Source organism: Rhinatrema bivittatum, chromosome 8 (assembly GCF_901001135.1).
Source record: "Rhinatrema bivittatum chromosome 8, aRhiBiv1.1, whole genome shotgun sequence".
Classification (NCBI taxonomy): domain Eukaryota; kingdom Metazoa; phylum Chordata; class Amphibia; order Gymnophiona; family Rhinatrematidae; genus Rhinatrema; species Rhinatrema bivittatum.
This window is the reverse complement of record NC_042622.1, coordinates 85114095-86267527: the sequence shown is the minus strand read 5'-3', so window position 1 is coordinate 86267527 and position 1153433 is coordinate 85114095. Positions and strand designations below refer to the sequence as shown.

General features: G+C 46.1%; 8 protein-coding genes across 31 annotated transcripts; 3 read left to right on the top strand and 5 right to left on the bottom strand.

Moving 5' to 3' along the window:
• Nucleotides 1–14005: 14005 nt before the first annotated feature.
• On the top strand, nt 14006–207433 carry RAPGEF1 (Rap guanine nucleotide exchange factor 1). 3 transcript variants are annotated; one of them, XM_029611075.1, is made up of 25 exons: nt 14006–14212; nt 78628–78767; nt 79697–79875; nt 82378–82534; nt 86704–86792; nt 93701–93856; nt 94586–94709; nt 95727–95910; nt 96576–97076; nt 108494–108696; nt 137896–138054; nt 157436–157528; nt 165654–165739; nt 166372–166483; nt 167570–167645; nt 170242–170326; nt 171624–171716; nt 181870–182058; nt 182292–182376; nt 183741–183835; nt 184273–184351; nt 191310–191411; nt 202728–202825; nt 203108–203236; nt 204035–207433. In XM_029611075.1, the coding sequence occupies exons 1-25, from the start codon at nt 14188–14190 to the stop codon at nt 204183–204185; spliced, it is 3390 nt and encodes a 1129-aa protein (XP_029466935.1). In that variant the 5' UTR covers nt 14006–14187; the 3' UTR covers nt 204186–207433. The 3 variants fall into 3 exon arrangements, with proteins under 3 accessions (XP_029466935.1, XP_029466936.1, XP_029466937.1); XM_029611076.1 differs by lacking the exon at nt 137896–138054 and having other exon boundaries at nt 14008–14212; XM_029611077.1 differs by lacking the exons at nt 137896–138054; nt 157436–157528 and having other exon boundaries at nt 14008–14212.
• Nucleotides 207434–235105: 27672 nt separating this feature from the next.
• Nucleotides 235106–254202, bottom strand: PRRT1B (proline rich transmembrane protein 1B). 2 transcript variants are annotated; one of them, XM_029614710.1, is made up of 4 exons: nt 254077–254202; nt 239021–239451; nt 238202–238339; nt 235106–236255 (listed from the first exon to the last, which is right to left on the bottom strand). In XM_029614710.1, exons 1-4 carry the CDS (start codon nt 254078–254080, stop codon nt 236109–236111), a joined length of 720 nt encoding a protein of 239 aa, XP_029470570.1. In that variant the 5' UTR covers nt 254081–254202; the 3' UTR covers nt 235106–236108. The 2 variants fall into 2 exon arrangements, with proteins under 2 accessions (XP_029470570.1, XP_029470569.1); XM_029614709.1 differs by lacking the exon at nt 254077–254202 and adding an exon at nt 243993–244158.
• A 10812-nt stretch (nt 254203–265014) lies between these two features.
• On the top strand, nt 265015–301175 carry UCK1 (uridine-cytidine kinase 1). Its single transcript, XM_029614089.1, has 7 exons — nt 265015–265196; nt 271517–271676; nt 281179–281275; nt 287489–287631; nt 287716–287810; nt 299968–300016; nt 300101–301175. The coding sequence occupies exons 1-7, from the start codon at nt 265113–265115 to the stop codon at nt 300292–300294; spliced, it is 822 nt and encodes a 273-aa protein (XP_029469949.1). The 5' UTR covers nt 265015–265112; the 3' UTR covers nt 300295–301175.
• On the bottom strand, nt 301116–427856 carry POMT1 (protein O-mannosyltransferase 1). Of its 8 annotated transcripts, XM_029614087.1 has the most exons (21): nt 426897–427023; nt 424447–424552; nt 422936–423076; nt 401633–401739; nt 401322–401372; nt 400425–400571; nt 400184–400295; nt 382417–382482; nt 372082–372175; nt 362282–362437; nt 361434–361564; nt 360868–360963; nt 360319–360411; nt 360026–360122; nt 336124–336216; nt 327055–327175; nt 326608–326705; nt 317414–317527; nt 317044–317170; nt 302098–302297; nt 301116–301889 (listed from the first exon to the last, which is right to left on the bottom strand). In XM_029614087.1, the coding sequence occupies exons 4-21, from the start codon at nt 401697–401699 to the stop codon at nt 301704–301706; spliced, it is 2049 nt and encodes a 682-aa protein (XP_029469947.1). In that variant the 5' UTR covers nt 401700–401739; nt 422936–423076; nt 424447–424552; nt 426897–427023; the 3' UTR covers nt 301116–301703. The 8 variants fall into 8 exon arrangements, with proteins under 8 accessions (XP_029469947.1, XP_029469940.1, XP_029469941.1 ...); XM_029614080.1 differs by lacking the exons at nt 422936–423076; nt 424447–424552 and adding an exon at nt 427659–427856 and having other exon boundaries at nt 426897–427022; XM_029614081.1 differs by lacking the exons at nt 422936–423076; nt 424447–424552 and adding an exon at nt 427659–427833 and having other exon boundaries at nt 302120–302297; nt 426897–427022.
• An 8367-nt stretch (nt 427857–436223) lies between these two features.
• PRRC2B (proline rich coiled-coil 2B) lies at nt 436224–829646 on the bottom strand. Of its 12 annotated transcripts, none has more exons than XM_029612560.1 (32): nt 829298–829646; nt 768378–768547; nt 767832–768009; nt 766065–766167; nt 741766–741838; nt 741047–741190; nt 733123–733364; nt 724844–724971; nt 724307–724455; nt 707821–707911; nt 682074–682284; nt 659284–659605; nt 641665–641849; nt 612892–613102; nt 598833–599034; nt 595718–597715; nt 587380–587555; nt 561458–561603; nt 559509–559650; nt 520658–520740; nt 519279–519467; nt 517451–517645; nt 516400–516480; nt 515714–515818; nt 504346–504538; nt 501053–501150; nt 500430–500557; nt 500062–500302; nt 483819–483992; nt 471363–471454; nt 463093–463180; nt 436224–441131 (listed from the first exon to the last, which is right to left on the bottom strand). In XM_029612560.1, the coding sequence occupies exons 2-32, from the start codon at nt 768490–768492 to the stop codon at nt 440991–440993; spliced, it is 6624 nt and encodes a 2207-aa protein (XP_029468420.1). In that variant the 5' UTR covers nt 768493–768547; nt 829298–829646; the 3' UTR covers nt 436224–440990. The 12 variants fall into 12 exon arrangements, with proteins under 12 accessions (XP_029468420.1, XP_029468417.1, XP_029468418.1 ...); XM_029612557.1 differs by having other exon boundaries at nt 659284–659608; nt 829298–829645; XM_029612558.1 differs by having other exon boundaries at nt 659284–659608; nt 768378–768543; nt 829298–829645.
• A 46710-nt stretch (nt 829647–876356) lies between these two features.
• Nucleotides 876357–890616, bottom strand: PLPP7 (phospholipid phosphatase 7 (inactive)). The gene is made up of 2 exons (XM_029613627.1): nt 890030–890616; nt 876357–878678 (listed from the first exon to the last, which is right to left on the bottom strand). The coding sequence occupies exons 1-2, from the start codon at nt 890472–890474 to the stop codon at nt 878314–878316; spliced, it is 810 nt and encodes a 269-aa protein (XP_029469487.1). The 5' UTR covers nt 890475–890616; the 3' UTR covers nt 876357–878313.
• Nucleotides 890617–898590: 7974 nt separating this feature from the next.
• FAM78A (family with sequence similarity 78 member A) lies at nt 898591–908344 on the top strand. Of its 2 annotated transcripts, none has more exons than XM_029612983.1 (3): nt 898591–898948; nt 899528–900132; nt 905069–908344. In XM_029612983.1, the coding sequence occupies exons 2-3, from the start codon at nt 899810–899812 to the stop codon at nt 905595–905597; spliced, it is 852 nt and encodes a 283-aa protein (XP_029468843.1). In that variant the 5' UTR covers nt 898591–898948; nt 899528–899809; the 3' UTR covers nt 905598–908344. The 2 variants fall into 2 exon arrangements, with proteins under 2 accessions (XP_029468843.1, XP_029468844.1); XM_029612984.1 differs by lacking the exon at nt 898591–898948 and adding an exon at nt 899015–899036.
• Nucleotides 908345–914537: 6193 nt separating this feature from the next.
• Nucleotides 914538–1146588, bottom strand: NUP214 (nucleoporin 214). Of its 2 annotated transcripts, XM_029612981.1 has the most exons (36): nt 1146432–1146588; nt 1145097–1145292; nt 1135134–1135285; nt 1134791–1134986; nt 1134260–1134330; nt 1134059–1134122; nt 1131901–1132004; nt 1126488–1126594; nt 1126275–1126341; nt 1113743–1113869; nt 1091929–1092090; nt 1090677–1091007; nt 1078786–1078964; nt 1078603–1078691; nt 1070518–1070607; nt 1069289–1069438; nt 1068840–1068998; nt 1068652–1068755; nt 1068017–1068199; nt 1052301–1052386; nt 1038337–1038420; nt 1037849–1038109; nt 1035333–1035494; nt 1019074–1019182; nt 1015207–1015282; nt 1014687–1014768; nt 1013745–1013847; nt 1012636–1012706; nt 1003326–1005068; nt 954200–954270; nt 944731–944884; nt 926699–926848; nt 924767–924938; nt 916807–916973; nt 915899–915923; nt 914538–914753 (listed from the first exon to the last, which is right to left on the bottom strand). In XM_029612981.1, exons 1-36 carry the CDS (start codon nt 1146471–1146473, stop codon nt 914720–914722), a joined length of 6123 nt encoding a protein of 2040 aa, XP_029468841.1. In that variant the 5' UTR covers nt 1146474–1146588; the 3' UTR covers nt 914538–914719. The 2 variants fall into 2 exon arrangements, with proteins under 2 accessions (XP_029468841.1, XP_029468842.1); XM_029612982.1 differs by lacking the exon at nt 926699–926848.
• Nucleotides 1146589–1153433: the final 6845 nt, after the last annotated feature.

The following is a 1153433-nucleotide window of genomic DNA, read 5'->3' as shown; positions in this document are numbered from 1 at the left end:
TTCTTCTTGCAAGTTCAAGTTGTTGCGACAGTTCTTTTAATCATTGATTCATTTGATGATTGTTACACTTGATCCATCCTTTATCGTTGATTCTATTAGCTTTGATATTCTCTATACTGAGGATCTGCAGAGGGTGCACAGGCTTATATGTCAGCACCCTCCGAAGCCTTGTCTGACTCCATCTGCTGGATGGGGGACATAACCCACCATCTGGACTGATCCATGGTACTACAGGAAAGAAAATTAGCAGGTGAGAAATAATTTTCTTACTCTGGCCGAGTTTCGCTCACACAGGAGCTGCCTCAGGGGCTACTGTATGGATGGACTCTTGAAGATAAAGGCTTCAGTACAGAATCAGCATAAGATACTCATAACCATTCAAAACAAGATAACTTGGCATTAAACAAAACATATTCAGGTTTGGGATGCTTAACATAGTTTTGTCTGTCAGTCCCGTGCATAAGTCATTATCAGAATGTCAAAGACATCGTTAGTTTTACTAAGCCATCATATTCAAATTGTGCGATGGTGTGTGTGAATATCAAAGTCAGTGAAGCACCTCATCAGAGTCCGAATTTAGCAGAATACCTCACCTTAGTCATACATGTAGATCAGACAGACCCTCACCAAATACAAAATGAAGAGATAATAAAGTATAAATAGAAATATGCAGACAATAACTGAACTTGAAACCACAACAAGCCAGATTCTGTATGGAATGGAAAAACAAATATCATTCCTCACTAAACATCAAACAATAACATCAAGAAATGTAAAGCATCAATCATAATAGTAAAACCAAACTCATAAAAAGAATAAATATTTCAAAACAGCTGATGAAAAGAACATCCAATGATTACGAACATATAACATTGTTTTTTTTTTATTTCCCAAACATCGATAAAGTATTTCAAAATAGAAGACACAGCAAACACCACCCAATAATTAAAATTAAAGCTAAAATAAATCCCTTGCTCTCTGTATCTGGGAACTTTAGATTCCAGTCACCTGAGATTGTCATGGATTAATAAGGGATGGGAGATATGTACAACTTTCTTCTCTCTTAACATACATGTTCATTCTCACATATACTCGCTTATATTCTCTCTCACACACATGCGCACTAGATCGCACGCTGCCTCTCGTACATGCTTATTGGTTCACATGTTCTCTCTCACAGACATGCTCACTGTGTCGCACACTCATGCTCTTGTTCACACACATGCTCGCTAGCTCAATTGCTCTCATATACATGCTCACACACTTGTTCACTGATTCGTTCTTGCTCACACACATGCTCACTGGCTCAGTTGCTCTTTTATACTCACATACAGCCCACTGGCTTAAATAGTCCTCTTGCTCAAACATATGCTCATTGGCTCACTCGTCCTCTCTCACTCTTAAACATGCTCTGGTAACCACAACAAGCCCAACTGTATTATGCAGTGCAACAGTGGAAAAACAAAAACATAATCATTCTTCACAAAACATCAAGCAAAAAAATCAAGAGATATAAGACATCATTCATAATATTAAAATCATGAAAAGAATAAATATATCAAAACAGCCAATAGACATAGGGGGCCCAATATTCAAACACATTTAGCACGACTTAGCAAGATAAGTAGGACTTATTTATTTGTATTTTTTTTTTTAATTTATTTATTTATTTAGAGGTCTTGTATACCGTTGTTCCAAGTGAAAATCACTAGTTCACCACAGTTCATGACATTAACATTCATAAGTATTAGAGAACACTGAGTACATCAATAACATACACCATTATTAGCTACCGGGCAATGGGTAGAGTATTCGGGTGGTAGTTTGGGAGGATATTAGGGAGAAAGAAGTGAATATAAGGGTGAAAATGGGAAGAGAGTTAGGGTGAGAAAGTAATCATTCATTCGGTTTTTGTTTAGTTGTATGCATTTTGGAAAAGCCATGTTTTCAGGTCTTGTTTGAATTTCTTCTTGCAAGTCATGGTTCTTAGTTATTCCTATGTATGTGGTTAAGTAGCGGCCGCTGAATATGCGCTTACATTTAGAAGTTGCTGCTTAGCCATGTAAGTCCCTTATGTGGCTAAAACATTGGCTGCATTAAGTTGTGGGCGGGCAGTGGGTGGAGTGACTTAGCCGCATAACTTATGCAACTAAGTAGCAATATTTTGTCTTAGCTGCATAAGTTTACCAGCTACGTTAGATGGTTATAACTGATATGGCTAAGTATAAATATATATGTGTATATTCAGCGACATAGCTGTGCTGCTGAATATATCATGTAATTTAGGCAGATAAGTTATATCCAGCCAAGTTACTTAAATGGCCATCTTTTAATACTGGGCCCCTAATGATTTAAAAAGTCACATAAATTTCTTCTAATATTTCCCAAACACCAATAAAATATTTCAAAACTGCAGACACATGAAAAAACACCACAAAATTAAAAATAATTAAATAATTAAATAATTTCCAGCTCTCCATACCATTAAATAAATAAATACCTGGCATCTTTTGATTTCCCAGAGATTGTTGTGGATTTGGGTGAAGAAGGCCACACAATCTTTCTCTCTCTCTCTCTCCTTCACACACATAGGCACTGTCTTTCTCATACACATGCAGGATCTCACACACACATGCAGACTTTCTCTCTTTCATACACCCATGAAGGCTCTCTCTCTCTCTCTCTCATACACCCATGAAGGCTTTCTCTCTCTCTCATGGACACATGCAGGCTCTCACTCTGTTATGCACACATGCAGGTATTCTCATACAGATATGTAGGCGTGCTCTCTCATGCACATATTCAGTCTCTCTCTCATACAAACTTGCAGTCTCTGTCATGCACATATTTAGGCTCTCTCTTTCATACACACAGAGAGGCTCACTCTCATTCACATATTCAGACACCCTCTCTTTCATACCACATGTAGGCTCTCACATACAGACTCTATTTCTCTCATACACACATGCAGGCTCTCTCTCACTCTCATGGACGCATGCAGGCTCTCACTGTCTCATGCACACATCCAGGTACTCTCATACAGACATGTAGGCACGTTCTCTCTCAGACACATGCAGGCGCTCACTCTCATGCATATATTCAGGCTCTCTCTCTTTCAAACACTCATGCAGGCTCACTCTCGTGCACAAATTCAGGCTCTCTTTCATACACACATGCTGGCACTTTCTCTCATACACACACACACACACACACACACATACCTCTCCGGCATCCTCCTTTTTTCTGGGCCTTGACCGAGCCCATGCTCATTTACTGCCAGAGGGGGAAGTGGGAGGAAGCAGCCCTGCAACTGCCAGATGCATCCTTCTGCCAAGCCTGTAGGCCTTTCTTTGGGCCACGTCGGGTTGGGCTCTGTTGCGGCCCTGCCGAGACCTCCCTCAGGCCATGACAGGTGTCGCGGTCCCACCTAAAACCTTGTTCTGCGGCAATCCCTCAGCAGAAGCTAAGATAACCATGTGACCAGTGCGAGCAGCCCACCGAGGGATGCCCGATCCCCTGATAGGCCAGTCCGCCCCAGAGATTTGTGAGGCAAGACTTCCCTTGGGTAGATCCATGCTGGCTGTGTCCCATTACGCCAAGTCTATCTAAACGTTCTGTAATTTTATTCATTATAACAGTTTCCATGATTTTTCCCAACGCTGAAGTCAGGCTCACCAGTCTATAGTTTCCTGGATCTCTCCCGGAGCCCTTTCTAAATATCGGGTTTACATTGGCCAGTCTTCAGGTACAATGGATGATTTTAATGATAGGTTACAAATTTTTACTAATAGGTATGAAATTTCATTTCTTAGTTTTTTTTAGAACCCTGGGGTGTATACCATCCAGTCCAGGTGATTTACTATTCTTCAGTTTGTCAATCTGGCCTACTACATCTTCCAGGTTCACCATAATTTGGTTCAATTCATCTGAATCATCACTCTTGAAAACTGTCTCTGAAACGGGTATCTCCCTAACATCCTCTTCAGTAAACACCAAAGCAAAGAGTTTTTTAGTCTTTCCACATTGGCCTTATCTTCCCTAAGTGCCCCTTTAATCCCTTGATCATCTAACGTTCCAACCGACTCCCTTTCAGGCTTTCTGCTTCGAATGCCAGGACAACTGGGCCACTCTTCTACCTTGGGCTGAATTCTCTCATAACAACTATGTCAATGCAGCCACCGGCTCCGCGCCCTGACAACTGGTTTAAAGGAAACAGCCTCTTTCTCCTCTGCCACTGCCTGTGACAATCCGTTGCTGGTGGCTCAGCTGTCTGCCCAGAAATTGCATGAACTATGGGACTGGACTAAGAAGCTGATTGAGAAAGCTGCCATTCAGGCCAAGCAAATAGCTAATACTCATAGGAGGCCAGCCCCCCAATTCAAGATAGGGGAGAAAGTCCGGCTGAATACCCGGCACTTACGTCTATTACTTCCTTTCTTGTGGCTGGCCCCACATTTTATTGGACCATTCCCGGTACTTCGACAAGTGGGCCCCATCAAATACCAGCTAAGGTTACCTTCCACGCTAAAAGTCCAAAACATGTTCCATGTGTCCTTGCTAAAGCCAGTGGTGCAAGCCAATGGTGGGGCATGGCCCTCCAGGGTCCCACCTGAACCACAAGAAGTTGCTGCCAATGGAGATGAAATATACGAAGTCCAAGAGATCCCAGACTCTTGCCGGAGAAGAAAAAAGATTAAATATCTAATCTCACGGAAAAATTATGGCCCAGAAGAAAACTCTTGGGAGCCATCCTCAAACATTTTGGATACCAATCTTCTGAAGGATTTTCACCAGTAGTACCTCAGAAAGTCCAGAGCCTCGGGAAGGGGGATTCTCCTTCTCAGTTGGGCTGTCACCCTGATCTCCTGATGCGGCAGGATCCTGCTGCTTCTCCGTGTGGCAGAATGCTGCACTCCAATGCAACAAGACACCATCAGCTCCAACCTGCTGTGCTCCCCCTTAAGCATGCATGTGTCCAACCTCTCCTTATTTAAAGGACCTGTGGCAGGAAAAGTCCTGCGGCTCCCATTGATGACTTTGAAGCTAAGCCCTATAAAGAGTTCACTCGCTCCTTCCTTCATTGCTTCAGCAACAGGTCCACTTACTCCTGAGTAGTGCGTGTTGCTTCCAGAGTTCCTGCCCTTGTCCAGTTTCTCTTCTGTTCTTCGTCCAGCTTGTCTTCAGTTCTTCATCCAACTTGTCTTCAGCCTTTGTCCAGGTGTCTCTCGTTTGTCTTCTGTCTTTGTCTCCATTCACGTTGTCCACTTGTTATTCTCCTTGCCTGCCTGCCTGCCCCACCCATCCATCTCTACACCTCTCTCGGATGGATACCTGATTTTGATCTCAGCCTGACCTTGGATATGACAGACTGCTGCCTGGACCTTGGATACGCTTGACCGCTGCCTGCCTCTGACCATTGTCTGGACCTCGGATATGGTTGATCGCTGCCTGCCTCTGACCATTGCCTGGACATCTGCTGCACCTGATTGAAACTTGCCTATGACCCAGCTTACTACGGACCTCATTCACAGAGACCCCACCTAAGTCCTGCCTGCCCCAGCACCCAAAGTCTTAACTCAAGTGGAATGAGGGCTGGTATAAGTGAAGGTTCTGATGGGTCTCTTCACTGCCTGGTTCCGCCTGCTGATGATGGGAACGCCCAGGGCTCCTCCCTGCAGGAAGAGCCAATCCTACCTTGGCCCAAGGGTCCACAAAGACAACATTCTGGTGGTCAAAGTTATACTATTGTTGTGCCCAGTGCGGTAGAAACAGCTAGACACTATCACCTGGACACAGCAATAGAACATCATGGCTACCAAAAATCAGGCCGATCCAACAAATCTGTGTGGAAAATGGGTGCTCAGTGTTGGGTGCCCGCTTTCCTAACGTGTGCCCAGCCACCTCTCCTGGGCGCTCAACTGAATATTTAAATGAGGGATCGTGCTAAAAAAGAGGTGCTAGGGACAAATGTGCACCCCTAGTGCCTCCCTGGCAGCGGGCACCCAGGAGAGGTGGCTGTCAGCAGGTTAGAAAAACGGACACTCAGTTTTACGAGCGTCCGTTTTCCTAATCTGTGGACAGCCTCAGGTTAGGAAATTGGTTGCTTAACCTTTTCTTAACCTGACCACCGATACACTTTAAAAATAAATTTCTTTTAAACATTCTCGTCCTACTATTTCTAAGCAGGTGACGCTCACATAATATATATCTTCTGATGTGTGCAGGGGATGGGGGTGCATGGAGGGTGTTGGGGGGAATGTCCTGGTATCATGTTTTGTATTGTACTAGTTCTTATAGCGCACTCTGGGAAGTGTACACCAGTGTTGGCTATACTGTTAATTGTGGTTGAAAACGGAAAATTCAATAAAAATGTTTGAAGCATAAACATTCTCGTCCTTTTTGTTCCTCCGACTTAATATCACCAGTTTATGCTCTGGGCAGGCATTAATTTTTGAGTGTAAAAATGTGTGTGTTGGGCGCACTTTTTTTTCAATTGGGGGAGAATAGTTAATAGCCTCATCAACATGCATTTGGGTTGGATGCCCATTTTGGATGCACTAATCCCCTTATAGAATAAGGGGTTGTGGGCTCGTGTCCAAAACCCGCATCCAACCATAGGTTAACCAGTGCATTCGGCTGAGCGCACTGTATTGCATCAGCCTGAATGTGAATTAACCTTTACTCCACCTCAGTCCAAGGAGTTAAATTGAAAATCCACACTAGTGCTTTAAAACAAGAGTAAGGTGGTAAGTGTTTGAAGTTGAAAAGAGTGTGACCAAAATGGCCTTACATGCAAGACTGGCACTGGGCATCCCCACTTGGGCACAATCTCGCATGCATGGACAAGGCATGCCAAGTTAAATCAAAGAGTAATCCTAAATGGGCAACTACAGCAATAGGGATGCATAGCATGAAAGTATTCAGCTGCAGGTACCCTCTATAGAGAGCTTACCCTTTGATTTTACTTGGCATGCCTTGCACAAATGGCCTTGTATTCAAGATTGTATCAAAGTCAGGATTTCTAGTGCAATCTTTCATGCAAGATCGCTTTGGTCACACCGCTTCCAACTTCAAGCACTTACCTTCTTATTCCTGTTTCAAAGCATTTTTCTGCATTAGTGCGGATTTTTCAGGTTAACTCATGTTTTCGGTTTTTTTTGCTTAATGTGCTTTTTTTTTTTTTTTAACTCCTGCTTTATTTGCAGCCCATTAACTTACTGCATCCCCTAGGGACCCTTGTTTTTAGTGCACACGTTACATAAATCCCATGCTAAAATATATCTCCGATTTGAACGCATGCTTTATTGCATTGGCTCCTTTGTAAATTGTGCTCACAAAATGTTTTCATTTTCCACTAGGGGGCATACATGCACTTTCTTTCTTTTCCAAGTCTGTGCAAAAGTTCATGAGTCTGAAAGAAAGCTCAGGGTAGTGTCTGGTGAAATAACAGATAACTCTGGGCCAGATATAAAAAGGGAAGTGTTAAAATTGTGTGCGAAATTCACACACTGACTACAAACGTTAATTCCTGATACAGTAAGCTCATAGTATGCTAATACAGTATGCTAATACAGTAAGTTAATAGTATTAGCATACTGAATCAGGAATTAACGTTTGTTTTTGTTAAAAAGTGCACTGACTTGAACAAGGTGCACTGACTTGAACTCAATCCTGAGTTCAAATGCGTGTGCAGTGTTTTCCATATGCTAAGTAACTTGGGGTCTCTATGTTGCATATAAGTTTGAAAAACAAGCACAAATTATGTTTTGTGTGCATAAAAAATTTGTATGAGCCTCGAAACATTTGTGCTTGTTTTGCATGTATAAAAAATATGATTTATGTGCACAAAAGCGTTGTCAGTGCAGAACACATTTGTTTGTGCATATAATTCATATTTTATGTGGGAGAAACATGCTTTGTGTGTGCAAAGCATGTTTTTTTGAGCATGAATCCCAATTACAAGTCCCTGCACCATTGCTGCTGATACTGCCCATAAACTGGTACTAATGCTGGAAACTTAACTCTACCTCTGCCCAGGAGTAAAATCTCCAGTGCTAAGAAAGCCTGAATTAAGCCAGCTCACCTCTCTGCACTGGGGTAATATCGAATGATTTCATTAGCATGGGATTTCCATGTGAGGGGACTAAACAATGTGCATGGGTTTAGGTACTCTTTTTTTCTTTTTTTGGTTACTTTTTAAATTTACTTTCATAACATAGTAAATGACAGCAGAATAAGACCCAATTAGTCCATCCAGTCTGCCCAGCAAGCTTTATTTATTCTTTTCATGTATTTATTTTTATTCTGGTTAGTGTAGTAACTACTGCTCCATGCAGGTTACTCTTTATTTTCATTTCCAACCTTTAGCCATTAGGGATCCTCTGTGTTTATCCCAGGCTCTTTTGAATTCCATTACAGTTCTCATCTTAACTACCTATTCTGTTGCTCCTAAGTCTACCCCCTTGGAGGTTCAAATTATCAGGCTGATACAATATAGCACGCTCAGCCCAGCGCACTATTTAACCTGCTGTTGGACGCCGGTTCTGGACGCGCATCCACAACCCCTTATATCATAATGGGATTAGTGCGTCTACAATGCGCGTCCACCCCCCCCCCCCTCCCCGCGAAACTAATAGCGCTCATCACATGTCAATGCATGCTGATGAGGGTATTAGCTATTCTCCCCAGATCCAATAAAAAAAAGTGCACACTACCTGCACATTTTTACACTCAGAAGTGTACAGAAAAGCAGAAAATACTGTACAAACCAAACAACTACAAGCTTTGGACATTGCATAGTGAGTTACAACCGACTGTGAAATACATGGAAAAGAGAGGAAGAACAGACGAGTTTAAGCACGGTCTTTTCCACAAAGAATGGTATGCTGCATTTCAATTTTCACTAGGCAAGTGAAAAAGATACATACCCGCCCAAAGATACATACCCGACCCTCACACCCCTCCTGACTGACACGCCTCTACTAAGCTTAGCGACCCCCCTCATCCCCGCCCCCCCTACTTCCCTGCTCCCCTTCCTTCCACCCTCCACCCTTGCCCTTCCTTCCACCCTCCCCTCTCGTCCCAACCTTCCCCAACGTCCTTCTACCTTTCCATTACCGCCCATATACTCTGTTGCCTTGTGAATAGTTAATGAACCTATTCTCTTTTACTCTCCTTAAGAGTTTATCATATAACCACCTGTCTCAAGTTGAATTAATTGTCATAATGTTTATATATTCTAATTTATTGTAAAGCTAAATAATGTCTATGTTTATCTATCCTAAATCATTGTAAAGCCTGTTGCTACGTTACGTTACATTGTGAACCGGGGTGATGTTTTTAACGTGCCCCGGTATATAAAAAACTATTAAATAAATAAATAAATAAATATATAAATCTGTGATCAACAGAGGACATATTGATATTCCCTTCCAGCATGTTGTGAACATCCAATGTCAATTTATTCTATTCCCTTTCAATGGATCCAGCATATAAATAACACAAATAAAATCATCATTGTCAACAAAGGGTTGATTTTATTAAAAATGGTTCCCATATCTGGGGACATCTGGGCAAAAATCTCAGCGTTGAAAGGTGATAAGTTCCATTGTATAAACTTCCCAGAGCAATCCCAGTTATTCAAGAACTGAAGGCTGATGCAGAAATCTGGGTGTTAAAACAGTGTGCTGAATTTCAGCACACAGTGTTAATACTCACATTAAAATTGTTTTTTAACTCCCAATGCAACAAGCTAATGATATGCAAATGCATGGTAAGTTTAAAAAAGTGCAGTGAACTTACAGTCAGGCCGATACAGTACAGTGCGCTCCATCGGAGCGCACTGTACTGTATCGCACGTTTTCCCTTACCCCTTATTCAGTAAGGGGCGGAAAACGCGCGTCCAACCCGCCGAACCTAATAGCACCCTCAACATGCAAATGCATGTTGATGGCCCTACTAGGTATTCGCGCGCGATTCAGAAAGTAAAATGTGCAGCTAAGCCCAAAGGTAGGCGCTAATTTCTTCCAGCACCGGCACCGGGAAAGTGCACAGTTTTTATTGCTTTTCTGTGCACCCTCTGACTTAATATCATGGCGATATTAAGTCGGAGGTCCCGAAGAGTAAAAAAAGTTAAAAAACAAAAATTTTTTTAAATTGGAAGTCGGCCGGCGGCTCTTGGGTCGAAAACCGGACGCTCAATTTTGCCGGCATCCGGTTTCCGAGCCCGTGGCTGTCAGCGGGCTCAAGAACCGACGCCGGCAAAATTGAGCGTCGGCTGTCAAACCCGCTGACAGCCGCCGCTCCTGTCAAAAAGGAGGCGCTAGGGACGCGCTAGTGTCCCTAGCGCCTCCTTTTGCCCGTTTCTACCGCCGGGCCTCATTTAAATACTGCATCGCACGCACCGACGAGTGGCCTGTTCGCCCGCTCTCCCGTGGACTTTACTGAATTGGCCTGAATGTGCGTTCGGCATAGGCAAAATGCAAATTTTAACTCAGGAAAGGGGTAACTGAAGCGCCCAATATGGAGGAGAGTACTTATCCGGCTAAGTGGCGGCAGTGAACTGCGGCCAGAGAGCCGGATAGCCAGATAAGTCAGTACTTATCCTGCTGAAGTGTTCCGCACAATTTTTTCTTTAAAAAAAATTTTTTTTAGGGGGTTTTAAGTACTGGCGCAGCAGCACTGGAAACTTAACTCCACCTCTGACCTGGAGTTAAGTTCCAATGCTAAAAAGGTCTGGGCTGGGCCAACTCACCTCTCTGCATCGAGGATGCCCTCATTTGCATGGGATTTCCATGCAAGGGAACTAAGCAATATTCTCTTTTAGGAATGCACATTTTCTGTGCAAAAAACCCTCCTTTCTCCATCAGCAGTAAGTCTTGCGCTCAGAAAGTGTGCATTGAAATACAGGCAGAAAGGTGCATTCAGCTGTATGCATCTTTCTGCATTGACTTGTCAGAGAAGAGAAGGTATCATCCAGGGGCATGCAACATTTTGCTGGGTTGCTACTAGCAAATGGTTAGTTAGACTAATGCCCCCTCTTTTAGATGAGGAACGTTCACCATCACCATGTCTCGTGTCTTTATTGAACAAGAAGGCTTTTAAAACATGCCCATTATTAATTCACATCTGAGCTTCACGATGGGAGTACATACATTTGATCCAAGCTAAAAAAAAAAAAAAAGTTATCCCGGAACCCAGATATTGCCAGGATATGAAATAAGTAACCCCATTCTACTCGATCAAAGGGTTTTTCTGTGTCTAGGGCCATGAGGATTGAGTCCTCGGGGATCTCACTAGCCATTTTGATAAGGTTAATCATCCTTCTCATATTGTTTGCATAGTCTAATATTATAAACACTAAAAGGTCAATACAGTAAAGTGCGGCCGCGGTTGCCCTGCTTCTAACCCGCCTTCTACTCACAATTTGGCCGCGTTAGTCCAACCCGCGATTCACTATCCCCTTTAACCCATTCTTACCGCCTCTTTAAATCAACGAGTAACCCCTTCCGCCCGCGGCATGTATATGAGATGTAAACGATCGGATTAGCTATTCCCCCCCCCCCCATTCAGTAACGCGCACCCCGACTATCGCCTTTTTAACCTGCAGTTTAGCCGCGCGTTTAACCTGCTAATTTACCGCCTACCTCTACCCCTGCGTTAGAGGCAGGGGTAAGGGTAGACGGCAAACTTTCCCCCAAAAGAAAACCTAAAATCCCCTCCTCCCGAAGCGACTGGACATGTAAAACATGTGAATAAGTGTAACCAACTTACTTTTTGTTTCTTTTTCAGCCCTTTCAGCCTTCTCTGCCGTCCTCCGGAGGGAGCAGCCGGCAGGGGCTCTAGCCAGCGAAGCGTACGCCGTGACGTCATGCGTATGCCGTGACGTCATGCGCTTCGCTGGCTCTAGCCATTGGCTTGAGCGCCCAAATTGACGGGCGCTCAAGCCAATGAAAGCACATGGACGGGCGTGCGTGACGTCACGGCGTACGTCACGCACGCCCGTCCATGTGCTTTCATTGGCTTGAGCGCCCGTGCACTACGGGCGTGCGTTCGTCCATCTTCGCCGGCGGGGGCCGCTAGAAGCCGCTTTCGCTGCCGGCTGCCCCCTCCGGAGGACGGCAGAGAAGGCTGAAAGGGCTGAAAAAGAAACAAAAAGTAAGTTGGTTACACTTATTCACATATTTAACAAGTTGAGTTGCTTCGGGAGGAGGGGATTTTAGGTTTTTAGGTTTTCTTTGGTTAAAGTTGGGATCCACTTCCTGGTGCCTTCCTGGTGCCTTTCTGGTACCTGTCATTTCAAATGTCATTATGTTCGTATGTTCATTTGAAATGGCATTTGAAATGACAGGTACCAGCGCACCCAGGATACTGTATAGGCGCTGTATAAAGCGCCTATACAGTAAAATGGGTTGCGCGGGCCTAACGCTTCACGGACGCTTCTTGGATGCGGCTTGCATTTGCAAGCTATTTAAATACAGTATCGAGCGGTAGGTGAGCCGGACTGTGCGTGCGGCAAACGCGGGTGCGCCCGGCACTAACGCAGCTCTTCCTACCCCTCCTTACTGTATCGGCCTGTCAGAAAGGAGTTATACCTTTAAGAAGATGTGCTAATACCTTCGCCAGGATCTTAATGTTGTTGTTGAGTATCAAAATAGGCCCTTACAGACACAATTTTTTGCTCTTTTTAATCTTGTTTGGGAATCACTACAATATTGGCTAGTCTCATAGAAGTAGCTAGAGGCTCCCCCATTAGTACATCGTTGAATATATCTGTTAATTTAGGAGACAGAACGAATGTGAAAAGCATATAGAAGGATATGTTAAGGTCACTTCCCCAGGACTTTCCCTGTACTCAGTTTTTTAATTGTGTTCTCTACTTCCTGGTTAGCCATTTTTGCTTTTAATATTGCCTTGCTCCTTCATTCAGGGACCCTATGGTTTCACCTGTTAAGAAATTATCAATCAGTTCGTTTTGGAAAATTATTTCTGAATAATATAACTTTTTACAGAAAACTGTGAATCACATGTTTTAAGCAGAAAACTCCTTGCTGTATCAGGAGAAAAGTTTGCACATACAACATGTGTGCACAACTGTAGGTAAAACTATGTGCTCTGCTGAGCTCACCTTATAAAATTGGGCTCTCAGGGAATGCTTTATGTGTGTGTGTGTGTGGGGGGGGGGGGGAAGGCTAATAATGTGTGTATGCATGGGGTGTTTGATTTAGGGGCTATTTCATAGGAGGGATGCAGAAGAGAGTCCTGGTGGGGGTGGGGGAGGTGATTTTTGCTCATGGCACCATGTGCCCTACAGCTGGCCCTGGGTGATCCAATGCCCCTGGATATAGATGTGCATGTCACAGTCATGTCACACACAGGTACAGGTGCAGTTTCCAGGTGTGCAGCAACCATGTCCCTCATGATGTAGATGTGGATCTCCCCTGTGTGCTGTTGATATGTCAGATACATGTAGCTGTACCGTTTTTGCATGTATGGAAGCATGTTACATATAGCTGTACGGATCCAGTGTAAACAGGAGCATATTACACACATAGCTGTGCAGCTGCACCTGTGTATGCAATATGCATGTCACAAACATGTAGCTGTACAGTTCCTGTGTAAGTAGGTGGATGTTACACACATGTAGCTTACAGTTTCTGCTTGTGCAGGAGCATGTTACACACATGTAGCTGTACAGTGCCTGTGTATGCAATATGCATGTCACACACATGTAGCTGGACAGTTCCTGTGTAAGTAGGTGGATGTTACACACATGTAGCTTACAGTTTCTGCTTGTGCAGGAGCATGTTACACACATGTAGCTGTACAGTGCCTGTGTATGCAATAGGCATGTCGCACACATGTAGCTGGACAGTTTCTGCGTGTGCAGGAGCATGTTACACACATATAGCGGTGCAGCGCCTGTGTATGCAATAGGCATGTCGCACACATTTGGCTGTACGGTTCCTCTGCGTGCAGCAGTGTCACAGGAGGGTGTGGAGCTCCGGCGCTATCCCGGCGGCCGCGGGGCGGCGCTGTGATCCGGGCTGCCGCCAGGCTCCGGGCAGGGCCGCTGCTCCGTCACTCGGTGACTGGCGCCCTGGGCGGACGGCGGCGGTGCCGGGGCCCTCACAGCAGACGGCAGACGGCGGACAGCGGCTGTGGCCTCCAGGCCAGCCCAGCCCCGAGATGTCCGGCAAAATCGAAAAAGCAGGTGAGGAGGCGCGGGGCAGGAAAGACCGGGGCTGTGCTGGGCTCCCTGGATCGTATAGGCCGCAGGGCCGGGGCTGAGCTGCACGGGAGCCCCCGGACAGGCGCTGTTATACAGTAAGAGGCAGCCGCTCGCCTAGCGCAGGTCCTGCAGCACAGAGAGGTCCCGGCACCTCCATCCCTACTCTCCATGCAGGGAGACAGGGACACCCCCACACCCCTATCCCCGGGTCCATGTGCAGGGAGACAGTGACCACCCCCCCCCCGGGTCCATGTGCAGGGAGTCACTGACACCCCCTCCCCCAATCTCCAGTCATGTACAGGGAGTTGGGGACCCCACGGCCCTATTCCATCCTTTGCAGGGAGACAAAGACCCCACCCCCCCCCTCCTCTCAGTACCTGACTTTATGTGGAGGGAGCCTGGAGACAGGAGCACCTCAACCAACCCGACATCTTGTGCAGGTAGCCAGGCCCTCTCGCCCGCCCCAGCGGAATGTGCAGGGGGATGGGGACCTCCCCCTCTCTCATCCCTAGCATCATGTGTATGGAGACAGGAGCCCCCACCTTCAGGTCTATATGAAGGGAAATAAGATAAACACCCGCTTCCCCCCATCACGCCGGCTCCATGAGCGGGGAGACAGGACTCCCTCAATCCTCAGCTTTATTTACAGAACTCCCCCCCATCCTTGGCATCATTGCAGGGTAGACAGGACCCTTCCCCAACCCATCAGGTGCAGGGTTAGCAGGACCCCAATCCTTGACCCTGTGTGCAGGAAGACTAGACACCCCCATTCATGGCCTTAAGCTAGGGAGGCAGGGAGCCCCTCCATCCCTTGCTTCATATACAGGAAGACATTCACACCCCTCCCCATCCCCATCCCCATGTGCAGTGGGGAGACAGAGCTGCCTGGGCTCTTCACTGATTTCTCACATGTAGCACTAAAGCACTGCTGGGCCCGGATTTGTGTTTGCCTCCTGCAGACTGTGCATGTTTCATTTCTGCTTTGTAAAGGATGCTTTATTTAGACTCTGTTTCATCTGTAGGGTAAAATATGTTCTGTACAACCAAGAACTGGCAGCCACATTTTGAGGCTGGATCAGCTGTTGCTGATACTACTGGAGGCCAGGGCTGGATATTTATGAATACAGCAACGGTAGCTTAGATAATGGAATGCTGGGTGGGGACCCAGAAACTTGTTGGTGGGTCACACAAAGCCAGGACTGGAATTCATCTGATGGGTTTTTTTTTTTTAAAGTAAGCAAATGTTCATCTCTAGCTGCATCCTGCAGGTTTTAGTTTGATAACATTTACAATAGACAGATTGTATGTGTGGATGGAGGGAAGGAAGATGTTAAAAGTTGTGATTGGAATAGATCTGATTTGCGGGGAGCGCTGCAGTCTTCTTATAGCCTTTGAATTGGTATCAAAGAAAAAAACAAATGCTGGGAAAACACTCCCTTGGTACAGCAGCTGTTTCTAAACCAGGAGAGCTATGAAGAAGAGCATTTTAACTGCTGTATTTACTCTTAGCAAAGCACACACCATTGTTGAAGATCCCTTTTGGGCTCTAATCCTTGAGAGTTTGAGGTTTAAAGTTTTGGAAAACAACCCTATTTAGCCACTGAAACCACGTTGAATTTAAGTAGGCTGTTACTAGTCCCTTTTTGGAGCCCCATGTAATTATCACGGTGAGAGAATGCAAAGATTGAGGCACAGAAAGTGTTTAAAAGCAGGATTTAAAACCACCCCAGTGGGTTACTGGGAGTGCTGTGCGCTGTCACGCAGGGAGACCTGGCTCTTCTGCTCCCTGGCTCGGCGCGTTCAGAGCGACTGGTGGAAGGAAAAGAACCTTAAAAAAACTGAAGCCAAGACACTTCTAGGTTGTTCTTGCAAAGAAGTTACTCTTAACAGCACTTTGCTTTTAGATACAAGGGACAGGGACGCTTGTCATCCCCAGGAGTTTGTCTGCTAATGTTCATTTCTGCTGTCCGATGTAAAGAATGTTTTTGTAGCACCAGCAGCAAATTATTCTTTGAAAGCTGGCCTTTCTGAGACAAGTGCTCCTCTTTCTCAGCTCGGCCCTCCAGTTTCGCCTTCCTGCGGTGCCCTCTGATTTTGGGGTCTCTGTATCTCCTTAGGGTTTAATTCGCCCGTTTTGTGACTGGGAGGGAGGAAGCTTGATCAGCTTTTTGTGTTCTCCCATGTTAGGCCAAGGAGTGACTGTTGCCACTTGCTCTTCTTCCCCTTTCTCCGAAATCTGCTGTGTAGAATCACCAAAGAGAGCAGGATAACTCTCGGCTGTGCCCAGGCAGCACAAATGGAGAGCTGGCTCCTAGGGGAGGACAGTTTTGAAAGGTAAATTGGCCTAACTGGGCATTATCCCCTTTTCTCCGGTAAAAACCGGATGAGAGAGAGGCATGCATACGTTCCATATTCACATGCATATGGGCTATTTTACACCTGCCTGGCTGCCTGCACAAATAGGCGCAGAATACGTAGGCACAGTTAAATGTAAGAGGTCCATATTCAAATGCTACTTAGCCGGATAAATCCAATTTATCTGGCTAAGTGGCTGCTGCTGAATGACCGGCTACACTACTTAGCTGGATATGTCATTTATCTGGCTAAATAGTTAACCAAATAGTCAGTGAATGGGCATTGGGCATAACTGGGCAGCACTACCTATCCGGCTAATTTAGCTGGATAAGCGAGCCCAATTACGCTAGTTCATCTTTAAAGGAGAAACTTGGGGGCCAGTATTACAATATATCTGGCTATGTAAGGAAGCTGGATACAATTTTTCTGGTTAACTTAACATGGGATGTTCAGTGGCGCGGCAATGCCGCTGAATATACCCGGATAAGTATTAAAGCAGGCCAGATAGGCTTATTTGGCTACATTTAGACCTTCTATGATAACTTAACCGGAGAGGGCTGAATGTTGCTACATACTTTGCCTTTACATGGGCTACTGAAAATGACCTCCCCGGCTGGTCCATGGCAGGTTGACAGTGCTGTGTCCTGCCATGAGGAGAGACCTGGATTTGAACCCTGGGCAGGCTGGGGATGCTGTGAAGGTTGCGCTCACAGCCCCTGGGTGGGAGGGAGCCTCCGTCGTCATGATGCTGTGGCGACACCTTTTGGTAGGGGTCTGGAAGTCCCCCGATAGAGGGCTGCCACTGCCACTGATTGGGTTAAAGTGCTTTGTGAGGGGTATAAAACAGTGGGGAAAAAGCAAAGCTGGCTGAACAGAGCCCTGCTGTGAGCTCGAATTTGGCCCAGCAGGTGTAACTAAAAGTCACCTTTCTAGGTGGGAGAAGAGCCATTTGTGAAGGGAGTATAGGGGGGCAGAGAGGCTCGATAATGGAAAGCAGACATGGACTCTGTCTTCTGTAAGTTCTTAATATTTTTGGGGGCACCTTGGGAATGTTTTTGAGAGTTTGATAATAGCCTGTGACTATCCCAATTTATAATGGTAGATAGGAAACCCCAGTATTTGGCTAGTATTCTTCTGGAACCTAGACGAGCCGGGAGTAAATGTTTAGGTTTTCTTGTACTTTAGTCCAAGGTAAATGTCCTCAGATCCTAACGAGACGTGGTACCTGCCTACCTGGGAAGGGTTTTACGGGAGTGGGAGATTGCTTGCAATAATTAGAGACAGTTTCTTTCCTTATCCTGGGCAGGGAATTTTGGTTTTACCATCTGTGTTCATGCTTAAATGATCTGTTTCCTGTTGTGCACGTTTGTGAGTGTGAGTGAGTGGTGCCACGCTTATGTGATCCTATCTCCCCGGAGGGAACATCGTGCTGCTGTGTTTTATGTCAGGAGTGGTGGAGGCTGTCTGCTAATCAGACCCCGTCGAGGGGGTGGGGAAGGCGGTGGAGTTTAGCCCATCAGTGAGGCAGGATTGTCCAACCAGAACCTTTGCTGTGAGTCTCTAGTTTGTCTTCTTGGAAACTTTCCCTCTTGTCGTTACACTAAATGGTCTTTAAGGAAATGGGTTCTTCTATTGCTACAGCAAAGCTCTGGGATTCTGTCTCTTGTAGGAAAGTGGGTGCTAAATGCTGTGCCTTTCAACCTCGGTGAATAGATGGGTGGGGGTCAGGCCAATGTTCTTTGTGGCCATTATTGTGTAGGTAGCCAGGGCTGAATTTGCATCGAGGATGCCTCTGGGGGTAAAGTGAGGGGAGGCAGGAAGAAGTGAGAGACGGGGGTTTCCCCTTAAAAAAAAAAGCACCATGATGGAGGGGTGCCATCACCTTCTCCTGGGAGGCCCTCAGTGTTCACCCTGGGTGATGGCATCCAGTTGAACCCCTTGCCCTTAAAGGCATGGTTAAATAGTTCTCCGAATGCCGCCGGTCCACCAGCTTCTGTAAGGGAGCCGGTCTGATGAGGAAGTGGGGGCCGAGCAGTGCTTGGAAAAAAGCAACACCCCGCCCCTTTCGCCACAGCACCCCTGGGCAGCTGCCGACACTGCCTGCCCCCTCCCCGTGTGTCCTTCGCAGGGTTTTATCTCGTCTTTGAATGGTTTTTATGTGGTCTAAATAAAAGGGATCAGGGTGTACAAAGAATCTATTTGTTGCCATTGCTGAGTGATAATAAATGCTTTCCTCTGAGCCCTTGCGAAACTCGCTAGCTGTCTCCACCTGTAAAGCCCTGATGGAAGGGTGGGAAGGATTAATCCCCTTACTTGCTGTGGTGAAATTCATATTTATGTTTTTAACTTGAATTGCCTAACAGAAGCTCCGGGCATTGCAGCAAAACAAAATCTTCCAATAATTTCAAAATAGTAATACCAAAACACACAAAAACAGCAGCCACATTCTGACACCATTAAACGTAACACCAGACCCATAACCAGAGCAAAACACCCAACCCTCAAGATATGGATAGAAAATTCTGCCAGGATTATCACTCTGTAAAAGGCCGAGTTAAAAAAAAAAAAAAAAAAGGACTTTCAAAAGTTTACAAAACTGAATCATTTTTCTCCTTTGAGAGGCCATTCCATGACAGTAGAGCAGTTCCTGTTAACACTCATTTTCTAGTTTGTGCCCATCTAAACTCTCTGGGAGAAGGAAGATACAGGTGAAAATCTTTCCCTGACCTTGGACTACGAGGCGGAACATATAACTGCAATCTGTTGGCCAAGTAGCTGGGTGCCATATCATACAGAGCCCTAAAAGTCAAACAGAGAACCCTGGACGAGGCTCTGAATGGTGTGGGGAGCCAGTGACGGTCACCTAAAACTGGAGAAGTCTGTGTGCAGCCAGGGGGTAACAGAGACCAGCAGCACTGCAGTATTTTGAATCAAATGTAAAGCACGTACACTGTTTGCTGGAAGACCGAATTCTGATGTTTTGTATGTCTGTTTGAGTGTCTCCAAAACTTTCTTCTTACATTCTGTGGGTTTGCGCTCTGTACTGTGTGAGATTGAAGGACTTGTTACTCTTCTCCCAAGGTCTCTGTCTACAGGGCTGGTGCAAGGTTATTAGGTGCCCTAGGCGAACCTTCTGCCTCCTTCGTGCTTCTCAGGGCCGCAAGCAGGATGGGCACTGTTCGCGGCCCCACATGGCTGCTCTTCGGCACCCCCTAATGGTCAGCGCCCGAGTCGACCGCCTAGTTTGCCTGATAGGACGCATGGGCCCTGTCTGTCGAGAATCTCTTCCTCCCCTCTGGTCCTCCATTCTGACAGCATAGAGCAGTGCCCCTGACACACATGCTGCTGGTGCCTGTCACTATTCTGTTGTGGTTTGCATTTGTGGTTAAAAGATGACTGTTGCCCCCTCACTTAGCTTTGCTTTGTGTGAAGTGCGTGTTGGGGTCTGTTCTACCCCTGCCTTCCTTTGAGGTTTCAGGTCCTTGAGGAAACCATTTGATTAGCTTCTGGCCAGTTTTCATTCGGGCTTTACCTCTGCCTCTCTCCACGCCCTCACCAAGGGGGTAACGCTGCATGCAGTGCTGGCCATGAGGCACCTCTGAGAGCTAAGGATGTTGAAGAGCAGTGTCCAAGGTGGGAAGCTTTCACATGGCTCATTCATCGAAGGCTAAAGCTTGTAACCTCAGGGCCCTTTGTGACAGGAGAAGATCATGTAATACTAATTTTTTTATTTCACAGATTTATAGTCTGCAATTCGCAGAGCATCAATGCGGATTACAACCAAAATACACAATAAAACATACAGCACGATAGAACAAAATATAACAAACAATTAAAAGCTCTAGAGAGCAAGTAGGTTTTTAGTGCCTTTTGAAACCTCATATAATCCATAATAACACGAAGCTCATTTGATATAAAATATTCCACAATTCAGGAGCCTTTAGAGTGCGTGCTGGTTAACCTAATTTGTGAGAGGTGGCAGGAGGACTGGCAGCTGTGTTTCTGAGAATGCGAAGCAGCTGGGCTGGGAGCTGCCCTTTTGAAGAGCAGACCCTGGGAGCAACATCTAAATTTACTTTTTGGGTGGAGGGAGTTTGTGTGCATTCCTTCACCATGGTAAAAATGCGACTGGTTAAAATGGGCCTGTGGACACAGCGATGGTTCCTGCTGGGGTGTTGCAGAACAGTGAAGGCTTTGTCTTGTTAAAGTTGATCGTTGGGTACTAGACATGGAGATAACATCCCATCCCATCTTTCAATCACTTGTTGAGTACTTTAGGCTCGCTGGAGAAAATGATTCTTTTGCAGGCATGGATTCCAGAGTTAGAGATCTGAAGGTGGAGTCTCAGTAATATTGCTAGGAGGAGGGAAGTAGTAATCTCTCTTTCTGTATCCAGATATACTCTGAGCTAACCCAACTGCACTGTCACACCAACTGGCCACCTTGAGGCTATCAGAGACGACCCGTCCTAGGCTTCTTTCTTGTTTGGTCACTGCAAATTCTTCCCCTTCAAATTGGTATTCTGCGCTTGGATTTCTGTATCCCAAATACCTGATTTTCATTGTTTTTAAATTACACTGTCGTTGCCAAACCCTTGACTGTTTCTCTAGGTTTTTGATCATCTTTCATTTTATCAGTTCTTCCTGGCATGGCTGCATTGTTGTAGATTTTCGTACCATCTCCAAACAGGCACACTTCTCCTGCTAGCCTTTTCTGCAGTCTGATAATCATAAGAGCCAGGCCACGGTTTTATGATGAAGTGCTTTGAAACACATATTTTAAAAAAGTAGCTCATCTTATAATCTGTCCAGTATGATATATCAGAGGTCGCTGTACCCCCACGTACGCATTACACTGAAACACGTAAAAGCATGAATACAACATGGACAACTGAGGAATGGGTCTTCATCAGAACCTCGTGCAGGCATCATTCTGATACACGTAAAGTATGAATGCTCCATGGACAGCCGAAGAGTGGAGCTGCATCAGCTCTCTATGTAAGCATTGCAGAGATATATATATATATATATATATATATATATATATATAGCATGACTACAGCATGGACAGCTGAAGAGCATTTTGTCATCAGAGTCTTTAAAGGACAGAAATGTCCAGGACAGTGCTGGAAAATTCCTTCTTTTGCACAATGTAGTTGGGACTCGCGGACACTGCAAATGGGACGGCTTTGTAGTATGCTGGCCCAATGTCTTTCTCCAGTTGGCTGCATCTAGCTTCAGGTGAGGAGCTCTGCCTCCCCGGTGATTTCTAGCCTGGTGGTGCTGATTGGTTTGTTGTCACTGGAGGAAGCCTGTGGGTGTCTGTCAGCTATCTGTTTCTGGAGGTGATTCATCCACCAAAGGCCTCACTGTCACTCTGGGAAATTTTCTCCAGTTGAAAACTTGTAAGGCAGTGCCGTAGATTGTGGCATTGGATAGCTGTGTTCACAGTGGGGCTTCCTGCCACATCCTGCCTACCTGCTTCTTTAGTCTGACCGTTCACCTCTGCCGCCAAGACTTTTGAAAGGTGAACAGCAGTGTCCCCTGCAGAATGAAGTCATCCTGAGCGTGGGGGAGCTGCAAGATTTGGAATGGGAAACAGCAACGGGAAACCTCAGCATCTGAAGGAAGGTAGGAACAGGAATCTCATATGTGATTGCCGTGAAGTCCCAGACTTTAACCTTTTCCCGGCAGTGTACCTCACTCTCGCTGCAAGCCTTCCCTCTTCTCGCTCTCCTCCTGGCCTAGTAATTGTCCTACCACCTCACATTAGCGTGCTGGCTTGTAAGCAGTGGCAGACAGAGATTATGCTCTGTAGCATGCCAAACTCTTCCGCTCCCAGTCTCATCCAAGTGAAGACACATTCTTAATGGCAGGAGTTACAATTTCATCCTCGGTCAAACCTTTCTTGCTATTTATAGTAAGATAGTCTGTATGGCAAAAGACCTTTTGCTGAGTAAGTGTCGTTACGCTTAGCCAGAATAGACTTGCTTTGATGTGCTGTGCTCTAAGGGATATCTTTGGCCCGTCTCTCAGCGCAGGTTGCCCTAATGATACCTCAGGCTGGGAACTTTGCAGTTCTCATCAGGGGAGCAGGTTGTTGTTTCTGAAGAGCCGCTGATTTTGTTTTACTTGGATATGTGTTTGTGCATTTATAAAGCCACAAGCTTGTTACTTCTAGCAATAGCTAGGAGGAAATGGTGCATTCTGCTATAAATATCTCAACTGAGTGTCTTGTGAGCGATATTTCAAACTCAGTATATTGTATTTGTGAAGCCAATTTTGGGGCGAGACCTAAGTGTTAACCTCCAGTGCTGTCTCTTGGTTCTGCATGGTATCGAGAGAGCAGGAAACATGTGGATCAGGTATTGAGAATAGCTAAGAGCAGTCTTATATTGCCTTTATGTGCCAGTGACTAGCTTAAGCCTCAGTGCCTGAAAAGCTATCGATAGATTTTCTTGTGTAAAGATCTGCTGGTTTATCTGAAAGACTTCTGTCACAGCATTAGATTTGATTCAGCCTATATTTTATAGAGAAAAAACAGAGCCTGCACCTGATTCTTGTCCTTACCTGCCTTAGCTAAGCTTTCTCCTGTGGGCATTGTGCTATTGTGATGATACAAATGAAGATAAGCACCAGATGATGGCCCGTAAGGATGCAGAGTCTGTTTGCATGCCCACACCCTTACTAAGAATAAGAAAAGGAGATATACCGAAACTAGAAGCTGAATTAAATCTAAATATTCTAATTATTGTTTTGTAAGTCATGTCTCCTGCTTTGTCATTTAGGTGGGAGGTTTTGTAGCTACTTGAGAGTTTGTCTAATACAAACATGGTTTGAGGACATACCTTCGTTAAAGATATATATGTTTAAGGTTCCTGTATGCATCGTTACTTCTAGATCAGGAATACCCTTATCCCAAATTGGAGGTGCACAGCCCTGGTCCATGTGGATAAGGGTGAGCTGGTTAACATAGTATATCATAAGGCATTTGAGAGAGTGCCTCATGAGTCATGAGAGACTCCTGCTCTTTATAGGATAGGAGGTAATTTCCCGCTGGTGATTGGTAGCTGGTTAAAGTATAGGAAACAAAGAGTAGGTCTAAATATAGTCAGTGACATGCCCCTGGTAAGTGTACTGAGACTGGTGCTGTTTAACTTACCATTTAGTGATCTGGAAAAAGGAGCAATAAGTAAAGTGATCAGATTTGCAGATGACACAAAAATAGTCAAATGAACAGACTATGACAAATTGCTGGAGAATACTGCGAGAATGGGGAACTGGGCATCTAACTAGCAAATAGGGAAAAATAATCCGAACATAGGGAAAAATAATCCGAACTACAGGTACCCAATGCTGGGTGCCATATCAGGAGTCGTTCCCCAGGAAAAAGGACCTTGGGGTTATTGAAATTCTCAGCCCAGTGTGCTGCAGTGGTTTTGTCATTTCTGATGTTCTTAGATATTGTAATCCTCTAGGTATTCCTAGACATGCCTATCCCACTGTAAGGGTCATCAGTACGGACGCAGGTCATGTTCTCCTCTGTTAAAATGCTTGTCTTTTGCCAGGGTCCTATACGCACACTTACTGCAGGAAGGAAGATAAATGCTTGTGCTCCAGGGCATTCGGGAATATGCTTTGATAGCATCCCACGAGGCTCTCTGGTCTAGCAAATCTTGAAGGAAATAGGACACTATAGCTCGGTTAGTCTGACGGGTGGGGAAATTAATGGAGACTGTTGCAAAGGACAAGGGTCTGAAGTAACACGGTTTTAACTGAGGAAATACTGTCAAACAAATCTGATCAATTTCTTTGATTCTGGTGAGCAGAGAATTAGATGAGGAACTGGCGCTGGATGTGGTATACTTGGAATTTTAGCAAAGCTTTTGATACTGTCCCCTATAGGAGGCTATTTTCTAAACTGAGAGCCTGGGAGTGGGCTCAAGGTGGTGGACTTGATTGAGTGATTGGTAAATGGTAATCACATAGGAAAGAAGGGTGGTGAGTGGAGTGCCCCTGCGATCAGTCCTTGGGATCAGTTCTGTTCAGTATCTTTGAGAGTAATATTGCAAAAAGGTTAGTAGGAAAGGTTGGTCTTTTAGCGGATAACACTAAGAACTGCAACAGAGTGGATGCTCCTCAGGGAATAGACAGAATGAAGAAGTGATCTAAGAAAGCTGGAGGTGTGCAGAGTCATGCAAGCGAGCAGTACATGGGGGGGAGTCAGATGATGATGCGCACCAAGCAGGAAGGAGACCTTCAGGTGAACATGTTTGATGAACTCAATGTAATGAACTGGTGCAGCAAGTCAGTGGCCAGATTGGAAAGGATGTGAAGGTGCATAGGGAACGATATTAGCAGTAGAAAAAAAGGCAGTGACTGCCTCTCTAGAGGTCATGGGTGAGACTTCACCCCAAGTATTTATTTCTTCCTGGAACAGCCTTCTGGGTGAGAGCAGAATTGAAGAAAACTTGGGAGAGGCACATTGGATTCTGAGATGTGAAGAAGTGAACATCCTGGGTCCTTGGCATTGCTTCATGAATGAGACAGGGCAGGCTGGATGGGTTTTAGGGGCCTTATCTGCCATAATGTTGTTTGTTTCTACGTTTCTGTGGAGAGCAGTGCTGTGTTGGGGGGGGTCAGATGTGCTTTGATTGGTCTCATTGTGCTCTCTGTCTTTAATCAATGGAGGAGTAGCCTGGTAGTTAGAGCAGCAGGCCGAGAACCAGGGAAGCCAGGGTTCAAATCCCACTGCCATGCCTAGTGCTTTTGGGCAAGTCACTTTACCCTCCATTGCCTCAGGGACAGACTTACAGGCCAGGTCAGAAATCTGGGTGTTAAAACACTATGTGCTGGATTTCAGCCCACAGTTTTAATGCTCAGATAATTTTTTTTTAAACTCTTGTTGTAGCAAGCTAATGAAATGCGAATGCATGGGGAGTTAAATAAAATAAAAGGCACATTGATCTATGCCAAACGCACATTTTAAATCAGGAAGGGGGTGATGACAGAACAAGCACCCGATAAGGAGGGAGAGTACTTAATCAGCTAAGTCGCAGATGCCACCATGTAGCCAGATAACTCTATACTTACCCGTCTGAAGTGTTCCTGACTCTTTTTTTGTCTTTTTTTAAAAACCTTTTTTTTTTGGGGGGGGGGGGGGGGGGGGGGGGGGGGGGTTAAGTATCAGTGCAATAGCACTAAAAAATCCAGGCCGGGCCAATGCACCTCTCTGCCTCAGGGAGTACTACTTAAGTGCCCTCATTTCCATGTGAGGGTACTAAGCAGTACTCCCATGTAGGGACACAGATTTTCTGCCTGCAAAACTCCTTGCTGCATGGTCAGTAAGTCTTGCGCTGAGAAAACATGCGTTGAAGTGCAGGCCGAAAGGTGCGTTCAGCTGATGGCACCTTTCTGCTTCGGTCTGTGTGATTGTGAACCCTCTGGGGACAGAGAAAACACCTACAGTACCTGAATGTAATCTGCTTTGAAGTGGCTGACCAGTCATGAAGGATGGGATAGAAATCAAAAATCAAATTCTTTCCCCATTAACATGAACAAATCTCAGTTTCTGTCAGCAGACACCCAGCTTTGCTTCCCCTGTTGCCTTGTGTCTTTTCAATTAATATGAGCATTAATTTAGATTGGAGAGAGACAAAATTGGGTCATTTGGCATCTTTATGCCAGCTTCCACTCCAAGGAATCCCTTGACAGTGGCTTAGTGATTTCTCTCCTGTTAATCGTCAGCACTGTAGTGCTCCTTCTTGGCTTTAGTAAGACATGTGGGCAGTAATTTGTGTGTCTGGAATTGTGGGGGTTTCTTTTTGCAAATGATGATTCTGAGCTGTTCTGAAATTCCCCCAAGATAGAGTGGATAGCATGGAAATACAGAGCACGGTAATGAATGGTGTGTTTGCAAACACGATTTCACGCCTCCCCACACTTAACGCCTTTCTGGGGAAAGGCAGCGTCTGTGAGGAGTATTCTTACGCTGCGGCAACAAGGTGGGAGCCGGCCTGGCTTCTGTGATTCCCGCGCCTCTGTCGCAGCCAGTCGGGATGGAGTGGGAAAGTTGTGGCCTTGCATCTTTTTCCAGAGGAAAATAGAAAAGCTATGAAATCAGAAAAGCCTCCACCTGCAGTTGGGTTGTTGCCAGCAGCAGGGAGTGTTGAGGGGATCATTTGGAGCCTTTCAAAACCAGGCTTCTGCCACAGAGCTGGTTTTAGACTGACATGACCGGCATGTCATTGTATCTGTAATAAGAACTGTACAATTCATCAAGCCCAGGTATATTACTAATCTCTCTTAAGACAGGGCACATCAACAGGCCTGCAAAGAGCTGGGCTATGCCCTCACGGAGCAAGCTTTCCCTCACCCTGGTGGCTGTATGTCACATTCTTGTATTGCGCTACGCGCCCTGGGCGTAAACCTGCTTCTGAGGTACTTTTTTGTATGGTGATGCACCCTGAAATGTGCTGTTTGCTGTCCCTGTGCAAAGTCTGTGCTCTCAGGCAGCACCATAGTGGAGCCCTGTCTGGGATCAGAGGACAATTAGACATGCAGGAAAAAGCATTTCCTTAGCTGCTAAGTTTGTTCTATTAAAGATCACAACACTCTGCGAGGGAGCTGACATGGCCATTGACACGAGTTAGATTCCTAACGTGTGTCCATAAAAACATGCCAGGGCATCAGGACTGAAGCTCAGGAGAGTGGCTGCCCTGTGATTTGGGGGGTGAGGTCGGAGGAGGCAGGTCTTCTGTTTCTGGGCACTTGGTGTGGTGGACAGCTGATAAATGCTGCAGATGGTTTTCCCTGGGAATCTGATGGAAGTCTGTTCCCAGTAGCTATCTTCCCTTTGCAGCTGCATGGAGGGTGTGACCATTGTTTAAGGGAGGCACAGTGGCTGGTGGCCAGCTCATATCAAAATACTAATGATTGTTTAAAGGGTGTTATACTTCCCAAATCAGCCCTGCATGAAAATGGTTTAAAAAATGTTTTTTTCAAAGCCAGGAAATTGCCCTCCTCAGCTCCTGAGGAAAACTGAAAGCTCAGTGCTAGCTGGTACCAACCAGCACTCCCCTCCACATGTCACCGAGGACTTCAGAAGTTAACACTGCCAGACGTCACTTGGTTCCTCATGTTTTCTGTATCTGATTATTGTTTGAAAGGGAAGACTTGTGCTTTTTTTTTTTTTTCTCTAAATACGTTTCTGGTTTTCTGTTTCCTTTTTCATCCCCCGAAATATTCAAAATCTATTTTTCCTAGCATGTAGACAGATGGAGTAGGACCAATGGGTTTATGTTCCCCTGCCAGCAGATGGAGGCTGATTAAGCTGATGTCACAGTATATATAACCCTGCAGTGACCCAAGCTTGCCAGTATTCTTCATCTCCAGCAGATGGTGGAGGAGCTCAGTGGGGTGATGAACCTGACCAAGAGCAATCTTCAACCATCCCAGTTATGGAGTATCTGGGGTCCGGTTCGACATGGGACAGGACAGAGTTTTCCTACCAGAAGTTTGGATCCAGAGATTGATGTCTCAAGTGCATCGGTTAATGAATACCATTTGCCCAACGGTGTGGTCCCACCTACAGCTACTGATGGCAGCTACCCTGGAAGTGGTGCTGTGGGCAAGGGCGCATATGCATCCTCTTCAGAGCTCTCTGCTATCTCATTGGAACCTGCAGTCTCAGGATTATGCGATTCGGCTCTACTTCCCGATGGAAATCTGCTCCCGCCTCCAGTGGTGATTGCAGGAGGATCATCTAAGAAAGGGAGTTCCCTTGTCCTCTCTGGCCTGGTTGATATTCAACAGATGCAAGTCTCCACAGTTGGGGGGCTCACTGTCTGGAGTTAACGGCCCAGGGATGCTGGAATGCTGAAGAGTCCCGCTGGAACATCAATCACCTGGAGGTCCGGGCGGTACAGCTGGCATGCTTGCATTTCAGACACAGGCTGCGGAATCAAGTGGTTCGCGTGATGTCGGACAGTGCGACAATGGTGGCATATATCAATCACCAGGGAGGAACCAAGAGCAAGCAAGTGTCGCAAGAAATAGACCAGCTGATGGAACGGGTGGAAGGTCATCTGCAGATGATCTCGGCCTCTCATATTGCAGGAAAAGACAACGTAAGAGCGGACTATCTTAGCAAGGAAAGTCTGGACCCAGGAGAGAGGGTGTTGTCAGCCGAGGCATTTCACCTGACTTTGGATTGCTGTGGCCTTCCGTTCCTAGACCGGTGACTTTTCGAAATGAGAAAGTTCCTCGCTTCTACAGTCGCAGGAGAGATCCGTGGTTCCTGGGAATAGACGCTCTCGTACAGGTCTGGCTGGAAGACAGATTGCTTTATTCCTTTCCTCCGTGTCCCTTGCTGGGTAAGATAATTCACAAGATCGAAGGCCACAGGGGGCTAGTACTCCTGGTGGTGCTGGACTGGCCCAGGCATCTGTGATATGTGGATTTGTGATGACTCCTGGTGGAGGCCTCCCTTCGCCTTCTGCCGCACATGGATCTGCTTCAGCATGGACCGGTTCTTCACGAGGATCTAACTCTATTCTTTCTTATGGTTTGCCCTTGAGAGGGCTTGCCTGTTAAAGCATGGTTATTCCTCTGCAGTGATTGCCACTTTACTCCACGCTCGCAAGTTCTCCACTTCCTTGGCTTATGTGTGGGTTTGGAGAGATTTTGAGGCCTGGTGTGAGGAGTGGGGTGTTCTTCCTTGTTCAGTAAAGATCTGGATTTTTTGCAAGATGGGTTGAATAAAGGCTTGGCCCTTAATTCCTTGAAGGTGCAGGTTGTGGTTCTTGCCTGTTTCAGAGTCCTGGTAATGGTGTTTCCTTGTCGTCTCATCCTGATAATGGCCCATGTTTTGAAGGGAGTGAAGCACCTTAGGCCTCCCTTGAGGTTACCGGTTCCATTGTGGAATCTTAATTTGGTGCTGGACGTTTTGGCGGGCCTACTTTCTGACCTCTGCATAGCCTTTCCTTATGGTTGTTGATTTTGAAGACTGTGTTCCTGGTGGCTATATGTTCTTCACATCGAATTTCTGAACTGCAGGCATTGTATTGGTGGAAGCCGTTCCTTCGGGTGACTCTGGGGGTGTTACAGCTGTGTACTGTTTCATCCTCCTTGCCTAAGGTAGTCTTGGACTTTGCTCTCCTTGGATGTTAAGCGTCTTGTTGTGTGGTATCTGGAGATCTCTGAGTCTTTTCGGAAGATGGATTGCTTTTTGTTCTTCATGGTGGCAGTAAGCAGGGTGCTCCATAGCTTATTGGATTAAGGAGGTGGTCACGGGCGTGTATGTGGATGCTGGAAAACCATTGCCTACTCAGGTTAGGGCTCAGTCTACTAGGGCTCAGGCAGTGTTATAACGTAGTCCTCCTTACACACTTTTTCCAGGTTTTATTGTCCAGATGTGCAGGCCTGTGAAGATTTATTTATTTATTTATTTTTAATTTTTATAGACCGAAGTTCTTGTAGGAACTACAAATCAATCCGGTTTACATACAACTTTTAAATGCCCAAAAAGAGTAGTGGGCTTTACATAGAACAGTTGAACAATAAAACAGATAACAATAGAACTAACAATAAATTATGGAACAAATAGAATAGATAACCAATTAAACATAGTAATGTAGTAATAAATATTATATAGAAAAAAAATATATATATAAAAGAGATAGAGTAAATGGAGTGTGAGTAAAGTATAAATACAAAGATGAAAGAGCTCAAAAATTAAGGTACAGTTGAAAAAAATTGTAATAGGAAAAAACAGTGAGATAACCCATGATTTGGGTTAAAGATGAAGTCTTTGCACGTGTGGTGTTGACTGGATCGCGGGCAGCCTCCCACCCTGTTGGGGAGTAGCTTTGGTACATCCCACTGAGCCTGAGTCCATCTGTCTACACTAAGGAAAACAAAATTATCAGGTAAATAAGCTCTCCATTAATTTTGAAAATAAAACTGAACTGAGAGCCCCCAAAAGTAAAAATAAATACATTTTAAAAACAAAATTCATGTCCTGGTGACAATTTTGGGAATAAAAAAGATCTATGTTATCTGAAAGTGTTGTGTTGTGGAGGAGCCAGGCTTTAAGGACACTGGCATTCTTTCCAGTCCCTACAGTCCTCCCCTGGTATTTTTTTACGATTTTTATATACCGATGTTCAGTTTACAATAAGGTACAATAGGTAATTCATTATCCCCTAAAAGGGCTTACAATCTAAAATTTTTGTACCTGAGGCTAAGAGATTACAAAAATAAAATCATCAAAATCAAAGTTCTTAACAATTAAGCAAAAGGTATAACAAGGAGCATATTAAACAAATAACACAAAGGGGAGTGCCCCTTTGTCGCACCCCTTCGGTGCGCGGCGCCTGCTGGCTTGGCGCCTTTCAAACTGCCCGGATCCGTTTGCGATGATGTCAGGGGAGGGGGCGGGTCTCAGAATCATGGCTTTCCCCACAGAAATCTCTTCTCAGTTTCAAAAGCAGTTTTTTCAATTTTTTTTTTGTCTTTTTACCTTGGATGTTAGCTGTTACAAGGTGATCAGCACTGGTGGGTAGCCCTCCCCATCACAAGCGCCTGCTGGCTTGGCACCTTTCAAACTGCCCGGCTCCATTTGCGATGATGTCAGGGGAGGGTATCTCAGCTGCTTTAACAGGCTAAGTTCATTCTTCTTGCTGGCGTTCTCCAGGGAAGCAGGAAATATACCTAGGACATGGGAGAAACTGGTGAGCTCTACCATCCTCTTCTCCTCAAGGCTTTGGCTAGTATGTGATGATGGGCATGAAGTGTCCCTGTCGTACGCGGAATACAGCCTGGAGCTCCCTTCTCTTCTGAGCTTACTGCATTGTTTTACCCTGTGGGTACCTGGAACTGTGTGGCGTGTGGGCATTGCCACATTATATAAGGGAGAACCTGCGGGTGTCACTCTCAAGTGGCACAGAATGAATTCTGTGAGACTCTGACAGGGGAATCCAGTGCCTTGTTAATTCAGGAAGGAAATCCAAGGTAGTGAAGATCTTGCTGCAGCCTGTGTTTCTTTCATGACACATGCTTTTGTAACTGTGCTCTGCAAATGTTTATTGCTCTAGTGGTGCTCGGCAAAACCTGAATTCTGTTAAAAGACCAGAACAAACTTTTATAGGAAGACTGATGTTTTGGGCATTTACAGGTGAATTTTCAAATGGTGCACACATCAAATAGCACATACGCGACTACATGCTATTTTCAAAACTGCAACTTACACGTGTAACTTTGCAGGCGTTTTGGGGTGGGGCCAACATTTACACAATTTAGTTGCTATTTTAAAACCTGCCATAGTGATGTGCATACGTGCTTTACTTCTGCTCAATATCTGGTATGGGTGATGGTAAACATCGTTAAAGTGGAAAAAATGACTGTGTAGAGCAGGGGTTCTTAACCTTTTTCCCATCGTGACACACCTGACAGACCATGCTCACATGTGTGACACACTGCTCATTACAATTTACGACGGAAATAAAAAATAAAGGTCCAGTATTATTTTATTGTTAAGAATGACACAAGAAAAAGATACATATTCTGTCTGAACAGAAATTGCAAAAACAGTAAACATCCCACACCAAAACAGCACCAATTTCCAGCACTTAATAGTAACCACCTTACCTAAGAAAAGGTAACACTGAAAATATTATACCAGGCCTTAAGACACCAATACATCTCCTATAAGGAAAACGGACCAAGTCAGGCTGCTATAGAGCCCTACACAGAAACTACATGCCAGCAGAAAACCTCACCTGAATCACATGTGCTGACCCTCACCTAACAAAGAATAAAGAGACCAAAACGCATAACTAGAAGCATGCAGACAAAAACTGAATTGGAAACTGCAACAAGCCAGAGTGTCTGTATGCAGTGCAACAAAGGAAAAAAAGAAACATCACCCATCCTTATAAAACAAATTAAGAAATATAAAATCAGTAGCAGTAAAACCATATTAACAAAAAGAACAGATTATTTCGAAACAGCAGATGAATGGAATATCCAATAATTAAAATATCATATAAAAAATTTCTAGATACCAATAAAATATTTCAAAATAGCAGACACAAAGACCCTGTAATGAAAAATAATAAGGATATAAACAATGTTTTGCTCTGCATACCTGGGAGCGTTTGATATCCAGGTGCCCTGAGATTGTTTTGAATTAGCAGGAGGAGGGATGGTTTGCTTGCAACTTTCTTCTCTCTTTCTCTCTCTCTCTCTCTCACTGGCTCACAATCGCTCACATATAGACGTGCTTTTTCTCTCTCACTTATATAGGCTCTTATTTACACACATGCTGTCTATCTTTTCAGGCTTACACACACAGGCTTTCAATCACACACATACATGCTGTCTTTTTCTCTCACACACAGACTCTCATTCACATGCTTACAAACATGCTCTATCTCTTTCTCTCATTTACACACAGGCTCTCAATCACATGCTCCCGCACCTAAACCAGTTCTCAGTCACACACAGACACACATGCTCTCTCTCTTTCTCTCATTTACACACAGGCTCTCAATCACATACTCACATGCTCCCTCACCTAAACTAGCTCTCAATCACACAGACACCCATGCTTTCTCTCATTTACACACAGGTTCTCAATCACATACTCACATGCTCCCTCACCTAAATCAGCTCTCAGTTACTCATATGCTCTCTTTCACATGTACAGGCTCTCAATCATTCACATACATGCTATCTCACTCACATACACTCACATACACACACATACACAGGATCTCAAACACACATGCTTGCTCATTCACTCACTCTTCTCCCCCCCCCCCCCAACTAGCGGCAGCAGCATCCTCCACTTCTAACCCTAAAGGCAGCAGCAACTTCCTTCACTTTCAGCCCTTGCGGAGAAAGGAGTCCCATCGGTCATGGGGGTTGATGACGTTCTTTGTTTTTCTCCGAGCCGCGCAGCTCATTCCTCAGGCCGCGCCTCTCTTCTTTTCTTCGGGCTGATGCTGCCTGCACTAGCATGGTCTCTTCTTCCCGCACATGCACCCACTGCTCACCACTTCCTCTTCTGGGCTGCGGGGGGATAGGGGGGCGCGGGAAGAAGAGAGCATGCTGGTGCCGCTGACTCCAGCTGTCTTGCCTCGTTCCGCCCGGGCTATCAGCATTTTAAGCCTGGGCGGAGGACCTATTTTGCTCGGGAGAGGGAACAGCTGGGTCAGTGGGGGATGGGAAGTGTGACAACACACCGGTTGAGAACCACTGGTGTAGAGGGTGTGGGTGCAGTGGAGGGACTTCAGGTTGAAGAGCTAGGAGGATCTTCATGAGCTGCAGATGGACTGGGCAAACTGGTAGACTAATGGTAAAACTGGTTATTCCATTGTTGCGTACATTATAAAATACCATGCCTTATGTGCATAAAAGCCGACTTACGAGGTGTAAAAGCATCAAATTAACGTGATTAAAATCTGCATGCATATCCTTTTAAAACTGGAAGTACAAATACACGGGTATATGATTTGTGCACACTTGTCTGGCTAATTTTCAATTTATTCTGCTAAGTAGCGCCTGTCCTGCTGCTTAGATAGACAAATTTGAACGTATTTGGATAAGTAGCGACGTTTATCTGGCTATATTCCGATTTATCTGGCTAATTCGCAGCAGGTCTACAAAGTGCTACTTGTCCGTCCTAAGTAGCGCTTTTCAGACTTATCTGGCTATGTACTGCTACTTAGCCAGATAAATTGGCATTTATCTGGATAAATCTGAACTTGTGCGGCTTGTGGTTTTTACATGTGCAAGCATGGGAGTTGCCAATTCCGGTCTTTGAGAGACACAAACAGGTCTGGTTTTTAGGATATCCACTATTAATATGCATTAAAGAGATTTGCATGCACTGTCTCCATTGTATGCAAATCTATCTCATGCATATTCATTGTAGATATCTTGCAAACCTGGCTGATTGGGGGTTCTTGAGGACCAGAGTTGGCCACCCCAGCATAGCCTTTCCGTGCTGGTTATAAAATACAGTAGCAACTTTGCGTGCGCCCAAATACACACATGAATGGGCGGACTTGAGCAGTTTTGAAAGTTATCCTCCCTGCTTTCAGGGCTTCATAGGTCCTTCCTTCACAGACCAGAAAGACTTAAGGCCCCAGAACTAGTGGCCGATATAAAAACCCTAAAAAAAAAACTTGCTGGGCAGACTGGATGGACCATTTGGGTCTTTATCTGCCATCATTTAGTATGTTACTGTTTTTCAGTGGTATAGCACTGGCCAGGTTCTCTCTACCATATTCTGTCAGTTTAACACCTGGAGCTCGGTTTGTGGACCGTGCCATCCCCAGGCTGAAGACAAATGCTGCTGCTTTTGACTCTTGAAGGGAGATGGTAACAGGACCTTGCCCTCTTTGGGCTTATCTGCATTAAGCAAATCCACTGCAAAGAGCTCTGTAGCAGGCAACCCTTGGTCTCAGGTGATGAAACTTTTTATATATTCCTCATACTGAGGAAAAAGCAAAGCTGCCGTCTTCTACTTTCCTTCCCTTTTTCCTGCTGACCTGTCTGGCCCCCATGTCTTTTCTCGTTTCTACACGTGATGGCAGGTCCCTCAGCGGGGTCTCTGCTCTTCACACTGGTTTGTCTATGTTGCTTTATTGTTCCCATTGAATTGGTTTGCTAACTGTCTGCATGTGTGATTATGAAGGGGCACCGAGTTTTCTTTGCTGTGTAAAATTGAAGTTTGAAGCCATTCCTTCCATGGAAATCTCAGAGCTAGCCCGGGGGGAGGGGGTCTGAGAAGAGCAGGTGGGCCTGTGCTGGGCAGGCTCCTCCAGCTGTCCCTTTCAGCGGGCTTCCTGCCTCGGTCTGCAGGGATTGCAGGATGTACGGAAGGAAGGCTTTAGAAAAGAAAGCTGTCTGTCTTTTTGCAGCATTTATCTTTCTTCTGCAGCCCGTTTCCCAGACGGGAGCCTGTGCTCCCTGTGCAGCTGCGTTCTCAGGGAGATGTAGCACAGGGGAACTCTCCTGGAAGTCTCGGGGAGAACTCAATTGTGATTCTTTCACTCTGCGTATTTAGCAGGATTTCAGCGACATTGGCACGAGAGCTCTGGAAAATGAACCACAGCTTCCCCAAGTGAACAATCAAACCCTGTGTGTATCTCATTCAAGGAGGTGAAGAGAAGTAAAGGAAGGCATTAGAATTGTGCTCCTCAGAGCTGGGCAAACTGAGGTACAGGAAGGTGGATTGGTGTGGTAAAGATAGGGATGTGATTCTTGTAGGAGCTTGGCGGTGGAGTTGCTGCTTGTGAGACAGAAAGGTGGCAGGTTCAGAACCCAAGATCCCCCTTAGGACTAGGGCCTTCAGATTCAAGCTCGCAATCCCAGGCTTTCATTACTGTGTGACTCAACGCACCCCCGAGATCAGCAGCTCCCTGCCATTTATCGGACCTTGGAGTTCTGTAATTTGGGGATTTTTATGCGCGTGATGCAGAGCAAGACGCTTCTGAATCACTCTCCATCTCTCAGTTTGCTGCTACATTTTTTCCCTTTGCAAATAAGGTGAATAAGGTTTCTGGCCTAGAGGCCCTGACCATGTGTCAGTCGCCCGATGCTACTCAGGTCAGGAGCTGAGATTGAACTTCTCCGCCCCTCCAGCTTGACTTTTTGACATCCTCAGAAGTCTATTTTCGCTGACACAGAACAGCTGCCAGGGCAGTGTAGAACTGTGAAGAGATGTGGAAAATCAGAGGATTCTCGGGGCCTGTGCACCAGGTCTGGATGGTGAGTGCTCATCCTTTGTTCGTGTAATACCCAGTGTACCATTCTGATAATTCAGCTCCAGTCAGGAAGAGTGAGAGCCATGTGGAGTCACTCTACCAGAGATGACATCTGCTCACCCCTCGTGTCCTTCACTTGAAATGGTTTATAGGCAGTTAAAAAAGAGAAACTCAGGAATAAGAACAACACAGCACAAAATGGAGCCGATGTTGCTGTTTTGAAAGAAAACTCTGCTCTGCTGTTCCATGAGATTAGGAGGAATGATGCAGTGAGGGTGTTTCAAAGAGGGTGAGTGAGCTTTTTCTTTGTCATTATAACTAAAACATCCTCAGATTCCCAGCCAGGTGTGCATTGCATTTAATAATACCTGCAAGTGCAGCACATTGCATGCTCTCGTTTGCCATTTGTGCATTTAATAACCCATCAGCGCTGTAGTTGTACACTCGCTAATAATATCTGTGCGTTTAATAACCCATCAGCGCTGTTGCTGTATACAGTGCTCACAATATTTCTGCATCTAATAATCCATCAGCACTTCTGCTGTATATGTGCTGACAGTATCTGTGCATTTCACAATCCATCAGCACTGGATAATTATAAAGGTGGCTTGTGTGGCCAGTAGTTACTACCATAAGCTTGCTGGGCAGACTGGATGGACCTTTTCTGCCATCATTTCTGTGTTTCTATTTATGCATTTAATAATCCATCGTGCCTCTGCTGTACACATGCTAACAGCATCTGCACATTTAATAATCTGTTGGCGCTGCTGCTGTAAATTAATTAACAAAATCTGTGCATTTAATAACCCATCAGCACTGCTGTGAGTATACACGCATTAATAGCATCTGCACATTTAATAACCCACCAGTGCTACTTCTGTACATGCAATGTCAGTTGCTGCTGTACACATGCTAACGGTATCTGCGCGTTTAATAACCCATCAATGCTGCTGCTGTATACATGCATTTAATAACCCATCAGCACTACTGTGAGTATACACGCATTAATAGCATCTGCACATTTAATAACCCACCAGTGCTACTTCTGTACATGCAATGTCAGTTGCTGCTGTACACATGCTAACGGTATCTGCACGTTTAATAACCCATCAATGCTGCTGCTGTATACATGCATTTAATAACCCATCAGCACTGCTGTGAGTATACACGCATTAATAGCATCTGCACATTTAATAACCCACCAGTGCTACTTCTGTACATGCAATGTCAGTTGCTGCTGTACACATGCTAACGGTATCTGCACGTTTAATAACCCATCAATGCTGCTGCTGTATACATGCATTTAATAACCCATCAGCACTGCTGTGAGTATACACGCATTAATAGCATCTGCACATTTAATAACCCACCAGTGCTACTTCTGTACATGCAATGTCAGTTGCTGCTGTACACATGCTAACGGTATCTGCGCGTTTAATAACCCATCAATGCTGCTGCTGTATACATGCATTTAATAACCCATCAGCACTACTGTGAGTATACACGCATTAATAGCATCTGCACATTTAATAACCCACCAGTGCTACTTCTGTACATGCAATGTCAGTTGCTGCTGTACACATGCTAACGGTATCTGCGCATTTAATAATCCATCAGTGCTGCTGCTGTACACACGCTAACAGCATCTGCACATTTAATAACTTGTTGGTGCTGCCGCTATAAATGCATTAACAAAATCTGTATATTTAATAATCCATCAGCATTGCTGCTGTACACACACGCACAGTATCTGTGCCTTCAGTAACCAATCAGCATTACTGTTGTACACGCGCTAACAGTATCTGTGCATTTAATAATCCGTCAGCACTCCTGCATGTATACACTTTCTAACAGCATTTGCACGTTTAATATCCCATCAGCGCTACTGCTGTACACACACTGATAGTATCTGTGCGTTTAATAACATGTCAGAGCTGCTGTATACATGCTAATAGCATCTGGGCATTTAATAACCCATCAAAACTGCTGCTGTACATACACTAACAGCATCTGCATCTGTCAGTGCTGCTGCTGCTGCTATACACGCGTTAGCATCTATGCATTTAATAACCCGTTGGCGTGGCTGCTGTACACACACTAACAGCATCTGCACGTTTAATAACCCGTTGGCGCGGCTGCTGTACACACACTAACAGCATCTGCACGTTTAATAACCCGTTAGCGCTGCTGTTCTACATGCACTAACAATATCTGTGCATTTAATAACCCATCAGCGTTGCTGTTTTACGCATGCTCACAACATCTGCGCCTTTATTAATCCGTCAGCACTGCTGCTGTACACACACACACATACACTCTACACGTTTAATAACCCATTAGCGCTGCTGCTCTACACGGGCTAACAATATCTGCACCTTTAATAATCCGTCAGCACTGCTGCTGTGCGCACACACACAGCATCTGCATGTTTAATAACTGTTAGTGTTTTTTTACAATTTTATCAATTTCTTATTCAGTAAGAAGTTCAGTAAAATATTATTAATTTAAATCGCAGAGTAGCTGAGATTTGTTTTTATAGTAGAGCTATTAAGGATCTGTTTTAGGTGAAACGAATTCAGACTGTACCTCTGTTGTTGAGAAGAGGTGCCAGGGAGACGTGGGACCAGGAGCTGGTGACTTCAGGGACAGTTGCTTACGTGTAAAGTGAAGTTAGAATGACATGTCGACTATCTTGAATGTAGCGTGGTTTAAGAATTTTACAAAACTGTTATAAAGACACTCTGTATGGTTGAACTGCTGTAATTAAAAACAGGAAAATTATTTATGTGAAGAAAGAGTATTGTAAACAGTCTACTTAATCCTTCTGCATGCTGAGCTGCGCTGAATAGCTTAAGTATGTTTATAATTTTCACCCCACTCTCAGACTGATACAGTAAAGTGCGCTTATCTGCGTGCACTGTTTTACCCACTGTTGGAGCGCGTTTTGGAAGCTTGTGCACTGCCCCTTATACGATAAGGGGTTAGGCGCTCTCATCACATGCAAATGCATGTTGAGGAGGTTATTCGTTATTCGCCCGGGATACAGAAAAAAAATGTGCGCCCGATCCGCACATTTTATGCTCAGAAATTAGCACCTGCCCAAGGCCTGCTTTTCTGTACTTAATGTTGTGGCGATATTAAATCGGAGAAACCAAAAGGTTAAAAAATAAATTTAAAAAAAATGTGCCGGCGGGTCAGGTTAGGAAAACGGACGCTCAATTTTACGAACATCCGTTTTACTAACTCTTGGCTGTGCACAGCTTAGGAAAACAGACGCTCGTGAAACTGAGCGTCCGTTTTCCAAACCCGCTGACAGCCACCTCTCCTGGTCTTCCGCTGCTAAGGAGGCATTAGGGGTGCACTATTGCTCCTAGCTCCTCCTTTTCAGTGCGACCCCTCATTTAAAAACGGTATCGCTCGCACTTTACAGTATCGGCCTGAATGTAAGGACAAATGTAAAGCGAACAAAGTTCCAAACTGAAATCCCACCTCCCCCAGCCAACTCTCCCAGACTCTGTGTCCCATCAGATAAAGATTAGAAGTGATTGATAACTTGAGGATGAGCCCATGAAGTTGCTTGTATTCAATAGTAAACTTGAAAGAGACATTTCTGGACTTGGTGCCCGTACGCTCTTTGAATAAGGAGTTTGTTGAGGAGGCAACTGGCCAAAGGGATTGCTGCAGAGAATTTTCAGCTCCACAGTGGTCCCCGGCACTCTCTACTGGGCTGCGCTGCCATATCATTTCCTCCAGTTTTCCCATAATCTTCTTGTGTTTGGAATGTTCCGTTTACTGAACTGAGCTAGGCTGTTAAGGCTTTGTCCAAGGTGCCCAGCCAGAGTTCCTGCCCTGCCTTGCCCTTAGAGTAAAAGAGGACTGGTGGTAGAGTGGATACTACACTTTGCTTTGAATGTGTACAAGAATAGTTTTCTTTTATAGTATTAATAAAGAGCAGCAGACAAGCTGCAGGTGATTTTTTTTTTTTACTGCACTTGCATCAGATATTTGGGCCTCACTTTTGAGTGCTGTCCTGCCTTCCTCAGGTTGCTGCATGATCAGATTGGGGACTCTGACTTTTCAACTCTGAGTTTTGTGATCAGTGGAACACAGTTGCACATTGCAGTCCAGAAAGAGGGCTACTACCAGAAAAAAACCTGTACTAGGCCCCTTCTTGTTGGATTGCATTCCATGCAATCCAAAATATAGTCTGTCACTAATTAAAATGCTCATTTTATATTGTTATTGGCATTCTTTAAGCAGCTCCCCTGAAATTCCCTTAAACCCCTGAATGCTGTCAAGTATCTTGCAAACCATGGCTGTGATTGGTCCACCGTGGCTATGAGATCATAAATGACATCACACAGCATTAATCAGTCAGGTTCCATTCTGTCTGGGCTCGACCTCTCCCAGGATCAGCGGAATTACAGCTGCCGAAACCATTACAATTCTAGCATTGAATTGAGAGAGGGTGGGGTACTGCTGCTTTCATGAAACTTAATACAGTACAGGAGAGTCAGATTTTCTTGTGAATAATCATTCTGGTGGCCTTGTAGATAATTTCATTAGGGGTGTTCACAGGAAAATGTTTTATTAGTTGCTTTTCTTTTCTTGTTCATTTTGTTACGTACTTGTATTCGTGTACACACAAAATTGATTTTAGGCACATTCATACAGTGTTATGCACATAAAGAATTTATGCTCATAAAGTACTGAAATAAAACGTATTCACATCCCTACATTTCATTGCCTAATTCTGTTGGCCTCAGACAGCCTTTGCTGTATCGGTCTTCAAGGAGCTGCGACAAGAATCCCTCAGTATAATTTGGCTTTGATGCATGTGAAACCCAATTGAATACTCGTAAAAAGTTTGTTGTCCGCCAGTCTCGAAAGGTTTGATGCTGTGTCTAAAGTTAATGCAGTCATCTTATTCCTGCTGCCAAGAAATCCCAGGCCTGTGCTAAAACTTAGTTAGTATTTCCTCTGGGCCTTTCTCTTTGTAATTAGCTTCTTGGTTTTTCCTCCACACCAGGGCTGCAGGCTTTTCAAACCGGACTGATTAGATGTTAGATTCTGCTAGGCAGCCAAACTCAAGGGCTGTGGTTTTCACCCTGGATTTCATCACCTGCCTGAGGGTGCAGACTTTAGTGCATCTTCCATAGTTTAAACTTTGGCAGATGCATCTTGGGGAGGGATGAGCTGAGTGATTGCATCAGATAGCCCCCTCCCTTTCTCTTCTGGGATGCCAGCTCACCAGGTGTATTTATTTAAAGCCTTCTTAGCTCCTATCTCAGAGCATTACCGCCTGAAAAGCCAGATGTACTAAACATTTTTCCCCATAGACACAAAATGAGGCTGGAACCTTTGATGGTAAATGAATGATGGAAAGTGGACGTAATGCATCAGGAGACTTGGGTTATTTTTCTGATTGGGTTTATGTATTAGTGTGTGAATCCTCAGGGTTTATGCACACTTTGATACACACATGCTGCCCGTTTTCAGAAGTGTTCACCCATGTTACCTTGCCGCAAGGCTTTTTTGGAAAGAGGACACGTGAAATGTGCATGGAAGCTGCAGCAGCAGCTGTCTGAAAGCAGCAGCAACCTACTTTTCACCCCATTCTCAGACTGATACAGTAAAGTGCGCTTATCTGCGTGCACTGTTTTACCACTGTTGGAGCGCGTTTTGGAAGCTTGTGCACTGCCCCTTATACGATAAGGGATTAGGCGCATCCAAATCGCACATCCAAACCCCCCCCCCCCCCAAAACTAATAGCTCTCATCACATGCAAATGCATGTTGAGGAGGTTATTCGTTATTCGCCCGGGATACAGAAAAGAAATGTTGTGGCTGCCTGAAAGAAGCGGCATCCGTGCTGGGGAAGAGATATCATTTGTGTTTCTTCTGCCTACCACAGAGTTTCAGCCTGCAGATCTGGAGGTTAGATGTACTCGGCTTTCCCAATCTGAGCAAGAATGCAGCTGCAGTGGGGACAGTGGCACCCCCAGCTCAGACTGCTTCCTGTGGAGAAGGAGCATTGGTAATCTGCTTCACCATGAATCCTCTCCTCACACCATGGGATGGGATCCTTGGTGCAGGCTGTGGAAGGAGTGCTGGGTACTGAACACTGGCTCTTACAAGTCTTCCTAGCACAGATTAACAGCATTGCTTTGATTTTGCTGCTAATAACATGAAAGAATTGGCTGTTTTAGATTTTAAATCTGAAGTTTGCCTATTGATTTGACTGGCGCTCTTCCCATTTAGAGCTTGCTGAAGTGACTGCCCCTAGAGGGTGTCATGATATCGAGGTGTTTGGTGGATTCTTAGGGGCAACAGTGATAGTGACGGAACTGTAGCACCAGGCTAGACTCAGATGCACAAACAGAATATGTCTTTATTATGCAGTTTGTATGGTTCACCAGAGGTGGCAGTAGAGAGTGGATTAAATAGCAACAGTCTGTGAGCCTCGGTGGAGGAGACCCGTCCCACAATGGTGGTGTAAGGTCCCGATGCAGATATCCAGTGAGGCGCTGTAGGAGAGACAGACTGGCAGATGTTATTACACACTTCCTTGTAGCTGAGTAGAGAGAGAGGATAGGTAGCAACAGTCTGTGATCCTCGGCAGAGGAGTCCCATTCCACAATGGTGGTGTAGGGCCCAATGCAGGTAGACAAGAAGAAGCAGTACATGAAAGACTGGGAGAAATAGTACTCATTCTCTGTAGCTGATAGGTGATGTTCCAGCAGGTAGAAGAATAGGTAGCAGGCACTAGGATAGACACACAGGCCCTCGAGGAGCGAGTACCTGGATTCAGGATAGGCACCTGGAAATAAGCAAAGAGCCTCCGAGGAGCAGCTACCCAGGTTAGTAGAACCCCGGAGGGTAAGAAAGCTTCCAGAAGCAGCAGAGCAGCTTTAGACCGGAATGAATCCAATCCATTGCTAACTCGGTAAGAGTCAGCAAATGGGTAACCTTTTGAAGTAGGAAGCAGTGACGTCACTCGAGGGGCGCCAACACTGCTACAAGACGTGAGGCATGCGCGCGGTCTAGGAGGCCTCAGGTCAAATTGGCGGGACGCCGCACCAGAGCCGCTCCAGGGAAGCCAGAGGGCGCGGCAAGGAGACGCTACGGACGCCATTCTCCCGAGGCTTGTGGAGAAGGCTGAAATAGAGGTGAGGCAAGTCGGGCAAAGCCGTCTGAGACCGGAAGCAACAGAGGGTGAAGTCCAACATCACTACCGTCTACCTACTTAGGGGCATTCTGCGGACAATGATGCATGGTACATTTTACCTAAACCTAAAGAAAAACCCATGATGCCTGTTGACTGTGCCCTTCTTGAAGATCAGAGATATAATACTTTAGTGGTCTTAAGTAGAATTACAGATGGTAGTATGTAACAGAGTGCCTCTATTTTCTCCTTTAAACTTGTGCAGGACCAGGCTGGATGCCTGGTTGATTTTAAATCCCACAGAGCGAGAGAGCTCTGTGGGTGGGACCCTGCTGGGCAGGGAGAGTCCTGAGGGTAGGACCAGCTGGGGATGGATAGGTTTAGGAGCCCAGCTGGGATCAGGAGACACCTACATCTCCAGGAGAGGCAGCTCATGTAAAACACTTCTGACCAAATCAGAAGGGATTGGATGTACACTGTCCACAGGGAACACAGTCTACAACCCTGTGTGTAAGCTAAATACTTGTAAGGTAGGCAGTCCAATGTTATGTTGTTGTTTATATGAATAAAAGTGAATATTGCATAAGAAAAGACTGGAGTCAACATGGTTTACTGCTCCAGCCTCGAAACTTTGCTTGGCAATCCTCATATAGTATAAATTTTGGTTTTCCTAGCGTATAGGCAGATGGACTCAGGACCAATGGGTATAGTGTACTCCTGATAGCAGATGGGAGATGGAGTCAGATTTCAAAGCTGAGGTCAGCCTACATATACTCGTGCAGGAAGCTCAGCTCTTCAGTATTTCTCCGTCACCTAAGCAGATAGGGACACTTCCACACACTAGAATAGTGTTAGCAATTTTAAAACAAAGAAGAAAGAAAATTTACCTCAAGAAGACGAGCCCCGCTCTCCGGTGATACCTAAGGGTCCCTCCCCCAGTCGAGAATTCCTGAGGTGATTTCCGAGATCCCTTAGAGGCAAGCCTCGGTCCGGTAGCCGGCTCCTGGCGTGGACTTAGCCACCAGGGTGACTGAGAGGCAGCGAGTGTAGAATCGAGCACGGCGGTGACGGTAATCCCCTCTCCCCCTGTAGCCGGAGACCACCCGGCACGAGACCGGGAAACGCCAAGACCAAGTAAAGTAGAAACTTCTTTTAAGTCTCCGGTTTCCGAGTCTCGAATAGCCACACAGATCATCCCTTCCAGCGTCTGTTAAATCAGGTTGAGCAGCTCCGTCTGGGCTAGACCCTGATCCGGTGCGAGGGTCCACACACGTGGAGACCCTCCGGGAGCGTCGCCATCTTGTCCATGTGGTCATCGGCGCCATTTCCCCCCCCCCCCCCCCGACTGCCGTATTGTCCACACTGCCGTGCGCATAGTGGCCTGCACAAATAGGCCTGTGCGCACAGCAGTGCGCACATCGTAGCCAGACGCACAAATCAGTAGCCTGCGCGCACATCTTGTGCATCCCGCACGTACATCGTAGGCGCACCCTGAGTGCACAACTAAGCCTCCCGGCGCGCATACCAACACGCACAGACGAGTTTTGAGACACTCTACGCGCACAAACCATGGCACCGCCGGCCAAGAAGGCCAAGTGACAAGCCCTCTGCCCAGCCTGCCACCTGAGAGCTGCGCAATCTGAAGTGGCCTCCGCCCTATACCAGCAGTGCGAAGAGGCTCATGGGGAGCCAAAGCAAGGCCCTCCACATCCAGTAGAGGGATCAGGATCCACTAATGATAGTACCCCGGAACTTTGTATCTCCGACTCAGCGCCTACACAGGAAGGCACCTCAGGGGCTTCCACCATAACTCCACCTGGAATTAACATGGATCCAGGAACCTTTTCCTGGGTGGAATTCTTCAAAGGGCTACACACCTTTGTCCAGGTGCAATCACTACTGCCTGCGACCCAGTCCCAGTATCCACCAGAAGTACAAGACCTTCCAAGCACCTCTCGGACCTCTTGAAACGTGCCCCACCTAAGCAAGAGCCTCCAGACAGGGAATACAGAAACCTCAGGGGATGAGACTGTCTCCCTGCAGGAAGGAGAAATCTCTCCAGGGATGGATCCATACCAAACCATGCTGCGATTCTTCTCCAAAGATAAGTTACCAGCTCTCGTGTCCCAGATCCTGAAGGCGCTGGCCATTCCAGGCACAGATACCACAGCGGAACTAAAGTTGAACCCCGTCTTGGTATCCCTCTGTCAGGCCTCATGCTATTTCCCAATGTTGCAGGCCATGCAACAACTGATTGACCTGGAATGGAATGCCCCAGAGGCCAGCTCCGAAGGAGGACGGGCCTTAGAAGCCCTATACCCCCTGGAACCCACGACCAAGGAACTTCTACAGTTCCCAAAAGTGGACGCTATGGTCTGCACAATCTCAAAGCTCATGACCGTCCCCATCGAAGGATGAGCGGCACTCAAAGATGCCCAGGACAGACGTCAGGAAGCCATCCTTAAACAGTCCTTTGATATAGCAGCAATGACCCTGCAGATCGCTTCCTGCTGCGCTGTAGTGACATGTGCCTGCTTGCTCCTCTCCAGAGACACAACTACATTCAGTGAAACATTGGAACCGGCGATATCCTTCCTCACGGATGCGACCTCAGACCTAGTTCGCACCTCAGCCAGGGGCGTCGCCTTGGCAGTGGCAGCCAGAAGACAACTATGGCTCCGAAATTGGTCAGCCAACGTGACCTCCAAAACAAACCTCATGAGAATGCCTTTTAAAGGATCTCTTGTTTGGAAGCGAATTGGAAAAGTTAGCCAACAAATGGGGCGAATCTCAAGTACCTCGTCTACCAGAGGACAGGAACAAAAGAAATCAGCACTTCTCCCCCCCCCCCGAAGAAACAAGGGCAGAGGAGCTCAGCGCTTTAGACCATACAAGAACACCCACTACTAAGCACCTTGCCCCGCAGGCAGGGCTCAGTCCTTTTGGAACAGACACAACAAAAGGGAACCAGGCTCAGGTACAGGCTCCGGCCGCACTCCACAATGAGAATCAGCAGACCCATCCACAGGAAGAAGTCATAGGGGCAGACTTACCCTCTTCTACCAAAGATGGGTCGAGATAACGTCGGACAAGTGGGTCCTAACCATCATTCGAGAGGGATACTCTCTGGATTTACACAGCATTCCTCCAGGCAAATTTGTAAGATCACCATGCCACTCCCACTCCAAGAGAACGGCAATGGAAACCACACTAGCAAGGCTACTCAGCCTAAAGGTGATAACCCTGGTGCCCACACATCAACAAAATACTGGTCACTATTCCATCTATTTTATCATTCCCAAGAAGGAATCCTGGATTTCAAGACAGTCAGCCGTTACCTGAGGGTACCACACTTCCGCATGGAAACCCTGCGCTCAGTCATAAGGGCAGTACAGCCAGGAGAATTCCTGACCTCTTTGGACCTATCCGAAGCCTATCTCCACATCCTGGTCCATCACGACCATCAGCGCTTTCTATGCTTTGCGATACTGGACCATCATTACCAGTTCCGGGCGCTACCCTTTAGATTAGCTACCGCCCCCAGAACCTTCACCAAGATCATGGTGGTAGTGGCCGCGACACTGAGAAAAGAATGGATCCTGGTACATCCCTACCTGGACGATTGGCTGATCAGGGCAAAATCTCCAGAGGAGAGTCACCGGGCGACTACCAGAGTCAAGAATCTGCTGCTGGAACTCGGGTGGGTTGTCAACACAGCCAAGAGCTGCCTACAGCCCACCCAGTCACTAGAGTACCTGGGAGTCTGGTTTGACACCAAATAGGACAAGGTCTTGCTCCCCCCTCTAAGGAGAAGGAAGCTTATGGGTCAGCTGCAAAAACTGTTGAACTATGCTCGCCCCAAGGTATGGGACTACCTCCAAGTTCTCGGTCTCATGACATCAAACCTGGAAGTCGTTCCATGGGCAAGGGCCCACATGTGCCCACTACAATGGTCCCTATTGTCACGATGGAACCCAACGTCCCAGAACTACTCGATTCACCTACAGCTACCAGCAGAGGTTCGGACCCAGCTCCAATGGTGGCTACAGGAAGACCACCTGAGCAAAGGAGTAAGCCTATCCCCACCGAACTGGATCTTGCTCACCACGGATGCGAGCCTGCAAGGGTGGGGAGCCCACTGTCAGGAGCTGACGGCCCAGGGACAATGGGACAAGGAAGAGGCGGGGTGGAACATAAACCGCCTGGAAGCTCGAGCAGTCAGACTAGCCTGCCTACGGTTCAGCCACAGACTCTGGGGAGAATCAGTCAGGATCATGTCTGACAACGCCATAACCGTTGCCTATATCAATCGCCAGGGAGGAACCAGAAGCCAGCAGGTGTCCCTGGAAATAGACCCCCTCATGGCATGGGCGGAACTATACCTGCAAGGGATTTCGGCATCCCACATCGTGGGAAAATAACAACGTCTCTTCGGATTACCTCAGCAGAGGGAGCCTAGACCCAGGGGAATGGACGCTGTCGACCACAGCCTTTCAATTGATAGTAAACCGCTGGGGACTCCCAGCCATGGACCTACTGGCAACCCGGTCCAACGCCCAAATTCCCAAGTTCTTCAGCCGCATATGAGAACTGCAATCCCGGAGAATCGACGCCCTCGTCCAGACCTGGCCACAGGAAGACCCACTGTATGCCTTCCCTCCATGGCCACTACTGGGCAGGATCATCCGCAAGATAGAACACCACAGGGGACTAGTGCTACTAGTGGCCCCGGATTGGCCAAGACGGCCATGGTATGCAGACATGCGAAGACTTCTTGCGGGGAACCTTCTGTGCCTACCTCCATACAGGGACCTCCTCCGGCAGGGTCCAATCCTCCACGAAGACCCGACTCTATTCTCTCTTACAGTCTGGCCCTTGAGAGGAACTGCATGAAGAAGAGCGGATTTTCTAAGGCAGTGATTGACACTCTGCTTCGAGCACGCAGGTTCTCTACATCACTGTCATACATACGGATATGGAGTGTATTCGAAGCCTGGTGTAAAGACCGCGAGATTCTCCCTCGGACAGGGAGAATCTCAAAATTCCCATGATCCTGGAATTCCTGCAGGACGGCTTGACGAAGGGGTTGTCCCTCAAAGTGCAAGTTGCCGCTCTGGCCTGCTTCAGAGCCGAAGTGGACGACATCAGACTATCAAACCATCCAGATGTCTCCTGCTTCCTGAAAGGGGTTAAACAACTCCAACCACCCCTAAAGTTGCCGGTACCCTTATGGAATCTCAATCTAGTATTAGACTTCCTAGCGGGACCTTCCTTCAGACCAACACACGGTCTGTCACTACATCTCCTGACCTCGAAGACTGCATTCTTGGTGGCAATATGTTCAGCCCGTCGAATCTCCGAACTTCAAGTGCTGTCCTGCAGGGAACCATTCCTCAGGTTCACACCTGGGGCCATACAGCTGAGCACTGTTCCCTCTCTGCCGAAAGTGGTTTCTCAGTTTCACCTGAACCAAACCATCTCGCTGTCATCTCCAGATAAACAGAAGCACGCGGAAGACTCACGCCGTCTTCGCCATCTAAATGTCAGCAGACTCCTAGACCGATACCTGGAAAGATCAGAACCTGTGCGAAAGACGGGACCACCTGTTCGTCCTTCACAGTGGGAAGAAGTAAGGGGAAGCGGCCTCGTGGGCAACTATAGCCCGCTGAATCAAAGAAGTAATCAAGGCAGCCTACGTAGAGGCAGGGAAGCCCCCACCTCTACAAGTCAAAGCCCATTCAGCAAGGGCCCAGGCAGTGTCCTGGGCAGAAACCAAGCTGCTGTCACCCACAGAGATCTCTCGAGTAGCGACGTGGTCCTCCATACACGCCTTCTCCAGGTTCTACCGCCTGGATGTCCAGGCCCAGGAGGACACAGCCTTTGCAAGGGCAGTATTAAGTGAGCCACGGGCAGCCTCCTGCCCTGTTCAGGAGTAGCTTTTGTATATCACATTGGTCCTGAGTCCATCTGGCCACACGCTAGGAAATGGAGAAATTACCGTATTTTTCGCTCCATAAGACGCACCTGACCATAAGATGCACCTAGGATTCAGAACGGGAAATTTAAAAAAAAAAAATAATGGTGTGCTAAACCGGCTCTGTTCCCGGGTGTCTTATGGAGCAAATTAGGGTAGGGCATAAAATGTTTTTTTTGTCCCCATTCCCCATCCCAGCCCTTTAAATTTAATTAACTACAACCCCCAACCCTCCTGACCCCCCCCCCAAAGACTTGCCAAAAGTCCCTGGTGGTCCAGCGGGGGTCCGGAGCGATCTCCTGCACTCGGGCCGTTGGCTGCCAGTATTCAAAATGGCGCCGATAGCCTTTGCCCTTACTATGTCACAGGGGCTACTGGTGCCATTGGTTGGCCCCTGTCACATGGTAGGAGCAATGGACGGCCGGTGCCATCTTGTGCTTGTGGTTTAAACATAACCCCCCAGAATCTCCAAAGAAACTTACGTTCAAACAACACAGGCCATTTAACAGTCCCCCCCCCCTCATCAGAAATGCTCACCTGACAGCAACTAAAGAGAGAGCATTTTCCATCGCCTGCCCCAAAATATGGAACTCCCTCCCAAAAGATTTGAGAACCCAACCTAACCTCAAAACATTCAAAAAGGATCTAAAAACATGGCTGTTCTACAAAGTCTACATTGACAATCAAGTATCACAACAGCCAAACACTCAACAGAATTACCAACCGAAACCACGCGAAAACAAGCCATCAACCAGCACCATTCAAACCCTTCTCATACAAAAATGATCTTAAGTCGGACTCTAAAAAAGAATATCTTTACGCTTAACTAATTTCCCCACCCTTGTAACCCTCCTTTCCCCTCTCTTTCTACTCACCCCTCTTTCTATCCCCTCTAATCCTTATCCACTCCGATCCCCTTTATCCGCTCATTTTCGAATATAATATGTTTCCTGTTATACCCTCAATTCGCATATGTTAAGATACTACCTTTTGAATCTTGTAAACCTTTGTGATGGTTTCACCGAACGAAGATATATAAAGCTCAAAAAATAAACAAATTAAATTAAATAATGATATAAACATACAATCCAAAAATTCCTAAGTACAAAAAACCTTTTAATAAATTTAAGCAATATTACAAAATTTAATACATTTTAACATTATTATAAAAAATCATGTAAATAATCATATAATTCAAAAAATTATACAAAAAAAGGCCCACACACACAGACCACAACAACGACATCCAAACCACTTCCATATTAAAACACCTCCTAAAAAAAATTCATCAGAAATACATATATATCCACAATTAGTACAAGCAATATTATTCCACACGTTTTTCTTCCAAAGTAATCAATCCACACGTTGTTTTTCCATAGTAATCAATTTCTTGGTCGACAAAGAACCATGGGTCATGGATCAACTACATTAATATCTCAAATCACACATTGTGTGTCGGTTCAAGTCCAAAAATACTCAGAGGAATGTGAATTATAAAATCAGTCATCACATTGAAGATTGGGTAGCGACAAAAGCACCCTTATTGTCAAAATTCATATTAACTATCATCGTATGAAATATTCAAACAGCAACAGAAACACCCAACATGTTGCGCCTATAGCTTTTTCAAGGATATAATCACTGTGTCACAAGCACTAAATCTCCGACGAATGTCCTAATCCAGAATTTCACCGCCCTCCTTGATCACCTCCAGTGTTTTCACTACTAATATATAAAAACACTAAATATAGCTCTAATAGCTAAGATATACATAACAGCAAAATACAAAAGCCAAAACGTACCAAATTCACACATCATCATTTGAAAGGTCAATGCAATCAAACACACATTTTTTTAAACATGTCTCTATCCAATCATCATGTCCCCCATGCTTGACATCGCTCATAATCAACTTTATCAACTAAGAAAAAATTCAAAGAAAGACAAACCACTCAATTTTATTATTTAAACAGTGTGGGTGTAAAGAACCCAACTTATGTAGCCAACATTGTTCTAATTATAAAAGAAAATGCTCCATATCATGCCTTTGAGTCCTAATAATTTGTTGTATAAGAAAAAAACATAAAGAATCTATAGGATGGTTCTGCTCCACCCAATGCTGAGTTAAAGGTGCCTCTATTCTTTTATTTCTTATAGTGCTGCAGTGTTCTGTAATGCGTGTTTTTACCTTGATTGCAATCATTCCAACATAAATAAGATCACATGGATAAAGAATTACATATACTACATATTCTGAATCACAAGTAGTAACTGATTTAAGCGAAAGATCTTAACTGAAGGCAGATATTTAAACTGTTAAACGGTGAGAGATAAAGGACAAACTACAATGTCCACAATTGTGGTGCCCTCCCATTGTATTACCCTGCCTTTGGATGGAGAATTGAGATGAAACTAACCAATCCTTTATATTGCATGCACGTTTGAAAGCAAATAATGGGAGTTGTTCAAAACCAGAGTATTCCTGCAAGAGAGGCTAGAATTTCTTAATAATCCCCACCACTTTAGGAGTAAGTACAGTGTAAGGCAAATATTTGATTATGATCTATGGATTGTGGAGGATTAAATAAATCCTAATGCACATATTGAGCCCATTTCTGAGCTTGTTTTGCCACTACTGCTGGATACCCACGATTCAGAATCACCTGCACATATCAACTGCATTCAAATTAAAATCCTCCACCAAGAACAAATTCTGAAAATGCAAGAGATTATTCCGATCTGTTGGCTTCCTAAGCATAAAAATTTCAAAATATCCCGTAGAGAATTTACCCATATCTAAAAAAGATACACGTTCCAGATCGATATAAGTAAATTTTAGATTGGGGGTCACAAGAATTCAGATACGAAAATTCTAAAGAAAGTTTTCTCTCAACCCACCCCAACTAAAAACATGTCATCTATATAATGTAACCAAGTATAAACATGAGGCCAAAATGCAGAAGAATATACATACTGCTCTTCTAAAAATGACACATATAAACAAGCAATGTTGGGGCCATTGTGGCCCCCATTGCAATGCCTCTAATTTGCTTATAATAAGCCCCATCGAATTTAAAATAATTCTCGGTGCTAAACATACAAGTTGAGGAAGAAACGCAGTAGGAATCCTAATCTGTGCAATTCGTTGTGCCAAAAATGTTCAATGATAGTAAGAACCTCTCATTGAGAAATATTTGAATTTAGAGATCTCTATATCCAAAGTGATTAACCAAATATCTTCACTAGAAATAGTAATACTTTGTAATAACTGAATAAAGTGAGTGGAATCCTGAACATAAGATTTATTCAAAGTGACATATGATTTTAAACATACATCAAATTTAAAAAGGGGCTCAAATATCGAACCCAAAACTGAAACAATTGGTCTCCCTAGGGGAGACAGACTCTTGTGTATTTTAGGCAATACATAAAAACAAGGAACCAGAGGATTATCTTCAATGAGAAAGCCAACTTCTTTGTTCGTAATAAAGCCATCTGCAAATGCTGTCAGCACTAGTATAGAAACCCTTACTCTCAAAGAGGTGTAGGATCTTCATCTAATTTGGCATAATACAACTCATTATCCAATTGCTAATATACCTCCTGCAAATAAGCACTTCTGTTCATAATCATTTTGTCCACTGTCATTTGCCAAATCTTGTAAAGCTGTATGTTCATCCCGAGATAAATTCAAGGACCAATACTGTTGCGAAGACTCAAAAATGCTGACTTTTTTCCTCAATCAAACGCTCAAATGCTAAAAGTAGGGGATCACCTGACCCAGGGGGGACACCATGTAGATTTTTTTCCCAACCACAGATGGATCACCATCACCTCCAACCAGCTTATCATGAAAGAAGACGAAACAAGAATGTAAAACAAAACAAGAATGTACAATTGCATGAAATGAAACAAGAATGTACGCAAGGTAAATTAATCATGTGCTGCAGTGGGGACAAAAGACAACCTTCTACTCAACACAGAAGCTTCAGATGCAGAAATAGGTCAGGAGAACAAATTAATGAAAGAACCAAAATTTTGTACACCTACTGGAATCGAGTCCATACAGATACAGGGTTCCGAGGTCTCGAGCATTGTCCATTCCCTGTGGATTCCACGTGCCTCTCTGAGCATGTGCAGTACCTAAAAAAAAAAAGAGCATGACTCAAATCCTTTCCAGAGGAATCATCTGATGATGATGAAGAAGCGAAAGAATGGTCTTTCTTTGTTTTGAGTCACGATTCCCTGACATACAAGGATACACATAACCTTGTTTTCATCTCTCTTAAATTTTTTCAGTGTAGCTTGTTTCAATTCATTACAAAATATATCCAAGGAACGATTTAGATCTGATAATTTAAGTTGAAGATCTGATTTCAAATCCATACACTTGTCCGTATCTTTTTAATTTCTACCACAGATGATTGTGTGGTTTCAATGATTAATATCATTATATCCATCTCACATTTATTAAGGATGGCATTCTAACAAGACACACACGCCTCATTCTCCAAAAATAAATAAGGTTCCTTAATTACTCTTAAATCCCGAGGAATCCTCTTAACTCTCAGATGCTCAATGAGGGTAGAAGCATGTAAATCAGAATGGATCATCTGTTTATTCAACTTTGTTAAATTGTTCCATTGGACACCTCTGTCACCCATTTCATTAGTAGTGAATATTGGGGTAAAATCTAACCAAGATGTGATCGTAGAATCAGCATAACTAAACACAATGAATATGCATGAAATAGATGTGCATGCACTCCCTCCATGATATGCAGATCTGTCTCATGTATATTAATTGTGGATATCCCAAAAATCTGACCTATTTGTGGCTCTCGAGGACAGGTCTTGGCCACCCTTATCTTACAGTTTTCGTGAAGCCTTATGTAGCTACACATCTCTGCTCACTGGATCAGAATTTTACTTGTTGTGCCATCTTTTAAGGATTTTAGGCTACAGGCAATGCGAAGTAGAGCCTTCTCTATTGCAGGCCCAGTATTGTGGAATTCACTTCAAAATGATTTATGGGGAGAGGCTGACTATATGAATTTTAGAAAGAGAGTTAAAGAACTTTCTACAATTTCTTTTGAATCTTCTGGTTGTTAGTTTTTTGGAGTGTCCCTTTGCTTTTGTATTTTTTTTTTGAAAAGGTAAATAACTGAGACCCTCCCCTCTCTCCTCCCCCACCTAAGCTCCCTTTCTAACTTCCAATATAACAGAGATGTAAGTCATTTGTATTTATTTCTAAACCTTATATTCCACAGGTTCCAGGACTGCTGTTCAAGCAGATAACAAATCTGCATTCATAAAGAGTCTCCATAATTGACATATACAAACTAAAACACAAATTAATACATCAGTGATAGAAATAATTTTCTGTCATTAAGCATGGTGAATCAGCTGTTATATGTGGGTGATGTCATCTGGTGGCACCAAACACTCTTCTCTCCAATAGTAGAGCTTTGAGCTGTACTGAGTGTGTGTGAGAATTCTTGCATAAGTGTTGCCCCATGAGCCTCCTCAGTCATTTTTTATTCAAGCATAAGCACGGAAGTGTACTCTTTCCTGAAATTTTTCTCTAAATTATTTTAAATTTTTCATTGCTTGCATCAGTTTTTTGTTGTCTCACTGCCTCAGCAGCACCACAAAAACACTTTTCAGTGCTAATTAAAAAGAAAAAAATATATACCATCGTTTCTTCTCCTTCTCTGTGGCCTTGCCTCATCAAGATGTTGCAGATTTTATTTTATTTTATTTAATACTTTTTTATACCGACATTCATGAACTAATCATATCATATCGGTTTACATAGAACCGGGGTATAATAAACAGTAAACAACCATGGCTAAAGTAAACATGCAGCGATGAAGGTTACAATGAACAGGGGAGACAAAACTGGGAATAAAATGCAGCTAGAAGTGGACAGAAAACTCAAAAGCCAAAACAAAATAAATACATTGTGTGATATAGCGCGAAATGGATGGCCGGGCTAAGTATGAGAATTAGGGTGGTCTAGGTTGTGGGAAAGGCTTGTTGAAGCAGCCACATTTTGAGTTTTTTCTTGAAAGTCAACCAACAAGGTTCCAGTCTAAGATGAAACAGCGGGGTATTTGTGGTCATGACCATTTGTACTCTGCTATATCTACCTGGGTTTGAGTATAACAAGCAGAATTGTTATGCTTGTAGATGGATGTCCCTGTGATCACAACCAATGTTTCCTCTTCTTTTTGACAGGCTATGTGTGCAAAAATGTTTTTCGTGCAACTTTTTATAAGCTGAGCTAACATTTGTGCACTAGGAGCCAAGTGTGATTGAGCAAGAATAGTCCAAAAATTTCAGATTTCAAATGTTTTTTATTTAACTGTTTTAATGAAAATAATTCTCCATTACATAAATGATCATGAAGCAAGAATAGGGGAATTTTGCTGTTGCTGCAAAATGTAATTAATTCTATATGGCTAGACACATTGTGAAGTAACACAAAACCCTGCAGAAAAGACGCTGAAAATCTATATAGCAAAACTATCATAATGTAACAGTAGTAATGCCAAGGAGTCAAAAAACAATAACCTATCTGTGAAAAAGCAGCACTGTAAATATTACTCTGGGTCCCAGAATACCAATACACCACCTACTGGGGAAACGAAACAAACCCAATAGTATAGATCTCTACACAGACACTACACACTAGCAGAATCTATCACCTTGGTCATATGTGCAGAACAGAGTCAGACCCTCACCAAATATATAATAAAGGATCACAATTTAGAACCAGCAATATACAGACAAACATTAAAATGGAAACCCCAAGAAGCCAGACTTCGTCTACAGTGAAAAGATGGAAAAACAGAATCATCACCATTCCACAAAACAAAATCAAGAAAGATAAATCCTCAATTATAATAGAACAATCATACTAATAAAAGTAATATACATTTTTTAAGTAACACTTTATTGTTAATAAGAAAAGAAGATCTCTACGAGGTACAAGAAACATATACATTTTTTAAAATTTGCCAAGCACCAATAAAATATTTCAAAACAGCTGACACATCAAGTAACACCCAATAATTCCAACTAATAAGGATTTAAAAATCACCGGCTGACCATACCTGGGATCATTTGATTTCCAGTCACCCTGAGATTGTCAAGGATTAGAAGGCTAGGGTAAGCACGGAAATTTTAGCCTCTCTCTCCCTCACACACGCATGTACATTTTCTCTGTCTCACATACACATACATTCTCTCATATACAACCACACCCCACATCTTCTCTCTCACAGACACACATACACAGGCTCTCAGACCCTCTTCCCTCCCCCACCACACACACACACACACACACACACACACACACACACAGGTTCTTACTCCCACAGATTTTCTCATACACACAGACTCTCACTCTCATTGGCTTCCTCATATACAGACATAACATGCACTCACTTTCACTGGCTCCCTCAGACACCCCCCCCAGTATGCTATCATTCATTCGCACACACAGACCCCCAGGCAGGTTCCTATTCATTCTCACATACACACACAGAGATCCCCAGACAGGCTCCCATGCATTCTCATGCATATACACATATTCCCAGGCATCTCTCATTCATTTTCACATCCCCCTGCAGGCAGGCTCCCATTCATTCTCACCCACATACACACAGGCCACAAGGTAGGCTCCCATTCACACACACACACACACACACACACACACACACACACACACACACACACACACACACACACACACAGAACCTGGGCAGGCTATACTCAAGGCAGGCTTCCTTCTTTCTTTTGCCAGCAGGCAGTATTGCAGCCTCTCACTCTTTTGCTGCTGCTGTTACTACTGCTGTGGGCCTATTGGGGAGGAGCCTATCATTGCTACAGAAGCCCATTGTGTTGCTGCTCCTCTGGGCAGGCCCTGTAGTATTAAAAATTTGTTGGGGTAGCATTTCCTTTATGCTGATATAGTGCATTGCAAGATCAACATAGAGAAAGCGATACTGACGTGAGTTTTTAATACTGCATGTCCAGCACAGACAACAAGATGGGCTGAATTCTCTGCTGCTGGTGGTCATTATATGCATCCTCTTATTTCTTCAGCCACTGGTAGGATGAGGTTCAGCGGTGGCTGCACAGGCCTCTCCATTTTTTTTGGCCGCCAGGAAAGGAGGTTGTGCACACACTGTTCTGCTGTGTGCCTGGGGTCCAGAGTCTTTGTGTGTGCACACATTTTAGATGGAACAGCGATCACAATGCTCCAAGGTAGGGGTGGGCAATTCCAGTCCTCAAGGACTGCAAACCAGTCAGGTTTTCAGGATATCCCTAATGAATATGCATGAAATAGATTTGCATATAACTGAGGCAGAGTGCATGCACATCTCTCTCATGCATATTCATTAGGGATATCTTGAAAACCTGACTGGTTTTTGTGGCCCTTGAGGACCAGAATTGCCCACTCTTGCTCCAGGGCTCACTGCTTTGAGAAGCATAAATCTCTAGGGAGCCACAGCAGATCCTCCTTCTGCAGTGCAGCTTTGATTGCCTCGCTGGGAAAAAACCAAAGCAGCAACTTGTCTAAGTCTCCCCCATTAGCACAGGCCGAAGCTGCAGGGTCGAGTTTCTGCATTCACCCTGCTTCGAATAAGAAGCACCACTAGTTGCTGGAGCCTGCATCGAAGAAACATGAGCTTTTGAAGCATGGCATCTTGGCACCGGCGCCATTAATGCAACCAGCATCTGTGCCATTGGCGCAGGGTGCATCGAAGTATGCAGTGCAATCTGCACTGAGGTGCTCAATGTAGGCACCAATGCATTGCCTCAATCAACGAATGTTTCATTGGCAGACTGGATGCATGATGCATTGAAGTGCTCTTAGTTCATTGAAAAGATGGGATTGGCCCTGGGTGTCCATGTTTGTAAAGACAAAGACCCATATTCTGAGCTTCACGGCCTTCTACAGATCTGTGATACTCCGTCAGAACCATTAGCTTTACCTGTCCATGCTATTCTTAGTGCTTTGCAGATGAAAATATGGGAAACCTCTTTTTCTGCCATGCCAACTGTGAGAAAATTGGACCAGGTTCAACAGTCTCTGGGATTTGGTATTGTGCAATTACCGCACCATTCAGTGGTAGTCAAATCTGCAATGAAGAAAGCTAAAAAGATGCAGATTCATTCCAGTTCACCACTGGTTTCTAGACCAGTTTGGCAAGACTGTATTCCATGCTGACTGCACAAATTACTATTCATCAGTTTTACATGATGTGTATGTACATGACTGTAGGCAAAGGTTGAAGCCTTTCCTTCAACCAGAGAAGGTTCTGTGACCTATCCTCAGCCTTTTTTGAATGCAGAAGAAAAAATGTGTCATCTTTGTTTGGTCTACGAAGCTTTTGATTTAGTTTCTAGAACCTCATCATCATCCATTGGCACACACTATATGGCATGGTTTAGGGTCAGCAGTATTTGAGAGGACATGAATGAGAAAATAGCAGACCTCCCCTGTCTCAGAGATAACCTTTTTGGAGAAAAACTGAGGAAGACCATGGTACAGATAAAAGACCAGAATGTAGCTGTACAATCTCTCTCAACTAGTCTCAAGCAGCCATCTGCATCACAACGCGCTTTCTATCATTACAAGCGTGCTTATTTTCACCAACGTCTCTTCCAGACCTATCAGCAGTACCATCCTCAACCTTTTCCAGTTCAACATTAGCAGCTTCTTTCCACCAGGTCTAGACAAAGAGAATGTAGATATAAAAAAATAGGCTCAACCAGCCCACTCTAACCCAAAGCCCAGTTTTTGATCTCTTCACACAATCCAAATCCCTCTGTTTCAATCAGGTGCAGAATCCAGCTTTTTGAAGATAAGTGGTGCCTTATCATCAAGGACCCCTAGGTTCTACAAATAGTGTGCTCTGGGTACCAGTTGCATTTCTTTCGACTACTGCTTCTCCCACAATGTTCTGTGCTTCGGCCAGATCCGTTCCATTTTCTGCAACTACGCCTGGAAGTTCAGGCAATAGGCGATAGAACCTCTACCAGTGTCCCAACATATGCAAGGGTTTTACTTCTGGTACTTGTGGACAATTTTGGATCTGTTGCATCTGAACAAGTACCTACTTTGAGAAATTCAAAATGAACTCCATCAGCAAAATTCTTCTGTACATTCAGAAGGATGAATGGATGTGTGCATTGGACCTCAAGGACGTTTACTTGCACATACTCATCCACTGTTCGCATTGGTGTTACCTTCCCTTCAAGGTGGATTCTACCCATTACCAGTACAGAGTGTTCCCCTTCAGCCGTCCTGAGAGTCTTCACCAAATGCCTAGTGATGATAGCAGCATATCTGCGACACCAGGTGATCCAAGTCTTCCCTTATCTAGACGATTGATTTATCACAGCATGATCTCAGGAGGCTGTGATCAGCTCTCTGCATGAGACAATCTCCTTGCTACAGAGCTTGGATTTTCTGATAAACTTCGAGAAGTTGAATTTGGTGTCAGCCCAAAGACTGAAATGTACAGGGGTGTGGATAGACTAATTACAAGAGAGAGCATTTCTACCCTTAGATCAAGCAACCATCATGCTCTCATTGATCCACAAATTGCTCTCAGTGATCGACAGCAAGATCTCTTTTAGTCATACCAGGAAACATGGACAGCGACCATTCATGTGATTCCACTAACTTGCATGCATATTCAATGCCTTCAATGGGGCCAATATTACCAATGGCATCAATTAACACAGACCCTCTCCAATGTGCTCCAGATTTCCCAGGAAATGGCTACAACCTCATGTCCTTCAAAAGGTTGTGCCTCTTCATCAGCTGTGTTAACATTGGGTGCCTCAACAAAGAGGTAGGGAGCTCATGCTGACTCTTGTTAAACCCAGGGAACATGGTCTTCCAAGGAAAGTCAATATCAAATCAATCTGTTGGAGCTGCGAGCAATAAAAAATGTATTGATTGTATTCATGCATCTTCTTCAGGGCAAGAGTTTCCTGATTTAAACCGTTAACAGGTGGCCATGTTTTATATTAACAAGCAAGAGGGAAGCACTCAAGATATGGACTTGGGCAGACAGCAATCAGATACTATTTCAGGCCTCCTATCTCCCAGGGATCTCCATTATGCTCGCAGATTGACCCAGCAGAATATTTCATCCACATAAATGGCCTCTGCAATAATCTGTAGCAGACAAAATCTTCAAATTATGGTGTCAGCCATCAGTTGACCTCTCAGAAGAACAGCAAGATAAATCAATTCTGCACAAATCTTTCAAGTGAGCAAAGGTTAGCTCAGGACATTTTCCTGCTCAGGTGGGAAACAAACCTCATGTATGCTTTTACGCTGATTCCACTCATAGCCAGAACAGTGCAAAACGTTCCTCAGGATCAAGCCCGACTGATCCTCATAACTCTAGCAAAGTCCAGACAAGCATGGTATGCATATTTTGTTCAAAATTTCCAGCAGTCTTCCCATTCCAGTGGAAACAGATCCAACACTGCTAATCCAAGAGAAAAGAATTCTTTATCATCCCAACTTCACTATCCTCAATTTAACAGCCTGGATGTTGAATGCTCAGAGATTGCGAATCTCGACCTACCTGCAGAGATTGTTGATACATTACTCATCTAGAAAACTATCAACTAGACTGAGCTATGCCTTTAAGTGGAATAGATATTTCTCATGTCTGCCTCAGCATCTTCTTCACTTTTCGAACTTGGGTCTTGCCACTTCTTTGATACAAGTCAAACTTGGTGCTATAGCAGCCTACCATAATACAGTGGCGAGTAAGCCCATATCCGCTCATCCACTAATATCTAGATTCATGAAAGGACTTTTGCACATCAGACCCCCGGTTCAAAACTCTCCCATACCGAGGGATCTCAATATTGTTCTTTCCCAGTTAATGAAGCTTCCGTTTGAGCTTCTGGAATCAACTTCATTAAAAGTTTTGACTTGGAAGGTGATTTTTCTAGTTGTGATCACTTCTGCTAGAAGAGTCAGCAAACTCCAGGTACTTGTTCACTATCCACCATATCTGCAATTTTTTCACAACTGAGTGGTTCTCAGAACTCTTCCTCAAGTTTCTTCCGAAGGCAGTTTCTGCTTTCCTCATCAATCAATCAATCAATCATGAAAGTGAAAAAACCCTTCATACTTTGAACTGCACTTGGGCCTTGGCATACCTCAAAAGAAGGACTCAATCACATCATCAAATAATCACCTTTTTGTTTCCTACAACCAGAACTGCGGTCACTAAGCAAAAGTTATGTAATTAGATGGCTGAGTGCATTCATCACTGCTGCAGTTTAGCAGGATTACAGCTCACAAACTCTTAAGGCTCATTAAGTAAGAGCTATGACCTCCTCTGTTGTTCATCTTCATAAAGTGCCCATTGAGGACATCTGCAAAGCTGCAACTTGGTCTTCGGTTCATACCTTCACGTACCACTACTGTCTGGATAACTTCTCAGGGACTGACAGTAAATTCAGATAGGTCATTTTGCAGAACCTGTCTTCATTATAGTCTGCTCTCCATAGTGGGAGACCAAATTGCTTACTGAATAAATGCTCTGCTGCAACTCTCAGCTTGGGGCTCCACACATGTAAAGGCTAATTCAGCCTGCTTATTGACAGAAAAAAGCAAATTTGCTTACCATAAACAGTGTTTTCTATAGATAGATGAATTAACCATGGAATTCCCATCTACCTCCCTGGAGAGTTGACTATGTAGATTAGACTTAGCTCTGGTACTGACTAAGGAGGATCACGAGGCAATGCTTACGTGAGAATTCCCGTGCATGTTCAATAGAGCTCAAAATTCTACTGTCTTGGAGAAACGAGTCTGCTCGATGCCACTAGAAGACATCACCCACATGTAATAGTTAAATCATCCTGCTGCCTATGGAAAACACTGTTTATGGTAAACAAACTTGCTTTTATCACAGAATTGTGCCTTTTTACTCATAAACCTGCCGAAAAGTTTTGCATTTTCACTCAGTGCACAATCAAGCTGTGGAATCTGTTGCCAGAGGACATGATCAAAGCAAATGACTATGGCGGAGTTTAAAAGGGGTTTGGACAAGTTCCTGAAGGAAAAGTTCATAAAATCTTATTAGCCAGGTAGACTAAGTAAAGCCATTTCTATCTCTGGGAGTGAGTAGCCAGAAACAGATTTACTCTATGAAATCTGCCAGGTACTTGTGACCTGGACTGGCCACTATTGGATAGGATGCTGGGCTCGATGGATTTTGGTCTGACCCAGCATGGCATTCCGTATGTTCTTATATAGCACTGGAGTAGCAGGCTGTGTTGCTGGGCAGCTCTGAGGTAAAATTGGTAGAGCTTTCGGGGAGTGGGGGATCTCAGTACTGAATGAGACGCATTGACAGAGCTGTGTGTGGAGGTCTCGCTGTTGAGTTTGTAGAGGATGCTGCAGTGCAGGAGTAAGGTGCACTACAGCATCCTCTACAGCTGTGTGTTTATTTCAAAGTACCAGTGGCCAAACTTTAATGTTTCAACATAAAGCAGTGCTGAAAGATTAATTTTTACCATGCTATAATTGAAAGACAAGAAGCACATAGTAGCCTGCTGTTAGACACCAGTTCTCTAGCAGAGTTTCAAACAATGCAGTTTGCAGTGGTTGTATTGGTGACATCACTAGTCTGTATCCATAGCAACAGGTAAATAGTGCCAGGAGCCAGATGTTCTTAGGGCTGGGTCTGAACCTGCCTCATGACAGTCATTGCATTGAAAGCAGACACCCAGCCAATTTTGGATAGGCCCAAATGTGTTTCTGATCGGAAAAGTATTTTAATCTGAGCATGTGTGACATCTGGAGACTCCAGGCAGAGTTTCCTGGTCCGGAATCTCATGTTTAGACAATTCTCGATGTTGGCTGCAGTGCCCTCCCCTGATATGGGGGAAGACTAGGGAAGGCACCTGAGATTTAACAGATCAAGACTTAATAGGCTCATTTTAATTTAAAAAATGTACATCGCATCCTATGCCAAAGTATTTAAGTAATTGCAAGGGCTATAAACTTTTGCTGTTTTGGTGGCATACTGTGTGTGTAAGTCCATCTTCAATTGAGTGAGTGCATCCTCTGCCAGAGCCTTGACTTATTATGTATTTGTGATTATAGGTCCTTCAGAGCTAATAAAATTATTGAACTTGCAAAAAGATCTACTTCTTTGAACCACACTGCTCTCAGACATGCCGGAGGCAGGATTCTAAATCTGTTCTAAACCACCCCCCACCCCGTAAAGTACTTTATTTAAGACCTTTATTTGTAAGTGTGTTCACACCTGGAGGCCAATGAAATAAGACACGTGTTGAAAACAGGTGCTCGTAACGCACACGCAGCCACATCTCCTGGATGCCCAATGCAGTATTTAAATAAAGGGCTATAGAAAAAAAAAAAAGGACGCTAGGGGAGAATTGTGCATCCCTAGTGCTCAAATGCATCGGGCAGCCACAATTGCAACGGGCACGCAATACGAGCGCCATTTTTATCCCGCTTCTTCTGGCCGAGTTTGCTGAAGTTGCTGAAGATGCCTATACCTTAAGCACTCCTTGCTCTGGGCGTCTAAATTATGCATCCAGAAGATGATTTTTTTTTTTTTTTTTTTTAAACAAGCCAATACATATTTACTTTTCAACATCACAAGTAATAAATTTAAGTGTCACAACAATTCTAAGTAGGAGGAACCAAAGAGGACCATATTTCTAAATTTCTCATGAGCCCTTGACTCGTGGATTGACTTTTCGCCACCTCGGGGACTGGAGTTAAATTTGCTGTGTTAAAAGTGTGCTTTGGGCACTACATGGAATTTACATGCGATGGGCGCTATTGGCTATGTATTTGTTTGGACGCATGTTTTGGACATGCTGATCTCCTTATTGCATTGAGTGTTAGTCGAGTCATTTCGTCCAAAATGCGCGACCAACCGCATGTAAACCTGTGTGCTAGGCTGGGTGCACTTTATTGCATCAGCTCCTGACGTGAAAGACAGCAGTTGTGATTTCTGATGCTGTCACTATGGCGGTACAGCAGACACATTTTTCTCTCCAACCATTATCAGGACAAGTTTGAAAGGGATGTAGCCGGGTAAATCTCTGCAGCTGAATATTACTCTCCCCTCAGCAGCTTAAATGTAGCTGCGAAGTTTTACAGCTAATAACGTAGTAAATGATGGCAGATAAAGACCAAATGGTCCATACAGTCTGCCCAGTAAGTTGCTTTTGGTAGTAACTACTGCTCTGTGCAGATTACCTCCATGCTTTCTGTTGAGGGTAGTAACTGCCACTCCAGGCAAGTCACCCCCATGCCTTCTGTTGAGGGTAATAATTGTCGCTTCATGCAGGTTACCCCATGCAGAAGTGTTAAACATAAAGCTAACATAGGTTACCCCATTTTTTAATTTCCCTTTTCTAACCTGTAGGGTTCTGGGGTGATTATCCCAGGCCCTTTTGAATTCCATCACTGTTCTTATCTTCACCACGTCTTTCTAGAGGGCATTACATGCATCCACCAATCTCTCTGTGAAGAAATATTTCCTGATGTTGGTTCTGAGTCGCCCCCCCCCCCCCCCCATTTATTTATTTATTTAACTCTTTTCTATACCGACCTTCATGGTTAGAACCGTATCAGATCGGTTTCATGAAGTTTCATATTATGATCCTTAGTCCTGCATTTCTTTTCCAGCAACTAGATTTAGCAACAAGCAAAAGGAGCATTCCTGACGGCAGTGGGAAGGTCAGAAGAGAGAAAATATGCTTGGGGATGTGATTCTCAAATCTCTGTACAAATTTTCCAGTATAGTTCCTCCCTCCAGTTAAAACAGGTGCAAAGACCTTCAAACTACCCATCCTGCTCAAAACTGCCCCTTTGTGTGCTAATTAACTGCTTCATCAAGTCTTTAGCAGAATGGACTTAGGGAAGGGGTAGTTGGTAGCATAGCAACATAGATAACAGCCCACTGCATCTGCCCATTTGTCTTCCTCTCTGGTTCTCTACCATTTTGGGTCGATGAGTATATAAATTCCCTGTACCGGTCCCAGGTATGTTTAAATTCCGTTACAGTGCAGGCCTCCACTGCCAATGCTGGTAGGCTCTTTTAGAATTTGTTTTTTTACTCATTGACTCTTACTAGTCCCATTCTTAACCCAAGCCTCCTTCCATGTTTTTACCACCAAACTGTTAATAATCCAAACAGCCACTGAAACCAGTGAGGCAGTTGTCCAGACATCTGTGCTTCTTGATGTTAGGGTTGAAGCTGTGGCCGCTCTGTGCAGGTTATCCCAGCCTTCTTGGAAGTACTACTGATGTTAGGTTTGCAACCATATTTTTGGAGGAGATTTGCTCCTCTCCAGCCAGGGATCCTCACGCTTTGAGTTTAGATTCTGATCCTAGAGGGTGGGGAACCGATCTGGTTTGTAATTTGCAGCTGGCTGGAAGGCGAAGTTCCTAAGCAGAAATGACTGAAAACCTTGACTCTTGGTTAATTAACTCTCTCCTCCAGATTGGTTTCATTTAATTACACATGTTTTATTCATGCTTGTGCTCTGCTTTAGCAGTGGAGAAATCCTTAACCATCAAGCAAGGAATGGCTGTCTGCTTCTCCCCTCCCACCCTTTCTTTTCCAACACAGAGATGATCTGTCTCTGCACATGGGACATGTGCAAGGGGATCTTTGAGGGAGTGGTAGGGATTGTAGAGCCGAGTAGTTGTGTGGTTGGGCTGACCAGTTAGGCTCCTTAGTCGTTTTTCCGTCATCATGTTTCTAAGTCTCTTTTTCAGATGGTAGAAACTTTCATGCGGGCCCCTATTTTTAATAACTATTATTTTTATTGTTTATTGTCCTTTTTCAGAGTGCTAGTGAAGTGGCCATTAAAGTAATGCAATAAACCCAAGAGCATCTGAGGAAAGAGCAGTGCTAGTGGTTCCCTCACCGGTGTGGATTTCAGGGTATCGGTAATGAATAAGGCAGAGTTTGCATATATTGGAGACCCAGTGTATGCAAATCTGTCTCATCCTTATTCATGCAGGCTCAGGTGAGGTGTGTCTCCAGAACAGGGCTGAGAAACACGGTCAAATAAAAGGGCATACCTGCCAGCCTCCTTAATGACCTTGTTGCCTGTGCAGTTGATTGGATTAGTTGACCATCTCTTTACTTGGTTTTAACATAGAAAAATGAAACAAATTTGTCTCAGAAAGACCTCAAAAGGTCAAGAAAAGGCGTTCAAATGTAGAATATCAGTTACTATCACCTTTTAAATTTGCCATGAAAAACATGGTTACAAACACTCCGATACAGTACAGTGCGCTCCAGTGTGCTCCGACTTAATATCATGGCGATATTAAGTCGGAGGTCCCAAAAGTTAAAAAAAAGTAAAAAAAAAATTAAAAATCAGCTCGCGGGTTGAAAACCGGACACTCAATTTTGCCGGCATCTGATTTCCGAACCCGTGGCTGTCAGCGGGCTCGAGAACTGACACCGGCAAAATTGAGCGTCGGCTGTCAAACCCGCTGACAGCCGCTGCTTCTGTCCAAAAAGAGGCGCTAGGGACGTGCTAGTGTCCCTAGCGCCTCTTTTTACCACCGGCCCTAATTTAAATATTTTGGTTTACTGAATCGCGCGCACAGGACACTGGCCTATGCGTGTGCCTCTCCCGCGAACTTTACTGTATCTGCCTGAAAGTAAATGACAGTAGATGAAAATCCAAAAGGACCATTCAGTCTGCCCAGCAAGTTGCTTGGGTGGTAACTGCCTTATTGTGCAGGTTACTTATCTCTCCCCCACACCAACCCATGCCTTCTGTTGAGGGCAGTAACTGCAAAGAATGAGATGAAAGTGGGCCGTACACATGGCATGTGTCACAGTGGGTGAGAGAACATGTATGATGATTCGTATCGAATAGAGGGACCGTCAAGATAGTGAGTGGGCCAGAGTCCAAGGTCAGGGTAAGGAAAGTTACTGGAACAAGGAAGATATGGTTTTCTGCCATCTTCCCCTTGGATTGCACCCTCAGGTGCTGCCAGACACCAGGCCTTTGGCTGCACACTGCCATAGTGGGATACCAGACACAGTGAATGTAGCAACGAAGACAAATCCGGCTAAACGGAATCACTAGTAAGGTCCACTTGAGAGTCAGAAGGAGACACCATGGCACCTTGAGATCCAGGAAGACTGGAAGCACATAGGCACACACTAGTGTAGTATAAGACCAAGTTCTGACAAAGAAAGCAGGCAAGATCTCGGTGTGTATATACAAGACAAGGTAGGAACCAACATGGCTTCTGAGAGTAAGTGAGAGTCATAGAGCAAACCAGAGGAAAATATACTGATAATTTGCTGGTGGGAAGACAAAAGTTCACTCTGTCATGAGTCTGAGTCACCCATAGGCTGGTGTCAGAATCCTTCAGTGTAGGCACACGTTTTAGCATGCGAGTGAGTGTGGGCATATGCTATAGTGAGTGAGCAAGGCTGGGCTTGTGAATCATAAGTTTTAATTATGTCTGCCTAGGCCATTTTTTATATTTTGATTGTCTTGATTTGTTTTATTTGTATGATTTTATGACTTTGTTTTATAAATGTTATTATGCTTGTTCCTTTGTAAACTGCACCAAACATTGGAGGGTGTGGTTAACACATCTTTTTAAATAAAAAAATAAAAAATCTAGTGTGAGCGAGGGCAGTGATACATTGTGAACATGTCTCAAGTTTTACAGTATTGAGCTGTAAAATGAAGATGAGTGCTTCTTTGCCGTCTGCGTGGTCACGCTTGTTTAAATTTCTACTGAAAAGCTCCTTTTAAACTCTCATTGCACAATAAAACTAAGCTCGTAAGCATCATACCACATTCGTCCTGCCCCTGACCTTATCAGGAATCCGTGGGTTGTTGATTGGTGCTACCAAACGAGAGTGCACACAGCTGGTGGTGTGCAAACCAATGGATCAGTTCTCAAAGGGTGTGACTGGTTAACTTGGGGAGTTAGCTGGTTAATATATTAAAAAAAAACCAACCTGCTTTTAAAAATGTTCCCAGCTGGACAGCAAAGTTTAACCTCCTAAATTCACCAGGCTGCCGATATTCAGCGCTAACTGGCTAAGTGGAGCTGTTCAACTCCAGTCAAACACATAGGCTTAAATCCAATTTTGTCTGGCTAGATTTAAGGGAATTGCCAGCTGAAAACGTAGCTGCTTCGGTTCTGCTGGAAATTCTTCTAAAGATAATGAGTTAAAATTAGCTAGTTATCTTTGCTGCTCAGCAGCTTTTTCAGAATTGAGCTGCAAGTGCTTGGCAGTTTTGGCGTTGCTCCTGGTCCAGTTAGATGCTAGCGGCATGCAGTCACTTCACACACCACTGGCCTCAGCTCCGCCCTTTCCTACTCCTGGGTTGGGCAGGACATGGCAGGAGTGCGCCAGCAGTGCCCGGGTGGGGTAGGTGGGCTGCTTTTCCTTGGCGAGCCTGGAATGTCCTGTTCTTACTCTCCTTCCCATAAAGTTCCTGAGGCTCTGGTGACAGAGTTGAGAGGGGAAACGGCAGCACTGCATGGTCTGGATGGACTTTGTGGGCTACGTTTGACAGACTTGATTGTAGCAGTTGCTCCTTTGCTTCCTTTTACCTGTTGAGCGTGACTGTGGAGGTGGCCTTCCAGGGTGCGTTCTGGGTGGCTTGTTGGTGTGTACAACTTACATGTAGTGTACATGGCTGCATGAGCTTGTATCTTAGGTTTAAAAGCATGCTGCTCTTCCAGTTCACTGCTGCAATTTCCTCCATTATAACTGAGGTCCTCTCGTCCTGTCCCCAGCACCTTACGGGCAAGACACAGAGCGGGTATCTCGTGGCAGAAGTGGGTGACAAAAATATTGGTATTAAACTATATCCTCCTGTAGAGGATTCAAACATTATGCTGGAGATATTCATTGGCATTAACCCTTGAAAATGTCTGTCACTGAATGGAGAAAGTTATCCAGGTAACTTTAGGGCTGATGTTTTTCTGACCAGACTTAACCTGAAGGCTCTGACCATCACCACTGTCCGGCTAAAGTTTTGCTGTGTTTCCAGAACGTCTCCCTCCCCTGCCTCTTCTTATGCAGGTACATTTTGTTCAGGCAACGTTTATGCACTGAGCGGTGGGCGGAGGAGAGTGGGAAATCTTGGAAAGCAAAGATTGGTCCAGGTAACTCCCAAAATTACTCAGGCAAAGCCTTTGAATATCACCCTCAGTTTGTTTCTGGGAATATAATGTAAAACAAATGTTTTATTCAGCCAATTCTCCTGGGAGGTGCCTGCCTGCCTGCATGAGGTTTTTATGACATTGAGTAGTGTGGTGGCGCACCCCCGGGTTCACTGGGAAACCCCAATTCATCTTATTCCAAACGCCATAGTAAAATAGAAAATGATGGCAGAAAAAGCCCGAAATGAGGTCCATCCAGTCTGCCCAGCAAGGCGTTCAGGCTTGTAACTGTTATAGAAACATAGAAACATAGAAATGACGGCAGAAGAAGACCAAACGGCCCATCCAGTCTGCCCAGCAAGCTACACACATTTTTTCTCTCATACTTATCTGTTTCTCTTAGCTCTTGGTTCTATTTCCCTTCTACCCCCACCATTAATGTAGAGAGCAGTGATGGAGCTGCATCCAAGTGAAATATCTAGCTTGATTAGTTAGGGGTAGTAGGGGTAGTAACCGCCGCAATAAGCAAGCTACACCCATGCTTATTTGTTTTACCCAGACTATGTTATACAGCCCTTATTGGTTGTTTTTCTTCTCCCCTGCCGTTGAAGCAGGGAGCTATGCTGGATATGCTTGAGTATCAGTTTTTTCTTCTCCCATGCTGTTGAAGCAGAGAGCCATGCTGGATATGCATCGAAAGTGAAGTATCAGGCACATTTGGTTTGGGGTAGTAACCGCCGTAACAAGCCAGCTACTCCCCGCTTTGTGAGTGTGAACCCTTTTTTCTTCTCCCCTGCCGTTGAAGCAGAGAGCTCTGCTGGATGTGTGTAGTATCAGTTTTTCTTCTCCCCTGCCGTTGAAGCAGAGAACTATGCTGTATATGCATTGAAATTGAAGTATCAGGCTTATTTGGTTTGGGGTAGTAACCGCCGTAACAAGCCAGCTACTCCCCTCTTTGTGAGTGCAAATCCTTTATTCCACATTTCCTCTTGCTGTTGAAGCTAGAACGATGTTGGAGTCACAGTAAGCATGTGTACGTTTATTGAATTAAGGGTGTTGTCTCCAGGCAGTAGCCATCATTCTGGCGAGTCACCCACTCTTCATTGGCGGCCTTTTGACTTTATGGATCCACAGTGTTTATCCCACGCCCCTTTGAAGTCCTTCACAGTTCTGGTCTTCACCACATCCTCCGGAAGGGCATTCCAGGCATCCACCACCCTCTCCGTGAAGAAATACTTCCTGACATTGGTTCTGAATCTTCCTCCCTGGAGCTTCAAATCGTGACCCCTGGTTCTGCTGATTTTTTCCCTCGGAAAAGGTTTGTCGTTGTCTTTGGATCATTAAAACCTTTCAAGTATCTGAAAGTCTGTATCATATCGCCTCTGCTCCTCCTTTCCTCCAGGGTGTACATATTTAGATTCTTCAATCTCTCCTCGTACGTCATCCGATGAAGATCCTCCACCTTCCTGGTCGCCCTTCTCTGTACCGCTTCCATCTTGTCTTTTTTTAGATATGGTCTCCAGAACTGAACACAGTACTCCAGGTGAGGCCTCACCAAGGACCTGTACAAGGGAATAATCACTTCCCTTTTCTTACTCGATATTCCTCTCTCTATGCAGCCCAGCATTCTTCTGGCTTTTGCTATAGCCTTGTCGCATTGTTTCGCAGACTTCATATCATTAGACACTATCACCCCAAGGTCCCTCTCCTGCTCCGTGCACATCAGCCTTTCCCCCCCCCCCATTGAATACAGTTCATTCGGATTTCCACTCCCCTGTTCCACTCCACTGTTGCTCCATATGCACAGAGCTCAGTTTTTTCAGAATCGGACAAATCCATCTTTGCTGGACTTTTTCTTCCAATGACGTGGAGGAATGCTTTGCTTCTGTTTTCTTTATCTGAGTTGGATCCAGGAGGCCAGCTGCTAGGGCGTGAAAGTTTGGGAAAACAGTTGGGTGCCGTGTGATATTTAAAGTTAATCTTGTCCCGAAGTGACTCATTTGCCGAGTTAGTCTATTGATGGCCGCAGTTAGCAGATGCTCGCTTTTATTCCTGCTCCTGAGAGGTCTAGAACGGGTAGATGTGAATCGGTTATTTACTCTTTCGGATAGTAGAAAGACTAGGGGGCACTCCATGAAGTTAGCATGGGGCACATTTAAAACTAATTGGAGAAAGTTCTTTTTTACTCAACGCACAATTAAACTCTGGAATTTGTTGCCAGAGGATGTGGTTAGTGCAGTTAGTATAGCTGTGTTTAAAAAAGGATTGGATAAGTTCTTGGAGGAGAAGTCCATTACCTGCTATTAAGTTCACTTAGGGGGTAATTTTCAAAAGGAGTTACATGCGTAAATGTAGCTACTATTGTAGCAATTTTCAAAAGCCATTTACTCAAGTAAATTGCACTTATGTGAATAAATCCTATAGACAAGTCAATGGCATAAATTGTAGCAATTTTCAAAAACCCACTTACTCAAGTAAAGTGAATTTACTCCAGTAAACCTGGTTTTTACTCGAGTAAATGCTTTTTAAAATCAGGCCCTTAGAGAATAGCCACTGCCATTAGCAATGGTAACATGGCATAGACTTAGTTTTTGGGTACTTGCCAGGTTCTTGTGGCCTGGATTGGCCACTGTTGGAGACAGGATGCTGGGCTTGATGGACCCTTGGTCTGACCCAGCATGGCATTTTCTTATATTCTTATGTTCTCCTGGCACCCATTACCCGAGTACTCGCTGCTGCCAGAGGTGACCCAGGGCTGTTGATGGATCCTTTTGTCGCGTGCTTGCTCTGGGTTCTGTGATTATACTGCGCCTCCTTCCCTGCTCATGCACCTCGCATCGCTCTGAGGATATGTCCCTCGCCTCATAGGTGGTACAGGCCGTCAGGTAGGGAAGTAGTCGGCGCCTGCTCTCGCTGTGCAGTCAGTCAGAAACCTCAAACAGAAAAAAAATCCCCTCCTGCCCACACAGAGCCCCTTTTTTTTGTGCAGCCTCGCTGGGGTTTTCCAGCAGCCCTGAGTCAGGGGGCAGGTAGAAGACGTGCTTGCCTTTGTCAGTGACGTGTTCAAGCTCTCTCCCACACGAATGGGCCCCGCTCCCCCACCCCCCTCCCTTCCCCTTTCACTTCTAACATTTCCTTCTCTGTATTTGTTTCACGTTGACTTTCCGTGTCGCGAGCTGCTGTTCTCAGTCTTTGCTGGATGGGGTGTAGTTAGAGCAGGGTCAGTTTCATCTGATTTGTCAGCCCACATTTCCAGCTTGTCAGGCCGATACAGTGTCAGCTTGCACGAATCCACTTCTTCTTGCCCCTGTCTCTGTGTACCTTTTGGGAGATTAAGCCACCGAGATTAAAAGCCAGGTTCTCCATCCTGGCTGTGGATCGCTTTATGAAGGTGTTGGAAACGGAGCCAGTGTAGTTACTGCAGCCTAGGTTTGCATTCCCCATTTCATCTGCCATTAGCTAGACAGAAAAACATATTACCAGGGTTTCCATTTTTAATTGAGGTTTAGCTCACCAATACCTTTGGGACAAAGGCACTTTTACATGCTAATGGTGGTCTTTTCAATTTATTTAATCTTTACTGAGCATCTTCTGAAAGTATCACTCTGTGGCAGGATGGAAAACCTAGTTTACTCCTGGGGGAATTCTGACAAAAAAAATGTAAAATTCTGCACACAAAAATGTAAAATTCTGCAAACTTTATATTGGTCTAAATAACACAATTTACATGACAGTCTTTAAGTAATTATATTTTAAATTAATAAAGAAAAAGTTATTACTTAAAGATGCAGAATTTTAAATATTTTGAGAAGAATTTCCCTAGAAATTCACTGTAGGAGTTTCCCTTCCACTCACTCTCCCTACTCCTCTGGCCACTTTGCCCTCTCAAGCCCCAACTCCTCCACCTGTCCCAGAGTTTGACCCCATTCTCAGTAATGCTCCTCATACACACTCCCTCTGTCCCTCCCTCTGTCACACACATGCTCCCTCTCTCTAGTACACATACACACACCCTCATACAGGCTCCCTCTCTCTTGCATACACACCCACACAAGCTCCCTTTCTCTCTCTCACACATACATCCTCACAGAGGCTACCTGTGTCTGTCTCACACACCCCTTCACCAGGCTCTATCTCACACATACACAATCCCTTCACACAGGCTGGCACCCTTACATACACACAATCCTTTTTTTCATACACACGAACTCCCAATCTCTCACACACATACACACTCCTTCACAATCTCCTCATATAGGCTCCCTCTCTCTGAAACCCACACTCAAGCATCCCCCCCCCACTCTCTTACCTTCCATGCTCTCTCTCACCATCTCTTCACACCCCTCTCCCTGCTCTCCCCCTCCCCTCCTCTCTCCCCCTCCCCTTCTCACACCCCTCCCCCTCTCCTCTCACACATGCACACACATTCTCTCTCACTGGGGCCTTTATCTTCACGGCGAGCAGAATGCGTCCCGTGGCACATGCAGGCCTTCGTCTTTGCGAGCTCTGTTCGTGGCATGCTGAGGTCTCCTCTGCTATTTTCTGCACAGAATTTAGCAATTCTGTGCAGAAAATGGCAGTTCTGGTGGGGGGGGGGGGGGGATTCTGCACTCCGCAGTAGTGCAGAATTCCTCCAGGACTACTAGTTGCAGGCCACCTGTAGTATCACAGTTGTCCTCTATGTGTTGTAAAAAGAAAATTGGAATTAAAGGTGGGTAAGATTTTTTCTTTCCCTAGTTGTACTCTGATGTCCAGGTAGAACATGCTATGGATCATCCTATACCACAAGATCAAGTGATTTTAATGATATCTGATTTGTTTGGGTACTTATTACCACACAGGTGGTAGACAGCAGTATGGAGAGGAGGATGTAGTGCTAACAGATGGTCGACAACAGTATGTCAGGAGTCTTCAGCAAAACCAGAATTGTTGAAGTGAATAAGATATTGTCAATGAACAAAATAATATAAGGAGACACCTTTCTATTGGACTAACTTAATAAATTTCATGACCAGCTTATCAGATGAATTTGGCATGTCAGAAGAATGGGGTCGCGGAGTCAATTCTAGAAGTGAGGAGTAAGGACCGAAGTATACAGAAGCAGGCACGGGGAGCTTGCTTCACTCAGTGTTTTACCTGAGCATCACAAACCAGCGTTATCCAGCACCAGAAGTAAAGTGAGTCTGCGAGCTCCGGGCCTGGCTGAAAGCAGATTTAGAAAGGATTTCTTGCTACATTCTTGGTTTTTCTTCTCTGCAGGAGATTAGTGTTCTTTATTATTTAATTTCTGAATAGCTGAAAATCCTTGAAATCTCTTGTGGCCTGCCCTGGTGCCCAGAAACTGGAACCTGCATGAGGTGAAACCTTCGTGTAAGTTGTGGCTAAGCCCAGGAGTCAGCTGGCCCTGTGTTGCGGTAGGAGCTGATGCTCCTTTTGTGTGCCAAGTGTCAGTGTGAGGGAACTGGGGCACAGAGTGGGGATTTACATTTAATAGTGACTAGGGCATTACGCTGATAAAACTAGTCTGCCTTCCTGGGAAATTGTGAGACCCTGAGATCTAAAGTGACTTGCTCAAGGTCATAGAGTAAGAGTTATGGAGATGGGGAATACAGCAGTCTCATGTAATTCCTGCTTCCATACACAAAGCACTAGGTTACAGTGGCAGGCAAGAGACCTGGCTATGAGCTTGTTTCATCGGTTACTGCAACAGTGCTCTGTTTAGTATCTTCATCGTAATCCAGAATCGGGGAAACGTACCTGTCTTACAGGTCAATACAGTAAAGTGCGGCCGCGGTTGCCCTGTTTCTAACCCGCCTTTTACTCACAATTTGGCCGCGTTAGCCCAACCCGCGATCCACTATCCCCTTTAACCCATTCTTACCGCCTCTTTAAATCAACGAGTAACCCCTTCCGCCCGCGGCATGTATATGAGATGTAAACGATCGGATTAGCTATTCCCCCCCCATTCAGTAACGCGCGCCCTGATTATCGCCTTTTTAACCTGCAGTTTAGCCGCACGTTTAACCTGCTAATTTACCGCCTACCCTTACCCCTGCGTTAGAGGCAGGGGTAAGGGTAGGTGGCAAACTTTCCCCCAGCCCCCGCTCACCTGCCCTGGCCGGTGAGCGAAAAAGGGGCAGCCCAGTCCTCTCTACCCTTTTCCCAAAGCAACGAAAGCGAAAAAGGAGAAAAGCGACATGTGAAGTGTAACTTACTTTCTTGCACCGCGGCTCCCCTGCCTCCCGGGGACAGCCGGCGGCGAAAAGACAGCCGGCGGCCATGCCCTCCACAACCTCCAAATCGTTAAAATATAACCAAGCCCCCCCCCCCCCTCCCGTTCTGGTGTTCTTAAAATTGCACAGTCAAGCTGCCCCCTCTCTTCCCTCCCACCCACCCATGAGAATTTACAAGATCGCAGCACCCCCCACCCATCCTCTGACCTTCCTGATCTCCTTGATCCCTTACATTAGATTGACAGGAGCAAGGGATTTTCCACCTTGCTTCCGGTGCCGGCGGCGAAAGCGGCCCCACCGGCGAAGATGGCTGCCTGCACGGGCCCTCTGACACGATCGCTCCAGCTGCGGCCACTTCTCCTGCGTGCATTCAGCCTGTGCGTGCAATTTGGCCGCTCAAGGCGTGACGTCACTACGGCCAAATTGCACGCACAGGCTGAATGCACGCAGGAGAAGTGGCCGCAGCTGGAGCGATCGTGTCAGAGGGCCCGTGCAAGCAGCCATCTTTGCCGGCGGGGCCACTTTCGCCGCCGGCTGTCCCCGGGAGGCAGGGGAGCCGCTGTGCGTCTCCGGAGGAGGGCTGCAAGAAAGTAAGTTACACTTCACATGTCGCTTTTCTCCTTTTTCGCTTTTGTTGCTTCGGGAGGAGGGTAGAGAGGACTGGCCATCCCGAGCGTAGGAGAACCGTCCACTTCCTGGTACCTGTCATTTCAAATGTCATTTGAAATGACAGGTACCAGCGCACCCAGGTTACTGTATAGGCGCTGAATAGCGCTCTATACAGTAAAATGGATTGCGCGGGCCTAACCCTTCTCAGATGCTTCTTGGACGCGGTTTGCATTTGCAAGCTATTTAAATACAGTATAGAGCGGTAGGTGAGCCGGACTGTGCGTGCGGCAAACGCGGGTGCGCCAGGAACTAACGCAGCTCTTCGTACCGCTCCTTACTGTATCGGCCCATTAGCCGGTAAAGAAACAGACTTGAATTTGTCTGCAGACTCATCTACTGTGGTCCACCACTTGATACTGCTTACTGCCAACACAGGTTCAGAAGGTGCTTTAGGTTTGTCTGTGTTGTATATTTTATTTTCTTTTTATCAATGAATATTTTTGTTATATTTATCTCATATAATATCCTGCCTTTGTAAAATCAAAGCAGCTTCCATAAAAAGGATAAAAAATGTGGCAATATGCTGCAATACAACAAAATAATACAATAACAATATATAATAAAATTATACTCTCTCATGATGTAGTGCAACTTGTCTAGAACACTTTCTTGGTGGGCAAGTGATAAGTTACTATTAGGAAAAGCTAAAGAGGTTAGGGCTTTTCAGCTTAGAGAAGAGACGACTTGGGGAAATATGACAGAGGCTTATAAAATCATGAGTGAAGTGAGGTGAATGCAAATCAGTTGTTTGCTCTTTCAAAAACTAAAAAGACTAGGGGACACTCCTTGAAGTTACTAAGTAGGACATTCAAAACAAATCAGAGAAAATATTTTTTCACTGAATGCACAATTATGCTCTGGAACTCACAGCTGGCAGATGTGGTAAAGGCATCTAATGTAACTGGGTTTAAAAAAAAGTTTGGACAAGTTTTTGAAGGAAAAGTCCATAAACCGTTATTAACCAGGCAGACTTAGAGAAAGCCAGTACGTTAGCAGCATGGGATCTGTCTATTTGGGTTCCTGCTAGGTACTTGTGACCTGGATTGGCCTCTGTTCAAAACAGGATACTAGGATTGACGGACCCTTGATCTGACCAATTATGGCTTTGTGTACTAAATAACAGGCCGATATAGTAAAATGTGCAACCAAGCCGCACATTTTACTTTCAGAAATTAGCGCCTACCCAAAGATAGGCGTTAATTTCTGCCGGCACCAGGAAAGTGTACAGAAAAGCAGTAAAAACTGCTTTTCTGTACACCCTCCGACTTAATATCATGGCGATATTAAGTCGGAGGTCCCAAAGTAAAAAATAATTAAAAAAAATAAATTCGGCCTGCGGGTTGAAAACCGGACGCTCAATTTTGCCGGCGTCCTGTTTCCGAACCCGTGGCTGTCAGCGGGTTTGAGAACCTACGCCGGCAAAATTGAGTGTCTGCTGTCAAACTCGCTGACAGCCGTCGCTCCTGTCAAAAAAGAGGCGCTAGGGACGCGCTAGTGTCCCTAGCGCCTCTTTGTACCACGGGCCCTAATTTGAATATTTTTTTTTTTAGTGAATCACGCGCACAGGAGAGTGACCTGTGTGTGCGCGCGCCGGGAGAGGGGGCGCTCGCCTGCCCTCCTGCGAACCTTACTGTATCGGCCTGTAAATAAATAAACCAGCACGTGGTACCTACACCTAAAGCTCCTGGTTTGGTGAATCTTGATAAGGAGCAATTTAAGATTTCATTAAACCTCTGTCTTTTATTCAATCTTTACATGTTGAGAGAGTATTTAACTCCCTAGTCTTGTGGCTAGCCAGGCATGTGGCTGAACACTATCCTTGCCTACATTCCCAGGTAGACTTTATTGTTACTGACTGGGGAGGGAAGTTAAACAGCAGAGAAGTAGCACTGTCGGTCTCACTCGTGGGATATATCTGGAGGGAGATGGAGCAAAGCGTATCACAAACAGCAAGGAATCCTAAGTATGGCGCCGTAGATCCTATCACCCACCTTATGGGTTTCCTGCCTTTGTTTTCCAGACTCCCAGCGCTCCCACCTCTCCTCATTCACCATGAAGCTGATAGACAAGTTTCATTCGCCCAAAATAAAGCGGACACCCTCAAAGAAAGGGAAACCGACAGAGCTGACCATAAAGACTGTGGAGAAGCCCGTGAACAAAGTAAGTTATCTGGGCGGTGCCTGGCTGTAGGGTGCTGCTGCCATTCTGATTATTACAGGGGTATCAGTGACGTTTAGTTTGCGTTTCTTTCCATTTGAACTGCACACTACAGGCTTTTTGGGGGCATTTGTTAATTGGATCTGGAGCCCTGGGGTCACAGTCTTCCTGTGATGATTGGATCAGCACCTTTTGAGGGGGCCTGTCATGTGCATGCATGTTGCCAGCTCTTCGGTGACCTCCTGATTTAAGGGGTGTGTTCTCTAAAGACCACTAGAGTGTCCTTGACAAGGGCTTAAGTGCCGAGCACATTCCCCTAACAAGCTCTTCAGGGAGCGCACTGCAGAAACTGCTGACTTTACTTTCCCAATCCTGCATTTGTAGCCAGCCAGTTCCTCCCTTCCTGACAGCTTTCCACTGCTGGGACTGCCCCTCCCATCCAAACATCCATTCTGTCTTCATGGATTACTCACAGTGCAGAGTTTAAAGCTTCATTGCAAAAGGAGCCCCTTGGTGTCCGTATCCATGTGGGCCCAATGGTGGAGCTCAGGAGTTTGTGTCCTTGCTTGTTCAATAGAACACGTCTGCTGTTTTCGTACTTAGAAGTGGTGTTAAATTTGCCTAGTTTATTATGAGTTCAGAGTGCACCTCTGCCTGCCTGACAGTTTGCACAGCTCAGAATTCTCATTCTCAGGCTGATGTACCCAGAGTTTCAGGTTTGAAGCTTTGGGCTGCTTGCAAAAGATTCCTCCTGCATTTTATATCCCTGTGTCAGATGCTATTGAAAGGCCCAGTGTAATCACCCTTTGCAATATTGTACTATATAGGCACATGTTCGTGTCCCTTAACTTCCTGCAGTGGAACTCTCTGATTGATTTTGGGTTTCAGTGGGAATAGACTGAGTTCTTTATGCCCGTGTCTTTTCTCTTTAGAGTTTAAGTCGGCTGGAGGAGCAGGAGAAGGATGTTGTCAGTGCCCTGAAGTACTTTAAGACCATTGTGGATAAAATGGCAATCGATAAGAAAGTGCTGGAGATGCTGCCAGGATCTGCGAGCAAAGTGCTGGAGGCCATCCTGCCGCTGGTTCAGGTTGATCCACGTATTCAGCAGAGGTTGGTTTTTTTTTTTTACTCTGTCCGTCTGGCTGCCATGTCTCAGGCTCCACTGTAGATTGTCCTTGCAAAGGTGGGGAGAGCTGTGTGCCTTGGCGGAGTCATGTGTGGGGGGGTCTCAGTACTGGTATATCAGGGGGAACTGCAGGGCAGGACTCGGGTGCCCTAGCAGAGGTGCATGTAGAAAGGGAGGCTTCAATACTTGGGTAGCCAGGAGTGCCTCAGGGGAGGAGTGAGGTGCACTGATAGAGCTGGGTGGGGGGGTGTCTCAGTACTGGCGTAGGAGGGGGGGTGCTGTAGAGCAAAAGGAAGGTGCACTGGGTTAACTTGCTTGGTTCTGGCCAGCCTTTTACTTTCTTAAAGCCATCAAATTTGTGTTTGTAGTAGGGAGAAAAAAAAATCTAAAGTTGTGGCTATGGGAGATCTACTGAGCTATGGGGCGAAAAAGGAAAATGAAGGGAAGTCTGAAAAAAAATGGGAAATCCAAAGCGTGTGAGGAAAGGGGTGAAGGAAGAGTTTCATGTGCCTTAGCTATCAGTATTACTCTCTTCACTGAGAGCTGCCTAAGCTGGTATCTAGTTTCCTCCAGACGCTATTGAATTCCTGACAGCCCACTTTCTTTTTGTTTTGTTTTTTTTAAAGCAGTGATTTTGAATTCCACAAGTCCTTGTCTTATGTCTACGCTCATTAAAGCCTCAGGACAGGACGCAACAAGGCAACCAGAGAATGGCTCACATGTTGTAAACCGAGTTGGGGCATTTGTTTATAAATGAAATGGAAAGTTATTCTCCTTGTGACAGCGCAAGCTGGGGTCGGGGCCCAGCGCTGCCCCTCTCTCCCGACTTGCGCCAGCTCGAGTGCATCCATGTGGCGGGTGCAGGATGTGTGGGGGCACGCCATGACATTTCATAAATGAGTTTCTAATCCCAGACAACAAAGAAAATAGTTTTGGTATCAAACTGTGTTTTCCCCTTTGCAGTGTGTGGTGCTGTGTTTTCAGCTTGGCTGACTTGGGTTTGTGGCACAGCGAGTCCTGAGACAGTGCAGTGGCGTGAGCTCAGCTGGGATTCCGTCTGCCATCACCTGCTTCTGAGTGAACCCGCCGTCACCCTTCAGCACTGGGTTTCATGCCCGCCCCCTGCTTGTTTTCCCTCCATATGTCAGTAGCTAGTGGTACGGCCCTGACTACCAGTGGTTTGGCGGCAGGGGGAAACAGATAACTCTTTCTGAGCTCCTTAGATTGCAGTAACCCCAGTCATAGACTTCACCTCCCGTACATGTCTCAGGCTGCTCCGCTGATGCCTCTTCAGTGCACCCATGCTTTGTTGGGCATGGACTGGTTCAGAGCAGGTCTCCCTTGCCAACAGCGCATGCATTGTGACAGCAGATGCTCGGTGTGCTCTCGTCCGAGTATAAGGAATGTGGCTGCGTGTCCAGGCAGGTACACCTGAGCCCCAGGCAGATGTTTTAAGTTTGCCTTCCAGACACAGAGAGTGTTGTCGTGTTGTGCAGAACCTGCCAGGCTCAAGTCAGAACAAGAAACTGAAGGGAAATGCTTCTCGGGCCTCCAAGAAAAGGGGCCATGTGTTCAGGGAGGCTGAAAGATTCTCTGCACCCAGGAGGAGAAAGAAAGTTGTGAAGTACTTTATAATGATAGCATCTGCGAGAATAACTGCCGTAATGTCATCCTCATCTCTACCATGTCAGGGTGTACTGGACATTAAAGAGAGGAGGCTCTGGTAGAACAGCCAGAAATTTCTGTAAAACCGAGAGACTGACAGAGGCATTGGCTTAGCCAATGTCTTAGGGCAGGGGTGAGATATACAAAATGTTGCCACAAAATATATAAAAAATATCTACATTTTATTTTTTCATTGTTTACAAAACATATTTTAATAGACAATCATTGTTAACATGCACTGCCTCTACTGTATGCAAATCTACTTCATGCATATTCATTGGGGATATCCTGAAACCAGTCCTGTTTTTGTGGCTCACGAGGACTGGATTTGGCTACCCTTGTCTTAGAGAGTCCCTTCCTTCTAACTTGCCTTGAGCATGGGTTTGGAAAGTGAGTAATTAAATTTGAAAAATAAATCCTTCTGTGAGATGTTCTGATGCGTACAAACAGAATTGCTTACCTGGAGACCCTGAGCTACCACTTACCGTGCACTGCTGATTAGGTGACATTCAGTTACTTGGTCTTAAAATGTAATTGCACTGGGCAGGGACATTGTGACAATGGGATGGTGCAGAATATTCCATTTCCCGCAGGTTTTTCCTTTCTGTTCTCCAGCAGCTCATGAGAAGGCGATCTGGGCTGGGGACAGGAGGAGAGCAGTTTGTTGCATCAGGTAACTTTTGCAGAGTTCAGTATTTCCATATGCAGTTTCCGTATGCCAAAACATATGAGACCCTGGAAATCTCACCTGACATTGCAGAAAGGTTTCTCCTCTTATAGCCCTATTTAATCATGATTTCTTGCAACACCTTCCCCTACAGCTCTGCCATCTCCTCCTGCTACAGCCGTGTCTACCAGAGTCTGGCCAATCTGATTCGCTGGTCTGATCAGGTGATGCTGGAGGGCGTGAACTCGGAGGATAAAGAGGTGGTCACCACGGTGAAGGCAGTAATAAAGGGTGTTCTTGATGGAGTGAAGGTATGTCTCCATGTGTTTTTTTTTTTTCCTTGTTTCTCACTTTAGGTTTCTATACTGCTGGTGAGCGTGAGGAAAACCCTGTGAAGGGCCGCAGTTGGTTTCCTGCAGACTCAGAGAGCCCATTTCAAGGGTCAGTACATTCACCCCTCTGGTATCTGGAAGTGAAAGACATGGCACTTCCCTCTGCCTGTATTCAAGTCTGTGCACTGAGTCAGCAGGCACACCTCTTCAGTACTTCCCTGCCTGCTACACAGAGCTCCTTTGTACCAAGTGGTGAGATGGAAGAAGTACTGTGAAAAGGAGAAGCTAGTCTCCTAGACTAAATAGATCTTCACTCTTTAATAATATGGATGGGAAACTCTCATAATTATAGCTTGAAAGAAATGATTATATCAGTTTTGGAAATTACTATACCTAAAGTACCAGAATTATCCCCAGAGTAGCCCCTCCCCTTCCATTGGGAGCTCCAGCTCCTGCCAGGTATCGGCAGGGTACATATTGTTCTCATCAAGGTGCCATCCTACCGCTAGTTCAGGTTGATCCACATATTCAGCAGAAGTTGATTCTTTGATGCTCTTCATCTTTCTGTCATGTCTTAGGCTTTACTATGAATGTCATTGCAAAGGTGGAGAGGGGTGTGACTGGCAGAGTTGTACGTAGGGAAGCCTCAAGTATTGGAATAGCAGGGTGTATATGGAAGCATACATTGTAATTTTTGTGTATGAAGCTTCTGTCACTATGGAACACATTCCTTGCTTTCAGCTCCGGAGCCTGCAGGTGAGGGTTTGACTTCATGGCTCCTGAACCCACTATCCTTGTTAAAGTCAAATGCTACAGGTTATATCCCAGGATCCTCATACACTCAAATGCTACAGGTCCTGTCCCAAGGTCCTATCCCAGGATCCTCATATAGTCAAATGCTACAGGTCCTATCCCAAGATCCTTGTAGACTCAAATGCTACAGGTCCTATCCCAGGATCCTCGTACAATCAAATGCTACAGTTCCTATTCCAAGATCCTCGTATAGTCAAATGCTACAGGTCCTGTCTCAGGATCCTCGTACAGTCAAATGCTACAGGTCCTATCCCAGGATTTTCGTACAGTCAAATGCTGTAGGTCCTATCCCAGGCTCCTCGTACAGTCAAATGCTACAGGTTCTATCCCAGGATCCTCGTATAGTCAAATGCTTCAGGTCCTGACTCAGGATCCTCATATAGTCAAATGCTACAGGTCCTGACTCAGGATCCTCGTACAGTCAAATGCCGTAGATTCTATCATAGGATCCTCGTACAGTCAAATGCTACAGGTTCTATCCCAGGATCCTTGTACAGTCGAATGCTACAGGTCCTGGCTCAGGATCCTCGTATAGTCAAATGCTGTAGGTCCTATCCCAGGATCCTTGTACAGTCAAATGCCTTAGATTCTATCATAGGATCCTCGTACAGTCAAATGCTACAGGTTCTATCATAGGATCCTCGTACAGTCAAATGCTACAGGTTCTATCCCAGGATCCTCGTATAGTCAAATGCTACAGGTTCTATCCCAGGATCCTCGTATAGTCAAATGCTACAGGTCCTGACTCAGGATCCTTGTACAGTCAAATGCCGTAGATTCTATCATAGGATCCTCGTACAGTCAAATGCTACAGGTTCTATCCCAGGATCCTTGTACAGTCGAATGCTACAGGTCCTGGCTCAGGATCCTTGTACAGTCAAATGCTGTAGGTCCTATCCCAGGATCCTCGTACAGTCAAATGCCTTAGATTCTATCATAGGATCCTCGTACAGTCAAATGCCTTAGATTCTATCATAGGATCCTCGTACAGTCAAATGCTACAGGTTCTATCCCAGGATCCTCATCCTCCTTCATTTGTCCGCTGCTTTTGACACCATTGATCAATGTCTACTCTTTGAAATGCTGTACTTGATTAGGTTTTGGGACTCTGCTCTATCCTGAATTTCCACAGCTTCCATTGTACTTTTTACTCTATCCTCTGGTGGTTCTTCTTCCATTGCTATTTGGTTATCAATCAGTGTGCCTCAAAGGTCTGTCCTAGGCGGCCTTCTTCCTTTAGTGGTCTGACTTCCTCCCACAGCTTTCAATGCCACTTTTATGGAGACAACTTCCAGATCTACCTCTCTACACCAGAAATTTCACCAAGAATCCAGCTGTAAATCTCAACCATATTTGTCCTCATTATCGCCTCGATGTCCCACCACCACCTTAAACTTAACAATGCCAAGATGGAACCTTTGTTTTCCCCCTCAGACCCACTTCTCCTCTTCCCTCTTTTTCTGTCTCTGTGGATGGCACTGCCATCCTCCCGGTTCCCTTGGCCCATAACCTTATTGTTGAGGGAACCAGGAGAATGCCTGGCTATACTCCTGTAGACACATCCCAAACCCTGCTGAAGCAAGTTATTTCTTCTTGTATAATATTGCTAAAATCAGTCTCATCCTTTCTGAGCATGCTACCTCCCACTTAGACTACTGCAACTTGCTCTTTGATGGCTTCCCACTGAACCGTCTTTCTCCACTGCATGACCTACCTTCCTTCAACATTGCTATGACCATGTACCCACTCTTCTCAAGTCACTGCATTGACTCCCCATCTGCTCGTGCATACAAGTTCAAGCTTCTCTTACTCGCCTACAAATGCATTCACTCTGCAGCTCCTTATTACCTGTCCTCTCTTCCTACATCCTTCCTCATGAACTTTATTCATCGAGGAAGTCACTCTTTATCTGTGCCTTTCTCCTCCACCGCCTACTCCTCACTCTGTGTTTGCGGCACTGTTGTGCTGTATGCCTGGAACAGACTTCCTGAATTAGTGCATCATGTATTTTCTTTGGCCAAACTCAGCCTAAAAACTTACCTTTTGGAGGCTGCTTTTAAATCCTAACCACTTCTCTACACTTCCCAGAGTAGTTTATCTTGACTAGATTTTAAGCTGCATAGATCAAGGACTGTCTCTTTTGTGTATCTGTACAGCACTGCATACATCTAATAGTGCTTTATAAATGATAAATAGTAGTATTAGTAGTAAGTCCTATCTGAGCCTGGGAGGAGGGAGAGCTGGTGTGCTTTTACTGTTTGAAATATGTAACTCCTTTCTGCCCCTGTAAGCAGACATTGCCACAGTACAGATTTTTGGGCAGACAGAGCTCAGGGTCCTTCGTGGTTAGATTGTTGCTGACTGAAGTAGAGTCTGGGATTGTAGCATTCAGTGATAACCTTATTTGCATTTATACTGACTCCTGCACCCATCTCCATAAAAGGGCTTGATTGGCATGATGCGAGTCATGATTGATGTTTTAACGGTGAGTAGGTGTGTCGTGTGCTCTTATCTCTTCAGGCACCACCTGATGTGCACCCGCCAGAGAGGTGACTGTGTACATATGCAGAAAAATGGTGTAATTAGCACATTTGAAACTAATAAGCAGATGTCCCACTTTTCAAGGCTTCATCATTAGATGCTGTCCATTTGTCCATCTTTCATAAACATTCCTAATTCAATTGCCTTTAAAACACTCCCCTCATTCCTAGAACAGGGGCCTGTCGTGATAAGTGGTATTTGAATGCCAGCCTACTCACCTGAGCTACAAACCCTATACAGCAACACCAGTTCATAACAATGCTACTCTTTAATAATAAATCCTTCTTTTTATTTTCTGGTGCAGGTTAAGGAGGCTGACAGTCGTCCCTGTAAAAGATGTCCCACAGCGCTCTTCCGCACATAGTGTTATAGAATCAGATGATGTGGATTATAGACCAACAAAGTGCATGTTTACGTGCACATGTGGTTCTCTCTTTCAGATGCTTGCTAATATGTCTGATCATGTGTTCTGAAGAGTGTTCAGTTGCTTGGTTTTCTTTGAAGTTAGTTAAACCTCAGTGGTTTTTGCCAAAGTGAGCTATACTGCGTGGGCCATGCAGATATGAGCACTGCTGTCCTCGAATCAGAGGAGTTTCCCAGGCACTAGGAGCCAGCATCTCAGCGCACCAGCCCAGTCCTTCCTGTGCACCCGCTCTATGCGGGCAAAGAAAGAATTAGAAGAAAGAACAGACAGACCCAGTTAGAGGCAGAATTAAGTTGTAAAGGTCACAGAGGTTAGGATGTCTGTTTGGATTTTGGGCATCAGTCTCACGCCATTTTTATTTTTTAAACAGGAGCTGGTGAGACTCACAATAGAGAAACAGGAACATCCATCCCCCACCAGCCCCAGTAAGCCCAGTGCACCGGTGTGCATATCCAACAGGTGGGTTATGGAACAGAGCACTACAGGGGGCAGTGTGTCTGCTCTTATTTTAGGATGTAGGAGCATTAAGTGGCAAGTATGTTCTCTAAGGATAAGCAGAATGGTAGTCCTTGCGCATGGGTGACATCATCAGGTGGAGCCCAATGTGGAAAACTTATGTAAAAGTTTCTAGAAACTTTGACTAGTCACATTAGGCATGCCGTATACCACATGTCCAGACTCACTCCCTCTTCAGTCTCTTTTTTTCCAAGGAGCTGTCAGCATCACTGTTGGATTAGCCCTAAAACTTTGGCTTTTTGCCTCGTGGAAAACTTTTTTGCGTTTTTTTGCTGTCTGTTTTCCAAAGTCCATCGTTGGGCCCTCTCGGTACCTTCCCGTAGTGTCCTCAGACAGGGTAAGTTTCCTTTCACAGTCGTTCCCCCCCCGTGGTGGCAGTGCCTCGGTGCCCGTTCTTCATTGACACCTGCCACCATCGTTCCAAACTATTTCCCGTTTGTTACGCCCCATCATAGCCACGTTTGGCTTCTGCAGATGCACCCAGTGCCCAAGGAAAATGTCGATCACCAATCCTCATGAGGTTTGTATCCTCTGCCTGGGTGCATCGCATAACATCCAGGGTTGCTGCTTGTGCACCCAGATGACCCCAAAGGGATGTCGACTTCAACTTGACAAGATGGACATTCTCTTTGGGTTGAAGAAATCCAAGCCATTGGCATTGGTGGCTTTGGCATCGGGATCTCGGAGTTGCACCAGTGGACCCCACGCCATCGATATCGGCAGGACCGTCGGTTGCAACAAGGTCACCGGTGGATAAAGGCGCTGGAGACCAACCGTTGTCTATCTCCTCCGGGCTGAGGACATCAAGGTCATCATCCTCGACCTCGGCACTGGGGTAAGACCGGGCCGAGCATCGTGGGAAGACCAAGAAGCATCGGAACCGTTCACCGTTGCTGCATGGTGCCAGGCACAGGGATGCACCGGCTTTTGCCGCGATGCCCCTGAAGTGACCCCATGGCGAGAAGTGCCAAACCTCCATCAATGCCCAGGGTCCACAACAGTCTCCCCCGTCCTGGTGCCAGTCGCTGATCCCCTCTCATGGGTCCTAGGAAGATCTGGCTATCTCTCCTTCCTCAGTGTTGGCTTTGGCAACGTTTGAAGAGCAGCTGGAGCATCAATTCCAGCTAGCGGTGGAGCGGCTCTGCAGGGCTTCTGCAGGGCCGATGCCGCCCATATTTGTACCGCGTCTGGAAAAGCTCACTGTACACATTGGTGCCTTACCAACCCAGCTGGCATCGGTTCCCGGGATGACACCGGTGTCATCCCGGGAACCACCGATACGGTGGTTGTTACCAGTTCCTCTGAGGAAGAAGCTCTGCTGAGGCCAGCTGAGACACCGAGGCCGGTAGTACCCCATCCAGTTTCGTCGGTGCCTGCACCTCTGGACGTCGGCCAAGCACCTAAGGGCCCCATCCCCTGTGGTATACAGTGAGGTTGAAGGTCCCTATGACCCCTGGGGGGTGATCAGATGGAATCCTCCGAGGATTCGCATGGTCTCCTGAGGACTTGATCTTTGTAGGGTTCCTCAGGGTGATGGCGGAGGCTGTCCCATTCCAGCCTTTAACTGAAGAAGATGCCAGGCACAAAATGCTCTAGGTTCTTCAGTTCATGGAGCCTCCTAAGGAGATCCTTATGGAATTGATGCTAAAGATGTGGAAACACCCCCTCACAGTGCCTCCTGTGAATAGGAAGGCAGATGGTGTTTACCTCATCCAGAAGACTGCCAGATTCGATAGGCATCAGCTGCCTCACCAATTGGTGATTCAATACTGGTGCCTGTATCTCAAAAAGGATAAAGTCAGGATAGAAGCGGTCCAAAGAAGAGCATCCAAAATGGTGAGGAGTCAGCATTGGAAGACTTATGAGCAAGGCTGAAGGAACTGATTATGTACACCCTAGAAGAAAGGAGGTGCAGGAGAGATATGATACAGACCTTCAGATATCTGAAAGGTTTTAATGATGCACAATCATCAAACCTTTTCCATTGGAAATAAATCAATAGAACTAGGGGTCATGAAATGAAATTCCAGGGGAATGACTCAGAGCCAGTGTCAGGAAATATTTCTTCACGGAGAGGGTGGTGAATGCCCTTCTGGAAGAGGTGATGAAGTTGAAAACAGTCAAGGAATTCAAGGGGGTATGGGATAAATACTGTGGATCCCTAAAGGCTAGAGGATGGAAATAAAGAAAAAAGTGCATGGGGGTAACTGAGGGTAACTTGCTGGTGTGGCAGTTGCTACCCTTAACAAATAAGCCTTGATACTATTAATGCAACTCCATCATTGCTCTCTGCTTCAACGGCAGTGAGAAATGGGGAATTGGATTCAGATAGCAACCAATAAGGGCCCCGACTTTTACGGTTTGGTGAACAATTAAGCATGGGGGTAACTAGCTGATGCGGCGCTTACTACCCTTAGTCACTAAGCCTGATACTTTGATGCAACTCCAACATTGCTCTCTGCTTTCACAGCAATGGCTAAGGGAAGGACCACAGAGCGTTGGACACTCTTGGGTGGAAAGTGTACCAAGATGGTATGCTTTTTTCCCGCATTGCTGCCTACCAGCTCTACATGGGCCAGAACTCACAGGGCATCTGAAAACAGGTGCAACAGGTGGCTGAACAACTGCCTCAATAGCAGCAAGATACCCTTATGTCGCTGATGCACAAGGGTTTGGAGTGTGGAAAACACGAGGTCCATGTGATAATGATGTTTTCAAAATGGCATCAAGGGTCTCCGCAGTGGGAATCAGCGCCCGCAGATTGGCATGGTTGTGGGCCTTGGATCTCAGGCCAGATGTGCAGGAACAACTTGCTGATGTGCCATGCACTGGAGAGAATCTCTTTGGAGACAGAGTGAAGGATGCTGTGGCCCAACTCTGGGAACACCATGAAAACCCTCCAACAGCTCTCATCCAGGAGGCCATCAAGGCAGGGGCCCAGGAAGTCTTTCTTTTGCCAGAGGAAGTACTATCCTCCACCTCCTCCATCCCGTACTCACCATCAGAGCTCCTGCGGCTGTTTCAGGCAACAGAGAGCTCCCAAGCTTCAGCCGGTTCCTCGGTCAACTCCAGGGACAGGGTTTTGACTGGGCCATAGGGAGCATAAGCCAGTTGCCTGTACACGGGAAGATGGACCCTCCGGTCGGGGGCAGGCTGCGGTTCTTTGCAAACCAGTGGTCCAGTGTAACCTCGGGTCAGTGGGTTTTATCCTTGTCCTCCAAGGGTACCAATTAAACCTATAGGGTGTCCCACCAACTTTTGCCCTCTGTGCTTGTCTTGGGGGCCGGTAGCGCATCAGGATGTGCTACAAATGGAGCTCTCGTCCCTCTTAATGGCCAGGGCGGTCAAGCCCATTCCACCAGGGCAAAGAAGGCAGGAATTCTACTCCAGGTACTTCCTGATTCCAAAGAGAACTAGAGGACTCTGGCCTATCCTAGACCCTGAGGGCTTTGAACAAGTTTCTAAGAAAAGAAAAATTCAAGATGGTTTCCCTGGGCACCTTGATCCCCCGCTTGCAAAAAGGAGACTGGCTATGCTCCCTTGACCTGAAGAATGCATACATCCATATCAAGATCTTCCCTGGTCACAGGAAGAATCTCCGATTTGTGGTGGGAAAACAGTACTTCCAGTATCGGATGTTGCCATTTGGGCTCGCGGTCGCCCCACGAGTCTTCACAAAATGCTTGGCCGTGGTGGTGGCACACCTCTGCAGACTGGGAGTGCATGGTTTCCCATATCTGGACGATTGGCTAGTCAAGAGCACGTTTCAAGCAGGGGCCATCCAGTCCATGCGCTGGGCCACCCGAGTGTTGGAGTCATTAGGGTTTGTTTTCAACTACCCAAAGTCGCATCGCAGTCCATCACCTCAATTGGACTTCATTGGAGCCTTGCTAGACACGGTTCAAGCCAAGGACTTTTTGCTGCTCCTGAGAGCTGTCGCTGTGGCCACCATTGTGACACAAGTGTAGCAAAGCCAGCAGGTGTCTGCCTGGCACATGTTGAGGATGTTGGGTCATATTGCCGCAACAGTCCATGTCACTCCCTTGGCACGATTACACATGCGCAGAGCCCAATGGACCCTGAGGTTACAGTTGCACCAGGCCACTCAGAGCCTCCAGGATTGCATCTGTGTCACCCCGTCTCTCTGGGACTCTTTGTCCTGGTGGCAGGTACTCTCCAATCTGGAACGGAGTCTCCCTACTCAAATTGTGCTAACCATGGATACATCTACCCTGCGGTTGGGAGCTCATGTAGATGAGCTCGGCACCCAGGGGCTGTGGACTGCTTAGGATCATTCTTGTCAAATCAACTTCCTGGAGCTTCAGGCGATCAGGTAAGTGTTATGGGCTTTTAGAGATCGGCTGTCCAACAAAATTGTCCTGATCCAGACCAACAACCAAGTTGCCAAGTGGTATGTCAACAAGCAGGGAGCCACAGGATCATACCTCCTGTGTCAGGAAGCAATCCAAATCTGGTCCTAGGCCCTGGCCCACGAGATGGTGCTCAGGGCCATGTTCCTGGCTGGAACGGAAAATGTGATGGGGACAGATTGAGCCAAGCCTTCAGTCTCCATGGGTGATCCCTGGACCAGGGTTTAGCGGATTGGATTTTCTGCCTCTGGGGGAGCCTAGAAGTAGATCTGTTCACGTCCCCCTGCAACCAGAAAGTGCCTTGGTTCTGCTCCCTGTCTAGGTCAGATGGCAAACCAGCATCGGATGCCTTTGCCCATTATTGGGTCAGGAGTATTATGTATGCTTATCCTCTGATTCCTTTTGTGGCGAAGACTCACTTGAAGCTTCGTGAGGACACAGGGACTATGATCCTTATAGCCCTTCATTGGCTAAGACAGTACTGGTTTCCATTCTACAGGAGTCGTCCATCTGTAAACCAATCAGTCTGGAGACTTCCCCAGATCTCATCACTCAAGATCAGGGCAGGCTGTGGCATCCCAACTTCCAGGCCCTGACGCTCACAGCCTGGATGTTGAGAGGTTAATTCTGCAGCCTTTTGATCTTTCTGAGGATGTGTCTCAGGTCCTTGTGGCTTCCAGAAAGCCTTCCACTAGAAAGTTCTACAGACTGAAGTGGAGTAGGTTTTCTGTGTGGTGTGAGGAGAAGGCCCTAGATCTGTTCTCCTGCCCTACATAAAAACTGCTTGTCTACCTTCTACACCTTTCAGAGGCTGGCTTAAAAACCAACTCAGTCAGGGTTCATCTTAGTGCAAATGGCGCATACCATTATGGTGTAGATGGTACACCCATCTCTGTACAGCCTATAGTTATACGCTTCATGTGGGGCCTGCTTCAATTGAAGCCTCCCCTAAAAACTCGCACTGTGTCTTGGGACTTCGTCGTGGTTTTGTCTCAGCTGATGAAAGCTCCTTTTGAGCTGCTGCGCACCTGTAACTTGAAGTACCTGACCTGGAAGGACATATTTTTGGTGGTGGTCACTTCAGTCTGCAGAGTCAGCGAGCTCCAGGTCTTAATAACTTATCCACATTATACTAAGTTCTTTCATGACAGGGTGGGCTTGCGTACACACACCCTAAGTTCTGCCTAAGGTGGTGATGGATTTCCATGTTAACCAGTCAGTCGTCCAGCCAATTTTCTTTCCCAGGCCCCATTTGCACCAAGGCGAATGAGCACTGCACAGTTTGGACTGCAAGCAAACCTTAGCCTTCTATCTGGAATGGACAGAAGCCCATAAACAGTCCACCCAAAATTTTATTTCTTTTGATAGGAATAGGTTGGGCGTTGCCATTGCCAAAGAGACACTATCTAATTAGCTAGCAGATTACATCTCCTTCTGTTATGCCCAGGCGGGTCTGCATCTTGGGGGTCATGTCAAAGCTTATTCTGTCAGAACCATGGCAGCGTTGGTGGTCCACTTGCGAGCAGTTCCTGTGGTAGAGAACTGCAAAGCTGCGACATGGAGTTCTCTCCACACATTCACATCCCATTACTGTCTGGATAGGGATGGCCGACATGACAGTAGGATTGGCCAGTCTGTCCTCAGGAACCCGTTTGAGTTATAAAACCAACTCTTTCAACTTAGGGCCCGTTGTTTGGGTTCAGGCTGTTGCCCCCTCTGTTACCAACAACACCGGTGTTGTGCCCGTTGGCACCTGTTAAGTTTCTGTTGGTCCCCTTTTGTGTTGGGGAGCAGCCTGTAGCTAGGGATACACTCATGTGTGAGGACTACCATCCTGCTTGTTCATGGAGAAAGCAGAGTTGCTTACCTGTAACAGGTGTTCTCCAGGACAGCAGGATGTTAGCCCTCGTGAAACCTGCCCGCCACTTCAAGGAGTTGGGTTTCTCCTATCTTTTTTATTGTTTTATTTTTTTGTAATTTTGTGTTACTACACTGAAGAGGGATCCTACGTGGACGCGTGGTGTAGGGCATGCTGGGCATGCTAGTGTGCCTAGTCAAAGTTTCTAGAAACCTTGACACTAATTTTCTGCATCGGGCTCCATCTGATGATATCACCCGTGTGTGAGGACTAACATCCTGCTGTCCTTGGAGAACACCTGTTACAGGTAAGCAACTCTGCTTAATGTCAGATTGTTGTTTATAATGGAGGAAAATAAAAGGTCCACTCCATACAGGTAGATCTTAGCCTTTGATATTAGTCGCACATGATGACAAGGGATAGAGGTCCTTTAATGATATATGTCACTTTGTGATGGTAGTAAATGTTATGACACACATGAAGTGTTGTGGAAGTATTTGACAGCATTTTACACCCTTTTTGTCTGAGATGTCTTGGAAATTAAAAAAAAAAAAAAACAAAACCAAAAAACAACAAACACATTGGCAGGTTCCTGAGATTAAACAGTGTTTTTGTTTGTACAGTGCATCAGAGCTGCCTCTGACGGACCGAGAACTGGAGATTCTGAACAAACCCACTCCCAGCACTCAGTCTGTGGAGATTCCCCCAGAATCCATGGAGGAGGAGGAGGTTGCCCCACCCAAGCCCCCTCTGCCCTGCATCCGAGTTGTGGAAAATAGGTAAATACGGCAGAGCACCAGCAAGCTGCCTGTGACCTGCGTGCCCTGGCCTGGTGATCAGTCACTCGTGACAGCACTGGCATCTGCCATGTGGATCCGGGTGACAGCCTGCAGTTTTACTGTTACCTCGATGTTGTGTTTGTGATCATCTGTCCCGTACTGCACCACAACATCATCTTAAGCCGCTCTGCATATTATGGAGCATTCTGTCTGTGCTGGGACTGGCAGGGGGAGGGCGAAGCAAGACATGGAGGCTTGCCTGTGAGAATATGTGATATCCTTCCTGAGTGCTACATGGAATATTCAGGTGTTTGATGTACATGTGATTTGTTAAAGGGTTGGAAATGCTCCCTGCACAGCTTGTCCTTGCTCTAGATACCCTCTGAAAAGCACAAGGTGAACATACAGAAACCGAGTCAAGGAGACGCAGCCAGTGACCTGAAGATTGGGAAAGGCTCTTCCCAACAGGTTGTCTTTGTGTGCTGAGTAGGATTCACTGTGCAATAATGCCAGCAGGTGGGGATCTGCAGAGAAACTCTTGCTGAGAATATAATAGCAGTGTATGTGGCTTCTCCTCCTGTCATGGGCTGTCACTGTAGACCCTGCAGCTAGGGCTGGTGTTCGGTCACTGAGCTGCATGCCCTCAAAGGATAAACTCTCTTATTTTGTTTAGTGATGATATTTGAAAGATCTTCATCCTTCATTTCTGTTTTCATTCCTTTCTTACAGCCCTCCTCCAGCACTGCCACCCAAAAAACGGCAGTCAGCACCTTCCCCCACCAGAGTGGCTGTAGTGGCACCCATGAGCCGTGCCATTAGTGGCTCCAGTTTACCCATCGGGATCAGCAGACAGGTAGGATAAACTGCTTGGGAACAGTAGTAATAATAATGGCCTTCTGGTGCCAACTCTCTCCATTCACCCATAAATGGTATCAATACTATTTACATGCACTGCTGTAGTGCCATAGATGGGCCTGATGGATGAGAAGATTTATAAATGAGCCGAGCAGAGTGAGGGAAGCATATGGATAATTTAAAGTGAAACAAATGAGACCGAGACAGAAAAGAAACCTTCATCTTTCATTAGATGGTGTGATGCTCTTCTACCTGTACCAGGGTTCAGAAACCCACAACAACAACAACCATTTTTTCATGTCTCACAAAGCTACCCAAAAACATACTGCTTATCCTTAATCAAAACCCTAATCTGGCCCAGCAACAGAGGGGGTGTGCTCAGGGATTCCTGTCCCCAAGTGCCTTGCAACTCTAGATCGCAGCAGGATTTTGTGGCGGCTACATTGACCCTTCCCCTAATATGGGAAAATAGATAATTCTTCTCTTTATGATGGCAAAGTAGGTTTACCATCTGACCTTGGCAAGCACTAGCAGGCTCATCCAGTCCTGGTTTTCTTAAATGCCAAGCGCAGTGCATCCTGGGATATGTAGTCCTTTTTTTTTCCCCATAGGAAGAACCCAGAATACAGGGTTATGGGATTTAAGAATAGAAGGATTAGGATCAGGTGGCAACATAGTTGTAAAGTGTGAGAATGATGGCTCTTGGTATAGATCTCTGTATTTAGGTGATTACCAGTGATAGGCTCCGAGTGCAGTAAGAAACCTCTTTGGGAACCCAGTACTGATGGGCAGTCACATAGTGTGAATGACCTCTGCTGGCCAGCAGCTGCACTGCAGGATCTAGTCCTGAAAAATGTATCTCTCATCCACAGCCTAGATCTTATAAAACTGAATCCACACAAGCCAGTTTGTATGAACATAGGATCTGCTTTCCATAGGACTTTTTCCCCAGCTCCTTGTTGATCCTTTGTCACATGATGACAGTAGCTTGGTCTTTCCTCTTCCTTTGCCCCAGGATTTTGATGTTGACTGTTACACGCAGAGGAGACTCTCTGGAGGGAGCCACTCGTATGGCGGAGAATCCCCCCACTTGTCGCCTTGCAGCAGTATTGGCAAACTCAGCAAGTCAGATGAGCAGCTGTCCTCATTGGACAGAGACAGCGGGCAGTGCTCCCGCAACACCAGCTGTGAAACACTCGGTAAGTGCTCATCAACAGAACAGCAGGATGTTGGTCACTGTGTACTTTTAAAGTGAGTTAGCTGCATTCGTAGCTCGCAGTGGAATACAGGGAGAGCGCCGTGGTCATTTCCCATTGAGCAGATTTAGGACCCAGATGGCAAGGTTTCAGAAGGAGCTTTGATATGTGGCTTCTGGCTGAGGACTGTCACTGCGTGACCAGACCAGCATCAGGGCAGCGTGTACTCTTGCAGCTGCATGCATTGAAGGTTTGGATGATTTGCTTGTTTCCTGAACTTCATTAGGAAGAGAGGGAAAATAGGGGACAAATGCCTGGGTTGTTGGGACTGAAGGCTCATGGCACCAGATCCCAGCCCTGGTTCTGACCGAACTGGAAGCCCAGAGAGCAGAAGGAAACTGCCAGATTGGCAAATAACGAGTTAGTTAATTAGTATGGATTTATTATTAAGTGGTCCGCCTTTGAGCAGGTCTGAGAAATCTGAAATCACATTAACCATGGTAGCCACTGTGGCAAGGGTCTCCACAGATGCACATGAGGCACTTGAGAGAGGCAACTTTTATCTGAACATACATACTGTCCCAGTGTACTGACACCCAGCAAGTTGCTCATTTTGTATTTAGCGATGTTCTCAATCTTCCTCTCCCCCTTCTTGTTTCTGGATGCAGATAACTATGACCCGGACTATGAATTCCTTCAGCAGGATCTGTCCAGTGCTGACCAGATACCACAGCAGATGTCAAACATGCTCAGTCCGCTGCCGGAGTCCTCGGGCGAAGTTGCCTCCCCCTTCCACACACAAACATTTCCGCTCCTTTCCGGCAGCTCCCCTCATTCGGAGTACTGCCACCCCTCCTCCGTACTGCCGACCCTGGACACCCCTCCGGCTCTGCCCGAGAAGAAACGCAGAAGCGCCACATGCCAGCCTGCCAATGGATCCAGCCCTCGAGTGTCCTTGGAAAGACACCCCTCCCAGTACGATAACATCTCGGAGGATGATTTGGTGGTCTCAGCCACTGTCAGTACCTCAGTGCCACCGTTTGCGACAGTCTCGCCCTTCCAGCCGGGAACATCCAGCCCCCTCGACTTCATGATTGACTTTGCTCCCCTGGAATCGGAAAACATTCCAGAGAAGCCGCCGCCTCTCCCAGAGAAGAAAAACAAACATAGTGAGTATGCAATAATTATCCAGCTATATATATATATATATATATATATATATATGTAATATGTATTTATTTATTTGTTAGGCTTATGTTCCGCATCTTGGCCACTTCAAAGTGGATTACATTAGGTATTATAGATATTTCCCTGTCCCCAGGAGGCTCACACTATAAGTTAATTTAACAAAAGAGTAAAGGGGCTTCTAGCTATCAGGCAACACTGAGCACCAGAATCCGAATGTAAGTTTCTACAGGAAACATAGAACATGAGGGCAGATAAAGACCATGTGGCCCATCCAGTATGACTAGCAACACCTGGTGCTCAGCTTTATAGGCCCTTACTCTCCCTCAAATATCCTTTCTGCTTGTCTCACATGTCCTTGAATTCAGATACTGTCTTTGTCGACTCCATCTCCACTGGGAGGTTCTTCCTTGCATCCACCACCATTTCTGTGAAGAAATATTTCCTTAAATTACTCCTGAGTCTACCCCTTTTCAGCCTTGTCCTATGACCCTTCGTTCTAGAGTTTCCTTTCTCTTGAAAGAGACTCATCACCTGTGTGCATGGAAACCTTGGAGATATTTAACTGTCTCTGTCATATCTCCCCTATCCCACTTTTCCTCTATGGTGTACATGCTTAGATCTTTAAGCCTGTCCCCATATGCCTGATAACAAAGACCACTGACCACTGTAGTAGCCACCCTCTGAACCTACTCCATCCAGTTTCTATCCTTTTGAAGGTGCGGTCTCCAGAATTGTACACAATATTCCAAATGTGATATAAGCAGGGACTCATATAGGGGTAATATAACCTGCCAAACCCCATGCCAAGAAGGATCACAAGGGAGAGCAGGATCTGGGCTGTATGGGCACTTTGAGTGTCTGGCTGCATCATTTGCTTCCTGTATTTCACTCCATGCCCTCTGTCAAAGCCTTGCTGGTATAGGACAGTGTTTCTGAAGCCAGTTCTGGGATCCCCAACCAGTCTGGTTTTCAGAATATCCATAATGAATATGCATGAGATAGATTTGCATGCCCTGCCCCATTGGCTGCAAATATATCTCATTCATACCCATCGTGAATATCCTAAAAACTCGACTGGCTGTGGGGTCCCCAGAGCAGGTTTAGGAAGCCCTGGCTTAGGGAAAACTTTTAGCAGCTGCTCTGTCTTTAAGTCATTTATCTATTTAAGTCAGTTTATAAACTGGCTTTCCAATGGAAAATTGCATAAGGTGGCATAACGGCCACAAAAGCATACAGTATTTTCATATTAGTTCATACTACAATCAAGAACAACACCATAGAAGCCACAAAACACCCATAAAATGTATCCAGATACCAAGGGAAAGATGTATATCTTACTAACCCACACTCTGGTATCATACAAGGTGCAATTATGCCAAAAAACAAATGACCAATTATATTCATAATGTCAGTCTCCATATATTGAATGTGATAGTAATCCACCAAACAGATCAGACTTATTGAGGTCATTATTCAAAAAAGCCTGCAACAGCTAACATATCCAGCTAAAGTTAGCTGGATAAGTTAACCTGGATAGTCAGCAGGATAAATGTCCCGCTAAATATCCCAGAATAAAGTTATCCAGGAAAGCCTACTCTGATAACTTTGTAACCTAACCTGCTAGATTTGAATATCACCGGTTAGGTTGCAAAGTAATCCAGGAACGTGTTCTCGGGTAACTTAAACATAACTGGTGATATTCAAAGGGTATCACAGGTTAAGCTTTTGGAAAAAAAAAAAAAGAAGAAGAAAAGAAGCTGACGCAAGGACCTCATGGCCCTGTTTGCTGATTCCCATCTCAAAAAGATCCCCAAGTCCCCTCCCAAAAGTAAAATAAGTTGCAGGCCTCTAGGCCCAATAAGCCTTCTGACCCTTCCCCCTGCCCCTCCCACATTTACAAATTAAAAAACACTTACTGCCGCAATTTTTCAAATCCCCCTTCCTCTCCCTCTCCCACTAGAAGAGTCCATTCCCGCCACTCCCCCTACCCCAAACCTTCAAATTGGGCAGGGAGCTTATGCAACTAGCTTAGCTGTTAGAGCAATGTGAGATGTGCTGGGAGCTGGATGCAATATCCGAGCTCCTGGCTGGATTTGAAGATTTGGGGTAGGATTTATTTATTTAAAAGGTTTTTATATGACGCTTGTACGCACACAGAGGTGGATCTAGGCTGTTTACAATGTAAAAACACTCATAATAATAGAATGCAATTTTAAAATAGATACTTCTGAAGTGGGAGTATTTGAAAAGCTCTGACAATTTTGTAAATTTTGGGGAGAGGTATGGGGGAAGGGTTGAAAGGCTTATTGGGCCTAGAGACCTGCAACTTATTTTACTTTTGGGGGATACTCAGAGATCTTTGAGGAAGGAGGGGGCTTTGGCAGATCAGTCTGTGAGGCCCAAGCACCAGGTTTGCTTTATTTTTTTTTTCCAACAGCTTAACTGGCAATAATCTTTGAATATTGCTAGTTAAGTTTATCTGTTTCTAGATAAGGGAACCATTTCTGGATAACTTAAACCTCCTGCCACGGATGTCTGGATACAGCCAAATAACTAATTCAGTTAACTCCAAATATTGGGGTTATTTGGCTTTCTATGTTCCTCCCTGGAATGTCCCAAAATTCTGTCTAATTTTAGCTGGCTAATGACTTACCCAGCTAAAATTTGGATGGATAAATGCCTCTGATATTGAAAAGTCGTCATTTATCCCAGATATCTCTAAAGTTATCCGGATAAATGCTTTTGAATATCAACCTCGTTATTTTTATAACGCTTATTTTTTGTTGCATTGAAAACTTCGTCTCTATCTTATAGTTCAGGGGTGGCCAACTCCTGTCCTCACGAGCCACAAAGAGGCCAGGTTTTCAGGATATCCACAGTGAATATACAAGATAGATTTGCATGCACTGCCTCCATTGTAATCTCTCTCATGCAGATTCATTGTGGATATCCTGGAAACCAGTCCTGTTTGTGGCTCTCAAGGACCGGAGTTGGTCACCCCTGGTATAGCTTCTTGATGTGAAACCTGCCGCATCTATCCAAGCCTTATTTAACTTTTTGTGTGCACTATTTCCAAAATTTACTTAACTTAATCTGATATGCTGAGGCCTCCATGGGTTCCAATGAGATGCTGAAAATGCGGTTTACATGCAACGTCAACGGTTTCACATCAAGCAGCTATGCGATAGAAGTTTTAAATGCAACAAAAAATAAATGTTATAAAAATACAAAATTTGATCTATTTGGTGGACTATTATCACTTTCAGTATATGGAGACGAATTGGTACATGATTATAATTGGCTATTTGTTTCTCAGTATAATTGCACCTTGTGTGATACCAGAGAAGAGTTATTAAGCTGTACACCTTTCCCTTGATATGTGCACATGCTACAAGCAAAAGCAAACATGAAATATCATTTGTCCCTAGCAGGTCAAATTATTATATCCTAATAGTGCTGCAAAAGAAATTTATTCCTTACCTGCTAATTTTCGTTCCTGTAGTACCACGGATCAGTCCAGACAGTGGATTATGTCCCCCTTCCAGCAGAGGGAGTCGGAGGAAAAACTTGAAGGGCGCTCTCTCAGTCACAGGTGCACCCTCTGCGTCCCTTCAGTATTAAGAATATCAATGCCAGAAGAAAACGAAGGATGGATCATGGAAAATCAACAAACAACTGGAAACATGTACAAAATGTACGAAACTTTGAGTTTAACACCAAGAAAACAAGACAGTCTGAAATCTCCCCAACAATCGAGCTGGAGGATAATCCCAAAAAACCCATGAAATCTGAGGGTGGGCTTCTGGACTGATCCGTGGTACTACAGGAATGAAAATTAGCAGATAAGGAATAATTTTCTTTTCCCTGTACGTACCTGGATCAGTCCAGACAGTGGGATGTACCAAAGCTTCCCTACATAGGGTAGGCCCCGGATAGCCCTGCTCGAATGACCTGAGTGCCAAACGAGCCAAAAAACGGAGGTTGGAGATTTAACCGATAATGAAGAGCAAAAGTGTGGAACGACTTCCAGGTAGCAGCCCTGCATATCTCCTGTGGAGAGACCGCTTGGGTTTCCGCCCAAGAGGCTGCTTGAGCCCAAAGGGAGTGTGAGCCTTAATGCCCTCCAGAGGTTGCTTCCCGGCACCAATATATGCTGCAGAGATGGCTGCCTTCAGCCAGCGAGCAATAGTAGTTTTGGAAGCCGGGAGCACTCCAGAGGACAAAGAGATGGTCCAGTAGTCGGAAGTCATTGGTAACCTCCAAGTAGCGAAGAAGAACTCGCTTGACATCAAGCCGTCGAAGTTTCTTGGAATCCTCGTCAGGAAAAGATGGAAGCTCCGCTGATTGGTTCAAATGAAAAGCTGAGACCACCTTCAGCAGAAAAGAGGGCACTGTACTCAAGGATACTCCCGAGTCCGAGAAGCGGAGGAAGGGCTCCCTGCACAATAGCGCTTGAGTCTCCGAGATTCTGCGGGCAGAATAGAGAGACACCAAGAAGACTGTCTTGAGAGTTAAATCTTTGAGTGTAGCTCTGTGCAACGGCTTGAAGGGCGGGCCATCCAAGATCCGAAGAACCAAATTTAGGCTCCAGGAGGGACAAAAGCGACGAACCAATGGATGTAGGTGCTTCACTCCCCTTAAAAAGCAGTCTATGTCCAGATGCGAGGAAAGAGGAGCACCGTCCAGGCAACGGATAAGAGATCCAAGGGTGGCCACCTGAACCCTCAGGGAATTATAAGCCAAACCTTACTCAAGGCCTCGCCGTAGAAAGGAGAGGATCTGGACTACTGAAGCGTGACGTGGCGATATCTGGATGGAATCACACCAGATCTCAAACTTTCCAGACCCGGACATAGGAAATAGAAGTGGACGTCTTCCTGGCTCTCAGGAGCATCGAGATAACCTGCTCCGGGTAGCCCCGTCTCCACAATCTGCGCCTTTCAAAAGCCAGGCCGCAAGACAGAAGCGATCTGCCCGGTCGAAAAATAGAGGACCCTGACGCAGCAGGTTCTACAGATGCCCCAGATGAAGAGGGCCATCCACAGCAAGGTTGACGAGATCCGCGAACCATGGTCTTCGGGGCGACTCTGGTGCTACCAGGATTACTGGCTCCTGGTTAACTTCTATCCGTCAAAGCACCTTTCCCACCAGGGGCCATGGTGGGAACACATAGAGCAGGAGATGTGTCAGCCATGGGAGGACTAGGGCATCCACGCCTTCTGCGATTGAAGAAGCGCGGACCCTTCGCATTCTGCTGAGTGGCCATCAGTCTGGGGGACCCCCATCGTCTGACAAGCAGTGTCATCGCTTCGGCGGAGAGCTCCCACTCCCCGGGATCTATGTGCTGACGGCTTAAGAAGTCCGTCTGAACGTTGTCGATCCCTGCTATGTGGGAGGCCGCCAGCTGGGAGAGGTGGAGTTCCGCCCAAGTCATTAACTTGTCCATCTCCCGAGAGACATGCTGGCTCTTTGTTCCCCCTTGACGATTGATGTACACCACTGTCGTCGCATTGTCGGAGAGGATTCGTACCACTCGGTGATGAACCAGAGGGAGGAAATGCTTCAACGCGAGACGAACCGCCCTGGTCTCCAGACGGTTGATTGGCCATGTCGCCTGCACGGATGACCATCGCCCCTGAGCCAACTGCGATTGACACACCGCTCCCCAGCCGGAGAGACTGGCATCCGTGGTGATGATCATCCACTGAGGGATCTCTAAGTCTACTCCCAGAAGCAAGTGGTCCAGTCAGAGCCACCAGCTTAGGCTGTCCTTGGCAACTTCCGAAAGGGGTAGGAGGGCTTGGAACTCTTGAGACACAGGCTTCCAGTGGGAGAGCAATGCTCTCTGCAATGGTCTCATATGTGCAAACGCCCACAGAACTAGATCTATAGTTGAGGCCATCGAGCCCAGGACCTGTAGATAATCCCATGTTGTGGGGAGAGGGAGACAGCGGAATCGCTGTACCTGTGAGATAAGAGACTGAGCACGATCATGACGGAGGAAGACCTTGCCCACGCTGGTATCGAAAAGTCGATCGTCTGTGAGAGCGAAAGGCAGCTCTTGGCAAAGTTGACGACCCATCCCAGAGAGTGCAGAAGGTGCAAGACTCTGTCGACTGCCCGTTGACAAAGGTCCAGGGTCTTTGCTCGGATGAGCCAGTCGTCCAGATAGGATTGGACCAGAATCCCTTCTCTTCGTAGGGTTGCCGCCACCACCACCATAACTTTGGTGAAAGTGCGGGGAGCGGTCACCAGACCGAACAGTAAGGCCTGAAATTGAAAATGTCCGAGTATCTTGAACCGAAGGAAATGTTGATGCTGCTTCAGGATAGGGATGTGAAGGTAAGCCTCCATCAGATCCAAGGAGGCTAGGAATTCTCCGCGGTAAACTGCTGCTATTACGGATCGCAACGTTTCCATCCTGTAGTGTGGGATTTTGAGGGCCTTGTTGACCATCTTGAGATCCAGGATTGGCTGGAAGGCGCCCTCCTTTTTGGGGATGACGAAGTAGACGGAATAATGGCCTAACCCTTATTCCGATGGAGGCACCAGGAGGATGGCCCCTAGGTGCAGGAGTCGTTCTAGCGTTTGTCGAACTATACGTTGTTTCTGCAGCGTTCCGCAGGGAGAAAAGAGAAATCTGTCTCTTAAGGGGTGAACAAATTCTAAAGCGTAGCCGTACTGTAGAATATCCAGGAGCCATTTGTCCAAAGACATTTTGACCCACTCCTCGAAAAAGAGGGAAAGACGTCCCCCTATCCTGAGAGTTGAAGAGTGGATCGGCAAGGCTTCATTGGGCAGGCTTGAAGGGGGCCCCTTGGGAGAAGCCATCTCGGGCTGGTCTGCGGCCCCAAAAGGACTGAGACCAGGACTATGACCGTGAGAAATGAAGTCTTTGTGAAGATGGTCTTGACTGACGAAAACATCGCTGCCCCCGGAATCGGCTTCTGGTAGAGTTGAAGATCCTGAAGGTCCGAGGACGATCCTCCGGCAACTTATGCATTTTATTCTTTCCCAGGGATTTGATGATCTGCTTTAGATCTTCCCCAAACAACAACTTCCCTTAAAGGGAAGAGAACCCAACTGAGTCTTAGAAGAGGCATCCGCTGACCAGTTACGGAGCCAAAGTAGACGTCTAGGAGAAACTGCTGATACCATCGATCTGGCCAAGACGCGGAGAAGATCGTATAAAGCATCCACTCCATAAGCTATTACCGCTTCTAGACGTTCTGCTTGCTGCGCTTCCTCCGGAGGCAGATTTTGAGTGCAAAGCAACTGTTGGACCAACGGAGACCAGCGCGCTGCATCAGAGAGCTACAGACTATGACTCTGACCCCTAAAGCTGAAACTTCAAAGATCCTCGAGTTTCCGATCCTGTAAGTCCCGGAGGGTAGCTCCAACCGTCACTGGAATAGTAATTCTTTTAGTGACCGCCGAGACTGACGCGTCAACTTTGGGAACCTTGAGGAGCTCCAAATACTTCTCCGGGAGTGGGTAGAGCTTGTCCATAGCCCTGCCAACCTTTAGACTAGCCTCCGGCGAGTCCCATTCCCTGGACAACAATTGAAGTAACATAGGGTGGAAAAGAAAGGTGCTTGCCGATGGGCGCAGCCCAGCAAGGATGGGGTTACCCTTCTTAGTTCCCGAAGGGGTAACTGGCGACTCCTGAGGAGCATCAATATCTAACTCCGCCAGAACATGGGGGATGAGAGGGTCCAACTCATCCTTTTGGAATAAACGCAGGACCCGTGGGTCATCGCCTTCCACTTGCACATATTCATCCGGCATATCTTGGTCAGTATCTGGCGGTAGGCAGAGATCCTGAGGAGAAAGATCAGGCTGCGGAACCACCCTAACCCGGGAGGAACCCTGAGAACTTCCTGCAGTATCGAGGGGATCCAAGACTAACAACTTTGGGAGGAGTAGGTCCAGGAGCTGGATGCTGCTGCTGCTCCAAACTGGCTAAGTAAGCCTTATGCAGAGATAAAATAAAATCTGCTGAGAAAATGGATGGAGAGGGTCCCGGGGGGGGTTCTCCGGAGTCAGAATCGGCAGAGAAAGCCCAGCTAAATCCTCAGGGGGCTACTGTGGAGCAGCCGGCACAGAAAAAATGGCCACCGTTCCTGCTTTGGACAGGAGAGGAGCCGACCCCCCCCATCGAGCTGCCGCGCTTGAGAGCACGTTGAGGAACGCCCCGCTGGCCTCGAGGTACCTTCCCCACCAGGGAAGCATCTCAAACACAGGCCCTGGCGGGAGAGCCGGGTCCCCGGCTCTCCACACGCCGAACATCGCAAAGACCGCGGCGAGGGGAAAAAAGGTAAACAAACTAAAAACTTCCCCCGAAGGCTGTGAGGAGTGGGAAACAGCAAAAAACCTCCGCTCAGATAAGAAACAACGACCTAGTATCGATTGAGACTAAAATTTCCTCTCAAAGAGTCCTATTATATCTTATTTTATTTTATTATTATTATTATTTTTTTTTTTTAAAAGCAGAGGAATGCCACATCTCTGCAAGTGCTGCCCTGAGGTAAACGGCTTCTCAGGGCAGCGGGTCATTGTGGGGGAAGAGGTTAGACCACCAACGTGCACCCCCAGACAGCCAAAAACTGAATCTGTGAAGTAAAAAATTACAGTCACTTACCCCAAGTTTAACACAACATTAAACTAGCCTGCTGCCGGTTCTGCCTGCAAGAAAAGATATACTTAGAAAGCAGGGAGAAAGGTGAAAGGTCTCTGAAACTTTCTCGGGTTATATATTTCGTTTTTTTTTTATTTTTTTATATATGATCCATCCAACAGAGAAACAAAAATTAGAGAAAGAGATGAAAAGGGAAATTCAAACCCTCTAGAGAGATTAGTAGCGAACCGCAGGTTCTGTGACTTTCCTCTGCTGGAGTCAGAGCAATACTGAAGGGACGCAGAGGGTGCACCTGTGACTGGGAGAGCACCCTTCAAGTTTTTCCTCTGACTCCCTCTACTGGAAGGGGGACATAACCCACTGTCTGGACTGATCCAGGTACGTACAGGGAACGCCAGTTTGCTAAGTCTTATATACATCTGATGTTTGTACATGGTTCGTTGCTGCTCTTTGTACACTCTCTGTTTGGAGCCCATGTTGGGAGCAAGTACCCAGGCTGTAATCGCTTTTATGTGTATTTCTAGGGGTACAAGGCAACAGAACCAACACTACACTGCACATGTCCCTCAGTTTTCACAAGTGAACTGTGCTGTGCTGACTCGGCTGCCTCTGTGTCACACACACGTCCCTCGGTCTTCACAAGTGAGCCATGTTGTGCTGACCCTGCTGCCTCTGTGTAACATGCAAACGTGCAGTATGCCAGAAATTCATCTGTGAAAAGGAACTGTTACTCTGGGAAACCAGAGGCTTCCCAGTTGTGATTTCCTCATCGGTTTACAGGCTGCCTTAAGAATTTGCATCTGGCATCCGGAGCCTTCTCCTTGGTGCAGGAATGCTGACGTCGCTCTGTCCTGTCAGGGATCTGTTGCTGTGGAGGTCCCTTGGTGCAGGAGACCCAGCCCCTAGAACTGAGAGCTAATCACCCCACCCTGCGCCGCCGGAGGATGGGTGTTCCGGTGGGCAGGAGGCTTAGTCCCAGCTCAGTGGGGAGACGGCAAAGCCTTTCCTGCCGTTATTGGCTGATGATAATCTTATCCTGCTCCTCCTACTTCCATAGCTCTGTCCAAGCAGTGAAAAAAAAATCCCAAAGCAGCTCTTTGGTCTTCAAGCTAGAAGCTGTGAGCTCTGACTGCCAGCACTACAGTTTTCTGAGTGGACATAAGTAGGGACCTTCGTTTCCAGTTTTTATGTTATATTTCCTGGGAGTTTCAATGTTATAACAAAAAAAAAAAAATCAGTGGAAAAGTCATTTTTCCACAGATTTTATTTTTGTAATATTGAAATTCCCAGGAAAAGAAAACAAACCTGAAAACAAAGGTCCCTAAACATAAGGCACCATGTAACCCCCGATTCCTAGTCTTCTCTTCAGGTGATTATTCCATGTAGCCCAGACTCAGACTGGTCACATCCCATCCTTCTGTATCTTCCTCCAGTGCTGAGCTCCCAACAGGGAAAGAGGTTCTCTGGGGATCCAGCCCCACTCCTGCAGGAGCTAGGCTGAGCCAGGGCCTCCTTTCTCTTGTTAAGGGGATTGAAGACTGCACCATCCAGATGCTTCACCCCTTCTGCGGGTCTGGTGTCTTAAGACTTTGGCCAAGGTATAAGCAGTGTTCTGCAAAAGACCCCACCCTCTCCCGGGAGAAACTGGCCCTGGGGAGGGTTGTACTTAATTACTCTGAGGAGGGCTCTCCCTTTTGCAGCCCCTTCCCAGTCAGCGAGCAGTCTGTCTGCCCTGGGCTGCTCATTTCCCATCTGGTTTTTGAATTTTTGCCTCATTAAAACCCACAACAGAGCACCGCGGGGGGAAGGGGTCTCAGAGTGACATGCACAGCAGACGGAGGGAGGGTGCTAATAGCTATCTCAGGAATGTTTCCATTTTCTCATCTGGCTGGGAGGAGGTTTAAATGACCAGTGCACCCTTGGTTTTAAACCGTTACATCTTTCCTTCGGTATTAGGCTGGTTAACAGCTTCACTCTGCCAACATGAAGAAGCAGAGTTCCTTAAAGCGATGGCAGGCAGCTCCCTAACATGTTGAGGATGAAAAGTACAGAGAGGAGAGATCTGTGGAGATCTTAGCTCAGGAATAGAAAACCAAAGTTGAAACCTGTCATTAAGGAGCAGTTTCTGTTTTATAGCAGTCATTAAATTGCTTTGTGCCAATATTTTTTTTTTTAAGCGAGTAGAGTGTATCCTGACAGTGCTGCTCATATCACAATAAGAATACAGAGCAGTGTGTATTCATGCCATTAAATTGTATGTAGCCATAAATTTGTTAGACAGTTTCTCATTGGTTAAAACAAAGCTCTGTGTGGGTTACTGTTGGCACTCTTCACATCTCCTGAGCTTAGCTTTGTCTTGCATAGAAATTCTGCGCTGTGATAGGATTAAACAATAAGCACGACCTGTGGTGCTCTGCTTCTCTGGGACGACTTAGCGTAACAGCTTTAGGTGATCATGCACACACAACGTGGGGTTGTGTATCCATTACAGGTGGTTTGGAGCTGAATCATGGCTTCCTATGAGGCCCATAACCTCTAGGTCACAGGGTGAGAACCTTGACAGGTTGAAGATAAGACGAGCAGGTCCGGAAGGACTGGGAGGGGTCTGGCTTGGCTTAAACATTTCCAGCATTGAAAGCCATAAGGCGTCTGAATAGTTTGGTGTGTGGATTTTCTGAGGCGTTGGGCCAGACCTCTGCAGCACTGTTATGATGATGTCAGTCTCGGCACCCTAACAAGCGGATTCTTTTTCTCTTTCAGTGCTGGCTTACATGCAGTTCATGGAAGATTACTCGGAGCCTCAGCCCTCCATGTTTTACCAGACGCCCCAGAACGAGCACATCTACCAGCAGAAGAACAAGCACCTCATGGAGGTCTACGGCATCAATGATTCCTTCAGCAATACAGACTCCGGGCAGGAGCTAGCGCCTCCACCCGCCCTCCCACCAAAGCAGAGGCAGCTGGTAAGTACCTTACTCTCAGATATGTGAGCCATGACAGGATGCTACGGGAGAGAGCAGGGTACTGACAGTCTTGGTAGCAGGAGGACATTAGGTGTGGCTTGGAGGGGCGGCAGGACACACTTAGTGTGGCATGGGGATGCGGCAGGGTGCTCAGTGTGATGTGGGGGGAGGTGGCATGGTGGATGGAGGTGACAGGATGCTCGGCGTGTCGCATGGGAACGTGACAGAATACTTGGCATGGTCTGAGGGAGTCAGTAGAGCATGGCATGGGGTAGGTGGCAGGGGACTCAGCATGGTGCAAGGAGAGGCAGTATGGTGCTTGGCATGGCAAGGAGGTGTGCAGCAGGATGTTCAGCGTGACGGGCAGAGAAGCAATAGGGTACCTGGTGTGGCACGGGAGAAGTGGCCAGGTCCTCTGCGTGTCATGGGGAGAAGGAACAGAGTGCTCAGCATGGCCTGAGGAAGGTAGCAGGGCAGAGTGCTTGCATGGCACAAGAAAAAGCGGTAAGTGATCGGCATAGCATGGAGGAGGTGGCATGCTGCTTGGCACAGTGTTGGGAAAGCGATAGGGGGCTGAGCGTGGAGCGGAAGAGGCAATAAGGTGCTAAATTCCTTTTCAGCTCCATTTCTGAGCCTGAATTTATTACTTTCTGTTATCTAAAACTGAAGAATTCTTACAGACTCGAACTGAATAGAACATGATGTTTACCTCCTCCTTGCTTAGTGCAGGAGGGAAGGGGGCATTCCTTCAGATACTGCGTCCCACCTTTTAAGTTTAGTCAAAACTATTGAGCATATTTATTTATTTATTTTTAGATTTTTATATACCGGTGTTCCTGTATAAAAATACAGATCACATCGGTTTACATTGAAACACAAAAGTTACGCCGAGAGGCGGTACATATAACAAGGAATACTGACATTCACATAGGGCATTCCATGCCTCCCTCCTTGATCCACAAGGATAAAAAGACCCAGCCAAGCAGCTCAGCATGAGATGTCGCAGTAACACTTAACAAGTGTGCCATTGTGGTGAGGGATGCTGGGTCCGAGTCATTAAAGCTAGCCAGGTGCTTTGTGACAAGCAGGGGGAGACTGAAGCCTGTCAGCATCCTGTCCCTGGGTAACTAGTGTGCTTCCAGCATAGTTTACCTATCAACATTAATCTTAGCTAAGTAAAACACACAACTTTTCAGAGAAACTTAAGTGTGTGGTAAGCAGTGCCCTCCTCTTTTATTGTAGGCTTCAGGTTTCTTGTCAAACAGCTTTGCTTTCCTTCTTGCTCCCTGCTCTGCAAGAGGGTGGGAAATTGACAGCTCCGGAAGGGGGAGAATTATATAGTCATGTGCGAAAGTTTAGGCACCCTGGTCAAATTATATGTTTCAGTGAATCTCAAAGTGAACGGAAGCTGACTCAACCTCCACATGGTATGAAGATAAACAAGACATCTTTCTGCAAATTTTGAGGCATAATTTCTATTTATTTGCAGTTTTTTACAGATTCAAAATAAAACAATGAATATGGCACGTGCAACGTTTGTGCACCCTTTCAGTCAGTACTTTGTAGCACCTACTTTGGTAGCAATAACAGCTTCCAAAAGTGTCCTTATCCAGCTAAAAGTCTTTCTATTCTTGCATTTAGAATGTTTTTCCCACTCTTCCTTGCAGAACTTTCGTAGTTCAGAAATATTCCGAGGTCTCCCTGCATGTGCTGCATGTTTGAGATCTCCCTCACTGATTTTCAATAATATTCAAGACTGGGGATTTTGAAGACCATTTCAAAACCTTCATTTTCCTAGCGTGTAGCCAGATGGACTCCGGACCAATGGGTCATGCGCTCCCCTGCCAGTAGATGGAGACGGAGCCAGGCCCCAAAGCCGACGTCACCTCAGACACACCCCTGCAGTGACCCCCAGCCATCCAGTATCCCTCCGTCTCCTAGCAGATGTGGATGCTGTCCCCACACCAGCAGCGGTGTTTAGCGGGATAGCAGCACTAATTCAAAGGAAAAAAAATGTTATCTTCAAATTGAAAGGAAGATTGAGCACTACTCTCCTGCGGTGATAGCTAATGGTCCGTCCCCCAGCTGCGAATTCCTGAGGTGATTTCCAAGATCCCTTCAGCAGCAAAGTCCATGCCAGTTCCCGGCATGGACTTTGCTGCTGAAGCAGCTGAAAGGCAGCGGGTGCAGAAGCCAAGCACGGCGGTGAAGGCCTACGCTGTCTCCCCCTGCAGCCGGAGACTGTCGCTGTACTCAGCTGGTAAGCGCTGAGACCAGGTAAGTAGAGAAGAACTCCTCCGATCCAGAGACGTGGAAGGGCTTTGGTAAGTCCTTCCTCTGGTTTCCTTGCTCGGCGCGCTGTACAGACATCATTCCCGATCCTGGTTGGGCGAGGGAAGGGGGTTTCCGAGCAGGTTGAGCAGCCCCCCGAAGGGCTAGGCCCCGCTTGGAAACCCCCTTCCCTCGCCCAACCAGGATCGGGATCGGTGGATTCTCCACGTGGCGATCCATGGCGGCGCTATCTTGCGCATGGTTTGGTGCGGCGCCATTTTCCCCCTTCATCCATTGATATGTGCGGTGCGGCCCAGCCCTCTGAGTGCCTAACATGCGTGTAAGTACACATAACCGCGCGCATAACCAGACTCGCTCTTTGGCACATAACCGGCCGCTTAGTCCTACATGCTGAGACAAGTTTGTGCGCGCTCAAGAGGCAGTAGCCGGCTAAATGCACAAGCTACAGAAGTTATGGACAACTCACCAGTGCAGATTATTGTCGTGTAAGCAATGCGATAGTGTGGACCTGTGGACAGCTACTCCAGTGGCAGCTAAACTTTTCAGCAGGCAATTTTTGTTGATCTCTGGATTCTTTTCTGCAAATCTGACGAGCTTTTGGGAAGTTCTATTAGTAATTTTTCTCTGTCTTACAGATCTTGTCCTGATCAAAATAATGTAACTTCCATTCCTTAACATCCATGCCAGCTCAGTTCAGACAAGTGGGTTATATCCTCCTGCTAGCAGATGGAGATAGAGAAAAAAAAGCTCAATCAGCGGGCTGATTTTAAATTTATTTATTTTTTACTTTTTTTAACTTTTGGGACCTCCGACTTAATATCGCCATGATATTAAGTTGGAGGGTGTACAGAAAAGCAGTAAAAACTGCTTTTCTGTGCACTTCCCCAGCGCCGGCAGAAAGTAACGCCTACCTTTGGGTAGGCGCTAATTTCTTAAAGTAAAACGTGCAGCTTGGCTGCATATTTTACTTACTGTATCGCGCGGCAATGACTAATAGGGCCGTCAACATGCATTAGTCTCGGGGGGGGGGGGGGGTTGGATGCGCGTTTTCGACGCGCTATTACCCCTTACTGAATAAGGGGTAAAGCTAGCGCATCCAAAACGCGCGTCCAAATGCCGGCTAACAGTGCGCTCCACCGGAGCACACTGTACTGTATTGGCCTGTCTGCTAGTGGAGCTATTAAGGGAACAGCCTATAGAAACAGCTGTCTTCTTCTCTATACAAATGAGGCTTAAGAATAAATTAGGCTTGTGGTGCTGAAAGTGACTGCAGCCTGTTTGAATAAAAAAAAAATCCTAGGATGGTTCTGCTTGGGCAGCAGCTTTGGATTCCTGCTTAAGCACTTTACAGCCATTATTCATTGAAGAACCTCAGGTTGGCCTTAGCAATGTTTGTGGTACTAGAGCACTCCTGTAGCTGGGACAGACCTAGGGAATCTGCATGATAACAGGAGGAGGAGATAACTGTACCCCTTCAGAAGAGGATTATGCCTCAGTGGGGAGCTGGTGACCTTTAATTCCAGGGTGTGACCTCCTTCAGCTCTAGGAGGAGAATGGGAGGCAATCTGTAGGGGAATCCCATGTTCCTGAGTGCTCATAGGGCTTCCCACTTCATATGATTAATGGAGATGAGATCTCTTCAGTGTGGACCAGGAAGAGAAAGAAAGAGCATTGGATATTAGGGTGAAGGCATAATTCACAAATCTCACAGAGGGCAGAGACTGGTTCTGGCTTGCTGTAAGAGAGACAGTCACAGAAGCTGTCTTGCTTCTCTCTCAGATTAGATACTTTCTTCCGAGGAGTCAAGAACACAAGTCCTCCACTGCAGGAGATCTCGATTTGCAAGTGAGCTTAGTTTTGAAGGATCTGGCGTCCCTTCTTCTCTAGCTTCATAAGGTAATATTTCTTTGAGTCTAAGTTGTTGTTGAAGTCAATCTTCTTGGTAATTTTAAAGGAAAGGTGGAGTCCTTTGTTTTTATTTTATTCTTCCTGGGAATTTGTGTTATAACAATAGTCAATGGAAAAATGACTTCCATTTCATTCTGCTACTTCAGTCCAGTCCAAACAGATGGAGTTAGTGTAGCTGTGTTTAAAAAAGAATTGGATAAGTTCTTGGAGGAGAAGTCCATTACCTGCTATTAATTATGTTGACTTAGAAAATAGCCACTGCTATTACTAGCAATGGTTACATGGAATAGACTTAGAATTTGGGCACTTGCCAGGTTCTTATGGCCTGGATTGGCCACTGTTGGAAACAGGATGTTGGGCTTGATGGACCCTTGGTCTGACCCAGGATGGCATGTTCTTATGTTCTTATCAGCAGATGGAGGCAGAGCACACAGATTTTCTCCATGACATCATCGCAACTATGTATAGGTGGTGCAGCTCAGAGAAACTCCAATATTCTCTGCCTCCAGCAGATAGTAGGATTTACTGGGGGTGCAGCAGGATTTCCAGGACAGCTTTGACTTAGCCGAGGGCCAGGCCACTGAATGCCCAGGAGAGCAAGTCTGTTTTGGAAGCTCCAGTCTCAGAGGAGACTTGGTAGAACTTGAGAGGGCCTTCTCCTTGACTTAAAAAAGAAATCATTAGTTTTTTTGGTCTTTTGGGTGCTGTGGAGAGGTTCCTCCAGTCTGCCCCCCATTTTTCCTGCTTTCCTTATTTCCTCCTGTCTGCCTTCCCTCTTTCTGCCTGCCTGTTTAAGAAAGTTTTTTTTTAAAAAGAAAAGGAGCTGCAGCAAGCATTTTCTGAACAGCGGTGCAGTGCAGGCCATCTTGCAGAGACATCCGGGGGAGTGCTGGGATGGTTTGCCTCCCTCTCTTCATTCTTCGAGAATCTTTGGGGCCGTTATCTGTGAATAGGTGGGAAGGGAGAGCCTTCTATGGAGAAAGGGGACAGGAGTCACCGTGGTGGCGTATGTGGAGGCAGGCAGGCGGCCTCTTCTTCAGGGCCATTGTGTGCAGCCTGGGTATGTGCCAGAAGATCCTGGAGGAATGTTCCCAGGCCTCCGCAGCTGCTGGTGTGCCTCCCCCACAGCTGGGGAAGATTTCTGCAGGGATCTGCATTCAGTTTGAGATGCAGCGAAAGCTGTCAGCCTGCCAGTTTTGGCGGGAGCATTGACCATTTTAGGACAGCTTCCTACTTTTTTGCTGGCTCTGCAGCAGCTGCATTTTGATATGGAGGGAGAGTTTGGGGATTTTCCTGTGCTTGCTTTGGGGGAAAAAAACCTCACTGAAAGCTTGATTTAAGTCACAGGAGGAGTTTTCCCCAGAATTCTTTCGTTACAGAGGCCTGATGCACAAGTCCTCTTCTGGGTTTCCCTCTAGTCAGGTTGGGGATTTGATTTACCACAAAAGGTCCAAGGAGGCAGCAGTTCCACCTTCCTCTGTTTCTGGTACCCCTTTGGGAGAACCTGATGATGCAGTGGGCTCTGTTAGGCGGTCCTCAGTGGAGAAAGGCCAGCTTTCTTCAGACAGGGAAGATGATGCAGTGATTCATCTGTTTCACAAAAAGAAAATGGTATCGTTGATTGACCAGGTGTTCTCCCAGGACAAGCAGGATGGTGGTCGTCACATATGGGTGACATCATTAGATGCCCACTTTCTTTCCAAACCCTCACCCAGGTGAGCGAGCTCTCCACACCTTGGACTGCAAGCATGCTCTTGCGTTTTATTTAGACTGCACTAAGCCCACAGGAAGTCCACCCAACTCTTTGTCTCTTTTGATAAGAACAAACTTGGGAATGCAGTGGGCAAGCAAACTGGTTGGCAGACTGCATCACATTCTATTATCAGCAAGCAGGCCTTGCACTGCAGGGACAAGTGAAGGCACACTCAGTCAGAGCAATGGCAACGTCAGTAGCACACTACCATTCAGTACCGATTGCTGACATCTGCGGGGCTGCGACATGGAGCTCTCGCCACACCTTCGCAGCTCACTACTGCCTGGACAAGGCTGGACGACAGGATTCTGTCTTTGGCCAGTCTGTCCTAAGAAATTTGTTTCCAGTGTAGGAACCCAACTCGTCCTACCTCGACCCACTGTGAATATCTGGCTGCCTCATCCTTGCCAACAGCACCCCAGTTGTTGTGCCTGTTGCACATGTTCGGTGCTGCTTGGCCTCATACGTATGACTCAGCCTGTAGCTTGCTATTCACCCATATGTGAGGACTACCATCCTGCTTGTCCTGGGAGAAAGCAGATTTGCTTACCTGTAACAGGTGTTCTCCCAGGACAGCAGGATGTTAGTCCTCACAAAACCCGCCTGCCACCCCGCGGAGTTGGGTTCGCTTACATTTTATTATTTTATTTTTCGCTCGTACTTTTGCTACAAACGAAACTGAAGGGGGGGACCCCTGCTGGCTGCAGGGATAGTGGCATGCGTGCTGGGCATGCTCAGTGTGCCAGTCAAAGTTCTGGAAACTTTGACAAAAGTGTTCTGTGACAGGGCTCCATCTGATGATGTCACCCATATGTGAGGACTAACATCCTGCTGTCCTGGGAGAACACCTGTTACAGGTAAGCAACTCTGCTGTGTCATGTCTCCAGAGTATAGATCCTACAGATAAAGAGCCTCCAGTTTGGGATCCTATTGTTAAGGGAGGCCAAAATCCCTCCATTTTGAGGTTGAAGAGATGCTGTTAGCAGAGTGGGAGGACCCTGAGAACGGCCTTAAAAGGGATTAAGAACCTCCTCAAGTTGTATCCTCTTTTTCAGGACACCGGTACAGCGTTTGTTTCAGATGCCTAAGGTGGTATCACTGGTTATGGTGGTCACCAGAAGAACTACAATCCCAGTCAAGGGCAGCACTGCTCTCAAGGAACCCTAGGATCGTAGGATAGACATTCCTTTATAGCATCTCTTTTCTGTCTTCACTCTAGCAGTCCATGTCTCCATGTGTAGAGCGGTATGGTGGTGCGAGCACTTTAGTGCTGAATTCAGCAGCTCCCTGAGAACAGAGAGGTGGTAGAATAGAGTCAGCAGCAGGCTTTTTGGTGAATGTTCTCTATGATCTCCTTGTCATATCAATCCAGAGCTGTACCTTCTGTGGTGGCCATAAGGCTGCTTTGGCTTTGTAACTGGTCAGTGGATTCCTGGGTGGAATCTCAGCTCAGAAAGCTTCCCTTTAAGGGTAAGCTTCTTTTTGGAGAACATCTGGAGCAACTTCTTAAGAACCTGGTCCTAAATTTCAGATGCTTCTGAAAGATACACTCAGATCCTCCTCCAGAATCAATAGGAGTAAAGGACGGTTTTGAGATTCAAAATGTGCTATAGGCGAGGTAGGCAGTCCTCCTCCTATTCCTTTTGTGGTTTGCAGGCCTTTAAAGGAAAGATTTAGTTCTTTCATGCCTTCAAGAAACCTAGGTCTGAATCCACCCCTGCCTCAGGAGCCAGTTGCTACTCTTAGTGAGGGACGGTGGGTTCACTGTCTGATAATTCCAGTAGGGAGTCACTTGCAAGGAGTGGACCCAAATAATCTCAGTGGGTGTTAGAGACAATTCGCTGTGGTTATTCTCTGGAATTGCATGTGCCTTTATGGGTTTCCCCTGTACCTCTGGGTATCCAGCTAAGAGTGGTATGCAATCCTCTTCTCTGACTATAGCTGTTATGGGTGGTGGTTCTGGTTCTCTTGAAGGAGAGGGGTTTCAACATGTATTCCATTGATTTCATGGTTCCCAAGAAAGATGAGTCTTGCAGGCCCAACCTCAATAGCAAGAGAGTCAAAAGCAATGTCAAGATTTGTCATTTCTGAATGGAAACTCTGCGTTCTATGCTGATGGCGGTGAGACAGGGCGAGTTCCTGTCTTCACTGGACCTGTTGGAAGCATATCTTCATATTCCTATCAGACAAATCGATCAGAACATTTATGTATCATGCAAGAGCATTTTCAGTTCAGGGCACTTCCTGTTGGTCTGGTGTCAGCTCTGTGGACCTTCACCAAGAAGATGATGGTAGTGGCCTCATTGCAATGAGAGGGGGTATTGATTTATCCTTATCTGGATGATTGGTTGATCAAAGCAAAGTCTTTTCAGGAGGTGGTTCAAGCATCAAACAGAGTAGTTCAGGTTTTAAAACAGAGGATGTATAATGCCTCTGTATCGCTCAATGGTTAGACCGCACCATGAATACTGTGTGCAGTTCTGGTCAACGCATCTCAAAAAAGATATAATTGCACTGGAGAAAGTACAGAGAAGGGCAACCAAAATGATAAAGAAACTGGAATGGCTTCATTATGAGGAAAGGCTAAAGAGGTTAGGGCTGTTAGTTTGGAGAAGAGACAGCTGAGGTGGGGATATGGTAGAGGTCTATAAAATCATGGAAGGACTTCAACCAGTAAATGTGAAGCAGTTATTTATTCTTTTGGATAATACAAGGACTAGGAGGCACTTCATGAAGTTAGTAATTAGCATATTTAAAACAAATCGGAGAAAATTATTTTTCACTCAACGCACAGTTAAGCTCTGGAATTCGTTGCCGGAGGATGTGGTTAAGGCAGTTAGTGTGGCTGGGTTTAAAAAAGATTTGGATAAGTTCCTAGAGGAGATGTCCATAAATTGCTATTAATCAATAGGGAATAGCCACTGCTTATTGCGAGTATTCGTAGCATGGGATCTATTTAATATATCTGGGTACTTGTCAAGTATTTGTGACTTGGATTGGCCACTATTGGAGACAGAATGCTGAGCTTGATAGACCCTTGGTCTGACCCAGTATGGCATATCTTATGTTCTTATGTAGAAAATGTGGGTTGGCTTGTCAGCTTTGCAAAGCACAATCTCTCCTTCTCACAATCCATGTAGTTCTTGGGGATGCAAATTAACACCAAGTTAGGTCATGTCTTTTTGACATCAAGAAAGGTTGACCAAGTTGATGGGGCAAACACAAAGGTTCAGTGCATTACAGAGGCTGAAGTCTTGGGATTATCCCCAACTGCTTAGATCCATGGTGGCTGCTCTGGATCTCATCTTTAGGACCAGAGTTCATATGAGACCTCTGCAGTCTGATCTTCTATCACATTGGTTGCCATATTCCCAGGATTACAATATGTGTTTCCCTCTGCCAGGGTCAGTGAAAGGCAGTCTCTGATGGTCGATGATCCCTCAGAACCTGTTATGATGGGTACGTTTGTCGTCCTCTTCTTGGATTTTGGTCACGATGGATACAAGCCTTTCTGATTGGGGACCTCATTGTTTGGATCAGGTGGTTCAAAGTTTTTGGACTCTTCGGGAGGCATCCTGATCCAAGAACAGACTGGTGATTAGGGCAATACAGTTGGCTGTCTGTCATTTTTTCCTTCTTCTCAAGGGGAATGCAGTCAGAGTGGTGTCTGACAATGTGATTGCAGTGGCATACATGAACAGGCAATGGGGATCAAGAGGATTTTCAAAGGAGACAAACCTTCTATTCCCTTGGACAGAGGAGAATCTGGAGCTCTTGTTGGTGCTTTTATTGCATATGAGGAGAAACTTCATATGAATTTTATGAGCAGGAATATTGTAGATCCAAGCAAGTAGAAGCTGAGCTGAGAAACCTTCCAGTGAGTGGTCCTTATGTGGGGCTTGCTTTGCATTGATTTAATGGTGATTCGCAAGAATCAAAGGTTGCTCAGTTATCATAGGGAGTTCAGTGCTGAAAATACAGACACACTGGTGCAGCCTTGGTCAAAGGAGGGGCTTCTTTATATCTTTCCACCTTGGCTACTTATCAGCTGGGTCCTACGAAGCACTTAGACAAAACAATCAAGTGATTCTGATAGTGCTGGATTGACCTTGGAAACTGTGGTATGCAGACCTGATGAGGCTGCGCGTTGACCATCCTCTGTGCCTTCCAGATGCCCAGGGGCTCCTGGTACAAAAGCCTGTCATTATGGAGGATCCTGCTCAATGTTATCTTATTCACAAAAACAGAACTTCAAATTTATATATACTGCAGTAACCACAAGTCACATCAAATCCTCTGGGGTATCGGGGATATCATCGCAATACTATATAAAAGATGAAACATTTTATTGCTAAATGTTTCAAAGGTATTAAAGAAACTGCACTTATATTAATTGTTCAGACTTAAAAGTGCATAATGACCCAAACTATTCCCCATCCCATAGTCCCTATATAGCATGATGATGTGCATCTGCATTGTCAAACTTATTGATATTTAAATAATGATGAGCCAATCACAGACCCCAAATATAACTAATTCACCAATCAAACTAGCGGAAAATTCACTGCCTCCACTGGAATCAAATCACTGCCTCCACTAGAATCAAATCTTTCTCATGCATGCTCATCCTGGATATCCTGAAAACCTGGCCTTGTTTGCGGCACTCAAGGACTGGAGTTTGCCATCCCTGATCTACGTGGAATTTACATGTGATGAGCGCGATCAGCTACGTAGTTTCGGTGTGTGTTTTGGACGTGCTAATTGCCTTATTGCATCGGGTGCTGGTTTAGCGTGTCCAACCGCTCGTAAACCTGGCGCTGGACTGAATGAACTTTATTGCATCAGCCCTTAAAGCCTCAAACTTATGTTGGAAAGTGAGACAAGGGGGTCAATATTCAAAATTGGCCGGTTAAGTAACTTTGTCAGTTAGAACTTATCTGGTTAAGTCACGATGTATATTCAGCACCATGGCTATGCCAAGCGCTTAGCTGTATAAGTCTAACCAACTATGTTTAGACCAGCTCTGTGGTACATCCAGCTTATCCGTACAACTTAATCGTCTAAGTCTGAATATTGGCAATTAGCAGCATAAGTTGTAGGGCTAACTCGCTCCACCCTCGCCATTGTTCGCCCACAAATTATGCAGCTAACATTTTAGCCATATTAAGGGTCTTATATGGCTAAGCAGTGGTTGCTGAACGAGCGTGTATATTCAGCGGCCGCCACTTAGCCGCTTATTCTGAATGTAATTCATCTAATGTTGTTTATTTTATTCAGTGTAAATGTCCCCTATTATATGTAGGAAGAACATCAAAAGCAATCAAAATCAGGATTCATGAACACTGCAGTAGATTACATACTAAGAAGGACGATGCTGCAGTTTTCAAACATTGTCTCGCTTTCCAACATAAGTTTGAGGATTTAGTTAGGTCAGTAATTGAGCCGGCTTCTATATCTAGCTGAGGAGGAGATTTACCAATGTTACTCAATTACAAAGAGCAAAAGCAGATTTTTTAAATTGGATACTATTGCACCCTAGGGGCTGAACGAAACCATCAATTGGCACACATTGATATAATGTGTGCATATGATAGGTTAACTGCTGACTTTTCTACTAGTTTGATTGGTGAACTAGTTATATTCAGGGTCTATGATAGGTTCATCTTTTCTTTTTTTTTCATTTAAATTTTATTGTTCTAAATACAAGATACAACTATCAGATGCATACAGATCCATGGAATAAAACAAAAATAAATTGTTTATAGTAAAAAAAAAAAAAATCCCTCCCTCCCCCACCCCCACCCCCATCCGTACTGTTGTTATTCTACATCGAAAAGAGGATGAGCCAGCATTATATATAAAGACCTTTGAAAATCACAGCCAAAAACAATACTCTCAACATTAGTATGGTTCATCATTATTTAAAGATCAAGAAGTTTGACAGTGCACGTGCACTCCATCATGCTATAGAGGAACTACGAGATGGGGGGAGTACTTTGCGTCGTTATACACTTTTAAGGCTGAACAATCAATGTAAGCGCAGTTTCTTTAACTTCTTTGAAACGTGTGGCAATAAGGTAACATCTTTGATATAGTATTGCAGTCATATCCCCGACACCCCTGAGGAAGAGCCGAAACGTGCAGAGCATTGGGCTTGGGCCTCCTAATATGCAGTTAGCCCATTGATATGGGAAACGTCTTGGATTTTTAACTATAAGTTGTGATTGTAAGACATCATAAAGAATTATCTTTATCCTTCGAAAAACGAATTAAGATAAGTGCTATTTTTCATTATTTGACATTTGATATTTCACTATTAAGTGCACAGTTCACAAGGGCACATAGAAAAATGTTAAAAATTGAGACCAGTGATTATTAGAGATGTGAATCGGAACCAGAATCGGTTCGGATTTCAGTTCCGATTCACATCTCTATAGATGTGAATCGGAACCAGAATCGGTTCGGATTTCAGTTCCGATTCACATCTCTAGTGATTATACACGGTGAGCATTTGTAATGCTCAGCTTTCCTTAGAAGATATGGAACAGCATTAAGTGAGCGCTTATAGCTAAAAATTATGAAGGTCTCATCAAACATGCGCTGTATATAACTTTTAGTGCTGTATATAACTTTTAGCGCTCTTTCCTTTTTATCTTATGACTTGGCTGTTGAAAGATTGAGGTTAAGGAAGAAAGACTGTTATTCTTCTGTTATTTCCACCTTGTTTCCCGGATCGCTTCGGTCTATAGTTTCCCGAATCGCTCCAGGGGCAATCCGGGAAACTACAGACTGGTTAGCCTGACTTCAGTGCCAGGAAAAATAGTGGAAAGTGTTCTAAACATCAAAATTACAGAACATATAGAAAGACATGGTTTAATGGAACAAAGTCAGCATGGCTTTACCCAGGGCAAGTCTTGCCTCACAAATCTGCTTCACGTTTTTGAAGGAGTTAATAAACATGTGAATAAAGGTGAACCGGTAGATGTAGTATACTTGGATTTTCAGAAGGCGTTTGACAGAGTTCCTCATGAGAGGCTTCTAGGAAAAGTAAAAAGTCATGGGATAGGTGGCGATGTCCTTTCGTGGATTGCAAACTGGCTAAAAGACAGGAAACAGAGAGTAGGATTAAATGGACAATTTTCTCAGTGGAAGGGAGTGTCAGTGGAGTGCCTCAGGGATCTGTATTAGGACCCTTACTTTTCAATATATTTATAAATGATCTGGAAAGAAATACGAAGAGTGAGATAATCAAATTTGCAGATGACACAAAATTGTTAAGAGTAGTTAAATCACAAGCAGATTGTGATAAATTGCAGGAAGAACTTGTGAGACTGGAAAATTGGGCATCCAAATGGCAGATGAAATTTAATGTGGATAAGTGCAAGGTGATGCATATAGGGAAAAATAACCCATGCTATAATTACACAATGTTGGGTTCCATATTAGGTGCTATAACCCAAGAAAGAGATCTAGGCATCATAGTGGATAACACATTGAAATCGTCGGTTCAGTGTGCTGCGGCAGTCAAAAAAGCAAACAGAATGTTGGGAATTATTAGAAAGGGAATGGTGAATAAAACAGAAAATGTTATAATGCCTCTGTATCGCTCCATGGTGAGACCCCACCTTGAATACTGTGTACAATTCTGGTCGCTGCATCTCAAAAAAGATATAATTGCGATGGAGAAGGTACAGAGAAGGGCTACCAAAATAAGGGGAATGGAACAGCTCCCCTATGAGGAAAGACTAAAGAGGTTAGGACTTTTCAGCTTGGAGAAGAGATGGCTGAGGGGGGGGATATGATAGAGATGTTTAAAATTATGAGAGGTCTAGAATGGGTAGATGTGAATCGGTTATTTACTCTTTCGGATAATAGAAAGACTAGGGGGCACTCCATGAAGTTAACATGGGGCACATTTAAAACTAATCGGAGAAAGTTCTTTTTTACTCAACGCACAATTAAACTCTGGATTTTGTTGCCAGAGGATGTGGTTAGTTCAGTTAGTATAGCTGTGTTTAAAAAAGGATTGGATAAGTCCTTGGAGGAGAAGTCCATTACTTGCTATTAAGTTCACTTAGAGAATAGCCACTGCCATTAGCAATGGTAACATGGAATAGACTTAGTTTTTGGGTACTTGCCAGGTTCTTATGGCCTGGATTGGCCACTGTTGGAAACAGCATACTGGGTCAGACCCTTGGTCTGACCCAGTATGGCATTTTCTTATGTTCTTATGTATGTTCATAAGACTTCAGTTACGTTGGCTTATTATCTGGGTTTAGCAACTCTTACAGACGTTTTGTGGAGACCCCTCTGTTTCCGCTTCTTGTGCTGATCATTTTGTCCTTTCTTCAGGCAGGTCTGGAGAAGAACTTGGTTCTGAATTCTCTGAAGGATCAGGTTGTGACTATTTCCTATTATGGGGCAAAGTTCGAGGTATTTCGGTGGCAACCCATTCGGATGTAGTCCATTTTTTGGGGGGGCATTAAAAGATTGCAGTCTCCTTACCAGCATGTGGTTCCTTAGTGGGACCTTAATTTGGTGTTACAGGTTTTGGTCTTGTCTCCTTTCAAGCCCACTAAAGAGGGCCTCTTTGAAGGATCTTCATTTCATATCATTTTCATTTTAATTTATTATTATATTTATAAACCGCCTTTCAGATAAATTTGTCCCATGCACTGTACAGACCTCAACATTTTTGTAATCCATTAAAACAATCCATAAAAAATTACAGCAGGTTAATACAACACTAAAAATCAAAGACATACACACACAGAACACCATGTTGCCTTCAAACTGTGTAAGTTATTATCTCTTTCTGTCCCCTTTCTATCGCTCATATTTAATTTTGATGGGACATGAACCAGGTCTTTAAACCTTTACAAAACAGGAAAAGATTAGCTTCTTCCCTAAGTGCAAGGGGGAGTGTGTTTCACACCTGCAGGAGGCCTGCTGAAAAAAATTCTAGTTTGTAAACGAACATGATGCAATGCCTTTCCCTAAAGGCTTTCATTTTGGTGGCCATTTCTTCTGCTCCTCATGCCTTCGAGATTCAGGCTTTGTCTTGCACAGATAATTTTTTTGGTTATTGACTTTACCTCGGTGTCCTTTCAGCCTGCCCCTTCCTTTTTGCCGAAGATGGTTTCGGTGTTTCATGTGACTCAGTCTATCACTTTGCTGGCTTTTTTTTTTTTAGGGATGAATGTCAGAGTGTTAACATATTGTTGAGGGCCCTAGATGTTTGTCGGGTTCTCTTGCGATATTTGGAAGTCACAAACTCTTTCCGTAAATCGCACAGATTGTGTTGTTTGGAGGTCTGCGCAGAGGTGACTGGCCTTGGAGGCAACTTTAATACTTTGGATGAGAGATGTGATTACTTTGGCTTCTGTGCTTAGGGGCTGGTGGGTACTCATTCTATTAGAGCACAGGCTTCATCTTCTGCAGAAGCCATTGCTGTCATGCCAAGGCGATTTGCAGGGTGACTGCTTGGTCCTCCTTTGCATTCTTTTACAATACATTTATTTTATTCCCAGACTTTTATATACCGCGCAGTCAGAAATACTGACCAGAGCGCTTTACAACATAAAATCGTAAAACAATCATATAAGATTTTACAATCATAAAAACAGTAAAGAGCACTTTAAATCAGAAACTTAAGCAGACTAGACGTCCTACAGTGCACACAGATACAACTATGGTTTTACCTTCTTTGTGAATGACAAATATATTTTCTAATCTGATCTCCAGTGGTGCTGAATGCCACAATAGTTTCCCAAACACTGAAAGCATCCCGCTTCAAAATGTTGCCCTTCTAACCTGATTAACCACTGGCACAGAAAACAGGACACCATGTGCTGAATGTAAATTGTGACTTGGAACTTCTGTAAATATATTGCACCCTCTTCATGAACCACTTTAAACATCAATGACATGATCTTGAACTTTGCCTTTTCCCTAATAGGGAGTTAATGTAATTAATTCAATAGTGGCATAGCCCTCACTGTCCATGGGCAGGAAAAAACTAGTCTGGCCGCTATATTCTGTATGACTTGGACAGGGGCGGATTCCCGATGACGACCGGCCCGGGGATTCGCCGCCCAGGAGATACCACCTGGTCTGTCGAGCAAGGCGCTGTCACGGCCGCGCTCGGCAGACCACGTGACTAGAGCGACCGGCCCACCGGGGGATGCCTGATCCCCCAATAGGCCAATCCGCCCCTGTCTTGGAACCGCCTGAAGCTGAAAATCCAAATAATATTTCTCCATGTGAGGAGCACCCAGACCTCCCAAACGCCTGGGATAGTATAACATTTCTTTTGTAACCCTAGGTACCATATAAAGCCCAACAGTTTCTTCTGAATCTGTTTAAGCATTACTTTTGGAACTCAATGGGTAGCGTAAGAAAATAAAGAGAGCCTAGGTAATATATTCATTTTAATTACTGCAATCTGTTCCAGCCACAAGATATAATTATTAATCAACACTTGTAGGTATTTAAATGTACTAGCTAGCAATGAAGTGTAGTTTACACCCAATATCTGCTTTCTGTCCACCTGAATATTCACTCCCAAATAACACAGCTGTTTCTCCACCCATTGTAAAGGGGAAAGCCTCTTATTTATTTATTTAAAACATTTTTTGTCTACTTATAATAAAAATAAACAATCGAAGCAGATCATGCTTTAACATACAGCAGTAAATTCACATACAAATGTATAATACTTTTTCAGTAAAACATGTTATCAGCTGAACAATTCCTTATACAATAAAGCCTTCAATTTTTTCCTAAAAAAAATGTCAAATCAGACATGCGCAACTCAGTAGGCAACTCATTCCACAATCGAGGACCTATTAATGACAGAGCTCGATTCCTTGTAGCCAAACCTCCCTTATAGATGGAACCACTAAAACTTATTGAGACGCAGATTGTAAACAGTGAGATAGCGGATTTATTTATTTAAAATCTTTTCTATACCGTCGTTAAGTTATATACCATCACAACGGTTTACATATAGGCACATATTTTTGTAAAATAAGGAGAATTCCCTTTTAAAGCTTTAAAAACCGTCACCAGAACTCTCTTGCAGGGATCCTTGATCAGCCTGTGATATATTGATATTCAAAATTTCTGATTTACTACTATTCATTTTAAAGTCTGCCATTTTATTATATTCCTGAAACTCAACCAACAGAGCCTGCAGCGAAGTCATAGGGTTGGTAACTGTAACAGCACATCATCAGCATATAATGAAATCTTAAACTCTTCTGTGCCTACCAAGATTCCTATATATCATTTCAGCAAATAGCTCCATGGCTAGGGATAAGGGACAAGCCTGCCTCTTTCCTTTCCCCAGATGAAAAGAATCAGAATACCCCTCATTAACTCTAACCCATGCTTCTGGTGCCTCGTAAAGTTGCTTTATCCAAGAACAAAACATTTCTCCTAAACCCAGCTTTTTCAGCACCCTAATCACATAGCTCCAGTGAACATGATTAATTGCCTTTTTGGCATCTATTACTAGCAGCAGTGAAGGGTTTTTCTCCCTCTGAGCCACCCAGATCAAATTTAACACCTGCCTAATATTAACTGCTGTATGACAGCCTGGGATAAATCCTGATTGGTTCTCATAGAATTTAGTCATTTAAAATTGAGAAACCGCTTATCAAAATCTCTAAGTGGTTTCCATAATCACATTCATAAAACTCGTGAAACATAGAAATGTAAAACATAAGACATTAGCTCATCAATCATAATAAAACAGTAAGAAAAACATTCAAACATAAAATCACATCCCAATCAAATCATTTTTAATTGCCATTCTCTCAAAACATACTAAAACTGCTAGTTTAGATATAACTGCAGTCCTCATGCCCACCAAGTCTCTTACTAGTTAAAAGCCTGTTGAAAGAAAAAAGCTCTTAACCATTTCCCTAAATTTTAATAAAATGCTCTCCTTTAAATCACATGGCAATGAGTTCCATATTTCAGGGCCTTGTATATAAAAAAAAAAAAAAAGCCCCTCATGAAATTCGTCCAAATGTACAATTCTGTATGATGGAGCTTCAAGGAAATATTGTAAAGCTGATCTTAGAGACCTTGAGGGCAATACAGTTTTAAATGCTGCATTAAAACTGGGCGGAGCAAGGTCATTAAGGCTTTTAAAAACGAGCATCGGAATTTTCAATTAAATCCACTGATTAATTGGTAACCAATGAAGTTTCATCAAAGTTAGGGTAATATGTTGGATTGGGATGCCATGGACTATTCGAGCAGCTGAATTCTGGACATACTGTGGTGCTCTGATAGTTGTTTTGGGAAGGCCAAGATACAGGGCATTGCAGTAATCTAGCAAGGACATGTGTATGGTATTTGACCTCATTAGGTCAATGCAGTTGTCGATGTATATTATGTACGACAGTATATATATTATGTATGTTATGGAACGACAGTATATAAAATGGCTAAATAAATAATAAATGACTAGTGAGTGCACTATAGTATTCAAATCATTCTCATTGAGATAGGAGTGAAGTCGCCACAACATATGTAACTGATAAAAAGCAACTTTAACTATTTTGTTAACAAGACAACTTTGTAACATATGCAACTGATAAAAAGCACCTTTAACTACTTTGTTAAAGAGACCACTTTGTTTGGAGTTCATTATGACTCCTAGGTTGCGAGCCTGAGTGACAATTAGGATTTGAGCCCCAAGGAATGGCTAGCCAATCTAACAGCTAACATTTTTGTCAAACTTTTGATATCCATATTTAACAGATCTTTCACAGCACTCGAGTTCAGTTCTCTTCTGTCTCCTTCTCCTTCTGTGAGGCCCAGGCTATAAAGCAATTTCTTAACACCACTTTCAATCCATCCCAAAGCATATTCGGACTAACTCCCCTGTATCATTAAAGACTATGGGGCGGATTTTAAAAGCCCTGCTCGCGTAAATCCGGGCGGATTTATGCGAGCAGGGCCTTGCGCGCCGGCGCGCCTATTTTCCATAGGCCTGCCGGCGCGCGCAGAGCCCTGGGACTCACGTAAGTCCCGGGGTTTTTTGTCGGGGGGCGGGGCCGATCGACGCGGCGTTTCAGGGGCGGGCCCGGGGGCGTGGTTTCGGCCCGGGGCGGTCCGGGGGCGTGGCCACGCCCTCCGGAACCGCTCCCAGGTTGCGTCTCGGCGCGCCAGCAGCCCACTGGCGCGCGTGGATTTACTTCTCCCTCCGGGAGGCGTAAATCCGTGGACAAAGGGAGGGGGGGGTTTAGATAGGGCCGGGGGGTGGGTTAGGTAGAGGAAGGGAGGGGAAGGTGAGGGGAGGGTGAAAGAGAGTTCCTTCCGAGGCCGCTCCGATTTCGGAGCGGCCTCGGAGGGAACGGAGGCAGGCTGCGCGGCTCGGCGCGCGCCGGCTGCCCAAAATCGGCAGCCTTGCGCACGCCGATCCTGGATTTTAGAAGATACGCGCGTATCTACTAAAATCCAGTGTACTTTTGTTTGCGACTGGTGCGCCAACAAAAGTACGCGAATGCGCATTTTTTAAAAATCTACCCCTATGTATTCCTGTATTTGGGACTCTATCCCTTTACAAATCTGCTTATCCTTCATTTCAGAAGGCTTAATTCAACCTCCAGAACCTAACCGTAGCTTTTGATTGCATCCTCCTATTGCGCAACCAGACCATGTTATAGATTTTATGGTAGCAGTGGAGACCTGCTCCATTAACCATGTAGCTACCAGAATTAAATCTATCCTAGAATAAGTCCCATGAGGATTAAAATAAAAAGTATAGTTGTTACAGACTGGATTTAACACTCTCCAAGCATCTACTAGTTTTAATTTCACAATCATAGCAGCTAATTTTGTTCTGTGTCTTCTCTGAACAGTGCCAGAGATCCAGAATTATCCAGTACAGGCTTAGGTGTTAAATTAAATTCTCTTCCCACTGTTATGCAGCCCTTAGCCAAAGATAGCAACTTTTTTTTTTTTTATAGTGTATGGAAAAATGCACCCTGATCCACATTTGGAGCATACAGGTTCACTATGGCAGTCATTTCTCCCCCAATTGTCACATTTAATAAAACATATCTACCTCCCACATTTAATGTTTTCCTGAGCAATATAGCGCCCCCCCCCCCCCCCCCCCCCCACACACACACATGACAATTGGAGACCAATACTATAGGATTGAAATTCTTATGTCTCATTATTCTCTCATCCTCTGCAAATGTGCCTCTTGGACAAGTATCACATCGGCTCTTAACCTAGAAGTCTCCTTAAACCATAATTGTCTTTTCATTGATACATTTAACCCTTTAACATTGAATGTCAAAATACATAACCCAGCCATTCTAACAACATATATCAATCACATTCTTTCTTCTTGTGTTCCTCAGACCTGTCCATGCCTCCCTCCTTGTCTGCAGTCTGTAACCCTGACTGTTCCACCTCATCTATCCAACCTCCAATTTCAGTAACTGCCCCTTTCAATTCTGAGATGGTATCTAGGATTTTGCTCTTCACAGAGGCTAAATCCTTTTTTAGGTCTCGAAACGAATCACACAATTCGGCCTTTGTTACCTCCTTCATCTCCAGAACAGATTTGCTTTCAGTCTTGGCCTCCTGCTCCAAACACGAAGAGGCTCTGTCATGCGGGGACTTGATGATTTGCTCCCATGCTACAGGTAGCATCGTTGCGCAAAAAAGGTTTTTTATTTCTGCTTCTTTTCTGCACATTGACATAAATACTGCAGTAATTGCCATGATAATGCACCAGGCAGAATTCACTGTCGTAGGATTACGCTAAATTAAAAGCTTATTTTAAAGCATCTGGTTGGAGCTCTAAAATTAGGCTGCCATTTTGGACTGAGGCATCACTTCCCCACACCGTTGTTTCTAAAGCATCTATTTCAGGAGCAATCAAGGAAATTAGCATGTTGGCCTGCTCCAGCAAGAGGTTTTAGGTCTCAGAGGGTTAGTGATCCCTCTTGACGAGCACACAGGAGTCAGAATCTGGTTTTCCAGGGTTAAAATAGGTCCCAGGTTGGAGAGTTTATTTCAGCTAAACCATGGGGGTCTGTGGTCCAGGATTATTCAGGATCTGCAGGCTTGGGAAAGACAGGGGTTCTCGTGGCTAGGAGTATAACTACAGTAAAAATGAATTATTTTTTTTTCAATTTGTAATTTTTATTGCTGTCAGTCATAAACATTGAAAAATATGAACAAGAATCCAATGTCAAATAGCATTATGCAGTACAGCTCATAAAACATAATTCAGGGTAAATAGAGAAACATAATGCAGAGCCATATAATATGGAATTATCCCCTCTCCCCTTCATCATGCTACTTAATAAAAAGAAGAAAAAGATCATGTCGCAGATATAAGAATCATATAGAATGTATGAGAAATAAACAAAGGTCCAAGTGAGTGTCTAGAAAAATAGTTAAAATAGTTAAGGCGCTAAGAAAGTTAATTGTCTCCAGGAGATGTATGGTTCCCAAATGCGATGAAATAATGAATATTTTATCCAGATGTAATTATTTATTTCAAACTCTGCCTATTGCCATACCAGCATATTCTATTACCCTGTGGCAGAGAAAGCTCCTACGATTTATTTGGCACACAGACCGCCCAGGGTTAGCAGTAAGGTGCTGTACTTGTCCAAACAGGTGGGGGGGGGGGGGGGGTGGTGGTCCAGGGTTCCCATGTTTATCATGGTATTATGTTGCCGCTCAGCTGCGCTCAGCAATCCATTGGCATATGTCTGGGAATGGTAGGAGATGGGTAAGACTGGAAAGTGATCTGATGCAGGGAGCAGGGCCTGGACCCTTACTTCGGCTGCGAAAATCAGATAGACCGGAGTTTCAAACTGCTGCGCCTACAGTCAGACACACTTCTAGAGATTTGGGACAAATGGAAGCAAAGATTAATAGGTGATCTGACGTTTTTCTAGAGTACGCCGATCTTTTTCCAAAAGGGGTTCCTCCCAGGTCAGTCTCCGGTGCTGGCCCGGCGGTGGGCAGAGGGTGGTTGTTCTCGGTTGGAGCATCTGTTAAAGGGTGGAGAATTCCGGGATTTCACAGAGCTGATGGATCAATATAGTATCCCACCCACTGATTACTACTTCTGCTTGCAGATCAGACGCTATATGGCGCAGCCTCAGATCAAAGGTGACCTTCTAAAGGGGAAATCGATGTTTGAGGGTTTCTGTGATAAGGCTGAGTCTCTGGTTAAGGTTATCTCAAAGATATATATGTTGCTTAATGGGGATCCTCCGATGCCCCCTCTCACATAAAGCGATGGGAGGCTGATATCCCAGCACTGAGCACTCCTCAGTATTGGCGAGAAGGCTTCTTGAGGATTAAGCAGTGCTCCATTTCAGTTTCTTTGGTGGAACAGGGATATAAAGTACTGTACCGATGGCACATTACCCCTGCTAAACTACATAAATTCTCAGCTAAGTGGGATAGTTGTTGCTGGAGGCAATGTGGCGAAACTGGCACACATTTTCATATGTGGTGGACCTGCCCCAAAATTACTGCCTTCTGGGCGGATGTAGCAAATCTGATTCTCACAATAACACACACAAGCTTAATCCCACATCTAGCATTGTTTTTATTGAACATACAGACAGCAGAAGGGACATTAGAGCATTCTTATTTAATCATACAAATACTGACTGCGGCTAAGACAGAACTTGCTAGAGGCTGGAAACAGACAGAAGTGCCAACCCGACAGCAAGTAGTCCAGAAACTTGCAAAGATCCACTATTTGGAACATTTAACGGCCGTAAGACATAAATGCCTGCCTCGGTTTCAGAAACGTTGGCAAGCTCATGAAGCCTGGTTAACCAGTATACACTAGGAAAGTTCGATTCTTTCTGGGATATAAGATGTGGGATTACAGGACTTGCGTCTAGGTGCACCATCCGTACAGGTATTCTGACACACATAACCCCGTGGGTGACACTGTTTTCCTTTTCTTTTTCTTTTTGGCGAATTGTCTCCTTGGATATCAGTTAGGAGAAGGGAGGGTGTTTTATTGGGAAAAAACTAGGTGAAATTATGATGTAAACCAAGTGCACTTATGATGTAACCCTTTTTGGTTCGTGGTTCATTTGAAACCTTAGGGGTAGATTTAAAAAACGGCACGTTCGTGTACTTTTGTTGGCGCTCCAGGCGCCAACAAAAGTACGCGGGATTTTAGTAGATACGCGCGTAGCCGCTAAAATCCTGGATCGGCGCGCGCAAGGCTGCCTATTCCGTGTAGCCGGCGCGCGCCGAGCCGCGCAGCCTGCCGCCATTCCCTCCAAGGCCGCTCCGAAATCGGAGCGGCCTCGGAGGGAATTCGCTAACGCCCTCCCCTCACCTTCCCCTCCCTTCCTCTACCTAACCCACCCCCCCGGCCCTGTCTAAACCCCCCCCCCCACCTTTGTTGGGGGATTTATGCCTCCCAGAGGGAGAAGCAAATCCCCGCGTGCCAGCTGGCCGCTGGTGCGCCTAGACGCAACCCGGGGGCGGTTCCGGAGGGCGCGGCCACGCCCCCGGACCGCCCCGGGCCGAAACCACGCCCCTGGGACCGCCCCCGAAACGCCGCGTCCCGCCCCGAAAACGGCGTGCCGCTCGGCCCCGCCCCCGACCCGCCCCCCTCGGAAAACCCCGGGACTTACGCGAGTCCCGGGGCTCTGCACGCGCCGGTAGGCCTATTGAACATAGGCGCACTGGCGCGCAGGGCCCTGCTCGCGTAAATCCGGGCGGATTTACGCGAGCAGGGCTCTTAAAATCCGCCCCTTAGAGTTTGCTTGTTTTACTGTGTCTGAGTTCATTGTGTCTCTACAAAACTCCTATCTGTTCTTAGGCTTTGCCTTATTGTTGTATTATGGTTATTTCATCTGTTTTTCCAGAAGATAATGGCAGGTCAGCACCCTTTCCTCCATTATATTCCCTGCTCTAAGCCTCTCAGTGTGGGTGTGCAGGCTGGGAAAGTCTTGGACACAAATTCTGAGAGCTATCATGGCATCCTCCTGTCCAGTCTAGGTAGAATTTTAGTACATCCCACTTACCTGGACTGTTCTGGAATGGATAATATGGAAAATGAAATTTAAATTCACCTGTTAATTTCCTTTTCTTTAATCCTGCTAGATCAGTCTAGAACTCACCCAGGAAAGCTGCAGAGATCAAGGCTCTGTCTGATAGGTTCACAAATCTAACAGCAAATACATTGTTGCCCACTCTGAAGGCAGCTGGCCTGATTATGAGCTTGGTGTAGGAATTCTTATTCCTGGGTTAATAACCATGAAGTCGTTTGGCTGTATCAGGTTTTGGTGGTGATCTGCAAACCAAAACAAACGATTGCCTTCGGTTGTCTTATCTTTGATGTAGGATACTGAAAAGGTGAAGGCAGCACCAGACCTTTATAGACATTTGAAGGGGTTAATAAACAAGTGGATAAAGGTGAGCTGGTAGATGTATTTGGATTTTCAGAAGGTGTTTGACAAAGTCCCTCTTGAAAGGCTTCTGAGAAAATTGAAAAGTCTTGGGATAGGAGACAGTGTACTTTTTTGGCTTGCAAACTGGTTAAAGGACAGGAAACAGAGAGTAGGATTAAGTGGTCAGTTTTCTCAGTGGCGAGATGTAAACAATGAAATGCCTCAGGTCTATTTGGACCGGTGCTTTTTAATATATTTATAAATGATCTGGAAAGGGGAACGACAAGTGAGCTGATCAAATTTGCAGATGAGACAAAATTATTTAGTCAAATCACTAGTGGATAAATTGCAGGAGGATCTTGAGAGACTGGAAAATTAGGTATCCAAATGGCAGAAGAAATTTAATACAGACAAGTGCAAGGTGATGCATATAGAGGAAAATAACCCATGCTGTAGTTACACAATGTTAGGTTTCATGTTAGGAGTTACCATCATAGTGGACAAATATTGAAATTGTCTGCTCAGTGTGCTGCAGCAGTCAAAAAATCAAACAGAATGTTAGGAATTATTAGGAAGGGAATGGTTAATAAAACAGAAAATGTCATAATGCCTCTGTATCACTCTATGATGAGACCGCACCTTGAATACTGTGTACAATTCTGGTCGCCGCATCTCAAAAAAGATGTGATGGAGAAGGTTCAGAGAAGGGCAACCAAAATGATAAAGCCTTTTCCCTATGAGGAAAGGCTGAAGAGGTTATGGCTGTTCAGCTTGGAGAAGAGATGGCTGAGGAGGGATATGAAAGAGGTCTTTAAGATCATGAGAGGTCTTCAACGAGTAGATGTGAATCGGTTATTTACACTTTCAGATAATAGAAAGACTAGGGGGCACTCCATGAAGTTAGCAAGTAGCACATTTAAGACTAATCGGAGAAAATTCTTTTTCACTCAACGCACAATTAAGCTCTGGAATTTGTTGCCAGAGGATGTGTTAGTGCAGTTAGTGTAGCTGGGTTCAAAAAAGGTTTGGATAAGTTCTTGGAGGAGAAGTCCATTAATGGCTATTAATCAGGTTTACTTAGGAAATAGCCACTGCTATTAATTGCATCAGTAGCATGGGATCTTCTTGATGTTTGGGTACTTGCCAGGTTCTTGTGGCCTGGTTTGGCCTCTGTTGGAAACAGGATGCTGGGCTTGATGGACCCTTGGTCTGACCCAGCTTGGTAATTTCTTATGTCCTTATGTTCTTAAATAAGTTGTTTACTCTTAAAAATAATAGAAGAGTTAGGAGGCACTCCATGAAGTAGAGGCACATTTAAGACAAATATTCTTTTTCTCTTATCGTACAGTTAGGCTCTGTAATTTGTTGCCAGAGGATGTGGTTAAGGAAGTTAGCTTAACTGGGTTTAAAAAAGGTTTGGACAAGTTCCTGGAAGATAATTCCATACATTGCTATTAGTCAAATTGACTTAGGGAATAGCCACTGCTTATTACCAGCATTAATAGCATGGGATCTATTTAATGTTTGGCTACTTGTTCCTGGATTGGCCACTGTTGGAAACAGGATGCTAGGCTTGATGGACTTTGGTCAGCCTAGTATGGCAAGTTCTTAGTGAAATCAGCTTTGAAGTGGTTTTTTTTCTGTCTCCATCTGTTGGCAGTGGGGACATAACCACTTGTCTGGACTGGTCTGGCAGCACTAAAGGAAAGGAAGTTAACAGGTAAGTTTGTTTCACCTTTCTTAACAAGGTTTATAACAGTTGAAATTGCTAGCTGGAAGTGATTAGAGAGCTTTTTATAGGCGTGCTTTGCTTTGTAAGAATGAATTATCCTCATTTTCAAATGCTCAGATAGCTGCTTAGAAGGAGCCCATGGTTGTTGAAAGTAGATAGAACAATAATCAAAGTCAGAATATTTGTTAAACCATGGAATTGTCTTCACCTGACTAACTGAAAGTCTAATGAGTGAAATCAACATTTTGGGCCTTAACAACTTTTTTTAAAAAGTAGTAATTAATCAATAAGATGCCCAAAGGTTTTGCACATACCATACCCATATTTACTTTTTTATTATTTTAATCTTTTAAAATCTGCAAATGTTTGCAATAAATATGTCTGAAAGATGTGTTTAACTTTGCTGCATGTAGAAGTTGTATCTGTTTCTGTTCACTTACAGATTCATTGAAATATACAATTTGACTGGGATGCTTAAACTTTTGCATACAACTGTATGTGCCGTGTCTAACATAGTTCGTCCCACCTTCCCTAACTGGAATCTTTCTGCCTGTATAGATGGGTCCTCTACATTTCCCAACTAGATGGGTAGCATTTTGTGGAAAATCAGTTTAGTGTCTCAGTGCTGTTAGAAATGTTTGTCTGCTTTGGTGGTAAAATATATGCCTTCCCTCTGCAGCAGCCACAGCCATATCTTCCTAGGCCTTTCTGTGGCTTGCATTAGCCATAGGAGTTGGAGCAGAGAGAGCCACATGAGCCACAGCCTGACCAATCCTGCTGCCATTCTGAAATCTCCATTCTGCCAGCATCATGTGGCTCTCTGTATTCTCACACTGGTCTCAGACTCTTAGTCTCACAAGATCAGCACAAACGTATACAGGCACCCAGTTGGCTCAAACTCTCCGAGAGCCACATGGTGTTAGCAGCTATTTTGGAAATGGCAAAATGAAGACTTCAGAGCAGTAAATGAGATTTGAGGGAACTGACTTGCTGGAGGGGTCCTGCAGGCAGGCTTGCTGGGTGGGGCGGCCTGGATGCACACAATCTGGCTTGCTAGGGGGAGGAAGACAGTCAGGTAGGCTGGCTTGCTGTGGGGGAAGCACTGGAAATAAACTGATTACTGGAGATAGGATTCTGGAAGCAAACTGTTGGTTTGGCCCCCTCAAGTAAAGAGGAGATCTGCTGCCCCTGGATTACTCCAATAATATCTGTGCCATCTGCATGCTCCTTGCAAGCCTCTCTCCTGTAAATGCTGCATTACTCACTTGACCTGTGTGTGTCTCCCCCCACCACCCCACAGAGCCTGAGACAGGATTCTGGTTCAGCTGGACCTTATATCGGACTCAAAGTTCTCATGTTCTGCTAATGACTGCCAGGCAAAGCTGCCTTCCTGAGAAGCCCACATTCATCTTCACTTTGTTAGCTGACAGGATTGTTGGTGTACTAAACTGGTGCCTGTGCAGCCGAGTTCCTTGCTAGCCCCTGCCCATCTATCCCATTGGGTGTGGAGTGGGGGGTGGGGTCTTACTTCTTATGGGAGGGGCATAGCTCTTTAAAACATATGTTAATGGAGTGTCCCTCTGCCATATGTCAATAAGAGGTCATGACCTCCCCTGCTGGGCCCTAATCTGGTTGAATAGAATAGATGTCAGGGAGATGGTGTGTGGGGCCTTCTCTGGCGCTTTGCATTGTACCAGGAAGCAGGGTGTAATGTGGCCCATATGCAGCCTGTCTGAGTAAGATCCAAAGGTCATCTTCGAGACCTCGCAGGGATCATTGGCTGATTAAGAGGCTTTCTGCTTTGTGAAGCTTTCTGGCAAGCTAAACCTGCAGTGCTTCCTAGGAGGCCTGAAGAGGAATTTCCTAAAACACTGTAGGACAACTGATCTGTGCTGTCAGACATTAATGTGTTTGTGGCAGTGTAAGAGAGGGCCTTGTAATGCAAAACGTGCTTTGCCATCAGTCTGGTTAGCGGCTGGCTTTTAATGGGTTTGGGAAACTGAAACTCTTCCTTGCCGCTGTGGAGCAGGCCTTCCAGGTCTTTAGTTGAGTTTTAGCTGGGGCCTGCCATTCCACCACAGGCTGACAGAGGTTACAGAAGTCGTACAAGCAGAATGACAGCTGAGAGTCAGGTCTGTGGGTGCTTTTGCCCAAAGGTGGCATGTGTACTGTTTAGTTGTGCCATATAAGGTGCCACAGACTGGTCTGTAACAAGGCTTTGTTTTGGGGGGGGTATTTTGCTTTCTTTTGGGTTACAAGAAATAAAGAACAATAAAGGCCCTGATTAATAAGGTACGCTGGGCTGTGCACACAGTTTTACCTGCAAATGTGTACGTTTTTCATCTGCAGACTTTACTCCCAATGCAGCAAATTGTATAAATTGTGTGTACAAATTAGCGACCCTCCCTTTAAATCTCATGTTCATGAAAGCATTAGCTATTATTCCCTGATGCAGAGAGATGCATGTATTTTACTCCTGGTTTCTTATTCCTGGAAATTTAACTCCTGCTCAGAGGTGCAGCAAAGTTACTCAGGCTAATGCTAGTCTATGGGGCTGAACCCGGGGTCCTGTATTCAGAATCTTGTGCATAAAACACAATTTCTGCACAAATCAAATTTTCGGCGCAGAAAAATTCTTTGTACACCAATTTTATTTTATGCGCACAGATTGTATTTGGTGCACATAAATCATGCTTTATGCGCAGTGGACACTATTTGTGCATTCAAAATATGTTTTCTGTGTACAAATCGTATTTTGGGCCCACTAAGCATGTTTCTACACATTTTTGGGCTAGCATGCTTTTTTTAAACTCCTGGTGCATCAAGGGTTATAAAAACGTTTTTAGCATGTGTGTTAAGAAATCGTGCACCGGATTTCAGCCCACGGTTTTAATGCACAGCTTATTTTATCATCTCCATAGTGTGTGAAAGCCCCAGCCCATGCCATGTGCCTCCGAGTCTCTTGAGCTGGGGAGAATAGTTGTGTCTGATTCTGTGAGTGATTTGAGATCTTAATTACACTGGCACTCTGTCCTTTTATTCACTTTCTGTTCTGTGCTTTCTGCCTTTCTGCTTTCTCTATTTCTTTCTTCCAGCAGGCCTCCTATGCTGCTGCTTCCTTCTCCTCTGTCTCTTACTGTCTCCAGCAAACTAAAGTGCCCTTCCTGCTTGAGGATCCCAGTGCCACTCAGGGCATCAATGTGTCCGTGTCTAACTGCTTTCTGACCCGGCACAGCTCCTTCCCTGTGCATTCGGTGAGTCTGCCTCTGGGGCACACACGTAGGTGGCTTCTGTGCCAGTGGCTCTGCCCTGAAAGAATATGGGAACAGCAAGGTTTGTGACTATCATTTTGAGAGTACAGTGAATGTTGGTCCCAGGATTGGATAAACTGCTGTCAGCATGCTTTAAGAACTTGGGTTTTAGGGCCCATTTGAATAGTCTCTTGGGGGCAGAATTTTCACTCTGTGCCAGAAGGGGACACATTGATGTGGACACTGCCTGACAAAGCCCTGTGGGAGCAATGAAAGAGGTCTTGGACATAGGCAAAAGCCCCTCAAAGGCTCCTGTTGCAGGTCTGCCCCCTCAAGGGAGCGTGGAGATTAAGCAGCTGCTTTCAGTGGGCACCAGTTGAACTGTTTCCTTCCTGTTAGCAACCCTTGCTTCTTCCTGCTTGCAGGGTGAAAACAGCAAGGTCCATATTCAGCCATAGGCTGGTTGGGAAAGTTAATGGGATAAACTTATCTGGCTAATGTAACTGAGATACTCAGCGGCACAAGCCACCACTGAATACACCCAGTTATCTTAAAGTTAACCAGAAAAGTGTATTTAAGTAACTTTAGGGCTGCTTTTCAGCTGCCTATCTGGCTACCTTAGCTGGATAACAGTGCTCCAAAGCCCCTGACATTCAGGCCGATACAGTACAGTTAACAGTGCGCTCCGATGGAGCGCACTGTTAACCTGCCCTTGGACGCGCGTTTTTCCCTTACCCCTTATTCAATATGGGGCGGAAAACGCGCGTCCAACCCGTGGCACCTAATAGCACCCTCAACATGCAAATGCATGTTGAGGGCGCTATTAGGTATGCCCGTGCGATACAGAAAGTAAAATGTGCAGCCAAGCCGCACATTTTACTTTCAGAAATTAGCGCCTACCCAAAGGTAGGCGCTAGTTTCTGCCGGCACCGGGAAAGTGCACAGAAAAGCAGTAAAAACTGCTTTTCTGTGCACCCTCCGACTTAATATCATGGCGATATTAAGTCGGAGGTCCCGAAGAGTAAAAAAAAAGTAAAAAAAAAAAAAAAAATTTAAAATGGGCCGGCGGCTGTCGGACCGAAAACCGTTGCTCAATTTTGCCGGCGTCCGGTTTCCGAGCCCGTGGCTGTCAGCGGGCTCGAGAACCAACGCCGGCAAAATTGAGCGTCGGCTGTCAAACCCGCTGACAGCCGCCGCTCCGGGCCAAAAGGAGGCGCTAGGGACGCGCTGGTGTCCCTAGCGCCTCCTTTTGCCCGTTTCTACCGCACCACCTAATTTAAATACAGAATCGCGCGCACAGGCGAGTGGCCTGTGCGTGCGCCGGGAGAGCGGGGCGTTCGTCCGCTCTCCCGCGGACTTTACTGAATCGGCCCGATAGTCAGGCTAGTTTTTCACTGGATAACAAGTTCTCCGGCTATGTTAGGAGCAGTCAAACCAGTAGGATTTTTAAATTCTGACATTTGAGCAGATAACTACTAAACTTAGCTAGAAAGATGTGCACAATAAGGACCTCATTTGCATTCAACCTCCTGCATTTGTACTACTCACTCCCTGCTGACAGCTACAAGTCAGCGTAGTGTCAGCAGCTCTGGGGCTACTCCATGCAGCAGAGATTTGGCAGAATCCAAGGGCCCTACGCTGCACATCCTATGCCCCTTCCCCAGATTTTCACTCTGTTTAGAGCTGCCAGTTATTTGATGGCTTCACCCTGCAGGTTGACATGAGGTGGCCTGGAGGGTTCCTGGGCTTTGCAGCCTGTTACAGGTCTTCCAAGACCTGCTATGCACTGCCGTGCTGAGAGCCTCTGCCAAGACTCACTTCAGGTTTTCTTTTAGCCACTAACACTGAATCTTTAGTCTGTTAAGACTGGATAGCAGGCAATGTTGGGTCAAAGTGAATCAGCTTGAGAGCGAGTGGAGAACGCTCCTTTCCAAGTAACTCATCTCTGAGGTGGAAATTCTCGGCAGTGAGACAGAGGCAGAGGAAGTAGGTGTCAGCTGGGGGGCTGGGAATGAAACACAGTGTCACCTGCCCCACTCCCCTCCTCTTACAATATGCCATGGATCTCAGCTGATCTTCAGCTATTTCTTCCCTTCTTCACAGTGAGGGGGGTGGGGCAAAGCTTTAAGGCCTTATTTTGTAACCAGGTTCATTCTTTTTGGTCCATCCCCCCCCCCCTTTTCTTTTTATTAGAACATAAGATATGCCATACTGGGTAAGACCAAGGGTCCATCAAGCCCAGCATCCTGTTTCCAACAGAGGCCAATCCAAGTCAAAGTACTCGGCAAGAACCCAAGCAATAAATAAATCTCAAGCTACTATTCCTTATTGATTAAGAGCAGTTTATGGACTTCTTCTCCAGGAACTTATCCAAACCTTTTTTAAACCCAGCTACATTATTTGCCTTAACCACATCCTCTTAGTTACGGCGCGGCCCCCTCACCTTCTTATGCAGACTCCAGCTCCTGGTTCCTCCTCGCTAGCGGCGGTGGGCCACCAGCTCCAACCTCAGGCCACCCCCGGTGCCTCCAGCTCTGCCATGGTCCCCAGTATTACAGGTCAAAATGCCATTGCTCATCGGGCCTCACCGTGTGGTCTGCGGAGAGACCACACGGTGAGGTCTCTCCGCGTGTGCCCCTCCCTAGGCACACGCACACACATCACTGATCCTTAGGAAGGGCCCGCGGCAGGAACCTGGCCGCAGCCCCGGATGATGACGTCAAACCCTTCAGTGTATTTAAGCTCAGGCTCCGCTCCTTAGTGTTGCCTTTGCAACAGGTCTCCTCGCTACTCAAGTACTCGCTGCTAGAGAATCCTCTCTACTCTTTGTTCCTGACCTTCGTTGTTCCTAGTTCCTGTCTTCTTCGTTCCTGCCCTGTCTATGTTTTGGACTGACTCTACGGATATCGACTTTGCTTTGCTTGACTACACTTCAGCCTATCTCCAGACCCAGACCTCTGCTACGTTTGACTACGCTACTGCCTATCTCCAGACCCAGACCTCTGCTTCGCCTGACTACGCTACTGCCTATCTCCAGACCCAGACCTCTGCTTCGCCTGACTACGCTACTGCCTATCTCCAGACCCAGACCTCTGCTTCGCCTGACTACGCTACTGCCTATCTCCAGACCCAGACCTCTGCTTCGCCTGACTACGCTACTGCCTATCTCCAGACCCAGACCTCTGCTACGCCTGACTACGCTATTGCCTATCTCCAGACCCAGACCTCTGCTTCGCCTGACTACGCTACTGCCTATCTCCAGACCCAGATCTCTGCTTCGCCTGACTACGCTACTGCCTATCTCCAGACCCAGACCTCTGCTACGCCTGACTACGCTATTGCCTATCTCCAGACCCAGACCTCTGCTTCGCCTGACTACGCTACTGCCTATCTCCAGACCCAGACCTCTGCTACGCCTGACTACGCTATTGCCTATCTCCAGACCCAGATCTCTGCTACGCCTGACTACACTATTGACTTCTCCGTGATCAGACCATTTCCTTGATTGACTACGCTATTGACTTCTCCATGATCAGAACTTAGCATTGCTTGCCATGACCTCGGCTTTGCCGCCGGCCCTGATCCAGGCCTGTCATTGACGCCTCTCCTAGCCTACTCCCTGTTCGTGGACTTATTAGGCTTCGGCCTAACCTTGCTCGAGCGCCTCCAGCTAATCTCCATGCCATTTGCGCCCAAGTTCCAGTATTGATCTGTGGTGCCTTCCTGCAGGGTGCTGGCTGTACTACTTAACCCCTGATCTGTGGTGCCTTTCTGCAGGGTGCCGGCTATACTACTTATTGTTTTGTTTTGTTATTACTGAGAAGTCATCATTCTCCCTGTGGAGTGTCAATTGTGAGGTACTTGTAACCTGGATTAGCCACTGTTGGATACAGGATGCTGGACTTGATGGGCCCTTGGTCTGACCCAGTATGGCAAATTCTTATGCTCTTATGTTCTTATTACCCCTGAACTGTGATGCCTTTCTTTGGAATGCCAGCCATACCACATAACCCCTGATCCATGGTGGCTTCCTGCAGGGTGCCGGTTGTACCACCTAACCCCTGATCCTTAGTTCCTCCTGAGGTGTGGTACCCTCCCTTTTGGGATGCCGGCTGTACCACCTAATTCGTGATCTGTGGTGCCTCTTGCAGGGTGCCAGCTGTACTATTTCAACCCTGATCCATGGTGCCTCCTTGCAGGATGCCAACCATACTACCTAACCCCTGAGCCTTGGTGCCTCTTTATAGGGTGCCAGCTGTACCTTTTAATCCCTAATCTGTGGAGTTTCCTTTCAGGGTGCCTGCCATAACACCTAATCCTTGATCTGTGGTGCCTCCTTGTAGGGTGCCAGCCTTACCAATTAACCTCTGATCTGTGGTGCCTCTCTGCAGGGTGCCAACCATACTATCTAACCCCTGATCTGTGATGCCTCCCTGCAAGGTGCCAGCCGTACTACCTAACCTCTGATTTGTGGTGCCTCCCTGCAGAGTGCTGACTGTACTACCTAACCCCTGATCTGTGGTGCCTCCCTCAGGGTGCCGACTGTACTACCTAACCCCTGATCTGCAGTGCCTCCCTCAGGGTGCCGACTGTACATCCTAACCCCTGATCTGCGGTGCCTCCCTGCAGAGTGCCGGCTGTACTACCTAACCCCTGATCTGTGGTGCCTCCCTGCAAAGTGCCAGATGTACTACCTAACCCCTGATCTGTGGTGCCTCCCTCAGGGTGCCGACTGGACTACCTAACCCCTGATCTGTAGTGCCTCCCTGCAAAGTGCCAGCTGTACTACCTAACCCCTGATCTGTGGTGCCTCCCTCAGGGTGCCGACTGGACTACCTAACTCCTGATCTGTAGTTCCTCCCTGCAAAGTGCCAGCTGTACTACCTAACCCCTGATCTGTGGTGCCTCCCTCAAGGTGCCGACTGTACTACCTAACCCCTGATCTGTGGTGCCTCCCTCAGGGTGCCGACTGTACATCCCAACCCCTGATCTGTGGTGCCTCCCTGCAAAGTGCTGACTGTACATCCTAACCCCTGATCTGCGGTGCCTCCCTGCAGAGTGCCGGCTGTACTACCTAACCCCTGATCTGCGGTGCCTCCCTGCAGAGTGCCGGCTGTACTACCTAGCCCCTGATCTGCGGTGCCTCCCTGCAGAGTGCCGGCTGTACTACCTAACCCCTGATCTGTGGTGCCTCCCTGCAAAGTGTCGACTATACATCCTAACCCCTGATCTGTGGTGCCTCCCTGCAGGGTGCCGGTTGTACTACCTAACCCCTGATCTGTGGGGCCTCCCTGCAAAGTGCCGGCTGTACTACCAAACCCCTGATCTGTGGGGCCTCCCTGCAGAGTGCCAGCTGTACTACCTAACCCCTGATCTGTGGTGCCTCCCTGCAGAGTGCCGGCTGTACTACCTAACCCCTGATCTGTGGTGCCTCCCTGCAGAGTGCCGGCTGTACTACCTAACCCCTGATCTGTGGGGCCTCCCTGCAAAGTGCCGGCTGTACTACCTAACCCCTGATCTGTGGGGCCTCCCTGCAGAGTGCCGGCTGTACTACCTAACCCCTGATCTGTGGGGCCTCCCTGCAAAGTGCCGGCTGTACTACCTAACCCCTGATCTGTGGTGCCTCCCTCAAGGTGCCGACTGTACTACCTAACCCCTGATCTGTGGTGCCTCTCTCAGGGTGCCGACTGTACATCCTAACCCCTGATCTGCGGTGCCTCCCTGCAGAGTGCCGGCTGTACTACCCTAACCCCTGATCTGTGGTGCCTCCCTGCAAAGTGTCGACTATACATCCTAACCCCTGATCTGTGGTGCCTCCCTGCAGGGTGCCGGTTGTACTACCTAACCCCTGATCTGTGGGGCCTCCCTGCAGGGTGCCAACCATACTATCTAACTCCTGATCTGTGGTGCCTCCCTGCAGGGTGCCAACCATACTATCTAACCCCTGATCTGTGGTGCTGGCTTACCTCCTAACCCCTGAGTTGTGGTGCCTCCTTGCGGGGTGTCATTTGTACCACATAAGCATCGTATTTGGCCTTGGGATTGCTTTTGTTTCAACTCCTCTGAGCTCATATGGTTGTACTGCCAAGATGGGTGGGGCCTTGGATCCAGCTTTTGTTGCCTTTTTTTTTTTTTTGCTTTTTTTCATTAAGTTCGTCTGCGCTGAGGTCTGTGTAGAATATTAATCAGTTCAGAGCTCCAGAGAGCTGAGATACCTCTGCTGAGCAAGGGTAAGGTCATCAAAGCTAGGCCCAGGGATATTTCTATGACAGCAGCTGAAGTGCAGGCTTTGTGCAAGGTACAGAAAGTAAATATAGAGAATGAAGGAGGGTTGGTCTCTGAGCCTTTGCTGTAGAGATGGCCAGCAGCTGAATCCCAAAGCAAAGTGCATTCTCCTGGCTCCTTGGCTGTTTCTTATGCTTTTACCTGCCGGAGACCTTGCTGTCACATAATGCGAGTGCTGTCTGTCCCTAGAGTCCTTGGGAGAGCTATAGTGTAATTGGATTGTAGGAGAGAGGGAGCAAAGACTTCGTCTACATAATAACCATACGCTGATGTCCCAAGAGAGAATGTCAGGGGGCGACTGTGAGGTCTAGGTAAAAATTATGCTAGGCCCATAGCTTTTGTGCTCTTGCACTATGAACTAGATCTAGGGGTTCTCTGAGTGCATCCCCACGATATGGCTCTTAGCATGTCTTATTCCTGTGCTGTCCCTGCAGGGCTGGGGGGTCACATGCCTTCTCTTCCTGTCCTGTAGCAGCATGGTACTATGGTAACAAGGGCTTACATGAAAGATGTAAATCTAAGTCTGAGTGAGTCTGCCCCTGATAGTCCTAGGTTCTGTCTGTTACTGGGAGCTCCAGAGTGGACTCTTGTGTGACACTGATCAGCCAGCGCCATTCTGGTCCAGGAGGTCCCAGCCCTTTCATCTGTCCTGTGCCATCATTGTGTGACATCTGACTGAGAACCCATACCCTTGGTCCATCTCTCAGTGACTCAAGTCCTGAGTTTTTGTGCTGCTGACACAGGGTTATCCTTTCATGCTGCATGTGAGAGAGAGTGGACAGTGGTGACCCACGTTGTGGGCAGCGACCCTAAAGCTCTTTTTAAGGAAAGCTCCCGTGTTCTCAGAATGGACTGCTACTAACCCTCACACAATACAAAATCCTAGGTGAATTCTGTAAAGTATCATAGAATCCATAGAACTGTATAGAAACTATTATGATTTTTCAACAATAAACTTAAAGGTAATTTTAAAAAATGCAAGTGAAAAATATATGTTTATGTATAGGCCAACAGATGACATAGAAATGTTGGGCTATCTTATATAATCATTACATATTTGAAAAAAAAAATCGTTTGTATTTTTTATCTGTGCTTTTTGTTGTAAACGGTTTTTATTGGTAATCAGGGCAACAAACAAGAATCACAGCAAGTACACTTTTGTATAATAAGTGAGTGCAACACAACTCAGGCAAAACGATGGGAAAGGCGGGGAGGTTCACACTGGTTCTTGTAAAGGTATCAGTGGCCGGATGTACCTCTCACTTGTTATCTGTGCTTTTTAACAGGTCGATCCAGTAAAGTTCAGTTGAAGATTTCTCGTCTGTAACGAGCTCGCTGCGCACAATTCGGACGCGTAAGGCAAACCAGCGATACAGTCTCCAATTTTGCGCATCCGTAGTGCTTCTTAAAACAGACGCGTAACCCTTCCCGCACCCGGCATGTAAATGAACGAATTAGCTGTATAATGAAGGAATTAGCTATTCCCCTCCGATACCGTAACGCGCGCTCAGGTTCTCTCATTAGTAACGCACTGTTTTGCCGCGGCCGTAACGTGTTAGTTTACCGCCTCCCCCTAGTAGGAGTTAGGACTGTGAGTCTAGTAATAAATCCATCGACACCGCTTAAGATACTCAAAAACAATAAAACACAATTTAAAAAAAAAGCGATACAGAGATGATCGAGAAAATGTAATGATGTGGGACACATAAAACCTGTCAGAAGAAAAAATAAAAATTTTTAAATACCTGTCGGAGGGCCGCGTGGGTCCAGGCGGCCGCCGTGGGTCCAGGCGGCGGGAGCCGGGTGGTCGCGTGTTAAATCTAGGCCGCGGGCGGGTGGGCGCTTGTTCCGGGCGGCGGCGGCAGCGGCGGCGGGGGGACACGCGTTAGTTCGAGACGGCCGGCGGGCGGTTGCGTGTTAAATCTAGGCCGGGTCCGCACAGGCGCGCATTCACTGCCGGTGGGGGCTGCCTCTCCCGGCAGCCCCCACCGGCAGTGAATGAATGAATGCGCGCCTGTGCGACCCCTGCGATTCGGCGCTCAAGGCGTGACGTCACGGCATGTGACTGCCTTGAGCGCCGAATCGCAGGGGTCGCACAGGCGCGCATTCATTCATCCAGGCGGAGGAGCCGGTGGCGAAAGCAGCCGGCTCCTCCGCCTGGATGAATGAATTCATTCACTGCCGGTGGGGGCTGCCTCTCCCGGCAGCCCCCACCGGCAGTGAATGAATGCGCGCCTGTGCGACCCCTGTGACTGCCTTGAGCGCCGAATCGCAGGGGTCGCACAGGCGCGCGTTCATTCACTGCCGGTGGGGGCTGCCAGGAGAGGCAGCCCCCACCGGCAGTGAATGAATTCATTCATCCAGGCGGAGGAGCCGGCTGCTTTCGCCACCGGCTCCTCCGCCTGGATGAATGAATTCATTCACTGCCGGGAGAGGCAGCCCCCACCGGCAGTGAATGCGCGCCTGTGCGGACCCGGCCTAGATTTAACACGCGACCACCCGCCGGCCGTCTCGAACTAACGCGTGTCCCCCCCGCCGCCGCTGCCGCCGCCCGGAACAGGCACCCACCCGCCCGCGGCCTAGATTTAACACGCGACCACCCGGCTCCCGCCGCCGCCGGCCGCCTGGACCCACGCGGCCGTCTGAAACTAACGCGCGTCCACCCCCCGCCGCCCGGAACAGGCGCCCACCCGCCCGCGGCCTAGATATAACACGCGACCACCCGGCTCCCGCCGCCGCCGGCCGCCTGGACCCGCGCGGCCGTCTGAAACTAACGCGCGTCCACCCCCCGCCGCCCGGAACAGGCGCCCACCCGCCCGCGGCCTAGATTTAACACGCGACCACCGGCCCCCCGGATCCCGCCGGCCGCCTGGACCCACGCGGCCCTCCGACAGGTATTTAAAAATTTTGATTTTTACACTTCCTGGTACCTGTCATTTCAAATGTCATTTGAAATGACAGGTACCAGCGCACCCTGGTTACTGTATAGGCGCTGTATTAAGCGCCTATACAGTAAAATGGGTTACGCGGCCATAACCCTTCCCTACCGCTTTAAAGCCGCGGCATGCATTTGCATGCGATTAGAGGAGAGTATCGGGGAGTTAGTGAAGAGAACTGTGCGTGCGGGGAGGAAGGGTGCGCCTGACACTACCGCACTGTTTCTACCGCGGCCTTACTGGATCGACCTGAAAGTGAATAATCCCAAAACAAAGTGTGAGAGTCAACATTTAAAAGATGAGATTCAATATTTAAAAGAAAATTAAAATAAGTAGAAAAATCTTATATTACTTAACTTCAGAAAGTGTTATTGTTGATTATCAATGTTCAGTTGTCTGTCGATGATGCTTCACTGCAATTTACAAAGCCACAGCCCTTTAAAGCATAAATAAAGTATGCCTTTATGTTTATTGTTGAAAAATCACAATAGTTTCTATACAGTCTGATAATGGATATTTTGGCCATCCAGCAGAACAAAATCTAGTATTTTCCCCTTTATATTTTGTTTGTGAAGAGAGCATCGAGGATGCTACTACCTTTGCTGGGCAGACTAAATGGACCATTTTGGTCTTTTTCTGCCGTCATTACTGTGTTACTATATGTTACTATGATGCCACGATTTGAAGATATGAAAACTATGCAGGAAGTGCTAACTCTGATGGCAGTGTCTGTGCCTTGGTGGTCCTGGAAGTCCTCATCCATTGTGAGGACTTTGCTGACAGATGGATGGGGGACATTTTCAGTAGCCTGTGTTGTTGGCAGCATACATAGGCACTTTTAGCCCATGTACATTGCAGCCCGTTTGGAAACCGTATGCCTCATTTCCCTTTGACAACCAGCAGCTGCAAAAGACATGCGCTAGAAGCAGCTGAGTACTTTTCAGCTACTGTTTGCGAGGGCGGCCGAGCCACACATATATTTGAAAACGGAAAGTATGTGTATTTTCATCTCCTGACCCAAACATGGCCTTGGTGACGCCCTCTTTTTAGCCCTGCTAACCCATGCGTACTTTTAACCGCTTTGCCCGGGTAAATCGCTATCTACCCAAGTGAATGGTTTTGGGAATTGCCCTCATCTCCTTTGCTGCAAGAGTGGCTGTGCTTGTGTGCAGACTGTAACCGTGCCCACTCCCAGGGGCAGCACGAAGAGCACGTTCTCCCGCAGCAACCTGTGCGGACACAGACGCACTGCTCCTAGCAATCTGAGTGCTGCTGCTACAGCGGCTGCAGAGAAGAGCGGGTGCTAACACTGGTTTCACAGTCTAGCAAAAAGCAAAGACACTCCTTGTGCAGCAATTGTGGAAGATATGTGTGACCTGGTGCTGCTAATCTAATAAGCTTTTCTTTTGTCTGTCTCTTTTCCTGTCCTTGTCTCCTCCCCCCCTCCCCCCCATACCTCCCCTCCTGATTTGCTTCCTATAGTACAAATCTGTGTTCCGTTCCTACTCACAAGACTTTGTATCTCATGCCCAGGCTTCCACAGCTCCTTACCTAACTTCCACCACCTCTTATTCCTCACCATTCCCTCCTCTGCACGGGTCTCAGAGCTGTGAGTCAGCAGGGCCACCGCAGTCACCAGGCGCATGGGACACACCAAACTGCTTCTCCTCTCAGGACAGCAGCACTAATGGGATCACCCCTCCCTGCCTTCCTTCTGCATCCTCTTTCACTGACTCTCTGCAGACATCTTCGGTGAGAACACTTAGCCCAGGCTAATCTTCAATAGGGAGAGACTCCCAGAGGCAGTGTGTAGAGGATGGGAATTACGAAGTTTGGAGTAATAACAGAGAAGGGAGCAACAACTTGAGCTAAAAAATATTTGGATATCATGCTAGCACAGCCAGGGGAGCTGTGCTAGCATGATATCCAAATATCATGAGAGGCTGAACTCCAAGATCTTTGCTGAGGGAATGAAGCCAGTCTCTTGCAGTATGGAGCCTTCACCAACCCTGCTGTCTTCTCTTTGTGACACCTTCAACACACCCATACATTCTTACTGAGGAGACATAAGTGGTTGGATCTAGCAAAGCTCGAGGAATGGTCTAGGATCTGGAAGCTAAGATTTAATGCTAAAAAAAAAAATGCAGTGTTATGCATTTAGGATGCAAAACCCAAGGGAGAGGTACAATATTGAGGTGAAATTCAAAGAGGGGTATCTGTGGATGATCGTATCTGTTGATCTTGAGGTGGTTGAACAGGTGGATAAAGCGACAACAAAAGCCAGAAAGATGCTGAGCTGCATACGGAAAGGATGGTCAACAGAAAAAGGGTGATGTTTCCCTGTATAGGTCCCTGTGAGACCTCATTTGGATACAGTGTACAATTCTGGAGACCGCACCTTCAATAAGATATAAACCAGTTGGAATTGGTCCAGAAGGTGGTCAGTGATCTTCAGTCTGAAGCATATGGGGACAGGCTTAATGATCTAAACATAGATACCCTAGAGGAAACATGAGACAAGGGAGATATGACAGAGACATTTAAAGTCCTCCGAAGTTTCCAAAGACAAGAGATGAGCCTCTTCCAACAAAAAGAAGCTCTAGAAAGAGGGGTCATGGGATGAGGGTGAAAGGGAGTTATCTCAGGAAATATTTCTTTATGGAGAGGGTATAAATAATAGTGGATGCATGGAATGGCCTCCCAGTGGAAATAATGGAGACAAAAACAGTATCTGAATTAAAAAACAAATGGGGTAAGCACCAGGGTATCTCTGGAGTGATGGGAATCATAAAGCTAATTAGTTGGGTAAATGGACAGACTAGGTAGGCCATACAGTTTTTGTCTGCCCTCATAATTCTCTGTCTCTCAATGAAACCCAGAATTTATTGTGAATGCTACTCTGCTTTGTACACTTAGTTTAAACATACCTTAGTATCTTCACTTATTAGCTACTCTTATAAATCAAAGAATGTCACATTCAACTGGTCTAAACACAAAAGCAAAGAGCATTCTCCTAGGACAAGCAGGATGGTAGTCCTCACACATTGGGGGTGTCATCATCAGATGGAGCCCGGCACAGAAAACATTTGTCAAAGTTTCTAGAACTTTGACTGGCACACTGAGCATGCCCAGCATTCCACTATCCACGCGAGGTCCCTCTCCAGTTTCTTCCATTGAGCTACGTCTCACAGTTGTGGAGCTCGTGCTCTTTTTCAGTTTTGGAAAGCTTTTCTCGGTCAATTCATTGACTGTCCTGCACCGGGTCCCTTTCCATTCCCCCAGCTTAGCTAACTGGGCAGCACAGTAAGTTTTCACCTTCTGTCCGGTCAATTTTCGACAGTGTTCCCTCGGTACCTGCTGGTCATCGACCGCTCACCAGCTTTTTTCCATATGGCATCACTGGATTTTTGTCGGAGCCCCCAGTGCCCTCGGACTATGTCCTTCACGGATCCGTATGACGTGTGTATCCTCTAGCTGGGGGCATCGTACAACGTTCGGGGGTGTCAGTTCTATGACCCCCAAGGGCCAGCTTGCCTACCTGGACAAAATGGAGAAGCACTTATAGAAACATAGAAACATAGAAATGACGGCAGAAGAAGACCAAATGGCCCATCTAGTCTGCCCAGCAAGCTTCACACATATTTTCTCTCATTCTTATCTGTTTCTCTTAGCTCTTGGTTCTATTTCCCTTCCACCCCCACCTTTAATGTAGAGAGCAGTGATGGAGCTGCATCCAAGTGAAATATCTAGCTTGATTCGTTAGGGGTAGTAGCCGCCGCAATAAGCAAGCTGCACCCATGCTTATTTGTTTTACCCAGACTATGTTATTAGCCCTTATTGGTTGTTTTTCTTCTCCCCTGCCGTTGAAGCAGGGAGCTATGCTGGATATGCGTGACGTATAAGTCTTCTCCCATGCCAAGAAGTCAGAACCCTCGACTCCTGTATCGGGGGCATTGACGCCAAGAGGCCAGGGGGATCCGATGGACCCTGAGCCTTCGCTGTCCGACCCTTGATGGAAAGGGGAGCTGGAGATCGTCTGTGTCTTCCTGTTCCAGGACGTCAAGATCGTCTCCTTCTTCCTCAACGCCAGGGAAAGATCAGGCCGAGCTCCGTGGGAAATCCAGCGACAGCTGTGACGCTTCAGAGAGGAGGCACCGCCCTTCATTGAACCCAGGAGTCTCAGGCATTCCCCACCGATACCGGTGCCGGGCACCGATCCCCCTTAGGGCTCTGAGGGAGATCTGGTTACACCTCCCCCTCCTCTGTCCGTCCTGTCTTCAGCGGATTTTCAAGAGGAGTTGGATCGCAGGGTGCAACTGGCGGTTGCTCAAGCCCTACAGCGCATCAAGCCACCGGCCCCACCGGTGATTGCACCGGTGCTGGAGCCTGCACCATCGATGTTAGCACCACTGCTGGAGTGACTCGATGTCGTCCTTGGCATCCTCCCTATGCAGCCGCTGCCAGTGCCCTGGCGGCCATCGTTGCCGCCTCCATCCAGTGCGATTCCCATTGTGGGTTACTCAGAGGAGGAAGGCCCGTCGCAACCTGCACCACCATCAAAGCCTTTGGAGTTGCGGCCGGTGTTAACCAGTCTGATTCCGGGTACTTTGGGGGTCTTGATGCCAGCAGTACCTTCGATGCCCAAGCCGAGGGGCCTGGGCAGGGGCCCTCCACTGGTGTTTCCGGGTGAGCTCAGTGAGGAGGATGCTTCCCTCTGACCCATCCCCTCTGGAGGAGTGGCGCTGGTCTCCACCCGAGGACCTGATCTTTGCGGGGTTTGTCTGGGCCATGGCAGAAACCATTCCATTTCAACTTCTGACAGAAGAGGATGCCAGACAAAGATGCTGGAGGTTCTCAAGTTTTTTGATGCCTCGAAGGAGGTGGTGGCTGTTCCTGTCCAAGGAGGTAGTGGCTTTCCTGTCCTTGTTATCTTCTAGGAGTTACTCCTTAGGATTTGGGAGCATCTTATCTCTTTGCCTCCAGTGGATCGGAAAGTGGATGCTGTCTATCAGGTCCAATAGGCCTTGGGGTTTGAGAGGCGCCATCTCCCCTACCAATCTGTTGTCGTGGAGTCTGCCCTCAAAAAGGCCAAGCGTTCCTGCACCCATGCCTCTGCCTTTATGAGTCGGGAGCACAGGGCACTTGATGCACTGGGTAGAAAGGTGTAACAGCGCTACGTTTGCCCATATTGCCTCCTACCAGCTGTACATGACGCAATACTCCAGGAGCCTCTGGAAGCAGGTCCAGGAAATATTTGAGCGCCTGCCTCAACAGTAGCAGGACGCTTTGCCAACAGTCATCCAACAAGGCCTGGAATGTGGGAAACATGAGGTGTGATCCACCTACGACATGTTTGAAACGGCAGCCAGGGTGGCAGCGGTGGGCATTGGGGCCCACAGGATAGCTTGGCTATGAGCCTCTGATCTCCAGCCGGAGGTCCAGGAGAAGCTAGCGGACCTGCTGTGTACTGGTAAGAACCTCTTTGGAGGCAAGGTGAGGGATGCTGTGGCTTAGTTGTAGGATCACCACGAGACCCTTCAGCATCTCTCTGCCAGTATATCGGACCCTCTGTCTTCTGCCAGAAAATCCCCCCAGCAGGATCATAGGACATCCTTTTATCACCAAAGGAAGTATTATCTTCCTCCCTTTCATGCCTGTTCTCTGGGCGTGGGCTCTAGGGGACGCTCCAGACAGCAGCGAACCCCCAGGCCTCAGTCAGCACCCCAGCTGTACCCCGCTACAGGGTTTTGACTGGCTGCAAAGGAGCATAAGCCATTCATCCATACCCTTGACGCCGGGCCCTCGGTCAGAGGCTGGCTACGTATTTTTGTGGACCCCTGGCCCAGTGTCACCTCAGACTGGTGGGACGTGTCCATTGTTCGTCGAGGGTACCGGTTGAATCTTTGGGGTGTCTCTCCGGACTCTCCCCCGTGTCCCTCTTCGGGTCTGTTCTTGAATCAGGAAATACTCTTGATGGAGCTGTCTGCCCTTGTAACGGCCAGAGCAGTCAAACCCATTCCACTGTGGTAGCAAGGGTGGGAGTTCTACTTTCACTATTTCCTGATTCCAAAGAGAACAAGGGGGCTATGTCCTATTTTAGACCTGAGGATCTTTTCTCAGAAGAGAAAAGTTCAAAATGGTCTCTCTGAGCACCATGTTTCCCCTCCTGCAAAGAAGGGACTGGCTTTGCTCCTTTGATCTGAAAGACGCATAAGCCCACATTGAGATCTTCCCTGGTCACAGGAAGTATCCTTGGTTAGTCATGGGCGAGAGGCATTTTCAGTACAGGGTGCTGTCATTCGGCCTTGCTTCAGCCTCATGGGTCTTCACCAAGTGTCTGGTGGTAGTGGGAGTACACCTCTGCTGTCTGGGGGTGCAGGTGTTTCCCTACTTGGATGATTGGCTGGTCAGGAGCATAACCCAGGAGGGAGCATTTTGATCCCTGCACCTGACCAATTGGGTATTGGAGTCCTTGGTGTTTGTCATCAACTACACAAAGTCCCATCTTATCCTGTCGCCTCAGGTGAGCTTTATCGGTGTCCGGCTGGCCACAGCTCAAGCCAAAGCTTATCTTCCTTGCGACTGGGTGCTCGCATTGGTATCCCTTACAGGAGTGGTGCACCATGCCACGACTATCCATGTTACTCCTTTAGCTCGCTTGCATATGTGCAGCGCTCAATGGATATTGCAGTCTCACTGGCATCAAGCCACTCAGGACATCCACGTAGGCATCTGTGTTACTCCGGCTCTCAGGATCTCCTTGTCTTGGTGGGAGAACCTGCTCAGTTTGGAGCAAGAATTTCCATTTCAGTGTCCCCCCTACCCAAGTTGTGCTTACTACGGATGCGTCCATCCTGGGATGGGGCGCCCGTGTGGAAGGGCTCCGCACACAGGTTCTGTGGTCTGCACAGGAAGCCCAGTGTCAGATCAGCTTCCTGGAGCTTCGGGTGATCCATTAAGCACTGTGGGCATTCAGGGATTGCATGTCCAGCAAAGCGGTTCTGGTCCAGACCGACAACAATGTGGCAATGTGGTACATCAACAAGCAGGGAGGTACAAGGTTGTTCCTCCTGTGCCAGGAGGCAGTTCAGATTTGGGCATAGGCTCAGTCTCAGGGCATACTGCTACGTGCCATGTACCTGGCCAGGGCGGAGAACGTGGTGGCAGAGCAGCTGAGAGGAGCCTTCCAGCCCCATGAGTGGTCCCTGAATCAGGAGGTAGCAGATCGAATCTTTTGCGTCTGGGGAACCCCAGACGTGGATCTCTTTGCTCCCCCTGCAACAGCAAGATGGACCAATTCTCCCTATTCAGGGGGGAATGGCAAACCAGCCTTGGACACCTTTGCTTCTCATTGGGGCATGGACCTTTTGTATGCGTATCCTCTGCTTCCACTGGTTTTGAAGACTCTCCTGAAGCTCCGTCAGGACAGGGGGACCATGATCCTTATAGCCCTTTATTGGCCGAGACAAATCTGGTTCCCGCTCCTACGGGATCTCTCTATCCAAGAACCTATCAGTCTAGGAACTTGCCCCAACCTCGTCTTGCAGGACCAGGGCAGGCTGTGCTATCCCAACTTCAAGGCATTGTCTCTGACAGCCTGGATGTTCAGAGGCTAATCCTGCAGTCTCTTGCCCTGTCAGATGATGTGTCCCAGGTCCTGCTGGCTTCTAGGAAGCCTTATCACCTGACGAGGAGGAGGTTTTCCATGTGGTGTGAGCGTCATGGCTTAGATCCGTTCTCCTGCTCCATACCGAGGCTACTTGACTGTCTGCTACACCTTTCGGATGCTGACTTAAAGACCAACTCTGTCAGGGTACACCTGAATGCCTTCGGGGCCTACTACCATGGGGTGGATGGTTTGCCCATCTCTGTGCAACCTATAATGGGGCATTTTATGTGGGGTCTGCTTCAGTTGAAGCCTCCCCTGCAGCCTCCTACTGTGTCCTGGGATCTTAATGAAGTGTCGGCTAGGCTCATGAAGGATCCTTTCGAGCCACTGCGCACCTGGGACCTGAAGTACTTGACCTGGAAGGTCGTGTTTTTGGTCGTGGTTACTTCAGTGCGCAGGGTCAGTGAACTTCAGGCGTTGGTGACATACCACCATACTTTAAGTTCTTCCATGATAGGATGGTCTTGCGCACACACCCTAAGTTTCTGCCTAAGGTGGTGATGGATTTCCATCTTAACCAGTTAGTCGTCCTGCCCACCTTTTTCCCCAAGCCTCATTCGCACCAAGGTGAACGGGCTCAGCACAGCTTGGATTGCAAGAGAGCCTTGGCCTTCTACCTGGAGCAGACAGCAGGCCACCGGCAGTCCACGCAACTCTTCTTCTTATTAGATGAAAACAGATTAGGGGTTGCGGTTACTAAGCAGACCCTGTCCAACTAGCTGGCGGATTGCATCTCCTCTGCTATATGCAAGCGGGACTGCAGCTTAGGAGCCATGTCAAGGCTCGTTTAGTCAGAGTCATGGCGGCTTCAGTGGCCCACCTGAGAGCAGTCCCCGTGTCTGAGATCTGCAAGGCTGCGACGTGGAGTTCCCTCCACACTTTTGCTGCTCACTACTGTTTGGACAGAGATGGCTGACACGATAGCAGTTTCGGACAGTCTGTCCTCCGGAATCTCTTTCAGCTGTGGAACCCAACTCCTCCTGCGTAGGGCCCTTTTTTCGGGTTCAGGCTGTTTCCCGCTGTTACCAACAGCACCAGTGTTGTGCCTATTGGCACCTGGTTGGGTGTCTATTGGTCTTGCTTGTTGTTCGGGAACAGCCTGTAGCTAGGGATTCACCCATGTGTGAGGACTACCATCCAGCTTATCCTAGGAGAAAGCAGAGTTGCTTACCTGTAACAGGTGTTCTCCTAGGCTAGCAGAATGTTAGTCCTCACAAAACCCGCCTGCCACCCCGCAGAGTTGGGTTTCACCTGTGTTTATTATTTTCTCATAATTCTATGTTATGAGACTGGAGAGGGACCCCGCATGGATAGTGTATGCTGGGCATGCTCAGTGTGCCAGTCAAAGTTCTAGAATCCTTGACGTAAGTTTTATGTGCCGGGCTCCATCTGATGATGTCACCCCCATGTGCGAGGACTTAACATCCTGCTGTCCTAAGAGAAACACCTGTTACAGGTAAGCAACTCTGCTGTATGTTATACAAGTCACAACACCATTTTAAATAATAGTACCTATATATTCTTAAGTACAGGTGTCAGCAAGCCACATGAGACCTCAGTGGGTCCCCTCTGGTCTTCTTGATCATTCACCAACTAATTTTTAACTAATTTTTAGTGGGTAAATGATTGAGAAGACCAGCGGGGACCCATTGAGGTCTCACGTGTGTATGGCTTGCTGACGTCCATTCTTAAGTATATATACTATTATTTAAAATGGTGTTGTGAATTTTGTAACAGGCTGCTCTTCATTTTTGTGTGTAGTGTAGTTATACTGAGGTCTTTCACTTTTTCTATTTTTTGACATTCAACTAGTGAAATGTCTAGACTTTTTTTCATAAAGGACATATTCAATCTAAATTTTTATTAAGAAGTTTCTCCTTTTTTTGAAGTTTTGAGTAAAGGTTACATATATATAGCCAGGTAATTCTACATAGGAGCATAAGGTGATTGTAAATCAGACTATATATAAAATGATAGGATGTGGCAGAAGTGGTAGCACAGAGTAGGATCATAGGATGGTGAAGAGTGGAAGCAGTGGTAATATAAAATGGGGTCAAAGGATGAAGGGGATTGGAAGCTGTGATAGGGTAAAGTAGGGTTATAGTATGGCGGAGAGTAGAAGCAGTGGTAGGATAGAAAAGGGTCATAAGATGGTGGGGATTAAAAGCAGTGCTAGGGTAGAATAGGATTATAGGATGTCAGAGTAAAAGCAGTGGTATGGTGGAATAGCATTAGGGGATGTTTGATCTTATGTCAGAGTGGGAGGCAGGCTCAATCTTGTGGGAGATGTCATTTATTTCAGACCATTTATTAACTGCTTCCCTGGCTTGTATATGTAGGCAGCAGAGTGTTCTACAAGTTGAAACAAGTAATACAAATAGTATTGAAACCAACAGATCGCCAAAATCATTTAATCTAAGCTGCATGACTGGGGGGAGGGGTTTGAGGGAGAGGCGTTGGCATGCATTTCCTCTCATGCTGTCTCTTCTCATAGAGTGAAAATGCCAGTGAGGAGGCTGGTGAGGGTGAATATGTCAATTTGTACTCCTCCAGCCACAGCAACGGGGAGCTCCCTCACTCTGAAGGTGTAAGTAATAAACCACTTGGAGCTGTGCAGGGAATGTGCTGGGGCCATGCTGAGTGCATTGGTTGTGTGCTGCATGTTTGCTTTGTGCAGGCCCTCCTGCTTTTGCAGCTGCTCTATTTTTTGTGCTTTGCATTCATGTAACCACCCAATTACAGCTCCCACATGTTCTGTGCAGTGTTTTGCAGGACCCAATGGGACACGTGAGAGCAAATACTTACTGGGCTTCTGTGTGCTTTGATGACAGAGTGTAATCCAGGAGGTTGTGGATGGCAGTCTTAACATAATTATGCATTCCTGCTAAAATAGATTCCATTTTCAAGGTTTTGGTAACACTGGAATATATAAACCAGCAGACACGGGAAGCCATTTTGTTTAGAAGTCATGTCATTTTGCTACATAACATCTTTTAATGTGAAAATATTTATCTTCTGTAGTTAGGTTGCTGTCACCTTTCACAGCATCTGTGTTTACCGCTTGAGTGGACGTCAGGTTTCCTTATGGAAATGTTAGTTACTTGCTAAAAGCAAGGTTCAGGGATATTCTAAGAATGCACAGGGGACAGTGGTCACACTTGAAATGTCTCTTCTGGGTTTGTTTTGTTCTGCTTTAAGTAGAGAGTTGTGAAAAGCTCCCTTTCTCTTCTCATTGCAGTCCTTTTTTTGTTAACCCCTACCCTTCCCTCGGTGTTCTCCACATGGTAGATGCTCCATGTCTGGTGCTTTGAAATGTGCAGCTTTCTAGAATTAGTTTGCCTTCTCAGTCCATTGGAGTTGTAGAAATACATGGAAGGGGGGCCGTTGCAATTTTCAAACTATCCACGTTGCTGCAAAGTCCGCCGATACTTTTCACCCTCAGTCTTTGCACCAATTTTCCAAGGGAAAATATGCACAATTTTCATACAGTCCTTTTACCCGGGCAATGGCTTTTGAAATCTTCCCTGCCCAAGGATTTATCTCAGTTTTGATCTCCCCTATTCACCAGGGTTGTAATGGAACAGGCCAGTTATTGCAGATTCTCCCCTGCCCATCCTGACTAATGCACAAAGCCGCTTCTGGTCTCAGTGAGAGTGCCAGGAATGGCCTGATTGGCTGAAAAGTATTATTGAAACACTGTTATAGGTCCTTTCCCAAAATATTTTCCAGTGCAGAACACATGTTAGTATCCTAGTTACAGTTGGTCCTGGTTTCATGTACCATGGAAGGATGGATCTGTGAAGCACAGCTTTATAAGTATAGCATAGATCGCAGAGTTACCTAGCAGCAGGGTAATCTTGTGATGATTAACTATATTTTAACACTGCAGTGTTAAAGGACCATATTAACTGGTCAAAGAACTTATTTTCTCCATTTAGTTCTTCCAGGCGTAGATATATTTCCTCTGGATCCATGTCTGCACCTTGCTAACTCCATGTGTTGGCTTTAGTCAGTAGTAGCCTTTGCCTTTACTACAGAAGTGCAAGGATGGCACAGGGGTGGGATCGACAGAGATATGCATAGGAGAGGACCTTAGGAAGAAAAAGAGGCTTGACAATGAAAGATTGAACTATACACCATCCATTTTATCCTTCCTGGATCCTGTAAGTGATTGATCAAAACAGAGAGCAATAGGACTTCCTGGGTGTGTGAGTGTATCTGTCCTGTTACTTCCAGGTCTGCTCTGCTTGGCTTGTTGCCTAAGGTCACCATTTCACGCTGTCACTGCATGCAGACCATGGCCGCTTGAGTATGAGCTGTGTTCTCATCATGTCATTAGGAAACGTCTGCATGGGCAGAGTTTAAAGAGCAATCTTGCAGTGCTCTAGTGCAGGTGTTAAAAAAGACCATGTCCTACCAGCAACTGAACTTGCGTGGCCTTAGGGAAGACAGAGAACATCTCCAAAAGGGTCTTTCCAAATCACTTATTTCCTAGCGTGTAGCCAGATGGACTCAGGACCAATGGGTATTGTGCTCACCTGATAGCAGATGGGAGACAGAGTCAGATTTCAAAGCTGACGTCACCCTACATATACCCGTGCAGCAAGCTCAGCTCTTCAGTATTTCTCCATCTCCATAGCAGATGCGGACACTATCCAAAAGAGAATAGTGTAACATTTACAACAAGAAAGAAGAAGGAAAATTACCTGTAAGAAGAGAGCCCCGCTTCTCCTGCGGTGAAACCTAAGGGTCCCTCCCACAGTCGAGACTTTCCTGAGATGATTCTCGATATCCCTCAGAGGTGAGCCTTGGTCCGGCAGCCGGCTCCCGGTGTGGACTTAGCCCCCAGAGTAGCTGAAAGGCAGCGCGTGCAGATTCAAGCATGGCAGTGAAGGTATTCCCCTCTCCCCCCGCAGCTAGAGACCGCCCAGCACGCGACTGGTAAGCGCCGAGACCAGGTAAGGTAGAAACCTTTACTTTTAAGTCTCCAAGGCTCAAATAGCCGTATCGATCTTCCTCCTGATGAGGTTTAAAATTGGGTTGAGCAGTCCTCATTTGGCTAGGCCCCGATTCGCTGCGAGGGTCCACACACGTGGAGACCCTCCGGGGGTGGGGGATCGCCATCTTGCCAGCGGGGTCGTCGGTGCCATTTTCCTCCCTCAATTGGCGGTACGTGTGTGGCAGGCTGGAGGGTCAAGGTGCCTAACTTGAGCGCACCCGTAAAGGCACACACTGAGCTGCGCGCACAACTGTGCCGCACGCACAATGGCGTGCACATCGGAGTAGGACGCACAAACTCCGTAGCCCGTGCGCATAACTTCTGCGCACCCAGCGCACACAACTAAGCGCATCTGCGCGCATACCTCCACACACAGATGAGGTTGAAGCTCTCCATGCGCACAAACAATGGCACCGCCATCCAAAAAGACCAAGGGACATCCCCTTTGCCCAACCTGCCTCTTAAGAGCCGCGCAACCTGAATTGGAATCCCTCCTATGCCAGCAGTGCGAGCAATTTCAGGGGGAACCAAGGCAAGACCCCCTACAGCCAGGAGAGGGATCCGGAATCACTGATGATGGTACTCCGGACCTATGTATTTCCAACTCTGTGCCCCCACAGGAAGGCACCTCTGGGGCTTTACACTACAACCCCTCCTCGGATCAACATGGACCCAGGAACCTTCTCCTGGGTGGAATTTTTTAAAGGGCTGCAAACCTTTGTCCAGGCACAACCAGCCCCTGCGGCACACCTGATTCAACCCCTGCCGGAAGCACAAGTCATTCCCAGCACCACCCGGGTTCCTTGAGACATGCCTTTCCTAACCAAGAGCCTCCATGATGGGGATCCAGACACCTCAGAGGATGAAACTGACTCCCTGGAAGATGGAGAAATCCCCTCCCCTGCCAGGGATGGAGTCATACCGAACCATGCTCCGATTCTTCCACAAGGACAAATTACCAGCCCTTGTGTCCCAGACTCTAAAGACGCTGGGCCTTCCAGGCACGGACCCTATAACAGAACTAAAGAAGAACCCCGTTTTGGTGTACCTTCATAAGGCCTCATGCTACTTTCCTCTGTTGGAGCCCATCAAGGAGCTGATTGACCTGGAATGGAACGCTCCAGATGCCAGCTTCAAAGGGGGGCGGGCCCTAGAAGCCCTATATCCACTAGAACCCACGGCCAAGGAACTCCTATGCTTCCCTAAAGTGGACGCTATGATCTGCGCAGTCTCAAAGTGCTCTACGATTCCCGTGGAGGGAGGAGCAGCACTGAAGGACACCCAGGACAGGCAGCTGGAATCCATCCTTAAGCAGTCCTTTGATGTATCAGCAATGACGCTACAAATTGCTTCCTGCTGCGCATTGGTGGTACGCTCCTGTTTGCTCCTCTCCAGAGACGCAGCGACTTCTAGAGAAACGATGGAGCCTGCGCTCTTCTTCCTCACTGATGCCACATCAGATCTCGTGCGCACCTCAGCCAGGGGTGTCGCCGCGGCAGTGGCAGCCAGAAGACAACTATGGCTCCGGAATTGGTCGGCTGACTCGACATCCAAAGCGAACCTCACAAGAATGCCTTTTTTTCTTTTTAATTTATATTTTATTGATTGTTTTCATATAACACATTACATCCATTTGGTTGTCAGCAAAACTTATTAAACAATGTCGAACCACAACATGATAAACAGTATATAGATAACATCAACGAGAATGCCTTTTAAAGGATCTCTCTTGTTCGGAAGCGAATTGGAGAAGCTAGCCAACAAATGGGGCGAATCTCCAGTACCCCGACTACCAGAAGACAGGAACAAAAGAACATATCAGCTTTCCTCCCCCAGAAGAACTAAGAGCAGAGGATCGCAGCGTTTTAGACCTTACAAGAACACACAGTCCCAAGCACCTCACCCCTCAGGAAAGTCTCATTTTTTTCGGAACAGACACATTAAGAGGGGAGCAGGCTCAGGGGCAGGCTCCGGCCATACCCCACAATGAGAAGACGCAGACCGATCCACAGAAAGAAGACATAGGGGGCAGATTTGCCCTCTTCTACCAAAGATGGGTCGAGATAACATCGGACAAATGGATCCTAGCTATCATTCGAGAAGGGTACTTTCTGGAATTTCAAAGCACCCCTCCAGACAAATTTATGAGATCACCCTGCCACTCTCACTCCAAGAGGTTGGCAGTGGAAACCACACTAGCAAGACTACTCAGCCTGAAGGCAATAGCCCCGGTGCCCACGCTCCAACAAAATACTGGCCACTATTCCATCTATTTTATCAGCCCCAAGAAAGAAGGAGCATTCTGGTCCATCCTGGACCTCAAGGCCATCAACCGTTACCTGAGGGTACCACACTTCCGCATGAAAACCCTACGCACCATTATAATGGCAGTACAACCGGGAAAATTCTTAACCTCCCTGGACCTATCTGAAGCCTACCTTCACATTCCGGTCCATCAGGACCACCAGCGATTCCTGCGCTTTGCAATACTGAGTCGTCGTCATCAGTTCCAGGCGCTACCCTTCGGCCTAGCTACAGCTCCCAGAATCTTCACCAAAATTATAGTGGTTGTAGTGGCAACACTGAGGAAAGGAGGAGTCCTGGTACATCCTTACTTGGACAATTGGCTGATCAGGGCAAAATCTCTGGAGGAGAGTCACCATGCGACCACCAGAGTCAAGAATCTACTACAGGAACTCGGGTGGGTCGTGAACACAGCCAAGAGCTGCCTACTGCCCTCCCAGTCACTGGCATACCTGGGTGTCTGGTTCGATACCAAACAGAATAAGGTCTTCCTCCCTCCTCCAAGGAGAAGGAAATTGATGGGCCAATGGTGAAAACTGTTGACCTTGATTCGCCCCAAGGTATGGGACTACCTCCAAGTCCTCTGCCTCATGACGTTAACTCTGGAAGTCATTCCGTGGGCAAGGGCCCATATGTGACCGCTACAACGTTCCTTACTGTCAAGATGGAACCCAGCATCCCAGAACTACTCAGTTCACCTCCAGCTACCGACAGAGGTTCGGGACCAGCTCCAGTGGTGGCTACAGGAAGACCATCTAAGCAGAGGACTAAACCTATCCCCACCGAACTGGATCGTACTCACCACGGATGCGAGCCTGCGAGGGTGGGGCGCCCACTGTCAGGAACTGATGGCCCAGAGACAATGGAACAAGGAAGAGGCGAGATGGAACATAAACCGCCTGGAAGCTTGAGCGGTCGGACTAGCCTGCCTACAATTCAGCCACAGACTCCGAGGTGATTCAGTCAGAGTCATGTCGGACAACGCGACAACTGTTGCCTAGATCAACCGCCAGGGAGGAACCAAGAGCCAGCAGGTGTCTCTAGAGATGGACCCCCTCATGGCGTGGGCGGAAATAAATCTGCAAGGGATTTTGGCCTCCCACATCGCGGGAAAAGACAACATCTCAGCGGACTACCTCAGCAGGGAGAGCCTAGACTCGGGGGAATGGTCGCTGGCGGATACGGCCTTCCAGCTGATAGTAAATTGATGGGGGGTCTCCCAGTCATGGACCTACTGGCAACTCATCTCAATGCCCAGGTCCCCGGGTTCTTCAGCCGCAGATGGGGACCACAATCTCAGGGAATCAACGCTTTCGTCCAGAACTGGCCAGAGGAAGACCTCCTGTACGCCTTCCCACCCTGGCCACTACTGGGCAGGAGCAGCCACAAGATAGAGCACCACAGGAGACTAGTTCTACTAGTCGCCCTGGACTGGCCAAGACAGCCATGGTACGCAGACATGCAAAGACTACTTGCGGGGAACCCTCTGCGTCTATCCCCATACAGGGACCTTCTTCAGCAGGGACCGATCTCCCACGAAGACCCGGCTCGATTCTCTCTTACGGGTATGGCCCTTGAGAGGACTAGCCTAAAGAAGCACGGCTACTCAAAAGCCATGATTGACACCCTGCTCCGGGCGCGCAAGTTCTCCACATCTCTGTCTTACATATGGATCTGGAGAGTATTCGAAGCCTGGTGTGAAGACCGCGGTCTCCTCCTGAGGACAGCCAAGATTCCCACGATCCTGGAATTCCTACAGGACGGCATGAAGAAGGGGTTGTCTCTCAACTCCCTCAAGGTCCAAGTTGCAGCACTGGCCTGCTTCAGGTCCGAAGTGGACGGTCCCAGACTATCAACTCATCCTGATGTGTCTAGCTTCCTGAAAGGAGTTAAGCAACTCCGACCACCCCTAAAGTGGCCAGTACCTCTATGGAACCTCAACATGGTACTAGACTTCCTAGCAGGGGACTCCTTCAGACCAACACACAGTCTGTCCCTACGTCTCTTGACCTTAAAGACAGCCTTTATGGTCGCAATATACTCAGCTCGGCGCATCTCCGAACTTCAAGAACTATCCTGTCAGGAACCGTTCCTCAGGTTCACCCCGGGCGCCATACAGCTGCAAACTCTACCATCCTTCCTACCGAAAGTGGTTTCCCAGTTCCACATGAACCAAACCATATCCTTACCACCTCCAGAGGAGCACAAGGACTCTGAAGACTCACGCCTTCTTCGCCACCTGAATTTGGCAGACTCCTAGTCCAATACCTGAAAAGATCGGAACCTTTACGCAAAACCGATCACCTGTTCGTTCTTCACAGCGGGAAGAAACAAGGGGAAGTGGCATCGTGGGCGACCATAGCCCGCTGGATCAAAGAAGTAATCAAGGCCGCCTACATAGAGGCAGGAAAGCCATTACCTCTACAGGTTAAGGCTCATTCCACAAGGGCCCAGGCAGCCTCCTGGGCTGAAACCAAGCTGCTGTCACCAGCTGAGATCTGTCGGGCGGCAACATGGTCCTCCCTACACACCTTCTCCAGGTTCTACTGCCTGGATATTCAGGCTAGGGAGAATACAGCTTTCGCAAGGTCAGTACTAAGTGGGCCATGGGCAGCCTCCCACCCTGTAGGGGAGTAGCTTTTGTACATCCCATTGGTCCTGAGTCCATCTGGCTACACGCTAGGAAATGGAGAAATTACTTACCTGATAATTTTGTTTTCCTTAGTGTAGACAGATGGACTCAGCATCCCGCCCACGGCTGCTCCAGAAATCAAGCACCTTGGATAACAAAAATCTTGAGGCTAAGCAAATATGGGTAAGCCACGGCCTACCTCTAGTTCAAGACACCCTCAGTTTGTCTGGTGTCGGCGTTTATTGTTTGAGTGCACTGGCTGTCTCCAGTTTAAAAAAAAACCAAACAAAAAACAAATTATATATATATATACATATATATATATATAAATATATATGTATATAAATATAATCAGTTGAACCAGTTCAAGGTTAATCAAGTGTAATCAAGTATTAAGTAACATATATCCACTCTGGCTTTTCGAAGAGTATACTGTAGAGCTGAGCTTGCTGCACAGGTATATGTAGAGTGACGTCAGCTTTGAAATCTAACTCCGTCTCCCATCTGCTATCAGGAGAGCACAATATCCATTGGTCCTGAGTCCATCTGTCTAAACTAAGGAAAACGAAATTATCAGGTAAGTAATTTCTCCATTTTATGGTGAACTTCCACTTTAAATATAGGAGATTATTCTAAGGAGTAAAATTATCTTGTTACGTTGTTGGGCCATGGGCTTCCCTCCTCTGGTCTGGTTTCAGGTCACTTGTGCAGGAAGTGAGACTCACTCATCTGTTTTCTGTGCAGCAGCATCCTCCAAACCTTGTCTTCTCTTTACAGGAGTCACCGGCGCTGAGAGACAGTCACCAAGACATGGTGTCGCCAAGCCGAGCCTGTGGGAAGGAAAGCCAGGAGAGCGCGGAGAGGTAAAGTGAATTCCTGCTGCATCTGTACAATTTAAATGTCCATGAACAATTTGGCCAGGTACATGTTCTGTAGACTTCTGTCTGTGCAATGGCTCCTCTCTCTGCTTTTTAATTGATTAATTTTCCTGCCATGTCAGAGCACTTAATGAAGCATCTAATTCTGTTCAAGAGCAATTGTGGTGCTTGTGAGAAGACTTCATCACATAGGCTGTGTCCTGAGCTAGGTACCTGAGAAACAGGGATGCATTTTACAGGCTTCTGGGTTTTCCTCCATTTCCTGTGTAGGTGACACATCACTTCTTTTCTGCTCTGCTCATGAATAGAGCAGCAGAAATGTATCTTTTTCATACGTTATAAGTTCTTTCCTTGCTCTCTGTATGCCTGAAACTTAAATCTAACCCCAAGCCCACTAAAGGGGCATCAGTAGTATTTATTATAGACCTTCACTCTTCCAGTGCTTTCCCTGCCCAGCTTGTCTCTGGGTAAGGGAAAACGTTTTGCCTGATGCTTCATATGCATTAGTACAGATTGGCAAATAAAGGTCTTGTGCTTTCTGGAGGGCAAAGAAAATCCTGACTGCACTAAGAAGACAAGAGTGTATTGCTGACAGCAGATGTTGTGGTCCCTTTCAGATGGCAGCAATCTCCCAACAGTTTGGAGCAGGAGGGCAGTGAGGGAGGCACAGATGAGCTGTCTCTTATTGAGCACACTGAAATCATGGCCAGGCTGACCCTCAAGCAGGAGGTGGGTAATTGCAGGAGCTGCAGGAGATGGATGACTACCTATAGTACCTGAATGTAATCTGCTTTGAAATGCCAAAAAAGCGGAATATTAAAAAAAGAGTGCAGAAGATGGATGAGTGAAGGAGCTGCAGGAGGTGGTTCAGTGCAGGAGGTGAGTGAGTAGAAGAGCTTTTGGAGGTGGATGAGTGCAAAAGGTGCAGGAGGTAGATGAGTGCAAAAGGTGCAGGAGGTGGGTGTGTGCAGGAGGTGGGTGTGTTCAGAATGTGCAGGAGGTGGGTATGTGCAGAAGGTACAGGAGATGGGTGGGTGCAGGAGCTGTAGGAGATGGATGAATGCAGGTGATGGGTGAGTACAGGAGCTCATGAGGTGGGTGAGTGCAGAAGCTGTAGGAGATGGATGAGCACAGGAGGTGGCTGCATGCATGAGAAGCTAAGGTAGCCCTTGCCGAGCTTTCTGCATCTACTGTTGGTTCTCTCTAGAAATACAAGCAGCAGCTCATGGCCTCCTGACTTTTGTGCATTTTTAGCACATTTAATGTACAGTGGTATACAGTGGTTTCCTTATTAAACTGATAATGAGGTAAAATGTCAGTAGGTGCCTAACTGGAACTCTATGCCCTGACTTTTTCACCCGTATAAATCCAGCTGCTATTCAAACTCAAGGCACCAGCATACCTTGTATTTGAGTATCAACTTATTACCCAGCTAAAAGTGTACACGTATGCTTACACCATCTAAAACCTACCTTGTACATTTTTGAAGATTATCTATATGCATATAGTTTCCAAGCATGCCTCTGAAATGTCCGTCCTCCCATCCCCTGGAAATCTTTTGTATGCAGTTAAATGTTTGCATGTTATGGGTAGACTTTCAGCTGGCTAAAATCTGCTGAGCCATATTGGGCTGATTTAGGTGTGCAAGTGCTTTAAAATGTATCCCATTGTTTACTGCTAAGTAAATAATGGTATAAAGAAGAAACCCTGAAGCTAGCATCCCAGTAGGAGCCTGAAAATACCTTTCTTTGCAAGTTGTTTGGGTGACTTAGCCTGCTTTGGAATTTTGTTACCCAGCTGCTGTTTTCCATGCAGGGGGAGGATGGGCCAGATGTGCGGGGAGGATCTGGAGACATTCTCTTAGTACACGCAACAGAGACAGACAGGAAAGGTAAGTGTGCTAGGAGGGCCTGTCATTCCTTGGCAGAAGGAAGGAGTGCTGTATTCTCTGGGGAAAGAAGAGTGGTAGGAGGGGCTACGTTCAGCGGCTGCCACTTAGCCGGCTTAGTAGATAGCCAGATATCCAGTGGGCGCATCAGGGCAGCACTACTTATCCGGCTAGGTGCAGATCTAACTTATCTGGCTAAGTAGCGCCGAAGACAGCGATACTCAGCAGCATAGCTGTGCTGCTGAATATCCCATGTAAGACAGTCGGATAAGTCTCATCCAGCTAACTTACATAGATGGTTTGTTTTAAATATCTACCTCCTACATGATTTGCATGGTATACACATGTGCGCTGAGTGGGACATACAGCATGGTATGTACACAGAATCTTTCCCTGGGGCACATGGCCTGGCAGCATTGCATGGTAATTATTGATATGAAGTCTTGAATCAGCCATGTCGTATAAGACACAGATATTCTGATAGTATTGCACATGCACGCAACACACACACACTCACACACACACACACACAGTGGGCTGCAAACCAGTATGCTCTTAAGGTAGATTTTCAAAGTCACAGTTCATTATTTCTCTGCATTTCTTGTAAAATAAAAAACTGAAAAATGCTGCTTGCATAAGTATTCAACCCTTATGCTGTGGAAGCTCCAAGTTTCACAGATGAAAGTTATTGCCTTAACAATTGGCTTACAATTGACCTCTACCTGTGAATCATTAAAAAAGGTAGACTTTTCTGGATAAAAAGACTCCCTAAGAAACATAAGAAATTGCCATAGTGGGTCAGACCAAGGATCCATCAAGCCCAGTACCATTGGTCAGACTGTGAATCTGAAGGAAAGCTGTGAAAATGAAGACCAAAGAGCATTCGAAGGAAATTAAAGATAAGTTATAGATATGCATAAGATAGGAAAAGGCTACAAAATAATATCCAAGTGCTTGGATATCCCAGTGAGCATTGTTGGATCAATTGTGAGAAATCGAAGCTGCATCATACCACCCAGACACTGCCTAGACAAGACCGTCCCTCAAAACTCAGGGTCAGAGCAAGAAGGAGACTTGTGAGGGAAGCCACAGAGAGGCCAACAATCACTTTGAAGGAGCTACAGAGTTCAGAGTTCAGAGACTGGAGTGGAGGTGCACCAGTCAACCATATCAAGAGCTCTGCATACAACTGTCCTGCATGGGAGTGTGGCTAGAAAGAAGCCATTACTGAAGAAAAACCACCTCAAAGCACTTCTGGAATTTGCCAGAAAGCATCAGAATGACCAGCTAAAATGGGATGAGGTTTTGTGGTCAAATGAGACAAAAATGGAGCTTTTTGCCCAAAATTCAAAACTCTCTGTGTGGCACAAACCTAACACTGCCCATTCTTCAGCAAACACCATCCCAACAGTGATGTATGGGGTTGCAGGATCATATTGTGGGGATGCTTTTCCTCAGCGAGGACTGGGCATCTTGTTAAAATTGATGGATGGATGGTGCAGCATACAGGGAGATACTGCAAGACATCCTGCTTCAGTCTGCTAAAAAACTAAAACTTGGGAGAAAGTTCACTTTTCAGCAGGACAGTGATCTCAAGCACAAGGCCAAAGCAACCCAGGAGCAGAACAGAAAAAGGTGAATATTCTACATTGGCCAAGTCAAAGTCCAGATTGCAATCCAGCTGTGGCACTATTTGAAAATTGCAGTTCATAAGAGTCTTCCAACCAACCTGAAGAACCTGGAGCAAATCTGCCAGGAAGAATGGGCAAAAATCACTCCCAAACAGTGTGCAAAGCTGGTAGAAAACTACCCCAGCAGACTTTAAAGCTGTTATTGCAGCAAAAGATGGTTCTACCAAGTACTAGTCTGAAGGGATTGAATACTTATGCAAGCAGCATTTATCAGTTTATTTTATTTTGCAATATGTTTGCAATAAACATACTGTCTGGAACAATTTGTGTAAGTGTCATTTGTAATTCACACAAATCTGCTGACATTTTAGGAGGTTGAATACTTTTGCAAGCCTGTGTGTGTATGTGTGTAGCTATATATATATGCAGACTATATATAGATCACAATCGCCTACACAAAGACTGTATATTGCTTGTCTGTGTATATGCAGACTGTTTGTGCATAGACTATCCATACACCTCGGAGGAGAGAGAGAGCAGACCACTAATCAGGTAAGACCTGTGAGCGTACAGGCGACAGGTACCGATAAGCAGAATGAGTGGACCTGGTGGTCTATAGTGTTGGACTTGGGCTTTTTCTATATTCCTTTAGAAATGTCTTTGAGGAAAAAACTGTGAATGATGTGTATGGGAAACTTTATTGGCAAAACAGGGTTTGATAGCAGAATGTTCATTTAGATATAATATGTTGTATAGTCAACTAATTTGAGTATTATCATGCTTCAGTATTGTTCAAGATGTATGAATAAGCCAAAGCGACATGGCTTTTGTTTGTTTTTCCTTGAAAACTTTAAATAAAAAAAAAAAAAAAAGAAATGTCTTTGTTTAAATCCATTATGGCTAAAACTAGCCCCTGACGTCTCATCCTATCGGTAACAGCTCCTTTTTGCTTTTTCTTTCTTCTGTAGATCTGGTGTTGTACTGTGAAGCCTTTTTGACAACCTACCGAACTTTTATTTCACCAGAAGAACTGATCCAGAAACTGCAATATAGATATCCTTTGTGTGTCACAGGGATGCTGTTTGTTAGCTCTAGATGGGCAGAGCATCTCCCTGCCTCCCGGGACAGGATCAGAAGAGTATCCCTCTACTGCTCAGGCTGAGATCAGTAGAGGAAACCCCTGCCTCTGATCCCTGGACTAGCAGAGTAACACCCCTCCTCCCCTCCTGCCAGACTGGATCAGTAGAGTAACCCCTTCCTCTCAGTCCTAAATCAGCAGTATAATTCCCTGCCTCTCAGGCTGGGATCAGAAAAGTAACCCCCTTCCTCTCAGCCATAATAGCCTCTCTCTATTTAATAGCAAAATACATTTATATCCCCAGCACAAATGATTTGTGTTGGGCAGCTACTTTTGCTGGTTTAGTTAATTTTTGTAGTAAATTTATATTGTAAATTTTTATCAATCAGTAGACAAGAATTAATATATTTTGCCTGTTTATAGCTGCGCCCTCAGATTCTGCGCTCTGTATTAATTCCAGGCCATCTGGCTGTATATTTTGTTTCTGAGCTTGTTGCAAATACATTTATATCCCCAGCACAAATGATTTGTGTTGGGCAGCTACTTTTGCTGGTTTAGTTAATTTTTGTAGTAAATTTTATATTGTAAATTTTTCTCACTAATCAGTAGACAAGAATTAATATATTTTGCCTGTTTATAGCTGCGCCCTCAGATTCTGCGCTCTGTATTAATTCCAGGACATCTGGCTGTGTATTTTGTTTCTGAGCTTGTTGCGGGTGTTGTCAGGTCACTATCGGCAGGCCCCAGGTTCCAGTTGCCCTCTTACAAGTGTTAGGGTCTATCAGTATCAGTGTCTATAGACTCATTGCTGCCACCAGCTGGTTGGCATCTGCTGGTGCTGCTTGCAGGAGAACATCCAGCCCTTGTTTACTTGTGCGGATGAAATCCAAAAAAGGGAGAAAGGAGAAGGATGAGAAGGGGCTTGCTAAGAGACGTGTAAGAGGCTGTTATTGCTATGCTGGCTGTGAAAAATACCAAAGGGACGGCATCTTAAGAGAGAGACCCAAAAGGACAGGGCAGACATGACAGCAGGACGGAAGTGGGGGTTGCTCTGGAGCAGCTGCCTGTCACCTGTAAGATGCTAGCCTGGGGTTTTCTGTCTTCAGAGCTGAGGAGTATACGGTAAGAAGGGTGATCTCATTTTCAAGGAAAGTCTCTGCATTCTTGCTGTGCTCTACTGCCGATTCCCCTCTGTGGGCTTGATCACTTAGAGCTGATCGGACTTTGTTACTGGCTGCACGTGGAAGTTTGTTCCCTTAACTGCTGCCTAACATATGAGAAGTTCTGTCACTTTCCAGATACCTTCAAGAAGAGGGTCAGCAAAAACACCTTCTTTGTGCTAGTGCGAGTTGTGGATGAGCTGTGGTGAGTGCTGCCCTCCCATACAACACAGAGTTGTGTATCCCAGGGTACACATTCTTGGCTTCAGCGCTCACAGTGCTGCTCTGCAGGTGCCACTGAGAGTGACAACTACTCATCACGCATTTCTTGTTCTTTGAGGTGAACATCTAAAAAAATTAAGGAAAATGTGGGCAAAAACTAAAAGAGCAGTGCTAGTGAAAGCAGCTCTAACTACTAAAGGCAAGCATTGGCCACTTCACCTCTAGTTCTTTAATTCGGGGTTACTCTTCTAAAGATGTTGTCTCTCCCATTTGCTTTAACAATCTCCTCCCCTGAAATGTTTGTGCTGTATTTTTACTATGGGTGTCTCAGGGTGCTGTAGTCTCATCCCCTGAGGACTCTTTGAAGCTGTTCATGCTGTATTCATATGCCGCATGCCTCAGGGTGCTGCAGTCTCTTCTGCAACTGTTCATGCTGTATTCATACTCTTGGAGTCTCAGGATGGTGCGCTCTCATCCCCTGTTCCCTGTACGTACCAGGATCAATCCAGACCGTGGGTTATGTCCCCCTTCCAGCAGATGGAGTCAGAACAAAAATTGAGAGGGCAGTCCCTGATAACTGGTGCGCCCTCTGTAAACCTTCAGTATTTCTCTGACTCCAGCAGATTCGGGTTGCACCTTCAGTTCTCCCATTTTCTTTCTGTGAGAATAGTCTTTGTTGATTTATTTCTCCTATTTTCTTGTTAACACTTTTTACTTGGATGAATCTTATTTAAAAAAAAAAAAAAAGAAAAAAAAGAAAGGCAAAGGCTTTTCATTGTAGCTTTGCTATACTTTCTATGGGCTGTCCCGCTGCAGGCTTGCAGGCAGAGCTTTCATTCAGTGACAGACTTGTCATCTTTTTTTATTTATTGCTGTATCGTTTTGGGGGTAAGTTTGTTAACTTTCCTTTTACAGGGCTGTCATTTGCTGCTTTTAGGGGTGAAGTTGGAGGTCCAACCTCTCTCCCTCGATATCGACCCGCTGCCCGGAGATGTCGTTTCCTCAGGGCAGCCCCTAAGCTTCAGAGACGTGACATCCCTCTGGCTTGGGGGAAAAAAACCCGAAACGGGTTGTTAAAGTTAGGCAGGCAGCTGAGGACTTTGATTTCTTTCCTGCTATCGAAGGTTTTCAGAGGTCTGGGTTCCAAGCCCTTCTTTACTTGCCTCCATGCTGCGGCTGACGCGATGCAGCGCCTGCGGGGAGCCCGGATCATGGCTCTCCCAGGAAGGCCTGTGGGCCCGGTGGGGAGGACACCTCGAGCCCTAGAGGGCGGTCTGGTTCACACGCAAATGCGCTCCAGGCTCTGAGGTCGGCCCCGTCCAATGCGGGAACGGCGGCCATCTTGGATCCACTACTTGCTGCTCCAGCGCTACCTCCCGGGGATTCAGACCCGGACGGACCTCATTCCCCTCTGGTTCTCTTTCCGGCACACCTCCCCGACACAGAGCCGCTCTCAGAGGACCCTCCAGCACCCCCCCCCCCCCTGGCCATCCCTCCCCCAGAGCTTTTTTCCGCAGAATTTATTCTGCTGATGCATGGGGCTTATTTGGCAAGGCTCAGCCAGCACCAAGATGTGGTTTTGGCTCTCCCTCCTCCTAAAGTGGTCAGTCTGGGGGAACTCCCGGACGTGGCAGGGGGGCCACGGGGATCAGTACCATCACGGCCCGGTACAGCACCAGTATTTCTGGCCCTACCGTTCCAGTGGCCCTTTCGGGATCCTCTAGGGTTCAGCCGGTTGCCCATCCAACCGGTCCTGACCCTTCACCCCTGACGGACCCTGCAGTGGACCCTGATCTAGATGACCCAACACCCTCGGCACAAGTCGAAGGGGGACGTTCCTCGGGTTCTACGCCTTTTCCAAAGCGATGAGATGGTTCGCTTATCTCACTTGTCCTAGCTGGATTAGATATTGAGGCCCCCCAGGAGGCTCCTGCCGCCAGCACTGCACCGAAGAGAGGGGATCCCGTCCTACCAGGGCTCAAGCCACCTTCGAAGACTTTCCTTTTCATCCTTTGCTCCTCCAATTGCTGTCCAGGGGGTGAGAGACTCCGGAGGCCTCTCTGTGGGTTGGCAACGTGACGGACAAACTGTATCCACTCCCGAGGAGTCCCTGGAACTACTTAAGGTACCGAAGGTGGGTGCGTTGGTATCAGCAGTCATGGCTAGGACACCTATTCCTGTGACTGGAGGAGCAGTCCTCAGGGATTTGCAGGACCGCAAACTTGAGGTGTATTTGAAGAGAGTGAGGCGTCCGCCTTGGGAGTTTGGACTGCTGTTTGTAGCTCCCGGATGCAGCGTGCATGACTCCGGTGGGTCCAACAACTACTCAGGACTCAGGACCTGCCTCCAGGGGAGACACAGGCGGAAAGACTAGAAGCTGTCATAGCATATGGCGCGGACGCGCTGTATGATCTTCTCCGGGTGCTGGCCAGGTCTATGGTTTCTGTATTCTCAGCTCGGCGCCTCCTCTGGCTCAGGACCTGGTCCGCGGATTCCTCCTCCTAGTCTCAACGCGGCTCCCTTCCCTTCAAGAGTAAGTTGTTTTGGAGAGGAGATGGAGCAACTTAAGTCGCTCGGGGAGCATAAGGTACTTAGGTTACTGGAAGATCGTCCTCGGAGATCCAGAATATACAGCTCTGCGGGGAACCATTTCAGAGGACAACGGCGCTTCCGCCAGGTGCGGCCAGTACCCCACAGGCCTCCCTCATCTAGATCGCAGTCCTGGTCTCATTCCTTTCGGGGATGAAGATCAGCCCAAGACCCCTTCGCCCAAGAGACTGCTACTACATCTTCACAGTGAAACATTGCCGGCCCACTCTTTGATTCCCCGGATAGGAGGATGCCTGTCGCTCTTCTACGAGGAGTGGGTCACAGTCACCTCAGACCAGGGCATCCTGGATATTCTACAGAGACAGGTTTATCTTTTCTCCGTGTGGACTAAGGAAACAGGGCGCAGTACGTCAAACGCTAGACCGCCTCCTGGATCTGGGAGCCATTCTTCCGGTGCCACTACCGGAGCAAAGACTCGGCCATTATTCCGTCTACTTCGTAGCCCCCAAGCAAGAAGACTCCTTCTGGCCGATCCTGGATCTCAATATGGTCAACAGGACGCTCAAGATACCACACTTCAGGATGGAAAATTGCGCTCAGGGATTGCTACGGTGCACCGGGGAGAGTTCCTGGCGTCCTTGGACTTGACAGAGGCTTATCTTCATAATCCCATCCTGAAGGAGCATCAGCGCTTCCAGTTCCAGGCCCTGCCATTCGGCCTGGCAACCACTCCTCGCACCTTTACCAAGGAGATGGTAGTGGTGGCAGCGGCCCTAAGGAAGGAAGGGATCCTGGTCCCTCGACTTTCTGGGAGCTCATTTCAACATCAAAGTAGGCACAGGCTCTCTTCGTCTGGAGCGGGCCCAATCGCTCCTTGCTCAGGTTCAGCATTTTCGGGACCTCCGACTTCTCACAGCCTGGGACTATCTCCAGTTGCTAGGTTCCATGGCCTCCACAACAGATGTTGTGCCTTGGGCCTTTGCCCACATGCGTCCCTTACAAAGAGCATTACTCTCCCGTTGGAAGCCGGTATCTCAGGAACTTCAGGCTCCTCTGCCGATACCGCCCCTACCCAAGGACAGCCTATCCTGGTGGCTCAACCTGGATCATTTGCTTCGAGGAGTAGAGCTCAAGGTTCCACAACAGACGCCAGCCTTTACCGGCTGGGGCCAATGTGCGGTCAGCACTCGACGCAGGGTCAGTGGACACCAGAACAGGCAGCTTGGCCAATCCACCGTCTAGAAACAAGAGCGGGCCGTCTTGCACTGCAGCGTTTTCTGCCCCTAGTACAAAGCCGAGCAGTCCGGATCCTCTCCGACAACGCCACGACTGTGTCATACATCAATCGTCAGGGAAGAACAAGAAGTCTCCATGTGACTCGGGAGACGAACAAGCTGATGCTGTGGGCGGAACTCCACCTGTCTCATCTGGCGGCGTCTCACATTGCAGGGGTGGACAATGTTCAGGCGGATTTTTTAAGTCGCCAGCGCTTAGATCCCGGAGAATGGGAACTGTCTCAGGAGGCAGTGGCACTACTTGTCATGTGATGGGGGACTCCCCATCTGGATCTCATGGCCACACAAAGGCTCCGTGCTTTTTCAGTCACAGAAGGGAGCATGGAGCAGAAGGCCAAGGTACATCCTACGTTTCGTGTTCCTGCCTTGGCCCCTGGTGGGAAGAGTGCTGCGAAGAATAGAGGGTCACCAGGGGCCCGTGATCCTCGTGGCTCCGGAGTGGCCTCGTTGGCCGTGGTTCGCAGACTTAGTCAACCTAGCGGTGGATGGCCTGCTACGCCTGGGGCATCTGTCGAACCTCCTACAGCAGGGACCAGTATTTTTTGACCAGGTAGATCGTTTTTGTCTAGCGGCCTGGCTTTTGGCATGGCGCCGGCTGAGGTGACGAGGGTATCCAGCGGCGGTTATCTCCACTCTTCTCAAGGCTAGGAAGCCTTCCACCTCCATGTCCTAAGTCCGAGCTTGGAAAGTGTTTGAGGCTTGCTGCCAGTCCTCACGTCTCTCTCCACGGCATGCGACAATAGCCCAGATCTCCAGCGAGGGCTGGAGAGGGGTTTAGCCTACAATTTTCTCCGAGTTCAGGTGGCAGACTTAGGTGCTCTAGTTCCTCATCAGGATGGCCTCCTCTTGCGACACACCTGGACGTGGTCCGGTTCTTGAAGGGAGTAAAGCATGTGAAACCGATTCACAATTTATGCCCCTTGGGGAGTTTTTACTTTTGATCCTTCAAAATCTTGGTGGGCCTCCCTTTGAACCACTGTAGAGCACTACCCTCAAGGACCTGACTCTTAAGACAGTTTCCTTGGTTGCCATCTGTTCCGCTCGCAGAATCTCGGAGCTGCAGGCCTTGTCATGTAGAGAGCCTTATCTACGCTCTACGGATCCCAGAGTATCCTCGGGAATCGTACCATCTTTCCTTCCAAAGGTGGTCTTGTCTTTTCATCTGAATCAGTTGGTGGAACTGCCATCATTCCAGGCTGAGGATTCCAAGGAGCTCCGGTGCCTAGATGTCAAGCAAGTCCTCTTATATCTGGAGGTTACTAACAACTTCCGCTTATCAGATCTTCTTTTTGTCTTCTGGAGTAGTCCCAAGAAGGGGCACTAGGCTTCAAAGACCACCATTGCCTGATGGATGAAGGTAGCAATCTCTACCGCATACATTGGCGCGGGGCATTAGCTACCAGACAGTATTAAAGCTCATTCTCTCCGAGCTCAAGCAGCTTCCTGGGCAGAAAGCCGAGCGGTCTCTCCGCAGGAATTTTGTCGAGCGGCCACTTAGAAGTCGTTGCACACTTTTGTGCATCACTATCGCTTGAATCTGCAATCAATAATCTCGGGTTCTTTTGGGGCTCGGGTCATTCGAGCTGGGATATCAGTGGCCCACCCTATTTAAGGGAAGCTTTGGTACATCCCACGGTCTGGACTGATCCTGGTACATACAGGGAAAGGAAAATTATTTCTTTCCCTGCTAATTTTCGTTCCTGTAGTACCATGGATCTGTCCAGACGCCCACCCTAAGGATTTTGGGGTTTTTTCTTTGGGATAATCCTTCAGCTCGACTGTGTAATCCTTTCAGGACCTGTTTCGGACTGACTGAGAGTTCACATTGCAAGTTTGCCTATTCATATTTACAGTTTGATGTTCAATTTAGTTGAACATCAAACTGTACATTGAACATTTTTGTATTGATCTATCGAAGGGGTTTTTCTTTGTTGCTTGGATATTCTTAATAGTGAAGGTTTACAGAGGGCGCACCAGTCATGAGGGACCGCCCTCTCAGTTTTTGCTCTGACTCCATCTGCTGGAAAGGGGTCATAACCCACAGTCTGGACTGATCCATGGTACTACAGGAACGAAAATTAGCAGGTAAGGAAATAATTTTCTTATGTCTTTAGCAGTTCATGCTGTATTCAAACTGTGGCTGCCTCAGAATATTCGCATAAACACCTGATTAACATCTCAGATTGACTCCACATGTCCATAAGATTAACCAGATACAAAAAGCTTTAAAAAGTAATATCTAGAAATCCTAGTGAAAATTTGTGTTCATATAGCTGGCAGGTTGTGCAAGAGACCTAGGAGGCTGGATATTCAGGCCAAAACCACGATAGTATTAGTAGCTATTTAAGACATTTACAAGTCAGAATGTAAATATTGTTTACATAGCTAACTGTTTAAAGGACTGAAATTTAAATGGTTAACAATTAAAGATGGCTACAGTTGAGCTGCCAGCAGCTGCAGGGCCCACCCCTCTGCTCTCAACGCACCCAAGAGCACCCTACTTTCCCTTCATTTCTCCCAGCCCCCGATGTGCCCCCTGCTTTTCTACCTATTTCCCCCCGACATGCCCATGTGCTTCCACCCCCATTGTGTGTGTAGCTAGATGGACTCAGGACCAATGGGTTTATGCTCCCCTGCCAGCAGATGGAGACAGAGGCAGGGTTCAAAGCTGAAGTCACCCTAGATACACCCCTGCAGTGACCTCAGCCCTTCAGTATTTCTCCGTCTGCAGCAGATACGGACCTTTTGGAAGAAGAAATTCTACTTTTAAATTGGAATAAAGATTGAGCCCCGCTCTCCTGCGGTGATACCTAAAGGTCCCTCTTCCAATTGAGAATTCCTGATGTGATTTCCAAGATCCCTCAGAGGTGTGCCTTGGTCCGGTAGCTGATTCCCGGTGTGGACTTTGCTGCTGAAGCAGCTGAAAGGCAGCGGGTGCAGGAAGCCAAGCACGGCAGTGATGGCCAAAGTCCTCTCCCCTGGCAGCCAGAGACCATCTCTGTACTCAGCCAGTAAGCGCTGACCCCAGATAATTAAAAATAAATAAATAAAGAGAAGATTATTTCCTCCCAATTTAGAGATGTTGGAGGGGTTTCGGTAAGACTTCCTCCAGTCTCCTTGCTCGGTACACCATACCAACGTTGTTTCCGATCCTATTGGGGTAAGGGGAAGTGGGGCTTCCGAGAGGGTTGAGTGGCCCCTCGGTGGGCTGGGTCCCACTTTAGGCTTGTTCGGCACACTGCATGATGGGCTGCGGCGGCACCATCTTGCGCACGTTTTTGTGCCTGTATTGCCCACCATAGAGCTTTGATATGTGCAGTACGTGTCGGTTCTGCGCATGAGCTGTGTGCATAATGTCACGCGCACAACTTACTAGTCGCACAATACAAATAAAGCTGGGTGCACAGGCTTGTGCGCGCCTCGCTATGGCCCGCCTAGGCACCTGAAATCTGTGCGCATAAAATTTTAAGCATGAGCCATCTGAACACGCAGTTACTGTCGCTAATGGCTCCAGCAGCCGAGAAACATAAGCACCTTTCTCTCTGCGCTGCTTGTCATATTAAGGCTACACAGTTTGATCTGGATTCTTGCTCATGACAGCACTATGAGGAAGCCCAGGGAGAGTTGGCCTCCCCGGACTTTGCTAAGCCTGGCTCCTCCCATTCAGAGGATGGGTCAGCCACAGCCTTAACCAGAAGTACCCCGGATCTGAGTAACCCCAGGACTGGGTCATCCATGGGAGAGAGAAATTTAGCAGCACCTACCCCAGTACCTCCTGGGCTAAGCATGGACCCAGCCGGCTTCTCTTGGGTGGAATTTTTGTAAGGCCTTCAAGCCTTCGTACAGGAGCAGTCTGCTACCTCACTTGCCCCTATCTGGACAGAAATTCAGCCGGCAAGCCCTCCCTCTCCCAGTCCTATCGGCAGACCTCGAGGCATGCCTGACTCACCAAGGGTATCCCTGACAGAGACCTGGACAGCACAGATGAAGAAGAGGATCCAGATTCCTTGGAAGATTGGGAAATCCTCCCTGATTTTGAACCGTATCGGACCATTTTACATTTTTTCCATAGAGATGAATTGCCAGCCCTGGTTTCCCAGGCCCTGAAGATGCTGGGAGTTCCTGGGGCGGACTCTATGATGGCACCAAAGAAGAATCCCATTCTTCTTTGGTGCCCTACAGAAAGCCTCTTGCTACTTTCTAATACTGGAAGCCATCCAGGAGTTCACTGACATACAATGGGATGCCCCAGAAGCAAGTTTTAAAGGTGGATGACTGTTAGAAGCTCTATACCCACTGGATCCAGCAGTGAGAGAAAGTTTGTGTTTCCCTAAAGTGGATGCGCTAGTCTGTGCTGTCTCTAAGCGAAATACTATCCCAGTGGAGGATGGGCACAATAGGCGGATGGAATCCATCCTTAAGCAGGCCTTTGACGCAATGGCAATGACCTTACTGTTTGCTTCTTGTTGTGCCTTGGTAGCTCGTTCGTGCCTGCTCCTCTCTTGAGAGGTGGATGACTCGGGGGTAAATTCCAGAGTGGTTATGGAACTCGCCGCTGTCTTTTTAGCTGACGCAGTCTCAGACCTAGTCCGTACCTTGGCCAGAGGAGTGGCCTCAGTGGTGGCGGCCAGAAGAGACAGCTATGGCTACAGAATTGGTCAGCAGACGCAACCATAGCTCACTGGATTAAGGAGGTGGTCACATTAGCCTATGTGGCGGCAGGAAAGCCATTACCCCTTCAGCTTAGGGCTGATTCCACTAGGGCTCAGGCAGTCTCATGGGCGGAAGCTAGATTGCTGTCTCCTGTTGACATCCTCCGAGCGGCAATGTGGTCCTCCTTACACACCTCCGGGTTCTTCGTCTGGATGATCAGGCCTGAGAGGATGCAACCTTTGCAAGGGCGGTGTTAACAAGACCACGGGCAGCCTCCCGCCCCAATCGGGAGTAGCTTTTGTACATTCCATTGGACCTGAGTCCATCTGGCTACATGCTAGGAAATGGAGAAATTACTTACCTGATAATTTCATTTTCCTTAGTGTAGACAGATGGACTCAGCATCCGTGGAGTGGGATAACGATTCCAAGAGATTACGGGTAAGCCGTCATCCAGTCCCTAGATCAGGGCATCTATAATCTTACTGGGGTTCAGTGTTTATGTTTAGTTTGGTAAAGTTACGGTTATCTATTTTTAATCAAGTTTTTAATCTGGTTTTTTTTTTTTTTCGATAGTATGTCCACAGTGGCTTTTGAAGAGAATACTGAAGGGCTGAGGTCACTGCAGAGGGTATATCCAGGGTGATGTCAGCTTTGAAACCTGACTCCGTCTCCATCTGCTGGCAGGGGAGGATAACCCATTGGTCCTGAGTCCATCTGTCTACACTAAGGAAAACGAAATTATCAGGTAAGTAATTTTTCCATTTCTTCTCGGCTGGCCAGTAGTGACCCAATCTTTCCCAGCATGGAGAGCTGCACAGCATGCCAATAAACAGAAACCTGGAAGTCAGCCATGGACTGACTTGAAGAAAGCCCCGGCTCCCCACAGTAGCACCAGCAATACTGAATGGGTAATTGGAGACTAAACAGTAACAATTTACTTACTTGTGATCTAGTGATTCTCTCATGGAAAGACGGTATATAAAACATCTAAATAAATATCACCCATCCCTTTTACAAAGCCTTGTGATTAAACCGGGGAGGAAGGGGTGCTGAGCATGATCTGATTGGGGAGCTTGTGTGCTCTTCTGTCTGAAATGGTAGCGTACAAATAAGGAAGATGACAGAAGTTCTACAAGTGGTCATATTTCCAAGGCTGATAGCTGGGATATATCCTTGGCAGTGTGGGCAGGACTAACTGGGCAGACTGGATTGGCCACTTGGTGGTCTATCACCATCAGTTCTTACTATTAAAACATGTACATATTAATTTTACCCTAGAATGAAATAGAATTTAAATTTAGCTCTTTTTGATGTTTTTTTACTAAGCATTTTTCCCATGGACACAAAATGGGAGAAAACCTTTAGTATATAGGCCCCTTTGATTGTATCAAATGTACATCTGCAGCAAAGTGGTTAATGTCTTCTTCTGATATGCATAAAATCTATTTCTGCTACTTTAAATTATTCTTAGAGGAATTGTAATTAAAGATGTATGCAAGTTGTGCTTTTGGATCCTGCAGTCTCGCACTCCTTGCACGTCTGTTTGGCAGGGGAGCGTGGATACTGGTGTCTCTCGCACCAGAATGTGTACTTGGTGAGCACTTTTTACATACATTCCCCTTTCATCTCCTCGCAGCCTGGTGGAGCTGACCGACGAGATCTTGAAGCTGTTGATGGACTTGGTCTTCCGCCTGGTGTGCAACGGGGAGCTCAGCCTCGCCAGAGTTCTGCGCAAGAACATTTTGGACAAGGTGGAGAACAAGCGAATGCTGCGATATACTAGTTCAACCGTCAGACCCCTGGCAGCCAGGGGCGTGGCAGCCAGGTAAGAAATCTAACACCCCCGCCCCCCTGAGCAACCTCTCCCCTTCCAGCTGCAGCCAAAGGAGATGGGAGTGGGGAGGGAAAAATAAACCCCCACCGAACATGAGTTTCAAATGACAAATGTAGCAAAGAAACATGTCAGAAGACTTTGTGATTCAGATACTGCTCTTCCATTGCAGAGGCAGGGCAATATTTAACTTTCTGCCCTTAACCAGGCCCCTTTGTGACTTTCAGGCCGGGAACCCTGCATGACTTCCACAGCCATGAGATTGCAGAGCAGTTGACGCTACTCGATGCTGAACTCTTCTACAAAATAGAGGTACAGATGCAGGAGGCACAAAGTGGAGCAGAGATAGGGAGGACGATTCTCTCGCCCCAGAGCACGGGCCCCATTACCTGTAGATTGCTCCATGTCCTGTGCACCGTGTGCTCTGGTTGGGATAGGTGATCTCACCCAGACATCCCTGGGCAGAAAGATCATAGAAAGGAAGGAATCTCACGCATAGGCTGAGCCTGGGAGATTGAATATCTCTGCCTCCTTTCATTTTCTTTTCATTTCTTTTATTTTTTTATACACTGCCCAACCAGAAGCAAGTCTGCATAACAGTATAAAAACATATAGTATACAAAATTGCATAAAAATATATTTTATGAAAGAAACCATCATAGTGGGGATTGGGGTACAATCTCCACTTCCAGGCGCTGGTACTGAATGTGCTTTCCTGATTTTATGGTAGTTAAATGCATTAGCTGCAAAATAGTTTCATTCTTTCTATTCCTGGAACCCATGTACCCAGTAACCCCTGCGGCCCGTGTGCCCCGTGACCTCTGTAACTTTTGCATCTTGTGAGCCCCATGTACCCTGTATCCCCTGCATCCCATGCAAGGACAGATTTCAGACTTTGCTGCCCCTAGGCATTGTTGGTGCCATGCTGCCTCTTTCCACCCCCCACCTCCCCTCTACCATCCCTGTAGACCTCAGATTCCCCTGTTGCTCCAAGACCTCCGATTCCCCTCCACTCCACAGACTTATGATTAGATTTCCACCCCAGGCCAGACCTCTGATTCTTTCCCTCCAGCTGCCTCTCCACAGATCTCAGGGCTTGAGCTCTAGCTCCTCTGTTATAAAAGGCAGTGATGTGGGCTTCTGTGTGCTCACAGGCCCTGCTCCCCCTGCACAGGAAGCCACATGGCCCGGCCTGACTCTGTGCCCATGCTCACTGCCTTTTTTATAACAGCAGAACTGGAGCTGGAATTGTGAGGTCTGAGGAGGAATGGCAGGAGGGAAAGATCTCAGGTCCTGGCAGGAATTGGGTCAAAACAGGTTGGGAAAGGTGGAGGCACAGTGAGATTAGAGATCCTCAGGGCTGGAACCTTGCCATCCCAAAAATTGTGCTGCTCTAGGCACAGTTCTAATGTGCCTACTGGGAATTCCAGGCCTGATCTTATGTGCTCTATATAACCTGTTACCCCTGCTTCCCGTATGTTCCTCGTACCCTGTAATGTCTATGTCCCACTTACCTCCCGCATCTTGTGGCCACCTGCATCCTGTTGCTTGCGTGAGCCCTACATCCTGTGTGCCGCATTTCTGTACGTCACTTGTGGTCCCTGCCTTCCTTGTATTTCCGCATCCTGCTGCTTGCTTGACCATTTGTCTCCTGATGGTTTCTGCTTCTCCATCAGATTCCTGAAGTCCTGCTGTGGGCAAAAGAGCAAAATGAGGAGAAGAGCCCAAACCTGACCCAGTTCACTGAGCACTTTAACAACATGTCCTACTGGTGAGGAGCTGGCTGTGCAGCAGCGGGGAAGGTTTCGTGTCCTAGTGGCAAGGAGTTGGGGGGGGGGGGGGGGGGTGCAAAGTGTGAGGAGGGACATTGTGACCTATTGGTGAGCTGGGAGATGGGGGTGGACATTTTGCCCTACTAGTGCAGAGATGTATAGGGGCTATTCCAAGCGGGGGTGGGGGTGGGGGGTGGTGGCATCATTGACGCTAACCATTCTTGCAACTGTTTCATTTACCTAGAGGTACCTCCCACACTCTAACAGGCTCTGGTGCTGGAGAGTAGGTGCACCAGAATGGACTGATGGTATCAGAATCCCAAGATGTCTAGGGGTGTCAGCAGAACTCAGTCCTGTGTAAAACACACTGCTGGAGGAGGATTGTGTGCAAGACACTGTTTGAAGGGCTTTTTTTTTTTCCTGTTGTGTGGTGCAGGGTCCGTTCTATAATCATGGTGCAGGAAAAGGCTCAGGACCGAGAGCGACTGCTGCTTAAATTCATCAAAATTATGAAGGTAGAATGGGAAGGGGGGCAGAGGTGGTAGCGGTTGCATGAGTGAAGGCTTATGAGTTCACAGGTGTGATAGGAGGAGGGGACCGGTTGCATGGAGGTTGGAGGGTGAAGGTAGTTTGAGAATGGGGGGAGGAGCAGTGGGTGTTGTATGAGAATGTGTTGTGAGTGTGCAGGTATTATATGAGGAAGGGGCAGATCACATGGGGGTTGGAAGGGCGAGTGGGCAGGAGTTCATAGAGGGGAGATAGGTGACAAGCTCAGAAATAGGAGATGGGATGGAGTTGTGAGTTCGTGTTGATATGCAGTTTTTCTTCCCTTCTCTGTTGCCCTTTGCAGGATGGGGCAAATATTCAATTCCTGGACATACCCAGATCAGTCCCTCCAGCAGATGGAGGCAGAGAACAAAACTCTGAGGCACTGCTATATACCAAGTGTGTCACCTGCAGCTCCTCTGTATTTCTCTGTCTCCAGCAGATGCTGGTGGTGCATACCTGGAGCTCCTGGCTGAGTTATCTGGAGTTGCATTTTACTCCCCAGGTTGCCAGGTTCCATCTTTGGGCCATCCTTCGGGTGGAGCCGGGCGAACAGGGGGGGGTTTGAATACTCCTGTCAGTGTTAGCCCAAGAGTCCCGGGACCCCCGATAGCCAGGGGACTGGCTTCCTCGGCGGTTCCGAAGCCTCCCTCTGGGTGACCGCTGGCTCAGGGAAGTATCCCCGTTGGGCAGTTCTTGTATTTTTTTCTTTCTGAATTTTATTAACTTAAAAAAAAAAAAAAGAAAGAGGCTATCCCTTTTATTTTGTGAGTTCAGCGGCACTGCCGGGTGAATCAGTCTGCTTGGCAGTGCTGAGCCCGGCAGCCCTACAGGTGCAGGGGTGTTCCTGGAGGGGTGAGCAGGCAGCATTTGTGACAGGGCGGCAGGGTTTCCCTTCCCTGGCGGGATTAGGTGTTTTCCTGCCCACGTTTGCTCGGCAGTGCCGAGCTGTTTTTAGTACGAGGGCCGTTTCTTCTGCCAGCTGCTTTCCTGCGTGTTTGCTCAGCAGAGCCGAGTTATTTTGGCGCACGCACCATTTTTTTGTAGCGGCTCTTTCTCTCAAGTGATCACCGAACCTGTGCTGTTTCCCGGCTTGGGGGTCCCTTGAAATTGTGCTGCAATCGTGTTAATGGCAGACAAGCCACTTGTAGAGGCCTGCAAGGCCTGTAGCATTTGGTCTACATACTTGGCTTCCCTCTCCCTGTGCACTTCCTGTGCTTCAGGGAGAAGGGGGTCTTCTGTCAAGGAGCTTAAGCCCGAGAAGGCCGCACACTTGGCAGCTTCGGGAGCTGGAACCAGGGGCAGGGCGCCTGCTGCCTCCACTGTGACTTCCAGGAAGGAGTCCCAGGATGATCCTCCCCCATTATCTCCTGCGGTGTGGGAGCTTGTTCGGGGAAGCACATGGGACACCAAGTCTGATTCCAGCGGCGAGGAGGTGGGCCCGGGTGGTTTCTCACTGAGTTCATATTCCTGATGCATGAGGCCTTTTTGGCCAGGAAGTCAACAAAATGTAAACCCCTGGACGGGGGTTGGGGGTGCCTCAAAATGCCGCAGGCTTCATGACGAATCTCTGGGCTCACGTGCAACCGTGGCCCATGAGGATTTGGGGATTTGGACATCTTGGAGGACCAATGGGGGGAGGAGCTTCCCTCTCCACAGGGGGACACAGCTGCTGACCTGGATGAGACCCTATTGCTGGATTTGGATACTGGCAGGGAAGAACAGCTTCTGGTGGAGACCGGGTCGGAAGGGAACGATCCACTCGTGGTTCGTTTGTTTAAAAAGGAGGAGTTACGGCCCCTTATCCCCCAGGTGCTTGGAGGAGTTGGGGGTGAAGTTAACACAGGAAGAGAGGGCGTCAACCCGGTCTTGGACGGTCTCCAGGGCCCACCCAGCCACTTCCCTATCCCAAACAAAATCCAGAAACTCGTTAGCTGGGAATGGGACTCTCCGGAGGCAGGCCTGAAGGTCGGCCAGGCTATGGCAAAGCTGTATCTGGTGCTCGAATAACATTTGGAGCACCTTAAGACACCTAACATGGATGCGGCGGTATCTGCGGTCACTAAGAAGACTACCAACCCGGTGGCAGGGGTCGCCACGCTGAATGATGTGCAGGACCGCAAGTTGGAGCTTCAGCTTAAGCGCCTGTTTGAGGTTTCATCTTTGAGTCTTCTGGTGGTGCTCTGTGTGAGCATGATGCAGTGTACCTGTTTGTGTTGGATCCAAAAGCCTCAGGATCCGGCTTCCTCCGGGGTCATGACCTCTTCCCAAGCGGCCTGCCTGGAGGCAGGCGTCGCTTATGTGGTGGATGCTTTGTACGATCTGATGCACACCGCAGCCCGAAGTATGGTTTCTTCGGTAGCTGCTAGGCGACTGCTGTGCTGTGGCTTTGTAATTGGGCAGCGGACACGTCCTCCAAATGTCAATTATGTAACCTTCCCTTTCGGGGAAAGCTTCTATTTGAAGATCATCTCGACCAGCTTATGAAGTCCCTGGGGGAAACCAAGGGAAACAAGCTGCCCAAAGACAAGAAGCCTTTCAAAAAGTCCTTTTCTCCGCGTACCTGTTTTCAGGATTCTCGGAGATCCAGGTCTGGGAGGGGTGCCTCTCCTCCAGTTCCAAACAATCCACAGCTCGACAGCAGTCCTTTTGGGGCCCCGGCAGGTTTGCAAGAGGCGGCTCTGGCCAGGGAGCTGGGGCCAGTAAGCTTGCCGATCTACTCCTCGTTCGTAGCGGTCGGGGACAGGTTGTCCCATTTTTATGAGGAGTGGGTCAAAATCACCTCCAATTGGTGGATCCTGGAGGTGATATGGGATGGCTATGCCTTAGAATTTTCTCGCCTTCTCAAGGATGCCTTCCTTGAATCGCGCTGCATTTCCCACAATAAGTGGGCCACAGAAGAAGACACTCTTTGACGGTTGCTAGGTCTGGAGGCGATTGTCCCAGTCCTGCTGGACGAGCAGGGACGAGGAAGGTACTCCATTTACTTTGTGGTTCCAAAGAAAAAGGGTACCTTCCATCCCATACTGGACCTGCAACAGGTGAACTTGAGCTTGCGGGTGCCACGTTTTCGGATTGAGACTCTAAGAATGGTCATCGCGGCCGTCCGTAAAAAGGAATTCCCTCGCCTTCTTGGATCTCACCGAGGCCTACCTCTACATTCTGATCTGGGCTGATCATCTCAAGTTCTTACGCTTCAAGATTCTGGGTCAACATTTTCAATTCCAGGCTCTTCCCTTCAACTTGGCTACAGCTCCACGCACCTTTACCAAGGTGATGGTGGTCGTGGCGACAGCCCTTCGGAAGGAGGGGGTGTTAGTTCACCCATACCTCGATGATTGGCTGATTCAAGCAAAGTTGGAGGACTGCTTGCGTTCGGTCCACCAGGTGACACAATTCCTCCAGTCACTAGGCTGGGTGATTAATGGAGCAAAGTCAGCTGAACCTGTCGCAGTCCATGGAGTATCTGGGAGCTCATTTCAACACTCAGATGGGCAAGGTGTTCCTCACAATGGACAGGATGTGCCAATTACAGCAGCAAGTGCTTCACTTCCTACATCTGCAGCTCCCCAAAGTTTGGAACTATCTGCAGATTCTGGGCTCCATGGCGTTGACATTGGAGTTAGTGCCATGGGCCTTCGCTCACATGCGACCATTGCAGAAAGTGCTTCTATCTCGATGGAACCCAGTGTCGGAACAGTACCAGCTGCCATTGCCATTGTCGAAGCAGGCCAGGTCCAGCCTGGAGTGGTGGTTATCAGAGACCAACTTGCAGAAGAGAATGCCCCTCGAAGTCTTGGATTGGGTGGTCGTGTCGATGGTCGCAAGTCTCCAGGGCTGGGGGGCGGTGTGCCTGTTCATTGGCAGAACGGTCCTGGTCCATCAATCGCCTCGAGACGAGAGAAGTTCGCAGGGCATTGGTGGCGTTTCAACCTCAGGTACGTGGGAGAATGGTTTGCGTCTTCTCGGACAATGCCACCATGGGTGGCATACCTCAACTGGCAAGGAGGAGCCAAGAGCCTGGCCGTAGCTTGGGATGCTCATGTTCTATTTGCTTGGGCCAAGTGTCATCTGGAAGGAATCACGGTTTCTCACGTAGCGGGTGTAGACAACGTACAGGTGGATTTCCTCAGTCGTCATCAGCTGGATCCCGGAGAGTGGGAGCTGACCCAGGAGGCCTGGAATCATATTTGTGCCAGATGGGGAGTCCCCCAGCTGGATCTCATGGCAACGCGAGCCAACTCAAAGACGACAAAGTTCTTCAGTCGCAAGAAGGAGGTTGGGTCGGTGGGGCTGGATGCCCTGGTGTGCAAGTGGCCGACCGGGATTCTCCTGTATGCCTTTCCCCCTTGGCTACTCATCAGTCGACTTCTTCGACACATAGAGGGACATCCGGGTTCAGTGGTCCTGGTGCCTCCTGAGTGGCCATGCCGTCCTTGATTCACAGATCTCATTCAGCTGGCGACGGACAGTCCGTTATGCCTGGCCATCTTCCGGGTCTCTTGCGTCAAGGGCCCATCTTTTCGGATTGAGAGATCACTTCTCTCTCATGGCTTGGCTTTGGAAAGGCGGCAGTTACGCATGAAGGGGTACTCAGAACCGGTGATTTCCACCCTCCTTCAGGCTAAACATCCTTCTACTTCAGTGGCATATGTCAGGGAGTGGTAAGTGTTTGAGTCCTGGTGTGATCAGCAAGGACTAGTGCCGCTTTCGGTGAACATTCCTCACATTTTGGCCTTTCTGCTGCAGGGCTTGTCAAAAGGATTGGCTTATAATTCCCTACGGGTCCAGGTTTGAGCTCTGAGTTGTCTCTGGGGCCGGGTATGCGGCAAGCCCCTGGCCAGCCATCCAGATAATGTCTGCTTCCTGAAAGGGGTAAAGCATTTACGCCCTCCAGTTCATAAGCTGTGTCCGGATTGGAATCTTTACCTGATTTTGCGGGCTCTGTGTGACCCCCCCTTTTTGAACCGTTGGGACAGGCCTCCCTAAAAGACCTTACTTTGAAGACGGTTTTTCTGGTAGCCATTTGTTCTGCCAGACGGATTTCAGAACTGCAGGCTCTTTCCTGTCAGGATCCTTTCCTACGAATTTCTACTTTCTTTGCGTACGGTGTCTGCCTTCCATGTGAATCAATCCATGGAGTTGCCCAGTTTTCCGGATTGGTCTCAAGATTCTTCGTTGGGTAGAGACCTTCACCTGTTGGACATTCGCCGGGTTCTGCTATGTTATTTGAAAGTCACTAATTCCTTTAGGAAGTCGGACTACCATTTTGTGTTTGGGGGACCGAAGAAAGGTGGGAAGGCGTCCAAGGCTTCTTTGGCCAGCTGGTTGAAAGAGACCATTTGTTTAGCCTATATTGGCAAAGGTCGCCCCATTCCAGCTGGTTTGAAAGCGCATTCTGCTAGAGCGCCAGGCGGCTTCCTGAGCGGAGTGTCAGTTGGTATCTCCTGAAGAAATATCAGGGTAATACAGTTAAGGTTGTGGGAGAGCGGGCAAGCACCCAGGACACTCTCCTGTGCACTTGATTCAGGAGGGACAAACATGAAAATTAGGGCCCGCGGTAAAAAGAGGCGCTAGGGACACTAACGTGTCCCTAGCGCCTCTTTTTTGACGGAAGCGGCGGCTGTCAGCAGGTTTGACAGCCGACGCTCAGTTTTGCCGGCGTCAGTTCTCAAACCCACTGACAGCCACGAGTTCAGAAACCAGATGCCGGCAAAATTGAGCGTCCGGTTTTCAAACCACGGGCCGATTTTAAAATTTTTATTTTTTTTTTATTATTTTAAACTTTTAGGACCTCAGACTTAATATCGCCATGATATTAAGTCGGAGGGTGCACAGAAAAGCAGTTTTTACTGCTTTTCTGTACACTTCCCCGGCGCCGGCAGAAATTAACGCATACCTTTGGGTAGGCGCTAATTTCTGAAAGTAAAATGTGCGGCTTGGCTGCACATTTTACTTTCTGTATCGCGCGGGAATAACTAATAGGGCCATCAACATGCATTTGCATGTTGCGGGCGGTATTAGTTTCGGGGGGGGGGGGGGTTGGACGCACGTTTTCGATGCGCTATTACCCCTTACTGAATAAGGGGTAAAGCTAGCACGTCAAAAACGTGCGTCCAAATGCGGGGTAACAGTGCGCTCCACCGTATGTAGGCCGATACAGTACAGTGCGCTCCAGTGGAGCGCGTTTGTAGCCCGTATGTAAGTTTGCGGTCTGGTCCTCTATGCATACCTTTACAAGACATTACCGTTTGGATGTATGGGCACCGGAGGACGCTATTTTTGGGGAAAGTGTTCTGAGAGCGGGTCTTTTGGGTTCCCATCTGGTGTAGTGTGGCTTTGGTACATCCCACTAGTCTGGACTGATCTGGGTATGTCTAGGAAAGGAAAATTGCGTTCCTGTAATACCACAGATCTGTCCAGAGGCCCACCCTGGTAAAACTGCCGAAAGACTGATTGCCTGGTAGCTAACCGCTGTATATAAGAAGTCTATAAAGGGATATTCTCTATTCATGTTGCATATTATGAGTTGAGGTCTGGAGCTGGGTTATCTAGGTTCTGGGGAATCCAACCCTTGGGGGTTTTTTTGTTCGCCCTTGTTAGGTTTAAAAGTTTTCTATTGTATCTTGGCTTGGGAATTAATCAATACTGAGGAGTTGCAGGTGGCACACTTGGTATATAGCAGTTCATCAAAGTTTTGTTCTATGCCTCCATCTGCTGGTGGGAGTGCATAACCCACTGGTCTGGACTGATCTGTGGTATTACAGGAATGAAAATTAGCAGGTAAGACCCAATTTTCCTGTACCCCATGCCCCATCCTGTTGCAATGGACTGGAAGGTTAGAAAGCTGCGGTCTATGATTATCAGGTCTAGGCAGTGTCTGTGCCCTGCTGATCTCCCAGTTTCCTGTGGTCTACCTTCTTCTAGCACTTACGGAAGCTGAATAATTTCAACTCGTACCTGGCAATTCTCTCAGCGCTGGACTCTGCTCCTATCCGCAGATTGGAGTGGCAAAAACAGACCTCTGAGGTGAGTGTGATCGCAAGTTGCTCTCTGGAGCATGGGAGTCATCAAACATGACAAAATGACTGGCTGGACATAGGGCTTGAACTGAGGCATTTCAATCTTAATGCTCTATTGGGTGATGGGGAAAGCTCCCAGATCTTAGCAGCTGTGTGCCTTCACCTCAGACTGGAGATTCACTAGGACTCCTGCCTCTCCCTTTTTCAGTAAAGGGTGAAGAGCTCTTTAGTTTCTCATGGAGCAGAGAATCCACCCTCTGTGAGGCATCTAAAAAGCTTGACTGTTTCTTGCACATCTGGATCCTCCTTTCCCTTGCACCTCTGCTCCTCCTGCTGGTTCTTTATGTTTTCTGCCCTCCATAGTGACAAAGTCATAGACTGCAGTACATACCAAAGGAAAAAAATAACCCGGAGTGGGATTTGGGGAAAGCTTTGTCTTGACATGCAGGGGAGAAGGGAGTGTGGCAGAACAGGCTGGGGGAAGAGTACAGCACAAACAACTGCTGGAACTAGAATATGGATACTAGAAAGAGATCCAGTTATGCTCAGTCTTGTAGCAGAGAGGACCATCTCTTCTCATTAGGAGTCTGGATTAGGGATGAAGGGCTCCGGGGATAATCTGGGGAAAATATAGATCCATGATCTTGACATCGGTACTGGGCAAAATGGTAGAAGCTATTCCTAAAAACAAAAGTACTGACCACAAAAATAGACCTCGTTTAATGAGGGAGAGTCAACATGGTTTTTGCAAAGGGAAGTCTTGCCTTACCAATTGACTAGATTTTTTGAAGATTTAAACATGCGGACAAGGGTGAGTTGGTTGATAGTGTATTTGGATTTCAGGAAGACGTTTGACAAAGTCCTTCATGAGTGACTCCTCAGGAATTGGAGGTTGTAGGATCAGAGGTAGTGTCCTATTTTGGATTGGTAACTGGATAAAAGACAGGAAACAGAGGGAAGGACTAAATGGTCATTTTTCAAATAGAGAAAGGTAATTAATGCAATTGGGGCATTGCATTAAGTGAAGTGAGGACCTTGTGAGCACTGCTTTCTTTGATGCAAAAAGCCTATCAGTTTTATGCTCACAGAAACCCAATCCTTAGAGGGACAATTACCTAAATTCATCCCTTAAAATAATCCCCTAATCTACTAACAGCAGTTACAATAAAATATGTGAATGATAAAAATATTTTCTGCAAGAATATTCAAAACCATTTTCTGCATGCAAATGAAATGAATAAAGAGCAAACTTCTGTTGAAAATAGAAATGAGGAAGTGAGGACCATAATGCCGTAAAATCCAGTGATAAGTACCATCATTTTCACAGCAAGAATTAGTTGTTCAAGAACTGGACCTTTAAAATATAGACAAACCCTCACCAAATACAAAATAGAAATGTGCCAACAACAATTGTACTGGAAACCAGAAAACCGACTGTACTATTATTCCTCGCAAAACATTAAGTAATAAAATCATTCATAATATTAAAGCCATGCTAATAAAAAGAATAAATGTCAACACAGCCAACGAATATCCAATAATTTTAAAAAAAGTGCATACATTTGTTCTATTTCCCAAACATCAATAGAATATTTCAAAACATCTGATGAATAAAACATCCAATAATTTAAAAAGTTCTAATATTTCCCCCCCAAAAAACAATAAAATGTTTCAAAACAATAGAACCATCAAATTACATCCAATAATTAAAACTAATAAGGATTAAAAAATCTCCTGCTATCCACACCTGGGACCTTTTGATTTCCCCTCACCCTGAGATTATCATAGATTGGGGAGGTAGGAGATCTTTCTTATTCACACACACATACTAACACATTCATTCTTTTACATACTTCCTTTCTGATATACTGTAATTACCAATGCTCACACACACACTCCTTCTCTCTCATATACACAGGCTCTCTTTCCCATGCACATGCCTGTGAAAGCCTGTGTGTGACACACCAGGCCCTAGAACACTAATACACCACCTACTGGGCCAACAGAATAAGCCAAACTGCTACAAATCCCTACAGAAAAACTACACGCTAATCAAAATACTGCATCTTTGTCACATGTGCACATCACAGACAGACCCTTACCTAATACAGAATAAGGGACTACAAGATGGAAACAGAAACATGCAGGCAAAACTGAAATGGAAGACAAGAGAAACCAGACTCTATGAACTCAGGAGTACTGAAGAAAAAGCAAAATACAAATATATAAGAAATGCACATTCCCAAAGATGGCATATTCCAGTTGCTGAAGGGCAAAATCATTTTTTTTCTATCTTTGTTGTCTGATCTTATTTTTCTAATTGGTTGGTTCCACTCTCTTTTTTTCCCCTTCTCTGTCTTTCCTTATAACTTTTTCAGGGTCTCTCTTATTCTTTGTTTCTTCTCTCCTGTCTTCTTTCCTTCCTCCATACACACACACACACACACACAAGCTCTCTTTCACATGCGTACTTTCACACACAAACGTTCTCTCTCACAGGATCCCACTCTTGCATGCTCTCTCTCACATACACACAGGCTCCCATGCCCACCACACACAAGTTCTCACACTCACATGTTCTTACACGCATGTTTCCATTCCCTCAAAATCACACACAGGCTCTCATTCTTACATGCTCTCTCACATACAGACACGAAGGCTCCAACTCCCATACATACGTACACACACAGGCTCTCATTCTCACATGCTGTCTCTCACACGCAAGCTCCCATCCCCCCCACAGACACATGCATTCTCTCTCTCACACAGCTTCATATTGCCACACAAACTCACAGGCTCTCACATGCTCTCTTTCACTCTCATACATACACACACAGGCTCTCTCACATGCAGGCTCCCACTCCCACACACCCACACAGGTTCTCACTCCCACATACTCTCTTTCTCTCTCACACCCCATACAGGCTTTCACACACACCTCAGGCAGTCTCCCATTCACATCCCCCCCTCCCCCAAGCTGGCTCCCATTCACACACATAGGTAGGTGACCATTCACTGTTCAGACTACACATACACCTACACACAAGCAGGTTACCATTCACACCCTCTCAGGCAGTTTACCATTCTCTCTCATACCACACTCACAACTAGGCAGATTCCCATTCACTCACATACAAAAAACAGGTAGGCTCCCCATCGGGTCCGGAATGCCACCGGCAGACCCGTTCCTGCCTGCGACTGAGAAGAGGAGCAGGCCCAGGAGGCCACTGACGGCCAAAAAGAGGAAGGAACCCGTTCTCCCACTACTCCTCATTTGCCTGCCCGACGCAGTCAAAACTCGCGGGGCTAGCACTTCCTCTATGCTGATCTGGCAATGCATGAGATCAGCATAAGAGTACATTGGCAGCACATGGTTTGAAGGCCGGCACACTTAGAAAAGCAGGAGAACGGGCTGCTTCTTCTCAGATGCTGGCAACTTCTGGACCTCTTCTCTTCGGCTACCGATAGGATGGAGTCTGCCGGCAGATTTCCGGACCTGTTATTCTTCTTGACCACCGGTGAAATGGGGTCCCACTGGTGGCCTCATGAGCCTCTTCTCGGCCACCGGCAAGATGGGGTCTGCTGCAGCCTCACGGGACTCTTCTCTATTGCCGCACTCCTAGATGTGCACACAGTTGGTAGTGCACAGCACACCACGTTTTAAAGCTGATGGTGCCTGTGCACCACTGTGCACTCTGGATGCTTACGCCCATGCCCCATGAGTCTGTATTGCTATTTAGCTTATTCATAAATGAAATGGAGAAAGGAACAACAAGTGAGAAGAACAAATTTGCAAATTACACAAAATTGTTTCCTGTTCGTACCTCGGATCAGTCCAGACGAGTGGGGTTTATGCATCCCTACCAGCAGATGGAGGCAGAGAACAAAAATTTGAGGCAGTGCCACATAACCGAGAGTGCCACCTGCAGTCCCTCAGTATTTCTCTTTCTCCAGCAGAAGGTAGAGATGCATACCTGGATCTGGAGGTGTTTGGGGGGAAAAAAAAAAGAGGATTCAGCTCCCCAAAGTGTTAGGTTCCTGCATGGGCCATCCCTCAGGTAGAGCGGGGGGGGGGGTTGACAATCCCTGTCAGGACTCTGCCCTTTTTTTGGCAGGAGGGGGGGTAGATATCCAGGGGCACTGGTTCCCTCTCCCCCTCTGGGCCCTTGTCTCCCTCAGTGGCCTGACTCTTCAGCCTGTTATCTCCAGAAGCAGGGGAGTAGAGTATTTCTGTCCCCTTGTTTTCATAGTGCCCTGTCTCTTTAATTTAGTTTAATAAAAAAAAAAAAAGAGGTAGGAGATCGGCAGCAGCAGTTCTTTTTTCCTGCCGAGAGGCAGCAGGCCAAATTGCCTGCCTGCGTCGGAGTAAGGTTAGTGCTGAATATCAGCAGCGGCGAGTATGATCATGGAAGCTGCATTTATTTTTAGGCCTGACTTCATGTGCAGGCCCAACCGCCCCGACATGCTGGCTCCTGTGCATCATGGCAGACTTTGCCATGGCCGCGGTGTCTGGCAAAGTCGCTTCAATGCGGCCTGGTTTTGCTGTGAATGTGCTTCGCGGGGGGGGGGGGTGTTCCCAGACCTCAGCGGGACCCCCAGGGAGCGGTGAAAAAGTGCAGGCGACTGGGTCGGTGGCCATGTTGGCAGCACATGCAGAAGTGCAGGCTGCCATTTCTGAGCCCCGGGATTCCCCTCCCTCGCTTTTGCCTGTGGGAAAGGACCCTGCTAGTGGCAGGAGATGGGGGTGGGGTTCGTGAGGGAGTCGATCAGGACTCTTCCTCCTCGGACCTGGAGGCTTTTTCCACAGGTTTTGTGCTTCTCATTCATAAGGCTTATTTAGCCAGGAAGAAGTTAGGGGCAAAGAGGTCCTTGCCTAGGAAGTCCCAGATGGCCAAGAGGGCTAGAAGGCCAGTGGAGTCAGGAGGGATCCTGCAGATGCTGCAACTGGGGTGAACTCTGGAGGAGGGCAATTCGTTGGATAGCCTGGATGATCCTGGGCAGCTTCAAGGGGGTCCAGTACCGGACAAGGACCCAGTTAATGCCCTGGGAGACCTGAGGCAGAACCTGGACCAGGATCCATTGGAGGTCATGCGGGATCTGTAAAGCCCACTCTATGCTTATGGCCAGGGACACAAGAACACTTAGACTCAATAAAAAGTATAATGTATTTTTATTAGTCAATATAAGTGTTCTCGGGAGATGCTGGGTACTGAGTGCCCTTAGTCTTACAAACTGACCAGCATCTCTCTGGATACAGGAAGTGACCCTTGTTTTATAGATAACATTCACATGCAGGAAAAGGATAGAAGGTTCTAGAGATTTGCATGACTGCCCAAAGGATCATTTACATAAGTTGTGATGTCAAATGCATGATTAGATCATCCCTAACTATCCCTGATTAGTTTCTTCCTAGGAGGTGTGGCCCATTTCCCATGGCTTTCTTTGTTCTGTTAAACTCTTACTGGTCAAGACAATCAACACGTCTGTAGTTATGTTGATTACAAACTCCTGAGAATAGTGCCTGAAGCTCCCCTGTTGTTTCTTCTTTGTGACTCTATGAATAGACATCAACTGTCTGGTGCCAGCTTGCCTGCTTCTACAGATATCCAGGGACATTCTGTAAGTCATGCTCAGAAAGTCACTCAGAGTCCATTCAGCCTAGGCAGGCTAAAGAAAAGCAGAGGCTTCTGGGGATTTCCTTCTCCATGTTGGTTTTCTGTTCAGGCATACTTCTCAGATCCCATGCAGGATTTGGACGCTCAGGACCCGGATGCGGTTCCAGTTGTGGAAGGAGATGACCCACGAGTGGTACAGCTGTTCCACAGAGAGGAACTGGGTCCATTGATTCCCCAGGTTCTGGAGGAACTCTGCATTAAAAGACATCTAGGAGGACTCCGACAAGTAAGGAGTGAATCCGCTCCTGGAGGGATTGCGGGGACCCCCTACCACATTCCCATTACTGAAGCAGGAGAAGAAGTTGGTGGATCGGGAGTGGGAATCTCCCAAGGGGAACCTGAAGGTCGCGAGAGCTATGGAGAAATTATATCCCTTGCCGGTACAGACCTTGGAGTCATGGAGAATTCCCAAGGTGGATGCAGCCATATCAGCAGTTACTAAGAAGTCTACCATCCCGTTGATGGAGCAGCGCCTCTCAAGGATCTCCAGGATAGGAAGCTAGAGATTCTGCTCAAGCGGCTTTTTTAAGTCTCAGGTTTGGCCCTTCGGGCAGCGGTGTGCAGAAGTCTGATGCAGAAAGCCTGTTTGTCCTGGGTGAAGAAGGCGCATGACAAGCGTTCAGGAACGGCATCTGAAGCAGCGCCGGCAACCCGTTTAGAGACAGGAGTGGCCTTGTGGCCAATGTTCTGTACGACATGGTCCTAACTTCTGCTAGGGGTATAGTCTCGGCGATGGTGGCACGAAGGCTCTTGTGGCTGCGAAATTGGTTGGCGGATGTATGATCTAAAGCCCAGCTGTCGAACCTCTCCTTCGGTAAGCTCCTCTTCACAGAGGATTTGGAGAAGCTTGTGAAGCAGTTGGGAGAATCAAAAGGCAATAAGTTGCCTGAAGGCAAAAAGGGTCCAAGGAAGTCCTTTCCGCCACGAGCCCGTTTTTGAGAGACTAGGAGATTTCGAGCGGGCAGAACAGAAACAGAATTCGGGCAGACAGCAGCCCTTTCGGAATCAGCGCAGGTCCACAAGAGACGGTAGGTCCCTAGGAAGGAGCGGAAGTAAGGTCGGACAATGAAGGTGTGGTGGTCCATTCCTCTTGGGAAGCTATCGGAGGGAGGCGCTCCCTTTTTTACGAGGAGTGGACCAAAATAACATCGGACCGGTGGATCCTAGAGGTGGTAAGAGACGGTTATGCCTTAGAATTTTCTCAGCCGCTCAGGGACGCCTTTGTAGTCTCCCGCTGTGTCTCCCGGAGCAAGCAGGAGGCAGTGCGGTACATGCTCTAGCTCTTGCAACTTCTGTGTGCCATTGTTCCAGTGCCCCCTCAGGAGAGGGGGCAGGGCAGGTATTCCGTGTACTTCGTGGTGCCAAAGAAGAAAAGGACCTTTTAGCCCATTCTCAATCTGCAAAAGGTAATTGCTGCCCTCCTCCAGTTACCTTGTTTTTGGATGGAGACACTGCTCACAGTGATGGTGGCGGTGCACAAAGGGGAGTTTCTAGTGTCCTTGGATCAGTTAGAGGCCTATCTTCATATCCCTGTTCGGCCCGAACATCAGCAGTTTCTGAGGTTCATGGTTCTGGGAGAACATTTTCAGTTTTGAGCTCTTCCCTTTCGGTTGGCGACGGCGTTGCGCACATTCACAAAGGTGATGGTGGTAGTGGTGGCGGCACTCAGAAAGGAGGGTGTCCTGGTTCATCCATACCTGGACGATTGGCTGATTCGAGTGTGGTTGTTCAGTCCAGTGGGTACTCCAGCTTCTGGGGGCATTGGGCTGGGTGACGAACCTCGCAAAGAGTCATTTTATTTATTTTTTATTTAAAGGCTTTTTTATACCAGTGTTCGTGGGTACATCATATCGGTTTACATGTAACTTGAACATTGAACAAAGAACGGGGAGCAAAAACTTGGAGGGAGTAGCATAACAATCCTTGGAGTATCTGGGCATAACAATCCTTGGAGTATCTGGGCGCTCACTTCGATACCCGACTGGGGAAGGTGTTCCTGACTTTGGAGAGAGTCCTCAAGCTGCAGAGTGGGGTTTGGTTCCGGAGCCTGTCTGTGCTCAAGGTCTGGGATTACCTGCAGGTCCTGGGGTCCATGGCTTCTACACTAAATTTAGTGCCATGGGCTTTTACTCACATGCGTCCTCTACAGGGTGCTCTGTTATTCTGGTGGAATCCGCAGTCGGAGGAAATTCAGCTTCCTTTACCATTGCCAGAGGATGCCAGGTCCAGTCTCTCGTGGTGGCTGTCGCGGCACAATCTGGAGAAGGGAATGGATCTGGAAATACCCAACTGGGTACTGGTAACCACGGATGCCAGCTTCTCTGGATGGGGCAATTTGTCAGGGGAAATTGGCCCAGGGTCAGTGGTCGCCAGAGGAGATGGCTTGGTTGATCAATTGACTGGAAACCAGGGCAGGCCTTGTTGGCATTTCTTCCACTTGTTCGGGGCAAATTGAGTGTGAGTATTCTCGGACAATGCGATGACAGTAGCATACATTGATCGTCAGGACGGTACGAGAAGTCGTCTAGTGGTACTGTGCAGGAGCTGTTTGTGTGGGCGGAGAAACATCTGGAGAGGCTGGCTGCTTCTCATGTGGCCGGAGTGGACAACATGCAAGCGGACTTCCTCAGCAGATAACGTCTGGATCTGAGGCACCGGGAGTTAGCAGAGGCCTTTGCCTTGCTGCAAGCAAGGTGGGGCAAACCAGTGATAGACCTCATGGCGACTCCGGCAAATGCGAAAATAAATCGCTTTTTCAGTCACAGACGGGAGATCGGATTGGAGGACATCAATGCCCTCGTTCAACTGTAGCCAACACACCTCTTGCTGTATGTGTTTCCTCTGTAGCCACTCGTAGGACGAGTGTTGCGGCACATCGAAGTTCATCCAGGCAGCGTGATTCTGGTGGCACCTGAGTGGCCACATCGACCATGGTTTGTGGACCTTCTGTGTCTGGCAGTAGACGGACCTGTTCATTTGGCTCATCTTTCATGGTTACTTCATCAGGGGCCTGTATTTTCAGATCGGGAGGATCACTTCTGTCTAGTGGCTTGGCTTTTGAGAGGCAACACCTCCAGTTGAAGGGGATATTCAGAGCCGCTGATTGCAACTTTGCTTCAGGTGAGGAGACCTTCCACTTCAATGGCTTATGTCCGGCTGTGGAGGGTATTCGAATCCAGCTGTTTGCTGAAAAGGGTGCAGCCCTTAGAGGTAGTAGATACCCGCAGATCTTGGACTTTCTGCAGTGTGGGTTATCTAAGGGGTTAGCGTATAATTCCCTTTGGATCCAGGTAACAGCTTTGGGTTCCTTGTGTGACAGGATTCAGGGAAGACTGCTGGCATCTCATCCGGTTGTGACTCGTTTCCTGAGAAGGGCAAAGCACCTGCGTCCTCCGGTGCGGAAGATCTGTCCAGTGTGGAATTTGAATTGGGTTCTGTGTGGGCCCTCTTTTGAGCCAATGCAGAGGGCGTCATTGAAGGATTTAACCCTGAAGACTGTTTTCCTAAAGGCCATCTGTTCAACTAGGCAAATTTCTGAGCTGCAAGCGTTGTCATGTAGGGACCCTTTCCTCTTTTTTTTCAAACAATGGGGTATCTTTGCGCATGGGTCCTTCCTTTTTGCTGAAGGTATTGTCCTTTTTTCACCTTAATCAGGTAGTCAAGCTGCCTGCCTTTTTGGCTAGGGAACTCCACTCATTGGATGTGCGTTGTATTCTTTTGCAATATCTCAAGCTGACGAATCCCTTTCAGAGATCAGATCATCTGTTTGTCTTGTTTAGTATAGCAAAGAAGGGAAAAAAGGCTTCCAGAGATATGATTGCTCGCTGGTTAGAGAGATGATAGCTTTGGTTTACATCTGCAAGGGCCGGCCGATGCCGAAGGGGTTGTGAGCGTATTCCACTAGGGCGCAGGTGACCTTGTGGGCGGAGTGTTAACTGCTTTCTCCACAGGAGATCTGTCATGCAGCAACGTGGTCTTCTCTTCACACTTTCACCAAACATTACCGCTTAGATGTGCGGGCTCCAGAGGAAACGGTTTGGGGAGAGTATATTGCATGTGGGTCTTTCAGGTTCTGGCCCAGAATAGAGGGGCTTGGGTACATCCCACTCGTCTGGACTGGTCCAGGGTACAAGCAGGAAAGAAAAATTGGTTCTTACTTGCTAATTTTCATTCCTGAAGTACCACGGATCAGTCCAGAGATCCGTCCCTATCTGTCGAAAGACTTCCTCGCTTCTGGAAATGGATAAGCTGATTGAGCTGGCATTTGATGTAATCAGAATAATGAAAGCTGTACATAGTTTGGTATATGTTGGTGTTAAATCAAGGGGGCCTAGTTTGCAGGGGGCTCCAACTTTTTAAGTCTGTTCATCCAAGGTTTATTGGGGTTTTGTTAAGGTAGACTTGGATACAGGTCAATATTGAGGGACTGCAGGTGGCACTCTGTTATGTAGCAGTGCCTCAAAGCTTTGTTCTCTACCTCCATCTGCTGGTAGGGATGCATAAACCCCAGTCATCTGGACTGATCTGTGGTACTACAGGAACGAAAATTAGCAGATAAGAACAGATTTTCCTTTAGTCATTAAATCAGCAACAGATGGTGAAGAACTTCAAAAGGACCTTGTGAGACTAGGAAACTGAACTTCTAAATGGCAGATGCAATTTAATGTGGACAAGTGCAAAGTAATGCACATAGGGAAAAATAATTCCAACTACAGATACACAATTCTGGGTTCCATGTTAGGAGTCACTACCCAGGAAAAGAACCTTGGACTTCTTGTGGACAGAACCTTGACATCTTCGGCTCAGTGTGCTGTAGTGATCAAAAAGGCAAATAGAATGTTAGGAATTATTTGGAAAGGAATAGAGAACAATACTGAGAATGTCATAATGCTCTTACATAGATCCATTGTGTGACTGCACTTTTGAGTATTATGTGCAGTTCTGGTCACTCCATCTCAAAAAAAGACATAGCAAACAACAATGATGAAAGAGATGGAAAAGCTCTCTTATGGAGAAAAGCTAAAGAGAGAGGGCTCTTTAGCTTGGAGAAGAGATGACTGGGAGGGGATATGATTAAAATTTATAAAATCATGAGTGCTATGTCTTCAAACAACACTAAGACTTGGGAACACTCCATGAAATTAGCAACTGGTAGATTTAAAACAAATTGTGGGAAGTATTTTTTCATCCAGTGCACAATCAAGATATGGAATCTGTTGCCAGAGGATGTGGTCAAGGCAACCAACACAGTGGGGTTCAAAAGAGGATTGGACAAGTTCCTGAGGGAAAAGTCCATAAATAGTTATTAGCCAAGTAGACTTGGGAAAGCCAGTGCTTATCCCTGGGAGTGAGATACAAGAAACAGATCAACTACTGGGGATCTTACAAGTATTTGTGACCTGGACTGGCCGCAGTCAGAGATAGGATACTGGGCTCAATGGATCTTGGTCTGACCCAGCATATATTTATTTATTAAAATATTTATTACCCGCCTGTATATGCTCTGCTATATCACTTATGTTCTTATGTGATATAGCAGAGCATGGCAGGCCTTCTTTTACTGTAAAGTCTGGAAGTGTGTAAAGTATGTGTGAATGTGCTGGCCAGCTGGGCTTGTGCCCATAGTGATCTCTGAGTATATCCCACAGGGCCTGGCAGAGTACTGCACACTCATTGATAGCTCCTCCTCCTTCCGAGCTTACCGTGCTGCACTGGCAGAGGTGGAGCCTCCATGCATCCCTTACCTGTAAGTACAATTCAGCTCTTAGTACTGATCACCCCTCACACATACGTGTTATGATTGGTTGCCCTCTGTATTTGCTATGTAACCAATATAAGATTAGTTGTAATGATTGTGCTGCAGTGTCTGCTGGGGTTGATTGACGCAGAATGCCTCAGCCACCCTAGGCCTGTCACTAATTAGCAAAGTCATCACAGACTACCTGAATTCAGAGCCACACAATTAAGGGCTCTTTCCTCATTAAACCTTTTTAGTATTGGTGCTTCTCTTCCATCCCTTGTTCTACAGGGGTCTGATTCTGCAGGATCTCACCTTTGTGCATCTGGGCAATCCTGATCACATTGATGGAAAAGTGAATTTCTCCAAACGTTGGCAGCAGTTCAACATTCTGGATAGTATGCGCTGCTTCCAGCAAGTGTGAGTGTTACTGGAAGAGAAGGCCTACTACTCTGCTTCCTGGCTCTCGCCTGGCTTCTCTCTCCATCTCTCGACTCTTACCCGCCTCTCACCCAACATCTCTTTCCTGTTTCCAGCTCTTGCCTGGCTTCTCTTTCCTATTCCTGGCGCTCACCCAGCTCCTAGTTCTCACCCAGCGTGTCTCTCCAGCTCCTGCCTATCTCCTGGCTTCTCTTTCCTATTCCTGGCTCTCACCCAGCTTATCTCTCTGGCTCCTAGTCCTCACCCAGCGTGTCTCTCCAGCTCCTGCCTGTCTCCTGGCTTCTCTTTCCTATTCCTGACTCTCATCCAGCTTCTCTCTCTGGCTCCTAGTCCTCGCCCAGCGTGTTTCTCCAGCTCCTAGCTGCCTCCTGGTTTCTCTTTCCTATTCCTGACTCTCACCCAGCTTCTCTCTCTGGCTCCTAGCTGTCTCCTGGCTCTCACCCAGCTTCTCTCTCTGGCTCCTAGTCCTCGCCCAGCGTGTCTCTCTGGCTCCTAGTCCTCGCCCAGCGTGTCTCTCCAGCTCCTGCCTGTCTCCTGGCTTCTCACTCCTGGGACGACTGTCACCCAGTTTCTCTCTGCTGTTTCTGGCTCTCGTCCAGCTTCACTTTCCTGTTCCCTACTCTCGCCCAGCTACTTTCTCTGGCTTCCAGCTCTTGCCAGACTTCTGACTCCCATTCCTGGCTCTCTCCTGACTTCTTTCTCCAGTGCTCAGCTTCTTTTTTTCTGTTTGTAACTCTTGCTGGGTTCTGACCTTGCTTCTCTCTGTCTGGTTCACAGGCATTATGAAATGAAGAGGAATGAAGACATAATTTCCTTCTTCAACGATTTCAGTGATCATTTGGCTGAGGAAGCTCTATGGGAACTTTCTTTAAAAATCAAACCTCGAAACATTGTACGGCGTAAGACAGAGCGAGAGGAGAAAACCTAGGATCAGCACTGCACGTGCTGTGCCATGTCAGTCAGAGCCCTGCAGATTGCAGCTATGGGACTGGAACAGGCGCTTGCTCATGATACTGGACTGTCCCCTATGTGGGGACGATGGTGCTGCTGCTGCCTTTGGTGGGACCTGGGGTGTCACACCCTCCCTCCCTTAGATCTGTGACTGCTGATTACCACGGCAGAGACACTGTGAAGTGTGTGTGATCCTGCAGAGAAACCTGCCTGCCTCCTCCACTGCCACTAGAATCAATTTCTGCTGCTTCCCAACTGTGTGTGCCAATAATCTAGCCAGCAGGAGACATCGCCAGAAGGCTTTTGGACAAGCAGAACATCAGTTTGCTGGTTTAGGTTTGTCCTCTAAAGGGGTCAGCTTTAATTCATCCCCTTTAGAAACAAGGGGGGTCTGGTGAACCAGTGCAGCTCATGGAACAGAGAAATGCACAGCTACAGAAAGCCAGGAGTCCAGGGCTCCCCCTCTACCTTCCCAGCAACTGCTCGGATCATCATCTTGTTGGTCCTGACGTCCGACTTCTGTTATAAGGAGTCCCTGATTGAATCAGTTGTCCCAGATCTTGCAGTGTTGGGGGAAGAGTCATGCTGGAGAGACAGAAACCATCTGCAGACACTCTGAAAATACCTGTACTGGTGAAACTAAGCAGAACATGGTTTGCCCTGTGCTTCCTCCTTTTGCCCCTTCTGCACTCAGCTTTTCTGCACCTGTTGGGGCTCTGTAACTCTTAACTCTAGGCAGACTGTGGGGCTATGCACCCTAGAATCCCAGGACACACTGCTCTGTAAATAATTAGCATCTATTGTGGAATATTTTTTATTTTGTGCATGACTGACCAAATGCCAGTAAAAGTGAAGAAGGTGGAAAGGAACAGAAGGGGAAATGCTGAGATTGTATCGCGTGTGGAGAGGGATAAGCATGGGCAGTTTTTCCCTTCAGCTCTTACAGATGTCAGGAAAGGGGCCGACTGGGAGCTAGTCAGAGAAACCAGACCTGCTGATCTCACTAGCAATCCACCAGCTCCACGAACTGGCAGTGCTCCTTTCACTGGTGTGCGTGAGAAATGCTACCTGTGCAGTCTGCTGCCCTCTGATGAAGTCTGTCTGGTGTCCGTGTCCTCTCTTCTCTGTGACAGTGAGCAGGTTACAGACACTGAATAGTGAGAGGGGCCATAAGGCAGTAGTGTAGGAATGGGGGCGTGGGTGGAAGAGACTGGACGTGCATCTTTGCCTGAGTGCTGCAGGGCTCTGTAAAACTTCCTCCCCAGGAGAAGATGCCACAGATATGATCTCTCTCTTACCAGAAATTCTTTGCTGGAATCCTGGTGGTGTCCATGCCTGTGTCAGATCTGCTGCAGGTTATCAGATACCCCACCTAGAGCAAAGGCTCGCCACTGTGTTTCTGCAGTCTCTCCTGTCTCCCCTGCCCGGCTCTTCTGCTGACCCAAACCTGGGCCGGCAAGCTGGACATTAGAAGGGGGGGAGGGGGGGATTGCACAGACAGTGTTATGGGATGGATGAGTTAAATATAGTCTTCTCCTTCCTTTATCTAAATGCTGCAGATTTGCTATATTGACTTGCCCAGCTAAGCCAGTCCCTTCCGTATTGGCATCTTTTCTGTTTTCCCAGGCTCTTATTTCTGGGTAAATGTGCTAGCAGAGGACTCCTGACTTGAAAAGGTAGAGGGACTGAGACATAAAAAAATGTGTTCAGATGTAGTTTCTGGCTGAGCCTTCTTAAACTTGCCTCCACTTTCTGGCTGGTTGTGTTTACAGCTGAACGTTTTTCTTCCTCACTATAAATGGGATGGAATGTGTGAGTTAGCTCCTGCAGACAGTTAGAATCTGAATGTGACACTTAAGTTTATTTAAAGTTTCTCATGTAGCCTCAGGAGTTTATTAACAGTATTATTTAATTGTAAATCTTGTCCTGTCATTTCAGATTATTTGTTTTTCATTTGCTTGTGTTTGTTCTTTTGTTTAAAACATTAACCCCTTGGTCCTGTTGATTTCTTCCCATGTTCAGAGAGGAATCGTCCCTGAATAGCCCTGTCCCCTCGGTCAGAACTACCACTGCCTCTGTGAATTCGTACTGAGGCACTGAGCTGATCTAGGATTGGAATGAGGGAACGAGGTCACAAAATCTGCACGTGCAAATTACTGATGCTGTGGTGTCACACCCAGATGACAATGGTGCTTGTGTAGGAGGTCGACCAGTGCTGTTTACGCAGAGTTTGGCCTGGGATTTTAGGGGTACATCAGTAGGCTGCAGTATTGGTGGGAGAGTGTTGATAAGGAGCTCAGCTCTCCCTCATTCCTCTGATCTTTCAGCTCGTCACAGGGTAATATTACCTTGCAAGCAGATTCTAAATCTGAGACTGGCTTTAACTTGCTTTATAAGAGAAAAGACCTCTGTCACTTTGAAAATAATCATACCAGAAGGGTCTTTTTACACTGGGGAGGTTTCGCAGGGGGCAGCTGGTGGTTTGGCTGTCCCAGAAGAAATGGTGCAGCCGGAAATATCTGCTGTTGCTCATATGATGCCACATTGAGAGTTGTGAACATTAATTTGTGGCAGGGGAAGGGAAGCTGACCCTGGAATAGGACAACTGGATTTCTCAAAAGGTAAAGGGGCAACGAGTGGACTATTGCTCCCTCCAGCTTTTGACAAGTAACTCCTGAACCTGAAAGATTGTTGTGAATCAAGGCCCCCAGTGTGTAAGCAACAGTCTCCTCATTGGTAGGGTATGCATCTGATGTGTGTAGCAAGTCTAAAGCTGCAGACCCTGTTTCAGAGCATGCGTAGGAGTGACAAGGCAGGAACTGAGGTGTGGATTGGCTTTGGCATTGGTGGATCTAATAGCTTTATGCCTCTGCGGACTCTGACCGCATACTCGATTTGTTTCCAGTGGTGCCCTTGCTGTCCCTGTGGAGGTAGGGTCACAATTGTAATGTACAGGGCTCGTGCTGGGAACAGGCAGAGTCCTCTGTAATTAAACTACAGGGAACCCCGCACCTCTCCTGCCACCTTCAGTATTGCAGTACACTCCATCTCTTGCCATTCTCGCCTCTCTTGGGCAGTGACCTTCCTCTGCAAACATTTCAAAATGTAACTTTTATATATAGAAGCTAAGTAAAAAAGAGAGTAGTAATTATGCTGAAAGTCTGTTGACTATGTTTACAGTGCATGCAGTTGTCTGCAGATTAAATGACAATCGAATCCACCGCCCCTCTGCCTCTGCCTGCATTTATTGGTTTCATTTGCTTGTGTTCAATCAGTCTGGGCCTTGGTTTCTTCTTTGCCCACTCCAGCCACACCTTCAGCAGAAGGGTTTATAGCCAGTTGCAAAGCAGGAGAGATTTCATTTGGACCCTGTGGCTGCAGAGGATGGAGATGGGGCTCCCTCCTGGGGCTGGTTGGAGTTGGGAGGGCAGGCAGAGGAAGGGAGAGCCAATGCTGCTCTAATGGTGGGACCTATGGGCTGGCAGTCCTGCAAGCTATGGCAAAAGTGTGCCTCTGCATTCCCTGTACGTACCACGGATCAGTCCAGACCTTGGTCGAGCCTCCTTTCCAGCAGGTGGAGACAGACTAAAACTGAACATGTGCCCTATATGAGGACAGAGCCCATCCTGTAACCCTTCAGTATTTGTCTGTCTCCCAGCAGGTGGATCAGCTCACCCTTCGGTCTCCTGATTCGGCTTCTTAGCCGGCTATCCTTATCTTTTTTGGATCAAGCAAGTACTTAATTCCTAGCTGTTATTTTCCTTTTCGTAGAAATAATAAAATAGATCCGTTAGGATTCTTTTCTTGTACAGGAGACGGTGCCGTCTCCTAGCTCTTGCCGGACTCAGGGGGGCTTAGCCCCTTGTGCGCTGCATAGCCTGAGTCCATCTGTGCTTCCCGGTGTGGGGACCGAGGCTGGAGGTCCAGTTCTCGTCTCCCCCTCCTCTGGCTGCCGAGGGGGCTTAGAGCCCAGTGCTGTGCTCAGTCTAAAAAAAAAAAAGGTGAAAAGTTTTAAAAGTTAAATTCTAAACTTTTACAGCACTTGCAGATTATTTTTTGGAATTTTATTTTTTGCTGTTTAGGGGGCTCGAACCGGCAGCCAGACAGGCAGGAGTCAGCAGGTTCCTCCCCTGCTTCACTCCTGCCGGCGGGCTGCCAATCATTTTTATTTTTAGACTTTTTTTCTCCTCAGAGCAGCTTCTGCAATGCCGCGGCCTGCAGCCTGCCTCTCTTGTGGGCTGCCCTCCTCGCGTTTTTCACGGGAGGGACTTTGTTCTGCCTGCCTGCCTGCCGGGTGGGGAAGGCCCCTCCTCGGCAGGGTAGACAAATTTAGCCCGGGGATTGAATCCCCAACGCATCGCCGTTCCCGGGTCGGCAAAGCCCGGGAACGGCGGCCATCTTGGATTTTTCGGCAGCTCCCATTTCGGAGCTGCCTGGGGCTGGAGAGCCAAATTGTTTGGAGCTACCTCCTGATTTAAGCCCCCCAGGATGTGGTCTCTGACCCCCCCCCCCCCCCGGGAGTTCCAGGACCTGTTTTTCTCCAGAATTTGTTTTGCTTATGCATAAATCTTACCTAGCTAGCCTGCAGGAGGAGGGGGAAGCCCCCCCCCCCCCGTCAAAAATTCCTCGCTCCGCGCTGTTGACTTGTGGCCCGGCTGCGGAACCCCAGGGGCCCATTCGGGTGCGGGTTGTCCCGGGTGTGCCCCCCCCCCCCCCCTTGAGCCCCCAGTGGACCCAGTCCTCCCGGTCCCCGACCCCCTTTCGGATTCCACGGCTATCCTCCCTCCTCTGGAAGGGGATGACCCCAGGGCCCTCCGTATATTTCAAAGGGAGGAGTTGGAGCCCCTCATCCCTTTTGTCCTACAGGAATTGGGCTTGGAGGAACCCTCTGCGGATACCCTCACGGACACCTTGCCTTAAAACATGGACCCAGTCCTGGCGGGACTCAGGGCTCCAGCAAGCACTTTTCCATTTCATCCCATGCACAAGCTATTTCTCCTGCAGGAATGGGAGGCTCCTGAAGTGGGGCTTCGGGTGGGGCGCGCTATGGACAAGCTATACCCCCTCCCGGAGGACGGTTTGGAAATCTTGAGAAATCCTTCCGTGGATTCCTACGTCTCTGCGGTCACTAAACACACTACCATCCCGGTGGAGGAATCTACAGCCCTGAAGGACGGTCAGGACCGCAAGCTTGAAGCGCACATGAAACGCATTTTCGAGGTCCTGGCCCTGGGGGTCCGCTCCACTGCCTGCAGCAGTCTCATGTTGCGGGCAGGTCGTAGATGGACCCAACAGCTTCTCGGGGCCTAGGATCTCCCGTCGGCAGAGGTGGAGCAGGCCGAGCGTTTAGAAGCCATCATCGCCTATGGGGCTGATGCGCTCTACAACCTCCTCCGTGTCCAGGCAAAAGCGATGGCCTCGGCGGTGTCAGCTAGGCGACTCCTTTGGCTGCGCAATTGGTCGGCTGACCCGTCCTCCAAGGCACGGTTGGGCTCGCTGCCCTTCAAAGATAAGTTGCTGTGTGGTGAGGACCTGGAGAAGCTTATGGATTCCTTGGGGGACAATAAGGTCCATAAGCTCCCGGAGGATCGGCCGAGACTAACACGTTCCTTTACACCCTCCCGTCCTCGCTTCCGGGGACAGAGATGGTGTACCCCATGTGGACGGGGTGGTGCCACGAGGGGTTATTCTTCCCGGTCTCAGTCTTGGTCGCAGCCCTTTCATGGACGTCGGCCCTTTCGCGAGGGCCAGCCCTCGCACACCACCCCTAAACCTGCCACTCAATGAAGGTCAGCCGGCCCATTCCTCGATCCCGATTCTGGGCGGTCGCCTCTCCCTTTTTTTAGAGGAATGGGTCAAGATCACGTCGGACCAGTGGGTCCTCGACATTGTACGAGACGGGTACGCCTTCAAGCTTGTCCGTGACCTACTGGATCTCTTCCTATTCTCCCCTTGCAGGCGCTCCAAATGAGAAGCGGTGGAGCAAACCATCACCAGACTGCTGAGCTTGAGCGCAGTTGTCCCTGTCCCAGACAAAGAGCTTGGCGTAGGCCAGTATTCCATCTACTTTGTCATTCCCAAGAAGGATGGGGCTTTTCGGCCGATCCTGGACCTCAAACGGGTCAACAAAGCCCTCAAAATCCCGCGTTTTCGCATGGAAACCCTGCGAATGGTCATCGCGGCGGTTTGCCCTGGAGAGTTCCTCTCCTCGCTCGACCTTATGGAGGCGTACTTCCATATCCTGATCCACCGCAATTATCAAAAGTATCTTCGCTTCCACATTCTCAATCGGGACTTCCAGTTTCGGGCCCTACCATTCGGCCTTGCGACCGCGCCTCGCACCTTCACCAAGATCATGGTGGTGGTGGCGGCAGCCCTTCGTCGGGAAGGGGTTCTAGTTCATCCCTATCTGGACGACTGGCTTGTGCGGGCCAAGTCGGAGGTTCTCTGCAAACAGGTGGGTATTGGCCCTCCTCGCGTCCCTGGGGTGGATAGTGAATTATTCCAAAAGCAACCTCCAGCCCTCCCAGGAATTGGAGTTCCTGGGAGCCCGCTTCTACATTCGACTCAGAAAAGTCTTCTTGCCTCTTGCGCGGGCCCTCAAGTTGATAGATCAGATTCGGGACTTGATCTCGCTGCCTCTTCCAATGGCCTGGGACTACTTGCAAGTTCTAGGGACCATGGCTTCCACCATCAATCTAGTCCCCTGGGCTTTTGCTCATATGCGACCGTTACAGAAAGCTTTGCTATCAAGTTGGCAGCCGGTGTCGGGACAGTATCACATGGTCCTCCCTCTTTCGGCCTCTACCATCGCCGACTTGCAGTGGTGGCTTTCGCTCCCCCACCTTCTCCAGGGAATGCCCCTCCGGTCTCCACAGTGGACGATTGTGACCACGGACGCCAATCTCTCGGGCTGGGGTGCAGTCTGCCTGTCCCGGTCCACTCATGGGATATGGTCACCCATTCAGTCTCGCTGGCACGTCAATCGGCTGGAGGCCAGGGCGGTGCATCTGGCCCTGCAGGAGTTCTTGCCCCTCATACGCAGCAAAGTGGTAAGAGTGCTGTCCGACAACTCCACCACAGTGTCGTACATCAATCATCAGGGGGGCATCCGCAGTCGCCTGGTAGCCCTGGAAGCCAGCCGTCTCTTTGACTGGGCGGAACGACACCTGGGTTGCCTGGCGGCCTCTCACATTGCGGGCAAGGAAAATGTTCAAGCGGATTTTCTCAGTCGCCAATCACTCGATCCGGGAGAGTGGGAACTCTCGGAAGCAGCCATGGACCTGATCATCAGAAGGTGGGGTCTACCCCACCTGGACTTAATGGCGACCATGCACAATGCCAAGGCCGATCTGTTCTTCAGCCACTGGAGAGACCATGGCTCGGAGGGAGTGGATGCTCTGGCTCTTCCCTTGCCCGCAGACGTCCTTCTGTACGTGTTTCCTCCGTGGCCCCTAGTGGGAAAGATTCTCAGGAGAATAGAACTCCACAGGGGACCAGTGGTTCTGGTAGCACCCGAGTGGCCACGCAGGCCATGGTTCGCAGATCTTGTCACACTGGAGACCACTATTGCATGATGGTTGAAGGAAGCCATTTCCTCGGCTTATCTCTGCCAAGGTCGGTCAATTCCGGAGGGCTTAAAGGCTCACTCGCTACGTTCTCAAGCTACTTCCTGGGCGGAGAGCAAATCGGTCTCTCCGCAAGAGATTTGTAGGGCCGACACCTGGACGTCCCTGCATTCTTTTGCTCGACACTACCGTCTAGATGTGAAAGCGCCGGTTTTTGGTTCCTTTGGGCGGCAAGTGCTTCGAGCGGGACTGTCTCGGTCCCACCCAGTATAGGGAAGCTTTGGTACATCCCAAGGTCTGGACTGATCCGGGTACGTACAGGGAAAGGAAAATAAGTTCTTACCTGTTAATTTTCATTCCTGTAGTACCACGGATCAGTCCAGACGCCCTTCTCTGTCTACATTTTTTTTCTTGTCCTCTCGAAGCTTGTTTTACAGATTCACAGATTTCGATGCCTAATTCTATGCTATAATCCTGAGCAATTACACCGGAAGCCTTGGTTGTTCAAGTACCAAGTATATGCAAGAGCGGATAGTCCTACCATGTTTTCTTCCTCTGTTTTACGGTTGCTCATTTGAGCTTTATGGTTACTTGCTTGATCTATTCTGGGTTTGTTATTTTTTTCTGCTTTGACAATGGTTATACTGAAGGGTTACAGGATGGGCTCTGTCCTCATATAGGGCACCTGTTCAGTTTTAGTCTGTCTCCACCTGCTGGAAAGGAGGTACTACAGGAACAAAAATTAACAGGTAAGAACTAATTTTCCTATCTCACCCATAAGAGCCTTTACGTGATCCACCGGGGCCAAGAACGGCATCTAAAGGGAAAGGCCTTCCACAGATCCTCTTTCTGCTCACTGCCATACTGTGGAACTTACTTCTACGCTACAGAAGAATTTGGCCCCTTCTCCCAGATGTCTCTCCATATAGGACTTTTACAAGCCTTAGCCCAGCTGTTAAGGACAATAATGTTCATGACATCTGACTTTTGGAGGTGGTCAATCAAAGCCTGTGTCAGGCAGTATCTTAATATTCCCATTACTTTCCACTTTACACCATTTCAGCTTTTACTGTGAGCCTGATCAGATGCAGCTGCATGTGTTGCTGCAGATCTGGTTGCATGTGAAAACAGCCACAAATTTCTTCCCAGTGGACCTCCAGGAGAGCGAGGAAGGCTCAGACTGATGGAGCCTGAAGATGATCAGGTGAGCCTGCATTATTTGTTCAGGGCTTCCTAATAAACAGCTTGAATACTGCACCTTGGACACAAATATGAATGTTAAGGCAGCTTGCTATTTTGAAAATGTAATTTTTCATGCACCAAAGGTATAAATAAGGTCGATTTCTTAGAACCCACCAAAGACTGTTGAATCTCTATGCAAAGTTTGATGACCTTCCTTGGGTTGCTGCATGCCATCTGTTAACTATCACAAAATGTTTAGGGGCAGCATGAGCCCTGACCTCTAGTGACTGATTGCGGATATGCAGGGTTGAGTAAATGCCATTGCTGCTGGTTTGATGGTAATGACCAAGAGCTGCATTAATTAGAAGCCTCACCTCAGGAGGCAAGTGGTGCTACATAGACATCTCCTTTCCAACTTTTCTTCTTTTCTTTTCTTTTTTCTTTACTCATAGGCAATCCCCTGAAGGGAAATGATGTCTAGGCAGGTTTAAATGGCCGAGACATCAGTTTTTGCTCTGTCTCTATACATTAGGAAAACTAGGCACGAGTCTTAATCAGCTTGTGGGCTTATAGCATGGCTCCCATGGCAAAGAAACCTAAGCACCTATCTATGCTGCATGCCACATCAGGGCCTTTCAGCCAGTGCTTTCTTTAAGCCTGTGTCAGTGCTGCCTGGATGCATGGGGAGATTTGCCTTTTTCCGATTTTGCTGATGATGGTCTGAGGGGAATAGGACCGAGGGAGGCACTGCAGAGATGTCCCTGATTGGTCCACGGGTCGAGTCCTCAGAGGGCGCTAGCTCGCAGGATGTTAGGTTCAGGCCTATGGGGCCTGGAATGGACCTGTCCTTTTCCTGGGTGGAATTCTTCCAGGGATTGCAGACGTTTATACAGGGCAGGTCTTCTGAAGCAGCAGTTCCTACTAAAGGTAGGTCCATGCACTCCGATTGCTCCTCTGCCTGTCTCCACAGCAAGCACTGTGGCACAGAGCAGTCTGACAGAGCTCGAATGTAGGTGGATCAGGATGATACCAATGATGATGGCGGTGGCGCTCCTGGTGAGAAAGGGGACATGTTACGGAGCGCGCCCTTCAGGCCCCGTTAGGAGCGCGGGGGCACGGTCCCACCTCAAGGGAGGATGTGAGCCTTTGGATCACAGCGCTGCTCAGGGAGGAGCCCCAAGACACTGCGAGAGGTGAGCAAGTACGAGCACGGGTGGAGCAGGAACAAGGCTGGACTGAAGACAAGGCGAGGCTTATCCGGAACAGGAACAAGGCAGGCTCAGTCCTCCACTGGACCTACACGCACCAATGAGACCCAGCAACACAATGCTGGTCTTAAGAGTAGCCCTTCGGCCACTCGATAGCCCTTCCGGACCCGCTGCTTGGGAACGACGAGTGCGTGAGGCCAGACGGAAGCTGGGGTTAGGAACACAAAGACTCAGAAGAAGACTCAGGATACTCAGAGGATTCAGATGTAGACTAGGATACTCAGGAAACTCGGACAAAGACTTGGATACTTAGGAGACTCGAAGGACTCAGACAAGGATTCAGGAAACTCAGAAGACTCTGACAAGGATTCAGGTTACTCAGAAGACTCTGACAAGGATTCAGTTTGCTCGGAAGTTTCAGGCAAGGATTCAGAAGTCAGGCAAAAGTATTGGGTGAGAACTGCATCGCAGCGCGCCCTACGCAACCACCCATGGCTGGTCGCTGACCACGCTGAACATGAAGCATACTCCAGGTGAAGAAGTGGAACTTGAGACTGGAACATGATGATTCAGTAGAGGCCTGAACTGGGGTGCGCCCTACACAGCCGCCTGTGGCTGGTCGTGGACTACGCTGAAGCGGAGCAGGTTCTAGCAGAGTCTTAAGCATGGATGGATGCAGGCAAAGGGGCTCCAAAGACCGGGACAGGATTCAAGACTCAGGATTCTCAGAAGCACGGCATTAAAAACAGGAGTCTTCCGGAGGCTTGCGCTGCATGCGAGAAGAAGGCCTTGTACCATGAGGCGCCCTACACAGACAGTGGCATGCCAGGAAAAGTGGATAGATGAGGGACCTGGGACCTGGAAGAAGAGCTGAAGATGAGACAGACGAAGTCAAGACAGGAACATGGAACAGGGAACATCAGAACATCTGGACACGGAACATCTGGACATCAGGAGAACTGCACATCTGGAATATCAGGAACAGGAGAGAGGCGACGAGGGAGCTTCAACGAGGGATGAGACCAGGAACATCAAGGATACGAAGTTCAGGAACACAAAGAGCAAGGAACAAAGATTCATCAAGGCACAGGAAGACCACGGAGGACCTGGATCCAAAGAAGACCAAAGACTCTGTGAAGACTGGATCCGAAGACACTGAGGAAAAGAAGCAGGGCCCTTTTATAGGGCTGAAGCAGGAACAGGTTGATGATGTCACTCCAGAGAGCCGCTGGGCTTTTCCCGCCGCTGGCCCTGTAAAAATCAAGGAGTGGCGTGCACCCGTGCCTAGGAAGGAGCAGACAGACCAGAGGCCATGCTGGTGGCGTTCTTGCTGCGAAGAAGATGGACAGCGGCTTCCCTGCCACTCAGGCAGCAACAGCAGCGGCACTCCATGCCGCAAAGGGAAATCCCGGCAGCACTAGGAGTCGCAAAGAGACATTGGACTGGGCAGCGGCAGTAGGACTGCGAAGGCCCCGACAACGCGGCAGCCTCCAGGCCACGCTTGGGAATGGCGTCAGCAGCCTGGCCTTGCTCAGAAGAAGGTAGGAGGTTGCCTGCAGGACCGCCGCAGACAGGATCATAACAGGACATTCTCCCAGATTTGGAGTCATATAGAACTCTTCTACATTTCTTTCAGAGAGATGAATTGTTGGATCTGATATCTTGGACCCTGAAGACCCTCAGAGTAACTGGGCCTGACTCCTTGGGGTCGCAGAAGAAGGATCTTATGTTGGTCTCCCTGCGCAAGGCTTCATGTTTCTTTCCCCTCTTGGATTCCATCCAGGAGTAGATTGATCTGGAATGGAGCTCACCAGAGGTGTCTTTTAAAGGGGGACGTGTCTTCTTGGGTTTATACCCCTTGGATCTGCAGGCCAGAAAGCATTACTTTTCCCTTGGGTAGATGCTTTAGAATGTTCTGTCATTAAAAGTACCACCATCCTGGTGGAGAGAGGTGTGGCACTGAAGGATGCTCAGGATAAGAGGATTGAGGTTATCCTGAAACAGGCCTTTGAGTCAGTGACAATGAACTTGCAAATTGCTTCTTGTTGTGTCTTGGTAGCTCGAGCTATCTTGCGTCTTTGACAAGAATCTGGTGGCGCTGGGTCAGATCTGGGACCTATCATAGAACCAGGGGCTGCCTTCTTGGCTGAAGCGGCCTGTGATTTGGTACACACAGCTGCCAAAGGAGCTGCTTCAGTTATTGCGGCCAGGTGGCAGCTGTGGCTGCACAACTGGTCCGCAGATACTATTTCAAAGTCCAATCTGACTAAACTGCCCTTCAAAGGCTCGCTTTTTTTTGGCAGTGAATTGGAAAAAATGGCAAGTAAATGGGGAGAGATTCAGGTCTCTCGTTTGCCGGAGGATAAGAAGTCAGTTTCCCAGACTTTTCAGGCAAGTGGCTGCTCTCGAGACTACCAACATTTTGGCCTTATAGGGGAGGTTCTTCCTAGAGATCCCGTCCCTTCCACGGGTCTCAGTCCTTTCATCACAGAGGTCCTTGAAAAGATGCACGCTCCGTTGGTGGAGCCCCTTTGTCTTCCCACCTATCTCCTGCACCTGGTGGTGCAGGCAATAGGTTGTCATCTATCCCGGTTTTATCACAGGTGGGTCCAGGTTACTTCAAATCAATGGGTTCTCTAAGTGATTCGGAAAGGATATACTCTAGAATTTCTTCGCATTCCTCTGGATGCCTTCATGATCTCTCCATGCAACTCACCTCAGAAGAGGGTAGAAGTGGAAATGATATTACAATGACTATTGAATCTGAAAGCAGTGATTCCCGTTCCTGAATTGCAGCAAAATACGGGCCAATGTTCCATTTATTTTGTCGTGCCCAAGAAGGAAGGGTCATTTTGGCCCATATTGAATCTCAAAGGCATCAATCGACATCTATGAGGCATGCATTTCAGGATGGAAACAGTGCACTCTATCATAATGGCAGTTCAAGCAGGGGAGTAACTCATGTCTCTGGATCTAATGGAGGCATATCTGCATATTCCCATCCAGCAGGAACATCAGTGGTTCCTCCGATTTGCCATCCTGGATCATCATCACCAGTTTCAGGCCTTACCTTTCGAACTAGCCACAGCACCCAGGACCTTTTCCAAGGTCATGGTAGTGGTAGTGATGACTCTTCACAAGCAGGGCATCCCAGTTCACCCCTATCTGAATGACTGGTTGATCTGAGCCAAAACATTGGAAGAGCATCTTCATGCTTCCCACAGGGTGGTTTCCTTGCTACAGGAACTAGGCTGGGTCTTGAATATGGCCAAGAGCAATTTGCAGTGTCTCAGACCCTGGAGTATCTTGGGGTTTGTTTCGATACAAGGCAGGACAGAGTGCTTCTGCCGAAGTCTCAGATGCCGCGAGTTCGGTCCCTGCGGAACTCTGTTTCTCCGACCATGTGGTCTTATCTACAAGTCCTGGAATTGATGGCTGTTGCATTAGAAGTGGTTCCCTGGGCAAGGGCACATGTGCCCTCTTCGGCACACCTTGCTCTCCCAATGGAATCTGCAGTCACAGAACTATGCGCTGAGGCTGCTCCTGTCATTAGAAGTGAGATCCCAGTTGAACTGGTGGTTACATGCAGACCATCTTAGGAAGGGACTTTCCCTGAAGATTCTGGATTGGTTGATGCTCATGACAGTTATAAGCCTCCGGGGCTGGAGGGGCCTCACTGTCAGGAGTTGGTGGTGCAAGGGCACTGGAATGCAGCAGAGCAGCAATTAAACATCAATAGACTGGAGGCACAAGAGATTCAGTTGGCATGCCTGCAGTTTGCCGAGCGGCTAGAGGCTCGGGCAGTCTGGATAATGTCCAACAATGCGACAATGGTGGCTTACATCGATCATCAGGGTGGAAGCAAGATTTGACAGGTGTTGGAGGAGATAGATGCATGCTCATGGTATGGGCAGAGCAGCATCTTCTAAGCATATCCACCTCTCAAGTTGCCAGAAAGGAAAATATCAGAGCCTATATCCTCAGCAGGAGAAACTTGGACCCAGGAGAATTGGAGCCTTCCTGCTTCTGGTGAACCACTGGGGCCTACTGTATCTAGACCTGTTGGCAACCTTCCACTACGCAAAGGTTGCATGCTTCTTCAGTTGCAGATGAGACCCAAAAGCAATGGGCATTGACGCTCTTGTTCAGAAGTGGCCATGCGGCACCCTTCTATATACATTTCCGCCCTGGCCTCTGATATGCAGACTAGTCCAGAATATTGCAAGTCAAACCAACACTGTCCTTTTAGTGGCTCTGGATTGGGCTCAAAGGCCTTGGTATGCCGAATTCCAGAAGGGTGGGCAGTCCCCTCAGGCTACCATCTCGGACAGATCTATTATATCATGAGCCCATTCTGCACGAGAATCTGGATCAATTCTGTCTTACGATTTAGCCATTGAAAGGGCTCAAGTTGTTGCCTGCGATAATTTCCACTCTTCTTTGGGCCTTGAAATTTTCTATTTCTCTAGTCTATGTTGGAGTTTGGAGGGTTTTTGAGGTCTGGTGTTCTGAGCAAGGTGCTCAACTGCTCAAGGTGGATATTCCTTTGATTGGAATTTTTACAAGACAGCTTGCTTTAGGGTTTGGCCCTTAACCACCTTGAAGGTTCAAGTTGCAGTCCTGGCTTGTTATACAGGAAAAGTCAATGGAGGACTTTTGTCTTCCCATCTGGATGTGTCCCATTTTCTGCAGGGGGTTAAGCATCTTCGCCCCTGTTGTGGCTTCAGGTGCCTCTGTGGGACCCTAACTTGGTCTTTGACCTTTTGACCACTGCGTACTCTTTCCTTGCAGCTGCTTACTTTGAAGACAGTTTTTCTGATAACAATCTGTTTGGTACTTCGGGTCTCTGAGCTGCAGGCTCTTTCCTGCCTTGAGCCTTTTCTCTGTATGATTCCAGGTGCAGTTCAACTTCAGATTGTGCCCTCCTTTTTGCCCAAAGTGGTTTCAGACTTTCATTTGAATCAGTCCATTTCTCTGCCTGCCTTGGACAGGGATAGAGATGAAGCTGAGTACCGCCTTTTGCATACCTTGGACATTGAGCGTCATTTACTGCAGTACTTGGAGATGACTAAGACTATTCGGAAGTTTGATCGCCTGTTTGTGCTCCATGGTGGAGGTAAGCAGGGAGCACCAGCGACACGGGTAACAATTGCCCCCTGTGTTAAGGAGGTCATTACGGCATCCCTTGTGGCTGCTGAAGTTGCCTTACCAAAACAGATTAAACCGCATTCCATGAGGACTCAGGCGGTATCATGGGTAGAAGTTCATTTGTTGTCACCTGCTGAAATTTCCCATGCAACAACATGGTCACTGCTTCTATTTTAGGGCTAGGGAGGATGCCACTTTTGTGTGGGCAGTTTTGATTGGACTGCTGGCAGCCTCCCACCCTTTTTGGGATTAGCTTTGGTATATCCACTCGTTGGGATTGACCTACCTGCTAAGGAAGGAGAAATTACTACTTACCTGATAATTTCCTTTCCTTTAGTGAAGGGTAGGTCAATCCCAGATCTGCTGTCAGCTGCAGGAGTTTGAATTTGTGGTTAGCCTTCAAAGGGCAAGCTTTGCAGAGTATGATTCCTACTCTTAGTTGATAACTAGTAAGTGGCTTCTCTAGACCTTAGTTTTCTAGATAAGTTCCTTCTTTTGGCTGAGCTCAGTGATTCTGTTGGTTGAGAAACACGAATGGTTGCTAATAATGTTCAAATATCAGTTTCGTCCACAGTTTGGCTTTTCCAGAGAATACTGTGGGCTAATGTTGGGGCGGGACTATATGGCCGTGCTGTCAGCTCTTGCTCTGTCTCCATCTGTATCTACTGGCAAAGATGCATAACCCACTTGTTGGGATTGACCTACCCTTCACTAAAGGAAAGGAAATTATCAGGTAAGTAGTAATTTCTCCTTATATTATATGTACATGCACTGCTGTGCTGCCAACCAGAAAACCCTCCAAAAAGATACTTGGAACCAATATGGTATTAGGCCTTCTGTGACATATGTTGGGTGTGGGTTTGATCTATACATTAGCCATAAACACCCAGGAACACCAGCAACACACACAGGCTCTCTCACATATCCCCTTTCTCTCTCATGCATGCACACACACAGGCTTTCTTTTGCATGCATGCAGGTTCTCTCTCATGTGCGCACACACTTTCAGGGCGTAGGCCTCTTCTTCAGCTACCAATGGGATGGGGTACGCTGGGGGCTGCCTCTTTCTGTTTGGCTGCCGAGGGAAGGGCTCCATGGCGCCCTGCTAGGTTGCAGCAGCAGGAGTCGTGTTTAATCAAATGTTCTCAAGGTTAGAGCTGTGAGACTGGCACTGCAACAGCAGGAGATGTTTGCTTAAACACAACTCCTGCTACCAGCTGAGCAGAGAGGGTAAGGAAGTGCATCACTAATTATCATATCACGCAGGGGCTTGTTTTATCTCTGTCCAATGCTGACTCTGTAGTACCCTGTTGCTGCCCCCATAAGTGTGCCACTCCGTGCAATTGCATGATATGCACATCTGCTAGCTCTGAGCCTGCTCACTCTCAACAAGCCAGAATTAACGCTAGTAGAATGGCACTTGACTTTCATGATTGTTATCTCAATTTCCAAGCTATCAGTTTCAGAAATTGTGGATCTGGATAATTTATGGACCTTTTTTTATTATTTATTTGATTTATATTCAGTTTTTGACACGTCAAAGTGAATTAAATTCAGGTACTGTAGCAATTTCTCTATTCCCAGAGATCTAATGTCCAGTGTATCCTGCATACAAGAAGGTTTCTTGGTCAGGTCTAACAATTCTGGAAATCACAGATTTTCTGGGCTAGTAAGTATGCAGGCCAGAGACAATTGTTGAAATCTAACACTTTGAAAGCTATATTAACAGTTTTATGGAACCAAACTGAGACACAAAAGTATCTGGAAAAAACTGCTTAGATAGCCTTGGAGATTGCTTAAACTGAAGAAATAGTTACATGAACTCTCACTTGCCTTGCATCAAAGACATTTTATACCAAGAAGTGCAGAATATGATTGACTTTGTGGTAGGATAGAGTCATTCCCAAGGTAATAGTAGTAGCCAAGCTGTCACTTATATAAGAAACAAGTGTTATAAATGGTTGAACCAAACTCCTGCTGACCAGCACTCTTCATATGCAAAGCAATCACCTCTACCACCTGCTTCCAAGATTCCTCCTTGAAACTTGCAGATCTTCATGGCTTCTGGAGATCTTGAAAACTTAAAGCTGGACCTCTGGAGACCAGCGCAGTGAGCATGTTAGAGCTTCCTGCTATGCACATCCACTTCAAGGGATGGAAGTGCATACTTTAGTATCTCCCTGCTCTTAGAGCTCTTCATCAAAGGAGGCTGGCACTGATGTGCTTTCTCTTTCAATGGGCCCTTGGCATCATTTCTACTCCAGTCCATACTAAAGCATTTTGAGCAAACTGAGGGAACCAGATCTATCACGTTCTCTGGTGCCAAAGGGATGAATGATCTAATTGGCTGTTCCGATCCTCTAATGGTTGGCATAGCTATAAGGTCCTCGTACTTCAGCGCCAGCTCTCTGGAGCTGGACTTGTAAACATTTTGAAGATGAAACTACTTGATAGCCCTCAGCAATATCTTGGAGCAGTTGCTACAGGGGGCATATCATGATCCTTACCTAGATATTTGTAGCAAATCTTAGGATGTTTGGCCACAAACATTGTCTGACTGCAGTCTAGGCCGTTCTTGAATCCACTGGTCATCTGCTCTGCTGACATCTTAAACATTGACAATGCAAAATCAAAGAGAACAGCAATTGTCAAAAAGGTATCCTGAAGAGAAAAAGGAGTTCTACAGCTGATGGGGTCAATCACAAGCCGCTCAAGAGGGGCTTGCTGACAGAATATTGAAAATGAACGTAAACTTTAAAAACTATGGAAAACTAAGAGTACTAAGGGAAAGAAAAGAATACCATAGGTCACCACTACTACAAAGGAAAAACTGGAGAACACATGTCAAGAAAACACACTGTGCAGAGCAGTAAGAACAGCAGAGCTGAAAACTGCAATCATAAATGACAGAAAAAGACAAACTGAGGCATGCCATTTCATGACGGGAACACTTTCACATGCTCAAAAGCATGAGGCCTATGATAAAGTTAGTCAGATCACTAGATGATCAGGAGGATAACAACATGCTCAGAGAGAACAGGGAAAAATTGAAACATAACAGCAGAAAAATACCATATGGTCTATCTAGCCAGTCAACCATTCAGCTCTATGATCTCTACTACTCCCTCAGAGATCTTGTGTTCATCCCATGCTTTCTTGAATTCAGATATTGTCCTTGTTTCTATCACCTCCACTGGAAAGCTGTAAAGAAATATTTCCTTAGAATAGTCCTTGGTTTGCACCCTTTCACCTTATCCCATGACCTACTCATTCCTGAGCCTTCTTTCCATTGAAAGAGGCCTGCCTCTTGTGCATGGATAACTTGGAAGTATTTAAATGACTCTCTCATATCTTCCCTATTCCACCTTTCCTCTAGGGTATATGTTTAGATATTTAAGTCATCCCCATATGCTTTTGAATGAAGATCACTGACCATTTTAGTAGCCACCCTCTGATTTATTCTTTTGAAGATGCAGTCTCCAGTTTGTACACAGTATTCCAAATGAGGAATCACCAGGGACTTAAAGAGGAACAATATTACCTCTTTTTTTTTTTATCTTCTGCTAATGATTCCTCTCCCTATGCACCCAAGCATCTCTCTGGTTTTTGCTGTCACTGTATCCACTCGTTTGGCCACATTAAGATCATCCCAAGATCCCACTCTTATTTTGCACTTAAAAGATTTTAACTTTCTATATTGTTCAACTCCCATGGATTTTTGCAACCTAAATCCAAAACTGAATGTGTTGTTTACTTTGGTCTTTACTGGGGAGATACTTACATCAGCAGCAATCTATCAAGATAATAGCTTGATGGACTCTCTACCTGGGTAACATCAAGCTAGGTTGAGAGAACATTGCATAAATCTCATCTTTGGCAGAGTTTCCTCACTCTGAAGGTCATCAAATCTTCACAAGAGAGCACTGTGCTGTTCGTACTTCTTACTTTGAATGTCAGAGTGGCCCCTAACCCCTACATTAATACCTAAACCTCACCTCGAGTTACTAGGTGGGCTTCCCTTAGAGATATAAATACCTATCTAGTGTGAGGGCATTATGGCTAGGCGCTCTCTCTCTCAACACTAAGGAAAAAGGTGTAGTTAAAGCCATGCAATAGGGCTTCACAAAACTGTCCTAACTCCTCCTCTTTTTCAGATTTGCATCACACCATGCGTTATGGTGCTATCACGTGCATTAAGGGGTTTTCGCATGCATTAAAGGTGCTTAACCATAACGTGATTTGATAAATGACCCCCAATGTTTGTTGGGAATGTGGGAAGAGCTTTTTTTTTTTTTTTTTTTTTTTAAATCTTTTATCAGCTTTTAAATACAAAACATGTTTCTTTGGTTATTGCAATCATTATGCAGCCAGAATATTCAAGAAACAAGCAGCATAACTCAAATCCACTGTTCCCTACCGCCCCACCCCCATTTCTCCCCTCCTCAATGTTGAACAATTTTCCATGGCTCAGTAGTCCAGGCAAAGGTGTCTGTATTTTTAATTCATAAGGCCTTACCTCTAAAGATGACTAAATCCTATTCCAATCCTGAAGGCAGATTTATTTATTCTTAATTGTAAAGTTGTATCTACCTATTTTAATTTAGTTAATGTCTATGGAACCAATGTTGTCAGCAAGGTACAGAGAAGGGCTACCAAAATGATAAGGGGAGTGGAACAGCTCCCCTATGAGGAAAGACTAAAGAGGTTAGGACTTTTCAGCTTGGAGAAGAGACAGCTGAGGGGGGATATGATAGAGGTGTTTAAAATCATGAGAGGTCTAGAATGGATAGATGTGAATTGGTTATTTACTCTTTCGGATAGTAGAAAGACTAGGGGGCACTCCATGAAGTTAGCATGTGGCACATTTAAAACTAATCAGAGAAAGTTCTTTTTCACTCAACGCACAATTAAACTCTGGAATTTGTTGCCAGAAGATGTGGTTAGTGCAGTTAGTATAGCTGTGTTTAAAAAAGGATTGGATAAGTTCTTGGAGGAGAAGTCCATTGCCTGCTATTAATTAAGTTGACTTAGATAATAACCACCGCTATTACTAGCAACGATAACATGGAATAGACTTAGTTTTTGGGTACTTGCCAGGTTCTTATGGCCTGGATTGGCCGCTGTTGGAAACAGGATGCTGGGCTTGATGGACCCTTGGTCTGACCCAGTATGGCATGTTCTTATGTTCTTATATAAACTAGTTTATTTCAGTTTGGGCTTGCTCTTGACAGAGAGGAATTGCAATGTCAGCTTGCAGCCTGAGATATATAGATCATTTTTATCTGCCACTCCAAGTTGTGTATTGTAAAGGATTTGATGGAGTCATTCCAGCATATTGATACCTGGAGGCAACTAAATCCCTCTGGCAGAAACTACACTTTCTTTTCTCCAAGGCATAATGTATAAAGTAGAATTAATTACTTTTTATGGTCATCCTCTATTCTGCCTCTCATCATGGGGTGTGATATTTTACCTACTGTGCTTTCAGATCATAATCCAATAACTGTTAGGCTTAGGCTAGATGTTCCAGTAATAGATCGTGGAGATTCAACACTTTTTTTACAGGAACATCCTCATATTGAACAACTGCTGACAGAAACAAAGAATTTGATCAGCATAATCCAGCCTCAAAATGCCATCCAACCGTCAGATGAAAGACCTTTGAAAGCAGTTTTATGTGGCTGCATCTCATCTGAAGAAAGTTAAAGCAGAAAAACATAAGGTTTTACTTCAGAAAATAGCAGCTCCTGAAAGTAAGCATAAATTAGATTGTTCTAGGGAAACAGAGAATGGTGCAGGTTGAGCAGGTGGACAAGGCTATAAAATTTTCTAAACAAAAGTTCTGGGAGCACGGGAATGAGGCCAAGGGGCCATGTTGGCTATTAGAAATTGATTCAGGGTATTAAGAATTCATCGGATGCTTTGGTTTGTGATTACAAAAAGATTAGTCAGATATTTTTGGAACATTTTGAATCTTTATACACTGGGGTTCCCAAGGTAAATGTAGAGATTCTTATGTTTTTGGGGGGATAAATTTGGAGTTGCCTCTGGTTTTCATTATTGAATCAGATAAATTAAAGGCACCTATCTCATTGTTAGAAATTAGGGCTGCTATAAAAACTTTGCCTAATGGTAAATTTTTGGGACCTGATGGGTGTCTGTAGGAGTTATTTAAACAATTCTTAATTCATTTTGAGTCCTTTTTTTATGATTTATTCAGTTATCAAATTCTTTGTTTCTGTCAGCAGTTGTTCAATATGAGGATGTTCCTGTAAAAAAAGTGTTGAATCTCCACGATCTATTACTGGAACATCTAGCCTAAGCCTAACAGTTATTGGATTATGATCTGAAAGCACAGTAGGTAAAATATCACAAACCACAAACCAGAGAATTGTGAGTTCCTTATCAGATGCCACTATTATATTGATTCAGAAAAAAGGCAAAGATATTTATGACTACAGTTCCTAATGGCCTATTTCCCTGATAAATACTGTTTTCAAGATTCTAGAGAAAGTGTTACAGTAAACTCTTGGAAAAGGTCATAACCAGTCTTTTACATTTAGTTCAAACTGGATTTGTTAAAGGGCATCATTCTACCAGCAAAAGTTCCACCCCCGGGAATGCAGATAAGGCCTTCAAGAGGGTCAATTGTTGATTTATGTTTTAAGTGTTGGATACATCTGGGCTCCCCAAATTCTTTCTAGCTTGGTACAGTCATGTATGCTGCCCCTTGGGCTCAGATATTAACTAATTGATTGCTTTTACTTTATTTTGGCATTTGGAGTAGCACTAGACAAGGTTTTACTTTGTCTCCTTTATCATTAGATTTAATTATAGAGCTTTTAGCTTAGGTTATTAGAAGGTTTGCTTTAATTCAGGGGTTAAAAATTTAGAGGTGTAGAGCATAAAATCTCATTATGTGTGGGGTTAACCCCAGGGAATCTGCAATTCATCTGCTGGAGATGTTAAGGCCCATATAGCATAGCTTCTAGTTACAAAATTAATTTATCTGAGTCTGAAATGTTCCCAAGAGGTCCTAGATTAGGTATTCTGGAGGTTCTGGCTGGCTTAAGGTGGCTTGTAAAGAGTTTAAATACTTAGGATTACAGATAGTGTGCAGTCCTACGGTAGAGTTTTATATAAGGTAAATAATGATTCCGTTCAAAAAATTAAGTGGATTTGGTGGACTGGTTGGATTAATATATGCAATAATTGTTCACCTTTTTCGTTGTTAGATCTGGAGGCATTTCATCATCTTAGCTTTTCCTTTTCAGTTTCTGGGGATACCACTCCGGTGTTTGTCTATGCATTCATGATACTTGTGTAATGGCAGTTTGTTCATACTTGCAATTAAATAAAAAGTTTTTAAAAATTAAATAAAAAGTAACATATGTTTGGTGCCTGCTTCTAAGAATTTGTCATTGCCAAGGCTGTATTGACTGCTGGAACATCTGCAGCATCAACCAACCTGTGCTTAAAGAATACATTTTCCAGAAATGACATAAAGTTGTTTTTGCTATGAACACATAATGAAGCCAAGGGAAGGGTAACACTCAGTGAAACATTTCACTTTGAACATACAATTATTAAAAAGAAATTAAGAGCAAAGGTAGCTCTTAAAGCAGAAAGGTAAATAATTTGGTAACACAATAATAATGGAAACTTTTAATTACCCCAGTATTGACTGGGTCAATGTCTCATCAGGACATGCTAGAGAGGTTAAGTATCGAGACACCATAAAGGACTGTTTCCTGGAGCAGCTGGTCCTAGAATGGAGAGAAAAGTCCGCTACTTTAGATCTAGTCCTCAGTGGAACACACAGTCTGGTGCTATAATAACTGGAGAGAGAACATTAAGAAAAACCACTGTAGTAGCATATACCTTAAAAAAGGGAGATTATGATACAATGAGGAAATAAGTTAGAAAACACTAAAGGAAAGTTATAAAGTGTAAATGTTTGCATGAGACTTGGACATTGCTAGAAATCATGTAAAGTCCAAAAACTGCATGACGTTTTTCACTCTTGAGGTTCTATTGTCATATAGCATTGTTTAAAAATACAATCTTGGAAGCTCAGATAAAATGTATTCTATGCATTAAACACCAAACAACAGCCTTAATGGTTTACTGGTGAGGTGAAAGAGGCAATCAAAGTCAAAAGGGCATCTTTCAAAAAAATGGAAAGCATCCCTAAATGAAGAAAATAGTCAAGAGCATAAGTACTGAAAGCTAGATGTAGAACAATAGTAATACAGGCCAAGAGAGAATTTGAGAAGAAGCTTGCCAAAGAGGCAAAAACTAATAAAATATTTTTCAAGTACATTTGAAGCAAAAAGCCTATGAGGGAGTCATTTAGGCCACTCGATGACCAAGGAGTAAAAGGGAGGTGCTCAGGGAAGACAAGGAAATAGCAAAATAACTGAATTAATTATTTACCTTGATCTTTACTGAGAATAATGTTAGGGACATACCCATACCAGAAATGTTCTTTGATGATGATTCTGAGCAAATAAAGCAAATCTCTGTGATAATAGAAGATAGATTAAAATGACAAACTAAAGAATAACAAATCACCCCAAGGCTAGATGGTATCTAGCCCGAACTCCTAAAAGAACTCAAACAAGAAATTGCAAACCTAATATTAGTAATCTAGAGCCTATAATTTAAAACACCCATAATACCTGAAGACTGGAGGATGACCAGTGTAACATGGATTTTTAAAAAGGATTCCAGGGATGATCCAAAAAACTATAGACTGGAGAACCTGATATTGGTGCTGGGCAAAATGGTAGAAGCTATTTTTAAAAACAAACTTACTGGCCAAATAAGCCATGCCTATCTAACGGGGAAGAGTTACATGGTCTTACCAAAGGGAAGTTTTGCCTTACAAATGTATTAGGTTTTGTAAAGGTGTAATCAAACATGTAGATAAAGATGAGCCAGTTGATATGCAGGTGAATTTAAAAAAAATGTATGTATGTAAAAATTAGCATATACATGTGTAAGCAGCCTCTGCTCGTATATTCCATGATTCATAAAAGTAGAAAATAGGCATGTACATTCACTTTTGCATGCACATATATACACAGAAAAAAGGAGCTGTCTAGGGGCATTCCAGGGCAAGGCCATCACACATGCAAGTTGCTATTTTAAAAGACACACATGAACATTTGCCAACTTAACTTGTGTATTTTTACACCTGCTAATTATCTGGTGTGATATTAAACATGTTTATTATATACTATTGGCTAGGTGGGAGAACTAGGGGGTGTTTAGGATAAAGAGCCACAAGGGTCTCAATGACCTGAAAAAGAACTGGGTGAACTGGTGGACTAATTGGTAAAACTGGTAATTTCCTTGAAATGCACATGTTTTAAAATTGGCTGACTAGGTGTATTTCATCCTGTACCTTTATCATTGTGCAATAAACAAATTATTACATAAAATTGGCCGACATACACTTGTAAATCCTAAAGTACGTAAGTTCAACTTTATTTTTGCACATAAAATATATGCACATATATTTTTTAAATAGGTAGGAAACGTATGTGCATTCAATGCATTGAAGTACTCAACTTTCAATGCATTGTATGCATTTCACATGTAAGTCTACAGATGTACATATGTTACATAGAAACATAGCAATGATGGGAGAAAAAGACCAAACAGCCCATCAGTCTGCCCAGCAAGCTTTCACACTTATTTTTCCATACTTATCTGTTTCACCGACTACCAAGTTCAGGGCCCTTGTTGGTAACTGTTTGATTCAAATTTCCTGCCACCCCCTGCCGTTGATGCAGAGAGTAATATAAGAACATAAGAAAATGCCATACTGGGTCAGACCAAGGGTCCATCAAGCCCAGCATCCTGTCTCCAACAGTGGCCAATCCAGGCCATAAGAACCTGGCAAGTACCCAAAAACTAAGTCTATTCCATGTTACCATTGCTAATGGCAGTGGCTATTCTCTAAGTGAACTTAATAGCAGGTAATGGACTTCTCCTCCAAGGACTTATCCAATCCTTTTTTAAACACAGCTATACTAACTGCACTAACCACATCCTCTGGCAACAAATTCCAGAGTTTAATTGTACGTTGAGTAAAAAAGAACTTTCTCCAATTAGTTTTAAATGTGCCCCATGCTAACTTCATGGAGTGCCCCCCCTAGTCTTTCTATTATCCGAAAGAGTAAATAACCGATTCACATCTACCCATTCTAGACCTCTCATGATTTTAAACATCTCTATCATATCCCCCCTCAGTCATCTCTTCTCCAAGCTGAAAAGTCCTAACCTCTTTAGTCTTTCCTCATAGGGGAGCTGTTCCATTCCCCTTATCATTTTGGTAGCCCTTCTCTGTACCTTCTCCATCGCAATTATATCTTTTTTGAGATGCGGCGACCAAAATTGTACACAGTATTCAAGGTGCGGTCTCACCATGGAGCGATACAGAGGCATTATGATATTTTCCGTTTTATTCACCATTCCCTTTTAATAATTCCCAACATTCTGTTTGCTTTTTGACTGCTGCAGCACACTGAACCGACAATTTCAATGAGTTATCCACTATGATGCCTAGATCTCTTTCTTGGGTTGTAGCACCTAATATGGAACCCAACATTGTGTAATTATAGCATGGGTTATTTTTCCCTATATGCATCACCTTGCACTTATCCACATTAAATTTCATCTGCCATTTGGATGCCCAATTTTCCAGTTTCACAAGGTCTTCCTGCAATTTATCACAATCTGCTTGTGATTTAACTACTCTGAACTATTTTGTGTCATCTGCAAATTTGATTATCTCACTCGTCCTATTTCTTTCCAGATCATTTGTAAATATATTGAAAAGTAAGGGTCCCAATACAGATCCCTGAGGCACTCCACTGTCCACTCCCTTCCACTGAGAAAATTGTCCATTTAATCCTACTCTCTGTTTCCTGTCTTTTAGCCAGATTGCAATCCATGAAAGGACATCGCCACCTATCCCATGACTTTTTACTTTTCCTAGAAGCCTCTCATGAGGAACTTTGTCAAACGCCTTCTGAAAATCCAAGTATACTACATCTACCGGTTCACCTTTATCGACATGTTTATTAACTCCTTCAAAAAAGTGAAGCAGATTTGTGAGGCAAGACTTGCCTTGGGTAAAGTCATGCTGACTTTGTTCCATTAAACCATGTCTTTCTATATGTTCTGTGATTTTGATGTTTAGAACACTTTCCACTATTTTTCCTGGCACTGAAGTCAGGCTAACCGGTCTGTAGTTTCCCGGATCGCCCCTGGAGTCCTTTTTAAATATTGGGGTTACATTTGCTATCCTCCAGTCTTCAGGTACAATGGATGATTTTAATGATAGGTTACACATTTTTACTAATAGGTCTGAAATTTCATTTTTTAGTTCCTTCAGAACTCTGGGGTGTATACCATCCGGTCCAGGTGATTTACTACTCTTCAGTTTGTCAATCAGGCCTACCACATCTTCTAGGTTCACCATGATTTGATTCAGTCCATCTGAATCATTACCCATGAAAACCTTCTCCAGTACGGGTACCTCCCCAACATCCTCTTCAGTAAACACCGAAGCAAAGAAATCATTTAATCTTTCTGCGATGGCCTTATCTTCTTTAAGTGCCCCTTTAACCCCTCGATCATCTAGCGGTCCAACTGACTCCCTCACAGGCTTTCTGCTTCGGATATATTTAAAAAAGTTTTTACTGTGAGTTTTTGCCTCTACAGCCAACTTCTTTTCAAATTCTCTCTTAGCCTGTCTTATCAATGTCTTACATTTAACTTGCCAACGTTTATGCTTTATCCTATTTTCTTCTGTTGGATCCTTCTTCCAATTTTTGAATGAAGATCTTTTGGCTAAAATAGCTTCTTTCACCTCCCCTTTTAACCATGCCGGTAATCATTTTGCCTTCTTTCCACCTTTCCTTAATGTGTGGAATATATCTGGACTGTGCTTTTAGAATGGTATTTTTTAACAATGACCTCGCCTCTTGGACATTTTTTACTTTTGTAGCTGCTCCTTTCAGTTTTTTTCTAACAATTTTTCTCATTTTGTCAAAGTTACCCTTTTGAAATTTAGAACGAGAGCCGTGGATTTGCACACTGTTCCTCTTCCAGTCATTAAATCAAATTTGATCATATTATGATCACTATTGCCAAGCGGCAATAGACAAACAGTCTAACTTCAGTTAGTCAGCCAGAGTGACTCACAGCTCTCTTGATTAACAAATGTTGGTGCCTATTCAAACCCAATCACACTACCTCAACACCTTTCCAAGGTGAGTAACTGAGCTGACTATTCAACCTTTTTACACTGCTCCTAGCTTATTTTTAGCTTCTGACTACTTTTTGTGGTTGTTTTTGTTTGTGGGGTTTTTTGGTTAATACAAACACTCAGTGTGTATTAAATACAAACACTCAGTTCTGCAGACTTTTAAAAATAAACACACTACCTACTGCTTACTAGCTATCTTATTGACTATTTAAAAATACAAATAGTCTAACTTGTTTATTCACTGCCTTTCTGACTATTAAAAGCACAAACACACTAAATAATATTCCCAAATAGTTAACTTTGCCCCAATACTTCTAAGAAAGACAATGTCTCAAGCAAAAACTTACTGATTCCTTTCAGCCACTAGCAAGGTGATCCTCTCCTCTCAGTGTTCCCACTGCAATGTGGGTTACTTAGCTCTTCCCTTCTAATGTTGGAGTTGCATCAAAGGGATAAAGATGTTGAGGGATAAAGATATGCATATTTGATAAAATGTATGTATATCATATGCATGGATTATAAAATATTATGATAAAACTATGCCAGTCATATACACATTTATATGCTGCTGCGCACATTTGTTTGAAAGTGTATTTGGATTTTCTAAAGATGTTTGACAAAGTCCCCCATGAGACTCCTCAGGAAATAAAAAAATTCATGGGATAGGAGTCAGTGTCTAGTTGTGGAATGGTAACTGGTTAAAAAGACAGGAAACAGAGGGTAGGTCTAAATGGTCAATTTTCCAAATGGAGAAAGATCATCACTGGATTATCACAGGGATCTGTTCTGGGACCTGCACTATTTAAACTATCCATAAATATTCTGGATAAAAGGAACAACAAATGCGATGATCAAATTTGCAGGTGACACAAAAATTATTCAGATTTGCTAAAACAGCAGAGGACTGTGAGTAACTGGAGAAGGATCGTGGGAGACTGGGCAACTGAATGACAGATGAAATGTGCAAAGTGATACATATAAGTAAAAATAACTCCAACTAAAGATGCACGGTGCTGGGTTCCATGTTAGAAGTCACCACCCACGAAAAGGACCCTGGAATCCTTTTGGACAATACACTGCCATCCTCAGCTAAAAGACTAATTTTAAAAGCCCGAGCGGGCCAAAACCGCGCGATCCATGCACCAGTCAGATTTTAAAAGCCGCCCAAGTGAACGCGCACTATTCCTCTACACACACCAATAAAAAGTTCCAAAAGGGGGGCATGGTGTGATCTAGGTGGGGCGTGGGCATTCCTGGACTTCCCATTGAAATCTGTGTGTAAAAACGGGCACAGGCTCGGGCTGGGCTTCCCTGCTGCATAACTTTATTTCTGCTATGGATATCGTACAAGTTATAAAGATCGGTGGGGTTTTAAGGGTCAGGGCTCACAGAGGAGAAGGGAGGCTGTTAAACTAGGGGGGGGGATTGGAAGTCCTTTTCCTTACCTGGGTGAACTGGAAACGAAGTAGTAAAACAAGTCATGGCGTCGGTGCACCTGTCTTTTGAAATCCCCCCTCTTATGCAGCGGAAGAGGCATTTGCGTGCATCCACTTAAAACTGCACGTGCGTGTTATAACATGGCTGCGTCCTGCTGAATGTTCGGACATGTGAGCCCGTGCGCCTGTTTAAAAGTTACCGTTGAGGACATACATGTGCTCGCCTGTGCCGCCTCCTGTGAATAGACTTGGCCATTTTATATCATACAAGCGTATATGCGCGTATGAGAGAAAATCGGTTGTAGGCAGGTACATGTGCATATAATTTTGCATGATCACTCGCTTGTGCTCGTAAATGCCAGCTCCACCATGTAAATCGGAGGGGATTTTATTAAATAAGTGTGCCCACACAATTACCAGTTTCCCCAGTCCGTTCCCAGTTTGCCCAGGCAGAGGCTAGGACTTCCTAACCCCCCTAATTAACCTTCCTCCCTTTTACTCTGTTAACCCTGACCCTTCAAACCCTTAGCAGAAGTGAAGGTACGCGGTAGGGGACCCCAGCATGCACTTGTGCACATAAATACTTACGTGCATACTTCAAGTTACAGACCCGGAACGCCCATGTCCCTCCCGTGCCCCACCAATACTCTGCCCACGCCCTGCCCCTGCATGACTTCCTGATCTGTGCACGCTCAGGCGCCTCTAATAATCCAAGTGGCACGTGCTAGCCCGAGATACTCCCATATCTCCCGGCTTTGGCAGGCATAGGGCTTTTAATATCCACCTGTTAGTGGGCAGCCAGGGTCAGAAAAGCCAATAGAGTGTTAGAAATGATCTGAAAAGGAATAGAGAATAAATATCATATCGTATTGCCTCCGTATTGACCCATGGTGCAACCGCACCTTGAGCCTTGTGTGCAGTTCTGGTTATCACATCTTAAAAAAAAAAAAAAAAAGACCTAGTGGATCTAAAAAAGGAGCCGAGGAGGGCAACAAAAACTATAAATGGGATGGAACAGCTCCCCCATGAGGAGAGGCAACACAGGTTAGGGCTCTTCAGCTTGGAAAAGAGATGAGAGGGGACAGGACAGAAGTTTATAAAATCATGAGTGGGTGGAACGGGTAAAGGAAGGATGGAGATTTACGCTTTCAAATAAACTAAAACAAGGGAACACTCCATGTAACAATCGGCAGATTTAAAAGAAATTGTAGAAAGTACTTTTTCACTTGGCGCACAGTCAAGTTGTGAACTCTTTTGCCAGAGGACGTGGTCAAGATGACAAGCACAGCAGGATTTAAAGGAGGTCTGGACAAGTTCCTAGAGGAAAAGTCAGGTAGACTTGGAAAAACCACCACTTATCCCTGGGCGTGAGCAAGAAGGAATGGCTCTGTCCTGTGGGATGGGCCACTTACTTTCACCCAGATTGGCAGCTGCTGGAGACAGGGCTGCTGGTCTTGATGGATCTTGGTCTGACCGAGCAGAGTATTTTTAATGTCTGGTGGGGAAATGGGCAAAGCAAAATCAGAAAGATCTTGAAACATACTTGATAAATAAAGAAAATAAAGTTATGGCTTAGTACTGTAAGAGGAAAAAGTATCAAAGTGTGAAGTGCTAAAGGGGAGATGTAGTAAATAGTTTATATTTTCTGGTCTCTTTACATAACTGCATATTGCTGTACAAATTGCTTTTTCATATAATTAATAGAATTGTGGCAATACAAGACCATCAGAGTGCACATCTGCTTTCAGAATTCCCAGCAGGCTTTGTTTACCAAATATTTTTACCACAGATAAGAAATCTGAAAAACTACTTTCTGAAGGGCTACAAAATGATCGTTTGTGCTTTCCTCAAGGCAACTACTTCAGAGTCCATATCAAGACCACTTAAAAATGCACTGCCAGCACCCCTGTTAGACCCCCCCCCCCCCCCGAAACATAACTCTGCCAATCCACCTCACTCCTGCCCTGCAGCAACCCCTCCTCTATTCCAGTACTGAGACACACCCCCAGCTCTAACAATGCACCTCACTCCTGCCCTGCAGCAACCCCTCCTCTATTCCAGTACTGAGACACACCCCAGCTCTAACAATGCACCTCACTCCTGCCCTGCAGCAACCCCTCCTCTATTCCAGTACTGAGACACACCCCCAGCTCTAACAATGCACCTCACTCCTGCCCTGCAGCAACCCCCCTGCTGGTCCAGTACTAACAATGCACCTCATTTCTGCCCTGCAGCACTGCTTGCTTTTCCAGGACTGAGAGACCCCCTACACAGCTCTGCCAGTACATCGTACTTCTAACCTAAACCACTCCTTGCTATTCCAGTACTGAGACCCACACCCAGCTCAGCCAGTGCAGCTCCCTGCTATTTCAGTGCTGAAAACCTCAAGCATAGCTTTGCCAGTGCACCTCAATCTTGACCTGCAGCAGTCCCTGCTATTTCATTACTGTGATCCTCATATACAGCTTTGCCAATGTACTTCACTGGTGCCCTAAAGCACAGCCTTCTGTTCCAGTACTGATGCCCCCCACACAGCTCTACCAATGCACCTCACTCCTGCCCTGCAGCACCCCCTTATTCCAATACTGACATATACTACAGCTCTGTGAATGCACCTCACTCCTGCCCTTCAACACCTGCTACTCCAGTTCAAACCTTTCTGCACAGAACCTGTAAAGTGCACAGTGTTAAAAGCTCAGTTTAAGATGTGGGTGAACAGCTGTGGCCTCACCATGTCTGGGTAATGCTATCGTTCTGCTACTTCCTCACTTTTGGGTTTCAGAATATTTGAACTCTTTTTAATAAATATCACCCTGTAGTTTTGGGCTCGGGAGTCATAACATTCACGTGTCGTTCAGGGTGTAGGGAGCATACAGTTATATGACTGGATTCTGGCTAGCTCCAGCACTTTGGTTGCATCTCATGGCCTTGCTGTTAGCTTTGCTGCTTCCATGCTGACTTGGGTGCCTTTCGATGGTCGGGATGCTGGGGGTGGGGAGTGTGCCTCCCTCGTTCTGTTCACAGCCAGTGCTAGGGTGAGTCTGAGATGTTCCCGAGACGAGTAGGAGCCTCCTGTCAAACGTACAGCTTCACCACCACATAGATCACCCAGCTGATGGACACAAAGACTCCAAAGAGGAGGCTGAAGAGGACCAGAGAGCGAGCTTTCCTGGAGGCGTCCTGAGCTTGGAGCACATCCCCTCGGTTTAGGGCTGCCCGGGTCTGCAGAGAAGACACGATCAGAAGTCATGTGAGGTGATGCAAACTAGCCAAGCAACTCAGAAGGCTTCTGGCCTCTCACATTTATTTTGTGAAACAGGCTTCCCCCATGGTCTGCACTACTGATCTTTAAAACCAAGAGGAGAGCAACATTTGAAAAAAAAAAAAGAAATAGAGCAATTGCATGAAACTGTTATTTCCGTGTTTGATATTTTGCCAAATGCTGTGAGTTGACTCTCATTTATTTATTTTGTTTTATTTAAAACTTTTCTATACCGACATTCAAATGAATATCACATCGGTTTACATGAAACTCGGGTAACTTAACAAGGAAGCAGAGGCAAAAGTTACAATAAACAGGGGGGAAATAACTTGGATGTGGAAGGAAACAGAGAATAGATTTGGATAGCTGGTATACATAATGCGATTAATTGGCTGGCTGAGTAGGATAAATCCCCTGAAAGTCTAAAGGTGATATACAGGGGGAAGGTACGGTGGTTTATGTACAAGGCGTTATGTAACGGAGGATATATACAGTGCTATCTACAGAGCTTATATACAGTATTTATATACAGTCGGCTACATCACGAAGGCTTAAACAGGCTTGACTAGGGGTGGGGGGAGGGCAAATTATAAGTAAGTTAAAGGTACAGGTTTACTTAATACAAAGGGGAGGGGGGAATTATAAGTAAGTTAAGGTGCAGGTTTTATAATATAAGATAAGGCGCAGGAATTAAAGGTAAGTTAAAAGAGCAGGTTTACTTGAGAATGCAAAAAAAGGGGGGGGAAGGGGGGAGGGCAGAGGCACAAGAGTGGGGCACTGACAGGCTCGTCCTGGCTGAGGAATCATTACTGTAAGTGATTTGTTCTCATTTTGGTATTTATATAACTGCCTAACCAGGACACTAGGACAAGTTACACGCAGGTACAGGGAAACCCCCGTCCTAAAGTGGGAACCTGAAATGACAGAAGACAAAGTGACTTGCCAAGGTAACAGCACGTTTGTGGGAAGAGCAGGCCTGGACCGCAGGGCTTCCAGTTTCTAGCCCATTTCTAAGCCCTGTGACACTACTAGGGTCGGTTCATCTTGCAGGCAAGAGGCACTGATCGCTGCTGGGAAATGAAATGCTGCTGATGCTGGCGTTCACCAGGCTAATAATGTTTTATGGCCCCCATGCACTGTCAGCACGGGGGACTCTCTCCAGCCCCCGAGTCCTGGTCCTGGAGGATCCTTCAGGGCTGCTTTTTCTGGAGCAGCGGATTCCTTCCCTCCCTCCACGGTAGGAAGGGTTTGATGCCCAGCCGACCCTAGGAAAACATGGCGACTGAGATTTTTAAATATTTGCTGTGAGAAGCTTTCCTCTCAGGTGGACAAGCCACAGTTTGCTGTAATCAACCTTGCCCTGCTGCAGCCTGGAGAGCTGTCCATGAGAGAGGCCTAGCAGCGTTCCTCATGACTAGCGAGCATGGCACCACAGTGCAGCACTAGGTCTACTGAGAATGCACCTGCTGCATTCAGGCTGTAACGCATGCTAATCCTTTTGGGCCCAATGATCAATTTAGTTGTTGCTAATCTGCATGGACTTCCATTCAAAATTGATGCTACGATCCTGGCACCATATATCTTCATTAACAGCTACCCAGGGATTTTCCCCTATTTTAATAGCTCCTCCCTCCTGCTGTCCCTAGTCTGGTCATTCCAGACCTTCGGACCCCTCTATCATGGGCTCTAAATCTGTTGTTGCCCTTATTGATGACCATGATTCCTTTCCCCTATGGGCTACGAATGCTGCTTCCACAACATCTCTAACACTGACCAACCTGGGGTGCAGAAAACCTGACCTGAAGAGCATCGCCACTGGACCACCCCTGGAGCGGGGACTTTTATCACCCAACACTGGGCTCTGGGCCAGGGAGGGAGGGTTCTGTTCTTGCAGAATGGGCCTTACCTCATGAGAGTAGACAATAGCGACAATCCCTGTCATTAAACAGCAGAAGACCGTTACCAGCACTGATTCCACCATGTAGTCCTTGGGCGGGCGCCTGGCCTCAGCCTGCGGCAGGTAGCCCCCTATTGAGCCATTATACTGTATCAAGGGGTGAGACAAACAGAAAGGTTAGCAGGAAGCCCAGAGAACCTGTGTTCTCCCAAAGAGAAGACACTACTGCTGCCAATCTCCATTAGTAATTAGTGGTGTGCTGGCATGGGGCTCCTGGGATCTTCTGCGAGTTCCTTTCAGAAGAAATTGGCAGAACTTTGCTATTTGTAGTTAAATATCCACATAGTGGTGAGAGCACCCAACCCAAGAAGTAGGTTTCAGTCCCCATTCCAGCACTCACTGCGTGATCCTGTTATAGTAATCCTGGAGATTTAAGATCTCCAGGGCATACACCTTGAGACAGGGTATTTACTAACAATGTATAGTACACCAACAGCCCATATACATAGTATCACATATGCCTGGGATGGGTTCTGGTATGCAGAAAGTGGTGGCTTGTCATTTTGGCTGAACGGAGTCATCCGCTTGGATATCACTGAGCTCAGAAGCTCGCCAGAGATGATGTTCGGCCACGATTTGAATTCTTCTCTTAAAGAAAACTCATGGCTATTTATCCTCTGTGCTTGCAGCAGCTCCAGTTTGATGTGGAAGACAGGGGCCAGAAAATCTTAGAAGGATATAGTGCTGTTGAGACTTTTTTAGTTTTGGCAGTTAATCTCCAATACCCACCCAATACCCTATTACAGTGGCATACAACAGATTACGTACAATGGTGTATGGCAATGGACCTGGAGATAGATGCTGATGGAGGATCTGGTTTGATGGTTCTGGTTGACACATGATGGGCACTTGACCAGAAAAGTGGTTTGGAAAAGACGGATACAGCAAATGGATAGTCTTTGGATCTGGGGGAGAGTAGGGTGGTGGCTCCCCAACAAAATTTGAGTTCATGACTCCTGGGAGACCTTTGGGGTCATTGGTGCTCTCTTTGGGATGGCTTTGGGCTGTAAATCCACCGTATTCTGCGTGCCCCTCAACAATACTTCTTCCAGCATGGGCTTGCAGTCTACCCGCTGGCATGGTACTGCTGGGTTCTGAGGCAATGGCTGGGACAGGTACATCTCCTGCCTGAACTGTCTGCTCGCTGCTTCTGTCTCCTTCATGTGATGCAGAGGAGGAGCCACCTCCAGATACAGGCCCTGCAAGGAAATGATAGGAAAATTTCATACAGCGCTTAGCCTTATAGTTCATTGAAAAGAATCCAGATTTTGCAAAAAACTGCTGCATTTTGGGAAGAAAAAGTATGATCATGCCGCACCACTTTTGCAGGACCTTCATTAGTTACCTATCATCTGTAGAATAAGATTCAAAATTCTGTGCCTCACTTTTAGAGCTTCGCATTTAGGTCTTCCACCTTACCTTTCTAATCTTTTAAATTCAAATTATTTTCATTAGTATTTCAAAAGAAACAAATCAAATAGCGTAGCACATATTAGCCCTTTATGCAATTCACTTCATAAATTGGTAACAGAACAATAACAACCCTTCAGGCATATCATCCCAGCTTCCCATCCCCACCCTTAACCCACCTGCTCCCTCTTATATCCCTTCCCTTCCCTCCCCTCCCCTCTCCAATTTCTAATCTTTTAATTTGTCATTAACCCTCCCGTTCTCTGCCATTCTCCCAGCAAGAGTTGCTATGGCTGCCTTCTCCTAAGGAGATCAGACTAGAGGGAACTAAGGTGACCAGTTTCCCTTACTCTACACCTCTCTTGTGGAATTCATTATCTTTGGCTGTCCATTTACTGAAAACTTACTTTAGATTCAGGAAACAGATTAAAGCTTGGTTATTTGAACAAGCTTTTAAAAATTGGATCCCTGTGAATCCAGCCAATTTAAGAACTGGTCCAAATAAAGATTCGTCCTCGCCACTTGGGAACAGTGGCGAATTGGAAGGCGATTCAGGAACAGCTTTGGACCCAAGAGCTGTACAAACTAGAGTTTCTACTGCCACAGGGGGAAGGTCGATGATGGACCTTTATCGTCCCAAGGACTTGGTATAGATGGTCAGAATATTGAATTATTACCAATTGTGCGACCACCTAACTTTTCCTTGGAAATGATTTGGGAAACTCTGGTAAGGCTGGCGTTAATTTCGGCCGGCAACAGGAAAGTATACAGAAAAGCAGAAAAAACTGCTTTTCTGTAAACCCTCCGACTTAATAGCGATATTAAGTCGGAGGCCCCAAAAATTAAAAAAAAAAAAAAAAATGTAAAGCCTGCCTGCAGCCCGCGGGTTGGAAGATGGACGCTCAATTTTGCCGGCGTCCGTTTTCCGAACCCGTGGCTGTCAGCGGGTTCGAGAACCAACGCCGGTAAAATTGGGCGTCGGCTGTCAAACCCACTGACAGCTGCCGCTTCTGTCAAAAAGGAGGCGCTAGGGACGCGCTAGTGTCCCTAGCGCCTCCTTTTACTGCGGGCTCTCATTTGCATATTTTTTCTTTCTGAATCGCGCGCTGGGAGAGCGGGCGCTTGCCGGCTCTCCCGCAGATTTTTCTGTATCAGCCCGAATGGAAACAATTTTCAAAGGAATTACATGCGTAAATGTAACTTCAAATGATTTGAAGTCATTTGGCAAATTGAAGACTTATATGACACACCTCTTGATTGTTGATTTAAAAAGCCACAACATATGCCTGTAAATCGGGAACCACGAGTAAATTTGTACATGTAAAAAAGGGCCGGGCCAGGGATATTTCAGTGAGGGGCCAAAAGTTATGCATGCAAGTTGCTATTTTACAACCTGCCAAAGTAATGCACATAAGTCATTTACTTGCGTATATTTATTTCTGTTCAGTATCTGGTGTAAGTGATGATAAACATCTTAAAAATGAAAAAATGACTGGGTATAGGATCTGGGTGAAATGGGGGCTTCAGGCTGAAGAGCCAGGAGAGTCTTCGCGAGCTGCAGATGGACTGGGCAAACTGGTAGACAAACTGGAAAAACTGGTTAGTTCATTACTGTGGGCACGTGGTCTGTAAAATCTATTTGTGTATCCCTTCAAAATTCAAAATACAAATAAATGGGTATATCATTTGCACATTTGCGCACACTTATCTAGCTAAATTCAGATTTATTCAGCTAAGTAGCACCTTTGCCGCTACTTAGACAAATTTGAACGTATCCGGATAAATAGCATTTTTTTAGACTTATCTGGCTATGTTACATGTAAATGGACATGTAGCGCCTTTCAGACTTCTGGCCACACTGGTACTTATCTGGATAAGTGACGCTACTTTTCCGGATAAGTCCACACTTGTGCAGCTCATGGTTCTTACATAGATGAGCATGTTTGCATGCATAAGTACTCGTATTTTATAAATAGCACATATCATTTGCTTGTAGGTTATAAAATACAGAAGTAAATTTGTGTGAATTCATTTACACATAGATATGGGCCCATGCGAGCAGTTTTGAAAGTTATCCTCAGGAAATGCAGGTTCCAGACATAAGATGGGACTTGCTGTTCCCTCTTATTGCCGCCCGGTCCTTGTGCTGGCCCAAAGGTTTCTGAGTTCCTGGCAGACATGAGAGTGACATCCTCTTCATCCAGAGCTCTAAGGCCCATGGGCATGGAATTATTACAACACAGAAATCATGGGGGCGGCCCTACCGTTTCTTCAGGCACATCAATAGATGACAATTCTGCCTGCTGTAATTTATCCAATATTGCATGCTCTGGTACCTCCAAGGAGTGACTTCACATAAAATGGAGCATGCTCTTTTATAACAGCAAAAATGCTAAGACTTGCCACTAGGGGCTACTGTGGTATCATACTTTTAATAAGCATGGATTACACAACTTGCAGCAAGGTGCTAAAATCTTGGGCTGGGAAGGTACCGGGAGCAAACCACTACACATCCTCACTCACTCAGCGCATCACGAGGCCCTTGATGCACTTTAAAGAGAATATATGCCTAGGATGGGAGGGGCCCTGCAGCTTCCCAGCAGTGTGACGTCAGGAGAGCCCAAAATACCAAGAATTGCTTTACATTTGACAACGCTCCTCTGTTGTGGAGAGGGGAAGGCTGGTGTCTGTGACTTCCTCTCTGTAAGCATGAATTGAAAGCAGGTGGTGATGGTGATGGTGTTAGTAACAGTAAACGTTTGTGACCAGCCTCTGGTACCAGCTTTGTAAGTTCTCTGCAAACCCCTGTAGCCACCCAGAGCTGGTACCTTTTATGGCACTGCCCACTGAAGTCAGGAGGTGTATGTGGGATGGTTTGGAGTCTATGAAGCTTCCAGTGAACCTTGGTTCACGTAATACCACTGTGGGGTGTCTAAAGTGCCAAGAACTCACTTTACTGGTTAAGTTTACAGTGTGTGTGATTTGTGAAAGTGTGAAATGAGACAAAACTGGCACTGTGAGTGAGGTCCCATTATGAGAATGACTCATTTAGGTGTCGCAGCATTGTATCGCTTACACACACACACACACACACACACACACACCGAGCAGTGTATCTGCTTACAGATGTGTGTTTCGTGTATACAGTATATGTGTATAATGAGGTGCACTCACACAGAGGACTGTGTCTCTTTACACACCCGCTCAGTGCACATCATCTCCAAGTACACTGCTATCCTCCAGCTGTTCTGCACTTGTGATAGTGCCGTCTAGAATGAGTACCTAATAATCACTTAGTACCTAATTAATTATATTTAAAGTGACAACTTTTCTAATTAATTACTCTGCTAAATTGTTTTGGGTTACAACTTGAAGCTTCTTCCCAAATAATGAGATGATTTTCCTGTGCTCATACTTTCATCTCCTGCTGAAGCAGATATTCATTGGGTGGAGAAGGAGAGGAAGGGACGTGGAATAGCTGTCGGGATAACAGGGAGCTGCTAGTTCCCTCTATGTAACAGTAGATCATAAAAGAAATGGGACATTAGTGAGTGACATATTGATACAGAAACTTTTATAACCCTGACTGTAGAATACACAAAATAAATCACTCCCCCAACCTTTCACTGCCAGAGCAAATTATCCTTCATAAAAGCTGGACTTGGGACCTGCTGTTCCCTCTTATTGCCGCCCGGTCCTTGCGCTGGCCCAAAGGTTTCTGAGTTCCTGGCAGACATGAGAGTGACATCCTCTTCATCCAGAGCTCTAAGGCCCACGGCCATGGAATTATTACAGCACAGAAATCATGGGGGCGGCCCTACCATTTCTTCAGGCAGGGAGGGGACAGAAGGGGCGATGATAGGCAGACTAGATTAGCTTTGGAGAGTGGGTGGGGAATGAGTCGCTGGGGGTCATGCTGAAAAACTCAGAAATGAGGGAGTGGTGGAGCTGAAGCAGGGCTTTTGAAGAGAGTAGTAAGGCAGAAGAGGGGAATAGACATAGCACATCTGTCCCTCACTCCTCCATCACTCGCAAAAATAAAATGAATTAAAATATTCAGCAAAGCTGGACCAGAAAGGAAGATTTCTGAGGAGGGAGCTATCATAAAAAGATCTCCTCCCCCCCTCCCCATCTCTGCCTGAGAGGACTCTGGGTACAAGGCTCTTTGCCAGCTGTCAGCACACTGTACCTTAACTATATCCCAAAACCTCAAGCCACTGCAAAATAAATCAATAGATGAAAAATTGTTCGTGTTAAATACAACGTTTGTTCATTTGCATCCTTTCCTATCCAATCCCAAGCCAAAAGGGGAGAAAAAAGCTGGCTTTACCTGAAGCCATGGGCTGACCTCTCTCGCCTCTCCGTGGCCTGCTGCGCCTGCTTCCCGAGGAGGAGAATCCTGTTTAGGAAGCAGCGGTGCAAGTCCAGGGGTGAGACCCTCCCTTGCTTCCTCCAGGAATGCCCTCTCCGGTCTGTGAGGGAGCTTAGCATCCTCTCTTTCTGCTCTACCTGTCCCTCCTCCCTGGATCTAGTTTCCTCTGCTGAGCTGGGTTTTATTAATAATTGACAAGCCTGTTTGTGGATGACTGTGTAAATAAAGGCACAGCCAGTGCAAGAGTGTTCCCAGGTAGACCAGGCAGTACCAGTGTCCTCCCTACCCCAGGGCTCCAGAGGCCCAACAGGCAGATGGGGGAGCCTGGTACCGACAGAGGAGGCAGCACCATCCTTAAGCCTGGAAGAGCGCCCTGTTCTGCTGATAACGAGAACAGCGCAGCCAGCGGGAGAGCAATTAACCGTCCCGGCAATAGCACCTGCCAGAACAGCAGTACCACAGCTGTACAGGATCTCCCCACAGGGCCTGCTCCTAACCACGATACCCAGAATCTGCCCACTGTGGCGGTGGTTCATCATTTCCCTTTTCTCGGTCATCGTGTCTCTGCGTGTCATGGCAAGGAGGTGTCTCGTGCACCTTGAAGGTGTAATGTCCTCTCCTTAGGCAGGAGCACCTTTCTGTTCTCGCCACTCCGATCTGACTTGTAAAAACCTCTCCTTGTTTCTAACTCTGCATGGGAATATAAGGAAGTTTATTTGCTTATGAAAAACAAATGGCAAAAGGCTTTTTTTGTTAGATGAAAATTAAGGCAAAAATCATCGTTAATGCCTGAAGCTGAGAAACAGTTTGAAGAACAAATTCCTGAGGCTGAAACAGACCTGGGGCCTTGCTGGTTAATACAAGCTTCATACTTCAGTGGCTGCTGGCAGTGAGAGGGTTAATGCTCTGATGCTGGTATCCAGTACCAGGCTCCTGTTGAAGGCTAATGTCCTGGAACAGGCTTTGGGGAATGGGAGTGAGATGCAAAAAGACATTTATTCTGAGCAACCTGAGAACCGATGTAATAAGCTGTGCATTAAGACTGAAATTCAGTGCTCAGTTTCTTAACGCAGGTGCTAAAAAAAATGTAACCCCCCCCCCCCAATGCAGTAAGTAAACAGTATGCTAATGCATCAGGAGTTAAAAATGTGTGCACACTCCCAGTTAAAATATGTGCTTAGCACAGGCTGATTGTTCATCTTAACTTGGATGATGCGGGGGATCTCTTAGACAGGACTTATGCACACAAAACTCAGGTTTTGTGCACAAAAAAAGACTTTCATGAACACAAAACATGATTTAGGATTGATTTGTGCACATAAAATATGATTTATGCACAGGGGCAGCTCAAGGCAACCTTCTGCCTGAGGCAAGAAATGAGATCCCCCCCCTGTTCAAAATATCCATAATGTTTTGCCTTCAAGAAGAGCAACTCAGGATGAATCCTGGAGTCAGCCCTCAAAGGACTCTCACTCACTGGGCGGGCTCTAGGTCAAATGCTGCACCCACCATCCCCCACCCCAAGTTCCTCAGGAGGGGTGGGGGCCAAAATGTAAGGAAGTCAGACAGGTGGAGGAAGAAAGGCAACCAACTCCCCTAGACTGACATGGAGTAGCAGTGGTGGGCTCACTGTTTCTCTCCCCCTGACCGCTGCACTCTCTCCATTCCTTTCCCCAATACTCCAGTGCTGGCCCTTGAAATACAGAAATTTACATTCTCTAAATGAAATGAAATGCATCAATAGAATAAAAAATAATTCATTTTCTATCAGTCACGTATCCCAGGATCACACATTACCAGCAGAATTGAGACAAAAAAATCTCTAACACAAATTTCAAATGTTGTCTAAATAACCAAGAAGTAGAATATACCCTAGACTATGTATACCTTGGCCTGACATTAACTATCTGGCAACTTGGCTGTAAGACATTACAAGAAAAACTCCTAAGGGTCTTACATGCAATAAAAATATACCGTCTCACACACACACCTCCCCTCTCATACACAAGATCCTCTCAGGCACACACACACACCCTCTCATACACAGTCTCTCTCACACACACACACACCCTCTCATACACAGTCTCTCTCACACACAGGCATTCATTCTCACAGGGACAGTCTCTCACTCACATTTGTGCAAGCATATTTTCATGGGAACAATTATATGCATATTTTTTAACATTCAACAGTGTGCACGTGAGTATGGAGCCTTCCCCCAATCCCACTCCCAGGAATGCTTCCTCTTGTTGCAGGAGAAAGTACACACATAGAGACCTCAGGCACATACTTTGATCCACATATAGAGTGGACAATTGTTAAAAAAAACCCATCTACTGGTGGAAATGCCTTTTAAAATTACTCCTACAGCATTTTTTTTAACATCTATACCTCAAACTTTTACAAACCCAGTTTAAAAATTGCACTAACTACATTTTAAACTAACACATTTTAAGGGGCCTTGATTCTCTGATTTTCCATAGCGTCCTATTTGATCTCCCATGCATAAACTTCTTTGCCACCTCCCATAATTACGCCCCACTGTATAAATCACAAAGGTCACATCCCTCCCTACGACTCCAAGCACCACCAAAGATTCAGGCCCTTATCTGAAGCCATTTCTGAATTATAAGGGGGAGGACACCACATACACAGCCATGCAAACCGCAACGCACAGTCATCGATACAATCACAATTTTATAAAGACTGTCTTTGGATACAGCCCAGGTTAAAATGCATCAGAGAAGATACCTGTGTGCACAAAAAAAACAAAACAGTAACTATCTTCTGGATAGACTTTATAGTTTAAAAACAATCTAAGAAGTAAATACAGTTGTAGAAAGAGCCTTAACCTTAAGAAATGAAACAAAAAAATTCCACTAGACTGCCATACTAGTGAAGCATGCTCTCTCACATTCTCTCTCACACACATACATGCACGCACATTCTCTCTCATGCACACCCTCTCCCCAGAACTTAGAGATTTCCTCAGGCCTGCACAACTTCTTTCTCACATACACATGCAGTCTTACATGCTATTTGCTCACACGTATGCTCTCTCACACATACATACATGCTCCATCTCACATACACATGCTCTCTCTCTCTCTCTCACACACACACACATTCTCTCTCTTGCTTTCTTTCTCCTGGGAACATACCAGCTGACCGGGCCTGTTCTCTTTGGCTGTGCAGCCCTGCAGACCGCAGCCTTCTATTTTCTGCCTTGCAGTCCAGCTGACAAGGGCCTCTTCACTTCAGCTGGGCCGTGAGGCAAAAAAGAGAAGCTAGGGTAACTGGAGGGTGTGCATACTATCAAACCAGGGGGTTTGGAGGAGCTATCTGTTAACTGGGAACAAACTGGTAAAACTGGCAAATGCATCAGTGCGTGTCCCTTTTAAAATTCTTCCATTTACATGGTAGAAGCAGGATTTGCTCGCATAGGTGTGTGCCCACTTAAAATTTAGTGCACATGTGTGCGCGGCCAGACTTTTTTATGATAGGTACGCATACGGAATTTAGGGCGCATGTGTGCGCAGCCAGACTTTTTTATAATAGGTACGCATACGGAATTTAGGGCGCTCGTGTGCGCGGCCAGACTTTTTTATAACAGGTACGCATACGGAATTTAGGGTCACGTGTGCGCGGCCAGACTTTTTTATAATAGGTACGCATACGGAATTTAGTGCGCACGTGTGCGCGGCCAGACTTTTTTATAACAGGTACGCATACGGAATTTAGGGTCACGTGTGCGCGGCCAGACTTTTTTATAATAGGTACGCATACGGAATTTAGTGCGCACGTGTGCGCGGCCAGACTTTTTTATAACAGGTATGCATACGGAATTTAGGGCGCACGTGTGCGCGGCCAGACTTTTTTATAACAGGTACGCATACGGAATTTAGGGCGCACGTGTGTGAGGCCAGACTTTTTTATAACAGGTACACATACGGAATTTAGGGTCACGTGTGCGCGGCCAGACTTTTTTATAACAGGTACGCATACGGAATTTAGGACGCACGTGTGCGCGGCCAGACTTTTTTATAACAGGTACACATACAGAATTTAGTGCGCACATGTGCGCGGCCAGACTTTTTTATAACAGGTATGTATATAACCGTGTCCCTGGATGTGGGCCGACAAATGTGTGCACATATGTGCCTGTGCACCGGTTTAAAAGTTACCATCTATGGAGGTAGTTTTCAAAAGTATTTACACATGCAGATGTAACTACTGTTGTAGCAATTTTCAAAGCCACTTAACATGTGTAAATCCTAAGGATAATTCAATGGCATACGGTAAATTGTAGCTATTTTCAAAAATACATTTACATGTATAAAACCCATTTTTAATCATGTAAATGCTTTTGAAAATCAGTCCTTAAATGTTTTCTCTTGAGCTTACCGATACCTGATATATCTACTCCGCAACAAATTCTAATTTTACAAATAACTATTGCTGCAAGGGTAACTTTGGTGGCACATTGGAAACAAGCAGAGTGTCCCTCACAGCGACTTCATAAAATATTTTATATGGGCAAATTGACGGCTGTTTGTTAAGATACGCTTGGTAGCCCTATTTAACCTGGCTGAATCCTGGTTTTGCCCTTTTCTCTCTTTTGCCTCTCTTTTCTTCCCTAATGGCTACCGATGGGACTTAATCTTCCCTTCCCTACTAAACTGCATGATATAAGATGTTCAATTATGAGAGGAGTGGGGTTTTATTATGTAGTAAGTGTTTCAGAGTTATATATCTTTGACCTTGTATTATCGTTACATGTGACTGAACATACTTTTTGATCAACAAACTTTAAATTGCAGAAAACAATAGCGATTCTAAAACTGTTGTTCAAGCAGTCCTTATTTGGGGCCTTCCTCAATCGTTTTTGCAGCTTATTCAGCTTATTCAAAATGCTGCAGCTAGGTTCGTCACTTGGGTGCCACTTCAAGCGCTTAATAATTCCAATTCTCTGTAGACTTCACTGGCTCCCACTTACGTGGCAAGTCAGTTTGCAATTATAACTCTTGTCTTTAAAGCTATCAACAGTTTAGCTCCGCACTGTTTTAACTCTGGTTTAAGATTTTATTGTCCTTGTCAGTTATTATGTTCATCCTTTGAAAACTTATTAAACATCCCTGCTTATAAACTTACTAGATTATCAGTCACGCGAGCCTATTTTTAGCATTGTTATTCCAACCTTGTGAAACACACTCCCTGAACAGGAAAACTTCTCTCTTACAATATAGGAAACTTTTAATAACTAAAGCAGTTTATTATAAAACTGTATTTAAAAAAGAAGAAAGTCTTTACATAGGCAACTGTATTGATCACAATGAAAAGATTGACACTTAATGAGCAATAGTGTATGAAGCAAAATCTGTCCAGCCAGGTGCTATATACTCAAATTAAAGAAAAATGTTTACAATTGCAATTCTAAACAAACCTCATCTACATGCTGGAAGAGTAGAGTAAGTTCCCATCTATTCCATGTCTTTGCAATAGACCAGGGGGGGAAAATGTACTCCAAATAGCCCAAGGAAACCCTTACGAGAGTGTGACAGCTTCTCAACCCAAGCAATTTTGAAAAGTTGAAAAAAAACCTGTTTTCTATCAAAGGTTTTTGTTTCCAGTATTGGTCAAAAGTGAATCTAGCTGCCAATATCATCTGATTTACTAGAGCTTTGATCTTGCCTAAGACCACATAAAGATCCCAATGATCCAACAGATCCAATTCATGAGAATGAGGAACGCCTGTCTGATATCCGTGAGATCACCTCAAAGACCTTAACCCAAAACTCTTGTACATGAGGACAGGTCTACCACATGAGCAAATGTAAGGTTCTTTGTCCACAATTTCTCCAGTATGAGGCAGAATAGGAGGAATTAAAATTATGGAAAAGCACAGGGTATTTATATGTCCGATGGAGGAGTCTGAGCATTAAATCAGCTCTCCTCCAACATGCAGAGATGCAATAAGCCTGCTCCGGCAAGGTCTCCCAATCATTCAAATGTAGCATCAGTACCTTGATCCATTGCTGCATCAATGACTGTGCTCTGGAGTCCTTCATCAATACTGACAAAAAATCCTGATATAAAACCTAAAATTAATTTTGGATTACCCATAGGCATACCTGACATGCACTGCATCTGGTTCATAGGACTAGGAATCTACACTCCTCCTTCAACTTTGTAAGAGATGTTTCAAGCAAATCGTAAATGGGAATAGTAGTGGCAGAGATCTTGTACAGACAAAAGGCATCATCTCCTCGGATGCCCATACTTGCTCAATAAAATTTCAACCCCTTGGACTACCAGTCACCAAGGCACCAGGATTGGTGCCAGCTTTTTTGCTGCCCTGTGCGAACAATTACTGTGCAGCCCCCCCCCCCTCCCACACACACACACACACCCACCCACCCGATTCAATCAGTCTCTGTCCCGAGCCTGTGAAATAAAACCCAGTTCACTCCAGGACTCACCTGCTACCCTCTCACCAAACCCATGTTCAATGGAAGGGTATTAGGTACCCTAGGCAAACCTTACAGCCTTGCATACATGCCCCCCCCCCCCCCAACTCCCACACCCTCTACAGACAAATACAATAAAATTATGCATTTATAAGTGATTTTACATGAAAAAGAACATCACAGTGTAAAAATATCACAACATGCATATTATATTTACTTGCATGTTGCATGCATGTGGTGCCAACCAGCAAATTCTGCAAAAAAAGACACTTGGAACTCTTATGGAATTAAACTTTTTGTAATGCATGTTGGGTGAGGGCTTGGCCCTCAGAAAGCCATGAATAAATAGAATAGCCTTTACAATATAGTAAACCTCCCATACCAAAACAACTCTAACTGCCAGCCCTCAAACAGCAACACCCTTATTTATGAAAAGGCAATACTGCACATATCACACCAGGCCCTAGAACACAAATACACCTCCTATTAGGAAAATAAAATAAATTAGTCTGCTATGTACATCCTTACACAGAAACTACATGCCAGCAAAATACCTCATCTTGGTCATATATGCAGAACATAGACAGATACTGACCAAATACAGAATAAAGAAACCAGAAAGTATAAATAGAAATGAACAGAAAAGAAATGAACTGGAACCCACAAGCCAGCTTCTATGTGCAGAGCAACAATGCAAAAACAGAAACATTTCCTTTCTTCATAAAACATTGGATAATAAAATCAAGAAATATAAAACATCAATCATAATAGTAAATAATATTAAAATTATATTCATTAAAAGAATAAATATTTCAAACCAGTTAACAAATAGAATATCCAAACAACAATACAATATTTCAAAACAGCAGACACAACAAATAAACACCCAATAATTAAAACTAATAAGGATAAAAAAAAATCCCTTTCTCCATACCTGGGAACTTTTTATTTCCAGTCACCCTGAGATTGTCATGGATTAGGAGGAGGTAGAGCCACACAAGCGTTCTCTCTCTCTCACACACACACACAATCAATCACACATTCTTTCTCTCACACATTCCCTCTCTCATAAATACATACCTAGCTCTCACACACACACACTCTCTCTCTAACATACACAGGCTCTCTCTCCCTTACAGTCACATTACGTGTGTGTGTGTGTGTGTGTGTGTGTGTGTGTATGTGTGTGTGTGCAGGTGCCTGTGTAAGCCTAAATGTGACATATAGGCATTCACAGGTGCATACACACAGGCACTCACACAGACACACATGTGTGTGTGTGTCACATAGACACACACACACATGTGCACAGGCTCTCACATAGATACATACACACAGGCTCTCACACAGACACACATGCACAGAGGCTCTCACATAGACACAAACATAAGCACTCACACAAACACCCAAACATGCACACCCACACAGGCTCTCATACACACTCACTACTTCTCTTCAGGCCATGGTAGGGATGATCTCCACTGCGGCCTCCTCACTTCAGGCCATGGTGGGATAAGCTCCACCATGACCTCTTCTTTTGCTCTCCCGCGACTTTTACTGAATTGGCCTGATGGTAGCAATTTTAAAAAGCCATTTACGCACGTAACGTGCACTTACATGCGAATATCCTATGGACAATTCAATAGCATATATTGTAGCAATTTTCAATAGCCCACCTACACAGGTAATGTACATTTACAAGTGTAAAACCCAATTTTAAGTGTGTAAATGCTTTTTTAAATTAGGCTCATAGTCTTTATTAGCACATTTATGTAGAAACCTGGCATCTAATTGCTCTATTTGCGTCCTGGTCACCAACTGTTAAAACCACAATGTAATAGAAGGAAACATAGGTTAAATCCAGATCTTTAGTATGCCGAATTTAGCTATTAACAGTGCTATTCTAGTAAACTTGATAAATCCTTAGTTTAGACAGCTTAGAAGCCCAATGATAGATCACAGCAGCAGGACAGTTCCATCATAAGGAATCCTGTGTGGTCTGAAGTATTATTTCCCTAAAGGGAAAAAGCTTCTTACATGACTCAAAACTGTGTACCAAGGTACCTCTATCAATGTGACATTTGACACATTCATCTGAATCCACTTTGCATATTCAAGTAACACATACCATATCTATACAACAATGTTGTAAAAGTTTGAACTTTGAACTGAAATTCTTGGTATTTGGAATCTATAGTTGTTTTAAAAGCTACATCAAAGTATAAAACCATATCTTCTTATGTAATACATGTCTATATTTTCAGACCAGTAATTCACCAAGAAAGAGCACATCTCAGAGAACTACTTAGATATACGAAGCCTGCACCAATAAGACATACTATTACATTGTCTATTCAACAAATGAAATGTAGAGATAAAAGAATCTATATGAAAGGCAAGGGAAATTGAGACAGTAAATCCCCAATACAATGTCTGACTTGTAAATTTGCAAAATAATGTTTATGAGTTAATACATATTCAGACAAATTTAGAAATCGCCACGTGAAGCAAAGCCAGGAGATACATGCAAAAGGCGGGCCGGCGTGTGCCGCATGGCTTTTAAAAATCGCGTGCTTACGCTCAGATCTCCCAGTACGTGCCCAAAAGCAGAGTGTGGGTGTGATCTGGATGGGTCATGGGCGTTCCTAGATTTCTCAGTGAAATCTGCGCATAAGTATTTACACACACAAGTGCACGCCGGGGTCCCCTACTACGTAACTTTACTACTGCTAGGTATGGTATGTAAGTCCTGAAATAAAAAAAATAAAGAAGTTAGTGGGGTTTTAAGTGTTGGGGCTAACATGGTAAAAGGTAGGTTAGTTAACTAAGGGGCTTAGGAAATCCTATCCTTTATCTGGGTGAACTGGGAAGGAACTGGGGAAACTGGTAATTGCATCGGCGCACGTCTACTAACTTCCCCCCACTTATGTGGGGGGCCTACCATAGGGATACAAATACCTATCTTGGGAGATGACATCATGGCCAGGCGCTCTCTCTCTCTCTCTCCTTATCGCCCAGTCACGGCAGCTATTGTTAAAATTGGCGTTAAGTCTGTGCAATAGCTCTTCGCAGCCAGGCAAACCCAGCCCTCACCCCGCCCCTAACTCCTCCTATTTTCCATATTTGCATCGCACCATACGATATGGTGCTATCGCATGCGTTAAAACACGTTTTCGCATGCGGTAAGGGCCTATCGCATGCGTTAACAGGGCTTTTTGCATGCGTTAAGCCCTTAACGCATGCGAAAAAGCCTTAGCGCATTTTGATAAATGACCCCCTAAGCTTGCAGTGGATTTTTTAGTGTAGGTTTTTCGGCACTAAATCCTTTTTTATATTTCAAGGCAACATTAGCACAAAAAGAAACCTGCGCTAAAACACAAGTAAGAACTCGCGGTAAGCTTAGCATTGCTGAGAGAGCAGACATGAGCATGCTGCTGCACTGAGAATTGCCCATTTGCCATTGTGCTTGGGGGTCTGTGGGGATAGAAAGCAATGAAGCTTGCAGGACCCGCACAAGGAGAAATAACATACCCAACCCTCAAGACATAACAATAATACACCGAGAGCAAACTTACGCATGTGGTTTTGGGAAAGCTCTGCATTCTAGAAAGAGTGCAGAAACCCAATAGCTTGAGCAACATGGAGAATTAAACATGCACACAAGAGTGGAAACGAAATAGACAGGAGAACTTAAACAGTATAGTGCATGTCACAATAAATAATAAAGAAAACATTGAAAGAAGGCGACTGCAACAAAAAGAGAAAAAAGCAAATCCAGAATCCTCTCCATAGGACAGTGCTATCTGCTGAGCTCCCACGAGTCGTTGCTTTAGCCCACATGCAAAACCTCTCATACTGGGGGCACCTAGGATTAGTCATTAAAATCCGTGTCGCTTTCTATGTTCATTTGAATCCAACCTCTTTTGTACTTGTTCTTTGCTCTTTGGTGCCTGCTTCAGTATCAGCACTTCTCCTGTTCCCTTCCCTGTAGAACAGGAGGGAGGGGGCCAGGTTAGGGAGCAGGGTGGCTGTTCTCTGCTCTGTCTGCTCCAGGCTAACCCTTCTTCCCTGCAGGCTGGAGCAGAACTTCCCGCTGCTTGTCTTAACTCTGAAAAGAAGTAGTGGAACTGCCTTCCAGGCTGTCCGCCCACAAGTTAAGCTCCGGCAACTTATACCAACTTGTATTGCATTTGGAATCAGTTTTGAATGGTCTCTTGATATTATGACTGTAATTTTTTTTCATTTAATATTGGACTTAACTTTTTTGTATAGATTCGATTGGTGAAGTCGGTCACCGAAGCTTTTTTGGATTGCAGCTGTGGATCTTCACTTGAAACCATTCTGGTGAAATTTCATTTTGAAAGTTTTTAGGGGAGAGTTTATGTTTCTTCTTTTTTTTTTGCTTTGGTTGTGTTTTTGGACATATGTGGACCTTTGTCGTGTTCTGTGATTGGTTATTAGTGTTGTGCACAATTTGAAGTTTGTGTATATAATTTGATATTTTTTAAAATGTCTTTATTTGAAATTAAGAGGCCTATATATATGTTTTTTTGAAATGTAAATCATATTATATGCGCAAAAACATGGTTCATGTGTACAAATCATGTTTTGGTGCATAAAATATGATTTATGTGCACAAAAATGTTTTCTGTGCGGAACTGTATTCAGTGCTATTTAGCTAGATAAGCAGGACTTATGTGGCTAAGAAGTGACCGCTGAATATGCACCTATGTTCAGCAGCCACCACTTAGCCATATAAGTCCCTTATATGGCTGGCTAATAGATACAAGCATAAAAAGTGGGCATGTACTGGCCGGATCTGGGGTGGAGCGAGTTAGCCGTATAACTTATATGGCTAATTACTGATATTTGGAATTAGCTGGATAAGTTTATATCTAAGTTTAGATGCTCCATAAAGCAGGTCTAAACTTAGCTGGTTAGACTTATCTGGAGAAGTGCATACATATACATTGTGGGGCAGATTTTAAATGCCCTGCTCGCGTAAATCCGGCCGGATTTACGCGAGCAGGGCCCTCGAGCGCCGGCGCGCCTATTTTGCATAGGCCGCCAACGCGCGTAAGTCCCGGGGCTTTTTTAAGGGGGCGTGTCGGGGGCATCGCCAAATGACGCGGCGTTTCGGGGGCGTGACATGGCGTTTGGGGGGCGGGCCCGGGGGCGTGGTTTTGGCCCGGGGGCGTTCCAGGGGCGTGGCCGCGCCCTCCAGAACAGCCCCCGGGTCGGGTCTTGGCGCGCCAGCAGCCCACTGGCGCGCGCGGATTTACATCTGCCTCCGGCAGGCATAAATCCATGGTTAAAGGTAGGGGGGGGTTAGATACGGCCGGGGGGGGTGGGTTAGGTAGGGGAAGGGAGGGGAACGGAGGCAGGCTGTGCGGCTCGGCGGGCGCAGGCTGCCCAAAATCGGCAGCCTGGCGCGCGCCGATCCTGGATTTTATAAGATACACGCGGCTACGCGCGTATCTTATAAAATCCAGCGTACTTTTGTTCGCGCCTGGTGCGCGAACAAAAGTATGTGATCACGTATTTTTTTAAGATCTACCTCCCCGAAAACACCTCTGAATCCTACTCTTTTTCCTGTCTTTTAGCTGGATTAATTCTAACCGGCTAAGTTACTTACAAGGCCAGCTTTGAATATATACTCCGTTTTATTTATTTAAAAATGTATAATCTGCACTATCAGCAACTTTAAGCTGTTGCGTCCGTCGGTCGCAGACGGCTCTGCCTTACTTCTTTTTCTCCCCTTTCACTCTCTTTGGGCAAGATGGCTGCCTCTGGTGCCAAGTGCCGAGGGCCTCGGCATTTCCAAACCAGCATGGGCGTCCCCACCCGCCATGCTCACTCCCGTGGCCTCCTAGGGCACGAGCGCGCACATCTCCTATGCTCTAATACACGTCATGGCGGGAACCTCGGGGGCGGCCCCACCGCATGACGTCAGTACCTCCGGGTATATCTAGCCTCCGCCTCTGCTACCACTTTGAGTTAGCAAAGATTTCGCTTCACTACTATGACTGCTCTAAGCTGCCACTTAGACGCCGCTTTCACTCTAAGGGCCTTGCTCCAGTAAGAAGCTCTAGACACCGGCTCCTCGGGGGTCTCTCGCTTCCAACTTCCCTTCGGGATTCCTTACTAACTAAGACAACCGCTCCTCGGGAGTCTTTCTCTCTATTCTACTTTCAGGATATTGGACCATTGGGTACTCGCTCCTCGAGGGCCTATCTACCTTCATATCCTGCACCACGGACCTTCGTTCCCACCATTCTACCACCAGGAAGACGCCTTCATTCTGTGAGTACCTCTACGATCCAGCGCTCCAACTCCACCCACCAGCCGCGGCGTTACCCGCAAGGCTGGCTTCCGCCTATCGTGAACATCTGGATGAGACTATACTTCTGAGCCTGTTGAGCGTACTGGCACTTCATGGATCAGTGCCTTACCTTCCTGCTTTCACCATCTATCTACAGCAGTACAATAAAGCCTCTATCCATTCTGTGTCTGCTATCTGTGTCAGCCTATCGCAGTGGTTCTCCACGGGGCTCCTCCCCATGGCGGAATCATCTCCATTGCGACCAAGGGTCCACAATGCCTCAAACTCAACATAAGCATATTCCATTACAATCATAGCATAAATAATCTTCTCTAAAGATACAAGAAAATAGATTCACCTATATGCATCTATCAAATTCATATAAATACATGAAAAAGATGCACAAAAACAATGAGGACAAAATAAGAAATGAGAACTAATTTTAATTCAGTTTAAAAAATACATCAAAATTATAACATAAGAACATAAGATATGCCATACTGGGTCAGACCAAGGGTCCATCAAGCTCAGTATCCTGTTTTCACCACTAACCTCTTTAGCCTTTCCTCATAGAGATGCTGTTCCATGCCCTTTATCACGTTGGTCACCCTTCCAAGTACAGATCCCTGAGGCACTCCACTGTTTACCTTTTTCCACTATGAAAACACCATTTAATCCTACGCTGTTTCCTGTCTTTTAAGTTTTAACCAGTTTGCAATCCACAAAAAGACATCACCTCCTATCCCATGACGTTTTAGTTTTCTTAGAAGTCTCTCATGAGAGACTTTGTCAAATGCCCTCTGAAAATCCAAATACACCACATCTCTACGGGTTCACTTTTATCCACCATGTTTATTCAATCCTTCAAAACAGTGTAGTAGATTTGTGAGGCAAGAATTTCCTTAGGTAAATCCATGCTGTGTCCCGTTAAACCATGTCTATCTATATGTTCTGTGATTTTATTCTTTATAATTTCCATGATTTTTCCCAGCACTGAAGTCAGGCTCACCGGTCTATAGATTCCCAGATCACCTCTGGAGATCTTTTTAAAAATTGTGGTTACATTCGCCACCTTCCAGTCTTCAGGTACAACAGATGATTTTAATGATAGATTACAAATTACTTGTAATAGGTCTGAAGTTTCATTTTTTAGTTCTTTCAGAACCCTGGGGTGCATACCATCTGGTCCAATTGATTTGCTACTCTTGAGTTTGTCAATCTGGCCTACTACATCTTCCAGGTTCACAGTGATTTGGTTCAGTTCATCTGAATTGTCACCCTTGAAAACTGTCTCTGGAATCGGTATCTCCCCAGCATCCTTATCAGTAAACACCAAATCAAAGAATTAATTTAGTCTTTCTGTGATGGCCTTATCTTCTCTAAGTGCCTCTTTAACTCCTTGATCATTGAATAGTTCAACCGATTCCCTCGCAGGCTTCCTACTTCAGATATAAATGAAAACAAATTGTAAATATGCACACAAATAATATTTTTAGCACAGAAAGAATTTTTTGTGCACATAAATTGTTATGCTCAGCTTGTGAACCCTTGGACCGATGGGAGGATGGTATATTTTAGGAGAAGATCCGTAGGTTCTCCCGTCGGGTGGCGAGGCAGAGCAGGACTCGTGACCAGCTGACCCTCAGCACTGGAGACTGAGGCGACTATGGAGACGGATGCAGAGACGAGAAGAGAGGAGCTGTGTCTTCGCCACTGGAAGTCTGTGGTCCCCCCAGGAGGAGCCCGTAGGGACCCAGGGGGGACCACAGACTGATTCAAATGGAATGACGAGACCACTTTCGATAAGAAAGAGGGAACAGTTCTGAGAGAGACCCCTGAATCCAAAATGTGCAAAAAGGGCTCCCTACAAGAAAGGGCTTGGAGCTCGGATACCCTACAAGCTGAGCAAATGGCCACCAAAAACACCGTCTTTAGAGTGAGCTCCTTCAAGGTAGTCCATTTAAGGGGCTCAAAAGGAGCATCACACAAGACCTTAAGCACCAAATTCAGGTTCCAAGACAGACCGGATGGACCGGAGGATTCAAATGCTTCGCCCCTTGCAAAAAACGGACCACATCCGGATGTGACGCGAGAGAACTACCATCAAGCTTGCCCAGAAGACATCCCAAGGCTGCCACATGGACCCGAAGGGAATTAAAGGACATGCCTTTAGCTAAGCCTTTCTGTAAGAATGCCAGAATCTGCGACACTGAAGAACGGCGAGAAAGGACGCCCTGCTCCTTGCACCATACCTCGAACACCTTCCACACCCTAACATATGTCAATGAAGTAGAAGGTTTGCGTGCTTGCAGAAGGGTAGTAATGAAATACTCCTGATAACCTTTCTTTCTCAATCACCTCCTTTCAAAAGCCAGGCCGTTAGACAAAAGCGATCCGCCTGATCGAAAAATATAGGGCCTTGACGTAGTAGATGAGGAAGATGACCCAATCTCAGGGGACTGTCCACTGCAAGATTGACTAGGTCTGCGAACCACGGGCACCAAGGCCATTCCGGAGCCACCAGAATTACTCTGCCTGTGTGGACCTCTGTGCGGCGAAGAATTTTGCCGACGAGTGGCCACGGTGGGAAGGCATAGAGGAGTACCGTGGTCGGCCACGGAAGAACCAACGCATCTACCCCTTCTGTTCTGTGCTCCCTTCTGCGACTGAAGAAGCGAGGGGCCTTGGCATTCCTTTGAGTTGCCATCAGATCCAGATGGGGAACTCCCCACCTGCGAATGATGAGGGCCATCGCCTTTTCGGAGAGTTCTCACTCTCCAGGATCGATGCGTTGTTGACTCAAGTAATCCGCTTGAACGTTGCCTGTGCCCGCAATGTGTGATGCTGCCAGAACGGCAAGATGCTTTTCTGCCCAGTCCATGAGTTGATCTGCTTCTGCTGCTACCGGCCGGCTTTTGGTGCAGCCCTGATGGTTGATGTAAGCCACTGTCCTTGCATTGTCGGACAGGATCCGAACCGCCCGATTGTGCACAAATTGTGCACCATCGGTAGAAAGAGCTGTAGCGCTAAACGAACTGCTCTCATCCCCAGGCGATTGATGGACCAATGCTTCTCCTCTGGCGACCAGAGATCTTGGACTGCCTGAACTGGCAAACCGCTCCGCAACCGGAGAGGCTGGCATCCGTGGTAACCACCACCCACTGGGGAACCTTGAGATCCACTCCATGCGCAGATGTTCTGGAATCAGCCACCAGCCAAGACTGGATCTAGCGGACTCTGTGAGCGGTAACGGGATTTGAAACTCTTCAGACTTCAGATCTCAACGAGAAAGCAATGCTCTCTGTAATGGTCTCAAATGAGCAAACGCCTAAGGGACCAACTCCAGTGTTGATGCCATGGAACCAAGGACCTGCAAATAGTCCCAAATCTTGGGCACAGGAAGAGACAACAGGTGGCAGATTTGTTGCATCAACTTGGAGATCTGATCTGCTTGGAGAAATACTTTCCCCACCCAGGTATCAAATCGGGCTCCCAAGAAGTCCAGAACCTGGGACAGAAGAAGGTTGCTTTTTGCTTGATTGACCACCCATCCCAGAGACTCTAGGAGACCCACAACTCTGCTGATCGCTGTCTTGCAATGTACCTTTGACTTCTTCCGAATGAGCCAGTTGTCCAGCTGGGTGAACTTGCACTCCCTCTTTCCAAAGAGCTGCTGCGACTACCACCATGACCTTGGTGAATGTAAGAGGTGCCGTTGCAAAACCGAACAGCAGGGCACAAAACTGGAAATGGTTGCCAAGGATCTTAAGAACATAAGAACATAAGAAATTGCCATGCTGGGACAGACCAAGGGTCCATCAAGTCCAGCATCCTGTTTCCAACAGAGGCCAAAAACCAGGCCACAAGAACCTGGCAATTACCCAAACACTAAGAAGAATCCATGCTACTGATGCAATTAATAGCAGTGGCTAATCCCTAAGTATAATTGATTAATAGCCATTAATGGACTTCTCCTCCAAGAACTTATCCAAACCTTTTTTAAACCCAGCTACACTAACTGCACTAACTACCTTCTCTGGCAACAAATTCCAGAGCTTTATTGTGCGTTGAGTGAAAAATAATTTTCTCCGATTAGTCTTAAATATGCTACTTGCTAACTTCATGGAATGCCCCCTAGTCCTTCTATTATTCGAAAGTGTAAATAACCGAATCACATCTACTCGTTCAAGACCTCTCATGATCTTAAAGACCTCTATCATATCCCCCCTCAGCCGTCTCTTCTCCAAGCTGAACAGCCCTAACCTCTTCAGCCTTTCCTCATAGGGGAGCTGTTCCATCCCCTTTATCATTTTGGTTGCCCTTCTCTGTACCTTCTCCATCGCAACTATATCTTTTTTAAGATGCGGTGACCAGAATTGTACACAGTATTCAAGGTGCGGTCTCACCATGGAGCGATACAGAAGCATTATGACATTTTCTGTTTTATTAACCATTCCCTTCCTAATAATTCCTAACATTCTATTTGCTTTTTTGACTGCTGCAGCACACTGAGCCAACAATTTTAAAGTATTATCCACTATGATGCCTAGATCTTTTCCTGGGTGGTAGCTCCTAATATGGAACCTAACATCGTGTAACTACAGCAAGGGTTATTTTTCCCTATGTGCAACACCTTGCACTTGTCCACATTAAATTTTATCTGCCATTTGGATGCCCAATCTTCCAGTCTTGCAAGGTCCTCCTGTAATGTATCACAGTCTGCCTGTGATTTAACTACTCTGAATAATTTTGTATCTTCCGCAAATTTGATAACCTCACTAGTCGTATTCCTTTCCAGATCATTTATATATATATATTGAAAAGCACCGGTCCCAATACAGATCCCTGAGGTACTCCACTGTTTACCCTTTTCCACTGAGAATATTGACCATTTAATCCTACTCTCTGTTTCCTGTCTTTTAACCAGTTTGTAATCCAGGAAAGGACATCGCCTCCTATCCCATGACTTTTTAGTTTTCGTAGAAGCCTCTCATGAGGGACTTTGTCAAACGCCTTCTGAAAATCCAAATACACTACATCTACCGGTTCACCTTTATCCACATGTTTATTAACCCCTTCAAAAAAATGAAGCAGATTTGTTAGGCAAGACTTCCCTTGGGTAAATCCATGTTGACTGTGTCTCATTAAATCATGTCTTTCTATATGCTCTACAATTTTGATCTTGAGAATAGTTTCCACTATTTTTCCCGGCACTGAAGTCAGGCTCACTGGTCTATAATTACCCGGATCGCCCCTGGAGCCTTTTTTAAATATTGGGGTTACATTGGCCACCCTCCAGTCTTCAGGTACAATGGATGATTTTAATGATAGGTTACAAATTTTAACTAACAGATCAGAAATTTCATTTTTGAGTTCCTTCAGAACCCTAGGATGCATACCATCCGGTCCAGGTGATTTGCTACTCTTTAGTTTGTCAATCTGGCCTACTACATCTTCCAGGTTCACAGTGATTTCGTTCAGTTCGTCTGAGTCATCACCCCTGAAAACCTTTATCTTGAATCAAAGGGTCTGGGAGAGGAACTGAAAGAAGGAATGCTGATGGGAAAGGAGGAGGCAAAGAACTGTGAGGGGAAGAGAGACTGGAAGAGGAGTAGACAAAGGATTATGGCAGCAGAGAAAGCTGAGAGAGGGAACATGGGCTGTCAGAATGGATCAGTAGCTGAGGCAAGGGAAAATGGGCTACAAGCCGGGAGAGAGTATATGAGGTGAAATAAGAGGACCAGGGAGTGAGTGGTTAGGTGATGGGCACTTAAGAGGGAGAAAGAGAAGGGGGGCTGATAGGGTAGGTAATTCAAGAGAAGGGTTGTAAGAAGAGAGGGGAACATGGTTGAGGGGAGAGGCAAGAAGAGATGAGAGAGATGGAAGTGGCAGGAGGGGAGACTAAGAGGAAGTGAGAGAAGATAATGACCTGTGGAGATATACACATGGAGGAAAAATAACTAATGATAAAGAAATTAAAGGAAGACCAGCAACTAAGCTTTAAAAGAAAAAAGGAATGAGGAGGAAGAAAGGAAAGGAAAGTAAAAGCCAAGTGCAAGCAGAAACAGAGGATAGCTTCAGACTACAGACATAAAGGTTGGAGAATTTTGTATTCAAAGTTTGCTGAAGATTCCTGTGCTAGCTGGGTAGGGTCAAAGGAGGGGGCAGGAAATATCTGACCTTTTCTTCCAACTCTGTCATCAGATATAAATAAGGTATTTTTCTGAAATGATAGAGAAGTCAAGAGGAGGTTGTGGTAATGTGATATCTTAGGTTCAAAATCTCTCTTAAAAATTGACAGCTCCAGTATTGTAAGGAGCTGCAGTCAGGGCTTGAACTGAGGGGAATTTAGGTGAATATTGCTCCCCTTGTTCATGAAAATAAATACAACTTTCCCCTGTTGTATCCCATAAGACAGCAGTTTTCTCTGGGGTTTCCAAATTGAGGACAGGAAGCACCACATGTTGGGGAGATACTGACTGCTGAACTGCAAGGGCTCAGGGCATATATGTAGTGGAGTGTTTTATGTGGACTCTGCAGGCTCTGGCCTGGAATCAGTGAGAAGTGCTGCAGGGGTGGGGAGGCAGGAGAGGTTCCAGAAAAAAAAGTGCCTGGGCTCAGAGAGTGCAGAGCAGGGAAGTGATCTAGGTCTGGAGGAGGGAGAATCAAACATTGAAAGGTGCCAATAAAGGGAAGCCTAACATGTTGATGAAGGGTGGGAATCAGTGAAGGGATGGCTGAACCAAGCCTGCAGAAGAGGGCAGCTGGCTAAGGAGGGGTGAGGAGAAAACTGCTGGGGAGGGATGGGAACAGAGAGGGGATGGTCAGTGGGGAAATGAGGAGCAGAGCAGGCTAAAGGGAGCCAGAAGAGAGGTATTAAACCACCTTCCCCCAAACATAAAATTCAAAGTATGCCCATGCAGGAGGGGGAGAATTAAGAGGGCAAATGGAGTAAAGATGGGATGGGGAAGGGGAGATTAGAAGAATGAGAGAAAATGGAGTTAATGGTGGTGATAGGTGAGAGTGGGGGAAAAGACTGTGGTGTGGATGGGCTGTAGGAAGGAGAAGACTGGTGAGGATGAACTGGGATTTAGGAGAAGAATGACTTGTAGGACTTTGAATACTTCCCTGGCTTTTGTTTTGGCCACATGAGACTTTCCCATGCCCACATTACCTGCTTTTCTCTAGACATTTAAAAACAGGCTGGTCAGTCACACTCCCTCCTTGTTTTCGCTGGGGTGTTATAATTTGTGTTGGGTTCAGCAACCCTCAATCATTTTCAAAAGTTGGCTCCTATGGCTTGGACATATTACACCCTGTGAGCTCCAGACGAAAGCTTTCTTTAGCATAATGTGAGTACATTGATTGTAATTTCAGTCTCTCAAATTTAGTGTTAGTGCTCTGTTAAGAATGAGGTTCATTCCTATTATGATATGTGCAAAACAAATCAATTTGGAGATGCAACTCCCAAAAAAACTTCAGGCACTGCATGGCAGTTGTGAGTAAGGGGAAGAGAGAAAAAGGGGGAAAAGGGGAATTAGATTCAGACAGCAACCAACAAGGACATTGAATTTTGCAGTCTGGGAAAACAAATAAGCAAAGGGGTAACTTGCTGATGCAGCAATTACTACCCTTAACCAATAAGCCTGAAACTCTTGATGCAACTCCAATATTGCTCTCTGCTTCAACGGCAGGAGGTAACAGGGAATTGGACTCAAACAGCAACCAACAAGGGTCCTGACTTTGATGGGCTGGGAAACTGATAAATATTGGGGGTGGGATTTTATGGCACGGCAGAAACTACCATAAGCTTGTTGGGCAGACTGGATGGATCGATGGTCCTTTTCTGTCACCATTGCTACGTTTCTATATCGTGTAGCTGATCATAGCAAGATCCCAGGACTCTGCACAACTCATGCACTGAAGGGCAGGTGTCAGTAAGGGTAAGGAATTGTGTATCTGAACATGGTGTGATCCCAGGACTCCCTCCAAACCTGTCAGTAAGTTTTGTGTGCAGTGGATCGGGGTGAAGCTGCTGTTCTGCCTTTAACCATTTAGCAATTTCATTAGTAATTGATTTACACCAAGTAGATGAACTAGCTCTCGCTGTCAAAATACTGCAGTATGCGCATGCGTTCCAGCGGGTGACGTAGCGTGAAACTACGAGACTCAGAGTGCCTCGGAGTGCAGAGCAGTTGGTAGCTATGGAGAGGATGCGCGAGGGTTCATGGGAGTTGTAGTCCTCACGTTGAAGGTGTTAGCGGTGCCGGTGAAGCCCCGGGACCCGCCATGGCCTCCGCCGGCAGTCGCCCTGAGCGGCCCCACCAACGGCCCTTCCTGATCGGGGTGAGCGGAGGCACAGCCAGCGGCAAGGTGAGGAGCGGGCCGGGGCTCTAAAAGGCGTCTCAGCCTCCGGGACCGGATTACGGGTCCCTCTATTCCTCCCCCCTCCGAATATAACTCGGGATTCACCTAGGTCGGACCCCTTCTTCCCCCCCCCCAATGCAGCCTTGGGTTAGTTTCCCTTCTCATCTCCCCCCCCCCAGATAGGCCGGGTCCTCTTCTCATCTCGCTCCGATAAAGGCCCAGTATTCTCAACAGCCCCCCTCATGCAAAACAGGTTTCCTTCTTCCTCTTTCTCCCGCCCTCCAATAGCCTGGGATCTCTCTGGACCGGGTCACCTCAAAACCCCACCATATAACCTAGGCCCTCTTGGGCTGGATCCTCCCACCAGTATAGCTTTGGCCTTTCTGGGTTGGATCCCCCTCCCCACTCATAGACATAGTAGGCAGTTGTTTTCAGTGCGAAAACAATTCTGCTCTAATCCCTCCCTTTAGGCAGACTGCATGGAAAATGAGAGGAAAGGCTGGAGAAGGAAGCAAAGTAATTGTTTTGTGCTCAGACTTCACCCCCTCTGCTTCTGTCCCCTCAGGGGGGGGGGATGTGTTGAGAGCAGACACTGCAGGTAACAGGAGAGGGGCTGAAAGGGAAACATAGCAATTATTTTCTCTGTCTGCTCCAACCCCTCCCTTTGTATGACAACAGGCAGCTTGTAGGGGAGAAACAGGAGGCAAGGGGCTGGAGCTCAACCTGCAGTTTTCTGTGTTCTCAGGACTTGAAACTCAGCTGAGTGGGGGCAAGGGAAGGAGACACCCCTGAGCACAAATAAGAGGGTGGGGATGTTTGGGTGAGGGTGAAGGGTAGAATGCTGGGGTCATCGCTGAATGGGGGAGTAAGAGACTTTGAATGATTGGGGTGGGTGGGAGTGGAAGAGAGAAAGTTGATACATATTCTGCCTCCCCTTCCTGTCTTCCTGTTAATTAACTGCAATCTCTGAGTGTTCACAAATTCCCAAGTATGCCAATCTTATTTCTAGTGTTGACCCAGAGCTAGAAACGTCATCTGTGATCCAGAGAAAGAAGAAAGGTCCGAAGTGGTATAGTGAAATTGAAAGGTGACAATGATCAATGTGTGGAGAAAGATGAAGAAAAGGCAGAAATATTAAACAAATACTTCAGGTCGGTGTTCACTAAAGAAGACCCTGGAGAAGGACCTTTGCTAGTTGACAAGACCATAGGTGGAGATAGAGTAGATGAAACTCAGTTTACAGAAGAGAATGTATGGGAAGAGCTAGGAACATGAAAGTGGACAAGGCCATGGGGCTGGATGAGGTTCATCCCAGGATACTGAAGGAACTCAGAGATGTGCTGACAGGTTCAGTCTGTGACCTGTTCAATAGATCCCTGGAAACAGGAGTGGTGCCGAGTGATTGGAGAAGAGTGGTGGTGGTCCCGATCCACAAGAGTGGTAGCAGAGAGGAGGCTGGAAACTACAGGCTGGTTAGCCTCTCCTCATTAGTGGGGAAAATTAATGGAGACTCTGCTGAAGGAAAGGATAGTGAACTATCTACAGTCAGGAGGATTGCTGGACCCGAGGCAATATGGATTCACTAGAGGAAGGTCCTGTCAGAGAAATCTGATTTTTTTGATTGGGTGACTAAAGAATTGGATCGAGGAAGAGCGCTCGATGTGATCTACTTTGATTTCAACAAAGCTTTTGATACAGTCCCGCATAGGAGGCTGGTGAATAAAATGAGAAGCTTGGGAGTGAGCGCCAAGGTGGTGGATCGAGGAAGAGCGCTCGATGTGATCTACTTTGATTTCAACAAAGCTTTTGATACAGTCCCGCATAGGAGGCTGGTGAATAAAATGAGAAGCTTGGGAGTGAGCGCCAAGGTGGTGGAGTGGATTACAAACTGGTTGACGGACAGAATTGGATCGAGGAAGAGCGCTCGATGTGATCTACTTTGATTTCAACAAAGCTTTTGATACAGTCCCGCATAGGAGGCTGGTGAATAAAATGAGAAGCTTGGGAGTGAGCGCCAAGGTGGTGGAGTGGATTACAAACTGGTTGACGGACAGAAGACAGCGTGTGATGGTAAATGGAACCTACTCTGAAGAGAGAGTGGTGTTAAGCGGAGTGCCACTAGGATAGATGTTGGGACTGGTTCTGTTCAATATCTTGGTGAGCGAAGTGGAAGGGATAGAAGGTAAAGTTTATCTATTTGCGGATGCTGTCATTTTCTATGTTTCTATACTAAGATCTGCAACAGAGGGCACACGCTAGAAGAAGAAGAGAGATTGAGACATGAATTAAGGAAGCTTAAACAGTGGTCGAAGATATGGCAGCTGGGATTCAATGCCAAGAAATGCAGAGTCATGCATCTGGGGTCCAGTAATCCAAAGAGCTGTATGTTATGGGGTGTGAAAGGCTGTTGTGCACGGAGCAAGAGAGGGACCTTGGTGTGATAGTGTCTAGCGATCCGAAGACGGCGAAGCAATGTGACAAGGCAATAGCTAAAGCCAGAAGAATGCTGGGCTGCATAGAGAGAGGAATAACCAATAAGAAAAAGGAGGTGATAATCCCCTTGTACAGGTCCTTGGTGAGGTTTCACCTGGAGTACTGTGTTCAGTTCTGGAGACTGTATCTCAAAAAGGACAGAGACAGAATGGAGACAGTCCAGAGAAGGGTGACCAAAATGCTGGGGGGGTCTCCATCAAATGACTTATGAGGAGAGGTTGAAGGACCTGAATATGTACACCCTGGAGGACAGGAGGTGCAGGGGAGTTATGATACAGACCTTCAGATACCCGAAAAGTTTTAATGATGCACAATCATCAACAAACCTTTTTCTGTTGGAAAGAAATCAGTAGAACTAGGGTCACGTATTAAAACTTCAGGGAGGACGACTCAGAACCAATGTCAGGAAATATTTCTTCATGGAGAGGGTGATGGATGCCTGGAATGCCCTTCCGGAGGAGGTGGTGAAAACAAAAATGGTGAAAGATTTCAAAAGGGCATGGGATAAACACTGAGGATCCCTAAAGGCTGGAGGATGGAATTGAAGAAATTGGTGCATGGGGGTAACTTGCTGAGTGGCGGTTACTACCCTTAATCAATAAGCCTTCATACTTGATGCAACTCCATCATTGCTCTCTGCTTCAACGGCAGGGGAAAGATGAAAAGTGGAATTAGATTCAGAGAGCAAACAACTAGGACATTGAATTTTGTGGTCTGGGAAAACAATTAAGCATAGAGGTAACTTGCTGATGCATCTGTTACTTCCCTTAACCAAAAAGCCTATGTCCGTCCTCTTTCCTCTTGCAATGGAAAGAAGTTAGCACAGGGACTGTGAGCAGGTGCACGCTCACAGGCTCTGCAGTTGCAGCACCCCCACTCCCACACCTCTCACAGAAAGCTTTTGTGGAGGAGCGGATGGGGATACCTCAAGGTTTGTAAACCTGCACCTGCTTACAGAACCCATGATAACTACTTTCCATTGCTGCCACAAGCTGGGGAGAGGAAAAGAGGGCTGAGCTCCGGGACGGGGAGGACATGGGCAGGGACACCCTGGGGGATCCCTTTCTCTCGTGCCTGCAGAGCCGTAGCTGGGCCATTTGGCACCTATGGCCAAACGAAAGCATGCGCCTTCACTTTTAATACAACATACAAAACCATGAGCTTACAACAATATGTATATTATATTATATTTACATGCACTGCTGTGGTGCCAACCTGAAAACCCTGAAAAAAACAAGTTTAAAAAAAAAAAAAAGGCATTTGGAACCCATATGGTATTAAGATGTGGTATTAGATGTGGGCTTGGCCCTCAGAGCACTCAAACAGTAACAACCTACCTATGAAAAGACAACAATGAAATTATTACACCAGGCCCTAAAACACAAATACACCTCCTATTAGGAAAACAGAACTGCTATAGATCCCTACATAGAAACTACACACTAGCACAAATCCTCTCCTTGTTCACCCATGCAGAACACAGACAGACCCTCACCAAATATTGAATAGAGACCATATAGTGTAAATAGGAAAATGCAGACAAAAACTGAACTGGAAACTGCAACAAGCCAGACTCTGTAAGCATAAAGGTATGGAAAAACAGAAACACCATCATTCCTCATAAAACATCAACAACAAAATCAAGAAATATAAATCATAACAGTAAAATCATACTAATAAAAATTATATTACAAAAAATGATGAGTAGAACATGCAATAATTAAAAATTCATAGCAAACTTTTCCAAATGCTAACAAAATATTTCAAAACAGCTGATACATCAAACACCCAATAATTAAAACTAAGGAGAAAATAAATCTCCTGCTGTATATAGCTGGCAAATTTTGATTTCCAGATGTCCTGAGATGCTCATAGATTAGGAGGGAGAGGGGTGAGAGTTATTGCATACATGGTCAACCAAACACACACATGCTTGTTAGCTCTCTTTCACATGCTCCGTCATACATACATGCTCAGTCTCTCATATATGTTCAATTATATACACACACACACACACACTTGCTCTCTTTTGCATGCTCAATAATACCCTCTTGCTCGTTCGCTTTCTCTCACCTGCTCTCACACACACCTATGCTTGTTCACTCTCTCTCATATGCTCAATCATACACATGCTTATGTGCTCTCACATGCTTAATCATACACATGCTCATGTGCTCTCACATGCACAATCATACACATGCTCATGTGCTCTCATATGCTTAAATCATACACACACTTGCTCATATTCTCTCTCACATGCGCAGTCATCCGCACACTCATATGCTGTTACATGCTTAATCCTACACACATGCTCTACACTCTCTCACATTTTCAGTCATACACACAGGCTCATGTGCCCTCTCTCACATGCACAATCACACACACACACATGCTCTTTATTTTCACCTCTGGACACAAAGGGGCAGCAGCAGTCTCTTCCTCAGCCCTTAGGGCCCACCAGACTTCCTCTTCCTTCTCGTCTCCAGCTTTGCTGCTCCTACGTCAGACTATGGGGAGGGGGGCTGGAGCATGAGAGGGCAGGTGTCAGTGCTTCTTGGGCCCTGCTGCTGCTCACTGTGGGGGCGAGGAGGGAAGGACGTTGCTTCCTACCATATTACAGGCTGCACCTTTCCTCACTGCTGGGACGGGGAGAGGAGGAGAGGCCGATGAACCTCCGTGAAGCACGGGCTGAGCTGTTTCTCATTGCCAGAGCTGGGAGAGGGAGAAGGAAACCAATGCTTTTTTGTGGACCTATGGACTGAGCTTATCTTCACTTCCAGGACTGGGAGAAAGCAAAGGAGGTCGATGCTTTTCGCAATCCCGTGGGCCAGTCTGCTCTCGTGCTCTTTATTGCTGGGGCAGGGAGAGGGAGAAGGAGGAAGGGACCCCGCTGATCCTCACTGCTGAGGTGGGAAAAGGGAGGAGGACGCTGAGGTTTGTTTGCAGCCCGGTAGGCTGCTGTGCTCCTCATTGCTGGTTCAGGAGGGGGGGGGGGTCCCAGTGCTTCCTGCACAATAGCACCTCTGGTGGATGGCACCTATGGCCGTGGCCACATTGGCCATAGGCTAGCTACGGCCGAGTGCCTGGGATCTCACCATCCAGCGAGTGTGCCTATGGGTGCTGAAGTCTCAAATCTGACCCTGTGCAATACACCCACCCCCTCCTGTACAGCCAAGAGGAGTCCCTCTGGAAAGGTTCCTCCTTCCCTTCCCCCCACTCCCATACAGCCTGCAGCTCCTCTGCTCCTGGCTTCCATAGGTTTATGCACAGCACTGGGTTTTGCTGCATATGGCTGCATTTTTTCTGGAGCAGAGTCTCCTCCCTGTTGTCACCTTTAAGAGTAATTCCCTGTACGTCCCCGGATCATTCCAGACTGTGGGTTATACCTCCCCTCCAGCAGAGGGAGACATCCCTCTGAAGAGCAGCCTGGACCTCCTTTTCCACATTCTGAGGCCCAATCTCTGCCCTAGAACCACCTCGTTTACTCCTGGTTCTCTCATTACACCTCACAAGACTCCTATTATATGACTTTGTTTTTCTAACCATGCTCATCCTATGCCACATGGACTGGAGACTGGTCATTCCAGTACGACGGTGGAACATAGCAACCGAGACCAGAACATGTTTACTGTTGGGACCCACAAATGTGTTCCTGACTGAGGCGAGATTTTTCTGCAGCATAATTCATCTTGTGCTGCTTCACTTTTTTCCCTCTGTTCTTTTTTTCTCTTGTTTTGGCCCCCTCTGCTGCCTTCCTGCAATACCTGTTGGACAGTGAAGGGGAAAATACACTTTCTATCATTCGGTGACTCGCATATGAATTTCTTTTTCAGTCTACAGTCTGTGAGAAGATCATGGAACTCCTGGGGCAAAATGAAGTGGAGCAGCGGCAGCAGAAGGTGGTCATCCTGAGCCAGGACCGCTTCTACAAGGCGCTGACAGCTGAACAGAAAGCCAAAGCTCTGAAGGGACAATACAACTTTGACCACCCAGGTACATCCTAGAGAGGACGATAGGGCATGATCGTAGTTTGTAGCTTATTTACAAATTTTTAGATTTATAAACTGCCTCTTTCCCAATGAAACAGAAATACAATACAATTACATAACAGACAGATCAAGTAGCACACTATGCAATAGCATTAAGCAAAGGCCTTAAGAAAAAATAGTATTACATTGTTTTCAAAATGTTGCATAATCTGAGATTAATTGGTAATGCATTGCACAGAGCGGGTCTAATACATGAGAAGGCCCTGTGCTTAGTTTTCATTAAACTTGTCCTTGGAGTAGGCAGCAATGCTTGCTGTGAGGAACGAAGGACTCGATTGGGCTGATACCGAGAAATTACTTTTGCTAAGTTCAGTGGAGCCTGATCATGAAGCTTGTGGAAAACTATCCACAACAACTTGAATTCCAGTCTCTAAGTAACAGGCAGCCAGTGGAGCATTTTAAGCACTGGCTGTATATGATCATACATTTTAATGTTATAATGAAAAGATCATACAGATATACATTCTACAAGTTTTCACTATGACACTAATATGTTTTCCCATTGTTAAAGCTGAATCAAACCTGACTCTTAAGAATTCTTCCTTCAGCACTTGGAGAGATGACATGTGACCCAGTCTGGACTTGGGGACTTTCTAAGTGCCAGTGTGGCTTCATTAGCCATAAAAGTTTGGTTTTATTATGATTTAATTTCAGCGTATTATGTGCCAGCCAGTGTTCGATTTCTTGTAAACAAATATTCACATGGGCTGTGATTTCAGAGCGGGCAGTATCCAAAAGAAGTACCTTTGTATATTGATTGTTTCCCTGTACGTACCCGGATCAGCCCAGACTGTGGGTTGAGCCTCCTTTCCAGCAGGTGGAGACAGACTAAAACTGAAAGGATATCCTATATGAGGACAGAGCCTACTCTGCAGCCCTTCAGTATTTGTCCATCTTCAGCAGGTGGATCAGCTCACCCTTCGGTCTCCTGATTTACGCTAGTCAGCCTTCTTTTCTTCCTTTCTTCTGGGATCAAGCAAGTACTTTTTCTTTAGGATCTTGATTGGCTTTCTCTCAAAAAAACCCCAAAAAACAGAAATATCAAAATTAGTTTTCTTCTGTACGGGAGACTGCCCCATCTCCTGGCTCTTGCCGGACTCAGGGGGGCTTCGCCCCTTGTGTGGAGCATATCTTGAGTCCATAAGTGATTCCCGGTGTGGAGACCGACGCTGGTGATCCAGTGGTAGTCTCCCCCTCCCCTTCCTCATCCTTTGTGCTGTGGGGACTGAGACTGGTGGTCCAGTGCTCGTCTCCCTCTCCCCATTCTTGCAGCTGTGGGGACCGAGGTTGGTGGTCCAGTGCTAGTCTCCCCCGCCCCCCTCCTCTGACTGCCCAGGGAGTCTAGAGCTCCATTGCTGTCCTCAATCTGTGTTAAAAAAAAAAAAAAAAAAAAAAAAAAAAAAAGGACATAATTATAATAAAGCAGCAATTTAATACTGATTTTTAAATTTGGTGTTTTTTCTGAGATTCAAGCGTTGTCCTGTTCGGGACCCTTTGTTTTGCGCTTCTCCGATTCCAGTGTTCCTCTCAGGAAGGTGTCTTCCTTCTTGCCGAAGGTCGTCTCCACCTCCCGTGTCAACCAGTCGGTAGAGCTTCCAGCATTTTCTCCGGAGCAGATTGCAGGTACCGCTGGCGACCACCTTCGAAAACTGGATGTCAAATAAGTTCTATTTAGGTATCTTCAGATCACCGATGGCTTTCGGGTCTCGGACCATCTTTTGTCCTCTGGTGCGGTCCCACTCAGGGCAAGCCGGCTTCTCAGACCAACATTGTGCGATGGATGACGGAAGCCATTTCCTTGGCCTCTCTTTGCCAAAATACAGCGGTTCCGGAAGACTTTAAGGCTCATTTACTGCGTTCTCAAGCTGCTTCCTTGACGGAGAGCCTATCAGTCGCTCCGCAAGAGATTTGCAGGGCCGCCACCTGGCCATCTCTGCATACTTCTACTCGCCATTACCGTCTGGATGTGCAAGCACTGGTATTTTTGGGTTATTTTGGGCGGCGAGTGCTTCGAGCAGGACTGTCTCAGTCCCACCCGGGATAGGGAAGCTTTGTTACATCCCACAGTCTGTACTGACCTGGGTACGTACAGGGAAAGGAAAATTAGTTCTTACCTGTTAATTTTCGTTCCTGTAGTACCACAGATCAGTCCAGACGCCCTTCCCTGTTTGTCTTTCTTTCTGTTCTCTCGAAGCTTGTTCTTGCAGATTCGCAGATTTTGATACTTCATTCTTTGGAAGAATACTGAGCAATTACTCCGGAAGCCTTGGTCATTTTCAATACTAAGTATATGCAAGAGCGGATAGTCATACCATGTTCCTTACATTGTTCTACAGTTGCTCCGTTGAGCTTTATGGTTACTTGCTTGATCCTATTCTGGGTTTATTGTTTTCTGCTTTGACAGTGGTTATACTGAAGGGTTACAGGATAGGCTCTGTCCTCATATAGGATATCCTGTCAGTTTTGGTCTGTCTCCACCTGCTGGAAAGGAGACTCGTACCACAGTCTGGACTGATCCGTGGTACTACAGGAACGAAAATTAACAGGTAAGAACTCATTTTCCTATACATTACATATGAAAGATCCTGGGACTCTTAGCAAGGCAGCAAGATACATTTTAAATAAAGTCGGGGAAAGTATAAATCACTGGGGAACTCCAGAATTCAGTACCCAAGACTGGAAAAGCTTCTCTTCCTACAGACCTGTCCAGACTCCTGGGCTTTGCCTCCCTTCCAGCAGATGAAGACAGAGAAAGTTTTGCTGAGACACCTGGCATGTCACCTGGTGTGCCACCTGCACAGTTTTCCGCGCTGCCTTGGCTTGGGTACAGGTCAGTACTGAGGATCTGCAGGTAGCACACATGTGGTTAAGTAGCAGTCTCAGTGAAACTTTCTCTTTCTCCATCTGCTGGAAGGGAGGCACAACCCAGGAGTCTGGACTGATCTGTGGTACTACAGGAACAAAAATGAGCAGGTAAGAACCAATTTTCCTTTTTGCCCTTGACACCAGTATCCACAACAGTTTATGGTCTATGGTGTCAAAGGTGGCAGACAGATCTTACAAAACAATGCACATAGTTTCCCTGAATCTAGATTTCCCCTCAAGTCATTAGTCATAGCTAGAAATACAGTCTTTGTCCAAAGCCTGCTTCTCTGCTTGCCAGAATATTATCATCTTCTAAGAATTCAAAAAGCTGTCGCTCTACCATCATTAAACGGAAGATGGGAGATAGACTGCAAACCCGAAAACTGAGAATAAGCAGAGCAAGCTTGTTTCAAAACTGGGTGACTTATAGCTCTTTTGTACTGCTGTGGAAAAATTACCTTCTTCTAATAATTAATGGTTGAAGGTATATCTGGGTTTGGCTGCAGCGACTAGGTCTTGGATACCATTAAATGTAAGGAAGTGGAACTGCTCAATAGTTGGTAAGGAGCTGGAATTAGCAGAATTTGTCTCCCTTGTTAGCCATGCTTTCAGAGTTAATTGAATTTCCTACAACTATATTTGTGGGCAACACATTTTTAATTGTCTTTATTTGGGTGTGGAAAAAGTGTGCCATAGTGTTGGCTATTGCTTCATCATTAGCAGAAGATGGAGAAGAATTTAAATCAGGTGTTGATGGTGCCTTCAGACCCTTAACAATTTGATACAGATCATAGAGTCTGTTTAAAAATGAAGCAAGCTTAGCTGAAAAATATGTTGAGTCTGTTCCATGGCAGTGCTGTGGATTGTATAAATGTGTATCCCACGGTAGCATTATTATATACGTGCACAAATGGATAATCTATTGCATGCTGCTAGCCCTTCCAAAATAATGATTAATAGGATACTGCTTGAAAGGGTTAGACTCTGTAGCAACATCAGGGAATGTGTTTTCATAGAAAGGGTAGTGGATGTGTGGAATGACCTTCCAGAGCAGACGGAGGTTAAAACAGTAACAGACTTCAAGAAGACATAGGATAAGCACAAAGGATCCTTTAGTTGCAAAAAAAAAATAAAAGAACAGAAAAATGGCCTAGCAGCATATGTTTAAAATGCCCCATTCAAATGATGCAACAGTTTGTTTTGGGTTGCCAGATTGAATGACAAAATGGGTAATTTGAAACACTTTAGCTGTGTTAGTCCAACCCGCGATTCACTATCCCTTTTAACCCATCCTTACCGCTTCTTTAAATCAACGGGTAACCCTTTCCGCCCACGGCATGTATATGTATGTAAACGATCGGATTAGCTATTCCCTCCCATACAGTAACGTGCGCCTCGATTATCGCCTTTTTAACCTGCAGTTTTGCCGCGTGTTTAACCTGCTAATTTACCGCCTACCCTTACCCCTGCGTTAGTGTGGACAGTCAGGTCAGAGAGACGAAATTTCACGGGCAAACGACCCCCTCACCCCCCGGGACAAGACCTTTAGAGGAGCCAGGATCGGGCAAACTTTCCACCCAGCCCCCGCTCACCTGCCCTGGTCAGTCCATGGTGCCGGTCTTCCATGCGGGTGCGCTGACAGCTCCGGAGCAGGAAGGAAGGACCTGTTGTTTCCAAGCATAACCTCTAAACCTCGATAACTAAACTCTTGCCTGCCCAACCTAAAATCCCACGCACCGGGAAAGCCACGCTTCAGGATCGGGCAAACTTTCCCCCAGCCCCCGCTCACCTGCCCTGGCCGCGTCCATGGGTGCCGGTCTCCGGAGCAGCCCCAGGCCTCTCTCCCCTCCTCCCGGGGGCAGCCGGCGGCGAGAGCAAGAGTGGCTTCAGCAGCCCGGGGTGGATTGGATGCTCCCCATGAGAGGCGCGGCTTCCAGCAGCCCTCGCCGGCGATGGTGAATGAGCGAACGCTGTGACCTGAGTGCCCGGCTGGCCATCCGAGGTCACAGCATGCGCTCATGGAAGCGAAGGTGCATGAACGCACGCCGTGACCTGAGCGCCCGGCTGGACGTCCAAGGTCACGGCGTGCGCTCATTCACCATTGCTGGCAAGGGCTGCTGGAAGCCGCGCCTCGCATGGGGAGCGCCCGGGCTGCTGAAGCCGCTCTCGCCGCCGGCGAACTGTGCACGCGGCAAACGAGCGGGCGCCCGGCCCTGCCGTACTTTTTCTACCGCGTCCTTACTGTTAGTTTGGCAAATCTACGTTAGGGTGGAGGGCCCTAGGAACCAAAGCTTTGAGGATATGCCTAGGAAGGGAGGGGTGCTGGGTATGAATTAAGTGGGGTATCTTGGCTTTTCATGTGCTTAGGATAGTAGAGTACAAGAAGACAAAAACTGTCCTGGATAAGGAGCGAGATCTTACAAAGTCATGCTCTGTGGTTGGCATTTGGGATAAATCCTTGCAGAATGGATAAGAATAACTCTGCAGACTGTTGTGAGGGCATTGTTGCTTAATAAGAGTTCCTGAACATATCCAGATCAGTCCAGACCAGTGGGTTGGGCATCCCAACCAGCAGATGGAGTCAGAGAGCAAAACTTTGGGCACTGCTCATATCCGAGAGTGCCACCTGCAGTCCCTCAGTATTTCTCTGACTCCAGCAGATGGTAGAGGTGCAAAGCCTGCAGTCTGTTAGTTTAAAAAAAAAAAAAAGTAGAATTTTAGATAGTTGGTAGGCTAGCTCCCTGAGGTGTTAGGCACCATCATGGGCCATCCCTCCACGGAAGCCGGGAGCTGGGGGGGTTGGACACCCTTGACTGAAGCTTCGTCTGCAACAGGCCGGTGTGCTTGATAGCCAGGGGCTCCTGGCTCCCTCACACACCGAAGTTGCTCCTTCAGATCCCTTCTCTTCTAAGGCTGACTCCATAAAGTAAAAAAAAAAAAGTGTTTTCAGTTTCGAGCTCTTCCTTTTGGCCTGGATACGGCTCCATGCACATTCACCAAGGTCATGGCAGTGTTCCATCGCAAGGTGGGGTCCTAGTTCATCTGTACCTGGACGACTGGTTGATTTGAGCGAAGTCAAGGGAGGTCTGCGAGAGATCGGTCCAGAGGGTGATGTTCACCTTACAGTCACTTGGCTGGATCATAAATGTGCAGAAAAGCCACTTGGAGCCCACTCAGTCGCTGGTTTACTTGGGAGCGCTTTTCGATACCTCTCGAGGCAAGGTTTTCCTGGCATTGGACCGTGTGATGAAGTTGCAGGATCAGGTCAGTACCCTCCTTCAGAGGGAGGCTCCTACAGTCTGGCATCACTTACAAGTCCTGGGATCCATGTCCTCCAACTTGGATTTGGTCCCGTGGGCGTTCGTTCACTTGCGGCCGTTGCAGCGTGCGCTGTTGTCGAGGTGGAGCTTGGAGTCGGAACAGTTCCACCTACCGTTGCCGCTGCTCCCAGAGTCAGTCTGTCGTGGTTGCTCTTACGCAGCAACCTGGAGCAGGGGGTGGATCTGGACCAGCCGAACTAGGTGGTAATCTCCACAGTTGCCAGCCTGTCAGGCTGGGGAGCGGTTTGCTTAAACAAGTCCGCTCAAGGCCTCTGGTCCCCAATGGAGAGATCCTGGTCCATCAACCGCCTCGAGACGAGGGCGGTTCGACTTGCCCTGTGAGCATTCCTGCCCCTAGTCGAAAACAGAATGGTTCGAGTGTTCTCGGACAATGCAACGATGGTGGCTTCCATCAAACGACAAGGTGGGACAAGGAGTCTCGTAGTAGCGCTGGAAGCAAGGCTTTTGTTCACCTGGGCGGAGCGCCACCTCAAAGAAATCCTACGCCACATATCGCGGGGGTGGAGAATGTTCAAGCGGATTTCCGCAGCAGGCAGCAACTCGATTCAGGGGAGTGGGAGTTGTCTCCCAAAGCTTTGAACCTCATTTGCGCCAGGTGGGGTGTGCCTCAGTTGGATCTGATGGCAACACGGGCCAATGCGAAGACAGAGCGCTCCTTCAGCTGCCGACAAGAGGTGGGTTCAGTAGGATTAGACACCCTAGTGTGTCCTTGGCCCACGGGAATTCTTCTCTATGCCTTTCCCCCCGGCCTCTAATCGGTCGGCTTCTCTGACGGATAGAGTGACATCCAGGCAGCCTAGTGCTGGTGGCTCCAGAGTGGCCGCATTGCCCATGGTTCGCGGACCTGGTTCGAATCGCTCTGGAAGTTCCCCTACAGCTGGCTCATCTCCCGTGCCTGCTCCGTCAGGGGCCAGTATTTTTGAATCGGGAGGATCACTTCTCTCTCGCAGCTTGGCTTTTGAGAGGCGATGATTGCGTTTGAGGGGATATTCAGAGCTGGTCATTTCCACTCTTCTTCAGGCGCGACGGCCGGCTACTTCTATGGCCTATGTTAGGCTCTGGAAGCTGTTTGAAGCACGGTGCCTCCAGCGCTCCTTGGATCCATTGTCAAAGGAAGTTCCCCAGGTGTTGGATTTCCTTCAACAGGGGTTGGCAAAGGGTTTTGCATTCAATTCCAGGTAGCGGCCTTGGGTGCCTTATGCGGTAGGTTTCACGGTCGTTCGCTGGCAGCTCACCCGGATGTTTCCCGGTTCTTCAAAGGGGGGGGGGTCAAACATTTATGCCCTCCTGTCTGCCCATTATGTCCGGATTGGAGTTTGAACCTAGTGCTTTGGGTGCTTTGTGGAGCTCCCTTTGAGCCTTTACGCAGGGCTCCAGTTAAAGATTTGATCTTGAAGACCGTTTTCCTGGTAGCCATTTGTTCTGCTTGACGGATTTCAGAATTGCAGGCTTTGTTGTGTTGGGATCCCTTTCTTAGGATCTATGATGATAGTGTCGCTGCGCACGGTTCCTTCCTTCTTCCCCAAAGTGGTGTCTGCCTTTCATGTCAATCAAGAGGTGGTCCTGGGACTCTCCTCACGAGAAGGATCTTCATCTTTTGGATGTGTGTCGTGCCCTTTTACACTATTTGGAGGTTACCAATGACTTCTGTTGTTCAGATCATCTGTTTGTCTTATTCGGGGGACCTAAGAAGGGTGCAAGGCTTCTAAGGCTACAATTTCACGCTGGATTAAAGAGGCTATCACTCGGCCTATATTGCCAGAGGACGTCAGGCTCCCTTGGGTCTGAGAGCTCATTCCACTAGGGCCCAGGCTACCTCCTGGGCTGAGTGTCAGCTTCTGTCGCCACAGGAAATCTGCAGGGCAGCGGTTTGGTCCTCCCTTCACACTTTCACCAAGCATTATCGCTTGGATGTTAAGGTGCAAGATGAATTGTCCTTTGGTGAGAGTGTACTGCGCGCGGGTCTTTCAGGTTCCCGCCCAGTGTAGGGTGGCTTGGGTACATCCCACTGGTCTGGACTGATCTGGGTATGTTCAGGAAATTAAAATTGGTTCTTACCTGCTAATTTTCTTTCCTGTAATACCACAGATCAGTCCAGAGGCCCATCCCTTTTCAGTTTCCGAAAGACTGTCTTACGCTAAATTGATTTGCTGATATAAGATTTCCTCTTGCAGATGCTCTTGAAGGAGCAGGTTCAGGGGTTGTTTACTTGTTGTGTGTTTGGTTATGAGCGAATGGGTTGGCTGTTGTGTTTGGGTTCCAACCCTCTTCGCCCGTTAGTGCTGTTAGTTGTGATAGGCTTGGGTACAGGCCAATACTGAGGGACTGCAGGTGGCACTCTCGGATATGTAGCAGTGCCCAAAGTTTTGCTCTCTGACTCCATCTGCTGGTTGGGATGCACAACCCACTGGTCTGGACTGATCTGTGGTATTACAGGAACAAAAAAGTAGCAGGTAAGAACCAATTTTCATGTCTGAGTGATTCTTAAGTGCATTTGCCTTGTGCTGCTGAGCTATTAGAGGTGTAAGTGCAGCTCTGCAAGGCTGAAGCCTGTATTGCTCACTGAAAACAAAGCATAAGCTTAAGAGGGTATTTGCTGTGGTGTGGACTCTGTGTAAAGTTATGTTGTTTATTAGGAACCTGAGTGATTCCTACCTGCATCTGAGAAACCTTGGTAGCAGATAGATAAACTGGTCCTGCCTGAAACAACACAGAGGCTGATGGCACTTGATAGATTTAACAAATGTGTTGAGCTGTAAGCTCGAGGACAAGAATCCAGGTCATCACACTAACATAACTGTTCCTCTGCAAGTTTGGTCCTACTCTCCCTGCCTCTTACCACAGTCATAATTTCTTGCATTATTACCCAATTGGATAAAGTGGTCTATGTCTTCTGTTAAACCTCCACTTGTTAACCCACCATATTTTTATGTTTCTTAGCCTAGCTTTTAAGTTCCTGGAGAAGGGGCTCTTTTTATATGTGTACAGGTACAACACTACATATATCTTGCAGCACTATACAAATGGATGATAGTAGTGATAGTAATAGACTGATGGGTTAGTTTGGCTTTTTCTGCCATTATCTACTGTGTTACTTTGAACATTCTGCGGACTGGAACACATAATAGCAGTTTCTAAAATTCTTCAGGGATACTCTTCTCTGACTTTGACATCCTTGTGGAAGCAGATGGAAGTTGGTTGTTGTTCCCATAGCAGTCATTGGGCATTTGTTTTTCTTAGATGCATTTGACAGTGATTTGATGAAGACAACTCTGAAGAGTATCCTAGATGGGCAGCCTGTGGCTGTTCCAACTTATGATTTCATCACTCATTCAAGGTAAGAAGCAAGGTGGGACCCTGCCAGTGAGCAGAATGGGGTTATCTTTATTGATAAAGGGCACTGCATTTCAGGGTACTGTTTAAAAGAAAATGGCTGCTGCCATCTTATTGAAGCAACATAAGCATATATAGGGTATTTTTTCAATTCTGCACAGGACTGTAAGCAAATTTTCAAAGGGGAACTGCCTGAAACTTTGGGGGCCAATGGTGACACAAGTACTTCAAGTGCAAAGTCAGCACCATAACTCACACACAAGGATTTCAAAAACAACCCCCTGTGCATTTGTCTACCAGCTCAGTCTGGGTCACATGAGCAGTACTTTTCCTACAGAGGAGGAAAGCAGCGTTCAGCATGGGAGCTAGCTCGTCAATTTTTGCATAGGGGATATCCCTTATCTTGTGCAAAGGCAGCCTATATTTATTTTATTTATTTATTTAAAGGCTTTTATATACCGATGCACGTTGGGAACATCTCATCGGTTCACAGAGAACATAAAATGCAGCTAACGAGCTATACAGAGAACAATATTGTTCATATGCCAATCGGACATTGTTATTAACTTACCACCAGCCTGAGAGAGATTCTGCACTTGTGTTTGTGGCCCTCGAAGATCGGAGTTGGCCACCTCTGAAATATTTATTGAATTTTATTTATTTAGTTAGTTAGGTTCTGTGTCACTTATCACAAATCTAAACGGTTTACACTTTTTGACATACAAAATTACTTTAAATAGCAATCACAAACAGTACATATGATAAAAACATTACTAGAATTACAATATAAAAATGTATCAAAATTATACAAATTAGAAATAAATCAATATTAATTCCCAAATATCTATACAGAAGCAACTCTTGCTGCCTTTCATGCACCATATTGCCTACTCATTTCTGAATCCGCCAGATATATTGCTACTTTTTAAATGCTTCTTTAAAGAGGTAGGTCTTTAAGGCCTTCTTAAATGCTGTATTGTCTATCTTTCTTCCAAATCTACCAGGGAGTTGATAACTTCTGCCTTCTACTCCTCTCCACCTGAGGGGATGGGGTGGCACCAGGGTCTGCATGAACCTTAGAGAGGACCAAAAATATACAATACGTCTTAGACCATGTGATTTCTTTTTAAACACATTGGCTTTAGCCAATGGTCTGCTGGGATAGAAGGCTGAAGCTGTGTCCTTGAACTGCTGGCTGACACCATGCTCTGTGCAGAATGAGGCCTGGAAATCACCCAGGACAAGAAAATCTGAGGCGACATTCCCCCTCAATGGCTTCTGTATGGCATCAAAGCCTGGTGCCTTATGAAGACAGAAAACCAGATAGAAACTGCCATTGAGGAAGATGATGAAGGTCTCAAAGATGTTCTGAGGCCTCTGCCTCTAGAGACAGCACCAGCAGGCCTAGTGAACTGAAGAAGATTTGGGCCTGGAGAAGAAACGTAGGAAAACAGTCAAAAGGGTAGCCACTTCCACCTGAATGTAAAAAACTATGGTAGCTGTGGCCACTTGCTCATCCTGCTAATAGGCTTTCCTACACCCACAGGGGAGCAGAGATCAGCTGTATCAGCTCCCCAGAAGCAAACTCGGCCTCTGTAGCACCAGCAACTCCAAAAAAGCCTGCAGCAATAAGTACATGCTGGCCTGACCCCGCCCCCAAAAGCAACTTCATACCTCTGGTACACCTGTTCTACTCGCAACATCTATCGTTATCTGCTGCTTCACAATTGCAAGGGGCTGGAAGAAAGCCCATGCTCAAAGCAACCCTTTCAGCTGGTAGCTGCTTAAATACTTCAGTCGTAGAGAGGACGCCCAGAGCCAGGAGGGTGGTTTGGAAAATCCCCACTTCAGAAGGAGAATTCTACCTGAGGGAATTCTCCTGCTTCTCCCTTTTACCACCCTGGCTTTAACCAGGGGCTGGCAGGAACCCTGGAAGCCAATCAAGCTGTCCACTCGAGCAGATGCCTTGGGAACTAGGACCAGGGCCTGCTCTATTAGGGAAAGAAGCCAAAAACAGCTTGTCCTAGGAGTCAAACATCTGCTCTATCAGGGGATACAGCCCAAACTTGATGCTTTTGGAGTGAAACCTGAAATTTGCTTCACCAGAGAAGGCTCAGAGACCAATGACTTGGGAACTCTGGATATTCTGCTCTACTAGTCTCACACATGTCCAGTATCTGCTGGAGACAGAATACCAGGACATGCTTAATTAGCACCAATCCTTATACCAGTGATGAGGTCACAAAAAGATTGTAGTTCTCTGTATCCATCTACTGGCAGTATAACATAAACCATGCATTTGATCTGGTCTAGCAGGTTAAAGAAGTGTGTGTGTGTGGGTGTGTGTGTATATGTATATATATACATATACAGTGGGTATTTAACCCCCTAAAACATCAGTAGATATGTGTGGATTACACAGATTATTCTAGACAGTATGCTCTTAAAGTAAATTCCCTGTACATACCCAGATCAGTCCAGACTCCTGAGTTTTGCCTCCCTTCCAGCAGATGGAGACAGAGAAAAGTTTCCTGACACTGGCATATAATCTGGTGTGCCACCTGCAGTCCGCCAGTATTTCTTTGTCTCCAGAAGCAGTCTGCAGTAGTTTAAAAAATATAAAATAAAATAAGGGAAGAGGTAGTCCCGGAAGGTTGGTAGGTCGTGGTGGTGTCATCCCTTCTGGTGGATAGGTGGATGAGCAAGGGGTTGGAGACCCTTTTTGTCTCAGTCCTTTTCGCCACTGAGAGGGGGATATCCGGTGGTGCCAGATTCCCTCCCCTCTCTAGAGGGACGACTGGAGGACACTTTGGATTCCTGCTGCCTAGATTCAGGGAAATGATTTCTCTGTTGCTGCCTTTAAAGTTTGGTTTAAAGTTTTGTTTAAAAAAAAGGAATTGTAAGGTGTTTCATTCTTTTCTTTGTGTCGTGGTGCTTTAGGTGGATGGCGAGGCAGTGGGCAGGCAGCTCAGCAGGAGTTCATCTCGTGTTGCGAGTGGTTTTTCGGCGGTGGCTTTTCCTACGCGTGCAGCCCGATTCGGGCCATGCCATACGGCACTGTGTGTGCAGCATATGGAGAGGCGTGGGCTCGTCTCTCACGGAGCATCCTTTGTTCCCGATGCCTCCTGGGGGATGGGAAGGGAAGTTCGGGAATGTCTGTCAGAATCTCGGGCAGGCATTGGAGCTCCTCAGCGATCATGGAGGATGCCGGCACAGTTGATGGTTCCTTCCTGGTTTCTGCGGGAATGGCGGCCATTTTAGCCTCCTTTGCTGCATCAGTGGGAAAGCAGGGAGAAGAGGGACAGGGTGGTACCAAGAGTCAAGCGGTAGCCCAAGAGTTGATTTGCTGGGCAGAGCAGAATCTGGAGTTATTGTCTGCATCTCATTTAGCTAGGATGGATAATGTGCAGGCAGACTTCCTCACTCATTGGCAGCTGGAGCGTGGGAATTGTTGGAGGAAGTGATTAAACTTATCCATTGCTGGTGGGGCATCCCCTGCATGGACCTGATGGCAACTCAGAATGCCAAGGCTCCACGTTTCTTCAGCTGCAGAAGGGAACATGGCATGGAAGGAGTCGACGTCTTGGTACTCCCGAGGCCACAGGGGATCCTCCTGTATGTTTTCCCGCCATGGCCGCTGGTGGGCAAGGTCTTATGGTGGGTGGAGATTCATCCAGGGGAGGTGATTCTGGTGGCACCGGAGTGTTTTCAGTGGCCCAGGTTTGTGGATTTGATCAATCTTGCAGTGGACGGGCCACTATGTCTTGCTCATCTTCCCAACCTGTTGCACCAAGGTCCCATATTTTCAGATCAGGCGGCTTGCTTTTGACCTGCGGCTTTGGCTTTTGAGAGGAAGCATTAAGGGATATTCCGAGGATGTCATTTTCACTCTGTTGCAAGCCAGGAAGACTTCTACATTTTTGGCCTATGTGCGGGTGTGGAGAGTCTTCGAGACTTGGTGCGAAGAGCAGGGGGTTGATCCTACTCTAGCGTCGGTGGCGCTCATTTTGTCCTTCTTACAACGAGGGTTGGTGAAGGGATTGGCCTTTAACTCTCTGAGTCCAGGTAGCGACTTCGGGCTGTCTTCACAGCAAGGTGTGGGGGCAGATCTAGCTGTGCATCCGGATGTGGTGCGTTTTCTCTGGGGGGGCCCCAAAGTATTTGTGGCCTCTGGTGAAGAAGTTATGCCCCCCAGAATCTTAATTTGGTTCTCAAGGGTCGTAAGGCTTCAAAATCCACCATAGCACAGTGTTGAAGGAGGCGATAGCTTCGGTGTACATATGTAAGGCCGCACTGTGCCTATCGCGTTGAGAGCTCACTCTGTTCGGTCGCAATCGACATCCTGGGCCTAATTGCCAGCAGGTATCGCCACAAGAAATTTGTAGGGTAGCTACCTGGAAGTTGTTGCACACTTTCACCAGACATTACCGTTTGGATGTCCAGGCTCCAGCGGCCATGGGCTTTGGGGAAAGTGTGCTTCAAGCAGGACTCTCGCAGTCCCACCCTGTTTAGGGAAGCTTTGGTACATCCCAGGAGTCTGGACTGATCTGGGTACGTACAGGGAAAGGAAAAATGTTTTTTACCTGCTAATTTCCATTCCTGTAATACCACAGATCAGTCCAGTGTCCCGTCCATTAAGGTAAAGAGGATTGGAGAGTCCGCTCGATCTGACATTGTACATAGTCTGGAGATTGGCTAAGGTGGCGAGTTTAGTTTTCCACATCTTACTGATCTGTGGTACTACAGGAACAAAAATTGGCAGGTAAGAACTAATTTTCCTTTTTCAAAGTCACAGTTCATTATTTCTCTGTATTTTTTGTAAAATAAAATATATAAGCAGCATTTTTCCGTTTTTTAAGTATTCAACCCCTGTGCTGTGGAAGGTCCACGTTTACTCAGATGAAAGATATTGCACTAACAGTTGGCTTACAATTGGTCTCTACTTGTGAGTCGTTAAAAAAAGTCAGCTTTTCTGGATAAGAGACCCCCTAATTCCAGTACCATTGGTCAGACTGTGAATCTGAAAGAAAGCTGTGAAAATGAAGATCAAAGAGCTTTCTAAGGAATTTAAAGATACAGTTATAGATCTGTACAAGATAGGAAAAGGCTACAAAATAATATCCAAGTGCTTGGATATCCCAGTGAGCATTGTTTGGATCAATTGTGAGGCAATGGAAGCTGCATCATACCACCCAGACACTGCTTAGACAAGACCGTCCCTCAAAACTCAGGGTCAGGGAAGCCACAGAGAGGCCAACAATCACTTTGAAGGAGCTACAGAGTTCAGAGACTGGAGTGGAAGTGCACCAGTCAACCATATCAAGAGCTCTGCATACAATTGGCCTACATGGAGGGTGGCTAACTCAGCTAAAATGTGAGATAAGGTTTTGTAGTCGGATGAGACAAAAATGGAGCTTTTCGGCCAAAATTTAAAACTCTCTGTGTGGCACAAACCTAACACTGCCCATTCTTCAGCAAACACCATCCCAACAGTAAAGTATGGGGGTTGCAGGATCATATTGCGGGGATACTTTTCCTCAGTGAGGACTGGGCATCTTGTTAAAATTGAAGGGCAGATGGATGGTGCAGCATACAGGGAGATACTGCAAGACAACCTGCTTCGGTCTGCTAAAAAACTAAAACTTGGGAGAAAGTTCACCTTTCAGCAGGACAGTGATCTCAAGCACAAGGCCAAAGCAACCCAGGAGCAGAACAGAAAAAGGTGAATATTCTACAATGGCCAAGTCAAAGTCCAGATTGCAATCCAGCTGTGGCACTATTTGAAAATTGCAGTTCATAAGAGTCTTCCAACCAACCTGAAGAACCTGGAGCAAATCTGCCAGGAAGAATGGGCAAAAATCACTCCCAAACAGTGTGCAAAGCTGGTAGAAACTACCCCAGCAGACTTAAAGCTGTTATTGAAGCAAAAGGTAGTTTTACCAAATACTAATCTGAAGGGGTTAAATACTTAAACAAGCAGCATTTTTCAGTTTTTAATTTTATTTTGCAAAAAATGCAGAGAAATAATGAATTGTGATTTTGAAAATTAACTTTTAAGAGCTTACTGGTTTGCAATAAACATACTGTCTGAAAGAATCTGTTTGTCATTTGTTATGCACATGAATCTGCTGACTTTTTAGGGGGGGTCGAATACTTTTGCAAGTCATTGTACATTTGTAATTCCTCAGCATAGTCCCCTTATCTCTTTGGCTTTCAGGTTAGCAGAGACTACGATGGTGTACCCTGCAGATGTGCTGCTTTTCGAGGGGATTCTTGTGTTTTACAACCAGGAGATCCGGGACATGTTCCAGCTGAAGCTCTTTGTGGACACAGACTCTGATGTTCGGCTTTCACGGCGAGGTAATGAATTGTCTCCCTACGGTTGTGCGCTTCTGCACTGCTCTGCTGGAAGTAACAGCCACTCTCTCATCTTCTTCTTTTTAGTTCTCCGGGACATGAGACGGGGCCGGGACCTGGAGCAGATCCTCACTCAGTACACTACCTTTGTGAAGCCTGCCTTTGAGGAGTTCTGTTTACCGGTATTTTGGCCTTTCCTTACTGAATAATGCAGAGGGGGGATCATGATAGTAGAGTGGGAAGATTGAGCTTGCAAGAACTCACTTTATTTTCTCTTAGGAAGACACTGTCAGGGTTCAAAAAAAAAAGGATGTGACATTTATGTAAAATCTAATGCAGCAGTGAAGATACGCAGATTGAAAAACAGGTGCCAACACAATTCATCTAAAAACTGGCTCCAGCATGGGCCAAACTTGATCCTCTATTTGCATATCTTTGCTGTTGCACCAGCCAGAAATTCCAGGTACAAAATGAAGACTGGCAGGGGAAAGTAATACATTTAATATTTCTTTGAATGGTGCAATGAAAAACTTTGTATGTGGAGAAGCTTTTACAGTGATCTTTGGAAATTTGCAATTTATTATGCAGCTACAGAGAGATCCAATTTAGGAAACAGGATTGGCTGAGTCTGCTAAGCTTCCCTTTTGCTCGAAGGCACCCATTAATGAAGGTAATGCTAGACAAAAATTCCCCAGCGATGTGCCAGCATACAAAACTGAGTTGCAGGGTGAGGGAGCTGCCTCAGGTGCAAAATTTTGGGGTGGCTGTAAGCGCCCCCTCCCAAAATACCCCTGTGGCCACCACTTCACTTTGTATCCTTTATGCCAGCGAGGTTCTCGTGCTGCACTAGTTGATGAAGTGCTAGTGGGATTCTCACACTCCCCCAGCAGGAAGATCCATGGTGGTGCTTGATGACATGCTGGCTGGCTGGTGGTGGTGCCTGTGGGGGGGGGAAAGGGTGCAGGCAGTCTGTGTGAGGGCAGTGATGGGAGGGTTGAGTAGAAAGGGAAGGGGATGTGAATGAAGAAGAAGACGAGGGAAGTGAGAGGGAGCAAGAATGTATGAGTGTGAGGACGTGAGTGGGAGAGGGCAGGGCTTGTGGAAGCACTAAACAGCCACCCTGAGCGCCACCGTTTTGGTGGCAGCACAGCAATGGCAGGACTGCAGCAATTGTTCTTTCCTTCTCCTGTTTGACCAGTCCAGATGTGTGTGTTTACACTGCCTAGTAGTAGATGGAGACAGAAAAGACACCTTTTTTCCAGTGACATCAGTTCATAGTATGTAGGATGGTGCAGTGTGGGCAAAGGCCAGTATTCTGTCTCGCCAGCAGATGGTGATGTATTTGAACTAGTACAGCAGGCCTCACCTGGTGGACCTTTTTCTGACACTCAACTACTGAGGCTGTTTTCCATTTGAGCTTATGTGGTTCCTAGGACAATATTCACTTGAATCAACTGCTCCCATCCTGCTGGACAGTAATCACTCTGAACGGGAGAACTAACAACTAGTTAAGATGGAACTGCAGATCCTGAGTGGGAGTTAGCCATAGCCAGATTGGTTCAATTAACTTGCTCTCTTCAACTGACGTTGCCCAAAATAGCCAATCATCCAGAGAAGATGCAAAAAGATTTCCTTACGGCGCTCAGCCATCGCCACTACCATCATCACATAGAAATGACGGCAGAAAAAGACCAAATGGCCCATCCAGTCTGCCCAGCAAGCTTCCACACTTATTTTCCCATACTTATCTGTTTCACCGACCACCAAGTTTCGTCTGACTCATCAGGGGTGATGAGTCAGACGAACTGAACGAAATCACTGTGAACCTGGAAGATGTAGTAGGACAGATTGACAAACTAAAGAGTAGCATATCACCTGGACCGGATGGTATGCATCCTAGGGTACTGAAGGAACTAAAAAATGAAATTTCTGATCTATTAGTTAAAATTTGTAACCTATCATTAAAATCATCCATTGTACCTGAAGACTGGCCAATCTAACCCCAATATTTAAAAAAGGCTCCAGGGGCGATCCGGGTAACTATAGACCAGCGAGCCTGACTTCAGTGCCGGGAAATACAGTGGAAACTGTTCTCAAGATCAAAATTGTAGAGCATATAGAAAGACATGATTTAATGGAACACAGTCAACATGGATTTACCCAAGGGAAGTCTTGCCTAACAAATCTGCTTCATTTTTTTGAAGGGGTTAATAAACATGTGGATAAAGGTGAATCGGTAGATGTAGTGTATTTGGATTTTCAGAAGGCGTTTGACAAAGTCCCTCATGAGGCTTCTACGAAAACTAAAAAGTCATGGGATCGGAGGCGATGTCCTTTCGTGGATTACAAACTGGTTAAAAGGCAAGAAACAGAGAGTCGGATTAAATGGTCAATTTTCTCAGTGGAAAAGGGCAAACAGTGGAGTGCTTTAGGGATCTGTACTTGGACCGGTGCTTTTCAATATATATATACAAGCCGTTAAGCCCGTTAAAACGGGCTACATCCCTCTGTCTCTCACCTCCCCCTCTTTCTCTCTCCCCTCACTCTTCACCACCCCCTCCCTCACCCACTCCTCCCCACCCTCCCTCTCCTATCACTCAGTCCCTCCCTCCCCCTCCCTCCCTCCCCCCCTCTCTCCCTCAGTCCCCACTCCCTCCCTCCCTCTCCCTCCCTCAGTCCCACCTCAATCCCTCCCTCCCCCCTCCCTCTCACTCACTCCCTCCCCCCTCCCTCTCACTCACTCAGTCCCACTCCCTCCCTCTCTCTCCCAGTCCCACTCCCTCCCTCTCACTCAGTCCCACTCCCTCCCTCTCACTCAGTCCCTCCCCCTCACTCAATCCCTCCCTCCCACTCAGTCCCTCCCTCTCACTCAGTCACTCCCTCCCTCTCACTCTCTCTCTCCGTCCCTCCCTCCCACTCAGTCCGTCCCTCCCTCTCTCGCTACCGCCCGCTACCGCCGTCGCCGCTCGCTACCGCCGTCGCCGCCGGTACCGCCGCCGCTCGCTACCGCCGTCGCCGCCCGCTGCCCGCTGCCGGTACCGCTGCCGCCGCCCGCTGCTGCCACTGGACGCCGCCATTTTTTTTTCTTTCTGAAGCTGCCTCAGAGCGACGTGCTCGCCCGCACATGCGCGGTAGAGCTGGTCTCTACTGCGCATTTGCGGGCCGTCGGTCACAGGCCATTTATAAGGTAGATATATATATATATATATATATATATATATATATATATATATATATAAATAAATGATCTGGAAAGGAATACGACGAGTGGAGTGACGCAGCGTTTCAGGGGCGTGTCGGGAGTGACGCGGCATTTCGGGGGTGTGTCCGGGGGCATGATCCGGCCCAGGGGCGTGACAGCAGCCCCTGGACCAGCCCCCGGACCGGAACATGGAGCGCGGCAGCCGGCCCGGTGTGCGCAGTTACGCCTGCTTTGAGCAGGCGTAACTTTCGTGATAGAGGTAGGGGGGAGGTTTAGATGGGGCCGGGGGGGGGTGGGTTAGGTAGGGGAAGGGAGGGAAAGGTGGGGGAGGGCGAAGGAAAGTTCCCTCCGAGGCCGCTCCGATTTCGGAGCGGCCTCGGAGGGAACGGAGGCAGGCTGCGCGGCTCGGCGTGCGCAGGCTGACTATTTTGGGCAGCCTTGCGTGCGCCGACCCCGGATTTTAATGGCTATGTGCGTATCTATTGAAATCCTGCGTACTCTTGTTCGCGTGTGCGCAGATTTATAAAATCTGCCCCATAGTAAATACTTCCCTTTCTACAGGAGTAATGCTCACTGCTCTGAAAACTGCTTTAGTTAAGCCTTTATTAAAAAAGCAAAATTTAGATGCCAGTAATTTAGCGAATTATAGGCCTATTTCTTCACTTCCTCTTATTGCGAAAGTTATCGAAGGCATTGTTCTAAAGCAATTGACAGATTATTTGGAGAATAAGGAAATCTTAAGTCCTCATCAATTTGGTTTTCGTCATGGTCTAAGTACTGAATTACTTCTCATTTCTTTGGTTGACTCCATCAAACGTAGTCTTGATGGAGGTCAACAATTTCTTCTGGTTTCTCTTGTCATTACATCTGCATTCGATTCTGTTGATCATCAGCTTCTCATATTTCGTCTTCGAGAATGTGGCATATCTGGTACGGTTCAACAGTTACCTTTCTGGTCATTATCAATCTGTTAGATTCAATCAACAATCCTCTTCACTTCAATTGTTAAAAGCTGGGGTGCCGCAAGGCTCTGCCTTGTCGGCAATGTTATTAATATATATCTTGCTCCCAAAATTGTTGGCCATCATAACTGATGGCTTTAAAATTTACACTGATGATATTCAGTTTTATATTAAAGTTCAAAATTCCTGGCAGGAAACAGTTGATACTCTTCATTTATGTATGGATACCATTAAATGTTGGTTAAAACAAAATAAATTACTGTTAAATACTAATAAGACAAATTGCCTGCTGTAAGACAGCACAGACTCAGATCCTCATGTAGAATTGGACCCCTGATGTAACAGATCCATCGAAGCTGTTAGCAGGAAGGGACTGCCCCCAGAAGTCTCTGGAGATCAGTGTACCATGGCCTTCGAGCCCAATCTGGAGCCACTAAAAGGACAGTGTTGGTTTGACTTGCAGTCTTCTGTATCAGCCTGCCTATCAAAGGCCTAGGTAGGAATGCATACAGCAGGGTGCCATGTGGCCAATCCTGAACGAAAGCATCTATGCCCATCGCTTTTGGATCCCACCTGCTACTGAAGAAGCATGGAACTTTCGTGTTGTTGAAGTTGCCAACAGATCTAGATATGGTATGCCCTAGTGGTCCACCAGGAGCTGAAAGGCCTAGTATGCCAGCTCCCATTCTCCTGGGTTCAAGCTTCTCCTGCTGAGGAAATTGGCTCTGATATTTCTTTCTGGCAATGTGAGAGGCAGATATGTTTAGGAGATGCAGCTCCCCCATACCATGAATGCATCTATCTCCTCAGACACCTGTTGACTCTTGGTTCTGATGATTGATGTAAGCCACTGTTGTTGCATTGTCGAACGTTATCCAGACTGCCCGAGCCTCTAGCTGCTCAACAAACCACAGGCATGCTAACCACACCGCTCGTGCCTCCAGTCTCTTGATGATCCACTGCATTCCAGCGCCCTTGCATCACCAACTCCTGACAGTGAGCCCCCCCAACCATAGACGTTGCGTCTGTTGTGAGTACCAACAAATCCGGCATCATATGGGAAATTCCCTTCCTGAGATGGTCCGCATGTAACCACCAGTCCAACTGGGATTTCAGCTCTAATGGAAATGTGTGACTCGTAGATGTCGATTGACACCCTTGAGATCCAGTATTGGTTGAGACAACCCTTCCTTCTTGGGCATGACAAAATTAATGGAATATCGGCCCGTATTTCACTGTGGTTTGGGAATGGGGATCACCGCTTTCAAAATCAACAGCCGTTGTAATGTCTCTTCTACTTCTACCGTCTTCTGAAGGGAGTTGCATGGAGAGACCATGAAGGCATCTGGTGGAATGCAAAGAAAGTCTAGAGCATAACATTCCAACCACTTCAGGAACCCATTGATCCAAAGTAATCTGGTCCCACCTGTGATAAAAGTTGGATAGATGACCACCTATCTCCTACACCAGCAGGTGACCCTGCAAACCTTCATCGGGAAGACAGAGGGGCTCTGCCTCTGGAGCCCGTATTGAGGACACAAGAAAATAAGATATACCATACTAAATCAGATCAAGGGTCCATAAGTCCGGTATTCAGTGTCCAGCAGTGGCCAACCAAGTCACAAGTACCCAAACATTAAATGAATACATTCCAAGCTACTAATCCTTATTGATTAATAGCAGTTTATGGACTTTTGCTCTAGGAGCATATCCAAACCTTTTTTAAACCCAGTTACACTAACGGTCGTAACCATATCCTCTAGCAATGAATTCCAGAGCTTAATTATGCATTGAGTGAAAAAGAATTTACTGATTTGTTTTAAATGAGCTACTTCCTAACTTCATGGAGTTCCCCCTAGTCTTTGTATTATCTGAAAGAGTAAAGAACCGATTCACATTTACCCGTTCAAGTCCTTTCATGTATTTTGTAGACATTTATCATATCCTCCCTCAGCTGTCTTCTCCAAGCTGAACAGCCCTAACCTCTTTAGCCTTTCCTCATAGGGGAGCCATTCAGTCCCCTTTATCATTTTAGACACCCTTCTCTGTACTTCTCCAGTGCAACTATATCTTAGCAGGGGAGAAAGGACTGAGACCTGGAGAAGGGATGGGATTTCTGGGAAGAACCTTCCCTATAAGGCCGAAAACACCGGTAGTCTTGAAAGTGGCCACTCGTCCAAGAAGACTGGGAAACTGGTTTCTTAACCTATGCCAAATGTGGGACCTGGGACTCTCCCTGTTTACTTGACATTTTTTCCAATTCACTGCCAAACAAAAGCGAGCCTTCGAAAGGCCGCTTAGTCAGATTGGACTTTGAAATAGTATCTGCAGCTGTCACCTGGCCATGGTAACTGAAGCAGCTCCTCTGGCGACTGTGCGTACCAAGTCACAGCCTAAATCAGCCGAGAAGGTGGCCCCCGGTTCTGCCATAGGCCTTAGACCAGATTCAATGCCACCAGACTCTTGCCTAAGCCACACAGTAGCCCGAGCTATGAAGGCGCAACAAGAAGCAACTTTCAAGTTCATTGTCACTGCCTCAAAGGCTTGCTTCAGGATAGCCTCAATCCTCTTTATCCTGAGCATCCTTCAGAGCTGCACCTCCTTCTACCAGGATGGTGGTATATTTCGTGACAGAACACACCAAGGCAACTGCTCTCTGGCTTGCGGATCCAAGAGGTATAAACCTGCTAAGACACGTCGTCCTGTAAAGGACACTTCTAGTGCACTCCATTCCAGATCAGACAACACCTGGATTGCATCCAAGAGGGGAAAGAAAGAAGAAGCCTTGCTCAGGGTGGCCAGAATAAGATCCTCCTCCTGCATCCCCAAGGCATCAGGCCCAGCCACGCCGTGGGTCTTCAGCATCTGAGATATCAGACCCAGCAACTCATCTCTCTGAAAGAAATGTAGAAGAGTTCTATATGGCTACAAATCTGGGGGAATATCCCCTTCCTCACCAGGAGAGCCCCCAAAGTCATCATCGGTATCCTCCTCATCCACCTGCAGTTGAGCTCTTTCAGACTGCACTGTGGTACCATGCTTGACCGTGGAGACAGGGGGAGGAGGACTTGGCACACTTGGACCTACCTTAGTAGGAACTGTCACTTCAGCAGACCAGACCTGTAAAAATGTCTGCAATCTCTGGAAGAATTCTACCCAGGAAGAGCAGGCCAGGTCCATTCCAAGCCCCACAGGCCTGAACCTGATGTCCTGCAAGCTAGTGGCCACTGAGGACTCGACCCGCAGACCAATCAGAGAAGGAGACACCCCTGCAGGGTCTTCCTTGGTCCCACTCCCCTCAGTCTGAGCAGATGGACCATCATTGGAAAAATCGGAAGGAGGCAAATCTCCCCGAGCATCCAGGCAGCACTGACACAGGCTTAAAGAAATCTCAGGCTGAATGGTTCGGATATGGCAGCACAGATAGACAGGCACTTAGAGCATGGTGCGTGCAGCAAAGAAACCTAAGTGCACGTCAGAGAAGGCTTGCGCCTAGCTTTCCAGTGCATACAAGCCCATCTAATGTGGATGCACAAAAAAATGTACATACAAGCCAATGTACCTAGGCCGCTCGTCCCACTGGACACCCAAACTGGACGCCCAGGACTGATGCCTAAACTGGGCACACAACATAGAAATGACGGCAGAAGACCACCAAATGGCCCATCCAGTCTGCCCAGCAAGCTACGCACTTTATCCATTTTTTTTAATTTCCCTTTTTCTCTCTCCCACCTGTTACTATTGGCTTCCAGTACCCTCCAGCCCTAATTCCCCTCCACCCCACCACAATTTCCCTCCACCCCATCACCAATGTAGAGAGCAGCGCCGTATCTGCATCCAAGTGAACATCCAGCTCGATTAGGGGTAGCAACCGCTGTAACAAGCAGGCCACACCCCTGCCCCATACTCTTACCCACCCCTGTTTTTTGTTTTTTTTTGTTTTGTTTTTTTTTTGGAGTTGGCAGCCCTCCATCCTTGAACTCCAACCACTGGCATCCCGCTCCGTGAATGCCTCTGTGGCTACTGCCGCTCCGTGCAGTGTTTTGCTGCCTCCTCTTTATTCACGCCCTCTAGACTTGATGGATCCACAGTGTTTATCCCATGCCCCTTTGAAGTCCTTCACAGTTTTAGACTTCACCACTTCCTCCGGAAGGGCATTCCAGGCATCCACCACCCTTTCCGTGAAGAAATACTTCCTGACATTGGTTCTTAGTCTTCCTCCCTGGAGCCTCAGCTCGTGACCTCTGGTTCTGCTGATTTTTTTCTGATGGAAAAGGTTTGTCGTTGTCTTTGGATCATTAAAGTTTTTCAAGTATCTGAAAGTCTGAATCATATCACCCCTGCTCCTCCTTTCCTCCAGGGAGTACATATTTAGATTCTTCAATCTCTCCTCGTATGTCATCCGATGAATATCCTCCACCCTCCTTGTCGCCCTTCTCTGTACCGCTTCCATCTTGTCTCTGTCTCTTTGTAGATACGGTCTCCAGAACTGAACACAGTACTCCAGGTGAGGCCTCATCAAGGACCTGTACAAGGGGATAATCACTTCCCTTTTCTTACTCGATATTCTTCTCTCTATGCAGCCCAGCATTCTTCTGGCTTTTGCTATCGCCTTGTCGCATTGTTTCGCAGACTTCATATCATTAGACACTATCACCCCAAGGTCTCTCTCCTGCTCCGTGCACATCAGCCTTTCCCCCCCCCATCGAATACAGTTCATTCGGATTTCCATTCCCCATATGCATGACTTTGCACTTCTTGGCATTGAATCTCAGCTGCCATATCTTCGACCACTCTTCCAGTTTCCTTAAATCCCGTCTCATTCTCTCCACTCCTTCCGGCGTGTCCACTCTGTTGCAGATCTTAGTGTCATCCGCAAAAAGACAAACCTTACCTTCTATCCCGTCCGCAATGTCGCTCACAAAGATATTGAACAGGACCGGTCCCAACACCGATCCTTGCGGTACACCACTTAAAACCGCTCTCTCTTCAGAGAAAGTTCCATTTACCATCACACATTGTCTTCTGTCCGTCAACCAGTTTGCAATCCAGGTCACCACCTCGGCACTCACTCCTAAGCTTCTCATTTTATTCACCAGTCTCCTGTGTGGAACCGTATCAAAAGCTTTGCTGAAATCCAAGTAGATGACATCGAGCGCTCTTCCTCGATCCAATTCCTTGGTTACCCAGTCAAAAAAGTCAATCAGATTTGTCTGACAGGATCTTCCGCTGGTGAATCCATGCTGCCTCTGGTCCATCAATTCTCCCAACTGTAGATAGTTCACTATTCTCTCTTTCAACAGTGGCTCCATTACTTTTCCCACCACCGAAGTGAGGCTAACCGGTCTGTAGTTACCAGCCTCCTCTCTGTTCCCACTCCTGTGAAGTGGGACCACCACCGCTCTTCTCCAATCACTCGGCACCACTCCCGTTTCTAGGGATCTATTGAACAGGTCGCACAGCGGACCCGCCAGCACATCTCTGAGCTCCCTCAGTATCCTGGGATGAACCTCATCAGGCCCCATGGCTTTGTCCACTTTCAGATTCTTTAGCTCTTCCCATACATTTTCTACTGTAAAAGGATTTTCATCTATTCCACTCCCCTCCAGTTTCTTGTTGTGTAGAGATGGTCCTTCTCCAGGGTCTTCTTTAGTGAACACAGAGCTGAAGTATTCGTTTAATATTTCTGCCATTTCTTCAACTCTCTCCACACATTGATCATTTCCACCTTTCAATTTCACTATACCACTTTGGACTTTTCTCTTTTCGCTGATGTATCTGAAAAATGTTTTGTCACCATTTTTTATCTCCTTGGCAATCCTCGCTTCCACTTGATGTGCGTCCAGAAGGAAGAACGCTCAATTGCATGCACAATCGAGAATGGGCGCATACCTGGACACGCAAGTGCATGCAGACATTCTGCAGCAAAAATGCGAGTGAAAATACCCTGTGGTCTACCACGTGCCAAAATGAGGGAAGCCTGGAAGCAGGGCCTAGCCAAACGGCTGCTCAACTCACTGTGCTTGCACTCTCTCTCCTCACCTCACAGAACTCCCCAGAGACGTGAGCAGGACAGCCGAATGCCGAGGAAACAGATCCTTCTCCTGTTTTTTAAGTTAAAAACTTTTACCTGAACTCAGCCCCCCCTGGCTGAGAGCAGGAACAGGTCCTGTCTGTGGGGGGAGAGGGCTAAAGCCCTCACCAATGAGCCTCGCTTGGCCTGCAACCGCTAATTGGAATTTAGGTCCATGCCAGACAAGGCTACTGGACTGAGGCACTCTACTGATGGAGGGTCCACACGGTATCACATCAGAAGGCAAGCAGTGCTACATCGACATCTCCTTTCCAACTTCTTTCTCTCTTTTATTTTTTTTTTTACTCACAGGCAATCCCCTGAAGGGAAAATTCATGTCCACCATCTGTTGGAGATGGAGAATACGGGACTATATAGCTGTGACGTCAGCTTTCGCTGTCTTCATCTGCTGGCAGAGGTGCATAACCCACTTGTTGGGATTGACCTACCCGAACGCTAAGGAATAGGTGGTTGAATCTTTTTTAAAGACTTGTCAATTAAGTTGCAAGCTTAAATGTTACATTTACCACTGCAGCAGTACTGTGCAAGTTTTAACATGATTTATGGATGCATGAGCTTGTGTTTAACCTTGACTAATTACACTCTTAATAAAAGGAAATCTATAAAAATGTTATTTTACCACGTTGGCTTCAGAGGCCAACCACTCAACCCTCATCTTTCCAAGACAAACTCGTTGAAAAAACTTGACTTAGCTTACAAGGTCATCTGCAGAACCTCGCTTGGGTCCTGTAACAGTTGCAGACTGGAGCCTTTGTTTTTGCAACTTTCCATGCACCTCCCCTTAACCCATCTCCCTTGTTAACTTCTATTTTTAGAAATGCAATTTAAGAACTATGTAACAGCATGGCACAGCGTGTGAGTTACAACGTTTTTGGAAATGAAAAATCCTAAGAATGCCAATATAATAAAACAATAGTCAATCATTTAAACAATGACATTTGTAAGACTTCGTCCAGTACGTTTAGGGCTCCTCTCTATTGGAGCTCTAATTATAAACACATACCTCACCCATTTTCTTTCTGTAACCATTCTTTGGAACATAGTGTCCCTAAAGATTAAGTATCCAAATGCGATTCTACTGCATATGACAGGAACTGGTGTTGAAAGTATTTAAGAGTCAGTGCTGACTTTCCCTACAGGTATCTAACTTGGTCCCTGTAGCAGGATGCCTGAGTCTTGGAGAAAGAAAAGCCTAACAATGTCCCTTTTGTTCTCCGCTGTTCACTGTTCTTCCCCCCTTTCAGGCCGATACAGTACAGTGCGCTGCAGCGGAGCGCACTGTTAACACGCGTTTGACACGCTAGCTTTACCCCTTATTCAGTAAGGGGTAATAGTGCGTCAAACGCGCGTCCAACCCCCCTGAAACTAATAGCGCCCGCAACATGCAAATGCACGTTGATGGCCCTATTAGTTATTCCCGCACGATACAGTAAGTAAAATATGCAGCCAAGCCGCACATTTTACTTTTATAAATTAGCGCCTACACAAAGGTAGGCATTAATTTCTCTCGGCACCGGGAAAGTGTACAGAAAAGCAGTAAAAGTTAAAAGATAATCAAAAATAAAAATAAAAAATAAAAAAATTTAAAATCGGCCCACGGCTTGAAAACCAAACGCTCAATTTTGCCAGCGTCCAGTTTCTGAACCCGTGGCTGTCAGCGGGTTTGAGAACCGACGCCGGCAAAATTGAGCGCTAGTGTCCCTAGCACCTCTTTTTACCACGGGCCCTAATTTGAATAAATTTTTTTTCTGAATCGCGCGCACAGGAGAGTGGTGATTTTTACTGTATCGGCCTGTTTGTTTGTGGCAGTAGATTATAGGAGGTGTGATTACCCTGTTCTGAAATCTCCAGGGAGAGAAGCCTAGTCGCTGGGTGGTACCTGATATACATGGGAGCAGTTTCTGTCTTGAGGGGTACATTCATGAACACAGCAGTGGTTTTATATCTTTGGTTAAGAGAAGAACCAGTTTGGATATCTGTTTTCTTTGAGCTCTGACATTTTGGGGGGGGGGGGGGGGGGGGGTGTTAGTTATTCAGTGTGAATGTCCTATGACAGATGTTTTTCCCTTCTGATTTTCAAGACAAAGAAGTATGCTGATGTCATTATTCCACGTGGCGTTGACAATATGGGTAAGAAAAGCTTATGACCTGTACATTCATGATGCAAGAAGTGATTGTGAAACTAACTTGAAGCTCTGCTTTGATTTCTTGTAGTTGCCATTAACCTGATTGTGCAGCACATCCAAGACATCCTAAGTGGTGATATCTGCAAGTGGCAGCGTAGTGCTCAGAATGGGCACAGCCGCACATACAAGCGCACCTTCCCCGAGCAGGGAGATGCAGGGCCTAGTGCTGTGCTGACTCCTGGCAAACGCTCTCACCTGGAATCCAGCAGCCGCCCACACTGAAGCACAACATAGAGCCTTCCAGCCTACAAGCCGTCAGTGCTGCTTTAACCTTTTAGTTATCCCTAAATCACCTTTGTACTGAAGGCAGAAGTAAAGAGCCAGAGTGAGGATATTCTACCAGCCCTGAGACCAGCACTTGCAGTGAGAGGCTGACCATGCAATACCTTTTGGTCTGCCCACTGTTTGAGGACAGCTCCTGCGCACTGTGGGCTCTTAGGAGCACTGAAATAGGACTTTAGTGGGAAGACCCCTTTAGTTACAAAGGGGTGCAAGTCTGTTTTGTGCCTCCAGCCCCAGACCCTCTTCGTTCTTTGGATAGGTCTGGGCCTTAAGCAAGCTCTAGGGCACAGTTCTAATCTAACAAGATTATTCTCTTTTCTTTATAAAATGAAGTTTTATAATGCAAGATACAAAAGTTAACCAGGTTGTGTTAAATTTTAAAAGGAACAGTTTCAATAGAAGGCAAACAAGCTTCCACCAGGAACAAACCCTGCTATAATTTATTTATTTTTTTTTAACACCACCACTAGTGAAGGAGGTGGGAATGTGTTATATGCTCTTGCCTGTTTCAGTATTGCTAGAGCTAATATGGATTGGGACAGAGGACTGACCTTCTGCAGCAGGAGCAATGGACATGTCCTGTGCACATCACTCACCTTAGCACGCAGCCAGTTCCCATTTCTTGTTCACCTTGGCATTGTACTTCTTAAGCTTACAGCAAAACCTGTATTAGTTTCTACTGGCTTACAGTTGTCAGTTTTGCTGTTACCACATACAGTTATGTGCATTGCCTATTTTCTGTTGACCAATGGGTCATGTAATAGTACTTAATGGAAAAATGTTTATTAAACATTTTGAAAATGCAGAATTTCTTCTGTAAATACAGTAGCCCACACTTTGCTTGCCTTAAATTGTGCCATGTAACTCTGGAACAGAGCTATTCAGTACAGTCTCTTCCACCAGTCTAGCTAATACTTGGAAGAGTGGGAGTCTCATAGCAGAAAGAACTTGACAGAAAAACTGGATCGAAATTAATTCACTTTTCTCTTCATTGTGGCACGGGAGCTGCTGCACTACATTGCTTGCTGAGGCTATGGTGCAATTGTGTAGTGTTAATTTCATTAGGGAAGACAGTTTAGAAAACTATAGGCACTGCCCTTTTGTTTAATTCTTTACTATCTTACACAAGGTACAGTATTTAATCCTGAAAATCCAGGGCCCCCTGGGGCTCTGGGAGAGCTGTCTCAGATTCACTGTCACATCATATGCACCAGGACTGGCGGAGGGGAGTCAGGTCTTGCCCACTGCCTCTTCTGTATTGTCCTATGGTACACACATGTGGTCAGTAAAGGATAGTTCAGCAGTAGCATTAGTACTACCATTACTCTTCTGCTGCATCTGGTGTGCTATTATGCTGCTGCTAGCGTTTCCGCACTAGGATATCCCAGCTTTCTTTCCAGCGCAGGTCCTGAAGCTCTGCTGCTGACAAGGCAGGTTGGCCATACGTCAAGGGACTGAAGGTACGATAAACTAGAAAGACAGAGGAAAATCCTGCCACCACCAGTGCACTCAGCATCTTCTTCAGCGCCTCTGTTCTGCAGCCCAAACAGAAGGCAAAAGAAATCAGTGAAAGACTCCAACAAGAGCTATTCCAGCACAGGCCAAATCAATGCATCTCTTCTCCGCTCTGCAGCACCCTCTGTTATTCCAGGTCTAAGATCTGCACAGTTCTACCACTACATCTAGCTTCTAATTCAGCAGCAAGTCATGCCCCCACCCATCCCCATAATCAGGATTACTAACCGTATCCAGTAGAACTCCCCACCTGAGCACATGGTCATGCAGGTGCTGCAGCACTATAGGCAACAGGAGAATCTGGAATGTGAGCGCAGGCAGGTAGTGATACAAAAATAACGTTTTCTCCATCAGGAAAAATGGCAGGTAATTGACAGCCCAGCCCCCCAGGCAAAGAGCTCCAGCTAGTGCCCAAGACCTCCAACAGCCTGCAGCCAGAGAAAGAACAAACTCATTAAAGCCCAAGAGACCTAAAAAAATGTATGTAATTATAGATCTTCAGTCCTATAATGACAATTCCCCATTCCTGCAGTTAAACACCAGACTGCTTGTTTGTTGCTATATGTACATGCACGTGTATATGTTATATTACATTTCTATGCCACTTGGACAACAGTCCAACCCAAAGCAGTTTACAAAACATGAAAATACTGATTTTTATGATATATTGTTATATTGTAACAATGAAATATAATAAGCATTAATAGATGGGGTCCAGTTCAACTTCCCTCACGCCGAGGTAGAGCACTGTTCAACACTATACTGTAAGAACACCCAGAAACCCACCCTTCCTTACAGAGGCCTATGTAATAAGATGCACTCAGCAGAGTGCAGCATTTAATCCACAGTTGTGCACATATTTCTTGTGTGAAAACTTTACTGACAATGTAGCAAGTTTTGCGCACAACAACTAGGAGTTAAGTTTCCAGCGCTAAGAAAACATGAGGTAAACAGTGCACCTCTCTTCATTGAGGTGTAATAACTAATACTATCATTAGCATGGAATTCCAATGTAAGGGTGCTAAACACATATTCCTGTTCATACCCCAGATCAGTCCAGATAAGTGGGTTTTGCATCCCTACCAGCAGATGGAGGCAGAGAACTAAAACCTTTGAGGCACTGCTACATAGCACAGTGCCACCTGCAGGCCCTCAGTATTTCTCTGTCTCTAGCAGGTGGTAGAGGTCCAAACCTGCAGTTAAGAAAAAAGAAAGAAGGGACAGAAGAAGAGAAGTTGGAAGTTGAGGTGTTAGGTTCCTTGGTGGGCCATCCCTCAGGTTGAGCCGGGCAAGCAGGGGGTTGGTAATCCCTGATCAGCTTTAGCCCGCAGCAGATCCAGGGATCTGACAGCCAGGGGTCCTGGTTCCCTCTTATCTCCTGAAGACTCCTTCCCAGAGGTGTTGCCAGCAGCAGAGAAGTATTCCTTTTTTTGCTTGAATTTCTTCCTTTGCTGTGGCTGTTTCTTTAAAAAAAAAAAAAAAGTTACATTTTTCTTTCAGCAGCAACTGCTCATTGATCATTGAAGCAGGCCTGGGGCGGGGAAGAGAGCAGTGAAGCTGCGAACAGCGGAGCTTTGGGCTGCTGGGGAGCCGGAGACCGCGTTGGGCCGTGTTTCTCTCCTCTCCACGTGCCGCGATCACGCAGCTTCCGTTCCTCTGCAGCAGGCCCGGCCATATGGAAAGAAGAAGGCTCTGACAGTTATTTCCTAGCATGGGAGAGCTTGTTGTTGGGCTGGCGGCCTAGCTTGGGGACAGCTGAATGCAGCGGCGCCTTGCCGTGATTCGTTTCTGGAGAGGAGGGGCCCTCCGGGGGGGACAAGGTTGGTAGAGCCACAAGTTCCCAAGGCCCTGTCCCTAAACAGTCTGTCAGGCAGAAGGGCTACAGCTCAGAATGTGATGGGACTCCTGGGAGTCCAGGGTCCTCCTCTCCCCCGTCGTTTCCATCGATCCCATTTGGGGGGGGGGGGGGGAGGCGGAGGAGATGCGAGCTCTGGGTCGGACAGGGGAGAGGATGATGTGGAGTTTTCCTCAGAATTTGTCTTGCTTATGCATAAGGCCTTTTTAACCAGGAAAAGCACTGGCTATAAAAGGGCATTTCTGTCAGCCGTCTCATCCTGCTGCAAAGAGGCCAAGGGGCTCCTTGGCCAGGGGGGTCAGGGGACCTCCTTTGCTGGCTCGGTTTGAACCATCCTGAGGGGCCTGGCAGCTCAGATGATTCAGACCTGGATGACCCGGAAATGGTCTTGGGGTTGGTCCGGGAGTAGATCAGGATGACCCAGCAGATCTCACGGTGGATGACAATCAGGATGGGGATAAGGACATGGCTGACCCGGAAGAGGTCCCGATAACGGAGGGAGATGACTCACGGGTGGTTCATATTTTCCGTAAGGAGGAGCCGAGGCCCCTTATTTCCCCCAATTCTGGCGGGAACTAAGTATTAAGGTGATCCAGGAGTTGTTTGACAATGAAGGGGTGGATCCAGTGTTGGTTGGACTCCGGGGCCCACCGAAAGTTTTTTCTCTCCCTAAAAAGAACAAGAAGCTGATGAATCGGGAATGGGCTTCCTGGAGGTGAGCCCCAAAGTGGCTAGAGCCGTAACAAAGTTGTATCCCCTCACAGAGGATATCCTGCAGCTGCTGGTATTGCTGAAACTTTTGAATTGGCCTGCCTTCCTTAGAGGAAAAGACATTATCAGGTAAGGTAGTAATTTATCCTTCCTCTGCACTCAGACAGGCCTAGTCACACCAGTGGGTTGTACCAAAGCTACTCCTAGAAAGGGCAGGAGGCTGCCTGTGGTTCCATCAACACCGCCCGCGTGAAAGCTGAGTCCTAACATCCAAGCAGTAATGCTTGGAGAAAGTGTGTAAAAGGAGGACCATGTCGTTGCTCTGCAAATCTCAACAGGAGACAACCACCAAAGCTCTGCCCACAAAACCGCCTGAGCTCTAGTGGAATGCGCCCTGACTTGTCTAGGTAATGGAATAACTGCATCCACCCAGGCGGCCATGATGACTTCTTTCACCCAGTGGACTTCAGGTCATTCGCATCGCCGGTTTTCCTTTTTTACCTCGACCGTGGAGAACAGTCTATCAGATTTCCTGAAAGAGCAAGTAATCTTCAAGTACTGCACAAATGCCACTTGATATCCAAGGCATGCAACAGACGATAATCATGCTCATCTCTATCCCTGTCCAGCGTGGGCAGGGAAACAGACTGATTCAAATGAAACTCTGAAACCACTTTCAGCAAAAAGGAAGGTATAGACCTAAGCTGTACCGCCCCCGGAGTCATTCATAGAAACGGCTTATGGTAAGAAAGAGCTTGCAGCTTGGAAACCCAATGTGAGGAACAGATTGCTACCAGAAAAACTGTTTTCAAGGTGAGCAGCTGCAAAGAGACTACGCAGTGGCCAAAATGTAGGACCCTCCAAAAAACACAAGACCAGATTAAGGTCCCAAAGAGGCACCGGTAGCTACAAGAGAGGATGTCGATGTTTAATTCCCTTCAAAAACCTGGATACATCTAGATGGGAAGACAAGGGTCCACCATTGACCTGCCCCATATAGCAAGTGAGAGGTGCTACCTACACCTTCAGAGTGTTTAAGGCCAAGCCTTTAACCAACATCCTGCAAAAATTCCAATATTAGTGGAATTTCAATTTTAAGAGGGTGAGAACCTCGTTCCTCACACCAGCTCCCAAACACTCCCCAAACCCTAACGTAAGCTAGAGATGTAGAAAATTTCCTGGCCTGGAGCAAATCAATCACTGCAAAAAAATAGTAAACGCTTCAGCAACTAAGCCCTTTCAAGGGCCAAACCATAAGATAAAACTGACCCAGATTATTGTGTAACATGGGCCCTGATGCAATAGATCCTCTCTGAATGGTAGACTGAGAGGACTGTCCACTAATACCTCTGAAGATCGGCATAACACGACCTCTGAGGCCAATCCGGAGCCACCAGAAGTACAGTTTCTGTCTGACTCGCAATCTTCTGAATGACCCTGCCTTTCACTGGCCACGGCGGGAAGGCATATAACATCCTGCTCTGTGGCCAAACTTGAACAAGAACATTGATGCCCAGCACTCTTGGATCCCCTTCTGCGACTGAAGAACCGTGGTACCTTTGTGTTGTTGGAGCTTGCTAGTAAATCCAAGTACGAGCAACCCCAGTGCATTACTATGCGTTGAAAGGCCTCATCTGCCAACTTCCACTCCCCTGGGTCCAAGACATGCCTGCTGAGGAAGTCAGCCCTTACAATGTTCTTCCTGGCAATTAGGAGGAGGATATGTCTTGGAGATGATTTTCTGCCCACATCATGAGCATATCTACCTCCACTGACACCTGTTGGCTTCTGGTTCTGCCTTGATGATTGATGTAGGCCACTGTTGTGGCCTTGTCTGATATTATCCTTACCACTTGAGCTTCCAGCTGTTTGGTGAACTGCAAGCATACCAATCTAACTGCATGCACTTCCAACCGATTGATGGTCCACTGCCACTCCTTGGCATTCTACAGACCTTGCGCCAACTCTTGGCAGTGAGTCCCCCAACCCAAATCGCATCTATTGTGAGTACTAACCAGTCCAGTGTCCCCAAAAGGATGCGCCGCCGCCTTTTCCTCCAGCAATTGAAGAACCTTAAATTCGCCTCAGCTATTCTCCATCTTTTCCAACTCATTTCCAAATAAAAGAAAACACTTAAAGGGTAACCTTGTGAGTCTGAACTTGGAAAATAGTGTCTGCTTATCAATTTCACAGTCACAACTGGCGCCTAGCCGCTATCATGGAAGTCACCCCTCTAGCAGCCGTCTGCACCAAATCTCAGCCCGCATCGGACAAGAATGCAGATCCCGGTTCCATCAGTGATCCGCCAGTGGACCCGCGGGGTCCTTCCTCGATTACCTGAGGACAAGAAGGCGGTGTCATGTCTTTTTGGGGTGAAGGGTCGCTCCAGGGTTTTCCATCGATTTCATCCTTACAGAGGAGCAACTACTCAAAGGTCTCATCCCTTCGGAAGATATCGGTCCTTTCAGCCTAAGAAGCCTCGTAAGGATGCGGGCTCTAGGCCGGAGTACTCCAATCTTCACAATGAAGGTGTGGGGGCTCACCTACTGGATCAGGAGATACAGAAAAGAGTGGCAGCGGAGACTACGTTAAGGAGGCTATTGGATTTGAAGACCGGAATTCCTGTTCCCTGATTGCAAGAAAATACGGGGTGCTAGTCAATTTATCTTGTCTTTCCCAAGAAGGAAGAGATGTCCTTTTGGCCCATCCTGGATTTGAAGGGAGTCAATTGACATTTGCATGTGACTCATTTTAGAATGGGAGCTCTACGTTCTGTAATAATGGCAGTAGAAACGGGAGTTTCTCACATCTCTGGACCTGACGGAGGCCTATCTACATATTCCCATTCACCAGGAACATCAGCGTTTCCTACACTTCACCATTCTGGGATATCATTATCAATTTCAGGCACTACCCTTTGGACTGGCTATTGTAGTGGTAGTGGCGTCTCTGCATAAGGAGGACATTCTGGTCCATCTGTATCTGGACAACTGGTTGATTCAGGCCAAAAGTGCAGAGTCACAAGTTGATCTCCTTGCTTCAGGAACTAGGATGGGTGGTGAACTTGGTCAAAAGCCATCTTAGACTCCAGATATCTTGGCATGCAATTTGATACGGAGCATGAGAGAGTGTTTCTAACGGAGGGTTGCATTTAGAAGTTACTTACTCAAGTTCAGGCCCTGAGACGGTGTGGTCTTACCTGCAAGTCCTGTGATTCATGGCAGCCACATTGGACATAGTCCACTGGGCGATGGTGCACAAGTGGCCCCTTCAGTGTGCGTTGCTCTCCCAGAGGAATCCACAGTCGCAGAAATATACAAGTGAGACTCCACTTGCCATTGGAGGTGAACGTCCATTTGCAGTGGTGGTTACAAATGGATCATCTCAGGAAGATGCAAGGGGCGGATCATCTTTCTCAAGAGATGCAAACCAGCCCGATCCACAAGGCAGCAGCAAGAAGCAATTTGAAAATTCACTGATATGGCCTCAAAGGCCTTTTAAAGGAAAGACTCAATCCTCCTATTCTGAGCATCTTTTAGAGCTGCTTCTCCTTCCACTGGGATTGTGGTTTGCTTGGTAACAGCGCATACCAAGGCACCCACCTTTGGGAATCACAACTGTTCTCTTGCCTTGGGATCCAAGGGGTACAAACCTGCTAAATGCACCTCCTTTTAAAACTCGTCTACAGGGTGTTCTGCTCAAGGTCAGTTAACTCTTGAATTGGATCCAGAAGAGGATAGAAACAGGATGCTTTGTATAATGTGACCAATACGGTATCCTTCTTTTGTAAGCCCGTAGGGTCATGATCCTGTCAGAGCTTCAGGAGAGTCTTCACAACCAGAAGCAGCGGAGGAAACTCAAACAGAAGACCCTTGCCCCAATGGCGGGCAAAGGCGTCTGAGGCTGGTTTGCCATCCAACCTGTACAGGAAGCAGAACTGAGTCACCTTCCTGTTGCAAGAGGACACAAACAAGTCCACATCTCGGTTTTCCCAAAGGCAGAAGATCCAGTTTGCTACCCCCCTCGTGGGGTCTGAAGGTGTGACTCAGTTTGTCCGCTATGCCATGCTCTGTTCCGGCCAGGTACATGACCCGGAGCACCATCCTGTGGGCCAGAGCCCAGGACCAGAGCTGTACCATTTCCTGACACAGGAGGTACAACCTCATGTCTCCCTGCTTGTTGACATACCACATGGCAACTTGGTTGTCTGTCTGAATCAGGACAATTTTGTTGAAAGCCCATAGAGCATACCTGATCGTCTGGAGCTCCAGGAAGTTGATCTGACACTATACTTCTTGAGTGGACCACAGACCCTGGGGTGTGGAGCCCCTCTACGTGGGCACCCCATCCCAGGGTGGACGCATCCGTGGTAAGGACAATTTGCGTAGAGGGATTCTGGAAAGGTATTCCCTGCTCCAAATTGGAAAAGGATGCGCCACCAGGATAAGGAGTCCCGGAAGGGCAGCGCGATGCAGATGCAGCCCTCAAGGTCCTGAGTGGCCTGGCGCCACTGCGACCTTAAGGTCCATTGGGCTCTGCGCATGTGCAAATGTGCCAAGGGAGTGACATGGATGGTTGTGGTCATATGGCCTAGCAGCTTCAACATGTGCCGGACTGACATCTGCTGGCTCTGTTGAATCACCTCCATTCTGGATGCCAAGGTAACCACCCTGGCGCGCGGTAGGAAGGCTTTCCCCTGAGCAGTGTTTAGCAGGGCTCCTATAAACTCCAATTGAGGTGATGGGCTGAGGTGAGATTTTGGGTAATTGAAAATGAACCCTAGTGACTCCAGCAGCCGGATGGTCAAGTGCAAGGACTGACCTGCCCCTGTCCGAGAGGCGCTCTTGATCAGCCAATCGTCCAGATAAGGGAAAACATGAACTCCCAGTCTGCAGAGGTGCACCCCCACCATGGCCAGGCATTTGGTAAAGACATGTGGGGCTGATGCTAGCTTGAATGGCAACACTCTGCACTGGAAGTGCTGTTTTCTCTCCACAAATCTGAGATACTTCCTGTGATCTGAGAAGATCTCTATGTTAGTGTACGCATCCTTTAAATCGAGGGAGCATAGCCAGTCCCCTTTTTGCAGGAGGGGAATCAGGATGCCCAAGGAAACAATCTTGAACTTTTCCTTCCTTAGAAACTTCTCCAAGGCCCTCAGGTCTAGGATGGGACAGAGTCCCCATGTTCTCTTTGGAATCAGGAAGTACTGGGAGTAGAATCCTTGTCATTTTAGCCCTAGTGGGTTATGCACAACCACTCTGGCCGTAAAGAGGGCAGAGAGCTCCCGAAGAAGTACCTTCAGATGCACTAATGGCCCCCAAAAAGGGCAAAGAGGAGAATTTGGCGGGACACCCAATAGGTTAAATCGGAACCCTTGGTGGACGATGGACAGAACCCACTGGTCTGAGGTTATACTGGGCCACTGATTCGCAAACAACTGTAGCCTGCCCCCCCAGTATCTTTGGTACAGGCGGCTGGCTGATGCGCCCTATGATCCAGTCAAAACCCCATCCCTGGATTTGGCCGGGCTTGGGATTCTGCTGCTGTCTAGGACAGGAGAGAGGGCCCAGCAGATAGTACTTCCTCGGGCTGTACTTTGCCGAGCTTTTAGCTGAGAAGGGTGAGTCTAAAGTGCTAGCTGAGAGTTGTTGGAGGATCTCATGGTGATCCTGCAACTAGGCCACCATGTACCTCACCCTATCTCCAAAGAGATTCTCCCCTGTGCAAGGCAAGTCAGCAAGTCTTTCCTGTACCTCTGGTCGGAGATCAGAGGCCTGCAGCTATGCCATTCTGCGGGCATCAATTCCCACTGCAGAGATTCTGCCTTCTCAAAAACATCGTAGATGGCGCACACTTTGTGTTTTTCACACTCCAGGCCCTGACGCCCCAGCGACAGGAAGGTGTCTTGCTGCTGTTGAGGTCACCACTTGGCCGCCTCCTGCACCTGCTTCCAGAGGTTGCAAGAGTATTGGCTCATGTAGAGCTGGTAGGAGACAATGCAGGCAATGAGTATAGCCCCCTGAAAAACTTTTCTCCCAAGGGTATCCAGTGCTCTGTGCTCTCTCCCCGGGGGCACTGAGGCATGGGTCAGAGAACGCTCTGCCTTCTTGAGAGCAGATCCAACCACTACCAATTGGTGTGTCAGCTGGTGCTTGTGGAAGCCGGTAGTCTGTTGGACAAGGTAAACCCCGTCTGCCTTCCTGTTAGCAAGAGGAAAAGTGATGGGGTGCTCCCAAATCCTCAACAGCAACTCCTTAAAGATCTTGTGCACTGGAACCACCATGATCTTTTTAAGAGCCTCCATAAACTGGAGGATCGCCAGCATTTTGTGCTCAGACACCTCATCTGTCAAACTGAAATGGGATGGCTTCCTCCATCGCCTGCACAAAGCCTGTGAAGATCAGGTCCTCGGGAAGACCTCCTTCACTCCTTGAGAGAAGAAGACTCTGAGGAGAGATCTTCAGAGTCCTCTGAAGAGGATTTTGCAGTGTCATCCCCCCCCAGGGGTCATAAGGCACCTCATTCTCTCTGTAACCCATAGGGGATGGGGCCCTAGGTGCTCGACCTTCGTCCAGGGGTCTAGGTACCGATGGCACTGGTGCCAGACCCAGCAAAACTAGACAGGGGATTACAGGCCATGGTGATGGCACCGAGACCGATGGAGCTTCCTCCTCAAAGGAACCGGCGACGACCACTGCATCAGTCGGGGGATGCATCGGTGCCCCGTCAGGCATTGATAGCACCCCAAGAACAGGCACCAGCTGTGTTGATAACACACCAATGAGCACATTGAGACGCTCCAGCAGCGATTCCAACTGGGAGAGCCTGGGCACAGATTCAGTTGGTGCCAAAGGCTTGATATCCTGCAGCGCCTGGTCGTCAGCCAGCTAGACTCTATGCTCCAACTCTTCCTCAAAAGTTGCCAATGCCAAAACGGACTGGGAGGTAGGAGGGGTGGTCAGATCTTTCTCAGAACATCAAGGTGGAACATCAACAGACACCTGGACAGTGGAAACCACCCGGCATCGATGGAGAATAGGCACTCCTTGCCATGGGGTCACTTCGGGGACATCACGACAAGAACTGGTTGCACCCCAAGCCTGGCACCGTGCATCGAGGGCAACCAGCCCCAATGGTTCCTTGGCTTCCCTCGGTGCTTGGCTCAGTCTTTCTCCGTGCCCCTATCTGCCGACAGCATTGACAGAGCAAATGGCCCCGCTGATGTCGATGGCCCGGTGTTCAGCGGTGTGTCTCTGTGGTCCTTTGGCATCAATTCCACTGATGCCGAAGTTGATGGCTTGGACTTCCTCGCCTCAAAGAACTTCTCAGCTTGTCGAAGCGAACAAGACGTTCTTTAGGGGTCATTTGGTCACACTTGTGGTATCCCCGAAAGTCGTGCGATGTCCCCAGGCAGAGAATGCACACTTCATGTGGATCCGTGATGGACATAGTCCTCGGGCACTGAGAGCATCAACAAAAACCCGACGAGGCCATGTCGAGATGAACTGAAGGGGCGAAAAATGACAGCATAGGCAGCAGGCACCAAAGCGCCGCCATGGGGGAATGGATCAAAAGAAAAAACTTACCGAGCCGACGAAAACCCTGACTAGAAGCAAGAGGGAACTGAGAGGGACCCACAATCTGAAAAACCACACGATAGACACCGAAAAAAAATCCGTGAAAGTTTTCCAAAATGGTACTGCTAGAAATTGTACACGGGCTCAGGAACTGCAATGCAATAGCTCCGCAGAAAAAGAGGGACCCCAGCGTGGATTAGGGCATGCTGGGCATACTCAGTATGCATAGTCAAAGTTCCAGAAACATTTGACATAAGTTTTTCATTCCAGGCTCCATCTAATGATGTCACCCAGGTGTGAGGACTACCATTCTGTTTGTCCTAGGAGAAAACCAAGTGCCCATCAGAGTCATCCAATGTATCATGATCCGTATCCCCCTGAACATCTCCCAGGATAGTCTCCTTGCGGCGTTTGCCCACAGTGGCTGACAAGTGGGAGACCCAAGCACGCGATCCCTTCTTAGTAGACTGTTCACCTCCACCGGGCACCGCTGCAGAAAAGTCTGCAGGCCCTGGAAAAATTCCTCCCAGGAGGAGGAGGATTGAGCCATACGAGGCCTTATAGGCCCAAACCTGGCACTCTCCGACCCCTCTCTCGGGGATGCCTCTGCCATCAAGAACAAGGGGGAGGAGGAGGAGAATTGTCTGCTGTGTCACCTCCTGCCTCACTCCCTTCCGGAGCCACCATAGGCTGAGGTGATGTCCCAACATCAGCAAACTCTGTAGTAGCCAAATCACCTTGAGCATCTAAACAGCACAGACACAGGTGTAGAGAGAGTGATGGCCAGATTGCCCTTACATGGCAAGCTTCACGGATAGCAAGGCGCTTAGACTTTTTTGTACCTGGCACCACAGTTTTCCTGCACTCGGCTCTAGGTAGCCTCTCCTGTGCGCACCCCAACAGCGCCCCGGTGTACCCGCGCAAATGCACGCTCAAATCTAGGCAGATGCCTTACGTGCACAAGTACTTGCGCCCTTGCCGACCCACTTCAAGTCATCACCATGTGGTAAAAAAATAACCCACTACCGCAGCCTACCACGCAGCTGACTGAACTGAATCTGAGACGTGGGACCTAGCCAAAAGCTCACTCTGCTGAGCCGCCTCCACTCTACACTAACTCCTCAGAGAAGTGAGAAGGAAAAGGGGGTAAGAGATGCAGAAGAAAAATGCAGAGGGAAGGAGAACTTGGTAAGGGGAAAAAAAAAAAAAGAGGGGGCCTAAAATTTCCATACTTTTTTTTTTTTTTTTTACCCAAGCTCAGCCCTTTCTGGCTGAGAACACGATCAGGTCACCAGCTATAGGGGGAGGAGGGAGAGGGTACAAGCCTTCACCGCCGAGCACTCCCGAGTCCTCTTTTCTGTTTTGTTTTTTAAGTCTACGCCTGTCAGGCTTCCAGACTTAAAGCGCTCAACTGAGGAAGGGACCAAACAGATGTCACCTAAGGAGCTCAAGTGGTGCATCTGAATCTTCTATTTTTTAATTTTTTTTTAGCATAAGTAATCCCCACAAAGGAGATGCATGTCCACCATCTGCGGGAGATGGAGAATACTAGTGGGCTGATGTCGAGGCAGGGCTGTATGACAGGGACATCAGTGAGTCAGCTTTACTCCATCTCCCTCTGCTAGTAGAAGAGCATAATCCACTGGTATGGATTGGCCTGCATGAGTGCAGAGGAAGCTTCTCTTTATGGAAGACAAAGAAGTTGGTAAAGATCTTGGGAGAATCTAAGGTGCATAAGCTTCCATCAGATGGTATTTTCCTTCAATCTGTCTATAAATGTAAAATTTCTAAGTTATTATTTCATTACATTTCTTATGTTCTTACTTAAAATATATATGTTCTCATTATTTAATTGATTTAATGTTATTTTACCGTGAATGTGATCCTGTAAACTGCTCCAATCAATATTTTTTGAAGGATGCAGTATATAAAACTTTAAATGAATAACATTTATTTATTTATTTAATTTATCTAAGATAAGCTCAAGGGCTCCCAAAGGGGGCTTCCTAGCAGGCATAGGTTTAGAGAGACAAGGTGTTACTAGCCTTGTCTCTCTAAACCTATGCCTGCTAGGTACTAGCCAGCAAAGGGTACGTCTTCTCACAAGATGCATGCTGACAACAGATCTGGGTCCTTTTGGACAGGGAGAAGAAACTCAAGAGTTTGGTGCACAGGCAGCTCAGGAACCTTCAAGAGTTCACAATGAGATACAGCCTTCCCAGTCCTTGAAACTGGAGGTCGACTGACTCAGTTTTATGGGCAGTGGACCCGAATAGCCCGATCAGTGGGTCCTGTTGTTTGTACGAGATGATTAGGCTTTAGAGTTTTCACAGCACATGCTTGATGCCTTTATGATGTCCTCTTGTCAATTGTCCATAAAGGAGGCAACAGTAAGTGTCACTTTGACCTGTTATCTTCAATTGGTAGTCGTGGTTCCTGTTTCAAGGCAGGAGTGGAGAAAAGGAAGGTATTTCACATTTACTTCATGGTTCCCAAGGAGGCGGGCACATACAGATTCATTCTGGACTTCAAGCAGATGAACAATGCCTTGAGTACCTCATTTCCGGGTGGAGACCCTACGCTCTGTAATTGTGGCAGGCAGGAAAGGAGAATATATCTGGCTCTCTTTCAGAAGCTTACCTACCTAGCCCCATTCATCGGGATCACCATAAATTGCTCACGTTTACAGTACTGGTGCCCATTTTTAGTTTCATGCTCTTCCCTTTGGTCTGGCTTCAGCTCCCAGAATGTTTTTCAAGGTAATGATGGCAACAGCCGCACTTCACAAGGAAATGGTGTTAGTTTATCCTTACCTTGACAACTGATTGATTCAGGCAAACTTAGAAAAGGAATGCCGCTCAGCAACTTCCAGAGTGGTCCATCTACTGCAGAATCTGGGTTGTGTGGTCAATTTTGCCAAGAGCAAGCTCCAACTCACCTGGAGTATTTGGAAGCATGCTTCAATAGCCAGAAGGGAAAGGTATTTCTGACAAAAGTGAGGTTGGACAAGCTACAGTCTCAGATTTATCCCTTAGATCTAGTACTGTTGGTCAGAGCCCATATGTGACCTTTACAAAGTGCTCTTCTGTCCCAGTGAAGCCCTCCTTCACAGGATTATGAGTCAAAGTTAGTCCTCCCAAGATTAATCAGAAACATTCTGAATTGGTGGCTTTTGAAGCAAAACCTGTTCAGAGGGATGGACTTGGAGACTGTAGAATGGATTATAGCAACAACTGATGACAATCTCAGCAATTAGGGAGCACACTGTCAGACTTGTTCGGCCCAAGGGCATTGTAATGCTATAGAAGCATGGTGGTCCATCAACCATTTGGAGACAAGGGCCTTCAGGATGGCCCTGAAGAAGTTTCTCTTGTTGATCACAGGGAAAGTGGTCAGTGTTTTTAGACAATGCTATGGCAGTGAATAGGCAAAGAGGAATGAGGAGTTGTATGGTCTTCCTGGACGTGAACCTTTTAGTGGATTTTTTTTGTCATCATACTTTAGATCCCAGAGAAATGGAGTTGGGGGACTCAGCCTTTGTGATGATCTGGCAAAAATGGGGAATGCCGGTCATGGATTTCATGACCTTGAGAGAAAGCACCAAGGTCTCCTGCTTCTACAAGCAGAGGAAGGCAGCAGGATCAGGTGATCTGGACATTCTGTCTCAAGTGTAGCCTGTGGGAGTTTATTTTTATGTGCTTCCTTCATCACCGATGATAGGAAGACTGATTAAGAAGGTAGGACATCAAGGAGTGGTAATCCTCGTGGCTCCAGATTGGCCCAGGCATTCCTGGTATATGGATCTCACAAAATTCATACTCGAAACACAAGTTCAACCCCATTCAGGGTCTTTTGCATCAGGGTATAATTGTGATGGAAGATGCCTTTTCCTTTTGTCTCGCAGCTTGGCTATTGAACAGAAAAGGCTGAGGAATAGAGGATATATGGATGAGATGGTGATTCTGCTTCAGGCATGGAATAAATTAGCTTCTTTAGCCTATTATCAGAGTCTGGAAGGTTTTCGAGGATTGGTGTGCCAAAGCAGGGGGGTCTCCCAGTTTAAAGCTCCTGGTTCCTTTGATTTTGTCCTTTTTAAAAAAAGTGATTACAGAAGGGCTTGGCATTGAATTCTCTTAAGGGGTATTTCCTGTTATAGAGGGAGAATGCAGGAGTGTTCGTCAGTTCACTCAGACAATTCACAGAATTTTAAGGGAGTGGAATATCTGCATCCTCCAATCCAACATATATTTCCTTCCTGAGATCTTAATTTGGTCTTGGCAACCTTGTGTAAGCCTCCCTTTGAACCCATTAAGGATTTTATGGTGAAGGACTGGAATCAGGGGCAGGATAGGCTGGAGTAGGAACAGGACAGGAAAGACACTAAAGGTCCAAAGGCAGGGCAACTGCAGGGACAACATACAACAAAACAATGTGCCCATACGAGACAGATAACTACAAACAAACCAAAACAGGGAAACAGGATCAACACACACAACACCCCCCCCCCCCCACCAGAAGGCCATAAACAAACAAGAACAAGTAACAAGGATTATAAGGAGCAAGGAGGCCTTTAGAGAGAGAGGCCAAATACAAGAATGGAACTTTGAAGGCCAGAACTAGGGGATTCCAAGTAGAAGCAGGAAGCTTACTTGGAAATTTAAATGGAAATGGCAGTGTTGAATCATTGCCAACATGGCTGCCAGCAGGGCTTCCAAGCCATAGGAGCTGGCAGGAGTGCTGCACTACAGCCAGGATCCTCACAGTATTACGTTCATTTACAACCACTCACACTATTTGCTCCAAAGGAGGATTTGTGTAGGTGTTTCTGGCATGTCTACTATGTCAAAACACATCTAATTCAACTTATGTCCTTATGACTGAGCACGTGTGTAATACCATGGTAGCCAAAGAATTTCATTTGTAAGTGAAGCTGTTACTCAGCTCCAGTTGGAATAGAAGTCATTGTTAAATCATATAAGAATAACTGTAGCAAATCATTCTGAGATCGGGCAAGAAAAAACTTCTCACCTTCAGGGATGTCGTAAATCCTTCTCTGACGTCTCAGCAGATACCAGAGGGAGAGAACAATATAAACCAACATGCCGGCACTAGCTGCATACCAGATCACAGCATTCCCGAGCAGCTGAATCTGAGCCTGCAAAATCAGGGTGAAGGGTTAATGCTGGATTAGCCAAATTTAGGATGAGGTTTGGCCAATAATCTGAGTGCACAGCAGATGATGTCTCAGCATTGAATGCAAGATGGGCAAAGAAGGAACCTGGAAGGCTGCCACACAGACAAACCAACATCAAAGAGATAAGAGGTAGAAAGAATACCTGCTTGGACACGATAAAAACATTGCGTGCCAGAAGTGGTGGAAAGGACATGCCATACTTACACCACTAGTGGGCTGAAGCCAGTATGCAATACTGGTATCCATGGTGATCCAGTCCACTGGTGAGGAGCTGTACTTGTGCTCTGTGTACTCATTCTGCAGGGTGAGCATCTTCCACTAGAACACAGCAAAACCAGAAAGAATGTCAGAATGTGCCCCATGCCCTGCAACCAAGGATCATTCTACTGGAATAGGTGTCTTTAATGCTGTGAGCACTATCTAATAATATGTGATTAAGCAGCATTAAAATACTTAAGAAAGGAGTTTTCATTAATCACACTTGTTATCATTTGACACTTTAAACTTATCAGGAGCTTACCATCAGTGATCACTCTCTCTTCCTCATGTGGACCACAGTCACTATGGTCCACATGAGGAAGCCAGTCCTGCAGCCAAACCAGACAAGTGCCCCAACAACACTAGCTTAAACCGGTCACTTCCCTATCACTGCAGCACAGTCTGTTCTCTGTGGGCACGCATCACAACTCAGCTATTCAATAAGGCTGATGTAGAAAGGTGCATTTTGACCAGCACATTGCTTTGCCTGCATTTAAACACTCATTTTGGGAGCATAAACTTTACAGCCAATGCAGCAAGGAGTTTTACACTCACAAAATGAGCGTTCTAAAGTGGGAGTACTACTTAGCACCCTCACATGGAAATCCCATGCAAATGAGGGCACTAAGCATTACTTCTCCAATGCAGAGCAGTGTGTTGGCCTGGCTGGCATTTTCTTAATACCGGAAACTTAACTTCAGGGTCAGAGTTGGAGTTACGTTTCCAGTGCTACTGCACTGGCACTTAAAACCAATAAACAAAAAAAAAAAAAAAAAAAGTAAAAAATGAAAAAAATAAATAAATGTCAAACACATTTCACAGATAAGTACGACTTAAATGGGTAAGTGGCAGCAGCCATCATCTCTTACCCGGATAAGTCAGTATTTAAGCTACAGTATACACCACCACTTAGCCAGATAAGTTGGTACTTATCCAGTGTAGCTCTCTGCTTCAACAGCAGGGGGGATGAAGAAAAGTGGATCTATATACAGACAACAACCAACAAGGACTGAATTACATAGGCTGGGTAAACAAATAAGCATGGGTGTAGCTTGCTTATTGCGGCAGTGACTACCCCTAACTAATTAAGCTAGATATTTCACTTAGATGCAGTTCCAACACTGCTCTCTACATTAATGGTGGGGGTGGAAGGAAAATAGAACCAAAAGGTTACTAAGGGCCAAGAGTAACAGATAAGTGTGAGAAAAAAAACCCCCCACAAGTGCAAAAGCTTGCTGGGCAGACTGGATGGGCCGTTTGGTCGTCTTCTGCCGTCATTTCTATGTTTCTATGTACTTATCCATGAAGTGTGTTTGACTTTTTCATTTTTTACTTTTTTTTTATTGTTTTTAAGTGCCAGGGCTATATATTAGAGAGCACTGAGTCAAACAGGATAACTGTTTTTCAGGAAATGAAATGTACTGTAGAATATGGATAGAAATTCAATTGGAGAAGGGGAACAGTAGTGGGGATGTACTACTGTCCACTTGGCCAAAATGAACAGGCAGACAATAAAATACTAACAGAAATGAGGGAAGCTAACAAAATTAGCAACACAGTAATGATTCCAGTTACCCTAGTAATTGTTAAGAAAGTAAAGTTGCTAGAGGAAATAAATGACTGCTTCATGGAGCAGCTGGTACAAGAACTGACAAAAGGGGGAGCTATTTTAGAACTAATCCTTAGTGCAACACATAATTTTGTGCAAGAGTTAACAGTATTGGGGCCACTTGGCAATAGTGATAATAACTGGAGGGAAGACACTAAGGAAATGTACTGCGACAGTATTTAACTTTGAAAAGGGGAAGTTAGATTCGGAAAATGATTAGGAAAATACTGAAAGGAGCAAATGCAAAGAGTTTATATCAGGCGTGGGGTTTTTTTTAAAATACTTATCTTGAAAGACCAGATCAGATGTATTCCATGAATTAAAAAAGGTGGAAGGAAGGCTAAACTACCACCAACATGGTTAAAAATGTGAGGTGAGAGAGGCTATACTAGCCCAAATAACATCTTTCAAAAATGGAAAAAGAATCTGAATGAAGAAAACAGGAAGTACTGGTAAGTTAGATGCAAAATATTGATAAGGAAAGCAAAAGCAGAATTTGAAAAGAAGCTTGCTGTGGAAGCAAAAAGCTCATAAAAACTTTTTCAGATACATTCAGAGCAAAAGGCCTGCGAGGGAGTCAGTTAAACCATTAAATGATCGAGTTTAAAAGAGATACTAAGGAAGGACAAGGAATTAAATGAATTATTTGATTCAGTCTTTACTGAGGAAGATATACGGCAGATAGCTATGTCAGAAGTGGTATTTAAAGGTAATGATTCAGAGGAACTGAAAAAATCTCAGTGAACTTTAAGATATAAAAGGGCAAATTTACAAATTAAAGAGTAATAAATCACCTAGACCAGATGGTATGCATCCCAGAGAACTGAAAGAATTGAAAATTAAATTGCAGATCTACTTTCATTAAAATCAGCTACGATAACTGAAGATCGGAGGGTAGCCAATGTAACAAGTTTTTAAAAAGAGTTCCAGGAGTGATCCAGGAAACTACAGAGCAGTGAGCTTGATGTCAGTGCCAGGAAAAATTGTTGCACTATTATAAAGAACAAAAATATTGAACATATAGATATGCATAGTTTAATGGGACAAATCAACATCGAATTAGGAAAGGGGAGGCTTGCCTCACCAATATGCTAAATTTTATTTTAAGACATGAATAAACATGTGGATAAAGGTAAGTTAGTTGACACAGTATATTTGGATTTTTGGGAAGCATTTGACAAAGTATCTCAAGAGAGACGTTTGTGGAAATTAAAAAGTCGTGACTGAAGGCAATGTTCTATTGTGGATTGAGAACTGGTAAAAAGATACAAAAGTGAGAGTAGGGCTAAATGGTCAAGTTTGTCAATGGAGAAAGGTGAATAGTTGACAATCAAAAACACACCACTTTCCCTGTATGTACCTAGATCAGTCTAAACGCCTGGGTTTTACCTCCCCTCCAGCAAATGGAGACAGAGAACGTTTTATTGACATTGCAACATAACCTGAGGTGCCATCTGCAGTCCCTCAGTATTTCTCTGTCTCCAGCAGATGGTGGAGGTGCAAAACCTGCAATCTAAGACTAGTTTAAAAAAACAAACAAAAAAAAACCCCAGAAGAAAAAGACAAAGACAGAATTGGACTTTTGGAGATTGTCTCCCAAGGGACTGCTAGATCCTGGTGGGGCCATCCCCCCCCCCCTGGTTTCTCAGGTGGACAAGCAGGGAGTCGGGGACCCTTTATTGCTCAGTCCCTGATTGCTGGTGAAGGGCTGAAAGCTGTTGGTCCCAGTTCCCTTGCCCTCAGGAGGATAAACAGTCTGCGGCCAGCCTTCATTTTGCAAGGAAGTGCTTTTTTTTCTGCTTTCATAAAGTTAAAAAAAAAGAAAAGAATAGAAAAGAGAGTTTTGTGTGTTTGACTTTTGGCTGGCAGTGCAGCCTTGCTCTCTTGAGGGCTGGTTCAAGCAGTTCTCCTTTCTGCCCGGTCCTCCGGTGGTTGTTAGTAGTCATGATCCCGGCACCCCAATGTCATGCCACGTGGTTTGAGCTGCACGCTCTGTGGGAACGCGTGTCTTTCCCACAAAGGCCGTTGTTTCCGGTGCCTCTCCAGGGGAGAGGGCACCTCGGGGATAGTCGCGGCAGCATCAAGCAGGCGGCGTGAGCCTGGAAGGCATTCTGCATTGCAGCCTGGGAGGCCCCCCCTTCCCAGTGAGACACGGAAACATCGGCCATTTTGTTCACATTCTTGGCCGCTTTGAGGGGGAGGGGGATTTCCCTCCTCCTTTATCCACGGCTAATAAAACTTCCCGAGGGGAGGTCAGGAGGACCTCCTGGGAGAGGTTTCTGATGTCTCCTCTACCTTTTCTTCTGACTTTGTCCTGTTACTCCACAGGGCTTTCATGACCAGAAAAGTCATGGGCTGGAGCAGGGTTGAGCAGGGGGCGTTGGTACGTCCGCAGCCGGATAAAAGGGCCAGACCTTTCTGAGCTGCGGGGTCTACGAAGGTTCAATGTCCCCAAGAATTGCATGCACCAGCAGACACGGCGGAGGATCTTTCTGAAAGTTCATAGACTGACAATCCACAAGTACAGGACCCACAAGGTACCGACCCAGCTTTGATGGACCAGAACCCGTAAGAAATGCAGGAAAAGGCCCTGGCTGTAGAAGGGGATGGTCCAAAGGCAGTTTGGCTGTCCCACAAGGTGGAGTTGGCTCCCCTGATGCCCCATGTTCTGAAGGAATTTGATGTACAGGTTTCGCAGGAGGACTCAGATCAGGAAGGTGCACATCCTGTTATGGATGGTCAGCAGGGCCCGATGGAGGTTTTCCCTTTCCATAAGTCAGTCCAGAAGTTGGTGTTTAGAGAGTGGGATATATTCCTGACACTGGAAAAGTTGGCAGAGTGATGGACAAGTTACATCCTGGGATAGGAGGTGATGTCCTTTCGTGGATTACAAACTGGTTAAAAGACAGGAAACAGAGAATCAGATTAAATGGTCAATTTTCTCTGTGGAAAAGGGTAAACAGTGGAGTGCCTCAGGGATCTGTACTTGGACCGGTGCTTTTCAATATATATATATATATATATAAATGATCTGGAAAGGAATACGAAGAGTGAGGTTATCAAATTGGCGGACGTTACAAAATTATTCAGAGTAGTTAAATCACAAGCGGATTGTAATACATTACAGGAGGACCTTGCAAGATTGGAAGATTGGGCATCCAAATGGCAGATGAAATTTAATGTGGACAAGTGCAAGGTGTTGCATATATAGGGAAAATAACCCTTGCTGTAGTTATACGATGTTAGGTTCCATATTAGGAACTACCACCCAGGAAAAAGATCTAGGCATCATAGTGGATAATACTTTAAAATAGTCTGCTCAGTGTGCTGCAGCAGTCAAAAAAGCAAACAGAATGTTAGGAATTATTAGGAAGGGAATGGTTAATAAAACTGAAAATGTCATAATGCCTCTATCGCTCCATGGTGAGACCGCACCTTGAATACTGTGTACAATTCTGGTCGCCGCATCTCAAAAAAGATATAGTTGCGATGGAGAAGGTACAGAGAAGGGCAACAAAATGACAAAGGGGATGGAACAGCTCCCTTATGAGGAAAGGCTGAAGAGGTTAGGGCTGTTCAACTTGGAGAAGAGTTTGCTGAGGAGGGATATGACAGAGATCTTTATGATCATGAGAGGTCTTGAACGAGTAGATGTGAATCAGTTATTTACACTTTCAGATAATAGAAGGACTAGGGGGCATTCCATGAAGTTAGCAAGTAGCACATTTAATACTAATCTGAGAAAATTCTTTTTCACTCAATGCACAATTAAGCTCTGGAATTTGTTGCCAGAGGATGTGGTTAGTGCAGTTATTGTAGCTGGGTTCAAAAAAGGTTTGGATAAGTTCTTGGAGGAGAAGCCCATTAACTGATATTAATCAAGTTTACTTCGGGAATAGCCACTGCTATTAATTGCATCAGTGGCATGGGATCTTCTTGGTGTTTGGGTAATTGCTAGGTTCTTGTGGCCTGGTTTTGGTCTCTGTTGGAAACAGGATGCTGTGCTTGATGGACCCTTGGTCTGACCCAGCATGGCAATTTCTTATGTTAAACCAATTGTTGTTTCCATTATGGATGGAGGTTTGAATGAATATCCAAGGTACCAAAAGGTCACTGATGTATAAGTTCACCACTTTTTGAAACTTAACTTGGATGCTATATATGTTGCAACAAATGCACTATGTCGCAGTGCATTTAACAGGGTGAAGCGACAAATTGCACAGCTATCAAAGGAGCTGGCTGGTATAATATTACCACATGATCACTTTTGAACTCATCTGGATTCCCAAGGTCACACAATTGACAACGACTTGGAGAAATTAAACTTTGGGCATGCAGATATAGTGCTTGCAGAAATATGGTCAAATGTAATTTGTCAGAATATATTCAACCTGACATGTCAGAACTGGAATGCATCCTCTGATTGGTTTGCCAAACATGTCCATACAAGCCAGTATTTTTTGCAGATTGTCAAGTGTACAGATGATAATTGCTGCTCAAGATTCAGAAGTAATCTGCTGAAAGTTATTCCAGACGATTTTTGCATCCACCTATTCCAGTCATTCAAACTACCCAGGGCCTGCAAGCACAGACTGTTGGTGAAGATGAGCCAAACTTTCCGAATCTATTTGTCACTCAGATGCTTAAGGATAAAATTGTTCTTCCAGTAGGGTTCGAGAAATACTCACAGCTTCCGTATGATGCTTTTTGTCCTTCCATCCGTGATTCACTTGGAAGTTGAATATGCAAGACCTGTGTTTTATATTCTGCCTTTGTTGTGATGGCAAAGAAACATCAATCTGTGCACAAAGCAGCCTATGATTTGTTCTTACTGAGAAAGATGAGACCTGTCAGAATTGCTGCAAAACATCAAAGGGAGCTTATGGCAATAATTGCAAGGCAGGAAAATGAAGACGTAGAATGGTTACATGAAGAAGACGTTGACACAACTGGCTTGGAGGTACCAAGTACTGCAAGTGAAGAAAAGACAGCTCTTCCTATTATTTCACTTATACAGCACTTAAATTGCCCATTGGAAACAACTGATTTATTATTTCATATATCAAATGCTAGTTTGATGACACAGAGAGTTTGTGATATATCTTAAATGTGATATATAAATAAAAAGTCATTACTATCATTATCAAAACTGTTCCAAGTTGTGGGGGGGGGCATAGATTGAGTCATTTATTTTAGGGGCGTCAAGACATTTGTGACATTTTGTGATGTGATGGGGGCGGGGTCAAAAATTCATGAAAAAACGTGACATCCTTTATGGACAACCCCTTAGATCTAGGATGTGACAGAGTTCCCCTGTTTTCTTTGGAATCAGGAAGTACTTAGAGTAGAATCCCCAACCTCTCTGCCCTGGTGGGAAGAGAACTCCATAAGCAGCACTTCCTGATTCGCTGAGTGGTCCCAAGATGGGCTTGGAGGGGAACTGGTGGGACACCCAAAAGTTTAAATATGTAACCTTTCCGGTCAATGCTGAGAACCCACTCATCTGAGGTTAGACTGGGCCCCTAATTCACAAAGAACCGCAGCCTGCCCTCGACTGGGAGGTCCTCTGGCACGGATACCAGGGTGCTGGATTCCTGGCTATGCTCTCTGTGGTCCAGTCAAAACCATCACAGGTTTTGGCTGGGATGCCATCTGTGGCTTAGGTGCATTCTACTGCCTAGGACAGTTGCGAGGGACCTGCAGAGTGCGGGACCGAGGGGGTGGAGGATAGTGCTTCCTTGGGTGGAAGAAGTGCTTCCCCTGGCCCAACCTCAGACACCTCCTAGAAAAGGAGGGTGGGTCTGGAGTAGGAGTGGAGAGCTGCTGGAGCGTTGCACAATGATCACATATTTGTGCCACTGCATCTTTAACCCAATTCTGAAAAGATTCTCTCCAGTGTACAGCACATCAGCGAGTCGTTCCTTCATTTCTGGACAGAAATCAGATTTGCGCAGCCACGTGAATCTTTGTGCTCTTATTCCAATGGCAGAGATTATCATTGCCACTTCGAAAATATTGTAAGTCGACCAGACCCTATGCTTTCCAGACTTTCGGTTACTAGTAACCAAGTCTTGCTGCTTCTGATGAAGCTGCTCAGTTACTTCCTGCACCTGCTTCAGAATGTCCTGCATATACTGGTTCAAGAAGAGCTGGCAAGCCGCTATGCGGGCAATAAGCATAACGCCCTGAAAGAAGTTCCTCCCAAACTTATCCATGGCTTGAGGATCCTTTCCTGGGGATACCGAGGAAAGGGTCCTGGAATGCTTAGCCTTCTTGAGCGGATTCGACCACCACAGACTAATGTGGTAGATGGTGCTTGTCAAATCTGGGAGCCTTCTGGACAAGATAAACTGTGTCCATCATCTTGTTTATGGGAGCCACATGTGAGGACTGCCACCCTACTTGTCTTTGCAGAAAAATGCTAATACTACTACTTATTAAATTAATTTCATATCCCACTCTCTGAAGCAGGCTGATGCAGTAAGACATGTGCAAGAAATAGGCACACAATATGAGCACCCGTTTTCTAACATGCATGCATCCACATGACCCGTGCATCCAATGCAATATTTAAATGAGAAAGAAAGTGGAGCAGTGTAAAAAAAAGGGTGCACTAAGGAGAAATATGGGTTTCTGGCACTCAAAATTTATTGCATCGGGTGCACTAATGTCTAAATTGTGTGTTCCTAACAAAAGTGCATTGTTTTCATAAAATTACGGAAATCTGCAATGCACGTTTACCAAAAAGAGAGCAATCACCCAAAAAAATGTTTTTAAGATGTCTCTTAGCTAGTCATGCTCTGCTCCACTACTCCCTATATACATTTTTTTTAGTTTTTGTTTTAACCCCAAATAACTAATCTCTCTAAATAACTCTACAAATGGCACTTTTATCGCAACACAGATGGCCACATTTTTTCTATTTCTCATAAGCTCTTGACTGCAGGTAAACTTTACGCCACCTCCAGAGCTGGAGTTAATTTTCCAGCATAAAAAAATGTGTGTTGGGCACCCAGCCTTTGGGTGCATTTTCTTGCATTGAGCAGCAACACCTAATGTCTTTATTTACAAGAATTTAAATGTGATGGGTGCTACGTGGTACACTTTAGGGCGTGCATTTTAGATACTCTAATCTCCTTGGTGCATTGGACACTATTATTGTGTGCCCAAAATGCATGTCCAACTGCGACTAAAGCCATGTGCTAGGCTGGGTGCAACGTATTGCATCAGCCCGTCTGAGTATTTACAGAGAGCTCAGCGGTGGAAAGATGCGAGATAAGTTGGTGATCATTATGTCCTTGATTATAAATATTTAAAATAAATGCCAAAACCAAGGTGCTCTAATGGAAGCGTAGTCCTAGTGCAATCATAACTTTCTTCTAGTCTATACATATGTAGAAATCTGATAAGAAGGGCTCAAAGGAACAAGGCATGTTATAGATTTGGTGCATTGCTGTGCCTTCACTAGTACTGCAGGCCTCCCACATTCTTGCATAAATCTGAGAGATGGTCCTGTGCTCTCAGTCCTTACCTGTAACTCCAGGAATCTGGCCATAAAGCTGAGGTTCCGGCTCAGGTCTACCTGGGTGGGCGTCTGGAGCTCCAGCTCCCTTTCCTCCTGCTCCTGACCTGGGAGAATCAAAAAGTGAAACTGAACTACTGACACTTGGCCAAATAACAGAATTCTTGTAGGACACTGGGCCCTTCACATCACCAACTAACTGATGGGGAATGTCTGCTATTTGCAAAAGGGATCCAGCACACAGTGCCAGAAACATGTAGAGCATGCACAATGCAGAGAAGAAAGGTCATACACAGCTCAGCAAACTCAACTAGAATTAATCTCGTTTACTACAACAGTTATTGTCCAAAAGAGTATATTCACTTTATCAGAAAATATGTTATACAAGTGACTATACTGTCCAACATGCACTTCCAGAATAGTATGAACAGTACAGATGGGGTCTCAGAGCCTTACTTTTCCCATACCGGTGCTCTTCCACCGTCCAGGTCAGGCTCTGATGAGAGCTTGTGGACTGTTTGTCACCAACAATCTCCAGCTGTCGATATCCCCAATCTGGTAACGAGGCCCCGCTGAGCTAAAATAAAAATAAAATCAGCCCCGATCAAGCATGTGGCTTACACAACTCCCTCTGTCATATCTTGGTGGCTTCAGTACTGGTGAAAGGAGACAGATAAGTGGTCACAGTAACATGCAATTGCAGGGAATCATTCTGGTGATATTCTGCAGCCAGCGAGACAACTTTAAGCCAGTCACTCTGTTCACCTCTCCTCAGCAACTGATCTGTCACATTCCCTTCTACTGGTGGCTGAATAAAGAGGTAACATCTGGGCCCTGCCCTTCCCTTCCAGCTAGAGTCTGAAAAAGAGGCCCAGTGCAGCTACAGGCACCTCCCCTCCCGCAGCTGATAAAAAGGCCCATGTGAGCACATGTGGCAGAAAAAGAAGCTCAGCTAGACCGCCAGTACCAATCCTCCTACCTGCAGCCAAAAAAAGGGGGTCAGTGGGGCTGCTGACACTTCACCTCCTGCCCCGACTGAAGAAAAGAACCAATGGGAACCACCAGCAACAACCTTCCTGACCTGTGGCAGAAGAAAAGAACCAGTGGGGCTGAAGAGGAGGCTTAGCGGGCCGGGACCGGCACACCTCTTCCACAGGTTGCTAAATACAAAGGATCTGCAGGGCTGCCAGCACTGATGCTCCCATCCGCAGCAGAAGAGGCCTTCTGAAGCCGGCACACCCCTCCCACCAGTTGCTGAATACAAAGGCCCCAGTACATCCCCTGCTGCTTGCAGAACAGCAGAATTGGCGGCCTGGTTTGTCAGAGAGCCATTGCATGTGTATCTGTTTATGTATACGAGGGGGAGGGAGTGTGCACGCGCGTGTATATATGAGGGGGAGAAAGATTGTGTTGTATATTGAGGAGGAGAGCGTGTGTGTATTATATATATATATATATATATATATATATATATATATATATGAGGGGAGAGAGCATGAGCGTGTGTGTATTATATATATATGAGGGGAGAGAGCGTGAGTGTGAGTGTGAATATGAGAGATTGAGAATGAACATTTATGATTGTGTTTGAGAGTATGAATGTGTGTGTGTATGAGAAGATGAAGTTAGTTTGCCCTCCACCTCCCCTACTAATCCACTGGAATTTCAGGGTGACTGGAAATCAAAAGGTTCCCAGGTATGGATAGCAGTTTTTTTTCAACCCTATTAGGTTTAATTATTGCAGTGTTTGATGTCTGCTGTTTTGAAATATTTTGTTATGTTTGGTACATTTTTTAACGAGCTTTTTAAATTACTGGATGATGTTCTAATTGGCAGCTATTTTGAAATATTCATTCTTTTTATTAGTATGATTTTTTTTTTTTAATATATTCTTGATGTCATTGTTTGATGTTTTATGAGGAATGGTAGTTTGTTTTTCCATTGATGCAATGCATCGAGAATCTGGCGTTTTGCTGTTTCCAGTTCACTTTTTGTCTGCATGTTTCATTTTACACTTTAGAGTTTATGGGGAATGTCTGCTATTTGGAAAAAGATCAAGCACACTGTGCCAGAAACATGTAGAGCATGCACAAAACAGAAAAGAAAGGTCATACACAGCTCAGCAAATTCAACTAGAATTAGTCTCGTTTGCTAGAACAGTTATTGTCCAAAAGGGTATATTCACTTTACCAGAAAATATGTTATACAAGTTTTATGTAACTCTCCTTCATGTTAATACTATTCTATGTACACCGGCATGATGTACCTTCGAACGTCGGTAGATAAAAACCCTAAATAAATATTAAATAAATAAGTGACTATACTGCCCAACATGCACTTCCAGAATACTGTGAACAGTACAGATGGGGTCTCAGAGCCTTAGTTTTCCTATACTGGTGACGAGGATCTATTTGTATTCTGCAGGTGTGACCAAGGTAAGGTATTCCTCTTGCCAGCACTTGCTCCCACTGCATCTCCAGGGGAGAATGCAGCTCGAGGAGCGCTAAAGGAGGCTTGGACAAGCAGCAATCTTCCGCAGGGATTGCGGGGGGAGCCGAGCAGCCAAAGATGTTTTCCCGATTTCAGCAGGAATGGCGGCCATTTTATCTTCTCTTGCTGTCACGACTGACAGGGTCTGCAAGGACGTTGCCCTGCCCCCGTCAATGTCACCGGCAGATCGAAGACCCTCAGAACACTGGGGGTCCTGGGATCTCTGCTGGGTGAGGAGGAGGAAGCCCTCCTGCAGCAGAATCCAGTTGACTCAGGGGATTTTTTCCTGGATTTTGTTCTGCTTATGCAAAAGGCATTTTTGGCTAGAAGGGTGGCTGGATGTCACCTTCCCAAGTCAGTGGACCTGCAGGAACCAGTTCTGGCCAAGAGGCCTCATTTGGCTCAATCTGGTGGGGCGACCAGAGTTCGGAAAGTGTTGGCATAACAGTTGCATTCGGAGAATGCAGATAATAGCTCAGAGAGCTTGGATAATGGTGATTGTCTGGCTGGAGATCCATCGGGGTGGATCCTCATTTGGACAGCGCGGACCCTGATAATGCTCGGGATCAAGCACCCTTGGTGGAGGGAAATGATCCAAAGGTGGTCTGTCTTTTTTGCCAGGAGAAATTATGGCCCTTAATTCCATGTGTCCTAAAGGAACTGGTATTAAAGAATCCCAGGCTGATTCGGACCATGAGGGAGTGGATCCGGTCATGGAGTGCTTTAGGGGGGGCCAGCGAAGGTGTTCCCCTTCCACAAGTCAGTGAAGTGCTTCAGGAGTGGGAGACTCCAGATACAGATTAGAAGGTTGGCAGAGCCATGGAGAAGCTGTATCCATTGCCGGAGGACACTTTGGATCTTTGTGGATGCCAAAGGTGGATGCTTCAGTTTTGGCAGTGATGAAGACAATTCCAGTGGCAGGATCGGCAGCGCTCAAGGATATGAAAATTGGTTCTTACCTGCTGATTTTCGTTCCTGTAATACCACAGATAAGTCCAGAGAAGCGGGTTGTGTATCCCTACCAGCAGATGGAGTCAGAGAGCAAAAACCTTGGGCACTGCCATATATACAAGAGTGCCACCTGCAGTCCCTCAGTATTGTCCTGTACCCAAGCCCACGCTAACAGAACTAAGGAACCAAGGGTAGAAACCAACAAAAACTGACTACCGCTTCGTCCCATGAAAAACATAAACTGAACCAACTTCAATGAACTGCTCCATCAATCATATCTGCAAAAAAGGAGCATCGTGAAAAAACATAGCAAAAGTCTAGCAAGACAGTCTTTCAGTATCAGAAGAAAGGGGTGGGCCTCTGGACTGATCTTTAGTATTACAAGAACGAAAATTAGCAGGTAAGAACCAATTTTCATTTCCTGAACATACCCAGATCAGTCCAGAGAAGTGGGATGTACCCAAGCCACCCTACACTGGATGGGAACCCGAAAGACCCGCACGCAGGACACTCTCACCAAAGGACGATTCCCCAGTAGCCTTAATGTCCAGTTGATAATGCTTAGTGAAAGTGTGCAGCGAGGACCACACAGCTGCCCTACAGATTTCCTGAGGCGTCAGTAGCTGACATTCTGCCCAGGAAGTAGCCTGGGCCCTGGTGGAATAAGCTCTGAAGCTCCACAGTCTGATTGACGTGAAAGGCCGATACAACCTTAGGAACAAAGGACAGAACCATGCGCAATGACACCCTATCATCATAGATCTGAAGAAAGGGGTCCCGACACGGCAACGCCTGTAACTCTGAGATCTGACAAGCCGAGCAAATGGCCACCAAAAAGACCGTTTTCAAAGTCAGATCCTTTAGTGAACCTCTGTGGAGAGGCTCGAAAGGGGGACCACATAGCACACTAAGCACTGGATTCAAACTCCAATCTGGACACACAGAACGGACGGGAGGCAATCAAAAAAGCAAACAGAATGTTATGAATTATTAGGAAGGGAATGGAAAATAAAACAGAGGATGTCATAATGCCTCTGTATAGCTCCATGGTGAGACCACATCTTGAATACTGTGTGCAATTCTGGTCACTGTATCTCAAAAAGGATATAGCTGCACTGGAGAAAGAGCAGATAAGGGCGACCAAAATGAGAAGGGGCATGGAACGGCTGCCCTATGAGGAAAGGCTAAAGAGGTTAGGGCTGTTCAGTTTGGAGAAGAGACGATTGAGGGGGGATATGATAGAAGTCTACAAAATCATGAAAGGACTTGAACACGTTAATGTAAATCAGTTATTTACTCTCTCAGACAACAGAAGGACTGGGGGGACTCCATGAAGTTAGCAAGTAGCTCATTTAAAACAAATCGAAAAAAATTTGTTTTCACTCAGTGCATAGTTAAGCTCTAGAATTCATTGCCAGAAGATGTGGTTACACCAGTTAATGTAATTGGGTTTAAAAAAAGGTTTGGATAAGTTTCGAGGATAAATCCATAAACTGTTATTACAGTAATCAATAAGCAATAGTATCTTGTGATCTATCTAATGTTTGGGTACTTGCCAGGTACTTGTGATTTGGATTGGCCACTGTTGGAAACAGGACACTGGGCTGGATGGATCCTTAGTCTGACCCAGTATGGCATTTCTTATGTTCTTATGATGGGCATTCGCGCTGCTGTATGTAGCGGTTTTATGCTCCGGGATGGATTGCGCAGGGTATAGCAATTGTAATCTGATAGGTCTTTATCCCCGGAGGATGCAAAGCAGGCCAAGAGGCTGGAAGCCATGGTGGCCTATGGTGCGGATGCTTTGCATGATCTCATACACACTTCCTCTCGATCTATGATGTCCGCGGTCTCTGCTAGAAGGCATCTGTGGTTAAGGAACTGGTCTACAGATGTTTGGCCTAAGTCTCAGTTGGGGTCACTTCCCTTTAAGGGAAAGCTGCTTTTTGGTGAGGACTTGGAGGAGCTTGTGAAGCTTCTTTGACAGACCAAAGGGTAAAATCTGCCAGAGGACAAGCGGAAGGTTGGAAGAGTTTTCTCTTCGGCACAAGCTCGTTTCCGGTTGAACCGATGTTCCTGGCAGACTCACCCTTCAGGAGGAGGTCAGAGACAAGGTGCCAGGGGGCAGCAGTCTTGGAATCAGTCCTTTTGAGGCCAGAGACCAAACAGAAATGATACCTGTCAGAGGGGCTCCTGTTCCAAGTCCTCCCAATGAAGCGAGGCCGGCCCACTCCTATGTTCCAAGAATCGAAGGTCAGTTAACACATTTTCTTGAGGAGTGGGCCAAGATCACATTGGATCAGTGGGTCCTAAATGTGATAGAGCATGGTTATGCTTTAGAATCTGCATGTCCGTTAAAGGATTTATTCATAAGGTCCCCTTGCACTTACGAGCAGAAAAGATGTTTGGTTCGAGAAACTGTCAGTCGTCAACGTCTGTTGGGGGCCATCATTCCAGTACAGGTCCAAGAGCAGGGAACAGGAAGGTATTCTGTTTATTTTATGGTAACATAGGACGGCGCTTTTTGTCTGATTCTGGATTTAAAAAAGGTGAATGTGGCACTCAAAGTACCTCGTTGGCTGGTGATCGCTACAGTACGCAAAGGGGAGTTTTTGGCTTCTCTGGATTTGACAGAGGCATATCTCCATATTCTAGTTCACCCGGATCATCAACTGTTTCTCAGGTTCATGATCCTCGGGGATCATTTTCAGTTTTGCGCCTTACCTTTAGGGTTGACAACAGCACCAAGGACCTTTACAAAGGCGATGGTCATAGTGGCAGCAGCTCTTTGGCAGGAGGGCGTTCTGGTTCACTCGTATTTGGACTAGTTGATTTGAGCACAGTCAGAGGACCTTTGTCATTGGGCGGTGTCTGTAGTACTGCAGTGCTTACAGTCCCTGGGCTGGGTTGTGAATTTCCTAAGAGTCAGCTGGTGCTGTCTCAAGTTCTAGAATTCCTGAGAGCATGCTTCGACACCAGGCTCGGGAGAGTTTTTCTTACCGAGGAGCAGATTGTTAAGATCCAAGGACAGATTGGCAGATTGCTAAGCAGTGCGGTACCCAGGATCTAGGATTATCTGCATGTTCTTGTGTCTATGGCTTCCACTTTGGAATTGGTCCCTTAGGCGTTTGCTCATCTGTGACCACTTCAGTTGGGCCTTGCTCTCCAGGTGGAACCTAATATCAGAACAATTTCATCTACTGCTGCCTCTTACGGAAAGTGCTAGGTCGAGTCTGGATTGGTAGCTGTGTTGGGACAGTTTGGGCCACAGGATGGCCTTGGAGGTCCTGAGTTGGATAGTAGTCACAACCGATGTCAGCCTCTCTGTGTGTCAGACTCGAGTGGTGCAAGGGCACTGGTCTCCAGAGGAGACGTTGTGGTCCATCAACCATCTAGAGATGAGAGTGGTGTGTCTAGCGTTGCAGGCCTTCCTTCCTCTTGTACAGGGCAGACCAGTGAGAGTTTTATTGGACAATGCGACGACGGTAGCTTACATCAACTGGCAGGGCGGTACCAAGAGTCAGGCAGTGGTACAAGAGGCTCAGGAGTTAGTGCACTGGGCAGAGCGCCATCTGGAGATGCTGGCAGCTTCCCATATAGTGGGATTAAGAACATATGAACATAAGGTCCCATATTTTTGGATCAGGCGGATCGCTTCTATCTTGCTGCTTGGCTTTTGAGAGGAGGCGCCAGAGAGAAAAGGGTTATCGGAGGATGTTGTTACCACTTTGCTGCAAGCAAGAAAGAGGTCCACCTCCTTGGCATATGTGCAGGTTTGGAAGGTGTTCGAGGTCTGGTGCACGGAGCACAGCGTGGATCCAACTAGATTTTCTGTGTCTTGTCATTTTGTCTTTTTCGCAGCAAGGTTTGGATTTCAATCCTTAAGGGTCCAGGTGGCCGCCTTGGGGTGTCTTACAGGCAAGATGTACTGGTTGCCTCTGGCTGTGCATCCGGATGTGGTACGTTTTCTGTGAGGTGTGAAACATTTGCGTTCCCTGGTCAGAAAGTGTTCCCCCCGTGGTGCCTAAACTTGGTTCTTAAAGCGATGTACGGCGTGCTGTTTGAGACGCTTCGCAGGACGACTTTGAAGGATCTTACTTTAAAGGTCATTTTTCTGGTGGCAATTTGTTCAGCTAGACTGATTTCTGAGCTACAAGCCCTTTCATGTAGCGATCCTTTCCTAAAGATTTCGGATTCAGGTATCTCACTGCATACAGTGCCTTCTTTTCTTCCAAAGGTTGTTTCGTCCTTTCACTTGAATCAGTCCATGGAGATACCAGCCTTTCCAAATCTGGATAGGATGGATCCTTTGGATAAGGAGTTGAGGTGTCTGGATGTGACGCGAGCACTGTTGTGGTATCTGAAGGTCACTAATAGATTTAGAGTGTTCAAATATCTTTTTATTCTGAGTAGTGTGAAGAAAGGATAGAAGGCCTCAAAAGCAACCATAGAGCGGTGGTTGAAGGAGGCCATAGATTCGGCATACATTTGCATGGGCCGGTTGATGCCTCAGGTTCTGACAGCTCACTCGACTTGGCAGCAAGCAACATCCTGGGCTGAATGTCAGTTAGTGTCGCCACAAGATATTTGTAGGGCGGCTACTTGGAAGTCATTGCACACTTTCTCCAGAGATTATCATCTAATTGTCTAGGTGCCAGAGTCTAGGAACTTTGGTGAAAGCGTACTTCGAGCGGGACTCTCGCAGTCTCACCCAGTTTAGTGAGGCTTTAGTACATCCCAGGAGTCTGGATTGATATTGGTACGTACAGGGAAAGAAAAATTGGTTCTTACCTGCTAATTTTCATTCCTGTAGTACCACAGATCAGTCCAGAGTCCTGCCCGGGTTTGGAGAGTACGCTCGATCTGTGGTTTTTTTGTATATAAACTGAAGGATTTTCAATTGGGGTTTTCTGGTTCAGGTGATGGTTGTGCATTCTGACTTATTTGGTTATAAGGATTGTTCAGATTAAGAGGTTCCATTTCCTCCTGCTCATTCGGTGGAAGATCTTTGATAAGTTACGTTGTGTTTTGGCATACATTTCCATCTTGGCTTGGGTATAGATCAATACTGACGGGCTGCGGATGGCACACCAGGTTAAGTGACATTGTCAGTAAAACTTTCTCATCTGCTGGAAGGGAGGCAAAACCCAGGAGTCTGGACTGATCTATGGTACTACAGGAGCGAAAATTAACAGGTAAGAACCAATTTTCCTATGTTCCTGGTAGTGGAGGGAATTTTTGTTGCTGTTACTGAGGTTACATCAGCATTTGAATATTTATTTTTCTACGGTGAGGAGTAAGGAGAAATGTACTAGTTCAGTAGCTTTTTCTGACTCTGGGTTTAAGCCTTTCATTTTAAGCTGCCGGAGATTGTGAACCACGGCATAGTTAATTGCCACTTGCTCTTTCGTTGACAATAGAAAATGTACTCAAACTAGGTTTCTTATTGATTGAAAGTGCTTACTGAAATATTTTATAAATGATATATTAAGTATTTAAAATTTTCACTATATATTTTTTTTACTTTTATTCAATAATTTTATTATACCGATACATAAGTGGTCAAGAAGTTTGTTTATATACAGTACCTATATCTCTATATAGTTAGTATGGCTGTGTTTAAAAAAGGATTGGATAAGTTCTTGGAGGAGAAGTCCATTACCTGCTATTAAGTTCACTTAGAGAATAGCCACTGCCATTAGCAATGGTAACATGGAATAGACTTAGTTTTTGGGTACTTGCCAGGTTTTTATGGCCTGGATTGGCCACTGTTGGAAACAGGATGCTGGGCTTGATGGACCCTTGGCCTGACCCAGTATGGCATTTTCTTATGTTCTTATATTTTTTTGTGTGTACCTGCAATTATATACCCATGGGCCACTATGAATAAAAATCCCCCAGGCTGATATTTTCCCACAATCTGCCCCTGTTCTAGCTGTGTATTCCTACAGGATTCCTCATCTCTGGTGACATTCTATGATCTAACCCCTACAGGCTGCCTGACTTCTTCGGCATTGTTGTGGTTAGCAAGGCAACTCCCAGTTGTTCCTTAGGGTTGTTTTCCTGAGAAGGCTGCCCTCTTACCTTCAGGACAGCTGAGGTGTTCACGTGCACTAACTTTACTTCAGATAAGATGGTCTTCCAAACCTCTGTGTCCGACTCACGATTTACTATATCCTTGGAAGGGGAGTGTGGAAGGATTTAAAAACAAATAAAACACACCTAATATATATAGATATAAAAGCTTAATTTCACATTTTCTTTTTTCCTTCTGAAAATGGCTAAACTGGCATACTTAAATACTTATCCAGCTAAATTCTAGCCAGATGAGTTATCTGCCTAGAATTTAACCGCGTAAGTCGGGTGTGTTCCGGGGTCGGGCATGAGGCGTTTTGAGGAGAAGCAGAGTTATCCGGTTAACTTATGAGGCTAACTCTGGTTGTGCTGCTGACCTGTCCGAAAGTTAGCTGGATAACATATCTGACTAACTTTAAAACAGCTTGGTATATTCAGCGACATATACAAACTCTGATCAGACACACAAAGTTAGACATCTTCAATAAGCTTCCAAGCATAAGGTTAGTAAAATAAAACACTCAGTTGGTTCTAGACAGATTCATAATATAGTCTGAAGCCCCAATATGTTTTTGATGAGCTTTCAAGAGCTACATGCCCTTCATCCGGTTACTATCACAGCACCACTTCCTCATTATAATCCAACCTGTAACTGGCCTGTATATGCAGACAACCTCATGCCTCGTTCCTCTGGTATTATTTAAATCCACTGTTGCTGTGCTGTTTTTTTCACTAACCTTATTAAATCATCATCAAAACATATATTAAGTTAGCTCAATAGGAAGGTCTCACCTACAACTTATTTTCAGAAACTCTTACTTTGAGGTTTCTGAAAATTCACTGCCTAGTGGTTAAAGCAGAAGGCTGTGAACTAATGAAGTCAGGGTTCAAAAATCCTTCTTGTGTCCTTGGGCAAGTTACTTCACCTGTCGCTGCGTCAGATACAAATTTAGGGCCCTATTTACCAAGTACTTTTCCCATAGACACATAATGGAAGAAAACCTTAGTAAAGAAGCTCCTTAGATTGTAAGCCCTCTGGGGATAGGGAAATACCCACAGTACCTGAATGTAATCCACTTTGAAGTGTCACAAAAGGCAGAATAAAAATACAATTGTTTAAAAAAATTTAAAATGTATTAAAAATTGAGAAATTACTATTTACCTGATAATTTCCTTTTATTAAGGACAGTCAGATGAATCCAGAACAAGTGGGTTAATGCTCCCATACCAGCAGATGGAGACGGAGCAAACAATCACAGTATATATATATATATATATATATATATATATACACACCCCTGCAGTGATATCAGCCTGCCAGTATCTCTTCAAAAGCAACGTGGACGGACTAGCAAAAACCTGATTAAAAACAAATAAGCATTTCAATACTCAGCCATCAGACAACACTCAGCTCAGACAAGAATATAATAACGCTGGTCTAGGGACTGGACTAACACTTACCAGTAATCCCTGTAACCACACAGGACTAAAATGCAATCATTTGGCAGCCAAGAGAGGGAAGCTGGATTTATCTGACTCTCCTAAAGAAAAGGAAATTATCAGGTAAGTAGTAATTTCTCATTGCTTAGCATCCAGTCAGATGAATCCAGAACAAGTGGGATGTATCCAAGCTACTCCCTCACAGGGCGGGAGGCTGCCCGCGGTCCAGTCAAAACGCACGTGCAAAGGCTGTGTCCTCCCAGGCCTGCACATCCAGACAGTAATACCTGGAAAAGGTGTATAAGGAGAACCACATTACAGCTCGGCGAATGTCGACGGGAGACAACAATCTAACTTCTGCCCATGACACTGCCTGAGCCCTAGTGGAATGAGCCCTAACCTGACTAGGTAATAGTTTCCCGGCATCCACGTATGCAGCCATGACTACCTCCTTAATCCAGCAAGCTACTGTAGTCCGCAAGGCTGGCTCTCGCTACCTAGTGCTGCCATGAAGGAAAAAACAGATGGTCCGACTTCCACAAGGGTTCAGTAACCTTGAGATATCTGACAATATACCTCTTGACATCCAAGGGTCGCAACAAATGATACTCCTCTACATCTCACTCTCTGTCTAAAGACAGTAGGGAGATGGACTGATTCAAGTGAAACTCTGTGACCACCTTCAGTAAAAAAGAGGGAACAGTATGCAGCTGTTCTCCCCCTGGAGAAATGGTTCCCGACAAGACAGGGCCTGCAGTTCAGAAACCCTATGCGCAGAACAGAATGCCACCAGAAATACCATCTTCAAGGTCAACAACTGCAAGGAGAGAATACACAGCGGTCTAAATGTAGGGCCTGCCTAGAAGTCCAATACCAAATTAAGATTCCACAAGGGCACTGGAAACTGCAAGGGAGGCCAAAGATGTTTCACACCTCTTAGAAAATGGCCACATCAGGATGAGCTGACAAGGATCCGCCATTTACCTGACCCTTAAAACAGGAGAGCGCCACTACCTGTACCTTCAAGGAATTGAGAGCCAAGCCTTTATCCAAGCCATCCTGCAAAAATTCCAAGATGAGTGAAATCTTGACCAAGGAAGGAAGAGTACTTTGATCCTCACACCAGGCCTCAAACACTCTCCAGACCTGCACATAGGCCAAGGAAGTTGAGAACTTTCTTGCTGTTAGAAAGGTGAAAATCACTGCCGTGGAATAGCCATAATTCCTCAGGCAAGCTCTTTCAAGGGCCAAACCATAAGACAAAATCAATTTGGATCTTCGGAGAGATGAGTCAACCATAAGCCTCTGCAGATCTGCATTCTGTGGTCTCCTGGGCCAATCCGGAGCAACCAAGAGCACCATCCCTCTGTGGTGCTTGATCCTTCGAATCAATCAGCCCAACATGGGCCATGGAGGAAAGGCATACAGCAACTCGTCTTCTGGCCACTCCTACACTGGGGCATTGATCCCCAAGGGCTTTAGATCTCTTCTGCGACTGAAGAAGCGCCGAACCTTCACACTGCGTAAGGTTGTAACAGGTCTAAGAATGGAAGGCCCCAGCAATCCCAAATCAGTTGAAAAACCTTGTCTGAAAATGCCCACTCTCCTGGGTCCAGACTCTCTCTGCTGAGAAAGCCTGCTCTTATGTTGCCTTTGCCTGCGATGTGCAAGGCCGAGATCATCTGGAGATGCACTTGTGCCCATTCCACAAGTTGATCTATTTCCTGCGAAACCAGTTGGCTATTGGTGTAAGCCGATTGATGTAAGCCACTGTCGTAACATTGGCCAACATTATGTCGTAACATTGGCCAACATTATGTGGACCGTAACATTGGCCAACATTATGTGGACCCTGCAGTCTGTTGCTGAACTGTAAACACGCCAATTGGACTGCTCTGGCTTCCAGATGATTGATGTTCCAGAGAGACTCCTCTGCATTTTAGCAGCCTTGCGCTGTCAGCTCCTGACAGTGAGCTCCCCAACCAAGGAGACTCACATCAATCGTCAGCACTAGCCAGTCCGGAGGGATCAGAGAAACTCCCTTCCTTAGATGTTCCACCTGCAGCCACCATTGCAGTTGGAAGGAAACCTCCATCGGCAAGTGAAGTTGAATCGAATAATCTTGACACTGCGGGTTTCACAGAGACAGCAGGGAACACCAAAGAGGACACATATGTACCCTGCCCACTGTACCACTTCCAGGATTGCTGCCATTAAGCCAAATATCTGCAGGTAAGACCATACGGTAGGGCGCAGAGTGCTCATCAGCAGATGGAGCTGCACTAATGATTTCTGAATTCGAGCCTCCGGCAGGAACATCTTGCCCTGCTTCATGTCGAAACGAACCGCGAGGTAGTCCAACCTCTGAGTAGGCTGAAGACTGCTTTTGGCCAGGTTCACCTCCCAGCCGAGTCACCAGGAAGCTCTCTTCCGGTGACTTGGCTCAGATCAGCCAGTCGTCCAAATATATGTATACTAGGATTCCACCCTTCCTCAATTCTGCCACAACTACCACCATTACCTTGGAGAAGGTTCTTGGAACAGTAGCCAAACCAAAGAACAGCACCCAAAACTGAAAATGGCGCCCAAGAGCTGCAAACTGCAGAAAACATTGATGTTTGGGCCGGATGGGAATGTAAAGGTATGCTTCTGATAGATCCAGGGAGATCAGAAATTCCCCCGACTGCACAGCCATTATTACCGAGTGCAAAGTTTCTATGCGGAAATATTTCACCCGCAGTTGACAGCTGACACCTTTGAGATCCAGGATGGGACTAAAGGAGCCCTTCCTTTTTTGGCATGATGAAATAAATGGAATATTGCCCCATATTTTTCTGAGACACGGGAACTGGGTCTACAGCCCTCAGACTGAGAAGCCTTGTCAACGTACTTTCCACTGCCTACTTCTTCGGCAGGGAGTCTCCATGAACACTTCCTGAGGAAAACTGGAACTTCATCTCATATCCTTCTCGTATCACTTCTAGGACCCACTGATCCGATGTGATTTCGACCCATCTCCGATAAAAGACAGAGTCATCCCCTTATATCCTGTTCCCAGAGGTGGGTCGGAAAACCTTCATTGGGAGACTTGGGAGATTCCACTACTGGGTTGTCTGGGGCGAAAGGACTGAGACCTACCAAAAGACCAAGTCCTCTGAAAGGTCGCTCCTCTATAGGGTCTAAAATGCTTGGCTCCTCTAGCACGTCCCCTCATGGTAAAGCAGCATTGCATCTGCTTCCTATCCTCCGGCAAACAAGGAATGAGAGATTTGCCCCACTTACTGGCCAGTTTCTCCAACTCACTCCCAAATAAAAGTGAGCCGTTAAAGGGAAATTTGGTGAGGTTAGCCTTGGAGGTCGCATTGACCGACCAATTTCTCAACCATAACTGGTGCCTAGCCGCTACTATCGAAGCAACTCCTCTGGCTGATGTGCGAACCAAATCACAGCCCACATCGGCCAAGAAAGAATGGCTGGTTCCATAACTGCCCTGGAATTAACCCCAGAGTCATCAACCTCCTGGGAGAAAGCAAACAAGAGTGAGCCACCAAGTAACAAGAAGCGATCTGCAAAGGTCATTGCCACTGCTTCAAATGCCTGCTTGAGGACAGTCTCAATCTTTCTATCATGAACATCCTTCAAGGCTGCTCCTCCTTCCATGGGAATAGCGGTCTGCTTGGCAACTGCTCACACAAGCATAACTACCTTCGGAAAACGTAAGCGCTCTCTTACCACTGGATCCAGAGGGTACAGGCCTTCCAAAACTCGACCCCCCTTTGAAATTAGCCTCTGGGGCAACCCACTCAAGATCAATCAATTCTTGAATGGCCTCCAAAACTGGGAAAAAAAAAAAAAAGAGGCTTTACGCAAGGAAACCAAAATGGGATTTTTCTTTGGCTCAGACACGGGATCCATGCCAGGGATCCCGAGCATTTCCAAGGTTTGGGAGATCATAGTTGGCAGCTCATCTCTATGAAAGAACCATAACATAGTTTTATATGGTCTAGACCTGGTGGGATTTCACCATCCTCCAGAGAATCAGGATCGGTGTCATCATCTGTGCCATCTGGGTCTCTATTAGTAGATCCTGCTGCCACACTCTAGGTGTACTCTGGTGCTTAAGAGAAGGTCCAGGCAAGGTTCCCACCTGCTCTTCCATTCTAGGAGCAATAGATTGAGTTGAGGATTGCACCTGAAGAAAAGTTTGCAACCCCTGGAAAAATTCCACCTAGGCAAATGTGGAAGAATCCAAACCAGGAGGCACCTGGGGTGTACTCACGAAGCTACTATCCCCTGCTGAGGAACCAGTTAGGGGAGTACCAAAATCAGATGCCTCACCACCTAAGCCGTCTTTACCCAGACCGACATCCGGTTGGGGAGGACCAGACTTTGTGAAATCAGAGGAGGATAAATCTCCCTAAGCCTCCAAACAAAACTGGCACAAATTAGCGGGCATTCATGGCTGAGATGCCCTAATATGAAAGGCAGAGCAAAGAGAAAGGGGCTTAGCCTTTTAGATATAGGCACCATTATGCCCAACAGTGCATTAGCGGCAGCTGGAGACATATGTTTAGCTGTTTGTTGAGTGTGGGGTTTTTTTTTTTTGTTTTTTTTTTTAAACGTTCAAAAATTCCAGGTGTCCCATTGCTAGGCTCCTAATACCTAGACATCAATAGAATAAGCATCACTCAAGGGACAGGAACACAACAAAACACTTAACTTAGACACACAAGAAGCCCAACTAGGCATCCAGAAAAACTGGACACACAGCTAGATGCACACGCTGAACCTGTACAGGGCAGCCTAAGAAGCGCGCAAAAAGCCATTGAGGCCTACCTCGAAGCAAGCAACCAAGAAGCCTTAGAGCGAGGCCTAGCCAACTGAGGCTGTTCAATCCACCAGGCTGCCCACGTTCCTCGACCTCCCCCGGAGCAGGACAATCGTCGGAACGGCGCACCGAGGACGGAGACCGGAAGGAAGGAAGCCCTAACCAAACTCTCCTTCGCTCTGATTTTTTTTTTTTTTTTTAAACACTTACCGGAGCTCAGCTTTACCTGGCTGAGTACAGAGACTGTCTCTGCTGTGGGGCAGAGGTCATTTGTCATCACCTCTATGCTCTTCTTCCTGCACCTGTTGCCTTTCAGCTGCACAAGCAGCTAAGTCTCCACCGAATGAAAAACCAGCTGCAGGACCAAGGCCCACCTCTGAGGAACCACAGAAATCACCTCAGGAATTTTCTACTGGGGAAGGGACCTTATGGTATCACCGCAGAAGAATGGGCAAATCCTCCCTTTTCTCCTTAATTCTCCTATATTTCTCAAATCGAGCAATCCCCAGTGGGGAGATGCATGTCCACCATCTGCTGGAGATGGAGAATACTGGCAGGCTGAAGTCACTAGACAGGGTTATATATTGTGCCATCAGTTTGCTCCATCTCCATCTGCTAGTAGGGGAGCATAAACCCACTTGTTCTGGATTCATCTGACTGGATGCTAAGAGAGGAGAAATTTTCCTCCTCTATTAATTTCTTTTCCTTTAGTCTTGCTATAACCAGTCCATATAAGTGGGTTGTTTCCCCTCTACCAGCAGATGGAGGTCGAGAACACAGCTGGTGCAGTCCAGAAAATTTCTCAGTATCATAATAACAAAGAACTCAATTCATCCCAAGCATTATAACATATTAACATAGTAAAGGATGGCAGATAAAGACAAAAGGTCTATCCAGTCTGCTCAGCAAGTTGCTTGTGGTAGTAATTGCCGCTCCGTGGAGGTCACACCCTTACCTTCTATTAAGGGTGGTGGTAACTACTGCTCTGTGCAGGTTACCTTGATGCAGAAGTTAACATAGATCGGTACACAGAAACTTGGAACAAAGAAAAATTGAGAACCAGATCCTCTGATAGAACTACTTTTCTCCCCAACATAGAGACTGTGCTGCTGCTGTTTGGGTGCTCTGTCTTTCATCTGGGGCTCCTATTGTCATCTATTGCTGCCTGCTTGAACGCCGGACTCCCGCTCCTTCCCAAACCCGGTGGGCCGTCATACCCGCCCCCTTGATGACATCATACCTGGGCGTCTTTTTTTAGGATAGTGGTCGATACCGAAGGTGGTGCACCAAAAGAACACACAAAAGGAGCCTGCCCCTTTGTGTGCCCCTAATGCACTGCAACTCTGGAATAAAATATCTCTATTTCGACTGGAATGGGTTGCTATGGCAATTTGGTTAACTTTTCTCACTGGAGTAAGTACTCTAATCACTCATGGTGTTTGCACTCTAGTCTTAGAGTATATGTAGACACTAACGCTGTCTCTAATTCCTTTGGTTTATTTGTAATGCTGACATGATATGAGTGGCATGGAAGTGAGCCATTGGTGCTGTGGTGCACTTGACGCTGCGCCTTAGGTGAACCTATGAGGCCTTTAGCAGGACAGGCAGGAGCTTCACCTATACCAGCAGCCTTTCCCATAGGTTGAGCTCTTGGGTTCTGGCGGCTGGCAGTGCTTAGGTAAGTCCCCAGGGCGGTCAGGAGAGCAAGATTCTCAGGTTACACCGGGGTCAGGACAGGTAGCAGACTGGAGAAGTCGGGGACAGACTGAGGTCAGGGCAGGCAGCAGACAAGCGTGGTCAGATCCAAGGTGAGAGGTTAGGTCCAGGTGGTAGGCTAACATGGAAAGGTCCAAGGCAAGGAGTCAATACCAGAAAATCACGCCAGAGGAGGCCAAAGACACACAGAAGACACAGGAATGAGGAGGCAAGGATGGACGAGGCAAGGATGGACGAGGCAAGAACAGGAACAACTGGGAACAACACACACTGCTGAAATGCAGAGGACTCATTGCTGAGGAGACTTCCACTCCTCAAAAGGAACCTTTAATAGAGGGGAGCCAGTGACATCATCTGAGGGCAAGACGGCTGTGTTCCCGCCGCAGGCCCTTTAAGAGACAGACTGTCAGGTACACATGCACCTAAGGGAGGTCGACGGGAGCTGCAGCTGGTGGCGTTTTGGCCCGCATTGGACGCGTTCAAGGAGGAATGCTGTGTGTCAGCCACAAGACGGGTCCGGGAGCATGGGGGGTGAGTAAGGCGGCTTGCGGGGCTGTCCTGCGAGCCGCCAAATGTAACAGCTGATTAATACTCAATCTGTTTGCAGGAAAGTTCCTGTTTTGATTTCTGATGCTAAACCTGACAATCTGTATCACTGAATCATGGCTGCTAGATTCTGACACTGTGATGCTGAACCATCTTTGTCCTCCTGATTAGGCTGCTATATCTCAACTCCGCCTCAAGAGCCAAGGAGCTGGTCTTTTGGTTATTTTTAAGTGTTAATTTGCTTTTAAACAATTAGACTGTATTCTTGAGTCACCGTTTGAAGTCATGTCACTATCTTTCTGTTAGTTGAATATTTGTTTATTTTATTGTCTACCAAGTTCCTCCTCTCATAACATGTCTCCAGTTACTGAATTTTTAGCTAAATTGCCTATAAATCTGATATCTACCTTTGTCTTTGGAGATTTTAAATTTACAGTATATATGGACATTGTTCCACTGTCTCTTATCTATGAAACTTTTGTTGAATTTATGTTAGCTTTGGATTGGTCTCTTCTGAGTAATGATCCCATACATAGATATGTTCATTTACTTTACTTGATTTTTGCTCATCCTGAATTTTTGTTACATGGGAATAGCCAGACGACTGTTCAACCTGTTCTTTGGTCTTATCACTTTCTCATTACTTTTAAAACTAATATCTTACTGTCAAATGGGGGGGGGGGGGGGGGGGGGAGGACCCTCGTCCTGCAGCATTTTTGCAACATTACCATGTTGAGCTCGATGCTTTCCATAAGAAGCTGATGCCCAGATTATTTTACTTGAATCCTGGGACAGCTGATGAGGCCTTGGAATCAGCTATGGATGAATTGCCTCCCCTAAAATGTTTTACCTTGCTTAGGAAAAATATAGCTCCTTGATATAACTCTGAGTTATGTTCAGCTAAACAAAATCTTTGCAAACTTGAACGTGAGTGGAGAACAAATCCCATTGATTATACTTCTGAATCTTACAAAACTGCTTTAGATCAATGCAGGCTATTGTCAGATAGAATAAAGAAGGCTTTTTACTCTTCAAAAATTGCCAAAGCTATTAGTAATCCTAGTGCAATTTTCAACATTGTTAAACGCCTAACTTCTCCCTTTACACATGTGTCTTTTTCACAGGAAGTTGAGAAGGACACTTCACGCTGTGATGATTCTGCTGCATTTCTCTTTGTTGACAAAATTGCTAATTTATGTAAGAATCCTACTATTCCAAAAGGTGACAGAACCATCTCATTCTTCCTTTATTCAGGTAGATCCTCCTGTAGTTTGGGATGAAATTTCATCTACTTCTAGTGATGAGTTATTCAAATTATTTTGAAACAATCCCTCACATTGTCCATTTAATCCTTGTCCTTCTACCTTGATAAAATTTTACAAGATTTAGGCAGTCACATTACCAAGCTTGTCAATTATTCTCTTTCTGAGGGGTTTCTCCCTACAAAGTTAAAAGAGGCCTCAGTCAAAGCTCTTCTTAAGAATTCGTTACTTGATCCCTCTCTATTTGGAAGTTACAGACCCATCTCGTCTTTACCATTTTTAACAAATATTCTTGAAGTTATCTTTTTCTCGGTTGACCGATTTTATTGAGAATCATGGGATTTTAGACAAATTTGGTTTTAGAACATTTTTTAATACTGAAATTTTATTGTTGATTAGTTGTGATTTCATTATTTATTTATTTATTTATTTCACATTTTTCTATACCGAGCTTCATGGTTGAATACCATATCAGATCGGTTTACATCGAACGAGGGATAGAAACTTGTAACAAAAAACGGAACAATAAGTTATAATCAGAAAGAGAGCAAGAAAGTTACATTGAACAAGGACTATAAACTTGGAGGCTTTACAGCTTGGAAGTAAATAGAGTAAAAAAGGCCCGAGTAGGACCATAACTTAAAATCAAAAGTCATAAGATAGTTTAATTGCAGAGGTATTGGATAAGAGGCATCTCACAAAGAAGGCATGGTTCCATGGCTCGTGAGTAGGATGGTAGATTATTGTGTGTCTGAAGGATCCAAGAAGGCTAGTCGGAACAGCCAAGTCTTAAGTTTTTTTTTAAAAGTTAGTAGGCATGATTCCAACCTGAGTTCTGCAGGAAGGCTATTCCAAATGTTTGGACCTGCTAGAGAAAAGGCTCGGACCCTGGTCGAAACTAGGCGAATGGTTTTGGTTGGAGGGGGTTGTAACTCTCCTTTGTGGATTTCTCTAATCGGTCTGTTGGATGTATGGAGTTTGAGGGGAAATTCAAGGTCAAGATGAAAATAGTTATGGATGGACTTGTGGATCAGGGTGAGAGATTTGTGAAGGACTCTGTAGTAGACTGGTAACCAGTGAAGGTTTCGGAGAATTGGTGTAATATGATCTCTTCGGTTGGTACTGGTTAAAATTCTGGCAGCAGCATTCTGTATCATTTGAAGAGGTTTGGTGGTTGAGCTGGGTAGGCCAGTGAGAAGAGCGCTGCAATAATCTATTTTTGAAAATATTAGGGATTGCAGAACAGTTCTAAAGTCGTGGAGATATAGGAGAGGTTTGAGTCTTCTCAACACCTGTAGTCTGTGGAAACAATCTTTGGTAGTCGAATTGATCATAGTCTTTAGATTAAGGCGGTTGTCTAGAATTACTCCCAGATCTCTTACTTGAGTATGGGTGAGTTGGAGACTGTGATGGGTTTGTGGAGGATGGATGTCTGGGTTGGAAGAGATAAATAGTAATTCAGTCTTAGCGGAGTTGAGGACCAAATTTAGATTATTGAGGAGATTGTTTATAGATTGAAGGCAAGTTTTCCAAAGTGAGAGAGCTTTAGTAATGGATTCTGTAATGGGGAGCAGAATCTGAACATCGTCAGCATAGATGTAATGGATGAGATTGAGACTTGTTAACAGATGACAAAGGGGGAGGAGGTAAATATTGAAAAGGGTGGGAGAAAGGGAGGATCCTTGAGGCACGCCAAGAGAAGAATTTGTCGATGGTGATTCTTTGTTGTTGATCCTGACCCTGAAGCTTCTGTTATCAAGGAAGGACTTGAACCAGCTGAAGACTGAGCCAGTTATGCCAATATCAGATAAAACGATCCAGGAGGATGGTGTGGTTGACCGTGTCGAAGGCTGCTGAAATGTCTAGAAGGATTAGAAGAAATGAGTGTCCTTTGTCCATTCCCATAATAATATGGTCTGTTAGTGAGATGAGCAGGGTTTCTGTATTGCGTGATTTGCGGAAACCATATTGGGAAGGGGAAAGAATATTGTGTTCTTCTAAGTAATCTGATAGCTGGGTATTGACTACTTTTTCTGTAATTTTGGCTAGGAATGGAAGATTAGAGATTGGACGGAAATTAGCAAGAATGCTAGGGTCTAAATTGTGTTTTTTCAAGAGGGGTTTAAGGGAAGCATTTTTTAGGCTATCTGGGTACAGACCTTGAGTTAGGCAGCAATTTATGATGTTAGTCAGAGGTTTTGAGATTGTGTCTGGGATGAGTAGCAATAATTTGGAGGGTATGTTATCTGTTGGGTGGCTGGATGGTTTCTGCCTTTTTAAAATGGTTTCGATTTCTTTAGTGGAAGTTAATTCAAAGTTGTCGAATTTAGTATCCTTGAGTATGTGGTTGGAGGAGCTTGAATCAGGAGGGTTGGTCTTAGTTGGAAGAAGTGCTATAGTGTTTGAAATTTTCTGCTGAAAGAACAGGGCTAACTCATTTGCCTTGGATTGAGCATGATCATCTGGTATTGATGGAGGAATTGGCTTTGTGATTTGTGATACATATGAAAATAAAGCCTTTGCATCATATTGTAGGTCATGGATTTTATTAGCGTAGTATTGTTTTTTTGATTTTAGGATGGATGATCTGTAAAAATGTAAAGTTCCTTTGTATGATGAAAGAGTAGACGGTGAAGGGACTTTGCGCCATCTGTTTTCTTTGTGGCGTAGATCTTGTTTTATCCGTTTGAGTTCGCTGATTTTAGATTTTAAATAGGATTTTAATTTTAAATTTATTTTAAATTTATTTTAGATTTTAAAATAGGATTTTAGACAAATTTGGTTTTAGAACATTTTTTAATACTGAAATTTTATTGTTGATTAGTTGTGATTTCATTAGAAGAGGTTGGGATCTTGGGAAGAGTTTTGTTCTTGTATTTCTTGATATATCAACAGCATTTGATACCCTGAACCATTCTATCTTCTGCATTTATCCGATCTTGGAAATGGTGGGATGATGTTAGATAGATTTGGCTCTTATCTCTCTGATAGATTTTAACATGTTTCCATCTCTACTGCTCATTCTAAAAATTGCACTCTGTCTACAGGCGTACCACAGAGCTCTGCGTTATCAGCTACTTTTTTAAACATTTATTTATCTCCATCATGTACTCTTGTCTATTCTTGGTGAAGGATATAAATTGCATGCCGATGACATACAGAGGTCCAAATTCAAAAGCCATTTAGACGGATAACTCAATAGTTATCCGTCTAAATGGTAAAATTGGTATATTTAGCCTCATATCCATCTAAATTATACCTGGATAACTACTTATCTGACTATAATTTAATCAGATATAAAAGGGGTGAAACTGGAGCATTCTGGTGAGGAGTCGAGCTATCCGGCTAACTTAGCTGAATGCTGTCTCCGGCTATGTTATCCAGCCTTGACTGAATGGATATCTTACTACTTACCTAGGTATCTTCAAACAATATCCGGGTACGCAGTGCTTCCCCCCCCCCCAAAAAAAAGAATTAAAGGGGCCTGTGTCACGATTTCTTCTCTCTCCCACCTATTATTAATGCTGACCTATCAGACCATGCATCCCCCATCCCACAACTCAAAATGTGCTGGGATCGAGTTGTCATGCCCCCCTCCCCACCAACAAAATCCCTTCTTCAGACATAAACCTGTCACTGAGGCCAGGCCCTTCCACCCACTCTCCCCCTCAGCAATATAAATTAACACCCCACTGCAGCCCCAGGTCCCAACCCCACCAGGCCTTCCCTCACTTTTTGAGGCCAACAATTTTTCAGAATTGTGCCAAGATGATCACTTAGAAATAAAAAAAACAAAAAAAACAAACTGAGGCCAATATTCAGTAGGCCATTTAGTAGATAAGTTATCCGGCTAATTCAGTACCAATCTACTGAATATTGGCCTCAGTTTTTTTTTGGTTTTTTTTTTTATTTCTAAGTGATCTTCTTGGCACAATACTGAAAAATTGTTAGTCTTCATAAAAACATAAGATTTGTCATACTGGGTCAGACCAAGGGTCCATTAAGCCCAGCATTCTGTTTCCAATAGTGGCCAATCCAAGTCATAAGTATCTGACAAGTTCCCAAACATTAAATAGAGCCTATGCTACTGTTTAAGCTCAATTAAATTTTGGTTGTCCTACAATTGTGTCTCTCTCAATTTGAAGACAACAAATTACTATTTTGAATATAATCTCTAGACCAGATATTCCTGTTGTATTTCATTTTGGCAACTTTTCTATCCCAGTCTCTTCACAAATCAAAAAGTTAGGTGTCATATTAAAAATTCAGAACTTTCTATGAAACCTCACAATAGCTTTGTGATTACATTTTTTTAAAGACCCAGTTGTTGACACGTCTTAAATCTTTGTTGCAATCTAATGATTTTTGCTCTGTTTTAAAAGCCCTGCCTTTGACCAACCCGGTTTATTATAATTAATTGTTTTTAGGACTGCCTCTCTCTACTCTGAAAGCCCTACAGATTTTATAGAAATCTGCAACTAGACTCCTTACCAGAACTAGCCGCTACCAACACATCACCCCATCTTAAAAAAATCTCCATTGGCTTCCTGTGATTTAGCGAATTAAATATAAAATTGCTATGTTGATCTATAAAACTGCCCCATGTATTGGTGTCCTTCTTTGCATTTATGTTCCAATTTGGATACTACATTCCCCAGAAAAATACTTTTTAGAAATTCCTTCATATTGAACAGTCCATTTAGTGGACACAATTGTGTGAATTTTCAGTCACTAGTCTTTCATTTTGGAACACTCTGCTTTTGCAGCTGCGTTCATTAACAGATACCAATCTAAAGAACGCTTTAAAAACTTTTCTTTTTAATGCAGCTTTTGATGGTGAAGTAATTTAGCTTTTTTGCTGTTGGCTATTTAGCAGGCTGTTTGGGCTAAGAATGTGTTGGATATTATTAACATTTAGAGCATCTTTTATGTTTTACATTTTTTATCATTATGTCTTAATATATTATTGATTTTAATGTTTTTATATCTGTGTTTTATTTATCTTGATGATATTATGTGATCCGCTTTGATCTTTTGGAATATGCAGAATGTCATTTTGAAACAGAAATAAATAAATAGGAGATGGGGAATAAAACATGTATGAAACTTACATGTACCTTAAAAGATTCCTCTGTTGAAGTATTCCATACTATTCATAAGACCTGAAATAAAACATTTCCTCAACCATCTCACAGCCCAGTTTCCCAGGAGGGTTCTGGACTGGTGTGTAACATTTGGCTGGCTGCACTTACCTTCCAACACCACAGGCCTCTCAGTGGCAAGGATGCTGCCATACTGCCTTTCCCCAGCATTTCCCCTAGGCATGCTCCAAATCTTACTGGCCCCGTGGTGGATGACCACAGCACTAGCTGGATATTTCAATCTCAGCCCTGCTCCCAGCTGGTGCCTCAGCAACAGGTCCTCCGGCGTTGCAGTATGTGTTGCTAGGGTTCTTTGTGCCTTTCTTTGCCTTCTCTTATTATCTTGCCCTGCCTTGTCCTGCTAGTCCCTGCCATGCCTTGGTTCCCTCAGTGTCTTTATCCCTGTCTCGTCTGTTTCTGACCGTTTCTTAATTTTGACCCTGGCCTTGGATCTAGAGGACTCTTCTAGATTGCTGCCTGCCCTAACATTAGCCTGGAGCTACATACTGCCTGATCACTGTCCAGACACCATTTGCTCACCACCTGCCCTGACCTCTGCCTGTTACTCAATATCCTCTGACTGCTCCTTACAGGATTCTCGGCTAAGCCCTGCTGGCCCCTGGAACACAAGGGCTCAGCCTGTGGGGGAAGGGGGTTGGTATAGGTGAAACCCTAGAACCAGTCCTAGTAAGAGTGAGTCCACTGCTGTCGGCATGGGCTTAGTAGGTTCACCTAGTAGGCTGCATCAACCACGCCACAGCCCAAGGGCTCTCATCTGTGACATGATGTTGTAGGACTAAAGGAAAGGAAATTAACAGGTAAGGAACATTTCTGCTTCCTCTCTGTCCTGCTACACCAGTCCAGACAAGTAGGAAGTACCAAATCCCAATTAGTCTGGGAGGTAGAAAGTAAGGGTGCTTTAAGAACACCAGCCTGAAGGCTGTTTCTTCTTTAGCCTGAACATCCAAAAGGTAATGTTTGACAAAGGAATGCAAAGATGACCAAGTAGCCACTTTACAAAATGTCCTCTAGGTTTATAGCTATATCTTTGGCCAAGGACGAAGATTGCACTCTGGTAGAACGAGCTTGGAGAATCAACAGAATCCCAAACAACCCTTAAGTACACTGAAGATATAGTCTTCTTAATCCATCTTGCCAAGATAGCTTTGGAAGCAGTTTCATCCTTGTGAAGACTTCCAAACAATATGAATAACCTATCTGACCTTCAAAAGGGAGTTTGTGACTACCAAATATCTTAGGAGAACTTGATGGACATCCAAAAATCTTAAAGACCTGTTCTCATCCTAACACTCATCTTTGTAGAAGGCCTGGTGACAAATGGCCTGATTCATATTAAAAAACAAACAAACCCAAAATTAGCTTTGGTAAGAAAGAAGGTACTGGTTGAATAGAAACAGAATCAGTTGAAAATATCAGTTAAGTATCCCTACAAGACAAGGCCTTCAGCTCTGAAATGCACCTAGCTGGACAGACTGCAACCAAAAACACTGCCTTTAAAGACAAATTCTTAACAGCTACCTTCCTCAAGGGCTCAAAAGGAGAAGCAAATTAAGATCCCACTAAGGAATTACTGGCCTTAGAGGGGGATGCAGTCTTTTTACCCCACAAACGTCAGGATAGGATTCTATCGACAGACCTTGCATTCTCTCTCGGTAACAGGAAGTTTGAAATTTATCAAAATCCCATTGAAGGAAGCTAAAATGAAAGAGATATCCATTCTTTACAGCATGCCTCAAATAGCCTCCAGACCCTGACATATACCACAGAGGTATATTAGTTTTTGCCAGTGAGGCACAAACTAATAATAAAAACTTTTTCAAATACATTCGAAGCAAAATACCTGTGAGGGAGTCAGTTGGGCGCTCAGGAAGAACAAGGAAATAGCAGAAAAACAGAATTAATTCTTTGCCTTGGTCTTCACGGTGGACAACATTGGGAACATACTCACTCCTGAAACATTCTTTAATGTGAATATTCTGAGAAACTAAAACAAATCACTGGCATCTATCCCATAGCTCTAAAAGAACTGAAATATGTAATTGTTAATCTTTTAATAGTAATCTGTAACCTATTGTTTAAAACAGCCAAGATTCCTGAAGTTTGGAAAGTGATCAATGTGATGCAGATTTTTTAAATGGGTTCCAGAAGTGATCTGGAAAACTATAGAAGGATAAAGCCTGACGTTGATGCTGGACAAAATGGTAGAAGCCATTCTTAAAAACAAAATTACTGGTGATATAGATAGACATGACTTAATGGAGAAATGTCAACATGGTTTTAGCAAGGGGGAAGTCTTGTTTTACTAATCTTTTATAATTTTTTGAAGGTGTAAATAAACATGTAGATAAAAACACAAGAAGTTGCCATACTGGGTCAGACCGAGGATCCATCAAGCCCAGCATTCTGTTTCCAATAGTGGCAATCCAGGATACAAGTACCTGGGCAAATACAAAAAGAGTAAATAAATACCATGCTACTAATGCCAGTAATAAGTAGTGGCTATTCCCTAAGCCAATTTAATTAATAGAAGTTTATGGACTTCTCCTCCAGAAACTTATCCAAACCTTTTTTAAACCCAGCTACGCTAAGTGCCTTAACCACATCCTCTGGCAATGAATTCCAGAGCTTGTTTGTGTGTTGAATGAAAAAGAATTTTCTCAGAAATGTTGTAAATGTGCTAATTACTAACTTCATGGACTAGCCCCTAGTCCTTGTATTATCTGAAACAGTAAATAACCAATTTACATTTACCCATTTTAGTTCTCTCATGATTTTATAGACCTCTATCATATTCCTCCTCAGCTGTCGATATAGGGTACCTGAATTTTCAAAAGGCATTTGACAAAGTCCCCCATGATAGACTACAAAGTCATGGAGTATTAGCAGTGTTCTGTTCTGGACTGGTAACTAGTTAAAAGGTCAGAAACAGATAGAAGGACTAAATGGTCAGTTTCCCAAATGGAGAAAGATAGTTAGTGGAGTATCACAGGGATCAGTACTGGGACTTGTACTATTTAACATATTCATAAAAGATCTGGAAAAGGGAATGAGTGAGGTGATCAAATTTACTTGAATTTTCAGAAGGCGTTTGACAAAGTTCCTCATGAGAGGCTTCTAGGAAAAGTAAAAAGTCATGGGATATGTGGCGATGTCCCTTCGTGGATTGCAAACTGGCTAAAAGACAGGAAACAGAGAGTAGGATTAAATGGGGCAATTTTCTCAGTGGAAGGGAGTGGATAGTGGAGAGCCTCAGGGATCTGTATTGGGACCCTTACTTTTCAATATATTTATAAATGATCTGGAAAGAAATACGACGAGTGAGATAATCAAATTTGCAGATGACATAAAATTGTTCAGAGTAGTTAAATCACAAGCAGATTGGGATTAATTGCAGGAAGACCTTCTGAGACTGGAAAATTGGGCATCCAAATGGCAGATGAAATTTAATGTGGATAAGTGCAAGGTGATGCATGTAGGGAAGAATAACCCATGCTATAGTTACACAATGTCAGGTTCCATATTAGGAGCTACCAATCAAGAAAGAGATCTAGGCGTCATAATGAATAACACATTGAAATCATCGGTTCAGTGTGCTGCGGCAGTCAAAAAAGCAAACAGAATGCTGTGAATTATTAGAAGGGAATGGTGAATAAAACGGAAAATGTCATAATGCCTCTGTATCGCTCCAAGGTGAGACCGCACCTTGAATGCTGTGTACAATTCTGGTCGCCGCATCTCAAAAAAGATATAGTTGCGATGGAGAAGGTACAGAGAAGGGTGACCAAAATGATAAAGGGAATGGAACAGCTCCCCTGTGAGGAAAGACTAAAGAGGTTAGGACTTTTCAGCTTGGAGAAGAGACGGCTGAAGGGGGATATGATCGAGGTGTTTAAAATTATGAGAGGTCTAGAATGGGTTAATGTGAATCAGTTATTTACTCTTTCGGATAATAGAAAGACTAGGGGGCACACCATGAAGTTAGCATGTGGCACATTTAAAACTAATCGGAGAAAGTTCTTTTTCACTCAACGCACAATTAAACTCTGGAATTTGTTGCCAGAGGATGTGGTTAGTGCAGTTAGTGTAGCTGTGTTTAAAAAAGGATTGGATAAGTCCATTACCTGCTATTAATTAAGTTGACTTAGAAAATAGCCACTGCTATTACTAGCAACTGTAGCATGGAATAGACTTAGTTTTTGGGTACTTGCCAGGTTCTTATGGCCTGGATTGGCCACTGATGGAAACAGTATGCTGGGCTTGATGGACCCTTGGTCTGACCCAGTATGGCATGTTCTTATGTTTTTAGATCTACTTTATGGGAGCTGCCAGGTACTTGCAACATGGATTGGCCACTGTCAGAGACAGAATGCTGAGCTTGATGGACCTTGGCCTGACACAGCATGGCAATTTATATGTGGCAGACCTCTTACGGGCTTTCAAGAGTGGCAATCATGGAGGAAGAGTATTTTCTTCACAAACGTGACCTCTTAAGAGCTAAGCCATAAGTGAAAAGGGTCCTCCATGATGATGGAACACAAAGTTAGAAGGCCATATCTCACAGAATCTCAGTCACTGATCCACCTGCAGTCTTACTAGATCTGCGTACCAGATCTCCTTGGCCAGTCCGGAGCCACCACGACAGTTCAGACTGATTCCTTCTACAAGTTTTTCAACACTCTTCCTATCAAGGGCCATAGTGGAAACACATACTCTAATCTAGCTATGGCCAAGAGAGTTGTTACTGTATCTATGCCCTCGGATCCAGTTTCCCTGCAGGACCTCATGAGATGTACCTGAGGAAGATCCCAGTGTCCACAATCATCTGGAATGCTGCTTGACAGAGTTCTCATTCTTCCAGATCCAAAAGGTTCCTGCTGAGGAAGACAGCTTGAATGTTCTCTTGTCCTGTGATATGCACTTCTGATAACTGATCGAGGTCCTCTTCTGTCCTGGACTCCACATGCCCCCTTGTTTGTTCATGTACGCCACTGCTGTCTAATTGTTGAAAAGTATTCTGACCACCTTTCTGAATAACAAGGAAAGAAAACACAGCTAATCTTCTTGCCCTCATTTTCAGCTGTTGATTGACCAGGCGGCTTCCTCCGGAGACCAGAGCTCTTGAGCTACCTGATCCTGACAGTGTGCTCCCAATCTGGCTGACTCACATCTGTGATGACTAAGACGCAAGAGGTGGTTTCAGACTCACTCCCTTTAACAAATTCTGAGGTGATGTCCCCCACTTAGATTCTCTCTCACCATAGAAGCAAAAGGGAGATAGCGCTCGTAATCTTGAGATTGGGGCGACTAACAAGAAAGCATCGCCTGCAGGGAATGCATGTGAGCTTTGGCAGAGAGAATAAGATCCAAGGTGATAGCTATTGTCCTTAGGAGCTGTAGGTAATCCCAAACTCTGAATGCTCTTAGGAGAGAGAATCTCTGATTTAATCTAATATCTTGGCAACTCTTTGTGGGATCAGAAAATCACAAACTTTCTTCATGTCAAAACAAGCCACCAAGTATTCCACAGTTTGAAAGGGTAGGAGGTTGCTCTTAGCAAAATTGATCCCAAGTTTTCAAACAGTTGGACTAATCTGTTGGAAGCTTTGATACCTTCTTCATAACATTTGGCCTTATTGGTCAGCTAAGAGTGAACCATAATTCCTTCTTTCTACAGCCACGTAGCAACTACCACCATTACCTTGATGAAAATTCTTGGAGCCAATCCAAAGGGAAGGGGCTTGAACTGAAAATGATGATTTAGGATACAAAAAAAACCCAAAAACAACCTCTGATGGTCCTCCCTTATTGGGATGTGGAAATATGCTTTTGACAGATTCAGAAAAGCAAGAAATTCACCTTTCTGAACTTCCACAAGAACTGATGGGAGAGTCTCCATTCTGAAATAGAAGAGGCGAAGGCTACAGTTTTTCCCCTTCTGATTGAGAATTGGCCTGAACGAACTGTCCTTCTTTGGAAACAGAGCAGATGGAATAGCATCCTCAACCTTGAGCTTTTGGCGGAACCAGGAACAGCTTTTAACAGCTGCAACTTCTAGAGCATGGCCAGAACCACCACCCCCTTGGCAGTCCAGGCACAAAGAGAAACCATAAAGGCATCGGGAATCCGACCTGCTAACTCCGGAACACAGCCTTGCTGATTACCTCCAATACCCACTGGTCTGAAGTTATGTGGGTCCACTCCTGTAGGCAGCTGCCTTCAGGCGATACCAGTGAGTGACCATATCACTTCATTAGGAAGCTCTACTAATTGTGGAGGTGGCATTAAAGTCTGGTCTTGTCTTTCCCAAACCATAAAAGGACTAGTTCCTGCCCTTCAACAGCAGGAGGTAACAAGGAATTGGACTCAAACAGAAACCAACAAGGGCCTTGACTTTGACGGTCTAGGAAACTATTAAGTGCAGAAACTACCATAAGCTTGCTGGCAGATTGGATGAACCATTGGTCCTTTTCTGCCATCATTTCTATCTTTAAAATAAAAGGATTGAGAGACTACCTGACTTGTACCTTCTGGCATCACAATAGTGAGCCTGGCCTCTGCTCAGTCGATAAAATGTAAGACCTATTAGGTAGTCTGTTTGATTTGGGATCTCCCAGATCGTTCACCGTTTGAGTTAAATCCTCACCAAATAATAGCTTCCCCTTGTAATGAAGTTTACACAGATGGATCTTTGATCAATAGTCTGCTGCCCAGTGCCTTGGCACAAGAGTCTCCTTGCCAATACTCAAATGACCAGGGGAAAACCCCCTGACATACCTTAACCTTAATAGTTAGGAAGGCCTTGCAGAAAACAATTATGTTAATTATGTTATGTCAATTATGTTACCTTTTCAGCTCTCCCTTTCTGGCTCACCAATAGAGCCTCCTCCATCTGCAGCACCGTTGTTGCACCTTGTTAGTTTTGTTGTCCCTTTTCCCTTCTCCCTGTTCATTGTACTTTCCATCTATTGTTTGATGTACCTACTAATATTGGTATATAAAAGCTCTTAAATAAATAAATACATACATACTGATGAAGCAATTGAGAGATGAAATTCTGAAAGCTGCAACAGATTCCAGACAGGCAGCCTCTTCCCATTCAGGAAGCTGTTGCACGCAGCACAGAAGAGCTTGAGCCACCAAAAAAAGGCAATCTGTACTATTAACATGGAAGAAGTAATCGTGTTTTAAAAGGAATCTCAATCCTATTTTGAGGATCCTTAAGAGAAGTATCACCTTCCACAGGAACAGCAGTTCTCCTTGTAACTGCCAAAACTAGCACATCAGGAAAAACACTGTGCAGGCTCCTTTGGGAGCAAATACAGTTTACCAAAAAGTTTAACACCTTTGAACCCAGAATCTGCGGAACATAAAAAGAAAATAAATAAATCTGGAGACTCCTACTCTGCTATTAACATTTTCTCCACTTCAGAGTGAAGGGGCTCGGTCTTGGAGGATTTACTTAGTCCTCTGATGATAGGGTCCCAACTCAGGAGTCTCTACTGCTTTTTCATCAGAAATTCCCAGAGTGGCAACCACCTGATCAATAAGGGAAGCAACTTTAACCCTAAGGAAAAGTCGGATTACCAATTTTTCTCATATAGAGGGCACTTTCCCCTCTTCCCAGGATTCCAAGTTGCTGGTATTCATTAATTCATCTGGCCCCTTCCAGGCTTAATTTGGGGGTATCAAATCAACTACAGATTTGGGAAAAAATCCCTCATCAAATGGCCCTGAGGATTGCGTTCCTTCACAAAGCTTTTAGATGGCATAAAATCCTTGATGAAGAAAATGGAAAAAACTCTAGGATAAAACTCCTCTAAGGTAGTAGCACATGAAGAGGCAGAAGGCTCTCTGCACCCTTCCTTGTCAGGAGATAAATGCGGAGATTCCAAAAGTTGGCCCAGGTGCTCTGTGAGGGTCATTTGCTCAGAGAACCCTGCACCTAAAATAGTGGCTATTCCTGCTGAAAAACTGCTGGTGCCGTGGACCTTGAGCTCTGTTGTCCACGCAGAAGAAAGAAGCCAATTCGAGACCCATGACAGCTGACCCTATCACTAATGAAACAGAAGCTTAGAACTCTCCCTAGGTACTCCTCTACTTCTAATATAAGCAACACACAAATTCCCTGATGCATGAATCTGCAAACAGAGCACCGGTGGCCCTGCTCCTTCTCCACTGAGCATCAGAAGGCCAAAAAAAAAAAGAGTGGTCTCTGATGCAAACACCTGCAAAGGCACTGCACTCACACCAAACATTGGCAGCACTGAATAACCAGAGCCCTAATCAGCCCCATAGCAGGTTTCCTTTCCTTTTCCTGTTTGCCACCCCTTTTTTTTTTAGGCATAACTAATGCAGCCAAGCCAACCGAAAAACTCCTTAGGCTCAGCCTAACTCCCTCTTGGCCTGGGAACCTTCCAAGCAGGGCATGCTACCTTGATGCTCTAAACCAAGAGCCTGGCCCTCAAATGACCAGGGGAAAACCCCCGGACATACTTTAACCTTAATAGTTAGGAAGGCCTTGACAGAAAACAAAAAATCCTGCTGCACCATCAGTACTTCCTACCACCTGCTGGAGGTGGAGAATACACAGGAATTTTCTGGATTGCACCACATGTCATCCACATCACAGAGAAAGCTGTGTTCTTTGCTTCCATCTGCTGGTAGGGGTAAACAACCTTTGTCTGGACTGGTGTAGCAGGATGAAAGGAATGTATTATTATACAGCATCCCAACACACCCACACTATGCACACAGCATAAGCATCTAAGATTGTAGCACTCCAATACACCTATACTTTGCATACAGTATAAATGTCAATCACCACAGTATGAATGCAGCATTTACTGAAGAACAAACTCATTTTTTAAATATATTTGGGCTAATAATAAAAACATACAATAAGCTCAGAGGAAGGGAACAGAGACAAAAAAGAGCAGGGTGATATTCTGAGGACTCACCAGTCTCCAGAGGTTCTGCGAAGGCATGGACACATTATAATCTATGTAACAAGACACTTCCTGGGCAAAGGGGCTGAGTGGCGCTGCCACATCATGCCTGCAAGAAGCAGAGGAATTGGGCAGCACAAATCACCAGCACAACTTAAGAAAATATAAACTGGTTTGTTTTTTTTTACAAGCACTGTAGAGCTGGGAAAGTGAAAGAGTACAAGAGTTAGGTGCTTCAGCCAGCATCTTCTGCGTCATACAGTGACAGTTGTGAAAGGTTGAGCGAGAAGAAAACCTGCACTTACGTGTTGAGGAAGCGCGCTGTGATCCCATGTACCAGCTGCACAATGTCACCGTGGCGCACTGAGCGGGGAGGGTTACTCACCACCATCTGCTGCCTGAATAGGAAAGAGAAAAGGAAGGAAAAGAAGACCTGACATTCTAAGCACAGAAAAATGTGCCATTACATGAGAGCAGGTGGAAAAAGATGCAGCGGCAATATCAGAAAACAAACAGGACTGAGTCAGCTGAGCATAAGTCTAACATTGAGAAACAAAGGATGTGATCCCCTCTCTGATACCTACACTATCACCTTCAGCCTTTCAAATATCCTCTCCTGCTCTCTGGGCAACTTAATCTTTCCTACCCCACAACTTTGTTGCGTCTGGGTTCTGTTTCTTTAATCTATAAAAAGCGCATTCTTCTCTACAACATGACTCCATGCTAATCAAAAAGGTGAAATCACATATGGATCAATCTATGACTAAAGATTAAGAAAGGGATAAAATGAGTTGATTATCTTTCTGAGGCCAACAGAGACAGCCTCTTGCCTCTTCAGTACTGAGAGTACTCACAGCCCAGGGTTCTTCACAATCCACCAGTTATTTACATCCTTGAAGGGATAACAGGTGACCTGCTGCTGGTGAGAGCTTCCCCGGCCATCCTCGTACCTACAGGCAGGGGTAGAGTACACAAATGCAAATAGAATTTTGTTTTTATTTGATGCCCCAGGCAGGCACCTGTGTACACAGAACACATGTGCATATCCCTAGAGAAATCTCCATTCCACAGGACCTAAAACAGCTCTTGGCTAGACCTCATTCCAGAATAATGCCCCTCTACCAAACCTTCTTCCAGGGCAATACCAAAGAGGTGAATCTCAGTGTGGTGCATGTACCATATTCAAAAGTAATCATTTCAATCAGAGTGCATGATTTAAGTCCAGACTGAAAAGTACCTCAGTGTATATCAGGTGTACTGAACCTAGTACTAGGATCCAAAATGGATACAGAGCTAAGGAGACAGCTACTCTTCTTTCAGCCCAGCAGAGGACACAAGTGAGCTGCTTCTATGGCAGCCACCATCCGAATGTCACTGAGGTGGGAAGGACGGTCACGCAGAAGGGGACACTAGTTCTCACCTGACAGGGTAGGTGCTCTTGTGAGAGTGCAGCCAGCAAGGAAGTGGCTTGCTGAGGACATTACGCATGGTGACCTGAGAGCCATATGCCACCTCCAACGGCTGACCTTGTGTGATCCGCGCTAACCCGCCCTGTGAAACAACATGAAACACAGGCAATTGAAAAATGAGAAGGGAAAATCATTGGACACTGCTGCAGTCACTAAAGCCATAATATAAAGGTTGTTCTTCTCCATGTCCTGCTCTAGGCAGCACTCCTTAAGGAAGTCACATCCTGAGACCAGCTTTAGATCATTTTACAGCTTCCTTCAGCTTCAAAATAATCTAAGGTGCAAATCATCAGGAAGTCTCTTATACTGAGCTGCAGGATAGTCTCTGTATCAGGAGAAACTACTACCTGCTGTAAGCATAAGACTATCATAAAGACATATGGCCCAGCACAGAGGCATGGCTCTTACTCTTGTGTATTATTTATAGTCCCTACTTTCCTCTCCATCTCCAATCAGATCAGCCTGTCAGGGTGCAAAATGCCTGCAGTTCCAAAGCAGCAGCAGCAAGTTGGAAGTCAGGACAGGGCTACCTATGAATAATGGATTTATTTTCTCCTTTCCTCCTATGCAGCTGCACTAAAGCACAATTTCTAGCAACTGAGGGGACTGATGGGTTAGTCTAAGCTGAAACAGTCATCCATAGAACATACTCTGTCCAACAGAGGATAAGAGAATCCCTACTGTTAACATTCCAAGTTTGCAAAAGGGGGCTCTCTCCAAGCTTACTCTGACCTGTATCACCCCATGATGCAATAAAGACCAGGAGTGCTGACCACTGAAGAAATATAGCTCTTCTTACCTCCAAGCTGGCTTGGAATGCACTGCTCATGATCTGATCGTGAGGTCCCGAGCGATACAGCAGAACCAGGTGAATATAGAAGAAACCCAGATACATAAGAACTGGGGTCACCAGGACAGCCAGTCCACGAGCAAGGACGTGACACAGTACTGTCATCTGTTGTAAAAGGAAAGTTAAATATGCTCAAGGCACAGCTTCTACTCAGAAAAGGACCAACTATCTGACAGCAGAAACCTTAGCTCCATGGGTGCATATCAGCACATACTAAAAGTTTTGATAGTTCAAACTTTTAGAAAGAAGCAAAAAAGCAAGGTTTTTCTAATGAGCCTTTGATAATATCTCATTAACATTATTGTTATAGCTTTCAAGGTTATGATAGCCTCAGTATAAAGTGTGGGGTGTAGTTTAATCTTTGTCTTGCAAGCATGGGTCTATTTTTTTTTTTTTAATTAGTTTTGTATTGGCCATTTTCCTTGTTGATTTTGTATGTTTTTACTATACCCAACTTAGAACATTGGGTTATGCAAAGTAGAAATGGTTTTAAAATTAAGTATTTCATATCCTGTCTGCATTATAAGGGCTACAAGAATGCAGTTGGTATTTTATAGGTGTTTGTTACAGTAAACTAAGAATGATTAAAAACTAAAAATTATCTGATTTTCTGATTGACCCATGAGTTTGCTAGCCCCCAATACACTTACGGGCACAGCATGGAGAGCAGAAGCTGACTAAGATAAATGTGCAGTAGGGATAATGGTGGCTCCATTTCTACAAAAGGTTATATCATTATGGACAAAGACAATCCTTTCGTCTCCCACTGCTGATCAGCAGCAGCACACAATTGCTTATCTGTAACTGGTGTTCTCCCAGGACAGCAGAATGTCATTCCTCACAAGAGGGTGACATCACCCAATGGAGCCCAGCCTGGAAATTGTGTGTCAAAAATTTCTAGAACTTTGTGCATCACTACCCAATCTCCTCTCCCCTTGAGTAAAAGAGAATCTTAATTCTCCCTGGACAAGCCAGACAATACAACCATACATCTGAGTAATGTCATCCAGCGGTGCTGGGTTGAACACTTCTCTATCCTGCCTCTGAAAGTTACTAGAATAATGCAAAACAGAAAAATGCCTCAATAAAGGAAATTTGTTGCAGAGAAAAGATAAAAGCCCTTTCAAATTATGTAAACAAAGCTGCCATAAAATGTCAATGAGAGACCAGCATGGTCTGTCCCTCAGATTCCCTAGACCAGATTACGATACCAAAAAATTGTGGCCTCTGTGAGTATATGTCAACCCGAGCCAGACTATATAGAGATTTGAAATGCAAATAGGAGTTGATGAAATCGGCTGAGAATAGAAAAATTAAGTTGTTCTTCTCTGGAAAATTTGTCATAAAAGAAGTATCACAAATTGCATGTTTCAAAATCAAAAAATAAAAATAAAACCGAAGAACATTAGTAACTAGCACCGAAGTGTCACCTGCGCATAAAAATGTAATGCCAGTAACGCTGGCGCACTGATATATCTGTGCCAAGCACTTCCAGTGTGAAAGGAGAACTCGGTGGAGACAAAATATCTGCGCCGAGAAGTGGCACTGAAGACACATCGGTACTGAGGCATGGCTCAAGTGGCATATTGCCACCGAGGCATGGCACAGATATCAGCACCAATAGGGAAAGGTGTCAAGGAGTGTAAGCACCAAAGAAACATGACACTAATACAGCATGGGCATCGATAAAATGTGGTGCCAAAAGAGATTATAGCACTGACAGAACAACTCTGCATAAGAGGCATCAGCAATTCACCAGAGAGAAACAGAATCAAAAGGATAAGAAAAAATATCTTCATATCCAAAAATCTGGAGCAAGTAGCTGAGGCTCTCCTCTACAACTTGAGCCCCTGATTTTCAGAGGCAGCTACCTATATCACCTCTCCCAGAGTGCCACTCTTTCGTACAAACACTCAGGCTGATACAGTACAGGCCGATACAGTACAGTACAGTGCGCTCCAATGGAGCGCACTGTTAGCCTGCTCTTGGACGCGCATTTTCCCTTACCCCTTATTCAGTAAGGGGAGGAAAATGCACGTCCAACCTGCGGCACCTAATAGCGCCCTCAACATGCAAATGCATGTTGATGGCCCTATTAGGTATGTGCGCGGGATACAGAAAGTAAAATGTGCAGCCAAGCCGCACATTTTACTTTCAGAAATTAGTGCCGACCCAAAGGTCGGCGCTAATTTCTTCCGGCACCGGGAAAGTGCACAGAAAAGCAGTAAAAACTGCTTTTCTGTGCACCCTCTGACTTAATATCATGGCGATATTAAGTCGGAGGTCCCAAAGAGTAAAAAAAAAAAAAAAAAAAATTTGAATTCGGCCTGCGGCTGTCGGGCCGAAAACCGGACGCTAAATTTTGCCGGCGTCCGGTTTCCGAGCCCGTAGCTGTCAGCGGGCTCGAGAACAGACGCCGGCAAAATTGAGCGTCAGCTGTCAAACCAGCTGACAACCGCCGCTCCTGTCAAAAAGGAGGCGCTAGGGACACTGCCGGGCCTAATTTAAATACTGCATCGCGCGCATCGGCGAGTGGCCGGTGCGCGCGCGCTGGGAGAGCGGGCGTTTGCCTGCTCTCCCGTGGACTTTACTGTATCGGCCTGATTATGATCAGACTGTTGGCAACTTATATGGCCAAAAGACCAAATGAGTAAGAGCAAACAAAACAATTATTCTCAGGAAAATTCACAAATAAACAAAGGAAAGGAAGAGGAAAAGATTTAGCTAAGGAACTTTTAAAAGCTCCATAGTCTACAAGATATAGAAAAGCATTCAGAAGACTAATGACATTTTCGGATACATCACTGGCACCCAATATTCCTTCAGGTCCATCTCCAGAGCCAGCAGGAAGATCGGCCCTGCTGGAGGACACAACTTACCCAGTATTTTTACAAAAAATGTCAGAGTCAAATCAGTTCAATCTAGAAGACATTATTAAAACAAAGGAATATGAAGGTGTATTTCAATTTATTCAACTGCCTAAGCAATTCAGCTCAGTTCCAATGCATCAAGTGTTGCTAGATGTACAAAACAGAATGTGAAAAATACCATCTTCAGTTGCATCAGTGACAAAAATATTGATGCTAGATATAAAACACAAGTGTTCTCTAATTGTAGAGTCAGCAATGAAAAAGCTAAAAAGCCAAACACACACTCATCCACTCCAGGAAAGAAAATTTACCAGTTGACAACCCTTATTATCAAGGATAGATGCCCATCAGATGCAAATGGTTTGCTTCATGTTGAATAGCATTCAGAAGTTAGAAAAATCTGTGCAACATTTATCATCAGACCCAAAAGACATTCAAGCAAATTATAAAAGACAGGAAAAATTGTACAAAATACATGACAAGATCCATATATGATTGCTTTGATACAACTTCAGAAAAAAATCATCAACTAGAGCCAAGCCTACAAGAAAATTGGCAAAGCTGAAGGGATAGAGACTCAGAACGGATGTGCATGAAAAGCTAGCTGAAACACCATGCACAGGAGAAAACCTATTTGGAGACAGGGTGAAGGAAACAGACCATCTCCTAAAACACCAGAATACTGCTCTTCAATCCTCATCCTCACCTCAAATGAACCAATCCTTGCAAAGAAGATGCAGCCAATACTACTACAAAAAATGTATTATATGCAAAGGAAACGTTATAATCCATATTCTTATTATTACAGACAACCTCCATTGCTAATACAACAGCAACAACCACAAAAGCAGTACCGTCAAACGCCACCTAGGCTGAGGAACAGAGAAAGAGTGCAACAAAGGCAGCCATAATAGCCTATGCTCAGACCTTACTCGAGAGTTTGACTTATACAAAATCACAATAAAGAACCCATTGTCAAATATTCCAATCAGAGGAAGGTACAATTAGGTTCTTACCTGCTAGTTGTCTTTCCTTGAGTCCTGATAGACCAGTCCAGAGAAGAGGGACATGGTCTCTAGGTAGCAGCTGGAGGCAGAGACAACACTCAGAGCTGATTTCACTCTTCATATAGGGGTAGATTTTATAAATCTGCGCCTGCATGTACTTTTGTTCACGTACCAGGCGCAAACAAGAGTACGTGGGATTTTAATAGATACGCGCGTAGCCGCGTGTATCCATTAAAATCCGGGGTCGGCGCATGCAAGGCTGCCCAAAATCGGCAGCCTGCGCGCACCGAGCCGCGCAGCCTGCCTCCATTTCCTCCCGCCTCCCCCCACCTTCCCCTACCTAACCCACCCCCCCAGCCCTATCTAACCCCCCACCTCTTGTTGTACAAGTTACGCCTGCCCGAAGAAGGCGTAACTTGCGCGTGCCAGGCCGGCCGCTGGCGCGCAATTCCCAGGCCTGGGAGCCGTTTCGGAGGCCTTGGCCATGCCCCCAAAACACCCCCGGGCTGGAACCACGTCCACGCCCACGCCCCCAAATGACGCGCCGCCGTGACACGCTCCCCGACAAGCGCGTCCCGCGGCTTTTGCACGCGCCGCCGAGCCTACTCAACATAGGCTCGGCGCACGCAGGGGTGTACTTCGGCCAGGTTTTCGGGGGGTACACGCGTACTCCTTTAAAAATCTGGCCCATAAGGTTCTAGTGCTGCCTCAGCTCTTCAGTATCCTATGTCAAAGCTAAAACAACTAAAGGCAAATGTTAGTTTTGGTTTCCAAAATCACCATAAATAATCAAAACCTGATACCACCACAAATGTTCACTCCCTGGTCACTATTCCAGGAACCAGAATTCCCACTCCAAACTTCCAGTTTAGACCACTGTTTTCCATGTGAAGGACAAAGCACTCGCTGATGGATCTCTCAGTGTAAGATACCACTGGAATTCAAGAAAAGAGATATTCTGCGAAAGTAATCTCAATAACACCGCACAAATATTAAGGGACTGAGGATGACACCTGCTTGCCTGTGCTGTATTTCTCTGCTGGGTGAAAAGCACTCCTTTTACTAATCGCTATGTGTATGCCTACATATATAAATATATATCCTTTTTATTTTGGACCCTTTTCTCATCCTGGGTTGGGCTCTGGACTTGTCTGTCAGGACACAAGGAAAGACAATTAGCAGGTAAGAACCTAACTGTACCATCTTCATCATCCTACAGACCAGTACATCCAAGTGGAATGTCCCAACGCAGTCCCTATCCCAGGTGGGAGTAACTTAGACCTGCTTCCAGGACTCCTGTGGCCAATGCTGTCCCCTTCCTCTCCTGAAGGTTTAGTCTACAATGTCTGAAAATGTATGCAGAGATCCCCTGTAGCTGCCCTGCAGATTTTTGGGGCCCCCTCTTCTGTACTCAGCCCAGGACATTGCCCGGGCCTTTGCTGAGTGCAACTGCACGTCCTCTGGCATCAGCTTTGCTCTCAATATGCATGCTGCTGCAATTGCTTCTTTAATCCATTGTACAACTGCTGCTTTAGAGGTCACTTCCACTCTCCAGGACTCTCTAGCAATCTGAGGTCCTGCTTCTGGCATTGACTTTCTGTTTTCGTACAGCTTGGCAATGAAACCTGTTGACTCACATGAAAACACTACTCCTGAAACAAAGGGAGTACCGTATTTTCCGGCATATAAGACGACTGGGCGTATAAGACGACCCCCCCCTTTTTTATACATATTTTTAAGAAAAAAAATAATTTTACACTCAAACAGGAGCAACCCTATCTATGAAAAGGCAACACTACAAATACCGTATATCAGGCCCTAAAAACCAATACACCTCTTATTAGGAAAACAGAACTAGCAAGCAGCTATAGATCCCCACACAGAAATAATTGTAAAACTATACTAATAAGCAGAATAAATGTTTCAAAACAGCTATGAACAGAATAACATCCAACAATTAAAAACTCATAAAAACTATTAAACATTCTCCAAACACCAATAAAATATTTCAAAAAAGCAGACACATCACATAATATTAAATAATTAAAATGGCAGTCAGTCAAGAAAAATAAACTTTAAAAGCCACCTTTACTTACCCCCTCCAGCAGCTCTCCTACTCCTCTTCCATGCAGGCCGTAGCACACACAAGAAGCAGCAGTAATGGCTAAGCTCTATACTCATGGTCCTCTTCCTTAGGGCCCATGTCTCTCACACACACACACACACACCATACCAGTCATGCCCCCATGACCAGTTTCTGTCTCTCACACACCAATCATTTCCCAAACAGTCTTTGACACACACACCAGACACCTTCCTGAACAGTTTTCTCTCATGCCACACACACACACACAGGCTTCCCACTCCCGTGTTCTGCTTACCGTACATATACGGGCTTCTCACTCTCATAATCACTTTCTCTGTCTCACACACACACACACACACACACCCCCCAGTCTCTCTCTCATTTCCATGCTTGCTCTCCACGTGCACAGGCTTCTCATTCCCTGAATCACATTCTTTCTCTCACATTCACACACACCAGTCTCTTTCTCTCACACACACCGTCACCTTATCAACCAGTCTCTCTCTCATGCACGCACACACACACACACAGCCCTCCCGCTCCCATGCTCTCTCTCACATAATCAGGCTTCTTACTCCCATGCTTTCTCACATACCCAGATTTCTCACTTCCATGCTTTTTCTCTCTCTCACACTCACATACACATCAGTCATCTCTCTGAGCAGTCACTTTCATTGTCTCTCACATATACACACACATGAGCTCGCTAACCAGTTTCTCTCAATCACACACATGCTCTCAATCAAATGCATTCTCTCACTTACACACAGGCTGGCTGCTTCTCTCTCTCTCTCACTCACTTCCACTCCCCTCCCCCCCCCGAGCACAAATAGTAGCTGCAGCAGCCTCCTCCTCCAGCCCCCGCAGGCCAAGAAAGAAGAAACCCATCGGCCGCGTGAGGCTCATGCTGCTGTCTCCTTTCCCGATTTCCAGCTCCTTTGACTACTCGGGGGCCGATGCTGCTGTCGCCGCTGCTATTTTTTCACGTGGCACGGCTCTTTCTTCCCGCGCATCACTTCCTGTTCCGGTTCAAAGGGGGGGGGGGGGGGCGGGAAGAAGAAAAGGCCAGCCGCGGATGCCACAGCTTTTTTTTTTTGCACTGCTGCCGTTCCCGCTGGGCTTGAACGTGCTGATAGCCCAGCGGCAACGGCAGTGCGGTGCGCGGGAAGGAGAAAGCCGTGCCGCATGAAAAAATAGCAGCGGCGACAGCAGCATCGGCCCCCGAGCAATCAAAGCAGCTGATAATAGGGAAAGGAGACAGCACCATGAGCCTCCCGCGGCCGATGGGATTCTTCTTTCTTGGCCTGCGGGGGCTGCAGCTACTATTTGTGCTTGGGGGGGCGGGGGAGAGGAAGTGAGTGAGAGAGAGAAAAGCAGCCAGCCAGCCAGCCTGTGTGTAAGTGAGAGAATGCATTTGATTGAGAGCATGTGTGTGATTGAGAGAAACTGGTCAGAGAGCAGGTGTGCCCTATATGACGATACCCGGCGTATAAGACGACCCCCGACTTTTGAGAAGATTTTCTTGGGTTAAAAAGTCGTCTTATACGCCGGAAAATACGGTATATTAGGCCCTGTAATCCCTTTTCCTTTAAGCAGCCTAATGCTACCAAGGAGACAGCTTCCACCACAGGGCTCCGAGATGCTACCTTACAACGCTTGAAAGGAAGTGATGGCAGATCCCTTCCAAGTTGAGGAGATTTCCCTCTGTAGAAAGTTTGAGAACTTGACTCCTTGGAAGAAAGCAAATGTTGCTTACCTGTAACAGGTGTTCTCACAGGACAGCAGGATGTTAGTCCTCACATATGGGTGACGTCACAGGACGGAGCCCAATCACGGAAAACTTCTGTCAAAATTTCTAGAACTTTGACTGGCCCCTACTGGGCATGCCCAGCATGGCACTAACCCTGCAGCCAGCAGGGATCCCCCTTCAGTCTTGTTTTGAAAGCTACAGGTAGTGCCGAAAAATAAAATAAAACGAACCCAACACCGTGGGGCGGCGGGCAGGTTTCGTGAGGACTAACATCCTGCTGTCCTGTGAGAACACCTGTTACAGGTAAGCAACATTTGCTTTCTCACAGGACAAGCAGGATGGTAGTCCTCACAAATGGTTGAGTACCGAGCTGAGGATGTCCGAACATGCACCAAACGTACCCAACGGCGTGCAACAGGCACAACAACTGGGGTGGAATTTGGTAGAGGGCATCCTGAACCCCACCGGGCAGGCGGGGTTTGAGGCGGTTGGAGGTGGAGGCGGTGCAGGAGCCAGGGCATCCATGTGGTAGGTGAGCATTTTTAATGCCGCTGTGACCTGGGTTACTGTTAATGCCTTACTGTTACTGAACCCATTGGGCCAGATCGGGGATGGCCTGATACAAGGACAAGATCATCGGGTCCACGGCTTCAGCAAATTGAAAGATTCGTGGATCTCTGTTGCTGTGGTGAGGTTGGCACAACCTAAAGGGAATGCCCTGTAGGTCCTCACCGACAGCGGGCGGACTTAGGCAAGGAAGAGGCTGGTCGGGAACTTCATACACACCAACCTCTTTCCACTTGGGTTGAGCCCTCGAGTTCCGGGAGGTGGCAGGTCTTAGGTAAGAGTCTCCTATATAGAAGCGGGGGCATAGGTCAGGAGTCAGGCTGAGATCAGGGGCAGGCAGCAGACGAGAGTGGTTAGAGACCAGGCAGAAGTCAGATTCAGGCAGCAAATAAGAATGGTCAGAGTTCAGGCTGAGATCACAGGCGGTAAACAAGGATGGTCCAGGCTGAGGTCAGGTCCAGTAGTCAGTCTGAAGGGGAGCGCAGGGCACAATAAAGACAGGGCTGGAAAAGTCAGACAGGCAAAGCAAGGCAGATGAGGCAGGCAAGGTGAAAGTCTCTTATATAGGAGTGTGGATGTAGATTAGGAGTCAGGCTGAGATCAGGGGCTGGCGGCAGATGAGAGTGGTTAGAGTCCAGACCGCAATCAGAGGCAGGTGGCAAGTAAGAATGGTCAGAGTACAGGCTGAGGTTAGTGCAAGAGGGTGTGCAGGGCACAACGAAGACAGGAGGATAGAGTGACGAGGCAAGCAGGGCTGGAGAGGTCAGATAGGCAAGGCAAGGTAGACAAGGCAAGCAAGGCTGGTGAGATGAGGCAGGCAAAGCTGGAGAGATGAAGCAGGCAAACCTGGAGTCAGGAACGCAGGAGCAGCAACTCACACTACATGAATGCAGGAGACCCATTACTGAGGCAAGGTGGGACTGTCTGAGAAGCCCTACCTAAAGAAACTACCGGGAGATAGAATAAGTCTGTGGGGCCCCGCAATGAACGATCTTGTGACCCAAAAAGCTGAAACACACAGGCCTAGGAGCAGGAAAGTGAGGAACCACAAGTGGACCCTGCAGAAGAGACTGAAGGGTCCCCCGCCAAATGGATGCATGGTATGTTGGCATGCAGTGCATGCTCAGTGAGGCACAATCAAAGTTCAAGTAACTTTGACATAAAATTTCTGGGCTGGACTCCATCAGATGATGCTTCCCACTTGTGAGGACTGTCATCCTGCTTGTCCTCAAAGAAACTGCCTATGCACAAACTTGGAGCATTTAATGCTGACAGTTTCAGTTTCCAACTCAGCAAGACCCTGCTTGAACTCTGGTTTTAACCAGTGATAACAGTTTTTGCCATTTTTGTAGCATATAGAAATACTTGCTACATTTCTCCATATCACTCACAGATTCTGTTGACAGTGCTCCACTAATGTGGATCTTTTGTGTATAAACAAACTGGTTGGACATCTTTAAGATACTTACATTGGACAAAGTTTTATTTCCAATAACATGCCAGGTGTGGATGCCAGCAACAGCCAACAGCAACAAGTAGGTGAACAGGCCCATGTATTTCACACTAAAAAAAAAAAAAACCAGAGAGACAGGTTAAGGGACTTGACTACAATCACAGCATATTCCAGGCCACTGCCAGAACGTCTCCAGCATTCAGGAAGCTTACAGATAGGAAAGCAAAGGAGAAATTTGTACTTACCTGATAATATCTTTTCCTTGAATCCAGCTAGACCAGCCAGATGCATGGGTTATGCTCACAAACCAGCAGATGGAGACAGAAACTAGCAGAATCCCATGCTAACCTCAGCCTCCCAGTAGATGCTGTAACAAGCTATAAGAAACTCATCAACTTTACTTCCCCCACAACCAGGGGCTTCCAGGACGGAGTAGATACAATAATCAGAAATATAGATCCGAGATTTTATAATATCCCTCCTTAATTGAAACTCACTACTAAGTATGTATAATACTACCAATGTTTCTTCTTTCTAAAAGATGCAATTGTAGACAATAGTTTAGCAGAACAGGGAGGGTCCTGAACTGGTCTGGTTGGATTCAAGGAAAGGAAATTATCAGGTAGGAACTAATTTCTCCTTCCTTTTCATCCAGTCAGACCAAGCAAGATGCATGGGATGTACCAAAGCTACTTCTCCAGGCAAGATACTGCCAAACTTGCTCTCAAAATCTCTGTGCCAAAGGCCGCTCACTCCAAGGTTCGAACATCTATCCGTTAATACTTCTAAAATGAATACAAGGAAGACCAGGCTGCCACTTTACAAAATTTCCTCCGGTGAAACTAATTGAAGCTCTGCCCATGAAGCTGCTGGAACTCGAGTACTGTGTACAGTACTGGGCAATAGAAGACCTTCATTCACATAGGCTGCTGCAATTACACCATTAATCCAACACATCAGTATAGCCTTTGAAGCTGCCTCACTTTTCCTTGGTCCTCTAAACAGATACTTCCTGAAACTATTAGAAATCTTCAAATATCACAAGAGAATTCTCTTCATGTCCAGTCGAAGTTGAGAATATTCCTTCCTGTACAAATCCCTATGGAATGCACCACTTGACCCAGAAGAAAAGGTGAAACCACTTTCAAAAGAAATGAAGTAACTGTGCGATTCTTCACCATTTTGTTTGAAGAAAAACAAAAAGGGCTCTCTGTAGGAAAGCGTCCAGTTCTGAAACCCTAACAGAACAAATGGCCACCAAAAAATACAGCCTCAAGAGTGAGAAGCTTAAATGAAATAGTCTTCAAGGGCTCAAAGGATGAACCCACCAGAAAGGTTAAAACCAAATTTAAGTTTCGTGAGGGAACCAGATCTTATAAACTTCACTCCCTTAAGGAAAAACACAAGAACATAAGATATGCCATTCTGGGTCAGACCAAGGATTCATCAAGCCAGTATCCAGTTTCCAACCAAGTCACAAGTACCTGGCAAGTACCCAATCATTAAATAGATCTCAAACTACTATTGCTTATTAACTAATAGTAGATTATGGGTTTTTCCTCTAGGAATTTATCCAAACCTTTATTAAACCTAGTCACACTAAATGCTGTAACCACATCCTCTGGCAATGAATTCCAGAGCTTAACTATGCGCTGAGTGAAAGAGAATTTTCTTCAACTTGTTTTAAATGAGCTACTTGCTAATTTCATGGAGTGCCCCTAGTCCTTCTATTATCTGAGTAAATAACCAAATTATATTAACCTGTTCAAGCCCTTTCATGATTTTGTAGACCTTTATCAAATCCCCCCCTCAGTCTCTTCTCCAAACTGAACAGCCCTAACTTCTTTGGCCTTTCCTCATAGGGATGCCATTCCATGCCCCTTATTTTGGTCGCCCTTCTCTGCACTTACTCCAGTGCAAATATATTGTTTTGAGATGAGACATTATGACAGCCACTATTTTATTTGCCAATCTCTTCCTAAAAATTCCTGTTTGCTTTGACTGCCACAGCACACTGAGCCGATGATTTCAATGCATTATCCATTATTTATTTATTTTATTTATTTAAGGCTTTTATATACCGACTTTCTTGATACAGATCAAATCAACTCGGTTTACATCAAACGAAGCAGAACTAAACCAACCATACAACAAGACAATTTGAAGGAGCATAAAAGTTACATTCTAACAAGGTTGCCTTAACTGGGAGAAGGAAAAAAAGAGGGGGGAGAACAAAGATAAATTACTATATACAATAAATTACTATATACAATGGTGTATGGGAGGGAGGTAGAGGCAGAATCTCGTGATGACTTTTGAATAAATCAGGCTGTTGTGCTATTGGCTGGGAAGGCTTGGCAGAATAGCCATGTCTTTAGTTTCTTTTTAAAAGTTAGTAGACAGGTTTCCTGCCTGAGGTCCGGGGGTATAGCGTTCCAGATGGAGGGTCCTGCGGTAGAGAATGTCCTGTCTCTGATGTTTGCGTGTTGTACAAATTTGATTGGGGGAACATGTAAGGATCCCTTGTAGGCATCTCTTAAGGGTCTGGTCGTCGAGTGCAGTTTGAGCGGGTGTGAAAGATCAACAGGAGTCTGATGGTGAATATTTTTGTGGATAATTGTCAGTGATTTGTGAAGGATCCTGAAGTTTACAGGGAGCCAGTGGAGATCTTTTAGGATGGGGGAGATATGCGCTCTCCGATTTGTATTTGTTAAAATTCTCGCCGCTGCATTTTGGAGCAACTGGAGGGGTTTTATAGTGGAGATCGGTAGACCTTGCAAAATGGAATTGCAATAGTCTATCTTGGAGAAAAGAATAGCTTGAAGTACAGATCTGAAGTCGTGGTGGAATAGGAGTGGTTTGAGTTTTTTTGAGTACTTGTAGCTTGTAGAAGCACTCCCTTGTTGTGTGTTTTATAAACTGCTTTAAGTTCAAGTGACTATCTATTATAACTCCAAGATCTCGGGCATGGGATATTTGTATGTTAGAATGCAGTTGGTTATGAAATGGACTGCCTTCTGGGGTTATTAGCAGAAGTTCAGTCTTGGAAGTGTTGCGTACCTGGTTAATGCTTGAAAGGTGATGGTTGATCGTTTGTAAATGAGAGTTCCATAATTTGAGTGTTGAGTCCAGTGACCTGGATATGGGGATTAAAATTTGTACATCATCGGCATATATATAGAACTTAAGATTTAGATTTGAGAGTACATGGCAGAGAGGGAGTATGTAGATGTTGAACAAGGTGGGCGATAAGGAGGAACCCTGAGGAACTCCGAATGGGGCATTGGTATGAGAGGATTCCTTGTTATTGATTTTAACCTTATAGCCTCCGTTGCTAAGGAAGGAGTTGAACCATCTGAGAGCTGATCCAGTGATACTTATATCTGACAGCCGGTTTAGTAGGGTATTGTGATTTACGGTATCGAACGCTGCGGATATGTCAAGAAGGGCTAGAAGGAATGATTGACCTTTGTCAAAGCCAATGTGAATTTGATCAAGGAGAGAGATGAGGAGGGTTTCAGTATTGTGTCCTTTTCGGAAGCTGTATTGTGAATGGTGTAGAATGTTATGGTTCTCTAGGTAGTCTGAAAGCTGCTTATTTACAATTTTCTCCATGATCTTGGCTATAAACAAAAGATTTGAGATGGGGCGGTAGTTGTTGAGGTCATCCGGATCCAGGTTCGGTTTTTTGAGAATGGGTTTAAGAGTGGCTGATTTGAGAGCGTCTGGGAATATTCCTTGTGAGAGGGAACAATTGATAATATCAGCTAGATGTTTGGAAATGTGTTCTGGTATAAGAATCAGGAATTTGGAAGGGATTTGGTCCAGCGGATGGGTCGAAGGTTTCATTTTTTTTTATCAGATTTTCCACCTCTATAGTGTGGATAGGATCAAAGGATTCCAAGCTTCTGTCTGTGCTTGGTCGGTGGAGGGTATCCGGAGGCAGTGAATTTGGGTTGGTAGGTAATTTAGCTAGGGTGTTTGAGATTTTATTCTGAAAGAATAAGGCCAGATCATTGGCTTTCGATTGGGCTGTATCGTCTGGAATAGTAGGGGGAGCAGTTTTGGTGAGTTCTGATACGTATGAGAAAAGGGCCTTCGCATCGAAGATCATATCATGAATATGGAGGGCATAGAAATCTCTTTTTGTTCGAAGCGTTGTCGTTCTGTAATGGTGGAGGGCGGCTTTATATGTGGTCAGAGAATGGGGGTTGGGGTTCTTCCTCCATTGTTTTTCTATTTTTTTCTATTTCTATTATTATTTTTTCATTATGACGCCTAGATCTCTTTCTTGGGCGGTAACACCTAAGATAGAACAACCCCAAAGAAATTCAAACATGACCTTAAAATGTGGTTATTTCAGAATTAATATAACCTAATGTAACCTTTTCTGATATTGGCACTTACTCCTACATGGAAAAATTCATTATGAACAGGGAATGAGAAGCCTGTGCACGTGGAGAGCAAGCATGGAAATGAGAGAGAGACTGGGGTGTGTGTGTGTGTGAGACAGAGAAAGTGATTATGAGAGTGAGAAGCCCGTATATGTACGGTAAGCAGAACACGGGAGTGGGAAGCCTGTGTGTGTGTGTATGGCATGAGAGAAAACTGTTCAGGAAGGTGTCTGGTGTGTGTGTCAAAGACTGTTTGGGAAATGATTGGTGTGTGAGAGACAGAAACTGGTCATGGGGGCATGACTGGTATGGTGTGTGTGTGTGTGTGTGAGAGACATGGGCCCTAAGGAAGAGGACCATGAGTATAGAGCTTAGCCATTACTGCTGCTTCTTGTGTGTGCTACGGCCTGCATGGAAGAGGAGTAGGAGAGCTGCTGGAGGGGGTAAGTAAAGGTGGCTTTTAAAGTTTATTTTTCTTGACTGACTGCCATTTTAATTATTTAATATTATGTAATGTGTCTGCTTTTTTGAAATATTTTATTGGTGTTTGGAGAATGTTTAATAGTTTTTATGAGTTTTTAATTGTTGGATGTTATTCTGTTCATAGCTGTTTTGAAACATTTATTCTGCTTATTAGTATAGTTTTACAATTATTTCTGTGTGGGGATCTATAGCTGCTTGCTAGTTCTGTTTTCCTAATAAGAGGTGTATTGGTTTTTAGGGCCTGATATACGGTATTTGTAGTGTTGCCTTTTCATAGATAGGGTTGCTCCTGTTTGAGTGTAAAATTATTTTTTTTCTTAAAAATATGTATAAAAAAGGGGGGGTCGTCTTATACGCCCAGTCGTCTTATATGCCGGAAAATACGGTACTCCCTTTGTTTCAGGAGTAGTGTTTTCATGTGAGTCAACAGGTTTCATTGCCAAGCTGTACGAAAACAGAAAGTCAATGCCAGAAGCAGGACCTCAGATTGCTAGAGAGTCCTGGAGAGTGGAAGTGACCTCTAAAGCAGCAGTTGTACAATGGATTAAAGAAGCAATTGCAGCAGCATGCATATTGAGAGCAAAGCTGATGCCAGAGGACGTGCAGTTGCACTCAGCAAAGGCCCGGGCAATGTCCTGGGCTGAGTACAGAAGAGGGGGCCCCAAAAATCTGCAGGGCAGCTACAGGGGATCTCTGCATACATTTTCAGACATTGTAGACTTTCACAAAGGCCTGGTGCATGGTGGCCAGACTCTCCGAGAAGGCCTCCATATTCAAAACTCCCTGGCAGATCTACATCACTACTACTGTACAGTCTAGGTTCTATGGAGTCTCCGGTTCCCCGCAAAATCTCAAAATTGTCTGGCGAGATCTATTTTCCAGATCCTCGATTTTTGCTGACAAATTCTGTTCAGTTTTCATCAACTTGTGGTCACTTTGCAGGCAGCGAATCTCCAAGGCCTGAGAGTCGCTAGTAGTCTCGAACTCATAGAGCCACCGGCCCATCTCAGATATCTCCTCTATCTCTCCCATTAGGTCCACGATTTCCTTTTTGTAATTTTTAATGGCTTGGCATAGCTCATGGAACCAAGTGCGAAATTCTGCACGGGTGGGTAGCTCAGAGTCTTGAAAAGGCGAGGCGTCCTTCTAACCAGTATCAGAGTCAGCGCCATCTTCTGCCGCCATATCCTCCGGCTCAGCCATCCAGCCGCTATCCGATTTTTCATAGGAAAATTTTCAGAATCAACTGATTTTCTTTTGACAGACATCTAAAAATTGTCACAGACCAGTCTGGTAAGTTAGGAGGGAATCCATCCAGTGATGCCTGAGATATTTATATAGATGACCCACTGCGATGAGGAGCACTCACAATTTAGGTGTCCGAAGGCTTCGGTGACTTCATTTCTTCTCATGTTTCCTGTGTTTTAACCAGTCTGCAATCCACAAAAGGACATTGCCTCCTATTCCATGACTTTCTAGTATTCTTATAAGCCTCTCATGCAAGACTTTGTTGAATGCCTTCTGAAAATCCAAATACACCACATCTACCAGTTCACCTTTGTCCGCATGTTTAATCATCTCTTAAAAAAAAAAAAAAAAGTGTAGGATATTTGGGAGGCAAGACTTCACTTGGATAAATCCATGCTGGCTGTGTCCATTAAACCAAGTCTATCTAAATGTTTTGTGATTTTACTCTTTATAACAGTTTCCACGATTTTTCCCAGCACTGAAGTCAGGCTCACCAGTCTATAGTTTCCTGGATCAACCCTGAAGACCTTTTTAAATATCAGGGTTACATTGACCACCTTCCAGTCTGATTTTAATGAGGTTACAAATTAATTGAAATAGGCCTGAAATTTCAATTTTTAGTCCCTTCAGAACCCTGGGGTGTATACCATCCAGTCCAGGTGATTTACGACTCTTCAGTTTGTCAATCTGGCCTACCACATCTTCCAGGTTCACCACGATTTGGTTCAGTTCATCTGAATCATCACTCTTGAAAACCATCTCCGGAACAGTTCTCTCTCCAACATTCTCTTCAGTGAACAGTGATCACCAAAGAAAGAATTTGTTTAGTCTTTATGCAATGGACTCATCTTCCCTAAGTGCCTCTTTAACCCCTCAATCATCTAACGGTCCAACAGACTCCCTCGCAGGCTTTCTGCTTCAGATATATTTTTTAAAGTTTTTATTTAGAATTTTTGCCTCTACAGCCAATTTCTTTTCAAATTCTCCTTTAACCTGTCTTATATTATCTAGATGGGAAGACAGAGGTCTACCTAAAATATGGCTTCTGCAACAGGGAACTGCCTGTACCTATAAGGAATTCAGAGACAAAACATTTACCAAAATCTGAATGGTATTGAAGAACTTTTTGCCAAAATGTCTCACGAAAAATTTGTCACATCCTCATGCATGCTAAGGATGTAAATTTTTTCCTAGAACGCAAGAGGGTATTCACCACCTCCTGAGAATATCTTTTCCTTACTAAATGTGACCTCCATATGACAGAACTGAGCTGGATCTTTGTGTACCACTGGCCCCTGGAACAGATGATTCCAGCCTTGCAGTAACAGTTAGTTTTCCATTTAATAACCTGACCAGATCCACATACCAAGGATGCCTCGGCCAGCTGAGAGCTATCAGGATTACTCATATGAGATGTCGTGAAATACTGTTCAGAACTCTTCCCACCAGAGGTCATGGGGGAAAAGCATAAAGGATTTCCTCTCATGGCCAGACTTGAATCAGTGCATCCAGATCGAATGGATCCCTTTTCCTTTCTTCTGCTGAAAAACCTTTCTGCCTTTTTGCTGGCCATCATCAAATCCATCACCGGCTCTCCCTAACATTCTACAATCTGAGCCTATTCTCCTAGATTCAGGGTGCTGTGGCGGAGGAAATTCACTTGCATATTCTTCAACCTGTGACATATGTCGCCATCATGATAAATACTTCTTCATCCAACCTATAAGACGCCTGATTGTGCCAAAGCCTGGGAACTCTTGGTCCGGTCCCCCTGATGCACCATACCAAAAGCCTCAAAGATTTGCTTAAAATTCACCTCTGTCTTCCTGTCCTGGGCATCCTTAAGGGCTCTACTTCCTTCCACTGGAATATTAGTCCGTTTCATGACTGCACAAACCAGAAAACACTTGCCTTAGGGAATCTCTTATCTCTTTCCTGAGGAAGAGGGTAGAGCTTTGTCAGAGACTGCTCTCCTTTAAAGCTGGCTCCTGGCAAATCTCTTTTCAGATCAACCAAATCCTGCACTGCTTTGTGCAGTGGAAAAGCTTTAGGACTTCTGAATACTATTCCTACTAGGATCCTCAGCTAAACTGGGACTCTCCTCAACCTTTATTTATTTATTTATTTGTGATTTTTCTATACCGGCATTCACGGAGTTTGTATCATGTCGGTTTACATAAAACAAGGGGTGAGCAATACAAAACTATAACTTGAATGTATACATTACAACTTATAATAAATTATAACAAATTATAACAAATGCTCAGAAGAAGTAGTTACAATAAAACAGGGATGATTCTAACTGGGAGTAAAAGAAGAGGAAGATAGAAGTTTAACAAGAGGTAGAACTTTGCGGAGGTTGTTAATGACTATATTAGTTTAACGGAAGATGATCAGTCTTGTTGTATTTAGTGTAGGAGAATCAGTAAGGGTCCGGAAAGGCTTTCTTGAACAGCCATGTTTTAAGTCTTTTTCTGAAGGTTGGTAGACATGGTTCCTGTCGTAATTCTAAGGGGATTGAGTTCCATAGTGGTGGGCCTGCTGTAGAGAAGGCCCGGTCTCTCAATGTTATATGTTGGGTGGTATTGGCGTGTGGTACCTGTAGATATTCTCTGTATGTTTCTCTGATGGGTCTGTTGGAGGAGTGTTTTTTGAGTTCTATTTGTAGATGGAGTGGAGCCAGTGGAACCTTAAGTCTCTGCAATATTTAGTACTCACAAAGAATGAGAAATCAGTGTAAACAGTTCTATTTATGAAAGAATCTGACCATAGAGGAATCATCTTCACCAGGAGGTCTGCCCCCAATACCCCCTTCACTGCTGCTTTCCTTCAGCTCATAAAGTTCTGGGAGAGATTCATCAGATCTGCAGGATTTCTTATCCTCTACATCTTCCTCTTCCTCCTTTATCCCTCTTTTCCATCCTGACCCTCTCACAACAAGTCCCATGAGGGAAAGGCAAAAAAAGAGGACTCAGAACAGAACTTGGTCTCATATAAAATGCCTGATGTAAACACCTCAACAGAGCTGAAGCTTAGGCTGAATTTCATTTGGTGAAAGCTGGAGAGATTGCCCCTTTAAAGGCAGCAACAAACATGACCTCTGAGGAATCTGTGTCAGCTTCCTAGCCTGTGGGAACCAAAGATTAAGGCCCTGGGTCATACTCCCACTGCTGCGATTCTATTATGGCTGATGGCCCCACTGCAGCAGCAATCATGTCAGCACAACCTGGTTCAGCTACCATCCCCTCTGAGGCAGGCAGTTTAGTTCTGTGCCTGATCTCCTTTTCTTCAATGCACCTATAGCGATGCTCCCCCTCCAGCACTTGCCAGTGCATCCTACATGGAGCACAGCATAATCTTTTTCCCATGTTCTGCCACAGCATTCACTTTCCTGCCTCACCACCAAAACGGCTCCCAGAAAAAAGAAGCAACTCACCGCACCTCCACTGAAACAGATTCTCCTTCCGACCCTTCCAGTCCAGTGCTCCATGCTCCTCAATCTGTCTTTCCACTTTACTTTTACCTTTTTTTTTTTTAAACTTTACACAGAGAGCAAAACAAACAACTGTCCAAAGAAGAAACAGCACTTAAACAAAATTACTCCACTGCCTCCCCTCCCTATTCCTTTTTTTTTTTTTTTTTTTTAAACTTGAAGAAGAATAAAGCCTGTGAAGGAAAAGAAAAGAAGAATCCCAGAGGAGGAGGGAGGAAGGGAAGGGCAACTATATTAAACAGTTTCTGGCCCTAATCCAAGAAAACAGACTGGAAGCCCCCTGGGCTAGGGCTGTGCTCAGCTGAAGGAAGGAGTATAGAACTTTCATCTCAGGAACTTCACCTCTACTTTCAAATTTTCTTCTTCTCCTGGCCTATCCCCACAGGATGCTCGCTTACCGTCTGCTGGAGACAGAGAATGGTGGTAGGCTAAGGTTAACACGGGAGTTTCTAAGGAATGACATCAGCAAGCCTGTTAGTCTTGGTCTCCATCTGCTGGTTGGTGAGCATAACCCATGTGCCTGGGCAGGCCTGGCTGGATAAAGAGAAAGACTACTTTGCTTCAAAGATTCCTGCAGAATCCATGAGAGAGGTAGCATTAGTGCAAGGGATTTGGCCACCAGAGGCCCTTATGCTCCACAGAATCTGATGGGAAAAGATTTCTGAATTCTGCTGTCATTTGAGGAACAAGATTTAATGAAACAGGAAAGGATCCTGAATAATATAAAACTTACCCAACTGCACAGGCACAAGTGACTCCTGTCAGCATGAGCCAAAACCAGTAAGCGACCGAGAAGGAGCTGTGTGAGCAGGAGAAACATCCAAAAATGCTGTTACTCTTCACATTTTTTTTTTCTAATTGTACACCGACTGTGAATTGCTCTATCCCCTGAAGTAAATCCAACCAAAGCTGCAAAAATTAAGCACACTAGTACATTTTGTATTTTAACGGGTAATTTTCAATAGTGTGCATAACAACACATACATAAGTAGGTGAGACTAAAACTGTCTGTATTTTATAAACTGTGCATCCAAAGCAGCACTAAATGCCACATATCACTGATGCAAATGAACACATATTTCAGTACATACATATTTAAATGTACGGATCGGCATAGTTTATAAGAGTACGTGCATATATTTTACACATTAAATAATTGTAATGTGCACATCATAACCCTCAGTATATGAGCAGAGACAGGTATTTTATAAAGTTGGCTGATGCGTGCATGTATCTCACTTATGAAAATACTTGTGTGCATATTTCCAAGCACCAGTTCACTCACTTGCTCCAGACCCTTACCTAAAACTGCAGATAAAATAGTTACTTACCTGTAACAGATGTTCTCCGAAGACAGCAGGGTGTCAGCTCTCACACAAGGGTGACATCATCCGACGGAGCTCAGCATGGAACTTCGATCTCAGAGATTCTAGAACTTACTACTGAGTATGTGCAGCTGTAGCCACCTCCCTGTCTCTCAGGCAGAGTCCTTCGATTCATGATATAGCAGATACATTGAAAAACCAACTCCCAGGGGAGGAGGGAGGGTATTTTGAGGACTGACATCTTGCTATCCATGGAGAACACCTGTTACAGGTAAGCAACTCTGTTTTCTCAGAGAACAAGCAGGATGGCAGTCCTCACACATGGGTAAATCCCAAGTTAGAGGCTGCCGAAACAGGAAAAATGGGGAAATCCTTTATTGCAGAAGCACCACCATGCCCCACCTTCCTCTTTTTCATTGAGGCAGCCAACCTATAAGGGCTCTAGGAGGGAAGAGAGTTGGGTTTTTCACCTCAAAGAGACTGACATAATAGAGAAAGACAGAAATCCTGATATGCAGCAAGGCATCCAAAGGCAGGGGCATAATGTGAGCATGGGGTGAGAAACCCACTGAGCAGCACAAAGACTAATACAGTCAGAGCTACTGAATAAAGAACTCGGACTGGCACCAGTAGGCCTAGGACCCTTTGGATGCAGGCAAAGGGTCAAATTACTAAGTACAAGAGAAAAAAGCTCTTGGATCAAGACCACAAAGTTTTTTTGTTTATTTTTTTTCATTTTTGGTGTCACAAGACAACTGAAAATCAGCTGGGGCTAGAGAGCCCAGCAGAAAGAAAACTGCAGTCAGGGGGGCGGATCCAAGATGGCTGCGTGAAAGGACGTAAACCGCGCTGCTCTGCACTTTTCCTCAAGATTTACCTGGTTTGAGTGGTTTCCGATTTAGTAATGCTGCACAAGAGGAAAGCGAAGGTTAGGGTGTATCCTGCTGAACCCTCTATCCCAGCAGACCAGTGATGTATCAGCGAGTTCACGACCCCCATTATGGAGTTGAGGGCGTCTTCTCCCGCTGGAGGAAGAGAGAGAGGAGCTCTGTTCTCTCCTGGGGAAATATCTTTGAGCCCTCTGGACCCACGACAGCAGCTGATAGCTTCTCCATATGATGGCATTCGCGGTGCTGGGGCTCCAAGAGGAGACTCGTCAGGTCAGCCCCAGCAGGAGGGAACAGCTGGCGTTGATTCAGAGTTGGCATTGTTTCCTACCCCAGCCCATAGCCGGGAGGCCCACATGGAGAAGGGTGTTGGAAGAGATGGGGATGCCTCTCCGGATTCAACCAGCGGGAGTGCCTGTGCTCTGGGAAGTGGAGTGGTGAAACACTTACCTCAGGAGATTAAAAGCTGGACTACTACTACAGAACTGGACTACTACTACTGTTGTGACTTTGGAGTCCCTATGGGACTTAACAGCAGGTATGTCGCTAAATTCCAAAGAAACTCGGTGTTTAGATGCTGTGTCAGTAAGAGTGGATATGGTTGCTCAAGATCACCAACGAATTTTACAAAAGCATTTGGTACTTATCAAGAAATTGGAAGATGTTAAAAGTTTGAAAGACACTAATGCGGTAATAATTCGTGAGCGTCTGGCATCCGTTAGGAGGTTGGAATTTTTGGAGAATTCACTGCGACATTTAAATCTGAGGTTGCTCAATTTTCCAAAAGTATCTGGTGAACTGCCTCTTCTTACTTTAAAGAAATATCTAACAGAGATATTAAAGATACCGGAGGATATGGTTCCAGTTATAAAAAAGGCTGTATCTTTACTTCAAAAGCAAACTTTGCCACGGATTAATAACGAAGGAAATATTTCCAATTTGACTGACTACCTGGAAAATTCAGTTACAGAAGTTATAGCTAGATCAACGCTCTTGGTTTCCTTTTTTACTGAGCAAGATATAAGTTTGATCATGCGCTATAACTTTTTTCTAGAGGGTATAGTGCGGGTCTATCCAGACACGCCAGAAGGCTTTTCTAAATTTGAAATCTGAAGTTGTAGCTCATGGAATGAGTTTTCTATTGCGTTTCCCATGTAAATGCATAGTCAAACTACAAAATAATATCTATGTCTTTTTTAGCCCTGAACAGCTGAGAAACTTCTTGGACGCTAGGGTAACTGTACCAGCTATGAATATTGGTGGGCCATAATTTAAAATGGAAAATGGGGATATTTATTTTTATTTATTTAAAAACTTTTCTATACCGTCATTTAGTAATGCACCATCACAACGGTTTACAATTAGGCACAAAATAAGTTTGGTTTATAAATTATCCAGAAGGTGCCAAAAAATGTCAGTTACATGTTTCAATAATATACTCTATGTGGAAAGTGGATTGGGATTTCTATTTATATGTTCTATACAGTCCTCTTAATTTAATACTTAATTATGATGAGATTAAAAAGTAAGCCATTATGCTTTTGGGTGACTTTCAGCTGTGTGTAGGTGTTCTTATTCATTGACCTCACTGTGAAAGGCTTTTTTGAAGAGCCATGTTTTTAAACTTTTTTTTTATTATTTATTTATTTAACAGTTTTATATACCGAATTTCTTGTAAAAGGTTACAAATCAAAACGGTTTACATAATAACAAAAACAGTGCCTCAAATAGTGCAATTACATAAAACAAAGGATTTCAGAACTAGGATCATGAAACTGTTGAAACAAACCAGGGTATAAATCAAACTATGATACACGGCTGGTAGAGAATGGTTTGGTTAAGATCATGGTATTGGCAAGGACCTTGGGATTTGGGGCTAAAGTAGGACATATAGCATTTGACTAAATCGAGAGAAGGCAGGCAAGAGTCAATGTGTTACTGGTGATAGAGCTGATTTAATTCATCTGGCGTATGATTTAAGCAAAGGCCTGCTTGAACAGCCATGTTTTGAGTCTTTTCTTAAATGTGACCGGGCAATGTTCCAGCCTGAGGTCTGGTGGAAGAGAATTCCAATGTATTGGTCCAGAGACTGAGATGGCTCTCTTACTTTTTGAAGAGTTTTACATCTTTCATTAATATTATTTCGAGTGGTAATGCGATCCATAATATTGGCCCCGCTAATGATAGTGCTCTCTCTCTAACTTGTGTCAGTTTTGCTGTTTTGACCGAGGGGAATGGTTAGTAGCGCTTTATTGGCTGATCTGAGATTTCTCTGGGGGACATGCAATCGTAGGGCAGTGTTTAACCAATCGGCATTTTCGTCATTGATTAGTTTATGAATTGTGCATAGCGTTTTAAATTGCACTCTTTGCTCTATTGGTAGCCAGTGTAAATCTGCAAGAGTTTGGGTGATATGATCTCTTCTGCCTTTTCCAGTAAGTATTCTGGCAGCTGAGTTCTGTAGTATTTGCAGTGGTCTGATTGTTGTATATGGTAATCCTAGGAAAAATGTGTTACAATAGTCTGTGCTGGCGAATATTAGTGCTTGTAGTACTGTTCGAAAGTGTGCTTGAGTTAATAAGAGTTTTAGTCTCCTAAGGACCATTAATTTGGCGTAGCCTTCTCTAACTTTCAGTGATATGTGTGCTTAAGGCTGAGTTCCGTATCAATTATTACTCCTAGGTTTCGAGCTTTCTCAGTTAGCTCCACTATTTTGCCATTTTTAAGTTTGATGGGATTCTGAATGATTTCAATGGTTTTTCATTCAAGATGTATAAATTCTGTTTTTCAATGTTAATTACTAGTTCCATTTGGTTTAGAAGTTGTTTTATTATATCTAGGTACAACAATGCAAAGTTCAGTGTTTTTTCAATTGTTTCTTCTACCGGTAGAATTAGCTAAATGTCGTCAGCATATATGTAATGTATGATATGCTCATGCTGCAATTTCCTTTTTGTGATATAGTTTATTGGTCTCCTCCTTTGATTATTGCCTTGGTCTTTCCCCCCCTCAAGGTTACCTCTAAGATGGAGAGAGTGAAAAAATTGTGAAAATTCATAATTGAGTGAAAATAATTCTCTCAAATATGTATTTCCTATGTACGCTCTGTATATTTCTTAACAAAGTATTACTTTGTGTTTGTGTAGTAAAAGTTCAATAAAGAAAGAATAAAAAAAAAAAAAGAAAGAAAACTGCAGTAACCGAGTAACAAGACGGACTAGGTATGCAAAGCTATGACCAACATATGTCCAAAAGCAACAGTTAGGAGACTTCCCAACCACAGGAATTCCCAGCCAGTCCCATCAGGGAAACACAGCTCACAGAGCCCATCTACCCTCAGTAAACATAGGCAACATATATTGAGAGAGTCCTAGACTCCAGCAGGGTGACAGCAATTTGAAGGAAGAGTTTGCAAATCTCTCTGCTGAGTTTGAAAACAGGAATGCTGAAAGAGGCAAGCGCTGTGGAACAGGACTTGCTCACCGATCTGGGAACCCTGAGTGTACCAGAGAAGGAGCAATCTGACCAGCAGAGCAGACTGCCCATCAACTGAGTAGAGGTATAAAACCCATATTTTGAGAAAATGTTGTGGCACACAAGCAGAAATATCTGCATGGATAAGGACTGCCTTGTCAGACCACAAACCCTATTGACAGGGTCACCTCTGAAAGAGGAACGAACCATTCTTAAGTGACTGTAAAATGGGTGGAGAGACACTTTTGCAAGATCCTCCATCCCCAGCCCAAGCCACCATAGATACAGCAAGCTGTTGGAAGGCCAACAAGTCAGTCAAGAAATAGAGGGAGAAGAAATCTCCCCCCAGAGGTAGAGTGCCACCCAAACTCGACACTAATGAGTAGGAGCGGCACAAAATAAAACCCAGCACATTGTGCTCAGCAAGCATCCAAAGAGGAATCCACATCTGCTACTGGGGAGCAGATTGCTCTATGAGAAGTACCCATCCAGGTAGTTCATTGCCCGCCACATGGCATCTCCGCTCGCAGTAGTGTAATGGTGGAATGAGAGCTCCCAATGGACGGCCTTCAAATCCCATGTGAAAACAGAGGGCAGTTGCCTATTAGAAACTAAGCCAACCTGGAGAATGGGGTATGAAAAACAAGCAGAAACAAGGCACTGAGAGGAAACCTACCGAGGGCACTCCTCGAAAGCCATAGTCAGACCTCTCTTCACCAAGGTGAGGGGAGAGTGCACTGCTCAACCAGATCAGTTCGATTCCAGAAACCCTCCCATTTCCTGGATGAGAGTGGGGCACCATCGTTGACCTATGAGGTTCTACTGGCAACAAGGACAGTCATTGGTGCCCACCTAGTCAGACACTAGGGCCAACATGGCAACCTGGCGCAGGAAAGGACAGCAAAAGTTATCCAGCCAACCATGTTGCTGCACTGATTCATGCAAATCAAGGGCTGTATCATTGCCCCAGTCGGAGCCACGTACCAGAGAGGGTCCCCTAAGGGTTCATTCTCTCCTGATAGGGGTAGGAATCCCTGGTATCCACCCCAAAAATGGAGTGAATAGGAATGCACTCTCGGCCAAGATATCCCAGTGCACCGGCAACTGCGGCGCACAGATATGCAATGCTTTTCAGCACAAAAACACAGAGACACACATGCCAGCAGGCACCTAGTAATGGAGGTGTCCCTTCACTGGATCTGCTTCCTGCCACAGTACTCCATTTAGCAGTGGCATAGAGCACCTCCAGATGCCAGACACATAAAGGCATTAAAAGGCGCCCATGGCACTACTATCAATGGCTCCTGATAGCAATCAAGAGCCACTGAACTTGGCACAGGCAGTCTGACATGGACGGTATATCTTGGTACATGTGGAGATGGTACATGATACCAGAGATGCCCTGTATGGCACCTACTACAGTGTAATGGCACCCAAGCAGTACTACAGCACCCATGCATCCTACACAACAGAAATGGCAGATGTCCTTGGCGCCAATGGTAACACAGCTGCCCACAGTATCCAGGCACACCACGGTGCCAACAGTGATGGTAGCGCCCTAGCGGTGTGCATGGCGATTAGAAGCATAAACGACCCCCAGCTAGTGGCTATCCCACCTTCAGCAGTCCACTGATTGATGATGCTCTATGGTGGCAGTCATGTTCACCGCATTCAAGCAAGGGCAAAGGCGCTGGCTGCATTGCCCTACATTACTTGGATGCATACTTCAATGGCGGCCTCCACAGCACTCTTGGCACTTGCTGGTGTCGATGGCATCCCACAACACCTATGCACTCGATGGCGATGGGCATTCATAGCGCTCAATGACGTGGAAGGTGCCCCCGGCACCCATTGGCATACCTAATGTGTGATGGCGCCCATGGTGCCTGACAGCACGCACAGCGCTGGATGATGCCCCTGGAGCTCACCAGCACCCCAATACTCGACCCAATGGTATCAAAGTCGCTCATGACGCCTGAGGGCATCCATCGATGGCCCCATGATGCTCGAATGAACCTGTAGTACGCTGGACGGCCTCCATGGCCGCCATAGTACCAGACAGCATCATTGGCACCCATGGGGCTTGATGGTACTCATGGTGTTCACTGGCATCTATGGCGACAGATTCAATGGCACCCGTCTGCTATTCCATGGTGCTCGACCCTACACATGCCATTTGGCACTGATGGCACCCATGGGTCTTGATGGTATTAGTGGCACTTGCTAGCATCTTTGGCGCACAATGGCACCCCTGGCACTTGACAGCCGCATGCCATGTGCTTGACAGCACTCATGCTGCTCAGCAGCTTCGATGGTATCTGTGGCGCCCACAGTGCTTTATGGTGTCCCTAGTGCTCTCTGGTATCACAGGCACCCATGGTGCACTATGACCTCCACGATGCTCAATAGTGTCGATGGTGCCCCAGTGCACAATAACATCCATGGCACTTGATCCAGGGCACTGACTTGTGTCCATGGCGCTAGGTGGCATCCAAGGTGCTCGACAGCATCCTCAAGTGATTGAGGTGGCCATAGCTTGCAATGGAGCCCCTGCTGCTCAGAAGTGACTGTGGTGCACCCGACACTCAATGGACAACCAATGTCTGGCATCTGATGGCACAGGCAACCAATGCCAGGCATGACACAGATGGTGCATCAGCAAAGCTGATCACTCAGGTTCATACTCACCCTCTCTCTGAAGGAGATGCAGTTTCAAATTGATCAGACAAGCAGGAGGGGAGGGCTCCGTCATCCAGGACACAAGCTAAGGAGACTAGTGTCTAGGAGTGAGGGGAGCATAAGCTCTCATTCTCATGCGAACATCTGGTTTGAATCCCTTCACAGTCTGAGCCTCCGTCGATGTCCAGCAGTCGGTTAGAGTTTCCTGGAACTCCTGCCTGGGTAAGAATTCAGGCAAGTCCCCAGGCCAGAGGCCTACTCGATTCACACCAGACTGCACACTGCCAGTCCAAACAGGCACTTGACCAAGGCAAAAAACAAGTAAGATAAGGAGAGGGACACAGGAATAAGCTGCAGATGCATTATTTATTAAGGTGTAAAACCTCTGTCAGCTGCACAGTGCACTAGGCCCACCGTGCAGCCAACAGAGAGATGCTAGAAAGAGGAAAAAAATAACAAAAACTAAATCTAAACTACCACAAGAGAATTGAGAGAAAATAAAACACACCAAGGATCTGCCTGAAAAAAACAGCTGCTTGAAGCTCTAGAACTGTCACAGCATTAGCTGTGAGGGCAGCAAAGCTGAACCCGTGACCACACAGCTACGCGGAAAAAGAAAGAGTGAGGGACTCTGTCTGAGAGACAGGGAGGTGGCTATAGATACACATGCTCAGTAGAGCATGCTGAAAGCTCTAGAATCTTTGAAATCAAAGTTTTGTGCCGGGCTCCATCGGATGATGTTACCCATGCATGAGGACTGCCATCTTGCTTGTCCTCGGAGAAAAGAGAAGTCAGATTAAATGACTGCAGCTTGATTAGTAGGCATAAAAGCATATGTACGTTTAATGTCACATGCATACTCTGTTTATAAAATACATAAAATGTGTGCATACTTCCAAACCCCATTTCAAAATGCCCTTTTTCTATGTAGCAACAACAGTATATACTACTCCTGCCATTCTGAAAATTTGCTAGCTGTACACAGAGGCTACTTATTCATGTATAAACCGATTTTACATGCCCAACCCTCACACAAGTCTTAAATTTCACCTTCAAATTTGCTATCTCAAGTCAAGCCAATTAATGATATTTTGGGAACAAAATTAGAACAGTGAGAATATTGTCCTGGGCCCATCACATAAAGCCCAGCTCCGCCCTGCAATCTATATTTTTAAAAACTGACACGCTCCCCCACCCCAGAACCCATGGATAGAGAAGGGTATTAGGTACCCTAGGCAAACCTTACAGCCTTGCACACATGCCACGCCACACACTCCCACATCCTTTACAGACACACACAATTAAATTATGCATTTCTAATAAATTTTACATGAAAAAACATTCAAAAGTACAGTCTGCTGAGGCAAAAATAACAACATGCATATTATATTTACATGCACTCCTGTGGTGCCAACCAGAAAACTGCAAAAAAGACACTTGGAACTCCTATGGAATTAGACTTTTTGTAATATATATTGGGTGTGAACTTGGCCCTCAGAAAGCCATGAACAAACAGAATTACCATTACAATATAGTAAACCTCCCATACCAAAACAACCCTAACAACCTTATCTATGAAAAGACAACACTGCGCATATTACACCGGGTCCTAGAACACCAATAAAAACTTTTATTAGGAAATCAGGCTGCTATAGATCCCTACACAGAAGTTACATGCCAGCAAAATACTTCACACCTCAGTCACATATGCAGAACATAAGAATATAAGAAATTGCCATACTGAGTCAGACCAAGGGTTCATCAAGCTCAGCATCCTGTTTCCAACAGTGGCCAATCCAGGCTACAAATATCTGGCAAGTATCAAAACACTACGTAGATCCCATGCTACTGATGCAGGTAATAGCAGTGGCTATTTTTGAAGACAACCTGATTAATAGCAGTTAGTGGACTTCTCCTCCAAGAACTTATCCAAACCTTTTTTAAACCCAGCTAAACTAACTGCACTAACCACATCTGGCAACAAATTCCAGAACTTAATTGTGCATTGAGTTCTTGGAGAAGTCCATTAACTGCTATTAATCAAGTTGACTTAGGGAATGGCCTCTGCTATTACTGGCATCAGTGGCATGGGATCTTCTTAGTGTTTGGGTACTTGCCAGGTTCTTGTGGCTTGGTTTGGCCTCTGTTGGAAACAGGATGCTGGGCTTGATGGACTTTTGGTCTGACCCAGCATAGCAATTTCTTATGTTCTTAAATACAGAATGAAGAGATCACAAAGTATACACAGAAACGTGCTGAGAAGAACTAAACTGGAACCCACAAGCAGCCAGCCCCTACATGCAGAGCAACAAGGGAAAACCAGAAACATTACCATGCTTCAAAAAACAAATAATAAAATCAAGAAATATAAAACAATCATAATAGTAAAATCATATTCATAAAAAGAATAAATATTTCAAACAGAATATACACAATTTCCCAAACACTAAGAAAATTTCAAAACATCTGATAAATAAAAAAATCCAATAATTAAAAAATGTTCTATTCCCCCCAAAATAAATGTAATATTTTGAAAGATCAGAATTATCAAATTATACCCAATAATTAAAACTAATAAGGATTTTAAAAATCTATTGCTCTCCATACTTGTGATCTTCTGATTTCCAGTCATCCTGAGATTGTCATGGATTAGGGAAAAGAAAATTATTTCTTACCTGCTAATTTTCGTTCCTGTAGTACTAAGGATCAGTCCAGACTGTGGGTTATGCTCCCAGTCCAGCAGGTGGAGTCAGAAGCAAAAATTAGAGGGGGTTCTATATGACGTGTCCCCCTGTGCCTCAATCCTCAGTAACTAGACTTACAAAGCCAAAGAGAAGAGACGGAGGGATCAAGAATAACAATTGTTCAACCATAATGAACGAAGAATAAAAAACTAATAACAAACAACCTACAAAAGGAACTTGTTCAACTGAACTGTGTAAACAGAAAAACCCCTGGAGCCCCAGGGGGAGTTTATAAGAAGCAGAAAGAATAGGAGTGACGAGCAGAGGCTTATCCCAAAAACAACCCTTAAATGCTAGGGAGGGCGTCTGGACTGATCCTTAGTACTACAGGAACGAAAATTAGCAGGTAAGAAATAATTTTCTTTTCCCTGTACGTACAAGGATCAGTCCAGACTGTGGGATGTACCAAAGCTTCCCTACTCCGGGTGGGCCGATACCAGCCCTGCTCTCAAGACACTATCTCCAAAGGAACCGAAACCCGGAGCCCGAACATCTAAACGATAGTGTCTAGAGAAAGTATGTAGAGATTTCCAGGTGGCCGCTCTACAAATTTCTTGAGCAGACACCGAAGAACTTTCTGCCCAGGACGCAGCCTGCGCCCGGAGGGAATGTGCCTTAACCCCCAGAGGTGGTTGGCGCCCTTTCCCTATGTATGCAGCAGAAATCGCACCTTTCAACCATCGAGCAATAGTTGTCTTAGAAGCCATCTGACCCTTCCTGGGGCCAGACCATAGAACAAAAAGATGATCCGTGAGACGAAAGTCATTGGTAGATTCCAAGTACTGCATGAGACATCTTTTAACATCCAGACTACGTAGTTGTCTGGAATCAGACACGGAGAAAGAAGGGAGTTCTACCGACTGATTCAAGTGGAAAGAAGAAACCACCTTTGGAAGAAAAGAGGGAACAGTCCTTAGGGAAATACCGTCCTCTGAAATACGGAGGTAAGGTTCTCGGCAAGACAAAGCTTGGAGTTCTGAAATACGACGAGCAGAACTTATGGCTACCAGAAAGACAGACTTTAGAGTGAGGTCTTTGATGGTGGCCGTGCGTAAAGGCTCAAAAGGAGGTCCTACAAGAGCCTCGAGAACCAAATTGAGACTCCAAGAGGGACAAGGCGATCTGGAAGGAGGATTCAATTGTCGCACACCCTTAAGAAAACGAAGTATATCTGGATGAGAAGAGAGAGGAGAAATCATTCCCGTCTGCAAAAACGCTCCCAACGCTGCTACTTGCACCCTAAGGGAGTTATATGCAAGACCCATGTCAAGGCCATCTTGAAGAAAAGCTAAGACTTGAACTACCGAGGCATTAGTCGGTACAATGTCACGACCAACACACCAATCCTCAAAAACTTTCCAAACTCTGATATAAGTGACCGAGGTGGAAGTCTTTCTAGACCGCAACAGAGTGGAAATAACCGCCTCAGGATATCCTTGATGTCTCAGCTTGTGCCTCTCAAAAGCCAGGCCGCAAGACAGAAGCGATCTGCCTCTTCTAAAAATATTGGACCCTGTTTGAGAAGACGAGGAAGATGACTGAGACGTATTGGCCCTTCGCGAACTAGAAGAAGTAGGTCCGCGAACCATGGTCTCCTTGGCCATTCCGGGGCAACCAGAATTACCGGTTCTGGGTGAACTTCTATGCGACGAAGTACCCGTCCCACTAGGGGCCACGGGGGAAATACATACAGCAGAATTTGTCTGGGCCACGGGAGGACCAGAGCATCTACCCCTTCTGCCCCGTGCTCTCTTCTGCGACTGAAGAAACGAGTGGCCTTTGTGTTCTTGGCTGTGGCCATGAGATCTAGGTGGGGAGGACCCCAACGATCTTCTATGAGAATCATCGCCTCTCTGGAGAGCTCCCACTCTCCTGGATCCAGACGTTGTCGGCTGAGAAAATCCGCCTGAACGTTGTCTATGCCTGCGATGTGAGAGGCAGCTATCCGAGACAAGTGTTGTTCTGCCCACAGCATTAGCCTTTCCGCTTCCCACGCAACCAAGGGACTCCTCGTGCCTCCCTGACGGTTGATGTAAGATACCGTGGTTGCATTGTCCGAGAGAATCCTGACTGCTCTTTGACGAACAAGAGGAAGGAATCCCTGTAAGACAAGGCGAACGGCCCTTGTCTCCAACTGGTTGATGGACCACTGACTCTGCTCGTGTGTCCAAATTCCTTGAATGGAACTCGACTGGCATACCGCCCCCCAACCCGTGAGGCTGGCATCCATGGTGACTACTAACCAATCTGGTGTCTCCAAGGACACTCCCTGGGCCAGATTGTGAGGATCCAACCACCAAAGGAGACTGAGTCGAGTTGCCGGTGGAATTGGAAGAACCGCACTGTACTCGTGAGATGTCGGCTTCCAACGGGATAGCAGAGCCTTCTGTAGAGGTCGAAGATGCGCAAAAGCCCATGGGACTAGATCGATCGTGGAGGCCATAGTTCCCAGTACTTGTAGATAATCCCAGGCTGTTGGAACTTGAAGAGACAAGAAACGAAAGACCTGTTCTCTCAATGCCTGCGCTCGCTCTGGACGTAGGAACACTTTTCCCTCTCTAGTGTTGAAGTGAGCACCCAGAAAATCCAACGACTGAGATGGAGTAAGACGGCTTTTGTCGTAGTTGATTATCCAGCCCAGGGACTGAAGCAGGGACACTACCTTGTCCACTGCAAGGATCCCCTGTCTTCGGGACTTTGCCCGAATAAGCCAGTCGTCGAGATATGGATGAACCAGAATTCCTTCCCGACGAAGGGCCGCTGCGACTACAACCATAATCTTTGTAAAAACTCGAGGAGCTGTGGCTAGACCAAAAGGTAGCGCCTTGAATTGGAAATGCTGCCCTAGGATTTTGAAGCGGAGAAAGCGTTGAAAATCCGGATGGATCGGAATATGGAGGTACGCCTCCGTTAGATCCAAAGAAGCAAGAAATTCTCCTTGATGAACTGCTGCTAACACCGACCTGAGCGTTTCCATGTGAAAACGAGGTACCCTGAGTGCTCTGTTGACGGTCTTGAGGTCTAGAATGGGTCGGAAAGATCCCTCCTTTTTGGGAACCACAAAATAAATGGAGTAGTGACCTCGACCCAGCTCGGTGACGGACACTGGTCTTATCGCTCCTAAAGCCCGCAGATGCTGAAGAGTCTGACGGACGGCTTGCTGCTTGTGGAGAGAACCGCAAGGCGAGAAGAGAAATCTGTCTCTGGGGACGTAGACAAAATCCAATGCGTAACCTTGACTTAGGATGTCCAGAACCCACTGGTCCGACGTGATGCGAGCCCACTCCCTGTAAAAGAGGGAGAGCCGGCCCCCCACCCGCGGGGTCAGCTCGTGGGCTAATTTGGCATCATTGTGATGGTTTAGGGGTTGAGCGAGAGGCTGTAGCCTCTTTGCCCGTTCGCCTACCTCGAAAGGACCGATTCCAGCCTTGAGAGCGATAAGATGGAGTCCTTGAAGCTGGCTGTTGCCTGTTTGTTCGAGCGCGACGCTGGTTCCGAGATCGGTTTCTGGAAAAACTAAAAGACCTAGCCGAGCGAGGTCTGTCCTCTGGAAGCTTATGCACCGCATTCTCATTCAGGGACTTGATTATCTGGTCCAAATCCTCTCCAAAAAGGAACTTTCCCTTAAAAGGTAAAGAACCCAGACGTGTCTTGGAAGAGGAATCCGCCGACCAGTTGCGGAGCCAGAGAAGACGGCGGGCCGAAACAGCTGAAACCATTGACCGAGAGAGAACTCTAAGAAGGTCATAAAGTGCGTCCGCACCATAGGCTATCACAGACTCTAGCCTATCTGCCAGTTGAGCTTCAGCAGTAGGAAGATCCTGCGAGGTGAGTAGTTGCTGAATCCAACGTAAGCCAGCTCTCTGCGCAAGAGCAGTGCAGATAGCCGCACGCACTCCGAGAGCCGAGACCTAAAAAATTCTCTTAAGAAAAACCTCCAACTTCCTGTCCTGCAGATCCCTTAGAGCTGTACCGCCTGTTACAGGGATAGTGGTGCTTTTAGTCACCGCAGAGACCGCAGAATCCACTGTCGGTACTTTTAGGAGGTCCAGAAAATCCCCCGGAAGAGGATATAATTTTTCCATAGCTCTGCTGACCCTGAGGGAGGCCTCTGGAGTATCCCATTCCCTAGAAATCAGTTGTAAAAAACTGGGGTGTGTAGGGAAAGCTTTTGCCATAGGTCGGAGCCCCGCAAGGAGGGGGTCTCCCTTCTTAATTTTAGGGTCTGAAGGTGTTGGATCCGGGGGAGGGTCAATGTCCATTTCCTGGAGAATATGCGGAATAAGACCCTCCAATTCCTCTAGTTGGAAAATGCGAAGTACCCGTGGATCATCACCTTCAACCTGTACTGAAAGAGTAGGATCATCTCCCAATTGGTCCTGAATCACATCTCCCTGTGGAATAACAGGAGAGATCCGTGGTGGAGCCGCAGGAGGCTTGGAAGGTATCGGAGTAGAATCTATGAGGTGGTCCCCGCCCTGTGCCGAAGGTCCCCCTAATGAGGGATCCAAACGTGGAATCTTGGCAGGGGGAGGACCCCAGGGCGCACCCAAGGGCTGACCGCAGCTCTGTAAGAAAGCACGATGCATTAAAACTACAAATTCCGGAGAAAAACCTGGCAGTCCTGGAGCCAGTCCCCCCAGGGGTTCCACTAAAGAAAATTGATCACCTAAGCTTACCGTGGGTGTCAAAACGGCTGCTTGTCGAGAAACTGGGTCCCCCCGTTCCTCACAATCAGAAGCGCCCGTTTCCTCTTCAGAGAATAAAATGGCCGCCGTTCCCGCACTCAGCGGGAACGGGGCTTGCCGCTGACCAGAAGTGCCGTCTTCAACTTGGATTCCTGTGCCTTCCCCCGATGTTGTGCCAACTTTTACAGGAGGTTTGCAGGTAGAGCACAGCCCCTCGGCAGAGAGGCGGCTCACTAAACGCCCGCAGGAAGCACAAGACGACGACCGAGACATGAGGGAAGAGTCACTTCCTTTGGGGAGGCAGGAACCAGACAGCGCGGCAGAGACCTGTAAAAGGTACTAGGGATTAGCGAAAAAATCACTAAATCACCCTCCCTCCTCCTACCGACCAAAGCACTGCCGGGGAAAAGACCTCCCAGAAGGCGGCAGCCCCGCGGAATGGCGCGTCGCGGAGCTGCAGGTAGGAAACACGACGGACCCGGGAGGGAGGTGGCGAAAACTGACAGGAAAATTTTATTAAAAACGCCGCCCTCCAGTGCCACCAGAAGGGGCAAGAGGTGAAAACCACTGTTTCTGAAATAAAAATTTAAACACTTACCCCAAATAAGAGAGAAGAATAAAAAAGGTAAAGTGAACAGAAACAGAAAGTCAAACAAAGTCCTGTCAAGTACCAGACAAGAGTCTGAAATAAAGTCTATAACTAATTAAATTCTTTTTTTTTTTTAATATTCTTAATCCCTCAAGAGAATAGGAAAGACCTAAAGAGGCTGTGCTGGGGACTGAACAGTCCACTGCTCACACCTGCTGGAGTCAGAAGATACTGGGGATTGAGGCACAGGGGGACACGTCATATAGAACCCCCTCTAATTTTTGCTTCTGACTCCACCTGCTGGACTGGGAGCATAACCCACAGTCTGGACTGATCCTTGTACGTACAGGGAAAGTAGAGATACCCAAATTTTATCTACTCTCTCACACATAAACACAATAACACATTCATTCTCTCACGCACTCCTTCTCTCTAACGTATAATGTATCTCAGAGGGAGCCTGTGTATGTGTGTATAAGTGTGCCTATGCAAGCCTGTGTGTGACACACGGGCTCTCACAGGCATACAAACGTACACACAGGCTCTCATACAAACACACACATAGGTTCTCACACAGACACACACATACATGTACAAACACACAGGCTCTCAGACACAAATGCTCTCAGTCCCTCACATACTTACACACATGACCTCCTGTCATCTTTGGGCCGTGGTGGGATGAGCTCTACCACAGTCCACTGGCCTTCCTGATTTTGGGGGGGGGGGGGGGGGGCCGGGGGAGGAGAACAGAAGCTATGTGCACGTGCAGGCATGCACACACACGCAAACAGAAGACGAGCCTCTCCGACAGCCGCTTGAGCACCAGCGGTTTGCAGCCTCTCTCCTTCTGCGGCTGCCAGCGGCCCCATGGCCTCTCCTGCTGCTGCCAATTCACTGCCTCCCCATGCAAATGCACGGTATACACACCGGGCCTAGGCTCTTGCCATTTATTTGGGACTTGGACTGGCCACTGTTGGAAACAGGATTCTGGGCTTGATGGACCCTTGGTCTGACCTAGTATATAGCATATCCTATGTTCTTATGTGAGGATGCTTGTTTGTTTGTGAAAGAATGAGCCTATGTGAAGGGATGTTTGTTTGTGTGTGAGAGAGAGAGAGAGTCAAGGAGCCAATTTACAGAGGTGTGTGTGAGAGAGATATGGGAGGCCTGTGTGAGGGTGTATGCGTGAGAGAGAAAGGAAGCCTCTATGGGTGTGCGTGCAAAAGAGAGGAAGCCTATGCGAGAGAGAGAAAGGAGCCTTTATGATAGGGTGTGTATGTGCGAGAGAGAGCAGGGAGCCTGCGTGAGGGTCAGTACCCAGAGAGGGGTCAAACTCTGGGAGTGGAGATAGGCTCAACCCCCTTCTACTCTATCAGGGAAGGGGAGAGATAGGGGAGGGTGGAGGAGCTGGGGGGCCTGAGAAGCCAAAGGGAAAGAAGATCTTCCAGGGATGTAGGGAGAGAGGGTGGAAGGGACACACAATATGCTTCTAGAGAAATTCTGCTCAAAATATTTAAAAATCTGCATCTTTAATTAATAATTTAAAATGTAATACAGAAAAAAGTTCATTACTTAAAGACTGTCATGTTATTTTGACCAATATAAAAAATGCAGAATTTTGCAGAATTTTCAATTTTTGTGTGCAGAATTCCCCCAGGAATAGTGTGCAGAATTCCCCTAGGAATACAATATACATCAGAGGACCAGATTCCACCTACAAAGTCTCCTCCCCTGCCATCGTGCACGGGCCTGGCTTCCCCTATTACAGTGAGGCCCCCCAGCAGCCTGGTCACAGCATGAACATGACTAGCCATAAAGTTGTTCTTTGAATGATTTGATGTCAAAGGAATTTCATGACATTATTAATATGTATTGTGTTGCTTCTTCTATTTACAGATGCAGTGCTAACAGTCCTCTCCATGCACATACAACCCCATTATTCCCCTCACATGTTGAATTAGTAAAGATTTTTAGATTCAGGTTTTAAGTTTATTTATATGATAAATTGTTGCCCTCAGTTTGTAAACTACAAGTTTCAAATCAATCCTGTGCTCCCAATAAAAACTTTCAAGATCTTTCTCCAAGAAGGAGTACAATGATAGCAGAGTTACCTGTTCTTCTGAATGTTATGGAACTTCAGATAGGACAAAACTGCCAGCAGAATGAAAAAAATTAAGATAGATTCCAGAAGCATCAGCCTGGACTGTGTGATCAAGGAGTTCTCTGTGTAAAAAGCAATGCAACAGGGTCAACTATTGATACAACAGGAGAATAACATGGCTCAGAGTTTTTTCCCTTCCCCAAAAGAATAACCAACACACTTTTTCTTCTGTACAATAAGTCAGGACCCACCTAACAGAATGAGCAGTGCAGCTCCCAGTGCTGTACTGTGTGAGAAGTGCAACTCCAACACAATTTGATACACTATGGGGACACAGAGTCCACCTGCGACTGCAGGCAGGAATCGCAAGGACCACACAGGCACATTGTTACTGTATTCTGAAATATAATGAAAGGCAAGCATCAATATTACCTTTAGCTCCCACATTTCTGCAAGGCCAGGTAGAAATTTTCCAAGTTATACTCTTCTAGTACCAAAGGAACCCATGTTCTCCTAAATATATTCCCTATTGGACACCTAAGAGCAAGCACCAGATGAGGAAAGTGGTGGCAGCACAGAACTTTGTGTGCCCTGCCTGGAATGCAGGCCGTACAAGCAGAGATCATCAGAAGTGTTCCATTACTCTCAGCTTTGGGAAAGAAAGCTTCACATACTTTAGCAGGAGAAGGGAGGCATATGGGAGGCTAAGAGGAAAGAAAAAGGACTACACAGGTGTGAGAAAAAGCATCTACATGGCATGAGGCACGAGAATTTTGGGTATTTACTCTTTTCTAAATGTAAATCATCACTTGGATTCAAATGTCAGGTCTAATCTCTAACGTGTGGCCTTGCAAGAAAATATAGACATCATTAATTTCAATAAACATCTTTCTGCCAACCTTTCACAATGTTCTAGAAATTAAATTATATAATGTAATATTTAGTGCCTTTAAGGCACTTTACAGACAAAGAACACTTATGCCCTGCTACATATGACTCTCATTTTATCTACCTCAGAAGGATGAATGCTCAAGCTTGCCAGGCTAGGATTTGAACCTGTAAGGCAGAAGTTAAGCCAAATGTTACTAGTAGATGCACTTGAAGCAGTGCTATCTCTGTGACTTGAAATAAAATTAAACAGTTCTCACCTGCTCCAATTCTGTTCCACAAAAAGTTCCCATCAAATCCTCCCATGTACCCTAAAAAGAAGAGGTATGTCACTATACAAATATTAGGCTGTCTGCAACAACCTGTGACACTGTCTGTGCTGTTAGTCCTTCCCCCTTGTTTAATGTTATAATTCTCTTATTAGAATGAATCTGAAGGCGCTTGCTTTAGCAGAGCGAAGTGCACAGGCACAGCTGGGTACATACCTTCTCTCCTGCTCACAGAACTATGTAACACAACTTCTGCTTATTTCTAGGGGCAATATTTCCTTTTCTGACCCTGGAACTCCTACCTCCTAGAGCCAGCAGCATGTGGCCAAGTGGGGGCCCGCTGTCATCCAGAAAAAATATTTGTTTCATGTACAGAGAGATGAATTGTCCGTAATAAACTTCATCAAACCTGAAACAGCAAAGAATCAGAGCAAAGTGTAATTTTATTTTCAAATACAATAAAAGCTACAGAATGGCAATAACAAAAACTCCAAGGCCTCCACAGCAAATAAGATATTATCAGTTCATGCCAATGTGCGGTGCCTGTGTGATGACAGCAAATGCTGTATGTTTGGATTTTAGATTTGATTACTCACCCATTCTAAACTCAGGCCTGAGGCCACTTACACTACAGGAACAGTTGGCAGGCCCCAACCCCAGAAGGCCTTATTTACTAAGCATTTTTCCCAGATACAAACTTGGAGAAAGTCTTTAGTAAACAGGCCCCTAAGTTTGTACCCGAGGCAATGCAGAGTGAAGCAACTTGCACAAGGTCACAAGGAGAGTTAGGAAGTGAAGTGGGATTTGAACCCTCATGTCCCTGGTTCTCAGTACGATGCTCTAACCACTAGGTTATTCCCTAGATCCTGAGATGCGGAGCACTCAGGAGAAGTGAACTCTCATAAAGCACCACCACAGGAGAACTAATTCTCCTATTACCAACCACATCTGCTACTTGTGAGCCCCCAATTTAAAAGAAGAGATGACCTATTTTATCACACTGTGGTGCTGGGCTTCAGGGAAGCAATTGTCTTTGCTCCCAAATGGTAAAAGGTAACATATCTTAGTCTACCTGACCTCTTACAGTAAAGATATGCTAATGTTATTTTCATTATTGTTGACTAAATTAATCTGTAAGAAAGAGCATAAAGACTAGGTCCCCCTAGCACCCTCGCTACTCTTAATTTAATCGAATTTTTGTTTAATTATTATATTACCCTAAGTCATTCTTATTAGTGACAACTCCAAGTTATTCTGTAGGAAAGTACACAAAGACTAGGTCCTCCCTATCACCCTTTCTACTCTTTAATTAAGCTCATAGTAGCAAGTAATGTTAATGGAGAAATTACTTACCTGATAATTTCATTTTCCTTAGTATAGCAGATGGACTCAGGACCAATGGGTATAGTGTACGCCTGATAGCAGTTGGAGATGGATCATATTTCAATCTGACGTCAGCCCTAGTGCAGCTCTTCAGTATTCTCCTCGAAAAGCAATTGTGGATATATGCATGACTGAAAACTTGAATAACTTGATTAACTTTATAACTTGGTTAACTTGATTAATTTGAACTGGTTGAATTGGTTATAGCTGGAGACCGCCAGTGCCCTCAACCGAGAAACATTGACACCCGGTAGGATGGGTGTCCTAGTTGGAGGGAAGCATGGCTTACCCGTGACTCACTTGCTATCGGGGATGTCACTCGAGAATTCCATGAATAACAGCAGCCATGGGTGGGATGCTGAGTCCATCTGTCTACACTAAGGAAAACAAAATTATCAGGTAAGTAATTTCTCCATTTCCTAGCATGTAGCAGATGGACTCAGGACCAATGGGATGTATAAGAGCTACTCCTGAACTGGGTGGGAGGCTGCCCTTGTAAATGCTGTGTCCTCTCGAGCCTGAACATCCAGGTGGTAAAACCTGAAAAAGGTGTGGATGGAGGACCATGTCGCCGCCCGACAGATCTCAGTGGGTGACAGCATATTGGTTTCCACCCAGGTCACCTCCTGGGCTCTAGTGGAATGGGCCTTGACTTGTAAAGGCGGTGGCTTGCCTGCTTCTACGTAGGCTGCCTTGATGACTTCTTTGATCCAGCGGGCTATGGTTGCTCATGAGGCCACTTCCCCTTGCTTCTTCCCGCTGTGAAGGACGAATAGATGGTCCGTCTTTCGTACGGATTCTGACCTTTCCAGGTACCGGACTAGGAGTCTGCCGACATTGCGGTGGCGTAGGCTGCGAGACTCTTCCGGATTCTTACGCTCATCTGGCGATGGTAGTGAGATGGTTTGGTTAAGATGAAGTGAGAAACCACCTTGGGGAGGAAGGATGGGACCGTGCGTAACTGGATGGTTCCTGGAGTGAGTCTGAGGAACGGCTCCCGGCAGGACAGTGCTTGTAGCTCGGAGATACGACGGACCGAACAGACTACCACCAGGAAGTCTGTTTTCAATGTTAATAGTCGGAGAGACAGGCCGCGAAGAGGTCTGAAGAAGGCTCCTGCTAAGAAATCTAGGACCAGGTTGAGGTTCCATAGAGGCACCGGCCACTTTAGGGGTGGTCGGATCTGCTTGACTCCTTTCAGGAAGCGGGAGACATCCAGGTGAGAGGCTAGGCTGCCGCTCTCACTCTTGGTTCTGTAGCATGACAATGCAGCCACCTGTACCTTGATGGAGTTGAGAGACTATCCCTTCTGTAGGAATTCCAAAATCGCAGGAATTTTGACTGAGCGTGGAATGATGTCACGGTCCTTGCACCAGGCTTCGAATACTCTCCAAATCCTTATGTAAGTTAGGGATGTGGAGAACTTGCGTGCTTGGAGCAGGGTGTCAATTACTGCTCCCGAGTATCCGCTCTTCCTCAGGCGAGTCCTCACAACGCCCAGGCCATACAAGAGAATCGAGCTGGATCCTCGTGGAGGATCAGCCCTTGTTGGAGCAGGTCACTGTGTGGTGGTAGCGGGAGAGGGCTCCCTGTCAGCGGCCTTCACATGTCTGCGTACCACGTTATTCTTGGCCAGTCCAGGGCCACTAGAGGTACTGGTCCCTTGTGGTGTTCTATCTTGTGGATGATTGCGCTCAATAGGGGCCATGGTGGGAAGGCGTATAATAGAGTTTCCTGTGGCCAGGTCTGTACCAGGGCATCGATTCCCTAGGACTGAGGTTCCCGCCTGTGGCTGAAGAAGCTGGGCACTTGGGCGTTGGACCGATTTGCCAGGAGGTCCATGGTTTGTGTTCCCCAACGGTTTACTATCAATTGGAATGCTGTGGTTGACAACCTCCATTCTCCTGGGTCTAGACTTTCTCTGCTGAGGTAATCCGCAGCGACGTTGTCTTTCCCCGCGATGTGGATGGCAGAGATCTCCTGAAGGTTCACTTCCGCCCATGACATTAGGGGGTCTATTTCCAGAGAAACTTGTTGGCTTCTGGTTCCTCCCTGACGGTTGATGTAGGCCACTGTTGTGGCATTGTCCGACATTACTCTGACTGATTTGTCTTGGAGTCTGTGACCGAACCGTAGGCAGGCTAGTCTGACTGCCCGGGCTTCTAGGCGATTGATGTTCCACCCTGACTCTTTGTTCCATTGCCCCTGGGCGGTTATCTCCTGGCAGTGTGCTTCCCATCCTTGTAGGCTGGCGTCCGTGGTGAGCAGGATCCAGGTTGGTGAGGATAGTCTTACTCCCTGGCTCAGATGGCCTTCTTGTAGCCACCATCGTAGTCGAGTCCAAACTTTTTCCGGGAGCTGAAGAAGTATGGTGTAGTTCTGGGACAGCGGATTCCATCGTGATAGTAGTGAGCGCTATAGGGGTCTCATGTGAGCTCTTGCCCATGGTACTACTTCCAGCGTGGATGCCATGAGGCCGAGGACTTGGAGGTAGTCCCATGCCGTGGGGCGAAGCTCGCTCAACAGGGTTCGCAACTGGGTCATCAGTTTTGATCTCCTTGCAGTGTCAGGATGACTTTGTCTTGTTTGGTGTCAAACCGGACTCTCACGTATTCTAGAGACTGGGAGCAGCTCTTGTTTGTGTTGACAACCCACCCGAGGCTCTCCAGTAGAGTTTTGACTCTGTTGGTCGCCTGGTGGCTTTCCTCTGGGGATTTCGCCCTGATCAGCCAATCGTCTAGATAAGTGTGCACGAGGATTCCTTCCTTCCTCAGTGTTGCTGCCACTACCACCATGATCTTGGTGAACGTCCGGGGTGCTGTGGCTAACCCAAATGGTAGTGCCCGGAACTGGTAGTGACTGTCCAGGATCGTGAAGCGTAGAAAACGCTGATGCTCTTGATGGATCGGAATGTGTAGGTAGGCTTCCGACAGATCCAGGGATGTAAGGAACTCTCCCGGTTGTATCACCCTTATTACAGAGTGTAGGGTTTTCCATGCGCAAGCAAGGAATCTTCAGATGGCGGTTGACCAACTTGAGGTCCAGGATGGGCCGGAACGTTCCTTCTTTCTTGGGAACGATAAAATAGAATAATGTCCAGTATTTATTTGTTGTGCAGGCACCGGTGTTATAGCCTCTAAGGCTAGCAATCTGGTTAGTGTAGCTTCCACTGCCATCCTCTTGAAAGGGTCGTGGCAGGGGGATTCCACAAACTTGTCCGGAGGGGGGGGGGGGGGGGTGGAAATCCAGGTAATATCCCTCTCGAATAATGGCTAGGACCCACTTGTCTGAAGTTATCTTGACCCATCTTTGGTAGAATAGGGCAGGTCTGCCCCCCATGGCTTCTTCCTTTGGACGGGTCGGCTGATTTTCATTGTGGGGTGCGGCTAGGGCCTGGGCCCGAGCCGGCTCCCTTTTTGTTGTGCTTGTTCCGAAAGGACTGGTTCCTGCCTGCGGAGCGAGCCGCTTGATATGTGCTTCTGTATGGGTTGAAACGCTGTGATCCTCTGCCCCTGGAAGTTCGGGTGAAGGGTCACTGGTTTCTCCTATTCCTGTCCTCCAGTGGCCACGGTAGTGGGGATTTGCCCCATTTGTTGGCTAGTTTCTCTAGTTCGCTTCTGAACAGGAGGGTTCCCTTGAATGGCATCCTTGTGAGTCTTGTTTTGGAAGATGTGTCGGCCGACCAGTTTCGGAGCCAGAGTTGTCTTCTGGCTGCCACTGCTGATGACACTCCTTTAGCTGTGGTGCGCACCAGATCAGAAGCGGTATCCATGAGGAATGATACTGCTGGTTCCAGGGCTTCCCCAGGAGTGTTGTTCCTGGTCTGTGATAAGCAGGCACTTGTCACCATGGCACAGCAGGCTGCGATCTGTAGAGAAATAGCGGAGATGTCAAAAGACTGTTTGAGGATGGATTCCAGATGTTTGTCTTGAGCATCCTTGAGTGCTGCTCCTCCCTCAACTGGGATAGTAGTGCGCTTCGAAACCGCGCAGACCATGGCATCCACTTTTGGACATGCCAGGAGATCTTTGGCAGCTGGGTCCAGAGGGTACATTGCTGCCAGGACACGCCCCCCTTTGAACGTAGTCTTCGGGGCATCCCATTCCAGGTCAATTAGCTGCTGGACGGCTTGTAATAGTGGGAAATGACAGGAGGTCTGACAGAGTCCCTCTAGTAAGGGATTCGTCTTAGGTTCCCCCGAGGCACTTGTGCCCGGGATAGCGAGCTCTTTCAAGCTGTGTGTGACCAGGTCTGGAAGCTCGTCCTTGTTGAAGAAGCGCCTCATGGTTCGGTGGGGCTCTGTCCCCGGAGGGAGGTCCCCTTCCTCCAGTGGTTCTAATTCCTCATCTGAGTTGTCCGTGTCCCCGAAGGTGGGGCTTCTGGGCATTGGAATCACTTCCCTGGGCATAGAGGGTCCCAGGATGTTGAGGTCCTCTGGCAGAGATTGTGGCCGTATTATCGGAGGCCCCGGTTGCATGTGGACAAAGGTATGCAGGCCTTTGAAAAATTCCATCCAGGAGATAGATGCTGGGTCTAAATTAAGAGGCGCTGTGTCCCTGGGGAGGCCCGTTTGAGGGAGGGTCCTGCTGGGAGACGCTAGGTCCAGCGTACTGTTTGAGAAGCTGGAACCCGGTACCGGCTGGGGATGGCTATGGGCTGGATCCCCCAGGGCCTCCTCGCATTGTATACACAGGGCCGTGGCCTCCTCATGCTATGCAGCTCTAATGTGGCATGCTGGGCAAAGGCCCTGAGCTTCTTTTCCGGTGGTGCCATGGCTTGTGCGCGTAAACTACAGGGCCCGGGTGGCTTAGTTATACGCTCCAGTGCGTCGAAGTTGTGCGTGTAGGATTGGTATGCGCTCAGGGAGATGTGCGCACTGTTGTGCGCGCAGATTGAAGTTGTGTGCCTGGCACAGTAAACGCGTGGCTATGCGCGTCGCTTGTGTGTACGGTACTTGGCCGCGCGACGTTGTGTGCACGGTTCAGGGCAGCAGACACGTCAAGACGGTGATGGCGACCATGTGGACAATATGGCGACCACCTTGGAGGGTCTCCACGTGGGAGGACCCTTGGATCTGACCGGAGTCTAGCCCTGCTAGGGCAGATCAACCTGGTGGCACTGGTCCTGGCTGGCGACCTGTGCGACTCCTCGAGCTTCGGAGACCAGAGACTTTTAAATAGATTTCTACCTTACCTTGTCTCGGCGCTTCTCGATCTCGTTCCGGGAGGTCTCCAGCTGCGAGGGGAGAGGGAAAATACCTTCACCGCCGTGCTTGAAATTGGACCTGCTGCCTCTCAGCCTCACCCGATGTCGGGGGCTAGGTCCCCGCCGAGGGTCATTCGACGGTCCGAGGCTTACCTCAGAGGGATCGCGGAAAACACCTCGGGAATTCTCGACTGGGGGAGGGACCCAATGGGTGTCACCGCAGGAGAGCGGGGCTTGTCTGTCGAGGTAAAATTTCTTCTTGTTTTGGAGTCTGCGAAATAATGCGACAAGGCGATAGCAAAAGCCAGAAGAATGCTGGGATGCATAGAGAGAGGAATATCGAGTAAGAAAAGGGAAATGATTATCCCCTTGTACAGGTCCTTGGTGAGGCCTCACCTGGAGTACTGTGTTCAATTCTGGAGACCGTATCTACAAAGAGACAAGGACAAGTTGGAAGCTGTACAGAGAAGGGCGACCAGGAAGGTGGAGGGTCTTCATCGGTTGACGTACGAGGAGAGATTGAAGAATCTAAATATGTACACCCTGGAGGAAAGGAGGAGCAGGGGTGATATGATTCAGACTTTCAGATACTTGAAAAACTTTAACGATCCAAAGACAACGACAAACCTTTTCCGACAGAAAAAAATCAGCAGAACCAGAGGTCACAAGCTGAGGCTCCAAGGAGGAAGACTAAGAACCAATGTCAGGAAGTATTTCTTCACGGAGAGAGTGGTGGATGCCTGGAATGCCCTTCCGGAGGAAGTGGTGAAGTCCAAAACTGTGAAGCACTTCAAAGGGGTGTGGGATAAACATTGTGGATCCATCAGGTCCAGAGGACACGTATAAAATAGCAGGTAGCAAAACAATGCACGGAGCGGCAGTAGCCACAGAGGCATTCACGGAGCGGGATGCCAGTGGCCAGTGGTATGTGTTCCACCTTCATGGAGCAGAAGGATGGAGGGCTGTCATCTTCCAATTAAATTTAAAAAAACCCAAAAAAACAGGGATGGGATCCATCAGGTCTAGAGGACGCATATAAAGAGCAGGTAGTAAAACACTGCACGGAGCTGCAGTAGCCACAGAGGCATTCACGGAGCGGGATGCCAGTGGCCAGTGGTAGGTGTCCACCTTCACGGAGCGGAAGGATGAAGGGCAGCCATCTCCCAATTAAAAAAAAAAAAGAAGAAAAAAACAGGGATGGGTTCATGGGCTATAGGTATTACCAATTATTAGGCTTTTCAATATTTGATGATAGTTAATGTGACTTTCAAGGCATACTTCACTTTCAATGCATATCCAGCATAGCTCCCTGCTTCAACGACAGGGGAGAAGAAAAACTAATACTTCACACACATCCAGCATTGCCCTCTGCTTCATGGCAGAGAGCTATGCTGCCGCTTACCCAACTAATCAAACTTAATATTTCACTTGGAAGCAGCTCCATCACTGCTCTCTACATTAATAGTGGGGGTGAAAAGGGAATTAGAACATAAGGTTACTAAGAGCCAAGAGAAACAGATAAGTATGAGAAAAAATAAGTGTGAAGCTTGCTGGGCAGACTGGATGGACCGACTGGTCTTCTTCTGCCGTCATTTCTATGTTTCTATGTTTTCTTTGGTAATTTACTCTAACACTGTGCTAGCATGCATAGAGTCCCGAACTGCTATGGAGATGGAAAATACTGAAGAGCTGCACTTCCTGCAGGGGTATATGTACTAGGGCTGACGTCAGATTGAAATCTGATCTGTCTCCAACTACTATCAGGAGTACACTATACCCACTGGTCCTGAGTCCATCTGCTACACGCTAGGAAATGTTTCATTAATGCAGTTAATGTTGACTCAAAGTTACACTGTAAGAAATGATAAGAAATCTATGATTGTACTAGCCTCACTTGTTTTCTGTAAACCGATGTGATATGTCAGATTGAATGTCGGCATACAAAAATAAATAGATAAATAATCAAGTATTCATCCATTTCATGGACTGCAAAAAAAGATCATATTAAAGACTGATTCCCTGATTTTGAAGAATCACGATTACTACAGGCTTACTTGTTTAGAGATGCTTTTAGTTAATGTACTGCATTTTATAATTTTTATTTTATAAAAATGAAAACTAGTTCTTACCTGCTAATTTTCATTCCTGAATACCACAGATCAGTCCAGACAAGTGAATTTTGCATCCCTACCAGCTTGAAGTTTTTTTAGTTCTCTGCCTCCATCTGCTGGTAGGGATGCAAAATCCACTTGTCTGGACTGATCTGGGGTATGAACAGGAATGGATGTTTAATTATGCTGTGATCTGCTTTGTACAGAATTTTATAATGAAGTGGAATATTAATTATTGTAAATGAACAATCCAATAAATCTCAAATACTAGCGAGTACCCAGACGATGGGAAGGATTTGTAAGCATAATCACCAATAACAGCTTTTCAGCCCATGTGACATATAGAATATGCATCACCTCTTTCATGCAGAGTGCCCCAGGGGTCTGTATTGGAACCTATGCTATTTAGCATATCCATAAATGATCTGGAGAAAGGAAGGACTGAGGTGACCAAATTTGTAGATGACACAAAATTGTTTTGAGCCATTAAAGTGGCAGTGGATTGTGAAGAACTGCAGAAGGACCTTGTGAGACTAGGAGGCCAATATTCAGTACTACTTAACAGGATAAGTAGGGACTTATCTGGCTAAGTGGCGGCCGCTGAATATCCCGCTACATTTAGTGGTGGCCACTTAGCCATATAAGTACTTATCTTCTAGGTAGATAGCTAGATATCTTGTGGGTGGGCAATGGGGATTTCAATGCAGCTTTACTTATCCAGTTAACTTACCCGGATAAGTGATGATAATCAGACTTATCCGGTTAAATTAGAGCAGGTCTAACTTAGCCGGATATAACTTATCCGTCTAAGTGGCAATTTCTACAGGAATATTCAGCAGTATAGCCGTGCTGCTGAATATCTCATGTAAATTAGCTGGATAAGTCTTTTCCGGCTATCTTACTTAAATATTTAGATTTGAATACTGAGGACAAGAAGATTGGGCTTCTAAATGGCAGAATAATTTAATGTGGACAAGTGCAAATTAATGCACATAGGGAAAAATAATCCCAACTACAAGTACATAATGCTGGGTTCCATGTTAGAGTCACCACCCAGGAAAAGGACATTAAAATCTTCGGCTCAGTGTGTGGTGACAGTCAAAAAGGCAAATAAAATTTTAGGAATTATTTGGAAAGGAATAGAGAATAAAAGTGAGAGTATCAGGGGACATAAGAAAGAAGGAGGAGAAACTTACCAGCTGTTATTGCTTCCCTGATTAACTGCCTGCGATGTGGGCTAGTCACCTATTGGCCCTGAGGGGCCTACAAAGATCTGAATACCTGTCTCCTTTATTAACTATTTCTCCTCATGAGGGTTATGGGGGAAAAAAAGGAAAGGCATCATCAAGACTCTCCCATCTGGGACTGGGGTACCCAACTCTCTTTCCCAACCTTCAATTGAGGGCTTTATGCTTCATTCAGCCATGGATGCAAGGCCAAGTAAGCTTAGATTTTTCATCTTTAAGCCTGAGCCCTGATTTACGTGCTCCTTTCACCGAAGGGGCTGAGGTTAGAGCAAGCCCTGGAGTTGTGCCCACACCAACTTATGATATTGTGGATACTCCTGGAGATAGGCAGGCACTTGCTCAGTTGGAGTTAATGCAACAAGAAGCTGCAGAAGTGAGGGCAATCACCCCTTTGGGTGAAAAACCAGCCTTAATTACACTGGAAACATTGTGGAGTGCCATAAGAGATTTTGAGCAGTTATGAACAAGTAGGGTAGATAATATCTTATCCACTATGTGTGAATTACAAACACAAGTTAGTTCACAGAAACAGATAATTCAAGAAACAGTGTGAAGGCTTTACAGAATTGTGATGTTGCAATGATTCAAGATAAACATATTTTGTATTGAAAATCAGAAATGCTTGAAAATTATTCCAGCAGGTTTCTAAATTTTCTGAACACACCAATGATTGCTGCCTTGCAGATGCTGAAACGTTCTATGTTGAATTTTTGAAGGTCCTGACCAGGTCCATTTCCCCAGTATCTAGGGCTTTTTCAATCACACAATTAAGCTCTGGAATTTGTTGCCAGAGGATGTGGTTAGGGCAGTTAGTGTAGCTGGGTTTAAAAAAGGTTTGGATAAGTTCTTGGAGGAGAAGTCCATTAACTCCTATTAATCAAGCTGACATACAAGTACATTTTAAATTGGCTACGCGCGTAAATTTTGGGGTTTTTGCACGTGGCTGGGCCTTGCGAGCATTTTACAACAGGCGTAAACACGCCAAAGTACTGAGCTCTCCAAAGGAGTGGGCGGGCTGGGACTGCACCATTCGATAGTGTCCCGGGGAAGCGCTCGCCAGCAGCCGGCCAGCACACGGAGATTACTTCTGCTCCAAGGAACAGTAAGTACTAAAATAAAAAATTTGGGGATATGTATAATATGTACAATTCTGGTCGCTGCATCTCAAAAAATATATAGTTGCGATGGAGAAGGTACAGAGAAGGGCGACCAAAATGATAAAGAGGATAGAACAGCTCCCCTATGAGGAAAGACTAAAGAGGTTAGGATTTTTCAGCTTGGAGAAGAGATAGCTGAGGGGGAATATGATAGAGGTGTTTAAAATCATGAGAGGTCTAGAATGGGTAAATGTGAATTGGTTATTTACTCTTTTGGATAATAGAAGGACTAGGGGGCACTCCATGAAGTTAGCATGTGGCACATTTAAAACTAATCAGAGAAAGTTCTTTTTCACAAAGGAAAATTGGTTCTTACCTGCTCATTTTCGTTCCTGTAGTACCACGGATCAGCCCAGACTCCTGGGTTTTACCTCCCCTCCAGCAGGCAGAGACAGAGAAATTTTTGTGGACTCTGTCGTATACCCCCCTGAGGTGCCACTTAGAGTCTGTCAGTATTCCACTGTACCCAAGCAGAACGATAATAAAAATTCACAACTTTTCCTGAACAACCACCCCCAAAGAGCAGAGGTAATGAAACACCTGTAACTGACGAAAACCAAAAACTATGCCCTAGAATCCTTACCCTGAAAAGGGGGTCATTATGTATCTTACAGCAAACAACTGGCTAACCACTGGCCGAGCGGACTCTTCCTGGGTGGGACTGAGCTGATCCGTGGTACTACAGGAACGAAAATTACCAGGTAAGAACCAATTTTCCTTTCCATGTACGTACCCAGATCAGCCCAGACTCCTGGGATGTACCCAAGCTTCCCTAACCAGGGTGGGACTGCGAGAGTCCCGCTCAGAGGACACTAGCTCCGAATGAACCGGGCTCTGGTGCCCGGACATCAAGTCGATACTTTCGCAAGACATTATGTGCAGATTTCCAGGTAGCCGCCCTACAAATCTCTTGCGGCGCGACCTGTTGCATTCAGCCCATGAAGTCTATTGCGAGCGCATTGAATGAGCCTTAAACCTGACCGGAATCGGACAACCCTGTACAAGGTATGCCAAAACAATAGCCTCCTTCAGCCAATGTGCGATAGTGGCCTTAGAAGCTCTATGACCCCTTCTGGGTCCACTCCATAAGACGAACAGATAGTCCGAAAGACGAAAACCCTCTTTACATCCAGCTTCTGCAAATCCCTGGCCTCTGGCGTAGAGGAGTCCAGACCCGCGAAGGAAGGAAGCTTCACTGACTGATTCAAATGAAAAGCAGAGACCACCTTCGTAATGAAACACCTGCTTCCGAAATTCTTAAGAAAGGCTCTCTGCAAGATAAAGCCTGGAGCTCTGAAATATGCCTCGCCGATGCAATAGCTACTAGAAACACGATTTTCAAGGTGAGGTCCTTCAGAGTCACCCGCTTCAGGGGTTCAAAGGGAGCCGTACAAAGGGCACAGAGAACCAAAATTAAGTTTCCAGGAAGGGCAGGGATTTCGAACCGGAGGGCACAAGTGTTTAACCCCTCTCAGAAACCTAGCCACATCGGGATGCGAAGCCAGCGCAACCCCCTGCACCTTACCTAAAAAAACAACCTAACGTGTAGCAACGGTAATGAAGACACCTCACACAGGATTCATGGTGAAGCGTCTCTCCCAGGTTTTTGGGAAGGCTGCTCTTTTATTGTAAATGATCTCATAGCATTTGATATGATACATACGTCACATATTTTCCTGCTACAATATTTCCACATAAATGTTTATGCTGACCTTTTACTACGTGGGTGCAAGTGGGCAGTAGGTGCAAGCGGTCAGTCTTCAGGCAGGGAGGGGGGAGGTCATTAGCTGGTCATGAGGCAATGGTACTGAGCTATCTAGGTGTGAAAAACCACATAAATGCAAGTAGGTCATAAACTAAGCTGGTGCTGCAAAGCTTTTGCCCTAGATATGTTCCTTGCAGACTTCCTGTTAGCTGTAGACAGGAAATCTGTTTGCTAAAACTTGCTGCGGTCGGAGCAAGACATTTTCTTTACACTAAGCGTAGGTTTAGACATGGGACAGATGTTGGCCTTCTGATGTGGCGTGCCATCAGTCAGAGAAGCCAAACGCCCAACCCCCACACTAACGCTGCCACCTGAACTCGCAGGGAATTAAAGGCCAAACCCTTGGACAATCCCGCCTGTAGAAATTCCAGAACCTCCGAAATTGAGGCCCTGGAAGGACGAATGTTACAATCCAAACACCAGGATTCAAACACTCCCCAAACTCTAACGTAGTCTCTGGAGGTAGAGGTTTTACGGGAGTGCAAGAGCGTGGCGATAACCGCAGGGGAGTAACCCCTCGTTCTTAACCTCTGCCTTTCAAAAGCCATGCCGCTAGACAGAAGTCTATAGGAGTCGACGCACTGAGACCATCATCCTCCCAGACGTCTGCAAAAGATCATAAAGCGCGTCCGCACTGTAAGCCACTGCGGCCTCCAACCGTCCGGCCTGCTTTGCCTGGGCATCAGAAAGTGCCACGGACGCCTGTAAATCCTGGACCCAGCGGAGGCTGGCCCACTGTGCGAAACTGCTGCATATGGTGGCCCGGACACAGAGAGCCGACACCTTGAAAATCTTCTTGAGTTGGACCTCCAACTTGCGGTCCTGCAAGTCCTTCAAGGCTGTGGCTCCCGTCACCGGATAGTCGACTTCTTCATCACTGCTGAGACGGCAGCGTCCACCTTCGGCACCCTGAGAAGATCCAGCGTGTCCTCTGGGATCGGGTACAACTTATCCATAGCCCGACTTACCTTCAAACCCAGATCAGGTGTGTCCCACTCCTTAAATAAAAGGTCAGACACTGATAAGTGGAATGGGAAAGACCGCACCGGACCTCGGAGTCCCAGCATCACCGGATCCATAGTAGCACCAAACCTGGAATCTTCCTGAGGGACCTGAATTCCCAGTTCCTCCAGGATGACTGGAATAAGAGGACCCAATTCATCTTTCCAGAACAAGCGAACCACCTTGGGGTCATCACCCTCCACCGGAGGTGAGCCCATGTGCTTGGTTGGTTGGGGCTAGGTATCCGTATCCCCCTCCGGACCCTGATCAGGAGCCTGTGGCGGAGACCCCCCCCTCATCCGACTGATCTGAAGAGTTGCTGTCCCCTGGACAAACCAGGGACCAAAGCAGACGCTTCTCCTTCGGCACTCCACTGGACTTCGGCGCCTGCACCTGCTTTCGGGCCGAAGAGGACCCATCCCCGGGCTCTGCTGACGCGGGTGCCTTGCGAGCTGCCTTGGGCCCCTGAGACTTAACAGCCTTGTGAGCCTTGTGCATTAAACACACAAAATCAGACGTGAATGACGAAGAAGACCCTTCGGAGTCGTCCCCCTCGTCGTCCCCTACAGAATCCTCTGCGGCCCCATCCAAGCCGGCTCCCCAGGTACACTAGGCCGCAGAGAGAACAAGGAAGGGGGATGCCCTTCCCCCATAGCAGCTCTCTCCTGCTAAAAGTCCTCAAAATGGCTTCCGTTCCTGCGCTGGGCAGGAATGGATCCCGGGCCTGCCGTGACAAAACCGGGACCCCAGCCCCCCGAAGCGATCGCGAGTTACTGCCCTTCGATTTAGCCGGTGCAACCCCCAAAGACCCCTCTCCCCCCCCCCCCCCCCCCCGACAAACACCTCGTGCAAATGCCGGCACACGAGATTGGGAGCTGTCCGTGGTCTGAAGCTGATCGCATGCTACACACATGCAGAGAGAAGACTAGGCCGGCAGAGCAGGAGAATTTAAAAGCACAGTACCCTCATTTTTTTTTTTTAACCTGTGCAAGGTCTGACTGAAGGTGAGAGCCCAAGTCCCCCGGGATCACCCTCAGTGGGCAGTTACAGGGTCTTGAACCCTCTGCTCCAAAACCTCTATTACCAGGGGGGATGGCCACACCAGGACCTGACAAACCCCTGGGAGGCTGGAAAAAGGGAAACTAGCCTAAAGACCAAAACCTGATTTTTTTCTAACAATAAGGACTATCAAATTGCAAACCAAAATCCTAAATCCTGACAAACCACCAGACTCAAGGAAAGCACCTCTTCCACCTACTGGAGACAAAAGAATACTGACAGACTCTAGGGGGCACCTCAGGGGTATATGACAGAGTCCACAAAACTTTCTCTGTCTCTGCCTGCTAGAGGTAAAACCCAGGAGTCTGGGCTGATCCGGGTACGTACAGGGAACGCACAATTAAGCTCTGGAATTTGTTGCCAGGGGATGTGGTTAGTGCAGTTAGTGTAGCTGTGTTTAAAAAAGGATTGGATCAGTTTTTGGTGGAGAAGTCCATTACCTGCTATTAACTAAGTTGACTTAGAAAATAGCCACGGCTATTACTGGCAGCAGTAACATGGGATAGACTTCGTTTTTGGGAACTTGCCAGGCTCTTATGGCCTGGATTGGCCACTGTTGGAGACCGGATACTGGGCTTGATGGACCCTTGGTCTGACCCAGTACGGCATGTTCTTATGTTTAGGAGGCAGGGAGGAGATGGGAAGAGGGAGGAAGGTTAGGTAGGGGGGGGTTAGGAAAATTCCCGCGGACTGGGAGGGAACTGGGGGAGGCCCGATTGCTTCACTGCGCATATTCTGCGAAAATCCTCCCCCCCCCCCCCCCCATGAGCTTGTTATAAAATCGGCGTGCACGCGCTGCTTTTAAAATAGACCCCTTAGAAAACAGTCACTGCTATTACTGGCATTAGTAGCATGGGATCTTCTTAGTGTTTGGGTACTTGCCAGGTTGTTATGGCCTGGATTGGCCACTGTTGGAAACAGGATGCTGGGCTTGATGGACCCTTGGTCTGACCCAGTATGGCATTTTCGTGTGTTCTTACCTTGCATCTAGAAGTTCTGGAACTGTTTCTGGGACTGAAGAATTACCTACTGATACTGTTGATTTGACAGCTTTCTTACAGAATTCACATGACGAGATAAATACTAGGGCAACATTACTTGTAACATATGTACTAGAACCTGTAAGTTGTGGACTCTGAAGATTTTTTTTTTTTTTTTTTTTTTTTAAAGGAAAATGTATTTCTTGGTTCTAGAATTGCAATTTTTCCAGATGTTACACATGAAACTCAGTTGCGGAGAAAGTCTTTTTTGGCTAAAAAGCATAGGGCCGGATTTTAAAAAGGTTACATGCGCTGGGCCTATTTTCAAAAGAGCCGGCGACGCGCGCAAAGTCCCGGGACGTGTGTAAGCCCCGGGGCTTTACTAAAGGGGCGGGAAGGGGGCGGGGGTGAGGTCAGAGGCTCCAGGCACAGCGGCCATTTGCCGCTGTGCTTGGGATCGCACGCCAGCAGTCAGCTGATAGGTGCAAAAGGTAAATTAAAAATTTTTGGGGGAGTGGGGGGTTAGAGTAGGGCCAGGGGGAAGGGAAGTTCCCTTCCAGGCCACTCTGATTTCAGAGCGGCCTGGGAGGGAACAGGGGAAAGCAGCGCGGCTCAGTGCACACAAGGTGCGTAACTGTGCACCCCCTTGCATGCGCAGACCCCTGATTTTATAACATGTGCGCGCTTGCGCATGTTATAAAATCAGGCGTACATGTGCGCCAGGTAGCGAGCGCACATGTAGGCCACGCGCGCTTCTTTTAAAATCTACCCCATAGTGTGTTGGCTTTTGGAGCCACAATACGCTTTAGTTTTCATGAAAAAGATTAGGTTGAATAATGCCAATTATGTGTTTTTTGATCCCAATTTATTTAAGGTTTCTTTAATAAACAGCGAAAGACCGATGACTAGCTCCCCTCAATGAATGTTATCATTTAAGTGCTTGTATATCTTGAACATAGGGGGATATATATATAAAGAGGGAGGGAGAGAGAGATGAAAGTCATGATACCGGATAATATAAAAGACTCATTAACAACGCAAAGAAAGATTTCTTTTCAAATAAAATGAATACATTTCAACATAACCCCAGAATGCTATTCTCAATTGTACAGAACCTCACTAAAACCCCAAATGATCATAAAGCACCACTATCTGAAAACAGATGCAAGGAGATCGCAAATAATCATCGAAACAGTGATTCATACCCAACTCACTGACCACTTAGAAAAGAACAATATTTTGTTCCCATCACAGTTTGGTTTCAGAAAACACCTCAGCACGGAAACACTTCTCCTATCCTTGATTGATACAGTGCTACCTACTAATCCTCCTAGATCTATCAGCAGCCTTCGACATTGTAAACCACGCTATCCTTCTCGCTCATCTTGCAGAAAGATGGTTAACCGAAAAAACACAACAATGGTTTTCGTCTTACTTATCAAATAGGAATTACCAAGTAAAAATTAATAATGCCCTTTCCGACAAAATCCATCTAAAATCTGGGTTTCCTCAAGGCTCAGCCTTATCCGCTATTCTCTTTAACATCTATTTACTTCTGATTTGCCACCTACTTGCAGGCCTCGGCCTGACCCACTATCTCTACGCAGGCGACATTCAAATTCTAATTGCAATTCAAAACACTTTAGATGCAACTTATAAGAAAACAGCCATGTATCTTTCCATAATCAAACAATTACTAACCCACATGAAACTCATAATAAACATTGAAAAACAGAAATAATACTTCTTGAAAGAAAAACTAGTACAACACCTCTTCTACCTGTAAAACTCGAGAACCAAAAGTCAGAAATCTCCCCCGTCACCCACACACGCAATCTAGGAGTCATCATAGATAATGAACTTTCAAAATACACATTAAGACTACAATAAAGGAAGGATATCATAAATTACTAACACTGAGATGATTAAAGCCATTTCTAACCCTGGATGACTTCTGAACTGTTTTACAACTGCTCATTTTTTCTAAACTCAATTATTGCAATTCACTCTTACTTGGCCTACCGCTTTCTACTATTCGCCCCTTTCAAATCCCTCAGAATATTGCCGCCAGAATTTTAACAGGCACCAAAAAGTATGAACACACAACCCCAATTCTAACATCACTACACTGGCTTCCAATAAAATCCTGAATTGAATAAAAGATACTAACCATCTTACACAAAATTTTTACAAGGAACAGACTGGCTAAACGCAGCAATTAAACTTCACGTTCCGCAACGAAACTTATGGTCAGCCAAAGGCCTCTGCACAACTCGTGTTAGTTCCAGAACGTGCAATCTCACTTGCCAGTCCAAAATTATGGAATGCACTTCCCACTGAATTACAACTACAACAGAGTCTAAAAACATTTAAGAAGGAGTTAAAAACCTGGCTGTTTACTAAGGCATATCAAGATTCATAATAACCCTCACACATCTTCTCCCTCCCACTTTTTCACTGGAAGACCTTTTTCTTTTAGTATTTATTTCTTTTTAAATATTTGTCTTTTAATATGTAACCTGTATCTTAATTTTTATCATGAATGTTATTGTATTTTATCTTTATCATGCTTTGTTTTACTTGTATTTGAATTTGTTAAACCGTTATGATGGCTACACCGAATGACGGTATACAAAACCCGACAAATAAATAAATAGATAATGTTACTGAGTAAATTACAAGTGCCCCAATAACACAATCACTTCGATAACCAAAAGGAAAAGAGCAGTAATGCATCATCTTACAAAGTGCTAATTAGATACATGTTACATTTAATAAATGTTTATTAAATGAATGATTTTATACAACTATTTAAAAACTTACGCACACCAATCCTGTATTCTTCCTAATTACAAGGATTTATATACATACACTTTAAAAACACTATGCCACACTCTGTGCATAAACTAATACAAGTACATTTTCAAAACCAAACACCAGACATACAGCAATCATACTAGAACAGCATGCATCTTCATCTATTAAAAATGCTTAAGATCATACAGCATATATCAAAAGTCATTATACAAAATTTTGAAACAAGATCAATCAACTGATGTAGCACGCACAAACAATAATACATATATGGAAACAAGGTGCAACACTGTCATTTTGCTGTGAAGATCCCCAACAAGGACCAGTTTCACCCGTCAGCTTCTTCAGGTGGAATTCTACATAAACAAGCACCTTGACTTCTACAAGCAGGAAAAATATTCATGTGTGAGGTACTGCTGAAAGCAATAGAAACGACAAATAGAAAAATTCCTACTTCTATTTTATCAAACAATTGATAGTTTTTGTAAAAACCTTTTTGCCACTATTAACAAAAAAAAAAACAAAACAAAAAACTTACACTAGATGTTTGACATATGCATGTCTAACTCCTGAGGATACTGTGTTATTAGACCAGCGTGGCATTAGATTCTCATGCTACTACAAATCCTAGATTGAAAAAACAGAAGCCCGTTCAATCCAGCAACTGTAATAGCCCTTTATGCATTCCATTAGCATTCATCTTAAAACTGCAATCACTGAATAAACAACCCCATGTTACCTTGATCACAAACTCATACTACAAACACATCCCATTCAACCAGGAAAAGAATGCTGAAAGATCAACCTGCACCCAGCTGACACTCCTCAAGCACAAATCAATTAAGCCTGATACTTCACTTTGAATGCATATACAGCATTGCTCTCTGCTTCAACGGCAGGGGGAAATGTGGAAAAGAGGATTTACATTCAGACAACATCCAACAAGGCATTGATCTGTGCAGTCTGGGTAAACAAGCATCGGGGTAACTTGCTTGATGCGGCGGTTACTACCCTTAACCATTAAGCCTTATGCTTCACCTCTGATGCAACTCCAACATTACTCTCTGCATCAATGACAGGGGGTGGCAGGAAATATGAATCAAACAAACAGTTACCAACAAGGGCCCTGAACTTGGTGGTCAGTGAAAAGATAAGTATGGGAAAATAAGTGTGCAAGTTTGCTGGGCAGACTGGATGGGCCAATTGGTCTTTTTCAGCTGTCATTTCTATGTTTCTTATTTGCTGCCTAAACTATAAAACTGAAAATACAGAATATTTAAACATACTAAAATAGAGCGTTACCGAGTGAAAGACCACTCACACAAACTACTGTGTCTTGTTGTTGCCTTAGTATGATTGCTATATGTGTGGTATTTGGTTTTGAAAATGTGCTTGCATTAATTTATACACACAGAGTGTGGCATAGCATTTTTTAAGTATATGTATATAAATCCTTGTAATAATTAGGAAATATATGGGAATGGTGTGTATATGTTTTTAAATACAGTATTTCTATAAAACATTTATTGTATCTAACTGGCATTTTGTAATAATGATGCATTCCCTTTTGGTTATACACACACACACACACACATATATATATATAATAAAATACAAAGCGGGTACAATATATACACACACACACAATCAAGTGTTCTTATATACACACAGTAAAACCACAAAATGGGGCACTAATGTAACAATCTTAAAGTGGCATGATATTAAAATAATATGTATTTAAATTTTAAACAAATATGCAAAATGCTTGTACAAATAATTAATAAAAATTTTTGTAACAAAAATTTATAAAATCGCATCTTAAACTTTCCTGTTACATATAAGCTGACACTTAAGTATCAACAGAGTCTACAGCTCAAATATCCCCTATGCAATTATATATCGCAAATCAAAGAATGTGTCTAGTCCTCAAACTGGGTTAATTTGTTAATTGTCTTTATATCACTGAAAGCAAGATACACTGATAGCAAGTTCCTTTCTATCCTGGAGATGGGCAGGCGCTCAGTGATACATACTCAACAAAAAAGAAGAAAACAGGAACCCTGCAAATTAAATATACAAAAAAAAAAAAAAAAAATCTTAAATAAGCATGTGACCCTAAAACATATATTTTTTCAAACTCAAAACACTATTATCAAACATATTTGTGAAAATAATGAAGACTTCACATGCAGCTATTTTTCTAGAAAATATTTACAAAAATTGCTGCAAATACCTCTAAATAAGAAATGTCCATAAATGACTTGGTGAATGTCCCATAAGTTCTCTGTTATCAACTTGTCCTTTGTAAAAGTTCTTAGATGTGTCCCAAGAATTTTTCAATTTAGACACATTGTGCTAATAAGCTGTTCATGCTAGAAAATAGTGTTGCTATGGAATCTGTACCAGGAGCTTCTCTAGGCCCTGTCACAGTAGAGCCTGTATCGGGAGTTTTTCTAAGCCCTGACAAAGGCCTGTTGTTTCGCCGAAAGCGGCTTCATCAGGGGGGAACAGATGATGCTAGTCAGATCTTGAATGATAGCACTTGAATCAAAAGGATTAAATTATATTATACAGGGTCAAATCGCTGTTGATTTAAGACAATTTTTAAAAAGCTAAATATTTTTAGTTTTAAGAAAGGTTGTAATTAGTTAAAATAATTACAGGTTATTGGCTGAATACAAGGTTTAGAAATAAACACGGTTTACATGGCATTCAAAATCGCCATGACATTATCCCAATATGTTATAGAAATTTAAGTCTCTAGAAGAATAATGATATTTACATAAATAAATGAAATACAATAAACATATTCTATGTTGTTAGAAATGGAACTACCGCACTATAGTAGCTAATAACAAGAAGCTTATCTGAGCAGAGCTTACCATAGCAATCCTTCCTCTAAAGTTCTTCAAAGAAAACAGCTTGAAGGCTGAAGGCCGCGATTGCGCAATAGTCCTTATAAACAGTGACGTCAATGGAAAACATAGAATGATCCAAAAACTAACCAATCTTTTGATGGGGTACTGAAGGAAAAGACAATGAGCGGGTAAATAGCGAATACTAAATGATTTTTGTATTCTTTGACATATTTATAAAAAGGATTCCCACTCAATGGTGGTATTTAAACCTGACAGGTGAACTGAATGCCATTTGTAAATGAATTCCTGCTCCCGACGTTGGAGAGTTAGAGAAATGTTGGCCTCCTCTAGCGACAGTAATCCGCTGGATTACAAAAAATCTGGGGAGTTGTATTGTGTGCTTATGCTCAAGCCAATGCTTGACTAAAGGAGATGATAGTTAACTGATGTGTATACATCTTGTGCTGAATTATGCGGGTTTTAATCGACAGCTTTGTATGCCCAATGTATAATTTGGGACAGGGACATTGAATGGCATATATGGTCTGAGTAGTATCACAGTTGTAATATACTTTAAGTGTAAACTGAATGTGAAGATCTGGATGGTGAAAAACCTTGATTGGGAGCACATTCTCACAGTCTGCACATTTGCCACATTTATATTGTCCTGCAGATCTCTCTACATATACAGGACTACATAGCATAATTGTTATTAATTTATCTCATAAAGTAAAGCCAACTGTTCATGCAAAAAGTGGTCACGACTGAAAACCGGTATGTAATTGTAAAATGTGCCAGCATTGTGTGATAATATTCTGAATTTTAACTGACCTATTGGAGAAATGGATAACACAGACTGGTCACTGCGTGGTAAGTTTAGGTTGGTTGGTTAATAAAAGATCACGGTCAGCATATAATCCTCTTTTATATGATTGTCTTATGATCTTAGAAGGCTAACCACGGCCCAAAATATAATCTTTTGTCCTTCTTGTCTTTGTTACTTTGTATATTCTGAAGTTTGAAGTTAGATTACATGCATTTTTGAATAGACACGTTTTTACCTCACCTTTAAATCTCTTTCTATCTGGTAGAATACGTAGCGTCTCAGACAGAGAATTTCAGAGATTTGGCCCCACTATAGAAAATACGCAATCTTTTATTTGCATCAGATGTGTGCTCCATATTGTAGGGATAGTTAATAGTCCTTTGTTTTGCAGTCTTACTGTTTGCTTCTCTCTCTCTCTCTCTGTGGTAGGAACTTAAAACTATTAAACATGGTCCCCCCAGTGGTTGTATGTAGGAAATACAATTCTGGCACTTATCGCAAAGTGCGAAAAAGTTATCACAATTTGCGCTAAGATAGCGCTTTGCATAGGTATTAGCGCAAACTGCGATAAACTGCCTATTACCATAAAACTCACCCCTTTTCCTATCGCATGCGATATTTAGTGCATTTTGATAAACCCAGGCCTATGTTCATAAGAAGTTAAAGAACGAGATAAATTAAACACTAATGTAGAAGATAACATTGAGACCTGGTGGTCCATTTGTCTCGAATGGATCCTGGTGTCTTCTGTGGGACGATGCATCCTTCCATATCGGCACTGATGGGTAAAAAATCTTGAGAGCTTGTAGTTGCTCCTGATGGTAAAGTGGGCAAATTAAATGAAACTGATCTACGAGACCCGAACTTACATTGAATCAGTATGTCCTCGTCTGATGAATCACTGGAGGAATTATTAAAGGTACGAGCATGAGGCTTAGTTCTACTTTTGTCCATCCAAGGGTATACATAATCCTTATTATAATCATGTTCATCATGGTGGGACTTATTGAACTGAATTAAAGGCTTCTAAGATCAAAATTTGTCCATGCTCTCCTTATATTCTGTTAATTGTGTGTTGAATGCATCTAAAGAGTAATGGGATTTTTTTTTCATAAATCTATTTTTCTAAAGATATTTTAATTTCTTCCACGGATGCATTCACTGTTTCAATGATGAGAAGCATGAGATCATGGGTACATTTGAGAATGGCATTCCATCTAGCTGTGAAAACCTCATCCTGCGCATATAAAAAAGGTTCTTTGTAAATTCGTAGGCCTCTGGGGATACGTTTTAACTCTACAAATATTTGTTTAAGGATGCAGAATGAGACATTCACCAAGTCATTTATGGACATTTCTTATTTATTAGAGGCATTTGCAGCAAGTTTTGTAAATATTTTTTTTTAGGAAAAAAGCCAAGTCTTCATCATTTTCACAAATAAGTTTAAGTGTTTTAGGGTTTGAAAAAAAAAATAAAGGTTTTAGGGTCACATGCTTATTTAAAAGCTTTTTGTATATTTAATTTACACGGTTCCCTTTCTCTTCTTTTTTGTCGAGTACATATCATTTCAGGAACTATTTAAACATTGTTTTTATGCCTTTTCTGCTTTACTAAAAATATAATGTAGGCTTGAGTTTCCTTTTACTTTTTGTTTCTCTCATATTGAGGTTTTTGTGGATTTGCTTATTTGGATGCTTGTTTCTTTTTGTTTTTATCCTTCTTATTGTGAATATCAAGATGTTTTGATAAATTACATTGCTAAATCAATAAAACAAAAAACACCCCACTGAGAATATTATGATGCCTTTGTACAGAATAGATAAATGGTGTGACCTGCCTTGACAAAAATATTAAAGGGAATAGAAAAGCTCCCTTATAAAGAGAGGCTAAACAGACTAGTGCTCTTTAGCTTGGAAAAGAGATGACGGAGAGGAAGTATGATCGAAATATATAAAATCATGAGGGGATGGAATGGGTAAATAGGGAACAGTTATTTACCATTTCAAACACTAGGACTAGGGAACCCTCCATAAAACTAGAAATGACGTATTTAAGACAAATTGTAGGATGTATTTTTCACCCAACATACATTCAAGCTATGGAGTCTGTTGCCAGATTAGATGATCAAGGAAACTAACGAGGTGAATGGAATTCAACAAAGGATTGGCCAAGTTCCTGAAGGAAATGTCCATAAACAATTATTAGCCAGGTAGACTTGGAAAAGCCTAGGAGCATAATACAAGAAATAGGTCAGCTACTGGGGATCTGCCAGGTACTTGTGACCTTATAAGAACATACTGGGTCAAACCAAAGGTCCATCAAGCCCAGCATCCTGTTTCCAACAGTGGCCAATCCAGGCCATAAGAACCTGGCAAGTACCCAAAAACTAAGTCTCTTCCATGTTACTGTTGCTAGTAATAGCAGCGGATATTTTCTAAGTCAACTTAATAGCAGGTAATGGAATTCTCCTCCAAGAACTTATCCAATCTTTTTTTAAATAAGCTATACTAACTGCACTAACCATATCCTCTGGCAACAAATTCCAGAGTTTAATTGTGTGTTGAGTAAAAAAGAACTTTCTCCAATTAGTTTTAAATGTGCCACATGCTATCTTCATAGAGTGCCCCCTAGTCTTTCTATTTTCCGAAAGAGTAAATAACCGATTCACATCTACCCGTTCTAGACCTCTCATGATTTTAAACACCTCTATCATATCCCTCCCTCAGCAGTCTCTTCTCCAAGCTGAAAAGTCCTAAACTCTTTAGTCTTTCCTCATATAGGGGAGCTGTTCCATTCCCCTTATCATTTTGGTCACCCTTCTCTGTACCTTCTCCATCACAATTATATCTTTATTGAGATGCGGCGACCAGAATTGTACACAGTATTCAAGGTGCGGTCTCACCATGGAGCGATACAGAGGCAGAATGATGGGCTCGATAGACCTTGATCTGACCCAGCTTTGCATTTATGTTCTTACATTATAAATTCATTAAATCTTTGAGAGGGGAAAAAAACTTCCCTGCTACATAGTTCCTAACATGACGCAACACTATACACAAAGCTCAGGCAATAAGCCAGCGAAAGATGACAGAAGGCACCAGGAAAGGAAAAACATGAGAAATGTAAAACAAAGCAGCATACAGAAAGATGTTAACTTACACCACAGCATGCGGGTGGGTGAGGCCCCACAATCGGCTCACCAAGCCCACCACTGTCAGTACCATCAAAATCAAATTCACTTCAGCAGTGACCACAACTGGATATTTCAGAAATCCCAGCATCTTCCTGAAACCAGCAATAAAGAAATACAATGTGGTTACCACTCAAATCTGACACACAAACAAGAAATGATGATTCAAGGCTAGGAACTGATGGCCTCTGGTAGCACTCACTGCTTCACTAAGATCTGATCTTTAGAGGATAGCCGAGTTAGTCTGGTGTAGAAAAATGACAAGAGGCGGGTGGTGTGCTCATGTATCTGACGAAATGGACTCTGTTCTCCTAAGCTCATGCCTCACTAACTTTTTGCAGCATGCAACAGTTACAACAGAAACATTTGGAAAGCAACAGTGGAAAAGAAAGGAAGGGAGAAATATCATGAGAACAATATGCACAACGAATAAAAATCTAGATATCTACATGAACATATGACAAACAAACCAGGCTTAAAACCATCCACACGTCCCTTTAAGAACTGAGCAGAAAAACCACATTCTCTCCGACTCCCCCTCACGTGCCGCCCTTCCCAAGTCACTTTATAGCGTGCAGGGGATATCAACAATTTAGTACCAGCACACAGGACATTGTACGTGCTACAGCGAATACATACAAAGGCTGAGAGCCGGGGCGGAGATGAGCGGCTCGGGATAGGAATGGAAGGGCTGATGTAACTAAAGACTAAACGATGAACCTCTTACCTACCACGGGCCCCAGCAGCCCGGGTAACTCCAGAGCTCGGTCCGCAGCTGTTCAAGTCTGTCGCCCAGGACAACAGACGTGGAGCAGTTTGCGGCACACGTGGTAAATGCGTGGGGCGGGGTGCGCACTGCACATGTCAGAAGAAAAGGGGAGGGGCGTACGGTCAGCCCCGACATGAAAAGTGTGGGAGGGAGAGCTGGGGAAGAGTAGACGCGAAGAAAGAGAAAAACAATCGTAACTGTAAAATCAAGTGTAAAATCTTATTTCAAGTTTAAATAAATCCTACACTTTTTGGAAATGAGGAGACTGGTTAAGTCAAGGGCAGCTCAAGACAATCTGCTGTCTAAGGCTAGGGATGAGATGGCGCCCCCTATCGCTCCGCCCCCTCCTTGCCCTCTCTCCCTTTGCCACATGCACCCAAACATGCATCCATACATTTACACTCATTCACTTCTCTCCCACATATATATATATATATATATATATATATATATATACACACACACCCTCTTATGTATACACACACCCTCCCCCTCCCACCCATACACAGACACACATACACCCCCTCTCATATAAACACACACCCATCACCCCACCCACCCTCTCATATACACACATATACCCCCATACACATTCATACAGACACACACCCTCTTATACAGAAACCCACCCATACCCACCCTCCCTTTCATCCACACACCCCTTTCATACATACACAAACCCACTCACACACCCACCCTTTCATATATATACACATACACCCTCTCATACACACTCACAAGCTGCATCCCTGCATTTCCACCTGAGTTGGTGGGATGGCTTGAAAAGAGGGATTGTCATTTATTGAATGTTTCCTTTTTTCCATGATTCTTCATTGAGGGATATTTTATTAGCTTTGTTAACTTTAATGTTATTGTTAAAATTGATGCTATCTATTTATATAGGACGGGCTCGGGTACACACGGGCTTAGGGGTATTAAGTGTGATGTTAGACCAATGCTCCTGCAAAGGTGCAGTTGGGGGAGGAGTAGGGGAGAGGGAGGGAATATTAGTAATAGGTGTAGAAAAATCATGTATTGGCTGACGGGGCAGCATTATGGGAGGCTACAAGTGACTCTAATAGGGACGAATTTCCAACATGCTCTTCATCACTGTAATACTTGTGGAGTCTATACAGGCAGTCTCAGTAACACGATGAGTTCTAAGACGTGTCCAAAGGGAGGTGAAATAGCATTTTCTGTGCTAGCCTACTACCATGGGTGAACTTAAAATATGCTCATGGAATGTTAAGGGGCTAAATACTTATTGTAAGAGGAAATGGTTTTTGCAAGATGCAATCCGGGACAGGGCAGATATTCCATTATGCTAGGAAACCCATTTGAAGAGAAAATATGAGAAATTACTGATTTCTAACCATTTTCCTAATCAATATTTTTCAGCTGCTACTAAAGATAATAAATGTGGTGGGGTGGGGATCCTTTTTGCAAAATCTGTCACTGTGAATGTACTTTGTCTTGAGAAATACTGAGGGACGATAGATATATTATTCTTAAATTTATGCTGGGCTCGACAATTTACACATTGATTAATGTTTATGTACCCAATTCTAGGCAAGGGCCTTTTTTGATGAAACTTTCCAACACTATGAAGCAATGGATTGAGGGAAAACATTTAATTGGTGGTGATTTCAACTTAACTTGGTATCCGTTCCTAGATTCTAGTAAGGGGACGGGTGGCTATTCGGGGGCAAATAGAAAAGGGTTGAAATTCTTATGCAAGAATGGAATTTAATTGATGCCTGGCGTTTATTTCATACTACAGAATGTGACTATACATTTTATTCTAAAGCTCATCAATCTTAGTCATGGATTGACTATTTTTTGGTTGATAAAGCCCTGATGAATAACGTGCAGAATACGGGAATAGCCCCTATAACCTGATCAGATCATACTGCTATCTGGCTTACTTTTAAAGGTTTGGGGGTTCACTCAGGAGAGAGATTTTAGAGGCTCAATGAGAGTCTGCTGAATGACCAGGAATATTGTGGCCTTTTAGATCAAGAAATGACACAATATCTATTGGAAAACACCACGGAAGATGTATCAGCAGCCACAGTTTGGGAATGCTTTAAAGTGGTGGCTAGGGGTAAATTGATCTCGAGGGCAACATATTTGTGGAAGACAGAGAACTCCAAACATTTACATTTACTACAGAGGATTGGTAAATTAGAAATCAGGCACAAAAGAGGGGTTGATCTGAATATAGGACAACAGTTTGAACAGCTGTATAGTGAACTTAAGAATTTATCTATACAAAATGTGGCTTTTCAATAAGACAAAGCTAAACAAACTTTTTTCGAAGGGGGAAATAAGGCAGGCAGTCAATTAGCCAGGAAGCTAAGGGCCAGAATGGTTCACAATCAAATCCTGAAAATCTGAATGGATACTGGAGACGTGGTCACAGATAACGATAGTATTCGCAATTGATTTACCCAGTTCTATCAACAATTGTATACTGGGAGATCCGATATAACGCAAAATGGGATAGACAAATACTTAGAGGATATACCTCTTCCTTGCTTAGATGAGTCACAGGCCGGGACTCTCAATCATGCTGTCACAGAGATAGAAGTAATTCAGGCCATTAAAGATTTGAAATTGGGAAAAGTGCCAGGTGTTGATGGCTTTGCAGCTGGCTTCTATAAAAAATTGATAAAAGTAGTAACCAAACCCTTAGTGGCAGCCTTTAATAGTCTACTGGAGAGAGGTCGAATTCCATCTCATGCGAACAAAGCAGGAATAACAATCTTAGCCAAGCTGGGTAGAGATAATACTCAATGCGGATCTTCTGGATTTAAAAATGTTAGCCAAAATCTTAGCGACATGCCTGGGCAGGGTAGCTACTAGGGGTGTGAATCGTGTGATCGATGCTCTTAACGATCGATTTTGGCTGGGGGGGGGGTGGGGGAGGGAAATCTTATCGTCGTGTTTTGTTTTTTTAAAAAATCGTAAATCGGGGGAGCGCAGGAAAACTGGCACACCAAAAACCCCTTAAAACCCACCCCGAACCTTTAGAACAAATCCCCCACCCTCCCGAACCCCCCCAAAATGTTCTAAATTACCTGGGGTCCAGTGGGGGGGGGGGGGGGGTCCCGACGTGATCTCCCTCTCTCTGGCCACGACTGCGTTGAGAGTAATGGCGCCAGTGGCCCTTTGCCCTTGTCATGTGACAGGGCAAAGGTAGCGCCGGCGCCATTTTGGTTCCTGGTTCCTGACGTCACGCGTGCAGGAGATCGCCCCCGGACCCCCGCTGGACCCCCAGGGACTTTTGGCCAGCTTGGGGGGGGGGCCTCCTGACCCCCACAAGACTTGCCAAAAGTCCAGCGGGGGTCCGGGAGCGACCTGCGCGCGGGCCGTATTGCCAATCTTCAAAATGGCACCGGCGCTACCTTTGCCCTCACTATGTCATACGGGCGACCGTCGCCCGTATGACATAATGAGGGCAAAGTTAGCGCCGGCGCCATTTTGAAGATTGGCTACCTTTGCCCTCACTATCAGGTCTATCCAGTAACGAGCGGTAGGAAGAGCTGCGTTAGTGCCCGGCGCACCCGCGGTTGCCGCACGCACAGTGCAGCTCACCTACCGCTCGATCCTGTATGTAAATAGCTTGCAAATGCAAGCTGCGTCTAAGAAGCGTCCGTGAAGCATTAGGCCTGCGCAACCCATTTTACTGGATAGAGCGCCTTTACAGTATCCTGGGTGCGCGGGCCTAACGCTTCACGGCCACGCTGGTATCTGTCATTTGAAATGACAGATACCAGGAAGTCGGGATTGCCAGTCCGCTCTCCCCTCCTCCCGAAGCAGGGCGCGAAAAGCAGCCTTGCTCCGGGAGGAGGGAAGAAGGGACTGGCAGTGTAAAGCGACGAAGCGGCGAAGCAACTTACTTTTTGCACCCCCCTCCGGACATCGGACGACCTCTCCTGCCTCCAGCTGCTCGCGAAGATGGACGCCTGCACGGCCGCTGAAGACGTGATGTCCGGAGGGGCTGCAAAAAGTAAGTCGCTTCGTCGCTTTCCACTGCCAGTCCCTTCTTCCCTCCTCCCGGAGCAAGGCTGCTTTTCGCGCCCTGGTCCGGGAGGAGGGAAGAAGGGACTGGCAGTGTAAAGCGACGAAGCGACTTACTTTTTGCACCCCCCTCCGGACATCGGACGACCTCTCCTGCCTCCAGCTGCTCGCGAAGATGGACGCCTGCATGGCCGCTGAAGACGTGACATCATATGCCGTGACGCCAAACGTCGTGACGTCACATCTTCAGTGGCCGTGCAGGCGTCCATCTTCGCAAGCAGCTGGAGGCAGGAGAGGTCGTTCGATGTCCGGAGGGGGGTGCAAAAAGTAAGTCGCTTTACACTGCCAGTCCCTTCTTCCCTCCTCCCGGAGCAAGGCTGCTTTTCGCGCCCTGCTTCGGGAGGAGGGGAGAGCGGACTGGCACGGGGGAAGCCACGATGTCCGGAGGGGAGCTGCAAAAGTAAGTCGCTGAGCGTAGGATTGCCCGTCCTCTCCCCTCTCTCTCTTGCAATTTTTTTTTTCGCTTTTTTTTTGCTTCGGGAGGAGGGGAGAGGACTGGGGCTGCCCCGGAGACCAGCATCCATGGACGCGGCCAGGGCAGGTGAGTGGGGGCTGGGGGAAAGCTTGCTGCCTACCCTTACCCCTGCCTCTAATGCAGGGGTAAGTGTAGGCAGTAAGTTAGCAGGTTAAACGCGCGGCAAAACAGCAGGGTAAAATAGCGAGTCGGGGCGCGGGTTACTGGATGCTAGGGAATAGCTAATTCGCTCGTTTGCATGCAATATACATGCCGCGTGCGGAAGGGGTTGCCCGGGGATTTTAGGACGCGGTAAGGGTAGGTTAAAGGGGGTTGTGGATCGCAGGAAGGGCTAACGTGGCCGGAAAGTGAATAGAACGCGGGTTAGGAGCGGGTAAACGCGGCCGCACTTTACTGGATAGACCTGTATGTCATACGGGCGACCGGCATCCTTAATTGAACATAATTATAAAATGCTTTATCGCTGGCACATCACTCCTGTTAAGTTACATAGATTTTACCTGCGGTTACCAGACAGATGCTGGAGAGCATGTGGTTCTGTGGGGTCTTACTTTCATATCTGGTGGGAGTGTGCTACCATTAATTGTTATTGGGAAGCTGTGACACATAATTTCTGATGTAGTAGGAGTCAGTCAAATAAGGGATCCTGCACTCTTTTTACTAAATATTTCTGTAGCACCAGTAACCTACCCCCATTGCTATCTTATTCACCAAATGCTTATGGCAGCAAGAGCTGAAATAACTTATAAATGGAAACAGGTAGAGGCACCACTACTGAAACATGTACAACTGAGACTGATAAAAGTGTATTATTTAAACAAATTGACTGCAGTAAGACACAATCAACTGTCCAAATTTGAAACTCGATGGCAACTATGGATAGCCTGGCAACAGCAGCAGCCCGTGGCCTAGTAGTTATGGCTGCTAAGTGGGAGCTTTAGCGGGGATGGGAGGGAGTTGCTGGGAAGGGAATTAATGACAAAAAATCGTGTGTAGGGAACAGAATTGTCAAAGTTTATTGTATATTGAAGTACACAACAATGGACAAATTGAAGTTCTTTACACTTTGATAACCATTTTACACATGGATATTGACGTGTATCAACACAAAATCATTGTTTTGTATTCTTAAAAGCTTTTTTCATGCTTAGAATGTCACCCCCTATATTGTACCACTCTTTTTTAGCATTAATTCTTAGCTGCTAGACTTTAGACCATTCCTCAAGCTTTACTAAATTCCTCTTCATGTTTGCCACATCTTCATGGGTGTCAGCCCTGCTCCAGATTTTTGCATCATCCACAAAAATACAAATCGTTCCCAATAGTCCTCACACAATATCGCTTACAAATATAAGAACATAAGAACTTGCCATGCTGGGTCAGAGCAAGGGTCCATCAAGCCCAGCATCCTGTTTCCAACAGAGGCCAAACCAGGCCACAAGAACCTGGCAAGTACCCAAACACTAAGAAGATCCCATGCTACTGATGCAATTAATAGCAGTGGCTATTCCCTAAGTAAACTTGATTAATAGCAGTTAATGGACTTCTCCTCCAAGATCTTATCCAAACCTTTTTTGAACCCAGCTACACTAACCACATCCTCTGGCAACAAATTCCAGAGCTTTATTGTGCATAGAGTGAAAAAGAATTTTCTCCGATTAGTCTTAAATGTGCTACTTGCTAACTTCATGGAATGCCCCCTAGTCCTTCTATTATTCGAAAGTCTAAATAACAGAGTCACATCTACTCGTTCAAGAACTCTCATGATCTTAAAGACTTCTATCATATCCCCCCCTCAGCCGATTCTTCTCCAAGCTGAACAGCCCTAACCTCTTCAGCTTTTTCTCATAGGGGAGCTGTTCCAACCCCTTTATCATTTTGGTTGCCCTTCTCTATACCTTCTCCATTGTAAATATATCTTTTCTGAGATGCGGCGACCAGAATTGTACACAGAATTCAAGGTGCGGTCTCACCATGGAGCGATATAGAGGCATTATGACATTCTCCGTTTTATTAACCATTTCCTTCCTAATAATTCCTAACATTCTGTTTGTTTTTTTTGACTGCTGCAGCACACTGAGGCGAAGATTTTAAAGTATTATCCACTATGATGCCTAGATCTTTTTCCTGGGTGGTAGCTCCTAATATGGAACCTAACCGTGTAACTACAGCAAGGGTTATTTTTCCCTATATGCAACACCTTGCACTTGTCCACATTAAATTTCATCTGCCATTTGGATGCCAAACCTTCCAGTCTTGCAAGGTCCTCCTGTTATGTATCACAATCCGCTTGTGATTTAACTACTCTGAATAATTTTGTATCATCCGCAAATTTGATAAACTAACTCGTCGTATTCCTTTCCAGATTATATATATATATATTGAAAAGCACTGGTCCAAGTACAGATCCCTGAGGCACTCCATTGTTTACTCTTTTACACTGAGAAAATTGACCATTGAATCCTACTCTCTGTTTTCCGTCTTTTAACCAGTTTGTAATCCACGAAAGGACATCGCCTCCTATCCCATGACTTTTTAGTTTTCGTAGAAGCCTCTCATGAGGGACTTTGTCAAACGCCTTCTGAAAATCTACCGGTTCACCTTTATCCATATGTTTATTAACCCCTTCAAAAAAATGAAGCAGATTTGTTAGCCAAGACTTCCCTTGGGTAAATCCATGTTGACTGTGTTCCATTAAACCATGTCTTTCTATATGCTCTACGATTTTGATCTTGAGAATAGTTTCCACTATTTTTCCCGGCACTAAAGTCAGGCTCACTGGTCTATAGTTACCCGGATCGCTCCTGGAGCCTTTTTTTAAAATATTGGGGTTAGATTGGCCACCCTCCAGTTTTCAGGTACAATGGATAATTTTAATGATAGGTTTCAAATTTTAACTAATAGATCAGAAAATTCGTTTTGAGTTCCTGCTTACCCTAGTACGCATACCATCCGGTCCAGGTGATTTGCTACTCTTTAGTTTGTCAATCTGGCCTACTACATCTTCCAGGTTCACAGTGATTTCATTCAGTTCGTCTGACTCATCACCCCTGATAACCATCTCCAGAACTGGTATCTCCCCAACATTCTCATTAGTAAACACGGAAGCAAAGAATTAATTTAGTCTTTCTGCAATGGCCTTATCTTCCCTAAGAACCCCTTTAACCCCATCGGTCATCAAATGGTCCGACTCCCTCACAGGTTTCTTGCTTTGGATATATTTAAAAAAGGTTTTTATTATGAGTTTTTGCCTTTATGGCCAACTTCATTTCAAATTCTCTCTTCACCTGTCTTATCAATGTTTTACACTTAACTTGACAATGCTTATGTTTTATCCTATTTTCTTCAGATGGATCCTTCTTCCAATTTTTGAAGAATGTTTTTTTTGGCTAAAATAGCCTCTTTCACCTCACCTTTTAACCATGATGGTAATCGTTTTGCCTTCCTTCCACCGTGCTTAATGTGTGGAATACATATGGACTGCGCCTCTAGGATTGTATTTTTAAACAATGTCCATGCCTGTTGAACACTTTTAACCTTTGCAGCTGCTGCACCTTTCAGTTTTTTTCTAACTATTTTCCTCATTTCATTAGTTTCCCTTTTGAAAGTGTGAATATGTTGAACCTCCACACTCTCCTCCCCCCCCCCCACTCAGTATTCCCAGTTTATGAATGCTAATCTTGTTTCCTTATCTTTTCAGCTATGTCTTTAGAAAACCATAACAGCCTCTTTTTGGGCCGTCTTTCAAAATAGATTTACAAAAAGTAAAAATCACACCACTCAGAATTTAGAGAAAAGCATCATTTGCTTTATTTTTTTCCTTTTTTTTGTATTTAAATAAGATTTGTTTCATATGGAAAGAGCTAATACAATCACATATCTGAGAGGTGAACCATAAGTACTAAAAACGAAGGAAAGGGCATAAGTGAGCAAACACAAGTCCAGCAATGATGGGAGTCTAGTCCTGGGCAGTTTAAAGGATATTTTTATTTTCTAAAAAAAAAAAATATATATATATATTTATATATAAACAGCTGCTCGTTAGATATCCATTGTCTGCCCTGTCAAATATCTGGTCTACAATGAAAAGGCCAGCAAAAATAACAGCTTTGATAACATTTATGGTGGTGGAACATCTATAAGAATACAATTCCCTTGTTGTAAATTAGCGGCAGAAGCAATACAACGAAAAATGGAAGAGACCCAATGAGATGCCAAATAACTGGAGTGGGAGACTGCTACTGCGAGCCCAGTCTGGATTCCCAGTTCAAGCAGTGGTTGAGAAAGGAGGACAGTACTTAAGATGCTGCTCCATCAAGAAAGCGTTTGGGATCAAGTTAGCATCTGGTCTGCACTTCTCAAATACCAACAAATAATTCAATTTCTATACCAGTTATATATCTGCTGTCAAAAACTAATCTACTGGGATACAACTCATGCCCATCTCAAATCTGAAATAAACCTGTATACACAAAAACTATTAAAGAAAAATTATGTTTTCTGCTGTCAAAAAATATTTTACAATGACTGAACACATTCTGCGCTTCAACAGAGCTTAACCAATAAGAAGCCACGCATACAAAAAAGATAGTGATGGAATAAAATAATAGATATTTACATATACACACAGTGCATGTAGAGAAGCTTTCTGAAAATATCAATTCTCTTGCAAAAGTGAGGGTTAGGATGCTACAGGAAGAAAGATACCATCACTTTCTCAGGAAGAAAACTGTTTTGCACGTTATAGGCTTTAGACCTTTAGTGAAACTGGCCTTGTTAAACAGGAGCAACAGAATCAGCTACGAAATGCTCTTTGAGCAAGCCTTTGCTCAGATAGCCTACAATATAGTTGAACAGTTGTATGGGACAAGTACATCACTGGTCAAGCGGCTGGGCATGAGAAAACGTCTGGAAAAAAGTCAGTGGTGAACCCTGTGTTTCAGTTCCTCTCCCCCTCCCCCAAACATCTTTTCATCTCAGGAAAAAGATCTGGCCCATTAAATTAAAGACTTCAAAAATTATTTACCCAGTCTGAGTGTGCAAGGTGAGTACAATCTTACACTTTGCAATCCCACTGAGCACCATCAATTGTACTACCACATTCTCAAAAGTGTGGTAGGGTTTTAGATTTAGACCTACTTTCTGTCCAAACAGTCCTTTTATTTAAAGGTGTAGAGGGGCTGGATTTCAAATTCACATCAGAGAGGAAAAAGCTTACAAAAGCTGATGTCCAAGCGAGGCAAAACATACACTAAAAACTCAAAAGAGGTTCTTAGCCTTTGCTCAGGAAGATTCAGACAGACTATATAAATAGCACAGGGAACATTGTCTTTTTTCATCTACAACATTAAATACATATAAATAAATTCTAGTGTTTTGTGAAACAAGGGAAAAATATGTACTGTGACAAGCTGTTATCTTTTTTTTAAATGTAATATACTTCTCAGTATCTACAGTAGGGGAGCAAGACATCTGGCACAAAGCTAGCAATTAGGAGGCTGGTTTAAATCTAGCAACGCATGGCCTGAATCAAAGAAAGGGGGCAAGTCAAGGGATCGTAAAGCAGAAGACATTTGGAAATGTTGCAATTCTGCCTGGCTCGATTTAGGGATAGGTTGGAGAGGAATGAAAATTATCAAAATTGCTGCACAAGATCAGAATGACATGCTCCAGTCCATCAAGACATGCATAAGGAGGTGCTGCATAAGGTAACCATGGCCAAGTGATACAGCTGTAGGTTTGTGGTAGGCTAAAAGCAAGTGAACCAGTATCACAGCTGGTAGATTTCTTACGGAGCTAAGAAATCTGACAACCATACAGAAAGGTTAACATTCCCACCAAAAAGAAACTCTAGCCATTAATGAAAAAAACAAAACAAAACATATTGACATTCTCTCTTCAAAACTCTGGCATTCTGTGAAGGACCTTCAGGAAGGAATAGTCAGAGTCTTCCACAACTGGTGTAGAGCTCAGGCCATGGGACATATCTTGTAGAAACATGACTGGATGGTGGACACAGTGGAGAAAAGGACAATGTCAGAGTTTATGACAGTATGAGCATGAGACAAGCACAGGGGATCTCTGAAGGAGAGGAAAGGGTTGTAAAGCTAATTAGGAGGTGTGGATGGGCAAATTGGATGGGTGGTCTTTATTTGCTGTCATGTTTTACGTTTCTATTTTACTGAGCAAAACAAATCGGGGGGGGGGGGGGGGGGGGGGAGAACTACTTCCTAATGTGAGGTCCTTCCCTTCTCATGCACCATCTTCACTTAGGGGAAAGGCTGACAGATCCTTAAATAAGAGATTACCAGATATAGCAAAACTACAAAGCATTACCATGTCTAAATGCTAATGTTGGAAATCATTAGCAAGAAACCCAATATCACATTCTGATATAGAAATGTCTGTCCTCGTTTTCCTGCGAGCATATTACTAAAATGGAAGTGCAGGCCAAGCTATTAAAAAGGCTATATCCTGCAGCCACAACATGAGTCAGATCAAAATGTAAACAGCAAGAAGCTGCACAATTTTGTTCACTTTACTGTGTTAGATGATCTTCTATTGTCTTGGGTACAGTACATATGGAAAATGGCTTGTGATATCCCAGGTAAGTTCTGTCTGTAAAATCAAAAGAAAACTGAAGAGTGCAAACTACTTTTGGAGGCAACTACTGTCTCAATGAGCATTAAATAGGGAAAAACAATGCTCATCTATAGGAGCAGGGCTGATGAAACTCTCAGGCCAAACTGAATGTCCATGTCCGATTTCCTCTGTAGGCTATCATCCATACTTTGCATGAAACTCTCCAGACTAGCAGCAAACTTCTGTACCAGAGCAGAAGGCCCCATCCTTGTCACAAACCATGATGGAGCAGCAAGAGGCAATAGACTATAGTTGGTTACAAAAACCCTGCATCTGATGCTCAACCTGCTTTCCAGTTCTAGTATTAAAGCCTATAAGAGAGACCATGGAAGGGAAAACACCCCAAACAAAATAAATGTCCTATCACCCCTATAAATTATTTGAATCAATGATTGAGTAACTGTCTGAAGCATGGAAAGCTCAATCTGAAGTTAATAAACTCCAGTCTCAGACCAGTAAAAGTACGAGATCAGATTTTCAACTAGGAAACAAGAAGTATGATGTGGAAGCGAGTGCGCATACACAATCCATCACACATGGATCTGCAATAGAAACATTCACAAACACCTTTGTTGTTTGACAATTTAATTGTCGACTTACCCTTGGGTCCTCTTTGCGCTGGGTCTATTAGCAGATACTCCTAGCAATATTAAACAATAACCTATCTGTTTTTGGAAGGGGTAAAGAGGACTGGCTTTGCATAAAAAAATGAAATAAAAAAGTCACCAAGATATTCTCCAGAATATCTCTCAAAAATAAAAGGTCCCACTGGCTTACATCATCACTCATGCATTATTTGTGGCTTTAAGTTCTGTATTTTATTCCTTTTTGCAAGTTCATGATTTCCATTTCACTGTGCCTTTCACATTCTGCCAAACCAGGTCGATGGCGCTGGAATGGAAAAACTGAATGTTCAGGTATGTCTACCATTGCACGCTGCAGGATTGAAGATGGATGCACAGATGCTAGCTTCTACTGCTTTTACACAATTGTTTCTAAAACAAATGTTTTCAACATGTGACCAAACACTTAGGACATTTCAGAATGTCTGACATTTTCTCAGGTTGTATACAAGGCTAATTAATATGGGAGAAATGAAAGGGCCTTTCAGTTTTAAGTCCCTCCACTGGTAAGGCAGAGAACCATATTTAAAAGTAAGGTAGTTGAGGAAAGGAGTCTTAAAAATTTCTTACATCTCAGAGAATTCTAATTATCTTGGTGGAGTTTTAGGAAGCTAGGATTTGAGAGAAGAAAAATAACATTTTTGCTATAAACATAAAAGATTAAATAAAACAAACTTCCTCATCCTGTCATAGTCACTAGCTACAACTGGCTTTAAGAGAGAAAGAAAGAGAACAATAAACGTATTTTCCTGAAGATTTGAATCTCCTTGTGGAAGTTGGACAAGGAAGGGCATCTTTCCAGACTAAACACATGGAGGGAAAGAGAAGCTGTCTAACAACTGGCTCTGTCATCACTAAAAGATGCAGGTGTGTTTTTTTTTAATGCAAAAGCTGGTCCCATGCCATTTCAATAGCTGTTTTCTGATAGTGTTTTTGGGGAGAGCACTTTGCATTGTCTGTGTGTTGGGCTCACAGTAAGCCTGAAAAGTCATCTCAAAGCCACCTGTAATGATCTCAGCACCACAGTGCATCAGACACATTTTGAAAGCACCTATAGCTGGGTCTGCAGTGCAGTCTGTGGCATGATTTCTACCACCACAGGATCAACAGACACATTCTGAGGCAGTCTGTAGTGTGGTCTTAGTGCCGCAGTGCATCAGACAATCTGGAGCAGTCTGTGGTGTGGTCTCCAATGCATCAGTGACTTGATCTTAAGATTTTAAGTAATATGGACTTTCACACCTACATCTATATCCTGAACGGTAGGTAATAGCAATTCCAGCGAAGCACTGTGTGACAGATTCTGACCCTGTGTGTGAAAGGGATTTGGGCGCAGTGCTTTCTTGTTAAGTATTAAATTTACAGTAGATGGAGGAAAAGAGGCTAGCAAAGGGAATGGGGACACAGGTAAGGCGATATGGAGTATGGGGGAGATCTTGAAGGAGTCAAAGGTCATTTTAGAGAGATGCACTCAAGTCTTGCCCTCCTCTATCTTTGCCGGCTGTGGTTTGATTGCTCCAGTGCGCGTTGGCTTCATTTGGTTTGCAGAAGCAGGCTCTTGCTGTTTGGCAGCTCCCAAGCAAGATTTACTGTCATCTCCTCGCTGCTTCACCTTGTTTTTAAGATTTTGGACCGGGAAAAGAAGACAAAATAAGAAAATCAATGTGATTAACTGAAGAGGAGATCCAAAGCTATACAGACATGACTACTGTTTCCACCACATAAAGACTTATTTCATCTCTATCCCAATGACTAGATAGGATGCTGACACTTAACACCTTCTGTCCACTCTGTAGGGCTGATGCTTTCACTGCCCTGCACATCTACAATCTTTTCTGTCACAGGACCAGATATCCTTTTTTGTCATTTTATCTTTATGGGGAAAATGCTGAGTACATACAACCCATAATGAGCAAGAAGCTGCTTCCATATAAAGCAGGTTAAGAATTATTGTGGCAGTTTTTGAGTTTATACATTAGAGTTCTAGCATCCTGCTTCTGAGTACCAAATATCCTAGGCAAGACAACAAAGATGTTTGGTATTCTTCTGCAATGATCATGGTTTTCATCATGTCAGTGCAGCACCAAATCACTGATTTTGCAGCAATCTTCACACATGGTTCTCTAACTTGTAGGGTTGGATTCTAATCCTTTAATTTGTAATACCTTAAGGTTTTTGGAACTGGATTATATCATAATGATGGCATTAGTTGTGATTGGATTAATTCCCATTGCTAATGTTGATTGGCATGAACATTGATAAAAGAATACAATGTAATTACAGTTGATAAAAGAATATAATGTTATTACAGTAGCATTTTAAAAGGTGGAAAAGGGAAAGGCAGCAATTACCCAGTCCAAGGTGATGAGGAGAAGCATTATAAACCTGACAAAAGGTGACATGGGGAGAGGCAATGTTTTACCCAGTACAAGATGATATGAAGAGGCATTATAAATCTGGCTAAAGGTAGGGAGGGGAGGGGCAGTGCTTACCTGTTTCAAGCATTGCCCCTCCCTGGCAAAAGGTGACAGGGAGGGGCAATGCTTGCTTATTCATTGACAATTCACAAGCAATTTTCATTTGCAATGATCGATTATCAGTTGACTGCTCACAAGGCATTGCAGGGAAGCAGTTTGAGGAACTTCAGAATAATGAAATTAATTTTTACTTGATAATTTCCTTTCCTTAAGTCCAGCCAGACCAGTACAAATGCATGGAGTTATGCCTCCCAACCAGGAGATGCCCACACTCTTTATAGGATCCCATATTGACCTCAGACTGCAACAAGCTAAGATAAACTTTTCTTTTTTTTTTTTTTTAAATGCACTAAACTTTCCCTCACCCCAAGCAAAATCCAGAGGGCTTCCAAGGGAGAAAAACAGAAATAAGATATAGAACAGACCTAAACCTTATCGAGGAATGCAGGTTATTAACATCCAGAATGCTGACTACTGCACACAAGCTGTTATTCTGATCAGGGAGAGTCCTGAACTGGTCTGGCTGGACTCAAGGAAAGAAATTATCAGGTAAGAACTAATTTCTCCTTCATCCAGCCAGATCAATCCAGATGTACCCAAGCTATCCTACTCAGTGGGACACTGCCAAGCCCACTCTCAAGACTTCTGAACCAAAGCAGCCTCTACCTTGGCTTGAAGATCAAGATGAAAGTGCTTTGATTCAAGGAAGACCAGGATTTGCCACTCTACAAATATTCAATGGTGATACCAAGCTAAAGTTCTGCCCATAAAGCTGCCTTCGCCCTGGTAGAGCATACTCTCAGTTTCTTGAAAAGCAGCAATCCCTTGGATATATAAGCCTTCTCTAGAACTTCCTTACTCTAAACAAGCTATCAATACCTTCAAAGCTGTTCCGACCCTTTCAGAACCACTAAACCGAAGAAATAAGACTCCGAGGTATTGAAACTATTAGTGACCTTTAATTACAGCAGAAGAACTCTCCTAACATCTAAATGATGAAATTGAGCATCCTTTTCTTCATCCAAGTCCCTCTGAAAGGAAGGAAGACATACCATCTGGTTAAGATGAAAAAATGCGAAGCCATCTTAGGAAGAAATCAAAAAATGGATATCTACATAACAGAGCCTGCAGTTCTGAAATTCATCTAGCAGAACAGATTGTTACTAGAAACATGGTCTTAAGAGTAAGCAACTTAAGCAAAGTTTCTCTCAGATGCTCAAATGGATGATCAAATTCTGATTTCAGGAAAGCACTGATTCTCTTACTGAAGGCCGAATATTCTTCCAGAAGGAAACAAGACAAATTCAGATGAGATGATAAAGGACTGTCCATCAACCGGCCTCTGTAATAGGCAATAGCTGCTACCTGCACCTTAGGGAATTAAGGGCCAATCCTCATCCAATCCCTCCAGCAGGAATTCTAAAATAACTAGCACCAAAGCTCCTATAGCTGAGATCTTCCTAACTGAGCACTAATCCTCAAACAATTTCCAGACTTTCACAAAGGCCAAGGATATGAAAACTATCTTGAATCACAAAAGAGTATTTACAGCTTTCTGAGAATAACCCTTCTCTGACAGAGAAGCCCTTTTTAAGGCCAAGCTGAAAGACAAAACCTAGATAGATCCTCATGAACCACCAGCCCCTGAACATTAGGCCCCTGTCCTGAGGCAACAATAATAGATCCCATCCAACATCCTCACTAGATCTGTATGCTAAGGACACCTTTGCCAATTGGAAGCTATCAATATCACTAGCCCCAATACCCAGAAATCTTCTGCAAGACTCTGTCCACTAGAGGGAACCCTGAACTGGCCAGTCTTGAATGAGGGCATCCAAACTAGATGAACCTCTTACCCTTCTTCAGCTGAAAATCTTCACAACTATGCATTTCTGCTGACCTCCAACAAGTACATCACTGGTTCTTCTCATTTGGGCACAATCTGGGAGAATGCTTCCTGGACAGACTCTTCTTCAGAGGTTTAATCTGTTGCGACTGAGGAAGTCCACTTGTACATTCTCTAATCCCGTTATAAGAAAGTGGAGAGCCATTTTCCATGTTTCTCTGCTCAGACTAACCACACACCTACATCTTCCATCACATATAAACACCTCATCCTACCTCGGGGAATCATATATGCCACCATTTATCAACATTGGCAGACAAGATTCTGACTGCCTGACTTTGAATAATAGAAGTAAACTAAAAGGAGTACCTTCCCTAAACTTTGGACTACTTGGCTTCTTCCGGAATCCAAGTGCCTTGAGAGACTATATAGTGAGTGCCCCAGTGACTGGCATCCGAGGTCATCATTATCCAAATGAGAGACTCTTACATACTAGTTACCAAAACAAAACTCTCTGGCTTATGTCATCAGAAGAAGTCTCAAGAAATATACCTGGGACTTAAGAGACCACTTCAAGAGCAAGTCTCTCTGCAAGGGTTTCGTCTGTTAGAGGCAGATCCAGTCTTCCCTGGTGTTGAACTGAACCCCAAGAATCAAGAGGAAAGCAAGATGCTTTTGTCAAAATTAGAAACCCACCCCAGATCCTGCAAAAAACTGCATTACTCTGGCTGTCTCCAATTCACTTCCCGGGGCCAAATTCAGTCAGATCCACCAATTGTCCAGACACGGATACAGCAAAATACCTTATCTGCGCAGGGCCACCACCATAACCATCACTTTGGAAAAAGATCTTAGAGATGTGGCCAGCTCAAAAAGGAGAGCTTGACACTGAAGTTGCCCTGCCCCCATCCCTACAAGGTGAAGATATTTCTGATGTCTTTCTTTTATTGGGATATACAGATACGCCTCCATCAGATCTAATAATATGAAGAATTCTTGTCACACTGCTATTATAACTGACTTTAGAGTCTCCATCCTGAAGTGGAACACCTTCAGAGCCTTGTTGAGCTGCTTCAGGTCCCAAATAGGGTGAAAGGTACACCCCCCCTCCCCTTTGGTACCACAAAGTAAATTAAGTACCAGATCCTAACCATTGAGAGTACGGAACCAGAATTCCTGTCCCTATATGTAGCAGCCATAAAATTGTCATCCATACAGCTTCCATATAGAAAACCATAAACCATTTGAAAAAAGAATGGGAAAGCTCTAGAGCATAGCTGTCCCTGACAAGTCATAAGACTCACTTATCTGATGTAATATGGACTCACTTCTGGTAAAAAGCTAACACACACTTGCCTAGCCTTTGTACTAAAGAGAGTTTCATTGGAAGATCTGAGAACTTCCAGCCTCCTCAACACTCCATCCTTACCCCCCCCTCTTGTAGTTTCAAAATGACTGGAATCTATCAAAGGGCACAGACCAGTGGTTCCCAAACCTGTCCTGGAGGACCTCCAGCCTGTCAGGATTTTAGGATATCCACAATGAATATGCATGCACTGCATCTATAGCATGCATGCAAATTTTATCTCATGTATATTTATAATGGATATTCTGAAAATCCTACTGGCTGGGGTGGGGGTCCCCCAAGACAGGTATAGACCACTGGCCATGCCCCAACCTCCCTGGCTTTGCATGCTTGGAATCCCTAAATCAGCTCCAAGCCAGAGCTGGATGCAACTTCCTCTTACACTTGTCTTTACGCAATCTGGAAACTTTCAATTCCCTCCATGCTTTCACCAGCTTTTCTAAATCTTCTCCAAAAAAGATTTCCCTAGAACAGGGTGGCCAACTCCTGTCCTCAAGAGCCAGAAAAACAGGCTATGTTTTCAGAGTATCCACAATGAATACGCATGAAACAGATTTGCATACAATGAAGGCAGTGCATGCAAATTTATCTCATGCATATTTATTGTGGTTATCCTGAAAACCTGGCCTGGAGGACTGGAGTTAGCCACCCTCTGCCCTAGAAGGAACATTTGTCTACCTTGCTTTGGAAATTGAAACTGCTGACCAGTTACATAGTCACAGCAAATGACGGGCAGCTAAAATGGAAGCTATACTCATAGCTGAAGCCCAGACTAATTCACTTGAGGCATTCAACAACAAGGTCACCCCTGGTGCCATCTGAGCTGCATCCTCCAGGATAGTATCCTCACATTCTAAGGAACTTTCCTGTATGTACTGAGACAAATGCAATCCTGTCCTAGTAACAATACCACTGTACACAGCAGCCTACAGCACCAAACCAGCAGCCTCGAAAGCCCACTGAATCACAGCCTCTTTCTATCCTGAGGCTCCTCAAGGGCAGAGCCCCCCTTCCACAGGAACCATAGTCCTTCTAGTAACAGCACAAACAAGTCTATTTTAAGAAATTCAAGCTTTTCCTTTCCTGAGCCAGGAGGGATTACAGCCTCACCATAGTCTTACCCCATTTAAAATGTAACTCTGAGGCATCCCATTACCCAGAGATCAAATCCTTAAACTCAACATTATAGGGTATTTCTGAATTAAGACTCCTATCCTCTCTTTTTTAAAATCCCCCCTCCCAACTATATCAGCATTCTTAGGGACTGTGAAATTATAGGAGAAAGTTTCTCTTTGTTGAAAAATCGAACCATAGCTGAATGGTTTCCTAGGGGGAACATTCCTCCTCCGACGATTCTCCATCACTGCCATTTTCTCTGAAAACCTTAAGGTCCACAAGTGACACATTCCAAAGCACAGGATTTTCTCCCCTCCCAATTCTCCTCTATTTCTTTTCTCATTCTTTTGTTCTGGATTCCCAGAGGTAGGTCCCAGGGAAGGGTCCCACAGGAGAGAAACCTGCAACTAAACTCTGTCTTATAGGAAAGGGTCTGTCGCAAACACTTTACAAACTCCATGAAAACAGAGGCCAGGAAGAAGGAATTACATCTTCACCTAAAGGAATGGGAGCTGCTCCTCTTAGAGGAGCTGTGGACCAAACCACTGCAACATCTGAGATTGCTGGAACCAACATAGGAGGCCCCTGCTTTGAGCTACTCCTTTCTCATGCTTCCAATATGGCCACTGTTCCAGCCATGACAGAAACAGCCTGCAGACAATAATCCACTGATGTGGCCTTCCCTAGGGCAGACGATTCCTTGTGCTGTCCTCGCCTCCCTATAAGATTTACAGAGGCTTCTTTCTCTTACGGGCCGATACAGTACCTGCCATTGGACACGCATTTTCCCTTACTCCTTATTCAGTAAGGGGCGGAAAACGTGCATCCAACCCGCCGAACCTAATAGCGCCCTCAACATGCAAATGCATGTTGATGGCCCTATTAGGTATTCGCACGCGATTCAGTAAGTAAAATGTGCAGCCAATCCACACATTTTACTTTCAGAAATTAGCGCCTACTCAAAGATAGGCGCTAATTTCTTCGGGCACCGAGAAAGGGCACAGAAAAGCAGTAAAAACTGCTTTTCTGTGCACCCTCCGACTTAATTTCATGGCGATATTAAGTCGGAGGTTCCGAAGGGTAAGAAAAGTTAAAAAAAAAAATAAAAAAATTTTGAAGTCACCCGGCGGCTGTCAGGTCGAAAACTGGACGCTCAATTTTGCCGGCGTCCAGTTTCCGAGCCCGTGGCTGTCAGCGGGCTCGAGAACCGACACCAGCAAAATTGAGCGTCGGCTGTCAAACCCGCTGACAACCGCCACTCCGGGCCAAAAGGAGGCGCTAGGGATGCGCTAGTGTCCCTAAGCGCATCCTTTTGCCCGTTTCTACTGCCGGACCTAATTTAAATACTGAATCGCGCGCACAGGCGAGTGGCCTATGCGCGCGCAGGGAGAGTGGGCATTCGCCCGCTCTCCCGCGGACTTTACTGAATCGGCTCGTTAGTGCCTGACAGTGCAATCCATATATGCAAGCTATTCTTGTGCCTTCCACTTTTTTCTAACTAGCAGGAACCAGGCACAGCCATAGGGCTCAGGAGGAAGAAATAGCAAGGCGAGCCTTGTTTAGAATTTTTTTTTGTTTTTAAGGGAAGGTGATACCACAGAAGAGGAGAGATAAAGTATAGAGAGAAATGGGTAATTCCAGCAATCACAGCCAGGGAAAAGAAGACTTGCTTACCTGTAACAGGTGTTCTCAGAGGGCAGCAAGATTAAAAAACCACACTCTTGATCCAGGATTATATGAGAATTATAGACCATTCTCTAATCCCTGAAGCAGGCTTCAGTTCACTCTCTTATTAAGAAAACCTCAGCCGACCCTACTCTAGTAGCTAATTATAGCCCCATTTCTTTAACATTTTTAGCAAAAATCCTAGAAATGGTTGTACTCGGTCAGCTTTCCTTTTTTCATGATTACAATAATGTTCTGGATCAATTTGGCTTCTGGAGGCACGGCAGCACATAAGAACATAAGAAAATGCCATACTGGGTCAGACCAAGGGTCCATCAAGCCCAGCATCCTGTTTCCAACAGTGGCCAATCCAGGCCATAAGAACCTGGCAAGTACCCAAAAACTAAGTCTATTCCATGTAACCACTGCTAATGGCAGTGGCTATTCTCTAAGTGAACTTAATAGCAGGTAATGGACTTCTCCTCCAAGAACTTATCCAATCCTTTTTTAAACACAGCTATACTAACTGCACGAACCACATTCTCTGGCAACAAATTCCAGAGTTTAATTGTGCGTTGAGTAAAAAAGAACTTTCTCCGATTAGTTTTAAATGTGCCCCATGCTAACTTCATGGAGTGTCCCCTAGTCCTTCTACTATCCGAAAGAGTAAATAACCGATTCACATCTACCCGTTCTAGACCTCTCATGATTTTAAACACCTCTATCATATCCCCCCTCAGTCGTCTCTTCTCCAAGCTGAAAAGTCCTAACCTCTTTAGTCTTTCCTCATAGGGGAGTTGTTCCATTCCCCTTATCATTTTGGTAGCCCTTCTCTGTACCTTCTCCATCGCAATTATATCTTTTTTGAGATGCGGCGACCAGAATTGTACACAGTATTCAAGGTGCGGTCTCACCATGGAGCGATACAGAGGCATTATGACATTTTCCGTTTTATTCATCATTCCTTTTCTAATAATTCCCAACATTCTGTTTGCTTATTTGACTGCCGCAGCACACTGAACTGACGATTTCAATGTGTTATCCACTATGACACCTAGATCTCTTTCTTGGGTTGTAGCACCTAATATGGAACCCAACATCGTGTAATTATAGCATGGGTTATTTTTCCCTATATGCATCACCTTGCACTTATCCACATTAAATTTCATCTGCCATTTGGATGCCCAATTTTCCAGTCTCACAAGGTCTTCCTGCAATTTATCACAATCTGCTTGTGATTTAACTACTCTGAACAATTTTGTGTCATCTGCAAATTTGATTATCTCACTCGTCGTATTTCTTTCCAGATCATTTATAAATATATTGAACAGTAAGGGTCCCAATACAGATCCCTGAGGCACTCCACTGTCCACTCCCTTCCACTGAGAAAATTGCCCATTTAATCCTACTCTCTGTTTCCTGTCTTTTAGCCAGTTTGCAATCCACGAAAGGACATCGCCACCTATCCCATGACTTTTTACTTTTCCTAGAAGCCTCTCATGAGGAACTTTGTCAAACGCCTTCTGAAAATCCAAGTATATTATATCTACCGGTTCACCTTTATCCACATGTTTATTAACTCCTTCAAAAAAGTGAAGCAGATTTGTGAGGCAAGACTTGCCCTGGGTAAAGCCATGCTGACTTTGTTCCATTAAACCATGTCTTTCTATATGTTCTGTGATTTTGATGTTTAGAACACTTTCCACTATTTTTCCTGGCACGGAAGTCAGGCTAACCGGTCTGTAGTTTCCCGGATCGCCCCTGGAGCCCTTTTTAAATATTGGGGTTACATTTGCTATCCTCCAGTCTTCAGGTACAATGGATGATTTTAATGATAAGTTACAAATTTTTACTAATAGGTCTGAAATTTCATTTTTTAGTTCCTTCAGAACTCTGGGGTGTATACCATCCGGTCCAGGTGATTTACTACTCTTCAGTTTGTCAATCAGGCCTACCACATCTTCTAGGTTCACCGTGATTTGATTCAGTCCATCTGAATCATTACCCATGAAAACCTTCTCCATTACGGGTACCTCCCCAACATCCTCTTCAGTAAACACCGAAGCAAAGAAATCATTTAATCTTTCCGCGATGGCCTTATCTTCTCTAAGTGCCCCTTTAACCCCTCGATCATCTAACGGTCCAACTGACTCCCTCACAGGCTTTCTGCTTCGGATATATTTAAAAAAAATTACTTCTTCTTTCAAGCTTTGTCATGGTTAGAAAAGGCTTTGATTGGGGAACAGCTTTTTTTTTTTAATTAGTTTACTTGACATTTCTTTAGCTTTTGACACAGTGGATCCCCAAATTCTTCTTTCTAGGTTACGGTCATTTGGGTTTATGGGTTCTGTTATATCCTGGTTCAATTCATATCTTACAAACAGGGTACAAGTAGTTAAAATTGGTTCTCATACTTCATCTTGGATCCCCTCTCAGTTCTGGTGTTCCCCAAGGCTCTGCTTTTTCAGTGGTCTTATTTAACATCTATCTAACACCTCTATGCTGCATCTTGGTCAGCCTTGGGGTACACCACAAGCTCTTGGGCTTTGACAGAAGAATTTCTCATTTCCTGTCTTTCAACTATCCAGACTTGGCTCAGTCAAAATAAATTAGCTCTCAACATCATGAAAAATGAAATTAATTTGTTATCCCATTTTCCTAACTCCAATATCCTAGGTAGTATCTTTTACAATAATCAAACTGTTACTCTTTCCCAAAATGTCCGTAATCTTGGTATCATCATTGACTCTGCTCTTTCCATGCAAGACTATATCAAAACGGTTATTCAATCTTCTTTTCACAAATTATATATACTACAATACTTGAAAACTTTTCTATAACCTTAATGATTTTCATTCTGTTCTACAATTTCTCCTTTTCTCAGGCACTGACTACTGTAATTCTCTTTTCACTGGCCTTCCAACTTAGTTATTTGTTCTCTCCAAATCATACAGAATTCTGCAGCTAGACTTCTTACAGGTTATCTCCATACACAATGACATTAATCCAGGAATCCTTCACTGGATTCCAGTTCCATATCAGATCCAGTACAAGTTAGCTGTAATTACTCACACTGTCATTTACAATATTCATTCCCCCTGGATTGCATCTATTTAAATATTCATACTCTTTCTAGATCAATGAGATCCTCCAGTCAGGATTTTCTAGATAATCCCTCCCCAAGAACAGCCTGTCTTGATGAAACTAAAGAACATACAGGTCGATACAGTAAAGTGTGCTCCGTCGGAGCGCACTGTCAGCCTGCTGTGGACGCGTGTTTTCCCTTACCCCTTATTCAGTAAGGGGAGGAAAACACGCGGCCCACCCGCGGCACCTAATAGCACCCTCAACATGCAAATGCATGTTGATGGCCCTATTAGGTATGCGCGCGGGATCCAGTAAGTAAAATGTGCAGCCAAGCCGTACATTTTACTCTAAGAAATTAGCGCCGACCCAAAGGTCGGCGCTAATTTCTTCCAGCGCCAGGAAAGTGCACAGAAAAGCAGTAAAAACTGCTTTTCTGTGCACCCTCCGACTTAATATCATAGCGATATTAAGTCGGAGGTCCCCAAAAGTAAAAAAAAAAAAAAAAAGCAAAAATAAATAAATAAATAAATAAATAAATTTGAATTCGGCCCGTGGCTGTCGGGCCGAAAACCGGATGCTCAATTTTGCCGGCGTCCGGTTTCCGAGCCCGTGGCTGTCAGTTCAGCGGGCTCGAGAACAGACGCCGGCAAAATTGAGCGTCGGCTGTCAAACCCGCTGACAGCCGCCGCTACAGGCCAAAAGGAGGTGCTAGGGACGCGCTAGTGTCCCTAGCGCCTCCTTTCCCTCGTTTGCACCGCGTTGCCTAATTTGCATGCTGGAGCATACTGGATAGCTCGCACCGGCGAAGGGCCGGTGCGTGCGCCGGGAGAGCGGGCGTTCGTCCGCTCTCCCGCGGTTTTACAGTATCGGGCTGATACTTTGTTTTCCACCAGTCCCCTCCTCTGGAACACCCTTCCAAAAGAACTTAGAACACCCCATGAAATAGAATTTTTTAGGAAAGCATTAAAACACATCTCTTTCAGAAGGCATACCATAATCAATCAGGCAACAAGACATAATCCTGGCATTCCTTTTTAATTTAGTTTCTTCCTTTTATGTTTTTATTATGTATGTTCTGCTTTAATACTGAACCTTTTATATCTGATTATGTGTTTTTATTATGTGTGTTCTGCTGTAGCGTGCCCTGAACATAGGAAACGCGGGTACCAAATATTTAAAGATAAATAATCTCCTTTTATTTTCAAATGTCATTGAGACAATTGTACTGTGCCAACTGCTGTCCTTCCTAGAGAAGACTTTTGTCCTGCATCCTAAGCAATCCGGATTCTGGATAGGTTATAGCATAGAGACTGCCTTAACATCTCTGCTTAATGTCATCAGTTTAAGTTTGATGAGCGCTAAAGCTGTGCTCATGGTCCTGCTGAACTTAAGTGCAGCATTTGATACAATTGATCATTACCGCGCATCGCTCGTGGAACTGGGCTTAAGAGATACCCCACTTAATTGGTTTATTTCCTTTCTAACAAACAGAACTTTTTTTTTTTTTTTTAAACTGATTGTAACTCCACTCAATCTTCTGCACACACTCTGTCTTTTGGGATGCCACAGGGCTCCTTTTTATCCTCCACATTGTTATTCTGTATTTGGCACCTTTAGCTACTCTTATTCAAAGTTTGGGTTTCTATTGCTACCTTTATGCTGATGATGCTCAGATAACTGCCACCATCGACACTAATGACTAAGACATTCTGCTTCCCTTCAATGATTGTCTTTCTAAGATATCAAACTGGATCTTTGTAGCCAGACTTAAAGTGAACCCTGAAAAATCTGAAGCAATCTGGTTTTCAAGGAAAATAGATACTGCATATCTTCCAGCCCCTATGATGTCAGGTTCTCAAATTCAATTGAAAACTGTGGTTTCCTCCTTGGGCATCCTATTTGATACACATCTCAACTTTCAATCTCAAGCATTCAAAAGTTTTCAGAATGCCTACTTTTTTCTTCATTTAATCTGATGTGTAAAATCAAGCCCTTGTTCTCAGTCGCTTGGATTACTGTAATGCATTATATCACTGTCTCTATTTCATTCTATCTAGCAATTACAACTAGCTCAAAATACAGCAGCTAAACTTATTTTTAGGAAGAAAAAGTAAGACCATGTCTCCCCTCTTTTACAAGAACTTCACTGGCCTCCTGTTTCCTTCTGAATACAATTCAATTCAATTCAATTTGGTCTTTAAAGCTTTACACTTTGGTATTCCTTCTTATCTGGCTAAACCACTTAATCTATGTTCCAGGCCACTCTCTCTGCTCCTCAAAGCAGGGGCTTCTACGAGTTCAATCCTTCAGAGAAACTGTTTATGAAAGAACTAGAGAAATGTCTTTTCCTTAAGTTATCCCATAGTCTATTCTGATGTTTTTTGTTTTTAAGTTTATTTACCTGTGTTCTATGTTTTATTTAAACACGCCTTGACTTTTACTTGTAGGACTGATTTTTCTTGTTTTATTGGATTATTTAATGTACACTACTTTGATTTTAAGTAAGAAAGGTGATCCATTAAATAAAGTAAACTAAGATGTTAGTCCTCACACATGGGTGACATCATCTGATGGGGCCCAGCACAGAATCACAGTTAACAGAACTTTGACTGAACTTCACTGGGCATGCACAAAGCACGCAATTATACCATGTGTCAGTCTCATATTTAGCAAAGAATTAAATTAAATACTGGAGAAACCAACTTCTTGGCGAAGTGGCATTTATAGGTAAGCAACTTACCTCCGAGGACAAGCAGGATGGCAATCCTCACATATGGGTAAATCCCTAGCGTCAGGCTGCTCCCAACAAACAACGTTTTTGTTGGCAACCAGCCTTTTTTGTATTTTATTTTTAATCTATTGGGGGGGGGAGGCTGGAACAAAAACAATAGGTCATAGATAGGAAAGAGATGGATTCTACACCTCAAAACAAATTCTGAAGGTTACATTGGCTAAACTGACTGTCATATTAGCCAACCCTATCCAGACAGTAATGACATGAATGAGTGGAGAAAACTATGTTGCAGCCTTGCAGATTTCCTCTATGGAGACTGATCTCAGATGAGACACCAATGCTGCCATTGCTTGGACAGAAAGACCCTTGACATGGCCCACCAAATTCAATCCCGCCTAGGCATAACAGAAGGAAATGCATTCTGCTAGCCAATTAGATATAGTCTGTTTGGCAAGGGCAATCCACAGCTTGTTTGCATCAAAAGAAATGAAAAATTGGTTGGACATTCTATGGCTTCAGTCCACTCTAGGTAGAAGGCTGAGGCTCTCTTGCAGTCCAAACTGTGCAGTTATTGTTCACCTCAGTGTACAAGTAGCCTCGGGGAAAAAATGTAGGAAGGACAACTGACTGGTTAAGATGGAATTCCAATATTACCTTAGGCAAGAACTTAGGAAGTGTGCACAAGATCATCCTATTATGGTAAAACTTGCAATAAGGTGGATAAGTTACTAGAGCCTGAAACTCACTGACCCTGCACGCCAAACAGACCACCAAAATTATGACCTTCCAGGTCAGGTACTTCATATGTCACAGGAGTGCAGTAGTTCAAAGTGAGTTTTCATCAGCTGGGACAAAACCATGCAGAGGTATCAGGACACTGCAGTAGGTCTTATGGGAGGTTCAAATGAAGCAGACACTGCAGGAAACATACAACTAAAGGCTGTACAGAGATGGGCTTAACCTTCTACATGGTGATGGTATGCACCAATCGCACCAAGGTGGATACTTACCAAGTTGGTCTTGAAACCAGTCTCATACAAATCTAAAAGGTAATCAAGAAGTTTTTCTGTGGAGCAAGAGAAAGGATCTAGACCTTTTGCTCATACCACATGGCAAACCTCCTCCACTTACACCTCTGAAAACCCTTAGAGCAGGGGTGGCCAACTCCAGTCCTTAAGAACTATAAACAGGCTAGGTTTTCAGGATATCCACAATGAATATGCATTAGAAATATTTACATACAATGGAGGCAGTGCATGCAAATCCATTTGTGGCTTCCCTGCATTACAGCATACCGAATTGCTTGGAGTTCCAGGAAGTTGACCTGATATAACTGTTCCTGGGCAGAACAGGAGACCTGGGTGCAGAGTCCATATATATGAGCTCCACAACCCAGAGTGAATGCATCCATTATAAGGACAATTTGATCAGAGAAATTTGGAAAGGGTTTCCTCTAACCAAATACATTGACACCATGAGGCCCAACAGCCTCAACATGTTCCATGCTGATGTCTGATGATTGTGGCAGAAGAGATTCAAATGAGTCAGCAAAGTGGTGGCCCTTTAATGTGGAAGGAAGGCTTTCACCCGAGTTGTGTCCAGCAGAGCTCCAATAAACTCCAATTCAGGTGATGGGCTGAGATGAGATCTGCTGTAGTTAACGAACCCTGGTAACTCCAACACCCGAATGGTCATGTACATCAATTCCTTGGCTCCTGCCCAAGATAGTCTCTTGACCAGCTAGTTATCCAGATAAGGAAACACATGCACTCCAAGTTTATGTAAGTGTGTCGCCACCATGGACAGCTATTTCATGAAGACACATGCGACAGACGTTAGCCCAAATGGCAGAACGTGATATTGGAGGGGTGATTTCTTACTGTGAACTGGAGATATTTCTTGTGACTGGGAAAAATCTATATGTGAGTATAGGCATCCTTGAAATCGAGAGCATATAGCCAAGTTCCCTTTTGGCAGAAAGGGGATTAAGATGCCCAGGAAAAACATCTTGAACTTTTCTCTTTTGATGAACTTGTTCAAAGCCCTTAGGTCTAGGACGGAGTCCCCTTGTTATTTTTGGAATCAAAAGATACTTAAGGAGCAGAATCCCTGTCCTCTTTGCCCTGATGAAACACGCCAGACTGCTTTGGCTATCAAGAGAGGAAAGCTCCTTTGGAAGCACTTCCTAATGTGGCAACTGACTCCAAGACAGGTCTAGGGACCGATTTGGTGGGAGAACCAGTAGGTTTAATTTGTACCCTTTTTTTTAATGATGCTGAGGACGCACATGTCCAAGATTATATTGGGCCACCAGTTTACATAAAACTGCAGCCTTCCCCTGACTGGGAGGTCCTCTGGCACAAGGGTACCAGGATCCTGGATACGTTCTCTGCAATTCACTGGGGTGCCATCTGGGGCTTAGGTGCCCTCTGCTGCATCAGATGGGCATGAGGGGCCTGCTGCGAACGGAACCGAGGGGCCAAAGGATAGCGTCTCCTCAGGAGGAAGAAGTTCCTCCTTTGCCCTGGCCTCCGGTACTACTTGGCGGAGGCGACTGAGTGCCAGTGGAGAGCTGCTGGAGAAGTGCAAAATGATCTCAGATATGTGCTACCCCCATCCTTGACCTTATCTCTGAAGAAATTCTCTCTTGTTCATTTGCACTTCCAAAAGGAGATCGAAGGCTCATAGACAGGCGAGTGTGTACCACATGTGTTTTGCACTCCAACTCTTTGTCCACCAGTGGCAAAGGTGTCTTGCTGCTTTTGAAGAAGCTGCTTGAATATCCCCTGCACTTGCTTCAGGATGTCTCGCATGTACTGGCCCTTGAAGAGCTGGTAGGATGCTATGCAGGAAATAAACACGGAACCCTGAAAACCTCTCTCCCAATAATATCCAGAGCTGCAGAATCCCTCCCTGGGAGCACTGAAGAGGGGGTTCTGGATCTCTTGTCCTTTTTGAAAATGGATTTGATAACCATGGATTAGTGTGGCAGCTGCTGCTTGTCAAATTAAGGAGCCATTTGGATGAGATAGACTGCATCTGCCTTCCTATCCATGGGAGCCATAGAAAGGGGGTTCTCCCAAACCCTCATCTGTATCTCCTGAAGGATCTCGTGAACTGGGGCTCCACAAACTGAAGGATGTATAGCATCTTGGTCCTGGTCTCTTCTTCCCCCTATAACATAAAATGGAATGGATTCTGCCATTTTCCTACAAAATCTGCAAAAAGAGGTTTTCAGAGGAGGGCTTCTTTCTGTCTGGTAGAGGAGGGGGAGACTCATAGACATTATCTCTTCAGAGATCTGCAGTCATAGCTGTGCCATCATGAATACTGAGAGCCTAAATTATCCCTGTCTGCCAATGAGAACTCTCTTGGTGCTCTGTCCACACCTAATGGGGTCTCAGACTAGAGCAGCTTGCTGTTGTGACTGGGACCCCGAGGAACTTCATCTTGGAAAAACGTTCTTTCCTGAGGAGCCAGAAATCAGCAATGACCAGTAGGCACTGGTGTTAGATTAGGCACTGGTATCTATGAATTACCAGCAAGCACCAAGAGGGAATCGAGCAACAGCTCGAAAGTCAACAGCACCATCCCCAGCGCCCTCAATGCTCCGACACTAAGGTCCTGCAGCGCCTTCTCCAAGGCCTGCTGGATTTTTTTAATCCAATTCCTCCTCAAAGAATATCGATGCCAAGAGACGTGATCACATACTCTACAGAATTGAGAGGTGGATTGGTGGTGGATACTAGAACTGGTGGAGTCTGTTGCAAGTCTCTAACATGTCTGAGGATGAGCTCTCCTTGTCAAGGGACCACTTAAGGGTGGATACTAGACTATCCTCGCTCCCAGCATCATGCATTGATGGCGATAGATGCTGATGCTTCTTTGTCTTTCCTCAATGCATATATTGCTATTGAGTATTTTTGTTCATGTGACAAAAAGCAAGATGGCGATTCTCCTGTGATGAGTGTTTTGAGATATCGTTTTCCTGTGCTTGGTATGTTTCAGTTTATGTTCTTTAAGACTGTTTATTAAAGATATACAACAACAAAATCTTGACATACATGACTCTGAAGCATGCCAAGCATCAAACAATTCAGTCAACCAAATGGTTCGAGTCATTTTCCCTTTTTTTCCCCCCACCAAATTGCATAACCCCCCCTTATCCCCTCGCATCAGGTAAAACAAGAGGAACGAGAAAGAAAGGAAAATTGGTTCTTACCTGCTAATTTTCGTTCCTGTAGTACCATGGATGCAGTCGGATTAGGGTTGAATAATCTGCTTCTTTGCCAATGGTCCATAGGGAGAGATCAGAAATAGGTCCCGAAGAGGCCGAGCAAATTCTAATGCATAACCGTGCTCTATAATGTTTAGAACCCACTGGTCCGACATTACCTTGAACCGTTCCTCGTAGAACAGGGATAGCCGTCTTCCTATAATCGGAACAGAGGAATGGGTCGGCCTTATCTCATTGAGAGGATTTGGGTCCAGAAAAATCTTAGTTAACTCCATCGCAGCCTGATCTGCGCCCTCGAAAGGAGTAGGACCAGGAATGAGATCTCCCTGCTGTTTGCCGTTGCCCCTGGGGAGGTGCCCTTCTCTGATGAAAACGCCTCTGACCACGAAGGCGAGAACGAGGGGGAAGGAAACTTCTAGTTCCTCTAGGCTTATCTTCGGGAAGCTTATGTACCTTATTTTCCCCTAAAAACTTTATCAGCTGTTCTAAGTCATTCTCAAACAGGAATTTTCCCTTAAAGGGGAGCGCCCCCAGCTGAGACTTAGTGGAAACATCTGCTGACCAGTTACGTAGCCACAAGAGCCTGCGGGTTGTAACTGCAGCCACCATAGTCCTGGAGGAGTTACGGAGAAGATCATACAAGGCATCCAAGCCATACGCCACTGCTGCTTCCAAGCGCTCCATCTGCTCAGACTCCTGAGGAGAAAGTTCACTAGCATTGAGTAGCTGCTGAACCCACCTCAGGCCTGCTCACTACATGAGACTGCTACAGACTGCTGCCCTCACCCCGACACCTCAAAGATTCTTTTGAGGTAGACCTCGAGCCTCCTGTCCTGGAGATCTTTAAGGGCTGCTGCGCAAGCTACCGGAATAGTTGTCCTCTTGGTCACAGCAGACACCAAAGCATCCTCCTTAGGAACCTTCAAGATCTACAGGGATTCCTCACGCAGTGAACTCCCTATAGTGTGAAAAGGGAAAGTCCTAGCCGGACCACTCAATTCTGCCAGAACAGGATCCACCGTGTCGTGGCCCAGAACATCCGGAGGGAACATGATTCCCAACTCATCCAAGACATGCGGAATCAGCGGGTCAAGTTCCTCCTTCTGAAATACACGCACCACTCTCTGGGCTATACCAAAACTACCAAAATCACTTGTCCTTAATACCTTTCTATTTGCCTTACAAACCTTTCTATCAGAGGCCAAGGGGAAACACGTAAAGAAGAATCTCCTGAAGCCATGGCTGAGACAGAACGTCCAGGCCTTCCAACTCTGACTCATCTTCGACTGAGAAATCTCAATGCCTGATGAGAGAGAATGCATCCTCTGCCAGCTTCCATACCCCAGGTTCTATCCAACTTTATCTCCCATTATTCTAGCAAGATATACTTATTTTATTTATGTAATTTAATTGAATTAACTTCCTAATTTGTTCCCTTGGTTATCTCTACCATGCTAAAAACTTAAAAATTCCTCCTTTTCTTTTCCTCTTTCCCTAATGTTATCTCATTATTTGTAAAGCACGGCCGCTAATCGCTTGTTTGTTTAGCACTGCTGCGAAATTGTTTTGATTGTGAACCGATGTGATGTTACTAAACAAATGTCGGTATATAAAAACTTCAAATAAATAAACAAATAAAATAGTCTGTGTCTGATCAAAAAATCCATCTGCACATTCTCCACCTCAGGGATGTGAGATGCCGAAAAAGCCTTCAATTGCCACTCTGCCCACCGGAGTAACATTCCCACTTCCAAGTAAACAGCTGTACTCTTGGTTCCTCCTTGTTTATATATGCTACTGCCATCACATTGTTGGCTCTCCTGATTGTCTTTGTCTCTAAATGATTGATGGACTAGGAAGTCTCTGACATCGTCCACTGATCTGCCCCCCAGCCACTGAGACTGGAATCTGTGGTTACTATTACCCAATTTGGGATTTACAATGCCATTCATCTGGACAAACTGTCCTGCGAGTGTTGCCAAGAAAGATTCAACCTGGCCTCCCCCTGAAGGGGCAACTTTATCTTGAAATTCTGTAACTGAGGATTCCATCATGAAAGAAGAGCCTTCTGTAATGATCTGGTATGTGAAGCCACCTAAGGAACAAGTCTAGCATGGACTCCATGGATCCCAGTACTTGAAGATAATACCAGACCCTGGGAATCTTCATTCGCAACAACTGAAAACTTGTCCCTGAAGTCTCAATCTTTATTCTGTTGTAAGAAACACCTTCTCTACACTCAACTCGAAATGAGTACCCAGATATTCCATGATGGATGCAGCTTGCTCTTGGCACAATTGACCATGAGCCTAAAGTCTGCAACAGGAGAATCACCTTCCTTTGACTTTGCCCAAATTAAGCAATTGCCCAAGTATGGATTTGCCATGATTCCTTATTTATTTATTTATTTTTATATACCGATGTTTCATGAGGACATATCACATCGGTTTACATTAGTTAAATATTCATTTAAAAACATTTGTGTTTCCAAAATTAAATGAAAGGAAATAAATACAGAGTTTCATAATAAACTAATAAAAACAATTAAAATAGTAAAATAATTAATAAAATTACACAGTTAAAGATACAGAACAGTAAAAGCATAAATAAGATAAAAGATAAATATAAATATTAAAAGGGGTATAAAATCATATTAGTTAACATTCTTGGAAGGCTTGTTCGAATAGCCATGTTTTAATGCCCTTTTTAAATATTTTAATGTCTGATTTCATCCTTAATTCTTCCCTGCGAAGAGCCACTGCCATGACCTTGGAAAACATGCAAGGAACTGTTGTTAGCCCAAAAAGGAGTGAAACTAGAAATGTCCGTCCCCCCCCAGCACAGCAAACCTGGGAACTTTTAAAGATCTCTCCAAATAGGAATATGCACATAAGCTCCAAAAGATCAAATGATGCCAGAAATTCTCCTTTCCTGACTGCTGCAATTATTTATCGGAGTGGCTCCATATGAAAATGAGGCAACTGCATGGATGCATTCACTTTCTTTAGATCCAAAATGGACAAAAACACATTCTCCTCCTTGGGCATCACAAAGTAAATGGATTAACATTCCAGACCTCTTTCCTCCTCTGGAACCGGGACCACTATATCCAAAAGGAGAAAACGATTCAATGTGGACCTTACCGTCTCCCTTTTTATCCATGAAGCACACGGAGAGACCATGATAGCCTCAACTATTGGGTGAGCAAAATCTAAGGCATAGCCATCTCTTACAACGTCATTATCTTGGTCCATTCTTTATAAAAGTGAGGCAACTGCTCCCCTCCCCAATATGCACGAAGAGTGGACTGACTGAACTTCATGGAGAACCTTTAAGCCTTCTCAAACTGGGACCTGCACTTTCCTGAGTATTCCTTCGGTTTCCTCAAAAAGACAGATTTGATTGAATACTGGTGCTGTGAAGAACAACTCTTCCCATGATGATAACATTCGGCTTTCTAAAATGTCTGTCTATTAGGAAAAGTCTTCTTGGTATCCTTAGGTTTATCCTCAGGGAAATTATGAGCCTTAGATTTCCCCCTGGAGTTTAACCAACTTGTCCAGATCCTCCCCAAAGAGCAGTCTGCCTTGAAAAGGGAGGTTACCAAGTTGATTTGACCATACATTCACTGTCTGATTGCACAACCAGAGCAGAGAGCTAACCGACACCGCTAGCACCATATTCCTAGTAGGCACTGGAAGCAAATCATTCAAGGCATCTGCATTAAATGCTAAGCCAATTTCCAGGCATTCTGCCTCCTTCTCTGAAAGAGCTTCCTCAGCGTCCACCACTGGAATCTGCTGCACTCAGCGCAAACACATTTGAACCATGAAACTGCTACATCCCGCCACTCTGAGCACTAAGGCCGAAACCTCAAAAATTCTTTTAAGATGAATTTCCATTTTCCATCCTAAGGGTCTTTAAAGCTGCATAGCCTTCAACCTGTATAGTGGTGGTCTTAGTAAATGCCGATATATCAAGGCATCCACCTTGGGCAACTTTAGCAGACCCAAGGTGACTTCCCCAAAGAGGACACAACTTTGCCATGGCCTTGCCTACCTTAAGGCCAGGCTAAGGACTAATCCATTCCTTAAAGACTGAGGCTTTAACTGTTTGATGAAAAGGAAAGGCCTCAGCACAATCTTAAGTCCCTCTAAAATGGGATCCTCCCCTTCTTGCTCTGGCTCAACTCTATTCTCTTTTATCCCTAAATCTGCAAGAGCTTGATATATTATGGTGGGCAATTCTTCCCTTTTAAAAAGATGAACAATCTTCAGATAATTCTCAACTAGTTCACCCTCCTCCAAAGAATCCTTATTCCTTGCTGTAGTTCTGAAATTAATTCAGGAAGCTCCTCCTGAAACTCTTCCTCTGAACCCACAGAGTCCATCTCCAAGTCTGGATCAGGTTCTAGTTGCCTCTTCTTGGGACATGATGGAACCACAAGACCTCCAGAAAGAGGCCCCCACCCCAGGAGAGACTCAATGGAACTAGTACCTTTATTGATCCAAAATACTTTGTTCACATGTAGTACAAACTCGGGAAATTGGGAGGAAATTGTTAATTGGGAGGAATTGGGAGGAATAACCCCCATGTGTCTGAACTGGTTTGGCTAGATGAAGAGTCTTCATAGTACAGAAACAGCAAGTACGATGACTGACCATGCCAGCTCAGCCTTAAAGTTGTGTCCCTCAGTATCTGAAAGCCTTTAAAAGCGTTTTAAGGTTAGGTGTTGGGCTTACCTGTAGCGGATTGACATGCAGACGTCCCTCTATGTCTGCTCTAAACTGACAGCAGGCAGCCATTATTTGCAAGAAATCACGAGATATGTTACTTACAATGTCTAGCAAACCTTGCTGCAGTGAATCAGTTTAGAGAGGGCTCTCTCTGTACTGCTGCCTCCTGCAGGTAACTCAAGTCCTCATTTAAAAGAGCTCTTCCTAGACTTTCAGATGAGAGACTTAGTGCATTAGTGTTCCCATTGGGCGTTGTCAGTGTATAGTAATCTAGAATTACTTTTAAAGACTAGCATAAGGACACTATACCTGTTGAGCATAGTGCCCCTGCACTGAACCCATGTTGGCTGCTGGTCCAGGTCCAGGTGGCTTCCCACTGGGACTAGCAGAGCTGGGCCTTAAAATGAAAAGGAGGCATTCGGAATTCATTCACCACAAGAATTTTTATTTTATTTATTTTTATTTTAAAATCTTTTCTATACCGTCATTAAGTTATTTACCATCACAATGGTTTACAAAAAGGCACATAAATCATCATTAAATATTTCAAAGAGATAAAACGTTATAGAGGTGCCAACAATGATCCGGTTCCAGAATGTAGTCATATAAAAATATTTGATAAATTGTTTGTTTTGTCCCTTCAATACATGTACCATAATTAATTTACATGCAAAGTAAAAGTCTCTCTTACATTTACTATTCTATATAAAGTTATTATTCTACGATGTATCAAGTATTAAACGTGACGGTTAGAAAAATAAAAACAAAACATAGTAGAAACCTATAGAGCTGAGTTTACGAACTTAATCATAGACTTAAACTTACCATTACCATGCCAGCTTTTATTTGCTTTCTCCATTCTCATTATAAAAAGCCTGTTTGAAAAGCCACGTTTTTAAAATTCCTTTAAATAGTTTAAAATTTCTCTGCAATCTTATCTCGAGTGGCATTGTATTCCACAAGATGGGCCCTGCTAGAGACCGGGTTCGCTCTCTGACTTGTGTTAGTCGTGCTGCCTTAACAGATGGAATAGTCAGTAGTGCCTTGTTAGCCGACCTTAAATTTCTTTGTGGTACATGTACACGCAGTGCTGTGTTAAGCCATTCTGCCTTTTCATCATGAATTAATTTGTGTATTGTACATAGTGCTTTATATTGGACTCTTCGCTCTATGGGTAGCCAGTGTAATTCTGCTAGTGTTTCAGTAATGTGATCTCTCTTTCTTTTCCCTGTAAGTATTCTTGTGGCAGAATTTTGCAATATTTGAAGCGGTCTTATAGTCGCATATGGTAGTCTTAATAACAAAGCATTGCAATAATCAGTGCTTGCAAATATTAATGCTTGTAGAACTGTTTGAAAATTAGATAGTGTTAATAAAGGTTTTAACTTCCTTAGAACCATTAATTTGGCGTATCCTTCTTTTACTTTTAATGATATATGTTGTTTAAGGTTCAATTCTGGGTCTATTATTACGCCGAGGTTGCGCACCTTCTCCCTTCCAGCAGATGGAGTCAGAGCAAAACTCGAAGGGTGGCCTCTTATAAGGTAGTGCGCCCTCTGCTTCCCTTCAGTATTAAGAATATCAAAGCAAGAAGCAAAACTATTCTGGATGGATCAAGGAAACTTGAATTATGTACTAGACGTGCCAACAATGCCACAAAAAAGAAAAAACTTGCAAAAGGAACCAGGTGGTAACCACCAACCATTCTGTGAAGTTAAGCATTCGAGCTGAATACTATCTCAATCCCATACAATCTTAGGGAGGGTGTCTGGACTGATCCCTGGTACTACAGGAAGGAAAATTAGCAGGTAGGAAATAATTTTTTTTGCCCTGTGCGTACCAGGATCAGTCCAGACAGTGGTATGTACCAAAGCTTCCCTACATAGGGTGGGCCCCGGAGAGCCCGGCTCGAATGACCTGAGCGCCAAAGAAGCCAAATTCCAGTGATTGTACATTCAAGCGATAGTGTCTTGCAAAAGTGTGGAGCAACTTCCAAGTAGCCGCTCTGCGTATCTCCTGCGGCGAGACTGCCCGACTCTCAGCCCAGGAAGCTGCTTGAGCACGTAGCGTGTGAGCTTTAATTCCGTCTGGAGGACTCCGACCGACACCAACATATGCGAAGAAATTGCGTCCTTCAACCAGTGAGCAATAGTGGTTTTTGAAGCCTTGTTCCCTTTCTTGGGACCGCTCCACAGGACAAAAAGATTGGTCAGACAAACGAAAATCATTAGTGACCTCCAAATAGCGAATGAGAACTCACTTATCGAGCCTTCGAAGTTCCGTTGGACCCTCATCAGGGAAGGACGGAAGCTCTACGGATTGACTGAGATGGAACACTGAGACCACTTAAGGAAGGAAAGATGGTACTGTACTCAAGGACACTCTGAATCCGTGAAACGGAGGTAGGGCTCTCTGCAGGATAGAGCTTGGAGTTCTGAAATTCTGCGGGCAGAGCAAATAGATACTAGAAAAACTGTCTTCAAAGTGAGGTCCCTTGAGGGTTGCTCTCTTCAGCGGCTCGAATGGCGGGCCGACCAGGACTCAAAGAACCAAGTTTAGACTCCAAGAAGGGCACAAGGAGTGGACTGGTGGTTTTACGTGCTTCACCCCTCTTAAAAAAAATGGACAATGTTGGGATGCGAAGAAAGAGGAGCTCCCTCTTGACGAACAAGAGAACCAAGGGCCGCCACTAGTACTCGCAAGGAATTATAGGCCAAGCCCTTCTCGAGGCCTCGCTGCAAAAAGGATAGCATTTGAGCTATGGATGCATGACATAGAGATATGTCTATGGATACGCACCAGGCCTTGAAAACTTTCCAAACCCGGACGTAGGAAATGGAAGTAGAGGTCTTCCGGGCCTGGAGTAGTGTGGAAATCACACCCTCTGGGTAACCACGTCTTCTTAACCTCCGCCGTTCAAAAGCCAGGCCGCAAGACAGAAGCAATCTGCTCGGTCGAAAAATACTGGACCTTGCCAGAGGAGGTTTGGTAGATGTCCCAGGCAGAGAGGGCCGTCCACCGCCAGATTGACCAAGTCTGCAAACCATGGTCTTCTTGGCCATTCCGGCGCCACTAGTATGACCGGTCCTTGGTGAATTTCTACTTTCCGAATTACTTCGCCGACCAGTGGCCATGGTGGGAATACATAGAGAAGGAGGTTTCATGGCCATGGGAGGACTAGGGCATCCAAGCCCTCTGTGCCGTGTTCCCTTCTGCGGCTGAAGAAGTGCGGAGCCTTTGTGTTTCTTAGAGTGGCCATGAGATCCAGGTGTGGGGTTCCCCACCAGTTGAATAGAAGTGCTGCTGCCTCGTCGGACAGTTCCCACTCCCCTGGATCTATATGTTGTCGGCTCAAGAAGTCTGCTTGAACATTGTCACTCTTGCTATGTGGGACGCTTCTAGGCGAGAGAGATGAATCTCTGCCCATGCCATCAACCTGTCCGTCTCCCGAGAGACATGTTGGCTCTTCGTTCCCCCTTGGCGGTTGATTTACGCCACAGTGGTCGCGTTGTTGGAGAGTATCCTCACTGCTTGATGCTGGACCAGTGGTAAGAAAGTCTGCAATGCTAGACGAACAGCCCTGGTCTCTAGACAAATGATCGACCATGTCGCTTGGACCACCGTTCACCATCCCTGAGTGGACTGCGTTTGGCACATCGCTCCCCAGCACGAAATGCTGGCATCCGTGGTGACGATGACCCACTGTGGGATCTCCAGATCCACTCCCTGCATTAAGTGTTCGAGGCGGAGCCACCGGCTGAGGCTGTCTCTGGCGATATCTGGCAGCGGGAGGAGGTGTTGGAACTCCTGAGACACTGGCTTCCAACGGGAAAGTAACGCCCTCTGAAGAGGACGTATATGTGCAAAGGCCCACGGCACCAAGTCTATAGTCGAGGCCATAGTGCCCAAGACTTGAAAATAGTCCCAAGCTGTGGGGAGTTGAAGGCTTTGGAAGCGTTGTACCTGGGTCATGAGAGACTGAGCCTGATCCTGCCGGAGGAAGACTTTGCCCACTTTGATATCGAAATGGGCTCCCAAAAAGTCGAGTGTTTGAGAAGGCGTGAGGCTGCTCTTGGCAAAACTGACGACCCATCCAAGAGAGTGGAGAAGGTGTAAGACCTGCTCGACCGCCCACTGATATAGCTCTAGTGAATTTGCCCGGATGAGCCAGTCGACCAGGTAGGGATGGACTAAGATTCCCTCCCTCCATAGAGCTGCCGCCACCACCACCATCACCTTGGTGAAAGTGCGGGGAGCTGTCGTCAGACCGAAAGGCAGAGCTTGAAATTGAAAATGTTGGCCGAGAATCTTGAAGCACAGAAAGCGCTGATGTGCCTTGAGGATGGGAATGTGGAGGTAAGCCTCCGTCAAGTCCAAGGAGGCCAAAAACTCCCCCCCGGTGTACCGCCGCTATGACTGAGCGTAAGGTTTCCATCCGGTAGTGTGGAATCTTTAGGGTCTTGTTGATAGACTTGAGATCGAGGATCGGCCGGAAAAAACCTTCCTTTTTGGGGACTACGAAGTAGATGGAATAATGGCCTAGTCCTTGTTCTACCGGAGGCACAGGTAGTATCGCCCTTAAGGCCAAGAGCCGATCGAGCGTCTGTCGCACTATAGCCTGCTTCTTCACCGTTCCGCAGGGGGAGAAGAAGAACCTGTTTCTTAGGGGGCCAAGCAAATTCTAAAGCGTAACCGTGCTTTAGAATATCTAGAACCCATTGGTCCGAAGTGATTTGGACCCACTCCTCATAGAAGAGGGAAAGACGTCTTCCTATCCGTGGAGTGGAGGAGTGGGTCGGCAAGCCTTCAATGGGAAGACTTGGAGGGTGCCCCGAGAGGGGCTATCCCGAGTTGTTCTCCGGCCCCAAAAGGAATGAGACCAGGACCACGATCGTGAAGACGGAGGTCTCTGTGCTGCAGGTCTTGACTGACGAAAATGGCGCTGTCCCCAGAAAAGACTCCTAGAAGAGCTGAATGTTCTAAAACTGCGTGGGTGGTCCTCCAGTAGCTCATGGACTTTATTCTCTCCGAGTGATTTGATGAGCTGTTCCAGGTCTTCGCCGAACAGTAATTTTCCCTTGAAGGGGAGAGATCCAAACTGTTTTGGAAGAGGAGTCTGCCGACCAGTTGTGAAGCCAAAGCAGGCGTCTAGTTGAGACCACAAACCATGGATCTGGCTAGGACCCAGAGTAGATCATATAGAGCATCAGCTCCATAAGCAATCACAGCTTCCAGGTGTTCAGCCTGCTGCGCCTTTCTCAGGTGGTAGTTCCTGGGTGCCAAGCAGTTGCTGCACCCACCGGAGCCCTGCTCACTGCATGAGGGAACTGCAGACAGCCGCCCTGACACCCAGGGCAGAGATCTCAAATACTCTTTTGAGGTAGACTTCTAACTTATGGTCCTGCATGTCCTTCAGAGCGGTTCCTTCCGTCACCAGAATCATCATCCGTTTTGTAACCGCAGACACGGACACATCCACCTTAGGGACCTTGAGGAGCTCCAAAACTTCATCTGGCAGAGGGTACAGCTTGTCCCTAGCTCTGCCTACCCTTAGGGAAGCATCCGGAGTCTCCCATTCTCTCGACAGAAGCTGCAGGAGCATAGGATGAAAAGGAAAAGTTCTTGATGGAGGCCGCAGGCTGGCCAGGAGGGATCGCCGTTTTTCGCCGCTGAAGTAGTCCCAGGGATGTCCTACGGAGCTTCTATATCCAATTCAGCCAGAATGTGGGGAATGAGGGGGTCCAACTCATCCCTCTGGAAAAGGCGGAGTACCCGTGGGTCATCGCCCTCCATTTGGGCAGCCGTAGAGGGATCGTCCATGTCTGGATCACCAAACGTAACCAGGTTAGGGACCACCCGAACCCCTGCAGGCTGAGGGATCACCGGTGCTTGAGGGTTCACTGAGGGATCTGACAGTCTAATTACCTTAGGGGGCGGCGGACCCACCGCAGACCCCTGTTGCTGATTTAAAGTAACTATGTAGGCACTGTGCATCAGGAGGACAAAGTCATTAGAAAAAGGTCCAGGGGGAATTCCCGAGGAGGGCAGCACCGAGGGGGAGTCCAACGGTGGCCCAGATGAGTGCTCTGGATCCGGTTCTGGTGGGTCCACAGGAAATAAAACCGGCGGCAGAGGTCGGAATCGCCATCTGACTGCGTGGGAGCAGACGGCTCTGAGCACAAAATGATCGCCATTCCCATGCTAGACGGGAAGAGGGCCGGCCTTGCAGGGCCCTCTTCCTTGCAGCGCCTGAGAGCACGAGTTGAGCCGCCCCGTCAAGCGCAAAGAACCCTCCCCACCAGAGAGGCATCGTGCGCATATGCCTTCACGGGAGAGCTGTGATCCTGGCTCTCTGCAGGCACTACATCTGATCGGGCGCAGCATGTTGCCGGACTGGAGCTCGCGGTATGAGAGAACGGGTAAGAGAGTAAACCAAACAGAGCCTCCGATCGGGAGTGCAACGACTGCCAGTAAATGTTTAAATAGAGGTATTGGGCGTTTCTATTAATACTGCCACGAGGAAACCACCTCTCAGGGCAGGGCAGCAGTAAGGCATCGTAATGGGGGAGAGGCTGGACCACCAGCATGCACCCCAGAAGTCTCCCAATTCCACTTAAATCAGGAAAAAACAATTTGACCTGCAAAAGGGGATAGAAAAGGAACAGAAAAACGTACCCCAGAAAAGTAATCTTAGGCAAGTGTACCAACAGTTCTGTTTTAAGTTTAAAATTGCAAATACTGATCTCTGAACTGTTGCTTTCTTTTTTTTTTTTTTAACATTTGGTTATATTTTTTACAATTGATCCATCCAGAAGCTAAAGAGAAATAATAAAAAGCAAAGAAAGTGAAAGAAAAAAACAGTCAATCTTCCCAGACTTTGCCAGGAACCGTAGGTTCTGCCACCTTTCATCTGCTGGAGTCAGAGAAATACTGAAGGGAAGCAGAGGGCGCACTACCTTATAAGAGGCCACCCTTTGAGTTTTGCTTTGACTCCATCTGCTGGAAGGGAGACACAACCCACTGTCTGGACTGATTCAGGTACGTACAGGGAAAGTGCTTTATATTGGACTCTTTGTTCTATGGGTAGCCAGTGTAATTCTGCTAGTGTTTCAGTAATGTGATCTCTTTCTTTTCCCTGTAAGTATTCTTACGGCAGAATTTTGCAATATTTGAAGCAGTCTTATAGCCGCATATGGTAGTCCTAATAACAAAGTGTTGCAATAATCAGCGCTTGCAAATATTAATGCTTGTAGAACTGTTCGAAAATTTGATAGCGCTAATAAAGGTTTTAACTTCCTTAGAACCATTAATTTGGCGTATCCTTCTTTTACTTTTAATGATATATGTTGTTTAAGGTTCAATTCTGGGTCTATTACGCCAAGGTTGCACACCTTCTCAGCTAATTCCACTGTTTGATTATTTTTGAGAATTATCGGTGTTTGAATTAGATTTATTTTTTTCCATTCCAAGTGCATACATTCTGTTTTTTCAATATTTATCACTAGCTCCATTTGATTTAATAGCTGTTTGATTATGTCTAGATACATATTGGCTAAGTTTGTTTTTTCAATTGTGTCATCAATGGGTAAGATTAGCTATATGTCATCTGCATATATATAATGTACAATTCTTAGTCCTGCAAGTAGATGGCACAACGGTAAAAGATAATATTAAAAAGTGTTGCAGACAGTGCTGATCCCTGTGGTACTCCTGTTTGTAAAATTATTTTCTCTGACATTATGTTTTTTATCTTTACCTGAAAAAATCTATTACTAACAGACACAGCCACAGAAAAAGGTGAGCTTACAGATGCAAGGTTCTCTGGAGGGGAACACAACAGACGGAACTGGTGCAGCATTATGAAAGGAAGTTTCTCAAAGTTAGGCATGTGTGCTCTATTTAACCTGTATATTCACCTGTAAAGCTTAGTGAGCAGGGATGCCTGCAATACACAAACTAAGAAATGAGTCCATCTCCCTAAAGTGAAAGCAGTTGCGTACCTGAAGATCAGTTTTTTACAAAAGGAAGACATCTGCATGTAACAATAATGTTCTCACCTTCTTGAAGTGTGTGTGTATACATACTGCAGCAGGCATCTCTGCTCAGATAGAACAAATCACTCCTCTCTGCATTTCAGAGAAACATATTGATGCACTTCCACATAAAATATGTTGGCTACATGGGTAAACACAACCAATCAGATGACTCCCTTTTCCCCTAATACTTTGCCAAGTCTTATAAGCAAGTTAGTCCTCCTTTTTTGTACTGTGTAATATTCATTGCTCTGTATGACTATCTATTGGTACAGCTGTCTCGTCTGTGCTTTGGGCAGCCTGCTCTTGACACCATTAGAATTCTCTGAGTTGCTGCTATTACCTATTTTCCGTGAAATGCCTTAGAGAGTAAGGTGGCCTGCATCAGTCTTGGAGTTACTGATAACAGTTATAAATGCTGTGCATGCATCAGATTCATTCATTCTTGCAGTGAGCATGCATGTGAACCCCCCCCCCCCCCAACAAGATTTTCAGTGTCTTTGGATATATCAAGTGCATCAGTGAATAGGTCAGCTGCTCTGTTACCTGTAGGAATGAGGTGTTGGCACTGACCCTCCAGAGGACATGTTCTGTTTGCCATCTGTAAAATGGAAACCTTTCATTTCCATCTGGGATGACTGAGGAAAGAGAATGGGACATAAAGATGGGATGAATATACTGCTAAAACAATGTTATTCAGACAGAATATGGCAATCTCCATAGTGTTTATAGCCATAGAAGATTGCTACACTGCAATACACGTACATCATTTTGACAGTCTATGCACTCATAAAATTTTTGTTCAATCTTGGTTTTCTAGTACCTGTTCCAAAGCATTCTGGATCCGCAGTCCTAATTTTCCATAGAAAAATACCACAGGAACCAAAACATACTAAGGTGGGGTTTAAAGAGCAAGACTGGACTGGAAACTCACAAGGATGTGGAAATGGGATGGAAAAACTGTCAGTCACATTTCTTAGGGTTCAGAATGACTTCTGGTTGGTTTTCTCAGTTTTATAGCACTGCTTTGGGAACTTTCCCCTTCCAGTGGTGGGTGGAAGATAGTTGGAGCTATCCGCTGGGCAGAAACTTAGGATGCGTACGTAAGACTACATGATCGTGGAAGAACCTTGTGTATGGCAGATACGTCACCAGAGCTTGAAGCTCACTGACCCTGTGAGCTGAAGTAATCGCCACCAGGAATATGAATTTCCAGGTGAGGAACTTCAGATCGCAGGATTTCAGCGGCTCAAAGGGAGAGCGCATGAGCCATGTCAGGACAATGTTGAGATCCCAGGATGCATCAGGAGGCTGAAGAGGGGGGCTTCAGCTGGAGAAGGCCCCGCATAAAATAGCCAACTAAAAGCTGTACCAAGACAGGCATGCCAGCAACACCTCTTTTGAAGCCCAGACTCTGAGAGGTACCACAGACAGTTCAACAGCCAAGGGAGGGTACATGAGAAAGGATCCAAGTCATGCCCCGTACACCCGATGGAAAACCTTTTCAACTTCAAACTGTAGGACTTCCTGGTGGAAGGCTTCCAAGATGCCACCAGTACCTGGGAGACAGAGTCCGAGAGCACCTGGGGCTGGAGGACTATGCGTTCAACATCCAAGCTATCAGCGCCAACGCCAGGAGGGTCGGATGGCGCAGGGTGTCCTGATTCTGGGAGATGAGGTCAGGCACCGCCCCCAGCTAGATGAGGGTCCGCACAGATAGGTCCTGCAGGAGCGGGAACCAAGCCTGTCTGGGCCAAAAGGGTGCCACAAGTATCATGGTCCCTCTGACCTGTTAAAGTTTCAACATAGTCTTCAAGAGGAGTGGTAGAGGAGGGTAGGCATAGAGCAGGCCCCTGCCCCAGTGGAGAGAGACAGCATTGCAGGCTGGATGCCTGCGCCCTCCCCCCCCCCCCCCCCCGACCACTGGGAGCAAAACTTGCTCACTTTGTGGTTGTGGGGGGAGGCAAAAAGGTTCACATCCAGTGTGCCCCACCAGTGAAACAGTTTGGCCACTACTTCCAGGTTGAGGGACCACTCGAGGGGCTGGAAAGAGCGGCTTAAGCGGTCCGCCAGTACATTTAGATGCCCCGGCAGGTACGTGGCTCGCAGAGCCATCCCCTGTGACAGGGGCCCAGATCCACAGTTGCGTCGCCTCCAGACAGAGCAGGAACGAGCCCGTGCTGCCCTGCTTGTTGATAAACCACATCGTTACTTGGTTGTCCGTCTGAATGAGGACTTCCTTATGCAACAACTGGTCTCTGAGTGCCAATCCCAAGGAGAAACGCTCTTGCCTGTGCCGTATCCAGTCTGGCTCCTATGAAGTCCAGCTGAGGAGGATAGAGATGAGACTTGGGGTAGTTCAAAACAAACCCTAAAGTCTGTAATATCCACACTGTTAGGACCAGAGCACTCACAGTCCCAGCGTAGGAATCGCTCTTGACCAACCAGTCTAGGTACGGGAAGACATCTACTGACCAATGCCCGAGATAGGCAGCCACCACCACTAGGCATTTGGTGAAAACGCAGTGGAATGAGGCTAGCCCGAAGGGCAGCACCTTGTACTGGTAATGGGCCCTCCCCACCACAAAGCGGAGGAACCTCCGGTAGCCGGGGAAGATGGCAATGTGAGCTTAAGCCTCAGATTGAGGGAGCAGAGCCAGTCTCCTCTTCGGAGGAGTGAGATCAGCATGCCCAGAGAGACCCTCTTGAACATTTCTCTTGCGAGAAACTTGTTCAACACCCTGAGGTCAAGGATAGGGCGCAAGCCACCATTCCTTTTCAGGTGAGGAAATACCTCAAAATAGAACCCTTGGCCCTGCTTATGGCGAGGGACTGGTTCTACTGTGCCCGCTACAAGAAGGCGGAGAGTTTCGTCTGAAGTTTGATTGTTGGGCGAAGGAACCCCACGATGGACATGGGGAAGAAGCCTCTGGGAGCCGACTGAAGTTTAGAAGGTACTCCTAATGGATGATCGTAAGGACCCAACAGTCCGACATGACCTCTTCCCAGCGATGGGCGAAGCCAAGGAGCCTGCCTCCCACTGGTGGATCCAGCGTCAGGGATATGGGCAACTGACCTCCGCTCCCTTGCCGCCAGTCAAAAGCCAGTGGTCGGGGCTTGCTGGGGCACAGGCTGGAGTTTAGGCACTTGCTGTTGGTGAGGGTGGCCCCTAGAGCTGGTGCAAGCCCTGGAGGCCTGAGGATAATATTTCCTCTCCTGTAAAAAGGTGGAGGACTTCCCAGCCGAAGGCGGAGCGTCAGAGGCGCTAACGGAAAGCTGTTGAAGGGTGTCATGATGGTCTTTTCAATTGCGCTACTGCATCCCAGAACTTAACCCCGAAGAGGTTTTCACCTGTGCAAGGGAGGTCGGCTAGCCATTCCTGCACCTCTGGACGGAGGTCAGAAGCTCTGAGCCAGGCCATTCTCCAGGTGCCGATGCCTACCGCTGCTACGCAGGCCGCTGTCTCAAAGACATCATAGGTGGAATGTTACCTCATACTTGCCTGCCTCCAGACCCAGCAGGATGATGTTCTTATGTTCTTAAAGTGCCTCCTGCTATTGTTGAGGCAGATTTTCAGCAAAGTCCTGGACCCATTTCCAGAGGTTCCAGTTGTACTGGGTCATGTACAGCTGATAGGCGGCAATGCAGGTGACCAGCATGGCGCCTTGGAAGACTTTCCTGCCCAGGGCATCAAGCTCCCTATGCTGTTGGCCTGGGGAGGGTGGAGGCATGCGTGCAGGAGCGCCGGGCCTTTTTTTTTTTTTTTTTTTTAGAGCGGACTCCACGACCACTGACTGGTAGGGGAGGTGCTGCTTCTCGAACCCCATGGCTTGCTGCACCAAGTAGGTGACATCTGCTTTTCTGTTGACGGAGGAGATAGAAATGGGGTGCTCTCACATGCAGAAGAGGAGATCCTTAAACATGTCATGGATGGGAACCGCTACAATCTCCTTAGGAGTGTCGACAAACTGGAGTACTTGGGTACTTGCAAGGTTCTTATGGCCTGGATTGGCCACTGTTGGAAACAGGATGCTGGGCTTGATGGACCCTTGGTCTGACCCAGTATGGCATGTTCTTATGTTCATCTTAATTCGTGCATCCTCTTCTGTGAGCAGCTGAAAGGGAATGGGTTCAGCCTTAGCCCTACAAACCCCAAAAGGACAGGTCCTCAGGGGTTGTCCGAGAAATCAGAGGACGACTCTGTGGAGTCATCACCCCACCCCAAGGGTCGTAGGGCCCCCTCCTCCCCACTAAGAACAGCATGGCATGGGCGAGGTCCGTGAGTGGGATCCGCCCTGGGCTCTGATGGCTTCGGAGGCCTTGAGGGCACCACGGGGATCGATGGTTCCCCCAGTGTTAAAGGGACCAGAGGCTGTAGGAGGCTGGAAGGACCCAGCAAAGGCTCGGGGAACCATGGTTTGGGGAACACAGTACCGGCCGTATCTTCCTCCTCCTCGGACCCGAAAATTGGGATTGCTCTGGTGGACGGCATCTTGTAGCTGATGGGGAACCGAAGGCCACTCGGGCACTGGTTGCGTTGGAAGGGCACCTAAAAGGACGTCCAGACGCTCGAGCAGAGGTGGAGACTTGGGCACCGGTATGGTGCATGTGGCACCGGCAGCTCGACGCTCTGAAGCGCCGTGGAGTGCACCCTGTGTTCTAACTCCTCCTGAAAGTCTAGGGTGGCCAGAAGTGAGGGAGGGGAGCGAGGCTTCACCGGCTCTTCCTCGGGTCCCCGAAGTGGTACAGTGCACGGCACTGATTACCAGTGGGGATCACCTGGGACAACCGGGGGCATTGGAGGATGGGGCCCCCGATGGTCAGTGTCGCTTCGGTGGAGCTCTCAAAAATGTTCTTGTTTTCTTGACAAGGATCGGGTTTTTCCCATCTTCCTTGCCGGGTCCTCCTTCGTGGTCGGGGCTGCACCGGAACCGGAGCCATGCATCGATGGCGATGTTTTAGGGATCTCCCTCAGTGCTTGGCCTGGTCTTTCCCTGGTGCCGAGGAAGCGGAGGATCCCAATATCCAGGAGAGCGGTGAAATCAAGGATCTTTCACCATTCCTGCGATCCTTTGAAGTACTAGCGAGAGGAATAGCGAGGGGGAGCTTGTCGAGAGGCTCCCCATGACCTCTTGTGGTTGATGGCTCTGAAGCAGGGGTAGAGGGAACAGACTTTGGAGCTCCGAAAAGTTTCTCCATCTTATCGAGGTGCGCCCGATGGCCTTTGGGGGTCATCCAGTCACAGAGGCGACATCCACGGAAGTCCTGCGAGGTCCCCAGGCAGAGAATGCAAACCTCATGTGGATTCGTGATGGACATGGTCCGCGGGTACTAGGGGCACCGACGAAAAACGGTCAATGCCATGAAAAAACACCCAATCACAAAACATCACCATAAATTGGAAACGTTACTTTTATATATTTTTTTGTGTGAAACAAGACCTCATATATCATGTAAGAGAGCCTCGCCAATTGTCTGCAATTGCTCTCTTCGGTATTAAATAACCGTATTTATTTAATACCGTAACCAGGACCAATGATTATATAACTTATAATCATTGGTCCTGGTTACACGCTTTTTTTTTTCAAAACTTAAATTATATAGTGATAAACACTTATCCTTTGAGTTAAGCTGTAAGAGACTAATTTTGAAACATAAATATTTCAATTTGAGGATAAGTTTTATTTACAGACCCATGGCATCACCATGGGGTCATCAGCTGCTCCATCCATAGCCAATTTGTTAATGGATCAGCTTGAACGTCATCATATTTACACATCTTTGGGTTTTCAAAATGTTTTTTTCTGGATAAGATATATTGATGACCTGTTATTTTTTTGGTCATCTGATGAACTATACTTAAAACAGTTTTTTCAGTGGATTAAAACAGTGGATACACATTTGAAATTCACTTTTGAATAGCAGACAACACATTAATTTCCTGGACATTTCTATTAGTATAAAGAATAATCAGCTCCATACAATATATCGTAAACTGGTCGAGCGTAAACAATTTGCTGAGATTTCATGGCTGTCATCCGATAGCTTTCAAGAGAGGCTTACCCGTAAGCCAGTTTTTTAGGCTACGGCAAATATGTTCTGATTATCAAGAACTTAAAATGCAAGCATGAGAAATGGCACAACAATTTTTTGAGTGAGGATATCCATATGATGCTGTTCAGAAAGCATATAAACGTACTAAATATGTAGATCGATCGTCCTTGTTGGAATACCAATCTAGAGACAAAGCTATTCCTGATGTATGTGTTCTTCAACATTCAGATAAGTCCCATTTAATAGCAGATAGCATCAGACGCCACTGGCACATTTTACAGCTATTTTCTACTGTATTTACAAATCTACCATTGTTTTCTTTTTCACGGGGCAAAAATATAAAGGACCATGTTGTTCATGCAGATGCCAACATCAGGGACACTGTAGTCTCGGAAGGCTTTCATGATATATGTGGAGAATGTGATATGTGTGTTCAATCAATGATAGGATCAATATGGCAACATCCCAGCACAGGAATACAATATAAAAAAAGAACTAAAACTGTAAATCCATCAACGTGATATATTTAATTCAGTGTCCCTGTCTGTCCATTTATGTAGGACGAACAAGTAGGCAAATTAAGATCCTCTTGAGAGAGCACCACAGCAAGATAAACACTCTTAACATGGAAGCCCCGAAGGTAAAACATTGTGTTCAACAAGCGCATCAGTTCCAGCATTTAAAATGGACGATTTTGGATCAAGTGGAAGGTTCATACCGCAAGAGAGATATTCAAGCAAAGTTAAATTTTTTTGAGCAAAAGTGGATTTTTAAATTGTCCGCTCAAAGTCCTTATGGCATGAACGAAGCAGTGGATTGGGCCACATTGTTATGACATCACAAGTGAAGAAGGGTATTCTATTGGTTGTATAGAAAATCAAATTCAACCATTGGCTGCCGGTATATCCAAAGGTGGGTTTAAATACTCCCTTTGAAAAGTAACATGGAGGATCGTTTTGGAAACGCTGAACAGCATTGAAGGAGTGATAGCTTATAACTTATAATGGATAGTAATTTGATTTTCAATGTGGCACATTTTAACATCTGTTTTTCTTTATAGAAATTAATAAAAGCTGCCATATTGCCCCTGACGAAGTATTCAGAAACACGCGTCGTGTCGGGTAGGCGAAAAAAGAAAACAATCACGAGTGCTCCAACAGCGTTTTTACAGCTTAACTCAAAGGATAAGTGTTTATCACTATATAATTTAAATTTTGAAAAAAAAACAAAGTGTGTAACCAGGACCAATGATTATAAGTGGTGAATAACTACATATGATAACCATTTTACTACATGAATTTGTATTTAATACCGTAGAGAGCAATTGCAGATAATTGGCGAGGCTCTCTTATATGATATATGAGGTCTTGTTTCACACAAAAAAATATATAAAAGTAACGTTTCCAATTTATGGTGATGTTTTGTGATTAGATGTTATAAACTACATCGCTTGATACGGTTTTGAGACATAGATGAAAAAACACCCGGCATGTGGTCGATGACTGGAAGTCACTGTGAGGTGAGGGGTCGGGAATTGACTGCAAACTGTGAAAAATTCAACAAAAACCTACCAGACCGAGGAGGCACAGACCGCAAAGGGGGACACAGCAAGGAAGATGGGGAAAAACCTGATATTTGTTGAGAAAACAAGAACATTTTTGAGAGCTCCACAAACAGCGAGGCAACTGCACTGTGGAAAAGAAAAAACTGAAATGGGTCCTGGCTTGGATGCGCGGATAGCAGCAGGCTGGGCATGCTCAGTGTGCTGGTCAAAGCTTCTAGAAACTTTGAAAGACGTTTTCCGTGCCGGGCTCCATTCGATGTCATCACCCACATGTGAGGACTACCATCCTGCGTGTCCTAGGAGAATGCATTCACTAACACACTGAGTCACTGTGAGGAAAGGCTAAAGAGGTTAGGACACTTCAGGCTAGAGAAAAGACGGCTGAGAGAAGATACTTGAGTATTGTGTACAATTCTGGTCGCTGCATCTCAAAAAAGATGTAGTTGTGATGGAGAAGGTACAGAGAAGGGCGACCAAAATGATAAAGGGGATGGAACAGCTCCCCTATGAGGAAAGGCTAAAGAAGTTAGGGCTGTTCAGCTTAGAGAAGAGACAGCTGAGGGGGGGATATGATAGAGGTTTTTAAAATCATGAGAGGTCTAGAACAGGTAGATGTGAATCAGTTATTTACTCTTTCGGAATATAGGAGGACTAGGGGGCACTCCATGAAGTTAGCAAGTAGCATAATTAAAACTAATTGAAGAAAATTATTTCACTCAACGCACAATTAAGCTCTAGAATTTGTTGCCAGAGAATGTGGTTAGCTCAGTTAGGGGTAGATTTTCAACGGGTTATGCGCGTAACCCTTTAAAACCTACCCCTGCGCGCACTGAGCCTATTTTGCATAGGCTCGGCGGCGTGCGTATGTCCCGGGGCTTTGAAAAAGGGGCGTCCCGGTGGCGGGGGTGGGGCAGTCCTGAGTCCTCAGGCACAGCGGCTGAGCTGGGGGTTGGTGTGTTGGCAGCCGGCTGGCAGGCGTAACTCCTGCAATAAAGGTAGGGGGGGTTTAGATAGGGCAGGGGGGTAGATTACATAGGGGAAGGGAGGGGAAGGAGGGGGGAGTGAAAGGAAATTTCCCTCCGCGGGCCGCTCTGATTTCGGAGTGGCCTCGGAGGGAACGGGGAAAGCCATCGGGCCTCCCCCTAGGACTTGGCGTGCACAAGTGTGCACCCCCTTGCGCTCGCCGACCCCAGATTTTATAACATGCACGCGGCAGGTGAAGGTTCGAGGAGCGGTCGCAAGACCAAAGGGTAGAGCCTGGAACTGGAAATGCTGTCCCAGAATCTTGAATCGCAGAAAACGCTGATGTGCTTGGAGGATGGGAATGTGTAGATAAGCTTCCATCAGATCCAGGGAGGCCAAAAATTCTCCGGAGTGTACCACCGCTATCACGGAGCGCAAGATTTCCATCCGAAAGTGGGGAATCTTGAGGGCCTTGTTGACCATCTTGAGATCCAAGATTGGGCCACATGGAGAGAAGAGGAACCTGTCTCTTAGCGGCTGAGCAAATTCTAACGCATAGCCGTGTCTTAGAATATCCAGGACCCACTGATCTGACGTGATGTTGACCCACTCCTCGTAGAAAAGGGAGAGACATCGCCCTATCCTGGGGATCGGGGAGTGGGCCGGCATAGCTTCATTGTGAAGACTTGGAGGATGTCCCCTGGGCCAGACCAGAGCGGGGCTGTCTTCGGGCACGAAAGGACTGAGTCCAGGATTGAGATCGAGAGGACGGCTGACGAGGAGCTGCAGTCCTTGCCTGGCGGAAACTACGTTGCTTCCTGAATTGGCTTCTAAATTAAAAGACCTAGAAGAACGAGGGCGATCCTCTGGCAGTTTGTGTACCTTATTCTCTCCGAGGGACTTGATAATCTGGTCCAGATCCTCCCCAAATAGTAGCTTGCCCTTGAAGGGTAGGGATCCCAGCTGCAACTTGGAAAAAGAGTTCGCCGACCAGTTGCGAAGCCAGATGAGGCGTCTAGCCGAGACTGCAGAAACCACAGATCTGGCCAATACTCTCAGAATGCCATATAGAGCGTCTGTCCATATGCTATGACGGCCTCAGGAGGTCTGCTTGAAGTGCTTCCTCAGGAAGCAACTCCTGGGAGCTGAGCAGCTGTTGAAGCCAGCGGAGGCCTGCACGCTGAGCGAAGGAACTACAAATGGCCGCCCGGACCCCCAGGGCGGACACCTCGAAAACTCTCTTAAGATAAACTTCCAGCTTTTGATCTTGAAGATCTCGCAAGGCTGCACCACCTGTTACTGGAATGGTAGTTCTTTTCGTCACCGATGAGACTGCAGAATCTACTTTGGGAACCTTAAGAAGCTCCAGGAAATCATCCGGGAGAGGATATAGCTTATCCATGGCTCTGCCGACCATGAGGGAGGTCTCCGGAGAATCCCATTCCCTGGATAACAGTTGAAGGAACGTGGGATGGGAAGGAAAGGACCTACACAGCAGACGTAGACCAGCCAGAAGGGGGTCCCCTTTCTTCGCTGGTGGATTAGGCTCAGGCGGGTCCTGAGGGGCCTCAATGTCCAATTCCTGTAGGATATGTGGAATGAGGGGGTCCAGCTCATCCCTCTGGAAGATCCACAGGACTCTAGGATCATCCCCTTCCAACTGAGCTGTAGTTGAAGGTTCATCCGGATCCGGGTCCTGCTGAGGAATATACACCCCCCCCCCCCCCCCGCAGAGGGGTGTACCAAACGGACCCTCGGAGCGCTTGAGGTGGTCGGAGGTATCCCTGGTCCCAGGACCGCTGACCCTTGGGCACTCCTCATGGTCTGGGAATTTCCCAAGACCTCAGTGGAATCAGCCATTCTGGGTACCTTAGGAGGAGGAGGTCCCGCCAAAAATTCCTGGTGCTGGCCCATTCTGGCCAGGTAAGCATTGTGAAGCAGGCGAACAAAATCCATGGAAAACCGAGGTGGCCCCGATGGCAGAAGAGTGGGAAGATCCCCTGACGGAGGAAAAGGCTCCAGAGGTGGAACAGGTGTCAAAACCTGCGGCTGAGACGAAAAAGGAGCGTCCTGCTCTTCTCCTGTTAGCGCTGGAGCAGCAGAGTCTGAAGACAAAATGGCTGCCGTTTCCGCGGTCAGCGGGATCGGGGCCGGCCCCTGAGCGTCGAGACGTGCCAGAAGATGAGAAACAGAGTGGCCCGGCGGTTGAGAGGGTCCCTCCCCACCAGGGAGGCAAGCTGTGCAAATCCCCTCGTGGGAGAGCCTCAACCCGGCTCTCCACAAGAGCAGCACCTGGACGAACGAGGCATGGGGAACCCCGGAGTCGCAAGGGAACCAGCTGTTCTTAACACGAGAAACAGGCAAGGTTTAAAGCTGCGGGAAGCGGGAAACCTCCGCTTCAGCCTGTTCTTCCTCACGCTCACCAGGTTCGTGACTGTAAGAAGCGGGTAATAGCCTCCGCTTCAGTCCTGCTCTCTCTCTATCTCTCAGCGACCCACAGATAGAGGCACAGAGGAATAACGCCTCTCTGTGCTGGCTGCCCCGAGGAAAACAGCATCTTAGGGGCAGCGGGGTCGGATAGCAGCCACAGGGGGAGAGGTCGGCACCACCGACTTGCACCCCGGGAAAGAGAAAATAACCTGTCAAAAGGAAATAAAAACAAACTTACCCCGACAACAGAGATGGGAGGGGTGGGGAGAGCTGCAAATAGTACTGCCTACAAGCTATAGAATGCTCCCACTAAAACAGGAGCGGAGGCTACAGGAAAGCTCTCCAAATAATTCCCTCCGAAAATTCAAAGATTTTTTTTTTTAATTAGACTTGATCTATCCAAAAGAAAGGAAAGCTGAGGAAAATAGAGAAAATTCCTAAAATTGCTTTCTAGTCATCTCAGTGGGGAACGAAAGCCACCACTGTCATCTGCTGGAGTCAAGAGAATACTGAGGATTAATAGAGGGTGCACTACCTTATAAGGAAGCATCCTTCAAAGTTCTATTTGAGTCCATCTGCTGGAAGGGGGAGAACCCATTGTCTGGACTGATCCTGGTACGTACAGGGAACTGTTATTAATTAAGTTGTCTTAGAGAATAGCCACTGCTATTACTGGCATCAGTAGCTTGGGATCTACTTAGTGTTTTGGTACTTGCCAGGGACTTATAGCCTGGATTGGCCACTGTTGGAAACTGGATGCTGGCTTCATGGACCCTTGGTCGACCCAGTATGGCAATTTCTTATGTCTATAAAATAATGAGTGGCATGGAACCAGTAAATCTTAATCATTTGTTTACTCTTTCAAAGAATACAAAAACTAGGGGACACAAAATTAAGTTATTAGGAGATACATTTAAAACTAATAAGAGAAAATATTTTTTTTTCTCAATGCATAATTAAGCTCTGGTATACATTGCCAGAGGATGTGGGGAAAACTATTAGTGTAGCTGTATTTAAAAAAGGTACGGACAAGTTCCTGAAGGAAAAATCTATAAACCATTAAGGTAGAGTTGCAGAAATCCACTTCTTATCCGTGGGATAAGCAGCATGAAATCTATCTATCCCTTGGGATCCTGCCAGATACTTGTGACCTGGATTGGCCACTGTTGGAAACAGGATACTAGGCCAGATGGAATTTTGGTCTGACCCAGTATGGCAAATCTTATGTACTTACCTGAAGCACCATGCCTCCCTTTTTTTACAACCTTACGGATGCAAGAAGAGGGAAGAAGAAGGAAGGGTGATCACCTAGACCTCCTGTCAGAATCCAACTCATAGGAGACAGCCAAGGGAAAAGGCTGTACTGCAAGCCTTTTTTTTTTTTTTTTTTATATAGAGGGAGTGTGTACTGTCTGTAGATCCTACTGCCGGACCATCAAGGGAACAAAGTCATTTGAGGACCAGCTGGTGCTTGACCAATTGATGCAGGAACTCAAACCCCAACTGAATCTGTTCTTAAGGGGGATAGGAGAATCAATCCCTCCAGGACCTCACCCAGAGTGCCCCCAAGACTCTGCCTATGTTCCACCAAGCATATGGTCTTAAAGCCTTCCCGGGAGTGGCCTACCCATAGCTGCTTCACCAGTCCACATGTCTGCACCATCTGTGGAGAGAGAGAGATACTGAGATGCTAAAGGCAGCACTAAACCCCTATAGGGGAAGTAAAGTCATCTTTGAGCATTTTTTCTCTGTATCCATCTGCTGGCATAGGGGATATAACCCACTTATATGGACTGGTTTGGCATGGATGATAAGGAATTCCTGGATGCAAGCGACAACTTTGGAACAGTTAAGGGGACCTATCCTAACACCATCAGTTACCTCCATAAAACAGGTGTGACAGCTGTGAGACTGTCAAAACATGTTTCTCTCCCTCCGTAGCAGTCTGTTTTTTATATAGTCACATTAAGACATGGACTGAAGACACTTACCTCTCTGCTGGGGTGGACAGAGGGCTGGGAGCCAGGTGCAATAATCCTTCGAGGAGCTCCAACAGACAAGTTCTGTCCTTGAGGCAATTGGATGGACTGTGGTAAAAGCAGAGGCTGCTGTCCAGAACTGTAACGAGCCATTGGGAGTTGGGTCCCAGGCAGGGGCATTGTTAGCTGTATTTAAATAATCATTGGTTACAAAAGGGAAGAAAGGAGAAATTTAGTGTTATCTGATAATTTTCTTTCCTTGAATACTGCTACACCAGTCTAGACATATGGGTCATCTCTCCTTTACTAGCAGTTGGAGTCAGAGGACAGAGCTTTTTCCGTGACATCATCACGGGTAGTTAACAATGGTGCAGCGCCAGCAAAAAGTCAGTATTCTTGATTCAAACTCTTAAACAACATGTACCTAATTTGAAACACAAAGGATCCTCCAAAGAAATGATCTTTCCAAACTTTTCTTGAATAAATGAAGAGGAAGAAAAAAAAGGAAGCAAAAACTAAGCCTCCAGTTGCCTCATAACCTTTGTAAATTGAGCTACACTGCTTCAAAGTTTGCGCAGGCCCCGAGTGTGTCCTGGACTGGTGTAACAGGGTTCAAGGAAAGGAAATTATCAGGCAAGACTACATATTTCCTTCCTTTTTACCCTGCTACATTAGTCCAGACATGTGGGTAATACACAAGCCCAATTAAGCTGGGAAGGAGGAGGTTAGCCTGAGAACACCATGTGACTGCCTTACAAATATCTTCCATGGAAAGAGCAGAAGCTTTGCCCAAGAAGAAATGTGAGTTTGAGTTTGACCAAAGGACATCCAGAGACTGCTGACTTTTCGATAAATAAGCTGAATCAATTGCTTCCCCCCCCACCACTTTTAAACCATCTAGCCAAAGAGGCTTTAGAAGCTGACAACCTTACAAAGCCCTGCAATTGAACAATCTGTCAGATTTAAAAAAAAAAATAAAAATAAAAAATTGGAGACTTCTAAATACCCAAGAACCACTCAACGGACATCCAATAACCATAGTACCTATCTTTACCATGACAATCCCTTCTCATCTACACCTTATAGTGTCAAATTTAAGTGGAACACAGAAACCAGTTTAGGTATAAAGGACTTGTCTACAAGACTTGGAAAACAATGAGAAGACCAGAAAAGGATTTCTTCAGAAATATCTCTAGCTGAACAAATGGCCACCAGAAAAATCATCTTCAGCAATAAAACCTACAAAAAAAACATTGTTAAGCTTGAATGGTGAGCCCACTAAAGCTCTATGAACCAAATTAAGCTCCCACCGAGGAACCAAGAACCTAAAAGGAGGTCAAAGATGTTACATCCCTAGGAAGAAAGCAAGAAAACTTCTGGGTGAAAAACTTTAAACAAAAAAGTGCCAATGGATCATGTCAAATGCCTTCATGGCATCAAGGGAGAGCAATAAGGCCTGAGTCTGTTCCTTTTTTGCCCGCCAAATGAGAATATCTGCTGCCATATGGCCTGGTATAAAGCCTGCTTGATCATTATGAACCAAAAAATTTGATACACTATGCAGACATCAGACCAAGATATCTTTGTGTGGATCTTATATGGCTGATTTCTTTATTAAATTTGGACAAAGATTTTGGCAAAGTAACATCCTACCTGCCCCCTCTTTCCCCCTCCCATTAGGTAACACTGTAATTCCTGCAAGATTAGAACCAGGAAGAAAGAAGCCACCTTGTAATAAATTATTAAATATTCTAACCAGTGGGCCCATAATTAAAGAACTAAACTTCTTGTAAAATTTGGCAGAAAAATCATTGAGGCTAGAAGCCTTCCCTAATTTAAGATCCCCAATAGTCTGAAGTACCTCAATTTCAGCAATATGTTTATTAAGTGTAGGTTGCCCTTCCTGAGAATCCTCGGATAGAGCGACCCCTTCCAGGTAAGGATCAATAAACCTACTCTATGTTATAGTTATGTACGTTTATAATTTATTGATCACCCCTTGTTTTATGTAAACCGACATGATACGAACTCCGTGAATGCCGGTATAGAAAAAAACCTCAAATAAATAAATAAATAAATAAAATAGTATCAGATTGATACAGTGCCTCATAAAAGGAGATTGCTTCCTAATCCTAGCATTATCAGTGACATACATTCCCATTCTTTTATTTTAACAATATAGGTTTGGATTTTTTTATTCTTCAGTTGCACAGCTAACAGCTTGCTGGCCTTATTTCCAAACTCAAATTACTCTGCCTAGTAAGTAACAGCTGGTATCAAACAGCATCAATATCTAAAAGGCATGGTTTATGTCTAGCCTATGAAAAATAAGATGCCCTGGATTTATCCTTATGAAGTTGCTCTAAATTATGAATCCCACTGAGCAACTCAGCTCTAGATTTATCTTTTTCCTTCTTCTTTTTGTGCTGCCCAGGAAATCAGTTTACTTCACAGACTGCTTTGAGGCAGTCCCACAGGACCTTTGGAGACATGTCAATATTATCGTTAAATTGCAAACATTTACAGATATCGTTCCACAACTGTTCACATATGTCAGTATCATTAAGTAAATTATCATTTATTTTCCAAAAGCATCTACTTATGTCTCTTTGTGAGAGAAAGTAGTCAAACCAAACAGGGACATGATCAGACCAAAAAATAACGCCAATATCCACTGCTTGACCACTGGAAACCATGGATATGTCCACCAAATAAAAAAAATATTCTGGAGTAGAAATTATGCTGTTTCAAAAGGAAAAAAAAGTAATTGTGATTAGAGAGATTATGTGTCCTCCAAATGTTTATCAATCCCCATCTATCAAGACAGTTTAAGCTTAATCCTACGATTCTGTAATTCTATAGCTGCCTAAGATGAATTATCTAAAGGGCATCTAGTAATATTAAAATCTCCCCCAATCATTAGCTAGCAGTGTGTAACATCCTGTAGAGCATCACTCACTGCATCATAGAATAACCCCTGATTACAGTTAAAGCGTATAAATTAAGTGTGAAATGTTTGGAGTTAGTTCCCAACTGCAGAACAATATATCCACCATCCTACCCTTCTGAACAGAATGGACCTTTACCTTTAGATTCTTAGAAATTAAAACCCCCAACTCATCATATTTCTTATGGTACATGATGAGAAAAAAAAACCATGTGAAAATAACTTAGATTTCAGTAGCCTCTCATCTTGTGATCTTAGATGTGTTTCTTGAAGACAAAGAATGGGAGCCTTTAGGTGAATGGCTTCTCTGAACAACATCTCTCTCTTAAAGGGAGAGTTTAATTCCTTAACATTAAGGGACATCACAAATAACCCAAACTCTTAGAAACTTCCATGGCAGATCCTATAAAAAGGATGACATATAACCATCTAAAAAAACAGAAAAACATATAACCAGCAAAACTCAACCCATCAATGCTAACCCCAGCATCCAACACTCAATAAACCATCCCAGTCCTGATCTGCAACATCCATAGCAGATCATCACCTTCATGAAGAATGGCATTAGTTTCCCAGATTAGAGCAGAGAAAAAATAAAAATATGATCTTAAGTCCCAGCAGATGTGGGGCTTGTCTGGAGAGGTAAGATTTCTTCTTTGGTTTGAATACTCTAACGCTGAGCAAGCATGTATAGAGTCCCGAACTGCTATGGAGATGGAAAATACTGAAGAGCAGAGCTTCCTGCACGGGTATATGTACTGGTGCTGACGTCAGACTGAAATCTGACTCCGTCTTCAACTGCTATCAGAAGCACACTATACCCATTGGTCCTGAACCCATCTGCTACATGCTAGGAAAAGGGGTTTTGAGGATATATCTTGGCTTGGGTACAGGTCAATACTGAAGAGGCTGCAGGTGGCACTCTCTGTTATATTTATTTATTTATTTATTTATTTATTTATTTAGTATACCGACATTCGATCGAGATATCACATCGGTTTCCAGATAACTAAAGGAATAGGGTGGTAACAGCCCTATTTTACATTATAACATGGTATTAAATAGATATAAGAATATTTTACATTATAACATGGTAATAAATATAACAAGAATATTTTACATTATAACATGGTAATAAATATAACAAGTTGTAACAGAACTAACAGGAGTACATGGAACATTAGACTATAGTATATAACATATGTACATAAATGGCTTGTTGATGAGGATAAATTATGGTAAGGAGAGCAGGGAGTGTAGAGGGGGGGAGGGGAGAGGAAGGGATGTGTGGGAGGAAGGTAGTGATAGGGAGGGAAAGGGTGGTGGGAGATGCTTGTGTAGGGAGGGAAAGGTGTGGGGCGAGATGCTTGTGGAGGGGGCATGGAGTGGATGGTGCGATTGGGCGGGTTATGTGTCGGGTGGGAAAGCTTTTAAAAATAGCCATGTTTTGAGGTGTTTTTTGAAGACTTGCAGTGAAGGTTCGTTTCTGAGACAGGTGGGGAGGGTGTTCCATAAGGTGGGGCCCGCTATTGTTATGGCTCGTTTGCGGGTGACGTTGAGGTGTGCAGCTTTGAGATTGGGGACGGCTAGGAGTCCAGTGTTGGTGGATCTGAGAGTTCTTTGAGTGGGGTAAGGTTGTATTCCGTTGTTTAGCCAGTCCATTTTGTTGTTGTTTATTTTTTTGTGCATGAGGGTGAGGGTTTTATACTGGATTCTTTGTGTAATGGGTAGCCAGTGGAGTTCTTTGAGAGTGGGTGTGATGTGAGGGGATTTTTTGTTGTTAGAGATGATTCTGGCGGCAGCGTTCTGTAGAACTTGGAGGGGTTTGATGTGTATTTCTGGTAGTCCGAGGAGGAGGGAGTTGCAGTAGTCGAGTCTTGACAAGATAATTGATTGGAGGACTGTTCTGAAATCGTGCTCTTGGAGAAGGGGTTTGAGTTTTTTTAGTGTCTGCAGTTTGAAGAATCCATCTTTGATTGTATTGGAGATGTGTCGTTTAAAGTTGAGTTGGCTGTCAATTGTTACGCCTAGGTTTCTTGTGGACGGCGTGAGTGAGGTTTGTGAGATTTGTGGCACTCCCGGGTTGATTGAGTTTCCTGGGTGGTCAGAGGGGGTGCACATGAGTGGATAGGAGGGATGGTCATCGTGGATGTGAATGATTTCTGTTTTGGCTTGGTTGAGACATAGTGATAATTGAGATAGTAAATGGGATAAGTTTGAGCTGAGTTTGTTCCATTTTTCCATAGTGAGTTGAATGGAGTTGTTTATGGGGAGTAATATTTGTATGTCGTCTGCATAGACAAAGTAGGTGAGGTTTGCCTCTGATAGGTATTTGCATAGTGGGATGAGATATATGTTGAAGAGGGTTGATGATAGGGAAGAACCTTGTGGGACTCCATGAGTGAGGGGCACTTGTGAGGATTCAGATGAGTTCATCTTGACGATGTAAGATCTGTTTGAGAGGTAGGATTTGAACCACTTGATTGTGGTGTCTTGGAGACCAATTTCTTTAAGTCTGGTGAGGAGTGTTCTGTGATTGATGGTGTCGAAGGCGGCTGATATATCAAGAAGTATCAGGAGGAACGATTTGCCTTTGTCGCGGCCTTTGAGGATGGTATCGGTGAGGGAGAGGAGGAGGGTTTCAGTGCTGAAGAGTTTTCTGAAACCATGTTGTGCAGGCTGAAGAACATTAAAGGTTTCAAGGTGGTCTGTGAGTTGATTGTTGACTGTTTTTTCGATGATTTTTATAGCAGTGCCTCAAAGTTTTGTTCTCTGACTCGATCTGCTGGTAGGGATGCAAAAGCCACTTGTCTGGACTGATCTGGATATGTTCAGGAATGTTTATTTAGTCATTGTTATCAACTGCTCACTCAGGAAAAACCTGGTTGGGGGCTGGCTTTGGCTGAGAAGGGATATCGAGCCGTCCTGGTAGAGACTCTGAGAGAAGGAAACCCAGCTGAATAACATCAGAATCGCTAAAGGAGGTGAGAAGCGAGGGATCAGCTGACCCAGAGTGCTCGACGTCATCACCAGGGCCCGGGATCTTTAAATTCCGAGGCACGCCGGCGTTTCAGTGGGGCTGGCTTTGGCTGAGAAGGGATATCGAGCCGTCCTGGTAGAGACTCTGAGAGAAGGAAACCCAGCTGAATAACATCAGAATCGCTAAAGGAGGTGAGAAGCGAGGGATCAGCTGACCCAGAGTGCTCGACGTCATCACCAGGGCCCGGGATCTTTAAATTCCGAGGCACGCCGGCGCAATGCCGATGCCGGCGCGCTGCCTAAGCCGCCCGTGGAAATTGGTGCTACTTTTTATTTAAAATATCCTTCGAAGTGTTTTATAAATTACCAGAGTAAAAAATGTATATTTACTGAGCCACATCATTTAGATTGTTTTCTAAAAGATAAATCGAGCCCAATAGAAAACCAGGAGATACCATCTGTAATTGCGCTAGAGAATGATAAGAATGATATCCCTTCTTAAATGGTATTATTTTGCTGTGTATTGGATTAAATTAAGCCCCCAACATTATTTTGTTTCTTAATAGAAAAATTTGAGGTGAATTCCTTATGTAGTTATAAGTGAAAGTATATATGTATATTTTCCTATTAAGATTGCCTATGTAAGTTGGAGAATGAGATTTATGTTTGTAATTTTGTTTTAAAACACAATAAAGAGATATTGAAAACAAAAAAAAAAAAAAAGGAAAAACCTGGTTGGTGCTTGCTTCTTGCTATTTTAAATTAACAGATTTCTTCTTGGTTGACATTCCACCACTTCAAGGAGGGCTTTAGCCAGGGAATTCTAATACAATGAGAGGTTTGTAAACACTGGTGAACTAGTAGGCCAGAGGGAATCAGCACAACTAGGCAGCCATTCAGCCTAATGATGTTATTTTCTTCTCCCTAAGAGAGGTTTTGCCTCCCTGACCCTGGGAGAGAGAGACAATCTTTGTAGTTTTGAGATTGAGGGGGATTAGCGAGACAGAAGGAAAAACTACAGAGGATGTATATGGATCCAGGTTCTAAGGAAGCTGCCATGAAACCTACGAGATAAATATAAATATATATATATATATATATATATATATATATATATATATATATATATATATCTCGTGGCAGGGCGAGTTTCTTTCTTCTCGGAATCTTTCCAAGGATTATTCCATATTTCCATCTGGGAAGATTGTCTCTCTCTCTCTCTCTCTCTATATATATATCTATATCTAGACAATCTTCCCAGATGGAAATATGGAAGTAATCCTTGGAAAGATTCCGAGAAGAAAGAAACTCGTCCTGCCACACAGTCACTAATACGGACTGGAAAGTTTCCATACTGAAATGGGAAAAGTGAAAACTGTTTACCCATTACAAATCAAGGATGGGTTTTTGTAGGAACCATCCTTCTTTAGGATCAAAAAATAAATGAAGTTCTGAACATGCCCCTGCGATTCACATAGAACTGGAACTACTGCTTGCAAGTGTGGAAGCTACTCAAGAGTAGTAAGAACAGTCACTCTCCGGGCAGGCAAAACATATGGAGAGACAATATAAGCATCTGGAACTGAAACAACAAGAATTAGAATGTAACCATGAAGATATGTGGGACCAATGCTGGTAAAATTATTGAAGGTGAATGCCTACAAGTACTCGCAAGGAAGGAACCACAAACCTTTGTTGGGTTCAACATCTGGACAAAGCAGAACCAAATGATTCACCTACTGGCCTTATGCCCACTTGAAAGGACTGATTTCTTCTTCTGAAACTGAATTGGAAAGATGACCACTTCCCTAAGGTTTTGCTTCCCCTAGGTACTTTACAAACTTAAGTCCTCACCAAAGAAACAGTCTCCTACTTGAAAATAAATTTGCTTAATACAGGCTTTGGAAGAAACCCAGGACTGTAGCCATAATAGCCTTCATGCTGTAAACGAGGCTACAAGAGATCCCAATAAGGTTATATAAGGCGTCCTCCAAGAAACAGCAGTCCTGGACTCCAGCCAAGCCACCTCAGGGAGCTGCTGTATCCAGTGCTCGAGCTACATAGACATTGTAGATAGTGATCTGCACTCTTAAAGATGTTGATGAAAAGTCATGTTTCAATAGAACCTAAATCTTTCTTATCTTGGTAATCTTTGAGAGCCTTGTGCCCTATTGCTGAAATAGTTGTTTTGCAGGCATCCACCAAAACCAGGGCATCCCCAACAGCATCTGAAAAAAAGAAGACTTTATGTGGATTCTGGTGACAAAAGAATACAGCTTGGTGAAGCCTCAGGACCTTCAAACTATTCTCATGGGCCTCAAATTCCATTAGGAGCATACCCTGCAAATTCTAAATGAAGAGAAAAGGCTTTAGATGACCTATGGATTTCCTTGCCAAACAGGGTCCCATACTGGAATCTCTGCAACTTGAAAACCTGATGTCCTAAAAGATATGACTACCTAAAATATGAGATTTTTTTTTTTGACAAGGAAGACGACGAGCCATTCTCACTCTCTGATTTCACCTGTTCTTCCTCTAAGGACTGACGACATCCATAGTCTCCTTCAAGACAGAAAAATGGGGATATTCTCCCACAGAGGCCTCAGTTCCAAACATATTATGGATAATTAGGCTCGAACTGCCACCCCACATCCGACGGCTGAAATGCCCAAGACAGAGTCCTGACCCATGGCAGCTGCGGCCCCCTAAACCAAACCTCTGTAAATACAGGAAGCCTATTGTAAAATGCCAAAGAAAAATACAAATTCCGGAGAGAAATCCCTTAGAGAAAGGGCAGGGGCCTAGCATAGCTTCAACACAGGTTTCCCCCATGGGTTCCGTCCCCTGAAGACGCTTGGACTCTCAGCTTGGGAGGAGAAACAGGTGAGAATAACCCGATGGGATACATATAAAATGACAGTTGTTCCCATCAAAATGGCCACCTCTGAGGAGGAAATAAAAGTAGACTCCAGAGCCAGGCTCAACTGCTGCCACATCTGGATCCAAGCACTGCCAACATTGTGCTGCCAGACTCAGGGATTTTGCAGGCTCCTCCAAAAATCACTACTGCTGATGCAAACAGGACAGTAGGAACTAGCACCGTAGAAGCACCAGCTCACAAAAACTCCAAAGCTGATCAAACTTCATTACAACATGATCAGAAGCTAGGCAGAAATACTGCAGAACTGAAGACGAGGAAGAGACTGATGGCTACAGGTCTCTCCTACACCAGCTTAACTATACTGCCATCCTCTGGAGACTTACTTTCCTCAAGTTGTTTGCTTCAGCAGAAGCAGTTGATCTCCTCAGCTTTCTCCATTTTCTTTACGTTTTAAAGCATTAATAAGCCACAGAGAGAAAGGTAGAGAGGGGGAAGAATTTCAAACAGCAGATGCTCCTGAGGCAAAAACAAGCTTCCATCCTCTAAGCTCTACCAAGCCCCTTTGGGGCTGGGAGCCTTACATAGGGATCTCTTAACCGGGAAGCACCAGAAGCCTGGCCCGCAGTTTTGTCAATAAAGCAGAAAAGGCTAACAAATACAGAACTGCCCAAAACTTTTCCACCAGGCTGGGCAAAGCCCAAAGCCTGGGAGTCAAGTTCCTGCTGCACCAGACAAGTATGTCCTGCCATCTGCTGGACACAGAGAATACTGGCTTTTTGCTGGAGCTGCACCACGAACTATCATTGATGTCAAGGAAAAAGGTATGTCCTCTATCTCCATCTGCTAGTAGAGGAAGATAACCCACACTTCTGGACTGGTGTAGCAGGATGAAAAGAAAGATGCATATTTCAAAAGCATATGAGATTAGACTGAGCTGATGTTTCTCAAACTCTGTTAAATGGTAAATACACTGTAATGACAGTGGGCAGAAATGAAAGCGGCAGAACTACGTTGGTCCCTAAAATATCCATTCATCTAATTCCTTAGCTCTCTCTCTGCTGGTAAAATTCTTGATTTTTAATATTTATTGCTTCATGTTCTTTTTTTATTTTTTTTTAAATAAAACCTACTTTTTTCAATTTAAATCCACACCTTGTTTTTGATTCATCTCTTCTGTACTCATTGCAGTTTTTAAATGCTGGATGATTACAAAAGTGTGTTTGGTGCACCAATTCTTCTTCTTCTTTTTTTTTTTTTTTTATCTTTAGAGCTATGGGAGCAGCTAAGCAGGCAGAGCTTCTGAAACTTTCAGACTATCAGAAGGTATTCAATAGGGATTCCAAAATCCAATTAGACACATACAAAAAGAATCACTATCACCACTACAGATATTGTACAAAATATTAAATTTAATTATACAATATACATAAACATTTTATTAAAATATGATGTATCAAAACACTAACATATAACATATCAAAACAGACATAAAACTATGCACGTTTATACCATAGTATAACTCATATCTATATCACAACAGTCAAACTCAATTCTCACTCATACCACTCAATCAACATTACAATTTTTTTTATTAAAATTAAATTTATAAGGACCCTATTAATTTAATTTTAATAACATTTTTTTGTAATGTTGATTGAGTTGTATGGTGAAAATTAGAGTTTGAATGTGGTGATATAGATGTATGAGTTAAAAATATACATGTTTATACCATAGTATATGTATATGTTTTGATATATGTTAGTGTTTTGATACAACATGTTTTAATAAAATGTTTATTATATGTATATTATATAATTAAATTTAATATTTTGTACAATATCATTATAGTGGTGATAATGAATCCTTCTGTATGGGTATAAATAAAGCTGTGACAAAAATATACAAATATTTCACTCTAATTTTTCCTGACATTGAATGCACGTGTTAGAAAACAGCATGACCATCATATATTCACAGACACTGACTGCACACTATATGAGTGTGAATAATGACTATTCCATGCGTCAAAGTTTCTAATCATTGGTCTGCCAAAATGAAAATATCCTTTTTTATATGCAAATAAAACCAACTTATCTGTGGGACATTCAAAGAAGATTCCCAAGAATCACTGCAACAATTAAAAGAAATGATCTTGCAGTGACTTACTGCTTCAATTCAGATGCCCAGATTTGGGGTCTAGACTTTCCAACTTGCAAAAAATATTTCATCTAAAAGGAGGAGTTCAGAATCTGAAAGCTTAGGAGAATGCTAGTAGAGTGGCAACACACCAGTCATTAATTCTGCTGCATGCACAGTAATAAGACGATTATAAAACAGAAAGTGAAGTTGCTTACTCTCAACAGATGCTCTCTGTGGACAGCAGAACAAACAGCCACATAAGTAAGTGGGTGACATCATCCACCAGCAGAGATCAGAAACATTTCTCTTCTAGGTCACAATTTTCGAGAAGTCTTTGAGCACGCACGGGTCTTCCCATATTATTGCCACCGTGCACCTCTCCTCAGTCAAATTCCTAGCTAATTACAACTCTCTGTGGAGGAGGGAGGGATTGTGTGGTTGTTTGCTATGCTATCCATGACAAACACTTGTTATAGCTAAGCAATTTTGTTTTTGCTGTGGACAAGCATATAGACACACAAGTGGGGATTTTGCAAGTAATTTCTTGGAATTATCTATATTTGCTTGCAACCAGTTACAATGAATGCAGCACAGCTTGCCCAAAATTACTGTCCATATGTCAGTCTTCATTCAGATGTTAATGCTTGGTAAATAAATGCAATGATGACCAAGTAGCTGCTTTATAGATGTCCAGGATGGAAACATAGTTACAGTGTGCCATTGAAGTGGCCATTGCCTTTATCTGATGTGCTTTAATTGTTTAAGATAAACTAAGATCAACAGGTTTTTTTTGTTTGTTTTTAACAATGTGATATACACTGAGAAAGCCATCTGAACAAGGTCTGTTTTTTCAATTTGAAATTCTATTTCATTCATCATATGATAAGAATAACTATGATGATTTTCGGTACAGTCTAGTTCTATCTAAGTAGAAAAGGAGTGCTCTTCTACAATCCGACATATGTAAAGCTTGCTCTGTTGTGTGGTATGAGTTTTTTGGGGAAAAAAACATAGCTGAACAAATGGACACCAAAAAGACGGTTTTGAGAGTCAAATCCTTAAGCGTAGTCCTCCTTAAAGGTTCAAAAGGCGCTTCGCAGACAACCCGGAGAACCAAGACTCCACGAGGGACAAGTAACCCGGACCGGAGGATTCACGTGCTTGGCTCCTTTGAGAAAACGGATGACATCTGGATGAGCCACCACTGAGTAACCGTCAATGGTTCCTAAGAGAGAACCAAGAGCGGAGACTTGCATTCACAACCCCTTGGCGAGATTGTTCTGGAGAAAAGAAAGGACCTGGGAAACCGGAGCCTTACAAGTCGAGATACCCGAGGCGACATACACATTTTAAAAAATCTTCCATATTCTGACATAAGCAAGCGAGGTAGTCGGCTTCCTGGCCTGCAATAGAGTGGATATAACTTCTTCCTTATATCCCTTCTTTCTCAATCTCCGTTGTTCAAAAGCCAGGCCGCTAGACAGAAGCAATCTGCTTGATCGAAAAATACGGGACCCTGCCGAACAAGATGGGAAAGATGATAGTCATAGGGGACTGTCCGTGGCTAGATTCACGAGGTCCGCAAACCACGGTCTGCGAGGCCATTCCGAAGCCACTAGAATGACAGGCCCGCAATGAAGCTCGATTCTTCGGAGTACTTTGCCCACTAACGGCCAGGGAGGGATCACGTACAGTAGAATGTCGCGGGGCTAGGGAAGGACCAGGGCGTCCACCCCTTCTGCGCAATGTTCCTGTCTGCGGCTGAAGAACCGAGGAGCTTTCGCATTGGTCATCAGGTCCAAGTGAGGGGGACCCCACCTGCGGATGATCAGGTTCATTGCTGCATCTGACAATTCCCGCTCGCCTGGGTCTAACTCTGGCGACTGCGGAAATCCGCTTGAACGTTCTCCTTCCCCGCAATATGGGAAGCAGCTAAGTGCTCTAGGTGGCGTTCCGCCCATGCGAAGAGTCTGCTGGCTTCCAGAGCGACTAGGCGACTCCTGGGTGCCCCCTTGTTGATTGATGTAGGCTACAGTGGTGGAATTGTCCAACAGGACCCGCACCGCCTTGTGGAGGAGTAGGGGAAGGAAGGCCTTGAGAGCCAGTTGGACCACTTGAGCTTCCAGTCGATTGATGTGCCAGCGAGATTGGGTCGGAGACCAATACCCCTGAGCAGACTGGGTCTGGCATGCAGCTCCCCAGCTGGAGAGGCTGGCATCCGTTGTTACCACAATCCACTGCGGTGTCAGAAAGGACATCCCCTTCTGAAGATGGGCAGGCGAAAGCCACCACTGCAGTTCTGCGACGGTAGACTCGGAGAGCGGCAGGGGCTTCTGAAACTGTTCAGATACCGGTTTCCAGCGGGATAGCAAGGCTTTCTGTAATGGACGCATATGCACAAAAGCCCAGGGGACCAAATCGATAGTGGAGGCCATGGACCCCAGAACCTGGAGATAATCCCAGGCCGTTGGCAGGGCAAGAGAGAAAACTGCACGCTTGGCTCCTGAGTTTGAGCGATCGGTCCTCCGGAAGAAACATCCTGCCTAGAGTGTCAAATTACGCCCCCAGGAATTCCAATGTCTGGCAGAGTTGAAGCTTGCTCTTGGGAAAGTTGATGACCCACCCCAGAGAGGTCAGACACGACAGAACCTTGCTGACTGCCAGCTGGAAAAGAGCTTTGATTTGGTCCGGATGAGCCAATCGTCCATGTAAGGATGGACTAGGACTCAGTCTCGACACAGGATGACCGCCACTACCACCATTACCTTGGTGAAAGTGTGCGGCGCCGTGGCAAGACCGAAGGGGAGTGCTCGAAACTGAAAATGGCCAAGTATCTCGAACCGAAGATACCGCTGGTGATCGCAGCGAATCGGGATGTGTAAGTAGGCCTCTGTCAGATTGAGTGAGGCCAAGAATTCTCCGGATCGAACTGCCACTATCACCGCCCTCAAGGTTTCCATCCGAGAATGGGGAACCTTGAGAGCCCGGTTGACTCGCTTGAGATCCAAAATTGGACGAAATAAGCCCTCCTTTTTGGGCACAACGAAGCAGATGAAATATTGGCCGAACCCTTGTTCTTCCACTGGGACTGGAACTATGGCCCCCAGTTCCAGCAGCCTGCACAGGGTTGGCTCGACCGCAAGCCTCTTTCGACTTCCACAGGGGGAGATCAGGTAGGTCTCGAGCAAATTCTAACGCATAGCCTTTTTCTATCACCTCTAGGACCTATTGTTCCGTCGTTATGGTGGCCCATTCCCCGAGAAACTGGGAGAGTTGTCCACCTAAGTCTCGAGCGGAGGAATGAGCCGGCCCCATCTCACTGAAAGAAGGACTTGGTGACTGAGTGTTGCTGGCTATTATCCCTGAAGGGCCAATGTTCCCGAAAGGAATGAGACCAGGATTGAGATTGGGAAGCATTACCCCTCGGGAACGAGCCCCTTGCCCTGGTGGAAAAATGGCGTTGCCCCCTAAATCTAGTGCGAGAGGGTAAGAAGGACTTAGACTGTTTCGGGCAGTCCACCGGCAACTTATGAACCTTATTTTCTCCCAGGGATTTGATAAGTTGCTCTAGGTCCTCACCAAAAAGCAACTGGCCCTTGAAGGGAAGGGTTCCCAACTGCGCTTTGGAAGGGGCGTCCGCAGACCAATTTCTCAGCCAGAGGAGGTGCCTGGCTGAGATTGCGAAGACCATTGCCTTGGCTTGCACTCGCAGAAGATCGTACAGGGCGTCCGCCCCATACGCAATCGCTCCCTCCAAGCGATCCGCCTGCTCCGCCCTCTGCAGATGGGAGGTCTTGGGTGCTGAGTAATTGTTGAACTCACCTGAGGCTTGCCCGCTGCATGAGACTGCTGCAGATTGTCGTCCGAACTCCCAAGGACAGGACCTTAAATATGCGTTTGAGATAAAATTCCAAATTGCGGTCCTGGACATCCTTTAAAGCCGTGACAGAGGAATCTACTTTGAGCATCTTAAGTAGATTCAAGCAGTCCTCAGGAAGGGGGTAGAGCTTGTCCATAGCCCTCCCCATTCGGAGTCCCACCTCAGGGGACTCCCATTCCCTAAGAAGCATCAGCTTATGCATAGGGTGAAAAGGAAAAGTACATGGAAGAGCCCTAAGTCCCGCCAGGACCGGGTCCATGTTGGCAGGCATTGCGGCCGTAATCGTATCCGCCGGGGGCAACTCAATTCCCAGTTCCTGCAAAATGAAGGGAATGAGCGGGGAGGTAGGGAAAGGTCTGGCATCCCCTCAGGGGCATGAGGATGGCTCAAATCCGGAGGAGAGACTAAAAAATTAGGTTCACCTTCCTCTCGCACATCCGATTCTGCATTTGAGCCTACTTCCAAGATGGCCGCCATTCTCGCGGTTTTCCGGGCCGGGAACGGCCTGGCCATGCGGCGGGGAACTCGCCCCCGGGTCGCTGCGGGCGAGGGGACTGATGAGGGACCCTCCCCACCCGGTAGGCACCCTGAACAGAGGCCTCAGTGGGAAAAACGTGTGGCAGACTCTCCACATGCTTTACAAGCGTTGGAATGGGGCATCAGCGCTGAAGAAAAAAAAAATCGCTAAAAAAGTAAAAACAGCTGAGCTGTGCAGGGCTGAAGTCTGTCAGCAGAGGCAGCGACTGAATGCTGCATGCTGCCGGAGCTGTCCACAGTTCTTAAAAAGTAACAAATACAAGTATCAAATACAGCCCTGCTTTACTCTTTTTTTTTTTTTTAAACTGCTCAGCTAAGCCAGGGGAAAACACTCCCTGAGAGGGTACTGGTTTTACAGTGGACAGCTAGATAATGGGGGAGGGACTGGACCACCAGTATCACCCCAGATGGTCACCGGGAAAAAGGGGCCTAGGATGGGCAAGCCCCCCCCCCCCCCCCCTTAGGCTCCCAGCAGAGCGGAGAGACTGAACTGTCTCTGTGAGGAAAAAAATGGAGAAAACTTTCATAGTCCTTTTTTTTTTTTAAACAAGAATTTAATACTTGCATGACCCAGACCAAAAGTAAAGAAACTTCTCTCAGGAAAACTAAGGGAAGAAGAAGAAGGGGAACCGTAGGTTCAGCTGCCTGCACCTGCTGGAGACAGACGAATACTGAAGGGGTGTAGGGTGGGCTCTGTCCTAATATAGGATTACCCTCACAGTTTTGGTCTGTCTCCACCTGCTGGACAGGAGGCTCAACCCACGGTCTGGACTGATCTGGGTACGGTACAGGGAACATCATCCATTTGTGTGTCTGTACGTTGCTGCTTGTCCACAGAGAAAAGAAACTGTGCAGCACTAACATTATACAGAGTATTAAGCACAGCACAGACCTGTGTGAGCTGGGAGTCTATCATCTGTGAGGCCCCCATTCCAGCTGCTTGATTCATCTGGCTCTCATACACCAGTGGCTGGCTTCCGTTCATTGGCTGATAGGGTGATGCAGACTGGGGTTTCACCATCTCAAGCGTCTGCATGCCAGGGAATGTGGAGTATGGAGGCTTCAGAGCAGTACCTCCTGTCAGGACCATGGTACTGGGCTGTGAAAGACTGGGGTGCATGTACACCTGAGACCTAAGCACAAGCAGACATTCACTTAATAGTCTCACTGCCTGGTAAAGAATGCAAAAACTCAGATTACCCTCCCAAGAAATCAGTTTCACAGGTTTATTTACTCAGGTGTGAATGTGCTGGAAGTTACCTGAAGGGCTGTATTGAATTGTATATTTCCTGGGACTGGGAAACTGGAAGGCCACCTCTGAGCCCAAGCTGAGCTTGTGCCTGCAGGGAAGTGTGCAAAGAGATGGGAATTTGCTGAGCTGCTGCGGCCTGAGAAACAGAAAGAACCAGTCAGTAACCACATTTTTTTTATCATTACTGCAGTCAATGTGAGATACAGACCAAGAGATGAGAAGGGAAAGACTGCAAAGAAAAAGTACTGGGAGGGAGGTGGAGAGCAAGTTGCTTTAATACATTTTTGAAAAAAGTATTTTTTTCTGTTTATATGTCATGTCTAATTTCACAGATTTTACCTGTGCGTCGAAACAAATCTTGAAGTCAATGTTTTATGTAATTATGTTCTACTAAGTCATTATTTTCACTTATGCTTGGAAAATTTGAATAAAACATGTTACAAAACAAAAAAAAACCCACAGGTAGTGGGCCAACTTTAACCCTAGTGAACGCAGCACATTCTAACAATAGGGGATGACTGGGGTGCCCTGACACCTGTATATAGGCAGAGAAAGTGAAAGTACATTAAATAATATTTGTTAGAGTCTATAATACTGGATCAGTCTGAGAAACGGTTCTTCTGCTAATTACCTGTTGGTAGCCTTGAGGCTGAGGTATCGTTTGTGGTACCAATCGAGGCTGACTGGCAAACACATGGCCATCCAGATACAGTGGTGGAATGTGGTTTCCTGTAATCATAGTTCGGAAGTGGGTTTCAGATGGAAAGATAAAAGAAGACCAATTATTATCCCCAGAGCCATTAATTGCTTCCTTCAATACTTGAGCTATAGAATTTGCTATTTGTGCTTGCCTGGTCTTTTAAAAATGCTCAGCCTGATGCGGAAATTCATGAACTTTAGCATCTATCTCCCTGCAAGAGAAAGCCATACACCCTTCCCAAAATCTGAGTTACTTTAGAAATCTTTGCTGTAATTCACTAGTTATTGAGTGGTGGGCTTTCTGGCTGAGCTGATGTAAAAACAGATTGTAACCTCAGTTATGCTAAAGATATCATAGAGGCCCTTTCAGAGGAACTACCTAACCTAGACCTTACAGATGCTAACTCCGCTACCTCTTCATGGTTCCAAATCACCACCAACATAGCAGATAGACTCTGCCCCTCTCAAACCAAAAAAAATCAACTTAGAAAAGAATAACAAAAAACCATGGTATGTAAATGAGCTTAAAACCATGAAACTGAAACTTCGTAAATTAGAAAAAACCTGGCGAAAGAACCGCCTCCCAACCATCTTATCACAGTTTCGCACCCATCTACACACCTACAGGAAGGCCACAGAAAAAGCAAAGAAAGATTTCTATGCCACAAGAATCCATCAATTCCAGTTCAACCCACAAGCCCTCTTCCAATACGTAAACAGCCTCATTACATCTCCAGACAGATGCAACCCCGACAATGATGATGAAACTAAATGCGAGAATCTAGCATCTTACTTCCTTTCTAAAGTGGAAACCATTATGGCACGCTTCACAGCTCATTCTAGCTCCCCAAACCCATCAGCACCTAAAAACACCCCAATAGACTACACCAATCAAAGCATACAATCACACCCACACTCAAAATACCCAAACTCTTCACTATTGAAATTCGAAAACACATCTGCACTAGAAATTGAAAACACTCTCAAAAAAATCAAACCGGCCTATCACCCCTCAGACAACCTGCCCACCAACATACTAATCACGAGCCCGGCTACCACAGCCAAACACATCGCAAACATCCTGAACAAATCCATTACTCTAGGCCAAGTCCCAAAGCAACTCAAGCATGCCATTATCAAACCCACTCTCAAAAAAACTAATTTGGATCCCAATGAACTAGCTAACTATCGCCCAGTATCAAACCTCCCATTCCTCTCCAAAATACTGGAAAAGATTATCAACAAACAACTCACCGAATACATTGATGAACACAACATACTCTCCACATCCCAATATGGTTTTCGCAAACACCATAGCACAGAAACGCTACTCATCACACTCTCAGAATCCATACTTAAAGCCATGGACAACGGACAATCCTACATACTTGCACTGTTAGACATCTCTGCGGCTTTCGACACCGTCAATCACCTCACACTCATCAAACGCCTCATGGAAATTGGCATTGCTGGCACAGCCTTACTATGGTTCCAATCATACCTTAGCGACAGAAGCTACAGTGTAAAAATTGGTTGTAACAAATCCAACCCTGTCAAACTATCTCAAGGAGTACCACAGGGTTCATCCCTCTCTTCAACACTCTTTAATATATACCTCCTCCCCCTCTGCCATCTCCTCTCTAAACTGGGTATCCAGCACTTTATATATGCTGACGACGTGCAGATACTCATTCCTATTAATGATTCCATTACAAATGCAATGAAGATCTGGAACTCTGCTTTATCTGAGATAAATAAACTACTCTCCGATAATTTCCTTGCACTTAATACTAACAAAACAGAACTACTCATTCTTTCTCCTCCTAACAACCCCTCACGCAGTCTCTCCCTCACCCCCCTACTCCCCAGCTGCCCTCCTACCCTACAAGTCCGCAACCTTGGAATTATGATAGATAACCAATTTAACCTCAAAAAATTCATTTCGGCCACTATAAAAAGCGGATTCTTCAAACTCCACACCTTGAAGAGAATCAAACCTCTTCTTCACTCCTCTGACTTCCGCACAGTACTGCAAGCTATGATCCTGTCCAAACTTGATTATTGCAATGCTATCCTCCTAGGCTTACCAAAAAGTACTCTACAACCGCTACAGTTATTACAAAATGCTGCTGCACGCATCCTTACCAATACTCACCGTCATGACCACATCACTCCCGTCCTCCAATCATTACACTGGCTCCCTGTAACCTCTAGGATAGTATATAAAGTACTCACGCTCATACACAAAGCCATTCATAACCATGACATGCAATGGTTCCCAGAACATCTCCTGCTTCACACTCCGACCAGACCCACAAGAACGCCTCACCAGGCCAAACTCCAGACTCCCTCTCCTAAGCTCATGAAACACACCTCCTTTAGAGAGCGATCATTCATCATTGCAGGCACTGCCCACTGGAATAAAATGCCTTCCCAACTACGCCAGGAACCTTGCCAGAAAAAATTCAAGCACAATCTTAAAACATGGCTGTTCAAACTAGCGTACCCGGACTAACGAATTGACTCCCTCCAAAGATGCAACATGACCTCCCGACTGACTCTTGCCCTTTCTACTTACTCTCCCCTCCTTCCACCCACTGTGAATATACTCCCCCTTCCCCTCCCCTATTATTTTCCCCTGCTAATTATTCTGATTGCATTGATGAACGCCCTTGTAAAAACTAGCATGTACATATGTATATAATTCTCGTACTATCTACTCCTGTCCCTGTTTACCCCCTCCCTGTTAAAAAATGTTATTATTGTAAAGCTTGTTGCTCAGTTATGTTACATTGTGAACCGAGGTGATGTTTTGCAAACGTGCCTCGGTATATAAAAAACCCCGTAAATAAATAAAATAAATAAATAAATAAGTAGCATAGTGAAAGCCAGAGATATGGCTTTCACACAAAAATCCTGAACAGATTAATAAACTGAGTTTCAAGATAAAATTTTGACGTCAGGAAGATACCAAGTCCCTAGTTGGATTATTAATCCTGAAGTTTGGAGGCCTCACTCCAATCCCTAAAGTAGATGCTTAATCTAGATTAAGGATAAAATCCAAAGAAGTTAAAAACCAGAACACATATTTAACTACTGAGTTACTGTACCAGTGTGACTATCAGTGAAATTCACCACTTGATAACCATTGATGCAGGCTGCTACTAAAGAGAAATTACATAAGGCTTCTTACTATTGTTATAGTACCAGAAAGCTAGGTAATACCTGGTATTGATGCAGAAGGTGCTACGGATGCCACAGGCATTGGTGGCATAGATACACCACCAAAGGAGCTATAGCTGACCCCATTAGAAGTGCCAACACTGGAGGGTTGTTGGATTCCTGCACCAGGGCCTCCAGGAGAGCTCTGATCTGGTAAACTGGGTGAGTTTTCCCAAGCTTTGCGTGCAGATTCCATCTTTGAGAGTACAGCAAAAATTGAATAAAAAGGAAATGGAAAAAATGTTAGAAGGTAAAACTATGTCAGATACCATTTGGAGAACTAGTTATCTTTTGCTGATGGCAGGTTGAGGAGCTTGATCTTGGGTCCAGGAAAGCACACACCTCTACCATTTTCTGTTGTATTTAGACAAAAGGAAGTGGAAAATGTTGAGATTACTTACCTGATAATCTCCTTTTCATTAATGTATGCAGATGGACTCAAAACAAATGGGTATAGTGTGCTCGTGCTAGCAGTTGGAGACGGATCGGACGTCAGCACGGGTACATATACCCCCACAGGAAGTGTAGCAAATCAGTAATCTTCCTTGCAAAGCTTTTATGGATATATGTGTGACTGACCGATCGATTAAATGAACAGGATTACCCTGACCAATTGATGGTAGCTGGAGACCGCCAGTGTACTCAGCCGGAAGGCGTCGACACCCGGCAGGGTGGATGCCCTATATAAGAAAACATGGCTTACCGTGAGTCGGCGAATCCCCATGTATACCGGCAGCCGGGCGGGATGCTGAGTCCATCTGCATACACTAAGGAAAAGGAGATTATCAGGTAAGTAATCTCAACATTTCCTAGCGTGTAGCAGATGGACTCAAAACAAATGGGATGTACAAAAGCTACTCCCGGACTGGGCGGGAGGCTGCCCGAGGACCGTTTAGAATTGCCCTCGCAAATGCTGTGTCCTCCCGGGCCTGGACGTCCAGACGATAGAATCTGGAGAAGGTATGGAGGGAGGACCACGTCGCCGCTTTCCATATCTCTGCAGGCGACAGCAGCTTAGTTTCTGCCCAAGAGGCCGATTGTGCTCTGGTAGAATGAGCCTTGACCTGTAGAGGCAGTGGTTTTCCCGCCTCTATGTAGGCTGCCTTGATAACTTCTTTGATCCAGCGGGCGATGGTTGGCCGTGAGGCCGCTTCCCCTTGCTTCTTCCCGCTGTGAAGGACGAACAGGTGGTCCGTCTTTCGTACTGCTTCTGACATTTCCAGGTATCTGGAAAGCAGTCTGCCAATGTCGAGATGGCGGAGCATTCGACCTTCTTCCGACTTCTTCAAATCTTCCGTGGTAGGCAAGGATATGGTTTGGTTGAGGTGAAAGTGTGAGACCACCTTGGGTAAAAAGGATGGAACTGTGCTAAGATGGATAGCCTCTGGAGTGATTCTGAGAAACGGATCACGGCAGGATAGTGCTTGTAGCTCTGAGATGCGGCGTGCTGAACACACAGCCAGCAAGAACACCATTTTCAAGGTTAACAAACGGAGAGACAGGCCTCGAAGGGGCCTGAAGGCTGATCCCGCTAGAAATTCCAATACTAGGTTGAGGTTCCACAAGGGCACTGGCCACTTTAGTGGCGGGCGAATGTGTTTGACTCCTTTCAGAAAACGTGAAACGTCTGGGTGTTTGGCAATGGTGTTGCCGTTACTCCTGGGACCGTAGCAAGACAGCGCTGCTACCTGAACCTTGATGGAGCTGAGGGACAGACCCTTCTGAAGTCCATCTTCTAGGAAGTCCAAAATGATAGGAATCTTAGCGGCATGCGAATTGGTGCTGTGAGAGTCGCACCAGGCTTCAAAAACTCTCCAGATCCTGATATATGTCAGTGATGTGGAGAACTTACGTGCTCGGAGAAGTGTATCTATTACCGGCTCCGAGTATCCTCTTTTCTTCAGTCTAGCCCTCTCAATGGCCAGACCATAAGAGAGAATTGAGCTGGATCCTCGTGGAGGATGGGGGCCTTGTCGTAGCAGGTCCCTGTATGGAGGCAGAGGTAGAGGGTTCCCTGCCAGCAGTCTTCTCATGTCTGCGTACCAGGGTCTTCTTGGCCAGTCCGGGGCCACTAGAAGAACCAGGCCTCGGTGCCGCTGAATCCTGTGTACAATGGCGCCCAGCAGGGGCCATGGAGGAAAGGCGTATAGCAGGATCCCCTGAGGCCATGGCTGTACCAGGGCATCAATCCCCTGGGCTCGAGGATCCCGCCTGCGGCTGAAATATCTGGGAACCTGAGCGTTGGACCTGTCCGCTAATAGGTCCATGGCTGGCGTCCCCCATTGATCCACAATTATCTGAAAAGCTGTGGGCGACAGCTGCCATTCCCCCGGGTTTAGGCTTTCTCTGCTGAGGAAGTCTGCCGTGGTGTTGTCCTTCCCGGCGATGTGGACGGCGGAGATGTCCTGGAGATTTGCTTCTGCCCAAATCATCAGGGGAGTTATCTCTAGGGACACTTGTTGGCTTCTGGTTCTGCCCTGTCGGTTGATGTATGCCACCGTGGTGGCATGTCTGACATCACTCTGACCGCTCTGTTGCGAAGTCTGTGGGCAAATCGCAGGCACCCTAGCCTGACTGCCCGTGCCTCTAGTCAGTTGATGTTCCTTCCTTGACTCTTCTCTGGTCCACCACCCTTGGGCGGTGAGCTCCTCGCAGTGTGCTCCCATCCGTTCAGGCTGGCATCTGTGGTGAGCAGGATCCAGGTTGGGGAGGACATTCTTGACCCCCGGCTCATGTGACCGGACTGTAACCACCACCGTAGCTGATACTGCACTCTGTCCGGTAGAGGTAGGTGTATAGTGTAGTTCTGTGATCGTGGGCTCAATCAAGATAGAAGGGCGCGTTGCAACGGTCTCATATGAGCCCGCGCCCATGGCACCACCTCCAGAGTGGATGCCATGAGGCCGAGGACCTGTAGGTAATCCCGAGCTGTGGGCCGGCTGGCGCTCAGCAGGACCTGCAGATGACTCTGGAGTTTTGACTTTCTCTTGGAGGTCAGGCTGACCTTGTCTTCTTGGGTGTCGAATTGGACCCCTAGGTATTCCAGCGACTGGGACGGCTGTAGGGAGCTCTTGTTTATGTTGACTACCCATCCGAGGCTTTCCAGAAGAGCTATAACTCTGTTGGTTGCCCGGTGGCTCTCCTCCGGTGACTTTGCCTAGATCAGCCAATCGTCCAGGTAGGGGTGGACGAGAATTCCTTCCTTCCTGAGTGCCGCCGCCACTACTACTATGACCTTGGTAAAGATCCGCGGCGCGGTGGCTAACCCGAAGGGTAAAGCTCGGAACTGGAAGTGCTGATTCAGGACTTTGAAGCGTAAATAGCGCTGGTGATCCCGATGGATTGGGATATGCAAATAGGCTTCTGACAGATCTAGGGAGGTGAGAAACTCCCCTGGCTGTACTGAATTCTTGACAGACCGCAGAGTTTCCATGCGAGAGCTGGGGACCCGTAGGTGTCGGTTGACTGACTTGAGGTCCAGGACGGGCCTGAAAGTGCCCTCCTTCTTGGGCACTATGAAATAAATGGAATAATGCCCAGAATTTATCTCTCCTGCAGGTACTGGGATTATAGCTTTTAGGGCCAGGAGCCTCTGTAAGGTCACTTCTAGTGCCGCGTTCTTGAGCGGTGAACAAGGAGATTCCACAAACTTGTTCGGCGGAAGCCGAAGGAAATCCAGGTAGTATCCTTCTCGGATGATGGCGAGGACCCACTGGTCCAAAGTGATCTCGACCCACCTGCAGTAGAAGAGGGTTAGCCTGCCCCCCCTATGGCTGCTACCCCTGGATGGGTCGGCTGATTGTCATTGTGAGGTGCGGCCGGGGCCAGAACCCGAGCCGGTTCTCCTCTTGTTGTGCTTAGTCCGAAAGGGCTGGTTCCTGGCCTGGGAATGAGGTGCTCGATAGCGAGCCCTGTAAGGGTTGAAGCGCTGAGAATTTCTACCTCTGGATGGTCTAGAAAAAGAACGCTGGCTCCTCCTCGACCTGTCTTCTGGTAGACGGGGTAATGGAGAGGCACCCCATTTAGTAGCCCAGTTCTTGAGGTCGCTGCCGAACAGTAGAGAACCTTTAAAGGGCATTCTTGTGAGTCGCGTCTTGGAGGACGAGTTGGCCGCCCAATTACATAGCCAAAGTTGTCTCCTGGCTGCCACTGAGGAAGACACTCCCTTGGCTGCCGTACGGACGAGGTCAGAGGCTGCGTCAGTGAGAAATGCGAGAGCTGATTCCATGTCTCCTCCCTGGGTGTTGTTTCTCGCTTGTGATAAACAGGAATGCGTCACCACGGTGCAGCAGGTCGCGATTCGTAGGGACATGGCTGCTACCTCAAAAGCTTGTTTCAGAATGGTGTCCATGCGTCGGTCATGCGTATCCTTGAGGGCCGCTCCCCCCTCAACCGGAATGGTGGTGTGCTTCACTATTGCGTTAACTATGGCGTCTACCTTGGGGCACGCCAGCAGCTCCTTGGATGCCGGATCCAGAGGGTACATGCCTGCCAAGGCCCGACCCCCTTTGAATGAGGCCTCCGGTGCCTTCCATTCCAGATCGATTAGCTGCTGTGCTGCTTGTAGGAGGGGAAAATGGTGAGCCGGTTGGCGCAGGCCCTCCAACAGGGGGTTCATTTTAGGTGTCCTGGCCCGGAATGGCCAGTTCCGATAGGCATTGTGAGACCAGGCCTGAAAGATCCTCTTTCCGAAAGAAGCGCCTCATGGTCCGATATGGTTCTATCTCCGAGGGAAGTTCACCCTCCTCGGGGGGCTCCTCATTTTCCTCGGAGCAATCCGAATCCCCATAATCGGGGTTGTCGGGTGGCGAGTGGCTGCGCCTAGGTCTCGAGGGTCCAGGGGCCGGATCAACCGGGACGGAAAGACCCATTTGAGGAGCAGACTGCATCTGGACAAAGGTGTGAATCCCCTTGAATAATTCCACCCAGGAAAGCGAAGCCGGATCTGGCCGTAGGGGCACCAGGTCTCTCGGGTTCCCTGGCTGCTCGCCGCGGCCTGCTAAGTCCGGCGTGCTCCCTGAAGAACCGCTGGGCTGGGGCCGGTCCTGTCCTGGAACTCCCATGGCCTCCTCACATTGGGCACACAGTGAGTCTGCTTCCTCGCTCTGTGTGGCTCTGAGGTTGCATTGCTGAGCAGAGGCTTAGAGCTTTCATGCCTGATTCTGGAGGTGCCGGCTCTGAGGACGCATGGGCCCTCTTATGCTCCATTCGCCAGAAATTCGGTGTCGCCCAAGGATGTGCGCCTAACAAGTGCGCTTAACAGCATGCGCCTAGAACGGGCGTCTTATAAACGTGCGCCTATAAACGTGCGTCTTATAAACGTGCGCCTATGAACGGGCGTCTTATAATGTGCGCCTATAAACGGGCGTCTTACAATGTGCACCTATAAACGGGCGTCTTACAATATGCGCTTAGTCAACGTGCGCCTATCGCGTGCGCTAACAACGGGCGCCTATCGCAGGCGTTTAGCAACGTGCGCCTATCTGGCCTTAGTTGGCAACGGCGAGTAGGCAGGCAAAATGGCGACCTCCTTGGTGGGCTGCCTCGTAGGCAGGCCCAGTTAATCCAAACTTCCTCGGAGACCAAGTAAAGATGTATGCCTTACCTTGTCTTCTGTGCTTCCCGGCTGCGACCCGGGCGGTCTCCGGCTGCGGGGGGAGAGGGTGAGTACCTTCACCGCCACGCATAAGGAAGTGCCCCCGCTGCCTCTAGGCCGCGCCCGAACTCCTCTTGCTCGGGGGCCAAGTCCACGCCGGGACCGAGGCTGCCTCTAGGCCGCACCCGAACTCGTCTCGCTCGGGGGCCAAGCCGCGCCCGAGCCCTTCTCACTCGGGGGCTAGGTCCCTGCCGCGAACCGGCCACCGGACCGAGGCTCTCACCTCCGAGGGACCACGGAAGTCAGCTCGGGAAACTCAACTGGGTGAGTGACCGCCTGGTATCACCACAGGAGTGCGGGGCTCTTCTTCAGTAGGATTCTTCTATGAATTTAGTCGTTAGAATTTGGAAACACGCTCAGCGAGCGTGAGGTAGTTCCAAACTGCTTTGGAGACGGAAATTACTGATTTGCTACACTTCCTGTGGGGGTATATGTACCCGTGCTGACGTCAGATCCGTCTCAAACTGCTAGCATGAGCACACTGTACCTATTTGTTTTGAGTCCATCTGCTACACGCTAGGAAAATCTCTTTTCTTTGGATACCCCAGCAAACCCAAACCAGAGTCTGTAAAGTAACAAGCAGAGGAAAAGTCTTGGCAGAAGCTATCGTGAATCCAAGATCCCAAAGGAGAAATTACTACTTACCTGATAATTTCCTTTTCTTTAGGACAGTCAGATGAATCCAGAACAAGTGAGTTATGCACCTCCACCAGCAGATGGAGACGGAGCAAATTGAAGACACAGTATACATACTCCTGAAGTGACATCAGCCTGCCAGTATTCTCTTCAAAAGCAACTGTGGACAGACTAGCAAAAATATTTGATTAAAAACAGATAACCATTTAAATACTCAGCCAACACTGAGCTCAGACAAGAAACATATTAACACTAGTCTAGGGACTGGACTAACACTTACCAATAATCCCTAAAACACAAAGTCATACAAAAGGACATGGTACAATCATTCGGCAGTCAAGGAAGGGAAGGTGGATTCATCTGACTGTCCTAAGGAAAAGCAAATGATCAGGTACGTAGTAATTTCTCCTTTTTTTTTTTTAGCATCCAGTCAGATGAATCCAGAACAAGTGGGGTGTACCCAAGCTACTCCTGAATAGTGCGGGAGGCTGCCCACATCCTATCAAAACTGCACATGCAAAGGCTGCAACCTCCTGGGCCTGCACATCCAAATGATAAAACCTGGAAAAGGTGTGTAAGAAGGACCATGTCACAGCTTGGCAAATGTCAACAAGACACAGCAATCTGACTTCCGCCAACGACACTGCCTGAGCCCTAGTGGAATGAATCCTAATCTGACTAGGTAACAGCTTGCCAGCATTAACGTATGCTACCGTAACTACCTCCTTAATCCAGCAGGCTATTGTAGCACACGAGAACAGTTCTCCTTCATTAGTACTGCTGTGAAGAACAAACAGGCCTGGCATGAGGACAGGAGGCAGGGCAAGATTTTCCTGCATGAAGCATGCATTCAGAAGTTGATGACACAGCTCTGCCTGTTTTTAAACATCCTGCGTCCAACCATATGGTCCTACCTGCAAGTACTTTAGTGCATATGTGTCCTCTTCAGCACTCCCTGCTGTCTCGGTGGAACCCACAGTCTCAGGACTATTCGATTCGGTTCATCCTGCCAATGGAAGTCTCCTCTCAGCTGCAGTGGTGGCTGCAGGCAGATCATTTAAGGAAGGGAGTTTTCCAGACATCACCAGACTGGCCTCCTTGGTGGGGAGCTCACTGTCAGGAGCTGACAGCGCAAGGGTGCTGGAATACAAAGGAGTCTGTCTGGAACATTAATCGACTGGAAGCCAGGGTGGTCTAGTTGGCATGTTTGCAGTTCAGCGACAGGCTGCAGGGTCGATCGGTCCAGATAATGTCCAACAATGCAACCAGTGTGGCTTACATCAATCAGCAGGGAGGAACCAAGAGCCAGCAAGTGTCGCAGGAAATAGATCTGCTTATGGAATGGACAAAAGTGCATCTTCAGATGATCTCAGCCTCACACATAGCAGGAAAGGACAATGTAAGAGCAGACTTTCTCAGCAGGGAGAGTCTGGATCCAGGAGAATGAGCCTTGTCAGAAAAAGCGTTTCAGCTGATTCTGGATCACTGCAGTTCCCCGTTCCTAGACCTCCTGGCAACTTCTTGCAGTGTGAAAGTTCCATGATTCTTCAGTTGCAGGAGAGATCTGGAGTCGTTGGAGATCAATGCCCTAGTGTAGGAGTGGCTGGAAGACAAGTTGCTGTATGCCTTTCCTCCATTGCCTATATTGGGCGGGTTGATTCGAAGGATCAAGCGCCCAATATAGGCAACCAAGATCGAGCTCTTGGTTGCTCTGGATTGGCCTAGGAGACTGTGGTATGCGTATTTGCGGCGGCTCCTGGGGGACTCACCCCTTTGATTTCTGGCACTCAGGAACCTGCTAAGTTAGAGTCCAGTTCTTCATGATGGTCTGACTCAGTTTTGACTAATGGTATGGCCCTTGAGAGGGCTTGATTGCTGAAATGTGGATACTCAGTTGCGATGATTTCCACCTTACTTAGGGCTTGAAAATTATCCACCTCCTTGGCTTATGTGCGAGTTTGGCAAGTGTTTGAGGCCTCGTATGAGGATCGGGGTACTCTTCCTTGTTTGGCCAAGATCCCGCTCATTTTGGAATTTTTGCAGATTCCGTATGTTGTTTCTTGACATCCAGGGGTCGCAACAGATGATACATCTCTCTCCCTGTCCAGAGTCTGCAGGGAGATGGACTGATTCAAGGACCAGTTTCAGTAAAAAGGAAAAAACTGTCCGCAGCTGTACCACCCCTGTAGTCACCTGTGGAGGCCTCGTATGAGGATCGGGGTATCACTTCCAGGACCCATTGATCCGATGTGATCTTGACCCACCTCTAACAGAAGAGAGAGAGGCGTCCCCTATCTCCTGTTTCTAGGAGTGGGTCAAACCATCACTGGGATCATCGGGAGGTTCAACTACCCGAACCGATGCCCCTTCTGGGCTGATGGGGACGAAAGGACTGAGATCTACCAAAAGGTCGAGTTCTCTGAAGGGTCATTTCCTCTATAGGGACAAAAACGCCTGGATCCCCTAGTACGACCTCTCAAGTTAAAAGAGTGCAGTGTTTGCTTCTTATCCTCTGGCAAAACGAGGAACTAGAGATTCACCCCACTTATTGGACAATGTTTCCAACTCGCTGCAATTTGGTAAGGTTAGCTGTGGAGGTTGCATCGGCTGACCAATTCCTCAACCATAACTGATGCCTGGCCGCTACTATGGAAGCCACTCCTCTGGCTGAAGAGCAAACCAAATCACAGCCCGCATCTGCCAAAAAAGAAGCAGCTGGCTCCATAACTGCCCTTGGGTTCACCCTAGAGTCATCGACCTCCTGGGAGAGAAGCAAACAAGACCGAGCCACCAAAGAACAATAAGAAGCAATCTGCAAGGTCACTGCCAGAGCATCAAATGCTTGCTTAAGGATAGACTCAATCCTTCTATCATTAGCATTCTTCAAGGCTGCTCCTCCTTCCACAGGAATAGTGGTCCACATTGAGACTGCACACACCAAGGCATCTACTTTCGGAAAATGTAAATGCTCTTTCACTGGATCCAGAAGTTACAGGCCTTTCAAAACCTTTGAAATTAGCCTCTGGGGTGCCCCACTCAAGATCAATTAATTCTTAAATGGCTTCCATCATGGGGAAAAAACAAGAGGCCTTACGCAAGGAAACCAAAATGAGATTTCTCTTTGGCTCAGTCACTGCATCTGCCCCAGGAACCCTGAGCATTTGCAAGGTCTGGGAAATCAGAGCTGGCAGTTCATCTTTATGAAAGAATCTTAGCATAGCTCTATACGATTCTAATCCTGGAGAATTTCACCATCTTCAAGAGAGTCAGGATCAGCATCATGATCTGTGTCATCTGGACCTCCACTGGAAAGTCCCGCTGACACTCTAGCAGTACTCACGGCACTTAACAGTAGGTCCTGGCAAGGGTCCTACCTATGTCTCTGCTTTGGGAGTATTAGAAAGGGCTGAAGATTGCGCCTGGAGAAAAGACTGCAACCTCTGGCAAAACTCTACCCATGAAACGGTAGAAGCATCCAATCCTGGAGGTACTTGAGGCATACTCACTGAGCTACCTTCCCCTGCTGAGGAACCAGTTAGGGGAGATCCAAAATCAGACGCCCCACTGGAACTGCCTCTACCCAGGCTTATATCCAAGCTGGGAAGAGCCAGGCTTAGTGAAATCAGAGAAAGGCAATTCTCCCTGAGCCTCCAAGCAGTGCTAGCACAAGTTAGTGGGCACTCCTTGCTGAGATGCCAGAATATGACAGGTAGCGCAAAGAGAAGAACGCTTAGGCTTCTTAAGCATAGGTGTCACAATGGCAGACAGTGTATTTAAACGGCAGCCGGAGGCAAGCGTCTAGCTTTTTATTTTTTTGTATGTCCAAAAATACTAGACGTCCCACATCTAGTCATCCCAAAATTAAGCGCCGTAAAACAATTTAAGCGCACAATGCAACTTGGGTGCACAGGTAAGAATGCGGCCACTTAAGGCGATGCATAAATCAGATGCATATAATACAAGGCCCAACTAAGCATCCAAAAACTGGATGCACAATCTGGACACATAGCTAGATGCACATGCCGAACCGACAATCCTGTAGAGGGTAGTCTAAGAAAGCATGCGAAATGCCGTCGCGGCCTACCACACGGCGTGCAGTGAAAAATCCTCAGAGCGGGGCCTAGCCTAAAGAGGCTGCTCAACCCGCCAGGCCGCCCACAGAGCGGGGCGCACTGAGCATGCAGACTGGAAAAAAGAAAGAAGCCCTATGCTACAAAAGCCTCCTTTTATGTGTCTGTAAATACATAATTTTTTTTTTTTATATATTTAAAACTTACCTGAATTCAGCCTTACCTGGCTGAGTACAGAGATGGTTTCTGGCTGCAGGGGGGGAGGGCATATGCCATCACCGTCGCACTCAGATTCCTGTACCCGCTGCCTTACAGCCGCTTGTGTAGCTAAGTCCACGCCGGCTGAAAAACCAACTACCGGACCAAGGCACTCATCTGAGGGACCACGGAAATCACCTCAGGAATTCTCAACTGGGGGAGGGACCATTTGGTATCACCTCAGGAGAGCGGGGCAAATGTAATATCCTTAATTCTCCTTTTTCAAAATGGAGCAATCCACAGTAGGGAGATGCACGTCCACCATCTAATGGAGACGGAGAATACTGGCAAGCTAATGTCACTGCAGGGGTATATATACTGTGACATCAGTTTGTTCCGTCTCCATCTGCTGGTAGAGGTGCGTAACCCACTTGTTCTGGATTCATCTGACTGGATGCTAAGAAACAGTCTGTTTACTCAGACACCATTTAGGTAAACAAACACTGACCCAACGAAAGTACAGTGTGTTTTTAGCAAAATGCTGAAGTCAGTAGATGTAATAGTCATAATACTGGAGATAGCAAAGTGGAAGAAAGGCAGTACAAAAGCAGAGGGAAGGCAAGCATACTAACACAGTGGTTTACATTTGCATAATCCAGTATATACTTTCCCTGCAAAATGAAGCTAAAAACTCTAATTTGCATGTAAACAGTGCATTTTTCTCCATTCTTCTGGCAGACCATTCCACAGATTCAGTACCCTCTATGAGAAAGTGTGTTCCCCAATATTTCTCCCAGCCTTCTGCACATACCTTCAAAGTAAGGTCTGCAGTAGGAAAGGACATGGGGTTCAGGCTCATGCCTTGCTGAAGATGATGTTCTCGCCTCAGAATTGGGATGGATTGGGTTAATCCAGTCTGCAGAAGAACACACAATTCTGTGTGAATACTTCTCAGCAATAGTCTCCACCTAGGTCTCTTTACTTAGTGTATACAGAAGGGTCAACTGGCTCTATGATCCATGCAATTCCTTGGATTAGTAATGCAAAATGCAAACTCAGTTTTGACAAGACATGACAACTTCAGGTTATGAGGGGATCTCAGTGTTTTTCATCCAGGTGTAATAGAAAATACTGATAAATAATAAGATAAAACACTAATTTACATGAGGTTCATTACACTATACCCATCCCCAAATACCAAGAGGTATCATCCTTTGCTAGACTGGCTCACTGGATATTGACAAAAGCCACTATTGACAAAAGCCTCTCCCATGTCGTGCAATTATCTACTTTCATTCATCCTTCCCAAACGTTTGCTTGCCCTTTGCCACCCCTTCAGTGTAGATGCAGGCTCACAAATATGCAAGCTCTCTGTAATTGAGCTTTAGATGAAAAACTAAATATGGTGCAATTCTTTAAAGCTACACATCTTGTTTGATTGTCATTTGACACTAAGAAGCTGTCAAGTGGTGGTCAGGAAGCAGATTGCAGACTTACATTGGTAGGCAACGTATCCTGCAATTTGGGGTTAGATGCAGTATTAGAGGAAGAGCCTGGGGGCAAGCTGAAGTCAGAATCCTGTAAGAAGGTAAGATACTTCATTGAAACCCAGCACACATCCACACTCACCATTTCACACCTGATCATGGGCAAGTACTCTTATAACAAACAAGGGAGCTAAAAGTGGGCAGCAAGCTTCTTCAGCAAAGGTATTAGCTAATATAACTGTGTAAAAGACAGTCTGCTGAGATAGCATTCTACAGTACTGTAAAACCCATGGAAGACTTTGTAGTCAGATATTAACTCCTCCAACACCAAATGTAATTACTTCCTGTTTTTCTTGGCAGAAGGTCTAATCACATATTCATTAATTACATTTTGCCTCATCTATAAAAGTCTTGCATATGTCTACATACCCTCCACCAACTTATTCTTTCCATATTTCCTACCTGTGTTTGAAAATTACTCTCCCTTAGGAAGTTTCTGTATTAGCAACCAATCTTAAGACAAGAGCATCATCAGCAATTCTAATTCATCCCCCAAAACAAACATCAGTTTCTTGGTTCTCTCCCTTCCTCTTCATGTCTTAATTTTTGTTCATTGACCAAAGTGAACAGATTTCTTACATGTTTTGGAATGAAAAATATACATTACTCATTATGGTCATGCTCTGAGAGATCAAGTAATAGCAGTTCCTGTTAGATATTTGAATTCTGAACACATCAGGGTGGCACCAGCAGAGGTTTACCCTGACTTGAATTCATAATGGAAAAAGTAACAGAGAAGACAGATTTGAGAATCTTCATACATGGATTTAAGTTACAGAATCAAACAGGAAGGAGGAGGAGTTAAATGAGCAGATTGTCAAAAATTAAACTGTCAACTACCAAATTATTTGAAAACAGTATTTGGGCCATACTGCTGCCTTCAGCTTTTGCCTGCAATAATTGCATCATGTGTTAACTGTGAAGTCAGGATGCAGATATATCAAGCAGACTATTGTAAAACCCTCAAGTAAAATCAAAGAAGACCAGAAAGCAATCCTCACTTTAGCGCTGACTCCGAATTCAATGGGTGGTACAGGAAGAACAGAGTCCACGTGAATCTCTACCCCATTAACAGGAGGGGTATTCCCTTCCAGTCGCTCTGCCCCCTCCGAACCCTTTCTGTTCTTCAGAGATCGCTCGTTGCCTATTGGTCCTGGCTTGTGCTCCTTGTTCTGTCCCAAACTTTGATCACAATCCTTAATATGAGAGCAGAGAGGGCAAAATATAAACATGCCATTTCCTGATCCATCCACCAAAATTACCCCCCGAAAATTTAGTCCTGTGCAGGAGACTAAAAAAAAGTCATCTGGAGACTGATACTCAAGCTAGGAACACTATAGGATATTATTTTATCTTCTGGCTTAAAAAGAGGAAGTACAGATTTAGCATGACAGCATCATGGCTTTTTGTGGTGCCCCCCACCCCCTTCAAAGTACAGGTGATGTCTGTAATCCTGTGAGGGAGGAGACTTAAAATGAAGAATAAAGGATTTCTGTGTCAGCTCCCCCCACCCCACCACGCTGACTCCTGCCTATCACCAGTGTTTAAGATGTAGTTACAATTCTCATCTGGCCTAGCGAAATCCCAGGGGCAGGGAACGTGAGAGGTATGAGTCCTGAAAAGCCCCTGGATAAAGTCAGATTGCATTAGGTTGGTAAGAAATAAATGATTAAATCTACCCTCCATGTATGTCATATCTTATGGCTATGAAACTATCATAGAGATATCACTAATCTACTGTCATAGCACCACCAATCATACATTACACCGGCACTAAGCACCAATCTTCATAACAATACTAGGACAAAGTGACCACAGCAATACTAAAACACCAAAGTACTGTGATTATACACTAGTGAGTCATGGATACTGCTGTGGCACAACCAAGTACAGTCTGATTTTGCCATCATCAGCAATTCTAAAATTCCTGCAGGAAATACTTACCATAAATTCACTCATCTTGTATTCCTATCTTATCTCTACATCCCTCCAACCTGTTTTTTTCCCCCTCTGGAGAGGGAAAGCATAACACAGGAGTACACGGTGAATGTAAGTCTTTGGCAAGTGCATGCTGCCCCTATCCCACCCTGATTTGAGCCCTTTTCCATACCATATCCTTTCCAATTCCACCCACGTGCAGCCTGCTCTTTTCCTCCAGCCCCCAATGCAATCCCTCATTTTATCCCCACCTCTCCCAATCCACTCTCCAAACTACCTCATTCTCTCTCCCCGGTCCTGATGCCTCTTCCCTTTTCTCTCAGGTTCCTAGCGAGACTAAAAATGTGCTTCTGCCACCTCCTGCTTCCTGAGACCCGACACTTCTAGTGCCCTCTGCTCCCCAGGTCATCTTGCTAGTCCAGAAAATGAACTCACCCAAGTTGAATGCACTTTTAAAACTCTTGACCAGTAATATAGTATTGCAATTATTCTGATATTGAGCTACTAATAAATACGGAAGTATGGCTCCATTATAAAAGCTATATCTCACTGATACTGAGCCATGATCACAAGAGACCTCACTAATTCTGAGCCACCCAGAAATACCATAGAACCACCATCACTAGTGATCTCCCTAGTACCAAGCCACGCTACAATACCACACAACCACGATCACAAGAAATGTTACTGATACTGAGCTACCCTACAATACCACAGAACAACCATTTCAAAAAAATCCCAACAATACTGAGATGCTGCCATTCCAGCACTACCAACACACCAGTACAAAGCTACTACTATGGTGACAATATAGCACCGTGATCTCAGCAACATTGAGTCATCACTTTGAGGGACCACAGCGTCACGATCACAGCTAGAGATGCAGCTCACCTTCGTATCTGATTTCTTCAGCCCCTGATCCTTCTGGCATTCTGGTTTTGGTTCTGTCATGCTAGTCCCATTCATCTCCTCGGGCTTCAGAGTGCCATATGGAGAGCTGCGCTGTGAGGAGGTTGCAGATGACTCCCGGGACTCGGCGCTCAGGTCAATACCGCTGTCCCCTTGGCTGCCTTTAAAGCCCTGCCAGGCAAAACACGGAACCGTATCAGGCCCTATCCACTTTGATAGGTTATCTATCCATGAAAGAGAACATCCATGACCTGGACTCACACTACAGATATCCCAAGAACATCAGGGAAAGACAATACCTGAAAAGAGCAACACCACCTCACTGCTTTCTGTAGCATGCAGGACAATCTGAGGATCTACCAAAAGATCACATTCTGCCCAATCCACTACATACCAAGAGCAAACTCGTGCATGTTCAAATTGACAAGGATCATGAAGCTAAACTAACACCATGATCTTAAGTCTTAGAAGATCAACCTCATGTCAAGTAGTTTACAGTCAGGCCTGAGAGGAAAGATACAGAAAGAAGGAAGAAAAGGAGAATGTCAACCATCTAAAAAACCCATTGACCCCAAAGAGATGCCAGGAGATGGAGGGGACCACTCGATTTTCTTTTTTTAGCAAGTGCTTTATAACTAGTCAAATGCACTTTTCAGGGACACATCTGCTGAACCATTATAAATCCACAAATTAAAATCTGCAAGTTACTTTCTATCACTTGCTTTTTTTTTTTTTTTTTACATTTTGGTAAATGTTAGTCTTCACAACCACAAGAATTCAGAAGACAACACTCTTACAGCATAAAAGAATTCAGAATTCTAAATAATAGACAGACATATTTAAATAAGCTGCTCCAAATATGACATTAGGCATTAACATTTCTCTATCTATAGGTCTAGATACACACAACCTGACAGAAAACATGAGTAGCTTAGTGGCAGAAAAACGGAAGACTGTTTACCATGTGACTAGTAGGAAAACACCATTGCTTGTGCTGAAATACATGACATGCCTTCTAGGGCATGGCAATCATGCCATATATGTTCTACAGCAGCTTCACACACAACTACCTCATATGGTTAAGGGGGATCTCACACATTCTTCTGAAGCAGGAATCATGAATAGGTTACGCCATCATGGCAAGCGAGACCACGCTAATAATGAGGAGCATGGGAGAATGCTATCAGCAAACTGGTTTAGTTTTTCACAATCAGTGATACAAATAAGACTAATAACAGCCTTAAAGGTGGAATCCACGTTATCGTGAATGGTAACTTGAGTCTGACAGTCCTCAATCTTTTCCATCAGGTCATCTGAAACATTTTCAAGCACGTACTTCCAAATAACTGTGCAAACCTTACCTCAGAGGAGTTAGTCTCAGTGCTGGGAAAGGAACTGACAGGTTTATTCCAAGAGTCACTGCCAGCAGACTGAACAGAGACAGCTGGGAAGAGAAACAAAGCAGACATATTGAGCTCTTGACAGGTAGCCCTTAACAAGTATAGGCCATTTTTCCAATTTTCAAAACAGTGTTATAACTTTTTCCAAACAGAGTTGCTTACCTGTAACAGGTGTTCTCCTAGGACAGCAGGATGTTAGTCCTCACATATGGGTGACATCATTGGATGGAGCCTGGAACAGAACTTTGATCTTAAAGATTCTAGAGCTTTCAGCATGCCCTACTGAGCATGTGCAGCTGTAGTGATAACCCTGCCCCCTAGGCAGAGTCCCTCAGTCTATGAGAAACCAACTCCCAGGGGAGGCGGGATGGTTTCGTGAGGACTATCATCCTGCTGTCCTAGGAGAACACCTGTTATAGGTAAGCAACTCTGCTTTCTCCTAGGACAAGCAGGATGGAAGTCCTCACACATGGGTGAATACATAGCTCCAGGCTGTATGAGCAGGACAAGGCAGTAAACCGCACAGTGCTGGAGCACTACCTCCCTCCTTTGCCTGCGAGGCAGCTGACCCACCAGTGGTACAAGCTGGAGAAGAGTTGGGGTTCTACCAAGAAAGCCAAGAAAAAGACAGACACAAACCCTCATGCGTAGCAGGGATGCCTGAGGCAGGGGAGTGATGCAAGCAGAAGCAACTGTGCATTATGGAAACAGTACATGCAGGGTTTCTGACAAAAACAGTGGATCTAGATCCTCCTGGATACAGGAAGGACCCAGAGATGTAAGTAAGAGAGACTCTTGGATGAAAACTGCACAGTTTCCATTGGTGTGAAAAAAAAAAAAAACAACTGAAAAACCAAACTGGGGTCCGACAGCCCTCCAGAAACAGACTGTCGACCACTGACAGCCAAAGTTCTGGAGAAGAGTGCCCAGGTATGCCTGGTAGGCCTAATGGGCAAAAGAAACCCACACCATGCTTGGAAGAACAAGCAGTACCCCATGGCAGGGCCTGGGACAGACACTGCATGCCGAAGCATCAGACTTAGTTGACCATGCAGGACAGCGTCAAGGGTTTCAGGGAATGAGAACAATCCCTGAAACAGACCTGTACTATAAAACTCTTGGAAGAGAAATAAAACAGGCCTGAAGCTCACTCAAGAACACCTGCCAGAACCGGTTCAGCTAACCTGTCACAAGATAGCAGGGGAGCAGACTAGCCCTTTGGGCAACCCAGAGAATGAGAGAAATGAAGGCTGTAGCTCTCCCTTCAGGTATATGGAGAGATACCACAGGTGTCTTAGCTTCCTCTCCACTCACCCTGACAAACCAATCGAAAGTCAGGAGGAGTGAAGAACACAAGGAGGCAGACTGGCGAACCGCCGGGGCAAGCACAATTCGCCCTGTTGGGTATCAACCTCAAGCGAATAACTCACTGCTGAAGACAGCAGGGAGTATCCCACCAAGATGGAGCCCTCAGTCTTCTTGAAACAGCAGAAACTGAGAGCAGTTGCCCCCAGGGAGAAGCCCTGAAGGTTCCACCAGGAGACGGGAAGCCAGGGAGTCGCATGCTCACACTCTGGCAGAACCTGATGTTATAACCAGCCTGGAAGCTCAAAGGGCATCAGGGCAGGTCTAAGGCGATCTTGGAATAGATTACCAAGCCACCCGGCTGCGGTTTCACTACCCTGGTCCAGCAATGGACAATGCTGCTTAACCCAGGACTGCTCTGTCCGCAGATGGGGCAATCCTAAAATAAGGGGAAAGAACAGCTTGCACGCTACAACCAGCAGAGGGCAATGCCCCTCAGTGTTGGGACTGGGCCCTCAATTTCCTCAGCCATGGACATGACTAAAGGGGAAAGGTATGATTGCCTAGCTGATGGCTGAAACACTCCTCACAGAGGAGCGTCCCTCAGGCAAGGATGACTGATGCAAGTTATCCTTTATTCCTCCTTTACCTCTCTCCCCCCTCTTCCCCCCCCCTCTTTTCGCTCCTGCTCCACTCCCCCACTCCCTGTTTTTTTGTAATTTCCTCCTTTCTCAAGTTTATTGTAAACCGGCGTGATGTGCTTGCACGAACACCGGTATATTAAAAGCTGTTAAATAAATAAAATAAATAAATCCTTGAGGAAAACGGCAACAGAGTCCAGTAAAGACCAAAGTAACACCCGAACTGGGGGAAGCCTGGAGGGTCACCAGGGGCAACACTGGACAGGCTCCCTCGAGGATAGATCTGCCGCGCCTCAAGCATACAAGGAAGAGTGCTACACTTGACTATTCTTGGGCTTGGCGCCCGTCAGAGTAGTGACATCCCGCATCCGGGAACGGAAACAAAGGACATCCCTCTAAGGGATGCACAGTGAGACGTCCAGAGGGGAACCCGAAAGAGTTGCCCCGGAACCCAGAGGAATCTCCCCTTTCAAGAGGGAGAGGAAAACTGTGGGATCGGGGCCTCCTGATTCTGATAGACTGAGTGACTCCCTGAAGGAGAGTAGATACACAATCACAGACCACAGAGGCCCCAAAGCGACTAACCCACCACAGGCCACCAGCCTCGGATAAGGGAGGTTGCCACTGCAATCCCCAGAGGGGTCCCAGCTGAAGATGGTCCAACGACCAAGCTCAGCTGCTCCCTGGCCCTGGCCTCCAAGGAGACGTGCCAATGCAGAGGATCGGGGCCCAGGTTTAGAGAAAAACATCTCAGGGTCAGAGCCTCAGGGACTGTCCACAAGAACACTGTAAAGGGTGAAAGGCATAGGCCTCTGCTGAGAAAGGAGAGGACATTTTAGCCACTCTCGCAATGTCCACTCACCTCAGGATCCGACCAGGAGTGCAGTCCTAGGTCAGTCCTGCGGCTGCGAACACAATCTGTTGTGACCGCCTGGCGGGAACAAGCGCGCACACACACACACACAAATGCCTAGGCGACAGAAGGCAACTGGAAGCTCTCTGCTGAAAAAGCACACTGGGCGAAACTCATGCAGTGGTAACCCAACCACGAATGGTGGCACACCCATTATCCTGAGCGCTGTGCTTGTGAGAGAAACCCCATGCCCCAGCGAGGGCCGAGAGTCACGTACCAGAGTGAGTGGTTATACGTTGCCCCACGACCAAGCAGAGAGTGTGTAATGATGCCTCCCCTGCCAGTGCTCTTCAGCACTATGTGATGCGGACTGACATGGAGGCCAAGATCAGGCTGAAAGGTGGCAGAGCTCTAGTATGGCTGAGGAGTGCACAGCCAGGGAGAATGCCACCTGCCAGCGTCCAAGGTCCTTGGAACAGATAGCTCATCTGTCCCAATCATGCCAGTTGCACATCAATGCCACAGTAACTCCAGTGGAGTGGAGAGGACAGTGTGACGGCGGCATCCCTTGTACTAACGGTGCCCTGGGTAAGGCATGTGTGGAGGGTGTCGACCTATGGCTTCGCCCCCTCCAGTACCACAGAATGTTCCGAGAGGGTTCCATCGAACTGTGCCAGAACTGGCTCACCTCCAAGTCCCACTGCGAACCACTGCAGTGAAGTCCCTGACGAAGGAAGGTATTTATGGAGGACTGCGGACATGTCCTGCGATCTATAAGCAGTTTGTCAGTGAATAGCGTTATTCCTGGTGCTCCAGATGCCCACAGGCATCGATTGCCCGGGGGCCCCAAAGCACGAAGGTACGGACCACGAAGCCATGGGCGTCTGTAGGGAGAGGCCTTGCAGTCCCCTGACAGGTCATCAATGTCAAAAGGAACAGATGACCACCAGTGCTGACGGCAATTCCCCTCGGCTCACTGATTCGTCTGGTGGGATCGATGCTGTGAACTCTATGGCCTCGCAAGCAGTACGGCTGATGAAAGCCTCGCTAGCGACCATTAATATTGATGGTGTACGCAATTTGGCGGGGCCTCCAACCCTGGAATCACTGACTGGAGGGACAGCTCTGAGCCTCCCAGTGTTCTGCAGTGGACACCACACACAGGAGCCCAGAGGGCACCGGGCCACTGGGGACAGGTAGGGTGCTGAGTAGATGGCTACCTCTGCACTCGATCTGCAAGAGGCCAAGAGTCTTTGCCCCCCCGAGTCCCGGTGGTCGATGTCCATAGGGGTGACAAGGGCACTCAATGGCGAATCCGGTGCCTGGTCGGTGGGGGCTCAATGTAGCCAAGGCAGTAACGAGAGGCATCGGTGGTCCGAAGGCCTCTCTGTTGGCCCAATCACTGATGGCCTCAAGGGCGTCAATGGTATCAAGCAGCACCGCATTGCAATTGCATTGAGGCCATGCTGGCAATGAGGCCACACACTTCAACAACCTATTGTGGGGGGGGGGGGGGGGGGGGGGCCTTCGGCATTCAGGGACCACCCTTGACAGCGGCGAGGACTGCTACAGTATCGATGTTATGCCTTTAACAGTATCGAGGGCCTGCCACCACTTCGACCTTGCCAGCCCCTAGAGAGGGCATGCATGCACCTTCACAGATCAAGGCGTCAATGGTGTTGAGGGCCCCGCTGGCATCGAGAGCAGCACGGGCATCGAGAACACAGCGGCATCGATCGCAGTGGTCACCACAGCACTGGCTGCCACGAGAGTACCAAGGCATCGAGTGTCCCGAGGGCACAGAAACACAGAGGGCACTATGGCAAGTGCACAGAGGGCACTGTGCTGAGGGATCGAGCCAAAAGCACCGTGACATCGAGTGCAGCAAAGGCACTGAGGCCTCCAGTGATTCAAGGACACAGAGTCATCGAGTGCAATGAGGGCACCATCATATCAAGTGCACTGCACCACAGCACTGAGGGCACAGAGTGCATTGAGGGCACAGAGTCATCGAGTGCATCGAGGGCACAGAGTCATCGAGGGCACAGGGTCATCGAGTGCATCGAGGGCACAGAGTCATCGAGTGCAGCAAGGGAATCCTGTCATCGAGTGCGCTGCACCAAGGGCATCGAGTTATCGAGGGCATCAAGGGCACTGTATCATTGAGTGCACAGCACCACGGCACCGAGAGCAGGGAGGCCTTGATGCCCAAACTGGTGCAGCGAGACTACAGTTCCACAGATGCCGATGGCACCAAAGGCCACCATGGCTTCGTGGGCAGTCACACACCTCAAAGCAACGAGGGTGACCCTGGTCTTCGATGGTGTCAAGGGGACTATGGTACCTGAGGATGGGTTCCGCCCCCGATGCAGTCCCAACATCAATGCGTCGAATGGTGCACTGGTCACAGCTGTGCACGGGCAACCGTTCATGGGCATGGCACCGAAGTGCGGCAGTATGTTGCTAGCCCAGCTCCGCTCACCCTCTCTCCCAGGGAGATTGCATTGCCAAAGCTGGCAAGCAGGAGGGGAGGCAATGTCATCCAGGGCTCCTGCCCTTGGAGACGAGTTCCTTGATACGTGGGGAGGATGAGCTCTCCACCCCACAAGAATGGCATGGTCCTCGATCCTTCCACCGTCTGAATCAATCGATGCCCAGTAATCGGTGAGCCGCCATGGAACTCCAGACCGGGTAGAACTCAGGCGAGTCCCCAGGATCAGCAGCCTACACGGATCACAGACGGACTGCATAGCCCAGTCCTGTCAGCACTGTGGAAAAAGAAAGAACAGACAAAGCACAAAGAGGACACAATTGCAAAACCTGCAGAAGCAGTTTTTTTTCTTTTTGAAACAACAGACTCTGCCAGGCTGCACAGGGGAGAACCCACCATGTGACCGGCAGACAGTTGGAAACAAGAACAAAACTACCAGAAGTAAAAAGCTGCAGCTCTAGAAAAAATCCCTTACAAAACTGTAAGGAGAAAGCAAAGCTAAATACCAAAAAAAACATTTTCTGAGAAAAAAAGAGCACAAGCTCCACAACCGTGAGATGACAGCTCTGCGGAAAAGACTGAGGGACTCTGCCTAGGAGGCGGGTTATCACTACAGCTGCACATGCTCAGTAGGGCATTCTGAAAGTTCTAGAATCTTTGAGATCAAAAGTTCCGTGCCGGGCTCCATCCGATGATGTCACCCATTTGTGAGGACTACCATCCTGCTTGTTCTTGGAGAAAACCTTTTTTCAATAATAGCCACCTGGAATCATATTTGAAGTATGCACTAGAACACCCACGGGATACCGTAACCACATAGAAAAAAAGTTCTATGGTCTGATGAAACTAAACTAGAACTTTTTGGCCTGAATGCAAATTGTGACATTTGGTACAAACCCAGCATATCACTCAGAGAACACTATCCCTTACTGTGGTGGCAGCATTGTTATGAGGATATTTCTCATCAGCAGGGACTAGGTTACTTGTCAGGATAAAAGGGAGAATGAAGGGAGAAATGTACAGAATGAGGAAAACCGGCTGCCCTCTGCAAGAAAGCTGAAACTGGGACGAAAGTCCACCATTCAACATGACTATAACCCAAAGCTACACTGGAGTGGCTAAAAACCAAAAAGGTAAATGTACTGAATTGGCTCAGTCAAAGCCGTGACCTCAATCCAAATGAAAATCTCTGCATGACTTGAAAAATGCTGTCTATCAATGTCCTCTAATTGACAGAGCTTGAACAGTTTTGTATAGAAGAACGGTATAATACTAACAAATCTAGGTGTGCACAGTTGGTGGAACCAGACTGCTGGCGCTAACCTTTAAAAAGGAGATAGAGTAGCTTTTAACTAGAACAAAGGGGAAAGCCGATAGTCGCTCAGCAGCGCATGGTTCGGAGGGAGGTATCTTCAAAGGATACTAATGATGCATTAGAATTAGGGCATGCCGACAGTGAGGTTCCAATAATAAGGAAAACAGTCCAAGTGCCTGTAACTGAAAACTCACCTGAGCTAAAATATTCTAACTTATCTCTATCAATTAAAAAGCAGAAGGAAAATACAAACAAAAAACACATTTTGAAATGTTAGTATGCTAATGCCAGAAGTCTAAGAAATAAGATGGGAGAATTAGAATGTATAGCAGTGAATGACGACACAGACTTAATTGGCATCTAAGAGACATGGTGGAAGAAAGACAACCAATAGGATAGTGCTATACCGGGGTACAAATTATATCGCAATAACATAGAGGAGCACCCGGGAGGCGGTGTAGCGCTTTATGTCCGGGATGGCCTGTCCAACAGGATAAACATCCTGCATGAGACTAAATGCACAATTGAATCTTTATGGGTAGAAATCCCTTGTGTGTCGGGGAAGATTATAGTGATAGGAGTATACTACCGTCCACCTGCTCAAGATGGTGAGACGGACAGTGAAATGCTAAGAGAAATTAGGGAAGCTAACCAAATTGGTAGTGCGGTAATAATGGGAGATTTCAATTACCCCAATATTGACTGGGTAAATTACCCCAATATTGACTGGGTAAATTACCCCAATATTGACTGGGTAAATGTATCATCGGTACATGCTAGAGATATAAAGTTTCTGGATGGAATAAATGACATTTTTATGGAGCAATTCGTTCAGGAACAGACAACAGAGGGAGCAATTTTAGATCTAATTCTCAGTGGAGGACAGGATTTGGTGAGAGAGGTTACGGTGGTGGGGCCGCTTGGCAATAGTGATCATAATATGATCAAATTTGAATTAATGACTGGAAGGGGGACAGAAAGCAAATCCACGGCTCTCGTGCTAAACTTTCAAAAGGGAAACTTTGATAAAATGAGAAAAATAGTTATAAAAAAACTGAAAGGAGCAGCTACATAGGTAAAAAGTGTACAAGAGGCGTGGTCATTGTTAAAAAATACCATCCTAGAAGCACAATACAGATGTATTCCACACATTAAGAAAGGTAGAAAGAAGGCAAAACAGTTACCAGCATGGTTAAAAGGGAAGGTGAAAGAAGCTATTTTAATCAAAAGATCTTCTTCAAAAATTGGAAGAAGGATCCAACAGAAGAACATAAGAATGTGCCATACTGGGTCAGACCAAGGGTCCATCAAGCCCAGCAGCCTGTTTCCAACAGTGGCCAATCCAGGCCAAAAGAACCTGGCAAGTACACAAAAACTAAGTCTATTTCATGTTACCGTTGCTAGTAATAGCAGTGGCTATTTTCTAAGTCAACTTAATTAATAGCAGGTAATGGACTTCTCCTCCAAGAACTTATCCAATTCTTTTTTAAACACAGCTATACTAACTGAACTAACCACGTCCTCTGGCAACAAATTCCAGAGTTTAATTGTGCCTTGAGTGAAAAAGAACTTCCTCCGATTAGTTTTAAATGTGCCACATGCTAACTTCATGGAGTGCCCCCTAGTCTTTCTATTATCTGAAAGACTAAATAACCGATTCACATCTACCCGTTCTAGACCTCTCATGATTTTAAACACCTCTATCTTATCCCCCCTCAGCTGTGTCTTCTCCAAGCTGAAAAGTCCTAACCTCTTTAGTCTTTCCTCATAGGGGAGCTGTTCCATTCCCCTTATCATTTTGGTCGCCCTTCTCTGTACCTTCTCCATCGCAATTATATCTTTTTAGAGATGCAGCGACCACAATTGTACACAGTATTCAAGGTGGGATCTCACCATGGAGCGATACAGAGGCATTATGACATTTTCCGTTTTATTCACCATTCCCTTCCTAATAATTCCCAACATTCTGTTTGCTTTTTTGACTGCCACAGATCACTGAACCAACGATTTCAGTGTGTTATCCACTATGATGCCTAGATCTCTTTCTTGGATGGTAGCACATAATGTGGAACATAAAATTGTATAAATATAGCATGGGTTATTTTTCCCTATATGCATCACCTTGCACTTATCCACATTAAATTTCATCTGCCATTTCGATGCCCAATTTTCCAGTCTCACAAGGTCTTCCTGCAATTTATTACAATCTGCTTGTGATCTAACTACTCTGATCAAATTTGTATCATCTGCAAATTTGATTACCTCACTCGTCTTTTTTCTTTCCAGATCATTTATAAATATATTGAAAAGTACGGGTCCCAATATAGATCCCTGAGGCACTCCACTGCCCACTCCCTTCCACTGAGAAAATTGTCCATTTAATCCTACTCTCTGTTTCCTGTCTTTTAGCCAGTTTGTAATCCACGAAAGGACATCGCCACCTATACCAAGACTTTTTACTTTTTCTAGAAGCCTCTCATGAGGAACTTTATCAAACGCCTTCTGAAAATCCAAGTACACTACATCTACCGGTTCACCTTTATCCACATGTTTATTAACTCCTTCAAAAAAGTGAAGCAGATTTGTGAGGCAAGACTTGCCTTGGGTAAAGCCATGCTGACTTTGTTCCATTAAACCATGTCTTTCTATATGTTCTGTGATTTTGATGTTTAGAACACTTTCTACTATTTTTCCTGGCACTGAAGTCAGGCTAACCGGTCTGTAGTTTCCTGGATCGCCCCTAGAGCCCTTTTTAAATATTGGGGTTAATATTAGCTATCTTCCAGTCTTCAGGTACAATGATTGATTTTAATGATAGGTTACAATTTTTTACTAACAGGTCTGAAATTTCATTTTTGAGTTCTTTCAGAACCCTAGGGTGTATACCATCCGGTCCAGGTGATTTACTACTCTTCAGTTTATCAATCAGGCCTACCACATCTTCTAGGTTCACCGTGATTTGGTTCAGTCCATCTGAATCATTACCCATGAAAACCTTCTCCGGAACGGGTATCTCCCCAACATACTCTTTAGTAAACACCGAAGCAAAGAAATCATTTAATCTTTCTGCGATGGCCTTATCTTCTCTAATTGCCCCTTTAACCCCTCGATCATCTAACGGTCCAACTGACTCCCTCACAGGCTTTCTGCTTCGGATATATTTAAAATGTTTTTACTGTGAGTTTTTGCCTCTACGGCCAACTTCTTTTCAAATTCTCTCTTAGCCTGTCTTATCAATGTCTTACATTTAACTTGCCAATGCTTATGAGTTATCCTATTTTCTTCTGTTGGATCCTTCTTCCAATTTTTGAATGAAGATCTTTTGGCTAAAATAGCTTCTTTCACCTCCCCTTTTAACCAATGCCTGTAATCGTTTTGCCTTCTTTCCACATTTTTTAATATGTGGAATACATCTGGACTGAGCTTCTAGGATGGTATTTTTTTAACAATGACCATGCCTTTTGCACACTTCTTACCTTTGTAGCTGCTCCTCAGTTTTTTTTCTTACAATTTTTCTCATTTTATCAAAGATTCCCTTTTGAAAGTTTAGCACGAGAGCCGTGGATTTGCTTACTGTCCCCCTTCCAGTCATTAATTCAAATTTGATGATATTATGATCACTGTTGCCAAGCGGCCCCACCACAGTTACCTCTCTCACCAAATCCTGTCCTCCACTTAGAATTAGATCTAAAATTGCTCCCTCTCTTGCTGGTTCCTGGACCAATTGCTCCATAAAAATGTCATTTATTCCATCCAGGAGCTTTATATCTCTAGCATGTACAGATGATACATTTACCCAGTCAATATTGGGGTAATTGAAGTCTCCCATTATTACCGCACTACAAATTTGGTTAGCGTCCCTAATTTCTCTTAGCATTTCACTATAGTCTCACCATCTTGACCAGGTGGACGGTAGTATATTCCTATCACTATAGTCTTCCCCGACACACAAGGGATTTCAACTCATAAAGATTCAATTGTTCATTTAGTCTCGTGCAGGATGTTTATCCTGTTGGACTATATGCCATCCCGGACATAAAGCGCCACACCGACTCCCGGGTGCTCCTCTCTGTCATTGTGATATAATTTGTACCCCAGTATAGCACTGTCCCATTGGTTGTCCTCCTTCCACCATGTCTCTGAGATGACAATTAAGTCTACGACATCATTCACTGCTATACATTCTAATTCTCCCATCTTACTTCTTAGACTTCTGGCATTAGCATACAAACATCTCAAAGTTTGTTTTTTGTTTTATTTTCATTCTGCTTTTTAATTGAAGAAAATAGGATAATGCATAAACGTTGGCAAGTTAAATGTAAGACATTGATAAGACAGGCTAAGAGAGAATTTGAAAAGAAGTTGGCCGTAGAGGCAAAAACTCACAGTAAAAACTTTTTAAAATATAGCCGAAGCAGAAAGCCTATGAGGGAGTCAGTTGGACCGTAATATGATCGAGGGGGTTAAAGGGGCACTTAGAGAAGATAAGGCCATCGTGGAAAGATTAAATGATTTCTTTGCTTCGGTGTTTACTGAACTGTAGTAAATCACTTGGACCAGATGGTATACACCCCAGAGTTCTGAAGGAACTAAAAAATGAAATTTCAGACCTATTAGTAAAAATGTGTAACCTATCATTAAAATCATCCATTGTACCTGATGACTGGAGGATAGCTAATATAACCCCAACATTTAAAAAGGACTCCAGGGGCGATCTGGGAAACTACAGACCGGTTAGCCTGACTTCAGTGCCAGGAAAAATAGTGGAAAGTGTTCTAAAAATCAAAATCACAGAACATATAGAAAGACATGGTTTAATGGAACAAAGTCAGCATGGCTTTACCCAAGGCAAGTCTTGCATCACAAATCTGCTTCACTTTTTTGAAGGAGTTAATAAACATGTGGATAAAGGTGAACCGGTAGATGTAGTATACTTGGATTTTCAGAAGGCGTTTGATAAAGTTCCTCATGAGAGGCTTCTAGGAAAAGTAAAATGTCATGGGATAGGTGGCGATGTCCTTTCGTGGACTACAAATTGGCTAAAAGACAGAAAACAGAGAGTAAGATTAAATGGACAATTTTCTCAGTGGAAGGAAGTGGGCAGTGGAGTGCATCAGGGATCTGTATTGGGACCCTTATTTTTCAATATATTTATAAATGATCTGGAAAGAAATACGACGAGTGAGGTAATCAAATTTGCAGATGATACAAAATTGTTCAGAGTAGTTAAATCACAAGCAGATTGTGATAAATTGCAGGAAGACCTTCTGAGACTGGAAAATTGGGCATCAAAATGGCAGATGAAATTTAATGTGGATAAGTGCAAGGTGATGCATATAGGGAAAAATAACCCATGCTATAGTTCACAATGTTAGGTTCCATATTAGGTGCTACAACCCAAGAAAGAGATCTAGGCGTCATAGTGGATAACACATTGTCAGTTCAGTGTGCTGCGGCAGTCAAAAAAGCAAACAGAATTTTGGGAATTATTAGGAAGGGAATGGTGAATAAAACGGAAAATGTCATTAATGCCTCTGTATAGCTCCATGGTGAGACCGCACCTTGAATACTGTGTACAATTCTGGTCGCCGCATCTCAAAAAAGATATAATTGCGATGGAAAAGGTACAGAGAAGGGCGACCAAAATGATAAGGGGAATGGAACAGGTCCCCTATGAGGAAAGACTAAAGAGGTTAGGACTTTTCAGCTTGGAGAAGAGACGGCTGAGGGGGGATATGATATAGGTGTTTAAAATCATGAGAGGTCTAGAACGGGTAGATGTGAATTGGTTATTTACTCTTTCGGATAATAGAAAGACTAGGGGACACTCCATGAAGTTAGCATGTGGCACATTTAAAACTAATTGGAGAAAGTTCTTTTTCACTCAACGCACAATTAAACTCTGGAATTTGTTGCCAGAGGATGTGGTTAGTGCAGTTAGTGTAGCTGTGTTTAAAAAAGGATTGGATAAGTTCTTGGAGGAGAAGACCATTACCTGCTATTAATTAAGTTGCTATTACTAGCAACAGTAACATGGAATAGACAGTTTTTGGGTACTTGCCAGGTTCTTATGACCTGGATTGGCCACTGTTGGAAACAGGATGCTAGACTTGATGGACCCTTGGTCTGACCCAGTATGCCATGTTCTTATGTTCTTAGCCCAACAGACTCACAGCTGTAATTGCTAACACAGGTGCTTCCACAATGTATTGACTTGGTGTGGAGCTTATCCAGTTATTGGATTTCAGTTTTGTTTTTTGGGATATAAATGTTCTTGGTCCCATCCCTGAAAGGTGTGAAGTATAGTGTGTTCAATGGGAAAGAAAAAAAATCATACTCATTTAAATACATGCAAATCTGATGCACTGATACAACAAAATATGAAAAATGATGAAGGAAGTATAGCTTTTCAATAGCTGCTGTAGACCTGTTTATCACTGGAAAGCTCTGCAGTGGTAACACTTTGGGGAATAAACAGATCCAGATAGTTTGTCTTTCACAACTTTTAGACATTTATTTACAAACTTTGTCCAAGTACTTACCATCAGCAGTAAAAACTGTAACAGTTTTTCCAGATTCATGTTTTGCAAACTAGGTCTGCTAGAAAAATTCAAAGCAATTCTTAGGAAGGGCAGCTTTCTAAACCCTCTCTCCTAGTACCAGTCTTCCCATTTTTATAGGAAAATTGGTCCTTACCTGCTAATTTTTGTTCCTGTAGTAGCACGGATCTGTCCAGACTCCTGGGTTTTGCCTCCTCTCCAGCAGATGGAGGCAGAGAAGTTTTTGACTAACGCTGCCAGTTAAGTTGAGGTGCCGCCTGCAGTCTGCCAGTATTGAACTGTACCCAAGCCAGATGAATAGGAACACAATCCACACTATGTACAATTTCCCCCAAACGAGCAGAGGGAAGAATAAAACCTTGGCAACTCAAAAAAGAACCCTTGCCCGCACAACACCCCTGAAGCCATGCATAGACCAAGCGGACTCTCAAATCTCTATGCCAAAACTGGGCAGGTCTCTAGATTGATCCGTGGTACTACAGGAACGAAAATTAGCAAGTAAGGACTAATTTTCCTTTCCCTGCACGTACCCGGATAAGTCTAGACTCCTGGGATGTACCAAAGCTTCCCTAAACTGGGTGGAACTCTGAGAGTCCCACTCAAAGTACACTGTCACCAAAACCTGAGGCCTGGACATCCAGACAGTAGTGCCTGGCAAAGGCATGTAAAGACTTCCAAATAGCCACCCTAGAAGCTGCTTAAAATTGAGTAGAATGAGCACGAAGTCCAATAGGCACTGGCCGACCTTTGGCAAAAGAAAATTGGTTCTTACATGCTAATTTTCGTTCCTGTAGTACCACGGATCATCCCAGACTGCTGGGTTATGCCTCCCTTCCAGCAGATGGAGACACAGGAAAAACTTGAAGGGCACGCCCTGTAAGTACAGTGCACCACCTGTAGCCCCCCTTCAGTATAAACAGTATCAAAGCAGAAAATAAATTCAAACAGGTAACCATAATCCAAATCTTGTAGCTAAATCAATTCGATGACCAACAACTATGTACAGATTAAGAGCTCTGTAAAATTTTCGTTCTGATATAGTCTGACAGAAAAATGGAAAAGTTCGAGTGGATCTCAAAACAAAAATTACATAACATCTATTCTGGGCAGGCGTCTGGGCTGATCCGTGGTACTACAGGAACGAAAATTAGCAGGTAAGAACCAATTTTCCTTTCCCTGTACGTACCCGGATCAGCCCAGACTGCTGGGATGTACCCAAGCTACCTTACCTGGGGTGGGACCTAGAAAGCCCCGCTCGAAGCACCCCGCTTCCAAAATTCTCAGAACCAGGAGCCTGAACATCCAAACGGTAATGCTGAGCAAAAGTATGCAAAGACTTCCAAGTCGCCGTTCTACAGATTTCCTGGGGAGAAATCAATTGACTTTCTGCCCAGGATGCCGCCTGAAACCGAAGTAAATGAGCCCTAAGACCCTCAGGAACCGCTCGCCCGTGACATATGTACGTCGAAGCAATAGCCTCCTTCAACCATTGGGCAATGGAGGTCTTGGAAGCCTTATGCCCTTTCTTAGGGCCACTCCACAAAACAAAAAGGTGATCAGACAAACGAAACTCGTTAGTGACCTCCAAGTAACACAGAAGAACCCGCCTACCATCCAACCTTCTCAATTTGCGTGCTATTGGAGAATCTTGATCCAAATCTGGAAACGCCGGCAACTCAACCGACTGTTTCATGTGAAATGCCGATACAACCTTAGGAAGAAAGGAGGCTACCATTCGTAGAGAAACACCAGAATCCGAAAACCGAAAAAAAGGTTCACGACAAGATAGTGCCTGAATCTCAGACACTCTCCGAGCCAAGCAGATAGCTACCAAAAACACTGATTTGAGTGTAAGGTCCTTTAAGGTAACACGTTTGAGGAGGTTCACACAACGTCCGAAGGACCAAATTCAAACTCCAAGATGGACAAACAGCCTGGAGGGGAGGATTCCAGTGCTTAGTACCTCTAAGAAAACGCATCACATCAGAATGATCCTCTATGGACACTCCTTCCACCTTTCCTTGTAAACAGCCTAAAGCCGCCACTTGCACCCATAGAGAATTGAAAGCTAACCCCTTTGCCAAACCCTCTTGTAAGAAGGCTAGAATGTGAACTATCGAGGCGGGTCTAGGGGAAACCTTCGATCCAGTGTACCAAGAGTCAAAAACCTTCCAGACCCGGACATACGTAAGAGGTTGATGTTTTGTGAGCCCGCAAAAGAGTGGAAATTACCGTATCCGGATAACCCTTCTTTCTGAACTGCCGCCTCTCATAAGCCAAGCCGCTAGACAAAAGTGATCCACCTGGTCGAAAAATACTGGATCTTGCCTCAGGAGATTTGGAAGATGACCCAGACAGAACGGGCCGTCCACCGCGAGGTTGATGAGATCCGCGAACAACGGCCTCCGTGGCCATTCCGGAGCCACCAGAACCACTGGTCCCTGATGGGCCTCTATTCTTCTTAAAACCTTGCCCACTAGGCCACTGTGAGTGAAGCTTCAGAGCGAGAAGTGACTTCACTGGCCGATGACATTTCTTTAAGCTCCGGCACTCCTAATACTCCCTCCCCACCATTAATAAATGTAAGAGTATCTGCTGGACTTACTACGTTGGATGTGGGTTCAGATGATGTCAATATTTTGTCAAAGAATGGAGACCTAGCCGAGGGGGGAGATGAGGAATCCCAATCAGAGTTGGACATAATTTTGCACCAGAAACCATCAGAGATTACAATGGACATATTATGGTCTGCTATCAAATCTTTGGAATTAGTGATAATTACATTGACTCAGACCACCAAAAATTCCCCCAACAAAGGGTAATAAATGTCAAAAATCTTGTTTCTCTATCTCAAAATAAGTTGGTTAGTTGTGAAGAGAGATTAGAAAAGTTGTACCAAAAAATCTTAAGTCTGAAGTAAGTAACCAAAAAAAAAAAAATCAGAATTTTTGGAAAACTCATTGAAATATTCTAATTTAAGAGTTTTGAATTTCCCCATGCAGGAGCTGATACCTGCTGGAGAAATGTTTAAAGAATATTTACAATACATATTAAAAATGCCTAGTCAAGCATTACCAGCTTTAGCGAAAGCTTATTATCTTCCTTTAAAATCTGATAGAGAAAGGCAGATGGGAAAATTGCAGTTAGAAGCCCTTAATTTGTCTGAAGTAATTGAAACTTCAATCGATACAGATATATCTTTGAGAGCCACACTTCAAGTATCCTTTTTGTTTTCTACCGAAAGAGATATAGTACTTCGTTTATTCCTTAGACACAGATTGGAGAAATCTCACGGGCATCAGGTCTGGATATATCCAGACCAGGCAAGAACTACTCAAAATAGAAGGAAAGAATTTTTGAAATTGAAATCGGAGGTTCTCGCTAGGGGAGCCGGATTTATATTGAAATTCCCGTGTAGGTGCAAAATAAAATATCTGGAGCATAAATATGTCTTTTTAGAGATATCTCAGTTACAGGAGTTTCTGGATTCCCACCCCTCAATATAGGATTAGGTTAAGAGCAAACAAATAAATAAGAACCAACTGTTATCTCTTAATTAAGATTGTGAGAAGTGTTGTATTACTCCTCTCATTATAGTTAAATTTCCTCCAAATTAGAAAATTATTCCTTACCTGCTAATTTTCGTTCCTGTAGTACCATGGATCAGTCCAGACTGTGGGTTATGTCCCCCTTCCAGCAGATGGAGTCAGAGCAAAAACTGAGAGGGCAGTCCCTCATAACTGGTGCGCCATCTGTAAACCTTCAGTATTACGAATATCCAAGCAATAAGGAAAAACACCATGGATGGATCAATACAAAATTGAATATCAACACTAAACAAGTCTAAGCAAAAAACTTGCAACCTGAACTCTTAATCAGTCCCAAATCGATCCTGAAATAATTACACAGTCGAGCTGAAAGATTATCCCAGATCAAATCTGCCCAACTACAACCAAAACCATACAACCTACATTAGACAATAGGAAACCTTGGTTTACTACCGAACTTAAATCCCTTAAACAATCTCTTAGAAAAAAAGAACAAAGCTGGAGAAAAAACCCAACCACTTCAACACATGCCATCTATAAATCCCTCCTCAACACCTACAGGAATACTATCCTTAGAACAAAGAAAGAATTCTACGGAAAAAAAATACACCACTTTATATTCGACTCAAAGGCTCTCTTCTCTTACGTCTCCTCTTTAACCAAACCATCTCCTCCTACTATCCCAGACCACCAAGCTCTCAACAAAGCAAACGAACTAGCCAACTACTTAAAAAAAAAATCACCAACCTTACCCAATCAATCACATCCAACAACCTTACCCTAACACACCATCTCACACCCTTGCCGCAACAAAACACAAACCTGGATTCATTCGAGCTCACTTCTTCATTGGAGATTGAAAACACACTCAAAAAATTCAAACCTTCCTCCCACCCATCAGACCCAATACCAACAAATCTCCTCATCGCCATACCAAACACCATCTCAAAACCAATTGCAGAAATTATCAATACATCCCTTTCTCAAGGCTTAGTTCCTAACCAGTTAAAATTGGCAATATTGAAACCATTACTAAAGAAACCAAACGCATGCCCATCAGACCCAGCTAACTTTAGACCTATCGCAAACTTACCACTCATCGCCAAACTGATGGAAAAAATTGTCAACAAGCAACTGTCAGATTATTTGGAAGAACATAACATTCTATCCCCAGCTCAATATGGATTCCGAAAATGCCTAAACACCGAATCTCTCTTACTATCTCTCACTGACACAATCCTCGTTAATCTGGAGAAAAAACAATCTTACCTGCTCATTCTTCTGGATCTTTCCGCTGCATTCGATACAGTAAAACACTCTACTCTAATAGACCAACTAGCCAACATAGGGATCAAAGGCACAGCCCTCAGATGGTTCCATTCCTTCTTAAGCAACAGATTCTACAAAGTAAGGATAAACAACAAAGAATCGCATCCAATCCTTACAGAGCAAGGAGTCCCGCAAGGATCCTCACTTTCACCCACCCTCTTCAATATCTACCTCCTCCCTCTCTGCAATCTACTCTCAAACCTTAAGCTTACCCATTACCTATATGCAGACGACATACAAATCCTTCTTCCGATTACAGAATCCCTTCAAAAAACCATCACGTACTGGAACGAATGCCTACAGCCTATCAAAAACCTACTCTCAAGCCTCAACTTAGTATTGAATGCTAATAAAACCGAAATGCTCATTGTCTCCCAGGATCCACTCACAATCTCTTCCAGCCTCTCTCTACCAAACGCAAACAACACGTTCTCATCTGACGTCAGAGACCTTGGAGCATGGCTTGATAATCATCTAAACCTAAAAAAGTTCGTAAACAATACCACAAAGGACTGCTTTTACAAACTGCAAGTCCTCAAAAAACTTAAACCCCTCCTTTACTTCTCCGACTTCAGGCTAGTACTACAATCCATCATTCTTTCTAAGCTCGACTATTGTAACTCCCTGCTACTAGGTATACCCGCCAACACTATCAAACCACTACAGATGGTTCAGAATTCAGCGGCTAGAATTCTAAATAGCACGAACAAAAAAGATCACATCACCCCAATTCTTCGGAACTTACATTGGCTTCCGATTAAACAAAGGATACTCTATAAGGTACTCACTATCATCCACAAAGCGACAAACAAACTAGCTCCCATCACATTAAGCAGTCAACTCCAAACGCACACTTCTTCCAGACCAATTAGAAACGCATACAGAGGAACACTGCATGCTCCGCAAATAAAATCATCATTGAGCAAACGAGCGCTATCTTCAGCAGGCCCACACCAGTGGAACACACTTCCCCCAGATCTTAGACTAGAACCCAGTCACCAAGAATTCAAAAAAAGACTGAAGACTTTTCTCTTCCAACAAGCTTTCCCAGACGCTTAATTTACTGAGACGGACAGACTTCCTAATTACTAGGTATCCTTTAATTATGGACACTGTACTAAGTACTACTTTTATGAATCTGCAACTGGACAACTATCTTTGAGTTCAAAAATTCACTTTATTTCATATATATATTTAGCATTGTTAATATTTATTTCTACGTTAAACAGTTATACTGCTTATAGTAAATAATATAATTCTTTATTTATTACTAGTTAAACTATTATTTTTATTTATCACTATGTTAAATTGTCATCCATTTATACTGTTCCATATGTTCTACGGTTCCATGTAAAGCTCCACTCTCTGTTGAGCAGTTCTTTGTTTTATGTAAACCGGAGTGATTTGTAGTCCCTACAAGAACTTCGGTATATAAAAATTAAAAATAAATAAATAAATAAAATAAATAAAGAACTCCCAAAAATCTGTAGGGTAGGCGTCTGGACTGATCCATGGTATTATAGGAATGAAAATTAGCAGGTAAGGAATAATTTTCTTTTCCCTGTACGTACCAGGATCAGTCCAGACCGTGGGACGTACCAAAGCTTCCCTAAGTAGGGTGGGCCACTGATAGTCCAGCTCGAATGACCTGAGCCCCAAAGGAGCCCACGATCGGTGGTTGAAGATTCAAGATAGTGACGCGCGAATGTGTGTAACAACTTCCAGGTAGCCGCTCTGCAAATCTCCTGCGGAGAGGTCGTTCGGCTTTCTGCCCAGGAGGCTGCTTGAGCTTGGAGAGAATGAGCCTTTATACCATTTGGCGGTGGACGCCCAGCGCCAATGTACACCGTAGAAATTGCTTCCTTTAGCCAGCGGGCAATGGTGGTTTTAGAAGCCTTGTTTCCTTTCTGGGGACTACTCCAGAGGACAAGAGGTGATCCAATAAACGGAAGCATTGGTAGCCTCCAGACATCGAAGGAGGACGCACTTGACATTGAGGCGTCTAAGCTCTCTGGAATTCTCGTCCTGGAAGGTCGGAAGCTCCACCAACTGATTCAAATGAAAGAACGAGACCATCTTTGGTAGAAAAGATGGTACGGTACACAAGGATACTCCTGAATCCATGAAGCGTAGATAAGGCTTTCTACATGACAAGGCTTGAAGCTCCGAAATTCTGCGAGCGGAACAGATAGACACCAGGAATACTGTCCTGAGAGTGAGGTCCTTGAGGGTAGCTCTCTTCAGAGGTTCAAACGGTGAACCGCCTAGAATTCAAAGGACCAAATTCAAGCTCCACGAAGGACCTAAATTGCGCATCAGTGGCTTCATGTGCTTTACTCCCTTTAAGGACTGGACTATGTCAGGGTGCGATGAAAGAGTAGTTCCATCCTGATGATGGAGGGCACCAAGGGCTGCCACATGTACTCTGAGGGAATTGTAGGCTAATCCCATCTCCAGACCTTGCTGCAAGAAAGGTAAGATCTGGGGTATTGTCGCATGACGTGGAGAAAGTTGTGTGGACTGGCACCAATACTCAAAAACTTTCCAGACCCGGACATAGGACATGGAGGTGGAAGACTTCCTAGCCTTGAGAAGCGTGGAGATAACAGCCTCTGGGTACCCTCCTCTTCTCAGCCGGCGCTGCTCAAAAGCCAGGCCGCTAGACAGAAGCGATCTCCCTGGTCAAAAAATACCGGGCCCTGTCGGAGAAGGTTCGGCAGATGTCTCAATCGAAGCGGGCCGTCCACTGCTAGGGTTGACCAAGTGTGCAAACCACGCCCATCGAGGCCATTCTGGAGCTACCAGGATCATGGGCCCCTGGTGACTCTATTCTTCGGAACACCTTTCCCACTAGGGGAAAAGGCGGAAAGACGTAGAGCAGGAGGTCCTGCGGCCTCAGGAGGACTAAGGCATCGACACCCTCTGCGCCTTGCTGTTCTTCTGCGACTGAAGAAGCGCGGAGCTTTCGTGTTCCTTTTAGTGGCCATCAGATCGAGATGGGGAGTCCCCCATCGCGTGAAGAGGAGTGACACGTGTGGGTAGTCCTTATGGAATTGAAGTCATCAATTGAAATCCTGAATAAAACGCTGATAGAAACGCAGAATCGCGTTTCCCAGATAGACCCAATACTGTCTGAGCATAAAGAAAAATTTCAGTCTCTTGAGAATAGGGTGGAACTTGTAGAAAAAAACCAAAAAGGGCTGATATGTGGAGACACTGTGAATACCAGGAAAATTGAGACACTAGAAAATCAATCGAGATATAAAAATCTTAGGATACTCAATTTCCCCAGTGTCAGACTAATATCTACTTATGAGATGTATAAAAAATATCTATCTGAAGTTTTGATATTAACATCAGGAGAAATACCAGTTATGGAGAAGATTTTCTTTATAAATTAAAGAAAAATAGAGAATAAAGATCAAGAAAAAAAATGGTTTGCAACAACAAGAGATGGAAGACATCACTGCTTTTTTGGAACAAAGTATGACTGAGCAAATTGAACAACGGGGAACTTTATGTGTGAAATTTATAAATGCAGCAGACAGAGATAAAATATTAAGATTATCTCTTAAAAATAGAGAAAAGAAGTTTTTGGATCAAAAAGTATGGACATACCCGGACATAACTAAAACTACACAAACATGCAGAAAAAAGTTTCTTTCAATGTGCCAAGAGGGGAAAACCCTAGGGGCTCAGATTGTGATTTATTACCCCTGTAAATGTGTAGTTAAATTCCAGAATGAGAGGTTTGTGTTTCTAGAGCCACTTGAGCTGCGTAGGTTTATTGATGCAAAATTACCTAGAGGTTGCTGAGATCTGTTAAGGGAATAGTAGTAGTAAGTACAGCATACCTGCTTGATGTTAGTTATAAATGCTTTATTTTTGCTCAACGTATAACATTTTTGGATCTCCCTTTTGCTTTATAACGGGGGTTTGCTTAGATCCCAGACTGTATTCTTTTGGAAAATTATTGTATGGAAATTTAATTTACACTTCTGACTTAAAATAGACTACAGTTCAGGCTTTGAATTACCTGTAATATTATTTGTACCCATTCTTTGACATGCTGAAATTGCTGTCAATATTTGTGAAATGGATAATAAAAAATAAATAAATTAAAAAAAAAAAAAGAGGAGTGACACTGCTTCCTGGGACAGCTCTCTCTCCCCGGGATCTAAGCGTTGGTGACGCAAGAAGTCCACTTGATCATTGTCGACGCCTGCAATGTGAGACGCCACCAGATGGGACAAATGGAGTTCTGCCCACGGCATTAGCTTGTTCATCTCCTGAGTGACATGGAGACTCCTTGTCCCTTCCTGACAGTTGATGTACGCCACTGTCATTGCGTTGTCGGAGAAGATTCGGACTGCTCGGCCTTGGACTAGAAGCAGAACGCGCTTCAGCGCCAGGTGAACCGCTTGTCTCCAGACAGTTGATGGGCCACGCTGACTGAACTGGCATCCACTGCCCCTGCGTCGATTGGCGTCCGCACACAGTCCCCTAGCCGGCGATGCTGGCGTCTGTCATAATGATCACCCACTGCAGAACCTCTAGGACCACCACTCTTAGCAAGTGATCCAGGTTGAGCCACCAGGTCAGGTTGTCCTTGGCTAGAGATGATAGCGGCAGAAGAGTCTGAAATTCCCGAAACACCGACTTCCAACGGGAGAGTAATGTTCTTTGCAAGGGACGCATGTGGGAAATGCCCAAGGCACTACATCTATAGTGGAGGCCATGGAGCCCAGCACCTGGAGATAGTCCCAAGAAGTGGGAAGTCGGAGGCTCTGAAAGCACCGAACCTGAGAGAGGAGAGATTGGGCCCGATCCAAACAAAGAGAGACTGTGCCCACTTTGGTGCCGAAATGAGCTCCCAAAAAGTCGAGTGACTGCACCGGAGTGAAGCTGCTCTTGGCAAAATTGACGATGCAGCCTAGCGACTGGAGGAGAAGTAATACTCTTTCCACTGAGTGCTGGCACAAATCCGTGGACTTCGCCCAGATGAGCCAGTTGTCCAAATAGGGATGGACCAGAATCCCTTCCCTCCGTAGGGCCACAGCCACCCAGAATCCCTTCCCTCCGTAGGGCCACAGCCACCACCACCATAACTTTGGTGAAGGTGCGAGGAGCGGTCACCAGGCCAAATGGCAGGGCCTGGAACTGGAAATCTTGCCCTAAAATCTTGAAGCAGAGGAAGCGCTGATGCTCCTACAGGAGGGGGATATGAAGATATGCCTCCGTCAAGACCAAGGACGTGAGGAACTCTCGCCGGTGTACTGCAGCAATCACTGAGTGCAGCGTTTCCATCCTGAAGTGTGGTATCTTGAGAGTCCTGTTGACCATCTTGGGGACTACGAAGTAGATGGAATAATGGCCGAACCCTTGTTCCGGTACCGGCACCGGGAGAAAGGCACCCAAATCCAGGAGCCGATCCAGTGTTTGTCGCACTGCACACAGTTTGATGAGACCGCACGGAGAGAAGACAGACCTGTCTCAGAGGTCAAGCAAATTCTAAAGCGTAACCGTGCCGTAGAATATCCAAGACCCACCGGTCTGAGGTGATTTTGATCCACTCCTCATAGAAGAGGGAAAGATGTCCTCCTATCCTGGGAACCAAAGAGTGGACCAGCAACGTTTCATTGGGTAGATGTAGCAGAAGCTCTGTGCGTAGAGGAGTTCCGAGCCGGTCTCCGGCCTCGAAAGGAATGAGACCTGGACTGCGACCTCGAAGAGGGAGTCCTGTGAGGCACCGGTCTAGTCTGACGACAACGCCGTTGGCCTCTGAACTGGGTCTGCGTAGTGACGATCTTCCGGCAATTTATGCACCTTATTCTCTCCAAGCGATTTAATGATCTGGTCCAACTCGTCTGGGGCGGACTCAATGTCCCCGTCTGCATCCCCAAGGAGAAGGTCCTGCAACCCAGGATCCGGCAGATTAGGAGCTAAAGACCCCGAGGAATTAACAGCTGTCCGTCCTGACTGTCCCCTAGAGGGATCCAACACCCCTGATGGCCTGGGGACCTTTGCTGTCATTCAGCCTCCGCTTCTAAAAAAAGCTTTGTGCATTAAAATCACAAACTTAGAAGAAAAGGCCTGCTGTCTCTTTAAGGTGTCCCCCCCCCCCCCCCCCCGGGGGAGGGGACGCATCGGGAGGAGAGGCAGGCTTTAGGTCAGCCGGTTGCACAGGGCTTAAGTTAGGTGTAATAAAAGTACAAAATCTGTAGTAAAATGAGAATTCCCTTCCCCCATCTGGCAAAGAAACAGGTGCAGCAGGCTGGCTCTCCACATGTGGATACAAAATGGCAATCGAGGCATTGGGAGTGGGGAGGGGGGGGGGGTGAGGAGTTGCCGCGGGAACGGGAAAGTCCTTCTGTGCCTGGCTGCTGCGAGTGGGAGAGAGAGAACTGCTCTCCGCTCCTTCCCCCGTAAGCTGCCGGTCCTCGTACAGGGTACTGATTAATAAAAAGTAAAAACCTTTCCTCTTTTTCCTTTTTCTTTTCCCCTCCAGACAGCCTAAAGTGAATTTTACTTCTCTGACGAGAGACCTGAGGTATGAGACTTCTCAGGGGTCTCCATGGTGAAGGGACTGGGGACCAGCCCTCCCCCTGCACCCAGCTCCTCACAGGAACAAGAAATTCAGCGCTGCTACCTGTCAGAAACGACCTGCTCTCCCGTTCAGTCTGGCGTGTCTCTGCAACTGTTAGGCTGCCCCGAGGAAGAAACGGCATCTCAGGGCAGCAGAGGGTTGCGGGGGAGAAGTTGGACCACCAGCATTCACCCATAAGTCAGAAATACTGGCTGTAAGAAATAAGTAAACACTTACCCCAAAAACAACAGAATAACATAAGACAGAATGTATAAGACAGATCTGTCACTGAAACAAAGTTCTGCCTGCAAGTTTCCAGGCTTTTTTTTTTTTTTTTTTTAACTTTATAACTATGATCCATCCAAAGAAAGAATTAGAGGAAAACAAAGAATAAAGAAATTCTGTAAAATATCCTCTAAATGAACTGGGGAACCGAAGGTACAACTGCCATCTGCTGGAGTCAGAGAAATACTGAAGGTTTACAGAGGGCGCACCAGTTATGAGGGACCGCCCACTCAGTTTTTGCTCTGACTACATCTGCTGGAAGGGGGACAGAACCCACGGTCTGGACTGATCCTGGTAGTATAGGGAACGCTTATTAATAATTGGTTTACCCTGGTATTTCCTTGAGAGTAAACAGAGAATTTCAAAATTGTTTTGTTAAACGTGCTTTCTTTTTGTACAATGCTTTATCTGTATACAAGTACAAATTTGTTTTGTAAAGATTTTGAAAATGCAGAAATAAAAAATTTTTAAAAACCCAAAAAACAAAACCCTTGCCCACTAGAGGCCAAGGAGGAAAAAACGTAGAGCAGAATGTTGTGGGGCCACGGAAGGACAAGAGCATCCACTCCTTCTGCTCCGTGCTCTCTTCTGCGACTGAAGATTCGAGGCGCCTTGACATTCAACCGAGTCACCATCAAATCCAAGCGGGGAATCCTCCATTGATGAGTTAATAACTTGAATGCTTCTTCGGACAGCTCCCATTCTCCTGGATCTAGTTGCTGACGGCTCAGAAAATCTTCCTGAACATTGTCTACTCTGGCAATGTGAGAAGCCGCTATCCTGGACAGATTCCTCTCTGTCCAGGCCATGAGCTCGTCCACCTCCAACGCCACGGGACGGCTCTTCGTTCCTCCTTGCCGGTTGATGTAGGCCACCGTCATCGCATTGTCAGATGAGAGGAAGAAACTTCTGCAAGGCCAATCGTACCGCTCGTGTTTCCAGATGATTGATGGACCATTGCGCTTCATGCCGTGTCCATTGGCCTTGCGCCGCTTGAGATTGGCAAACTGCCCCCCCATCCGGAAAGACTGGTGTCCATCATAACGATGATCCACTGAGGAACTTCTAGCTCTACTCCCCGAGACAAGTGCTCGGGTATTAACCACCAAGCGAGGCTGGACCTAGCAGGCTCCTGGAGCGGCAAGGGAATCTGGAACTCCTCCGATTTGGGATCCCAATGTGAGAGCAAGGCCCTAAGCAATGGTCTCATGTGAGTGAAGGCCCAAGGAACCAACTCCAGTGTAGACGCCATAGAACCAAGCACCTGCAAGTAATCCCATACTTTGGGGAGCGGCAGAGCCAAGAGACGAACTTGAGACATCAGCTTGTCTATCCATTCCTGCATAAGGAAAACCTTCCCAATCCGAGTATCGAACTGCGCTCCCAAAAAATCCAGGATCTGGGCAAAACACAGCTGGCTCTTGGTCGGATTGATGAACCATCCCAGGAAGTAAAGGGTCTGCACCACCTTGGCCACCACTGCCTTGCATAACTCCTCTGACTTCGCTCAAATGAGCCAATCGTCCAAGTAAGGATGGACCAGGATCCCCTCCCGTTGGAGAGCCGCTACGGCCACCACCATCACCTTGATAAAGGTGCGGGGGAGCAGTAGCCAGCCTGAAGGGAAGGGCCTGAAACTGGAAATGTTTGCCGAGGACCATGAAATGAAGAGACCGCTGATGGTCTTTCCAAATTGCTATGTGTAGATTCGCCTCCATCAGATCGAGGGAAGCTAAAACTCTCCTCCTCTGACAGAGGCAATTATGGACCGTAGAGTTTCCATGCGAAAACGGGGCACTCAAAGATCTCTGTTGACCTTCTTCAAGTCCAAAATCGGATGGAAGGACCCGTCCTTTTTGGGAACCACAAAATAAATGGAATATCTACCCATTTTCTGCTCGCCCGAAGGAACAGGGATCACCGCTCCTAGGTCTATCAACCAACAAAGTGTTTGATCCACCTGTCATCGCTTTTCTAAGGACCTGCAGGGAGACACCAGAAACAGATCACAAAATGGACGAGCAAAATCTAAGGCATAACCGTGTTCTATGATGCTTAGAACCCCGTGGTCCGACGTGATTTTGACCCACTTCTCGTAAAAAAGGGACAGCCATCCCCCGAACATCGGAACGGAGGGGTGGATCAACACTATTTCATTGGGATGATTTATTTCCTGTTGCCCCTGGAGCACCGCTGTCTCGGGGAGGCCTATGGCCGCGAAAGGAATGAGACCAAGACTGAGACCTCCTGGATGGCTGCCTCTGGCCAAAAGTGGTTGGTCTGGATTGGCGAAAACGGTGCTGGCCTCTAAAACGAGAACGGGAGGTCCCGAAACCCCTGGAGGCCTTCGGACTATCCTCAGGAAGCTTGTACACCTTATTATCCCCCAAGGATTTAATGAGCTGCTCCAAATCATCTCCAAAAAGGAATTTTCCCCTAAAGGGAAAGGCTCCCAACTGGGACTTGGAGGAGAAAACCGCCGACCAATTACGTAACCACAAAAGTCTGCAGGCCGATACTGCGGAAGCCATAGTGCAGGAAGAGGTACGGAGGAGATCATACAAGGCATCGGCTTCATATGCAACCGCTGCCTCCAACTGATCAGCCTGCTCCGCCTCTTCCGGGGAAAGTTCCCTGGCGCTCAGGAGCTGCTGCACCCATCGGAGACTCGCCCGCTGCATCAACATTTACCTTCTTCCGCTATGCCAGCTGCTAACTAAACTGAATCTAAAACACTTTCTTTATGCTGACGATGTCCAGATCTTGATCCCCTTTAAAGAATCCTTTACGAAAACACTTGAACATTGGGAAAACTGCCTCCAAGAAATCAACACCCTCCTCGCCAGCCTAAACCTGATACTAAATACATCCAAGACCGAACTCCTGCTCATCTCACCAGAAAATAGTAATACCACTTCAACTCCACCAGCCAACCTACACACCATCCAAGTGAGAGACTTAGGAGTTATAATCGACAACCGGCTGACTTTAAAATCATTTATCAACCGAACAACCAAGGATTGTTTCCATAAACTCCAGGTACTGAAAATGATAAAACCTCTCTTCCACTCTCAAGATTTCAGAACGATTCTACAAGCAATTATCTTTTCAAAGATAGATTACTGTAATTCCATCTTACTAGGTCTCCCATCATCTTACACCAAACCGCTTCAGATGGTCCAAAACGCAGCAGCCAGAATGCTGACAAACACCAGGAGAAGAGACCACATATCCCCAATCCTAAAATACCTACACTGGCTGCCAATTCATTTCAGAATTATCCACAAGTCCATCACCATTATATATAAAGATATCCATCACCATGCTCCACTAGACCTACAAATCCCGCTCAGACAACATACCTCCTCAAGACCCATTAGAGAAGCATACAGAGGATCACTCCAGGTACCTCATACCAAAACCACTCAGCATCTAACTTTGAGAGAGCGGGCCTTCTCAACAGCCGGACCATTAATATGGAATTCTATTCCACCTGATCTCTGACAGGAGCCTTGCCTTCCAACTTTTAGAAAAAGACTTAAGACTTGGCTGTTTAAACAAGCATTTCTGGACTCAAACTAAATCTCACTTCATCAACAACTATAGTCCGCCATTTCATATCATTGTAAATAATTCTCCTCTCTTATGTTAAATTCCTACAGTCTCTCTCTCTTTTCCCAGTTTTGATCATCCTTGGTTTATTGTAACTTCATTCTTTCCTCTCACAGGTTCCAGTTTTAAGTATTGTTAACTGTAAACCAGCATGATGTGATTGTATCATGAATGCCGGTATATAAAAAGCCTAAATAAATAAATAAATAAATAAAATCAAACTACTACAAATAGCCGCCCTAACCCCAGGGCCGACACCTTGAAGATTCTTTTGAGAAGAACCTCAAGCTTATGTTCCTGAGGATCCTTAAGGGCAGCTGCCCCCACAACCGGAATCGTGGTACATCGTGACCACCAAGACGGCCGCATCAACCTTAGGAACCTTGCGGAGATCCAGAAAATCGTCCGGCAGCAGGAATGACTTGTCCATAGCCCAGCCCACCTGAAGGCTAGCCTCTGGAGAATCCCATTCCCGAAACATAAGCTGGGATGGAATGGGAAAGTTCGAGCCGGGGAGCATAGACCAGAAAGCCCCTGGGGTCCACCATAGTCTGATCCTGGGTTGCCCGTGTAACCGGGATTCCCAGCTCCATGAGAACATGCGGGATCATCGGCTCTAACTTATCCCTACGAGTCTCAGGACTCAAGGATCATCCCCTTCCACAGGCACCACACGCTCGGAATCATCATCCACGTCAGCCTGAAGCAGATCTGCTGGGGTGGTACTCCCCTGGTCCCCAGTACTGGACGCTCCCCGGATGACCCGAATCCAAGAAACTTCTGGAGGATCCACCCTAGGGACTTTTGTGGGAGGAGAGGGATCAGCCGCAGGTCGACTGGGAGGGGGCTCTGGGTCCCCTGGAGGCATAAGGCTAGCTAGTTAAGCCTTATGCATTAATAAAACAAAGTCAGCCGAAAAGGATGGCTGGCTCTTTAAATTTCCCCTCAGGGGAGTTCCCAAAGGTGCCGGAGGGGTTGCACAGCCGTCCTGAGGAGACCCAGGACTCTGATCGTGAGGAAATAGCTGAGGAGGGAGATTCCCCCCCCCCCCCCCCCCCCCCCCCCCGCCGAGCAATCTGCATCGGCATCAGCAGAATCTCAAATGGCCACTGTTCCCGCACTCTGCGGGAACAGCCCAGGCCTTGTACCACGTGGCAGCAACTGGTTACCCGCTCTATGAGACCGTGCTGCATGCCTCCCCTCCTGCCGACCGCTGTCGTCGATGTGCCCTCGCCCCCGGGAGCAGAGGTTCTCGTGGGAGATCCGGGTCGCCGGCTCCCCGCAGGCACTGCAAGCCGTGATGCGCGGCATTGGCGTGGTACAGATCCAGGGGGCTAAGAATATCGTCCGGAGTGCGGGCGGCCAAGAAACGGCGCTGCCAAACTTTGCTTTTTTTTGGACTTTAGCACGGCAAAACAAGCCACGCGGGCCTCACCAGAAGGAACCCAACTAACTTCACTGCGCGGGGGGAGGGGGGGGATTCCCCCCCAATCCCCAGTAACTCACCATCTATCGCTCTGGGAATGCCTTTGGGCAGGCGACCTCTCGCCAAGCCTACCGCCGTGGTATGAAGGTAGATGAGCCTTCCCCTCAGGAGGCAACGTGCTCCTGTGCTCAACTTGTAACTGCTCTGACTTTTTTTTTTTTTTTATATATAAAGACAGTGTCATTGATTTAGCCAAGAAATAAATCAGGATTCCTGAAATATCTCTTTATTCTCTTTCTTACTTTTTTCTTTTTTTTTTAAATAAAGCATCAAGCTACCAGGAACGCAGGTTCTGCCACCTTCATCTGCTGGAGACAGAGAAATACTGAAGGGGGCTGCAGGTGGGGCACCGTACTTACAGGAGGTGCCCTTCAAGTTTTTCTCTGTCTCCATCTGCTGGAAGGGAGGCATAACCCAGCAGTCTGGGCTGATCTGGGTATGTACAGGGAACGTACGCAGAGCTGACAGCCTCCTTCAACAACCAAACAATAGTGGCCCTAGAAGCCTTCTGCCCTCATCTGGGGCCACTCCACAGCACAAAAAGATGATCAGTCAGGCGGAAACAGTTAGTAACCTCCAAGTAGCGTAACAGAGCCCGCCGCACATCCAATCTCTGTAAATCTCTGGACTAAGGGGTGGAAGGATCCGAATCTGGGAAGGAAGGGAGCTCTACAGACTGATTCAAATGAACAGATGAAACCACCTTAGGCAGAAAGGAGGGAACCATTCTCAAGGTCACTCCTGAATCAGTAATCCTCAATAAGGGTTCTCTACAGGATAAGGCCTGCAGCTCCGACATCCGCTGAGGAGATAGCCACCAGGACTATTACCTTCAAAGTAAGATCCTTTAGCTTCACACACTTTAAAGGCTCAAATGACGATGTATGGATACCAAATTGAGACTCCAGGAAGGACAGATGGACGCAAATGTTTGACTCCCTTTGACCAGACCATCTTGAAAAAGGCCAAGACATCACCCACGGAGGCACAAGTAGAGACCACCTTGCGTTCCACACACCAAGACTCAAAAACACCCCACACCCTGACATATCCCAGGGAGGTAGAGGTTTTTCTGGACTGCAAGAGAGTAGGAATCACTGCATCCGAATAACCCTTATTCCTTAGGCGCTCCTTCTCAAAAGCCAGGCCGCTAGACAAAAGTGATCTGCCCCTTCTAAAAACACAGGCCCTTGACGGAGGAGATTTGGCAGGAGCTGAAACCGCAATGGGCTGTCCACCGCTAGGTTTATCAGGTCCAGAAACCACGGCTGCCTCGGCCATTCCGGAGCTATGAGGATTACATCCCCTTGGTGGATCTCTGCTTGGCGCAACACCTTGCCGATTAATGGCCACAGTGGAAACACATTCAGCAGACATCTGATGGCCAAGCGAGGACTAGTGCGTCCACCCCTTCTGTGCTCCTGACGCTGACTGAAGAACTTCAGGGCCTTGATGTTGTGAAAAGTCGCCATCAGGTCCATGCAGGGCTGGCCCCACCTGCTACATAAAAGGCGAAAGGTTTCCTCCAAAAGCATCCACTCTCCGGGATCCAGTTGCTGCCGGCTCAGGAAATCCGCTTGAACGTTGACCGTGCCCCAATATGAGAAGCCATTATCCTATCCAGATGCAGTTCCGTCCAGCTGATAATTCCCATGCTTCGAGAGCTACTGCTTGGCTCTTGGTGCCTCCCTGGCGATTTATGTAAGCATTGCTGTCGCACTGTCCGACAGGATCCTTACTGAACATTCCCTCACCAGGAGAAGGAGAGCCTGAAGAGCAAGACGCACGGCTCTGGTCTCCAACCGGATGATGGACCACAAGGACTCTGTCACCGAACAAAGGCCCTGGACCATGTGCTGGCAGACCGCCCCCCAACCAGAAAGACTGGTATCCGTGATCATCACTGTCCAAGAGGGATCTTCTCATACCGTCCCCTGGCAGGGTGAGTGAATCGGGCTTCCCAGTGTCAACCCTGGCAGCTGCCTGAAGGGGGGCGAGCGACAAGGTCTCCGACCCTCTGCCTGGATGCCTCAACTACCGGGGAGATGATCCCCCCGAGACCTAGCAACTCCCGGGGAGGCTGTAGAGACTTCAGTAGTTCAAGGTCTTCCTTACTCTTCTTTTTTTTTTTTTTTTTGGAAACTCAGACTGCAGGGTTTTGCATCTCCACCATCTGCTGGAGACAGAGAAATATTGGCAGACTGCAGGTGGCACCTCAACTTAACTGGCAGAGTCAGTCAAAAACTTCTCTGTCTCCATCTGCTGGAGGGGAAGCAAAACCCAGGAGTCAAGACAGATCCGGGTACATACAGGGAACAAATTATTTCTCCTTTCTTTCTACATTCAAACTTTACTAAATGTTTGCAATCATATAGACAGTGCATTTCCACAAAAAGTAGAAATATAGTTCATACCAGGGCCCCTGGTTTCCTGTGATTCTGTAACAAGGGCAACAAAATATGCCCCTTCCCATGGAATCTGTTAATCTTCGCAAAATCGCCATGAGAGACCAGAGAGCCATATCTAGTCAGGTCGGATTGGGTGAGAAAGTCAAAAGACCCACTGCAACTCTTTAAACCACTGCCACCATCAAACTCCTTCCTGGTTTCCTGTCCCCCCTTGCATTCCCTCCCGCATGTTAATCACACAGAAAAGAGGAAGAGTACATTGGATCACATCTTTTTCTCCTATCAGCCAGGCCAGATTGCAGCTTTCAATTGCTGGACAGTATCCAGCATTTGAAAACAGCAGATGTGCTCCTTCTCCTCCCTCCTTGCAGTGTGAGCAGCGCCGAAAAGGTGGGAAGATGGAATTGATAGAGAAGGTGGTGGGGGGGGACATAAAGGAAAGAGGTGATGGGTGGGGGATTTGTGAAACTGGTGAGAATGGAGGGTTAAGGAAAAAAAAAAGGAAGGAACAAGTGATGTGATTTGGGGAGATGGGGAAGTTGTGTGAAATGGGAGAGGCTGGGCAGGATTATGCAAAGAGAAATGGGGTTGTGTGAAACGGGGAAAAGCTGGAGAGATGACATGGGAAAGAGAAGATGAGGATGTGACAGAGTGTGTATGAAACAGGATGAGGTTATGGGAAAGGGGCTGGGTGATGAAGGGCTGGGGAGATGTGATAAGGGTCTGGGAAGATGGGAGGTGTGATAGGGACTGAGGAATCAGGATTTGCATGAAAGACGCTGGAGATGAGTGGTATGGTGTATGTGTATGGGCAAGTGGTATGGGGCCAATAAAAGAAATAGGGGTGGAAAGAGGAAAGGAGAAAGGGGGGTTGGGACTGGGGGTTGAGATGCAATGGGGAGCAGGGCTGGAGCCAGGGAAGGGACACTCCTAGATATCCCTGGCTCCAAATATGTCAGGAGACCCCTACCCTCCAGTTATTCTATTAGCCTTTCTTCTAAAGTTCTTGGGGAAAGGTTTTTAAAGCTTGTAACTTTGTACCTGTGAATTGTTTGTGGAGGTTGACTTAAAAGCAAAATAAAGAGAAAGAACTTAGCTCAAAGTGCTTTCCCAGGCCTTCTTTATCAGGAAGGGGCATGCTACACTGAACTAGAGCCCTTAAGTTTTTTCCTGTAAGTACTCTCAACTGTTTATTTTCCTCTAGCCCTACCCCTCTACCCTCCCACCCCTGAGACTATCTTTCTTATATAGGGTTCCCAGAATTAACTAATTATCTTAGAACATAAGAACATGCCATACTGGGTCAGACCAAGGGTCCATCAAGCCCAGCATCCTGTTTCCAACAGTGGCCAAACCAGGCCATAAGAACCTGGCAAGTACCCAAAAACTAAGTCTATTCCATGTTACTGTTGCTAGTAATAGCGGTGGTTATTATCTAAGTCAACTTAATTAATAGCAGGTAATGGCCTTCTACTCCAAGAACTTATCCAATCCTTTTTTAAACACAGCTATACTAACTGCACTAACCACATCTTCTGGCAACAAATTCCAGAGTTTAATTGTGCGTTGAGTGAAAAAGAACTTTCTCCGATTAGTTTTAAATGTGCCACACGCTAACTTCATGGACTGCCCCCTAGTCTTTCTATTATCCGAAAGAGTAAAAAACCAATTCACATCTACCCGTTCTAGACCTCTCATTATTTTAAACACCTCTATCATATCCCCCTCAGCCGTCTCTTCTCCATGCTGAAAAGTCCTAACCTCTTTAGTCTTTCCTCATAGGGGAACTGTTCCATTCCCTTTATCATTTTGGTTGCCCTTCTCTGTACCTTCTCCATCGCAATTATATCTTTTTTGAGATGCGGCAACCAGAATTGTACACAGTATTCAAGGTGCGGTCTCACCATGGAGCGATACAGAGGCATGATGACATTTTCCATTTTATTCACCATTCCCTTTCTAATAATTCCCAACATTCTGTTTGCTTTTTTGACTGCCGCAGCACACTGTACCGACGATTTCAATGTGTTATCCACTATGACACCTAGATCTCTTTCTTGGGTTGTAGCACCTAATATGGAACCTAACATTGTGTAACTATAGCATGGGTTATTTTTACCTATATGCATCACCTTGCACTTGTCCACATTAAATTTCATCTGCTATTTTGATGCCCAATTTTCCAGCCTCACAAGGTCTTCCTGCAATTTATCACAATCTGCTTGTGATTTAACTTCCCTGAACAATTTTGTATCATCTGCAAATCTGATTACCTCACTTGTCGTATTTCTTTCCAGATCATTCATAAATATATTGAAAAGTAAAGGTCCCAATACAGATCCCTGAGGCACTCCACTGCCCACACCCTTCCACTGAGAAAATTGTCCATTTAATCCTCCTCTCTGTTTCCTGTCTTTTAGCCAGTTTATATTCCACGAAAGGACATCGACACCTATCCCATGACTTTTTATTTTTCCTAGAAGCCTCTTATGAGGAACTTTGTCAAATGCCTTCTGAAAATCCAAGCACACTACATCTACAGGTTCACCTTTATCCACATGTTTATTAACTCCTTCAAAAAAGTGAAGCAGATTTGTGAGGCAAGACTTGCCTTGGGTAAAGCCATGCTGACTTTGTTCCACTATTTTTCCTGGCACTGAAGTCAGGCTCCCTGGTCTATAGTTTACCGGATTGCCCCTGGAGCCCTTTTTAAATATTGGTGTTATACTGGCCACCCTCCAGTCGTCAGGTACAATGGATGATTTTAATGATAGGTTACAAATTTTAACTAATAGAACTGAAATTTCATTTTTTAGTTCCTTCAGAAGCCTGGGATGCATACCATCCAGTCCAGGTGATTTGCTATTCTTTAGTTTGCCTACTACATCGTCCAGGTTCACAGTGATTTGGTTCAGTTCATCTGACTCATCACCCTTGAAAACCATCTCCGGTGCTGGTATATCCCCAACATCCTCATTAGTAAACACAAAAGCAAATAATTCATTTAGTCTTTCTGCAATGGCTTTATCTTCCCTAAGAGCCCCTTTAACCCCTCGGTCATCTAATGGTCCAACCGACTCTTGCTTCGAATATATTTTTAAAAGTTTTTATTATCAGTTTTTGCCTCTGCGGCCAACTTAATTTCAAATTCTCTCTTCGCCTGTCTTATCAGGGTTTTACACTTAACTTGACAATGCTTATGCTTTTTCCTATTTTCTTCAGATGGATCCTTCTTCCAATTGTTGAAGGATGTTTTTTGGCTAAAATAGCCTCTTTCACCTCACCTTTTAACCTGTCATTAAAATCATCCATTGTACCTGAAGGCTGGAGGATAGCTAATGTAACCCCCATATTTTAATGCTCCCTGTTTAATGTAACTTTACTTTCTACCTTGATGTTAATTGGTTTCCCCTCAGTTACATTGTAAACCGGTACGATAAGACCTAGTCTTGAGCATCGGTATAGGAAAAGAAATTAAATAAATAAATAAATAAATAAATTTAAAAAGGGCTCCAGGGGCGATCCAGGAAACTACAGACCGGTTAGCCTGACTTCAGTGCCAGGAAAAATAGTGGAAGGTATTCTAAACGTCAAAATCACAGAACATATAGAAAGACATGGTTTAATGGAACAAAGAGTTGGATGATATATTCAACAAAAACAGATTTAACAGAGTCAAATTTGCTGCGACTTCTAAGCCTCTTGAACGAATGAATGCTGCCATCGGTTTTCACACTGCTTATATAGCCATAAAATGCAGACGTCAGCAGTTTTAAACTGTTTAATAAGCAGTCTTCCTATTGGCTATACCGATTGCATATTCAGCATGTCTTTCTGCGCATTAATTATCTTTTTGCGTATTCAGCATATTTAAATAATAATGTTACATTATTGCTATAAGATTATGAGTAGACAGCGTTTTGCGGAAAAACCGGACATGACTGGAGGAAACGGATGTGATTTTTGGATTCAGCACACTAAAATACATAAAGATCACATGTTATCTTGTAGTCAGCAAATTTGATGTAGACCAGTGTAATTGATAGGAGGCAATGCAGGTGATGAGCATAGCACCCTGATATACCTTTCTACCTAGGGCATCTAGCGCCCTGTGATTTCGGCCCGGAGGCATGGGTGCGGGAGCACTTGGCTTTTTTGAAAAGCGGACTCCATCACAACCGACTGGTAAGGGAGGTGGCACCTCTCACATCCCAAAGCTTGTTGGACCAGACAGATGGCATCTGCCTTCCTGTTAACCAGAGGAACTGACACCGGATGTTCCCAAACCTTAAGGAGAAGTTCCTTAAAGATATCATGGACTGGGACAGCCACTATCTCCTTTTGGGCATCAACGAACTGGAGGACTTCCAGCATCTTATGTTGAGCATCCTCCTCCGTGAGGAGCTGAAATGGGATGGCTACAGCCATGGCCCGGACAAAACCCGCACAGGAAAGATCTTCCAGGGGAGACCTAAGCCTCTCATCTGGTGGCAAAGGTTCTGACAGGAGATCACCAGAGTCCTCAGAAGAAGACTCAGAGATATCACCTCCCCAGGGGTCATATAGGCCCCTCTTCCTCATTAAGGTCCCTTGGGGGCCTGCTTTGATGGACCCTCTCTAAGCTCCTCGGTCTGGGCACTGAGGGCATCGAGGGCACTGATGGCCTTGAGGGCGGCAAAGGCACCGAGGTTCCCGACTTCCCAGGAACGGGATCGGGGAACTCCAGTTGCGGGACAAGTGGGCCCAATGGTGCCGGTGGCCGCAGCAAATCTTCCTCCTTGGAGGACCCAATAATGGGGATTGCTCCAAAGGGGGCATCGATGGCCGCTGGGGAACAGAGGGTCCCCCGGGCACCGGTTGCGTTGGATAGACACAGAGTAGGATGTCCAGATGCTCTAGCAGGGGCACCATAAAAGATGGCACAGTCTCTGGTTTGATACCCCACAGGACTCGGAGCACCGCCATCTGGACCTCCTGGAAGTCCGGTGAAGCTAGGACTAATGGAGGAGGAGGAGGAAGAGGCATCACCGCAGCCTCCTTGGAGCCCCGAGGAGGCTCAGTGCCCGGCACTAATATCGGTAATGAACGCCTGGGACTCCTGGGTCTGCCAGAGGATGAGGCCTCTTCACCACAGGGTCGCTTCGGTGGCGGCATGGCAGCTGCCAGTGCAGCATCGGTTCCAGAGCTGTGTGCCAACAGTGACTGGTGACGGTGCTTGCAGGAGTTTGTGATGCTCGGCCTGGTCTTTCCCCTATGCCGAGGAAGCTGAAGAGCTCGATGTCTTCAAGAGCATCAACACCGGAGATGGCCTAACACCGACTCCTCTCTCCCTGGTCAAACCCGCAGGGGGCATGGACAGGGACAGTGTATCCAGCGGTTTCCCCTGGTCCCTAGGAGTCGACGCCTCTGATGCCGAATTGAATGGAGCAGACATTTTGGGACTAAAGAGTTTCTCCATCTTAACCAGCCAGGCACGACAGCCCTTGAGGGTCATCTGATTGTACAGTTAACACCCATAGATAGACATTGTGTGATGACCCCAGGCAGAGGATGCAAACCTCATGCGGATCGGTAAGCGACATGGTCTATGGGCACTGGGGGCACCGTCGAAAACAGGACGACACCATGAAAAACAGCCAGTGAGCAGTTGATGGCCGGCGGCCACCGAGAAGCGACATGCCAGGAATCGACTGCAATGAAAGGCAAAAGCAAACCTACGACACCGCCGGGACACCGACCAGAGACTAGGGACCCAACACTGAAAACACTGGAAAACCGGGTAAGAAAGTTGAAGAAAAAACACTAAGAGCAGAGCTCCACCACTGTGAGACAACTAACACCATGGAAAAAAAAGAGACTGAAGGGAGACCCCACATGGATGCATGGTTAGTGGCATGCTGGGCATGCTGAGGTTGCCAGTCAAAATTCTAGAAACTTTGACAAAAGTTTTCCATGCCAGGCTCCATCTGATGTCATCACCCATCTGTGAGGCCTACCATCCTGCTTGTCCTAGGAGAACGGAGGTTACGCACGTGGCCAAGGCCTTTCCAAAATGTGTGCGGCAGGCGCAGGGCTCAGCCTTGCGCGTAATCTCCAATTTTTACGTGCGCAGGATTCTTAAAATTTGGGTGATAGGGAAATAAGCCAATGAGATTAGACATTAAGAATTACAAGCATTGAGATATGAGTCTTGAAAAACTAAGTTCCAGGCTACCCTCCAAAAATCAATAGCTGCCAAACTAGAGACCGCATATGTCCTCCAAAAAGTATAAACAAACTCCCAGAAATAATGTAGGTGCTGAGAATTCCAAGTTTACTGGCTGCTTCTGGAACACTATTGAAGACATTAACATTGTTGTATAGGTAAAATCATCACCACGCTTCTCTTCTTACCTTGGCTGTTACTTTCCCAGATTTCAGTACCCAAACCGTTGCCAGATACCGCAGCATCACCCTGTTCTAGACACAGTCCGTTCTGCTTCTTTGCAAAGCGTGGAGGGATTCGAGAGGCAAGAATACGTCCTTTAGCTGGAGTCTAGAATAAGAATCAAGTGATACCCAAATTAAGGAAATGAACTTTTAAGTGCTTTTCTTTGATCCCTGCTTAGACATCAAGGGGTCCATATTCAGCAGCATTTAGCTGGATAAATTCTGAGTTATCCAGCTAAATGCCATCTTTGGAATATTTCAGCCACTTGTCCGGCTAACATTTAGCCAGATAATGAAGGACCATTCCAGGGGCATTTAGGGGCAGAGTTAATTTAGCTAGATAAGTTATCTGGCTAACTCAAATATTCATTGTTAGCCAGATAAATTATCTGGCTACCTCTGGTTATGTTGTAGTATAGTCCCAAAGTTAGCCGGATAAAGTTATCAGATTAAGATAGTCATGTATATTCAATGGTGTGGCTGCGCTGCCTAATATCCTGCCAAAGTCAGTTGGTCAAGTTTATCCAGCTAACTTTGCAAGCCAATGGCTGAATATTAGCCCCCTTGTACCTACTGTCTCTTCCACAAATCAATGCGATCCACTTAAAGTCCTCAGGAGTGAAAAACCAAACACGGAATTTACCAGAGAAAGAGAGCCAGGTAATAATTAATAAAAACAGCTGCAATATTCCCTATCAAAAATTACACAGGGGCAACAGACAGCTAACTATTATAAAACCACAAGCCGTTAAGCCCGTTAAAACGGGCTACATTAAAAAAAATGTTCGGTCCATTTTCGGACACTGCACCAGTCTACACTTCTTATCCCTCACTCCCTCTTCCCCTCGCTCATTCACCTCAGTCACTCACCCCCCCTTCCCCCCACTCAAACTCCCTTCCCTCACTCTCCCCTCCCCCCCTTCCCTCATTCTCACCTCCCCCATCATTCTCTCTCCCACTCCCTCCCCTTCCCTCACCTCCCCTCTCATTCTCCCTCCCCTTCCCTCCCCCCTCATTCTCCCTCCCACTCCCTCCCCCCTCATTCTCCCTCCCACTCCCTCAGTCATTCCCCACCCACTCTCAATCCCCACCCCCCTTCCCTCTCCCTCTTATGCTCTTCAGCGTGGCCTGCTCATGGAGACGGGAGGTCTCCGGGGATCCCTCCCCAGCGCACACCTCAGCTGCTCCATGCCACTGCTGCCACATTTCCTCCCGATATCGCTGCCGCCGCTCCTCCCACCTATCGTAGCTCGGCCCGCCTGACACTCGCATACCGCTGCTGCTCCACCCGATTTCGTTGCCGCCGTTGCTCCTCCCAGCGCCATCTTAGTTCCGCTCTGACCAACGTGCTCTCCCGCCCGCTCATGCGCAGTAGAGCTGCTCTCTACTGTGCATTTGCGGGCCGGTCAGAGCCCATTTATAAGGTAGATTTCTTAGAGGAAAATAGGCACGCCAAGCATATCATGCTATCACTTATGGTTTTTTATTTTATTTATCCACGAATACAGGATGTCAGCCATTAAAAACACAAACTATCCTCTCCACTTTGATTCTTAGGTAAAGATTTGATGCTGGGTACTGTAGGCATTCTACTTTAGGACACATACTTCCCCTGCCCCCCCACCTACAGGACCCCCTTATATGATCCTTGCCCCTAGACCCCTCTGTACTTTGTCCACAAATTTCCCTCCCCTGAACCTCACCCCTAAAGTCCCCTCTCCACTGCTTGCCTACAGGTCCTTCGCTCTTCTGCACCTCACCTAGAGAATCCCAACCATCCCCCTTCCCCTGCTGATCCTTAGCCTCTGACTCCCTAGGCCTCCCTTACCTCCCTGGCATCTCACACATAGATCCTTCTCATCATAGGGCCCCCATACCTATTAACTTTACTCTTAGATCACCACTCTCCTCACCTGTGCTGCTTGTTCCTTCTTACGGCGCTCTTCTTCCAGTAAGCGACGCTGTTTCTTCGTCAGGACCTCGATGAAACCTTCTCCCACCATGGAGCTCACGTCACTCTTCTCTACAGAGTTTGAACCCCAATTTTCAAGAACAGCATCTAAACACACAGAAGTAACCATATATGTAATCCCACTTGATATGGGCAGTATCAAAAAAAAATATTGATTGGCAATGAGAAATTTGAGAATCTCTAAAAGTAATATTTGTCTTTTTAATCTAGATTAGTGATTCCCAACCTGAGGTCCATGTGATCATCTCAACGGCTGAGAAAAAGAGCAGGCTGACCTCACGTCTAAGAAGCTCTGCTCTAAGCCTGCTGCACGCTGAACCCACGCTACCCAATGCCAGGAGGAGGGGAAAATCATAGTCTGAAGGAACCCAAATACACTTGGAGAGAAGGAGGGGGAAGAGTGGAGCTGACTGCCTCCATGAGGAGCCTAAATTAGCACAAAGAGGAAGCATGGATCGATCATTGCAATGAAGAGCCTGAACCAGCAAGGAACTTAAAATCATGTCAAGAGGAGGGGAAGTGTACTGTTGCCAGCATCTTCATTAGTTACTGCTTCACATGACAGGAGAAGGCAGTGAGGGGGTTGATAACCCCGAGAAGTGTATCCAGGCACTGCTGCATGTGCCCTGGCTGCATTGCTGGCCTGACAGTGAGGGAATTGCACAGAGTGAATAGTATGGCAATATGGAAGAGACGGAAAGGGACTATAGGGGAGCCAGCACTTGGGAGTGGAGGGAATAAAGCAAGTACTCAAGAAGGGACCGCAGGGAGTAGAAAAGTAGGAAGGTTAGTAATCATGAAGGAGCTGTGGAGGGTGGGCAAAAGAGGGGAAGGAGCACAACAGAGAAAGCACTTGGAAAGGGTCCTTGAGGGGGAGAACCAGGGAATGAGCTACAGGTGGCAAGAGGGCAGGAAGGAGAGTACAGAAAGGAAGGCACTCAGGAAAGGGTCATGGGGCGAGGGTAGGAGAGAGTGTGGTCAAAAAAGTGCTGGGAGTGGGGGGTTGCAAGGTGCTCCAATGTCATTTCCAGATCTGGAGACCTAATAAATAGCTAACCTTCTTCAGGGACTTGTACTGCCTGCTCTGGCCTTACTGACATCTGCTGTCTGCTCCTGTGAGTCTATTGCTGTGTTTTTTCACTTCTTATGCTTGCCTGTTTCTCGTGATGTCCCGAGGAGCGGGTTCTCGATTCCACATTGGACCCGGGGACCCAAACCTTCTCTGGAGGCAGACTGCAAGCCACAGGGGTTTGTGCTGTTTCTTTGTGAGCCTCTTTGCGAGTACTGTGTGAATCCTGCTAGTCTACTATTCGATTATCCCTTTGTGTGCTCCAACCTCAGCTGTTCATCTCCCTTTATCATCTTTGACCGGCGTTATCTAATCTGCCTCATCCATCTTCTCCTACAGAGATGACTATTTACCTCTTTCCTTCACTGCTGCCTTCAGTTTAACCCCTGTACTAATTCTGTATTTACTATTTGTTTTAGTTTCATCCATATTAATAATCTTTCTACTTGGTTCTAATTTATTTCTTATTTTTTTTATTGGTTTTGTGCACCCATTAAGCACTAATCCTGTTCATTGTATCATTATTATATTTTTCATATTTCATCTTGCTCATTTTATGTTTAATTTTATTTATTTGCTGTTCATTGATCTCCCTTGGTATGATTATAGTTATCCCTATATTTATCTCTGTTGCTTTTAATAAAAGTCATAAAAAATAAATGAACAATAGCAAAAGCAGCAGAATTAGAAATAAATAGTAAAACAATGTTTAGGTAATAACTGAGTGTTATAAACAGTGACAGGTAAATGAACAACAGTAAAAAAGATAACAATTCGATAATATAAAAATAATAAATTGGGAATAAAATGTGCAACCCAGAAAATATAAGGATAACTGAAAATCAACAAAACAGCGGGGACAGCCTGAACTAAAAACAGGGGCCTATGGTTGGAAGAGTTAGGGTTCACAGATGAAAAAGGTTTCTCAGGGCAGACTGATCGAATCTGCTATCTTGCTGGCAATCCCTGTCCAAACAATAGTGCGCAGCGAAAGTGTGGAGAGAACTCCATGTCACAGCCCTGCAGATCTCTCCCATTGGAACTGCACACAGGTGGGTCACAGACACTGCCACGGCCCTTATAGAGTGCGCCGTGGCATGGCTCTCCAGCTGCAGTCCCACCTGCTCATAGCAGAAGGAGATACAGTCCGCTAGGAAAGAGTCTGCTTTGTAACAGCCCTACCCAGCCTATTGGGATCAAATGAGACAAACAGCTGGGTGGACCGCCGTAATGTCCAGGTAAAAGGCTAAGGCTCTCTTACAATTCAGCGTGTGCAGTGCCCTCTCTCCTGGGCTGGCATGAAGCCAGGGAAGAAAGTAGATGGGACTACAGATTGGTTAAGATGAAAATCTGTAACCACATTCAGTAGGAACTTAGGGTGTGTGCACAGAACCACCCTATCGTGGAAAAAACTCGTGAAGGGTGGATAAGTTACCAAGGCGTGTAACTCACTGACCCTGCGCACCGACATGACCGCTATCAAGAAGATGACCTTCCATGTCAAATATTTGAGAGCACACAAGCGCAGCAGCTCAAACGGCGGCTTCATCAGCTGGGCCAGCACCACATTCAGGTCCCAAGAAACCGCTGGGGCCAGCAGTAGAGGCCGCAGCTGAAGCAGCCCTCTCATGAACTGCCTTATGATAGACTGCACCGAGATGGGTGAACCGTCCACCTATGGCAATAAGGTGATATGCTCCTATGGCAATAAGGTGCACCCAAACTGAGTTGGTCTTAAGTCCCTCCTCCGAGAGGTGCAGCAGATAGTCCAGGAGTTGTCAGACAGGGCAAGAGAAGGGATCGAGGCCCTTCTGCTCACACCAGATGGCGAACCTCTTCCATTTTAAGGCATAATACTTCTTGGTGGAAGGCTTTTGTGAAGCCACCAGGACCCGGGCTACATCCTCTGAAAGGTTGAGGGGCTGCAGGATCAACCTTTCAACATCCATGCCGTGAGAGACAGGGCACGGAGGTTGGGATGGCACAGCCTGCCCTGATCCTGAGACAAGGTCCAGGGCCAACCCCAAACGGATCAGGTTCCGCCTGGACAGTTCCCACAGAAGCAAGAACCAAACCTGCCTTCGTCACTAATGGAAAAGGCAGATAGGCATATAGGAGGCCCGTCCCCCAATGGACGGCAAAGGCATCCATGGGTGGCATGCCGTCCGACTGGGAGAGAGAGCAGAACCGGGGACAGAGAGCAGTACCAGGGAACATTTGCGTTGCTAGGGAAGGCGAACAGGTCCACGTCCAGAATCCCCCAGAGACGGAAGATCCGGTCCTCTACTTCCTGTTTCAGGGACCACTCGTGAGACAGAAGGTACGACTCAGCCGGTCCGCTAGGGTGTTCTCTGCACCCAAGTACACAGCCTAGAGAATCCCCTGCGCCAGCACCCAGCTCCAGATTTGCACTGCTTCCTGACAAAGGAGGAAGGGTCTGGTTACCCCCCCCCCCCCCCCCTTTCTTGTTGATATACCACATGGCCACCTGGTTGTCTGTTCGAACGAGGATAAACTTGTTGGCCAAGCGATCCTGGAAGGCCCACAGGGCATACCGAATCGCCCTCAGTTCCAAGAGGTTTATTGAAACTGAGCCTCCTGTGCGGTCCAGAAGCCCTGGGTGCAGAGGCCATCAACGTAGGCTCCCCAACCCAAGTAGTACGCATCCGTGGTAAGAACAACCTGAGGAGAGGGTGCTTGGAAGGGAATACCCCACTCCAGGTTGAGGGGAGATATCCACCAAGTCAGGGTGGTCCTGAGTGAGGGGGACACCTGGATGTGGACCTGAAGGCTCTGGGTGGCCTGTCGCTATTAGGAGGGCAGAGTCCACTAGGCTCGATGCATATGTAGACGGGCAAAAGGAGTGACATGTCCTAGAAGCTGCAACATACACCGTGCTGAAACTAGCCGGCTCCGTTGAATCTCCCCCGCCAGGGCATGTGCTCTGTCGCATGGCAGGAAGGCCTTTGCCTGTGTCCATCCAGCACAGTCCCGATGAAAGTCAGCCGCGACGATGGGCGGAGATTTGACTTCAGGTAGTTGATTAAAAACCCCAGGTGCTCCAGGATTTGAATGGCACTGCAAAGCGGCCACAGCGCCCCAGCCCTGTGCTGCTCTAGACCAGCCAGTAGTTCAGATATGGAAACACCTGGACCCCTAGCTGGCATGGGTAAGCCTCTACCATGGCTAGGCATTTTGTGAAAACCCGCGGCGCAGAGGCGAGGCCGAATGGAAGCACGTGGTACTGAAAATGCTGGAGCCCAACCACAAAGCGAAGGTATCTCCTGTGACTTGGGAGGATTGTGATGTGGGCGTATGCATCCTTTAGGTCGAGGGAGCAAAGCCAGTCCCCCCTGATTCAACAGGGGAATTATGGTGTCCAAGAATACAATCTTGAACTCTTCCTTTTTTAAGAATCTGCTCAAGGCCTGCAAATCCAGAATGAGATGGAAGCCTCCTGTTCTCTTTGGAATCAGGTAGTAACGGGAGAAAAACCCCCAACCTTGAGAGGAAGTGGCATAACGCTTCCGAATGGCTGCCTAAGGCATTCGCTCCCCAACCCGACTTGCTAATCCACCACTTATTTAGCGCATCGGACCGCCAGACACAAAAAAAAATAATCAGAGACCTTCGGCAAATATCGAGGATGTTGGCAAGGAAAAAACCGCTAGACCTCAGGCACATCTCCTACGATAACGCAGCCGCTGTGGCCCACAGAGGCTCCGCTCCTGGAGGGGGCAGAGAGTGAAGATGGCGGCGAGGAGACACGGGAGCCGGTCAGTGTAGTTGCGCCACCCCCGATAGCTGCGGCGGCAGATCTGCCTCTCTCTAGAGGCGATTTCCAAATGTGGCTTGGAGATCTAAAAGCAGACATGAGTTCGCTGAAGGAGGAAATCAGATCCATGGTGTCGGATCTCCGGAGGAACAATGAAGCACTGGGGGAACGCATAGAGGCCCTAGAGCAGCGAGTTGGCGAAACGGAGGAAAGCCAAGAACTGCTACAAAGGGAGATGAAACACCTGCAGGTTGATAATTTAGCTTTATGCGAATGGCTTGATGACCTGGAAAATAGGTCGTGAAGGGGCAACTTGCAATCTCCTTCTCTTCAATAACAACCCACCAGAAGGCAGTGCAGAAATACTCTTGGACAGAGCGATTATAGCGTTGGCCAAGCCCTGTTGAAACCAGCCTAGGTATATAGTGGTGTGTTTCCACTCATATCACATCAAAAAAAGAGTGATGGCACAAGCGCATAAGACAAAGAACATTATATGGCAGGGGTATAACATTGAAGTTTTCCAGGACCTGTCCATTTATACTATAAGGAAGAGGCGAGAATTTAAGGACATTGTTACTACATTACAGCCAAGGTGACCACCGCTATAAATGGCTCTTCCCATTTGGACTGTCTTTCACTATTCGAGGAGTCACACCTTGAGTCAAGACTGTGGATGAAGCATGGGCTATTTTACTAGCTGCAGGCTTGGAAATGAGGGGAAATGACACCACTTCAATGACGGCGTGCTTGGAGCAGAGGGGGGAGAATCAAAGATGACAGAGAGTAACTTCTGGAGGAAAATGGCTGAGACGACAGTTTGGGGGATCCGCCTCATCTAAAGACACTAATGGTTGAAGCCGGACTTATGCAGAATTCACTACTTGTGTTTCCTAGTTTTTTCTTGCGGTTCAGGACAGTGGGGTAATCCCTTCATGTTTCAATATGATTTACTAAATTTCCATTAAGGGTATGAGCTGATATCAGCAAGGACTTAATGTGCGTTCTGCTTTACGCAGTTATACTATAAGGGTCGGGTGGCGGGCACCTAGGGGCGATTGGAGTGGTCATTCCTCAAGCAGGAGATGGGCGCTGGGGGGGGGGGGGGGTATGGAGAACCAGGGAGGGGAGAGGGGGTTAGGTTGGCCTCTCTAAGAGTATCTAACAGGGAGCATGGGAGGACTTGGGACTGGTATCCTGGGAGGGGGGGGGGTGTTAATTCATGGTTTGGATTTGGGGATGAATTAGACGGTATTGCAGGGGCGAGAGATCTGAGATTTTTGCCTTATGGCAGGGCTTAAAATTCTCTCATGGAATGTGAAGAGACTTAACACCTATCTCAAGAGGAAAAAATTAATGTCTGATGCAGCTAGCATGCATGTGGATATTATCCTCTGCCAGGAGACTCATGTCAGAAAACGACATGAACGCTGGTTGATGTCCCAGCAATTTCCATGGGGTGGGAGTGATGTTTGCAAAGTCACTGGTAGTGGAGGTATTGTCTGTTATTAGAGATATCAATGGTCGATATATAATAGTGAAGTTTAAATTGGATGACCAGCTGTATACGTTAGGAAATGTTTATTATCCTAACCAAGGGCAGGGGAAGTTTTTGGAAACCTTTTCTGGTGTATTACATCAGTGGGCAGAAGGTTCTCTAATTATAGGGGGCGATTTTAATCTGACCCGTTACCCTTATCTAGATCACAGTGGAAAAGGGGGGGATTCCTCTAAGGCTAATAGAGCGGGTCTCAAGAATTTAATGACTGACTGGGGACTAATTGATATTTGGAGGTTTCTACATCCTACAGAACGGAATTATACGTTCTTCTCCAAGGTACATCAAGTATACACTCGCATTGATTTTATATTGATAGATATAGCTCTGGTTAGCAAGGTAATGCACACCAATATTGATCCCATAACATGGTCCGACCACGCTTCAGTATGAATTAAATTAAAAAGGGAGTCTAGATCGGGAACTAAAGGACCATGGAAGCTTAATGAAAGCCTCCTAGAAGATACTCCCTTTTGTACTAAGTTGAAAGAAGAGAAGGGTCACTATCTGGAGGATAACGATACAGGAGAGGTATCCAAGGGAACCATCTGGAATTGCTTTAAATCTGTAGCTAGAGGGCGATTGATATCCCAGGCTTCCTACTTACACAAAGAACAAGAAAAGAAAAGGGAGACACTATTGTATAAGATTGGGAGGTTAGAACTACGGCATAAAAGGAATTTAAACCACAATCTTGGAAGGCAACTGGAATGGCTTCGCCAGGAGCTTCATATATTGGATGCGCAAAAAATTGCGTCCAACTAGATAGGATACGACAGGACCATTTTGAAGGGGATAATAAGGCGAGTCAACTACTGGCGCGGTCGTTTAAGGCTAGGGCCCAGCAAAATCAGATTTTGAAAATTAAAGATAGACAGGGACAAATAGTAACAGATAATGATCTGATCCGAGCTCGCTTTTCTCAATTTTACAAAGAACTGTATGCACCTCAATTTGATATCACCCAAGCTAAAATTGATGCTTATCTAGAGGAGGTCAGCTTTCCCAAACTAGATGATCGTAGTCAGGATAGTTTAAATAAAAGTATAACAGTAGAGGAGGTAATTTATGCAATACGGGATTTAACGATGGGGAAGTCGCCAGGATTGGATGGCTTCACGGCAGGCTTTTATAAGCACTTGGTTGATGTAGTCGCCCCTCCCCTGGCGGACGCTTTCAATGAACTGCTTAGAGAGGGTAATATAACGATTCAAATAGAGCAGGAATAACAATATTACTTAAGCCTGGACAAGATGCCATCCTCTGTGGGTCTTATAGGCCTATCTCACTCCTGAACTTAGATTTAAAACTTCTGGCACAGGTCACGTGATGTGGTGAAGCTGGAAGGACGTGCTTCGCTCCAGCTCTAGCACCATCCACCTTAATCCACTGTAATCTGCCTCCATAGACCGGAAAAAATATTTTTTTCTGCAACAGATAAGTGCCGTACATGTCTATCAATAAATTTATGCTTAAACCGGCAATGCCTTTGAGAGGGGGAAAAAAAGAAAAAGATAAAGCTAAGGAAACCTCAGACAAGATGGCGCTGGCACCAGGACAAAATTCCCCCTCCCCCCAAGCCACCTAGCAGCACAGAGACATTATGCCGGATTTAACAACTCAAGCTATAGAAGTGGTGGTGAAGGCTTTAGACTCCCGATTTGCTAAGTTGGCCTCTCAGTTTCAGGAACTTAAAAACACCATCAGCGAACTTCCACCTCGCTTAGACCACGCGGAGGCTCGTATTTCCAGTTTAGATGACGACAATCTTTCCCCGACTACAAAAAATCCTCACGCTGGAAAAGAAAGTGGAGGAACAAACAAGTAAACTTGATGACCTTGAAAACAGGTCCAGAAGAAATAATATCAAGCTAACAGGCTTACCAGAGTCCATAGAAGAGCAAAATATGGAAGAGTTTCTTGAAAAATGGCTACCGGAGGCACTGAGTTTAGCAGAATTAGAAGGGAAACTACGAGTTGAACACGCACACCGCTTAGGTAAAAAAAAGGATGGGGAACCCCGACCAAAAATGTTGAGATTATTTACCTGATAATCTCCTTTTCCTTAGTGTAGACAGATGGACTTAGAACGAATGGGTATAGTATGCTCGTGCTAGCAGTTGGAGACGGATCTGACGTCAGCACGGGTATATATACCCCCACAGGAAGCGTAGCAAATCAGTAATCTTCCTTGCAAAAGCTGTTATGGATATATGTGTGACTGACAATCAATGAATTAGTGAAACAGGATTCCCCTGACCGATTGATAGGAGCTGGAGACCACCAGCATTCACAACCGGAAGGCGTCGACACCTGGCAAAGGGGACGCTCTTATGTAAGCAAAAGGACATGGCCTACCTTGAATAGGTGAAACCCATGTATACTGGCAGCCTGGGCGGGATGCTGAGTCCATCTGTCTACACTAAGGAAAAGGAGATTATCAGGTAAGTAATCTCAACATTTCCTAGCATGTAGCCAGATGGACTCAGAACGAATGGGATGTACAAAAGCTTTACTCCCCGCCTGGGTGGGAGGCTGCCTGAGGACCGTGTAGGACTGCCCTCGCAAATGCTGTGTCCTCCCTGGCCTGGATATCCAGACGGTAGAACCTGGAAAAGATATGGAGGGAGGACCATGTCGCTGCTTTACATATTTCTGCAGGCAACAGCATCCTGGATTCTGCCCAAGATGCTGCTTGGGCTCTGGTAGAATGAGCCTTGACTTGTAGAGGCGGCGACTTCCCGGCCTCTACGTAAGCTGCTCTGATAACTTCTTTAATCCAGCGGGCGATGGTGGGCCGAGAGGCCGCTTCACCTTGTTTCTTTCCGCTGTGCAGGACGAACAGATGGTCCGTCTTTCGTACTTCTTGTGTCAATTCCAGATATCTGGGCAGCAATCTGCCGACGTCGAGATGGCGTAGTAAATGCCCTTCTTCTGATTTCTTCAAACCCGCCGTAGTGGGCAAGGATATGGTTTGGTTGAGGTGAAATTGTGAAACCATCACGGCGTGCCACATGCAGACAACGCCGCCGATCCTCGTTCCTCGGAGACCAAAAAGTAAGAGATGTACGCCTTACCTGATCCTCGGCGCTTCCCGGTTGGAACCCGGGCGGTCTCCGGCTGCGGGGGGAGAGGGGAAATACCTTCACCGCAGCGCTTGAGGAAATGCACCCGCTGCCTCGTCCACGCCGGGACCGAGGCGTCTCTTTCGCCACGCCCGAGCCCTTCTCGCCCGGGGGCTACGTCCCTGCCGCGATTCGGCCACCGGACCGAGGCCTTAAACCTCCGGGGGATCGCGGAAATCACCCCGGGAAACTCAACTGGGGGAGGGACCCCAAGGGTATCACCGCAGGAGTGCGGGGCTCGATGTTCCTGAAGAAATTTAGTAAGAACAATATAGAAAGTAGAAAATAGAAAGTAGATTGGAAACACGCTCAGCGAGCGTGCAGGCTCTCCAAACTGCTTTGGAGATGGAAATTACTGAGTTGCTACGCTTCCTGTGGGGGTATATATACCCGTGCTGACGTCAGATCAGTCTCCAACTGCTAGCACGAGCATACTATACCCATTCGTTCTGAGTCCATCTGGCTACACGCTAGGAAATGGTTATTGCAAGGATCATAAATTGGTCCCACACACAAAAAATACTACAAACCTTCAGAACTCAGGGGAATCTTAAGTATCAAACATCCCAAGTGCACTTGTTTCAAGACTTTTCAGCACCCTTTACTCTAAGGTGGAAAATCTTCAGTCCGATCTGTACAGAACTCTATCAGAAAAACATCAGATTCCAACGACAATACCCATCCATGCTGAAAATATGGCACGCTGGAAAAGCTCACTTTTTCTCTGAGGTAGAAGCAGCAAAAGCCTTTGCAGAAGGAAATGAATAATATCACATATGCTAACACTGGCAGTTTACCTTAAACAAAACTTTGATGGAAAGGAAACACCACCAGGGACTCTTCAGCAGGTCGCAGTAGAATTAACCGTCGGGAAGATTTCAAGTTATGAAAGTTTAATTCTGATAAGGAAAATGTTGTTTCCTGTTCATTAACCACACAGAAAAAAGTTTCAGTGGTTGGTTTGTTTTTTTTTCTATGATGTCAGCACGTTGCAGATAGAAGGCAAACCATGTAATTTGAGAGCATTCTGGGATCCTGCGATGCAGAGTGCTATGCACTGCTTTTTTCTTCTGGCTGACTGAATACAATAGCTTGACACAGAGGATGGGACCCCCAGCCACCTGAGTCACCCAGTGACTCATTGAGAACAGAGGGAGTGTTCAAGCACTTGTTTTGTTTATACTGTCAAGGAGCATCCGAACAGTTGCAGCTTTGGTAACATTTTCAATGCTGAAGGGATCCTTTCTTTCTTCTCTTAAAGTCTGGCAAAATGTTTTTTTGGGTTTTGTTTTTTTTTTTTTACTGTTAAAAGTTGTAATAATGTTTTGTTACCTGGTGGATGGTGCTGAAACACATCAGAAAGTGTCCTCCTAACTACCCCTAATTTCAGAAGTAGTAACTTTACTAATGTGTTTTAGAAGGGATGGGAAATGGGAGGAGAGGGGAGGGGAGAGGGAGAAAAGAGGGCAGAGGGAGTCCTTGCTGGAGAATGGAATGAAAATGGTCTGGCTGTTCAGGTATTGCTTCACTATTATTTAAATTGCCATAACATAGTATGGAGATGGATCTCCAAGTCTGTGAGCCTAGGCTGGGGGGCTCATAGACTCATTATAGCAGACATCACACTAGGTACTACAATCGTTTGTAAACTTAGGTAAGTTAAGATACGATTAGCAAGCTTAAATGTCAATGGGTTGGGGACACCTATTAAGGGAGCAAAAGTTTTACAGCCTCTCTGGAGGGCGAAAGCAGATATAACATGCTTACAAGAGACCCATTTGAATTCAGTCGAGAGTAAACAAATTGCACCGTGAATGGGTAGGTCAAGTATACTTTTCTCCAGCACAAGGGAAGAAAGCTGGGGTCACAATTTTATTTCACAAAAATGTAAGTTTTCAACTTATTACCGAAATTGCAGACCCAGAAGGCAGATATACCATACTCGTAGGAACATTAGAGGGGAAAGAAGTTACGATAAGTAATCTGTATGGTCCTAATTCCACGTCTCCTAGTTTCTTCCAAAATATAAGAAACCTCTTGCTGACTCACAGACAAGGCTGGCTAATTATTGCAGGGGATTTTAACACAGTTTTGGATCCCCTGCTAGACAGATCCACAATGCCACATCAGGGAATGGTATGCCAATCCAATACTTGTCTAGCAAACCTCTGCAAGGACCTTCAGGTTCTGGACCCCTGGCGGCTCCTACACCCAGAAGAAAGGGATTACACACACCTTTCTAAGGCCCATAAAACCTCCTCCCATATTGATTACATTTTGGGGGCCCAGGAGATTTTTCCATTTGTCTCTGATGCCAGCATAGGGCATGCAAGTGTCTCTGATCATACCTTGATATGGATGGACCTCAATACAGTAGTTCGGGCACACCAAATGCGCTGGTGGCGTTTCCCCGCGTATATGAAAAAATGACCCAGATTTTCATCAATTCCTCCGCTCTAAATGGCTTTTTTTTTAGGGAGAGTAATACACAACACCTGGAAAATGCCCAGCTTTTTTGGGAAACTAGCAAAACCGTGCTAAGGGGGGGAAATAATATCTTATCTGCGATAAAGAAATAAGAAACTAAACGAAAAAATGTTACAATTAGAAGGAGAATTAGTACCAGCCAAAAAGCTGATCCAACGCCCTTCTCAAATCCATATGATGCAATATCATACCATTCTTAGTACATTACAAAATTATTTACATCAGAGAGCAGTTAAACTCCAATTTGCCGAACACAGTTTCTTTCAGTACGGCAACAAATCTGGAAGGTTACTTGCAAATCTGGTTAGATCACTCCGTAGCAAGACATTTATACAGAAACTACGAACCCTTATGGGTACATGGGCGACCCGGGAGGTGGAAATAGGGGAGACTCTCCGTGCTTTTTATGCCACTCTATACACTGACGACAGGGGAGGGGGAAACTAGAGAAAATTAGTTCTTTAAAAATATTCAGTTACCTCATTTAACTCCCCAACAACTATTAACCTTGAATCAACCGCCCTCAGAGGTCTCACAGGTCATTAAAAACTGCAAGGTAGGCAAATCCCCGGGCCCAGATGGGTTCTCCTATGACTATTATAAAATACTTGAGAACCAAGTACAAGGGCCTTTATGTCACTTCTTCCAAGCTGGTCTAGCCCAAGGGTTTTTCCCCCCAGACTTTAATAAGGCATATATAACAGTACTTCCTAAACCGGGGAAGGATTTGACCCAACCAGCTTCCTACCGTCCAATATCCTTACTTAACTGTGATTTGAAACTGTTAGCTAACGTTTTGGCCACTCGGTTGAGTGCTATCCTCCCTCATTTGATATCTAATCATCAAGTGGGTTTTGTCAAAAGCCAATCAGCAAGTCTACATATTAATAAACTTATCACAGCCATGGCTTACTGGAACAAATATAAGATACCATCATTAGTGGTCAGTTTCAACTCCGAAAAAGCCTTCGACCGGGTTTTGTGGCCTTACCTTTTTTCAGTTTTAGAACGCTATGGCTTTTCGGGGGAAATTATTCAATATCTGTCTCTTCTCTATTCAGACCCTATGTCACATTTGTTGGTTAACGGCATGATCACAGATGCCTTTCTTCCTGGAATAGGAGTGCAGCAGGGCTGCCCTCTTTCACCACTCCTCTACATATTATCCATCGACCAGTTATTGCAGGTTATTGCTGAGGATAATGACATCCAAGGCCTGGAAATGGGAATACACTTTCCGTGTAGCGGCGTTTGCTGATGACATCTTAATTTTTCTTACTAACCCCCAACACTCATTGCCCAAAGTATTAGAACATCAGCATAAATTTGGTAGTTTTTCCGGGCTCAAAATAAATAGGGAGAAGTCAGAGGTAACCTCCAGCAAAATTGGGGCATGCACTTCCCGCTTAGATGGCCAACTACTCACCTCAAATATTTGGGGGTGATCATTCCTATGGAAGCTGACAAACTTTACCATAGAAATATACTCCCAATGCTGAAGAAACTTAAATCTCGTTTACAACAATGGGCATCACTGCCCTTATCTCTGATGGGAAGAATACATCTTTTCAAAATGAAATAGCTGCCCAGATGGTTGTACGTATTGCAGATGCTTCCCCTATGGTTGCATAAGAAGGACCTCCAAGAAATCCATAAATGTCTGCATCACTTTATATGGGGAAGAAGGAGGGCTAGACTGGCACTTCATTGGTTAGGAGCACCCTCTCGAGAAGGAGGTTTGGCATGTCCAGATTTTAGAAAATATAATGTTACATGTCTAATGGGACACCTGAAAGACTGGTTCACAGGCATGACATACTGCTCACCACATACCCATCTACAGACTTGGTTCCAGGGCTATGAACTGGATACTTTAGTTCAGATACCACCCCTCCTCAGTACCTAGCGAACTTAGGAATTACATGATTTTGGAATCTGGAAGACGAGCGTGGAAATTCGTGTGTAAGCTCTTCGGCTAAGGTCCACACTTACCCCCTTATTAACCATTCAGGAGAACCCCCAATTTGCTCCTGGATCAGATTCAGCAATATTTCGTCAATGGGCACAGAAGGGGTTAGTTACCATCAGTCAGATTCTCACGCATTCACCAGCGGCTCTATACACTTTTCAGGAATTACAGAACAGGTACCAATTATCTAGCAGAGACTTCTATGCTTATTTGCAACTTAGATATTATGTGATTACTTGGAATTTGCATACTTTCCCTGAACATCATTCTTACAGGAACTAAGAAACAAGAACACATTTACACTTACACTTACTCTCATATCCTTGCCCTGGCTCCCAATTAAATACAGAATAGAATACAAAGTTTTATCAATCCTTCACAAAATAATCACAGGACAACAAAACTACTAGCTAACTGAACACATTGAATTACATGCTCCAAAAAGGAACCTTCGCTCAATGAATAAAGGCCTCCTCAAAATTCCTCACGCAAAAATCACGCATCTAGTATCAACCCGAGAGAGAGAGCTATATCCATCGCCAGCCCATCTCTATGGAACTCTTTACCCCACAATCTAAGAATTCAATTTGACACCAAAACATTCAAAAAAGATTTAAAAACCTGGCTTTTTACCAGAGCCTTCTCAGATGCACTTAATCACCAACACCAGCAGACTCCCAACCAGACAACACCAAGAAAACAGAGATACCACCCTATCAACCCATGAAAGCTCAACACAACCACGAAATCTACAATAGTCATCCAAGAACTTTTTTTTTCCTGTATAAAACTAACCCTACTATTACTTCCTCCAATGTTACCCAAATTTATCTATGAAATTCTATGTTAAAACTCTAATGTTATTCTCCTAATATTTTTTCCTGTACACCGTTATGATGGCAAAACCGAATATATGGTATACAAAACACGCTAAATAAATAAATAAATAAATAAACAAACAAACATCACCTTGCCAAGTTAACAAGCATTTTCTTAAATACACGCTTAGGTAGGATACCTTGTTTGCACTATGCTAAAATGTTTCGGGACAATATACCAAATAAACTTTATTCAGAGGTTGTAGCACGATGGGCACACTATCCACAATTAGACCTCTCAGAACATGATGTTAAACAACACATACGACACATTCACAAGGTCTCTGTTAACGCAAACCATAGAGAATTACTATTTAAATTTATTTGGCAACATTACTACGATCCTGCTACTGCTTTTAAGATGAAAATATGTCAATCAGCACTTTGTATTAAATGTAAAATATCTGAGGGAGATTACCTCCACTGTTTTTGGTATTGTCCAGTGATAAGTTCCTTCTGGTCAAAAGTTATAGCTTTATGTTCTACTCTGTATCCTCACTCTATTCCGGCAGACCCCAAGGTATGGTTGTTGGGGCAGTTTGTGGTAGACCAATCAGGATCTGGAAATTCGCAAAAACTATTTCTGTGCGAGGCTGCCCTGTTAGCTAAACAGACTATACTATCCCAATGGATATCAGAGACAGCCCCGGAATTTCATCACTAGACAAACAAGATGTTGAAAATGGCTATTTTCGAAAGCAAGACAATTAAACCACAAGGGAGATATGGACCCCATATATACAAAGCCATACCATGGAGATTCAACAAATGTTTAGGACCTTCTTGGCCTAACTGCTAAGCTACAAAGAGTGAGGTACTAACCACAGTCTAATGTAAATGACAGAGCGTACTCCTATCTCTATATCTATCTTTTTACTTATTTCTTCCTGTTTACCACTATGTTACCATTTGCTCACTGCTGTACTGTTGAACCTTGAGGTGGTACACGTGCAGAGGCAATATCACACCGTAACAGAGCATAGTATAAATAACTGAAATTTAAAGACAGTTGCAATACAGTCTACGTATAGTCTAAATACAGTTTAAATATAGTCATAAACATAGCCTACACAACAGATTAGCACACTAAAAGGAGGACGGGGGAAGAGGGGAAGGGTAGAAAAAGAAGCTGGCTCAGAGAAGGTTCAGCTAACATATTGGGCTGGCAACACTTAATGACCCTTTTCTGTAATTCAATGCTTCTCTAAAATAGTTTGTTATGCTATTGTTACTGTTTATACAATAAGCACATTAAACCATGTATGATTTCAACTTAATAAAAAGACATTTAAAAAAAAACCCAAAAACTTCTGGCAAAGATTCTGGCCCAGCAACTAAGTAGACTGGCTGGGCAGCTGATCCACCCGGATCAAACAGGGTTTATACCCAGGAGATTGGCCCCTGACAATGTGAGGCGGGTAGTAGATTTGGTGAGGTGGTGGGCTAGGGAATCTAAGATCCCACTGGTGCAACTCACGATAGATGCGGAAAAAGCTTTCGATCTCATTCATTGGGATTATTTGTTTTCATTGTTAAAGAAGTTTGGGATTGGGGAGAATTTTCTTACATGGATTAGAAAGCTCTATGCTCAGCCTAGTGCCTGTATTAAGGTTAATAGGGGGTATTCGCGAGTCTTCCCCATATGTCGTGGGACCAGACAGGAGTGCCCGCTCTCGCCGCTCCTGTTTGCTTTATATCTCGAACCCCTGGCAATTAAAATGTGAGCGAACAGAGATATTCAGGGTTTATGCATCAGACAGGAAGAATATAAGTTGTTGATGTTTGCAGACGACGTCCTGTTTACGGTGGTAAACCCTGTGGATTCCCTTCCATTTCTAATGGCTGAACTTATTCAGTTTGGGAAAATATCAGGTTACAGGCTAAACGCGGAGAAATCCGAATTCTTGAATATTACTTTGTCCCCAGACCAGATGACAACCATTAGTCGTCAATTCCCCTTTAAGATAGTGTCCACAGGAGTCAAATATTTGAGAGTAATGGTGGGCAATCGATTAGAGGACTTATTTCACCTAAATTATGAGAAAGTCTGGGGGGCCATACAGAAAGATTTGCAAATATGGGAGAGAAAGCCCTTGTCCTGGCTGGGGCGAATATCTGTGGTGAAAATGAATATTCTACCCAGATTAAGCTACCTATTCCAGACTTTGCCCATTCCAGTCCCCGAGGATAAGTTCAATCAATGGCAGCGGCACCTGTTCCATTATATCTGGAAGAGGAGACCACCTAGGGTGAATAGAAGATTATGCTACTACCAAAGGATAGAGGAGGACTGGGGGTCCCCTGCTTAAAGCGCTACTATTTAGGGTCACAATTTTGGGCAGTCATTAGCTGACATCTTAGCGGTTCTGAGAAAAGATGGGTAGGCCTGGAGGAGGGGCTCATGGGTGATAGATCTCTGGCTCCTTTGGTTTGGTTGCCCAGATCTAATTGCACGTTACCGGGGCTAGTTCCACTGACAGTGGCTCTTACCTTAAAGTTATGGGATAAATGGAAGGAAACACTAGTGGGGAGGCGAAATTTCTTTTACAGATCGCCTATCTTCTATAATACAGGCTTCATTCTAGGCTGCTCCCTCACTAGGGAGAAGAGATGGGACAAAATGGGATGTGTACGGCCGGAGCAGGTGTGGGATGGCACTCGCCCCAAACATTTTTCAGATCTCAAGATTGAGTTTCCTTTTGATAGGACTGATTACTACTTTTATTTGCAGTTACGACAATTCCTTTCTGGTAGGGAGGTTAGATCAGACTTAAGCAAGGGGAAAACGCTGTTTGAGGGCTTTTGTGAAAAAAGCGTGATTTGTAACTAAGGGCATCTCCAAAATGTATAACTTGTTACTTGCGAAGCCAAGGGAACCTTTTCTGTATAAGACAGCATGGGAAAGGGATCTGCACCGTCAAATTGCAACAAGTGACTGGGAAGCCTGTTATGCCGCCATTAGGAGAAGTTCTATCTCTGCCGCCATTATTGAACAAGCATATAAACTATTATTCAGGTAGCATCTAACTTGCTAAATTCTCTGGCGCAGGGAATGGGAAATGCTAGAGAGGGTGTAGTCTTGTCGGTACCTATTTCCACATGTGGTGGGAATGCCCAAAAGTGGTAGAATTTTGGGATAACGTTAAGAATTTGATTACATCACTGGTAGTTGCTAATACTGAGCTAGATCCTGCAGATGTGCTTTTGGGTATTCCTCAGTTAGGGGCCGGAGCCCCCGTACCATTCATAGGAAGACAGGTGTTGATAGCGGCCAGGGGATCTTTGGCTTACTCGTGGAAAGAGCCGCAAGTCCCAAAGCTCCATACGGTTACACAACGGCTACAGAAGGTATATTATTTGAACCACTTAACCGCTGTAGACATAAATGGATACATACATTTGACAAAATGTGGCAGCCCTATGTGCAGTGGCGGAATCCCATAACTCAGAGTACAGATGTGAAGGAGTCATCAGTGGTGAGCAATGCGCAGAAATGAGAGGTGTTGCGTAGTATACTTGTATTTAGCCTAAGCTCCTACATACACCATGTTAGAGAGGGATTTTGGCTGGGGGGGGGGGCTGGGAGGGAGATTGAAAGGGTGGGGACCACTGGTATAAATGACTTAAATAACAGAGACCATTTGGTGTATATCCAGTTATTTTCAGATTTGTACAGTAGATAACGGTAACTATTGGTATGCAGTTTTTTCGATATCTATATTCCTGTCATGTTAAGCAATGATATGTCACGATATGTTATGCATGTTCCAACAATTCATATGTTGAGTTTCAACACCTGTTTAATAATAAAATAAAAATCATTTATTAAAAAAAAACAAAAAAAACCCCCAACCTTGCTGCTCCTGAGGAACAGATTTCACCGCTCTGGTCGTTAGAAGGGCCAAGAGTTCCTCTTGAAGCAGTTCTGGATGCGAGACGGGACCCCACTGTGAGCTCAAGGGAAAATCTGGTGGAGTCTCCACGTGATTCAGCCTGTAGCCACCCCAGATAACAGACAGGACCCACCGATCCAACGTCACAGCCGGCCAATGGTCCGCAAAAAAGCGGAGCTGGCCCCCAACCGGCGGATCCCCGGGCACCGGGAGAGGCGACTGGCATATGCCTCCTCGCTGTCAGTCAAAACCCCATAGCGGGGCTGGCCTGGGGGGCTGGTTGTGGGCAGGTGCCCTGCTGTTATCGGGATCTACCCCATGCGCTCACTTGCTGAGGTCTGGAGCGGGAGGCCAGAGGGAAATACTTCCTTGGCCTATAGAAAGGCCTCCTCAGCCCTGTCCGGGATGACCTTTTGGAAGAGGCCAGGGAGGCCAAGGCGCTGGCAGACAAGTGCTGAAGGGTCTCATGGTGGTCCTTCAGCTGCATGACCGCCTTCTTGACCTAGTCGCCGAAAAGTTTATTGCCGGTGCAAGGCAAGTCAGCCAGCCAGTCCAGTACCTCAGGGCAAAGGTCCGAGGCCCGAAGCCAGCCAGACAGCAGGCAAAAATACCCGCCGCAGCTACATGCCCAGCCGTCTCGAAGATATCGTAGGTAACACACACCTCATGCTTACTACATTCAAGGCCCTGCTAGACAAGCGCCATAAGGGCCTCCTGAGGCTGCTGCACCAGGCCGTCCGCCATTTATTTATTTGTACAGCTTTTTTATACCGTTATACAGAAAACAGGTTTCTATCTCCATGGAATACATGTTATTCATAAAATAAACATACAATACATATTTAGAATAAAAATTACAAAAACCATGCAATAAAATAAAATCAGACTAAAAGATATTTAAATTCATTACTTAAAAACAGTAAAAAAAAACAAAGAGCAGTAAGAGAATAAAAACTTATATGATTCAACTTGTGTCTTGGGAATTTACCTTATATGCTTGCTGAAAACACCATGTTTTTAACTCTTTTTTTAAAATTTACTCAGATTGGATTGTAATCGCAAAGTTTGAGGTAAACTGTTCCTTAGTCTTGGTCCTGCAATTGAGATGGCATGGTCTCTCACCTCACTTAAGTGAGCGGATTTCACTGTGGGTATTGTAAGAAGACCCTTGTTGGCAGATTTCAACTCACGTTGAAGTGTATGGAGTCTAATTGTCGAATTTAACCATTCTGTCTTCTCCCCATATAAAATCTTGTGAATGACACACAACAATTTATGTTTTATTCTAAATTCTATCGGTAACCAATGTAGCTTTTGTAGAACTGGGGTAATATGGTCTCTTTTTCTAGTGTTTGTCTGGACTTGCTTCCAGAGGTTGTGGGTATATTGGGTCATGTATAGGAGGTATGAGGCAATATGGGCCACCAACATGGAACCCTGATACACCATCCTACCCATTGCATCCCATGCTCCGTTGTCCTTACCCAGAGGGGCTGATGCATAAGTTTTTGATCTTTTTGGCTTCTTGAGCGGCGATTCAACCACCACTGACTGGTAGGGAAGCTGGCACTTTTCGAAGCCCAAAGCCTTTAGATGTGAATCAGTTATTTACACTTTCTTTTCAAATTCTTTTTCACTCAATGCACAATAAAGCTCTGGAATTTGTTGCCAGAGGTTGTGGTTAGTGCAGTTAGTGTAGCTGAGTTCAAAAAAGGTTTGGATAAATTCTTGGAGGAGAAGTCCATTAACGGCTAGTAATCAAATTTACTTAGGGAATAGCCACTGCTATTAATTGCATCAGTAGCATGGGATCTTCTTAGTGTTTGGGTAATTGCCAGGTTCTTGTGGCCTGGTTTGGCCTCTGTTGGAAACAGGATGCTGTGCTTGATGGACCCTTGGTCTGACCCAGCACCTTGCTGGTGGCTGAAAAGAATCAGTAAGTTTTTGCTTGGGACATTGTCTTTTTCAAACGTATTGGGGCAAAGTTAACTATTTGGGAATATTATTTAGTGTGTATGTGTGTTTGTGCTTTTAATAGTCAGTAAGGCGGCAAATAAACAAGTTAGACTGTTTGCATTTTTAAATGGTCAGTCAGGAAGGCAGCTAGTAAGCAGTAGTTAGAGTGTTTATTTTTAAAAGTCTGTAAGGCAACTAGTAAGCAGAACTGAGTGTTTGTATTTAAAAAAAATAAAAAATAAAAATTAGCCAGAAGCTAGAAATAAGCTAGGAGCAGTGTATACCTATGTAAAAAGGTTGAAAAGTTCAGTTCAGTTACTCACCTTGGAAAAGTGTTGAGGTAGTGTGATTTGGTTTGATTAGGTATCAACATTTGATAATCAAGAGAGCAGTGAGTCACTCTGGCTGACTAACGTTAGACTGGAAAATTGGGCATCGAAATGGCAGATGAAATTTAATGTGAATAAGTGCAAAGTGATGCATATAGGGAAAAATAACCCATGCTATAGTTACACAATGTTAGGTTCCATATTAGGTGCTACCACCCAAGAAAGATCAAGGCATCATAGTGGATAACACATTGAAATTGTTGGTTCAGTGTGCTTCAGCAGTCTAAAAAGCAAACAGAATGTTGGGAATTATTAGGAAGGGAATGGTGAATAAAACGGAAAAATAATGCCTCTGTATAGCTCCTTGGTGAGACCGCACCTTGAATACTGTGTACAATTCTGGTCGCCGCATCTCAAAAAAGATATAATTGCGATGGAGAAGGTACAAAGAAGAGTGACCAAAATGATAAGGGGAATGGAACAGCTCCCCTATGAGGAAAGAATAAAGAGGTTAGGATTTTTCAGCTTGGAGAAGAGACAGCTGAGGGGGGATATGATAGAGGTGTTTAAAATCATGAGAGGTCTAGAATGGGTAGATGTGAATCGGTTATTTACTCTTTCGGATAATAGAAAAACTAGGGGGCACTCCATGAAGTTAGCATGTGGCACATTTAAAACTAATCGGAGAAAGTTCTTTTTTACTCAACGCACAATTAAACTCTGGAATTTGTTGCCAGAGGATGTGGTTAGTGCAGTTAGTATAGCTGTGTTTAAAAAAGGATTGGATAAGTTCTTGGAGAATTCCATTACCTGCTATTAATTAAGTTGACTTAGAAAATAGCCACTGCTATTACTAGCAACAGTAACATGGAAGAGACTTAGTTTTTGGGTACTTGCCAGGTTCTTATGGCCTGGATTGGCCACTGTTGGAAACAGGATGCTGGGCTTGATGGACCCTTGGTCTGACCCAGTATGGCATGTTCTTATGTTCTTAATTCCTGATAGTGTGCTCCCCAGCCCTGAAGACCTGCATCCAAGGTAACCATCAACCAGTCGGGAGTCTCCAAATCCATACCTTTTCTAGATGCTCCCTTCTCAACCACTAGAGAAGCTTCCACCTCATCTCCAGCATCACATTGTACTCCTGAGCTGGGGATTCCATCGAGAAAGGAGAGAACGCTGTAGAGGACGAAAATGCGCATGCACCCAAGGTACAACCTCTATCGTCGCGGCCATAGATCGCAACATCTGCAGATACGACCAGGTTCACAGGCCAATTGCCGCATGTAGGGCCCAGACGTGACCACAGATCTTCTGAATGAAAGACTCCAGGAGAAATACCTTGCCTTGCGCCCTGTTGAACCAGATGCCCAGATACTCCAGGACCTGAGATGGCTGCAGGTTGCTCTTGGCTAAATTCACTATCCATCCCAGGTGCTGCAATAACTGAACCACCCTGGTGGTCACCACTTGGGTCTCTTCCAATGACTCAGCTCTGATTAGCCAATCGTCCAAGTATGGATGAACCATAATGCTCTCCTTTCTGAGGGCTGCAGTAATGACTACCATCACCTTGGATAAAATCCTGGGTGCCGTGGCCAAACTGAAGGGCAACACTTGGAAATGGTAATGCTGACCTAACACTGCAAAGCGCTTATATAGATGATGCTGCTTGCGAATTGGAATATGAAGGTAAGCTTCTGATAGGTCCAGATAAGTGAGAAATTCTCCCTTCTTCACCAGCATGATTACTGATCTTAACGTTTCCATCCAAAAATGGGTAACTCGGAGGGCCCGACTGACTCCCCTTGAGATCCAGAATAGGTTGAAATGAAACCATTTTCTTGGGAACCATGAAGTAAATGGAATAGCGCACTGTGTCCTCTTTATTCTTTGGAACTGGAACCACTGCCTTTAGGACGAGCAACCATTGTAGCATGCAGTGGACTGCTGACCTCTTTTCTACGGAGTTGCAGGGGGAAACCATAAAAGCATATGAGAGATGACTGGTAAGTTCCAAAGCGTATCCATCGCACACCACTTCCAAAACCCAGTGGTCGGAAGTGATATGGGTCCACCTCCAATAAAAATGAGACAGGCGACCACCTATCTTCGGCACTGGAGGATGGAACCTCAAAACTTCATTGGAAGGAATGCAGGGTTCCAGTGCCTGAAGCTCCGTCTTTGCCTGGCTTTATTGGCTTAAAGGACCGAGATCTCCCAAATGTCCAAGACTTCTGACTACTTGACCCTCTGGAGGTGTGAAAACACAGAGCTTCGAAATCGCCCCTTGGCTTGAGAAAACTGGGGCGTCAACTTCTTATCCTCCAGCAACTGAGGAAATTTCAACTCTCCCCATCGATCTGCCATCTTCTCTAATTCATCCCCAAACATGCGTCCCTTAACAGGTAACTTTGTAAGGTTCGATTTCGAAATAGTATCAGCAGACCAATTCCATAGCCACAGGAGCCTTCAGGCAGCAATCACTAAAGCCACCCCTAGAGCCGCCGTGTATGCCAAATCATAGCCAGCATCCGCCAGGAAGGCAGCTCTTGGCTTCAGCTATGGACCATTCTTTCCCAGAGCTTCTTGGGCTAATTGTAACCCAGTCCTGGCCGCCATTCAACAGCAAGTGGAGATTTAGAGATTCATGGCCATCGCTTCAAAAGCCTGCATCTTCCGATCCTGAGCATCTTTTAAAGCCACACTTCCTTCCACCGGAATGGTGGTCCGCTTCGTCACAGCACAGTCTAATTCATCCACCTTAGAAAACCAGAGTTTCTCCCTCGTTTTAGGGTCCATAGGATACAATCCTGCTAAGGAGTGACTTCCTTTAAAATTAGCCTTAGGTGTGCTCCATTCCAAATCTATCAGCTCCTGGATGACCTCTTGCAGAGGGAAAAACCAGGATGCACTGCGCAAGCTGATCATTACAGGGTTCTGCTTCGGATCTCTGGCCCACTGCTGACAAGATCTACTCACACCCAAGGGCTTTCAAAGTCTGTAAAATTAAACCAGACATCTCGTCCCTGTGAAAAAGCCACAGCATAGTTCTATGAGGCTTAGTATCTGGGGGAATCTCTCCCTCTTATAATAATGGATTGTTGAGATCCACCTCCCCCCTCCCCCCGAGGATTCCAACTCCCCATCTAAGTCTCCTGAAGGAGACCTGTCTTCTCCTCTTCTTCCTCCTTAAAGGAGACAAGGACTCCCTGGAACGCTGTCTAGGTCCCTAAGGAGGGAGACTTCTGAAGTGGGTGAGCCCTAGCCTCTTCCCAGGAAGCTCCTTGCCCCTAACACAAGGGCCTGGAGACCCAAAATTTCACCCACGATATGGCAGAAAGATCCATCCCTGGGGTAGGCAAAACCCTATCGGATCCGACTCCGAACGGGACTGACAGAAGAGGGGTGGGGAAGACTCCTCAGCCGCTCTGGTAGGAGTCACCACAACAACCTCTGGCTGTAAAGCAGGGGCCTCAGAGGTCCCTGAGGGAACAAACTCCCCTGTAGAGACATCCCCCTGGGCTTACACACACTTTTGACACACACTGAGGAACCTCCTGGGACTAAGGTCCCTCATATGGCATGCTGAACAGATGCGAAACTTCTTCCCGCGCTGCTTCCCCAATGCCATGTCACACTCTCTCTCTCTTCCTCTAAAAGCTGAGCAAACGTGACTCACTGTGTGCCTCAGGGGTTCTTGCAAATCAAAATGGCGTGTGGCTTTGCTGCTGAAACTTTGCTGGTTCTAAAATTAACCCTGCAGCCCTCCTGAATCGCCGGCTCAGCGCGACTGTCTGCTACCCAGCCTGCAAAACATTGCAATGGCACCCGCTCCCAGCACTGCTCGATGCGCGTGCTTCCCCCCCCCCCCCCCCCCCCAACCAATAAACTCCACAGACAAAACCCACAAGATAAGAAAGGCAGGGAGAAAGTAGAAGGAAGAAAGCAGGACCAGATAGAGAAGATGACTATGCAGTAGGGCTGGGCCCGAGGTCTCCTTACCCTACTGGATCTCTTCTGCTGCCCAGAAGAGGGCTAGAGCCGCGGACATCACCTCAACTCCTGTCTTTTTTTTTTTTTTTTTACTTTTGCTTGTCTCCTGAGGCTGCTTCTCAGACACTCAGCTGAGGGAGGCAGCTACTGCTTTCACCATAGATGGTCAAACCTGCCTGTTTAATCCAGGCAGGCCAAGATCCACCAACATGGATGCATGTCTACCACCTGCTGGAGATGAAGAAAAACTGGCTGGCTGGTACCTGAGCAGAGCTATAGGAGGGTGATGTCAGCAAGTGTTTGTTCTCCATCTCCACCTGCTGGTTGGAGTGCACAATCCACTGGTGTGGACTGGCTTGCCCTTAATGAAGAGGAAATATCCACTATAGTAAACCTCTCCTCATCCTCAATTGCCCCTTCTAAAAACACTGCAAAACAAACTGTCCACCAACAGTGATCCATATTATTTGGCTGCAGCATTCAAATTCTTAACCAGCTGACAAAAATGAGAGAACCTCATGATGTCAATATTTCACAGACAGAGCATATTGCATTTCACATACTATTTACAGTAATTATCTTAGCCAAATCTGAGCTTGCAGGCATTATTCCTGCACCCAGACTCCTGGGATAATACTCAACTCTAAGAAACCACTTTCTATCTCCCAATATGAAAATGACAACCTAATGCCTTCACCCTGCTGCTCTCTAGCTCAAACCTAAACAATAATTTGCTTCTCCACTGACTCTCTCTCTGTGGTTTCTTTAAATCTGCCTTCTGCTGTTTAATTAAAACTACATCCCCCAGATGTCATGAAAAATACTTACTTCCATAACTGAGATCAAACTGTGATACGACCTCGACCTTCTCAGCAGCTGACTTAGAGTTTTTCTCCTGCTTGTTGCCCACTAGTTCTGCTGTATCAGGACTACTATGGGAAGACTTCTCCATGCTGTACACAGAGTGAGTGCTCAGCCCTGTGAAAGCCTCATCGGAAGAACGGCTGTATTAGGAAGAAAGTGATTAACTCACTGAGGCAAAATATAAAGCAAGAAAGATTCACACAAACTAAATTAAGTTCACCTAGTGGATCATGCATATCCTATTTTGTAGATTCTTTTCAAAACTCAGTTTTAGATTATGTGTTGTTCATGTGGCAAAAATCTTATAGCAAACAAGTCCCTTTAACCTGCCACTCAAGACAGCAAAGGGATGAACAGAAAAAATAGGATCTCCATCACTAGCATTTCCTCAATACATCCATCTACCCATCCCTGAAGAAGCTTTGGGGGAGGTGTCCAGTTCTAGAAAAGTTAGATTAATTCAGGGAAAACCAATTGGCAAAGCACTCACAGATAAACAGGTAACTTCTAATAAATCATCTCTTATGTTAAAACCAGTTCAAGAAAATCATGTGGTAAGCAGTTCTAAGGCTGGGTGCCTAGGATGAAGAAGCATCAGATTAACTCACTGATGAACATTTGTTAATCATTTAGAACCTGGTGCAAGATTTTTCCTGCTGTGGCATAATGATGCTCAACTATCAGATACTTCTTCAAATACCAACTAAATAACTGCTGGTCTCAAGCACCAGTGCATTTCTGGCCATGCTTTTGAATGTAAGAAGCTCAGGTCCTCTTCAAAGAGAGGAAAATTGGTTCTTACCTGCTAATTTTCTTTCCTGTAACACCACAAATCAGTCCAGACAAGTGGGTTTTGTATCCCTACCAGCAGATGGAAGCGGAGAACAAAACTTTGAGGCACTGCTACATATCCGAGAGTGCCACCTTCAGTCCCCTCAGTATTGACCTGTACCCAATACAATGTGATTCCCCATCCAGGGCGAACAGTTAACTCAGGGTCGGAGCCTCCACTTCCTAGCAAGGAACAGATAATCGCTTAACCTCAGCGGCTCAACTTATTTACAATTTGCGGATACAATCTGAGAACACAAACAGGAAATTTGGCAGCAAGGGGATGGGTCTCTAGACTGATCTGTAGTATTACAAGAATGAAAATTAGCAGGTAAGAACCAATTTTCTTTTGCTGTTCATACCCAGATCAGTCCAGATAAGAGGAATGTACCCAAGTACCCCTACACTGGGCGGGAACCCGAAAGACCCGCACGCAATTCACTTTCACCAAATGCGGAATCTTCCTGCTCCCAAACATCCAAACGTAATGTCTGGTGAAAGTATGGAGCGAAGACCATGTCGCAGCTCTGCATATCTCCTGAGGCAAAACTGACACTCCGCCCAGGAGGCAGCTTGCGCTTTTGTAGAATGTGCGCGCAGATCTAAGGGCATTTCTCGACCTCTACAAGCATAAGCTGAACAAATGGTCTCTTTCAGCCAACACAAAATCGTGGCTTTTGAAGCTGTGACTCCCTTCTTTTCCCCATCAAACACCACAAAGAGATGATCCGATCACCAAAAACTGTTAGTGACTGAGATACTGCAACAGAACCTGGCGCACATCCAAAAGATGAAGTTCTTTAGACTGTGGCGAACCCCGAAACCACTCTGGAAAGGCCAGCAGCTCAACCGTCTGATTAACATTTATTTATTTATTTATTTGGGTGTTTTTGTATACCGGGATACATTGGGAACATCATCTCGGTTCACAGATAACTTAAAAATAGCAACAAGCTTTACAAAGAACAAGGAATAGAGTGTAGGTTAATAATAAAAGTAACAAAGAAATTCCAACATGAAATTCCAACAAGAAATTCCAACATGAAAAGAGGACTCTACCTTTGTTCAAAAGGATGGAACCATACACAGCGTAACCCCCGTGATTGGAAATACGCAAGAACAGATCTCTGCAGGACAAAGCCCGTAGCTCCGAAATCCATCTGGCCGAACAAATGGCCACCAAAAACAGTCTTCAAAGTCAGGTCCTTTAGTGAAGCTCCTCGCAAGGGCTCAAATGGAGGTTCACAGAGCACATTCAGAACCAAATTAAGACTCCAATCAGGGCAAAACTTATGCGCTGGAGGACGCAAATGCTTAACTCGCTTCAGAAAATGAACATCATCAGGTTAAGAGGCCAAGGCCCTTGCCCACATCTTGCCCTTAAGGCAACCCTAAAAGCTTTCCCACCTGACATGTAACCTGCCCAAATGCAACTGCAACACACCACGCCCCCTACACAAGCATCTCGCACCATCTTCCCTCCCTTGCACCACCTTCCTCCCACCTATCCCCCCCCTTCCCCCTTTCAACCCTCCTTGCCAACCTTAACCTTAAAATATCCTCATCAACAAGTCATTTATGTACATATGTTATATACTATATCAAATGTTCCATGTAATCCTGTTATTTCTGTTACAATTCGTTATATTTTATTACAATGTTATAATTTATTATATTTATTACAATGTTATAATGTAAAATAGGGCTGTTACTACCCTATTCTTTTAGTTATCTGGAAACCGATGTGATATCTCGATCGAACGTCGGTATATAAAATAAATAAATAAATAAATAAATAAATAAACCCATGGCTGGCACCTGCACGTGGAGCGAGCTATAGGCCTACTCTTTTGATAACCCCTGTTGCAAAAAGGCTAAAATATGAGGAATGTCCACTCCTAGCAGATCCAGCCGATGCTCCAAAATCTAAGACTCAAAGACCTTCCAGACCCTGACATAAACCAGAGAAGTAGAGAGCCTTCTAGCCTGGAGCAAGGTGGAAATAACTGGCTCTGAATATCCTTTTAATCTCAATTGCCATCTCTCTAAAGCCAAGCCAGACAAAAGTGATCCTCCCGATCCGAGAATTTGGGCCTTTGTCAAAGAACCCCAGGCAAATGGGCCAAACTGAGAAGCCGGCCCAACGCAAGACACACCAGATCAGTGAACCACGGTTGGCGCAGCCCCTCTGGCGCCACCAGAACCATCCTCCCTGGGTGCATTTCTATGCGCCAGAAGAGGAGGCCAGGGAGGAAACATGTACAGCAGAACTCCCCTCGGCCATGGACACACCAGTGCATCTATTCCCTCTGACCAGACTTCTCGCCTGCGACTGAAGAATCGGGTCGCTTTGGCATTGTCTCGTGTGGCCATGAGATCCACTTGTTGATTACCCCATCTATCGCAAATGAAAATCCAGGCTTCGGGGGACAACTCCCATTCCCCCGGGTCCAACTGATGCCTGATGAGGAAGTCTTCTTGCACATGGTCCACTCCCGCAACGTGAGACGTTGCTATTCCCTCGAAGAAAAGTTCCACCCATGCAAAAAGATGCTAGGCCTCCTGAGTCACCGCGAGACTCTTCATCCCCCTTGACAATTGATGTACGCCACCATCGTTGCATTGTCAGAAAAGACTCTCACTTTGATCCAAAGCAGGAACGCCTCCAGGGCTCTGCAAACTGCCCTTGTTTCTAGGTGATTGATCGACCAGGCTGTCTCTGCTGGCATCCAAAGACCTTGGGCTGACCGCTCCTGACAGACTGTCCCCCAACCCTTGAGGCTGGTGTCTGTAGTAACCACTACCCAGTCCATAGTCTCCAGATCCATCCCCTTTTCCAAGTTGTGCCGCAACAGCTACCACAAGAGAATAGACATGGATTCCCCCTGGAGTGGTAAAGGTGGCTGATACTGTTCTGACAATGGATTCTACCTGGACAAGTGCACCTTCTGTAAGAACCGCATGTGACCAAAGGCCCATGGTACCAAATCCAGCGTAGATGCCATAGAACCCAGAATATGCAAATAATCCCAGACTCTGGGTACGGGCAGAAGTAACAGGCGCGTCACTTGCATTTGCAGCTCCATCACTCTGTCCGAGGTCAGGAAGACCTTGCCTCTCTGATTATCGAAAAGCACCCCCAGATACTCCAGCAATTCGAATGAAACCAGTTGGCTCTTCATCAGGTTTATTACCCAGCCCAGTGATCGCAATCTGTCCAAAACCCGCTGCACTGAGCGACCACACTCCTCCTCAGTCTTTGCCCGGATGAGCCAGTCATCCAGTTATGGTTGAATCAGAATCCCCTCTCATCTCAGGACTGCCGACACAACCATCATCACCTTTGTGAAGGTTTGAGGCGCTGTGGCCAGCCCGGATAGAACAACTTTGAACTGGAAATGCTGTCCCAACTCCATGAACCTCAGAAACTTCTGATGATCCACCCGAACAGGAACATGCAGATAGGCCTCCGTTAGATCTAACAATTCTAGGAACTCTCCTTTGCGGACTGCTATCACTGTGCACAATGTTTCCATTCGAAAACGCGGAACCAACAGGGCCACATTGACCTTCTACAGATCCACAATGGATTGAAATGTGCCTCATTTTTGGGAACCATGAAATAGAGTACCTTCCCCGCCCTTGCTCGGACAGAGGCACTGGAACAATTGTGTCCAATCTTAGCAACCTTTGCAGCGTATTCCGCACTGCCTCCTGCTTGCTTCGAGACGTACAATGGGACTTTAGGAAGGCCTCCCTGGTGGGGCGCAAAAATTCTAAGGAATAACCGTCTCTTACCACCTCCAGTACCCATTGGTCTGAGGTAACCTTGGTCCACTCCCCGTAGAAGCGGGTTAATCTCCCCCCTCCCCACAACCTCCACGGAGGAATAGACCACTCTAGCTTCATTGTGCTGAATTTCCTCCCCCAGTCCCCTGACCAGCAGAATCTCTAGAGGATCTGCAGGAACTCCGAAAGGACAGTTGTCTTACCGAAGACAGTTTCTCTCCCAATGACGAGGAACTGTTGCCTGAATAAAAACTTCTCGGATCCCAAAAACAGAAACAGGCAGGGCAACTCATCTGCCACTTTTCTTATCCTCAGGCAACCTACTCTCTTTTGACTCTCTTAAAATCTTCATCAGCTGGGTCCAGATCTTCCCCAAACAGGAGTTTCCCTTTGAAGGGGAGATTATACAGCTGAGACTTGGACCATGTGTATGCTGAACAATTTCGTAACTACAAAAATCTGTGAGCCGTCACTGCTAAAAAACGATGCTTCTGGCAGACGAACGCACCAAATCATTTAGCGCATCCGTCACATAAGCCACTCCAGCTTCCAACCACGCCGACTGCATGGAACTGCTGGGCTGTGTAGAACTCTACTTTTGAGTTTTCTGCACCCAGCATAAGCAGGCCCTCTGTTTCAGACTGCAACAGACTGCCACCCGGAGACTCAAGGCAGAAATCTCAAACATCCGTTTTAACTGCATCTCCAGTCTACGATCGAGAACAACCTTCAGAGCAGCTGAACCTGCCACTGGAATAGTTTTCTTGGTGACAGCAGAGACTGCCGCATCCACCTTTGGCAGCTTCAACAGCTCTAAGGGTCTCTTCCATCAATGGGTATAGCTTCGCCATCGCCCTGCTCACCTTAAGACCTTCCTCCAGGGAATCCCATTCCCAGTTAACCATCTTCTTAAGCAATGAGAAGGCACTAGGACCACCCTTCAGTCCCTCCAGGACTGGATTTACTCCCTCACTGTCTGACTCCTCGAGTGACCTTGATGCCCAATTCCTTTAACCTGAGGAATCAGAGGGCACAGTTCCTCTTTCCTAAACAGGCGGATGACTCTCAGATCATCTCCCTCTGCCACCGGCATCTTGTCCGGATCAGGGTCATCCTTGTCTATATCTGGATCAGCATCTGGGTCCGTATGGGGTCTGTATCTGGATCAGCATCTGGGTCCGTATGGGGACCCCATACGGACCCAGATGCTGATCCAGATACAGACAAGGATGACCCTGATCCGGACAAGATGCCGGTGGCAGAGGGAGATGATCTGAGAGTCGTCCGCCTGTTTAGGAAAGAGAAACTGTGCCCTCTGATTCCTCAGGTTAAAGGAATTGGGCATCAAGGTCACTCGAGGAGTCAGACAGTGAGGGAGTAAATCCAGTCCTGGAGGGACTGAAGGGTGGTCCTAGTGCCTTCTCATTGCTTAAGAAGCAATGAGAAGGGTCTGTAGGGGCACTTGCAGGATCTTCCTGAGGATCATCCAAGCCATCCAAATTCCTTGGATCACACTGTTCCTGAACCATGCTCCAGATCCAGACATTTGAGCAAACCGCCAGAACATCTTGTCGAGACCTCCCTAGGTCTCTTGGAAGGACATCATGGATGTCATTCCCTGGGACGCGTCCCTCCTGCACCTTCCTTGTCAGAAAGGCCTTATGCAGGAATAGAAAAAAATCCGGTGAAAACTCTGGATCCTCGGCGTCCTCATCAAGCCCACTCTCGTCTGACTCTCCTCCCATGCTAAGGTCCTGCCCTGCCAACAGTCTCATGGCAGAAAGAGCCTGAGGAGACTCCCTGGAACTTGCAGTATTCTGCCTGCGAACCTTAGATGCCAAGGCTGCCCCTTCCAGTCACCCTGGGGCCTCTGCATGGGACCCGAACATCTGGTGACTCTCTTGACCGGGCCACAGAGGCTCCCTCTCCCCCTCCAGCACAGCCAGAACACAAGGATGCCTCATTCAGCCACGCAGACCACAACCTGCACGTTTTACAGGCTTTCATGCGTGGCTTCGGCGCCATTAAACATCGGGGAAAAGCAGAGGCCTAGTGGAAGAAAAAACCCGTTCCGGCGCTTGCATGCAGGCCATGCGCATGGTCTGCCCTCAGAACTGTGTGCTTGCACAGGCCTGACTTAGCGCTTGGTGAAGAAAAGAGCCTGAGCAACCTGCCTGACAGCACCTCGGATCCTCCAGAGAAGCAGTGGCCTAGCGGAAGAAAAAACCCATTCCGGCACTTGACTGCACAGGTCTGACTTACCGCACAGTGAAGAAACGCACCTGAGCAACTTGCCTGTCAGCAGCCCAGATCCCCCAGTGGCCACAGCAGCTCAACTTCTCCCTCCTTTCAGCGCCGACAGCTCTCACTGAAGAAAAACAGTCCCTGCCGCCGTGCCTTCCTGACCAAAGCTCCTGTTTCTATTAACTACACTTTTTTTTTTTTTTTTTTTAACTAAATTACTCAAAGAAACAGTAATACTTCCCTGCCAGGAGGAAGATGGCTTGAAGGAGGAGACCTAAGAGGGAACGAAGGAGCCATACCCTGGCTATCAGTCCCTCCGGAAGTAGCGGGCTAAAGCCAGATAGGGATAGCCAACCCCCTGCTCGACCGGCTCCACCTGAGGGATGGGTTCACAAAGGTACCTAACATCTTAAGGAGCACTGCATCAAATTCTTCTTTTCTTTTTTTTTTTTTTAAACAGACTGCAGGATTGCACCTCTACCATCTGCAGGAGATAGAGTAATACTGAGGGACTGTAGGTGGCACTCTCAGATATGTAGCAGTGCCTGAAAGTTTTGTTCTCTGCTTCCATCTGCTGGTAGGGATGCAAAACCCACATGTCTGGACTGATCTGGGTATGAACAGGAACATATTTTTACTACAGGCACAAGGAGCATGAAGGTTCTACTTGTTGAATCATGACAGGGAGCTCCATTTTCGGTTTCAATGCAGAAATGGAAATTATCTTTGCATCCAAATAGCATAGAGCAGGACTTCACATTGAGGCCAATACAATACTGTGTGCTGCTGCCTGCGCATGTCTCAACACACGATTGACGTGCTTTTTTGAACATGCATCCATAACTCCCAATACAAAACGGGGATTAGCACGTCCAATCGAGCACTTAGCTAATAGCGCTCATCGCATATAAAAGTACATGTAGATAATAGCGCTCATCACATGTAAAGTACATGTAGATGAGGCTTTTAGCTAATCCCCGTGATGCAAAAAATTTGCCGTGTGGCTAATGGGCCCTTGCAATGTGACAAATTTTACGCCAGCCCAGGATTCATTGCTGCGCTCAAAGCTTCACTGTAAAAAAAAAAAAAAATATCCCAAAATTCCAGCTTTCTGGATTTGCGGAAAAAACATTTCTGAGTGCCCAATATACACCCACAATATACACGGTCCAGGCCGTGCATATTGTGAGTGTATATTGTGCCAGTAGCGGGAGAAAACAGACGCTTGTATTGTGCGTCCATTTCCTAACCCACACTGACAGCCACCTTTCCTGGCCCGATGCCTAGGAGGCACTAGGGACGCACATTTTCCCCTAGCATCTCCTTTTTACCGCAGCAGCTAATTTTAATATTAAATTAGCATGCATTCGGAGAGCATGCAATCATGAGTGCCCGTTTTACGTGTGCCGATATTGCATGGGTCTGATTGTGCATTTACCTTTGGTGCTTGACTGGTGTTTCATTCTGCTGGCTCTCATTTCGGTTACCGTTCCCACCGACCCTTCCTGATTTCTCCACGTATCCTGCAGGTTCCATCTTACGGCTTTGCCGCTCTACCAAAGGTCTCTGGCTAGAGAAACTCCTTTTAGACAGTTCTCTCTTCTCTCCCAAACTGCTACTGGTAAGGCTGTCAGGTTGTCCATTAGAATCGGAAAGTCCATCATGTCTTTCTCGTCTCTCACTGAAGTCACTGCTTTCGGATGCGGTCTCCCACTCTTCATTGGCATGGTCAGAGGAGTTCTGACAGGATATTTCTGGAGATCTTATGTCAGATGGACCATTCTTCTCTGGAGATACTTTGGATTGCCCAGACCACTGATTAGCCAATACGTTACCTCTATCCTCGCTATTCCACTGGCCAGCAGTTTCTTTTTCTTGTCTGAGGCGCCTGAACCTTGGGGGTTTGTCTTGACGAGGAGGCCGTCTTCGTCTGAATGATCTGTCTGGATCTGCCAAGTACTCATCTTGACAGAATGACCTTCTGTCATCTCCCTCTCTTTCCTCGTAGCAGCGTCCAGAAAATGATTCTGAATACTTGTAGGAATCTTGGATATAATCTCTATCAGATTCTCGTCTGGTCCTAAAAGTATTTGATGGAATGCCATACTCTTGCCAGGAAGTTCCACTAGCTTTGGCTTGCCAATAATTTGTCTCCTTGGATCCGAAGGTTCTTTGTCCATATCCAGAGTTGCTCAGTCGAGGGGGTAGTGCTCTTCCAAAGGCTCTTGGAGCTCTTGACTTAAAGTCAAGACTATTTGGATCATCTGAATAAGTTTTGTTTGACCTCCAGGAGTCTTTAAAATCTTCTTTTTTCATATCACTACCCTCCCTTTCTAGAACAGTGTCTTCATTCCCTTTCTCAGAGCCTCTCTGACGACGACGTTTTGGGAGGTCCTCATATTCTGACCCTTCACTGTGAGTTTCACTGGCAACCCTGCGCCTGGGTGGCTTGCCTCTTGTGAAGTCTTCAGGCTGAACAAACTCCATGATGCCCCGCCCTCTACTATTTCTTTGGCTATTGTATATACCTCTACTGCCACGTCCCCGGAAACTAAATTCTTGGAAACTTCGACCCCTTCCTCTTCCTTGAGCTCTGCCACCAAAGGCTTGTTCCTCATCTATAAAGATCCAGTTATTTCTTTTGGTTGGTGGGAGTTCACTGGAATCTTTTAAGGATTTGTTCTCCCAACTCCTTTCAGATCGGTCATCTTCTTGGGAAGATTTCTCAGTGTCTCGGATATAACTGGCCTCAACAGAGCCTTTGTCATCCAGAGAAGAACATGGAGGAGGACTTAAAGACAAATCATTTCTGCCCTCATTATTTGTCCTATAGAAAAGTTTTTCTCTCTCTTTTAAAGGCTTGGCGTGGTCTTCTGCATCATGTTTGCTCTTCTCCAGTTCCTTCTCCTTGTCCTCTACCTTCAGAGCTTTCAAAACTGGCTTTTTAATTGGGCCAGACCTACGGGTCCTCCCCAAGTGCTCCTGATGTTGGTTAGCTGCATTTCTGATTTCTGAATCCCAATGGATGTCTGCTGTGTGTTCATGGGTCACATTCTCATCTTTCTTCCATAAATCTGAACTCAAAGAATGCTCCTCCCTGGGGGGCTCTTCTTTGACATTGTTGGCTATATCTAATGATTTCTGATGATGTGTAAAGTCCCAGCCATTATACTGAGCTTTTTTATCACTTTTTATATAATTGGGCTCCCTTAGGGGAGATGCCTTTAAGCTGGTTTGGTGGCCTGCCATGTTTTCCTGATGCTGAAAGAGGAGGTCCTGACCTCTTCTTTGAGGTGAGATGCAGTTGGTAAAGTCTACTTGAGCCTTCTTATCATAACTGTTGGTTAAGTACTCTTCCTCTTTCTCCTCAAAAAGATCTCTTTGGGCGTTTATGCCCTCTGATTTTGCCGCTGAGGTGGAATAAGGGCTTTCCGTCCTGAAAGGGAAACCAAAGAAATCAGTCAATGAGACTGGAGTACTACTTCATATTCCAAGAGCAGCAAAAACGGATTATGCTCGCAAGAAGCAGCTTTGAGAGTTCTACATTATTGCTCCTATGCATCTCATACTGATCCTCCAAGGAACACAGCTGGATTGCAACAAGCAAAAGTTGGGGATGTGGATGTGTTACAAGGAAGGCCAACTACCATGACTTCTCTCTTCCTCTTTCCAGAATGTCTAGGTTCTCATTTATTTATCAAACCAAGGTCTCTTTCCTTCCTGTTCTCTAGACCTGATCTCTCCCCCCTCCCTCATCTCCATGTAAACAATTCATGGGACTCTTATGCTGGTGGTGTTCAGGCACTTCATGAAAGTGACAGGCTTGATCCTCAGGGAAGAAAGGAAGTGGTGGTTGTTGGTCAAGGTGCAGTATAAGAGCACCCATTCTGCTAGCCAATTTATCAGCAGTGGCCTTCACATCAACTGCAACTGGATTCATGCTCTCGTGCCAGGAACAACTGATATGGATGGGATTCACCCACTCATTTATTCCTGGTAGAACTGTCTACTTTGAATTACATAGCAACACAATGCAAGCTGGCAAATAAGGATGATTTGGCCCATCCAGTCTACCAGTTGGTGAATTCATTACCCTTGTACAGTTTCACCAGCTGGTTAAACTATTGCAGGAAAGGAGTTAGCACAACACTGTTCAGTGTGAGAAACTGAACTGCAAATAGTAAAACTAGAAACAAAGAGTCTGGACAATTTGGAAAGGGGAAAGAAGTAATAGAGAGAGGCAAAGGGTGCCGCCTCCAGAAACTATGGAATGAAGGACAGATAAGACCATTCACTTCCCTTGATTCTCTCAGGTTCAAGCCACCAAACACCATATCAGATTGTTCATGCCAATAAAGCCACAAAGAGCAAAAGTAAAAAAAGTGTTTTGTTGCAAGAACTTCTGACTGGAAAGAAACACTCCTGAATGCCTTTAAGATTTAAAAAGTCAACTAGATTAAAAGAGCTGTGAGGAAAGAAGATACATTAGAGTGTATCCAATGGAAGCCTAAAAGATATTTGGTATAAGTAGAGAAATATGAATTTGGACTGACCTGCTAAGCCCCTCTGTGGAAACATTCTCTGAAGGTTTCTGCTGGGGTAGAGCATAGCCTTTATTTGATTGGGATGTGTAGGACTCCTGGCTCCAAGGTGCAACAGAATCTAAGGGTGCAACTCTCCCCTCTGACTGCTCGTCGGACTGACTGCTGCTGGCACCATTCACAGTGCCTTGCTGTGCCATGGGTTTCATCACTCCTAACCATTAAAGTTGAGATAAGAAACATTAGCAGCACAGAAAAAGACTATAATACAAAAACCAACTTGTTGCTTTCTCCACTTTTCATCAGAAAGTCCAAAACATGTTGCAACTTGGTATAGCATTCTTACCTACTCTGCACAACTGCTTTTATACTACGGCCATCCAAAATGAATACTGGCATTCTTTGGTTACTAAGCACAATATGTAAGGACTCAGTGTCTTCCTACAGCCTGAGCTAGGAATGCTCTTAATTTTCAGGATATCCAAAAAGAGATATACATGACATTAAAATTTTATATCACATGTATCCTATGCATATTCATTGTGGATATCCTGAAAACCAGACCTATTGGCTGCAGATGATAACCAATGACACAATAACTAATTTTAGATTTTTTTTTTTTGTTTTAGCTGGACTGTAGGAACTGAAGTTTAACCTGTGGAACAGGGAAGCAGATCAGGGATTTAAAGGTGCATCTTGAATGATTAAATTATCCTCTTCAAACTACCAAGGAAATGACCAAAACAACACATTGAAATCAGCTCATGGTATGCACAGCTGCACACTCACAAGCACATGAAAATTTAACAGGTTTTTACTTTTATTCATTTAAGATTTTCTGATCTATAGTATAGTAGCAAGATTTATCAGGAGTGGACATCAGGTGAGGGATCATGGAATTAGGATGAAAGAGGGTAAAGTGAGGAGTAAACTAAGGTGAAATTTGGTCTTAACTGATCATTTACTTTCCTTGAATCCAGCCAGACCAGTCCAAATGCATGGATTATACACCCCTGCCAGCAGATGGAGAGAACAAGTATGCTGACATCATTCAGCCTACCAATATTTATGTAACCAAGTTAACCGATCAAACTAGAACCTTCCCATTTACACATTCCCATCCTAAACAGGGGATTTCTAGGGAAGAGTATGCCCGACAGAAAAAAAAAACTGGCTCTGCAAATATTCTCTGGAGACACTAAGTGAAATTCCATTCACAATGTCACTTGGGCCCTTGGAGAATGGTAATCGTAATGCTTATTTTACTATACTGATTTTTAAGAGAAGTTTCAAAACAATGTACAATACAACAATGAGAAATAATACAATATCATCAATAATACATATAAAACAAATCAAATACAAAAGACATTAAAATAAAAATCAAACATAAAAACATAATAAAACACCATAAAACACCCAACAACAAAAGGAAGGGTTAAAGCACCCTTAAAACGTCCTAAACCCTTTGGGCACTGGTCGATTTCTAGCTGTATAAGCTGAACCTTATCACCTCCTTAATCCATCGTGTATGGACACCTTGGGAGCCACTTCTTCTTTTCTGGTGCTGCTAAACAGCACAAAAAATGATCCAATTTCCTGAAACCAGTTTCCTTAGATATCTAATGAAAATTCTCTGCACATCCAACTGTTGCAAATGCTCATAACATTCTGGACAGGAATCTCTCTGAAAGGAAGGAAGAATTAACAACTGGTTAAGATGAAACTGCAAAACCACCTTAGGGAGAAAGGAAAGCACCATCCGAATCAAAACCACCTTATGCAAGAATCTCAAGAAAGGTTCTCTAAGCGACCAGGCCTGGCTCAGCAAATGGCTAATAGAAAAACAGCCTTCAAAGTTAAGTCCTTAAGCAAAGCTCTTCTAAGAAGCTCAAAAGTTAAATCACTCAAACAGTTCAAGACCAAGTTCAAGTCCCATGAAGCGCTAACTCTTTCCCGGGGGGTTGAATATGCTTAACCCCCTTAAGGAATCAAGATAAATCCAGATGAGCAGTGACGGGTCTATCACTAATCTGACCCCTGTAATAGGTAATTTGCTGCTATCTTCAGAGAGTTCAAAGCCAAACCTTTCTACAGTTCCTGCTGTAAAAAGTCCAAAACAGATATCAGTGAAACCTTCCTGCTACCAGTCTGCACACCACACTTCAAATACTTTCTGAACTCTCACATACGCTAGGGAAATGCAAAGCTTTCTAGCTCTCAGCAGAATAAAAACTTCATCCAAATAAAGGAAAATGAGTTCTTATCTGTTAATTTCCGTTCCTGAAGTACGGAGGATCAGTCCAGACTGCTGGGTTATGCCTCCCTTCCAGCAGATGGAGTCAGAGAAAAACTGAAAAGGCACCTCCCATATACCCTGGTGTGCCACCTGCGATCCCTCAGTATAATCAATATCAACGCAGAATGAATGTAACATATGGTAACAACCAATGACTAGATCAAGTCAAACAGTAACTTCTGAAACAACTATAAATGGTTGACAAAAAGAATGATGTATCTGCAAAGATGTTCTGAGAAATCTGTAAAAAAGAAACAATACAAACAGATGAGCAGGACTCATCCTCCTCTGGGTGGGCATCTGGACTGATCCTTGGTACTACAGGAACGAACATTAACAGGTAAGAACTAATTTTCCTTTCCCTGTACGTACCAAGATCAGTCCAGACTGCTGGGATGTACCCAAGCTGCCCTAAAGGGGGTGGGACCTAGAGATCCCCGCTCGAAGCACACTGCTGCCAAACGAATCCATTTTCGGATCCCGCACGTCCAAGCGGTAATGCTTGGCAAACGTGTGCAAAGATTTCCAAGTAGCCGCCCGGCAAATCTCTTGAGGCGAGACACATTCGCTCTCCGCCCAGGATGCCGCTTGTGATCGAAGAGAATGTGCCTTAAGCCCCTCCAGAACGGGACGCCCATGACATATGTAAGTTGAAGCAATAGTGTCTTTCAACCAGAGGGCAATAGTAGCCTTAGAAGCTTTAGGACCACAAAGATGGTTGGACAATCGAAAAGGATTAGTAACTTCCAAGTACTGCAAGAGGACCCTTCGAACATCCAACCTCTTGAGATCCTGTGCCTGATGAGCATTCCTATCCTCATCTGAGAATGCTGGCAATTCAACTGTCTGGTTGACATGAAAAGCCGATACTACCTTAGGCAAGAAAGAAGGAACGGTTCGAAGGGAAACCTCCGTGTCAGTGATGCGCAGGAAAGGCTCCCTACAGGACAACACTTGAAGTTCTGAGATTCTTCTAGCTGAGCAAATAGCCACGAGAAACACCGTCTTAAGTGTTAAAATCTTTAGTGTCGCTCGCTTCAAAGGTTCAAAAGGGGAACTACACAGGCCCCGAAGAACCAAATTCAAACTCCAAGACGGACAGATCGAACGCACCGGCAGCTTTAGGTGCTTGACACCCTTCAAGAATCTGGCCACGTCCGGGTGAAGGGCGATGGAAGCACCATCAACCTTACCTCGAAAACAGCCCAGGGCTGCTATCTGTACTCGAAGCGAGCTGTACCAAAAACCTTTGGAGTATCCCATTCTACCGCAACTAGAGCCTTAGGCATCATGTGTAAATGAAAAGCCTTCACAGGACTGCATAACCCCTCCAAAATTGGGGTCTCATTGTTCTGTAGCGTAAGCTGTTTCTTAATTCCTAGCTCCACTAAGGCCTGAGTAATCATGAACAGCAGTTCCTTTTTTTTAAATAACTGGACCACTTGGGGATCATCTCTCTCAGCCACTGGAATCTCCCTCTTCCAGAGTCATTCCCTCTTCCAGAGTCATTCCATCCAGATCACTGTCCATCCCTCCCCTTCTTGGTTGCCAAGCTCTTCAGAGAATTCTCAACCAAACCCTCAGACCATCCCAGTACGGAACACCATCCTTTTTGGGTCTCCTGGGGCAAGTCAATACAGCCGAAGGAATAAGAGGCCCCCAAAGAGATACCTTCTTTTTTGGCAGTCCGTTGCCTCATCAAATAAGCCTGATGCAGCAAAATCACAAAACCAAGGAGGAAAGGCTGCATTGGGGTGACATCTTAGTCCTCTTGTTCCTCTAGGGCCTCCCCTGTCTCTTCCGGAAGGGATAGTACCTCATCAACCAAGGATAATGCTGGGGGCTCACTGAAAGCCATGCTAAGCTCTGAGAAGTTGCTCTGAATCAGCTTCAGGGATATTTCCTACCCAAAACTTTTCTGCAGACTCTCCTCCAAGTAAAGCTTGACTGCAACTCCTGCACCACAGGACTCACGAGCCTCAAGAAAGCACCTCTTAATATGCTCTGATGCAGCTTGAAACCGGCTCTGAGCCAACTCTGACTGCCTGCAGGCACTCACTTTCTCCTTCCACTAACCTCCCCCGCCCCTCCCCGAGAGTCTTTAAAGTCAAGGGCAGCCAAAACTGAAAAGCCAGACACACCCACCAAAGACAGAATAAAAGAAGGGATACTTTCCTGCCACTGTGAACAAAATCCAAGGGTCCCAGGCCAGGGCACCAGAAGGCCAGGGAGGAGGAAGAGGAAAGAGGGTACCCATACCGCTGGCTTTCAGTTCCTCTATGGCTCAGCCAGATAAAAAGTCACCCACCTCCTGCTTGCTCTTACTTTCAATTTGGAGAAGGGAGGTGCCTTATAACATGACTCATTCCAACTTCTGCAGATTTGGCATCTCTACCATCTACTGGAGAAATAGAAATATTAAAGTGTTGCAGGTGGCACACTGCCTTATCAGGCTGCTTCCAGTGAAGTGTTTGTTTTCTTTCTCCATCTGCTGGTAGGAGACAAAAACCCAGAAGTTTGGACTGATCTTGTAGGAATAATAAGGAAAGGAGAACTACTTTTCTCCCTAGGGGAGTGTTTTCCTTCTTCCATTTCTCCATCACTTACACTCATTTTTGCCCCTCTAGAAGTCACCAAAAAACCTTCAGAAGCAGAGGACTTGACCTCCTCCAGGTCTTCTCTCTCTTTCCTGGCTCTTTTCCACCCAGAGCCTACAGTCACACTCGCCTGAGAACATTGAAAAGTGGAGGAGAAAGAAGCACCTGGAGCTGCTGCCTGCCCCATATAAAAATCCTGATGTAGGCATTTCAAAAACTCAGCACACAATAATGAGCAGGCAAAAGCAGGTATTGACTCCTGCCCATATGAAAGTGCTCTTGCTGACCTCCGTGCGGAAGCCAAAACCCCCAAGGAGTTCTAAACCAGTCTCCAATGCTGCAGGTCTCAAAGGAGGAAGCCCTCACTCTAATTTCTTGCCTTCATACAGCTCCAAAACACCTACTGTCCCTGCAGCAGCAGAAAACCCACTATGTGTGTGTGTGTGTGGGGGGGGGGGGGGGGGGGGGAGACGGACTCCACAGTAGCAACATCAACCCCCACTGAAATTGGTTCTCTCCCTTTCCTCCTGGCAAAGTCTGCAGGAAATATCCCCCTCAGGTAGACTCAGAGTGGGGCCTTTTTCCTACGCTCCTGAAATGCCATTTCTCACTTGTGCCCGGTTTTAGAGATGTTCTGCACTCACTGAGCTCTTGCGCAGGATTGACTCAGCCCCTGCAGCCATTCTGAAACCCAAGCCAACTGCCTTTAACATCACTTTACTTTTTTTTTTTTTAACTTTATTATTACACGAGCAAAGTCAGTTACTGACTAAGAAATAGGGGAAGGCAAACCCAGGAAGAGAAACTGCAGAAGGGAAAGAAAAAGCCCTTCAAAACTTGACTGAAGAGGGGAAGGGAAATACAGTCCAACTGGTCACAACCCAATTCTCAAAGGAAGCCTCCTGGATACAAGCTCTAAGCTCTTCTGGAGGAAGGAGCTGCAAGATTATCACCCCAGGAGCAACTCAACCGGGGAGGGAGTCCCAAACCTAATCACCCCAGGAGCTAACCCAGTCCAGAATTCTTCTTCACCTGGCCTAAAAACCAGGACTCCGACACAGTATGGGATGTTTGTCTACCATCTGCTGGAGATAGAGAATACTGGTAGGCTGAGTGCAGCATAGGACATTATAAGGGGTAATGTCAGTAAGCCTTTTGTTCTCTGTCTCCATCTACTGGCTGGACAGCATAACCCATTCATATGGACAGCTCTGGCTGGCTGAAGAGGAAAGAAAAATTGGTTATTACCTGCTAATTTTTGTTCCTGTAATATCACAGATCAGACTAGACTCCTGGATTTTGCCTCCCTGCCAGCAGATGGAGACAGAGGAAAAAAAAGTTTCACTGACGCTGCATATAACCTAGTGTGCCACCTGCAGTCTCTCAGTATTGACCAGTATCCAAGCCAAAATGATTTAAACAAACAATAATAATTAAGATTCCAAAACTCCTTCAACAAGAGCAAGGAAAAGGTGAAGCCTCAAAGGCAGAAATCCCTTCCAACAGTATCATTGTATCCCTCAACAACTCTGCATTATACACTAAATATCAGTGTGAGTGGACTTCACTCCATCAATGAGTAATCTGTGGTATTACAGGCATGAAAATTAGCAGATAAGAACCGATTTTCCTTTCCTGTTCATACCCAGATCAGTCCAGACTCCTGGGATGTACCGAAGCTTCCCTACACAGGGTAGGACCCAGACAGTCCTGCTCATAGAACACTCTCACCAAAGCTCATGGAATCCAGAGCCCAGATATCCAAACAATGATGTCTGGAGAAAACGTGCAATGATTTCCAAGTAGTCACCCGACAAATCACTTGCAGGGATACCTGTTGACACTCGGCCCAGGTGGTCACCTGAGAGCGAGTCGAGTGAGCTCTCAAACCTTCCGGTATAAGGCGACCCTTACAAATGTTAAGCTGAGGCAATATCTTTTAGCCAACCTTTACACCCTTTCTTTGGACCATTCCAAAGCACAAAGAGGTGGTCTGACAAACAGAAGCTATTAGTAACCTTGATGTACCTCAACAATGCCCCACCGTACATCCTATAAACAAACAAAACCTCATAGTGAGAAAAACTTCCAAAATCAAATATATATACTGATTTCTCACTCTTGTATAGAGCTATGCAATACTGTTACTGTATTTTAAAGCAACCTTCATAAAGCACTCTGTTCCTGAGACAGTATAACAGGTTACCGATCAGAACTGAGCAAGCCTCTGGTACAATATTGTATAATCATTGGTTGCTTGAATCTTTAAGTTAGCAATATACTTAACTTAAAAGATATCATCAAGTGCCGCGGTTTGTTACCATATGCCACAATGTACTGTGAGTCCGATGAGGCTAGGTTTCCTTTAGGTACGTGTTTATATTCCCCGGCTGGGGCTATATTTTAAATGTCCTGTTAATGGGTCGCTCTCAGGTCCTCGATGCCGCTCGTTGTCTAAAACGCCTGACTCTGCAGGGTTTCGGATTTAATTTTCTTTTTCAGGGGTGCAGCGAGTAGATGTGACGCGATCAATTCTGTGAATTCACAGAACTTGATATCTTTTAAGTTAAGTATATTGCTAACTTAAAGATTCAAGCAACCAATGATTATACAATATTTCACCAGAAGCTTGCTCAGCTCTGATCGGTAACCTGTTATACTGTCTCAGGAACCGAGTGCTTTATGAAGGTTGCTTTAAAATACAGTAACAGTATTGATTAGTTCTACACAAGAGTGAGAAACCACCGTACATCCAGCACTCAAAGATCCTTCACATGAGGCACATTATTAGAAAGGGAATGGTGAATAAAACGGAAAATGTCATAATGCCTTTGTATCGCTCCATGGTGAGACTGCACCTTGATTACTGTGTACAATTCTGGTCGCCGCATCTCAAAAAAGATATAATTGCGATGGAGAAGGTACAGAGAAGGGCTACCAAAATGATAAGGGGAATGGAACAACTCCCCTATGCGGAAAGACTAAAGAGGTTAGGACTTTTCAGCTTGGAGAAGAGACGACTGAGGGGGGATATGATAGAGGTGTTTAAAATCATGAGAGTTCTAGAACGGGTAGATGTGAATCGGTTATTTACTCTTTCGGATAATAGAAAGACTAGGGGGCACTCCATGAAGTTAGCATGGGGCACATTTAAAACTAATCGGAGAAAGTTCTTTTTTACTCAACGCACAATTAAACTCTGGAATTTGTTGCCAGAGGATGTGGTTAGTGCAGTTAGTATAGCTGTGTTTAAAAAAGGATTGGATAAGTTCTTGGAGGAGAAGTCCAATATCTGCTATTAAGTTCACCTAGAGAATAGTCACTGCCATTAGCAATGGTAACATGGAATAGACTTAGTTTTTGGGTACTTGCCAGGTTCTTGTGGCCTGGATTGGCCACTGTTGGAAGCAGGATGCTGGGCTTGATGGACCCTTGGTCTGACCCAGTATGGCATTTTCTTATGTTCTTATGAATCCAAATCCGGAAAGGCCGGAAGCTCCATCATGTGATTAAGATGGAACACAGAAACAACCTTCGGGAGAAAGGAGGGTACTGTGCACAACAGAACCCTAGAGCCCTAATCTGTAGAAAAGGATCTCTACACAATAAAACCTGAAGCTCGAAAATCCTCTTAACGAAACAGACCGCCACTAGAAAATCCACTTTCAGGGTTAAATCCTTTATAGTCACTCTGTGCAGCAGTTCAAACAAAGCTTCACACATGCATCTCAGAATCAAATTAAGATTCCAAGACAGGCATGTCTGCTGCTCTGGAGGACGTAAATGTTTCACCCCTGAAGAAAGTGAATTACATCCAGGTGTGTTGCCAAGGGCTAACTCAGCTCTTTACTCCAAAGACAACTCAAAGCTGCCACCTGCACTCGAAGAGAGTTAAAGGCTAGTCCTTTTACCAATCCCTCCAGTAGAAAGGCTAAAATATGCAAAATTGAAGCATGAGTCTGCCGTATTCCCTGCCTGGTACACCAGGACTCGAAAATCCTCCAAATCCTCACGTAGGCCTTGATCTTCTAGCCTGTAGTTAAAGTGAAACTATCTTTCTCAGAATAACCCTTCGATCTCAGACGTTTCCAGGCCACAAGACAGAAGTGAGCCACCTGATCCGAAAATATCAGACCCTGGTGAAGAAGCCTCGATAGGTGAATGAACCTTAGAAGACCATCCACTGATATGTTGACCAGATCCTCGAACCGGCCACTCTGGGGCCACCAGAATTACCTGCCCCAGATGTTGTTCTATCCGCTGAAGCACTTTGCCCACTAGCGGCCATGGAGGAAACACAAAGCAAAATTCCTGTAGGCCATGGCAGCACTAGAGCATCAATGCCTTCATCCAGTGTTCTCGCCTGCAACTGTAAAAATGTGCTGCCTTGGCATTCTGCTGTGATGCCATTAAGTCCATGTGGGGCATTCCCCATATGATACAAATAAGACGCATTGCTTCTTCTGATAGCTCCCTCTCTCCGGCATCTAGCTGCCTTCGACTGAAAAAAAATCAACCTCGATGTTGTCTACTCCAGCAATGTGAGGCGCCGCCAGGAGAGACAGATGCTGTTCTGCTCAGTGAACCAACTCCTGCACCTTATGAGCCACTGCCCGAGTCTTGGTTCCTCCCTGCCTGTTGATTTACTGTAAGTCATCCTTGTTGCATTGCCTGACAGAACTCACACTGTCTGACCTCTAAACTGTGGCAGAAAGCCAAGAAACATGAAACATACTACTGTGTCTCTAACCAATAGATAGACCACGACGCCTCCCTCCTTCGATCATTGGCCTCATGTCGCCTGACCTTGGCATACTGCTCCACAACCGGTGAGGTTGGCATCAATGGTCACTATCACTCAATTCGGGACTTCTAGCTGCACTCCTTGAATCAGACTGGCCCAACCAAGCCACCATGAAAGGCTGGACCTGGCATCCCCCCTGAGCGGAAGTGAAAGATGAAACTTCTCCAATAATGGATTCCAACAAGAGAAGAGAGACCTCTGAAGAGGTCAGAGACGCCATCGAACCCAGGACCTGTAAATAGTCCCAGACTTTGGATACCGAAAGTCCCAAAAAGTAATGAATCTGAGACTGAAGTTTCAGCATCCAGTCCTCCATTAGAACAACCTTCCCTATTCAAGTAGTGACGTGAGTCTCCAGGTATTGAGATGGTGCAAGCTGGCTCTTTGCCAAATTCAACACCCAGCCCAGAGACCTCAACTTCGAGGTCCTGCTGCACGCACCGACTGCTGACAGAGATCTGGTGATTTTGCTCAAATGAGCCAGTCATCCAGATTTGAGTGCACCAGTACTCTTTCCCTTCTGAGCACTACTGCTACCACCACCATTACCTTGGTGAAAGTACAAGGAGCAGTCGCCAACCCGAAAAGAAGGGTGTAAAATTGAAAGGGCTTCCCCAGAATCATGAATCGGATAAACTGCTGCCTGATCACTATACGAAGATAAACCTCTGTCAAGTCTAGGGAACTCTAGGAACTCTCCTCTGCATACCACTACTATAACCAAGCATCTGAAGCCGGGGTATCCCAAGATCTACATTTACCTTTTTTAAATACAAAATCGGTCTGAAGGTTCCCTCCTTTTTTGGTATCATGAAATAAATGGAATACCTTCCTGTTCTCTTTTCCTCTGGAGGAACATGAACTATAGCTCCCAGATGCTGCAAGTGGTCCACGGTCCCCTGAACTGCCATCTATGGGGTGCACAGGGAGATAATGTAGTCTTCTCGAAGCGGATGAGCATAGCCGTCTCTTATCACACCTAGAACCCACTGGTCCATTACAATTTTAGTCCACTCCTCGTAATAAAAAGAGTCAAACGATCCCCGACGGCTAGAATGGAAGAGTGGACGACCTCACTTTATTTTCACTTGCCCTCTCCGGGTCCCTAATCAGGGTTTTCCTGGGTTGGTTTCTGTCCACCATGAAAGGACTGCCCCCAAAACTGAACTCTGCCTGAGCCTTGTCTTTGGGAGCCCCCGAAGAGGCCTTATTTTGACAAAATCTATTATTCCAAAAATGGGAAAAGGTTGGAAAGGATTTCCTTCCACCCTTCAGCTTGTGCTCAAGCAACTTATGCCCTTTGGCCTCTCCAAGATGCTTTACCAGTTGCTCCAATTCCTCTCCAAACAGGAGTTTGCTCTTGAATGGAAGAGCTCTTAACTGCGACTTGGACCATACAGCAGTTGACCAGTTCTCAACCAAAGCAGTCTCCTGGCCGACACCGCCGACATCATAATCCTGGAAGACATTTTGATGAGGTCATACAGGGCATCCGCCACATATGCAACCACTACCTCCAACTGCTCTGCCTACTTCTCTGCAGAAGAAGAGGTAGGCTGCTTCGCCTGCAAATGTTGGACCCAACACAAATGAGATCTTTGGAAAAAGCTACTACAAACCGCAGCACAAATGCCTAAAGCCAAAACCTCAAAAATTCTCTTGAGATGGACTTCTGACTTCCAGTCCTGAACATCTTTCAGCACAGCTGAATCAGCTATCGGAATGGTGGTCTTCTTGGTTACCACAGACACTGAAACATCCACCTTCGGAAGTGTCAAAAGCTCAAGCATCTCGATGGGCAATGGATATAATTTAGCTATAGCTCTACCAACCTTCAAGCTGGTCTAAGGGGTGTCCCACTTCCAGACCACTAACTTCCTCACCCACTTTGGAAAAGAAAGGCCCTTTCTGGACCTCTGAAACAGACCATTACCGGGTGCACTCCTTCCTGGTTGGACTCTTCTTGTGGAATCTTGATACCAAGCTCCTTAAGAACAAGAATCAAGAGCCACAGTTCTTCCTTACAGAAAAGACATACCACCTTAGGGTCATCTTCTTCGGCCACTGGCACCTCCTCTGGACCATCATCTGGCCTGGACAAGTCCGGAGCAGACCCTGCGCAAGAGAGTCATCTGATGAAGCCTCAGAAACCAGAGTCATCAGATTCCTCCCTGGAACTATCCAGCAAGTAGACATTCCCAGAATCTACCGGACACTAGCCGACCTCCACTTCCCTGAGACCTTAGGCGTTTTCTTCGGATGAGAATCACCATTAGGGCGACCCTGAGATTAAAACCTCTTATCACCTGCTTTCCTAATATTGTGCAAAAGCAAGATGATATCAGAAGAAAAGGCAGAGGAATAATCTGAATCTTCCCCCAGCTGGTCCTCCTCCACCTCAGAGACTCCCTTCCTCTCCCCAGAGACCTGCACAGCTGGCAATAAAGGGTTGGGGAATCTCCTGCCTCTGCAGAAACCTCTGCTGCCGCTGCTAGTTTCCCCAAAATGGCCACCGTTCCCACACTAAACGGGACAAACCAACAAAAAGGCCCAGACACCCTTGGAGCTTTCTTGCGTGCAGCTGCTCCATATTGCCTACCCTCAACTGCCTTTCCCTCTGGAGATGCATCGGGAACACAAGCTGGCTCTGTAGAGATGAGCGGGCAACTCTCCACGTCATATGCCATATCTCCCCCTCAGGCAGAAGCAGCATGGTGGCGGGAGCCGGTTTAGGTCTGACAGGCCAAGAGCAGCGCATTGTGAAAAAACGCTCCCAGGGATCTCCAAGCAGCACTGGCTAAGACAACTGCCCACACAGGACACCTGACCTCCCGTCAAACTTCCAATTGCTTTTTGTTTGTTTTTTTGTTTTAAATTTTCATGGCCGAAAAACAGCAACAAGAGAAGAAAAATCCAGCACTTCCCATAAATGTTGGCTATCCAGCAGACTTCATGCGGCAGTCAACGGATTCTCCTGGTGGAAAGGGAACTGAACCACCAGTTATCAGCCCCACAGAAGCAAGAAGCAAGCCAACAAAATGGTCACCAACCCCCTGCTCAATCACCTCAAACCAGGGAGGAAAGCCCAACCAGGACCTAAGAACTCCCTGGGAGGAATCCTGAAAACTATTTTCCTCTTTTTTTTTTTTTTTTTAAATATACTCCAGACTGCAGGTTCTACCATGTACTGAAGACAGAGAAATACTGAGAGATTGCAGGTGGCACACTGAGTGTGCCACCTGCAGTGTCAGTGAAACTTTTTTTTCTCTGTCTCCATCTGCTAGCAGAGAGGCAAAAATCAAGGAGTCTGGACTGATCTAGGAATGAACAGGAATTTGTTTTAAAGCTGAGATTCTGTGGCAAACGTTTAAAAAATGTACAGCAAAGTTTCTGAAATGTGGTAATTCCATTGCATATGTGCATAAATGTGCAAATTTTTGCATATAAAATGTTACTTTTATTTTACATTATAAAAATAAAGTAGGTTTCCAACTTTATTTGGATGTTTGTATAATATGCTCTGTTGTTTTTGGTTGAAGAAAAGGATCAGGGATCAGGCAGGATATGAGGTGGGAGAAGGGTAAGGGAGGGATGTTCCAGGATCTGAGGGAGACAGTCCAGGTTTAGGGGAGGGAAGAGTTCATCTTTTAGCCTCTCTCTGCCATCATACCTTCTCCTTTCCCTTCCATGCCTGGTCCTCCCTCGCATACAAAAAACACCTTTCCCCTGCTTTGATCCTTTCTTACTCTTACACAAACACCAATAACCAGTCTTCTTTCACCCCCAGCTAATCCTCTCTCATATCCCTATCTGTACCCCTCTCATTTGCCCAGCCCCCCCATCCCCTTTTATATGCTCACTTCTTCCTTGGTCAATTAATCTGACCAGCAAGAGAAGGAAAATAGCATGTTCTTGAGCTGCTTCCTCCTCCTCTGCTGCTGGGAGCTACAGCTGAGTTTTAAATTCCATGAATGCTATGTGGTTCATCAGCAAAACGGAAGGACCTGGCCTAAGGTGGAATCTAATGGCCAGATTGATCAACTGGGGTGATGGTGGGGAGGGGAGAAAAAAAGGTGCACTCACCCATCCCCAACGTGGCTCCTGATTCCAGTGGCAAGGGCCACATTTTTTGAGACCCTTACCACAGAATCATGAAAAACTGGAGCCCATGTCACAGCACTAGTTTGAAGTGTTTTGACAAAGTCAACTATGTCATATTACACCAAACAGGAAAACATTTTATTGGTTATATTGCTTAAATATTACAGCAGTCTTATAAATAAATACAAAACTTAAATGATGCATTGTACCACTAAAATCAGATGCTTTATAAGTTGTATTTTTTTGGACTACAAGAAAACCCACCCATACCTGGAGGAAAGATAGCAGAAGGGTAAAAATCCACAGGAGCATGACCTGGAGTCATTCGAGGGTCCATATAGGAAGGCATCATCATCCAACGAGGATCGAATCCAAGCATCTGTGGATGTGGCGGATAAAAAGTGCGTTGATGGTGAGAGTGGGAAGGCGGAGGGTATGCCTGCTGCTGCTGCTGCCAGTGCTGCATCTTATACAGTTGTTCCTAAAGAGCAAAAGGAAGGTGAAATAACTTTTTATCTGATAAATTTCCTTTCCTTTAATACATTCAAACCATGCCAGACCAGTGGGTTATGCATGCCAACCTGCAGACTTAGAGATTAAGAGGCTTGCTGATGTCACTCCTTATATACCCCCACGCTGAAACAAGCCTGCCAGTATTCCTGTAACTTGCTAACTAAAGACAAGCTCAATGCCATCAAATATCAAACATTGAAATCGCCAGCTCAGTGTGCTGCGGCAGTCAAAAAAGCAAACAGAATGTTGGGAATTATTAGAAAGGGAATGGTGAATAAAACAGAAAATGTCATAATGCCTCTGTATCGCTCCATGGTAAGACCGCACCTTGAATACTGTGTACAATTCTGGTCGCCGCATCTCAAAAAGGGCGACCAAGATGATAAAAGGAATGGAACAGCTCCCCTATGAGGAAAGGCTGAAGAGGTTAGGACTTTTCAGCTTGGAGAAGAGACGGCTGAGGGGGGATATGATAGAGGAGTTTAAAATCATGAGAGGTCTAGAATGGGTAGATGTGAATTGGTTATTTACACTTTCAAATAATAGAAGGACTAGGGGGCAATCCATTAATTTAGCAAGTAGCACATTTAAGACTAATCGGAGAAAATTCTTTTTCACTCAACGCACAATTAAGCTCTGGAATTTGTTGCCAGAGGATGTGGTTAGTGTAGTTAGTGTAGCTGGGTTCAAAAAATGTTTGGATAAGTTCTTGGAGGAGAAGTTCATTAAAGGAAAATTAGTTTCTTACCTGATAATTTTCGTTCCTGTAGTACCAAGGATCAGTCCAGACACCTGGGTTGTGACTCCGCACCAGCAGATGGAGACAGAGTAAAACTTGTCGGGCACCCCTACATATAGTAAGGCGCCCCCCCACAGCTCCTCAGTCGTACGTAATGTCAAAGCAAATGGAACAAACTCCAACTAACTAGCTATAGCGCCCCAAACGAGGGCCGATTCAAAGAACCCCCAGCTGGATCAGAACTCCCAGAACCAGAGGCCCCAACAACACACAAGTAAAACAGAGCCCAACCGAGCGGACTCTCCTCATCGTAACTCCAAAAAACAGACTACGTGGGCGGGCTCCTGGACTGATCCTTGGTACTACAGGAACGAAAATTATCAGGTAAGAAACTAATTTTCCTTTCCCTTTTCGTAACAGGATCAGTCCAGACACCTGGGATGTACCAGAGCTGAATTACCGAGGGTGGGAGCCAGAGAGTCCCGCTCGCAGAACTCTCTCTCCAAAGCCCCCCGAATCCAGGCCCTGAACATCCAACCGGTAGTGTCTAGCAAACGTGTGCAACGACTTCCACGTCGCTGCTCTGCAAATTTCTTGTGGTGACACATGCGAAGATTCCGCCCAAGAGGCGGCCTGTGCTCGCGTCGAGTGAGCCCGAAGACCCGCAGGAACAGGCTTCCCTTTCAATATATACGCCGAAGCAATGGCTTCCTTGAGCCAGCGCGCAATCGTGGTACGGGAAGCTGCCCCACCACGTTTTGGCCCCGAGCACAAAACAAAAAGATGGTCCGAAACCCGAAAAGGATTCGTAACTTCCAGATAACGGAGCAGGACTCTGCGGACATCCAGTTTCTTCAACAGTCTAGTATCAGGATCAGAACACTCCCCCTCCGGAAAAGCGGGCAGCTCAACCGACTGGTTCAAATGAAAAGCTGACACCACCTTCGGGAGGAAGGAGGGAACCGTCCTTAACGAGACCCCCGCCTCAGAGAAGCGTAAGAAAGGCACCCTGCAAGATAACGCCTGCAATTCTGAAACACGTCTCGCCGACGCGATTGCTACAAGAAACACCGTCTTGAGTGTAAGATCCTTCAACATCGCACGCTTAAGAGGCTCAAAAGGAGACGTACAAAGAGCGGAAAGAACGCAATTGAGATTCCAAGAAGGACAAGGCGGACGTAATGGTGGCCGCAAATGCTTGGCTCCCCGAAGAAAACTCGCCACATCCGGATGCTGCGCTAAAGACCTACCGTGCACCTTACCTCTGAGGCAACCAAGCGCCGCCACCTGGACTTTAAGCGTACTGCAAGACAGACCCTTCGCAAGGCCAGCCTGAAGAAAAGCAAGAACATCCGGTACGGATGGTAGCACAGGATTCACCGCACGAGCTCTACACCAATCCTCAAACACCGTCCAAACTCGAACGTAGGCGAAGGATGTAGAACGCTTTCTAGAACTCAGCAATGTGGCTACCACCGCATCCGAATACCCTTTATTCTTCAAGCGTTTCCTCTCAAAAGCCAGGCCGCGAGACAAAAGTGATCCGCGTCCTCCAAACAGACAGGTCCTTGACGAAGAAGCGCCGCCTCCCCTCGGAACCGGAGAGGGGGCTCCCGTGCCAACTGCAGGAGGTCCGCGAACCAAGGCCGCCGTGGCCACTCGGGCGCCACCATGATCACCTCCGTGGGATGCATCTCTATGCGCCGAAGAACTTTGCCTATCAGAGGCCAAGGAGGAAACACGTATAGCAGAACGTTGGTGGGCCAGGGGAGGACCAGAGCATCCACCCCTTCGGCCCCCCTTTCTCTCCTTCGACTGAAGAACCTCGGGGCTTTGGCATTCTGAGCGGTGGCCATCAGATCCATGTGAGGCGTTCCCCACCTCTCGCAGAGGAGGTGGTAAGCGCCCTCCAGCAGTTCCCATTCTCCCGGGTCTAAGCAATGTCGGCTGAGAAAATCCGCTTGGACATTGTCCACTCCGGCTATATGGGACGCCGCGATGTTGCTGAGATTCCTTTCCGCCCAGATCATCAGTTGCCGCGTCTGCTCCGCGACGGCTCGGCTCCTTGTTCCTCCTTGGGAATTGATGTACGCCACTGTGGTCGCGTTGTCCGACAAGACTCTGACCGCTTTCCCGTGAATCAATGGGAGAAAAGCCTGCAGCGCCAGCAAGACCGCTCTGGTCTACAAGCAATTGATGGACCACTGTGACTGAGCTTTGGACCACTGTCCTTGCACCGAGTGTCCCATGCACACCGCCCCCCAGCCGGAGAGACTGGCATCCGTAGTGACCACCGTCCAGGCGAGCATAATCAGGGACACTCCGCGTGTCAAATTGTCGGAGCTGAGCCACCACTGTAGGCTGGACCTCGCCTGATCCGATAGTGGCAGTGGCAGGTGAAATTCCTCCGACACTGGCCGCCAGCAGGAGAGCAATGCGGATTGCAATGGCCGTAGATGAGCAAAAGCCCAGGGTACCAATGCCAGCGTTGACGCCATCGATCCCAACACCATGAGATGATCGCAGACCAGCGGGCACCGCAGGGACATTAACCTGCGCACCTGGCCCTGAAGCTTGGACACCCGCTCCTGGGACAGAAACACTCTGCCCTGCCTCGTGTCGAACAGCGCTCCCAGGTAATGTAGCGTCTGGGTGGGGACGAGGCGGCTTTTGGCGAGATTGACCACCCAAGAGCGCGCAAGAGTTGCAGGACCCTGTCGACTGCCTGTCGGCATTCGCTCTCCGATTTGGCCCGGATGAGCCAGTCGTCCAAGTATGGATGTACCAGGAATCCCTCCTTGCGAAGCGCGGCCGCCACCACCACCATTACCTTTGTGAACGTTCTCGGAGCGGTGGCGGGGCCGAAGGGAAGAGCCCTGAACTGATAATGCCTGCCTAGGATACAGAAGCGGAGAAACCGCCGATGGTCCGGCTGAATGCCGACATGAAGGTAAGCCTCCGTGAGGTCCAAGGACGCCAGGAATTCGCCCGGCCGTACCGAGGCTATCACCGACCGAATCGTCTCCATCTTGAAGCGTGGAACCCGAAGACATCTGTTGACCCCTTTCAGGTCTAAGATGGGCCTGAAGGTCCCTTCCTTCTTTGGCACGATGAAGTAGATGGAGTACCTTCCTTGACGGCGCTGCCCCGGTGGAACGGGCATTATCGCGCCCAGGTCTTGCAGCCGACACAGGGTCTCCCGGACAGCCTCTTGTTTGCCGCGACCCTTGCAAGGGGAGACCAAAAACTTGTCCGCCGGAATCCAAGCAAAATCTAGTGCGTAGCCGTGTCTTATCACGTTGAGGACCCACTGGTCCGTAGTTATACTGGTCCATTCCCCGTAGAAAAGCTCCAATCTGGCCCCTACGTATGGCACGACCGGGGGAGCCGGCTGCCGGGAATGGACCGACCGTATTTCATTGTGAGGCTTTAGGACCTGACCCCGACGAGGGACCATCTCGCCTCCCAAACTTTCTCCCACGAAAGGACTGAGACCACGACGGTGTCCTCGAAGATCCAGAGCCAGGCCGGTAGGAGGGCCCCGACGATTTCTGCAGCCGCGACCTTCGCGGTCCCCGAAAACGGGCCCTACTGGAGAAAGAAGTTCTGCTTCTGTGCCTATCCTCAGGCAGCTTGAAAGCCCTGTTCTCTCCCAGCGACTGCATCAGATCGTCCAGCTCCTTACCGAAGAGCAGCTTCCCTTTGAACAGAAGAGAACCGAGATGAGCCTTAGAGGACCCATCCGCCGCCCAATTTCTTAGCCACAGCAACCGGCGTGCCGAAACTGCCGAGACCATGGCTCTGGCCAACGTCCGCAGGTCATGCATGGCATCTGCGCTATACGCTATTACCGCTTCCAGCCGGTCTGCCTGTGTCGCCTCTTCGCCAGAGAGACCTGCATTCGCCTGAAGTACCTGCGCCCAGCGTAAACCAGCCCGCAGCGCAAAGTTACTGCAAATAGCCACGCGGACTCCCAGGGCCGAAGCCTCGAACACCTTCTTCAGCTGCCCCTCCAGCTTTCGATCCTGAATGTCCTTAAGGGCCGTGGCCCCTGTGACCGGGATCGTGGACCGCTTCGTAACCGCCGATACCGCTGCATCAACCCTGGGAAAACGGAGCATGTCGAGTGCGTCGTCCGGCAAGGGATACAACTTGTCCATAGCTTTACTAACCTTGAGGCCCAATTCCGGAGTATCCCATTCCCGGAACAGGATATCCGTCGCCGAGAAGCGGAACGGGAAGGCCACCGCTGGTCCTGTAAGCCCCAGCAGCACCGGATCCATCTTGGCATCTGTTCGAGCCCCCACCGGGGGGGCATCCACTCCTACTTCCTGGAGGATGGCCGGGATCAGCGGCGCCAGCTCCTCTTTCCGAAACAAGCGGACGACCTTAGGATCATCCCCTTCCACCACTGGCGCCCCCTTATCTTTCCCGGCTTGTCCCGCCTCCTTCCCGGCGGGCACTTCGGAGCCCCCAGGAGCGTCCGCATCCAAAACTTCCTCCGCCGACGACTCCGAATCGGACTCCGAATCCTGAGGGACCCCCCCGTAAGGGCCGGCTCCTGGGTGGATCCACGGGTCACCGCGGAGTGTCCCCCGACTTCTTCTTCCAGGGATCCGACTTGTCCGAACCCCCTTTGGAATGCCTTCTCTTCCTCTTCAATTTTTTGTATTTGACAAGCTTGTGCAGTAAACCTGCAAAATCGGAGGAAAAGGAGGCCTCCGACTCCGGCCCTCCTGCGAATCCTCCTCCCCCGGGAAGGCCCCCCCGGGGGGGTCGCTGCTGTGGGGAAAGCGCGGGGGGGTAAGCCAGCATCCCCCACGGCCTTCCTCGTGGCTTCTCGAACTGAAGCCAAAATGGCCGCCGTTCCCGCGCTCAGCGGGAACGGATCAGCCCTGCCCCCTTCATCGGGCTCGTCGCGCGGCGGCGATCGCGCCAGCCGGTGTCGGGCCCCCCGACCGACCTCGGACAGCCCCTCGCCGCCCGCAACGCAATTAGAGCAAACCCCCTCCCTAGACACGCGCGAGCGCGCTGAGCCGCACGCGGCTCCCCTCGGCATGCGGCGATCTGCCCGCGGCCGGGAGGAAAAAGAACAGCACAAGAAGGTAAACACACACACAGCCCGTTCGACTGCGACAAACGGCGTCCGTCCCCCCCCCCCGCTACGAAAAACGGAGCGAGAGGAAGAGCCGCCAGAAAAAACACACACTTTTTTTTTTTCCCCCTGTACTTGCCGCTGGCCTTGGTCCTGTTCCTTCCTCTCCAGCGGGGGTGAGTGAACCGGACTCCCCGGTGTCACCCCCGACGCTGCTGCCTGCACAGGCCGGGTTCTCAACCCCAGCAGCGGCCTCAACCAGGGGGGGATGGTCCCCTCAGGACCTTCAACTCCCCTGGGAGGCTTACAGGACTCGGGCGTCTGCAGAGCTGCTTCTCTCCCTGCAGATATCTTCTTCTTCTTCCTTTTCAATTTTTTTTTTCTTTTTTTTTTTTTCAATTCAAAATCCCCTGACTAGCTAATTCCCTAACCAGGATCAGTCGAGACTGTGGGTGGACCTGCCCCATCTGCTGGAGACAGAGAAAGACTGAGGAGCTGTGGGTGGCGCCTTACTATATGTAGGGGTGCCCGACAAGTTTTACTCTGTCTCCATCTGCTGGTGCGGAGTCACAACCCAGGTGTCTGGACTGATCCTGGTACATACAGGGAACTGCTATTAATCAAGTTTACTTAGGAAATAGCCACTACCATTAATTGCATCAATAGCATGGGATCTTCTTAGTGTTTGGGTAATTGCCAGGTTCTTGTGGCCTGGTTTGGCCTCTGTTGGAAACAGGATGCTGGGCTTGATGGACTCTTGGTCTGACCCAGCATGGCAATTTCTTATGTTCTTAAATAAAATTGCAGAAAAGGGATGCTGTGACAAGAATGAGGAGGAGGGGTGCACTCCTCAGGTTCCACGACACTTAGAGCGGTTTCTTAGTGATCATTCATTGGATGGGAAAGCTATATCTCGTATGTATCGTTCCAGATCTGATATGGATGAAACTCTGGACAGAATTAACTCAGCGATACAACAGTGGAATGAGGATCTACAACTCACATTGAACGACACTGAATGGGACGAGATATGGCAGGAAGCACACTCCATATCCATATGTGCAAATTGGTTAAATGGATATGGAGTAAATCAATGTCCCATGTTTTTCACAGTCTTTTCTGGGTCAGCTTCTCCACCATGTTGGCGCAACTGTGGACAAAATGGTACTTATTTCCATATGTAAGCTTTCCCGGACTTAAATTAATGCACCTCGCCATCAACATATCCAACACAGCAGCTGTACCTCTTCTCCTTGTATATAATTTAGTCTCTGCTAAACTATCTTTATTTCCTCTGATCCCAGTTCAATAGTCCTTGTTAATTGTAACTGCTTTCTTCGACACGTTATTTCTGTTTTTGATGTATTTATTGCACCCCTGTTTATTTGTAAACCAGCATGATGTGATCATTTCATGAATGCCGGTATATAAAAACCTTAAATAAATAAATAAATAAATAAATAAATGTGTGGTGGCCCTGTCTACAAGTGATATCTTTTTGGGAAGATACAGAAAGAGAAATCATATTAATGTGTAATAATTATTTTTCTCTAACTCCTTGTATGGTGCTTTTGGATTACTGGAGGGATACTACTGGAAATGTTTCAAATATGGATAGATCCAAAACACGAGCTAGAGCTGCACTTTGACCATCAAGTATTCCACGAAAAGTGCAGAAAGATACTCTGTTGATCCAAAGTTCTTTTATCAAAGAATTTTTTTTAATAATATGGTAACTCCACTGTTAAATACAATATTCCAATTCGGGTCCAGGGTCCCCCGACATGGACCCCATGTTTCACCAAGCTGGCTGCGTCGGGAGGGATAACACAGAAAATCATTCTGCAAAAACAAATATAAATTTCACTGTTCAAAGAAACCAGACCAACAAAACAAGGGATACAGCCGACAAAAAACTGTTAAAAGAAACATATTAAAGGCATAAAGGGGTGTCTCAGAACATACCTTTCTCTGTATGAGGTTACAAGTACAGGGAGTGCAGAGTTACAGTATGACAGTGATTTAAACGCTCAGATGGTTTTGGCGCGAAAAGAAGTAACCAATCAGAACACAGGAATGAATAGCCAATCAGAACGCAGCAGACGATACTCAGGTGAAGAAACTCCACTTGAGTTCACAATTCAACCCGTTGGGAACTACAGTATCCAAGAGAGAAATCCATTTTTGTTCCCTCTTTATTAGGATCTCAGAGTAATTACCCCCCCCACCCCCCACACACACACAGGAGAGCAGACCACATCAATGACAAAAAATTTTAGATCGGATACAGTGTGAGAGTATTAAGCCCAGTGTTCCAACCAGGGGGGGCATTTTCACGATGGGTATTGATGTTCGATCGATGTTCAATGATACACGTTTTAATCATCCTGGACGTCTTGCCAATGTATAATTTCTGACAGGGACAACTAATGACATAAACCACCCCCGAAGATGTAGAGTCAGAAGAGCTGTGCAAGATGAATGTTCTCTGTGTGATCGGGTGTATGAAGCTCGAAATGACCATAGTTAAAGAACACACTGAAAAGTAGCCACAGGGACTGTGGCCACTCACAGCATGAGATTGTATATTATCTGAACTATATCCAGTATGAACTACTTTTATTCATTTAAGATTTTCTGTTCTATAGTATAGTAGCAAGATTTATCAGGAGTGGACATCAATGACAAGCTCAGACACACAATCAAAATGCGATAAACTTGCCCTCTACTTCAGTGAAAAAATTGATAAACTCATTCAACACTTCCCCCCCACATCCCTCACTACTACTGCACAAACTCCTCTTAACAACTTTGAACTGACCTCGTCCACTGAAATAGAAAAGATACTCAAAAAAATGAAACCTGCCCGGCACCCCTTGGACACTCTACCCACCAAAGCTCTACTATCCATCCCCAGTACCATCGCAAAACCTATTGCTGACATCTTAAACAGGTCGCTATCCTCAGGAATTATACCTGACCTCCTAAAGCAAGCCTCGGTCAAACCCCTACTTAAGAAACCCAATCTCGACCCTAATGACCCCCTCCAACTTCCGGCCCATCTCCAACCTCCCTTTTCTATCCAAAGTACTCGAAAAAGTAGTAAACACACAGCCCTCCGACCACCTTGAAACTCATAACATCCTCTTCCCTTCTCAATTCGGTTTCTGTAAACTACTCAACACAGAAATTCTCCTTCTCTCCCTCACTGACACCATTCTACAAGGCTTTGATAAAGGTCACTCATACCTGCTGGCACTACTTGACATCTCCGTGGCTTTCGACACAGTAAACCACAGCATACTCCTAACATGCCTCAAAGAAATTGGCATTTCCAACACACCCCTCCAATGGTTCAAATCATACCTTACCAACAGACTGTATAAAGTTAAAATAGATGACTATGAATCCAAACCCATCCATTCTCCACCGAGGTGTACCCCAAGGTTCCTCACTGTCCTCAACCCTCTTTAATATATACCTACTTCCCCTCTGCCAGCTCCTCTTCGATCTTGACCTCCCCCATTTCCTATATGTCGATGACATTCAAATACTCATCCCCATTTCCGACTCCCTTACCTCACCCTTAAAAGATGGGAAAACTTACTTTCATCTATAAATAGCCTCCTCACCCGCCTTAAACTTGCCCTAAACTCCTCCAAAACAGAACTTCGCACCGCCTCATCACAACATTAATACTCCCCCTCCAAAATCTCTCTCACAACATGCACGAGATTTAGGCTTCACAATCGATCATCGCCTCAACCTCCAAAAATTCATCGGCGCGACCATGAAAGATTGTTACTTTAAACTCAACACTAAAAAACCTCAGATCTCTACTCCATTTTACCGACTTCCGAACAGTACTACAAGCCACCATCCTTTCCAAAATAGATTATTGCAACTCCCTCCTACTTGGTCTACCCAAAGCCACGATTAAACCCCTTCAACTTCTTCAGAATGCCGCCGCCAGAATGCTCACCAACGCACGCAAATTCAACAATATCACCCCGATCCTCAAAGATCTTCATTGGCTCCCCATCCACTACCGTATAACATATAAAACACTCACCATCATACATAAAACCCTCCACAACCAGAACATGCACTGGTTGAAAGATACGATTCACTTCCACACATCCAATAGACCTACCAGATCATCATATAAAGGTACCCTTCACACTCCTTCTCCGAAACGTTTGCACCTCAAGTCTACCAAAGAGCGTGCCATATCCATCGCTGGTCCCTATGCCTGGAACTCCATGCCACCCAAACTCAGACTGGAGCAATGCACACAGAAATTAAAAAAAAAACTCAAAACATGGTTATTCAAAGAAGCCTACCCCTAACCCCACGCATCTCAATGCCCGCTGGATCATCTCTACATAACCTTTCCTGCCCACCCTAGATGTTTCCTGCCCGTTACAATCTATTTACACATAATGTGTTGAACACTAGCTAACTTTTCACCTGCCTCTCCCTTACGCCACTTAAGACACTGTCTCATGATTTATAAATAGTTATCTACTGTTATATTGTTTTATACTGTTATAGTTCTACTGCCGTTGTAAAATGCTGTCTTAGTTTTTAGTTATTTATGATATCCTACGTATGCATCTATCCCTGCCTCTTTATGCATCTAGCCCTGTCTCTCTATCCTTTTCACGCTCACTTCTCCCATTTTGTGGATCCCTATTTTTTGTAACTGATTTATCTTTCTATTTCTCCCTGTTTTTGCAATGTAAACCAGCATGATGACTCTGACGAATGTCGGTAAAGAAAAGCCTTAAATAAATAAATTTCCTTTCCATTAGTCATGCTACACCAGTATAGCCATAACAAGCAAATGAAAGCAGAAAACACTGATTTCTCCTGTGACATCACAGCCACTACACTTAGAGGGTGGTGCTAGCAGTGAAATTCCAGAATCCTTCTGTCAAAGCTTCAGATCCTATCCCATCCCTTAACAAATTAACTTAAAACCTTAATTTCAAATAGAACACTGAGAAGAAGTTTCTCTGCAATCTGACAGATGCTTGAGTAGGTTCAACCTCCTGCAATGCGCAACAAGTCTCAAAAGCTTTACACACCTTCACATAGGCTAAGGATGTTGAAGTCTTCCTAGCTTGCGGCAGAAATGGTAAGGGTATCCTCGGGATACCCTTTCCTCTTTAGATGCTTCCTCTCAAAAGCCAAACCGCAATGTCAGAAGCAAGCCGCCTGATCTGAAAATATGGGACCTTGGTGCAGAAGGTTCAGAAGATGGGCGAGATGCAGCGGCCCTTCCATCGCTAGAATGATCAAATCTGCAAACCATGGCAGTTGAAGCCACTCCAGTGCCACTAGAATCACCTCTTCCGGATGAATCTATATTCACAACAACACTTTGCCCAGCAGCAGCCACAGTAGAAATACGTACAGGAGAAGCCCTTGCGACCATGGGAGTACTAAGGCATTGAACCCTTCTGCTCAGTGTTCTCTTCTGCGACTGAAAAAGCACGGAGCTTTGGCATTCCTTTGAATTGTCATCAAGTCCATGTGGGGCTTGCCCCACTTGCGATGGATAAACTGCATTGCTTCTTCCGACAATTCCCACTCCTCGGGATCCAGCTGTTGACTGAGAAAATCTGCTTGCACATTATCTATCCCAGGTATGTGAGAAGCTGCCAAAAAGTCCAGATGTTGCTCTGCCCAGTGTATTAACTTCTGGGCCTCCTGAGTACCATCCAACTCTTGGTACTACCCTGTCAGTTGATATAAGCCACCATTGTTGCATTGTCCGACAAAATCCTTACTGACCAGTTGTCCGCTTAAGTGAGGTAGAAAGGCATGCAACGCGAACTGCACCATTCTTGTTTCTAAGCAATTGATAGATCATGACGACTCTACTGTCGACCCCCGGCCCTGCGCCGACTGAGTTGGGAAACATACAGCTCCCCAACCGGAGAGAATGGCAATGGTGGTGACTACTATCCAATTCGGAACCTCCCAAATCTACACCCCAACTTAAGTAGTCCCAACCAAGCCACCATAAGAGACTGGACCTGGCCATCTCCGTAAGAGATGACAACAGATTCCATCAGGAAAGCTCTGACAATGGATTCCACCAGGAAAGCAATGCACTCTGTAGAGGCCTCATATGAGCAAAGCCCCAAGGAACCAATTCCAACGTAGAAGCCGTGGAGCCGAGAAACATAGAAACATAGAAATGATGGCAGAAGAAGACCAAACGGCCCATCCAGTCTGCCCAGCAAGTTTCGCACTTTTTTTTTTCCTCATGCTTATCTGTCATTCTTGGCTCTTAGTAACCTTTTGGTTCTATTTCCCTTCCACCCCCACCATTAATGTAGAGAGCAGTGTTGGAACTGCATCTAAATGAAATATCTAGCTTAATTAGTTAGGGGTAGTAACCGCCGCAATAAGCAAGCTACACCCATGCTTATTTGTTTACCCACACTATGTAATTCAGTCCTTGTTGGTTGCTGTCTGTATATAGATCCACTTTTCTTCATTCCCCTTGCCGTTGAAGCAGAGAGTTATGCTGGATATGCATTGAAAGTGAAGTATCAGATTTTCTCCCCTTTCGTTGAAGCAGAGAGCTATGCTGAATATGCATTGAAAGTGAAGTATCAGCTTTCTCCCCTGCCGTTGAAGCAGGGAGCTGTGCTGGATATGTGTGAAGTATCAGTCTTTCTCCCTGCAGGTAATCCCACACCCTGGGGACCGCTCTCTCCAACAAGCTGCGAACCTGCCTCTGTAGTCTGCAAATGTGTTCCCTGGTGACAAACACTTTCCCGATCCTGGTGTCAAAACTTGCCCCCAGGAACTCCAACACCTGAGTAGGGGTAAGCTGACTCTTTGACAGATTCATTACCCAACCCAGGGATTTTAACCATTGCAGTACCAAACACCACTGCTTGTCTGCAAAGAACTTCTGACTTTGCTCGAATAAGCCAAATGTCCATATATGGGTGAACTAGAATGCCCTCCTTCCTGAAAGCCATTGCCACCATGATCATCACCTTGGTGAAGGTCCTCGGAGCAGTCACCAACCCAAATGGAAGGGCACAAAATTGAAAATGCATCCCAAGAATCATGAACTTCAGGAATTTCTGATGATCCGGCTGGATCGCTATGTAAGTACGTTTTGGTCAAATCTAGAGAGGCCAAGAACTTTCCTTTGCGCATCACTGCAACTACCGAGTGCAGGGTCTCCTTCCAAAAACAAGGAACTTTGAGAGCCTCGTTCACCTTTTTTAAATCCAATCAGGCAAAAGGTCCCTTCCTTCTCTAGGACCAAAAAATAAATGGAATACCTCCCCGTCCCTGCTTTCCTCTATGGGGACGGGAACAATGGCTCCCAGCATCTGTAAGCAGTTGATGGTTTCCTGTACCACCCGCCTTTTCTTTGTGGAAGCACAAGGAGAGACTATGAACAAGTTCTTTAGTGGACGAGCAAATTCTAAAGCGTAACCTGTCTTATCACATTTAGGACCCGTTGGTCTGTCGTGACCCTGGCCCACTCCTCGTAGAAGAGAGTCAACCGACCATCTATGACCGGCACATTGGAGTGGACCGGCCTTGATTTATTGGGCGATCTTGGATCCAGACGCCCCCTGGCAGGAACCATCTCTGTTCGGCTTTCGGCAATGAAAGACTGGTTCCAGAATTGCTGCCTCTCAGTGCCTTGTCTCTGGGTTCCTCCCAAAGTCCTATTCTGCCGAAACCACTCTAAAGTGGGGCCACGCAGAAAAAGACTTTTCCGCCCTTCAGCTTATCCTCCAAAAAACTATGCCCTTTATTCTCTCCCAGATACTTTACGAGTTCCTCTAATTCCTCTCCAAAAAGCAGTTTCCCTTTAAAAGGTAACGCCCCTGAGACTTAGTCTAAATGCCCGCTGACCAGATAGTCAACCAAAGGAGCCACCTGGACGAGACTGCTGACATCATAGTCCTGGAGGACATTCTGATGAGGTCATATGACGCATCTGCTCCATAGCCCACCATGGCTTCCAGCCGCTTGGCCTGTTTAGCCTCAGACGCTGACATTGCTTTGTCAGCCTGCAGCTGCTGTACCCAGTGCAAACCAGCACAAATCATAAAACTGCTGCAAACCGCAGCACGAATGCCCAGAGCAGATACTTCAAAGATCTTTTTGATATGGACTTCTAACTTCCTGTCTTGGATATCTTTAAGCGCTGCAGAACCAGGCACCGGAATGGTTTTCTTCATAACATCAATACAGAGGCATCCCACCTTTGGAGGCCTCAACAATTCAAGCGGGTCCTCCGGTAACGGATAGAATTTATCCATTGCTCTCCCATTCTTCAAACCTGTCTCTGGAGTATCCCACTCCCTAACCACTAACTTCTTTATAGATTTATGGAAAAGGAAGGCTTTCGCCGGACCTCAAACCATCCATGTCTGGGTCCAACTCTTCATGATCAGATTCTTCTCACAGAACCTTAATTCCCAGCTCCTTAAGTACAGAGGGAATCAGAAGCCACAAATCTTCCCTGTGGAAAAGACAAACCAACTTTGGATGGTTCCCTTCAACAGTTGGGCCTTGACCCCACTCCTCGTCTGGATCCTGTCCCTCCGGAGAAGTATCCGCCTCAGGAGGGTCCTTTACTGGAGGCTCCCCGTCCTCAGGCTCCCCCGAGGCCTCATCTGCAGCATCTGAATGTGCAGCTTTTCCCAGGACTCGCCAAATCCTAGTCATACCACTGGTCTGTGAAATTTTGGACCTCTTGCTAGCTACGGACTCTCTTGCCTGGAAAAATATCACCCTGCGGCCTTCCCTGCGAGATATGACTTATGCAGCAGCACAACAAAATCGGAGGAAAAAACCGCAGGATCATCAGGATCTTCCCCCAGAAGGTCCCCATCTTCCTCTGACAGAGGATCCCAGACCCCCGGACCTCCGCAAGACTCCGATCGGACGGGGTCAGCAGTGGAGGGAGATCCCCTTTCCCCCCACAGCTTCAGAGGTAGCCGCGAAGGAAGCCAAAATGGCCACTGTTCCCACACTAACCAGGAAGGGGCCTGCTGCCGTGCCAGCATCACCCACAAGCCCTGCGGTCTCACGATGCCTCCCTGACTCTTTTTCAAGTATTCCCAAGCTGCCCTCTTCCTCGGATCGGGACAGGCGCAAGCGCACATCGCTGTGAACCTGGCTCTCCACAGGTGCAGCAACGAGACGGGCGCGGCATGGCTGTTCGGCAGAGCCACCGACTGCAGGCTGAATGGAGCGCGAAGCAGGCACCCACTAGCAGAGCAACAACAAGGCTTAGAAGCCTGAAAAAACCAGAGGAATAACGCTTCTCTGGAAACTGTAAGAATGTGGTCAGCGTAATAGACGTCAGAGCTGTGAAAACGAAACTTAAAATGGACTGATTTCCTAGAAGCTACAGCAAGTTCAGCTGTCCCTAGTAACGATGCACATACACACATGCAAGATTTATTAATTGGACAAGGGATAAGGGGTGGGTACACGCAGACACCTGTTGATTGGCTGAAGGTAACCCTTTATAACGCTTTGCACTAGCAGGTTTGGGCTTCCATCCTTTGCTTGTAATGCCTGCTGCTCCTAAAGAAAAGACGCATTTCTTTATAATAAACTTCTCACTGTTTTGACTTTTAAGGCTGGTCTTTATTGGTCATCATAGCCAGGGGTTTAAACATCTGGTGCTGAAACCCGGGAGGGCCTTGCGCAAGCCTCCGTGGGTAGTCAAGTCTCAGGTTTCAGGTGTGCGGCAGCTGCCTAAAGCTGTCGACAGTTGCCAGGCGCTCCGGGCGTGACTGGCGTTGGTCAGTTGCACTCTGGAGTAGTGCAAGTAGGGTCGTGACAGGTTCTGATGCCTGCTGATTTAAAGGGTCCGTGACAGGGTTCTGGAGCCCTAATTCTTTTGTTGGCCTTGTCCGAGACGTCGGAGCAGGTAAGGCCCTAAGTCCCTTTCTTATAAGAGGGTCCCCATTGTTATTGTTGTTATTTTGTATGTATGAGAATAGATTTTTCTATATGTGTAGGTTTTTTGGTATCTTTGCCTGCGTTCTTTCTGCCTTGTTTGCTGCTTTCTAAGATCATTCAGCTTTCTAGGTTTCGCTCATGCAGGGCCCTCACCTTTCTGTAGGCGGGTCCCTGTGAAACGCCGCTTGTCTCAGAGCTCAGTGCTTGTATTTGTAATCAGTTTTGTTAGTTTTGCCTTAGGCTGTATAGTCTGCTGCCTCAGCATGAGCTCCGGCAGTTTCAAGTTGCATGATAAACTGCAGGGGGCTGGAGACAACTTTCCTAGTAAATTTTACAGTTGTTTGTATGTGCACAGACACCGTGGGCAAGTTTGACAATTATAATCAGTTTGATAAGCGGTTGAGGTTATGGAGATAGGTGTTTTTTTCTTGCTAAATAGACTATTGGTTACAGTGGCCCCCACCTTAAGAATTTCTTTGTGTCGAGCAGAGAGCGGGAACGCGTGGTGTTTTGCTGGGAGCTGGAGTTTTCGTTTGGAGTACGTTGCCCCCCCCCCTTTGGAATTTCTTTGTGTTCAGCAGAGCGGGAGAGTGAGAAATTCTTCCCTTGGAGTGAGTTAGCCCCACCCATTGGAATTCTTTGTGTAAAGCTGAGTGGAAGAGAAAGGGAGGGCTGGGGAGCCCCTCTCCTTACATTTCGCGCTGCTACGTCATTCTGCCTGCAGTGTTACATGTAGTTAGTTTCCAGGTGTTTTTTCTCTTTCAGACAGAGTTCTGAGAACTTCCTTTTCTTGCTGTTTATCTAATGGCATTTTTTCTCTCTGTTCCCCGCTCTGCGTTATGCTTGTGAACACAATGTGTTTATTTAAAGCTACTTTCATTTACTACTTAGATTTGATTTTTCATTAGCAGAGGACATATTGCTTTTCCTTGTTTCAGAGTTCCCAAGGTGTTAATTACTAGTGTTAAAGTTTACAACTTGCCGCTTGAGTGGCAGTGTGGAGAGGGGAAAAGGAGGGGTCAGCTGAATGGGAACGCAAAGAGACGGACAGAGAGACAGAGGAAAAAAAAAAGAGAGACTTCATTTTAATGAATTGATCAGTTTAGTTTAAAAACAGAAGTTGTGTGTTTAGTTTATAGACAGATTGGCAAGGAATTAAAAGATATTAAGAAAAATCATAATAGTTCTTGGTTCATTGAGAAAAAGTTATTCAGCAGTCAGGATTCAGGCTATTACAAAGCATACAGAGATTTGGTCATCACACTGGCACACTTACAGTAAGTACATCCCTAAGACTTTTCTTGCAAATTTAAAATTGCCCTTATGTATAAGTTATATGTCAAAATTAACAATGATTTGTCATTTCACAGAGAAGAGATACTTCCCCAGAAGCGAAAGAGTTCTCAGTAACAAAGATTCAGCTGCAGGACTGTCTTCCAGAAGAGAAAAGAAGAAGAAGAAAAAATGAGTGGAAGCTGAGTATTAATGAGTATATCGCCTCCAGGAGGCACAGCAATATAAAAGACCAAAAAGTAGCTTTATGACCGCAATTTGCTGAATTAATATTAAAATGTTTAGTTTCAATTGAGCTGTAATTTCTCTAACCTTTATGTTGCCAGGTTTTATATTTTCCCAGGTTAATAGCAGATGAAACACTTGAAGACTGTTGAAGATTACATTTTCTCCTTTTTCCCAGTTTTTCATTTTTAAACAGATCTCCTTTTTGATTTTTACTTTTGTTTTATTTTAGATAGATCTAGACACTAAGTATTTTTTCACACACTTTTTTGGCCTACTTTTATTTCTGATCAGGTGTTTGAGCTCATCAGAAGAAAAAATATGTTACTTGTTGTTTGTTTTCTGTGTTGTGTGTCCTTACACCTGAAGAGTGAATGAAGTTGTGTATCAAAGTTTAATGTTCTATGTAATGTCTGATGGAATCTTATCCCTGATTAATCTGAATTTGTTTTGCTCTTATGTTAGATTCTGATCAAGTAACATACCTAGTGCTGAATTGAAAGGCTGTGCTTCGATGTCACTGAAGTGCACTAAGCCGAGAGAACTGTTTGCCCCGCATGAGTCATTGAATTCAGAGATTATCCCATCCTTATAACTGCATCCTTTGCCATGGAATTGGACTGTGAACTGTTTCCAAAGAAAGCCATCGTACACCTTTCATCATATGTTTCATCATTTGATTTTCTTTTGTGTGTGCATTGCTTTGTGTCTTGCTCAGATGCTGTTTGGACCTATTTGCAAATGCCATTATTTAGACAGAATTAATGCAGTTTTTCCAAGTTTTGTAGCATTTTCCAGTCTGACTTCCACTACTTATATGTATTTCTTCACTGAATCAGCTAAATGATTATGTAATGTGTTTTTCTTTACCTTTGTCTATGAAAACTGCTTTGATCATATTACTAAAATACTATATCCCACTGCTTGCCCTCTTAGAGTGTGATGTGTCTCAGTATGGATCAAATGTTTTCTTGAATTCTTATTCTTTGAGTATCTGTCTTTTTCTCTGGATCTTCTTTTTCTGAGATTGATCTCCTTGTAGGGATTCACCCATTCTAACTGAGGCTTACTCTCACAGGGATATGCAACTATTTCTATTCCTATCTATGACCAGAACGTATTGTGGCCTATTATGACCCTGCCTCCTGGGCTCAGGATGGCTCTTGGGGTTACAGAACCCCAATATATATGTTAAATCATATTATAAGACTGCAAGCTGTTGTTGAAATAATTACTAATGAAACTGCAAAAGCACAGAGAATACTAGCTGCACAGCAAAAGGATTTCCGAATGCCATTTACCAGAACCATCTAGCGTTAGATTACATACTAGCTTCAGAAGGAGGACTATGTGGAAAGTTTAACCTCAGTAACTGTTGTCTTCAAATAGATGACAAAGGCGAAGTAATTGAAGAGATCAACCAAAACATGATGTCAATTGCTCATGTACCTGTGCAAACCTGGAAAGGCCTTGATGTCAGTGATCCATTTGGATCCCTTGGATCATGGTTCTCTAGCTTAGGTTCAGAATTCAAAATTCTAATTGGCTCCATGTGTACGATTGCCTTACTGGGATTTGTTGTTTGCCTCTGCTTGCCATGCCTTTGTATCTGTTTACGAAGATGTCGCGACCAAGTATCTGAAATGTTGGTAACTCAGACCAGCGCACGGATTATGCTAAATCAAGCTGAAACGTTGAACCTGATGCTCCTGGATTCTAATGAAGTCAACGCATCATTCCCCACCACAAATAATAGCTATCTGTGAAAAATGAGCACATTGGTACGAGGACGGGTAAAGTCTCTAGCCAATAAGAAATAGCCTTGGTCAGGCGGAACAACCTAAGACAGGCGATGTGCGATGCAGATAGGTGTGAAGGGTTCCTAGGAGAAACTCTTCAAAGGGGGAATGTAAGAATGTGGTCAGCTAACAGACGTCAGAGCTGTGAAAACGAAACGTAAAATGGACTGATTTCCTGGAAGCTACAGCAAGTACAGCTGTCCCTAGTAAAAGAAAATTATTCCTTACCTGCTAATTTTCGTTCCTGTAGTACCATCGATCAGTCCAGACGGTGGGTTATGTCCCCCGTCCAGCAGATGGAGTCAGACAAGGCTTCGGAGGGTGCTGTCATATTAACCAGTGCACCCTCTGCAAGTGCTCAGTATAGAGAATATCAAAGCCAAAAGAACAACCTACGAAGGATGGATCAAGTGTACCAACCAGAGAAGGATTATAAGAAACTAGGACATCTGGTGTCACAAATTTCAACTTGCAAAAAGAACTGTCGAACAGCCTCGAAAACCGGAGGCAAACATCAAGAAACAGAATGAGTAGAGCAGATCGAGCAGGCAAAACCCCCAGAATCCCAACAACCACCGGGCGGGCGTCTGGACTGATCCATGGTACTACAGGAACGAAAATTAGCAGGTAAGGAATAATTTTCTTTTCCCTGTACGTACCAGGATCAGTCCAGACGGTGGGATGTACCAAAGCTTCCCTAAATCGGGTGGGCCCCTGAAAGCCCTGCTCGAATGACCCTGTCGCCAAAGTGTCCAGAAGTTGATGACGGAAGGTGCAGACGATAATGTCACGCAAAAGTATGCAACGACTTCCATGTTGCCGCTCGGCAAATCCATGTTGCCGCTCGGCAAAAACAGCGAAGCCATCTAGCCGAAACTGCAGTGGTCATGTTGCGTGAAGATGCCCACAACAGATCATATAATGCATCCGCTGTGTAAGCTACCGCAGACTCCATCCTATTCGCCTGATCTGCTTCCTCTGGTGGCAACACCTGTGATGTGAGCATTTGCTGAACCCACCCGAGGGTCGCTTGCTGCATGAGGCTACTGCAGACCGCCGCTCTAACACAGAGCGCTGACACCTCAAAAATGCGATTGAGGAGGACTTCTAGCCGCCTATCCTGTAAGTCCTTAAGAGCCGTCGCTCCCGTAACAGGAATGGTGGTCCGCCTGGTGACCGCAGTAACTGACGCGTCCACCTTGGGAATCCTGAGGATATCCAAGGCTTCCTCGGATAAAAGGTAGAGTTTGTCCATTGCCCGTCCCACCCGCAGGGTCGCGTCTGGAGATTCCCACTCCCGAGTGACCAACTGCTTAAGCATTGGGTGGAAAGGAAATGTTTGGGGCAGGACACGCAGCCCCGAGAGTACTGGTTTCCCCTTAACTGGCTCCGAACTGGGGACTGGTGCCTCCACTTTGAGTTCCTCCAGGATATAGGGGATCAAGGCATCAAACTCCTCCCGGCAAAACAGCCGAGAAACCCGGGGGTCGTCCCCCTCTACTGGAGCGGACTCATCAACACCCCCATCTACGTTTTGAAGGAGAGGATCCAGAAAAGATCCCAAGGGAGCAGGATCCAGAGCCCGCCCAGGGGCCAAAAGGGCATCCAGAGACGTGTCCCGCCGTGCAATCTTCGCGGGAGGGGGCTGCTCATCCTGCTGATGAGCTTCCGCCTCCAAAAAAGTCCTATGCATAAGTAAAATTAATTTTGAAGAAAAAACTGACTGGCCCTTTAAGGGATCTGATAGGTGAGGGGGAGGAGGAGGAGGAGGGGGGGGAACCAGACTCCCCGAGGGAGCGGGCCCCGGATCACGCGGTCGAACGGGACTCAGACTGGGAGGAGAAATCGGATCGCCGTTCCGTGCCTTGAGGCAAAATGGGCCCAAAATCACCCCGGGCGATTCACAAATCTTAATAAATGTAAATGGACCACTGACCACTTAGTAAATCAGCTAGTTTTTGCTGCCACGGATCTCAGCCACCGAGCAACATTACTTTTTTTTTTCCATTAGAACCAAATGGCCATAAGTGAAGGTGGACAAACTTCCATCTCCTTTACTGATAGTCACCAAATGGCCGCCATGACACCAATGGAAAACAACCTTTCAGCAGGAGAAGAAACAGCATGGTGACCTCAACCCTCCCCACCCCACTATTCCAACCATAGCAAGGTAATTGTGAGGTACTGAGATAACCACTCAGTCCCCCTATTGACCATGGACCTTTTTCCCACATTGTAGAAACTGACGTGCTTTCTCACTTGTCGCCATGGCAGAAAAACGTAGCCACAAGAAAAAAAAATAAATAAAACCTACTGTACTCACCCTGCAAACAGTTTCCTAGTGATCCTGTTCCAAAAACAGGCATCCACTCTACTCCAGACACCAGCATTTATTATTATTATTTTTTTTTTTTTGAAAAGAACAGCAGCCAAACTCGGGGGGGGGGGAGGTGGGGGGGCATACAAACAATAGTACTGGTTCCTATCAGCCTCAATGGAGTCCCCTGGGTCCTGTCATAACCTCTCTGGAGGGAGAGCAATTCTATCACTGTGAGAGCCACGAAATAAAAAAACACAAAATAGGACCCAGGACCACACTCAACCAAGGGAAGGAATGGAGAGATTACTTACCTGATAATCTCGTTTTTCTTAGTGTAGGCAGATGGACTCATTACAAATGGGGTATAGCGTGCTCGTGCTAGCAGTTGGAGACGGAACTGACGTCAGCACGTAGTACATATACCCCTGCAGGAAGTGCAGCAACTCAGTAATCTTCCTCGCAAAAGCTTCATGGATATATGTGTGACTGACCAATTGATTAACCAAACATGATTAACCTGACCGATTGATAGTAGCTGGAGACCGCCAGTGTTCTCAACCGGAAGGCGTCGACACCTGGTAGGGTGGATGCCCTATGTAAGAAAATACATGGCTTACCTCGAATTCGTGAAACCCCATGTCTATCGGCAGCTGGGCGGGATGCTGAGTCCAAATGCCTACACTAAGGAAAACGAGATTATCAGGTAAGTAATCTCTCCATTTCCTAGCGTGTAGCAGATGGACTCATTACAAATGGGATGTACAAAAGCTACTCCCGGACTGGGTGGGAGGCTGCCCGAGGTCCGTTTAGGATTGCCCTCGCAAATGCTGTATCCTCCCTGGCCTGGACGTCCAGACGGTAGAATCTGGAGAAGGTATGGAGGGACCACGTTGCCGCTTTACATATCTCTGCAGGCGACAGCATCCTAGTTTCTGCCCAGGAGGCCGCTTGGGCCCTGGTAGAGTGAGCCTTGCCCCGTAGAGGTGGTGGTTTTCCCCCTTCTACGTAGGCCGCCTTGATAACTTCCTTGATCCAGCGAGCAATAGTCGCCCGTGAGGCCGCTTCTCCTTGCTTCTTCCCACTGTGAAGGACGAACAGGTGGTTCGTCTTTCGTACTGCTTCCGACATTTCCAGGTATCTGGACAGCAGCCTGCCGATGTCGAGATGGCGCAGTCTTCGACCTTCTTCTGACTTCTTCAAACCTTCCGTGGTTGGCAAGGATATGGTTTGGTTGAGGTGGAAGTGTGAGACTACTTTGGGTAAGAAGGAAGGAACCGTGCGAAGATGGATAGCCCCTGGAGCAGGGGTGGGCAATTCCGGTCCTCGAGGGCTGCAAACCAGTCGGGTTTTCAGGATATCCTTAATGAATATGCATGAGAGAGACCTGCATACACACTGCCTCAGTTGTATGCAAATCTATTTCATGCATATTCATTAGGGGTATCCTGAAAACCCGACTGGTTTGCAGCCCTCGAGGACCGGACTTGCCCACCCCTGCCTTGGAGTGACTCTGAGAAACGGATCGCGGCAGGACAGCACTTGTAGCTCGGAGATGCGGCGTGCTGAGCATATGGCCAGCAAGAACACTATCTTCAAGGTTAACAAACGGAGGGACAGGCCTCGGAGGGGTCTGAAGGCGGGTCCCGCTAGGAATTCCAAGACTAGGTTGAGGTTCCACAGGGGCACTGGCCACTTCAGGGGCGGGCGAATGTGTTTGACTCCTTTCAGGAAACGTGAAACGTCTGGGTGTGTGGCAATTCTATTGCCGGCACTCCTGGGGCCGTAGCAGGATAGCGCTGCCACCTGAACCTTGATTGAACTGAGGGACAGACCCTTCTGAAGTCCATCTTGCAGGAAATCCAGAATGATGGGGATTTTAGCAGCATGCGGATTGGTGTTGCGAGTTTCGCACCAGGCTTCAAATACTCTCCAGATCCTTATATAAGTTAGTGATGTGGAGAACTTGCGTGCTCGGAGGAGTGTGTCTATTACCGGCCCCGAGTATCCCCTTTTCTTCAGTCGAGCCCTTTCAATGGCCAGACCGTAAGAGAGAATTGAGCTGGATTCTCGTGGAGGATGGGACCTTGTCGCAGCAGGTCTCTGTGAGGGGGCAGGGGTAGAGGATCCCCTGCCAGTAGTCTTCTCATGTCTGCGTACCAGGATCTTCTTGGCCAGTCCGGGGCCACCAGAACTAGGCCTCTGTGCCGCTGAATCTTGTGTATAATGGCACCCAGCAGGGGCCATGGGGGAAAGGCATATAGCAGGATCCCCGAAGCCATGGCTGCACCAGGGCGTCGATCCCGTGGGATAGAGGATCTCGCCTGCGACTGAAGTATCTGGGTACTTGAACATTGGACCTGTCCGCTAGTAGGTCCATGCCCGGGGTCCCCCACTGATCCACAATCATCTGGAAGGCCGTGGGTGACAGCTGCCATTCCCCCGGGTTTAGGCTTTCTCTGCTGAGGAAGTCTGCCGTGGCGTTGTCCTTCCCGGCGATGTGGACGGTGGAGATGTCCTGGAGATTTGCTTCCGCCCAAGCCATCAGGGGGGCTATTTCTAAGGATACCTGTCGGCTTCTGGTTCCGCCCTGTCGGTTGATGTATGCCACCATGGTGGCGTTGTCAGACATCACTCTGACTGCTCTGTTTCGGAGTCTGTGGGCAAATCGCAGGCAGGCTAACCTGACTGCCCGTGTCTCTAGTTGGTTGATGTTCCACCCCGACTCTTCTCTGTTCCACCGCCCCTGGGCGGTTAGCTCTTCGCAGTGTGCTCCCCAGCCGCTCAGGCTGGCATCTGTAGTGAGCAGGGTCCAGGTTGGGGAGGACATCCTTGACCCCCGGCTCATGTGGCCGAGCTGCAGCCACCACCGTAACTGATACCGTACTCTGGCCGGTAGAGGTAGATGCACGGTGTAGTTCTGTAATCGTGGGCGCCACCGAGATAGGAGGGCGTGCTGTAACGGTCTCATATGAGCCCGTGCCCGTGGTATCACTTCCAGAGTAGAGGCCATTAGGCTGAGGACCTGTAGGTAATCCCAAGCTGTGGGCTGCGTGGTGCTCAGCAGATTCTGCAAGCGATCACGGAGTTTTGATTTCCTCTTGGAGGTCAGGCTGATCTTGTCTTCCTGGGTGTCGAATCGGACACCTAGGTATTCCAGCGACTGCGAAGGCTGTAGGGAAATCTTGTTTATGTTGACTACCCATCCTAGGCTTTCCAGAAGAGATAAAACTCTGTTGGTTGCCCGGTGGCTCTCCTCCGGTGATTTTGCCCTGATCAGCCAATCGTCTAGGTAGGGATGGATGAGAATGTCTTTCTTCCTGAGTGACGCCGCCACCACTACTATTACCTTGGTAAAGGTCCGTGGCACCGTGGCTAACCCGAAGGGTAGAGCCCGGAACTGAAAGTGCTGATCCAGGACTTTGAAGCGTAAGTAACGCTGGTGATCCCAATGAATTGGGATATGCAAATAGGCCTCTGAGAGATCCAGGGATGTGAGATACTCCCCTGGCTGTATTGCACTTCGGACTGACCACAGAGTTTCCATGCGAAATCCTGGGACCCTTAAGTGCCGGTTGACTGACTTGAGGTCCAGGACGGGTCTGAAGGTGCCCCCCTTCTTGGGGACAATGAAATAAATGGAGTAATACCCAGAATTTATGTCCCATGCAGGCACTGGGATTATGGCTTTTAGGGACAGGAGTCTCTCCAAGGTAGCTGCCAGCGCCGCCCTCTTGAGGGGCGGACAAGGTGATTCCACAAACTTGTCCAGAGGGAGATGAAGGAAGTCCAGGTAATACCCTTCCCGGACGATGGCGAGGACCTACTGGTCCGAAGTAATCTCGACCCACCTGCTGTAAAATAGGGATAGCCTGCCCCCTATGGCTTCTTCCCCCAGATGGGTCGGCTGATTCTCATTGTGGGGTGCGGCCGGGACCCGACCCCGAGCCGGTTCCCCTCTTGTTGTGCCTGGTCCGAAAGGACTGGTTCCTGGTCTGAGAACGAGGTGCTTGGTAGCGAGCCCTGTAAGGATTGAAGCGTTGAGAGCTTCTACCTCTGGATGGTCTAGGAAAAGGGCGCTGGGTCCTCCTTGACCTGTCTTCCGGTAGACGGGGTAATGGAGATGCGCCCCATTTATTAGCCAGTTTCTCGAGGTCGCTGCCGAACAGGAGGGATCCCTTAAAGGGCATTCTTGTAAGGCGAGTCTTGGAGGAGGAGTCGGCCGACCAATTTCGTAGCCAGAGGTGTCTCCTGGCTGCCACTGAGGATGACACTCGCTTGGCTGCCGTACGAACTAGGTCGGAGGCAGCGTCAGTGAGGAACGAGAGGGCTGCTTCCATTTCTTCTCCCGGGGTGTTGTTCCTGGCTTGTGATAAGCAGGAGCGCGTCACCACGGTGCAGCAGGTCGCAATTCGTAGGGACATGGCTGCCACCTCAAAGGCTTGTTTCAGAATGGCGTCCATGCGCCGGTCATGTGCATCCTTGAGGGCCGCCCCTCCCTCCACCAGAATGGTGGTGCGCTTCACAATTGCGCTAACTATGGCGTCTACCATCGGGCACGCCAGCAGCTCCTTGGTTGCCGGGTCCAGGGGGTACATGCTAGACAAAGCCCGACCCCCTTTGAATGAAGCCTCCGGCGCATTCCACTCCAGATCGATTAACTGCTGTGCTGCTTGTAGAAGGGGAAAATGGGGAGCCGTTTGGTGCAGGCCCTCTAGCAGGGGGTTCATCCTAGGTTCCCCTGGGGTGCCCTGGCCCGGGATAGCCAGCTCCGACAGGCATTGAGAGACCAGGTCTGGAAGATCCTCCTTAGGAAAGAAGCGTCTCATGGTTCGATACGGTTCTATCCCCGAGGGGAGTTCTCCCTCCTCGGGGGGGTCACCATCTTCCTCAGAGTAATCAGAGTCCCCATAAGTGGGGCTTCCGGGTGGCGGGTGGCCATGCGTAGGTCTTGAGGGTCCCGGGGCAGGGTCATCTGGTACGTATGGGTCCGGTCGGGGATCAGACTGCATCTTGACGAAGGCATGAATCCCCTTGAATAATTCCACCCAGGAGAGGGAAGCAGGTTCTAGCCGTAGGGGCACCAGGTCCGTGGGGTTCCCTGGCTGCTCACCGCGGCCTGCTAGGTTCGGGGTGTTCCCTGAGGAACTGGCAGTCAAACTGGGCTGAGACCGGCCCTGGCCTGGAACTCCCAGGGCCTCCTCACATTGGGCACATAGGGAGTCTGCTTCCTCGCTCTGTGTGGCTCTGAGGTGGCATGCTGAGCAGAGGCCTAGAGCTCTTATGCCTGATTCTGGAGGTGCCGGCTCTGCGGCCGCAGGGGCTCTCATACGCTCCATAGTGTCTGATCTCCTATCAATGAGCACCTATGAATGTGCGCCTATCAACGTGCACCTATGAACGTGCTTATCAGCGTGCACCTATGAACGTGCTTATCAGCGTGCGCTTAGGAACGTGCGCCTATCAGCGTGCGCTTAGTAACGTGCGCCTATCAGCGTGCGCTTAGTAACGCGCGCCTATCAGCGTGCGCTTAGTAACGCGCGCCTATCAGCGTGCGCTTACAATGCGCGCCTATCATACGCGCCCGTCGCCCCGCTTAGCTCGAGGCGGCGAACCAGGGCAGATGGCGACGGTGAGCAGGCAGGCAAAATGGCGACCTCCTTGGCAGGCTGCCACGTAGGCAGACCCTGCTAATCTTTGCTCTTCGGAGACCCGTAAAGTAAGATGTATGCCTTACCTGATCTTCGGCACTTCCCGGCTGCGACCCGGGCGGTCTCCGGCTGGGGGGGAGAGGGTAAGTACTGTCACTGCCGCGCTCGAGGAAGTGCACCCGCTGCCTCTAAGCCGCGCCCGAACTCGTCTCGCTCAGGGGCTAAGTCCTCACCGGGACCGAGGCTGCCTCTATGCCACGCCCGAGCCCTTCTCACTCGGGGGCTAGGTCCTGCCGCGATCCGGCTGCCGGACCGAGGCGCTTACCTCCGAGGGACCCCGGAAATCACCTCGGGAAACTCAACTGGGGGAGGGACCCGAGGGTATCACCGCAGGAGTGCGGGGCTCGTCTTCAGGTAGGATTTCTGCTAAGAATTTAATTGTTATAATTTGGAAAAACGCTCAGTGAGCGTAAGGTAGCTCCAAACTGCTTTGGAGACGGAAATTACTGAGTTGCTGCACTTCCTGCAGGGGTATATGTACTACGTGCTGACGTCAGATCAGTCTCCAACTGCTAGCACGAGCACGCTATACCCCATTTGTAATGAGTCCATCTGCTACACGCTAGGAAATAGTGGATTGTCACCTCGGGAGCACCCCCAAGCAGGTTTTTCATCTTCCATCCAGTCTTCCAGTCACTAACATAAGAAGGCAGTCCACCATCTGCTGAAGACAGAGAATACTGGCAGGCTGCAACATGGAAGTATATAAGGAGTGACATCAGCGAACCTGTTAATCTCTTTCTCCATCTGCTGGTTGGTGTACATAACCCATGGTCTGGCTGGGTCTAACTGGATGAAGAGGAAGGGAGCCATTTAGATTCCTGCATGGTGGTGAGCACAGCACAGCTTTATGTGCATGAAAAGGATATTTTTATTACTAAACTACAAATGACAACAGGAATTTTTTTATCATCAATTTCCTTTCTATTAATTCCTACAGCAATCAGGACCAATGAGTAGTGCCTCTCTAGGAGCGTAATAGACTAGCAGCAAAAGAGCATACAGTTTTTCCAGTCAATAATGGTAGCTTTGGGGAGGGCTCCATCTAGTCTCCTCTGGAGATTACACTATTTCTGAGAGCTGCTGCTCCTGTGCCCTCCAAATAGCCCTGTGCTGCCATTAGCTCTATTCTACAGCTACTGCTCCAGTCAGAAACCTAAAATGCAGATTTTTAAAAATGATATGTTACTATTCACTCGAGTAATTAATGCTAACGAAGTTGCTGCAAGTTTGTCCTTGTCGGAATCCAGGAGAAGGAAAGCCCTAGTTAGAAAATAATAAATGAACTCCCTGCTTTTCTGCCAGTCTACTACAATCACTGAGAGACAGTAACCATTAGCTACTACTACTAGGGTGTGTTAAAGAAAGTCCCAGTCCCCTACCTGCTGCTGCTGTTGTCTCTGAAATCTGGGGGGTAGCGATTTCTGGTATTTGCTGAATTCCTGCACTGGGGACATGGAGTCGGTAAACTCCTCCTCACTGCTGGTTTCTGCTCTTGGTGCTGCAGCCTCTTCCTCTTCAGGATAACCAGAAGCTGCTGCTTCTGGAGTAGAGAACTCTGGTGGTGCTATGGGGTAAGAGAAATGACACGGACTTATATAGATCGATGATGCTGACATAGCAATGATAGCGGATTCTGAGTGAATATGCTAAGATGGAAGAGTCATATCTGAATTTCACATTCAACAGCTGGAATCTCCGTAAGCAGTGTTAAAGGAAAATTGGTTCTTACCTGCTAATTTTCGTACCTGTAGTACCATAGATCAGTCCAGACTCCTGGGTTTTGCCTCCCCTTCCAGCAAATGGAGACAGAGAAAGTTTTGCTGACACTGCCACATAACCTGGTGTGCCACCTGCAGTCCCTCAGTATTGACCTGTACCCAAGCCAAGATACCAATGAACATAACTACAAGTAACAATCACGTCCCTCTGAATAACCAGTAGGAAGAGGAACCTTATAATGGAAAAAACCTTTCCACATTAACAATGTGAATGAAACTTGTGCCATTCCTCAGCCTATTTACAGTAACAGATTGAGCGGACTCTCCAATTCTCCCCACATCAACTGGGTGGGACTCTGGACTGATCTGTAGTATTAGAGGAACGAAAATTAGCAGGTAAGTACCAATTTTCCTTTTCCTGTATGTATCCAGAACAGTCCAGACTTCTGGGCTGTACCCAAGCTTCCCTAAACAGGGTGGGACTGCGAGAATCCCACTTGAAGTACACTTTTACCAAAGCCCATCGCCTCTGGAGCCTGGACATCCAAACGATAATGTCTGGCGAAAGTGTGTAACGACTTCCAAGTAGCTGACCTACAAATCTCTTGTGGCGATACCTGCTGATATTCAGCCCAAGACGCTGCCTATGATCAAGTAGAGTGAGCCCTTAAACCCTCAGGGATAGGATGAATTTGACAGACGAACGCCAAGCCTATTGTTTCCTTCAACCACTGGGCTATAATGGATTTTAAAGCCTTATGTCCCTTTTTTGCACCACTCCCTACATGACAAGGATCCCTATATGACAAGGTCTGAAGTTCCAAATTCCTTCTAGCGGAATAAACTGCCTCCAGAAAAACCACCTTTAAGGTGAGATCTTTCATAGTTGCCCTTCTAAGAGACTCGAACTGAGCCGCACACATCCCTTTAAGAATCAAGTTAAAGATCAAAGAGGGACACTCCATAGCACAAATAGATGATTCGACAGCTGGAAGCTATTAGTGACCTTAAAATACTGCAAAAATGCCCGCTTTACATCCAAGAGTCTCAACTCTCTTGCATGAGGCGCTGCCGCATCCAGGTTTGGGAAAGCCAGAAGCTCTACTGATTCACTCAATTGGAACGATGACACCTCCTTCGGCAGGAAGGAAGGAACCTCCCACAATGAGACTCCAGAATCTGTAATGCTCAAAAAAGGATCCCTACATGACAAGGCCTGAAGTTCCAAATTCCTTCTAGCGGAACAAACTGCCTCCAGAAAAACCACCTTTAAGGTGAGATCTTTCATAGTTGCCCTTCTAAGAGATTCGAACTGAGCCGCACACAGCCCTTTAAGAATCAAGTTAAAGCTCAAAGAGGGACACATCTTCCGCACTGGAGGATGCAAATGCTTCATCCACCTGGAGAAAACACACCATATCAGGATGTGTTAAGGCAGCCCTGCACCTTGCCTCGAAGACAGCCCAATGCCGCCACCTGAACTCTGAGGGAGTTAAAGGCCAAACTCTTCACAACCCTCGTTGTAAGGTCAAATATGAGCCATAGATTCTTGAGTAGGTTCAACTCCTTGCTCTACTTACCAAGACTCAAAAACTCTCCAGTCCCTCACATACGCTAAGGATGTAGAAGTCCTTCCATCTTAAACACTTCCTCTCAAAAGCCAAGCCAAGAGACAGAAACAAGCCGCCTGATCTGAAAATATGAACTTGGTGAAGAAGCTTTGCAGATGGCTGAGCTGCAATGGCCCGCCACCACTAGACTGACCAGAACTGCAAACCATGGCCACCGAGGCCACTCCGACGCCACTAGAATTACCTCTCTCAGATGAATCTCTACTCGCTGCAATATTTTGCTCACTAGTGGTTGGCAGAAACACGTACAGGAGAATATCCCATGGCAGCACCAAGGCATTGACCCCTTTTACACCGCCCTCCCTTCTGCGACTGAAGAAGCCTGGTGCCTTGGCAATTCGCTGAGTTGCCATCAAGTCCATGTAGGGCATGCCCCATCTGCAATGGATAAGACATATTGCTTTCTCAGAGAACTCCCACTCCCCTAGATCCAACTGTTGCCAACTGAGAAAATCCGCTTGCACATTGTCTATCCTGGCTATATGAGACGCCACCAATAACACCAGATACTGCTCTGCCCAGCAAATTAACCCCTGGGCTTCCTGAGCCACCGCCCGACTCTTGGTACCACCCTGTCAGTTGATGTAAGTCACCATTGTCGCACTGTCTGACAAGATCCTTACTGATCAATCACGCAAGAGAGGTAGAAAGGCACACAACGCAAACCTCACTGCTTTCATCTCTAACCGATTGATAGACCACAATGTCTCTTGTGCCAACCACTGGCCCTGTGCCAAGTGAGACTGGCATACAGCTCTCCATCCGGAAAGACTGGCATCGGTGGTAACTACTATCCAATTCGGAACCTCCAAGTCTACTCCACAACCTAACTGGTCCCGTTCAAGCCACCATGAAAGATTGGATCTGGCTATTTCCATAAGAGGTAGTGGCAAATGAAAATGCTCTGACAATGGATTCCACTGGGAAAGCAACACCCTCTGCAGAAGCCTCATATGAGCAAATGCCCAAGGAACCTGCTCCAAAGTGGAGACCATGGAACTGAGAACCTGCAGGTAATCTCAGATCCTGGAGACCGGATTCTCTAATAAACTGAGAATTGCCTCTGTAATTTGTAAACACGTTCCCTGGTGAGAAACACTTTCCTGATCCTGGTGTCGAAATATGTTCCCAGGAACTCCAACACCTGAGTAGATTACTCTTTGACAGATTAACTGCCCAACCCAGGGATTTCAACCGCTGTAGCACCAACACCACTGCTTGCCTGGAAAAGATCCTCTGACTTCACTTGAATAAGCCAATCATCCAGATATGGGTGAACTAGGATGCCCTCCTTCCTGAGAGCCACCATTGCCACCACGACCATCAGCTTGGTGAAGGTCCTCGGAGCAGTCGCCAACCCGAACGGAAGGGCACAAAATTGAAAATGTATTCTGAGGATCAGGAACCTCTGATGATCCGGACAGATCTCTATGTGCAACTACGCCTCAGTCAAATCCAGAGAAGCCAAGAACTCCCTTTTGCGCACCTCTGCAATGACTGAACGCAGAGTCTCCATCCGAAACTGATGAACTTTGAGAGCCATGTTCACCTTTTTTAGGTCCAAAATCAAGCAGAAGGCCCCCTCTTTTTATGGTACCACAAAATAAATGGAATAACTTCTCATTCCCCTGAGGGAATGAGAAGTTATTCTGAGGGAACGGGAACAATGGCTCTCATCATCTGTAAGTGGTTGATATTTTCCTGTACCACCCCGCCTTTTTGCCATGGAAGTACAAGGGGAGACCATGAACAAGTCCTTTAGCAGATGAGCAAATTCTAAAGCATAACATTTTCTTATCACACTTAAGACCCACCAGTCCATCGTGATCTTGGCCCATTCTTCGTAAAAAAGAGTCAACTGACTCCCTATAGCTGGCACTGAGGAATGGAACGGCCTCGCTTCATTGGGCAGACTCAGCTCCACCAGCACCCTGGCCGGAACCATCTCTGTTCGGCTTTCAACCTCGAAAGGACTGATTCTAGGACTGTGTTCTTCCTGTGCCTTGCCTCTGGGTTCCCCTGAAGCCCTGTTCTGCCGAAAACACCTATTCACCCTAAAGCGAGAACATGTAGGAAAAGATCCTTTTCCCCCTTTCGGCTTATCCTCCGGGAATCTATGCCCTTTATTTTCACCTAGATATTTCATGAGCTCTTCCAAGTCCTCCCCAAAAAGCAGTTTCCCTTTAAAAGGCAATGCTCCTGAGATTTGGGCCAAACGTCTGCCAACCAGTTCCATAATCAAAGGAGTCTTCTGGCTGACACAGCTGACATCATAGTTCTGGAGGAGGTTCTGATGAGGTCATATAATGCATCCGCTCCATAGACCAACACCTCCTCTAGCTGTTCAGCCTGCTTTGCTTCTGATGCCTCGCTTTTTCCACCTGCAACTGCTGCACCCAATACAGACCAGCCCGAAGCATAAAACTGCTGCAAACTCCAGCACGTATGCCTAGGGCCGACACCTCAAACAATTTTTTGAGATGGACTTCCAGCTTCCTGTCCTGCATATCTTTCAATGCTGCAGAACTGGCCACCGGAATTTCTTCTTAGTGACCGCAGACACTGAGGTATTCACCTTTGGAAGTCTTAACAGCTGAAGTGTGTCCTCTGCAATGTATATAATTTATCCATTGCTCTGCACACCTTCAAGCCAGTCTCCGGAATATCCCACTCTCTGACCACTAACTTCTTAACTGACTTATGGAAGGGGTAAGCTTTTGCTGGACCTCTTAAGCCATCCAAGACTGGATCAACATCCTCCTGATCAGATTCTTCTCACAGGACCTTAATCCCCAACTCCTTAAGGACACAAGGCATCAGGGGCCACAGCTCTTCCCTGTGGAAAAGACTAACCACCTTCGAATAGTTCTCCTCAACAGCCGGGGTTTGTCCCAGCCCTTCCTCCGGATCCCATCCATTTGGAGAAGGATCCTCCTCAGAAGGGTCCGCCGCTGGAGGATCCCCATCTTCTGAATCCTCCAATGCCTCGTCTGCCACGTCTGACTGCGTAGACCTAACAAAGGACTTGCCGAATTCTTGTCGCAGCATTAGTCCGCAAAACTCTGGATCTCTTCCTGGGCCATGGGCCCATCGAACTCTCTTGCCTGGAAACATGCCGCCCTATATACGCCTTGTGCAGCAATAAAACAAAATCTGATGAAAAAGCTGTCACCAAACCAAAGGACAGGGCAAATAAAACTGAAAATGCGTCACAAAAATCATGAACCCGAAAAACCTTTGATGATCCGGTCGAATTGCTATGTGTAAGTAAGCTTCGGTCAAAACGAGAGACACCAGAAACTCCCCCTTGCATACCAGAGCAATCACCGAACGTAGTCACCCTCTAAAAACAAGAAACTCGAAACCAACGTTCACTTTCTCCAGATCCAGGATTGGGCAGAAGGTCCCTCCTTTCTTTGGAACTACAAAGTAAATGGAGTACCTTCCTGTCCTCCACCCCCCTACGGGAACGATGGCACCCAGCATCCATAGATGGTCGATGGTCTCCCTAACCACCCACCTCGTTTGCGAATGCGCAAGGAATCTTTTGGCGCATGTGCAAATTCTAAAGCGTAGTCTTGTTTATCACACTTAGGACCCAATGATTCAACGTAATCTTCACCCATGCCTTGAAGAAAAGAGTCAACCGATGCCCTGTAACTGGGACCGAGGAATGGGCGTGTGTCGCTTCACTGGGTGGACTTGGAACCTGACGCTCTGTGGCCAGAACCATCTCTGGCTAGCTTTCGGCCTGGAACTGGTACCAGGACTGCTGCCTCCCGGCACCTTGTCTCTGGCCCCCTTCCAAAGCCCGACTCTGCTGAAACCGCCGATTCACCCTAAGGCGAGGAACGCACGGAAAAGGACCCTTTGCCGCTCTTCGTCTTTTCCTCCGACAACTTATGCCCTCTGTTGTTGTTCAGCAGTTTTACCAGCTCCTCCAAGACCTTGCCAAAAACATTCTCCCTATAAAACACAACGTTCCTAGTTGAAATTTAGACCAAACATCTGCTGACCAGTTCCTCAACCAAAGGAGCTGCCTGGCCAAGACTGCTGACATCATGGAGGACGTTCGGATGAGGACATATAAGGCATCCCACTCCTTAGGCAATCACTGCTTCCAGCCGCTCGGCCTTTGTGGCCTCTGACACTGACATCGCTTTCCAGCCGCTTGGCTTGTTTTCCAGACTGCAAGTGCTGAACTCAGCGTAGACTAGCGCGAAGCATAAAACTGCTGCACACCGTAGCCCGAATACCCAGGGCAGACAACTGAAAAATCTTTTTTGAGCTGGACCTCCAACTTCCTGTCTTTCATTTCCTTCAGCACTGCCGAACCAGCCACAGGAATATTTGTCTTCTTTGTAACAGCTGCCACTGAGGCATCCAGCTTTGGTAGCCGCAACAACTCCAAAGCATCTCCCTGACCCCGGTAACGGATATAGTTTGTCCATAGCTCTGATAACCTTCAGACAGGGTTCGGGAGTCCCCACTCCCGGAACACTAGCTTCTTTACCGACTTATGGAAAGGATAGGGCTTCGTCAGACCTCTTAAGCCTTCCATGACTGGATCCACCTCATGATCAGAATCTTCTCGTGTTTCTTGATTCCCAGCCCCTTTAGCAAATACGGAATCAAGGATCACAACTCTACCCTGTGGAAAAGACGAACCACCTTGGGATCGTCCAGATCCACAGTCTGAGCTTGCCCTCGCCCCTCATCCAAGCCTGGACAGTCCGGAAAAAGAGTCCAGTGCCAGAGGGTCCTCCACCAGAGGCTCCCCGACTTCAGACTCTTCCGAAGGGTTGCCCATGTCGCCTAATGTTCAGGCTGACATAGGACTCACTGAACCCTGGTAGCCGCTCTAGTCCGTGCCATTCTAGGCCATGTGGAGGCTCCTCACGCGCGGGAAAATATCATCCCACTGCTTTCCTGGCCAGATATGTTTTGTAAAGCCAAAGCACAAAGTCCGGGGAAAAAACTTGCTGAGTCCTCAGGATCCTCCCCCCCACCCCTTCCAGAAGGCCCTCACCACTTCAGGCCGTCTTCTATCAGCTAGGGACAGGAGTGGGGGAAGGGCTTCCTCTCCCCTTGCAGCCTCAGTCGCCACTTCAAGCAAAATTCAAAATGGCCACCATTTCCATGTGCACCGGGAAGGGGCCGGCTGCAGCACCAGCCTCATCCGCGGTCCCCGCAGCAGCCTGATGCCTTCCCGATGCCTTAGCCAGTGTTCCTGAGCTGCCCTTTCCCGCCGAGAGGCAGCTGGAACAAAGGGCGGTCTTAGTGTGCCGTGCGTGCATCTCCCCGAATATTAAACAGTGGCTGCCTTGCGGCATGGCTCCTGATGCGCCTGGCATTGGCACTGAGAGGACGCAGAGTAAGCAAAACAAAAATTACTCTGCCGACCCATTTGCTTCCCACTCCGCTGCGCAAGCTGAGCACCCTAATGGAGAAGCAAAGAGAAAACTACATTTCCTGCATTCTTTTTCTTTTTTTAAACTTTAATAGAAAAAAATTGAACAGACCAGCTTTTTGAAGATTAACAGCAGACTCCAGGCATCCCCCCTGGGGTGGATGGAACTGGCACCACCAGTTGTCTACCCCCCAAACAAGGGTTCCCAACCCCCTGCTTGTCCACCTTAAAACCAGAAAAGAAAATTGGTTCTTACCTGATAATTTTCATTCCTGTACCACCACGGATCAATCCAGACTCCAAGGTATTACTCCTGGGTTTTGCCTCCCCACCAGCAGATAGAGACAGAGAAAGTTGTGACAGACTCTGCCATATATACCTGGGTGACATCCACAGTCTGCCAGTATTACTCAGTATCACAGCAGTATGGCTCAACAAGCTAACTATATACAAGAACCATAAACAGAACCGGATCACTAACCCCAATTGTGACCCTAACCCCCGAAAACTGGGTAACCAAGATCGATCTGCAGACCAGAATAAATCAACAGTAAACGAGCGGACTCTCCATTATGTCTATGCATTAACTTTCGCAGTATCCACAGAGGGCGGGATTCTGGACTGATCCGTGGTACTACAGGAACGAAAATTATCAGGTAAGAACCAATTTTCTTTTCCCTGTACGTACCCGGATCAGTCCAGACTCCTGGGATGTACCAGAGCTTACCTATGGGATCCGGAGAGGCCCACTCAGCATGCCTGCACCGAAACCGTCCACATCCGGAGCCTGAACATCCAGACAGTAATGTCTTGCAAGGTATGCAATGTTGTCCATGTGGCCGCTCTGCAAATCTCCTGTGGAGAAATCTGCTGGCATTCCGCCCAGGAAGCTGCCTGCGCTCTTGTCGAATGTGCCCGAATTCCTACAGGCAAGGGCTTACCATGCAGTAAATACGCAGAGTGTATCGCCTCCTTCAGCCACCGGCAATCGTGGTCTTGGATACCATGTTACCTCTCTCTGGACCACTCCAAAGAACAAAGAGATGATCAGAGACCCAAAAGCTATTAGTTACTTCAAGATAACACAGTAACACCCGGCGAACATCCAACTTCCGTAAATCCTTGGAAAACGGATCCGACCTATCCAGATTAGAGAAGGACGGAAGCTCCACAGACTGATTCAAATGAAAAGCAGAAACCACTTTCGGCAGAAAAGAAGCAACTGTTCACAGGGACACACCAGAATCCGAAATCTGTAAGAACGGCTCTCTGCACGAAAAGGCTTGCAGCTCGGGCACCACACTTTCAACGTGAGGTCTTGTTAACGTTGCACTTCGCAAAGGCTCAAAAGGCGCCGAACACAAAGCCCTAAGGACCAAGTTGAGATTCCAGGAAGGACATGGTGAACTCACCGGCAGCCGCAAATGCTTCACACCCCGTAAGAAACGAGAGACTTCAGGATGCGCCGCTAATGCTGTCCCTTGAATGGAACCATGCAGAGATCCAAGAGCCGCCACCTGTACCTTTAAGGAACTACAGGACAGTCCTTTTGCTAAACCTGCTTGCAGGAAAGCCAAGATGTCAGGAATGGACGCACACGTGGGCATAATCCCCCGGTCCACACACCATGACTCAAATACCTTCCACACGCGAACATAGGAGAGAGAGGTGGAAGTCTTCCGTGAACACAGCAGAGTGGTTTACCACTGCGTCCGAATAACCTTTGTCTTTTAGACGCCACCTCTCAAAAGCCAAGCTGCTAGACAGAAGCAATTGACCTGGTCGAAACAGATGGGTCCCTGATGAAGAAGGTTCGGAAGATATGGAAACCTCAGAGGACCTTCCACCGCCAGATTAACTAGATCCGCAAACCAAGGCCGATGCAGCCACTCGGGAGCCACTAAGATCACGTAGGCCGGATGACTCTCTTTCCTTCTGAGCACCTTGCCTATTAGAGGCCAAGGGGGAAACATAAACAGCAGAACAGTGGTCGGCCAGGGCAGAACCAGAGCATCTATGCTCTCTGCCCCCATTTCTCTGCGACGGGCAAAGAAACGTGGAGCCTTGGCGCTTTTGAAAGTCACCATCAGATCCATGCACGGAATGCCCCATCTGTCGCAAATGATCTGAAAGGCCTTGTCCGCCAACTCCCACTCTCCGGGATCGAGAAGATGCCGACTTAGAAAATCCGCATGAATGTTGTCGACTCCGGCAATGTGGGACGCTGCTATGCTGAGGAGATTCTGCTCAGCCCATGCGATTAACCATTGAGCTTCCAGCGCCACTGGCTGATTCCTCGTACCTCCTTGGCCATTGATGTATGCAACCGTGGTTGCATTGTCGGTCATCACCCTGACCGCCTTCCCCCTTGACAAGCGGAAAGAACGCCAACAACGCCAGTCGAACCGTTCTGGTTTTCAGACGATTGATGGACCACAGAAATTCTTCCGGGGACCCTGTACTGACTGCCGGAGACAAACTGCTCCCCAGCCGGAAAGACTAGCATCTGTAGTTACCACCGTCCAATCCGGTAAAACCAAGGGAACTCCCCGACTCAAATTGTCTGAAATGAGCCACCAATCTAGGCTGGAGCGAGCAGCCTCCATCAGAGGCAATTGCAGGTGGAACTGTTCGGAAACCGGATTCCAGCGGGAAGTAAAGCTGACTGTAAAGGGCGCATGTGAGCGAAGGCCCATGGAACCAGTTCTAGAGTGGAAGTCATGGAACCCAGGCCTTGCAAGTAGACCCAGACTATCGGAGGGCGCTTGTACAGTAAAATTCGCACCTGACCTTGCAACTTGGTAATGCGGTCAGGAGTTAAGAAAACCCTCCCCTGTCGGATGTCGAACAACGCGCCCAAAAACGCCAACGACTGGGAAGGTGTTAGATACTTTTTGAGAAGTTGACCACCCATCCTAGATTCTTCAGTACTTGCAGCACTCGCTGAACTGCGGCCTGGCAAAGCAGCTCCAACTTCACCCGAATCAACCAATTGTCAGGTATGGGGAGACCAACCATCCCTCTCTTCACAACTGAGCCGCTATCACCACCATTATCTTGGTGAACGTCCTGGGTGCCGTAGCAAGACCGAAAGGTAGTGCCTGAAACTGGTAATGTCGACCCAGGATGGAAAATCTCAGGAACCTCTGATGATGCGGCCTGATCCCGATGTGCAGATATGCCTCCGTCAGATCCAGAGAAGTGATAAATTCTCCCGGCTTCACCAAGGCAACTGACCTCAACGACTCCATCCGGAAGCGTGGTATCCGCAGACACCTGTTGACGCGCTTTAAGTCGAGTATGGTCTGAAGGATCCTTCTTTCTTTGGCACGACGAAGTAAATGGAGTAGCAACCTCTTCGTTGATCGGCCAGAAGAACCGGGACAATAGCTCCGAGGTCGATCAGGTGCTGCAGCATCTGTTTTACTGCTCGACTCTTTGTGGTGTACCCGCACGGGGAGACCAGAAACTGAGGGCGAGGCTGGCGCACAAAATCTAAAGCGTAGCCGTGTTTTATCACAGAGAGTACCCACTGATCTGTTGTGATTTTGGCCCATTCCTCGTAAAACAGGGACAATCTGCCTCCTACCATCGGAACCAAGGAATGGACCGGCCGCCCATCATTGAGGAGACTTATTGACTGGCTTGGACTGAGAGGTACTTGGTCTGCTGAATCGTCTGCCACGAAAAGACAAAGGCCACGCCTGTTGCCTGTTAGAATTCTGCTGAAAAAGGGCCGTGGACGTCCTAGGCGCCCGAGAACGTCGACCTCCCCGAAACTGGGCACGAGAAGGAAAAGCCTCCCTCGACCGTAGCCTGTCTTCCGGCAAATGACGAACCTTATTCTCTCCCAGAGACTGGATCATATCCTCAAGTTCTTTTCCAAATAACAGCTTGCCCTTAAAAGGCAAGGAGTCCAGTCGAGACTGAGGAAGCATCCGTCGACCAATTTCGTAACCATAATAACCTACGGGCTGAAACCACGGACACCATAGCCCTGGCCGACATTCACAGGAGATCATGCAGAGCGCTGCACTATAAGCCACCACCGACTCAAGGCGGCTTGCCTGCAGAGCTTCCTCCTCCGATAGAGATTCATTCGCAAGTAGTTGCTGTACCCATCGAAGACCAGCTCTCAACCCAAAGTTGCTACACATTGCGGCTCGGTCACCAAGTGCAGAGACCTCAAAAATCTACTTAAGCAGCAATTCCAACTTTTGATCCTGCAGATCCTTCAGGGCCATCGCCCTGTGATTGGAATCGTGGTCCTTTTTCTCACCGCCGAAACTGCGGCATCCACCTTGGGAACCCGAAGAATCTCCAACGCCTCCTCAGGAAGTGGATAAAGCTTGTCCATCGCCTTAGTGACCTTCAACCCCAAATCTGGGGTGTCCCATTCGTGAAAAAGAAGATCTGTGACTGAAAAATGAAATGGAAAAGAGGTAGCCGGACCCCTCAGGCCCAATAACACCGGATCCATGGATCCCAATCGAGATTCTTCCTGAGGAGCGTCTATTCCCAATTCTTTCAAAATGGGTGGAATGAGAGAAAGCAGCTTCTCCTTTCTGAACAGACTAACAACCTTCGGATCATCGCCTTCGATGCTCTGAGAACCACGTGCAGCGCTCTGCTGCTGGTCCCCGTCCCCCTCTACCCCCCTCGGGGGTTGGGCCTGCAAATTCTGATCATCTGGATCTACAGTGTCTGAAGATGCGTCTGTATCAACTTGCGGCATCCTAGCCCGCAAGGGATGCTTCTCCTTAGGAGCCCCTGCGGGCCTCTGAGCCGCGACCCTCTGCTGGGCCGTAGGAGGAGGAGGATCTAAAGGCTCCAATTCCAGAATAGCATGTTTCTTTCTGGCTTTTCGGGCCTTAAAGGCTTTATGCATGACCAACACAAATCCAGAAGAAAAGGAGGCGTCAGAGTCTACTGAATCGGTATCAGGAACATCTCCCTGTGTCGTGGGTTTTGCCGGAACTCTAGATCGCGGCCTCGGAGCCGGCTGTTGTGGAGAAAGTCGCGGCGGAAGATTCCCCTCGCCCGCTGCAATCTGAGTCGCTGCCAAGAAGGCACCCAAAATGGCACAGTTTCCCGTGCTCAGCGGGAAGGAACAGGCAGGAGGAATTGGTAGCTCCCCTACTGCCAGCGCTATCGACCGACTCCGGATAATGACCCCCCGGCACCCGCTGAGGATCCCTTGCCGCCGGGAAGGCAGGTGGAACAGAGTCCGTCTCGGGACAGACGCGCCCCGACCGAAGCCACTCCACGCAGCATCTCCAAATTTGTCTACTCTATGCTCCACCCGGCCTCCTAGATTTGGATCCATCTCCACTCATAGAGCTCAATGCCAAACACATCAATAATGACACCCCAACAGTCATCTTGGGAGACTTTAACCTTCACATTGATGTGATCCCCCTATCCTCCAACTGCGAAATGCTATTATCCTCCTTCAAGGCTATGGGCTTCTCACAAATCGTTAAAAGTCCCACGCACAAAGCGGGGCACACACTGGACCTTATATTCATAAACTCTGGCCTTACACTATCTTCCCCGCCTCTTTGCTCCCCTATCCCTTGGTCAGACCATCTAATGATCACGACGGATCTTTGTGTCAAGGACAACCCTGTAGCACCAATCACCAAGACCACAATTCACTACAGGAACTCCTGCTCTATGGAAGACCTTACCTCTCACCTTTCATCGGAACTTGCTAACCTTGACCTTTCCGACGCAGAAACAGCCATCTCTACATGGCATAACATCACAAACAAGGTGGCAGAAAAAATATGCCCCTTAAAAACTAGAGAGCTTAACCCATCCTGTAAAAACAAAAAACCATGGTTCAATCAAGAACTAAAAAACACCAAACTAGAATTGAGAAAAAAAGAACACGCATGACGAAAGAGACCATCCAACGATATACTAAATGAGTACAAAACCCTCATGCACAGTTATAAAAATAACATCCTTCACACAAAGAGAGATTATTATGCCCACAAAATTCACAATTTTTCCTTCGATGCTAAAGCACTGTTTTCATATGTCTCAGAGCTCACAAAACCCACCTCACCAGTTATCCCTGACGATCAAGCTCAATCCAGATGCACTGAACTTGCACAATTCTTCGAAAACAAAATCCTTAAGCTAATAGCACCTCTGGCAACGAATAATATAGAACTTCCTGCTTTCCCCTCCCCCCCCCCCCTTCAGCCAGAAAGCAAAACTAGAATCCTTCGAACCCACTTCCTCACTCGAAATTGAATAGATTCTCAAAAAGATGAAACCCTCCACTCATCAGATAGATGCCATTCCATCTAAATTACTACTCACCATCCCAAACATCATTGCGAAGCCCTTAGCAGAGATCATCAACCGTTCACTAACCCAAGGATCAGTACCAGACTCTGAAAATAGCAACCCTCAAACCTCTCCTCAGAAACCCAACCTGAATCCAGCAGACCCGGCCAATTTTCGCCCTATCGCCAACCTACCGTTTGTCGCCAAACTTATGGAGAGAATTGTTAACAAACAGTTGTCGGAATTCCTAGAAGACCACAAGATCCTCACAACAGCCCAATTCGGATTCCACAAATCCCTCAGTACGGAATCCCTATTAATCTCATTGTCGGACAGAGTCCTCTCCGGACTGGCGAAAAAGACCCCCTACCTCCTGGCACCTCTCAATATATCAGCAGCATTTGACACCGTAAATCACTCTATCCTCATCTCCCAACTCTCAGACATAGGCATCTCAGGTTCAGCCCTTGAATGGTTCAGATCATTCCTTAACAACAGGACATACAAGGTCAGAATTAGTAACAAGGACTCTCACCCAGTCAAGTCCTCTCTAGGAGTCCCTCAAGGATCCTCCCTTTCCCCAACCCTGTTTAACATCTATCTCCTCCCCCTATGTCATCTGCTCTCAAATCTAAAGATCACACACTTCATATACGCCGACGACGTCCAGATCCTGTTGCCAATCACTGAATCTCCAACACCATCAACATCTGGAACAATTGTCTACAGTCCATAAACTCACTCCTCACTAGCCTCAACTTAGTGCTCAATACTTCAAAAAAGGAACTCATGCTGTTCACTTTGGATGACAACTTTCAGGCTACCAACAATCTAGTCACACCGCTAAGGATCTCCCCCACACAAGTAAGAGACCTAGGCGTCACTATCGACAATAGACTGAATCTCAAACAATTTGTCAAAAACATAACGAAGGAATGCTTTCACAAACTACACATATTGAAAAGGCTGAAACCTCTCCTCCATTTTCAGGACTTTAGAACAGTCCTCCAAACAATTCTATTTTCAAAAATTGATTATTGCAACTCGCTGCTGATTGGCCTCCCAGCTATCACCACCAAACCACTACAAATGTTGCAGAACTCAGCAGCCAGGATTCTAACCAACTCTAGTAGACGAGATCACATCACACCTATTTTAAAAAACCTACACTGGCTCCCTATTAAATCTAGAATCATTTTCAAAGTACTAACCATAACCCACAAGACCATTTATTCCCAAACTTCGCTAGATCTAAGCGACCCACTTCGTCCTCACGCTTCACTGAGACCTATCAGAACCAGCTACTTAGGCACCTTATATGCACCTCCAGCCAAGTCACTGCTCAAGAAACGAGCATTCTCGACTGCCAGCCCCTCTTCACTGGAATACTCTCCTCACGGACCTTCGTCTAGAAACTTGTTGTCGAACGTTCAAAAAGAAGCTCAAAACTTGGCTTTTCACAAAGGCATTCACTTAAAGGTCTCCGATTCACGCTTTTCTTACTCCACGCCAGATATATGATGCCGTAACCATAATTTCGCCAGTTAATTGGACTAAAATATGCACCCTGGCTTAAGAAGGCTTTCGTTAATCCGAACTTGACTTATTTACTATGTGTTTTTTGTAATAATAATTTTAAATTGTTCTCACCTTTTCTATAATCTCTTACAAGTTAGCCCTGTTATTTGCCCTGTTATTTGTAACCTCTTGGTCGATGTAATTTCCAACTTTGGTTCTATGTAAACCGACGTGATATGTACCAGTACATGAACATTGGTATATAAAAGCCTTTAAATAAATAAATACATACATACATACAAAAGAACTAAAGATCCCCAACAGACGGCAATAAACCGAAGAGCGATTAATATCAGCGCCCACACAGCCACAGCAAAGAAACAACGGAGAGTTAAATCAAGTAAATCTGTTTTTTGGTTTGTTTTTTTTTTTTAAACTTGCCGGTCTGCCGTGGTGGTCCTTGGCTGGTGATGCTGGGGTAAGTGATCCGGGCTCCCCGGTATCACCCCAGAGTCTACTGCACCAGGCAAAAGAGGGCTCTCAGCCCCTGCCGCAGCTGCCTCACACCAGGGGGGATAGTCCCCTCAGGACTTGCTAACCCCCTGGGAGGCTGAAGCTCTCTCACCAGCAATCTTCTGAAAAAAAGGAGATCCTGTCTAACCTTTCAATATTTTTTTTTTTAATAAAAGCTTTATAACTTTTGACCAACAGAAAAAGGAAAAAACCTAACTACTAAGTAGTCTAACCCAGACTGTGAGTTTGGCAACCCTACCATCTGCTGGAGACAGAGTAATACTGGCAGACTGTGGGTGGCACCCAAGTATATATGGCAGAGTCTGTCACAACTTTCTCTGTCTCCATCTGCTGGTGGGGAGGCAAAACCCAGGAGTAATACCTTGGAGTCTGGACTGATCCGGATATGTACAGGGAAGGGGTGATTCCCACCAGGACCTGCCAATATTCTGGAAGGTACTTCTTCACTCCTATTCTTGCTTTCTTTCTTTTTTTTTTTTTTTTTTTAAACTTCTTCTCAGACTGCAGGTTTTGTACCACCACCATCTGCTGGAGACTGAGAAATAATTTTTTGGCAGCTGCTTGGGGGGGGGGGGTGCCGCGGGGCGCTCCCCGATCGTGACCGCCAACGTCCGCCGCATTACCACTCCCCGAGTCGAACCCGAAGAACCCTCGCTTCCGGGGATGCAGGCTGAGCACAGCCCATCCAGCGAGAGGCGCGCGCTGTCCGAGCAGGCCGACCCACGTGGCATGCTCGGCGCGAAAGAGAAAATCACTCAAACTAACCAGCGGGAGGACAAGGGGAGGGGGGGAAGCAGAATCGGTCGCCGCCGCCGCACTAGGGTCCGATAGCCACCGCCCGACGCTAAGTAAAATATCTTTTTTTTTTTTTTTTTACCTTGGAGCTGTCCCTCGTCGGGTCCTGAAGCGGTCCGGCTGGGGTGAGTGAGCTGGGCTCCCCGGTATCACCCCGGCTGGGCTGTAAGGGAAGACAGGTAACCCCAGCAGCCTACTCGACCAGGGGGGATGGTCCCCTTAGGACCTGACAACCCCCTGGGAGGCACAGACCGGCTCTGCGAACATCTTCCTCCTTAACCTAATTCTTTTTTTTTTTTAAACTTAATTGAAAAGAAGGAAGCCACACAAAGCACCCTAACTACAATCCCTGTATATTCTTTTTTTTTTTTTTTTTTTTTTTTTAAATCAGTTCAGACTGTGGGAAGTGCACCCAGACCATCTGCTGGAGACAGAGTAATACTGACAGGCTGTGGGTGGCACCCTGGTATTTATAGCAGAGCCTGTCAAATCTTGCTCTGTCTCCATCTGCTGGTGCGGAGGCAGGACCCAGGAGTCTGGACTGCAGGGAATGGGACTACAGGTGGACTGCAGGTGGCACACCAAGTTATATGTCAGTGTCAGTGAAACTTTCTCTGTCTCCATCTGCTGGAAGGAAAGCAAAAACCAGGCATCTGGACTGATAGGGATACGTACAGGGAAAGAATTCTTGACGAATCTTGTTGTTATGAGATGCTGCGAGCAAAGCCCAGGAGCTGGTCTGGACCTAAGCATCACGCAGTGGGGATTTTTTCATGGTACACTGGTTGGAAAACATTGCCGTAAAGTGTTGAAGGCAATAAAATCAAGTACTACCAAACACTAGTATCTTAATGAGAACACTATCATTCAAGTCAGCACTATCAATAAACTTCTCCCATGTCATGAAATGCAAGGCTGCTAATAAAACATGGATTACATCCAACAGTCTTGGTTACTTTGCCTATAGATCTAAGAGTTGTGAATAACAAACACACATGAACAACAACAATCCCAATACTGTACCTCGGTACAATCCAACCCAACAAATCCTAAGCAGATTCAGAGTTCTCTGAAGGCCCTGCATCCCCCTACCTCTCCGAAAAGCATAGCTGTTCTCTTGAGGTGCAATCTTCTCTACATTAGGAGACCGTGGAACTTCGTTCTCTTTGTTTTCTGCAGGTTTTGGGGCCTCTCCAGGTTTCTGGCTTTGTTTTCTCTTTTGATCCAGCTGTTTCAATTTTGCAGCACAGGCTGCCAGGCGCTCTTCTCGGGCTCTGCGCTCCTCCTCCTCGCGACGCCGCCTGGCTCGCTCCACAGCTTCAGAGATCTCAGAAGGGACAAACTTCTGCCTTGGGGGCACCTTTTCGTCTTTCTCCTCCAAAGACAGCTGGCGAAAAACGATGCCAGGAGAAGGCTTCTGCCAGAGAAACACATCCTATAAGTGGCAATATACTAGTGGAATGCTTGAAGGTTAAGATGGAAATGCTGGGCACAATTCTCACAATTATTTTATAATTATTCCAATACATTGTGGGAGAGTTATTCCTTGCAGATAGAAATCATATAACCAACAGTCAAGTGAATTAGAATTACTGAAAAGTTTGCTCATTATTTGAAAAGAAAACACAATATTGCATAACTAGTTATTTTTGTAGGGAAGGAATCTTTTTGTTTTAAGCAGTTATTAAATTGATCCATTTATTAGGAACACAACTGAAATGAAGCATACATCCAACCGGTCTATTTAATACTTAGTTGAAAGGAAACCATGTCCAATTGATCACATCAGTCTATACCAGAGTAAAGCAATGTATAAAAACAAAGTTATGGTAAAATTAGGTTTCTTACCTGTTAATTTTCTTTCCTGGAGTGTTACCAAATCAGTCCAGATGCATGGGTTTCTCTTCCCTAGCAGGAGGTGGAAACAGAGAATGAATGCTTTGCTGGAATCAATCTTACAAGGAACTGTGCCACCTGCAGGCTTTCAGTATTAACATTCCAAAGCAACTCTACCGACAAGAAGAGGTGAACAACCAAATAAAAAAAAATAATATCCCATAATGAATCTTTCCAACCGATGAACCCTGCCACCAAAAGGGGCATCAAAACTAACATTCATCTCAGCACTATCAATAAACTTCTCCTATGTCATGAAATGCATAGCTGCTAATAAAACATGACTTACATCCAAGAGTCTTGGTTACTTTGCCTGTAGATCCAATAGTTGTGAATACCAAACTCACAAGTACATCAATCCCAAAGGACTATGTCAATACTGTTCCTCAGTATAATCCAATCCAATAATGCTAGTGAAGGAACAAACCCCAATACACTGGAAAATCATTTTACATAGACGAGCAGGACCACGGGTGGGATTCTGGACTGGTCTGGTAGGTCTCCAGGAAAGAAAATTAGCAGGTAAGAAACCTAATTTTACCTTCCTTATCAGATCAGTCCAAATGCATGAGATGTGCCCAAGCCACCCCTAAACTGGGAGAAAACCATCAAGTCCTACTCTCAAAACGCTCACCCCAAAAGAGGCAGCATCCTGAGCCTATACATCCAGACAATATCATCTGGTAAAGGAATGCAATGAGGACTATGTAGCAGCCCTACAAATTTCTTGTGGTGACACAAACTGACACTCTGCCCATGACATCACCTTGTCCCTAGTGAAATGAGCACTGAGTAATTGCAAATGTAGGCCGATGCAATTACTTCCTTGATCCACCTTGCAACTGTAGCTTTTGAGACTGACCTTTCTTATGTCCACTATACAGCACAAATAAATGATCTAATAAATAAAAATCATTGGTCATCTTCAAATACCGTAACAGCATCCTACACACATCCAAGACATGGATGCTTTTTCAACCCATCTCACAAATTAAAGTTCCTGAATCCTGGAAATTCCACTGATTCCTGCAAATGAAATGCTGAAACCACCTTTGGCAAAAAAAAAAAAGGGACCGTATGAATGGAAACACCCTCAGATGTAATAGGTAAAAATGGATATCTGCAGGATAAGGCTTGCAGGTCAAAAAGACATCTCAAACAAATCGCCACAAGAAACACCACTTTCAATTTCAGATCTTTCAGCAAGGCCCTCTTGAATTGCTAAAACAGAGTAGTTCCCAATGCTTGCAAAACCAGATTTAGATTCCAAAAGGGAACCACGCTCCTAATTGGAAGATTCAACTTCCCGACCCCTCAGAGAAACTGAGCTACATCCGGATGAGACACCAAGGGACTACCTCGAATTTTACCTCAGTAGTACACCAAAGCTGACACATGCACCTTGAGGGATTTCAGCGTAAGGCTCTTTTTAGCAGGAACTTCTGCAGAAAAGAAAGGAAGTCCAAAATTAATGTCTGTAATTGCAGTACCCCATTTCCTTACACCAGATCTCAAAGACCTTCCAGATCCTACATAGGCTAAGGAAGTTGACTGCTTCCTAGTCTGGAGCAAAGAAGCAATTACCTCCTCTGAGTAACCTTTGCCAATCAACCTTTTACTCTCAAAAGCTAATCTGTGAGATAAAAGCAAACCTGCTACTCACATATCACTGTTCCCTGATGTAAAAACTGTTGCACACGATCAAAATTCAGAAGTCCCTGCTCCTTGAGCCGAATGAGATCTACAAATCATGGCCTTCTGAGCCACTGTGGAGCTATAAGCACCACTAACCTCCGATGTCTCTGAATCCTCCAAATCACCTGGCCTACTAATGGCCAAGGTGGAAACACATAAAGCAGAACACGGAGGCCACTCTTGAGCCAGTGCATCAAGCCTTGCCGATCATGGCTCCCTTCTCCTGCTGAAAAACTGTCTGACCCAGAATGGCAATTTATTATGTTCTTACTCTCATCTGACCTGATTCGAGTCCACTCCTTGTAAAATTGGGAAAGCCAACCCCGTATCCTTTGAAGTGAAGCATGGACCCCTTGTCCTTCACTGGGAAGATTTGATTACCCTGAGCCTCTTCCAATGCCATCCCAAGAGCCCTTTTATCTCACACAAAAGGAATGAGACCTTCTCCCCCTTGCTTCTGCGAATACGAAGATGAAAAGGAGGAAGTCCAGACCTTCCTGGAAAATAGCGATGCATGTCTCTAAACCTCGGTCTGCTAAGGAAACCTTTCCAAGAAGATCTTGGTTTATCCTCAGGGAACTTTAGAGACTTAGAAAGATGAATTTGTCTCCGTAGTTGCAGCATCCTGTCTGATGGAAGAAGCACCTTGCCTACATGGTCCTTCTTCGTTCGTGCTGTCTGGGTCCCTGCCAGGGATAACCTTGGTGAGACGAGGCAAGTCTTGAGGCCTGCCAATAGGGCTGTTAGAAAGAAGCCCAATCGGCTGTGGTTCCATCTGGACAGGGGCAAGTGAAGCAGACTGCGCCTGTACGAAGGCCTTGAAAGAATTCCACTGGGTCCATGCCTAGCCCAGGAGGTACTGGGGTAGGCGCCGCTGGATTTCTCTCTCCCATGGAAGACCCAGCCCCGAGATTCCTCAGATCCGTGGTACTTCCGGTTAAAGTTGTGGCTGATCCATCCTCAGAGTGGGAGGATCCAGGCTTAGTAAAGTCTGGGGAGGCCAACTCTCCCTGGGCCTCCTCACAGTGCTGACATTAGTAAGAATCAAGGTCAGACTGTGTAGCCCTAATATGACAAGCAGCGCAGAGTGAATGGTGCTTATGTTTTTTTGCTGCCGGAGCCATTAGGGACAGTAGTTGCACGTTCAGCCAGTTCATGCTTAAAAAATTTGTGCACAGATTTTGTGCACGTCTACGTGGGCCACTATTAGGCGCATGCACAGTCCGTGCGCCTGGCTTTATCTAAACTCTGCGCCTACAAAGTTGTGCGCAATGTTATGTACACAGCACATGTGCAGAGCCAGCACACACCAAGCATACCGACGCACTATGGTGGGCAATGGAAGACGCACATGAACACGTGCAAGATGGCGTCACTGCGGTCTACCATGTGGTGTGAAACTAAAACGGGGCCTAGCCTACTGGGAGCCGCTCAACCTGCTTGGAGCCCATTTTCCTTAATCCCAACAGGATTGGGAATGACAATCGGTATGGTGCACCGAGCAGGGAGACTGAAGGAAGTCTTACCAAAACCCCTCCAATATCTCTGAATTGGTGACAGATCCTCTTTTTTTTTTTTTTTTTTTTTACTTACCTGGGCTCAGCACTTACCAGCTGAGTACAGAGACTGTCTCTGACTGCAGGGGGGAAAGCTTTGTCCGTCACCGCCGCACTCGGCTTCCTGTACCCGCTACCTTTCAGCTGGCTAAGCAGCAAAGTCCATGCTGGGCACTCGCTACCAAACCAAGGCACACCTCTGAGGGATCTTAGAAATCACCTCAGGAATTCTCAACTGGGGGGGACGGACCTTTAAGTATCACCACAGGACAGCGGGGCTCGATCTTTCTCCAATTTAAAAGTAGAATTTCTTCTTCTAAAGGGTACAGCGATCCATTTAGAATGATAAAACCGTCTCGTGGAAGGCTTTTGTGAAGCTACCAGGACTTGGGATACCGACTCCGAAGGTTAAGGGGTTGGAGTATTAACCTTTCAACATCCAGGCTGTCAGGGACAGGGCCTGGAGGTTGGGGTGGCGTAGGCACCTGTTGTTCTGAGTTATCAGTAGCGGGTCCTCCCCCAGAGGGATGCGCCGGCACACTGATAAGTCCTGGAGGATTGGAAACCAGACCTGGCGTGGCCAATGAGGGGCTATCAGAATCATTAAGCCCTTGTCACTCTGCAACTTCACAAGAGTCTTTGATGTGAGTGGAAGTGGAGGGTACGCGTAGAGGAGACCGCTGGACCACGGAGAGGGCAAAAGCATCCCTCGGCTGTGAGTGAGTGAGCAGGAGTTCTGTATTTTGCGGTTGTGATTGGACGCAAAGAGGTCTATGTGTGGATAACCCCAACGTTGGAAGATTGTGTCCGCTACTGTGGGGTTGAGAGACCATTCGTGTGGATGGAAGGTTCGACTCAACTTGTCCGCTAGAACATTGTCCATGCCCACCAAGTAGGTTACTCTGAGTTACATCGAGTGGGAAAGAGCCCACGCCCATATCTGTGCAGCTTCCTGACACAGAAGGTAGGAGCTCGTTCCCCCCTGCTTGTTGATGTACCACATTGCCACATGATTGTCGGTCTGAATCGGGATGGCCTTGTTTGAGAGGCAATCCTGAAAATCCTGAGGGCATATCTGATCACCCGAAGCTCCAGGAAATTTATTTGATGTTTGGCTTCCTCTGGAGACAAGGTCCCCTGAGTCTGCAGGTTGTCAACATGAGCACCCCACCCTAGGTTGAGGCGTCCGTCGTCAAGGTAATTTGAGGTTCTGGAGCCTGAAAAGGAAGGCCTTGAAGGAGATTGGAATGTTGCATCCACGAGGTCAGCGACAGGCAGAGCTGCTTGGTAACATGGACAATGCTGGACACTGGATGACAAGCCTGAGCCCACTGGGATTTTAGGATCCACTGCATCACTCTCATGGCGAGGCGGGCCATCGGAGTGACATGTACCGAGGATGCCATGTGACCCAGCAAAATGAGGAAATGACGAGCTGAGTAATCCCGAGCGTGGAGGGATTGCGCCAGGGACGTAAGAGTACGAGCTCGATCCTGAGGAAGGCTTTTGCTTGTACGGTATCCAGGTCAGCACCTATGAAGGATAGGGTTTGAGATGGAACTAGCTTGGACTTGGTATAGTTGACCAGAAACCCAAGGGTCAGCAGTATATTGAGAGTTAGATGTAAGGAGGCTAGGGCGTCCTCTTGAGTTGGGGCCCTTATCAATCAATCATCGAGATAAGGGTAGACATGGACACCTTGACCCCTGAGGTAGGCTGCGACCACTACGAGGTACTTGGTAAAGACCCGAGGTGCGGACACTAGGTCGAATGGCAGTACCCGATACTGGAAGTGTTGGTGGCCAACTAGGAACCGAAGAAATTTGCGATGAGACGAAGTGATCGCGATGCGTGTGCATGCGTCTTGGAGATCCAAAGAGCTAAGCCAATCTTCTCTTTGTAGAAGAGGAAGTAGAGAGCCCAAGGTTACCATCCTAAACATTTCCCTTTGAAGATAACCTGTTTAAGGCGTGCAAGCCCAAAATTGGACGAATGCCCCCCGACCTTTTTGGAATGAAGAAATACCAGGAATAGAACCCCTGCCCCTGTTGGGAGAGGGGTACCGGTTCTATCGCCCGGGATTTGAGGAGGATTGAAATCTCTTCCTCTAGAAGAGGGGAGTGGTCGAATGATCCCCACGTCAGCTGAGGTGGGGAGTCCGCCGGTACAATCAGGAAGTTGAGGTGGTGACCTTGAGCCACCACAGCAAGTAACCATTGATCTGTAGTGATCGTGTGCCATATGTTGGTGAAATGGCACAACTGACCGCTTACGGTTCGGATGGTAGAGGAGGTTGGCAAATGCCCTCCAGCGAGGAGTCAAAATCTTGCAGCTGGACCCAGTTGAGGGGCTGGCTGGGTCTTCTGAGGCCGGGATTGTCTGGACTGAGCCTTCTGGTAAGGCCTGGAGGGACGACCCCGAGAAGCAGGAGGATAATATCTTCGTGTTTTGAAGGACGGCCGCTTAGAGTCCCTTCTGAATGTCCTCTTGGAGGTGGATGAAAAATCAGAAGGCACCAATGAAAGCCGACGTAGCACCTCGTGGTGGTCCGTAAGCTGCGTTACAGTTTCCTGGATTTTGTCCCCAAAGAAATTATCTCCAGCACAGGGCAGGTCAGCTAAGCAGTCCTGTACCTCTGGTCTTAGGTCAGAGGACGTTAGCCAGGCCCACCTTCGTGCACTAATCCCCACTGCAGACACCCTAGAGGCAGTGTCAAAAGTATCACCGGCAGCGCGGACCTCGTGCTTGCCAGCATCTAGACCCTTCTGAGCCAGGCTACTGAGTGGATCCTGAAGTTGGTCTGGCAAAGACTCAGAGAAATCTTGGATCTTCTTAAAAAGGTCCCTGTTATACTGGGTCATGTATAACTGGTAAGAAGCAATGCGAGAAACAAGCATTGAGCCATGAAACACACGTCGGCCGAATGCATCCAGGAACCTCTGTTCCTTTCCTGGAGGTATGGAAGAATGAGGCTTAGACCGACATGCCTTCTTCTGGGCTGACTCCACAACCACAGAATGATGGGCCAACTGTGTTTTCTGAAATCCAGGGGCAGTTTGCACCAGATATGTGGCATCTGTTTTGCGATTCACCGGTGGTACAGAGCCTGGATGCTCTCAATTCAGCAGGTTCATGAACAGATATGGTCTCCTTGGGTGCATCTACAAATTGGAGCACTTCCAGCATTTTATGCCTGGAGTCCTCTTCTGTCTGAAGCTGGAACGGTATGGTCTCAGACATTTCCTTTATAAAACTGACAAAGGACAGGTCCTCTGGAGGAGACAGTCTTTTCTCCTCAGAGGGTGATGGTTCTGAAGGCAAGTCATCAGTATCTTGAGAGGAATCATCGGTCCACGGGTCATAAGGTTGGTCTCCGGCTCCCATGAGATCTCCAGAGAGAAAGAATGGTGCTACTCCAGAGGGATCAGGTCTATGCACAGACAGCACCGGAGGAGACACCAATAGAGGGCGATACGGCATTGATGGTGGAATGGGAACTGATGGAACCAGTAGCATTGACGGGCGAGTCGGTAACAGGAACCCGGATGGTCCAGGCATAGGTTCCGATCTCTGTGTGTCTTCGTCCTCCGATGACAAAGGAATCGGGGTGAAAGGCGTGGGACATACTGGTGTCCTCTGTTCCACCGGTAGAAGAGCACCGAGCAACACATCCAATCTGCCCAATAGCGGTGCGAGCACCGTGGGAATTGGGTCGGCGACCGGAGCTGGCATCGGTGCCGGCGTCGATGGAGGCTGGAAGCCCCCATCGCCTTTCCGATGGCCTCTTGGATCATCCGATCCAATTCCTCACGGAGGCCTGGGGCGTGTAGCCTCAGCTCCGGAGTAGGAGGCAGTGCTGGCGTAGCCGGAGGGTCCACCGGTGAAAGTGGAGTTGCCCTTCCCGGCACCAAAGAAGGTGGGGAACGCCTTGGTGACCCAGTCGCAGAGGAGGATGGGGCCTTCTCTGGGTGGGATTTCTTAGTCGGTGGCTCAGTCGACGCCGATGCTACAGGCTTGCCTGGATCGGCGGACTGAGCCTTCCGGTGACTGTGTCTATGTTTTTCATGACTTTCTCCTCGGTCCTTCTCCGGAGCTGAAGAGGAAGAAGTCGATACCTTCGGAGTAGTCTGTGCCTGGTGGGCAGCTCTAGAGAGCTTCTTTACCCATGAGGCTACTGTGGGAAAAAAAAAAAGAGACTGAAGGGGGACCCCTGCTGGATGCAGGGTTAATGCCATGCTGGGCATGCCCAGTAGGTGCCAGTCAAAATTCCAGAAACTTTGACAAACGTGTTCCGTGATTGGGCTCCATTCTGAAGATGTCGCCCATGTGTGAGGACTACCATTCTGCTTGTCCTGTGAGAAATCCTGCAGACGCAGAGGATCCGCCACTGCAAGGCTGAGCAGATCCGCAAACCATGGGCGTCTCGGCCACACTGGGGCCACTAGAATCACCTCCGTTGGATGAAGTTAGGCGGAGTATCTTTCCGATCAGAGGCCAAGGAGGAAACACATACAGCAACACGTTGCTCGGCCAGGGAAGCACTAGAGCATCTACTCCTTCGGCTCCTGTCTCCCAGTGCCGACTGAAGAAGCGTGGGGCCTTGGCATTCTTGAATGTCGCCATCAGATCCAGGCTGGGAGTGCCCCACTTGTCACATATGAGTTGAAAAGCTTCGTCCGCTAACTCCCATTCTCCGGGGACGAGACGATTCCGATTGAGAAAGTCTGCCTGAACGTTGTCAACGCCCGCTATGTGCGATGCCACAATGCTGACCAGATGCTGTTCCTCCCAGCCTATCAACTGCTGAGCATCTTCCGCCACTGGACAACTTTTAGTCCCTCCTTGGCGATTGATGTACGCCACCGTGGTCCATTGTCGGACAGCATCCTGACTGACTTCCCCTGGAGAAGGGGAAGAAAAGCTTGTAAGGCCAAAAATACTGCTCTGGTTTCCAACCGGTTGAATGACCATAGAGACTTCTGCAGAGTCCATTGTCCCTGTACGGATTTCTTCAGACAAACCACTCCCCAGCCGGACAGGCTGGCATCTGTAGTCACCGCCGTCCACTCGGGCATTACCAAGGAAACCCCGCGTTCCAAGTTGTCCGAGAGGAGCCACCACTCGAGACTGGAGCTTGCCAACTCCGAAAGAGGAAGGGGCAGATGAAATTGCTCGGAGACTGGATTCCACCAGGAAAGCAATGCTGATTGTAAAGGACGCATATGAGCAAAGGCCCACGGCACCAACTCCAGAGTGGAAGTCATCGATCCCAGGACCCTCAAGTAATCCCGTACTCTGGGAGGGTGTTTGGCTAACAGGACCCGAACCTGACCCTGTAGCTTGCAAATATGGTCCGCGGTAAGGAAAACTTTCCCCTGCTGCGTGTCAAACAGCGCACCCAGAAATTCCAAGGATTGAAAGGGAAACCAGGTGACTTTTGGCCACATTGATCACCCAACCAAGCGACCTCAAAAGCTGCAACACTCTATGAACCGCCAACTGGCACAGTACTTCTGATTTTGCTCGAATCAGCCAGTCGTCTAGGTAAGAATGTACCAAGAATCCTTCCCTCCAAAGCTGTGCTGCCACCACCACCATTACCTTGGTGAAAGTCTTGGGAGCGGTGTCAAGTCCAAAAGGGAAAGCCTGAAACGGATAATGATGAACCAGGATGAAGAACTGTAGGAACATCTGGTGGACTTTCCTGATGCCGATATGTAAATATGCCTCTGTCAAATCCAGCGACACCAGAAACTCTCCCTTTCTTACTGAGGCAATAACTGACCTCAGCGTCCCCATGCGGAAACGAGGCACCCGAAGGCATCTGTTAACTCTTTTTAAATCCAGGATGGGCCGGAAAGTCCCCTCCTTTTTGGGAACCACAAAGTAGATGGAATAGCAGCCTTTCCTCTGTTCCGCAGACAGAACTGGTGTAATGGCACCCAGTTCTAGAAGGCGCTGCAACATCTCGTGTACTGCCTTTCATTTTTCTTTGTACGTGCACTTGTCCTGAGGATGGCGTACAAAATCTAATGCGTAACCTTGTCTTATCACTGTTAGGACCCACTGGTCCAACATCATCTTGGCCCACTCCTCGTAAAAAAAAGGATAGTCTGCCCCCCCCACGACCGGCCCCGAAGAATGGGCCAGTCGCATTTGATTGCGAGGATTTGACTCCAGGGGCAGACTGGGGATTACCAGGTCTACTGAACCGGCGACCTCAAAAGGACTGAGACCATGTTTGCTGTCTGCTTGAACCTTGTCAAAAGGAAGGACCTGAAGACCTGGACGGGCGAAACTTCCGATTTCCCCAGAAACGAGACCGAGCAGTAAAGGAGCCCCTTGACCAGTGACGATCCTCTGGCAACCCGTGTACTTTATTCTCGCCCAGGGACTGAATCATGTCCTCCAATTGCTTTCCAAAAAGCAACTTGCCCTTAAAAGGCAACGAGCCGAGCGGAGCTTTTGACAAAACGTCCGCAAACCAATTCCTCAACCATAGAAGCCTGCGTGCAAATACGGACCTGGCCAAAGTCTATAACAGATCATAAAGCGCATCCGCACTATAAGCGATCGCCGCTTCCAGCCGACTTGCTTGGAGAGCTTCACCCTCCGAAACACCTTCACTGGCCTGTAGTTGCTGAACCCAGTGAAGGCCTGCACATAAGGAGAAACTGCTGCTCATGGCCGCATGCACCCCCAAAGCGGAAACTTTGAATATCTTCTTGAGTTGAAGTTCCAACTTCCTATCCTGCAGGTCTTTAAAGGCCATCGCCTCAGTCATCAGGATGGTGGTCTTCTTGACTTCTTGGGAACGGATCAGCTGTAACAGCTCACGATGCAGCCGGCCCTGAGGAGGCCTTGCTCGCCGCATGGCGATCGTCCCGAACCAATACGGAGGGTCCCTCACCCCGGGGAATACATCCCGAGCAAAGTTCATGATGCGATAGGCGCGCGTGCGCAGAGCCGCACGCATGGCAAGCCGAGCTCCAGGGCATCCCAGACCACTGAAAAAAAGTACAAAAACGCGGCAAAAATTAACAACAACCCGACCGGCAGCAGCAAAGAGGGATGGGAGAGTTGGCGCGGCAAACACAAAAAAACCCTGCAATATTATTATTATTTTTTTTTTTTTTTACCACAGACCCGGCACTGCAGACATCCTTGGATCCTGCTCCTTCTGGGGTGAGTGAGCCGGGCTCCCTGGTATCACCCCCTGAGCTGCTCTCACCTGGTAATAGGGCCCTCGACCCCTACCAGCAGCTGCCTGCAACACCAGAGAGGATGGTCCCCTCAGGACCTCACAACCCTCCGGGCGGCTGAAGAAACCGTAGCTTCAATTCCTGTTTGATTTGATTTTTTTTTACCTAACTTTAATTGCACAGAAAACAAACCCTCTCTGTCTAATTTTCTATCATCTCTCTGTCTTTATTTTATTTTTTTTTTCACACTGATCAGAACAGACTGGTTTTTGCACCTCCACCTTCTGCTGGAGACAAAGAAATACTGACGGACTGTGGGTGGCAACCTCAGGGTATAGGGCAGAGTTCGTGAAAACGTCTCTGTCTCCATCTGCTGGAGGGGAGGCAAAACCCAGGAGTCTGGACTGATCCGGGTTTGTACAGGGAACAGGTGTTCTCCTAGGACAGCAGGTTGTCCTCACATGTGGGTGACATCATCCGATGGAGCCCAGCACGGGAAACTTTGACTGGCAGACTGAGCATGCCCAGCCTGCTGCTATCCGCGCATTCACGCGAGGTCCCCCTTCAGTCTCGTAACATAGCAAAAATACGAGCGAGAAAAATTAACATAATAAACCGAAGATGAACCCAAAGTCATGGGGAGGCGGGCGGGATTCCTGAGGACTAACATCCTGCTGTCCTAGGGGGATACCTGTTACAGGTAAGTAACTGTGCTTTCTCCTAGGACAAGCAGGATGATAGTCCTCACTTGGGTGATTACAGAGCTCCAGACTGCCCCATGTGATAGAAGGACCCACAGTAGCCGAACAAGTTGCCAACAGGCACTACACAACTGCGGCGCTGTGGGAAAATAGGGGTAGTCTGGCCCCATAGAGAGCACAATGAAAACAGTTGGGTTCAAGACTGGAATAGATTGCGGAAGACAGACTGGCCAAAAGTGCTGTCCTGGCGACTATCCCTGTCGAGACGGTAGTGAGCCACGAATGTGTAGAGAGAACTCCAGGTCGTGGCCCTGCAGATCTCAGCGACAAGGACCGCATGCAGATGGGACACTGACACTGCCATAGCCCGCACAGAGTGAGCCTTCACCTTGCCAGCCCGCTGCTCGTAGCAGAAGGCAATACAATCCGCTAGCCAGTTGGATAGGGTTTGCTTCCCCACTGCTGTTCCCAGCCTAATGGTGTCAAAAAACACAAAGAGTTGGGTAGACTGTCAATGACTCGCTGTACGGTCCAAGTAGAAAGCAAGTGCCCGCTTGCAGACCAGGATGTGGAGAGCCCATTCCCCCAGGTGAGAATGAGGCTGAGGGAAGAACATGGGAAGGATGATTGACTGGTTGATGTGGAAAGCAGTCACCACCTTCAGCAGAAATTTTGGATGGGTGCACAGCATCACACGGTCAGGAAAGAATTTTGTGTAGGGAGCGTACGTGACCAGGGCTTGGATCTCACTGACCCTATGAGCGGAAGCTATCGCCATCAGGAACATAACTTTCCAGGTGAGGAACTTCAGGTCACAGGATTTGAGAGGCTTGAATGGATGCCACATAAGCCTCGCCAGGACAATGTTGAGATCCCACGGGGTTGCTGGCAGGCGAAGCGGGGGCTTCAGTTGAACCAGGCCCCACATGAAACACCCAAACAGTGGCTGGACTGAAATGGGCGCCCTGGCGACCCCCTGGTGGTAGGCGCTGAGGTGTACTTGGACAGAGCTGGTTTGGAGGCCAGACTCGGACAGGTGCCAAAGATAATCCAGCAGGCGGGGGAACGGACAAGAGAAAGAGTCTAGTCCACAGCTGCCGCACCAAGTGGAGAACCGCTTCCACTTCGAGCTGTAAGATTTCCGGGTGGAAGTTTCCGGGATTCAATCAAGACCCTGGAGACACCATCCGAGAGCTGTAAGGACTGGAGGATCATGCGCTCAACCTCCACACCATGAGGGCCAGGGCCCGGAGGTTCGGGTGGCGCAGGATGCCCAGGTTCTGTGATAGGAGGTCGGGAGCAGTCCCCAGCGTTACTGGTGCGCTCATGGACAGGTCCTGGAGCAAAGGAAATCACATCTGCCTTGGTCAGGAGGGTGCCACCAGGATCATGGTCCCCCCATCCTCTTACAGCTTCGTCATGAGTCCTCGAGAGGAGCAGAATAGGGGGGTACTCGTATATGAGACCTTGTCCCCAGTGAAGGGGGAACGCATCGCAGGCCGGATGGTCCTTCCCCGGAATCAGGGAGCAGAACATGCTCACCTTGTGATTGTTAGGAGAGGCGAACAGGTCCTTGGCCAGCGTGCCCCAGTAACGGAATAAGTCGGCTGCTGCCACCAGGTTCAGGGACCACTCTGTGGCTGAAAGGACGGGCTGAGGCGGTCCTCCAGTATGTTTCAGGTGACCCGGCAGGTAGGTGGCCCGTAGATACATCCCTCTAGAAAGGGCCCGATCCCAGACCTGTATTGTTTCCTGGCAGAGAGGGAAGGAGCCCGTGCCGCCCTGCTTGTTGATGTACCACATCACCACCTGGTTGTCCGTTCTGATGAGGATGACCTTTGAGGACAGCCGGTCCTGGAAGGCCCACAAGGTGTACCAGATCGCCCCCAGCTCCAGGAAGTTTATCTAGCAGCGGATCTCAGCCACAGTCCAAAGGCCTTGGGTATGCAGGCCATCCGTGTGGGCCCCCCACCCCTGAGGTGAGGCATCGTGGTGAGGGTCATCTGGGGTGGCGCGGGCTGAAATGGAGCCCGATTTCCAGATTGGGCAGGGCATCCCACCAGGTCAGGGAGAGGCGAAGAGGGTCCGTGACCGTCACAGACACCTCCAGATTCTGGGATGCCTGCCACCACTGGAACAGCAAGGCCCACTGTGGGTCCCTAATGTGGGGCGGGCCAAGGGGGTCACGTGGACCGAGGCCGCCACATGGCCCAGCAGGCGGAGCAGCAGACGGGCCGGCACCTTCTTTCTGTTGTGAACAAGGGTGGCCAGCGAGGAGAGGGTGACTGCTCGATCCCTGGGCAGAAAAGCTTTTGCTTGTGCCTTATCCAACCTGGCGCCGATAAAGTCCAGCCATGGAGACGGATTGAGTTGTGACTTCGGGAAGTTGATAACGAATCCCAAAGTCTGTAAGGTGTGAACTGTCAAGGCCAGTGCATTCAGTGCCCCGGAATGCGAGTCGCTCCAGATCAGCCAATCATCCAGGTACGGAAAGATGTGGACCGAGCAATGACTGAGGTAGGCAGCCACCACCACCAAGCATTTCGTGAAGACGCAAGGGGCTGAAGCCAGCCCAAAGGGCAGTACTTTGTACTGAAAATGTGCCGTCCCCACAAGCAAGCGGAGGTACTTCCTGTGGTTGGGGCAATTGCAATATGGGCGTAAGCCTCCTTTAAGTTGAGGGAGCAGAGCCAGTCTCCTCTTCGGAGGAGCGGGATCAGCATGCCCAAAGAGACCATTTTGCATTTTTCTCTTACGAGAAATCGGTTTAACGCCCTGAGGTCGAGGATGGGGCACAAGCCGCCATTCCTCTTTGAAATGAGGAAGTACCTCGAGTAGAAGCCGTGGCCCCACTGCTCACAGGGAACTGGTTCTACCGCGTCCGCCGCTAGAAGGGCGGAAAGTTCCAATTGAAGGATGACCTGATGGGGCATACCCCACGATGGACATGGGGGAGCAGTCTCTGGGAGCCTGCCAAAGCTCAGGTGCTAGAGCTGATGGACAATTGAGAGGACCCAGTGGTCAAAGTGATCACTTCCCAAAAGCGGGCGAAGCAAAGAAGCCTGCCACCGACTGGGGGATCAACCGCAAGGGGAACTGGCATTTGGTCGGAGACCAGAGGCCCAGAGCCAAGCCAGCCATCTGGAGCCAACGACTCTTAGGCAGGCTGCGGTCTAAAAAATGTCATAGGTAGATCTGACCTCATGTCTACCCGCCTCAAGCCCCAGCGTGGCAATGGCTGCAAGAGACTCCTGCTGTTGCTGGGGAAGGCCCTCCGCAAACTCCTGGACCTGCTTCCTTAGGCTGCAGTCTTATTGGGTCATGTATAGCTAGTAGGCCGCAATACGGGCCATCAGCATAGCCCCCTCAAATATTTTCCTCCATATGTCATCTAGCTCTCACATTTGTAAATTACCATGGACTCTTCTTCCTGCATGCAGCAGCTGCACTCCGCTTCCTCTTCCTGGCGCAGGAAGAGGAGACCATGCTGCTAGTGTCACTGACTTCAGCTATCCTACCGTGTTCTGCCCGGGCTATCAGCATTTCAAGGCTGGGAGGAAGAAGAGTTTGCATCTCACTGGGGTAAAGGGGAACAGCTGGATCAGTAGGGGAACAGGAAGTGTGGTGACACACCTACATGTGCTTGGCAACATACTGGTGTGTTGTGACACACCAGTTGAGAACTGCTGCTCTAAAATACTGTGGCCTGGTACCTTTTCAGCTTGTACAGCACTTCTAACTAACATCTCCCCTTCTGCAGCATCTGCCTGTCTAGCAAAATCAAAATACAAAACTGAAGAATAAATGCTATAGAATACTTATTAGTAATTATAAAGCTACTTATGATCAAAAATCAAAAAACTTAGAACAAGAATAATAACTTCTTGTGTGACACGTCAAAAAGTGTTTCACTGCCTCTTCATCACTCTATATCATAAGTCATGCCCACAATTGGGCCCTGTGCTTCTACGTCACTATGACATCACTGGTAGTATATAGGTAGTACAAGCCAACACAGTGTAAAGTAATTTTTGACTCTGTGGCCAACACACAGCCTACAATTCACCTGCTCCATGGGGGAGGCTGCCTCCACACTCCCCTGTTCCAGTTGACGATCAATACTATCACCACTCATCTTTTCTTTTCTTTTGTTTTTAATCAATGGAAAAGAAAATACGTCCTTGTTAGTAATTTTCAGGAGCCACCACAGGGAACATAGCAAAGCAGGGAGGGGAGTGAAGCATAAGGGAACCCGCACCACTGGATTTCAGCCCTCTCAGGGGAGAAGCATACCAAGGGCCACCGATCCCCTGCTTAGCCCAGCTCTACCAAGGGGATAGCCCCAGCACAGAGCCTAAACACCCGAGAGCCATTTCTCTGAGTCAGTCCAACTGCAGGTTTTAAACCTCAACCATCTGCTGGAGACAGAGAAATACTGAGGGACTGCAGGTGGCACTCTAGGTTAAGTAGCAGTGTCAGTAAAGCTTTTCTTCTCTGTCTCCATCTGCTGGTAGAGGCAAAATCCATGCATCTGGACTGATCTGAGGTATGAACAGGAACTAACATCTCCCCTTCTGCGGCGTCTGCCTGTCTAGTAAAAGCAAAGCACAAAACTGAAGCATAAATGCTACAGAATACTTGTCCATCAAGGGCACAGAACGGCAAGATGGCGGCATAGCAGGAGGCAGGAACGCTCGAGCTCCATGCTGAAATTTGTTTTTTCCTGAAATTCAATATGCCTGCTAAAAGAAAGGGTAAGGTGAGGATTTATCCCACCGAAACCTTACCACCCATGACTCAGCTGGAAATAGCCCGGTTCCTGTCTGCTTCAGTTAATCGAGGAACCGAAGAATCCGCTGAGAGCCCATGTGAAAGAGCATGGAGCTCTCCTGGAGGAGGTGTCCTTGAGCCCTGAACAACGTCAACCCCCAGTACAGCGTGATGCCGACGCCGAACTGAGCCCGGCGCATACCGATGACGCGGCGAAAGCGTCGGGGCAGGAGGGGGGGAGAAGCTTCGGCTGAGGAGCACGCTGCAACCTCCCAAAACACCGTGGAAGGAGAGGAGTTCGGCGAGAAAGGAGGTGAGACTGGGCTGCAGATAATCGGAGTGGAGGAGGGAGAGAGTCTGTCTGCGGGGGATCGAGCCCAGATTACAGCAGAAACTGGAGGTGAGTCTGCGGTTAGTTTTCAAAAACCGCAGACTATAACATTGGAAAGTCTTTGGGAGGTCATGGTGGGACTCGGAACCTCCATGAATAGATTAGAGAAAAAAATGGACTCTGTTGCTCAAAATTTCCAAGGGAAAGTAGAAGTTAAAGAACAGATTACACAGATGTCTACTAGAATTGGCGTGACAGAAGATAAGATAAAAACGATTCAAGAAATAAATGGGACAATTATAAGAGAACAAATATCTTGCATTAGGAGATTGGAAGCTATGGAAAATAGTGCAAAACATTTAAATATTAGGATTTTAAATTTTCCCAAGATAGCGGGAGAAATCCCATTTACTACTTTAAAAAGATTTCTAAACGAGGTTCTCTCTTTTTCATCTGATCAATTGCCGTCAATAAATTCCTGTCACTTTATTAATAGGAGAATCTCGGCTGTAGAAATTAACCAGGTAAATATTCCCGCTAATCTGACTAGCTTCCTTGAGAATTCAAGTTTGGATATTATAGAGAGGGGTACTCTCTTAGCATCTTTTATTTATAAGCAAGATGTTAATTTAATCATGAAATCTTATTTTAGGAAGTTTCCCTTGAATTTCTATGGTCAGCCAGTGAAATTGTTTCCAGATGTGGCTCAGGCCACTCAAATTAGGAGGAGAGAATTTCTTTCTTTTAGACAGAAAGCTATTGATTTGGGGTTTTCTTATGTTTTACGTTACCCATGTAAATGTATCTTAAAAAAAGGCAACGAAGTTTATATTTTCTTTCAGTTTGAACAGTTTAAGAAATTTGTGGAAGCCAGGTCACCAACTACTTCCTCCCCAATTCCGACCAATGTGTAATGGGTAAATAAATGTAGTAGCTGGAGTAATATGCTATGTTAATGCCCTTTAAAATTAATAATTGTTGTTCTCCTTAAATTCTTTTCTGAGTTTACACTTGCCTCTCCCTTCAAGTTTATCTTAAATGGTAACTATTGAAATTTTTGTAAAAATTAATTCTAGTCTATGCTGTATGGATAATGGATGATTATGACTGATGTTGAAATGTTTATGAAATAACAGCATATGTTATAGATATGATTTATTTCCTGTTATAAAATGAGAAATTTGAATAAATAAAGAATTAAAAAAAAAAAAAAAAGAATACTTGTCCATCATCAGAAAGCTACTTAGGATCAAAAACCAAAAAACGTAGGAGAACAAGAATGAAGAAATTACTACTTACCTGATAATTTTCTTTCCTCTAAGGAAGGCAGGCCAATATCTCAGTGGGTTATGCACTTCTACCAGCAGATAGAGATGGAGTAAAGCTGATTTGCTGACGTCATGGACATATAGCCCTGCCTCAACATCAGCCCGCCTGCACCTTCAAACTGTGGACAAACTGATTAAACTTCAACATGACCACTAACAATCAACCACTCATGATTCCAACCAACTGGGAAGACTGAGCTCAGTTAAAGGAATTAACATGCACTAATCACATGAGCTGGTTAAGGCACGTTGCAGTTATCAAATAAATTAAAAGAAATAACACTCTTTGCCGCCCCACCTAAGAGATGAAGAAAAAGCAAGTAGGCAGACCAGGGCAGGTTGTGGATTGGCCTGCCTACTTTAGAGGAAATAATCAGATAGGTAGTAATTTCTCCTTCCTCTGCACTCAGGCAGGCCAATCCACACCAGTGGGATGTACCAAAGCTACTCCTGAAAAGGGTGGGAGGCTGCCCTCGGTTCCGTCAACACTGCACGAGTGAAGGCAGTGTCCTCCTGAGCCCAAACTCTAAATGGTAATGCTTGGAGAAAGTGTGTAAGGAGGACCATGTTGCTGCTCAGCAAATCTCGACAGGAGATAACAACCAAAGCTCGCCTTGGATACTGCCTGACCCTAGTGGAATGTGCCCTAACCTGTCTAGGCAATGGGACATCTGCATCCACACAGGCAGCTGTGATGACTTCTTTTACCCAAGGGGCAATAGTTGCCTGCACTGCAGGTTCACCCTGTTTATTTCCACCATGGAGCACAAACAGATGATCAGAATTCCTGAAATAGATAGTAACCTTCAAATACCGCACAAGATGTCGCCTGACATCCAAGGCATGCAACAAACAATAATCAAGCTCATCTCTATCTCTGTCCAGTGTGAGCAGGGAAATAGTCCGATTTAAATGAAAGTCCAAAACCACCTTTAGCAAAAAGGAAGGTGCCATGTAAAGCTGAACCGCCCCAGAGTCATTCTTAGGAACGGCTCATGGTAAAAAAGAACTTGCAGCTCGGACACCAGTTGTGCTGAACAGATTGCCACAAGAAAAAACTGTTTTCAAGGTAAGCAGCTGCAAAGAGACCACACAGTGGCCAAAAAGTGGGACTCGTCAAAAAAACTCAAGACCAGATTAAGGTCCCAAAGAGGCACCGGTAGACACAAGGGATGACATAGATGCTTGACTCCCTTCAAAAACCCGGACACATCAGGATGGGAAGACATTGCTCCCCCATTGACTCGCCCCCTATACAAAGTGAGAGCTGATACCTGCTCCTTCGAAGTGTTAAGGGCCAAACCTTTAAGCAAACCTCCTGTAAAATTCCAAGATCAGAGAAATTTCAGCTTTGAGAGGACAAGAACCTCTCTCCTCACACCAGCTCTCTAACACTCTCCAAACACTAACGTAAGCTAGAGATGTAGAAACTTTCCTGGCCCAAAGCAAAGTGGAAATCACCATTAAAGAAAAACCATGCTTCAGCAACCGAGCCTTCTTGACCCAGACTGTAGTGCAGGATGGGCCCCTCATGCAATAGATCCATCCTGAGAGGCAGTCAGAGGACTGGCCACCAGAGGTCTCTAAAAATTGGCATAACTAAGCCTCCAAGGCCAATCCAGAGCTACCAGAACAGCTACAGACTGACTCACAATCTTTCGAATGATCCTGCCTATCACTGGCCATAGTGGGAAGGTATACAACACCCTGCTCAATGGCCAGACCTGAACAAGAGCAGATACCTAGCACCCTCAAATCCCTTCTGCGACTGAAGAACTATAGTACTTTCGCGTTGCAGGAGGTCACCAGCAAATTCAGATACAGGCAACCCCAGCATGCCACTATGAGGTGAAAAGCTTAGTTTGCCAATTCCCACTTTCCTAGGTCAAAGTCTTGCCTGCTGAGGAATTCAGCCTGCACATTGTCCTTCCCGACAATGTGGGAGGTGGATATTTATTTATTTTATTTTGTTGGTTTTATATACCGTCGTTCGGCTTCACCATCACATGTCCGGAAGATGTCGTTCTGCCCACATCATGAGCGCATCTACTTCCATCGATGCCTGCCAGCATCTGATTCCGCCTTGATAACTGATGTAGGCATCAATTGTTGCATTATCCGACATTATACTCACTGCTTGAGCTTCCAGACACTCAGCGAACCACAAGCATGGCAGACAAATCGAAAAACATCTCAACTTCTAAAAAGATTACAAAACATGAAAAATATTTTCTGCTTTAAATAAAAAAAGCCTGAATGCACGGACGAATCTCCTCCTCAACAGACTACAGGAACGAAAATTAGCAGGTAAGAACCAATTTTCCTTTCCCTGCACGTTCCCAGATCAGTCCAGACTCCTAGGATGTACCAAAGCTTCCTAGTCAGGGTGGGAACTGGTGAGTCCTACTTGTAGACAATTTCACCAAATGATGAGGAGCTCGAATCGCCCACATCCAGACGATAGTGTCTAGCAAATGTTTGTAGCGACTTCCAAGTGCAAATGTTCCCACATGTTTCCAGGAGTACACAACTTAGAAGGAAACAGTTTCTTTCAATGAGGCAGAGAGTATTGACCGTAAGGGCTACTTTCTTCCTCAAATATCCCTGCAAGTGTGTGATCACATTTCAAAAGAATACATTTGTTTTCTCAGACCCTGGTCATCTGGAAACGTTCCTTCTAGATAAAGGTGGATAGGGTTATAGCAGCTTCCAAGTTGGATAGTTAGTTTGGAAAAATACTATATATCTCCTGAATTATCAGTTGGATATTTTCTTGAATATTAAGAACATAAGAACATAAGAAATTGCCATGCTGGGTCAGACCAAGGGTCCATCAAGCCCAGCATCCTGTTTCCAACAGAGGCCAAAACCAGGCCACAAGAACCTGGCAATTACCCAAACACTAAGAAGATCCCATGCTACTGATGCAATTAATAGCAGTGGCTATTCCCTAAGTAAAATTGATTAATAGCCATTAATGGACTTCTCCTCCAAGAACTTATCCAAACCTTTTTTGAACCCAGCTACACTAACTGCACTAACCACATCTTCTGGCAACAAATTCCAGAGCTTTATTGGGCGTTGAGTGAAAAATAATTTTCTCCGATTAGTCTTAAATGTGCTACTTGCTAACTTCATGGAATGCCTCCTAGTCCTTCTATTATTCGAAAGTGAAAATAACAGAGTCACATCTACTCGTTCAAGACCTCTCATGATCTTAAAGACCTCTATCATATCCCCCCTCAGCCGTCTCTTCTCCAAGCTAAACAGCCCTAATCTCTTCAGCCTTTCCTCATAGGGAAGCTGTTCCATCCCCTTTATCATTTTGGTTGCCCTTCTCTGTACCTTCTCCATCACAACTATATCTTTTTTGAGATGTGGCGACCAGAATTGTTTAATGATTGTGCTTCCCATAATGTGGACTGTATTTGGTGATATTATGTTTGTTTTTTCTTTTACTTATATAATAAGATAGCCTACTTTATGTTGATGTAATTCACAATATTCTTATTTCATTGGAAAATGTTAAGAAATTTAATAAAGTACAGGGAACACTGAAAAAAAAATGCTCAAGTAAGGGAGGGACCAAACTGGGTGTCACCTCTGGAGCACAAACTGTTTTCCAAATCTTCTATCTTCTCCCATAATTTATTTATTTATTTATTTATTTTTGACAGGCAGTCACCAGTAGGGAGATTCATGACCATCATCTGCTGGAGACAGAAAACACTGGCAGGCTGATTTCGGAGCAGGGCTGTATGTCCGTGACGTCAGCTAGTCAGCTTTACTCCATCTCCAAAGATTGCATAACTCACTGGTGTGGATTGGCCTGCCTGAGTGCAGGGGAAAATAACATCTTCTTGTGTCATGCCTGCAATTGGGCCTTGTGCACCTACATCACTACGACATCACTGGTAACATAAGTATTACAAGCCAATAAGATCCATACAGTGTGAGGTAATTTGTGACTCTCTAGTTGGCACTGCTGTCTTTGCAAGGATCAGGAAAAATGCCAAGGATCTGCTTAAAGAATATCAAGCAGTAGCATTTTAATTGATATAGGATATTATCGGCTGTCACTGTCATGTGTAACCTTTAAAATATTACAGTATGCACTAGGCATAGCTTTATTTTAAAACTGAACTGTTAATGGAATCTAAAGCCTTATTCAATCAACTAATCAAGTGAAGGATTTTCAAGGCCCATTTCATTTTTATTTTTAAACAACTGTTGGCTGTTTCATAGCTTTCATATCCCACAGCCTGCTGAATTCTATTCAAACTATGTTACAGATGAACACACTCATTAATGCAGTAATGAAATCAATCCTGTTCATACATAGCAGAAACAACTTGATGTCATACTTTTTTTTTTTTTTTATACGTTATCCTGCTTGAGCATACCTGATGGTCAGCAACAGCTGCCCGGCTGTTTGGCTTCCTGGAAAGTTGCTGTGGTTGTTCCTGTACTTTGCGCAATGCCCAGGGTTGGCCTGTTTGGTCCCCCCAGATCCTCCCTTCCTCTGGGGTGTGCCTGGCATCCAGACTGTCTGCTGAGCTTAGGGAGAGCTGTCTTGGCCTTCGGCAATCCCAGCCGTTCCTGGCAAGCAAAATGCTGTCTGATAACTCTTAAGAGCACAACACAATCTTATTCCCTGAAAAAAAATATACTGATAAACACATCATCACTAGGACATACTTCTCCCAGCTGCCTCAGTGGTCGATTTCAGAAGTCACCACAACCCACCTCAAGTCTAAACTGCTCCCACCCTGCGTTCCCCGACCAACTGGCCTCTCTATTTCCTATGGCTCCACTATATTTTTCTCTTCATGATGCTAATTCTCCCTAATCTTATTCACTGCGACAAGCCACTACTGATATCAAGTCCAAGTTCACCATTCCTTACATTCTTTATTTCAGATGCTATTCTGTCATCTGCATTGTCCACTGCTCTTGAACTTCAAAGTTTTCTTCCTCTCATCCAGTCATCTCCAATCTCCCTGACAGCATCTCATCCTTGTCACTGTCATCACACCTCTCTTTCTTCTACGTATTCTCTTGCTCCTCCTTCTACTCTAAGCTGAGAATATCAATCCCAATCCTGGCCCTCCAAGGCAACTCTCATCCCATTGGTGCATATCAAACCATTACCCCATCCAATCTTATTACTATTTTTGTTCTCCCTCCCACTTCTCTTCCTTTCTTGTGCTCCTTGTGGAATGCCCACTGTTTCCATATTCATGACCTTTTTCTCTCTCATACGTTTTCATCTCTTTGCCTTGTCTGAGACATTGCTTTCCCCTGAGGACTCTGATTTGGTGGCTATTCTCTTATCAGGGAGGTTATCCTTTTTCCCATAAATAGTACCTTGCATAGTAGGCTGTGGTGGTGGTGTTGGTCTGCTGCTCTCTCACTCATGCAAGTTTCAACCCCTTCTTCCACCTCAATCCCACTTTTTCTTCCTTTGAGGCCCGATACCTCTCTGGATATCTTTCATTTATCTTTCTCTACTCTTCCTTGAGTCTCTGCCATTTTCTGCTCCTTTTTTGAAACCACAGAGGAGGAAAAAAGAAAATTGCTTCCTCCGACAACTCCCACTCCCCGGGATCCAGCTGCTGACAACAGAAAATCCAACTGCACATTGTCTATCCCGGCTATGTGAGATGCTGCCAATAATTCCAGATGCTACTCTGCCCAGCAAATTAACTCCTGGGTTTCCTAAGCCACCGCCCAACTCTTGGTACCACCCTGTCAATTGATGTAAGCCAACCGTTGTCGCACTGTCCAATAAAATCCTTACTGGACATCCGCGCAAGAGGTAGAAAGGCATGCAACGCGAACCACACCGCTCTCATCTCTAACAGATTTGATAGACCATGATGCCTCTTCCACCGACCACTGATCCTGCACCGACTGAGTCTGGCATACAGCTCCCCATCTGTACTATCCAATTCAGAACCTCCAAGTCCACTCCATGGACTAACTGGTCCCAACTAAGCCACCATGAGAGACTGGACCTGGCTATCTCCGTAAGAGGAAGCGGAAGATGAAATTGTTCTGACAACAGATTCCACTGGGAAAGCAACGCCTGCTGCAGAGGCTTCATATGAACAAACGCCAAAGGAACCAACTCCATTGTGGAAGACATTTATTTATTTATTTACCATTTTTCTATGCCGTCGTTTGGTGGGAACTGTCACAACGGTTTACATTAAGGCACATAAAAATGAAGCTAACGTATCTTAAGTTACATAGGTGCCATTTAAGGATCGGTAACATAGTTTGCAAATAATATTAATTGGTAAGTGGAATGAGTCATGTCCAATTCACATTGTAACAGTTTAGGTTACTAGATTACCTTTATCACTGTACTTTTACCCTTTTGCTGAGCTTTAAAAGAATGAAACTTAATCTGATTAAAAATTACACACATATTGATTTTGGTTATGTGTTTGTTGTTCAATTGTTTGTTTGTACCTGCTTCCCTTGAGTACTATTCTCCTTTCTCTTTTTGGTAAGCTAGTTTAAAAAGCCAGGTTTTTAGATTTTTTCTAAAGGTTTTGTTGTTGCTTTGTAGTCTCAACTCTGTGGGCATGGTGTTCCAAAGTATGGGTCCTGCCAAGGATAGGATCGAAGAACCTGCAGGTAATCCCAAAACCTGGGAACCGCTATCTCTAACAAACTGAGAACCTGCCTCTGCAATCTGCACATGCATTCCCTAGTGAGAAATTTTCCTGATCCTCGTAAAAAAAAAAAAAAAAAAGAGTCAACCAACCCCCTTCAGCCGGCACTGAGGAGTGGACTGACCTCACTTCATTGGGCAGACTTCGCTCCACCAGCACCCTGGCCGGAACCATCTCTGTTCGGCTTTCGACCTCGAAAGGACTGCTGCCTCCCATTGCCTTGTCTCTGGGCTCCCCCGAAGTCCTATTCTGCCAAAACCACCTATTCATCCTAAAGCAAGGCCACATAAGAAAGGATCCTTTTTCACCTTTCGGCTTATCATCCGGCAAACTATGCCCTTTATTCTCTCCCAGCTGTTTTATGAGCTCCTCTAAGTCCTCTCCAAAAAGCAGTTTTCCCTTTAAAAGGTAACACTCCTGAGACTTGGAGCATAAAGACCAGTTCCTTAATCAAAGGAGCTGTCGGGCCGAGACCGCTGACATCATATTTCTACTCGAAGTTCTGATGAGATCATACATTGCATCTGCTCCATAAGAAACCACGGCCTCCAGCCACTCGGCCTGCTTTGCCTCCGACACAGACATTGCTTTCTCAGCTTACAAGTCCTCATGGAAATCTATTACAGCCAGAGTCCCTCAGAGCTCCGCCCTATCGACGGTACTATTCAACATATATCTAACCTCCCTCTGCCGCATATTAGTAAATTTCAACATTCACTATAGACTATATGCCGACGATATACAATTGCTCCGCCACGTAAAACCATTTTTGGAACATAACGATTTTCGAACCATTCTACAAACACTTCTTTTTTCAAGTATGGACTACTGTAATTCACTTGCTATTAGTATTCCTAAATATATAATACGTCCTCTACAAGTCATGCCGTCTATTAACTAATATATCCAGCCATGAACACATTACACCCATACTAAAACAATTACACTGGCCTCCTATATCATTCAGGATCAAATATAAACTTGGACTAATTGTTCATTCTCTAGTCTTCATTTTACACTCTCCCTGGACAAACGCTATCATGAAACTCTATTCTCCGTCCAGGTCTTACACTCGGCATACCAATATCTCCTTGATATTCCATCTCTTAAACTCATCTGCCTTGATGAAACGCAGCCGGCCCAATATTTTAGAATATGCTGCCAAAAGAATTAAGAACTTGTGAAAACTTCAAAATATTCAGAAAGGCGTTAAAAACACATTTATTTAGAATTGCTTTTAATGATTGATTTTATTTTATTTTCATTTTATCTTTTGTGTGTGTTATTCCCATCATGAAATTTAGGAATGTTTGTTGTAATCCGCCCTGAATGAAAGAAGGGAATAATAGAAATCATTTTAAAATAAATAATACCCAGCGCAGTCAGGCCCACAGCATAAAGCTACTGCAAACTGCAGCACGAATGCCTACGGCAGACACCTCAAAAATCTTTTTGAGATGAATTCTAACTTCTTGTCATGCATATCCTTCAGTGCTGCAGAACAAGCCACTGGAATGATCGTTTTCTTTGTAATCACAGACACTGAGGCATCCACCTTTGGCAGCCTCAACAACTCAAGCGTGTCCTCTGGTAACGGATATAACTTATCCATTGCTCTACCAACCTTCAAACCGGTCTCTGGAGTATCCCACTCCATGACCACTAACTTCTTCACCGATTTATGGAAGGGGAAGGCTTTTGCTGGACCTCTTAAGCCATCCATGACTGGATCCACCTCTTCCTGATCGGACTCCTCTCACAGAACGTTTAATTCCTAGCTCTTTAAGGACAGAGGATATCAGAGGCCATAGTTCTTCCCTGTGGAACAGATGAACAACCTTCGAGAAGAATCTGCCTCTGGAGGGTCCTCTCCACTGGAGGCTCCTTGTCCTTCAAATCCTCGTCCATAGTGTCTGATTGTGCAGACCTGCCAAGGACTCGCTGAATCCTTGTCACACCAGTAGTCAGTGAAAACCTGGACCTCTTCCTAGGCCATGGGTCCAGGAATCCTTGCCTGGAAAAATGCCACTCCGCAGCTTTCCTGGCAAGATACACTTTGTGCATCTAAAGGACAAATTCCAAAAACAATCCTGCAGGATCATCAGGATCCTTCCCCAGGAGGTCTTCATCCTCCCCCGACAGAGTCCCCCGGGCTCCCCAGTCCTCCATGGGCTCCAATCAGCAGGGGACAGCAGCGGAGGGAGAACCCCCTCCCTCCCCTCGGCCTCCAAAGCAGCTGCGAGTGAATTCAAAATGGCCACTGTTCCCACACCAACCGGGAAGGGGCCTACTGCTGCACTCGCATCACCCACGAGCCCTCCAGGCTCTTGCTGCCTCCCCAAGCCTTTTTTTGCAGTTCCTGAGCCGACCTCTCACCCAGAGAGACAGCGGGAACAAACACCGGCATGGGACAGACAAGCGTGCATATCGCCACATTCGGAGCACCTACTGCTGCGCAGCATGACTCTTGCCTGCTCAACCATGCACACCGACAGCCGCCCAGAGGACTCCAAAGTGACGCGAGAGCCACCGCAGCCATGCCTCTGCAGGGCTGCCTTTCCGCTCTCTTGATGGGTCGACCGACACTAACAGAAAAAGAAAAAAAAATTTTTTTTTTAAACTTTAAAACTTTAAAGTCTCTTCGCTGAAAGATGGGCAGCAGGTTCCGCAAGTCCTCCTGGGGGAGAGGCAACTGACCCCACCAGTTGTCTACCCCCTGGCAGTGAAATGACCAAGCCAAATAAGGGTTTCCCAACCCCCTGCTCATGCAACTCAGTATCAGAAGGGATGGTCCAACCTTCTGGGAGGAAATCCTCTCTTTTCTTTTCCCTCTTTAATCTTTTTTAAACTAATTTGTAGATTGCAGGTTTTGCACCTCTATCATCTGCTGGAGACAGAGAAATACTGAGGGACTGCAGTATCAGCAAAACATTCTCTGTCTTAATCTGCTGGAAGGGAGGCAAAACCCAGAAGTCTGAACTGATCTGGGTATGTACAGGGAATGTCCATCTTCTCTTCTCCTCCATACTCACTACTTGGTTCCTCAAACCCCATTCCCACCTGGTTCCTCAGCTCTATTTCCAATGCAGTCATCCCTTCCATCTGTCACATCCTCTATCTATCTCTTTCCACTGCTACTGTTCCTACTGCTTTCAGACATGCTGTGACCACACCACTCCTCAAAAAACCTTCACTAGATCATGTCTCATGAACTATCGTCCCATCTCCATCTTCCCTTTTGCTTCCAAACTACTTGAATGTGTTCACCACCGCTGTCTTGACTTTCTTTCATCTCAAGCCATTCTTGGTCCACTCCAGTCTGGTTTTCGTCCTCCATATTCTACAGAAACAACCAGGCTAAATTCTCCAATGACCAATTTATGGCGAAAACCAAAGGCCTTTATTCAGTCCTTATCCTTCTTGACCTATCTGTTGCTTCTGACACCGCTGATCACCATCTACTCCTTGATACTCTGTCCTCACTTGGATTTCTGGATTCTGTCCCGTCTTGGTTCTCTTTTTACTCTCCCATCACACTTTTAGTGTTTCCTCCTCCACTGCCATCTCACTATCAACTGGTATGCCTAAAGATTCTGTCCTGGGCCCTCTTCTCTCTGTATAGTAATTCCCTTGGTGATCTGATTTCCTCATGTTTTCAACACCATCTTTATGCTCATGATTCCCAGGTTTAACTCTCTACACCAGAAATTTCATTAGGAATCCAGTCCCAGAATTCAACTGTTTGTCTGACATTGCTGCCTGGATGTCCCATCACCACCTTAAACTCAACATGACCAAAACAGGTTCTCATCAATCCCACCTCCCCTCTTGCACCTTTCTCTAATTCTATGAACACTAATTCTCCCAGTCCACTCAGGCTATAACCTTGGAGTTACCTTTAACTCCTCTCTCTCTTTCTCTATAAAGTCACCAAAATCCATCTCTTCCTTCCTGAATACACTACCAGAACCCTTATCCATCCTCTCATCACCTCCTGCTTAAAACTATTGCAACCTGCTCTTCACAGGTCTCCCAGTGAGTCATCTCTCTCCTCTATAATCCATCCACTGTAATCCATCCAAGATTTAGCTGTGCAACATATTTTTCACCAAAATTGCTATATCCACATAACCCCTTCTTCTCTATGCACTACATTGGCTCCGTATCCATTCCCACATGCAGTTCAAGCTCCTCTTACTCACCTACAAGAAAGGAAAATTAGTTCTTACCTGCTAATTTTCGCTCCTGTAGTACACGGATCAGTCCAGACTCCTGGTTTGTGCCTCCCTTCCAGCAGATGGAGACAGAGAAAGATTTGACACTGCTACTTAATCACGTGCTACCTGCAGTTCCTTAGCATTTGTCTATACCTAAGACAAATACCACAAAATCGAAAAACATCTCAACTTCTAAAAAGATTACAATACATGAAAAATATTTTCTGCTTTAAATAAAAAAAACCTGAATGCACGGACGAATCTCCTCCTCAACAGACTACAGGAATGAAAATTAGCAGGTAAGAACCAATTTTCCTTTCCCTGTACATTCCCAGATCAGTGCAGATTCCTGGGATGTACCAAAGCTTCCTAGTCAGGGTGGGAACTGGTGAGTCCTACTTGTAGACAATTTCACCAAATGATGAGGAGCTCGAATCGCCCACATCCAGACGATAGTGTCTAGCAAATGTTTGTAGCGACTTCCAAGTTGCTGCTTTGCAAATCTCTTGGGGAGAAACTAGCTGAGCTTCCGTCCATGAGGTCGCCTGAGAATGTGTGGAATGAGCATGGAATCCCTCCGGAACCAGTCGACCTCGAAGAATGTAGGTGGAACCGATAGCCTCCTTAAGCCAAAGAGCAATGGTAGCCTTAGAAGCCTGAAGTCCCTTCCTCGGGCCACTCCACAGAACAAAAAGGTGATCTGATCTCCCAGTGAGTCATCTCTCTCCACTATAATCCATCCAAGATTTAGCTGCGGAATAGCCTATTGGTTAGAGCCTCAGGTACAAACACACAGGCCGATACAGAAAGAAACGCGAGCGTCCTGTGCGCGCGATACAATAAATAAAATTATGCTAATTAGGGCCCACGGTAAAAGGAGGCGCTAGGGACACTAGCACGTCCATAGTGCCTCCTTTTTGACAGGAGCGGCGGCTGTCAGCGGGTTTGACAGCCGAAGCTCAATTTTGCGGCGTCGGTTCTCGGACCTGCTGACAGCCACAGGTTTGGAAACCGGACGCCGGCAAAATTGAGCATCCGGTTTTCAAGCCGCAGGCTGATTTTAAATTTTTTTATTTTTAATTATTTTTTACTTTTGGGACCTCCGACTTAATATCACCATGATATTAAGTCGGAGTGTGTACAGAAAAGCGGTTTTTACTGCTTTTATGTACACTTTCCCGGTGCTGAGAGAAGTTAACGCCTACCTATGGGTATACACTAATTTCTGAAAATAAAATGTGTGGCTTGGCTGCAAATTTTACTTTCTGAATCGCGTGGGAATAACTAATAGGGCCATCAACATGCATCTGCATGTTGCGGGCGCTATTAGTTTCGGGGGGATTGGACGCGCATTTTCAACGCACTATTACCCCTTACTGAATAAGGGGTAAAGCTAGTGCATCAAAAACGCACGTCCAACTGTGGGTTAACAGTGCGCTCCCCTGGAGCGCACTGTACTGTATCGGCCTGTTAGATTGTAAGCCCTCTGGTGATAGGGAAATAACCTACAGTACCTGAATGTAAACCAATGTGATATCTCAGATCGAATGTCAGTATATAAAAAATTAATAAATAAATAATAAATAAATAAAGTCATTCATTATTTTGAGGTAAATCAACAAAGCCCTTCTGACATCTAACAACCTGAGTTCCATCGCATGAGGAGTAGAGGAGTCCAGCAGCTCCACAGTCTGATTCACGTGGAACGCAGAAACCACTTTTGGTAAAAAGGAAGGGATGGTTCTCAAAGAAACTCCTGACTGCAAAAACTGAAGGAAACGATCCCGACACGACAGTGCCTGTAATTCCGAAATCCTTCTAGCGGAACATATGGCCACCAGAAAAACCACCTTTAGAGTCAAGTTCTTCAAAGTCGCTCTTCAGCGTGGTTCTTAAGGAGCCTTACATAAGCCCCTGAGGACCAGATTAAGATTCCAGGAAGGACACACTCAAAGTGGAGGACACAAATTCTTCGCCCCTGGAAGAAAACGAAGGACATCCGTATGTGCCGAAATAGATACACCATCAATTTGGCCCCAAAGACAACCTAAAGCTGCTACTTGCACTTTAAGAGAGCTAAGAAACAATCTTGGCGAAACCCTCCTACAGAAATGATAAAATGTCAGCGACTGACGACCTGAAAGGGCAAACTTTGTTGGTGGTACACCTGGACTCGATAACCTTCCAGACTCGTACATATGAAAGATTAGTAAACTTTCTCCTGGCCTGCAACAAAGTAGTAATAACCGCCTCTGGGTAGCCCCTACGCCTTAACCGTTGCCTCTCAAAAGCCAGACCACTAGACAAAAGCAAACAGCCTGGTAGGAAAATATCGGTTCCTGCCGGAGAAGGCCCTCCAGATGACCCAAGCAAATCAGTTCATCTACTGCCAAAATTGATCAAATCCGCAAACCATGGACCGTGTGGCCACTCCGGTGCCACCAAGACCACTTCCATGCGATGCAACACCTTTTTCCATGAGCGACCAGGGAGGAAACACTTAAAGTAGCACAAATCTCAGCTAGGGAACTGCTAAGGCATCAGCCCCCTCTGCTCCGTGCTCTTGCCTCCGACTGAAAAACTGAGGCGCTTTGGCATTCCAATGAGATGCCATTAAGTCTACATGGGGAAAGCCCCAACGCTCACGAATGAGATGCATCTCCAACTCCGACAACTCCCACTTGCCTAGATTTAATACCGACCGACTCAAGAAGTCTGCTTGAACATTGTCTACCCAAGTGATGTGGGATGCCTCTATACACTCCAGGTGTTCTGCCCAATGAATCAATTCTGTGCCTCCCTGGCTATCCCTTGACTCTTGGTTCCGCCCTGACGATTGATGTAAGTCACCATTGTCGCATTGTCGGAGAGAATGCTCAATGGTCAGCCACTCATGAAAAGAAGAAATTCCTGCAAGGCCAAGCGGACAGCTCTGGTCTTTAGGTGGTTGATAGATTAGACAGACTCTTTCCTGGATCAGCAACCCTGAGCAGACTGCTGCTGACATACTGCTCTCCAACCAGAAAGACTGGCATCTACCACCCAATCCGGGATTTTTAGATCCACACCCCAGACCAGACTGAAGGGTAGAAGTCACCAGGAAAGACTCTCCCTTGTGACACCCTCGAAGGGCAATGGAAGCTGAAAATCTTCTGATACGAGGCACCATCGCGACAGAAGCGCTCTCTGCAATGGTCTCGTGAGCAAAAGCCCACGGCACTAATTCTAGAGTCAAGGCCATAGAGTCCAGCACTTGCAAATAATCCCATACCTTGGGCACCCATAACTGCAACAACCGCCCCTGCAGCTTCAACACGCATTCCTCTGGGTGTTGAATCGAGCCCCAAGATACTCCAGGGACTGCATCGGTGCCAGATGACTCTGCTACATTCACCACCCAACCGAGTGACTGCAGTAGATCGAGAACCCTTTGAACCGACTGGCGACAGAGGACTTCCGACTTGGTCTTGATAAGCCAATGCACCAGAACTCACTCCTTCCGGAGTGCCACTGCCACCACCACCTTGGTGAAGGTGCGTGGCAAAAGCTTCTCTGTCCCCATCTGCTGGAGGGGAGGTAAAACCCAGCCTTCCTGGACTGATCCGGGTACGTACAGGGAACTGTCCCTTACCACACTGAGAACCCACTGATCCTGAGCGATACTGGTCTACTCCTCATAAAACCTCACTAGGTGACCCCCTATAGAGGGAACAACGGAGTGAACCAGCCTCACTTCACTGCGGGGATTTAATACTGGAAGTACCCCCAGCGGTGGCTCAGCGGAAAGGCCTTCGAGCCCCTCAAAAGGGCTGGCCTCCAGATTGGCCCCGAAAGGAGGACTGCCTTTGGAGGCCAGACGCAGGTCTGGAAGGCAGAGACCTCCTATCAAGCCAAAATCTCGAACATGACTGAAAAATCATTTGCCCTTAGGTTTGTCCTCTGGTAACCTGAGGACTTTATTGTCCCCAAGAGACTGCATCAAACGTTCCAGATCTTCGCCAAATAAAAGACAACCTTTAAAGGGTAGCGAACCCAACTGCGCCTTGGAGGAAACGTCCACCGCCCAGTTTCGCAGCCAGAGGAACATTCTGGCAGAAACCGTAGACGTCATGATTCTAGAAGAAGTACGAACTAAATCATAAAGAGCATCTGCTCCATAAGCCACTGCCACCTCAATTCTCTCGGCCCTCTCTGCATCCTTGCCGGAGGTGGGAAGGTTCTCTTGGGACTGTTGTACCCATCGGAGACATGCTCTTTGCATAAAACTAGTATAAATAGCCGCGCGTAAGCCCAGTGCCGAGACCTCAAAAATCCTTTTGAGATGAACTTCTAACTTATGATCCTGGACATCTTTCAATGCTGTAAAACCTACCACGGGGATAGTCGTTCTTTTCGTAACGGCTGACACAGCAGCATTGACCTTAGGAAGGACAAAAAATTCCAATGCCTGTTCGGGTAACAGATAACGCTGCGCCATGGCTCTGCCCACCTTTAAACTAGAATCAGGAGAAGCCAATTCCACTTCTACCAGTTTCTGTACAGACTTGTGATACAAAAAGGCCATGGGAGGACCCTGTATCCCATCCAGGACCGGATCCGCTCCGTCCAAATCAGAGTCCACCTGCGGGATTTTAACCCCAAGCACCTGAAAAGCCATTGGCAGTAAGGCATCAAGCTCTTCTTTGGGTCATCACCATCGGGCCTGTTATAGCATCCCCTGGAGTCGGCTCTCCAGAAACCAGATCTCCTGGAACCCCCAGCATCTGAGACTCCGCCGACACTATAGGAGCCTTGACAGAATCATCCGAGTCACCCCCACCGGGACCTGATGAGCCCTGTACTAGAGGGACCCTATGCCAGCTAGACAGTATCCGTTTTGGGTCAGGAATAGGCCCCCCCCACCCCACCCCGTCGGCTATTGCAAACAACGTCTCTCCCTGACAATCGCAAAGAATGGCCGAATGTAAATCCGTTCCCGCGCTGATCAGGATGAGATCAGCACCCTGGCCAGTGACATGCAATGGAGTCGGGATGGTAGCAGAGGAGCCCCGACACTGTTTGACGGCAGGCGGACAGTCAGAGGGACCCTCCCCCCCAAACACGCAGCACAGAGGCCAAGGCAGAGGAGCCGTGAACAAGTTGTGCCGCACGCATGGCAGGCCAACCCCGGGCCCATCAGTGCATGCTGCCAGTGAACAGAGAAGAGAGACCGGTACTAAAAATAAAAAAGTAACCTACTGCGCTTATAAGAGAGGAGGGCGGCTGCCGCTCAGCCAGGACTAACACTGATGCCTTTTTTTTTTTTTTTTTTAACTTTAATAACCAGTACCCTAAGCCAAGGCAGAGCCTTAATGTAGAAATTACTTACCTGATAATTTCATTTTCCTTAGTGTAGACCGATGGACTCAGGACCAATGGGTATAGTGTGCTCCTGATAGCAGTTGCAGATGGAGTCAGATTTCAATCTCCTTGAAAAACAATTATGGATATGTGTGTATTTGGATAATTTCAATTAACTTGATTACTCGGATTGGTTGGCATGGTTTCTAGCTGGAGACCGCCAGGGCACTCAAACGAGAAGTGCCGACACCTGGTAATATGGGTGTCTGAACTAAAGATATGGGTTGGCTTACCCGTGCTTGTGTTGCTCTCGGGGGGGGGGGGGGGAAGGTTCCCCCGAGGATTCTTGAGTACGAGGTAGCCATGGGCGGGGTGCTGAGTCCATCTGTCTTCACTAAGGAAAATGAAATTATCAGGTAAGTAATTTCTACATTTCCTAGCGTGTAGCAGATGGACTCAGGACCAATTAAATGTACCAAAGCTACTCCCAAACCGGGTGGGAGGCTGCCCATGGCCCATTTAGTACTGCCTTTGCGAATGCTGTGTCCTCCTAGAACATCCAGGCGATAGAATCTCGAGAATGTGTGGATGGAGGACCGCGTTGCCGCCCGACAGATCTCAGAGGGTGACAGCATCTTGGTTTCTGCCCAGCACACTGCCTGGGCCCTTGTGGAATGGGCCTTTACTTGTAGAAATGGAGGCTTGCCTGCCTCTATGTAGGCCGCCTTGATTACTTCTTTGATCCAGCGGACTATGGTTGCACGCGAGGCCGCTTCCCCTTGTTTCTTCCTACTGTGAAGAACGATTAACTGGTACGTCTTTCGTACAGGTTCCGATCTTTCCAGGTATCGGACTAGGAATCCGCCAACATTCAGGTGGCGAAGGCGGCGAGAGTCTTCCAAGTCCTTATGCTCGTCTGGAGATGGCAGCAAGATGGTTTGGTTTAGCTGCCTTTGATACCATCAACCATAACCTCCTCATCAACCGGCTATCCGAAATAGGCATCTCAGGCCTAGCCCTACTATGGTTTAAATCCTACTTATCTAACAGAAAGTTCTCCGTCAAGATAGGAAACGCCAACTCCACACTCTATCCCTTGTCTCAAGGTGTCCCACAAGGCTCCTCCCTCTCCTCCACCCTTTTCAACATTTATCTCACACCTCTATGTCAGCTCCTCACAGACCTCGGCCTCAAATTCTACCTCTATGCAGATGACGTTCAAATCGTCATTCCCATTCACAACTCTCTCTCAGATGCCCTTGCCTTCTGGAACACATGTCTTACCAACATCAATGACTTCCTCACCAACATCCACCTCGCTCTAAACTCCTCCAAAACAGAGCTGCTCCTTATCTCTCCTCACCTCCCTCCCAAACCACCGATCTCCAACGATCCAGCTTTCAACGTCATAACACCCCAACCCACAGTAAGAGACCTTGGGGTTATCATAGATCAACAACTCAATCTCAAAAAACAGATCAACTCCATCCTCAAAGAAGGTTTCTTCAAGCTTCACATCCTGAAGAAACTCAGACCCCTCCTCCACTATCATGACTTCCGCACCGTCGTCCAAGCCACCCTTTCCTCAAAGCTGGACTACTGTAATGCCCTCTTCCTTGGCCTACCCTCCTCCACCACCAAGCCCTTACAAATGCTCCAGAATGCCATCGCCAGGGTCATCACCAACTCAAGGAAAGCTGATCACATTACCCCAATACTCAAAGAACTCCACTGGCTCCCCATCGCATCCCGAATTCTCTTCAAAATTCTAACCATAGTGCACAAGTCCATCCACTCGCACAATTCCAATTGGTTGGATGAACCCTTTCGTCCTATACGCACTGAACGACCCACTCGCACTGTCAACAAAGGCACCCTCTCCATTCCCCCTTTGAAAAAAGCCCACCTCTCCTCTACTAGGGACCGTGCACTATCCATTGCAGGCCCTAAACAATGGAACACCCTCCCTACCACTCTCAGGCTAGAGCCATGTTACGCCAAGTTCAGAAAAAAACTTAAAACATGGCTCTTCCGACAAGCCTACCCTGATCAAGTACACCGACTTCTGCAAGTATCTTGCCTACGCCTTGTATATTCCTGTAAATAGTCCGTTGCAGTTTTTATTTATTGCTTTAATTCCTCCACCTCCTGCTCTTTGTATACTCCTCCTTGTTCGCCCTCCCTGTTCATTGTAATTTCTACCTTTAAAGTTACATTGTAAACCGGTATGATGTATGCATACTAATACCGGTATATAAAAGTTTTTTAAATAAAATAAAATAAAATAAATAGATGGAAGTGAGAAACCACCTTTGGCAGGAAGGAGGGTACAGTGCGCAGCTGTATGGACCCCGGCGTGAATCTGATAGTGCTTGAAGTTCGGAGATTTGACGGACTGAGCAGATTGCCACGAGGAACACCGTCTTCAAGGTCAGGAGCTGTAGGGACAGACCGCGAGTTGGCCTGAACGAAGCTCCCGCTAGGAAGTCTAACACTAGATTGAGATTCCATAGGGGTATCGGCCACTTTAGGGGTGGCCGAATGTGCTAGACCCCTTTTAAGAAGCGGGAGACGTCTGGATGGGCCGCTAGGCTGGTGCCGTCCACCCTGAGTCTGAAGCTGGCCAGGGCAGCCAGTTGCACCTTGATGGAGTTGAGGGACAACCCTTTGTTCATGCCGCCCTGCAGAAATTCCAGGATCATGGGGATTTTGACTTTCCATGGAAAGATGTCGCGGTCCTCACACCAGGCTTTGAATATTCTCCATACTCGTATATATGTTAAGGAGGTGGAGGACTTGCGCGCTCGGAGCAGTGTGTCAATCACTGGTCCTGAGTAACCCCTCTTTTTCAGGCGAGACCTCTCAATGGCCAGACCATAAGCGAGAATCTCATTTGGTCTTCGTGGAGGATCGGACCTTGCTGGAGTAGATCCCTGTGTGGAGGCAGGCTTAGAGGGTTTCCCACCAGAAGTCTTCGCATGTCTGCGTACCACAGTCTTCTTGGCCAGTCTGGGACCACTAGAAGTACCAGCCCTCTGTGGTATTCTATCTTGCGGATGATTCCGCCCAGTAGTGGCCATGGAGGGAAGGTGACAGTAGGTCCTCCTGTGGCCAGGTCTGGACGAGGGCGTCGATTCCCTGGGCCGGTGGTTCCCATCTTCGGCTGAAGAACTTGGGAACCCGGGTGTTGGACCCGGTTGCCAGAAGATCCACGGTTGGAGTTCCCCAGTGGTTTACTATCCGCTGGAAGGCTGCTGTAGACAGTGTCCATTCCCCCGGATACAGACTCTCTCTGCTGAGGTAGTCTGCAGTGACGTTGTCTTTTCCCACGATGTGGGCAGCTGATATCCCTTGTAGGTTTGATTCTGCCCACGTCATTAGGGGCTTTATTTCCAGAGACACCTGCTGGCTTCTGATTCCCCCCTGGCAGTTGATTTAGGCCACTGTTGTGGCGTTGTCCGACATGACTCTGACTGATTTGCCCCGGAGACTGTGACTGAACTGTAGGCAGGCTAGTCTGACTGCTCGGGCTTCCAGTCGGTTTATGTTCCATGCAGACTCTTCTTCGTCCCATTGCCCTTGAGCCGTTAGCTCCTGGCAGTGGGCTCCCCATCCTCGCAGGCTCGCATCTGTGGTGAGCAAGGTCCATTCTGGTGGGAATAGGTTTGTTCCCTCGCTCAGATGGTCTTCTTGTAGCCACTGGTTCCAAACCTTCGCCAGTAGCCGGAGGGGGGCAGAGTAGTTTTGAGACATCGGGTTCCACCGTGACAGTAGGGAATGTTGTAGGGGCCGCATGTGGGTCCTTGCCCACGGGACGACTTCTATGGTTGATGCCATGAGTCCGAGGACTTGGAGATAGTCCCATGCTGTGGGAAGAGTGGAGTTCAACAATGCTCGTATTTGTTCCATCAATCTCTTTCTCCTTTGTAGGAGGAAGGGTGACTTTGTTCCATTTGGTGTCGAACCGGACTCCCAGGTACTCTAGGGATTGGGAGGGCTGCAGGAGGCTCTGGGGTGTGTTGATGACCCACCAGAGGCTCTGCAGTAGTTCCTTGACTCTGGTGGCTGCTTGATGGCTTTCCTCTGGCGATTTCGCTCTGATCAGCCAATCATCCAGGTATGGGTGCATGAGGATTCCTTCTTTCCACTACCACCATGATCTTGGTGAACGTTCAGGGAGCTGTAGTTAGTCCGAAGGGTAGAGCCTGGAACTGGTAGTGATGGCCCAATATTGCGAAGCGTAGGAAACGCTGATGGCTGTGATGGATCGGTATGTGGAGATAGGCTTCTGACAGATCCAGGGAGGTCAGGAATTCTCCCGGTTGTACCGCCTTTATGACCAAACGCAGGGTTTCTTCAGGTAGTGATTGACGGTCTTGAGGTCCAGTATGGGCCGGAATGTTCCCTCTTTCTTGGGAAAGATGAAATAGTGCCCAGAACTCTGTTGGTGCGTGGGCACTGGTGTTATTGCCTCTATGGAAGTCCAGGCAGTATCCCTCTCGGATGATGGATAGGACACAATTGTCCGATGTTATTTCGACCCATCTTTGGTAGAATAGGGCGAGCTTGCCCCCTATGATTTCTTCCTGAAGATGGGTCTGCTGATTCTCATTGTGTGTTGCGGCTGGGGCCTGGTCCCGAGCCGGCTCCTCTTTTTTGTGTCTTTTCCGAAACGACTGTCCCCTGCCGGCGGGGCGAGGGGCTTGGTAAGTGTTTTTGTATGGTCTAAAACACTGGGATCCTCTGCCCTTGGGTGCCCGGGGAGCGGGGCATTGGTTTCTCTTGTTTCTGTCCTCCAGTAGACGGGGTACTGGGGACTCGCCCCATTTGTCAGCTAATTTGTCCAGGTCGCTTCCGAACAGGAGTGATCCTCTAAAGAGCATTCTCATGAGCTTCATCTTAGAGGTCACGTTGGCTGATCAGCTTCGGAGCCAGGGCTGTCTTCTGGCTGCTACTATGGACGAGCGGCTCCTGGCTGAGGTATGTACCAGGTCTGAGGTCGCATCCGTGAGGAATGATATTGCCGGGTCTAATGCCTCGATTGGCTTAGTTATGTCCCTGGCCATAGCCAGGCAGGCGCGTGATATCAGGGCGCAGCAGGCAGTGATCTGTAAGGTCATAGCTGATACATCGTAAGACTGCTTGAGGATGGATTCCTGCCGTCTGTCATTGGCATCCTTGAGTGAAGCTCCTCCTTCACCTGGTATGGTAGTGCGCTTTGTTGTGGCGTAGACCAGGGCGTCGACCTTGGGAAACCTCAGAAGTTCCTTCGTTGCGGGGTCCAAGGGGTAGAGAGCTTCTAGGGCTCGTCCTCCCTTGAAGGTAGCATCTGGAGCGTCCCATTCCAGGTCGATCAGTTGTTGTACGGCCTGTAGTGTAAGAAAATGGCGTGAGATCTGGCGGAGCCCAGCCAGGAAGGGGCTCGCCTTGGACTCTGCTGTGTTGCATGTGTCCGGGATGGCCAATGCCTTCAGACTATTCCACCTGCTGGTAGGGATACATAACCCCACTTCTCTGGACTGATCCTGGTACGTACTGGGAAATAATTTGTCTTTTGGAAAGAAGCGAATCATGGTTCGATACGGTTCCATTCCTGGAGGGATTTCCCCCTCTTCCAGGGGTTCTGATTCCTCCTCAGAGTCATCTGTGTTCCCTAAGGGGAGGTATTTGTCCAGGGGAGGCCCATCTGGTGGAAGCCGGGAGGGGCCTGGGAGGTTCTGGACCACTGGCGAGGGTTGTGGTTGTGCCGCTGGTGGCCCTGTCTGAGCGTGGATGTAGGAATGCAGCTCAGCGATGAATCCCGCCCAGGTGAAGTTGCCTGAGACCACATTGGGTCCAATGGCGCTCCCCGAGGGCCCCCACTGTGGGGGGGCCGAGTTGAGAATAGAGAGGTCTGGGGTAGTCTCGCTGGTGGATCCAGGGTGAGGGGGGCCTGGTTTCGGTTCCCCCCGAGTTTCTTCGCTTTGCAGGCACAGGGCGGAAGTCACCTCGGGCTGCGCCGCTCTCAGATGGTATGCCGGACAGAGGGCTGGGACCCTTAGCTGTCTGAGACAGCGGTGCCATGATTTGCGCGCGTATCCTGTACAGGTGCGCGTGCCAGGAGGTCTGGTTATGCACTCCGGGTGCGCCTACGTTGTACGCGTAGGAGCGGAAGAAGCGCGCGTAGCTGTGCGCACGTGCCTAGATATGCGCTCGACACCCTTAAGAGTGCCGCTGTGCGCCCAGCCCCGGTTTGTGCATGGCACAGATGCGTGGGCCGCTATGTGCACAAGTACTTTGTGCGTCTGGCTGACTGCTGTGCGCACGGCTCAGTTGTGTGGACGATGCAGCAACCGGGGGGGGGGGGGGGGGGGGGGAGGGAGGCGCCAGCGACCACACGGTAAGATGGCAGCCCCCTCAGGGGGTTTCCACGTGGGAGGACCCTCTTGCCGGATCGGGGTTTTGCCCGGACGGGGCTGCTCAACTCGATTGTACAGACGCCGGAGGGATGATCTGAATGTCGGTATATAAAATGTCGGTGTATAATGTCGGTATATAAAAATGTCGGAACATGTCGGTATATAAAAATTCTAAATAAATAAATAAATGATCTGTATGGCTGTCCAAGCCTCAGAAACCGGAGACTTAAAGAAAGTTTTCTACCTTACCTTGTCTCAGCGCTTCCAGGTCCTCTGCCAGGCGGTCTCCGGCTGCGGGGGGAGAGGGAATTACCTTCACCGCCGCGCTCGGTTTTGCACCTGCTGCCTCTCAGCCGCTCCCTTTTTCCAGGGGCTAAGTCCACGCCGGGACAGAGGCTTACTTCTGAGGGATCTCGGAAATCAGCTCAGGAAATCTCGACTGGGGGAGGGACCCTTAGGTATCACCGCAGAGAACGGGACTCTTGGAGGTAAGGTTTGGTTTTCTAACGCTGTGCAAGCATGTGTGAAGTCCCGAACTGCTATGGAGACTGTAAACTGGCATGATTTGCATTTAATGCAAGAATGTCGGTATATAAAAGTTAAAAATAAAATAAAATAAAAAACGGAGGATCAGAGCCTCGTGCACAGGTATATGTAGTGCTGACGTCAGATTGAAATCTGACTCTGTCTCCAATTGCTATCAGGAGCACACCATACCCACTGGTCCTGAGTCCATCTACTACACGCTAGGAAGTAAAAAAATTATATATAGGCTGACTCAGACAAAAAAAAAAAAGGGATATAAGAAAATTACTTCTTACCTGCTAATTTTCGTTCCTGTAGTACCAAGGATCAGTCCAGATGGCGGGTTATGTCCCCTGTCCAGCAGATGGAGTCAGACAAGGCTTCGGAGGGTGCTGTCATATAAACCAGTGCACCCTCTGTAAGAACTCAGTATAGAGAATATCAAAGCCAAAATAAACAATTACTAAGGATGGATCAAGTACCTCAATCATAACAGATCGTAAACTAAGGCAACTGGTGCCAGAACTGTAACTTGCAGAAAGAACCGTGTAACAGTCTCATAAGATGAGATTAACAAACAGGTACCAGAATGAAGAGAGTAGATCGAGCAGGGAGAAGACCCCCTAAACCCAGCAATCAATGAGGCGGGTGTCTGGACTGATCCTTGGTACTACAGGAACGAAAATTATCAGGTAAGAAGTAATTTTCTTTTCCCTGTACGTACCAGGATCAGTCCAGACGGTGGGATGTACCAAAGCTTCCCTAAACCGGGTGGGCCCTTGAAAGCCCTGCTCGAATGACCCGGTCGCCAAAGTGTCCGGAGGTTGACGACAGCAGGTGCAGCCGGTAATGACGTGCAAAGGTGTGAAGGGACTTCCAAGTCGCTGCCCGGCAAATCTCTTGGGAGGAGACGGACTGTACTTCAGCCCAGGATGCGGCCTGTGAACGGAGAGAATGGGCTTTGATGCCCAGCGGAGGAGTCCGCCCCGCACCGATGTACGCTATGACTATGGCTTCCTTGAGCCATCGTGCAATCGTCGTCTTCGAGGCCTGGTAACCCTTCCTCGGCCCTGAGCACAGGACGAATAGGTGGTCAGAGACTCTGATGTCGTTAGTGACCTCCAGGTAGCGAATTAGAGTGCATTTGACATTAGAAAGCGAAGAGGACCTGGTTCCTCTGCTGAGAAAGACGGGAGCTCTACCGTCTGGTTCAGGTGAAAGGACGAAAACGACCTTGGGTAGAAAAGAGGGCACTGTGTGTAAGGACACCCCGGTGTCCGTTAAACGTAGGTAGGGTTCCCGGCAGGCGAGCGCTCGAAGTTCCGAGATGCGGCGTGCGGAACCGATGGCCACCAGGAAGACTGTCTTGAGCGTGATATCTTTGATGGTGGCCTTGCGCTGAGGCTCGAAGGGAGGCCCCGCCAGGGTCTTAAGGACCAAATTGAGGCTCCAAGAAGGGCCCGGATCCCTAACCGGGGGCCAAAGATGCTTCGCCCCCTTGAGAAAACGGGCGATATCTGGCTGCACCAGGAGAGAAGGATGATCCGCGTACTGAATGAGCGAGCCCAGAGCGGCAACCTGAACTCGTAAGGAGTTGTAGGCAAGGCCTTTATCCAATTCATCTTGAAGAAACACAAGGATCTGAGGAACCGTGGCCCTTGAGGTATGAGTATTATGCGCTGTGCACCAAGCCTCGAAAACCTTCCAGACCCTCACGTAGGCGGCCGAAGTAGAAGTCTTCCGGGCCTTGAGAAGAGTCAAGACTACCATGTCAGGGTACCCTTTGCGCCGGAGGTGGCGCCATTCAAAAGCCAGGCCGCAAGACAAAAGCGTTCTGCCTGCTCGAAAAATACTGGTCCCTGATGGAGCAATCGAGGAAGATGGCCCAATCGAAGTGGGCCGTCCACTGCCAGATGGAGCAGATCCACGAACCAAGGGCGGCATGCCCATTCGGGAGCTACCAGAATGACGGGACCCCGATGGAGCTCTATTCTCCGAATGACCTTGCCCACTAGAGGCCAAGGGGGAAAAACGTAGAGCAGAAGGTGGTCCGGCCAAGGGAGCACTAGGGCATCTACTCCTTCTGCACCTCGCTCCCGCCTGCGACTGAAGAACAGAGGTGCCTTGGTGTTGAGAGATGTCGCCATTAGGTCTAGGCGAGGCGGTCCCCAGCAATGAATGGGAAGTTGCATTGCTTCGTCGGAGAGAGACCACTCTCTGGGGTCCAGTTGCTGACGACTCAGGTAGTCCGCCTGAATGTTGTCTACGCCCGCAATGTGCAAAGCGGCCAGGCGCGCTATGTGCCTCTCCGCCCACGACATCAGACAGGCCGTTTCGAGTGACATGAGTCGGCTCCTCGTACCTCCCTGGCGGTTGATATACGTTACTGTGGTCGCGTTGTCTGATAAGATCCTCATCGCTCGATTCTGCACCAAGGGTAGGAAGTGAATGAGGGCCAGGCGCACTGCTCTTGTTTCCAGCTGATTGATCGGCCAGGTCACTTGTACCTTTGTCCACTGCCCCTGCGCTGAGCTCCGGTCGCATACTGCCCCCCAGCCGGATAGGCTGGCGTCGGTGGTGACCACCACCCAATCCGGTATCTTGAGAGAAATGCCTTAGGCCAGATGCCGCGGGTCCAGCCACCAACACAAGCTGTCTTTGGCAGTCTGAGGGAGAGGGAGCACTATCTGGTAGTCTTGCGAGACTGGTTTCCAATGAGAGAGCAGAGCCGCTTGTAAGGGACGGAGGTGCACAAAGGCCCATGGGACGAGGTCGATTGTGGAGGCCATGGAGCCCAAGAGCCTTAGATAGTCCCGGGACGTGGGCACTGGTAACACAGTAAAGCGCTGTATCTGCTCCCTGAGGGATTGGGCTTTGTCCGGGTGTAGGAAAACCTTGCCCTGAAGAATGTCGAAGCGTGCTCCCAAGCAGTCCAAGTACTGTAAAGGAGTGAGGGAGCTCTTGGTGAAGTTCACCACCCAGCCGAGGGACCGGAGAAGGCTGACGACCCTGGAGTCCACCTCCTGTCCCTGGGAAAAAGACTTCGCTTGAATGAGCCAGCCATCCAGGTAGGGGTGACCTAGGATCCCCTCCCATCTCAGGGCAGCTGCCACTACCAACAAGATCTTCATGAACGTCCGCGGGGCGGTTGCCAGCCCGAAGGGGAGGTCCTGGAACTGGAAGTGCTGATTCAGGATCTTGAAGCGAAGGAACCTCCGATGGGCCTTGAGGATGGGGATGTGGAGATAGGCCTCTGTCAGATCGAGAGAGGCGAGGAATTCTCCTTGATGTACTGCCACAATCACGGAACGCAGCATCTCCATGCGGAAGTGGAGGACCCTCAGGGATTTGTTGACCTCCTTGAGATCCAGGATTGGGCGAAAGGACCCGTCCTTCTTGGGTACAATGAAGTAAATTGAATAATGACCCGAGCCCACCTCACCGAAGGGGACGGGAGCGATGGCCCCGAGGCTCAGGATCTGTCCAGGGTCTGTTGTACCGCCAGTCTCTTGGAGCTCGAACCGCATGGCGAGAAGAGAAACCTGTCCCTTGGGAGGTGGGCAAACTCCAATGCGTAGCAGTTCCTTAAGATGTCCAGGACCCACTGGTCCGAGGTGATGTGGACTCACTCCTCGTAAAAGAGAGAGATTCGTCCTCTGATCCGTGGGGGTCAAGGAGTGGAGAGGCGCGGCATCATTGAGAGGGCCTGGACGAGGCCCCCTGACTCGTCCCCTCCCGAGTGGGCCTGCGACTGCGAAAGGAACGAGGCCAGGACTGGGATCTAGAAGACGGCGTCCGTGGTCCCGGCTGTTTGTAACTGCGGTAGCGACACTGCGCCCGGGATCGAGTTCGGGAGGGAGTAAACGACCTAAGGTTCCGCGGGCAGTCCTCTGGCAGCCGGTGGACCGAATTCTCCCCAAGGGACTTGATGATCTGGTCGAGATCCTCCCCAAAGAGGAACTTGCCCTTGAAGGGGAGAGAGCCCAGGTTGGACTTGGAAGAAGTATCCGCCGACCAGTTACGAAGCCATAGCAGGCACCTCGCTGACACCGAGACCATAGATCTCACCAGAACGTGGAAGAGGTCATACAAAGCGTCCACTCCATTTGCTATGGTGGACTCTAGTCGATCCGCCTGGTGCGCTTCCTCGGGTGGTAGGTCTTGCGAAGTGAGTAGCTGTTGGACCCAGCGGAGTCCCGCCCTCTGCACCAGGGAGCTACAGATGGCCGCGCGAATCCCCAGAGCCGAGACCTCAAAGACTCGTTTGAAGTAGACTTCCAGCTTCCTATCCTGGAGGTCCCGCAGAGCTGTGCCACCTGTCACCGGTATAGTTGTCCTCTTGGTGACCGCCAAGACCACCGAGTCCACCTTTGGGACATTGAGCAACTCCAGGAAGTCCTCTGGAAGGGGATAAAGCTTCTCCATGGCTCGTCTGACCTTAAGAGAGGTCTCGGGAGTATCCCATTCCCTGGCCAAAAGCTGAAGAAAGGTGGGATGGGTAGGAAAGGCCCGGGACAGAGGGCACAAACCGACCAGTAGAGGATCCTCCTTCCTGGCGGAAGAAGCGATGACAGGCGCAGAGGGCCCTGGCGGGCTTCCGCTGAGTACATGGCGGGTCGGGTGGGGGATCAAGGTCCAACTCCTGAAGAATCTGAGGGATAAGATCCTTAAGCTCGTCCCTCCTAAAGATGCGGAGGACCCGCAGGTCATCACTATCTAGCTGTGCCTCCAAGAGGGGATCATCCGGATGAGACAGGGGATCCCCCTCCCGGATCCTGGAAAGAGCCCCCCCCTCCCAGCGAGGGGGGTGCAAAGTGGACCCTGGGGGCCCCATGGAAGGTCCCCGACACCTCCCCCCCCCCCCGCAGAGTCCTGGGTCCCCTGTGGAGTATCCACTAACCAGGGGATCTTGGTGGGAGGTAGTTCCGAAATAGGCGCCCTGGGAGCCTCCAGGCGCTGCAGGTAGGCATTGTGCATAAGCCCAATGAACTCCGGAGAAAAAAGTGGGGGGCCCGGGGGGGTGGGGGGGCAATGGGAGACGCATCCGGGGGTCCCTGATCCCCTAAGGGAGCAATCGGTAGCAGGATCGGTGGAGGGTTTTCACCGGGACCCTCTTCTTCATCCTCTAATGGCTGCAGGTCCTGATCTGGAGAATTCAAAATGGCTGCCGTTCCTGCCGAAGGCGGCGAAGGGGCCAGCCCACGATGTCTGAGTCGCGCCACGGCGCGAGGAGAAAAGGTGTTTAGCAGCCTGGAGGTACCCTCCCCACCAGGGAGGCACCAAGAACAAACACCCTCCCTCGAAAGTCTCGACCCCGGCTCGCCACAGGCCGAGCAGCGGGACAGCCGCGGCATGCTTGCAGGCGGCCGGAGGGGGAAGGGAGGGGGGGGCAAGCCGCGGAGGGGCCGACAGAGTATAGAATTGCCACGGGGAGCATGAACGTCTCGGGGCCACGGGGCAGTCCGCGGCGAAAGAGTGGGGAGAGGCTGGCACCACCAGCTTCCACCACACAGACACAGCTCCGGAGCTGAAAAGCAAAAAATTCACAACCAATTCAAAGGATCCACTTACCCAAAAGAAGAGGGAGGGAGAGAGTGTAGGAGGAGAGAAATGACTAAAGCAGCCCTGCCTGCAAGTCACCAAAACTTTCCATCCTCCTCTGTTTTTTGGTTTGTTTTTTTTAAAACTAACTTGATCCAACATTTAGAGAGAAAAACAACCGAAGAATTATTCTTCATGAAGGGGAAGCACTGGAGTCAGAGATATACTGAGTTCTTACAGAGGGTGCACTGGTTTATATGACAGCACCCTCCGAAGCCTTGTCTGACTCCATCTGCTGGATGGGGGACATAACCCACCGTCTGGACTGATCCTGGTACGTACAGGGAACTAGAGCCTGCAGTCACCAAGCGGCCTCGTGAAGGGGAGGGATCTGGACCACCACCTCAACCGGACAGGGAGAATCCCATGGGATTCAGAAAAATAACAAAAATCCCCAAGCGGAAGGCTCAACAGGAAAAAACAAAAATTGTCTCAGTCACAGAACTGCAGGTTTGCACCATTCTACCATCTGCTGGAGACAGAGAAATACTGAGGAACTGCAGGTAGCACATGTAGTTAAGTAGCAATGCCAGTAAAACTTTCTCTGTCTCCATCTGCTGGAAGGGGGAGACAACCCAGGAGTCTGGACCGATCTGGGTATGTACAGGGAACCTTCACTCTGCAGCTCCTCACTAATTCTCTTCTCTTTCTACACCACTCCTCATGCACTCTGCTCATCAGGCAAATCATTCCTATCTATGCTCTTCTCCTCTTATCGCTAAGTCCAGTCTCCATGCTTTCCACCTGGCTGCATCATATGCTTGGAATGGACTTCCTGAGCTGGTGCCTCTTGCTCCCTCTCTCTTGCTTTATTTAAATCCTCTTTTTAGGGTGCTTTTACATCTTAACCTCTGGTTGTCCCACTTAAATTTTTTTTTTTTTGATGATCTAGACAATAGTCGAACAACCAAACCTGGTCATAAGAAAACACATATAATCTGTAAAATTTGACAAGGACCAGGACCGCAGGTCATGCCTCTGCATCTGCTGGAGTCAGAGAGATACTGAAGGATCGCAGGTGGCACGCCAGTATATCTAGGGGGTGCCTTTTCAGTTTTTCTCTGACTCCATCTGCTGGAAGGGAGGCATAACCCAGCAGTCTGGACTGATCCTGGTACGTACAGGGAATCCCAAAGTCTTTTTTGCCCTGATTGGACAATAAGCTCTACTGAGAAGGAACTCTCTCTTGTATGTTTTTGTACAGCACAGCGCACATCAAGTAGCGCTATACAAGTGTTAAGTAGTAGTATAATAGGCCACAAAGAAGTACACAAGGCTGGAGGAACCACATACAAAGCTAAGACATTAGTTTAAAAAAAAAGAAAGAAAATCCATGCATCACTAATGCCTATGGAACAAGCAGAAAGTGAAAAGAACCACTCTTACCATTTGCTCCTTCCTTCTTTCAATGCTTCTTCATCCTCCTCATCTTCACTGAATTTCAGTTTCTCAGAGTAATCCACCTCATCATGCAAGCCTATGATGAAAGGGGAAAGCAAGCTCAGGGGCAAAAACATCTCATCTTATGTAAAAGGTTTAGAAAATGCACTAAAACTTTTATCCCTGAAAATAAACTGCTTTCTCCTCAAGAAAATCAGCATCAGTTTTACAATGCTGGCATTCTGATACCAACACTAAACTGCCAGAGAGTCTGCCACAATTAGCAAAGAGATGATGTCAGAGGGAGACGGGAGCAGAATTACAGGCTTCATACTAAATTCTGCATGAACAGACATATTTCTCCATTAATTTCCATCTATGCAAGTGCTGTTTATAAGGAAAAAGCTATTTAAAAGGCAGATACAGAGGAAAGCCTGTCAATTCAGTATTCCAGGTAGAGCCCCAGTTTGCTATTCATGGTGCAAGGGGAGGGATTTTCTTTGACAACACTATGGGAAGAACGGGGTAAGGTGAAATTTAAACTTACCTGTTAATTTCCTTTCATTTAGTCCTGCCAAACTACTCCAAACAAGTGGGTTATTAACCCCTGCCAGCAGATGGAAACAAAGAAAAAAAAAAAGCTCAAAGCTGATTTCATTCCCTTTATAGGGGTCTGGTCCTACCTTCAGCCCTTCAGTACCTTATGTCAAATCTAAGACAACTGAAAGCAATTGTTTATTTTGGTTTCCAAATCACCACCACAAACTTGATGCAGCTAAGAAACTTCATCTCATAGTCAGTGACCCAGGAATTACATAATCGCTACACCTAGGTCAAGATTAGGCCAAACTACCTTCAAAGTTGTCAACAATGGATTTCTGAATTTGTCAGACTGAGAAAGGAAAATTGGTTCTTACCTGTTAATTTCATTCCTGTAGTACCAGACTGCTGGGTTTTGCCTCCCTTCCAGCAGATGGAGATGGAGAAAAACTTTGAGAGCACCCCCTCTTAAGCCTGTATGCCATCTGCAGCTCCTCAGTATAAACAGTATCCAAGCAAATATTAAACTTTATGGAACAAAGGCATGTCAAGTGAAGGACCAAGAAAAATTATTAACGCCAACTTTATACAAAAGTTTTCTGCATAGGATGAGGATACCCCTATACTCTCCTTCTGAGGACAAAAATAACCAAATCACAAAAGGAATACTGCAGTGCAAGCAAACGCTCCAGAAACTGAAGACCCCTAATGGGCAGGCATCTGGACTGATCCGAGGTACTACAGGAATGAAAATTAGCAGGTAAGAACCAATTTTCCTTTCCCTGTACGTACCCGGATCAATCCAGAATGCTGGTATGTACCCAATCTGCCCTACATGGGGTGGAATCAGAGAGTCCGGCTCAAATGACACTGCCGCCGAAATTGGCGACGTCCGAAGCCTGGACATCCAAACGGTAGTGTCGGGAAAAGGTATGCAGAGTCTTCCAGGTCGCCACCCTGCAAATTTCTTGCAGTGAAACTGATTTTCCGCCCAGGAAGCTGCCTGCGACAGAGTGGAATGAACCTTCAAACCTTCCGGAACAGCACGACCATGGCAAGTATAAGCGGAAGCAATGGCCTCTTTCAGCTAGTGGACTATAGACATTTTAGACACTTTTTGGCCCTTCTCAGGGCCACTCCACAAGACAAAGAGATGATCCGAGAGACGAAAAGAGTTAGTAACCTCCAAGTAACGCAAGAGGACCCTTCTGACGTCCAAGCGCCTCAATTCCCGCGCATGAGTTTTTATTAAGGCCACATACCTTGTATATTTCTTATTATTCCCTCATGTTTTAGTTGGTTCCCCCCTTGTATGTTAAGTGACTTTATTCGCGTTATCAACACTATGTGCATTGTTCTTTGTAAAGCGCTTTTAGCTACATTTTTTGTTTAATGTGAACCGATGAGATGTTCCCAATGTTCATCGGTATATAAAAGCTTCTAAATAAATAAATAAATAAATAAATAAATAGAGTTGACTCCATTTCAGCATTAGGAAAAATTGGTAATTCTACCAACTGACTCAGGTGAAAGGCCAAAACCACCATTAGAAGAAAGGAGGGAACCGTTCTGATAGAAACTCCCGAATCCGAAATCCACAAAAATGGCTCCCGGCAAGAGAGCTTGCAACTCTGACACTCTTCTAGTGGCACAGTCACCACCAAAAACACTGTTTTCAAAATCAAGTCCTTTAACAATGCCTTCCTAAGATGTTCAAAAGGAGCTTCACACAAGACTTTAAGGACTAAGTTAAGACTTCAGGAGGGACAAATGGGACGAACTGGAGGATTCAAATGCTTTACTCCATGAAGAAAACAAACCATTCGGGATGTGCCACAGGGTCGCACCCTGAACGTTGCCCCTGAGGTACCCCAGAGCCGCCACCTGTACCCTAAGGGAAATAAACAACAAGCCCTTAGTGAGGCCCTTCTGCAAAAAGGTCAGGATTTGGGCCACCGAGGTCTGATGAGGAAGAACTCTGCTCCTCACACCAGAATGAGAAAACTTTCCAAACACTGACATAAGTTAAGGAGATAGTCATCTTGTGAGCTCAAAGCTGGGTAGTAATGACAGCCTCCTAGTAGCCTTTACTCCTCAGCTGCCTCCTCTCAAAAGCCAGGCAGCTAGACAGAAGCAATCCGCCTGGTCGAAAAATACGGGGCCTTGCCATAGCACGTTCGGAAGATGAGCCAGGCGCAGGGGACCGTCCACTGCCAGATTGACCAGGTCTGCAAACCAAGGTCTTCAGGGCCACCAAAATCACCAGACCAGGATGAACCTCTAGTCTCCAAAGAATCTTTCCTTTCAGAGGCCACGGAGGAAACACAAAGCAGGACTGTGTTCAGCCACGGGAGTATCAGGGCATCAACCCCTTCCGCTCCGTGTTCTCTCCGGTGATGGAAGAATCGTGGGGCCTTGGCATTCCTGTGAGTCGCCATCAAGTCCAGATGGGGAACACCCTATCTGCGAGAGATGAGCTGCATGGCTTCATCTGATAGCTCCCACTCTCCAGGGTCTAGCCTTTGACGGCTTAGAAAATCCGCCTGCACGTTGATAGTCCCCACTATATGCGATGTAGCCAGCACAGACAGATTCTGTTCCACCCACTCCGTCAACTGAGCTGCCTCCAAGGCTACTGGGCGACTCCTGGTCCTGCCCTGACGGATGATTTAGGCCACTGTCATTGCACAGTCTGACAGTACTCGCACCGCCCATTTGCGCAAGAGTGAGAGAAAACTCTGCAATGCCAAGCACACCGCTCTCATCTTGAGGCGATTGATAGACCACGTTGCCTCCTCCTGAAACCATTGGCCCTGGACCAAATGAGACTGACACACTGCCCCCCAATCAGCGGGACTGGCATCCGTCGTCACAATCATCCACTGAGGCACCTTGAGATCCACTCCACGCGCCAAGTGTTCTTGCACTAGCCACCAACCAAGACTGGACCCTAGCGGACTCCGTGAGTGGTAAGGGAACTTTCACTTCCAACATAGGATCCCACCAGGACAACAACGCCCTCTGTAAGGGCTTCATATGAGCAAAGGCCCACAGCACCAACTTCAGAGTGGATGCCATGGATCCCAGGACCTGCAAGTAATTCCACACTCTGGAAACTGATAACTCAAAGTGCTGAACTTGAGAGTGCAGCTTGGTGGCTCTCATCCGGGACAAAGACCTTGCCCATCCAGGTATCGAACCGAGCTCCTAAGAAGCCCAGGACCTGAGATGGATGCAGGTGACTTTTGGCCTGGTTGACCACCCATCCAAGGGACTGAAAGCAATGCATGACCACTTCCACTGCCTGCTTGCAGAGTGCTCAGACTACACCCGAATAAGCCAATTGACCAAATACGGGTGGACTAGAATCCCTTCCTTGCAAAGGGCCGCTGCTACCACCACCATCACCTTGGTGAAAGTATGTGGAGCCGTCGCCAGACTGAAAGGAAGAGCGCAGAACTGGAAATGCAGGCCAAGGGACAGGAAGCGAATACATTTCTGATGATCCCTGCAGATACCTATGTGCAGATATGCTTCTGTCAGATCGAGAGAAGTCAAGAACTCCCCCTTGTGCACCACCGCAATGACCGAGCGCAAGGTCTCCATATGAAAGTGTGGGACCTTGAGGGCCCTGTTCATAGTCTTCAGATCCAGAATGGGGCAAAGGACCATTCCTTCTTCGGCACCACAAAGTAAATGGAATAACGTCCCATCCCCCATTTTCCTGGAGGAACAGGAACAATGGGCCCCAGGGATTCCAGCCGGTGGATGGTTTGACGGACTATTTGTCATTTTGGCAGGGAGTCTCATGGAGAGATCAGAAAGAGGTCTCGAAGAGAATGAGCAAATTCTAAAGCGTAGCTGTAAGCAATGATACTGCGTATCCTCTGGTCGGACGTTATCTTGGTCCATTGCTTGAAGAAAAGGGAGAGTCATCCCCGATGACTGGCACAACGAAACTGGCTAGCTGCAACTCGTTGTAAAGATTTGGCCACGAGAGTTCTCTGGCCGGGGCTATCTCGGCTGGCTCGATGACAGCAAAAAGACTGTGACCAGGATTGAGACCTCCCAGAGGTTTGTCACTGGCCCATGCTAACTGCTCTATTCTGGCGAAAACACCGCTGGCCCGTGAAGCGAGAGCGGGTCAGAGAGACCCCCACTAGATCCCTTCAGCTTACCTTCTGCCATCTTGTGCACCTTATTGTCACCCAGAGACTTGATTAGTTTCTCCAAGTCCTCACCAAAGAGGAACTTTCCTTTGAAAGGGAGCGCACTAAGCTGCGCCTTAGAGGAAACGTCCGCCGACCAATTATGCAACCATAATAGCCTCCTGACCGATATAGATGACATCATAGTTCTAGAGGAGTTCCGAAGGAGATCATATAAGCCGTCCGCACCGTAGGCCACTGCCGCCTCAAGGCGCTCCGCCTGAGCCGATACCTGAGGCACTCTCAAGAGCTGCTGAACCCATCTCAGGCCCGCCCTGAGCGCAAGGCTGCTGCAGATGGCTGCCCAGATTTCCAGAGCAGAGACTTCAAAGATGCGTTTAAGGTGGACCTTGAGCTTCCTGTCCTGGAGGTCCATGAGGGCTGCCACCCCAGCCAATGGAATAGTGGTCCTCTTGGTGACCGCGGAAACCAAAGCATCCACCTTCAGGACCTTCTGTAGCTCTAGGGTTTCCCTCCAGCAATGGGTAAAGCTTCTTCATAACGCTACCGACATCCAGGCCCACTTCCAGAGTATCCCACTCTCGGACCATTAGTTGCTAGATCATCCGAGGAAACGAAAAAGTCTTAGCTGGGCTCCGTAAATCCACCAGGACCGTGCACACTATATCCAGGCTGGGGTCCCCTGGAGGTGCCGCAATTCACAGCTCCGCCAGGACATGCAGGATGAGGGGACTAAGTTCCTCCCTCTGAAAAAAGTGAACGACCCTAGGATCATTTCTGTCCAGTGGTGCCACCTTCTCCGGTTCATCTCCCACCCCCGTCAGAGGTGTGGGAGTATAAAGAGGGTCCTCGCCCAAGGCCTGCCCTAGCCTGGGCTCCACCGTAGCGAGATCATCGGAGGGGCCATGGACTCTCCGAACCTGAACGGCCTCTTGCGGCTCCAGTCGCCTGGGCAGCTTGCAAGGTGGCCCTTCCGGGAGCCGAGGCCCCCCCCCCCCCCCGGCCCCCCAGTCTGGACCTGGCTAGCCAAATAGGCCTGGTGCATCAGAATAACAAATTCTGGTGAAAAACCAGCCAGGCCCAGGAAATCCCTCCCCCGGGGGAACAGGGGGGGGGAGTCTGTGGGTGGTCGAAAAGGGAGTCCTGGGGATTCCTCGTACTCAAAACTGCCAGCGAAAGGGACGGCCTTGCTCTCCTCCCGACAGCCCATCTACCTTGCCCCATGAACCTGGCCATCAGACCTACCGCCGCATTGGAGGAGCCCTCCACGCCAGGGAGGCAGCGCGCACAGATACCTGAACAGGAGAGCTGCGGAATCAGCTCCCCGCAAGCCTCACCACTAGTGCCACGTGGCATACTGCGTGCCGAAAAAGCCCGTGCAGACGGCGCCAATCCCCCAGTGCACCACGAGCAAGATCCGGGAAACACCCCGAAAGTACAGCCCTTCAGCGCGACTCGATCCCCGAAGGTCAGACGCACCAGCAACAACTGCTGCTCCAAGCACTGCTGATTTTGTATTTTAAGTTTGGGGGGTTTTTTTGTTTGGTTTTGGGGGTTTTTTTTAAGAACCCCCAAAGGTTCAGAATCGCAGGTTTTGCACCATCTCCATCTGCTGGAGACAGAGAAATATTGAGGAGCTGCAAGTGGCACACCAGCTTAAGAGGGGGTGCTCTCAAAGTTTCTCTCTGTCTCCATCTGCTGGAAGGGAGGCAAAACGCAGAAGTCTGGACTGATCCGGTTACGTACAGGGAACCCTTGATTGTTGTGGCTTCCTTCGGTGGATTCTAGACTAGTCTAGCAGGACTAAAATGAAAGGAAATGAACAGGTAAGTTTAAATTTCACCTCTCTTATTGTTCATGCCAGACCAGTCCAAACAAATGGGATAAACCAAAGCTCCACCCAGACCAAGCGTAGCCTTTCCCGGCCTGCACACCCACACTAAGATCTTCAGGGCAGGAATGCAACATAGACAAGGGTGCTGCCCTGCCATTATCCCCTGGAAAGACAGATTCTCATTCTGCCTACGAGGAATCCTGTACCCTCAATCAAGTGGGCTTGACAGACCTCTAGGACCTACAAACTCTTGCTGGAGCAGGTCTAAGTGCTCATCTCCTTGATTCCTCCTAAAATCAGTGCCTTAGAAACCACTGTGCTTTAACAGGACACATCAAAGACCAAAACCACAAAAAAATAACACCTATAAACACCTCAAAGGTGACCAACAACAGACTTGAGAATGGCCATCTCTGTACTGGCCTACATTGCTCTACTTTCTCATCACACAAGTAAGAAAAAACTTATTCTGACAGAAGTGAAACACTACCATTAGAAGGGGGATAGTATTGGGCTCAGCAATACCTCTCCATTAAAATTACCAAAGGCCACCAAGGAGACTGACTTCGACAACAAAAATCAAAGAGATGCCCTATGGAGCTTTAGAGGAAGGGTGGCCAGATCCCTTCAAAACTAAACCAAAATGAGTAAACCTTCCACAGCAGAACACTTGCTTTCTTGATTCCTTAAAACAACATATCCCATGCAAGAAAGTAGCAAGACAGCTTACATGACTGTGTCCCTTCCAGTAAGCCAGAGCAGACATCTGCCCTCTGTGAGATTTTCAAATTATACATTCATCTCAGTCTCCTCTGGTGGACAAACCAGATTGAAGAAATGGATATTTCAAAGGGAAATACTGCCTCCTCTGTAAACTGGACTGACAGAAGCTCCAAACTCTAATTCCGGTTCAGTAATGGTCTTCTTTCATACCACTGAAGACTGTAACCCAATATTAAGTATCCTTATTATGTAGCTGGTTCTTTCAACAGTTAAGGTTGTAAACCCTAGAAGATACTTTCTAGTCTCTTCTATAACCTAAAAGAATCCTCTGACTGGGGGAAAGGGTGAAAGAGAACCTCTGCTTGCATTTTCAGAACTGGTCCGCATCAGGCCCGAGGATCCTGCGGAAGGATCTCCCTGTCATCCGAATGGTCCGAAGATGAACAGTCCACCGGACAAGAAATAGACCTGAGAGGGCATTTGGATTTCGTGGATCCCACCATCAGTAGGGACTTGGGACACTTATGGGTCGAGGTGGCCTCCTTTCCAGCCACCGAAGGCGCTGGAGTTGGACGAGGGACCCTGTTACCCTGACGTCTAGCTGCCTTCCGGGCTTAAAGGCCTTGTGGAGCAATAAAACAAAATCTAAGGATGTTGAAGACGACGACTCATCCGAGGTCCCCCTGGGGTCATCTCCTGAGGAATGCTCCTGAGCAGCCTGTGAATCCCCCCCCCCCCCCCCCGAGAGGCCCCAGGCCGCAGTGAGAGAGGTGGTGGGGAATTCCCTTCCCCCAGAGCAGATTTCTCCTGATTCCTTAATGTTTTTAAGATGGCCTCCATTCCCACGCTCAGCAGGAACAGGTCTGAGGGTTGGCGCTGAGAATCGAGCCCTCCCAGGCTCTCGGCACACTCTGGAGCCGCTGCCGTGGGAAGTTTCACTCACAGCCCTCTCCGAGGTTCCCTCCCGTCCCAAGAGGCACTCGGAACAAATGCTGGCTCTTGAGAGCCGCGCGTGCTCCCTCACGCGGAGCAGGCCGTACCACGCGGCATGACGAGCGGACTAAATTTAGCCCGGGAACCCGGCTGTAAGCGGCGGGTTAAAATTAGCCCGGGAGCCCGGTGGTATGCGGCTGGGCTGCAAAGCGGCGGCGAGGGAGGGAGGAGCCGAAGAGGACGCTGGACCGGCCGTAAAATGAAGAAAGAAAATACCTGTTTTTATTTTTTTTTTATTTTTAAAGGCTCCATGTTCCTTCCTTCTGAAGGTGAGTGAACCGGGCTCCCTGGTATCACCCTCAGTCGCTGGCAGTTACTGGGTCCTCAACCCCTTGCTCCTCAGCCTCTATTATCAGGGGGGATGGTCCAACCAAGACCTGACAACCTCCTGGGAGGCTTAAAGGCTATCCACTTTTATTTATTTATTTATTTTTTAAAGCCTCCACCATCTGCTGGAGACAGAGAAATACTGACAGACTCTAGGTGGCACCTCAGGGTATAACTTTTCTGTCTCCATCTGCTGGAGGGGAGGCAAAACCCAGGAGTCTGGACTGATCCGGGTACGTCATTTCACATAGCTACCTGGTGGGGGAGAGAGACTATTAAAAAAAAGAAAGATCATTTAAACAGAGACTCAATTATTTTATCATGATGGACCCTGAATGCTGTGCTCCCATTCACAGAGTATGTTCTTAAAAGATGAAGATAAGCCCCCCAGGTAAACACTATATTCTTCTCTTCCCTGGGAAGAAAATATAGATCCCTCACATTCTGGCCATATTAAGGCTGGAACCATGTGTCTCATACTAAGATCTTGCATCCAACAGTCAGAAATAGCAGAAAACTCTAGGAGAGGGTATCTAAGAGCACCCAAGAATAAGAGATCCCCTACAAATTACTACCTCATTGCTCATCCAAGAGCTACAGGTCATGCCCCAGAATTAAGGATCATCAGCTTCTCTCTCCTGAATAGCCTCCCCACTGAGGCCTTGTTCCCTTCTGAGGAGGCAATCACCCCTTGTCCACTGGATCGGCTACCTCCTTCTCCTCTTGTCCAGCCAATTCCCTAGAACTGTCTCAGCCAGTGGAGCTCTCTAGCACCCCAAATGCTGCCAAGGATAAACTAACATTCTTCTGTGCAGGGACATGGACTAAGACTGGGAAGGGCTCGAGGAGATATCCAAAGTTGCTGCCCAAACAAGTCCACTCTAGAATTTTGTTTTCTATAACAGGCTATAGCAACCTACAACTTTACAAGCCTAATATAGCTTAAGAGACACTCTGGGAATCTTCATTTGTGTAAAGGGGAAGAAAGCCATTTCTGCAAGCTGTTCCCTCCATCACTCAGCTATCAGATAGGGCAGGAAATAGGAGCAGCACATGTATGTGTGGTTGCATGCTGAAATAACTGAGAAGAGAACTAGAGCTGCGCAGGTTCTGCTGTTCCTGAGAGAAAATGTGTAGCCTCCCTCTGAAACTTCTCTGTTCAACTATCAAAGGGAAAGGGGAGAGGTAAAGTGTCTGACATGCTTAATTTATTATTTATTTTTAGCATGAACCAGCAATAAAATGTCTGATCTGGCCAAAACAGAAATGCTGAACAGGCCCTGTTCCCTGCGCATTATAGCACCGCCTTTCATCACAGGGGCCAAGGCTCAATATGGGGAGTCCATCCAATTTTGCTCTTGGCAGGGTGCTGACCCACTGCAGTTTGCACCTGTCCACTTGGAACCTGCCTATTCACAAGCCAGGCAGAATGCACCCACTGACATGCTAAGCCACAGGACTTGCATGCAACACCAGGCCTCCCTCTTTTTACAGCCTTACTGAAAGCCAGGAGAGGGAAGGAAAGGAGAGAGTTATCTCAAACACCCCAACCAAGTCCAAATCCGGCACAGCATCATCAGAGATTGGGAGGCAGTTCAGGGAAAAGACTATGCTGCAAGTCTAATTTTTTTTTTTTTTAACTACTGCCTCCCTGTTGCTCTCTCAGAATACAGAGAGCTATCAGTAGCTCCAGCTGCCGGATTCACCAAAAGAAAATTATTCCTTACCTGCTAATTTTCGTTCCTGTAGTACCATGGATCAGTCCAGACGGTAGGATCAGTCCAGACGGTGGGTTATGTCCCCCGTCCAGCAGATGGAGTCAGAACAAAAAGGCTCGGGGGGGAAGTCCTATATAACCTCACCTCCCTTGCCTCAATCCTCAGTAACTAGACTATCAAAGTCAAGAAGAGAAGAGACAGAGGGATCAAGGAAATAAATGCTCTCAAGGCAACTTTAACAAATTCATAACTGCAGAACACCCAGCCCCAAAAGGAACTTGCAAACAGAACTATGAGACAAAAAACAGACCCTGGATCTACAGGGAGCTCAAAGGAGATTCGGAAAAGACAGTCGAGCAGAGGCGTACCCCAACACAAACCCCCCAACAGCCAACAGGGAGGGCGTCTGGACTGATCCATGGTACTACAAGAACGAAAATTAGCAGGTAAGGAATAAATTTTCTTTTCCCTGTACGTACCAGGATCGGTCCAGACGGTGGGATGTACCAAAGCTTCCCTACTCTGGGTGGGCCGAAGACAGCCCTGCTCGAATGACACTATCCCCGAAGGATCCAAAAACTGTAGCCCGTACATACAAACGATAGTGCCTTGAAAAAGTATGGAGCGACTTCCAAGTGGCCGCCTTGCAGATTTCTTGCGAGGACACCGACGTGCTTTCCGCCCAAGACGTAGCTTGAGACCGAAGGGAGTGTGCCTTAACCCTCAGCGGCGGGTGCCGTCCCGCACTGAGATATGCGGAGGAAAGCACTCCCTTCAGCCACCGGGTAATGGTGGCCTTGGAAGCCATACGACCCTTCCTAGGTCCCAACCAGAGAACAAACAAATGATCCGAAAGCCGGAAAGCATTGATGGACGCCAAATATTGCATCAGACATCGCTTGACATCTAAATTGCGAAGACCTCTGGAGTCTGCCGAGGAAAAAGAAGGCAATTCCACCGACTGGTTGAGATGAAAGGTGGAGACTACCTTAGGTAGAAAGGAGGGTACCGTGCGCAAGGAAACCCCTTCCTCAGTGAAACGGAGGTATGGCTCTCGACAGGACAACGCTTGAAGCTCGGAAATGCGACGCGCCAAACTGATCGTTACCAGAAAAATAGTCTTGAAGGTGAGATCCTTAAGGGTGGCAGCCCGGAGAGGCTCGAATGGTGGACCGCTGAGAACGCGGAGGACCAGGTTGAGACTCCAAGAAGGACAAGATGGTCTAGCCGGTGGCTTCAGATGCTTTACCCCCTTGAGGAAACGCAGTATATCCGGATGGGATGAGAGTAACGAATCATTTCTGTTGTGAAGGAAAGCCCCCAAAGCCGCCACCTGGACCCTGATAGAGTTATATGCGAGGCCCAAGTCCAGACCGTCCTGCAGAAAAGAGAGAATCTGTGCCACCGAGGCGTGAGACGGAGGAATGGTACGCGACCCGCACCAAGTCTCAAAAACCTTCCACACCCTCACATACGCAACGGAGGTGGACGTCTTACGTGCCCGCAAGAGTGTCGAAATCACCGCCTCCGGATAGCCACGACGCCTCAGCTTACGCCTCTCAAAAGCCAAGCCGCAAGACAGAAGCGATCTGCCTCTTCGAAAAATATGGGACCTTGACGGAGAAGACGCGGAAGGTGACCGAGACGTACCGCCCCCCCCCCCCCCCCCCCGTGCCTGGTTGAGAAAGTCCGCGAACCACGACCGTCGGGGCCACTCCGGTGCCACCAGGATTACCGGGCCCTGATGACACTCTATCCGCCTAATCACCTTCCCCACCAGAGGCCACAGCGGGAAGACATACAACAGGATCTGCCTGGGCCACGGAAGAACCAGAGCATCTACCCCTTCCGCGCCATGTTCTCTTCTGCGGCTGAAGAAGCGAGGTGCCTTTGTATTGCCGGCCGTGGCCATGAGATCCATGTGAGGAATCCCCCAATGACGTACGATCAGACTCATCGCCTCCCCTGAGAGCTCCCACTCCCCGGGATCTAGATGTTGACGGCTGAGGAAGTCCGCCTGTACATTGTCCACGCCTGCGATGTGGGAGGCTGCCAGGTGGAGCAAATGGAGTTCCGCCCACTGCATCAGCTTTTCTGCCTCCCACTAGCCGTGTCGGCTCCTTGTGCTTCCCTGGTGATTAATGTATGCCACCGTGGTCGCGTTGTCCGAGAGGATCCTGACCGCCCGATGACGAACCAGAGGCAGGATGCCCTTCAATGCTAATCGAACCGCTCTGGTCTCCAAGCGGTTGATGGACCACTGCGTTTGTTCGGTCGTCCACCGGCCCTGGATGGAGCTCGACCGACAGATCGCTCCCCAGCCAGTGAGGCTGGCGTCCGTGGTGACCACCACCCAGTCCGGAACCTCCAGGGACACCCCTCGTGCCAAGTGTTGGGGCTCCAGCCACCAGCGGAGGCTGAGACGAGCTGGTGCTGGGACCGGGAGGACCGCCTGGAAATCCCGCGACACCGGCTTCCATTGGGACAGCAATGCCTTCTGGAGAGGACGCAGGTGCGCAAAGGCCCACGGCACCAGGTCAATAGTGGAAGCCATGGTACCCAGAACCTGTAGATAATCCCACACTGTGGGGGTCGGGAGTGCCGTGAAACGAAGAATCTGCGCGCGCAACGCTTGAGCCCGCTCCGGCCGCAAGAACACCTTGCCCTCCTTTGTGTCGAAGTGTGCGCCCAGAAATTTCAACGACTGAGATGGAGTCAGGTTGCTCTTGCCGTAGTTGATGATCCAGCCCAGAGACCGAAGCAGTCACACCACCCGGTCCACTACTTGAAGAACCTGAGTCAAAGACCGCCCAAATGAGCCAGTCGTCCAGGTAGGGGTGAACCAGGATCCCTTCCCGACGTAGTGCCGCCGCTACTTCTACCATCACCTTCCTAAAGACGCGTGGAGCTGTTGCCAAGCCGAAGGGAAGGGCTCGGAATTGGAAATGTTGTCCCAGAATCTTGAAGCGAAGATAGCGTTGATAATCCCGATGGATTGAGATATGAAGGTATGCCTCCGTGAGATCCAGAGAAGCGAGGAATTCCCCTTGATGGACCGCAGCCAGCACCGAACGGAGAGTTTCCATGCGAAAGCGCGGTACCCGGAGAGACCGGTTGATGGTCTTGAGATCCAGGATGGGTCAGAAAGTGCCCTCCTTCTTGGGTACCACGAAATAGATGGAATAATGTCCTCGACCCAGCTCGGAGGCAGAAACCGGCACTATCGCACCTAGTGCAAGTAGGCGATCGAGGGTCTGACGAACGGCCCTTTGCTTGTGTAACAACCCGCATGGGGAGAAGAGAAACCTGTCCCTGGGCGTGTGGACAAAATCCAATGCGTAGCCGTGTTTTAGAATATCCAGGACTCACTGATCCGACGTGATGCGGACCCACTCTTCGTAGAAGAGAGCAAGCCGGCCCCTGACCCGCGGGGTCTGCTCGTGGGTCTGCCTGGCATCATTGTGTTGATTTCGAGGCGGTGCCCAAACCTTGGCCCTCCTTGCCGGGCCTGCGCCCACGAAAGGACCGGTTCCAGGTATGGGAGCGAGACGCCTGAGCCCAGGGTGGCTGCTGCTGCCTTGCAGTCCGAGACCGGTGTTGGTTCCGGGACCGGTTCCTAGAGGAACTGAACGATCTGGTGGAGCGGGGCCTATCCTCCGGGTGTCTATGCATCGCATTTTCATTGAGGGACTTGATGATTTGGTCCAGATCTTCCCCAAATAAGAACTCGCCTTTGAAGGGAAGCGACCCCAGTCGGGTCTTAGATGAGGAATCCACCGACCAGTTGCGGAGCCACAGAAGACGACGGGCCGAAACCGCCACCACCATTGATCGAGCCAGGACCCGGAGGAGGTCATATAGAGCGTCTGCCCCATAGGCCACCACGGCCTCCAATCTATCCGTCTGCTGAGCCTCGGCAGTCGGTAAGTCTTGTGAGGTGAGCAGTTGTTGCACCCAACAGAGTCCCACTCTCTGTGCCAAAGAACTACAGATGGCCGCTTGAACCCCAAGCGCCGAAACCTCGAAGACTCTCTTGAGATATACCTCCAACTTCCTGTCCTATGGGTCCTTCAATGCCGTGCCGCCCGTGACCGGGATGGTGGTACGCTTCGTAACTGCCGAGACAGCTGAATCCACTGCCGGGACCTTGAGCAGCTCAAGGAACTCCTCAGGGAGGGGATAGAGCTTCTCCATAGCTCTACTGACCCTGAGCATGGTCTCCGGCACGTCCCACTCCCTGGAGATCAATTGCAAAAAGGTGGGATGCGTCGGAAAGGCTTTAGACAGGGGCTGGAGGCCCGCCAGGAGAGGGTCCCCCTTCCTCACCTTGGGATCTGGTCCGACAGGCTCCGGAGGGGCATCGATGTCCATCTCCTGTAGAATATGAGGAATAAGGTCATCCAGTTCATCCGACTGAAAAATGCGGAGGACCCTCGGATCGTCACCCTCCACTTGGGCCGCCAAGGTGGTATCATCCCCGGCTGGATCCGGGAGGGGGTCCCTCTCCGGAGTGGCGTGCAAGACTTGCGACGGCACAGCGGGATCACGGGAGGGACCCCGGCGCTTCTCCTGATGGTTGGCCACTGCCATGTGGTGGAACCCCCCCCCAAGGAGGGAGCCGTGCACGCCAGTTTAGGGGGGAGAGGTCCCATGGGAAATCCCAGAGGATGGCTGCTGCTCTGCAGGAAGGCCCTGTGCATCAGAACCATAAATTCCGGCGAAAATGAGGGCAGCTCCGGGAGGGGGCAAACCGGGGACTCCCCATCCGGCAAACTCTGTTCCTGCTCCCCAAACGGAGCTAAAACTGGAGGCGTCGCCGATGTCGGGTCCCCTGCCTCTTCTGAAATGCCGGCATCCTTGTCCGAAAAAAAGATGGCCGCCGTTCCCGCGCTCAGCGGGAACGGGACCTGCCACTTCCGAGCCATGCGATCCTCCCCGCAGTCTCCTGTGCCGTCGCGGGGAGGCAGCTCGGCAGAGCCCCTCCCGCGACAGCCAGCTCCCGTCGCCCGCAAGAAGCACAGGCCGCCGCGTGCGGCATAATGAGGCCCCGGGGGAGGCAGGAACCAAGAGGAGCGGCAAAAAACCCCGGCGTTTACTGGACCAAGGCACGCGCGGATCACACCCCCCCCCCCTCCCCCCCGACTTGAAGGAGCCACCAGGGAATCTGACCTCCCAGCAGTTAGCGGCCCCGGGGAATGGTACGTCGTGGGGCCGCGGGTCGGCAGCAACGAGTGGAAGGAGGGGGAGGGGGAAGAGATCAGCACCACTGACGTGCACCCCCGCGATCCGGCACGGTCCCCAGCTCCGGTGAGTACAGCTAGAGGGTAACAAACCCTAAAAACAAAGGCATACACTTACCCCAAAACCTGACGGCAAAGGAGAGGGAAAGAGAACAGGAGGAAGCAAGAGAGCAGACCTGTCAGCAAGCCCTTCCTGCTCTAACCCAAAAACAAACCACTGTAGCTTAACTTTGTTTTTATTACTTTTTTTTTTTTTTTATACTTGATCCCTCAGAAGTCAGAAAAAGAAGCCTAGAAACCTAAGCTCCTGTGCTGGGGACTGCCAGTCCCCTGCTCACATCTGCTGGAGTCAGAAGATACTGGGGATTGAGACAAGGGAGGTGAAGTTATATAGGACCTCCCCCTAAGCTTTTTTGCTCTGACTCCATCTGCTGGACGGGGAACATAACCCACCGTCTGGACTGATCCTGGTACGTACAGGGAAAGGAACAGTTACCCAGGACCACCCAGTTTTTGACCACTGGTGTGGGAACTCAGACCCCAAATGAGTGGTTCCCAAGGGGAAGGGAGAATCAGTCCCACCAGGACCATCAGCCAGAGAACCCCCAAGACCCAGCCTTCGCTCCACCGAGAATCTGGGCCTAACAAACCTTCCCTGGAGTGGCCTATATGTAGCTGTGCACCAGTCCACACCATCTGCACCATATGCTGGAGAGAGAGAGAGAAATACTGAAGAACTGAAGACAGCACCAGACCCCTTTAGGGGGAGTGAAGTCAGCTTTGAGCTTTTTTCCCTATCTCCATCTGCTGTCAAGGGGGCATAACCCACTTGTTTGGACTGGTCTGGCATGGACAACAGGAAAATAAAGATTTATGGCTCTTGACAGAGGTCTAATACTAAGACAATTCTACCCCGGCTAAATCACATGCCAGTTCCCAATTTCTTACCAGCCCAGCCATCATCAGCATCATTGTCCAGCTCATCCAGCTCCTTCAGATCTTCTGCATTGATAATGGTGGCTCGTGGAGGTCTTTCTCCTGGAGACCTAGCCGGACGGTTTGGGCGGGATGTCCCTGCAGGGTACCTGTTCTCCTTTCTGCAGGTGACAGTATGGAGGTTATGTGTATCCTCACAGCTCAGGGATGAGAGGTCCCTAACCCACTATCATGAAAGTTCTCCTCTATACTCTGTGGTAAATTGCCAGAAACCCAAAACAGACATGCATCGCTGTTTCGAGCTTATGTCTGGCTAAAAACTCCTTTGGTTTCCTTGAACCCTATCACAGTGCGTTTTCCATTGACTATTTGATACTGGATAATCGAGGTCATCATTACTTTTTCCTCACCTCTTAACTAACTGATATAATGTAGATGGAAATTCAAAAGTGATTTATGAAACAGGCATTGTTAATGGAAATAAGCAGAGTAATAAAAAAGGGATCATTCTTCATGTCTTACTACCTATGGGACTGTGTAAGTGCTCACCCTTCCTGGTCATTCATCTGGAACTGTCTGAAAGGAACACGAGGTTCAAGCCGAGAGTGAGAGGGAAGAAGAGGGTAGGATACATGTTCCAATGCGCCTGGTGGTTCAGATGACTGCTGGGGACACATCTGAAAAACACAAAATCAGGCAAATTATAAATATAGCTTCAACAGCCAAGAACAATATGTTCCCCCTCAACACAAAGTGGATGCAAGGAACTGGCACAGGAATACCCACCTCAAACCTCACAGAGGTAGTCTTTGTGATTTGGGAAACAGCACCTACTGGCCAAAGGACCCCCACCCTCACTCTTTTACATGCACCTCTGGAAGCTAGTTGGCTATCTTCTTCTACTGACACCTGTGAACACTTTGGAAGTCTACCATGAATACGTTTAAGTCCACAGCTGCTATACATAGACATAATAGTGGGTGCTGCTTTACATTTTAAACACTGACACTTCAAACTCATAATAAAAAAAAGTCATTGTTTATCACCATAGGATAAATTCCTTTTCAATCTGCTCTGATCTTCCCCGTCCCATGTTCTTTAAGGAACACATTTCCTGGAAAGAATTAATACAGGGGGTGATCTAAGTCTGGGTTTTACAACCCCAGAAACTTATTTTGTCACACAGTTTCCTCTTCCTTCACCCTGTGTTAACTATTTCCAGGGAACAAGATGCACATCCAGCTGCAGGTACCCTGTTACCGAACATGTAGTTTTTTTCCAATTTAATTTGTAAATTCCTTTTCATACAGCAAGAAAAGCAAGACACAATAATTGTATCAAATGAGAAATTCCTACTTACCTGATAACTTCCTTTTCTGCAGTGAAGACAGATTAATCCACCACTAGTGGATTATGCACCTCTACCAGCAGATGGAGTAAAGCTGATGTCACAGTATATATACACTAGCACGGACATCAGCCCTCCAGTATTCTCTGCAAAAGCTAACTGTGGACAAACTAACACTTGATTATAACTTTTAACAGACAACTACTCAAGTACTCGTCAACAGGAAACACTGAGCTCAGACAAAGAGGTTACCATCATTAAACTGGGGATTAAAACGGACACCAGTTATCCCCGGATATGCAGCCACTCAGGAGAAGCATAGAACCACAAACCGGCAGCCAAGGGCAGGAAGGTGGATTAACTTGTCTTTACTAGAAAAAAAATGAAATTATTAAGTAAGTAGTAATTTAGCATTTCTCAGCATTCAGACAGGTTATTACCAAAGTTATTCCCGAACAGGGCGGGAGGCTGCCTCTAGTCCAACCAACACTGTGTCCTCCCAGGCTTGTATAACCAGGCGGTAATACCTGGAAAAAGTTTGTAAGGAGGAGCATGTTGCAATTTGGCAAATCTAGACAGGAAACAATCGAAGCTTCGCTCATGACACTGCCTGAGCCCTAGTGGAATGAGCCCTAACCTATTTAGGTAATGGCTACCCTGCATCCATATATGCGGCCGTGATAACCTCCTTAACCCAACTGGAAAACACAGCCCATGAGGCCAACTCACCCAGTTTACCTCCACCGTGGAGAATAAACAAGTGGTCAGTCTTCCTGAGAGCATCAGATGTCTTTTGACATCAAAGGTCCACATCAGACGATATTCATCCACATCTCTGTCCCTGTCTAGCAAGGAAATCGATTGGTTCAAATGAAAATCCGAGACCACTTGGCAAAAAAGGACAGAACAGTCCAAAGCTGGATTACCTCCAGAATCAACCACAGGAACAGGACTTGGTGAGAGAGGTAACGGTGGTGGGGCCGCTTGGCAATAGAGATCATAATATGATCAAATTTGATTTAATGACTGGAAGAGGAACAGTGTGCAAATCCAAGGCTCTCGTGCTAAACTTTCAAAAGGGAAACTTTAATAAAATGAGAAAAATTGTTAGAAAAAAAACTGAAAGGAGCAGCTACAAAAGTAAAAATTGTCCAAGAAGCGTGGTCATTGTTAAAAAATACCATTCTAGAAGCACAGTCCAGATGTATTCCACACTTTAAGAAAGGTGAAAAGAAGGCAAAACGATTACCGGCATGGTTAAAAGGGGAGGTGAAAGAAGCTATTTTAGCCAAAAGATCTTCATTCAAAAATTGGAAGAAGGATCCAACAGAAGAAAATAGGATAAAGCACAAACGTTGGCAAGTTAAATGTAAGACATTGATAAGACAGGCTAAGAGATAATTTGAAAAGAAGTTGGCTGTAGAGGCAAAAACTCACAGTAAAAACTTTTTTTAAATATATCCGAAGCAGAAAGCCTGTGAGGGAGTCAGTTGGACAGTTAGATGATCGAGGGGTTAAAGGGGCACTTAGAGAAGATAAGGCCATCGCGGAAAGATTAAATGATTTCTTTGCTTCGGTGTTTACTGAAGAGGATGTTGGGGAGGTACCCGTAATAGAGAAGGTTTTCATGGGTAATGATTCAGATGGTCTGAATCAAATCACGGTGAACCTAGAAGATGTGGTAGGCCTGATTGACAAACTGAAGAGTAGTAAATCACCTGGACCGGATGGTATACACCTCAGAGTTCTGAAGGAACTAAAAAATGAAATTTCAGACCTATTAGTAAAAATTTGTAATCTATCATTAAAATCATCCATTGTACCTGAAGACTGGAGGATAGCAAATGTAACCCAATATTTAAAAAGGGCTCCAGGGGCGATCCGGGAAACTACAGACCGGTTAGCCTGACTTCAGTGCCAGGAAAAATAATGGAAAGTGTTCTAAACATCAAAATCAAAGAACATATAGAAAGACATGGTTTAAATGGAACAAAGTCAGCATGGCTTTACCCAGGGCAAGTCTTGCCTCACAAATCTGCTTCACTTTTTTGAAGGAGTTAATAAACATATGGATAAAGGTGAACCAGTAGATATAGTATACTTGGATTTTCAGAAGGCGTTTGACAAAGTTCCTCATGAGAGGCTTCTAGGAAAAGTAAAAAGTCATGGGATAGGTGGCGATGTCCTTTCGTGGATTGCAAACTGGCTAAAAGACAGGAAACAGAGAGTAGGATTAAATGGACAATTTTCTCAGTGGAAGAGAGTGGACAGTGGAGTGCCTCAGGGATCTGTATTGGGACCCTTACTGTGCAATATATTTATAAATGATCTGGAAAGAAATACGAGTGAGATAATCAAATTTGCAGATGACACAAAATTGTTCAGAGTAGTTAAATCACAAGCAGATTGTGATAAATTGCAGGAAGACCTTGTGAGACTGGAAAATTGGGCATCCACATGGCAGATGAAATTTAATGTGGATAAGTGCAAGATGATGCATATAGGGAAAAATAACCCATGCTATAATTACACAATGTTGGGTTCCATATTAGGTGCTACAACCCAAGAAAGAGATCTAGGTGTCATAGTGGATAACACATTGAAATAGTCGGTTCAGTGTGCTGCGGCAGTCAAAAAAGCAAACAGAATGTTGGGAATTATTAGAAAGGGAATGGTGAATAAAACGGAAAATGTCATAATGCCTCTGTATCTCTCCATAGTGACACCGCACCTTGAATACTGTGTACAATTCTGGTCGCCGCATCTCAAGAAAGATATAATTGTGATGGAGAAGGTACAGAGAAGGGCTACCAAAATAATAAGGGGAATGGAACAGCTCCCCTATGAGGAAAGACTAAAGAGGTTAGGACTTTTCAGCTTGGAGAAGAGACGGCTGAGGGGGATATGATAGAGGTGTTTAAAATCATGGGAGGTCTAGAACGGGTAGATGTGAATCGGTTATTTACTCTTTCGGATAGTAGAAAGACTAGGGGGCACTCCATGAAGTTAGCATGGGGCACATTTAAAACTAATCGGAGAAAGTTCTTTTTTACTCAGCGCACAATTAAACTCTGGAATTTGTTGCCAGAGGATGTGGTTAGTGCAGTTAGTATAGCTGTGTTTAAAAAAGGATTGGATAAGTTCTTGGAGGAGAAGTCCATTACCTGCTATTAAGTTCACCTAGAGAATAGCCACTGCCATTAGTAATGGTAACATGGAATAGACTTAGTTTTTGGGTACTTGCCAGGTTCTTATGGCCTGGATTGGCCACTGTTGGAAAATGGATGCTGGGCTTGATGGACCCTTGGTCTGACCCAGTATGGCATGTTCTTATGTTCTTAACATCCCGCTCATTTTGGAATTTTTGTACTGATGACTCCCAGATCTACCTATGTACACCCAAATTTCCCCAAAGCACACTTTGTTCCTCACACCAAGCCTCAAATATTCTCCAAGCCAAACGTAAGCTAAAAGGGGGGAGAACTTTTGCGCTTGAAGCAAGGTGGAATTGACAGCAGTGGAATATCCATGCTTTAGCAAACGAGCCCTTTCAAGGATCATACTGTAAGACAAAATAGAGATTGATCTACATGAAGAAGAGCTTCCTGTCATAGCAGGTGCCTGTGGACCGGTAACCGGGAAGGAAAGTCTGCCAGGAACCTCCGCAGATCTGTATAGCACAGCTTCCAGGGACAATCTGGAGACATCAGAAGCACCAGCCCCATGTGTCTTTCGATCTTTCAAATCACTCTGCCCAACATGGGCCGTGGGGAAAAGCAGTCTGTCGGCCACTCTTGCTTGAGAGCATCGATACCCAAGGCAAGTCTTACCTCACAAATCTGCTTCATTTTTTTGAAGGGGTTAATAAAGATGTGGATGAAGGTAAACCAGTAGATGTAGTGTATTTGGATTTTCAGAAGGTGTTTGACAAAGTCCCTCATGAGAGGCTTCTAAGAAAATTAAAAGGTCATAGGATAGGAGGCAGTGCCCTTTCCTGGATTACAAACTGGTTAAAAGAGAGGAAACAGAGAGTAGGATTAAATGGTCAATTTTCTCAGTGGAAAAAGGTAAACGGAGTGCCTAAGGGATATGTTCATGGTCTGGTGCTTTTAAATATATTTATAAATGATCTGCAAATGAATACGATGAGTGAGGTAATCAAATTTGCAGATACAAAATTATTCAGAGTAGTTAAATCACAAGTGGATTGTGATAAATTGCAGGAGGAACTTGCGAGACTGGAAGACCAGGCACAACAAATGGCAGATGAAATTTATTGTGGACAAGTGCAAGTTGATGCATTTAGGGAAAAATAATTCATGCTGTAATTACACGATGTTAGGATCCATATTAGGAGCTACCACCCAGGAAAAGATTCTAGGCGTCATAGTGGATAATACTTTGAAATTGTCAGCTCAGTGTCAGCAGCGGTCAAAAAAGCAAACAGAATGGTAAGAATTATTAGAAGGGAATGGTAAATAAAATGTAAAATGTCATAATGCCTCTGAATCGTTCCATGGTGTACTGTATACAACTCTGGTCGCTGCATCTCAAAAAAGAAATAATTGCAACAGAGAAGGTACAGAGAAGGGCGACCAAAATGATAAAAGGGATAGAACAGCTCCTCAATGAGGAAAGGCTAAAAGAGGTTAGGGTTGTTCAGCTTGGAGAAGAGACAGCTGAGGTGGGGGGGATATGATAGATGTCTTTAAAATCATGAGAGCTCTAGAATAGCTATAAGTGAATCTGTTATTAGACTCTTTTGGATAATAGAAGGACTAGGGGGCACTCCATGAAGTTAGCAAGTAGGACATTTAAAACTAATCGGAGAAAATTATTTTTCACTCAACGCACAATTAAGCTCTAGAATTTGTTGCCAGAGGATGTGATTAGTGCAGTTAGTGTAGCTGGGTTTAAAATGGAGAAATTACTTACCTGATAATTTTGTTGTCCTTAGTGTAGACAGATGGACTCAGGGCAATGGGCTGTGCTCCCCTGCCAGCAGATAGAGACGGAGTCAGATTTCAAAGTTGGCATCACCCTAGATATACCCCTGTAGTGACCTCAGCCCTTCAGTATTCTTTTCAAAAGCCACTGGGGGCATACTATCGAAAAAACTATTAAAAACAGATAACCATAACTGCATGCAACCAAACACACACTGAACCCCAGTAAGATTATAGATGCCCTGATGTAGGGACTGGATGACGGCTTACCCGTAATCTCTTGGAATCAATATCCACTCCGTAGGCGAATCCTTGGCACCGTTCTTGGGCAGCCGAGGGTGGGATGCTGAGTCCATCTGTCTACACTAAGGAAAACGAAAGTATCAGGTAAGTAGTTTCTCCATTTCCTAGCGTGTAGCCAGATGTACTCAGGACTAATGGGATGTACAAAAGCTAGTCCCGATCGGGGCGGGAGGCTGCCCGCAGTCCAGTTAACACTGCCCTTACAAAGGCTGCGTCTTCTCAGGTCTGTACGTCCAGGCGATAGAACCTGGAGAAGGTGTGCAAGGAGGACCACGTTGCCTCTCGGCAGATATCAACAAGGGACAGCAGTCTAATTTCCGTCCATGAGACTGCCTGAGCCCTGGTGGAATGAGCTTTAACCTGAAAAGATAATGGCTTTCCTGCTTCCACACAGGCTTCCGTGACCACCTCCTTAATCCAGTGAGCTATGGTAGCCCACAAAGCTAGTTCGCCCTGCTGTCTTCCACCGTGAAGGACAAAAGGTTGTCCGTCTTTCGGACCGGTTCTGAAACTTCCAGATACCGCACCAATACTCTACTGTCATTCAAATGACGGAGGAGGCGGTATTCCTCCACATCCCTGTGCTTATCAAGGGAAGGCAATGAAATGGACCGATTCAAATGAAACTCCAAGATTACCTTGGGCAAGAAGGATGGAACAGTATGAAGCTATAACACTCCTGGAGTCATTCGGAGGCACGGTTCCTGACACGACAATGCCTACAGTTCACAGATGCGATGCACTGAGCATACAGCCACCAGGAACACCGTTTTCAAGGTTAATAAATGCAAGGAAAGGACGCACAGCGGCCGAAAGGAGAGCCCTGCCAAAAAAATCCAATACTAGATTAAGATTCCACAAGGGGTGGCCAAAGGTCCTTCACCCCTTTCAGAAAACGGGCCACGTCCAGATGAGCAGACGGGGAGGTTACGTTCACCTCACCCCTGAAACAGGAGAGAGCCTCTACCTGCACCTTCAAGGAGTTAAGGGATTTTGACCGCCCGAAGGGAGACACCGCATTCCTTACTCTCCAGACCCGAACATACACTAGGGATGTAGGGAACTTCCGCGCGCAGATTAAGGTGGCAGGGGAGCACAACCCATTGGTGCTGAGTCCATCTGGCTACATGCTAGAAAAAAGGTTTGGATAAGTTCTTTGAAGAGTTGTCCATTAACTGCTATTAATCAAGCTGACTTAGAGAATAGCTACTGCTATTACTGGCATCAGTAGCATGGGATCTATTAAGTGTTTGGGCACTTGCTAGGTACTTTTAGCCTGGATTGGCCACTGCTGGAAACAGGATGCTGGGCTTGATGGATCCTTGGTCTGACCCAGCATGGCAATTTCTTGTTCTTATGCTTATCCAAGGCACCAGACTTGCGGATTCCTCAGCCTGTGTTCCTGAACTTCCAAGTTTGGCCTGCTTCACCACACATGCCTGTAGAAGGGACTGCAGCCCTTGAAAAAATTCTAACCAAGAATAGAAGACTCCATACAAAAACCAGGGGTCAGAGTGGCGTCTGCTGAGCAGTCTTCCCCTGCTGAAAAACCAGTTAGGGGAGCCTCAAAACCAGGTGAAACTTCTGACAGATCCCCCTCCGGTCCCATTCCCGCATCCTGCTGGGAAGGGACAGGCTCAGCAAAATCAGCAAGAAACAACTCTCCTTGAGCCTCCAAGCAGTTCTGCCAAGATTAGAGGGGACACCCTGCTTTGATGCCCGAATATATCAAGCAGTGCAAATAGCAAGACGCTCAGGCATCATTGCTACTGGCACCATGGATAAGCCGTTCACTAGCAGCACGCTTACAAACAACTGGCGGACTGATGTCAGTGCTGGGGTACATATACCGAGGTGTAAGCTTTGTTTCATCTCCATCTGCTGGTAGAAATGCATAATCCACTGGTCGTGGATTAACCTGTCTGAATGCTGAGAAATTATTACATCCTGCATATTACCAACAAAGCACACAAGTAAAATTGGAATCACATATGCATAAGCTATGCAGTTAAGTTCACAACATGAGGGACTGTAAGAATAAACAAGAGGAAAAAAAACTGAAAAGTGCTACAATGCCTACCTAAACTTTATTTTTAATAAGGTGGGCTAATAAATGCGCACTTATTTCAGTTGGGTTTTTTGTTTTGGTTTTTTTTTTAAATAAAGCATTAGAATGCTTCTGATTAGCCTTGAATCAGGGATCCATAAAAAGTAATATTGCTGTTTCTTACAAAAGCAGGTAACATGTCATGGTATGTGGGTGGATGGTACACATTTCCCGTGAACTGTGAAGCTCCTTTGCGGGTGGGCTGAGCCGGGCGGAGCGAGGGCTCCTTAGGATCGCTGCTGGGTGCCGAGGAGGGAGCTCCGTCTCCTGGAATCGCGTTCTTGCTGCCCGGCTCAGCAGAGGAGGCGGTTGGAGATGTAGCAGAGATAATGTTCCTCCCACCGCCCTCCCTCCAACTTGTCACATCTAGAAAAAAAGAGGAAAAGAAAAATTGACATTTTCCTGTGGCTTTTGGGAGATTTACCCAGAACTAAAATATATGCTTGTTATCCACAGAAAGCAGAGTTGCTTTCCTGTAACAGGTGTTCTCAGAGGATAGCAGATGGAGCCCCAAAATGGAAAACTTATGTGAAAGTTTCTAGAACTCTGACTTGGCACACTGAGCATGCCCAGCATGCCCTAAACCACACAGCCATGCAGGGCTGAAAAATTAATATGACAATAGTATATGCTGTAGAGATCAATAACCCAGGTATAACTCAACTACTCACTAATTTTCACCTGGTCCATATTCCTTTTAAACAAATACTACTGCCATACTTGACAATTAACCATTGTGTTGCCTACTTAAATCTGTTGTGAGGATGGGTGGTAGTTTCATATGTTTTACTGGGCACTCTCCCATGTTGCCGCTCTCATTTTAATCATTAACTACCCTCCAGCCTCCATTTTTGTAATCGAATATATCTTTAAAAACTCAAGTTTGGCAACAGCATTTGCCCTATATAGGTTTTGCTTTTTCCTTTTTTTTGTATGTGTATATTTATCTTTATCAGCGTCAATGTAGCATAAACAATTGCTTTTACTGCTTAGCTGTTAAATAGTTACTGAACTTGAATTTAGAAAGTCCCCGATGGTAAATGGTTACAATGTCCTCCGGCTTGTACAAGTTTCAGCATGAAATGCCTTCTTCAGGAAATGTTTTTCTCTTTTTTCAAAACGCTGTCTTGCAACTGAAAATTGCTGTTTCTCCTTCATTGGTGCTCAGAGAGCCTCCGCCCGACACTAACCATCAGGCGGAGAGAAGCGTCGGTTAGCGTCGGGCGGAGGCCTCCTTGAGCCACCTCGCTATTGTGGCCTTCGAAGCTTGGTGCCACTTCCTCGGACCATGCCACAGAATAAAAAGATGATCCGACAAGCGAAAACTATTAGTGACCTCCAGATACTGCAGGATAGCGCTCCTGACATCCAGGCATCTCAAGTCCCTAGCCTGTGAGGAAGTAAGATCGAGGTCTGTAAAGATAGGGAGTTCCAGAGACTGACTCACATGGAAGGCAGAGACTACTTTAGGCAAGAATGGTGGAACCGTTCTCAATGACACCCCTGAGACCAAATTTCGCAGAAACGGTTCCCTGCAAGACAATGCCTGAAGCTCGGAAACCCTTTGAGCTAAACAAATGGCCACTAAGAAGACCACCTTCAGCATGAGGTCTTTCACGGATACTTTCCTGAGGAGCTCAAAAGGTGGTTCGCACAGGGTCCCAAGGACCAGGCTCAGGCTCCAAGAAGGACACACTCTGTGAACTGGGGGGTGCAAATGCTTAGCTCCTTTGAGAAAACAGACCACATCTGGATGAGCGACAAGAGTGGACCCAGGAATCTGGCTCCTCAGACAACCCAGTGCTGCCACTTGGACTTTCAAGGAGTTGAACGATAATCCCTTTGTTAGCCCATCCTGCAAAAAAGAACTGAAGACACCGAAGCCCGGCAAGGGTCAAGACCCTGTGGCTTGCACCAGGACTCAAAGACCCGCCAGACTTGACTGTACGTCATGGAGGTTGAGGGCTTGCCCGCCCTCAAGAGCATAGAGATGACAGCCTCCGGATAGCCTTTCTTCCTCAGTTGTTTCCTCTCAAAAGCCAGGCCGCTAGACAGAAGCAATCCGCCTGATTGAAAAATATAGGACCTTGACAAAGGAGATTCAGAAGATTGTTGAGCCGCAGAGGCCCGTCGACTGCCAGGTTGATTAGATCTGCAAATCATGGGCGACGCGGCCACTCCAGAGCCACCAAGATCACAGGGTCCGGGTGAGCCTCTATTCTCCTGATCACCTTGCCTATGAGGGGCCACAGCGGAAACACATACAGGAGGACTCAGTGAGGACATGGAACCATAAGAGCGTCCACGGCTTCTGCCCCGCGCTCTCTTCTGCGGCTGAAGAATCGCTATGCCTTGGCGTTCAAGCGAGTCGCCATCAGATCTACATGAGGGATCCCCCACCTGCGGGAGATCAATTCCATCGCACTGTGCAACATCTCCCATTCTCCAAGGTCCAGTTGGCGACAGCTGAGGAAATCCGCCTGCACATTGGTGGTCCCCGTGATATGCACTGCCGCTATCATCTTCAAATGACGTTCCGCCCAGGACATCAGCAAGTGCGCTTCGAGAGCCACCGGCCGGCTCCCGGTACCGCCCTGCCGATTGATGCAAGCTACTGTCATCACATTGTCCGACAGAACTTGGACCACCTGGTTGTGCAGGAGCGGGAAAAACCGCTCGAGTGATAACCTCACAGCTTGCGTCTCCAGATGACTGATCGACCAAGTCGCCTCCTCCACTTACCAACAACCTTGGGCCACTTGCGACTGGCATACAGTTCTCCACCCGGAGAGACTGGCGTCGGTGGTCACCACTATCCACTGCGGGACTTCGAGGTCCACCCCGCGTTCCAAGTGGCCTGGAGTCACCCATCACTCGAGGCTGGATCTGGTGACGTCTGGAAGCGGGAGCTGGAGATGAAATTGTTCAGACAACTGATTCCAGGAGGAGAGCAACACACTCTGCAGGGGCCTCATATCTGTGTGAATGCCCTCGGGACCAGCTCCAAGGTCGACGCCATGGAGCTGAGAACCTGGAGATAGTCCCAGACCCTGGGCACTCTAGTTTGCAACAGGTGTTGCACTTGGGCACGCAACTTGTGGATCCTCTCCTCCGAAAGGAAAACCTTGCTCGGCAAGTATCGAAACAGGCTCCCAGAAACTCCAGAACTTGAGATGGAGACAGGTGACTCTTGGCTAGGTTGACAATCCAACCCAGAGAGTGCAGTCAAAGGAGCACAGATGCCACCGCCTGAGAGCACTGCTGTTCTGATTTCGCCTAAATCAGCCAGTCGTCCAAGCAGGGATGGACCAAGATCCCTTCCTTTCTCAGAGCCACTGCCACCATGACCATTACCTTGGTGAAAGTTCTCGGGGCTGTGGCCAGGCCGAAGGGCAGGGCGCAGAATTGAAAATGTTGACCAAGAATCATAAATCTGAGAAACCGCTGATGATCCCTGCGGATTCCTATGTGCAAGTATGCTTCTGTTAGATCCAGAGACGCCAGGAACTCTCCTTTTCGCACTTCCGCAATCACGGACCAAAGGGTTTCCATACGAAACCGGGGCACCCTCAGGGCTCGGCTGACCTGTTTCAAGTCCAGGATTGGTCTGAAGCTTTCTTCCTTCTTCGGTACCACGAAATAAATTGAATACCTTCCTTGACCCCGCTCCTGGACGGGAAGAGGCACGATGGCCCCAAGCTCCTGGAGCCTTTGAAGAGAGTCTGTTGCACAACTTGTTGCTTTGCAGAGGAGCTGCAGGGCGACTCCAGAAACAGGTCTCTGTTGCGATTCTGCCCTGTTAGGGCAGTATCTCACCTTTTTTTTTTTTCCCTCTGCTGCTTCCTCAGCATGGCTGGAGCCGTGCTGCTACGAGTGAACACACGGCTGGAGCCGCGCTTGCTTCTCCTCCAGCAGCCTGGAGGCTGCCGACGCTTCCCCAGCACGGCTGGAGACACGCTATGGCACTCTATATGGCCAGGGGGCTGCCGTGGTTCCTTTACGCGGCCGGAGCTGCCCCAGCGCTTCATCTTGTGGCATGGAGCCGCCGATGCAATTCCCGCGCAGCACGAGCCACGCTGAATCATCCACCACGGTCCGGAGGCCGCCGACAGTGTTTCTATGTGACCTGGAGGTCACCAACTTATCTTTGGGCCCTCCGGGAAAGGAGGGCCTGTATCCCCAGGCTCTCCTGCGGCATGGAGCTGCCAGCAGTCCATGCTTTGCAGCAGGGAGGCCGCTGTCCATCCCGGGACTTGCTTGCCCTGAGGCCTGCTTCTCCTCCTGCAGCCTTCAGTGTCGCAGCAGGGCTGCCGTCCAGGGTCCTGTACTGCTTCCTGCTTCCTCCTAGGGGGCGAGGCCGGCTCTTCCTTCTATATTTAAAGGAACAGTGAGGGAGGAGGTCCACCAGTGATGTCATCAAGGAGTCTCCTCCTCTTCAGGAAAAAAAAGCTTCAGTTTTCATTTCAACCTTGCCTTCGCAAGGAGCCAGTCCTCCTTAGGACTTCTCGTCATCTGCTTCTCAGGGCATTCTGTTAAATGTAGGATCCTGTGTCTTCGTGATGTTCTCACGCTTTGTCTTCGTCATCTCAAGGTCTCCAAGATGTCTCGTCTTGATGTCTTCCTTATCCGGTACATCTTGGTCCTGGCAGCGCAAGTCTCCAAGAGGTTCCAGCTTCTTATTTTAACCTTCATCGTAGAGGCATCCCCTCAAACCCTAAAATTTGCCTGGATCCTCGGAGTCTGCACCCTGCCTCCTCTTCACGAATGAACTCTATTTATCCGATCCATTGCGGCATGGCCCTGCCTGGCCTTTATCAGCTGTGGAGGGTGCAGTTGGAACAGGCTTTGTCAGAGTCTTCACTTCATCTCCATCTTCTCTGTGTGGGGAACCAACAGCGTGGTCTGTGACCTGTCTTCATTGGCTGAGTATATGGGCGCGAGATGTGCAGTACCAACTCAGCTCTGCTAACTTGTGTGGGGAACCACTAGCATGGTCCGCGACCAGCCTTTCCTGGCTGTGTAGGGCGCGCTGCCTGCGTGGTCTGAGACCAGTCCGGCTAGGTTGTGTAGGGCGTGTGACGTCCGGTACCGACCAAGTCTTCTTCAAGCAACTTATGGCCTTTCCAGAGTTTCTTCATATACGTGACAAGAGTTCCGTTTCACTCCACGTATCCAGATTGCATTCTTCATGTGTTCAAGTCTTCGTCTTTGAAGCTGACCACTGTCCAGCTTGTCGCAGTTGCTGCTCCGTGCGGCAGGTCCGAAAGGGCTTGGAGTAGTGGGAAGACCACTCATGAGACCAACATTGCATTGTTTGGGTCTCTTTCTGCTGCGTACAGTTGTGGCTGTGGTTGAGGTCATCGCTCTCCATCTTCAACCCATGCTGGGGCACCTCTCACCTGCCTCGGTGCTAGACGGAGCTCCTCTGCGACTGTATCGGGGCCCAGGGGCACATGAAAACATTAGAGATGGAACCGCTACCCGCGTTTCCACAACAGTCTCTTAGCAGGCAAGCAAACTCTAAACACGTAACCTTGACGTATCACGCTTAAAACCCACTGGTCCGACGTGATGTGGGCCCACTCCTGGTAGAAAAGAGCCAATCGGCCCACGATGTGTGGAACCGAGGAGTGGGCTGGTGGTATCTCATTGTGTAGACTTAAGTCCGCCGACACCTTGAGAGGTGCCCTCCCTGCCTGGTCTGAGTCCACAAAAAGATTGAGACAAAGACTGTGCCCTTCCCGATGGATGGCGTTGACCAGAGGCCAGAGCCCTGCTCGGACGAAAACGTTGCTGACTCCGGAAACAAGGACGAGTCGGGAAACCCTTGAGAGCTTGCAGTTTGTCCTCCAGGAACTTATGCACCTTATTATCCCCCAGATTCTTAATCAGCTGCTCCAGGTCCTCCCCAAAAAGGAACTTCACTTTGAATGGAAGGGCCCCGAGCTAGGCCTTTGATGACACATCGGCCACCCAATTGCGGAGCCATAAAAGCCTCTGAACCGAAACCGCCGAGGTCATAGCCCTGGAGGAAGTGCAAAGGTCATACAGGGCGTCGGCGCCATAAGCAACGGCTGCCTCCAACCTTTCCACCTGCTGAGCCTCTCGGGGCGAGAAGTCTTTGGCGCTTTGCAACTTTGCACCTACCGTAGGCTCGCCCGCAGCATATAACTGCTGCAGACGGACGCTCGAATGTTGAGAGCCAAGACCTCAAAAATTAATTTGAGGAGGACCTCCAGTTTCTGATCCTGAAGATCTTTCAAAGCTGCCGCTCCAGCGACTGGAATGGTGGTCCTCTTCGTGACCGCCGAGACCGAGGCGTCGACTTTCAGAACCTTCAGCATTGCCAACATATCTTCTGGCAACAGATAGAGCTTGTCCATCGTCCTGCCAACTCTGAGGCTTACCTTCGGGAAGTCCCACTCCCGGATCATAAGCTGCTTCATCAGCTCATGCAGAGGAAAAGTCTCAGTCGGACCCTGTAAGCCCGCCAAAAACGGGTCCACTGTGTTCGGGCTTGGATCCGCCACCGAAGGTTCAATGCCCAGCTCCGCCAGAACATGAGGGATTAATGAAGCCAGCTCATCACCTTAGGGTCATCCCCCTCCAGGGGCACATCATTGTCTGTCTTGTGTGCCCAGCCCTCAGCCGGGTCCGAGCCCTCCAAAGAATCTTCTAGCGACTGTGTCCAGGACCCGGGGAAATGCATCCTGTGGACATGAACAGCCGGTGCAGCTTCCGGCTTCCTAGGAAACTTCTGAGGGGGGTCCACCAGGAAACAGATCCCCGACCCCCTCTCTTGCGGGCAGTGCAGGCCAAAAAGGCCTGAAGCATGAGCAGGACAAATTCCGGGGAAAACCCAGAGGCCCCATAGCAAGGTCCGACAACTGGGTCCTGGTCCTCCTAAGAAATCTCTCCCGAGGTCCCCCGGGCCCTATCGGGACTTGAAACAGCGGGAATAAGCTCTGGGGAGGATTCTCCTCCCCCTTTTGCTGCCTCCTCTGCCATGCAAAAAGCTCCCAAGATGGCCACTGTTCCCGCACTAAGCAGGAATGGGTCAGCCCGAGGCTCAAGCGCAGCTGGCAATGGACCTCTAGAGGGCTTGTGAGCCGGGAACCGCCATAAGCAGGCGTGGCAAAGTCCCAATGCAGCACGGCTCGAGAGTCTCTCCCCACACGCAGAGCACCGGCTGCCGTGGAGCATAAGGAAGACGCGGTAAAGCCCACCAGAAGCGCTGACCAACACCGGGGGGGGGGGAACCCCGACAAGAAAACCCAGCACCCAAAGTGCGATCCCTCACACAAGCAGGGCCCCCCCCCTCCCGAAACACTCCTGCAGCAAGGAGTGCCTGTGTCCCTTGGCCGTCTTCTTTCTGGATTTTTGTTTTGTTTTTTTTTTACTCACGGTTAGTGGCAGGGAAGGGAATGCGTGGGAGGGGGGGGGATCACTTCCCTGAGAGTTGGCAGAGGCTGCAAAGAGAGGGGAGGGAACTGGTCCCCCAGCTATCACTTCCGGCGCACAGAGGAGCACACTTTTAGAGTCACCAATCCCTGCTCATTCATGCCTACAACCAGGGGGGAATAGTCCCACTAGGACCTCCCGACCCCCTGGGAGACAATTCCTCTCTACACAGAAGTTCTTTCTTCACTTTTTTTTTTTTTCTTGGCTCAAGTACAGAACCACAGGTTTTGCACCACTTCCATCTGCTGGAGAAAGAGAAATACTGAAGAGTCACAGGTGGCACACCGGGTTAGGAGGTGGAGCCTCTGAAACTTTCTCTGTCTCCATCTGCCGGAAGGGAGGCAAAACCCAGGTGTCTGGACTGTTCCGGGTACGTACAGGGAACTATCATCCTGCTTGTCCTCGGAGATATTTTATAACCTATTGATATTACAGTTAGCCCTTAATGGACACAATGACTTTATGTCCATAGAGATTTTATAACTAAGGGCGCTCCAGCACTAAGAGAAAATAATTTCTATAAGTACTAGGACCAAAATACAAAAGATAATAATCATGTAGAAAGGAGGCACAGAGTCGTAGCTTACTCTGGGGGCGGAGGCTTGGTCCTGGCCCATACGACAGATCTAAGGCGCCTTTTTCTTTGCCAGCCTTGTCTTGCTCGCCAGCTGCTTTCAGCGTCGGAAATTCCTCGGGAGAGAAGGACAACAGTCGGCTTGAGCCCCTTGAACCTGCAAACATACATAGTGACTTTCCAGCATCTTCCAGTAAGATCTGTAGACTAAAGGCTCTCAGAGCACCTGAAGGTAGAGCTAAGAAATTCAAATAAATGATCTCTCTTCCTAGATATACCCAAAAACCAAACACTTGCCCCATGTATTCAGGTGACAATGGCACAATCTCACTCACTGCTGGCAGCTTTAATCTTTGTTACGGACATGCCACACAAGTGACTGAACTCTAAAATATACCATGTGCCATTGAATTTAACTTCAGCTACTGGAGAAAATCAGAGGCTTGATTACTTCTATCCACCATCTCTCTCCCACTCCACCCAATCCTTGCAGGGAGAAAGTGCTGCCCCTCCTGACAAGAAGACAGTAACAATATTATCAAAGGTCTATCAGCCTCTGCAGGGCTGACCCACTTCAATGACAAATCCACAAAGCACTGGCAGAGGGAGAAAATAATTCACAAGAAGCATGCCCAAACACCGCCAGTAAGAAATCCTGGCAGTGTGGCATTCAAAGCTCAAACAGCAGGGGACAGAATCCCAAGCAGTAAGTTCTCTAGTATCTGTACTCACCACCTTCTTGTCCTGCTGGCTTTCCATTCAGCTGTGCCCATGACTTTGGTCCACCTGGCACTATATTTATGTTCTATAAAGAGAAAAAGAAAAGAAATGATCATCACAATTATAGTGCACCAAGGATTGAGACCAGACAACTAAATCAAAGCCATTACAATGTCGAGATCCAATACAGTCCAACAGATGCTACTTTGAAGCTCTCTCTGTGACCAGAGACAATAAAACCTAGCACTCAGGCCAATGCAATGTTGGCATGCGTTAAAGAGGTGCTCATGCTTGAGCACCTGCCCCCTTAATATGCACCGATCCGGGGACCCCAATGCAAAATGCAAATGGGCTGCCACGGTAAAAAGGAGGCGCATGCGGAAATTGCGCATCCCTAGCGCCTCCTCGGCAGTGGGAGCCAGAGAGAGATGGCTGTCAGTCACTTAGGAAAATGAATGCTCAATTTTCGAGCGTCCATTTTCCTAACCTGACTGCCGGCACCTTTTTTTTTTCAGGACATTATAGTTTAGTAGTTCCTTGACTTAATATAACCACAATATTAAGTCGGAAGAAGTACAGAAAAGCAGTATTTTCTGCTTTTCTGAACACTTTTTGGGCTCCTCCAAAATTAACGCCTGCTCCAGGCAGGTATTAATTTTGGCGAGTAAAAATGTGCGCTTGGGGGTGCACTTCTTTTTTTTTTTTTTTGCACGGGGGGAATAGATAATAGCCTCATCAACATGCATTTGCATGTGATGAGGCTATTACCTACGTGAGCGATTAGATGCGTGTTTTTCATCAGGAATTATGGACACATCCAATTGCGAGTTGAGCCGTGCGCTGCAGCCAGAACATGGTATCGCATCAGCCTGTCTGAGAGGAAATAACTATCTGTCCTGATGTAACAAGCACTTTAGTATTTTCCCTCAAAGTCATCAAAATGCACCAATAGATCCCACCTGCTCAGTGACCATCTGTCCACATCTGAACAATTTCTGGTACTGAAACTGACAAGGAAAAACTTTTTTTCCCAGCTTGTTTTGTGGTAGTAGTGCCTTTCTATTCTTTACTAGACCTTTGACAACTTTCTTCAGGCTAGGCCCAACAAAGCGTCTTTTTCCAAAGGTAGCCCTGTGAAATTCATCTCCAGTGATAAATCAGCAGACCACTGCTTTAACCAAACTCCTCTTTAAACTGCAACATTTTGTAACCATGGTGTCATCAGCAGACCACAGGTCCAAAAAGCTAAGAATAGAGTATGCATAAGGAGAATGTACTACTTATAGGAAAAATTGGATCTTACCTGCTAATTTTCATTCCTGTAGTACCACGGATCAGTCCAGACCATGGGTTGAGTCTCCTGTCTAGCAGATGGAGACAGACAAAAACTGAAAGGGTATCCTATATCAGGACAGAGCCTACCCTGCAGCCCTTCAGTATAAACATTGTCAAAGCAGATAAAGATAAAGATTGCTAGAATAAGATCAAGCAAGCAATAAAGAACTGATAATTGAACAATTCAAAACTCTGTATATAACTGCTGTTGCAAATATATCCACATTCATTTAGTAGATGCTTCCGGTGTCTTAAAGTTATGATAGGAAGTCGAGGTATACAATAAACTGTAAAGAAAAGAACTTCAAGCGGATGTAACAGACAGTACACGGGAGGGAGTCTGGACTGATCAGTGGTTCTACAGGAACGAAAATTAGCAGGTAAGAACCAATTTTCCTTTCCCTGTACGTACCCGGATCAGTCCAGACCGTACCAAAGCTTCCCTAAACAGAGTGGGACCGAGACAATCCCGCTCGAAGTACCTGCCGCCCGAAGGAGCCAAAAACTGGCGCCTGTACATCGAGGTAGATAATGATGAGCAAAAGTATGCAGAGACTTCCAAGTAGCTGCTCTGCATATTTCCTGCGGAGAGACAGATTGACTCTGCCCAAGAAGTAGCCTCAGAACGCAACGAGTGGGCCTTCAAGCCCTCTGCAACCGTCCGGCCCCAACAGATACGCCGATGCAATCACCTCCTTTAACCAGCGAGCAATCGTAGCCTTAGAAGCCTTGTTTCCCTATTTGGACCACTCCATAAGACAAATAGATGATCCGAGACTCGAAACTCATTTGTAACCTGGAGATATCGCAGTAAAACTCATTTGACATCCAGGCACCGGAGGTCACCACCAGACTGGTCCGCAATTTCTTCGGAAGAAAAAGCCGGGAGCTCCACCGACTGATTGAGATGAAAGGAAGACATAACCTTCGGCAAGAATGACAGAACCATCTCAAGTGAGACCCCAGAATCCGAAAAACGGAGAAAAGGTTCCCTACAGGACAACGCTTGAAGCTCCGAAACCCTCCTGGCGGAGCAAATAGAGATGAGAAAAACTGCCTTAAGAGTTAGATCCTTAAGCGTGGCCCACCTGAGGGGTTCAAAGGGAGCCTCAAAGAACCCTAAGCACCAGATTAAGACTCCATGAGGGACAGGTAGCCCGGACAGGCGGATTCAAATGCTTCGCACCCTTGAGGAAACAAATGACATCCGGATGAGCCGCCAAAGTGCAACCATCGATGTTACCCAAGAGGGACCCGAGGGCGGAAACCTGCACCCTTAAGGAGTTGAAAGACAAACCTTTAGAAAGGCCATTCTGGAGAAAGGAGAGGACCTGGGATACCGAAGCCTTGTGCGCCGGCACTCCGGACTCGGCACACACATTTTCAAAAACTCTCCAAACCCGAACGTAAGCGAGAGATGTGGAAGGCTTACGGGCCCGCAACAGGGTGGATATAACTTCTTCTTTATATCTTTTCTTTCTAAATCGCCTCTGTTCAAAAGCCAGGCAGCTAGACCAGCCAGGCAGCCTGGTCGAAAAATACGGGACCCTGCTGGAGAAGACATGGAAGGTGGCCGAGGAGAAGAGGACCGTCTGTCGCAAGGTTCACCTTAAATGAAGATGAGCTTTCCTTCCTAATCAAAAGGATTGTCATTTGTTCCTACCCCTGCATACAATGTTTTCAACACACGCGTGGATCTATTTCAATTTACGGGAAAATTAAAAATTATGGATATTTTTTCAAAAAATACATGGAACACACAGGATAATTCTATTATTAAACCAAATAGCAAGTGGATGCCTAATGGACCGGTCAATCCTGTTATACTTACTTATGAAGCGCTCGTACTTAAAGATATAGAAGAGAAAGAAAATAAAATCAGGTTCAAGATCAATCTGACTACAAATGAAAAACTAGCTATTAAATCACTCAGTAGTGATAAAAATATAATTATAAAATCAGCAGATAAAGGAGGGGCAGTAGTTGTTCTTGACAAACAAAAGTATATTCTGGAAATTGAGAGACAACTCTGATGATAAATTTTACAGTAAGTCCGCTGTAGATCCAACATTAAAAGTTAAGAAATCGATTGATAACCTACTCTCAATAGCAAATGCTTCTGGTTGTCTGACTAAAAAGGAGTTAAGTTACCTCACTGTTGACCGTCCTGTGATGCCTACCATTTATGTTCTACCAAAGATACACAAGTCCTCCGGAAAGACCTATTATTTCAGGGAATAGTTCCCTTTTGGAACCCCTCTCCAAATTTATTGACCTCTTCCTAAAACCAGCGGTTTCATTGATACCATCATATGTACGGGACTCCTCGCACATAATCACTATTTATTTAGGAATTACCTACGCTTAGTGATATCATTTTAGTTACCTTTGATGTCGAATCATTATACACCAACATTCCGTTAGAAGGAGCTATACAAATTATAGAGGAACAACTACTCAACAGGCAAACACATAAAAGAATATCGTCGCAATTTATTATTGATATGGCCACGATAGCCCTATATAACAATTTGTTTGCATTTAATAAACAGTATTACATTCAGACAAAAGGTGTTGCCATGGGCTCCTCGATGGCACCCTCAATTGCCAACCTTTATATGGCTAAATTCGAAGAAACACATTTAAATAATCACAAGTTTCAAGAGCAAATTGTGATCTGGAAAAGATACATAGATGATGTATTCATGATATGGGCAGGAGATGTAGAACAGTTACTTCTGTTCAAAGATTGGTTAAATGGTTTAGATAAGAATCTAAAATTTAATATGGTCCATGATTCAAATACCATTCCGTTTTTAGATATACTTATCACACATAATGAAAAAGGTTTCTTCACAGATATCTATAGAAAACCAACAGATACGAACAAGCTATTGAGATCTGATAGCTGTCACAGTAGGCCACTGGTTAAGAATCTACCCTACACACAATTTCTAAGACTCAAGAGACTCTGCACAGAAGACAACACCTTCCACAAAAGGTCTGTAGAAATGAGGAATAGGTTCATTGCTCGTGGTTATCCTGAAACCTGTGTAGATGATGGTTACAATCGGGCAGCTAGTTGCAATCGGTCGACTCTTTTAACCTCAAAGGTAAAAAATAACAAAAAGATTAAAATAGTTTGTCCCATCACATACACAGGTTTAACCAACGACATCAGTAAAATCCTTAAAAAGCTTTGGCATGTCTTACAGATGCTACCAGCATTCAAAGACAAAGAAATTATGATTGCCAACAAGCGTGACAAAAATCTTAAAGATCTTTTGTCACCATCTTTATTACCTATACAAAGACAGAAAGATATTAGACCAGCAGGTTACAGACCTTGTGGAAGATGCAGTGTGTGCAATGTTAATTTGAAAACCACAAGCATAAAAATTGGCACTATAGGAAAAGAATATTTTTGGAATTGTTTTACAGACTGTAGGAGTGAAGGTGTGATATATGTGGCCATCTGCCCATCATGGGCAGATGGCCCATGATGGGATCGTACCATCAATGGTACAATCCCTTTTAAACTGGCAGGCTTTCCCAGTTATTCTTCACTGTTAAATTACTATCTCCTTTTCTTCTGTTCCAAGTTGAAATATGTCCCTGTTTTATTGTAACTGCAATTTTCCCTTCTTTTAGCACTTGTTAATGTTTTTTATCACTTTATTGTTGTTCACTCCTTGTTATTTGTAAACCGGCATGATGCGATTCCCTTCGCGAATGCCGGTATAGAAAAGACTCAAATAAATAAATAAATAAATAAATAAATAAATGTAGGCAAGACCATTAGACCTCTGCATAAACGCATAATTGAACACAAGAGCGCAGTTAATAGAAAAGTCGATGGGAAACCACTAGTAGCACATAGTATTGAGGCAGGACATAAATTTGATGAATATAGATTTTGTGCTATCAAGAAAGTGAACAAGAATTGGAGAGGAGGAAATTATGATCAGAATCTTTTGAGAATAGAACAAAAATTCATCTTTGATTTCAATACAATGTCACCAAATGGTCTTAACAATGAGTTAGATTTTTCTGTTTTTTTATATATATTTTTATAATGATCATACTTTATTTATTACCTTAGTTTTTTTTATCTTCTTTTTGTTTCTAATGATCATATTTTATTTATTATCTTGATTTTATTGACTTTTATTATCAATGTTCAGACAAATGGTCACATTGTTTTTGTTTTTTACTGCCTCTTTTTATATGGTTTTTAAGGAATTTAGTGTTTTTTGCCTTTTTACCATAGACTTTATGATTTATGTTTTATCATTTTAAATGATATCTCCTTTCAATAACTTTCAGTTATTAAGACACATGAATACATCGCCTTTTAAGTCATATGGTCACATTACTCTTGTTTAAAATTATGGTTCTTAAGCAAGCTAGTGTTTTTTGCCTTTTCACCACAGTCATCTGGATTGTATCACTCTAATGATTTATGGTTCATCACTTCAGTGACATCCCCCTTTAATAAACTATAGTTATTAAGATACATGACATATCGCTTTTTAAGTCACTGCACCCCAATACTGTGTGTACAAGGTTCATAAATTCCTGTTTAAACTATTAAGCACTCTGGATATAGTATATGTATTCATCTATTTATTTGTTCAGGTTTTGACATTGTCCTTGGAATAATTTTTTATATTTGTAATCGTGCCGTTTTTAAGTATTTATTTATATATCTGTAACATATGTGTATGGTAAATTGATGTTTATATGTTTTTTAATCACATATAACTTCACATATGGTGGTTTGTCTCCTGGTCTTTTAGCCCATATTGGTGTTCTAAAAAATTGTCGCGAAAAGGATGTGCTTAAAGAGGCTGCCTGACGCGCAGCACGGCATTTCCGGTATCAAATTTGATCGCTGTGATCGTTCAAACGCTGGCATCTATTCAGTCATCCTCCTATTCGGACAAAGCTGAGCCAGTCGCCAAAGTGTTAGCGGCAGCAATTGAATGGTGGTGGTGAGTCACAAATTAGCGAGAGGCTGTTTTTGTTTTCATTTTGATCTTTGTATGGCAGCGTTTTTTTACACTCGGTCTGACAAGTGCCTTATGCCTGTATCTAAAATTTGTCTGACTTCTTTACTGTATGCAGTATTTATATATTTATTTTTTCATATTTAAGTGACTTTTTATGTTTGATTTTCAGTTCCTTAGCATATAAACCATAGCGGGTTAACCTCGATATGACAGCGTTTTTATGGCCATTCACTTTCATGAATATATATTAGTTTTACACTAAGTTAACTTTGTTGCACTTTAATAACCATTAGTTCTTAATGATTTTATAGCTTCACCTTCTTGTTTACATTAAGTCCCCATCTGCATGTCAGCAAGAGGCTGTTTTTAATTTGGCTTGAAAGCATTTCTTACACTCAGTGCCATATGTCTATTTACAAATGAGTCTGGCCGTACTTTTTATATGGTTCTTCTTCATGTCTGATTTTTTGTGCGTCAACATGACAGCGCTTATATGGTTAATTGTTTTATGAAGACATAGCAGTTACTTTTTTCCCTCACATTAGCCCCTATCTGCATGCTAGTTTTTTCAGAGTAATCCTTTTTAACTCCAGATAGACAACCAAGTGATTCTTTGTTTCAAGTTCTGATTTTGTCTCAGTAAGTGGTTACAATTTATTATAACATCACTCAATGTTTGTCTTGAAGGTAATTGTTTAAGCATTTCCTAAGAGGCTGAACTGCTATATGGCGACAAACCACTGGCAATACACATAATAGGTATTTCAAAGTTGTTCAATCATATTTTTATACAGGCATGCATGTAGTCTCTTTTTTAGCTTTCATACAAGGAATGGCATTTGAGCTATTTAGATAACTAGACTATGTTACAATATAGGTGTCACTCAGTGTTGTCAAGTGTTAGTAATTGTGTCTGTGGTTTTGATTTTATATAATTTATATAATTTCATTATCTATGTTTGGTGTATATGTTTATTCACATTTATATGTTTTTATTCATATTTATATGTTTCCATATGTGATTATATTTATTTTGTTCTGTCAGCCCCTGAAGCAGCTCAAAGAGCGAAACTCGGCCTGAGTCGGGCTTTTCATGATGTTTTGTGCAGAATAAAGAACTCCTGGTGTTCACTGATCCTCTTTGTCTTGGTTGCTACTGCAATATTGGATCAGTTTCCAGTCTGTTTTTTTGGACAAGAATGACGGGACCTCGCTGAAGTTCTATTCTTCTGAGTACTTTTCCCACCAGAGGCCAAGGGGGAAACACGTACAGGAGAACATCGTGAGGCCATGGAAGGACCAGGGCATCCACTCCTTCGGAGCAATGTTCCCGTCTGCGGCTGAAGAATCTGGGAGCTTTTGCAGTGTCCAGAATAGCCATTGGGCCAATGTGGGGGGGATCCCACCTGCGGACGATGAGATCCATCGCTCCGTCGGTCAATTCCCACTCTCCGGGATCTAGACGTTGACGACTGAAGTCGACTTGAACATTCTCCTTCCCCGCAATGTGAGAAGTTGCCAGACGATCCAGGTGCCGTTCTGCCCAGGCGAAGAGCTTGCTAGCTTCCAGAGCCACCAAGCGACTTCTGGTGCCCCCCTGCCGATTGATATAGGCTACCATGGTGGCATTGCCTGACAGCACCCGCACCGTCTTGTGATGGATCAGAGGGAGAAAGACCTTGAGTGCCAGGCGAACCACTCGGGCCTCCAGGCGATTGATGTGCCAGCGGGATTGAGCTGGGGACCAGCATCCCTGCGTAGCCTGAGTCTGACAAACTGCACCCCAGCCGGATAGACTGGCGTCTGTCGTCACAATGATCCATTGAGGAGTCTGTAAGGGCATCCCCTTCAGGAGGTGAGCGAGCGAGAGCCACCATCGCATGTCTACGATAGTAGAGTCTGAAAGCGGAACGACCGTCCGAAACTGCTCCGACACCGGCTTCCAGCGGGACAGCAAAGCTTTCTGTAACGGACGCATATGCGCGAAAGCCCAAGGAACCAGATCAATAGTAGAAGCCATGGACCCCAAGACCTGGGGTCCATGGCCATGGGTAGCGAGAGCGAGAGAAAATTGCACACTTGCTCCATGAGTTTGAGTGCCTGAGTGTCTGGGAAGAACACCTTTCCGACTCGGGTGTCAAATCATGCTCCCAGAAATTCCAGGATCTGGGACGGCTGTAGAATGCTCTTGGAGAAGTTGATTATCCACCCAAGTGAGGTCAGGAAGGCCAAGACTCTGTCGACCGCCACCCTGCAGAGAGTCTTCGACTTGGCCCAGATGAGCCAATCGTCCAGGTAAGGGTGGACCAGAACTCCTTCCCGATGGAGAGCAGCCGCCACTACCACCATGACCTTGGTAAAAGTGTGTGGTGCTGTGGCGAGGCCGAACGGGAGCGCCCGGAACTGGAAGTGTTGTTCCAGAATATTGAACCGGAGATATTTCTGATGGTCGTGGCGTATTGATATGTGCAGATAAGCCTCCGTTAAGCCGAGTGAGGCCAGAAATTCGCCTGTGCGAAACGCCGCAATCACAGCCCTCAGGGTCTCCAATCGAAAATAGAGAACCCTGAAAGCCCAGTTGACTCTCTTGAGATCCAAGATCAGCTGGAAGGACCCGTCCTTTTTGGGAACGACGAAGTAGATGGAATACTGGCCAAACCCTTGTTCCTCCACCGGGACTGGAACTATGGCACCGAGCGCTTATAGCCTGCCAAGGGTCTGTAAACTTAAATGAAGGCAGGGGAATTGAGCTTCCCTGTTAAATCCTTTAAGGCAGCACAGGCAAGGATGGGGAGTGACTGGACCACCAGTATCGCCCCAGCAGACAAGCAGGTCACTGGGAAAAAAGGGGTCCTAGGCTGTGTAATAAGGGGCAAAACCCCCCCTAGGATCCCCTAAGAGCGGGGAGACAGAGCCATCTCCCAAAGCAAGAATTTTGAATCTTTTACTTATTTCTGTAAAAAAAAAAAAAAAAGGTAATACTTGCTTGATCTGACAGAAAACAACACAGGAGAAGGAACAATCTCACAGGTAGAAAGAAATTGAGAAAAGGAAGGGAGTCACAGGTTCAGTTGCCTGCATCTGCTGGAGACAGACAAATACTGAAGGGATGCAGGGTAGGCTCTGTCCTGATATAGGATACCCTTTCAATTTTTGTCGGTCTCAATCTGCTGGACAGGAGGCTCAACCCACGGTCTGGACTGATCCGGGTATGTACAGGGAACTGATAATTTCTTGTTCGCTAAGGAAGGCAGGCCAATCCACACCAGTGGGTTATGCACTCCTACCAGCAGATGTAGACGAAGTAAAATTGACTTGCTGACATCACTGATATATAGCCCTGTCTGGACATCAGCTTACCAGCATCTCAAGAAAAGCCAAACTGTGGACAAACTAGTTATACTCGAATATGCTTATTAACCATCACCAACTCATGCTCCCATCAACCAGGAAACACTGAGCTCAGCAAAAGCTTTACATCTTAGGGGCAGGTTCTTTCACTTACTAGTCCTTCAAACGAATCAAAAGAAATAACACTCTGCATCATTCACATACAAAGGGCAAACTAAAATCAAGTAGGCAGCCCAGTGTGGGTTGTGGATTGGCCTGCCTTTCTTAGAGGAAAAGAAATTATCAGGTAAGTAGTAATTTCTCCTTCCTCTGCATTCAGGCAGGCCAATCCACACCAGTGGGATGTACCAAAGCTATTCTTGAAACAGGTGGAAGGCTGTCTGCGGTACCATCAACACTGCATGTGTGAAAGCTGCGTCCTCCTGAGAACTAACATCCAAGCAGTAATGCTTGGAGAAGGTATGCAAGGAAGTCCACATTGCTGCCTGGTAAATCTCGATAGGTGACAACAATTGAATCTCCGCCCATGAAAACACCTGAGCTCTAGTGGAATGTATACGTAGCCCGTGATGACTTCCTTTCACCCAACGGGCTATGCCACCCGTGTCACTGGATCTCCTTGCTTACCTCCACCATAGAACACAAAGAATCAGTTTTCCTCAAGAAGCGAGTACCCTTCAAGTACCACACCAGATGCCGCTTGACATCCAAAGCATGCAACAAACGAAAATCCTGCTAATATCTATCTCTGTCCGGAGTGGGCAGGGAAATAACTGATTCAAATGAAGCTCGAAAACCACTTTCAGTAAAAAAAAAAAAAAAAAAAAAAAAGGAATAGTCCTAGGTTGTACCGCCCCTGGAGTCATTCGCAGAAATGGTTCACAGCAAAAAAGAACTTGTAGCTCGGAAATTTGCCTTGCCGAACAGATTGCCACCAGAAAAAAACGTTTTCAAGGTAAGCGCTTGTAAAGAGAGAGCATGCAGTGGCTGAAAAGTAGGACCCACCAAAAACACAATAGGGGATTAATGTCCCAAAGAGGCACCGGTAAACACAAGGGAGGATGAAGATGCTTGACTCCTTTCACCTTCAGAGTGTTTAAGGCCAAGCCTTTAACCAAACCTTCCTTCAAAATTTCCAATATGAGTGGAATTTCAACTTTAAGTGGGTGAGAACCTCACACGCCACACCAGCTCTCGAACACTCTCCAAACCCAAACCCTAACATAAGCTAGAGATGTAGAAAACTTCCTGGCCCAAAGCAAAGTGGAAATCACTGCTAAGGAATAACATTTCAGCAACTGAGCCCTCTCAAAAGCCAAACTGTAAGACAAAACACACCCAGATCATCATGCAGTATTGGCCCCTGTTGCAAAAGATCTTTCCTGAGTGGCAGTCTGAGAGGACTCCACCAGTAGCCACTGAAGATAGGTATACTACGACCTCCGGAGCCAATCCAAATCCACCAGAAATGCAGTCTCTGACTGACCTACAATCTTCCAAATCACCCTGGCCAAGGCAGAAAGGCATATAACACCCCACTCCACAGCCACACCTGGACAAGAGCATTGATTCCCAGCGCTCTCAGATCTCTTCTGCAACTGAAGAACTGTGGTACCTTTGCTTTGTTGGATCTTACCATCAAATCCAGGCACAACCGACCCCAACATTCCTCTATGAGTTGAAAAGTCCCGTTCACCAGTTCCCACTCTCCTGGGTCCAAGACCTGTCTGCTGAGGAAACTGGCTCTTATATTGTTCTTCCCGGCAATGTGGAAAGCGGATATGTCCTGAAGATGTTCTGCATCTTCTGAGCGCATCTACCTCCATCGACACTGCTGGCTTCTGGTTCTGCCCTGATGATTAACGTAGGCACTGTCCAACATTATCCTTACAACTTGAGCTTCCAACCACTTGACGAACCGCAAACATGCCAGTCGAACTGCACACACTTCCCAATCATTGATGGTCCACTGCCACTCCTCGGCATTTCACAGACTTTGCACCACCTAATCTTGACAGTAAGCCCCCAACCTAAAAGTCTTGCATCTGTCGTGAGCACCAAATAGTTTGGTGTCTTCAAGGGTATCTCCTTCCTGAGATGATCCACTTGTAACCACCACTGTAGCTGAACGCTACTTCCAATGGCAAGTGGAGACTCACTGTGTTCTTGTGAGACTGTGGATTCCACCGGGAGAGAAACACGTGCTGAAAGGACCTCAAACGTGACCTCACCCGGGGAACTACTTTCACTATGGCTGCCATAGATCTGAGCACCTACAGATAAGATCACACCATAGGGCGAATAGTCTGTCTCAAGACCTGCACTTGAGCAACTCATTTCTGAATGCAACTCGCCAGCAGAAACACCTTGCCCCCGTCCTATTCGAAATGCACACTGAGGTACTCTCTGGTCTGGGACAACTGTAGACTGCTTTTGACTAAGTTTACCATCCAGCCTAGTTCCTCAAGCAAGGAAATCACCCTGTGAGATGCCAAATCTCTTCAACACTCTTGGCTCGAATCAACCAGTCATCCAGATTCAGATGGACCAGAATACCCTCCTTGCGCAGAGATGCCATTACTACCACCATGACCTTGGAGAAGGTTCTCGGCAGAGTAGCAAGCCCAATGGGCAGGACCTAAAATTGATAACTATGTCCCAGAACGGTGAAACATAGATGTTCCTGTCGAATGGGAATATGCAAACAGGCCTTCGTCAGATTGAGAGACATGAAAAATTCCCATTTTTGTACTGCCATAATTGCTGAGGGCAGAGTTTCCATTCTGGAATGCATCACATGCAAATGCCAACTGACTCCCTTTAGATCCAGGATGGGTCGAAAGGACCACTTTTCCTTCCTGGAAACAACAAAATTAATAGAATAGCACCTCATATTTTCTTAAAATCTGGGAACTGGAATTATAGCCTTCAGATCTATCAGCCTTCTTTATGTAGTCTCCATTGCTCTCTTCAATAGAAAGTTGGACAGAGAGACCATAAATGTGTCTGGAAGAATTCTAGCGCAAAACCATCCCTTACCACCTCCAGGACCCACTGGTCAGTCGTAATCTGGACCCACCTTTGATACAATACGTGAACCCCCACACCTTCACTGCAAAGAGGTTCATCCCAGGATATTGAGGGAACTCAGATGTGCTGGTGGGTCCGCTGCACAACTTGTTCAATAGATCCCTGAAAACGGGAGTGGTGCCAAGTGACTGAGGCAGAGCAGTGGTGGTCCTGCTTCACAAGAGTGGGAGCAGAGGAGGCGGCTGGTTAGCCTCACCTAGGTGGTGGGAAAATTAATGGAGACTCTGCTGAAGGAAAGAATAGTGAACTATCTATATTCAGGAGGATTGCTGGACCAGCGGCAGCATAGATTCACGAGGGGAAGGTCCTGTCAGACTAATCTGATTGATGTTTTTGGATTGAGTGACTAAAGAACTGGATCGAGGAAGAGCACGCAATGTCATCTACTTGGATTTCAGCAAAGCTTTTGATACGGTCCCGTACAGGAGCCTTGTGAATAAAATGAGAAGCTTGGGAGTGAGTGCCAAGGTGGTGGTGTGGATTACAAACTGGTTCATGGATAGAAGACAGCAGATGATTGTAAATGGAACCTACTCTGAAGAAAGAACAGTATTAAGCAGAGTGCCACCTGGATCAGCGCTGGGACCGGTCCTGTTCAATATCTTTGTGAGCAACATTGCAGAAGTGATAGAAGGTAAAGTTTGTCTTTATGTGGATGATATTAAGATCTGCAACAGAGTGGACAGCCAGAAGGAGTAGAGAGAATGAGACATGATTTAAGAAAGCTTGATCGGTGGTCGAAGATATGGCAGCTGGGATTCAATGCAAGAAGTACAGAGTCATGCATTTGGGGTGTGGTAATCCGAAGGAGTTGTATGTGATAGGGAGTGAAGGGCTGTTGTGCATGAAGCAAGAAAGAGACCTTGGGATGATAGTGTCTAGCTATCTAAAGATAGCGAAGCAATGTGACAAAGTGATAGCTAAAGCCAGAAGAATGCTCGGCTGCATAGAGTGAGGAATAACCAGTAAGAAAAAGGAGGTGATAATCCCCTTGTACAGGATCTTGGTGAGGCCTCACCTGGAGAATTGTGTTCAGTTCTGAAGACCGTATGGAGGCGGTCCAGAGAAGGGCAACAAAAATGGTGGGTGGTCTCCATCAAATGTCTTATGAGGAGAGGTTGACGGACCTACATATGTATACCCTGGAGGAGAGGAGGTGCAGGGGAGATATGATACAGATCTTCAGATACCTGAAAGGTTTTAATGATGCACAATAGACACACCACCTCCGTTGGAAAGAAATCAATAGAACTAGGGGTCACAAAATGAAACTCCAGGGAGGACTACCCAGAACCAACAACAGGAAATATTTCTTCACAGAGAGGGTGAAGGATGCCTGGAATGCCCTTCCAGAGGAGGTGGTGAAGACAAAAATGGTGAAAGATTTCAAAGGGGCATGGGATAAACACTGAGGTTCCCTAAAGGCTAGAGATGAGGAAAAGAGTGCGTGGGGGTAACTTGCTGGTGTGGCAGTTACTATCCTTAACCAATAAGCCTTCATAATGTTGATGCAACTCCATTATTGCTTTCTGCTTTAACCACAGGGGGAAAAGAGGAAAAGGGGAATTCATTTCAGACAGCAACCAAGACGACAACGCACACGCACGCCTGAGAATGCAGGAAAAAAGAACATTGCCACAGCCTACCATGCAGCTGACTGAACTGAGCCTGAGACATGGGACCTACTAAAGCTGCTCAACCCTCTGACCCATACCACCTCCACTCTTCACTGAAGTCCCCAGAGCAGTGAGAGGGAAAAGAGAAAAACCGAGGGAAACGCAGAGGGTAAGAGAGACCAGTAAGGAGAAAGAGGGAGCCTAAACTTCCCTCCTACCTTTTTTTACCCAAGCTCGGTCCTTCTAGACTGAGAGCACGATCAGGTCTCCAGCTGCGGGGGGAGAGGACACAAGCTTTCACCACTGAGCACTCCCTTGTCCTCAAGTCTACACCTGGTTAGGCTTCCAGACAAAACACTGAACTGAGGGAAGAAAAACAGGTGTCGCCCTCCGGAGTTCAAGTTCTGCGTTCAATTCTTCTCCTAATCTTCAATTTTCTCTCTCAGTTTTGTTTTTCTAGAGATGGAAAATACTGGCAGGCTGATGTCAGGGCAGGGCTATATATGTCAGTGACGTCAGTGAGTCAGTTTTACTCAGTCTCCATCTGCTGGTAGGAGTGCATAACCCACCTGTGTGGATTGGCCTGCCTGAGTAAAAATTGTACATTAGTAAAAACAGAAGCAAAGAATTAATTTAGGCTTTCTGCCCAAAGAGCCCCTTTAACCCCTCAATCATCTAACTATCCAACCGACTCCGTCATAGGTTTCTTGCTTCAAAAATATATTTTAAAGTTTTATTATGAGTTTTTGCCTCTATGGCCAACTTCATTTCAAATGTTCTCTGGTGCTGGTAAACTGCTCAATTCAGGATCATACACAGAAAAGACAGAAAGAAGGTAGAGCAATAGTTTGCACAAATATAGGGTTGAAGAGAATGAGATACAGCACTGCAGGTCTGATTGCAGCAGGAACAGCGCTGGTAGGGAGAGAGAAAAGAAAGAAGGCATTACAGGGATAGGAAAATTGTTTCTTACCTGCTAATTTTCATTTCTGAAGTACCACGGATCAGTCCAGATGAGTGGTTTATTCATCCCTACCAGCAGATGGAGGCAGAAAACAAAAAACTTTGAGGCGCTGCTACATAACCGAGAGTGCCACCTGCAGTCCCTCAGTATTGACCTGTACCCAAGCCAAGATGTGTAACTTAAACCCAAATAAACCTTGGGCAATCAAAGACTTAAAGTTGGAGCCTCCTGCAAACTAGGCCCCTTGATTTAACACAAAACAATATCAAACTATGTACACTTGTCATTACTTTGAATATATAACATATCAGCTCAGCAACATCCAGAAGCAAGAAAGTCTTTTGAAAAAATGGGGACGGGTCTCTGGAGTGATCCGTGGTACTTCAGGAACAAAAATTAGCAGGTAAGAACCAATTTTCCTTTCCTGTTCATACCCGAATCAGTCCAGACGAGTGGGATGTGCCCAAGCCCCTCTATTCTGGGCGGGAACTTGAAAGATCCGCATGCAATACACTCTCCCCAAACATCGCCTTTTCTGGGGCCTGCACATCTAAGTGGTAACGTTTGGTAAAAGTGTGAAGCGAAGACCACACTGCCACATGACAAAAATCCTGCAAAGAAAGCAGTTGACACTCCGCCCACAAGGTTGCGCCCTAGTGGAATGTGCTCTCAATCCCTCCGGCACCAACCGGCCCTTACAGATGTAAGCCAAAACTATTGTCTCCTTTAACCATTAGGCAACAGTGCTCTTGGAGGCCTTATTTCCCATCTTTGCTCCACTGAATAGGGCAAACAGATGATCAGATCTCCAAAATGTATTCGTCACCTTGAGATATCACAAAAGAATGTGATGCACATCCAACAAGTGAAGCGCTCTAGCCATCGAAGTATCGGCTATCAAGTTCGGAAAGACCGAAAGCTCGACCACCTGATTCAGGTGAAAAGGGGACACTACCTTCGGCAAAAAGGAAGGAACCGTACGTAAAGAAACCCCATCCTCCGAAAAGCGCAAGAAAGGGTCCCTACACGACACAGCTTGCAGCAAAGATATTCGCCTAGCCGAACAAATGGCTACCAGGAAAAAAGTCTTCAGGATTAAATCCTTCAACGATGCCCTCCACATTGGCTCAAAAGGAGGGCCACACAGAACCCGAAGAACCTCATTCAGATTCCAAGCCGGACCGATGATCTGCCCCAGAAGCTGCAGATGTTTTGCCCTTTTAGGAAATGAACCACATCCGGATGAGACGCCAGTGCCTTCCCAGAATCTTACCATGCAGGGAACCCAAAGCTGTCGCCTGGACCCAAAGAGAATTATAGGCCAACCCCTTAGCCAAACCACTCTGCAAAAAGGACAGGATCTGCACGATGTCCACCTTTAAAGGCTGCACGCTGTTCTGCAAACACCAAGATTCGAAAATCCTCCACACCTGGACATAAGCCATTGAAGTGGAAGGTCTCCTTGCCTGAAGTAAAGTTGCAATCACAAGCTCCGAATATCCTTTCAAACAGAGTCACCGCCTCGCAAAATCCAAGCCACTAGACAAAAGAGATCCTCCTGGTCTGAAAATGTATCCCTGCTGTAGCAATCCTGAGAGATGAGCCAAGTGAACGGGGCTGTCCACCGCCAGACACAGCAGGTCCAAAAACCACAGCCGATCCAACCACTCGGGTGCCACCAGAATCACTCTGCCCGGATGAAGCTCGATGCACCGCAGCACTTGACCTACGAGAGGCCACGGTGGAAACACATATAGAGACAGATGTGTCAGCCCTGGCTGAACAAGAGCGTCGATACCCTCCGATCCAACCTCCCATCTGTAATTGAAAAACCCATCTGTTTTTTGCATTTGCTGGAGTCGCCTTGAGGTCTACCACTGGTCTGCCCCACCTTGCCTGTAGCAAGGCAAAGGCTTTGCCAACAACTCCCACTCCCCTGGATCCAGACGCTGTCTGCTGAGGATATCTGCCTGCACATTTTCCACTCCAGCCACATGAGAAGTAGCTAGTCTCACCAGCTGTTTCTCCAACCACACGAACAGTTCTTGTGCCTCCAGCACCAACAGACAACTCTTCATACTGCCCTGTTGATTGATGTACGCTACTATCGTTGCATTGTCAGAGAATACGCGCACTGACGTGTCCTGAGCGAGTGGAAGAAACACTAACAAGGCCTTGTGCACTGCCCTGGTTTCCAGCCAATTGGTAGACCAAGTCGCCCCCTCCAGCGACCACTGACCCTGGGCTGATTTTCCTTGACAAATCACCCCCTCCCCCCATCCAGAAGGCTGGCATCCGTGGTCACTAGGACCCAGTCGGGCATTTCCAGATCCATTCCCTTTTCCAGACTGCGCCAAGATAGCCACCACGGAAGACTGGGCCTGGCATCGTCTGGCAAAGGAAACAAATTCTTCCGACAGCACATTCCAACGGGATAACAGAGCCCTCCACAGAGGACACATGCGAGCAAAAGCCCATGACACTAATTCCAGCGTAGATGCCATGGAACCCAGGTCTTGCAGGTAATCCTAGACTCTGGGCACCGACAGGTTCAGTAGTCGAAGAACCTGATTCTGCAACTTGACTGGATTAGCTCAGATGACACTCTGCGAGGTTTGTCACCCAGCCCAATGAGTCCAGAAGCTGTAGTTCTCACTGGACTGAGCAGCCACACTCCACCTCAGACTTCGCCCACATCAGCCAATCGTACAGGTACAGGTGCACCAGGATACCTGAGTTCCTGAGTGCCGCCGCCGCCACCACCTTTGTGAACATGCGCAGCGCCGTCGCCAACCCAAAGGAAAGAGCTTGAAAATGGAAATGTTCTCACAGAACCATGAACCTCAGAAACGTCTGGTGTTCGGCTGGAATGAGGTTATGAAGATAGGCTTCTGACAATCCAACAACGCTAGAAACTCCCTTTTGCGCACCGCCACTATCACCGTGCGCAGCGTCTTCATCCAAAAACACGGCACCCAGACAGCAGAATTTACCTTCTGCAGATTGAGAATGGGACGAAGGTCCCCCTCTTTCTTTGGCACCATGAAGTACACGGAATACCTGCTCTACCCCCTCTCCTGAGGCTGCACCGGAACAATGGCGCGCAGAAGTTGTAACCGATGTAGTGTGTCCCGGACCGCCTCTCGCTTGCAGTGGGAAACGCAGTGGAAGACTACAAAAGCGTCCCTGAGCGGCCAAGGAAATTCTAAGGCGTAGCCTTCTCTTATCACTTCCAGGACCCACCGGGTCCGATGTGATTCTGGTCCACTCCTTGTAAAAGAGAGACAGCTTCCCTCTGATAGTCTCTAGGGAGAAGCGGACCAACACACCTTCATTGCCCAATCTTGTTTCTGCCATCTCCTTGGGAACCACCTGACTCTGCACTGATTCTGAAAGGGCTGCTGTCAGTTACAACTTCTGCGAAGCCAGCACAGGGTTCCTACTTGCATGGAATCTCCTAGCCTCTCGAAAATGGGCTCACAGTGGAAAGGACTTCCTAGGGTCTTTCCTGTCCTCAGGTGATTTATTGCCCTTTGACTCTCCCAACTGCTTCACGAGCTGCTCCAAGTCCTCCCCGAAGAGAAGCTTCCCCCTGAAGGGGAGGTTTGACAGCTGAGCTTTAGACCATATGTCCACTGACCAATTTCACAGCCACAGGAGCCTTCGCGTCGCCACTGCCAAGACCATACTTCTAACGGCAGTTCGGATCATGTCATATAGAGCATCAGCCACATATGCCACCCTGCCTCTAAGGAGGCCGCCTGCGCTGCATCAATTGTCACTGCTGAACGCTTGTCATGTACCTTCTGCACCCAGGACAAACAGGCTCTCTGCATCAGACTCCATGCACACCACTACACAAAGGGTCAGAGTTGAAATTTCAAACAGCCACTTGAGTAGAATCTCCAGCTTCCTATCCTGTACATCCTTGAGGGCTGCTGCTCTCGCTACCAGGATGGTCATCTTTTTGGTAACCGCAGACACGTATGTATCCACCTTGGAATTCTCCACAACTCCAAGGTCTGTTCCAGCAAGGGATTATAGCTTCCCCATAACCCTCGCTACCTTCAGGCCCACCTCGGGAATATCCCACTCCCAATCCGATCCACCAACTTCTTCACCTGCTTCGGCAACAGGAAAGCTGTACAGGTCCCCCACAATCCTAAGCTCCTCCAGGACCTGGGGAATCAACGGCCCCAGTTCCTCCCTCCAGAACAGCCAGACCACTCATGGGTCATCCTCTTCCACGACTGGAACCGCATCTGGATCCTGGGCATTGGGATCCTGCATTGGATCCCCCAAAGTATCCACTGGATCCTGGTCCAGATCCTGCCTCGGATCTCCCAGGGCCCCAATAGGCCCTGTCCGGCTCCACCGGACCCCGCTGTAGTTGATCAGGATCATCCGTATCTTCCGACGAATGGTCCTCCTGCAGAGTCCGAAGACCCAACATGCGCAGGATCCCTCCTGACTCCACCGGCCCTCTAGCCTTCTTGTCCATCCAGGAGCTTTTAGGTAAAAGTCTCTTTGCCCCTTTGCCTCTTATGAAGGAGAACAAAACCCGTGGAAAACGCCTCCGGGTCCAAGAAGGAAGAGTCCTGATCCGCTACCTCTCAAGCCTCTTTCTGCCCTCTGCCACCAGCAGGGTCCTCTCTCACAGGAAAAAGCATGGGAGGGGAGTCCTGGAGCTTAGAAATGGCAGCCTGCACCACAGCATGTTCTGCCAAAATAACCACTGGCTCCTCTGACACCCCCCCCCCCCCCCCCCCCCCCCCCACCAGGAGGTCTCCAGAGCCGGCCCGGCTGCCTGCACATTTTCACAGCCTCCCGGGGGCCCCCCCAACAGAGGCACATTTGCTGCTAAATAAGGCCACATCAAGTCAAACTTGTCTCAAACCACAACCACAACAAAGTTTAGCACACTGCACGGGAGTCGGTATGCCGGGTCGGTCTAGCCTGCACATGTGGCCAGGCCTAAAAATAAACTGTGCCAATGCAATTGCTCCCACTGCTGTCTGGTGCTGAAATTAGCAAGCACCCAGCCCCAACGAAGACAGGCAATTCGGCCCACTCCCTCCTGCCTGCCTCCCGGCAGGAAAAAACACTTCAATCCTGCATAGAAATGCTGATGTAGCCTCTCTCCTGGCTTCACTGCTTTTTTTTTTTTTTTTTTTTTTAAGAAACAGGGCCAAAAAGAAGAGAGGAAAGAACTACTCCCCTACTTTTGGAGGCTACCTGCTGAGGAACCAGACACACCGAGGGAGCAAAAGGCCCAGAGGGGGAGAGGGAACCAGGACTTCTAGTTATCTTACCGCCCCCCCCCCCCCCCTCCCGTGTCAAGAAGGGCAGAGTCCAGACAGGGGTCACCAACCTCCCACCCCCTACTCCACCCAAGGGATGGCCCTCAAAGGAACCTAACACCTTGGGGAGCTGAATACTCGTCTTATTCTAAATTTTTTTTAACATTTCCAAACTGCAGGTTTGCACCTCTACCATTTGCTAGAGACTGAGAAATACTGAGGGATTGCAGGTGGCACTCTGTTATGCAGCAGTGCCTCAAAGTTTTGTTCTCTGCCTCCATCTGCTGGTAGAGATGCATAAACCACTCATCTGGACTGATCCAGGGTATGAACAGGAACCCACGAGAGAAGGAGCTATACTTGACTTAGTGCTCACTAATGGAGATAATGTCTCTGATGTCCAGGTGGGCGCCCACCTCAGCACCAGTGATCATCAAACGGTATGGTTTAATATCACAAAAAGGATACGGAAAAGAAGCACAAAGACCTGAGTTTTGCAGTTCAAAAACACGGACTTTGATGAAATGGGGAAGTACCTGGAGGAAGAACTAAAAGGCTGGGAGAATGAGAGAGATGTGGATCAACAGTGGACCAATCTAAAAGGAGCAATTACCAAGGCAACTAATCTATATGTTAGAAAAGTAAAGAAAAGCAAAAGAAAAATGAAACCTATCTGGTTTTCAAAGGAGGTGGCTGACAAAATAAAGGCTAAAAGAACAGCGTTCAAGAAATATAAAAGATCCCAAAGGGAGGAGCACAAAGAAGAATATTTGGTAGAACTGAGGGAGACGAAGAAATTAATCAAGACGGCAAAAAGTCAAGCGGAAGAGAGGATTGCCAAGGAGGTAAAGAGAGGTGACAAAACATTTTTCAGATACATCAGTGAAAAGAGAAAAGTTCAAAGTGGTATAGTGAAATTGAAAAGTGGAAAGGATCAATGTGTGGAGAGAGACGAAGAAATGCAGAAATATTAAACAAATACTTCTGTTCTGTGTTCACTAAGGAGGATCCTGGAGAAGGACCGTCCCTAGTTAACAAGAAACTGGAGAGGAGTGGAGTAGATGTAACTCCATTTACAGTAGAAAATGTATGGGAAGAGCTGGAGAAATTGGAAGTGGACAAAGCCATGGGGCCTGATGAGGTTCATCCCAGGATACTGAGGGAGCTCAGAGATGTGCTGGCGGGTCCGCTGTGTGACCTGTTCAAAAGATCCCTAGAAACGGGAATGGTGCCGAGTGATTGGAGAAGAGCGGTGGTGGTCCCGCTTCACAAGAGTGGGAACAGAGAAGAGGCTGGTAACTACAGACCGGTTAGCCTCACTTCGGTGGTGGGGAAAGTAATGGAGTCACTGTTGAAAGAGAGAATAGTGAACTATCTACAGTCGGGAAAATTGATGGACCAGAGGCAGCATGGATTCACCAGGGGAAGATCCTGTCAGACAAATCTGATTGACTTTTTTGACTGGGTAACCAAGGAATTGGATCAAGGAAGAGCACTCGATGTCATCTACTTGGATTTCAGCAAAGCTTTTGATACGGTCCCGCACAGGAGACTGGTGAATAAAATGAGAAGCTTAGGAGTGAGTGCCGAGGTGGTGGCCTGGATTGAAAACTGGTTGACGGACAGAAGACAATGTGTGATGGTAAATGGAACTCTCTCTGAAGAGAGAGTGGTTTTAAGCAGTGTACCGCAAGGATCGGTGTTGGGACCGGTCCTGTTCAATATCTTTGTGAACGACATTGCAGACGGGATAGAAGGTAAGGTTTGTCTTTTTGCGGATGACACTAAGATCTGCAACAGAGTGGACACGCTGGAAGGAGTGGAGAGAATGAGACAGGATTTAAGGAAGCTGGAAGAGTGGTCGAAGATATGGCAGCTGAGATTCAATGCCAAGAAGTGCAGAGTCATGCATATGGGGAGTGGAAATCCGAATGAACTGTATTCGATGGGGGGAGAAGGGCTGATGTGCACGGAGCAGGAGAGAGACCTTGGGGTGATAGTGTCTAATGATCTGAAGTCGGCGAAACAATGTGACAAGGCGATAGCTAAAGCCAGAAGAATGCTGGGCTGCATAGAGAGAGGAATATCGAGTAAGAAAAGGGAAGTGATTATCCCCTTGTACAGGTCCTTGGTGAGGCCTCACCTGGAATAGTGTTCAGTTCTGGAGACCATATCTCCAAAGAGACAGAGACAAGATGGAGGCGGTTCAGAGAAGGGCGACCAAAAAGGTGGAAGGTCTTCATCGAATGACTTATAAGGAGAGATTGAAGAAGCTAAATACATACACCCTGGAGGAAAGGAGGAGCAGAGGTGATATGATACAGACTTTCAGATACTTGAAAGGTTTTAATGATCCAAAGACAACGACAAACCTTTTCCGTTAGAAAAAAATCAGCAGAACCAGGGGTCACGATTTGAAGCTTCAGGGAGGAAGACTCAGAACCAATGTCAGGAAGTATTTCTTCACGGAGAGGGTGGTGGATGCCTGGAATGCCCTTCCAGAGGAAATGGTGAAGACCAGAAGTGTGAAAGACTTCAAAGGGGCGTGGGATAAACACTGTAGATCCATAAAGTCTAGAGGACGTGAATGAATGTGGGAAAAAAAGATATGCATTCACAAAAAAGCGGGGAGTAGCTTGCTTTTTACGGCAGTAACTACCCCAAACCAAATAAGCCTGATACTTCACTTTCAATGCATATCCAGCATAGCTCTCTGCTTCAATGGCAGGGGAGAAAGACTGATACTTCTCACATATCCAGCATAGCAACAGCAGGGGAGAAAGACTGATACTTCACGCATATCCAGCATAGCTCTCTGCTTAAACGGCAAGGGGAATGAAGAAAAGTGGATCTATATACAGACAACCAACAAGGACTGAATTACATAGTCTGGGTAAACAAATAAGCATGGGTGTAGCTTGCTTAATGCGGCGGTTACTACCCCTAACTAATTAACCTAGATATTTCACTTAGATGCAGCTCCAACACTGCTCTCTGCATTAATGGTGGGGGTGGAAGGGAAATAGAACCAAAAGGTTACTAAGAGCCAAGAGTAACAGATAAGTATGAGGGGAAAAAAAAGTGCGGAACTTGCTGGGCAGACTGGATGGGCCGTTTGGTCTTCTTCTGCCGTCATTTCTACGTTTCTATGTTTCTATATTGGTTTTTATTTTATTATTTTGATTTTTATATTCCACTTTTTTTTTTTGCACTTTTTTCAGCTCTTCAAAGTGGATTACAATCGGGTACTGTAGGTAACAAAACAGGGAGGTCATAGGCTTCAAAGCAAAGATTAGCACAAACAGCAACTAAGCAGGGAATGGTGCAAACAAAGGTTTGGGGTAGAAGGAGACAACAAAGTCCTCAAAGGAGGAGGTAGTAAAAAAAAAGAAAAACAAAAGATGTTACAATGCTTCAGTGATAGTAGCAAGAAATGTGAGGAAGACGAAGTCGAAGAATGAGTGGGAATAAGAATCCCTAGTCTTTTCTTCCTCAGAGTCCTTCATTTTTTTCTTTAATAAACTGTACCATTTACTCATGAAGACTTGTGAGGTATCATGGGTGAAAGCAAGTAATAAATGAATCAACAAACAGGAATAAACAGGGAAAGATGGCTGGTGTAGATGGCGCCATTTAGACCTACCTCCTGACTGATCAGTTGGATTGGTTTCTGTAAATTGGAGAGAGATTTCTGTAAACCCTGCTGCGGCAGCGACTCCGGCAGCTGTGCAGCTGTCACACTGGAACTGGAAGAGAGAGTAAGATAACCTGGTAATTAATTGCCAGCAATTCTCAATCATACATGGGTTACAAGAACAATCTTTTACATTGCCTTGGACACATGCTCTGTGAATGGGAAAGTACAATTACTAATAACATCATGGGAGGAGTGCAGTTCGTAGTGAAATAATCTTTAGGGCAACACTGTTTTAAGAATGTCTTTATAATCCCTGATTTCTACCCTTTTTATATTCCTGCTGTCCTTCCACCCACACAGAATACCTGAATGATTCAGGAACCCTTGATGGCCATTAAGGAGAGGGAAATCTCCATCAAAACTCTCCTTCAGTGCCATACTATGAGTTGACAGGAGTTGCAACAGTAGCAGCAGTCATCTTCCCTTCCTCTCTGGGCTCTATGGCATCCCCAGAGGACAAAGCATTTTAATTTGATAGCAGTTCATATAATCCATCCTCAGAGAGGAAGGTATTCCCCTAATGCATTTCCTCCTCCTCTGCCATAACAACTTGTTTTTTTGTACACAGTCCTTCAACCAATCTATCTTACAATATATTTGCAGCCATTTTTAGGGTGTATTTATTTAAAACATTTCTATGCCGCAAATATACACAACTCAAAGGCTTACATAAAAACACTCAAAATGTATACACAAAAACACAAACGTCATAGAAAACAAACCAATACTTTTCCCATATATACCCTCCTGCTGAGTAACTACCCAGAGGAAGACTTTCCTAAATAGTTAGCAAGGCATTTAAATAAAAGCCTGTTGGAACAAATACATTTTGAGTGGGCTCTTAAACGTCTTCTTACATGCTAACAACTGGAGACTCATAGGCAAAGAAGAACACAGGACCATGCCTGCAAAAGACAAAGCCCTCTCCTGTCTCTCAACAAGATGAGCATGCTGTAGAGATAGTACACCAAGCAAGTGTCTTTGTGAAACCTCAGGGACTGGGTGGGGTTGTAGATATGCAACTTTGCATTTATCCAAGGGAACACATTCTCCCTGAGCATTTTGTCTATCATAATAGCCGCCTTATATTTGATTCACCATTTGACTGGGAGCTAATGTAGATCATTTAGTATAGGTGTAATGTGTGATCTCAAGCCCTGACCGGAAAACACACAAGCAGCGATATTTTGCAAGAGCTGTAATACTCTGAGTGCCTTTAATGACATCCCTTAAAAAAAAAAAAACATCAAATTACAATAGCATGCGTCTTGGCATTTGGACTATATACAGGCTTTCAAAAGGGAATTGGTGAGGGAAGAATACAAAAAAAATTAGTAGTACTAGCCAATTTTGTAACTTTAAACACGGGAACCAAAGTAAGCTGTCTAAGTAAGTTCAGGGAGTCAGATGCAGAGTGGGAATGAGATTTTTCATGACATCCAAGAGTTCTCCTGGTCTGTGTTTCAATACAGATATTACATTTCTTTCCTTTATCTAAAACATGGAATTTACCAGGATGTGTCATCTTTCATATCACCCCAAATATATCTGCTTATCTGAGACTGTATCAGGATTAGCCAAGTTCATCCCTTACACATCTGTTTTTAAGGACAACACAGAGAATATGAGACACTTCAAGGTAAATACAGAGCAGAACGTCCTAGAGAATTCTAAGCTGAATGGTGTAGCCCAGCAGCCAGTCTCCTCTTTTACCTCTTTTGGTCTGGCTGTTCCTGTTTGTTTGCCCATCCTGTACCGTCCTTAGGTACTATAATAATATTGGGGTCGTTTCCTTTGTTCTCAAACTTCAAGCTTGGCAGGTTTGCAGGGGGTGGCATGCGCCGGGCAGTAGTAACTTTCCCAAGACTCTGTAATCCATGTCTAGGAATAACTGTAAATAAATAAAATAAAGAACAGGTACATCTAATGTCAGCTACTGAAATTCTAGCAGATCAACGTGCTGTGCAATAAAGAATCCATTTGTTAATATGGCCATGAATGTGGATGGATTAATGTTGCAGCATGATTAGCCAGTGGGGCCACTAGTGTCATACCTTTGTAGCAAAAGTGAGGAATAAGCACGGATATGACATTAAGAATCTTGAAAATAAAACTGAAGTAGCAAATTAAAATGATCTCCATTATAAATATGAATTTCTTGGGCCAGTAAGCTGCCAAAAGTGAAACTATAGTCATAAGAAGCATAATGAGAGAAGGCCTAGGGAGGCATCACTTGGCATCTGGAACTCCATTTCCTACCTGTAGTTCTGATGGCTTCTACTGACTTTCCTTTATACTTGTCAAACAGGCTGAGAGATGAATACTTGCTTTTCCCATCCTTTCCCTTGGTTATTTGCCCCAAACGATCGGACATTGCGATGAAATGTCATCTAGTAGGAAACTTTTTGGCTGCACCTCTCCCAATCTGCCTTTGGAAGAAAAGAAAATTATAAAAGTAAATCATAAAATTTTGTTTGAATATTTTGAATATAACATTTTGCAGATAACTGAAATTACAGTCTTATGTAAGTAGAGGTTATTCATTGTTATTGACAATGTTCTAATTTAACTTTTTTGCTGTTTGCTATTTAATATATGTATTGTCCCACAGATGAGGCAATTAATAGTTGTTCTAAATAAAGAAACATTATGGGATAAAGCAAATGGAACACACTCCCCTGTCTCACAAAGGAGTCTCCTACAAGGAGTTGGTATGCTATCATTGTTGAGATGTTATGAAAACAAAACATGATCTCTATTATAACACTGAGATACTCTAGATAGGTGCTTTTCAACCCAGTCCTCAGGGCACACCTAGCCAGTCAGGTTTTCAGGATATCCACAATGAATATATATGAGATAGATCTGCATACAATGGAAGCAGTGATTGCAAATCTATCTCATGCATATTCACTATGAATATCCTAAAAACCTGAGGACTGGAGTGAGAAGCACTGTTCTAGATCAAGTTCTACCAGGACACTGCAACACTTCTCAAGGGCTGAAGTTGCCAAGCCTTTAATTTTGGACACTGCAGGCCTTCCAGGAATTTTGAAATGCCCAGGTAAGGCACTCCCTTTTGTGTCTTTCCTAATCATATTAGCACTAGCTGATTTAAAAAACCAGCAAGGTATTCTAACCACACTAAAATAATCCTTAATTGTGCATACATAATATTCCATATATACCAAAATTACATGACTGGAAAAGGAACAGTGTGCAAATCCAAGGCTCTCGTGCTAAACTTTCAAAAGGGAAACTTTGATAAAATGAGAAAAATTGTTAGAAAAAAACTGAAAGGAGCAGCTACAAAAGTAAAAAATGTCCAAGAGGCATGGTCATTGTTAAAAAATACCATTCTAGAAGCACAGTCCAGATGTATTCCACACATTAAGAAAGGTGGAAAGAAGGCAAAACAATTACCGGCATGGTTAAAAGGGGAGGTGAAAGAAGCTATTTTAGCCAAAAGATCTTCATTCAAAAATTGGAAGAAGGATCCCACAGAAGAAAATAGGATAAAGCTCAACATTGGCAAGTTAAATGTAAGACATTGATAAGACAGGCTAAGAGAGAATTTGAAAAGAAGTTGGCTGTAGAGGCAAAAACTCACAGTAAAAACTTTTTTAAATATATCCGAAGCAGAAAGCCTGTGAGGGAGTCAGTTGGACCGTTAGATGATCGAGGGGTTAAAGAGGCACTTAGAGAAGATAAGGCCATCGCGGAAAGATTAAATGATTTCTTTGCTTCGGTGTTTACTGAAGAGGATGTTGGGGAGGTACCCGTAATGGAGAAGGTTTTCATGGGTAATGATTCAGATGGACTGAATCAAATCACGGTGAATCTAGAAGATGTGGTAGGCCTGATTGACAAACTGAAGAGTAGTAAATCACCTGGAGCGGATGGTATACACCCCAGAGTTCTGAAGGAACTAAAAAATGAAATTTCAGACCTATTAGTAAAAATTTGTAACTTATCATTAAAATCATCCATTGTACCTGAAGACTGGAGGATAGCAAATGTAACCCCAATATTTAAAAAGGGCTCCAGGGGCGATCCGGGAAACTACAGACTGGTTAGCCTGACTTCAGTGCCAGGAAAAATAGTGGAAAGTGTTCTAAACATCAAAATCACAGAACATATAGAAAGACATGGTTTAATGGAACAAAGTCAGCATGGCTTTACCCAGGGCAAGTCTTGCCTCACAAATCTGCTTCACTTTTTTGAAGGAGTTAATAAACATGTGGATAAAGGTGAACCGGTAGATATAGTATACTTGGACTTTCAGAAGGCGTTTGACAAAGTTCCTCATGAGAGGCTTCTAGGAAAAGTAAAAAGTCATGGGATAGGTGGCGATGTCCTTTCGTGGATTGCAAACTGGCTAAAAGACAGGAAACAGAGAGTAGGATTAAATGGGCAATTTTCTCAGTGTAAGGGAGTGGACAGTGGAGTGCCTCAGGGATCTGTTTTGGGACCCTTACTTTTCAATATATTTATAAATGATCTGGAAAGAAATACGACGAGTGAGATAATCAAATTTGCAGATGACACAAAATTGTTCAGAGTAGTTAAATCACAAGCAGATTGTGATAAATTGCAGGAAGACCTTGTGAGACTGGAAAATTGGGCATCCAAATGGCAGATGAAATTTAATGTGGATAAGTGCAAGGTGATGCATATAGGGAAAAATAACCAATGCTATAATTACACAATGTTGGGTTCCATATTAGGTGCTACAACCCAAGAAACAGATCTAGGTGTCATAGTGGATAACACATTGAAATTGTCGGTACAGTGTGCTGCGGCAGTCAAAAAAGCAAACAGAATGTTGGGACTTATTAGAAAGGGAATGGTGAATAAAACGGAAAATGTCATAATGCCTCTGTATCGCTCCATGGTGAGACCGCCACCTTGAATACTGTGTACAATTCTGGTCGCCGCATCTCAAAAAAGATATAATTGCGATGGAGAAGGTACAGAGAAGGGCTACCAAAATGATAAGGGGAATGGAACAACTCCCCTATGAGGAAAGACTAAAGAGGTTAGGACTTTTCAGCTTGGAGAAGAGACGACTGAGGGGGGATATGATATAGGTGTTTAAAATCATGAGAGGTCTAGAACGGGTAGATGTGAATCGGTTATTTACTCTTTCGGATAGTAGAAATACTAGGGGGCACTCCATGAAGTTAGCATGGGGCACATTTAAAACTAATCGGAGAAAGTTCTTTTTTACTCAACGCACAATTAGACTCTGGAATTTGTTGCCGGAGGATGTGGTTAGTGCAGTTAATATAGCTGTGTTTAAAAAAGGATTGGATAAGTTCTTGGAGGAGAAGTCCATTACCTGCTATTAAGTTCACTTAGAGAATAGCCACTGCCATTAGCAATGGTTACATGGAATAGACTTAGTTTTTGGGTACTTGCCAGGTTCTTATGGCCTGGATTGGCCACTGTTGGAAACAGTATGCTGGGCTTGATGGACCCTTGGTCTGACCCAGTATGGCATTTTCTAAAACATAGCAATAATAATGCCCTGAAAATTCCAAGCCTTAATGAAACCAGCGTTCCTCAATAATCATTTGCAGCTAAGAGATTTGCTTCCATGCATGGCATACTCTGACACATAGGGCTTTGCACAGAACAGATACATTACACAAATAAATATGAATGTACCTTTTATTACAAGTTTTTATATAATGCTTATAACAAGGGTCAGTGCCTCATTAGGAGATAACAAACCATTTCTAATTTGGCATATTTTTTCTTCCAGTTACTGCATGATCACCTTTATTGCATCTACCATTTTGCTGGGTAGCGTGGCTTCCCCCAAGGCTTCATCTTTTGATGCCATGTCCTCAGAGGCCCGCTGCCTTTATAGTTATCGTTTTCCAGCTGGATCTATTTGGCTGTAGGGCCTGTTCACCTCACAGCATTGACATTGCTTTCTTGGCACCTTTATCAGCCATTTTTAACCAGAAATTATGTGAGGAGGGGATCTAAAAGCATAAAATTGGGTTATTGAGAGCAGAAGCAAACTGAGCAAGCAGTCACTTACTGCTGAAACATCACGTGAACTCTGTTTTTTATTATTCTAGTTGTCAAGGATAGTAGAACTGCTGAGTTTAACAAAAATGTGAACACATTTCTGGAAGACAGGACCAGAAATAATAATGGCCAGATAAATGTGTGTCTCTCCATCTTTTCTGGGAGTGATCAATATGGAACTGACTTTCCAGTTAGGATCTGCTAAAAATACCTGGTTTGGAGGACACTTAAGTACAGGGAGACATAAGAACATAAGAAATGCCATGCTGAGTCAGACAAATGGTCCATCAAGTCCCATCTCCAACAGTGGCCAATTAGGGTCACTTAGCAATGCCTAGAAGATCCTAACTGGAAAGTCAGTTCCATATTGTTCATTCCCAGAAAAGATGGAGACACACATTTAGAAACACAATGGCAGAAATTCTATATGGCCCATCCATCCAATAATTTAGCATTATAATTCTCATCACTTCCTTAGAGATCCCCTGTATTTATCTCATGCTTTCTTGAATTCAGATACTGTTTTTGTCTCCACTTCCACTGGGAGGATGTTCCACACATCCACCACCCTCTCTGGAAAGAAATATTTCCTAAGATTGCTCCAGAGTCTACCCAGAGTCTGGTTATTATTTCTAGACTGTCCTTAAGAAACTTGTTCAAATCTTTGTTAAAATCAGCAATACTACTAGCCATGATAATTAGAATAAGAAAATCAAAGTTCACATGATGTTTCAGCAATAGGTGGCTACTTGCTCTGTTTGCTACCACTCCCAAAAGCCCAATTTAAGTCTTTTGGACCACCTTTCTCACATATTTTCAGGTTGGAGATGGCTGATAAAGGTGACAAGAAATCAATCTTTATTCTACAGAGTAAACAGACCCTACAACCAAACAGATCCAGCCAGAAAACTATAACTAAAAAGGCAGTGTCCTCTTGAAGAAATGACATCGATAGATGAGGCCATGGGTGATGTCATACTACCCAGAAAAATGGTAGATGCAATAAAGGTAATCATGCAGCAACTGGGAGAAAAAAATGCACCAAAGTAGAGATGCTGGTGGATTGGGTGGGAGAACTTGTTTCTACTGTTGGAGAAAAAATGCACAGATCAACAGTGTGATTAAATGTGTAGAAGAACTCAAAATGTCCCTAATGGGCTACTAGGCAGAGACTTGAGACACTGGAATGTGCTCAGAAATGAACAGTTGAATAACTCAATGACTTTGAAAACAGGGAAAGGCGCAATTATTTGTGCATTATAAGGCTATCAGAAAAAAACTGAGGGCACAGATTTGGATAGTTTCATGTAAAGTAGATCCCAGAAGTCCTAAATCTGGAGTCTAAAAACAGCCTGCTCAAAATCGATTGCATGCACAGAGCCCTAGCACTGTTCCCTATGGATAATAGCTGCTCTAGAGCTTTGATCTTAAAGCTTCATCATTATGGAGATAAAATCAGAATTTTGAAGGCCAGCAGAAGACTAAGACTCCATCAGGGCCAGAGAATCTACTTTTTTCAGGACTTCTCCATCGAGCTCCAGAAGAAGCGCTAAGAGTTCACATAGATTCACAAAGAGCTACAGAAAAAAAAGGGATCCTTTATATACTGTGAGTTCAGCATAATAGCAAGGCATCACTTTTTAATGATATAAAGGAATCATCGCTGTTTGTCCAGTAGCTCAGGACAGAGGCACCTAATCCTTTGCAACTTTCCGTATCTGTTGTGTTACTATTACTGTGAGCATGGGGAGGTGTGGAGTAGAATGTGGTTTCAATTACTAGGAGGAGCAGGAAGGATCTGGGGTGATGAGAGGAAGAGAACTGGGATGGACAGCTTTTCCAGCTTTCTGCTGCGCTGTATAATACTTGGCCAAGCCACTCTGCAGGGCCAAATGTAGTTGAACTTCGCAATGGCAGGAAAGTAAGTGATGGTGGAAGGAGACCTTATAGTGCGCAAGTGTGCTTTGGGACGGATGGGCACAGTCACAGAAGAGGCAAACAATGGAGGCACATGGGTAGTATCCGTGAGCTATATGTCTCTGGCACAGCAGCTTTTGGATCCTAGCAGGACTGTATGAAGTGATAGATCTGGATAATGACTGTATGTAGGACTAGGTTCATTTTGGGGGAAGCATATTTGATGGAGGAGGGCTAGGTGTGGGAGTAAGCGCATGGTGGAAGCGGTTCTATTCTGGGGGAAGGAGCAGGTTGCTTGCTAATTGATTATCAGGGCAGCTGGACTTCAGGGGGTACCTTTGCTCAGCAGTGCCGATTGTTAGGAAGGGAGTGGGGTGTGTCTGCGTTAGTAGCTTTGGAAGTGCTAACCCAGATCCATCCTATACCGCAGCAGCCATCCTCACTTGTTCCTCCCTTCCCCATGGAGCGACTCACTTTCAGAGACTTCCCTTCTCCCTCCAAGCCCACACAACACTTTTCACCTCCATGGAGATTAATACAGTTTACGCAAAGCCACTCTGCTTTCTGCAGTCTGGCTCCTCCTTCTTTGAATATCACTAAACAAAGTCCTTTTAGGGTTGTCACAAAACAAACAAAACGCATATAAAGACACCCAAACATACAGGCCGATACAGTAAAGCGTGGCCGCAATTACCCCGTTTCTAACCCGCTGTGTACTCACAATTTCGCCGCGTAAGTCTAACCCGCGATTCACTGTTTTTACCGAACCTTACCGCTTCTTTAACTCGACGCGTATCCCTTTCCGCCCGCGCATGTATATGTATGTAAACGATCCGATTAGCTATTCCCTCCCATACAGTAAAGTGCGCCCCAACTATCGCCTTTTTAACCTGCTAACTTGTTGCGTCTTATTATATTATTATTAATTATTAATTATTAATAATTATTAATAATAATTAATAATTAGTTACTAATTTACCGCCTACCCTGACCCTGGCGTTAGTGTGAACTTAGCTGCCCAGTCCCAAACCAACCCAATCCACAGAAAAAAAAAATGCTTCTCGCACTTAGCCGCCCAGTCCCGAACCAAACCAACCCAATCAAAGCCCCAGCAGAGAGAGACAAAATTTCACAGTCCCACTTTCCCCCAGCCCCCGCTCACCTGCCCTGGCAGTGGCCACGCAAGCCCCCAGCAGCAGCAGTAGAAGGGCGTCGAGAGAGAGCAGCTTCAGCAGCCCCGCCAGCGAAGATGAATATGTGCACGCCTGTAGGTCCAATATGGGCGCTCAAGGCAGCGAAGGCGCATGCGCACACGCCGTGACCGGCTGGACGTCGGCAATATTAAGTCGGAGGTCCCAAAACTTTCCAGAAGTAAAAAAAAAAAAAAAAGAAAAAGAAAAAAAATTTTGAAGTCTGCCGGCGGCTGTCGGGTCAAAAACCAGACCCTCAATTTTGCCGGCGTCCGGTTTCTGAGCCCGCGGCTGTCAGCGGACTCCAGAACAGACGCCGGCAAAATTGAGCATCAGCTGTCAAACCCGTTGACAGCCACCGTTCCTGTCCAAAAGGAGGCGCTAGTGTCCCTAGCGCCTCCTTTTGCCCGTTTTTACTGCCGAGCCTCATTTAAATACAGAATCGCGCGCACAGGAGAGCGGGCGTTCGCCTGCTCTCCCACGGACTTTACTGAATCGGCCCGAATGTTAGGTTCCATACTAGGAGCTACCACCCAAGAAAGAGATCTAGGCATCATAGTGGATAATACATTGAAATCGTCTGTTCAATGTGCTGCAGCAGTCAAAAAAGCAAACAGAATATTGGGAATTATTAGAAAGGGAATGGTGAATAAAACGGAAAATGTCATAATGCCTCTGTATCGCTCCATGGTGAGACCGCACCTTGTTTACTGTGTACAATTCTGGTCGCCGCATCTCAAAAAAGATATAGCTGCGATGGAGAAGGTACAGAGAAGGGCAACCAAAATGATAAAGGGGATGGAACAGCTCCCCTATGAGGAAAGACTAAAGAGATTAGGACTTTTCAGCTTGGAGAAGAGATGGCTGAGGGGGGATATGATAGAGGTGTTTAAAATCATGAGAGGTCTAGAACGGGTAAATGTGAATCAGTTATTTTCTCTTTCGGATAATAGAAAGACTAGAGGGCACTCCATGAAGTTAGCATGTGGCACATTTAAAACTAATCGGAGAAAGTTCTTTTTCACTCAACGCACAATTAAACTCTGGAATTTGTTGCCAGGGGATGTGGTTAGTGCAGTTAGTGTAGCTGGGTTTAAAAAAAGGATTGGATCTGGCAGGAGATCGCTATTATTTTCATACTACTGGACTTTATCATCATTTGCAATTTCCAGCTGGTCGTCAACATGGGGCTTTCCGGGCTTGGAGGAGGAAAGGGATCACTCGCATTGAACACTTGCTTAAAGGAGAGACTTTGATGTCGTGGACTGAGCTTCAGGCCCTTTATCATTTGCCTGCAACGGATTTCTTAGCGGGCAGTCAAATGCTCCACTTCCTTAGGTCGCCCAGGCTGATGGATTCTATTCATCGGGGCAAGTCTCAATTTGAAAAGCTATGTGCGGAAGTTGACAGAACTAAGGGAATGATCTCCAAACTCTACGCACTCCTTGCCATGACAGACGAGGCTCCCTTTCCCCATATGAGTGCCTGGGAACAGGACCTAGGTTTGACGTTTTCTAACAAAGACTGGCATTATATATATACCCAGGCCCGTCGGTGCTCCGTGTCGGCTCTCTACCAGGAAAATTGCTACAAAATGATCACTCGCTGGTACCTTACCCCTCATCTTCTGCACCGAAGGTACCCCCACCTGGACGCTCAATGCTGGCGGGGATGTGGCCATACAGGGACCTTTTTTCACATCTGGTGGCAATGCCCGCAAGTGACGGGCCTTTGGTTAGCGGTCGCAGGCTGGTTGGAGAGCATTTTGGGTGTTTCTGGACTGTATAAGGCTCGCTTTATGCTTCTCCACCATCCTCCTCTTACTCTCCGTAAGAACCACAGACTCTTGTGCCAACAAGTCTTTATTGCAACTAGATTGACAATTGCACAAGTTTGGAAACAAGCGGCGGTCCCCCCCTTGTCAGTGGTTCAACATAAAGTTCATCTCTCTTGTAAGCTCGCGGCCATCACGGCGGATCTCCATGCGGACGTTTTCAAGTTTAGAGATGTCTGGTCCCCTTACTTGCATTGGGAACGTCAACAAACATTGTCTCAGCCTGAGTAATAGACTGCGTACCACAGGTTCTTTTAGCAGGATCTGGAGTGGTTTTTCATTTTTCATTTTCTATATTGGAGGTACCCTTTTCTTGCTTTTCCACTGATTATGGACCTATTGCACTCTGTTAGTTTCTGAGCACATGGATGCAGGGAGGGTGGGAAGGGAGGGGAGGGGGGAGGGTATCCTGGAAGGAAGGGAATGTGGCATAGACTGTATGTTCTTTATGTCCTGAAGTTGAGCCTTGTCATGCTACCTGTTTTGTACTTTTTTGAACGTTTAATAAAATTATAAGTAAAAAAAAAAAAAAAAAAAAAAAGGATTGGATAAGTTCTTGGAGGAGAAGTCCATTACCTGCTATTAATTAAGTTGACTTAGAAAATAGACACTGCTATTACTAGCAACAGTAACATGGAATAGACTTAGTTTTTGGGAACTTGCCAGGTTCTTATGGCCTGGATTGGCCACTGCTGGAAACAGGTTTGATAGACCCTTGGTCTCACCCAGTATGGCATGTTCTTATGTTCAGTAAATCAGAGATGTTTTCTATAAGGAAGGCAACTGAAAGGGACGTACCACGCTATCTCAAGTTCAGAAAGCCACAGATATTATTTATTTGGGTATTTGTGTGCCCAGTAATCTTTCAACTCTTTACAGAACTAATATTGCACTAGTGGTTGCTAAGCTACAGAAGGACTTGCAAGATTGGGACAATCATTTTATCTCATGGGCTGGCAGAATAGGAATCCAGAAAATGAATGTCCTACCCAAGTTAATATATTTGCTCCAGCATGTTCCTTATCTGAGTGATAGTTTCTTTGCTAATATTAATGGAATGATTTCTAAATTTATATGGCATCATAGGCACCCGTGCATTAAGCTGCACAATCTCTGAAGACCAAAGAAGATGGGGTGGGATAGAACTTCCTAATCTGTAGGTTTACTTCTGGGCAGCTCAGTTCTAGGGAGCTCTGATATGGGTACATAAAGATTGTAATATACCTTGGGATTCACTGGAGTCCCATCCTGCTGAGGATTGTAGAGCTCTCTTACTACTGTTGCAGCTCGGCTGGACATGCCAACCTCCTTATAACTCATACACTGAAGATATGGAATTATGTGAGCAGGTGCTTAGGAATTCCCCAAAGATTAGTCTTTACTCTTTCTCCTATGAAGCACAAAGAGGAGAAGCTGTGGATTGGTGGAAAGTGGGCCTGAAGTTTGTATGTCAGTTATAGGAGGACTACAGTGTTAGTAACAAATCTTTTCCCGATCAACTTGAGTTTGGAGTGGAGTCGTCAATGGCTCACTACACAAGGATGTTAGAAGCACTTAAGCAGCACAGGGAGGGGGGATGAGAACCTAATATTCCATGTCTCTTTGAGAAGGTGTTTCTACAGGAAGATACTCTTTCTGGGAATATCTCGCTGCTTTACAAGGCTATTCACAGTTATCTGGTTTGTGAAATTTCTCCGCTTGACCGTATTGCGCAATAGAACAGAGATCTCCAATTATCCTTTTATGAGAAGGACTGGAAACAGTTGAGTTGATGGTGAAGCTTCTGCACCATACTTACAGATATCCACTTTTCTATGCTGTCTTTTTCTCCTGAGGCATCAAGGCTATGTTGGAGGGGATGTGGATTTCAGGTATCATATGTGGTAGATGTGTCTGATGGTTGTGGCTTTTTGGAAAAGCGTGAGTGGGGAGATTATATGCCATTCTAGGTAGGGAAACTTCCCTCACCGGAATTCTCTCCTCAGGCATTGGGGGGTGGGAATAGGAACAACAATTAGCCACCTCAAAGAGAATTCTAGCAGACCATTTGTTCCATGCAGGCAGATATGCCATTGCAATTATGTGGCAGTCAGCTCCTTCCTTGCAGCTGTGGTATAAACAAATACATGACACTGCCTTAATAGAGAAGTTCACATTTATGTTAATACCCATAAATAAGGAGAACCTTATATAATATAACAGAAATACTTTAAAACACACATTTATTAAGAAAGACACATCTAAATGTAACCCCACTAAATACATATACAATCACACATTTAAAAACATCAAACATGAATATCATATAGGCAGCGAATATTTGTAAATGTAATATAATCATAAACAATATGAATCTTCACATATATGTGAAGATTCATATTGTTTATGATATATATGAAGATTCATATTGTTTATGACATTTACAAATATTCGCTGCCTATATGATATTCATGTTTGATGTTTTTAAATGTGTGATTGTATATGTATTTAGTGGGGTTACATTTAGATGTGTCTTTCTTAATAAATGTGTGTTTTAAAGTATTTCTGTTATATTATATAAGGTTCTCCTTATTTATGGGTAATTGCGTGTATTGGGGAACCAATATTTGATTATTTTCCCTCAGTTATTGTACACATTTATGTTAAAGCACATTATGACACTATATGACAAGATTTGGAACAATTTCTGGAAATACTGGGATAAAAAGGTGGATAAATGTTTCTGTTTTTGCTAACTGGATGTATAAACTGCCAATCTTATGTTTCTCAGCTTTGATTGTACAGTACCTTTTGGACCATTGTTTTAAAAGAGTGTATGGCAATTCACACACTGACATGTATTGGATACCTGTTTCTCATGTAGTGCTGTGCTGCCAAAAAAAAAAAACAAACAAACAAACAAACATATCCTAATTGGTAGAAATAAAAGCTGCTTCCCTCCTGTCCCTGTAAAAAAATAAAATACAAAAACCAGATGTTTGAGAATGGGTCCTTTACTTGATTTTGCACCGAGGATGGATACAAATACTCTGTTGTAACTAGGCAACTTCCTATACTTTCCCTCAGGCCCTTGGGCTTGTTATATATATATATTTAAAAAAAAAATAAAAAAAAAATCAGTCCCTCTTGACTGCCTTGCATAAGGCCAAAAATAAAAGTGTTCTAGGGGACCAACTCAAAATATTTCCAGCTGGGCTGAGCATAAGAAAAATAGAGCTTGAGATATTTATGGAGCCAAATGAAAATTTCAGACACATTTATAAAGTGGTCCGGTACAGTAAGACGTGCGGGAGAGCCGGCGAGCGCCCACTCTCCCGACGCATGCCCAGGCCATTCTCCTGGGTGCGCAATTCAGTAAAGATATGCAAATTAGGGCCCGCGATAAAAGGAGACGCTATGGACACTAGCGCTTCTCTAGCACCTCCTTTTTGACAGAAGCGGCGACTGTCAGTGGGTTTGACAGCCGAAACTCAATTTTACCTGCTTTGGTTCTCAAACCCCCTAACAGCCACCGGTTCGGAAAACAGATGCCGGCAAAATTGAGCTTCCGTCTTCCAACCCGCGGGCAGATTTTTAATTATTTTTTTTTTTTGGGGCCTCCAACTTAATATCGCTATGATATTAAGTCGGAGGGTGTACAGAAAAGCAGTTTTTTCTGCTTTTCTGTACAATTTCCTGGTGCCGGCCAAAATTATCGCCTACCTTTGGCAGGCGTTACTTTCTGTATCGCGCGGGAATAATTAATAGGCCCATCAACATGCATTTGCATGTTGCGGGCGCTATTAATTTTGGGGGGGAGGGGGGTTGGCCGCGTGTTTTCCACACGCTATTACCCCTTAAGAACATAAGAGAATGCCATACTGGGTCAGACCAAGGGTCCATCAAGCCCAGCATCCTGTTTCCAACAGTGGCCAATCCAGGCCATAAGAACCTGGCAAGTACCCAAAAACTAAGTCTATTCCATGTTACCATTGCTAATGGCAGTGGCTATTCTCTAAGTGAACTTAATAGCAGGTAATGGACTTCTCCTCCAAGAACTTATCCAATCCTTTTTTAAACACAGCTATACTAACTGCACTAACCACATCCTCTGGCAACAAATTCCAGAGTTTAATTGTGCGTTGAGTAAAAAAGAACTTTCTCCGATTAGTTTTAAATGTGCCCCATGCTAACTTCATGGAGTGCCCCCTAGTCTTTCTATTATCCGAAAGAGTAAATAACCAATTCACATCTACCCGTTCTAGACCTCTCATGATTTTAAACATCTCTATCATATCCCCCCTCAGCCGTCTCTTCTCCAAGCTGAAAAGTCCTAACCTCTTTAGTCTTTCCTCATAGGGGAGCCGTTCCATTCCCCTTATCATTTTGGTAGCCCTTCTCTGTACCTTCTCCATCGCAATTATATCTTTTTTGAGATGCGGCGACCAGAACTGTACACAGTATTCAAGGTGCGGTCTCACCATGGAGCGATACAAAGGCATTATGACATTTTCCGTTTTATTCACCATTCCCTTTCTAATAATTCCCAACATTGTTTGCTTTTTTGACCGCCGCAGCACACTGAACCGACAATTTCAATGTGTTATCAACTAGGACGCCTAGATCTCTTTCTTGGGTTGTAGCACCTAATATGGAACCCAACACTGTGTAATTATAGCATGGGTTATTTTTCCCTATATGCATCACCTTGCACTTATCCACATTAAATTTCATCTGCCATTTGGATGCCCAATTTTCCAGTCTCATAAGGTCTTCCTGCAATTTATCACAATCTGCTTGTGATTTAACTACTCTGAACAATTTTGTGTCATCTGCAAATTTGATTATCTCACTCGTCATATTTCTTTCCAGATCATTTATAAATATATTGAAAAGTAAGGGTCCCAATACAGATCCCTGATGCACTCCACTGACCACTCCCTTCCACTGAGAAAATTGTCCATTTAATCCTACTCTCTGTTTCCTGTCTTTTAGCCAGTTTGCAATCCACGAAAGGACATTGCCACCTATCACATGACTTTTTACTTTTCCTAGAAGCCTCTCATGAGGAACTTTGTCAAACGCCTTCTGAAAATCCAAGTATACTACATCTATCTTACTGTATAAGAGGTAAAAATAGCACGTCGAAAACACATGGCCAAATGGGGGCTAACAGTGCTCTCAGCCTAAGCGCACTTTACTGCATCAGCCAGACAATGAGCAGATAAGGAAGGAAGGACGCACCTATTCTGGGTGACTGTGTTAGTCAACCAATGTGACACTTTGAGGGAAATGCTGTAAATTGGAAGATCCACCTGCATTTCATTTCTATAGACATCCAGGAAATACTAATGAAGGTTTCTCACCCAACAAAAAGAACTCTGCATATTTAATCACTTCAAAAGAACACAACAGTATTGAGGAAAGTGCTATGATATTTTCTTTTTTAATCTTAAATACCTCACAATAACATTTTATGTTTAAATCTTTTTATTATTAATATCAACAAAATGAGAATATCATCAACAACAATCCATCAGCACATTATAAAGAATCAAAGTTGCAAACTGTTGGATTGGACTCATGCTCCTGTTGGGATCAATCATACAAAGAAAAACTGAACACTTAAAAGAACACTGGACATAAACATGTCCCTCCCCCCCCGTCCCCGTCCCCAACCACAGATGAGAGTCCTTGATTCAACAAAGGTCCATCAATAAGTATTCAATAGTAAACTCCTAGCCCTTATAGGTAATGAATCCAAATAAGACAGCCAAACGGATAGAATTTTCTGCTTCTTGATAGGATGGTTATGTCTTCCCAGCATTAATTCCATGGTTAACAGACGGTGAATAGCATTTCTCCAAAAGTCAAAGGAAGGGTCCACTTCCTGCCTCCAATAATGCAAGATGGTGTTGCGGTGACCAACAAAGCCTTTGAAATCCACATCCATTGCTCTTCAGTGTAAGCTCTAGTAAGAGGGAAAAGCCCAAAAACAGCAAGTTGTACAGAAAAAGGCAATTGTAATGACAAAATGCTTTCCATATAGATAAAAACCTGTTTCCAAAAGACCTGAACATTAGGACAGAACCAGAAGGAATGTCCCAAGGTTCCCTCTTTGATAATACATTTATTACATAGATCAGAGTCAGTCAGTCCCATAAGAAAAGCTTGTCTTTGAGAAACATATGCTCTAGACAACAATTTCATTTGCATCTCTCATAATTGCACATTTTGCGTGATACCAGGGATACATCGAAAGCAAGTCTGAAAATCAGTCAAAGGGAGAGAGGTGAGCAAGTCTTGGTTCCATTTAGACCATATAGTCTCTAAGGAAATGACTCCAAATAAGTTTCAAAGATTTCTGAAAAAATGATACCGAATGTCTAGATGGATCCTCTATACCAAACCAGTCTTGGAACACTTCCCAACCCTTAGCTGCATGGGCATTTGCATCCAAGGTGGAGAGATGGGATTTAGGATCTGAGAGATGGACCAATAGATCATCAGCAAAGGCCACAATTTTAAAAGCATGTTTCCTAATTGTGACCCACGGAATTTGATCGTTTAGGAGTATAGCACATCTGAAAAGGTCTAAGGACAATTCAAAAAGAAGCAGGGATTTGGGCAGTCCTGTTGTGTGCCCCATTGTAACGGAAAGGCATTTGAGAGACAGCCATTGACCAAAATGCACGTTGCTCTAGGATTCCGATACAAAATATGAATGTATTCCAGAAGGTTTCCTTGAATCCCATATTTTTCAAGCACAGCAAACATAAAATTCCAATTTACCCAGTCAAAGGCTTTCTCAGCATCAAAACTGATAATCAAAGACTTCAGGTCAAATTACAGAGCATGGACCATAGAAGCCAATACTTTATGCACATTAGTCACTGCATATCACCGTTTTATGAACCCTACCTGTTCAGAAGAGATTAAAAGGGGGAGAAAGATTGACAGCCTGTCCGCTAGCATATTGGCCAACAGTTTAACCTCAAAGTTTAATAAAGAAATAGGCTGAAAGGAGCTCACCACCACCTGGTTGCTGTACTGGTATCATTAGGCAGGGTACCCTGCTGTAGTAGGGTTTAATATATGCACCCCATGGGGTAGCAAATATTGTTTAACATGGGAATAAATTTCCATAAAAGTAAAAGGACCATTTAGTGATTACACTTAATCTTCAGTAAGCTTGGGTGTCACAATGGGAGCTAAATAGGACAGTATATCCTGTTTCTCCACCGCTTCTGCCAAGTACATACATTGGTAATAATTATTAAATAAGCTCTTATTTCTCTATTGGAATGGACCGAATGACCACCAGATCCCACATTTCTACAATATTTGAAATCCCCCTCCAATTCCTGACTAAATTAGCCAACATGTAACCAGTTTTATTGTCAAGTTGAAAAAACTGGAATTTATAGCATAAGAACATAAGAAATTGCCATGCTGGGTCAGACCAAGGATCCATCAAGCCCAGCATCCTGTTTCCAACAGAGGCCAAACCAGGCCACAAGAACCTGGCAATTACCCAAACACTAAGAAGATCCCATGCTACTGATGCAATTAATAGCAGTGGCTATTCCCTAAGTAAACTTGATTAATAGCCGTTAATGGACTTCTCCTCCAAGAACTCATCCAAACCTTTTTGGAACCCAGCTACACTAACTGCACTAACCACATCCTCTGGCAACAAATTCCAGAGCTTTATTGTGCGTTGAGTGAAAAAGAATTTTCTCCAATTAGTCTTAAATGTGCTACTTGCTAATGTCATGGAATGCCCCCTAGTCCTTCTATTATTCGAAAGTGTAAATAACCGAGTCACATCTACTCGTTCAAGACCTCTCATGATCTTAAAGACCTCTATCATATCCCCCTCAGTCGTCTCTTCTCCAAGCTGAACAGCCCTAACTCTTCAGCCTTTCCTCATAGGGGATCTGTTCCATCCCCTTTATCATTTTGGTTGCCCTTCTCTGTACCTTCTCCATCGCAACTATATCTTTTTTGAGATGCGGTGACCAGAATTGTACACAGTATTCAAGGTGCGGTCTCACCATGGAGCGATATAGAGGCATTATGACATTTTCCGTTCTATTAACCATTCCCTTCCTAATAATTCCTAACATTCTGTTTGCTTTTTTGACTGCTGCAGCACACTGAGCCGACGATTTTAAAGTATTATCCACTATGATGCCTAGATCTCTTTCCTGGGTGGTGCTCCTAATATGGAACCTAACATCGTGTAACTACAGAAAGGGTTATTTTTCCCTATATGCAACACCTTGCACTTGTCCACATTAAATTTCATCTGCCATTTGGATGCCCAATCTTCCAGTCTTGCAAGGTCCTCCTGTAATGTATCACAGTCTGCTTGTGATTTAACTACTCTGAATAATTTTCTAGCATCTGCAAATTTGATAACCTCACTCGTCATATTCCTTTCCAGATCATTTATATATATATTGAAAAGTACCAGTCCAAGTACAGATCCCTGAGGCACTCCACTGTTTACCCTTTTCCACTGAGAAAACTGACCATTTAATCCTACTCTCTGTTTCCTATCTTTTAAACAGCTTGTAATCCACGAAAGGACATTGCCTCCTATCCCATGACTTTTTAGTTTTCGTAGAAGCCTCTCATGAGGGACTTTGTCAAACGCCTTCTGAAAATCCAAATACACTACATCTAACAGTTCACCTTTATCCACATGTTTATTAACCACTTCAAAAAAAATGAAGCAGATTTGTTAGGCAAGACTTCCCTTGGGTAAATCCATGTTGACTGTGTTCCATTAAATCATGTCTTTCTATATGCTCTACGATTTTGATCTTGAGAATAGTTTCCACTATTTTTCCCAGCACTGAAGTCAGGCTCACTGGTCTATAGTTACCCGGATTGCCCCTGGAGCCTTTTTTTAGATATTGGGATTACATTGGCCACCCTCCAGTCTTCAGGTACAATGGATGATTTTAATGATAGATTACAAATTTTAACTAATAGATCATAAATTTCATTTTTTAGTTCCTTCAGTACCCTAGGATGCATACCATCCGGTCCAGGTGATTTGCTACATCTTCCAGGTGGCCTACTACATCTTCCAGGTTCACAGTGATTTCATTCAGTTCGTCTGACTCATCACCCCTGAAAACCATCTCCGGAACTGGTATCTCCCCAACATCCTCATTAGTAAACACGGAGGCAAAGAATTCATTTAGTCTTTCTGCAATGGCCTTATCTTCCCTAAGAGCCCCTTTAACCCCTCAGTCATCTAATGGTCCAACCGACTCCCTTACAGGTTTCTTGCTTTGGATATATTTTAAAAAGTTTTTATTATGAGTTTTTGCCTCTGTGGCCAACTTCATTTCAAATTCTCTCTTCGCCTGTCTTATCTATGTTTTACACTTACTTTGACAATGCTTATGTTTTATCCTATTTTCTTCAGATGGATCCTTCTTCCAATTTTTGAAGGATTTTTTTTTGTGGCTAAAATAGCCTTTTTCACCTCACCTTTTAACCATGACGGTACTCGTTTTGCCTTCCTTCCACTTTTCTTAATGCGTGAAATACATATGGACTGCGCCTCTAGGACTGTATTTTTAAAACAATGGCCAAGCCTGTTGAACACTTTTAACCTTTGCAGCTGAACCTTTCAGTTTTTTCTGACTATTTTCCTCATTTTATCAAAGTTTCCCTTTTGAAAATTTAGTGTTAGAGCTGCAGATTTACTTTTTGTCCCCCTTCCAGTTATTAGTTTAAATTTGATCATGTTTTGATCACTGTTGCCAAGTGGCCCCACCACCATTACCTCTCTCACCAAATCCTGCATTCCACTAAGAATTATATCTAAAATAGCTCCCTCTCTTGTTGGTTCCTGAACCAATTGCTCCATGAAGCAATCATTTATTACATCCAGGAACTTTATGTCTCTAGCAAGTCCTGATGTTACATTTACCGAGTCAATATTGGGATAATTGAAATCTAAAAATCAACAGAAGCAAACCTGGCAATTACCCAAACACTAAGAAGTGAAAAAGATAATTGAAATCTCCCATTATTATTGCACTGCCAAATTGGCTTGCTTCCCTGATTTCTCTTAGCATTTCATCATCTGTCTGACCATTTTGTCCAGGTGGACGGTAGTATACTCCTATCACTATACTCTTACCCAACACACATGGGATTTCTACCCATATAGATTCTATTGAGCATTTAGTCTCTTGTACGATCTTTATCCTGTTGGACTCTATACCCTCCCAGACATAAAGTGCCACACCCCCAACCAAGTTGATCCTCCCTATCATTGCGATATAATTTGTACCCTGATATAGCATAGAATGCTTTTTTGCATATGCTGATGAAGCAGCGCATTAAGTGCAAATTGGGTGGACAGAAATTGAGTTTTATGAAATGGAGAAGGGTCAAGAAGCAACTTCCGTTTATCGGAACGTAACTGCTTTTCAAACAAAAGGATCTCCTCGGCCCTCAACCGCTTCTGCCTGGCGACATACGAAATAATGCCCCCCCCCCCCTCCCTTAATACAGCTTTAGCAGCATCCCAATATAGTAAAGGAGTATCAGAATAAATATTATTAAATTTCACATACTCTTTCCAGTGAACAATAAGATAGGAATGAAAAACCTTATCAGTATACACATAATGAGGGAATTTCCAAAATCTCGTGGAGTCTGGAGAGTAACCCATACTGGTGCATTATCCGAGATTGCTAAAGGCCCAATGTCTGCAGTCTGTACTTGTGAAAAAGAAGTCTCAGTCAATAAAATATAGACCAATTTAGACTTTGTATCATGGGCCCTGGAACAGTGAGTAAAATCAACCTCTAGAGGGTGGAGCCATCTCCAAACATCCATTACATTAAGGTGTTCACATAAATAAGGGATATCCCTCCTTTGAGAACTCTGACTGGGGGGGGCCTAGCCGGGCAATGATCTAATCACATTCAAATCCCCTCCAAGAAGAATAGGTATGAGAATACTGAGCCAAAACATTTACTAACTGAGCAAAAAAAGTGTAGGAGTAGACATTAGGTGCATAAATACTCCCCCATCAGTATGCAGCAGCCAAATAGTTGCCTCTCTACAAATATATAGCGCCCCTCAGGATCCTGTATCACTTTTAGTTGCTGAAAATGTATAGATTTATGTATTAATATTGCTACACCCACATTCCATTAAAGACATCCTAGACACCTGTCCCCTCCAATAACAGAAAATAAGGAAAAGGAATATGTAATATCATAGGATATAGGAGAGAGACCCCCCCCCCCCAGCCTAGGTCACCCCCCAAGAAAAGCCAAATTGAACAGGACCTGTGAAAACGTTTCCAACAACATGAAAAATCATCTAGGCTTCTGTGGATTTCCCTTTACCCAACTCCCCAAATTCCCCCTACCCAACCAGAACACCATATGGTTGAGAAAAAAATAAATAAATAAAAAAAGAAGAAAAATACATAGATCCAACCATCCGGGATCCACACAGAGGGACTCATAATTCATGCCATGAGGACTCCCTCCCCCCCCCCCTTTATAATCAGAGAAGGCAGCATTAACAAAGAGGAGTAGGAATAAAAAGAAAGAAAAAGATCAAATATAACCAGGTCAACAGCCTGCTAAATACCTAAAACTGGAGAGGCAGACGCTGATGACACAAAGCTAAATAGCATGCTGCAGAATCAATTCAAGTACGGTCCAGATTTTGTAGGAAAAACGCTGCATCCTGCACAGTGGAAAAGAAATGTGCCTTGCCTTAATGCATGACCTGCAGTTTGGCAGGAAATAAGAGTAACATGGAAGTTTTTCTTGATCAGTTGAGTACAAACTGGTGCAAAAGATCTTCTCTTCTCTGCTACTCTCGCCGAATAATCCTGAAAAAGTAGAATTTTTCTTCTTTCATATTGCAAAGCAGGCGATCATCTATAAGCTTGAAGAATATCAAGTTTATAGGCGAAATTGAGAACTGGAAAGATGACCACACGTGGTTTAGAGTTCCATCCATCCTGTGAAGAGTGCAGTTGTTGTTATGGACCCATTCTGTGTGCTCTTTCCTGATGTAAGGGTCCCTTGTTAAGAGTGAGAGCTTGCGGCAGCCATGTTTCCAAGGTCTCCAACAGATTAGAATCACGAATAGATTCAGGGAAGCCAATCACTTTGAGAATGGTTCTCTAGGTCATCCACTTTGGCCAAAAGAAGCTCTTTAGAAGTTGTAAGATCCATTATGGTACCCTCCAAGGTTTGCACACGATCCTGTGTTCAACATCAGTGATGATCTGCTCAGAAAGCTTATTTAGTCTTCCTTCAAAGGCAGCAACAATCATAGCTGCCAAGTCAGAAGGAACAGGTTACGCAGCCGGCGCCACAACCTCCAAGGTTCTGTTTGCTGTGGCAGCGTCTTCCAAGGCAGCCATTTTGAGTTCTCCCGGCCTTGCTTTCTCCCATTCTCTTCGCGCTGCTCGCTTCGACATTCAGGGCACCAGTTGTGAAACAATACTAATTCAGTCAATCGGGAGGTAGAAGGGATCGTTGCCTATCTGCCAGAATGTAGCTGCGATAAAAAAGCTTTAATAGGATCAAATTAGGGGAAGGAGTCCCCTGAGAGAAGGCAGCGTGCGACCGAACTTTCACAGCATCACGTAACCTTCCCACAATAACATTTTAAAGGTGAACAGTGTCTGGAATGAAGTTGCAAACTACAGGTTCTGGCTTATATAAGAATAAAGGGGACAATGTGCCACCACATACATTAATTTCACCAAACAATCCTTGCTGCAATGATTATGCCACTAACATTATCATCAGTCATATCTATCTTGAGACTAAGACACGCAGCTGCCGAGACTAGTATCAGCAATCTTGTGTGATGCTTCCAACCCTTCCCAACTGTGCCAAATTCCCCTTTACTATATAAACACCCACTGTGAGAAATCACTGTATTTGTCAGTACAATTTTGTTTTCCCCTCTGCTGTGTGTCTAAAATACAAGAAAAACATCTTGGATGCATGCAGCAAAGAATTAACTTTCTCAGCTCAGAGATAGACTGTCATGCTATCCCTGAGCCCACAGTAAAAGTGTATACAAGTTTCAAAAACAAATACAAAAAAGAATTTATAAAAAAGTATCATCTTGTCTCTTGGAGGGGGCAATGCATGCAACAGTCACAGCTAGAGAAAAGGCAGAGTGCAAAAGAGAAGATGATAAATGCGATGGAAGTTCCCAGAGCCTATCTAGGAGACGTATCATATTCAAAAGTAAGAAAATAGGAAAAAGCATGAATAACCTATGCTCCACAACAAAAATCCAAGTTATTTACTATTTGCAGTACCATCTGTTAATTCAAAATATAAAGCAAGGTATCATCTAAGTCATAACCTTACAGGAAAACAGCCCCTATGCGAGTGACTTCATTCCCCCGACAGGGGACACAGAACTCCCATACAGAGGGCACATGTTTCTAGACCATTTCCCTACCAGTCACAGAACGCACCTGTCTGTTACAGCAGGTGAAAGGACATGCAATGTTACACAGCGCACAGTTTCACCTTCAGAGAGGCTGGACAGTATAGTGATGCACAGTTTATGCTGTAAATGGCCTCAAACTTGCAAGAAACATGTAAAATGCCAAAACCATTTTCAGTGAATATCTTTCTTAATTTATTTTAGCATGATTTTATCAATGCCTTTTTAACATTCTTAAGCCCAAAATGTTCACAAACGGTCATGACATACACAGTAACCAGCTCAGAACCATATCAGGTTATACAGAGAAAGATGAATTGCATTAACTCAGTATTACATGGAACAAAACAGTATTTCAATACACTCCGAGCTCAACAACTTAACCTTCTGAGTTTAGAAGATAAATAGTTCCCAGCACAGGTGTGACTTCTCACCCCACATAAGACAGTATGATCAGGACTCCAACGACTCGGTGTAACTTTAAGACGGAACATTTAGATTATTCCTGCAGCAGAAGCCATGGAACCAAGGGAAACCATCCTGATTAATGATATGTAATCATAGACCATTATTTTTCAGTACCTGTAATCCAACTATCCTTAAAAGGAAACATTTTTAAAGAAATGCAGCCGTTTTACAGTGGTAGTAAGGTCACCTTAAAGCAGATCTTCAAGTTAGAACTGCTGACTGCTCCCAGAAGTAGGCACTTATGTGACAACAAAAAATCCATAATATATCAAACTTGGTAGTGTGTTCGTCAGTGCTCGCGCATGTTCCCCAGTCGCCGATAGATGGCGCAGGCGGCTTCCTGGCCGCCTTGGAGGCTCAAACACGCCGTACAGCGGCCATGTCACACCACCAGCTACAAGAGGTACTCCTGAGGGAATTCAGTGCTACTGCGGAATGCAGATTTTGCGCAGAATTCCTCCTTCCCGCAGATTTCCTCCCTCACCTCGCCAATTTCCTCCCTCGCCAGAAGACTATTCAAAACCGTAAGGACAGTGGTCATCGCGGGACAGGCAGAAAATAGCAGAGGAGACCCTGGCATGCTGCGAACGAAGCGCATCCCACGGCACACGCTCTGTTAGCGACGAACATGAAGGCCCGGGCGCGCCGTTCATGGCAAAAAGGGAAGGCCCCCGTGTGCCGCGATCGGCACGCCTGGGCCTTCATCTTCGCTGCGAATGGAGCGTGTGCCACGGGACACACTCAGATCGTGGCATGCCGGGGTTTCCGCTGCTATTTTCTGCTCAAGGTGAAAATGGAAGGCCCCCTCCGTGTGCCGCGAACTGCGCGCCAGGCCTTTATCTTCGACACGAACGGTGCAGGTCCCGCGGCATGCCGGTGAGAGAGAATGTGTGTCGGGGAGGGTGAGAGAGAGCAGGAGGGTGTGAGAGAAAGCATGGGGGGTGGATGCCGGTGAGAGAGAATGTGTATGTGAGAGAGGGGGGGTGACAGAGAGCATGGTTGGTAAGAGGGGGGTAGGGAGGGTGAGAGAGAGAGTATGGGAGGTAAGAGAGGGTGGATGGGGGGGGGGGGATGCCGGTGAGACAGAATGTGTGTGTGAGAGAGGAGAGGGGGTGTGGGGGAGTGCGAGAGAGAGCTTGGTAAATAAACTTTGCCAGCCCTGGCTTTAGCAAATGTACCTCCACGTCCCTTGCCCTGGGTGAAAACAGTTTAGTTTTTCCTTTTAGGCTAATGCTTCCATACAAGAGCATATGTACCAATAAAAAGGCTCGCCGCCCGGGCATAGAACAGGTACAGTTCTAGTGTCACTATAATCATGGAAAGTGCCAGTAACCATGCTTCCCATGACATCCAGCATGCACAGACTCTAAACTTAACATGAACATAGATGCAAATACCGAATGACACTTTCAGAATAGTTTTGACCTCTTAAAGGCTAGCAAAAAAAAATGGACTGATTCAGATGAAATTACAAAACCATCTCAGGCAAAAAGAAAGCAATAGCTTGAACGGAGACTCCAGGGTCCAAGAAAACTCGATGATATGGGTCTCCACAAGAGAACTTGCAGTTCCAAAATATGAATTGTTGAACAGATGGTGATAAGGAACATGGACTTAAAAGTAAGATCCTTGAGTGAAGCAATCTTCAAGGATTCATAGGGAGATGAACAGAGAACTCGAAGGACCATGCTGAGGTCCTACGAGAAACCACAGGATATAAGAGGTCAAATCTGTTTCAACCCCCTTAGAAAGCATACCACAATCAAGTGAGCTATCAATTTCCCCCCATGTGATCTCTGTAATATGCTAGAGCCGCTACCTGCATCTGCAGAAAACTAAGCCAGACGCTTCTCTAATCCCTTCTGAAAATAATTCAAGACTTTGAAAAATAAGAGAAATCTTGGTCTTGGCACCAGGCATCAAAAAACCTTCAAACTCTAATATAAACTGTAGATGTCTTCATTGCTTTCATAAGCATAGCTATCACTGAAGCAAAACACTCATCTGTGAAGCCTCGGCTGGTCATAAAACAAAACAGAGAAGGATCCCCTCCCTGCCTGTTTACATAAGCCACTGCTGTGACATTGTCCAGGAGAATCCTGATTGCCAAATCTCAAATCAGCGGAAGAAACACCTGGAGAGTCAAACAGATAGCTCTGGTCTCCAGTCTACCAACCAGCTCATTTCCACACTGGACCCTAATCCCTCAGTCACTTGGCAATGAGTACCCCAGCCCACAAGTCTTACATCAGTGCAAAGTTTCTAAACTCATTTCCCTGTGGAGAACGACTTCGGAGAATCACCAATGCAGATTCACTCTTGTCAGCTTGCTAAGTGAGAAATATCTCCCATACTCCTATTCCTGAGGGCTTTACCTTGTCAACAATTCCCTTTGAAGTGAACACCAATTCCAAAGTTGTTACCATGGAAGCCAACATCTGCTGATAAGACAACACTCGAGGGCTTCCAGGCATCAACAAGGTCCGCATCCAATCCTGGAATTTGTGGACTCTGTTTACTTTGGTGTTGAACAGCGCACTCATATACTCAAGGATCTAGGAAAATTGAAGTTGACTCTTGGAAAAATTCTAAATACAGGAAAACCCCAAAGTGTAAGAATAATGCAGATCTCACTTCAAACAATAACTGATGTGTGATATAACAAAACTATTAAATAAAAATATGAATGACCATCATAATTTTAGCACTAGTATAAGCAAATGAGGAACAGTATTATGAATCCTCTTAATGCAAAGGGACTGCTCAATGGCCCTCTCTGTGCTAATGATTTTAATCACTAGTCATTCAAAATATTGTTGCTATGATTTTACATATTTTTACTCCAATTTTTCATGCTAAACCTGCTATTGGCCCTCTCAGCCCTCATATCTTCTCCCCGAGTCTGGCTTTTCTGAAGACCTATTTGGGAGGGTTGAGCCATACAACCTGCACCGCCAGCAGCCAGTGAGCAAGAGAACCAGCCTGAAAGCTGTACTCATCACGAGCTTGTCTTTTTTTTCTTTTTTTAACTTTATTCAATCTTAGGTCTGGTAGGAAGAAGCCTAACAGGCAGGGAAGAGAATGTGGTATCTCCAATGGATGTGCCCTCACCACTGGGAGGGAAGTCATGAAGGATCAGTCTGATTCCTGGGGGAGAGATAGTCAGCTCAAGAACTGTTACCCCTTTAGGTCAGAGTTCAACTGAAGGTTAGCAGAGGAGGTTGCTTCCCAGGAGCTCTATACCCCAAACTGCACCAGCCAAGACCTGCCACCATCTGCTGGGGGCAGAGAATTAATAGCTGATTCAGTAACTGTACCAGGTTATATTTCTCTACCTCCATCTACTGGCAGGAGGAATAAACCCAGACTGGTCTGACTGGACAATTAGGAAAGGACCATTTGGTCCACCCAATCTTCCCATTTGTGTTTATCATATGTCTTAATCTGTGGTCCTCTCTATCCCTCCACCACTAAGGTCCCTTTGTACATATTCCATACATGCCTGAATTCAGCCATGTTTTAGTTCCTTTAACCTCCACTAGAAGTTTGTTCCAGGTATGCACCACATTGAGAAATTATCTTGCATTTCTCTTGAATCTCCCTCCCTTCAGTTTTACATGATATGTTGTCTTGAGATTTTCATTCTAAGGAAATTACTTTCTTCTGGTACCTTATTGAAGTCTTCCAGATATGTGAATATTTGTATAATACCTCCCCTTTTCTTCTTGGGCAGTGATTCTCAGCCTTTTTTCGGCTGGGACACCTGACAGAAGCTTCTCACATGCGTGACAAACTAAATATGTGACTGTCATGGGGCCAAGTGTAAACATACACCCGGCATCCACAAGAAACCCTCCCCCCCCAACAATGGGTGCAGAGAAGAACTAGGGCATTACCCATACAACTTACCATACAAAATGGATATTCTGGTTCCGGTGACATCTCAGTAAAGGCAAAAGAAACTCTCTCTACTACCAGATGCAATAGCCCCTCTTATGAAAAGACAGTAATTTACCACTAATGCATGTCCTATTGAGAAAACACAACAAATAAAACTGATACAAATGTCTACATGCTAGTAAAATACCTCACCTCAGTCACACACACAAAACTGACCTTCACCAAGTACAAAAAGACTACAAATTATAAATGAGATGACAAAAACTGGAATGGAAACCCAAAAGAGTCATTCTGCATGCAGTGCAAATATGGAGAAATGGAAAGAGAAATATAACACCTAACCAAGTCCCAGGATCTGCAATAATGCACACAAACTACTGTATTTTTCACTCCAGAAGACGCACCTGACCATAAGACACACGTAGGATTCGGAGGGGGAAAATTAACAAAAAAAATATATATATATATTGTGCTAAACCGGCTCTGTTCCCGGGTGTTTGTGCATCTTAGGGACAAATTAGGGGAGTGCATAAAAAAAATTTTTGTCCCCATTTCGTTTTCGGGTCTGGGGAGGGCCATTTCGGTCCACTCCCCAGATCAGAAAACTTTTATCGTTCTCTTTCTGTGGGGAAACCCCCCCCCCCAAAAAAAAACAAACAAACCCCATCCCAACCTTTTAGATGTAATTAGCTACAAACCCCCCCTCCAACCCCCCCCCCCCCAAGGCCTGCCAAAAGACCCTGGTGGTCCAGTGGGGGTCCGGGAGCGATCTCCTGCACATTGGCCGTCAGCTGCCATGGTAAGGGCAAAGGGCAGTCTGTGCCATTTTGATTACTGGCAGCCGACGGCCCACGCAGGGGGAAAAAAGTGCGTCTTATGGAGCGAAAAATACGGTAATCCACAGAGTTACACCTGCATTATGAAACACACTCAAACAGTAACAACCCTATCTATGAAAATGAAACGCCACAAATATTAAACCAGGTCCTAAACACTATTACACCTCCTATTAGAAAACAGAATAAACCAAGCTACTACAGATCCCCACATAGAAATAATTGTAAAGCTATACTAATAAATGTTACAAAACAGCTGATAAACAGAACATCCAATTAAAAACTCAAATTATTAAAAATTGTCCAAATACTAATAAAATAATTCAAAACAGCAGACATCACATAATACCCAATAATTAAAATGGCAGTCAATCAAGAAAAATAAACTTTAAAAAGTCACTTGTACTTACCCTCTCCAGCAACTCTCCTACTCCTTTCCCTCGCAGGCCAAAACATACACCAGAAGCAGCAGTGGCTGTCCTCTTCCTTAGGGCCCACAAGCAGTCACACACACACCCCAATTGGCTCTCTCACACACACACAAACCAGTCACCTCCCTTACCAGGATCTCTCACATAGCAGTCACCTCCTTAACCAGTCTCTCACACACACACACACATACACACATACCACTCACCTCCCTGACCAGTCTCTCTCTCAATCACACACAAATGCTCCCTCTCCCTCTAGCTCGCACTCACTCACAACCCTCCTCAGCACAAATGGCAACTGCAGTAGCCTCCTTCTCCAGCCCAAGAATGAAGAATCCCATCAGCTATGGGGGCTAACACTGTACTTTCTCCCATCGCCGATCGCTGGATGCCAGTACTTTTTGCACATACTTAGGAACTTTTGATTTACTGTCACCTTGAGATTTCATCCATTAACTAGGGTGGGGACAGGCTCTAAGGTATGTGCACAAGCTTTCTCCTCTGATGCACACTCACTCAAACTCACATTATTGTAAACCGGTACGATAAGACCTGGTCTTGAGCATCAGTATATTAAAAGAATTTAAATAAATAAATAAATGTTCACTTTTGTGCTCATTTTCACTATCTGCTTGCTCATAATCCTTGCATTCTCCCACACATACATTCCATCTCCCTACCAGCAGCATCAATCTCCTCCTTTGAGCACCCCAGCAGCCATGAAACTCCTCCTCCATCTTCTTCAGGCCATGCCCTCTTCATCTTCTACTTCTGCCTTGGGCTATGGGATGCGCCTCTGGCCAATCAGAGGCTTCCCCCCTTCTTCCTACTACCATTGGTAGGAAGAAGGGAAGCGGCTTCCGATTGGCCCACGAGGGCAGGAAGAAGGGAGGAGGCTTCCCATTGGCCTGTGGGGGCATGGCCTGTGGGGGCAGGAAAAAGGAATGAGAAACATCTTTTGTCAGTCTCTTTCTCCAAGTACAGAGGCACAGGCATAGAAACATAGAAATGAAGGCAGAAAAGGACCAAACAGTCCATCCAGTCTGCCCTGCAAGCTTATGGTAGCAGCAGCCATGCCATACAGGTCTCCACTATAATAGCAACATCAGGGAGTGGCATCTGCCGTGGCATTCAAGTTACCCCCCATACTTAGTTTCCCAAACTGTTAAAGCCAGGACCATTGTTGGTTACTGTCTGAGTCCAATTCCATATTATCTCTTATCTCTTGCCGTTGAAGCAAAGAGCAATGTTGGAGTTGCATCACAAGTATAAGGTTTATTGGTTAAGGGTAGTAACAGTCACATCAGCAAGTTTCCCCCATGCTTCCCAGACCACAAAATTCAAGGTTGCTGTCCGAAACTAATTCCCCTTTTCCTCTTTTTCCCTTGCCATTAAAGCAGGAAAGGAAAATTGGTTCTTACCTGCTAATTTTCGTTCCTTTAGTACCACGGATCAGTCCAGACTCTTGGGTTTTACCTCCCCTGCAGCAGTTGGAGACAGAATTTTGACGGACTCTGTCCTATACCCTGAGGTGCCACCTATAGTCCATCAGTATTTAAACATAAACATAGAAACATAGAAATGATGGCAGAAAAAGTCCAAACGGCCCATCTAGTCTGCCCAGCAAGCTTCCACACTTATTTTCCCATACTTATCTGTCTCACCAACCACCAACTTTGGGCTCTTGTTGGTAACTGTTTGATTCAAATTTCCTGTCACTGGTGCAGAGAGTAATGTTGGAGTTGCATCAAAGGTTAGCATAAGGCTTATGGTTAAGGTTTGTAACCGCCGCATCAAGCAAGTTACCCCGATGTTTATCCAGATTGCACAGATCGATGCCTTGTTGGATGATGTCTGAATGTAAATCCTGTTTTCTACTTTTCCCCCTGCCGTAGAAGCAGAGAGCAGCACTGTATATATATTCAAAGTGATGTTTCAGGCTTAATTGGTTTAGGGTAGCAACCGCCGTAATAAGCAAGCTACCTCCACGCTTATTTGTTTACCCAGATTGTGAAGTTCGGTCCTTTTTGGTTGTTATCTGAATGCAAATCCTCTTTTCCACATTTCCCTTTGCCGTTGAAGCAGAGAGCAATGTTGGGGTTGCATTTATTTTATTTAAACAGTTTTTATATACTGTTGATTAGACAAAGTCCAACTCTACGATTCACAATTTCTACATTACATTAACATAGAGAGAAAGGAAAAATTACAATTTCTCATAAATATAAAATTCACTAAAAGACAGTAAATTATTAATTAAAACTTCTAAAATGCCATCTAAATATGAATTATAAAAACCTAAGAGTATAAAATTATAACTTATAGATATGGTTAAGATAATTAAAAGTAAAATTAAAAGTAGATTAAAATAAAATAAAGGTGCTGCCCTTCAAGAGATTCTACTTGCTTTCGTGGGAACCCTGCTATTTATTCCGCATCAAATGCTCGCTGGAATAACCATGTTTTCAGATCTTTCCTAAATTTCTTCTTGTCTTGCTGTAGTCTCAGGTTAGTGGGCATTTCATTCCAGTATTTGGGGCCCGCGATTGATAGGGCTCGCTCCCTGACTTCGCATAGGTGGGCAGATTTAATATTTGGAATCACGAGGAGACCTTTGTTTGATGACCTCAAATTACGTTGTGGTATGTGTAATCTTATTGCTGCATTCAGCCAGTCTGTCCCTTCTCCATACAGAATCTTGTGGATAATATATAAAGCTTTAAAGATTATCCTCTGTTCAATCGTGAGCCAATGTAATTCTTTCAAAATTGGAGTGATATGGCATTAACCATGCAAGGGATTTTTTTGAGTAAGGGTAGTAATCACCAGGTAGTAGTTAACATTCCAGCAAGCCACCCCCATGGCTCAACTCTTAATTCCCATCCTCTAGCCTTTATGGATCCACAGTGTTTATCCCATGCCGCTTTGAAATCTTTCACAGTTTTAGTCTTCACCACTTCCTCCGGAAAGGCATTCCTGGCATCCACCACCCTCTCCGTGAAGAAATACTTCCTGACATTGGTTCTGAGTCTTCCTCCCTGGAGCTTCAAATCGTGACCCCTAGTTCTACTGATTTTTTTCCATTGTAAAACGTTTGTTGTTGACCATGAATCATTAAATCAAGTATCTGAAAGTCTGTGGCATATCACCTTTGCTCCTCCTCTCCTCCAGGGTGTACATATTTAGGTTCTTTAATCTCTCCTCATAAGTCATTTTATGAAGACCATCCACCTTTTTGGTTGCCCTTCTCTAAACCGCCTCCATCCAATCTCTGTCCCTTTGGAAATACGGTCTCCAGAACTGAACACAGTACTCCAGGTGGGGCCTCACCAAGGCCCTGCACAAGGGGATCATCACTTCCTTTCTCTTACTAGATATTCCTCTCTCTATGCAACCCAGCATTCTTCTGGCTTTAGCTGTATCAAAGCAGTGAAAATTCAACTTAACTAGCTACCCACTATAATTGGGGTTTATTTTCATAGAAACCAGGCTAACTAACTCAAATGGCAGCAGAGCCCATAACAAGTTAGAATAACATCAATAAAAATTCCGTAAATTACTTATCTGCAGAGCAAACTAACCAAGAACTGAAAAAGTAGACTCTCCGTTATCCCTACACTGAAAAGGGCGGAACTCTGGACTGATCCTTGGTACTATAAAAACGAAAATTAGCAGGTAAGAACCAATTTTCCTTTCCCTTTACATACCCGGATCAGTCCAGACTCTTGGGATGTACCAGAGCTCTCCTATCCGGAGTCCCGCTCGGATCACACTTTCCCCAAAACTCCCAGAGTCTGGGGCTCGCACATCCAATCGATAATGGCGAGCAAAGGTGTGCAAAGACTTCCAAGTGGCCGCTCTACAAATCTCCTGCGGTGAAATTTGTTGGCGCACAGCCTACAAGGCTGCCTGTGAATGTGTAGAATGCGCTCAGAGACCCTCCAGGAGTGGTCAGTCACAAAGGAGGTACGCTGAGCCATTGGCCTCTTTTAATCAATGGGCTATTGTAGCCCTAGATGCTTCATGACCTCTTCTGGGACCACGCCACAGTACAAATAGATGGTCTGACATGTGGAAACTATTTGTAATCTCCAAATAGCACAACAGGACCCGGCGGATATCTAACCTCCATAAATCATTAGTCTGGGGATCAGAACGATCCAAGTCAGAGAAGGACTGGAGTTCCACAGACTGATTCAAATGGAAAGAGGATACCACCTTTGGAAGAAAGGAACTGTCTGAAGGATACTCAAGAATCCGTATTCCGTAAAAACGGCTTCCTGCAGGTTAACGCTTGAAACTCCGACACTCTGCACGCCGAAGAAATGACCATGAGAAATGACACCTTTAAAGTAAGGCCCTTCAAAGTAGCCCTCTTTATGGGCTCGAACGGCACATTACACAGAGCTTTAAGAACCAAGTTTAAGTTCCACGACGAACAAGGCCTCTTGATCGGAGGATGCAGATGTTTCGCCCCCTTAAGAAAATGTGCCACGTCCGGATGAACGGCCAAGGAGACCCCTCGTAACTTACCACGGAAACATCCAAGGGCTGCTACCTGCACACGTAGCGAGTTGCAGGACAAGCCCTTAGCTAGGCCCACCTGCAAGAAGGACAGAATATCCGACACCAATGCCCAAGTTGGATCTATCTTGTGTTGAATGCACCAGGATTCAAAGATTCCCCATACTCTGACATAAGCTAGTGAGGTAAATGTCTTTCGTGACCACAGTAGCTATTACCGCATCGGAGTATCCTTTGCTCTTCAGATGTTGCCTCTCAAAAGCCATGCCGCGAGACAAAAGCGATCCGCCTCGTCCAAATGGGCCCCTGATGAAGAAGATTCGGCAGCTCTCGGAACCTTAGGGGGCAGTCCACCACCAGGTTGACCAGATTCGCAAACCAAGGATGCCTCGGTCACTCCAGCGCAATTAGTACCACTTCTGCCGGATGAGCCTCTATTCTTCAAAGTACTCTGCCGATCAGTGGCCAGGGCGGAAATACATACAGTAGAACTTTCGTCAGCCAAAGAAGAACTAGGACATGCACTCCTTCTGCTCCTGGCTCTCTGCGCCGACTGAAGAAACGAGGAGCCTTGGCATTCCGGAACATGGCCATGAGATCCATGCTTGGTCTGGACCACGTGTCGCATATCATCTGGAATCAGCCCTCCCCCTCGACCAACTCTTCGAGAGAGAGGACCAATCTGGCTTCATTGTGAGATCTTACTATTTGCGGCCCCCCCCCAATCTGCACCATCCCTGACTGGCCTTCAACACCCTCAAAATGACTTCTGTCTCCCGGAACATGACTTCTGTGTGGACGAAGAACCTTTGTTGGGGTGAAAACGCCTCACATTCCGAAAACACGATCAAGCTGGAAAAGATTTCCTATTGCTCTTCTTATCCTCCGGTAGCCTATTTTCTTTCAACTCTTCCAACTGCTTCATTAACTGTTCCAAATCCTCACCAAAAAGCAGCTTTCCTTTAAAGAGGAGATTACAGAGTTGAGACTTGGACCATATATCCGCCAACCAATTGCATAACCACAGCAGGCAGTAAGCCGATACTGTCGAAACCATACTCCTAGCCGAGGTCCTAATGAGATTATACAAGACATCTGCCATATAAGAAATGCTGGCTTCTAACTGAGCCGCCATCTGAGCATCTGCCTCAGAGATTCCTGCTCCGTCTAGAGACATCTGCTCCCAATGCAAACAGGCCCTCTGCATCAGACTACCACAGATGGCTGCATCAGGCTTAAGGCCAAAACCTCAAACTTCCTCTTTAACTGGATCTCCAGCTTTCGATCCTGGATGTCCTTTAGTGCAGCGACTGCTAAAACCAAGGCATCTACCTTGGGCAAAGACAAGAGCTGCAAGACATCCTCAGTCAAGGGATACAATCTCGCCACTGCCCTTACCACCTTCAGCCCAGCTTCCGGAGCACTCCACTTCCAGTCCACTAATTGTTTTTACTTTCTTAAGCAAAAGGAAAGCCGCAGGAGGACCCTGAAGAGTATCCAAAACCAAATCCACTCCTTCATTATCCAAGTCCTCATACACCTTCACTCCCAACTCCTTCAGGACGTGAGACGTAAGTGGCTTCAACTCCTCCCTGCGGAAAAAAGACAGATCACTCTCATTTCGTCCCCCTCCACAACAGGGACCTAATCAGACAAATCCCCACACTTGTCTCGGCTCCTTCCAAGCTTGCACTCAGTCGACTCATCCCCTGAATAAACAACAGGGTCCTCATCCAGATCGTCCAACCGGTTGGTCATCTGAATCCAAATCCCCATCAGGGTGATTGAGCCCCAATCAGCGGAGAAGGGAGCCCAAGCGTCTGACCAGAGACCTTTTATTCTTCTTAGGATTGGGCTGCCGCTTTTGGTGGCGAGACCATTTAGCCCCTTCACCCCTTCTGGCCAAAATGCCTTGTGCATGAGTAAAACAAACTCTGTGGAGAAATCTTCTTCTTTGCTGTCCTCCTCTTCAGCCAACTTCACAGTTTCCACCCTCAGATCCCCAGTCCCATCCTATATTGCCAGAGAAAGAGGGGGAGGAGAGTCTTGAGCTCCTGGGCAGGTCCATGCATCGAATCCTGCGCAGCCCTTCTAATTCTTGAGACAAAATCTCCCCCAGCGACCCCCTTTATAGTGCCTTGCAAACAGGTAGCCCTCCTGTCAGTCCATTGTCCTGATAAGGGCCACCCACCCTCCCGGCGGTACAGTCAGGACCACAAGTAGCCGAGTTGAGCCACAATCAAGTACTGCTGGAGGCCCTGTAGGTTTTGGCGCACTTCAAGGTCGGCACCATATGGAGGGAAGGGAAAACATGCGGTGCAGTGTGAGTCCCAGCACAGCAAAGCAAGCAAATGCAGCAGCCCAAGTCGCCGTGAAATAACAGACACAGCAGCCCCACACAGTAAAATACCTCCTTTTCCTAGGTCAGACAGTCTGCGACTAAACCCCTGGCCACAGCTCTACAGAACACACCTGCTTCTCTCCAGCCTGCCTTTCTTTTTTCTAAAGTTACAGGCATCCAACAGCCCAGCCAAAAAACAAATAAGAATAAAATACTTTCCTGTGGTGGCTATCGGCTGATTCTTGGGGAAGGAGCCTTCAGGGAAAGGAGGGAACCAGGATCCCTGGCTTTCCTAACCCAGCAGCACAGGGATCACCAACCCCCCCACTCGTCCGGCTCAACCTGAGGGATGGCCCATGAAGGAACCTAGCACCTCAGAGAGCTCTTCCTTTCCTAAATTAACATATTTATTTTTTTTTTTTTTTAACTAGGCATGCAAGTTTGCACTTCTACCATCTGCTGGAGACAGAAAAATACTGAGGGACTGCAGGTGGCACTCTCGTTTAAGTAGCAGTGCCTGAAAAGTGTTTAGTTCTCTGCCTCCATCTGCTGGTAGAGATGCATAACCTGCACTTGTCTGTACTGATTTAGGGTACGAAGAGGAACTGGAGATTCTTGCATCCCCATCAGCTGCCATGCTCTGACCTGGAGAAGTAAAATGGAGACATGCATCATCACTGATGCACAGGAGAAGAAAGCCCAAAGCTGCCATCAGTAGCACAAGAGGAGCAAGACAGGCAGCTAGCTACAGAACTAGGGACAGTAGGTACTGTGAAGGACAGTGCAAGCAATCTGCTTACTGTTCCCACAGCTATCTCCTCCTCTTCCTGTCTCCCTGAATGGAAATGAATTTTACACAGTGATAGGAAGGAAGAGGAAGCACTTTCACGGTTCTCCACGGTGTCTGATGTTTTAGCTCTCTTCTTTTGTCCTGTTGCCAGCTGCTTCCCATGCCCGCCCCACTCAGAGTCCCACTATTCCTGTGCTTGTGATGGTTGCTCTTTGCTGCTCTCTAGTTGTCATGGGAGGGAAGCCAAGACTAGGGTGATGGAGAGAACAAATTATGGAGATGGGGACTGGGAGTTGGAGAGAGCAAACAGGGAGGGGTGGATGGGAAGAGAGATCAAAAGAAGGGATGTGGAAAACTGGTTGGCAGAAGAGATTAATCGAAGGTAAAAGACAAATAGATAAGGAGAAAGGGAAATGGATGACTGGGAGATGTAGGGAAAAGAATCAAAGAGAGGAAGACAGAGATAGGAGGTGTAGGAGGACAAAGCCAGCGAGAGGGCTGGGAAGTGCAGGGAAAGGGAGAGGGAACTGGAGAGCATGAGATGGGGAGAGAAAAAAAAAGAGCCAGCAAAGAAGAAATGGAGGGCTCAGAGAAAGACACAGATAAATGAAAAAGTGGGAAATGAAAGGACAGAAATGAGAGAAAAAGAGCTAAAGCAGAGAGCAATAGTTGGAGAAGAAAAAGAGAAATGAGAGATAAGTTAGAGAAATGGAAAAAAGGAGACAAGCACAGAAGGAAAAAAACTAGGAAACAGAAGCGAGACAACATGAAAGCAGAGAAGGGAATGGGAGGCAGGGAGACCCTTAAAAATAAGTTAGAGAAACCACAAACTTAAGAATAGTATTTTATATAAATTTTATTTTGTTTAGATGTTTATGTGCTGCTTTTTGGCACTTCAAAGCTGATTACATTCAGGTACTGTAGGTATTTCCCCCCTGAGGGCTTACAATCTAATTTTGTACCTAAGGGTAAAGTGATTTGCCCAAGGTCACAAGGGGCGAAGGTGGGATTTGAACTCTGATTTCTAGCCTGCTGCTCTGACCACTAGACTACTCCTTCTGAATGTTTGCCAATTAGGGGGTAGAAGAGACATCTCAAATATGAAAGGTCATAAAAAGTTGAAAATTGCAGTTCTGGAGCATACACTTTTATTAACAAACACTCCACCTGCACATCAGCGTTATTAGCTAGGTATCCTGCATTGAGCGGCTGTTACAACCCTAAAAACTTTGCTGGACAGACTAAATGGACCATTTTGGTCTTCATCTACTGTCATTTCATTTCATTTACTATGTATCCATGAAGAGAGTCAAATCTATGCACCTGAACAGAGTCTTCATCAAGCTGAAAAAAAAATTTGCCACTGGTTATGTTCAAGTTTCCTATACCATGGTTGGCAGCTACAGCAACAGAGTAGCAATTCTGAGCTCCAAGGAACCAAGGCCCTGATTTCAAAGAGGTTTCAGAGGACAAATAGGAAGGTACCCAAGGGAAAAACAAACAACAAAAAAAACAGGCGTGTTTCGGTGTGTTGCTCCTGGAATTAGCTGCAACATCTTTGGTCATTCTGTACCTTTCCTGCAAGCATCTGTTACTGCCAGAGTATAAAAGCTAGAAATATACCAATCCACTCAAAAGGTAGTTTGCCACAGAGTGTTTTATTCCAGAAGATTCACATCTCCATGACATACAGTGCTATCTTTCAAAAGTATTCTGGTAAGCAGGTTGTCTTCAATTAGCAGTTCTTTAGACTCCATGCTTACCTGATTTTTGGAAACATTGACTAGATGACCCGGGTTCCCTATCTAAATCAGAGCTCTAATTAAAAGCAAGTCAAGCACATTCTGGTTGCCTGGCAGTTGTGATACGGTTCCCTGAAAGCAAAGAACCAAATTCATGACTCAGCGAATCAGGAGCTGAGAATCTAACCTATCACCCTCTTTTTTTCCTGAAGCAATGCAAGTTTTGACAACACAGGCCATACTGATGGGCAGACAAGAGTTTTACTATGGCTTTATACACAAACAGGTCTATCCAGTACCGAGCGGTAGGAAGAGCTGCGTTAGTGCCCACGGCACCCGCGGTTGCCGCACGCACAGTGCAGCTCACCTACCGCTCGATCCTGAACAATAATTTTATGCAAATGAAAACCGCGTCTAAGAAGGGTCCGTGAAGTGTTAGGCCCGCGCAACCCATTTTACTGGATAGAGCGCCTATACAGTATCCTGGGTGCGCGGGCCTAACGCTTCACGCCACGCTGGTATCTGTCATTTCAAATGTCATTTGAAATGACAGATACCTCTCCCCTCCTCCCGAAGCACAAAAAAAAAGCGAAAAAAACGTAAAAGCAAAAAGTAAGTCGCTTCGCCGCTTCACTGTCAGTCTCTTCTTCCCTCCTCCCGGAACAAGGCTGCTTTTCGCGCCCTGCTCCGGGAGGAGGGGAGAAGAGACTGACAGCGGCGAAGCAACTTACTTTTTGCATCTCCGATCGGAGCTCTCCTGCCTCCCGCTGGCGACTTACTTTTTTTGCAGCCGTCCGGCCATCTGGAAGAAGGTATCGTAGCTCCCCTGCCTCCCGGAGGGGAAGATGGATGCCAGCACGGGGGAAAGCGGCCCCTGTGCATGCAATTGGCTGCTCAAGACGTGACATCACGACGTTTGGCGTCACGGCATGTGACGTCACGTCTTGAGCAACCAATTGCATGCACAGGAGCCGCTTTCCCCCGTGCTGGCATCCATCTTCCCCTCCGGGAGGCAGGGGAGCTATGATACCTTCTTCCAGATGGCCGGACGGCTGCAAAAAAAGTAAGTCGCCAGCGGGAGGCAGGAGAGCTCCGATCGGAGATGCAAAAAGTAAGTTGCTTCGCTGCTGTCAGTCTCTTCTCCCCTCCTCCCGGAGCAGGGCGCGAAAAGCAGCCTTGCTCCGGGAGGAGGGAAGAAGAGACTGACAGTGAAGCGGCGAAGCGACTTACTGTTTGCTTTTACGTTTTTTTCGCTTTTTTTTTTTTGCTTCGGGAGGAGGGGAGAGGACTGGGGCTGCCCCGGAGACCGGCAACCATGATCGCGGCGGGGGCAGGTGAGCGGGGGCTGGGAGAAAGCTGGGGGAAAGCTTGCCACCTACCTTACCCTTGCCTCTACCGCAGGGGTCAGGTAGGCGGTAAGTTTGCAGGTTAAACGCGCGACAAAACGGCAGGGAAAGATAGCGATAGTCGGGGCGTGGGTTACGGGATGCTAGGGAATAGCTAATTCGCTCGTTTGCATTCAATATCCATGCCGCGTGCGGAAGGGGTTGGCCGGGGATTTTAGGACGCGGTAGGAGTAGGTTATAGTGGATTCGGGATCGCAGGAAGGGATAACGCGGCAGGAAAGTGAGTAAAACGCGGCTTAGGAGCAGGGTAAACGCGGCCGCACTTTACAGGATAGACCTGAGAATCACTAAGGTCAAACATAAGAACATAAGAAATTGCCATGCTGGGTCAGACCAAGCCCAGCATCCTGTTTCCAACAGAAGCCAAACCAGGCCACAAGAACCTGGCAATTACCCAAACACAAAGAAGATCCCATGCTACTGATGCCAGTAATATCAGAGGCCATTCCCTAAGTCATCTTGATTAATAGCAGTTAAATAGACTTCTCCTCCAAGAACTTATCCAAACCTTTTTTGAACCCAGCTACACTAACTGCACTAACCACATCCTCTGGCAACAAATTCCAGAGCTTAATTGTGCGTTGAGTGAAAAAGAATTTTCTCCAATTAGTCTTAAATGTGCTACTTTCTAACTTCATGGAATGCCCCCTAGTGCTTCTATTACCCAAAAGTGTAAATAACCAATTTACATCTACTAGTTCAAGACCTCTCATTATATTTTAAAGACCTCTATCATATCCCCCCTCAGCCGTCTCTTCTCCAAACTGAACAGTCCTAACCTCTTCAGCCTTTCCTCATAGGGGAGCTGTTCCATCCCTTTTATCATTTTGGTCGCCCTTCTCCATCGTAACTACATCTTTTTTGAAATGCGGCAACCACAAAAATCCACACTCAGGAAGAGATTTGTTGCATGACCTTTACAGACCCTTAATCCTACTCCACTGTTCCTTAGTCTAAAATCCAGGAGTTCCATGTAGCAGATTGAGACCCCAAAGTCTGCGCTTTTTTTTTTTAATGCTTTTTTTAAGCATGTATAAAACTGAATACTTAAATGCTATGATTAAAAGATGGCATGCAAATATAGCAGTATGATACTTAGGTGATTAATATTTATTTGATTTATATTCTGGCACTTCAAAGCAGATTACATTCAGGTACTGTAGGTATTTCCCTACATAGGGTTTACAATCTAACTTTGTACCTGAGACAACAGAGGGTAAAACTAGTTGCCCAAGGTCACAAAGAGCGGCAATGGGATTTGTACCCTGGTTTCCCTGGTTCCTAGCCCACTGCTCTAACTTCACTCCAAATACCTATGCTGCCAGATTTTGAAAGTCAGCTCCATGCACTCCTGGACCAGTTCAGTAAAGAGGCCAGCCATGCTCAAAAGTCTTATTTCTTCCCTGAAGGGCATACTGAATCAGTGCCAACCTGACTGCAAGTACATTAACGGCACTTTGAGGGAAAGGTGAGATTTCTATTGGTTTCTAGTGGTATGTTAACATGTTTGTCATGCTAAGTGTAATTCTCTGTTATTTGTAAGTGTGCACTCTGAAAAATAAAAAGTTAGAAAAGTAGTCTATGGATAGACAAAGGACAAGGAGCCTGTTCTACTCCCTTATATACCTATTGGCGGAATGTTAGATACCACTGAAAAACTTCCACAATGCAATGCCATGGATTATTTTCTCAGCTTCTCTACATTGTTTACCTAACACCTTAGCTTCCTAGACAGAATACCATTTTTATACCACTGATTTTATAATGTAAACAATCTAGATTGTAAATCCCCTGGGTCACGAAAATGTCTACTGTACCAGATTGTAACTTGCCTTGCACTCAGATATGGAAAGGCAAGTCAGGGCCTTGTTGGTTGCTGTTTTGAGTTCAAATCTCCATCACCTCGTGCCATTAAAGCAGAGAACCATGTTGGAGTTGGATCAAAAGTTTCAGGTTTAATGGTTAAGGGTAGTAACAGCCACATCAGCAAGTCACCCCATGCTTATTTGTTTTCCCAGACTGTAAAATTCAATGTCCTTGTTGGTTGCTGTTCGAGTCTAATTCCTCTTTTCCTCTTTTTTCCCTGCCTTTGAAACTTAGAGCAATGATGGAGTTGCATTAACAGTATGAAGGCTTGTTGGTAAGGGTAGTGACCGCCAAACTAGCAAGTTATCCCCATGCACTCTTTTATTCATTTCTGTCCACTAGCCTTTAAGGATCCACAGTGTTTATCCCATGTTCCTTTAAAATCTTCCACTGTTTTTGTCTTCACCACCTCCTCCAGAAGGGCATTCCAGGCATCCACCCCGACACACCCTACTTAAATTGCTTCAAGAGTGTGAAAATGCTGATTGGTTTTAAAAAATGTGACTAAAGGGCCCAGTTGGTGGCTCGTGACAGTGCTGAGCACTGCATTGTGGAGGGATCAGGGTTTGATCCCCGGCTCAGGTCTTATGCTCTCCAGTTCAGAAGGTGCTAGGAATGCTGGAAAGGTAGAATTCACAGTCGGGGAGAGGAGGCCATAAGTCATTATGCAGCAGTGATGTGCAGTAGCTTGACTTAAGGCCCTTGATTGCAGGGCAGATATAAAACTGCCAGGTAATAGTGAATGAAGGTTCATGACACCAAATCTCAACTTTGCTTCGAAATGAGCCACAAGCCTCGAAGAAAAAGAAAACATTGCCAGGTCAAAAAAATTTGTTACGATTCATGGCTTGCGAGGAGATCCCACAAGCCACGGCATTTACCCCCACTGCCACCAGCCACTAGGCCTCATCTCCACGGCGGGCCACCACCAAACCTCACACATGCATAGAAACATAGAAATGACGGCAGAAGAAGACCAAACGGTCCATCCAGTCTGCCCAGCAAGGTTTTATACTTTTTTTTTCCTCCATACTTTTCTGTTACTCTTGTCCCTTTAAATAATTTTTTTGGTTCTATTTCTCTTCCACCCCCGCCATCGTAGATAGCAGTGCTGGAGCTGCATCTAAGTGAAGTAGCCAGCTAATTGGTTTGGGGTAGTAACCGCAGGATGCCGCCATGACTAGCGCCTCCAGTCGACCCCTAGGTGAACGTGTGCCCAGCATCAGTCCTTTTAAAGGGCCCGTTGCAGGAATAGGCCATGGCGCCCTAGTGATGACATTGCCTGCCTTAGCCTTACAAGAGGACCGACATCCCTACCTGGCCTCAGTAATGGATCCTTTGCAATCCAGCCTTGCCTTGACCTCAGAGCCTTGTCTTGCCCTGTCATGTCCATCTTGTCCTGTATTATTCCTTCTTCTCTTTTCTGTTTTGGCCTCTCTCTCCGGTTCTGACCTCAGTTTGAACTTAGACCTTTCCCTTGTTTGCCGACTGAACCTAACCTTGGGCTTGAACAGTGACATTTTGTCTGCCACCTGCCCCAAATCTTGGCCTATTTCTGGACTCTGTCTTAGTTCCCTCAAACCACCTAAGTCATGCAAGCCACTGGAACCAAAGGGCTAAACCCACCAGGGAGGCGGCTGGTACAGGTGAAGTGCTAGCCTGGCCCATGTCAAAATGCTTTCTCCAGCTGCCGGCATAGGCCTCATGGGCTCGTCCCCAGGGCAGTGTCTACTGCGCCGTAGCACGAAGGGCTCACGTGCACTCTGCTCCTTACAATGTGATTTAAGTACTGAAGCTGTGATTGCATTAGTAATAACATGTAAGGTGTTAGTGGAATAATGCTAAGTAGATTTAATAATGGAACTTCAACGAACCTCCCTGAAATACAGTAAACCTTTTCTATCAGACTCTAGGTAAAACACTAACAGACCAAAGCAATATAATGCACTCAGGCTAGCGCACTGGTTAACCCACCTTTGGATGTGTGACCCTAACCCCTGAAGCAATAAGGGGATCAGCACATCTAAAACACGCATCCAAACCAGGCACGTAGCTAACAACGCTCATCACATGTAAATGTCTTGTCGATGAGGCTATTAAGCTAGTTCCCCTGATGTAAAAAATAACCATGCGCCCGACAGGCACATTTTAACCCTCAAAAATTAACGCCAGCACAGGAGCTGCGTTAAGTCTTGAGGCACCCCAAAACCTGCACAGAAAAGCAGAAAATGAGAAATTACTACTTACCTGATAATTTCCTTTTCTTTAGGATAGTCAGATGAATCCAGAACAAGTGGGTTATGCACCTCCACCAGCAGATGGAGACGGAGCAAGCTGATGTCACAGTACATATACACCTGCAGTGACCTCAGCCCGCCAGTATTCTCTTCAAAAGCAACTGTGGACAGACTAGCAAAAAACTTGATTACAAACAGATAATCATGTCAATACTCAGTCTACAGGCAACACTCAGCTCAGATAAGAAAGTAATAACACTAGGCTAGGGACCGGTGGAACACTTACCAGTAAACCCTGGAAAACACTCAAGAAGATCAATATGCAACCTCCAGCAGCTGAGGGAGGGATGGCTGGATTCATCTATCTGTCCTAAAGAAAAGGAAATTATCAGGTAAATAGCAATTTCTCATTTCTTAGTATCCAGTCAGATGAATCCAGAACAAGTGGGATGTATCCAAGCTACTCCCGAAAAGGGTGGGAGGCTGCCCGTGACCCTGTCAAAACCACACTCGCAAAGGCTGCATCCTCCCAGGCCTGCAAAACCAGATGATAATACCTGGTAAAGGTGTGTAAGGAGGACCATGTCGCAGCTCAGCAAATATTGATGGGAGTCAACAATCTAACGTCTGCCCATGACACTGCCTGAACCCTAGTGGAATGAGCCCTAACCTGGCTAGGTAATGGCTTCCCAGCATCCACACATGTAGTTGTGACTACCTCCTTAATCCAGTGAGCTATCTCAGGGGCCGATGCAATAAGGGCGCATAGAAAGCGGGCGCCGAACAGTCAGCGCCCGCTCTCTTAATGCGCGCATGGTGCCCCAAAGGGGGGGAGGGGGGGACCATGCAATATTTAAATTAGGCAGCCGCAACCCCCTATCTGCCAGTAATGAAAACAGCCCCCAAGTTTATTGGCGACCATTTTCATTAGTGGCAGGCCTCCGAGTTATGAAGACAGACGCCAGTAAACTCTGCCTCGGTTTTCATAATCTGTCTGCCAGTAATGAAAACGGCCGCCGAGTTTATCGGCCGGTTATGAAAACAGAGGCCAAGTTTACCAGCGGTCTGCCAAGTTATTTTTATTCTTTTACTTTAAAAAAGAATTAACGCCTGCTCCAGGTAGGCGTTAATATCTGAGCGATAAATGTGCATCTGAGACGCACATTTATCTTTTTGCATTTGGAGTGAATGAGTAAAAGGCTCATTCACATGCATTTGCATGTGATAAGCGCTCTCTCATTCATTCCGCGTTAGATGCGCGTTAAATAGGCGCTAATCCCCTTATTGCATTAGGGGATTGATTAGCGCCTATTTTACCCACGTCTAACTGCTCATTAAGAGCGCGCTAGGGATATTGCATCGGCCAGGAGGCTGGCTCTCCCTGCCTAGTACCGCTGTGAAAGACAAACAGGCTATCCAACTTCCTCAAAGGCTCAGTAACCTTTAGATACCGGACAATATGTCTCTTGACATCCAAGGATCGCAACAGATGATACTCCTCTGCATCTCTTTCCCTGTCCAGAGACAGCAAGGAGATGGACTGATTCAAGTGAAACAGAGACCAACTTCGGTAAAAAGGAAGGAATAGTACGCAGTTGAACCATCCTTGGAGTCACCTGGAGAAATGGCTCCTAGCAAGACAAGGCCTGCAGTTCTGAAATCCTTCATACAAAACAAATTGCCACAAGGAAAAACATTTTCAAGGTCAGCAACTACAAGGACAGAGCATGCAGCAAGCTAAACGTAGGGCCTGCCAAAAACTCCAAAACCAAATTAAGACTCCATAGGGGCACCGGAAACCACAAAGGAGACTAAAGAGGTTTCACTCCTTTCAGAAAACGGGCCACATCAGGATGAGCAAACAAGGATCCACAATTTATCTGACCCCTGAAACAGGCAAAAGCCGCTAATAGTACCTTTAAGGAATTAAGAGCCAAGCCTTTATTCAAACCATCCTACAAAAATTCCAAAGTGAGCGGAATCTTGACCAAAGAAGGAAAAGTACCTCGATCCTCACGCCAGGCCTCAAACACTCTCCAAACCCGCACATATGCCAAGGAAGTGGAGAACTTTCTAGCCTTTAGCAAGGTGGAAATCACTGCCGCAGATTATCCATGTTTCAGCAAGCGAGCCCCCTCAAGGACCGTACCCCTAAGACAAAATAGAGTCGGATCTTCATGAAGCACAGGCTACTGCTCTAACAGGTTCTTGTGCACTGGAAGTCGAAGAGGCAAATCCACCAGGAGTTTCCGCAGATTCACATACCAGTCTCCTGGGACAATCCGAAGCAAGAGCACCACCCCTCTGTGGCGTTCAATCCTTCCAATCAGTCTGCCCAACATGGGCCATGGAGGAAAGGCATACAGCAACTTATCTTCCGGCCACTCCTGCACTAGGGCATCGATCCTCAACTTCAGATCTCTTCTACGGCTGAAGAATCGCAGGACTTTTGCATTGGTCAAAGTTGCCAACAGGTTGAGAAAGGGCTCCTGGGGGCTTCCGGTTAAGATGGTGGCAGGAAGTAGACGCTGAGAAGATCGCGTCAGAAAAATTTTCTGAATTTCTTTGGAATAAGCAATGCCATCTAAACAAAAAGGGAAGGTGAGGGTATACCCGTTGGAGATAATACCCTCACCTATACAACAAGAAATTTTTCGTTACTTATCACCTGATACCCCAGGAACCGAGGATACTGCTGGACGCAGAGGCGAGGGAGAGTCTCTGGTGCCCTTGGAGGAGGTATCTCTGAGCCCAGATCTGAGACGGCCACTGGAGCAGAGAGGCGATGTAAGTGACGCGAATAATGACCCAGGAAATGATTTGGCTTCCGGGGTCACCCGCGGACCTGAAGGGGGAGCCGGTTCGGAGACGCCGGAGAGACTATCGCCTTCGAGCCCAGAGGGTTTGCCCACGATGCAAGTCATGCGGGACCCGGGAGAACTACAGAGGCTGGGTCATCGAACCGAAGGCATCACTGCGGAGCGTCCAGTTACTGCCGGAGCAGGCGTGGGAGAGAGCAGTGAAGGCGCCGGATTTAGAGGTGACCCCCACCCCTCAGTGGTGACCTTAGATGGACTCTGGGACTTAGTCGTGGGATTTAGATCTGACATGAAAGCTGCATGTACTGAATTAAACCAAGCCTCATTGAAACAGCATCAGGAATTAAAATTCTTAGAAGGGAAACTAACTGAGACAAATAGCAGGATTACCCTATTGGAGAAAAAAGAAGAAAAGACACTGGAATTTAAGGCTGTAGTAGCCAAAGACCGGTTGAGGTTAGAAAAGCGTATGGAGACTCTAGAGAATAATTCTAAGAGTTTAAATCTACGATTTTTAAATTTTCCTCGTATTGTAGGAGAGTCTCCATACACTACGTTAAAAAAGTTCATGGTGGAAATATTAGGTTTTTCAGATTTAGATATGCCTGTAGTGAATTCATGTTATTTTTTGCCTGTATCTAGAAGCAGGGAATCTAATCTTCCCTTTCAAGGAGATTTGACCAATTTTTTGGAAAACTCTAATTTGGTGGTAATAGATAAAAGGTACACTATTAGTTTCTCTGCTTACTAATTTTGAAATAAATAAGGTTATGAAGGTGTATTTTAGGAAATATCCTGTTATCTACCATGAATCAAATGTAAAGATTTTTCCTGACTTAGCTTTGTCTACTCAACAAAGAAGGAAGGCGTTCTTGAACTTGCATCAAGAAGCAATAGAATTAGGTTATAATTTTCAACTGCGTTTTCCTTGTAAATGTCCGATTAAAAAAAGGGATGAATGCAATATATTTTTTACTCCAGAACATTTGGCTAGGTTTATAGAACTTAAAAAACAACCCACGTCAACACCAGATACATAGTTAAATTATTACAGGTGTTACCCATGCCATTATCCTAGCTTTTCTTAAATACTGGTGTATAATTATTACTCCCTAATATTTCAAGGCCCTGACTTGAATCATTGTTTGTCCTTTATTAAGAATTATCACATATATCTATTGTTTTAATTAATTACGTTTCTTAATGTTTAAATGTTATGTGATAAATCTGAGATTTCTGTTTGTAAAATACTTAAAATTCAATAAATAAAGAATTAAAAAAAAAAGTTGCCAACAGGTTTAGCAACGGGAGACCTCAGCGACCCTGAATCAGTTGAAATACTTCTTCTGACAACGCCCATTCTCCTGGGTCCAAGCTCTCCCTGCTGAGAAAGTCTGCTCTTATGTTGCCCTTGCCTGCAATGTGCGAGGTTGAGATCATCTGGAGAAGCACCTCTGCCCATTCCATAAGTAGATCTATTTCCTGTGACACTTGTTGGCTCTTGGTACCTCTCTGCCGACTAATGTAGGCCATAGTCGTTGCATTGTCCAACATTACTCGAACCGATCGACCCTGCAGCCCATCACCAAACTGTAAACACGCCAGCCAGACTGCCCTGGCTTCCAGCTGACATATTCCAGAAAAACTCTTCCGCACTCCAGCACCCTTGCGCTGTCAGTTCCTGACAGTGAGCTCCCCATCCCAGGAGACTCGCATCCGTCCTCAGAACAAGCGAGTCTGGTGGGGACAGAGAAACTCCCTTCTGAGGATGATCCGACTGCAGCCACTGCAGTTAAGAGGAGACCTCCATCGGCAGATGAAGCCGAATCGAATAGTCCTGGAACTGCAGATTCCACAGAGACAGCAGGGAGCACTGAAAAGGATGCATATTTATTTATTTATTTGTTGAGTTTTATATGCCGTCATTTAGTAAAGCCATCATAATGGTTTACAAAATTTAAATTTTAACTCTTTTAACAATTGTGCAAAAGTATAACAATGTGTATATTAAACAGAGGTTAAACATTTCAAGTCCAGAAAGTATCATTAATTGGGAGGAGGCTTGTTTGTTCTGGTTGGAGAGAAGTTATTTTGAGGTTTTTGGATGAAAGCTCGATTGGGAGTTAGGATGTTCAGAAGTATGAAGGTCAGTGTAGAATTTGCGGAACAGCAATTTTTTAGGTCTTTTTTGAATGTTTTGAGGTTGGGTTCTCAGATCTTTTGGTAGGGAGTTCCAAAATTTAGGGGAAGCAATGGAAAAGGCTCTCTCTCTTGTAGCTGTCAGATGTGCATCTCTGATGGGGGGATGTTTAAGATTCCTGAGTTGTTTGAACGTAGGTTTCTTTGAGGATTCTGGGGAGGTTATGTTTAAGCCATTTAGTCCTTGATGATCATTGTTTAGAATTTTATGAATGATGGTCATTGATTTGTATTCGATGCGTGCTTTAATTGGGAGCCAATGAAGTGAGATCAATATGGGCGTTATGTGTTCATTTCTCTTTGTTCCAGTCAGAACTCTGGCTGCTGAGTTCTGCAGAATCTGGAGCGGTTTGAGGTTTGAATAATATGTGCCCTTGCCCACAGTACCACTTCCAGGGTCGCTGCCATTAAGCCACGGACCTGAAGGTAAAACCACACGGTCGGACAGAGTGTTCAACAACAGACGGAGTTGAGTTAGCAATTTCAGAATTCGGGCTTCCTGCAGGAACACCTTGCCCTGCTTCGTGTCAAACCGAACTCCCAGGTATTCCAGTGAGTGAAAACTGCTCTTGGCTAGGTTCACCACCCAGTTGAGCTCCTGCAACAGAGAAATCACGGTGCGAGTCACCAGGCGGCTCTCTTCCAGCAACTTGGCACGAATCAGCCAGTCGTCCAAATACGGATATAGCAGGATTCCATCCTTTCAACTCTGCCGCAACCACCACCATTACTTTGGAAAAGGTTCTGGGAGCAGTGGCCAGACCAAAGGGCAGAATCCGGAACTGAAAGTGACATCTCAGAACGGCGAACCACAGGAAACGTTGATGTTCTAAGTCGGATGGGAATGTGAAGGTACGCCTCAGACAGATCCAGAGAGGTCAGAAATTCCCCGGACTGCACAGCCATTATCACTGAGCGCAAGGTTTCCATTCGAAAATGCTTCACTCACAGATGACAGTTGATGCCTTTAAGGTCCAGGATGGGAAGAAAAGAACCCTCCTTCTTTGGCACAATGAAATAAATAGAATATCGCCCCATATTTTCTTGAGATGTGGGCACAGGCACCACAGCCTTCACACTGAGAAGCCTTTCCAATGTATCCTCCACTGCCTGCTGCTTCTGCGATGAGTGTCAGGGAGACTCCATGAACACGTCTTGAGGAACACTGTGAAACTATCGCATATCCTTCTCTTATCACCTCCAGGACGCACTGATCTGATGTGATTTCGACCCACCTCCGATAAAAGAGGCATCCCCCATCTCCTGCTTCTGGGGGAGTGTTGGCAAAACTTCATTGGGAGGTTCCACTACCCAAGCCTGTACCTCTTCTGGGTTGTCGGGGACGAAAGGAGTGAGACCTACTGAAAGGTCAAGTCCTCTGAAAGGACGCTCCCCTGTAAGGCCGAAGCACTTGGACCCCTAGCACAACCTCTCATGTTAAGGGAGTGCTGTGCCTGCTTCTTGTCTTCCTGCAAATGCAAAATCAGAGATTCGTCCCACTAACTAGCCAGTTTCTCCAACTCGCTGCCAAACAAAAGCAAGTCGTGAAAGGGCAACTTGGTGAGATTAGCCTTGGAGGCCACATCAGATGACCAATTTCTCATCCATAATTGATGCCTGGCCGCCACTCTTGAAGTCATCCCTTTTGCTGAAGTACAAACTAAATCACAGCCCGCATCTGCCAGAAAGGCAGCAGCCGCCCTGGAATTTACCCGAGTCATCGACCCCATAACCACCCTGGAATTTACCCCAGAATTACTGATCTCCTGAGAGAGAAGCAAACAAGAGCGAGCCACCAAAGAAAACCAAACGTGATCTGTAGAGTCATTGCCACAGCTTCAAATGCTTGCTTAAGAAAAATCTCAATCTTTTTAACATGAGCATCCTTCAAGGCCACTCCTCCTGCCACAGGAATAGTGGTCCGCTTGGAAACTGCACACACAACTGCATCTACCTTAGGAAAAAGTAAGCGCTCTCCTACCACTATATCCAGAGGGTACAGGCCTTCCAAATTCCGACCCCCTCAAACTAGCCTCTGGGGTGCCATAGTCAAGATCAATTAATTCTTGAATGGCTTCCATCATGGGGAAAAAACAAGAGGCTTTACGCAAGGAAACCAAAATGGGATTTTCTCTTTGGCTCAGACATTGATCCTGCCCCAGGAACCCAAAGCATTGTCAAGGTCCAGGAAATCAGAGCTGGCAGTACATCTTTATGAAAGAATGCAACAATATTTTATACGATTCCAACCCAGGGGGAATTTCACCATCCTCAAGAGAGGTAGTATCGGTGTCATTATCCATGCCATCCGAATCCCTATCCAGAGGTTCTTCTGCCATCATAGGAGAGCTCCGGCACTTAACCGAAGGTCCACACAAGGTTCCTACCTGCACCCCTGCTCGAGGAGCATTGGACAGGGCTGAGGACTGCACCTGAAGGATTGCAAACCCTGGGAAAATTCTACCCATGAGAAGGTAGAGGAATCCAGACCAGGAGGAGCTTGAGGAGTACTTATTGATCTAACCTCTCCTGCTGAGGAACCAGTTAGGTGAGAACCAAATACAAGCGCCCCTCCTGAGTCGCCTTTACCCAGGCTCACATCCGGCTGGGAAGAACCAGGCTTAGTGAAATCAGAAGAAGACAATTCCCCTGAGCCTCCAAACAGCACTGGCACAAATTAGCAGGCACTCCAGGCTGAGATGCCCAAATATGACAAATAGAGCAAAGAGAAATACGCTTAAGCTTCTTAGGTACAGGCGCCATTGTAGCAGACAATGCGCTGAGCAGCAGATGGAGGCATGCATCTAGCTGCTTTTTTTTTTTTTTTACGCACTCAACTAGGCGCGCAAAAAAAAACTATGCATCCAACACATAACCATGCACACCTAGGCACAAGGAAACGGCGCTTAACAGTGGGTGCTCATACTACAAGGCCCGAGTGTGCACCCAGAAAAGGAGCGCACCACTGGATGCACAGCTATATGCACATGCCGGACCAATAAGCCTGTAATTGGCAATCTTAGTAAGCGAGGAAAAAGCCATTGCGGCCTACCACGTAGCGCACCTTGAAAAGCCTCGGAATGGGACCTAACCTAAGGAGGCTGCTCACCCCGCCAGGCTGCTCACGTCCCTCAACTTCCCATGGAGCGGGACGAATGATGGACCAGCACGCCAAGCATGGAGACCAGGGGAGGACATTCCTTCCTTCCAGGGGAGGACATCCAAAATATATACAGAGACCCTGTAGGTCTATGTATATATTTTGTTTTTTCTTAACAACTTACCGGAGCTCAGCCCTATCTGGATGAGCACAGAGATGATATCCGGATGCGGAGGGGGAGAGGGCAAGTGCCGTTACCACCGTGCTTGGTTTCCTGCACCCGCTGCCTTTCGGCTGCTCAAGCAGCTAAGTCCATGCCGAGTGAAAACAGCCAACGAACCAAGACATTCATCTGAGGGACCATGCAAATCACCTCAGGAATTCTCAATTGTGGGAAGGACCAAGAGGTATCACTGCAGGAGAAAGGAGCAAATGTATTTACTGAATTCTCCTTTTCTTTAAAATAAAGCAATCCCCTAAGGGGAGATGCACGTCCACCATTTACTGGAGACGAAGAATACTGGCGGGCTGAAGTCACTGCAGGGGTATATGTACTGTGACATCAGCTTACTCAGGCTCCATCTACTGGTGGAGGTGCATAACCCACTTATTCTGAATTCATCTGACTGGACGCTAAGAAATACTGCAGCAGCAAAAAAAAAAAAAAAAAAAAAAAAAGTTTTGACGGTGGTCAGATTAAGAACACGGATGCTCAATTTACAAGTGTCCATTTTCCTAGCTCGTGCTGTGGGAGATCACATGGTGCCATGAAGGGAAGAAGATGTGAGTTCCCTTCTCGGCTCTCCTACTAGCTTAATCCTCCCTCATCCACTTGCCTTTTCAATCTTAAAATTCATTGGGACTTGTGGATCTTGTTTTTCAGACCTTCCTGGTTTTGGTGCGGTAAAAATGTCCACCAGGACGCTGAAAAAAGTGCAAGAAAAAAAAGCAGAAAACGCTTGATCTCAATATGGCGGAGAAGGCCAAGCCTACAGAAACCATCCCATCTACTTCGGTGACTGTGGTGGCGGATTTAAAATCGGCAGTGGTGATGGCATTGGAGCCGGAGCTGAGGCGAATCTTTGATAAACTGGAAGAAGTTTTGATTGCCATGTCAGGCTTTGAGAGCCGTTTCGCTGAGGCAAAACAGCAAATCTCTGATAATCAAGATGGCCTAATTGCGGCCTGCTCTGAAATCAACACTCTGCAATCCACGATTAAAATGCAAGCAGAAAAGTTGGAGGACTTGGAAAACCGCTTGCGACGAGACAATCTAAGGTTTATCGGTTTATCTGAATCACTGGCGGAACATGACTTGCAAGGTTTTCTAGAATCCTGGCTTCCCACAGAATTGGAGTTGTTGGCAAAACATAGCAGGCTGTGGATAGTGAGAGTGCCCTAAAAATGCAGCTTCTGAGAGACCACGGGTAGTCATCGCCAAATTGCTTAAATTTGGGCATAAAACTGAAATATTGCAAGTGCTTTGCATGGGGAAGCATCTCAGCTATAACAACAAAGTTCCTCGTGGTTCATAACTATTCTGCTGAGCTCTCTACACAGCAATGGGCTTTCACACCCTTATGCCCACAGTTACTCAAGATGGGGCATCAAGTGGCTTTGATCTATCCGGCGAAGCTACGGGTGTCAACAGCCACAGGAGTTCGTTGGTTTGCCAAGGTGTCAAATACCCGAGACTTCATCACAGAGTTGTCGACTACAAGATTTCCACTCCATCAGCCTTCAGATGAAGGGCCATGAGCTCGGCTAACTTGAGTGGATTCTTGCTTCTTTTTCACTTCCGTAGTCTCATCAAGAGACGTTGGAAATTTGGACCAGGAGGACATGTTATTGTGATTGCCTAAATCATTTCTTTTTCTCATAACAGGTGGTATTTTTGTAATAGGAGATGTTATGTTTCTGGTGGTTGGGGGAGCAGAGCAGTTTGCACGATCACTGATCTCCTTTAGTAATTATCCAGGGTTTTCAGGGGAAGGGTATGTATTGTTGGGGATGGAGGGTTGGGACTTTTGTGGTTCTGTGGTTTATTTATTTTGGGTTAACTCATACAATTTTTGGCTATACCTCGCAAGGTTTTATCAAAATAGAGGGATGCCAGAATTAGGGGTGGGGGAGATTCAGGCTGTGAGGGCCTCCTGCCCTTTTCATTGTTTTCAATGCTTTTTTATATATATGTCTGGAGGAAATTTGGTTGAGTGAAGACACAAGGGATTAAATTAATATTGTAGAATGTATGTGGGATAAATTTGGTAAATAAAAGATCTAAAATTCTCACAGCATTAAAAAAAAAAAAAAAAAAATCAGTCTGCAGCTTTCTCTCTCTTGCAGGAAACACACTTGTATGCTTCGGAGCATCTTAAGCTGTGATGAGACTTGGTGGACACAGTTTATTTTGCCTCTGCTTCCAAACGGTCTGCGGGAGTCACCATTTTAATTCATAAAAATATTTCACTCACTGTCCGATGGTAGATTTTTTATACTGGTGGCTACTTCTGACAATAAATCAATAGTGTTATGTAACTTATATGCCCCTAATACATATGATCATTCTTTTTTTCCCATAAGATCTATCAATATCTCCTTCCTTATGTTGATTTAAGGTTTTATCCTAGGTGGGGACTTTAATTTGGTCCGTGATCCCAATCTAGATAGGTCTCACAGCTTTTCTGGAAAATTTGTTACATGTGGTGGATGCATGGCAGGTTCTACAACCTTCTGAAAAGGATTTTACCCACTTATTCAGAGCTCATTCCACCTATTCCAGATTGGGCTACATTTTGATGGGCCAGGAGATTTTTTCACAAACCTTGGCTACTGGAATAGATGAGATCATGATTTCTGATCATGCCCCTGTCTGGATTCAGCTTTCATTCCGATCAGGTGACCCAGTGTTTAAGAGCTGGCATTTCCCCTATTATTTAGCGACAGATCTCCCCTTTCAAGATTACTTGCGGCACAAATTGAAGGACTTTGAGAGTCATAACGCTATCCATGCAAGTGATCCCATCCTTTTGTGGTACACAGCAAAAGCTGTGCTCAGGAATGATATTATATCCTATATAGCCCATAGAAAAAGAGTGCTAGATAAACAGCTGTTACATTTGGAAACTCAGCTACGACATGCTAAATGTCTGCTGCTCAAAGCTAATACTGCACAACATACAAAAAATTATGTGTCTATTCAAGTAGCGCTGAACTCTTTAATTCATCAGCACACCACAAACTCTCCTGTATTACCAGTTAGGCTTTTCAATATAGCAATAAATTAGGCAAATTTATGGCCAATTTAATTACACCAACAAAGGGGCCAAATACATCTCCACATTGAGAACTGAGAGGGGCTGTTTAACGTACTCTAATCCAGTAGCTTTTGAGCCTTTTATACTCATTTATATGCTTCAGAAGGCTGGGATGTCGATAAATGTAAACTTTTTTTGTGAGAAGGTAAAGATTCCCACACAGCAGTGGTTCCACCAACTGCAGTTGTTAAATAGACCCATTTCCACTGATGAGATTTCAGCAGGCATTCGTCAAGCTAAGCGATTCAAGGTTCCAGGGTCTGATGGTTACAGTTCAGAATTCTTTAAGACCCTTATAGAATAGCTTTCAGGTCCGCTGAGTTCTGTTTTTAATGCCTTGATTACGAGAAGACAGTTTCCAGAGCACACCAGCTTGGCACACATTGTAGTATTACCAAAGCCGGGGAAGAATCCTCTCGCTCCGTCCTCTTACAGGCCGATTTCCCTATTAAATTTTGACTAGAAGCTTTTTTCAAAGGTTTTGGCAGATCGTCTGGCGGTGCTTCTTCCTAAAATTATAAGTCCTGGTCAAATTGGATTCATTCACAGACGTTCTGCCTTAGCGAACATGTGTTCACTTTTATCTGCTACAGATCTCTGCCAACTAGAACAAGAATCCATTTTGGTGTTCAGTTTTGACACTGAAAAAGCATTTGACAGGGTGGAATGAGGATTATTTATTTTTCATTCTGGATCGGATGGGATTGAGTGGTCTTTTTCTTAAAGCTGTTCAATTACTGTATTCCAAACCTGAAGCTAAGACTGTAGCCAATGGCACGCAGTCAGAAGTTTTTGCTATAGCTAGAGGCACTAGACAGGAATGCCCCCTATCTCCTCTTTTATTTTTATTGTCCTTAGACCCTCTGTTGGTTTCTATTCAAAACTCTGAAAAGGTGCAAGGGAAGATATTGGATTCCCAGGTATTTAAGTATGTGGCTTTCGCAGATGATATTTTGACCTCTCTCATAGAGCCTGTTTCCCTTCTTACTGAGTTACTGGGTATTTAAGGATTTGGGGGTATTTTCAGGTTTAAGATTAAATAAGGATAAGTCTGAAGTTCTGGTTTACCCCTCATACATTGTCAGTTAGCTTGGGGGGGGGGGGGTCCACTTTCCTTTATGGTGGGTGACAAAACTTTTAAATATCTAGGGCTCCTTATCTCTCTAGACCCATCATCTATCTCTCTATGATTTAAATGTCTTGAAATTAGTGGGATAAGGTACGGGCATGGCATGAGTTTCCCCTTTCTTGGGGGGGGGGGTGTTGTATTAATCTTTTCAAAATGGTCCTTTACCCCAAATGGTTTTATGTCTATCAATTTCTTCCCATGCAGTTAAAAGCCAAGGATAAACAGAGTTTGGATGCGTTTCTATGGATTTTTCTTTGGAGGGGAAGAAAGCCCAGAATACTTTTGGATTGGTTAAAGCAGCCATGGGCTCAGGTGGGGAATGAAGCTCCCGGATTTAGAGACTTATAATCTTGCCAGCCTATTACAAATTGTTAGGGATTGGCTAACTGACAAATCGATGCAAATATCCAGGGAGAAAGGCGTTAGGGGCACCGCTGGATTTACACTATTTACTGCATGCAAAACTAGCTCACCTTCCTACACACCTTTCACATAATGTTCTAATTTTACCTGTAAGATGGGCTTGGGCTCGGATAGGTTTTGCTCCCCCTTTCTGCCTATTCAGGGAAATTTAGAGTTTAAACAGGGTCTGGATTTCACTGGGTTTCGCTTGTTTCAGGATAAGGGGATGACGTTACTGTCTCATGTGCTAGATGTGGAGGATCATCTACTTTCTTTAGAAGAACTGAAAGTATGTTTTGGGTTGTCCGATAAACTTTTTTTTCTTATGTCCAACTACAACATTATGTTAAGATGCTGCCTACCCTCGCATTACAATCCTCAATAGTGAACAAGTTTGAGGACTGCTTCCGTTTTGAGGATGTTAAGCATTTATCTTTGTCTAAACTCCACAAGGAGCTTAGCATACTCAGGTGGAGGACTCTATTTCAGCGGCCCGATGGAGTAAGGAAGGGGTGTTTCAGGTTCAACTGCAGCTACTAAAGTATAATTTTAAACATCTGACAGAGGTGTGTGTTCAAATGTATTACCGGGAAATGCAGTATAAAGTTCTTAGACGAGCCTATGTGTCCAAACATTTAGCATACAAAGCTAAATTTTTTCCTACTGATCTATGTACAAAATGTCATCACAGTGTTAATCATCTGTCTCATGCTTTTTGGAAATGTCCACTCTCAAAAATTTGGGGGGGGGAAGATTGTATCCTGTTTGGAGCAGTTGGTGGAACAGTCTATCCAGCTAACTCCATTAACTTTGCTTTCTGATAGTTTCCCAACTTAATTGGTTCAGGGCACCGGTAACCGTATATTAGTCCAGAAAGCTAGTGCGGTGGGGAAAAAATTGATTCTAATACATTGGAAAGACTGAGGCTCCCTCTTTTTGGCACTGGAGGAATCTTTTCCACAAAATGATGCAGATGGATCATTTTTTATCCTGCCACTCTTTCAAGCGTCCAAGTATTTTATGTTGATTTGGAAACCTTACATCCAATCTCTCTCTCATAGAGCATGTAGTATAATACTGAATGGGTATTTACTATCCTGAGTTACCCTGACATGTTGAGGCCAGACCTCTTGGGGGGAGGGGAGATAGGGGTTATAGTTCTGTAAGCTGTGATATTTGGAAAGTAGTTATTGCTTTGTATTGCTTGGTATGCCTCACAGTCACAGGTATGCTGAGTGGTGTACACTTGTTTTCTTTTTCTCAATAAAAACGTTAAACCATAACTGTGCAGGGATTAGGAAAACGGACGCACATAAAACTGAGCATCCGTTTTCCTAACCCGTGCACAACCACGTCTCCTGAGTGCCCAATGCCATGGATGCGCTAGGGACGCACAATTTATCCCTGGCACACCCTTTTTTTTTTTTTTTTAGCAAGGTGGCTCATTTTCCTATTGCATCAAGCGCCCAAGAGAAGTGCATATACTTTATTGCATCGGCCTGTAAGTGTTCAGGACGGGGAGAGATGGGATCATCTGCTATGCCTTGTGCTCAATCTTGTAACTTATCTTAAGCCGTGGAGGTGAATTGTGATGATTCTTCCAGAAAAGAATGTACTTTTTATCTTTAGAAATGATTTTCTCATCCTGCATCAATATTTAAAGGACACAACAGCAGAACTGGGTTTGCGGCTGAGATGGGCTGATAGGAAGCCTCCTCCCAAGTACCAGGTGAAGCCCATATGCTCTGCATAAATAACTGTGCCTAAACCAAAGGTCGGATTTCCTGCAGGCTCTTTACAGTGATGGCCTGGCCAAAATTCCATTGTATTTTCAACAACATTCACCTCAGAAAAAAACATTTTGCATTTCAAAGGTGCTCAGTCTTTGCTACTCAAATTTGAATAAGCCACATTCTAAAGTTTTCAACTGCATGAAACAAATATAAAAACAACAACAAGACTTCAAGTCAATAAAGAAAAGTAGAATTTTCCACAAGAAGAGCAGCCCAAGGACAAGGCATCATGATATGAAGCTGGAATGAGGGATGCTTAGAAGAAATGCAAGGAAATACTTCATACAGGTAGCTGAGCATTAAATTACTGTGCGAAATTTCAGCACAAAGTTTTAATGCTCAGCTTCAATTTTTTTATTTATTTATTTTTAGCTCCCAATGCAGTAAGCTAATGCATTGGGCATTTAACAACATGCATAAACTTTAAAATGTGCATTCAACACAGGCTGAACTCACATTTTAACTTGAAAATGGGGGGGGGGGGGGGGGGGAGAGGCATCACTGACAGACCATTATCCGGGCAAGTGGTAACAAAGTGCACCAGATAGCCAGGTAAGTACTGACTAAATAGCAGTTGCTGCTACTTATCCGGGTAAGTGGCGGTGGCTGCCAGCACTTACCTAGAGTGTTCCTGACTTTTTTTTTTCTTTTTTAACTTTATTTTCATAGTGCTGGAAACTTAACTCCAGTTCTGACCCAGGAGTTAAGTTTCCAGCGCTAAAAAAAGGTGCACTGGCCAAACGCAGTCTCTCTGCATCAGGGAGTACTGCTTAATGCCCTCATTTGCATGGAGTTTCTATGTGAGGGTGCTAAACAGTATTCCCATTTAGGGAAGCGCATTTTCTGCATCAGCAATAAGTTTTGCAAGCAGAAAATGTGTGCTCAAGAGCAGGAGAAAAGGTGCATTCAACTGAAGGCACCGTGCTATATCAGTCTGTGAAAAAGCAGTGAATATCTGGAACAGCCTATCAGCAAAAGTAGTAGCAATCAAAGAAGTGACATAATTCATCCATGCTTACAACAGATACAGAGGGCAGTGGTAAGGGCAATAGACAAAGGTAATTGGAGATAATATCTACAGTGGCAATGGAGCATACTGTATGGTACAAGTGATTGTCCTGTCAACAACTACTATGTTATGCTACTTTTAAACTTAACATTGAAATGTTCATTTCATTTTAATTCTGTGATTTAAAAAAAAAAATAGATGAGAAGAGACACACCAAAATTTCTAAGAAGTCTCAAGTAGTTCTGAGTTTCAAGCACGATTTCACTGATGTATCATAGCTCTACTAATTATAGTAAATTCAACCATAAACTGTAAAAACCATCAAAAAGCCTAGCCAAAAATCTAGCACAGTAAGATCTACAATATCCACATTCTAACATATCAAAATCCATAAACCCAAGGGGCAGTCATGCACTATATGCCTTTGTCCCACTTAACCGTATTCAAGGCAGTAGGGGCACCTGATGACTACAAAAGTGTCAAAAGAAGCAACATCCTGCTCATGGAGGTATAATTTAAGCCAAAAACCTGAATCTGTACCACTATTATTCCACTGTAGCACAGTACATAATTATCTTCAGCAAGATGCCAATCTGCTACTCATTTTTCAGCCAAGGACTAATCAACTGTAGCCTGAATTACAATGGACCAATAACCAGACTTGTTTTCAGGAGGTACTCACCAGCTAAGTACCAGTACCTTTTCCTCCACCTGCTTAATTTAGTCTGTAGTCCCTCAAAAAAGCAAGCATCTGCATATGAGTATCAGCACCTGTTTTTTTTTTCCCCAGAAAGAAAGCACTACCAAAAACAAACTACTGCTGGATTTTCTAAACATAAATCAATGCCTGGAAATACTAGTTCCCGGAGTTCCATCCACAGATTGCATAGGACTGACATTCAGCAACAGCAGCAAAAAAAGCAACAGTGGGCTTATTTTGTTGATGATTACTGTTCTTTTCGGATTACTTTTCTCTCCTCTGCAGCTACACAGCACTATTTACTTACTGTTCCTTGTGAACCGGGGTGATATGTATATTATACAGGAACCTCCGGAATATAAATTATTTTAAATAAATAAATAAATTTCAAAGTCTGACAATTGTGACTGGATTAGAAGCAGGATGGCAAACGTCTACAACAATTCCGCTCACAAACCAATCGTTCTGACACAACTCTGTGTGATGCTGCGAGAAGTCTCAAGTATCTAGTTCAGTAATTTACAAATGTATTTCTTCTCTTAAAGTCTGTCTACACGAGTCAAGCAGACATCACATACAGAAAAATTAAAATGTCAAATCAACTAGCAACAGTAAAAGCTTTCATAAAGCTATAAACCATAACAATGTGGTGCGATCCAGGGACATCTGAGATAAAGACAACTTATTCTCTAAACATAAAATCCTATTTTCATTAGCTTCGTCTAACAATAGTACCTGAAAATTCTATAGGAAGATCTTTCGGCTCTGTGTTTACACTCTGCCTTCTGCACACCCCACGTGATTACTATCTCTATGCAAGAACAAAATACATTAAATATTTGTTTAAATAAAAATACAATAAATATAAATAATCAGTTCTTACCTATCATATAAAGTCTGCTACTGTATTACAAAACCAGCATCTCATCGAAATTAATTAAATTACATCATGAATATCGAGCACTCATCAACGCAGATTATGGGGAAAAATCCATTTAGTGGCCACGGATTATATAAAAACAGGAATCTGCTATTTTGTCCCTTTGGAGCTATGAGAACGTTTGATAAAATATGCCAAATTTGAAAAACTACTAGCCTGAAAGCATTTCGGAAGAAACTTAAAATAACTTTATTCTTTTGAGGCAAGGCAAATTCATACATTTAATGTGAGAGCTGACCAAAATAAACAGGAGACGGGACGAGACACTCAACAGAATCCAAAAAAAGAAAAATCAAAACAAACAAATCCTCGGAGCCAGGCAGAGCAAAATCCCGAAACTCGAAACAGCGAAATAAGGTTAAACGCGTATAATACAAACATGGAACATTTACAGGCAGAACACAAATCCCACAAACCCTGCAGAGCACCAGGAACACCGGCCACAATGTGCAGGGAGCGGGGCGTGAGGCCCAGGCATGCATACCTACATGTATGTGAGTATATCACGCATACACAGGTATTCCACTTATTATAAAATCGCACAAGGAAGCACAAATTGTACCCTCTGCCTTTGCTCGCCTCTCTCCAAGCCGCCGACATTTTTCTGTGATTTGGCTTTGGGCCGGCTGCCTCCCCGCCCCCTCCCCCGGTGAGGGCCGCACTCCGCCGCCGGCGCTGACGGGAGGAAAGATGGCTGCGGGAACAAAGCCTAGGTGGCCGGGCCCCCAGCCCTGTCTCCATCTTTGACCGAAAGCCACTACAAAGACGAGCTCCCGGCGCCGCCATACCGACCTGCTGCCACGCTGGGGTATCCGAGAGCCTTTACTGCCGAGACGAACGCGGAAAAGTGAGGATGGCGTCGGATTGAACTGTGGTGCCTCTGCTGATACTGCTCGGCCTCCTCCTCCCTCGCAGACGTCCGGCCCTACTCTGTCAATCCCACGGAGCAGTGCGGCCGCCGCAACGCGCGGATACCCCAGCCACCATCTTTCTTCCTGGCAAAAGCCATCCCAAACCCGCACTTGCTGCCCGAAGCCAGGGGGATTCCTGAAGGGAACAATGAGCACTGCGCAGCGTATCTGTCAGGCGACACTTCTGCGATACGCCGCGCATTTCTTGTTTTTCCTTCCGTTGGGCCCACCACCTTTCTTTTTTTTTTTTTTTTCCATATCCCAAAACAGATATGGCTGCCAAGGAACTTGGTTATGGTCACGTGATCAACATTTGTTGTTGTGTTTTTTTACCCGATAGTTCTACGGTGACTCTAGGACCTCCGCAAGCGGCGCTGGGAGCTACCGCCTACAGCGACCCCTGCAGGCACCTGCGGCTAGAGACCGAAAAGTACAGCATAAATAGGAATCTTCGTTTTCCGCTTTTATTTTATTTTTCCTAGAAATGTCTCAGTGATTATATTCGGTGCATTCACTACCTTCTCTCTAAATAAATATTTCCTTAGATTATCCCTGAGTCTACTCTGTTTCACCCTCATCCACGCATTGAGACTCCTCATCCGGAGTCTCAATGCGTGGATGAGACGATGGAGCAAGGAAGAGGAATTCAGGTTTGTTTGTTTGTTTGTTTATTTATTTATTTATTTATTTATTTATTTATTTATTTATTTAACATTTTTATATACCGAGGTTCTGGTAACAATGTTACTAATCACTTCGGTTTACATATAACATTAGGATGACTAAACATATGAGTCTTACATAGAACAGGCGAGTGAACTTGGACAAAATTGAATTAAAAATAAGGCATAATAAGACAACAAATAAATAACAATCTTATGGACAGGCAATAAGAAAGAATCAATTGAATATCTAGTATTTGAAACTTGTCTAGATGGATATGCAATTGGTTCTAGTATTACTGAATAAAGTTTTGTTAGGAACTGGGGAACCTTTTGGGGAAGGGGGAGTCTCTTCCGAAGGGATGGGCTCCACCTTAACCAGGGTGGAACCAGACTGCTGGCGCTAACCTTTAAAAAATCAAAATCACAGAACATATAGAAAGAAATGGTTTAATGGCACAAAGTCAACATGGCTTTACCCAGGGCAAGTCTTGCCTCACAAATCTGCTTCACTTTTTTGAAGGAGTTAATAAACATGTGGATAAAGGTGAACCGGTAGATATAGTATACTTGGATTTTCAGAAGGCGTTTGACAAAGTTCCTCATGAGAGGCTTCTAGGAAAAGTAAAAAGTCATGGGATAGGTGGCGATGTCCTTTCGTGGATTGCAAACTGGCTAAAAGACAGGAAACAGAGAGTAGGATTAAATGGACAATTTTCTCAGTGGAAGGGAGTGGACAGTGGAGTGCCTCAGGGATCTGTATTGGGACCCTTACCTTTCAATATATTTATAAATGATCTGGAAAGAAATACGACGAGTGAGATAATCAAATCTGCAGATGACACAAAATTGTTCAGAGTAGTTAAATCACAAGCAGATTGTGATAAATTGCAGGAAGACCTTGTGAGACTGGAAAATTGGGCATCCAAATGGCAGATGAAATTTAATGTGGATAAGTGCAAGGTGATGCATATAGGGAAAAATAACCCATGCTATAATTACACAATGTTGGGTTCCATATTAGGTGCTACAACCCAAGAAAGAGATCTAGGTGTCATAGAGGATAACACATTGAAATCGTTGGTTCAGTGTGCTGCGGCAGTCAAAAAAGCAAACAGAATGTTGGGAATTATTAGAAAGGGAATGGTGAATAAAACGGAAAATGTCATAATGCCTCTGTATCGCTCCATGGTGAGACCGCACCTTGAATACTGTGTACAATTCTGGTCGCCGCATCTCAAAAAAGATATAATTGCGATGGAGAAGGTACAGAGAAGGGCTACCAAAATGATAAGGAGAATGGAACAACTTCCCTACGAGGAAAGATTAAAGAGGTTAGGACTTTTCAGCTTGGAGAAGAGACGACTGAGGGGGGATATGATAGAGGTGTTTAAAAGCATGAGAGGTCTAGAACGGGTAGATGTGAATCGGTTATTTACTCTTTCGGATAGTAGAAAGACTAGGGGGCACTCCATGAAGTTAGCATGGGGCACATTTAAAACTAATCGGAGAAAGTTCTTTTTTACTCAACGCACAATTAAACTCTGGAATTTGTTACCAGAGGATTTGGTCAGTGCAGTTAGTATAGCTATGTTTAAAAAAGGATTGGATAAGTTCTTGGAGGAGAAGTCCATTACCTGCTATTAAGTTCACTTAGAGGATAGCCACTGACATTAGCAATGGTAACATGGAATAGACTTAGTTTTTGGGTACTTGCCAGGTTCTTATGGCCTGGATTGGCCACTGTTGGAAACAGGATGCTGGGCTTGATGGACCCTTGGTCTGACCCAGTATGGCATTTTCTTATGTTCTTATGACCTCTCATTCTAGAGCATCCTTTCAAAGAGGCCCATCTCCTCATGAAAACCTTGGAGATATTTAAATGTCTTTATCATACCTCCATTGCCTTTTGATTAATCATCTGGCATCCACAACTAATATCCAGAAAAAAAATATTTGAAAAGTTTTATTGCAATTAAAAGACTTATCTTTGTGTTCCAGCTTGTTCAATTCACACAATCATAGTCACCGCAACACGTTTGTGATTCAAAATTGTTTTCTGCATTAGGGGGCCATTCACAGATTCCTGCTCCATATCTGGATGCAATGTCTCTAAAGTGTAAGAGGATAGTTAAATAAATTACAGGCCGATACATTATAGTGCGTCCGGTGGAGCGCAATGTTAACCCGCATTTGGACGCGCGTTTTTCACGCGCTAGCTTTACCCCTTATTCAGTAAGGGGTAATAGCGTGTCAAAAACACGCATCCAACCCTCCTCCCCCCGAGACTAATAGCGCCCGCAACATGCAAATGCATGTTGCAAATGCATGTTGCGGCCCTATTAGTCATTCCCACGAGATACAGTAAGTAAAATGTGCAGCCAAGCCACACACTTTACTTTAAGAAATTAGCGCCTACCCAAAGGTAGGCGTTAATTTCTGCCGGCGCCGGGGAAGTGTACAGAAAAGCAGTAAAAACTGCTTTTCTGTGCACCCTCCGACTTAATATCATGGCGATATTAAGTCGGAGGTCCCAAAAGTTAAAAAAAGTTAGAAATAAAAAAAAAAATTTAAAATCAGCCCGCTGCTCATGGGTTGATAACCGGACGCTCAATTTTGCCGGCGTCCGGTTTCCGAACCCATGGCTGTCAGCGGGCTCGAGAACCGACGCCGGCAAAATTGAGCATTGGCTGTCAAACGCGCTGACAGCTGCCGCTCATGTCCAAAAAGAGGTGCTAGGGACGCGCTAGTGTCCCTAGCACCTCTTTTTACCGCGGACCCCAATTTAAATATTTTGTTTTACTGTATCGCGCGCACAGGACACTGGCCTGTGCACGCGCCGTGAGAGCGGGTGCTCGCCTGCTCTCCCGCGAACTTTACTGTATCGGCCTGTTAGATAGCAATAGTCAAAATCCTCATTTCACTAATACTTCCACCAACAGTCGGGGTGACTGTTTGATTGTGTAAATTGAACAAGCTGGAATACAAAAATAAGTCTTTTAATTGCAATAAAACTTAAAAAAAAAATTTCTGGACATTAGTTGTGGATGCCAGATGAGTAATCAAAAGGCAATGAAGGTGTAATACTGGTAATGCCTATTATCATGGCAATTAATTTGCTGAATAAGATTTACATGACATTGTTATAAAAATGTTTTCCTCTGATTTGATTTATACACCATTTTGTGTTTTTGATTTATCGTATCTGCTCCATCCCAGCTTTTTTCTAGGGTGTACATTTTTAGATCTTTAAGTCTGTCCCTATATGCTTTAGAACAAAGACCACTTACCATTTTAGTAGCCACCTTCTGGACTGACTCCAACCAGTTTATATCATTTTGAAGATGTCGTTTCCAGAACTGTATTCAAAATTAAGTCTTAACAGGACTTATACAGGGGCAATATAGTGCTGACCATTCCTTTCCCTATGAACCCAAACATCTTTCTGGCTTTTGTTGTCAACTTATCCACCTGTTTGGCCACCTTAAGATAATTAGATATGATTACCTTCAGATCCCGCCCTTCTTTCATACTTAGAAGAATTTCATCCTCTATCTCTTGAGCTTTTGAAGTCTGGAACAGTAACTTTCAAACAGCTGCACAGGCGTTTAGGTATGTGTGTATGCCAGCTCGCGCAAATGGATGCAGCCATTTTATAACGTATGCGAGCATGGTATAAAATTGGCAGTACGCACAAACACGTATGCACAATTTATATGGGCATGAGCATGTGCGCTCAAATGCCAGTTCTACCGTGTTAGTGGGGCGATTTTATTACATATGCACACCAATGCAATTACCAGTTTCCCCAGTCCGTTCCCAGTTCGCCCAGGTAAAGCTAGGACTTCTTAACCCCCCAATTAACCTGCCACCCTTTTAGCCCCCATCCTTCAATCCTCGCTAACTAGCCTCGTTTGTTTTATTACACTAGTTACACGCCATTCGTAGCAGAAGTAAAGATACGTGGATAAGGAACCTGGCGCGCACTTGTGCACGTAAATAGTTATGCCCTGTTTTAATGCTAAAATCTAGGAACGCCCATGCACCACCCAGCCACACACACATCCCACCCCTTTTTTCCCCAAAAATGTGTGTGTGCTTACTGGGAGATACACGCATACTCGTGCATTTTTTAGAATCCATGCAGCGTGTACCGGCCCAAGAGACATACTAATCTCCCAGCTTTGGTGCGCACCAAGCTCTTAAAATTTAAATTTACACGTGTATATTTACTTCTGCTATGGATGGCATGTAACTAGTATAAGAAAAAAATGAAGCTAGTTAGCAAGAATTGAAGTTGTGGGGGTAAAAGGGAGGCTAATTGGGGGAGGTTAGGAAGTCCTACTCGTTACCTGGGCAAACTGAGAATGGACTGGGGTAACTGGTAATTGCATCGGCGTGCGTATGTAATAAAATCCTTCCACTTACGCAGTAGTAGAGCCGGCATTTGTGCACACGTGCGCGCGCCTATATAAAATTGTGCATACATGTATGCGCATACTGCTGATTTTATACCACGTGCGCATATTATAAAATGGCTGCATCCATTCGCGCAAGCCGGCATAAGGGTGAACCTATACGCCCAAACAGCTGTTTGAAAGTTACTGTTCCTGTGTATAACTCTTCATTTTCTAGCATTAAATCTTAGCTGCCAAAACCTAGACCATTCCTCAAGCTTCACTAGCTCCCTCCTTATGTTTTCCATACCATCCTGGCTGTTTACCCTGCAGATTTTGGCATCATTGATAAAAAGACAAACCTTTCCCAATTGAAGGAAAGCAAGAAGGCATCATTTTATTTATTTATTTTTATATCCTGACATTTGATCTGAGATATCACATCAGTTTACATTCAGGTACTGTAGGTATTTCCCTATCCCCAGAGGGCTTACAATCTAAGGGCCTCATTTTCCAAGGAGTTTACCGCGTGTGATAATTCTGCAAATCACACTAACAGCAGTTAACGCGATTTGCAAATGCAAATCCCTAGACAGGTATTTGTATCCCTATGGGAGGCCCACCTAGTAACTCGAGGTGAGGGTTTATTAGTGTAGGGGGTTAGGGGCCACTTTCACATTCAACATGAGACGTACGAACAGAACAGTAGTCTCTTGTGAAGATTTGCTGGCCTTCGGAGTGAGGAAACTCACTCCAAGATGAGGAAACTCACTCCAAGATGAGATTTGTGCAATGTTCTCTCAACCTAGCTTGTTCAAGCTAGGTTGAGGGAACATTGCACAAATCTCATCTTGGAGTGAGTTTCCTCACTCCGAAGGCCAGCAAATCTTCACAAGAGACTACTGTTCTGTTCGTACATCTCATGTTGAATGTGAAAGTGGCCCTTAACCCCCTACACTAATACTTAACCCTCACCTCGCAAGGCACTCTCTCTCTCTCTCTCTCTCTCAAGCCTGCAGCATACTGAAACAGGCCTATTAGGAGACATCGTGAACTGCAATATACTGGCAATGTAGCCCAAATTGGGCTAATAGTGCAACTTGCGATAACAGCCTTTCGCATAGCTGATATCGCGATACAGATGCTTATTTGCATAAGGTATACCCCTTTTTGGTATCGCATGCGATACCAATGCGATATTGGAAAATGAGGCCCTAAGTTTGTACCTGAGGCAATGGAGGGTAAAGTGACTTGCCCAAGGTCACAAGGAGCGACAGCAGGACTCGAACCTGGGTCTCCTGGTTCGTAGCCCACTGCTCTAACCACAGAGGGATAAAGTGAGTTGTCCATTACACAGATGGCAGGACTAGATTGAGAACTGAGACTTCAGGAGATAAAGTTCAGGATTATTTATCAGTACCATTTAAAATCTCAGCATTAAACCAGGTATATATTTTTATGATTTCTAAATATACACTATTTTTGAAGATTTTGTTTTGCCATGGAAATTTTCATCTAATCAGCAACTGAGATAAAAATTAAAAACCAAAATATGTTTCATCCAATAAAACCAGCATCTTGTTTCAAATCTTTGAAGTCTCTTCAGAGTTCCTAGTCTGAATTCCTGAGTCTGAGTTCCAAGTCCAAGTTCCTAGTTCTGAGTTCCTGAGTTCTGTCCCTGGTCTCCGGAGTTCTTGGTCCAGCTACTTGTCTGTTCCAGGTCCTGAGCCCTCGTCTTGTTATGTCCAGCCACTACTAAAAATACCACTTTCCATGTGAGGTATTTAATATGAGCCGAGGCAAGCGGTTCAAAGGGAAAAAGCATTAGTTGTTCCAGGATAAGTTTTAGATTCCATGGTATTGGAGGCTTAGTAACCAGTGGTCAGAGGCGCAGTAAGCCTCTTAGGAATCGGGAGATCAATGGGTGAAGCGAAATTGAATGTCCATGGTGTGGCTTATGATAGACAGAAATAGCACTGAGATGGACCCTAACTGATGCCGTCGCCAATCATGCCTGATATAAACTGTGAAGGTAGTCCAGAAGGGCTTCTGGCGAACAGTTCAATGGTTCTATGCCCTTTGACTTGCACCAAGATGAATATCTTTTCCACTTGAATCCAAAAACCCATGTAGTGGAAGGCTTTCTTGAGTTCAACATAACTTCTTGCGCTTGTAATGAAATGCCCTGTTCCGATAGGAGGATCCGCTCAACCACCATGCTGTCAAGTGGAGGGATGCGTGCATCGGGTGTTGAAGAGTTCCCTCTTCCTGCGTTAAGAGATCTGGTAGATCTGGTAATCGAATTGGTTCTGCTATGGAGAGGTCCAGTAGATAGGTGTACCACGGCTGTCAGGGCCAAGCCGGGGCTATCAATATCAGTTGTGTTGCATCCTGGATACATTTTCCAATCGTCCTGGTGATCAGAGGAATTGGAGGGAATGCATACATCAATTCCTCCGTCCAAGGGAGTAGAAATGCATCTTGTGCTACCCTGTGTTGAGTGGGCCAAAACGAGCAGAACTGAGGAACCTTCGCATTGAATTCTGTGGCGAAGAGATCTATTGATGGGATTCCCCATTGAGCAAAGATATCGAAAATCACTTGGTGACTGAGTGTCCATTCGTGAGGATAGAATACTCTGCTGAGCCTGTCTGCTCGTGTATTTACAACTCCCAGTAGGTAAGTGGCCTGTAGATGAATGGAATGGCGATGCGCATGGTCGAAGATGATCAGCGTCTCCCTGCAAAGGGTCCATGAACCTGACCCTCCTTGCTTGTTTATGTAGAACAATGCTACCTGGTTGTCTGTGTATACCATTATTCAACGTCCCTTTAGCTGTGGAAGAAAGGCTTGTATAGCATGCGAATCGCTCTGAGTTCCAACAGATTGATTTGTAAGCTCTGTTTGTAGTGGGACCATAGACCCTTTGTCTCTAGGTGATCTAAGTGTGCTCCCCATATCTTTCGAGAGGCATCCGAGGTTAGTACGATGTTGTGCAGGGGAGTGCTGAATATGGCACCCTTGGTGAGTGTAGTCTTGCTTAGCCACCAAGTTATGTCGGTTGCCATTGCTATGGCGAGAGTCACCTTGCAAGTTAAGGGTTGAGAGTGCTGTTTCCACTGACATTTCAACCCCCATTGCAGATGTCGCATGTGTAGTCGCGTAATTGGGACTGTGAAGATGGCCGCTGCCATGTGTCTCAGTACCGTCAGTATCTGGCGTGCAGAGGGTCGCTGCGTTAATCTTAGAGCATGCAGCAGTCGCTGTATTTCCAATCGTCTGTCCTCTGGCAGAAAAGCTTAGTTGTGAGTGGTATCCAGTCGCGCTCCTATGAACTGTAGGATTTGAGTCAGGGTTAAGGTTGATTTGTCGTAGTTGATGACCAGCCCCAGTTCGTCCAAGCATTGAACTAACTGCTGTTGGTGTTGCAGAAGGATGGACGGGCTCGATGCCACTAGAAGCCAATCGTCGAGGTATGGAAACAACTTCATACCTTTCTGCCGGAGGAAGGCCACCACCACTGCCATGCACTTTGTGAATACTCTGGGGTCTGCCGAGAGGCCAAATGGAAGAACCACATAATGATAATGGTTGTCCTTGAACTGAAAGGACAGGTAACGCCACGAAGATGGGTGTATCAGGATGTGGGTATATGCATCCTTCAGGTCTATGGAGCACATCCAATCGTTGGGTTGCAGAAGAGGCAATATTGTCTTTAAGGATACCATCTTGAACTTTTCCTTTATCAAATATTTGTTCAAATCTCGGAGATTAGACCCCCTGATTTCTTGGGAATGATGAAGTCTGGTGAATAAAAACCCTTGTTGTGAGCTGATAAAGGAATGGATCGGATGGCTCCCTGTTGTTGTAGCAATTGTATTTCCATTGTTAACTGTGACTGATGGCTCTTGCAAGTTGTTGTTATCAGATATGGGAGCGGGGGTAGTTGCGCAAATGGTAGCTGGTACCCATGTTCTATTATCTCTAGCACCCAACTGTCTGACATTGTGGCAGCCCATGCTTTTATCCTTGATGTAATTCTGCCTGGCGGTGTTACAGATTGTGGTGGTGGCCTCTGAATCCTTAAAAAGATTGCGACTGTTTGGCTGGGACAGATGGTTGTTGTCCTGTGCCGCGTTGAGATCTAGTGCGACCTTTTCCCCTTTGCGGTTGCGGATGCTGCTGCCTAGGCTGCTGTTGGTAGGATGTAGGCCTGTAGGATGAGTAGGACCTGTAGGGACATCTAGTGAAAGACTGTCTACGTCCTGATGGAAAATATCTCCTCGGCGCCTGAAAGGATGACAGGGTCGCTAGAGACTGGACAGCAACCGCTTGGTCTTTGAGATTCGCTACCATCTCTTGGAACTTATCACCAAAAAGGTTTCCCCCTTTACACAGGAGGTTAACTAGTTTGCTATGTATGTCCTCCCTAATTGCGCTGGCACATAGCCATGCTGTTCGGCGAGCTGCAATCGCTGTCATGGACGACCTCAAGGAGGTCTCAAATGCCTTGTAAACCATCCAAAGTAAATGACGGATGCCCTCTTCGATGTCGAGAAAGGGCTTTTGTGTGGATTGCATGGATATTTCTGAGGTGAACAGTAATCCCTTAACTGCCTGAACACACTCATACAGATATTGGATTATGTAAAATTGATGCTGACTGATTCTTGCAGACAGCATGGAGGATTGAAAGGTTTTACGTGCAAATTCATCAAGACAGCGATTCTCTCTACCTGGTGGGGCCAATGCATGCAACTTCGATTTTTTAGCTTAATGCATGGCTGACTCGACCACTATGGAATTGTGAGTAAGCTGTGGTTGTGTGTATTAAGGGGACTGCTGCATGCGGAACTTTAAATCTGCTGTGCGTGATACTGGCGCCGTGGTGAGTGGTGTCTCCCACGTCTTCTCTAAGACTGCGTCAAGAACTGTGTGTGATGGTAGAGATGTTGGCTCCGCCAGCAAATCAAAGATCTTGAGTAGGCCTAGGGTCTCTGATCTAGGATCCTGTACTTTTTGTACATTTAATTGGAGGATGGAGCCCACCTTTTCCAAACATTTTGGGTATGATAGGTCCTCCGGGGGAGAGTACGGATCAGGAGGGTCATCCGGTGGGTCTGAAGGATACCCCGTGGATGTGTCTGGAGACGTCTGAGGGGAGTGAAATTGTACCAGAGATGGTGGAAGCAGTACTGGTGGAGACGGACTTGGTGGAGGGGTTTTTTGTTATGGGGTCTGGTGTTGGCTCTCTTGATGTCGACACCGATCGGGGTAGACTGGACGCCGGAGATGGAGGGAGATTAAAAGCAGACTGTAGGGAGTCAAATAACCCCGAAAGCGCTTCATATAAGTTTGAGAATGCCTGCTGCGCTTGAGGCGGCATATGAGGCTTCGATTGTCATTGTTTGTGACCTGGAGATATAGCTGCTACTAAAATATCTTCTCTTCCTTTTCCCACTTTTTGTGTTTGTGAAAGGATATCCTTAGTCAATTTTCTCTTTTTTATTTATTTATTTTATTTAAGAGGTTTTTATATACCGATGCTCATGAAAAATCATATTGCGTCGGTTTACATATAACTTTAGTTGGAATTACAATAAACAGGGGATTTTAACCTGGAGAAACAACTCTAGAGAAAGTCACAAACAAGGATAGAGGTGGAGAAAGAGTAATAGCGTTAATAACATTAACATTAAGGTAACAACAACGATAACTATGTTAAATAATGCGGTGAGGTGTAAAGAGTCTTATGGCGTGCTTCAGTTCTTCAGGGAAATGCTTGGCTGAAGAGCCAAGTCTTAAGCTTTTTTTTTAATGTCTTTTGGCAGGTTTCCAGGTGCAGGTCAGGTGGTAGAGAATTCCATTGTGTGGGCCCTGCTGTGGAGAGGGCCCATTTTCTGAGTGCGGTCTTGGAGGGAGGAGCATGGAGTGTGCCTTTGTGTGCTGATCTTATAGGTCTATAACAACCACAACCACCCAATAGTGTTATAGTGTTATGAAATACACCTAATCGGCAGTTTCATTAAATAATATTGTTAGATCTTATAGGTCTGGCAGACGTGTGTAGTCGAAGCGGGAAGATTAGATCCAGTGGGGTCTGCATGTGGATAGATTTGTGGATCAGCATTAGAGCTTTGTGAATGATTCTGAATTTGACGGGGAGCCAGTGTAAGCTCTTTAGAACCGGAGAAATATGTTCATTTCTTTTGGTATTCGTCAGAATCCTTGCGGTAGAGTTCTGTAGCATCTGTAAGGGTTTTGTGGTGGAAGCAGGAAGGCCGAGTAGGAGAGAATTGCAGTAGTCGATTTTAGAGAATATGATAGCTTGAAGGACCGAGCAGAAGTCATGGGTGTGCAGGAGGGGTTTAAGCTTTTTTAGAATTTGCAGTTTGTAGAAACCTTCCTTTATTGTATTGTTGATAAATATTTTGAGATTCAGTCTGTTGTCGAGCGTGACTCCGAGGTCCCTCACATGTGTGATGGAAGTCAAGTTAGGAGCCAGTAGGTTGCTGAGGGCCATATTGTTATCATTCTGCGAGATGAGTAAGAGTTCAGTTTTAGAAGTATTAAGAACTAAGTTTAGGCTGGATAATAGGAGGTTGATGGAATGTAAACAACTGTTCCAGAAGTCGAGGGTTTTTGTCAGAGATTCGGTGACTGGAATAAGAATCTGGACATCATCCGCATAGATAAAGTGAGTAAGTTTTAGATTTGAGAGAAGCTGGCAGAGGGGGAGGAGATAGATATTGAACAGTGTAGGGGAAAGCGATGACCCTTGTGGAACTCCAAGTGTTGAAATAATAGGTTGAGATTCCTTGTTGTTTATTCTGACCTTGAATTTCCTGTTGTAGAGGAAGGACTTAAACCAGTTGAGGACAGTTCCTGATATGCCGATGTCAGAGAGACTTTTTATTAAGATGGAGTGATTCACGGTGTCGAATGCCGCTGAGATATCGAGTAGGGCCAAGAGGTATGTTTTTTTTTATCGAGGCCTAGGAGTATGTTATCAGTAAGAGAGATTAGAAGGGATTCAGTGTTCCTTGATTTGCGGAAACCAAACTGAGCTGGGGTGAGGATTTTGTGTTCCTCAAGGTATTCAGAAAGCTGTTTATTGACAATTTTCTCCAAGAGTTTGGCGATGAATGGGAGGTTGGCTATGGGTCGAAAGTTTGCCAGGTCAGTTGGATTTAGGTTAGGTTTCTCTAGCAGAGGTTTAATGGAGGCAAGTTTGAGAGAATCTGGAACTGAGCCATGAGATAGAGAGCAGTTGGTAATTTCAGCGAGAGGCTTTTTTATGAGAGATTCTTGCAAGGTTTGGCTTCTTTCCCTGTGTGAACGCCTGGAAGAGAGGTCAGAGTAAACCCTTGAGCTAGATGAGGTGGAGGAGGAGGGTCGGGATGGTACTTCCATGCATTCCTCTTCTGATGAAAGCTCTCGTGTCAATTGTCCTCTTGATAACGGTGACTGCTGTAACGATTGAGGACTTGAAGTGATGGAATGGGGTCGCGTTGGATCCCTTGAGTGGCTCCCATGACCGCCTGGAGACCTTAGTCTACTATGTTTGCTTGGGAGAGTAGTCCCCACCTCCAGTTGTTCTTTTGGACCTTGGTGTACGAAGGTGGTAGCCGAATGCATCGAGTCTTTTCCGATACGAGTCGACTTCGACCTTTTTATTACTGATGTTTTTGCTTTGACTGGAATTCCCGCAATATGGGTCGAGTCTCGCGGTGTTGGGATCACATGCGTCGGTCGATGCATCAGTTCCCTCTCTGAATGTGAGCCGTGCGTCGAGTGATGCGTCGTAGTCTCTACTTGCGTTGATTTCGGAGTAGATACTGGCGTCGAGCTTCGCGCCAGTTGAGAGTTGTGCATCGATCGCTTCAGGCTGTCGATGCGCTTCGGGCTTTGGACGCTGTGCGTCGATTGCTTCGGGCTTTCGACGTGATGCGTCAATGGCCGCACTGTCTTCGACACTGATTGTGTTGCTTTCGGCGCCAACTGCGCATGTTCTGGCGCTGACGGCGCATAACACGGCGCATCCTTCACTCGGCTATGTTTCTCCACGTGCGTCGTCGGTATCTGACTTGCCTCTTTACACGTCGACCCCGATTGGTCCCGATGGGGTCTTTGAGGAGACCTATGGGCTTTTCTGCCTCTGGTGGTCTCTTTGGGCCTGTCCTGCCCTCCAGTCCTGGAGGGGGGTGGCTCCATAGACGTGGCTAGTCTTACCTGTGGGCCTTTTGTCTTTACTGGCCCTGGGGAAGAATGGTGGGGCATTGGAGGCCCGAGCCCGGGCTTTTAGGTCTTCTATTTTTTTTTAGCCCGTAGTCGCTGGGCTCTTGGAGACATTTTCCCACAATGTTCACAGGTTTTTTGTGGATGATCCGGTCCTAGGCACCTATAACACTGATCATGTCCATCTGTGATGGACATGATCTTGCCGCATGAGCATGGCTTAAAGCCAGACGGCCTCGGTGCCCTTTTTGACATTTTCTAAAACTTGACAACAAATATTCGCTGAGGAGTGCGAAGCTCCGCATGCATTCCTGTGCACGGAAAGAAACAGACTGAGAAGATTACTGTTTCCTGTGCGGGAATTCACGCGCAGCCGCACAGAGCAAAGCTCTGTTTCCTTCTTAGGAAGCTCCGCCTCCCGAGCCCTGATTGACAGTTCCATGACAGCATGGCTAATTCAGCCCTGCTATTGATGGGAAAAAACATATTACTTCCTTTAAATTATAAAAAAAAAATATATATATATAATATGCATGTTGTGTTATTTTTACCTCAGCAGACTGTACTTCTGAATGTTCTTTTTCATGTAAAATGTATTATAAATGCATAATTTAATTGTGTGTGTCTGTAAAGGATGTGGGGATGTGCATGTGTGCAAGTCTGTAAGGTTTGCCTAGGGTACCTAAAACCCTTCCCTATCTATGGGTTGTGGGGTGGCGGGGCGTGTCCATTTTAAAAAATATAGATTGCAGGACAGAGCCGGGCTTTATTTGAAGGGCCCGGAATAGACACTGAAAGAATTGGTGGGTGGGGCAGCACAGTAATTTTTCACACAGGGCAGTAAAGAAATTAGCACCGGCCCTGGGCATCTCTGCCTAAAAAGGAAGTTTCAAACGAATCGGGGGCAGTGAGAAAGAAAGCCCTAAGCTCGAAGAATGCTGTTGCAAGTGCCAGTTCATCTGTTGCTAGGGCCACACCAGCCATTTTGAAGGTGCCGCACGAGTCAGCTGCTGTGAGCAGGAAAGGTTACCCGTCAGCACAGAGCCCTCTGAAGTTGTTTCCAGAGCAAGCTTTTCAGCAAAGCTCTGCAAAGGATACAGAGAATGAGAAAGATCAGAGTTCTCCCCTGAGTTTTTTAATTTCCTCCACCAGGCATTCCAAGCCTTGCAAGGCAAGAGAGACTCAGAAGAAGCGGCAGCAAAGTTTTGCTCAGCACAGCTCTGTGCTCAGAGACAAAAAAAGAGAAAGGCAGAACATCAGAGGCCAGGTCCTAGCACACAAGCTGCTTTTTACCATCCAGTTTTTCTAATAGAAGATGATTTGAATGGCAGCAGTTCAGGATCCTTGGAGGAAGGTGAGATACAGGAAGAGGAGGACTCTATTAGGCTTTTCCATAAGGAGAAATGCCTGCCCTAATTACACAGGTAACCTCTGCTCTAAGGCTGACTGAGGAAAGGGTAGAAGAATACCCCGAATGGGACCCTATTTTAAAGGGTTCACACAGAATGATGTCTTCTTTCCCCTTATATTCAGAAACTGAATCCATGATGTTAGCTGAAGGGATTCACCAGAGGCTGGTTACAGACACACTAGGATTTTCAACAAACTTTACCCATTGTCTACAGAGTCACAGGAATGCCTTTTTAAAATGCTGAAGGTGGATGCAATTGTAGCAGCTGTGGCCAGGAGAACCACCATTCCATTAGAAGGCGAGACTGTCTTAAGGGATACACAAAACTGAAAAATTGAATTAATTCTAAAGAATATATTTTCGGCAAATTCCATCACGTTACAGTCAGCCATATGCATTAGCTATGTGGCAAGGGCGTTACTACACTGGATTCAGCATTTGTAAGAGGAAGAGGATGTTGCTAGAATGGAGTATGCAACAGCCTATTTGGCAGATGCCCTATATGACATTATTACTTTATTAGGGTGTCTGCAAAGTCCTTGGCACTGTCTGTCGGAGTCAAGAGATTGCTCTGGCTTTGTAACTAGGCTGTAGACTCATTCTCAAAGGCTCGCCTGAGAAGGTTGCCCTTTAAGGGCAATTGTTTGTTTGGCGAGGAGTTGGATAGACTGGTGAAAAGTCTAGGAGATGATAAATTGCACAGACTTCCCAAAAATAGGGTGATGCCCAGTTTCATTTCCTTTTGGGGTCGTAGTCAATATAATGAAGCTAGAAGATTTAGACTGTTAAAGAGACTTTCCCAACAATCCTCTAAAGTGAAAGGCAGGTTTCATTCCTTTTGTGGGGCAAGAAGGCCACTTAGAGATTCTACATGGCCTTCAAACTAACGCCAGCCTTCACAATGAGTCCCAGAGGATTCACTCCTTGATTTCTTCAATAGGAGGAAGACTATAGGATTATCTCAAGGAGTGGATCCAGATAACTTTGGACCAGTGGGTCCTAGATATCATCCGCAATGGCTATTCAGTATTCACCAGAATTTTAATTCCCTGTATGAGAGAGTTTGTTAATATTTCCGAGCTCTTCACCAACAAACATAGAGGCAAGTCATTCTACACTCTTCAAGTTAAAAAGTCTACATGCAATTTGCCCAGTACCTATCAACAAGCAGAGAAAGGGAAGTTATTCCATTTATTTTGTAATCCCCAAAAAGGATGGCACTTTTTGCTCAATATTAGATTTAAATAATGTGTACAGGAGCCTATATATTCCTCAGTTCCACATGGAAACTCTCAGGTCAGTGATTACTTCAGTAAGAAAAGGAGCAATTTCTCTGGACCTGAAAGAGGCATATTTTCACATTCTGATGAGAGACAACATCCAGAAATTTCTATGATTTTGCATTTTAGGAGAGCATTACCAGTACAGAGCTCTATCTTTTGGTTTTACAACAGCACCAAGGACTTTTACAAAAGTCATGGTTGTAGTTGCAGCCTATTCAAGAAGGCAGGGAAGTTTAGTACATCCTTATTTGAATGATTGACTGCTTTGCAGCAAGTCTTATGCAGAAGGTTTATCTTCAAATGACAAATATTTTCTCTGCTTCAAAAACTGGGATGGATAATCAATTTTCAAAAAGGTAAATTAAGAGGTGAGGAGGAGACAAAGCATATTTTCTATTTTCAACCATAAAGAACTGTTACCTGACCTGCTGCCTTGCTGCTCCGGGGGTGAGGAGGTGTTTTGCCCCGACGGTCCTGAGTCGCTGCTTCCGGCTGGTGACGTCATCTGGGAGGGACCGGCAGCGTTTAAAACCGGACCCTCCCGCAGTGGAAACTCGAGGTGAGGAGGAGACAAAGCATATTTCCTATTTCCTACCATAAAGAACTGTTACCTGACCTGCTGCCTTGCTGCTCCAGGGGTGAGGAGGTGCTTTGCCCCAACGGTCCTGAGTCGCTGCTTCCGGCTGGTGACGTCATCTGGGAGGGACCGGCAGCGTTTAAAACTGGACCCTCCCGCAGTGGAAACTCGAGGTGAGGAGGAGACAAAGCATATTTCCTATTTCCTACCATAAAGAACTGTTACCTGACCTGCTGCCTTGCTGCTCCAGGGGTGAGGAGGTGCTTTGCCCCGACGGTCCTGAGTCGCTGCTTCCGGCTGGTGACGTCATCTGGGAGGGACCGGCAGCGTTTAAAACCAGACCCTCCTGCGGCGCACAGCTGCCGCCGGTGCACTGCCCAAGCCGCGTGCGCCTAAGGGGCGCGCGGCTTTGACTAATCTTTGTGGAATATATAAGGACAAGAAAATAACTGGACTCTATGTAAGTGTCAATTTTTCTTGAGTCTCTTCTTTCTTATTAGTTTATTAGTTCTAAGATTTTAGTGATTTCAGAGAGTCTCCTTGTTAGCCTCCATTCCAGGAGAGTAATTAAATGGATTTTGGGATAGGCATTAAGAAGGAATTGTGTTGGATTTTTCATTTTCTCTGGACTTTGATGCCTCATACTAAGAGGAAGGCACGGTTGAGGGAGGTGAATTCATCATCCTCCTCACCGATGTCTTCTCAACCACCGATATCCTCCTTCTTTGCAGCTGCAGCTGATATGATACCGGAGGCATAGCCGTTGTGGGGGTTACTGCAGAGCGAGCAGTACCCCACTGGCTGAAGAAATCTCGTTGAGCCCCGGAGCTCCAAAAACTCCTTCTCCACCATGTAAAAGCCAGACAAGTCATGCAGATTCCCCTAAAATGGAAAGGGGGAATGCTGATATGTCTAATACATCTATAGATAATAATAAGGGGGGAAAACCGGCTGTGGGGGGAGAGTGGATACCAGGAACGTAACTGGAGATAATATTACCTCAAAAACCTGCAGAAATTAATATGGATTTATTATGGTCAGCAATCAAGTCTTTAGAAGTGGCAGTTATAAAAATGTCTCAAAATATTATGACTTTTCAACAGAAAACATCAAATTTGGAAAATTCTGTATTAATGGGGAAAAATAACTTAGAAAAATGTGAGAAGTGTCTGGAAAAAGTTGAAATTGTACAAGAGAGCTTAGTTAAATCTGAAATGGGAAATGAAAAGAAATTTGAATATATAGAGAATTCTTTGAAATATGTAAACCTGAGTGTTGCGATCCCGGGACGGCCCCGGGATCGGCACTTACCTCCCCGCGGTCCCGTTCCGGTCCCCCACGCCCCGGGGCTGCAGGGACCCCGACTACAGTGTCCCCAACGCGTGGCCAGCTCTCCCGGGCCTGCAGGGCCCTCAGGCACCGCGTCTCGGCCTCTCCCTCGCTGCCGGCGTTCCCCGCGGTTGGCTCCGCCCCCCTAGGCCCGCGCGCGCGTCTCTGCCCTACATTTAAAGGGCCCAGCGCAGGAAAAGCCCGAATCAGCCCTGGATGACGTCAGACGCTGCAGGGCTACTTAAGCCCTGCAGCTGCAGCCATTCCTTGCCTTGCAACGAGGTTACCAGGGGTTCCCTGTCTCTAGTTGCTGCGTTCCAGTACCTTCTTGACTTCCTGTGCTTCCTGATCCTGGACTGGCTTACGGTGACTCTCGGCTTCTGACCCTGGACTGGCTTTTGACGATTCCTGGCTTCTGACCCCGGTGCAGCTTACGGTGTTCCCTCTGGCTCTGGACCTCGGACTGGCTTACGACGACTCCCGGCTCTCGGACCTTGGTTTGGCTTACAGCGATCCTTTGGCTTCTGATCCCGGACTGGCAAGCGATGATTCTCTGGTACAAGACCCCAGACTGGTGAGCGAAACCTTGGACTCCATCCGACTCCGCCCCCGCGGGCTCTCCTAAGTCCCAGCAGCCGGATCCCTACGGGCTCCTCCTGGGGGGACGCCGGCTTCCAGGGTGAATCGCCTAAGTCCCAGCGGCCGAACTCCTACGAGCTCCTCTCGGGGGAGGCTCGGCTTCCAGGGCGAAGAGCTTCTCACCTTTGTACCAGCTCCACCGTTTCATCCTTCCTTGCCACGGCCCTTGGTCACATAGGGCTTTCCGGGATCTCCCTCCAGCCACTCACAACTCCGTCCTTGCCGCCTTCCGATCGGGACCTCCGTTGTCACCTTACTCAGCGGCTCACCATCTGGTTCCGATCGGTCCAAGGGTCCACGAACCTAACACTGAGGGTCTTAAATTTCCCTGCTCAGAATTTAACTACTGCGAGAGACATGTTTAAAGAGTATTTGCAATATGTGTTAAAGATGCCAAAAGAATCTTTACCAGCCCTTGCAAAGGTGTATTACTTACCTATAAAATCTGGGATAGTTAGTCAAAAAGTTGATTTACAACTTGAGTGTAATGTAAATCTGACAGAGGTGTTAGAGACTTCTATAGACACCGAAATTTCAACTAGGGCAACTCTTATAGCCTCATTCCTTTTTCCAACAGAGAGAGATACTGTCTTAAGATTATTTCTAAGAAATAGGTTGCAAAAATTTCATGGTCAACAAATATGGATAGATCCAGATCTAGCGAAAAACACTCAAATTAGGAGAAAGCAGTTTCTGAGGTTGAGAACGGACATGTTAGCTATGGGAGCTGGATTTCTGTTAAAATTTCCATGTAGATGTGAAGTGAGTTATTTAGAGCATAAGTATGTGTTTTATGAGGTCACCCAGCTTCAGACATTCTTGGAATCCCATCCCCCATCAAACACAGAGGTGGGTTAAGAGCTAACGGAAAAATTCAGCTGTTGTCTCAGTTTGTTGGTTAAAGGGATTATTATTATTAATTTTCCTTTTACCCAATATTAGGCTGTCTAATTTCTTTGTAATCGCTCAGTTATATTAGCTCTCCTGGAATTTCTTGCGATAAATACAGATAAATATCTATGTTAGTTAAATATCTATTAAATTGTTGGAATTATATATATCTGTATACTATTAAAACTATTGGATGTTTTGTTATCCTGAAAATGCAAAAATAAATAATTAAAACAACAACAAAAAAAAGGTAAATTAATACCCTCTCAAATTTTAGAGCATTTAGGTGTCCAATTCAGCACTCAAGAGGGAATAGTGATTTTATCAGAGAATAGGATCTCAAAGATAATCACACAGATAAAACAATTCAGGAAAGAATGAACACCTATAGCCTGGGTATATCTTCAGCTACTAGGGACTATTTATTTATTTATTTATTTTATTATTTTCTATACCGGCTTTCACGACCAGAGGTTGCATCAAGTCGGTTTACATTTAACAAGTTGTGCATTGAACATAGAACTAGAGGTATTGAACTGGTGTGGAAAATAATAGTTACAATGAACGGGGAAGTTAACAACTGGGATAGGAGGAAAAAAAGAGAGAGGGACAGGAATATTTACATAGTAAAAACGCATTTACAGTTAATATTTACATAGTATGCTATAATGGATCTGTGTCTCGAGGACGTCGAGGGCTAAATGAAATCAAAGAAGTGGTAGACTATTGGTGAGGAGGGGGGGGGGGTATTAAGTCTAACATGGCCTCCATGTTAGACTTAATACCATGGGCAAGGGCTCACATGAGACCACTTCAACTAGTGCTACTCACCTTTGATTATTTTAACCATCGATTTTATTTTCTAAACATTTGTAAACTGCCATGATTGAATCCAGAATGACGGTATATAAAAGCTTTAAATAAATAAATAAATACAGTCTCAGGGTTATGATGTCTGCCTTCTTCTTCCACAGAGACTAAGGGAAGGTTTGCTTTGGTGATCCAATGCCATGAATTTACAAAGAGTTTCCCATTTCAGGGCCCAGATTGGATTCTCATCACGACAGATGCAAGCCTTTCAGGCTGGGGGTGCAGATTGAACAATTATTACACTCAGGGCCAATGGTCTCTTCCAGAAGAGCAATGGTCATTAAATCGATTAGAGACCATAGCAATCAGGCTGGCTCGTATTTATTTCCAGAATGTGATCAAGGATCACAAAGTGCACGATCTTAACAACATTTCTACAGCAGTAGTCTATATAAACAAGCAGGGAGGAACCTGAAGTCAGGGAATATCAGAGGAAACAGATCTTCTCTTTGCTTGGGCAGATGAGAATTTGTTCCAACTTTCTGCCCTTCATATTGCAGAACAGGATAATATCTAAGCAGACTGTCTCAGTAGGAACAGACCTCCAGAGAATGGGAACTAACAAGGTCATTCATCAAAATGCGTTGACATCATAATTCACGCGATAATCATGGTACAAATGCAAATTTTTCAAAGGGGTGGGATTGGGGAGGGGTTTGGGTGGGATTAATGAAAATGAGGGGCAATATCGCACTGTGCAATAGCATAACACTGTTGTGTCTGTCGGTCTTAGTCGGCTTCGCCCTTTATGCCTCACCTTGTTCTTGGCTCCTCCCGCTTACCTTGGGAAAATGGCTACTGCCGCGTCTGCAAGACGCCCTCTCCGGCGTCCCTGGAACGGCTATGGCGTTGCCTCCCGCCATGTTCCTCCCAAGGGGCTACTAGGGTGCGCGCGCGCACGCTACCCACGTCTTTATTCCAGCATTGGCGCGAACCTCGGGGGCGTCCCCCTCAAGTGACATCATGCCATCCGGGTATATAGCCTGTACTTGTTTGCTAGCTCATTGAGTTAGCAAGGATTGGTCTCGGCCGGTCTAAGCTACTCTGCTGCTTCCGTGCTGCCGCTGGAAGCTCTCTCTCTGCCCTTCGGGGTATTGACTAACCTGGGTACCCGCTCCTCGGGGGCCCTCTGCTTTATTTCAGGTGCCTTACAGGGATCAGGTACTCGTTCCTCGAGGGCCTGCTCTCCCTGCCTCGGTACCTATACCATCTACTTCAGCCTGGTGGAATCGCCAACCTACAGCTACCATCTAGTGAGTAATCTAACTCTCAGCCTGTCTCATCTACAGCATTGCCTTGCCTGGGAAACCTACACCAGAATCCCCTATACCAACGTGGTGAGATGGGTCCCCTCTGCTGAGGGTCCCGGGACTGCTACCTCTGGATCTCCTCACTACTGCCACCTCTGGTGGTACACATCAAGCTGTATAATAAAAGAGCTAAATTCTGTGTTTGTGCGTCCTGAGTCTAGCCCAGTACTGTGGCTCCCCATGGGGCTCCTCCCCATGGGCTTGATCATCTGCCATAGTACCCAAGAATTCATCCAAACACCGCTAAACCATAACAAACACATGCTAATAACTACACCTTTTTTCCTGTGTGGGTGTGGGGGGGGGGGGGGGGGAGACCGTCTGGGGAGGCCTTCACAGTTGTTTTCAACTATTTATATCACTATAGGAGGACCAGCTAATAACTCGAGATGAGATTTTGGTGGTGGTTTAGGGTTTTGAAGCCAGTTTGACATGCAGAGTGAAACGTATGAACAGCACAGTACACCTCAGTGAAAATTTGTCATCATTTGGATTGAGGAAAGTCTCATAAAGATGAATCAAAGCCAAGATCAGTCCAAAGGAGCAAGAGAGGAAGGCAAGGAACATAGAAAGCAGGAAGGAACTCAGGAACTCAGGACCTCAGGAACAGGCAATCCACATCTCAGAAGAGAGAAGACCTATTGCCAAGGCAAGGACTGCAGGTGGGTACCAACCTTATAAAGTCCCTGGGTGAAGATATCATCAGCAAGAGCCACAGAGCTTTTCCCACATCGGGCCCTTTAAATTCTGCAGAGAGGCCCGCGTGAACCTAGGAGGTCAAGTGCAGGGCAGGACATTGGTGGCGTTCCCAGCCGTGGAGAAGGCAGCATGGAAGCACCCAGAGCTGCAAGGGAGATGCAGCGGCTCGGTGGTGGCAGCAACACTCAGGGTCACGAGGATAAGGGGCAGCATCGGCGGAGACTCCCTGCCATCACGAGGGTGCCTGGAGCTGGCTCAGCTGTGGCAGTGTGGTGTCGGGTAAGTGAAGCCACCTGCGGGGCTCCGGGGGCGGCAGACACAACAGTACTCCCTCCTCTAAACCCCCCTCCTGAGGGTTTTAGGCTTCTTGGGATGAGAGGCATGGAATTGTCGGAGCAAGTTCTTATCCAGGATATTGGAGGCAGGCTCCCAGGTATTTTCCTCCAAGCCATATCTTTCCCAAGAAAGGAGGTATTCTCATTTCCTGCCACGTCTCCTAACATCCAGGACCTCATGTACTTGGTATGTTGTATTGCTCTCTGAAGCAAACTCTGATGGGTGTGGTGTCTTCTGAGAGGGCCACGAAAGTATCAGAGGTTTCAAGAGAGAAACATGGAAGGAGATATGAATCCTCAAAGATGCTGGAAAATGAAGTTGATACGTTTCTGGCCCAAGCTGTCGTAATATCGTGAATGTCCCAATGTAGAAAGGAGCGAGCCGCATCGATGGAACTTTGAGTCTGATATGACGAGTGCTGAGCCACACCTTTTTTCCGGGTTTAAACTGAAGTGCAGGTCAGTGAATCTTCTGGCTTTTAGGCCTGCCTCCTGAAGCATCTGCTGCATATGGCCCCAGAGCCTGTGAAGTTCTTGGGCCGTCAGTTGAGCCGCTGGTAAGGGAACTGACAGGGGAAGAGGCAAAGGCAGAAGCATCTGCTTACTGTAAACGATTAGAAAAGGAGAGAATCCCATGGTTGTGCAGGGGTGAGAGTTATGTGAAAACTCTGCCCAAGGAAGCAGAACCACCCAGTCATCTTGACAGGTATTGACCTAGACCCGTAAGAAGTTTTTCAATGTTCAATTTGTCCGTTCGGACTGGCCATTTGCTTGCAGGTGATATGCTGAGGTGAAGTCCAATGTAACATTTAATTTTTTACATAGGGATCGCCAATACCTTGCGGTGAACTGAGTACCATGATCGGAGATGATATGTTTGGGGAGTTCATGGAGATGGAACACGTGCTGAACAAAGAGTTGAGCTAACTGTGGAGCCATGGGAAGTCCAGGCAGTGGTATGAAGTGTACCATTTTAGAGAAACGGCCAACTACCACCCAGATGACCATATTTCCATTTGAGATAGGTAAATCCATGACAAAGTTTGTGGAGATGTGAGTCCAAGGTTCCTTAGGAGCTGGCAATGGCTGCAACAGCCCCCAAGGTCGTCCTGCCAATGGTTTCTACTGAATGCAGATGGAGCAAGAGTCCACATAGGCCCGATTGACCTTCTGCATGTCAGGCCACCAGTAGAATTGCTTGAACAATGCAAGGGTTCAGGCTCGACCAGGGTGGCCTGCAATGCGGGAATTGTGGGACTAGCGTAACACTTTTTCATGATGCTTTTGAAGAACAACTGTCTTCCCTGGAGGGATGGTCATGGTGGAACCGAGGAGGACCCAGGCAGTGTCTATAATGTGCCGGATTAGTTCTGTGGTATCCTGGGTCAAAAAGGAGTGAGAAAGAGTATCTGCTCTGATATTTTTGGCTGTGGGCCTGTATCTGAGTTCGAAGTCGAAGTGGGTGAAGAAAAGTGCCCAATGGACCTGCCGTGGGTTTAGACGCTGGGTCTGTTAGAGGTGCTCCAGATTTTTATGGTCAGTATAGATGGTTATACGATGCTGTGCCCCTTCCAACCTCTGACGCCATTCCTTCAGCATAAGGTTGATGGCCAGTAACTCCTTATCACTGATTCCGTTATTACGCTCAGCTGGGGAAAACATCTTAGAGAAGAAGGAGCAAGGGTGCAGAATTCCAGAGGAAGAGTATTGGCTCAAGATGGCCCCTACCCCTTCGGAAGAGGCATCCACTAAAAGAATAAAGGGACGCTGTGGGTCTGGCTATTGAAGATAGGGTTCCCGGAGGAAGGCTGCCTTTAATTCTTGAAAGGCTGCCACAGCCTCAGGTGGCCAGAGCTTTGCATTGGCTCCCTTGTGGGTCAGGGCCATGAGAGGGGCTGCCAAATTGGAAAAGTTGTTGATGAAGTTATGATGATAATAATTGGCGAAGCCCAAAAATCTCTGTAGGGCTCATAAGCCACTAGGCTGAGGCCAATCTTGAATGCAGTTGAGTTTGTCGGTATCCATGTGAAAATCCTGTCAGGATATTATGTAACCTAGAAACGGGAGGCTCTCTTTTTCAAATAAGCACTTCTCAAGCTTGGCAAAGAGTCGGTTGTCACGGAGATGTTGAAGCACCCGGGAGACGTCTTGGCGATGGGTAACCAGGTCTTTAGAGAAAACCAAGATGTCATTCAAGTAAACAACTACACAGTCATAGAGGAGTTCCCTGAAGATCTTGTTCATCATATTTTGGAAGATGGCTGGTGTGTTGCACAATCCGAACGGCATGACCAAATACTCATAATGGCTGTCTATGGTGTTGAAAGCTGTCTTTCATTCATCGCCATCTCAAATCCTGATTAAGTTATACACTCCGCAGAGGTCCAACTTGGAGAAAATAGTGGCCCCTTGCAGGCGATCAAATAGCTCTGAAATTAGAGGTAAGGGGTAGCAATCTTTCCAGGCAATGGCATTCAAGCCATGATAATCTACACATGGATGGAGGGTCCCATCCTTTTTTGCCACAAAGAAGAATCCTGAACCTGCTGAGGAGGTAGAGCTACGGATAAACCCCTTGTTCAGATTTTCTTGTATATATTCAGACATAACCTTGGTCTCGGGTAGGGACAAGGGATAGACCCTACCCTAAGGGGGCTTGGTACCGGGTAGTAGATCAATAGCACAATCAAACTCACAGTGAGGAGGCAGGGTATCAGCTTCCTTTTTAGAGAAACATCGGTGAATTGTGCATATTGTAGAGAAAGACCAGCGGGAACAATGGGAGTAGAAAGACATTGCTCGATTGCTATCCTCTCCAAGCAGGTCATATGACAGTCAGGGCCCCACTGAGCAGCTGCAGGGAGGCCCAATCAAACTGAGGAGAATGTTGCTGGAGCCAGGGTAAACTCAGGACCACGGGGTGTATCACTTTATTGATGATATGAAATGCCAGATGTTCCTCATGGAGGGAGCAGTGCGAAACTTTAATGGAACAGAAATATGGGTAACTTTCCCTAAAAGGGGATCCCCATAGATGGAGGAAAGGACCAATGGGACCGGACAGAGAAGAGTGCAAATCTGGAGATGTTCCACAAGAGCCTTCATCATGAAGCTCCTTCCAGCTCCGGAATCCACTAAAACAAGAGTTGAGAAGTCCTGATCTCCCAACGAGAGTGTAACAGGAAGCGTTAATGGGGGAACCAGAGTGGTCAGGCCTAGGGTCAGTTCCCCACTGAGACCTAGGCTTGAGAGTTTACCGGCGTTACTGGGCAGCGAGCTATTAGGTGATCCACCTCACCACAGTAGAGACAGAGTCCAGCCTGGAGGCATCGAAGATGCTCTTCCGGAGTCAGCCTGCTGCGACCCAGTTACATCGGTTCTTCCGTTGCTGGTTCAGAAGGAGAAGAAACTTCTGGCGATGAAGAGGGATGCCGAGGTCGATTGGCAGCTGCACGTCTCCTGGAAAATTGTAGTTCTCAGTTCGGTTCCTGGAGTCAACGGTCAATCCTGCCGGCTAACTCGATGAGAGAGTCTAGAGAGGCAGGAAGCTCACGAGCTGCCAGTTCGTCCTTAATTCGGGCTGAGAGTCCATCCAGAAAATGGAACACAGACAGTCCTCTCCCAAATAGAGTTCCAAAGCCAAGGTCTGAAATTCAATGGTATAGTCAGAGAGGGAGCGACTGCCCTGACGGATGTGGAATAGATCCAAACCTGAGGCTGCCTGACGACCTGGATCATCGAACACCATCCTGAAGAGATCCAAGAAGCTCTGGAGGTCCTGCAGGATGGGATCGGAATGTTCCCACAGGGGGGAGGGCCCATGCTAAGGCCTTGCTGTCCAAAAGGGAGATAATGTAGGTATCATCCAGAAACAGTGCAGATTGGAGGCAGAAATGCATGTTGCACTGGTTGAGGAACCCCTGACAGAGGTGAGGCTCCCCAGAATAATGGGGAGGAGCTGGAAGTGGAATGACAGGGTGACACGGACCCATGGGAGCGGTAGGAGCCGGGGATGTTGGGACGGGTACTCCCATTGGATTAGAGGAGTCTAGACGGGTGCTGAGGCATTCCATAGTGCCCGCTAGAGCTTCCAGAAAATGCCTCTGTTCCTGAATATTCTGGGCCAGGCCTGGAATAGCCTGCAGGGTGGAGGCCTCCATCAGGTCCATGGCCTTGACAATCTGTTATGCAGGTGGTCCCTTGGACTGAGGGGTAGTTGATGCTACCTGTGAGGTGGAGCCTCACAGGTCCCCACTGTCGGTAGGCGATACTGGTGGAAAGCAGAGGTTGAGCTTCACCACTAACAGCTCCCATTCCCCTTAGGTTAAGCCCTCAGGTGCCGGGACCAGCTGGACTTAGGTGGGGCCTCTGCAGGTATGGAAGACCAGGTAAAAGAAGCATAGCAGGCAACACGCCAAAGGGTCAAAGGCAGGCAGTGAAGCTTGTGGTCAAGGTCCAGGCAAACGTCGTGGCAGGCGGCGAAGCTCATGGTCAAGGTCCAGGCAAAGTTCATGGCAAGTGGCAAAGCTCATGGTCAAAGTTCAGTCCGAAGTCAAAGTCAAGTTCAGTCCAAAGGAGCAAAGGAGGAAGGCAAAGAACACAGAAGGCATGAAGGAACTAAGGAACTCAGGAACTCAGGACCTCAGGAACAGGCAGTCCACATCTCCGAAGAAAGAAGACCTATTGTTGAGGCAAGGACTGCAGGTGGGGACCAGCCTTATATAGTCCCTTGGCGGTGATGCCTCGGGCTTTTCCCACCATGGGCCCTTTAAATTCTGCAGAGAGATGCGAGCACGTCTAGGAGGTCAAGTGCAGGGCAGGACATTGGCAGCGTTCCCAGTTGCGGAGAAGGCAGCGGCAGCATGACTGCACCCAGAGCCGCAAAGGTGAGGCAGCAGCTCAGTGGTGGCAGCAGCACTCAGGGCCGTGAGGATAAGGGGCAGCGTCAACAGTGACCCCGCCGTCACGTGGGCGCTCAGGGCTGGCTCGGCTGTGGCAGTGTGGCGTTGGCTAAGTGTCGCAACAATATCACAGAATTCATGGCTCTGGGAATGACATGGAATCTGATTTTCTCCAAGTGCAAGAGTCCCATGTGTAAGATCAGAGGTACGGTGGTCCGGGTGACCTGTCTGGGAATAGATCCCCATAGACTGAGGATATCACAAGTGGAAGGGATGTTTGAACAGTGGATAGTTGTAGCTGGTTGACAAGGTCTTGCAGGATGAAGTTCCCCCCAGACCCAGAATCTACAAAGACCTGGGTGAAGTAGCAAGTCAGTCCTATTTCCAAAGTAACCGGCAGAAGAAGTTGGGGAGCAGGCATGGTGAGGCTTATGGTTATCGCTTCAAGTGACCCTAGGCAATAAACCAGGAGATGGCCCCGAGCCATGCAGTAGAAGCAGAGGCCCTGTTGCCTGCAACGGAGCTTCTCTTTAGAGACTAGGCAAGACCGGCCCAATTGCATCGGTTCTTCCATCGCTGGAGAGGCCGCAGGCAGTGGCAGTAGCAAGCGTGAGCAGCATTGGAAGCATGGTGGGGGAAGAGAGAAAATCAGGCCACAGACCACTTTAATTCTTCTTTTTTTTTTTTTTGGCAAAAGCGTGCTACTTACTCGGATATATTTTGAAGATATCCAGATAAGTAGAAAGTTATCTGGCCACACATGGCCAGACAACTTAAAAACCTAAACAGCTATATTCAAACATAGCTGTTTAGATTTTTTAATTATCCAGCTACATATAGCCTGATAACTTATGCAAGTATATGCAGTAGGACATTTATCCTGTTGAATATATGGGACAGATTATCCAGCTAACCTTAGCCACATAACTTGTCCACTAAACAGTCTACTGAATATTGGCTTCTAATGTGTTCTGCCAAAGCAAGTGGTTTTTAAAGAATCAATTTTAGGAGTAATCAAGGAAAGGAGAACTTTGGCTTGCTCCAGCAAGAGTTTGCAAGCTCAGAATGCCAATGACCCTGCTCGACAAGAGTGCAAGAGTCAGAATCTGTCTTTACAGAAGATAATGGCGGGACAGTACCCTTGCCTCCATTGCATCTTGGCTCTAAGTTCCTCAGTGTGGGTGTGCAGGCCAGCAGAAACTGTGCCTTGGATGCAGGAGTCCTGAGAGCTATTGCAGCTTTTTTCTGCTTGGTCTGGGTGGATCTTTGGTATGTCCCACTTGTCGTCTGGACTGATATGGCATGGACAATAAGGAAGATGAAATTTAAACTTACCTATTAATTTCCTTTCCTTTAGTCCTGCAAGACCAGTTCAGACCCCACCCAAGGAAACCACTATGAGCAAAGGCTCTCAGTCTGATAGGTTCAGAAATCTAAAAGCAAGTACATTGTTGCCCACTCTGAAGGCAGTTGGACTATTTGTGAACTTGGTGTAGCGATTCTTATTTCTGGGTTAATAATCATGGAGTGAAGTTTTTTGATTGTGGTGGTGATCTGGAAACCGAAACAAACAAGTGCTTTCAGTTGTCTTAGCTTTGTCATAAGGTACTGAAGAGCTGAATGCAGCAGCAGACCTTTATAGGGGTAGTAAAGTCAGCTTTGAGCTTTTTTTCTCTGTCTCCATCTGCTAGCAGGACATACCCACTTGTCTGGCAGGCTGTAAGGAAAATAAATTAACAGGTAAGTTTAAATTTCACCTTGACCCAAATGTATGTCAGTTCTTGGACATGTCTGCTTTTCTTCCTTCTGTTGTCTATCCTTGCCCTACCACAGGTGATGGTGGGTCAGGTGGCAGACAAGAGCTGCAAGCTTCTTCCTTAAAGCTCCATGTTTGATTCCAGGAGCTGATAGAGACCCTGCATCGGGATTCCAATCCAAGGGTTTATTAATAACCTGCTGAGTCAGGGGCTCCTTACTTTCCCTTGGTGGTTGGTTTTCTCTAACACATTGATGGGGACAGCTGCTGCTGCTTGCACAACTGTAATATTAACTTGTGGGATAAGGTAATCAGGCTGCATCTATGATGTCACCTGACATTTATTTATTTTGTTTTATTTATTTCTTGCATTTATGGATTGCACCATTCCTAGGACCCTAACAGTCACATGGATTCATGGAGCAGTTACCAAACCTACATGGCATAGGAATAGTCATCATAGTAATAGTATATGATGGCAGATCAAGAACAAGGGGCTGATGCAATATAAGATGCACCCATTTTCCTAATGTGCAAGCAGCCACATCACCTAGGTGCCTGATGCAATATTTAAATGAGAGGCACCGTTAAAAAGGACACACGAATGGAGAATTGAGCATCTGAAGTTCCCAGTAGTTTATTACATCAGGTGCCCAATTGCAACGGACATTCAATACGAGCATCTGTTTTTATCCCTCTTCTTTTTTCGCTATAATTCATTTCTGCAACCTCAGCAAAATATTAGGCACCCCTTGCTATGGATGTCCAAATTGCATGGCGATAAAAAAGTATATTTTTTTTTTAATGAAGTGAAAATATACAATTATTTGTGTCTACCAAAAGCAGTAAATTAAAGTGTCACAATGATACTAAGGGGAGGATACACTGATCACAACTCAGAAAACCTATTTTTTTATGTTTTCATGAGTCCTTGACTGCAAGCTGACTTTACTCCACATCCAAGGCAAGAGTTAAATTTGCTGCATTAAAAAGTGTGTGTTGGGTGTCCAGCACTTTACTGCATTGGGGGTAATAGCTAATGTCCTTATCTACATGCAATTAACATCTAACAGGCACTATCAAGTTCACGTTTTTTAGAGTGCACATTTTATTTTATTTATTTATTTATTTATTTATTTATTATTTTTACTATACCGGCTTTCATGACATGAATCACATCAAACCGGTTTACATTTAACAGAGTGTGCAAGTTAAGAGAGAACTCAAACAACTGGAACAAGAGCATTGTAAGGAGAGTGACAGTTACAATAAAACAGGGAAATAAATAACTGGGAGCTGGAGGTGAGAAGAGGGGAATTTGACTGACAGCAAATTATTTACAAGGTAACAAGACTGAATCCGATAAAATGTGGTTTGTATCGTAGATGACAATGATAACAATGTGAAGGTGATGACAGCGAATGACATAGTTTGTTATATAAGTCCATTTTTGATAATGTGATTGAGATGTCGGGTGTAGGTCTCAGTCGGGGATTGGAAAGGCTTTTTTAAAAAGCCAAGTTTTCAGCCTTTTCCTAAATGTTGGTAGGCAGGGTTCTTGTCTCAGGTCCGCTGGAATGGAGTTCCATAAAGGTGGACCTGCGGTTGAGAACGCTCTGTCACTGAGAGACTTATGATGAATGGTTTTTGCGTGAGGCACCTGAAGAGATTCTTTGTAAGATTCCCTGATGGGTCTGGCGGAAGTGTGTTTTTTGAAGGGAATTTGTAAGTTGATCCAGGCTTGTTGGTGAATGACTTTGTAGATGGTGGTGATGGATTTGTAGATGATTCTGTAGTGGATCGGTAACCAGTGAAGGTCCTTGAGGATTGGGGTGATGTGGTCCATTCTCCTAGAGTTCATTAGGATTCTGGCCGCTGTGTTCTGCACCATTTGAAGAGGTTTGGTATGGGAAGCTGGGAGACCCAGCAGTAGCGAGTTACAATAATCTAGCTTGGAGAAGATTATTGCTTGAAGAATTGTTCTGAAGTCCTGTGAGTGGAATAAAGGTTTTATTCTTTGGTTGATGAATGATTTTAAGTTGAGACAGTTATCCATGATGGCTCCTAGGTCTCTTACGTGAGAGGTTCGAAGGAGAGCTGGTGGCTTTGAATGGGTATTGTTGCTTTCCGGGGAGATAAGCAGAAATTCCGTTTTCGAGGCATTGAGAATTAGGTTTAGAATGTTTAGGAGGTGGTTGATTTCTGTTAGGCAGCTATTCCAGAATTCTAATGTTTTTGAAATGGATTCTTTTACTGGGATCACGATCTGGACATCGTCTGCAAAAAGGAAGTTTTTCAGGTTTAGTTTCGTTAGCAGTAGGCAGAGAGGGAGAAGGTAAACATTAAAGAGCGTGGGTGAAAGGGAGGAGCCCTGCGGTACCCCTTGAGAGGAAGGAAAGTAATGTGATTCTTTGTTATGAATTTTGACCTTGTATCCTTTGTTGTCCAAGAAAGTTTTGAACCTTGGATGCGCTAATCTCCTTACTGCATCTGGCGCTAGTCTAATGCATCCAAAACACACATCCAACCACTTGTAAACCCGTGCATTAGGCTGAGCACACTTTATTGTATTGTTCCCCAAAACAGCTCATTCAGTCTGCCCAGTTGTCCACTTTGGGTAAATAAGCATATAAATTCCAATAAGATTTTCCATACTGGATTAGATCAAAGGTTCATCAAGCCCAGTATCCTGTTTCCAGCAGTGGCCAATCCAGGTCACAAGGTTGATAGATTCCATGATTCTTATCCCAGGAATAACCAGAGGATTTTCCCAAGTCTACCCTGGTTTATGGACTTTTCTTCCAGGAGCTTGTTCAAACCTTTTTTAAATCCAGCTACACTAACAGTTTTTACCACATCCTCCTTCAACAAATTAAACAGTTTAATTATGCATTAAGTAAAAATTATATTCTCCTATTATCTTAAATTTATTACCTAGTAACTTCATTGCATATCCCCTAGTCTTTATACTTTTGAAAGTGTAAACAACCGATTAACGTTTACTCATTCCACTCCACTCATTATAGATCTCTATTATATATCCTTGTAGTCATCTCTTCTCCAAGTTGAAGAGCCCTAATCTCTTTAGCCTTTCCTTCTCTGTATCTTTTTTAATTCCGCTATATCTCTTTTGAGATGCACACAATAATCAAGGCATGTCATACCAAAGAGTGATACAGAGGCATTATGATATTCTTTGATTTATTCTCCATTCCTTTCCTAATTATTCCTAGCATTCTATTTGTTTTCTTAGCCGCACATTGAGCAGAGAATTTCAACAAATTATCCATGATGACACCTAGATCCTTTTCTTGGGTGGTAATTTCCAATGTGGAACCTTGCATTGTGTAGCTATAATTTGAGTTGCTCTTTCCTACGTGCCTCACTTTGTACTTGTCTACATTAAATGTCATCTGCCATTTGGATGCCCAGTCTTGAAAGGTCCTCTTGCAATTTCTCACAATCCTCTTGTGCTTTAACAGCTTTAAATAATTTTGTATCACCAGCAAATTTGATCACTTGTTGTTCCCATCTCTAGGTCATTTATAAATATGTTAAACAGTAGTGGTCCCAGCACAGATCCCTGGGACACTCCAAATTTCATCTTTCTCCATTGAGAAAATTGACCATTTAGACCTACTCTCTGAGTTCCTCTTTTAACCATTTCTCAATCTTCAATAGAACATTGCCTCCCATCCCATTACTTTTTAACTTCTCATAAGGACCTTTTTCAAACACTTTCTGAAAATCCAGCTATACTATATCAAGTGGCTTACCTACATTCACGTTTATTCACACCTTCAAGAAAATGTTCGCTCTGTCCCATTAAACTATAGCTACCTGTATGTTCAGTAATTTTATTCTTTAGAATAGTTTCATTTATTTTCCCAACAACAACATCAGGCTCACCAGTCCTTAGTTTCCTGGGTCACCCCTTGAATCCTTTTTAAAAACTGGTGTGGCATTGGCCACTCTCCAATCTTCAAGAACTATAGCTGATTTTAATGAAAGTTTAGAGATTACTAATAGGTTTGCAATTTCATTTTTCAGTTCTTTCAGCACTCTGGGATGTATATCATCTGGTCCAGGTGATTTGCTGCTCTTTAGTTTGTCGATTTGCCCTATTATATCTGCCAGGTTCACTGAGATTTGTTTGACTTCTTCTGAATTATCACCTTTAAATATAATTTCTGGCATGGGTATCTGCTTTATGTCTTCTTCAGTAAAGACAGAAACAAAGAATTCATTTAATTTCTCTGCTATGGCCTTGTCCTCTCTTAGTGCCCCTTTTACTCCTCAATCATTTAAGAGTCCAACTGATTCCCTCACAAGCTTTTTGCTTTGAATGTATCTGAAAATGTTTTTATGAGCTTTTGCTTCCACAACAAAATTTTTTTCAAATTCTGCCTTTGCCTCCCTTTGCTTTGCATCTAACTTGCCATTATTTATGCTGTTTCCTGTTTTGTTCATTTGGATCCCTTTTCTGTTTTTTGAAAGATTTTCCTTTGGCTAGAAAGTCTCTCACCAAACCTTTTAACCATGGCAGCAGTCATCTGGTCTTTCTTCCACCTTTTTCAAATCATGGAATATATCTGGTATGGGCTGCTAAGATGGTATTTTTAAACAAAAGTCCATGCCTGATGTAAACTGTTAATCTTTACAGTTGCTCCTTTGAGTTTTTTCTTAAACCATTTTCCTCGTTTATAATAAACTCCCTTTTTAAAGTTAAATGCTATCTCAGCAGATTTCCTTAGAGTCCTCCATCCAATTATGAAGTCAAGTGGCCCCAACACCATTACCTCTCAATCCAAAACATGTGTTCCATTAAGGATTAGGTTTAAAATAGCTCCTCCATTTGTTGGTTCTTGTACCAGCTGCTCCAAGAAGTACCGTAATTATTTATTTCATCTAGGAACTTTACCTCTCTAACATGTCCTGATGTGACATTCACCCAATTAATACTGGAGCATTTGAAATTACCGTTTTTACTGTGTTGTTATCTTCCCTAATTTCAGTTAGCATTTCATTGTCTGTTTATTCTGCCCAGGTAGATGGCTTAAAGACCCGCACTGCTATTCTATTTCCCTTCTCACATGGAATTTCTACTACAGTGCATGTTGTTTCCTGCAGAACTTTTGTCCTGTTTCACGCTATGCTCTCTTTAACATATAGGGCCACCCCTCCACCAATTTGATCCATCCTATCATTGTGATATAATTTGTACCTTGGTATCACAGTGTCCCATTGGTTATCCTCTTTCACCAGGTCTCTGAGATGCCAATTATATCTACCTCTTCATTGAGTGCTATACATTCTAACTCGCCCATCTTATTTTTTTTAGAGTTCTAGCATTTGTATACAGACATTTCAAAGACTGTTTTTTGTTTGTATTAATAACCTGCTATCAGTTGACAGGGGTAATTTGGAATTTTTCTGCTCTGGCTGCTCTTTACTTAAAGGCACCTGGGCTATTTTAGCATTTAATGCAACGTTAAAGGTTTGGTCGCTATGGAGAACAAATTTGGTGGGTGATTACTCTTACTTTTATCAATCGTCTCTTTTCCATAATTTGACTTTTCCGGCGGGATATCAGACCTCATTGTTCCAGGCATGGCAGTCAGCTGGGATTACCATTATTGGGCATCTTTTTATTTTCTCATGTTAGCATGCTTAAACGAAATTTCCCTCTGGAGCATATCAGCTTCCTAGTATATGCACAGATTAAACATTTTATAGAATCTCTGAGGAAGTCGAATGCTTTACAGGGTGGCAGGTCTTTATTTGAAAATTACTGTACCCATGCCAGTTCAATGCATGGTGTAATCTAAAAAATGTATGGATTATTTAATGATCTGGGTCTGCAACCTTTCTCTCAAATTGTTAGGTGGAAGGAGGATCTTGGGAGGGTCCTTGGGCCAAACGTATGGGGCTGTATTTTTATAAGTACCAGTAAATGTTCTATTTCAGCTCGATTACAGGAAAATTGTTTCAAAATGTTATTCCACTGATTCCTTATCCTGGATAAATTACATAGAATTTTCCCCCAACAATCTGCCCTTTATTGGAGACACTGCAGCCTCCCCGGGACCTTCTTTCACACTTTGTGGCAATGCGCTACAATTGCCCCTTTCTGGAAGTCTGTAACCGACTGGCTGGGTAGTATCGTGGGTGTCACTTTTTCACCTTCAGCTGAGGCAGTATTACTTAATCTTCCTATCCCGGGACTGAATAAATGTCCCCAGAAGTTCTGTACACGGGTATTCATTGCGGCCCATAGAGTTATTGCTGCTAACTGGAAAATGGCGAGTGTACCAGCCGTCTCAGGGGTATTCGAAAGAGTTCATCTCCACTGCTGTTTAGCCTCCTTAACAGCGGCTAAAAATAATCACATGTCTTCTTTTTATTCGGTATGGAGGCCTGTTTTAGCTAAGTACTCGTGAGGGGTGTATGTGATATTGTCGACTTAGTTTAAGTCGGATTCGCTGTGGGAGCTGCTTAGGGCTTTGTGTTTTCTGGGTATTGTGGGTGATAAACACTGTATAATGACCCATGATCTTTATTTTCATACACCCGCCCCACCAGATCTACCAACACGGGCATTCTACATGTTCCCTCTCTAAAAACAGCCCGCCTCGCCTCCAATCGCGAGTGTGCTCTCTCCATAGCAGGCCCCGCTCTCTGGAACTCCCTCCCTGTAAACTTGCGCCTCGAGCCATGTTTATTCAAATTTAAAAAGAAACTGAAAACTCTACTATTCAAAAAGGCCTATCCTGAATAGATTCCCTCCTACCCGATCCCTGCACCACCCCTGGTGACCACATCTTCCTTATATTAAGGAACTAGCTATACTGTTAATTGATGCTTGTTAATGTTACGTTACTCTATCTTTCCACTCTGCGCCTTGTTATCCCCCTCCCAGTTCACTCTCCCTGTTAACATGTAATTTCAAGCCTTCCTTGTTCAATTGTAAACCGGTATGATGTCCCCACTAATACCGGTATATAAAAGTTTATAAATAAATAAATAAATACATTATTTTAACTTCATTTTATTTATGCTGAAATTGCTTAATGATTTTTGTGTTGCGACGCTCGGTTTCGCTTCACGCGGACGAGCTTGCTTACCCTCCAGCTGGCCACACTTCCTGCTTCTCCAGAGGAGGGCAGCGCACCCTCCAAGACTTTGCGGTGTCTTGTGGCCTAGATCCACAGCCAGAACGCCGCCGTCTTGTTAAGCCCCGCCTCCTGGACGTCTCTACGTGTGCACGCGCGTCATTGCAGGAGATTTAAAGGGACCAGGGCGGGAAGACCTGAGCCCACCCCGTGGATGACGTCATCCCAAGAGGGCTATTTAAAGCCTCTTCCGTCTTCCACTCCTTGAGTTAGCAAGGAGTTCTCTTCGGCATTCCAAGCTTCTCCATGATTCTTCGTTCAGAAGGTTCTTCTATTTTTTGGACTTCCTTTGTTCCAGTTTCTTCGCTTCCGCAGGACATTGATTGTTTCTCTCTCTCCGATTTGCATACCTGGACTTCTCTCCATCATCAGGATTCTCTTGCTTCTATTTTGCCTTCGGACTGGCCGTTGGGAATTTATTCTAACCTGGATACTCGCTCCTCGAGGCCCCTTGCCTTCTTTCAGGTGCCTTACAGGGATCAGGTACTCGCTCCTTGAGGGCCTGCTCTCCCTGCCGGTGCTCGTAACCATCTACCTCAGCCCACTGGGATCTCTACCAGCAGCTACCAGACTTCCCTAACCCTCTTTCGGGCTGATACAGTATAGTGCGCTCCGTCGCACTATATCAGGTAGGCGCTAATTTCTTCTGGCACTGGGAAAGTTCACAGAAAAGCAGTAAAAACTGCTTTTCTGTGCACCCTCTGACTTAATATCATGGTGATATTAAGTCGGCGGTCCCGAAGGGTAAAAAAAAAAAAAAATAAATTTGAACTCGGCCCGCCGCTGTCGGGTCGAAAACCGGATGCTCAATTTTGCCGGTGTCCGGTTTCCGAGTCCGTGGCTGTCAGCGAGCTTAAGAACCAATGCTGGCAAAATTGAGCGACGGCTGTCAAACCCGCTGACAGCCGCTGCTCCAGGCCAAAAGGAGGCGCTAGGGACACACTAGTGTCCCTAGCGCCTCCTTTTGCCTGTTTCTACCGCCGGGCCTCATTTAAATACTGAATTGCGCGCACAGGTGAGTGGCGGACTTTACTGAATTGGACTCTACTGAATCGGCCCGCTTGTGAGACAGATTTACAGACTTGTTCCAGAACGTGAGAAGGATTGGATTCGTCCAGCTTATGCTGCTCTGCCGCTTCCATTCTGCCGCTGGAAGCTCTCTCTCTGCCCTTCGGGGTAACCGCTAACCTGGGTACCCGCTCCTCGGGGACCCTTCCTTTTCTTTCTGGTGCCTAACTGGGCTCAGGTACTCCCTCCTCGAGGGCCTGCTCTCCCTGGAACCATCTACTTCTGCTTGGTGGAAACCTTCAACATTACAGCTACCATCTAGTGAGTAATCTAATTCTCAGTCTGTCTCATCTACAGCTTTACCGTGCTGGGGAACTTACACCAGAACTTCCCTATTTCACCTTGGTGAGACGGGCCCCCTCTGCCGAGGGTCCCTGGACTGCTACGTCAGGACCTGCTCACTACTGCCACCTCTGGTGGCTTACTTCAGCTGTACAAATAAAGATCTAATTTTGTGTTTGTGCGTCCTGAGTCTAGCCCAGTACTGTGACTCCCCACAGGGCTCCTCCCCATGGGCGTGGTCATCTGCCACAGCACCCAAGAACCCACCCAAACACAGCTAAACCATAACATTTTGTTGTTGTGAGAACTCTGGAGGAGGGGATGGGGGGGCTTGTTCCATCACTTATTCATCATATGTATCTGAGTATTGTATATATGGTGGCGTTTTTTTGCACTGTGTTATGGTTTCCTTGAAAATTCAATAAAGTACTAATTATTTAAAAAAAATTGCACTGCTTTTATCTCTTACAGAAGCTTCCTCCACTCCTCATTTCTTTCATCTTATTTGAATTGCACTTTTGAATGAACCCCTCTTGAGCTGTCCGTCAGTCTTTCCAGCCTGATCACTCAAGACTTAAACCCTATGCATAGGGGATTAATATTAACTCCTCCTAAAGCTGGGAGGCTCCTGCCCCACTGCAAGCCAAAAAGGGAAGAGATATTTCTCAAGGATTTAAAACAATGTCAGCAGCCTTGGGCTGGTAGTCCTCTTCTGGCCCAGTGCCCAGGGGCTGGATGCAGATAGGACTCACGGATATGCCAAGATCCCATCACCTAGGTCCAAATTTCCAACATCTTGGCACTAAAATAACCATGGAAAGCTCAAAGTCCCATCTTCCTCTTTTAACTTCTGGCTTTGAACTTCTCCTCCCCCTCTCCTTGGGCTGGTACCTGCTGCAGCATTTCTCCAGCACCGCATGGCCAGTGCCCACCATACAAACAGAAATCCATGCTTGCATCGAAAGAGCACTGACAAGATAACAAACCTTGGCATTATTTCTTCTATAACATTAATTTTAATAAATATTTGCATAATAAAAAAATCCCTCTAAAGAAAAAAACAGTAGTTTAGGGGGAGGCATGGGGGGGGGGTAGTGCCCTCTTAAATACTTCAGGTGCTAGTGTTGAACTGGGCCCCCATTGCCCCCACCACCACCAATATGACCTCCTTGCCCCCCAAACTAAGCAAGCAAACTACACCTATGACCCTGTTATTGAAAATTAAAGCTGGAACTTGGGCGAAAACCTACATATGTCAAAGTTTCTAACCCTAAGGCGCTGTATTACAATCAACCCTGAAAATCTTTTTCTTTTACTAACTAAAACTGCTTTTGCTGGTAGAGTCAATGAAAGAATGATGTCAAGGTATGATACGGGCCGATACAGTAAGGTGCGGTAGAAAGAGGTGCGTTAGTGCCCGGTGCACCCGCGTTTGCCGCACGCACAGTTCGGATCACCTACCGCTCGATACTGTATTTAAATGGCATGCAAATGCAAGCCGCGTCCAACGCGCGTCCATGAAGCGCAATCCATTTTACTGTATAGGCGCTATACAGCGCCTATACAGTATCCTGGGTGCGCTGGTACCTGTCATTTCAAATGACGTTTGAAATGACAGGTACCAGGAAGTGGATGGCTCTCCTACAGACCCCGCTGCCTTGAGCGCCTGGCGCCAGCAAGCCCCAGCAGCCAGCGATCGGAGGCAGGGAGCGCAACCCAAACCAACCCAATCCACAGAAAAAAAATGCTTCTCGCACTTAGCCGCCCAGTCCCAAACCAAACCAACCCAATCCAAGCCCCAGCAGAGAGAGACGAAATTTAGTGAGGTAACTGAGGAGCGGGGTCGGGGAGACCTGGTGGCATGGTGATTTGTTGCAGTTGAATTCTGAATAGGAGAGGTACTTGTAACATTTGGGAACAAGAATGCTATGTGAGCCCAATAATCAAGGGTACCTACTGTTCCACTGTGGGGTTTAAGTACTGCCATTTATTGGGACCTTTGGGGTTAAGCACTGTCATGGGGACTGAGAGTATTTGGTACTATATAGCACTTGGCCTCTGGATTTTCAGACTGTGCTTTGGAACTAATGCTAAAAACTGAGATATGTGGAGCACTGATAACTGCAGGTTCTCAGCTTCAGTCACAGCACGCTGACACTTATGCCATCTCTCATTTATGGTCCTCAGGAAAAGGCTGGGGGATACTCACTTCCCTTTCATAAATATATAGATCCTCAACCAATATTGTTTGTTGATCTAACATTATTTTAACCTTCTTTAAATTTATTGTAATCCACTTTGAGGCCATTCATGGTAAAAAGCGGAATATCAAATGCCAATAAATAATAAAATAAATAATCTTAAAATGATGCTGATCAGAATTCCAAGTATCTGTGATCTCGTGAGCCATAACTGTTACTATGGAGACTGTGGTATATTCATCTCACATATCCTGAGCATCTCTAGTGAGAACTGCATAATGGATAACAAGGAATTGAAGATATTGGATATAAAAATGTTAAGGACAATGCAGCAATGTAATTTGTCCCAGGAATTATCTGCTTCCATGCAGTGCTCCTAATGCTTATTTACTGCAGCAGCAGAGAGGACTGTTTGCCCTTTGCAATTTTTGGCTACAAATTTAAGTACAAAATGAAAGTAGAAGTCTATCCTGGAAGTCTGTGCTGCCTTTATGACCCAGAAATATTAATGAACTTTGATTGCTGCTTGGAAAGCTGAGAGAAGGCAAAATAAGGTATAGCTGCTCAGCTCTACTGAGACCCTCCAAGATTCAATCAGCTTTCTGTTTGCTAGACACCTCAGTGGCAAACATACTGCCGATCCTCATCCATGTAAGTACAGTAATAGATCTCAGTGCCACATAGTAATTATCACCTGCAATCTCCTGGGTTGAAAGGGTTAAATTCAAATGGAACTACGATCAAAGTCTCTCTGTCTTTTTCCATTTCCTGACCTTCTGCAAACCATTTCCATGGAAAAATGTGCACAACTAATCTGAAATAGCCAATAATTTTTGTTTTATTTCCTGTTTCAAATATGCTTTCATTTCATCAGAACTGCATTTCACCATTTGTTCTGGTTTCAGGCTGCATGCATACACACACACACACACACACACACACACACACACACACACAATATACCAAGGGGCTCTGCCTATAATCCCATAGGTCTACCTCATTGCTCAGGAAAGAGGGAGTTACCAAGGGGCTTCTATAACTTGGGGCTTCTCTGATACACAAACAAACATGCACACATGATTGAGTCAGTATACCAGGTTCCAGGTATTGATGGTAAGTTTATTTGAGCACTTGCTAAGCAAAAAAATAACACAAAAGATAAATAACAGCAAGCACTAGAGAGTTGATTTCAAGCAAATAATAAGCAAATAATAATAATAACAATAACTACTAGAAAAGTATTAAAAGATACATATAAAGATAGCAAATCTTACATTCTTAATGAAAGTTGAAATGGGCTAAAGAAATCCATCTGCAGTCTCAGCTCCGGAAGTCTGACAAGTAACAATGATGCGGAGATTCTTACAGCTTTGCTCATTCTTATAGGACTTTTTTTTTTTTTTTTTAACACTGCTTGAATCAGGAGTGAATCCCTCTCCCCTCATTGTTGTTATCACAGTTCTCAATACTGTGTAAGAATAATGCAAACAAACACCAATAATGATCTCACTTTGAAAACATAGATGTGTGACCAAAGGCTCACATATATCAAAGAATATGAATAGCCATCATGTAGCACAGGTATAAGCACACTAAGGGATGCTTTATAACCTCAGCTTTGTGCTGGAAGTTTTAATCAATCAGTCATTCATCAGTCCATATCATGAATGACTGATGACAGCCGCGGATTCCCGATGAAGACCGGCCCGGGGATTCGCCACCCAGGCGATACCATGTGGTCTGCCGAGCGCGGCTCCGTCGCAGCCGCGCTCAGCAGACCACATGACTAGCGCGACCGGCCCACCGGGGGATGCCCGATCCCCCGATAGGCCAATCCACCCCTGACTGATGATTAAAACTTCCAGCACAAAGTTGAGATTATAAAGCATCCCTTAATGTGCTTATACCTGTACTATATGATGGTCTTATATGATGGTCTCATCTGCTTCTCAAACCTTGGTACTATTTGGTATCTTGCTTCCGTGCCCTACTACTCCCAGTTTCTTGTCTGACCTTGACTAACAGTTCTCATGGATTCAAAGCATAAGCCTTTTTAGTATAAACTCTACATTGTCCTTAGCAGCAATAATAGCCATAGTTCCCATAGATATCTAGAGAGAACTCTCTAATCGTAACAGCATTTGCAGAAGGTGTCGTAGACCTCTTCCTTCTCTGTGACCTTTCTTTTTCCTGACAGTTCTTTTACTAACTGAAGTTAGCTAAGGGTGGCCAGCAATTAGACAAACCCCCATTATACTATTCTCTTTCTGTCTGCAAATTATTACTGACCACATAAATAGACATGGTTTAATGGGAGAGAGTCATCATGGCTTTTTCAAAGGGACGTCTTGCCTTACCAATTTACTAGATTTTTTTATGGTGTAAATAAACATCTGGATAAAGTTGAGCAGTTGATATAGTGTATTTGGATTTTTCAGAAAGCATTTGACAAAGTCCTTCATGTGAGGCTCCTCAGGAAATTGGGAGTACAAGGGATCAAAGGCAATGGCCTATTGTAGATTGGTAACTAGATAAAAGACAGGAAACAGAGGGTAGGACTAAATGGTCAGTTTTTCTAATGGAGAAAGGGTGCCCCAGAGTCTGTATTGGGATCGGGCCTATTTAGCTTATTAAAAAATGATCTGCAAGAAGGAATGAGTGAGGTGACCAAATTTGTAGATAACACAAAATTGTTTTGAGTCATTAAAACAGTAGCAGATTGTGAAGAACTGCAGAAGGACATTGTGAGACTAAGAGACTGGGCTTCTAAATGGCAGATGCAATTTAATGTGGACAAGTGCAAAGTAATGCACGTAGGGAAAAATAAACCCAACAACAGGTACACAGTACTAGGTTCCATGTTAGGTGTCACCACCCAGGAAAAGGACCTTGGACTCCTTGTGGACAATACCTTGAAATCTTCAGCTTAGAGTGTGGTGGTGGTCAAAAAGGCAAATAGAAAGTTAGGAATTATTTTTTATAAAATATTGAAGGAATATATGTTTGACTCCCTTTTGGACATGTAAAATAGCAATCTACAAAAGGGGAACCTTTCTACCTAAGCCAATCAAGCGCTTATAACAGTGTTAACAAAAAAAAAGGGAAGGATCTTTTGTATCCTGATTTTTTTCAACTTTCTTCACTTATACTGTAAATGTTGATATTAAGATTCTGGCCTCTATAATAGCAAAAAGATTAAGCTTGGTACTGCCTACATTGGGAGCTTCTGATCAAACAGGTTGGGGCAGATTTTTAAAAAGTACGCCCACGCGTACTTTTGTTCGCACGACCGGCGCAAACAAGAGTATGGCGGATTTTAATAGATACGCATGTAGCCGAGTGTATCTTTTAAAATCTGGGGTCGGCGCGCGCAAGGCTGCGCAAAATCGTCAGCCTTGCGCGCGCCGACCCTCCGAGTTCCCTCCGAGGCCGCTCCGAAATCAGAGCGGCCTCGGAGGGAACTTTCCTTCCACCCCCACACCTTCTCCTCCCTTCCCCTACCTAACCCACCCCCCCAGCCCTATCTAAACCCCCCTACCTTTGTTTGAAAAGTTACGCCTGCCCGAGGCAGGTGTGACTCGCACACGCCGGTGGGCTGCTGGCGCGCCATCACCCGACCCGAGGGCTGATCCGGAGACCTCGGCCAAACCCCCGGAACGCCCCCGGGCCGGCACACTGCCACCGACACGCCCCCCCCCCTAGCAAAGCCCCGGGACTTACGCGCGTCCCGGGGCTTGTGCGCGCCGCCGAGCCTATTCAACATAGGCTCGGCGCGCGCAGGGGGAGCTTGAGGCAGGTTTTCGGGGGGTACACGCGTATCTCTTTGAAAATCTGCCCCGTTTTGTAAAAGGCAGACATGGTGTATCAAATGTTCACAAACTGATTGAGGCCCTGTCGTTGGAGGATCCATAGAATTCCCAAGACATGATGATTAGCCTAGATTGCAGAAAAGGCATTGGATCAAGTTCAGTGGGATTATATTGTGAAGATTTGGATTTCGGGTACAATTGCTGTATAAGAACCCTCAAGCAAGAGTGATTATTAATGGTAATGTTTCTAATTCATTTGAGTTGAAAGGTGGAACCGGGTAAGGATGCCCACTTTCTCCATTGCTATATATATTAACCATAGAACCATTGGTCAAGAAAATCAAGATGAAATCTGATATTCAAGATTTCAGGATTAGAAACTGTAATTATAAGATATGTTTGTTTGCAGATGACATGTTATTGTTCATTCAGAGCCCCATTACAGCCCTATCTAAAACTTTAGACTTATTTGCAGAATTTGGAGCTTTTGCTGGTCACAAAATAAATCTTACTGAATTTGAAACTATGCCAATTACGCCAAGTTCTAAAAGGTATTGGGCTGAAGACTTTCCCTTTGCAATGAAAATCTTAAGTATCTGGGAGTTTATATACCACATGATAAACCTTTATTGTATAAATGGAACATCAGCATGACTATTGAGGATATGGAAGAATAGCTTGCTGCCTGGCTTGAACTACCCCTCTCTCTATTTGGTAGATGTGCATTATTTAAAATGACCCTTTTGCCAAAACTCTTATATAAGCTACAGATACATCCTTGTTGGTTATCAGTGAAGGATGTTGCAAAATTATGACATATGGTCATTAAATTCATCTGGAGAGGAAAGAATGCTAGAGTTGGTACAGCACCTTAATGAGGGCCAAGAAATATGGAGGTTTGATTTTATGCCAGATTTCCACTTTTACAACATAGCGTGTCAAATGCACTTTTGCCCGGAATGGCAGTCAGGCATATATATACAGAAAATATCATATTCCTCACTTAATGGAGGTTCTAATTGCCCTGTTTTCACCAAAAAGAGTCTTTCACGTCAGGGATGCTTTGATTCCCGTGCAGTTGAAGTTTCGTATGCTCTTAAAACCACCTATTTTGATGGCCTAGTGATTTATTTGTATGTAAGTGGTGGGATGTATCTCCCTATATTACTGAATTCTTTTCCACAAACTTGGAATCCTCACTTTATTCCAGGTTTGCAATGTGCAGTTTTTCATGAATGGAAAACAAAAGAGACTGTAGACATTTCACAATTTTATTGCAAAGGCCAGCAAGCAATCTTTTCTTTTAAATAGCTAAAAATACAACATGAATTGACAGCATTTTTTTGCATATTTATATAAGTTAGATGCTATGAGGTCCATATTCAGTCACTGTATGCTTCAGCTAGTTAGCCAAATAAACCTATCTGGCTAACTTAGCCCCCATATTCAGTGGTGCAGCAGATAAGTTTTTCCAGCTAAATTTAGGACAGGTCTATGGGCTGACTAGAATTAGCTGGATATGTTATCGGGCTAACTCAACTCTCAGTTACACCCCTGGAATGCCCCTATCTTATCTAACTAAATTCTAACTAGTCAACTTATTATCTGGCTAGAATTTAGCAAGATAAGTGCCCAAATCTTCATTTAGCCAGATAACTTAGGATGTCCAGCCAAATGATTTTGAACATGGACCTCTGTATTACTGATTTATTATCTGTTTCCAACCTAATTTCAAGCAGACTTTATAATACAAATATTTGGTGAATAAACAATGTAAAACTTTGTCGCACTGGTATAAACTTCGATTGTCCAAACATTCTTCTGAGCTGTCTTCTTCCTTGGTGAAGTTTTGGTCAGGAAATAAAGGAACACAAGTGATGTCAGACAATATGCTATTGTATTTTGACATAGTTTTTAAAGTTCCATCGATGTTAAATATCAAGAGCTGCAATTTAAATTGTTGCATCATTGTCATGTTGATATAATGCAAGCATTTAAAATAGATAAGATGGATATCGACTTATGTATTAAATGCCATATTGACAAAGGTATTCTGATGCATAGCTTGATATTATGTGTCAAGCTTTTCCCTGTTTGGAAACAGCTCTAAACTCTGTTCAAAAGATAATTGCCATAAACCACCCTACTGAGATACTGTTTTATAACTGGGATCTGTGCATTGGATGCCTGGTTTGGCTAAAGATTATGTTAAATTCACTCGAATAGCCATATTATTAGCTAAGTTTTGTACATTGAAAAATTAGAAACAATCTTCTCTACCCTTTCAATGTTGTGGTTGCAACAAATGGAAGACTGGATGTAATTGGAGCATTTAGAAGTAAAGATTACCCAAAGATGACTAGCTAAAGATTACATAATAGCTTGGAAAACTTTTTATTATGTATTGCCTCAATCAATAAGTGATATGTTGAAAATGGGGGGATATTCCATTATCTGACCTTAACACAATTCTGGTCCTGTGATGCATTTGCTCTTGTAATAAGCACAGTATGTATGGTCTAGGAATGGATGGATGTGTGACTTTTCCTGTGTTTAGCAGCTACTCTGTTTGTTTTTCTTTTGTAAAATGTAATGTGGTATAGATCTTATAATAATAATTGGAATATAAATCAGGTTCTGTTTTTTACAGACATATTCTTTTGAAGTGCTTTATTTGTACTGCATTACTTTTAAATAAAAAGTTAAAACATAGAAAAGGTACAAAGAAGGGTGACAAAAATGATAAAGGGGATGGAAAAGCTCCATTCTGGGGAAAGGTTAAACAGATTAGAGCTCTTTAGCTTGGAAAAGAGACGACAGAAGGGATGTGATTAAAGTATAGAAAATCATGAGTGAAATGGAATGGGTAAATTGGGAATGGTTATTTACCCTTTTAAATAATAGGACTAGAGAACACTCCATGACACTAGTAACTGGCAGATTTAATAGAAATCATAGGAAGTATTTTCTCACCCAGTGCACAATCAAGCTATGGAATCTGTTGCCAGAAGATGTGGTCAAGGCAACCAACACAGTGGGGTTCAAAAGAGGACTGGATAAGTTCCTGAAGGAAAAGTCCATAAACTGTTATTAGCCAAGAAGATTTGGGAAAGCCAGTGCTTATCCCTATTGGGGATCTGATGGGTACTTGTGACCCAGACTGGCCACTGTCGGAGACAGAATGCTGGGCTCGATGGATCTTGGTTTGACCCAGCATGGCACTTTTTATGTTCTTCTCATCAATCATATGACCAAGTATTGACATCAGCACCTTGTCTGCATCTCCAGCATGGCTTTATTGAACAGAGAAGATATCATGGTAAATACTGGGTCAATGTGTAATGTCTCTACACTCTAAATTGCCAGCTTCCTTTCATCATGTTACTGACTGATGAACTGCACTTGATCATAGCCATTCTTTGCAAGGAGAATTCCAAGGTTTGGCTTTAGAATTTTACTTCTAAACCCTTTTACGGGTTAACCCCAAGAAACACAGGGTAGTCTCTTCCCCATTAATTCATCCTGTACACTTCAGGACAAATAGTTGTTGAGTGACTAAAGCAGATGATGTTATATGGTAGGATCCATCACAGAAGTGACACAGTCAAGGATACAGCAGGATTCCAATAAAGACCTAGTGGTAGCTATTTAGATTATTTTAGAAAAATTTATGGTTAAATATGGAAAGGGATAAGTGCTGAGCATGAACTGTGCTGGGTCTGATCTGCTGTTTTACCCAAGATGGTGGGGTACAGAGAAGAAAGACAACAAAACTATCCTGCATAGGGAGTGATATTTTACAAGAAGTCATGCTCTATGTCTGGCAGCTAGGATATAATTCTTGCAGTGTGGACAGAAATTAATGGGCAAATTGGATGTGCTAATTAGCCTTTTTCACTGTCATCTACTAGTTACATTACACAGAACAGCAATCATGAAGGTGGAATGGGCTAGGTGCTTATCAGTCACAAGCAGAGCTTCCAAAAGTGGCAATGCTGAGTTTTGTGTCATTATAGGCAGAACCTGAAGGTCTATCTAGGGGTGTGGGTTTCTCTCCTACCAAGAGCTGTAATTGCTAAGAACTTGATTCTTCAAATCTTTTCCCATAGACACAGAATGGGAGAAAAGCCTTAGTGAAGCAGGTTCTAAATATTCTCTCTCTGCTCTTGGGAAAGCTGCAATGAGAGCTGGGGGCTGTGGTTCTATCCATGAAATGGAGGGGTAATCACTAAATATTTTCTCTGTCTCTGCTCCTGGGAAAACTGAAGTAAGAGCTATGGGACACTGTAGTCACTGAATGCTCTTTTGGAGTCTCCATTTCTAGAATCTTAGCCCTTACATTCTTACTCAATGCAGTGATTCATTGGACCATCTCAAATGGATCAGACATATTTACTCGTGCTTTCTCTTTCAATTCCTGCCAAACTTTACAGCAGCATTTAAGAATGTGTGAAACATACTAACGTTCTGTTTGAGACTACAAAAACTATTCTGATAATTAGAAAATTCTGCTTGCTGCTCCAAGATTCTGCATTGAGCTCCACCTGAGTACCTGCTAATAAAGGCAACTGCAGAAACACAGGGTCACAGCTTCTTCGCCTTCACCTCATAATGTTGCTGAACTTTACCTGACACAGAACATCACAGTCACTTCCACAGCAACCATCTGTGATGGCATAGAGGATTCTGACATCAGAACAAGGTGAATGCCAACTGATAGAGATTCTGGTTTATACAAATATTCTTGGTCAGAATATCAGTTATGAAGGAAGGTAAAAAAAAAACAACCAACTTTTAAACATACAAAAGATAAACAAAATTATGCTTGAGTGTAAGGATGTTCTGGATGTTTCCCAAGATGCCAGTAGCTCTATATAAGGCTCCAAAACAACCAATTACAAGTCAAGCAAAGAGTGAGCAAAGTCCTTAAAACTCGAGGAAGTGATACTGTGAAGTCCTGTTTCCAGAAAACAAAATTGTACAAAAATAATATGAATTATCTTTGTCTGCTGGCTTCCAGTGCAGACATTCCATGGTCTAATTCTTAAAAGCAAAGTCCTACCATATTCACCAAATTGATACCAGCATTTGACATGTATTGGAAGACATCCAAAGCAACTCCACCAAGTTGAACTCCACATAACCAATGACAAAGCCACCAAAAACATCTGAGATGTGATGTCGGCCAATCATTATGCGGGAAAATCCTAAGCAAAATGCCCAGACGAATAGGAGGATCCGGAGAGGAACAGCCAAAACCAGGTGACTGAGGAAGAATCTGGACACCATGGTGGCCCTGCTAGCGTGACCAGCTGGGAATGCATAAATGTCCATCATGAGGTAATCCATCAGGCCAAGGGTAACCTCAAAAGGGCTCCTCCGCTTAACCAACTTCTGCACAGCAACCACGGTCATGATATCCAGCAGCAGGGCTGCCAAAAAGACAAGGAGAGTACAGTCAGACAGGAAGAATGGCAAAAGTCTTGGAAAGCCCCAGTAGCCATCCTTCAACACCAAGGAGGTCTCTGACCCATTGGACATGCCCTCATCCAGGTCATTGTGCATTTATTTACCGAGCACTTTCACCAGCGAGTCCCTTCATTGCTCCCAAGCCATGAACTGAAAGACTGAATAAGGACTCCCCTGCAGTGTGCTTTCCACTACCACTAAGTGACAACTTAAGCATATCGTACAGTAACGCTGACTAAAGGCTTCTCCTTCAGCCAGAAATAAACTGTGGTCTATGGCACTGCACCAGAAATGAAATTGGGTAGACTAGTTAGGCCTTATGGTCTGTATTCACCATCATATTGTATATTTCTTACCCTATATTAACAATGAATTAATCCTGCCTGCATCATACCTGCAATAACACTTGATGATTCCTGGAAGGTAAAATGGCTCTGTCAATTACTGAACTAGGAGCCTGCTGGCCAGAGAATGGAGTCTTGCTTCCTGAGCTACTGGATGGTGCTGGTAAATCCAGATTATACAAGAGGAAAGACCTGGTTTTTAGCTTGATGCAAGCAAAAGGAGCTCTGCCCCTGAGGATCTGAATTGACCCTGGGACTTGAAAAGGGATCCCTGGGAGCAATATTTTGTGCCCAGCAACTTGAGAGCTGCTTAGCCACTCTGCATAGAACCTGGATAAGGAGATCCAGGATCCTCGAAGAAGTAATTGATGCATGTAGAAATGAACCTGGTTATCTTGACCTTGGATTGAACCTGTTCTGTGTACCATAAATGATTCTGTCTTAAAGTATTTTGCTTCATTACTAGGGACTGTGGAATGTCTCTGCTGCATGTCCTGAAGGAGTGTGTGGTTTATATTGGAATCTCTGAAGATGAAGATAACTTGTGTACTGTTTCTGTTAACTCTGCTGTTTAGGAATAAACTGTTAAACCCAGAAGAGAGAACTGTGGTTTAAGAAAATTGTGCTCTGAACCTGCTACTCCCCCTGCAACATATCCTATATTAACACTGAATGGTGATTCCCCCTTCTCCTTCAGTGCACCATACCCTGCACTGATACTGAATGGTGACTTCCCCTCCCCAGCACCGATACTGAATGCCGACTCACACAGGCCCAGACTTAGACACAGGCAACTGCCTAGGGCTCCAGATTTTGATGGCACCAAGTATCCAGGCCGAAGAGGAGCCTTCTTCTGCTTACTTTAGGGGAATATGCCAGCACAGCTGCCTATGGGTGCCAGTATCTTAAATCCAGCCCTGAAATTATACCTGAATTTAAAAATAGCTGTAAGCTGCCTTGAGCATTAATTTAGAAAGTTGGGCTTAAAATAATAATAATACAAAAATACAAAAACAGGAAAATGAGTTCACTGTGCCTAGAAATCAAAGTGGGTGAGGGAGGGGTGAATGAGTTGTTCTTGTAGGCAGATGTTGAATGCCCACCTCCTTAATGTACAGCCTTGTGTCAGGCTGCACTTTCCTGATGTACTTTAGGGGCTGAGAAAGCCTTTTTTTCCCCTTCTCCTTTTCTCCTCTGACAGCTGCACATTTGTTTTCTGCAGAATGGAGTCCTTTCCTCCTTCCATGGCTTTTTTAATTAGTGAATGTGCTGCATTCAGCAGCTGATAGGATGAAAAGCACAGTAATATTAAAACATCTTATGTGCTGCATTTGTCTAAACCAGGGCCCAGTCCTGTTGGTCAAGGGCTAGGAGAGAGACTGAGAGCTCTGCAAGGAGCTATCTAATCCCTTCAGTACACAGACGTGTGCTGGTATAAAGCTGAGTCCCTCGCCACTATCTCTGGGATTTCTAAGGACCTGAGTACCTGCTCCACAGCAGAGAACACCGACTCCAGGCCCCAGTGGTAGGGACATGCTGCTAATAAAGGGCACAGAGTCCATTTTATTTCTTCCTAAATCACTGGGGTCTTCCACTGTTGTGATTTCTGCATCACAAAATCTCACAAAGAAATAAAAAAACTGTGCTATAGGACAGCCCCCCCTCCCCAATATGAGATCCAGAATATCCCTCCATAATATTTCCCACAGCCTTCTATGGCTTTTAGCACAGGATGGCGCTGGTCCCATAGCTGCTGAGACCTGGTGTAATGAAAGCATGTCTCTACCTGTATCTACTGCCCTGATATTTACTGTACTTCTCTGGTACCAGATTACCACACTGTAAATAGCACTATGGCCAGGCTGGGTCATTTTTGTAATTTTTAACACAGTGGGTTCTCGGGAGGAAAGTCACACAACTAGCAAAATGTATGGGGACAGAGAATGAACTTGTCCACAAGGAACAGTTCTCTCTCTCTTCACTGAACCTCTCTCTCAGCTCCCACAAGTCTCTCTCCCATCTCTGTCCACATTGTTGCAATCAGGATTTGTCTGCCATAGAGAGGAGCCCTACCTTACCTAACCACGTCAAATAAATAAGGGCTCAGGCGGATCCAGGCGTCGTGCGCCTAAGGAGCGCAACAAAGGGCGCCCCCCCCCCCCTTTGTGCGCCCCTTAGTGCGCACCAGATCTTTGAAGCAGAAGCCACCCACGCTATCATCGACCGGTATTCCACCCGCTCTTAACCTAAGCGCTCCTTCAACAGCTCTCCTCAAACACTTGCCCAGCCACTCCAGCATTCATCCAGCCTCTCTAGCTCTCATTCCAGCCACTCCAGCATTCATCCAACCTCTCCAGCTCTCGTCCAGCATCTCCAGCTCTCATTCCAGCCACTCCAGCATTCATCCAGCCTCTCCAGCTCTCGTCCAGCCTCTCCAGCTCTCATTCCAGCCACTCCAGCATTCATCCAGCCTCTCCAGCTCTTATTCCAGCCACTCCAGCTCTCATTCCAGCCACTCCAGCTCTCATCCAGCCTCTCTAGCTCTCATCCAGCCACACCAGCATCCTTTCCAGCCACACCAGCATCCTTTCCAGCCACTCCAGCTCTCATCCAGCCTCTCTAGCTCTCATCCAGCCACACCAGCATCCTTTCCAGCCACACCAGCATCCTTTCCAGCCACTCCAGCATCCTTTCCAGCCACTCCAGCATCCATTCCTGCCTGCCCCAATTTCATATCATCGGCAGTCCATCCTCTCACCTCTACCTTCCCCAACCTACCCCCCGCCGCAGCTAACTATCATCCCAACTCTTATAACAATCAACATGTTACAAACCTTCCCTATCCCTATTATCCCACACTCTTCCCTCAACAGAGTTAATTCACCCTTATTCAAGCTACAACGTTCTAAGAGATCTCTGATCCCCATCATGATTTCCCCTCTAACCCAATTCCTAGGCCTATCTTTAATCACACTAACCCTCCTCAACTCCCAATCCCTGTCAAAAAAATCTCACTTGCTCAATGACTACCTACTGGACACCCAACCGGACCTGTGTGCTATCACTGAAACATGGTTGAAAAACACGGATACACCCCTAATCAACCAATTACCAACTCAACTATATGACTTTTTCTCTATCCCCAGAACTAAAAAAAGAGGGGGAGGATTACTGCTAGCCGCAAAAAAAGAACTAAGACTAGCCCAGCACGCAATTAAAACTTCGACCAAACTTGAAATCGGACTATTCAAATCTACCCAGCTCCAAATCTGTCTCATATACGCCCCGCCTGGGCTCCTAGACTCCGACCCATCGCCTCTCATAGAACTTGTAGATAAACACATCAATACTAACTCACCAGCGATCCTGCTAGGAGACTTCAACATTCATGCTGACTCCCCAACTCCCTCTGCCAACTGCGAAGCCCTCCTTTCTTCCTTCCTGGCCATGGGCTTCAAACAAATTATTAACAAACCCACGCACAAAGCAGGACACACGCTAGACTTAATATTCACAAATGATCCAATCTCGCCCACTTCTCTTCCTTCCTGTACCCCCATCCCCTGGTCAGATCACTCGATGATAGAAACTGAACTATCCATAAAGAAAAAACCGACCTCCAACATCCCTAAATCCTCGTTCCAATTCAGAAAACCATGCTCCATGGAAGCCCTCAGCAACACTCTCACCAAGGACCTAACTAACCTGGACCTCACAAATGCAGACACCGCCATGAACTCTTGGCTAACTATCACTCGCTCAGCAGCTGATAAAATATGCCCCTTGACATCCAAAAATATCAATCCTGCCCATACTAACAAAAAACCCTGGTTCTCATCAGAATTAAGAAAACTCAAACAAGACCTACAAAATAAAGAACAACACTGGTGGAAGGATCCCACCTCCATCGCACTGGCCTCCTACAAAACCGCAATGAGCTACTATAGGGCCACCATTCTTCGTACCAAAAGGGATTTCTACGCCAAAAAAATACACGGCTTCCTATACGACTCAAAAACACTATTCTCATATGTTGCAGCACTCACCACCCCTATTCCGCCAATCATCCCAGAAGAAGAAGCACAAAACAAATCCTCTGAGCTGGCAGTTTTTTTCGACAACAAAATAAAAATTGACTTATTCCGCTGACATCTTCCAACCCCACTCCAAACTCCCAGCCTCCACCTGACCAAAACCATGCCCCATCGATACACAAACTGTCACTAGAATCTTTTGATCCTACATCATCCTTGGAAATCGAATCTATCATCAAGAAAATGAAGCCCTCATCGCACCCAATAGACCAAGTCCCGACCAAATTCCTTCTCACAATCCCAAACATCATCGCCAAACCTCTGGCCGACATCATAAACTGTTCCCTCACTCACGGAACAGTACCGGACGCTTTAAAAACAGCTTCTCTGAAACCATTACTAAAAAAACCTAACTTGGACCCATCCAACCCTATAAATTTCCGCCCCATTGCCAACCTACCTTTCATAGCCAAGATAATGGAAAAACTGGTCAATACTCTACTCACAGACTACCTCGACTCCCATGACATTCTATACCCATCACAATTCGGTTTCAGGAAACGCAGAAACACAGAATTTCTCCTACTCTCATTAATGGACAACAACCTGATGGGCCTCGACAAAGGTCAATCATACTTGCTAGCTCTGCTAGACATCTCGGCAGCGTTCGACACAGTTAACCACACAATCCTCATCAACCGTCTGATGGAAATAGGCATCTCAGGTTCTGCACTCCTCTGGTTAAAATCCTTTCTAAGCAACAGGTATTACAAAGTAAAAATAATCAACAAAGAGTCTCACCCTGTAGCGGCCAAGCAAGGAGTTCCTAACGGTTCCTTGCTCTCGCCGACCCTATTCAACATATATATCTCCTCCCCCTATGCCAACTACTCAATAACCTCAACCTCACCTACTTCATTTATGCGGACGACGTGCAGATCCTAATCCCCATCAAGGATCCCATTTCCGACACTCTAAACTATTGGAATAGCTGCCTTCACGCCATTAACCTCCTCCTCACAAGCCTCAGCCTTGTTCTCAATACGTCCAAGACGGAACTGCTAGTCATTTCCCCCAATGATAATAACCCACTAGCCAACACTACTAATACACCATTAGTAAATCAAGTGAGAGACCTAGGAGCCATCCTAGACTCCAGAATGAACCTTAAAAAATTCATTAACAACACCACTAAAGAAGGCTTTTACAAACTACAGGTCCTAAAACAGTTAAGACCTCTCCTACACTTCCATGACTACCGCTCGGTCCTTCAAGCCATACTATTCTCAAAGATTGATTATTGTAATGCGCTGCTGCTTGGTCTCCCGGCCTCTTCTACCAAACCTCTTCAAATGCTGCAAAATGCTGCAGCCAGGATACTCACAAACTCTCGCCATATGGACCACATCACACCGATTCTAAAAAATACTTCACTGGCTACCCATCCGCTACAGAATTCTCTTCAAGACACTGACCATCATTCACAAAACCATATTTCAGCAATCCTCTCTCCAACTCACCATACCCCTCAAACCACACTCCTCAGCAAGACCTACCAGATCTGCATACAGAGACTCCCTCCAGGTTCCCCTGAACAAATCCGCTATACACAACACCATTGAAAAACGAGCGCTATCAACCGCCGGTCCGCATCACTGGAATTCTCTCCCACCAGATCTCCGCCAGGAACATTGTCATCTCACATTCAGAAAAAAATTAAAAACATGGCTGTTCGCCCAGGAATATCCTTGAAGAAGCCTTATGGTAATCCACACGGACCAACACCCCACGGTTGCTTCCTCTTTCCGCCGCACAAAGGAACTGTTTTTCTGCTAACTGCGCTCTCATATAACTTGCCTAATCAACTCCACTGTGTAAATTGTATATAATTCTCACCATGTAAGCAATTACTCTCTGCTTACATGCACTGCTCTCCAGTTAGAAATTGTTAATCTATCCCTTTTTTCTAACAGCCTTGTTCCACATTCCCTGTTGTAATGTAACTTTCGCTTTCAGTGTTAACTGGTTTACCCCCTAGTTTATTGTAAACCGGTACGATAAGACCTGGTCTTGAGCATCGGTATATTAAAAGAATTTAAATAAATAAATAAGAAACTCAGCTCCTTTCTTTCGTCGCACTCACACAGGGAATCAGCACCAGGTGTCAGCAGACACAAATGATTCTATCAGGCAGGAAGAGGTTATTCCTGCTTTCACTACAAATCCTGACCTACCAACATGGGTATACCCCAAAAGGCCCTCTGCTTCTGCTCAACATTACATCCTAATTCCAAGCTGTCCAGATGGGATGCAAATACGTCATCACTCCCATCCTTTGCTACTGCCAGGCAGGGCGAGGCCTCCCCCCACCACCTCATCCTATGCTAATAGCAGGCAGGGCAAGGCCTCCCCCCACCACCTCATCCTGTGCTAGTAGCAGGCAGGGCGAGGCCTCCCCCCACCACCTCATCCTGTGCTAGTAGCAGGCAGGGCGAGGCCTCCCCCCACCACCTCATCCTATGCTAATAGCAGGCAGGGCGAGGCCTCCCCCCACCACCTCATCCTATGCTAATAGCAGGCAGGGCAAGGCCTCCCCACACCACCTCATCCTGCGCTAGTAGCAGGCAGGGTGAGACCTCCCCCCACCACCTCATCCTGTGCTAGTAGCAGGCAGGGCGAGACCTTCCCCCACCACCTCATCCTGTGCTAGTAGCAGGCAGGGCGAGGCCTCCCCCCACCACCTCATCCTGTGCTAGTAGCAGGCAGGGCGAGGCCTCCACCCACCACCTCATCCTGTGCTAGTATCAGGCAGGGCGAGGCCTCCACCCACCACCTCATCCTGTGCTAGTAGCAGGCAGGGCGAGGTCTCCCCCCACCACCTCATCCTGTGCTAGTAGCAGGCAGGGCGAGGCCTCCACCCACCACCTCATCCTGTGCTAGTAGCAGGCAGGGCGAGGCCTCCCCCCACCACCTCATCCTGTGCTAGTAGCAGGCAGGGCGAGGCCTCCACCCACCACCTCATCCTGTGCTAGTAGCAGGCAGGGCGAGGCCTCCCCCCACCACCTCATCCTGTGCTAGTAGCAGGCAGGGCGAGGCCTCCCCCCACCACCTCATCCTGTGCTAGTAGCAGGCAGGGCGAGGCCTCCCCCCACCACCTCATCCTGTGCTAGTAGCAGGCAGGGTGAGACCTCCCCCCACCACCTCATCCTGTGCTAGTAGCAGGCAGGGTGAGACCTCCCCCCACCACCTCATCCTGTACCAGTGGCAGGCAGGTAGAGAGTCTCTCCCTCACCCCCCCCCCTCCCCATCATTCTGTCAGGTCGATACAGTAAGGCCGCGGTAGAAACAGTGCGGCAGTGTCAGGCGCACCCTTCCTCCCCCACGCACAGTTCTCTTCACTTAGTCCCCGATACTCTCTTCTAATCGCATGCAAATGCATGCCGCGGCTTTAAAGCGTTAGGGAAGGGTTATGCCCGCGTAACCCATTTTACTGTATAGGCGCTTAATACAGCGCCTATACAGTAACCTGGGTGCGCTGGTACCTGTCATTTCAAATGACATTTGAAATGACAGGCACCAGGAAGTGTAAAAAAAAACCCAAAAAAACCAAAAATATGTAAAAACCTGAGTGTTATAAAAAAAAACATTTTTAAATACCTGTCACTTTCATGCGGTCATCCAGGCAGCGGCGTGGGTCCAGGCGGCCGGCGGGCAGTGGTGGCGGGAGCCGGGTGTTCGATCGAGGCCGCGGGCGGGTAGGCGCGTGTTCGATTGGGCGGGCGCGGCAGCGGGATCCGGGGGGCGGGTGGGCGTGTGTTCAAACGAGGCCGGGTCGCACAGGTGCGCATTAATTCAGGCGGAGGGAGCCGGGTGGTCGTGCATTCACCGGCAGTGAATGCGCGCCTGTGCGACCCAGCCGGGTCGCACAGGCCCGCATTAATTCACTGCCGGTGGGGGTTGCCGGAGGCCGCTTTCGCCGCCGGTTCCCTCCGCCTGAATTAATGCGCACCTGTGCGACCCGGCCGGGTCTCACAGGCGCGCATTAATTCAGGCGGAGGGAGCCGGGTGGTCGTGCATTCATCCAGGCAGAGGGAACCGTGGGCCGTTTTCGCCACCGGTTCCCTCTGCCTGGATGAATGGCCGTGCGATTTCAGCGCTGAAGGCAGTCACATGCCGTGACGTGACGTCACGGCATGTGACTGCCTTCAGCGCTGAAATCGCACGGCCATTCCTTCACTGCCGGTGGCCATGCATTCATCCAGGCAGAGGGAACCGTGGGCCGTTTTCGCCACCGGTTCCCTCTGCCTGGATGAATGGCCGTGCGAAATCGGGAGGAAGGGAGAAGGGACTGCCGTAGCAGGCCCGAGCCTTGCTACTTTTTCGTTTTTTGTTTTTTTTTGCTTCGGGAGGAGGGGACCGGACGGGCTGCAGGAGACCGGACTGGGGCTACACCGGAGACCGGACGGGCTGGACCGGAGACCGGACGGGACCAGGGCGGGTAAGCAATGTTTTTTACACTACACTACACTACACTACACTAACTCCTACTAGGGGGAGGCGGTAAACTAGCACGTTAAGGCCGCGGCAAAACAGCGGGTTACTGAGGAGATAGTATCAGCGCCCGTTACAGTATCGGAGGGGAATAGCTAATTCCTTCATTATACAGCTTTTTCGTTCATTTACATGCTGGGTGCAGAAAGGGTTATGCGTCTGTTTTAGGAAGCGCTAGGGACGCGTGAAACTGGAGACTGTATCGCTGAATCGCCTTACTCGTCTGTATTGTGCGCTCCCAGCACGTTACAGACGGGCAATCTTTAACTGCACGTTACTGTATCGACCTGTGTGCTAGTGACAAGAAGAGGGACACAAATCTCCTGTCCTATGTTAGAGATAGGCAGAGAGAGGAGCTTTTTTCTCCTACCCCGATCCTGTGCTAGTGAAAGGCACCACCACGCACACTGTTAGAGCCAAATAGAAAGAGGGACTCTTCCCTCCCCTGCCCAATCTGTGCTAGTGACAGGCAGGTAGAGGGACCTTTCTTTGGAATGTTATTACTGAAATGTCCCTCCTGTGGCATCATTCCTGCATACAGGCCCAGAAATGTGCACAGTGTATCCTCAAAAAAATATTTAAAATGGCTATTCCCAGTGGTGCTTGGTGCTTACAGTTCAAATCATGTGACCGGCAGGGATGGCGTTAGGCAGTTGATGTTTCCTGGTCCCTCTGCATGTGGCAGAAGATGAGGAGGGAAGTGGTTGGGACCAGACACAACCTGGGAGGAGCTCTGCATGTGAGCAGCTTGAAGTTTGGTTGGCACTAATAAAGGCTTGTGATTGCTGTGGATTTCAGCAGACAGAGATATGGAAAATTCCCAGCAGCAATGGTTTCAGAGCTAGAAACGAAGGGGATGGGGGAAGAGGGAAGTGCAGCAACCAAATGAGAACATCGCTGAAGACCTAGCCTGGACTCCTCTTTCCAAAAGTTGTCTGAGCAAAACCAGCAGCAATGTTCTCTTGAAGCAGGCCACTTGTGGGCTGAAACTTGCAGGTGGCAAGAGCGATGATTTATGTTATCATGCTGAAAGCCCTATCAGAAACAATTTCTCTCAAAAACTATTTCAGTCTTTTGATGTCTCGTGAACAAATACATACAGTTTAAAAAAACTTCTCATGCTAATTGGGCCTTTTCTCATCTTAGGGTTTATGATTAATGGTAGAGCTTTATGCTGAGCTGCTGCAGAACTTAAATCATGCCTCCCCTTTAGGGGAACCCTTTAAAAGCCTTATCTGAGGGAGGACTGACAGGATTCCTCCTTTAGAGGTCAGCTGGTAGAACTCTTTCCTGTGTGGTATATTTATTTGTCCTTACTGGTAATTCTCCTCTTGTTCTGCCAGCCCTGCTTCAGTCACACATAGGATCACCACTTGACCCAGGTCAGAACCCTGATACTACTAGTAGTTATCATTTCTACACGATATATGCAGCACTATACAGATAGAGTACATATAAGAGTCAGTCTGATAGGGTCCTGGTTTTGCCTCATTACATCTATGGACTTGCCATTCAAGTTTCTTTAGGAAAGGCAGGACTACAAGCCATGGATGCAATGGGGCAAAAAGAGAACTGGATCAACCTGTAAGGGTGACCTGGGTTAGGTAGCCACCCTAGTCCCAATGATGCTTCTAAACCCGCAGGGTCTGATCAGCACATGCAGATCCCAGTCACTGTTTATTTAAAAGCTTGCGTGATCCTCTCCTATTGCTTTACTTCTAACTATGGCAGCACCTGTCTAAGGTTGCCAGGTGAGGGTCAGTTCTCCTGAAGAGATCCCAGGTCATTCACTCCCTCCTTTGTTAAGCACCTGCAGTGTCACTCCCAGCACCCATGCACACACAATGGAACCAAGAGTCAACTGACCTCACCCCCCCCCCCCCCCCCCCCTAGCAGAGATCAGAAAGTATATTCAGCATTTCTCCACACACACACATTCATATTTTGAAAGCTGACTGTTATTAGTACTCAGCCCTCTTCCCCGGTCCACTGCCACAAGTTTGTTGTTCCCTCCCTGCCTCTTCCAAGTTGTTGCTTTGTAGGTCCCTCTAACACTAGCCTCTCCCATCCTCCACTATCTACCTCTGCATAAACAAAAAGGTAGTATTCCCATTGCATTGTCTTCCCTTCCACCCATCCTTCACCTCTCCCCTGCATTAATTAGAAAGCAAAAAAAACTTTGGGAACACGTCTGTAGCTGCACTCAAGACTTTGATTTATCTGTGCACTACTGGCAGCTTCAGAAAGCCACAGTAAAAGAGGGAACACTCAAAAGACACAAGGGGAGGCTGAGAGTGCACAGCTGTAACACATGAAAATAACTCAGGGATCCCAGAGTTTTATGCTGGACTGCTGTGTAAGCATTGGATTGTGAGAAGCACTTACCAAGAAAGAGGTTGAGGAGCACCTCCTGCCCTGCCAGGGAGCTGCTTTTTATCAGACAGATGAGAGTGCCCACAATCCAGGGCACACCGTGGCCAGTCGCCCCAATGAGCTTGACCATGGAACGAGCACTGCCCCAGGAGGAAGTACTGCTAGCACAGATGCCCAGTCTCTTGGACATGCAGATGTCAATGGCCAGCAGCGAACTTAAGGCAATGCCTTTCAGAGATGGATTTAGCTGTATGCAGTCTTCCTCTGGCAGCTGCTGGGACTGTCGCCTGTCCTTGGTGCTGTCGGTGGGGGCTGTGCTTTGCCCGCTTGGCTTCTTACTGGAGCTTCTGTTGTCCTGTGTCCCCCGCAAAGGCTGATTTAAGGACATGAACTCTGGTCTGTTTAAGACATTGTTCCTGTCCCTGGTCCTGGAACGGCTTTGAGGTGCAGCTGGCATGGTGACCTCTCCTTTACACAGAGGAATACGCTGTTTGCTTTTGCTTTTCCTCACAAAGGGTAATTTTTTCAAAGTATAGAGTTTCCTCTTATGCTGCTGCTCCTGGTACAACCTCCAGCAGTTAAATATAGAGTAAAGGAATGCACATGCTGTTTACTTCACAGGCCAACCAAGCTTGATGGGAAACTAACTGCCAAAACTGTTAGCCAGTCAGGTCCTGGAAAAAGATTAATTCTCCAATGGGTGCACAGAAAGGAACTGGTTGACTCTGCTCTGGGCTATTTAAACCTCCTTCTTGCTCATACCTCTTTCCCCAGGTTGCAAAGGACCCTGGGAAATGTTGTCTTTTAAGTAGCACCAACTGATTCTTGCCCTATTTATAACTAGGAGCAGCTGTTCTGTCCACCACCAGCCTGCAGTGCTACTAGGGTTTTATAGGCATGTTGATATGTTTTTTCAGCTCAGAGACCTGCCTTAAGTAAAACACCTCTATGTTAATACTATTTCTCTAAATGTATAAAATCATGAGTGGTGTGGAACAAATTGATAGCAAAAGGCTAGTTATTCTTTCCTGTCAATATGATAAGGAGCCAACACACCACATATACCAAATGATCAAATAAACATGTGAACACAGTAACTAATTGTTTATAGCAGAAATCTCTTTTAAGTGTTTGAAGGCCTCAGACCTGGAGTTTCACCAAAATAATTTTTATAGTGAAGAATTCCACCCCATGTCATCATATGGTCAGTGTTTGGTGCAGGTCTCTGGAAGAAGAATTCCTTCTAAACATCAATGTCGGGACTTGCGGCTTTGTGAAAGCTTCATATATGTCAAGTTACACAATCTCTGGGAGAAGTATTGCTATGACTGACACTGGGGACATCAATTTAAAAAAAATATTTTGGAAAAATGTTGTTGATACTTGAAAGCATTTTATAATGTTTTGTTAAAAAGGAAAAAGACTGGCATATGATGACATGGGGTGGAGATCCTCATTATAAAAATTATTTTGGTGAAACTCCAGGTTTGATGCCTTAAAAAATTTAAAAGAGGTTTCTGCTATAAAGAATTAATTATTGTATCTCTATGTTTATTTGATCATTTAGTTATTCTTCCCAACAGGACTAGGACTAGGGGACACTTCATGAAACTAATAGGTAGCAAATTTAAAATTTAGGAAAGTATTTATTTAGTCAATGCACAATTAACCTGTGGAATTTGTTGCTACGGAATGTAGTCAAGGCTTGTAGTATAACCAAGTTTTTAAAAACTTTGAATAAGTTTCTAGAGGACAGGTCCATAAGTAATTATTAGCCAGACAGATTTGGGTATCTCCATCTCTTACTTCTGGAAGTGAATGATATGGAATACACTTTCCTAAAGGGTTTTGTCAAATACTTTCAAGTGACCTAGATTGGTCTGACCTAGTATAGCATTATTTTTCTTCTTATATTACACGAAATCCTGGTCTGTAGAATTTTAAGCTCTGTTCTAGAGTTGTGAAGCAGCCAGGCATGATCAGTCAGATGTGGTTCATGCAGTCAGCTGCTTCCACAGCTACCAGTGACATCAGAAGGGCACTCTGACAGAACAGCCTGTGACTGCTTAACTAGAAGTGCTTGTATCTTATCTCTAAACAAATAACTTTCTAAACTTGGCAGAAAGCAAAAGGGTGGCCTAGTACCTATAGAGTTTATTCTCAATGCTGATGAGGGGAAGATGAGTTTTCCTCACTAGCTTGTGACTCTGCCACTGGTGAATTATAAAAACACCTTTCTCCACATATGAGAAATCAGTATAAAAGCTGTGTGGATTGGCCATTCTCTATTTATACACTGGTTGCTGGTGCTACCTGTTATAATATTTTCTTATATTTCCCCAGCTCTGTTCCATTCAGTCACATGCCTTCCTCTCTGCATTAATAAAGCAATTTACAAAGGAGCTCCCAAGCATCCACAGAAGTCTCCTCTAGCACATTAACTGTCCAGGTCCTTTCAGCCAGAGAGAACGGTCAGTGATCCTTATTGTCACAATACTACGGTCACCTCCAGGGCAGCTTTTTAGCATGTTTAACCTGCACAAGCTCCTCTGAAGAGGGTGGAAGAGAGAGAAAATAACATCTTCACATATTTATTTATTTATTTTATTTAAACGTTTTTTATATACCGCACACTTGGGCAATTATATGTCCGTCTAGGCGGTTTACAAACTACATACATAATAAAAACAAAACAAGCTTATAAATATTAACATATTATCAATATTGTGGATGTTTCTGTTATATTGTCCTTGGTAAGCAACAATTACTGGTATCTACCTTCCATTCTCAGCCTCTATCCCATTGTGGCTTTGTACCTGCCAGCACCAGCAGTCTGTGACACTTCATCCTCTAGAAAGGGGCCCAAATGTTGGTAGGATTATTCTGTGAGATTTAAATAATCTGTTCCAGACTAGGGAGAGTTCAGGAGTAAAAGAAATCTTTTACCACTAGAGCAGTGATACTCAACTTTTTGTATTCCAGGAATGAGCTAGCTACCTTCCTTCAATTATGTAGGCTGGTTGCAACTCTGATGAGCATGGGGGGGGGGGGGGGGGAGGATATATTCCCTCCCCCTCCCTGTCTTTAATCTCATGGATCAGCCTTATTTAGCAAGTAGCACATTTAAAACAAATCGGAGAAAATTATTATTACCCTAAAATGTTGGTAACATTAAATTATTCTAAAGCAATAAAACATTATTACATCCTTAAAGTAAAATATAAAATCATAGAATAGTAAAATCAGTAAGCTAAAAAGCTTAAAAGGTTACAATATAGAACTTGCTGCTTTATCATGCCTCTGTATAAGCACATGTAAAAAGCCATGTCTTTAAGTCTGTTTTAAATTTCTTGATTTAAAACAGACTTAAAGACGTGCTATTATAGAAACATAGAAATGATGGCAGAAGACCAAACGGCCCATCCAGTCTGCCCAGCAAGCTTTCACACTTATTTTGTTTTTCTCATACTTATCTGTTACTCTTGGTCCTTATTAGTAACTTTTTGGTTCTAATTACCTTCCACCCCCGCCATTGATGTAGAGAGCAGTGCTGGAGCTGCATCTAAGTGAAGTATCTAGCTTAATTGGTTAGGGGTAGTAACTGCCGCAATAAGCAAGCTACTCCCACGCTTATTTGTTTACCCAGCCTGTGCAATTCAGTGCTTGTTGGTTGTTGTCTGAATATAAATCCTCTTTTCTTTATTCCCCCCTGCCGTTGAAGCAGTGAGCTGTGCTGGATATGTATTCCAAGTGAAATCAAGTTGATTTAGGAAATAACAACTGATTATCACCAGCTTTAGTAGCATGGGATCTATTTAATGTTTGGGTACTTGCCAAATACTTGTAACCTGGATAGGCCACTATTGGAAACAGGATGCTGGGCTTGAAGGACCCTTGGTCTGATCTAGTATGGCATGTTCTTATGTTCTTACAGCTGGTCTGTGTCATTTTAAGAAAGTAACAAGGGAAATACCTACTGTAGTACCTGAATGTAATCAGCTTTGAAGTGCCTGAAAAGCAGAATATAAATCAATCAAATAAATAAATATATACATACATAGTAGGTTTAAGAAAATATTTTCCAAAACAAAGTTGCTCTTATTAAAATAAATGCTTTCTCCCTCTCACTTCTCCCACTAACAATATTCTCAGTAAAGAAAGAAAAAGTACCTCCCTTATCCTCCCAGCCCTTACCAGTTGATCATCCAAAAAAAAAAAATCCTTCTCTCTTTCCCACCTCCATCCAATCAGCCACCAATTTGCTATTAAAAAAAAAAGAAAAAACATCCCCCCTTATTTCCCCCCCCATCAGCCACCAGCTCATCATTAAAAAATAAAAAGACCCCATTACAATTGCTGTAACAGGCTTAAAATGAATATTTTTAAAAAAAAATAAAAAGAAAAGAAATCCTTCCCTCTATCCTGTCAACCTGCCACACTACTACAGTTAATACCTCTGCCCTGTGGACTTTTTTTTTTTAAATCCAGTTGGGGCTAATCCCAAGGCCCAACCTCTGAGAGGGAGCAACTGCAGTTGAATATTAATGAGCTGGTGTGAGATTGACACCGAGTCAGTGACTGCTCCACTCTCAGGCTCATGGTGGCCCCGTCCCTCCTGGCTTCTGTAACAGGAGGCAGGGCCTGACCGTGGAGAGGATGCTGACTCTGTCTCACATTGCCTCCTTACTATTCAGCTGCAGCTGCTCCCTTCCTGTAGAAGGGGGGTCTCAGGACTAGCCACAACTGAAAAAAAAAGTGCATATGGCAGGGCATGGGAGAAGGATTAGAAAAAAATCTCTGATGGCTGTACTGCAGGGTATGCAGCTATGGGGCAGGACTAGCTTCCTCCTCTTCCTTGTCAATCACCATCGCTCCACGGACCGGCAGAAATGCTGCCGGGGACCGATGCTTGCAAAACACTGCACTAGAGCACAAAGCAGAGATGTTGTACTGCATTTTAAAATAGCAGATATGGATTCATCTTTTTTTTAATCCAAAAGTTCATTTTTGATGGCCACTTGAAGAAAACCCAGAACACCAAATGCACAGTGCCATGACAGCAAGATGCAAATAAAGGAAAATAAAGGAATTTTGTGCTTTTAACATCAAGAAATTAAGGGGGTCATTTTGTAAGCATATCGCACGTGAAAAGGGACTTTTCGCGTTCGATAGCTAGATCAGGGTGGAGTCGGGGCGGTGTTGCTCCCGGAAGAGGAGGAGTTGGGGCGGCGGCGGGGCAGACACTGCGGAAACATCGCTGGCGGCAATAAGGTAAGACCCCTTATTGCTGCCAGTAAAGCGCCCAATAGCATCACCTTTCACGATGGCACTATTGGGTGCGAAAGCTAGCAGCGATAATATCGCGGTGGTGCGATCGCTGCCGGCTTTCCCAGGCCCGTCCCCCTGCTTCACCCCCCTTGTCCCCTGTTACCCCGCGATTCACAAAACGTTACAAAGTTAGAAAATCCAGCCCTAAATGAGGCTTAACATACTCTGAGCTCAGAAAAGAGCATTTTGAGCTAGCATTGGAAGAAGATAGGACAAGGAAAGGGCTGTAGATGAGGGAGACTTGGTAAGAGCTCTCTCTGCTTCCTGTATCGACCCTTACCACATGACCAACACACTCCAGGTTTTAAGGGACAGACTGAGTCAGTCCTGGCTGTCACCACATTGCACCTATGGATTGGTAGTCCTGCCTTAGAGATATCTGAACTACAAATTCATAGATACTCTGGGGGAAAAAAAACAGGACTGGCTCCTCTGACATGGAGCAGTCACTTACTGATAGGTTTGTATATCTTGTGCAAACTATAGTAATGGAGCATGGAGGCACTGACCCCTCCCCCTCAAATATTCCTTTTAATCACCTTAATAATTTTCAGCCATCAACACAATAATATCTTGTTTATTTTTTTATTTGTATTTATTTATTTATTTATTTATTTTTTTACTTTTCTATACCGATGCTCCTGTACAGGATACATATCGCACCAGTTTACATGGAACTGAAAACAGTCGCCGGGAGGCGTATACAATGAAACATAGGAACAAAGAACCTTTGGGGAAAATAAAACAGTGTGGGGAAATGTAACATTGGAACAAGGAACGTGTGGGGAAATAAGACAGATATGTGAAAACTTTAGCAATATAAGAGAAAACACTACCATATAATGTGGTAGATATAACATAATATTAAAAAGAGTAAGTTTAATAATAATAAGAATGGGAAAAGAGGCCTAAGCCTCGGGGAAACGAGCCGGTGGGGGGGAAAGGGAGAGAGTAATGGGGGGAATTTATAGGCTGCTAATGTATTTGCCCAAAGCAGCTTACAACTCAACATACACAGTCCAACATGAAATGATAAAACAGACAAACACCACTTAAAAAAAACAACCATAATATATTGCTTATAAATAAATATAAAATCTGTATGCTAAAATAATTTCTCCAAGGACTGAGAATTAAAATCAACAGCAATAAAACTTCATGCTGAAAGATATAATCCAAATTAAAATTAGTAAAACGCTTGTTAAAAAAAAAAATTTTTAGTGCAGATTTAAACAGCTTTGGGCACCCAATCACCCTGAGTTCCAAAGGAAGGGAATTCCAAAGGCTGGATGGTGCAATGGAGAAGCAAGTTCTCGAGTAGCATGAAGCCTTGCCTGTTTGATAGGAGGAATATCAAGTAGTGCCCCTCATTATATTAAAGAAGCTAAAGGCAGGTTTACAATAAAGTTTTCATTGGCCTAACTGTAATAAATTGAAGATTAATACAACCAAACAGAAATTTTATGGTTTCTTTCTGTTACTGCTATTTGATGATAGGGGATTCCCCACCTGAGATTAAGCAGCAGGTGCCCATCTTATCAATACTGATTCTGAATTATCCTTGAAGGCTCAGAGATCTTCTGTAGTCCAGGCTTCCATTTATCATTTAGGGGTAGGAGGACATTTTTGCCCTTACCTTTCTTTCTCAGAAGGATATGGCAACTATTGTTTATGCTATGGTGACTACTATCATTCCTTTTTAGGCCTGCCAAAAAAGCAGCTCCGATGTCTACAGAAAATACAAAAATTCTGCAGCTCGTGTTGTTGAATTTTCATTTATTCAATCACATTTTACCAGTTTTGAGTGAAATTCATTGGCTTTCCATTAAATTTCACTCTAAATTTCAAATCATTTCATGGATATTTGGAGTTTTGAAAAAAGGGAATCCAGAGTATTTGTATGATCATCTCCTTTTTCTCCATCACAAGCATAAAACCACTACTAAAAAGGCTATTGTCAATTCCTTCTGTTAAAAATGTCAGATGTATGGAGCCTTTTCCTCGGCTGGGCCTATGTAATGGAATACTCTGTTGAAATATCTTGGGAATCTGATTATCTTTAGAAAGTGTGCAAAGTCTGTTTTTTTTAACTGGCTTTCTTTGGTTTTTGAGAGGATGTTGATCTGAATTTCTGCTTTAATTTTTTGTTCAGTTTAGGGATTTTAGCTTAGAATATTATTCTATTTGTTTTATCATATGTATTAGAAGAGACTATCATGTCATATCTTGTTGATTTAAGTATGTTTTATGTTTGTATGTTATGTTGCTTATATATTTGTGTTTATATGTAATGTAAATTTGCCTTGGGTGTTTGAGGAATGGCAAAGTTTCTTCCACAGAATGTGTGGCATCAGAACTTCCTGTGACTGTCTCCATAAAAGATGTAATTAAAAATCGAGAGGAAATAATGTATAGAAACACTCATTACCAGTGGGCTTTCTCTTATGACAAAAAAATATATTCACCAAACCAGTAAAAAAACAAAAATAAAATATTAAAAAGTACAAATCCTGAGAACATTTTCCAGCTGCCCCAATGTTGAAATTATGTGTAGCAATTTTGTGAACACCAAGCCTTCCCCTTCCCCTAAAAAAAGGCAAAATAAAAAAAGGGCAGACTGAGGAGGAAGAATGATTTTCTAAGTTATTTGCATGGACAGGTGTTCTAGTATAGATCAGAGCTAGTTGTTACCTAATTACCTCCCCCTCCCCCTCCCCCAAAAAATGCAATGAAAGACAGGGCTGGATTTAGGCACAGGCAACATGGCCAACTAGTGCCTTTGAGGCCAAATTCTGAAGGTGCCCAAAAAGTGCCCCTGCTGCTTTCTGATTTCCAGGGGGAGGAGAAGAGGAGGACTCCTTGCCCCAAGTCCTCTGTCTATGGGCAGCGTCATCAGTCCTGATGAAGGGATGTAGTTAGTAACAAGAACCAGAAGAGCTTGATCATGTCCCAGAACCTTGCTCCGAATTGTCTGCGGGACTCATAGCAGTATGCTATAGGGGTGACCTCGGAATCTTAGGTCACCCAAAAGCCGCTCTGAGTGCGAGACTACGGTTGGGACCCCTAAGTGCGGTGGGCACTAAGGAACTGACTTCTCCTGAGTGAGAAACCATCCAACAGAGCAGGGAATAGCATCGCGCGAAAGCCAAGCCCGAAAAGCGCAGGAGAGAACTACCGTACCCAGAAGTCCTGGTGCGGCCGGCCGGAAACGCGTGTGCGGCGCGGCGCGGCTATAAGAGCCGCAGCTCGGGTGCTGGGAATCCCGCCGGCCGGGCATGAGCAGGCTGCGGTGGCGGCGAAGCCCGGCCGGCATGGCTGTAGGGAGGCCCCGGGGGGAGGCCGTGCCGAGCCAGGCCTGGGGCAGATTGTTGGCCGCCGGCTGAGTCACAGAGGCGGCCACTGACGCGGCTGAGCCGGGCCGACGGCGCTGCGCCAAGCCAGAAAGTTGCGGGGCAGCAGCCGCCCTCCCAGCCCCGGTCCCCAGCACAGGCAGCCGAGCCGAAGGAAGGAACTGCACAAACTGCTGCTCCATTCAGGGACACTTTGGCACTTGACATCTCAGATTATATATGGACAAAGATTTAACAAATAACGTGCTGCAAGGTGACTAGTGACCCTCCCCCCACCCCGCAGCTTCCCTCGATGCGCTTGCAATCCACTTTCTGCTGCAAGGGCAGGAGACAGGGGAGAGGTAATAAGAGATAAGGCAGGGGGGCAGGAGAGAGGGAGCAAGTGACAGGAGACAAGTGACTGACTGGCTTGCAAGACTGCCAAGGTTCATCAGTAGCTGTTGTAGTGCCTCTTTACTGAGGGTCAGTCAGGTGTATCTCCACAAGTAGAAGCCTCAGCAGCTGGCATATAAAAGGGGGAGGGGTGCTGTTCGACGTTTGTAACCACTACTATTTAAATCTAACTTCGTATATTTGTTAGCATAGCCGAAGCAGGGAGCTACGGAGTCAGAATCGGGAAGGGAGACAGAGCTGATCTTTTTGCACTATCAGAATTACTCTGCAGTAAAAACCCTTAGACATTTCTTTCCATTTATGTATCTTGTTTTCTTCCGACCAAACAACCCCCTAATAGTTCCTCCTCTCCTGGTCCTATATATAAAAAGTATTTGACAGTTGGAGGTAAATGATTTGTCTGTCTGTGTCTTGTCTGCCCTTTTTTTTTTTCCAACAGTCTGTGTTACAGGAAGAGAAAGGCATTTAATACGCACAGAAGAGCTTCTTCAAAGTAACAGGAAATCCTATAACTGGTGATGACTGAAAGGAAAAGCAAAGAAAGAAACCGCGAGCCATCAAGGATACTGCAGTTAAGTAGCTTGTTCTCAACCCATGCGGCTAACGTGATACTGACTTGGAAATGGAGTTTTCTCTCCTTTAGGTGTAAGGCTTCGGATTGCCACCACTAGTGAAAAGTTGATTTGGTTTTTGCTGTAGAAAGACGCGACCGGACACTTCAATGCATCGTCCTTCCCAGGACCCCTGGAGTTTGCTAGAAATAGCGCTCGTCTTAAATACCATGGGCTGCATTCAGAGCCTCAGCTGCAAATCCAAACTCTTCCGCGACAGCATCACTGTGATCGAAGCCCGGGCCTCCATCGACTCCACTCCCACCAGCATCGATGAGTCCTCCAGCGTGGTGCTCAGGTACCGGACCCCCCACTTCCGAGCCTCAGCTCAGGTCTTGGTCCCGCCCATCCCCAAGAAGGAGACATGGATCGTAGGCTGGATCCAAGCCTGCAATCATATGGAATTCTTCAACCATTATGGAGATCAGGGCATGTAAGTATCTGAGTTTGGCACTGTTGCTGCTAGGAGTCTACCGAATGACCTGAGTGCTGATCAGGGAGTAAACTTGGGGGCCTTCGATTGGGCGCTTTTCTGTGTCCTTTGGAGCAAAATGATCTCCAGAAAAGTAATTCTTTCAAAGAACCCTAGTCACTAAATTCAAGTGTTAATGTTCTGTTTCTAAGAATTTCCTTGTCTTCCATACTTTTCTACAACTCTTGGCTTAAGATCTTGTTTTAAGATAATGGATCATTTCAGTTTAGCAACAATTCTTTTTATGTAACTATATTATTTCCATATCGGTACTTTTAAATGGTGCTTTAGAGCTCTGCATCCTTCTAAGGAAGGGGGAATAAAAAATGAACAGGGACAGGAATAACTGGGCAGACTGGATGGGCCAATTGATCTTTTTCTGCAGTCATGTGATGGATTTGATGACTTGTCATAAACTTGCTGGAATGTTCCTCAACTTCCTCCTGTCAACTGCTACTGAACAGCTAGTTTTTCTTATGTCACTTGTATAAGGTAGAAAAGTGTCCTATCCACAGGGAGGATTTATGTGTACATCTATTGATCATTGTTCCCTTTGACAGTGATGCGGCCACCCCTTTATGTGAGGCTATGGAATAGCCTCAGTATTGTCACTTAATCTTCTTTCCATGACGCGGTCTGGATTTTAAGGATAGGTAAACCAGTCTGAAAGCAGGAACTAGTCACTTGGAAAGGTGGGATAGACAGGAATTTGCTTGACTTTGAACAAAGCGGAGTCAGTCACTGCTTGACTTGAATCTTTGGATCTTTTTGACTTAGTTTGAATGTGAATAGTCAAATATTTGTATATATTTGAAGATTTCCTATATTCATACAATATTTGACTAGTTAGAATAGTTCAGATCTGCAGAAATGGTATATCTGAACCAATCCACTGAATCTGAATTTGAAAAATAGTCTAAGAAAATACATCGCAGGCAGACCAGTCTGATCTGAGCATCTCTGAGAACAGCATTTGCAGCCCTGAGCATGCATACATCCCTCAAGTGGTTGTAAAGTAGTAAAGATAAATTGATTATAGCAGCAATTGAAATGGTGGTGATAGCAGCATGGAGTAGTAGGAACTGAGGTGGAGGTGAGGCATTGTGGGGGATTTCCTGAAACACTGCCATTGTGTTTGAGCCAACAAGATTTTTCCTAATAAATAATTTAGGAAAAATTAACTTGGGCCAACATAGCTAGAAAAGTGAAAGCAGAATGAAATCTCATATCTTTGAAGTGGCTGGATAGGCTCACATTTTTGCTAATTTAGAAACCATGTTCACTGGGTCTCCTGTTTCCATTTTAGTGCACTACAAGCATCCTGTACTCTAACACGCCTCAGTATGGTGCAATGCAAACCAGCAGATGCAGACTTCTCATTTCCGTGCTGTGTAGGCATGGCTTACAGCTTATCAGCACATCCCCGACTCACCCTTACAATATGCTAAGGAAATAGACATATATATCACCCTGAGACCATCCCAGAATGTTTTAAACGTGTGAGATAGGGATGATTGGAACTGCAATTATTTGACATGCATACAATGGGACTATTGCAGTATGTAGAGATATATTTAAGGTCTTTTAACAGGGCTCAGAAAGCATGTTCAAGCGCCTCAGGTGCTCAGGCAGAGCTCCTGAGAGAGCTGAATGTAGAAAGGGCCAAGGCTTACTAAGTATCTATGGATTAGAGGGGACAGGAAAGCCCCATCCTCTTCCTCAGCCACTTGCACCCATATAAAAGTGAAGTCCTGATTTAAGAATGCAATGAGTTTGCCACCCTGGTCTCTTCCTCGACTATCCTAGTGCTCCTGATTCCTAACCTAGAATCTCCCACTAAACACTATTAAGCCTTCAGCAAAGATTCCTTTAACTAGGAAGAGTTCTCTTGGTTAGTCTGTTTAATGGGCCTTCTGACTGTCCGAGCAGAATAAGATGTCTTAAGAATTAATTCTAGATCTACCAGCACAAATTCTCTCTTTGCAGACATGTGAGAACATTACATTTGATTTTAAAGTGACTCCTCTCTTGTGCAAGCTTCCTTCTTAGCTCCCTTTGCTGGTTACAATTTCTCTTTATATACTGCCACTGTTAGTGTTTTCCCTGACAATATGACAAAAGCTGGGAAAAGAACACCTCTTACACTTAAATCTTATAGTTTAACACTGTGGGGCACTGTCGCTGTGAGCCAGCCATGAATATACCCAGCCGATGTCCTTGCCCAGTAGAGGAGCCAGGCGGGGTAACATTTGGTAAACAAGGTGAAGTGTCATTTATAGTCACCTCAGCCAACTTTAAAAGCAATAGATGTGGCCCTAGCCATCACTTTTTGGAGTGAGGTAACAGCAGGAGCCCTTTCTCCTGAGACCTGGTGAAGGCAAGTGAGAAGCAGCAGGCACTGTGCACTTGTCCCACTGTTGCTGTAAGACATGATTACAGAGCAGTACCTACATTAGCCAAAACTAATTTTTTCAAACCAATAAAAAATGATATTGCTAAATAGAAGATAGTCTTTACACCTATTATAACTTCTGGTTTATCTACTGCTTAGAACTACAGCGTACCAGACAGGCATTCAACCATAATCAAGTGCATTTGTTTTATGCAAAGTGTCTCTTATCATGCAAGTTTAGGTGAATGCCTTACGATGCCATGCACCCTAGAGGTGGCTCTGCCTAGGTTTGAGCTATTCCCCTAGAGTGTAGTGGAGGAATAGACTAATAATTAGAGCAGTAGGCTGTGGACCAACAAAGCCAGGGTTTAAATCCTGCTGCTGGTCCTCGGGTAAGCCAGTTCTCCTGCTGCATCAGGTACAAACTTAGGACATCATTTACTAAGTTTTTTTCCCCATTCTGTGTCTACGGGGGGGGGGGAAGGGAATGAATCAGACCCTTAGATCAGTGCTTCTCAACACAGTCCTCTGGGCACTCCTAACTAGTCAGGTTTTCAGGATATCCACAATGAATATGCATGAGATAGATTTGCATGCCATGGAGACTCAGTATATGCAAATCTATCTCATATGCATATTCATTGTGGATATCCTGAAACCCTGACTGGCTGTGGGGTCCCCAGGACAGGTTTGGGAAACCTTAAGATAGTTTATACTACCAAAACACATAAAAGCCAAAGTTGCAACTCCTAGACATCGTGAAGGGGCTCAGCTGTATTAACTAGCGGTGTGCATAGTTTTTTTTCTTCGTGCCTGTTTTGTTTCCGGAGTGGGTCATTTTGGTCCACCCCCTGGATCGTAATTTTTTTTTCATCTGTATTTTGTTAAACCCATCCCCAGCCCTTCAAATTTAATATAAAGCTCTCTATTTGCCTGACCCCCCCCAAGACTCACCCAAAGTCCCTGGTGGTCCAGCGGAGGGCCTGGAAGCGATCTCCTGCTCCCAGGCTGTCGACTGCTAGTAATGTAAAGGGCCGCTGGCACCAATTTTCCTTACTATCTGCCAGGGGCTACTGTTGCCATTGGGTGGACTGTCCCATGGTAGGGACAGTGGATGACCAGCACCCTTGGTGGTCCAGCAGGGTGCCAAGGAGCAATCTCTCGCTCCTGGGCTGTCGGCTGCTAGTAATAAAAATAGTGTCGGCAGCCCTTTACCCTTGCCATGTGACAGGAGCTACCCGTGGCATTTGCCAGACCCTGTCCCATGGTTAGGGCAATGGATGACCGGCACCCCTGGTGGTCCAGTGGGGGGCCCAGTGCGATTTCTTGCTCCAGGGCTGTTGGCTGCCAGTAATCAAAATGGCATGGCCTGTCCATTGCAGGGCCAGCCAATGGCACTGGTAGCCCCTATCACATGGTAAGGGAAAAGGGTCACTGGTGCCATTTTGATTACTGGTAGCTGACTGCCCGTGAGCGGGAGATTGCTCCTGGCCCCCCTGCTGGACCACCAGGGACTTTAGTGAGTCTTGGGAGGGTGGGGGGCTTTACATTTAATTTAATTTGAAGGATTGGGGTGGGTTTGGGGATTTTTTTTTTTTTTTTTTTTTACATGTACACTTCCCAGAAAAAAAAATGCTAGGAAAACTACTCAATTTTGTGGGTTTTCCTATCATTTGTTTTGCTTCCCGAAATGCAACAAAATAGGAAATATCATCTTTATTTCCTATTTCGTTGCAAACGACTGCACATCTCTAGTATTAACTTCTTTATCACCAAAGCATATTCCATGCAGAGAGATCTTGTAAGCTGGTGCTTTATTTCTCTGCTACTCTTAAGTAGGGTGAACTTGCTAATGCTAGTGACAGTGATAGAAGTGCTCCCTAGTCTGTGCTGGTGTCCGGCAGGGAGAGGAACCCATGAACTTTGTACTTAGAACTCAAGAAGAAACTAACCAAACCTGGATTCCACGATTCTGATTTTGGCAGATAGCTACAGTTCTCCTTTGTCTATATCCTCCTGATAATGGATTCATACCTTGTGCATACCTAGCAGTGACTTTACTTGTAACTTTATAATAGGTACAAATAGGCAACAGGTGCTATTGATACTTCACTATGTATGTATTTTGTAAGATTTTCTTCCTCAGCTGAGGATTATTGGTATTACTGTTTCCCTCACCTTAAATATCAGAGCAATCATACTACTCAACATTTTTATGCTCAAAAAGAATTGCTAACGTTCCTTAGTGGTTGGAGAGAAAGAATCTGCACTGGCCTTAAGGCAGTTGAATTTTAGAGGAATAAAGTGAGAAAAATCACAATTTTAAATAAAAGAGCAACTATTTCTCTTAGAGGCATTCATGACAGGGTTGTGGAGGTGTGTACAAAAAGAACAAGGAAATGATATACTCAAAGTACGTCAGTCCTACCCCTCAGTCCTTCTGATCTAGTTTCATTCTCAAAAGATCACTTTTAAAAGCGATTAACCAGAATTTCTTCTTCTTAGGTCCAGTTGGGAACTGCCAGACCTGCAGAGTGGCAAAATCCAGGCTATCAGTGACTCCGATGGTGTGAACTACCCCTGGTATGGAAACACCACAGAAACCTGCACCATTGTGGGCCCCACCAAGAGGGACACCAAATTCACCGTCAGCATGAATGATAACTTCTATCCCAGTGTCACTTGGGCAGTGCCAGTTAGTGAAGGTAATGTGGCCAAGCTGACCAGTATCCACCGAGATCAGAGCTTTACCACCTGGCTGGTAGCCACGAACACCACCACTAATGACATGGTGATTCTACAGACCATCAAGTGGCGCATGCGGCTGGATATCACAGTAAACCCCAACAAACCCCTGGGACAGCGTGCCAAGCTGCAGTCACCCTTTGCTCAAGAGCAGCCCCAGATCCTAAGCAAAAATGAGCCAATCCAGCCCAGTGCACTGGTCAAGCCCAATGCCAATGATGCTCAGGTTCTAATGTGGCGGCCCACAAACGGCCAACCCATTGTGGTCATCCCTCCAAAACGACGCTGAGCTCTTCATAAAGTAGGCTGTGCATCTTGGCGCAAGAGAGCAGGAGCTGGCTAGCTGTGCTTATAAACAGCCAATCAACAGAGACTGGCTGTGCTTCTCATACAACTGCTCTACCTGGCACAATTAGGGGGAATCACTGTGTATCGAACCTCAAAGCAAGGCTCCCCTCACCCCCTGCGCTTCCTTGTGTCATCTGCTTCCTGCTGACACACAATAAAAATCAGAAACCCATGCTGTGTTTGAGGGATGTGAAGGGCTCCGGCCTTGTTGTTTTTCTTGTGTTCCTTGTTAATCTTCCCATCACCAGCTCACAGACTCTGCTATATGAGAGCTATTTTTTTTTTCTCTATGAGAGCAAAACTGCAACTGCTGGAAATTGCTTGTTTATTAAGCTCTTATTTATTAATCATTTTAAAATATTTCTGTGGAAAACTGACATTTTTATGTTTGCAAACTGGAGACCTGGAGCCTTACCCTGATTCGCTGCTTTGCATTTGCCAAATTTGAGCCTTAAGTGTGTTTTTTTTTTTAAGAAAATGTTTTCTACTGGATTTTGGGGGAAGGAGAAAAGAACACTCTGACTGGGAGAGTAAGGGGTAAAGTTTTGAAATTATGTTGCAGTGGCGCTACTGTGCAAGGCCAAAAGACAGCACTGGAAAGCTGAATGTGAATGTTGTGTGCTATCTGTGAGAGAAAAAAAAAGGAAGAGGCAGAGTCCTCACACTGCTGCACTATCTGGAAGAAAATTATCAACAATAGTAGGGATTATAGTCTGAGGACACTGGGGTTTTAGAAATAGGCCATTCCTATGCTATATGGGGGAATCCACAGGGTAAATAGGAGGTACTAGAGTGAGAGCTCGGTTCATCCTGTCACCATGTTGTTAATGGCCAGGAGCTGTGTTTCTCTTCCATCCTCCTTTCAGATCTCCTTTCTATTTGAGAGTTTGTTCTATGGCTCCCCCAGCAGCTCTTCTACCATACACGGTAGAGATTAGAAGATCCATTTCCTCCTCGCACTGTGTAAAACATAGGTGGAAAGCATTCACTGAGGCTTTGTGACATTTAGAAGGCCCCTGAATCACTTCAGTAAAAGTCATAATAGAATTTATGGTTCAGTAAAAGTCTCTACAGTAGATATAAATGTAGGCCTTGAGTTCTTCTACCAGGGGAGTTAGCTCATAAGGACTTCCCCACAGAAGCGAGTTTGGCCAAGGAATACTTCTCCAATAAGACCTTCCCCTCCCACCCTAGCGGAGGAATGGTCTGCAGCTGGTGATCAGAATATAGCTCAGCCGTTTGGGGGGGGGGGGGGGTGTCTGGGGATAGTCACTGCCTTATTGCTTTTTGCTCTTTAATGGCATTATACTGGAGAAAAGGGAACGAGTTCTGGAACTGAAATACTTGCAGGTCCGGATTGCTAGGAGCAGCCCCTTTCAAACAAAGCTTCATGACACTTGTGCCTAAGGCTGCGGCCTGGGGTGAATTGATGTCATGATCAGCAGAATGGAAGTGACAGGTGCTGTAACCAGGACTATTTATATATCTCTTTAATAACTAAATAGCAATATAATTAGAACTGCTCTGAATAGGAGAGAAGCTTGATACTGAGACTCCCTCTCTCCCTCCCCCTCAGGCCAGTGCTGGGCCTATGCTGAGATCAGCAGTGTTAAAAGGCCTAAGCTCATACCAACCAGAATCAACCTCTCCCATAGACCTTTTCCTTACCCTTCTCTCTTTAACATGCTCTCCCTAAGGCAGGGAGGAAGACATATTAGGAAATCTCTCAGGAGCCAAAAAGGCCAGAAATACCACCACCAGCAGCAAACAGAAAGGAAGGTATTAAACATACCAGATACACCAGCAGAATATGGAACATTAGGGGCTGAATAAGTTGTCAACTTGGAACATAAATTTCAACCTCACCCATCCTCAACTCTATTCTAACACAGAAATGTATGGCCCTATATTAGCGCTAGTACCTTGCTCATAAACCAGTTCTGCAGGGTCTGTGATCAGTCTCCTAGGAAAGTAGGGACATTTTAGGAGCTCATTTAGAACTGTTTCTCAAAGATCTATCTTAGCTTTAATGCTGGAATTGTTCTGGGCCCAGGGCTCCTGGAACCTGATCCTATTATACACACAAAGCTTCTTCAAGGAAAAACTGCAATAAGAAATAACTAAGAAAATTCCAAGAACAGAAGGGAAAATGGAAGAATCAGAAAATTAGAGAAACCTGAAAATCATTTTCAGTGACCGGTGGTTTTGTGAAGGACTCCCTACTCATAGCTGTAGAGAGAAATCTTCTTATGCAAGTTACTTGTAATAAGATATTTATTTTTTAAAGTATTATACAAGAAGATACCTCAGCACGGCCGCCCCAGTCTCCTGTCCCTGTCTTGCCATGCAGTATTAAATAGATGCAGGGAGTGTTCCCTGCTCCAAATAGATGGCCATGCGCCAGCACATCACTGTGCATTTTCATCACTGTGGTCAAGGGGTAGTAAGCTAAGAGAAGAAACGAGGCACACTGGCAAATCCTTCAGCATAGACCAGGCCCAAGAGGGCAAGGCTAGTGTGCTTTGATGAGTGGAGGTATGAGCTGGGAACAGTTCTTCCATCCCTCAGCAGTGATTATCTGTCCTTGAGGCTGTGGAGACTGTGAAAATATGCAGAGAGAAAAATAGACTAGAACATGAGAAATGTAAACAACTTTTATAATGAAAATAAAATGAACTTTTAAACTGTGTTCTTCCCAGGTTTGTTTTATTGTAGCTGAATTCCCAGGAATGTAAAGACACAGAGGGTGCTGCTGCCTACCATGTAACCTGATAAAGGATCCGAGGGGGAGGACAGAGGCAGCATCCCTTGTGAGGGGGAGAGATGGAAACAGTGGAGAAAAATTGTTTCTTGCCTGCTAATGTTCGTTCCTGGAATACCTCCGGTGCTGCTGAGAGTGCACTCAAGATGGCTGCCGTTCCCACACTCGTGGGAAAAGAATTGGTGGCGGCTCCTGCCAACCTCATAGGCCTTTTAGGTGCTGAAACAGAGCTTGCACCAGCCAAGCTGCCTTCTCCGACGAGATACAGCGGGTGCACAAATTCACGCAGATGAGACGAGCGTGAGTATCCCCCACATGAGTGGCAGGCCTTGCCACAATCCTTGGCCAGTGCTATGTGCATCCCACACACTGCTTCCTTCCCACGGCAGTCTCATTAACACTGGGACTCCCACCTACCCCCTGCTCTCACCTGTGTCTGGTGTGATCATTCACAAAAGAGAAAGCCAAAGTTGAGAAATCCTCTCCAAGCTGCAGTGTACAATGATCAGGCCTTTTTTTTTTTTTTTTGTAATGGAGACAAAAGTTCTTTCCTGAATACTGTAGAGCAGTTGCTGCTTCCTGAGGGTTCTTCGGGAGACTGAGGGAACTGGACCATCAGCTAATTGAAATCAGCTCAGTGTCTAGGGATGTGCCAGCACCAAGCGTCACCAAACCCCTGCTCGTCCACCTCAACCAGGGAGGATGGCCCCCACCAGGGACCTAATAGCCCCCAAGAAGGAAACTCCAAAAGGAAACCCATCTTCCTTTTCTATTTTTTTCTTAAATAAACCAGACTGCTGGTTTTAAATCTCTACCATCTGCTTGAGACAGAGAAATACTGAGGGACTGTAGGTGGCAGACTAGGCTTCTTCTCTGTCTATATCTGCTGGTAGGGAGGCAAAATCCAGGAGTCTGGACTGATCTGGGGTATGAACAGGAATACCAGTATTCTTTATGTCAGGGAGGCAAACGGGCAGGTGATAGATTGACCTGTTCAGGCTCCAGTATAATAAGGTGCACTGGACTGTGCAGTTTTACACATGACTATGCGTACTTTTGTGCTCAGACTTTACTCTCCATGCAACAGAGTTTTGCATACAAAAACTGTGCACAAACCTGCTTAAAACAGTTCAAGCAAATTCACACTCCATTTAAATCCCATGTTGATGAAAGCATTAGCTATTACGCCCCAATGCAGAAAGGCACATAGACTTAACTCATGGTTTTTTAATGCTGGAAATTTAACTCCTGGTTAGAGCTGGAGTGGAAAGTGGACTAATATTGGTCTATGGGTCTGAACTTGGGAGTTCACAGATGGGGGGGCCTATACTCAGAATTGATGCATATAAAACAACTTTTGCACAAATCAAGTTTTCTGCATATAAAGCATGCTTTATGTGCAGAGAATATGCTTTGTACACAATTTTTATGTGCATACATTATTTTTGGTGCACATACTGTAAATCTAGTTTTATGCGCAGAAGCCGTGCTTTATGCACACTAAGCATGTCTTCTGTGCACTTTTGGGTTAGCACGTTTTTAAACTCCTAATGCATTAACATACCATTAGCTTACAGCATCAGATGTCAAGTCAATTTTTACTGTATGATAAAGAAAAAGTGAGCTAAAATTTAGCTTCCATTTTATGACATCGGGCCCTCAAGAGTCAGAGGCAGGAGTAGAAACCAGGAGCTCTAATCCCTTTCTCGGGCACTATCCAGTAAAAATACCAAAATAAAAGCACCTGGAGGAATTCTGAAAAACTGGGCAGAGCACTGCACCATTACACCTCTTCTCAACCCTCAACACACAAACTCACAAAACACACTACACTCTCTAGCTCCAGAGGAAATATATTAAAAATGTGTATATCGCCTCCCTGAACAAAAGAAGGCTCAAGACTGTGAACAGCAAAACAATATATAAAATTAAAGTATAACAATTTACATACAGGCCGATACAGTACAGTGCGCTCCAATGAAGCGCATTTTAGCCTGCTCTTGGACGCGTGTTTTCCCTTATCTCCCTTAAGGGGAGGAAAACGTGCGTCCAACCCGCGGCACCTAATAGCGCCCTCAACATGCAAATGCAACATGCAAATGCATGTTGAGGGCCCTATTAGATATGCGCGCGGGATACAGAAAGTAAAATGTGCAGCCAAGCCGCACATTTTACTTTCAGAAATTAGCGCCGACCTTCTTCCGGCGCCAGGAAAGTGCACAGAAAAGCAGTAAAAACTGCTTTTCTGTGCACCCTCCGACTTAATATCATAGTGATATTAAGTCGGATGTCCTGAAAAGTAAAAAAAAAAATAAATTTGAATTCGGCCTGCAGCTGTCGGGCCAAAAACCGGATGCTCAATTTTGCCGGCGTCCGGTTTCCGAGCCCGACGTTGGCAAAATTGAGCATCAGCTGTCAAACCCGCTGACAGCCGCCGCTCCTGTCAAAAAGGAGGTGCTAGGGACGTGCTAGTGTCCCTAGCGCCTCCTTTTCCCTGTTTTTACCTCGTCACCTAATTTAAATACAGAATCGCGTGCACCGGCGAAGGGCCGGTGCGCGCGCCGGGAGAGCGGGCGTTCGTCCGCTCTCCTGCAGACTTTACTGTATCGGCCCGATAGTATTTAAAAAGGCAATAAAAAGATACAGTGAATACCCACAAAGCCCTGCATACGTCAGAAATTCCATAGCATGAGTTAGGCTAGTCCACGCATAGCCCCCAGTCCTATGTTTGGGGGGGGGGGGGTGGAATAAACAGGAGAGTGTGAAGAGATTGCAGGGCACACATAGGTGAAGGGAGGCATATACTGAGAGTGTGTGTGTGAATGGAGGGGAACTATCTAAGTGGAGGGAAACAAGTTGCAGGGTTTGAGTGTTATGGGGTAGCAGGGGGGAGTCCTCCAGGTACTCTGCATGCACCATGGATTCTCCAAGCCAGCCACCAAAACAGAATGCCTGACAGCTTCCAGTAGGTGTGGTTTGCAGTCAAGTCACAGATAGGTCTGATTAGTGGTGCATCATACAGGAGAACACACTTCAACACCACAAATTCTGCCTCCTTCCCTGCATTAATTAGGGCTGCCTTTTTAATTCAATATACAAAGTGCATCTGCTTCCTCCACTCCCATGTGCCTGAACAATCAATGAGAGAAACAGATGTGTCAGGAGAAATATACTTCATTGTGTTTACAAACCAATTCTTTGCAGTGTCGTCATCCTGGAAATAGTAGAGGGCAGGGAGCCTGGGTCAAGCACAGGACCTCAGGCAACAGGTGTCCTCCCTGTCATTGCTGCCAAGTCACACAAGGAAAGATGAAGCCATAGATCCTCCTCTAGAGCTGGCCAAGCCAAGGCAGTCTGCAGCCTGAGTCCAGCCCCTCCATAAGGTAAGTGAGACACACCCAACCAAAGAGAATGGGTAAATGTAGTGCTTGTGATGGTCAGAGTATTCTGGCTTCCAGTGTGATATTTATATCAGCCTGGGAACCACCTCCACTGTCGATAATGAACAAATGTCTTTCAGTTTAAAGGACTATATAATTATGTCTGTACAGATTTATAACCCAAGAACTCTGCAGTGAAGCAAGGAGCATAACAGCCACACCAGATGCTCAGATTCTCCAGTTAATTCCACCTCATTCCTTTCACTCTGCAGGCAGCACTACTGCAGACAGTGCCACACCCACTCCCAGCACTTCATAATACCTCAGCATTGCAGCAGAGAATAGGGAAATTAGGGAAAACATACTGGCAGAGTTATGTCTGGGATTGTGGAGTAGGGGTCTCAGTACTGGAATAGCAGAGCATGTGTGTGTGTGTGTGTGTGTGTGTGTGTGTGTGTGTGTGGTGGTGTTTCTCAGTACTGGAATAGCAGGGCATGTGTGTGTGTGTGTGTGTGTGTGTGTGGTGGTGTTTCTCAGTACTGGAATAGCAGGGCATGTGTGTGTGTGTGTGTGTGTGTGTGTGTGTGGTGGTGGTGTTTCTCAGTACTGGAATAGCAGGGCATGTGTGTGTGTGTGTGTGTGTGTGTGTGTGTGTGGTGGTGGTGTTTCTCAGTACTGGAATAGCAGGGCATGTGTGTGTGTGTGTGTGTGTGTGTGTGTGGTGGTGTTTCTCAGTACTGGAATAGCAGGGCATGTGTGTGTGTGTGTGTGTGTGTGTGTGGTGGTGGTGGTGTTTCTCAGTACTGGAATAGCAGGGCATGTGTGTGTGTGTGTGTGTGTGGTGGTGGTGGTGTTTCTCAGTACTGGAATAGGGCATGTGTGTGTGTGTGTGTGTGGTGGTGGTGTTTCTCAGTACTGGAATAGCAGGGCATGTGTGTGTGTGTGTGTGTGTGTGTGTGTGTGTGTGTGTGTGTGGTGGTGGTGTTTCTCAGTACTGGAATAGCAGGGCATGTGTGTGTGTGTGTGTGTGTGGTGGTGGTGTTTCTCAGTACTGGAATAGCAGGGCATGTGTGTGTGTGTGTGTGTGTGTGTGTGTGTGTGTGGTGGTGGTGTTTCTCAGTACTGGAATAGCAGGGCATGTGTGTGTGTGTGTGTGTGTGTGTGTGGTGGTGGTGTTTCTCAGTACTGGAATAGCAGGGCATGTGTGTGTGTGTGGTGGTGGTGTTTCTCAGTACTGGAATAGCAGGGCATATGTGTGTGTGTGTGTGTGTGTGTGTGTGTGGTGGTGGTGTTTCTCAGTACTGGAATAGCAGGGGTGCTGCAGGGCAGGACTGAGATGTACTGACAGAGCTGTCGGGCAGGGGGAAAGAGGTCTTAGTACTGTAGCAGCAGAAGGTGCTGCAGGGAAGAACTGAGATGCATTGGCTAAGCTGAGTGCATGGTGGGTCTCAGTACTGGAATTGCAGGGAGTGCTGAAGGACAGGACTGAAGTGCACTGATAGAGCTGCATGTATTTATGGGGGATTGGGGAAGGTGTCGACACTGGAATAGCAGAGCAGAGGGTGCTACAGGGCAGAACTGAGATTTACCTGGCAGCAAGTCAAATGCAGTTATCCCCACAGCTACTGGACAATGTTAACATTATATGTCTGTCTCTTTTACTGAATCTTTATATTTATTTGTCATCACCACCTACTGTTGGCAAGATAAATCATGATTACAGGATCTGTTGCCCAGAAGACTATTATCGCTGTAGTCTTAGTACAAGATTAGTAAGGGTAGTATACTGCTTGTTGTAGGTTAACCTCTGGCTTATAAATTCATCACTGTGTACCACAATTGCTTGCAGGGCTTTATGTAATGCCACCCTCACAAAGAATTGGAGAAAGGCTGCAGTCATGGTCTCAGCCACTTGCCCACAAAAAGGAGCCCTACACTGATCACATAGCAGTCTGACATTCCTTCCATGCCAGCTGCACTTAGGACAAGTGGTTGGTTACTTATCTGCCTGAGCACAGCAAATATGCCTCTGCAGGGAGATGTCAAATGCCAAAGAGCTGCTGGATCAATGCAAGGAATCTGGGGTCAAGGGTCTGGGCCAAACAATTTCTATTTATAAAAGCAAAAGGAAGCCAAGCACACCATCAGCAAACAGGTGACCTCTAAGTACAAGGGCAAGTACCATCCCCTGCACCTCATGGGCAGGAATCGTTCCCTGCACGCAACAGCCTTACTCTTTCTGATAAAAACTGGTGGGCCAGTTGTCAAATTAGTTGTCAGTCTATTTCTATAGCATTGCATGCAAAGCTTATCTCCTTACTCCTTTCTATCTGGCTATAACTACGGTAGGGAGTCACATTTTGAAATTTCTCTCAGCAATTACCTATGCACAGAAGAGAATGGCGCTTATGTCGTACATATTGCGAGTGTTGCTGTTAAACGCAGTACAGCAGCCACAGCTCTGCAGCCTAATGTTCCAAGCTGTCACACAGGGGACTGATGCTGAGCCAGAGGAACAGCTCTCCTAGCTGAGCTAGTCATTCCCTCCCCCCATCACAAATCAACTGAAGGGATCCATGGGAAGAGGACTCAGCTCTTCCTTTCCTGTGGCCTGCACTCCTCATTAACCTGCAGGGAGAACAGTTATCCTTCATCAGAGCCACATTCTGCACCAGTCTTTGCCTATGTTATTTAAAGCCGACCACAATCAGCAGTAACAAACATCACACAAAGCCACATGGAAGGATCAATTCAATGTATTTGAAGGCAGGGAAATTAGTTGCATAAAAAAAAACCCCCATAACATTATTCATTACTTAAAAAGGAAAAAAAAGACAGCAATCTCTGTTTGAGAAGCAGCCCTGAAGCGCATGTGCTGTGCAGTGTTGACCACAGAAATGGCTGGAAATGACTCAACCCCTCTCAGCTCCTCCATCCACTGAAGCCCGAGGCTGGTCTGGAAGAGAAGTAAGGGCAGTCAGTGAACACACATAGTACAGCCAAGGCAAAGCATGCTGGCTCTCTCCACACACAGGGAGATGAGTCTTCAGAGCTACTTAGGCAATCACATGTACTACAGAAGCAAGTGGGATAAAAAAAGAAAAGACCCTTTTGTGAAGGTTAATGCACTCTGTCTGCTGTCAGTATTGAAGCCTTTACTTCATGGTGCCCCACCATCAGCTCTCAGGCTGATTTCACAAGAATTATTATTATTATTATTATTTAATAACTTTTATATACCGGCATTAGATAGGCACATCATGCCGGTTTACATATTAACAAAAGCGAGGAAAATACATTATAACAGGGAGTGGGAGGGGATAAAGCAAACTGAGAAAGGCAAGAAATACAGAGTTGTGAACTAGTTAAATAAGTCAAAAACCTACAACAACTGCAATAAATGCAACAACAGCAACTGGTAAAAACTTAAATCTAACCGAAGAGGCGTAATCTTTATAAAGTGCGGTGAACAGATAAAGTGCGAATGAGCAGATATTCAAAACCTTAAGAACGTGATAAAAGTTCTATTAATCTTTTCAACTGCAGTGGACAGACTGGCAGGGATCCTCAAAAACTTTATGGCTACAAAGCTATATGGCAATCAAAACTGGTGGGCAATAGAGACAGCTGATAGTACATGTAGCACTGTTGTGAGGGATACACACAGCTGTCTCCTCCTCACTGTGAGGAATACACGGGGCTGTCCCTTGTGTCTCAGACTGGCAGGGGCAGGGAATGCTGAAAGGCGTATATGAGGCTGTTTCTTGTGCCTCAGGCTGCTGGAGGATGCAGTGAGTGATACACAGGACCACCTTCTAGGGACTTGCAGGGGCAGGGAATGCTGTGAGTGGTACATGGGGCCGTCTCTTGCTCCTGTGACTAGTAGGGGCAGGGGGATGCTATGTGGGATATGCAGGATTGGTTTGGCCTAACATACAATAGCACTTCCCTTTCACTCTAACACCAACAGAAGAATGGGAGCATAAGCTCACAAAGAAACTGCCCCACACCCTCCACTATAGGCAGCACCTCACATATCCTGCAGCCTTTGCCTCAATTGATGTCATTAAAGCTGGTTATGTAGCTGTCATGGGTACTTACTGGTTTGGTGAGCCAAATCCAAATCCTGAAAAAGAGAGACAGTAAAACTCTAATTGCAGTGTTTAGGAGGTAAACAAATAATTCACAGAGTGACCAGAGGCCTCTTCCAGCACCACCTTTACAGTCCAATGCCTACTCCCAAGGTGTTTTATCTCCATCCAATGCAGCACTTGCTGAACCCGGCCCTGTGTTGGACCTCTGCAGTACCACATGCACTCCAGGGCTGGGATGGACATGTGCAGCAGGATTCCCCAGCGCTCTAGTCAAATAATCATTTTCCGGAGTCAGGCAGTTAACTGCAGTCCCCTCACTAATTCAGATATCTAAAATCCAAAGTATGTTTTTAAAATCCTTGTAACTTTTACACTGATTCCGCTCTCTTCTCAGAAGATTCCAAAGCACCTTGCATCCTACGCAGCTGAGCCCGACTTCCCAGGATATAAAAGAACAGGAGGAAGGGGGGGAGCAGGACAGGAGAGAACAGAAGATGGTGCAGTCAGGGCCCAGAAAGAGGGTAGAAAGCTCAACATCTCACTTTCTAAACAAAGCTGCTATGTCCTTTCCATTTTGAGAGTCTCAGATATGTTCTTTAAGCAGTATTGCATGATGCCCACTGCTGTATCCCACAGAAGAAAAATAAAAGAATAGGACCAAAAGGAACCCATTGTATGAAGACTGTCCTTCCATGGAACAAAGCCTGGAAACTCAACCCCTGAAGCTGTTCCTGACCTCTGGCTGTGATATCATGGATTGCATTTTAAATTTTGGATAATGGAAGTTATTACTAAGGTGTTTAATAAAATAAAAAATGCAGAGAATTAAAAAAAAAAAAAAAAAGATGCCCCCCCCCCAAAAAATTGACAAATACAAACAGTTGTCTTGTGCAAGGCATCAATCTTTCCCCTCACCTCCTCCTCCACCGCTGCCAGTACCGCCTCCACTTGAGCCAAAGCTGGAGAAGCTGGGAGTCTGTGCCCCAAAACCAGCTGAAGATTGCTGGGACAGTGAACCAAAGCTGGGTGTGCCCTGGTTTGCTAGGCTGCCGAAAGTGTTGGAGTTACTGCTGCTGCTGAAGCTGTGTACGCAGAAAGAAAAGAGAACAGGCAGTGAGTTCTGACCCTGCACCCCAGTTAGGAAGTTCTGTGAGATGCTAGTGGGGGGATCTTAAAGGAGCAGAACCAGCCCCTCACAGGTAATTCTGCTCCACTCAGTGAGACAGGTAATGTCCCAAACACCAATAGTGGTATTGGAGCTTAGTTATCTGCCTACTGTATTATCCAGCGCTGCTCAGAAAGTACCCCGAGGAGGTGCTGAAGTGCTCCAAAGTATAGCAAAATTGCTTACCTTGTAATAGGTGTTATCCCAGGACAGCAGGATGTAGTCCTCACATATGGGTGACATCGGTAATGGAGCCCTATACGGAAAAACTTCTTTAAAAGTTTCCATGAAACTTTTGAATGGCACCGGAGTGCCTACTGAGCATGCCCAGCATGCCATGATATTCCCTGCCACAGGGGTCTCCCTTCAGTCTTGTTTTGTAGCAATAAGCGTTAGCCAAAAATAAAATAATAAAACGTATCGGACCCAACCCCGCGGGGTGGCGGGTGGGTTTCGTGAGGACTACATCCTGCTGTCCTGGGATAACACCTATTACAAGGTAAGCAATTTTGCTTTATCCCAGGACAAGCAGGATGCTAGTCCTCACATATGGGTGATTAGCAAGCTAGAGGCTGAGTCATTTTGCGGTGAGCAACAGTGAGGTATTGTTGATGAAATGAATCAGCCGAAGATCACAGCAGGTTGGATGTAGAAGGAGTTGGGATTAAACTGGAAACAAGTTCTTTAAGACGGATTGTCCATAAGCTGAATCTTGTCTTCCCTCTTTGTCTAAACAGTAGTGAGCTGCAAAAGTGTGGAGAGAACTCCATGTTGCTGCTTTGCAAATGTCTATAATAGGTACAGAGCGAAGGTGTGCTACTGAGGTTGACATCGCTCTGACTGAGTGTGCTTTTACTCGCCCTTGAAGAGTAAGGCCTGCTTTCTCATAACAGAACTGTATGCAATCTGCTAGCCAGTTGGACAGAGTATGCTTACCCACTGATTTACCTGGTTTGTTTGGATCATAGGATACAAACAGCTGACTGGATTTCCTTTGGGCTGTAGTGCGGTTTAAATAGAAGGACAACGCACGCTTACAGTCCAAAGTGTGTAAGGCTCTTTCACCCTGATGGGAATGAGGCCTAGGAAAGAATGTTGGTAAAACTATTGATTGATTCAAATGAAATTCCGTGACAACCTTTGGAAGGAATTTTGGATGTGTACGGAGTACTACTCTGTCATGTAGGAACTTTGTAAAAGGTTCGTATGTGACTAGAGCTTGTAGTTCGCTGACCCTCCTAGCTGATGTAATGGCTATGAGAAATACCGTTTTCCAAGTAAGGTATTTAAGGTCACAGGTATTTATGGGTTCAAATGGAGAACGCATAAGCCTGGCTAATACTACGTTCAGGTCCCATAATGTGCTTGGGGAATGAACTGGAGGTTTAATGTGAGGCCTCTCATGAATTTACTGACGAGAGGCTGTGTGGAGATAGGTGCATCCCCTAGCTTGTTATGGTAAGCTGAGATTGCACTTAAGTGTACCCTTACAGATGACGTCTTAAGACCAGAGTCTGAGAGATGGTAAAGGTAATCTAGAAGCGAGGTAGTGGGGCAAGTGAAAGGATCTAAATCTTTCTGAGTGCACCACAGAGTAAACAGTTTCCATTTGTAGGAATAATTCTTTCTAGTGGAAGGTTTACGTGCAGCTATAAGTACTTGAGATATAGCGGATGGAAGGTTGAGAGGCTGTAAGATCAAGCTTTCAACATCCATGCTGTCAGGGACAGGGATTGAAGGTTGGGATGGCGCAACTGACCCTGTTCCTGAGTTATGAGATTGGGAGCTACTCCCAGGCGAATTGGATCCCTGACAGAGAACTAGCAGTATGGGGAACCATACTTGTCGAGGCCAATATGGGGCTATGAGTATCATAGTCCCCTTGTCCTGTTGTAGCTTCACTAGCATTTTAGTTATGAGTGGTATCGGTGGATACGCGTATAACAGGCCTGAATTCCAATGGCGAGCAAATGCATCCCTTGGTAGACTGCTCTGTTGTTGGAGTAGAGAGCAGTAATTGTTCACTTTGTAGTTGAGCTGGGATGCAAAGAGATCTATCGTTGATTGACCCCAGCGTTGGAAGATCTTGGATGCTATTGCTGGATCCAAGGACCATTCGTGCGGTTGGAACTGACGACTGAGGCGATCTGCTACTACGTTGTGGATGCCTGCTAGGTAAGTGGCCCGTAGAAGAATTGAGTGTGTCAGGGCCCAGTCCCAAATCTGTGCTGCTTCTTGACAAAGGAGGTAGGAACCTGTTCCCCCTTGTTTGTTGATGTACCACATGGCTACTGTGTTGTCCGTTTGGATCAGAACAGTCTTGTGTGATAGGCAGTCCTTGAACGCATGTAGCGCATAGCGTATAGCTCGAAGCTCCAGGAAGTTAATTTGAAAAGAGGCTTCGAGCTTTGTCCACTTGCCCTGTGTCTTTAGATGACCAATGTGTGCTCCCCACCCTAAGGTGGATGCATCTGTAGTCAAAGTCACTTGTGGAACTGGTTGCTGGAAAGGTAGGCCCTCTGAGGAGGTTGTTCATTGATGTCCACCAGAGGAGTGCAGATCTGAGTTCTGGTGTTATATGAATAGGAGTGGACATTGGTTGAGTGGCTTGTATCCACTGAGCTTTGAGTGTCCATTGCAGTAGGCGCATGGTCAATCTGGCCATGGGAGTTACATGAACTGTGGAAGCCATGTGCCCTAGAAGAATGAGGCACTGGTGAGCTGTTACTTGAAGTTGGTTTCGCAGAGTATGAGTCAAGAGGACAAGTGTTTGAGCACGGTCTCTTGGAAGAAAAGCTGTTGCTATCGCAGTGTTCAGTTCTGCACCTATGAACTGTATAAGATGAGTTGGTGACAGATGGGATTTCTTGTAGTTGATGAGAAATCCCAAGGAGTGAAGCACTTGGATGGTGAGCTTGAGAGAAGCGAGAGCTCCTTCTTTTGATTGACTTTTGATGAGCCAATTGTCCAGATAAGGGAACATGTGCACTCTTTGCTTGTGGAGGTGTGCCACTGCTGCAGCCATGCACTTTGTGAATACTCGTGGTGCTGATGCAAGGCCGAATGGCAGCACTCTGTATTGAAAGTGCTGATCCAGTACCCGAAAGCGCAGGTATTGGCGATGAGGAGGAAAGATGGGGATGTGAGCGTATGCATCTTGAAGATCCAGAGAGCAGAGCCAATCTCCCCCTTTGAAGAAGAGGTAGAATGGTGCCTAGGGACACCATCCTGAATTTTTCTTTTTTGAGAAATTTGTTGAGTTGTCTGAGGTCTAGAATGGGACGAAGGCCTCCTGTTTTCTTTGGAATGAGGAAATATCTGGAGTAGAATCCTCTGCCCTTTTGAGGTCCAGGAACTGGTTCTATGGCCCTGGCTCTCAGAAGGGTGGATAATTCTGTTTGAAGAATTATGGAATGTTGATTTACTGTCCAAGATGGAAGTGGTGGGTTTTCTTTTGGGACAGTAAGGAAATCCAATTTGTAACCGTGAGTTGTGATGGATAACACCCACTGGTCGGTGGTGATGGAGGTCCAATTGCTGTGGAAGTATTTTATTCGACCTCCTACTGGTGTATTTGGGAATGGGTTGATCTGGCTGCTGCTCTCTGGGGCTTTTCAAAAACCAGATGTAGTGGCAGTTTGTGGAGGTGGTTGAGCTCTTGCAGGCCTTTTTCTAGGCTGCTGGCGTTGAGATGGCCGGCCAGTTCTGGGCCTACTTGCTGGGGGGTAATATCGACGTGGGCGATAATAAGGCCGTCGAGTGTCACGCCTTGGAAACTTCCTTGTAGAAGGCTGAGTCTCTTGTGGTTGAGAAGATAACTGTTTTAATGTTTCAGTGTGGTCCTTCAGGGTTGCCACAGATTCTTTTATCTTCTCTCCAAAAAGGTTATCCCCCAAGCAAGGCAGATCTGCTAAATGTTCTTGGACCTCTGGGCATAAATCAGAGGCCTTGAGCCATGCCCACCTTCTTGCAGCAATACCAGATGCTGATAGTCGTGCAGCAGTCTCGAAACAGTCATAGGTGGCTCGGACCTCATGTTTACCTGATTCGAGGCCTTTATGAATGATATCCTGTAAGGATTCCTGATATTGTTCAGGAAGAGAGAGAGAGAGTTCTTGAACCTGCTAAAGGTTTCTTTGGTACTGGTTCATATATAGTTGATAAGATGATATCTTTGAGACCAGCATTGAACCTTGATACATTTTTCTTCCCAGGTTGTCCAGAAACTTACTCTCTTTCCCAGGTGGTACAGAGGAGTGGGACTTTTGTCTTTTCGCCTTCTTATGGGCGGATTCGACGACCACTGATTGGTGAGGCAACTGTGTTTTCTGGAACCCTGGGATAGGTTGCACTAGGTACGTTGCCTCTGCTCTTTTGTTTACTGCTGACACCGATCCTGGATGCTCCCAAATCCTATATTGCAGCTCCTGGAAAACTTCATGGACAGGGACTGCCAGCATTTCCTTGGGAGGGTCCACAAACTGGAGGACCTCCAAGGTCTTTTGACATGCATCCACCTCTGTTTGAATGGGAAAGGGGATGGTTTCAGCCATCTCTAACAAAATTTGTGAAGGAGAGGTCCTCAGGAGGTGACTTCCTGTGGTCATCAGGTGGAGAAGGCTCTGAAAATATTTCTTCATCCGAAGAATAATCAGAACTGGTGTCCACAGGCATCTCACGTGGTGTGTGGTGAGTGACTGGCTCCTTAGGTTGTGGTGGTAAGACAGGAGAACGAGGCCTTGGGGGTCTTGGCACTCCAGATGGGCCTGGAATCGGTTCCCCTGGTAATTTATTAGTGAGGATGTCAAGGAGTGTGTCCAGTTTAGTAAAAACTGGATGTAGCATGGAGACATCTTCTTTGGGCACCGGTGCTGGCATCGGTGGTATCGGTGTGGGCACCGGTGTAGGTACTGGTGGCACCAGTGAAGGTATCGGTGGAGGTACCTGTGGCACCGGTGAATGTACCGGAGTAGGCATCGGGACCGGTTCCCGTGGCCTCGTCGGTGTCTGCGGCGTCGATGGTGCTGGATCCCTCGGTGATGGAATCGGCATCGATGGAGGTGTCGATGGCTGAGGCGGAATCACATCGCGCAGAGCCTGTTGCACCACTTGACGAATAAGAGAGTCAAGTTCCACTCTCACAGCTGGTGATAACAGAGCAGCTATGGAGGGAGGCGGTGTTGGCGATGCCGATACCTCCTCAGAGCCTCGGAGCCTCAGTCCCCGTCCGGGGTTTCTTTGCAGGCGAGGCCGTGCCTGACGATGGATCCTCGGTCATCGTTACCTGGCGTCTTCGATGCCGGTGGCGGTGTTTTTCTTTTTGCTTTTCACTCCCCGAGGTCGATGCTTTTGTGATGAAACCAAAGGGGATGGCGTTGAGGCATCTCCCGCCTCCGGACGTTTCTGCTTCAGCATTAGTTGACTGACTGAAGCGGATGGAGAAGATTGCGCTGAGGTCGAAGGCCTTGGAAGCAATTGAATATTGAATAACTGCTCCATTTTTTCGGCCCGAAGACGACGACCTTTAGTAGTCATTTCCGCACATGATTTACGTTTGGATATTGTGATCTTTGCCTAAGCAAAGAACACATTCAAAATGAGGGTCGGTGATCGACATTGTCCTCACACAATTTGGGCATTTCTTAAAGCCGGAGGCCATGGCGCCGGACAGCCGTCGACGGCGAAACCCAAAAAATATCGTCCCAGCCAGAAACAGACAACGGAAAAAGTTACCGCTGGTGATACTGTGGGAAACCCCTGCGGTGGAAGTAATTTTTTCCGAAAATTTGAAATAGGTGAAAATCACCTCAGGACTCCAATTAAACCCGCGATGCTAACGGCTTCGCAGAAAAAAGAAGACTGAAGGGAGACCCCTGTGGCAGGGAATATCATGGCATGCTGGGCATGCTCAGTAGGCACTCCGGTGCCATTCAAAAGTTTCATGGAAACTTTTAAAGAAGTTTTTCCGTACATAGGGCTCCATTACCGATGTCACCCATATGTGAGGACTAGCATCCTGCTTGTCCTGGGATAACATATATATTCATAAAACGTCATTAAAAAGCATTGCAATCGTGAACCAGTAATACTCTGTCTCAAAGTCAGCAGATGGCGTATACTGACAGGTTCTGCAAACTCCTTCAATGAAATACCCTTAAAGAGGCTCCCCACAGGGTCCAGCCCTATCCCGATGGCCAGACAAGTCTGGATCCTGGCTTTTACCTCTCTGATTTGTTTAAACATCTTCTCTCTCACTTCCTCTTGTCACATCTCACTCCTTACCAGGTCTAGACAATGTGTCTTCTGAAACTCACCAGAATTTCCATGTATATTTCCATGTATATTTCCATGTATATTTCCGCTGATTATAATCCATGTTTTTTGTATTATTAATTTATTGTTTTATGTTAATTTATAGTTTGTAATTTTGTTAACTTATTGTTCAATTACTTAATTCTGTCCTATCTTCCGACATCCATGTTTTTACTCTCCCTGTTTTAATGTAACTTCTCTTTTCCACTTATACGTTAATTGATTTTTCCCCTTGTTCTAATGTAAACCGGTACGATAAGACCTGGTCTTGAGTGTCGGTATAGTAAAAGAAGTTAAATAAAATAAATAAAATTACTATAAGCAGCCCAAGACAAGAACCTAGAATGTTCTTCAGCATCAAAACAAATGGTCTCTAAATCCAGGAAGAGCGCTGCATAGCAAAAGGCTCTCGTCTGGCCTCATCTGAGCCCCCACCTCCATTCTTGAGAGTAAGACTGTGACACATTATTTTATAGCTTTCACCACAGTCTGACTCAGGAAACTCACAGGAAGCCTGCACTAGGGCGCTTTGTGTGCTCTCTCCTCCATGCCTTATGGGTAAATGATTCTGTTTTAACTGATTCCCCTCCTGAACATTTTCATGTGTTTGCAAGAGCTGTGCTCAGCATGCACTGCTCTAGTTATGCTATGCCAGCAGCACAGATTGTGGTTTTCCAAAATATTAGAAAAAAAAAAGATGTGCTTGTACATTGAACCTATGGTAACAGACACAAAATGGGGTTGAATTAGCACACATTTCCAACTTGTGAGGAGTAGAAAGAAACCAAAAGCCATGGTGTGTGTTTAGCTTGTGAAGAGAAATGGCTTCTCCAATTGCCAGTCCAGCCAGCACTTGCTCTTCTCATGTAGAGAGCAGTGCTGTATCCTTCATCACCATCAAAATCGAGTAAGATAACCCAATGTATTGTACTTCTTGTGCTATTTCAGGAAAGCTCTGTGACAGCATGCTGGAATACAAAATCCCACCAATGTGCAAGTCATGTCTGGGCCATTTCCTCCTGGGATTCTGTGACAGCTCTGCAGGAAGGAACCTTAAGCCACATATGTGAGCCAAGAGCTAGCACACAGCTACTGTCCATACAAATGACATTTCTTGTTCAGGGCAAGGGGACAGGACAAAGACACATACGCATGAGAGAGAAGACAAAAGAGAAGAGGTTAGGGGAGGGAGGGGGGTGAATGGAGAAAGGGAAAGATCATCTGCAGGGTGGAGAGGCAGTAGGAAGGCAAGTATGTAGGGGAGCAGACAAACAGGAAGGAAGCGGGGGTGGCAGGAAGGGGATTTGGCACATTGTGTAACTCTGCCAACACAGACTCATTGCCTGTATGAACTCTACAGTGAGCCAGATCCCTATGTTCCTCTGGCTGTTCTCTTACCCAAATCCTCCGGTGCTTGCTGCATCTGTACCCTCGCCGAACACTTTGCCTCCCGTCGAGCCCAGAGGGTTTGAAAAGGCTGGGGCTGAACCGAATGCTGGCACCCCTCCAAATCCTGGGGATCCCCCAAATGTAGGAGGGCTGCCGAACACCGGAGCAGCACCGAAGCCACCTGAGCAAAACAGAGGCAAAAACAAAACAAATGGACAGAAACATGAAGCAAATGACAAGGCCGCAAGCCACACACAGAGATCCTGCACTCACACAGCACACCCATTCACGATCCACACACCAAGATCCTGCACCTGCAGTGCACTCAACCACAATAAACACACTGAAATCATGCACAGCCATGACGGACACCTTCATTTCATTTAATACATTTCTCTCATGCATGTACAAGCAAGTGCTCCAGGTAAATTACAGCTAAAACATTAAAACAAAAAATACAGTAATTTAAACAATAACCATACTCAAGACACAAAATACAGAAGTACCACTATCATAGCAAATATCACCTTCATAATAGATAACAAAACTGAAATACATGGACACCAACTAACCCAGCCCCTGTACCCACATTGGACATAGCCACGATCCATACACTGACACCATGTACCCAAACTGTTCAGCGCCGAATGCTGGGGAGAGGACAGCGAGCAATAGGATAACAGAGGAGGAACGGGGGAATCCTCAGTCAGAGGCTGTGTGATTGATATTATCACACTGCAGACCTGTGAAATGCCCTCAGGGACTGATACGCCCCATCTAATTTGAGGTGATCATACTGCAAAAACAAGGAGCCTATCAAAATCAAAGGTCGTTTACAGTATTTACTCCTAGCACAGGACTGACCTCTGCCAGCTCTACCATATTCATTTACGCTGTTTTTAGAATTTAGTAGTATAAGACAATGTGTATGTGAGGTTGGGAGAGGACAGGAAGTGGTGTGACACAAGGGTACATATGAAGAGTGTGGATAAAGGGAAAGGTTGGAAGCAGGGGAAGGAGAGAGGCACTGGCTAGGGAACCCGTAGTCTGCAACAGTCTCAGAGCTAAGTTAGTGACATGTACTTTAATACATGGAGTGAAATTCCAACCTTGACAGTATCCTGTAACTGATATGGTTCAGTTACACACATACATATAATGGCACAGAAAAAATCTCTTAAAAGAGCTAGGACTGAATTATTTAATAGTGGGAATCAGGGATCCATTTACATAATCTTCTCCCAGTCTCCTGCTGAACTGAAAATGAGAAGCTGAAGGTTTGTACACCCGCAGAGAGCAAACGACTATGACAACCTCTGCCTTTAAGAGCTCTGTAATTTCCAGTCCTGTTTTTTGTACAGCAGAGGCCTGCTCAGTCACGGGATATAAAAACCAGACGAGGCTCAGAATGTGACTATTGGCTGGGACCAATACAGGTACATGGCTAATACAGAACATTAATATTAAAACCTCTCAGCAGCAAGGACACTAGACTGCTGACCATGTGACCAAACATGACTCACAGGGTGGCCATCTTTCATTTAGAGGTCAGTCTTGTAAGTCAGGAATCAAAAGTATACTGAAAAGAATACAACCAAAACCCAGATCAACTTAGCATACTTAAAATATAGTCCATTACACTGCATAAGGCTTTTCTGTGGCATCATTCCCTGTAACTGAAGTTCACATAAGGTGAGATGAAATCAGACCAGACATCTCTTCCACACCTCCCTGTAAGGAATGCACCTCCCCCCTCCACTACATGCATCATTCCCTCCCCTCAGACAAATACTTCAGAACTAACTGATCTCCCAGGCACTGCCCTTTCCCCAGAATGTATGAACTGCCTCAGATACCGCCTCCTCCCCAGAATATATTGCCATCCCAGGCACCCTCGCCCCAGGACAGAATGCCCCAATTCCCAGCACACTGTATAAATACCTGTTTTGGTTGGGCTGGAGAACCCAAAGCCCTGACTTGCCACACTCCCTCCACCAGCACTGAAAGTCCCTGTGGGTTTCTGGTCTCCAAAGGATGAACTACCAAATCCAAAGGTCTTAGCCCCGCTGTTTCCAAAGAGGCTGGTAGGATCTAGGGAGGAGGGAAAGGCATCAGTAAAGCAGTTCCCACAAAATATGGTACCCTATACACTTAGAAACCAAGTATGCAGGGACAGAGCTCTTACTCCTGGGAAAGCTTTAAGGATATAATTAAATCCCAAGGCTAATGCAAGTGTGTTCACCATTTTCTCCATAGAATAGGAACTACCTTCCCTTGACTACTATCGAGCTGTGATTGTCGGATTCTACTTCCCTTCTACAATAGCAAAGGGCTAATGGCACTATGGCTTCATCTCAGGCAGGCACTCCCTTCCCAGAGAAATCCTGCAGTCTCTTTATAAAGATTCATACCCTTTCAATTTTTGAGAGAGAGAGAGAGAGAGATCTGAATGAAACCAAGGCTCTAACTGGATTCCAAACCTCCATTTTAAAGAGTTTTGGACTAGCACTCACTTTCGCTATTTAGGCATCTATATTGCCCGCACTCTGGAGGAACTCTACTCACTTAATACTGATGCTTGCATGCAAAAACTTAAATGTTGGTTGCATAGCTGGAGGAACCTTCCTCTTTCTATGATGTACCGATGTGCTTTGGTGAAGATGGTGATTCTTCCCAAGCTCCTCTTCCCTCTACAAATGCTTCCTCTTTGGTTCAAGGCGCGAAGTATTAAAGCTTTCCATGCCATGGTTGGTAGTTTTATCTGGCACATTCAGAGAGCGAGGGTAAGTTATGACATGTTGAGGTTGGATCGGAATCGTGGTGAGGTGGCTCTCCCCGATCTGCGCTTGTACAACGTGGCCAGTCTCCTATGTTATATTCAAGAGTGGGCCTCTCATCACGCTAAATTTGATAACAATGAGTTGATGTCGGACTGGGTATTTCCTTATTTACTCATTAACCTTTTACATTTACGCCCAGCTAAATTATCTTCTTTGAAGGTCACAGCATTTTGGCTTACTGCTATACGTAAGGCTTGGTTTTGGTGGAGAAGATCTATTGGCCGCAACTCACTGGTTTCTCCTTTTTTGACATGGGTTGGGAACCTGGATTTTTTGCCTGGCTTGGGCAATACAGTCTTTCAGGGGTGGCTTCGTGGGAGTCTTTATAGGCTCTCTCCCAACTGGCTGATTCCGAGTCTTCTTGCTTATTCTCATTTGAGCAACTGGGGGAGGAGTGGGATATCCCCAGAATGCAATTTTCTGCTTACCTACAAGCTCGCCATTACTGCATGAGTGTTTGTGCTGGCGACATATCCTCCTCATTCCTAGATACTCCTGCTAAGTTCAATAAACTTGCTATTTGGTCAAGTCAATTGACCGTGCATCTACCCACCCCACATGTGCGGCACTTTGCGGAGCTGTGGAGTGTGAATTTGGGGAGGGATATCTCAGCCGAGTTCTTAAATCAAGCCTTCAAAAGGGTATATCAATATTATCTCTCGGCTAATATGAGAGAGATCCAGTTTAAGGTTCTGCATAAATCTCATATATCCAGGGTATTGGGGATGAAAATGAAACTATGGGATTTGGATCTTTGCTTGAAATGTAAACACCTTCCTGGTCATTTGTGTCATAAGTTTACGGGTTGCCAGTATTTGCAGTGTTTTTGGCAGGGGGTGTTATCCTCTTTGGAAAAAGTTGTGGGATGTGCAATACCTTGGTCTGGGATGTCCATCTACTTATGCCTTTGGGATTGCCAATCTGCTTTGCCTTCAGGCACAAAACCCTTTATTGCAGTGGCTTTCCTTCTGGCCAAAAAATCCATATTGTTGTGCTGGTGCTTAGAAGAAGCCCCATTGCTCACTCAATGGACAGCCTTTATGCGTTAACACTCCCAACTGGAAATGCTTCAGAAGAAAGATATAACTGTGCTACAGTCCTTTTCCTTTAGAAGGGGGTACTATGATCTTTGGAGTAAAGCCTTACTTGTTCTATGAGCACCCAAGTATTGGCCATATTGATTTACTGCAGCAGTAACTACTCTGGTCTTTATTTTTCTGTGTGTTGTGGATGTGTTAGCATGAATGTGTATGGTTGTGTGTATGGTTGGTTCGGGGGGGTTTTGTCTTGCTATTAAAAAGAAAATCTTCGATAAGTCAATGGGATACTTTGATACTGTCACTGTGCAGTGTTGTTTTTGTGATGTTTCAGCAGATGCTGTATTCTATGACATCCTCAAGAATCCTAATTCCCTTTCAGGAAAAACAGTCACTATAGATGTACTCCAACCTTGATCTTCACATCTAAACTTTGTATTTATTGTTGCACTTCACTATTTCTGCATTTATTATTACACTTCACTGTTTCTTCTTCACATTATCACTAAAACATTTTAAGTAGAACCTTGTTCTACACTTCTTATACCACAAACACAATGCCCTCAACTCAACCCCCCCTTTTGAAAAATCAACCCACCCACTCACACTATCCCAATCTCATTCATGCACTCTACCTAAAACTACTCACCTACCCTTACACACACTAATCCCAATCGCATTCCTACCACACACTCTCTCAACCCTTACATAAAAAACAAAGGCAGTGTTCAATATATATGGCAGTATTGAATGTGCAGATATTATCACACAAAATCCCAAACTCTCTCTCACCCCTCATATAAAAAACAAAAGCAGTACTGAATATATAGCTATCATCACACAAGATGTTGTGTATTGTTCCCACTATTCAAAGTCTTTATCCATATGGCTCAAGGATAATCTTTCTTGTTCTGTAAATACTATCTCCTTCTCTGTCCTGTTTGTTGTCAATTGCGCTGTTTACATTCTTTATCAGCAAGGCTCAAGGATTTTTCTTATTCTGAGAAAACTGTCTTGTTCTCTGTACTGTTTGTTATCACTTACGCTGTTCCAATTCCACAATCGCAAAGCTCAGGACTGATTTTCTTTTCTTGTGTAAACGTTTACTTATTCTCAATCACATTTGTTGTTCACCACCATTTTGATCTTTTAATCTTTCAGTCTTTTCACTGCTCCAATCAACCAACGGAGCTGAGCCTCAGATCTCCCGGACAAACCAGCCTCTTCTCACAGCGCCTCAGTGCAAGCCCAAATACAATACTTGTGTTATACTTATGTTCTTCTAAATCATTAAGACTGCTCCCAACAACCCAACACTACAGCGTTTCGGCAGCCCACAGCCATCTGTAACAGGGGATCACTGAAGAAGTTCTAAATGTGAACATAACATATGAATCAACACTCACAATCCAACCATTCAATCCTCCAACATTAAAATTTTGTTCAATCCAACACTCTTACCTCCATTTACTGCTGCTTTAGCCTGTGTCATTCACTGCTTCCATTCAGATGTACACCACTACACATGCTCACTTCAAAAAGGCACAGACCCCACCCCCCCAAAAGGCGTGCCCTTTGTCCTCTACTCCCTAATCCCTACGTCACCACTTTTTCCTCCCCCACCTGGTTACAGGCGCACAGTTAGTACAGCTGTGTTTCAAAAAGGATTGGATAAGTTCTTGGAGGAGAAGTCCATTACCTGCTATTAATTAAGTTGACTTGGAAAATGGACACTGCTATTGCTGGCAACAGTAACAAGGAATAGACTTGGTTTTTGGGTACTTGCCAGGTTCTTGTGAAACAGGATTCTGGGCTTGATGGACCCTTGGTCTGACCCAGTATGACATGTTCTTAACAGTGATGAAGGCTCCCTCTCAACTCTAAATCACTAACTTTCTCTGACTTAGAACCGCTCCTATTATTAATACCCTCGCTTGTTCCAATTACTTCCTACACAGAAGACATTATCTAAAGCTAAGTTTCATAGGACCACCCCTATTAGGGGTTTCACACTTATTCCAAATCGTTTACCCAACGGATTCATAGGCCTAACTTTCCTCTCCAACACTTAAACCAATGTCTCTATGCTTCCAACGTCACTGTTCTGCACTCCCTGTTTGTTAGCTCTTGAATCACTATCAGACCCCCAATCCCTTTGCTGTCCTCCAACAACTATCACCAACCCTCTACCTTTACAACAGAGCTTTCCACTCTATCTCTTTGTTGAGCCCTAGCTGTTTTCTAATGATAGATGTATCGTTGTTCTTTAAATATCAAAAGTCTGTCAAAATCCCCCCCTCTCCTCCATGGAGTTAACTGCTCTAGCCGCAAAGGTCAAGTCTAATTAAATGACCTTTCATCTCCCAATGTGTGACCAATGGGGCCTCCTGTCTGCTACACCTAATACAACTAATGTGCTCTTGAATCCGGGTTTCAGTTTATGTGATGTTTTCCCTATGTAAACTAAACCACACGGACACCATACCAGATATATCACTCCACTTGATTCACACGTAGTTTTGGAAAATAACCTAAATGGTCATCTATTGGGTAAACACACCCTATTTCCTTCAAATGACATTGGACAGACACTGCACTTGCCACAGGGAAAATGACCCCTTTGTCCTATCCCACCTTTATTGCCACCCATCGCCGCATGCACTAACTTATCCCTAAGATTTGGTGCCCGGGAGAACGCAAACAAAGGGTTGTCATGGAAGAGAGGATGTAACCGCAGAACACCCCAGTGTTTTAAAATACTCCTCCGCACAAGCCAAGTCTCAGGGATAAATGGCAATACACAAACCAATTTTGACTGGTCTCTTTTAATACCCAAAGGTTCCAACAGTAAATCCTGGTTTGCCCAACGACCTCTCTTCCATGACTGCTTCACCACCCTCCCCGGATACCCCCTCTCCTTGAACCTCTGTATCATTTCTTGTGTCCTCTCTCTATACTCTTCAGTATTGGAGCACAATTTTCTCAATTGCAGAAATTGTCTAACAGGGATATTCTGTTTTAATTTCAACAGATGACAACTCTGAAAGTGTAACAAAGTGTTACGGTCTGTTTGTTTCCTGTATATGGAAAACTGAAAACCCTCAATGTCATGGGAAATTGCATGTCCAAAAAATGTACTCTGAAAGCACTCACTTCCAAAGAAGACTGCAAGTGGGGAGCCATCAAGAGAGTCTCAAAAGCCGGACCACAACAACACAATATTGTCTATGTAACGTCTCCACAAGAGTATCTGTTGTCTAAGAGGTGACTGCTCCAGAACCATTGTTTCAAACTTCCCCATTTACAAATTAGCGATGTCTGGAGCCATTGATGCTCCCATCGCTACCCCCTTTATAGAAATGATTTCCAAAACTAAAAAAATGTTGTTTCATCGCCCATGTTGTTAATTCTACTATAAATTCTGTAGGTACTCTCCTCGTTTCTACTCTATGCTTCATACATTCCCGCACAATGGAGATTGCCTTGTCCTGAGGAATGTTTGTATATAGGAAGGCCACATCAATTGTGGCCATTCATATCTCTGGTTCGTTGATAACAAAGTTCTCCAACACTCTGATAATATGTCCTGAATCCCTGATATATGAGGGCAACCTTTCAACCACTGGTCTTAAAAACCTATCCACAAATACTGATAATGGTTCCAACAACGACCCCCTCTATGCTATAACTGGTCTACCCGGGGGATGGGTTAGACTTTTATGAATCTTCATAAAGCATAGAACACTGGACATATCACTGTGAGAAAACCAAATTCTTTCCGAGTAATCCAACATGCTTTAAGCGCCCTCTCCAATAACCCATCTATATTGCTCTTAATCTCTACAGTCGGATCCTGTTCCAACTCTAAATAAAATTCCTTATTTGATAATTGGGACTCGATCTCTGCCACATAATCTGTTGTATTCAAGATCACAATGGCGCCCCCCTTATCGGCTGGCTTGATTATTATATCCAAACCAGTATGTATCTCAGTAGTATATATGCTAATATAATCTACCGCTATATCCAACTTTTTTATTTTTTTATTTATTTATTTTATTCTTGTAGGACCTTCAAGTACTCAGAATGTCCAAAACATCCTGTTTTTACTCTCAAGTCCAATTTTATATTTTATTCATCATTTTCTTAAAAATTCTTTTCTATTGAAGGTCCTCTATTAAAGCAGTCTCTGTTTCTTTTATTCATGTCAATCTATTTTTTATGAAGACATATGAAAAACGTCACTTATCTTGCTACTCAGTTCTCCTGCCCCGACCTGGATCCAAGTTTCGATAACTGCCTCAGGGGGTCTCTTTCTCTTTTAAATATTCTTCTTCACCTCTGAAAATTCAGACTGCTCAGTCAAACTTTCGCCGTGGTATTTCCATGACGTTTCATTTCTCTTTATTATATCATCATAACCCTGTAATTGTTTGAGAGCCCTTCTTTCCAACGTCAATAGATTGTCACTTCCACCAAAGACAGATCTTTTGGGCTAGATGGCATTGATATCTTTCTCTACCAACCCCCAAAAAGTCATAATCACTGGATCTATTGGACCTGGGGGATACCAAAAGGACTTCGGACGTACAACCGACATGTCACTACCCCCTTGAATCTGATCTACAAAAAACAACTTGAGTCTCAGAGTCCGAACAAATCTATGAATAGCTAACATCAACTGAAATTTGTCTACCTGATTAGTAGGAGCAAAAGATAGGCCTTTCTCCAACATTGATATCTGGTCAACAGTCAGCACTTTAGAAGACAAATTTACCACGGCAGAGTCCCTGGAAATTGGGATCTGGTCCGCGGCCGGACATTCTCTTGATATTCCCGTTGCATTTTTCTCGGCCCCCGATTGTTGCCTGCTGGCATCTGATACTGCCCCTTCCCCCGAGCTGCAAACGGGGTCATCAGAGACATCTCTGATGACCCTAAAAAAGGAGCAGAAGATGATAGACTCCCACTATCTCCTCTCTGTTCCCCCATATTCCGACCCCCAACCTTCCTATGTATCTTATTTTCATCCCCCGACGAATCATCAGATGAACTCTGAAAGGTCACCTTTTTATCCTTAAAAAAGAGACCCACCTGAAACCATCCACTGGTACACTGACCCTCGCCTATAATCATTCTCATCCCTCACAAATTTGGAGTGTTTAAACTTCCGTAATTCAATGGCAAAATCTTCCATTTGTGCTTTGAGATCTCTTTCAAAATGCTCAAAACTATCATCTGGTAATCTAGACTTTTCTGCTATAATCTTTGTCTCAAGATCTACTTTAATTAATTGTGCTGTAGCCTACACTTTTTTGATGATCAATAGCATTAAATCCAAGGCACATTTGTTTAATATCATATTCCAATCTTGTACAAAGTCCTCATCCTCGCTGTATAGCCTAGGTTCTTTTTGGATGCGTAATCCCCGCGGTATCCGCTATACTCTACAGCAGTGGTTCTCAACCTTTTTCCCATCATGACAGACCTGACAGACCATGCTCACATGTGTGACACACTGCTCATTACAATTCACGGCGGAAATAAAAAATAAAGGTCCAGTATTATTTTTATTGTTAAAAATGACACAAGGGAAAGATACATATACTGTCTGAACAGAAATTGCATAAATAGCAAACATCCCACACCAAAACAGCACCAATTTCCAGTACTCAAACAGTAAGCACCTTACTTAAGAAAAGGCAACACTGAAAATATTACACCAGACCTTAAGACATCAATACACCTCCTATTAGGAAAACAGAGCAAGCCAGGCTACTATAGAGCCCTACACAGAAACTACACGCCAGCAGAGAACCTCACCTGAGTCACATGTGCTGACCCTCACCTAACAAAGAATAAAGAGACCAAAACGCATAAGTAAATGCATGCAGACAAAACTGAATTGGAAACTGCAACAAGCCAGGGTCTCTGTATGCAGTGTAACAAAGGAAAAAGAGAAACATCACCCATCCTTATAAAACAAATCAAGAAATATAAAATCAATAGCAGCAAAACCATATTAACAAAAAGAACAGATTATTTCGAAACAGCCGATGAATGAAATATCCAATAATTAAAAACATCTAAAAAATTTCTAGATATCAATAAAATATTTCAAAATAGCAGACACAAAGGCCCAATAATGAAAAATAATAAGGATACAAAAATGTTTTGCTCTGCATACCTGGGAACGTTTGATATCCAAGTGCCCTGAGATTGTTTTGAATTAGCAGGAGGAGGGGTGGTTTGCTTGCAACTTTCTCCTCTCTCTCTCTCACACTGGCTCTAAATAGCTCACATATACACATGCTTTTTCTCTCACTTATATAGGCTCTTAATTACACATTTCCACACATGCTGTCTGCTTTTCACACTTACACATACAGGCTTTCAATCGCACACATACATGCTGTCTTTTTCTCTCACACAGACTCATTCACATGCGCTCTCTTTCTCTCATTTACACACAGTCTCTCAATCACACACAGACACATGGTCTTTTTTACTTATACATACAGGCTCTTAATCATACATACACATGATCTCTCTCACACACAAAGGATCTCAATCACACACACACAGGTTTTCAATCACAAACTTACACATACAGGTTCTCAGTCATACACTTCCATTCATGCTCTCTCTCACACATACTCTCTTTCACATATACAGGCCTCAATCATTCACATACATGCTGTCTCACTCATATACACAGCACCTCAAACACATATGCTTGCTCATTCACTCACTTCCCCCCCCCCGAACTAGTGACAGCAGCAGCCTCTTCCACTTCAGCCCTAAAAGCAGCAGCAACCTCCTTCACTTTCAGCCCTTGCGGAGACCCATTGGCCGCAGGGGATGTCTTTCTTCGTTTTTCTCCGAGCCGCGCTGCTCATTCCTCAGGCCGCGGCTCTCTTCTCTTCTTTGGGCCGACACTGCCTGCACTAGCATGGTCTCTTCTTCCTGCGCACGCACCCACTGCTCACCACTTCCTCTTCCGGGCAGCGGGGGGCGAGAAGAAGAGAGCATGCCGGTGCCGCTGACTCCAGCTCTCCTGCCGCGTTCCGCCTGAGCTTTCAGCGTTTTAAGCCCGGGTGGAGGACCTATCTTGCTCAGGTAGGGGGAGCAGCTGGGTCAACAAGTGACCGGAAAATGTGGTGACACACTTGCGTGTGCTTGGCGACACACCAGTTGAGAAAGGAAAATTGGTTCTTACCTGCTAATTTTCATTCCTGTAGTACCAAGGATCAGTCCAGACTGCTGGGTTATGCCTCCCTTCCAGCAGATGGAGCCAGAGAAAAGCCGAAAAGCACCCCCTAGATATACCGGTGTGCCACATGCGATCCTTCAGTATAATCAATATCAAAGCAGAATGAAGTAAATTTAATAACCAACGACTAGTCAAGGAAAATACCTTCCCTATTTATTTATATATATATATATATATATATATATTTTTTTTTTTTTTGTAAAACAAAAACCAGTGAAAACTATGTATAAGTGCTCGTGCGAGACTTCGAAGACACCAAAACCTGTAATCTAAAACCACAAAACAAGCTGAGTGGACTCTCCTGGACAATATATCTCTGGGCAGGCGTCTGGACTGATCCTTGGTACCACAGGAATGAAAATTAGCAGGTAAGAACCAATTTTCCTTTCCCTGTATGTACCAGGATCAGTCCAGACTGCTGGGATGTACCCAGGCTGCCCTAAATGGGGTGGGACCTTGACAGTCCCACTCTAAGCACACTGCTGCCAAAGGAATCCACATCCGGAGCTCGGACGTCCAAACGATAATGCTTAGCAAACGTGTGCAAAGACTTCCAAAGTAGCTGCCCTGCAGATTTCTTGTGGTGATACACATTGGCTCTCTGCCCATGACGCCGATTACGATCTGATAGAATGAGCCTTAAGACCATCTGGCACTTGTCACCCGTGACATATGTACATTGAAGCAATAGCATCCTTTAGCCATCGGGCAATGGTAGTCTTAGAAGCTTTACACCCTTTCTTTGGGCCGCTCCATAAGACAAAAAGATGATCATACAGTCGAAAGGCATTAGTCACCTCCAAATACTGCAGGAGAATCCGTTGTACGCCCAACGTCCTCATATCCTGGCCCTGAGGAGAACTCTTATCCACCTCCGAAAAGGCTGGTAACAACAGACTGGATGACGTGGAACGCCGAGACCACCTTTGGCAGAAAAGAAGGCACAGTCCAAAGCGAGACTCCAGAGTCCTATATTGATAAGAACGGTTCTCTACATGACAACGTCTGAAGTTCTGAAACGCGTCTGGCCGAACAGATAGCCACAAAAAACACCGTTGTAAGAGTTAAATCCTTCAACGTGGCCCGCTTGATAGGCTAAAAAGGAGAACCGCAAAGTCCACAGAGCACCAAATTCAAACTCCATGAAGGACAAACCACCTGCACTGGCGGGGGTAAATGTTTAGCTCCCCTCAAAAACTGAGCAACATCCGGATGTCCCGCGATGGAGGTACTCTCAATCTTACCACATAAGCAGCCTAACGCCGCCACCGGGACCCGGAGTGAACTGTATGCCAAACCTTTCTTCAAGCCGTCCTGTAAGAAGGCAAGAATGTGTACTATCGTGGCCTGCTGTGGGGACACCTTCAACTCACTGCACCAGGAATCAAACACTTTCCACACCCGAACATAGGTGAGAGAAGTAGATGCCTTTTGTGCACGCAGAAGGGTGGTAATCACCGCCTCTGGATAGCCTTTCTCAATTGCCTCCTCTCATAAGCCAAGCCGCTAGACAAAAGTGATCTGCCTGATCGAAATTTACTGGACCCTGTTGCAGTAAATTCGGTAGGTGACCCAGACTCAAAGGGCCCTCTACCGCTAGGTTGATCAGATCCGCGACCTACGGCCTACTCGGCCACTCCGAAGCCACGAGAGTAACCGGTCCCCAGTGGGATTCTATTCACCTTAAAACCTTTCCCACCAATGACCAAGGAGGAAACACGTAGAGGAGATTGTCGGGAGGCCATGGAAGAACCAGGGCATCCACCCCTTCTGGTCCGTCTCCCTTCTGCGACTGAACAAATGAGCCGCTTTGGTGTTCAGCCGAGTTGCTATCAAGTCCAGCCGATTGCCTCCTCGGACAGTTCCCAGTCACCGGGATCTAGCTGCTGTCGACTGAAGAAGTCCGCCTGGACGTTGTCTACTCCGGCTATATGAAATGCCGCTATGCGGGTCAGATTGCATTCTGCCCAGGCCATTAACTTGTCCACCTCGGAGGCTACCGGCCGACTCTTTGTACCCCCTTGACGGTTTATGTAAGCCACGGTGGCTGCATTGTCGGATAGAATCCGCACTGCCCTGTGCCGGACAAGCGGGAGAAATTGGTGCAGCGCTAGCCGAACCGTCCTGGTTTCCAACCGATTTATGGACTACTTGGCCTGCTGAGATGTCCACTGACCTTGTGCCGAGTGGGACCTACAGACTGTCCCCCAACTGGTCAGGCTGGCATCCGTTGTCACAATTCACCACTGGGGACTTTCCAGATCCACACCATGAAGCAAGTGATCCAGGACCAATCACCCATCTAGGCTGGCCCTGGTCAGATCCAGTAACAGCAAGGGCAGGTAGAATTCTTCCGACCTGGGATCCCAACGGAAAGCAACGCCCTCTACAAAGGTCTCATATGAGCAAAAGCCCAAGGAACCAACTCCAGGGTAGATGCCATAGTACCAAGAACTTGTAAATAGTCCCTCACCTTGGGCAAAGGAAGGACCAACAGATGTCGAACTTGAGCCATTAACTTCTCCATCCTCGCCAGAGGCAGGGAAACCTTGCCCTCAGAAGTGTCGAAATGTGCTCCGAGAAATTCCACGTGCACCCGGAAATTCCATCATTTGGAACGGAGCCATCTGGCTCATGGCATAATTGATGACCCAGCCTAACGAATGTAGACTGTGCAACACCTACTGCATCGCAACCTTGCAAGGCTATTTCGATTTCGCTCGACTGAGCTAGTCGTCCAGCTATTTAGAGCCAGTGTGAGAGAGAGAGAGGAGAAAGTTGCAAGCAAACCACCCCTCCTCCTGCTAATTCTCTGGTCTCGAAAGGCATGAGACCAGAACTGCGACCCCGAAGAGAGAGTCCTGTGAGGCACCAGTCTAGTCTGATGACCACGCCATCGCCCTGTGAACCGGGGCCACGTAGTGTTGGAGGTTCTGGCGGTCCGAGGACGATCTTATTTATTTATTTATTTGAGTTTTGTCTATACCGGCATTCGCGATGGGAATCGCATCATGCCGGTTTACAATTAACAAGAGGTGAAGCAAGATAACAAGTAATAAGAAACATTAACAGGTGCTCAAAAAAGATTGCAGTTACAATAAAACAAGGGCATTACACAACTTGGAGCAGTGAAAAGGAGATAGGTATTTAACAGGGAGAACAAATTTACCAATTAATGGTGTGAACAGAGTTATGGAGTTTGCAGAGTTACTGAATTACCATGTTGAGGAACAGTTATTAATTATCATCTTAAGAAGAATAAGAAGAATCTTCCGGCAATTTATGTACCTTATCCACCCCAAGCGATTTAAAGATATGGTCCAACTCGTCTGGGGCGGACCCATCAACGTCCCTGTCTCCATCCCCAAGGAGAAGGTCCTGCGACCCAGGATCCAGCGGATGAGGAGCTAATGACCCCGAGGAATTAACAGCTGTCCGTCCTGACTGTCCCCTAGAGGGATCCAATACCCCTGATGGCCTGGGGACCTTCACTAGTGTAGGTCCCTCCTCCTGACATTCAGCCTCCGCTTCTAAAAAAGCTTTGGCAATTAAAAACACAAACTTAGAAGAAAAAACCTGCTGTCTCTTTAAGGCTCCCCTAGGGGAGGGGCCGCATCGGGAGGAGAGACAGGCTCTAGGTCAGCTGGTCGCACAGGCTTAATTAAATTAGGTGTACTAAAAGTACAAAATCAGTAGTAAAGTAAGAAGGGCTTTCCCTGTAATTGGAGGAGAGGGGATATCGTCCTAAGGGTCCAGGATCAAAGCTGGAGAGCCCACAGGGCGCAAAGCTGGAGGGGATTGATGAACCTCAGAATCCTTTCCCCTGCCCGGCAAGGAAACAGGCTCGATTTGTGCAGCAGGCCGGCTCTCCGCATGTGGATACAAAATGGCGATCGACGCATCGGGAGGGAGGGAGAAGAGTTGCCGCAGGAATGGCAAAGTCCTTCTGTGCCCGGCTGCTGCAAGCGGGAGAGAGAGAGAAAATGCTCTCTGCTCCTCCCCCGTAAGCTGCCGGTCCTTGTACAGAGTACTGATTAATATTTTTTCTTTTCTTCTCCCCCCCAGACAGCTTAAAGTGACAGAGGAATTTTACTTCTCTGACAGTAGGAGACCAATGACAAAAGACCTGAGACATGAAGGTTCACAGGGGTCTTAAGTGACAGAGGAACCTGAGGCATGAGACTTCTCAGGGGTCTTAAGTGACAGGAATTTTACTTCTCTGACCAGAGGCCTGAAACTTGTCAGGGGTCTCCACGGGAAAGGACTGGATCACCCCTCCCCCCCTGCACCCAGCTCCTCTTCTTCCCCCGTGGGGAAGGCAAAAAATCTGCCATTCCCGCAGCGTGAGGGGATCCTGAGGCGCTGGATCCGAAGGCATGGAGGGCATGGGAAACTCCCCCGTCTGGAACCGAGTGGGGGAGCCGAGGCCCAGCTTTCCCGGATCTGCAGCCAGTCTAAATTGTTTAGCCGGGGCAGGATACTGTGCATCCCAGTCAGCCTCAGCTTGCATATATACGTCATGTAGTAGAAAGAAAAAACTGGGACGAAAATGGGTGCTGCCTACGTAAGGTCTCCCCCCCCCCGGAGGCAAAATCGGGGGAGGGTCTGCATCTGGCTGCTAATCGCGGGGCCGTTGAGGGCTCAAAGACGGTGAGGAGAAAGAAAGGAGATCTCCTTCTCATGAGCCTTGTGCAGCTTCAGAACCTGGAGCAGGCAAGATGGCCGCCGTACCCACGCCGTGCGGGGACGGGACAGGCCTCTGCCTGCGAGCTGCCTGATCGCTCCTTGAGCCGAGCAGTCGCGACAGGGAAAAAAAACCCCGCTGAGAAATCGGCCTCTGCGAAGGTCCCCCCCTCCCCGCCCCCGGGGATACAGGGGAGCAAAGGCCTTCGAGGAGGAGCCGAAAGGTGGCTCCCCACAAGTCCCGCAACATGACCCATGCGGCATTAAAAGCGCACGGAAAAATGAAATGCAGCTGGGTGAAGTAATCCACCCCCTCCGGAGGCCTGGGAGACTACAGCAGGCTAGGGCTGAAGAAAAGGTCTGAATACTCTTTTAAATACGCCCTTTTTTGAAATAGTTCTTTTTTTTTTTTTTTTAATCAGCCACCAAGCAGGGGAAACAGCTCCCTGATACCTTTGCACAAGCTAGCACCCACCAGAGGAATTTTATCGTCGCTGGGCTTGTATAGAAGGGGGGAGAGTGACCGGCCCACCGGTAAATACTCCCCCCAGCTCACAGTGTAGGGACAGAATCTCCAGGTAAAAAGGCATTAGGGCAATGCCCTGCCTTGCCTGCCCTTCAGGACGCTAATCAGTACACTTGCCTTTCCTGACAGTATTTATTATTTATATAGATATATCTTATTTTTTTTTTTTAATTTAGATTGATCTAGCCAAAGGTCTAAGGGATATATCAAATGCCAAACCTTCCCAATGTACAGGATTATCACGGAATTTGACAAGGAACAGGACTGCAGGTTATGCTTTCCTTTATCTGCTGGAGCCAGAAAAATACTGAAGGATCGCAGGTGGCACACCGGTATATCTAGGGGGAGCTTTTCTCTGGCTCCATCTGCTGGAAGGGAGGCATAACCCAGCAGAGTCTTGGCTGATCCTGGTACGTACAGGGAACCACTGCTCTACAGTACTCTATAAGGGTTCCTGCGTGCAATTCAGTGCGTATCAATCTTGTGTTAAGCTGTATAATTTTCTCCCAATAGAAATTGGAAGGATTCCCCACTGTCTGCGTAAAAATAGAGGGAGCATTCAAAACTTCACTTAATTGTGTATCTGTAAAACTCAGCGTGTTGGTCCAAATGAAGGTCACAACGACGGTATCTTTGTGCTAAACACAACCAAAACCTAACACCGCTATTGGGACTGTCTATCAATGAACTCCACAAGAATCCTAATTCCCTTTCAGGAAAAACAGTCACTATAGATGTATTCAAACCTTGATCTTCATATTTAAACTTTGTATTTATTGTTGCCCTTCACTATTTCAACATATTAACAGGTAAAAGTGAAGCAAAAAGATGAGAAATCAAAAAACCAAGGAGCTTCACATATTATATAGACTTTCAGAAAAGTTGATTGTGTAGACTTTATCAAGATGTTATATCAAGGAGGAAAAAGACCTCAGAACCTCTATGTCCATTCTAATTAGAACACAAAGGCATTATCAAAGGTAATCTCTATCATAGGTCTTAAAAAAACTCCAACCACTCCAATCTCAAATTTTATTATTCAAACATTTTTTTCTTCTTTTTTCTTTTTCTATGTTTTTTTTTTTTTTTTTTTTTAATTACTAGCAGTTCATCACTCAAACACAGGATCCAATGATCTAATATAACATGTCATTTTGGAAAATGTATGTTTTTGACCAAAAGTCTTAAATGTACTCCTCAATAGATGAAATCTTCTGAACAAATCCTTAAGGGATATCCAAAGCAATATAGAAAGATTTTTTAAACTTATCTGAGTCATGATAGCGCACAAATCCATCTCTTTCATGTATTGCTTCTTACTTATGATCCAAGTTTGAGCTTTCTCAAGATCAATTAATGTAACCTAGAGAACAACTTGTTCATAAACCAAGCCATCGTCAGCTAACGTTTTGCCATTAGCGGTGCTCCGCAGTAGAGAACACATAAAGATGTTTAAAAACCTACACTAAGTTTTCATGCCTTGATACAGCCAAATGGCGAAATGTTAGATTGGGTTAGTGTGAATGGGTGAGTTGATTTTTCCAAAAAAGTGGGGGGGGGGAGTGAGTGAGGGCATTGTGTTTGTGGTATAAGAAGTGTAGAACAAGGTTCTACTTAAAGAAAATGTTTTAGTGATAATGTGACGTAGAAACAGTTAAGTCTAATAATAAATTCAGAAATAGTGAAGTGCAACAATAAATACAAGTTTAAATATAAAGATCAAGGTTGGAATACATCTATATAGTGACTGTTTTTCCTGAAAGGGAATTAGGATTCTTGTGGAATTCATTGATAGACAGTCCCAATAGCGGTGTTAGGTTTTGGTTGTATTCTATGACAAAACAGTCTTGCGATACTGTTTGCCTTTGTGATATCCATTGACTTAATGAATATTAAGTTATTAAAGAGTTTTGGACATGTTTGTTTGAGGATTAAGAACAAAACTTCACATCCTCAAAACAAGGGAAAGCAGTCTTCCCCTCATGCTGCCATTTTGGTGAGGGGGAGGGGTGTGGAATCCATTTCCAGTAGCCCCTGCCCTGCAGCCACAGTCAGTGTACCTTTATCTTCTAACTCATGTACAGACTCCCACCAACCCTGCTGATCTCAAAAAAATAATATGCAGCTCGGGAATCCTTCTCTGGCCCCTTTATTCTACTTTGTGTGCTGCTGGAAGCTCAGCCCAGGCTGCACTGCAGATGCTGTCTCAGTGCTGCTGCGTATGCTTCTGCATCACCCCTCGGCACATTTCACAAATCTATGCTTTCTTTGCAAGAATGGGAGCAGAAAGAGGAACCAATTCTTCCTCTTCCAAAATGCTTAAAAAAAGAAAAGCATCAGAACAAGAGTGAACAAGAACTAGTGATTTTATTAAGAAAACTGTGCACTGCAGGCTGTGACACTGTGTGCCATGCACTGGACCAACAGAACGATCCATAGACAGTGATGTGCACTAGCATTCAGGACCATGTAGGGCCATACCTATGTATAATTTTAAAGTCTGTGCAGTTCAAGGTCACGGCCTGCAAAGAATTATTGGCAAGCAAGGAACATTAAGGATGCACTACTACACTACCGAGACCCCCAAATCTTATAATACTAACAGGCTGATTCAGTAAAAGTCGTGGGATAGTGGGCGAGCGCCCGTTCTCCCGGTGCGTGCACAGGCCACTCTCCTGTGTGCGCGATTCAGTATTTAAATGAGGGCCTTCGGTAAAAAGAGGCGCTAGGGACACTAGTGTGTCCCTAGCACCTCTTTTTTTTGACAGGAGTGGCGGCTGTCAGCGAGTTTGACAGCCAACACTCAATTTTGCCGGCGTCGGTTCTCAAACCCACTGACAGCCACGGGTTCGGAAATCGGACACGGGCAAAACTGAGCATCTGGTTTCCAATCCGTGAGCCGCGGGCAGATTTTTTTTTTTTTTACTTTGGGACTGCCGACTTAACATTGCCATGATATTAAGTCGGAGGGTGTACAGAAAAGCAGTTTTTACTGCTTTTCTGAACACTTTCCCGGTGCCGGCAGAAATTAACGCCTACCTTTGGGTAGGCGCTAATTTCTGAAAGTAAAATGTGCGGCTTGGCTGCACAGTTTACTTAGTGAATCGTGCGGGAATAACTAATTGGGCCATCAACATGCATTTGCATGTTGCGGGCGCTATTAGTTTCGGGGAGGGGGGGGGGTTTGGACACGCATTTTCGACACGCTATTACCCCATACTGAATAAGGGGTAAAGCTAGCTCGTCGAAAACGCGCGTCCAAACGCGGGTTAACAGTGCGCTCTGCTGGAGCGCACTGTACTATATTGGTCTGTAAGTGTTTGAGGAGAGGGTTGAACTGGGTCTGTAACTTCCTGACCATGTTCCAAGTGGAGTCTCCCATGATTTAGTTCTGGTGTTGGCCTTTGACCTTCCTTCTCTCTCCCTGCCCCCTCTCCTCAGCAGTCCCTATACCACCTTTAAAGATCTGGGGAATTTTCTTACAAGGAACACTTCAAAGCTAAATATCTAGAATCTGGTCTCAGGAAGGAATGGAAGACAGGTTACCAATCTGCAAGGGAAATGAGCTAACGAGAAGCACTGAGAACTGGTGCTGATCATTTGACTTTGCTTACTTGAAGTGGCTGAGGATCCAAATCCAGTGCCAGATGAGCTGAAAGGGTTTTTGTTGGCTGCCTCTTGGCTTGGTTTACCGCCAAGTCCACTGAAGAATCCACAGCCTCTCCCAACACTGCTGGCCCCAAACAAACCCCCAGCAGAAGAGGGTTGCTGTAAAGCACAAGAGAGAAAACTGAGGGAAGTCAAAATATCATTCTCACTGTCAGGGGTTAGACTGTGCTTTAATGCACACAAACAGCATTGAAAACTAAGGATCATCATTTAACTACCCAACAGCACAAACTTTCATCATACACTCATTCTGCCTCACCGCAGAACAGGGACAGCAGCAATGCAAGCTTCCTTTATCACCCTACTACATCATACCAGACATGATTTATTGCACCCTACCAGCAGACAGAGATAGAGGGCACAGCTTTTCCTGTGACATCATGAATACTCACAGTGGCGCAGCTCAGCACAAGCCAGTGCATCCAGCAAATGGTAGGACATACACATTTGGTGCAGCAGATCTAAGGCTCCCAGGTTTGACTTGTCCGGCCTGGTTGAAAATTTGGAGCAGTTCTATCGAAATGGGGGCCAAGATACTGTTTTCCAATGCAGCAAGCTCAGGGGGAAAAGTCCCAGGTCCCGAAGGACTTGGTAGAGTAGAGAGAGAGCCTTGTTAGATTTCCTGGATCTTCTAAGGAGAACCTTTTCCCTCTCCTCCCCAACCTGCCTCTTTGTATTTTGTGATCCTTCCATAAAGTTATTTAAAAAAGAAAAAAAGTGCTGGAGGAGAATGGTTTTTTTTTTCCCAGGCATCAGAGGCTCTTTTCTGGGGGCTAAGTCTCCCGTGCTGAGCTGAGGGATCATTCAGCCATGAAGGTTGCGGCTGCATCTTTAAAGCCCTGGGGTAGGTCCTGTAAACCTAGTCAATCGTGGTCAGTGCTGTGGTGTTTATTGGAGCTGGCATGTATGCAACTCCACCAGTTTCTATTGCCCCATTCTAGTGATGTTGCTTCAGGGGAGCCTTCGGTTTCTTCCAGTCCCAGTGGCATGGAGCAGAGGTCACAGCAGGGCTTCTGGCAGCTATTGAAGACTGCACGGAGGAACTTTCAGATCCTGATGCTGAAGTTCTAATTTTGACAGGAAGTGCTGCCATTTTGTCTTTTGCCTGCAGACTTTTCCCACCTGCATCTCCTGCAGCCTTAAAGCCGGGTAGCCTAGGAGGGCCCCATCCAGAACCTTGGATCTTTTCCAGTGGGGATTTCTCCCCAGATTTTTTCTGGTTTTTGCAATAGGCCTTCTGTGTGAACCAGATGAGGAGAGGAAGGGACCCTATTCCAGTAACTCAGGGCGCTGCTCCAGGTCTTACAGCCTCAGCTAGGGTGGCTCTAAAGCAAGGCCTGCAGTGGACCTAGGTGGGGCAAAAGATTCTTTGGGGGGGATCCACCTGCATGTGAGAATGAGGAAAACCCGGATGTGGACAGTGCAAAGTCCCTGGAAGGTAAGCTTTCTTCTGGGGGAAAAGATGATGCTGTGATCCTTCTCTTTTATAAAGATGAGATTGCTTCCCTTATTACTCGGATTGTTTCATCCCACAAATTGTCTGGATGACAAGGTGCAGGAGAATCCTTTGTGGGATCCTATTCTTCAGGGGTTTCACAAATCATCTAAAGCCTTTCCACTGCATTCGGAAGTGGAAGGGATGCTTCTAGTGGAGTGGGAATCTCCTGAAGTTGTTCTTAAGGGTGTCAAAGCTTTGGGCAAGTTTTACCTTTTGCATTCGGATGCCACTCAGTGCCTTTTTCAGATGCCTTGGGTGGTCATTCATAAAACAACTGTTCCGGAGGAGGGGACCAAAACTTTAAAGATCCCCAGGATAGGAAGACTGAACTACTGTTAACGCATGCATTCACTTCCATGGCCTTAATATTACAGATAACTATCTGGTGGTTACGTTGCTCGGGCTCTTCTATACTGGGAGCAGCAGCTTCCTGGCAGCTATGAGGTGTTTCGGCTTCAATCAGGGGTGGCATTTCCTTGCCAATGTTATATTTGACTTCATTAGGATTTCTGCTAGGCCTCTGCAGAAGGATTCCTACAGGTGGCTTCTTCTATGACTGCTCAGAGGATATTGTGCTCATGTCAATGGGCAGCAGATGTATATTCCAAAGCAAGACTGAACAAGCTTTCCTTTAAGGGAAACATTTATTTGGTGAAGATTTTAAGTTAGTAAAGAATCTTGGGGAGAGAAAACCTCAAAATCTGCCAGAAAGCAGGGTTTATCCTTCATTCCAGGAAAACAGAGGTCAGGGGAAATTCCAAGATGGCAGAAGGTTTACACCAGGCAAATTGTCAACCTCAAATCATTCATGCTCAGAGGTAGGAATCATCCCTTTCATGGAGCCAGAATCCCCAAAGGTGAGGCAACTGCTACCGCAGGTACCAGCTGTTCTACCCAATGAAGATAAGCAAGTTCCCTCTTGGAAATGTCTGAGGGGAGATGTCTTCAGCTATTTTTCAAGGAATGGATCCATATAACCTTGGATCAGTGGGTTCCAGATGTAGTCCAGTTTAAAATTATGCTCTGGAATTTGCCACTCCAAATCACCTTTATGGTCTTCTCTAGAAGCTTATTTCAAAACTGGAGGCTTATAAATTTCACACAAAGTATTAAAGATCAAGAAAAGTAATTCAATATTAAGTACTATAACCACTCAAGAACACGGCATCAGAGTTTTTCTAGGGTGCGACTTAGATATCCAGCCACAGACTCTCGCCACACAATGGGCCCCAAGCAGTATCAGCGGTGAGCAGGCTGGTGTTATTCATTTGCTGGTTCTGAATTATTAGTTTCACTATCCTTTCTCTTCCAAACCTTTATTAATGTCTTCAACAAAATGGCAAAATATCTAAATGTTAAAATCAAAGTAGTACACTTATCTTAAATCAAAAAACTGTCTGGGATCTCACTATCATTCAAGTGTACTGGAGCTCTATCACCCAAAATGAGTTCATGCTTATATATTTGACAGCTTTGTAGAAGCTTCCCACGTCAAAAGGATAATGGTTCAGGTTATCCTCAAGAGGCTTCTAAACTTGGCAGTTTTAGTTCCTCGAGAGGAACAGGGCCTACATATTCATCTATTTCATGGTTTCAAAGTTGTTCGTTCAGACCCGACCCTCAATTTGAAAGGAGTAAACAGCAGGCTACATATCTTGCATTTCTGTGTGGAGATGCTCAAGTACATTTCAGTGGTTATTTATTTACAATCACTTATATACGATAAAATCATAGTACGTCAATGCAGTTTGCAAACTTAAAATACAGGCATAAAGTCTAAAACAACAAACAAAATAAAAAAATACATTTCAAACTGTTCAATTGTGCCCAAGAGTCACATCTATTCGCTACATCTGCCTAAGATGCTAGTGTGCCAAAATGTCTCTGGAATAGCAAGGTCTAAGTTTTTCTCGAACTGAGGAGTTGATAGTTCATCTCTCAGTGATTCTGGCATATTATTCCGTAGAATAGGACCACCTATGGAGAAAGTTCGATCTCTATGTGCTGTTTTTATTGATGGAATTTCCAGCAACCCTTTGTTCTGTGATCATAATGTTTGTGAGGGGATATATATTCTCAAAGCTGCACCAAGCCATAGGGTGTTTGCCTGATTAATTAATTTATGAATGAGCATAAGGACTCTTAAAGATATAGGCAGCCAATGTAATTTCATAAGGACCGGAGTAATATGATCAAATCTTTTGTTTCCAGATAGTAAGGAGGCTGCTGAATTTTGTAAGAGCTGCAACTGGCCTGTTGTTGAATCAGGAAGGCCAAGCAAAAGGGAAATGCAATCTAAATATGCCAGAACCAAAAATTGCACAACAAGCCTAAAGTCTGGGGGTTCTAACAGTGGTTTCAACTTCAACATACGGATTTTAAAATATCCAGTTCAAATCACTTGTTTAATATGAGCAGACATTGAGAGCCTAGAGTCAAGCATGACTCCAAGATCTCTCACTTCTGATGCTATCTTAATTGTATGACCTTTTAAGAGAAACTCAAGCTTTGCAGGGACACCTCTAGTTCTAAACAGAAACTCTCTCTAATTTGGAAAGATTCAAAACCAGCATTGAATTGCTTTCAAACAGATTTTCAAATAATCCATTGCAGAGGAAATTATATCCTTTATGGGAACCAAAAACTGAATATAGGCTGCATAAATGAAAAAAGAAAATCCCAGACCTGCCAAAAGTTTACACATTGGAATTAGATATATATTAAATAAGGCTGCTGAAAAGGCAGAGCCTTGCAGAACCCCAGTAGGAACTTTGATCCAGCTAGACGAGTGATTCCCAATAGTAATTTGTTGGAATATATCATTAAGATAAGATGCAAACCATTTTAATGGATAACCACCAATGCCAAGTGCTTTCACTTTAAGACTGTATTGAAAAATAACATATACATACATTTGACATACAGGACTTTGAGGTATGCCGAACGATCAACAAAACACAGTTGACTGTTCAAACAGATTTACAAAATTTTTCCCCTCCAATATTTGAAAAGAGCAATACAGAATATGTACATCAGTGAGCGCTACCATGTCAGCATACACAATCAAGAAGAATTGATTACCTCACTTCTGGCCCTAGGAGATAAACGCTGAAGATAGGGATACCAAACATTAATAAAGGTGGTTTTGCTTTTAAATGACTGCACTGTAGTTTGATCTTCCATTTGCATATAAGCATGAAATTTGTTATGCCAAAGCAAAACACTTGGAGGATCTTGCTCTTGCCACTGCAAAAGAATGGCCTTCTTTGCAAGCAGACACACCCTTCCTAATCAAAAGACCCTTGTCCTTCCCACTAACCTGGAAAGAGGATCATATAAAAAAGATACCCTCAGGAGTGAAAACTACTGCTCGTCCCACCAAAGACGACAAATACCCATGAATTTTCTCCCAAAAAGATTGAATAGTAGGGGACACCCAAAAACAGTGTCCTAAGATACCCCTGTCCAGCTGATACTTAGGGCACAGGGCAAATGGTGGTGCTCTCATGCTACAGGGGTATAGGTCAAGGGGTTTCAGTCACCCCCCCCCTTCTGAATGTATCATTTCCTGCGGGATTAAAATGTTTTCAACTCTTTTTCAACCAATGGAATTTGAATCTGGCTCACAAAGCTCTAGTGAGTTCTCTATTTGAGCCACTTAAGCATGCTTTTCTGAAGAATCTTTTGCTGAAGGTAGTCTTTTTGGTGGTCATTTGTTCAGCCAGGTATATTTCTGAACTACAAGCTTTATCTTCCAAGGATCCATTACAGAGTCTGAAGAGAAAACAAGATCTTTTCACCTGGTACCTTCTTTTCTGCCTAAAGTGGTTTCTGTGTTCTGCATAAATCAGACAATTTCACTGCTAGCATTCTCTCAGGACAATCATCATGGCATTGTTGCCGGTCAATCAGGTACTGCTGAGACATTTGGACGTGACTAATCTATTTTGAAAGTCTAATAGATTATTTGGTGATTCACAGAAGGATGATCCACGCTAAGGATTCTTTAGCTCGGTGGGCCAAAAAGACGACTGCATTAGCTTATTTATTAAGAAGTTGCCAGGTTCTAGAAGGCCTCCATGCACATTCAACGAGAGCTCAAGTATCTTCTTGGGTGGAATCTTCAACCCTAGATCTGGAAGATATTTGCAAGGTGGCCATTTGGTCTTCCTTGCATTGCTTTATGAAACATTACAGACTGGATATTCATAAAAAGGACAACACAAATTTTGGAGTTAGAGTCTACAGAATTGCCCTAGTGTCTCCCTCCCAGGTTAGTTAGCTTGGGTACTTTCTCATGTGTCTGGGCTGGTATAGCAGGATGATGAGGAATGAGAAATTTATTCTTACCTGATAATTTCCTTGTATCCTGCTACACCAGTCCAGGACCCACCCGGGAAGATTCTAACTTGCACTGTATTTTAAAAGTGTCCCAAGAATTTTCAGAAAACTTGTTCTCCTTTGAGGAGATTCTAGGGTCAATTTTCCACCACTGTATTTATCTCTCTTTTTTGTTTTCATTTCCCTCTTGGGGTTTGGAGAGAGAATCATTCTTAAAGGATCCTTCTACTTTGTCCAACAGCTACTTTAAAAAAAAATATATATATAAAATTGAATTTGATAAAAGTTTTTGCTACTTCTATTGCTTTGATATGAGAATACTGGCTTTTACTGGGCTGCACTACTGTGTATAATTTGTCATGATATCACAGGAAAGGCTGAATCCTCTGTCTCCATCTGCTGGTAGGGGGGAATGATTCACATGTCTAGAATGTTGTATCAGGATTCAAGGAAAGGAAATAATCAGGTAAGAATACATTTCTCCTTATACATTCAGACAGCCCTACCACAGAATGGATAAACACAGGCAACAATAGTGCAAGTTTCCCTCCCCACACACCAATGCCCAGGCAGCAGCAGTACAGGTTCCATCATACACTTCCTTTCCTATAAGTAAAGGGATCAGTCTGGTGCGATATTTGCAGATGCTGTCTATATTCTAATCCATAGTAACATGGATGGAAATACAAAGCACACCAGAGTCATACCATGTTGGGCAGCTAGATTTTCTGAGACATGGCAGGGGCTCTTTAAAAAGCAAAAAAGGGATGTGATGGTAAGACAAGGCACCAGTTCAGCACCGCTTGGCAGTTGTATACCATTTACAAGAGGCATTACAGGAAGGAAATGAGGAGTTATCATTATCTCTTAACCTCAGACACTTCTGCAGGCAGGCACTCAGCAAAAGGATAAAGTTAAAAAAGAGTTGACTCAGAGTAATCTACCTCCTGCAGATGGTGGAAGAGATGGATGACATGCACACACATTTCTAAGGGTTTCTCTCAGGAGGTGTTGGGGAAAGCCAGGCACTGTACACCAGAGAACAGACTACCTTACATTCAAACTGCAAAGGAAAAGGCTTGGGAGGAATCAGTAAACATGATCCATTGCACAACATTTGTAACTAGGCTTTTCAAAGTGCAATACAGCATCATCTACCACACACAAAATCTCTCTCTACACAGACGATATTTTATTATTTCTTAGAGGTTGAAATCCCAAATTTGCTTGTTTTATTAGATTATGGGACATGTTCAGGCTATAAGATAAATTATATTACATCTTTATTGCTTCCAGTTGGACTAATAAAAGATGCCCCCAAATATGGGTAATTTTTCCATAAACTACCTCAGGCCTTTAAGTATTTATGTTTCCAATGATGTTTCAGAGTTTTATAAACTAAATTATCCAGCAGTCCTTAAGAAATTACATTTAGATTTGGTTAGATGAACAGACCTCCCTATATCATTGTTGGGAAGAGTTTATGTGATCAAAATGGTAGTTTTTCCTCATTTATTATATCTCTTCCAGCATTTACCTTGCACAGGCCTCCAGAAAGCTCTAAAAAATGTGTAGTGGAAACATCTCTTTTCTTTGACCTTGAATTAGCTTGACAACACTGCAATGTACCCTACAGACTGCTGTGGGTTGGACATTCCACATTTACAACTTCATCATCTGACTGCTCTCAACTGCTTGGGATTAGAGGGTGGTTTGAAAGTGATTCTACTCGTTTGGTTGGCTTTAGAGTCACATCAGAAGGACATGGTCTAACTGCCTTACTTACATTACCTTCAGGATTGCCTATTTTGGCCAAGATTGGCAGGAAAAGTCCAGTGCTTTCACACACCCTTAAATTTGGCTTGTTACCAACAAATTGCTAGATGTGAACCTGAAGGTGCTTTTACCTCTCTCTTCCTTAATAGAGAAATCCACAGTTAACCATAATGTCACTAGATATGGGGAGTTGGTATGGCAAAAGTTTTTAATTTATGTATCAAGTTTGGAAAGGCAGTATTTTTAAATCTTTTGAGCTTTTACAAGACAAACATGGAATCTCCACTTATACTCATGTTTCTAAAGTTACATATGGACATTTACAAACTTAGGGGGGGACGGGACGACTATGGAAGTATTGAGGGCACATACAGGTCTAGAAAATATTCTCACCTTATGGTGTTCTCATTCCAAGATGATTTCTCCTCTATATAGATATCTTCAGGATGGGGCCCAAACGCTAGAAACCAGTGCCTCCCTCATAAAGAATTATGATTTAGGTCTTACTCTGGATGAAGATGAGTGGAGGGATATATGGTGTGTTATACTTAAAACTATATTTATGTAATAAAAATAGAGAATTCATGTACCACCTGCTATACAGAATGTACACATTTCCTTTTTTTTTTTTTTTTACATAGTAACATACATAGTAATGATGGCAGATAAAGACCAAATGGTTCATCTAGTCTGCCCGGCAAGCTGCTTATGGGCTGCAGATGCTGCTCCGTGCAGGATGCCCTCAAACCTTCTGTTAAGGGTAGCAACTGCCCCTCCATGCAGGTTACCCTCATGCCTTTTGTTAAGGATAGTAACTAGTGGAGCTAGTCCTCTCTGTTGGCAAGGATCTGGGATTTCTGCCTCCTACATTTATATGTGGTGGGAATGTGTTATTGAGAGTGACTTTTGGGGACAAGTACAAACTGATATTTAAGCTATCACTAACTCCTCATTAAACTTATCAGGCCCTTTGTGTCTCTTGGGGAAGTGAGTGTGTCAGGATAGTCATAAAAATATTATAAAACTGATTTCACACTTACTTCATGCAACTTGTATTAGGATAGCTTTCTATTGGAAAAGTACACGGTCACTATTTCATTGGAGGAAAGTATTAACTGGAATAGCAGTAAAGGAGCAGATTTCCTATGCACTCAAGAACAAGAAAGAGATATGACTGGGTCTGGGGGAGGTACTGGACATAGAGATAATCTCGTCCTTAGTTTCATAGTAATTTTTCATGATTTTGGGTTCTCCCTCCCAACTTTTGTTATATCATTATTTCTATTATGATATATATTTATGATGTATTTTTTTTTATTGAAGTATTGTGTTATTTGTGTAATTAAAGATTGTATGTTTTCATATCCTGATCACAAATATTGCTTTTGTGCATTGGTGTATTTTAAAATAAAGAGATATATAAAATGCAATACAGCAAAGAGATCTAATGACTCTGCACTTTTCTGGCCAGCAGAATTTATAAAACAGGATGTTACTATTTTCAGAACTGCAATGTGAAAACAGTCTGGGAGCTGTAACCATATCACCCACTCTGAAAGCTTGATTCAGGCAGAAGCCCTGTGCACATCTTAAAGAGAAGATTAATATTTTTACTTGAAATATTTCTAATGCGATCTCCCCCCACCATATACTCAGAATAGGCTATTCCAGGACAGAAGAAGCAGAAGTCAGTTAGTTCATGTTCTTATTGGTTGCATTCATGAGGCACAAACGGTGGGAGCAAGGACACATTAGAGGGGTGGTAGGGAGCAGTTAGAGAAATAAAGAGCCTTATTTACCTGGACAAAACCCCCTGTCCCGACATTCGGTGACTGACCAAAGAGGGAACCAGAGGCACCGGAACCGAAACCTGAGAGGGAGAAGAGAAACATTAGCACAGAGTATTATAAATGCTCTGTGTAGAACAATCGCAGATTCTCTAGCTCCACAGGCAGAATGATTAAAAACAGGCCCCCTTCACATCACAAACACACAAAAAATCTCAACCTCACTGCATCCATCCAGCAGGAAATCTCACCCTCTGATACTCAACTTTGTTTTACCTTGGAAATGGGCTTTCTTCTTACCTTTATTTAAAAAGGACAGATTAGAACCCTAAAATGAGCACTTGTGGTAAATCTGAGAGATTGAGATCTAACATACCCCGACTTGCAAGAAAATTTTGCACATACTATGGCAGAAAAAAACCTAACTCATTTGAAAACACTACTCTGAGAGAAATCTCATATAAAGCAAAATTGCTTACCTTGTAATAGGTGTTATCCCAGGACAGCAGGATGTAGTCCTCACATATGGGTGACATCGGTAATGGAGCCCTATACGGAAAAACTTCTGTCAAAGTTTCTATGAAACTTTTGACTGGCACCCAGAGTGCCTACTGAGCATGCCATGATATTCTTCTGCCACAGGGGTCTCCCTTCAGTCTGTTTTGTAGCAATTAGCGTTAGCCAAAAAATAAAATAATAAAACGTTTCGGACCAACTCCGCGGGGTGGCGGGTGGGTTTCGTGAGGACTACATCCTGCTGTCCTGGGATAACACCTATTACAAGGTAAGCAATTTTGCTTTATCCCAGGACAAGCAGGATGCTAGTCCTCACATATGGGTGATTAGCAAGCTACAGGCTGAGTCATTTTGTAGTGAAACAATGGTGAAGTATTGTTGTAAACGAGTCAGCCGAAAATCACAGCAGGTTGGATGTAGTAGGAGTTGGGATTAAGTTGGAAACAAGTTCTTTAAGACAGATTGTCCATAGGCTGAATCTTGTCTTCCTTCTTTGTCTAAACAGTAGTGAGTTGTAAAGGTGTGCAGAGAACTCCATGTTGCCGCCTTACAAATGTCAAGAATAGGTACAGAGCGAAGGTGTGCTACTGAGGTTGACATTGCCCTGACTGAATGTGCTTTTACTCGCCCTTGAAGAGGAAGGCCTGCTTTCTCATAACAAAACTGTATGCAATCTGCTATCCAGTTTGACAAAGTATGTTTACCCACTGCTTTACCTGGTTTGTTTGGATCATAAGATACAAAAAGTTGACTGGATTTCCTTTGGACTGCAGTGCGGTTTAAGTAGAAAGATAGTGCACGCTTACAGTCCAAGGTATGTAAGGCTCTTTCTCCCTGGTGGGAATGAGGCCTTGGAAAGAATGCTGGTAAAACTATGGATTGGTTCAAGTGGAATTCCGTGACTACCTTAGGAAGGAATTTGGGATGAGTACGGAGCACCACCCTGTCATGTAGGAACTTTGTAAAAGGTTCGTATGTGACAAGTGCTTGCAGTTCACTGATTCTTCTAGCTGATATAATGGCTATGAGGAAGACAGTTTTCCATGTAAGAAATTTTAGGTCACAGGTATCTATGGGTTCGAATGGAGAACGCATGAGCCTGGTTAATATTACGTTTAGGTCCCATTGTATGCTTGGGGGATGGAAAGGAGGTTTAAGGTGAGTTAAACCTTTCATAAATCTACTGACGAGAGGCTGTGTAGAGATAGGTGCGTCTCCCAGTTTGTTTTGGTAAGCTGAGATTGCACTCAAATGTACTCGTACAGATGAAGTCTGAAGACCAGAGTCTGAAAGATGGTATAGGTAATCTAGTAGTGAGGTAGTGGGGCAAGTGAAAGGATCAATAGATTTCTGAGTGCACCACAAAGTAAACAGTTTCCATTTGTAGGAATAATTCTTTCTAGTGGAAGGTTTACGTGATGCTATAAGCACTTGAGATATAGTGGTTGGAAGGTTGAGTGGTTGTAAAATCAAGCTTTCAACATCCATGCTGTCAGGGATAGGGATTGAAGGTTGGGATGGCACAACCGTCCCTGTTCCTGAGTGATGAGATTGGGAGCTACTCCCAGGCGAATGGGATTCCTGACTGTGAGGTCTAGCAGTGTGGGAAACCATAGTTGTCGAGGCCAGTATGGGGCTATGAGTATCATGGTCCCCTTTGTCTTGTTTCAGTTTCACTAGAGTCTTGGTTATGAGTGGTATTGGTGGATACGCGTATAGCAGGCCTGAGTTCCAATGGCGAGCAAAGGCGTCCTTTGGTAGGCTGTTCTCCTGCCGTAGCAGGGAGCAATAATCGTTCACTTTGTAGTTCAGATGGGATGAAAAGAGATCTATTGTTGGTTGACCCCAACATTGAAAGATCTTGGTTGCTATTGTTGGATCCAAGGACCACTTGTGTGGTTGGAACTGACGACTGAGGCGATCGGCTATTATGTTGTGGATGCCTGCTAGGTAAGTGGCCCGTAGAAGAATTGAATGATCTAGGGCCCAGTCCCAAATTTGTGCTGCTTCTTGGCAAAGGAGGTAGGAACCTGTTCCCCCTTGCTTGTTGATGTACCACATGGCTACTGTGTTGTCTGTTTGGATCAGAACTGTCTTGTGTGAAAGGCAGTCCTTGAACGCATGCAGCGCATAACGTATAGCTCGAAGCTCTAGGAAATTTATCTGAAAAGAGGCTTCGGTCTTTGTCCACATCCCCTGGGTCTTTAGATGACCAATGTGCGCTCCCCAACCTAAAGTGGACGCATCTGTAGTTAATGTTACTTGTGGAACTGGTTGCTGGAAAGGTAGACCTTTGAGCAAATTGTTCATTGATGTCCACCAAAGGAGGGAAGAACACAGTTCTTGAGTTATTTGAATTTGAGAGGACAATGGTTGAATGGCTTGAATCCATTGTGTTTTGAGTGTCCATTGCATTAGTCGCATGGTCAATCTGGCCATGGGAGTGACGTGAACTGTGGAGGCCATGTGACCGAGGAGTGTGAGGCACTGATGAGCTGTGACTCGAGATTGAGTTCGGAGAGAATGTGCCAGGAGAATGAGTGTATGGGCACGGTCTCTTGGAAGAAATGCTTTTGCTATGATGGTATTTAAATCTGCACCGATGAATTGTAGAAGGTGAGATGGTGTGAAATGGGATTTCTGATAATTGATGAGAAACCCCAAGGAGTGAAGCAAGTTGACTGTGAGCTTGAGGGAACTGAGAGCTCCTTCTTTCGTCTGATTCCTGATGAGCCAATCGTCTAGATAAGGGAATACATGCACCTTTTGTTTGTGGAGGTGTGCCACCGCCACCGCCAGACACTTTGTGAATACTCGAGGTGCTGAGGCTAGGCCGAATGGGAGCACTCTGTATTGAAAATGTTGTCCTTCGACCAGAAATCGCAAGTATTGGCGATGAGGAGGAAAGATGGGAATGTGAGCGTAGGCGTCTTGAAGATCTAGAGAGCAGAGCCAATCCCCTTTTTGAAGAAGAGGTAGCATGGTGCCAAATGATACCATCCGGAATTTTTCTTTTTTGAGAAATTTGTTGAGATTTCTGAGGTCTAGGATAGGACGTAGGCCTCCTGTTTTCTTTGGAATGAGGAAATAGCGGGAGTAGAATCCTCTGCCCTGCTGAGGCCCAGGAACTGGTTCTATGGCCCTGGCTCTCAGAAGGATGGATAATTCTGTTTTTAGAAGTTTGGAGTGGTGGTTCACTGTCCAAGAGGAGATTGGTGGAGTGTCTTTTGGTACAGTGAGAAAATCCAATCGGTATCCGTGAGCTGCAATGGAAAGTACCCATTGGTCTGTTGTTATGGAGGTCCAGGCGTGATGAAAAAAGGCCATGCGACCTCCTACTGGTAGGTGTGGGAGTGGATTGACGGATGGGCTTCTGCTCTCTGAGTATATTTCAAAACCCCGATGTTGATGCGGTCTGAGGAGGGGGTTGAGGCCTGGAAGGCCTTTGTCTAGACTGGGGATGCTGAGTTGGGCGAGATGGTCTTGCACGGCTTGTTGGAGGATAGTAGCATCATTGGCGGTAATATGGATACCTTGTATCCCGTCTGGGAAGTCTCCTGGAAGGAGGTTGAGACTCCTAAGGTATTAAGGAGAGCTGCTTTAGAGTCTCTGTATGCTCTTTTAACGTGGTGACTGCTTCTTTTACCTTGTCTCCAAAAAGATTGTCTCCAAGACAAGGAAGGTCGGCCAGTCTCTCTTGTACCTCTGGCCTCAGATCTGATGCCTTAAGCCAGGCCCATCGACGAGCTGTAATACCTGAAGCTGACAGACGAGATGCCGTTTCAAAACTGTCATAAGTTGCCCTAACCTCATGCTTGCCTGCTTCTAGGCCTTTATACACCAGTTGAAAAAAGGCTTCCTGGTACTGATCAGGGAGGGTCTGGGTAAGCTCCTGGACCTGCTTCCAGAGATTATGTTGGTACTGGTTCATGACGAGTTGATAAGCTGCAATTCGAGATACCAACATAGATCCTTGAAATACCTTACGTCCTAAATTATCAAGGAATCTATTATCCTTTCCTGGTGGCATGGAGGAGTGAGTTTTCACTCTTTTAGCTTTTTTCTGAGCGGACTCAACTACCACCGATTGGTGAGGTAGCTGAGCCTTTTGGAATCCAGGAATTGGTTGAACCAGGTACGTCGCATCTGATCTCTTGTTGACCGATGCAAGTGATCCAGGATGTTCCCACATTCAGAACATGAGTTCCTGTAGTACTTCATGCACTGGCACAGCCAAAATCTCCTTTGGAGGATCTACGAATTGAAGAACCTCCAGTGTTTTTTGTCTGGAATCTATCTCAGACTGTAGTTGGAAAGGGATAGTCTCTGCCATGTCCTTTACAAAGTTGGAAAATGATAAGTGTTCCGGAGGAGACTTTCTACGGTCCTTGGGAGGTGATGGTTCAGAAAGCATATCTTCCTCTGAAGAGATATCTGTGTCAGTATCTGTACCCGTATCCCTTGGGTGCAACACTGGCAGTGGCCTAGCAGGTATCGATGGTGGAACCTTTGGGATTGTTGGGAATAGAGGAGACTGTGGCTGGTGAGGCCTAGAAACTCCTGAAGGTCCTGGAATGGGTTCTTCGTCAATGTCTTGCAGCTTCCTGGACATGGCATCGATTAAAGTATCCAGTTTCTGCATCAGAGGTTGGAAAAGAGATACCTCTGAGGCTGGCATCGACGGAGTCATCGGTGGAATCGACGCCAGAATCGAGAGCGGTACTGATGGCATCGGTGGCTGAATCGATGGTGACATAGGCATCGACTGTAACTGCTCCGATGGCACCGGAGCTGGTGTCGATGGCAAAGTCGGTGCCGATGACTGTAATGGCATCGTGTCGAGGAGTGCTTGTCGAACTGCTTGACGGATATATCCATCAAGTTCCGCCTGCATAGCTGATGGAATCAGAGCAGCTATGGGGGGAGGCAGTGATGGCGATGCCGGTACCTCCTCACAGCCCTTAGGAGGTACGGTACCCTGCACTGGTATCGTTGGGGATCGCCCTGGAATCGTAGGCCTCTGAGACTCCGCACTCAGCCGAGGTTTCTTAGCGGAGGAGGCCGATTCCATCGATGACGTGGCGGGCACCGGTTTGATGGTGTGCGGGCGTCGATGTCGATGCTTTTCTTTCGACTTCTCACTGCCCGATGTGGACGCCTTCGACGATGGCGAGGGGGAGGGAGTAGAAGCATCTCCGGCCTCACCTGGAAGTCGTTTTTTAAGGATTACCTGACGTATCGACCCAGAGGGAGATGACTGGGCGGACGTCGATGCTGTTGGGAGCAATTGAATCTTGAAAAGGTGCTCCATCTTCTCCATCCGGAGCAGACGTCCCTTCGATGTCATCTCGGCGCACAAATTACAGGACCTGATGTCGTGTTTTTCGCTGAGGCAGAGCACACATTCTTGGTGCGGGTCCGTTATGGACATATTTCTGGTACAATTCGGGCATTTCTTAAAACCTGAGGCCATTTTAGTCGGACAGCCATCGACGACTATGGCTTGGAAAAACGGTATGAACAGACAAAAATGAAGAAGAAAAACTTACCGCGATGGTAAGGAAGGGAGACCTTTGCGGTAGGAAGTTTTTCTAACTTTTTCCAAAAAGTTTTAAAGTGTAGTGAAAAATCACCACAGGACTCCAATTTAACCGCGAGGCTAATGGCTCCGCGGAAAAAAGAAGACTGAAGGGAGACCCCTGTGGCAGAAGAATATCATGGCATGCTGGGCTTGCTCAGTAGGCACTCTGGGTGCCAGTCAAAAGTTTCATAGAAACTTTGACAGAGGTTTTTCCGTATAGGGCTCCATTACCGATGTCACCCATATGTGAGGACTAGCATCCTGCTTGTCCTGGGATAAAAATTAATATACTCAACATGTTTCTAAAGCATATTATTAGTCCTGGGGGAATTCTTCGCTCCTGCAATTTAGTTTTTGCGCAGAATTTCAGAGTCCAGCCTGGGACAGCAGCTGGCCACAAGTGGAGTCTTTCCCGTTCACAGCAAAATCAGGCCCGAGGCAGCCACTGGCCACGAGCAGAGTCTGTCCCACTCGTGGCAAAGATCAGGCCCAGGGCAGCCGTTGGCTGCGAGTGCAGTCTGTCCTGTTCACGGCAAACATCAGACCCAAGGATCAGCTGGCTGCAAATGGAGTGGCGTAGATCAGCAGGCCCAGCATAAGAGGCAAGAAAGCTTATGAGCCTGTGAGAGAGAGGCAGTTTGCTTGTGAGGGTGCCTGTGTGGGTGTGTGAGCGTGAATGAGAGATTGGGATCCTGTCTGTGTGACTGAGGGATATTGTGTGTATGGTGGGGGTGGGGGGAGTCTGTGTGCGAGTGTATGTGAGTGTGAGACAAACAGAGGAAGCCTGTGTGAGGGCTTGAATGAGAAAGGGGTCAAAATAGAATGGAAGGACTTGAGCATAGAGTGTGAGGGGAGAGTGTGGAAAGAGGAGTAGTTCAGGCTTAAAAGGGCAGAGAGAAAGAGGTTTGGCCAGGAGAGTAGGGAGAGAGGTGGAAGGGAGATTTTTACAGTGTACTTCTAGGGGAATTCTGCTCAAACTATTTAAAACTCTGCATCTTTAAGTAATAACTTTTCTGCATTGCATTTTAAATTACTTACTTAAAATAACAATACACATCGCAGTCTTTAACCAATATAAAGTAGGCAGAACTTTGCAGAATTTTAATTCTTGTGCACAGAATTCCCCCAGGAGTAACATATACGATAAGACGTCCATATATACACATACAAATAATGGGGATTAGTGAATAAGAACCTCAAAACAGCGCATTTTGAGTTGGTTACATTATAGGCTAAAATAGCTGAGAATAAGTCAGAAAGATATTTATTTATTTATTTATTTGTTATTTTTATTATACCGAGTTTCATGATAGGAATCACATCAACCCGGTTTACAATTAACAATGTGAGTAAAGGCAGAGAGTAACAAAGTAAAGAACATTTCCCAATACAAGAACAAATATAGTATGAAACTTAACAAATATTATAACAATATTTTGGATGTGAGAAAGTTACAAAAAACATGGAAAAATAACTTGGATATGAAAGGGGAAGAATTGTAGAACGACTATAAGCATTTTAACCAGCTGTATCAATTAATAAATATGTATAATATTATAAAATGTAGATGTGTAGCAAAATGATTAGATAAGATATTGTTGTGAAGTATAATAAAATGTTGCTGTGACTGCGTGTGAAGTTAGTGGGATTTTTTTTTTTTTTTTTTTTTTTTACAGTTTCTAACTTTTGTGTTTATGCTGATGATGAGTGGGGAATTTAATCCAGATCTGGGAAAGCTTTTTTAAAAAGCCAAGTTTTTAGTCTTTTCCTAAAAGTTGGAGCGCATGGTTCTTGTCTTAAGTCCGGTGGGATGGAGTTCCAAAGGATTGGACCTGCTGATGAGAGAGCTCTTGAGCTGTAGGATTTATGATGGTTTTGGCATGTGGAACCTGTAGTGATTCTTTGTAGTGTTCCCTGATGGGTCTGTCTGATGTGTGTTTTTTAAAAGGGATTTGTAGGTCCAGTTGAGTGTGTTGATGGATGTTCTTGTAGATAATCATGATGGTTTTATACATAATTCTGAAGTGGATCGGTAACCAATGAAGGTCTTTGAGGATGGGGGAGATGTGGTCGATTTTCCTGGAGTTTGTGAGGATTCTGGCTGCTGTGTTCTGTACCATTTGTAGAGGCTTGGTGTAGGAAGCTGGGAGGCCTAGTAGAAGAGAATTGCAATAATCTAGTTTGGAGAAGATTATTGCTTGCAGGATTGATCTAAAGTCATGCGCATGGAAAAGTGGCTTTATTCTTTTCAGGATATGTAATTTGTGGAAGCAGTCTTTGGTAGTTCTGTTAATGAATGGTTTGAGGCTAAGACGATTATCTAAGAAGGCTCCTAGATCTCTTACATGGGTGGTTTGTAGGAGTGTTGGAGGCTTTGAAAGTGTATTGTTGTTTTCAGGTGCTATAAGGAGATATTCCGTTTTCGACGCATTGAGGACTAGGTTTAGGCTGTTGAGGAGGTGTTTGATTTCTAGTAAGCAATTGTCCCAGTATTCCATTGTTATCGAGATTGATTCTTTTAAAGGGATCACAATCTGTACGTCGTCAGCGAAGAGGAAGTGTTTCAGGTTTAATTTTGTGAGTAATTGACAAAGTGGTAGAAGGTATATATTAAATAGAGTGGGTGACAGGGAAGAACCTTGTGGCACCCCTCTGGTGGAGGGGTGATATTGGGATTCTGTATTATGTATTTTGACCCTGTAACCTCTGTTTTCCAGGAAGGTTTTGAACCATGTTAGTGAAGTAGCTGTCACTCCAATATTTGCCAGTTGTTTTAGCAGGAGGTAATGGTTGACGGTATCAAAGGCCGCCGAGAAGTCAAGGAGGATTAGTAAAAATGCTTTGCCTTTATCGATTCCGGAGAGGAGGAAGTCTGAGAGTGAAAGAAGTAGTGTTTCTGTGCTTGCAGCTTTTCGAAAGCCATATTGGTTTGGAGACAGAATTCCGTGGTCTTCCAAGTAGTTGGAAAGTTGAGTGTTCACCAATTTCTCCATTATTTTGGCTATGAATGGAAGGTTGGAAATAGGGCGGAAGTTGTTGGGATCATTTGGATTTAGATTCGATTTTTTTAGGAGGGGTTTGATTGAAGCTGTTTTTAGCTCATCTGGGTAGATACCCTGGGATAGTGAACAGTTTATAATTTCAGCAAGTGATTTTGATATAATATCAGGAATGAGAAGTAGCATTTTGGAGGGAATTTGATCAAACGGGTGTGATGAAGGTTTCATTTTCTTCAGCACCGATTGTATCTCTGTGACAGTGATGGGTTCGAATGCGTTAAGTTGGATATCTTTGTTAGGGAGAATATATGTGTTATCTTGAGAGCTAGTGGTTAATGGCAATTGATTAAGGAGTTCAGAGATTTTTTTGCTGAAATGAAGAGCCAGTTCGTCTGCTTTGGTCTGAGAAAGTTCGGGTGGTATATCAGGAGTGATGGGTTTAGTGAGATTGGAAACGAAGGCGAATAGAGCTTTCGAATCATTGATGATGTGATGAACCTGACGGGCATAGTAGTCTCTTTTTGTTTTCTGTGTACTGATTTTGTATTGGTGGAGCGTGCGTTTGTAGTCTGACAGTGAGGCCGGAGAGGGGGCTTTACGCCATTTTCTTTCTTTCTGCCGAAGTAGTTTTTTGAGATTTCGCAGTTCATCATTGAACCAGATATAATCTGCATAACTACTTCCACTCCAGTCAATAGTAAGTGACACTTTTCTTTTATCCTTCCAAGTATCTGGCCCCTGACGTTGTTACCACAGCTGCATGCCACACTGCTGTGACACTCTTGCTGGCAGAAGGGTCCCTGTACTAAGCTGTTCAGGGACTTTAAAAAATTGTATTCAAGCTCTGCTCTGTAACAGAAGAGTGTTCTGGCTATAGCAGCACCTAATGTCCAAAGAATGAATCAAGAGCACAGAAACACCCAAGAGGAACCGCTAATGGTTCAGATAGGACTGCTTTAAAAGAAAAGACTAGGGCAAACCCAGAAAAGGATGAAACAAGAATGGACAACACCTTGGAGAATAAACATAAGTTGAGAGCCCACTTTCAATGGAAGGAAGCCTCAGGTTTCATCCAAAGAGGTGACAATGCAGCATCTTTCAGAGATGATACAGATGTTCTTTCACTAGTCTCCATAATGGGAACACTCAGTCAGTTCCTGTTCCATTAATCCCAGATCTGCAGGTTAATACCAATGAAACAGCACTCTTGCAGGCTCTCTCATCTCTCCATGTGACCTGGCTGTGCTGCACCTGCTCACCTCCAAGTATCCATTAGTCTCCCATGCAGGGCCCAGACGTGGGTTTGTTGTACAGGTCATTGCCGCAATCCTTGGCTGGCACCATGTGCATTCCACATGTACTCGTTAGACACTCTCTGCGGCAGTCTTGTCAACGCCCGGGACCCCTAACTACTGCCAGCTCTCACCTGTGTCTGGTGTAATCACCCACCACTCACAGGGCTAGCTGGAACCAAGAACCCTCTTCAAGTCACCTTAAACTGATTTTTTTTTTTGTCAAGTACTTTCTTGAATGCTGCAGACCAGCTGCTGTTTCCTGAGGGCTCTCCAGGGGATCAAGGGAACTGTTCCAACAGCTAATCAAAACCCCCTCAGCATGCAGGGACGACCCACCACCCTACTTGTCCACCTCAACCAGGGAGGATGCCCCCACAAGGGACCTAACAATCCCCTAGGAGGAAGCTTCGAAAAGAAATCTCTCCCTCCCCCACCCCTTTTTTTTTTTTTTTTTTTTTTAAGACTCCAGACTGAAGGTTATACACCTCTACCATCTGCTGCAGTCAGAGAAGTACGGAGGGAATGCAGGTGGCACACTAGGCTTCTTCTCTGTCTCCATTTGCTGGCAGGGAGGCAAATCCAGTGGTCTGGACTGATCTGGGATATTAACAGGAAGTGTCCAGTGATGGAACAGCAGGATGCTCCTTCGTACCCCATCAGGACACTACAAGAAGCCTGGAGGGCACCGGATCACTGTGCCTGGATGCCTCGGCGTCCTGGGTGTCTTGACTGAATGGCGACCTCGGGTGCTCAATCCGTCCAAGCCCGAAACCCCTGTCACCTGAGGGCTTCAGTGGCACTGAAGGTTCTCAAAAGCCCAGGCGGTCAATGGCCTCGAGAAAGACCAGAGCACTCAACGTTGATCCCAGTGCCTCATTAATGGTGCTTGACCTCGTTGAAAGTGGAATGAATAGCATCGTTGGTTGACACACCCGATAGCCTCCGTGGCGGCCCCGCACCTTGATGGTACAGGGCGTCGATGGCAGCCACAGCAATGAGGCCACAAACCTAGACTGCCTCGAGGGTGGTTATGTATATCGATGGCATTGAAGGCTGCCACTGCATTGAGGCCAAATACCTCAACGGTATCAAGGGTGGCCATGCATGCACCTTGATGGGATCGAGGGTGTTGAAGACTTCGATTGCCTCGATGGTATTGAAAGCCTTGGGGCATCGATGGCCCTGATAGCATTGAAGGCGGCTCTGATGGCATCAAGGGGGTCCATGGTACTCGATGGTAGTCCTGGTCCCCAACGCTAGAGGTCGGTGCCATTACTCCGCCACATTGAGGTCCAAGGCACTCAATGACTTTAGTGCATCGAGACGATGCCTACGGCACAGAAGACCCTTACAGCATTGAGGGCGGTCACACACCTCGATGGCATTGAGGGCGCCCCAGCACCTCAACAGCATTCAGGGTGACCATGGCGCTCAATGGCAATCCTGGTCCTTGATGCAGTCCCGACATCAATGCATCAGATCAACAGTGCACTGGTCACAGATGTGCACGAGCAATTGTTACTGGGCATGGCACCGAAGATGCAGCAGCAAGCTGCTTGCTCAGGCTCCTGCTCAACCTCTTTCTCAAAGAGACTGCACTGCCATCACAGGCAAGTGGGAGGGAAGGCTACATCATCCAGGGCTCCTGCTCGTGGAGACTAGTTCCTAATTGGAGAAAATTCTTTTTCACTCAACGCACAATAAAGCTCTGGAATTTGTTGCCAGAGGATGTGGTTAGTGCAGTTAGTGTAGCTGGGTTCAAAAAAGGTTTGGATAAGTTTTTGGAGGAGAAGTCCATTAACGGCTATTAATCAAGTTTACTTAGGGAATAGCCACTACTATTAATTGCATCAGTAGCATGGGATCTTCTTAGTGTTTGGGTAATTGCCAGGTTCTTGTGGCCTGGTTTGGCCTCTGTTGGAAACAGGATGCTGGGCTTGATGGACCCTTGGTCTGACCCAGCATGGCAATTTCTTATGTTCTTAATGTGAAAAGGATGAGCTCCCCCACAAACAGGAACAGACTGGTCCTCGATCTCTTCACTATCTGAACCTCCATCGATGCCGATTGATCAGTGAAACGACATGGAACTCCTGCCCAGGTAGAACTCAGGTGAGTACCCAGGCTCCGCAGCCTACACAGATCAACCATGGCAGTCAGTCCTGCCAGCACCTGACAAAGGTATAAAAACAGACAGAGCAAGGAGAGGACAAATACTGCACCTGCAGTTTAGTATCTATTTAATAAGGGATAGTAATAGACTCTGTCAGACTGCATAGCGATTAAGGCCTGCTTTGTGGCTGGGAGACAGTGGAAAGAAGAGGAAAAAGGAAAACAAAATAAAATTACCGTAAGGGAAAGGAAAGAAAAACAGCTGCAGCTCTAGAAAAAAAACCAATTACAAAAACTGTGAGGAGAGAGCAAAGCAAGGCTCCCGCAACCACACAGCTCTGTGGGAAAAAAAAAGACTGAGGGACTCTGCCTAGGGGGCAGGGTGATGGCTACAGCTGCACATGCTCAGTGGGGAATGTTTGAAAGTTCTAGAATCTTTGATATCAAAGTTCTAGACCTGGACTCCATCTGCTAATGTCACTCATATGTGAGGACTGTCATTCTGCTTGCCCTCGTCGGAGGACTGTTCATTTAAGCTTAGTTCTGCTGTTCTGAGACTTGGTCCTTCCTGATGCAGTTTATGAAACATGGTCCATGTTGAGGGACTGTGAACGCCAACTATTAGTACTTGAACTGTATCTCTAATGAAGCCATTTAAGTACCGTATTTTTTGCTCCATAAGACGCACCTGACCATAAGAAGCACCTAAGATTCAGAGGGGGAAAATTTTTTTAAAATGGTGTACTAAACTGGCTCTGTTCCCGGGCGTCTGTGCGTCTTATAGAGCAAATTAGGGATGTGATTACAATTTTTTTTGTCCCCGTTTTGTTTTCAGGTCTGGGGAGGGCCATTTCGGTCCACTCCCCAGATCAGAAAACTTTTAATGTTCTTTTTCGTGAAAAAAACAAAAAAACAAAAACAAAACCCCACCCCAACCCTTCAAATTTAATTAACTACAACCCCCCACCCTCCTGACCCCCCCCCCCCCAAGACTTGCCAAAAGTCCCTGGTGGGTCCAGCGGGGGTCCTGATAGTGATCTCCTGCTCTTGGGCCATCGGCTGCCAGTAATCAAAATGGCACCAACGGCCCTTTGCCCTTACTATATGACAGGGGCTACCGGTGCCATTGGTTGGCCCCTGTCACATGGTAGGAGCAATGGTCAGCCGGCGACATCTTTGGGGAAAAAAAAAAGTGCGTCTTTTGGAGTTAAAAATACGGTACATATTTTGAACAGCTTATAAAGATTGTGGACCTAAATTCTTTGCCAAGTCATTATTACTATTTCCATATCCAGGAGAGCTACAGGAATTTTTCTGTAACTGTCAATGAAGAGTCCATGATTATGGCCTCCATGGACTGAGTTGTCAGGAGCTGGTGGGACTGATCAAGGGAGTAAAATCCATGTACTGCTGGGACTCCCATCAGACACGTGGAATAGAAGAAGAGAACAGCAGAGTCAGAACAGAAGAGCTTTTTCCAGAGCTCTGTTTCATTGGTAAGAGAAGAAACCACATGTAGGTCCAGACAGTGAACTGAGCATGTTTCAGCAGCACTGCAAGGCAATGCAGCTGTGTGTAACCTTCCAAGTGGTTGCCAAATCTTGAGAGACATTTTCTTGATTCTCTAAGAGTTTAGAGAGTAATTTTCAGCAGCCTATGTAGGACTCAAGTCTTTAGCTCAAATTTTCAGAGCAGATTTATACACACAAGTGTGCTTTGAAAAGTCCTGGATTGTCCCAGTAAGCAGAGAAGGCTAGGCCTGCTCCCTGAGCAGGTGCATTCTTCTGTGTGTACATTTACATGCACGTTTGTGAAAATCTAAAGTATGCATGTAAATGTTTTCCCCCACCCCAACTCCATGCTGAGAACACCTCTTCCTAGTCCAGGGAAAGGATGTGCAAAGTTGTGTTCTGTGCGTACTTTTCCCTGGAATTCCCCAGGATCATTTTCAAAAGCAGACTTTCGTGAACAAACTGAGGTTTATGGGTGTAACTTCTTTTGAAAATTACTCCATTACTGACTTGAAGACTGGTTTGTGTGTGTAAACCACTCCAAGTCTCATTGAGAAGAGCAGTATATAAATAAGATCTGTACTGTAGAAGACCAATTTTTCCTCCTTCTACTCTATTCTTTAACAACACACCCCTTTTCTACAACTGGAAGGCAATTTTCAAAAGCCATTTACCCATGTAAATGGCTAGTGACCCAGGTAAAATGACTGTCTGAAAATTGCCCAGTTTGTATGCAGGCAAAAGTACAAGCATGGGGGGCGGCGATGGGGAGGATCAATGTGTGCGCTTTTACCTGCAGCTGCTGGTGCTAACATTTAAAAGGGAAATAGAGCAGATTTTAAACTAGTTCATGGGGGGAGGCCAACAGTACAACAGGCGTGCTTGGTTTGAAGAGAGGTATCCTTCAAAGGGTATTATTAAAACAAGAAAGTCAGAATATCCCAATGGTGAGACCCAGGTGGAATTAAACAACCAGCAAATATAAAGGATTCCAAATTACTTGTATCAACTGCTAATAAAGAGGTTCTAAAGTTAAAAACAAAAACCAAACATTTTAAATTGTTTGTAGGAGAATGCTAGCAGTCTAAAAAAGAAGATGAGAGAGTTAGGCCATATAGCAATTAATGAGGATATAGACATAAAGCAAAATTACTTACCTTGTAATAGGTGTTATCCTAGGACAGCAGGATGTAGTCCTCACATATGGGTGACGTCACTGGATGGAGCCCTATCACGGAAAACTTTGTCAAAGTTTTTAGAAACTTTTGACTGGCACACTGAGCCCACTGAGCATGCCCAGCATGCCATGATTCCCTGAGCCACAGGGGTCTCCCCCCTTCAGTCTCGTTTGCAGCAATAAGCTTTAGCCAAAAATAAAATAATAAAACATATCTGATCCAACTCCGCGGGGTGGCGGGTGGGTTTCGTGAGGACTACATCCTGCTGTCCTGGGATAACACCTTTACAAGGTAAGCAATTTTGCTTTATCCCTGGACAAGCAGGATGATAGTCCTCACATATGGGTGAATAGCGAGCTACGGCTGAATCATTTTGAAACGAAACAGGCACAATAACTGATGAACTGTTGGAAAAATAAATGAGTCAGCCTAAAATCACAGCAGGTTGGATGTAGAAGGAATTGGGATTATGGTGGGAACAAGTTCTTTAAGACAGATTGTCCGTAGGCTGAATCCTGTCTTCCTTCTTTGCCCAAACAGTAGTGAGGTGCAAAGGTGCGACAAGAACTCCAAGTTGCAACTTTAGATACGTCCACTATTGGTACTGAACGATAGTGTGCAACTGAGGTTGACATTGCTCTTACTGAGTGTGCCTTTACTCGCCCTTGGAGAGGAAGGCCTGCTTTTTCATAGCAGAACTCTATACAATTTGCTAACCAATTCGAGAGAGTTTCTTTGCCCACTGCTTTTCCCGGTTTGTTTTTATCAAAAGAAACAGAGTTGACTGGATTTCCTAATGACTGCAGTGCAATCTAGGTAGTACGCTAGTGCTCGTTTGCAAACCAAGGTGTGCAAAATTCTTTCACCTTGGTGAGAGTGAAGCCTTGAAAAGAATATGGGCAAGGTTCAAATGGAATTCCGTAACTACCTTAGGAAGGAATTTTGGGTGAGTATGGAGTACCACCCGGTCATGTAGGAATTTGGTATAAGGTGAGTATGTGACAAGTGCTTGTAACTCACTAACCCTTCTAGCAGATGTAAGAGCTACCAGGAAGAGAACTTTCCATGTAAGAAATTTAAAATCACAGGAATCAATGGGTTCAAAGGGGGAACGCATGAGTCTTGTCAGTACCACATTAAGGTCCCATTGTGTGATTGGTGGCCGTAATGGAGGTTTTAGATGAAGTAAACCTCTCATAGATCTACTGACAAGGGGTTGCACTCATATAGGTGCATCCCCTATTGTATGATGGTAAGCTGAGATAGCACTTAGATGTACTCTTACTGATGAATTCTGGAGACCTGAGTCTGAAAGGTGCAAAAGATAATCTAGTAAAGATGATGTGGGGCAGGAAAAAGGGTCAATACTTTTCTGCGCACACCATATAGTGAATCTTGTCCACTTAGAACGATAGTTTGTTCGTGTGGAAGGCTTCCGTGAAGCTACAAGCACTTGAGAGACATTAGTTGAAAGATTGAGAGGTTGCAAAATCAAGCTTTCAACATCCAGGCTGCTAGAGATAGGGATTGAAGGTTGGGATGATCCGAGTTATGAGAGTGGGTTCTGTGTCCAGGCGAATTGGTTTCCTGATCGATAGATTGAGGAGTATGGGAAAGCACACTTGTCGAGGCCAGTACAGGGCTATGAGTATTATGGACCCCTTGTCCTGTTGCAATTTCACCAGAGTCTTGGTTATTAACGGTATCGGGGATATGTGTATAGAAGGCCTGAATTCCAGGGGCGAGCAAAGGCGTCCCTGGCATACTTGTTGGTCTGATGGTATAGGGAGCAAAATTTGTCCACTTAGCGATTCAGCTTGGATGCAAAGAGGTCCACTGTTGGTTGACCCCAACATCGAAATATCCTGGTCGCTACTAAAGGATCCAGGGACCACTCGTGAGGTTGGAACTGATGACCGAGGCAGTCTGCAACTACGTTGTGAATGCCTGCCAGATAAGTGGCCCAGAGAAATATTGAATGTGTCAGGGCCCAGTCCCAAATCTGTGCAGCTTCTTGACAAAGGAGATATGAGCCCATACCTCCCTGTTTGTTCAGGTACCACATGGCAACTGTGTTGTCCGTTTGTATCAGAACAGTCTTGTGGGAAAGACAGTCCTTGAACGCATGTAGCCATTAACGTATAGCTCGAAGCTCTAGGAAATTGATTTGAAATGTTGCTTCGAGTTTCGTCCAAGTACCTTGAGTTTGGAGATTTCCTATGTGTGCTCCTCACCCTAAGGTGGATGCATTTGTAGTTAAAAAGTTACTTGCAGAATTGGTTGATGGAAAGGTAGGCCTGTGAGCAAGTTGTCTATGTTCGTCCACCAGAGGACCGACGAACATAGTTGTTGAGTTATTTGAATTGGAGATGACAGTGGTTGAATGGCTTGTATCCACTGCGCTCTCAATGTCCATTGGGTGATCTGCATGGTTAATCTGGTCATAGGAGTGATATGAACTGTGGAGGCCATGTGACCCAGCGGAGTTAGGAACTGATGGGCTGTCGCATGTCTCTGTGTGCGTAGAGATTTCGCTAATGAGGAGAGTGTCTCTGCACGGTCTTTTGGAAGGAAAGCTCTTGACGTTATGGTGTTTAAATCTGCTCCAATGAATTGCAACAGGCGAGATGGTATGAAATGGGATATCTGGTAGTTGATTAGGAATCTCAATGAATGGAGTAGATTGATTGTGAGCTTGAGAGAGTTGAGAGCTCCTGCCTTGACTGGCTTCTGATGAGCCAGTCGTCCAGGTAGGGAAAAATGTGTACACTTTCCTTGTGTAACTGGACCGCTGCCACCGCCAGGCACTTTGTGAACACACGAGGTGCTGAGGCAAGCCCAAATGGCAGAACTCGGTACTGGAAATGCTGATGTCCCACCAGGAAGCGCAGATACTTGCGATGAGGAGGGAATATTGGAATGTGAGCGTAAGCGTCTTGAAGATCCAGAGAACAGAGCCAATCTCCTGTTTGAAGTAGAGGTAGCATGGTGCCTACGGATACCATTCTGAATTTTTCCTTCCGTAGGAATTTGTTGAGTTTCCGGAGGTCTAATAAGGGACGTAGGCCTCCTGTTTTCTTTGGATTGAGGAAATATCGGGAGTAGAATCCTCTGCCCTGCTGAGGTCGGGGAACTGGTTCCACGGCCCTGGCTCTCAGAAGGGTAGATAATTCTTTTTGTAGAAGCGTGGAATGATTTTGCACTGTTCAAGACGAGCTGGGTGGAGTATCGTTTGGAACAGTAAAAGTCCAGATGGTAACCGTAAGATATGATTGAGAGTACCCATTGGTAGGTGGTGATGTGCGACCAATTCTGATGAAAAAAAGGCTATCCGGCCACCTACAGGTAGAGTTGGTGTCGGATTGGCGGAAAGGCTTATGTTCTCTGGCGAGATTCCAAAACCCTGAGGCTGGGCCTGTCTGTGGTGGAGGCTGAGCTATAGGTGCTCTTGGTTGTTGGACTTGGGCTCTTTGCACAGGTCTTGATGACCTACCACGGGGTGCTGGGGGATAGTATCTCCGTGATCTGTAATTTGGCTTTTTTGATTCTTTCCTGGGAGGTCTACGTGCAGAAGACTGGGATTCTGGCAGAACAAAGGAAAGCTGACGTAGTTTCCGAGTGCTCTTTGAGTTGTAATACCGCTTCATGTACCTTGTCTCCAAAGAGATTATCTCCCGTACAAGGAAGGTCTGCGAGCTTTTCTTGTATCTCTGACCTTAGGTCTGAGGCCTACAACCAGGCCCACCTGCGAGCACTAATGCCTGTAGCAGCCATCCTGGATGAAGTTTCGAAACTGTCATAGGCTGCTCTGATCTCAAGTTTTCCAGCTTCTTGGCCTTTATAAATGATGTTATTGAAAGAATCCTGGAACTATTGGGGAAGAGATTCAGATAATTCTTGCAATTGTTTCCACAGATTACGTTGGTACTGCGTCATATAAAGCTGATATGACGCAATTCTGGAAACCAGCATTGAGCCTTGGAACATCTTTCGTCCAATGGTATCCAAAAATCTGTGCTCCTTCCCAGGAGGATTAGATGAATGTGGCTTGATTCTCTTAGATTTCTTTTGGGCCGACTCCACTACCACAGATTGGTGCGGTAGCTGCGGCTTCTGAAACCCTGGAATGTGCTGTACCAAATAGGTGGCATCAGTCCGTTTATTGACAGGTGGTATGGTACAAGGGTGTTCCCATAACCTGTGTTGTAATTCCAGTAGCACCTCAAGCACCGGTATTGCAAGGATTTCTTTCGGTGAATCCACAAACTGCAAAACTTCTAGTGTTTTCTGTCTGGTATCTTCCTCCGATACTAACTGGAAAAGGATGGTATCAGCCATCTCTTTAACAAAAGTAGAAAAAGAGAGGTCCTCTGGAGGGGACTTTCTCCTTCCCTCCAGAAGCGAGGGATCTGATAGCACAACCTCCAATGAAGTATCTGTGTCTGCATCATCCCAGGTGTTCGAGGAAGGTCGACGCGGAGGAGTTGATGGAGGATGGAAAGATGGTATCGAGGGCATCAAGGGTTTCATCGGTGGCCTAGATGAGCATAATGGAGAGAAAGAAGGTTTGGGATGAGACACTCCCGATGGACCTGGTGTTGGTTCAGGCATTGGTAAAGTTTTCGATATCTCTTCCACTGTAGGCCGAGGCATTGGAGCATCTAATGGCTGCACTGGAATGGCACCGATAACAGTGTTCAACTTGGCAAGTATTGGCGCCAACAACGACAGATCCGGCATCAGCGTCGGTATAGGTATCGGTGCTGGACTCTGACGGTAATGGAATCGACACTGGTGATGGAATCAGTATTGAAGTGGAATCGGCGCCAGTGCTGGCATGGAAGGCATCTCTCGGATAGCATCTCAACCGCCTGGCGGATATATCCGTCCAGTTCCGCCCTTATAGCTGATGAAGTCAGAGCAGCTATAGGGGGTGGCAGTGAGGGTGAAACCAGCCTTTCCACAGGTCCCTGTGGTGGCACGGTCCCCGGCACCGATATCGGTGGGGATCGCCTGGGAGTTGTAGGCCTCGAGGGCATCGATGACTCATCCCTCCAAGGTTTCTTAGGAGTTGGTTCGATAGGCATCGAAGGAACTCTGGGCATCATGTCTGAATCTGGATCCAGAGGTCTTCGATGGCGATGCCGGTGCTTTTGTCGATGCTCTTTATAGACTACCGAGAAGGGGTCGGAGATGGTCGGTCATCGGATTCGTCCGTACAACGTGGCGTTTTCAACACCACTTTTTTAACCGCTCCAGCCGGAGACGACTGTGTTGAAGTCGAAGTCGACGGCAGCAACTGAAGATAGAAAAGATGCTCCATCTTTTCCATATGCGCTCGCCTGCCCTTCGGTGTCATTTCAACGCATTTCGGGCATGTCGATACATCGTGTCTCTTGCCTAGACACAGCACACATTCAATATGCGGGTCTGTTATCGACATGATGCGAGTACAATTCGGGCATTTTTTAAACCTGGTAGTCATGTCGAAGGCCGGACAGCCGACAACCTTCTGACTGGATTTTTAGTTAATGGTATTGACCGGAAAAATTATTTCACTCACCGGTGGTGAAAAAAAGGAAGACCCCTACGGTGGAATAACTTTATCCGAGTGTGAATTTACCACACAGGGCTCCTTACCCACGAGGCTAACAGCAGCATGGAAAAAAGAAGATTGAAGGGAGACCCCTGTGGTTCAGGGAATCATGGCATGCTGGGCATGCTCAGTGGGCTCAGTGTGCCAGTCAAAAGTTTCTAGAAACTTTGACAAAGTTTTCTGTGATAGGGCTCCGTCCAGTGATGTCACCCATATGTGAGGACTATCATCCTGCTTGTCCTGGGATAATAGGTATTTCAGAGACGTGGTGGAAGGAATAAGATAATCAATATGATTCTGTTAACCCGGTATACAAATTATTTAGACCAGACTGGGCAAAATCAAATTGGTGGTGGGGTAGTACTATATGTCAAGACTGGCATAGAGTCAACAGGATAAAAGTTCTGCAGGAGAAATCTTTAGGGATAGAAATGTCATGTGAGATGGGAAAGAGTATAGCAGTTGAGGTATATCATCCACCTGGCCAGGATGAATAATCAAATAGTGAAATGCTAACAGAAATAAAGGCAAACAAAATTGGAAACACAATAATGGGAGATTTTAATTACTGTTTCTATCAAGTAAATGTTGCACCAGGACATGCTAAAGGAGGTAATGTTTTGGATGCCATAAATAACTATTTCATAAAGCAGCTGATCCTCGAACAGACAAGAAGGGGAACCATTTTAGATCTAGTTCTCAGTGGAATTCAGGACCTGGTGCATGGGATAATGGTGATGGCTCTGCTTAGCAATAGTGATCATTATGCAGTCAAATTTGACATAATCACTGGAAACATTAAATAAAACTACTGCAGAAACATTTAACTTTAAAAAGGGAGACTATGATAAAATGAGGAAATCAGTTATGAAAAAAACAAAAGGAGCAGCTACAAGGGTTAAAAGTTTGCATGGAGCAAGGACATTGTTAAAAATCGTCATCAGGAATACTATTTTACATGCAGAGAGTTTTCACCCTCGACATCAGAAAAATAATATTCCAGTGTCACAGTTCTTGCATCTACGGAGACTATATTCATCAGTAGGGGAATATAGAAAACAGGCTCAATGTATGTTTTTAAGGTTTCCTCAAAGTGTTTACTCAAAGTACCTCAAGTAAAGCCTATAAAAGAGCACTGTATGCCAATTGTGACATAAGAACATGCCATACTGGGTCAGACCAAGGGTTCATCAAGCCCAGCATCCTGTTTCCAACAGTGGCCAATCCAGGCCATAAGAACCTGGCAAATACCCCAAAACTAAGTCTATTCCATGTTACCGTTGCTAGTAATAGCAGTGGCTATTTTCTAAGTCAACTTAATTAATAGCAGGTAATGGACTTCTCCTCCAAGAACTTATCCAATCCTTTTTTAAAAACAGCTATACCTTTTGTGTCCGATGTCCAGGAAAGGTGGGAACCCTGTCCCACATGTTTTGGACTTGTCCTGGGATATTGGGCTTCTGGCGTAAGATAGCAGACTATTAATAGATTTGATCAATGTGGTGTTGCCCTTTTCCCCCTTGTGGTTTTTATTCGGGTGCATTTCCCCGCTTCGTGTTAAGGATTCTGGCTCTCGCCTGTTGCTTCAGAAAGCGAGTCTGGTGGGAAAGAAAATGATTCTCCTTTTATGGAGGACTTCGGATGCTCCCTCATTTTGGACTTGGAGAAATCAGCTACACACCATGATGACTATGGAAAGTATGGCGGCACGGGGCTCGCCGATTCGACGATGCCGGTTTGCTTCCATCTGGGGTCCATATATTCAGACACTGCCACATCGTGTGAGGAGTTTGGTTTTGAATGACTGATGGATTTTGGGCGGCTGCTTGCTGGCTCTTCCTTGTGGTGCCTTCGCCTGACTACTTATTTTTGGGACTCTCCAGTATTATACTCATTTATCAAGGGGGGTGGGGGGGGTTTCTGGGAGGGGGACTGCCTTGGGACATTGTTGGGCCAATCTGAAGGGGGAGAGATATGAACACACTCTCTCTTGTATTGTTTAGTTATGCTTGACATCAAAACCCAATAAAAATGTTTGAACATAAAAACAGCTATACTAACTGCACTAACCACATCCTCTGGCAACAAATTCCAGAGTTTAATTGTGCGTTGAGTAAAAAAGAACTTTCTCCGATTAGTTTTAAATGTGCCCCATGCTAACTTCATGGAGTGCCCCCTAGTCTTTCTATTATCCGAAAGAGTAAATAACCTATTCACATCTACCCGTTCTAGACCTCTCATGATTTTAAACACCTCTATCTTATCCCCCCTCAGCCGTCTCTTCTCCAAGCTGAAAAGTCCTAACCTCTTTAGTCTTTCCTCATAGGGGAGCTGTTCCATTCCCCTTATCATTTTGGTAGCCCTTCTCTGTACCTTCTCCATCGCAATTATATCTTTTTTGAGATGCCGCAACCAGAATTGTACACAGTATTCAAGGTGCGGTCTCACCATGGAGCGATACAGAGGCATTATGACATTTTCCGTTTTGTTCACCATTCCCTTTCTAATAATTCCCAACATTCCGTTTGCTTTTTTGACTGCCGCAGCACACTGAACTGACGATTTCAATGTGTTATCCACTATGACGCCTAGATCTCTTTCTTGGGTTGTAGCACCTAATATGGAACCCAACATTGTGTAATTATAGCATGGGTTATTTTTCCCTATATACATCACCTTGCACTTAACCACATTAAATTTCATCTGCCATTTGGATGCCCAATTTTCCAGTCTCACAAGGTCTTCCTGCAATTTATCACAATCTGCTTGTGATTTAACTACTTTGAACAATTTTGTGTCATCTGCAAATTTGATTATCTCACGTGTCGTATTTCTTTTCAGATCATTTATAAATATATTAAAAAGTAAGGGTCCCAATACAGATTCCTGATGCACTCCACTGACCACTCTCTTCCACTGAGAAAATTGTCCATTTAATCCTACTCTGTTTCCTGTCTTTTAGCCAGTTTGCAATTCACGAAAGGACATCGCCACCTATCCCATGACTTTTTACTTTTCCTAGAAGCCTCTCATGAGGAACTTTGTCAAATGCCTTCTGAAATTCCAAGTATACTACATCTACTGGTTCACCTTTATCCACATGTTTATTAACTCCTTCAAAAAAATGAAGCAGATTTGTGAGGCAAGACTTGCCTTGGGTAAAGCCATGCTGACTTTGTTCCGTTAAACCATGTCTTTCTATATGTTCTGTGATTTTGATGTTTAGAACACTTTCCACTATTTTTCCTGGCACTGAAGTCAGGCTAACCGGTCTGTAGTTTCCCGGATCGCCCCTGGAGCCCTTTTTAAATATTGGGGTTACATTTGCTATCCTCCAGTCTTCAGGTACAATGGATGATTTTAATGATAGGTTACAAATTTTTACTAATAGGTCTGAAATTTCATTTTTTAGTTCCTTCAGAACTCTGGGGTGTATACCATCTGGTCCAGGTGATTTACTACTCTTCAGTTTGTCAATCAGGTCTAGCACATCTTCTAGGTTCACCGTGATTTGATTCAGTCCATCTGAATCATTACCCATGAAAACCTTCTCCATTACGGGTACCTCCCCAACATCCTCTTCAGTAAACACCGAAGCAAAGAAATCATTTAATCTTTCCGCGATGGCCTTATCTTCTAAGTGCCCCTTTAACCCCTCGATCATTTAACGGTCCAACTGACTCCCTCACAGGCTTTCTGCTTCGGATATATTTAAAAAAGTTTTTACTGTGAGTTTTTGCCTCTACGGCCAATTTCTTTTCAAATTCTCTCTTAGCCTGTCTTATCAATGTCTTACATTTAACTTGCCAACATTTACGCTTTATCCTATTTTCTTCTTTTGGATCTTTCTTCCAATTTTTGAATGAAGATCTTTTGGCTAAAATAGCTTCTTTCACCTCCCCTTTTAACCATGCCGGTAATTGTTTTGCCTTCTTTCCACCTTTCTTAATGTGTGGAATACATCTGGACTGTGCTTCTAGAATGGTATTTTTTAACAATGACCACGCCTCTTGGACATTTTTTACTTTTGTAGCTGCTCCTTTCAGTTTTTTTCTAACAATTTTTCTCATTTTATCGAAGTTTCCCTTTTCAAAGTTTAGCACGAGAGCCGTGGATTTGCACACTGTTCCTCTTCCAGTCATTAAATTAAATTTGATCATATTATGATCACTATTGCCAAGCGGCCCCACCACCATTACCTCTCTCACCAAGTCCTGTGCTCCACTGAGATTTAGATCTAAAATTGCTCCCTCTCTCGTCAGTTCCTGAACCAATTGCTCCATAAAGCTATCATTTATTCCATCCAGGAACGTTATCTCTCTAGCGTGTCCCGATGATACATTTACCCAGTCAATATTGGGGTAATTGAAGTCTCCCATTATTACTGCACTACCAATTTGGTTAGCTTCCCTAATTTCCCTTAGCATTTCACTGTCCATTTCACCATCTTGACCAGGTAGACGGTAGTATACTCCTATCACTATAGTCTTCCCCGACACACAAGGGATTTCTACCCATAAAGATTCAATTTTGTATTTAGTCTCATGCAGGATGTTTATCCTGTTGGACTCTATGCCATCCAGGACATAAAGCGCCACACCTCCTCCCGGGTGCTCCTCTCTGTCATTGCGATATAATTTGTACCCTGGTATAGCACTGTCCCATTGGTTATCCTCTTTCCACCATGTCTCTGAGATGCCAATTAAGTCTATGTCATCACTCACTGCTATACATTCTAGTTCTCCCATCTTACTTCTTAGACTTCTGGCATTAGCATACAAACATTTCAAAGTTTGTTTTTTGTTTGTATTTTCATTCTGCTTTTTAATTGATAGGGATAAGTTAGAATTTTTTTTAGCTCAGGTGAGTTTTCAGTTACAGGCACTTGGACTGTTTTCCTTATTATTGGAACCTCACTGTCGGGATGCCCTAATTCTAATGCATCATTAGTATCCTTTGAAGATACCTCTCGCCGAACCATGCGCTGCTGAGCAACTGTCGGCTTTCCCTTTTGTTCTAGTTTAAAAGCTGCTCTCTCTCCTTTTTAAAGGTTAGCGCCAGCAGTTTGCTTCCACCCTGGTTAAGGTGGAGACTATCCCTTCGGAAGAGACTCACCCTTCCCCAAAAGGTTCCCCGAGTTCCTAACAAAACTGAATCCCTCTTCCTTGCACCATCGTCTCATCCACACATTGAGACTCCGGAGCTCTGCCTGCCTCTGGAGACCTGCGCGTGGAACAGGAAGCATTTCAGAGAATGCTACCCTGGAGGTTCTGGATTTAAGCTTTCTACCTAAGAGCCTAAATTTGGCTTCCAGAACCTCCCTCCCACATTTTCCTATGTTGTTGGTGCCCACATGTACCATGACAGCCGGCTCCTCCCCAGCACTGTCTAAAATTCTATCTAGATGACGCGTGAGGTCCGCCACCTTCGCACCAGGTAGGCATGTTACCAGGCGATCCTCACGCCCAGCAGCCACCCAGCTATCTACATTCCTAATAATCGAATCACCAACTATGACGGCTGACCTAATCCTTCCCTCCTGGGCAGTAGGCCTTGGGGAGATATCCTCAGGGCGAAAGGACAATGCATCACCTGGAGAGCAGGTCCTTGCTGCAGGATCCTCTCTTGCTGCAGCCGGTTGATGCTCTCCCATTATGAGACCTTCTTCCTCCAAGGCAGCACCAGGGCTGCCTGTCTGAAGTTGGGACTTGGCTACTATGTCCCTGAAGGTCTCATATATATACCTCTCTGTCTGCCTCAGCTCCTCCAAGTCTGCCACTCTAGCCTCCAGAGATCGGACTCGTTCTCTGAGAGCCAGGAGCTCTTTGCATCGCATGCACATGTACAGCTTCTCACCGGTGGGTAAAAAATCATACATGTGACACTCGATGCAAAAGACTGGGAAGCCCCCCTCTTGCTGCTGGACTGCTGCCTTCATCTCAATTTTGATCAGTTCCTAGTTAAGTTTTAGGATGCTATGGGAGTAGGAATGTGTCTAACGTCCTTTAAATGTATTAGTGAATTAACTATATGTCATGTAGTGGCCTACTGGGGTCTGATCGAATTCTCAATAAAGTTTTTGTTGATGGGTTTTTGTTTTTTTTGTGTTGCCGTTCTCTGTACCTTCTCCATCACGATTATATCTTTTTTGAGATGCGGCGACCAGAATTGTACACAGTATTCAAGGTGTGGTCTCACCATGGAGCGATACAGAGGCATTACGACATTTTCCGTTTTATTCACCATTCCCTTTCTAATAATTCCCAACATTCTGTTTGCTTTTTTGACTTCCGCAGCACACTGAACCGACAATTTCAATGTGTTATCCACTTTGATGCCTTAAAATTGATAATACTGTGCTATTTGAAGTCAACTTTCTCTATTATATAATTATATTATAATCACAGTTAAATAAAACTTCACATGGATCTGGTGTATTTATATTGATATCTTTACTTATTTCAAATCATTGCCCCAGATATTGCTAAGCAGGGATCTGAAGTGATTCAAATGTTTCACTGTGCAAACTTCAATGAGTAGCAAAAAAAACAAAAACAAACAACCACCCTCACAAGATTATCTATGAAGATGTTAATAAGGAGGTTTTGATTTCCTTTCACTAATTTGAAACATTTCAATCTGGACTATAATGTTACACACTTGACAGATTGGATCTATGATTCCAGACATTATATCATCACTAGATTTAGAAAGACAGTTTTAAATCCTCTGAAATATCCTTCATGCTGACCCTCTTAAATTACCATCTAGGAGCAAGGGAAATATACCAGTAACAGCTCTTAGGAACCCCCCGCAGCATTTATGCCAAAAACTCCATTGTAATTCTAGAGAGTCTACATTGCTCCCTGTTGGGAGGCAATGGGATTTCCTTCCAGGGATGGATAATATCATGTTTAAGAAGCAGGGTGAGAAAGGGATAGATTCTTTTGAATGACTGGATGATTAACTCTTTCCAGGATCTGCTGAGACTATTTGAGCTCCTTCAACGTCATATTTTTGCATATGTTCAAGTATTACATTTCAACACTCGATTAGATAAACCTACAAGGCTGATTCCACTGAAGATTTTTTGGCTCCTGATAAAGATAATAGGCCAACTATGTCTGGAAATAGGAGAGCATTGAATTCAATGGAGGATACTTTAGAGTTAACTTAGTCAATAAATAAATGGAAACAAGAGCTTTCAATTGATAGGCCAACTGAGCATTTTATTAACAGTTTCAAACAGATTGAAAATGCCATTGAATGCATGAACTGAGGGAAAGTTCTTATACATTTTGGAAGAGAGTATAGTAGTCTCATAGAAAAGCATTTTTAGCCAAAACAGTGCAAAAAAGGATACATGTAATAAGTGTACCCAAGTAGGGGCTGTTCTACCATTAGGCAGGGTGAGGCAGTTGCTTCAGGCGGCAAAATTTTGGGGCGGCAAATAGTGCCCCCCCCCCCCCACAAACAGCCTCTTGTGACTGCCTCAATAACCTGTCAAAAAGAAACTAGAAGTCTGCTCAGTGGCACGAGGCAGAGCAGGAGAGCGGCGCCATTTGAGGAAATGCCTGTGAGGTTCCCACCCCATCAGCAGGAAGAGTGGCGGCGTGGTTTAAGGAAGTGCCAGTGAGGTTCCCACCCTCACCAGCAGGTTTGTTCACATATTGGCAGCAGAGTTCCGCACGGGTGTGACAGCACTTTTTGTTGACATACAGGTGGAGATTCTCACGCCCCATTGGCAAAAAGAAGAATGACACGCTAATTAAGTCTCCGACACCCCCACCCCCCCCCCCCGGGCAGTAAAAACATTGCTGCTAAAGCCCAGAAAAAGGAGGTAAGGAGTGGTGTGTGTATAAGGAGATGTTGCCTGTGCATGAAATCCTGCATGTATGTGTAAGAGCCTGTGTTTGTATATGAGACAACTTGCCTGTGTATGAAACAGTGCACCTGCGTGTATGTATGAGAGAGAGCATGTGCATGTGTGTATGAGAGAGAATGCCTTTGTGTGAAAACCTGCATGTGTGTGAGAGAATGCCTGTGTGTGTGTAAGAGACAGCTGCATGTGTGTGCGAGAGAGCACCTATGTGTACATATGAGAACCTGCAGGTGTGCATGACAGAGTGCCACATGTGAATGAGAGAGAGCAACTGTGTGTGTGTGTGTGTGTGTGTGTGTGTGTGTGTGTGTGTGTGTGTGTGTGTGTGTGTGTGAAGGGGAGAAAAAAAGAGATAAAGTTTGTGCAGCCCCCTTCCCCCAAGTCTGTGACCAAGTGGGTGACTGGAAATCAAAAGACCTCGTGTATTTATTTATTTATTTTATGGTCTGGAGAGCTAGAGATATTTTAATCCTATTTTAAATTTTGTGGTGTTTTCATGTGTCTGCTGTTCTGAAATATTTTATTGGTGTTTGGGAAATAGAACAAATTTATGTGACTTTTTAAATTATTGGATGTTTGTTAGCTGTTTTAATATTTATTCTATTAGGATGGTTTTAATATTATGTTTTATATTTCTTAATTTTATTGCTTGATGTTTTGTGAGGAATGATATTTCTGTTTTTCCATTTTTGCACTGCATAATACAGTCATAAGAACATAAGAAATTGCCATGCTGGGTCAGACCAAGGGTCCATCAAGCCCAGCATCCTGGGCTTCATGTGAGTGAGAGTAAGCCAGTCAGCATGCGTGTCAGCAAGACAGTGAGCATGTGTGTGAGCGAGAGAGAATGAGTGAGGCAATGAGCATGTGTGAGCAGAAGGACTATGTAAACTGGTGGGCCTCTGTGGGAGCCAGTGAGCAGGTGTATGAGAGGTAGCCAGAGAACATGTGTGTGAGTGAGAGCGTGAGAGAGTTTGCGACATAGGGGCGGATTTTCAGAGCCCTGCTCGCCTAAATCCGCCCAAATCCGGGCGGATTTAGGCGAGCAGGGCCCTGCGTGCCGGTAAGCCTATTTTACATAGGCCTACCGGCGTGCGCAGAGCCCCGGGACTCGCGTAAGTCCCGGGGTTTTCGGAGGGGGCGTGTCGGGGGCGGGCCCGAACCGCGCGGCGTTTTCGGGGCATGTCGGGAGCGTTCCGGGGGCGGGCCCGGGGGCGTGGCCGCGCCCTCCGGACCTGCCCCCAGATCGCGTCCCGGCGCGCTAGCGGCCCGCTGGCGCGCTGGGATTTACTTCTCCCTCCGGGAGGCGTAAATCCCCCAACAAAGGTAAGGGGGGGTTTAGACAGGGCCGGGCGGGTGGGTTAGGTAGGGGAAGGGAGGGGAGGGCAAAAGAAAGTTCCCTCCGAGGCCGCTCCGATTTCGGAGCGGCCTCGGAGGGAACGGGGGTAGGCTGCGCGGCTTGGCGCGCGCCGGCTATACGAAATCGATAGCCTTGCGCGCGCCGATCCCGGATTTCAGCGGCTACGCACGTATCTACTGAAATCCAGTGTACTTTTGTTGGCGCCTGGAGCGCCAACAAAAGTACGCCTATTCACGGTTTTTGAAAATCTACCCCATAGTGAGCATGTCTTGGATAGAGAGAACGTGAATCAGTGAGCATGTATGTGAAAGAGAATTTAAGGAAGTTTGTGTGAGAATGAACATGTGTGTTAGAGAATGTGTATATATGAGAGAGAGGAGAAAGTCTGTGCATATCTCCCACCCCATACTAATCAACGACAATCTCAGGGTGACTGGAATATAAAGTTCCCAGGTACGGAGAGCAAGGGATTTTTTTAAAGCTTAGATTTAATTATTGGGTGTTTGATATGTCTTCTACAAAGGTCTTTAAAATCATGAGAGGTCTAGAACTGGTAGATGTGAATTGGTTATTTACTTTTTCGGATAATAGAAGAACTAGGGGGCACTCCATGAAGTTAGCAAGTAGCACATTTAAAACTAATTGGAGAAAATTATTTTTCACTCAACCCACAATTAAGCTCTGGAATTTGTTGCCAGAGGATGTGGTTAGTGCAGTTGGGTTTAAAAAAGGTTTGGATAAGTTCTTGGATGAGAAGTCCATTAACTGCTATTAATCAAGTTGACCTAGGGAATAGCCATTGCTATTACTGGCATCAGTAGTATGGGATCTACTTGGTGTTTGGGTACTTGCCAGGTACTTGCAGCCTGGATTGGCCACTGTTGGAAACAGGATGCTGAGCTTGGTGGACCCTTGGTCTGACCCAGTATGGCAATTTCTTATGTTCTTATGCTGTTTGAAATATTTTATTGATGTTTAGGAAATAAAAAAACAATATTATATGTTTGTAATCACTGGATGTTCTATTCATCAGCTGTTTTGAAATATATATTTTTTTATGAGTTTGGTTTTACTATTATGATTGTTTTATATTTCTTGATTTTATTGTTTGATATTTAATGAGGAATGGTGAGGTTTCTGTTTTTCCATTGTTACACTGCATACAGAGTCTGGCTTGTTGCTGTTTCCAGTTCAGTTTTTGTCTGCATGTTACTATTTATACTTTATCATCTCTATTCTGTATGTTGTGAGGGTCTGTCTGTGTTCTGAATGTGTGACTGAGGTAAGGTATTCTGTTGGCATGCAGTTCTTGTGAAGGGATTTATAACCGTTTGGCTTGTTCTGTTTTCCTAATTGTAAGTGAATTGGTATTTTAGGGCTTGTTGTAATATTTGTAGTGTTGTCTTTTCATAGGTACGGTTGTTATTGTGAGTGTTGACAGTTAGTGCCGTTTTAATATGGGAGGTTTACTATATTGAGATTGTAGCTCAGTTTACTCATGGTTTTCTGAGGGCAAGTCCAAACCCAACACTTGTTAAAACAGCCTAATAGCATATGAGTTCCTTTTGTGTTTGGCACCACAGTAGAAAATATAAATATATACATGTTGTAAGTGATGTTTTTACCTCATAAGACGGTACATTGAATGTTCTTTTTCCTGTAAACTATTATTAATGCATAATTTTTAATTGTATATGGGAAGGGATGGGGGAACAAAGCTGCAAGGTTTGTTTAGGGCACCTAATACCTTTGTACTGAATCTGAGGGAGTACGCCATACACAGACCCTCACCGTTCACCCATTTCCTACTTCCCCAGAATGTAAATGTTGGGGAAGGACGGGATGCAGGTGGTAGGGTTCCTGGGAGTGTGACAGGATTACCAACTTCCTAGAAATATTAGAACTGACTGATTGCCCTCGTCTCTATACAACTGATGGGCCACTAAAGCATTCAATACCGATCACCGTCCCTCTGCAATCTGTCCTTGATAGATGGCTGCCCCCAGCTTCTCAGATTATCATCCATGGTCACTGTTACTAAATACAGAATTCCAATCCCACTTTTTTGGACAAATTATCTTACAAACCACACCCCCCCCCCAAAAAAAACCCAAAACAAAACACCTCAATCTGGCCTCCCACTGAAGGAGTAATTGGATCCCAAAATTCTGTGACTGAGGAGTTTAATGCAAGAGAAGAGCTATTTGCAATGGTCTCCTACATACAGATGCTCAAGAAACCGGACCCAGTGTTGATGCTAAGGATCCCAGCACCTGCAGATTACTTCAGGACCTAGGAATCCTCATTTGCAATAACTCCTGAACCTATCCTTGGAATTTCCCTATTATTTTCATAGTAAGAAACACCTTCCCTATATTTGACCCAAAATGAGCTTCCCGGTAGTCCAAGCTCTGGGGTGTATCTAGTTTGATCTTGGCAAGATTTATCCCTAGCATAGAGACTGCAAGGGAAGGATCAACCCAAGAAAGAGATCTAGGTGTCATAGTGGATAACACATTGAAATAGTCGGTACAGTGTGCTGTGGCAGTCAAAAAAGCAAACAGAATGTAGGAATTATTAGAAAGGGAATGGTGAATAAAACGGAAAATGTCATAATGCCTCTGTATCGCTCCATGGTGAGACCGCACCTTGAATACTGTGTACAATTCTGGTCGCCGCATCTCAAAAAAGATATAATTGCGATGGAGAAGGTACAGAGAAGGGCTACCAAAATGTTAAGGGGAATGGAACAACTCCCCTATGAGGAAAGACTAAAGAGGTTAGGACTTTTCAGCCTGGAGAGGAGACGACTGAGGGGGGATATGATAGAGGTGTTTAAAATCATGAGAGGTCTAGAACGGATAGATGTGAATCGGTTATTTACTCTTTCGGATAGTAGAAAGACTAGGGGGCACTCCATGAAGTTAGCATGGGGCACATTTAAAACTAATCGGAGAAAGTTCTTTTTTACTCAACGCACAATTCAACTCTGGAATTTGTTGCCAGAGGATGTGGTTAGTGCAGTTAGTATAGCTGTCTTTAAAAAAGGATTGGATAAGTTCTTGGAGGAGAAGTCCATTACCTGCTATTAAGTTCACTTAGAGAATAGCCACTGCCATTAGCAATGGTTACATGGAATAGACGTAGTTTTTGGGTACTTGCCAGGTTCTTATGGCCTAGATTGGCCACTATTGGAAACAGGATGCTGGGCTTGATGGATCCTTGGTCTGACCCAGTATGGCATTTTCTTATCTTCGTCTTATGTCTTCTTTCTAACCAAACTACTACAATCTTCTTTCAAACTGGCGCAAATCAGCCAATTATCCAAATATGGATGCACCAAGATACCTTCCTTGTGCAGAGCTACTAATCATGAACACCATCACAATTGGAAAACATGGCGATCCAAGATGGCGCCATGAAGGGAGGACAGAGTTAGAGCTGCTCTCTGAAATTAGTTTTTTCTTTGAATCTACATGCCGCACACTAAGAGAAAAGGAAGGATTAGGCTTGAATCCTCTGCGCCTACCTTATCCACCCTGACTCAACCTACTATCGAGGGGTTCTTTACTCCGGTGAATGCATCGACCCCGGGAGGGAGGTCCGCAGTGGAGCCGGGGGAGGAACACACCCTGGCCTTGCAGGACACACAAACATCTTTGAGCCCTGGGGCTCCCGAGACTACTTCTCCACCATTCCATGACCCTGCTCGGGTCCTGGATCGGGCTCCACGGCAGTTACAGCCGGAAGTGAAGATGACTGCAGAGGCAGGATCCGGAGCATTGGACGTGGGCTTTACACCCGACGGCGCTGCAGGCCCAATGGTTTCATCTGTGATGTGGCGGGCCGACTTGGAGAAGCAAGCTCAGCCGGGCCTGAGCGACTCTGTAACCACTCAAGTTGAGAGAGAAGAACAGACAGATGAATCTGTAAGGATTCCAGAAGTCTGCCAGGAAGGTGCGGTAAGCACTGCTTTCAAGTCTAAATTGCCTAAACCTCAAGTGATTACATTAGAAGTAGTCTGGAATGCCTTAATTTCCTTGGAAAAGTCAATTTCTACATTAACTGTGGCTATAACTGATTCACAAAAAAGTATCCAAGTTATGGAACCACTACTTAATTCTCATGAGGTTAAAATTAAGAATTTGTACACACAAGTTTCACAGCTACAAGAAGTACAAAGAAATTTATTTCAAGGCGAAGTGGTAACTATGAAAAGAATGGAGAGAATATGGAAAATACTCTCAGATACCTAAATCTTAGAGTGTTACATTTTCCTCATGTTAAATTTATATCCCCGCGAGATCAATTTAAAAAATATTTGATGGATATACTACACTTTCGTTTGGATGCTATTCCGCCTTTATCCAATATATATTTTTCATCTTCGGAAAAGAAAGGAAACCATGATGCTGCTGCTGACTTGCCTCAGAATATGGGCACGGACCTCTTAGCCTTACTGGAAACATCAGGGGAGGATCAAGTGGATTTCCGAGGAACACTGCTAGTAACTTTTGTTTTCCCAGCTGATAAGAGATTCTATATTGAGACTTTTTCTTCGTAATAGAGAAAAATTATATTACGGTCAGAAGGTATGGGTTTATCCCAATATTACCAAAACTACCCAAACCTGCAGGAAGAAGCTGTTAGGAATGTGCCAGAAGGCTAGACAACTAGGAGCACAGATTATAATCAGATACCCTTGTAAATGTGTAATGAAACTTAATGTTCGGTATATCTTTTTTGAACCATCCCAGCTGCATTTCTTCTTAGATAACCATAAAATTGAGGGCAATGTTACCTAGCCAGATCAGGGTATATAATGCATATTTTTTGTCTCCCGTTATTTCTTTTTTCCTAATTTTTGAAATGTGTTCCGGTAACCCTTGCATCTCTTTCTTACCTTATACAGGGTCTAATGATTACCTAGTAATAGGCGGATAGATTGTATATTCTTGCCTTAGAATTTTCTTTAAAATTATTTGTAAATGACCCATTCTAGACTGAATGATTTCTGTCTAAAGTTGTTAATAAATGAATAAAAATAAAAAATAAAAAATTGGAACACATGTGAGGAGCCATTGCTAGCCTAAAAGCAAGCACCATAAAACTGAAAATGCTCCCCTAGGACCATAAATCTGAAGATCCTAGGATGATCCCTCAGAATAGGGATGTGCAGATAAGACTCAAAGATCCAAAGATGCCAGAAACTCTACATTCCTGAACACTGCAATCACTAATTGCAGAGTTTCCATACAAAAGCGGGGCTGCGAGGACACCCTCAAAGATGTTTTCACTTTCCTTAGGCCCAGAATCAGATGAAAAGTACCCTCCCCCTTCTTGAGAATGACAAGCTAAATGGAGTAGCGACCCAGACCGCTTTCTGACTCCAGAACTGGAATGACTGCATCCTGAAGGCGGAAATGATCTAACACAGGCCTCCCCCTCTTCCCCATCCCCCGACTGTGAAGCAAAAAGGAGAAACCAGGAAGTGCTCAATGTACAGCAGCAGTCAAAAAAGAAAATAAAATGTTAAAAAAAATTTGACTACTGGGAAAGCAAAGACTAAAGCATAACTGTCATTTACAATGCAAGAGACCTTCTGACTACCCTTGGGCAATTTCTGAATCTTTTCCAGACTTAGACCAACATCCGCAGCTTGGTTGCGCAACCAGAACAGATGTTTAGCAGATACTGCCGACACCATATTCCTAGCCAATGTCTGTAGTAGATCATACAAGGCATCCACAAGCTTCCAGGCACTCTGCCTCCTTCTCTGAAAGAACTTCTTCAGTCTGCCACTGGAATCTGCTGAACCCATTGCAAACACGCCCAAGCCATGAAGCTACAATATGCCGCCACCCAGAATGCCAAAGCAGAAACCTCAAAAATCTTGTTGAAATGAATCTCCATTTTTTGATCCTGAGAACCCTTAAGGGCTGCCCAACCCTCAAACAGGATAGTGTACTCCATAGTAAAGCAAATGTTGCTTACCTGTAACAGGTGTTCTCACAGGACAGCAGGATGTTAGTCCTCACACATGGGTGACATCATCAGGATGGAGCCCAATCACAGAAAACTTCTGTCAAAGTTTCCAGAACTTTGACTGGCCCCTACTGGGCATGCCCAGCATGGCACTAACCCTGCAGCCAGCAGGGGTCCCCCTTCAGTCTTATTTGAAAGCTACAGGCAGTGCCGAAAATAAAACAACAAAACGTTACGAATCCAACACCGCAGGGCGGCGGGCGGGTTTCGTGAGGACTAACATCCTGCTGTCCTGTGAGAACACCTGTTACAGCAGCGGTTCTCAACCTGTGGGTCGTGACCCCGGCGGGGGTCGAACGACCAAAACGCAGGGGTCGCCTAAACAGGGCCGGCGGAAGCACTAGGCGAACTAGGCGGTCGCCTAGGGCGCCAGCTTCCCGGGGGCGGCACTGCCCCGGTAAAATTAAGAGAGCCGTGCTTTTAAGCATGTGAGTCCTTTGCTGTCAGCCCGGGCGGAACGCGGCAGGACAGCTGGAGTCAGCGGCACCGGGCCTGCTCTCTTCTTCCCGCGGCCCGGAAGAGGAAGTGGAGAGCATCGGGTGCCTGCGCGGGAAGAAAAGGCCACGCTAGTGTCCGACGGGAAGAAGACTGCAGCGCGGCTCGGAGGAAAATGGAGTTTCAACCGCGGTCGATGGGACTCCGCCTCCGCGAGGGCTGAAAATGAAGAGGTTAGCGTTGGGAGGAGGCTGCTGCTGCTGCTGCTAGTTCCCGGGGTGGGGGAGAGAGATAGTGAATGAACGAGCAAGCATGTGTGTTTGAGATCCTGTGTGTGTGAGTGAGAGATTGCATGTATGTGAATGATTGAGAGCCTGTGTATGTGAAAGAGAGTATGTCTGTGATTGAGAGCCTGCCTGTGAGAGAGAGAGCATGAATGTAAGTTTACCATTGGGAACCTGTATGTGTAAGTTTGTGTGAAAGAGTATGTGTGTATGATTGAGATCCTTTGTGTGTGAGAGAAATCATGTGTATGTATGATTAAGAGCCTGTGTGTATAAGTAAGAGAGAGATCATGTGTGTCTGCGTGTGATTGAGAGCTGGTTTAGGTGATGGAGCATGTGAGTATGTGATTGAGAGCCTGTGTTTAAATGAGAGAGAGAGATCATGTGTGTCTGTGTGTGATTGAGAGCTGGTTTAGGTGATGGAGCATGTGAGTATGTGATTGAGAGCCTGTGTTTAAATGAGAGAGAGAGATCATGTGTGTCTGTGTGTGATTGAGAGCTGGTTTAGGTGACGGAGCATGTGAGTATGTGATTGAGAGCCTGTGTGTAAATGAGAGAAAGAGAGGACATGTTTGTAAGCATGTGAATGAGAGTCTGTGTGTGAGAGAAAAAGACAGCATGTATTTATGTGATTGAAAGCCTGTGTGTGTGTAAGCGTGAAAAGATAGACAGCATGTGTGTAAATGTGTAATTAAGAGCCTATATGAGAGAGAAAAAACATGTGTATATGTGAGTACTGAGAGCATGTGTGTATAGGTGTGTCATTGAGAGCCAGTGTGAGAGAGAGCGCTGGTATGTGACTGAGAGGGGAGAAAGTTCCAAGCAAACCACCCCACCTCCTGCTAATTCAGAACAATCTCAGGACACCTGGATATCAAATGTTCCCAGGTATGCAGAGCAAAAAAATTTTTGTATCCTTATTATTTTTCATTACTGGGTCTTTGTGTCTGCTATTTTTAAATATTTTGTTGGTATCTGGAAATGTTTTATATGAGTTTTTAATTATTGGATATTCCACTCATCAGCTGTTTCGAAATATGTTCTTTTTGTTAGTACAGTTTTACTGCTGATGATTTTATATTTCTTGATTTGTTTTATAAGGATGGGTGATGTTTCTTTTTTCCTTTGTTACACTGCATACAGAGACTCTGGCTTGTTGCAGTTTCCAATTCAGTTTTTTCTGCATGCTTCTTGTTATGCGTTTTGGTCTCTTTATTCTATGTTAGGTGAGGGACAGCACGTGATTCAGGTGAGGTTTTCTGCTGGTGTGTTGTTTCTGTGTAGGACTCTATAGCAGCCTGACTTGGTCTGTTTTCCTAATAGGAGATGTATTGGTGTCTTAAGGCCTGGTGTAATATTTTCAGAGACTTATTGTACTTTAAAAGTGTGATCTTACATAAAATGCACACATTTACTTGTATTTAGTTTTAAACATATTGTATGGCTCTCATGGAATTACATTTTAAAATATGTGGCGTTTATGGCTCTCTCAGCCAAAAAGGTTCCTGACCCCTGGTATAGAGCTTAGCCACTACTGCTGCTTCTGGTGTGTACTACAGCCTGCATGGAAGAAGAGTAAGAGAGCTGCTGGAGGAGGTAAGTAAAGATGGCTTTTTAAGTTCATTTTTCTTGATTGACTGCCATTTTAATTATTTAATATTATGTGATGTGTCTGCTTTTTTTGTTTGAGCAACAAGTATAGCTTTGGTTTATGTTTATTTTATATATTTTTATTTATTTATTTATAAAAGAGTTTCTATACCGTCGATAAGACAAATCATCTCAATGGTTTACATGGCATAAAAATGTCAAATAAGTGTTCTGTTATAAATACAGACTTCGTTATTTTCATTAATGCACAATGTAAGTTAATTGTGTGTGGAGGCGGGGGGGGGGGGCGGCATAGCTGACGTTTCGCCTAGGGCGCCTAATACCCTTGCACCGGCCCTGCGCCTAAAGCAGGTCCCCAACCACCGGTCCGCGGACCAGTACCGGGCCGTTGGGGTTTTTTGCCGGTCCGTGGCGCCACGGCTGCTGCGGGGAGGCGGGGCGAAGCTGGCGACCTGCCTCCTCCAACCCCAAAAGAGAAGAGACATGGCCCAAAAAGGTAGCGCGTCGCAGTGACGTATGTTGCTGGAGCCGCGCAGGCAGGAAGGAGGTGTATCAGCCACTGCAGGTGCTCCTCCTACTGCCTTCCTGCCTGCCCTGCCCCGGAAGACAAATGTTGCCGGAGCTGCATGGGGAGGAAGGAGGAGGCGCGTCAGCCGCGTGGGTAGAAGAGGCGCTTCAGCCGCGTGCAGAAGAGGAGCAGCGGGGCCGGGAAGACTAGGGCCACTGCAGAGCCCATCCTGTGGCAACCCGTAAAGAAGAGGCCCAGAGGTGAGAGAGAGGTGTGTGCGAGTATGAGATGAGTTGAGAGACTGTGTGTGTTTGCAGAGACAGCATGTGAGAGCCTCTGTGTGTGTGTGAAAGAGACAGCATGTAAGAGTGAGAGCCTGTGCTTGAGCAAGGCAGCATGTGGGGGTGTGAGAGAGCCTGTGTGTGAGACTCAGATAGCCTGTGCCAGTGAGAGCCTGTGTATGTGTGTGTGAGAGAGAAATGCATGTGAGAATGAGAACCTGACTGTGTGTTTGAGGGAAGAAGACAGGTGGAGAGAAAAGAAATAGAAAAAAAGGCAATATAAAAGGAAATGGCAAAAAATTAGAAAGGGAAGCAGATGTAAAAAAAAATACTTTTTACTGATTGGCACATGTAATCTTTGGGAATGTGCAAGAGTAGCACTTTCTCTATGGCGGATCTCACAATGTACGAGATCAACATGGAGGAAGTGGAAACCCACGGGGCCTGCACAGAGGAGGCAGCAGAATGGGCTTCAGTGCCAATAGCAGCAATCAGTGTCTCCCCAATAGCCACGTGGCAGCAGTGGCAGTAATTAGATTAATTGTTTGACTCAGCTGAAGGTGACAAAGTATGAAGTGGGTTGTGAAATCAGCTTGATCTGGTGGAGAATTAGGATTGCTGTTACACATGAACTGTATTTGGCAAACATAAAGGGAGCCAGGATAATCAATTGATGCCTGCAGCTGAGGACTGATTCATTATGACTCATGTAGAAATTAGTGCATTTTCCAGATTAGTCTGCATAACACAATTCTCAACATTCAGCATTATTTCTGCTGCATAGAGTTTTATCTGAGAGGCTCTGAGGTTGTGAGGGAGCCAGTAAGAGTGAGAGCATGAGTGTGTATGAGAAAATCCAGGGGAGTAAGAGTGTGTGTGTGTGTGAGTGGGGGGGGGGGGGGGGGGAGAGAGTGTATCAGTGTCTGTGAGAGTGAGAGGTTATGGTGGGTATAAGAGCATGAATGTGTAAGTATGTGACAGTGTATGTGTGAGAGAGAATGGACATGTGAGTGTATGTGTGAGAGAGAGAGGATAACCTCCTAATCCTCGACAATATCAGGGTGACTGGAAATCAAGAGCTCCCATGTATGGACAGCAGGGGCTTTTTAAAATCCTTATTAGTTTTAATTATTGTGTGTTATTTGATATATGTGCTGTTTTGAAATATTATTGGTGTGTGGGAAATTATAAAAATGTATATGATTTTAATTAATAGAAATTCTATTTATCAGTAATTTTAAAATATTCTTTTATTAGTATGGTTTTACTATTATAACTGATGCTTTATGTTTCTTAATTTTATTGTTTTATGAGGAATGGTGGTTCTGTTTATAAATGTCATAATAAATAAGTATGCACTAAAATCCAACCCCATCCATAACCCTGCCCCCATATGACCAAAGCTCCACCCTCACCCCGCCCTCGCCCTGCGAGGGCGGGGCAAGGGGTCACCGCAACGAGGAACTGTATTTCGGGGTCACGGCATTAGAAAGGTTGAGAACCACTGTGTTACAGGTAAGCAACACTTGCTTTCTCACAGGACAAGCAGGATGGTAGTCCTCACATAATGGGTGAATACCGAGCTGAGGATGTCCGAAAATGCACCAAATGTACCCAACGGCGTGCAACAGGCACAGCAACTGGGGTGGAATTTGGTAGAGGGCATCCTGAACCCCACCGGGCAGGCGGAAGGGTGTTGGTACGTCACGTTGCAAACAGGTTACGCAGGACAGACTGGCCGAAGATGGAATCTTGTTTTCCGGCTTTGTCCAAGCAATAGTGGGCTGCGAAAGTATGGAGGGAACTCCATGTGGCAGCCCTGCAAATGTCAGGAAGTGGCACAGATCGTAGGTGTGCTACTGAAGTCGCCATGGCCCTCACAGAGTGTGCTTTGACACGGTCTTGAAAAGGAATGCCTGCTTGCTGATAGCAAAGAGATATGCAGTCCGCCAACCAGGAGGAGAGAATCTGCTTACCCACAGGTTGCCCTAATTTATTGGGATGGAAAGAGACGAATAACTGAGTACTCTTCCTGTGGGCAACTGTACGGGCTAGGTAGAACGCTAGAGCCCGTTTACAGTCAAGGGTATGCAGAGCCCATTCCCCTGGATTGGAATGGGGCCTGGGAAAAAAGGTAGGTAGGATGATGGATTGATTAATGTGAAACTCCGAAACTACCTTAGGTAAAAATTTAGGGTGAGTGCAGAGTACCGCCCGGTCCTGCAGGAGTTTAGTGTAAGGCGGATAGGTAACTAGGGCCTGTAACTCACTAATCCTGCGAGCTGAAGTGATAGCCAAAAGGAAAATCACTTTCCATGTGAGATATTTTAGGTCACAGGAGTGAAGAGGCTCGAATGGTGGTTTCATGAGCCGACCAAGAACCAGATTAAGGTCCCAAGAATGGGCCGGAGGACGTAAAGGTGGCTTGATATGGAGCAAGCCCTTTAAAAAGCGTGTTATGAGGGGTTGTACTGATATAAGAACATCCCCGACATCTTTATGGAAGGCGGCTACCGCACTGACATGCATTCTGATTGAAGAGGTCTTTAAGCCTGACTCTGACAAATGCCAGAGATAGTCCAAAAACCTTGGGATTAGACAGGAAAAGGGATCAAGGGACTACGAAGTGCACCATGATATGTACCTTTTCCATTTATAGGAATAAGATTTTCTTGTGGAAGGCTTTCGCGAAACAATCAGGACACGAGAGACCGAATCTGAAAGGTTAAGTGATTGAAGGATTAACCTTTCAACATCCATGCCGTCAGGGACAAGGCCCGAAGATTGGGATGGCGTAGGCATCTGTCGTTTTGAGTGATCAGATGCAGGTCCATTCCCAAGGGAATGTGCCTGCGGATGGAGAGATCCTGGAGTATAGGAAACCACACTTGGCGTGGCCAGTGAGGTGCTATCAGGATCATGGTACCCTTGTCCTGATGTAGCTTCACGAGAGTCTTCGAAAGAAGAGGAAGTGGAGGGAATGCATAGAGCAGACCAGTTGCACATGAGAGGGAGAATGCATCTCTGGGCTGAGAGCGCTCGCTCCAAATGAGGGAGCAGTAGGTGTCCACACTTTGTGGTTCTGAGGGGATGCAAAGAGGTCTGTCTGGGGGTTTCCCCATTGGCGAAAGAGTGATGTCGCTACCGAGGGGTTGAGAGACCACTCGTGCGGTTGGAAGACATGACTCAGTTTGTCTGCCAAGACATTGTCCACTCCCGGCAAGTAGGTGGCCCTGAGGTACATCGAGTGGGAGAGCGCTTCCGACCAAATTTGTGAGGCTTCCTGACACAGAAGGAAGGAGCCTGTGCCTCCCTGCTTGTTGATGTACCACATGGCCACCTGGTTGTCCGTCTGAATCAGGATGACGTGATTTGACAGGCGTTCCTGAAAAGCCCTGAGAGCATATCGCATCGCTCGAAGTTCTAGGAAGTTTATTTGATGTTTGGCTTCCCTTGGAGACCAAGACCCTTGTGTCTGTAGATTGTCCACGTGGGCTCCCCACCCGAGGTTGGAAGCGTCGGTGGTGAGAATGAGTTGAGGATCTGGCACTTGAAAGGGCAGACCCTAAAGGAGATTGTTGTGATTTTTCCACCAGGCGAGAGACAGATGGAGTGAATCGATGATGTGGACCAATGGTCGAGAGAGGCTGAACAGCTTGAATCCATTGTGACCTCAGAGTCCAATGCATGAGTCTCATGGCCAGGTGGGCCATTGGTGTGACATGGACTGAGGACACCATGTGTCCTAAAAGGATGAGGAATTGGCAAACTGTTGCTGTATGCCGAGACTGCAACTGGTGAGCGAGAGACACGAAAGTTAGCGCTCGTTGTTGAGGTAGAAAGGCTTTTGCCTGCAAGGTGTCCAAGTCTGCCCCAATGAACGACAAGGTTTGAGATGGGACTAAATAGGATTTTTCATAATTGACGAGAAAGCCTAGAGAAATTAGTGTGTAGGGTCAAATTGAGGGACGACCGAGCGGCTTGCTGGGTTGGAGCCCTGATTAACCAGTCGTCGAGACAGGGGTAGACGTGAACACCTTCTTTCCTGAGAAAAGCTGCGACAACCACAAGACATTTGGTAAAGACTTGTGGTGCCGATGCTAGGCCAAACGGAAGCATGCGGTATTGATAGTGCTTTGGGTCTACTAAAAACCTGAGGTACTTGCAATGAGCTGGAGTTATCGCAATGTGTGTGTATGCGTCCTGAAGGTCCAGAGAGCAGAGCCAGTCTCCTCTTTGCAGAAGAGGTAGAAGCGAGCCCAAGGTTACCATCTTGAACTTCTCTCGCTGTAGGTACTTGTTGAGAGCACGTAGGTCCAGAATTGGACGAACTCCCCCGGATTTTTTAGGGATCAAAAAGTACAGGGAATAGAACCCTAGGCCTTGCTGCGAGAGTGGGACGGGTTCTATTGCCCTTAACTGGAGAAGAAGGGAAACCTCCTGTTCCAGAAGAACAGAATGGTCGGATAACTCTCCATGCTTGCAGAGGTGATGAGTCCGGTGGAAGAGCAAGAAAGTTTAGGTGGTAACCCTGAGCAATGATTGCAAGCACCCACTGGTCGGTTGTGATTGATTGCCACATATCATGAAAATGGCACAATCGACCTCCCACTTGGCAGAGGAATCAGGCTGCTGCTCTCCAAGTGAAAGTCAAAAACCTGAAGCAGGCCCCAGCTGGGGAGCTGCTTGCGGCTTTTGCTTTCGGGCCTGGCGAGGCTGAGGTTTTTGAGAAGGCCTTGTAGTTCGGGACCTTGCTGGTGGAGGATAGTACTTCCTTGGACAGAAGAATGACTTCTTAGAGTCCTTCCTAAAGGGCTGTCTTGAGGGAAAGTCGGAAGGTATCGATGAGAGCTGTTTAAGGGTCTCATGATGGTCCTTTAATTCAGCCACTATTTGCTGGATCTGTTCACCGAACAGATTGTCTTCTACACATATAGTCAGATAGCCTGTCTTGTGCTTCTGGCCGAAAGTCAGAAGATTTGAGCCAGGCCCATCGTCTTGCCGAAATGGCAGCTGCAGACACTCTAGTAGAGGTGTCGAAGATGATATAAGCTGTTCTTATCTCATGCTTTCCTGCTTCAAATCCCTTGACGACAAGGATTTGAAGCTGTTGGAATTGTTCAGGCAGGTTTCAGAGAAGTCCTGTATCTGGTTGAAAATGACCCTATTGTATTGGGTCATATACAGCTGGTAAGCAGCAGTTCTGGAGATGAGCATGGCCCCTTGGAACACTCGTCAACCAATATTGTCTAGGAACTTGTGTTCCTTAACAGGAGGGGTAGATGAGTGAGGCTTCGTCCTTTTTGCTTTCTTCTGAGCCGATTCCACCACAACTGAGTGGTGGTCGAGCTGAGATTTTTGAAAGCCAAGGGCTGACTGTACTAAATAGGTAGTGTCAGCTTTTCTGTGGACTGAAGCAATGGATCCTGGGTTTTCCCAATTCTTTTTGAGGAGGTCAAGAAGAACTTGATGAACGGGAATAGAAGTGATTATTTTAGGGACATCCAGGAATTGGAGGAGCTCCATCTTCTGGTGCCTATCATCCTGCTCCGTCTGAAGCTGAAAAGGGACCAACGCAGACATTTCCTTCACAAAATTAATGAAAGAAAGGTCCTCTGGAGGAGAACGCTTTCTACGTCCAGTAGGAGAGGGAGGTGGAGGTAAGTCATCGGTGTCTGTGGAAGGATCATCACCCCAGGTGTCATAAGGATCAGCAGGCTGACCTGTAGGACGAGAAGGGGGTTGGATACCCGAAGGCCCCGGCTGAGGCTCCGAGAAAATCGAAGGAATTGCCGGGGGCACCGTGGACAGTCTGGAAAGCATCGGTGCCGGTATCGAAGGCATCGATGGCGCCGATGTGCTTATCGCTCCCGATGAATGAATCGGTGGAGAGGGACGAAATGGCATCCATGGCTGAGGCAAAACTCCTTAAGGAACGGTGTTTCTCTTCCCGATGAAGTTGTCAACGGGGAGCGCACCGGAGCCATCGGAGACCCGGGAATCACCGGTGGAAGGGCGGTCATGAGCGCCTTCATCCGGGATAGTAGCGGTGCCAGCGCTGCTGTCATCGGGTCGATGACCGGTTCCACTCTCGGTGCTGGTGTTGTTGCATCGCCTTGTCGATGGCCTCCTGGACCAGCCGATCCAGTTCTTCCCGGAGACCTGGAGCAAGCAGCCCCGGCTCCGTGACGGAAGAGGGAGGCGGAGGCACAGTCGGAGGGACCACCTTTACAGGCAGAATCGCAACTCCCAAACCCCGATCGGGTGAGGGTGGCCTCGATGCCCCGGTCGCAGGAATGGTCGATGCCATTTCTGGACGGGGTTTCTTCGATGGTGGCTCGGACGGTGGCTCGGTCGATGATTTCGCTCCCTCGACGGTCCGAGACTTACGATGCCTATGTTTCTCACTACGATCCCCTCAATCTTGAGGGGAAGTAACGGGAGTCGATGGCCGTGAAGACGTCAATGGCGGATGGTCACTGGACGGAGGTCGATGCTGGTGCGACTTCGACGGTGCCAGTTCCGATGACGTCGTCGGGGTGTGAGCACGGAAGAGGAGTCCCATCTTCTCCATTCTGGCTTTGCGACCTTTCGGTGTCATGAGGGCACATTTGGTGCAAGTCAGGACATCATGCTCACAGCCTAAATACATTACACAGACTCCATGAGGGTCTGTGATAGACATGGTACGAGTACAGTCTGGGCACCTACGAAACCCCGACGCCATGGCCATAGAAAAAAACTGAGCCGCGGTACGGTCGACGGCCAGTAGGCCGCGAGGGCCAAACTCGACGGTAATAGACAGAAAACGGGTAAAAACTTACCGGAGTACCGTGGCCTGAGAAAAGTTAGAGGAGGGACCCCTGTGGGGCAATTAAAGTTTAATTAACTCCGTGAGGAAAATTCCTGTCAGGAATCTCTTCAGAGCTCCTAAACCGCGAGGCTACTGCTGCGTGGAAAAAAAGATTGAAGGGAGACCCCTGCTGGCTGCAGGGTTAGTGCCATGCTGGGCATGCCCAGTAGGGGCCAGTCAAAGTTCTGGAAACTTTGACAGAAGTTTTCCGTGATTGGGCTCCATCCTGATGATGTCACCCAAATGTGAGGACTACCATCCTGCTTGTCCTGTGAGAACAGCTGATACCAAGGCATCCGCTTTGGGCCACTTCAAAAGTTCCCGAAGAGGATACAACTTGGCCATGGCCCTGCCAAAATTGAGGCCAACCTCAGGAGCATCCCATTCCTTAAAGACTACAGCCTTAACCATCCAAGGAAAGCCCCTAGTAGAATTCCTGGATGGGACCCTCCCCTTCCTGATCAACCTTGTTCTCTTTAATCCCATGTTCAGCAAGGACCTGAGTGAGAGATCATGGCGAGCAACACCTCTTGCCTAAAGACACACCACCTTTGGATCATCCCCTTCAGTGACAGGGCTCTCCCCAACTCTTTTTCTTCATCTAAGACTTCTGACTGGATTGGTTTCCAGCCTTTTATTTTATTTCTTTGTGGTTGGGCCAAGACTGCAGATAGTCCCCTTTAGAAGACCTCTCCTGGAACCAGACTCCCTCTTAATCAAATAGGTTTTGTGCATAAGCAGCACAAAATCAGCCTCTAAATCCTCCTCAGGGGCTCCCTTTGAGCCTGCACACTGGGAGCTTATACCCCCCTACCACCAGGGTTAAAAGTGGTGGCTCTGCACCCTCCTCCCCTGAGCTTCCCTGAACTTTGGAAGAAGGGGACAACATGGTCACTACTCCTACTCTATTTGACTCCTCAGTGAGCTTATCACAGCCCTGGAGCTGCTGCATCCTGCCAGAAGCCTGCGGACACTCCACAGTGGAGAAACTCCTCACAGAACAGCCCTCCCCAACCAACTGCACAAATGGCACAAAAACCAGAAGACTGCAGGTTGGATCAGTAGTCCCCTCACTCTAAGCACCGCTTCCCATGCCTAGAGGGAGTGGCCATGTTTTCCGTGCCACATGGGAGCGAGACAGCAAAACACCATGCCAGACTCACCTCTCCCTCTAGCCGGTAAATTCCACTGTCCTGAGGCACCCGCACTATGGACGGGACTGCGGCTGAGGCTCTAGGCCACACAGCTTGCTTCCTTCCTTTTGCTTGTTTTTTGTTTTTTTTTTTTTTTTTTAAAACACTTACAGAAGCCAGCATCCCCAAAAACAAACCTCAGAAAGAGGCAAATACTTCCTTTTGTGAAATCTTCAGCCAGGGACTATAGAGGGAAGCTAGCAGATGGAAGGAGCTGGAACTAGAGACTGATTGAGCCAGCACTGTTTGCTATCAAACCCTCCTTGACATCTGGGCGCAAGCTAACAAGGGCTAGCAACCCCTGCTCAATCCCACTCATCCAAGGGGATGGCCCAAAGGAGGACCCAACACTCCTGGGAGCAATTTGCTTCACAAAAGACTGACCTGACCGCAGGTTAGAGATCTCTATCATCTACTGGAGACAAAAAATACAGAGTGACTGCAGGTGGCACAGAAGCTTAAGTACCAGTAGTACGGTAAAGCTTTTGTACTCTGCCTCCATCCGTCTGGACTGGTCTGGTGAATGAGAAGGAAACAGTTATTTTTATTTGCTGTGACTAATAAAAAGATCTGTAACTGACAGCAATGAGAGAGGTGATCAAATTTGCAGATGATTCAAAACTATTCAAAAAAACACAAGTGGACTGTGAGTAACTATAGAACGACCTTGTGAGACTGGGCATCTAAATGGCAGATAAAATGTAACGTGCACAAATGCAAAGTGAAACACATAAGGAAAAATAATCCTAACTACAGGTATGCAATGCTGGGATCCATGTTTGGAGTTACCACCTAGGAAAAAGACCTTGGCGTCATTGTGGGCAATGTGTTGAAATCCTCAGCTCAATGTACAGCATTGGTCAAAAAAGCCAACAAAATGTTAAAAATAATTCAGAAAGGAATGGAGAACAAAAACAGAGACTATCATAATGTCTCTTTATCGAGCCATGGCGTGATTGCACCTTGATGATTATTATGTGCAATTCTCATCGCCTCATCTCAAAAAAGAAAGTGGAGATAGAAAAGGTTCAGAGGAGGACAACAAAAATGATAAAGGGGATGGAACAGCTCCTTTACAAAGAGAGGTCAAACAGGTTAGAGCTCTTCAGGTTGGAGAAGGGAGAAGACTGAGAAGGGATAAGATAGAGCTTTATAAAAATCATGAGTGGGGTAAATAGGGAAGAGATATTTATCCTAATTGTACCAAAACTAGGAAACACTGTATGAAATTAACAGGTAGCAGATTTAAAACAAATCAGAGAAAGTATTTTTTTTACTCAACACATAATCAAGCTATGAAATTTGTTGCCAGAGGTCATGGTGAAGACACTTGGTGAAGCCGGATCTAAATTATTTTGGAAAAATTCCAGGAGGATAAGTCCATAAACACTTATTAACCCGATACATTTGGGAAAGCCACCGCTTATCCCTGGAAGTCAGCAGGAATGGATGGACTCTTTGGGATTTGCTGGGCTCGACGGACCTTTTGTGGGTCTTAGCATGGCAGATTTATGTTCTTAAGTAGGAGGGGTTAGGGTAGGGAATGAAACACTACTACTTTTGTATTTTTAAAACTATGTATGCAGTACCTGAAGAAAAAGCAGCTACAAATCTCTGCAGGTATTTTTCCCCTCTAGGCAGTTTGCAAAGGGAAAGTATGTGCGTACTTTCTCTTTAAAAATTGGTACAAAAATGGAAAAAGGACCCACAAACTTTGCAACTTCCTAAATAGTTTTGAAAATTGCACCCCCTGCCTTTGATGTTTAGAAGCAAATTAAAGATGCCCAAAAACATCTCTGTATCTTCACTTTCACCTTTAACATTTCACCAGCGTGAATCAAGCATTTACCTCCACACTAGCTCTTGCACACCTAATCACCCAGAAGAGCAGCACTTACCTGAAGGCTGACCAAAGCTGAATCCAGAAGAGGATGTGGTAGTGGTGGAGGCCGCTGCATTTCCAAACAAGGAGCCACCAGGTGTGAAGCCGGAGCTCTGCCCAAACACTGGTGTGCTGCTCTGACCAAACAACCCTCCTCCTGTGTTGCCACCGCTACTAGCAGGAGACTGTCCAAAGGAAAAGGAGCCGGCATTACTGGTGGAGGAGGAACCCCCAAAGAGGTTTGTGCTACTTGATGCTGGGGTGGAAGAGGCAGGCTGACCAAAGACAGGCATGGATCCAAACCCAGGCTGTGTGAAACTGAAACTGCCCGAGGAACTGCTTGAAGGCTGACCGAATGCTGGTGCTTGGCCAAACACAGGCTGACCAAAGTTGCTGGCTCCTGCTGAGCCAAAAGCTGGAGCCCCAAACCCAGAGCTGGTAGTGACTGTGACACCAGCCTGCTGCTGACCAAAGGGCGATGGAGCTGTGCTGGCAGTCACTTGTCCAAAAACAGGTGCTGATGAAGGAGTGGTGGCTGCAACTCCAGCAGCCTGGCCAAAAACTGAGCTGGAAGGCTGGGAGAAGAGGGAAGAAACAGCAGGCACCTGAGAAGGAGCAGCAGCAGTGGAAACCTGGAAAGGAGGTGTGTCAGATGCTGGGTTCTGCACCGAAGTTGCAGTAGTACTGATTGCCACTGTGGAAGGAGGCACGATCACAGATGGAGGTGTTGTCACCAACGTGGTGCCCTGTTCAGATGTAACTGGGACTGGTGCTGAAGGGACTGTCTCCAACTTGGACTCTGTCAATGAAGCAACAACAGAACCGGACATGTCAGTTTTTGTATCTGCAGTAGGGGCTTGAGGTGAGACCAATAGTGCTTTCAGAGAGTCAGCTGACTGAGAGTCCAGAGCTATGGGTACAGACACTGGTACTGACACCGAATTTTCACTCTCAGACTTCTTGTCAGATTCCGTGGTACACTTCTGATCACTTGCTGCAGGAGTGACAGCAGCAGGTGCTGAACCCAGGAGACTTCCAAAGGAGAGAGGTGAGGCTGAGCTAACTGCAGTATCTGTGGTAGAGGTGGAAATGGTGCCATTGTTTGGTTGTGGCATCCCAGAAGAAGGAGGAGGAAGCTTAGCACTTCCTGGAGTGTTGGTCCCCTGGTTAAAGAAACTGGAGGGAGGACCTGTGTTTGTCAACTGGATATTGCCACTCAAAGGGCCAGATGTCGTGGGAGCACTGGTGTCCACTGATGCACACAGTGGACTAGATGTCATGGCTGAGGTAACAGTGTCTTCTGTGGGCTTTCCTGACTGAATAGTTCCTCCGAAGCTGAACCCAGGTGCCATGGTTGACGTTTTCACTGGCTGGCTACCAGGAACATTAGAGGCTGGAGCTTTAAGGGCATTATCTTTAGTATTCTCCTCTGCTTGGCCAACCCTTAGACCTGAGAAGCTCCCGAGTGTTTCCCCAGTTAGGGGATTGGGAAAGAAACCTTCACCTGGCTTCGCCGGTTGGGTTTCAGGTTTGCCAGTAGTGGCAGAAAGTACAGAAGGTGCTGTGGCAGTAACAGTTTTGCCATTTGATGGGGTGTCTCCATATGATCCACTCGCCATGGTGGTTCCAATGGTGACAGCTGGTTTAACAGAACCAAAGACAAAGGATCCTTCAGAGACTGATCCAAACAAGGGCTTGGCAACCTCACCAAACGACAATGCACCGGCCTGGCTGGACTCTTTAGCAGGAGCTGAAGATGCTGTTAAAACAAAAGGCATTAAAGAATGAGTCTCACTCAAGGCCACAAATCCATCTGTTTCAAAGTTCTATGCCTCCACCTCACAGCTGATTTGTAACATGGGAACCTGAGAGAAGATCAGTCACCAAGGGAGGTACATTTCTTATTGCGCTTTATTCAATGAAGACTTTTTTCACAGGTACAGAATGGAGCAAAGTCCTTTCTGAATAAGGCCCACTGTCTCCAAAAGATCATGGAGAGTATTTTTTATACATGAGGCAACTGTGGGTTTAACCAATTAAAGCACATCCCCCACTTGAAGACGACCACTTAATAGAACATAAAATGTACTTATCCCAAAGCATTTCAGCTTGCAGGAAGAGTTTCCCCTGTGCTTGGGGTTCAGAGGCAGGAATTACTGGCACAACAATGCAAGAACAATGTGCAGTATTACAACTTGAAATTAAATAAGTCATTACAGTTCCTGTTATTCCTTCAATTTCTAATTCCTGAGGAGACACCTGGGCTGATTATTATTAGGATCCCATGCAGACATCACACTGATTAATGCGATGCATAAATACAGCATAGACAGCTGTAACGCGGATATCAGAAAGAAGATTTCTTAAAAAGAGCATGCTGCTTTATAAATAGGCAGAAAAAGAGGTTGATGTTCAGAAGCTTTGTCCAGGCAAATTTTGGAGTTACCCAGACAAAAACAGATTTCAAAATTTCCTCTCGCTACCTGGCTAAATTTTGTCTGGGTGAAAGGGGACAGTGATGGAGGTGTTCCAGGGACAGCAAGTGCTGATATTCTGCTCTACCTGGCTAAAGTTAGCCAAATAATACTGGTTGGAAAAAATACAGGAAAATTGGTTCTTACCTCTAAAATTTTCATTCCTAGAATATCACAGATCAGTCCAGATGCATGGGTTTTTCCTCCCCACCAGCAGATGGAGATAGAGAACAGATTTACTGACTCTGTTCTACTTAAGATAGCATGCCACCTGCAGTCCCTCGGTTTGACCTGAACCCAAGCCAAGATGATAGTAAAACAAACATTTTCCTCTATCATGAGCAGGGGAAAGGCGAACCCCCAACTTGGAAGTCTCTTGTTTACAGAGGAGATTGCAAATTTCCAAACCAAACAACATTTCTTACTATCCACACACAGAAAAGAGAGAAGTCTTTCCAGAGAGGGTGGGGTTCTGGACTGATCTGTGGTATCCCAGGAATGAAAATTAGCAGGTAAGAACCAATTTTCCTTTCCTGTTTATGCCTCAGATCAGTCCAGATGCATGGGATGTACCCAAGCTCCCCTATCTGGGCAGGAAGCCAAAAGACCCGCTGGTAGCTTGCTCTCTCTAAAGACCAGCCACTTTCAGCTCCCGAACATCCCATCGGTAATGCCTTGTGAAAGTGTGCAGTGAAAACCAGGACACCTCCGGACAGATCTCCCAAAGGGAAACCAATTGACATTCGAACCAAGTTTACTTAGGGAATAGCCACTGCTATTAATTGCATCAGTAGCATGGGATCTTCTTGGTGTTTGGGTAATTGCCAGGTTCTTGTGGCCTGGTTTTGGCCTCTGTTGGAAACAGGATGCTGGGCTTGATGGACCTTGGTCTGAGCCAGCATGGCAATTTCTTATGTTCTTAAAAACAGATATGGTAAAAAGGAAGGCATCATGCGCAAAGACACCCCATCCTCTGAAAACATAAGGAGTCCTGTCAGACAATGCTTGAAGCTCTGAAATCTTCCTGGCTGAACAAATTGCCTCTAGAAAAAGACTGCTTCTAGTGTAAGATCCTTCAGTGACACCTTTTACAACAGCTCATATGGAGAACCACTGAGAACGTGCAACACTAAAACTAAGGTTCCATGGGAAAACCCATCATCTTAGAGGACGCAAAGGCTTCACCCCTCAAAAAATAGAACCATATCCAGATGCGAAGCCAGGAATACCAGATACATCTTATCTCTAAAACAGCCCAACGCTGTCACCTGCACTCTTAGATAACTGTCTGCAAGCTGTTTCAAAAGACCGTGCTGTAAAAACAAACCAGGATACAAGGCACCAATGTTCAAAGAGCATAATATCCTCCCCGAGACACCATGTCTCAAACACTCTCCACACCCTGCCATATGTCAATGAAGTGGAAGGTCTCCTAGTCTGAGGTAAGGTGATAATGACTTCTTCTGAATGTCTTTGTCAATGCAAATGATTCCTTTCAAAGGCCAGGCCACAAGACAAAGCAAGCCTCCTGATCCAGGAAGATTGATCCTTGATGAAGTAACTTGGGAAGATGCCAGAGTCTTAGAGGGCTGTCCACCACTCAATTTATCGCAGCCACAAACCATAGCCTAAGTGACCATTCCAGAGCCATGAAGGTCACCCCCAGGTCAGTCTCAATACGCCTACTAGGGGCCAAGGAGAGTACTTACAATAAAATCCCGGACAGCCAATGGAGAACAAGAGCATCGAGGCACACTGCTCAGACCGAAAAAGTTGCATGTTATGGTGCTCTGCTTCGATGCCATCAAGTCCCACTGAGGACTGCACACCTGCAGTGATTGGGAGTCATTGTTGTTTCCACCAGTTTGTAGTCACCAGATCTACTGGCCAAGCAAGTTTGCTTGAACTCTGTCCACACCAGCAACATGAGATGTCGTCAGAGCCAGCCGGTGTTGCTCTGCCCAGCAGCAAGGCTTCTGGACATGTCAAGACACCATGAGACTCTTGGTCCCCTCTTGGCAGTTGATATAAGCTATCATCGTTACATTGCCCGATAGGACTTTCGCCACTCAATCGCACAACTACGTAAGAAAGGAAAACAATGCTTTGCGAATCGTTCTCATTTCTAAAATGATTGATAGACTGCAAAGCCTCCTCCAGCAATCACCAATCCTGTACTGTTAGCCCCTGGCAGATGGCCCCCACCCAGTCTTTCAGACTGGCATTGGTGTACTAATCCAATTTCAATTCCACACCCGGCACCAAATTGGCCTGAGAAAGTCACCCGAGGGGATTGGACTTGGATTCTCCTTACAGTTGACACTGGAAGTCTTCTGGCTTAAGGACCTAGTGGGACCAAAGCACTCTCTGAATAGGTTGCATATGCCCAAATGCTTACGGAACTGGGCCAGGAGAAGACGCCATAAGACCCGGGACTTACAAATAGTCTCTGGCTCTGGGTATTGCAAGACACAATAATCTGTGGACCTGCATCTGCAACTCCAACACACTCTACTCTGGAGGGACCACCCTGCCTAGATTGGTAGTAAAGTGGGCATCCCCAGGCTCATCAGTGCCTGGATCTGAACTAAGTCACTCTTTGTCTGATTTACTACTCAGCCCAGAGTCTGCAACATTTGCATGACTCATTTAACCTAATGCCAACACAGCTCCTTCGATTTCATACAAATGAGCCAATGGTCAAGATAGGGATGCACCCAAACAGTCTCCCCTCTGACATAGTGCGGCCCATACCACCATCACCTTAGTGAATTTTCTAGGTGCCATAAGCATGGTGAAGAAACTTCTGATGTGCCCTCTGTATGGGAATACATAGATATGCTTCTGCGATGTCGAGGGAAGCCGAGAACTCCCCCTTTACAATAGGCCAAAATTCCAGAGTGCTGGGACTCTGTCCAGAAACGCAGAACTCTCACGGCTGCACTCATCTTCTGGAGAGATAAAATAGGCCGATGGGCACCTTCCTTCTTCAGAACCACAAGGTACATGGAATATCTTCCTTTGTCCTGCTCCCCTAAGGGTATGGGAAATATTGCCTCTAATAGCTACAGCAGAGCCACTGTGGCGCAAACTGTAAGGCAGTCCCTGAGGACTGCTAGCACCTACAGGTCCATCGTTTATCTTGGTCCACTATTTGTAACAATTAGAGGGCCAGCCGTGCCCCTACAACTCCTGAAGAAGAAGGGACCCTCTGCATCTTCTTGTGCAAACGTTTCTCCTTTGACCGCCTGACCAGAGATTTCCAAGGGCAGACCTACACAATCCTGGAAAAGATTGCACTTTACCAGACCCCTGCCTCTGGGAGGAGGAGCCCCTGTGTGGGCAATAGCTCTTTGCCTCTATGTACCTCTGCTTGCCTGAGAAGCTCTTAAGACCTTCCAGTAAGGGATTTACCAGGTCTAAGTCATGCTACCAAACCAAGTATATCCCGGCACCGTACCGGTCTAATCGTGAATAGCAAACCCTATGTCTTCCAATAACCAGATTGGGATTACGATGTCATCCTCTGTCACAAGGAACAATCTTTCGTCCAAAGGGACCCTGCCTGATTTGTTGCCCCTACGAGCGCAACCATAGGCACTCTCAGGGAACTATTTCCGAAGCCTGGGTCTAATCCTTGTCCCTTTATAAAGTAGGATACGTCGACAGGGGGATAATCGCAAGACCTAATAGCATACCACTGGAAGTCCAGCAACATGAACTGATAGCATTGCACAAGAGAAGCAGAAATTCTAGAGCAGAGCTTTCCAAACTGTGTGTCGGGACACGTTAGTGTGTCGCCTGCAGTGTGCAGGTGTGTCGCGCAAGCCCGGTCAACTCTGATGCGAGTTTGGGCTTTTTTTTTTCTAGAGATTCACTTTTTTTTTTCAGTTTATGGGTTGCTTATTATTGGGTGATTTTTGCTGTCAATCGCGTTTTTTGGGGGGGCTTGGTGGGTGGAACGAGCCTAGCCATCCTTGCATTGGCTGCTGCTGCTGATGAGGCCTGGCCATGAGGAGTACTGACTGCAAGCAGCAGTGTCTGGTGATCATGGAAGGGAGTGAAGCACTTAACTGGCAACAATGGTTGATTAGTTATTGTTCTGTGTTCCATGTAAAAAAAACCCCGGTCTAACCCCAAGACCAGGGCAACCTTTTCGTTACTTGTAAACCGGATTGATTTGTATTGCATACAGGAATTCCGGTATATAAAAGTTAAAAATAAATAAAATAAATAACAATCAAAAAGACGAGGTACATGAGTGTGGGGGCCAGACATGTGCTGCGGGGAGAGAGATGAGTGAGTGGGGGCCAGACATGTCCTGGGGGGAGGAGAGAGATGAGTGTGTGGGGGACAGACAATTTGTTTTATTATTGTTTCTCATAAATTATAACAATAACATGAATCTTGGAATATATATTTTTAATATAAATTTAAGGTTTTCATGAGATAGGTTGTGTCGTGAAACATTTTATTTATGTATATATTTAAGGAAACATACATAAATTGTCGAAATATGTTTCGTTCATTTAACCTTTAACCTCTGGTTTACTAGTAGACTGAATTACCGTGTCGTGAAATTATGTTTGTCTAAAAAGTGTGTCACCAACATGAAAAGTTTGGAAAGCTCTGTTCTAGAGAATGGCTACCCCAGAAAACAGTCTTTAAACTGCCAAAGAGCAGAAGTTCCATCTGTTTCATCCTATAGCCATCCAAACCCCCTCCCGGGGGCATCCAAAGATCTCGCTATCAGCCTTAAGCCTTCTTCTTAGCAAATGAAAGAAAGACTTATGATGGCCGCCAGACCTGTTCCTCTTAGGACTCCCTCAGAAGTAACAGGGCTAGAGAAAACCACCTCCTTCTTACAACTGGTTGCTCATTGGCCCCCAGGTCCCAAGGGAGTATCCTCTTGAATAGCAATCTCCCTCCTGAATGCCATAACTGGCAGCTCTGAATGGAATGAGTTGAGCGTGCCCCTCAGCATTTGCCTTACTGTGTTTGGCGGGAGCGATTTTGTAATGGCGGGAACATTTACAATGGCACCGCCGGACTCAGCCCCTCCCGCTTGTGGTGGGAGCAATTCCATGCTGCCGCTGAGCAGAAACATTTGCTCTGGCACCGCGATACTCCTCCTCTCTCTCTCAGCAGGAGCAAATCCAATAGCGCTGCCCTACTTTAAGTGCTTGCATTGAGCAAGAACACATGTCCTGCTGCCACAGGACTCCTCTTCCCGCTCTCAACAGGAACCGTCAAACATTGGCACTGCCAAAATGCTTGCCCTGGTGTCACGGGTGTCACTCCGAACGGTAGGTACTACCATGGCACAGTGAATCTTTTACTGCTTACACTGAGCAGGAACACTTGCCCAGGCATCACAGGACTTCTTTTCCCTGCTCTCCGTGGCAACCCTAACAATAGTGCTGCCAAATTGTCACTACTTGTGGAAACACCTACTATGTCATGGCGGGACTCCTTCCTGCTCTCCCAGTGGCAGCAATCACAATGGCTCTGACAGCCTAAGTTTCCTGCACTGCACAGAAGCATTCACAATGGTGCTGCGGGATTCCTCTACCCTTTCTCAGCGGGAACCAGTGGCATGGCGCCACCTGCTTTAATTGTTTGCAGTTAGTGAGAGTGCTATGAAGTGGACCTCACTTATGCCCAGCCCCGAGGCAACTGTCACACTCTTCACCTTCCCTCAGTGGACACTGACCCAGCCATCAACCCACATCACAAAAGATCCAGCCTCCATACTCCCCCACTCCAACCAGTCAATCAAAATAAACTTTTGTTTTCCTTTTTTTTTTTTGTAAAGTTAAATATGTTTCTGCACAAGCTGAGTTGTCATTGTTGTCTTTAAGCTGTTTTTCTACACGATAATACTACTACGACTGTTACTATTGTATAATTGTTATCTTCATGTGCAAAGTGTTGTAAATTACTTGAAAATTTCAATAAAAACGTAAAATCAAAAGTAAATACATAAAATACTTCCCTGCCAGCTGATCTGAGGAGCCATAGTGGAGCGCACCAGAGGGGAGTAGAGGGAACAAGCACCACTGATTTTCAGCTCTCTCTCCAGGCAGAAGCACACCAAGGGCCACAGACCCCCCTACTTCCCTATACTTGACCAGGAGGATATCCTTCGTAGACCTAAGCACTCCTGGGAGTCACATTACAACATCATCTGCCTGCAGGATCTGAACCTCTATAGAAAAATACTGAGGGACTGCAGGTGGCATGCTATCTTAAGCAGAACATTGTCAGTAAAGCTTTTCTTCTCAGTCTCCATCTGCTGGTAGGAAGGAAAAACCTATGTGCCTGCACTGATCAGGGGTATGAACAGGAATTACTCTAAAGTTACCCAGACATATTTAGTAGAACACTTACTGAGCTAAGTTCCATTGAACATTCAGGTAAAGTTACCAAGGTTAAGTTTCTTGCTCACTGAATATCAACCTCAAAATTCACAATATAAGAGCTGCTCTTTTCACACACAATACTGTGACTAGAAATAATTTTAGGTGCTGTGCTTTGCATATACCAATACTCACCTTTTTTTTTTTTTTTTTTTTATCAGGTAGCATTTTGGCTACTACAAAGCCTTGGAAGCAGGTGGCCAGTACATAGACTTAACACACAACACAAGACTGCAGACAATGTAACAAGAATAAAGTTGGGCAGGCTAGATGGGCTTTATAGCCCTTATATGCATCATATTTCTAGGTTTCTAGATCTCAATAATCACAAATGCAGGAAGAAGCAGTAAAGCAGTAAAGTATGAAAGCAGAAACAAAGGGTGAGCAGGCGTGTGTGTGTGTAAAATCCATAAAGAATATTTACATCTTTTACCTTGTGTAGTGATGCCAAGGACAGGCTGGGCTCCTGCAGACAATGTGACTGAACCAAAATTAAAACCAGCTCTGGTAAAAAAACAACAAAAAAAAAAAAACAACCCACAGTATTGAGTCTGCAAATGTACAGTTCCCACAGTGTCATTCCAACAATCACATACTGACATCTCATGCACAATTCCACAGATCGATCTGAAGGGTGAAGGTTATATTCAACTCTCTATTCCCTGGACCAGATCTCTCTCTCGCCTATATAATGTCCATTACCTGTCCCTGGCCAGGAGGGCAAATGCTTCCCAGTTTCAGGTACTTTGTAGAAAGGGGTATTTGAAATGATTCCAACAGAGCACCTCAGAAACGTACTATCTGCATGGTCATCTTTTTTTTTTTTTTTTTTAAACATTTATAATCCGCCTTATCCACAGTTCAAGGCAGAGTAGATAATCATCATTATAATACAGATGAATGATAGACAAAACACACAAAGAGAATTCCAAACGATAAAAAGGTGGAATGTATAATAATAAATCCTACTAATTACTTGTTATACCCAAAATGCATCACAAAGTCTACCATTACGGTTTTAGGGAGTGGGGTGGGGCAGAAGAGAGGCAAGTGATTCAGTACTAATCTTCACAATAACATAGTAGACATCAGAATAGGGCTATTTGGCCCACTCTGCACAGCTTCTCAGCAGAGGCTGGTTTTCAGGATATCAATAATGAATACTTATCAGCTGTATCTGCATATCTATGTTCTCAGAGGAATGATTTGCATAGCTTGGTTACCCTGAAGAGCGGCACTTGAGGACCAGAGCTGAGCATCTTTACCTTTAGTCATCCCCTTTTCCTTTTCTCTGCCCTTTGGTTTAATGGAGCTCCTTCAGCTATCAGCTACACAAACCCCACTGTCTGAAGGACACTACTGCTCCTTATCCTTGCAGAAAGTTTTACTAAGACAGGAGAAATTCTAATTCTGCTCATCCATGTCTGATTTATTAATGGATTCAGGGAGACTATACCTATCACACACAGACATGACACTCAGTATGCATGAAATACCGAGATGCAAACTATGAATGAGGAAAGACTTTGCAAGAACCCTTACCCTGCTGAAGAGAAGAAGGCCTTGTTCAGCTGTGAGGAGGCAGAAGTCACTGATGTCACCACAGAGGTGGCTGCCGTAGACTCTGCCTTTGCTATTCCTTGTCCTGAAATGACAGTATGAAGGGAGAATAATCATACAAGCAGACTACAACCTTCCCCTGGCACATTATCATATTTATAACCATATCTAAAGCAAGCGCCAGCTCAGTTTCAAAAGCTCCTGTACAATAACATCTTTCTTGTTGGTACTTTAAAAGGTGCCACAAAGACTGCAGTTTTCTTCAAGCATAATAGTTACTAGAGGTGCACTACGGATTATGACACAGTCACAGGTATAATACAACAGTATCACCTCTTCCTATGCTCTTTGATGCTCATATCTTGAGACCTCATGAATGGCACCCTTCAGACTTTTAAAGCACCCGTTGAATTTCATAATCCTCAATGTTCTAACATCCTTTTTCAAAATTCCCTTAACATGGTCTCCAGTTTCTAGTAGCAGCCAGGAGAGGATCTTTGCGACTCTGTGGTTCTTCAGAAAACTGCCGAAGGGGGACCTAATACTTGACATCACTCCAAGCACAAAACACTATTAAAACTATAATGGGAGCCTCAGAACGCCACAGGGGCCAATCAAAACGCTACCCAAGTTGTGAAATGGACTGAACAGAAAGGACAGGACAGCTCTTTACCCTCAGCCAGCAAATCAAGAGTCCTGGTAAGAACATGAACAGTGTGCACTGTTGGGCTTCTTCAATAGCCTTCAGTAGTGAAAGAAAAATTCTACCTTCTCTTTCCAATAAATCTGCCCATTTTATAAATCTGCAAAATTACAAATCACGATAAAGAAATCAGCTTGCCAAATACTAAAATGGGCAAATCTCCGTTTCCTTAATACAGTTATCTTTCCCCCTGTCTCTCCATGAGGACGTACAGGACTGACCTGAAGTTTTGCTGGTGGGAGCAGCAATGCTACCTGCAGACACGGCACCAGTATGCATCTTCATAGAGCTGCCAGCAGGGCTCTGAAAGTGCAAATGGGAACAAGTGAGCATCCTTGCCAAAGCCCCAGTCAAGGCTCCCAATCCCTGCAGCCCCCACAATATATGCTGCAACAGCAGCTTCAGTACATTCATATCACGGATTTCTGCAATGACATCTTGTTAGAGTTAATATTAAATTTGACTCTAAATGGCATAATGCAAATACAGGCTGCAGAGGCAAATATGCTCCATATATATTATACTAGAAATCTATATTCTGCAATCACACCTGGAAGCATTTGGGAAAAGAAAAGGCTAGAAGGTGTTTGGGCAGTATCAGAATAGGTTACATAAAAAGCCTCTCTCTCTCTCTCCAGGATTTCATCAAAACGGTAGCAGAGTGCAGTGCAAGTGGACAGAGAGCAGCAAAATTACAAAAAAAGGCAGTCCAGAGAGTACCATGGAAAAGCATGCAAGTACCTGCTTGGCTTGGTTTGTAGCCACTGTTGCCAGGACCTGTTGAACAGCCTGGGCAGCAGACTGAGGGACAGATGACCTGCACAGAAACAGAAAGGAAAAGGCATTTCATTGCTACCTCTGACCTAAGGCAGATCACATGGCCAAAGGCAGGTAACTTACTTCAGCCCATGTGCAAACGAACATAAGAAATTGCCATGCTGGGTCAGACCGAGGGTCCATCAAGCCCAGCATCCTGTTTCCAGAGGCCAAACCAGGCCACAAAAACCTGGCAATTATCCAAACACTAAGAAGATCCCATGCTACTGATGCAATTAATAGCAGTGGCTATTCCCTAAGTAAACTTGATTAATAGCCGTTAATGGACTTCTCCTCCAAGAACTTATCCAAACCTTTTTTGAACCCAGCTACACTAACTGCACTAACCACATCCTCTGGCAACAAATTCCAGAGCTTTATTGTGCGTTGAGTGAAAAAGAATTTTCTCCGATTAGTCTTAAATGTGCTACTTGCTAACTTCTTGGAATGCCCCCCAGTCCTTCTATTATTCGAAAGTGTAAATAACTGATTCACATCTACTCGTTCAAGACCTCTATCATATCGCCCCTCAGTCGTCTCTTCTCCAAGCTGAACAGCCCTAACTTCTTCAGCCTTTCCTCATAGGGGAGCTGTTCCATCCCCTTTATCATTTTGGTTGCCCTACTCTGTACCTTCTCCATCGCAACCCTGCCCATTCTCCTCCCTCAGCAGAAGCTGCCATGCACCATGCCTTACTCTCCAGTCAAACAGGGACTGCATGATTGTTTGAGTAAGCAATTGGATGAATTAACTTGCTGGGAAACAACAGGTAGAATGCAATGGAACACTGACCAGTGAAATGATTAACTCATCACCCTGCTCAAAACAAGCCTATTTCATAATGCAATGTAGAGCTTGGAAACCCTGATTTGCGTGCGAGCCTGCTCATAGGCTTTAAAATACATCTTATTTAGGCAGTCCTATAATAATAAAACAAGTAAATAAAAGCTAGTCTCCTGCTGCTCTGAGGGATGAGAATGTTTTAAGATTTTGTACATGTGCCAGGGCCTGGCCAGGAGTGAGCAGCTTTTATCTTAGCATCAGACTGGGGTGAGCACTCATCCAGCTACTGTTACAAAAGAGGGCATGTCTACTTCCTTCACCTCCCAGCCCTACAAAATCTACGTTCCAGGCAGAGACCAATGCTGCTTTTGAGTGGAATAACTGCTAGGACTGTGGATGCATAAAGAGGTATTTCAGCAGCTGTAAATCATCAACACTGCTTTCCTCACCCACCAATTCTGAATTTTATTATATTTGCTATTCTTTCATGTCATACGAAAACCACCCCTCATTCTGTGACTGCTTGGTACAATGCTCACTTTTAAATCTATTTAGCCAGTGTTGAAGAAGCACAAACAGCCTCATTCAGTGGACATACTGGATCTTATGAGAGACTTTTCCATACATAGCTCAAAGTACTGAGCCAAGAAGTACTGAGCCAAGATATTACAGAGAATAAGCGGCTGCCCTTTACTGTGATCCAGTAACAGTCCATGCTTTTGGGTACAAGATCAGCGATTGATCTGTAGCAGAGGAAATCCATGCCTCTAATTATCAGAGACTGGAAGATTCAAAGGCAGTGTGCTCTTCTCTGGGGGACATGACAACTCCTGCTGGTTGAACTGTGCAGCTACAGGTGCATCGGAAAAGCAGCAGCAGTGTCTGTGCTAGGAGCAAGCAGGGAGCACTTGCACTACTGTGCACCTTTTGTTAGACAAGGATTCCCAGTCGGGTGGCTGAAAATAGAAAAGGCCCGGTTTTCAAAGTCTCTTTATGGTGGCTGAGCAGCTAGCATTTTTCATATTGCCTAGTTCCTGGGTATCAGTGTATTTACTGAAACGCATTTGCCTGTACATAAAGCCACAGATGTGAGAAAAAGTGCCAACGAGGGTGCTAAAAACTGAAGAAAATAAGACTGGAAAAGTGCAAACAAATTCACAATGGAAGTGTAAAAAAGCTAAAAACACAGTACACAGAAACCTTGAGCCTGGATGGTCTGGTTACACCTCCATCGAGCCAGGAATGAACAGCATTGAATGGATACTCCTCTAGCTTTATTTGCTCTTCCCTCTCAGCCACAGGGTGAATCAACACAAGAAAACCAAGCTAATAAAATCCAAGCAGGTCCAGGTGTGCTACATCATACAAAGAAGAAATTCCACATATACAGAATGGATTGTGCAGAGAAAATTCTTTCAATCTCAAGCTCATTTACTAATTAAGACTAATTTATCTGATGCAGAGGAACAGAGAGGCTCTCCAATATACCAAAGCAATTGCTAAATTCTGCACAAAGGCCAGGTTCCAAAAGAGTTAATTATTAAACGATTTAGTTAATTAATTTGCTGGGTGTTATGGTATCAAATTACTGCAACAAATAACTATTTAGAGGACAATAAATTGGTGCTAGCATGACAGAAAATGCACCAATGTTTCCAGCTACAAAATTTTAAAAACATTTGTATGCAGTGCCACTACACAGCATAGCCTCAGCCAGGCCAGCCACCACCACTGTGCTGCCCAGCCCAGCTTCTGCCAGGCATGCTGACATCACAAAATTCCAAAAAAGACAACAAACCATTCAAAAAATGAAATGACTTCACGTTAACATTTTTACTCAATTAATAATTGTAATTTCAGGGATGCCAAATCAAGGAGGAAGAGAGACCTCAGAGCCTCTGTACCTGTTCTCAATGGAACATTATGGTATTAAAGAGGTTGTGCCAATCACAGGTCTTAAAAAAAACCCACCTCCAACCACCTTGTAAACTTTTATTAACTTCTAACAATTTTTTGCTCTTTTTTATTTATTTTTATCTAAAAAATGTTTTTGAAAGTTCAACACTAGTATTGAAATTGAAGAACAATTGGAAACTTCAAATGTTGAGTAAATAATTCAATAACGAAGATTTCTCACAAGAGTTGTGTCCAATCATAAAGTTATTATTTTAGATAAAACTAATAAATAAAAGAGAGCAAAAAAATTGTTAGAAGTTAATAAAAGTTTACAAGGTGGTTGGAGGTGGGTTTTTTTAAGACCTGTGATTGGCACAACCTCTTTAATACCATAATGTTCCGTTGAGGACATGAGGTCTTTTTTCCTCCTTGAGTTGACATCCCTGAAATTACAATTATTTAATTGAGTAAAAATGTTAATGTGAAGTCATTTCATTTTTTGAAAGGCATGCTGACATGCCACACACCCCAGTATCTGTATATCATGCTACCCATATAAGTTTATGTACAGAACTCTCATTTAACTAAACATCAATGTGTTTATGCTGTTACTGAACACCAAAGTACATTTGGTTTAAAAAATAATTCGGGTGAATAAAAGATGCCCAGTCATGTCTCTTTGGTTATAGACACCATACAGATGCACATGCTCACCGTGCCTGGATCTTTAAATTGACAAGCAACAGGTCAGTTATTTGAAAGAATTAGACACAACATGTTAAATCCACTGATAAACCAAACCAGAGTGCGATTTTGAGCAGTGTTTGCTCAGGGCCAGTTGCTGAGACTGGTCTGGTAGTGTGTGCCTGATTCAGAGAGAGAACAAGCAGTAAGGATATGTAGAATTACCATCAGCTGATAAACAGTAATGTTTAGTTTCATCAGCAGATAGGTTATGCAGTTCAACTAAAGCAAGGACAAAAATAAAATGAGATTAATACTCTCCCCTCCACTGGCTGGAAGAGGGCTCCATTAGTCCACCAATTGCAGCAACAAGATTAAATCAAGCCTGAGCCAGCATGGGGGTCATGTGCCTTGCATGAAGGTACTCACCCTATCACTGCAGGCATGGTGAGGCTGGCTTCACTACTCTTCAGCTCCTGGATGTTAACCACTTGGGGGACAGACTTCAAGGATGACTCACTCAAAGAATTGCTGATGGCTGTAAAACACAAGGGCTTTGGCTATGAGTAGAAACCCTCTGTTCTGTGCTAGCATGTGTAATGAAATTACTTAGTATAAGTGTAAATTTGGCTAAGGATGTGTTCCGAAGCTAGGCCTTTGTGGACTCTGGGTTCTCACACTGACACATCACATGACTACAACAGTGAGAACAGAAGTAGTAAACAACAGATGTGGATTAGCTCAGTGAAAGAACATTCTGTGTTGCTCTATGTGCTGTGGTGTCAGAAGGGGGATTGGGATAGGGGGAAGGTGCCTTCCTTCCCCCCCCCCCCCCCCCCCCCAATCACTTCATGGCATAAGATAAGAAACACAGCAGACTGTAATAGACACAGAGAGGTTCCCACTGGGACTAGGTTTTGGGAAATTGTATGTATCCCTCAAAGGAGAACATTTTACTTGTTAATTTTCTTTCCACGAATCCTGTTTCACCAGTTCAGTCAAGACACAGCAGATGGAGGCAGAGAAAACAGTTTTCCTAGGTGACAGCATTGCCACTACTTATAGGTGGTGCAGCACAGAAACACCTCAATACCTCTATAACAAAACACTGAACAGAACAAAAACAGTAAACCGAAGAAAATATACAAGCATTCCCGGACTCAAACTGACCTATCTCTTCCACACCAATCCTTATCACCACCTACACCATGATTAACCACCTCCACTATTGTTTACATGTTTACATTAATTATTAACCTATCCTTTCTCTTCTTTCTCTGCCAAGTTCTAATCACCCTGTTATATGTAACTGCCTTTTCCGCACCATTGTTTTAGTTTATGTTCACAATGCACCCCTGTTTTATGTGAACCAGCATGATGGGACTGCGCTCTCGAATGCCGGTATATAAAAACCTGAAATAAATAAATAAATAAAATACCTGTCTGCACCTTCAAGATCCAAAACTAAACAGGAAGGTAGACAGGAAGTTATATACAATCAAAGGCTGACAGAAGACTGAACTTGCTCTTACACACAAGCAGAGGACTGGACAACAAAGTTACTCTCTTCATATGCAGCCTAACTTCTTGGAACCAGTCCTAGACTAGTGTAGCAGGATTCATGAAAAGAAAATTAACAGGTAAGAATGTCTTCTTTCATTTCATCCTGCTATTCCAGTTCAGTCAAATTCAGGAGGGATGATGTGAAGGCCACTTGAGGATGCCTGCCCCCAAAGGCTTTAACTGATGAGTAAAACACAACAATCTGTGATGCTTAACAAATAAATGCAAGGGTGACCAAATAGCTGCCTTACAAATATCCACCAGTGCTAAAGAAACTGCTTCCACCCAGGAAGAATAATGAACTCTAGAAGAATGAGGATGAAAACTGCCAGGCGTCTGACAACCCCTGAACATATATGCCCAAAGAGATGACCTCCTAAGTCCACTGGGTCCAATATGCAAAGATATCCGGTTATCACTTACCTGGATAACTTAGAAGGGATATTCAGCAACATGGCTATGCTTCTGAATATAAACAGATAAGCTCTAGTTATCCGGGTAAGTTATGTTCAGATAACTTTAGACCTGCTATTGAGCAAATCTAACTTATTTGGTTAACTTAACTGGGTAAGGCTGCGTACATGCAAATATCCAGTCAAGATAACAGGATGAGTAGTGCCACCTGATCCACCCATTCCCTGCACACTGACTATATCTGCTTATCTACTTAGCCAGATAAATCCTACTTACCTGGCTAAATAGTGTTTCAATACTGAGCCCATAGTGTCAGAGTAGCTGCCGCCTCACCATTGCACAGGCATTCAAACCCGACAAGCAACCAGATTTTTACACAAAAAAGGATACAAAGAATTACTGCCACCCTGGCACTCTTCTGTAGAGCAGCTGGAAAAGAAAAGGCTGACTGAGGTGGAATGCCGACACCATTTCTGGAAAAAAGGAATGCATGGATCATAAAAACTAAAAAATGGATCCCTACTGGTAAGAGCCTGAAGGTCCGAAACATGCTGGGCTGAACAGATTTCCACTAATATAAAATGTTTTCAAAGAAATATCCTTAAGCGAAGAATGTTGTAAAAACGCAAAGGGAATTGTCACTAATATTTCCAGAACCAAGATGAGGCCCCAGTGAAAGACTGCCAGTCTAAACAGTGGCCAATTTTTTTAAACCACAAAGGAAGCGAAACACAGATGGATGAGAAGTTACTGAGGACCCCTGAACAGTAGACGGCTGCTACTGAACTCTAAGGGATCAAGGCCCAGATCTTTCTCCAGACCTACAAGGGGAAAGGATAATATACAAGGTATATCTGAACACCAAGGGGAGAATAACCGTACCCTGCAAAAAGTTATCAAATACGAACCCAACCCAGATATAGGCCAGAGGAGCTGAAAATTTACAGGCTCTCAATAAAAGTGGAATTCACCAAAGAAGAAAAAACCCATCTATCCCAGGCATGACCTTTCAAGAATTAGGCTGTAAGATAAAAACAGAGTATCCTCCATAGGGAATGGACCCTGCATCAACAGCCAAACTCACTACCCTCAACAAGGTTTGAAAAATCAACTACCAAAAAAGTCCACGCCTAACAAGCACAAGCAGAGGAAGGAGGCACTCGTAACACTGTGTTTGGGGAGACCAATAGGACAGAAGTGAAGATTGAAGTGTTCTCATTTGAATTCTGGCCCAAGGAACCAGAACGGCTTCCATTGAGCTGAGCAGTTCAAGATATCCCAAATTCTAGGGCCTGTGAAGCAGAGAACCTCTGCACCTGAAGAACAACCTTGGTAACTCTCCCCTCTGGCAAACACATGACCTGCCTCTGTGACAAAAAAAACCCCCCAAACAAACCACATTCCCAGGTATTCCAAGGATTGAAGAGGACAAAGGTTGCTCCTGCAAAACTTAAGACACAACTCAAGTCCTCCAAGATAAGGGCTACTCTGCCGGATGCTGGAACAGTCTTCTGGCAAGACTTGGCCCTGACCAGATAATCATCTGATAAATAATGGATCACGATTCCCACCTTCTTGAAGAAGACAGTCACCACAACCAATCTGGTGAATGCACAGCAGTGGCTAGACCAAAAAGGGGTGCTCTCTGAACTGAAAACAATGCTGAAGAACACAGAAACGAAGAACCCTTGATCTCCCAGATGGAGGAATGCCTCCAACAGGACAGCAAACTTGACATTCTGCATCATCAGCAACACAGATCACAGTTTCCAAACTGAAGTGTGAGTCATGGAGGAGAGAGAGACCAACAGCACCACCCTCAGCAAGTGAAGCATGGAGAGAGCATACTGCACCACCAGCCTTTGGTGACTAAGTAACAAGGGGACACCAAGAAAATGCTGGGAATAGATACGAGGTCTAGGGTTAGAGAAGGTGGAAGACATCCAAACCCTCACTGCTCCAAAGATATCTGAATTAATCTCTGGTAAAAATTATAGATAATGACTGCATAATGCCAACAGACACTGAACCTGCTGTGCCACATTGCAGGACATGATCAGATGCAGAGGTGCTGGTCAGCTCTGGACTTCTCTTGGAGCCACAAAATGAATAGCCCATTCCTCGAGCGTGTAAGGAATAATATGATGACCATCTGCCAGGCCTGTAACATTTGAAGTCTTGAGACTGACCAGGCCCTTATCCAAAGCGGAAAAATAGGAGAGAAGTGAGCGACTGCTATCCTCCAGAAGTCACTGGGGTTTCAGATCCTCAAGAGTCAAACCACTGCTCCAGTTCTGCTTACCTTGAACAGAAAGCTTGCCTGAAACAAGTCAGACCACAACTCTGCCACCCAGTTATGGAGAAAGAGGTTTCCTGGAATTACAACTGAAGCTACTAATTTAAAGGAAATCTGGAAAATACTGTACAGAGTAACAGCCAAGAAAATGATGGCTTATTTCATCCTAGGTACCACTGCCTTCTCCAGAAGTTGCTGAATCCAGTGCAAAAGGGCCTGAGCCAACAAATCACTATAAAAAAAACCCCAAAAACCTTGGAAGGCCAGGACCGCCAAAGAAAAAACATGCTGTTACGATAATGCAATCTCTCTGACATAAGAACGTGCCATACTGGGTCAGACCAAGGGTCCATCAAGCCCAATATCCTGTCTCCAACAGTGGCCAATCCAGGCCATAAGAGCCTGGTTTGGCCTAAGGATCTTTTAGGGAAATACATTCTCCTTGGAAATTGGCTCACCCACACAGTTGTGACAGGAGTGTCCTCTACCACCAGCTTCAAGAGAAGAGTGTTTTAGGGGACTTGCACACATTTACAATAATGGGGTCCCAGACATCCTCCAGGTTCAGTGAGAGCTACAATCTCTGCTTAAGGAAACAAGTGAATTGTGAAAAAACCAATGTCCCTATCAAAGGAGAGTATCTCTTCTGCGTCAAGACAGAAATAGCAGAAGTTGGTAGAACCTCTAGGCAATACTCCCGAAAGGCTACATGCATACAAATTTTCTTTGTTCAACTGTTTATGACTAAGCTCAAATTTGAGCACTACAAGCTAGAATAAAGCAAATTTTACTCCTGACGGAATTCTGCGCAAAAAAATTTAAAATTCTGCACACTAAAACTTAAAATTCTGCATACGTTATATTGGTCAAAATAACAATATATTTGACAGTCTTTAATTTAAAATGTTATACAGAAAAAATTTATGACTTAAAGATGCAGAGTTTTAAATATTTTGAGCAGAATTTCCCTAAAAGTACACCGTTAGTGTCTTTTCCACCCTCTCTTCCCTACTCCCCTGGCCAGTCTCCTTTCACTTTGCCCTCTCAGGCCCCAACTCCTCCACCTGCCACTATCTCTCCCCTCCCCCTCTCGGCTCAATCCCTTCTACTCTATCTCCACTCCCGGAGTTTGACTCCTCTCTCAATACTGCTTCTCACACAGGCTCCCTGTCCCTCTCTCTCCCTCTCTCACACAGGCTCCCTCTCTCTAGACTAGAGCATATACATCCCCACTCATACAGGCTCCCTCTCTCTTTCTCTTGCACCGCCCCCCCCCCCCCAAAATAAGGCTCCATTTCTCTCAGTTGCACCCACACACACCCCTCACACAGGCTCCCTCTTCTCTTGCACACTCACCCACACAGGTTCCCTTTTGCTCTCATGCATACACCCTCACACAGGCTACCTATGTCTCTATCTCTCACATACCCCTGCACACTGGCTCCCCTCTCTCTCTCACACACACCCTCACTCACAAACAAGCACCCTAACTCCCTCACATACACACAATCCCTTTTTCACACACACCAGCTCCCAATCTCTCACAAATATACACACTCCTTCACAAACTCCTCACATAGGCACTCTCTCTCTGCCACAGACACACACGCATCCTCACACATGCTCTCTCTCACTCCCCCTGCCCCCCAGGCTCGCAGTCTTAATTACACACACACACACACACACACACACACACACACTCATTCTCAGTGGGGCTTGCTCCATCTTTGCCACAAGCAGGATGGGCTCCACTCGTGGCACTCTGGGGCTTGCACAATCTTCGCTGCGAGTGGAATGGGCTCCACTTGCGGCACACCCAAGTAGGATGGATTCTGTTCACGGCACGCCAGGGCCGGCACGAACTTTGCTATGATTGGGATAGACTGCTTGAGGCCACTGGGGCCTGCTCCAAATTCTGCGCAGAAAATGGAAATTCTACTGAAATTCTGCGCTTAAAAGAGTAGCACAGAATTCCCCCAGGAGTAAAATTTCATTGGAATTTCTCGTGTGCACTATTTTTTGCCACATTCACAGGGCTCAAAGTGTCTGTTTGGCAACGCAACTCCCAACCTATTGCTATCAAAAAAATAAATAGCTGGATGGACCGTCTATGGGCTTCTGTCCGCTCCAGATAGAAGGCTAAGGTTCACTTGCACTCCAAACTGTGCAGTGCTCTTTCACCTTGGTGCGAATGAAGCCTGGGAAAAAAGTTGGCAGGACGATGGAAGTCTGTCACCATCTTAGGCAGGAACTTAGGGTGCATGCGCAAGACCACCCTGTCATGATAACATTTTATATAAGGTGGTTAAGTCACTAAGGCCTGGAGCTCGCTGACTCTGCGCGCTGAAGTGATCACCACCAAAAATATGACCTTCCAGGTCAGATACCTCAGGTCACAGGTGCACAGTGGCTCAAAAGGAGCTTTCATCAGCTGAGCTAATTCCACACTGAGGTCCCAAGACTCAGCAGGAGGCTTTAGGAGAGGCTTCAACTGAAGCAGACCCGCATAAAACATACAAATCTAGGCTGTACAGAGATGGGCGTACAATCTACACCATGGTGGAATGCACCAATTGCACTCAGATGGACCCTAACGGAGTTGGTTTTTTAGCCAGCCTCCGATAGGTGCAAAAGGTAATCAAGCAGGAGGCAGGAGAACAGATCTAGGGCCTTCTGTTCTCCATCACACGGAAATCCTCCTCGACTTCAAACCGTAGGACTTTCTAGTGTAAGGCTTCTTGTGCTGGTGGCCTGGTACAATCTGAAATGGGGGATCTCTTTCTAGAGTGTAAGAAGTCTGGGAGATGGGGTGACTCAGATGCAAGCCTGGAGGCTCTGCGTGGCCTAGTGCCACTGCAACCTCAGGGTCCAGTGGGCTCTGCACATGTGTAAACGTATCAAAGGAGTGACATGGATAGTTGTCAATATGTGCCATGCTGACACCTGCTGGCTCCCCTGGATCTCTGCTGCAATGGATGCCAGGGTGGCGGCCCGTGAACAAGGCCTGAAGGTTCTTGCCTGAGCCGTGTCTAGCAGGGCTCCTATAAAGTCCAATTGAGGTGATGAACTGAGATGGGACTTTGGGTAGTTGATGACAAACCCTGGTGACTCCAACACCTGGATGGTCAAGCTCATGGACTGAATGGCCCCTGCCTGAGAAGTACTCCCAGCATGCGGAGGTGCATCACCACAGCTAAGCATTTTGTGAAAACACATGGAGCTGACACTAGCCCAAAAGGTAACACTCTGTACTGGAAGTGCTGATTCTCCACACGAATCGGAGATACTTCCTGTGACTTGGGAAGATCTCGACATGGGTGTACGCATCCTTTAGATCGAGGGAGCATGGCCAGTCCTCGCCTTGCAGTAGGGGGATCAAGATGCCTAGGGAAACCATCTTGAACTTTTCTTTTTTTTTAGAAACTTGTTCAAGGCCCTTAGGTCTAGGAGGAACGGAGTGCTCCTGTTCGCTTTGGAATCAGGAAATACCTGGAGTAGAATCCTTGCCCTCTCTGCCTTGGTGAAACAGGCTTGACTGCCCTCGCCGTTAAGAGGCTGGAGCGCTCCGTAAGCAGTACCTCCTGATAAGCTACCAGCCCCCAAAACGAGCACAGAGGGCAATTTAGTGGGACACCCAATAGGTTTAATTGGTATCCCTGACGGACGATGGAGAGAACCCACTGGTCTGAGGTAATACTGGGCCACTGGTTCATGAAGAACCGCAGCCTGCCCCCACACAGTTTCCGGTACAGGCAATTGACTGATGCTCCCTCTGATCCAGTCAAAACCCCATCCCGGGAGTTGACAGAGGAGCCGGCTGGGCCTTCGGTGCTCTCTGTTGCCTGGGGCGGCTGCAGGAGCTCGCATTTTGCAGATGGGAGCAATGGGGCGGAGGACAGTACCTCCTTTGGTGATAGAAAGACCTCCTCTGCCCCTGCCTCGCTGATGACCTGGATGAGATGACAGGTCAGGAGTGCCAGTGGAGAGCTGTTGGAGGGTCTCATGGTGGTCCTGCAACTGGATCACCATGTCCCTCACCCTATCTCCAAAGAGATTCTCCCTAGTACACGGCATGTCAGCAAGCCATTCCTGAACCTCTGGACAGAGATCCAAGGCCCACAGCCATGCCATTCTGTGGGCGCCGATTCCCGCTGCAGAGGTCCTTGTTGCCATTTCGAAAACATCATAGGTCGTCCGGACCTCGGGTTTTCTGCACTCCAGCTTCTGCACCAGCGATAGGAGGGAGTCCTGCTGTTGCTGAGGCAGCTACTCAGCTATCTCCTGTACCTGCTTCAAGAGGTCCTGTGAGTACTGGCTCATGCAGAGCTGGTAGAAGGCGATGCAGGCAATGAGCATGGCTGCCTGGAACACTTTCCTCCAAAGAGCATCTAACGCCCTATGGTCCTTCCCTGTGGACACCAAGGAATGGATCTGAGAGTGCTTGGACCTGTTGAGGGTTGATTCGAGGACCATGGATTGGTGGGGGAGCTGACACTTATCAAATCTGATTGCCTTCCGGACGAGGTAAACCCTGTCCACCTTCCTGTTAATGGGAGGCACTATGAGGGGGTGTTCCCACATCCTTAACAGCAGCTCTTTAAGGATATCGTGCACTGGGACTGCCACGATTTCCTTAGGAGGCTCCACAAACTGGAGAATTTCCAGCATCTTGTGCCTGGCTTCTTCCTCCATCAATAACCAAAACGAAATGGCTTCTGCCATTACCCGCACAAACCCGGGGAAGAATAAGTCCTCCAGCGGGGACCTCCTTCGTTCTTCTGGAGGAGACAGTTCTGAGGGGAGACCCTTTGAGCCCTCAGAGGAGGACTCCATAGTATTATCCCCCCAGGGATCATAGGGACCCTTCATCCTCAGTGTAATCAATAGGGGATGGGGCCCTGGGTGCTCTGTCTTCATCCAGAGGCACAGTCACCAGCAAACCCAGTGCAAGCCCCAGCAAAGCTGGATGGGGGGGCAGCAGGCCACGGTGTCTCTATCGGCCTAGGCGGAGCTTCCTCCTCAGAGGAACCGGGAACGACCATCGCATTGCTCGGGGGACACACTGGTGCCCCGCCAAGCATTGATGGCCTCCCGGGAACTGCACCATCCAGGCCGGTAACACACTGATGAGCACATTCAGTCACTCCAGCAGTGGTTCCAAGGCAGACAGGAGCTGTGTCGATGCCATCGGTGCCATAGGACCAATGCTCTGCAGTGTCCGCTCCACTGCCAGCTGGTCACGCCACTCCAGATCCTCCTCGAAAATTGCCAAAGCCAACACTGACTGGGAGGAAGAAGGGGTGGCCAGATCTTCCTTGGATCCCTTAGGTGGATCGATGACTAGCACCAGGACCAGTGGAGACTGTCGAGGATCCCCAGCATTGATGGAGGATGGCACTTCTTGCAGAGGGGTCGCTTCGGGGGTATCACAGCTTGAGCTGGCACATCCCCGTGCCCAGTACCATACAAAGACAACCAGTGCCGATGCTTCCTTGGCTTCCCTCAGTTCTTGGCCCAGTCTTTCCACGGTGCTGAGGTCGAAGATGAGGAACCCGACTTCCTCAACCTGGAGGAGACCGAGTGTCGCCAGTCTCCAGTGTCCCTATCCATCAGCAGCATCCACAGAACAGACAGCCCGCCAATGTTGATGGCACGGAGCTTCAAGGTCCATCGGTGTCAATGCCGCCAATGCTGAAGTGGATGGCTCTGATTTTCCCGACCCGAAGAGTTCCTCTATCTTGTCGAGTCGGTCAAAACATCCCTTCGGGGTCATTTGGACGCACTTGCGACAACACCAGACGTCATACAATGTCCCCAGGCAGAAGACATATATCATGGGGGTCCATGATAGACATGGCCCTTGGGCACCAAGGGCATCGACGAAAACTGGAAGTGGCTATGACTCGAAGCAAAAAAATATGGACGCAAAACGGCAACAATGGCGGAAGGCAACGATAACTGGCGGGCACTGAGGCACTGCTGCCATGGGGAAGGTTGAGATGAAAAAACTTACCCGAAAATGCCGAGAAACCTAAGGAGACTATGGGAGGGACCCAGCATCGATGGAACACAAGAAAAATCCCAAGAAAATTGGGGAAGAGAGTTTTCCCAAGAATTTTAAACAAAAAACTGAAGAGCTCACGCACACCACGATGTGAAAGCTCTATGGAAAAAAATAGACTGAAGAGGGACCCCACGTGGATGCATGGTATAGGGCATGCTCAGTATGTCAAGTCAAAGTTCTGGAAACTGACAAAAGTTTTCCATACTGGGCTCCATCTGATGATGTCACCCATGTGTGAGGACTATCATCCTGCTTGTCCTTGGAGAAATATGGTTTCAGATGTGCAGATGAAAAGGGTATAACTAACAGAGGCAGGGGAGGGAGACAGCAGAGGGATAGACAGCAAGAGCATCCTCATCAGCAGAGGCAACTCAGCTGCCCTAATCATAAGAAAAGTGTTTGTACTACATTATCATCATTGCAACTATTGCCTTTTCTAAATCTGTGTATTCTGCCTTGCTTTCTGGAACTAAACTTAGCACTACTTACTCCCGGTGTCTCGTGTGCCAATTCAAGAGTGTGGCTTTGTGTTTTTAAGTAGCAGATTCTGTCAAAAAGGGAGCCTGCAGAACACCGCTTTGTGTCTTGAAGTGGCAGATAGTGATGGGGGAATTGCTCTGGGATATCGGCCTTGTGGTCTTATGTTTTACTACTCCTACACAGTGAACCTGCAACAGCATGGATAAGGGTACAACAAGGATCTGTTGACATCACAGTCACATCATGAGATGAAGTCATCACCACAAAACTCCAGATATATCTGTTGCCTCAGTTAACACAGTTTCTTCATTTAGATATTTCTAGTTTTACACAGATCATATTTCTTGATACAGAAGTTTTGGTCTGATACAGTGAGAGGCAATCCCTTAAATAATCCATATATGTACACATGAGAAACATTACATCACACATAAGCCAACACTCCTCCACAAAATGTGAGCACATGTTTTCAATCACTGCATGTTTTTAGCAAAAGATGCTGGATGCAGGCTGGCACAGTGTATGCAGTGAAAGGGCAGCATGTCACACAGTACCCACAATCACTTTCTATCAGAATGGCCCTCCAATCCAGTCTCTAGAAAAGTCAGTGCAATCAGCTACTTGTGGGGAAGAGACAGCAGAAGTTGCTTACCTGTAACAGGTGTTCTCACAGGACAGCAGGATGTTAGTCCTCACACATTGGTGACATCACAGGATGGAGCCCAATCACGGAACACTTTTATCAAAGTTTCTAGAACTTTGACTGGCACCTACTGGGCATGCCCAGGACAGCACTAACCCTGCAACCAGCAGGGGTCCCCCATCAGTCTTGTTTAAAAGCTATAGTAAGTGCCAAAAATAAAATAAGAAAAATGTAACGAACCCAACACTGCGGGGGTGGTGGGCAGGTTTCGTGAGGACTAATATCCTGCTGTCCTGTGAGAACACCTGTTACAGGTAAGCAACTTCTGCTTTCTCACAGGACAAGCAGGATGGTAGTCCTCACATATGGGTGAGTACCGAGCTGAGGATGTCCGAGAAATGCACCAAATGTACCCAAGATGTGCAATAGGCACAAGGACTGGGGTGGAATTTGGTAGAGGGCATCCTGAACCCTAACGGGTAGGTGGAAGGGTGTTGGTACATCAAGTTGCAAATAGGTTGCATAAGACAGACTGGCCGAAGATGGAATCTTGTCTTCCAGCTTTGTCTAAACAATAATGGGCTGTAAAAGTATGGAGAGAACTCCAGGTAGCAGCCCTACAAATTTCAGGAAGCGGCACCAAGCGTAGGTATGCTACTGAAGTTGCCATGGCCCTGACAGAGTGTGCTCTAACACGGTCTTGAAGTGGAATGCCTGCTTGCTGATAGCAAAAGGATATGCAGTCTGCTAACCAGGAGGAGAGAGAAACCACACTTGGCGTGGCCAGTGAGGGGCTATCAGGATCATGCTTCCCTTGTCCTGATGTATCTTCATGAGAGTCTGAGAGAAGTGGAAGTGGAGGGAATGCATATAGGAGACCGGTTGCCCATGAAAGGGAGAACGCATCTCTTGGTCGTGAGTGTTGGCTGCGAGTGAGAGAGCAAAAGTTCTCTACTTTGCGGTTTTGAGATGACGCAAAGAGGTCTATGTGAGGGTAACCCCAACGTTGGAATATTGAGTCCGCTACTGTGGGGTTGAGAGACCACTCGTGCGGTTGAAAGGTGCAACTCAGCTTGTCTGCCAACACATAGGAAAATTAGTTCTTACCTGATAAGATAGGTACATCGAATGGGAAAGGGCCTCCGTCCATATCGGTGCAGCTTCCTGACACAGGAGGTAGGAGCCCGTTCCTCCCTGTTTGTTGATGATGTACCACTTGGCCACCTGATTGTCTGTCTGAATCAGGATGACCTGGTTGGAAAGGCGATCCTGAAACACCCTGAGAGCATATCTGATTGCTCGTAGTTCCAGGAAATTTATTTGGTGTTTGGCTTCCTCTGGAGACCAGGTGCCTTGAGTTTGCAGATTGGCAACATGTGCTCCCCAGCCGAGGTTGGGTGGTAAGGGTTATTTGAGGATCTGGAGCCTGGAAAGGAAGGCCTTGGAGGAGATTGGACTGATTTTTCCCACCAAGCCAGAGACAGGTGAAGCAGCTTGGTGATGTGGACAACAGCTGATAGTGGTTGGAATGATTGAATCCACTGTGACCTTAGAGTCCACTGCATGACTCTCATGGCAAGACGAGCCATTGGAGTGACATGTACCGAGGACGTCATGTGTCTTAGAAAAACTAGGAAGTGACGTGCAGTTGAGTGTTGTCGAGACTGCAGTTGATGGGTGAGAGAAGTGAGAGTGAGAGCTTGTTCAAGGAAGAAATGCTTTTGCTTTGACGGTGTCCAAGTCTGCTCCTATGAATGACAGGGTTTGTGATGGGACTAAGCTGGATTTTGGGTAATTGATGAGAAACCCTAGGGAGATCAGGGTATGCAAGGTGAAACGTAGGGACATCAGAGCAGCTTGCTGGGTGGGAGCCCTGATCAACCAATCATCGAGGTAGGGGTAGACGTGGACACCTTGAGCCCTGAGGAATGCTGCTGCTACTACGAGGCACTTGGTGAAGACTCATGGTGCAGATGCCAGGCCAATTGGTAGCACTTGGTATTGATAGTGCTTTGGGCCTACCAGGAATCACAGAAATTTGCAATGAGACTGAGTTATTGCGATGCGTGTGTAAGCATCCTGGAGGTCTAGAGAGCAGAGCCAGTCTTCCCTTTGCAGAAGGGGAAGGAGGGAACCCAAGGTTACCATCTTGAACTTTTCTCTTTGTAGGTACTTGTTTAAGGCGCGAAGGTCTACTATTGGGCGAACGCCACCTAACGTTTTTGGGATTAGAAAGTACAGAGAATAGAAACAGAGGCCCTGTTGGGAGTAGGGCACTGGTTCGATTGCTCTGGATCAGAGGAGGAGGGAGACTTCCTGATCCAGGAGTGGTGAGTGATTGGATGTTCCCCACGTCAGCCGAGGTGGGAAATCCGGCGGAATGGCAAGAAAGTTGAGATGATAACCTTGAGTGATTATGGCAAGAACCCACTGGTCTGAGGTGATTGTGTGCCAGATGTTGCTGAAGTGGCACAATCAACCTCCCACTGGTACATGCAATAGTGGAGGCTGAATGCTGCTCTCTAGGAAAGAGTGAAAAAACAGATGCTGGACCTGGCTGAGGGGTTGTCTGTGTTTTTTGCCTGCGAGGTTGCCTGGATTGGCCTTTCTGGTAAGGCTTAGTAGAGCGACCTTTGGACGGTGGAGGATATGATTTCCTTTGGCGGTAAAAAAACTTTTTGGGATCCTTTCTGAATGTTTGCTTAGCAGGATATTCAGAAGGCAACAAGAAGAGTTGGTGAAGAGTCTCATGGTGATCTTTGAGCTGTGCCACTGCTTGCTGTATCTGTTCACCAAAAAGATTGTCACCAGTGCAAGGCAAGTCAGATGGTCTGTTCTGGACCTCAGGTCGTAGGTCCAAAGACTTTAGCCAGGCCCACCTCCTCGCAGAAATAGCTGTTGCTGATATCCTGGAAGTGGTGTCAAAAATGTCATATGCTGATCTTATTTCATGTTTGCTCGCTTCTAATTCTTTTTGAGCCAGCGCATGTAATTGCTCTTGAAACTGCTGAGGTAGGGACTCAGCAAAGTCCTGCATTTGCTTAAAGAGGACCCTGTTGTACTGGGTCATATACAGTTGGTAAGAGGCAATGCGGGATATAAGCATTGACCCGTGAAAGACACGCCGACCTATGGCATCCAGGAACTTTTGCTCTTTCCCTGGAGGGAAAGAAGAATGAGGCTTGGAGCGTCGGGCTTTCTTTTGGGCTGACTCAACCACCACTGAATGGTGATCCAATTGGGTTTTTTGAAAACCTGGAGTTGATTGGACTAGGTATGTGGTGTCTGCTTTTTGGTTAACTGATGCCACCGAACCAGGATGCTCCCAATTCCTCTTTAGAAGATCCAAGAGGACATTATGGATAGGGATAGAGGTGATTTCTTTAGGAGCATCCAGAAATTGCAGAAGTTCCATCAGCTGGTGTCTATCATCCTGTTCTGTCTGAAGTTGGAATGGAACCAATTCAGACACTTCCTTCACAAATTTAATGAAGGACAAGTCCTCTGGGGGAGAACGCGACCTGCTTTCAGCAGGAGAGGGTGGTGATGGTAAGTCATCGGTATCCTGGGGTGAGTCATCTGTCCATGTATCATAGGTTTCATCACCAGCACCCCTAGGATCCTCAGAGGGTCGGAATGTTGATATTCCTGAAGGTCCTGGTTGAGGCACCGAAGGCATCGATGGCCGGATCGGGGGCACTGATGGTAGCAAAGACGCTATCGGTGACATCGATGGCCGAGGCATAGGTAGGACTCCCGATGGAGGAAGGAATAACTGTGTTTCTCCTTCTATCGATGAGAGAGGAATTGAGAGACGAATTGGGGAGGAGGGCACCAGGCCAATCAGTGCCCCCGGATCCATCGGAGGAAAAGCAGAGAGCAGCGCTTCCATCCTAGTCAGTAGCGGTGCTAGCGCTACATGGATTGGATCGGTAGCCGGTTCAGGAATCAGCACCGGCGGAATCTTGAAGCCTTGCATCACTCTGCCAATGGCCTCTTGAATCATCTGATCTAATTCCTCTCGGAAACTTGGAGCGTGAAGCCCCGATGCCGGAGGAGGTAGAGGCATAGCCGGAGGGACCACCGTTGGAGGTGGAATCGCGGCTCCTATCACCTGTCCAGGTGAAGGCTGCCTCGGTGACCCAGATCGGGACGATGCCTTTTCTGGACGGGGTTTCTTCGGCAGCGGCTCAGACAGTGGCGATGTCGAGGGCTTGCCTGCGTCGATGGTCTGAGACCTACAGTGTCGATGTTCTTCCCGACGATCTCCTCGGTCTTTTTCCTGCGGAGGAACAGAGAGTGGTCGATGGCTGCGGAGTCGTCGATGCTGGTTGGACATTGGTCGGTGCACGATACTGGCACGACATAGACGGTGTCGGCTCGGACGATATCGAGGCTATGGACAACGTCAGGATTTGAGACAAAGAGAAGTTCCATCTTCTCCATTCTAGCCTTGCGACCTTTTGGTGTCATAAGGGCACATTTGGTGCAAATAAGGACATCATGCTCACTCCCTAAGCACATTACACAGACCTTGTGAGGGTCGGTAATTGACATTGTGCGAGTGCAGTTGGGGCATCGACGGAACCCCGAAGCCATGGCCTCTCAAAAAATTTAGCCGCGGTGTGGTCGACGGCCAGTAGGCCGTGAGGGCCGAACCCAATGGGAATCGACCGGAATCGGGTAAAAAAACTTACCGGACCACCGCGGAAGTAAAAATTCAACAGGGGGACCCCTGTGGGGTATTAAATTATGAAGTAATTCCGTGAGGAAAATTCCTGTCAGGAATCTCTGTAGAGCTCCTTAACCTGCGTGGCTACTGCTGCGCGGAAAAAAGAAGACTGAAGGGGGACCCCTGATGGTTGCAGGGTTAGTGCCATCCTGGGCATGCCCAGTAGGTGCCAGTCAAAGTTCTAGAAACTTTGACAAAAGTGTTCCGTGATTGGGCTCCATCCTGTGATGTCACCCATATGTGAGGACTACCATCCTTGCTTGTCCTGTGTGAGAATGCAGTTTATTACATGATTTTATATAGTGCATATAACATGTTTTCTTTACAGGCAGGATGTGCCACACAATAAACACAGTAATGAGTCTATAATGATATCAACTAATTGCCTGACACCAGCTGTAGGGAGAACACATCCTGAGCTCTGGATTCTGTTTTCTCTATGCAGTACAAGAGAATAAACCAAATATGGTGCTTTATTGGTTAGCTGCACAATTACCTGAAGTCTGATTGGCCATCTGGCGCCGAAGTGCCGCAGCAGCAGCTGCCTGTGTTGCTGGGATGGGGACTGTAGCAGGAGGCGCTCCATGTTTCACTGTTTTGGTCACTAGCATTGTGCTGTCTGCTCCCTGTGGAACTGCTCTGCTCACAGATGCAGGCACTGAAATCAAGAAACAAGAATAACTGTTTCATTTTAAACATGTGTTGGAGAAAACACTGCAGAGTTTGTGACATTAAAATCACTTGGTAAGAAAACGGATGTCACATAGGGAGACTGGGTCAGGCATGAGGTAGGCTTGGAAGTTGCTGGGACCTGTTACACCTCACTTTGAAGTATGAAAGCCCCTCTTAAATCTGCTTTTGACTTCTCTCCTGCTCTGCAGCCTTCTGGTCCTTGAGCTGAAGTTAACTACTATGGTTATCAACTATCATAAAAGCCATCCTAACCCAAGGTTCCCTTCCCCAATAACTCAAAATGGCAATCAAACCTATCCCTAAAAACAACTTGGTTCTGAAAAAATTGGACTACCACCCTGTTTCCAGCCTCCCCTTCCAATCAAAAATAGTGGGAAAAATAGTTTATCTCCAGCTTCTCGATTTCCTGGAAGACGGCAATTTTCTACATAGCCACCAATCTGGGTTCAGGGAAGGCCATGGAACTGAATCTGTCCTGCTGACCATATCAAATAATATTCACCTTCATGCTGATTCAGACAGCAAGTCCCGCTTTGTCCTACTAGATTTATCTGCCACCTTTGACACTGTCGATCACCAACTCCTAATTCGACAGCTAGGTGACACTGCCACCAAAGGCACCGCCATTAAATGTTTTGAATCATTTCTGTTTAACAGAACTCAATCCATTACTTGAACCAATGACTCCTCAAAACTCAGAGGATTCTCATGTGGAGTCCCCCAGGCTCAGTCCTCTCCCCAGTCCTTTTCCATATTCACATTCAACCAATTTGGACCTCTTTGAATCCTTTGGCATTCAACTCTCTGTCAAAATCAGCCCAGACCAGAAGTTCTTCATTGCTAATCTCAATAACTGTCTCACTGCAGTTGCCCAACAGCTCAATGACCACAAAGCAAACTGAACCCCTCCAGATCAGCTGTCAAATATATCAATTACAATCACTACCCCCCATATTAGGTACTCCACTACATCCCAAAGATTTGTTATGAAGCCTAGGAGGTTCTACAAACCAGGATCTCAACATGGAATCCCACATCTCAAAGGTAGTAAGAACCTCCTTCATGCATCTGCAAAAAATCCACCAACTACAAAACTACCTAGACAAATACAGGCTCACCACTGAGATCCATGTATTAATTACCAGCAGAACCGACTATTGCAACTCTTTATTCAATGGCATCTCACAAACAAACATGAAGTGCCTTCAGCTCCTCAAAAGCACAGCTGATAAGAGCCAAAGCCACAGGTCACATCCAACCAATTCTATCTCAACTCCATTGGCTCCCAACTGAAAACTGGATTAAGTTCAAAACCTTACGCATTGTCTTCAAATGTGTGGAGGAACAGACCCCAGAATTCCTCTCTCAACTTATTTTTTTACACACCTACAAGAGCTCGATGATCCTCTCAATTGGCTCTTCATTGTACTCCTCTCCTCTGCTAGACTACCATGTACCAACCTCTGATTCTTCAACTGCTACACTTCAAATATTTGGAACAAGATTCCACTAACTCTAAGCCTAAAGCCCTCACTTTCAGAAAAAAAGTTAAAGCATGGCTCTTCTCTCAGACCTTCCCAACAGAACCCCTTCCTTGAACCCAGACCTTTCAGTAGAATTCTCTATCCCCTGGATTATTCCTTTCACCATCCACCTTGATCAAAGCCTCAGCCCTTTCCTCCAGATACTGTCAGACCATCCCCTAAACTGTTCATTTTGAGCAAGGCCATGGCCCCATTCTGGATGCTACTGCTTGACAAAACTGTCAGAAGCTTGTTGTAAAGTTATCTTAATTGTATAAAATCCTAAAATGGTTACTGTCTGTTAATTAAATTTACCATAATGCGCCTTGAGGCCACTTGTGGTAAAAGGTAGAATATCAAATGTCTACAAATAAAAAACATAAGTAGTGATCCAATAAACCTGGAGAATAACTTTTTGCGGAGCATGTGCTGCACCCTTAGCACATTCGCACTCATACCATGAGCATCTGCCCTGCCTATTCCTTCCCCAGACTACCATCATACTATATCCTCTCTCTCAAAGCACTCACAAACATGCCTAAAACATGCTCTAAGGACAAGCCTAAAATTATAAACCCAAAGCATTTCCCTTCCTACACTGAACATTCACTTTACTTATTTATTCATTCATTCTTCACATTTATAATCTGTCCTTCGAACAAAAGGCACTGAATACAAAAATATTCAACAAAAAAACTCCAAACTTTACAGTGCAATAGTGAAGTATTTCCAGCAGGCGAACCTGTCCCTCTATTCAGAGACAGGGGTGCAGGAGACAGGCCCTTGGTGTACTTACTTAGGTTAACAGCAGGGCCCAGCTGGGGTTTCCCAAACGGTGGAGACTGAGTGACCAGACCAGGCTGAATAGAGGATGTGCGAACCACTGGGGCATGTCGAGGGATACGGGCTGGTGCAACTACCTCCTCCTCCTCCTCCTCTTCTTCCACACTCCTCACATCTTCATTATCTAAAGCCTGGGAGATGGACGATGTGGAGCTAACATCATCCAAATCTTCACAATACTTTGGAGACAGAAACACTGAGCGGGACAGACTGGCTGCAAAACCAAAGGAGAAGAATCACTAAACAGCTGGGAGACCAAGAGAGATAAGACACCCTGGTAAGATTTGCAATTATCAGTCACTTCAATAAATATCTTCTCTAAAAAGTGACGAGATGATGATTACAGAATCATTAAGGTGCACATCTGTCACATGCGTTTCACTTGCAATGAAACCGGGAGCTAAATTCATTTTCAAAATGCATGTTTGAGATGATAGATACCTGGTGCCAAGGAGCGCACAGGAGGAGTCTTTCTCTTGCTTAGAAAACTTCTCAGCTGAGCCTGTTTCACGGAGGATAGTTTGGCTGCAAAAGAACAGAGAGGAGAGTAGTTTTATCCCATAACTCATCTCAAGGGGAGAAGCATGGGGTTAGAATGGTTGGGTCAGCAGTACCAAGCATTGTATCAGCAAATTCAGGTTACTTGTATGTACTCTGAATTATAACTTGCCTGATGATGGGCAGATTAATTATGTGTAAGCAAGTATGAAATTCTCAAACATCAGCAGTGTAACTCATGCCCACATACTGCCACTGAAATTGGAAACAATTATTACACATGGAATAGAAAGGTTTCTTTTACTAATTACATATTGTAACAATGTTATTCGCTGTTTTTTTATACATAATAATGTGCAAGTACACTATTGTTCTCTGCCTCCAGTTCTCTTATTTCTGAAGACAAATTTTTCATTTTGTTAATATGGTCAAAATTGGTCTGCCTATTCAATATGTTTACATTTATATCAGTGGAAAACCTACTTGTGCCACCAAGAATATGGTTTGATTCTGCAGATGAAACGTTTTGGTTTTGAACCATTTTTTTTGTATTCATCTTCACTCAACTTAAGAATAGAATTTTTTAAAATATGAAAATGATATAAAGTAGAAATTTGTTATTACCTGATAATTTCCTTTCTTTCAGTCCAGCCAAACTAATTCAGATGCATGAGTTATGCCCACCAATCAGCAGATACAGAGATATTAACAAGTTCACTGATATCTCCCCTTATAGGCATTGGTGCTGACAACCTGCAACTATTACCTGTAACAAACTAACTTATGAAAAATTTTAATCTCCTTTCTAACTAGGGGGCTTCTAAGGAAACAGACTATTTACAGTGGTAGAGATCAACTTACCTCTTCTCCGCAACAGCATATAATACACTCTTCTACTTACTATCACTGAGACTGCACCTTGAATACTGTGTGCGGTTCTGGTCACTGCATCTCAAAAAGGATATAGCTGCACTGGAGAAAGTGCAGAGAAGGGCGACCAAAATGATAAGGGGCATGGAATGGTTGCCCTGTGAGGAAAGGTTAAGGAAGTTACGGCTGTTCAGCTTGGAAAATAGACGACAGAGGGCTTATGATAGAAGTCTACAAAATCATGAAAGGACTTTAAGAAATCGGTTATTTACTCTCTCAGATAATAAAGGACCAGGGGCCACTCCATGAAGTTAGAATGCAGCTCATTTAAAACAAATTGAAGAAAATTCTTTTTCCCTCAGCGCATAGTTAAGCTCTGGAATTCATTGCCAGAGGATGTGGTTACAGCAGTTAGTGGAAAAAATCTATAAACTTCTATTATAGTAATTAAAAGCAATAATAGCTTGCGATTTATCTGTTTGGGTTCTTGCCAGGTACTTATGACTTGGATTGGCCACTGTTGGAAACAGGATACTGGGTTTGTTGGACCCTTGGACTGACCCAGTATAGCATATCTTATGTTCTTATGAATATCAGACATCTGGCAGTATAGGAAGAGTTCTGGACTGGTTTGGCTGAAATCAAGGAAAGGAATTTATCAGGTAAGAACAAATTTCTCCTTCTAGCCAAACCAGCCCAGATCCATGGGATAAACCCAAGCTATTTCTGAACAGGGCAGGATGCTGCTAAACCTTCTCTCAACACTTCCGAGGCAAAGGAAGCCTCCTCCCTGTCTTGTATATCTAAACGAAGTTTCAAAAAGGAATGGAAGAAATACCAAGTTGCTGACTCACAAATTTTCTGCTGAGAAACCAAAAACGTTCTGCTCATACAGATGCCTAATACTGGACCCTGTCGGAGCAGGTTTGGCAGATGGCCAAGGCAGAGAGGACCGTCCATAGCGAAGTTCACCAGATCCGTGAACCACGGTCTCAGAGGCCACTCCGGCGCCACGAAGACGACCGGCCCCCTATGGAGTTCTATTCTTCTGAGTTCCTTTCCCACCAGAGTCCAAGGTGGGAACACGTAAAGGAGGACATCATGAGGCCAGGGTAGGACCAGTGCATCCACTCCTTCTGAGCAGTGCTCCCTTCTGGGGCTGAAGAATCTGGGGGCCTTTGCATTGCTCAGAGTAGTCTTCAGTTCTAAGTGAGGGACTCCCCACTTGTGCACAATCAAATCCATCGCCTCTCCGGACAACTCCCAATCTCTGGGGTCTAGATGCTGATGACTCAGGAAGTTGGCTTGAATGTTCTCCTTTCCCGCAATATGGGAGGCCCCTAGCCGTTCCAGATGGCACTCCGCCCAGGCTAGCAGCTTGCTGGCTTCCAGGGCAACCGGATGACTCCTTGTGCCCCCCTGGTGATTGATGTAAGCTATCGTGGTGGAATTGTCAGAGAGGACTCGCACAGCTTTGCGAGTGATCAAGGGCAGAAAAGTCTTGAGAGCCAGACGGACCACTCGGGTCTCCAGACGATTGATGTGCCACTGAGACTGGATTGGGGTCCATCGTCCCTGGTAGACTGATTCTGACACACCGCTCCCCAGCCAGAGAGGCTGGCATCCGTTGTCACAACAATCTACTGAGGTGTCTGCAAGGGCATTCCCTTCAACAGGTGGGCAAGAGAGAGCCACCACTGCATGCTATCGATGGTAACATCGGAAAGTGGTAAAGGTGTCAAACTCCTCTGAGACCGGCTTCCAGCGGGATAGCAAAGCTTTCTGCAAAGAACGCATACGCGCAAAAGCCCAGGGATCCAAATCTATAGTTGAAGCCATAGTGCCCAGAACCTGGAGATAATCCCAGGCCATGGGGACTGTGAGAGATAAAAGAAAATTATTACTTACCTGCTAATTTTCGTTCCTGTAGTACCATGGATCAGTCCAGACCGTGGGTTATGTCCCCATTCCAGCAGATGGAGTCAGCCCAAAGCTTCGAGGGGGCGTCACCATAAGTACTACTACCCCCTCTGCAGGAGTTCAGTATCGAGAATATCAAAGCCCGAGGAAACAGAAAACCCCTGAATTGGATCAAGTTTAAACAAGACGGCAACAATAAGCCGTTGAAAATGTAACTAGAGAAACTGTACCGTCCCACCAACGGATGGGAGGCCACATCGCGTGTTGACCCCTAAGAAAACAAGCACAAGACAGTGAACACAGGGAACACGTGAGAGAAAAACAGTAGAAAAGCCACTACCATAGAACAGCTGAGGCGAATCAGCCACCAAAGACAGCCGAGCAGGATGAAGACCCAAGTGCGGTGGGCGTCTGGACTGATCCGTGGTACTACAGGAACGAAAATTAGCAGGTAAGTAATAATTTTCTTTTCCCTGTACGTACCTGGATCAGTCCAGACCGTGGGATGTACCCAAGCTTCCCTAGACCGGGTGGGGTCCTGCGAGGCCCGCTCGTAGAACCTGTTCACCAAAATGTCCATGGACGGACGAGGCGAGGTGTAGGCGATAGTGTCCTGAGAACGTGTGCAACGATTTCCAGGTGGCCGCTCTACAGATTTCTTGCGAAGAGACCGAGCGGGTCTCCGCCCAGGAGGCTGCCTGCGACCGGATGGAATGCGCTACAATGCCAGGCGGCGGGGGCCGCCCCACCCCAATGTAGGAAGCGGCAATACCGGCCTTCAGCCATCTGGCGATGGTCGTCTTCGAGGCCTGAGAACCCTTCCGGGGCCCGGACCAAAGGACGAAAAGATGATCCGAAGTCCGGAAATCATTCGTAGCCTCCAGGTAGATGCGCAGAGTGCGCTTGACATCAAGTAGACGGAGAGACCTCGGTTCAGACGAAGGGAAAGATGGCAGTTCCACCGTCTGATTCACATGGAACGCAGAAACCACCTTCGGAAGGAAGGAGGGCACAGTACGAAGAGACACTCCCGAATCGGAGAATCGGAGATAGGGCTCTCTACACGACAGAGCCTGGAGCTCCAAAATCCGCCGAGCCGAGCAGATGGCCACCAGGAACACAGTCTTGAGAGTGATATCCTTGATCGTCGCATTCCTCAGCGGTTCAAATGAGGTCCCGACATAGAACGTAGTACCAGATTGAGACTCCAGGAGGGACAAGGGTCCCGCAATGGAGGTTGCAAATGTTTGACCCCCTTGAGAAAACGGACGATGTCTGGATGTTGTAACAGCGAACCTCCGTCACGCAGAAGGGAGCCAAGGGCGGCCACTTGAACCCGGAGGGAGTTGTAAGCGAGCCCCTTGTCCACTCCCGCTTGTAGAAACTGGAGGATCTGAGGAACCGACGCCTCCGTGGGTCTTGTGTTCAGGCCGGTACACCACTGCTCGAACACCTTCCAGACCCGCACATAGGCCACAGACGTGGAAGCCTTCCGAGAACGCAGCAGCGTTGACACTACCGCCTCCGGATAGCCCCGTCGCCGGAGGCGGCGCCTCTCAAAAGCCAGGCCGCAAGACAGAAGAGTTCTGCCTGGTCGAAAAATACCGGTCCCTGGTGGAGGAGGCGGGGAAGATGGCCCAGCCGGATGGGTCCGTCGATTACCAGGAGGAGGAGGTCCGCGAACCAAGGACGTCTTGGCCACTCTGGCGCGACGAAGATTACAGTCCCCTGATGAGCCTCTATCCGGCGGAGTAGTCTTCCCACCAGCAGCCACGGGGGGAACGCGTAGAGGAGCAGATCGGCCGGCCACGGGAGCGCGAGAGCATCGACACCCTCCGACCCCGCTCTCTCCGGCGGCTGAAGAAAACGAGGGGCCTTGGCATTTTGTGCAGTCGCCATGAGATCCAGGTGGGGAGATCCCCACCTCCGTACGAGCAACTGCATGGCCTCGTCGGAGAGGGACCACTCTCCGGGGTCCAGCAGCTGACGGCTGAGGAAATCCGCCTGGACGTTGTCCACGCCCGCGATGTGCGAGGCCGCCAGACAGGCCAGGTGCCTCTCCGCCCACTGCATCAGCATTGCGGCCTCGATCGCGACCTGCGGGCTTCGAGTGCCGCCCTGTCGATTGATGTAGGCCACCGTCGTCGCGTTGTCCGATAAGATTGACTTCTCGATTCCGAAGGAGTGGAAGGAAGTGGAGGAGCGCCAGCCTGACCGCTCTGGTCTCCAGACGATTGATGGACCACTTCGCCTCTTCCGCGGACCACGTCCCTTGTGTGGCGCTGCGGTCGCAGACTGCTCCCCAGCCTGTGAGACTGGCGTCGGTGGTTACCACTACCCAATTTGGCAGATCGAGGGAGACGCCGCGAACCAGATGCTCCGGGACCATCCACCAGGCCAGACTGCTCCTGGCAACCTGGGGCAGTGGAAGGATCACCTGGTAGTCCTGCGAAAGAGGTTTCCAACGGGAGAGGAGTGCTCGTTGCAGAGGTCGGAGGTGCGCAAAAGCCCAAGGGACCATGTCGATGGTGGAACCCATGACCCCCAGGAGCTGCAGATAGTCCCAGGAGGTGGGAGCTGGTAATGCAGAAAACCCCTGTATGTGCTCCCGCAGGGCTTGCGCCTTGTCCTGGCGTAGGAAGACCGCTCCCAGACGGGTGTCGAAGGTCGCCCCCAAGAAGTACAAGCGCTGCGAGGGCACGAGGGAGCTCTTGGAGAAGTTGACCACCCATCCCAGGGACTGCAGAAACTCTATCACCCTGGCCACAGCAGCCTGTCCATGCCGAAACGACTTCGCTCTGATGAGCCAATCGTCCAGATAGGGGTGGACTAGAATACCCTCCTTCCGAAGGGCAGCCGCCACGACAACCATTATCTTGGTGAAGGTGCGCGGGGCCGTTGCCAATCCGAACGGAAGCGCCACAAACTGGAAATGCTGGTCCAGGATCTTGAAACGTAGAAGCCGATGATGCTCCCGCCGGATGGGGATGTGCAGATAGGCCTCCGTCAGGTCCAAGGAGGCCAGGAACTCCCCTCGATGCACCGCCGCGATCACTGAATGCAGCGTTTCCATGCGGAACCGGGTCACTCGAAGAGATTTGTTGACTTCCTTCAAGTCCAGTATGGGGCGGAAGGAACCGTCTTTCTTCGGTACGACGAAGTAGATGGAATAGTGACCCAAGCCCACCTCTCCGGAGGGCACGGACACAATGGCGCCTATCTCCCACAGTCTGTCCAGTGTCAGCTGGACCGCCCTTCGCTTGATGGCAGAGCCGCAAGGGGAGAAAATGAACCGTCCCTTGGGAGTGCGGACAAACTCCAACTCGTAGCCCCGTCCTATGGTGTCCAAGACCCACTGATCCGAGGTGATCCGCGCCCACTCCTCGTAGAAGAACGCTAGCCGCCCCCCAATCTTGGGGACGGCGGAGTGGGCGAGCTGAACATCATTGCGAGGACTTGGGAGAAGGTTGTCCCGCCGAGGAAGCGGGACGCGCGGGGCGGCGCCCGCGAAAGGAGCGCGACCAGGGCTGAGACCTGGAGGGGGGGGGGTCGGGCTGTCGCCGGTCTGTAACTCCTATATCGTCTTTGCGCCCTGGCTCTGGTCCGGGAGGACGAGAAAGCCCTGGTGGAGCGATATCTGTCTTCCGGCAGGCGATGGACCGCGTTTTCCCCCAGCGACTTGATGATCTGGTCCACATCCTCCCCAAATAGGAACTTACCCCTGAATGGCAGGGAACCCAGGCTCGACTTGGAGGACGTGTCCGCCGCCCAGTTGCGTAGCCATAGGAGCCGACGCGCCGCCACCACAGAGGCCATGGAGCGGGCGAGGACCCTGAAGAGATCATAGGAGGCGTCAGCCCCGTAAGCCACCGCGGCTTCCAGCCTATCCGCTTGAGCGGCCTCCTCGGGTGGCAGCACCTGAGAAGTGAGCAGTAGCTGCACCCAGAGGAGACTAGCCCGCTGGGCAAGCGAGCTGCACATCGCCGCCCGCAGCCCCACTGCGGAGACCTCGAAGACCCGCTTGAGGAAGACTTCCAACTTGCGATCCTGCGTGTCCCTTAACGCCGCTCCACCCGTCACCGGAATGGTGGTCCTTTTCGTGACCGCCGTCACCGCGGAGTCCACCCTGGGTACCTTGATGAGATCCAGAAAATCTTCCGGCAGCGGGTACAGCCTCTCCATGGCGCGGCTGCCCTTTAGAGCAGCCTCCGGGGAATCCCATTCCCTGGTGAGGAGTTGCAGAAACGACTCGTGAATGGGAAATGCCCGCGCCCGCGGACGAAGTGCTGCCAGTACCGGATCTCCCTTCTTCGAAGACGTGACTACAGCCGGCGCGACGGGAGCTGGCGGGGGATCGAGGTCCAACCCCTGAATGATCTGCGGGATTAAGTCATCCAGCTCATCCCGCTGGAAAAGGCGCAGCGTGCGTGGATCCTCCCCCTCTGACGTAGAATCCCCTTGTCCCGTAGCGGCAGGGTCCGATCCTGGGGAAACCGGGTCCGACCCAGTCCCCCCTGAACCCACGGGGAGCCGGACGTGGGCGGGGAGCTGCGGGGCCCGTACGCCCACCGGCGGGGGAGGGGCCGGAGAGAGGGCCGAAGGCCGCGGTAGCTTGGGTGGTGGAGGCCCCACGGGAGCCGCCAGTTCCTGCAGGTACGCTGTATGCATCAACCGAATGAACTCTGGAGAAAACCCCGGCCTACTCGGGGTGACCTCCGCGGGTGGGGGCCCCGGGGGACCCTGTCCCTGTGAGTCCACCTCCGTAGCTGCCTCCGGTAATAAGATCGGGGGAGGGCCCTCCGAGGCCTCCCCATCCTCCAGCACCGTCTGATCCCCTTCGGGGGCGCAGCGCGTGCAAAATGGCCGCCGTTCCCGCCAGGAATGGGGGAGGGGCCGGCCCACGCCGCCCGGGCAAGGCTGCGAACGCTGAAAAATAAGTACGGGGCCCGGACGTGCCTTCCCCCCCTGGGAGGCACCTAGCACAGATGCCCTCCCTAGAAATGCGCGATCCTGGCTCGCCGCAGGCCGAGCAACGCAACGGCCGCGGCATGGCACGCGCTTAGAAAGACAGCCCCGACGGTGAAAAAACACTCGGCAGCCTCGGGGGGGGCGGGGGGGGGGGGGCCGCGAGACGGCGCGCCGCTGCGGGGGGGGCCCGGACGGCCCGTACTACCCGCCGAGAAAAGAAACCCAAGCGGCGCCGCGGGGGGGCCTTCCTGGCCTCACAGCCCGCCGAAATAGCTCTCCCTGCTGCCCACGAGGAGCCGGCAAAAATGGCCGCGGGAGCAAGCGAAGGAGGCCGGTCTCACCGGCAGTCGCAGTAACCAAGCTGAAAAGAAAAGTACAGCCAAGAAATAACAGCAAAGCGACTTACCCCGGGAGAGACACAGACCAGCGCTGAGAGCAAAGAAAAAGGAAGGCAGAGAGCCAGCACAACAGAGAAGCCACGCCTCCCCAATTAACCAATTAACCCTTTTTTTTTTTTTTAAACTAAAGTACAACTTGATCCAAGACCAAAGCTAACAATACAGAGAAGAAAGCCCTAAACAAGGGGAAACAAGAAAGTTTCTAGGAAATCGGGAGCAAGCCCAGATTCCACTACTCGCATCTGCTGGAGTCAGAAGATACTGAACTCCTGCAGAGGGGGTAGTAGTACTTATGGTGACGCCCCCTCGAAGCTTTGGGCTGACTCCATCTGCTGGAATGGGGACATAACCCACGGTCTGGACTGATCCAGGTACGTACAGGGAATAGATGTTGGACTTGACCCATGAGCTTGAGTGCACGGACCTCGGGTAACAGAACTTTGCCCACATGAGTGTCGAAGCGTGCTCCTAAGAATTCGAGGACCAAGAGGGCTTGAGGTTGCTCTTTGAGAAATTGACTATCCACTCGAGGGAGGTGAGAACCAACAAGACCTGGTTGACCGCTATCACGCACAGGTCCTCCGACTTTGCCTGAATAAGCCAGTCGTCCAGGTACGGGTGGACTAGGACTCCCTCCCACCTGAGGAAGGCCGCCACTACCACCATGATCTTGGTAAATGTGCGTGGTGTGGTGGCGAGACCGAATGGGAGTGCTCGAAACTGAAAATATTGTCCCAGGATGTTGAGACGAAGAAATCTCTGGTGTTCCTGGCGGACCGGGATGTGAAGGTAGGCCTCTGTCAGGTAGAGAGAGGCAAGGAACTCCCCCTGTACGAACCGTCGCTATGACCGCCCTCGGGGTCTCCATCCGAAAATTGGGAACCTTGAGGCCTTGTTGACTCTCTTGAGGTCCAGGATCAGTCGAAAGTAGCCATCCTTTTTGGGGACAATGAAATAGATGGAATACTGGCCGGATCCCTGTTCCTGGAGGGGGACCGGGACTATGGCACCGAGTGCTTGAAGCCTGTTGAGAGTCTGGCACACTGCTGAGCGCTTCCGAGTTCCGCAGGGAGAGATGAAGTAGAGGTCCGGGAGATCCCGAGCAAACTCTAATCCGTAGCCTCTTTCGATTACTTCGAGGACCCACTGATTCAAAGTAATTTTGGCACACTCCTCAAAAAATAGGGACAGCCGACCACCTAAGTCTGGAACGGAGGAATGGGCCAGGCGTATCTCATTGTGAGGACTTTGCGGCGGTGTCTTGATGGCTACAGTCTTGGAAGGGCCATCTGCCCTGAAAGGAGTGAGTCCATGCTGGAGACCTAGTGGAGGTGTTTCGTTGAAAAGCTCCACGTGGTTCGCTGTACCTGCGCTGCCCCCAGAAACGAGAGTGTGACAGAAAAAAGGATCTGGACTGCTTGGGGCGGGGTCTTCCGGTAGCTTATGAACCTTGTTGTTACCCAAGGATTTGATAAGCTGGTCCAGGTCTTCGCCAAAAAGTAACTTATCCTTGAAGGGTAGAGTACCCAACTGCGATTTACAAGAGGAGTCTGCAGCCCAATCGCCTGGCTGACACCAGAGACTATAGCTCTGGCTTGCACCCTGAGGAGATGATAGAGAGCATCAGCCCCATACGCAATCGCACCTTCCAGCCTTTCTGCCTGTTCCGCCTCTGCAGACGGGAGGTCCTGGGTGCTGAGTAATTGTTGAACCCACCTGAGGCTTGCCTGCTGCACAAGACTGCTACAGACTGTGGAGATTGAACCCCGAGCTCCGCCAGGACTGCAGGAATGAGGGGTTCCAACTCCTCCCTCTGGAGCAGATGTACCACTTGAGGGTCATCACCCTCCAAAGAAGCCTGTTTCCTTTGCTCCTCATCCATACCCCCCGCGGGAGGGGGAGGAGAGGCTCCTGTACCTGCAGCCGCACTGCCCGGCACGTCCGGAGCGGCAGACCCTCCTGAAACCACCGCGCCTTTTAACTTCGTGACCCTTAGAGACGTGGGAACATTGGCATGCTTGGCTACCTTGGAGGGCGGTCCCTGCGTAGGTCTGACTGGCAAGGCACCACCTTGCAGAGACCTGGAAGCCAAAAAGGCTTTATGCATAAGGAGGACAAAATCTAAAGAAAAGGGTCCTCCTGTAAAAAAAACCTGATCCTGATCTGCATTCTCATCAGGAGTTGCAGGGACTGGATACAGTGTTGGTGGAAGCTCCCCCTCCCCCACAGCCCTTGCTTGAGCTGCAGCACACAAGTACTTAAGATGGCTGCCGTCCTTGCACTGAGGGAGAAAGGATCAGCTCTGAGCTCCTGCAGAGCCTGACGTTTTTTGAGCCCTACGAGCTTGGCTGTTGCTGCAGACTCTGAAAAAGAGCCCCCCACCCCCCCAGAAGGCACAGCGAGCAAATCCCAGTCCTAGAAAACCGCACAGCCAATTCCTCACATGCTATACAGAAGGATGGCCGCGGCATGGTGGGGGGAAAAAACGGATCACAAAACACGAAATCGGCCACAAACATGGCGATTCAGGTGGGAAAGGGTCCTGGATTGCAGCTGACCAAAAAAGAAAAATTTTATTTTTCCAAGTGCTTAGACACACACGGGTGAAGAGAGGGACTGGACCACCAGTAATCACTTCCCCGGCTGCTTACCTTGCTGGACCTGCAATGAAAAGCGTGGGTAAGCTGTGCCTCCGATGGTCTTTTTTTTTTTTTTTCCCAAAGAAACGAGCAGAGGAATGGGAGCCTCTCTGCTAAAAGACCTGAGGGCAGGCGCAAAAAGGGGGCGTGACTGGACCACCAGTATCACCCCTTTAAGCCAGGCAAGTGGTCACTGGGAAGAGGGGTCCCAGGCTGAGTACTCAAGGGGAAAATCCCTCCTGGGACCCTGAAAGAGCTGTGATTCAGAGCTGTCTCACATAGACAAGAAGTTTGATTTCCTTCAAATTCTTTTTTTTGTTACATACAGAAATTAATCAATACTTGCTTGATCCTGGAAACAATCAGAAGGAGAAAGAAAGAAATCACCACAGTGTGGAAAACAGAGAAAGCTAGGGAACCGCAAGTTCAACTGCCTGCCTCTGCTAGGAGGCAGAGAAATACTGAAGGGACGCAGGGTGAGCACTGTCCTGATATAGGATACCTTTTCAGTTTTTCTCTGTCTCCCTCTGCTGGACATGAGGCTCAACCCACTGTCTGGACTGATCCAGGTACGTACAGGGAACCTTTGATTGGTGACCACCTATGTCCTGAATCAGAGGCTGGGTCCCTGAAACTTCACTGGGAGCTATGAGAGGATCCTTCCATCCCTGGGGATCCATCCTTACCACTGCTCTTGGATACACAAAAGGACTAAAACCATCTAAACAGCAGAGGTCTCTGACTGCCAGAAGACCTTCCTTGTTTAAGCCTTCTTGAATCTCAAAATCTATTTTGTGCCTATATAGTACGCAATGTAACCTTAGGCCTGTCTTCTGAGAATCTAGGCACCTCAGAATCTCCCCAAATCTTGGCCATCTTCTCTAAAGCTTTGCCAACAACAGATTCCCCTTAAAGGGAAACTTTGTAACATTGGTCTTAGAAACCAGTTCCGCAACCATGGAAACCTCCTAGCTGCCACAATGGAAGCCATGCTCCTAGTGAAAGTGAGAACCAAGTCAAAAGGACACAACCAAAAAAGCTGTTCCAGGTTCCAAATGAGAGGTGTCTTCTAAGACTGCACTACCAGCATCCAAGATCTCTTCTTGAAAGCACTGCAACAGATGCAAACTAGACCTTGCCATAAAACAGCTGCAAGCAGTCACCTGTAGCACCATACTGGAGGCTTCTAAGTTCTGCTTTAGCACAGACTCTATCTTTCTATACTGTGCATCTTTAAGAACAGTGCTTCCTTCCAATGGAATAGTAGTCTGCTTGGTAACAAACCAGAGCATCCACCTTTGGAAACCTAAGGAATATAGTTTGGCCAATGTGTGCATCCTATTTCAGATTTATTAAATCCTTTACTGCCTTATGCAGGCAAAAGGATTTAGAGGGCTTTCTAACACTGATCATAATAGGGTCTTCAGCACAACTGGAAACTTCCTCCTTGACCTCCGTAATGTTCAACATCAGCAAAGACAGAGAAATTAAGGAAGAAAGTTCCTCCTTGTAAAAGAGATGCATCATGGAAATGTCATCCTTTCCCTCAGGAGGAAATTTGCCTTCTTCCAATTCTCCTTCATTGCTAGCAGCTCAGATGACTTCAAAGTCAACTAAAGAGTCCACTGACCCAGATAAATTTTCTATATCTCCTTTCCCATTTTTCCTCTTTTCTGGACCTTTTTCTACCTGCTCCTCTTGACACCCCCTTGGAGGGGGAGGGGGGAGAAGGAATTATTGGAGCACATTCTGTGGCTGAACTCTGTCCCATACTGAAAGACTGATGTAAGCACTTCATAAATTCTTTAGACACCGAAGTCTAGGTCAATGAGGAGGCCTTCAATGCTGAAAAGGAAGGAGCTGCCAAGGTCTGCTCTACCAAAGACAAATCTGGTGTTCACTCTGCAGGACAGAGAGGGAGGTTCCAGTTCCCTTTCTCTAAACTGTGCATTAAAGATGGCTGCCGTTACCGCCATGACAGTCAGCCCACCAGCAGGAACAGACTGAATGACTGGCCCCGCTGATGCAGTCCTGCCTGGGGCCTCCAAATCAGAGCTCCTCCAAGTTCCCTCTCTCCTTCACACACACCCAGCATATCTTTGATGCTCCCCTCGAAGATAGCCACCGCACAATGCATTTTTCTTCCCATACTCTGCAGAGGAAGCCAGGTTGCCCCTGCACCACATCCCAAACAAATAGCACACTGCCACAGCCTGGAATAATGGGGAAGAATTAATTCACCTGGTGACCTTGTTCGAGAACTGCCATTGCTGCCTGATCAGGAACTGTGCTCCTCTTTCTTTTCCTTAAACATTTTATCTCTGCGGACAAAACAAGGATCTCTTTTTTGAGAGGAGGGGAGACCCCAAAGTACAAAAAATGAAGGGGGAGGGGCCAATTATAATGCTAACCCAAGTTCAATCCAGAAACTAAACTGGAAGCCCCCTGGACCAGTCTATGAGCAGCTGAGGGAGTATTAGCCTTTCACCTCAGGAGCTGCCTTTCAAGATTAATGATTCCTTTTGACTGAGGGCTATGTTCAACAGAGGAAAGGAGTACTAACCTTTCAACTCAGGAGCTGCTCTCTGTCCTTTCATCCATCCTAACCAGGCCTTAGTCCACAGCACGAGATGCTCATCTATCATCTGCTGGAGACAGAGAATACTGGCAGGCTAATATCAGCATGGATGCCTATAAGGGCAACATCAGCAAACCTGTTGTCTGCTGGTTGGTGAGCATAACCTATGCATCTGGACTGGTCTTGCTGAATGAAAAGCAAAAGGGAGATGCTGTGACAGAACAGACACTGTGGGGCAAGGTTCAAATCTGCAGCATCTATTCACCTATGATCTATGTTAAAAAGTAGAATTGATGCAGACAAATATATAAGTTAGTCTGTTGTGAGGTTTGTCCATAGCTCATTGAAAGGCACAAGCTGAGGGCACAGATCCTGCAACTTTCTGGAAGCATATGAACAAATTAATGGGGAGGGCATGCATATGATACACCACCATATCAACAGCATGAGTCAGTGCTAAGCCAGAAGTCAGGCTTACAACATGAGAATCAAAGCAAAAACAAAAAGGGACAGAAAATTCTGAGAAATGTTTACCTGGCTGCTTTGGTTGGGGTTTGGCTAAAGACTCCAAGGTGGTCTTGGTCAAAGCATTGCGGAGACTTTCAAGTTCACTGTCAAAGCTAGAGAGAGAGGGAGAAATAATAAGAAAAAGAGAAATAAGGAGAAGAGGAGGATAACAGGGCAAGCACTCCATGAAAATATGTACTAATAGCTTTTTGCTGCTGCTTTTTTTTTTAATTTTTTTTCTAAATGAATCTCTCCCCCAACAAGTACTTTAACTTCTTTAAAAAGCCAGTACTAGGCCTAACTCTGGAACACAAAGCACTTTCATTTCTGGGGTTGGATTTCTACTAGTGCTTGCTTGAGATATACTGGCAGGACTCACAATACAATCCTGACATCCAAAACTACAAATCAGTTTAAAAAAATAAATAAAGGGATGAATTAAAGGATGTGACTGGCTGATTGATCCCAAACTCTCAGATGAAAATATAGTCAGAATGTCTTCCTGCTCATCTTTGAAGGAATTCTATTTGTTATATAAAGTAAAAATCTTTCACTTTTGTTTCTGTTCTCAGAGTTTAGCCCTTCCTCAAGGCTATACAAACCTGGTAGAGGGAGGATTACCAATAGGATAGTGCCATACCAAGGTACAAACTATATCGCAATGATGGGGAGAAACAACTTGATGGGGAGGTGGAGCTTTATGACCAGGATAGCAGAGTCCAACAGGATAAAGATCTTGCAGGAGTCTAAATGCACAAAATAATTTTTATGGGCAGAAATCCCATGTGTGCCAGGGTAGAGTATAGTGATAAGACTATACTACCGTCCACCAGGCCAAAATGATGAGAAGGATGATAAAATGCTAAAAGAAATTAGGGAAGCTAACCAAATTGATAATGAAGTAATAAAGGAAAATTAGTTCTTACCTGTTAATTTTCGTTCCTGTAGTACTACGGATCAGTCCAGCCCATGGGTTGAGTCTCTTGTCCAGCAGATGGAGACAGACCAAAATTGAAAGGGTATCCTATATTAGGACAGAGCCTACCCTGCAGCCCTTCAGTAAAACCATTGTCAAAGCAGAAAATAAACAGGAAGTAATCAAGCAAGTAACAAGAGAACTCGAGCAACCAACCAGAGAACTCAAAAACATGAACAAGTGGAAAGATTGGATGGACTCTGCAGATAAGCGCTCCTGCATAAAAGTCCATGGTCATCATAAAGATGCTTCTGGTGCCTCTAATTATAACCACAGAAGAAATTCACTCTGAATCCTGCAAAAAGAGGAAGGAAGCTTTGAGCGGATAGTAGGAAGTAAAGGGAAGGGCGTGTGGACTGATTCGTGGTACTACAGGAACGAAAATTAACAGGTAAGAACTAATTTTCCTTTCCCTGTACATACCTGGATCAGTCCAGACCATGGGATGTACCAGAGCTTCCCTAAACAGGGTGGGACCGAGACAGTCCCGCTCGAAGCACCTGCCGGCCAAAGGAACCAAAGACAGGCGTCTGAACATCAAGGCGGTAATGCCGAGCAAAAGTGTGTAGAGACTTCCACGTAGCTGCCCTGCACATCTCCTGCGGAGAGACTGACTGACTCTCTGCCCAAGAAGTAGCTTAAGAACGCAAGGAATGAGCCTTCAGACCCTTCGGAACTGCCCGGCCCTGACAGAGAGGCCGACGCTATCGCCTCCTTCAACCAATGAGAGATCGTGGTCTTAGAGGCCTGTTTGCCCCAGTTGGGCCCACTCCATAAGACAAAAAGATGACCCGAATCTTGGAATTCATTGGTAACCTGAAGGTAACGCTTGAGGACGCGTTTCACATCCAGGCGGTGTAGATCATTCCCAACCGTACTTGCAACATCCGCGGGAGGGAACGAAGGAAGCTCCACAGACTGACTGACATGAAAGGAAGACATCTTTCGGCAAGAAAGACGGGACAGTTTTAAGAGACCCCCCGAGTCCAAAAAACGCAGGAAGGGCTCCCTGTATGACAACGCCTGAATCTCCCACACCCATCTGGCGGAGTAAATAGAGACTAAAAATACCGTCTTGAGGGTCAAATCCTTGAGAGTAGAGTGGCGGAGAGGCTTGAAGGGAGCTAGGCAGAGAGCCCGGAGGACCAAACTGAGGCTCCACGAGGGACAAGTGGAACGCAGCGGCGGCTTCAAATGTTTAACTCCCTTGAGGAAACGGACAACATCTGGATGAGAAGCAACCGCATAACCTTCAAGAATTTCCCTCTCCCATGGATGATCCAGTTCTGGGGGTACTCTGATCTGGGATACTTCCAGTTAAGGCTGTGGGTAACCCATCCTCTGAATGGGAGGAGCTGGGCTTAGCAAAGTTCGGGGAGGCCAACTCTCTATGGGCTTCCTCACAGTGCTCACATAAGTTGGAATCCAGATCAGACTGTGAAGGCCTAATATGACAAGCAGCGCAGAGAAAAAGGCGCTTATGTTTTTTGGCTGCCGGAGCCATTGGCGGCGGTAAAGGAAAATTAGTTCTTACTTGATAATTTTCGTTCCTGTAGTACCACGGATCAGTCCGGACCATGGGTTGAGCCTCCTTTCTAGCAGGTGGAGACAGAATAAAACTGAAAGGATATCCTATATGAGGACAGAGCCTACCCTGTAGCCCTTCAGTATAACTATTGTCAAAGCAGAGGAAGAAAAACATCATGGAACAAGCAAGTAACAGCAGAACTCACAACGAGAGAACTCTGAAAGATTATTTGAACGAGAGAAAACAGTGAATGAACTCTGTGCATGGACACTCTTGCATAAATGCCCACAATTATCACATAGATGCTTCCGGTGCCTCATATTAAGGAACAGATAGTACAATGTAGGATATAGCATGGTAGGAATAGAATAAGGATTTTCGAGCGGACAGGAAGAAAAAAAATGGGAAGGGCGTCTGGACTGATCCGTGGTACTACAGGAACGAAAATTATCAGGTAAGAACTAATTTTCCTTTCCCTGTACGTACCTGGATCAGTCCAGACCATGGGATGTACCAAAGCTTCCCTAGACAGGGTGGGACCTTGACAGGCCCGCTCGAAGTACCTGCCGCCCAAAAGAACCAAAAACTGGCGCTTGAACATTAAGGCGGTAGTGTCGAGAAAAAGTATGCAGGGACTTCCAGGTAGCTGCCCTGCATATCTCCTGCAGGGAGACCGACTGACTTTCAGCCCAGGAAGCCGCCTGTGAACGCAAGGAATGGGCCTTGAGGCCCTCTGGGACCTGGCATCCCTGACATATGTAAGCCAAGGATATCGCTTCCTTCAACCAGCGAGATATCGTAGTCTTAGAGGTCTGTTTGCCCCGGTTGGAGCCACTCCATAACACAAAGAGACGATCCAACACTCGAACGTCATTAGTGACCTCCAGATAATGCGTTTCACATCCAGACGGCGTAGGTCATCCCCACCAGGGCTTGCAATGTCCGCAGAAGAGAACACGGGGAGCTCGACCGACTGATTGACATGAAAAGAAGACACGACCTATGGTAAGATTGACGGAACCGTCTTGAGAGAGACCAAGGAATACGAAAAACCTAAGAAAGGCTTGCGGCAAGACAACGCTTAGATCTCAGACACCCGTCTGGCGGAGCAAATGGAAACCAGGAATACCATCTTGAGCGTCAAATCCTTGCGAGTGGAACGGCGAAGGGGCTCAAAGGGAGCCTGACAGAGCACCCGAAGGACCAAGTTCAAACTCCACGAGGGACAAGTAGGATGCAGCGGTGGCTTCAAATGTTTGACCCCTTTGAGAAAACTGACAATATCCAGATGAGACGCAACCGCGTGACTGTCGAGGCTGCCCAAGAGAGAACCGAGGGCAGACACCTGAACACGGAGTGAGCCAAAGGAGAGACCCTTTGAGAAACCTCGCTGGAGGAACGAGAGGACAAGTGAGACCAGGGCCGATCATGTCGTAACTCCGCTTCCACGCAGGCCAGCTCGAAAACCTTCCAGACCCGGTCATAGGCCAGGGAAGTAGAAGTTTTGCAGGCCTGCAAAATGGTGGAGATGACGTCTGCAGCATATCCCCTCCACCTTAGCCGGCGCCGTTCAAAAGCCAAGCCGCAAGACAGAAGCGATCCGCCTGGTCAAAAGATACAGGACCTTGACTGAGAAGATGTTGAAGATCGCCCAGGCGAAGAGGACCGTCCGACGCCAGGTTGAGTAGATCTGCGAACCACGGTCTGCGAGGCCACTCGGGAGCTACGAGAATGACCGGGCCTCTGTGAAGCTCTATCCGTCTGAGCACTTTTCCTATGACGGGCCACGGAGGGAACACGTACAGCAGAACGTCTCTCGGCCACGGAAGGGCTAGGGCATCCACTCCTTCCGCGCAGTGTTCCTGCCAGCGGCTGAAGAACCGGGGAGCCTTGGCGCTGTTCAGAGTTGCCATCAAGTCCAGGTGCGGGTGACCCCACCTGTCCATGATGAGAGACATGGCGTCAGACAGCTCCCAGTCGCCTGGGTCCAGGCGCTGATGACTCAAGTAGTCGGCTTGCACGTTCTCGCTGCCCACTCTGTGGGAGGCCGCGAGGCAGTCCAGGTGCCGCTCCGCCCACGCAAGAAGGCGACTTGCTTCGAGGGCCACCAGTCGACTCCTGGTGCCCCCTTGGTGACTGATGTACGCCATGGTGGTAGAATTGTCCAAGAGCACCCGGACCGTCCGTCGCCGAAGTAGGGGGAGAAAATCCTTGAGTGCTAGACAAACCGCCCGGGTCTCCAGGCGGTTGATGTGCCAGCGAGACTGAGCTGGGGACCAGTGCCCCTGCATGGTCTGAGACTGGCAAACCACCCCCAACCGGATAGGCTGGCATCCGTCCTGACTACCATCCACTGTGGGGTCCGAAGGGACATTCCACGGAGAAGGTGCTTGAGAGAAAGCCACCATTGTAATTCGCTGATGATAGAGTCAGAAAGCGGGAGCTGCATCTGAAACTGCTCCGATACCAGCTGCCACCGAGCTAGCAAGGCTCTCTGGAACGGTCGCATATGTGCAAACGCCCAGGGGACCAGGTCGATTGTGGAAGCCATGGTCCCCAAGACCTGCAGATAATCCCACGCCGTGGGGAGAGGCATGGAGAAAAAGCCCAGGAGCTGATCAACTTGAAAGCTCTTGAGTCCGGAAGAAAGACCTTGCCGACCCAGGAACTCCAAGACCTGAGACTGATCGGATGGACCAGGACACTGTCCTTCTGAAGGGCTGCCCAGCACCACCACCATCACCTTGGTAAATGTGCGTGGTGCCGTGGCGAGACCGAAGGGCAGGGCCCTGAACTGGAAGTGCTGACCCAACATGTGAAACCGGAGGAACCGCTGATGTTCAGGACGGATCGGAATATGCAGGTAGGCCTCTGTCAGATCGAGTGAGGCCAAGAATTCTCCGGGGATGTACAGCCGCTATCACCGCCTGAAGGGTTTCCATCTGGAAATGGGGCACTTTGAGGGCCCGGTTGACCCTCTTGAGATCCAGGATGGGATGGAAGGAGTCGTCCTTCTTCGGGACCACGAAGTAGATTGAGTATTGGCCACTGCCGCGCTTCGCCTCCGGAACCGGGCAGATGGCCCCCAGCCTCTGGAGTCTGAGAAGAGTCTGGGTGACCGCGGGACGCCTCCGGTGGCCGCACGGAGAAACCATGTACGAGTCCAGGATGTCGCAAGCAAACTCTAAAGCGTAGCCTTTGTCGATGGTTTCGAGGACCCACTGGTCCGACGTGATCTTGGCCCATTCCTCCACGAACAGGGACAAATGACCACCTAAGTTGGGAACGGAGGGATGGGCCGGCGGATTCTCATTGGGAGGCAGGCTTGGGCGCAGGACGGTGGGTAGCTGCTTCTCGAAAGGGCCGACAGCCCCGAAAGGACTGGGGCCAAGACTGGGCCCGAGAAGAATTTCCCCTGGGGAAGGCGCCCCTTGCTCTAGGGTTATAGTGGCGTTGGCCCCGGAAGCGGGTATGCGTTGGGAAGAAGAATCTAGCCTGTTTTGGGCAGTCCTCAGGCAACTTATGGACCTTGTTCTCCCCCAAGGATTTAATAAGCTGGTCCAGGTCTTCACCGAAAAGCAACTTACCCTTAAAGGGGAGGGTTCCCAGCTGTGCCTTAGAAGACGAATCAGCCGCCCAGTGTCGGAGCCAGAGGAGCCGTCTGGCCGATACCGCCGAAGCCATCGCCTGCACCCGGAACAAGTCGTATAGGGCATCCGCCCCATACGCAATGGCGCCTTCCAACCTGTCAACCTGCTCTGCCTCTGCAGACGGGAGGTCTAGGGTGCTGAGTAATTGTTGGATCCACCTAAGGCTTGCCCACTGCATGAGACTGCTGCAGATGGACGCCCGAACACCCAAGGACAGGACTTCAAAAATGCGCTCGAGATGGAATTCCAGCTTGCGGTCTTGGACATCCTGTAAGGCCGTAGCCCTCACGACCCGTATAGTGGTATGCTTAGTGACCGCGGTCACAGAGGAATCCACCTTAGGCATTCTTAATAATTCTAAACACTCCTCCGGGAGGGGATAAAGTTTTTCCATGGACCTCCCGACCCGGAGGCCCGCCTCGGGGGCCTGCCATTCCCTTAGAAGCATTAATTTGTGAATGGGATGGAAGGGACCCCATCAGGACCGGGTCCGAGGAAGCTGGCATCGCTGCTGAGAATTCGTCCACTGAGGGACAGTCAATCCCCAATTCCTGTGAGATGAAGGGGAGAAGTGGCTCCAGTTCCTCCCTGCGGAAGAGAGGGAGAACCTGGGGGTCATCCCCCTCCATGGAGGGGGGGGGGGAGCGTCAGCCGAATCTGGGTCCTGGTCCGGATCCTGGGCAGGCGGGGGGCCATGGAAGCCGGTGGAGAAGACGGAGGGGGAGGGACCCCCTGCCCATCAGGAGCCGCAGGGGACAGGGGGACAGAGAGCCGAGGGACCTTAGCTGAAGGGGGGGGCCGCTTCTTCCTGCAAACTCGCTAAATAGGATTTGTGCAGCAAAAGCACAAAATCAGTGGAAAAATGGGTATCAATGCCCCCCGGGAGGGGGGTGGGTGTGTGTCAGGGTCTGGTAGAGGAGAGTGTGCGGGGCTCAAATGGGGGGGGGGGGGGGCGGGGGAGTACCGAAAAAAATCGGGTCAGGGGCCTCAGGGAGCTCAGATAAAGAAACCGGAGAAAAAAACAAAATGGCCACCGTTCCTGCGGTTTGATGGCCCGGGAACGGCGGGGGAAAACATTTTGGCGGCTTGGTCCGGGTCCCGGAGGGCATCGGGACCTCAGAGGAACCTTCCCCCCGGGTAGGCAGCGTGAACAGAGCCCCTCCCACGAAAGCCTGACTGTGGAATCCCCGCAGGCTAAACACATCAGAGATCGTGGCATGGCTGCTGGGTGGGGGAGGGGCAGCACTAAGAAAAGCTGAGCTGCACGCTCTCAATTCACTCTCTCAAGCTGCAAATGTTAGTAGGGAAGGCAGGAGCCTTCTGTTAAACTTGTCAGGGACTCCTCTGGGTAAAATCACCTTATATTTAGTGTTTTGTAAAAAAAACCAAAAAACAACAAATATCCCTGTCAGCAGCTACAAAACCATGGATCCCACTGAAGGGAGAGCAGTACAGAAGAGAAGGAGAGAGGGAGCTGAACAGGGGGAGTGACTGGCACCACCAATTTTCACCCCTGCAGTTGAGGATCACTGGGAAAAGGGAGCCTAGGCTATATAAAACAAGGAGCCAAGCCCCCCTAGGCCCCCGCAAGAGTGAGGAGACAGGGACTGTCTCCTGTGAAGGATCCACAGAGTTCACACTTTTTTTTTTTTTTTAAACAATAACTCAGAAATACTTGCTTGATCCAAACACAATAGACACACAGAAGGAAAAAAACGCTCAGAAGGGACAAGTAGAAGTGAACAGGGAACCACAGGGTGAGCTGTTCCACCTGCTGGAGACAGACAAATACTGAAGGGCTATAGGGTAGGCTCTGTCCTCATATAGGATACCCTTTCAGTTTTGGTCTGTCTCCACCTGCTGGAAAGGAGGCTCAACCCATGGTCTGGACTGATCCAGGTACGTACAGGGAACCAATGGAAATTGCAAGGCATTGGCTGCTTTGTGATGCCACGCTCATGTTGTAATAACAGATAAAAACAAAACTCATTCAATGTAAATAAAAAGAAGAAATGAAAAAAAAAATCAGAAGAGCATTTGGAGCCTGTATGTGTGCTATAATGGGTAATCCTGTGCAAAAAATTTTAAATTCTGCACCAAAAAATTAATTCTGCGCATACATTTTCTAAATTCTGCACATATGTCAAAATAACAATATTTTTTGTAAATTATCATTCTGCATTTCAGTGCAATCCAGCATTTTCATTTAAATAATAGTATAGAAAACAAAGAGCCTTCACATTTTTCTCACTTGCCCCGGGATTCATCATTCCCGCCTCAAATATAGCGGAATGATGGCCTGTGGGGAAAAAAGGGGGCAGGGGAGGCGAAAGTATGCAGCCAGCCGCATTGCAGTGGCAGCGTTTTCACCCGCTATGGTTACAGCCAGGCTTCACACTTTTGCCCTCATAGCGCCATGGGAAAAGGTGTTATTTCCTACAGTACTGCCGGCGATGTGGAAAACATTATCGCCGGCAGTGCTGCCGGGCCATAACCCCGCCCACACTCCTCCCCTTCCCATGATTTAAATTGTACCGCCGCTATGCGGCTGGTATCGCGCGTGATAAGGCACTAATGAATGCGTTAATGGCACATCTCAGTTTAAAGAATGACCCGTTAATGATTTCCTTCTGGCAGAAAGTATCACACTGTACAGAGAATGATTACCTTCTTCATTTGAGAATCATTCTTCTTTGTGTCGCTGAATGATTTTCAGTTTCAATAGAAATGGGAACACCAGACAATTTCTTTCAGGTAATATGCTTAACTGAGGGTGGAGGGGTGGAGGCTTGGAGTTTAAATCTTTTAACAAATCTGCAACAAGAATTTGACCTGTCACATATCTGCACCTGCCTAAGGAGGATTTTCACCTCTGCCTTAGGAGGCCATTATTCCCTGCTGCTCAGCTAAGCAGGGACAACAGTGGGCTGCCAGAGAAGAATAGAGCAGCATTTTTTGGAGTCAGTTTTGTTCTGGTTGTTTTGGAATTCTTTTGCCACCAGTTCTTGCCCATGCAGAAAGAGAGATTTTTGGATTTTGGACACTTCTTGGGACTTTTTAATCATCAGGAGTGCAAACTTTTGTTTAACCTCAGAGAGAAAGAGAGATACATAGGGAAATCCAAGCTCCATGAGGAGCTTACCTTCTAACATCTGGAGGGTTGGATCTTGCCAGCGCTTTGCACAGGGTCTGCAGCATCCTAGGCAGACTAATGTAACATCACAACTCACCCTGAGTTGAAAGTGCCCCTCTTACAGTGGTAGATATATATATAATATATATATATATAGAGTAATGTTCTCCCTCATACAGTTTGCTCTTGCTCTCTCTCTCTCCCTCCCCCTTTCGCCCCACCCTGTGACTGCTCTCATACCTCCTTTGGAGGTCCTCCCTGCCCAGAGACAGACTCGCAGAGCTAGGCTGTAAGCACAGCTGCCTCTTGCGAGCCTGATCCGTACCGTGCTTCAGGGGATCATGCCCTTCTTCTTCCAGCAGGCTCTTGGAGCCATTATTATTGCCATGATCTTGCCTGCAAGAGCGTTCAGAGCGGAGATGTGGCCTGGATTGTGCAAGGTGAAGGGGGGAAATCTGCGGGAAGGGGAAATTCTGTGCAAATTCTGCCTTTCGCAGAATTCCCCCAGGACTAAATGGGACACAGCAGCAGGTTTCATGCATACCTCGGCCTTTGGCTTCACATCTCACTGTGATGGAACCACTTGGCAAGTAGCGCCTTATTGTGGTTTACTATGAAATGGTTCCAAGTTGAAAACATCTTTCCTTGTTCATATGAGATTTATCCATGCCATGCTTCCAGTTTCAGCACAATTCCTGTTTTTTTTTAACCCACAAATACTTATGCAATAATCAGTGAGTGATCTGTGCAATCTTCAGCATAAACTATCTGTACACCAGGGACAAATCAGTTTATTACAGTTCATAATCAAATCAATGGCAAGAGCTGCCCCTTCCTTTTACAATCGTTAAAGTTCTGGAACACATTTACAGATAAAACAAGAAGTTCCATCCAGAATTAAAGGAGGCTTTCCTGGATGCATGATTTGCAAATATGCATGGATCCTAAAGCACCACATGTCCCTGCCCGAAATGTTCTGAAAACTGGTGTGCCAGGACAGCAAATTCAAAAGTTATTGGAGGGGATACATAAGCAATACACACAACAAGCTCATAGGCCTTCCTTCTCTTCATAAACAGGCCGATACAGTACAGTGCGCTCCGACAGAGCGCACCCTTAACCTGCCCTTGGACGCGCGTTTTCCCTTACCCCTTATTCAATATGGGGCGGAAAACGCGCGTCCAACCCACGGAACCTAATAGCATGTTGATAGCCCTATTAGGTATTCCAGCGCGATACAGAAAGTAAAATGTGCAGCCAAGCCGCACATTTTACTTTAAGAAATTAGCGCCTACCCAAAGGTAGGCGCTAGTTTCTGCCGGCACCTTCTGACTTAATATCATGGCGATATTAAGTCGGAGTTCCCGAAGGGTAAAAAAAGTAAAAAAAAAAATAAAAATTTTTAAATGGGCCGGCGGCTGTCGTGTCGAAAACCGTACGCTCAATTTTGCCGGTGTCCAGTTTCCAAGCCCGTGGCTGTCAGCGGGCTTGAGAACCAACGCCGGCAAAACTGAGCGTCGGCTGTCAAACCTGCTGACAGCCGCCTCTCCGGGCTAAAAGGAGGCGCTAGGGACGCGTTAGTGTCCCTAGCGCCACCCAATAGATCTCCTGAGGTGATACTAATTGACATTCAGCAGAGGAGGCTGCTTGTGCCCTAGCAGAATGTGTCTGCAACCCCTTTGGAACTGTCCAACCTTTACAGAGGTAGTCCGAAAAAAATCAGTGCTGAAAACCATTAGTAACCTTAAGATACCGCAACAGAGTCCAATGCACATCCAATAAGAAGTTCCTTAACATGTGACTCTTCCTATGCCAACTTTGGAATATGTGGAAAGCTCCATCGTCTGATTGAGATGGAATGAAGAGATGACCTTTGGTAAAATTGAAGGCACTATATGTAATGACACCCCTCGGTACGTAATCCTCAGAAAAGGCTCTCTACAAGACAAAGCTTGAAGCTCCAAGATAAGCCGACCCGAACAAATTGCCACCAGAAAAACCACCTTTAAGGTAAGGTCCTTCAACAAATGCTCTCTGCAAAGGCTCAAACATCGGTCCACAGAAGACTCGCAGGACCAAGTTAAGGCTCCATGATGGACATGTCCCATGCATTAGAGGCTGCAAATCCTTCTTCCCCTTTAGAAACCATATGACTGCTGAATGAGAGGCTAGCGGTCTCCCTTGTAATTTGCCCCTAAGACATCCTAAGGCCACCACCTGCACCTGAAGCAAATTGTAGGCAGGACCCTTAAGTCAAACCCTGCTGCAAAAAATGCCAAGATGTGGGGAATATCCACCTGCAACAGCTCTAGGCCCTCTTCCAAACACCAATCCTCCTCAAACACTCTCCACACCCGGTCATATGCCAGAGATGTGGAAGGCCTCCTCGCCTGAAGCAATGTGGCAATAACCACCTCAGAATATCCTTTCAACCTTGAGAGTCTCCTCTCAAAGGACAAGCCACAAGGCAAAAGCAACTTGCCCAATCCAAGAAGATGGGTCCTTTTCCAAGCAGTCCCTGCAGATGAACCAACCTGACAGGACCATCAAGTGCAAAACAAACCAGATCCGCAAACCACGGATGATGCAGCCACTCTGGAGCTACTAGAACCATCTTTCTTGGGTTTCGCTCTATGCGTCGTAATATGCGGCCTATGAAAGGCCATACAGGAAACACATACAGCACAATCTCCTTTGGCCAAGGAAGAACCAGAGCATCGATCCCTTCGGCCCCAACCTCCCGTCTGCGGCTGAAGAAACGAGCCACTTTGGCACTGCTTCATGACACCATCAGGTCCAGCTGGGGACTGCCCTACCTGGCTCGAATGAGGTCCAGAGCCTCTGCTGACGACTCCCATTCCCCCAGATCCAACTGCTGCCTGCTGAGGCAATCCCCCTGCACATTGTCCACTACGGTCACATGTGACACTACAATCCCTTGCAGATACTGCTCCGCCAAGACAAACAGCTCTTGGGCCTCAAGGGCCACCCCACGACTTTTCGTCCAGCTCCGACGATTGACATACGCCACCATTGTTAAATTGCTTGAGAAAATTCTCACCATTTGCCCTCCGACCTGAGGGAGAAACACACCAACCCCTTGCGACAGCCCTTATTTCCAAACGATTGATAGACTAGGATGCTTCCGCTGGTGACCACAGACCTTGGGTCGTCTGCACCTGCCAGATCGTCCCCAACCTTTGAGGCTGGCATCTGTGGTTACCATCACCCAGTACAGAGTCTCCAGATCCATTCTCTTCCCCAAATTGTGGCGAGATAGTCACCATGAGAGACTGGATCTGGACACCCCCTGAAGCAGTAAAGGCAGCTAAAACTCCTCCGAAAGCAGGTCCCACCAGGACCAAAGTGCCCTCTGAAGTGGGCACATGTGAGCAAAGGCCCAAGGCACCAAGTCTAGTGTAGACACCATAGTACTCAGAACCTGCAAATAATCCCAGGCCCTGGGCACTGGCAGCTGAAACAGATGAACCACCTGCGCCTGCAACTTCATGACCCTCTCTGAGGTGAGAAACACTTTGCCCTGCCAAGTCCCGAACCTTGCTCCCAGGGATGGGACTAGTTGACTCTTTGCTAGGTTAACCACCCAGCCTAGTGAGCGAAGCATTTCCAGAACCCTCCTGACTGACAACACTTCTCTAATTTCGCCTGGATGAGCCAGTCATCTAGATAGGGGATTCTGGTTCACCCTTGTTTCTGCAGTGCAGCGGCCACCATGACCATCACCTTCATGAACATCCTTACTTTCGCCAACCCGAAAGTAAGAGCTTGAAACTGGAAATGTTGCCCCAGCACCATGAAACAAAGAAACTTCTGATGCTCTGCGGGAATGAGAACATGTAGATAGGCCTCTATCAAATCTGATGCCAAAAGCTCCCCTTGGTGTACTGCCGCTATCACGGTCCGCAACATCTCTATCCAGAAACATGGAACTCGGTATGCCGCATTAACGTTTTGCAGGTCTAGGATGGAGCGAAATGTTCCCTCCTTTTTTGGAACCACGAAGTAAATAGAGTATCTTCCTATTCCCTGAACGGCACCAGAACACCCGCGCCTAATCTTTGAAGGTGGTGAAACGTATCTTGAACCACCTCTCATTTGCTGTGAGATGCGCAATGGGAGATCAAGAAGGTTTCCCTGATCAGATGTGAAAAATTCTAAAGTGCAACAGTCTCTTACCACCTCCGGGACACATTGATACAAGGTGATCCTGGTCCACTCCCTGTAAAAATGTGTAAGGCATCCCCCAACAGCTACCAAGCTGGAGTGGACCTGCCTGGCTTCATTGTGAGGATTTGCTCCCACCCGGTCCCCTGACTGGCACTAACCCTAGGAGGGCTCCAGGAACCCCGAAAGGACTGCAGCCTTCCTGACCCCCTGCTTCTGCAAGGGGCAAAGCATACTCATATCTTGGAAATGGGTCCATGTTGAGAAAGTTTTCTTTCCACTCTTCTTATCCTCTGGCAGCTTATTCCCCTTCGACTCCCCCAAAGTTTGATCAGCTGTTCCAGGTCTTCACCGAACAGTAGATTCCCCTTAAAAGTGAGACTATACAACTGTGACTTGGACCACACATCCTTTGACTAGTTCCACAGCCAGAGAAGCCTCCACACTGCCACCGCCTTCACCATAGTCCTGGCCGTCTGAACCAAATCATATAGTGCATCTACTGCATCCACAACATAAGCAACCCCAGCCTCCAACCGAGCTGCCCGCTTAGCCCTTTCAGATGAGACTGGCTCACTCTCCTGGGACTTCTGCACCGAGCATAAACACACACTCTACATCAGAATACCACAGAATTTCTAGCTTTCGATCCTGGGCATCCTTCAACACAGCCAACTCTGCCACTGGGATGGTCATCTTCTTGGTCACCGCAGAAACCGAAGCATCAATCTTGGGTAACACCAAAAGCTCAATCCTCCGCCAATGGATACAACTTCACCACTGCCCTGGCTACCTTGAGACCTGCCTCAGGAGCATCCCACTCCCGGCTCACCAGTTTCTTCACCTTCTTAGGCAGTGAAAGGCTTTGGGCAGGCCCCGTAACCTATCCAATAAAAGGCCTAAACTTTCATTATCCGACTCCTCCGGGAGAACTCTGATCCCCAGCTCCTCCAGCACTTAGGGAATAAGGGCTTTCAACTTCTTTGTGGAAGAGCCGGACCACTTGAGGGTCATCTCTTTCCGCCACCGGAATCTCCTCTAGGACACCCAAATCCTTATCACCATCTGGATCTGCCCCAGCAATGTCAACTGTCAGATCAGCCAGACCATCCCCAGGATCATCACCTAGGTCATCCTGTGGATCATCGGATCCCTCCGACTCCATCAAATCGTCCTCTGCCACCGGATGGTCAAGCCCTAAATGGTGCAGGAGGCTCCCAATCCTTCAGTCGGGGTCACCCTAGCTCTCTTGGAGAGCTGCTGCAACTTCTGGGCCAGGGGTCTTTTACCTCCTCCATTTCTCTTGGACAAATTGGCCTAGTGTATAAGCAGGGCAAAGACCATGGAAAATTCTTCCCCCTCACTGCCCCCATCATCCAGCGTGACCTCCTCAGAGGCTCCTGGTTGACCAACCCAGTCTGCAGTACTGGAGACAACTGAGGGGGGAGAAATCCCTAGGCTCTTGGGGGAATGAATGCCTCTTGCCACGTGAACCCGCCATGCTATCGGCCCCTCCCAGAACTTCTCTGTTAGGCCCCTGTGAATAAGTGGCTCTCCTTCCTCCTGCTGGTCCCCACAGAGGTACCTTCTCCTCCAGCGGCACAGTCTCCACACAGCGGGGCTGAGTTGAGTCATGTATGCCAGGAGCCACACCAAAAATAAGAAGTCCTGCCTCAAACCGTCCCGGAACTCCAAAGAGTTGTGAAATTACTTGCTGCTCCTCCCCCCATGCTGCCAAGCAAGGCATCGCCAAACTGTTCTTAACCCGACTTACTCTTTCTTTTTTAATTTTAAAAGGAGCCGCACTGCAAAGAAACCAATCAGGCAAAAGCAGAGAAAGGAAAACGAATACTTCCTTGCTCCTGGTGAAGACATGGGGGCAAAGACCTCATATGGGCTAAAGCAGCATATATATTGCAAACCCCCTGCTCGCCTGGCTCGACCTGAGGGATGGCCCACAAAGAAGCCTAACACCTCAGAGAGCACCTCTTCTAGACTCTTGATTTCTTTCTGTTCTCTCTCCTCTATTTTCAATCTTAACTAGTCTGTTCTTCAGACTGCAGGTTTGCACCTCTACCATTTGCTGGAGACAGAGAAATACTGAGAACTGCAGGTAGCATTCTCATTTATGTAGCAATGCCTGAAAGCTTTTATTCTCTGCCTACATCTACTGGTAGGGATGAAAAACCCGATGTGTCTGGAATGATCTGGGTTATGAACAGGAAATCATTCTGTACTCCATACATACACAGATACAGATGCGACACTAACCTCGGGGTGCTACCCTGAGAAGTGGTGTCACTAGAGGTGCTCCACTGAGAAGTCTGGTTATACAGGCGCAGCTGTTGTAGGCTTTCCACCAGCTGGTTCAGTCTCTGTCGCTGCTGGTTAATGATTTCTCGATTGTTTGCAAGTGCATTAAACAACGTCTCGCGCTCTGGAACCAGAAGCCGCCTAGAAACCAAGTCATAGAATCAGGAACATGGCAGAAAAGCCAGGTGAACAAGATTCATAAAACATTTGGCAGTGCATGCAGTTCAATCCTCAGGGTGACAAATGGACAATACTAAAAACCGGCAAAATCTGTCTGAATCCTGGCTCTGACTGACTCAGCCCATGTCCACTCAGTCAGAGAATTGACCCCTACCAATGGAAAAAGGCAGATGGGCCTTCTGATGTACTTTTACAATTCTCCTGGGGGAATTCTGCATAAAAATTATGCACCTTTGAGTAATAAATGATTTAACACCACCAACTCCATAAAATAGAGATTGAAAGCTAAAAGCGCAATGACACCTGTCAGGTACAGTTCAACAGTGCTTGTGTTTATTTTGTACACTGTCTACAGCTCTTTTTGGGAAGTTAATGTGCAGATGCCATTCTGGCCCTGTCCTTGTCTCACTCACTTTTGTTTTTTCTTCTTTTCCAGGTGCCTATCCCACTCCAGATCCAGGACATCATTCACATCCTGCACAGCAAACTTCACATATTGGTGCAGCCGCCGGATCTCCTGTAGGAAACAAAGGAAGAGAAGATAGTACAACCTTTCATTTTGACCCTGGAATGCAGTGGCTCTCTCAGAGCTCTCCAGTACCTGCATCTTTGCCTCGCTTTTAGGGTCCAGAGGTTTTTTGTACAGCAAGTGCAAATATCCAGAGTCTCGTGTACGTTCATTCTGCCCCCTCGCCTCCTCCACACCAGCAAAGCCCTCCAGCAAGGTAGTCTTCAGAATGCTGATATCTCCATGAAGGGACTGGGGAAGAAATAGAAAGAAATAGAAAGAAAAAAAATCTGCACCAAAACAGAAAAATCCAACACTTGTAGGACACTTCTCAGCATCGTGCCCCCAGCAGCAGTCACGCTGAACAGAACATCGCACATGACGACAGCATGCACGCTGCATGACTGATCCATGTGCACCAGACGGTCCACGAGAACTCTACAAAGAATTCCCCAAGCTGTGATTTACCAGCAACCTGCAGCATGTAATGTTTGGGCATGCTGGCATGGCTTTCTTAGAACAGGCTCTTCTCCCTTCCTTACCTCTGTTGTCTCTTTGATCTCCAGCAGAAAGGTATGGAGGTCATTGGATTCTGTGCGAAGCTGCTTCATCTCTTCAACAGTGCCCACCTGAAAACAAGCCCTGGAGCTCCGACTTTTCAGCTCCTCCATCTCCTTCTGGAAATGTGCAATCTGCAGCAAAGAAACGGGCATCTGTCCTGATCAATACACTTTGCATAATGTCTTTATTTGTTGAGAAGAACCAGGAAGCAAAGCTAAATCCAAAGCCTATATTGTGGCTGAAGTCATAAGATGACACTCCAGCCACGACACATATCAGGCACTGTCACCTGAGCAAAAACTAGCCTCCTTGGAAGCTCTCCCCCTCAATAAGTGAGGCAACTCTAATGGCAAAGACATACATAGGTCAATACTGAAAAGGATTTATCTTGCAAACTTTTAGAGCCTCAGACAAAATCCAAGTTTTGCCCAGGCAATTCATTGCTCGCATAACGTTTACCCAGATAAAGAGAGGCAGCACTGGGTGAATTTCTGGGGTGTAGCTTCACTTTGTTCAAGCAGCACAGGACAGTCAACACTTCCCAAAGTTAGTTGAGTAAATCTGGTCAGAGAATTACCTGTCCTAAAGTCATCTGGATAGGTTTATCCAGCCAAGGTTATCTAGATAATTGTATCAGGCCAATTTTCCTGCTTGTCAGATTCTTCAATATGAACCTTATGGTATTTTGTTTCCTGTTTTATTCAGGAAAAAAGTTGTGTTACCAATAAGAGTGAGAGCAGGTTCCTATAATATACTAGGCAAGGAACCAGCAAGAGATATACAGAAAAGTTTGAACATCCCTGAAACTTGTCCAAAGAAGTAATGCTACAGAATCAATTGGGAACTTGCCCCAGCATCCTGTGACATTTTAATCCAAACATCAATTTTTTTTTTATAGACTGCTTATGTGTTTTCTATCATGGCTATGTAATTTTTTTTTATATATTTTATAATGCTTTTTAATATTTTTGTGCTGCTTTTAGGGTTTCTGTTATTGTAGAAAGATTATCTATTATTTTATGTTAAATATAGGTATTTTTGTTTTATTGTAAACAAGCTTTTGCTTTTTATTGGACACTGTTTTGATTGTTTCAAATATCAGTATAAAAAATAAAATTTACAATTACCAAATAAAGAAACAATCCATGCTTGGCCATGGCAGATAATTGCATACAATATGAACAATATGCAAGCAGAGTTTTGTCCTCACCTCCTCTCCTATCCCTGCCAGCACAGGGTCCAAATCCTTCCACTGCTGTTGCTTATCTGTTGTGCTGGACACTGGCTGGGCTGGCGGGGTCTGTGTAAAGAGAAAGTATATACCGTATATCAATAAGCCCTTCTCTAGCCTTCTGTACTCTGTACAAAGGATGCCAGAAAACATGCACATAAACCCCTCAGCTGATCCCCACTCAAGTAAAAGCTCAGACCGGACTCTCCTTTTGAGCTTTACAGAACCGAATCTATCTAATCCAGATTTATTTTCTGCCATTGATACACTTCATGCTCCTTTCATGTTTACCGAAATACAGGCAGCAGCTCATACAAAGAAAAGCTAAACAAAATATTGGGGAAAAAAAACATCCTGCATTACTTTTACAGCTCCTTTATATAAAGAAGTGGGAGGATTTCCAGGACTGCGTTTGATAAGGAAAAATTGGTTCTTACCTAATAAATTATTTTGAGTCCCACCAGACCAGTCCAGATAAACGGGTTTTCTCCCCTACCAGCAGATGGAGACAGGAAAAAAAGCGTTACTGTACTGTTGGTACTTAAGTTACTACCCCTACTACCCCTAACTAATCAAGCTAGATATTTCACTCGGATGCAGCTCCATCACTGCTCTCTACATTAATGGTGGGGGTGGAAGGGAAATAGAACCAAAGAGCTAAGAGAAACAGATAAGTATGAGAAAAAATGTGTGAAGCTTGCTGGGCAGACTGGATGGGCCGTTTGGTCTTCTTCTGCCGTCATTTCTATGTTTCTATATGTTACTGTGCTACTTGCAGTCTCTCAGTATAATCTAAAACCAAGCTAAAAAAAATTAACCCCTTCCTTTCGAGCAAAGGTTAAGACAACTATCCGTAAACACCAAAGATAAACTTGAAAACCCCTCCCATGAGAGGATTTGAATGCCAACAACATCCTGAGTATGTATCTGTGTGTGTGTGTGTATATATATATATATATATATATATATATACACACATACACACACACACACACTTATACACATACTCAGGATGTTGAATGCCAACAACATATATACATACACAGGATGATGTTGGCATTCAAATCCTCTCATGGGGGGAGGATGTACACACACACAAATGCAGTCTTCAGAAAGCAAGGGTGGGATTATGGACTATTTTGGTGGGACTCAAGGAAAGAAAATTAGCAAATAAGAACCAATTCTTACTTCTTTATCAAGCACCAAACCAGTTCAGACAAATGAGATGTACCCAAAGCTTCCCTAACCTGGGTAGGAACCTGAAAGACTTGCTCGCAACACGATTTCTCTAAACCTTGCAGCATCTGGAGCATGTACACATAGCCTATAATGCTTGGGAAAAAGGTGTATAAAGAAGACCAAGTCCCTCCCTTGCAAATTTCCTGAAGCAACACCAACTGACACTGACCAAGATGCAGCCCGCGCCCTAGTAGAATGAGCTTGACAAACTACTAGCACCTGAAGACTTCCTAAATGCAGGCATCTCTATGGATTGGCACATAACCTTTGGTTAAAAAAAAAAAAAGACTTTCAGCTCAAGATCCTTCAAAGATGCCCTCCTGATTGGTTCAAAAGGGGGCTTACAAAAGGCTGTCAAAACTAAATTAAGATTTCACTGAGGCACCACATGCCAAATTGGTGGACACAAATGCCCCCCCTCTCAGAAATCTCATCATATCTGGACATGAAGCCAGAGAGAAGCTGTGTACCTTATCCTTTGTAACAAAACACTGCCATTTGCAGTTTAATAGAATTCAAGGCTAAACCCTTCTGCAAACCTGACTGCAAAAAAAAAAAAAAAAAAAAGACATGATCACTGGAATTGAGGCCTGAAGCGGGAAAACCCATAATTCCCAACACCATGACTCTTAACACCTTCCCAATATGTACGTACACCAGGGAAGTCAATGTTTTTCTAGCTTGAAGCAAAGTTGTAATGACCTTCTCTGAACAGCTCTTAAAACTCAACCTTTTCTTCTTAAAAGCCAGGCCAAGAGACAAAAATGATCTGCATTTTCCAAGAAGCTCGGACCATGACGTAGTAGAGCAGGAATATGATAAGTCTCAAGGACCCCAATAACTTGAAATTTATCAAATCTGTGAACCAAGGACACCTGGGCCATAGCCACCAGAATCACTCTCTCTAGATATTTCTATGCGCCCGACTACTCTTCCTATCAGAGGCCAACGAGGAAAGATAAAGCAGAATCCCTTGAGACCACGACTGAGAAAGGGCATTGAGGCTCTCTGACTCCACCTTCTGCCTTTGACTGAAGAACTGCAGAACCTCGTCATTCCATTTTATTGCCACCAAATCAAGCTAGGGATTCCCTCTTGTGGTTCTAATGAGAGCTTCCTCCTCCAGCTCACTCCCCATGTTCCACAGTGTGCCTGCTCAGATAATCTGCTTGCACATTTCTCCATACTGGACACATGAATTTCCAACATTGCCTTCAGATGCTGCTCCTCCCAACTTGATCTCAAATTCCTGCAACTGAGTATTCCTTCGGGAGAGAAGAGCCCTCTGCAACGATCTCATATGAGCTGCTGCCCAATAGACCAGGTCAAATGTGGAAGCTATTGACCTCAGAACCTGAAGATCATCCCACACTCTGGAAAGCTTCAGGCAATGCAACTAGCGAGCCTGGTCCTGTAATTCTGAACTTTTTTCTGTCATAAAAAACATCTTTTCCATCTGGGTCTGGAAACGAGCTCCTAGGTATTCCAGGCTTTGCAAAGACTCCAATTTGTTCTTTGTCAAACTGACCACCCAGCCAAGATTCTGCAACCAGTGAACCACTTTGCACACAGAGTGGTGGCATTTTACCTCAACTTCACCCGAATGAGTCAATTATCCAAGTAAGGATGCACCACGATTCCTTCCCTGTGCAATGCTGCTATAATAGCCATCATTACCTGGGAAAACGTGTGAGGAGCCGTAGCCAACCCAAATGAAACTGAAAAGGGCCACCTAACACCACAAACTGGAGAAATGACTGATAAACCTTCTGAATAGGTATGTGCAGACAAGCCTCAGTGATATCTAAGGACACCAGAAACTCTTTCATTACCATTCCAATGACAGATTGGAGAGTCTCCATCTGAAAATGGGGAATCCACAAGGATGCATTCACTTTCTTCCGATTCTGAATGGGCCAAAAAGTACCCTTCTTTCTTCGGCATCAAAAATAAATGGAATAATGACAGACACCGCTCTGTCTCCAGCTCCAGAATCACCACAACCAAAAAGGAGAAGATGATCTAGCATTGACCACATGGTCTCCCTTTTTTGGAAAAATTTGCAAGGAGACATCATGAAGGCCTTGGTCACTAGGTGAGCCACATCTAAGACGCAACTGTCTCTCACTACTAAAAGGGCCTATAGATCTCCTGATATTGATAAGACATTGATAAGACATTGATAAGACAGGCTAAGAGAGAATTTGAAAAGAAGTTGGCTGTAGAGGCAAAAACTCACAGTAAAAACTTTTTTAAATATATCCGAAGCAGAAAGCCTGTGAGGGAGTCAGTTGGACCGTTAGATGATCGAGGGGTTAAAGGGGCACTTAGAGAAGATAAGGCCATCGCGGAAAGATTAAATGATTTCTTTGCTTCGGTGTTTACTGAAGAGGATGTTGGGGAGGTACCCGTAATGGAGAAGGTTTTCATGGGTAATGATTCAGATGGACTGAATCAAATCACAGTGAACCTAGAAGATGTGGTAGGCCTGATTGACAAACTGAAGAGTAGTAAATCACCTGGACCGGATGGTATACACCCCAGAGTTCTGAAGGAACTAAAAAATGAAATTTCAGACCTATTAGTAAAAATTTGTAACTTATCATTAAAATCATCCATTGTACCTGAAGACTGGAGGATAGCAAATGTAACCCCAATATTTAAAAAGGGCTCCAGGGGCGATCCGGGAAACTACAGACCGGTTAGCCTGACTTCAGTGCCAGGAAAAATAGTGGAAAGTGTTCTAAACATCAAAATCACAGAACATATAGAAAGACATGGTTTAATGGAACAAAGTCAGCATGGCTTTACCCAGGGCAAGTCTTGCCTCACAAATCTGCTTCACTTTTTTGAAGGAGTTAATAAACATGTGGATAAAGGTGAACCAGTAGATATAGTATACTTGGATTTTCAGAAGGCGTTTGACAAAGTTCCTCATGAGAGGCTTCTAGGAAAAGTAAAAAGTCATGGGATAGGTGGCGATGTCCTTTCGTGGATTGCAAACTGGCTAAAAGACAGGAAACAGAGAGTAGGATTAAATGGGCAATTTTCTCAGTGGAAGGGAGTGGACAGTGGAGTGCCTCAGGGATCTGTATTGGGACCCTTACTGTTCAATATATTTATAAATGATCTGGAAAGAAATACGACGAGTGAGATAATCAAATTTGCAGATGACACAAAATTGTGCAGAGTAGTTAAATCACAAGCAGATTGTGATAAATTGCAGGAAGACCTTGTGAGACTGGAAAATTGGGCATCCAAATGGCAGATGAAATTTAATGTGGATAAGTGCAAGGTGATGCATATAGGGAAAAATAACCCATGCTATAATTACACGATGTTGGGTTCCATATTAGGTGCTACAACCCAAGAAAGAGATCTAGGTGTCATAGTGGATAACACATTGAAATCGTCGGTTCAGTGTGCTGCGGCAGTCAAAAAAGCAAACAGAATGTTGGGAATTATTAGAAAAGGAATGATGAATAAAACGGAAAATGTCATAATGCCTCTGTATCGCTCCATGGTGAGACCGCACCTTGAATACTGTGTACAATTCTGGTCGCCGCATCTCAAAAAAGATATAATTGCGATGGAGAAGGTACAGAGAAGGGCTACCAAAATGATAAGGGGAATGGAACAACTCCCCTATGAGGAAAGACTAAAGAGGTTAGGACTTTTCAGCTTGGAGAAGAGACGACTGAGGGGGGATATGATAGAGGTGTTTAAAATCATGAGAGGTCTAGAACGGGTAGATGTGAATCGGTTATTTACTCTTTCGGATAGTAGAAAGACTAGGGGACACTCCATGAAGTTAGCATGGGGCACATTTAAAACTAATCGGAGAAAGTTCTTTTTTACTCAACGCACAATTAAACTCTGGAATTTGTTGCCAGAGAATGTGGTTCGTGCAGTTAATATAGCTGTGTTTAAAAAAGGATTGGATAAGTTCTTGGAGGAGAAGTCCATTACCTGCTATTAAGTTCACTTAGAGAATAGCCACTGCCATTAGCAATGGTTACATGGAATAGACTTAGTTTTTGGGTACTTGCCAGGTTCTTATGGCCTGGATTGGCCACTGTTGGAAACAGGATGCTGGGCTTGATGGACCCTTGGTCTGACCCAGTATGGCATTTTCTTATGTTCTTATGTTCTTATCTTGGTTCACTCCTTGTAAAACTGGGACAATTGACCTTTCATGCGCACCACCAAGGAAGACCAACTGAACTTCACTGGAAGCCTTTAAGGCCCCCAGAACTGGAAGCAACACTGTCCCTGGGATTCCAGTGGATCCCCTGAAAGAACTGTGCCATAGCAGGATATTAAAGGGACATTCTTTCCAAGGCGATATCACCTAGCCTCTTAGAACTTCTGCCTACTAGGATAAATCTTGGGGGAACCCTTAGGCTTATCCATCAGCATCCTATGAGTCTTAGACTCCCTCTAATGCTTCTCCAGATTTACTTTAAAACAGAAGTCTACCACTAAAAAGGAGGTTACTCAGCAGAGAATCAGGTCACAGATCCACTGTCCAACTGCGCAATCAAAGAAGCTGTTGGACCAATGTTATGGACACCATGTTTCTAGCAGCAGTGTTCAATAATTTATACAAGGCATCCCCAATTCCAGGTGCTTTGCTCCCTGCTCCAAAAGTGCCACCTGAGATTCTGTTACTGAATTCTGCTGCACCAGCACACCGCTAACTGGACAGCCAGCACAGAAACCTCAAATATCCTTTTGAGATGCACTTCCATCTTTCTATCCTGAGAATCCTTCAGAGCTGCACCTTTTTCTAATGGAATAGTGGTTCTCTTAGTCACTGAGGAGACCAAAGCAACAACTTTGGGAACCTTTAATAATATCAAGGCTTTCTCCAGCAAAGGATACAAATTAGCCAAGGCTCTGTCCACCTTCAGGACAGCTTATGAACACTCCCCATTCCTTAATTAAAACCTAAAGCCTTCACCATACAATGGAAAGCAAAAGCCTTAACAGGACCCCTAAACCCCTCTAAGACAGGATCCTCTCCCTCTTTCAGTTCAATTCTTTTCTCTTTAATGCCCAGCTCCGCTAGAGCCTGAGACAACATGGTGGACAGCTCATCCTTTTAAAAAGGAGCACTACCTTCAGGTCATCTTCTTCAGAAATAGGGAATTCACCCTCTTTCTCATCCCTTTCTGGAGGGAATTCCCCCAAACCATCTAGCAAATCCCCCTACGAAACCATGATATCCAGATCTGCATCCATAATGGCTTCCGGTCTACTCTTTCTAGGATGGGAAGGAGGTAGAGGGTTTTCCAAAGTTTTTCATGCCAGATCTGGAGGAGGAAGCAACGTTTTTCATTAAAAAATACGCTTTATGCATAATTAAAACAAACTCAACAGCCTCCTCCCCCCTGAAATTGAGCATATCAGAAGCCTCCTCTCTCTCACAACTCCAGCACTAATCTGCTGAACCGTTAAGCCATCAGGCACTGAGGTCAGAACCGGGGGTGGGGGGGGGGGGGGGGGGGGGGCAGGGTCCACATCAGATTCCCCCTGCACCAGGGTGGAGGAAGAAATCAAAATGGCTGCCGATTCTGCTCTGCCTAATTTCCAAGCAAAGTCTGACTCTGTCTCCAGATGATGCTGCTTCTTTGCCTCTGGACCTCTGCACTAGCAGAAGCAGCATTCCCTCCCACTCGCACATAATTTAAAGAGACTTGAGGGGAGGATTTTGGCCAGACTACTTCTAAAGGTTACACACCATTTCCCACATTCAACGAGAGTAGCTAACACTTCATTGGCATGCAAATGACAGCCCAAATACTTACTTCTACCTATCTGTCTCCCCCCATCACAAACACACCGTGGTCTAACAGCAGAGTTGCTTCCTGCTTGCACTGTGGGAAGTCCTGCTGCGAGTCTCTCCTCTGCTCCTATTCCCGGCCACGTCATGCAGACTTTTTTTTTTTAAACTGTTAAAAGGCACAGGACTCACAAAATCAGAAATACGAGAATAGTATACTTCTCTGAAACAGGCTTCTATCAGGAGAGCTAAGGGAAACTCCACAAGGACAGAGAGGAAAGAAGAGAGAGACAGGGAGGAAAGAGAATAAGAGAACCAGCACCACTGGTTATCAAACCTTCCTCAGTTCCAGGATATAAGACTACCAAAGTCACCAACCCCCCTGATCAATCCTACACTACCAGGAAGATGACCCCTAAAGAGGACCTAACAGTCCTGGGAGTGATTTTCCTTACAGACAGTCTCACCACAGGATGGACACTTCTACCATCTGCCAGAGACAGAGAATTGAGAGAGTCCAGGTGGCACAGCAACTTAAGTACCATTAGTAAAGTTTTTCTTCTCTGTCTCCATCTGCTGGTGGGGGAGAAAAACCCATTTGTCTGGATTGGTCTGGGGAATAAGACCTATTGCCCCAGAAGAGAACCAGGGCAGACACCTGCAGATAGCTCACACTGCCCCCTACCCCCCTTCTCTTATTACCACAGGAAAATCTCCTAAAGCAGGGAATGGATGGATCCCTCACTTAGTAGATGTTCTCATTTCTGATCCACATGCAGAACTCCAGGAAAATTAACAAAAATGGCCAAATTCATTTGTCATGAATTGTTGAGCCTATTGAGCCTACTTAAGGGTGGCATAGCCTCATTCTTAGGAGTTGATGAGGTTCATATTAATGACAAAAAAATCCTTGAACAAAAAAATAACAGCAGGCAAGTCGGCAGGATCAAGCCTCTGGAGCAGACAATAGATGAAATGTTAAGACTCCAGCAGGCTCTGATTAGAAATTGGTGTCTCAGACAGTCAGGATATTGCCCTACCTGTGCAGGACTTGCTCTTGCTGCTGAAGGGATCTTGGAAGATTTCTGTTGGGTTGAAGCCAATGATGTAATTTGCACAGGTCGTAATGCTGCAATTAAAATGAAAACCAGTAGATATCGCACTCTGTGTGCTGGCTGCATGGGTGACAAATACTTGCTGAAGTTTTCTGAGATGCTCCCTACCTGCTGAAGCTGTTGTTGGGGCACTGATCTTGCCTGAGGTCCAAGATGAAGCAGGAAAAGGCGTGGACTGGCATAGTGGAGCACCAGCAGAAGTAGGTTTAGGAGGTGGGATGAAAGAAAATGAAGCAGAACCTAGGCTGCTGCTGCCCACAGGGCCTGGAGTCTCCAGCGCAGTGAATCTGCAAAGATATTTTATGATCTCCTTTACTATTCATTAATTCTACTACTACTACTTAACATTTCTATAGCGCTACACGACATACACAGCGCTGTACAACATACAAAAAGACAGTCCCTGCTCAATATAGCTTACAATCTAATAAGACAAACATACATGACAAGAGACTTGGTTAAAAGAAAAGTTAGTTAACAAGACTAAAAGCAGACGATCAGGCATAAGATTTAAAAACTGTTTCAAAAAGGTGGGTCTTTAGATGGGATTTAAACATGACAAGAGAGGGAGCACGATGCACTAGTTTAGAAAGACTATTCCAAGCATACGGTGTAGCCAGGTGGAAAGCACGGAGTCTGGAATTGGTGGAAGAGGAGAAGGGCACGGATAGGAGTGATTTATCTGACTAGCGGAGTGCACGAGGAGGGGTAGACAGAGAGGTAAGATTTATATGGTACTTCCTCTCTTGTAATAAAACACATCTCCTGCCTTACCTTATGCAGACTACATCACAACAAACACCTTTCCTGAACAAGAACCTCTCTATCCGTCCCTTCTAGCAGGACAGAGACACTTGGCTGGGCAGCTCAACACAAAATGAAGCTTTTAAAGACAAGCTTATAACCTAGAGATAAAAGTCTGAAAGTGGACAAAGAGCATCTGATAGGGAGGGAAAATCATTTCCTTCAAATAATGGAAAGCTACAGCAAGGTACAAAGCTAACTGACTTCTGCTCTCAACCCACAAGCACTGCATCACTTTTCAGTAACACACTTCAGCCCTGCAATAGCAACCTTGGGATGAGCATTCAATAGGCTCTGCATATAAATGACATTACCCCAGTGGTGTACAGACGTGCAAGTGTAATACTCACTGATGGCTAGAACCCTCTGTATGATTATTGTGACATACACAGGTTCTCTTTTGACAAGCAGGGCTGAATGAGCCATGACATGTTGTTGACATCATCAGATGGCACCAAATAGACTCTTCTCTCTTAGCTCTTAGAGCTTTTGCTCTACTGAGCACGCACAGGAATTCCCGTGTGGGCACTGCCTAGTGAGTCCCTCAGTCATTTTTTCATCCAAGCTTCAGCATGGATGTAAACTCATTCTCTCTAAATTAGAAAAATTAGACAAATTTTGAAATTAACTATATTTGCTTCTCAACTCATTTGTTGTCTCGGCAGCCCCTCAACAGAAGTTTTCAGTGCTATCAACAGAAAAAAAAAAAGAAAAACATGAAATTATTAGGTAAGAGGTAATTTCATTTCCTTGAATGCAGTCAGACCAGTCCAGACAATCAGGATATGCATGCCATGCAGTAGAGGGAGAAAGATGAACAAGCTCTCTGAAGTCACTGCTTATATACCTCTGTGCTAACACCAGCCTGCCAACATTCCTATAACAAGCTAAGAGTTGAATTTTAAATGCTGGGTGCACGCATCTAGCACTAACGCGTGTCCACCCTATTTTATAAAGTGGGCAAATATGCACACAAGTGCTGATGCGCGCACATCTCGCATCAGAAGAAAAAGAGGCATGGTGTGGGCATTCTGGGGCAGGGACAAGAGATGTGCGCACAAGTACCTGTGTGTCTGGCCACGCGCCCAGGTCCAGTCCATAACTTTACTTCTGCAATGGAGGAAGTGCAAGTTAAAAAAAAAATTACAGGCATCTGTGAGGATTTTGAGTGGTCTGGGGTAACAGGGGAGGGTGGGGGTTTAGGAGGACCTAGGAGAACACTGGGCGAACCGGTGAAACTGATCCTCGGTTAGATGCGCTTCTGTTTTAAAATACTGTCATTTGCATGTCAGCAAGCTATCTTATGCTGCTGGGCGCGCACAAGTTTGAAATAAGGCACCCATATATGCCGGCCTAGGCTATTTTATTACATGCACACGTTATAAATGGCCATGTCTCCGGCTGCATGCTGACGCACACATGTATAGGATCCACCTTGTGGTCTATACACCAAGACTCAATGACCCTACCCCCACACTCTGACAACTGCGTCCGAATAACCCTTGCTCTTCAGTCTTTGCCTCTCAAAAGCCATTCCGCTATACAAAAGCAATCTACCTCTTCCAAACAAACGGGCCCCTGACGCAGAAGATTCGGAAACCTCAGGGGCCCTTCCACTGTCAAGTTGACGAGATCTGCAAACTATGGACGCCTCGGCCATTCTGGAGCTACTAGAATCACTTTGGATAGTTGAGCTTCGATGCACCTCAGCACCTTGCCGATCAGAGGCCAAGGCGGGAACACATACAGAAGGACGTGCCTTGGCCAAGTGAAAACCAAAGCATCCACTCCTTTCGCCCCTGGCTCCTGGCGCCGACTGAAGAAACAAGGGGCCTTGGCATTAAGGAAAGTCGCCATCAAATCGACACTCGGTCTGGACCACTTGCTGCAAATGAGAAGGAATGCTTCCTTGGAAAGTTCCCACTCCCCAGGATCGAGACGGTGACAACTGAAAAAAATCGGCTTGGACATTGTCCACTCCTGCGATGTGAGAGGCTGCAACGCTAGCTAGGTGCTGCTCCGTCCAGCTTATCAACTGTTCAGCCTCGATCACCACTGGCTGACTCTTGGTTCCTCCTTGGCGATTGATATAAGCCACTGCTGTCGCATTGTCCGATAGAACCCTGATGGACTTCCCCGGCAGAAGCAGAAGAAAGGCTTGAAGCGCTAACTGCACTGCCCTGGTCTCCAGGGGATTCCTCCACAGGCCATTAGCCCTGTACCGACTTTCCCTGGCACACCGCTCCCTAGCTGGAGAGACTGGCGTCTGTGGTGACAACCGTCCAAGTGGGAACCTCCAAGCTCACTCCCCGGCTGTCTGAGAGGAGCCACTAATTGAGAATTGGAACGTGCAGAGTCCATAAGAGGCAGTGGAAGATGAAATTGCTCGGATACTGGGCTCCAACGGGAGAGCAATGCTGACTGAAGAGGTCTCATATGAGCAAAGGCCAATGGTAGAAGTCATCGAACAGAGGACTTGTAAATAATCCGAAACCCTAGGAAGACTGAGCTAGCAAGCCCCGAACTTGACCTTACAGCTTGACGAGCCGCTCCTTGGTGAGGAAAATCCTGCTGAGACACATGTGGAACAGGGTTCCCAGGAACTCCAATGACTGGGAGGGAACCAGTTGGCTCTTGGTCAAATTGACCATCCAACCCAGGGATTTCAGCAGTTGAAGAATCCGGTCCACTGCCGAGCGACAAAGTGACTCCGACTTCGCCCGAATAGGGATGGACTAACAGGCCTTCCATCCGAAGTTCCGCTGCCACCACAATCATGACTTTGGTAAAGGTCCATGGCGCTGTGGCTAACCCAAAAGGAAGAGCACAGAACTGAAAATGGTGACCCAATATGGAAAACCGGAGGAATTTCTGGTGATTGGCCTGGATTCCGATGTGCAAATATGCTTCCGTGAGATCAAGCGATGCTAGAAACTCTCCCTTGCGTATTGACGCAGTGACCGACCGCAGGGTCTCCATGTGAAAGCAGGGCACTCGCAGACATCTGTTGACCCTCTTCAAATCGAGAATAGGCCAGAACGTGCCCTCTTTCTTGAGCACCACAAAGTAGATGGAATAGTGGTCTCTTCACTGCTCTGCAGGCGGAACTGGAACAATGGCTCCAAGATTGAGTAGGCGCCTCAAGGTGTCTCGCACCGCCCAACGTTTCTTTTTGTACGAGTAAGAGGAAATGAGAAAGTGGTCTCGAGGGCGCCGAGCAAAATCTAAAGCATAGCTGTGTCTTATGCTGAGGACCCACTGGTCCGACGTCAGCTTGGCCCATTCTTCGTAAAAGAGACATCCTGCCTCCCACTACTGGAATGGAGGAATGGACCGGCCTCACCTCACTGTGAAGACTTAATTCCTCCTGCAGCTTGGGAGGTCCCAGATCTACCAAATCAATGCCCTCGAAAGGACTGGGACCAGGACTGTTTGTCTGCCAGCGTTCTGCCTAGAGGAGGAGCCCACCGACCGGGAGGACCTAAATCTCCGATTTGCCCAGAAACGAGACTGAGACAAAGGAAAACTTCTTGGCTTAGGCTTATCCTCCGGAAGACGATGGACCTTGTTCTCCCCCAAGGATTGAATCATATCCTCTAAATCTTTCCCGAAGAGCAGCTTGCCCTTAAAAGGCAAGGAACCCAACTGGGCCTTGGAGGAGACATCAGCAGACCAGTTCTGCAACCAAAGCAGCCTGCGAGCAGAAACAGCTGAGACCATAGATCAGGCAGAGGTTCACAGCAGATCATAAAGGGCATCCGCACTGTAGGCCACTGCAGCTTCTAGCCGCCCCGCTTGAACAACCTCCTCTTCCGACAAAGACGTGTTATTCTGCAATTGCTGTACCCAGCAAAGACCTGCCCTTAAGGAGAAACTGTTGCACATGGCAGCCTGCACTCCGAGGGCGGATACCTCAAAAATCTTCTTGAGCTAGAGTTCTAGCTTACGATCCTGGAGATCCTTGAGGGCCATTGCCCCTATCACTGGGATGGTGATATTCTTGGTAACAGTGGACACAGCCGCATCCACCTTAGGAACTCTGAGGAGGTGCAGGGCTTCTTCTGTCAGGGGTAAAGCTTATCCATTGCTTTGCTGACTTTCAGACCCAAATCTGGAGTGTCTCACTCCTGAAACAAGTCAGTGACTGAAAGATGAAAGGACCTGGTCGGACCTCAAAGACCCACCATGACCTGCTGAACGGACCCCATCTGAGAGTCTTCCGGAGGGCTGTCAATGCCTAATTCCTCCAGGACCGAGGGGATAAGGGGTCCTAACTCGTCCCTCCAGAAGAGACGGACCACCTTTGGGTCATCCCTGTCCACCCCCTGGGGGCCCTGACTGGAAAAAAGATCCTGGTCAACGTCGGGATCCACCCCTAGAGGGGGCCTGCCCCTGAGATCCTGCTCCTCTGGTTCCGAAACCTCATAGAAGGAGTCCGCCACTGGGCGAGACAAGGTGGTCCGAAGAGGATGCTTAGCCTTCTGGCCCCCAGCCCCCTCCAAATGTTTTGCCCTCTTAGGGCCCTTTTTGTCCGATTTGGCTACCTGCAGAGCTGTATTATCCCCCCCGACTGCCTCTTTATGGACCTCCTAGCCTTGAAAGCTTTATGCAGTAGTAAAATGAAATCTGACGAAAAGGAGGAGGAGGAGACTGAAACCCCCTTGGGGCTTCCCTCTGCCGGCAGCCTTGGTCCATCCATTGGCATGTCCCCCCCCCCACCTCCCACGGAGGTCGCCCGCTGCAGGTCCCCTCTTATCTCGCTGCGGGGATAAAGGAGGGGGGAGAATTCCCTTCCCCCTCCGCGGTTTGCTCTGCTGCGAGAAAGGTGGGCAAAATGGCATCCGTTCCCACGCTCAGTGGGAACGGATCTGGCGAGGCAAGCCACGGTCGACGAGCCCTGCAGGCACTCTGCGCAACCCTAAAACACCGTCCCCAGCACCTCCTGAGCAGTCCCCCCCTCCCCAGCCCCCCCGGGAAGGCAGGGAGAACAGAGCCCATCTCTAGAAACGCACAAGTGGCAAACAAAAAGACTCTGGGTACCGGTCTAAAACAAGCTCGCGGCAGAAAAGAGACAGTGCCGACGAAAACAAGGCAGTGACAGTGGAAAAACTACATCAGCAAAGCGGAGAGTCCAGCCTGGCCGAAAGGCTCTGCTCTATTTTTTTTTTTCAAACCTGAGAGAAGAGAAGGCTTGGGTCCTGTCCTCTGGGAGTGAGTGAGCCGGGCTCCCCGGTATCATCCCCAAATGCAGTCGGTAGCACAGGGTAACGGGGTCATCAACCCCTAGTACCCACCGCCTCGAATACCAGGGGGGATGGCCCCTGCGGGACCTACCAACCCCCTGGGAGGCTCAAGGAAGTCCTCTCCACTTTTATTTTTTGGAACGAAAAAGAACTAAGGCCAAGAGAAACCTAACAAGAGTGGAGGAGTAGCCTAGTGGTTAGAGCAGTGGGCTACGAACCAGGAGACCAGGATTCGAGATCTGCTGTCACTCCTTGTGATCTTGGGCAAGTCACTTTACCCTCCATTACCTCAGGTACAAACAGACTGTAAGCCCTCTGGGGATAGGAAAATACCTACAGTACCTGAATGTAATCCACTTTGAAGCACTGAAGAAAAATAAAGTGGAATATAAATCTAAAAAAATAAAATAACTATCACTAAAACTGTGTCTCGTTCTCACTTTTTTTTTTTTTTTTTTTAAACTAACTACAGACTGTAGGGAATGCACCTCTACCATCTGCTGGGGATAGAGAAATACTGACGGACTGTAGGTGGCACCTCAGGGTATAGGGCAAAGTCAGTCAAAACTTCTCTGTCTCCATCTGCTGGTGGGGAGGCAAAATCCAGGAGTCTGGACTGATCCGGGTATGTACAGGGAACCATAATATTGGTTATTATTATTATTTTAAATCCGTGAACTTCCAGAAAACTGATACAGATGGCTCTTCCCTTTTGGTTTGTCTTTTACAATCCAAGGCAAAACCGCTAGAGTAAAGTCAGAGGTGGCAGCTGCACTTTTCTTGAGGGAAGTGGGAGTGACTATCTCTCTAGGAGAAGCTCCACACAGTTCTACATCCAGCCAGAAGAGGAGGGAAGAACAACCAAAATAGCAGAGAGTATCAGGGGTCGGTAGAAGACTGCGTAGGCAACCAGATAACTCCTCGTCACTTGGAACAGCGAGTGGGTGATGGAATGGAAAATTTATTTTCTTTGCTTTGTATACAGATCGCGATGTGAGATTCCTAGGTAAATTGAAGGGGATGGTTTTGACCCTAGATGCAGTGGAAATAAGCTCTGCGGAGAATACAATGTTTCACTGATACTGGGGCCAAACTTGAATTAATAGTGCTACATGGGAAGGTATCGACTGGGCTCTGGCTTGTATAACTGGGGGTGGGTGGAGGTCTGGATCTGGGCTGCTGTATTGCTGGGAGTCATTCCTCAAGATGAGAGAGGTATACCATGAGAGATGGTGGTGTAAGGAGGGCTGGGAAGAGGGGGGAGGGAAGGAGCGAGAAGTTGTAAAGTTTGGGGAGAATGCTGGATATCAGTGGAAGAACTGTGCATGCTCCGGAGCAATGAAGTGTGGATAATGCTGGGTCAAAGACTTGGTAAAAGGGGGGTGGGGCAGGAGTTGGATGGAATGATGGTACAATTAAAGATAATGTCCTTGATTGTTAAAGGACTGAATTCACCTCTAAAGAGAAAGTTACTGATGAGACACACAGAATTTGAGGGCCAACAATCTTATGTCAGGAGACTCATTTAAGAGCCAGGCATGGAAAGATTGCTGTTGCCAGGAGCTTTCCCTATGCAACATTTTGCTCCAGTTACAAAAAATGACAAATATGGTAGAGTGGGAATTATGTTCACAAAGCAACATAAATTTATGTTCCTAGCACGTTCACGTCATCAGAAGGAATGGTGTCTCCTGCAAACTCTTTCCGTGCCCCATGAATCCGATTCTTTCAGTCAGAGCTAGATTATATTTAGAAAAATTCATAATGAATCCCAGTAAATGAAGGCGCTAGTCTTCTGCAGGGAATCCAACACCCCATCACTAGCCAGTTGTCCATTTAGGTGAATCCACAGATCCCCTGACGATGAAGATGTACTTCCACCATTGCTAGGCATTTGGTGAAGACACCCTGAGTTGCTGACAGCCTGAAAGGGAATATTTTATATTGATAAGTGTAAAGTATTCCCTTTCAGGAGACACCATTCCTTCTGGTGAAGTGAACGTGCTACCTTTGGTCCTTGACCCAGAGCCTTCTACAGAAGGATCACGTTCCAGCCAGAGAAATGTTGGTTATCCTGGGCAACATAGTGGTAATAATACATGTGATTTTCCTTGAGCTGCCTCAAATGCGGCTTCTTCAGTGGAGCCGCCGCACTCAGTGGAATTTGTTACTTCAGCTCGTTATCATCGGTGTGGGTCATGATGGAAATTAAGGGGGTCACTCCAGTGGTGGCTAGAACTGGATGTCCTAGCGATGGGGGGCCCCCTTCAGCTTCTTCCCCATCAAGTAACACTGGCAATAGATGTGTCTACCAGGGGATGGGGCGTGCACAATGTTCTTTCTGAGCCTAAGGAACCTGGTCATCAGTAGAATGATTGTTTCAGATCAATCTTCTGGAATTCCGAGTAATATTAAGAACTGTTTCACATCTCCTTCAGGAAAAGAGAATTCTAATCCAAACCCAACAATCAAGTAGCATATATTCTATGTCAACAAGCAAGGAGGCACAGGGTTGTGGACTCTTTGCTAAGAATCCCTAAGTATTTGAAAATGAGCTTCAAGTCACAAGGTTTCTTATAAGCAGACTATCATCCCAGGATTTCCAAAATGTTGGCAGATCACCTCACCAGAGTGTTTCATTTTCACAAGTGGTCTCTAGTTTAAGAACTGTCAGTCAGGTTATTTGAACTCCGAGATCACTTGATCAATTGATATGTTCGCACTGGAGGCCAACAGGAAGCTGGAAGATTCTGCTCCATTCTTCAAAGCAAGTTCAGGTCCACTTCAGTCGTTTTTCTACTCAGATGGGATGCAGATCTATTATATGCTTTTCCACCATTAGCCAGATTAGTGCAGAAAGCGCTCAAAAACTGGGCACACCTGATCCTCAATTTTTCCCAGAGTGGCCCAGGCAAGCGTGGTTCTAGTACCTCAATTGGTTATCAATAAACCCACCAATCTCTCTGGGATCCGATCTGACAATTCAGGAGGAGGATCATCTATATCATCCAAACTTCTCCTCTCTCTACTTGACAGCGTGGATATTGAGTGCTTGCTAATCACTTCATTGTCATTACTCAAGGAAATTGAAGACACTGTAGTTTCTGCCAGGAAGCCTTCAATCAGAAAAAGCTTACAATTTTAAATAGAAAAGATTTTCATCTTGTTATCGAGGAAGCTCTTTGGACTTGTTCACTTTTGAGCGAAGTGTGTTCCTTCAGTACTTATAACTCCATCTCCTGAGGTAGCAGAATATCAGTCAAAGTGCATCTCAGTGCCATGGCAGCTTAACATATTCAAGTGGATAACAAATCAATATCCATGCAACTTTTAGTGTCAAAGTTCAAGAACAGCTTATGGCATATAAGACTGGTAGTCAGGCAACCAGTACCATGGGATCTCAATGTAGTATTAGCGTGACTCATGAAGCCTACTGTGAACCGTTAAGAATCAACTTCCTTTTCCTGTTAAGCTTGAATCAAGGATGAGGAGGTGCTGCAGAGAAAAGCAGTGGAAGAACTTAAGGAGGCTAAACATGGGAAAACCAGAGCTGAGACTAAGGGGCCAATGGGCTGGATCAAGTGCCCTCTTGCTGGTACCAATAAAGGTACCCAAAGGGTTGTCTGGTTTGTTAGCAAGTTTTGGGACTGGAGGTGTAGTATTGTGCTGGTTTGGGTCTTTTTTGGTGGAAAGAAATCAATGGATAGTAAATGGTTCAGAACAATCAGCATGGCGGAATGTGTGTAGGGGAGTACCACAAGGGTCTGTACTATCCCCCGTATTGTTCAATATTTTTCTGGCCCCTTTGGGTAATGTGATGGCTTCTCTTGGAATTCAATACCTTATGTATGCTGATATCCAATTTTATATTCCTTGTGAAATATATGCTATTGAAGAATTATTTAGACAATTAAAAATTGGTTACACAGTAGAGGGCTTCTGCTGAATATTAAAAAAAATTCTTTGGGTCAGTAAAGATTTTTAGCCCAGTGAATATTAGGTATCATAATGAAAACACTATTGTTACACACTGAGGTTCGCAATTTGGGGGTTCTTTTGGATTCCCAATTATCATTTAAAGCGCAGATAAAACAACTTAAGTGCTCTTTCTTTAAGATAAAAATGCTCAAACCTTTGAGCCTTTTTTTTTTTTTTTTTTAAAAAGACGGACTTGTTTAGAGCAGTTTTGCAGACATTAGTCCTAGGGAATTTAGATTATTGTGGTAGCTTTTTGGTTGGACTTTCAGCTAAGGTTCTTCAGGCACTCCAATTGGTTCAAAACGCAGTGGCTAGGATGGCAAGTGGGGTTGCTTATTTTAAGCATATTTCACCAATTTTTCTGGAGATATCAATTTAGAGTTGTGGTTATTTTACATAAATTGTTATACGGAGAAATAGGATGAGTGCTTAGACAACAGTTAAACTGGTATGTTCCAGTTTGAGATTTGAGATGTGTCACAATGCATTTGCTTATGCTACCAACAGTTGAGATTTATAGGCTTCAGGCTTCACGGAAATGTGCTTTTTTTTTGTATGTTGGTCCTCGATTCTGGAATGAACTTCCCATAAAAATATGTTCATTGACCAATATAAAAATATTCAGGAAAATCATTTAGGCTCACTATTTTAGGATGGCTTTTACAAATATGGTTTGATTTGTTGAATTATACTGTTAAATTTTATCTAATGTTCTATTTATGAATGTTTTATTGAAATCTGCACTGAACTTGCCAAAGGAAGCTGCGGAAAATAAAAAATGTAAAAATAAATACATTTGGAATAGCTATTGCCAATATGCAATACAGTCTGACTAGCAGACTGTATTGCATATTGTTGTACTCTGCCTGTTCTCCAGATTACAGACTTTGTCAAGGCTCCTCAAATGAGAGCCATGGCTACCTCAGTAGCTCGTGCGCAAGCTGTGCCTATCACAGACATCTGAAAAACTGCAATTTGGTCATCAGTTCACACCTTCACATCCCATTACTATCTATCTATCAAGAGGTGACAGTAACTTTTGACAAGCAGTTTTGCACAGCCTGTTTACCCAGTGGTCCACTCTTCACGGTGAGGTCCAGGTTACTTTTTTCAATAAGTGCTCTACCACACAACCCTTAGCTTGGTACTCCACATGTGTCATGGCTAATTCAGTTCTGCTTGTCGACAGAGAAAGCATGTTGGCTTACCGTAAACAGGGTTCTCTGTAGACAGCAGGATAAATTAGCCATGTTTAATGCCTGCCTGGAGAGTCCACTATTGAGCTAAAGCTAAGCTCTTTAGTCAAATGAGGAGCTCACGAAGCAGTGCCCACACAGGGACTCCTGCATAAGCTCAATAAGAAAATAATTCTATGAGCTAAGAGAGCAGGGTCCTTTTGGTGCTATCAGATGACATCATCCATGTGTCATGGCTAATTCATAATGCTGCAAACTTGATTTTCACACCCCTGGAAGGAGTCCAAAGGTGCTGGCTCCATGACTCCTGCAGCAATTCACAGCCCTACCGCTGTGAGGATCCTACAATCCCCGAAGAATAAGTGGGATCACAGAATGTGAACTTGCATTGCCAGGCTCCCAACTACTGGTGCTGCCACTGCCTAACTGAAGCAGCACCCTCCAGCCTCCCCCCCCCCCCACTCAGCCAGCCAGGCCTTCCTATTTACTTTAGCCTGACTGACCTTCCTTCTCTCATTATCACTTCACTCTGTCAAAATTTAATTAAACACACAGTTGCAAATATGGAGGCAAAAATACAACATGGACAAATTCAAATAAATTGAAGAAAAAAAACAAACACACAAAACTGCTCTAATCCCACAAAAGAATGTGCATCTCCTACTCCCGCTTCTTCCTGCGCTGCACTTACAAATCCTTCCTTTCTGGGTTTGACGTCAGAACCTTGCCAGCGCTGCCCCCTGTTCTTGCGATTAGAATCTATGCAGACTCTACTTACGTTTCATGGAGACTGGTTTTAACCATGGAAGGGGAGGGCGTGAAGCTGGTCTTTGATCCAAGAGGTGGCACAGGCAGTGCAGGAGGAACTGTCAGGGTGTCCATGGAGGACTTGAAACTGGGGGACCCAAAAGAGAAGGAAGAGAAAGAGGCAGGGGTGGCAGGCACTGGAGTGAAGGTGGGCTTGGAAGAGGCAACGGTAGCTACAGCGGCATTGGAAGAGTCTGCCATAAAGGAGAATACTGCAGGTTCAGCTGGCTTCGGGGCAGATGATGCTATAAAGGTGAAAGGAGAGGATGCCGCAGGTGCAGATGGTGTCGAGCTGGCACTTACTGAACACACACAAAAAAGAAAAAACAAAACAGAGTTACCAGTGTTGCAGTGGTTTCAACCCCCATTACAGAAATGACTTGTAAAAGCATTGAAGAGGCAGTGAAACACTTTTTTTTTTTTTTTACAACCTCACACAAAAAATTATTATATTGTTCACCTAATTTTTTTTTTTTTAATCATAGGCAGCCTTGATAATTACTAACATGACATTTATGCTTCAGTCTTACACTTGTTTACCTAGATTGATAGGCGCTATAAGTTAGATAAAGAGATGCTACAGTACTAGAAAGAACTAGGCTACAAGGTTATTGCAAACATTCTTAGAATAAACACAAGGCCACTAACACTGCAAAATTCTAAGAAAACATTTAATTAATTAGCATGGAGCGGGAACAGAAAAGTTACCATATAGCCATTCAGATTGTTTATAATAAAGGCACAATCATAAAATTTTGACAATTAAGTAACCTAGTTTGGGATGAAAATGTACAAGTAAAAAAGTCTATATAAAATTATGTTACCAGTATAAATATTTGAGAGGTAGTTTTGATGCCTTGCTTGGCAATCGGCCCCTCCATAAGGTACCTTATTATTTAATGTTTAAGATTTATATTATTTTATAGCATTCAATAAAAAGCTTTTCTCTACAGTTATTGGCTCTAAGTAATTTTTATTTCAGTGAACCACAACACCAGCATACCACAAAAGAAACAGCCCTACAAAACAAGAGTACCCAGGAGAAACACATAGCCCCAACCTGCATCTGTAAAACATTGGATACATTTATAGTGCTGTATTATATTGTGCATGTTTTACTTGGAGCACATATATGGTGCTCTATGATAAAAGAACAAAATACAAGAGAACTCAAAAGTACCATAGGTGCCATATTTACAGTCTCCTCTGGAGGCTCTACATACCTACTGCTTTCGCTTGTCTCTCCCCTTCGATGGATAGTGGCTCTGGTATGGTGAGCAGCGATTTAGAATTCGGGATTACATTAATCATATAAAATGGACACAAAACACCATCCGTGGACAGCAGTAAGAGAACAGGAGCTGGGGGAAGTTTCTTGTCTTCACCTGTAAGAGCAGCAGAGAGCTATCAACACATAAGGCGCACCATCGCCCAAAAGAGCAGCAGCACACAAGGCATGCCATCACCTCTGAAAGCAACAGAGACAGCAGCACACCAGTACCTGCGGCACACTCACTCCTACTGCTGCCCGCCAATGTTCCCCTGTGCTTACACACTTGAACTAGAGCATCGTCTTTATGCTTTGTGAAAGGAAAATTGGTTCTTACCTGCTAATTTTTGTTCCTGTAGTACCACAGATCAGTCCAGACTCCTGGGTTGTGCCTCCCTTCCAGCAGATGGAGACAGAGAAAGTTTCACTGACACTGCTACTTAACCACGTGTGCTACCTGCAGTTCCTCAGTATTAATATGTACCCAAGCCAATCACAACAAATTTAAAAAACATCCAAACGTTCCAAAAAGCTTACAAAATATGAAAAATATTCTCTGCTACAAAAAACAGAATGAGAGGACAACTTTCCCCCTCAATAGAATGGGCAGGTTCTGGACTGATCCGTGGTACTACAGGAACAAAAATTAGCAGGTAAGAACCAATTTTCCTTTCCCATTTATTCCCAGATCAGTCCAGACTCCTGGGATGTACCAAAGCTCCCTAATTCAGGGTGGGACCTGGAGAGTCCTGCTCATAGAACATTTTCACCAAATGATGGGGAACCTGTAATTCCCCAGCAAAAAGTGCAGAATAGAAATTTTAGTCCAAACCACGAAGATTCTTCAAAAGCTCTACAGAGCAGAGAGACTTTTATTCATTTTAAGCAGCAACTCCACTGACTTATAATAGCAACAGCTTAGAACGCGTCCCCCGACACGGTCCCGTGTTTCGCCAAGGGCTGCATCGGGAGGGAGCAATAGTTTTCACAATACACTGTAAACAAACATATATATGGGTTAGGACATAAAATGGCAAAATGCCGACATAATAATCAATCAGTGCAAATATTACATAGAATTAAACACATACCTGAATGCAAAACAGTTTCAAAATTGGCAGGGAGCGCGTCCATCTTAGATGCAGACAGGCATTTAAACCTCACGGAGTTGGCGCGAAACTCAGGTTTGACAGGTCACATGGTCATTCGGGGCCAATCAAAATTGCCCCCGTTCCTGAGACGCAGCTAGCAGTGCAGGCAGCAAGTAATCTAGGTGGCCCTACAAATTTTAAGTAAATAAAAGCCACTCTAGTTCCCGATTAAGGCCTTTGGGAGCAACTGTGTCAAGTTGAAAAATCCATCTCTGCTCAACACGTCCTAACTGCTCATTGTAGTTGCCACCCCGAGGGGAGCGGGGGACCACCTCAATGATACAGAAGAACAGATCAGAGATGGTATGTGCCTGCTGAACCCAATGTGTGACTAAAGGTTCATTCTCACGGGTATTGCGAATATTTGAGCAATGCTCAATTATACGAGTTTTAGCCATTCTAGAGGTCTTTCCCACATATACCAGGGGACAGGGGCAAGTGATCGTATATATCACTCCTTTTGAGGTACAGTTTGAAAATGCCCAAAGGGAAAATTTTGGTGTGTAATAGGATGTGTAAAAGATGTACACGACCCTGTATGTTGACACATAGTACAGTGGCCGCAGGGCTGGTGTATGGCCAACGGCGGGAAAACTCTCAATTCCGAATTTAAGTCCGTATGAACAAGTCTGTCACGGAGGTTGCGGCCCCTACGATATGTAACTCCCACATCTAGACAACAGTGTGTTGCAAAAGTATGTAGCGACTTCCAAGTCACTGCTCTGCAAATCTCTCATGGAGAAACAAGCTGAGCTTCCGCCCACGAGGCCGCCTGAGAACGCGTAGAATGAGCAGGCAACCCCTCCGGAACCAGACCGCCATGAATAACATAAGTGGAATCAATAACTTCCTTAAGCCAATGAGCAATAGTAGCCTGAAAGCCCCTCTTTGGACTGCTCCACAGAACATAAAGGTGATCTGACCTCCTGAAATCATTCGTTACCTTGAAATACCTCAACAAAGCTCTTCTTACATCTAACAACTTGAGCTCCCTTGCATGAGGAGCAGACATGTCCACCATGGGAAAGGCTGGGAGCTCCACTGGAAATCTGAAGGAATGAGTCCCGACATGACAGAGCCTGCAACTCAGAAATCCTCCTAGCCGAACATAAGGCCACCAGAAAAACAACCTTAAGAGTTAAATCCTTCAGCATCGCTCTCCGGAGTGGTTCAAAAGGGGCCTCACATAAACCCCTGAGGACAAGGTTAAGATTCCAGGATGGACAAACCCATTGAAGCGGAGGACACAAATTCTTTGTCCCTCTAAGGAACAGAATAATGTCCGGATGTGTAAAAAACAGAGGACCCATCTATCTTGTCACGAAAACAACATAGAGCTACTACTTGAACTTTAAGTGAGCTGAGAGACAAGCCTTTGGCAAAACCTTCTTGCAGGAAGGACAAAATGTCAGAGACTGACAACATGAGAGGGCGAACACCTTTAGCGGATCACCAGAACTCAAAAACCTTCTATACCTGTACGTAGCAAATATTAGTAGATTTTTTCCTGGCTTGCAACAAAGTAGTAATGTCCGCCTCTGGATAACCCCTACCTCTCAAATGCTGCCTCTCAAAAGCCATGCTGCTAGACAAAAGTGAGCAACTTGTTCGTAAAATATAGGTCCCTGACACAGATGACCAAAGTGAATCAGTCTGCCCACAGCCAAGTTGACCAAATCTGCAATCCACAAGACTACTTCTCCCTGATGCTTTTCTATGTGACGCAACACCTTGCCCACAAGCGGCCAAGGAGGAAAGACAAAGAAGAACCCCTTGCAGCTAAGGTAGTACCAGAGCATCGACGCCCTCAGCCCTGAGCTTTTTCCTCAGACTGAAAAATCGAAAGGCCTTGGCATTCAGATGAGTCACCAATAAGTCCACATGGGAGGAGCCCCACCACTTATGAATGAGCTGCATCACGGACTCCACCAATTCCCACTCGCCCTTTTCCAGCACAGTTCTGCTTGAATGTTTTCGACCCCGGCTATGTGGGATGCCGCTATTCGCTCCAGGTGCTGCTCTGCCCAAAGAACTAAATCTTGTGCCTCGGGGCTACTGCTTGACTCTTGGTTCCGCCCTGATGACTGATATAAGCCACTGTCATCGCATTGTCCGAGAGAACCCTCACTGACCGACCTCTCACTAAAGGTAGAAATTTCTACAAGGCTAAGCGGACCGCTCTGGTTACTAACCAGTTGATAGACCACACAGACTCTTTCACGGACCAGCCACTCTGAGCTGACTGGTGCTGACATGCTGCTCCCCAATCAGAAAGACTGGCATTGGTAGTAACTACCACCTAATCCGGGACTTAGAGGTCCACACCCTGGACGAGATTGGAAATTAGAAGCTACCAGGAAAGGCTCTCCCGTGCGATGCCCTTGAATGGTAATGGAAGTTGAAACTCCTCTGAGACTGGGTTCCACCGAACCAAAAGTGCTCTCTGCAACTGTCTTATGTGAGCAAAAGCCCATGGCACTAAATCCAGAGTCGAGGCCATAGAGCACAGAACTTGCAAATAATCCCCATACCTTGGGGCACCTGTAACTGCAACCACCACCAAATCTGCCCTGCAGCTTCAGCACGCGCTCCTCTGAAATACACTTTGCCAATTAGAGTATCGAACCAAGCCTTCAGATACTCAAAGGACTGCATCGGTAACAGGCGACTCTTCGCCACATTCACCTCCGACTTCACCCTGATAAGCCAGTCATCCAGATATGGATGCACCAATATCCCTTCCTTCCGGAGCATTGCTGCCACCACTACTATCACCTTGGTGAAGGTGTGTGGCGCAGTGGCCAAAGGAAGGGCCTGAAACTGAAAATATTGCCCCAGAATCATGAATCGCAGAAAATGCTGCAAATCCTGATAAACGGGGATGTGCAGGTAGGCCTCTGTTAAATCCAGAGACGACAGAAACTCTCCTTTGCGAACTGCCACAATCACAGACCTTAAGGTTTCCATCCGAAAACGCGGAACCTTTAGTGCTGCATTTATTTTCTTTAAATCTAAAATCGGGTGGAAAGTGCCTTCCTTCTCTGGGACCACAAAGTAAATGGAATATCTTCCCCTGCGAACCTCTTCACAGGAAACCGAAATCACTGCCCCCAGGCGACGCAGCCAGTCCAGCGTCTCTCGAATTGCTACTTGTTTGTCCAAGGAGCCACATGGGGAAACTAGAAACAAATCGCAGACACGATGAGCAAATTCTAAAGCGTAGCTGTCCTTTACCACGCTGAAAACCCACTGGTCCTGAGTAATTCTGGCCCACTCCTTGTAAAACCACAACAGACGACCTCATATAATAGGAACAATGGAGTGCACCAGCCTCGCCTCATTGTAAGAACTTAAGCCCAGATGCACTCCCCCCTGGCAGCGCCTCAGAATGGCCTTTAGGCACCCCAAAAGGATTGACTCCAGGACTTCCCCGAAGGGCAAACTTTCTTTGAGGCCCAGCCATAGTCTTTTCCAGAGGAGTTCTTCTATCTACCCGAAAACGAGAACGCACCTGAAAAAACCTCTTGCCCTTAGGCTTATCCTCCGGCAACCTAAGGACTTTATTATCCCCAAGAGACTGCAATAACTGCTCGAGGTCCTCACCAAATAAGAGAGTCGACCCTTGAAAGGCAGCGAGCCTAACTGTGCCTTGGAGGAGACGACCGCCACCCAGTTTCGCAGCCAGTGCAACTTTCTGGTGGAAACTGCAGATGCCATAATCCGAGATGAGGTATGAACCAAATCATATAGAGCATCTGCTCCGTAAGCAACTGCCACCTCAACTCGCTCAGCCCTGTCTTGACTCCTCGCCTGACTTCGGCAGGCTTTCTTGCATCTGCTACACACACCAGAGACAAGCATGTTGCATAAAACTTGTACAAACAGCAGCATGCAAACCCAGAGCCGAGACCTCAAAAATCCTCTTGAGGTGCACCTGCAACTTACAATCCTGAACATCCTTCAACGCCGCAGAGCCTACTACAGGGATAGTTGTCCTCTTAGTAACCGCCGAAACTGCAGCATTGATTTTAGGGAGAACAAAATGTTCCAATGCCTGCTCAAACAATGAATAAAGCTTCACCATGGTCCTTCCCACCTTTAACACGGAATCGGGAGCTCCCCATTTTGCTTCCACCAGCTTCTTTACAGACTTGTGATATGGGAAGGCCATCGGGGGATCCTGCATCCCATCCAGGAACAGATCTGCCCCCTCCAAATCAGAGTCCTCCTGGGGGATCTTAACATCTAAAACCTGAAAAGCCAGAGGTAGCAAGGCATCAAGCTCTTCTCTTCGAAAAAGTCAGACTACCTTTGGGTAATCCCCTTCAGCTCTGGGACTAGCAGATCATCCCTTTGATTAGCACCTCCAGCCACTGGATCCACCAGAACATCCAGTTCAGGAGCTTCCTCTGCCCCACAGGAGCCTCACAAAACTCATCCTCCCCTGGGCCAGAACCCAGGGGGGGGGGGGGGGGACCCAGCAACTTCTGAACTCGTTCTGGGAGACAACGGGTTTCCCCAATCTGTTTTGGGCCTACTGTATGCCCTTCAGTTGGCTGGGCCAGCAGGGACAGCGAATTCCTAGCCGCACAAGCTGCTTGCTGCTTGGCCAGGTAAGCCTCATGCAGCAGCAGCACAAAATCTGTACAAAATGGCCTTAAGGCTCCAGACCCCACAGGAAATGAACCAGGAACCTGTAGCATGGGGCCCCCTTCTTCCTCAAAGTCCCCCTGATCGTGCCCGGAGATCAAAAGGGCCGGAGACAAGCATGGGGGGGGGGGGGGGAAATCCCCCTCTCTGGCAGTGTGGGAATGGCCGAAAGTGAATACAAGATGGCCGCCGTTCCCGCTCTGATTGGGAAAGGATCAGCACCTCAGCGAGGGCACTGGAGCAAAGGCGCAACAAAAGCGGGGGACTTCATACGCTGTTTCACGGCTGCTGGGCGATTGGACGAGCCCTCCCTGCCCTTGGAACACCTGGCGCACAGCCCGAGCCGACTAAGTCGCGACTGCGTCGAACCGCGACCCATCGCACACAGGGAGAAGCTGACTGACACACATGCAGGAGAAAACCAAGAACAAAATAAACGTATTTCAGCCACATTAAACAATGAGAAGAAAGCCTCCCGCAGAGCCGAGCCATACAACTGCCTTCAGATATTTTCCTTTTAGTTTCTTTTTAAACTTTACTCAAACTCCCAAACTGAGGCACAAAGTCTATAAAAAGAATAGACTGCCTCAGACTAAAGGATATCTGGAGCCTGCAGCCGCCTGAGCGGCCTCGTGAAGGGGAGGGATCTGGACCATTAGATTTACACCCCACAGGCATACAGTACGAGCACACAAAAGGGTCGCCAACCCCCAGCTCGTCTGCCTCAACCAGTGAAGAACCCACCAGGATTCAAAAACCCCTGGGAGGAAGGTTCAAAAAGAAAAAAATTGCCCAGACCGCAGAACTGCAGGTTTTGTACCCTTGCCCAGACTGCAGAACTGCAGGTTTTGTACCCATGTACCATCTGCTGGAGCCAGAGAAATCCTGAGGAACTGCAGGTAGTACATGTGGTTAAGTAGCAGTGTCAGTAAAACTCTCTATCTCCATCTGCTGGAAGGGAGGCAAAACCCAGGACTCTGGACTGATCTGGGTATGTACATGGAACACACATTGCTTAGCTATACACTGGCACCATCAGGTCCATACCTCTCAGACGAATGCATCATTAACTCCTTTAACACTAGTCGAAATGTTCATAGTAGCCCCAGTCTCCTCTGATTCTATTCAAATTTCCAAGACTTTAAAGTATACCTGCACTGTGGCACAGTGCCAGGTACCACTTTACCCCACAACAGAAATATGGCAATCATAGCAAACAACCAAAAGCCAGGGATACTCATACAATACAATGTTGATGTATATACTGCCTTTCTAGTACAAAATAGTATTCGAAGCAGCTGTCCTGTTATATGCACAGAATTTATTTATTTATTTAAAAACTTTTCTATGCCGTCGTTTAGTGATATACCATCACAACGGTTTACAAATAGGCACATGAATAAATTTGAAAGATTGTATATGCCTGATTTTAGGGCTGGTATTCTCCAACTTATGCCACTGACTCACTCTACACCTATAACAAAGATTCTATTTATTTAGCAAGTTATATCATCCGCAATCTCCACAGTTGATCAATTCAAATTACAAACATACATTCATAATACTACTTATAAAAAAAACAAAATAAAATAAAACCAAAGATGCCCTCAATACAATGGAATGGAATGCTTTGCCTTTGTTCCTTAGGCAAAGCATTCCATAACATGGGTGCAACATAAGGAAAAGCTCTGTTACGTGGAGCCTGCAATTTATAATCCCTTAAAGATGGTACCTTCAACAGATTATTTTCCTGAGATCTTAAAGTCCGACCACAGACATATCTGGTTAGTAGAATGGCCAGCTTACACAGTTTTGCTATATATAATAATTTATGTACAAGGACCATTATTTTAAATTGTGATCTCTGAACTATAAGAAGCCAGTGTAATTTCTTAAACACTGGGGTTGTATGATTCCAGTGACACACCCCCATAAATCACATGAGCTGCAGTATTTTGCATTAACTATAAAGCTTGCAGATACTTTTTAAGGAGACCTATATGCAAACCATTATAGTAATCAAGTTGCCCGTATAATAATGATTGTATAGCAACACAAAACATCTCAGAAGTAAAAAATGACTTTAAAGGCATCAGCAATTTAAATGTAAAGAGAAAATTAGGTCTTACCTTGGTTAATTTTCGTTCCTGTAGTACCACGGATCAGTCCAGACTCCTGGGTTTTGCCCCCCCTCTAGCAGATGGAGACAGAAGTTTACAAACCAAACTCCGCCTTATCTAGGCTGGTGCCACCTACAGTCTGGCAGTCTTACTTAATGTCAAAGCAGATGAAGCCCCAATTTCACAACAAACGAACTATATACAGGAACCTACCAACCAAAACCACTGGCTCAACTATCCCCCAAATGGGACCAGAACCCGAGCCATCGATAATGAACAAACAGAAAACAGAGACAGAAAGGACAGAGAGAAACCGCCACAACTCCGGACTCTCCCTCTTCACAGCAGAAACGGGCGGGACTCTGGACTGATCCGTGGTACTACAGGAACGAAAATTAACCAAGGTAAGACCTAATTTTCTTTTCCCTGTACGTACCCGGATCAGTCCAGACTCCTGGGATGTACCAGAGCTACCTTACTTGGGGTGGGATCCGGAGAGTCCCGCTCTGATCACTCCGGCCCCGAAACAGCCGCTGCCGGGAGCCTGGACATCCAGGCGATAATGCCGAGCAAATGTATGCAACGATTTCCACGTTGCCGCCCTACAAATCTCTTCCGTAGATACATGGTTACACTCCGCCCAGGACGTAGCCTGGGAACGCGTCGAATGGGCCTTTAGACCCACTGGAGTAGACCTGCCCTGTAGGAGATACGCCGAACTAATCGCCTCCTTCAACCAGCGAGCAATGGTTGTCTTGGATGCCGCCTGACCACGACGATGACCGCCCCACAGCACAAAGAGATGGTCTGACATCCGAAAGGCATTCGTAATCTCCAAATAACACAACAATGCCCGTCGCACATCTAACCGACGCAAGTCTCGATGACTAGGAATGGACCTATCCCCCTCCGGAAACGAGGGTAGTTCCACCGTCTGATTGAGATGAAAAGCAGACACCACTTTAGGTAAAAAGGACGGCACCGTACGAAGCGAGACTCCCGAGTCCGTAATCCATAAAAAGGGTTCCCGACAAGACAAAGCTTGGAGCTCCGAGACCAGTCTCGCCGAGACAATCGCTACCAAGAAGACCACCTTCAGAGTCAAGTCCTTAACGGTAGAATTGCGAATGGGCTTGAAAGGAGTGGCGCACAACGCCTTCAACACTAGATTCAGATTCCATGATGGACACGGAGAATGGAGTGGCGGACGCAAATGTGTAGCTCCACGAAGGAAACGAACGACGTCTGGATGGGAAGACAATGTCACGCCGTGAATTGGACCCCGCAATAAGGCCAAAGCCGCAACCTGTACTCGAAGAGAGCTACAAGACAATCCCTTAGACAATCCATCCTGGAGAAAACGTAAAATCTCCGGCACAGAGGTCCGCGTGGTCCTTAAGTCCTGCGCGAGACACCACGTCTCAAAAACCTTCCAGACCCGCACATACGCTAGGGACGTGGACGCCTTGCGGGACCGCAAGAGCGTCGAGATGACCGCATCCGAATAGCCCCGTGTCTTCAGCCTACGCCTCTCAAAAGCCATGCCGCTAGACAAAAGCATTCGACCCGGTCGAAACAAACGGGACCCTGATGTAGCAGGTCCGGCACATACGGGAACCGAATGGGGATCCTCCACCGCCAGGTTCTGGAGATCCGCGAACCAAGGCCGCCGGGGCCACTCAGGCGCGACGAGCACCACGGGCGTCGGATGAAGTTCTATGCGCTGTAGTGTCCGCCCAATGAGCGGCCATGGCGGGAAAACGTAGAGAAGCACCTGCGTCGGCCAGGGTAATGCCAGGGCATCGATGCCTTCCGCCCCCGTTTCCCGGCGGCGAGCAAAGAACCGTGGAGCTTTGGCATTCTTGAATGTCGCCATCAAGTCTAGCACCGGTGTCCCCCACCGGGCACAAATGAGCTGAAACGCCGCATCCGCGAGCTCCCACTCGCCGGGATCCAGGCGATTGCGACTGAGAAAATCCGCCTGAACGTTCTCTTCTCCGGCAATGTGAGACGCTGCTAGACATTGCAGATGCCGTTCGGCCCAGGCCATCAGCTGCCGAGCTTCGGCGGCCACAAGTTGACTCCTTGTTCCGCCCTGTCGATTTATGTAGGCCACTGTTGTCGCGTTGTCCGACAGCACTCTGACCGACTTGCCCCGAACCAGCGGAAGAAATGCCCGGAGGGCCAATCGCACGGCCCTGGACTCCAACCGATTGATGGACCAAGACGCTTCTGTCGGGGACCACGTGCCCTGTACCGACTTTCGGAGACACACCGCGCCCCCCCATCCATACAGGCTGGCATCCGTGGTGATGACTGTCCATGAGAGAACCGCCAATGAAATTCCCTTTGTCAAGTTGCCTGGACAAAGCCACCAAGCCATACTGGAGCACGCCGACCATGGCAGAGGTAAGGGGAGATGAAACTCTTCCGACACCGGACTCCAACGGGACAGTAATGCCCACTGTAAGGGTCGCATATGAGCGAACGCCCAGGGAACCAATTCCCGCGTGGACATCATAGACCCCACCATTTGCAAGTAGTCCCAGACGACTGGCATGGCTTTGCCCAACAACCGCCTGGCTTGCACCTGCAATTTGACCATACGCTCCCGCGTCAGGTACACCATGCCTTTCCGAGTGTCGAACAAGGCTCCCAAAAACTCCAGAGATTGCGAGGGCTCCAGGTGACTCTTGGCCAGATTGATTACCCAGCCAGGCCTTTCCAACAAGCCGACCACTCGTTGGACCGCGAACTGACACAGACGTTCGGACTTCGCCCGGATCAGCCAATCGTCCAGATACGGGTGAACCAGACACCCTTCCTTGCGAAGATGAGCAGCTACCACCACCATGATCTTGGTGAACGTCCGTGGAGCTGTCGCCAAACCGAACGGTAGAGCTTGAAACTGGAAGTGCTGCCCTAACACGGCGAACCTGAGATACCGTTGATGCTCCGCGCGGATCCCGATATGCAGATACGCCTCCGTGAGATCCAGAGACGCAAGAAATTCCCCTTGTCTCACCGAGGCGATGACAGACCGCAAGGTCTCAATCCAGAACCGGGGAACCCACAAACACCTGTTGACGCCTTTGAGGTCTAGTATCGGCCGAAACGTGCCGTCTTTCTTTGGCACCAGAAAGTAAATGGAGTACCGACCGCTGCGAAGCTCGTGGGACGGCACCTGAACGATCGCGCCTAGCTCCCGCAAATGTCGAATCGTTTCTCGCAGCGCTCACCGCTTTTCCGAAAACCCGCACGGCGACACCATGAAACACTGAAGGGGCCGCTGTGCAAAATCTAACGCGTAACCTTGACTTATCACCTCCAGGACCCACTGATCCGAGGTGATTCTAGCCCACTCCCCGTAAAACCGCGCCAGCCTGCCGCTGACCGCCGGAACTGAGGAGTGGACCGGCATCACATCATTGGGAAGGCTTACTGACCGGCGCCCCCGTACCGGTTCCTGGTCTGCCAAAACGGCGCCCGCGAAAGGACTGAGCATACGACTGCTGCTGGGAAGCATTGTGCAGAAACGACGATGTTGACCCCCGGGAGCTACGAGGTCTGCGACCTCCCTGAAAACGGAATCTCGACGCTGGGACCCCCCTAGACCGCGGTCTATCCTCCGGCAAGCGATGTACCTTGTTCTCGCCTAACGACTCAATCAAATCTTCCAACTCCTTCCCGAAGAGCAACTTTCCGTTAAACGGCAGCAACCCTATCCACGCTTTAGACGACACATCCGCCACCCAATGGCGCAGCCATAGCAGCCTCCGCGCCGACACCATAGCATGCGCCGAGGTGCAAAGCAAATCGTAAAAGGCATCGGCACTATAGGAAATCACCGCCTCCAAGCGACCTGCCTGTAGCGCCTCCTCCTGCGATAGAGCTTCATTAGCGGAGAGCTGCTGAGCCCACCGAAGCCCTGCCCGCAAGGAGAAATTGCTGCAGATAGCCGCTCGAACCCTGAGAGCAGAGACTTCGAAGATCTTCTTGAGCTGGACCTCCAGCTTGCGATCCTGTAAATCCTTAAGGGCCGTCCCACCCGTCACCGGGATGGTGGTCCTCTTCGTAACGGCCGCCACCACCGAATCTATTCTCGGGATCTTGAACAGCTTGAGCGCGTCCTCCGTGAGCGGATAAAGTTTATCCATGGCCTTGGCGACTTTCAACCCCAAATCTGGGGTGTCCCACTCCTTGAAGAGCAAATCAGACGCTGAAAAATGCAAGGGAAACGCCGACGGAGGCCCCCCTAAGACCCAACACTACAGGGTCCGTGCGCCCGAGACGGGACTCCTGCTGAGGTAACTCGATAGCCAGCTCCCCCAGGATAGCCGGTATCAAAGGCGCCAACTCGTCCCACCGAAACAAGCGCACTACTTTAGGGTCATCCCCGTCCCCTGAATGGGAACCGCTCGGACCAACAGTCCCCTGATCTCCGTCCCCTTCAATGCCCCTTGGCTGGGACGGCGGGTCCTGCTCGTCCGGATCACCGGACTCCGACTCGGTATCCGGGTCCCCCCGAGGCGCCCCCAACCGGAGTGGCCGGGCCCCCCCCGGGGGATCCGATACCCGAGCGGGCCCGGCCCGCTTTCTGGGTTCTGACCCCCGGTCCGCTCCCTGCGGACCCCGCGCTCGCTTCCTGGCCAGGCGCCTTGCTTTGAATGCCTTGTGCATCACAAGCACAAACTCCGAATTAAAGAATCCAAAGAGCTGTGATCCGGCTCCTCCTCCGGATCACTGTCATCTGGCCGCGGTGACTTGTCCCCCTCAGAGACTGACCGCTGAGGGGACAGCACGGGAGGCTCCCCCTCCCCGCCCCTCGCTGCCGGGGGTGCCGAACTCCCGGGCCCCGACGGGAACAAAATGGCGGACTTTCCCGCTGCCGCCTTCAGCGAGCCCAAAATGGCACCCGTTCCCGCGCTTCGCAGGGACGGGCCAGCCATCACCACCGAACTCCCCGGAGCTGCGGATCGCGCCTGCCGAGCTCCCCGCGACGTCTCCGGAGTAGCCGAGCCTCCTTCTCCCCCCGAAACACAGCCCGAACAAAGGCTGTCAAGGGAGAGGCGCCGGGCCGCTCCGCAGGCATGCCTCCAAATCACACAGCCCGCTGCAGCACGCCAAGAGCGGACACCCGCGACTCCCTCCCCCCCCTCGCGATCGCAGCGCAATGCCCGCCAACAAAAGGGACAGGGGAGAGAAGAAGAAGAGACGACAACCAACTAACAAAAACTCTTTTTTTTTTTTTTCTACTTTACCGTTCGCCACCGGCTCCGGGTCCACCTGGGGGAAGTGAACCAGGCTCCCCGGTGTGTGTCCCCCAGGACAGGAACAAGCAATCAACGCTGGCAAGGGCCCCCAGCCCACCTTCAGCAGCCTCAACCCCCAGGGGAACCTGGGAGGAGGGACGGGCGGATCTGCAGGCACCCCACTGCGGTCTCGGCCCCCTATTCACCTATTACTCACCAAATCCTAAACTTTCACCCTTCTATTCCTTTTTTTTTTTTTTCAAACTAGGCCTCAGCTCAGACTGTAGGTTTTGCACCCTCTCCACCTGCTAGGAGACAGAAGAAGACTGCCAGACTGTAGGTGGCACCAGCCTAGATAAGGTGGAGTTTGGTTTGTAAACTTCTGTCTCCATCTGCTAGAGGGGGGGCAAAACCCAGGAGTCTGGACTGATCCGGGTACGTACAGGGAAAAATGCTTTACATACTGTCTGGAAAAGCTGTGGTCTGAGAGTTAGAGTCTAATGTGATCCCTAGATGACATGTTTCAAAATTAAGACTTAAAGTTACTCTAGCGTAATAAACTCCAATATCTACATCCAAGAGTGGTGTTTTCCCAATTCAAAACAGCAATATTTTTTGCAATATTCATGGTTAAATAATTACATTTTAACCACCGATCAATTGGTCACATAATTCTTTGAAACTCTACTTTGGGAAATTTTCCATCTATGCGAAAGATGTAACATTGTATATCATCAGCATAGATGTAGAAAAGAAAATTATTTCCTACCTGCTAATTTTCGTTCCTGTAGTACCACGGATCAGTCCAGACAGTGGGTTGTGTCTCCCTTCCAGTAGATGGAGTCAGAGCAAAACTCGAAGGGTGGCCTCTTATAAGCTGGTGCACCCTCTGCTTCCCTTCAGTATTAAGAATATCAAAGCAAGAAGAAAACTGTTCTGGATGGATCAAGAAAAACTGTAATTATGTACTAGACATACCAACAGAGAGAAGCAAAAAAAAAAAAAAAAATTTTTTTTTTTTTTGTAAAGAAACTTGCAAAAGGAACCAGGTGGCAACCACCAAACATTCTGAATTATATAACATTAAGCATTCGAGCTAAGCGACTATCCCAATCCCATATAATCTTAGGGAGGGTGTCTGGACTGATCCGTGGTACTACAGGAACAAAAATTAGCAGGTAGGAAATAATTTTCTTTTCCCTGTATGTACCCGGATCAGTCCAGACAGTGGGATGTACCAAAGCTTCCCTACGTAGGGTGGGCCCCGAATAGCCCGGCTCGAATGACCTGAGCGCCAAAGAAGCCAAATTCTGGTGATTGTACATTCAAGCGATAGTGTCTTGCAAAAGTGTGGAGTGACTTCCAAGTAGCCGCTCTGCATATCTCCTGCAGCGAGACTGCCCGACTCTCAGCCCTGGAAGCTGCTTGAGCCCGTAGCGAGTGAGCTTTAATTCCATCTGGTGGACATCAACCGACACCAACATACGCTGAAGAAATTGCGTCCTTCAACCAGGAGCAATAGTGGTTTTTGAGGCCTTGCTCCCTTTCTTGGGACCGCTCCACAGGACAAAAAGATGGTCAGACAAACGAAAATCATTAGTGACCTCCAAATAGCGAATGAGAACTCGCTTGACATCAAGCCTTCGAAGTTCCGCCGAACCCTCATCAGGGAAGGACAGGAGCTCTACGGACTGATTCAGATGGAACGCTGAGAACACTTTATGCAGGAAAGATGGTACTGTACTCAAGGACACCCCCGAATCCTTGAAACGGAGGTATGGCTCTCTGCAGGATAGAGCTTGGAGTTCTGAAATTCTGCGAGCAGAACAAATAGACACCAGAAAAACTGTCTTCAGAGTGAGGTCCTTGAGGATTGCTCTCTTCAGCAGCTCGAACGGTAGTCCTACTAGGACTCGAAGAACCAAATTTAGACTCCAGGAGGGGCACAAGGAGTGGACCTGTGGTTTTACGTGTTTTACCCCTCTTAAAAAACAGACTATGTCGGGATGCAAAGAAAGAAGAGCTCCCTCTTAATGGACAAGAGAACCAAGGGCCACCACTTGTACTCGCAAGGAATTGTAGGCCAAGCCCTTCTCCAGGCCCCGCTGTAAAAAGGATAATACCTGAGCAATTGATGCATGATGTGGAGATATGTCTATGGATACGCACCAGGCCTTGAACACTTTCCAAATCCGGACGTAGGAAATGGAAGTGGAGGTCTTCCGGGCCTGGAGTAGAGTGGAAATTACATCCTCTAAGTATCCTCGTCTTCTTAACCTCCGCCGTTCAAAAGCCAGGCTGCAAGACAGAAGCGATCTGCCCGGTTGAAAAATACTGGACCTTACCGTAGGAGGTTCGGTAGATGTCCCAGGCGGAGAGGACCGTCCACCGCCAGATTGGCCAAGTCTGCAAACCATGGTCTTCTTGGCCATTCTGGCACCACTAGTATGACTGGCCCTTGGTGAATTTCTATTCTCTGAAGTACTTTGCCGACCAGTGGCCATGGTGGGAATACATAAAGAAGGAGGTTTCACGGCCATGGGAGGACTGGAGCATCTACGCCCTCTGCGCCGTGTTCCCTACTGCGGCTGAAGAAGCGTGGAGCGTTTGCGTTTCTTAAAGTGGTCATGAGGTGCAGGTGTGGTGTTCCCCACCGGTTGAATAGAAGTGCTGCTGCCTCGACGGACAGTTCCCACTCCCCTGGATCTATATGTTGTCGGCTCAAGAAGTCTGCTTGAACATTGTCCATCCCTCCTATGTGAAATGCCGCTAGGTGAGAGAGATAGAGCTCCGCCCATGCCATCAAACCTGTCCCGGGAGACATGTTGGCTCTTCGTTCCCCCTTGGTGGTTGATATACGCCACCATGGTTGCGTTGTCGGAGAGTATCCGCACTGCTTGACGCCGGACCAGTGGGAAGAAACTCTTCAATGCAAGACAAACTGCCCTGGTCTCTAGGCGATTGATCGACCATGTCGCCTGGACCGCCGTCCATTGGCCCTGAGCAGACTGCTTTTGGCACACCGCTCCCCAGCCCGAAAGGCTGGCATCCATGGTGACAATCACCCACTGTGGAATTTCCAGATCCACCCCCTGCATCAAGTGTTCGAGGCAGAGCCACCAATTGAGGCTGTCCCTGGCGATATCCGACAGCGGGAGGAAGGCTTGGAACTCCTGAGACACTGGCTTCCAATGGGAAAGTAACGCCCTCTGGAGAGAAAGCATATGCGCAAAAGCCCACAGCACCAAGTCTATAGTGGAGGCCATAGTGCCCAGGACTTGAAGATAGTCCCAAGCTGTGGGGAGTTGAAGGCTTTGAAAGCGCTCTACCTGGGTCATGAGAGACTGAGCCCAATCCTGCCGGAGGAAGACTTTGCCCACCTTGGTATCGAAACGGGCTCCCAAAAAAAAAAAAAAAATCAAGCATTTGAGAAGGAGTGAGGCTGCTCTTGGCAAAATTGACAACCCATCCAAGAGAGTGGAGAAGGTATAAGACCCTCTCAACCACCCGCTGACATACTCTCGCGACTTTGCCTGGATGAGCCAGTAGTCTAGGTAGGGATGGACTAAGATTCCCTCCCTCCGTAGAGCTGCCGCCACCACCACCATCACCTTGGTGAAAGTGCGGGGAGCTGTCGCCAGACCAAAAGGTAGAGCTTGAAATTGAAAACGATGGCCGATAATTTTGAAGCGCAGAAAGCATTGATGTGCCTTGAAGATGGGAATGTGAAGGTAATCCTCCGTCAAGTCCAAGGAGGCCAAAAACTCCCCCCGGTTTACCGCCGCTATGACTGACCGTAAGGTTTCCATCCGGAAGTGTGGAATCTTTAGGGTCTTGTTGACCGACCTGAGATCAAGGATTGGCCGGAAGGAACCTTCCTTTTTGGGAACTACGAAGTAGATGGAATAATGGCCTAATCCTTGTTCACAAGGAGGCACCGGTAGTATCGCCCCCAAGGCCAAGAGCCAATCGAGCATCTGTCGCACTATAGACTGTTTCTTTGCCGTTCCACAGGGGGAGAAGAGGAACCTGTTTCTTAGAGGCTGAGCAAATTCTAAAGCGTAACCGTGCTTTAGAATATCTAGAAGCCATTGGTCTGAGGTGATTTGGACCCACTCCTCGTAGAAGAGGGAAAGACGTCCTCCTATTCGTGGAGTGGAGGAGTGGGTCGGCAAGCCTTCATTGGGAAGACTTGGAAGGTGCCTCCTGAAAGGGGATATCCCGAGCTGTTCTCTGGCTCCGAAAGGAATGAGACCAGGACTGCGATCGCGAAGACTGTGTCTCTGTGCTGCAGGTCTTGACTGACGAAAATGGCGCTGTCCCAGGAAACATCTTCTAGAAGAGTTGAACATTCTAAAACTGCACGGGCGATCCTCCAGTAGCTTATGGACCTTATTCTCTTCGAGTGATTTGATGAGTTGTTCGAGGTCTTCGCCGAACAGTAATTTTCTCTTGAAAGGGAGAGATCCCAACTGAGTCTTGGAAGAGGAATCCACCGACCAGCTGCGAAGCCAAAGTAGGCACCTAGCAGAGACCACTGAGATCATGGATCTGGCTAGGACCCTGAGGAGATCATATACAGCATCGGCTCCATAAGCACTGACAGCTTCCATTGCTCTGCCTACCCTAAGGGAAGCATCAGGGATATCCCATTCTCTCGACAGAAGTTGCAGGAGCATAGGATGGAAAGGGAAAGTTCTTGTTGGAGGTCACAGGTCTAACTCATCCCTCTGGAAAAGGCGGAGCACCTTCGGGGTCATCTCCCTCCATTTGGGCAGACATAGATGGGTCGCCCATGTCTGGATCCCCAAGCGAAACAGGATTAGGGACCACCCGGACCCTGGAAATTGGCGGATGCCCCACTGGCCCCTGAGGACCCCCTGCAGGCTGAGGGATCACCAGTGCTTGAGGATTCGCTGAGGGATCCAAGGGATCAGTCATAAGAACATAACATAAAAAAATGCCATACTGGGTCAGACCAAGGGTCCATCAAGCCCAGCATCCTGCTTCCAACAATGGCCAATCCAGGCCACCAGAACCTGGCAAGTACCCAAAAACTAAGTCTATTCCATGTTACCATTGCTAATGGCAGTGGCTATTCTCTAGGTGAACTTAATAGCAGGTAATGGACTTCTCCTCCAAGAACTTATCCAATCCTTTTTTAAACACAGCTATACTAACTGCACTAACCACATCCTCTGGCAACAAATTCCAGAGTTTAATTGTGCGTTGAGTAAAAAAGAACTTTCTCTCATGGTTTTAAACACCTCTATCATATCCCCCCTCAGTCGTTTCTTCTCCAAGCTGAAAAGTCCTAACCTCTTTAGTCTTTCCTCATAGGGGAGTTGTTCCATTCCCCTTATCATTTTGGTAGCCCTTCTCTGTACCTTCGCCATCACAATTATATCTTTTTTGAGATGCGGCGACCAGAATTGTACACAGTATTCAAGGTGCGGTCTCACCATGGAGCGATACAGAGGCATTATGACATTTTCCGTTTTATTTACCATTCCCTTTCTAATAATTCCCAACATTCTGTTTGCATTTTTGACTGCCGCAGCACACTGAACAGACGATTTCAATGTATTATCCACTATGACACCTAGATCTCTTTCTTGGGTTGTAGCACCTAATATGGAACCCAACATTGTGTAATTATATATAGCATGGGTTATTTTTCCCTATATGCATCACCTTGCACTTATCCACATTAAATTTCATCTGCCATTTGGATGCCCAATTTTCCAGTCTCACAAGGTTTTCCTGCAATTTATCACAATCTGCTTGTGATTTAACTACTCTGAACAATTTTGTGTCATCTGCAAATTTGATTATCTCACTCGTCGTATTTCTTTCCAGATCATTTATAAATATATTGAAAAGTAAGAGTCCCAATACAGATCCCTGAGGCACTCCACTGTCCAGTCCCTTCCACTGAGAAAATTGTCCATTTAATCCTACTCTCTGTTTCCTGTCTTTTAGCCAGTTTGCAATCCACGAAAGGACATCGCCACCTATCCCATGACTTTTTACTTTTCCTAGAAGCCTCTCATGAGGAACTTTGTCAAACGTCTTCTGAAAATCCAAGTATACTATATCTACCGGTTCACCTTTATCCACATGTTTATTAACTCCTTCAAAAAAGTGAAGCAGATTTGTGAGGCAAGACTTGCCTTGGGTAAAGCCATGCTGACTTTGTTCATTAAACCATGCCTTTCTATATGTTCTGTGATTTTGATGTTTAGAACACTTTCCACTATTTTTCCTGGCACTGAAGTCAGGCTAACCGGTCTGTAGTTTCCCGGATCGCCCCTGGAACCCTTTTTAAATATTGGGGTTACATTTGCTATCCTCCAGTCTTCAGGTACAATGGATGATTTTAATGATAAGTTACAAATTTTTACTAATAGGTCTGAAATTTCATTTTTTAGTTCCTTCAGAACTTCAGAACTCTAATTACTTTAGGGGGCAGCGGTCCCACCGCAGGACCCTGTTGCTGGTTTAAAGTAGCTATGTAGGCACTGTGCATCAGGAGGACAAAGACAGTAGAAAAAGGTCCAGGGGGAATTACCGAGGGGGGCAGCACCGAGGGGGGGGGCCGATGGTGGCCCGGAGGAGTGTTCTGGGGGGTCCACAGGAAATAAAACCGGCGGCAATCCAAGGTCTGAATCGCCATCTGGCTGCGTGGGAGCAGCTGGCTCTGAGCACAAAATGGCCACCGTTCCCGCACTGAACGGGAACGGGGCTGGCCTTGTAGGCAGACGCGCCTGACAGCACGAGTTAAGCCACCCAGCCGAGCGCAAAGAAGCATCCCCACCAAGGAGGCATCGCACGCATATGCCTTCACGGGAGAGCCGCGACCCCGGCTCTCCGCAGGCACTACCCATCTGATCGGGCACGGCATGGTGCTGAAGGAGCAGGGCGGTATGAGAAGCGGGTAAGAGAGAAAGCAGAGCCTTCGTTTGGGAGTGCAACAACTGCCAGTAAAAGTCCTTCAATAGAGGTATTGGGCGTCTCTATTGACACTGCCCCGAGGAAACGACCTCTCAGGGTACGGCAGCAGTGAGTCGTTGTAATGGGGGAGAGGCTGGACCACCAGCATGTACCCCAGAGACCTCCCAAACTCCACTTAATTCAGGAAAAGCAATCTGATCTGAGAAAGGGAATAAAGGAACAGAAAACGGACCCCAGAAATGTGAATCTTAGGCAAGTGTACCAACTGTTCTATTGCAAGCTTAAAATTGCCTGAACTGATATCTGAACAGTTCCCTTCTACTTTTTTTTTTTTTTTTTTAAATCATTTGGTTATATTTTTACGATTGATCCATCCACAAGCTAAAGAGAAATAATAAGAAACAAGGAAAGAGAAAGAAGAAATAGTCTACCTTTCCAAACTTTGCAGGTAACTGTAGGTTCTGCCACCTTTCATCTGCTGGAGTCAGAGAAATACTAAAGGGAAGCAGAGGGCGCACCAGCTTATAAGAGGCCACCCTTCCAGTTTTGCTCTGACTCCATCTGCTGGAAGGGAGAAACAACCCACTGTCTGGACTGATCCAGGTATGTACAGGGAATACTACTCCCAATGATTTTAGAAAAAGTGCTGAGGATAGATATGAGCCCTGAGATACACCTATGTTTACTTTTTTCCCTCTCTGAAAGAGAATTACCAATTTGAACCGATATTGACAATCTTACAAAAAGGACATGAACCATGTGAGCACAGTTCCATCAAGGCCCAATGGCAAACAACCACTCCAATAACACTGTGATGTACAGTATCAAATGCTGCAGTTAGGTCCAAGTAGTATAAATACTCCCATTTTCCCGTGGTCTAATTTCTGGTACAAAAAGTAAGAAAGCAATAATAATTCAGTCATGGCAGTTGCCATCAGCTGCATGCTGAGGTTTAGCGACGTAATTTTGCAACATCTGAGATTTCAAATAAAACTGACCAATGACAGTTAACACCAAGCTGTACATACTAACAAAAAGGTGCATCCCCCAATTGTTCATCACACCTGATAGTCCCAACAGTGATCTACAAAGGTTTAGTTTAGAGCTAGCCTGGAGTTTCAGGGCATACTGCATCCAAATAAATGCAGCTCTTCCTCAGAAATACGCAGCAGGCGCATGATACACAAGCAATGAAAAATGCATGGTAAATTTATTTTCACATGCCAAAAATAGCCCCCTCAAGGTCTGTGGCAGAGAGGCCTGGGTCAGGTCAGATGATCAAGTCTGGACACAGCACACAATCTATTCCTATCATTTTCAATACCTGGAACTACAAGCGATTATGTCTATGAATGCACACTTCACACAATGGCAATAAGCACTGTCTTCCAGTCAGAGGTGTCTGTGTCTGAGTGTGTGTGTCTGTGTGTTGGGGGCAGGGTGATGGCAGACCATAGCCCGAGAGAAGACCGGAGAGAGCAGGTCAGTCCTGAAGGTTTGAGCTCCAGTGCCTGATTGTACACTTGTCAGTATCACCTAACATTTGTATGCAGCTGCACAGAGCTAGAGATGTCACCTGCACAGGAGCTGCAGTGACCTGGCCAAACAGATCTTAGGGAGTGAGCTGGGCAAAGACTTACTGATGAAGATTTCCAGCTGGCTGGTGTAATCGATGGCCATGCCTACTGGCATTGTGTCTTCACTGTTTTCTGTGACTGGCAACTCCGCACGACTACAATCCTCCATCTGCCACAACTCCCAATTAGTCTGAAAAAAAAGAATCCAATATTTAGTAAAGTCAACCCCCTCCATAATTGACACTTCATGGTGACAGACCTTCATCCCTGGTAGGACTTGCCACAACTGTACGCATCAAGACCTCTCCCAACAATACCACACTAACTAGAACTCATTCTCCTTAAAAAAGGGATATCACAATCTGTAAATAAATCCAAACACACAATGTATGATGTAAACACAATTATAGATGTCCCAGAGTAATCAAAACAATTTCAGGAGGAAAATGAATAATGGTAGAAAAACTCCTCAAAAGGAAAATTAGTTTCTTACCTGATAATTTTCGTTCCTGTAGTACCAAGGATCAGTCCAGGACACCTGGATTGTGACTCCGCACCAGTAGATGGAGACAGAGCAAGAGCTGTCGGGCTCACCCATATATGGTCACACTCCTGTCACAGCCCCTCAGTCTTACGTAATGTCAAAGTAGCAAAGGACAAAACAACCAAAAGAGGGATCCCTCCCCAACAGGGAGCAACGACAAAACCCCCAACTGGAACAAAACTGTCAACCGAGAAAGCAGAACAGTAAACCGAAATACTGAAAACCTACGAGCGGACTCTCCGTTTCTTCTGAACAGTACGGGCGGGATCCTGGACTGATCCTTGGTACTACAGGAACGAAAATTATCAGGTAAGAAACTAATTTTCCTTTCCCTGTACGTACCAGGATCAGTCCAGGACACCTGGGATGTACCAGAGCTAACTTACCGAGGGTGGGAAGCAGAGAGTCCCGCACGGAGTACCCTCTCTCCAAAACTCCCAGCAGTGTTCTGAACATCCAGCCGGTAATGCTGCGTAAAAGTATGCAAGGACTTCCAAGTAGCCGCCCTGCAAATTTCTTGAGGCGACACCTGAGAAGATTCTGCCCAGGAAGCAGCGTGCGATCGGGTCGAATGAGCCTTGAGACCCTCAGGCACTGGCTTCCCTTGTACGATGTACGCGGAACCAATGGCCTCCTTGAGCCATCGGGCAATTGTCGTCCGGGAAGCCATGCCCCCACGCTTTGGACCTGAGAACAGAACAAAAAGATGATCCGTTACACGGAACGGATTGGTGACTTCCAGATAGCGGAGAAGTGTCCTCCGAACATCCAACCTCCGCAAATCCCGCAGCTTTGACTGCGACGCACCCTGGACGTTGAAAGCGGGAAGCTCAATGGACTGGTTCAAATGAAATGCCGAAACCACTTGGGCAAGAAAGAGGGGACCGTACGTAAGGAGACCCCGGAATCCGAGATCCTTAGGAACGGTTCCCTACATGAGAGCGCCTGCAACTCGGAAACACGGCGCGCTGAGGCAATAGCGACAAGGAAGAACGTTTTCAACGTGAGATCCTTGAGGGTTGCCCTCTTCAAGGGCTCAAAAGGAGCCGAACACAACGCAGAGAGTACCCAATTGAGGTTCCAGGACGGACATGGAGGACGTAAGGGAGGACGGAGATGCTTGGCCCCCCTCAAAAAACGTGCAATGTCCGGGTGCAGCGCCAAGGAGCCCTTCTGCCCCTTGCCACGCAGACATCCAAGTGCTGCCACCTGGACCCGAAGGGAACTACACGAAAGACCTTTAGCCAAACCAGCCTGTAAAAACGACAGAATATCGGAAACAGGAGCCGAGGTAGGATCCACGTTGCGCTCCGCACACCAGTCATCAAAGACTGCCCAGACATGAACGTAGGCCATAGACGTAGACTGCTTTCTGGCCCGCAACAACGTGGCGACCACCGCATCCGAATAACCCTTCTTCTTCAAGCGCTGCCTCTCAAAAGCCATGCCGCGAGACAGAAGTGATCCGCAGCCTCCAAACAAACGGGGCCTTGCCGAAGAAGCCCCGCCAACCCCTGAAGACGAAGGGGCGATGCTACCGACAACTGAATGAGATCTGCGAACCACGGGCGTCGCGGCCACTCTAGCGCCACCAAGATCACTTCGGCCGGATGTAGCTCTATGCGCCAAAGAACCTTGCCGATCAGCGGCCAAGGAGGGAACACATACAGCAGTATGTCCAGCGGCCAGGGTGGGCGCCTTTGCATTCTGCCATGTGGCCATGAGGTCCATGTGTGGCGTACCCCACTGTTCACAAATGAGGTGAAACGCCTCCGGCGCCAATTCCCACTCTCCGGGATCCAGATGATGACGACTGAGGAAGTCCGCCTGAACATTGTCGACTCCGGCAATGTGAGACGCCGCTATGTTGCTGAGGTTGTACTCCGCCCAGGCTAGCAGAAGCTGCGCCTCCTCCGCCACTAGTGGACTTCTCGTCCCCCCCTGACGGTTGATATAAGACACGGTGGTGGCGTTCTCCGACAACACTCGAACCGCTTTTCCCCGCACAAGCGGCAGAAAAGACTGTAGTGCCAGGAGAACCGCCCTGGTCTCTAGGCGATTGATGGACCACTGAGTCTGACCCAAGGGCCACTTGCCCTGCGCTGACTTGCCCAGGCAGACTGCTCAGGCAGACTGCTCCCCAGCCGGAGAGACTGGCGTCTGTGGTTACTACTGTCCACTCGGGCACTAACAGGGACACTCCGCAAGTCAAGTGGTCCGCTGCTAGCCACCAGTGAAGACTGGCCTGCACCTGGGCCGTGAGTGGCAGTGGCAGATGAAACTCCTCGGAAACCGGCTTCCATCGGGAAAGTAATGCTGATTGCAACGGACGCAAATGAGCAAAGGCCCAGGGGACCAAAGCTAGCGTTGAAGCCATAGAACCCAAAACCGTCAGGTAATCGGATACCAGGGGAAGCCGAAGCGACAACAAGCGGCGCACTTGCCCCTGCAGCTTGAGGACTCTGTCCTTGGATAGAAAAACCTTGCCCCTCTACGTGTCGAACAGGGCCCCCAAGTACTCCAGAGACTGGGTGGGTGCTAGATGACTCTTGCTGAGGTTGACAACCCAACCCAGGGACTGCAAGAGCGCGAGGACTCTGTTGACTGCTTGTCGACACTGAACCTCGGACTTGGCCCGAATCAACCAATCGTCCAGGTAGGGGTGTACGCGGAACCCCTCTCTTCAGAGGTGAGCCGCAACCACCACCATCACCTTGGTGAATGTCCTGGGAGCCGTGGCCAGCCCGAAGGGAAGAGCCTTGAACTGATAATGCTTGCCCAGAATGCAGAACCTGAGGAACCGGTGGTAAGACGGCTGGATGCCGATATGAAGGTACGCTTCCGTGAGGTCCAATGACTCCAGAAATTCACCGGGGCGCACAGAGGCAATCACTGACCGGATTGTCTCCATTTTGAAGTGTGGAATGCGAAGACATCTGTTTACCCCCTTGAGATCTAGAATTGGCCTGGAAGCCCCGTCCTTCTTCGGCACGATGAAATAAATGGAATAACGACCTTGGCCGCGCTGCTCGAGTGGTACTGGGGAAATCGCCCCCAAAGCCTGCAGGCGTTGCAGGGTCCCTCTTACCGCTGCGCACTTTATGGGGCACTTGCATGGCGATACCAGGAACTTGTCTGTCGGAATCCTGCAAAATCTAACACGCAACTGTGATTTATCACGTTGAGGACCCACTGATCTGAAGTTATCTTGGCCCATTCCTTGACAAACAACTGCAGCTGAGCTCCCACGTTTGGAACGAACGACTGAAGCTGAAGCGAGGGATGGACCGGCCGCATCTCATTGGGAGGCCTTGGAGCTCGAGCCCCCCGGGGTTCCACCCTGCCGAAAGGACTGAGTCCATGAGGACGACCGTGAGGAACCGGAACGATAGGAAGGACCTGCGGACCTCTGGAGACGGGACCTTCTGCTACCACGGAAACGGGCCCGGTTGGAGAAGGAGGATCGGGCTCTGACCCTATCCTCAGGCAACCTGAAAGCTCTATTCTCGCCAAGAGACAACATGAAATCGTCCAACTCCTTGCCAAACAATAATTTCCCTTTAAACGGCAGCGCCCCAAGATGAGCCTTGGATGAGCCATCTGCGGCCCAATACCGGAGCCAGAGGAGCCGACGGGCCGACACTGCCGAGACCATGGACCTAGCCGAAGTACGAAGGAGGTCGTGTAGCGCATCGGCACTATACGCTATTGCAGCCTCAAGCCGATCTGCTTGTTTGGCCTCCGCTTCCGAGAGACCTGCGTTAGCCTGGAGGACCTGAGCCCATCTCAAACTGGCCCGCTTAGCGAAGTTACTGCAGATGGCAGCTCGGACCCCCAATGCTGAGACTTCGAAGATCTTCTTCATCTGTACCTCCAGCTTTCTGTCCTGTATGTCCTTGAGAGCCGTGGCTCCTGTGACAGGAATTGTCGACCTCTTTGTCACGGCAGACACCGCAGCATCCACATTCGGAAGTCAGAGAAGTTCCAGTGCATCCTCTGGCAACGGGTAGAGCCTGTCCATAGCTTTACTAACCTTCAGGCCCAACTCCGGAGTGTCCCACTCCCGGAACAAGATATCCGAAGCCGTAAACAGAAAAGGGAAAGCTACTGCTGGACCCGTGAGCCCCAGCAGTACCGGATCCATGTTTGCTGCCTGCCCGGGTACCACCGGCGGCTCCTCCACCCCCAGTTCCTGGAGGATAGCCGGAATAAGCGGGGTTAGTTCCTCTCTGCGGAACCACCGGACCACCTTTGGGTCAGCACCCTCGACGGCCGGCGTTCCTTTCCCCGCTCCCGGCTGAGAAGGACTCTCGTCTGCCGTATCACCGGCCCCCCCCGGGGGCTCTGCAGCCGGGTCATCTTCCTCCTGGGAGGTAGAATCTGAGTCCGTAACCTGAGGCATCCCCCGCACAGGGCGCTTCCGCCGCGTTGAATCGCCCTCAGGGACCGCCGAGGATCTCCTCTTCCAGGATCCAGCTGATCTGCTGGAACCCTTCGCTTTCTTCGGCCTCCTTTTGCTCCGTTTATATTTTAAGATTTTGGGCAAAAGTAGCGCAAAATCGGATGAGCAGGAGGACCCGGAGCCCGCAGTGTCCTCTTCAGACCCGGACCCCTCATGGGACCGGGCTTCCCCCGAGGGACGTTGGTGTGGCGAAAGCGCGGGAGGCAAGCCGCCATTTGCGACTGCCACCCGCGTGGCTTCCCTGACTGTGGACAAAATGGCTGCCGTTCCCGCGCTAAGCGGGAACAGGGTCCCCCGGGCCGTCAGCAGCAGCGGAATCGCGAGGCGGCGAACGCGGCGCCCGGGATCGACCTTCCTGAGAGACCCCCGAAGGACCTTCGCCCCCGGCAGCACAGGACGCGCAGACGCTATCCCGGGAGAGGCGAGAACGCGCCGAGCCGCACGCGCGGCAGACGGATCCCCTCGGCATGCGGCCCAGATGGGAAGGAAGGCCCCGTGTAAATTAAGGCTAAAACGGCGCGGGCGGCGACGAAGACGGCCCCCCCCCCCCCGAAGGAACGGAGAGCCGGCGTGAAGGAGAAGCCGCGGCACAAAACAAAACAGGCAAACACTTTTTTTTTTTTTTTTTTTTTTTTTTTTTAAAGAAAACTGCCGCTGTCCACGGTCCTGAGGCTCCTGTTCCAGCGGGGGTGAGTGAACCGGGCTCCCCGGTGTCACCCCCGACGCTGCTACTTACCTAGGTGGGTCCTCGACCCTAGCAGCGGCCTCAACCAGGGGGGGATGGTCCCCTCAGAACCTTCCGAACCCCCCTGGGAGGCTGGACCAGCGGGGTGTATCCTCTCAGTAGAGGAAAAAAATTCCTAACTTTTTCTTTTTTTTACATACCAATCAAATCCAAATTAAGTAAAAGAACCTTAACAACCAAAGGAAAAAACCCCCAGGGAACAGCCAAAACTCCCAGGGACCAGGGCTGTGACCAAACCTGCACCATCTACTGGAGACAGAGTAAGACTGAGGGGCTGTGACAGGACTGTGACCATATATGGGTGAGCCCGACAGCTCTTGCTCTGTCTCCATCTACTGGTGCGGAGTCACAACCCAGGTGTCCTGGACTGATCCTGGTACGTACAGGGAAAGTAAGAATTTAATGAAATGGTTCCATTCTGTTTAATCAATAATAATTCCTCTACACTCAGGCAAGCCAATCCACACCAGTGGGATATACAGAGTAAAGCTGACTCGCTGATGTAACAGACTTATAGCCCTGCCCCGACATCAGCCTGCCAGTATTCTCCATCTCCAGGAGATGGTGGACATGCATCTCCCTACTGGGGATTGCTTGTAGTTATATATATGTAAAAAAAAAAAAAAAAAAAAAAGAGGAGAGGAGAGAAGATTTCAGCACACCACTTGAGCTCTTGAGGAGACACCCATTTTGGTCTCTCAGTTAAATCTGGGAGCCAGGCAGGCATAGACTTAAAAATAAATAAATGCCGTTTGAGGATGAAGTGAGTGCTCAGCAGTGAAGGCTTGTGCCCTCCCCCCCGTAGCCAGTGACCCATTTGTGCTCACAGCCAGGAGGACTGAGCTCAGGTAAAAAAAAAAAAAAAAAAAAAAGACTAGATAAGTTTTAGTCCTCTCTCTCTTTTTCCTTACCAGGCCTTCTTCCCTTGGCATTTGTTGCTCTATGTCTCTTACACCCTTTCCCTCTCACTTCTCTGGGAAGTTAGTGTAGAGCAAAGGCAGCTCAGGCTCGGTGGGTTGAGCAGCCTATGGCTAGGCCCCGCTCTTCAAGCTCGGTTCTGTCAGTTGCATGGTAGGCCACAGCAGCGATTTTTCCCACACACAGGCGTATGCATGCATTCTCACTGCACGGCAGTGTACAGACGTAAGCATGCCTGTGCATGCATACTTGTGTGCGTATTTGCACATGGGGGTATTTTGGGTGCGCACAACTGCAGCCAACTTTTGGGCGCATAGTTATGCACGTGGGTACTTGTGCATATACGATCATGGCCTACTTTTGGGTGCATATTTGCACGTGTACCCCCGGACACTGTGGTGGGTGCGCAGAATGCAGCCTAGAGCCCAGTGCAAGAAGACTATGGAGCCGGGGACAAAACAAACAGTCTAAGCACCTGTGAAGTTTGCCATGTAAATGCAATTTATCCATCACTCTCTCTACACCTGTGTCATCAGGGACGTATAGCCATGCCCAGACAGCCAAGCCTGTCAGTATTCTCTGGAAAAGCCAAACTGTGGGCGAACTGAATATTTCTGAACATGACTACTTAACAGTCAACCACAATTTTTCCCAGCACTGAAGTCAGGCTCATTGGTCTATAGCAGAGCTTTCCAAACTGTGTGTCGGGACACGTTAGTGTGTCGCCTGCAGTGTGCAGGTGTGTCGCGCAAGCCCGGTCAACTCTGATGTGAGTTTGGGGGTTTTTTTTTCTAGAGATTCACTTTTTTTTTTCAGTTTATGGGTTGCTTATTATTGGGTGATTTTTGCTGTCAATCGTGTTTTTTTGGGGGGCTTGGTGGGTGGAACGAGCCCAGCCATCCTTGCATTGGCTGCTGCTGCCAATGAGGCCTGGCCATGAGGAGTACTGACTGCAAGCAGCAGTGTCTGGTGATCATGGAAGGGAGTGAAGCACTTAACTGGCAACAATCAAAAAGACGAGGTACATGAGTGTGGGGGTCAGACATGTGCTGGGGAGAGAGAGATGAGTGAGTGGGGGGGACAGACAATTTGTTTTATTATTGTTTCTCATAAATTATAACAATAACATGAATCTTGGAATATATATTTTTAATATAAATTTAAGGTTTTCATGAGATAGGTTGTGTCGTGAAACATTTTATTTATGTATATATTTAAGGAAACATACATAAATTGTCGAAATATGTTTCGTTCGTTTAACCTTTAACCTCTGGTTTACTAGTAGACTGAATTACCGTGTCGTGAAATTATGTTTGTCTAAAAAGTGTGTCACCAACATGAAAAGTTTGGAAAGCTCTGGTCTATAGTTTCCCAGATCACCCCTGGATCCCTTTTTAAATATGGGTGTTACATTGCCCATCTTCCAATCTTCAGTTACATCGGATGATTTTAATGATAGATTAGAAATTTTTACTAATAAGTCTGAAATTTCTTTTTTTTTTTTTTTATTTCTTTCAGAACCCTGGGGTGTATACCATCCAGTCCAGGTGATTTACTACTCTTCAGTTTGTCAATCAGGCCTACCACATCTTCCAGGTTCACCGTGATTTGGTTCAGTTGATCTGAATCATCATCCATGAAAACCTCCTCTGGAATAGGTATCTCTCCAATATCCTCTTCAGTAAACACTGAAGCAAATAAATCATTTAATCTTTCCAAGATGGCCTTATCTTCTCTAAGTGCCCCTTTAACAGCTTGATCATCCAACAGTCCAACTGACTCCCTTGCAGGCTTTCTGCTTCGGACATATTTTAAAATGTTTTTATTGAGAGTTTTTGCCTCTATGGCCAACTTCTTTTCAAATTCTTTCTTAGCCTGTCTTATCAGTAACATACATTTAACTTGCCAATGCTTAATCCTATTTTCTTCTGTTGGATCCTTCTCCAATTTTTGAATGAAGATCTTTTGGCTAAAATAGCCTCTTTCACCTCACCTTTTAACCATGCCGGTAATCGTTTTGCCTTCCTTAATGCATGGAATACATCTGGACTATGCTTCTAGGATAGAAGTTTTTGGTTTTTTTGTTTTTTTAAACAATGTCCACATCTGTTGCACACTTTTTACCCTTGTAGCTGCACCTTTCAGTTTTTTGCTAACTCTCTCTCACCTCTCTCACCAAATCCTGCACTCCACTGAGAATTAGATCTAAAATTGCCCCCCCCCCCTCTCGTCGGCTCCTCAATCAATTGCTCTATAAAACTGAGTTTTATTCCATCCAGGAACTTTAATTCTCTGGCATGCCCTGATGTTTCACTTATCCAGTTAATATTAGAATAATTGAAATCTCCCATTATTATTGCACTACCAGTTTGGTTAGCTTCCCTAATTTCTCTTAGCATTTCACTGTCCATCTCACCATCTTGACCAGGTGGATGGTACTATACTCCTAACAATATTTTCTTCCCCAACACACAAGGGATTTCTACCCATAAAGATTCGATTGTACATTTAGTCTCATGCAGGATGTTTATCCTGTTGGACTCTATGCCATCCCGGACCTAAAGCACCACCCCGCCACCAAGATGCTCCTCTCTGTCATTGTGATATAATTTGTACCCTGGTATAGCACTATCCCATTGGTTATCCTCTTTCCGCCATGTCTCAGATGCCAATTAAGTCTGTATCATCATTCACTGCCATACACTGTAATTCTCCCATCTTACTTCTTAGACTTCTGGCATTAGCATACAAACATTTCAAAGTGAGTGTCTTGTTTATATTACATTCTGCTTTTCAGTTGATAGGGATAAATTGGAATATTTTAGTTCAGGTGAGGTTTTAATTATAGGCACTTGGACTACTTTTCTTATTATTGGAACTTCTCTGTTGGGATGCCCTAACTCTAATGCATCATTAGTATCCTTTAAACATAGAAACATAGAAATGACGGCATTAAGACCAAACGGCCCATCCAGTCTGCCCAGCAAGCTACGCAGTTTATCCATTTTTTTTTTTTTTTTTTAAATCTCCCCCCCCCCCCCTTTTTTTCTCCCTCCCACCCGTCACTATTGGCTTCCAGCCCCCTCCGGCCCCAATTCCCTTCCACCCCTCCACCAATGCAGAGAGCAGTGCCGTATCCGCATCCCAATGAACATCCAGCTCAATCAGGGGTAGCAACCGCCGCAACAAGCGGTCACACCCCTGCCCCATACTCTTACCCACCTCTGTTGTGTTTGTTTGTTTGTTTTGTTTTGTTTTTTTTGGAGATGGCAGCCCTCCATCCTTCCGCTCCGTGAAGGTGGAACACAAACCACTGGCATCCCGCTCCATGAATGCCTCTGTGGCTACTGCCGCTCCGTGCAGTGTTTTACCGCCTCCTCTATATTTACGCCCACTAGACTTGATGGATCCACAGTGTTTATCCCACGCCCCTTTGAAGTCTTTCACAGTTTTAGACTTCACCACTTCCTCCGGAAGGGCATTCCAGGCATCCACCCCCCTTTCCGTGAAGAAATACTTCCTGACATTGGTTCTTAGTCTTCCTCCCTGGAGCCTCAGCTCGTGACCTCTGGTTCTGCTGATTTTTTTCCCGACGGAAAAGGTTTGTCGTTGTCTTTGGATCATTAAAGTTTTTCAAGTATCTGAAAGTCTGAATCATATCACCCCTGCTCCTCCTTTCCTCCAGGGTGTACATATTTAGATTCTTCAATCTCTCCTCTTATGTCATCCGATGAAGATCCTCCACCTTCTTGGTCGCCCTTCTCTGTACCGCTTCCATCTTGTCTTTGTCTCTTTGTAGATACGGTCTCCAGAACTGAACACAGTACTCCAGGTGAGGCCTCACCAAGGACCTGTACAAGGGAATAATCACTTCCCTTTTCTTACTCTATATTCCTCTCTCTATGCAGCCCAGCATTCTTCTGGCTTTTGCTATCGCCTTGTCGCATTGTTTCGCAGACTTCATATCATAAGACACTATCACCCCAAGGTCCCTCTCCTGCTCCGTGCACATCAGCCTTTCCCCCCCCCCCCCCCATCGAATACAGTTCATTCGGATTTCCACTCCCCATACCTCCCTCTGAACCATGTGCTGCTGAGCAACTGTTAGCTTTCCCCTTTGTTCTAGTTTAAGAGCTGCTCTATCTCCTTTTTAAAGGTTAGCGCCAGCAGCCTGGTTCCACCCTGTTTAAGGTAGAGCCCATCCCTTTGGAAAAGACTCTCCCTTCCTCAAAAGATTCCCCAGTTCCTTACAAAACAGAATCCCTCTTCCTTGCACCATCGTCTCATCCTCACATTGAGACTCCAGAACTCTGCCTGCCTCTGGGGCCCTGCGCGTGGAACAGGGAGCATTTCAGAGAATGCTACCCTGGAGGTTCTGGATTTCAGCTTTCTACTTAAGAGCCTAAATTTGACTTCCACAACCTCCCTCTCACGTTTTCCTATGTCATTGGTGCCCATATTTACCATGACAGCCGGCTCCTCCCCAGCACGGTCTAAAATCCTATCTAGGTGACGCGAGAGGTCCACCACCTTCGCACCAGGTAGGCATATTACCACCATTTATATTCCTAATAATCGAATCACCAACTATGACGGCCGACCTAACCCTTCCCCCCCTCCTTGGCAGAAGCCCTAGGAGACACATTCTCAGTGCGAGAGGACGATGCACCACCTGGAGACAAGGACCTTGCTACAGGATCAATCCCTGCTGCACCAGGTTGATCCTCTCCTATCATGAGACCTTCCTCCTCCAAGGCAGCACCACCAGGGATGCCAGACTGGAGTTGGGACTTGGCTACTATGTGCCTGAAGGTCTCATCTATATAACTCTGTCTGCCTCAGCTCCTCCAGGTCTGCCACTCTAGCCTCCAGAGATCTTGCAGCCAGGAACAGGTGAGGACAATCCAGAGGAAATGAGGGAGACAAGACATCTGGCTTTCAATTCCTCTGATGGGTTCAGGCCGAGACAGACATGACTTTCCAACCCTGCTCGCCCTAAGGGATGGCCCATGAAGAAACCTAGCACCTTAGGGAGCCAAATCTATCTTCTTTCTTCTTTTCCTATTTTCTTTTTTTTTTTAAACTCAAGACTGCAGGTTTTACACCTCTACCATCTGCTGGAGACAGAGAAATACTGAGGGACTGCAGGTGGCACTCTCGGTTATGTAGCACTGCCTCAAAGTTTTTGTTCTCTGTCTCCATCTGCTGGTAGGGATACAAAACCCACTTGTATGGATTGAGCTGGGGTTCGAACAAGAAGAAATTATCAGGTAGGCAGTAATTTCTCCTTATGCTTAACATTTTTTCAATGCAAAAAAAAATAAATCCTTGCTGTTCCCTTGCTGATTGATATAAATATATCTGGTAAATTAATCTGTCCATACGCTCATGTGAAAGAAAGGGAATCCTTTTCCCAGTCCCAACAAATATGTGACATAAACTAATCAAAAGCTCATATTATTTCTCATTTTGCTGAAAATCGATACATTTAATGTAGATATTTGTCATCTTATGTTCCTATATTAAAATTTATTTAGGAAACAGGCTAAGTGAGCCTGGGGAAGCTAGCAGTACTAAATCCAGCACTAACTGCACTAGCCATATTTAGCCAGCTAGCAAGCCATACTTTTACTTGGATAAGTGCGCTTCAGTATCAGGCCAAAGATAGTCAGGTAAAATGTACCCAGTTATCTTACCCACTCAGCGTGTTTTTGATTACTGATCTATAACCACTCAGGATATATAAAGCAACTCATGACAGTTAGTCATGAGGAGGAATAAGAGCTGTTCTGCAAATGCAAATTAACTGTCCAATACAAGCACCCCCACACATCCTCCCATCATTCAAAACAAGAAAAGACACTCAACAACCTCTTGCCAAGCACAACAAATAATAGCTTTGCAGTAAAGTGGATAGGGGAGTTACCTGGTCCTCCTGGCGGGCAATGATACTGACTTCTATGGAGGTTGCAGATGCGCCTAGGATAATATCCCTAAAGAAAGCCAAAAAAATAAATGAAATTTGAAAGATGGCAGGACAATAATTAACTTTCACATGATTATACAAGAGCCTCATCTGGCTGCATGATAGTGGAGGAATACTTCTGCCACTGAGCGAAGAGAAACCATGGACACTTACCAGTCCTCAATGTAGCTCAGGAAGTAATGGTGCTGTCTCTCACTGTAGTTGCTGAAGCAGGGCTCAGTGAAGTTCAGGAATTTCTCCTCTTGCTTGTCCTCCTTTCTCTGAAGGAATAATAAAAGGAGTATGAGGCACCATCTCCTCCCAACAGCTGCTGAAGTCAGGGCAGTCACTACTGCCCCTCGGAAAGCTTCTCCCCCACAGTCACAGGACAAGAAGCACAAAGGTAGAAAGGTTATCAATCGTTATTTAGCTTTCTACATCAACGTGAATACTGCTCATCAGCAAACACAAGCTTAACTGCTGTGCAGACTTCCCAATACGGCAGATGAGTATGCAGAGAGATCCAGAACTGTTCTGATCCAACTGCAACTAATTCTCTCTTTGCTATCCCCACACAGCCTTCTCTCAGTTACAAGCTCATCAGCAAAGGAAAATTGGTTCTTACCTACTAATTTACAGTCCTGAAGTACAACAGATTAGTCCAGGCAAGTCGGTTTTGCATCCCTACCAGCAGATGGAGGCAGAGAACTAAAAACTTTGAGGCACTGCTACATAACCGAGTGCCACCTGCAGTCCCTCAGTATTGGCCTGAACCCAAGCCAACTATGGAGTAACAACTCATCAACAACCCCCTAAATGAGGGCGAATGTCAAACCCAAAGGTTGGAGACCCCCAAACAGAAAAATCACAAATCAACCCAAGGGGCTAGCCACAACCTGGCAAACTTCTTTAGGTTCTGTATATATACATTGACAGTTCTTTCCAGTAAGCATGCCAGAACACGGACTTGCCATAACAGTCTTGAGAACATTAAGGGGCTGGGACTCTGGACTGATATGTGGTATTTCAGGAACGAAAATTAGCAAGTAAGAACCAATTTTCCTTTCTTATTTGTGCTCCAGATCTGTCCAGACAAATGGGATATACCAAAGCATCCCTACACTGGGCAGGCCCATGAAAGACCCCCTCTCAACACACTTTCGCCAAAGGTTGGCTCTCCTGGACCCTGAACATCTAAAATGGTTATGGCAAGATAAAGGGTGAAGCGAAGACCATGTCACCGCTCTACAAATTTCCTGCAGCAACACTGCACTCGGCCCATGATGCTGCCTGTGCTCTAGTACAGTGTGCATGCAACCCCCTCTGGAGTTCTTCTCCCCTTACAAAGGTAGGCTGAAACAATAGCTTCCTTCAGCCAGTGCACTAATTGTGCCCTTGGAGGCCTTGCATCAATTTCTGGCACCTCCAGAAATTGATGCAAAACTGTTTGTGACCTTTACTTCTGGCTTCTCAGCAGACCAATTCGGGAAGGCAGGAGCTCCAAGGTCTGACTCAAGTGAAACAAAGATACCACCTTAGATAGGAATGAGGGTACGTGCGCAAAGACACCCCCTCATCTGAAATGTTCAGAAATGGTTCCTTGCAGGACAAAGCCTGCAGCTCCAAGATCCTTCTGAACGAAGGAATTGCCACAAAAAATACCACCTTCAGCATGAGGTCCTTTAATGACACCTTCCTCAACGGCTCAAAATGGAGGCCCACAAAGCACCCACAAGACCAAATTTAAACTCCGTGCTGGACCCAATCTAAGCACCGGCGGCTGCAAATGCTCGACCCCCTTCAAAAACCTCAACATCTGGATGCGAGGCCAACAACCTTTTCCCTGGAGTATACCTCTGAGACACCCCAAGGCTTCCACCTGAACCCACAAGGAATTGTGAACTAAGCACTTGAAAATCATGGGCCGAGTATCCTTTTTAATCACAAGCACTTGCTCTCAAAGTGAGACAAAAGTGATCCACCCGATCCGAGAAAATAGGACCTTGCCTTAACAGCCCCTGCAAATGAGCCAACCTCAGGGACCCATCAATTGCACGCTGAACCAAATCAGCGAACCATGGACGATGTAGCCTCTCCAGGACCCCAGTACTACCTAGTCTGGATGCCTCTTGATGCACCTAAACACATGACCTATTAACATTCACGGAGGGAACACATACAGCAGGATCCTTGTCATCTATGGAAGATCCCAAGCATCTATGCCCTCGGCTGTGACCTATCGTCTGTGGCTGAAGAAACATGCTGCCTTGGTGATGCTCCTTGAAGCCATCAGATCTAGACAGGGACTGTTCCAACTAGACAGGATATGGCCAAAGGCCTCCTTCGACAGCTCCCATTCTCCCAGGTCCAACTATTGCCTGCTGAGATAGTCTGCTTGCACATTATCCACTCCTGCAATATGTGAAACACTCTGCCAAGCTAAGTACTGAACTTCATCCCCAAGTATTCCAGCATCTGGGTAGGGCTCAGGTGACTTCACCAAATTCACCACTCAGCCCAAGGACCACAACATATCTATCACCATGCACACTGACTGCTGGCATATCTCCTCCAATTTCCCTCGGATAAGCCAGTCATCCAGATAAGTATGAACTAGGATTCCCTCGCTGCAGAGAGCCACTGCCACCACCATCACCTTTGTGAATGTGCGAGGTGCAGTCACCAAACCGAAAGGGGGACCCAAAACTGGAAAAGTTACCCCAAAGAAACTTTTATGTTCTTCCTGAATGGGAATGTGCAACTAGGCTTCTGTCAAATCCAGAGGGACCCAAAAACTCCACATGATGAACTGCTGTTATCACCGTTCGCAACGTTTCCATACTGAAAAATGGGGAACTCGCAGTATCACATTTCACTGTTTGCAGATCGAAGATGGGTCGAAAGGCTCCTTCCTTTTTTGGCATGATACAGTGTTCCCATGACTGCACTCCCTAGCTATCACTGGTACTATCATGCCAGCAACTGAAGACGACATGAGTCCTGAATCAATGCTTGCTTGCCTCAGAGACACCACGAAAGCTTCAGTAATGGGGCGAAAACATTCTAAAGCACAGCCATCCCTTATTACCTCCAGAACCCATTGGTCCAAGGTAATCCTGGTCCACTCTTCATAAAACTGTGACAGACGGCCTTCACCTGCCATTGAGAGAGTGGACTAGCCTCGCTTCAGTGTGAAGCCTTACCACCGCCAGCCCCCTAGACGGAGCCCTCTCAGGGAAGTCTACAGGCGCCTCAAAAGGACTGCTGCCTACTGAACCCCTGGTTCTGCCCCGAAGACAGTGCAAAACCCTTATTGGGACAAAACTGCCACACCTTCCAAAACCTAGAGCAAGGCGGAAAAGACTTACTGTCATCTTATCCTCCGGCAGCTTATTCCCTTTAGACTTCCCCAAAACCTTCAATTGTTTCAGTTCCTCCCTGAACAACAATTTTCCTTCCTTTAAAAGGGAGGATTACAGAACCGCGACTTGGACCACATATCAGCTGACCAATTCAGCAACCACAGCAGGCATTGCGCCAACAACACTGCAACCATATACCTGGCCGAAGTCCAGCTCAGGTCATAAAGCGTGTCAGCCTCATATGCAATCCCAACCTCCACCTGAGCTGCCTGGCTATTAACACCAGCGCTTGCTGAAGACTTCTTCTGAGACTTCTAGACCCAGCATAAACAGGCCGTCTGCATCAGACTTCCACAGATCATTGCTCACAGGCTCGGCACCGAGACTTCAAACATCCTCGCCAGATGAATCTCTAGCTTACGGTCCTGTGTGTCCTTTAATGCTTCCAAACCTGCAAACAGAATGGTCATCTTGTTACTGACCGCCAAGTCAGCAATACCAGTAGCCGTAATATATCCTCCGTGAGGGGATACAACTTTGCTATAGCTCTATCCACCTTGGGGCTCGCCTCCTGGAAGTCCCATTCCTGATTCATCAGCTTCTTGATCCTTTTAGAGAGAGGAAAGGCTTTCAGTGGGCCCCGGAGTCCAACCAACACCGGATCCACGCCTTCATTATCTGACTCCTCCTGGACCACCTTAATTCCTAGTTCCTTCCAAACATGGGAAATAAAGAGCTTCAACTCCTCCTTATGGAACAGACGAACCACCCACGGGTCATCCCCTCAGTTATCAGGAACTCTTCCAGATCAGCCATGTCCTTTATCCCCGTCCTGATTGACATCTGCTGTGAGATCTGCTGGGTCATCCTGATCCACCCTTGAACCAACCCCAAGACCATCTTCCAGGTCCGAATCATCTGAGCCACCAGGCCCCTCAGGATGGTCCAGGCCCAACCAGCAAAGGAGGTCCCCTGACGCCCCTGGCCAAGGAGCCCCTTGGCCTCTTTGCAGCAGGATGAGACGGCTGACAGAAATGCCCTTTTATAGCCAGTGCTTTTCCTGGTTAAAAAGGTCTTATGCATAAGCAAGATAAATTCTGAAGAAAATTCCATGTCATTCTCTCCCCTGTCTGGCCAGAGCTTGCATCTCCTCCCCCCTTCCTCCCCGACAGGATCACCAGAGACAACGGGGAAGGGGGGTCCCTGGGCTCCTGGGAGACCGACACCTTCCGAGCTGTAGCCCTTCTCCTGCCTGAGAGGCTGTTTAGGTTCCTAGTATTGATCCTGACAGGGCCTTGGGAACCTGTGGCTCTCCTACCAGCTTCGTTCCCCTCCCTTCCAGAAACGAATCGCAGCATAACACCGCTGCATTCAGCTGTCCCTGAGCCAGACCACTGGCCCAATAAACTTTCCCTCGCTGGGAAATTGCTGACTGTGCCATCTTGTCTCCACATGGCTGGGCCTGCTGCAGAGGAACAGAAGCCACATGATCACGGCATGCAGGAAAGGAGGGGAACACTGCCCAATGCAGCCTCCGGCTCCCCGAGCAGCCCAAAGCCACAAACAGAGGAGCTACATTGCTCCCTTCCCCATCCCAGGCCTGCCTGGATGATCAAACCAGAAACAGCCTGAGCAGTTGCTGCTGAAAGAAAAATGCTGTTTCTTTTCCAAAAAAAAAAGTAGCCACAGCAAAGGAAAAAATACAAGCAAAAAAGGAATTTTTCTCTGCTGCTGGCAACACCTCTGGGAAGGAGTCTTCAGGAGATAAGAGGGAACCAGGATCCCTGGCTGTCAGATCCCTGGATCTGCTGCAGGCTAAAAGCTGATCAGGGATTACCAACCTCCTGCTCGCCTGGTTCAACCTAAGGGATGGCCCACCAGGGAACCTAACACCTCAGGGAGTGTCTTCTAACTTTTCTTCTGTCTCTTCTTCTTTTCTTTTTTCTTAACTGCAGGTTTCTCTACCACCTGCTGGAGACAGAGAAATACTGAGGGACTGCAGGTGGCACTCTGTTATGTAGCAATGTCTCAAAGGTTTTAGTTCTCTGCCTCCATCTGCTGGTAGGAATGCAAAACCCACTTGTCTTGACTGATCTGATATCTGAACAGGAACATCACTTTATTAGTCTTCACATCAAAGCAAGCCCCTGTTACTGCACCCAGGAGTACCATAAGATAGAGCAATCAGATTTGTATGTATGTTTATCACTGTTAGCTGCACATACAGGCAGTACAATAACCACAAGCTGGGGAGGAGTTTCCAGGGACCCATCAGCGGCTGCATACACCACGGCAAACACATAGGTTCCGACCCACAGCAAATCCAGGACTGGAAGAGATAGTGAGAAAGCACATATCAGCTTTACTGAAAGAATACTGCAAGGGATGATATCTGCACTCTCTGTAGTGAAAGAAGCTATAAAATTCTCTACAGGCACTTTAGCTATGGACTGTGAGAGTACAAATGCTCCTTCCATGACAAGCAGTTTATGTCATAATTTTCATATCTCTCTTAGTATGTACATATGCAATGTTGATTCTCAAAATTCAAAGCAATTCAGATTAATTGCCAGAAATGGTTTTTAGAAGAAATTTTTCATAGGAGCAGATTTAGCACTCTCTAAAGCTTTCCTTTTAAATCATTCATTAGTCTAATAACGGATTCATCTCTATATAACTTTTAATTCTCTTTCTGGCACTTAATATGAGACTTCCTTTTTTTTTTTCTGGTTAGGTAGTTCCTCGCTCATTTTTCTTGTAGCTCAAATCAGATTCTGGTGCGATGAGTCTTTATTTGGAACTATCTGGGGATATTTTCCCTATTTTAATAGACCTTTCCTCCCGCTATTCCTAGAAACGATCCCGAGATTGGGAGCCATGTACCAAGGATCCTTCCACAACCCTGTATCATGGGTTCTAAATCTGGCCACCAGGTGTCACCTTTAACCTTGGCCATGACTTCACTCCCCTAACCCTCTACCCACCCAGGGATGTAATTATTCTAGCTTGGCTTATTTTTAATTTTGTCAATTTTTGGTACTGGTTTTATATGACTCAATTTTAGGTGAGATGGTATTAAGTTTCTCTTACATTGGGGCCAATGTAATAATTGTGCTCTGAAAGTGGGTGCTGAACAGGCAGTGCCCGCTTTCCTAACAGGCCCCCCTCCTGGGGGCGCCATGCAATATTTAAATTAGGGGGTCACGTTATCAAGGAGACACTAGGGTCACTTGCGCGCCCCTAGTGCCTCCTTGATAAAGAAAGCTCGCGAGCATCGGCTGTCCGCTGGATAGGAAAACCTAAAAGGCATACAAGCCAGGGGTTCAGGAAACGGACACTTATCAACTGAGCAACTCTTTCCTGCACCCGACTGCTGGTGCTTTTTTTTTTTTTTTTTTTAATTATTTTTTGAAAGATTTGTTCCTCCTACTTAATATCGCAAAGATATTAAGTAGGAGGCTGTACAGAAAAGTAGTTTTTTTCTGCTTTTCTGTACTACTTTTAGGAGTGCTCAGCAATTAACTCCTGCTCCAGCATGACTATGTGACTGTGTTTATTGCTGTACGTGCTCTTTATTGATCAGATGATCAACCATGGAAAAACAGATAAATCTCCAAATTAAAAATAAGACGCCATCTTCTGTTCCTGGGTTGGGTGGGGATGCTGGGGAGACCTGAACCAGGGATCCTCTGCATGGTAGTCACAACACTGCCACTGAGGCACCAGACAGCCCAGACCTCCCTTTCTGCAGAAAATGAAATCCTGAGCTGAGGATGGAGCATGGCCCTTGAGGTGAAACTACTTTTTCTTTGTTCTCATGCCTATGCCTAATACTAGACCTTCTTCATTGCAGCTATTATCCACATAATTTACAGGATTAAAAAAAGTCAGTAAGAGGCTTTTCTCATGCAGTCCATGCTGCCTCTTGAGGGATCAGAGCTTACTGTGAGTGTGGAAAGGACAAGGAGACCCCAAGGCAGCCAGAGAAGTTTATTTTTGTCTTAAAATTTCCTGCAATTCTAGGCACTGGATTTATCGGGGCAGAGAATGACAATGTACTTTGGGGTATTTGTGGTCCTAGTATGGAGCCATTTCTGCTTCACATCATTGCCCTGACAAACAAACACACAAAACCCTGCTAATAGGAACCATGTGAAACTTGGAAAGAATCAAAACGCAGCTTTTGCCAAAGGAGGTGGCTCCTACAACTTTTCTAGGAGTCTTCTCTCCCTTCCTAGCATAAGGTGGACCCTACAGAATACATAATAAAATACTCATGAATCACAGACAGCAAGAAGTCGCTCCTACAAATCTGATATAATCTGTTACAGAAAAGACATTTTAATACACACAAAGCTTTCACAGCTGAGAGCAACTCTGTACCTTTAACAGGATTGTCCAGCTCATAAAATGGAGGGCAGGGAATCACTTTCTTTTCCTGAAGGTTCTAAAAAGAGACAGATATGCTTTTTGTTACTGTATGGTAACCACTCCTAGGCTCTTCCAATATGGCCCGAGGCCAGAAGAAAATACCAGACCTGTCCATCAAAAAGCATGGGGGAAAAACAAAGCCCAGTAACTCACAGGCAGATACTGGACCACAGTGCCATTCTGCTTTCCAACAGCCAACTGCTTTCCTTTGGGACTCCAGCAAACTGGGAAGACAATTATAGAATTATATTTATATTATAGACATATAAATACAGATGTGGACTTTGTATGGATGGAACCCACATTCCCCATCACAGCTACCTTTCACCTGCACAAAGATCAGCTAGAACCACCACCCAGCAAGGAAAAGAAAGATTCCCACAGCTCTCTTCCTACATTATGTGAGTCTGCTGGGAAGAAACAAGCTGGAAATACCTGATCCAGAAAACTATACACTAACGATCATCAAATCAAAAGGGATCTAAACAAGATTTAGGGAATCCCCAGTTTCAGTATCCTATAAGTAGCAGGAAAACCCCGAGCACTCTACTCCAAGTTACTGAAGTTACTGATAAAGACTCCATGCCCCTGGCCAGCATTCTAATCCCACATGCAATGCACTACAGTACAGAATATGAAGGGATTCTAATGACATCTTTTCTTAGTCAGATCCTGGATACCCACCTGATGTCACAGCCACGGAGGAAGAAAGCGTGGCATATACGGTGACAGCATCAGTAACCTGCAAGACAGAGATGCTGCCATCGGACAAACAAACAGCCACCATGGTGGGAATGGCAGGATTCCATTTCAGGTCAATCACCATGCTTGCTTCCTTAGCCAGTTTATGATAAGCAAAGGGACGCTTCAGCTGCTTTGCCTTCACAAAAACAAACAACTTGAATTACTGACAGCTTCACAGATTTAGGTCATCAGTGCCAACAGAAATGCTGTAGTATTTTATACTGCGCTTGCTCCGCATCATGCAGGACACCCCAACTTGTAGATTCTAAAGAGTTAACTGTACCTCATTCAAAAATGTCCGAACATCAAAAAAGGAGACGAATGACCCATAATCTGTGGATGTCATGCAGACAGACAGGGTCAGATTATCCGAGCTGAGAGCCAGGTGATGCACTGGGAATTTCATGGGGACCAACGTGCTGGGGACACAGTCAGCTTCAAGGCAAAGCAGAGAGAAATGTCACATTGGGTTCCTGGAAGAGCTGCTTCCTCCTATTACAGACCCACTACCATGGCTGCTAGATATGTGCTGTTTAAGATATTAATAATCTGGAAAATGGAGTAACAAGTGAGATGAACAAATTTGCAGATAACAAAAAATTATTTAAAGTTGTTATAATAGCAGCAAATTGTGAGGAATTGCAGAATGACCTTATGAGACTAAGAGACAGGGCATCTAAATAGCAAATGAAACTTAATGTGGACAAGTGCAAAGTTATACACAAAGGGAAACATAATCTCAACTACAGGAACAAAATGCTGGATTCCACATTAGGTGTTACCACCCAGGAAAAGTCCTTGTAGGCAACACAGGAAAATTGGTTTTTACCTGCTAATTTTCGTTCCTGTAATACCACAGATCAGTCCAGACAAGTGGGTTTTATTCATCCCTACCAGCAGATGGAGGTAGAGAGCAAAACTTTGGGCACTGCCATATATCAGAGAGTATCACCTGCAGTCTTTCAGTATTGACCTGTATCCAAGCCAAGATAACTTAACAACCGGGCAAACTAAGCCCCTGGGATGGATATCCCTGAACTGGATAGCCAAATAAACATTGCAACTCTAGAACATGTCAACAATCCTAATAGATTTTTGAAAACCTTTCTTTGTATAAGCCAGAAGGCCCAGCAGCAGAACAAGCAGTCTTTTGACATAGAACCCAAAGTGGGCCTTGGACTGATCTGTGGTATTACAGGAACGAAAATTAGCAGGTGGTAACCAATTTTCCTTTTCTGAACATACCCAAGATCAGTCCAGACAAGTGGGATATACCAAAACCCCCCTATACCGGGTGGGAACCCGAAAGACCCGCTCTCAGCAAACTCTCACCAAAAGGAGTTGCCTCTGGGGCATGCACATCCAAATGGTAATGCTTAGTAAAAGTGTGAAGCGATGACCAACCGCGGTCTTACATATCTCCTGAGGAGACACCAGTTGACACTCTGCCCACGATGCCGCCTGAGCACGAGTAGAATGGGCCTTAAGCCCTACCGGCACAACACGGCCCTTGGAAACATAGGCAGTGGAAATAGTCTTTCAACTAGCGAGCCAAGGAGCCCTTAGACGCCTTCTCTCCCTTTTTTGTCCCCCCGAAAAGCACAAATAAATGATCAGAGCGATGGAAAGAGTTGGTGACTTTCAAGTAACGCAACAAGGCGTGCCACACATCCAAAAGATGGAGCTCCCTGCCCAGAGAAGGATCCTGCACCCAGTCCGGGAAACCTGGTGACTCCACCGTCTGGTTCACATGAAAAGCAGTAGCCACCTTAGGCAGGAACGAAGGCACCGTTCGTAAAGACACCTGGTTGGGCGAAATCTGGAGAAACAGATCGCGGCAAGAAAGAGCCTGCAACTCCGAAATCCTCCTAGTTGAATAAATGGCTACCAAAAAGACAGTCTTCAAGGTAATGACTTTTAAAGATGCTCGACCCAACGGTTCAAAAGGATCCTCGCAACAGGGCCCGCAACACCAAATTGAGACTCCATTCCGGACACTGGATGCGAAGAGGTGGACAGAGATGCTTAACTCCCCTCAGAAAATGCACCACATCCGGATGGGAAGCCAAAGCCTTACTCTGTACCTTCCCCAAGACAACCTAAGGCCGAAACCTGGACCCTAAGTGAACTATGAGCCAATCCTTTGGACAGGCCCTGCTGCAAAAAGGACAAAATGTGCGGCACGGAAACCAGAGGATCCAACCCCTGCTGTCCACACCAGTCTCAAACACTTTCCATACTCTGGAATAGGCCAGGGAGGTAGCTGGTTGCCTAGCCTGAAAAAGGATAGCAATCACCGATTCTCAATACCTCTTCAAACTCAAATCACTGCCTCTCAAAAGCCAGGCCGCGAGACAGAAGCGATCCGAAAATATGGGACCTTGACGTAGCAGACCCTGCAAGTGGGCTAGACTTAGGGGCCCGTCCACTGCCAGATGAACCAGATCTGCGAACCATGGACGTCTTGGCCACTCCAGCGCAACTAGCACCACAGAACCTGGATAAGCCTCTATTCTCCTGAGTACCCACGCTATGAGAGGTCATGGAGGGAAGACATACAGAAGGATTCCGGATGGCCAAGGACACACGAGAGCATTGAGGTCCACCACCCCTGACTCCCTCTGGCGGCTGATGAACCTCTCAGTCTTGGCGGTGAGACTCATCGCCATGAGGTCCAGCTGAGGAGTCCCCCAACAGGCGCAGAGGAGAGCCCAAGCTTCCATGGACAGTTCCCACTCCCTTGGATCCAACTGCTGATGGCTGAGATAGTCCGCTTGGATGTTGTCCACTATTGCGACGTGAGAAGCAACGATCCCCTGGCGATGGAGCTCTGCCCACATGAACAATAGTTGAGCCCCCGAGTCACGGCTGGACTCTTGGTTCCCCCCCTGGCGGTTGATGTAGGCCACCATCGTCGTTTTGTCTGAGAACACTTGCACCATGTTTATGTTTATTAATTTTATATACCGTTGTCTTAGACAAATCTTCACAACGGTTTACAAGTAGTGTGGAAGCGAGAAAAAACAATACATTAAGAATTACAAATATCAAATAAATTACTAAGATAATAAACTTAATCCTTAAAAAAAGTATAATAAAAGAATAAAATAGATATAAACATCATAAGATCATAAATACTATAAGAACCTAAAATTTACTTAGTTGGAACTGCATGAGTACCAGAAACGACCATGCAGCCGCGGACTAAGGGGAGAGACAGGAAGGGCCATGTGTACCACCCTTGTCTCCAACTGATTGATGGACCACAACTGTTCAGACGCTGACCAGAGACCCTGCGCAGACTTGCCCAGGCACACCACACCCCAGCCCCAAAAACTGGCATCCGTAGTAACTGCCACCCAATCCTGGACTTCGAGGGGCATCCCCTTCTCCAGATTGCTCCTCGACATCCACCAGGCCAGACTGGATCTGGCCCCACCGGAAGGGGCAGAGCCAGAAAATACTGCTCTGATAGGGTGCTCCAGCAGGAAAATGCTCTCTGTAGGGGATGCATGTGAGCAAACGCCCAAGGTACCAATTCCAAATTTGAAGCCATCGATCCCAGGACCTGTAAAAAATCCCAGACTTTGTAGACTGGCAGTCAAAGCAAGCTACCTATCTGAACCTGAATCTTGACCACCCTGTCGGAAGTGAGAAACACTCTGCCCTGCTGCGTGTTGAATCGGGCACCCAAGTACTCCAGGGACTGGGAAGGCACAAGGTGACTCTTTGGTAGATTGATGATCTAGCCCAATGATTCCAGGAGAGATCTCACCCAGAGTACTGACCACACACACACTCCTCATGTGACTTTGCTCTGATTAGTCAGTCATCCAGATAGGGGTGCACCAAAATCCCCTCCTGTCTCAGGACTGCCGCCACCACTACCATCACTTTCGTGAAGATCCGAGAAGCCGTGGCAAGGCCGAAGGGCAGGGCCCGAAACTGAAAATACTGGCCCAGCTCCTTGAACCTTAGAAACTTCTGGTGGTCCTGTCAAATGGGGGATGTGCAGATAGGCCTCGGTGAGATCCAGGGACGCAAAAAATTCTTTTCTGACCACCGCAATCATGGTACGTAACATTTCCATTCGGAATCATAGTACCTTCAAACTCTGGTTGACCTTTTGGAGATCCAAGATGGGATGAAAAGTGCCCTCTTTCTTGGGGATCACGAAATTAATGGAGTACCTTCCTCGCCACTGTTTGGAAACTGGCACCAGTACTACCGCCTCTAGGCTTAACAACCTTTGAAGAGTCTCCTGTACTGCAGTGTGCTTGCTTTGGGAAAGACAGCATGACTCCAGAAACACTGACCGGAGAGGAAGAGAAAACTCTAAGGCGTAAACTTCCCTGATGACTTCTAGCACCCACTGTTCTGAGGTTATCTTGGTCCACTCCTCGTAAAAACGGGTCAGCCTGCCTCTGATTGCCAACGATGAGGAGTGGACCTGCCCAACTTCATTCGGAGGATTTAACTCCGCCCGCTCCCTGAGCGGGTCCACCTCTCACAGCTCTTCCGGAGCCCCAAAAGTACTGTTGCCTACTCTATGACTGCCTCGTCGCTGAGGATCCAGCCGATCTGCCAGGACGGAATCACTGCGACTCACAAAAATGGGGTCGAGAGGAGAAAGACTTCCGTGTCAACTTCCTATCCTTCGGCAGCCTGTTTCCTTTGGTCTCCCCCAAGGATTTTATAAGCTGGTCGAGGTCCTCACCGAAAAGCAGCTTACCCTTAAAGGGAAGGTTACACAACTGCGACTTAGATGAAAGGTCCGCTGACCAGTTGTGCAGCCACAACAGCCATCTCGCTACCACCACCGAGACCATGCAATGAGCTGTGGTCTGAACGAGGTCATATAAGGCATCGGCCACATAAGCGACCCCCGCCTCAAAACGGGCTGCCTGGACCGGGGACAGCGTCCCGGTGGCAGATGGATCCAGAAGCCTCTGGATCAAACACAAACAGGCTCGCTGCATCAGGCTGGCACAGACAGCTGCTCGCAGCCCCAGGGCTGACACCTCAAAAGCCCACTTAAGCTGCACCTCTAATTTCCAATTCTGAACATCCTTTAGAGTGGTGGTGCCGGTGACCGGAATTGTGGTCTTCTTGGTGACCGCAGAAACTGCAGCATCCACCTTCAGGACCTTGAAGGAATCCAAATGTTCCTGAAACAAGGGATAAAGCTTCGACATTGCTCTTTCCAATTTCAAGCCGGGACTCCCATTCACAGCTGATCAGCTTCTGTATCTGCTTAGGAATGGGGAAAGCGTTGGGGGGGGGGGGGGGGGGGCGGGTCTCCGTAGTCCATCCAACACCGGATTAACCCCTTCATTATCCGAATCCTCCAGGGAGAGCTTAACCCTCAATTCCTCCAACACCTGGGGGATAAGTGGGCGCAACTCCTTCCTCTTGAAGAGGCGGATCACCCATGAGTTATCGCCATCCCCTTCCGGGCCCTCAAAGGCACCCTGATCTACCTTAGGTTCCTCTAGGTCCTGGGGGTGCCCCATCTGGGTCCGCATCCAGATCTCCCGCTGGAGATAACCCCCCTCCCTTCAGCTTGAAGGTCATATGAATCCTCAGAGTCTGAGTCCAGTCACGCTGGGCGAGTCCCTTAAGACTGGCCCCGCGAGCCTGCGGAACTCTTAGGGAGCCCCCTTGCCCTCTTAGTGGAGTCTGCCGGGCTATCCTTAAATTGTTGCTTTCCCGCCTCCCAAGCTAGGAAGGCCTTGTGAAGCAAGAGGACAAACTCGGGCAAAAACCCTCCTGGGTTCCCCGAGGGCCCTTCCGGACTGCTGGGGCCCGAGCCCGCCAGGCCCTCTGCCCGAGGGCGCACCATGGGGGAAAGAAGGGGGAGAAATCCCTGGAGCTCCAGGGAAGAACCAATTTATCCAGATCCCCTTCCATGGGGGTCAGAACCACGACCTTGCGGCCCCCCCCCCCAATGTTGCTGCGGTCTGCGAGGCTCTCTGAGATTTGGAGTGCTTGGAAGAAGCTCCCTCCCACCCTGCTGCACAAACTGTGCAGAGGAAAAGGGAATTAAGGGAGGCGGACCACACTCCGCATGCCTGGCAGGCTTCCACAAGCAGCCTGTCCATCATTGGGCTTAAAAAATGGCACGGCCCACCTAAAATCGCGGGGGAGGGGCACACCACGCGCCCGCCGCTGGCTCAGAAGCAAAAGGTCTCACTACCACTGAAAAATCCAGCCAGCGCGAAAGGGCCGCCACCGCGGGACAAACGCGCACGCGATCACCCCGGCAGAAAAAACACACGAAAGAGGCAGTTCCCCTGGCCAGGGACTCCCTCCTAGCACTAGCAGCACCTCCAGGGCCAACCCTCAGCAATCCTGCCGAGCAGACCGCCTGACAGGCTGCTCAGACACTAAGTCCGAGCTGCCGCTGCTGCTGAGCTTCGCAAAACTTTTTTTTTTGTTTTAAAGACACACAGCCAAAATTCAGCACAGGCAAAGGCAACACAATTAACAGGGGGATACTTCCCTGAATCTCAACCGGCAGGCGGAGGGGACTTCAGGCCCCACTGAGAGAACCAGTCCCCTGGATGTCAGTGGTCTCAGGCTAAAACCTGGCAGGGATATCCAACCTCCCGTTCACCTGGCTCAACTCGAGGGATGGCCCTCCACAGGAACCTGGCACCTCAGGGAGCAGAAGTCCTCCAAAATTCCAGTCAGGACTGCAGGTTTAGCACCTCTACTATCTGCTGGAGGTAGAGAAATACTGAGGGACTGAAGGTGGCACTCTCGGCTATATGGCAGTGCCCAAAGTTTTGTTCTCTACCTCCATCTGCTGGTAGGAATGAATAAAACCAACTTGTCTGGACTAATCTGGGTATGTTCAGGAAATTGCAGTTGCAGTCAAAAAAGGAAATAATGTCAGGAATTTTTTTTTGAGAATAATGGAGAACAGCAGAGAATATCATAATGCCTCTGATGGTGCAAATGCAGCTTGAGTATTGTGTGCAGTCCTAGTCAACCCATCTCAAAAAAATACATAGCTGAACTAAAAAAGGTGCAGATAAGGATGACCAATTATAAAGAGGATGGAATAGCTCCCGTATGAAGAAGGAGATTAAGGGTCTTCAGCTTGGAAAAGAAATGACAGAGGGGCTACAATAAAAGGTTATAAAATCATGTCTAGATGGAACAAATAAAAGGAAAATTGGTTCTTACCTGCTAATTTTCGTTCCTGTAATACCACAGATCAGTCCAGACCAGTGGGTTATGCACTCCCACCAGCAGATGGAGGCAGAGAACAAAACTTCGAGGCACAGCTATATAACTCTAGTGCCATCTGCAGCTCCTCAGTATTGGCCGATCCCAAAGCAAAAAAAAACAAAACACTGAAACTAACTTTAAACATCTATTCACCCTGAACAAGGCGAACATGAAAAGAACAGGAAACTTGGATTCCCCTAAGGTTGGAAACCCTACCCCTTCTCCATTAGTATTGGAATAAAGAGTACTTCCTTCAGTATTCTTCAACACAGCAGCTCACCTAAGGGTCAGCCAATCTTTCAGCAGCCACATCTGGGCAGGCCTCTGGACTGATCTGTGGTATTACAGGAACGAAAATTAGCAGGTAAGAACCAATTTTCCTTTCCTGGACATACTCGGATCAGTCCAGACCAGTGGGATGTACCAAAGCCACACTACTGGGGGGGACCCCGAAAGACCCACTCAAAGAACTCGTTCCCCAAAATTGGAGTCCTCTGGCGCTTTAACATCGAAGCGGTAATGCTTGGAAAAGGTATGCAGAGAGGCCCAAACCGCAGCTCTGCATATCTCCTGTGGCGAAAGCAGCTGGCACTCCGCCCATGAGGTCACTTGTGCCCACGTCAAATGTGCTGTCAAGCCGACCGGGACGGAGCGGCCATTGCAAATATATGCTGAAGCAATGATCTCCTTCAGCCACCTAGACAGAGTGGCCTTGGACGCCTTATCCCCTCGCCTAGGACCACCAAACAGAAAAAATAAATGATCCGATTTCCGGAAGGGATTGGTGATCTTCAAATAGTGCAATAGAATCAGACGCACATCTAACAAACGCAGGTCTCTATCTATTGTCGAATCACAGGACCAGTCTGGGAAGCCAGGGAGATCTACCGACCGATTAATATGAAATGCAGCACCACCTTAGGCAGAAAGGACGGCACTGTGCGTAAGGGCACTCTGTCCGCTGAAATCCGCAAAAACGGATCCCAGCAGGACAGAGCCTGCAATTCAGAAATGCGCCGCGCTGAACAAATAGCCACTAAGAAGACAGTCTTCGGGGTCAGGTCCTTGAGAGAAGCCTGATCCATTGGCTCAAAGGGCGGTACACACAAAGCCTGTAGGACAAGGTTCAAGTTCCACTCTGGGCACAGTTTTCGAATAGGCGACTTCAAATGCTTGACCCCTTTGAGGAAACGAACCACATCGAGGTGGCAGACCAGGGATCTGCTGTCTATTCGTCCCTTAAAATGGCTCCAAAAAAAGCCCAAGCTCAGCGCTCCGCGGAGGAGGAAGGAAGCAGTTAAAAAAAAATACTGCAAACCTCCGGTTTAACTGCCCAAGTTCTCAGAACGCCTGTCCTGAGGCCAAAACACACCCAGGAGCTATTTCCCCGACCCGAGGAGGCTCCGGCACTAGGATCCTCCTCCTCCCCCAGCTGAGCACTGCCTGAAACGGCAAGCCTCAGAGAAAAGCCCCTGCAGAGAAAAAAACTGAAGGCAAGAATCCCTTTTTTTTTTTTTAAACTCTAAGTAAAAAAAATCCCCACAGGGGTACTTTCTTTAGGAGATGCCTGAAGAGGGCTTCGGGGCGTGGAGGGAACCAGTCCCCTGGCTATCCAACTCCCCGGAATCAAAGGGCTCTACAGCCAGGGGTGTCCAACCCCCCGTTTAGCTTGCTCCACCAGAGCTGCAGGATGCACGACCACCATCTGCTGGAGACAAAGAAATGCTGCGGAGCTGCAGATAGCACTAGAGTTATATAGCCGTGCCTCGAAGTTTTGTTCTCTGCCTCCATCTGCTGGTGGGAGTGCATAACCCACTGGTATGGTCTGATCTGCGTATGTCCAGGAACAGGGGTTTATTATTTAACCCTTTCAAATAATTCTAACACAAGGAGACACTTCATGAAACTAACAACTAGTAGCGATACATACTGAGGTTTTTCCAATCAATATTAATTAAGCTGTGGAATTTGTTACTGGAGAATGTAGTCAAGGCTTCGAGCATAACTGGGTTTAAAAGGTGTATGGATATGTTCCTGGAGGTAGTCTATAAACAATTAGCAGCCAGGTGATCCAGGGAAAGCCACTGCTTATCCCTGGCAGTGAGCAACAAGGAGTAGATTACTTTTTGAGAACCATCGGGTATCTGTGACCCAAATTAGCCACCTTTGGAGACAGGATGCTGAGCTTGATGGACCTTAGTCTGAAACAGGGGAAAATATTTGAAGCCTTAAACTGTTAAATGAGTAATACCAGAAATGTAAACATGCTGCTGAAGCCAGATCTTAGATAAAATAATGACCTTGTGCCACAGGTATGTGAAACAAAAAAAAAAAGCAGGGTGCTGCTAGATCTAAAAGTTACAAAGTAGCACAAAGTAGCTCTAGCAGCACCTTTTACTACATAGTGTCTGGAACTTTCCACTTTTGGCTTTAATTGTATTTTTGAGCCCATTGGCTTCCTCCTGGTCCTTTTACCTTCCACCTCAATCTTAACCAGGCTATTCTGGTGATAAAGCAGCATGAATCTTCATTCACAGGGTTTAACCCGCCTCCTTCCTCCCCTTAATAACTCAGCCATCACAGCAATCGGTGTTGGCTCCTTTCAGAATCCATGCACACACCCTAAATCCCACTCAATGAAGTTACTGTTGTATGATTATGGGATTCGCTCCTAGGAGCTAGGAATACTGCCTCCATAACATCCCCAGCCTGGTGAGCAGAAGCCAGTTCCAAGAATCAAACCTCCATATTGTCATAACTTGTGACTTTAAAATTAACCACTGAGATTGCCATTCATCTTCTGCTACATGAAGTGTACTATAGACCAAATGAGAATATAGACTATTCAGTCCATCGCAAAATCTGACTGGACCAGGGCATCTAGTGGGCTAATATACAGAGATAAATCAGATTCTATGTGGGCTTGTAAATGTACAATCCAAATATAAATTTCCTCTCTGCCTGAATTGCAACATCTCTAAATCCTGAAAGTGGTCAAGAATCATTTTACCAATTTTATTGGGATCTTCGCCAGCTTGGTTTGGAACAAGGATGTCCTTAGTATGAAAAATCTTCAGGCCCTGAGTTCCACCAGCAAACATTAATGCATATTTGTTAGACACAGCCAGGAGATTTGAGCGCTCTTTCGGCAGCTCTTCAGGGGAATCGAAGATTCGCATCTTCTTTAATTGCCTGAACTGGAAATCCTGTTATGGAAAAATAAAGAAAAGGAACTTGCATGATGATTACAGATATCACCCACAGCATCCAGAAGATAAACTGTGAGCCCAGTTAAACCCAGATACATCTCCCTGTGCTGCATTTATTTATTGAACAATCTCTCCTGATGTTTCTGTGCTGGAATGGATGGAAGATGACAGAAGGATGCTAGAGATTGGCATATTGTTACTTTGTTGTTATATGAATATTATTTAAATAGTACAGATGACTTCAAACACACAATGAAAGCAGAGCCAGTAGACTAAGTCGTGTCAGAACATATTATGGATCAAGGAATTAAATAGACAATGCTAAGGTTCATAAAATGAAAATTTGGATGTGGTTCATATTTGTTGACTACTGTAGTTCAGTAGCAAAGAGATACAGAAGGTAGCCTCAGGATTAATTTTTCTTCTTAATCTGTTCCTGCTGAGCTGAGTCTATCTGAATCTCTCTGTTGTTGCAACAAATTAAAAAATAGGTTTGTTATATATTGTAGGCTTTCTAAAGCATAATTCCAGAAACAGCCCATGATTTCTAACATAGCCTGACAAAATCAGGATACTCTGTCGCTCACAATATCTTTTATTAAACTAATAAAATAAATTCTGAACATTATGTAAATGAGTTTTAGTCCAACATATTGCAACCAAATAACTCCGTTTGTATTCTGGGACTAATAAAAGGGAGAGAAAATAAAATAATCAGTTATACAGCTAGCAAACTGGCAAGCCCATCAGGTTCATCCTAAAACAACATCAACGAGGGATTAATGTTCATCTGTTTCAGTAGAAATGCACCCCCAAGGTGAGCACAGGTTCTGTACCCTCTCACCCTCAGTAAAACTGCCTTCTTTCAAATATCTAGAAGATGCCAGTGAGTGAAAAGAAAGGAAATCTTTATGAATGCTCCCCTTCTATTCAGGGCTATGGGGGAGGCGCTGGAGCATCAGAGGGAGACTCAGGGTACTCTGAAAGACTGAGCCAGGCCGGGCTTTAGCCCCCACATCATCTATAAACTTGTAGTCGCAGTTTCTCTAAAGACAGCGGGATAGGCTCTGCCAGGTAGGAGGAGCGGAGGGTGGGCTCGGGGATTGCCCTCCCCGGAAATGCTCGGGACCCGTCACCTTCATCTCCCTCTCCGCAGGTAAGTCCATATCGTCCTCCATGTCCTCAGCCGATACACTGCTTCTAAGGCTCAAACCTCCACACACCGCCACAGCAACATGGTGGAGGAGCTACGAAACATCACCCGTCGCTTCCGGCGCACGCAAAAAACGTCACTAAACGCGTCAAGCGGGAAATACTTTGAGGGAAGGGAGATGAGAATGTAGGGCGGGGGCGGGGCACATTCGCGAGTAAGGTTTACGCTTCTTGACTGTACTCTATCAATTAGATACTCAAGCAGTCCACCATCACAAAAACATACAAATATGTCTCAATCATATTCATTGTTGATATCCTGAAGTTGTAACCGGCTGGAGATATATTTGAGAACCGCTGCACATTCTTGATAAAAAAAATCAGATGGTATACACTCCTTCAGAATGCTCTGGCAGTCCCGAGCATGACATTCTAAGCTGGGAATTCAGTAAATGCACAACATCCCCTTCCCACCCACCCCAAGCATTATTACATTCCTTTTCATCTCCCCTACGCCTACCCCTGGCAAAATCACCTAAAATTCCCTCTCCCCCCAACTCCTCCATAGCATCCCCATTGACCCCCCCCACCACCAACCCTATCTCAGAGTGAGATTTAACATCCCAAGAATTGAGAATGAAGGCCGAAGAGAGGTATTTGGTGGTGTGTTTGTGGTATAAGTCTGGAAAAATCTGAGTATTGTATTGTTTTGTAAATAAAAGAAGCAACACAAAATTATATTTAGCTTTCTTTAAGTTGTAATTCTTTAATACCACAGAAAAAAAATCCTAGATCCCCCCCCATCCTATGACCTTTCCTCCCTTCCCCCAGTTCCAACCTATATCCTTTCCCACTACCAGAAATTATATGAAAAATGACATTTAAAGTACTTCTTTCTGAAGTAAAAATATCACAACAACATGTACTGCTGGGGTACCAACCAGAAAACCTTGCATAAAAGACCCTTGGAACCCATATGGTATTAGGCCTTTTGTGACATGTGTTGGGTGTGGACTTGGCCCTCAGAAAGCCATGAGTAAACTGAATTACAATATAACTCTCATGCACCCTGGTTCCCCCATGAATCCTTTAGTCACCCTGGTTCCCTCCCACAACCTCCTCACTCACCCTGGTTTATTTCCTCCTCCCAAACCCCTCATTCACCCTGGTTCATTTCCTCCTACCCTATGATCCCCTCACCCTGGTTCACTCCCCCCAACCTCAATTAATTCATTTCCCTACTTCCCTTGATTCTCTCAATGCCTTCCTCCCCTCTCCCCTGATGCCCAGTCAGTTCACTCTCCTCTTGCTGCCCTGCAATCTCCGGTTCACCCTCTCCCTGCCCCTTGGACCCTATCGGCCAAACATGAGGAGGGAGGGCAGCAGCTGTGCAATGTCTCCAGCAGTGGCGTAACCAGAACTGATTTTTTGAGTGGGTACAAGTTTAACATGGGTAGGCTGTAGCTATGCAGGTCTGAGATCTACTAGTTGTATTCTTATTGATAAATAATGCCATATACTACACCCTACAATGGTTTTCTAACTAGTTTGCAACAGCCATTATGCATCATGTGTGAAACTTTAAAACATTTTACCTCAATTATTTCAAGCACTTACCACAATTAAAAATTCCTTATTAATCTGTATTAATTTATTTTATATTTATTGCAGTTTTTAAATGCACAAGTATATTGTTAAGCTTTCCCTATGCTTATGGCCAGGGACACAAGAACACTTAGACTCAGTAAAAGTACAATGTATTTTTTATTAGTCAATATAAGTGTTCTCGGGAGATGCTGGGTACTGAGTGCCCTTAGTCTTACAATCTGACCAGCATCTCTTTGGATACAGGAAGTGACCCTTGTTTTATAGATAACATTCAAATACAGGAAAAGGATAGAAGGTTCTAGAGACTTGCATGACTGCCCAAAGGATCATTTACATAAGTTGTGATGTCAACTGCATGATTAAATCATCGCTAACTATCCCTGATTGGCTTCCCAGGATGTGTAGCCCATTTCCCATGGCTCTCTTTGTTCTGTTAAACTCTTACTGGTAAAGGCAATCAACACGTCTGTAACTGTGTGGATTACAAACTCCTGAGAATAGTGCCTGAAGCTCCCCTGAGGTTTCTTCTTTGTGACTCTATGAATAGACATCACTTGTCTGGTGCCAGCTTGCCTCCACAGATATCCAGGGACATTCTGTAAGTCACTCAGAGTCCATTCAGCCCAGGCAGGCCAAAGACACGCAGAGGGTTCTGGGGATTTCCTTCTCCATGTTGGTTTTCTGTTCAGGTATACTTCTCATGTCCCTCTTGTGCCCCTTACAAATGGCAAAGTGGCACACCCAAGTACTAGCTCGGAGGACAGAACTGTATGAAGTCATTATGGCAAATGGGCTAAATGTGTAAGCTAAGCTAACCTTGTGTGTGTTATCCCTCTAGATCCCCCCTAAAGTAAATGAAACTCATAGGCAGACACACTCTAATTGACAAATAATAACAGAATAACTAAGTTTCACTAGGTAGCCATTAGCTCTATGATTGAGCTATAAGGATACCAGCATTATAAAAAGGACCTAATTTATAATAGCAAGACCACATATGTTATTTTTCAAAGTCAAGTAATTACACAATAGTGGTGTAACAGGTAAAGGTAAGGAGAACAAAGAGAGACTAGTATGAAAATATTATGTTTCTCATATAATACTAGGTATACTGGGCAACAAAGAGAGACTGGTATGAAAATATTATGTTTCTCATATAATACTAGGTATACTGGGCAAGTCTTTACAAAGAATACTGTTATTGTAAACAACTACCCAGGATAATATTCATTACAATGGCAAGCAGGGATATAATCAATGCACGTTACCAGAAAAGTGAAGGACAGCATAAGGACTCATACTGTGTTGTGCATACATCCTGTGGGACAAGTTATAAAAGTGTTGCAAAAAATAAGACATGTTCTGGTCATGGACAGAAATGGGCCTAGGTGAACAGAAGTGTCACACTACCAGCGCACATCTGTGAGAGCTTGAGACTAAACTCTAGATAAAGAAACCAATAGGTAGTGTTACAGGAAGAAATGCTCAAAAAGGTATATAGGGAAAAATAGAAGGGGCTCACTAAATTCAGTATATTGGGTACAGAAAAATACTTGTGCAGAAGCAGCAATAGAGCAGAATTTACCTCAAGGGAATATTTGATTTATACCAAGACATATCACACTGTCAATTGGCCAGCAGTGGGTCAGGGTGTTTGCTTAGTGTGATCAGATTAGCTTTCATAGATTAAAGTAAAAAGAACATATCAAATAATCAATATCATGTAAAAAGCAAAGAAAACAAATAGATCCAATCAATCATAATAAAATGAAAATTAATGTATTCTTTCATGAATCCTTTTTGCAGAAAGCCAGCAATCATCATAACTATAATAAAATATCATTAATCATCAGAACAGGACAATTCATATTACAACCAACATGAAAAAAAAAATGTAAATCTGGTGTCACCTCAGCAAAAAATATCCCTCCACTGCTCTCCTGCAAGGAAAGAGACATCTAGAACCTTGCCATACCATAACGTCACAGCACTGACTCTTAGCACTCAAATAACAGTAACCTTATGAAAAAGCAGAAATGCAGATACTACGCTAGGCCCTAGGACATTGATACATCACCTGCTGGAATAACAGAACAAGCTGGACTGCTACAGAGAAACTACATGCGAGCAGAAATACTGCACTTCAGTCACCCACAGGCAAAACAGAGTACGACCTTTACCTAATATAGAAATAAGAGACTATAAATTAGAAACAGAAACATGCAGACAAAACCATAATAGCCTGAGAAAATAAAGTCTCTGAACAATGGAATACTGAAAAGCAAAATACAAAAATATAAGAAATTCACATTCCCAAAGATGGCACATTCCAATTGCTAAAATCTCAAAATATTTTTTTTTTACCTTTGTTGTCTTATCTTTGTATTTTTCTTATTTTTCTAATCATTTGGTCCCTGTCTCTTTTTTCCCCATTTTTTCCCTTGTTGCTCATTTGCTAATTCCTTTTCACTGTTTCTCTTCTCCCCTCTGCCATCTTCCCTTCCTCCCTCACACACACGTTTTCTCTCACACACACAAGCTCTCACATGCTCTTCCCCCCCAAGATCACATTCTCTACACACACACACACATACACACTCACAAGCTCTCACTCTACATGCTCTATCATACACACACACACACAAGCTCTCACTCTACATGCTCTATCATACACACACACACACAAGCTCTCACTCTACATGTTCTATCATACACACACACTCACACAAGCTCTCACTCTCTCACCTCCCCCAGGCTTCCATTCTTATGCACACACAGATGCACACCCAGGCTCCCATTCTCACACACATACACACATTCAAGCCCAGGACCACCCGTGGGTATGCCACAGTTCTCCAGCATATCCTCCCTTCTCCCCTGTCGGGACCTGAATATCATGCTTTGAACCACATGGAAGGATGGAGAACACACTGGAGGCACAGCAAGTCTATCCTCTGCCTCCTCCTATTTGGCTGATAGGAGCCAGTGAGTGAGAGGGTCTGGGTAGATTGTGCCACCAATATGTCCCTTCCTGGATGGACAGGAGACGGTTAATATGCTGTCCACTGCCACTAATGTTTTTTCTTCTGGGATGGGCTCAAGATTATACTGGGGGAAAGAGGGTATGGCAGGGTATGTTAAGCTTTCCCTATGCTTATGGCCAGGGACACAAGAACACTTAGACTCAGTAAAAGTATAATGTATTTTTATTAGTCAATATAAGTGTTCTCGGGAGATGCTGGGTACTGAGTGCCCTTAGTCTTACAATCTGACCAGCATCTCTCTGGATACAGGAAGTGACCCTTGTTTTATAGATAACATTCAAATACAGGAAAAGGATAGAAGGTTCTAGAGACTTGCATGACTGCCCAAAGGATCATTTACATAAGTTGTGATGTCAACTGCATGATTAAATCATCGCTAACTATCCCTGATTGGCTTCCCAGGATGTGTAGCCCATTTCCCATGGCTCTCTTTGTTCTGTTAAACTCTTACTGGTAAAGGCAATCAACACGTCTGTAACTGTGTGGATTACAAACTCCTGAGAATAGTGCCTGAAGCTCCCCTGTGGTTTCTTCTTTGTGACTCTATGAATAGACATCTCCTGTCTGGTGCCAGCTTGCCTCCACAGATATCCAGGTACATTCTGTAAGTCACTCAGAGTCCATTCAGCCCAGGCAGGCCAAAGACACGCAGAGGGTTCTGGGGATTTCCTTCTCCATGTTGGTTTTCTGTTCAGGTATACTTCTCAGATGCAGGGCAATTTTCCTCTTCATTACATTAGATATATATAAAAAAAACACAATTATTAGAATTGTTAAGTAAGGGGTGATGGTGGGGTTCATCATGATTGCTGAATTTGAACTTGGATTTGGAAAAGCCGGGGAATTTAATCTAAAATCCAAATCCAATTATCAAAATATGAGCAGCGAGGGGGATGGGTGTGGTGCAAGGCTGAAGGTTCACTTAGGGTGCCTAATATGCTTGCACTGGCCCTGATGACACTAGATTAAAAAAAAAATAGGGATAGAGAGGGAGGATGTGCATTTGTTTAAAATGAATACTGAATCCAAACCAAAAAAGCCTTTTTTCAGTTTGATTCATTTCAAATAAATCAAATGGCTAGAGCTTTAAAAAAATCTGAAAATGTCTGGTGTTTTTGTTTTGGCAAATAGCATGCACAATTTGCCAAAAATTGTAAAAAAAAAAAAAAACCCCAAAAAACAAAACTGAACCCTCATGCCCTCCTTTCCTCCTACCCTGTGAGCCTTTTACCTCTCCTGTGGCTTTCTGAGGATGAAAGGGGCAGGAGAGCTCCTCAATCACGTCTGCCCCACCGGTTCTGATTTTAAAATGGGGATGGTCTCAGGGCCAGCCAGTGCCACATTGGTATAGGGCCCTATTTCTTTTTGACTTGGTGTCAGCTGGCCCTGAGACCAACGACATTTTTAAATCAGAATAGGTGAGGCAGGAAAGAGATCCTTTTCCCGCAGAAGGGTTCATGGTGGCAGAGGGAGTGGAGCTGCAGAGGAGGTAATTTCTTCTATTTTTTAAAGCAATTTAATGTTTATTTCAGTTCCGCAAACAGACTAAACAGAAATAAACATTAAATCAACTGAATCCCAAAAAAATAAATGAAAAAAAAAACCAAAAAAATAAAATTGTTTGCCCTGTACATCCCTAAGAGAGAATCAGGAGCCACCAGAGAGAGTAAAGCAGAAAGTATTCATTACTTTTCATGGGATTTTCTCAGAACTTTACCAACAATTTCTTGTCTAGGGGATCCTGCCAATGCACATCACTTAATGTGACTTCTAGTTTTCATAAAATAGTGTAATAAGAGGCTTCCAGGAGCTCCCTCCAGAACATTACTGGATCTAGTCAGACCTCATCCTCTCACACAGATTCTGCTGCTCAGAGTTTCGTGTCAGACTAAATTTGGTGCTTTTTCACAAACATCACAGACACTTTCTCAAGGAACAGTTAGTGTTACCATGAAGACCAGGGCCATGTTTACATTTCATGTAGCCCCCAAGTGCAGGATTTCCAGTGCCTCCCCACTCACTGGGGTCGATGCAATACAGTATGCTCAGCCGAGTGCACTGTATAACTCGCACTCTGATGTGGGTTAAATAGGCGCTCCTTGTGACCTTGGACAAATCACTTTACCCTCCACTGGCTGATTTAAATTTTTTTTTTTTTTATTTTAAATTATTTTTTACTTTTGGGACCTCCGACTTAATATCGCCATGATATTAAGTCGGAAATTAGCGCAAGTGTACAGAAAAGCAGTAAAAACTGCTTTTCTGTATACCCTCCGACTTGTCGGAGGGTATACACTTTCCCGGTACAGAGAGAAATTAACGCCTACCTTTGGG

Coding starts and splice junctions, on each gene's coding strand:
- PRRT1B (XM_029614709.1), bottom strand. Junction 238,340..239,020: donor GTCCATTGCCATACACCATT/GTACGTAATCTG, acceptor CCCTTGATACAG/TATAATGGCTCAATAGGGGG. Junction 236,256..238,201: donor CTATTGTCTACTCTCATGAG/GTAAGGCCCATT, acceptor TCTTCTCTGCAG/ACCCGGGCAGCCCTAAACCG.
- UCK1 (XM_029614089.1), top strand. CDS start 265,113: ATGGCCTCCGCCGGCAGTCGCCCTGAGCGGCCCCACCAACGGCCCTTC. Junction 265,197..271,516: donor GAGGCACAGCCAGCGGCAAG/GTGAGGAGCGGG, acceptor TTTCTTTTTCAG/TCTACAGTCTGTGAGAAGAT. Junction 287,811..299,967: donor TTGAGGAGTTCTGTTTACCG/GTATTTTGGCCT, acceptor CTGATTTTCAAG/ACAAAGAAGTATGCTGATGT.
- RAPGEF1 (XM_029611075.1), top strand. CDS start 14,188: ATGTCCGGCAAAATCGAAAAAGCAG. Junction 165,740..166,371: donor AGCCAGGAGAGCGCGGAGAG/GTAAAGTGAATT, acceptor GGTCCCTTTCAG/ATGGCAGCAATCTCCCAACA. Junction 184,352..191,309: donor AATTCATCAAAATTATGAAG/GTAGAATGGGAA, acceptor ACCTTCTTCTAG/CACTTACGGAAGCTGAATAA.
- PLPP7 (XM_029613627.1), bottom strand. CDS start 890,474: ATGCCAGCTGCACCTCAAAGCCGTTCCAGGACCAGGGACAGGAACAAT. Junction 878,679..890,029: donor GCTCCTCAACCTCTTTCTTG/GTAAGTGCTTCT, acceptor TCTTTTTGGCAG/CCCTGCTGCTGGATATCATG.
- NUP214 (XM_029612981.1), bottom strand. CDS start 1,146,473: ATGGAGGACGATATGGACTTACCTGCGGAGAGGGAGATGAAG. Junction 1,068,999..1,069,288: donor AGATCAAAGAGACAACAGAG/GTAAGGAAGGGA, acceptor TTTCTTCCCCAG/TCCCTTCATGGAGATATCAG. Junction 1,005,069..1,012,635: donor CCTTGGCATCACTACACAAG/GTAAAAGATGTA, acceptor TTGTTTTAACAG/CATCTTCAGCTCCTGCTAAA.
- PRRC2B (XM_029612557.1), bottom strand. CDS start 768,492: ATGTCCGATCGTTTGGGGCAAATAACCAAGGGAAAGGATGGGAAAAGC. Junction 768,010..768,377: donor AGAAGCCATCAGAACTACAG/GTAGGAAATGGA, acceptor ATTTATTTACAG/TTATTCCTAGACATGGATTA. Junction 515,819..516,399: donor AGGATACGTTGCCTACCAAT/GTAAGTCTGCAA, acceptor GTTCTTCTGCAG/ACTGGATTAACCCAATCCAT.
- POMT1 (XM_029614080.1), bottom strand. CDS start 427,831: ATGTCGGGGCTGACCGTACGCCCCTCCCCTTTTCTTCTGACATGTGCA. Junction 326,706..327,054: donor AGAGCACCGGTATGGGAAAA/GTAAGGCTCTGA, acceptor TGATTCTCCCAG/GTCAGGAGCAGGAGGAAAGG. Junction 302,298..317,043: donor GATTTACGACATCCCTGAAG/GTGAGAAGTTTT, acceptor CTCTGGCTGCAG/GCTGTTGGAGGTCTTGGGCA.
- FAM78A (XM_029612983.1), top strand. CDS start 899,810: ATGCATCGTCCTTCCCAGGACCCCTGGAGTTTGCTAGAAATAGCGCTC. Junction 900,133..905,068: donor CATTATGGAGATCAGGGCAT/GTAAGTATCTGA, acceptor TCTTCTTCTTAG/GTCCAGTTGGGAACTGCCAG.